Here is a 1,014,753-nt window from a genome sequence, read left to right on the forward strand (position 1 = left end):
AGTTGTGGCACATGGGATCTAGCTCCCTGGCCCGAGACTGAACTTGCGCCCCCTCTATTGGGAGTGCAGAGTCTTAGCCACTGGACCACCGGGGAAGTCCCCGCAATAGTGATTTAAGCACTATTTTCTCCACCACACAGAGGAGAAACAGAGTCTCAGGACTTTCTTTGATTAAATTTCACATTAGTCAAGTTTCCTCCCCAGAATTTCCACATTTGAATAGTAAAGTTGCATTTTGTCTGTTCACAGTGCTATCTATTTCAGTGACTGCTCTTTCTTCATCTTGGCATTTTAGACCATAAAAATTCCTTCCCTCTTATCCAAGCTCTGTACCAGCCCTTCAGAAATTTTAATTGACATTTCTCAGACCCTCTCTGAGAAGGCCTATAATACTTTGGCCACCTGATGTAAAGAACTGACTCATTTGAAAAGACCCTGATGCTGGGAAAGACTGAAGGCAGGAGGAAAAGGGGACAACAGAGGATGAGATGGTCAGATGGTATCACCGACTCAAAGGACATGAGTTTGAGTAAACTCCAAGAGTTGGTGATGGACAGGGAGGCTGGGTCCATGGGGTCATAAGAGTCGGACACGACTTAGCGACTGAACTGAACTGAAGACCTTCTCTCTGCTCAATGAAAATGGACCAGAAATGCATATGTTTCTAGTTTGCCAACACATCACTCTTTTATGGGCCTTTTGGTCTTCAAACTATCAGTTAGTGTTTTACTTGTGTTCCTGTCTAGAACCATCTTGAGCTGAAGTTCTCAAGAAAGAGTCTACATTTAAATTCCAGCTCCTTTCCTTGGCCACAAGCAGTAGCTTGAGTTTCTCAATGTCATGGCACTTTGGAAGCTGACCCGTAGAGTCCCTTTTTGCCTTCTCATCATTAAAGATCAGCCACCAGTTTTTTAAATTTTATTTTTATTGAGGTGACATTGATTTATATAAGCTTATATAAATCAATATAAAGTTTATATAAAACTTATATAAGTTTCATGTGTACAACACTGGTTTCGTTTTTAATTTTGTTTAATTTTTGGCTACACTAAGTGGCACATGGGATCTTATTTCCCTGACCAAGGATCGAACCTGTGCCCCCTGCTGTGGAAGCACAGAGTCTTAACCACTGGAAAGCCAGGGGAATCTTTCAGCCACCACTCCTTTGTCCACCTCCTCAGGTTCATGAACACCTCCTAGCTTCCTTCCCATCCCTACTCCCAGAGTAGCAAACCTTGGGGAGCTCCTTACATGGACCCTTCCTCCATAGTAGTCTTACGTGTTAATTAAACAGCCCTTAGCCCTGTCTCTAAGCAAGAAACTCCTCTCAGAAATGTGCCATTTATCCCTAGCCTTTGTTTCCTGGCTCATTTCCTAGACTCAATAAAATTATGCCCTCATTCCCTCAGACTCTTTTTCTTTTCCCATAGAACAAGATTACACTTGAATGTATGCTCCTATTTATTCCCTTGTATTTTTTTTTCCATAAACATTTACTGAGACGTTACTATGTCTCACAAAGCCCTCCCCACTCTTCCAAGTGTTTGTAAATGTTGGCTTAGTCTTTCTGCTATGATTTCACAATAATAGCTATCATTAATTAAAGACTGTGTTGTGGGCAGCTGTGGTTTCTGCCAGCCTTGAGTCCTTTTTCTTTCTTTGGGGACAACAACACAGAGAGAAGCATAGCCAAGGCACATAGTTTTCTGGTGAAAGTTCAGTTTTAGACTACCTGGATCCAGCCATGCCTGAAGCTACTCCTTGGAATTTACAGTTTAATAAGTGAAGTGGGAAACTCTGTAACTGTGTACTTATGACTAGACAAGTTCATAATGTGACCATACTGTTTTTTAATTTTATATTAGAGTTTATATATAATTTTATAAAATAATTTTATATAAGAGTTTTGAACTCAGGAAATAAAGGATTTTATTTTGCTGTTGCAATGTCAAAAAAAAAAAAAAAATAAGTGAATCAAAACAGAATGAAGATTTTTCCAGGTCCCAGGTTCCTTGGCTTCATTTGTTCTCTTTCCTGAACATGAGGCATAAGCATTATTTTGAATAGGCACTCCCACTTTGTTCATTCTTTAAAGGACTCATCTCCAAGCAAATAATTAGCAAAGCAATGCTCATCACTGAATTTACAGAAATAAATGAAGAGTTAATAACTCATCTAAACTTTTAGGTTCAGAAGTGGCAGTGATTAAAGGACTTTTGGGTGACTACAACTGAGTCCCAAATTTATATTTTTAGCCAATCCTTTTACCCTGCTCAAATCATATTTCTGACTTCCTTCTCAACATCTAATCCCTAGATCTGCATTCCAAACATCTATTGCCTGGCCCTGTGTCTAGACTCAAGAGATCAACATTTGGAGAGAAACAAGAGTGGTCCACCTTCCCTCATGCCCACCCTAGCATGTGTACCCTATCTGAGGACCCATTTCTTCCCTGAAGGATGTGCACCCCGCTCTGGGGAGACCCACATGGCTCTGATGTAATAGCCCCAACATTCAGAAGCTAGAGATGCCCACAGAGAATGGAAGGGGAGCACTTTTATAGTGCCTGCCAGCCTTGTTGCCTCCCTGCCTTCATCTCATATGTAACCACTTATTATTTAACATTCCTGATGTGCTTCCTAGTCTCTTATTCTCTCTTAGCCAACTGGTTACCTTTGATTCTTTTCTACCCAATGGTCTAAAATCAGTGCTGTCCAATAGATCTTTCTGCAATGATGGAAACATTCTGTTAATATATCTGTGCTGTCCAACATGGCAGCCCCTAGCCACATATGACTATGGAGCACTTACAAGAAAGCTAGTGTGACTAAGGAACTAAATATTTAATTTTATTTCATTTTAATTTAAATGTAAACCTGATTTGTTGTTGTTGTTTAGTCACTAAGTCGTGCCTGACTCTTTTGTGTGGACTGTAGCCTGCCAGGCTCCTCCGTCCATGGGATTTCCCAGGCAAGAATACTGGAGTGGGTTGCCATTTCCTTCTCCAGGGGATCTTCTCAACCCAGGGATGGAACCTGTGTCTCCTGCATTGGCAGGCAGATTCTTTACCACTGAGCCACATTAGAAGTCATTATATCAGACAATGCAGAACTAGACATCACCTCTACTGCATCACCCATCAGTTCAGTTCCGTTCAGTTCAGTCGCTCAGTCATGTCCGACTCTTTGCGACCCCATGAATTGCAGCACACCAGGCCTCCCTGTCTATCACCAACTCCCGGAGTTCACTCAAATTCACATCCATCGAGTTGATGATGCCATCCAGCCATCTTATCTTCTATCATCCTGTTCTCCTCATGCCCCCAATCCCTAAAAGACTCAGCATCAGAGTCTTTTCCAATGAGTCAACTCTTCGGATGAGGTGGCCAAAGTGTTGGAGTTTCAGCTTTAGCATCAGTCCTTCCAAAGAGCACCCAGGACTGATCTTTAGAATGGACTGGTCAGAGGGCATCACCTATACCTGGGTTCATTTCTGTGGTCCCTGATCCACTCCTATTGGGTCCAAGTAGTGACCCTTTTTCTCATCCCAGGCTTCTGACATTAACCTTCCCAGGCCCAGCCAAGTCATGACTTGATCCTGTTTGCCATTGATTCAAAAACCCATCTTCTGCCAAGTTGGTCAAAACCAAGGTAACTTGTTCTTTGGGGGAAAGACCTTGGTAACTGAGCTGCTATGGTGGTAGGATGTGCTTTTGAAATCCTTCCACAGCTCAGAGCACAGCGTGAAAGCAGATTTCCAAAGTGGGGGTTCCATGACCCACTTGGCTTAACATCACACAACCAAGGCACAGGAACCACAGACACAAAAGGAACCCTCTCCGTCACCTCCTTCTCTGTTGTAGATGTCAAGCCCTAGTTCAAGACAAGGAAAGAGAGAATTTGAAGAAAGAGAAGGTAGCGGGTAGGGTCAGATGCATGCCAGTGAAGGTTTAAGAGGCATGAGGTCTGTGAGGGGCCTCTGGACTGGGCCAGCTGGGGAGGAGACATTGTCCCTTGTGGCCTTGAGGGCAGTCTGGTGGTGGAAGCAGAGAATGGATTATATGATGGATCAGGGAGATGGAGATAGTAGATCCAGGCCACTCATCTTGAAGGCTTAGTATCAAAAGCAGGTAGTGAGATATCAAAGGAAGAACAAGGACTGCTGGATCCTCATCTGATACTTTCTCATCTGCTAAATGAGTTTTGTTTTGTTTTAATAATAATAGGACAAGATAGATAACAGGTGCAAAAAAGAAAAGAAAATGCTTTATAAATTGCAAAATTCTGTGAAAATATAAGGCTCAAAAAAGAAGGGAATATGGCAGTTGCTAGAAGGGGCAAGGAGACCAAAGAAAAGTTGCGGGGGGGTGGGGAATGGCTCTAATTTTAATACGGGGGAGATCATTACATATTAGGAGAAAAAAGGTGGGCTTCCCTGGTGGCACAGTGAATAAGAATCCACCTGCCAATGCAGGGGACACGGGTTCGATTCCTGGTCTGGAAGATTCCACATGCCTCGGGGCCACTAAGCCCGTGCACCGCAGCTACTGAGCCCATGTGCTGCAACTGTTGAAGCTCAAGTGCCTAGATCCTGTGCTCTGCAAAAGAGAAGCACCGCAACGAGAAGCCCACACACCAGAGGAAGAGTAGGCCCTGTTCACCGCAACGAGAGAAAGACCCAGCGCAGCCAAAAATTAAAAAAAAAAAAAAAATTTTAAAGGAAGAGGCATGTGGAGAGGGAAAGACCGAAGGGGTAAAGGAGTATCATTGAACAAACCTATAGAGGATGTTTGGCGGGAAGAAATAAATGCATTTTTTTTAAGCTGGAGGGAAGGCTGATTAGAGAGAAGCTGGGTGGAGCTAAGAGTTGACAAATGTTTATCAGAGGCACCCTGCTTTTTATTCCCAAGGGAATAATAAAAAGAATAACACGTCTTTATGCTGTGCAGAGGTTTATGGCTTATTAAGTACTGTCACAGACATGACTGCATTTAATGACCCTGCCAGACAATCCCGGCTGTGTGGTGTTCTTAGCCTCAGTTCACAGCTGGGGAACCCAGGGCTTGGAGAAGTGTGGGACTGAGATTATGTAGCTGGTACGCAGCCATGTACTGGGATGGGAGCCCCTGATCCCAGGGCTATTTGGCTGGCCTGCATCCTTCCCTCAGTGCCCTCTCTAAACTGAAACCTGGCCCTTCCCCGCAGCTCCTGCCCTCACTGACTCACTGGGAGGGGCCCCGTTCCTCTTTACTCCCTAGAGCCAGTTTCTGACCTTTAAGACAACACCCTCTCTCTTCCCTTTGCCACCCTCTTCCCTAGCCTGTCCCTCCCTTTGGACTAAGCTGTTAGAATAAAGGCAGGGTTTGGAGCATATTAAGATGGCAGCCACCGCAGACCTGCCCTGCCACTCCCCACTGTGCCCCAGAGGTTCCCAAGGGAAACAGGCACCCAGGGCAATGGCAGGAGGTGCAGGCTGTGCTTTGTTTTACTGGACCTGCCCAGCACCCGGGGCTCTCTGATCAAGCTGGGATGGAGCCCAGGGCCCAGTCTGAAAGAGGACCTCTCCCCAGCCCCCCTTTGTTTTGAGCCTGTTTCTCCCTTCTGGTTAGTAGCTGCCTGCAGAAGCAAAGGCAAGTTTATTAAGGTGTGGGTGAAGGGAAGAGAGTCACATTCTTGTGTGACTTTTTGATGCTTGGTGACCCCACTACGGGTAAGTAAACCTGACCTAAGCATCATCCTGGAATCTGACCAATCAGATTACTATTCCCTCTTCTTAAGGTGGAGACCAGAGAAGACATGGCCAGGAGACTTTCCTTGGAGGGGAGGAGGGGAGGGCCTTTCTCTGCCAATCCATCTAAGCTAGAAATTTCCAGCCCTCATTCCCCTTCAACCCCAACTCTTCCACTGCCATTACCTGACTCTCCCAGACCACTGCACAGCCTCCCCTGAAGGCTCTCCCTCTCCAGTCCACTACTTACTCAGCCCCTAAAGTGACTATTCCTCAAATGGCAAAGGGCTGAGTCATCTCCCTATTTCTGATCTTTCAATAAAGCTAATGACAAGGGACGCTGGTGAAAATGACAGAGATCCAGGCGCCTAGACGGAGGCCTGGGGCCATCTGTATTTCTTATCTGGACAAATTCCACATAGAAATCTTTAGCCAGCCTTTATTTGCTGGAAAGGCTGAATGAATTTTCAGCCGGAGCTCCCTCCCCCACCCCCTTGGAGACCTTAAGGGACTCCTCATAATCTATAGGGCAAAGGCGTCCATCGGCCCTGCCTGCCCCCACAGCCCCACTGTCCCTTCCCACCACCCCCTATCATGAATTCTAAATTACTGCCATTCTTCACATACCCTAAGGTGACCTTCAAGATTTTATATGTGAATCTGGGACTTCAATGGTGGTCCAGTGGTTAAGAATCCACCTTCCAGTACAGGGACACGGGTTTGGTCCCAAATCAGGAAACTAAGATCCCACGTGCCGTGGGACAACGAAGCCTGCACACCGCAATAAGAGAAGGCCGTGTACCTGGAGACAGTGAAGACCCAGCACAGCCAAAATAATTTTTACACGTGAATCCTATGGCCCTCAAATATGTCTTCCCACCTTCCCACCTGCAAACTCTTATTCAGCCTTCAGAACCCGATGGGCCCCTCAGTGAAGCCCTTTCTGACCCTCTCTAAGAGATCTGGTGGATTCCCCTTTTCTCTGTCATCTCACAGTGCCATCTGCATCTCCCTCTGCCACATAAACTGGGCAGCCTCCCTGTGCTAAGGGAGTTACAGATAGATGACAGCTTGGATTAGAATGGAGAAAGTGGACAGGATTGAAAGGTAATCAGGAGGAACCCCAGTGTGATATGGTGATGGGTGGGCTTTGGGGGCCAAAGAAGCGGGTGTCAGAGGACTTGACTCCTAGGTTACAGGCTGGTGAGTCCCCTCTCCTCCCAGATGGGGAGTGCTTCAAAGGTGAAACCATGTCTTGTTTATCCCTTCATTCGCTGCCCCGTGCTGGCCTGGTTGGGGGAGTTTCTTCAGACCCAGGCAGGCCTGAGCCTGCTAGGAAAGCAGTATCAGGGGGTCCATCCAGGAGGTGCGGGAAAGACAGAGGTGGAGCACAAAGCCAGGCCTGATGAAGGGGGTGGGCTTCCAGGCGAGGGGCCCTGGGATGTGCTCAAGAACTTTCATTACAAGCTACCTTGGTCACTGGCTTTCTGTCCCAACCTGCTCTCCTCCCTTGATAAAAGGACCAATGCCCATTGGATATTGGAAGGTCTGGAGTTTCAAAACTAATTCTGAGACCTAACTCTACCTCTGCACCATCCCCTGGCCTTGGGAAGGTTGTTTCTTCTCCCAGGGCCTTGGAGAATATTCTCTCTCTTTCTCTCTCTCTCTCCATCACTGCTCTGTCTTACACACACACACACACACACACACACACACACTGGCTGGCACACATAGATGTTCATTAAATGGTCACGGTCACCATCCAGGAGGTGTATCAGACAGTGCAGCCCAGAAATGTTTATTGGAGGTGGTGTTTGAATCCTCACTGTGCCACTGACTTGCAGTGTGACCTTGGGCACTGAATTTGAGCCCTCCCGCCTTAGTTTCTCATCTGTTAACAGGACATAATAATAGTATCAACCTCACGGGTCTATTGTGCGGAATAAATGACACGGTATGTCAACTATGTCTGGGAAGTACCCAATAAATGTGAAGTGTTATTGTTAGCATTTCTGGTCATGTAATTATCGATAATTTTATGTCTTAAATAAATAGAAACTTCTGGGTCACGGCCTGGTTGGCCTGGCAGGGGGCCCAGGGCTGGAAAGGGTCCCAAAGTCTTGGGCATGGGAGTGGAAATGAAGTCAGGGACCCTGGGCCTTTGGCCTGGGGATTGGTAGCGGCCAGGCAGGGACTGGGAGGAGAGAGAGAAGAGAGAGAAAGGTGGGGGTGCAGGGTGGAATTCGAGAAGAAATACAGCCAGAAAGAGAAAGAGGGAAAAAACACCACCACTGTGGCCAGGGAACCAGCTCTCAGTGAACAGAAACCCTGGAAACCGGTCTGGGCAGTCCTGGAGCCAGGTTGGGTCAGCTGGTGTGGCAGCCACAGGGAGCAGTGCTGGCTTTGGGTGATGCCCGAGGCTTTCTCATTTGACCAGGGAGGCATGTAAGGGGCTCTCCAGGCCTGGTCTGTGACAGTCCCTTCCGGGTTGGGAGAGAGAGAGAAAGACTGCTTCCAAGAAAGCTGGGGCACACACTGTACTACAAAAAAGCATAACTCATGAAGCCTTGCAGAGCTGGATTCCAAATTCTCATCAACAAGGGTACCGAGACCATTCAAGTGGGAAAGGACAGTGTTTTCAATAAATAGTGCTGGGAAAACTCAATATCTACATGCAAGAGAGAGAACTTGGACCCTTAATGTTACACCGTATACAAAAATCAGCTCCAAATGGATCAAAGACCTAAACAGGAAAACCAAAACTATAAAACTTTGACAGGATTTCCTTGGTGGTCCATTGGCTAAGAATCTGCCGACCAATGCAGGGGACATGAGTTCGATCCTTGGTCCAGGAAGATCCTTCATGCCACGGGGCAGCTAAGCCCATGTGCCAGAACTACTGAGCCAAAGCTCTAAAGCCCGTGCACCACAAGCGAAACCAGTGCAACGGGAAGCCGAGCACAGCAACTAGAGAGTAACCCCTGCTCACCGCAACTAGAGAAAAGCCCGTGTACAGCCACGAAGACCCTGCATGGCCAAGAACAAATACAACTTTTTAAAAAACTAGCTCTTACAAAGGTAATTGGTGTATCAAGACCCACAAAATGTAGGCCTCTTAAGGGGTCTGCTTGTTGTTGTTCAGTCACTAAGTCGTGTCGGACCCTTTGCGACCCCAGGGACTGCAGGCTTCCCTGTCCTTCACTATCTCCTGGAGTTTGCTCAAATTCATGTCCAGAGTTGGTGATGCTATCTCACCATCTCGACATGTGCTGGCCTCTTCTCTTTTTGCCTTCAATCTTTCCCAGCATCAGAATCTTTTCCAATGAGTCAGCTCTTCATATCAGGTGGCCAAAGTATTGGAACCTCAGCTTCAGCCGCAGTCCTTCCAGTGAATATTCATTGGATTTCAGGTTTCAGCTGCTTATTGCAAAATTCAGGTTTAAATTGAAGAAAGGGAAAACCACTAGACCATTCAGGTATGATCTAAATCAAATCCCCTTATGATGATACAGTGGAGGTGATGAACAGATTCAGGGGCCTGGCTCATGTCACAGATCTAAACCCAAGCCAGCCGGCACCTATGGGTAACACCTCTTAGTTAAAGAAACCTCACATACACATCAAAATCTGCCAGCTCAGCTTTGTCTAGTTATGTTACCTGGAAAATAAGACCTGCTGGCCTCATAAGAAACTTCCTGACCTCTTAGCCAATCACATTCTGTTTCAGCACTGCCTCTGCTGACACTTTATAAAACTCACTCTTGCCCAAAATCTCTCAGGAAGGATGCCCCAGTACAGTAGACACTATACTCCCCAATCTATTGATTATTTTCCATTGAATAAAGGACAGCAAACTCATTACTAAGTTGTATTATTTTTGTCATTTGACATCTCCTAGAAGAAAACGTAGAGAAAAATCTTCAGCAGTGCTTTCTTGGTTATGATACCAAAAGCACAAGACAAATAGGAAAAAAAATGTATATAAATTGGCATCCCTCAAAATGAAAACCTTTGGTGGATCCAAGGATACTATCAAAAGAGTGAAAAGACACAACAAGAGAAGCTTGAGCACCGCAACGAAGAGTAACCCCTGTTCACCAAAAGTAGAGAAAGCCCACGTGCACCAATAAAGACCCAGCACAGCCAAGAATAAATAAAGAAATAAGTGGGGGAAAAGAAAAGACCCAGTGCAGCCAAATGAATAAATAAATGAATATTTTTTAAAAAAAAAGAAAGAGCAAAAAGACAGCCTACAGATTGGGAGAAAATATTTACAAACTATGTGCCTGATGTGGAAGTAATATCCAGAAGATACAGAGGGCAACTAAAATTCAGTAAAAACAACCCAACTCAAAAATAGGCAAAGGATTTGAAAAGACATTTCTAAAAGAAAGAAGGTAAACAGATGGCCAAATAAACACATAGCAAGATGCTCAACATCATTAATCATTCAGTCAGTTCAGTTCAGTTCAGCCGCTCAGTTGTGTCGGATTCTTTGCAGCCCCATGGATTGCAACACGCCAGGCTTCCCTGTTCATCACCAGCTCCCAGAGCTTACTCAAACTCATGTCCATCGAGTCAGTGATGCCATCCAACCATCTCATCCTCTGTCATCCTCCTTCTCCTCCTGCCTTCAATCTTTCCCAACATCAGGGTCTTTTCAAATGAGTTGGTTCTTTGCATCAGGTGGCCAAAGTATTGGAGTTTCTTCAGCATCAGTCCTCCCAGTGAATATTCAGGACTGATTTCCTTTTTGAAGGACTGGTTGGATCTCCTTGCAGTCCAAGGGACTCTCAAGAGTCTTCTCCAACACCACAGTTCAAAAGCATCAATTCTTCGGCACTCAACTTTCTTTATAGTCCAACTCTCACATCCATACGTGACTACTGGAAAAACCATAGCTTTGACTAGACAGAGCTTTGTTGGCGAAGTAATGTCTCTGCTTTTTAATATGCGATCTAGGTTAGTTATAGCTTTTCTTCCAAGGAGCAAGTGTCTTTTAATTTCATGGCTGCAGTCACCATCTGTAATGATTTTGAAGCCCCCCAAAATAAAGTCTCTCACGGTTTCCATTGTTTACCCATCTACTTGCCATGAAATGATAGGACCAGATACCATGATCTTAGTTTTCTGAATGTTGAGTTTTAAGCCAACTTTTTCACTCTGCTCTTTCACTTTTATCAAGAGGCTCTTTAGTTCTCTTTCCCTTTCTGCCATAAGGATGGTGTCATCTGCATATCTAAGGCTATTGATATTTCTCCCGGCAATCTTGATTCCAGCTTGTGCTTCATCCAGCCTGGCATTTCATGTGATATACTCTGCATATAAGTTAAATAAGCAAGGTGACAATATACAGCCTTGATGTATTCTTTTCCCGATTTGGAACCAGTCTGTTGTTCCATGTCCAGTTCTAACTGTTGCTTTTTGACCTGCACAAAGATTTCTCAGGAGGAAGGTCAGGTGGTCTGGTATTCCCATCTCTTTCAGAATTTTCCACAGTTTGTTGTGATCCACACAGTCAAAGGTTTGGCATGGTCAATAAAGCAGAAGTAGATGTTTTTCTGCAACTCTTGTGCTTTTTCAATGACAATTTGATCTCTGGTTCCTCTGCCTTCTTTAAATCCAGCATGAACATCTGGAATTTCACAGTTCGTGTACTGTTGAAGCCTGGCTTGGAGAATTTTGAGCATTACTTTGCTAGCATGTGAGATGATTGCAACTGTGTGGTAGTTTGAACATTCTTGGGTTCCCTCATAGCTCAGTTGGTAAAGAATCTGCCTGCAATGCAGGAGACCCTGGTTCGATTCCTGGGTTGTGAAGATCCACTGGAGAAGCGATAGGCTACCCACTCCATTATTCTTGGGCTTCCCTTGTGGCTCAGCTGGTAAAGAATCCACCTGCAATGCAGGAGACCTGGGTTTGATCCCTGGGTTAGGAAGATCCCCTGGAGAAGAGAAAGGCTACCCACTACAGTATTCTGGCCTGAAGAATTCCAGGGACTATACAGTCCATTGGGCCACAAAGGGTCGGACACACGGAGCAACTTTCACTTTCACTTGAACATTCTTTGGCATTGCCTTTCTTTGGGATTGGAATGAAAACTGACCTTTTCCAGTCCTGTGGCCACTGCTGAGTTTTCCAAATTTGCTGGCATACTGAATGCAGCACTTTAATGCATCTTTAAAGATGCGTTAATATAACTGCAAAGAATATTCTGCAAAGCATATAATCAATCTGATTTCAGTATTGACCATTTGGTGATGTTCACATGTAGAGTCTTTTCTTGTGTTGTTGAATGAGGGTGTTTGCTGTGACCAGTGCATTCTCTTGGCAAAATTCTGTCAACCTTTGACCTGCTTTGTCTTGTACTCCAAGGCCATATTTGCCTTTATTCTAGGTACCTCTTGACTTCCTACTTTTGCATTCCAGCCCCCTATAATGAAAAGGATATCTTTTTTGGGTATTAGTTCTAAAAGGTCTCAAGAAAATGCAAATCAGAGCCACAATGAGATAAACACTACACACCTATAGGATGGCTATAATAAAACAAGACAAAACAGAAAATGAATGTTGAGGACATGGAAACTTTAGAAACTTTGTATATTGCTGGTAGGGAATGGAAAATGGAGCAGACATGGAAAATAGTTAAGCATATTTTTATTTTATGTTCCAGCAATTCCACTAATTGGTCTATATACCCAAACTAATTGAAAACAGGGATTCAAATGACTGCTTGTATACTGATGTTATAGTAACATAATACACATTAGCTAAAATGTGGAAACAAGCCAAATGTTCATCAACAGATGAATGAGTAAACATAATGTGGTATATCCCTACAAGAGAAGAGGGATGTGTGTGCACGTGCTAAGCCCCTTCAGTCGTGTCTGACTCTTTGCGACCCCATGGACTGTAGCCTGCCAGGCTCCTCTGTCCATGGGATTCTCCAGGCAAGAATACTGGAGTGGGTTGCCATGCCCTCCTCCAGGGGACTTTCCCCACCCAGGGATTGAATCAGAATCTCTTAGGTCTCCTTCATTGACAGGTGGGTTCTTCACCACTAGCACCACCCGGAAAGCCCAGAATAGGGATATTTTTTCATTAAAATGGTGAAAATGGTAAATTTTATGTTTTGTATGCTTTATCACTATTTTAAAAAACCTGTGCTCCATCACATATAAAGAGATTGCCCTGATCTTAGGCAAGTCAGTTAACTGCTTTGGCCTCAGTTTCCTTATTGATGTGTCAGTTCAGTTCAGTCGCTCAGTCGTGTCTGACTCCTTGTGACCCCATGAATCCCAGCACACCAGGCCTCCCTGTCCATCACCAACTCCCGGAGTTCACTCAAACTCACGTCCATCGATACAGTGATGCCATCCAGTCATCTCATCCTCTGTCATCCCCTTCTCCTCCTGCCCCCAATCCCTCCCAGCATCAGAGTCTTTTCCAATGAGTCAACTCTTCGCAGGAGGTGGCCAAAGTACTGGAGTTTCAGTTTCAGCATCAGTCCTTCCAATGAACACCCAGGACTGATTTCCTTTAGAATGGACTGGTTGGATCTCCTTGCAGTTCAAGGGACTCTCAAAGAGTCTTCTCCAACACCACAGTTCAAAAGCATCAATTCTTCGGACCTCAGCTTTCTTCACAGTCCAACTCTCACATCCATACATGACCACAGGAGAAACCATAGCCTTGACTAGACGGACCTTTGTTGGCAAAGTAATGTCTCTGCTTTTCAATATGCTATCTAGGTTGGTCATAACTTTCCTTCCAAGGAGTAAGCATCTTTTAATTTCATGGCTGCAATCACCATCTGCAGTGATTTTGGAGCCCAGAAAAATAAAGTCTGACACTGTTTCCACTGTTTCCCCATCTATTTCCCATGAAGTGATGGGACCAGATGCCATGATCTTTGTTTTCTGAATGTTGAGCTTTAAGCCAACTTTTTCACTCTCCACTTTCACTTTCATCAAGAGGCTTTTTAGTTCCTCTTCACTTTCTGCCATAAGGGTGGTGTCATCTGCATATCTGAGGCTATTGATATTTCTCCCGGCAATCTTGATTCCAGCTTGTGCTTCTTCCAGCCCAGCGTTTCTCATGATGTACTCTGCATATAAGTTAAATAAACAGGGTGACACTATACAGCCTTGACGTACTCCTTTTCCTATTTGAAACCAGTCTGTTGTTCCATGTCCAGTTCTAATTGTTGCTTCCTGACCTGCATACAGGTTTCTCAAGAGGCAGGTCAGGTGGTCTGGTATTCCCATCTCTTTCAGAATTTTCTAGTTTATTGTGATTCACACAGTCAAAGGCTTTGGCATAGTCAATAAAGCAGAAATACATGTTTTTCTGGAACCCTCTTGCTTTTCCCATGATCCAGCGGATGTTGGCAATTTGATCTCTGCTTCCTCTGCCTTTTCTAAAACCATCTTGAACATCAGGGAGTTCACGGTTCACGTATTGCTGAAGCCTGGCTTGGAGAATTTTGAGCATTACTTTACCAGCGTGTGAGATGAGTGCAATTGTGCAGTAGTTTGAGCATTCTTTGGCATTGCCTTTCTTTGGAATTGGAATGAAAACTGACCTTTTCCAGTCCTGTGGCCACTGCTGAGTTTTCCAAATTTGCTGGCATATTGAGTGCAGCACTTTCACAGCATCATCTTTCAGGATTTGAAATAGCTCAATTGGAATTCCATCACCTCCACTAGCTTTGTTCGTAGTGATGCTTTCTAAGGCCCACTTGACTTCACATTCCAGGATGTCTGGCTCCAGGTGAGTGATCACACGATCATGATTATCTTGGTCATGAAGGTCTTTTTTGTACAATTCTTCTGTGTATTCCTGCCACCTCTTCTTAATACCTTCTGCTTCTGTTAGGTCCGTACCATTTCTGTCCTTTATCAAGCATGAAATGCTCCGTTGGTATCTCTAGTTTTCTTGAAGAGATCTTTAGTCTTTCCCATTCTGTTGTTTCCCTCTATTTCTTTGCATTGATCGTTGAGGAAGGCTTTCTCATCTCTCCTTGCTATTATTTATAACTCTACATTCAGATGCTTATATCTTTTCCTTTCTCCTTTGCTTTTCACTTCTCTTCTTTTCACAGCTATTTGTAAGGCCTCCTCAGACAGCCATTTTGCTTTTTTGCATTTCTTTTCCATGGGGATGGTCTTGATCCCTGTCTCCTGTACAATGTCACAAACCTCTGTCCATAGTTCATCAGGCGCTCTATCTATCAGATCTAGTCCCTTAAATCTATTTCTCACTTCCACTGCATAATCATAAGGGATTTGATTTAGGTCATACCTGAATGGTCTAGTGGTTTTCCCTTCTTTCTTCAATTTAAGTCTGAATTTGGCAATAAGGAGTTCATGGTCTGAGCCACAGTCAGTTCCCGGTCTTGTTTTTGCTGACTGTATAGAGCTTCTCCATCTTTGGCTGCAAAGAATATAATCAATCTGATTTCGGTGTTGACCATCTGGTGATGTCCATGTGTATTGATGTGTGCTATGTGCTAAATCACTTCAGTCATGTCCAACTCCGTGCGACCCTATGGAATGTAGCCCACCAGGCGGAATAATAAACAAACAGGTTAAACGATATCAGATAATTGCTATGCCTGGGGCATAATATATGCTCAGATGTTCTCTTCCCTATTACCTCTTCCCCCACATCCAAATAAAAATAGTTTTATTTTTCCCTTTGGTTATAAAATGAACACACACTCATTGTGAAAACATTCTTCTCAGACAATATCCAATAGAGAGAAGCAAGTTTCATAATCAAGTTAACTTACTAATAACTTTTTTTTTTTTTTGGCTGCAATGGGTCTTAGTTGTGGCAAGATTTTCACTGAATCATGCTGGATGTTTCGTTGCAGCACATGGACTCTATTTGGGGCACATGTGCTCAGTATTTCAGCACCTGGGCTTAGTTGCTCCTTTTTTGGTTTCCCAACCAGGGTTCAAACCCTCATCCCCTGCACTGAAAGGCAGATTCTTAACCACTGGCCCACCAGGGAAGTCACAGTAATAATTTTTGAAAAGTTCAATGAAATTTACCTAATAATATCTTGATTTTTTTTTAGAAGTCTATTTGATTTAATTTCAACTAGCTGTGCTAGTTTCCACTGTACAGCAAAGTGATTCAGTTTTGCGTATGTCCACATTCTTTTCGTGTTCTTTTCCCTTATGGGTCATCACAGGATATTGAATATAGTTTCCTGTGCCATACAGCGCATGTGCGCTAAGTCACTCCAGTCGTGTCCGACTCTTTGCAGCCCTCTGGACCGTAGCCTGCCAGACTCCTCTGTGCATGGAATTCTCCAGGCAAGAATCCTGGAGTGGGCAGCCATGCCCTCCTCCTGGGGATACAGGTTTGCATCTGTTAATCCCGAAGTCCTAATCCATCCCCTGCCTCCCTCTCTTCCCTCTTGTCAACCACATATCTGTTCTTTATGTCTGTAAGTCTGTTTTTATTTCACAGATAAGTTTATTTGTGTCATATTTTAGATTCCACATATAAGTGATATCATCTGATATTTGTCTTTCTCTTTATGACTTACTTCATTTAGTATGACAGTCTCTAGGTCTAACCATGTTGCTGCAAATGGCATTATTTCATACTTTTGTAAGGCTAAGTAGTAGTCAGTTATACATATGTACCACATCTTTCTTTATCCATTCTTCTGTGAATGGACTTTTTTCTTTTTAAGAAGGTTTATTAATTTTATTTTTTAAAGTATAGTTTATTTACAATATTATATTAGTTTTGGTTCTACCACATAGTGATTCAATATTTTTATAGATTATACTCCAAGTAAAGTTTTATAAAATATTGGCTATATTTCCTGTGATGTACAATATCATCTGTGTATCTTATTCACTTTATACATAACAGTTGTACCTCTTAATCCCCTACCCCTACTTTACCCCGCCTCCCTTTCCTCTCCCCAGTGGTAACCACAAGTTTGTTCTGGATATTTGTGAATCTGTTTCTGTTACATTCATTTGTTTGATTTATTTTTTAGATTCCACATATAAATAATAAATATTTGTCTCTCTGTCTGACTTACTCCACTAAACATAATACCTCCAGGTCCATCCATGCTGTTGCAAATGGCAAAATTTCATTCTTAGGTTTCTTCCGTGTTATGTTGTGAATAGGGCTTCTATGAACACAAAGGTGCATTTATCTTCTTGAATTATAGTTTTGTCTGGATATATACTGAGGAGTGGGATTGCTGGATCATATGGCAACCCTATTTCTAGTTTTTTGAGGAATCTCCATACTGTTTTCACAGTGGCAGCATCAACCTACATTGTAACCTACAAGGGAGGTTGTAGGAGGGTTCCCTTTTTTCCACACCTTGTCTAGCATTTGTTATAATAACTTTATTATTAAGTAAGTGGCATTCTGCTGGTAAAACAAAAAATTATAATATAAACACATCTTAAAATATAAAGCATAACAGGAAAGTGAAGTCAACAAACACAATAGTCTATCAATATAACCACACCCTGAAATTTTAAACAAGCTCAGAATGGCACGTGTGACTGGACATTTTTGTTGGAGACCAATTCTAGTAGTGGTAGGGGTTGGAGGAGACAAGAAGTAATCAATAAGATATATCTTTTTCTTCTAAACAGAAAATGGGATCCTTTTCCACATGGCATGGTGAAGTTTCTTTTTTCCACACCACAAAATATCTTCCTGACATCCTTATTGACTTTTAAAATATATTACGTAAAGTATTTCTTAAGATGAAGTGAAGTGAAAGTCTCTCAGTCGTATCTGACTCTTTGTAACCCTATGGACTGTCAGGAGCCTGTCAGGCTCCTCTGTCCTTGGAATTCTCCAGGCAAGAATGCCGAAGTGGGCAGCCGTTCCCTTCTCCAGGGGATCTTCCCAACCCAGGGATTGAACCCGGGTCTCCTGCATTGCAGGCGGATTCTTTAGTGTCTGAGCCACCAGGCAGCCCAAGAACACTGGAGTGGGTAGCCTATCCCTTCTCCAGGGGATCTTCCCAACCCAGGAATCAAACCGGGGTCTCCTGCATTGCAGGTGGATTCTTTACCAGCTGAACTACCAGGGAAGCCCATTTCTTAAGATAGGTGTGTATTCTGCCAATTCCATGGGTACCTGATGTGGGTACACTGAGAGGTACCAGGGTTTTCTCAGCTTCTGTCCACACAGTGAGGGCGTGACCGCTCTGCCAGAGAGGGTTTCTCAAAGTATCTTCTGCAGGACACTGTTCATCAGTAGGCTTCATCATACAAGAATTCTGTGGCAGCCAATATAGATTTTGGCAGGGCATCTCACCAGAGAAGGCAATGGCACCCCACTCCAGTACTCTTGCCTGGAAAATCCCATGGACGGAGGAGCCTGGAAGGCTGCAGTCCATGGGGTCGCTGAGGGTCGGACACAACTGAGTGACTTCCCTTTCACTTTTCACTTTCATGCACTGGAGAAGGAAATGGCAACCCACTCCAGTGTTCTTGCCTGGAGAATCCCAGGGACGGGGGAGCCTGGTGGGCTGCCGTCTATGCGGTCACACAGAGTCGGACACGACTGAAGCGACTTAGCACCAGCAGCAGGGTATCTCACACAGGTCCAGAACTGGATAATTTTGTTTAATCCGGTTGTCTTAATAATGACCATGGAACACTGTAGCCACATAACCAGAGGATCGCAGCTCCTTGATAAGCACATGAGTCAGTCATTGTGTGAACACTGCTAGAGGTTTAACTGACATGCCCTATTGGAGGGCGATATGGGGCAAGAATCACAAAGACGAGTGTCTCTTCGACTAGGAATCCCACTACTAGCAATCTCTCCTTAGGAAATGTTGAAAAGAAAGCCTTACACTGAAGTGCTACCAACAAGAGCAAAATACTGGCTGCATCCTATGTTAAAGTTGCAAGTGGGAGGTTTAAGGTGAGATAGGGGACTTCCCCCATGGCTCAGTGGGTGAAAAAATCTGCCTGCAGTGCAGGAGACTCAGGTTCGATCCCTGGGTTGGGAAATCCCCTAGAGGAGGAAATGGCAACCCACTCCAGTATTCTTGCCTGGGAAATCCCATGGACAGAGGAACCTGGCAGGCTACAGCCCGTGGGGTCGTAAGGTGAGGTAGAAGCGTTCTCTTGGAGGTGACTAAGTACATATGGAATGAAAACAAAATGGTTATCAGTGTGTTTGAACTGCCTGAGGAATTTTAAAAACAGATTCCAAAGCTTTACTCCATTTGTGTAAAAACCAGCCTCTGCCTAGGCCACTAGGCTCCCATCTCCACGTCCCCCACCAGCCATTTCCAGTGTCCCAGTCTCTCTGCTTCCAGAGTCCAGAGAGAGGAACTCTGGTTGGAGGACATTCTTTTGTGCCAAGTCATAGGTTACTGGCCAACCTTTGCAATCAGCTGCTCTGGGGTTAATGCCCAGCCCAGATCCAGCTGGCTGTAGATGGTTGAGCAGAATAGTACAAAACACAGTCCCCAGGCCCACCTGTTTCCCTCTCCTCAACAGGGTTTTTGCAGAGGACAGGTCACCTGGGTTGCAAGGGCAATTATGAAAATATGGATCTCTTGGGGGGAAAAGTAGATTATGCGATTCCCAATGTCCAGTTGACAAGAAATCAGGCTGAATCTTTGGCTTGGGTCAGAGTAGAGAATCTCAGTGAACGAGCCTTTCTGGGCCAAGTGCTCTGACAGAGAGGAAGAAATATTCCATAGCCATTTCATAAATGACCACTTTCTGGGCCAAGTGCTCTGACAGAGAGGAAGAAATATTCCATAGCCATTTCATAAATGACCACTGAGACAATTAGCAAACATAACCTCCAGTAGCATGGACTCTGGCCTCCCACCAATTTCAGAAAGTGGCACTCACGTCAGGGTTGAAAGTAGCACTTTCCCAAATTATTTTAGCAAATTAGCAGTTTGGTGTATCACACTCAGCTTCAGCAATCCTTGCCAACCTCATCCTGCTCAGAGAAAGCCATACTCAGTCTTTTCAAAGCAGATAATGTAATATCGCTTCTTGCTGAAGTTTGGCTGGTGCATAGGGTTAACTGAGGAGAGCCCTCGGAGATGGAGCTGCCAGAGATGGATCCAAAAGAAGAAGCTGAATGTCCAGGGAAGCAAGACAAAAGACGAGACCCAGGGAAATTGAAACTGCCCTCCCTCCTGTAGAAATTCAAGGTCAGTGAACTTCTTATTGTGCTGTCTAATACAAGAGCCACTGACCATGTGTAGCCATTAATTTAATTTCTTTCTTTCTTTTTTTGGCTGCACCATGTGACTTGTGGGATTCTAGTTCCCCCATCAGGGATTGAACCTGTGCCCTTGGCAGTGAAAGCATGGATTCCTAACCCCTGGACCTGCAGAGAATTCCCTTGGGTTAATTTCAATGAAATGCAATAAAAAAATTCAGTTGCCTAGTGGCACTAGCCACATTCAAGGGCGCAACAGCCACACAGGTCTAGAGGCTGTGGTATTCATGCAACTCTAGGCCATTTCCACTCCTGCAGAAAGTTCGGGTGGACAGAACTATAGAGAAAGCCATCTTCCCCTCCCTCTACCCTCCTGCCAAATGTTGGTCACGCTGCACCTGCCCTGTGGGGACAGACAGCACAAAACCAGTTTGGAAATCTCTTGATGGTTTAGCATTTGTGTCTGAAGAGCTACAGAGCCAAAGCCATGTAATAAAGCTCTTTTGAGGACAGTTGCATCACTTCGCTAAGTCACCACTCGCAGGTTTCTTAGATGGAGAACTTCAAGGTTTTTGCTCACCTTGCAGAGAGTTAAGATTTCATTAGCTCCTCTTTTTCCTTTTATTATTATTATTATTGTTTTTAGCAATGCAGCCAATAGTTGTCTTGCCTGGAGAATCCCATGAACAGGGGAGCCTGGCGGCCTACAGTCCATGTGGTCCCAAAGAGTTGGACACAACTGAAGCGACCTAGCATGCACACACGCACCCATAAGGGAGAGGACCCTTGAAAGGGATGACCAGTCCAGGGTTCCACAATGCCAGTAAGGCTTGGGGAAAACATGAAACGTTGGGCTTCCCTGGTAGCTCAGTTGGTAAAGAATCCACCTGCAATGCAGGAGACTCCGGTTCGATTCCTGGGTCGGGAAGATGCCCTGGAGAAGGGATAGGCTACCCACTCCAGGATTCTTGGGCTTGAAAGGTTAGACTTAAAAATAAACTAAACCTGAGGGTTTCCTGATGGTTCAGTGGTTAGGAGTCCAGGCTTTCAGTACCATGGCTTGGGTTTAATCCCTAATCAGGGAACTGAGATCCTTCAAGCCTTATGGTCCAGCCAAAATAAAATAAACCAAATTTCCCACTCCTTCCAGGCCGACTCCAGTACCACACTTCCCTGGGAGGCCTTTCTGGGGGGTCTGGTTAACCTCCTTACAATGAGTGACCATGCCCATCAGGAAAAGCCTCAGGAGAGAGTTTCACTCAGCAAAGCTGAGCCTCCACCCTCAAGGACACCATTTGGAAGGTTACAGGGACATGCCAGGGGGTGTCTGAGGACCCCTCTTCTAGTCCCAGGTCTTGAGACACAGGAACAGCTGTTCCACTGCAGAGGGCGTTGGACATTGACCTGGCAGATGCTTCAGGCCCCCCTGCTTAACATTCTCAATCAGGACTGCTCCCTCTTCTGTATTCTTAGCCGGCTAATTCCTGGCTTGCCTGAACCGCACAAAGTGCTGAGCAGAAACTGGCTGATTTGTCTGGAACAATCTGGCCAGACCTGTTGCAAAACACACTGATGATATCCACCCAGGTTTTCCATCTGAAAGGTCTGACTTTTTTCCAAGAAAAGCCTTAATAGATTAATTAGGATCTTTGCCTCCCGGGGATCTGGCAAATAAACAATGTTGCATTTGTGCCAACAATAGGTATAAAGAACTAGTGTTTATCATCAAAAGTTGCCAACCTGGGTTTAACATGAGGGGTGATACAGAGTTAGAAGAAAGCAGGCATCGAGGGTGGATGCAGGATAGATACAGAGGTGAACTTTCTGCATCCTTAACCCCCAGGCTCTTCAGATACAATTTGGCAGAGTATAAATCGAAAGGTTTTTATTTATTTAAGTGATTAATTTGTTGTTGTTTACTGTCTTTTGGCTGCACTGGCTTTTTTTGTTTGCTTGTTTCTTTTCTTTTTTAAAATTTGTTTATTTTTTAATTGAAGGATAATTGCACTCGCTCTTCATTGAGGCCTGTGGGCTCAGTAGTTGTGGCATAAAGGCTTAGCTGCCCAGTGGCATGTGGGATCTTAGCTCTCCACTCAGGAATTGAACCCGAGTCCCTTGCATTGGAAGGCAGACTCTTGACCACTGGACCATCAGGGACATCCTGAAAGCTTTTTATACTTTGCCTCAATGTCAGCTCACATTTCTTGATCTTGAGGGAACGTAATGCTGTCCTGAATGACCAAACAGATCTTGTTTCTGGGAGTTACAGCCCTCTTTAGCATTCGAATATGTTGAAAATACTTATAAAGTTTGTTTTTGACATCTGAGGCTACAGGAACTTTTTTTAGGAGTGATTTTCAAGAATCTGTTTCCTAGAACTAAGTGGGACAAGATGAACTTACCTGTGATTAAAAAATAAATTTTATTTGTTTCTAAAGAAATTTCTATTTCTGGTGATTAAAAATATATATGGATAGATACAGAATGAGAGATTAAAATATACACAGGTAGATAATGAGAGATAGATTAAAAACTCAACCAACATGAGGTCCAACCAATACACAGGTTAAACATTTCTTGACATGCAATAACCAAAGTGAAAAAATTTTCTAAAGTTTATAGGAAATGCGAGTTTCCTGATGAGGAGGAAATCATATTAGAAGGTTCTTCAGGGGCATTTCTCTCTGTGATTCAGGAAGCCACATGAATCTTCAATGCTTCAAGTCTGGTTCAATAGGACCAGATCACATTTCAGCCTCTTCTGCTTCCATCCTCCACCCCTCTGTTTCATCTTTCACTGTCCTGTCTGCCTCCAGTTCTTGGCACATTCTGTTCCCTTGGCCTGCATGTCCTCATTCGCCCAGGGCCATTTTCTGATTTTAAAACACAGCACCTCATTGTAGTTTCGATTTGCATTTCTCTCATAATGAGCGATGTTGAGCATCTTTTCATGTGTTTGTTAGCCATCTGTAGGTCTTCTTTGGAGCAATGTCTGTTGAGGTCTTTTTCTCATTTTTGATTGGGTGGTTTGTTTTTCTGGAATTGAGCCATAGGAGCTGCTTGTATATATTGGAAAGCAATCCTTTGTCAGTTGTTTCATTTGCTATTGTTTTCTCCCATTCTGAGGGTTGTCTTTTCACCTTGCTTATAGTTTCGTTTGCTGTGCAAAAGCTTTTAAGTTTAATCAAGTCCCATTTGTTTACTTTTGTTTTTATTTCCATTACTTTAGGAGGTGGGTCATAGAGGATCCTGCTTTTATGTCATCAAGTGTTCTGCCTATCTTTTCCTCTAAGAGTTTTAATAGTTTCTGGTCTTACATTTAGGTCTGTAATCCATTTTGAGTTTATCTTTGTATATGGCGTTAGGAAGTATTCTAATTTCATTCTTTTACATGTATCACCTCACACCAGTCAGAATGGCCATCATCAAAAAGTCTACAAACAATAAATGCTGGAGAGGGTGTGGAGAAAAGGGAACACTCTTTCTCTGCTGGTGGGAATGTAAATTGATTCAGCCACTATGGAAGACGGTATGGAGATTCCTTAAAAAACTAGGAATAAAACCACCGTATGACCCAGCAATCCCACTCCTAGGCATATACCCTGAGGAAACCAAAATTGAAAAAGACATATGTATCCCATTGTTCATTGAAGCACTATTTACAATAGCTAGAACATGGAAGCAACTTAGATGTCCATTGACAGAGGAATGGATAAAGAAGTTGTGGTACATATACACAATGGAATATTACTCAGCTATAAAAAGGAATGCCTTTGAGTCAGTTCTGATGAGGTGGATGAACCTAGAACCTATTACACAAAGTGAAGTAAGTCAGAAAGAGAAAGCTAAATATCATATTCTAAAGCATATACATGGAATCTAGAAAAATGGTACTGAAGAATTTATTCACAGGGCAGCAATGGAGAAACAGACATAGAGAATAGACTTATGGACATGGGGAGAGGGGAGGAGAGGGTGAGATGTATGGTGAGAGTAACATGGAAACTTACATTACTATATGTAAAATAGATAGCAAACAGGAATTTGCTGTATGGCTCAGGAAACTCAAACAGGGGCTCTGTGTCAACCTGGAGGGGTGGGATGGGGCGGGAGATGGGAGGGGGATTCAGGAAGGAGGGGATATATGTATACCTATGGCTGATTCCTGTTGAGGTTTGACAGAAAACAACAACATTCTGTAAAGCAATTATCTTTCAATGAAAAAAAAAAAAACACAGCACCAATTGCTGTTTAAAATGTGAACAATAAATGTACTTGAAGTATAAAGCAGATACACCACAGCAAGTTTGAGATGTGTAGCAAAGTGAACCAGTTCAGCTGGTTCCAACAGAACTGGTTCCTGTCTGGCTTCCCTGAGTCCTGAATCGCCAAGTGCCAGTCAGTCAGCTCTCATTGCCCCCTCCCCTCTTCCCTGGCCCTTCCGGAAGCTCTGCTGGTTTTCTAGGTACCATTCCTGAACTCAGGCCAATGTACCTCTGCAGACAACTCTCGGGGTCCCCTCCCTGCTTCCTGACCCAGGAATTTCTCTCCACAGGTCTCTCCAGCTCACTGTAAAATAGATAGCAAACAGGCCCCGCCTTCCCTGAGGCCACCTCACCCCAGAGCCACTTCAGAAGGACCCGCAGCCTTCCTGGTTGGCTTAAGAGCCGTATTTTCCCCACCAGAGTTAATTGAGGGACTAGAGCTCAGCTCTCAAATGTGGATCAGCCTCTCGGTGGAAAGGCCTGAGGGCATGTTAGCTCCAGTAAGTCAACACAGCGTGAAGCTGCACCCTGGAACCGAAAAAGAGAAAGGTGGTGGCCCTGCTTAGGGAAGGATTCTCCTCTGAAACTGCATTTCTTTGAGTAACATTGATGTGCTGAAAGGTACAAGAGAATAATCCTTACTGAGCACCTACTATGCCCTCATGTAATTTTTTTGCATTGAATCCTCACAATCTAAATGATAATAGTATTGTTTTCCATGAAGCCTGCAGGTAACGTTTGCAGGATAAGCGCACAGATGGAGGTCCACATACCGCATACCCTATGTGTCAATGCTTTAGAGTTAAAAGGCAAGCTGTGTGTGTGAATAGTGCTCAGTCGTGTCCAACTCTTTGAGACCCCATGGCTCTGCTGTCCATGGAATTTTCCAGGCAAGAATACTGGAGTGGGTTGCCAGTTCCTACTCCAGGGGATCTCTCTGACCCAGGGAGCCAACCCGAAACTCTTATGTCTCCTGTATTGGCAGGCAGATTCTTTACTGCTGAGCCACCTGGACTTCCCTGAGAGCTGATAAATAAAGAATGTGCTACCCTCTGAAACTGACAAATAACTTCATAATGACCTGGGAAGCCAACCTGGAGTTTAGAATTCCAAGACTCATTAGAGTTCTGAGCTGAGAGGGTGGAAGGGCAGAGAGAAAATCCTCTTCTCTTCTCAGGCCTGAGTCTGTCCTAAGCCACGAAGAGAACGTGCCAGTGAGGAAACCAGAAGTCTCTGCCCTGTCCACCTGCATACCCCTCACACCCTCCCCAACAGCAGACATTGGTCTCCATCAGGCCTCAGACAGGCAGTATAGCACATCCAGAGAATGGATTGGCAGATCACCCTAAAGTGGATTCAGGTCCATTTGGACAGGGGATTTCAAGGGTCCCAGCCCTTGTAATATGGCCTGGATGGGGAGCAAGGTTCTAAGGGCTTTCGTCCCATGAATCCCTCACTCAGCAGGGAGAACTACAGACAGAAAAAAACAGGGCATTATAGACAATGGGGACCCGAGTAGAGGCCCCTCTTGCCTGGGCCTTAAGATTTTACTGACTTTATCTCCTGCAGAAATAAACAAGTAGAATACAGCTCGTCAGAGGGGCCAATCCCTGGGAAGATAAACCCAGGTGAGGAGAAGCAAAGTTCTTAATCCAAGAGCAATAGAAGATTCCACCTTAATCCATGGGTGATGCAGGGCTGACCTAGCAGCACTCCACACTCCCAAATCCACCCCTGAGTTCCTCTATGAGAATTGAAGCCCTGAAAGGTTAAATCACACATCTGTCACATAGTTAATTGGAGAAGGAAATGGCAACTCACTCCAGCATTCTTGCCTGGGAAATCCCATGGACAGAGGAGCCTGATGGCCTGCAGTCCATGGGGTTGAAAAGAGTTGGATATGACTGAGCACAGCCCAGTGCTCCTTGGAATGAACTGCTATGCTCTATTAAAAATATCTGGTAAACAATAATAAATAAGAACTAATATTTATTGGGCTTCCCAGGTGGCTCAGTGGTAAAGAATCCGCCTGCTAAGCAGGAGACTCAGGTTCAATCCCTGGGTTGGGAAGATCCCCTGGAGAAGGAAATGGCAACCCACTCTAGTATTCTTGCCTGGGAAATCCCATGGGAGGGGAGCCTGGTGGGCTACAGTCCATAAGGCTGCTGCAAAAGAGTCAGACACAATTTAGGGGCTAAACAACAACACATAGCTAATAAGTGGTGGAGATAGGATGGGAACTCATGTTGTTCTGACGCCAAAATCCTGCTCTTTCTGGATCCTACAGTATTCCTTGAAAGACCAAAGGGGAGTGGGAGCTGGGGTTGAGGAGAGAAGAGGGTACAGAAAACAGGGGGCTGAATTTTGAGGCTCTAAGATTTGATGAATGTTGGCTTTGCTGCCTGTTGGGCTAACCAAAGTCTAGTCTAAAGGGGTCCTGAATGAAGGTAAGCCACCCTGGTAAGCTCCCGACCCTGTGCCCTCACCCCGTGGCCTCAGAAGGCTCTTCCACTGCACCTAAAATACAGAATCCTTCCCTTGAGTGTTTATCTGATGTTCCCCCAGCTTCTCAACCTGCTAGCTTTGCGTTTTTGCTTTGATGACCTTTCCTCCATTCTCCCAAGCCATCTGCCTGCTCAGTGAAAGAAGGTGACCTGGGGTGTGCCAGCGAATGAAGCTTTCTTCATATGTGGGTAACTCACTGAACAGAGTGACACAAGATTTTTTTTTCCTCATTAATTTATTTATTAAAATTATAACTTGTTTACAGATCTCTAATTGGCTTTGTCAGTGAAGGCCAGGATGCATTATAAGGCAAAATTTAAAGAAATAAAACCCCTAAGTATAGACTGGAAATATGGCCATGAAATGTATATATTCATCAATTCATTAAAGCCTTGGCCTTCTTTCATTACCCTTTTAAGGCTGTTGCTTCTCAACCTTGGCTACGCATTGGAGTCACCTGGGAGCTTCAGAACCACTGATGGATGGGTCCCACCCGCAGAGATTTTGATGTGCTTGTTCTGGGAGTGGTGAGTTTGTAAAACTTTCTAGGTGATTTTATGCAGTTAAGATGGGAGAACCAAGGTTTTAAGAGAAAGTTCTACCTTTAGCTGTGTTGCTTTTAGCACTTGAAAGCACAGGTCCTTGAACCTGACTAGATCCACCTTCCCCAAAGCTTACCACTTCTGCCAACTATGAAAATCCTTCCTTCCCAGGTCTTGTGAGCACGCTGGCGTACAGTCAAAATTCTTCCTGTGTTTATAGTTTCAAGGAAAGAGGGTCTTAGTTTATCTTCTGCACAAATGAGCAAGTATGGTGAGGCAGGAGTGGCCAATCCCACGAGAAGAGGGAGCTGGGGCAGGGAAGGTGGTTGGGGGTTGTTAGCTGGGAAGTGGGAGGAGGTGGGGGCGGAAGAGGAGAAAAGGCAAGATCCTTGGTTCAAGGGCAACAGACAGTGCCATCTTAAACCCTGGGAGTTGTAGAGTTGACACCGAAGTTGCCCACAGCCCCAATCTCTTTTCCCTCTTTTCTCAGCTGCATTTGCCCAGCCACTCTTGACTGCAGGGGCTCTGGCAGTCTGTCCCTGTGTCAGAATCTTCTGCTATAAGAACCATCTAGAAAGGTGGGAGGGGGTCATAGAGGAGGCGTGAAGGCTGGAGTGCTAGGTCCCTGCCTCCAGCTCCTCCAAGTCAGTCCAGGAGGTCTGGTCACACTGCCTGCCACCCACACATTTGCTGGTGACCCTGGGCCCTGGTTAAGGGCAGTTACCACCATGACAGCGGCAGAGAACCTGTCCAGCGGGTTCCACGGTGAGGTCTGGCCTGCAACTCAGGGAGCTCCCTGGGTACTGCTGTTCCCTGGGGCTGGGTGGGGCATCCTCGCAGAGCCTGCTCATGGAGCCTTTCTTCACAGACTCAGCATAGCCTTTGCACTCACCCACTGGTCATCCACAGACCTAAAGATTCATGCCCACACTTGTCATCAGTCAAAATACTGAGCTCTGCTCCTGACCCACGATGGGATGAGGCCTGAGAAGAAAATGCCCACATTGTTTCACCATGAGATCAGGCATAGCTTTCCCAGTGGTGAAGGGAAGCCCTCAAATGCCTTTAATATTTTGGCCAGTCTTGGCAGGTTACTTTCATTCTTCACCAGGGCACACACACACACACACAAAAACCACGATTGTTTCTGAGAAGTCTCAAGCTCCCTCTAGTGTGTACAATGTATTGGGTGTTACTTGAGTGTCAACATTTTGAAGGACCTAAGGATATAATTAGACGTTTGGCCTAAGACTTATGAATTAGGATAATCCTAGCAGTGACATTTATGATATCAACAAATATAAATAACCTGAATTGGAAAGTGGAAAACCCATCACACTGCATCGTAGCATAGCAACTTGGAAATATGATGTGTGTGAATATATATGTGTAGCTTTTAATGACACAAGGAAATACTCATGATACAAGCTTAAGAAACATATATAGGGCAGGGAAGGATGAATAGGCAGAGCACAGATGATTTGTAGGGCAGAGAAATGTCTCTGTATGTTATTATAAAGGTGGCGACATGCCATTATACATTTGTCTAAATCTGTAGGATATACTACATCACAAGGCTGAACCCTAGGGACTTCCTTGGCGTTCGAGTGGTTAAGACTTCGTGCTTCCAGTGCAGGGGGCATGGGTTTGATCCCCGGTCAAGGAACTAGATTCCACATACCACAACTAAAGACTTTGCACGCCACAACGAAGATTGAAAATCCTGCATGCCACAACTAAGACCCAGCACAAGCAAATAAATAAATATTTTAAAACAAAACAACAAAGCATTTATTAAAAAAAAGAGTGAACCCTCATGTAAACTGTGGACTTTGGGTGATTACGATGTGTCAACGCCAGTTACAATGCCAGTTGTAAGAAAGGTACCACCCTGGTGGGGAACGTTGATAATGGAGGAGGCTATGCGTGTGTGAAGAGAAGGCAATGGCACCCCACTCCAGTACTCTTGCCTGGAAAATCCCATGGATGGAGGAGCCTGGTAGGCTGCAGTCCATAGAGTCACTGAGGGTCGGACACAACTGAGCGACTTCACTTTCACTTTTCACTTTCATGCATTGGAGAAGGAAATGGCAACCCACTCCAGTGTTCTTGCCTGGAGAATCCCAGGGACGGGGGAGCCTGGTGGGCTGCTGTCTATGGGGTCGCACAGAGTCGGACACGACTGAAATGACTTAGCATGCATGTGTGGGGACAGAGGGTATGTGGGAAATCTCTGTATCTTCCTCTCAATTATTCTGTGAAGTTGAAATTGCTCTAAAGTAAATAAACTCTTTTTTAAAAGTTCTGGAAATAGTGATGATGGTTACAGAATATTGTGAATGTATTTAAAATGCTACTGAATTGTATACTTAAAAATTATGAAAATGGTTATGTTTTATATTGTTTATATTTTACCACAATTAAAAAATAACTTAAAAGAAACCCCATAATATGTGCTCAGAAAACTGCTGGGAACAAATGCCCCCAAACGGTAGCTCTCTTTAGGAGTAGGATTATAAATGATTTTTATTTTTTTCTTTAGTCTATACTTGAAAGGCCCACACAGAGCATGTTAAAAAAAATATATAATTATCATATAGACTCTATAATCTGGAAAAAGTTATTTAATCAGTCATGGTCTCAATAGGAAACAGAGGGCACACTTCAAGCAGTTTGAAGAAGGTCCGAGGGGATTAATTACAAAGGCTTAAGGGTGCAGGGGAACCTCAAGAAATGCTTGAGGACCTTGGGTATAGAAAAGACAGAGCTGTTGCTATCCATAGGCCAAAGCGAAGAGGCAAGGAAGGAGTTAACAGAACTGAGAAGGAGTCAGAGTTGTGCAGAGCAAGCCTGGTTAGAGGAACGGTAACGTTTAGTTGAGGCAACAGCCCACCAGAGTGACCTCACAGAGCCACTCACTCTGCTCCTTGACCTCCTGCTGGAGTTCCCTACCAGACAGAACCCACTGGAAGCCAGAGCACCAGGAGCTATGTTGCAATGCATTCAGGTCAGCATTATGAGGCTCAGAGCAGACCACAGAGCAACCTGGAGTGGCGTATGGAGTCCTTTTAAAAAGACTTATAAAAGCTTGAAGCATTGACTGATTCAAAATTGGGTCAGGTCTTAGGGGTTTCCAGTCCAACCACATCTCCCATCTTGAAATGCATCTTCATCAAGTCCTGGGAAGATGGCCAGTGACTCATGCCTGCAGGGGGAATTTCAGGCATAGGTAACCCCTTGCTTCTAGAAAAATCTCAGTTCTCTTTGGACAGAAGTAATTATTAAAGAGTTGTGCGTGAAAAAGCAGAATGTGGAAACAGCAGAGACAGAACACTGGGATTCAAATCCCTGCCACTTGGACAATTTGCTTTACTGATCTTGGTCTGTTTTCTCACATGTAAAGCAGAAGTAATGAAATTTATCTGACAGAGTTGTTGTCAGGACTAAGACCTGACCTATATGAAGGAACTTCATATACTAGCTGGCACATGGGAAGCATCAGTGGATGCTAAATCTGCACCTAAAGTCTGTCTCCTATAAACTTGTATCCATTGTTCCCATAGTGACCAGATTACTCCCTCCATCTTCCTCATTGACCATCCTTCAGATGTTTAAAGGTAACAGGAACCCTCCCTACCCCCTAAAGTGCTTCAAGCTATGCTTTTCTATTTTCTTTGGTTTTTTGTTTTTTTTCAGACACTTCATCCTCTTCCAAACAAACAAGGAGCTGCCCTGTTCTTTAGATGACCCATCTCCACAGCCAGAACAGATCAGTCTGGACCCAAGCTGGCCCATTAGATTTCTGCTCTGGCATTTTTCAAACTTAAACTGAGGCAAGTCAGGTCCTCTCTGCTGGTAGGAGCTGAGGGATGTGAGGTATGGGCCATGTGCGGCAAAAAGACATCAAGAGAAAAAGAAGGGAGCCCTAGAGGAGTGGAAAGGTGGAGGGTGAGGGGCTGCTAGGAGCCTTCAGGTATCTGGAAGCTCCGCGTGCCAGCCCTGCGGTTCCAGTAGGCTGTCAATTAATCTTCCTTGGATTCTGTGAACTAAAACAGTCCTCTGTCTAACCCGATGCATTTCTGAGACTGTCAAATAAAAGAATCACATTGACCACATCTAAGAGTCTAGACCGTGGACTTTGGAGCTCAAAAAGCCTCAGTTTGAGTCCTATATTAACCCTTTACTAGCTTTGTGACCTTCAGCAAATCTCATAACTAGTCTAAACCCATTTTCTTCACCTGTAACATGGGACGCGCCTTACCTCATCACTTGACTGTAAGGACTAAGAAAGGATGGTGTGTCTAAATCCAGTTCAGGGGACTTCCCTGGTACTCCAGTAGTTAAGAAGCTGCCTGCCAGTGCAGGTTGATGTGGGTTCAATCCCTGGTCTGAGAAGGTTCCATATACTGAGCAGCGGCTAAGCTGGTGAGCCACAACTACCGAGCCTGAGCTCTAGGGCCCACAAGCTGCACCTCCTGAAACCCACATGCTCTAGAGTCTGTGCTCTACAACAAGAGAAGCCAACCACAGTGAGAAGCCCATGCACTGCAGCTGGAGAGTAGCCCCCGCTCGCCGCAACTAGAGAAAGCCTGTGCAAAGCAACGAAGACCCAGTGCAGCCATGTATAAATAAATAAATAATTTAAAAGTTGTATACAATCCAGTTCAGTACTTGATACACAGGAGACTCATTCCACTGGCAATAGCAAAGCAAATTTTATCTTCATTATTACTGAGTTTGTGGTTAATTCAGACACTTAACACAAACCGTCATAAAATCTGTTTTCCTACCCTGAACTCGCATTGACTTTTTGACTCTAATTGTGGGATTTTAAGAATTTCCCTGCTCACTTTGCCCTTTGTTAACTCCAGAGAAATTGTTTAAGAGGAATGTGCAAATTTTGGCAAGGACAGATGCTCCTCTGTCCCCTAGGAGGCTTCTGACTTGTGTTGTTTTCAGAGTGTCATGACCAGAGCAACAGAAGCAGTCAATGTTTAAAGAAGTCTTTCTCCTCAGCTGTACATTCTTGGGCCCTTTCCCAGAAATGACTTTCCAGAATAATTGTCCTAGAAAGTTACACATGGGCAGACTGTGTGCTGGACTGCCATACACTGGAATTAATTCTTGGTTCCCATGATCCATCCGCAGTGATTACAGTGATCCCGTGGCTTGGAGTTAGAAGACTCTAGGCTCAATTTCCAGCTTGGAAGTATCTCGATTCCTTGGGTTACTAGTAAGCATGCATTTGAATCTTTGAAACATCAGGTGGAGTGATTCATTCACCTGTAATTCATTCAACACACATTTAATGGGCAAATGTTATGTCCCAGGCCCTCTAGGGGTTGATGCTGGAATTAGAAGATGAAAACCTGCCACTGACCTCAAACAGGTCACAGTCTAATAAGAGACCAGTGAAATATAGCTATAATTTAGTGAATATAATGATGTAATTAATGGTAGCTCCTGCATAACACCCCTCCCTGCTCTCCACATCTCAGTAGCTTATCATGAAAAAAAGTTTAGTTTTTTGCTCATGCAAAGTCCAGTGTAGGTTAGGAGACCCTCTTCCTTCTTATAATCACAGCATAAGGGACACCTTGTCATCACAGTGGGGTAAAGAAGATGGAGAAGGAGCGTTCGCTCTTAACTGCCTTGACCCATAAGTAAAGCACATCATTTCTGCTCATGGTCCATTGGTCAGGATGGGTCACGTGGCCACCCTAAGTTAATTCCATGGGAGCCAGGAGATGTAGGGGAGTTCACAGGTGCTTGGTGAGCACTGACTGTCTCTGTCTCCCTAGGAAATGCTATGACACCAGCAAGCAAGGGATCCAGTATTAATTAAGATTCTTTGGGTTCAGGTAACAAACCAGCTTGAGTTAGCACAAACAAAAAAGAAAACTTATTACAAGGATTTTGAGGTGTCTTCAAGAATCAAATGGCAGAAATAAAACTGAACATCCAGCAGGGATTAGAATCAGGAAATGCAAAAGCACTGAGACACGTCTCTTGACTTGGTACCACTGTGAGGAAAAAAAAAAGTAAGTGACTTGGTTTTTAGTTTCCTAGACAATCCAGTAGTTACAAACAATTCAGTAGGTGTGTTTTGGGGAGTTCAGGTATTCCTAATGAGGACCATTTAACCCACATTAAGAAGAGAGGGAGGAAGGGAGGATGAGCATTCAAAAGGAGATGATATCTGCCCTGAGTTTTTAAATATATATGTATTTGTGGTAAAACTGTCCTGAGTTTTAAATACTAAGAAGGAATCAGGTAAAGACAAAGTGCAAGATCACTCCAGGCAGCAGATGCTACAAGCCAAGAACTGGATATATAGAAAAGCTCGGAATAAATCGGGAAATAAGACTATTTTTTATGGAGAGAGTTTAGGGTGAAGTGACAGACACTGTTAGGTGACTACCCAATACACAGTCTCTGTTCTCCTCCCTTGCTAATAGATTCTTGATTTTTTTTTTTTTTTCCCGGTCATGCCACACAGCTTGTGGAATCTTAGTTTCCCAGCCAGGGATTGAACCTGAGCCAAGACAGTGAAAGCGCTGAGTCCTAACCACTGAACCACCAGGGAATTCCCAGGTCTATGAATTCTCTTGAGTTACTTTTTTGGCATGGTTTGATATATGGGTCACATTCCATTTTTTTTCCCCTATGTTGATATCCAGCTGTTCTAGTATCATTGTTGTAAAGCCTATCTTCCCCCTATTTTAAATATCTTGGCCTCTTTGTCAAAATCCTTTGACTATGTTAGAGTCTATTTCTGAAATCTCTATTTTGTTCCATTTTTTTATTCCACTGATTTTTGTGTCCCCAAGCTTTCTCCAATGCTGCTACGTGGGATGGTTGGCATTCATGTGTGTGCAGCCCAGAAGGGTGAGGGAGTTAAAGTCTTCTGGGGCAACCATCAAGTAGTGGGGGACGGAAGTCAATAGAGAAATACTTCTCCAGCAGACAATTTCCAGAATTCTGTGTGCTCCTCAGGCAGCCCTGGGAGAACTGAGGCCCAGTGACCCCAACGGGGACCAGCATAATAACATACTCTTTAAATCAGCTTTTCTTCTTTCCCTATTTCATTTTCTTTTGTACCTCAGTCTTCTGGGATCAACTCCCAAATAGACTATCTGACTCAAGTTCTTGTCTCAGTCTCCATTTTTGGAAGGAACCCAGGCCAAGTTTTGATTGTCAACCCCATTTTCTTCTCTTTTAGCTGGGAGCAATACTGTCTGACACTGATTCATGTTGGGAGAAGACAGAGTATAAGAAATAGGCTGGGACCATTTTTTAAGGCATTAAATATCATCTAAGAAATTTGGATTCTGTCCTGTAGGGAAGAAGAAAACTCAAAAACACTGAGTACAAGATTGACATGATTAGACGATTTAAGATCCTTTATCGACCCAAGACTTGAAGATTCTCTGAATTTTAGTTTCTTTAATTAATAAATTGCAAAAGTACCACTTCCTTGTCTATTTCATATAGGGACCAAATCACGAAGACCAAATTAGATGATGCACATTCCACAGGAGCTAAATAAAAGCAGGGTGTTACTATTATTAATTCAATCTGAAGTATGTCATATGTTAGCGTGGGAACTAAGCATTCTAGTACTTTTTCAAAAATCTTCTAATTTGTCAATTAGCATTTCCAACTGTGGAAAAAGTATATTTTCAGCATGTGACTTCATGGGCCAAGGAATCCAAATGCAATATTGGGTTGTATCTACAAGATAGCAGAATAATGAACTGTAATTTTATATATCTGTAAGGAACCGTAGAGTCTAAACTAACAAGGGTCTTAAACAGATGGAAATGGGCCTTCTAAGACTGATGGGGAAATTGTGATGTCTCAGGTTTCCTTTATCTTTCTGCTCTGCCAACTCGATAATGTGATTTCCATCTTCAAACCAAGATGGTTGCTGCAACTTTTGACATCATGTCCACTTCCAGGGAGGAGGGAAAAAGTGGAAGGGAAGAAGGTGAGTCTTCAAGCTGAGTCAGTGCCTCCTCTCCAAGAACTTCCTGGAAGTCTCATCTAATGATTTCTATTTATGGCTCACTGGCCACTCTTTAAGCACAAGGAGAGCTGGGAAATGTAGTCTTTTAGCTGTGTGTAAGTCAGCTCACCCCAAAATCAGGGTCCCATCAGTAAGGAAATAGAAGAGAATGGGTATTGGGTAGGCGATTAGCCTACCCAATCTTGGCCAGACATGGTGTCTTGCTCTTACTTGTTGTTGGCTGATTGGGCAAGTTGCTTTCTGAGATTCAATTTCTACTTCTGTAAAATGGTGCTAAAAATGTGTACTTTTTAAAGATTTATATTTTACAAACCACTTTGAGGGTTCTGTGAGATAATCCAAATAGTATGCCTGGCACGATGCTTGGCGCAATGTAAGTGCTCAACGTATACCTGTTGAATCAAACTCTAATAGTACCCTGTGCTAGGTGCTAGGCTTGAAGTAAGAAACACCACAGGACACATCTCTTCCCTCAAGGGACAATGTAGAATGTATGTGTGTGTGTGTGTGTGGAGATGTGTCACAAAGGCACTGTGCTTCTCCACCCAGACCCCCTCTTCTTGCCCTGGTACCCGTATCCCCAGATACTGGCAAGTGTGGCTATTGATGGCTCCCAGCCACACACCTCAGTGGGAACTTTCTTCAGCTGCACAGAACTGCCTGCTTACAGGTTCTGCTCCCTCTTGGGGGTGGTCCATCACCAGTGAGCGGCTAATGCATGGTAAAAAGCCCAGTCCCTTTGCCTCAATTCTGGGACAATTCCGAAGGTCATCATGGCTCCAGAACTCTCCAAAGGATCACTCAAGACTCAGCTGCACCTCTGTTTCACCTCCCTTCCCCAATCCAGTCCTTCTTCCTTCATCTTCTTACCAGTGTCTCTCTCAAAAGCATCCCCCAGTCACCTTTCTGCTTGCAACCCTCCTTCTCAGAGCCCATTACCAGGAAACCTAGTTAATGATACATGATAAGTTACTGCCTAGTCCAGTTCTCAGCTGTCTTCAGTCACAAGGGCTGGACCTAAAGTCATCAGGACAGCCGTTTTTGTCTCTTTCATCACTTCCCTGCATCTTCTCTGCATGACGGCTTTTGGAGAAGCCAGGCTTTCCTGACCACTGGTGGGCCTAATGCCATCTCAAAACTTCTTTTCAAATTCGTCTCCCAAAGCTAATCCTCTCATTCTCTGGGTATTTCTTCTGGGAACTGTATCAGTTCCAAGACAGCATTTGATTGGCCCAGTTCAGCTTTTCAAGTCAAGCCACCTCGTAGGCTGCCAACAAACCAAGAGACTGGCTGACTTTGTGTCAGGGACCCACCTCCAGTTTGATCAGCTGTGGTCATTGGCATAAGGCTGTGGGGAAAGCTCAGGGCTTTAGGGCCTCCCTTTCAGCAGGGTTAGTGGGGGGATGGGTAGGCATTGTGAGTAAGGATAAGAAGGTGATATCAGTGCAAATGCAACTCCTAAAAACCTAGATGAAAGGAAAGGACAAGAATCAGAACACTGTGTTTAAGCAAGGAGGCAGGGCTGTTGGCCCTGTGTTCTAGGCTAAGGAGACAATCAGCTGGATTTGGAATGAAGGGTTGAGGGAGGCAGAGGGGAGAGTGGGTATGTGTGGAATGAAGTCATGTGGATTAGCCCAGCCTGTTTTCAAAGGAAGTTGAACTCTGATATTGGACCACAGGAAGAAAGCAGGGACCCAGGGGCCAAGAGCAGGAGAGAGAAGGAAGCAGCAAGCAGTCAGGTGTCCCTGGGACAGGTTGAGTTACCTTCTGTTCCCTCAGTACGTGTTGTACTCCATGGGGACTCCTCAGCTTGCCCATGGGGCAGGTTCTCCCAGACCATGCGCCAGCCCTTTGAGTGTTTCCTTCCATCTTCTGTGCCCTGAATAACAGCATCTGGGTCTCAAAAGTCCCAACATCTGAGCCTCTTCCTGCTCTGTCTCAGGGAGGTGTGATACGTCCTCACATCTGGGGATGGCCACAGTGGCATTCTTACATTGCGTTGACCCCTCCCCACTCCCAAACTGTAGAAGACAAGAGGCATTATCTGCTTTTTATTATGCTGTCCAATTCAGTGACTGCTAGCCTCCTGTGGCCCCTTACGTTTAATTACACTTAAATAAAAATGTAAAATTCTGTCCCTCAGTCACATTGCCCATATTTCATTGCTCAGTAGCCTTGTGTGTCTAGTGGCTACAATACTGGACAGTAGAGATGGAGATCAGTTCCATCATTCTAGAAAGTTCTATGAGACTGTGCTGCCTTAGAGTGTGAGCTTCCAAGGTGAGTCCATCTTGTTCTTTATGGTCACCCTGGTCCCTGCATCAGCGCTGAGCACAAAGCACATATTTAATAAGCAGTTGTGGAATGAATGATTCGATGAACAGATCTCCACTTGGAAAGAAAAGGAGACTCAGATAAGTGTTACTTCCGTAGATGGTCCATCGGATATATGACAGAGCTGAGACTCCAACCCAGTTCCTCCACCTCCAAGCACAGGTCTCATTCAGCTTCTCCCTGATTTGCCAACTGGGGCTTCCCAGGTGGCTTAGTGGTAAAGAATCTACCTGCCAATGCAGGAGACACCGGAGACGCAGGTAAGATCCCTGGGAAGAGTCTCTGGAGGAGGAAACGGCAACCCACTCCAGTATTCTTGCCTGGAAATTTCCATGGGCAGAGGAGCCTGGCGGGCTACAGTCCATGGAGTCCCAAAGAGTCAGACATAACAGCCCTCACGCACTCTGACAGGAGGAAGTGGTCTGACGCTGTCACCTTAGCAACCTCCTGCAGCTGATTGGAAAATCACTGGATTTTTTCCCAGTTTTATTGAGAAATAGTTGGTATTCATCACTGTATACACTTAAGGGATACAGCTTAATGGTTTGATTTACATATGTCTTGCAACGGTCACCACAATAGGTTTCATTAACATCTGTCATTTCTTATAGATACAATAAATGAAGAAAACGAAAGCAATTTTTCAATTGATAAATGTTACAATGGATGAAAGTTTAATGCCTCCACCTCTCCTTCCCTGTCCCCTCCCTCAAATTTTATCTTACTTTTAATTATATTATATCAATAATTAATGTTTGTATCATTACGACAACATAAGCATTGTGCACTGCAGGACCTATTAGAAAGCTGTGACTACATGTTCTTCTTCCTTTTTTTAATTGGAATATATTAACCTACAATACTGTGTTAGTTCTAGGTGAACAGCATAATGATTCAAAATTTCTATACCTTATAACATGATCATTATGAAAAAAAAAAAAAACCACTTAAAAAATGATGGTTTCTTTGCTCCAAGGTAAGGAATAGAAAAGACAGAACATATAGAAGAGTAGAAAGACCACTGATGCATTTTTGTAACACTAAAACCAGCTCTGTTAACATTTGGGATGTTACCTCCAAATGTCTTTCAATAAAGCGGTGTTTGAGGTTTGCCACAGTGTTCTGTCTTTTGCTTTAGAAAATTGATTTCCAAGAAGTTACTTAGGCCAAAAGCTTTCTGTTTCTTTCTTTCAGCCTTATCATGAAGATTTGAGGCTTCATTTCTCTCTTTAGATATCAGCACAATCCTGGATTCTTGGATATTTCCCCCTCCACGAAACAAGCGTGCTGCAACCATGCTAAGGGAGAGCTCAGTCATGTACTACTCTTTGCGATCCTATGAACTATAGCCTGCCAGGCTCCTCTGTCCATGAGATTCTTCTGGCAAGAATATTGGAGTGGGCAGTCATTTTCTCCTCCAGGGGATCTTCCCAACCCAAGGATCAAACTCATGTCTCCTGTGTCTCTAATATTGACAGGTGGACTCTACCACTGAGCCACTTGGGAAAGCTGTGATAAGATAGTTCAGTTCAGTCACTCAGTCACGTCCGACTCTTTGCAACCCTAAGGATTACAGCACACCAGGCTTCCCTGTCCATCATCAACTCCTGAAGCTTGCTCAAACTCATATCTATCGAGTTGGTGATGCCATCCAACCATCATATCCTCTGTCATCCCCTTCTCCTCCCACCTTCAATCTTTCCCAGCATCAGGGTCTTTTCCGATGAGTCATTGCTTCACATCAGATGGCCAAAGTATTGGAGTTTCAGCTTCAGCATCAGTCCTCCCAATGAATATTCAGGACAGATTTCCTTTAGGATTGACTGGATCTCCTTGCAGTCCAAGGGACTCTCAAGAGTCTTCTCCAACACCACAGTTCAAAAGCATCAATTCTCTGGCACTCAGCTTTCTTTATAATACAACTTTCATATCCATATATGACTACTGGAAAAACCATAGCTTTGACTAGATGGACCTTTGTTGGCAAAGTAATGTCTCTGCTTTTTAATATGCTATATAAGTTTGTCATAGCTATTCTTCCAAGGAGCAAGCATCTTTTAATTTCATGGCTGCAGTCACCATCTGCAGTGACTTTTGAGCCCAAGAAAGTAAAGTCTGTCACTGTTTCCATTGTTTCCCCATCTATTTGCCATGAAGTGATGGGACAGGATGCCATGATCTTTGTCTTCTGAATGTTGAGTTTTAAGCCAGTTTTTTCACTCTCCTCTTTCACTTTCATCAAGAGGCTCTTTAGTTCTTCTTCACTTTCTGCCATAAGGGTGGTATCATCTGCGTATCTGAGGTTATTGATATTTCTCCTGGCAATCTTGATTCCAGCTTGTGTTTCATCCAGCCCAGCATTTCGCATGATATATTCTGCATGTAAGTTAAATAAGCAGGATGACAATATACAACCTTGACATACTCTTTTCCCTATTTCGAACAAGTCTGTTGTTCTATGTCCAGTTCTAACTATTGTTTCTTGACCTGCAAACAGATTTCTCAGGAAGGAGGTCAGGTGGTCTGGTATTCCCATCTCTTTAATAATTTTCCACAGTTTGCTGTGATCCACACAATCAAAGACTTTGGCATAGTCAGTAAAGCAGAAGTAGATGAGATAAGATACAGCCCAAGGCTAATAGGATGGCTTCTCTGGTGGCTCAGATGGCAGAGTCTGCCCACTATGTGGGAGACCTGGGTTCAATCCCTGGGTCAAGAAGATCCCCTGGAGAAGGGCATGGCAACCCACTTCAGGACTCTTGCCTGGAGAATCCTCAGGACAGAGGAGTCTGGTGAGCTTCAGTCCCGCGGGGGTGCAAAGAGTCAGACCCGGCTGAGCAGCTAACACTTTCACTTTCACTTTTCAAGGCTAATAGGATATTAAAGCTGGTGGCTGGGGCTGGAGATTTCATATCTGCCTGTGAGGAGAGCACAGCCACTGGCTCTTCACTCCCAGGGAGGTGAAGATGAGTTGCCTGCTTTAAAAAAGCGAGACACCATCAAGGCTGCCTCATGAGCCAATGTAGGGATGGGGTGTGGGTTCCCATTATTTGTATAGTATGAGGATTCCAAGTGGATCCCAAGTGGACAAGTGAAAACTTGTCCTGAACTGCTAAAACTCTGGGGACCTCAGGTTCCATGAAGTCCTGGAATAGGGACACTTCCATAATTAGGGGTTCAGTTTGCTCACAGAAACCCCATGAGGATGGGCTTTTATGATGCACGTGAGGAAATAAGCCACAAGCAGTCAGCAGCTGAAATAGCACAGGATTTTACACACCAAGAACTAAAGATAGTAGAAACTTTGAAACAAGCAGGATTAAAATTTTTGAAGAGACAAAAGGAGAGACTTCCCTGGCCATCCAGTGGTTAAGATTCTGTGCTTTCAAAGCAAGGGATGTGGGTTTGATCCCTGATGGGGGAACTAAGATCCCACATGTCATGCATTGCAGCCAAGACAATATTAAAGAAAGAAAGAAAGGAAAGAAGGAAAGGAAAGGAACAGCCACTTTAAACCTTAAAGCCAGAACAGAATAGCATGAGAAAAGAATACACGGGCTTAAAATTGTCTACATAGACATTCTAGGAAAGATATAATAAAATTATTGAAATAAAGGGAGTCCATGAATTCAGAGATGTGAGGGGGAAATGAAAATCTCCTTTGAAAGGATGTTTCTGTGAAAAACAGTTGTTAAACTTCCCCTGTGAACTAGGCACTGTTTCAGGGGTTTCAACGACAATATAGTAACTCATTAGATGTGCACAAGCTCGTGAAATTGGTCGCACTCTGAGGAGGCAGAGAGTATGCTGATGGGCCCATGGACGGGCCATCCCCAGGGCAGTCAGAGAATAAAAATGAAATGTTACATATAAAATAAATCACTTTACATGGATTATCTCATTTAGCTCTCATTTAACAATCTCATTAATCCTCACAACAATCCCTCCAGGCAGGAGTTATTATTACCTCCATTATGTGGCCAAGGACACCGAGCTTACAGCCGTCTAAGACATTTCCCTGATGTTTACACAGTCACCAAGCAATACAGCTGGGATTCAAACTGAGGCAAATTGAATCCACTGTCCAAGCTTCTAACAGAGACACTGGCTGTTCGTTTTGATTCTAATTTTTTTGCATTATTTAATTTTGAATAGGCAATACAGTTCCTGACTCAAAATGTACCAAAAGGTCTAGAACATCTCTAAAGCGTCTCTGTCCCACTTCTGTCCCCCAGTATTCCTAGTTTCTTGTGTAACTTCAAGAGTTATTTTGTGACCATAGAAGCAAGTGTTTATAGATATCACTACATACAAGTCTATCTACATAAATGCGTACTCATTCTACACAGTTGGAAGTTTCATCTATACCCTGTTCTTATCTTGCTGTTTTCATTTAACACCCTGTCTTGGAGTACATTCTGTATTAGTATAGAATAATGATAATACAATAATATCATAGGATATATACTATGATTAATATCAGAATATAATGACAAAATAACAAAGGGCTTCCCCATTCTTGTTTATGATGGCAGGAGACTCTATAATACAGGTCTGTATTATAATTAACTATACCTCTATGTTGGATATTCAAGTTGCTTCCAACCTTCTGAATAACTGGATACACATAAGAAATCTGTTTCTAAAGGCTATACTGCTGGGTCAGAGTTATGTAAATTTGTGAAGTTAGATCGTACTATAAAGCAATCTGTGACTAGTTACAAATCATGGGGACCTTTTAAAAACTGACTGTTTGATGATGAAAAATACATAGTAATTAGGAAAAAAACCCTAGAATCACCCATAAATCATAAACCCAGAGATATTCACTGTTAACATTGGTATAATCTTCTGAGCCCTTTTCCAGGTGTATGTACATACATTGGCAATTACACTATTTACTTGGATTTTATTTGAATTTTTTACACTGAACTTCCATATCCTAACCATTTATTATCTTATTTAAATATTCTTTATAAATGACATTTTCAAGATTGCCTACTATTCCATAATTTACTTAACATATATCCTTGGTATTGGACACTTAGTTATTGCCAATTTTTTTTCATATTTTAGAAAGCTCTGCAATGAATAATTTCTGTATGTAAATTATTATTTCCATCTTTGTCTGATTTCCTAATCACTTTCTATTCTAATCACCAGAATTAAAAACTAAAAGCAGAAGTTTTTTAAATCTTTGCGGCCCCACGGACTATAGCCCAGCAGGCTCCTCTGTCCATGGGATTCTCCAGGCAAGAATGCTGGAGTGGGTTGCCATGCCCTCCTCCAGGGGAATCTTCCCCACCCAGGGATCAAACCACGTCTCTTACATCTCCTGCATTGGCAGGCAGGTTCTTTACAACTAGCGCCACCTACGAAGCCCGAATACATACTGTTCAGTTCAGTCCAGTTCAGTTGCTCAGTCATGTCCGACTCTTTGCAACCCCATGAATTGCAGCACGCCAGGCCTCCCTGTCCATCACCAACTCCCGGAGTTCACTCAGACTCACATCCATTGAGTCGGTGATGCCATCCAGCCATCTCATCCTCTGTTGGCCCCTTCTCCTCCTGCCCCCAATCCCTCCCAGCATCAGAGTCTTTTCCAATGAGTCAACTCTTCTCATGAGGTGGCCAAAGTACTGGAGTTTCAGCTTCACCATCATTCCTTCCAAAGAACACCCCGGACTGATCTCCTTTAGGATAGACTGGTTGGATCTCCTTGCAGTCCAAGGGACTCTCAAGAGTCTTCTCCAGCACCACAGCTCAAAAGCATCAATGCATACTGTTAATATACACTTAATATACCCTGTCCTCTTTTAGTTGTGCCGATTGATGCTCCAACGTCTTCATCTCATCACTTTTTGAAACACATGGAGTTTTATCCTATAATATAGGGAATTCAGCAAAAAATGACATCTGTTGCTTTGTTCTTATGATTATATATGTAATGCTTATTTATTATTATAAACAAGTGGAAAAGAACAAAACTTAAAACAATCCATAATCACAAAATTTTGGGCTAATCACTGTTAAAATGGTGTTGACTTTCTAGGCTTTTCTCTGCTCAAATATTTTCGATGAAATTGTCATTAAATATGCTTCAAAATCACCACCTTTATTTTTGCCAATTTGAAGCTAAAAATGGGATTTCTTATTTGAATTTGTCATATTTGTGGCAAATATTTTTCTCAGTTTCTTGATGGCTTTTTTATTGTGTTTATTACATTCTGAATTTTTGTGATCAGATCTAGAAATCTTTCTTTCATCTCCCCTGTGAGTATGTGCTCAGTCACTTCAGTTGTGTCCGACTCTTTGCGACCCTATGGACTGCAGCTCCTCTGTCCATGGGGACTCTCCAGGCAAGACTACTGGAGGGTTGTCATGCCCTCCTCCAGGGGATCTTCTGGACTCAGGGACTGAACCTGCATCTCCTGTGTCTTCTGCATCGCAGGCAAATTCTTTACTGTGGAGCCCCAGGGGAAGACCTTCACCTCCCCTAGCCCTTTCAAAACCATTTTGCCAAAGGGTTAAGAGTGATAGGGCGTAAAGTAACATAGAAGAGAAAGAGTTGTAGGGAGCACAGTGTCCTAGCTGCAATCAGCCATGTAAAGGGCGCTGGCCTGCATCCATTCAACAGGCGTTATTTGTACCCACTTATCACTACATGTGCCCCTTAAAGGCACAGAGATGAATCATGCATGATTCTCTCTCCCGTAGGGAGGTAAGATGAGCATGAGCCGTGACTCAAGACCGGCAATGTATTCCAACCATTCTAGAGGAGGAAACATGGCTCCAGTTCAGGAAGGGGCAGGCAAGGAAGGCTTCCTGGGGGAGAGGGTATTTGAGCTAGACCTGGATGATTGGGAAAGCATGCAGCATATGGGTAAGAGGACAGGAGGAGATGGAGCTGCAGGAATTGCTAAGGGTAGAAGGTGTCACTTTCCTGCCAGGAAGGGAACAAAAAGACACTGTTAGGGTATGAGGCAAAAACAAAACAAAACCAAACCCTCCTCCTTAGAGTAATGGGCAAATACAGGCTGTCTCCCACTCACAAAGAAAGAGTTGTATTTGAACAGACCATCTTCTTATGAAGGTTTGAAATTCCAAATTGACTTGTCCATTTAACCCACATCATACTTGCAACATTAACCAGTAGAATATCGTTTGATGGTGACGTCAGTCAAAGCGGAAACACATTGAAAGATCTTTCTTGAAGATAGGTCCTTGAGGTAATACAGTTTTATTTTCATTTTTAAATTATTATTATTATTTTGGCCATCTTGTGGGATCTAGTTGCCCCAACCAGGGACGGGACCGTGGCCCTGGGCAGTGAAAGCGTGGGTCCCAAACACTGGACCGCCAGGGAAGTCTCTGAGATAATACAGCTTTAACTGGGATAAGATGAGGTAGGAGTTTGTGACTTTTGTGACTTCAGAGGAGACCTCTGAGCACTCTCCAGGTGTTTATGCAATGAGGCCAGCACGTCAAGTGCTTTGGCCAGTGATGGGTTCAAATTGGCCAGGGCGTGGCCAAATTGTTAGTTATTCATGCTTACTCAGGATAACTCCTTCCTTTTCTGAAGAGCTGCTTCAATCTCCCACTCCTGAATCCAGCTGAGTTCTATAGGGGAGGGGCTGTAACTTCCTGACCAACCTCAGGGTCGCAGAGCTTGGTCCAAGGGGTGAACTCTTAACCTGACCTGAACCAATAAGAGGGGCCCCCTGAGCAGTGCTGAATGGGCAGAGAGAGAACCCTGTCTTTCCTTTCTGGCTTTGGAGCTCTGAGGATCAGCATCCTCCAAGCCATTTGAAGGCATCAAGATAATGAAGGCCAAGAGAAGCCAAGGCAAAAGGATTCAAGAAAATCCAATCCTTCCACTAGCTGTCCTGCTTCCTGAAGTCCTCCTTCCGTACTGATACTGCCCTAGTGTCCTGCCTAAGAGTACTCCTTTTTGGTTTAAGCTAATTTGAATTGGGTTCCTGCCACTTGCAACCAGAAGAATCCTGTCTGACACAAAGAGGAATAAAAGTCTGATTCTTACATCTAATTTCACTGCCAAGTTTAACGTCTTTCACTTCTTCAGTATATGTGCACCAGTAGCAATATTCCAGCCTTTAAAAAAAATTCTACAGTAATTTTTAGAGTAATGCATGTTCATTACAGGGCTTTCCTGGTGGCTCAGCTGGTAAAGAATCCACCTGCAGTGTAGGAGACCTGGGTTCGATCCCTAGGTTGGGAAGATCCCCTGGAGAAGGGAACAGCTACCCACACCAGTATTCTGGCCTGGAAAATTCCATGGACTATATAGTCCATTTGATGGCAAAGAGATGAACACGACTGAGCGACCTTCACTTTCATGTTCATTACAGAGATTTAGGCTATACCAATAAGCAAAAAGAAAAGGAGATTCACCTACTACCCTATTCCTCGAGACAGTCGCTCTTAGCACATTGGGATTCCCTGCTCCCTCACTTTTGACTATCATCTGTGTATCTATTTATCTTTGATCGCTTTTTCTCTTTGATCTATCTCTTTGATCTGTCATCTACCTATCATCTATCTATTCATTATGTGTCACAAATGGTTTAATTTTCTGCATAATAACTCACTCTTCACCACAACCCTTTGACATAGGTATTATTACTTCCAGTATAACAGGTGAGAAAACTGAAGCTTAGAAAAGCACGGAAAGGTTAGAGAACACAGGCTCAGAGCGGTTAGCTATCTAACCCAAGGACTTAAAACTGGCAAATGATGAGGAGTTGGGGTTTGAATCTAGGTGGTTTTGCTCTCAAATCTATATTCTTGGCTACCACACTATACTGACTGTATCTAAAGTTAAAATCACACAGTAATACTCTTCTGTATCCTGTGTCATTATCAAAATATCCCGGATTCTTTCTGTGTATGCTATCTACTGTGACTTTCAGAGATGCTCAGTATCCTGTAACAAAAATGCACCAAACTCTATTGAAACAGACTCAGACTGATGGGCATTGAGATTGCTTCTAAATTTTCACTATTATAAAAATATCTCGATGCAAGAACATATTTTAAAAATGTCTTGATAACATAAGACAAGACCCTTAAATTATTCCCTTAGGTCAGAGTCCCAGAAGTGAAGTTACTGGGTTGGTGGGTCTGCAGATGGTTTTGTGGTTTTGACATCTGCAGCCACCTACTCCTCAGAACAGCTTAGGCTCTCCTGCCTGGGAGCTGTGACGCTGTTTTTTAGTTTAGTTGGTTTCTTTTTTAACAGTTAAAGAAATGGGACTAAATTCACATAAGATAACATTCACCATTTCAAAGTGTAAAATTCCATATTTTTTCATTTATTCACAACATTGTACAGCCATTGTGCTTCTGTCGTGTCCGACTCTTTGCGACCTCGTGGACTGTAGCCGGCCGGGCTCCTCAGTCCATGGGGATTCTCCAGGCAAGAATACTGGAGTGGGTTGCCATGCCCTCCTCCAGGGGATCTTCCTTACTTAGGGATCAAACCCGTGTCTCCTGCATCTCCTTGCATTGGCAGGCAGCTTCCTTTACCACTAGCACTACCTAGGAAGCCCCATCACCACTCTCTAATTTCAGTACAGTTCACCATCTCCCCAAAGAAACTCTATACTCATTAGCAGTCACCGCCCCTTCCACTTCCTCCCAGCCCCTGGCAACTTCTGATTTACTTTCTGTCTCCACGTATTTGCTTTTTCTGAATAACATACATAAATACAATCACACAGTATGTGACTTTAAAAAAAACGAATTATTTATTTGGCTGCGCTGAGTCTTAGTTGCAGCACATGGGATCTTTGTTATCAAGCACGAGATCTTCACTATGGCATGCGCATTCCTGAGTAGCTACTGAACACTGGCCCCCTATATTGGGAGCACAGGGTCTTAACTGCTAGACCACCAGGGAAGTCCCCAGAATGTGACACTTTATGTCTGGCTTCATTCACTTAGCATGTTTTCAAAGTTCATCCATGTTGTAGCATGTATCAGAGCTTCTTTCTTTTTTATGGCCAAATAATATTGCATTGTATGGCTAGACCACAAATTGTCTATCCATCCAACAGCTGATGGACATTTGGGTGGTTTCCACTTTTCACCCTTTATGAAGGTTATGAACTGTTATGAACTTTTTTTAGTTCTTAATGTTATGAAGGAGAGAGAGAGAGGAGGGTTTTTTTTATAGGCAGAAAGAAGATGATAAAAGGATTTGTGGGGGAAGGCTCACCAATTTACTTAAGTAGTGAAATATAGGCATACAGGAGTTTGGACGTGGTGGTGTCTGGGGGGAAGAGATCACCTCTTCCTGAGCTTTTGGACAATGCCTACACAAGGCAAAAATAGAATTCATACAAGCTTTTTGTTGTTGAGGACAATCTGGATGTAATACAAGAAACGAAGGACTGCTGAAGGACCGTAACTTTTACAAATGCTTTTAGAACATATTTTTCTAGGTTTTCTCAGTTGTTTTTGTTTCGGGTTTCTGAGTTTTTATGGTTGGTTTATAAACAGCATGCATAACTTTTGTTCAGAAACTTAACTTACTGGTCTTGATTACTATCAAGCCTGTTCTCAGTTGCACACCTCTGCCTCTGCCAGGTAGGTCTCTCACTGCAACCAAAACTGTGTACCTGATGCCAGTGAAATCTAAGAGCTAAGTTCCTGGCCGGAGCCTTGAAGGTCACTCTGACCTCATACTCTGGATAGAGCCCAGGCAGCTATCGTCACGCCAAGATGTTGCTGTTGTTCAGTTACAGAGTCATGTCTCACTCTTTGCAACCCCATGGACTGCAGCATGGCAGGCTTTCCTGTCTTTCACCCTCTCCCGGAGCTTGCTCAAACTCGTGTCCATTGAGTTGGTGATGCCATCCAACCGTCTCATCCTCTGTTGCCCCCCTTTTCCTCCTGCCCCCAATCATTCCCAGCATCAGGATCTTTTCCAGTGAGTCACCAGGTAGTTCTGTTGTATTCCCCCACTCCCCTAGATGTGTTGTGTATATTTTAAAATATTTAATCTAATTCTTCTATAGGATATGCTGATAGCTGTCATATACAATTTAGACCACAGAGTATAGGAAATTGAGATAGACCATGACCTAGGAGAAAAGGAATCACTGTTGCTGTAATTGATGTCTGTTCTGCTTGACATCTTTGTGGGAGGAGTGAGCAGATTTCAGTTATATAAGGGATGGTTATTTCATGTCAGGCAGGTGCACTCTTATGTTTGAGGAGTTTGGGTATTAGGTGGCAAAAGGAGTGGATTATAGTGGGCATCTGGCTTTGGTTACCCAGCTTCTAAATTTGGAAACCCTTCTACAATAGGAGGCAGATATCACCTCCCATATCTCCCATTACACACCCTGAAAATGCCACACGTTTGCTTTCCAGCCTCCTTTGCAGCTAGGCCTGGGCTCATGAGCTAGACTCTGCCAATGAGAAGCACCTGCCCCAGGACTCAGAGAGGACAGGCTGCAGGGACTGTGAAGGTTCATTTTGTGAGGGGGGCAGCTGCAGGGTCAGCTCCATCCAGTATCCAAAGTGGGATGGGCTTCAGTGGTGTCAGTAGTTCCTGCCATGTTCCGTACTTAGGGACAGTGGCAGTGGCAGCCACAGGGACCAATTTGGAGATCTGATCTTCACATTGACACTGGCCACACCACTTTAGAGTACCACTCACCAGCCTTCCTGCTTGTGTGTGTGTGTGTGTGTGTGTGTGTGTGTGTGTGTGTGTGTAGCAGGAAGAGGCCAGGGGAGAGATATTTCCTCCCTGTATTCATAAGTGTCTGTTTGGCATTAAGCTTCCCTGGTGGCTCAGACGGTAAGGCGTCTGCCTACAATTCAGGACACCCGGATTCAATCCCTGGGTTGGGAAGATCTCCTGGAGAAGGAAATGGCAACCCACTTCAGTATTCTTGCCTGGAAAATCCCTTGGATGGAGGAACCTGGTAGGCTACAGTCCATGGGATCACAACGAGTTGGACATGACTGAGCGACTTCACTCACTTTCACTTTGGCATTAAATAATGAGTTGCAAGTTAAAGCCTCTGAGGCATGAGGCTTATTTTCAGAAAATGTTCAATCAGAATCTCAGGCTTGGCACCAGGTGGCCAATGAGCAGTTCTGAAAGACAACAAAAATGGTAGACTCATTTCCCAGAATACAAATGAGAAGTGGATGGAGTTCTGGGTGGGGCAGGGTGTTTCAGCCTAGGCCAGGAATCCATCAAGCACTGAAGGGTTTTCTGTGGGGCTCCAGGGCAGGACAGATGACCCAATGGTTCCCCTGGTCAATGTGAGAAAGCATGATGGGAACTGTCACTGGGTACAACTCTGGGGATGTGATTTGTATCGTCACTGATGGAGGAACAGAAATGCCAAAAACGTGCAGTTACCCAGGAGCCACCTGGCTGATGGATGGAATATATGACTCTGGAAGTATGCTGGGGTGGGTATCACTGATGGGAGCTGAAGGAGGGTATCCCCACCTCCTGCCCCACTCCATTACCCCACCCTTCCAGGAAGGAGAAAGAGGGCTGTTCCCTTGGGCTGGAGGGAGTCAGGGTAACGGTGACCACCACTAAAGAAAACCATGCATAACACCTGTGTCGAGAACACCGGCCTGCAGAGGCTGACATCCAGACAGAGGTTGGGGACTTCTCTTAGGCCCAGTGTGCTGTGCCCTCGACCTGTCTTGTCTGTAGCGCTCTAGAGGGGAGTGAGGTCTCTGAGTGTTCAGGCAGGAAGAGGAGGGGTGAGGAAAGAAATTCAGAGAGAACTGGAACCTCTGATTACATGATCAACTAAGAATTTGCTGCCATGGACTGACTGACATCCTCCTCCAAATTCCTATGTTGAAGCTTAACCCCCCAGGTGATGGTATTTGCAGATGGGGCCTTCAGAAGATATTTAGGTTGAGATGAGGTCATGAGGGGCCCCTGTGATGGGAATAGTGTCCTTATAAAAAGAAGGGACACCAGGGCTCCCCCTCCATCACATGAGGACACCGCAGGAAGGTGACTGTCTGCAAGCCAGGAAGAGAACTCTTACCAATTAATAAATCTGCTGGCACCTTGATCTTGGACTTCTCAGGATCCAGAGCCATGAGAAATAAATGTCTGCTGTTTAAGCCTCCTGGTCAGTGGTATTTTGTTATCTCAGTTCAAGGAGGCAAAGACAACTGCACATTCACCCCAAAACAGGCTACTTTAATAACTGGATTTTATTACAGAAATCATTTGAATGGATTAAAATTCAAATAAGAATGGCACATAAGACATTTACTGTGGCTGTTTATAGAGTGCTCAAGACCCAGAAATGTCTACATCAATTTTAAGAATAAACTTCCACGTTCAGACATAGCTGTGTGAGACTCAGATTGGTTACACGTGTCCCTAATGTTAGATCTCAGACCCAAAGAACAATCTGTTATCTTCTCCACACCTAGTTCTTGTTTGCAGCATCCATACCCACCCAGTTGCCCAGCTTTGAAACTGCCCCCCTCCTTGGCTCCTCCCTTGGCACACCTGTTATTAAGCCATACTCCTTCCTCTTAAATATGTCTAAACTATGACCACCTGCTGCCTTCACTGCCACCATCCCTCCTCCCCGGATCTCTGCCACCGCATCCCAACAGGTCTTCTTCTCTGGCTTTTCCTGTTTTGGACAATGATGTTGGAAGCCCTGGGGCAGCCTAAGGAGAAATTCTGGAGCCTTCCTCAACCACGAGAGGAATCCAGAGGCTTTGGGACTAACCAGCAAAGGATACAGGGTGGCCATAGAAGAAGAATGACCTGTATAATTTGGGGTTTGGGAATGGGTGGCGATCTGGGGTTTTAGAAAAGAGGTTAAGTTTGTGATCAGTCTATTCTTAGCCAAATGATTCATGTATGTAACGTATGGGGGCTGATCATGTTAGGGGCTGTCAGTGTTGTTCTTCAAGATGGTGGGTCAGTTTTGCTTAAATGACATAATTGCCTGTTCCTGTATGCTGGGTCTTAGGACTATTAGCTCCTCATACGCCAGCCCTACACTAGATGTGAAGTCAAGGAATCTGCAGGAGAGGCTGGTATTTTTTCCCTAATAATCATTTCCCCTTCTTCAATAATGAAACTCCTGAATTTTAGCCAGACTGAGTGCCATCCACAGTAAAGACTACATGTCTTAACCCCTTTGCGGCTAAGTGTACCCACATGATGAAGTTCTGGCCAACTGTGTGTTATTCTGAGTAGCCTATGGAACGTTCAGGAATTATCTTTAAAGGGAAAGGGCATTCTTTCCCCCCTCTCTATTTTCCTCTTTTTTTCTGGCTGGAATATGGATGTGATGGCTGGAGCTATATCAGCCGTTTTGGATTATGAGGTGAAAGTGTATGTTGAGGATTGGAGGAGCATAGGTCCCCGTGACCGTGGAGCCACTGTACCAGCTCTGGACTCCTATCTTTATGTGAGAAATAAACTTCCACTTTGCTCCAACTTTGCTTCCACTTTGCTACTTTGGATAGGATGCTGCAAATAACATTTAAAACATAACACTAGCTTAGTGGAATTAGGAGGCAGTGGATGGCAAGAATAGATACTATCTTTTATATAATGGTTAAACATTTGATGAAATTGGATGGACCACATACTGACTGAGGATATGGCCATAGAGGAAATGGTAGGAGAGTGCCAAAGGGTGAACGTTGTTCCTTGTTGCTTTTCACAAAGTCATATAAAACTGGGACGAACAAGGGCTAGAGCCAGCCAGACTGCAGCAGAGATGGAAGACAATCCTGCTTTACTAAGGGAGGCACTGGCTGGAGCCTGTGCTCAAAACTGATTGAGGTCTTGAAGCAGACAATGCCAATCGCCTTTTGCCAAACTGCAGCTATTAAAAACAGTGGCCTTGACGTGGCAGCCTGAGCAGGAGACAAGACTGGCGGCAGCAAGCCACTGTCAAGACTTCTTTTCCAGAAAACACAAATCAGTAGCTCCAAAGATCAGACTGAAGGTGTTGCCCTCCTCCCTCAAACGTCTTGGTCAGGAGGCCCTAAGATCATGATCTTTAAGTTGAGATGAGGCACAGGAAGAACAGAGAACACTGGGCTAGACCAGATCTTTGGCTGTGGGTACTTGGTGGAATTCTAATGGCAGAGAAACTATAACCCTTGGTCCTCCCCAAACTGCCCCAGGAGTAAGCAGGGCTACGAAAGCTCTACAGTCCCACCTTGGATATGGCCATGAAGGTCAATGGGCAAGGAGGCCCTCCTGGAGAGTGGGACTGCGATGGCAGGTGGCTATCCAAAGGACTTGCTGGCCTGCCAGAAGCATCTTCACTATTCCTGCAGTGGGAGTGGATAACCGCCCGCAGTAGTGTGTCCTGTTCATTGAGTTTTCAATGGCTGTTTGCCTGTTTCTACTTCACTCCTGTTCATGGGATGCACTGGGAGAAGATAACTTGAGTTTATAGGTCATTAGACCACAAGAAGTCACCCAGAGCTGATAGAGAAGACCACAGATCATTCAAACAAGACTTTCATTTTAGATCCATGCCATATCTGGAAGGGGCTTAGGTTATTCACCTTAGGGGAGAGGAGGCATGGGCTCCACATGAGCTAAGGAAGGTGACACCAAAGGACTGAGCTATGGCAGAGACCACTAATTGTCCCTCTAGCCCATCCTTTCCTTGTTCCTCAGAAATAGAACTCCTGCATTTCAATTAGGCACATAGCATCTGGGAATAAAAACTACCTTTCCCAGACTTCTGTGCTATAGGTATTTCCCTGTACGTTCAGATCAGTGAAATGTACAACATCCACATGAAACACCCTAAGGAACACGTCTTGCTTTTCTCCTCCCCCTCCTCCATTCTGTCCGCTGGAATGTAAACGTGGCTGGAGCTGCCATCGCGGACCTCAGTGTAGATGGCTGCAGACTGGGGAGGGCAACAAGTCAGAAAGAACCTGGGACCCTAGGGATCATGGACCCACCCGGCAGTCCTGCACGATAGTGGGCAAAGAGGATCATGGACCCACCCGGCAGTCCTGCACGATAGTGGGCAAAGAGATTTCCCCTTTGTGTAAACTACTGTTGTCATGACAGCTGAACTTGATTCTGATCTAGAACCTGTCACACAGGTCAAGGCTGTCTGTGGTCACGCTTCTGACCAGAAGGAAGGTAGAGACAGGCACAGAGCAATCTCCTCCAAGAGGGTTAACATTTACTTAAAAAAAAAAAAAAGGCAAACAAAATGAGAAAACATGTCCAGAAAATCAAGACATCAGAATAAAAGTATCAACACACAATAACAGTGTTGCATAGCTTGAATGTTTTTATATTGATCAAATTGTATTTCAGCAGAGTCACTGTAAAAACAGGCCAGAATGAAAAACATTCCAAATTTACAGACAAAATATTGCTGATCAATTAAGATACTTTTCGAAACGACACGACTTAACACAAATCCCTTGGTTGTTCCAGATGAAACGTGAGTTATCAGAGATGCTGGACAGCCCCACGCCCCTGCTTGGCTCCTCGGACTAAAGTCAGACTCTTTGCCAAGAGATGAGGGACCAGCTCTTGGAGACAAGTTCTAGAAATGTGATACATCTCTCTCTCGTAGCTTACTGGAGGCTTGGGCTTAGGATTAATCTCAATTCTCTGGAAGACAGACTCCCAGAATGGTAGACGTTGAGGGCTCATCTAGTCTAGCCCAACCTCCCTTTTACTGATGAGGAAAGTGAAGGCCAAGGGTGACGTGTCTTGTCTAAGTCTAGTCTGGATCCACATCCTGCCTCTAACTGCCTCTCCCCATTGACACTGCCTCTTCGATGCCTCTGGTTCTATGATAACTTCTGTGAGGAACAAAAAAACGTCAACCAGCAACTGCAGCAACAGCCTCTATGCTCATCTCAAAGCAAAGTGAAAAATGAAATTACTGTGGTAGGAACTGAAGACCAGCCCAAGTTTGTTCTCTAACCCTCCTGCCCCAACTGAACTGAGTTGAGTCTCTTCTTCTGGGAAGTCAAACAGCGTCAAGCGCGGGTTCTAAGGAGTGACACCAGGAGAGACCTCCCGTCTTATGTCTGCACACTGATGTCTAATTAGATCTTCGGAGAGCGCCAGAATGCAGGATGTAAATGTCTTCTCCATGCATACTCCAATTTCCTGGGCAAACTATTTATCCTGATTCTGATGAAGTTCTTCACTTACAGCTAATAAGGGCTTCTTAGGTCCAATTGAGTAAGTGTATAAGGTGGTGAAGCTGAAATCTTGAACTCCCCAATTTGATCAGTAGCATCTATAATATGTACTTGCACATTTTACTCCTTTTGATAATTCTCTTGTCTTGTCTTGTTCTTCCCCAGGATTGCATGGATTTTGTTCCTGGTAACATCTGCTGAGTCTGAACTACTGGCCTGCACAGTGGCGGAAAAAGGTTGGTGGCAATCTTTGGTAAACTTTTAGGAAATTGATGTAAAATAATGGCAGCATTTCTGCAACCATATTAAACAATGCGTTTCTTTAAAAAAAAAAAATACACAAACACAAATCTCCAAACTCATTTAAACTTCGCAAGCTTTTTATACACAGGGTGGTGATGCCCTTTTTCTTTTTTTATCAAATGGCAATGATTTGCTCAATATCCTGATGGCATTTTAATTTACTTCAGGCTTCTCTCTTTTCTGGTGCCTGGCTGATGGAATTTTCTGAGTCCAGATTGAATAGAAGTACTTGTACGATACTCCTTTGTGCCCTTGGTTCTCTTGAGAATAAAAGCGATTTCCTCTTACAAAAACCCCAGTGATTCTACTTCTGTTTCATGGATTTGGGGGCTAGTCACTAATAAATTAATTTTTCCAAGTAATGCATCCAGAGCAGAGTCAGATTCCAGCTGATGAAAACTTTAACAGCGTGATCTCATTCAATCCTCGTATTTGACCTAGAGTCCTCAGTATTATCTAGTTCGCCTACTTTACAGATGAGAAAATGGAGGTAAAGCTTTCAGGTGACTAGGCCCAGGGCTAGCTGTTGAGTGGAATCAGAAACTAGATCTCCCAGCCCTTAGCTCCAAGCCTTGCTGCTACACTCAGCTAGCCTGGCACCATGCTGACAAGGTTGGGGCTTCGTCATCTCCTGCTGCCCAGCGTGGGTTATGGCACTGTACACAGCTCCCCCAACCCCTGTCATTTAACAGTGAAATGTCAGTGGGGAAAAGATGGAAAGAATGCAGTAAATATGCTAGGTCTGGAGACAAAGAACTTTAGAAACCTGGCCCCTACGTAAAGGTCTTTATCCATCTTGTGACCAGGAAACGTTTTTGCTCAGTTGGTCTGGAGTTTGCTAAACATCAAAACGGCCTCATTTCAGTGCGCTGTAACATGGAACCATCCTTTTTCTATAAATCCCGTCAAGAAATTGGATACTTAGTTAGCTGTTTTTTCTGGATACATAAAACCACTATTTCAAAATACCATGTTCGAATTTTCACGTAATTTATTTTCCTTAAATAATAATTTGCTACAATCCTGGCACAAATTAAAAAAAAAAAATTAACACAGTATTAACAAAGGCAGAATTCCTTAGGACAATCAAAATCTTGGTGTACTTAGAATAAATTAACATCAAATTGTGTTTATATTCAGATAGTCTGATCCTCTCCTTTGAAATGAAACGGAGACCATTGTGACTAAGAGTGAATGCACACGTTTGTTCTTCTATACAGAGACTCATTTATATAAACTCAACTGTAATTTGAATCAAGTTAGGAATCCTGAGAGACACTCACCCGTGGGCACACACACACAACACAACACACACATACACATCCATAGGCAACCCTCTCGAAGCTGGGTTTCCCATGGTTCAACGTCTAGATCTTTCCTCAGAAGGGCCAAAGATTCTGAATACTTAGATGACATCCCATCTCCCCTCAGGAAAATCGTAATGGTTCAAGTGTAATAGCTCGAAGTAGCAGCAATCCATGTATTAGATTCAGTAGTGGATGATTCCAGTCCTGGGCGCTGGGTGTGCAGCAGGAGGGAGGCGGGCACAAGAGGCGCCTGCTCCGAAAGCTAACACGCGGGGCGACACCGGGAGTCCTCACTCTCAGGGTCTCAGCTGAAGACTCACCTGAAACCTGCACTGCTCGTCCGGTTCAGGCACTGGTGGGAACCTGAGGAGGGTCACTAATGCAGGGAGGAGGCAGGGCACGTGGACACGATTCTCAGAAACGCCAATGGCAGACGTGGCAGGGAGACTGGACAAAGGAAGGGAGGGCACAAGGGTACAAAGGCACTGCTCGTCCTCTGCCTGGCACCCCATCCCCTGCCATTCAGTACTTTCATGGGGTCCCCCGAGCATCACTGGGGCTGGTGAACACTGTTTCAGCTCCGCCCAGACCCACGGAAAGCTCAGCTCTTAGTCCTAGACACACAACGCATCCAAGTAACTCTGAACAGCCACACCATCTCGCTTCTGGGAGGCCCACAGCATGGCTGGTGTCCTCTCCCAACTGCCCAAGGATGGTTTACAGGAATATGGAGATGGAGAGAGAGGAAGGCATTAGGACAGGCCCCAGACTGAGCTCCCCTTCCGCTTAGTTCTCTCCAGAGCAGGCGCGGGCCTGCATGATGCTATAACCGCATGCGTTATCTACACAGTTCTTATGTACACGATACCTTTTTTTTTAATAGAAATTTAAAGTGCCTGGGTCAAATGTGCTCAGTCCTTTCCCACAGCCTACAGGTTCCTCTTGCCGCCTCCAGAGAGAAGGAGGATGCCCCGGGGAAAGAGGAATGAACGTCTTCACAGCAGTCTTAACTGGGGTCCAGCATCTGGACTAAGCCTTCTTCATAAACGCGAAGAATTGCTTCACACACAAACTTGTACTGGCTCTGGGGAGGAAACGAAAGCCCGTCAGGCCAGCAGCTCCACAAACACAGCCTCTCACCCCAGACACAGTTATTCTTTCACCTCATTCATAAACACCCTGAGCTCCAGCTCAAGTTGGGCCCGGCCCTGGGTTACATCCAGGGGCACAGAGTGGACCGGACACACCTGTGAGCTCACTGTTCTGTGTGACAAGGGCTAGGGTAGCTCCCAGGGAGGGCTGGGCAACTCGGCCGAGGGGGACCAGCAGTCTGGGGAAGTCCGGAAGGGACAAAGGTCACTGCAGGGTGGCCCTTCCAGCAGATGCACCAGCGTGCCGCTCTGACAAAGATGCTCGCTCAGAGGAGCAGGGTCAGGGATCATGGTCCCGGCCTGGAACACCTGGGTGTGGGGGTACTGGAGGGAGGCTGCACAGGTGGGCTGGGACCTCACTGTGGGGGACCCCCGCACTGGGGTCAGGGGTCTGGACTTTGTCTTTTTGAAAGGACAGCCACTGGAAGTCGCTCTGCAGGATACGGTTCTTTTCATTAACAAACACCTGAGACTTATTTGAGGGATGTGTTCAGGGTGAAGGAAAGCCTCAGACTGAGGGGCCCCAGCTAGGAAAATGTGTCCAGAAGATACACTTGAAACAGTTTTTTTTTAAACTAACAATGAGGTCCTCCATACCACAAAACCGGGCAGAGAATAGTCTTAACAACTTTTTTCTTTTCTTAACCAGATTTCTTGGGTGCGTGCACACTAAGTCGCTTCAGTCGTATCCGACTCCTTGCAACCCCATGGACTGTAGCCTGAAAGGCTTCTCATAGAAGGGATTCTCCAGGCAAGAATACTGGAGTGGGTTGCCATGCCCTTCTCCAGGGGATCTTCCCGACCCAGGGACTGAACTGCGTCTCTTACATCTCCTGCATTGGCAGGTGGGTTCTTTACCGCTAAGGCCACCCAGGAGTGCACATGAATTTAAAACAAGAGCTCCTATGATGACCTAGTGGGGTCAGGATGGATGGGTAAGTGGGAGGGAGGGGATATTTGCATACTTATAGCCGATTCACGTTACTGTCTAGCAGAAACTCACACAACATTGTAAAGAAATGTAAAAAAAAAATAAAAACAAGAACTCATAATCATTAGAGAAATCTTACGAACATAGGCCATGAGCCTGTGAGGATACAGAGCTGTGTGCAAGTCCCGCTCTCTTCTCTGCTAACTCCTCCTCATCCATCAGGGGTGGGGTGGGTAGGTGTGGGGGTGTGTGGGGTGTTCTGGAGGCCTTTCCTCTAGAAAGCCCTGCCTTTCCAAGTCAGCTTCAGAAACTCTTCCTGAATTCTCAGGCTCCTCTTGGACTTCTCCCACTGCTGCTGATATTCACAGTCAACTGAGCCAGTCCTGCTGGATAAAAGCTCAGGCCTCTCCTGTTGGTGCACTATCTGTTGAAGGGATGAATGAATGAATAGGGGGCGGTCTTTATTTTGCAGATGGGGACACTGAGGCTTAGAGAGGTTAAGGGACTATTCAAAGGTGGCCCTGTACATGGGGAAGAGTGAATTGTGCACTTCCCCAGAGCCCCCTGCCCCTCTTGTAGATCTAGGGGAAACCAGAATATTTCCTCTTTTTTTTGGCCTGCACCATGAGGCACCTAGATCTTAATTTCCTAGCCAGGGATTGAACTCATGTCCCCTGCATTGGAAGGCAGAATTGTAACCACTGATCACCAAAGAAGTCCCCAGATTATTTCCTCTTGAGGATACCGGCAGCTCTGGGTACCAAGGGGAAGACAGCCCAGAGTGGGAGAGAGTGGGGCCCTGTGAAACGTCTAGGTGGGTGGGGTGAAACCCTCAGGTGACCCTGCTTACTTCTGACAGAAAGGTGATGATGGGTCAGCGTCTTGACAATGCAGAGTGCAGTCAGGGCTGCTCCCTCGTCAGCAGGGAGCAAGTGGCTGTCAGGAAACAAACTGTGCGGCAGGAGAAGTGGAGGGCAGCAAGCCGCAGAGGCCAGATGGGATGGGCCTTGGAACTGCTCAGCCCCTGACGAGCTCTGTGACCATGGGCGAGTGACTCAGTCCCCTGGGGCCTTGGTCTCTTGACTTGCAAAGCCGTTTGTACAGGCCTAGCCATTGTTAGTATTTTTATTATTAGATTTCTACTCACTGATGTCTGCACCATCATGGCGCGCTGGTCTCGCATTTTCCGAACAATATCCAGTGGGTAAACGGGCAGGTTCCTCTCGATCATGCACATGGCTGTTTCCATGGTGACCAACACACCGGTTCGACCTATCCCAGCACTGGGGAAAGAGAAGCAGAGGCGGAATTTGCTCAGACAGCATTTCTGCACAGCCCAGCTCAGCTCCTCACCAGTTCCCGTGTTACTCAGACGGAGTTCTCCTCCCTGACCTTCAAAGGACATGGAACAAATGCTCAGGGCGTGCTCCCAAACAGGCCAGAGGCTTAAAAAACCAATGGGAAGAAACCCATCTTTCTGTGCAAACTCCACCCCCATCTCCTGCACATCTATCACAGGAACAGAGGGAAAGACGAGGTAGGGACTCTGTTGTCCAGTTCTAGGGTGCAGTCAGAATTTGTCCAAATCTTTGGACAGAGTGAAGACAGAAAGCAACCAGAGCCTTGTAAGTGCATATTGAGTCTTGAGGGATGTAGGTGGGTTTGATGCCTGCCAACTGTCTCCAGGCCTCGCCCAAGGAGTATGAGTATTGGTAAAACCAGGTCAACAAGCCACAGTACCTGCAGTGAACCAGGACAGGCTCACCGTCCACTCTCAGGGACCGCACGTAGTTCACAAATTCCAGAAAGTCTGAGGAGTCATCGGGGACGCCGTGGTCTGGCCAGGCCACGTACTGGAGATGGGTCACTGTGTGTTCCTCCCTGGTCTGCGAAGGGGCAGGGGAGCCTCACTGAGTCTATCTGGACTGGTGAGCAGGAGGACCCCGGCCCCTTCCCAGCCTCCAGCCAGCAAGCTCCTGTCTCTGGACGCTGTTCTGCCCACTGGGGATCTCCCGGCCATGAGCCCTGCCCACTCCCACCCACCCACCTCCCTGATGCTCCTGGGCCCGCCCTGTCTCTAGGACTCTGCGGAGGCTACCTCCTGCCCGATGGCTCTCCACCACTTCTGCCCACAGCCATCTCTTCCTGGTTGCTCCCATGGTACTTGCTGTCAAGGCCACCCACATTGGCTTTTTTTTTTTAATGGGCAAAATATACATAACAAGAAGTCTACCATTTTAAACATTATTAAGTGTATAGTTCAGTGGCATTAAGTACATTGGCAAAGTTGTGCAACCCTCACCACTCTTCCTAGAAGCTTTTCAGCTTCCCAAACTGAAACAGCATGCCCATTAAACACTAACTCTTCGTCCCACAGCCTTGCAGCCCTGGCAACCACCATCCTACTTCTGTCTCTGAACTGACTACTCCAGAAGTCACATGGTATTTGTCCTTTTGTGTCTGGCTTCTTCCGCTCATTACAACGTCTTCCAGGTTCAGCCATGCTGCAGCATAGGTTAGAATCTCCTTCTTTGTGGGGGGACTAGGATTCCACGGTATGAATATACCACGTTCTGTTTATCTGTCGGTGGACACCTGGGCTGTTTCCCCCGTGGGCTGTTGTGAATACACTGCTGTGAACACAGATGCTGGCTCTTTTCCAGGCAACCTTGCACATCTACTGAAATGCTCACCAGCTGAAAACCCAGGCTGACCCAGAAGTAGAGGCCTCCCCGGGCCTACGGTGGACGCTGATTTAGCACTAGCCTTTAACTCGCGCCTTCCCGGGTCCCCCCACAGCCCCTGCAACACGGGCCCCGCTCACCTCGGTGTTGGTGACCAGCATTTCCCGGAACACGTACGCGATGGTGCAGTCCTCTGACTGACAGCGGATGTGAAAGCTGCCGTGTTCCATGACGTCGGGGGGATCGGGCCAGTACTGGTGACATTTGGTCTGCAAGGGAATCGCCGGGCAGGAGTTAGGCTGGGCTGTGGGGGTGCTCATGAGTAGTTAACGGACAGACAGGTGGGACACTGGGCTACAACTCTCTCACTCGCACTAGATGCTCTGAGAGCTGCTGGCGGGGAAAGAAACGCGGGCGAGGCCGCTCTGCCCTGCGTCTGTGCTGAACTGTTCAGGAGAGGGGCGCAGTCAGCCTGCCAGGGGCCAGGCCACAGCTCTCACCCTGGCTGGAGCTCCAGGAGGAACGCACTGACTCTCTTTCCTCATCACCGGGTCCAACTGCTGGAAGGGCAGGAGAGTCTCAGACAGACATGAGAGGCCTTGACTTAGGAGCGACCTCTGCTCCCCACCCTCCCCCACTGCAAGGCCTCTGCCCCTTCCCTGCTCTCAACTCCCCCTTTTACCTCATCCCTCCTCCACCGTCCACTCCTTACCCCCTTGAGGAGGAAGGCCTCGAGGCATGGCCGCTAAGAGTGCACATTTGAGAGCCAGACAGAACTCCATTAGGATTATTCTCTCCTCTGTGAGCCCTGTGACCTCAAACCTGCTACTACTTAACCTCTCTGACTTCCGCATTCTCCACCTGAAAGACAGGACGGCACCTGTTTCCCAGATGCTGACAGAGGCTGGAGGTGATGGTGTGCAGTGCCCGGCTCAGTCAGCGGCCGCCGCCATCACTGTGGTGGCTACAGTCCCGTGAGCGCTTTCACAGATGACTCACATGGAGCCAATGCTCGGCAGACGGCAGAGGAGGAACCCGGGCTCAGTGGGACTCCGTGAGCTGCCCCCGGTCCAGGGACGCTGTGCCTTTCCACAGGTAGACTGCCCCCTGCCCCCACCCCTCTCCCCAGTCTCCTCTTCCCCCTACCAAATCCTAGGGCTTCCCTGGCAGCTTGGCTGGTAAACAATCTGCCTGCAATGCAGGAATCTCGGGTTCGATTCCTGGGTCAGGAAGATCTGGTGGAGAGGTATTAGAGACTTCCCTGGTGGCTAAAACAGTAAAGAATTTGCCTGCAATGTGGTAGACCTGGGTTCGATCCCTAGGTTGGGAAGATCCCCTGGAGAGGGGAACAGCTATGGACTCCAGTATTCTGGCCTGGAGAATTCCATGGACAGCACAGCCTGGTGGGCTACAGTCCATGGGGTCGCAAAGAGTCAGGCACAACTGACTTTTACCTTTCACTTCACTTTCACTTTCTAAATTCTGCATCCTCTTCCTAGCAGTCTCGCTCCTGCCTCTGGCCTCAAAGCAAAGTTCAAGGTCAAGCTGCCTGTCCCATCATTGATCCATCAGTCAAATTCTGACTCATTCAAAAAAATTTTTTTTCTCTCCAAGCCTACAGCTGCATCGACTTGGGTAAAAATTATGCTTGCTTAAAGTGAAGAGGGGGTATAAACCCCCAGACGCACAAAAATTTAAAAGAGCTTTCCTATTTTTATTTTCAAACATCACAATGAATGTTTGGAATTAAAGCATGCTGCTGGGAAGGTGGAGCTAAGAATTTACTTGTAAATGTTAAACCTGGGGATTTTGGTTCGTGACCACTTCCCGACTCCTCTCAGACACAAAGGCTGTCTGTAGAACCCGAGGCAGAGTGGAGGCCCACCAGGCCTGTGCCCACCTCCTCCTTTGCACAAGGGGTATGGCTCTCTGCTGCAGGCTTCCTGGGGTCCTGCCCACAGGACAGCTGATGGGAAGCTTCTGTCTGAAGTGATGAGCCCATTCAGGGCTGAACCACAAATATCTCTATTTCTAGAGACTCCCAGTGAATCTGACTAGAACAGGACTCTCTTTACCTCTCAATCAAATCTAGATTTTAGGTTGATTTGGATCTCAAAGCATTTGGGGGTGTAGCAGAAAGAGCAAGAAGTTTGTGGACGTTCTGAATTTCCCTCCTGGTTATTAAGTTCCACTGACTGACTGTGCCATCCTGGCCAAGATAGAGCAAGAAGTTTGTGGACGTTCTGAATTTCCCTCCTGGTTATTAAGTTCCACTGACTGACTGTGCCATCCTGGCCAAGATACTTCACTGTTTTGACCTCCAGTTTCCCCATGAATGCTGCTGCTATGGGAAGGGATGATGCTAATGACTATTTTTTTTTTTTTTCTGGTTGTGCCTTGAGGCTTGTGGGATATTAGTTCCTTGACCAGAGATTGAACGCATGCCTTCTGAAGTGGGAAGCATGGATTCCTAACCACTGGACGGCCAGGGAAGTCTCTAATACCTATTTTCTTTTGATTGGTATATGCTAAGCACTAAATGGTCCTTTTTATGGACATTATTTTATCTGGGCCTCAAAACAACCATATGAGGTAGATAATGTCACTGCCTCTGTTTTGCATAAGAGTAAACTGAGGCTCAGAGACAGAATCTGCTTGTGTCCTGTCCTACAGATAGGAAGTGGGGCACATGTAGATGTGTGTTTCAATGGAAAGACCATTCTCTACAGCTCTGTTTCCTCTTGGAGGAAACAATGGACCTGAAGAGAGAACACAATGGAAAACATTTTTGGGTGGGAATAAAAAGAGAGGGCAATGAAAGCGAGCCTGTGGTGGGAGTGCCTCCCAGACCCTCAGCCTCTGCGGGAGGCTCTGTGCAGTTGATGTGAGAGCAGTACAGAGCGGAGAGGAAGATCCACATGCCCACTGGGAGGCCGCTCAGCTAAACGCAGAACAGGGGAAAAAGCAAACAGGACACACTGAGAACCTCATCTCTCAGGAAAGCAGGGGACAGAGCTGCTGGCCCGGGAGGACTGACTCCTAATCGGGAGGAATTCAGGGACAGTGGTGGTGACCAGATAAGGGACCTTGGGACAAAAGGCTCAGGTCAGCTGAGAGTCTGTAACAGGAGAGGCAGGAAACATGTAGTAGCCTGGATTTGAGAAGAACAGGCTTCCAGCCACCCATAAACAACAGAAGTCAGTTCCTGGGGCCAGAGATGGCGAATGGAATGCTCTGACTCACGGGAGATGCAGATCTCTAACTCGGGAACCTGAAGGAATCAGCCGGAAGGGGTTCGATTAGGAAGAAAGGGCTGGAAAACAAACACCCCACCCCACCCCCTGCCCCCCCAGCCCCGGGTCACAAGGAGACCTCAGAGGAGCTCAGGTTCAGAGCGGACTCCAATCAGGACAGAGCAGGAGGGGCAGGACTCTTGAGAGCAGCTGGAGGAAGTGAGGCCTCCTGGATGAAAGAAAGGGCCTTTTCTCCCATGCTGGCGTGGGCAGAAGGAAGGGAAGAAGGGGCTGCCATCAGGGCAGAGGATCTGTCACCAGCCACGCCTGCTGGAGCTCCCTTGACTCCATGGAGAACAATGGCCTTGCAGCTGGGAAGGGCCGAGACAACTGAGAAGGGGAAAGAGCGGCCCGACACAGGTGAGGAGAAAGCGCCCGGCTGCCCTGTGGGTCCAGGTGTTGGCTCTGTGCAGCATCGATGAAGACCTCCTGAGCTCGGGCAGTGGCACCTCCACGGGCAGTTTCTGAGAAAACCTGGAGTGTTCAGCTCCCCTCCCCCCACTGCCAGAGTCACAGAACAGACATGCACACACAGCACAGTTTCATATGGGGAGATTCTGGCGACAGCAAGGCCATAAACATGATGTCTTGTATCTATAAAATGCCAGAATGGCCCAGATCAAGGCCTGCAGAGCGTGGGATTTGGTAGGAGGTTAGGAGTATTAAACAAATTTCCCTGGTGGCTCAGACAGTAAAGCATCTGCCTACAATCCGGGAGACCCAGGTTCGATCCCTGGGTAGGGAAGATCCCCTGGAGAAGGCAATGGCAACCCACTCCAGTACTCTCTCCTGGAAAATCCCATGGATGGAGGAACCTGGTGGGCTACAGGCCGTGGGGTCACAAAGAGCTGGACATGACTGAGTGACTTCACTTCACTAGGAGTATTAAACTGCATAGACCCACATGGTGGGAACCTGTTTTTTATCACGTGTGCCATGAAGAGTGTCTCAATTTGGACCTAGGAGAGCTTTAACGTTATCTCCTTAGTACTTTAATTCTCTTTTTAGGAAAGAGCAAGCAAGGGTGTGGGCAAGCAGGCCTCGGGTTAAGAGCCTGGAAGGTAAGAATATTTATTTAGACTTTAATAATATTGTCTTGTGGAGAAGGAAATGGTAACCCACTCCAGTATTCTTGCCTGGAAAAGTCCATGGACAGAGGAGCCTGGCTGGCTGCAGTCCATGGGGTTACATGACTGAGCATGTGTGCATGAGGGTGGAGGGTCATGGGTTGGTAGCAATAAACTGGTAGAACTAAAAAAAAAAAAAAAAAAAATATATATATATATATATTGTCTTGTGGCTTTTGCATTTTTACACATACCCCCCTTTTATGGCATATGATATTGGGCTTCCATTTAAGACATATCTTTCAAAGCAAATTTTTTAAAGCAAGGAAAGGTGAGCCAATTTGAAGAAAAATAATAAATAATACTGCAGTAAAAGCTGAAACTCCAGTACTTTGGCCACCTCATGCGAAGAGTTGGCTCATTGGAAAAGACTCTGATGCTGGGAGGGATTGGGGGCAGGAGGAGAAGGGGACCACAGAGGATAAGATGGCTGGATGGTATCACCGACTCGATGGACGTGAGTCTGAGTGAACTCCGGGAGTTGGTGATGGACAGGGAAGCCTGGCGTGCTGCGATTCATGGGGTCGCAAAGAGTCGGACACGACTGAGCAACTGAACTGAACTGAACTGAAAATATATGTAGTCCCAGCAACAATTAAGGTGGTACCCAAACTACTGTTACTGTTAGCCAACATCTGTATGATATTTATTGTGTGCCAAGTACTCTTCCAAGAAGGCTGACTGCATTAACTCATTCGATTGCCTCACAAATGCACAATGTGGACATGTGTGCTCAGTTGCTTCAGTCCTGTATGATTCTTTGCAACCCCACGGACTGTAGCCCGCCAGACTCTTCTGTCCATGGGCTTCTCCAGGCAAGAATACTGGAGTGGGTTGCTATGCCCTCCTCCAGGGGATCTTCCCGACTCAGGGATCGAACCTGCGTCTCATGCCTCCTGCACTGGCAGGCGGGTTCTTTACCACTAGCGCCACCTGGGAAGCCTCCCAAATACACAACAGGTGTCATTAGCATTCCATTTCGTGCAGAGGTTCTGCCAGTTTCCGAAACCGCACAGGTAGGGAGTGACAGAGCAGGAATATGAACTCAGGAAGCGTGGCCCTGGCGTCTACCCTCTTACTCAGGACACCAGAGAACAAGACAGGTGCAGGCGATCCAGAAACACAGAGAGCGCAGATAGGACTGTGAGCCAGCTGGCATTCCTGGAGTTCAAAAAAGGTCCCAGTAACTTTGTTGCCTTTCCAAAACAAGATCAGAAAATCACACACAGGCACACAGATACAGAATATCAACAAAAATTAAAAAAAGGCAAAAAACAAGACTCCCAGACAAAGGGATGCCACAGACCTGCCGCCTTGTGATTTCAGCAAAGCCTCTGAGAGTTCTCACAGTAACTAGGTAAACCAGATGCAGAGACGGCCAGGGCTGGAAGCAGAGCTGGGAGAGTCAGCAACTGCTCCCCAAAGACTGTCTGCAATGCCCCTGACTCACAGCGTTCTAGAAGGAGCTTCTGATTGTCTCTTGAGGGCCTTTATATTTTTAAACAGTGATTTATGTGGAGAGATTCTGATCAACACTATGAGTGACAAGAAGCCAAGAGTGAGGGCCAAGGTGAACAATGATAGATGGGAAGCCCAAGGAGCGTGAAGGCACACAAAAGGCCAGATCTGACGGCAAATCCTCCCAGGGATGATAACGACGGACACACACACAGAGCTAATGTTTGCCAGGCACCTGTGACAGACAGCTCTCTAAGCTTTCTGTATATATTGTCTCCGTCTCCACAAACCCTCTGAGACGGCACTACTATCTGCAGCTTACGTACAGGGAAGCTGAGGGTCAGACAGGTTAAGTATTTATAACTTGCTCCAGAAGAACCTGTTCTGAACCCACAGAGTCTGGCCCCGGAGCCCCACCGATATGCCACAGTGTAGGTCTCGGGAGTCAAGTGCATGAGTACAAAATGGGGAGACTGACTCCACAGCAACACTGAGACAAAGACCAATTTCTGCTGACTACCCACTTAATGGCAGTCCAAGGTTATCTTCAGATATCTGAAAGGGCATTGCATGGAAGAGAAGGGCCACTTATTACTGTGTCTTCCAGGCAAGAAAAGCTGGTGGAGTGGGGTTCAAAGCGCTGTGGATTTCAGTTCGTTATGAAGAGGGATTTTTTTTTTTTTTTTTTTTTTGAAAATCAGAGCTGAATAACCCACGGATGGACCCTGGAAGTGTTTTAGCCAAGGTGGGGAGCCATCTGCCTGGGACAGCCTAGGTGAACCCATAAGGCTCTCCAGAATTAGCAGGAATCCTGATTTTGCTCTTTGGGGTGAGAGTGTAGACTGATCTCCTTAAACGTACGATCCACTCCAATTCTATACTCTAACTTCTGGCACAGATCCATCTGGCATTCTGAACTATATACTGAGGACAGGTCTGGGAGGAAGTGGCACATAGATCCCTTAAATATTAATTTATATTTGATTTTTGAATGTTTCCAGATGAACATCACTGACTCGATGGACGTGAGTCTGAGTGAACTCCGGGAGTTGGTGATGGACAGGGAGGCCTGGTGTGCTGCGATTCATGGGGTCGCAAAGAGTCGGACACGACTGAGTGACTGAACTGAACTGAACTGGATGAACATTTCATCATGAAGATATCTAAATGCAGACAGAAGTTAGAGAACTCATGCTACACAGCACTCCTTGCACACTGACTTCAGTTACATGATCAGCGATCTGTTCCTGTGAAACACACATGTCAGGCTGAACACTGCATGCTGCCATTGCTCTCCTAATTAAGGCCTTCTTAGCTTTTTTTTTTTGCATCAGGTTTTGCTGTAACACAAGCAGAGTCTGACAGAGGTAATTTCTCCTACTTTGTATTCCATTGTGAACCTGGCCTTACACTGCTCTTCTGAGGATCAGCACGTGTTCTGGGTGGGTGAGATCACAGCTAACACAGGAGTCTTGGGGCAGGTGAGGCAAGGGGAAGCACCTTCCAGCTTGCTGTAACAGATTCAAGGCAGGAACGGAAGGGGCTGTCTGATCACTGCTTAGCTCGGAAAGGCCAGCAAGTGGGAAGGAGAAGGGCTGAGTTTCTCATCCCTGGAGCTGTCCATCAGGAGCTGTGTACAGATTCATGGGTCACAAAGGGGGCTGGACTGGGTGACATTTCAGTAAGGCCTTTTCCAGCTCTGAAGTTCGAGTTCCAGCAGAGCACAGAGTGACGCACGCCTGTCTGGAAGTCAAGCCACTTACCCGGCCTCGCTCGGTGAGAGTCGTCAACATGACGATGAGTGATAACTTCTGGTCCCAGACCACTTGCCAGAACTGCGCACAGGTATGTGGCAGGGGTCCCTGAGCGGCAATGTACTTGTTCACAAGGTGAGCAGCAGGAATTTCCATCTGGCAGGAGATGGTTCAGGCATTAGAATCTGTTACTGCCACAAGGCGGACAGGGAACTGCAGCTCACACACTCTGAGCTGGTGACTGTCAGCACACCAGAAGAACAGTTCTACCAAGTTTTGGCCAATAAGAATAATCAAAGAAAAAGCTACTTTAGAAAATGCTTCAAAGGTGTTTGACAATAATGCTAGCTACTCAGGATAAAACTATGTGAAATTCAATAGGTGATAATCAGAAATGGACCTACAAGATGAAAAGAGTTTAAATGACCTTCTCTGCTGTATCCTAAATATAATCAATATTGGGAATCTGCATTTTCAGCAACGCATGCCAATCCTTATGTCTGCAACTTTTCCTATGCAGGGTTTTCTATCAAAATATTTTCTTTGAAGCATAAACCACACAGGCTTATGCCACCAACTACTGTTACGCTTTGCTTTCTGCATGGCTGCCAATGTCTGTGCCACTCAGTTGATCAATTTTTCTCCCCAGCTTCACTGAGGTATAAATGACAAATAAAAAAGGTATATATTTAAGGTATACAACATGATGGTTTGATATACATATACACTGTGAAATGATTATCAGAGTCAAGTTCCTGCACACACCACCACCTCACAATAGGTACTGTCCAAACTGATAAACGTTAAAATGTTAAAACAAGTCAACTGTCATCCCCTCCTACCCTGCTCTGCTTTTACTTCTAAACTAAGTCTTTTGGTTTTTTTAAATTTTTAAGTATTTCTTTGGTTGGGTCCAGTCTTAGTCATGGCATGCAGGATCTAGAGTCTCCGGGCTTATTAGTTGGCATGTGGGATCCTGCTTTCCTGACCAGGGGTTGAACCCGCATCCCCTGTATTGGAAGCCAGACTCTCAACCACTAAACCACCAGCAAAGTCCCTAAACTAAGTGTTTTCTGTAAAAGAACACTCAGAACTGCCTGAGCTTTGGAACAGCACAGTGATTCACTCATTCTTAGGTGGGGATAGTAAATGGAGGTGCCTAATTCATGGCTTGGTTGGAGCTTGGTTAATGGCGTTCTCAGCCCTGGTCTTAGCCACTCTCCACCCAAGTGCATGGTCTTACCGCCCCGACCATTTCAGTGCTCTAATCACAGGACACCAGAAATGCTGAAAGTGAGGGTCAATGAATCTCACAGATGCTTTGGAATGAGTATTATCACCGATTAGACCCATTCTTGCTGGCAGTTGTTGACATCATGCTATAATCTGAGAACTTGAGAAGTCCTCTGTTTATTTAGATCAGATAAACAGTGAGCTGAGGGCCAAATTTAAATGCTGCACTGCGAGCTAACAGTATTTTTTTGATATTTTTGCATGGTTGCATTTGAAATGGTATATATAAGTACCTAATTAATATCCTCAATTTTGTCTCTTGGCTTGCAGAGACCAAAATATTTATGGGGTAGCCCTCTACAGAAATAGTGTGCTGACCCCTGGTTTGGATGAAGAGGCTGAGGTTCAGAGAGGCTAAGTTGCCCAAGATGCATTTTCAGAGTGAAATGAATACTTGCCCCACGACAAGCTGAAATTGTTGACGTTTTGTTTTTGGGCTATGGTGGTTTTATTTTTATTCTTAGGCAGGATGTATAGTAATCAGATGGGGGGGAAAAATACAGAAAGTTACAAATGCACCAATGGCCAAACAAAACACCTAAAGGCCAGCAGTTGAGGACAGAAGGCTGAGTTTTGGTCTCCTCTTCTGTTAGCTTTCCGACTTTCCAGATGATTTAATCTCTGAACCTTGGTGTCATTCTCTGTATAATGAGACCGTCCTGCCTTCCCTCAATGGCTGCTGTGCTGCTGAGACACGACAGTTAAGAGCAAAGCAGTTCGCCGACTGCAAAGCACCGCGCATGTCACTGTCACGCTTGTTACAACGATTAATGTGCTTTTTCTCATGCTCCGGAATTCTAACTTACGTTCACGTAACTCGCATTAATGTAATCTTCGTTTCCCTGCAACAATACCCGGGTGGTGTCATCTGTGGAGGAGAAAGAAATTTACTGATTATTCGGAGTGTTATTTTTACCACCCCAAGTACACAAGGGTTCAGTTCCCAGCCCATCTGCAGCCCTCGCCTCATTAGCATAAACACTATTCCCCAACTGTTCCGAGTTTGAAATGGCTGCAATAAAGACGGTGGTGTTTACAGACACACTGAGAGTCGTTCCAGAATACCAGACAATCTGTTTTAAAAAGGGAAACATTATCTCAGTGTGTGTGGGGGGAGGAGGCATTCATGCCAGATACTCACAAGGCAGTACATCTTTATATCGGTTTTTGTCTAGATTTTGAGGCAGCTTTGCAAACGTGATGGCCAAACCGGGCTTCTTTCTATAGAGTTGCTGTATGACAAACAGGGAAGTGGAAAAAAAAAAAAATTGGAAAAAACAGCTATGAAGAGTGTGAAAACATACTCTAACAGTAAAGTTTATCATTCACAGCAGCCAAATCTTAACATTTAATAGTGGTTTTATATATTGAGAAAAATCTTCCCAGTAAGAAATTCTATAATCCCATGAGAAACTGACTAAATTCTTCAATATATATGGATTTTTTTTAAACATGAGACTCTTGGGGGAAAAAAGTCATAGGAAGGAGTGTGAGTCACAGATAATGGATCACAGTAAGTAAAACTTCATCTTCATGACAATTATTTGACAAGAGCTAAAAGCAAGCAGAGGAAAAAAAAAAGAGCTCTGACTAAAAATTAAATAGAAATCATTTACATTGGTCTAAAAACATTTACCTCCAATTTAATGGAGTGAACCACGTTCTTTGCCAAGAACAAGAGCATTTTCATTCATCATTTCAGAAGTATACCTCCACAGTAAAAACATTTATTTTAATACATAGTAAACTTCAATTAAATATTCCTTTAAAGAGGTATTGCCCTATGCATGCAATCACTAGCAAAAATTGTTAAAACCCTCACTGCATATCTAGAAACACATATTAGACACATTTGTACTGTACCTGATGTCATGTCAACAGCAGCTCTAGGAAAGGTATTTAATAGTATTCTTATTTTGCAAGCAAGAAGCACAGATGAAAAGCTTGGCTCAAGATTACAAACAAGAGGCTGAACTCAGATCTGACTCTAATGCTTGAGCTTTTCTCTTTGAAAAAGAAAGAAAGATAGCGCTAAGTCGTGTCTGACTCTTGCAACCCTATGGACTGTAGCCTGCAGGCTCCTCTGTCCATGGAATTTTCCAGGAAAGAATACTGGAGTGGGTTGCCATTTCCTTCTCCAGGGGATCTTCCTGATCCAGGGATGGAACCCAAGTCTTGTCTCCTGTATTAGCAGATGGGCTCTTTACTAGCTGGGCCACCAGGAAAGCCCCAAGACACATCTATTCCTTCCCAAAGTTTCCTCCTGCCCTTTTGAGTTCTCTTTTCTATACAACTGTATTTGCCACTTCGAACTAGAGTGTGAAACAATATTCACCAGTGGTTTTGTTAACTTTGTGGGAATTCTAAAAGTTTGTTTTTTTTTCAGTGTTGGAAGTGATTTTTTGCAGAAAATTTGAAAAATTCAGACTAATATAAACAAAAAAAATGATTAGTAACTTCATAACCCTGAGATATCCCTTTTCATCTATTTTATCTGTTTTTTATGCACACATGTATACAAATGTATGTAATCATATGTGTGACTACACATAATACACAGATACATTACTTTTTTAAAAACAAAAAATGAGACAACATATATTAGCACTTCCTATATTATGTTCTATGGAATCCAAGTATTCTGGAAAAAACTGTACTAGGTGGTGCTTAGAATAAGTTTCAAGGTCAAGGAAATTTAGGTAATACTGTAAGTCATCTTATATTCTATGAATCTCTAGCATGGCAAGACCTGCAGTGTATAAGCTTATTTAATTCTGATTAGAGCATTTCTCAAGCTAACTTGGCCATGGAGGATCTCATGTCTCACAAGAAGTGTTCTGGGAACTATCACCATAATTTTGAAGGCTGTTTCTTCTACTTATTATATAATGTCTAGTTTCCTGTGTCATTTAAATACTTGAAATATTCTCTATATACATGATTTCAGCTAGCTCAACATCTATAAGTTTTCAAAGTTTAACTTTTATTCTACTTCTTGATTAAACAGTTTTCAATTTTTTACTATTAAATATTCCCAGGAACAGAATTACTGAATTAAAGCGTATTTTTGAGGAGATATGTATGTATATAGTGGAGTTGTCCTATAGGGGAACATGAGAATGGTTAGTTTGCCAAATTGCAGCCAGCATCATCAATTAAAATGTGCTTGCAATGTGAATAGAGAGGCAGAACAATGTCTTTCCCTGTATATTTTTGCATATTTTGTATTTTTTATTTTATAAACCAGCTTTTGTTGGTCTGTTTCTTTTGTTTCTCCGATTAGTTCTTTTACTAAACAAACAAACTGCACAGGAGACAATTAGCAGAGAGATTTTTGGTAATGATAATTATGTCTGATACATTTACCAAATGTTCAGAATTTCCGGTATTTCCCTAAGTTCAAGTATTAATCATCTTTACAATTTCAGCTCCTAACAATCAAGTAGCCACTGAGCAACTTCTTAGATGTCTATGAGCTTTAATGGGCTCTCCAGGCTCCTTCTAGAAATACATTCGTGATTTATTAGAAGTTTTGGGTTGATTCCGGGAGAAGGAGAATATCTGAGTCAGTCAATTCCCCTAAATGTCATTTTGGTTCTAACTAACTTCATAGAAGCAAAATCTAATTAAGTGAATATAATCAGTAATGCTAACCTGGAGGCAGGAAGTTTTTCTTTTTCAAATAACAAATATGTAAATGTAATCAACTTGAGATGGTTTAGTGTAAAAGCATAGATCTAGCAAAGGGCTTTAACTGCAACAAGTTTATGAAGTATCTCAGCAGTAAGTAAGTGCTGATAAGATTATAGAATATTAAAGCAAAATAAAAAATAAAGTACTATAGAACTATCTGTAAAACTTCAAATGTGCACACCCTGGGCTTTACTTGACAGAAGTGCATAAAGACACATATCAAAGAAATTTATCTGCATCAAAATATTTTCTTATTAGTAGAAAACTGGAAACAGCCCAAATATTTCCTAATAGGGAGAACTGTTGACTTAAATTATGATACAGTCATACCACAAATTATGTGCAAGTAATATAATCAGTTTCAGTTCAGTCACTCAGTCGTGTCCGACTCTTTGCGACCCCATGAATCACAGCACGCCAGGCCTCCCTGTCCATCACCAACTCCCAGAGTTCACTCAAAGTCACATCCATCGAGTCGGTGATGCCATCCAGCCATCTCATCCTCTGTCGTCCCCTTCTCCTCCTGCCCCCAATTCCTCCCAGCATCAGAGTCTTTTCCAAGGAGTCAACTCTTCGCATGAGGTGGCCAAAGTACTGGAGTTTCAGCTTTAGCATCAGTCCTTCCAAAGAACACCCAGGGCTGATCTCCTTTAGGATGGACTGGTTGGATCTCCTCGCAGTCCAAGGGACTCTCAAGAGTCTTCTCCAACACCACAGTTCAAAAGCCTCAATTCTTCGGCGCTCAGCCTTCTTCACAGTCCAACTCTCACATCCATACATGACCACAGGAAAAACCATAGCCTTGACTAGACGGACCTTTGTTGGCAAAGTAATGTCTCTGCTTTTGAATATGCTATCTAGGTTGGTCATAACTTTCCTTCCAAGGAGTAAGCGTCTTTTAATTTCATGGCTGCAGTCACCATCTGCAGTGATTTTTAAGATGGACTAAAAGTACAGATTCAAAAGGATATCCACTTATCTATTTAAGTGAAAAATGCAAGTGGCAGAACAACATAGTGATGATCCCCTTTCTATACACAGCAGCATACGTACAATGTGTGTACAATGTATGTATGTATGTGCACTTACATACACGTGTGTATAAAATATATTTCCATGAGCAATAGAACAAGTACGCAAGGATACACATCAAATTATTATTTGTAAATTATAACAGAAAGAGGCTAAAGGAGATTTCTGAATTGCCTGAATTATTACAATGTGAATTTTTAAAAATTCAAATGAAATAATAAAAAGAGCTACAACAAAAAAAAATTTATATATAAAACTAAAAAATTTTTTACAAAAAATTGGGTGAGTAAAGCCAAGTTTTTTTTTAGGGGGGGGGGCCTTTAGAAGGATTGACAACACACTCATTTTTATGCCTGCCTTGCCAAGGTTAATACTGAATGTTCTTCCCACTGGATTGCTTCAGTCCTATTCACACAGTTTCTGAAGGAGTTAGCAGTTGGTTTTCAAGTTCTTTTAATTTACTGACTCTTCTCCAGACTTTGTAAGTTGTGTGGCAGGCTGGGTGTGAACACACCGCCCAAAAGAAGAGTGGTCCAGACTGGACAGTGATGTGTTAGAAACACAGGTATGTCTTTCTGGAAGAATCAGGGATGGGAGAAAATGAGCTGAAGACTATTAGGCAGAACTCGAGACACGGCTCTTTCAAGAACTACTCATTGGAAAGACACAGTTTGTTTTGTTCATTCTTGGGCTAAAGGTATGTGAAGCAGGCAAGAACTGCCAGTCATTAAGATCCCTTCAATTCTGCCCTAGATTGAGAGCAATCAGGAGGCTGAGGAAGGTCATAGGCAGGGAGGGTTGTAAGACCACTTAGTTTTATTAAAATCTTAATTTTTATGTCCTCAAGTGCTTTGTTCTCATCACTGCTACTGCTACTGCTAAGTCACTTCAGTCGTGTCCGACTCTGTGCGACCCCAGAGACGGCAGCCCACCAGGCTCCCCCGTCCCTGGGATTCTCCAGGCAAGAACACTGGAGTGGGTTGCCATTTCCTTCTCCAGTGCATGAAAGTGAAAAGTGAAAGTGAAATCGCTATCAGAGTGTAATTCTATGTGTTAGCTGCTCAGTCATGTCTGACTCTTTGCAATCCTATGGACTGTAGCCCGCCAGGCTCCTCTGTCCATGGAATTCTCCAGGCAAGAGTACTGTGGTGGATTGCCATTCCCTTCTCCAGGGCTCTTCCTGACCCAGGGATCAAACCTGAGGATCCTGCACTGCAGGCAGATTCTTTACCATGTGAGCCACCAGGGTCTAGTTCTGAGTAGCTGTGAAACCAAGGGTGAATTATAAGAAGATCAGCTGAGAGGGTTTGCTATGGGACAGCTGTATTTCAAGTACAGCTTTAAATACAGTATCACTGGGTCTGGCCTTCAAAGACAGAAAACTGAACACTGAGAGCTGGAGCAGACCAGCATGGTTTGCATGGGCTGGATAAGATATCAGTTTTCCAGTTTAAACATTTCTCCTTTGAAAAGATCATCTCAAAGCAGAGAGAGAGGACATCAGGAGACGACACTGATCTCCTCGGACTTCTGGTCCAACCAAAGATATGAAACCTGCTCACACCCCTCAGATAAAGGCCTTGGATGCCCACTTGGCTCCAACCAGCACATGCTGGCAAGGCCGGGCACAGTGGAAGCAAGCACCCCATCATCTGTACCAGCAGACCAAGAGGGAATTCCCATTGGAATTCTTGAAGGCTGACAACCCAAGGAGGAGGAAGAAAAAAAGAAAAGACCAAAAAGTGAAGGGAGTTGAAGGGACAATGGGCAAGGAGAGCAAACGGTGGGAAGAGACTCCCTTTCATGCCCTTGGCAATGACCCACGGTCCAATGCAGGGCAAAGCCTTTCAAGACAGTCATATACTGTGCTTTCTGTACCAAGCGCTAAACTGCCATCTCCATGAAAGCAGGCAACTTGCTTGTTCCATTAAAGCCCTAGGCCAGCGTGCTCAATAAAAATGTGTAGTGTGGCAGAATGATGGGATCTGCTGGTCTGAACAAAAGAGCAGGATGCGAGGTGGCTTAGAGGCAGGTAACTAGGCTAAGAGTAGCCCCTTTTCATGAAGGCCTTGAGAGGTTATTCTCCACTTTGCAGACATAAGAACAATTCCCCACTCATCAACAGCTCACCCACATTGGGGACTTTCATCTTTCCTGTACCTGACCTAGTCAGAGGGCCAGGACACTGCCTTGGGGGGACTCAAGAATCTCTCCCTACCTTCCTGTAAAGGTTTGCTGAAATGAACTGACACCATTGCTGGCAATCTGGGGACTTTCGAGAGTGCTACTTCAGATCCCAGTCCCAAATGCAGGTCCCAGTGCTGGCAGACTCAAGCATTCTTACAAGATTCTTATTCTTTAACAGGGAAATCCTTGGCAATGAGCTGGGGTGGCAACTCCTTTAAATGGGTCCCTGGCATTTGAAAGGTAAAGGCTACACATGTGTTCATTCCAAAGCCCACAGTCTGCTCCTTGTATTCCACAGATGTTCTACTTGATAATGTTTGCCTTTCTTAAAACAAAAATCTGAAAAATCAAAAAAAAGCTTTTTGGTGTGAGCATCAATCTTGAAGGTACACCTACATGTGTTAAGTCTTCAGCTGTTTTTGTCCTTCCAAATCAACTTTACAATGATCATAGCAACCAGTAAGTAGTAAGTCACGTGCTTTGACAGTAATGGATGTTTCTTCTAATGGATGAAGTAGGAGCAGGTTCAGGGAAAACAGTGGTCAGAAGAGATAAAAAGATGGCATCTGGTTTTGGTAAAGAGGGAAGATGCTGAGGTGGGAGGGGCAGGGGTCTTCAAGTCTGGCATGACCTTTGATGGAGCTCTGTAGACACTCCTCAAACTCATCAGTCCCGGGAGGCGAGAGGACAGATGTTGCTCATTTTCTATTAATTGCATCCCACAAATACCCAAAGAGGCTGTACGGCCACTGGGTGAGGATGGGCACGAGGGACCTTCATGTGCTGGGAAGTTGGTTCTCAAAGGACAGTTCGCATCATCACTTTGCTGTTATCCAGGGTTGACTGTACTGAATGCATTCCCCCTCCCTTGCCTACACAGGAAGCTCAACTCAGGGGAAAAAGCATGAAATGAACCACAGGTTACTCAGGCAGGAATGACCCTGGGGCTGGGCCAATGAGTTCCTTAGAGGAGAGCGTCCTGGAGGTGGTAATGGATTTGGGCCTTGTGAACCCCAAGTCTGGGTTCCTTTACGTGAGAGACAGAGGAATGCTGTACCTCGGCTGAACACAGTATTGAGGCAGTTTGAGACTGGTGATCAACGCTGGCAAATGGGTCACAAGGAATGGCTCACACTGTGTGGCTCCTGAAGACAAGAGCTCCCACTGGAAGCTGGGTGGAGAACTGGGTCACACCTGGTGAGTTCTGACAATGGGCTTTCAACACAGATGCTAATCCCAGCTCTATCTCTGACCGGCAGGGTGGCACTGGGAGAGTCCTGCAGCCACTGAGCCTTGTTCTCGCCACTTACAAAAGGAGTGATTCAAATAATTCTGCCCCTATCTGTCTCACAGAACTACTGAGAGAGTCAACTGGGACGACATATGTGAGATGCACTTGGTGGATTCCAAAGTGCTATAGAAATGCTAATTATTAAGTGTGATTTTACTACAGCTGGAACCAAACGCTTTCTGGAACACATTTGTAATTGTTTACTGAAAGCCACGGGAGGGACAGGGGAATTCCATAATGAAAAATGCTTCCAAGCAAGCTGTTCTGAAAACCAGCCTGTTATCATCGCAAAAGGGATTCCATCCACAGCCGAGATCCCCCAGGGCAGGTCCTCTGTGCTGGGGAGAGGGTGGCTTGGGCCCCTGCTAGGAACCAGGCCCTGCCTCTTGCTCTCAGACACAGCCTCCAACAGTCAAGCTGCCACCTGCCGAAGGCACTGGAAGAGCAGCAGGTGGGGAAACAGAATAGCCAAGACTCTGGAGTGAGACAGCGCTGGCTTCCACTTCTTGTATGGATGGGGTGGGTTCTTTAGACTTTATTTATAAATGATAATAGTTGTTACTTTTTATTGCACTCTGACCATATGGCAGACAACACATTAAGTATTTATCTCCTCTTAACCCTTACAACTAGCCCATGACAGTTTCAGGTGAACATTGAAGGGACTCAGGCATACATATACATGTTTCCATTCTCCCCCAAACTCCCCTCCCATCCAGGCTGCCGCATAACATTGAGCAGAGTTCCATGTGCTATTCAGTAGGTCCTTGTTGGTTATCCCTTTTAGACATGGCAGTGTGTACCTGTCCATTCCAAACGGCAGAGTCCCTTCACTGTTCACCTGAAACTATCACAACATTGTTAATCGGCTATTCCTCAAAAAAAACAACCAGTCATGAAATACCCAGTTTACAGATGGGGAAGTAGAGGCCACAGAGGTTAAGGGACGTGCCTGAGGTCACACAGGAAGCAAGTGGTAGAGTCAGGATTTAAAGTCTTCTCAACTCCATGCGGCTGGACAGCATTTCAGATATTTCTTAGCCCTGATGTCATGCTATTCTAACAACTCTCATGTGGAAACAGCAATTATATAAGGGATTCCCAGGGGGCTCAGTGGTACTGAATCTGCCTGCCCACGCAGGAACACTGGTTTGGTCCCTGGGTCAGGAAGATTCTCTGGAAAAGGAAATGGCAACCCACTCTAGTATTCCTGCCTGGGATATCCCATGGACAGAAGAGCCTGGCGGGTTACAGTCCATGGGGTCGCAGAGTCAGACACGACTGAGCAATTGAGCACACGTGCATATAACTACATGAAGGTTCTATAGTTGTTAAGAGAACAAGTTCTATGAGTTGAGCCTGCCTGGGTTCCAATCAGGCTGTGCCATTTACTGTGAGAGAACCTCTCCAAGACTCTGATCCTTCATTTATACAAATTCGTATATAATAGTGATAACGACAGCACCTACACGGGCTACCGGGAGAGGATGTCGCTAACGCCCTTGGCACACGGTAAAGGCACATTCAAGGCACCTACACGGGCTACCGGGAGAGGATGTCGCTAACGCCCTTGGCACACGGTAAAGGCACATTCAAAGCACCTTTTGCCTTCCTCTGGTATTCCCCTCCTTCAGCAGTTGTGTAAGACATCTTCCCCCACCTAGAGCAGTGGTTGTTGAGTTTCACAGTCTAGGATTCCTTAGTGGGCAATGTGGAGAGACTTAAAGTCAGGGCTCCATGGATCCCACTAGCTCCATCAAAGGGCAGCTCTGCTGTTATTTGTTCCACATTTTGGAGTGTGGAAAAAATTAATTTATTTAAAAAGAGGGTTTCCCTACTTAATTTCTAGGAAATGTTTTGATTAAATGAATGAAATGTGTACATACAAGAATTTGACCCTAAAAATTCTATGTTCTCCATTTCTTATTTCTTCTGTAGTCCAATTATAGGCTCTAAAGGCAGGACTTAGGTGGGACAGTGGTTCTGGTATGATCTTTACTCTCCCATCCTCAGGATCAGCTTGTGCATCAAAGCCTCCTGGTGACCTTATTAAGAACCAGTTACCCAGGTGCCCTCCCAGCGCGGCTGATTTGAGTAGCTGCGGGCTGAGGCTGTTTAACAATCTCCTCAGGTGATATCCGGTGGCTCAGATGGTAAAGCGTCTGCCTACAATGCGGGAGACCTAGGTTCGATCCCTGAGCCGGGAAGATCTCCTGGAGAAGGAAATGGCAACCCACTCCAGTACTCTTGCCTGGAAAATCACATGGACAGAGGAGCCTGGTAGGCTACAGTCCATGGGGTTGCAAACAGTCGGACACGACTGAGCGACTTCACTTCACAGGTGATATTCACACAGGTGGTCAGCGTGTTACCCTGTGAGAAATACTGCTCAAAATCACAGGGAGACAGGTGGATACTAAATGCTAAAGCATTTATCTTCCTAATGAATTTCAATGAACATTACTGCTCAAGGAAAACCTCTTAGGGGAGTCTCACACGGAAAACGTGAAAGGGGAGGCGATTTTCTGGAGCACCGTTGAAGACCAGGTGCCATCTTTTTCCTCACCGAGAGCCCACAGCGCCTCCTGGTGGACAGTCTGATCAAAGAGACCTGGTTCAGCCTGGGTGAAGAGCTCCCATCACCTGGAGACATCTCCCAGGGCTCTTGAGAGCCGGTCGCCCCAGGGAGGATTGTTTGCCTACCTGAGTCTATGAGCTTAGTCTGCGACGATCCTGGGATACCCTCCCCTCCACACTTAATCCCATCCACCCTCTATTAATACTACATCTTATCCTAGAGGGCCTCCTGGAAACCTCTCACCTCCAGTTCCTACAGAACATAACATTCTGTGGAATGAACCCTTGGTCTTCAGCTGCTTCTGGGACTCATGATACATGCCCACCAATATACCAAAATTAAGACTGTAAGCTTCTTGGGGCCAGAAATCCCCCTTCTCCTTCCCTGAATGTGTTCCTGATCTAGCATTTGGCACATGATAAATATCTAATACACACTCACTGGATGAATGAACGGACGACTCCAAAGTGCCATTCCCCTTTGACGCTTCCTTCCAATTCCCTGCCAATAGAATAAAACTGATAGGTTCTGGTTTTTAAGTGCTCCTTGTTTTAAGTGTTTTAATACATGTTTAAAGCTGAGTCGCTTTGGTGTGCACATGAAACTATTACAAATATTAATTGGCTAAACTTCAATATAATATAAAAAGTTAAAAAAAAATCAGACACATCACCCCCCTGCCCAAAAACCTGAGTTTTAGTGTTTAAAATGTATGTCTCAGTTTTGAGGTTTTTGAAATGCAAAGAATCTACAATTTTTTTTTCTCTTAAAAGTCATAAGCCTACCTAGCCTCCTGCAGGCCACTGGAAAAAAGTTTTTATCTTTGTATTAATAGATACTTAGTATATATTCATCAATTCTATCTTGAAACGCTGAACTGGAAGAAGCACAAGCTGGAATCAAGATTGCTGGGAGAAATATCAATAACCTCAGATATGCAGATGACACCACCCTTATGGCAGAAAGCAAAAAGAACTAAAGAACCTCTTGATGAAAGTGAAAGAGGAGAGTGAAAAAGTTGGCTTAAAGCTCAGCATTCAGAAAATGAAGATCATGGCATCTAGTCCCATCACTTCATGGCAAATAGATGGGGAAACAGTGGAAACAGTGTCGGACTTTATTTTTTGGGGCTCCAAAATCACTGCAGATGGTGACTGCAGCCATGAAATTAAAAGACGCTTGCTCCTTGGAAGGAAAGTTATGACCAACCTAGATAGCATATTCAAAAGCAGAGACATTACTTTGCCAACAAAGGTTCGTCTAGTCAAGGCTATGGTTTTTCCTGTGGTCATGTATGGATGTGAGAGTTGGACTGTGAAGAAAGCTGAGGTCTGAAGAATTGATGCTTTTGAACTGTGGTGTTGGAGAAGACTGTTGAGAGTCCCTTGGACTGCAAGGAAATCCAGCCAGTCCATTCTGAAGGAGATCAGCCCTGGGACTTCTTTGGAAGGAATGATGCTAAAGCTGAAACTCCAATACTTTGGCCACCTCATGCGAAGAGTTGACTCCTTGGAAAAGACTCTGATGCTGGGAGGGATTGGGGGCAGGAGGAGAAGGGGACGACAGAGGATGAGATGGCTGGATGGCATCACTGACTTGATGGATGTGAGTCTGAGTGAACTCTGGGAGTTGGTGATGGACAGGGAGGCCTGGCGTGCTGTGATTCATGGGGTCGCAAAGAGTTGGACACAACTGAGCAACCGAACTGAACTGAATCTTACTATTTCTACCCTTTTATCCTAATTTCAACTTATTTTTTTGTCTATATTATCTGTCAAGGCTGTTAAGTTCAACATTCCCTATTGATTTTTTGGGTGGGGTCAATTCTCCTTTCACTTGGGGGTTTTACTTTCTACTGTTGTTCAATACACATTGCTCTAATAATGTATTTTATTTACATTATTTTCCCCCATTATAAAATAAGCCTCTCTCTCACTCAAGACTCTCTGCTTTGCATCTTTCTTGTTTGATATTCACATTACTTATGCTTTCCTAAACCAATATGCAATCATAAACATTTGACAAATTCCCTAGTTTTGCTTCTGTGACTCTTCCCTTTATATGGCTTTCTAATAAACAATGCAGTGCAGACTGTGGCTTTTGAATCTGACCTGAGACTTTGCTAATTCATGAATCCAGACTGTGTATGTTGTCATTAATCATGATCAACTGTCTTCCATCGGCCTGTTTTATGCTTTATCTGTTCGCTTCTATTATCTTTCACTGCATGAACTACTCTGTCTTCTACCACTTTAAAAAAATGTGGAAGATAAATACATTCTATTTATATTGTTAGTGGTCAGTAAAACTGACTTGAAAACCGAGTCTCCTTGAGTCCTACTTTATTTTGCAGTCTCTGCGTGTGTCTTTGTCAACAACCTCAATCCCATGAGCAGAGGTCTCTCCTGGGGAGGGAAGACGGGGTCTGACTTTGATCCCCACTCGTGTCCCCGAGGTTCTGGGGGACTTGAGAAGCCCAGCCCCTGTGCCCTCATGGGATGGTTTCAAGTGCTCCAAATTACAGTGTGCCTGCTGGGGTCAGGGCCTGGCTCCTCCGTCAGCCCTCTGCGCTCGCCCACGCTACCTCTCCACCACCTTCGACTGCAAATGTTCTGAGCTTTTGTGTTGGCAGCTAAACATGCTCAGAGTCCCACCTCCTCGGTTTCTGACACATTTCTCCATGACTACTGATCGTTACTAGAACAGGAAGGGGAGTCAGAGTTCAGGAATGGGCCATGGCCCCCAGCCACCCCGCCCCGGCTTTCTCCCAGAGGCCCTGAGCCCCTCAGTGTCCCTCGATGAGTCTGGCCGCCCGGTGATGACTTGGGAGACCCTGCAGCCGTCGGGCAGCCCACCAAGACCCCAGGGGTCTCTTACCTCAAACTGGATCAGCACCGTCCCGCTTTCGAGGCCCTTCTTTAGCTGCTCCATGGACCCCTCCAGCGTGTCCCCCCCCTCCGGACACACGGGGAAGATGGCCTCTGGGAAGAGCTGGTTCAGTTCATCTTCAGATTTGATATCGGCAAACGAATGGACGGCTGCAGTGGACAAGAAAGGGTGCTTCAGGGTTGCCCAGCCAGGCGCAGGGGATTGGTTTCCTCCCCCCAAATTACACTTCTGACACCTGAATGCAGACGGTTTAAAACATCTTATTAAATGATTAAGCACATGGTAATCATTTTCACCAAAGATACTACTTCCCGTTGAACTGATTCAATATGTGCTAATTATACAAAATGACATGCTAATCTTTCTGGTTAGCCTTAAATGATGGTGTTTAGGACTCAAGACGCTTTTGTCAGAGGTAAGAGGAAGGGAACACATGTCATTGAAGAGAACACATCTTCTCCCTTTGCTTTCTCCGACCTGATTATTCCCTTACCTATGCTATTCTTTCCTTCTGAGGTTCCCTTCATTAGTGCCCTTCAAACAAGCATTTTCCCAGGAAGCTGGTATGGGGTCTGGCGCTGCCCACATCTCTGCTGCACAGAGCTTGGTCAGCTCATCTCTAACTCAAGGCTCTTGTTAGGTGGGAGGCTCTGGAGTAGACATCTCTTAGCTTCTTCTTCGGAATTCTCCCTTCACGTCAGACTCAATACGGGTGAAAACCAACAGAGCACCTCCTGCTCCCCACCATGCACACCACTTCCCCAGCCTCACGTGCCTCTTTCTGTCCACCATCACTTCAAACTTTGGGATCATCTCTGAATGCTCCCTTTCGACCCAGAAAGAGAAGTCACTCCCTTACTCCAGAGCCTTCAGTGACTCTCTACTGTCTTCAAGGTAAAAGAGAAGAAACAATTTTTTATTTTGTCACACAGTTGAACTGAATCTTCACAGTGCTGACCAGTATTCCCACCTTAGTTAGTTATTTATTCCCACTTGACAGGTTCACAGGCAAAAGAGTTGTCCAAGGTGACCCAGCCTGTCAGGGTGGGGATTCAGTCCACACGTCTGACCCTAAAGGGCACATTCATTTCATTGATCACAGAAGCTCAGATTCTTTACTGATTTTCATGGGTTCTGTAACTCTATTACTACTATTTTTCTTTTAATCAATTCTTTTTTTTTTTTAATGTTTATTTTAAAAATGAACTTATCATGACAGTTATAGAAAATCAGCGGCACTGCTCCTGCAACTCCAAACATCTCTGTTCCTCACCTCAAACAGGTGCCAGCCCCTTGCCATGGGTCAGTGGAGGATGCCCACCCAGGGCCTGGCCAGAGCGCTCGGATGCCACTTCCCCTCCCCGTCCCCCAGGCCCCGCCCCTTATCGGCCAGCTGGCACTTCGCATGATGGACAGGCTTGCTTCCAGTTGCTGGGTTCCTTCCTTCTCTACCATCACGTGGCTTTAAGGGACTCACAGCAACTTACTTAACCTCTCTGTGACTGTTATCCTTGTTCGGGGATAAGAATACCAACCTTATAAGATCATTATAAGAATGGAAGAGGATAATTATGCAAAGCAGCTAACACCATGAGGGCACGTCACTGGAGCTGCACAGACGTCGGCCACTGTCACTACTGACACCTACTGTGTGCCCAGGGTGGAGCTGGGTTTGGTGGACATGGGTGGTGGGAGGAGCTGGGTTAGGGGGCTGGAGAGATTCGGGAGGACCTCACGGAGGAGAAGGGACGAGCGCTGGCACTGGGAGTTTTAGTGGGAACAAAGACCGCAGGTATGTGGGGGGTGTGAGCTGTGCCGATGACTGAGTCCAGACAGAGATGCAGGGCCAGGGCCCGAGTCACATGCTTCATTTACCTTCAGTGTCTGAAAGCTGGGAAGGAGGATTCGAGGACTGGGCTTCCTGCTTTATAACAACAACAACACTAATAGTAGCCGTATTCAACAGAGGATGCCCTTCCGACACCCACCAAGAACTGGGCAGCATCTCCGATGCTTTCCAGTATGAGCCTCATTGTATCTTCACAGGGATCCCGGGAGGTAGCGACTATGTCATCCTCATTTTACATTAGAGGAAACTGAAACACAGACTGGGTAAGAAATCTGCTCAAGGTCCCGGAACCCAGGAGGAGGCAGAGTTAGAACAGCCTTGAGGCAGCCAGGCTCCGGCCCCATTCTGCTAAAGCCTCTCCAACGAAACTAAATGCACATGAATGAAATATAACCCGATCCTTTGAGAAAGGGTTGAAAATGCAAATGAAGGCAGAGGCAGGCAGCTAAGACGGTGCATGGAGGGGGCTGAGATGGACCTGCGAGGAACAGGGGACAGGAGTGTCATGTCTTGTATTGAAAGTGGGGGTGGAGGGGTGCTGCCTACCTGCAGAGGACTGGTCATGAGACATTTTCAAGTGAGAAGTCAGCCAGCAGGTTGTTTCCCATCGGGGGAAAGTTCTTGATTTTCTGATGCTGGCTATGAGCACAACATCTCGAAACCAAGGAACGGGCCCGAGAAGGCCCTCTTCGCTAAGGCTCCTCTCCCTCGGGGGCTGTTACCTTTCCTCCTGATCACCAGGGCCAGCTCCCGCGTGTGCGACTCCCGGCTGGCTTTGATGAACATCACCACTTGGTCATGGGTGTGTTCTGAGATGTCCCGGCCGTTGATTAGCACGATTTGATCCCCTTCGTTCAGCTTAGGAATGCAGGTGTCTGCCTGCACGCAGGGGAAGAGCGAGTTTCTTTCGTTACCATAACATAATCCTCAAGGGGAGAACCTGGTGCTTTCTGAGCCTGGACACTGGAGACCGCGACCAAGTTCTGCTTTTCTCCCCCTGGCATTACCGCCTTTATTTTTATTACAGCCACTGCTATGTTGACATGGTAGCTAGTGGTGGGATTTTAAAGAAGTGCTGCTCAGAACCTACATTACGAATGAAAACATTTCAGAATAAAGTGAAAAAGAGTACTGAGGCCATTTCTCTATGGCAGCCAAGCTTCACTTATTACTGTAATGTCAGCATGACTCTAATACCTCTATCTTCTGTTTTTCTAGGTGTTTTGTTAGAAAATAATTTGTCAGCTAAAAGCAAGTATATAGTTATCTTGTGATGGAGAAAGCCTTTGCAAGCATAACCCCCAAGGCACAAACCGTTATGGACAAGAAGCCGTGCAACTGATTGATAGGCTTCTTAATTCATAGAGGCCATAAGCGGTAAGAAAAAGTAAAGCACAAGCTTAAAGACAACTTAAGAGTAAAACCCCCAAATGGGTCCCTTTCTTAGGAGGTACAGGGACTCTCTGGTGCTCAATGCTTAAAAAAACACAAATCATCTCCTAGATGCCTAGAGGCCCAAGACCCACGAGCCCGCTTAGAGCCTGTAGAACAGCAAGCCCTATGCCCCAGTCGCCTTCTTGTGAGCACGACTTCTACACTTTAATGTGCCTGCCAGTCACCTGGGGATCTGGTTAAAAACGCAGATTCTGGTCCAGATGGTCTGGGGTGGGGGTACGAGAATCTGCATTTCCAGTAAGTTTCCCAAGGGATGCTGGTGCTGCAGCCTCGGGGGCCACACTGAGCAGCAAGCTTCTGGAAAATTCTTTCTTCCTATCTCTATGCATGCATTGACACACACTCTATGCTGCCAGTAAAAAAGAAACAGGACACAGGAATAGAAATCTGTTACATTTACGGGAAAAAGGATTTGGGAAATTACAGAATACATCTACTTACGGGTGACTCTGGGTTTATCCTCGACACCACGAGAGGCATCTTTTGATCTACTCCTCCCTGTAAACATATACATTAAAAACCACTTGAGCTGTTCACAGCACCAAAGACATGCAGGTATCTCTGACACAAAGGGAGGGCTCAACTTTCACTTAAATATATTCTACTCCCAAGGGCTGGTACCTTTTAGAATGATAAGGTTCCAGAGGCTATGGGTCTAGTGGGTCAAGCAGAAGGCCACTCAGAAGCCTCCCACTGCCATCCCCACCATCCATGGACTAAAGATGCACTTGGAAGAAGCAGGCTCCTTTCAAAAAATGCAAACATCCTCAGGAAAAAGACTCTAAAAGCCCAGCTCATAAGCACTGCTGGGAGAGGAGCTTATGCTGGAGGGGAGGAGCTGTGGAAAGGTCCCAGACTGTGAGGGCTTAGGAGCTGTGGAAAGGTCCCAGACTGTGAGGGCTTTTGACCTCTGAGAACTGGCTGTCAGCGGGGCTGCTGGGCTATCACAAAGGAGTGTTTGATGGCAGTTGCGGGGTGCGCAGCAAAGTTCACCTGCCCTCACTCTGCTCTAAGGCTGATAAACCTTTTCTGGGAAGGGCCAGATATTACTTTTTGTGGCTTTGTGGGACAGAGGGCACTCTAGCACCTCTGCCATCGAAATGCCAAAGGAGACATAAACCATTTGTAAATGAATGGGGTGTCTGTGTTCCAATAAAACTTTATTTGTAAGAACAGATGGGATTGGGCCCGTAGGTCATAGTTTGCAGAGCCGGCCTAGTGGGAAACAGAGGAGGTTATGGCCCTGCACCTGAATCCCTGTTCTCTCTTAGCAGTGCTGAGGGGTTCCCATCTCTCCGAGCCTTGTGTTCAGTCAGTCGTGTCCAACTCTTTGCGACTCCATGGACTGATGCTCGCCAGGCTCCTCTATCCATGGGATTCTCCAGGCAGGAGTACTGGAGTGGGTTGCCATTTCCTCCTCCAGGGGATCTTCCTGATCCAGGAATTGAACCTGCATCTCTTGCATCTCCTGCATTGGCAGGCGGATTCTTTACCACTAGCACCACTGGGAAGCCCCTTAGTGTGCATCTATAAAATGTTTCAAAATACCAACTTCACCACTTAATAAAAGGACTCAATAAGGGGATATGAATAATCCCCTTTATATCCTCAATAAGGGGATATAAACAAGCACATAGAGTAGGCACTTGGTATGAGGCAACTCCTATGGCCCCATTGAAAAACTCCCAATTCTGAAGGCCAAGCCAATTTTCCTACACAGCCTTAGGTCTATGGCACATTTGTAATGGAAGTTTAAAAGTCATCTAAAGAGTGCTTCAGAGCATCGCACGTCCTTATAAATTACACACAACGTACCTTTAGATTAAATCCAAATTTCCCATCTTCATCCGGTGTGATGCGGATCAAGACTAAGTAGCCATCACCATCGTTCTGGAAAATGTCAGAAAATCGTCAATTACGTTACTTCTTTCTCCAGTGATTGGTGATAACCTAATTCCTTTGAGTCCTAACCACTTAACTGCCCGAGAGGCAGCCCCACAGGGGAAGCCCGGCTGGCTTGGCCCCGCTTTGGCCACAGCACCTGAGCCCCGCCCCCCACCTTGTCACAGTAGTACTGGCTGGAGTCCTCGGCAGAGCCCCCTTTGGTCACCCTGTGGAAGTCCTCTAGGAACTGCTGGTCGACGCCATCTGGGGAGCAGGAGCCTGGAGCATTTGAAGATGGAGACACAGAACTGGATGACTTCTGGGTCAGGCAGCTTTGTGCTGGGCTGTTCTCGGATATACTCCTTCATCGTGGGGGAGGAGGAGATATTTTAATAACTGGATTAATATTTTATCAGAGCACACAATACTGACTGTTGGAGCCTGGCATCTCACGGCTGTCACCGATCCTTAGAACTTTTAGAGGGGCTCTGAAGGTCAAGCCCAGGGCTCGTGCACACCCAGAGTCCACTGGCTGCCCACAACCCCAGCTGGCCTCAATAGCATCAGCTTTTAGTTTTGGGGAAAACGGGAAGGAGGGTAGGGCAGTACCAAGAACTGCTGACAACTCAGCAGCTTTAGAAGGGTAACAAGGGAGCTGTGCCCAGCTACTCTGGTGCTTAATTATTTAAGCTCACTCAGATGTGTGGGTCTCCACTGCTGAACGTTTTTCCTTCCATCTCATTCCTGCTCATAACTCTGCTTCACAGGACAGTTTGCTACCCAGAGGAAATGGGACTGACTCTGCACATTCACGACAATTTTTTATATCAATCCTAGTTTACATTATTCACCTGTGATATCCACTCATCACCTCCACTGAGATCATAGGTTTTATTTTTCTCTAATATAGATCCTTCTGTACCTTGGAGCTGCACAGTCCAATATGGCAGCCTCCAGTCACAAGTGGCTATTTAAAGAAGTGAAGATTAGAAAATTCCTCAGCTGTACCAGTCACATTTCAAAAATGCCCAACAGCCACATATGGCTAGAAGCTCCTGCACTGGACAAGACCAGTCACAGAAGACTTCCACCACTGCAGGAAGTTCTACTGGATGATGCTGTCTTTGAGAAGTGTCAAAGACCTCTAGGGTCATCTGTTCCGTTCCCATGTCACAGATGAAGAAACCGGTTAAGAGGCACTGAGTAACTTGCCCCAGGTCACACAGCTTTCTCCTCGCCCGCCAGGAGTCTGATGAACATGAGTCCCTGAGCACCTATCCCCTCTCCCAGCCACCGGATCTGCTCCTAAGACCATCCTCCCCAACCTCTCAGGGCTGCAAGGATGAACGCTGTGTAGCGCACGCAACTCCTCTGCATCATGCACACCCACACGAGACTCCTTCCAGGGCCGCAGGCTGAGCAAAAGATGCCTTCAAACGCCTACAGAATACAGGGCTGTCCTCACGTCGCACAGACTCCTGCACATTCTGACCTCACTCCAGGTTAGTGATGGGAAAGGTGAGCAAAGACAGGGAGACAGACAGACAGACGACAGTCACTGCTGCCTCTTACTAAACCTGTATTTCAGGTCCTTTTCCAGGGTTTTTTTTTTTTTTTTCATTAATGGAATACCTCTCTGTTTCCCAGAAAGTTGAAATTCAGATCAGATGAGATCAGTCGCTCAGTCGTGTCCGACTCTTTGCAACCCCATGAATCGCAGCACGCCAGGCCTCCCTGTCCATCACCAACTCCTGGAGTTAGCTTACTTTAAATATAAAATCTGTATTGTTTTACTCATACAAAGTGATTCACAATCCCAATTCATTTGAATACAAAATTTCGGTGACAGAGTAGTATAGCTGCTGCTGCTGCTAAGTCACTTCAGTCGTGTCTGACTCTGTGCGACCCCATAGACGGCAGCCCACCAGGCTCCCCCGTCCCTGGGATTCTCCAGGCAAGGACACTGGAGTGGGTTGCCATTTCCTTCTCCAATGCATGAGAGTGAAAAGTGAAAGTGAAGTCACTCAGTTGTGTCCGACTCTTAGCGACCCCATGGACTGCAGCCCACCAGGCTCCTCCATCCATGGGATTCTCCAGGCAAGAGTACTGGAGTGGGGTGCCATTGCCTTCTCCGAGTAGTGTAGAAATAGAGCTATTTGCAAGAGAAGAGCTTGAACTTAAGGTGCTCAAATTGCCGGTTAAAGGGTATTATGGATGGGAAAGCATTTCAGAGCGAGGAGATTTTGGGCTTAAAGCTGTGTACTAGTGGGATGTTTTCAGGCTGAAAATAAATAACTTTAGTTAACAGGAAACTAAAAAAATAAGTTCTCAAGTAGGGCAACTTTTCTGTTTTCATGTTTCTAAGAGCACCTCCTAGTGGCAGAAAGGGAGACTTGAAGCTGCTAAACAAGATAAAGCCCAAAGGATTCAGGAAACGCTATTTCCAGCTAGGCGTGGAACTGAACCTCTAACATGAAGCTGCCAACAGCATTCATACTTCAAGTATTTGGAAGAATCTGGAGATGAGAGTGATGGAAAGGGTGACAACATGTAAACAGAAGAGCAAGGCGACACAGCAGAAGAGGTCAGGCTTCTCAGTAAAGTGTGATATATTTCTGTATCCATTATATCTAACTTCTAAATTCTGAATTTGAAATATGTCATATAGAATTTAGATGACATTTTCTAAGGTTTTAAAGTATTTTTCTTTTTCAGTATCAAACATAATGGTCTATCCAAAACAACCCACAGTACTAAAAATAACATATTCAAAGTCATTATGTCCCCAATCCTATTTTCTAAGTAGGGGCGGAGAGGTTACTTTTAGATGGTAATTTATTAAACATGACAATATTCTTTTCGGCTGAGCCACCACGTACAGACGTTCCCTGCAGGCTGCAGTAACGTTCGGCTCAGCGGGGAAGATGGACAGACAGATGGCGAGGAGGACATCAAATGATGAGACGCAACGAGAAGGTGGCAGCTGGATGCAGCACAGGGATGCCGCGAGTGAGGACGCCAGGCCGAGCAGCCGTCCTGTCCTCCTGGGGCAGGACGTGAGGTGTGACTGAGCGAGAGACAAGGGGGGCCGCTGAGGCTTAGGGGGCAACTGTGAAAGGGGCCGAGAAAGGCAGGGAGAGAGACCGGCAGCAAGCGGTTTGTCCCAGAGGCAGGAGAAGGGGCAGCCAGAGCAGTCAGGGAGGGACGGGCCACCCCCAGCTCCCGGAGGAGAAAGGGGCAGAGACCAGACAGACGGACTGACCGGCAGACAAACGGGTGCTCGCCCTCAGAAGCCGATGCTTCAGAACCGTAAACGCAGTAGGCATCGGAAACAAAAGCCAGGACAGAGTTCATTTCTCTGAAGAGAAGCAAGGTTAAAGAAAAAGTTAAAATGGCAAGATTTACCACGTGATATTTTCTATACCACTCTTTCCTACACTCTAGAAAATTCCAAAGACCACCCCCCACCGCCCCCAAACCTGTCAGCCAAGCCAAGCTGTGCTCCCACCAAGGGTTTCACAGATCTCACTGGGGGCGCCTGAGAGGAGGCGCTGGCTCTGGCGGGTGACAGAGTGGGAGCTGTTCCGGATGGCATTTCTCTCTCACGTCTATGAGCTTCTCAAGCTTGGGAGAGACTCTAGTCCTCTGTCTGTTCCTCCCCAAGGGCACTTAACACGTAGCCAGCTCATCTACATGGATCCTGATGTATGGCACACTGAGTAACAGAAAGTGTCTCCGTAGTTCAGGTGTTTGTGATGTGGAGACACTGTTTTATTTCTGCAATACACGCCAAGGGCCCAAGATCAAAACTTCACGCAAGAAGTAGCAGAGGTAGCGGAGGGAATACGGGTCAGAAATGCTGCTTTCTGAGCTGTCTCATCACTAATGGAGTCACAGGTCATGCATCGTCCCCAGGCTGCCCCCTTGGACGTTGTGATACCTCAATAACAAGAAAGCACCGGGTATATTTTGGTCAGTTTGTGCTTGAATTTTCTGAGAATTTCTCACCCATATATACCCTGCAGCAGCACCTACCACAGAGAACTGCTAACGGAGGACAGTTAACTAAAACCTGTCACAGTAAATCTGTTTGAGTCCTTGGTGTGCAGATCAGATGCTGTGTGCTCATGTGATGTGGGGACCTGCCATGGAAGTGGCAGAGGAGATACCCATTATGAAAACTTGAGAGCTTGTCTGGGCATTACCCAAGGGCTGCATCCGGTTTCATGTGACCATGTGTCTGTCTGTCCATCTATCCACATAGTCATTGTATATCTAAGTGCCAGACATTATGCCAGGTTTTGGGGAAGGAGAGGTGAACAGGGCACTATTTCTGCTCTCCAAGAGCTCACTGTCTATTTTAAGGTACAGAAATAAATCAAATATTATCATCACGTTCTAAGGGAGATGCTCAGATGTCTGGGGTACAGTGGGAGGCCAGGAGAGTCTCCACAGAAGAGGGGGCAAAGATAAACTGGTAGCAGTTTAAACAGGTAGTCAGGAGGGAAGAAGAAAGTATTTTAGATAAAACTCTAATTAAAAAAAAAAAGCAAACCTGCAGCATTTGCAGAGGCATGAAACTTTGAAAAAGCACAGAAAAGTAGGGGAGTGACGTGCTCGGGATTCAATTTCAGGAAGATAAGCCTGTTACCCTTGTTGAAACTCCAATACTTTGGCCATCTGATACGAAGAGCTGACTCATTTGAAAAGACCCTGATGCTGGGAAAGATTGAGGGCAGGAGGAGAAGGGGACGACAGAGGATGAGATGGTTGGATGGCATCACCAACTCGATGGACATGAGTTTGGGTAAACTCCAGAAGTTGGTGACAGACAGGGAGGCCTGACGTGCTGCAGTCCAAGGGGTTGCAAAGAGTCGGACACGACTGAGCAACTAAACTGAACTGAGCCCTTGTTAAGGATGGTCTGGAAGGAGGAGGAGAGACCAAAGACAGGAGGATACTTAGAACACTGCTGCAAGCATCCCTTTGAGAGATGAAGGCAGTTATACACGGGCAAGGCGATGGGGAGGATGGTGGATGGGTCCATGTCAAGAGATGTTTGCGGGAGAGAAACAACGGGTGAGGAACTGGATGATGCAGGTGCAAGAGAAGTTGTCGAGGATGCTTGAAGTTCCAACAGGTGCCAAGAGGGTGGTTCTTGAACATGGCCTCACCAAGACACAGGAGCAGCCGCAGGCTGGACAGAAGATGACGAGTTGAGGTCGGGCCAGGCTGGGTTTAAAGTAGTCATCAGACGTCCATATGCAAGCGGCCTGAGACCAAGAGAAGGGCAGGCAAGGTGCAGGGAAAATGAAAACAAAACTCCTGTGAAACCTTGTCGCTGGCTGGTCTCCTATGGGGAGACACAATTTGGAAACCAGGCTGTCCAAGACAGCAGGCTGCCCCATGGCAGGAGAGCTGCCCATCACTGGCTGGGTGACCAGGTGACAAGGCAGAGGGAATTCCTACCCCTGGTGATGCAGCTGAAGATAGGGGATACCTAGAGTTCCTTCCAATGCACAGACGCTATTTTAAAAAACAGTGGTGAAATACACATGAAGTTTACCATCTTAACCATTTTCAATACACTTCAAGCTACAGATCAGTAGCATGAAGTGTATTCACATGGCTGTATGTACAGAAGTTTGGAAATAAAAGCCGACAGCTGCCCCGTGTCCCCAGAACAAGGCAGGCTCTGGAGAAGGAAATGAGCAAACAGCCAAGACATCATGGAGGCTGAAAAGTTCTTCAAACACAACCCTCATCTGCCCTCAAAGTTGTTTTCCTCCAGCCTCCTGCTCTGCAAAGTCGTTTTCTCCTCTGGGGCACTCCCCCTCCTGTTTTTTTTTTTTTTTAATTTCTTCCCTGGGTGGCAGGTTGTTTTTGTTTTTGGAAACTTCCTTCTCTGCAGATTCTGGCCTTGGCTCTGAAGCAAGGCAAGGAACACAGAATGGCTGAGGGGTAACAAGAGGACCGCCTGCTCGGGCACAAAGCAAAGTGCCAAGGACTCATAACTATAATCATAAACTTTGCCGCGCTGCTATAAATATGCCAAAAACCACAGTGACTCATCCGCGAGGACAATGCTCAGAGTCGGAGCTATGCCTCTGGGTTGAGAGCCAAAGTTGAATCACTCTTTTCTTCCTTTCTCTCCTTCTTCCTCTTGTTTACATGGGTACAGAACACTGCACGTCATCCTTCTTTCTAAAAGGAACTCTCCTTGCTGTCTGTATTCATCTGATATCTCTGACAGGATATTTCTTCTTGCCTCTTAACACGCCAATTTGCTATATAAAACATGTTCAATGCTTCTTAAACATTTTGCAAATACTGCAGCTGACCCTGGGAGTCCGTGGATTCAGCTAATCGTGGATCAAATTAAATCCAGAGTTATGAAGGATCAGGGCTTCCCTGGTGGCTCAGGGAATCCTGAGAGAATTTGCTTGCAATGCAGGAAACCTGGATTCGATCCCAAGGTTGGGAAGATCCCCTGGAAGGGGGAATGCCTACTGACTCCAGTATTCTTGCCTGTAGAATTCCATGGACAGAGGAGCCTGGCGGGCTACAGTCCACGGGGTCACAAAGCATAGAACATGACTGAGCGACTAACACTAACACACAGGAAGGACCAACCATACTTCACCATTTTACGAGATTTGAGTGTCCATGGATATTGTACCTTTGAGGGTCCTAGAATCAATCCCCCTGAGGTACTTTGGGATGACTGTACTCACTGAAAAGACCACCGCAGTTTTTTCACCAAGTACAGACCAACCTTCCCTTCTTGCTTTGGGCAATGGAGGACCAATGGAGGCCTGCTGCCTCTGAAAGCTCAGCAGAAGGTGGCTTCCTGCCAGTGGGACGGGGTCCCCTACCTATGTGAGGTGCTAAGGGCTGAACTTGTTTCAACTGTTCATCCCACTTGCAAAGTATAGCTGCTAACTGGACTCGCTGAGCTGTCTACTATGGCTCACCTGGCAAAGCCATGGCAAGGTAGGCTGCCTCTGAATCACCATTATTTGCTACTTTTAATGGTTTGCTGCAAAATAGTGTCCCAGGATGATACACCTTCCTAGGTCTCACGAAGGAGTTTCAGGAAGAATTGATGGGTGAGTAGGGCCAGGAATTACTTAAACCAAACAGGGCTTGAGGAAGTCAATTTTCAATGGAGTTTTAATAAACTTAAATTCAAACAGCCACGTGTGTGTGTGGCTGTCCTGGCCTGTGAAGGTCTGGATGCTCTGTAATTCCATGGTGGGGTCACAGACCGCACTTAGGAAGATCTGAGGTAGGACCTGTAATCAGGCTTCTCAGAAACCGCTGTTTTCGTAAACTCTCTTCTCCTTTCATCAAACGGACCGAGCCCCACAGTGTGCTGATGAAGGTTGATAATGTGCTATTTGCCCAGGTGGCCTGAGGTCCCTGAAAGCAAAGACTTGTCTACTTCACCTTCCCGTTCCCTCAAGGAGCAGCCAAGGGTATAGAAAGTGCACTGCAGGACTCAGCAACGAGTAGAGCCCTTTAAGACGTCCACGTACCCACAATGAGCAGAAGACATCCACGTACTCATGGACAGAATCCATCTCTTGTCCACCTGCCACCCTGGAAGTGCGCTGTATCTGTGTTGTCCCGTTTGGTAGCCTCTATCTACACGTGGTCCAGAGCACTCGAGATGACGTTTGTGTGACTGAGGAACTGAACTTACATTTTATTTTACATTCAATAATTTCAATCTGAATAACCACACGTGACTAGAGGCTACTGTACTGGACAGTGCAATTCCATGATGGGACTGCAAACCACAACAGGGGGCTCTGACACGGAGGAAGGTGTGACTGGGCATCTCAGAGCCCTCAGTCAGCTCCTAAACCTCCTCCTCCCTTCACCAAAGCGACATAGCCCCTGACAGGCTCATACTGGCTCAAGTCATGCTCGCCTGGGCTCCTGCCTTGTAGGACATGCACAACCACTGTGCCCCACAGAGGAACTCACACCCTTCCACTGTAGCCTCAATGGCGCTGTAAATTGGAGCAAGAGATAGCAATCATTTCAACAGAAGCATCATCCAAGCTCAGGTCACAAGGAAATAATGACCAGAGGATTATTCAGCCAGAGGTGTTAAGAACACAGATAAGCTGGAAACCATGTTTGCTGCGGTCAGCGACAACAGAGAGAGAGCAATCTCACACTTAAGTGTGAAGTGAGATCCGTGATTCACCTGCGATGCGGAGAGAATGGTCAGGATGCATTTAAGGCTTTAATCCTAGGAGCTAGAGTGGTAAAAATTTACAGATTAACCAAAGTGCGTTCTTGTTAATCCTCTGCTGTCAGGGGAGGCATCGTATGTTTCTACATTTTGGGCACAGCATGGGACTAAACAGAATGGATACCCAATGACCATGGTTGACTTCCTAAAAAAAAAAAAAGATCCATTCCCATCACACTTTGTCATTTATGATCTGTGTCTTGTCCCCTTCAAAAAATGATTTGAGATAGCTTACTCTAAATGGTAGAACAGTGAATTCATTAAGATTAGAGAAAAAATAAGACTCATTAATAAGACAGAGAAGAAAGCGTAAGGACTATGTCAGAAATCTGGGCTCTGTGAAGCTAATGCAACGGAGTCTGACATGCAGCTCTGAGCTCCTTGCTAGTCAAGCGAACAGGGAACGAGTAAATCAGATATTATCTTACTGAATAAGAAAAGGACTCAGGGCAGTATTTTAGGAGAGACATATTTTTTCCTGATCTTGAAATGTGAAGGGAGTTTGTCACAAAAGAAAAAAAAAAGGACTATGGGGACATAAAAGAATTTGATGCAAACTGTCCTTGACAAAAATTTAACAAAGAAAATCCGAGATGCTGAGATGTTCTCTGCGCGTGTTTTTTTTCCTTTATTCTAAATATTCATTAAAAACCAAAGCGAACAAATGCCCTGAGGACAGACTATGGATCTGAGAAGGTTTTCTGTGGGCAGAGAGAAATGAGCACACTTTCAGGGGTGGGGAATCTTGCAGCGGACGAAGGCTGACAATCTAGAGACATACTGCTCTAGTCAACATGCCCTCAACCTCTGGTGTATGGAATGGTTTAAACTGAGTTTTGCTCATCAACTGGAGAGAACACCATTCAGGAGAGCTAACGGGTGTGTGGACGGTAGGTTGCTGTCACTGACAAAAAGCAGGGCGAGCTAATGACCCCAGGCACACAGCTCGTGGGGGAAGGGAGTGGACTGATGTTCTCAGCCTGGCAGAGAGCACCCCAGGGAGCTGGCTGCTGGCTCTAGCTTCTGCCTCCTCTTAAATGGCCAGGGGGCCTGTGCAAATTCCTCAACAGCCCCAACAAGGAGACACAGGAAAGAGAGGAGCACAAGTTTCTTACTCTCGGTGCGGGCTTCGGTTCTGAGAGACCTCGGAATCACTGTCTTTAGGGGACAGGGAGCCCTTGTAGGTATAGAACACATCTTCCGTCTCAGTGATGTATGTCATCTCGTTGGCAAGGTTGTCTGCAGAAGAGTGCCGTGGCTTTCGGATCTCGTGCCGGAGCCGAGGACTTCGCCTGGTGGGGAAAGGTGCAGAGCGAAGCACTGAAAGCAGATTCTACTTAAGGATTCTATCAGACATCAGTGATCTAACCTCTGTGCCCTGACCATCCCAAGGGTGGCTTTGCTGATCCTGCTGGAATTTAAGAGCCGGTTAACCGCCTTACTATACCAGAATCCAACCACGGGCTGCGTGGTCCCAGAGACTCTGAGCCCAGTGGTACAGCCCCTCAACTTTATAAACTGGCAGATGAGACTGGTTTGTGCCCTTTGGGAAGCTGTTGAGTGTTGGTTTAGAGGGAGTTATTCTTCCAAGAGCACTTAAGGTCTCAATGCATAAGGAGGCCAAATTGGCTGCTCATCAGACAATTTTTCTGATTCATTTGTGCAGTATAAATAGAAGGTTCAGAAGCTAAAGTAAGGTGTGGTTTTTTTTGGCAAAATTTGAACCTTCTTTCAACTATATCCCCTAATGTCAATTTCACTTGATCCAAGATGAAATGTTTGCTTTTCAAAATAGATCTACGTGGTATTGAAAGTGAAAGAGCTAGCTGCTCAGTCGTGTCCACCTCTTTGCAACCCCATGGGCTGTATTAGCACCGCTCTGTCCTTCCAATAGCAGCAGCAGCTGTGTGCCATGAGACAAGTCACTCTACCTCTCTGAGCCTCAGCTGTACCCATCGGCTCCTGACGATGAAGCAAGTGAGGCAATGTTCTCAGGATGCCTGGGGTGACTCCTGGGGCAGCACCGAGGCACTAGCGGCTCCTGTGATGGGCAGCTCTAGGCCGCTGAACTTTCTTAAATTTCATTGTCCTTGCTTTTTCATCTTGCCCTTCCTTTTTAACCACTTCTCCTTGGGACTGTCAGGGCCTCCACTTTTGCAATCCCTTTGGGCCTGGAGGATCAATACACGGTGCCCAAAGCTGAGCAGAAAGGCTCGTGACTCCTCTGGAAAGGACCTATAAATAGCAGTGAGAGCCAAAGCCCGCTGTTCTCCTGAATGTTGTCCTGGCCTCTGCTGCTAAGAGACTTGCAGACAAATTAAGCTGCTACTTTATAGCACACATGGACCACTATAGGATGAGTGCCTACATTTCAGAAACCAAGAATCAATCTACTCGGTCATGTTATAACTTTCCAACACTAAACACCATCACCATTCCTGCCCAGAGGATCTGGCCCCAGCGGAGTCTCCTTTCCCAGCAGTCCTGCACAGCCACTCCCTTTCTGCCTGCCTGGTAGAATGTTTCCTAGTCTTGGTAGATCACTCCTTAAGAATTTATAGGTGCACCCTATCAGGAAATGAACAGAAAGCCATAATCCTATTTTAGGGCAGAGTTGAGCCAAGGTTTCCAGCTTGGTTCCCCCCTCTCCCCATAACATCTGGCTGTTTTGGAGGCATTTAAAAAATGGCCTGATGTCTCTAAGGAACATTATACTAACAATAGCAATAATAATAATAAAATAATAAAAATAACTAACAACAACAACAATTCTACCTGATCCTTTTTGTATAGCTTACAAAGCACTTGTACATTGTTAGTTCATTCAACCCCTTTACAGATGGAAAGACTGAGACCAGAGAGATAAACAAATTTGTTAATGAACAGAAGAGCCAAAATCTGAGTCCAGGTGTTCCAGCTACAAGCCCAGTGCCCTTACCCACTTCACCAAACTGCCAATTCCTTCCTTTTAAGCCAAGTCCATCAACTTAGAAGTTGGCAGGCTACTTTCCAACGAGCATTTGCTACTGTTGCTGAGGGTCACACATCCTCTGTCAGTTGTATTACATACCTTTACCATGTTTTCTCAAAGTTTATTTTGTTTGCTATTAATGCGACACATGAGATTAAATAAAAGTTAAACATGCTTCTTTATCACAGAACTTCTCAAAACCTGAATATGCTAATGCATACTACAATTTCAAGAGGGGCACTTCAGTAGGCTGCAGTGCTCAGATTTATTTAGACCAAATAACTTTTTAAAAAAGAACATCCCAGGGACTTCCCGAGTGGTCCGGTGGTGGGGTGCAGGTTTGATTCCTGGCTGGGGAACTAAGATCCCACATGCCTTATGGCCAAAAAAACCCATAACATAAAACAGTAGCAACGTTGTAACAAGTTTGAAAGACTTAAAAAATATATATATATTAAAAAAAAGTAACATCCAAACATCATACACTAAAAAAAATGTCTAGCTATACTTGTGCATCTCATAAAAATAGTTACTTCTGCAATAGTCAAATATGCAAATATAAACTCTCATCATAGACCATCTATAGTTAGGTTTTTATTTTTACTTAGTTTTTAAAAGAAATAAAGTGTTTACTGGTGGACAGCACCAAAAAAAGAAAGACATACCAGTTGGGAGTAATAGGAGGAGACCGGGACGGTAGACTCTTGGTTTCTAAATGTTCCACCGATAAAGATCTCTGCATGGCTGGGTTCCACACCATCCCTCCAATCACCTTTTTGCAATACTGGTTATTTACAGACCTGAAAAACCAGATGCAGGTTCACTTTTTACACTGACATGTTCAACGAGATAGAAGTGATAGCCTAAACGAAACGAACAGTCTGCACACACTCCCTCCCTGACGCAGGGCCAGTTAACACTTTGGTGACCCCGGCCAAGGTTCCCGGGAGTGGAGGCACCTGGGCCAGAGATTCCTTTCTGGGCCGGCTTTCCCTGACGTTATTTCTTTTCTTTGGGTGAAAAAATATTTTCTTGTCCTTACTACTGCAAACAACAAAACTGCTTTCAGAATATAACCACACCTTACCAGATGAGAAGGAATTTCAGGATTAATGTTGGAACACCATTCAAGGAACTTCAAGGAATTCTCATTTTTACTCACACTGGCATGAGTACAAACATTAACCATCCTTCCCGTGTTCTCTGTCATTCTAGCTGGCAGCTGCTGTCACCGTAAATCACTCAGAACTCTTTAACAGCAGACCTGAGAAAATATGCTTAGACAGCACAGTTTTGGGCTGTGTTCTTTGTGCCACCCTAAAGGTTACTTTTGGATTTCATTTATACCTAGGTAATTTAAATCTCAGCTCTCTAGACCCCTCAGAGTATGAATTATTTGAGAGGATGGAGTTGGAAACTAGTTTCCAGAAAACTCAGTCTGGAGCTTCTAAATTTTAAATGATATTTTAATACCTTAAAACATTAGACACATTTCCTTGCAGCCTAAAGCCAGCAAGCCAACAAAAATCATGACAAAAAACCTCAAAAGAACATAGGTGACGTGAAGCACACCCTCTGGAATACCAATGTCCTGATTTTCAATGAGAAATATGGCTGTCACCCTGATCAAAATCTCACAGCAGCATCACCAGGAGAATCTACACCAGAAACCCAATTATCGTTGATTGAGAGCACAGCATCACAATAGTGGGAGCAAGCCCGATGAGTCAAAGGTTGAATGCAGCAGTTCCCCAAAGTATGCGTCACAGGTTATTAATAGGTACTCTTTGGAAAAAGAAGTGTTCCATTGTCCTGTAAGCCTGGAAAATACCAAACAAGTTTCTTTCATGTGAAAGCTTTCAGAGGCCCAATATGCAAATGTGTAATTGTATCTCTAGGGGTTGGGCAAATCATGTAACTTAAGCCTCAGTTTCTCCATCTATGAAACAGAGATAATAAGGGATGAGATTTGCCAGTATGCTGAAGCTGGGATTGGTGGTCAAGAACTGCTGACCTATGGCCACCGAGTCACCCTCCATATCCCAAGTGACCCACAGCTGCAGATTAAAGAGGGGTGCGCGGGACAAGTTCTCTGACTCTTCCACCCAGAATGGCCTGTGACTGCTTTGACCAAGATTAACTGTGCCAGATCTAGGCCTAGCCTTTAAGATGACCAGCTGCTTCTGCCTTAGACTCCTGCAGTCCTGAGCCTCCGTGTAAGAAGGCCAACTACCCCAGGAGAGACCCTGAGAACACACAGAGAGGATGGGGGTCCAGATGAGTATAGCCTTTTGATCGTTCTGTCAAGGCACCAGGTGTGGAGAGGTGGTCCTGGACCCTCAGCCTAGTCCAGCCCAGCCACCAGCCTTATCTCACCAAGAAACCCCAATCCACACACTGCATGCAGTGGAAGAACCATCCAGTCACTCACGCCCTTCCTGAAAACATGACCCACAAGGTCTTGAGATATAACAGAATGATGACTGCTCTAAGCCACCAAAATAGGAGTGCTTTTATCTGTCACAATGGATAACCAAAAAAAAAAAAAAAATCCTCCGTGTTGGCCACACTTTATAGAAGAAATTGAAGAAGCAAATTAAATTAAAACTGATGTAGATCAGATTTGAAGCCAGGTTTCTTAGTAACAGAGTCCAAGCTTTCAGTTGCTCTCAATGCCACTCCTCAGCTCACCGAGAGGATTAAGTCCAACCAAAGTAAATGCTACATTCCAGCAAATTATATTCATAGAAATAGCAGGTATAAAAATACTGAATGGTTTTATAAGCCAAAACCTTGAAAAATATATTTGTTCTTGGTTCATCAGAAACAGAGAGAGAGCATTTAGCACCATAAATACTATCAATGATATCAACAGACATTTACCACTTATTCAATCTAGAATGCTACTGATTGCCAATATAGTAGGAAAGTCACTGAAATGGTCAAATGGTCTGATACAGTCCCACATATCTGATAATGGTTCAGATAGGGGCACCATTTTTAGTAACAGCTACATCAAAATCCCATGGACGGAGGAGCCTGGTAGACTGTAGTCCACGGGGTCGCTAGGAGTCGGACACGACTGTGTAACTTTCAAGTAGACACCTGAGCGACTTCACTTTCACTTTTCACTTTCATGCACTGGAGAAGGAAATGGCAAGCCACTCCAGTGTTCTTGCCTGGAGAATCCCAGGGACGGGGGAGCCTGGTGGGCTGCCGTCTCTGGGGTCGCACCGAGTCGGACACGACTGAAGCGACTTAGCAGCAGCATCCAAAAAAAAAAAAAAAAAATCACAAAAATAAAATTTCCAACCAAACAATTTAAATAATTTGACAGGCAATTTTTGCTACATCTTTTATTTAGGAGGCAGGATAAAAACATATACGAAAAGATACACTGCATGGTTAGTTTAGACAATATACTATAAACTAAGAAATTTCAATTTATAGATTTATTTTACTGTATTAAGCATTAGGTATTTTGAATATCATTCCTATGACTAACAGCATACATGGAATTGCCATATTTAAAAAAGAGTTAAAATATGTGTGAGGAGCAAAGTAAGCGCTCAGTAATTGTCAAATGCAATTACTGTTGTTACTACCATGTGACTGTTGTTTGTCGTGTATGTCAGTCAGCTGACTCTGGAAATCTTTACTTGTGCTCATTCTGCTGCTGCTGCTGCTAAGTCGCTTCAGTCGTGTCCGACTCTGTGCGACCCCATAGATGGCAGCCCACCAGGCTCCTCCATTCCTGGGATTCTCCAAGCAAGAACACTGGAGTGGGTTGCCATTTCCTTCTCCAATGCATGAAAGTGAAAAGTGAAAGGGAAGTCGCTCAGTCATGTCCGACTCTTCGCGACCCCATGGACTGCAGCCTTCCAGGCTCCTCCGTCCATGGGATTTTCCAGGCAAGAGTACTGGAGTGGGGTGCCGTTGCCTTCTCCGTGTGCTCATTCACTCATTCATTATCACAGAGCATCTTAAGGAGTTAACGTTCAGTGGGAGAGGCTCTCTTAATGCCACCAGGATGACCATGAGTCACTGCCGTGTGCTTTCATGGCGGAGTCGTTGCAACCGTGGGTGCTTGGGAGCTCTGAGTAATACAGAGTTGAGGAGGCAGAAGCAAGCAACAGGAATAGAAGTACCTGAGTGTGTGTGGAAGGAGACATCGCTGCTCGTCCCTGCAGAGACTTTCATCTGAGGTTCTACTATCCACCAGCAGCTCTGGCCCCAGGACGTGGGGGCCTCCGGGGAAAGACATCTCTTTCCCGGAGGATGTCTGCTCCCTGGGGGTTACTAGGTCGGGTTTACATTTCAGGCTAGTGTGGAGACTGCCTCCAGAGAATACTCACTTTTTGGGGTTCCTGGAGCCCAGAGACCAGTATTGAGACAGAACATTCTTTTCCTGAGGTAGCAGCTTCTTTGCCTGGAAGAATGTATGGTGCTCGACACAGGACTTCCACAAGTTCTTGCAAGATCGGTAATTTAACATGTTGAAGGCCACTATATGCTCCCTGGATTCCGTCTGGGAGAAAAAGCACAATAGAGATTTCAACTACATAGCTTGGAGAAGTAGGGTCTCGAACACTTTATGCCCACATGAGTGGTAATCCGGGAAGAAACAACAGACAGTGGGAAACTAGCTTCAAAATTCCTTAGGCCACAAAACAGGGTTCTAAGAATATTCAACAGCAGGAGTTGTTAACCACCTTTATGAACGTGGTAAAAAAAAAAAAAAAGATGACCAGCGTCAAACTCTCTATCACCCTCTGTGGTCTTTCATGAATGCTTTCGTTTCACATCTGTCTACCTTTCTAGGTCGGATATATTTGGAGCAATCGAATAAAGGCTGCCTGATACAATCCTTTTTAAAATTTAGCTCTGGGAAAAAAAATCTCTCCCCTGAAGAAATAATCTTTCACCTGTCAAATGACAGGACTCTTATAACGCTTTGGATCTCTCTATTCGCTTTCCACAAAGCGAGTTAAATCTAGTGCTCACTCAAAATCATCATTTTGATCATTTGCTCAATTTCCCTTCTACTTGAATTCAGGCTTTCTGTTCTCATGTTAAATTACCATCGTGAGCATTTTTCTGGTACCCTGCATCTTGCATGTGCAGCTCGGGACTGCACAGATTCTAGTCCTTAGTAGACTCAGATTCTAGTCCTTATTTGCTCTGAGCTTTAGTGTTCTCATTCCTAAGAGTTCACTGTGGTGTGGAGCCATTTTAAGCACACACTGTCTTTGGAAAATTGGGAAGTGGCGTAGTGATGGTGAGAAATATGCAGCCTAACAAACAAGACAGAGGGTGGCGTCACGGTAAGAGCTGGCAGCTCAGATTCATAAAGACTGGCTCAAATTCCAGCTCTTCCACCTTGCTAGTTGTGGATTCCCTCACCTCTAAGTCACTCTTCTCCAAGTGGAAAAGCAAGCTGAATTATGTGGAGGGCTGTGGATTCCTCCTACGAGACATACACCCAAGGCCACCATGCATTTTAAACACATCAAGGGCAGAAACTGACCTTGCTGACTTTCACTGCTATCTCTGTGGTGGGCTTGGCCAGGGGCTTTGACCAAAGGCACGTCTACCTAAATCAGATGATTCCCTGAGAAGTGGGCATTGCTGTGTTCCAGCAAACAATGTAACTCTGACTAGGTGAGGTTAAGTAACCTGCTCAGCTGGGCAAGTAGAAGAGCTAGGGCCTGAACCCCACATCTCTGGCTCCAAAGCAAGCGACTTCCCCAGCCATATAAGCAGAGTGAATTACACAGAGAACCATGGGGCCCTCTGGATCCCAATGCCTACTTTCTTTCCACTGCTTGCTGAGCTCTCTTTCCCGTTACACGTACGACAAACGCCTTCACCTACCGAAGGACTAAGGGCTGAAGTGGCTAACTGCGAAAGAACCAAAGCAAGCAGAGGTTTAACTCACCTGTTTTTGTCGCTGATGTATAAAGAATTTTTTCCTTTTGAAAGAAATTTTTAGAATGTTCACCCTGCCAAAAAAAAATAAAACATGACACAAAAAAAGCACATCAGGGAGCAGCCAGGTTGCAGCTGACGCCTCGTGGTGATGGCCAGGGGCTCTCGGTTTCCTAGACTTTGCTCCAGCGTAGAAAGGATGGTGGCCCCATGGCCCCAGCCAAACACCAAGTAGCTGACCGAAGCCGAGCGTCACATCACGGCCACTGGATTATGATGTAGCTCTGAAATAACAAGGACCATGGGCAAGGCGCTGCCTTTGCTGTCAGCTGTTCTGTGACACTGCAGCTTTACGGGAGCTGGTGTGTACCTGGGCAAGACAGCTGAGGGCAGTGTGGAGCAGTGGGAGGAGCACAGACAGACCTAGATCCACGGCCCAGCTGCTTTGCAACTTAAAAGCCACTTAATAGCCCTGTGTCAACTAGCCTCTTGTCTGCAGAGTAACACAATTAGAGCCACCACGAACTCAGCCTTTTTTATGCACCACGTCCTCTACTTCAAGCTTTACGGCAGCCCCTCTACTAAGCCTTGCAACAGTCCAAATCGTTATAACCAATTTTCAGATGAGGAAAATAAGGCTGGGAGATATCCTGTAAGTGCTCAAGATCATTCATCCAGAGATGCTTGAAGCCAGGATGGGAGTATGTACTCTTAATTCCTCCAGCAGAGAGCCTCTGGAACAACGGGGACAGAGCTGTCTTTCTCAGATTTGTGATGATTCGAGTCTTTTGGGTCTCCTCAGGTTTTAGACCAAAATCAGGCACAAAGCTTCAATTAATAACTCAGGAACTGCACAGAGAACACAACTCCTGCTCAGAGGAAGTTCTCTGGATTCTGGCTCATGTGCCGCCCAGGAAGGATTCCTTAACACCAAAACCTGCCTTGTGCTGTTTTTATCCATGTTTCACAGAGTATCCCAAACCATAGGATGACCAAGGGGGAAGGAGATCTCCAGTAATAACCAGAAGAATTTTCCCAAGTACAGAATCTGGATGAATTGTAGAGGTCAGAGGTAAAACCTTGGGAGAAAGTCTCTGTCCCTTCTTTAGAAATAAAAGTTTAAAATTAGAGGTACTGTTACTTTTGTTCAGCATATTTTTAAAGCATGATTCAGAGAATAATTAGAACTGGTTTGTACTTACCAAGGATAGAAACTTGTGCAAATATATTTTCGGTACACAGCGATGCCCGCAGAAGCAATTCCAATCATTAGATCTAAATTGTGCAGATCCTGTAAAATAGGAAGACCTCAGATTCACAGTGTGTTACTGTCATGCTTATGGCCTCTGGTAACTCAAGCACCCATGCTTTTATAAATAGCACTAAGTATAAGCTCCAAAAGGAAAATTACAGAAAACAGGCAAAAATCTCCTCTTAACAGATAAACTTAAGATCTAAGTACTTAGCACCAAATTCTCCTAAAGTCAAAATATATTGCCTGACAGCAACATCTGGGTCCTGCCAGTTTACAAAGTTATTAGGCAAGCTTACTCATTCCACAGAATCAGAGAAATGAACATCTGCCTTTATACTTTCAATAATTTCTATCAGACACCATATTAAAAACAGAAAAGCCTCGTCCCCCACACTGTTTAAACAAATCTCAACTCCCATCACTGCAAAGGCTTTAGCTGAAGTGTAGCACTGCTGATTCTAAACCCAATGAAGAAATAAAATATGGCTTTTAGATCCAATACATTCAACATTTTTAAGAGCCTATGTGCTAGGCATTGTTGTAGATAATTAAGATGACAAAAGAAAGATACAGTGACAAAAGCTGTTTTAAATCTGTTTAAGAACAAGTAATGAAAATTTTAAAATAAAACAGTTCCACCACGGGGAATTTCCTGGCAGTCCAGCGGTTAAGACTCAGCTTCCACTGCTGGGAACCTGGGTCTGATCCCTGGTTGGGGAACTGAGATCGTGCATGCTGTGCAGCATCGCCAAAGAACAAAACAAACCAAAGGAAAACAGTTCCTCCCCCTGAATCATCAATATTCTCTTTACCCACTTGGATACTCATAATTTTATTTTTGATGTGGACCATTTTTTAAAAGGCTTTATTGAATGTGCTAAAATATTGCTTCTGTTTTTAAGGTTTGGTTCTTTGGCCCCAAGGAGTGTGAGATCTTAGCTTCCTGACCAGGGATTGAGCCTGTATCCCCTACACTGGAAGGTGAATAACTGGGCCACTGGACCACCAGGGAAGTCCTTCTTAATTTTTAAGAAGGAGCAGAGTTACCAGTGAGTGTGAACCTTAGATCTGTCACTTACTAGCTATGTTGGTTTGGGCTACTGAGCCTCAATTTTTCTTTTTGTGCAATAAAGATTATCGAATCCACCTCTACGAGTTTTATCAGGTTGAACTTAGAGAATATAAGAACGAAGAACAGGGCCTGGCATGCGGTAGGTATAATAAACATTCATCTCCTTCACCTCTCAAGAGACAGTGGGCTGAATCAGTTATGAACAGTGATGTGCATATGGGGAGCTGGAGAAACTGCTCAAAGCAAATGCTGCTGACACATGGGGCATCCAGAGAGTGACCACGACTGGGCCCCCAGCTGAAATCACACGCAGAAGGCAAGACCACACTGCAAGCTGAAAACATCGTGGCATCGAAACATGATACTTGGAATCGGAATACATGGAAATATGAGGCAGGTGGGAGAGAAAATTAGCAAACAAAATAAAAGTTGAGTGTAGAATAAAGCAATAAATGAATGCTTTGGATGCGCCAGTGACATGGGTCTCAAATCTCCTGGTTGGATGGTGCTCCCATCTGCACCACACCCACAGCAGTGAGGACAGGTACTGTTGGCTAAATTCAGGCCCATCTCCACCTCCCAGCTCGTGGAGCAGGACTGTGTGACTAGTCCTGGCTAATGAGCTATGATCAGAAGTGATGCATCTAGAACAATGGCTACTATGGACTAGGTATTAAGTTACTATTTGTTTTCTTTGGATATGATGTAGGCCAATTACAGGTAGAAAATGTAAAGGTCAGTTGCCAATTAGACTGAAAGATGAACTCCCCAGGCCAGTAGATGCCCAATATGCTACTGGAAAAGAGGGGAGAAATAACTCCAGAAAGAATGAAGAGGCGGAGCCAAAGCAAAAACAACGCCCAGTTGTGGATGTGACTGGTGATGGAAATAAAGTTCGACGCAGTAAAGAGCAATATTGCAAAGGAACCTGACATGTCAGGTCCATGAATCAAGGCAAACTGGAAGTGGTCAAACAGGAGATGACAAGAGTGAATGTCAACATTCTAGGAATCGGTGAACTAAGATGGACTGGAATGGGTGAATTTAACTCAGATGACCATTATATCTACTACTGTGGGCAAGAATCCCTTAGAAGAAATGGAGTAGCCCTCATAGTCATCAAAAGAGTCGAAATGCAGTACTTTTGGGCAATCTCAAAAATGACAGAATGATATCTGTTTGTTTCCAAAGCAAACCATTCATTATCACAGTAATCCAAGTCTATGCCCCAACCAGTAATGCTGAAGAAGCTGAAATTGAACGGTTCTATGAAGACCTACAAGACCTTTTAGAACTAACACCCCAAAAATATGTCCTTTCCATTACAGGGGACTGGAATGCAAAAGTAGGAAGTCAAGAGATACCTGGAGTAACAGGCAAATTTGGCCTTGGAGTACAGAATGAAGCAGGGCAAAGGCTAATAGAGTTTTGCTAAGAGAACGCACTGGTCACAGCAAACACCCTCTTCCAACAACACAAGAGAAGACTCTACACATGGACATCACCAGATCATAAATATCGAAATCAGATTGATTATATTCTTTGCAGTTGAAGATGGAGAAGCTCTACACAGTTAGCAAAAACAAGACCAGGAGCTGACTGTGGCTCAGATCATGAACTCCTTATTGCCAAACTCAGACTGAAATTGAAGAAAGTAGGGAAAACCACTAGACCATTCAGGTATGACCTAAATCAAATCCCTTACGATTATACAGTGAAAGTGAGAAATAGATTCAAGGGATTAGATCTGATAGTCAGAATGCCTGAAGAACTGTAGAGGAGGTTCATGACATTGTACAGGAGGCAGGGATAAAGACCATCCCCCCAAAAAAGAAATGCAAAAAGGCAAAATCATTGTCTGAGGAGGCCTTACAAATAGCTGAGAAAAGAAGAGAAGCTAAAGGCAAAGGCGAAAAGGAAAGATATATCCATTTGCATGCAGAGTTCCAAAGAACAGCAAGGAGAGATAAGAAAATCTTCCTCAGTGATCAATGCAAAGAAACAGAGAAAAAAATAGAATGGGAAAGACCAGAGATCTCTTCAAGAGAATTAGAGATACCAAAGGAACATTTCATGCAAAGATGGGTACAATTAAGGACATAAATGGTATGAACCTAACAGAAACAGAAGATATTAAGAAGAGGTGGCAAGAATACACAGAAGAACAATACAAAAAATATCTTCATGACCCAGATAACCACGATGGTGTGATCACTCACCTAAAGCCAGACATCCTAGTACGCCAAGTCAAGCAGGTCTTAGGAAGCATCACTATGAACAAAGTTAGTGGGGGTGATGGAATTCCAGTTGAGCTATTTCAAATCCTAAAAGATGATGCTGTTAAAATGCTGTACTCAATAATGCCAGCAAATTTGGAAAACTCAGCAGTAGCCGTAGGACTGGAAAAGGTCAGTTTTCATTCCAATCCCAAAGAAGGACAATGTCAAAGAATGTTCAAACTACTGAATGACTGCACTCATCTCACACGCTAGCAAAGTAATGCTCAAAATTCTCCAAGCCAGGCTTCAATAGTATGTGAACCACGAATTTCCAGATGTTCAAACTGGATTTAGAAAAGGCAGAGGAATCAGAGATCAAATTGCCAACACCTGCTGGATCATAGAAAAAGCAAGAGAGCTCCAGAAAAACAGCTACTTCTGCTTTATTGATTATGCCAAAGCCTTTGACTGTGTAGATCATGACAAAATGGAAAATTCTGAAAGAGATGGGAATACCAGACTACCTTACCTGCCTCCTGAGAAATCTGTATGCAGGTCAAGAACCAACAGTTAAAACTGGACATAGAACAACAGACTGGTTCCGAATTGGGAAAAGAGCATGTCAAGGCTGTATATTGTCACCCTGCTTATTTAACTTATTATATGCAGAGTACATCATGCAAAATGCCAGGTGGGATGAAGCACACACTGGAATCAAGACTGCTGAGAAATATCAATAACCTCAGATATGCAGATGACACCACACTTATGGCAGAAACTGAAGAAGAATTAAAGAGCGTTTTGATGAAAGTGAAATAGGAGAGTGAAAAAGCTGGCTTAAAATTCAACATTCAGAAAACTAAGATCATGGCATCTGGTCCCATCACTCCATGGCAAATAGATGAGGAAACAGTGGAAACAGTGACAGACTATTTTCCTGGGCTCCAAAATTACTGCAGATGGTGACTGCAGCCAAGAAATTAAAAGACACTTGCTCCTTGGAAGAAAAACTATGACCAACCTAGACAGCATATTAAAAAGCAGAGACATTACTTTGCCAACAAAGGTCCGTCTAGTCAAGGCTATGGTTTTTCCAGTGGTCATGTATGGATGTGAGAGTTGGACTATAAAGAAAGCTGAGTGCCGAAGAATTGATGCTTTTGAACTGTGGTGTTGGAGAAGACTCTTGAGAGTCCCTTGGACTGCAAGGAGATCCAACCAGTCCATCCTAAAGGAAATCAGTCCTAAACATTCATTGGAAGGACTGATGCTGAAGCTGAAACTCCAATACTTTCGCCACCTGATGCAAAGAACTGACTCATTTGAAAAGATCTGATGCTGGGAAAGATTGAGGGCAGGAGGAGAAGGGGACGACAGAGGATGAGATGGTTGGATGGCATGACTCACTCAATGGACATGGGTTTGAGTGAACTCCAGGAGTTGGTGATGGACAGGGAGGCCTGGTGTGCTGCACTCCATGCGGTCACAAAGAGTCCGACACGACTGAACTGAACTGATCATCATAATAAAAATTATCATATTTGAGTACATAATAGGCTGTAACTTGAGCAGTACTAAGATTAAACAGGAGAAACTTTGGCTCATTAAAGAGCCACTTGGAAAATGGAAATCTATACATTTTTCACCTCTTTACCATGAGATGGTCTTATAAAAATTACTTGTTTCTAGCCCACATCACCTTCCAAGAGTAAAAAGTCTTCAAGTACAAAGTAAAAGATGAAAAAACCAAGTGGATAGTGGATAAATAACCAGCAAAACTTAATATTATTTTATAAACTTTTCAGATACCTTAAAAAAAAAGATCTTTTTTATTTGAAACTGGAAAAGTTTCAAAGCAGCTTTCAGATGTTCAGAAATTAAAATTGAAAAAAGTTTTGAATTACAACATGCCAAAGGTACCTACCCTACCACTGTGCAGCTCCACTCCATAGAAGTCGAGGGTCCGAGCTATGTTGATAAAGCAAGATTCTGCTTCTGATTGCTTTAGCCCACTACAGAGGCAGAGGGAATACAGTGTTTATCCAACAAACCGAACATTAACCCCAAATTTTAAAGCTAATAAAAATCTAAAAAAATTGGTATCATTACTATAAGGTGATTAAATGCCTTACACTGTTAATCTTAGACAACTGAACCCCCAAAGCTACTAAACCAAGTTTTTTTTTTTTTTCTTGTCCACTGAATATGACTTCATTTAGCCCTCATGTTCCTATATTAAATAACACCTCTCATTTAGAGGGTTCTCAACATCCAGAGACAAAGACTGTCACCTTCTGCAATCCCCACCCCACTTTTTCCAAGTTGCTAAATGAGCACATGCTCTTTAGGTCTTTCGGCCTTTATCTATCCTTTTAGCAGCAGCCTCAAACTTCCAAACGTCACTGTACTATTTTAGGATGCTGGCTCCTGCATGGGGAGTGATTCTGGGAGAGGATTGGCAGTGCCTCTTTGAAGGGACACTGGTTGCTTAGGCCTTTGTTTTTTAAGGCCTTCCTGAGAATGTGAGGTCCCTTGAAACCTGGCCTTCTGGGTCAGAGTGGCCCTTATTTGACCCGGACTGAATGGAGCCACCGCAGCTTGAAGAGAAAGGAGGCAAGGGAAGAGGAGGCCAGAGTAGGGTGACTTTGCTGGAATGGAGGCTTGGCCCGAGGCAGCTACAGAAGGCTGGTGCTCCCCTCTGGAAGGAAGGCGGATTCACCAACTGAACCAGGGCTGGGATTTACCCAGCCTGACGGCACATGGGTCCACCTGCCTGTCTATCTATTCAACACCACTTAAGGGAATGGCCCATTTCATTAAATGTAGGAAACCATTCAAAAGTTTGTTTGGTAGAGTCAACGTGTGGGGCAGCCAAATTTACAATGGGCATCTCCTTCAGGAATTAATAGATTTCAATGACATCCTGAAAGAGAACACAGCAAGTCATCCAGAATTCGCATAGGATTTCCTACTTTACAGAAATGGTAGTTATGCCAAATATATCTGTCACCATAAGAGCTCAAGGTTCACAAACCTCCCACCTCTTGAAATAGCGTTCACGAGCAAAAGCCAGAGAAGACGACATCAAACCCAAGGGGATGCGAGGCCTGACAGCACCAACCTGAGTACCCAAAGTAGGTCACCCGCCCTCCTCACCTGTGCTGCTCATGTAGCGACTCCACCTTTGCTAAGAAGTCCTCGTTCTGATCCGGTATGAACTGACTATCAGAGAGATAGCCCGGAAGATGAACGGAAGAATCGTAGTCTCCAAAATGAGCTATCAAGACAGAATGAGGGGAAGAGCACCTTTTCAGTGTGGTCTGTATTTATAAGCACCTACAACATCACAAGAAAAAAAATTCATCGGAAATACTCTCTGCTATTAATATCAATGTCTCCCATCCCAGAAGGAAAGGAGATGAGCGAGGTGGTTGCTTAAGTGAATTTCATCCCCAATTTGCAAAGTCAGATGCAAGGGTATTTCCTTTACGTTTACGTGGTCTGGCTCACCCTCGACTGCCATCACACAGAAGGACTGCTCTTTGAGACCCGGGCTGTGATGAAGGGATCTGTGTTCTCCTTTCACTGTGCCTTGAGGGCTGGGAGTAGCTCACATTCATCTCTTGAGCCTTGCATCGAGGCATGGCACACAGTAGGTACTTGGGTGCTTGGAACTGACCTGTACAGAGGCTACTGCGAAGTTCAACTTTGCAAGGGGAAAAGGGCAGACTTGGTCATGGGTGGACCACAGGCCAGGAAGGCCAGCTAAATGTGGCTAAGCTGTGGACAGGAGTGTCAGGGCTGTACTATGTAAGCACAAGTGTGGCTTATGTGCGTCTTTTCATGGTGAAGTGTATGAGAGTGCATTTACAGGAAGTAATTTAGATGCCCTGAGGCAGGGTCCCCAATGAAGAAAGCTTGAGGAAGCCTTAGAATCAGCTCATCCGAACTCTGAGTCTTGAAGGAAAAGAAATCTGAGGTCCAGAGACGAGAAAGGACCTACCCCTATCACAGAGCCATTTTTCAGCAGTCAAAGCCAGAACCCGGCTAGAGTTCCCATCATTCCACCAGCCTGCCTGCCAGGCCTATGAGCTGCTGCTGGCCATTTGCAGATGACAGTGGTCATGTCCCCAGAGGGAAGCCAAACACTGCAAATGGCTTTCCTGAGGTCAAACAACTCAAGGCAGAGTCCTATTAAATTGAATGCTGCATGTTACATCAGCTCATGAAGATCTTAGAGCTTGACTTGGTCATCCATCTTGTTAACGAATAGTCCTATGCCTTTCTGCAAACACAAAGCAAGTTTCTCTCTTTAGTCAGGTCACTGACAAATATCTGTACTTAATATAAAACCAAAGAACTTCCTCTAGGGGGTTCTGTTAGGGTCAAAGACCATTATATAAAAATATGTATTTTCAACACCTTCATTCTTCGACCCTCACAGACCCTTGAAATCTTAGTTGGCTACTCTGCAATGCCCTGTGCTAACCACTAGGGGGAAACAAAGTTAAACCAGTCTTTGGAAACCATCTGCAAAGCACAGGGCAGTTTCCACATTGAATTTAATGACCAATGACATCACCTCACTAGACGCTCTTGATAACCTAGTGACAGGCATTGCTTTTATCTCCATTAAACAGACAAAGGAACTGAGACTCAAGGAAGGAACCTGCCCACTGCTGCCCAGGCTGGTAACTTGGAGCCTAGACGCTGACCACAGTCCATCCTCTTTATCTACTTACTGTACCACATGCCCGAAACTCCAGAGCAACACACTTTTCTATTTGTGGTGAAGCAACACATGAGAAAGCTAACTATAGCAAAAAGAAAAGCAAATAAGCGCTTATGTGGGAAATACCTTGTCTGTTAAGTCCCATGCATTCCTCTGGCTGATATTTTGTATTCTGCGGGACAGAAGGTGTCTCAGGTACTCAAATGTATGGCGTGTCAAGCTTTCCTGTTGGGAAAGCCCTTGACTTGCTATTCATCATAGTCCGACTTGATGTTGGAGGCTCTTCTTAGGGGCCATCACAAGGAAGCTTTCCCACACTACGTCCCCCTGTACCTTCTATTCCCCCCGCCAAGGAGAACAGAGCGAGTGCCTCCCCCGTGTCCATCCTCACTGCCAGCATCAGCTGGTCCATCTCTGTCTCCCACCAGCTGCAGACCCCTTGCAGAGAGCAGTCATGCTCTCTCTGTGCAACTTGGGGATGGTGCAGAACCCACACATGGCAGAGGCTCAGAGACCATTATAGAACAGATATGTGATTTTCAAAAACTTCGTTCTCTGACCCTCACAGATCCTTGGCAGGCCCCCAGCAATTTTTCACCATCAAGTCCTTTCAGATTCTTTATCCACAGATCACTTTACTTTTTATCACAACATGTGCTTTTGGTTGGCATCGCTGACCACTGGTAGGCTTATCTTCATGTCAAATGTCTCTCTGGGACAATCTGGCAAAGTGTATCAGATAAAATTTAGGCTTGCTCTTTGATTAAGCAATTTCATATCCAAGAATTAATCTTACAGAAATATATGCTCAGAGGTGTAAGAAAATGTATGTAGGTATATATACTTGAGGGTGGAAGAATAAGAAACCTCTACTTAAAACTGCTCATCTGACAACTTATGATATTATTAGCATGACAGTCATGCTCAAATTTGCATTGCAGCTAGTTTAGACTTTTTAAGTGCTCATAACTTTCTTTAGTCCCTACTCTATTGGTTCTTTGTAGAGGAAAACCTGACTGCTGAAACTTCGGAATTTTATTTGGGATTCTAAATTTGGCCACTGGAAAAAGACCCTGATGCTGGCAAAGATGAAAGGCAGAAAGAGAAGGGGGTGACAGAGTATGAGGTGGTTGGACAGCATCACCAATTCAATGGACATGAGCGTGAGCAAACTCTAGGAGACAGTGAAGGACAGAGGAGCTTGGCCTGCTACAGTCCACGAGGTCGCAGTCAGACATGACTCAGCAACAGTTTGACAACAACAAATAGTTTGTTTACAATAGGCTGTTCCCTTTTAAGATTTTTTTTTTTTATGTGGGCTATTTTTTCAAGTCCTTATCGAATCTGTTACAATACTGCTTCTGTTATGTTCTGGGTTTTTGGCCATGGGGTATGTGGGATCTTAGCTTCTCGACCAGGGATCAAACCCACACCTTCTCCATGGGAAGGCAAATGTCTTAACCAAAGGACTACCAGGGAAGTCCGCAATAGGCTGTTCCTTAGACAGCTTTCTGCTGGGCAGAAAAGAAAATATAGTACAAGTTAAACATTGTAATATTTGCCATCAGCCAGGCACTATTTTAAGAGTTTTACGTCTATTTCATTTTTGCTATGACCCTATGATTAGATACTGTTATCATCCCTATCCGACAGATAAAGCTGAGACCCAAAGAGGCTCAAAGTCAGGTAGGTGTAAGTGGAAGACCCGAGGCCCAGGTAGTGTGGCTTCAGCCTGTGCTTTCACTGACTCAGTTAACAGCGATGGTCCAACCCTAGAGTTTCTAGTTTTCACTTTCCCAGGTGATACATGAACTGAATAGGCCTATTCCAAGTTGTCCTAATCACTATCATCACCTCCATCTTACAGGTGAGAAAATTGAGACTCAGCAAGGTAACACTACAATAGAAGCAGATGGAGGGCCAGGGTTAAATGGAGTTTGCATACAAAGCTAAGTCCTTCCTAGTGCTCCTGCCCTTCAAACCTGAAGCTCTAGCTGTGGGTACCAAATTCACTCTGAGATATGGGAAAAAACCTCTCCTCAGCAGACCAGCCTGGCAGAGATGGAGCCCACCGGGTCTAGTGACCACTAGAACACAGGTTGGCTGGTGTCATTTCCCACGTGGACGGGACAAGGCCAGGTCTGTTTCAGCGGTACTGAAGGCAGAGGGGATCTTCCATCCACCCAGGCTCACCCCTGTGCCACCTCTTCCATGTCTCCCACTAGGGAGAAGGAGACGCAGGCTATGTGGGGAGATGACTGAATAAGAGGATTCTTCCTTCAGCTTCAACAAGGCCTTGATGGAAAATTCCACCTGGACTTTCCATCCCACATGGCAGCCACTAACCACATGTGGCTAGCAAGCACTTGACATGTGGCTGGTGCAAACTGAGATGTGCTGGGAGTGTAAAACCTGGACTGGTTTCAAAGACCTACTGTGGAAAAAAAAAGGAAAATACCTTTACTGTTTTTACATGGAATACGTATTAAAACAATATTCTGAATCTACTGAGCTAAGTACATTAATATGATCCATTTCATTTTACTTTAATATGGCTACCAGAAAGCTTAAAACTACATGTGCAGCTCCCATTATATTTCTATTCTACTGTGCTGCTCCAGGCTTATCACCCATCACTCTACTGAAACTAAAAATAAAATTCCTAAGATCCCAGCAGTGTTTCTGAGCAGTACCCAGCAAGTGCTGGGAGTGACCTCCAGCAATTTCTGAACCTATCTGGGTCTTAGTTTCCACATCTATACGAAGTGACTGGTGGAAGCATTTGCCCCACTGGGATTTGTTACAGCATCAGATCTGATTGTGACTGAAGCCTTTGGAAACTGACTGAAGCCACTGGAAAATGTAATGTGTGATTGGATTCTCCTGTCTTCTCAGCCCCCCTGGGAGAAAACCTCATTTTCCCTAACCGAACATCCCTGAATCACAGGAGAGCATAAGTAAGGAAGAAGACTGGGACCATCCGGACAGCCAGAGATGCTGCCCAACAGGATTCCTGGGGAAGGGGGGAAGCGACTCGGTCAAAGAGGAGAGGCCAGCGAGTTTCTTAATATACTGGTCAGAGCAAGCTGTCCATCCACAAAACACTCATTTGTGACTTACATTGTACTGCATAGGATGCTAGAACCACCGCTGAGTTAAGAGGGCAGGTTAACCTGTCAGGAGAAAAACACATTAGGAAAGTTACCAGAACCCACCACAGTCCGAAACAGCAATTGATCATGGGATTTTTTGGATTAATCATTTAAAAACACCATGAATGATAAGAATTTCAGGATCCTCAAACAGTAAAGATAAATGTAACACACTGAAGAGTTTTTGAAATTAAGAGAGAATTTTCCCATGTTTAAAATCATGCATTATTAATACAAATACCATGAGGCCAAAAGTCTGATGTTGGCCAGGGTTTGGTTGGTCAAAAAAGGTCAGGCTCATATCACTAAGACGAAAAGAGTACTCTTAGGTCAATGGGCAGGCAGCCTTTGTCTCTTTCTGGTAAAGACATGAGACCTCTCCTAGGACTAACTGAACTCCTGAGTTCTGTTAACTCTGACTCCTGGTTACCTGCTTTCCGAAAGGGTCACATCCTTTCAGAAGGGAAAAACAGAAACTTATTCTGAATTTTAAAACTCCTGTGAGTTTTCAATTATTTGATTAGTTACTATGATTTAAGACTCCTAAATCTGTTCACCCTCCTGAAACTCCCCACCAGGAGGCAATGGTCAGCAGCACCTCAGTCTTCCTACGTCCATCAGAAATCCACGAACCCAAGTTGGACGTGTCTTCCTTCCTTCCTCCTGAGCTCAGTGCCCTCCCAAACACCCTGTCTGGGTCAAAAACTCTGTCTCTGTCTCTGTCATGTTCTGAACCATCTGGTGGCTCCCTTCTCTCCATTCAACCTCGGATTTCAGTCTGCCTAGGAGCTCATTCAGCAGATCTGGGCCAGGGATCACTGCCAGGTAGAGCAACACATGAATGGCAGCAAGGGTGAGGGCTTGCAGGGTTGGGTGGGTGGGGGGGACACAGAGTTTAAAAGCATTCCGCCCAGCAACCCCGTGGGAAGTGGAGAAAACGTGCAGTTTCCATGGCAGCCCGTGAAGTTCCCAAGATATGAGTCACCCCCACCTCTCTGACTAATCTGGCTGGCTCACCAGGGTTCCCCTCCTGGCCTGCTGTGCTGTGTGCTGGTCCTGAAGCAGAATATGAATATGGAGGTAGCCCTGAGGGGGCCACAATCTTTCAAGTAACCATGCGTTCCTGCTAGAACTTCTAAATGCAGATACATCTAGGGATACTTGCTATCTATTCAATCATCTGGAGACTCAGCCCATGGGGAGAGCAAAGGTCAGCATTCACTCTCCCACCAAGATGGGCTTCAGTGAAGTCAAAGCTGGTGTCCTTGCTACAGGAAGAGCCTGTGAATGGGATTTGGGGAACAGCTTAGAGGAGAGTGGCTAAGGGGGTTCGGTCTAGATGGAAGGAACAACCCTATGAGTAAGTCAGAAAGAACATTTCCAAAGGACGGCGTAAATAACAAACTAAAGAACACCGTGTTCTTTGACAGATTCCTCTCTTTCTCAGTAAGTTGCAGGGTCTCCATCTGTCAGACAAGATCGCCTATCTCAGCAGGAAGGAGAGGATGAACAAACCCTTCCGAGCCCAGGAGAAACGCTAACCAGCTCCACCGACTCTGTCAAGAGATCCACGGTTCCTAAGGGCCAGATGCCACCCTGACCCCACACCCCTTGCCCCCGAGATGGGGGCCGCCTGCAGGCCTCACAAGGTGCTAGGGGTCTAAGCCAGGACGTGGCCCTCAATAGGTTTCTCCTGTTGAAAATGCAGATATCCAACTTCCAACACTTGGAGAGCCAGACTAGAAGCTCCTGAGCATAGGGGTGGGGGGCCCAGCCCCATCTGACCACACAGTCAGCGCCCGTCTTGTAACAGGTGCTCACAAAACGTGTGGGGGAAACACGGCGGTGTGCACACAAGAGAGACAACCGTGTCTGCTGCCACAGAGGGCTGCCTGGACCCAGGGCAGGGGTGACCATTTCAGCTGAGAGGTCCCCTGAAACACGAGGCTGCCACAGGAAAGGGTGGGCACCGGGTTACAGGAGGGGTCCTCTCTCTCTCCCTGTGTTCTCTCATAAGCAGGGGGTCTCCAACTGGGACCGTGCGGGTAGGGCGTTATCTTCACTGCCCAATGAGATTTATTAAACTGGTAAGAACAGACACTACGCTTGATCTTAGCCAAGAGGCCGAGAAGTGATTTATCTCCTTGTGTCCTGTTTATTGTGCTACAGAAGGGACTTGTTCCTCCCTCAAATGGGAGGATGAGCCAAATTACAGAACCGGTCTAGGGCCACTAGGCCATCAAGTTCTGGTGATCCTTTCTTTGAGGGGTCTCTTGCTTCTAACCATCCCTCCTGCCCCATACTCCTTGCCCCCTATTCTCTGGCCTGGATGCCTTTTAACAGCTCTCTCAAGAGCTTCACCTTCCCTCCCACCTAGACAGAAGCTCCTCAGCCTCTTCCAGCCTTCCCTATAGACGCTGCTCCTGCCAGATCCCTCCTGCTTAAACACCCTTGACAGCGCTGCTCTGCCTGCTGGATCCAGGACGCATACCTACGTGTGACAGGAAGAGCTCTCCCTCTCTCTTCTCTCTTAAGCCCGCAGCATGTGGTCTCCAACTAGGACTGTGGGGCGTGGGGTGCTGTCCTCTCTGCCCAAGGAGATCTGACTCCTCACGTCTCCACCAGCCCCCAACCCCCAGATCATCACAGCGGTCCACACTTCACAAAGCTCACACCGGCGTCGTCTTTTCCTAACACCTATGGCAGCTGTGCTCTCCACTCCGCATACTGGTCCCAGTTGCTTCACGGGTTCCTGTCTCGTTTCTCCGATGAGACCGCAAGCACCCACATGGTAGCCCAGTGGGGGCTTCCGAAGACCCTCCTCAGTAGAAGGAAAGAGGAAGTGGGAAGGACAGGAGCAAAACACGGCTGTTTCCACCCGTTCACCTGCTGCAGTGTCTCTGGTAAGTCAAGAAAAACTGAATGCTGGAGGTGGCGGCTCAGGGGCCACTGACTTGGAGTCCCCCTCCCATTCCTGAGCTGCTCAGATACTCTGCAGCCATGGAGACGGTCCTCATACACGAGAACTGCTGAAGCATGGCTGAAGCTACAGTCTTCCAGCAAAGCTTCCCAGAGAGAAAAAGAGTCACTTCTGGGTACTAAGGGGCTCGGAGGGGACCTAATTGGGCCTGATGTGCCTTCCTGGATGAAGCTCATTTCATGTTCAGGGTCTCTCCCTCCCTCTCTCTACAGTTTCTCAGGTCTTTACCAGAAAGATAACTGCCTTCTGTAATAAAACTGAAACAACAAAATGAGGTTTATTGGTTCTCAGCTTCCTAAGTCCAGACCTAGCCAGAAACAGATGTCTCAAGCAGGATGCTGCTTTCAACATCCGATTACTGTTTACATTTAATATTGTTACCAGAAATGCACGCTCATTAGATTAAAACCAGGAATTTCAGTAGTCTAGGGCAACTGATGGAAAAAGAAGATGCAAAATTCTCATTACCTTCCTTCACAAATATCCATCTTCAGTTGTAAGAAATACAAATGCCTATGAAATAATTGATCTCATTAATTCATAATACACAAAGGAAAACATGCAAAAAAAATAAAAGATGAGTGAAGGACAAGACCTACACATTTGAAAAACAAAACACAAAAAACCATATTTTGTTTCAAGTATCAGATGCTGTTCCCGTACATTGCAAAGCTGCCTGCCTTCCGTCACAGTGGTTCATGTGGCTGCCTTAGTCTCAATGGGCCGGGGGGTGATTTCCAGCCAGCCTCTTGCCAGCCCCGCATGCAAATGCTGTCTTAGGGATGGACAGAGTAAGAGGAGCTCACCAATGACTGGCTGGTGCCACTGCCAGTGGGCGCCCCCGCCCTGGACCTTTCCAGTCAAACCTGGGGTATCTGAGAGCACCAGGACCCACAGGCAGCCCCGCACACCAAAGGGCTGCCGTTCTACACACAGCATTTGCACACCCACGTTCCGCTGTGTGAAGTTACCGAGAGGAGGAGGGTCTATGCAGACACCTCCTTGGCTGGGGTGCAGACACCTCCTTGGCTGGGGTGCGAACACCCAGCTGGGCTTTTTCCTATGTCCCAGGAACTGTTGGTGCCTGAGCAAAAGCACAGACATCAGCCGACTCCAGGCTGCCAGGCCTCCAGGCTGAATTCTGCGCGTGTCTGTGAGCTCCTAGCACTGCTGCTTTGAAACCTGGGACTTGATCTGAGGACAGAACCTGGTAAGCTCTTGGTAAGTCACAGGCGCCTCCATCCAGGGAGTGGAGGGCATCGACAGTGCCGTGCAGGCCAGGAAGAGCCCTGGAGCGCATTATATTTAGGGACACAGCACACATGTGACACTTGGCTGCTGTTCCCACTCTTTTTTAAAGCCTGGATTCACTTGGGATACAGATTCCAGTGTCTGGCCAAGGTGACAAAAAGGAAACTTCTTGAAATCTAATACAGAGGCAGTAGAAGTGTTCAGGGGGCAGGAGAGAGAGAGAGAATTTTGGCAGTTTAAACAAATCAGTCTCAATAGTCCTAATTTCGATGTTTAAAGGTCAAGGTGCCAATGTTTTGAGATGTGAATGTTTCACATGGTGTTACAACCTTGTATTTGCACAGTTCTGGGCTGTGTGTGGTATTTCACAACTTACTGATTCATTTAAACCTCCTTGGACTGCAAGGAGATCCAACCAGTCCTTCCTAAAGGCAATCAGTCCTGAGAGTTCACTGGAAGGACTGATGCTAAAGCTGAAACTCCAATACTTTGGCCACCTGATGTGAAGAGCTGACTCATTGGAAAAGACCCTGATGCTGGGAAAGATTAAAGGCAGGAGAAGAAGGGGACGACAGAGGATGAGATGGTTGGATAGCATCACTGACATGAGTTTGGGTAAATTCCAGGAGTTGGTGATGGACAGGGAGGCCTGGCATCCTGCAGTCCATGGGGTTGCAGAGTCGGACACCACTGAGCGACTGAACTGAACTGAAGGACTCTGAAGTGGGTACCACTACCTCCATTTTTTACTGATGAGGACACGGATGTTCAGATGGGTGATGTGGGGTCAGTGATGTCTCGTGGACACTCGTGTTATGAAAAAAAAAAATCTGACTATATTACAAATTTCTTATGTGTCTAATGACTAAAAACCTTAGGATCAATCTCCTGATATTACTTTGATTATAAGACTTGTCAATTACTCTTAATGCATTCAGCGCCAGAACACTGAGGGATGGTGTGACATACACATGCTGATTCACACTTACTCCGTATCGGAATCTCTATCTCTGCCACCTAGGGGAACACAACGGGTCCTTTCTACTTTGTTCCTATGTTTATTCAAGCTGATATTCAAGTGGAATTAAGTGTTCTCTCCTCCTATAATGCTACTGAGAGAAAAAAGAGGAGGGAGAGAATCACAGGTAATCCAGTGGTAAATCTGGACTTTCACTGCTGAGTCCTGCTAGGCAGTAGGTCTTCCTTGGGGTGTAAAGGAGAACAGGAACCTGCAGACCCCCGTTCACCACATGCTACCTTGTTGTATATTCAGCAATGTCTCTGAGTCAACCCCAGGATATCACACAAAGAGACAGGAATAGTGGAATGATGCCCAAGTCCCTAGGAATCTTGGATCTCCCTAAGAATCTTAAAGGAGCCTGATTCTGAGACTCCCAGTACATGAAACTCTATATAGAATGGTCTAAATTTATCAGGAACAGCCGTTGTGGAGGCTCACAATCAAAGAGACAGTGATTAGGATAAAGGAAGTCATTTAGAAGAGATGCTCCTTGTGTCTGACTTCAGAAATGTAAAAGCTCACTGCTGGAGTCTGCCCCATCCATGACCTCAACTTCAGAAAAAAGCAATGAAGGCCTCCCTGCCTAGATCCTTGGTAAACAACAGGAGACAACACACACCACCTCTGTTTTCCTTCTTTGACCCTTGAAACCAAAATTTCTTTAAAGGGGAACTTCCTTTTGGATAAGCTATAGAGCTGGGGCTTAAAAAAGATACTGCATATAATATGTACATCAATTATACCTCAATTTAAAAAAAGAGAGATACTATGGGTCAGGAACACAGGAAAAATTCTTCCTTTAAGTAAAAACAAGACAAAAGACCATTTTTTTAAAAAATTAATGGTGGAAACCTGGCCCAGACTAAAAAGAAGATCTGGCAGTCCTGGCTGTTTTCCCAGCTCTTAGGAGGCACAGGGGCAGCTGCTAGCATGGCTCCTGCTGTGTTAGGAGCAAAGTGGTGCCCACATCCCAGGAACTGACAGCTGTAATCTTCTCCACACTGGGGCGACCACCCATCTTAAGATGGGACGTGGGGTGGTGGGGCTGGGTGTCTGTCTGCAACCGGTGACTCTTAGGAGGGACACGGACAAATCGAATTTTACCTGGGACTTAGGTAAGAACAAAATTTAGTCTATTACTTGTCTTGAGCCAAAATCTGCCTTTCTGTAGCTTCCACTCACTGGCTATAATTCTACCACCAAGCACATCTAATTCCCCCTTTCCTATGACAGCCCTTTGCAGATCTGAAGGCAGTCTTCATTTCTGAATCTTCTCTCAGTCCTCAACTCCCTACATCTCCTCAGGTGTCCCTCAAACGCCAAGGAGGCTCAGCAGGCAGAGGCTTTCCTGGTGGGTATGGATGTGGGCCCCCCTGAGGGGGGCCCTGGAGAGGGGCGCCTGGGCTAAGTTGGCGGGAGTGATCCCTTCACTCAGGTACCCTGGCAGCCACAACCCTGGGGCACCAGCATCTCAACCCGCTAGCGGAGGAAGCGAGGTTCACACTGGGGGTGGGAACCCTTCAGTGGGTAGTAAAATCAACTTAATGAGCCACAATTGGCATTTTAAGCGAAGGAAAGAGAAAACTTAAGGGTACTTTGCACTTACTATTGTTTCAAGAAATGTCTGCTTCAGTAATCTACATGTTATCTGTGTAATATATTACAAAGCAAAATATATATGTGGGGTTGTGATAAAAAAAAAAAATTCCAGTGGTTAAAAACACACACACACATAATCCATCATGACATTTTAAAACAAAACTTGAAAAAAACTTGGTATTTGGTGGTAGGTAGCCTGGGGAAATCTCACAGATCATGTCACCACTTTGTATCCACCAGCATGAACTAATCTGCGGGGTTGAGCATCCTACACCTTCCCTTAGTCCACCTGTGTGAAGAGCTATTATGGGGAAAACTCAAGGCACCCCGTGTATGTCCCGTGGTTACCCAGTGAGACATGTGGGACATCTTATATCTGCTTAAAATTTAACTTTATAGTAAACACAAGTCAAATTTTCAATGCCTTCTATTGCACAGGGACGAGGTGTACAAAGAAGACAAACTAGTAATAGAATAATATTTGGCCTTTACTCACATTACAAGTTAAAATGTGATCATGGACTTACTAATTTAAAAAAAGGAAAAAAGTGAAACAGCACTTTCTGTCCAAGTTAATGTTGCCGCCCTGGTGATGGTCTCATGGCCACCATGGGCACAAGACAGGATTTAACAATCCTGAACATTGACTGCTTTTTTTCGGATGGAAGAGCTTCCCTCCCTTAGAAAAACAAATGTTTCAATAACCAAAGGGCCGGCTGATGCCTTGGGGGAGGGGAAGGAGAGGCCAGGTGAGTTTGCAGAGCCCGTGTTTAAACAGCATCAACTCTCCTGTGCCCGTCCTTTGGTTCCAAACACAGGTCCCCACCCAGAAAACCCACGTGCCAGCACGACAGGAGGGCCAGGACCTGAGCCAAGCCTGGAGGGGTAAACAACTCTTGCAGCCCTCTCTCCCTTATCTGGTTCACAGATTCGCGGAGGCGGAGGCAAGATGCTGGCCAGCCTCCTCTCCTTCCAACTGGGGATCTGATAGAGAGTTCTCAGTTAAGAGACCTCTGGTTCTCCTAAAGAGCTCACTCCTAGCCCTTCAGAGACACTGCGCTATTTGATCGGTAGAGGACTTTGACAAACTTCCTTTCCTGCAGGAGCAGAAAATACCTGCGTTCTAAGACCAAGGGCACTCAGCTCGAAGAGGAGCCTGGATGGAAGGGGAGGTGGTGGTAGGAGCATGCTGGGGACTGCACCAAATCAGAAGAAAGAGACTCAAGATGAAAACGAATTTGCTGATTAAAATTTCAATATGTGTCCCCCAGTTTTTACTGGGATCCTAAGTGACTTTTGCTGCAGTTACACCCAAATGAAAGATTTGACCACAGTGACAAATTGAAGAGTACATTTTTAGTGGTTACTCAATTTTTATATACTAAATAGGAAACTTAAGAAAAAATGTTATTACCTGGTTTGTTCTTGCTGCAGTGTGTTGGGATCAGGTATAAAAAATCTTACTCGAAAATGCAGGGTACAGGGGAAACCTCCTACAACATTTTTCAAAAACAAATTAAATTTTCCCTTTAAAAAAGGCAATGCATGTTTTTTACTAGACCACAGCTTTTTCCATCAATAAAAGGACTTAGCTTCACAAAATGAGTGCATGAGTTAGTTAACTGTTCAGAAATCTCCAAGCCTATAAAAATATTTTGCAACATCAGCATAAATTGAGATATAATCTATTTTCTGAAACATGTTTAACTTAGGGAGGTGTTCAAACACTGCACTCCATCATCTGTATTAAGAATTTTAAAAATCCTTAATTTAGCAGATTAAACAGAACTCACAAAGAAAATCTCTCACGTATATAATGACTCCACACTTTTCAAATATTTTCAGATACATTCTTGAATGCAAACACCGCCACGACTATGAATAGGCTAGGGTGCTGTCGACTGCAGTGTACAACAACGTAGCCACCAGGCTGGCCGGCCACCCAGCCCCTCAGAGTTTTGCCTTAGGTCACACAGCTGAGGACAACACCACGGTTAACTGCACTGAGTCTTTTGACTCTGCATGGCCACATTTTAAAATTAATTTTGATCCTGGAAAATATTTCATGCTTTTAATGCAAAGTGAATTCAAAAAATGATTCATATACCAGCAAATATTACACAGCTAACATACTCAGATATTTTATGCAACAAGGCCAAGAGTCCATTTGCTTGTAAGAATAGATTGTCCATTTCTTTTGCTGGATGTGGTAACAGACGATCAGATTCTGTCTCAAAGATCCCACGCTCTTCTTCATGTCCATTTCTCGCCTGTCCATTACTCAGTATCTAGTCACTGATCCTTGCCAGAACCTCTTGCTCTCTGAAACGCAAATGTTTTCTACCCTGCTCTCCTCCACTGAGCTCCTCTACTGTAGCTTCTTCGGGGCTCCACCCTCCCATCTCAGTAGAACTTCTGCCTTTATCTCCAGCTTGTATCAAAGTCTCTAATGGTGTGTTTGTACCTGTGAATGTACCTCTGTGCAGGTACCTGGGTCCAGTGGGTGATTCTGTAGCTCTAGGTGCAGGCTAACGACCTATACATCAGGGGATGGATAAGTCCTCCCAATGGTCTGGACGCCCTACTGGCTCCCCTCCCTGCCTCCCCGCTGTGTAACTTCTCACTTCTGTGTCCCAAGCCTGCCTCCTTGCCTTTCTCATCCTCTTCTGTGCACCCGGAGCATCCTGTCACGTGCTCAGGGCCACCCCAGAGCTGCCTCTACCCTTGTCTCCATCCCTACAGTTGGCTGTAAGCTCCTTGAGGGCAAGGTCCAACTCTCATTCCCAGAGCGTAGCCCAGTGCCATGCCCAAGTCTGAGCATGGAACCTATCTGCTCAGAGAATTGATACGAGAATGAATGACAACACCTGTCCATGCACATGTGAGCTCATTCCTCTGTGAATTCAAACGGGGGCACAGAGTTGCCTGCACAACATCTCTGCAGCTCCCCCTGGTACTTCTGAATGCTAAGGACACAACTCACAGGAGGAAAGAGGGCTGAGGCCCTGACTCCAGGTGAGGGCACCCATGGGATCTGAGTCAGGTCCCCTGATCGCTACTCCTTCCTGCCCTGGCGCCAGGCCAGTGGGGAACGTGTCATCATGGGTGTGCACATTCGTGTGTACAGATCCACCTGCCTTCACCCCTCGATCATCTACTGGCCACCTCCTATATGGAGAGCACCACGCGGGGCGTGACAAGTACCCTAACTGCAAAGAGCTGGCTGTTTTGCAAGGACGATAAAGGCCAATAACTCAGAGTGAAGGAGAGGGTATTCTGAGGCACAAAGCAGACAGTGATCAATGTAAGCGAGGGGAGAGGGAGGCAGGGCTTCTATTAGAGGAAATGGAATCTGAGTGGCATTGAAGAGAAATGGCAAGACTGGGATATAGGGAAGTGGGAGGGAAGAGCATTCCTAATAGAGGGAACAGACCCAGGGAAGGCGCAGAGGTGGGTACGTGGTCCTGCGTGTCAGCTAGGTTTGGGGCAAAAAGTACATGTAGGGAACAGAGAGCGTGATTAGAAAGCCAGGCAGAGAGTGGGGTGAGGTGTAGCTGGACAGCCCGCCTAACTGGAAGGTAACCTACGATATACTTATGTGTGTATCTGTGACACTATCTATCCATGCCTCTGCTTCCAGGGAATGGAACTGTGCTGCTGAAAAGGACTGGTGGTGGTGGGGGGCAGGGGGAAGAGTGTGATGTATGTGTGTGTATCATTTTTTTCCCATCCTGGCTCTCACACTGGGCTGAAAAACTGGGCTGCTGAAATGGACTGGGGCGGGCAGGTGTGTGCGTGCGTGTGTCTCTTTCCCATCTTGGCTCTCACACTAGGCTGAAAAAGGTCATCGTCCTTCCCCTTTCTTTCCTATAAAAAGAAGTGTGGGTTCCTCTGCTCTTAGCCGCCTTCTTTTACCTTTCCCTCTCTTGCCCACAGCTGCCGAGGAGCCTTGGGGGCTGATCTGGAAGTTTCTCTGCTAACTCAGAAGTCAGGCAGGAGGAAGCCAGCTTACTCACGTCTCCTGGGCCACCTGGAATCCAGGTTCCAGATGTTTCAGGTATGCTGAGAACTGGAGGAGAGAAATGGGCCGTGATACGCTAACACCTAGTGTTCAAGCGAAATGCGAAGCTCACACCCACCTTTTAACTGCTTCCTGATGGGTTTGCTTGCTTCAAGCCATCTCTGTTGGGTAAGAAAACATAAGATATAAAACCAACCCCTGCAGAAGCCCAGCATGTCCTCAAGAGAGGGTACTCACAGGAGAGTCCAGCGAGTCATCACCATGCTGTAAACCGAAATACTCCTTCTCAGTCACACCCAAGTAGTTGTAAGCCATGTCCAGGAGAACTTGACCGGTATCTTGTTTCTAGGAAAGAAAACGTCCAGTGGACAAAATTTTAAAACAAATTAAGAGCTGATCTCTAGAGTCTTTACTGCAGATAAGAAGGTATTAAAACATGTGGTGAGATTTCATGCACACATGTACCCTACAATACGTGTGTGTGTGTGTGTGTGTGTGTGTGTGTGTAACCGCATGTGCTCAGTCATGTCCAATTCTCTGTGACCTATGGACTGCAGCCCACCAGGCTCCTCTGTCCATGGGATTCTCCCGGCAAGAATACTGAAGTGGGTTGCCATTTCCTCCTCCAGGGTATCTTCCCCACCCAGGGATCAAACCCACGTCTCTTTCATCTCCTGCACTGGCAGGCAGACTCTTTACCACCGCACCACCTGGGAAGCCCTGCCCTACAATAAGAAACGCTTTAATAAATTCCAAGTCAAGAAGCACAACTGAACATATGGAAAATAAGGCTAAGGTAAATATGACTTAGAAGAATGAGATTAATTTAATTTTCTAAGATTTCTTCTTTCCTCTTAGCTGAGATTCTCAAGTGATAATGTCTGAATCGGAAAACTAAGACATCCTGATGACAGTAAATTCTGCGTGACCTGCTCATGGATTATCCACAGCAAAATGCTAATCCACGTCGGTCCGTGTTGGCTCCTCAGAAGCCAGGCAAGCGTATGCAGGGAGGAAAACCCTAACGGCATGAAGGAAGACAGCTAAGAATACTCAAATGCCATTGGAAATACTCTCAAAGGGATCTGGCAGGGGACACTGGAGGATTATCTGCTTCCCTACTCTGCGCTATCTGAAGTGAGAAGCCAGTGGAGACATTCAGCCTACTTCACGTCCAGGGCAGGGCTCAGCCACCTTTTCCACTTGCTGCTCAGGGAGCGGGCGTGGGGCTGGGGAATGGGGACAGAGCCACAACACGCGTCCCTTTTCTGCCCTCCCGGGGAGGCCAGCTGTGCAAGCAGTGACCGGGACTCAGTGTGTCAAGTGCCATGGAACACTCCGGGCACAGTGAACACAGGGGGGCAGGGCAAGGCAGCCCCTGACCATGGTCTGCAAGGGTGACAGGGCTGAGCGCCAAGCCCTCTCTCTGGGTGCAGGCATTCAGCAAAGGCAGCAAGCGGATGGCCCAGCACAAAGGCGCAGGGGTGGGAACTGCAAATTCTACTTGAACAGGCAGACTTCTCCAGAATCCTTTGAACCCAACCCTTTAACTTAAGGGCAATGTGAGTCAGAAATAGACCACGTAGAGAATCAGCAAAGGCAGCTTTTTTCAGCGCCTGAGAGCAGATGATGTACCTGAAAACAGGTCACCATGACCAGGATGGGGAGAATTAGATAACTGTCACCCCCTCCTGCAGCCGCTTCTCCAGGACAGTCTCACATTATCTGGCACACAGTGTGGGAATGTAAGACACACCCATGTCCTGAACACGTCCCCTTCCTGCCCCAGGGCCCTGGCTCCTGCTGCTGCCTCCGCTTCCCAGGTCACCTCCCATCCCAGGGGAGCCAGGATGGTTTGGAAAAGATGACCTAGTCCACATACTCCAAATTATGACATAGTCTCTCCCCGAATTACAAGATATTCACAATGCCAAGAGCCATCCGTTGCCCTTGCTGAGGTTATTAGTTGTATGATTTTATATTATGTTTAACGTGAACTGTGGTGCTGGAGAAGACTCTTGAGAGTCCCTTGGACAGCAAAGAGATCAAACCAGTCAAATCTAAAAGAAATCAGTCCTGAATATTCATTGGAAGGACTGACGCTGAAGATGAAGCTCCAGTACATTGGTCACCTGACGCAAAGAGCTGACTTGTTGGAAAAGACCCTGATGATGGGAAAGACTGAGGGCAGGAGAAGGGGGCAACAGAGGATGAGATGGTTGGATCACATCATCGACTTAATGGACATGAGTTTGTGCAATCTCTGGGAGATTGTGAAGGACAGGGAAGCCTGGCGTGCTGCAGTTCACGAGGTGGCAAAGAGTCGGCCACGGCTGAGCAACTAAACGACAACAAAATCAATCACTGTAATCTACGGGGCATCTACAAGGAGCCAGCCTCAGTACTCTGCACATTTTATATAGGATCTCCAATCTGCACTGCAACATCACATAGCCGTCACCACATTTCCTGTGCAGAGAAGCAAACGGAGGTCCCAAAGGCTCCATGCCTTGAGCCGCCAGCTGACGGGTGTCTGACTGCCTGACTCAGGTGGGTCTGATGCCAGAGCCTGCATGTACCCTCTGCATTGCCTCTGTCTCCTCTGGAATGCATCATCCATCATTCCAGTAGCTGCACAACTCACTCGGTTCTCAAAAGGACCCGAAGTAAGACACATTTTTGATGAGAAGAGGCCTCCGGGCCCAGCACCCCACCAGAGGTCACCTTGGCTACATCAGGTCACTGCCCAAGACAGCCTTGCTCTCTGGGCTGAGTTGAGAACAGCTGACATCCAGGCCAGCTTGCCTGAGGATGCCCGCTCCTGGTCATGAGAGGGCCTGGGCTAAGGAAGCTGAATGTGACCCTTGGGAGCAAAAACATACAAAGTGATGGAGATTCTAAGCTGGAACCGGGCCCTCGTATTCACGGGTCAGCCTTGACCAGGCTGCTGGAAGCCCGGGGAGCAGCGCAGGCAGGAGTGACAGTCACGGCGACGTCAGTCACTGATGATGACGGGCGCCCACTGAACACCAGGCTCTGTTCTGAGGCTCCACATAACCTCTGGGTGGATGCCATCCTCACCACTCTTCCTCCTTAAAACATGTTCTCACCTGGGCTTCTCATTCCCTCTCAGCCTCCCCTCATCTCCGCTGACAGTCTCCTGCTTGCTCCTTATCTCCCCAGGCTTTAAACACTGAACCTCAGTCATCTTCCCTGTCTCGTCTCAAGTGATCCTGAGATAACATCTCTACATCCACACATGTATCCTAACCTAGACTCTTCCTTCAACTCATTTGTGTACATATTGCCATGTCTTCAAAGACAAGTAACAAGCATCTCAAACTGACCACGTCTAAAACAGAACCAGTTATTTCTGCCCCCAATCCTGTTTCTCTCTCAGCCTTTCCCATTTCTATAAATTGCAACTCCATCTTGCCCACTGCTCAGGTCAAAAACCTTGGGGATCACCTCGAGGGTTCTTTCACATGCCAGATCCCACTGGTTCCATGTTTTAAGTTACTTCCAGGCTTGGTTTACTTTTGGCCGAATGACCACCCCGTCTAATGATCATGGTCTCCGCCACAGAATGCGAGTCTCAGCCCTTGTCCTATCCCCGCCAGTCAATACAGCATCCTGAGTGAGACCTGAGTCAGATCACATCAGGTCTCTGCCCTAACCCTTCAACACTCTTTGCTTCATTCAGAACACAGCCAGTGCTCAGCATGACCTACCAGGCTCTTCACAATCGCCCGTCCCCTTAAGAGGAAAAAAGTTACGTGAAAAAAGTAAAAAAAAAAAAACAAAAAAGACCAAAACCCTACCTATTTTATTATAGAAAATGTTGGTTTTTTCTTCTCCAGACTTAAGTGGGAAAGAGGAAAAATTAACTATTTGCACCCAAATGTTTTGTTGTAACATAGGAAAATAATCAAGCACAATGTTATATTCCCTCCTTACTGATTTTTTTTCCTTCTATCTGTACCATCTGCCGTGTTCATTCCTCCAATCTTGTGTCCACCTTGATGTGGGAGGAAGGGACATTTTGTCAAAAAGCACGCTGGTGTACGTGTGTTCGCCAGCTCATTTGTTCATAAAAGCATTTTTTATGATATTAAAAAAAAAATCTTTTGAAATGGCTATTAGGGCTTCCAAAGTGGCGCAGTGGTAAAGAATCGCCTACCAATGCAGGAGATGCAGGAGATATGGGTTCGATCCCTGGGTTGGGAAGATCTCCTGGAGGAGGGCATGGCAGCCCAACTCCAGTATTTTTGCCTGGAGAATCACATGGACAGAGGAGCCTGGCAGGGGGTTGCAAAGTCAGACACGACTGAGCACGCGTGCATTAGAAGAAAAACCAAACAACCTATCACCTGTTATTTCTGGCCTCATCTCTGGCTCCCCTCCTCCTTGCTCATTATGCTCCAGACACACTGGCGTCCAGCCTGTTCCGTAACCGCACTAAGGGAACCCCGCCTCAGGGCCTTGGCTCTGCTGCTGCTTCTACCTGGAATGTGCTTCCTCCAGAGAAGCACACGGTTCCTCCCTTACTTCCCTTACTTTAGGTCATCTCTGAAATGTCATCTTGCAAGTGAGGTCTTCCCTAATCTGTTAAAGGACAAATGACAACTCCACCCTTTGCCCTGCCCTGAACTCTCCACCCTTGTTATCCAGAGTTTTCTGCTAAGCACATACTATCCCCTGACTAACACACACCTGCTTACAGCCCATTTCCTCCCTGTGGGCGGTAAGCTTTAAAAGGACCCAGATTTTGTTCTGTTCTGTTCACTGCTGTATTCTCTGTACCCAGAAGAGGGCCTGGCACAGAGTAGGTGCTCAGTAAACCCATGCCGAATAAACACTCACGTTCTTGTCAGGAAGAAGATATACAGCTAAGGAATAGCTCCAGGACAATGTAAATTTTAACAGAAGGGCCAGGTCTAAGTTGAGCTGTCAGTTTATAGCAACCGGAAGAGACCTGTGGGGCCTTTAGAGAGCTCCCACCATGCAGTGACTTCATACACACCACCTTCTTCTCTTGCCTGCTCAGGTCCACAGTGACCTGGGGTCAGCAGGAAGCAGACTCATGGGATGGGAGGCATTCCAGAAGGGACCAGTTTTTGTTACCCTTTAAATTCTTGTGGCCTCCTATCATCCCCCAATGGTTCTCCCATACCCTCTTTTCTCTTTCTGATGCCTTCCCTTGCACACTGAATTTTCCAGGCTGGGGCAGTTGCCGGCAGCCAGTCTGGGACTAGAGATGACCCCTTTAGGACTGGCCAGAGGTTGGGAGAGACAGGCAAAGGTCACAAAAACCCAGGTGGTGAGTGGGGTGGGGTGAGGCGGTGGGGGCGGCTTCTGGTTAGGCATCACACTGCTGTTGTAGGACTGGAGACCTCATTTCTAGCCCTGCTTCTGCCACAGGCTTGAGGTGGGAGAAGCCAGGCCGTCCCCAAGCCCTGCCATCTGGGTAGCTAACCACCTCACTACCCTCCAGAGAGGACCCTCTATTTACCATCTGCACATCTAATGAGCACCTGCTGTGTGGCAGGCACAGTGAAAATGACACTATTACTATTCTGCAGAGCTCAAAAGCTTGAAGAGTGACATGCAACCTGGTAGTTGTAACTACTACCCATGGAATGTGACATGGACTCTAATAAAGCACACACAGGGCACCATTACTGGAGAGTCAGTTCAGGAAGTCAAAGGTGTCACAGAAGCAGTAACATCTAAGACTCACACGGTTTACAAATAAGAGAGGGAAAGACATGTCAGGTAGAGGCAAGAATGTGGGCAAAGTTTTTATGGGTATTTCTAGTTCAAGCTCAACATGCAAGGTCGGAGACATCAAGCTTTTATTTTAAAATAATTCTCTTCATTTTATAAACCAAGAGATGAAAAAATATTTCTTAGGGGCATTTATTCAGAAAAAATTAAATCTGGAGAACTTACGTTAACTTTAAAGGTCTGTACCAAGCCATCTAAAAAGCGGACGCTACAGATGACTTCTGATCGAGTTTTTTCTTTGGGTAATTCTGAGGTGCGTATGTTATTAATTCTTCCACCCAACGCACGTAACCGGGAGGTCATAACTATCGCTGAATAACCTGTAACAGAAGACACGCCTGTTAGCTCTAACATGCAAATTACCATTTCCATTTGAATGTATCTCTCAGTCTATCCATCCCTCACCTGTCTGCTTGATCCTCACAAAACCGTCTGAAGACCTCAGATAAATGTGAGTTGGGTAACAAACCATGTTCCCTTTGAGTTTTGAGTTCTAAGCTGCTTTAGACAATATTTATTGCTCAACTATAACACAGTCAGAGAATTACATGTCTTATTTGTGTCTTATTATCTCTCTAGTCTAAATCTTCTAATTCATATTTTTCATGCCTGTAATTGTTGATGTTTTACTACTTTATATATTTGTGTGTTCTACCCCTAAGATTTTTTTTTTTGAACCACAGAACTAAATGTGGTACAGAAATTATTTAAAATATGAAGACATTTATTGATCAATTAGACTACATTAAGAACATCTATTCATTAAGAGGCTATTTAAAAGAAGAGGCAACCCAGAGACAGCTGTAATAAATAACTACAAAGAATATACAAAGGGCTCCTACAAATGAAAAAGAGAAAAAACAAGTGGGTAAAAAATGGGAACATCAGTTGTCAAAGAAATGCAAAGTGAAACCGCAAAGCAACAGTGCCACACCCACCAGAACGGCTGCCAGGGAATCGGACAAAACCAAGGGCTGGCCACAGCGAGGAGCAGCTGGAACACTTGGGCACCACGAGTGAGGACGGGAAATTAGTGCAGCTAATCTGGAAAAGCAGAGACGTTACTTTGCCAACAAAGGTCCGTCTAGTCAAGGCTATGGTTTTTCCAGTGGTCACGTATGGATGTGAGAGTTGGACTGTGAAGAAAGCTGAGGTCCGAAGAATTGATGCTTTCAAACTGTGGTGTTGGAGAAGACTCCTGAGAGTCCCTTGGACTGCAAGGAGATCCAACCAGTCCATTCTGAAGGAGATCAGCCCTGGGTGTTCTTTGGAAGGAATGATGCTAAAGCTGAAACTCCAATACTTTGGCCACCTCATGTGAAGAGCTGACTCATTGGAAAAGACTCTGATGCTGGGAGGGATTGGGGGCAGGAGGAGAAGGGGATGACAGAGGATGAGATGGCTGGATGGCATCACCAGCTCAATGGACGTGAGTCTGAGTGAACTCCGGGAGTTGGTGATGGACAGGGAGGCCTGGCGTGCTGCGATTCATGGGGTTGCAAAGAGTCGGACATGACTGAGTGACTGAACTGAACTAAACTGAACTGAATCTGGAAAACTGGCAGTATCTACTAGAGCTGAACATACGCATATTCTGTGAAATAATTCCACTCCTAGGCATATTTCCAAAAGAAAAGTATACACTTATCTGCTAAAAGACATGCATAAGACTTCATAATAGCTCCAAACTGGAAAAGACCGACTAGAATGGATAAACTGTAGTAGAGTCACACCATGCACAGACCACACAGCAAAGAAAACACATGAACTACTGTGATACACAGCAGGATTTCTTCCAGTGTTGTGTTGAGCAAAAGCAGCCAGACTCAATAGATGACCTAGCATGATTCAATTTACCCGAAGTTCAGCTTCAGGCAAAACTAATCGATAGAAGACAGGACAGCAGTTACCTCTGGGTGCAGTGACCGAGGGGGTGGACGGGGGTCTTCTGGGGTGTATATAGTCTACTTCTTGATTGGGGAGCTAATGACACTGATGTACTCTGTAAAAATGCATCAAACATCATTATGATTTGTGCTTTTTTTTTTTTGATGTATATTTCAACAGAGTTTACTTTTTGAGAACATGAATGAAGAGGGAATTAGAGAGCAGTTTGCAATCTGAGCATGGTATACTCAGGGAACAGTAAGGAAAGTGGCTTTACCAGTGAATGCAATCGTGAAATGTTAGACTAACAAGGCTAAAGCCATATGCAACCTAGGACACAGCCACTTTGAGCAGGCGGGAGGCATGCGCATCCAGGCCAGCTCCTCGGCTTAGGACCAGAGGTGTAAATCTGACAAGACTGGGTAGAAAAGCAGATAAAGATGAAGGACTTAAAGAGCAATTTAACGTCCGTTTAAAAATCTATTTTCTGCAGACTTTCTCTGATGAGCCAGGCCTCTGCATGTGCTATTGCTTCCGCCTGGGAAGCTCTTTCTGCTCCTCTTCGCCTTGTTGACTCCTACTCGGGCCTCAGTGCTTGGCATGAAGATCACCTCCTCAGGGAAGCCTTCCCTGGTGTTCCTAATGACTCATATATTTGTTATAGGCTCTCTACACTGCTCATCATAACTTCACCTTTATAAATGATGATGAACTTAACATCTGCTTCTGCCACCAGAAGCTGAGCTTCATGAGGGCAGGAACCAGGTCTGGTCTTGCTTACTGCATCTCCCAACACCTAGCTCTGGGAGCAGTTGATAAATATCTGAATGAATCAATGAACAAAATGAAAACTGAAGCCAAGATTATAGCCTGGAAAAAAAAAAATAGTACAACCTAATAGACAAACACGGGATGGTGGGAAGAGGCAGGAGAAAAGGATGGGGTGAGAGAGGAGGCTTCGATTAGAACGCAGAGTGGACCCCAGGTCCACTCTGAACTGGGGTGCTGTTGGCCAGGGCCCTCACACTGCCACACGCACACACACAGCACCCGGGGGTCTGATTAAGATGCTTAGGTCTCCTTCATTGGCAAGTGGGTTCTTTACCACTTAGCACCACCCAGAAAGCCCAGAATAGGGATCTTTTTTTTATTAAAATGGTGAAAATGGTAAATTTTATGTTTTGTATGTTTTATCACTATTTTAAAAAACCTGTGGTCCACCACATATAAAGAGATTGCCCTGATCTTACACAAGTCAGTTAACTGCTTTGGCCTCAGTTTCCTTATTGATGTGTCAGTTCAGTTCAGTTACTCAGTCGTGTCTGACTCTTTGCGACCCCGTGAATCGCAGCATGCCAGGCCTCCCTGTCCATCACCAACTCCCGGAGTTCACTCAAACTCATGTCCATCAAGTCAGCGATGCCATCCAGCCATCTCATCCTCTGTTGTCCCCTTCTCCTCCTGTCCCCAATCCCTCCCACCATCAGGGTCTTTTCAAATGAGTCAGCTCTTCACATGAGGTGGCCAAAGTACTGGAGTTTCAGCTTCAACATCAGTCCTTCCAATAAACACCCAGGACTGATCTCCTTCAGAATGGACTGGTTGGAGCTCCTTGCAGTCCAAGGGACTATTAAGATGCAGACAAGGATTTAAGCAGGTCTGGGCAGGGCCTGAGAACCTGCATTTCTCAGACGACTGGGTGATGCCAAAGCTGCAGGTTCAGGGCCCACACTTTGAAGGGCAGTCACGCACACTCAGAAAACCGCACACATACGTCAGGGCAGGGCCAGAGATGAAGATATGGCAGTCGGAAGCAAGGAAGGAATGATGACAAAGCTGACGAGAGGCCTGAGGAGAGTCGAACCTCGGGAACCACAGCAGCACAGCTTAGCTGCAGGCAGCAATGACACAGGAGAGACGAAAGCTGTGCAGAAGATACAGCAGGACAGAGGGTGTCCTTGGTATTTCAGAAGCTAATCCTACTTCAGAAGCTCCAAGGAAAACTCCATTCTTTTGTAGATGGGGACAGGAAATCTCAAACAGTCATCAAAAAAGATTCCTGGGACTGGCAATAGATGGGAACTTGTTGTCACTTACAAAATTCCACCCACCCCACCACCTCCACTGTGCCCTTTCCAAGGAAAATGTCATCAGAAGGGGTGCGTTTTCTGAGTAATACCAAAAATTATCAAAAGACAACAAATGTGTTCCATAATGCCTTAACTGCCTTGAATTTCACATGTCAAATTTATTATTTAGTCCTTGTCGAAGAATTTCAGGTGGGTTATAAAAAAAATTTTTTTTTAAGATACAATAGAACCATTTCCAGTATGACTCTTAGTGGGAGGTGCACATCAGAGCTACCTGGAGAGCTTTCAGAAAATATGCCGTCCCTGACCCACAGATGGTGACTCAGCATCTCGGGGTGTGGTGCAGAATGACATTCATCTTGGGAAGCCCTCAGAGGGTTAGGCCCGCCTGGGCTAGAAGAGCGAGTATTGGGGGGAACCTCAGAGTGTGTTTTAGATGGTCAGATTTAGAATACAGTCAACCCTCCGGATCCGAGGTTCCTTGGCCTCAGATCCAACCAGACACCGATTAAAAATCTTCAGGAAAGCAAAAAATTCCAGAAAGTTGGGAAAAGCAAAACTTGAATTTGTCATGCGTGAGATCACACCTAGTTACACAGCATTTATGTCATATTTGTAACTATTAACGCATTTACACTGCATTAGGTATTACAAGTCAGTGGTCCCCGACCTTTTGGGCACCAGTGACCAGTTTCGTGGAAGACAACTTTCCCATGGAAGGAGAGGGGATGGCTTTGGGATGATTCAGGCGCATTGTACTTATTGTACACTTTATTTCTATTATTATCACATTGTGATATATAAGGAAATAATTATACAACTCACCATAATGTAGACTCAGATAATCAGACATTAGATTCTCATAAGGGGCACACAGTCTAGATCCCTCACACACACAGATCAGTAGGGCTCAAGCTCCTCTGAGAACCTAACACCACCGCTGACCTGACAGGAGGCGGAGCTCAGGGGTAATGAGAGCCGTAAGGAGCGGCTGTCAATATGGATGAAGCTTCGCTTGCTGACAGCTCGCTTTGTGCTCTGCAGCCCCGTCTCTAACAGGGCAGAGACCATACCGACCATGGCCTGGGGCTTGGGGACCGCTGTTATAAGTAATTGAGAGATGATTTAAAGCACACTAAATCATGTCACAGGCTGTATGCAAATACTATGCCACTATATATAAGGGACTTAAGCATCCTCAGGTTTTCACATCCCAGTCTGAAACCAATTCCCTGCGGATACCAAAGGGACAACTGTACAGGTTCCACAAAATCTGAGCCGTTCAGAGGCCACATGTGCGGCACTCGGGGAGGTGCTCAGAGCAGCTAAAACTGAGAGCAAAGCACACCACGACCCTGGACAGGAAAAAACCAAACGTGATTTCAAACAGGAGCCTCCAAATCAAAGTGCCGCGGGCTGAGGCGGCAACGGCAGGTCTGATCGTCACACCGCTTGCACCTGCGCAGCTCTGTGTCCGGCGCCAGCGTGTGTACGCCGAGGACTCAACTAACTTAACCAGGGTTAGTGGTGCTCCCGGCATGATCCCGCAGCCAGCTGCTGACAAACTCAAGCAGACCAGCTGCCCAGAAGAGATCTACTTTTTCCTCCTCTGTTACATAATCAGGTTGGGGCCCAACATCATCATAATTCGGTGAAATTTCATGAAAGTTGCAGAAACGTTCTCCCCGTAATTATCCCCAAAGCAAACCTTAATACGAGGAGCCTGATGTTGAATAACCACATAATTGAGCCATGTGGTGTTTTCCGATTGTCTTGAAATTATATCTTAAACAATCCGGTCAGGACAATGGATGCTGACTAACAGCCCTGTTTCCTGTACTGCGGCAATTGGGGAACTCAGGGTTTCTATGGCTTCCTTTATAAGCCGCTTAATTCTAAACAAAGCAACAACCCAACCAGGAGCACACTGGCCTCTCCAACCACAGATGATTACGTCTGCAGCTGATGAATTGTACAACATGGAAGCCCAGCTGGTTCTTTGCATTAAGAGAAAAAAAACAAAAGAATGTCGTGCACAGTAACACTACAGGGTCTACTGTTGACTATCGTTTTTAACAAAGATTATACTTGCAAAACATTATACAACGAGGCAACATCTCAGTACAATGAGGTGGGGGGGCTCCATACCTACCACAAGCCGTGGGACCACCACACATTAAGTGCCTACACAATGCGACACACACCAGACACTCAATAGCAGGCATTTTAGTAACAATCTGTTTTGTTCTGACTTATGATTTCAAATCTATGCTGTGAAAGCTGGTTTCAGACAAAAGTTGTTTGTGGTTGGAACTTGTTTGAAGAGCCTGTTTTGATGAAGTGGCTTGGAAGTTGGTTATTAGGACTTTTAAAATCCAACTCTTAAAACCTGAAGTGGCAAGGACCATCATGTCACTGACACCATAGTAACAGCTTGGTGGCCATCACCTGATGGCCCGAATACCAGGAGGTTGACCAGCAACTCAAGAGTGTTTGACCTGAGCAAGGCTACTCTTTGCTGATCTAAATAGCTCTACAAAGCGCTTAAGACACTTGCTCCTGCCACGCCCAGGCTACTCTTGGTTGCAGAGGTGTTAAAACACGCACTAGCCTCAGGAAGAGAAGGGACATCTGTTCCTGCCTTGGCAAGGCTACTCCTTGTACACAGGCAGCAGTGCCAGCCAAGTAATGGTTCCTGGAATAATAACCTTTGGAGCAGTTCACCCAGCCCGGCAATGCTGGTGCCAACTGCCCATAAGCTACGTGCCCCAGCAGCGAGGAACCCAAACTGGCAGCTTTTGGTTCAAAAGATGATCTCTACGAGAACCACCTCCTAGAAAGGTCCATCTCAACTAAATTTGGACTTCTTTCAACTCCCTATTGCCTGGAACAGTAATGCAATCAATCTGTCATTGGTGTGGTATATGTTCTTTCTTTCTTGGCTTATTAAGAGACACGATCCTAGTGAATGAACAATGCTGCCTGCCATATTAGTAAACAGAGTACGTTGCCGCTACAGCCTCCTCTGAAGGTGAGCCCTGAGGGAACTCAGGGTGGAAACACATGGCCTGCCCGCTGCCAGGCCCTCGGCCCCTGCAGCCACCCTCATCGCTGGGGACGGAAAAGCCCAGGATGCTCGTCCTAGAGAGCTAAGGTGCATATCAAAGGAATGATTTCAATGAGCCCAGACTCTTGCAGCCTCTCACACATAGAAATGAGCGAAATTCCTTAATTTGAGACATCCGGTTTTCTCTAATGAACAGTAATCTTTTGATGTCCCAACTACTTGGTCACTGCTAAAACAAAACAAAACAAAACCCTACATATCCTGGCTCTTCCCTTAGCCCTTCAGACCCTCAGAGCTATCCGAGAGGCTGCCTCTCAGGCATGAAGTCCTCAGAAAGTCTGCCAAATAAAACGCATTTCTCAACTTTTAGGTTGTGCTTTTTTTTCTCCAGTTGACATCCTGCATGCTATCGGCTTGTAAAATATTATAAATCATAATTCCCACAGCAAACCCAGGTTAAATCTCAGTCTCTGAGCATAACTGGGCCCACACAAACAAAAGCAATGTTAAGCTTCTAATGCCATCAGATGCTGACTGCAGAGTCTGGATTCCGCAGGACAAACACAAATGCACTATTTCAAACACAGATACCCTAGTGTTCCCTGTAGTTGCAGATGTGATACACCTTTCAGCTGCTCTACCAACTCAATGAGCCTGGAAGCAGGAGTCCATTGCCCTGAGCACGTGGGACACCAGAGCCTTGGTGGTCAGAGTCGGGGGACAGGCCTTCTCTCACCTGCCCTGGAGCCTGAGACGGAAGTGATGCCGTGTGCTTTGTCTCCTGCAGGTCTACATGCTGATCTGGGGAACGTCTGTTCTTTTCACAAGCCAAGGAATCATGGACAGGACAAAGGAAGAGGAATCTTCTCCACTAAGTTAGAAAGCAACCCAACTCCATTTGGATCATTTTAAAAGGAGTGTTAAAGTTATGTCACACCCTTGTTTTTAAGAATAAGAACTACATCCCTAACTCAAAGAGTTTCAGTTAGGAAAAAAAGGTAGCGGTGCTGATTTGTAAGGCAATGGCACCCCACTCCAGTCCTCTTGCCTGGAAAATCCCATGGACAGAGGAGCCTGGTAGGCTGCAGTCCATGGGGTCGCTAAGAGTCGGACACGACTGAGCGACTTCACTTTCACTTTTCACTTTCACGCATTGGAGAAGGAAATGGTAACCCACTCCAGTGCTCTTGCCTGGAGAATCCCAGGGACATGGGAGCCTGGTGAGCTTCCGGCTATGGGGTCGCACAGAGTCGGACACGACTGAAGCGATTTAGCAGCAGCAATTTGAGAGTAAACCACACAGACAACCACGGCTGGCTCCCTACATAATTGGCCGGATGTCCCCAAGCTTGACCTAGGTCAATGCCACCCCCTAGTGGCCAGCAGAGGAATACACTTCACCTCTGAGCATGACTCGCCTCCCACTTCCTCAAGGGAAACATGGACAGTTAGGCTCCTTTCTGGTTTACCATCCATGGCTCAGTTCGTTGTAAAAGTCTCCTGGAATATACAAGGTCTTCTCTGTCACCCAAGTCTCTCCCTTTCCCTCCTGAACTCAGGGGAGCTCCCTTCCCTTTTTTTTTCCTTTTAGACTATTTACAAGCCTCGACAGATGTCTGATAGGCAGAAGAGGGACCTCTCTAGACGGAAAGGTAATAAACATTCATACACAATCAGCCATGCTAGACGGATGACTCAAATTGTGTGCTTCTCAAATATCAGTATTTGATGTATTTAAGATAAATGTTTTGTTTCAGTGCTAATACCAATACTGCTTCTTCCTTTTCACAGTAAACACAGAAGCTGGGCTGCATTACCAGTTCACCCCGTAATGGAGCTTCTAGTTCCAATCTGTTCTTAGCCTGCGCCTCAGCATTCCTTAGGCTCCTCTGCAGTAAGTGGGGTATCCTAAAGAGAAAATTTACAAAATCTGTATGGGGATTTATCACTTATCAAGCACTAGATTCAGATCAAGCAAGGGTGTATACTTCAGTTGCTTAAAAAAAAAAACAAAACAGTGATTAAAAGGAGACTCTTTAAGCAGAGACTTAAATAAAACAAGTGTACTTAAGAGTCATCTGGGCAGCTTGCTAAAACACAGATCCCTGGGTACAATCCATAGAAATTCTGGTTTTGCAAGGACGTCAGAAACTGCTTTTTAAAACTTGCACTTTTTTTTTGAACTTTCAGAAAAGTTAGGCCTTCCCTGGTGGCTCAGTGGTCAAGAATCCACCTGCCAATGCAGGAGACCTGGGTTCAATCCCTGGGTGGGAAATATCCCCTGGAGAAGGAAATGGCAATCCACTCCAGTATTCTTGCCCAGGAAATCCCATGGACAGAGGAGCCTGGTGGGTTAGAGTCCATGGGGTCACAAAAGAGTCAGATGACTTAGTGACTAAACAACAATAGAAAAGTTGCAAGAAAAATAGAACTCCTGTATTCCCCACTGGCCTGGATTCAACTTAACATTTTGCAGGACTTCCCTGGTGGTCCAATGGTTGAGTTTGCCTTGCAATGCAAGGGTTGGAGGTTCAATTCCTGACTGGGGAACCAAAATGCCACAATGCCACAGAGCAACCTAAGATCGTGCACAACTAGAGAGTTTGTGCACTGCAACAAAAGATCCCGCACGATGCAACAAAGATGCTGAGTGCCCCTGACTCAGCCAAATGAGCATCTTTCAAAAACTTAACATTACTTGGACAGAAAGCAGCAAAATTCTGTAAAGAAAATATCCCTCAATTAAAAAAAAAAAAAAACCATTGTATAAGCCACAGACTGGTTCCAAATAGGAAAAGGAGTACGTCAAGGCTGTATATTGTCACCCTGCTTATTTAACTTATATGCAGAGGACATCATGAGAAATGCTGGGCTGGAAGAAGCACAAGCTGGAATCAAGATTGCCGGGAGAAATATCAATAACCTCATATACGCAGATGACACCACCCTTATGGCAGAAAGTGAAGAGGAACTAAAGAGCCTCTTGATGAAGGTGAAAGAGGAGAGTGAAAAAGTTGGCTTAAAACTCAACATTCAGAAAACAAAGATCATGGCATCCGGTCCCATCACTTCATGGGAAATAGATGGGGAAACAGTGGAAACAGTGTCAGACTTTATTTTTTTGGGCTCCAAAATCACTGCGGATGCTGACTGCAGCCATGAAATTAAAAGACGCTTACTCCTTGGAAGGAAAGTTATGACCAACCTAGATAGCATATTCAAAAGCAGAGACATTACTTTGCCAACAAAGGTCCATCTAGTCAAGGCTATGGTTTTTCCTGTGGTCATGTATGGATGTGAGAGTTGGACTGTGAAGAAGGCTGAGCGCTGAAGAATTGATGCTTTTGAACTGTGGTGTTGGAGAAGACTCTTGAGAGTCCCTTGGACTGCAAGGAGATCCAACCAGTCCATTCTGAAGGAGATCAGCCCTGGGATTTCTTTGGAAGGAATGATGCTAAAGCTGAAACTCCAGTACTTTGGCCACCTCATGTGAAGAGTTGACTCCTTGGAAAAGACTCTGATGCTGGGAGGGATTGGGGGCAAGAGGAGAAGGGGACGACAGAGGATGAGATGGCTGGATGGCATCACGGACTCGATGGACATGAGTCTGAGTGAACTCCGGGAGTTGGTGATGGACAGGGAGGCCTGGTGTGCTGCGATTCATGGGGTCGCAAAGAGTTGGACACGACTGAGCGACTCAACTGAACTGAACTGATGGGGGATGGCCAGCTCTCACATCTCCAAGGTGTATCATCTGCTGCCTGCTTAATAAACCCCGCCTGCTTGAATTATAAAAGCAACATTTTACCATGTACTCTTTCACACTCTCCCCTGCACATACACATACCCCTCATTCTCCTTATTAATACTGAACGCTTGGAAGCTATAGATATCATGTCTCTTTACCTCTATAGTTCAGTAAATATCTTCCAAGGACAAGGGTACTTCATAACCACCATAATCATACTAAGGAAATTTAACATCAATAAAGTATTTATAGTCCATACCAAAATTTGGCAAATTGTTCTGGTGATACCCCTTTCTTTCCTCCTTATCCAGGGATGCTCCTAACCAGGACTTTGCCTTGCTTTAGCTGTCAGGCAGAAGTTGCATTTGTAATAAGTGTCCCAAGGGCACACTGATGCAGGGGGCCTGAGCACCAAGGCCATGCAGAACTCTCAGCCAGGTATCACCTTTCAGTTCTGACCAACTGTGCCTACAGTCAGGGCTTGGTTAGGTCAGCACTCCCTCCGTGTCCGTTTTCCTGTCTGTATTGCCAGTAGCTTCCTAGAACCAGAAGGGGTTTCTACAGCTTAGCTGCGCCCTCACTCAGTCTGGAGGCACTTCCTAAGGCGGTGCTGAAGTAACCGACTCTCCAGTCTGCATGTTGGTCCTGGATTCAGTGCCTTGGTCATAAGAGAGGAAGAGAGCAACGGACAACAAAGTTCAGAAAGGACTCTATCATGTGATCGTCTGTCCTCTTGACTTATTCAAATTAGTTCATATCTTTCACAGACAACAATTCTTAGCAATCATAATATCCAAGTTATATATATACAACAGACCATAGTGCCTTGTGTTATTCACTCTCTCAGAAACGGGGGACACTCAACTCTCGCTGTCAAATAATGATCCTACCTGTATCTCTTTTCTTAAGACAATGATAGTTGACTGTCATGGTATGATTCATTCAGTTCAGTTCACTTCAGTCGCTCAGTCGTGTCCGACTCTTTGTGACCCCATGAATCGCAGCATGCCAGGCCTCCCTGTCCATCACCAACTCCCGGAGTTCACTCAGACTCACGTCCATCGAGTCCATGATGCCATCCAGCCATCTCATCCTCTGTCGTCCCCGTCTCCTCTTGCCCCCAATCCCTCCCAGCATCAGAGTCTTTTCCAAGGAGTCAACTCTTCGCAGGAGGTGGCCAAAGTACTGGAGATTCAGCTTTAGCATCATTCCTTCCAAAGAAATCCCAGGGCTGATCTCCTTCAGAATGGACTGGTTGGATCTCCTTGCAGTCCAAGGGACTCTCAAGAGTCTTCTCCAACACCACAGTTCAAAAGCATCAATTCTTCGGCGCTCAGCCTTCTTCACAGTCCAACTCTCACATCCATACATGACCACAGGAAAAACCATAGCCTTGACTAGACAGACCTTTGTTGGCAAAGTAATGTCTCTGCTTTTGAATATGCTATCTAGGTTGGTCATAACTTTCCTTCCAAGGAGTAAGCGTCTTTTAATTTCATGGCTGCAGTCACCATCTGCAGTGATTTTGGAGCCCAGAAAAATAAAGTCTGACACTGTTTCCACTGTTTCCCCATCTATTTCCCATGAAGTGATGGGACCGGATGCCATGATCTTCGTTTTCTGAATGTTGAGCTTTAAGCCAACTTTTTCACTCTCCTCTTTCACTTTCATCAAGAGGCTTTTGAGTTCCTCTTCACTTTCCGCCATAAGGGTGGTGTCATCTGCATATCTGAGGTTATTGATATTTCTCCCGGCAATCTGGATTCCAGCTTGTGTTTCTTCCAGTCCAGCGTTTCTCATGATGTCCTCTGCATATAAGTTAAATAAGCAGGGTGACAATATACCGCCTTGATGTACTCCTTTTCCTATTTGAAACCAGTCTGTTGTTCCATGTCCAGTTCTAACTGTTGCTTCCTGACCTGCATACACATTTCTCAAGAGGCAGATCAGGTGGTCTGGTATTCCCATCTCTTTCAGAATTTTCCACAGTTTATTGTGATTCACACAGTCAAAGGCTTGGGCATAGTCAATAAAGCAGAAATAGATGTTTTTCTGGAACTCTCTTGCTTTTTCCATGATCCAGTGGATGATGGCAATTTGATCTCTGGTTCCTCTGCCTTTTCTAAAACCAGCTTGAACATCAGGAAGTTCACGGTTCACGTATTGCTGAAGCCTGGCTTGGAGAATTTTGAGCATTTCTTTACTAGCATGTGAGAGGAGTGCAATTGTGCGGTAGTTTGAGCATTCTTTGGCATTGCCTTTCTTTGGGATTGGAATGAAAACTGACCTTTTCCAGTCCTGTGGCCACTGCTGAGTTTTCCAAATTTGCTGGCATATTGAGTGCAGCACTTTCACAGCATCATCTTTCAGGATTTGGAATAGCTCAACTGGAATTCTATCACCTCCACTAGCTTTGTTCGTAATGATTCATTAGGCTTCACAAATGTTAATAAACTCACTCCAACTAATTAAAAACCAGTGATTTTAGTTCATTTGTGACATGCCCATATCTTGGAAATAACTATTTTACTTTATTTTAAATTATGTGCAGCTGATAACCATGTTACCATACAACTGGTACAATGCAGTTTAATATTCTCATGACTATAATTTTCATAAATTTATCAACACTACCTTCTGCCATTTTCCCCCCACTTACTTGGCTTTAATTTCCAAAGTACAATGCTGCATAATAATAAAGAGAAATATACGAACTTATTTTAAAAAATAGCTTAGAATGTAAACATAATTACTACTGAATACTAAATTACAAAAATCTACTAAGAGAGGCATTTTCATGATGCTAATTCAATGATAAGGCCAATAAACTATTTTGTCCTGGGCCTATGTACCAAACAAATTTTAAATAACATCTTTAAAGCTTTAAGCCTGCTAATGAATGCAATAATCACAGCTGACAATGGAAGTATTGGTGCCTAAGACTTATTTTTAATTTGGCTATGCATATATAAAAGTGCTTAATAAATTTTACTTAGAAAAATGCTTCCATGAATGCATTTATGAGTTTTTAACTCTGACTTCATATCATTCACCATATGGAAGAAAATGCTCACACAAGTTGCCTTAATACCACAGCTCAATACCCAAATTATCTTGCAATTGTTAGTCCTTTTTTTAGTTTATTTTTTTATTTTTATGTTTTAATTGGAGTGCAGTTGATTACAATGCTGTGTTCATTTCAGGTGTACAGCCCAGTGATTCAATTATACACACATATATATTCTTTTTCAGGTTATTTTCTTGTATAGGTTATTACAAAATATTGAGTATAGTTCCTTGTGCCATACAGTAGGTCTCTGTTGGTTTTCTATTTTTTAATACAGCAGTATGTATATGTTAATCCCAACCTCCTAATTTATCCCTCCCCATCTCCACAATTATTAATCCCAATACTCCGGAAGTACCATCTTGGGATCAACTCCTTTACTCCACAGGATCTGTAACTTGTTCAGGGAATGGAGCTCCAACCAGGAGCCCCTGGGAAGCAGGGTAGGGGTCAGATGTAGGATCAGTGGTATTTCAGTGGAGACCTGTAATTAGCGCCCTTGCTCTCCTACAACTTCAAAAAGTCAAATAGTTTTCTTATTATGGAGTTGGGTTTATTTATAGGCCCGACACCATGACACTCACAAAACTAACCAAATAAAAGTTATACTTGATACCGGGAGGATAACAAGAAGTAGTTTTAAGCTGCCTGAAGGGCAAGACAAAGAATGCTGTGGGAGCTGCAGGCAGTTTCAGGGACAGAGGTAATGTTGCTATAAAGAGAAACCAACCTCTGACGTCCTGCGAGCCGGGAGTCCAGGGCTGTGATGAGAAGCCAGCTAGCACCTGAAACACACAGCTCACTCCCTGGTGACCAGAAAACCACGTTCAACCTGTGAGGATGTTCGGTGAACCCATCACCTTCTTTTTCTCCTCTTTCTTGAAGTACCACCGAGGAAAAAACACAAATCTCGAGTGCACATGTTCCGCTGTCGAGGAGGCTGGGGCCAGTCTCCTCCTGCTCCTTCCAAACATGACGCCCCCCCCAGACCCCACCACACCCCAGGGAGCACGCTCCCAAATTTTAACATCACTTTCACAGATTTTTTTAAATGAGAGTTTCTGAAGTTTAAAAACAATGTTTAGGAAGAGGTTATCATGGTGTGGTACTAAACCACACATTTGGCGGGATCCAGACATCCTAGAACCATTCTCTGTGCATGTGGAGGCTTTGTGGGTGCCACCCCAGTGAACCCAGAAACTTCAGAGGCCAGCAAGCCCGCCTTCTGGTAGGAGAAAAAAAAAAGAGAGAGACACTTGCCAGCCATGGAGGGACTGAAGCAAACCACGCTGGGGGAGATGACCCATGGGACCTGCTACCAGACAAGCTGTCAACACAGCCTCCAAGCCAAACCCCTGCATGGGACCGGGATTGGAGTTTCCCAGGCCAATCCATGTCGTTTATGATTGCTTCCAGCCTTTGTTATCACTTTGGCAGGAGTTCTGGACCTTTTACTTACTTAGTATTCACTAACTGGGCACCTGCTTGGTGCCAGGCCAAGGGAGTGGGATGGGTGAAGGCAGAGATGCCTGGAGTTTCATGTTCTAAGAGGCATGAAAGCTCAGGGTGCTAGAGGAACAGCGGGGAGGCTCCTGATCCGAGCCAGGGAAGCTGGAGTAGGGGGCAGGACAGGCTCACAGAGGCTCCAAGGGAAAGTCTGCAGGATAAAGGGGAATTGGCCAGGCGGAAGCAGTGGCAGTCTGGAAATTGCACACCATGTGTGCAAAGGCCAGGAGGGGAGGCACATGCACATTTTAGGAACCCCACAAAAACAGATTTATTAGTAGGAGTGTCTGAGAAATAACTGAAATCCTACAGAAATCTGAAAGAGGAGAGTAGGTTCTTAAAAAATCTAGGGTGTCACACAGAAGAGGAATCAGGACACAATTAGAGGTGGTGAGGTCAGCATCAGTGGAATCAGGCAGAGATGTGGACTGGAAACCCTATTTAACCACTTACCAGCTATGTGAACATAAAGAGATCACCCTGCCCCAGATTCAGATTCCTTATCTGCAGAAAGGGGGGAATTCTGTTTTCCTAGGTTGGTTTAAGCACTGAAGGTATATGGAAGCATATACCTTCTAACTGCCACTAGCAGGGCCTGATGAATGGAGCTTATTACTATGACCATCATGAGCCTGATTGTTTCAGATCCCAAAGGTTCAATCGTTAGAAGATGAAAACAAACAAAAAAAAATGGAAGAGCTTTTGAACACTCAGGGCTGCACAAATATGGCAGGGACAGCCTTGAAAGAGAGTGAGCTCCCCAGCGCTAGAGGTAATCAAGCAGAGAGGGTGGATAAGGCCCTTGGCAAGCTGCAGAGGGCAGGCCGGCACTGGAAGGGTAGGAGAGGTGAACTTCCTCCAGCTTCCAGGACCAATATTCTATGACTTCCATTTCAACAGTGCCCAAACCCAAACTAGCGCTCAAAGTAGCGCTGGTCAAAGCTGGATTTCTCATGGGAAATAATTCAAAACGGATACCTCAATCCTGGGTGGAAAAAAACTAAAATGGCCCATCAAACTATGAAACAGGACAAAATAGTATGAACAGACAAAAAGCAGTATGTAAAGCTAAAAATATAGATGATGAAATCGATCTTATACTGAGCAGTTTCTACCTAAAATTAAGCTACCCATCTCTCTTCATTCTCCCTCTGAATAGTTCCACTGGGCCCCAACGAGGCTGGAAAACAGGATGGAATAAATTTACTCTACAGGGACATGAATCAAGTTGCATAAACTTTACAAAAATACTGTGCTAATATTTGCCCTTGGGGCACAGACACGCCCTTTTGGGTGTCAGTCCATGATTTTTCTATCTTAGGCTCCAGCCCCAACCCCTTTACAGCCAGAAGCAGCAGAAGCCTTCAGAAAAGAAAACAGCTAAAGTCACTTTGAAAGGTTTGAGATGTGCTAATCGCGGCACATCCCAGCCAAGAAGCTGGAATCTCACGACTGGACCATCCCGCCAGCTCTGTTCTTGCCAAGGAGTCTGAGGCCAGCAGGAACCTGCCCAGAGAAACTCAGTCCTTGCCACCAGCAGCCTGCACCATAATTTTATCTCAAGGAAACACAGAAAAAAATACCCTCCAACTCCCCTCCCGCCACCAAAGTGTTAGTTGCTCAGTCGTGTCCGACTCTTTGTGACCCCATGGACGGTAGCCTGCCAGGCTCCTCTGTCCATGGAACTCTCCAGGCAAGAACACTGGAGTGGGTTGCCGTTTCCTTCTCCAGGGGATCTTCCCGACACAGGGATTGAACCCAGGTCTCCTGCATTGCCAGCAGATTCTTAACCAAAGCACTATCCTCTTTGTCACTTATCAGCCAAGTGACCTGGAAAGTTACTGCTTCATTTCTTTTCAGCCCGGTTTTCCAATTTCAAGCCTTCTAAGGCCCCTCTCAGCTTTAAAATCCTCTGCCTGTAAGGTTTTCATCGGAGGAGCCATCTCCGGTCATATTAGCTACAGTAACTCTGCTGGCTGCCAGCAGGTCTAGAAACCAAGATTAAAATCTAACTCCATATAGCCTATTTTGATTTTCAGGGCTTTGACTTGGTGAGATGAGGGGGCCAGAAAACTAATTAAAAGAAACCACAAAACAAACTCTTAAAAAAGAAAAAAAAAGACTTATAAAAGCATGCCAAAATGCTCATCAGAATAGTATTTAGGAATAATGAAATAAAAATAATACATCTTGTTGCTGCTGTAGCTGCATTTATGTATTTGTACTGAGACCTTCCACATGCTGGGAGCTGGGAATACAGACATGATCCATTCTTTGATTTCCAGGAGCCCTCAAGCCACTTACCAGGGACACTGCTGTCTGCCCCCCCACCCCACCCCTGGTGGCCAGGGCCAACTGGAGGTTTGAAGGAATGCACCAGACTAGAGTTCCAATCTCTGTTCTGCCACGCCCAGGCTGATGGAACCTTGGACGAATTCACTCTCAAAAGTCTGTTTCCGCATCTCTAAGTAATGCGGAGGAGCAGCGATCTCGCATCTAACCCTGTGCAGACAGTTAGCCCCAGCTACCCTGAGGACTGAGCCTTTACAGCGGCCCTCTCTGCCCCCCTCCTTCTTAGTCCCTGGGCCGTTCCCACTGCCAGGCTTCCTACCCTGAGGAGCAACCAAGGGCCCTACAGGGCTTCGAGGTTTTCCAAATATATGCACGCCCGTTCCTCCTGACTCCCCTCTATCTGATGGGGCTCAGCTCTCCACATTTTACAGACTGTAGAGGAGACACTGGGAGAACCCCGCCCAAGTCGCACTTCAGCCACCAAACGGCGTGAGGGCCCCAGCCTGGTGCAGGGCACCACATACCTCCCCACTGAGATCCCTGGCCTGTGCGCTCAGAGGAAGGTGAATTACAGGTGCTTTGCTGAAGGGAAAAGGCCCCACCTCATCACAACCGACTACAGGTACGTTCTCACCCTTTGAGATCGTCTTCATCGGCACTCCCCCAGCTCACATGTTGGTAAACTTCCTCTTAGGGAGGAAATGATCCAGAAAAACCCCTTTTCCCTCTAATTAATTCTGCAACATCAGAAACCTGAGTAATGCCTGGGTATTTATTACCATCGTCCCTCTGTTCTAAAGTGACAACAGGTGTTTCAGAAGAGTTCTTTTAAAGGGACAGTACATCCAAAGTACCCTCTGATTGCGAGGATCGTGATTTTAAAGAAGCGAAAAGTGTGGAACAGGAATCTTTCAGAATTGTGGAGATGTAGCAAGGGACTTCGCCTCACTTGTATAAAAGGCGTGGGCTGGAGCGAGTGCCCAGAACGTCTAAAGGCCCTTCCAGCTCCACAGGCAGCCACACTGAGCTAATTATTAACAGCGGGAGAGCAGGGTGGGCCACCTCATTTCCTGAGGCCAGGCCCTGGGTTTGGCCCGGGCCTCTCCTACCCCGTGACTAACAGCTCTCCTTCCAGGGAGATCCTGAGAGTGTCCGGCCAATCCCTTTCCACGGCACCTGACTCCAAGGATCTCGGAAGTGGGAAGACTCAGGCCCGGATACACTGCAGCCCCCAGGAGCCTGGGTTTCTCAGTGAACTTGAGCTCAACCAGACCCCTGCCAACTCACCTTTGGGGCACACATGCTGGCCCCAAGCCACTGGACCTCATAAGGACAGCCATTGGGTGTGGGGGGATGGGGGTGGCAGAGTGGAGCCTGAGTGTGGCAGGGGCCTGGGTCTCCAGGAGGATTCAGGACAGCCTCACAGCACCCAAACCTTGAAGTTTTTTTCATCTGGCTACTTACTGGAGGTACTTGGGCAGCACAGAACCTACCTACCTCCATGCCTGTGAAAAAAAACAAGTTGACTCTGACCACTGGAAGGAGAGTGCCACTCCAACGCACTCGTGTCAAATAATACCAACAGTGCCGTCCGTTTGGGGAGGGTTGTTTTTTTTTTAAGTTGTACTTTCACGTCTATATAACCATACAGCCCACTCTTTCCCTTCATCGCATGATGAAACGTTTGTCCAGGTATTTCACTTTACTGGCATTTTTGTTATGGTTTTATAGTATTCCACCAAGTGGAACCATAACCATGGCTAGGTGCTCAGATGACTTCTAATTAGGAAGGCTCAGACTTCCAACGGAGAAGGCACTGGCACCCCACTCCAGTACTCTTGCTTGGAAAATCCTGTGGGCGGAGGAGCCTGGTAGGCTGCAGTCCATGGGGTCGCGAAGAGTCGGAGACGACTGAGTGACTTCACTTTCACTTTTCACTTTCATGCATTGGAGAAGGAAATGGAAACCCACTCCAGTGTTCTTGCCTGGAGAATCCCAGGGACAGCGGAGCCTGGTGGGTTGCCGTCTATGGGGTCCCATAGAGTCGGACACGACTGAAGCGACTTAGCAGCAGCAGTAGCAGCAGCTGACTTCCAAGGGCTTCCCTGGTGGCTCAGACAGTAAAGAATCCACCTGAAATGTGGGAGACCTGGCTTGGATCCCTGGGTTGGGAAGATCCCCTGGAGCAGGGCATGGTAACCCACTCCAGTATTCTTGCCAGAAGAATCCCCATGGACAGAGGAGCCTGGCGGGCTACAGTGCATGGGGTAGCAAAGAGTTGGACACAACAGTGACTAAGCACAGCACAACACAGCAGACTTCCAAAGGAAACCACAGGAAACCAGGTAGGGAAGAAGGAGCAGGTTACCAAACATCAAGAATCGGGGCCCAGGTGAGCCCTGCTTCAGGGGGAAAAAAAATCCAACCACCAAAGATGCATGGCCACAAGATGACGGGAAAAGGCTAGGCCACCATCTGACCAAAAAAAAAAAAAAGAGGCAAAAAACAGATGAGCAGGTAATTAATGCTAACTGGAAGAAAACCACCAGATGTTCTGTTGTTCACCAGAATTTAAAGGGGATAGAAAGGAATTTAAAGGGGATGGAAAGGCATCTCCTGACCACCTCCCATGACCCACCAGAAAATACACCTCTCATCTCATCCAGCTCCCATATCAGACGCGGGACCCAGGTTAAAGACAGCCTGAGGTCCATGCCTGAGGTCACCTGGCACAGAGCAGAACCCAGGCCCAGTGGCTCCTGATGAAGCCACACTCCTCCCAGACATCACACCGCCTGCTCTGGTGTGTGCTTAAACAGAACATGTGCATGTCAACCATTATTAAATGCACAATTCAGAGACATTAATTACATTCACAACACTGTACAACCAACTCCACGATTTCTCTCCCAAACGTTTCCATCCCTCCAAACAGAAACTCTGTACCCATGAAGCAATAACTCCCTGCTCCTTCCCACAACCTCTGGCAACCAGCTACTTTCTATGAATTTGTGTATTCTAGATATTTCACATAAGTGGAATTATACAATATGTGTCCCTTTGTGACTGGCTTATTTCACTTAGCTAATGTGTAAAGTTCATCCATGCTGTGGCATGCATAAGAACTCCATTCCTGTTCAAGGCTGAATAATATTCCATGGTACAGAGAGACATTTTGTTTATCCATTCATTTGCTGACACTTGGCCTGGTTCCACCATGTGGCTATCATATTGTAAACAGTGCTGCAATGATATCTCTATATCAGTATCTGCTTTGGGGTGTACACCTAGGAGCGGGTCATGACTTGCTGGGTCATGCTTGGCCTTTTGAAGGGCCACTAAACTGTTTTCTACAGAGGTCGCACCATTTAACATTCCTACTGGCAATATAAGAGGGTTCCAATTTCTTCACATCCTTACCAGTACTTTTGATAACAGCCATCCTAGTAGATGTCAAGTGATATTTCACCGTGGTTTTAATTTACATTTCCCTAATGACTAATGATGGTAAGCATCTTTTCATTGTGCTATTTGCAGATCTTCAGAGAAATGTCTGTTCGAGTCCTCTGCCTATTTTTAAATTGGGTTATCTTAATTTGGATTAGTTATAGGAGTTCTTCATATATTCTTACATTAAACCTTTATCAGATATGATTTGCAAATATTTTCTCCCATTCTGCAGGCTTTTTCACTTTTTTGATTATGTCTTTTAGGCACCAAAGTAATTTCAATGAAGTTCAATTTACTTTTCTTCTGTTGCTTGTGTTTTTGGTGTCGTATCCAAGTTTAACTCCAAGGTCATGAAGATTTATCCCTGTTTTTCCCTAAGAGTTCCAAGTCTTTAGCTCTTATATTTAGGGCATTAATCCATTTTGAGTCAATTTTCGCATGAGGTGAGAGGCACTCCAGTACTCTTGCCTGGAAAATCCCATGGACAGAGGAGCCTGTTGGGCTGCAGTCCATGTGGTCACGAAGAGTTGGACATGACTGAGCAATTTCACTTTCACTTTTCACTTTCATGCACTGGAGAAGGAAATGGCAACCCATTCCAGTGTTCTTGCCTGGAGAATCCCAGGGATGGGGGAGCCTGGCAGGCTGCCGTCTATGGGGTAGTACAGTCGGATACGACTGAAGCGACTTAGCAGCAGCAGCAGGAGGCAGCCTGGTCTTTCTAACCAGGATCCTTCCCTACCACAATCCTCTGGCAGAAGACTACTACCCTAGACTGAAAACTTAATGAAGGCAGGGTCTTTTAAAAACCATGCTCCAGGGCCTGGTACCCAGCAGGTGCTCAAGAATTAACTGTAGGATAAATGGACAGTTGAGTGGATAAACCATGGGGAGGGGGTGGTGTGTGTCCCCTATGCCCCACCTGCTTCTCATCACTACTGTCAGACACCCACAGCTGGCTGAAAGCCTCTGGTCTGTAACAAAGTAACCTGATAGGCTAACCATATTAAGAACTAAATATGTATCAACTGCACTTTATACACTCCTATTACTTCAACTGGCTTCCTAGGTGCTCAGTGGTAAAGAATCCGCCTGCAATGCAAAAGATGCAGGTTTGATCCTTGGGTCAGGAAGATCCCCTGGAGAAGGAAATGGCAACCCACTCCATTATTCTTGCCTAGAGAATCCCATGGACAGAGAAGCCTGCCAGGCTGCAGTCCATGGGGTCGCTGAAGAGTCGGACAGTACTTAGCAACTAAACAACAACAATATTAGCTCAACCAAAACAATCCAAGATCTAACCAGCACATTTAACTAAGGACAGGGCAGAGGGTCCCAGCCTTGGAAAGCTCAATATGTCCTTAACAGTCTCCTAGCTCAAGTCCTTCATTGCACAGAGGAGGAAATCAAAGGGCCAATGGAGCCAGTGACTTCCCAAAGTCTGGGCTTTCACTCCCAGGGCTTCCCCACCAAACACAGGCCTGAGCAATCACCCGCTAGAGAACACGGCAAGGCAGCGGGTTAGCCTCCACTGCTTCCAGTGGTGGGAGTGGCCCTCTGACTCCAGAACCAGCCAGTGGAAGAGTGAACTCTGGGTCCTGGGCCACATTCTGCTGCACTGGGGCGGGTGGGGGGAGCCCTCCCTGTCCACGTCCTCCGCTCCCTCCTCCAGCCGCACTGCCCCCTCCCCTGTACCCCAATGTTCCGAGCTTGTTCCCACCGCAGGTGTTTGCAGTTGCTGTTCCGCCTGCTGGGAACTCTTCTCCCTCCAACATCCTCCACCTGGCTCCATCCCTCACTCGAAGTGTCTGATCCGTGAGGCCTTCCCAATCTCCCTTCTTCCTTGCTCACCCCGAGACATGTTAAATGCGTTCACAGCTTGCTTCCTCCCAATACCCACATCCATGCCTCCCACTAGAATGGGAGTTCCTTAAAGGCAGGGGCTTTACTGTTACCGGCTGTGCCCTTAGCACCTGGAGCCATTCCTAGCAAGCCTGAGGTGCCCTGTAAATGCACCTGCAGATGACACGGACAAAAAGGCAACATGGGGAGCATGACACTCCCCATCACACACACCCGGAGCTACTTCCGGGTCCTGAGTGCTACGGTGGGGAAGGCGGGCGGCTCCAGACTCACAGGCGGGCACTGCCTGGACCCTGCGGCCAGAGGCCCTCGGGCCGTGCCGGGCTCCTGGGCCTGTGATGGCACAGGCAGAGAGGGGACACCATGTACCATCCAACTTCCCACCTGCCCCAGCCAAGCCCAGGACGCCAGCAGCGGCTGCTGTGCTCACCTGGCCACAGAGAATGGAGTCTCTTCCCAAAGGTGCTTAACAAATGCTTGTGAAACACACACACACACACGTGAATGGCTAATGTGCACACGGCTGACACTGCACTCCTAGCAGGTCCGCGTCAGCACGCCTAACAGCACATCATTCCAACAACGCTGAGAGGTGCTTTGACCCGGTCGGTCCGTTTCTAGGACCCTACCGTCAGGATATATTGAGACATGGAAGTTTTATTTGCAAAGATCTTCCTCGCAGAGACATAACATTGAAAATGACAAAAAAAACCCCGATTTCCAAGCTCAGAGGGCCTGTTAAGTAAATCAAAACAGCCACGGGATGTCCATGAAGACTTACTTCATAATGACATGGAAAAAATTATAAGTTAAAAACAAAAAGCTGGTTTTAAAACTGTACCTACAGCGTGAGCACAACTGTACCAGTCATTGTATAAAGTATACAGGAACTCACAGGACGTGAAAATGGTTAACTGGTCCATTCTTTCAACCTTTCTGTATTGCCTAAGTTTTCTATGAGTAATAATGAGTTCAAAAATTAAATTGATAGCACTTAAAACGCTATTGAGCTGACTCACTGGAAAAGACCCTGATGCTGGGAAAGATTGAAGGCAAGAGGAGAAGGGGACGACAGAGGATGAGATGGTTGGATGGCATCACCGACTCGATAGACATGGGTTTGGGTGAACTCCGGGAGTTGGTGATGGACAGGGAGGCCTGGTGTGCTGCGGTTCATGGGGTTGCAAAGAGTGGACGCGACTGAGCGACTGAACTGAAATGAACTTAAAACGCTATCACCTGAGGCCTCATGTAACTGCTTAAACCTCCACCCCATGACACTCGGCCGCCTCCTCGCCCCTTTCTACCGTCACCTGACCCTGCTTCTCCCTGGTGCTCCCGCCGGCCCCCAGCCCCTGGCACTGGGAGCCCTCCCCAGCCCACCACAGCTCTGACCCTGCTTCACCCCCTCCTCTCCTCCCCCAGCCCCCGGGCCCAGGTCGGAGCCTGACTCAGCCTCCCAGCTGCGTGACTGTGGGCGAGTTGCTGAACCTCCGTGAGACTCCAATTCGTCCGCAGGAAAATGAGGTGAACCCCAACTCACAGGGCTTCTGAGGTTCAGGCATTAGACACCCCCCCAATCTCAGGGGGCCCTTTCTTCCCTGGCTAGAGGTTCAACACGCTAACTGCACTGTGCCTCTAGCCCCTACTGCGGGACAGATCCCCACCTCCCGGCTTCACTCAGCCTTGAGAAGCACTGCTTACGGCACACCGGTGGCTGGAGAGACATTTCTCAATTCTTGATCTGCAGAAATCTTGCCCTCCCCTGCAGGAAGCAGAAAAGCAGGTCCGCTTCTGGGATCCCAGACCAAACAGCTGTTTCTTGGCTGAAATTCCCATCCTCACCGTTGAAGCCTCCAGCGCTCCAGAAAACTCAAGAGCCCAATTCTCACAGCTGATGCCCAAACCCACGCCCCCGGCGCTCATCCTTCCCGTGTCCCTGTCTTAGCTGCTAAAGCGGTCCCCGCATTTTCAGTTGAGGTCCTGCCGGCTCCTGATGCCACGTTCTCCCACCTTCTCCCTGACACCAACGCTTGATCTCCCGGGCCCCTCGCACAGGGGCTTGGTTCTCCGGTTCTTTGGGTCATAGGGCTTTGTTCCTCCTGCGTGAACACTCTGCGCTCGGCTGCTGATGACCTCGCAGGCGTTTAATGAGGCCCGCCTGCAGCCTGGCTCCACGGCAGGTGCCGGGGCTGAGACGAGTAAGAGGCTGTCTCGGGGAACTGAGAGGCTAATCAGAGAGATGCATGAATAATCCAATAATCTCCTTCCAGGGTGGGAAGTACGTCTGTGAAGACAGCCGTGAACCACTGGCTGCGGGGGTGGGGAGAGGGGGAGCCTTGTCCAGGGCATGACCACAGCTCAGCTTGGGACCAAAGCAAACAGCTTTTAGGGGGATTCTCATGGCAAAACTAGACCTTGAAGGATGGAGTATCAAATAGCACAATCAAGTCACCCAACACTTCCCTCAAAGTCAGCAGGGACCCCTGCTGCCTGTTGTCCATCACTCAAAAGCTGATTCCCATCTCGCCCTCCAGACCCCAGACACCTGGGTGCACCTGCTCCACGAGGCTGGGTAGAAAGCCACACAGCTGTTCTTGTTCAGCATCTTCCACATCCTCTTGTCCTCGCCTGGCCGCCTCGCACCACACTCCTGAGTAGGGCCGCTCACGGTGTGGTGTCCGGACTGGCGGCATCACTGTTACCCATGTGCCATTCAGTTCAGTCGCTCAGTCGTGTCCGACTCTGCGAGCCCATGAATGGCAGCACACCAGGCCTCCCTGTCCATCACCAACTCCCGGAGTTCACTCAGACTCACGTCCATCGAGTCAGTGATGCCACCCAACCATCTCATCCTCTGTCGTCCCCTTCTCCTCCTGCCCTCAATCTTTCCCAGCATCAGAGTCTTTGAAGACAGCTGTGAACCACTGGCTGCGGGGGTGGGGAGTGCGGGAGCCTTGTCCGGGGCATGACCACATGCCCTAGACAAGGGCATGGAGGATGGAGAACTGACTCAGTTCTTCGCATCAGGTGGCCAAAGTATTGGAGTTTCAGCTTCAGCATCAGTCCTTCCAATGCATATTCAGGACTGATTTCCTTTAGGATTGACTGGATGGATCTTCTTGCAGTCCAAAGGACTCTCAAGAGTCTTCTCCAACACCACAGTTCAAAAGCATCAATTCTGCAGTGCTCAGCTTTCTTTATAGTCCAACTCTCACATCCATACACGACCACGTGCCATTAGGAAGACACAATCTCACAACCAACCGCAGGCCGAGATCATATGCACATTAAAGCCTGAGAAGCCCTGCTCTCCGCCCCAGTTCTACACCCCCAGGCCTCCAGCCTCCTCCTCTCCACTCTGTGGCCAGCTGCCACCTGTCGGTGCCTTCAGTATCCACACGGACAGCTGACACCCCACGTGCAGCGCGTCCACCCCACAGCGGCACCGCTCCAGCCCCACCCTGCCCCAGGCAGCACGCCCCTCCATCCAACACCCGGCCCCACCCAGGGTCAACTGTCACCCTGTGGTCCTCCTGACAAGCTCACTGAGAGGGACAGATGGCAGGCAGTGACTGAGCAGCAGTGCCTCCTGAGAAATGACCGTGTGCCACTGGGAGGAGCCCCGGTCATCACTGAATCTTCACTCAACCCTGACGTGCCCGGAGACACCTGTCATTCCCACCAAGGAAATCAGGACATTGAGACTTTGGGAGGCTTGCTGGGGTCCTGGAGTTAGTGAGACGGGGTTCCGGAGACAGCCCCAGTTCACGTTCTGCACCAAGAGATAAGACTGTGCACATAGCCTCGCAGAAGACTGGGGAGGAGGAGGGACACCTGCATTTTAACTGGGAACAGTTACTTGGCTGGACCTAGAATCCAGGGGCAGAGTCACTGAACAAGTGCGAGAGGCAGGCGGGGGCCAGATCATGGAGCCCTTCAATAACGGACTCAACTGCTGCGGCTTTCGGGGCTCAGGAGCAGTGACACTTCTGGAGCAGGCTGGACCTAAACTGCTGCACCTTCCCGGACATTCACTCCGTCCCCTCCTTCACGAAGCTGATCCCTCCCCTTTCAGGCTTCTCCAACCCTCCCGAAGTGGCCAATGCAGTCGACTCCCCAGGGTTTGCTCGGCTCCATCACCCGCCCCGCCCTCCCCTCTCCAGGAGGCCTACGTGCCCCTCAACAAGGCCCAGCTGCCAGGAACCCTTTCCCTCCCCTCCTAGGACAGGGCTCCCTTCCAGCCTTCCCACATCGAGTCATCAGTTTCCACCATCATCTCCAAGAAGACGGGCAGAGACTTGCCTCCTTCCCCTGCGGCCCACAGCCTGAAGACACCAGCTCGGCCCTGGGGAGGAACTGAAAAAAGAGACCTCTCTGCCCTGGGGAGGTTGACGAGGGGTAGCCGGACCCTGAGTGTGCAGATCCCTCAGCGGGGGAACAGTCTCATTTGCCCATACACTCAGGCACCTGGATCCACTGAGAACTCTCAAGAGACAAATCTTAAGTCTTTGAAAATGTCTTTTAGCAACAGATAACCACTGCAACCGGAGAAGGCAATGGCACCCCACTCCAGTACTTTGCCTGGAAAATCCCATGGATGGAGGAGCTTGGTAGGCTGCAGTCCATGGGGTCGCTAAGAGTCGGACACGACTGAGCGACTTCCCTTTCACTTTTCACTTTCATGCACTGGAGAAGGAAATGGCAACCCACTCCAGTGTTCTTGCCTGGAGAATCCCAGGGACGGGGGAGCCTGGTGGCCGCCATCTGTGGGATCACACAGAGTCGGACACGACTGAAGTGACTTAGCAGTAACCACTGCAACAAGGAATCTGCCTTACGATCGAGGCAATTTAAGATTAACTTTGTATAAGACAGAAAACCTTAAAATTACAACACAAGAGTTTTTAAATGCCACCACTATTTATAGGCTGAAAATTGTGAAACACAGATCTTCTCTGGAGTCCAGCTGCTCCCCGTGTGGTCTCCGGGCCACAGTCTCAGCACCACCTGGGGGGCCTGTTAGAGACGCAGCAGGCAAGGCCCACCCGACCCCTCGAATCAGAGTCAGCACGTCAGCACTAAAGCTTGGGATGCCCTGGCTGAGAGCACATGGTCTTCAGGGCTTAGGGGAGAGAGAGACCAGGGAAAAGCAAGGCCCATGGAGCCAGGTGACAGGGGACCCGCAGAGAAGAGGTGATCTTGGTGTTTCTGCAGGGAACACTGGGAGCAACGTGAAGCAGGCATAGATGCGAGGGGCCCACTGGGGAGAGAGGCAAAGTGGAGGGCAAATGGGAGAAGCGTGTGGACCCACCCAGTTTTGCTGGGGGGTGGGAGGCTGGAGGAGCTGAAATGGGCTGAGGGGCGGGATTTGTGCGGTGCAGCTGTAGTGGGAGGGAGATGTTGAGATTTCTAAGCTAGCAAACATGTCACTCGGAGACAGAACATTTTTAAGGAGGAAGGTGGAGAGCTCTGCTTTGGACATGCACGTGCACAGGAGGACCCTGGGGACACTCAGGGCGCGGGGGCGGGTGGGGGGAATGCTCAGATGTGATACACACAGAGATGACTGGGCTGGAGCAGGCCCTGATGATGCGACCCAGGAAGGCATGCAGTGCGGTTAAGAGCAGAGGGAAAACAGCTAGCTGAGGATTAGCCAGGATGGGCAGGGAGGCAGGAGGGGGTGCTGCATCACAGAAGCCCCAGCATGAGGGCATCAGCACAGAGACCAAGTGGACTGAATGACCAAATGCCACTGATCTTGACAAGTGAGTGATCCCAGGCCACCACGGCAAGGGCAGTGTTACTTAAGGGTCAGATGGGGAGGCCTGGGGACACTGAGCTGGCAGTTGCAGGCGGTAGATAAAGCTGAGACTGCTAGATAAATGTCTAAACATCTCACCTGGGGTTGCAAGCCCCCTTTCCTCAAGACTGTGTCCTCTGGTACACCTGTGTTCATAGCAGCTTTACTTGCAATAGCCAAAAACGATGGAAGCAACCCAGACAGCCACTGACAGATGAATAACAAAATGTGGTATGTACATTCAGTGAAGTATTAGTCAGCCTTAAAAAGGAAGGAAATTTTGACACGTGACATGGATAAACCTGGAGAACATTATGCTAAGTAAAATAAGCCAGGACCAAAACAGCAAGTACTGACATGATAACAACATGATTCCAATTATATGAGGTACCTAGAGTAGAGAAAATCATAGAAAGAAGAAGGCTGGCTGCCAGGGCTGGTGGTGGGGAGAATGCGGAGTTAGTATTTAATGAGTACAGAAGTTTCAGTTGTGCAAGATGACAAGAGTTCCGTGGCTATTATGGTGGTGATGGTAGCACAAAATCATGCTTGATGCCGCTGAACTGTACATACACTGAAAAATACGTCTTTCTTGCAGCAGAGGTATAGAAAACCTGAACTCTTGGAACTGAATAGTATGTCTGTGTCAAGAGAGGTGAGAGTCAATCTTTTTCAGTGTCTGTAGACTATTCCTCCAGGAGGCTTCCCAGTGAAAGGAAAGGCATGATGGGGCGGTGACCTAACGGTGAGGCAAGGCTGGGAGGAGGCTTTTCCCCCTCAGGTGATAGGATGACAGTCTTCATCTGGAAGTGGAGAGGTGAGCCTGAGCCAGAGACACTCATTTTCTAAGAAAGAGAGAGAAAGAAAGAGGGAGCAGAGAATGTGAGGAGGCTCCCTGCAGATGGCCTTGGCCATCCCAGGGCCACAAGTGGTGGGGTCCCCTGGAGGGGTAGGGCAACAGGTGGGAGGGCTGGAGAGAGTGGAAAGGTCAGGTCGGCTCCCATGGGAGCAACAGGGGAAAACAGAGGCCTGGCTGGGCAGCAGGAAGGGTCCTGCTGGCTGTAAAGCCCAGAGCACACCATCTGCAACCATCACTCAGCCTGGGGCAGCGGTCCTCAAAGGACAGCGCCTGGTCTCTGGACCCACCAGTAGCATCACAGAGGAGCTTGTTAAGAGATGCAAATTCTGAGGCCTCACGTGAGTCTGATTCAGACCCACTGATTCAGAATCTCTGAAGGTAGAGCCCAGCAGCCTGCGTTTTAAAAATGACACTGTGATGTCCTCAAGTCTGAGGAACACTAGTGTGGAATACAGAAATTTAGTGAAGGGTTTATATCATCTTTACATAAAAATGAAAAAAAAAAAGATCAGCCTAGCAACTTCTACATAAAAAGAGCAAGAAATGAGTAACTGCTTTGATGCCAACACAGCTTATTTCTACAGTTAGAGAAATGCCACAGGAGGTTAATAAAACGATAGAAATACACAGTCTACTTCATAGACTTCCTTAGATGAGACCTAGAAAACACACCCAGGGTCTGGGGGCTGGACCCTGTATGATGTGGGTACCGGTCCCTGCTTCTTTGTGTGCTTTGGACATGCCTCAGTTTCCCCATCTGTAAAGAGAGGGAGCTGAAAAAGGTTCTTCTGAGGTCCCTTCCAGTTCAGACACGGTATGACCCTTTGTCCTATAAAAGGTGACCTCAAACTCAACACTTTTACACAGTTTCACAGGGGATGAAGGAGGCATTTTTAACCAGTAAACATATCACAGTTAACTAGAAAATTTTCCAAGATACTACTGCTAGTATCTTGCATTCCAATAACTAGAAACTCTTTCACTAACTGGCTTTTCCATTAAAGCCACCAACACCTTCAGTTATAAAAACATGATAGCGTATGCACCATGTTCTTGAAATCCACAAGACCAGGATCCCCCAGGAAATCTCTCTATACCTTCACATTTTCACCCTATAATACAGGTATACCTCAGAGATACTGTGGGTTCCATTCTAGAACACCACAAAAAAAGCGAATATGGCAATAAAGCAAATCACACACATTTTTTGGTTTCCCAGTGCATATAAAAGTTACATTTACACTACACTGTAGTCTATTATGTATAAGAGCATTATATCTGAAAAAAACAATATATGTACTTTGATTAAAAATACTGAAATATGCTAACCATCATTTGAGCCTTCGGTCACTCACAATCTTTTGCTGGTGGAGTGTCTGAAATATTGCAAGAGCTACCAAAAGTGACAGACAGACCCCAAGTGAGCAAATGTTATTAGAAAAATGGGACCAAAAGACTTGTCTGATGCAAGGTCGCCACAAACCTTCAATCTGTAATCAAAAAAACAACAAAAAAAAGCAATGTCTGCAAAGCACAGTACAATGAGGCATGCCTACACTTTATAATCCAGGCAGGCAGGGCTTGCGTTTGTTGCCAGGCAGAAAATGAGTTAAGGAACTGGACTCATCAGACCCCAGAGCCTGCCCCCTATGATGAGTGTCTGGGCACTCAATATTGCAGGTCTAGGCTTCCTGATAAACGGCCCCCTAATGGCCTTGTTACCAGAATCCCTCGATGTTGGTTTCCTGCCTCGTCTCTCTGCATCCAAGTCCTTGTCTGCACCTTCTTGTCATTCAATGCCCATCCTCTTGCGCCTGGGTCCCCAATGCCAGCTGCTTCTGTGCCTCTGCCAAAGACCAGCAACTCGGTTCTAATCTCAGAACTAGGGCTGGAAGAGAGACCTGGGTGCCTGCACAGGACAGAGAGGGAAAGTGTGAGCCTTGTGGGTGCTGGGACTGGGTTGGGGTGGGGGGAGGCGGGGATGGCGTGGGCAGGAAAGACAGGGGAAGTGTGAGCACTGTGGCTGCTGGGGGGAGCGGAGAAAAGGTCTAGGGGATCTCTGGTCTCCAGCCCCACTTCACTTACACATCTTGGCTCTTAAAATTCATTAGGACTGGGTCAGGAGGAAGCACAGCTGGCTTGTCTTTCCCCCTGTGTACCCATCACAGACCCTATCCCCCTCCTCCTGGTTTTGGAAGTGATGCTCCCACTCTCTTACAGTCCCCGTGGCAGGAAGCAGCAGGTGAGGGAAAGGCTCACACAAGGTTCATGTAGCAGGAGAAAGGCTGGGAGGGGCATGCCAAGGGAAGTGAGACCACAGAGGCGACCAAAGCCATGAACACGCAACTCGGCAGGTGATGCCAGGGCAATGAGTTTTGCTTTGTCCCGGCAGAAAATTCTTAGTGCTAGAGAGTTTCCTAGGCTGATCCCCTGGCGCTGATCTCCCATTCAAAGTCGCATGTGGGCAGAGTGACCACACAGCCTGATTTGTGCAGGACAGCCCTAGTTGAGACTACTCGATTAGATGCAATTAACAGCCCCCCATTTATTCTCAAAATGTTCTGATTTGGATCAAAATTCTAGTCGTCTTATTCTTGGGCCCCTGGGCCCAGGAAGTCAGAGCTGCAGTTGGCAAAGGCACTTAAGTGTCTGGAGGGAGAGTCAGGCTGAGTCCTGCCCCTCATCAAATATTCTCCTTCCCTCTCTAGCATCCCCACCAAGCCATCACCTGGCATCTGCTTGTATTCCTGCAGAGACACCAGAGGCCTCTCTCGTTTTGGGAGAAAGCTGTGTTAGTGAAACAAAAATAGGATGGATGAATGAACAAAGATGACATGGCATATATACACAATGGAATATTACGCAGCCAGAAAAAATAAAATCTTGCTGTGTGTGGCAACATGGATGGATCTAGAGGGTATTATGCTAAGTGAGGTAGACCAGACAGAGATACAAATACTGTATGACTTCATTTACATGTGAAATCAAAAAACACCAAAGAGCAAATGAAACAAAACAGAAACAGAGTCACAGATGAGAGGACGAAAAGGTGGTGGCAGGAGGGGAGAGAGTGAGGGAGTCGTGCGAAGTAGGTGAAGGAGATTAAGTACAAACTTCTAGTTATAAAATAAGCAAGCCGTGGGGAATGTAAGATACAGTTTAAGGCATAAAGACCGTACTCCTGTAATGACTCTGCAGGAGGACAGATGGTTTCTAGACTTCTCCTGGGGATCATTTTATCACGCAGGCCAATGTTAAATCACTATGTTGTTCACCTGAAACTGACATAATGTTGTATGTCAACTACACTTCAATTAAAAAATAAATGCATGAAAATAAGAGTAGCAAGATTCAAACCTATACACAGCATGACAGCAACTAAATAACATCCTTCAGCAAGGAAAGGCGTGGGAGTGGGGCAGACTAGACAACCTGCTGACTTCCTTCCTCCCACCTCCCTCCATCCTCATTCACCAAATGTTAACTGAGTGCGTGTGATGTTTCAGTGGCAGTGATGATACAAGGGCGGGCTAAAACAGACTCAAACTAAGGCGCATCCTACCAAAGAACTGGCCTGTGTTCTCCAAAAATGTCAAGATCATAGGGGACAAAGAAAGCCGGAGGAACTTATTTAATCTAAAGAAGACTAAAGAGACATGACAACCACAGGCAACACCTGATCTGGGGTTGTCTTTGCTGCAAAGGCCACTCTCGAGACAACTGGCAAAGCCCACAGGTCTGTAGATGAGATAACAGCACAGTATCAGTACTGACTTCCTGCTTTTAAAAAGTGTACCGTAGTTATATAGGAGGATGTCACTGGTTTTAGGAAATACACTTAAGTATCTGGAGGGATAGGAAGAGTCCTCAAATGATCCTCAAATAGTTCAGGAAAAAACAAAATGTATATACAGAAGAATAAGATGGGAATATTTGAGGAATCTGGGTGAAGGGGATATGGGAGTTCTCTGTTCTATTCTTAGAACTTTTCTATAAGTCTGAATTAGGTCAAAATGACAAGTTAAAAGGAAAAAATAAATCTCAGGGACAGTGTGTATGTGTGTGGGGTGTGTGTGTGTTTAAAGGAGGACAGACTCCGATTTCACAGAACTCACAGTGTAGCTGGGGAGACAGGTACTAATACAAATAATGGCACTAATTGAGCACAAAATTGCAACTGTGAAAAGTGCTGTAAAAGGAGAGAGACCTGGTGGTGCAATGGCAGTGTTTACAGCAGGCAGTTTTACCCACAGCAGGAAGGCAAGGGGAGACATCGGCAATCATGCAGCCAAGGTCCAAAGCATGAGTTAACGAGGAGGGGGGGACAAAGGTTCCAGGCTCTCGCTGGCCCCATCAGCAGAGAAAGCATGGGGACCAAAGCATGTACGCTGGGGCCTGCAAGAGATGCCAGCGTTAGTTTTGTCTTTTACTCTAGGAGCAAAAGGAAGTGATTTTAAAAGACCCTCTGGTGGGTGGCAGAGAACGGGCTGGCGCGTGGCAGGCATGTGGAGTCCACCATGGTGGTGGTGTTGAGCCGCCTCCAGGAAGAACACCATGCATGATTTTTCCTCTGCTCCCTGACGCCTTTATTTTCTACAACCACCATGTATGAATTTGGTAACCAGACCAGGGAAAGGGGCTGGGAGGGGGGAGGGTGTTGAGGGTAGAGAGGGAGGCAAAGTGGGCAAGACATGAGCTCAGGCTGTTGTCACGCCCCTTCCAGGCCCACCAGTGGGTCAGGTCAAGGGGTGGTTGACAAAGCTGGTTGCTGCCTCTCCCACCAAGACCCTGGGGTCTACACTGAGGCTGACTCACCTGAGGGAAGCGGGGTGCAGGGACCAGGTCTTCACATCCCCCTCTCTTAAGTCAAACCAGTGCCTTTCATCACCACGGCGTGCAGCTGGCCACCGCCCCTTTCTGTTCCTGGATCCTGCCCCTTGGAACGATCCTCTAGCCCTGGGAATTGGGCCCTCAGCACGGCCCTGGGAGCCAGCCATCACTCACCACAGCCTCTCTCAGCATCAAACGCTAAACAGGACGCTTGTCTGTGAGTCAGGGGCCTGACCACAAAGGGAGGAGACCCTTTTCTGTGCCAAGTTCTGCCCGAGTGGGTTTTCAGTTCACTGGCTCCTTTAAAATGGTCGATTTAACAGCAACAGGTTCTACCATTATCCTCGTTTTACAGTCAAGATGAGTCTAGGGACAGACTTGAGTTCCAATCCTGGCTGTCCTTGCAGAGCAGCGTGCCCTGCCAGCAGTCACTTCATTGCTCTGAGCCTCAGTTTCTCATCCCATTCTGTAAACTGGGGCTGCTAAGTACTAGCAACGTTCTGGGGCTAGAAGGTACTATTTATTCCCTTTTGAGGCGCCAAGAGGCTGAGGACAGAAAATTCAAACTACACATTGCTTAAATATTTACAAAGAGCTTGTGTATCCTGACAGTAAATCATGGGACCTGAATTTTCCAGGACTATCCCAATTTCAAATCCTCTGTCCTAACTTTCCACATAAACCATTGAAATGTCTCAAAAATTCCACTCTCTCAGTATCCAAACAACACCTCCCAGGCCTCCTCTTGCACAAAGACGCAGTACAAACATTCTTTTTCAGACTACAGATCCCAATCTTTGGTTCCGAAAATGTAGTCAGTGGAGTCCCGCTGGCCCCCAGAAGGAAACGGGGTCAGGGAGAGAAATCTGGGGCAGTCAGCACTCCATCAGGACTCTCAGACTCGGCTGCTTCCTGACACATGGATGTGAACTGGAGGCCAGGAGAAGCTGTACCGTGATGAGAGAGAGCATCACCCACGGAGGGACACAGACGAGGGATGTGAGCTCTGCCTCCATCTACCTACCCAGTGGCCTGTACTCAGGAAAGCAGCACAGCCAGAGAGTTGCTACGAAGATTAAAAGGACTGATTAATATTTGGAAAGTACTCAGGACAGTGCCTGGCAGCCAGTAAGTGCCATATCAGTGTTTAATAACTAAAAACAGAGGTATCTCTGGCAGAAGGTGCCCATGCCTTAGACACAGCCCAGAGGCATCGCTCCTATGCAGGGAAAACAAGGCTTTACCCCTGGACTGATTGAGGCCAGGCCACTATACAGAGACGGGGGTTTGGGGGGTTACGCTAACTACAGAAGGTGGGTCCTGCATTAGCCAAGATCAGAAGGCTGGATCTGGGAAGAGTCATCACTCCTGAAATACAAGAGGTTTCTTCATGCCTCTAAGTTGTCCCATCTGCTGTTCTGTCTGCCCACTGAATACCATCTTTTTCAACTTCCAAGGCTGAATTTGAATGCCAGCTACTCCCAATGAGTGGTCCCTGATGCCCGTCAGAACAAACGGCTGTCTCCACTGTGATCTCTTGCATCTAGCTTTATCCTCTTTTAAAGCAGTAATCAGACAGATGAGAGACAAGATACACATGCCCACATGCGCGTACGCACATACACACACAGAAATGTCGTGATGTCACTGCCTTCCTAACTCCCCCATGAATCCTTCCACGACAGGTTCACCTTCCATCTCTGTGACACACAGAAGTGGCTCAATAAAGGTCTGAATTTGCTGTCATGTCTGTGCTCACAGCTGGGCTTCCTCTGAAGGTGGAAGTCCCTTACACGTGTATGCATCAGGAGAAGCTACAGAGATGCAGGATCTCTGGGTCTTGGAATGCACGATCTGATCAGATTTCAGACAGGGACCTACCTAGCACTCCCTTTTAATTCTCCCTCAGGCAGATGAAAGGACACACCTGTGAGAGCAGGGTCTGCAGTGGCCAGGACCCAGACTTGGGCAGAGTGGGCACACTGACCTGGTCTTGTCTCAAGAGTCGGTAAGAAGAGCTCAGGCTTGGAAAGCTACGCTAGCCACGCTGCCCCGCCCACCCAGCCTGTCAACGCCAGGGGATTGCCCTCAGCATTCCAGCCCCTGCTGAGAAATGAAGAGGGTGGCCCCGCTTTCCAGGCCCATTGTCTGGTGGAAGGAAAGTGAGCGTGGGAATTAGGGTTAATAGGCACTTCTCTGAGAGAGGGAAGGACCACAAATCGCAGGATCGCCCTCCACCAATGGGCCACAAACCCTGAGGATTGCGGGGGAGGCAAGGGGCCATGTCTTCCTGTTTCCTACCATTCCCTAAGCCCCTCTGGTATGTTATATCCATCCTAGAAAACGGAATCCCTCATGTGCCTGGACCTGAGAGTCAGACAGTCCCAATTCATCCCTCTAGCTCCTGGTCCCACACCACCTTTGCTGAGTTACCTCATCTGTAAGAGGGGAGAGGGACTACACTGAAATTAAATACCGCACGTGGGACTTTCTAGTTCACACTCAACAATCAAGGAGTTGGTCCCAATCCTCTGAGACCAATGACCAGCCTGGAACCCCAACTTCTTTCAGGGATAAGACTGTCTCTGAGTAGGTTCTTGACACTTGAATGGGAATGTTAAAAAGCTATGAGAATACCTTCTCTATGAAAAAATGTGGAAAGGAGGGCTCAGAGAAAGGACGGTGAAGCAGTGTGGGATCCTGAATTTGCCTCTATGCTAACTTAGGTTCTTTCCTCTGCCCCAAGCTGCCCCTGACCTTGGCCTCCCATGTGTCTGGCCTGGCCAGGACCTGCCCTCTCCTTGAGGAGTTCCCCAGGCACCCTGGGTTTACTGGAGTCTGGCCCACTCTGCATCCCCACCCAGCACTGTACCTGCCATGCAGAAGCAGCTCAATAAATGCTGAATGGAATGTCTAGGACCCTCCAGCCACTGTGAGATGCCTTCAGGAACCTGACGTTTTACATTCCAGCTAATGTCTAATTTGCATAGAGGAGTTGTTTTTAGGAGCCAGCAAATCACCAGAGACAAGGCAGGATCAATACAGAGTATTAGGCACGTTGTATTCTACTGTAATTCTCTGCAAATTGGTATTCCATTAACTGTACATAGAATTTACGGGAGCTCACTATGAACTAGAACATTTAACTAGAATGACCTACTCTCTGACAGATAATAGCTTACTGTTGTTAATTTTCAACTAGCCAGAAAGGTTTCCAGCTTACAATCTACTTTCCATCTTGATTTAATCAGGAAAGCCATCTATTTGAGAATACAATAAAGGGCAGCCTGATGCAGAAGAAAAAAGACTTGCCTGTGGAACCAGATGACACAAGTTGTATTCCGGCTACACCACATACTGTGTAATTGGCTGCTCAAAGCCTCAATTTCCTCATCTGTAAAATGGGAATAATACCAGCCTTACCAGTGGGAGCTGTAAAAATTAAATGAGCTGATGCATGTGGATGCACTCTGGTGCAGTTCTACAAGGCTATAAAAAGTTGGTTATTACAGAAAACAGAAGATGAAATTCTCAAACAACTCAGATAGGCTAATGACAAAAAGCAGGGTGGATCTAAATCAGTGGTTCTAAAAGGGAAGAAAGGGAAAATGTGCCCCTCGTCCAGAGGGAAGGAGGTTGGGAAGACAACTGAGGGAGAGGGACTGCTGCTGGGATCTACTGGGCAGAGATGAAAGACGCTGCTGAACATTCCACAATGCAGAGAAAAAGCGCCACAACAAAGAATTATTGAACCCCAAATGTTAACAGTGCCAGAGTGAAAAACCCCTAATCTAAATAATCACTGAAAGTTGAGTTTGGGAGCTTTTTAGATCAGAAATCTTCCTAACCAAGCTTTACTTTCAAGCATGAGCTGCCTAAACACTTGCAAGATGGATTGCCAGACAGCTCTTTTGTAAGTAAAGCTGAACTGCCAACTCTTGGAGTTTCTAAACGTATAAAACTGCTTTTAAAGAAGATGCTCTCCGATTACAATTCAGCTAAACTGTTTTTCCAAAGATTTCAGGAGACGTTCTCCCGGGCACAAGGCAGGGTCTGTCACTCTGCCACTAGGCCCTGAAGATGCCTTCGTAATTCTAATTTCCTGGTGAAATGGGAGCCACGAGGGTCTCTAAACGAATTAAATTCACATCACGCCAACTGCTCGCTTGCTTTGTGCTGGGCACCGTGCCAAACACCTCCACATTATTTATCCCACTTAATCCACCCAACAACCCAGTGAGGTGGGCATTATTACCGGCTGTTTGCAGGGGAGGAAACTGACGATCAGCGAGGTTAGACAACTCGCCCAAGGTCATCAGCTGGCTTAAGGTGGGGGCCTAACCTGAACCGAGGTCTCCAGTTTCCCAGTCACAAGCTCTTTCCACCACCTCCACCACCTCGGAAAACCCAGGTGTCAAGTCGTCTCAACTTCCCATGAATTTTTTAAGGCAACCGCAACTTCTCAGTAAGTTCAGGTTGTTGAAAATGGGAACTTCCGGGGCACTGGGCGCTCTCACATACAGTCCCCCACTGCAGCTGTCTCACCGCAGGTACCTGATAAATCATTCCATATCACCCGCGGAACGGGGAGGATTTATTGGGGCTGGAGTTCGTGCCAGGCCCAGGAAATGCCATCTTTGAAAGCCGAGAGGCGGATTCGCCCTGGGAGCCGAGAAGGTCTGGCCGCCGCGCTTGGCTGGCTCCCCGCGCGGGCTGTGCGCCCCCTCGGCGTCGGGGGCGGGGGGTCGCGGCGGCGCTGGGGCCTCTCGGATCACCAGCAGCTCCGGCTCTACCGGTCGCGTCCGCCCATGCCCGGGTCGGAGCGCACGCCCACGCCTCGCCGCGGCCGCCGCCGCGTCCCGCCAGGGACCCAGCCCCACCCGGTCCGGCCTGCTCTCTTCCGCCCGCGCCCCACCAGGTGAGCGCGGCCAGGGCGCCCCCTCCCCGCCCCGAAGAGACGCCGGGACGCCGGGGCCGCCGCGTCCGCCAGTCCGCCCGCGCGTTCGCCGCGCGCCCGGGGACGGTGGGGGCGGGGCAGCGCCCAGCGCGACCCCGGCCCCCGGCGGCTCCGCGCCCAGCCCCGAGCCCGCTGGGGTCGCGCCGATCTGTACCTGCAGCATCCGGGGGCGCGGGGCGCCCAGGTAGGTCGCGCGTACGGGCGGCGCGGAAGCTCGCTCGCGGCGCGACCTGGCCGCCGTCTGAGCATGCCCAGTGCCGCCCGCAGGCGGCTCCCGCCGGCCCGGCTGGCCGCGACGGGCCCGTGCGCCGGGCTGGGGGCGGGCGCCCGGAACGCCCTGCGGGACGCCCCCGCCCCTACCCGGGGCCGGTGCTCTCGGACTCGCCTCCCAGGGCTACCCGCGCTCTCCCGCCGAGGTCCGTGCAGCCCGGCGTCCCCTAGCGCATGCACGCAGGCGTTCGTGCCATAACCATTTATTGGGCACCTACTGTGTGCCCAGCCCTCAGTGATTTTATGCCTAGGAATGTCAAGCAGTCAGCGCTAAACAAATATTTGAAATGAGAAATCTTGCCCAGCTAGGGTCCTGCTGACTCCCATGCAATGCCCATCCCAGTCCACTGAAAACTTCCCAGCTTAAACTTTGTTCCCAAGACTTATGGGCCCTTTACCTGACTTGGCTCCTGCATTCCTTCACCTCCAGGAGCACCTTTTTGTCCATCAAACACTCATAACTTGTCCAGCCTCAGGACATTTGCATATGCCTTTTCGCCTCTATGTGGGACGTCTTTGCCCACCTTTACCCTTGACTGGAACCTTCTCATTGTACTTACGTCCTCCTTCTCCAAAAGGCCTTCCCTGATCACTTTATTAAATTAGTCCCCTGATCATAGAACTTTCCGTGTCGTCAGTCTATTTTCTTCACATTTATTATTATCCATTAGTTCATTCAACAGATAATTCTTGATCACTTACTTTAATTCTTTACATGTGATGAACAGACAAAATTCCTGTTCCCTGCGGGAGTTCGGCAGGCAATAAACATGCAAATAAACGAACTCATGTGAAAGTGAAGTCGCTCAGTCGTGTCCGACTCTTGGCGACCCCATGGACTGTAGCCTACCAGGCTCCTCTGTTCATGGGATTTCCATTCCAAGCAAGAATACCGGAGTGGATTGCCATTTCCTTCTCCAGGAGATCTTCCTGTCCCAAGGATTGAACCCGGGTCTCCCGCATTGTCGGCAGACGCTTTACTGTCTGAACCACCAGGGAAGTCCAGGTAATAACTTTTTACGAGGGGAAAAAAACAGGGTTAAGAGAAGGGGTGGAGGGAGTGCAATTTCAATGAGGTGGTAAGACCTTTCAGCCACGCAGATAAATTGGGAAGAGCATTCCTGACAGAGGGATCAGCCAGTGCAGACATTAAGACACAGGACTGCTTAGGAAATAGCAAGCTGGGGAAAGTAGCAGATGAGGTCGGTCACTGTCTTTTCCCCTGATTTGCTTACTTCTTATTGTGTATTTCCCTGGAAAAGGAAATGGCAACCCACTCCAGTATTCTCGCCTGGAGAATCCCATGGACAGAGGAGCCTGGCGGGCTACAGTCTATGGGGTCACTAAGAGTCGGACACGACTGAACGGCTAACACTATTGTGTATTCACTTCTGGAATTTCAGCTCTGGGACTGTAGTCCTGCCTGTCTTCACTACATTGTCCCAGCCCCTACAACAGCACGTGGCACACAGGAGATGCTCAAAAACGATTTGTTGAATGAATATGTGAACGAAGGGAGAGAAGGCTGGAATCATCCTGTCCCTACCAATGCCCAAGGTCCAGGGGCCCTGCCGGCCTAGGGCCTTTCGTGGCAGCTGGCAGAACCTGGGTGCTTCACTTCGGTCCTTATCCCCGAGTCGCAAGTACCCTGTAGCGCCCCTGCAGAGGGCGCCCCCGGAGCATCGCGTCCGGGGAATTTCAGCAGAGGTAGGGAGTCCCAAAACAGGACCCGCCCCGCGCCCCTCCCTTGCCCCGCCCCGCGCCCGGGTCTCCAGCAAAACCTGGAGCTGTGGCACCATTGGGACGGCCCGGAGCTCACTGGGCATGCTCGGAGCCGGGCAGGGCCCAAGCGACCGGGAGGAGGAGCCTCCTGGCGTGGTGGGCGAGGCCTCCTGCTGAGTTCAGCCAGACCTTCAGCCCACTCAGTTTCCATCCCCAATTAGGGTGGGGTCTGAGGGCATTCTTTTGTTTGTTTTTTCAAAACTCAGTGGGAGAGCTGGGAATTTGGGAAACTGAAAAAAATATTCTGTCCTTTCCCAGCTGCTGTGTGACCTGGGGTAAGCACCTTACCCTCTCTGTGCCTTAAATAATATGAATACCTATCGCTCCTATTTGAACCATGTGTAGGGAATGAATGAAATCAAGAACAAAAGCGTGGTCAGTTTAGTTCAGTTCAGTTCAGTTGCTCAGTCATGTCCGACTCTTTGCGACCCCATGAATCGCAGCACACCAGGCCTCCCTGTCCATCACCAATTCCCAGAGTTCACTCAAACTCATGTCCTTCGAGTGGGTGATGCCATCCAGCCATCTCATCCTCTGTCGTCCGCTTCTCCTCCTGCCCTCAATCCCTCCCATCATCAGAGTCTTTTCCAATGAGTCAACTCTTCGTATGAGGTGGCCAAAGTACTGGAGTTTCAGCTTTAGCATCATTCCTTCCAAAGAACACCCAGGACTGATTTCCTTTAGAATGGACTGGTTGGATCTCCTTGCAGTCCAAGGGACTCTCAGGAGTCTTCTCCAACACCACAGTTCAAAAGTATCAATTTTTCGGCGCTCAGCTTTCTTCACAGTCCAACTCTCACATCCATACATGACCACTGGAAAAATCATAGCCTTGACTAAACGGACCTTTGTTGGCACAGTAATGTCTCTGCTTTTCAATATGCTATCTAGGTTGGTCATAACTTTCCTTCCAAGGAGTAAGCGTCTTTTAATTTCATGGCTGCAGTCACCATCTGCAGTGATTTTGGAGCCCAAAAAAATGAAGTCTGACACCGTTTCCACTGTTTCCCCATCTATTTCCCATGAGTGTGTTTAGTCCACGTTAAAGATCTGTCTCTGGACTGCCTACCTCAATTTTTGGTCAGCTTTATACCAGTTTGTCAAGTGTGGAGATGAGGAAACTGAGGTTAACAAACATGAGAATTCTTGGGGTTTTCCCAGTTTGCCTTCCACTAGAAACCAGTCTGAAGCTACTTTTCTTTGTCCACAGTCAGCAGCTGTTAGCTTATACAATTTTCTCAAACTCGAGCTAAAAAATATATGTACATCTAAGGAAAAAGACATAAATATTTTTAAAATCGTCCGTTTAAATTAACCATAGCAAAAACAAAGGAAAGAATATTCCCCAAACAAGTAAATATTCACAAATAGAGGAGTGATTAATTAGATTTTGGTATATTTGTTGAAATAACTATTTTACACTAAACTAGACCATGTTATGACAGGAAGAAACTTACAATACAATAATTTTCTTCACTTTCTTAAGTGAAGAAAATCTGAATATACAAATATCCTGTATAATGAAAATATGGGAAAATGTAGGTAGTTCGATTTGGGTTGATGGGGGGTTGGTTCTTCTTTTTAAGTTTGTTACTGTAGCAATGTTGTGTTTGCAATGATAAACATTAAAAATAACAAATAAAAAATTCTTGAAGTTTTGTGTCTAGTAATCACAACAGTAATAACTCCTGTTTCGTGCTCACATGTGGCCAACAGTTTACATGGGTTCTGTCTTAACTCTGTACAGACACTGCACGGTGGGTGTTTTATGTCAGTTTTACAGAAAAGGAAACAATCCAGGAGACTTTCGGAACCAGGAAGAGACAGGGTTGGGATCTGGTGGTTCTGGCCGTGTTGGGTCTTCTATCTTCCTTGAGCCACGTAAACTCTTAGTTGTGGCATGCGGGCTTTAGTTCCCTGACCAGGGATCGAACCCAGACCCCCTGCACTGGGAATGTGGAGTCTTAGCCACTGGACCACCAATCAAGTCCCCAGGGTCAGAATTTGAATGCAAGTTGGACTGACCTCAAAACTAGGGTTTAAGGTTTTATAATCCTGCCTTTCTGTGTGGTGGGTATTGCCCATAAGATGGCATGTTTCGTTTGTGCCTTCTTGCTCTATTTTCTATACCCCTTTGATGTGTTATGGGCTGTAGATTACCTTTAAATGTTCTGGTCTCCCTTTACTGTTTTATTCTTGGGCCCAAAATGTGAAAGTCCATCCTTTAAGCTGTTGCACCTGGAGTGACATGATGTTAGTGTGAGTGATAGCAGTTGATCTTATATCATAAACTCCCAAACCTTATGCGAATAGGGCTTTGGGGTGGACACATAGTCTTCTTAGTCTGTGTGGTTGAACCCAGCCAGATCTAGAGCACATATGGCCCAGTGAAGAATAGGGCTATACCAAGTCTCACATAATAAGGGCCCACATAAATTATTGTCCCTAGGCAACCATTTTGGAGGCAGAATCACAGCATAAAGAAACCACATGGTCCATGGACTCCTCAGGACTCTTCTGTGTTGAAAAAGTACAGACCTGATAGTCTGCTGATGTTTGCAGAGAGAAAGCCAGGGCCCTAAAAACAGCCTTCCTACTGCCGATGAGCTAAAAAAACAAAAAGACAGCTCTCTCTTTAAATCATGCTGGTAGACTGTACCTGGCCCAGAAATCACTAGACTAACAACAGTAAACACAAAAAGCCAAAGAGAGTCATTTCACTGGAGAGGAAGATGTACCACAAACGCAAGGTAAGGACCAAATTCATACAAGTTAAGACGAACTAGATGAGCAAGTGGACACAGTTATTAGCAGCATTCCCAGAAGCTGCCATTTGGGCCGAAAATCTGATGCCAAGGACTCCACACAGGCAATTGGCTGGGGGCATTTACAGAAAGGGTTTCTGGGAAGAGACACTGAGGATTGTCATTCATATCAAGATTCAGGAAGCCTGGGCACCATGTGGACCATTTTCAGTGATTTACAAGGGAGGACTCCCAGCTGTGATGCTAACGCTCATCAATTATTTGTGCTGTTAATGTAAGCTCACAAATACAGGGGTAAGTGGTGCTGTTGTAATGACATGTGGAAAGGATAGGATGTAAAGTTATATGCATAGTGTGGCTTCAACTGTGTGAATGAATGACTAGGGTATCCCATATAAAATCACCATCTTGTAGGTCAACAATGGTTGAACAGCGGTAACTTCTGTATTTTGACTTAATACAGACAAATGCACCAAAAGATTAATTGTGGCTGTGTCTGAGTATTGGACTTATAAGCAGAGAAACAAGATACAGAAGGTATCTTTTACAAATTGGGGAAATTTCAAGTCTTGGGCCTCTAATTCCTTTTAATGTGTTTAGAGGTCCCTAAATCTTGCTTTACGGTAAGTGTGTTTCAGGTATTATCAAGAAAAATGAAACAAACTTGGAAGCTGGCAAGCCAAAGAAAATGAGGCGAAGAGAGGGAAAATGCAACTGTGTGGAAATGTGAGCAGTTCCTTTCAGGGAGGCCTGTCTGTGCTTGTCCAGTGGTGGCAGATGGTGACAGGATGACTGCCTTTGGCCCAGGAGGGAGGGAGAGGAAGTGGTCAATGGTCAAGTCAGGAGCCTGTAGAGATGTGTTAGTCTGACTTGGGAGCCGTCACCCCCTCAACTCTTCTTGCCTTGAGAACCCCATGAACAGTATGAAAAGGCAAAATGATAGGATACTGAAAGAGGAACTCCCCAGGTCAGTAGGTGCCCAATATGCTACTGGAGATCAGTGGAGAAATAACTCCAGAAAGAATGAAGGGATGGAGCCAAAGCAAAAACAATACCCAGCTGTGGATGTGACTGGTGATAGAAGCAAGGTCCGATGCTGTGAAGAGCAATATTGCATAGGAACCTGGAATGTCAGGTCCATGAATCAAGGCAAATTGGAAGTGGTCAAACAAGAGATGGCAAGAGTGAATGTCGACATTCTAGGAATCAGCGAACTGAAATGGACTGGAATGGGTGAATTTAACTCAGATGACCATTATATCTACCACTGCGGGCAGGAATCCCTCAGAAGAAATGGAGTAGCCATCATGGTCAACAAGAGAGTCCAAAATGCAGTACTTGGATGCAATCTCAAAAATGACAGAATGATCTCTGTTCGTTTCCAAGGCAAACCATTCGATATCACAGTAATCCAAGTCTATGCCCCAACCAGTAACACTGAAGAAGCTGAAGTTGAACGGTTCTATGAAGACCTACAAGACCTTTTAGAACTAACACCCAAAAAAGATGTCCTCTTCATTATAGGGGACTGGAATGCAAAAGTAGGAAGTCAAGAAACACCTGGAATAACAGGCAAATTTGGCCTTGGAATATGGAATGAAGCAGGGCAAAGACTAATAGAGTTTTGCCAAGAAAATGCACTGGTCATAACAAATACCGTCTTCCAACAACACAAGAGAAGACTCTATACATGGACATCACCAGATGGCCAACACCGAAATCAGATTGATTATATTCTTTGCAGCCAAAGATGGAGAAGCTCTATACAGTCAGCAAAAACAAGACCAGGAGCTGACTGTGGCTCAGATCATGAACTCCTTATTGCAAAATTCAGACTGAAATTGAAGAAAGTAGGGAAAACCACTAGACCATTCAGGTATGACCTAAATCAAATCCCTTATGATTATACAGTAGAAGTGAGAATAGATTTAAGGGCCTAGATCTGATAGATAGAGTGCCTGATGAACTATGGAATGAGGTTTGTGACATCGTACAGGAGACAGGGATCAAGACCATCCCCATGGAAAAGAAATGCAAAAAAGCAAAATGGCTGTCTGGGGAGGCCTTACAAATAGCTGTGAAAAGAAGAGAAGCGAAAAACAAAGGAGAAAAGGAAAGATATAAGCATCTGAATGCAGAGTTCCAAAGAATAGCAAGAAGAGATAAGAAAGCCTTCCTCAGTGATTAATGCAAAGAAATAGAGGAAAACAACAGAATGGGAAAGACTAGAGATCTCTTCAAGAAAATTAGAGATACCAAGGGAACATTTCATGCAAAGATGGGCTTGATAAAGGACAGAAATGGTATGGACCTAACAGAAGCAGAAGATATCAAGAAGAGATGGCAAGAATACACAGAAGAACTGTACAAAAAAGATCTTCACGACCCAGATAATCACAATGGTGTGATCACTGACCTAGAGCCAGACATCCTGGAATGTGAAGTCAAGTGGGCCTTAGAAAGCATCACTACGAACAAAGCTAGTGGAGGTGATGGAATTCCAGTTGAGCTATTGCAAATCCTGAAAGATGATGCTGTGAAAGTGCTGCACTCAATATGCCAGCAAATTTGGAAAACTCAGCAGTGGCCACAGGACTGGAAAAGGTCAGTTTTCATTCCAATCCCAAAGAAAGGCAATGCCAAAGAATGCTCAAACTACCGCACAATTGCACTCCTCTCACACGCTAGTAAAGTAATGCTCAAAATTCTCCAAGCCAGGCTTCAGCAATATGTGAACAGTGAACTTCCTGATGTTCAAGCTGGTTTTAGAAAAGGCAGAGGAACCAGAGATCAAATTGCCAACATCTGCTGGATCATGGAAAAAGCAAGAGAGTTCCAGAAAAGCATCTATTTCTGCTTTATTGACTATGCCCAAGCCTTTGACTGTGTGGATCACAATAAACTGTGGACAATTCTGAAAGAGATGGGAATACCAGACCACCTGATCTGCCTCTTGAGAAATGTGTGTGCAGGTCAGGAAGCAACAGTTAGAACTGGACATGGAACAACAGACTGGTTTCAAATAGGAAAAGGAGTACGTCAAGGCTGTATATTGTCACCCTGCTTATTTAACTTATATGCAGAGTACATCATGAGAAGTGCTGGACTGGAAGAAACACAAGCTGGAATCAAGATTGCCGGGAGAAATATCAATAACCTCAGATATGCAGATGACACCACCCTTATGGCTGAAAGTGAAGAGGAACTCAAAAGCCTCTTGGTGAAAGTGAAAGTGGAGAGTGAAAAAGTTGGCTTAAAGCTCAACATTCAGAAAACGAAGATCATGGCATCCGGTCCCATCACTTCATGGGAAATAGATGGGGAAACAATGGAAACAGTGTCAGACTTTATTTTTGGGGGCTCCAGAATCACTGCAGATGGTGACTGCAGCCATGAAATTAAAAGACATTTACTCCTTAGAAGGAAAAGTTATGACTAACCTAGATAGCATATTGAAAAGCAGAGACATTACTTTGCCAACAAAGGTCCATCTAGTCAAGGCTATGGTTTTTCCCGTGGTCATGTATGGATGTGAGAGTTGGACTGTGAAGAAGGCTGAGCGCCAAAGAATTGATGCTTTTGAACTGTGGGGTTGGAGAAGACTCTTGAGAGTCTCTTGGACTGCAAGGAGATCCAACCAGTCCATTCTGAAGGAGATCAGCCCTGGGATTTCTTTGGAAGGAATGATGCTAAAGCTGAAACTCCAGTACTTTGGCCACCTCATGCGAAGAGTTGACTCCTTGGAAAAGACTCTGATGCTGGGAGGGATTGGGGGCAGGAGGAGAAGGGGACGACAGAGGATGAGATGGCTTGATGGCATCACTGACTCGATGGACGTGAGTCTGAGTGAACTCCAGGAGTTGGTGATGGACAGGGAGGCCTGGCATGCTGCGATTCATGGGGTCACAAAGAGTCAGACACGACTTAGCAACTGAACTGAACTGAACCCCCTCAGCTTGTGTTTTTGGAATTCTTGAACCATGTGGATCTCACTTTGAGAAACACAAATGTTTATGTTTATATTTTAAAACAAAAAAACTATATTTAACTGCAATTGATCATACAAAAAATACACATTTTCTATTTTAAAACAATATTAATCGTACCTAATCATTTTTAAGGGGCTTCCCTAGTAGCTCAGACATTAAAAAACTTGCCTGCAATGTGGGAGACATGGGTTTGATCTTTGGTTGGGTTGGGAAGATCCCCTGGAGAAAAGAATGGCAACGCACTCCTGTATTCTTGCCTGGAGAATTCTATAGACAAAGGAGCCTAGTGGGCTACAGTCTGTGGGGTCCCAAAGAGTCAGACACAACTCAGCGACTAACACACACACACACACACACACACACACACACACGCACACACAATCATTTTTAAAGTTGCAAGTTAAAGGGGTTGAAATAAATGTGTGAGGGAAGAAAGCTATTGAGAATACTCAGCCTAAAAAAAAAAAAGTAACAAATTTAGAACAACTTGTATTAATAATAATAAAAAAGAAGCCTAATAAAAAGGGGGAGAAAGTGAAGGGAGGTGAAAGTCACTTAGTCGCATCTGACTCTTTGCAACCCCATGGACTATACAGTCCACGGAAGTCTCCAGGCCAGAACACTGGAGTGGGTAGCCTTTCCCTTCTCTAGGGGACCTCCCTAACCCAGGGATTGACCCAGGTCTCCTGCATTGCAGGCAGATTCTTTATTAGCTGAACCACAAGGGAACCCCAATAATACTGGAGCGGGTAGCCTATATCCCTTCTCCAGCCGATCTTCCCGACCCAGGGATGAAACTGGGGGTCTCCTGCATTGCAGGTAGATTCTTTACCAACTGAACTACCAGGGAAATGAAAAGGGGAAAAGAATTAGTACACGTTTAGTGTTAGGATATGCTTTGGGGCTTTCAAGTGACCAGAGCTGGGAGAAACACAAATTTTTAAGTGTAAAATTTCAGCTGTTGCAAAAAACCTTTCCATTTGCAAATCATCACTGCCAAGAGAGGAGTTTGGTCTGAAAAGCTGATGAACAACTTGAGCATGAGTACAAGAGCAGAGATAAGGAAGCTGTTGATTTATTCATTCCTTCATCAAATATTTATTCAATACCTACTGTGTGTTGGGCACTGCTCTAAGTGCTTGGGAGACATTAGTGAACAAAACAGACAACAATTTCTGTTCTTGTGGCATGCAGGCTAACGGGGCAAGCCAGAGAGTGAACAACACACGCTGTAAGTAAGTATTACTGTGTGGGGAGAGACCAGGGGTAAGGGTGATAGGGAGATGGATGGAGGGGAAGCGAGTGGCAAGTTGTGCTTTGAAACAAGACTGAGAAATTTAATCCACTTAAGCAAAGACCTGAAGGAGATGAGGGGATTATCCATGCAGATATCTAGGGGAAAAACCTGGGCAGAGGGAATAGTCAGCAGAAAGGCCCTAAAGGGAACATATCTAGAGTAAGAAGGCCGGTGGGGCCAAGGGGAAAGCTGCAGGAGATGAAGTCAGAGAGGTACCAGGGGCCGGAACCTGATGGCCCTCCCCTTGTCATCCCCAGGAAGCTCTCAGCCTTTCAGCCTGAGCCAGATGGAAGTCAGATGTGCTTGCCAACACACGTCAAATGTTAAATGCTGTCCCTTTAAACTGGCCCTTTGAATATGGAAACTGAATTCAGGTAACAGCCCTCCATTGTAAGGGAATCAGCCATAGGACCCAGATCATGCATCCATTTTTAATAGTATCAGCATTCCATTAGTATAAATGGAAAGATAATATTTACCAGTTATCCCAGAGGGCTTTCAGACCTTCAAGAACGTATAAGTGAACCCTCAGGGATACACAGACCTGGGTTTTAAAAACACTCTTCTGGTGCACAGGCTATAGATATGCCAGAAGACCAAAAGGACCATAATGGCCCCATGAGCCACCACATAGATTTGCTGCTACTTGTAGAATGGAAATGTTAGTCTAGGGACTTTGAGATCTGACTCTGAAGTGAAGAGAAATGCAGAGAATGAGAGCTGGCATTCTCAACTGTGGCTGATGGTTTTCAAGCAATGGCCTTCCTTGAAAGGAGTGGTGTCATCTAACAAAACCCAGGGAGAATGGGTTTGTCAAGTCTCCCAACCACACCTTGAAGATTCATATGCCCAAGAACAGAAGGAGAGAGAGAAAAACACGAGGCACTGCAGAAGAGTCCACAAAGAGGTCATGGCTTAAAAAAAACAGCAATGATAAAGGAAACACTTAGGATTTCCTTAACAGAAGATTCTAGGGGAAAGACTCTGGAGAAGGCAATGGCAACCCACTCCAGGACTCTTGCCTGGAAAATCCCATGGACGGAGGAGCCTGGTGGGCTGCAGTCCATGGAGTCGCGAAGAGTCAGACACGACTGGGCGACTTCACTTTCACTTTTCACTTTCATGCACTGGAGAAGGAAATGGCAACCCACTCCAGTGTTCTTGCCTGGAGAATCCCAGGGATGGGGGAGCATGGTAGGCTGCCGTCTCTGGGCTCGCACAGAGTTGGACACGACTGAAGCAACTTAGCAGCAGCAGCAGGGGAAAGACTCAGGAACAATCCCAAAGGAGGTGGTAATGGTGGTAATCATGGTGGTGGTCTTGTTTGCTAGGAGCAATAGACCTTAAAATAAACACATTGAAGTATGCAGAGTACACATAAAACTGAAACAAGGAAGGTCAGTACCTCCTGAAGAGAATTGGACAAGTGGGGCAGGGTGGGGAGGGGTGTTTACTCTTTTGTATAAACATTTGTGTATCTTCTGAATTATCTGCTGTGGGACATATAACCCATTTCAAAATAAACCAGTTCTTTCTGGACAAAAATAGTGATATGTGCACAATACTTTTTAAAAACTTGGTTTACACATTTGACTCCCTTTAAATTTTGTTAATGAAGCACAGAGCCTGGGTTGCTTGACAATCAAGGCTGTAACCATGACCAGGGCATGACAGTATATAGCTTGCTCAAAAGAAACAGCCATGGGTCAAGAGCTCTCCTTCCTGTTGGGTATGCATGTGGCTGGGGGCGTGCAACAGAAAAGAAGAGCTTTGGATGAGAAACGTGAAGGACAGAGTCATTTCATTAACTTTTTTAAGATCAAGAGTGATGCTTTCCTGACATAACCAGTTAACAAAATGGCTAGAGAAAGAAGATGGGGCACTTCAACGACCCAGGCCTTGACTGAGAACTGCATTCAGGGGAAGACAGTCATCTGAAACCTGTCCTAACTGGGCTGACCATTTCATCCCTGAGACGCTGGAAACCTGATCTAGGCCTGGGAGGGAACTGTGCTCCCACCCCCTGGTGACATTTCAAGAATGGAGGATGCTGTTCAGCCTGCCCTGTGCTCTGGTGACCTTCTAGCATTGCCTGGATGACACATCACAGGATTTCCTCAACTGCGCCCTGGCGTCCTGCTGGGGTGTCTTTCTCATTTTTTCCATGGTACACACACTCACTGCATCACAGTCCAAATAGACTGTCCAGCGATGCCTCTGTAAACATGACTCGCAGGTGAAGTTAAGGAGATCTGTGTTCGGTTCAGAGACAGCAGAGCTCCTTAGGCATATCATCTTCACATACGAGGTATGGGTTGATGAGAGTCATATGATTTCCTGCCAAGGTGCCTGAATAGCACTTGGGGATTGACTTCCTGTGGCAGCCACCAGAGCCGACACAGATACTGCTCTTTCTGATCCTAAATGTCCGTTCCAGGGTGAAGTTCTCCGGCTTCTGGATGAGAAAACATCATTCTCTCTCCATTTTATTACCTCTGTGGGCTTCTCTCAGTTTGGTCTTTGATGTCACCACCTTGTCTAGCCTGGATCATGCTAGCTCAAGCCCAGGTGCAAACCTTTTTCTTGTTTCCCCTTGAATAATGAAGGCCACCCATTTCAACCTCCTGAAATGACTCATTCCCTCACCTCTACCTGTTCTGAAATCCTACTCATCCTCTATGGTCCGTCTCACCAGCTACCTCTTCCTGGATGAGCCCAACTGGTTATGAGCTCTCTAACTCCTGTACCCCAGGAGTCAGCTCATTTTGACTTGGGTTTAGTTATAAATGTGCATGTCCCTTTGGAAGGCTCTTGGAAAATCCCCTGAATGGGGCCAGAGGCATTCCTGATGTGTCTGTGACTCTAATTTCTGAGCAAGATGCAAAGGACTATGAGTCCCTTCTGAAAAATCACTTGCCTTTCTGCAGTGAGCAAGACAAGTTATATTGTATCTAAAGTCTTTCCAGAATTCCTTCCTAGGATTTTGTTTATGAATTTGATAATTAATTGACTAACAGAGAGATAAAAGAGAGACACAGATAGATGTAGATAGGGAGCGATGTGATCAGGGGTGTCCCAGGTAAGGTATATAACTAAGCTCCAATTAGATATCACTATGACTGTCAGTGTCTGTGTGGAGCAATCCACAGAGTGAAGACGTCGTCCTGCCTCTTCATGCCTTCGAGTCACGTGGTCATGCTAGCGGAAGCTCTGCAGGTCAAGCCCCACCCGTTTGTTGTCTACCTGGGTTGCTAAGCAGTTACGGAGAAGGCAATGGCACCCCACTCCAGTACTATTGCCTGGAAAATCCCATGGACGGAGGAGCCTGGTAGGCTGCAGTTCATGAGGTCACTAACAGTCAGACACGATTGAGCGACTTCACTTTCACTTTTCACTTTCATGCATTGGAAAAGGAAATGGCAACCCACTGCAGTGTTCTTGCCCGGAGAATCCCAGGGACGGGGGAGCCTGGTGGGCTGCCGTCTATGGGGTCACACAGAGTCGGACACAACTGAAGCGACTTAGCAGCAGCAGCAGCAAACCCCACTTAGTGTCTCCTGGTTTCAATTTCATTGTGATCTAGAATCATAAGCAGTCTCCAGTATGGGAAGCTGGCCAATTTTGCCAGCACTCCTGACGATATTTCATCCTCCCAGTGTAGGATGGATGCGTTGAGGGCAGCTTTCATCTCTCCGTCTTGTTCAGTCTGGATAACCGGCTTTCTCTAACTACATAGGCAGACTCAAGGGGACCCCTTTCTGCACTGAGATTCCTCTAGATTCACACTGAACACGTTATATATAATTGAGCAAATCTACCACCTTAGCTGTGAACTCACATCGTTTCTCCTTATTCCGGGAACCTAGAGAGAAGCAGGAACCTACCAAGAGTGTGATGTGAAAGAAAACCAGTGGAGATTGGAGTGCCTTATCGATATACTCAAGTCAGCCCTGGTCCCTTGACTTCCTAAGGCCAGTGTATTATTTTCCATTACATTTCGTCCAGTGGCATAAAAAAATGTGCCTAATGCTAGTACATATTTCAAATGCCAGCTCACAGGAGGGAACAATTTCCCAACAGTGTTATCTAGCTTCTTCTCGAGTTCCCTGGGTTGAGGTCAGTCTTTGTACTTAATATTGGGTTCCTGACCCAAACACAGCCTGTGCCAGTTATGAAATCAGTTTTCCACGCTTTGGATAAAGAGGTGACCGTGGGAACATGTCCTGCTCTGTCTCCAGCTTTGGCGGAGTCACTGAAAACCCAACCCAGCCTGGCTGTCCAGTGCCTACACGGAAATGGGGATAGACAAGGACCGTCCAGAGGGAGGAAATGGACCCATTCTGCAAAGCCAGCCTTGGTGTATGGAGCAAAGGAGAGTATCCTTCCCATTCAGGAGGAAAAACATCTCTTTAGCTACTTATTAAGCAACACTGAAGTAATCTTGAAAGCTGTTCCTTTATAAGGAAAAAAAATATGGACCTAATCTATTCAGAGAAAAAAATCCAAAATGCAGATAAAGACTGATGAATAGAAATAAGTTGTTTTAGCACTGTTGCTAAAAACATGAAATAAGGGACTGAATGAATATATAACAGTTGTGGCCTATTGATTATTATATAACTCAAAATTATTTTACATGAGAAAATGGGAGTGATACAGTTTAGGTGAAGGCATAAGGTTTATTCATACCATAACATCATAAATAAAAACATTTATGCATATTAAAAGTCTGAAAGTTCACCAAAAAGTAAAGAAACTATCTAGAAATAGATTTAAAATTTTTAATAGAAATAGACTAGGTGGCTATAAGGGCTTCCCAGGTGGCTCAGTGGTAAGGAATCCCCCTGCAATGCAGGAGATGTGAGTTTGATTCCTGGGTCGGGAAGATCCCCTGGAGAAGGAAATGGCAACCCACTCCAGTATTCTTGCCTGGAGAATCCCATGGGCAGAGAATCCTGGCATGATTACAGTCACTGGGTCACAAAAGTGTCAGACGCGACTTGGCAACTAAACAACAACGGGTTCAGTTGTTCATACCCGCTTCCCAGGTGGCACAGGGGTAAGGAACCCACCTGCCAGTGGAGGGGACTCCAGAGACACGGGTTCAGTCCCTGGGTTGGGAAGATCCCCCTTAAGAAAGAGGTGGCAACCCATTCCCGTCTTCTTGCCTGGGAAATCCCAAGGACAGAGGAGCTTGTTGGGCTGCAGTCCATGGGGTCACAAAGAGTTGGACACAACTGAGTGACTAAATAGCAACAGGTGTCTATAAACAACAAACATTTATTTCTTGTAGTTCTGGAGGCTGGGAAGTCTAAGGTCAAGGTGCTGGCAGACTGGATGTCAGGTAAGGATGTGTTATCAGGTTATAGACAGCCTCACATGGAGGATGGGGTGAGGGAGCTCTCTGGGTCTCTTTTATTAAGGGCATTAATTCCACTCATGAGGCTTTACCCTCATGACCTAATCACTTCCCCAGTGCTCACCTCCAAATACCTTCACACTGGGGGATTAGGTTTCAATATACACATTTTAGGGTGGGGAGGATACATTCAGTCTAGAGCAATGGTGACTTTAATTTTCTTCTTCATCTTTTTCAAAGCTTCTGTAACATACATATAGCACATTGAAATATGACGGAAATATATATTTTTTTAAATCTAGGTAACCAATAGGAAACACAAAGCTTTGACTTTGCTCCCAGGTGATTGTATAGAAGGATATTTTTTTTATCAGGGCAACTACAGCGCTGACCACAGGAGTTTCATGAGTCCTCTTTGGGAGGTTGAACTGTGAAACCCAAGATACCCATCATTTCCTTCTCATCTCCTTTACCCCATCCCTGCTGGCTTCCTGAATTCCCATATGTTGGGAAGCCCATGAGCCACGGAAGTGCTTAGAAAGATCAGTTGAATTCCTTCATGTAGACGTTTAAACTGCAGAACATGAGGAAAGAAATGAGAAGGCGCACAGAGAGATCCCAGATCAAAAGACAGCCAGGGGAGCTGTGGTCAAATGTTACACTAATCACCTCCAAAGCAGTGACTTCCGGGTGCCTATAGTCCCCTCTCACACTGAGGCTGAGCCACAGTAACTTGATTTGGCCAATGGACATCATGAGCAGGTCACAAGTAGATGTTCAATAGGCACTTGGTACTAGGGTTGGTCCTCATGGAACCCTGGACCATTCCATTAAGAAACCCAGGATAAAGGGCTCCATTGAGAGAGATCCAGTTAGGCCAGGTTTGTCTCAGTTGAGCCCAGAGAAGACCAGTAGAAGAACCACCCCTCAACACACTGAATCATGAGAAAGTTAAAAAAAGCAAAGCAAACAAACAAACAAAAACATCGTAATTTTCAGCCACTAAATCTTGAGGGTGATTTGTTATCAGCGAGAGCTATCTGAGGCAGCCAGAGAGGGACCTCCTGCTGCTGGGGACCCCACCTTGAGTCCTTTCTTTCCCAAACTGCTTCTCTCCCTGGCTCACCTGGGCCCAGCTGGGTGTCTGTTCTGGGATACTCTGAGATTTCCACCTTCCCTATCTGCCCCTGTAGTCATACAGCAACCGTGCATTATAAGGCAGGCGTTGTCAAACCCCAGCATTCAAAGAGCTGAGTCAAAATGTATCTTTAAGCGAGGGCTGAGGTGGGTCTTGCCAACAGTGACACCTCCATCCTGGAATGCTGTCATCACAAAGCAAGGGATTTGTTGTGTTGTGTTCAGTCGCTAAGTCATGTGTGACTCTTTTGCGATCCCATGCTCTGTAGCCGGCCAGGCTTCTCTGTCCATAGGATTGCCCAGGCAAGAAATACTGGAATGTGTTGCCATTTCCTTTCCCAGGAGATCTTCCTGACCCAGGGATCAAACCTTCATCTCCTACGTTGCAGGTGGATGCTTTACCACTGGGCCACCAGGGAAGTCCATAGTAAGCGATAGCCACAAGTAAATGAACATGCAGATCTAGGGAGCATGTTCAAAGTATAAATTGCAGGGCCCCACCTCTGGAGATTCTGACTTGGTGGATCTGGGATCCAGGAAAGTGCATGGTTATTAAGTACCTGAGTAGTGATGCCAAGGCTGGAGGCCTATGAAGCACATTTGACCATCAAGCCCTCAAGTTATTCTTGCAACTGAAAGAGGCCAAATGATCACTCTTCTAGCTGACTCTAAATCAGAATCACCTGGGGAGTGAAAACTTTTGGGTGAATCCGATGCAACTTGGTCCGCAGTCTGAAGAGGAAGTGAAAACCGCTGGCACAACCAGCACAGTTCTGGGAAAGTCACTTGGCAGCCTGAACACACTTCTCATTCCCCAGAGCAAAGAAGACCCACTTGCTTAGTTAGACATTCTCATGCTCGTCTGTAAGGCTTTTTGAAGAAAGTTGTTCATGAACACTGTGAGAAGTTTTTATCTGGGACTCCTGCTAAATCTAATGGTCTCATATGTCAATCAGATGTTGGGAACACCTGCGTCTCAAATACCAAGAGGGATGGATGAGGTAAGAAGCTTGATGGCATTTTTGAAAACACCATGTATGTGATTAGTAAGCTTTTGACCGTAAATATGTCTTGTAGGGGATTCAAATATTTTACCTGTTTTTAGATAATCAATCAATCAGAATTTATTATGATTCTGCAGGGCTTCCCAGATGGCGCTAGTAGAAAGGAACCCACCTGCTAGTGCATGAGATGTAAGAGACTTGGGTTCAATCTCTGGGTCAGGAAGATTCCCTGGAGGAGGGCGTGGCAATCCACTTTAGTATCTTGCCTGGAGAATCCAAAGGACAGAGGAGCCTGGCGAGCCAGGGGTCAGAAAGAGTCAGAGATGAATGAAGCGACTTAGCATGCATGCAGTTTGTTCCAGGGAAAAAGGAAAGCCAGAAGTTTGGAACCCCTGTGTAAAATGTTTTAGGGCCTGGAAACCCTGGCTGCATTTCTAATTCCTTCACCTAGGGGTCAAAGCCAGGCAGCATCTCCTTGCACTCTCCTTTCCCCGCCCCTTCCTTTCCTCCTGACCTCAAGTGTCAGCCCTTCCAAAATACGAATGCAGTCTGCTGTTCACTTCCATCACTAGCCCAAACTCAAGTTATGCTCCTTATTTGGAATGTTCTTTATCATTATCGATCCCCATCCATCTGGACCTTTGCTGAACCTTTGGCATCTGTTACTATCTTCCACCCTCTAGATAGACAGAATCCACCAGCCCCTGTTTTTAATGCCCACTGTATATTTATCCAAACTCCTGAATTACTTGGTAGGATTTACCTAAGCCCGGAAGTCTCTGCCTTTACCCCACCCCGAGGGAAGTGACTTTTCCATATTCATCCTCTTGTCTCTGGGAATCCCCTGAGCACAGTCCCTGGCACAGAGACAGGATTAATAAAACTATCTGTTGATTGTGTGAAAGTCAGGGGCTGTCTTTGGTGGGGTTTAAAGCTCGAGAGAAAGAAAGGCGTTTGTGCCCTGTACTGGCCACGTGTCTCTCCCTGACTCTCATCTCCTTCTGTCCTTTGTCCTTTTTTCCTCCATGTGGAGGCTTGTGAAAACCAGCCAACTCACCACAAGCTGCTTGGCCTGATCTTTAACTGGTGAAGGTATCCAGCAGGTTTGGAAGAGTCTGGGTTTGTGGGTATCATATAATACTCGATATGAAAGTGAAAGTATTAGTCACTCAGTCATTTCCGACTCTTCTTGACCCCATGGACTGTAGCCTGCCAGGCTCCTCTGTCCATGGGATTCTCCAGGCAAGAATCTGGAGTGGATTGCCATTCCCTTCTCTAGGGGGATCTTCCTGACCCAGGGATCGAACCCAGATCTCCTGCATTACAGGCAGATTCTTTACTGTCTGAGCCACCAAGGAAGCCCCATGAATAGATTAAGGTATTTATGGGAAATCTCTGCTGAAGACCAGTTCTGAATTTTTGGTGTCTACTCAATACCTCCAGCTGGATATCCCCATGTGCTGTGCTAAGTCACTTCAGTCGTTCGTATCCAACTTTTTGTGACTCTATGGACTGTAGCCTGCCAGGCTCCTCTGTCCATGGGGTTCTCCAGGCAAGAATACTGGAGTGGGTTGCCATTTAAAGCGCTTCAAACTCAACAATTCCCAAAGTAGTAGATCAACTCCATCCCACAAATCTGCTTCTTATCTATTAACTGCCTGCCCATTGCCTGACCTCCCAGCCTCAACACCTCCCTGTCTTGTCAGCTCAGAAAATGACATGCTCTCTCTCCATTCTACCCCCACAATAGTTCTCACTTCCTTTCCAGACTCCACCTTCCACCCCAGGACCTCCTTATCTCTCACCAGAGCTCCTTTAAATAGCCATCTAATTGGTCTCCAATTTTCTCTCAGTTTTTTTTCTTGAAATCTGGTAACAGGCTAATTTTGCTAAAGTGCAAGTTTGAACAAGTCATTCCTCTGCTGGTAGGCTTCCAGTGGTTTCCTGTGGCCTATTCACTGAATGAAGTCCAAACTCCTTATTTGGCACCTGCACCATCATGGATGGTAACAAACCTGTCTAATCAGACGCCATCTCTTGGGAAGGGACAGTGTGAGTAGGGGCAGCAAGAGGCATTGTTCATTCAACAAATATAGATTAGCACCAACCACTTGCCATGTCTGTTCTAGGTTCTGGGGAGAGAGTGAAGTCCTTAATTTTATGGAGCTTACATTTGAAAAGACAACAAAGTCATTCAGTTCAGTTCAGTTGCTCAGTCATGTCCGACTCTTTGTGACCCCATGAATCGCAGCACGCCAGGCCTCCCTGTCCATCACCAACACCCGGAGTTCACTCAGACTCACGTCCATCGAGTCAGTGATGCCATCCAGCCATCTCATCCTCTGTCGTCCCCTTCTCCTCTTGCCCCCAATCCCTCCCAGCATCAGAGTCTTTTCCAATGAGTCAGCTCTTCGCATGAGGTGGCCAAAGTACTGGAGTTTCAGCTTTAGCATCAGCCCTTCCAAAGAACACCCAGGGCTGATCTCCTTCAGAATGGACTGGTTGTATCTCCTTCCAGTCCAAGGGACTCTCAACAGTCTTCTCCAACACCACAGTTCAAAAGCATCAATTCTTCGGCGCTCAGCTTCCTTCACAGTCCAACTCTCACATCCATACATGACCAAAGAAAAAACCATAGCCTTGACTAGATGGACCTTTGTTGGCAAAGTAATGTCTCTGCTTTTGAATATGCTATCTAGGTTGGTCATAACTTTCCTTCCAGGAGTAAATGTCTTTTAATTTCATGGCTGCAGTCACCATGTGCAGTGATTTTGGAGCCCCCCAAAATAAAGTCTGACACTGTTTCCATTGTTTCCCCATCTATTTCCCATGAAGTGATGGGACCGGATACCATGATCTTCGTTTTCTGAATGTCGAGCTTTAAGCCAACTTTTTCACTCTCCTCTTTCACTTTCATCAAGAGGCTTTTTAGTTCTTCTTCACTTTCTGCCATAAGGGTAGTGTCATTGATATTGTAGGTTATTGATATTTCTCCCAGCAATCTTGATTCCAGCTTGTGCTTCTTCCAGGCCAGCGTTTCTCATGATGTACTCTGCATATAAGTTAAATAAGCAGGGTGACAGTATACAGCCTTGACGTTCTCCTTTTCCTCTTTGGAACCAGTCTGTTGTTCCATGTCCAGTTCTAACTGTTGCCTCCTGACCTGCATATAGGTTTCTCAAGAGGCAGACCAGGTGGTCTGGTATTCCCATCTCTTGAAGAATTTTCCATAGTTTATTGTGATCCACACAGTCAAAGGCCTTGGCATAGTCAATAAGTCATTAATATCTGTTTTTAAGATGACCTCTATCTTGAAAAATGAGGAGTTTGATAAGTTGTATAGATTGCCTTGGCCCCCGATTCTTCCCTTTTCCCTACATCCAAGCTTTTTGCCACATGACCAGGAAGTTCCTTCCACTAGAAGTAGCTGGACTTGTCCCTACTGAACTTTGGGCTGAGCCGTGTGGCTTGCTTTGACCAATGGGACGTTAGCAGATGTGATGCAATCAGAGGCTTTCAGCAGGCTTATGTGGTCAAGCTGGTCCCTCTTGAACTTCTGCTCCTGCTGTAAAAAGACTGCCCCAAGTAGACTGCTGGTCCCAGAAAAATAAGAAAAATGTGAAGTACTACAACCAAGGTCTTTCCAGGTGGCGCTAGTGGTAACGAACCTGCCTGCCAATGCAGGAGAGTAAGAGATCCGGATTTGATCGCTGGATCAGGCAGATCCCCTAGAGGAGGGCATGGCAACCCACTCCAGTATTCTCGCCTAGAGAATCCCACTGATAGAATCCCTTGGATAGAATCCCATTGTGACTGGTGGACACGACTGAAGTGACTTAGCACACACACACACACACACACACACACACTATAACCAAATTGCAAATAAACTGTTGTTTTAAGACACTGAGTTTTGAGGAGATGGTTTATTATACAGCATTACTGGGATGAAAGCTGGCTGACCCAAGGAACTTTAATTCTAACCTCCATGAGATCTACTTGACATTCTTGTCTCTGAGGGACTGGGCTACTGCTAGATGGGTTCATCTAGCCCTTAATCTAGCCCTTTCATCAGTATCTAAGAAGCCTGAGTATGTCCTTTCCTTGCAGTCTGAAAATGCCTAAGACAATGTCTCCTCTACTATCATGAGGTCCTGAGAGGAGAGATTGTTCTTGATGGCTCTGTTGCTGCACAGAGCCTGGTGTAGTGCATGGTACATTCCACTAGTTGTAGAATCAGGTGAAGCGCCTGTCAAAATTAGCGAATTTAATGAAGCAGTCCTCCCTAGATCTTCTCTTGGAAAATCTTGTCTGTGCAAGAGACTATGATCCATTCAGTTTCTCAGTCTCTACCTTGCCATCCACCCACTGGTGGGGGCTGGAAGGCATTCTGTCAGCTCTGGGAAATAAAGGCAAATTAGGCATGACTGATCCTTGTCCTTACAGAGATCACAGACTCATAGGAGAAACAAATGGACTATTCCCAGGGGTGAGATAAAAATCTTTCAGAAAGGAGAGCAAGATTCTGAGGAAGTACAGTCTCGTGGGTTAGAGAAGACTTCAAGGATAAGACAACATTTGAGATGACTTTGATAGGCAAGGGGGAAATTAACAGGTATGGAAGCGGGGAGATTCTGGGGAGAAGATATGAAAATGAACGAGCTTAAAATCTATGATGAGAGTGCGAGGGTGTGTGGGGTAAGGAGGGGGTGTGAAGTGGTGGGAATGAGATAGAAAGTCAGGCCTGGCCAGATGCAAGAGCCTTGTATTCTACCTAAGGAGTCTGGACTAGGTCCTCAGGGCACAGGGGAGCAGTGAAGATGTTGAGCAGGGGTGTGACATGTTTGGATTTTGCATATTTAAAAGATCCCTCGGGCAACAATGCCTTGGGAAGGGACAAGGGAGCTTGTTAGGTCATTGCAGTGATAAAGCAGGGAGATGTAGGTGCCCTGAAGGGTAGGCAGAAACCTAGACAAGGGGAGGGGCCGTAGGGTTAGGAGGCTTGTGTCTGGGGGCAGGGGTCCAGGGAGAGAGGTGTCACAGGTGACTCCCAGATTTCTGCTGCGAGCCTTGGGGTGGGGGGCTGGGGATAGAAGATGGACCGGCTATGTGGATCAGGGGGACTGTGGGACCTCCAAGTGTACGTTTCACAGGCAGTTATACACCCGAACTTGGGAAAGAGATGTGTTTGGGTTTCTTGTGTGTGAAGGTGGTGGAAATTATGAGTTTGCTTGCTATTTGGCCTGGTCCTTAAGCTGGTGTTGGCAGAAGCACTGAGGAGTCTCCCCACATGGTAGGCAGGTTTCTGAAGCCCCAGAAGGATCCCCAGGTGGCATGTAAGACATTATCCTAGGCTCAGACCGTAAAGCGTCTGCCCGCAATGTGAGAGACCTGGGTTCGATTCCTGGGTCGGGAAGATCCCCTGGAGAAGGAAATGGCAATTCACTCCAGCACTCTTGCCTGGAAAATCCCATGGATGGAGGAGCCTGATAAGCTACAGTCCATGGGGTCACAAAGAGTCGGACATGACTGAGCAACTTCACTTTCCTTAGGATGTTCAGGTAGGGAACACCTTACCTACCTGAGAGGTAGTACTCCCCAGGTACTACCTGGGGAGAAGCCTCCCCAGGCCCCAGAGGTTAGCACATGTCAGGAGTGCTGGGTAAACGAATGGATGAATGAGGTTCCCCTGACCCTTGGAAGTCACAGATGGAGAACCAACATCATTAGGCCCCACCCCGGGATAAATCTGTGGGTTAAAATTCTGAATTAACCAAGTTCAGATTTCCCACAATTCCATACTTTCCAGTGGTCCTCAGGTGATTTCTAGAATCACTTGGGGGAACTTCCTGAGAATGCAGATTCTCAGGCCCTATAGACAGCTATTTTGATTTAGAAGGTCTGGGCTGGAGCCTGTGCCGACTCTTTGTGACCCCATGGACTGTAGCCCACGAGGCTCCTCTGTCCTTGGGGATTCTCCAGCCAAGAATACTGGAGTGGGTTGCCATGGCCTCCCCCAGGGGATCTTCCCGACCCAGGGATCGAATCCAGGTCTCCCGCATTGCAGGTGGATTCTTTTTTTTTTTTTTTTTTGCAGGTGGATTCTTTACCCTCTGAGCCACCACAAAAGCCCACCATCAGGGTCTGGAGCCTAGGAACCTGCTTTTGAAACAAGCTCCTGAAGTCGTTGCAATGTGGATGATATTTTGGGAAAAACCACTTGTGCTGGGTCTTCCCTACTTCCCCATCCAGGTCTGCTCTCTGCTTTCATTCACTCTGTTCTGTGCCCAGGGAAGCTGCCATCTGGGGCCTGTACCACCTGGGCTTTTTTGGTGTCTGACTACCATTTGGGTTCAACCAATGGGGAGCAAGAGCAGGAGGTGGGTGGGAGGAGCATGGTGGGCCCTGACTCCCCCTCCACTCCAGGCTGTGGTTTGGCGGTGGCTGCATCCTCAGTTCCTGCTGGGCAGCCCCTCTCTGCTGGCTGCAGCTCCTGCCAAATTTTACTCTAGCTCCCTTTCTTTACCCCTTCTGGCCTAGCGGGTGGTACTTCCCCACCACCCAGTCTCTGGGTGCTGCACCATGTTGATTTCTTTTCACCTAACACGGACCTCTAAATAATCTGTTCATTGCATACTCTTCAGTCACCTCTTTGAGTGTGCCTGTGCTTCCTGCCAAGATAGGAAAACAAAAACATTGACTGGAAAGAGGCGGGAATTCTGGGCCCAGTTCAGCTCAGTTCAGCTCAATTCAGCAAACATTTACCAAGCGAGGTCTTCTGAATCGGGCTCTGTGCCAGCGACTGAGGACACAGAGCTCACTCAGACACGGTACCTGCCTGCAGAGAGCTCCCTGCTTAAGGGGAGGCAGAGTCTCAGAATGAAGGGTGATGATGATGCAACTAGGGGTAGCACTAGAGGTGCAGGGGGACCACTGTGCCAGGAGTGGTAGGCGACAGAAGCTTCCGGAGGCAGTGACATGAGGACTTGGGGAGGGCAGGGAAAGGATGAGGAAGAGTGATTCCGGCAGAGACAGAGTCGTGAAGATGTGAATGGCAATGTCTGGGATCACTACCTGCAGGAGGAATGGAGGTGGGGTCTTTGTGCCCACTCCGCTGGAAGGCAGAGGAATGCCTCAGTCTTGAGATGTGGACTGCTGCCCTAGGGCAGGTGCCAGGCAGGATGCCTCCACCTCCAGGTGATCTGTGTGGGCTGGGGAGAGGGGGAGGGTGGGGAAGTCTCCCTTCCCAACTGCCATGATTTGGGCTCCTTTCCTTTTTTATTTTTTAAATCATATTATGCTGGACTCTTTATTTATTTATTTTGGTCTTGCCATGCAGCAAGTGGTTCTTAGTTCCCCAACCAGGGATCAAACTCATGACCCCTTGCATTGGAAGCATGGAGCATTAACCAGTGGAGCACCATGGAGATATGCCTGGACTTGTTTCCTCTTAGTGTTACTTGCTCAATCATGTCTGACTCTTTGCAACCCCATGGACTGTAGCCTGCCAGGTTCCTCTCTCCATGGGATTCTCCAGGCCTGAATACTGGAGTGGATTGCCATTCCCTTCTCCAGGGGATCTTCCCAACCCAGGGACTGAACCTGGGTTTCCCATACTACAGGCAGAGTCTTAACCCTCTGAGCCCCTAGGGGAAGCCCTATTTCCCCTTAAAGCAGGTTTCATTCACCAGCCTACCAAGGCTCACCTGCCTCCTTCGGAGGGGTATCTGGGAAAAAAGAGGGAGATGAGATAGAGTATTGGGCCTGGGGTCCATGAGGTTAGGACAAAAGAAAACCTCTAGCTGGTATGTACTTCAGGAGCTTCCCTGGTGGTTCAGACAGTAAAGAATCTGCCTGCAATGCAAGAGATCTGGGTTCGATCCCTGGGTCGGGAAGATCCCCTGGAGAAGAGAATGGCTACCCACTCCAGTATTCTTGTGTGGAGAATTCTATGGACTCCAGAGGAGCCTGGTAGACTACAGTCCATGGGGTCACAGAGAGTTGGACATGAATGAGTGACTGACACACACACACACATGTACACACATGTGCACACATATACAACAGACCTCCCTGATTCCACAAACTATCTCCATTGACTTTAAAGAAAAATGAGTCTGGCAAACTCCTATTCATTCTTCAAAAGCCAACTGAGATTTCACCTCCTCCAGGAAGACTTCCTGGAACCCTCTAACTAGTTCTCCTTCTCTTGTATTCATCATAGTCTTTGGTAATTTGTAGGATCACCAGCCTATCTAGCCCACTTGACTACCAGATCCTCAAGTACATGACTTAGACTGATTTGTCTTTCTTTCTAGGAGCTCCCCTTCCACACACAGACTGGGCCTAGGGCATAGTAGGGTATCAGAAAATGCTTTCTGAATTGACCTAAAAGGAATCCTTGCTGCACCAGGAGGAGTAATATTAATAGTGATATTATCAGCCCTTTAAGGAATGAGGAAACCAGCTCAAGGCAGAGGAGGGACTTGCTCATGATCACACAGCCTATAAACTGGGCAGGACAGGGACTCAAAACCAAACAAGCCTGTTGATTCCAAGGGCTTGAGAATACACGGCCGGGCTCCTCACACACATGGACATGGCAGGAGTGGTTGGCGAGTGCTGCCCAGTCAGGAGATTGAGAATAAGACCTTGCATTGATGGAGCAATCATTCCTTGCCAGGAACTTCGTTTGCATCAACTCACTTAACCCTGACAACACCTTCATACGGTATGTGTGTGATCATGGCCTGCTTTGGTGGATTAGGATCCAGAGACTGGAAGTGGTTAAGAAATGCATCCAGAGTCATACTAAGAAGGCGGCAGATCTTACAGTCAAACCCAGACTTAGTCCAGAGCCTGTGTATGCTCTGAACCATCGTAATTTCCCAGGGAACATGACACTAGCTTCAGCTTTAGGAAGAAAGAGAAAACATCTAGATACATTTGTAATAGGTTTGTAAGCTGAAATATGCCTCTATATCATGGCAAAAAAGAAAAAGGATAATGTTTCTAGTGCTCAGTCACTCAGTCCAACCATTTGTGGCCCCATGGACTGTAGCCCACCAGGCTCCTCTGTGCATGGGATTATCCAAGCAAGAATACTGGAGTGGATAGCCATTTCCTTCTCCAGGGGATCTTTCCAACCCAGGGATCGAATCTGCATCTCTTGCGTCTCCTGGATTGGCAGGCGGATTCTTTACCATTGAGCCACCTGGGGAGCCCTGATAATGCTTCTAGAAGCATCCTTCAGTTCAGTTCAGTTCAGTCGCTCAGTCCTGTCCGACTCTTTGCGACCCCATGAATTGCAGCATGCCAGGCCTCCCTGTCCATCATCAACTCCCGGAGTTCACTCACACTCACGTCCATCGAGTCGGTGATGCCATCCAGCCATCTCATCCTCTGTCATCCCCTTCTCCTCTTGCCCCCAATCCCTCCCAGCATCAGAGTCTTTTCCAAGGAGTCAACTCTTCGCATGAGGTGGCCAAAGTACTGGAGTTTCAGCTTTAGCATCATTCTTTCCAAAGAACACCCAGGGCTGATCTCCTTCAGAATGGACTGGTTGGATCTCCTTGCAGTCCAAGGGACTCTCAAGAGTCTTCTCCAACACCACAGTTCAAAAGCATCAATTCTTTGGCGCTCAGCCTTCTTCACAGTCCAACTCTCACATCCATACATGACCACAGGAAAAACCATAGCCTTGACTAGATGGACCTTTGTTGGCAAAGTAATGTCTCTCCTTTTGAATATGCTATCTAGGTTGGTCATAACTTTCCTTCCAAGGAGTAAGCGTCTTTTAATTTCATGGCTGCAGTCAGCATCTGCAGTGATTTTGGAGCCCAAAAAAATAAAGTCTGACACTGTTTCCACTGTTTCACCATCTATTTCCCATGAAGTGATGGGACCGGATGCCATGATCTTCGTTTTCTGAATGTTGAGCTTTAAGCCAACTTTTTCACTCTCCTCTTGCACTTTCATCAAGAGGCTTTTGAGTTCCTCTTCACTTTCTGCCATAAGGGTGGTGTCATCTGCATATCTGAGGTTATTGATATTTCTCCTGGCAATCTTGATTCCAGCTTGTGTTTCTTCCAGGCCAGCGTTTCTCATGATGTACTCTGCATATAAGTTAAATAAGCAGGGTGACAATATACAGCCTTGACGTACTCCTTTTCCTATTTGAAACCAGTCTGTTGTTCCATGTCCAGTTCTAACTGTTGCTTCCTGACCTGCATACAGATTTCTCAAGAGGCAGATCAGGTGGTCTGGTATTCCCATGTCTTTCAGAATTGTCCACAGTTTATTGTGATCCACACAGTCAAAGGCTTGGGCATAGTCAATAAAGCAGAAATAGATGTTTTTCTGGAACTCTCTTGCTTTTTCCATGATCCAGCAGATGTTGGCAATTTGATCTCTGGTTCCTCTGCCTTTTCTAAAACCAGCTTGAACATCAGGAAGTTCACGGTTCACGTATTGCTGAAGCCTGGCTTGGAGAATTTTGAGCATTACTTTACTAGCATATGAGATGAGTGCAATTGTGTGGTAGTTTGAGCATTCTTTGGCATTGCCTTTCTTTGGGATTGGAATGAAAACTGACCTTTTCCAGTCCTGGCAAACCATTCAATATCACAGTAATCCAAGTCTATGCCCCAACCAGTAACACTGAAGAAGCTAAAGTTGAACGGTTCTATGAAGACCTACAAGACCTTTTAGAACTAACACCCAAAAGAGATGTCCTTTTCATTATAGGGGACTGGAATGCAAAAGTAGGAAGTCAAGAAACACCTGGAGTAACAGGCAAATTTGGCCTTGGAATACGGAATGAAGCAGGGCAAAGACTAATAGAGTTTTGCCAGGAAAATGCATTGGTCATAACAAATACCCTCTTCCAACAACACAAGAGAAGACTCTATACATGGACATCACCAGATGGCCAACACTGAAATCAGATTGATTATATTCTTTGCAGCCAAAGATGGAGAAGCTCTATACAGTCAGCAAAAACAAGACCAGGAGCTGACTGTGGCTCAGATCATGAACTCCTTATTGCCAAATTCAGACTGAAATTGAAGAAAGTAGGGAAAACCACTAGACCATTCAGGTATGACCTAAATCAAATCCCTTATGATTATACAGTGGAAGTGAGAAATAGATTTCTGGGCCTAGATCTGATAGATAGAGTGCCTGATGAACTATGGACTGAGCTTTGTGACATTGTACAGGAGACAGGGATCAAGACCATCCCCATGGAAAAGAAATGCAAAAAAGCAAAATGGCTGTCTGGGGAGGCCTTACAAATAGCTATGAAAAGAAGAGAAGCTAAAAGCAAAGGAGAAAAGGAAAGATATAAGCATCTGAATGCAGAGTTCCAAAGAATAGCAAGAAGAGATAAGAAGGCCTTCTTCAGCGATCAATGCAAAGAAATAGAGGAAAAGAACAGAATGGGAAAGACCAGAGATCTCTTCAAGAAAATTAGAGATACCAAGGGAACATTTCATGCAAAGATGGGCTCGATAAAGGACAGAAATGGTATGGACCTAACAGAAACAGAAGATATCAAGAAGAGATGGCAAGAATACACAGAAGAACTGTACAAAAAAGATCTTCACGACCCAGATAATCACGATAGTGTGATCACTGACCTACAGCCAGACATCCTGGAATGTGAAGTCAAGTGGGCCTTAGAAAGCATCACTACGAACAAAGCTAGTGGAGGTGATGGAATTCCAGTTGAGCTCTTTCAAATCCTGAAAGAAGCATCCTTAAATTATACTAATTCTGAGTTTTGGATCACAGAGTAAATTTCATGGGCCGGGTGGAATGGGCTTGTTCTGCTACCGAACAGCCGTGTGATCCTGGGCACATCACTTCCCCTCTCTGGTCTTCGTCTATTTCCAGATCTTCCAGGGCCTTTTCACACTGTTCATGCTACTGTTTCCTCTTGGATTGCAGGCCATGGCAGTTTGTATCAAGCACAGTCTTTTAGCGCCCTCTACTGTCCAGCATATTAAAAAGCAGAGGCATCACCTGGCTGACCAAAGTCTATATGATCAAATCTTTGTATGTAGTAGTAGTACAGGTGATGTGAGAGCTGGACCATAAAGAAGACTGAGTGCTGAAGAACTGATGCTTTCTAACTTGGTTCTGGAGATGACTCTCGAGAGTCCCTTGGACAGAAAGGAGATCAAACCAGTCAATCCTAAAGGAAATCAACCCTGAATATTCATTGAAAGAACTGATGCTGAAGCTGAAGCTCTAATACTTTGACTACCTGATGCAAAGAACTGACTCACTGCAAAAGGCTCTAATGCTGGGAAAGACTGAGGGCAAGAGGGGAAGGGGACGACAGAGGATGAGATGGTTAGATAGCATCACCGACTCAATGGACATGAATTTGAGCAAACTCTGGGAGACGGTGAAGGACAGGGAAGCCTGGCATGCTGCAGTCCATGGGGTCACAAAGAGTTGGACACGAGTGAGCGACTGAACAACAATACCACTTACAATACCAGTAACAGCTGGTACAGTCACAATACCAGTAACAATACCAGTTACAGCACTGTCAGTGGTGTGGGTTGTTCAACTGGAAGAAAAATCAGTCTGTGCTTGACCCAGTGGTGAGCTGTGAAGGGCAGCCACAGGAGAAGTCCACAGCATAAAGCAAAAGCTGGTCCTGCTCCACTCCATCTAAGGCTTAGAAGTCCTGTTCATCCTTCCCACACAAGTTCAACCATTTCTGATACACTTTTTCCCAAGCAGGTGCACGTTCACTCTACACCCACACACGGTACCAGCTCTGTTTCCACAGCATCACATCATGATGTTTTCGCATTGCCTATCGACACGTTTGTCTTTTAAAGCACGAGACCTGCGGTTACTCACCTTTATAGTCTCTCTGTCTGCCCCCTGGGAGAGTATATAACACACAGGCCCTCTAATTAAGTTTACTGCATGGATAATGAACAGAGAGAAGGAATGAATCAGGGAGAAAGAGAGAGAGGGAACCCTCTGGGAAGAGGTTGGGGTGGGAGCAACAGGGAGCACAGGAAGTTCTGAGATAGGAATCAGTGAGCCTTGGGTTCAGCAACGTTCCCTGCTGATCTCTCAGTGCACTGGCATCTTGTGAAAATCTTGTGAAAAAGTGTGGAAGGGGTTTCGTGAAGGGGACCAATGGAGGGCTTTTGGGGTGCTGCTGGGGTGCTGGCTACAGGGTGTGCTTGTCTTGGGAAAATGCTTTGAGCTGTACGCTTACACACACTCAAAGTTTGTGCATCTTTCAGTATGTATGTTGCACTTTGATAAAAAACTTTTGTAAATAATTTCAGGGAGGAGTGGGTGTGTCTGCTTGTGCCTTGTTCCAAATGTAGAGGCAGGCCGCTGAATTTCTTTCAAAGAGCTCTATCCATATGTTGTCTGAACATCTAGCTTCAGAGCACCTTGTTTTAGGGAAACCAATGCCCTGTGGTCAGACTCACTGGACTTTATCAGTGTTGGACACTCTGGCCCACTCCCTCTTTCTTGAAACACTTCTGTCCCTTGGCTTCCAGGAATCCAATTTTTTGCTCTATGTTGGCTACAGCTCCCTCTCCTTTGCTGGCCTCTCTTCCAAGAACATTCCTTGATGTTCCCAAGGGTTCTGTGCTAGGCCTGCCCTGTTTTTAACTCTGCAAATTCTCCCTGGATGATCTCATCCCTGTCCTGGCCAACCCTGTGCTGATGACTCACAAATACATATCTCCAGCCCATCTCCCTCTCCTGAGCTGTGGGCAACTTACCCAACTGCTTCTCTGACATCTCTGCTAGAACATCTCACCAGGAACTCTGCGCTACGTGGATGGAGTCCATTTCTCTCTGCACTTCTATCCAAAACCATAGTCCTCCTTGAAAGTGAAAGTCACCCAGTTCTGTCTGACTCTGAGACCTCGTGGACTGTAGCCCACCAGGCTCCTCTGTTCATGGGGCTTCTCCAGGTGAGACTACTGGAGTGGGTTGCCATGCCGTACTCCAGGGGATCTTCCCAATCCAAGGATCGAACTCAGGTCTCCCACGTTGAAGGCAGATTCTTTACCATCTGAGCCAGCGGGGAAGTCTAAGAATACTGGAGTGGGTTGCCATTTCCTCCTCCAGGAGACCTTCCTGACCCAGGGATTGAACCGAGGTCTCTTGCATTGCAGGTAGATTCTTTACCATCTGAGCCACCAGGGAAGCCCCCACGACAGTGGAGCCATTCATGGAAATAAGGAACACATAAGGAAAACCATGTGAGCTACCAGGGAAGCCATATAGCTCAGATGGTCCTCCTTACGTGTTCCTTATTTCGGTGAATGGTTCCGTCGTCTATTTGGGGGTTGGGTTTAATCCTCATGGTAGCCTGTATTATTGTTCAGCAAATCCTCCTTCTGCCTTCCTTTCCATGTTGAAGCAGAGTATACTTGTGCACTTCATTGACTTTGGGCTTGTCCATGGGTCTTGCTTTGAACAAACGAATGACTTCATGGCCGTTCCTAACAGAGGCTCTTACGGCACTGTGCTGGGAGCCACCTGTGTTCCTGCTTCCCCTGGGGCTCCTGCCATCTGTCATGAGGAGGCCCTGGGTGCCTGAATAGTAGACACCTGAGACAAACCTGAGCTTGACCTAGAGCCTGGAGCTGAGCCCAACTGAGGTTGAGCCCAGCTGACCCACAGGCCCATGTGCAAGAAATAAATGTTTGTTATTGTAAGCCAGTAAGATGTCTGCACTTTTCCAACCCCTCCCTCCCCACATTCAACCAAGACTTGTAAGTACTGCCTCCTGCCTCTGTCTAGATGCATCCAGTTCTACCATTTCCAACTGCTGTGCTCTAGTCCAGCCTTTTTTTATCTCTTGCAAGCCTTTTTACTGCTTTCCTCACATTTGGTCATATCCCCTTTAGTCCAATCACCCCACGCCGGCAAAGTGATCTTGCTAAAATCCAGGTCAGTTTCATCCCTTCCTTCAGGTATCCTAAGGGCTTGGGATCACCTAGAAAATGTCCACATCCGTGGACTCCTTAACCCTAACCTCGATCCTCTGGACCCTGCCGTCTCCCCCACTCCTCCCTCGCCCCTTCTCCTCCACCCTCTGTCTACACGAACCTCTTCAGCTTCAGGAGAGCCCCATGTTCTTTCTTGCCCTAGGCCTTGGCCAGGCCTTCCCCACTGCGTGGACCAGAGTCCACTTCCCTTGCCCAACTGCATGTGGATCCCACCTCTCATCCTTCAGAGGTCACCTTAAGAATGGTTTTCTTTAGGGAGTCTCCTCTGATTCCTGTTGGTTGGTCTGGGTGAAATCCAATTTCTACTTGCTCCCCTAGCACCCTGAGCTTTTTTCTATCCAAACACATGAGCTGTTTTCTCACTCTAATTTGCTTGTCTTTCCTACTAGACTTGAGCTCTCACGAATGCAGGAACTGTGTCTAAATTGTTCATTATTTTTATTCCTTTAAAAAGGTGCTTATGTTCATTCTCCGAGTTCAAAAATTGTTAAATAAACACTATGGGAAAATAATATGAATGGGCTAAAGAGGTCCAAGATGGAAACAAAAACCACAGAAGGGACTCAGAGAATGTTTAGTTTCACCCTTTCATCGTACTGTTGGGGAAACTGAGGCTCAGAGAGCTTGACTAGACCAAGGCCCCAGAGGCTGTCAGAGACAGAGCTGGAATTAGAAGGTTCTGATGGGACTGCCTGGGCTTTATTTGTTGTCTGGTCTAAGGAATTTAAATAATTTAATTTAGGTTCTTAGCACCTGCAAGATTAGCATCACCTGGGAGTTGGTTGGCTCACTCCCTGCCTTAGACCTACTGAATCAGAATCATTTTAACAACATCTTCATGTGCTTTGTGGATACAATTAAGTCTGAGAAACACTGATTTCTATAACCAGGGGGACAGCTAGCCTGTCTTAAAGGCCATTCCAGTTCATACAGGAAAGCCAGCTGGTACAGTGGGAGAGAAAACCCAGCCAAAATGTTGGTGGCGTTCTATGCGTGCTGTAGACAAAAGGCCAGACGTATGGGATAGTTTGGGAGTCGAGTACCTGGCCTGCAGTGCGGAGGGGGTGGGGGGGGTGGGGGTAATGGTTCAACTTCAGGTGAGGTGAAGGAAGGAGCCTTGCAATAAAGGAAAATCCCAGGAGCCCAGCTGACCAGCAAGCCTAATGCTGCAAATTTCCAACTTTAACAGCAATAAAATCTAAAAAAAAAAAAATTGTATAAATAAACATTTACAAAACGATAATTCTCCCCCCGCTGCTTGAGGTGGTGGTGAAAGTGGTATACTCCTACCCTGCTAGTGACGGTGTCAGCTGGCGCGCCTGTTGGGTACACACAGCAACAATATGTGGCAACCACTATGGCGTTGTTGACCGCCCTGGCCCAGGTAACGCCATTCATGGGAAATAAGCCTAAGGAGATAATTCAACAGAAGTGAAAAGCTATGTATGAAGTTGTTTGCTACAGTGGACAGCAGAAAAATACTGAATAAAAAGGGAATGATGGAGTAAATTATGATATGGTATCATGACCATTTATATTTAATTATAAAACAGCTGCTGTGTCTCACTTCATCGGCTTGGGGTACAGTGGTAGTGAAGAGCATGGTCTCTGGGTTTCTGATTCTGACCCTACCCTTTACTGCGTGATCTTGGGCAAGTTTATTTAACTGCCCTATGTCTCAGTTTCCGCATCTGTAAAACAAGGATAATAACAATGCCTAATTCATAGGATTGCTGTAAGGAGAGAATGATTTAATTAAAGGGTCCAGAATAGCACCTCTCTATAAATTCATATTACTATTATTTTTAGGGGCTTCCCTGGGGGCTCAGGCAGTAAAAAATCTGCCTGCAATGCAGGAGACCTGGGTTCAATCCCTGGGTCAGGAAGATCCCCTGGAGAAGGGAAAGGCCACCCACTCCAGTATTCTTGCCTAGAGAATTCTATGGACAGAGGAGCCTGGCGGCTACAGTCCATAGGGTCACAAAGAGTCGGACACGACTGAGTGACTAACGCACATTATTTTTAAGGGTCAAATAAAATGGCCTGATCCTCTCACTCCACCTGACACAGGAATGCTTTTCCCCCACCTTCCAGGCCTGAATTCCTGTGATCGTCTGAGACCCCCAGGGATGTTTCCTTAGTTCTCCTTGGAATTAGCCTGGTTTTTGAGCCTCATGGAGAGAAAACAAGAGAACTAGCTCAGTTGGCCTGTCCATTCCATTCTTTGTGGCTCTTGTTGCTCTCACGGTGTTGCTATTGAAACAGGCCATCCAGGGGCTGTCTTGAATTCTTCTTCCTCCCTCAGAATTTTCCCTGACTGTGTTAACTCCACCCTGTACCAGCCTGTAGACACACCCAGGTGCACTCACATGTGCACATACACAGCTGCTTTCTGTAAGCCTCTCCACCAGCCTGTCTGAGTCCTTGCTGGGAGACTGAACGGGGCCTCTTCCTCCTCCTCCGAACCGCTAGGTGTGTTTACATTTAGTGGCCTAGAATGGCATTCTTTTCAGTGGATTATCCTACTTGTTTCGATGATATTAACAGCTCCCATTACCTGAAAGCCAGAAGTGTGCCTGCCCAGGGTTTTGCTGCTCTATCTTTACAAACATCAGCCTTCAGAATAAAATCATGAGGTAGGTACCCAAGAGGTAGGTACTATTATTCCTATCATACAGCTGGAGCCTCTGAAGTTCAAGCATGTGTTGGTGTTTGCTGGAGATTCAGTTTGTAGGTGAAAAATCTGAGGTTTTAACCCGGGTTTGACTTCAAAGCCCACACTCAGAAATGCTACCCTAAACTGCCTCTTTAGGTAGGGACATAAGCAAGATGTTTATGATAAATGGGAGCTTAAAAAATAAAAGGAAAATTGCAGCATCATCACAGTGCCTCGAGTGGTGCCAAAATATGGCTCTGTGCAGACAGAGTGTCAAGAATGGTTGCCGTGCAAGGGTGACAGGATTGGGTATAAATTTTCCTTTTAAGTCATTTGTTTTAGTGATAGTTGTTATATAGATTTTATGATTTTTAAAAAGCTACTCTCCATCTTCAGAAATGACTGCCTTTAACCCACCATCTCTCAGACTTGATTGATCATAAGAATTACCTGGAGGGACTTTTAAAAGATACCCAGTGCCTGGGCTGGTGTGTGTGTGTGTGAGTGAGTGAGAGAGAGAGAGAGAATGTGTGACTCACTCGTGTCCAACTCTTTGTGACCCCCATGGACTGTAGCCTGCCAGGCTTCTCTGTCCATGGGATTCTCCAGGTAGGAATACTGGAATGGGTTGCCATTCCCTTCTCCAGCGGATTTTCCCAAGCCAGTGATTGAACCCAGGTCTCTTGCATTGCAGGAGGCAGATTTTTTGCCGTCTGAGCCACCAGTGACGCCAGGCTCCACCAGAGATGATGCAAATCAGAAACTCTGGGGGTTGAGTCCAGGCAGTGGTATTTTAAGAACATTCTCCCATTGATTTTGTGTGCAACTAAGATTGAAAAACGGAGAAGGAAATGGCAACCCACTCCAGTGTTCTTGCCTGGAGAATCCCAGGGATGGGGGAGCCTGGTGGGCTGCCTTCTCTGGGGTCGCACAGAGTCGGACATGACTGAAGCAACTTAGCAGCAGCAGCAGCAAGATTGAAAAACAGTTTCATAGAGAAGCTTCACCTCCTATTTCTCTTTCCAGAGAATCTAGCTGCCCCATCTTCTGTGACCCCATGCTAATTAACTCAGATTTTCCCCTCTGTGCCCAGGAAAAAGCTAGCAATATGACTTCCCCCCAACCAGTACTTTTTGAAAATGGGCACCAAGAAAAATCTTTGAGTGATGGAAATATTCAGTCTCTTGGTTGTCATGGTGGTTAGATAACTGTATGCATTTGCCAAAATGCATTGAACTGTAAACTTAAATTTGGTGAATTTTATTAGATGTAAATTATACTTCATTAAGCCACTGTTTAAAAAGGTATGAATATTCAAAAGGAAGAAATATATCGCTATTTATTCACAGAAATTAACACCATATTGTTTGGTTAATTTCACTTGTGAATAATTTCTCTTTCTTGACGTACCAATGTTCTTCTTTAGTCTGACGTTCCTTAAAGATTTGGCAATTCTTGGCTGCCAAGAAGAATTGCCTCAAGTCTCCTTCGACTTTAGGAATGTCGTAAGCTTACAGTGATTGTAAATACGGCGCAAGTCCCTCCCTCTCATCAATATGGGGGTGGGTGGTGGTGGTGGAATATACTGAGTGCTAGTCCTCCAGTAGAAATAGCAACCCAACTCCAGTGTTCTTGCCTGGAGAATCCCAGGGATGGGGGAGCCTGGTGGGCTGCCGTCTATGGGGTCGCACAGAGTTGGACAGGACTGAAGAGACTTAGCAGCAATCCTCCAGTATGGGGGTTCCTTCGCCTCTACCCCTTATATTTTCTAGGCAGCTGGGGCCTCGGGATCACACTCAGTGTTTCCACCTGGGAGAGATGCTGCCGTCTGTGTCTTGTTATAGGTGAAGGCGCGGGCACTGCTATCAGGTCTAGCTACTTCTCAAAGTGGTTCTCAGTTACGGTCTTTAAACCAGCAGCATCAACACCCCCTGGGAACTTATCAGAAATGCAATTTTTCGGGCCCTGTCCCAGATGAACTGAATCAGAAACTCTGGGGTGTGGTTCAATCTATACTTCAACTTGCTCTTCAAGTGGTCTTGCAGAGTACCCCAGTTAATTTCCTGGACTACCACTCTTTTCCTTGACCCCCATTCACAGCAAGCATTCTTGCAAGTATTTCAAGCTGAGGTTTCTTCTCTCAGTCCAATTTCAACTGCTTTCTATCATTCAGAAATTCCCCACATTTTCTGGTGGGTTGGTATCATTGGTAGCAGCTATTCTTGCTTTCTAGTGTTCTAATGGATCTTTATTTTTAATCGTGGTAGTGGCTCAGTCGGTGAAGAATCTGCCTGCAAGCAGGCTGTCTGCAGTGCAGGAGACCTGGGTTTGACTCCTGGGTTGGGAAGATCCCCTGGAGAAGGGAAAGGCTACCCACTCCAGTATTCTGGCCTGGAGAATGCCATGGACTGTATAGTCCATGGGGTCACAAAGAGTCAGACACAACTGAGCGACTCTCACTTGGAGAAGGAAATGGAAATCCACTCCAGTATTCTTGCCTGGGAAATCCCATGGACACAGGAGCCTGGTGGGCTATAGTCCATGGGATCGCAGAGTCGGGCATGACTAAGTGGCTAAACATGCCACCACAGTGCAAATAACCTAAAATTTACTACCTTAACTGTTTCTAAGTGTGTAGTTTGGTAGTGTTAAGTGCATTCACCTTGTTGTGCAATGCTCGTCATTATCTATCTCAATAACTTCCAGCTTGCAAAGAAACTCTTATCCTTAACTCCCCATAGAATGGAATTTTAAAAAGCAAATTTTTAGGATGGTAAACTTCCCAACTCATTCTATGAGGCCACCATCACCCTAATACCAAAACCTGACAAAGATGCCACAAAAAAAGAAAACTACAGGCCAATATCACTGATGAACATAGATGCAAAAATCCTTAACAAAATTCTAGCAATCAGAATCCAACAACACATTAAAAAGATCATACACCATGACCAAGTGGGCTTTATCCCAGGGATGCAAGGAGTCTTCAATATCCGCAAATCAATCAATGTAATACACCACATTAACAAATTGAAAAATAAAAACCATATGATTATCTCAATAGATGCAGAGAAAGCCTTTGACAAAATTCAACATCCATTTATGATCAAAACTCTCCAGAAAGCAGGAATAGAAGGAACATACCTCAACATAATCAAAGCTATATATGACAAACCCACAGCAAACATTATCCTCAACGGTGAAAAATTGAAAGCATTTCCTCTAAAGTCAGGAACAAGACAAGGGTGCCCACTTTCACCATTACTATTCAACATAGTTTTGGAAGTTTTGGCCACAGCAATCAGAACAGAAAAAGAAATAAAAGGAATACAAATTGGAAAAGAAGAAGTAAAGCTCTCACTGTTTGCAGATGACATGATCCTCTACATAGAAAACCCTAAAGACTCCACCAGAAAATTACTAGAACTAATCAATGACTATAGTAAAGTTGCAGGATATAAAATCAACACACAGAAATCCCTTGCATTCCTATACACTAATAATGAGAAAACAGAAAGAGAAATTAAGGAAACAATTCCATTCACCATTGCAACGGAAAGAATAAAATACTTAGGAATATATCTACCTAAAGAATCTAAAGACCTATATATAGAAAACTATAAAACACTGGTGAAAGAAATCAAAGAGGACACTAACAGATGGAGAAATATACCATGTTCATGGATTGGAAGAATCAATATAGTGAAAATGAGTATATTACCCAAAGCAATCTATAGATTCAATGCAATCCCTATCAAGCTCCCAACAGCATTCTTCACAGAGCTAGAACAAATAATTTCACAATTTGTATGGAAAAACAAAAAACCTCGAATAGCCAAAGCGATCTTGAGAAAGAAGAATGGAACTGGAGGAATCAACCTACCTGACTTCAGGCTCTACTACAAAGCCACAGTTATCAAGACAGTATGGTACTGGCACAAAGACAGAAATATAGATCAATGGAACAAAATAGAAAGCCCAGAGATAAATCCACGCACATATGGACACCTTATCTTCGACAAAGGAGGCAAGAATATACAATGGATTAAAGACAATCTCTTTAACAAGTGGTGCTGGGAACTCTGGTCAACCACTTGTAAAAGAATGAAACTAGAACACTTTCTAACACCATACACAAAAATAAACTCAAAATGGATTAAAGATCTAAATGTAAGACCAGAAACTATAAAACTCCTAGAGGAGAACATAGGCAAAACACTCTCTGACATACATCACAGCAGGATCCTCTATGACCCACCTCCCAGAATATTGGAAATAAAAGCAAAAATAAACAAATGGGACCTAATTAACCTTAAAAGCTTCTGCACATCAAAAGAAACTATTAGCAAGGTGAAAAGACAGCCTTCAGAATGGGAGAAGATAATAGCAAATGAAGCAACTGACAAACAACTAATCTCGAGAATATACAAGCAACTCCTACAGCTCAACTCCAGAAAAATAAATGACCCAATCAAAAAATGGGCCAAAGAACTAAATAGACATTTCTCCAAAGAAGACATACAGATGGCTAACAAACACATGAAAAGATGCTCAACATCACTCATTATCAGAGAAATGCAAATCAAAACCACTATGAGATACCATTTCACACCAGTCAGAATGGCTGCGATCCAAAAGTCTACAAGTAATAAATGCTGGAGAGGGTGTGGAGAAAAGGGAACCCTCTTACACTGTTGGTGGGAATGCAAACTAATACAGCCACTATGGAGAACAGTGTGGAGATTCCTTAAAAAACTGGAAATAGACATGCCTTATGATCCAGCAATCCCACTGCTGGGCATACACACTGAGGAAACCAGAAGGGAAAGAGACACGAGTACCCCAATGTTCATTGCAGCACTGTTTATAATAGCCAGGACATGGAAGCAACCTAGATGTCCATCAGCAGATGAATGGATAAGAAAGCTGTGGTACATATACACAATGGAGTATTATTCAGCCATTAAAAAGAATACATTTGAATCAGTTCTAATGAGGTGGATGAAACTGGAGCCTATTATCCAGAGTGAAGTAAGCCAGAAAGAAAAACACCAATACAGTATACTAACGCATATATATGGAATTTAGAAAGATGGTAACAATAACCCTGTGTACGAGACAGCAAAAGAGACACCGATGTATAGAACAGTCTTATGGACTCTGTGGGAGAGGGAGAGGGTGGGAAGATTTGGGAGAATGGCATTGAAACATGTAAAGTATCATGTATGAAATGAGTTGCCAGTCCATGTTCGATGCACGATACTGGATGCTTGGGGCTGGTGCACTGGGACGACCCAGAGGGATGGAATGGGGAGGGAGGAGGGAGGAGGGTTCAGGATGGGGAACACATGTATACCTGTGGCGGATTCATTTTGATAAAAAAAAAAAAAAATAAAAAATAAAAAGCAAATTTTTTTCTGTCATTAAAAGGAATCTTGGGTGGTATTGAGGTCAATGCAAATGCTCTGTATGCCATCATTTTTTTTTTTCAATTGTGGTTAAATATCCTTGAAAAGTGAAGTTGCTCAGTCGTGTCTGACTCTTTGCTAGCCCATGGACTGTAGCCCACCAGGCTTCTCTGTCCATGGGATTTTCCAGGCAAGAATACTGGAGTGGGTTGCCATTTCCTTCTCCAGGGGATCTTCCCAACCCAGGGATTGAACCCAGGTCTCCCTCATTGCAGGCAGATGCTTTAACCTCTGAGCCACCAGGGAAGGCATAAATATACATAACATAAAATTTATTAGCTTAACTATTTTTTTTTTTTTTTGGCTGTTGCATGTGGGATCTTAGTTCCCTCACCAGGGATGGAACCTGCTCCCCCTGCAGTGCAAGCAGACTCTTAACCACTGAACCACCAAGGAAGTCCCTCTTAACCATTTTTAGGTATGCAGTTCAGTGGTATTAAATTCATTCATATTGTTGTGCAAGATCACCACTATCCATCTCCAGAACTTTTTCATCTTCCCAAACTGAAACTCTGTGCCTGTTAAACATTAATTCCCCATTCCTCCCTTGCCAGCCCCTGGCAACCACTGTCTATTTTCTGTCTCTATAAATTTGACTAAGTGCCTCATATCAATGGAATTATATAGTATTTGTCCCTTTGTGACTGGCTTATTTCACTTAGAATAATGTCAAGTTTCAGCCACATTGTAGCATGTGTTAGAATTTCCTTCCTTTTTAAGGCTGAATAATATTCTATTGTGTACATTCACCGTGTTCTGTTTATCCATTCACTCATCAAGGAACACTTGGGTTGCTTCCACTTTGGGCTGTTGTAATAATCTTGCTATGAACATGGGTGTGCAGATTTCTTTTCGTATCCCTGCTTTCCCTTCGTTGAAGCAGGTACCCAGAAGTAGAATTGCTGGCTCATATGGTAATTCTAACTTTAATTTTTGGAGGAACTGCCATTCTGTTTTCCCTAGATCTGCTCCATTTCACATTCCTACCAACGGTGCACAAGGGTTCCGATATCTCCACATCCTCGCCAACACTTCTTCTTTTCTTCTTCTTTTTTTAGTGATAGCCATCCTAATGGATGTGAAGTGGTATCCCATTGCAGTTTTCATTTTCATTTCCCTAATGATCAGTGATGTTGAACATCTTTTCATGTGCTTATTGGCCATTTGTATATCTTCTCTGGAGAAATATCTATTCTAGTATTTTGTCTATTTTTAAATCAGGTTGGTTGGGTTTTTTTTGTCCCTGAGTTTCAGTAATTTTTTATATACTTTATATATTAATGCCTTATAGGATATGTAATTTGCAAATATTTTTTCCCATTCTTTTGGTTGCATTTTCACTCTATTGCTAGTGTCCTTTAATGCACAAAAAGTTTTTCATTTTGATGAAGTCCAATTTGTCTGTTTTTTTCTTTCATTGCTTTGCTTTTGCTGTTTTAGCCAAGAAAATCAGTGCCAAATCCAGTGTCCTGAAGCCCAGTGTTTTCTTCTCTCTATGCCATCTTCATCTAGCCTCTCATAGCAGTTTCTATTTGTCTTCTAGTTAGACATAAATATCTAACTTTCCCCAACCCTGCCCTTGTCATTAGCATTAATGTTTAAAACCTGGCAATTTTGCTATCAATCCACAATGTAGATACAACCACTTTTTGATGAAAGGCTAAGACAAGCTGCAGTAAGTTCTGAATGACCTTGATCTTAACCCTATCACAGTGAAAAGGACCTGGGAAGACTAGACTAGGCAGGGTTTTTGGAATCAAAAGAACCTCACCCAAATCCTGTGTCTACCACTGCTAGCTGGGTGGTTGGGGGCAAGTTTTGCCTCTTTGAGCTTCAGTTTTTATTTTATCTTTTTTGTTGTTTTAAAATTCTTTGCTCCTGTTTTTGGCTGCTCTGGGTCTGCGTTGTAGCACGTGGACCCTCTCTAGTGTGGTGAGTGCGGGCGACTCTTCATTGCGGTACAGAGCTTCTCGTTGCTGTGGCTTCTCATTGCAGAGCATGGGCTCTAGGTATGCAGGCTTCAGAAGCTGCAGCAAATGGGCTCAGCAGCTGTGGCACATGGGCTTTGTAGCATGTGGGATCATCCTGGGCCAGGGATTGAACCTGTGTCCCCTGCATTGGCAGGCAGATTCTTAACCACTGGATCACCAGGCAAGTCCTGTATTTTATCTTTAAAATGGGGATAATTATACCTGCTTGAGGTGTAGTTGTGAGAGTGACAGATAATGGCAGAGAATGACATCTCTGGCTCTTGGAAGCCGGGAGTCCTAATTAATAATGATGCTGTGTTAGACTTGGTTGTCACCCAGTATAACTCCTCTCCTTGACCTCTAGCCCATGAGCACCTCCAGGATCAAGTTAGCACATCCTCATCTCTGGATCCTAACACTTGGTCCCAAGCCTGGCCCATGGTAGGATCTCTGTAGGCATTTGTTGACTGAATGATTTGGAAGGTGAAAAAACATTCCCTTTGAAGCCAGCCTGAAAGCCACATCCTTGACTTGGCACATAAGTATGAAGTAATGAGTCTGAGGATTCATATGGAAAGCATTCTTGCTCTTGGAATGTATTTCTTTCAACATATGATGCCAACGATGCCCAACTTTCCTCTCTCCTCTTCACGGCTGCTGTTATTTGTTTACTTTCCAAATGAAACTGATCCTGCACCGAAAGGGAGTTTTCGAAGAAGTTTCAATGGACACGAAAGCCGGGTGCCTGGATGGTTTTATTGCTGAGTCCCTCGTCTGGGAAACCTCTCAGTACTAGGGTTTCCTTCAGAATGAAAGACAAGGGGAAGCTGGCTGGCAGGCACACTGAATACAAGATAGAGACCTTTTGAATTCCCTATTTTAGCAAAGTTTGATTTGATAGATTCTGTACAGTTCTGTTAAGTTACATTGAATTTGGTGCTTAGGTGAGTATGGAGCAGATCAGATTTTTTTTTCTGATTCCATTCAAATTTTTATTCTCTGTACAAAATAATGTCATTAGCAACTTAAAAAAAAGTTACAGCATGAAGTATTCCTTGACGTGCTAAAGTGGCCAACACTGAGACTAAGGAAATACATGTATTAATTTTGGATCATAGTTCCTTTTGTAAACTATTTTTGGAGTGCAATTTGCTGTCATCAACATCAGATTTTCTTCCTTGGTGAAGTATTTGTTCAAAGACAAGTCCTTATGAGTAATCATCAGAGAAAGAGGAAGCAGGTTAATTTTACTTTGAAAAGGCTGTTGGGTGCCGAAGCTGGTAGGCTGTGCAAAAATATAGGCTTGGACTGTTTCCAAAGTGCATCTTAAAAGAATCGTGGGTAATATTGTTCGCCCCAGTGGCTATTTCTGAGCTCAGATTTAGTGGAAGATGATTACATGTACTTAACAGAAACATGATCAGGCAAGTATTTTATATCCTGGCACATTCTTGACACTCTCTCATTGGGCAGACTCTAGTTTCCATGGGTCCAGACCCTCCCTAGTGTTATCAGCCTACCACTGAGAACATCCATTTTAAACACAGATCTGAGCAAGTCCTCCTCCTGCCTAAAAATCCTCACTAGCTATCCCACTTCTTCCAGGATATGGTCCAAAGATATCCCAGGCCTGTGTGAGCCAACCCTCTGTTGAGCCTGTAAGCTTGATCCCTGGATCTTTCACAGCCTTTTTAGAACTCTCCACTTACATATATAACAAAAAAACTCACCGTTTCAGACTAAACAAATCATGGCATTCAGTACATGTAAAAATGCACCCATCACTATGATGTAGTTTCAGAATATTTTCATCACCCCCAAATGAAACCATTTACGCCTTAAGCAGTCTCTCCCTGCGGCCCCTCTGTGCAGCCCCTGGCAACCACCAACCTACTTTTTGTGTCCCTGGGTTTATCTGTTTTGGCTATTTCATATGTCTAGAATCATTGTCTAGAATATCGTACGGAATTATGTAATATGTGACCTTTGAGCTTAGTTTCTTTTATATAATACAATATTTTCGAGGTTCATTTGTGTGGTCACAGTACTGTGTTAGAAATTCATGCCAGGCTTTTCTGCTGGTACAGTGGATAAGAATCTACCTGCCAATGCAGGGAGCATGGGTTCAATCTCTGGTCCAGGAAGATTCCACCTGCCACGGAGCAACTAAGCCTGTGTGCCACGACTACTGAGCCTGTGTTCCACAACAAGAGAAGCCACCGCAATGAGAAGCCCACACACCCCCAAAAAGAGCAGCCCTGACTCGCTGCAACTAGAGAAAGCCTGAGTGTAACAGCAAAGACCCAGTGTGGCTGTGAAAGTCGCTCAGTCTTTGGGACCCCATGGACTATACAGTCCATGGAATTCTCCAGGCCAGAATACTGGAGTGGGTAGCCTTTCCCTTCTCCAGCAGATCTTCCCGACCCAGGAATGGAACCAGGGTCTCTTGCATTACAGGTGGATTCTTTACCAACTGAGCTATCAGGGAAGCCCACAAGTATATAAATAAATAAAAATAACAACAAAAGAAGAAGATTCATGCCTTTCTGTGTCTGAATAATATTCTATTGTATGGATATAGCACAATTTATTTATGCATCCATCTGATGACGGACATTTGGATGGTTTCCACTTTTGGGCTGTTGTGACTGCTGCGTGTGTGTACATATATCTGCATGAATAAATGAATAAAAACCTGTTTTCAGTTCTTTTGGGTACATACCCAGGAGTGGAACTGCTGGGTCATATTGTATTTCTGTTTAATGTTTTGAAGAATTTTCAAATTATTTTCTTCCCTTTTCTCTCTCCTTTTAAAAATTTTGTTTATTTATCTTTATTTTTGGCTGTGCTGGGTCTTCTCTGCTGCGCATGGGCTTTCCCCAGCTGTGGCGAGTAGGGGCTACTCTTCGTGGTGGTGCGAGGGCTTCTCATTGTGGTGGCTTCTCCTGTTAGCGGAGCACAGGCTCCAGTAGCTTCAACATGCACGCTTAGTAGCTATGGCTCATGGGCTCTGGAGTCCGGGCTCAGTAGTTGTGGCGCACGGGCTTAGTTGCCCTGAGCAATGTGGAATCTTCCCGGACCAGGGATCAAACCCACTGACCCCTGGATTGGCAGTCGGACCCCATCCACTGCACCACTAAGGAAATCCCCTTTTCTCTTGTATTTCTGTAATACAATGTATTCAAGAGATTTTCTATTGTAGTTCAATTAGGTATTTTGTTATAACAGGCTGTCTATGTATCTGAGGGCAGGGATTGGGTCTTGTTCATCCGTGAATCTCCAGTACCTGTTACAGGGCTGCACAGAGTAGGTGCTCAATGAATGTGTGTAGAAATTGGATTGACTGTAGAGGGATTATATGCAGTTTTTATCCTTGAGGAATATGTGGTGTGTGTAGTAAGCTGTGAATATGAGTGATGGGCTGAGTGGAGATTGGGGGTAGGTAAGGTGAAAAAAATGTTAAAAAAGGTGGGGGGGGGGCTTCCCTGGTGCCTTAGATGGTAAAGAATATGAGTGATGGGCTAACTGGAGATAGGGGGTAGGTGAGGTGAAGAAGACCCTGCAGATTCCTTTCAGTTTAGTTCAGTTCAGTCGCTCAGTCGTGTCCGACTCTTTGCGACCCCATGAACTGCAGCACGCCAGGCCTCCCTGTCCATCACCAACTCCCGGAGTCTACCCAAACCCATGTCCATCGAGTCAGTGATGCCATCCAACCATCTCATCCTCTGTCGTCCCCTTCTCCTCCTGCCCTCAATCTTTCCGAGCAGCAGGGTCTTTTCAAATGAGTCAGCTCTTTGCATCAGGTGGCCAAAGGATTGGAGTTTCAGCTTCAATATCAGTCCTTCCAATGAATACTCAGGACTGATTTCCTTTAGGATGGACTGCTTGGATCTCCCTGCAGTCCAAGGGATACTCAAGAGTCTTCTCCAATACCACAGTTCAAAAGCATCAATTCTTCGGCACTCAGCTTTCTTTATAGTCCAACTCTCACAGCCATACATGACTACTGGAAAAACCATGGCCTTGGACAAAGGAAAAAGAAGACCAGTGTGGCAGAACTAGTTATCCACAAGGACCTGGCTTCCATGGCTGGTTTCCTCCTCCTATAAGTCGATTTAATCGTGTCCGACTCTGCAACCCTGTGGACTGTAGCTCTTCAGGCTTCTCTGTCCATGGGATTTCCCAGGCAAGAATACTGGAGCAGGTTGCCATTTTCTTCTCCATGGGATCTTCTTGACCCAGGGATCAAGCCCACATCTCCTGCATTGGCAGATAGGTTCTTTACCACTAGCGTTTGCCTTTAACTAACTCATTTTAATTTTCTGGAATGTTCAGTTCTCCTCTTTGTCAAATGAAAAGGTGGGATATTTGAGTGATATTCCATTTTTTGGTTTGTTTTAAGCAATGGGAACTTGTTTTTTTTTCATAGGAAATCACTGCTTGGAAGCCCACCCTGCCTTTGTCAGGGGAGGGCAGAGTGTGGAGCAAGGCACAGACCGGGAGGCAGGGCAGCCCTGATCCCTGCAGCCCCGAGACTGAGAGGACCCCGAGACCCAAGGTCCCAGCGCATTCAGTAGCTCTGAGAGACCTCTGTTCTAGAAAGACCAAGGAAGCCTTAATGCACACAAGTGAATATTCTTCTACAAAAGAAGTATTTTTTTCCAAGCAATTGAGGGGAGCTTAAGGAATGAGATAGCAACTTCAACAAGAAAAGAACAAAAGATTTTGATGAAATATTGCATCGAGTAATCCCCTGGTTAAAAAGGGGATCCTTCCTCATACTTCCCTTCTCACCTCCTTGTATTAAAAAAAAAAAAAAAAAAGGTGCTGCAGGTTGACTTCATGAACGGAATTGTCAAACATTTGTACTCTCCTAACTGAACGGATTCCTGCAACATGAGAGCATTTTCTCTGCAAATGTCCTGCCTGGTGCCACAGCTGAGCGGGTCCCTGGGCAGGCCTGGCCTCGTCCTTACTTTCTGGGTTTCCTTTCTTTCACTCTCTCTCCCTCTCTCCTGGCCAAATGTCGTGAAAACAGGACATTCACACTCCACCCTCACGTTATCTTTTCTCTCTAGTTCTTTGCTTTTGAACTAGCCTTCAACATGGGGAAGGTTAGCTGAGACCCCCCCAAACCACTTCCTGGCCCGCCTATGGCACCGACAAGTCGTAACCTGTCGCTCCACAGGGATCGTTGGTAATGCTTGGCTTGCCTTGCTCTCGTTCAATTTTTTATTTCCGCAGAAGCTCATTTGGAGGGAAGACTTCCGAAAACGTACTGCCTGAACCTCAAAATCTCTTCTGGTGTATTCAAACTCAGGCAGAGAAGTCATTCAGGAACTGAGACTGAAGTTGATTTAGCCGGGTGTCTGAATTAGCCCCCAAACCACATCATTCTTATTGTAAGTATCTCTACTTGCTGCCATAGAAACAGTTCAAGCAGTGTAACCACAAACATTATTCACCTTCCACTATTAACCCTCTTGTTCATTTCTTTTTTTTTTTTTTTTTCCAAAGCTCTTCTGGAAATTCTACAACTTCTTTTAAAACAGATTTTCTAGACAATGACTGCTTTTTTGCTGATGGAGTCCTATTATAAAAATAGGAAGAAATTCAGTTTCAATATCCCTCTGATTCTACTTGCTTAGCAGTTGCTTTCACTCCAAAATGGGCAGGAAGGTAAACACTGCAATCTTGTTACCATTTCTTTAAATGCTTTTAAAAAAGAGAACTTACAGTTTTCTGGAGGGTGCCCACATGCTGTTAATCCCTCTTGCTCCACCATGGTGCTGTGGGACTAAACGGAGGACTGGCTGCCGTAATCCTTTAACTGGCACTTCAAAAATGATGTAGAAAAGCTAAAGTCTGTCTTGCAAACCCCAAAACTTGTCTCCACAATCTTGCCTCGATCAGCTTCCAAAGTATAATGCAGCTTGATTATTTTCCTCTGGGGAAACCTGTGTAACAGGTCTCTAAGCGCCATTGGATGTGTCAGAGGTTTAATTGATTCTTCACCAGGTCTCTGCACCCCATAATAGCCTTACTAAGCACAGGACGTGTTTTACGGGAATAGTCACCCAGAGCTTAATTTGTTGTTGTGAGGCAGGCAAGACTGTTTCCCAATGAAATTAAATCTGTTTCGTGCCCTGTGAGTTTCTTCCTGATGAAGTGTGCTCTGCTGACTACTGAGAGTGCAACCCTTGATGGTCTCCAATTAGCATGGATGCCATTCCAAGGAAAGCTTACTCTCTGTTCCTTGCCAGTTTTGGAAAAACATTCTGGTGGAGAACAGGGCTGCCACAGAACTCTGTTCCTTGAGTTCATTTACTTTTCTCTTGCTTCTTGGGTCACAAGGCAGGGGTGATCCACATGCCCTTAGCACAACCCATGTAAAGTTATCTCACACATGCTATCTTATTTGTAATCTTGATAACATTGCCAAGAGGGCAGGCAGGTATTATTATGCCCATTTTACAGATAAGAAAACTGAGTCCCAAATAGTCTTGCAACTTACTCAAGGAATCGCTGATAATAAGCACCAAGTAAGGACTAGAAAGCACTTACTCTTTTTAGTAATTACCCTCTTCCTTGGTCTAAAGTGGGCTTCCCTTGTGGCTCAGCTGGTAAAGAATCCACCTGCACTGTGGGAGACCTGGGTTCGATCCCTGGGTTGGGAAGATCCCCTGGAGAAGGGAAAGGCTACCCACTCTAGTATTCTGGCCTGGAGAATTCCATGGACTGTATAGTCCTTGGGGTGGCAAAGAGTTGGACATGACATCCTGGAATGTGAAGTCAACTGGGCCTTACGAAGCATCACTACGAACAAAGCTAGTGGAGGTGATGGAATTCCAGTTGAGCTATTTCAAATCCTGAAAGATGATGCTGTGAAAGTGCTGCACTCAATATGCCAGCAAATTTGGAAAACTCAGCAGTGGCCACAGGACTGGAAAAGGTCAGTTTTCATTCCAATCCCAAAGAAAGGCAATGCCAAAGAATGCTCAAACTACCGCACAATTGCACTCCTCTCACACGCTAGTAAAGTAATGCTCAAAATTCTCCAAGCCAGGCTTCAGCAATATGTGAACCGTGAACTTCCTGATGTTCAAGCTGGTTTTAGAAAAGGCAGAGGAACCAGAGATCAAATGGCCAACATCTGCTGGATCATAGAAAAAGCAAGAGAGTTCCAGAAAAACATCTATTTCTGCTTTATTGACTATGCCAAAGCCTTTGACTGTGTGGATCACAATAAACTGTGGAAAATTCTGAAAGAGATGGGAATACCAGACCACCTGACCTACCTCTTGAGAAACCTATATGCAGGTTAGGAAGCAACAGTTAGAACTGGACATGGAACAACAGACTGGTTCCAAATAGGAAAAGGAGTACGTCAAGGCTTTATATTGTCACCCTGCTTATTTAACTTATATGCAGAGTACATCATGAGAAACGCTGGCCTGGAAGAAGCACAAGCTTGAATCCAGATTGCCGGGAGAAATATCAATAACCTCAGATATGCAGATGACACCACCCTATGGCTGAAAGTGAAGAAGAACTCAAAAGCCTCTTGATGAAAGTGAAAGAGGAGAGTGAAAAAGTTGGCTTAAAGCTCAACATTCAGAAAACGAAGATCATAGCATCTGGTCCCATCACTTCATGGGAAATAGATGGGGAAATAGTAGAAACAGTGTCAGACTTTATTTTTTGGGGCTCCAAAATCACTGCAGATGGTGATTGCAGCCATGAAATTAAAAGACGCTTACTCCTTGGAAGGAAAGTTATGACCAACCTAGATAACATATTCAAAAGCAGAGACATTACTTTGCCAACAAAGGTTCGTCTAGTCAAGGCTATGGTTTTTCCAGTAGTTGTGTATGGATGTGAGAGTTGGACTGTGAAGAAAGCTGAGTGCTGAAGAATTGATGCTTTTGACCTGTGGTGTTGGAGAAGACTCTTGAGAGTCCCTTGGACTGCAAGGAGATCCATCCAGTCCATTCTGAAGGAGATCAGTCCTGGGTGTTCTTTGGAAGGACTGATGCTAAAGCTGAAACTCCAGTACTTTGGCCACCTCATGCGAAGAGTTGACTCCTTGGAAAAGACTGTGATGCTGGGAGGGATTGGGGACAGGAGGAGAAGGGGATGACAGAGGATGAGATGGCTGGATGGCATCACTGACTCAATGGACGTGAGTCTCAGTGAACTCCGGGAGTTGGTGATGGACAGGGAGGCCTGGCGTGCTGCGATTCATGGGGTCACAAAGTGTCGGAAATGACTGAGCAACTGAACTGAACTGAACTGAGCGACTTTCACTTTGGAGTTAAAGTAGGCAAGACTGCTCTACCTAGAACTTACTACAGTGGAATTTCTGCCCTCCCACCCCTCAACACAATTCAGTTATTCATTCAATCAACAAACAGTTGTAGTGAGTATAAATTTGGGGCCTCAAAATTCAGACCTACAAAATGATAGATTTATTTTTATGTAACTTCTATTAAATTCTCTCTTGGGTCCTCATTCCCCCTGCTGGCAGAAACTTGTCAATTTTAGTTTTTTTCTGCCAGATCAGTGATCTCCTCCTCCTCCCCACCTTTTTTTTTTTTTTTCTTTCTGTAGCTGTATATAAATTCAGGCCATTAGAAGGTGTGTGTGTGTGAGAGATGGAAATGGTAGAAGCATATGGCCTTCTGGGCTCTTCTCATTCTGACTGCTGTTGGAGTGTGTGGTCCATCTGGCCTTCCAATATTTGGTAAGTGCTAGCATTATTGCTACGTGATTTTTTAAAAATCCAGCTTTTGAGGCATCTGTAGAACTGCTGGCTTGCTTTCCTGCATCTAGCGTCTGTGTCCTCCTTGTAAGTATGAAAGACACGTGGCTGATCTCCTGAGCTACCCTGAAGATTTGGGGGAGTTTCATAGGACTGTCTCAGGTCTCTTGGTCTAGCTTTGTCATACGTCATTTTTTATCTGAAGCTTCTCTCTCCCTCCCTACTCCATTCCTCACCTCCTCAGGTGTCGCCTGGTATGGGGCACAAGTCTCCTCTATGCCCTGCATCTACCAAAGCAACCTGGGGTGTGTCCCACTTCCCTGACCACACGCGTGTCCTGTCACTCGAGGGAAGGAGAGAGGGTGGGTAAGGGACATAAGCAGCGACATTCCTCCTCATCTAAGTGTCTGCTCTCTTCTCCAACACTGTCCTCTAGAGCAGGCAAATTTTACTTCCTCTGGGTCGGGGGGATGAGATGGGGTGAGGAAGAAGAATTAACCCAGCAAGTACTTATCCAAATCTATTATTTCTGCCAGGAGCTCAGGTTTGAAGGACAAAAGCTATGAGTTATTAATAACTATGTTTGTTCTTTCTTTCTTGAAGCAGTAAACGTGGAATATCTTGTCTGTCTGTGTATGTGTGTGTGTGTGTGTGTGTGTGTGTGTGTGTGTGAGGGGGTGTGCTGAGTCGCTTCATTCATGTCCCACTCTTTGCCACCCTGTGGACTGTAGCCCCCCAGGCTCCTCTGTCCATGGGATTCTCCAGGCAGGAATACCAGAGTGGGTTGCCATGTTCTCCTCCAGGGGATCTTCCTGACTCAGGGATCGAACCCGCATCTCTTATATCTACTGCATTGGCAGGTGGGTTCTTTACCAGTGCCACCTAGGAAGCCCGAGTGTGTGTGTTGGGTAATCTGCTAATGTTTCATAATATTGTCCTGAGTTTAATAATTTTGTCTATTATATTTCAGATTCTCTGTCAGGGAATATAGAGATGATGAACAGGCTCTATCCCTTGCTCAGGATGTTCCCAGCCTAGTGAGAAAGGCAGGGACATGGGGATTGACTCTAAAGTAAGATGCAGGCTGCGGGCTGTGTGTACTACTTAAACCAGTAGGGTGGTGCTGGGGCTTCCTTGGTGGCTCAGGCGGTAAAGTGTCTGCCTGCAATGCGGGGAACCTGGGTTCGATCCCTGGGCTGTGAAGATTCCCTGGAGAAGGAAATGGCAATCCACTCCAGTACTGTTGCCTAGAAAATCCCATTGATGGAGGAGCGTGGTAGGCTACCATCCACAGGGTTGCAAAGAGTCGGACACGACTGAACGACTTCATTTCTTTTTTTTTTTTTTTTTAGTGGTGCTGGCTGATTGGAAGAATGTATAAGGTGCCACTTGTACCCTTTCCCCAATACTTTGGCCACCTGATGTGAAGAATTGACTCATAGGAAAAGACCCTGATGCTGGGAAAGATTGGGGGCAGGAGAAGAAGGGGACGACAGAGGATGAGATGGTTGGATGGCATCACCGACTCGATGGACGTGACTTTGAGCAAGCTCCGGGAATTGGTGATGGACAGGGAAGCCTGCCATGCTGCAGTCTCTGGGATCACAAAGAGTTGGACATGACTGAGTGACTGAACTGAACTGTACCCTTTCCCTGAAGACTCAAACAAAGACTACAATTCTACAGTTTCCCTCTTATCCAAACTATTTGGGGCTCACCACTTTGGGTATCTGATCTGAATTAAGATGCAAGTGGAAAGCAAAAGGAAACTTAATAAACAAATTATAATTTTGTATTTATGATCCCATGGGACTTTCTGTACCTCAGTGAGAGCTTATAGGGTTATTTCCATGCAGCCTATATAAAGCCAAGGTTCCTAAGTAATAGCATCTTCTAGATGAGAAACGAACTGAGAAATATTAATCTGGCATCATGAAATAATTTGAACTTTTACTTCTGTTTCTCAAAAAAGCCCTGAAAGAGAGTCTATTCATTACATGAAGCAAATTCCCTCCTTCTCTTTCATCTTTTCTTTTCTTCCTCTTGCCTTCCTGTTTGTCCTATCTATCCATCCATCCCTCCATCCATCATCTAACATTCATTCATCTGTCTCACAGTCAACTTTGCTCTTTCCTAGTCCAAACTTCCACCCAAATCTCTCAAACTGAGCTGACATAGTCTTTTGGGCAGGGGGAACGTTTTCCAACCATTTTCTATTTTAGCTTCCTCTTTTTCTCTTTATCCTTCCCCCCCCCCCCTCTTTCTTCCAGTCCAGTAACGACCTGCCCTTTTAAGTACAAATCTAAATATTACTTTATCTACATAATATAGATCTGGAAAAAAATCTGGAGAAGACAGATCCTTAATATGCTGAGGGTAGAGGTGGTGGGTTGAAGGAAGAGGCAGAGCCCAAAGAAGCAAAGACAGAATTTTCCTTAGTTGATGGAGAAGGTAAAGTTCAGTCACTCAGTCGTGTCTGACTCTTTACGACCCCATGGACTGCAGCACACCAGGCTTCCCTGTCCATCACCAAATCCTGGAGTTCACTCAAACTCATGAACACTGAGTCAGTGATGCCATCCAACCATCTCATCCTCTGTCGTCCCCTTCTCCTCCTGCCTTCAATCTTTTCCAGCATCAGGGTCTTTGCAAATGAGTCAGTTCTTCGCATCAGGTGGCCAAAGTATTGGAGTTTCAGCTTCAGCATCAGTCCTTCCAATGCATATTCAGGACTGATTTCCTTTCGGATGGACTGGTTGGATCTTCTTGCAGTCCAAGGGACTCTCAAGAGTCTTCTTCAACACCACAGTTCAAAAGCATCAATTCTTCGGTGCTCAGCTTTCTTTATAGTCCAACTCTCACATCTATACATGACTACTGGACAAACCATAGCTTTGACTAGACGGACCTTTGTTGGCAAAGTAATGTCTCTGCTTTTTAATATGCTGTCTAGGTTGGTCATAACTTTCCTTCCAAGGAGTAAGTGTCTTTTAATTTCATGGCTGCAATCACTATCTGCAGTGATTTTGGAGCCCAGAAAAATAAAGTCAGCCACTGTTTCCACTGTTTCCCCATCTATTACCCATGAAGTGATGGGACCAGATGCCATGATCTTAGTTTCTGAATGTTGAGCTTTAAGCCAACTTTTTTACTCTCCTCTTTGACTTTCATCAAGAGGCTCTTTAGTTCTTCTTCGCTTTCTGCCATAAGGGTGGTGTCATCTGCATATCTGAACTTATTGATATTTCTTCTGACAATCTTGATTCCAGCTTGTGCTTCATCCAGCCCAGCGTTTCTCATGATGTACTCTGCATATAAGTTAAATAAGCAGGGTGATAATATACAGCCTTGACATACTCCTTTCCTGATTTGGAACCAGTCTGTTGTTCTATGTCCAGTTCTAAGTATAATATTATTTGCAAGTCTATTTTTTTTTAACCCTGTCAAACAATTTTACAGATGGAGAAACTGAGGCCTGAAGAATAAAATAAGCTGCTCAAGGTCTCATAGCTGTAAGTGACAGAGGTGTGATTTAAATATGGATCTTTGACATCAAGTGTTTTTCCTACTCACAAGTGCAGTAAATTCCCAGTTTCTCTATAATTCAAATTAGAGGAAAATTCAAATAGCAAAGAGTCTCTCTCTACCCCTCAAAAGTAGTAATGGAGAAGTCAGTTAATGGAAAAAAGATGCCAGGTCTAACACAAGAACTATGATTTGTTGGCTCCTAGATGTGGAGATACTAATGGCCACACTGCAGGAAGTAAGGCAAGAGCCAGGAGAGGTGGTGATAGAGGGAGCTTGTGAATTGACAAAAGGCCTTGTGAATTGCCAGGATTGGAGTCACATGGGTTCCAAAGTTCATGTTGTAAGTATCAGCCACAGGGAAACCTGAGGGATCTGGGTTACTGCAGAAGAAAAGCATGTTAAGCAGTGAGAACAGAAAAACCTGGTACTATTTCCTGATTACTGTATTGTATAGTACATGGGCCTTGCAAAAAATTTAAATACGTAGCACAAAGTAAACAGCCCATGTAAGACCCCACAGCCATGAAAGTCATAAGAAAAATTGCCATATTTTTTCTATACAAATACTAGTATCGTGGTAAAATAGCAGAGTACCACTCACAATATGTATGATTCAAAATTTAAAAATTTGTTAAGGTTTATTGTATGGCCCAGAATATCATCCATCTTGTGAATGTTTCATGGGACCTGAAAAGGAAGGTATATTCTGCTGTTGTTGGGTAGCATGATCCATAAATGTCAGTTATATTAAGTTGGCTGAGAGTGTTGTTCAGGTTTATTATATTTGTACAAGTATTCTATGTACTCATTTCATCACTTACTGAGTGGGAAATGTTGAACTCTCCAAGTGTGACTGTGGGTTTATCTATTAATATTTCTCCCTTCTGTCCTAACAGTTTTTTGCTTCATGTATTTAAAGATCTGTTTTAAGTGCACACACTTTTAAGATTATGATATCTTCTTTGGGAAGTGGTCAAGTGACTGTTTCAGTGTTATGTAACATTCCTTTTCACACCTTGTAATGTCTGTTCTGTCTGATATTAATATAGCCTCATTAACTTTCTTTTGATTGGTGTTTTCATGGTATATCGTTTCTCACTCTTATACTTTTAAACTATCTTGGTCTGTATATTTAAAGTGGATTTTGTGTAGGCAGTACATTGTCAGGTCTTTAAAAAAAATCCAATCTGACAACCTCTGTTTTTTAATTGGTGTATTCAGACCATTTATATTTAATTTAATTATTGATATAGGCCTACCATTTAATATTGATTTTCGTTGTTCCTTCTAGTATTTTTTTGTTCCTTTATCCCTGCTTTCTGCATCCTTTCAGATTATTTAATTATACTTAACATGGCAACCCACTCCAGTACTCTTGCCTGGAAAATCCCATGGACAGAGAGGCCTGGTAGGCTACAGTTCATGGGGTCCCAAAGAGTCAGACACAATTGACTGACTTCATTTTACTCAGTATTCCATTTTAACATATCAGTTGATTTTTGGCTATATCTGTTTGCATTTAAGTAAATAGATAGGGATTATAGCAAACATCCTTAATCTTTTACAGTCCACTTAGTGTTACTATTTCACTACTTCAGATGAATTGCAGAAACCCTGCAATCCTATAGTTTCCTTTGCCTGGATCCCTTTATGTTTTAAGTATCCTGTATATTGTATCTGCAATCTACATACATTGAAAACCCTATACAACTCTATAGTTACTGCTTTAAATAGTTTTAAATATTTTAAGGAGTTTAAGAGATGAAAATTAGTATCCATTTACCCAGATTTTTACCATTTTTGTTTGTTTTTCTTTCATTCTTAAATTTCCAAATTTCCTCCTGATATCAGTTTCCTCTGCACTAAAAAATTTCCATTCAGTTCAGTTCAGTTCAGTCGCTCAGTCGTGTCCGACTCTCTGCGACCCCATGAATCGCAGCAAGCCAGGCCTCCCTGTCCATCACCAGCTCCCAGAGATCACTCAGACTCACGTCCATCGAGTCAGTGATGCCATCCAGCCATCTCATCCTCTGTCGTCCCCTTCTCCTCCTGTCCCCAATCCCTCCCAGCATCACAGTCTTTTCCAATGAGTCAACTCTTCGCATGAGGGGGCCAAAGTACTGGAGTTTTAGCTTTAGCATCATTCCTTCCAAAGAAATCCCAGGGCTGATCTCCTTCAGAATGGACTGGTTGGATCTCCTTGCAGTCCAAGGGACTCTCAAGAGTCTTCTCCAACACCACAGTTCAAAAGCCTCAATTCTTCGGCGCTCAGCCTTCTTCACAGTCCAACTCTCACATCCATACATGACCACTGGAAAAACCATAGCCTTGACTAGACGAACCTTTGTTGGCAAAGTAATGTCTCTGCTTTTGAACATGCTATCTAGGTTGGTCATAACTTTCCTTCCAAGGAGTAAGCGTCTTTTAATTTCATGGCTGCAGTCACCATCTGTAGTGATTTTGGAGCCCAAAAAAAATAAAGTCTGACACTGTTTCCACTGTTTCCCCTCTATTTCCCATGAAGTGGTGGGACAAGATGCCATGATCTTCGTTTTCTGAATGTTGAGCTTTAAGCCAACTTTTTCACTCTCCACTTTCACCTTCATCAAGAGGCTTTTGAGTTCCTCTTCACTTTCTGCCATAAGGGTGGTGTCATCTGCATATCTGAGGTTATTGATATTTCTCCCGGCAATCTTGATTCCAGCTTGTGTTTCTTCCAGGCCAGCGTTTCTCATGATGTATTCTGCATATAAGTTAAAAAAGCAGGGTGACAATATACAGCCCTGACGAACTCCTTTTCCTATTTGGAACCAGTCTGTTGTTCCATGTCCGGTTCTAACTGTTGCTTCTTGACCTGCATACACATTTCTCAAGAGGCAGATCAGGTGGTCTGGTATTCCCATCTCTTTCAGAATTTTCCACAGTTTATTGTGATCCACACAGTCAAAGGCTTTGGCATAGTCAATAAAGCAGAAATAATGTTTTACTGAAACTCTCTTGCTTTTTCCATGATCCAGCGGATATTGGCAATTTGATCTCTGGTTCCTCTGCCTTTTCTAAAACCAGCTTGAACATCAGGAAGTTTATGGTTCACGTATTGCTGAAGCCTGGCTTGGAGAATTTTGAGCATTACTTTACTAGCGTGTGAGAGGAGTGCAATTGTGCGGTAGTTTGAGCATTCTTTGGCATTGCAGATTCTCTTCGATTTCCTTTATTTGAAATTGCCTTTATTTTACCTTCATTCCTGCAAAATATTTTCACCGGATATAGACTTCTGGGTTGCCACTCATCTGCTTTCAGCACTTTAAAGATGTTTAACTGTCTCCTAGACTCCATAGTTTATGATGAGAAATCAGTAATCATTTGAATTATCTTTCCTCTAAAAACACGGTGCTGTTTTTCTTTAGTCTCTTTCAAAGCTTTTAAATACTTTTTCTTGGTATTTAGTAGTTTTATTATGATGTGTCTGGGCATGGTTTTCTTTGACTTTATCTTGGTTGCCATTTACTGAATTTCTTAGATCTGTAAACTGATGTTTTTCACCAGATTTGGGAAATTTTGGCCATTGTTTCTTCAAATGTTTTAGTGTACTAATATCTATTCTTCTGGGAGTCCAATGACATGAATGCCTAAACATCATGATATTGTCCCACAGATCTCTATGGCTATGCTTATTGTTTTTCAGTCTCTAGTCCCTCTATTATTCAGACTGGATAATTCCTATTCATCTGTTTTCAAGTTCACTGACTCTTATCTCTATCATCTCCATGCTGCTATTGAGTTCATCTAGTTAATCTTTTATTTCAGACAAGAAAATGCACTGGTCATAACAAACACCCTCTTCCAACAACACAAGAGAAGACTCTATACATGGACATCACCAGATGGCCAACACCGAAATCAGATTGATGTATTCTCTGCAGTCAAAGATGGAGAAGCTCTGTACAGTCAGCAAAAACAAGACCAGGAGCTGACTGTGGCTCAGACCATGAACTCCTTATTGCCAAATTCAGACTTAAATTGAAGAAAGTAGGGAAAACCACTAGACCATTCAGGTATGACCTAAATCAAATCCCTTATGATTATACAGTGGAAGTGAGAAATAGATTTAAGGGCCTAGATCTGATAGATAGAGTGCCTGATGAACTATGGAATGAGCTTCGTGACATCGTACAGGAGACAGGGATCAAGACCATTCCCATGGAAAAGAAATGCAAAAAAGCAAAATGGCTGTCTGGGGAGGCTTTACAAATAGCTGTGAAAAGAAGAGAAGCGAAAAACAAAGGAGAAAAAGAAAGATATAAACATCTGAAGGCAGAATTCCAAAGAATAGCAAGAAGAGATAAGAAAGCCTTCTTCAGCAATCAATGCAAAGAAATAGAGGAAAACAACAGAATGGGAAAGACTAGGGATCTCTTCAAGAAAATCAGAGATACCAAAGGAACATTTCATGCAAAGATGGGCTCGATAAAGGACAGAAATGGTATGGACCTAACAGAAGCAGAAGATATTAAGAAAAGATGGCAAGAATACACAGAAGAACTGTACAAAAAAGATCTTCACAACCCAGATAATCACGATGGTGTGATCACTGACCTAGAGCCAGACATCCTGGAATGTGAAGTCAAGTGGGCCTTAGAAAGCATCACTATGAACAAAGCTAGTGGAGGTGATGGAATTCCAGTTGAGCTATTTCAAATCCTGAAAGATGATGCTGTGAAAGTGCTGCACTCAATAGGCCAGCAAATTTGGAAAACTCAGCAGTGGCCACAGGACTGGAAAAGGTCAGTTTTCATTCCAATCCCAAAGAAAGGCAATGCCAAAGAATGCCCAAACTACCGCACAATTACACTCTTCTCACACGCCAGTAAAGTAATGCTCAAAATTCTCCAAGCCAGGCTTCAGCAATATGTGAACTGTGAACTTCCTGATGTTCAAGCTGGTTTTAGAAAAGGCAGAGGAACCAGAGATCAAATTGCCAACATCCACTGGATCATGGAAAAAGCAAGAGAGTTCAAAAAAAACATCTATTTCTGCTTTATTGACTATGCCCAAGCCTTTGACTGTGTGGATCACAATAAACTGTGGAAAATTCTGAAAGAGATGGGAATACCAGACCACCTGATCTGCCTCTTGAGAAATGTGTATGCAGGTCAGGAAGCAACAGTTAGAACCGGACATGGAACAACAGACTGGTTCCAAATAGGAAAAGGAGTTCGTCAAGGCTGTATATTGTCACCCTGCTTTTTTAACTTATATGCAGAATACATCATGAGAAACGCTGGCCTGGAAGAAACACAAGCTGGAATCAAGATTGCCGGGAGAAATATCAATAACCTCAGATATGCAGATGACACCACCCTTATGGCAGAAAGTGAAGAGGAACTCAAAAGCCTCTTGATGAAGGTGAAAGTGGAGAGTGAAAAAGTTGGCTTAAAGCTCAACATTCAGAAAACGAAGATCATGGCATCTGGTCCTACCACTTCATGGGAAATAGAGGGGAAACAGTGGAAACAGTGTCAGACTTTATTTTTTTGGGCTCCAAAATCACTACAGATTGTGACTGCAGCCATGAAATTAAAAGACGCTTACTCCTTGGAAGGAAAGTTATGACCAACCTAGATAGCATGTTCAAAAGCAGAGACATTACTTTGCCAACAAAGGTTCGTCTAGTCAAGGCTATGGTTTTTCCAGTGGTCATGTATGGATGTGAGAGTTGGACTGTGAAGAAGGCTGAGTGCTGAAGAATTGAGGCTTTTGAACTGTGGTGTTGGAGAAGACTCTTGAGAGTCCCTTGGACTGCAAGGAGATCCAACCAGTCCATTCTGAAGGCGATCAGCCCTGGGATTTCTTTGGAAGGCATGATGCTAAAGCTGAAACTCCAGTACTTTGGCCCCCTCATGCGAAGAGTTGACTCATTGGAAAAGACTGTGATGCTGGGAGGGATTGGGGGCAAGAGGAGAAGGGGACAACAGAGGATCAGATGGCTGGATGGCATTACTGACTCGATGGACGTGAGTCTGAGTGATCTCTGGGAGTTGGTGATGGACAGGGAGGCCTGGCTTGCTGCGATTCATGGGGTCGCACAGAGTCGGACACGACTAAGTGACTGATCTGATCTGATCTGATATACTTTTCAGTTTTAAAATTTCCTTTTTAAAATAGTTTCTATTTTTCTACTGAGAATGTTTATCTTTTCATGTATTTCAAGACTATTCTCCTCCATCTTATCGACCATCATTATGAAAAGTGCTTTTAATACCTTTGCCTGATCATTCCAACATCTGTGTCATCTAGGAGTTGGCATCTTTTGTCTTTTCCCTTGAAATTTTCTTCTTTTGTGTTTGCTGGGTAATTTGGGGTTTATTCTAAACATTATGTCATGAGACTCTGCATGCTGTTAAAATCCTCTGGCAAATGTTGATATTTATATTTCAGTAGACCTTATTGGGAGAAGGCAATGGCAATCCACTCCAGTACTCTTGCCTGGAAAATCTCATGGACGGGGGAACCTGGTAGGCTGCAGTCCATGAGGTCGCTAAGAGTCGGACACGAGTGAGTGACTTCACTTTCTCTTTTCACTTTCCTGCATTGGAGGAAATGGCAATCCACTCCAGTGTTCTTCCCTGGAGAATCCCAGGACGGGGGAGCCTAGTGGGCTGCTGTCTATGGGGTTGCACAGAGTTGGACACGACTGAAGTGACTTAGCAGCAGCAGCAGCAGCAGATCTCATTGTGTTCATATTGCAAGATCTGTACCCACTTCTCCGGATGACTTTTCCAATGTTAGTTTTCAAACTGTTGCTATGGCATTTGGGGTCTGTCCCATGTTCGTGCTACTCTGGGGTTAATTTGAGACTTGAGTGGTGGTTTAAATTATAATTCAGTTCTCAAAGACTTCCCCATGATGCTTTGTATCTATCTAGTGCATTCATACCTCAGAGTTAAGCCTAAGCCTTGTGTAGGTTTATACACAGAATTAGAAAATTCCTTTTTCTGGGTCTTTCCTCTCCAGCATTCTTCTTTGTGATCCAGATCATAGAGGAGTCTTTCCTGATCCTCTGCTTACAAAGATGGGGTTTTACTTAGGGTTTTATCTGTCTGCATCCTTATAGGCGATAGCACCCCTCCATGACTGGGACCCATCCTCAGGGCAAAGAAGCAAGAGAAAAAAAAGAAGAAAACAAGGACTCCTCACATACTTTGGGGACTGCAGAGGCCTCTTTCCCAAATTATCCTGGTCAGAGAATCAGAGTTCCTGTCGGAGTTTCAGCTTCGTGCACTGCCGCACACAGTTCCATGACTGGGGCTTGTCTTCAGGTCAAACCTGGGGAGCTCACCACTGCACAGGTTGCTGATGCGGTTTTTCACTTCCCTTCTCTGTCTCTTCAGTTTACATTTCAGAGTCCTCAGATAGCTTCTTTTTTAAATCTAGTACAGAGTTTTTAGTTGTAAATAGAGATTAGATTCCACGCTTTTAAACTGTGGTGCTGGAGAAGAATCTTGAGAGTCCTTTGGGCAGTAAGGAGATCAAACCAGTCAATCTCAATCCTGAATGTTCATTGAAAGGATTGATGCTGAAGCTGAAGCTCAATATTTTGGCATCTGATGTGAAGAGCTGACTCATTGGAAAAGACCCTGATGCTGGGAAAGATTGAGGTCAGGAGGAGAAGGGGACAACAGAGGATGGTTGGATGGCATCATCAACTCAGTGGACATGAGTTTGAGCAAACTCTAGGAGATAGTGAAGGGCAGAGAATCCTGGCATGCTGCAGTCCACAGGGTAACAAACAGTCAGGTATGACTGAGTGACTAAACAACAACTACAAGGCTTTTGTGGGCTTTATCTATTTTTGTCTGACACCAGATGTTCTTATAATCCTTTTAAAGTTTCATCTTTTTACTTTTAAATCTGTGCTCCTTCTGGAATTAATTTTGGTGTAAAGAGTTATGTAGTATACTATTACTGTTGTTGTTATTATCCGAGGAAATCTTTGTTAGGAGAATAGGTCAGGTAGGAGAATCAGATCAGATCAGTCGCTCAGTCATGTCCGACTCTTTGTGACCCCATGAATCGCAGCACACCAGGCCTCCCTGTCCATCACCAACTCCTGGAGTTCACTCACACTCACGTCCATCGAGTCTGTGATGCCATCCAGCCATCTCATCCTCTGTCATCCCCTTCTCCCCCTGCCCCCAATCCCTCCCAGCATCAGAGTCTTTTCCAATGAGTCAACTCTTCGCATGAGGTGGCCAAAGTACTGGAGTTTCAGCTTTAGCATCATGCTTTCCAAAGAAATCCCAGGGCTGATCTCCTTCAGAATGAACTGGTTGGAACTCCTTGCAGTCCAAGGGACTCTCAGGAGTCTTCTCCAACACCACAATTCAAAAGCATCAATTCTTTGGCACTCAGCCTTCTTCACAGTCCAACTAAGTCAAAATAAATCCCATAGTGGGAAGACCATGGGATTAGCAGTTGCATCAGTTTGTGTTCAAATGACTCCATTACTTACGAGTTTGTGACCTTGGGCATAACCTCCCTAATCTCAGCTTCCTTATCAGTATAGTAGAGATAGTGAACAATATTTGCTTTATGGAGTTGCTGTGACTATTAAATGAGATAAAGCTAGTAAGGTATTTTGCACGAGGCCTGACACTTAGTAGGAACTTAATAAATGGCAGTTATTCGGACTATGGTGATGGTGATAATTATTGTTGTTGTATAAATAACAAGACACAGTCATCACGCTTGTGAGTCAGGTGCATTGAAGGCTTAGAGGGATGTTACTTGGTCACAGTACATATGTCAGCCACACAGAAAGCTACTCTCTGTCCCAGGATGCGTGTGAGGTCTGAATGGATGACATGATTTGAGCTTGTAGGATCAGGAAACATGACTGGGAAATGGAGAATGTTGTAGGTAACACATTCATAGCTCCCTCAGCTAATGTTAGTAGAGAAGGAAAAAAGAAGAATCCTACATTTTCTAGGATAGTGTTTTTCAAGTTGGTATCATAATCATCTGGTCCACTGTTCCTGTTAACACACAGATTCTTGGGCCCCTGACCTAAGAAATTAGAACTATGGGCAGGGCCTGGGAATGTGCATGTAGCAGGCTCCCCAGGCAATTCTTTTGTGCACCAAAATTTGAGAAACACTTCTCCAGAAAGAAATGGAAGAAGGTGGGTATAGGGATCTTAGAGGGAAGAGGAAAGAAAAACAGGGACAAAGCAGGAGAAGAAGGAGAGGGGAGGAGGCTACTATCTGAGTTAGAGTATTAACATCTTTCCTTTCTAGGTTTTCACTGGCCCACTGTTACTCACCGTGATAAAATACAGTCTGGATCCTAGTTCTTACACATCACTAAAACATATCCATTTAGTCAACCAGAAGTTTTCGCGTCTGGCTCTGGACCAGAATCCTGGAAAGAGTCAAAGGGAAGAGACACATCATCCAGTAGTGGAGAAAGACACGCACACACGTATCCCACAGGCAACCGCAATTCAGTATGGAGGTGCTGTGATATTGGGATAAGTGGAAAGCTGAAGTAGCGGCACTAAACACAGCCTGGCAAGAGCAAGAAATGGCTTCTGGGAGGAGAGCTGCCTGGACTGAGTTTTGTGGAGAGTAATCATTTGTCATGAAGAGGGGAGAATTAGCAGGAAAAGAAAGGGAGCTAAAGACTCACAAACAGCCGTATATGTCTAGGGATATGCTGCTTCTCAGTGTTGCTGGAGGGGACAGTTTGAGGTGGGGAGGTTATTTGGTTAGAATAGTGGTCAGTAGCCAATATTCCCCCAGTGCAACGCATGTCACAGAAGACTCCATGGAACTGGATCAATGAGGAACCATTCAAGGGTGGAAGCATCGGGTGACTTGGATCCTCATTTGGTTTTAACATTATTTCTTTAAAATTAAATTAGCTTTATTGATTTTTTTTCTGATTACAAAGGTAATCCATGCCTATTATGAAAATAAAAAGAGACAATTTAGAAAGGTGTAAGGAAGAAAGTAAAAGTCACCTAGAATTACAACACCCAGAAAAAATCTGCAATTAACATACTTGTATTTCTATTTCGAGACTTTCCTCTAGATGTGTGTACATTTGCTCATACACACAATACATTTTTAAATGAAACCATTTCACACATGTGAAATACTGCATTTTAACACTTTTTCAATATTAAGTGGACATTTGTCTCTGCCAGTAAGTACAGATTTACACCTTAATCATAATTTCTAATAGTACCGTTGCTCATTCTGACCTCCCTCTCACTCCTCCAGGCTCTGGTCCTCTTCCCATTTGGTCTCACTGCAAGTATCAGCTCAAGGGTGCAGCACCAAAGCCCAGCAGGTGCCTGGAGCTACTTTATTGTGAGCCCTTGATTCTGGTAAGGTCTCTGTGATGATTAATTTTAGGTGTCAACATGCCAGGTGGAGCTAGTGGTAAAGAATCCTCCTGCCAATGCAGGAGACACAAAAGGAGCAGGTTTGATCCCTGGGTCGGGGAGATCTCCTTGAGTAGGAAATGGCACCCCATTCCAGTATTCTTACCTGGAAAATTCCATGGACAGAGGAGCCTGGTGGGCCACAGTCCATAGGGCTGCAAAGAGCTGGGCACAACTGGGCACACAGCACACGTGACTGAACCACGGGGTGCCAACCTATTTGGTTAAATGTTATCCTGGGTATGTCTATGAAGATGTTTTTGGATGAGATTAACATTTGAATTAGTAGACTAATAAAACAGATAGCCATTCCTAAAGTGGTGGGCATTATCTAATCTGTTGAAGGCCTGAATGGAATAAAAATGTGGAGTAAGGGGAATCTGCTCTCTCTGCCTGACTTTTTGAACTGGGACATCTGTTTTCTCCTGCCTTTGGACTCCTACTCAATCTGAAACTCACACCACCGGTTTTCCTGGTTCCTGGGCCTTCAGACTTAGATTAGAACCATACCATTGGCTCTCCTGGGTCCTGAACTTGTCAGCTACAGATCTTGGGGCTTCTTAGTCTCCACAATTGTATGAACCGGTTCCTTATGTAACTGTCCTAATATATGTATGTATGTGTGCTTTTAACTATATATACTTCAGTTCAGCTCAGTTCGGTTCAGTCGCTCAGTCGTGTCCAACTCTTTGCCACCCTATGAATCGCAGCACGCCAGGCCTCCCTGTCCATCACCAACTCCCGGAGTTCATTCAAACTCATGTCCATTGAGTCGGTATATATTTACTTAATATATTTTATTTACTGCATATATATTTATATACACTATATATATACACACACTACACACACACACACACACACACAGAATCTTCCCTAGTGGCTCAGACAGTAAAGAATCTGCAATTCAGGAGATCTGAGTTCAATCCAGGTCGGGGATATTCCCTGGAGAAGGGAACGGCAACCCACTAGAGTATTCTTGCCTGGAGCATTCCACAGACAGAGGAGCCTGGTGTGCTACAGTCCATGGGGTTGCAAAGAGTTGGACATGACTGAGAGACTAATATTAACACTATATATGTATACACACAGACACATATATATTTAGTGTGTTTCTCTGGAGAGCCTTTCCTAATGCATCTTGCTCCCTTGTTTCTCTGTGTCTTTCTGGTCCACCACCTCCCTCTGTGCCCTTGCTTTGTCCCTCATTCAAAGCGTGTCGGTTCTCAGTAATGCTCTCTCTCTTCTATCACTCACTGGCTTAAGGTTTCCATGGCCTCCATGGCCTTCAGGAAGAAACCCCAGCCTTCCTAGGCTGGCCCAGGGAGCTTTCTTACCAACTATTGCCACATCTCCTCTCATCACCTTGTCACCCCTCCCTGACTCTCGGCCTTCATTTGTGGCAGTGACTTAAACTGCTTAGATTTCCTGCTTTGTGTTTCTCTTCTGTGGCTATGCTGTTGGTGCTGCTAGGATGCCCTCCCCCTCCAAATGGGGGAGCGGTTCTCCTGGTTAATTCCAGTTCATTCTTTATGGCTCCACTCAGTTATCACCTCCTCCAGAATTGTCCTTGATGCACCTCGGCCTGCATTAGCTGCTCCTCCTGTTGTTCCAGGAATACTCCATGTTTTCCTCTGTTGTTTCTCTTGTCAGATGTATTATATACCTTACGTATGTCTGTCTCCCTCACTGGGTTGTAAGCTCCTTACCTTATTTAACTTTGTATTCTGAACCCCTGAAATGTAACTGGGATGAAATATATGTTTGTCGAATGAACAAAACTGAGTTTTTATAGAAAGGCCTCTTGATCACCTGTTATCAAAGTCTTCTTGTACCACCTTCTCCAGTGGCTCGGATCCAAGTGTTTTCCACCTGGATCTCTGCTTATCACCTCTTTCTGCTTCCTTGATGGGCCCCTGGACCTTGTACTTCGTTTGGACTTTGGCCTGTGGTGTTTACTTCCTGCCTCTGCCTGCTTGCTTCTACTGATCTTCTGGTTTAGCCTTCTTTGCCTTATCCTTTCCAGTAAACCAATGATCTCCTGTCACCTGGGTCTACTTGAACTGCAAGACCCAGCCTTCTCCCTCTAGTCCATCTTCTCACCTCAAAATAACCCCCATTATCTTCAAGCTCCATATTATACTTCCTACACATTAAAAATTGCCATAAATTTTATTTGATAATAATACCATGACAAAAACGTTCTTTATAAAGCAGCAACAACAAATCTGTGCATTGGTGTGGTTATGTGAGATTCATAAGGTGCTTGCAGACAGTTTATTTCATTAAATCCTCATAACAACCTTGTACAGTGGATTATCATCCCCATTTTACAGATAAGGAAACCGAGTCTCTGAGAAGTTAAATGAACTGCTTGAGATTTCATAGCCAGGGAGTGACAGAGCCTGGACTTTAGATGAAATCCTTTGACTTCAGAGCTTTGAACTCTTTGAAATTCAGCATGACATTAAAACATGAGATATAGCCGATGAAAAACCAATATTATTGTACTGTTAGCATAATTTAACAAAAAGCTTTAATTCAGGTCAGATTTCTTTCCTATTACAATCCTGCGGTGGACCCTGGTCCCTCATCCAGTTACATGGGGTTCTCTTGAACCCCTGACCTCAGTCTCACCCTGTGTTTTAGCAATCTCTACCACTTGCCTTGCTCTAAAGGGCAGTGATGGTCCATGCCTTGGTGCTCTTTGACCTATTTTCCCACCTCTAGCACATCTGCCTTTTGCCTGGCCAATACCTCCTTCCTGTCTAGCTCAGGTATCACCTCTACTCTGGACTCCTGTTAGACCTCCCCACCATCCTCACTCTCCCTACCACCTTCTTCATAGTGTCATGGAATGAGTCATACCCTTTTGTTCCAACACCTCTGTTTGTGGTGTTGCTTAGATTATCTATCTGCCTGCCTCTGAAGACCTCCATATTCCTTCGGGTTACAAATGAGGTTCCAAGTCCTCCTGTGTTTGTAGATACAGCACTTAGCACAAGTCCAACACAGAGTAAAAGATTGTGGATGTTTGAATGGATGTTTACTGAATGGAAAGTTAGAAGGGTGGATGGACAGCTGGATGGTTGGATGGATGGATGCATACATGCATGGAGTAGTGAACTGCAAGTTGCCCCTTCAAATCCCGGTCTTCTCTATTTTCTCCAGTGGCAAAGTAATTAAATATTTTCTGTATAATACAGACTATAGGACTAACTTCTTTCCTCCTTAGAATAGCATAGTCATTGAGCTGTAGAGGAAATACAAAGTCACCTCTTTCAGTCCCCTCCCTTCAGACCAGTCAACTTGCCAATCATTTTATTCTTATAGTAATAACATTCCAGGTAGGAAAAAACCCTTTATACTGAACACAATCCTGCCTCCATGAAACTTTTGCACTTGGGTCCAGTTTTGGCTTTTTGATCCAAGATAGCTAATCCCTCTTTCACAGGGTAGACTTCAACATATGAGATCATGGCTTGCATTATTTAAGATTCTGTTGTGACAGAAAACCCAGCTCAAACCAGGTAAAAAAAACAAAACAGTTATTGCCTCCTATAAACCAACTGCAGGATGGCAAGGATAGAGCTATCCCTATGGTTGACTAGACCCAGGCACTCCATCTCGCCATTTCTCAGCTTGTCTTCTATTTGTGTTTTGCTCCACCATTTCAACTTCTTCCAGGTGGCTGAGGATCTGAGTACCACCATCTCTGCAAACACACACTTTAACTTCTTTCCAAGGGGGAAAAGATAAAAACCCTAGGGTTTGGCTTTGATTGGTCTGGTTCAGGTCACATGTCTGTCCCCATGGCTAGAGGTCAGAGTAGTGCAGGTGAAACCCCTTCCTAGAAACACAAAGAATAGGGGAAAAGCAGGTCCTCTATGAAGCAAGGGAAATGGTTACCAGAATATGGCGGCAAAGGATTCTGGTTAAACCTAAATAGGACATCTGCCACACCCTGAATTCCCCTTACGTTGATGCCTTAAGATTTTGAACTTCATGATTTGAGTGTGGCCCAGATATTGACCATCCTTGGTTCCCCCGGGTATGCTCGAGCTTGTCAATATCCCATTCACACTGTGACCCTCCCTCTACCCCCAGTGAAATCTTGAGGAGTGCACTGTTCCTCAACTGATCTGATCTGCACAGGACACAGCAGACTCCTTGGGGTCCTTGTTCTGAACATGAGTATCCCAGTGCCAGGCATATGATGGGTACTCCAGAAAGAATGAATGCAAAAAAAAATAACTGTGATTCTCAAGCCATCCTGCCTAAGCAATTCTCCCAAGGGCAAATAAGGCAGCTGTTTTGCAATCAATAAAATACAGTAAAAGAGAAACAACCAGTTGCACTGGGAATGTGGGAGGTTATGGTTGGGACGCATTGCCAGGCGCACCTGGCACCCCTGCCTGGTGGGAGGGCTCTGTCCTCCTCTAAACTTTCAGTCCACAGGAATGAACTGCTCCTCCCTAAAGGCAGCAACACAGGAAGATATTTACAAAATAAAAACAAAACCCCAGAAAGCAGTGTCCTTTTCTTGCCCAGGACTTTGGCTTCAAGAACAGAAAGCTCAAAATGACCTAAATATAAAAGACAGTCATTAAAAAAAAATTTATTAAAAAAAATTTATTTGGCTATGCTGGGTCTTAGTTGCAGCATGTGGGATCTAATTCCCTGAGCAGGAATTGAATCCAGGCGCCTCCCCACCAACCCCCGTATTGGGGATATGGAGTCTTAGCCACTGGATCACCACGGAAGTCCCAGAAAGACAATCATTTAAACCAAGTGCAGAGGTCAGGGGTCAAGGCTGGAATGGCAGCTGCATGCAGTTATTGGGGACCCAGTTTGCTCTTGTTTCTCTCCCATCTTATTGGTCCCAGGTTCCTATCATTCCACCGCCATTCTAACAAAGTGGGAGGGGAAAGAGGAAGCAAGAGTGTGAATGTATGTTCCAGGGGTCTCTTAAGATTTCCAGAAAGCTCCCACAACGTTTCCATTTACATTTCATTGTTGGAACTTTGCTCTAGCTGTGAGCAAGGCTGGGAAATAAGGCTTTTATTCCAAGTAGCTCTGTGCTCTTCTAAAGCCAAGGGCTCCATCACTATGTAACAGAACAGGAAATGGATCCTGAGATGGGCAACCAGGATTTCCATCAAGGGGTGCCAGGAAGGAAGAACTGATTGTAAAGTGTGAAGGCAAAGGCAGGAAAGTTAAGAGCATGCGCTGCTGTGGTCCAGGCTACAATCCTGGTGGGGATTTTGGAGAGGAAGACTTCACTCCAAGAGTCAGGTTGCCAGAGGAATCTTCCATGAAATTAACCAGATCAGATCCAGGATCTCATCTTGGTTTCCTGTAAGCTAAACTCCCAAGCCTGGTATGCAAGGCATTCCTCAGCTGCCCCAGTTCTACCTCCCCTCCCCTTCCTATCTGCCATGCTCCTGCACTAGGGCCACACCCAGCTCCTTGTCAGTTCTGGCTGGTTTCGTTTTCCTCCTTCCACACAGGAGTTCCAGGTGCCTGGGAAGAACTTTCCTCATCTCCTTTTGTGAAAATTCCCAAACAATGAGTTGAAACTCACAAGGACTGTCCCCCATCCCCCAAGGGTTCTGGGCTCACCATTCTCTCCTTTGTGATTGCTGGAAGCCTTCCTCAGATTTCTCATGCTTTGTCTTTATCTGTGTTTTCCTCATCACTGACCACCCTATTTAAAACAGCAGCCCTCATCTCCCTCTAGATCAGGGGTTCCCAACCTATTACTTGCTGTGCAATTCACCAGGAGGTGAGTGAGCAAAACTTCACTTACATTTATAGCTGCTCCCCATTGCTTCGCATTACTGCTTGAGCTCAGGAAAACAAGCTCAGGGCTCCCACTGACCCTGCATTGTGGTGACCTGTATAATTATTTCATTGTATATCTCAGTGTAATAATAATAATATAAATAAAGTGCACACTAAATGTGCTTCAATCATCCTGAAACCACCCCCCTCCCCCTACACCCGTCCAAGAAAAAATTGTCTTCTATGAAACTGGTCCCTGGTGCCAAAAAAAAAAAAAAGGTTGGGGACCACTGCTCTAGACCCTTATCCTGCTTTTTGTAGGTAATTAACATTACCTAATGTTTTATGTATTAATTTTTCCCATATGTTTTTGTGGGCCTCCCCCTCCCATTAGAAAGTGATGTTTCCAAATTCCTGGTAAGTATTTACTTTAGGGATTTCAGGGCAAAAAGGGGGAGGGGAAGAAGCTTTTTGGAATTCTTCAAATCATGTTATTCCTCTAAAAAAAAATCTCAAAAATATTTTTTCATAACTTTACTTGTTTTAAAATAATGAGTGACCCAAATAATAAACTGGGAATCCATTTTTTTTTTTTCCCTGTGATAGGGTTATGCCAAAATTTCAGAGACGTCCTGTTTAAAAAACCTGACATATTAAACAAATACGAACCATTTGTGAATCATGAACCGATGCATGATGAGGCTACGTATTTCAACAACATACGAAAATGATTTCTACTTGATATTTTTGATAAAAGATTAAAAAAGAACACTAATACAAATTACTTTTTTCTTCATGATATGACAAGCATTCCAGGTGTAAAAAATGTTTCAGGTTGTATTGGTTTGGTTCAGTTGTTTAGAGTTCAGAGCATCTTTGAGTTGGGTACATATTCCTTCATGCACACTCCTTTCCTTGACAATGAAAATATCTTGCCTGCCTACTTTGTTCAGCTTGATTATTGCCTCCTCAGAGAGGCCTGCTGGGGCTGCCTGGTTCAGAGCAGCAGCACCCCATCCCTGTCTTCTCTTTCTCCCTTCCTCCCTTAACAATAGGAAGTAAGTTCTAAGAAAAAAGGGCTGACCATTTGTAAGTTTCAATCAGGCCCTCACAACTCTACGAGTTCAGTGTGAGTCCACACTGCAAGAGTCAACCCTTAAAATATTCTCAGTTAGCAGTAGTAACAGTAGTAACAATAAGAGCTAGGTCTTTTTAGCTCTGTTTATGTACCAGGCATCCAGTAAGTCTTTAAAATTAATGGTTTCTATGGAAGTAGATAGGATTATTAACCCCCCAACCCTCATTTTATTGAGAAGGTCCCAGGAATAAATAACTTGCTTAAGGCCATGCAGCTAATAACTTGCTCAAGATCCCAGAGAGAAAAAGAAAATAACTTGCTCAAGGTCATGCAATGCCCCCTGGAAGCATTGAATCTAGAACACTTGCCTCCAGATTATGTACTTTTCACTGACATCATACTGCCTCCAGAAGAATTTTATTCTACGTACAACATGGCGTACGTCCCCAGGGGAGAAAGCTAGGTACGCACTCATCGCCTCCACTCATTGCTAGTCAAACCTTGTGGAAGAGGGCTGCGTTTGGTTTGGGGCTTTACTGGAGGGCCCTGGAGAGAGGGTTCAGAAATAGACCATGTAGGGTAAAGCTAAGAGCCTGCGGAGGCTTGACCTGGGGAGGAAAACGCACGTGACTGCTTTCCTACTTTCTTTAGGTCCCTGCTCAGGTGAGAGAGAGAGAGAGGCCGTTCCTGGTCACCCTGTTTAGAACGGCAACCCCATCACCCTGCTCCTTCTCCTGTTTAATTTTTCGTCAGAGCACTTATTACCACATTTATTCTTGACTGAAGTGCCTGTCTCCCCGATGGGAGAGTTAACTCCGTGAGTTCAAGGATTCCGTCTAGTGCCATCCTTCCAAGGATGAGAACAGTGCCTCATACAGATTAGACATTCAATCTATTTGTTGAGTGAATAAATAAATCCTGAATCCCCCAGATAGAATATTTTCATTTGTCAACATCCCAGTCTAGTCCTTGTCCAGGAGTAGATTCAAATTTGTATAAACCTAGAGTAATATCACAGAGAGAATTTTATATCCTAAATTTTCTACTGATATTGAGCTAGGCATATTTTTCTTTTTTGCTGCATTTAAGCCTTCCCTTCCCCTTTCTTTCCCACCTTCACTCTCCCCAAAGCAGCTAATATTAAAAGTCTGTCCTACCCTATCTTTTCTCCATATAATTATGTACCTATATGACATGTACATGGAAGCTTTTTCATTGTTTTACGAAATGGGTGTATTATACATCTCTTCTGTTCTGCCTTTCCCACCTATGTAAATATTTACTTAAGCTACTTACACTTCATGTAGGCATCTTCATGTAAGTGAAGATATAGAATAAACATGAAAAAATTCCCACAACATACTTCATGGTACAACTGTTTCAGCTTTCATACATTTCTTCTGGGCAGGCATTTTGATTGTTTTCCGCGTGTTGCCATTTCTAGCAATCCTGCAATTTGCATTCTTACATGTATATTCTTTTGAGGTTGCATTTCATTTCTGTTACATTTTATAAAGTGGGATTCCTGGAGTATTAAGATGTAGGGTCAGAACAGATTGGCTAGATTTCATCCCCAAAGAGCTATAGTAATACATGTGTCTATCAGCAAAGGCCAAATGAATGTCCTTTTCTCTCTGCAGTCTTACAGGGGGAAAAGAAACCCTCTATGTATTTCTCAGTGCTCCTGTAAAATGCCCTAGAATTTTTCCTGAGACAGAGAAATTTACCTGGTGTGAAGACTGAGAATGTTTGCCTTCACTTTCCATTGGCACATTTTATTTTCCATACACTCTGAGAATTAGGTCTGCAGTTCAGTTCAGTTCAGTCACTCAGTTCAATTCAGATCAGTCGCTCAGTCGTGTCCGACTCTGTGATCCCATGAATCGCAGCATGCCAGGCTTCCCTGTCCATCACCAACTCCTAGAGTTCACCCAGACCCATGTCCATCGAGTTGGTGATGCCATCCAACCATCTTATCCTCTGTCGTCCCCTTCTCCTCCTGCCCTCAATCTTCCCCAGCATCAGGGTCTTTTCCACTGAGTCAGATTTTTGCTCAGTCGTGTCTGACTCTGAGACCCCATGGACTGCAACACGTCAGGTCTGCAGCCATTTGTTAATTCCTCTAATCCAAAAAGATAACAAAATTTCTCTTCTCTCCCCAAGTGGGACAAATGATTATGACCTGGATTAGATTCCTAGGTTCAGCTTCCTAAATGTCAGGAATACTGGACCACTATCTCTCTAGTGTTTAAATTTCAGAAGGGATGAGAACTGGAACCTTGGAACCATTTCTCGGTTGTAAAAGCCTGAGACAGCTACCAGGCTTAGTTGGCCTTTGGAGAGATGTTTTTATATTCCAGAAGGTTAGCGTGAGAATCCAGGATTCTTCCCATTCCTTCTCCAAGGGGCATAAGATTTTTCTTTCCAATCCGGAGAGGAGAGAGATGGCTGCCTTGCCCCTGTATACAAATGGAAGAAATCTTTTTTGTTCCCATCCTTTGTGTATGGAATGAAGTCTGCCACTCATAAGAGAATTTTTACCAGCCCTCCTAGCATTACCCGTGGGTCTAGGCGTCAGGGACTGACAGTGCATTTTACTCTATGGAATTGGTTGCATCAATAAAGAACTTTTTTCCCTGACCCAAGGGCCCATACTTCAGCAATACCCATGTATATGAAATACAAAAACCAGGCATGTGGAAAAACATTCCAGACTCTTCACAGGTTTTGACAGAGCAACCTGCCCACACTGGGAATGATCATTCTTTTTCATTTTTGCCAGTCTAATGGGTGAAAACTGTCTTCTCACAGTCTTCTGTTTTTTTTTTTTTTTTAATTTAAATGCCTACATTTAAATGATCTCTTTAGAAAGCCCTTAGATTAAGAGGAGCAAGGCATCTAAGGCTAGTGAAATTGAAATGGAACATATTCCATTTAAGACATTTCAGTCCCCTTGCATGTGCATCTGTGTCTCTGCGTGAGAATTGCCTTTTCATAAGTTCTGCCCGTTTTTCCAAAGTTTTCTTTGAAAATTGTCTTCTCAGTCTCTATGAGCTATTTTCCTAGTAATAACATAGCTATGAATATGGACTAATGGTGGCTCTTCAACAAACGTTTTGCAAATACTTTTTCTTCCAGTCAAGCTTTCGGCACGATAACCTGTCCTCATCCTGCTGTTCTTCCTACAAGATTTGCTTGCTTTCTGTGTGCTGTCCAACAGGAAGAGGGTCCTTAATGCCTACTACTTGCAAGTCCAAATGCCAAAGCAAGTGCCAGTCTCCTCCTTGGTGAGAAAGGGGCTACAGTCATACACACAGGGAGATTCTTTCTCAGGAGGATGTGTCCCTTGAAAAACCTCCTGCCTGAGTCTGATGAGGAGGTGCAAGCCTCGAGAAAAAGACACAGTTTCTCTTCTAGAGATGTTACCACTGGAAAGGGAGAAGACGGTGATGGGGATGCCTCCACCAGCTGGTCCCTGCAGCCCCGGGGCCCAGGATACATGCTCCACGCTGGTTTAGGAAAAACTTGGGCATCCTGACTTCCACTTTATCAACTGGCATGCCATCAGGATGCAGAGCCTCTCTCCTCTCCTCACTCCCCTGGAGTCAGAGGGTGGAGATAGGTGCCCAAAAGAGCAAATTAAGCTGGCCCAATAGCTAGAAAGAGCATTTGGTATTAGGAGTCTGTGTTTGGACCAGAAATGAACAGGATGCGAAATGGACCTGAAATTGCTGAGGCAGAGACCGGGGAAGCTGGACCCCCGTCTCCATGCTGGATGCTGCGAGTAGGAGATTGATGAGGAGAAGGACCAGGGTGTCCCTGGGGAGAGGGGTTCGAACAGTAGAGGAAACCCAGCCCAGGTGCCGCTTGGGGCCAGTGGGCAGCCTGCTGGGCACGTTCCTTCAGTCAAGTTTCTTTCTAAAAAGAAACCATGTGGATGCTGGTTTTCTTCTCCAGATGCAAGCTCTGAGTGTAGAGAAGCCAAGAGAAATCCAGGGCTTTATGAAAAAAAAAAAAAAAAAAAAAAGGGATTTCTTTGGCCTTAAAACCTCCAGAAACTAGTAGAGGCTGGAGACAGCCATAATGCAACTTGGGGGCTGGGAGGACATGCCGATTCCCGAGAAAGGTCAGCTGTGTCCAGAGTGAGGCTGAGGGCGTCTGCCCCTTGGTCTGGCCACGGCGGGGGACTCACTCATGGCCCTTCTCCTGTGGGACTGCCACTGTGCGTGCGGGAGGGCCGGTCACGCAGGCTCAGCCCTCAAATCACCTTCTTTCCTTGTGTCTGGGTACTGAGGGTTCCTGCCATCCTCCTGGAGACTGGGCCAAGCTGGCAGCAAGAAGAGAAAGACAAGTCAGGGTCGTGCTGCCCTGAAGAGGCATTGGGGGCTATTTTAGTGGAGGGGTGGGGTAGTGAGGGTGGTGGGCTGGTATGACTTTGCCCTCTGTGTGTGCATGTGCTCACTCACTCAGTCCTGTCTGACTCTTTGCCACCACATGGACTGCAGCCCGCTAGGCTCCTCGGTCCATGGATTTTCCAGGCAAGGATCCTGGAGTAGGTTGCCATTTCCTTCTTCCTGACCCAGAGATCGAACCCATGCCTCTTGTGTTTTCTGCATTACAGGCAGATTCTTTACCTGCCAGAGCCACCACAGAAGCCTGACTTCTTGCCCAAATGTATATGTGAGAAGCATCAGGTTGTCTGGCAGAACTTGCCATGAGGATGGAAGAACTTAACACTCTCTGATGTAACCACCAGGCACGTGGCTGGTGAGCACTTGGAGTGTGTGACAATTCTACGACCAAGAAAGTGGATTATTATTGGAGTCTAGTTGATTTATAATGCGGTGTTAGTTTCAGGTATACAGTAAAGTGAATCAGTTATACATACAAGCTTATATATGGTTCAGATTCTTTTCCCATATAGGTTCTTACAGAGTATTGAGTAGAGTTCCCTGTGCCATGCAATATCCTTATTAGTTACCTATTTTATATATAGTAGTTTGTATATGTCAGTTCCAATTTTCCAATTTATGCCACCCCACCCTTACCCCCTGGTAACCCTAAGTTTGTTTTCTACATCTGTATTTTTTGTGGATTTTTAATTTTACTTGATTTTCATTTATTTAACATAAGTAGCTCCCATAGGGGCTAGTGGTTATCCTATTGGACAGTCCGGCACCAGAGCATGAGAGTCAGGAGTTTGGGCTCTTGAGTCCCTTCTAGCCCTGTGAACTTGGAGGATCAACTTAACCTCTCTGTACTTCTGCTTCCTTTTATCTAAGATCTAAGCTGGGGCTCTCAGCCTTGCTGGGGGTGTTGCCAATTCACATAGGGAAAGACTAAACAAACACATTACAAATAATTGTCGCAGTGCTGAGAATCCATACCTGTCAGTCAAGGTGGAGCTGCTGGGAAGTTACAGGTAATGTAGGAAGTCCTTGGTGCTGCAGGCAGGAAGGGAGGTGCAGCTTTCTGAGAAACGGGGTTGGAAAGAGCTCAGTTAATGGGCTTCTGTATCTCTGATGCCTGAGGATTCCTGGGTGGTGAAGTGTGTCCCAAGGGGCTTTCCTGGGAGGTGACAAACAGGATGCTCCCCTCTGGGTGGGCTTTGTTTCTGAGAGTTGTCTCCAGGGCCAAGTCCTGAGCTGCTCAAGACTTGGACAGATTCTAAGGAGGCCCCAGGGGCAGCAGAAGTGGAGTGGGGTTGGCATCTATGTCCAGAGAATCTTGTTGAGAGAAAGGAGAGATAACACCAGAGGCTGGGGGAAGGTCGCTTCCTCCCAAGCTTATGGTGTCATCCATGGGACTGGAAGGAAAAGTCAGTCCTGGCGATTTGTCTTTGGTCTGAAGGCACCCTTGGTCTTCCTAGGTTATGCTAGCGGTAAAGAACCTGGCCTCCCGATGCAGGAGATGTTAGAGATGCGGGTTCTACCCCTGGGTCAGGAAGACCCCCTGAAGAAGGAAATGGCTACACACTCCAGAATTCTTGCCTGGAGAATCTCATGGATAGAGGAACCTGGCTGGCTACAGTCCATAGAGTCATAAAGAGTCAGACACGACTAATGTGACTTAGCACACATGCACCCGAAGACACCCTAAGGCATCAGTGATGGTACTAGTCTAGGAAGAGGGTAGGTACACAGAAGCCTAAAGCCTGGGAGGATGGCAAGGTCAAGTCTCAGGTTCCATCTCTTGCTGTGAACCTAGAAGCAAACCTCCAGCCTGGCTTATCAAAGCAAGTCTCAGGGTGAGGACAGCATTTCATAGCTAAGTATTTTCTTAAATTCCACAAGTTAACTCCACCCTCTGGCCTGCAGATGACCTGTAGTGTGTTCCCAAGGAGAGGAAGTTGTGTTGGATCCTGTTTAGGACCTGGTGACTGTGTGACAAGATGATGTCACGCCTCCTGTAATGTTGAGATCTATAGTAAGTATTACATACTTAGACTTCTTCCTCATCCCAGCTGTCAGGACCACAGAGCTCCCCAAACCCTTGGAATTTCCTACCTGATGAGAACAATAAAGGTGTCTTTTGTTATGTTAATGAGGTGACTTTTGGAAAGCTCTGTGGGTGGGGAACTGGTGGACAACCCTGAGTGATTAGAGGGCTAGAACTTTCAGTCACCTCACCCCCCTCTCCAGCCTCCCTTGCCAATGGCTAATGATGGAATCAACCATGCCTGTGTAAGGAAGCCTCCAGAAACCCCCCAAAGGATGGGGTTCAGAAGGCTTCTGGGTTGGAGATTCTCCTGGTGGTGCACTCAGAGGGCATGGAGCTCTGAGCCCTTCCCCCTCCTTGCGCAGGCATCTCTTCCACCTGCTTATTCTTGAGGTATCGCCTTTTATTAATACATCAGTTGTCGAGTAAGTAAAGTGTTCCTCTGAATTCTGTGAGCCACTCTGGCAAATGGATCAAACCCAAGGCGGGGTTATGAGAAGTTCTCATCTATAGCCGGTCAATCAGGAGCACAGGTGACTTGGGCTAAGTGTCCACAAGTGGGGAAGTTTGTGGGGGAGGTTTGGTCTTGTGGGGCTGAACCCTTAACCCGCGGGATGTGATGCCATCTCTGGGTCAATAGTGTCAGACGGGAGCTGACACCCAGCTGCTGCTAGAGAGTTGCCTGATGTAGGGGAAAACCCCACATGTTGGAAATAAGTGACAGATTTGGACCTCCTTCCTGGACTCCCGCTCCCAAGCCTCTCCACTGCCTCTCTGTCCAGCACACCTTGTGAGTTTGGTCTTCCTGGGAAGCCACTTCGCTTCTGGTGCAGCCCTGTTCCTGACCATCCTTCTGACTGCCCGCCGCCTCCAACGCCCACTCTGCTCTCCTGCTCAGGCTCCCGTGGGGTCCTCAGCGACATCTCATATCTCCAGCCTCTCCCCTCTGGTCCTTCAGTACAGTCTTTGCTCTGCTCTCTGCCAGGAATGTCCTTCTTATCCAAATCCTGCCCCTTGGCTTAAGGCTCTCTGTTCTCGAAACATTTTCTACTGTTCTGGCTCCTCCCACCGGGCTCTGTTTCCTCAGACTTTCTCAGCACTTATATCTTAATCCTACACCAATCAGCAGGATATTTGGTTCTGAATAAGGGAGCACATCATTTGTCTTGCTTTCATAAAATCCTGCTCCTCCACTATGTACTTCCTGCTCCCGCCAAATCCAGCCTCATGGAAGGGTGCTGGAAGCCTGCACAATGGGGCTCTTCTCAGGAAAGAATTGGAAGACTTTTTTCCCCACATGCTCATACCAGCACCCCCAGAGGTCCCCAAGGTTTACATGGGAGCAAGGAGTGGGGGACCGGGGCATCAGAGCACAGTCAGAGAGCGGAGGCTAGAGGCTCTGAGAGCCCCTGTCTGCCTTGCTAGATCCTTGGCAGGACCCCATAGGGCACTGGGTCCAGGTGATGCCATCCGACCAAAACCCAACCCATCACAGGGCCTGGCACCCAGTATCACCGCTGCCACACAGCAGGACACCAAAGATGGATGGAAAATGGCAAAACGTTCTAACTGAATGACTAGTCTCCTCTTCTCTTTGGCAGCAACTTACTACCAGATTAAGCTGCTTCTTGAGACCCTCTTGGCCTGAAGGGTAGGATCACATTGTCTGTGTATTAAAGGACAGTTGTTGTGTTGGTTTTAGTTGCTAAGTTGTGTCGCTAAGTTGTATTGTTTTAGTCACCTAGTTTAGTTGCTAAAATCCCATGGACTGTATGTAGCCTGGCAGGCTCCTCTGTCTATGGGATTTCCCAGACAAGAATACTGGAGTGGTTTGCCATTTCCTTCTCCAGGAATTGAACTCTCGTCTTCTGCATTGGCAGGTGGATTTTTACCACTGAACCACCAGGGAAGCCCCATTAAAGGACAGTGTGTGTTTTAAATGTCAAAATATTGTGCCCACAGCATAGGGGCTATGAGAAAATGTTCCCCTCTGATTTATAATCAATGATGCAAGGTAGTGGTGGGAATAATAATTAGAACAGTAGACTTGGGTTCAATCTGTCTGCTATTAGACTAAAAGTCTAAGAGCCTCACGTTCCTTATCTATGCAATGGGAATGATAGTCGTTACTATCTCGTACAGCGTTGAGGGGATCAATGAAATCATGCATTTCAAGCACTTAGCACGGTTCCTGGGACAATGGAAGTGCTCAGAAGTGTTAGCCATTATTGACATTATGTGAAGAGCTGTATCATATCAGATTATAGTTATTATTTAGGCTTTAGTAATAAGTACTTGGGTAGAAAGTTGTGAGGTTTTGGTTTTGTTGTGATTGCAGAAGTGAAAAGTGAGCCAAGGACCCTAGTGAAAGGTGACCTTGGGTATCTTGACTATGACAGATGATCTGAGTGTCTCTCTGGTGGCCTGAGTTTTGCAGTGCTTCCTCGACACCAATGGCATCATGATGATGCAAAGGGAAAGTCGCTCATCGTGTCCGACCCTTTGCAACTCCATAGACTGTATAGCCCATGGATTTCTCGAGGCCAGAGTATTGGAGTGGGTAGCCTTTCCCTTCGCCAGGGGCTCTTCCCAACCCAGAGACCGAACCTAGGTATCCTGCATTGCGGACGTATTCTTTACCAACTAAGCTATCAGAGAAGCCTCGCGATGAGGAAATGCTTACACCAATGAGGTAAATAATCACCAGGGTTGAGTAGCTGTGGCTCATGAGCGCCCCCTGGAGGAATGAGTTGGGGAGGCGTTGGAAGGGATTGCCAGGGGTGAAACACATGGGCCCTCGATCAGGGACATCTTGAATCTGGAGTTTGAAAGCTTCTTGCAAGTGTACCTGCCTGAAGTTTCTCTTCCAGGCATGGTGAGACCTGTGAAAATAAATCCTGGTCCCCAGTTTGTCCTGCTTGCTGTGCTGGGGTGGGAAGAAAGCTCAGCATTGGGATATGGTGGCAGTCACTGCCCTGTGATTTATGTGAATGGGTTTGCTGCTGCTGCTGCTAAGTCGCTTCGGTCGTGTCCGACTCTATGCGACCCCATAGATGGCAGCCCACCAGGCTCCCCCGTCCCTGGGATTCTCCAGGCAAGAACACTAGAGTGGGTTGCCATTTCCTTCTCCAATGCATGAAAGTGAAAAGTGAAAGTGAAGTCAGTCAGTCGTGTCCGACTCTTAGTGACCCCATGGACTCCTCCGTCCATGGGATTTTCCAGGCAAGAGGACTGGAGTGGGATGCCATTGCCTTCTCCATGTGAATGGGTTTAGGTGGCCATAATTGTGGTCATCCACTGCCCTGCTGTAGATCCTGCCCTTTGCTTCTTCTAAAAGGGGGCAGATCCTGCCTACGTAGGCGAGAAAGGTATCATTACTGGTTGGGTCAGAAGACTACCATCGAGTGCTAGAGTCCTCTACTTGGATCTCAGGAGGAAAGAGAAAAGATGCTAATGGGCCCTAAGAGACCAGAATGAATGCTGAAGTCCATTTATTCAGAAGCAAAGGCCAGAGAAGGCAGAGAGATGTCCAGAGCAGCCACCTTTCCAGCAAGATACAGCCCTGTATGATCCTAAAGACCATTTTTGGTGACTATGTGGTAGATGCCCTGCAGGTGCTGTCTGCACAGTCTTGTGTAATCCTTGGGACAACCCCAGAGTGTAGGGGTCATTGTACCTCTTTTACAGTTAAGGCAAAGAAGGCTCAAAGACCTTAAGAGATGTGTCCACTTGGACAGAGCTAGTAAGTGGGAGAGTGAAACTTGAACTTGAATCGGACTGGATCTAAAGCTTTCCATTTCATCACTTAGATGTCACCTCCCAGGGCTCCATTTTTCTTCTCAGTAAAATGGGGGGTAGGGGGAAAAACTGGTTCTAACCCTAGTGACTACAGGTGGCCATCAAACGTTGGAAATGGGAAAGTATAGGAAAGAACCCAGTTAGGTGAAACAGCAATTCTGTGTCTGAGTAGAGTGATCCAGGCAAGAGGTGTGTGTGCCCGGGGCTGGCAGAGGGCACAGGCAGCTCTGGGAGGGAAACTCTGAGAGGGTAGGGGTTGAGACACATAGAGTCTGTCTTCTTCAGGGCATTTGGGTCCCCTGGAAGGACATTAAAGATGCTATCCTTTCTCACGCCTTTCTGCTCTTTCTCCTAGACACAAACTCCGGGCTCTCACTCTTTCTTCCTCCCTAGGAAACGCGTGGTCCTATCTAGCTAGCTTTGGGCCACCAGACTGGACTCTCAGCTCTCAAAGCTATGTTCTCCTTACCTCTGGATGCTTCCCCTTTCGTCCCTCTTCACTGCAGGCACAGCATCGGCACCAGGGGCGGTGGAGGGGAGCTTTCCTGGAAAAGTGGCTGGGGATTTGATCCCTTTTTCCATGTCAGCAGGCAGATCTTGCTTCTCTGGGAACTACTGTGAATGACTCAAGTACAAAAGTGCAAATCAAAGCCCCCAACCCTTTGAGACTTTCACATTTTGAACCAGCAACAGCAGCAGCCCTGGCTGCACCAACGGCACCAGTGTGACTGTTGGGATTCAAACTGCCACCAGAGCCCCAGCAGGCAGGATTCTCTGACCTCACGCACGATGCCAGGACGTTCCAGCTCAAACTCATGCCCAGCAACTGTAAGATCCTCCAGGACAATTTCTTCTTCCCAGTAAAACCCCCATAGATGTGCATTTGCTTTAAAAAATCAATTTTATTTAGGTTTAATTTACCTATTAAAGCACATCTCTGTATCTATACATTTGGTGACATATTTATATACCTGTATAGTCTGTGTCATGATCAATAGAAAAAACATTTACATCATCCTAAAATGTTCCTGTTCCCTTTCTCAGTCTTCCATCCCTGACTGATCTGCTTCCTGTCGATAGGTCTGTCTTTCTTATAGTTTCATATAAATGAAATCTTTTATGTCATGCCTCTTTCACTCAGCATAAGAGTGTTGAGATACATCCATGCAATTGCGTGTATCACAGGTCAATTCTTTTTGAGGTATAGCTGATGTATAATATCATGTAAGTTACAAGTGTACAATACTGATTCCTAATTTTAAAGGTTATACTCCGTTTATAATTATTATAAAATATTGGCTATGTTCCCTGTGTTGCACAATATGTCCTTGTAGCGTATTTCTTTTATACACAGTATTTTATACCTCTTAATCTCCTACCTATGTCTTGCCCCTCCCCCTTACCCCTTCCCACTGGTAGCCACTATTCTCTGTATCTGTGAGGCTGTTTCTTTTTTGTTATGTTCACTGGTTTGTTATACCTTTTGGATTCCACATATAAGTGATACACTATTTGTCTTTCTCTGATGTTTCACTTAGCATAATACTGTCCAAGTCCATCCATGCTGTTACAGGTCATTTTTATTGTTGCTGACTAGTTTTCAATTATATGGATATACTTCAATTTATCTATTTTCCTATTAATGGACAGTTGCATGGTTTCTACTTTTTATTACTATGAATAAAGTTGCCATAATATCTACATACTGGTCTTTGCAAAAACAAGTGTTTTAATTTCTCTTGGATAGCAACCAGAAGTGGAGCTGCTGAATCTGTGGTACATATGAGCTTAACTTTATAAGAAATTGGTGTTGAGTTTTGTCCAATACTCTTTTTGCATCTATTGAGCAAATCATATGGGTTTCTTCCTTGACCCATTAGTACAGCAAAATATTGAATTTAAAATGTTAAATATTCAAACACTTGGTCTAAGAGATATTAACTGTTTTTTTTTTTTTTTTTACATTGCCTGATTTGGTTTGTTAAAATTCTGTTACAGATTTTCACATTCATACTATGAAGGCTGTTGGTCTCAGTTTTTTTATTTCTTTGGAGTGTTTTTGCCTGGTTTAGGTATCATAGTAATATTGGTCTCATAAAATGAATTGGGGAATGTTCTCGCTTCCTCTATTCTCCAGAAGAGTTTGTGTAGAATTGGTGTTATTTCTTCCTTAAGTGCTTGGTAGAATTTATCAGTAAAGATATCTGGGTCTGAAGGTTTCTTTGTCAGAAGTTTTTAAATTACAAATTAATTTTCTTTAACAGAGATTGGGTTGCTCAGATTTCTGATTTCTTCTTAAATCACTTTTGCTCATTTGTATCTTTCAAGAGACTTGCAACTGTTTCATCTAAGTTGCTAATTTTATTGGGAAAAATCTTTTTGTAGTCTTCGGTTCAGTTCAGTTCAGTCGCTCAGTCGCTCAGTCGTGTCCGACCCTTTGCGACCCCATGAATCTCAGTACGCCAGGCCTCCCTGTCCATTACCAACTCCCAGAGTTCACTCAGACTCACATCCATCGAGTCAGTGACGCCATCCAGCCATCTCATCCTCTGTCGTCCCCTTCTCCTCCTGACCCCAATCCATCCCAGCGTCAGAGCCTTTTCCGATGAGTCAACTCTTTGCATGAGGTGGCCAAAGTACTGGAGTTTCAGTTTTAGCATCATTCCTTCCAAAGAAATCCCAGGGCTGATCTCCTTCAGAATGGACTGGTTGGATCTCCTTGCAGTCCAAGGGACTCTCAAGAGTCTTCTCCAACACCACAGTTCAAAAGCATCAATTTTTCAGCGCTCAGCTTTCTGAACAGTCCAACTCTCACATCCATACATGACCACAGGAAAAACCATAGCCTTGACTAGACGGACCTTTGTTGGCAAAGTAATGTCTCTGCTTTTGTAGTCTTACTGTCCCTTTAATGACTTTAAACTTAGTAGGGATGCCCCCTTCTTCATTTCTGCTATTGGTAATTGTGGTTTTTTTTTTGTTTTTTGTTTTTTTTTCTTTTGATCAGTCTGGCTAAGGGCTTGTCAAATTTGTTGCTATTTTTCAGGGAATGAGCTTTTGGTGTAAATCTTTTTGTTTGACTATATTCTATTTCATTTATTTCTGTCCTTATTTTTGTTTATTTTGGTGGCAGTTTAGACAATTAACCTTAGTTTTTTTTTTTGTTTTTGTCTCATTTTTAAATTTTTTAAATGTGTAGAAATGTATACCTTAGAAAGTGAGAATTTCTTATAACCCATCTCCCCGAGGTAACTGCCTTTTTGCTAATATGCTGATCACTTAAGACATACCAAAGGACCTGACATCCTTCTAATCTACCACATGCCTTTGAACGTGTGTGCTTTTGGTCTTGGCGCTCCTTCAGAAAGGAATACCCTGCCCAACAGTCTCCACTCAGTAGATTCATAGGTATTAAGATCCATTTCAAATACCATTTCCTCCTTGAAGCTTCCTTCCATTCTTCCAGAGTTCACCCTCTGCTCTGTACCACTGGACTCTGTACATGGCTGTGCTATATATAGTGTTTGTTCGTTGAAAGAACAGAATTTGAACACGGTCCATTTGCTCCGAAGTCCACACTTTTGTGTCCCGTGCTGCTTCCCTGGGATTTTTTTTGTTGGATTTTAGAGCAGCTTTCTATGATTCTTGCTTTACTCTACTCTTTTTGGAGGTTGCATTCACATACCATATAATTCACCTTTTTAAGGTGCACAATTATTTCAAGACTTTAATCCCAAATTTCCTTATGGAAAGAATTATATATATCTTAATATTTCAGTTCCTGGTATAGTCCATGACGTTCAATAATAAGACAATGAATGTTTACTGAATAAAGAAAATCAGTGTTTACTATATGCTTTATGCAGGTATTTCTCAAATTCAATGTGCGTACAAATCACTCAGGGAGAGGGTTAAAATGCAGATTCTTATCTGGAAGTGGAATCTGAGATCTACATTTCTGACAAGCTTTTTCATGATGTCCCAGCTGCTAATCTGAGGACCACTCTGAGCAGTGTGTGAAGTGAAAGACTCTCAGTTGTGTCCGACTGTTAACAACCCCATGGACTGAGGCCTGCCACGCTCCCCTGTCCATGGGATTCTCCAAGCAAGAATATTGGAGTTGATTGCCATTCCCTTCAACTCCGAATGGCTAACCTCAAAGGGACCTCCTCTAGAGTAAAGGTAGTTCTCCTGAACTCTCACAAGGGGGCGCAATGGGCAAACATTTCTATGGCTATTTCTATTTTAACAATGTAGTGAATGAATTCAGTGACATGCTTTTCAACAGCTGTTTTGCTAATTATTACTTATTTCATGGAACAGGCACAGTGGATATCTCAGTATACTAAAAATGGGCTTTCCTTTAAGCCATGTCTTTCGAGGAATTAGCCAAGATTATGCCCATGGAAACTGGAAACACTACATATCTGTTATCAGAAGTGTCAAATAAGAATAGCACTACAGAATTCTTAGGAAAGATCTGAAAGATGTGAAAATAATATGATACTAATAATAATAAAAGTAACAATGAGAGTATCTGTCATTTATTGATACCTATTAAATGTGTAGTATTGTACTAGCTGTCTCCCAGAAATGATTTCATTTAATTCTCACAACCATCCCACAAAATAGGTAGGACTGCCCCCATTTTTACAGGTAAGAAAATTGATGCTTACAGAAATTAAATAAAATACCCAAGTTCTGGAAGTCCTAATTGGAAGGGTAGAATTTGAACGTGCTCTTTTCCCAAAATTCACCCTTCTGTGCTATACTGCATCTTAGCAATTTTTCTTTCTTTTCTTTTTTTTTGGAGGAGGGATTTTTCTTTCGGGGTTTAGAACAGTGATTTATGATTCATAATTTGCCATATTCTTCTTAGAAATTAAAATATGACTCATATGCCATAAAATTCATCCTTCTAAAGAACACAGTTCACTGGTTTATAGTATAATAAATGCAAGATGGTAAATTATTGTCACTATTAATTGCAGAATATTTTTGTCACCCCCAAAGAGAAATGCATACCCTTCAACAATCTTTCTTTGTTTTCCCCTCCCACAGCCCCTGAAAACCACTAATTTTCCTTTGTCCATATGAATTTGTCTATTTCACACATTTCATATAAAAGAAATCATGCAACATGTGGCCTTTTTGTGGCTTTTTCACAGAGTATAATGCTTTCAAAGTTCATCCATGCTGTAACATACATCAGTCCTTCCTTCCTTTTTATGTCTGAACAATATTCCACAGTATGGATACACCAAATTTTATTTATTCATTTACCAGTGGATAAACATTTGGGTTGTTTCTACTTTTTATCAATTTTGAAAAATGCGGCTGCAAACATTTAGGTGTACGTTTTTTTGGCAAATATATGTTTTTATTCTTCTTGGGAGTGGAACTGATGGATTATATGTTAAATCTATGTTTTGCTTTTTGAGGGACTTTCAGACTGTTTTCCACAGTAGCTGCACCACTTCACATTCATTTTTTTCCATATACTTTCCACCAACATATACTTGTCAATCCTTGTTGATTTACCATACTCTTCTGATCATGAGTTAATTGAAGGGGAGATAATCCAATTCTCAAATGTTTCAAAATGAGATGCGCTTTAATTTTTTTTAAGTGATCAAAGTGGGTTTCTGCCTATTGCTATGAAAAGAACATTGAACTGGGTGTGTTCATCATTAGCTATCGTTTTCTGTCATTAACTCTGTGACCCCGTATTATGAGCGAGTCCTTCAGGCTCTCAACTGTAGTTCTGGGATAATAAAACCTGCCTGGCTTCGCTGGTGGTCCTGGCACGAAGTTAAAACCAAATAGCTAACGCAAGAGGAAATACTTTCACAAATGAAAGAGTGGCCAAAGTTAATGCAGTTAAAGCACCAGCACCCCTCTTTTGTGGGAACTTTTTCAAGATCTCTGGCCGCTCTGTAACCCCCCTCCTCTAGAGGGCAGGCATTGGAGTGGCCAAGGGCATGTTGGGTCACAGCTAAAGGTAAGTCATCTGGGCTCTAAGGGGTTTGTTTCTAACAAAGTAAATCCTAGGCATCAAAGCCATGAGGCATCTTCATTATTTAGTGACAAACTGTGTTGCCTCCAGTATCTATACTAAGTGCTGGGAATACAATTTTTTAAAAAAGGTTGGAAAAAATTATTTTAGACTTTTTATTTTGTATTGGGGTGTAGCCAAGCAACACTGTTTTAGGTTTCAGGTGACCAGTGAAAGGACATACATATACATACAGCCACACACACACACATACATGTGCCTCCTCTCCCTGCCACCCAGGCTCCCACCTAACACTGAGCAGAGTTCCCTCTGCTACACACGAGGTCCTTGTTGGCTTTTCATTTTAAATACAGCAGTGTGCACGTATCCACCACAAACTCCCTAACTATCCCTCCCTCTCATCCTTCACCCTGGCAAGGATTAGAAAATTTAGTGTAGCTTTCTTGGGACATCCACTGACAGATCAGATTTAAAATCAGCACAAATACAAAACAATTACATCATAAGCCTGAAAACATAGATACATATCCCTTACAGCCAACAAATAGAATGTGTACATTCTTTCCATGTGTATATTAGATTTTGCCTTCTGTATACCCAGGAGTGTAATCGCCACCAAGAGTGTAATACACAGCACTGTACAGTTGACCCCATTTACATATTCCCCCGGCACCATTTTACTTCCTCTGGCAACCGCTACTCTTTGTTCTGGATCTGTGTTTGTTTTTGTTTTTTGTTTTTTTTTTTGGATCTGTGTTTGTTTTTGTTTGTTGATTTATTTAAAAACTTTTTTATATTCCACAGATGAGTGAAATCATATGGCATTTGTCTTCTGCCGGCTGACTTATTTCACTTAGTGTAATACCCATAAAATCCATCCATGTTGTTGCAAATGGCAAGATTTCATCTTTATTTTATGGCTGAGTTGTATTCCACTGTGTGTGTGTGTCTGTGTGTTTCTGTGTGTGTGTGTGTGTGTGTGTCTGTGTGTGTGTGGCACACTTCTTTATACATCGATGGGCACTTACATTGTTTTCATACTTTGACTATTGTAAATAAAGCCGCAATGAACATAAGGGCTCATGTATCTTTCTGAATTACTGTTTTCATATTCTTTAGATAAATACCTAGAAGTGAAGTAGCTGGATAATATAGTAGTTGTTTTAATTTTTTGAGGCACCTTTTCACTGTTCTCCATAGCAACTGCACCAATTTACATTCCCACCAACAGTGTATGAGGGTTCCCTTTTCTCTGTATCCTAACATTTGTTATATCTTGCCTTTTTGATAATATGTATGTCTTGATCATACATTGTGTGTTTATTAAAATTGGCTATGTTGTAGGCCACAGGAAAATGTCAGTTTATTCCCAAGAGTCAATCTTAGACAGGCTATGTTTTGTAATGATAATGCCATAAAGTTAGAAATCAATAACAATAAAAGAGTTTAAAAACTTTCCTTTTTCTGGAAAACAGCAAACAACAAAAACAAATCAAAAACAGAAACAGTCCCCCACATCCCTGGGTTAAAGGGATCATCATATAAAATTCATGAGGCACCAAGTAGTATTTAGAGGGGAAAATTACAGCTTTAAACAAGTCCATCAGGAAGCAGGACCATTTAAAGGAAAATAAACAAAACATTCAACTACAATAATTTGAAGAAGACAGTTGAGTGAACTCTAGTCGTGGGGTTCTGACTTAGCCACACACAGGATGCTGAGTGAACCCAGCAGAGGTGCAGCTCACCTGGACAGATCACATGTGAACTATTTGATAAAGTATAAGGAAGCAGATGGAGATATCTGGGAGAAGCGCAGAGCAAGGGCGCTAAGGCAAGAAGCAGCCAGCAGCAGGGCAGGGAAGGCTTCCCACGGAGGGGAAGTCAGAGAGGAAGCGAGGGTTAAGTCAGATGGTGAAAGATTTGCTGTGAAATAAAAGGCAGGCCTAACACATTTTTAAAAATGAAAGGATGATGACTTAAGAGTATGAACTCCAGGGTCAGATGACACCGAGTTCGAATCCCACTTAACACACGCTGTGGGATTCTAGCTGTGTGCTCATGGGCGGGCCATTTAACCTCTACAAGCCCCATGTCCTCATCTATCCAGTGAACCAGTGAAGTTGCTCAGTCGTGTCTGACTCTGCGACCCCATGGACTGTAGCCTACCAGGCTCCTCCATCCATGGAATTTTCCAGGCAAGAGTACTGGAGTGGGTTGCCATTTCCTTCTCCAGGGGATCTTCCTGACCCAGGGATGGAACCCAGGTCTCCTGTATTGCAGGCAGATGCTTTACTGTCTGAGCTACCAGGGAAGCCTGTCCTCATCTATAAGTGATGATAAAAGTAAAAATAATAATGGAAACTACCTGAAAAGTATATTGGTGTATAAATCACTTAGCACAGTGTCTGAAATAGTTGTTGTCCTTCAGTCACTAAATAGTGTCTGACTCTTTGTAACCCCATGGACTGCAGCATACCAGGATTTCCTGTCTTTCATTATCTCCTGGAGCTTGCTCAAACTCATGTCCATTGAGTTGGTGATACCATCCAACCATTTCACCCTGTCGCCCCCTTCTCCTCCTGCCCTCAATCTCTCCCAGCATCAGGGTCTTTTCAAATGAGTTGGCTCTTCTCATTAGGTGGCCAAAGTATTGAGGCTTCAGCTTCAGCATCAGTCCTTCCAATGAATATTCAGTGTTGATTTCCTTTAGGATTGACTGGTTTGATCTCCTTGCTGTCCAAGGGTCTCCCAAGAGTCTTCTCCAGCATCACAGTTTGAAAGTATCAATTCTTCAGTGCTTAACTATCTTTATGGTCCAACTCTCACATCTGTACATGACTACTGAAATACCATAGCTTTGACTATACAGATCTTTGTCAGCAAAGTGATGTCTCTGCTTTTTAATATGCTGTCTAGGTTTCTCATAGGTTTTCTTCCAAGGAGTAAGCATCTTTTAATTTCGTGGCTGCAGTCACCAGATGCAGTGATTTTGGAGTCCCAAAAAATAAAGTCTGTCACTGTTTCCACTTTTGCTCCATCTACTTGCCATGAAGTGATGGGACCAGATGCCATGATCTTAGTTTTTTGAATGTTGAATTTTAAGCCAGCTTTGTTCACTCTTCTCTTTCACCCTCATCAAAAGGCTCTTTAGTTCCTTGCTTTCTACTGTTTTTAGTGTAACTGTTCATAGCACACCTTTTCACAATCAGAAGTGTCTCCATTTGACTGATAAGTTGTATGGTCCTGTCAAGTTGGCACTCAGAATGTCAGCTCTATGTGTGTGTGAGGGGGGTTTTAGAAAGATCATACTTAATGCATGTTGGAGCCTAAATTTCAAGGACACTAAGCTAGAGACAGAGGTCACTTAGGAGGGACCTGGACAGGCAGCTGAGGACAGACTGGAGAGTTCCAGAACAGAGGTGTATTTTTTTTTTTTTTAAAGGAGGCAGCATTTATACACGGGTGACTAAGGTGCTTCTAGGCTTGTGTTAATGTTTCATTGATGTAAGAGGACCGAGCAAGTGATGACAGGGAATTCACCAGGGTGGGGCCAGCAGAAGGAAGCACAGATTTGGGAACAAGGCATATGGGATGGTGAATTTTGAACACATCAACTTTAAATATGTTTGGGGGATTGCAATGTGGAGGGAATCATTAGCATCAGAAAGCAGAATCTGAAGTTCAGGGGGAGGCTGGATCTGGAGATAGAAATATGGGTCTTTCCTGTATGTGTGAGCAGATGAGATCACTCAGGGAAAGAAGTGAAAAGTGAGATGAGTTTAGTGCTAAAGACCAAGCCCTGAGGGATGCTGCCAGGTAGGCATCCATGAGGGCTGCTGTTGTCCTGGAGTTTGGGAAAGCTGGGAGAAGTAAAGAGTCAGAGCAGACAAGGAGGGCAGCGTCTTAGGAAGCAGTGAGCTATCCTTGGCATCAGTGGTCTGGAGCAGTTGGATAAAATAAGGGCACAGACGTGCCATTGGGTTCCCCATGAACAACACATTTTCTTTTGGAAGAAAGTTTCCAAGGAGTGGTGGGGTAGAAGTTGATTGCACAAAGTTTAGTTTGAATGGCAGCTCAGGAGGAAAGAAGAGTTAAGTTGTATTTATAACATTTCTCAGACTCATAGATTTGAGTCAAATCCATAACTGTGATAATTGAAAGAATCCCTTAGAAAGTTCTGGTGTAATTCTCATGGCTGACAAGTGAGCATCTGCAGTTGTTGTTTATTGTGTGCTAATTATCACACAGTGCAGTCTTGCCACAGTGTCTGGTGTGATAATCCCAGGGAGGGGATGAGGAAGGCATCCCTTGACAAATGCAGAAACTGAAGTTCCGAGGATCCACCTGACCTAATCAGTGTCACATTATGTCACACACACACACACACACACACACACAGCTACACCATCCTAGAATCACCAGTTACCCTCATCTCTGATCCACCCCAAAGTCCACATTCATTCCTCTGAAACTCAACTCCACCTCAAAACTTCTCTTTTAAATTTTCTTTTGAATCTTTATTTTTTGTAGCTTATTTAATTTATCTTTTTATTTGATAGAGGAATGGATATATTAGAAGGGTAGGCTTAACATATGTGTGTGTGCTCAGTCCTGTCCAACTCTTTGCGACTCCTCTGTTCATGGGATTCTCCAGATAGGAATTCTGGAGTGGGTTGCCATTTCCTCCTCCAGGGGATCTTCCCCACCCGGTGATCAAACCCGCGTCTCCTGCATTGCAGGCATTCTTTACCACTGAGCCACCTGGGAAGCCCAACACATACACAGTATATATAAAATAGATAACCAACAAGGACCTACTGTACAGCACCAGGAACTCTACTCAATACCTGTAATAATCTATATGGGAAAAGAATCTGAAAGGGAATATATATATATATATATATATATATGTATGTGTATAACTAAATCACTTTGCTGTACACCTGAAGCTAATACAACATTGTAAATCAACTATATTCTCCTCTTTTTTTTTTAACTGTCCGAAAAAGCAATTCAAACCCTGCTACTGCACAGTCACTACTTTTTAAAATAAAAATGCAGAAGGTTCTCAGAACTGCTGAAGGAGGCAGTCACTTGTTCATCACGGTACAACCGGGGACCTCAGAACGGTGAAAAGCATTAAAAGAAAAAAATCACTGTGCTTTCTTGTGCTGAGAGGTAACAGTGGAAAATGACCGGTCTTTCCTACCTGAGCCTGCTTTAGCGGAAACAAGGAAACTTTGTGTATCTTTCAATCCCAGAAAACAGGGGCCTTGTCTGTGAATAAAATAGCAAGTTTCGCTTTAACTTTCAAGAATGATGTCTTTTCATGCCTTCATGGGATACCTGAAGCCCTGCCAACCTCATGAGTGAGAAACCAGACCTGCTCACCCTGGCCTGTCCACACCAGTTCCCGCCAACTCTGAGGCTCTTTCAGGGGTGTGAGTGAACCTTTATGCTGGGGCTCCATTCATATGTTATTCTTTATAGCACATGCATGCTCTTTAGAGTCCTTTTTATGCATGGAACATTTCATGATATAATTCCAAAGGCACTGCTTAAAAATGTAAACAAAAGTAAGACTAACATTTTCAAAAGAAAAAGAAAAAACATCTTTGAAGAGAGGAATGGATAAACAAATGAGGTAAGACATTTCATGGAATACTAGGTAATTCAAAGAATGAACGAGACCCGTTTGAATCAGCTTGGGTGAAGCTCAAAAATACACGATTGTGTGAAAATAAAACATTGCAAAATGACATGCATGGTGTGATACTTATCTACATATAAAAATAATAAAAAGCAGAGGCATTACTTTGTTGACAAAGGTCTGTCTAGTCAAAGCTATGGTTTTTCCAGTAGCCATGTACAGATGTGAGAGTTGGACCATAAAGAAGGCTGAGCACTGAAGAATTGATGCTTTCGAACTGTGGTGTTGGAAAGACTCTTTAGAGTTCCCTGGACTGCAAGGAGATCAAACCACTCAGTCCTAAAAAAATCAACCCTGAATATTCATTGAAAGTACTGATGCTAAAGCTGAAGCTCCAATACTTTGGCCACTTGATGCGAAGAGCTGACTCACTGGAAAGGACCCCGATGCTGGGAAAAGACTGATGACAGGAGGAGACGCGGGTGACAGAGGATGAGATGGTTGGATGGCATCACCAACTCGATGAACATGAGTCTGAGCAACCTCCAGGATGGTGGAGGACAGGGAAGCCTGGTGTGCTGCAGTCGATGGGGTTGCAAAGATTTGGATGTGAGTGAGCAATTGAACAATAACAACAAAATAATAAAAAATAGATTTTCAATGGACATAGATCTATAGAAAATTATATATTAAGGACATTATATTGACTATGCCAAAGCCTTTGACTGTGTGGATCACAATAAACTGTGGAAAATTCTGAAACAGATGGGAATACCAGACCATCTGACCTGCCTCTTGAGAAACCTGTATGCAGGTCAGGAAGCAACAGTTAGAACTGGACAGGGAAAAACAGACTGGTTCCAAATAGGAAAAGGAGTATGTCAAGGCTATATACTGTCACCCTGCTTATTTAATTTATATGCAGAGTACATCATGAGAAATGCTGGGCTGGAGGAAGCACACGCTGGAATCAAGATTGCCGGGAGAAATATCAATAACCTCAGATATGCAGATGACACCACCCTTATGGCAGAAAGTGAAGAAGAACTAAAAAGCCTCTTGATAAAAGTGAAAGGGGAGAGTGAAAAAGTTGGTTTAAAGCTCAACATTCAGAAAATGAAGATCATGGCATCCAATCCCATCACTTCATGGCAGATAGATGGGGAAACAGTGGAAACAGTGTCAGACTTTATTTTTCTGGGCTCCGAAATCACTGCAGATGGTGATTGCAGCCATGAAATTAAAAGATGCTTACTCCTTGGAAGGAAAGTTATGACCAACCTAGACAGCATATTGAAAAGCAGAGACATTACTTTGTCAATAAAGGTCCATCTAGTCAAGGCTATAGTTTTTCCAGTGGTCATGTATGGATGTGAGAGTTGGACTATAAAGAAAGCTGAGTGCCGAAGAATTGATGCTTTTGAACTGTGGTGTTGGAGAAGACTCTTGAGAGTCCCTTGGACTGCAAGGAGATCCAACCAGTCCATCCTAGAGGAAATCAGTTCTGAATATTCTTTGGAAGGACTGATGCTGAAGCTAAAACTCCAATACTTTGGCCACCTGATGCGAAGAGCTGAGTCCTTTGAAAAGACCCTGATGATGGAAAGATTGAGGGCAGGAGAAGGGGACGACAGAGGATGAGATGGTTGGATGGCATCACTGACTCAATGGACTTGGGTTTGGGTGAACTCTGGGAGTTGGTGATGGACATGGAGGCCTGGCGTGCTGCAGTTCATGGGGTCGCAAAGAGTCAGACACGACTGAGCGACTGAACTGAGCCACCAGTTGTGATTACTTCAGTGGCTGGGAGATGATGGGTGTGCTAAAGAAATTGGTATTAGTGGATCATGAAGAGGACTTCAGCTTGATCCATAACAGCTGTTCAGAGATGGTCCAGGGATCCATAAAAGTCCCCATGACACCTTCAGGAGTTATTTGAAGTCAAAAGCATTTTCATAGTTGTGTGAAGTTGTTATTTGCCTGTTTCATGGTGTTGGCGTTTGGACTAGTGGTGAAAAACCAGTGGTGTGTAGAACTACAGGTCCTTTGTAGGAATCAAGGAGTCATCATCATACCCTGGGCTGCCACTCACTTGAAGTGAAAAAATAAACCTGCCGGTTTCACTTAAGAATGACCCGAGGAAGTGGTAAAAATTATTGATTTTATTAAATCTTGGCCTCTCTGTTCATTTTTAAAAACATTCTAAGTGCTGAAGTATATATGAAATACCTTTGCCGCATTTGATATGATGGTTGTCTTGAATAAAAGCACTTGTGTGTTTGAGTTGAGAGCTCAATTAATTGCTTGTTTCTCATGGAACACCATTTTTATCTGCAAGGATGACTGACAGGCAAACTGTGTTTTTTCAGGTTAGGATATTCGGCAGATATTTTCTCGAAAATGAACAAAACAAGCCTGTCACTTCAAGGAAAACAACTGACAGTATTTGTTTCCCAGGATAAAAGTACAAGTTTTCAAGCAAAAATTAGAATTTTGGAAAACTTATTTCTGCCACCATGAGCTTGACAGCTTCTCAACTCTTAAAATGTTTGCTGATGAGACTGATAGTCATATCAACAAACAAGATTAAACTTATTTTTTCATTCTCTATTGGGGTATAGTTGATTTTCAATGTTGTGTTAATTTAAGGTATACAGAAAAGTGATTCAGTTATGCATATACATATCTATTCTTTTTCAGATTCTTTTCCCATGTAGGTTATTATAGAATATTGAGTAGACTTTACTATGCTATACCACAGGTTTTTGTTGATTATCTATTTTTTATATATAGTAATGTATATATGTTAATCTCAAACTCCTAATTTATCCCTCCCCCACCCTGCCCACCAATCCCTTTTGGTTACCATAAGTTTGTTTTCTATGTCTGTGAATCTGTTTCTATTTTGCAAATAAGTTCATTTGTATCATTTTTTTTATATTTTACATATAAATGATATTTGTCTTTCTCTTTCTGACTTACTTCACTTGTATGATAATCTCTAGGTCCATCCATGTTCCTGCAAATGGCATTATTTCATTCCTTTTTATGACTGAGTAATATTCCTTTGTATATGTAACATATCTTCTTTATTCATTCCTCTGTCAATGGACATCTAGGCTGCTTCCATGTCTTGGCTATTGTAAATAGTACTGCAGTGAACATCAGGGTGCGTGTATCTTTTGGAGTTATGGAACAAGCAGGATTGTTTGATATTGTATAATAAAACAAGCCAACATCCAGTATTTCTGAAAGACAAATTCATTTTGTTACAAAATCATTTTATTCTTTTTTCCTGCATTTTCAACTCTAAAAAAACTATTTGCTGTAAGGTGTTTATCGTAAATCTAGATTACTAGAACTAAAGTTATTTAGGGATGGGGCAACAGTTCACAACACATATAACTTACAGCCCCAAAGAATTTGTACTTACCTTTCTCTCCCAATTACGGTATACTTCATCTTCCTTTTCCCCTACTTTTCTGCTCTCATTTCCCTCTTTTCCCCCTATATTCACAAGTCAAAATGACAAACGTAGCCAAGACTTGTTGATGTTGCTCATGTGTGTTTGTGTTAGACTTCTGGTATTTCAGGGAGAAACTGATCACAGCATGTGCTGTGTGCTTCGTTGCTCAGTTGTGTCTGACTCTTTGTGACCCCGTGGACTGTAGCCCGCCAGGCTCCTCTGTCCATGGGGATTCTCCAGGCAAGAATACTGGAGTGGGTTGCCATGCCCTCCTCCAGGGAATCTTCCCAACCCAGGGATCGAACCCAGGTCTCCAGCACTGCAGGCAGATTCTTAACCATCTGAGCCACCAGGGAAGCTGATCACAGCATGGCAGATATAAATGGAAGTCCCCACAATTTCGTGCCTCCTCCTAACTCAGAACTAAAGCCCATCCCCTTTCCTCCCACAAGGGGAGTCAGCAGAAGCCTGAGCTTGAGTTCATCCCTGTGAGCTCATCATGATTGTCCACGATTGTCCATTTGGGCCCAAGCATGGCAAAGTCAACCTCCCAGGCAGGACCCATGTCCGAAGCAGCATTTCCAGCCGCTTCTCAGGGACCTCTTGAGATGCCTTTGTGTTGTTAACATCTGCCTCAATTGTTGTCTGTTGAACTTGCACTGTGTGCCTGAGTGCTACTCATTTAATTCTAGAACAATACTCTGAGGTTATCCTCCTGTGTCAGGGATTGACTGTGTGGAACCACAGCTAAACTCTATTTCCCAAACTCCTTGGCAGTTAAGCCTGGCAATAGGACTAAGTTTTTGTCAAAGCCTTGCTAGAAAAGTATTGTGTGTTGCTTCCAGGCCTGCCTGCACTCTCCCCCCACATCTCTGACTCTCCGTGTTCTTTTCTCTTCCTGTATCTTGTGAAGACAAGTACAGTGATGCTGGGATTATAAACTGGATGGAATCTGGCTTTTGAATCACATCTCAGAGGATGGCCACTGCTCAGTAACACCCATTTTGGACTTCAAGGGAGCAAAAATAAACTTGTGTTAAGCCAATGAGATTTTTGGAGTTTACTTATAGCAGCTATGGCCCTCACGCTTATAGTCACCCCCATTTTACAGGTAAAAGAACTGAGCCTTGGCACATTTTCTTGGTCTACAGTCTCACACCTAATGAGCTGATCCGTGCAAGCTTGAGTTATGTGTGTCTATCTCCTTGGGAATGAAGTAGTGAGAATCTCAGCAGTGGCAAGTGTGTGTGTGTGTCTGTTGTGGGATACAGTTCTATCAGTGTTTTGGGCTGTATGGTTCCTAAGATCCCTCTTGATCTCAAACAGGAAAGAAAAATGTGACTTTCAGGACCATCCTCTTCCCTAGTCCAGGTACTGAGGGCTCCACCATATGCTTCTGCTCCTAAGTACTGCCGAGCAAGGATTAGTGACCCCCAAAGGGACTGAGCCTCTGCCCCCAGCGCGGCTGCTGCTGGGTGACTGACTGACAAGATCCCAGCCCTTATCTGGGCTGCAGAGGGCCTGGCCACGACAATGATGACTCCAACCTTCGGGAGAATGTAACTCTGTTCGATGTCAGCTTTCCCAGGGATATCAGTTTCAGGAGGCTGGCAGGAGGTGGAGGAAAAACAATCTCAGGCCAGTTTACCTTGTGCAGGGTGGTCTCCCTCCTCTCTCTCCCATCACACGGAACGTCCACTGAAGCAGGCAGAAAACAAGCCACTCTCGCCCACCACTCCATGTCTTTTAAAAAATTTAATTAATTAATTTATTTATATTTTTAGCTGCACGGGGTTGTCCTTACTGTTCAAGGGCTTTCTCTAGTTGTGGCGAGTGGGGGCTACTCTCTAGCTGTGGTGAGCTGGCTTCTCAATGCGGTGGTGTCTCTTTTTGCAGAGCATGGACTCTGCAGCTCAATATTGTGGAGCACGGTCTTATTTGCCCTGAGGCATGTGGAATCTTCCAAGACCAATGCAACCTGTGTTCCCTGCATTGGCAGGTGGATCCTTTACCACTGGACCACCAGGGAAGTCCTACCCTCCACTTCTTAGCTGACTTACCCAAGCTGGCTGACCCTTTCCCTCATAACTGCATCAGTACAGAAGTGCATATTGGAGAAGCCCAGGCAGTGGCAGGCTTCTGTCTGTCTCCCAAGCACTCATCCATCGCACTACTACAATGAATTTAGGAACTAACTGTTGGAACGTAGGTGCTCAAACAGAGCAACTATTTGGGCTGATATTCCCGTTCATGGATTTCTTGGTTTTCTAACTGACGCCAGTTAGAAAGTGACTTGATGAAGGTCCTATAACTTTTTAAATTTGACGTCATTCATATAACTTCACCAATGCAGTAAATATGAACTTGGGCCAACTCCAGGAGATGGTGAAGGACAAGAAGGCCTGGCATGCTGCAGTCCATGGGGTTGTAAAGAGTTGGACACGATTGGGCGACTGACAACAACAATATATAACTTGCTGGTGGCATATTTGGGCTCCTACTAGATGCTCAGCATCACTTCATTGCTGTAGGACTGTGTTCCCAGGGGAACAGACTCTGAGATCCTAAGGTTTTGTTGCAAGAAATTTATTGGGTGGTGCCCTTGGGAGTGCATGGGTAAGGGCGTGACAGAGGCAGGACTGGGCAGGTGGACTTGAACTGTGATTTTGTTGCAGCAGAGGCCCCAGTTGATCTCCAGAGGAGTGGTGAGACGGAGGTGGCCCTTCAGAGATGTTCCAAGTGGAGGCAAGAGGACTGAGAGTTTGTACTCCGACCTGGACCAGTCATCATATGTTGGCTGCTCCCAGAGAGGGGCTGTAAGCCCAGATGAAGCAGGTCCCTTCAGCAGAGGGCAGTTTCCAGGGAGGGGCTGTGTCATGAGCTGGGGGAATGAGTGACCCAGTCCTGGGTCCCAGAGGGGAAGTGGATGGAAGACCACAGCAATTGCTGTACTTGTGTATAGGCACAATAGCACTGAGGTTTAAGGTGATGGAAATTGAAGTTTAGGGAAAAGATGTCATTGAGGTCACATCGTCACTAAGTGAATTAGAAAAACGTAGGTCTCTGGTTTCAGACTTTTAGCTTGAAGGCTCAAAGTGGCTGGAAGTCATGACAGAGGACAGATCAGGCTGATCTTGAGACTAGGGGACTTCCAGTGCAGGGGGTGGCCCGAGTGGGGTGCCTGGCCAGGGCTGGGTTGACCCCTGAAGTGTGTGGACAGAAAATTTGGTGGGGCCAGGGGCAGAGGAGGGGAGGGACCTGGTAACAGGGAAAAAGGATGGGAGGAGAAAGCTTGCTGCTGGATTCCAGAAAGCCTGGACTCCCAGGAAGAGCTAAGGAAGCCTTGTAAACACTGAATTCCTGTTTCCCTGCTGTCAGGCCTGGAGTGGGGGTGGTGGGGGGTGGCAGTGAGTGAGGTGGAGAGAAGGGAATAGTTCTGAGGACTGAAGGGGAGCACCTCCTCCCCAACCAGCAGACCCTCGTCCCCCTCCCCCATCCCTGGGATGTAAATGCCTTAGATGACAGGTGACATGTGAGCAGGTGGTCCTAACACCTGGGAGGCATATAGTCTACCAGGAAAAATTGTGAAAGATTTTGAAAAGGGCCCAAAAGACTACTGGGTGCCTTTTCTAACGTACCCTCTTTGGTTATCTGCCCCTTTCATTGCCTTTGAGCTGTTTTGTGATTCTGTCATCAGTGGGAAACTGATAGTAATGCAAATTATTCTTGCCCATAGAAGTGCAAATGAATTTAGTCCAGCGGGATGCAGTTGGCTATAGCATGGTGGATACTGACTAGTTTTTGCATTAATTTATAAATTCCTTTCAGCATTCTGACTTGCCTTGATAGGTATACTCTTTGAATGCTCCTTTGATCTGGTTGTAACACCTTACTGGTTCTCTTACTAATGAGTTAAATAAATCTTTGACACATGCTCATTTAAAAAAAAAGGAAAAATAAATCCAGATTCCTTTTCTCTCAATCAAGTTGCCCTAAAACCAGAGAAAGTTAAGCTATAGTCTGTGGGGACCTTATTTTGTATATGAAAATAGTTGCATCTTTATTGTGGGAACCGCAAGGCACCCATACTGTTTCCATGCATGCACAAATCCTGTGGGGACCTTTTAGAGCCCATAGAATGGGGACTGAGAGGACTGGTGGAGACTCTGTACCCTCATATCAATCAGAGAAGCTTGACTTTGGTCTATTTTTGTCTTTTATTCCCACAGGGAGCATCCACATAAGATTTCATTGGAACCAAGATGTTATAGGTTGACATAGCATCCCCTCCCTCCAAAGATACTGTCCTAATACCCAGTCCCTGTGAATGTGACCTTATTTGGAAATAGTGTCTTTGCAGATGGTCAAGTTGGGATGAAGTCACTAGTGTGTGTTAGTCACTTAGTCGTGTCTGACTCTTTGTGACCCCATGGACTGTAGCCCACCAGGCTCCTCTGTCCATGGGAGTCTCCAGGCAAGAATACTGGAGTGGGTTGCCATTTCCTTCTCCAGGGGTTCTTCCTGACCCATGGATCAAACCCAGATCTCCTGCACTGAAGGCAGATTCTTTACCATCTGAGCTATAGGGAAGTCCACGTGGTCGCTAGGGCGAGCTGTAATCTGATATGACTGTGTCCTTATACAAAGGGAAAATTTAAACCCAGAGATAGAAAAACAAAGAAAAAAAAAACAAAACCCAGAGATGGGCACACACACGGCGGGGACAGCATGTGAAGAAGGCAGAGATTAGGTTGATGCATCCATTAGCCAAGGAAGGTCAGACATTCCAGCAAACCACCAGGACCTGGGTGAGAGGAACAGAAAAGGTTATCTCTTGTAGCCCTCAGAGGAACCAACCCAGCCAACACCTAGATCTTGGCCTTCTAGCCTCCAGAACTCTGAGATAATACATTTCTGTTGTGTCAGCCACTCAGCTAGTGGTATTTGTTATGGCAGCCCTAGGAAACGAACATGCCAGTCTTCTACAGCTGCGTGCAGTGTCAACCATTGGGTTTTGGCTGGCTAACCCTCTCTTTACCACAAGAAGTGGAGTTGGGACTGCAGAGTGTTACAGGGCTTCAAGTACCTTAAATACAGCCACCATTCAAGAGGGGAGGCATGCCATCTTTTTGGTTGCAAAACTTCTCCGGGAAAACATAAAATCCAAAATAGCATGCCTAGCTGCAGTTTGACATTGTGTAATTACAGCTCTCCTGTTTGTTTTAGTCAAAGGCAGATACCCTCCCTGTGTCTGAACAAAAGGAGCAGACTGTTGCCTGAATGGCACCCGGTTACTGAGTCCTCAATTTCCCAATCAGAACTGTCATTGGTCACACTTAATGAAGCCATCTTCCCAGCCTCTTGGTATCCAATAGGTTCCCATGGTAATTACGAAGGTTTCCAAGCAGGACTGTCTTTCCCACACTCCTGCACGCTCTCCTGGCAGGCAGGGGTGGTTGGGACTCTGGTGAAATCTTGGCTTTTTCTGAAACATATACTGAAGTAAGGGCTTTCCAGGTGACTCAATGGGTAAAGCATCCGCCTGCAATGCAGGAGACGTAGGAGACAGGTGTTCAATTCCTGGGTTGGGAAGATGCCCTGGAGGTGGACATGGCAACCCACTCCAGTGTTCTTGCCTGGAAAATTCCATGGGCAGAGGAGCCTGTGGACATCGCTACAGGTATTCACAGCTGCAGCAGGAGTGAGGAACCACTTTATAAAGTTGCAAGGTGCCAGGAGGCTCCTCTGAAGGCAGGAGAGAAGTCCATGGGCAGGAGGTTAGAAGTGAATAAAGGACTCAATGAAAGAACTCACACAAGACACACCCGGGGACACCCGGAGGAGTTGGCTGTGGAGTCTTGTGACCGCGGGGATAAGGTGAGCTGAAATGACAGAGAGCCCCGACTCTGTTGTGGACCTGTCTCCGTCACACAGCTGCTCTTCTCATTACAAAAGAGATAATATACAAGGTGTTTGCTTTCCCTGGCACCAACCACAATTCCTTGAGCCCTTATGACACTGCAGACTTAATGGTGCCAGTTGCTTTGTGTCTGCTTGTAAATGTTTATCCAGAAACTCACAAGGCAAAATTTGTCTAGTCAATTGTATTCTCAGAGAAGAAACTTCCATGGCATTTCTCCTGTTAAATAAGAAGCTTCCAGAATAGACAAGCCTATCTAAGTGAATCAAGTAGAAGCAGTAGGTTAGACTGGAAAGCTAAAATCACAATTCAAGAAGCCACCCGACAGGAACTCATGTGTTCTGGGGGAAGTTGGAGAGCTACTCTTAATGAGATTTCTCCTGTGTTAAAAATAATTTCTGATCCTTGACTTAGCGAATCCTTATGTCTCAGTTACAAGTGAAGGTTACGCAAGAATGTGGAGGTCATCCAGACCTGTAGATTTCAGTCTGTGAAGAAATCCAGCCTGCCTGGAATGTAAGACTTGGTTTTCATTCACCTTGCCACATCCTCAAACCATCCACAGGAGCTCACTCAAAGGGGGTGCTCAAGGCTCATGCAGATCTTCCTTGACTTACAATGGGGTTACATCCCAACAAACCCATCGTAAGTTGAACGTATCATAAGTCAAAAATGCATTTAAAACCCCTAACCTACAGAACATCATAGCTGAGCCCGGCCTACCTTAAACATGCTCAGAACACTTGCACTCGCCCACAGTTGGGCAAAATCACCTAACACAGAGCCTATTTTATAATAAAGTGCTGAATATCTCACACAATTTCTTGATAGTGCACTGAAAGTGAAAAACAGAATGGTTGTATGAATATTGAACGGTTGTAAGTGTATCACGTGTTTACCCTTGTGATCGGTGGTGGATGGGGAACTGAGGCTCACTGCTGCTACCTAGTGTCAAGAGAGAGGATGTACCACGTAACACTAGCCCAGGAGAAGTTTAAAATCCAAGCTTCCCAAGTCAAGTTTCTATTGAAAGTGAATTGCTTGGTATCATCGTAAGGTTGAAAAATCATTAAGTGAACCATTGTTTGTAACGTCGTTGCTAATGCGTAGTGGTCAAGGTCCCATTAGGAGACAGAAACCGCCCTCTCTTTCATTTTTCCTTTTAAACACCAGCGACAATATTCATGGCCCGGAGTCTGGCCCTGGTGGGTGGAGGGTGGGGGTTTCCCAGAAAAGGAAGCTGGATGTGACTGGAGCCCTTGGGGGTGCCCTTTGATGCTTTAGGTATGTCTGTGGATCCAGACGAAGGGGCAGAAGAAGATGAATGGGATTCAAAACAGACCAGTATCATGGTGCAGACATCTCCTTCCCTTTTGCCAAGTCAGTGTGTGGTGTTTCCAGCCTCCCTCTGATGCCCTCAGCAGCCTTTCACAGCTCCCACGTGTCATGTGGGGCTCCAGTTGTCTTCTCTTTTTGGAAGAACATCAGGCTTTGCTATTTGTCCCTAAGCCTCCTGACCACTCAAAGCCAAGTACAGCTCTCATCCTTCTATGAACCGCTTGGCTTTAGTTTTTGACTCTGAGTTGAGCTGTGCATATCTCTCCTTCATCATGTCTTTAGATTTTCTTTCTTGCTTTCCAACTCCTCTAGGTATGTAATAAAGCTCCTTATGGGGAGGGGGTTGTATATTTTATCCTGGATTTATACATGTGTGTAGCTGAGGTGGGGAGGCCATTCCATGACAAGTGAGTTCGTTACAGTGATCAAAGTACCCAGGAGAGAATTGTGCAAAGGAAATGTTAAGATGTTTGGCTGGTGGGGTGGCCGGGGGATAAACTGAGAGAGTGGCAATGATGTGTGTACACTGCTGGGTGTAGAATGGATGGCTCATGCAAAGCTGCTGTATAACACAGGGAGCTCAGCTTGGGGCTCTGTGGTGACCTAGGTGGGTGGGAAATGGGGAAGAGGAGGGGATGCTCAAGAGGGAGGGGATATATGTATACTTATAGCTGATTCAGAGAGAATTCCCATGGACAGAGGAGCCTGGCGGGCTGCAGTCCACGGGGTCTCAAAGAGTCGGACACGACTGAGCACGCACCACACATAGCTGATTCGTGTTGTCGTAGAGCAGAAACTAAAAAACATTGTAAAGTAATTATACTCTAACTTAAAAAAAAAAGATGTTTGGCCAGAGACTAGGAATGTGGTCTTCTCCCTGCCCCGGATAGCAATTTGAATTGTTTCAAATTACTTTTGATTATCAAACTATGGTTTGTTTTATTACAACTGTATGCACAAAATGCAGTCTTGCAGGGCTCCAGTTACATTTGAAATATGATTTCAGGTTTCTAATGATGGAGATTGTGAGTTTATCCATCTCAGTGCTGGCCATATAGTAGGTCCTCAATCCATAACTCTAGAGCAAATGCACACATGGATGAATGAACGGGTGTCAGTTTGCTAGGACAAAAATCTTACAATTGGGGCCTTCCATCCTCAATAATTTGACAGCTCTGCTGACTCGAGGAGGTGCTGTCGCAGTGACCAGCAGCTCCAAATGAAGTTAATAATAAACAATGGCTTTCCTGACAGAGAGGGACACTCGGGAAATGTGAAAAGCAAAACTAGAAAGAGAATGCTTGAAGGAAAACATTTATTCAAGGAAGTGACGAGTGGAAGGTGACCTTAAAAAATAAAAGGAAAGGCATTGTTGACCTTATGGTAGAAAGGCTTTATTGTCTCTGTGGAGAAAAATCAATGAGAACTTTAGAGTGAAAAGAGAGGAATCACGGGTTTGTCAGAGCATGCTGTGTACAGGTGTAGCCATGGCTTTGTCTCAGCGGAAGCTTTTATAGCCTCATGAGGAAGGGGCTTCCAGGCACAAGTCACAGGCCAACTGGGGTGCAGTCCTGATAAAATGAACAGTGGGTCTTTCACAACAGGAAACTGACTCAGAAAGGATTTATACTTTGGGGTTATAGGGAAAGGAAAGTGGACCCTGTAAGGAGATCTTTGTTTCACAAAAGGGAGACCTTGAGAATCACATTAAGTTGATGAGAACAAGCAGCATCGAGGCAGGTGTGAAAACAGAAGCTACATCCATAGCAGTAATCAGTGACATGGGATCAGAGAGAAAGCCCCGGGCAACGGGCAGACAATATTGGACCACACTTGGGAGAAGAGTGGGGACAGGAAGCTGGGGAGGAGGGGATAAAGGAGGAGAATGATAGGGTCACAAGCTTGGCTCAGAGGCTATTGACAAAGGAGGCAGAATTGATTCCAATCTGTCCTTCCATCCTGTCTCTCAGGGACATGGTTTTCAAACCGGCAAGGTAGGACAAAGAGTGTGTGAAAGGGAATCGCAACCATGTATTGGTAAGGAAATAGGGAGAACCAGAACCAGATGAACTCTATTCCAGAGATTTAAGGAGTTAGGACTATATGAAACTGTTGTCAATAATTTATGAGAAATTGTAGAAAATTAGTGTTGTCAGGCAGATTGTCTTAGTCCACTGGGGATTCTATAACAAAATACCAAAGACTGGTTAGTTAATAAACAGCAAAAAAATTATTTGTCACATTCTAGAGGCTGGGAATCCAAGGTCAAGGTGCCGGCAGATTCAGTGTCTAGAGAATACCCTATTCCTAGCTCATAGAAGGCTGTCTTTATTGTGTTCTCACATGGCAGAAGGGGACAAAGAACTGTGGAGGTCTCTTTTTAAGGGTAAGAATCCCATTCGTGAGGGTCTACTCTCATGACCTGATCACCTCCCGAAGGCCTTGACTCCAAATATGCTCACGTTGGAGGTTAGGTTTCAACATAGAATTTTTTGGAGGGACTTGAAAACTCAGTCTATAGTGCACGTTACCACAGTTTTCAGCAGAGCTATAGCTGGCCTATAGGGAGCCTTTGTGTGATTTAGCAAAAGACACCTCTTCCTCAAGATATTTTGCTTCCACCTGTTGGAAAATTATCATAATATCATTTTTAAAGAATAGGACATTTTACAGCCTTCTGCTAGAACAATTTTTATAATATTCAATGCTCAAATCTACAGTATCTGCTGTGTATGTCATCCCTCCTTATAAGTGACACATTTAAGTAATGTATTGCCTGTAGTCCTTGCACAGTCTCTGATTTTAGGAGAGAAAAGTGGTAGGTTATAGGAAATTATAGAATAAGAGTGTGATGTGATCCTTGGAAAAACTGAAGCACAGTCAACTATCCTACTTGGGAACATTTAGAAAATAAAGAGATCAGTAGCACTCATTAAGAATGTTGATTGATGGAGAAAAGGTAACTTGATAGACTAGTCTGTTAAAATTATATTTAATAGGGAAAACTTGTAGATTTCAACCCTTGAGTCTGAAAGCAGAGCCCCAGGTGTAAGATCAGGGAAAGACATGGTTTAGCAGAAGCATGCATGAAAAGAATTCCTGTTGCCAGGAATCTCAACAAAAACAGCTGGTGAAAAGTGATGCCTATACAGAATTTTGGGATCCTAGGCTGCATCAGTAAACTGGTTAATTAATTAACTTTTGGCCGTGCTGGGTCTTTGTTGCTGCGCAGGCTTTTCTCTGGTTGCAGTGAGTGGGAGCCACTCTCTAGCTGCGGTGTGCAGGCTTCTCACTGTGGCTTCATTTTTGTTGCAGAGCAGGGGCTCTAGGAGCCACTCCAGTGTTCTTGCCTGGAGAATCCCAGGGACGGGGGAGCCTGATGGGCTGCCGTCTCTGGGGTTGCATAGAGTCGGACACGACTGAAGTGACTTAGCAGCAGCAGCAGCAGCAGCAGCAGCAGCAGGGGATCTAGGGCAAGTGGGCTCAGTAGTCGTGGTATGAGGGCTTGGTTGCTCCAAGGCATGTGGCATCTTCCCCGACAAGGGATCAAACCCACATCCCCTGCATTGGTTGGCAAATTCTTAACCACTGAACCACCAGGGAAGTCCTACAGCAGTAATATTAGAAAGACAGAGATTAGGACCCCTTTCGATGTTTTTTCAGCTCAGACTATGATTTTACATCTGGTTCTGGTTCCACACATGAAGACAGATACACCTAAACTGGAAGAAATTCAAGTGTTTGTCTAGGAAAGTGAGAAAAATGGAAAAATACATTGTTTGTGTAGCAGTCTATGGAATGGGTGGCATTAGCTTGTGTGATAGGAAAAATTACTCATAATTTATAACTTTCCTGTTGATTAGTTGTGCTTAAACATTCTTTTGTTTGCTGAAAGCAAAGTCTTTCTTGGAATAATAATCCTGGGCATTCTGGGATTCGAGACCGAACAGAGGGCAGCCAAGTGGAAAGATTTTGGGGAGGCAGCATGTGTAGGATGGGGATCAGTGGGTTGTGAAAGCCTCTCTCCAACACGTCAATACAATCTTGGGTAAAGTTTATATTGCTCACTCTGCCTTGCGGAAGGTAGTTGTTGCAGGCTGAGATGAACTGTGGAGTCCTGCTTCAGGGTGGGCTAGGTTACCTTGGAAAGAGAATTTTCATAGGGAAGGTAACAGATACAGAAGTGTGTAAATTGAAAAAATTAGTAGCAGTTGCTTTCTTAAATCTCTTTGAATCCCCTCTTCCCACTTTGTCAAACCATTCACTTGTGGAAGACATATGGTCGTTTCTCCTGCAGACTGTCCTCCATTCTGGATTTGGCTAGTTGCTTCTTGTGTAGTTGAGCTTGTTTGTCTATCCTTCTAGATTCTGTAATTTCTCTAGGCCTGTAGCTAGGTCTAGGCGCTCAGTTAGATTCAGGTTCAGTTTTGCCTATGCTTCACATTGATGCATAAATGCTCCATTTCCCCCAGTTTTTGTGTGATGCTAAAATGATCAACAGGCTTAAGAGTTGTCCGTCTGATCCATTCATTAAAAAATTTCCCATCAATTTGCTGTGTGACACAGGGAACCCAAAGCTGGTGCTCTGTGACAACCTAGAGGGATGGGATGGGGAGGGAGGTGGCAGGGAGGTTTAAGAGGGAGGGGACATATGTATACCCATGGCTGATTCATGTTGATGTATGGCAGAAACCATCATAATATTGAAATTATCCTCCAATTAAAAGTAAAACAAAATTTAAAAAATTTCCCATCAACTCAATTATTTAACATCCATCAATGATTGTTGTGTAGATACACTCTTTAATTACGGGTTGCAAAGTGGTCTTTTAAATTTTATTATTACTTCTACACATGTTATCTGGAATTCTTCTATACAGAACCACTTACTCATCAACCATTTGGTTATCCTGAACTATAGTTCATAGAGGAAAATCAAGATAAATTCTCAATTCTTGCCTTTTGTCAATTTTCAGAATAGTGAATTGATATCCTAGCAATCTCTAAAAATGACTGATGCTTGTTATTATTTTAAATAATAGTATAACCCAGGCAGTACTCTTAGTACTGCTGCTTCCCCAAAATCTTTCCTTCTTCCTTTAATTCTTGACAGACTTTCCCTGGGATGGTTCACTCTTCATTCACCACATTTCCACTATTTCTTCATAAAGCAATTCTGGTCTTACTAAGAGTATTAAATGAGATAAAGTGTTTAAGGCTCTAAACAGGTAGTAAGGGTTAGAACTATGGGAACTGTTATTATGAGAAGATTCTTGTAGCAGACTTTCACCTCATCGACCCACCCAGACAAATGAGAATCCCTGCCAAACATAAACACCTCCTCCCTGCTGGACCCGCAGGGATTCAACCTGCTCAGTCCTACATTATGATTCAATGGTAGCTTGATTCATCAGAAGATCAGGCAGCTGGGTCCTTGAAGCCTGTCCTGGAGAGAACTCACTTCCTCTCCCTTTCTGTGCTTACCAATACTGTTTCTTAATGCTGACACTATTTATCCTATACTTACCTTTCTTTCCACATATGCGTCTTTTGTGGACTTTGGTGTGAAAATGATCAATATTTCTCATGGTCGTGGCACACTTGTGGCTCTGGGTTCACTTCCATCCTTTACTCTGCTCCATGTCAGTGGTCTGACTACATCCATGGGCTTCCTTGCCCTCTGGCTTCTGGTTGGGTTGTAGCAGCGGGAGCACAGACAGAGGACTTGGAGTGAGGGGATGGTTCATTCCAGCAGCTGCCTCCCTGCCAGGTCACTGTGGCTGGGCTATTTCCTCTACCGGCTGCAGCCCCCGTCTGGAAGTCCTCTTCCTGTGTTCTCCCGAGTTCCTGGCGTGTGCTAATTCTCCTTCAGGTACCAGCTCCCTGGCATTTCAAGGTACCAGGTAGTTTGCCCTTCATTGGTTGCTTTTCCTAAATCCTCCCCTTGACTTTGTAGTAGTGTTTTATTAAGCTCGGCTTAAATTTCCCAACGTAAGGGTATAAACTGTCCCGCTAAGTGATAGGTACGAAGTGTTTTATGTTACTAAAACATCAGCAACAACCTAAAATAATCACAAATTGTAGGGGATTAGTTTATCAATTTGTGGTGTGACATAATAATATGTAGCCATCTGAATTTGAGTGTTTGAAAAAATATTTAATGACAAATGAAAATGTTCATGGTGTAACATTCAGGATTATCCAGTTTTGTAAAATAAAGTGTATATCTATTGTGTGTATGTAGAAAAATGATTATTTTCCTTTAACTTAAGTTCTGTGTAGGGTTGTGGTTGGTTTTGCCTGTGGCTGTGGTTGAGGTATCACGCTTCCCAAATTAGAAAATGGAAAGGTGGACTTTTGTAAGAATAAAAGCAATACATTTCATTATTTCTATATTATTTAAATCAGCTTTCTACGTAATGTCATGAATGGCAATTAAAGCAATGCCAGAAGAGATACTTTGGGGCTGATATTTTTTCCTATTTGTATGTTGTTATCGGAGGAGCCTGGTAGGCTGCAGTCCATGGGGTTGCTTAGAGTCGGACACGACTGAGCGACTTCACTTTCACTCTTCACTTTCATGCGTTGGAGAAGGAAATGGCAACCCACTCCAGTGTTCTTGCCTGGAGAATCCCAGGGATGGGGGAGCCTGGTGGGCTGCCGTCTGTGGGGTCGCACAGAGTCAGACACGACTGAAGTGACTTAGCAGCAGCAGCATTATGTCTATAACTTCCTTTAAATTACTTCAGCATAGATATGAGTGTATATATGTGCGAATGTGTGTGTGTGTATAATAAGCGTCTGTGTGTATGTGTTACTCTAAGCAGCTCTCGAGGGGCTGTCAGTTGCCTTAATCAACAATTTACACCCCAGGGGTGATCAGCTAGTACTTAATCAGAAAGGCCAGACCCTAAAGGCAGCTGCTACAGCATTTAAGCTGTCTGTATCTCAATCACCACCAGAGCCTTTATTAATTAGCATAATGAATGTCAGAAATGAGTTTTCACGGATGAAATGTATGTCTTGTTAATCTACGTAACAAATGTTAGAAACAGGCACTTCTTAGTGGAGATTAAAGGGTCTCCCAGTATGTGAATTGTCTAGACTATAGAGAGAGTTGCCACCCTTGCCAGTTTTAGAGCCTGTTCTCTTGGGGATGGCCCCTGAGGTTTGGTCCTTAAGTAGTTCTATGTCAGGTTGCAGAGTGGAATGATTCCAGTTGCTGTCTGTGGACAATTACGGTGGCAGAATCCTGCCTCTGGGACGTTGAGGCATCTGCCTCTGGTTAATGTTCCATGTAAGATAGACTCAGAGCATCTAAAAACCAAAAGAGCTTATATAACCTGGTTTGTGCTTACTCACTATTAAAGTTTGTTTAGTTGATATCTGTACATGTGGCAGAATTTGATCTGAGACCTGATTTCATAACAACTTGGTAGCAAGGTTGTGGACGTGAGCTACTTCTGAGTCTGGCCAAGACAAGAGCCTAAGAGTCCTGGATGACCAAAGTAGTATAAGTCCATTTGCAACATAGAGAACTTAGATTCCAAGGCATGTGTTGGAATATGAATTACAAAGAGCTACTTGAGGATGGAATCACGATAAAATGCTCTTTGGCCAGTTGAAAACAAAATAGCTAAAGAGTGTGCAGCAAAATGAAATGTTCCCCCAAAGCAAAAAGTTTCAGCTTTGGGGGAACATTGTGCCCTGAGCCCTGTCTATTGTGCCCTGTGCCTTCATAGGGTTTCTGGCACTCACCTGGTCTTGAGACCAGGATGTTCCTGGCAAAGAACAGATCAGAGCCCCAGAAGGTGGGCAGGAGCCTCCCAGGTCAGAGGAGGAGGAAACGGTAGCCCCCTTGGATATCTCCAGGAGCCAGCACATAGATGTAAATCACTCAAGGCCTTAGTGACTCCTGAGATTAGGAAATAAGGCATCAGTAGTTGTGGGCGTGTTGAATGTATTTGCACACTGTACTTACTTCAGTTCAGTTCAGTCGCTCTTTGCGACCATATGGACTGTAGCTCACCAGGCTCCTCTGTTCATGAGATTCTCCAGGAAAGAATACTGGAGTGGACAGCCATTCCCTTCTTCAGGGGATCTTGCCAACCCAGGGATCGAACCCCAGCTTCCTGCATTGCAGGCAGATTCTTTACAGTCTGAGCCACCAGGAAGTCAAATATAAATAATATATCTATTTACTAAAATTCCACTGTTCTAAAACTATTAAGGCAGCTGGATAATATTATAGTCTATATAACAAAATGAAGCTAATTCATTTAGTATTTGATGGTATATTTTATGGGCTAGGTTAGCCCTGGGATTTCTTTGGAGGGAATGATGCTGAAGCTGAAACTCCAGTACTTTGGCCACCTCATGCGAAGAGTTGACTCATTGGAAAAGACTCTGATGCTGGGAGGGATTGGGGGCAGGAGGAGAAGGGGATGACAGAGGATGAGATGGCTGGATGGCATCACTGACTCGATGGACGTGAGTCTGAGTGAACTCCAGGAGTTGGTGATGGACAGGGAGGCCTGGCGTGCTGCAATTCATGGGGTCGCAAAGAGTCAGACAGGACTGAGGGACTGAATTGTACTGAACTGAACCCTATAAACCTTTGAGATACAGTTCTCTTCCAAAAGACATTAGGAGACCAGCTTATTGAGTAAGTAGGACTTTGAAAGTGAACGTTGCTCAGTTGTGTCTGACTCTTTGCAACCCCATGGACTATACAGTCCATGGAATTCTCCAGGCCAGAATACTGGAGTGGGTAGCCTTTCCATTCTCCAGGGGATCTTCCCAACCCAGGGGTCAAACCCAGGTCTCCCACATTGCAGGTGGATTCTTTACCAGCTGAGCCACAAAGGAAGCCCAAGAATACTGGAGTGGGTTGCCATTTCCTTCCCCAGGGGATCTTCCCAACTCAGGGATTGAACCCGGGTCTCCTGCACTGCAGGCAGATTCTTTACCAACTGAGCTATCAGGGAAGTTAAGCAGTTCTTTACTTTTTCTCTAAACTTATCTGTCAACTTGTCTTTCCCTGTCCCTTGATGAACATCTGGACAGTTCCCATAGCTTTTCCAATAGTTCTCAGGTTAATACATTATCTAATTTTCCAAGCATTAGTAAGTCCAGTCCAGTTGAATAGCCAATTTTAATCTTCTGTCCAATTTAAAGTCTGTCCTCTCCACAGTGTGGGCCCTTGTCAGGTAGATACTAGCAGGGGGAAAGGGGACATGGTTGGATTTTTTACTGTTCCTCCCTCTTCTACTCATTCTCCTTGACTCTGCAGCTTTGGCCTCTCCAGGGTTAGGGCTAGAAAGAGCGGGAGAGAAAGAGGCATAAGATGCTTGGCTTGTCTTAAAATGTAGATTACAATGTTGTTGTAATGGTCATGGGTGTTCTCTGGGCGAGGCCAGTGGGTAAAGGCCAATTCCTTCTCTGTAGGGCTTCTCATATGTCCAGTCCCTCTTGAACCTTCCTCCCGCCTCCCACCCCATCCTACCCCCTCGAAGTTGTCACAGAGCATAGGATTTGAGTTCCCAGCTCATACAGCAAATTCCCACTGGCTGTCTATTTTACATATGGTAATGCATACTCTCTCAATTCTACTCTCTCAATTCGTCCCACCCTCTCATTCCCCCACTGTGTCCACAAGTGTGTTCTTTATGTCTGCATCTCCAAAGGGCTTTCTCTTAGATTTCCCAGAGGTAGCTTTCCTGAGGCCCTCCTATGTTGCTTCCTTACTATGCACTTTCCAGGACAATCTCTGACTCTCAGTGGCTCCCTCCACACCCCTTCTGGTGGGATCACCTTGCCCCTCTAGTGGATTTGAGCCTTCCTCCCTTCTGAGGGATCCCTATCTAACACTTGGGATGCATAAATGAATCTTTGCCCCTCCACCCTCGTCAAGTGCCAGTCAGTTGGAACACATCCCTCTTAACTGTACACCAAGGGCCTCTCTGGCCAGCCAGACTCTCATATTTTGACAATTTCAGGTATAGGTCAGCTCCAGACTCTGTCTTCCAATCACCAGAGACTATCTATCAAACTCTAAGACTTGAAACCCTTATTTCTGTGGCTTCAACTTCCTACTTCCTTCCCCTTTACCAGTGGGAATGGAGGAGAAATGCCACACCAAGTCTTTTTCTTAAAAAACTCTTCACCTCCCAATCTTTGTGACAAATCCTCAAGCCTGTCCCAGTGTGGGGAGTGGAGGACTGCACAGCCTGCCTCTTATGTCTAAGCTCATCCTACACAGCTGGTCTTGTCCTATGGTACTCAGCAGCCAGGAGAGGGAAAGGCATATTTAACATCTTGTAGCTCTAACTACGGCTTCCCTGGTGGCTCAGTGATAAAGAATCTGCCTGCCAGTGCAGGAGATGTGGGTTCAATCCCTGTTCTGGGAAGAAGACCTGGAGAAGGAAACAACAACACATTTCAGTATTCTCACCTGGGAAATTCCCAGGACAGAGGAGCCTGGTGGGTCACAGTCCATGGGGTTACAAAAGAGTCAGACTTGACTTTGCAACTAAACAACAAGAACAGCAAGCTCTAACTACACACTCCCAGAGGCAGTTCTGTTTAAAATGAAATATTCCAGAGGAGTCATGATAATTAAGATCTCTACTGCAATAGAAGCAAGCAGATCATGCATGCTAGAAAAATCTACCAGGCCAACATCATCACGTTCACTGTGATTCAGTCTGAAGAATTTGGAGACTACAAATGCATTAACTATTCAGGATTACTTAGCTTTGGGGAAATCCCTGGAGACCTCCATTTTGCATTGACTGCCAACTGGTTTCTGTCCATACTCCAGGCAAAGTTGGAGCTACACCAACCCTCTCCAGATTCTCTCTCTCTCTCTGAGTCTCATATCAGGATGGAACAGGCAGTTCACTGAATAGTCTTTATTGGACTACGATCTAATTCTATGGCTTTCATTGAAGGTCAGTATAATGAGCAACTGTTTGCAGTTTCCTTTCAGCTATACTAGAAACATCAGGAAAAAAGCAAATGTAATGGAGAAATTACTAGCTATCTTTAATCTTCCTGTAGACATCAAAGTTGTGAGACAAAGATGGAAATTCTAGAGTGAATACAGAAATATCAACACTGCCTTATAACTCCTGTGTCAACGAGTCTGTGTTGCAGGAGACACAGAACTGAAAATTACTGGTGATTGTTCTGCCTCATTTGGGGACAATTCCTATTACAAATAGCAGAAAAAAAATTTCTGGAAGTTGTAATAATTGCATCTGGGCCAGAAAGGAAGAAAGAAACTATTGGGACTATTTAGTTTTCATGCCAAGAACAAGAACAATTTAAAATTTTTTAATTTGTTTTTAAACATTTTATTTTGTACTGGGGTATAGCCGATTAACAAACATTGTGATCATTTCAGGTAAACAGCAAGGGGACCCAGCCACACGTATAAATATATCTTCCAAAGTCCCCTCCCATCCAGGCTGCCACATAATACTGAGCAGAGTTCCATGTGCTCTGGTAGGTACAGATACAGTAGGTCCTTGTTGGTTATCTGTTTTAAATATAGCTGTGGGTACATGTCCATCCCAAACTCCCTAATCATCCCTTTCCCGCATCCTTCTCCTCAGCAGCCATAAGTTTGAAGAACAATTTTAATAGAAGTAAAAGGTAGCCTCTGACTGAAACATTCTCCCTGTTTGCCTAAATCTTCACAGCCTAGAGCACTGTTTCTTAGCCTTTTATTCATTATAACCCAAGAAGGAGTTTTTTCAGACATTTTTCCTCCTCTCCTCCCGTGAATATTTAATACCATAAGCATAATTTTGTTTATGTAAACATTAAAGTATGTTTATACACTTACATCTTTATCTGCATACCTATCTATGTGTGTGTGTTATACATAAAAGGAGTAAAAATTTTTTTACCTATATTAACTTCCTGTTGCTGCCATAACAAAGTATTGGGTTGGCCAAAGAGTTCATTTGGGTTTTTCTGTAAGACAGTATGGAAAAATCTGAATGAACTTCTTGGCCCACCCAATACCATAAATTTGGTGACAACACAGGTTTATTCTTTTATGGATCCCTTGGCTTGTGGCTGCATGACTCCAGTCTCTGCAGCAGGCTTTGCAGGGCTTTCTTCTCTCTGTCTCTGATCTCTTCTGCTTTCTGCAAGAACACTCTCTTTGGATTAGAGTTTGCCCTCATCCAGAATGACCTCCTCTCATGCCTTACCTTAATTATATCTTCAAATATCCTATTTCTGATACGGACATATTCTGAGGTTCTAGGGGGACATAGATTTGGGGAGATGCTATTCAATCCATTCAGAGCCCAAGAACCAATTTTTGTGCCCTTAAAGATGATATCATCCTTATTGAGAATAGCACTTCCCTGGTGGCTCAGACGGTAAAAGCATCTGCCTACAATGCAGAAGACCTGGGTTTGATCCCTGGGTTGGGAAGATCCCCTGGAGAAGGGACTGGCAGCCCACTCCAATATTCTTGCCTGGAAAATCCCATGGACAGAGGAGCCTGGCAGGCTACAGTCCATGGGGTTGCAAAGAGTCGGACACGACTGAATGGCTTTACTTTCACTTTTCACTTTCATAGCCTAGAAAATAAATGGTATTCAAAGCACTCCAGAATTGACATCCAGGTTATTTGGAGAAATGAATGTTGTCAACTCTCTGAGGAGATCTCCTGACAAGTCCTCTGTTGGTGACTTCTGTATCAATAGTTCTCTGCTAAGAGATGCTGTGGTCCCCAGAGGAAAGTCACAGCACTGTCAGTCCATCTGCCTTCTCACATCCCCTCGCCCACCTGCTGAAAGGGTTCTTTAACATCTCTCACCCCCCACTGCATCATCTACTTCCTAGAGTTAATTTTGGCTTTCATTGAGGTCATACACAAGGAAGGGTTTGCTCAGTGTCTACCGCAGAAAATCAATCAATGATTAGCAGGTTCTTTCTTTTTCTTTTTTTAAAATTGAGCCTTGCAAACTCTTTGCAAGCATGTGGGATCTAGTTTTGCAGCATGTGGGATCTAGTACCCTGACTGGCAATTGGACCTGGGCCCCCTGCATTGGGAGCTTGGAGTCTAGCCACTTGATCAGCAGGGAAGTCCGAGTAGTTGATTTTATTATCATTCTTTTTCCCCCAGGATGTCTTCCCTGAGAGGTGATGTTCTCTTGCTAGTTTCTCTCTCTAGCAGGGAGTTTTGAGACTTCTTTTATTTTGGCTATCTCTACCATAATTCCTAGACTTTCCAGGGGGCACTAGTGGTAAGGAACCCGCCTGCCAATGCAGGAGATGCAAGAGATGCAAGTTCAGTCCCTAGGTGGGTAAGATCCCCTAGAGAAGGGGATGGCCACCCACTCCAGTATTCTTGCCTGGAGAATCCCACGGACAGAGGAACCTGGCGGGCTACAGTCCATGGAGTCACAAAGAGTCAGACACAACTGAAGTGACTTAGCATGCATGCACGCACCATGATTCCCATTTAATCACAGCCCACCTGATCGTTTACATGCTTCAGCTTTGCTTTCTACCAGGAAATCATGAAAATTCCTTTCATTGGCTCACCGAGCTTGCCTTGATATACGTTGGGGAACCATGCACAGGGAAGGGCCAGCCATCAATGTGGTGAACCGACTATGTTGGGAAAAAAGTGGGTGCATTGGTCAGCTCTGGGGGCAGAGGGGGTTCTGTGTGACTTCTCTTCTAGAAAGGTAAGGAACCTATGCAGTGGCTTCTCGGGGAAAATAGTATATCACATGCTTGTGAATAATTTGCATTTCAGGGCATTCATCTTGGCATACTTCTAACTTCAGGCTTTTCAATCTTTGTCTTCATCTTAAGGCTAAAATTCTGTGGCAGAAATAAAGGCATAATGGGTGACCTTGACTCTGTCAGCCTCAGAGGGACTCTGGTCAAATGCTCCCACTCACGTGACAGGAAACAATTCTTTGGTTTTGATTTTATCTCTGACAAGCAAGTTGAGATTTGTCTTTACAATTCCATCTTTTCTCTCCAAGTTGCACAAGTTCTTGGTAACATAGGATTGTCTGTGTGTGTGTGTGTGTTTGTGTGTGTGTGTGTTTGGGTGTGTGTGTCTACTCAATTGCTCAGTCATGTCTGACTCTTGGCGGCCCCATGGACTGTAGCCCTCCAGGCTCCTCTGTCCATGCCATGGGATTTCCCAGGCAAGAATACTGGAGTGGGTTGCCATTTCCTTTTCCAGGGGATCTTCCCAACCCAGGGATCTAACCTGTGTGTCCTGCATTGGCAGGCAGATTCTTTACCACTAGCGCCACCTGGGAAGCCTCAGGATTGTGCTTATGATCATTTAAACACTGTTTTTTTTTTCATACCCATTGTCAGAGCCAAGCATTTGTAGGGACTTGAATGATATTGGGGATCATTTCTCGAAGGACATGCTGTTTACTCCTCTTCCGGTTAATGGGTCATATATCCTGGAGTCAAAGTAGATCACAGAGGGGACTTCCCTTGTGGTCCAGTGGTTGACTCTGCACTTCCCATGCACAGGGTATGGGTTCAGTCCTGATTGAGGAACTAAGATCCCACATGCTGAGCAACATGGTCAAAAAGTAAATAGAATAAGAATAATAAAATAATTTTAAAGAAGATAATTAAAAAAAAAAAAACAGACTACAGAGACCCTGGAGGGTGGGCTGCACTGTTTTGACTGCATGCAAAGTTAGCTTTGCTTAGGTGCTCTTGGTTTGAGGCCTTCAGCATTTATAGGGGTCTGCATGGACCCATCCCTAAGAAGCTTCTTGTTCTGTCAGTTGAAGAGCAAGGCTAAGGATGTCATGCTTTCCTTCCATGTTGTCCTCTTGAGAAAATGCTGATTGTCTTTACTACTAAGATCGGCTTCCCTACTGGCTCAGTGGTAAAGAATCCACCCGCAATGCAGGAGCTGCAGAAGATGCAGGTTCGATCCCTGGGTCAGGGAGATCCCCTGGAGAAGAGCATGGCAACCCACTCCAGTATTCTTGCCTGGGAAATCCCATGGACAGAGGAGCCTGGTGGGCTACAGTTCATGGGGTCACAAAAGAGTTGGCCACCACTTAGCAACTAATCAACAGCAACAACTAAGAAGATCAGTACTTCCCTCTCCTTTAAGAGAATTTTTTTTCTTTGATCCGTATTTTTCTTGAATGCTTTTTGCCTCATGGATGTTGGGAACTAGATGTAAGATCATGTTTCTTTTCCTGTGTTGGAGGCTGCAAAGCTTCCAGCCAGTAGCTGGTTCACTATAGCCAGGTTGAAGACCCCTTCCACTAAGCTTATTCCCACCCCTTTCCTTATAGTCTTTTTTTTTTTTTCTGCAGCATTTATAATTTGTGCTCTTTTGTTGTATTTTTAGCTCTCCTTGTAAGATCCCTTATATTCTTTTTGGAATAAAGTAGGAAACATATTTTTAAGTAAATAAATATTTATTTGGGAGAAGAATTAAACTAATTCTGCATGATCCCAATGGGCAAAATGAGGATTCTTTCTTTTTTTCTACTTTCCTTATCCTCCTTATCTTCCTGCTCTCCCTCCTCCCTTCCTTTCCCATCTTCCTCTCCCCTCCATTTTTCCTTATCTCCCTCTCCCCTCCCTCCTTCCATCCTTCCTTCTTTCCTGTCACTCAAATATTTAACATATTAATATGTCAACTGACTATCAGGAACTGAACTAGGAGACTTAGGGAGACAGAGGAGGCAGCTTCTGTTTAAAAAGGGATTTTATAACACTCAGTCGCACCCAGATATAAACAATTACCCCTTGTACCAGAACTTCATAATTTACAAAGTGCTTCTGCCCACATATGACCTTGTTTTACCTTCATAGCAGAGCTCAATGGTAGGAACTATTATCTTCATTGATCAAGAGCCTGAGCTTTAACAAGAATCTTGGCCAAGGTAACTTAGCTGCTAAATGAGAAAGGTATGAATGGCTTCCTGGTTTTCTGATTTCAAATCCTTATTTGCCCTTTCCATGACCCGATACTACCCCCACTTGTTCCCTCTCCACTCGTGGTAGGCATGCCTTCTCAGCCTGAGTGTATTCCCTTTCACTCTGATGTCATTTTTACCCAGAATGTGAATAACATTTCACATAGTGTCACTGCTATTTTTATTCTCTGTGGTTTAAAAGCAGACAGAGATATGCCAAACACGTTTCTGCTTTCATGCTTCCAAGTTTTGCTTGAGGAGATAGCATCTTCTGTACGGAGGTCACATGAATGCTGGTTGGAAAACAGGTAGGTCCATGTGCCAGTCATTCGGTGCTCCATCAGATGCAGCATATAGTAGTTTTTTTAAAAAAATGTTTATTTATTTACCTGTGCAGGCTCTTAGTTGTGGCATGTGGGGTCTAGTTCCCTGGCCAGGGATCAAACCCCAGCCCCCTGCATTGAGAGCTCAGAGTCTTAGCCACTGGACCACCAGGGAAATCCCTTGGTACATCATTTTTGAGTCACCACATGTCTCTGCCTCCACCTGGGGAGATGGCTCTAGTTAGCTCTTCATGTGTGCATATATTGTGTATTATCTTAGGGAGAGCAGAATGGTGCATTCTGGAACAAAGCTAGGGCTTATTACAGCATGTCCTACCAGCAACTATTAAGGTACTTTCTTCTCCAGAACCAAAAGCTGAATGTTATTATTATTACTATTGTTTTGGTGGGGGGAGACTCCTTACCATATCCTTATTTAGCATGAAAAAGTAAACACTTCTAGGTTATTAATTTATTTTAAAAAAGGTGTATTCATTACCCTTCCTCAGACTTATTTTATGTTTTTGTGTGTTAGATACTCTGTCGTGTCTGACTCTTTGTGACCCTATGGACTGTAGCCCACCAGGCTCCTCTCTCCATGGGGATTCTCCAGGCAAAAATACTGGAGTGGGTTGCCAGTTTCTCCTCCAGGGGATCTTCCCGACCCAAGGATTGAACCCAGGTCTCCCACATCGTAGGCTGATTCTTTACCATCTGAGCCACCAGGGAAGCCCCCAAAATTTATTTATTTGGCCTGTTGGGTCTTCGTTACATCATGTGGGGTCTCTGTTGCTTCGTGTTGGATCTTTTGTTACAGCACATGGGCTCTCTAGTTGGCACACACAGGCTCAGCAGTTGTGGTGTGAGGGAGGGCTTAGTTGCCCCATGGCATGGGGGATCTTATTTTCCCCACCAGGGACTGAACCTGTGGCCCCTGCATTGCAAGGCAGATTCTTAACCACTGGACCATCAGGAAAGTCCCAAACTTTTTTTTTTTTTTTTTTAATCTTGTTGAAATTCCTCCAGAATGATGGTTTATGGACAGCACGCTTCCTTAGCTTCCAGAGAGATGCATCTGGCCCCTACTTTTATGGTTCTTTGATCATTTTAATCAGGTCATTCAGTGAATGTGAGCCTGTGCATGGAATGTGTCAGGTAGGGTATGTCAAGTTGTACTGTGATAACAATGCATCTCAATAAAACAAAGATATGTCCCCTGCCCGGGTCCACTGTGGGTCAGCTGGGGGCTCTGTTCCTCATTGGCTTTATTCTGGGACCCAGGCTGGTGGAACAGCCATCACCTAAATGGCAGAGGAAAAGAATGTCTCTACTCTTGCCCTGGGCTGAAAACTTCAGCCTGCCAAAGCAAATCACTTAGCCACACCTCATTGCAAGGAGCAGAGAAATGCAAACCCACCAGTGGGGAACTTGAAATATTTGGTGCAGTGAGTTAGGTCCCTGTACTACACATTAGTCTTGTCTGGAAATTTATATTTTAGGCAGAAACCAGGTAAACTTTTAGTAGGGGTTTGGAATCTAGAGACTAAATCTGCCACATACTGCCTTGTACTTATGGATGGGTCCCGTATGCCTCTGGGTCCAATTCCTTTATCTTAAATGTTTAAGTAATAGCTCCCTGGGAGGGGCACATCCATAGGATTATTGGTGAATATCAAGGAGATATTATATATGAAACTATTTTGAAATGTGGGGAAAAGCTTTGTAGATAAAGATAATCCATGTTATTGTCTTGTCTCTTTTGGATAGACTAATAATTCTAACTCATATCACTTAGATTAAAAATAAAATACACCCATTCTGAGGACAGGCATCTTTCTCTGCAAATGATTATATCAGTTCTACTGAAATGTCATGAACCTTTCACAATTAATACACAAGAGCCTGGAGAAAAGGTAGCCCTTGGCCAAGGTAGCACAGGGCACAACTTCCCAATAGTTACTTTCATGTACCTACAAGTCTGGACTCATGGCTCATTTTATCTTTAGACTCTTGTGGGAATACCATCGATCAGAACAAGAAGGATTGCCTCTGCATTTTGCTGGCCTTTCTAAGTTGACAGGTAGAAGACTGATCATTAGAAAAGAGCACACAGAACTCTAATACTGTAGATTGTGAATGGATGATAAGATTTTTCTGGGCAGTCTGATTGAACTCATTTGACATCATTCCCATTTTTCATGGCAGCTCCTAATGATCTTCCTTCCTTGGGGCTCCCTAGAGAGGAGAGGAGAATTAACCATGTGTACTCTCTTTAGGTTCAGCAAGACAGTTTCCATTTTATCTCAGATTTCACAGAGCACTATGGAATGTATGACTTCTAGGTCCCTCAAAGACTCCACTGGGGGTCATGATTCCCTGCAGAGCCAAAGGGGTATGTAAGACCATCTCTGTGCCAGTGAGGCCCAGTTCTCCTGCAGAACCAGTTCCTATCATCCCAGGGGGTTAACCAAAGGTGTAATATATGTACATCACTTGTCAGGTTGGAGCCCAGAGAGCCCATCCAAGTTTCCTCCACTTCTTCCTTCTCTGCTCCTCTGCCTTCTACCCAGCCTTCCACTCCACCTCCAGGGTCCTTGTTCCAACCAGCTGCTACCATGGTTGGCCAAGCCCAGGATGCTCTGTACCCATTTGGTCTGAGGTCACTGCATCTCGGGGAGATGAACGGTGGATCTTTGTATTCCTCAGCATGATGCACCTACCAGACAGATCCACTTCTCTCTTGCTAATACCCATTACCCTGAAAGTCTTAATTTTGATGCACGGTTATGTTTTGTTTTGTTTTTTTAAACTTTCTTCCCATAAGGGGAAGGAGCAAAGCATGTGAGCAGAATGGAATACCCTGTGTGTTCACTTGGCTTTCTGAGGAAAGGAAAAATCTCAGAGAGCAGGCATGTTTGTGTTTGCATTGTTCTCTGCCTTCTCCCCAGTCTCCCATTTTCATGGTAAGAAAAATAAGCCCATCCCTGAGAGGATGAAACAGGTTCAAGGGTTTCTTGGCCAATTCTCTCTTGATAACAACTTAATGGTTTCTGTTAGACTTTTTCCAGGTTATATAAACCAACCACCTTGAATGCTGACTTGGGGTAAGCAGAATAAACCAAAGGAAAAGCCAGTTAGAATGTATTGGTGAGGCATTTGGTCTTAGAAAAATCACAGTTGGTCTTTGTAATGCAGAGAAAGGCCACAGCCCCATCACCTGGGCAAGGGTTCTAACCTCTAGCATGACTTTAGTCCTAACTAATAGTCTTAATAGATTGTGATGATCCGAAGTCTTCCTCTGCATTTCCAGCCTGGTTCCAGCTGGTCATTTTCTGTTGTTTGTGCCTATAGAAAATGAAAAAAAAAAAAAAAGCAACTGATTCATAATATAAAGATTACTTTGTTCTTAGAAATTTTTGGATCTAATTTTAAAATCCCAGAAGCTAGTGCTGCCTTTTGAAACACCACATTGCTTGACATGAGGTTTAAGTTCACTTTGGTAGCCAAGAGAGAACCTAACACACCAAGTTCTTTCTGAAATGTCCTCAAAGCCTTCCTAAGAACAGAGAAATGCTCTCCCAATCCTCCCTCCCCAAAATCATTGCATTTTCTTTCAGCTTACCACTTTATACAGTGATCAAATTATGTAGTGACCATTTTTGTATACCAGTCCACAGGACTGGAAAAGGTCAGTTTTCATTCCAATCCCAAAGAAAGGCAATGCCAAAGAATTCTCAAACTACCACACAATTGCACTCATCTCACACACTAGTAAAGTAATGCTCAAAATTCTCCAAGCCAGGCTTCAGCAATACGTGAACCCTGAACTTCCAGATGTTCAAGCTGGTTTTGGAAAAGGCAGAGGAACCAGAGATCAAATTGCCAACATTCGCTGGATCATCAAAAAAGCAAGAGAGTTCCAGAAAAATGTCTCTTTATGCTTTATCGACTATGCCAAAGCCTTTGACTGTGTGGATCACAATAAACTGTGGAAAATTCTGAAAGAGATGGGAATACCAGACCACCTGACCTGGCTCTTGAGAAATCTGTATGCAGGTCAGGAAGCAACAGTTAGAACTGGACATGGAACAACAGACTGGTTCCAAATAGGAAAAGGAGTACGTCAAGGCTGTATATTGTCACCCTGCTTATTTAACTTATATGCAGAGTACATCATGAGAAATGCTGGGCTGGAAGAGGCACAAGCTGGAATCAAGATTGCTGGGAGAAATATCAATAACCTCAGATATGCAGATAATACCACTCTTATGGCAGAAAGTGAAGAACTAAAGAGCCTCTTGATAAAAGTGAAAGAGGAGAGTGAAAAAACTGGCTTAAAGCCCAACAGTCAGAAAAAAAGATCATGGCATCTGGTCCCATTACTTCATGGAAAATAAATGGGGAAACTGTGGAAACAGTGGCTGACTTTATTTTTAGGGGGCTCCAAAATCACTGCAGATGGTGACTGCAGCCATGAAATTAAAAGACGCTTACTCCTTGGAAGGAAAGTTATGACCAACCTAGATAGCATATTAAAAAGCAGAGACAATACTTGGCCAACAAAGTTTGTCTAGTCAAGGGTATGCTTTTTCCAGTAGTCATGTATGGATGTGAGAGTTGGACTATAATGAAAGCTGAGCACCGAAGAATTGATGCTTTTGAACTGTGGTGTTGGAGAAGATTCTTGAGAGTCCCTTGGACTGCAAGGAGATCCAACCAGTCCATCCTAAAGGTGATCAGTCCTGAGTGTTCATTGGAAGGACCGATGCTGAAGCTGAAACTCCAATACTTTGGCCACCTGATGCGAAGAGTTGACTCATTTGAAAAGACCCTGATGCTGGGAAGGATTGAGGGCAGGAGGAGAAGGGGACGACAGAGGATGAGATGGTTGGATGGCATCACTGACTCGATGGACATGAGTTTGGGTGGACTCTGGGAGTTGGTGATGGACAGGGAGGCCTGACGTGCTGTGGTCCATGGGGTCGCAAAGAGTCAGACACGGCTGAGCGACTGAACTGAACTGAGCTGAACTGAAGGCAGTGTTTATGGCAGGGACTGCTAATGAAACAACACGTAAGACATGGACCAGTTTCAACTTATATTGCTTTTAAAAAACAGGCTGTTGATGAATGAAACCTGGTTATTTTACAGCAACATCACTGCGCATGTGCAACTTGGAAACCTGTGGGTCCAGGATGAGCCTGGAACCAAGGATCTCAGTCTACCAAACTCAAGGAGTAGAAATGTTGCCACTAGAGCTCGTTATGAAGTGAGAGGTCCTTCAATAAAGCAAATCCAGCTTCTAGCTGCAAAAGTAACTTATCATCTATCAACTGATTCAAGACTAACACATCAGCTTCCATTTCACCCTTCAATTTCACCCTGAACCCTGGATCTGGGAGGCAGATTTGAGCCCTGACTCCTGTGGGCTTGAGGGTCAACCTTGCAATAAAGTTCTTTCTTTTCTCAAAAGCCAGTGCCAGAGTACTGGCTTCCCTGCACTGTGGGCAGTGAGCTCTCACTAGGTAACATTAATCTCTGGCACGCAATATGTTTCTATTAATAATGGTACCACTAAGCCTAGTACATACCAGGTGTTCAATAGATATTTGCTAAATAAATCTTATGTAATATCCCTGCTTAAAAACTCCCAAAGCCTTCCTGTAAATTTTCAGCTTCCTCCTGACTCAAGTATTTAATTAAGAATCATTCTGTGTAGCTTGGAGCTGAGGGATTCAAAGACTATCCTTGGGTATATGACCCAGGTTTTTTTTTTATTACCCCTAAAAACTTAGAGTATCTGCTAAGATTAGGAAGACTTCACCACTTCATGTTCTTATTAGCTTTTCCTCAGACTATTATTATAGTTTATTGTCTGTTCTCCTTGCCTCCTGACTCTCCCTCATTTTAATCATTTATGATCACCATCTCCTGAGCGCAGGACCAGCCACATAATTTGAAGGTTCCAGTGCAAGATGTGGAGAAGGCAATGGCACCTCACTCCAGTACTCTTGCCTGGAAAATCCCATGGGCAGAGGAGCCTGGTAGGTGGCAGTCCATGGGGTTGCTAAGAGTCGGACACGACTGAGCAACTTCACTTTCACTTTTCACTTTCATGCATTGGAGAAGGAAAGGGCAACCCACTCCAGTGTTCTTGCCTGGAGAATCCCAGGGACGGGGGAGCCTGGTGGGCTACTGTCTATGGGTTGCACAACTGAAGTGACGCAGCAGCAGCAGTGCAAGATGAAAATTCAGGTCCCCACAGGCTTCCCTGGAGGTCCAGTGGTGAAGACCTCACCTTCTAACACATGGGGTGTGGGTTTGATGCCTGGTCAGGGAGCTAAGATCTCACATACCTTGCAGCCAAAAAAACCGAAGCATAATACAGAAGTAATATTGTACCAAATCCGATAAAGGCTTAAAAAATGGTCCACACCAAAAAAAAAAAAAAAAAAAAAAGAAAGAAAGAAAGAAAGAAAAATGCAGGGCCCCTTATTCAAAACAAGCACAGGGCCCCTCTGTGATGGGGGTCCACGGTGACAGCAGAGTTTGTGCACTTGTGAAGCCAATCTTGCCTGAGTTCAGTCTTTAAAGGCACAGTATCAGTCACGATCAGCCCTTTTTCAAAAACTTGCAATGGCTTCACATTGTCTAGAGTTGTGATTATAGGGACTTCAATAAATTCTGATCCCAGTCAGCTTTCCCCATTTTCTTTCCTAGAATTCCTCTTTATATGCCCTGTGTGTGTGTGCTTGCATGCATGCTCAGTCACTCCAGTCATGTCCAACTCTTTGTGACCCCATGGACTATAGTCCTCCAGGCTCCTCTGTCCAGGGATTCTCCAGGCAAGAATACTGGAGTGGGTTGCCATGCCCTCCTCCAGGGGATCTTCCCCACCCAGGGATTGAACCTGTGTCTCCTGCATTACAGGTGGATTCTTAACCCACTGAGCCACCTGGGAAGCCCTTATCTGCCCTGTGCTTCTCCCAAGTAGAACTACTTAACTCTTGGCCAGCAGTACCCTCTCCTACCTCCATGTCTAATTTGTTGTATCGATCCCATTACTTAGTGGGCTTTTCCTCCTGCTTCCATCATCACAAATACCGTGTGAAGTCCTCTTGGATCCTTTCATTTCAGGACTCTTTCCTCCCTCTGATTTTCCAGTATCAGGTTAGCAAAGTCCTCTTTTGTCCTTCCACTCTTTAATGAGCTCCCAAGACTGGGCTCAGTGCTGTGGAAGGTACACAGATGAGCACTGTCTATTTCATTCTACTGATTATTCTATCCTTCTGATTCTACTTAGAGCTCTTTTAAGCTCTTGAGGGTGGGCTTTGCCTAAATGCACCTATGTCTGCCCATTTGTATAAAGGATGCTCAGTAAATACTTGGATTCAATAGATGAATGAATAAACCAATGGTTAAAAGTTGACTTTCAAGAAAAGTGAATATATTCATTTATCAAGCAAATATTTATTGAGTACCTACTATGTGTTAGACTCTTCTAAGAGCAGGTAAAACAGGTATGAAAAAGGCAGCCTGGTCCCTGCTTGCATGGAGATTATATTTTATGGGTGGGAGGTAGGGATAAACAAAGAAACCAGAAAAATAATAGCTGTTGCTAAGTGTGCTGGATGTCTTGGTGAAGAGGTTGTGAGTTTGAGGGTGTCTGGGAGACTCAAATAGCCGGGGAAGATGACACCACAAAGTGACATTTAAGCTGAGATCTGAATAAGAAAGATAATCTTGGCAGAAGGTTAAAGGCAGAGGTTCAAAGTAGAGAAAATAGGCAGTGCAAAGGCCCTAGGGTAGCATGAGCTTGGAGGAAGAGAAAAAAAAGACCAGAGTGGGCAGACAAAATGTGCATAGAGAAATATAAGATGAACGAGAGGAGGCGAGCCAGGAAAAGGAGCATTAGTTTTTATTCTAAATGTGAAGGGATGCCTTTGGGGGATGGGAAGGTTGGGTTTAAATAGAGGAGGAAAGACTTGAATTCTTTACTATGTGGATACTGACCTGTGAGGTGGCAAAGCTGGAGACAGGGTGATATGAGGTGGCAATAGTCCAGGTGAGAAGTTTTTGGTTTTTTTTTAAAGGCTATATAGTGCTTTTTTGCAGTGTCTTTGCTGTGTCCAACACATTTTAATGCATAGCATCTTCATTATCTTTTGATCCCAAATACTCTGACATCCATTAGGTATTATTCTTTGACCCATAGGTAATTTAGAAGCGTGTTTCTAAACTTCTGAACAGGAAACTTTAGCAATTACCGCTTAAGTTTTTAAATTGTGCTATGACCAGGTAATATACTTTCTATGACATTGACACCTTGAAATATGACTTGTTTTACAAACTTTGAGAGTTTCCCCCACTGTTCCATGTGTGCTTGAAGTACATACTGTTTTCAGATACCATTCTGTGTGTCCATCAGATCAAGCTTATAACTGCTTTCATCCAAACCTTTCATAGCCATCCGATTTTTATCTGCTTATGTATCAATTTCTAACAGAGATGTTAAAAATCTCCCACTTTGATCTGTGACTTGATTTCTCCTTGTGTCAGTTTCTGCTAGACAGACTTGGAGATATGTTCCTGGTGCACAGGTTTTCCACCTTCCAGGTTATTTGAACCCCTTTTCATCACGTGGTGATATTCCTTCTCTTTAGCAGTGCCTTTTATCTTAAAATTGACTTCATCTTCTAATACAGCCAACACCAGCTTCCTTTTGGTTACCATCTGTTTCTTAACTAGAAATTAGCCAAAAGAATTTTATTAACAGTTTAAAAAAATAATTTACATACCATAAAATTCACCCAGCTGGCTGTGAGCTGGGACTTAACTCGGCCTCTGTGTATCCTCCATTCACCTGGAGATTTTTCTCTCCCACCTCCTTCTAGATTGACACTGTCCATTCCACTCCATATTTCTTCCTTCTAGTTTAGTAAGACTGTTTATATCTTCTGTGGTTATTTTAGGATTTTAAATGTGCATTCTTATCTTAAATTCTAATCTTTACTCATCTTGCAAATAAACGTAGAATAATTCAATTCCAGGCAACCTGAGGATGGCCCTGCCTTCTTCCAGTTACCGAGACCATCAATTCCACCTTTGGTCTGGCTTCAGGCGCTGGTTTTCCTCCTTTTCAAATGAGTTTGGGGCTGACACAGCAGTCCCAAAGGCCATTCCCTTCTGCTCCTGTGAACTCGGGAGATAAAGAGGGGGTCAGTGAAGCCCGCCCCTCCTTACCTGGCGCCCACCGCCTCCTTACCGCTCCCTCATCCCCAGCCCTAAAACTTTCAGGGAGCGTTCCGGCCTCATGAGAGGAGGCTGGGGTCTAGATGTGGATCAACCCTTCCCCAGATCTGAAGGCTCTTGTGCCCACGCGGCCTGAGCCTTGGACAAGTCGCTGAGCGGAGTGTGACAGCGTCCGCTCTCCACCCAGAGCCAGGGCCTGCCTGGGGTCGACCATCCGGGCCCTGAGGCCAGGCCGATCTCCAGAACCAGGGTGCAGGATGCGGCCCTTCTCCAGGCGCCCCTCGGCCTTGACCGCCTTCTTCTTGGGCAGGTTCTGCCGCCATCGGTCCTGCAGCAGCATCTTCCCCACCACCTGGGCCGCGGGCCCTGTGCTTCTCACACGTGCACCCGCGCTGCGCCCGCCGCTTCTCCTGGCACTTCAGGACCTCCGGCTGCAGGTGTTGCCCGTCGAGGATCTTCACGCCCTTGGCCTTGTACAGCAGGTTCGTCCCTGCATCTTGGCCTGAAGCTCCTGGGCCTGGGCCGCGTCCCCGTCCAGCAGCTGCTCCAGCCCATCAGCCCCTTCACCTTCTGCCTCTTCTCCTTCCTGCGCTGCGCCTTGCAGGCCTGCTCCTCTTATTAACTCATCTCTACCTCAGTGAAGAGCAGCCCGGCTGGCCCGGCAGCTCAGGGGGCCCCTTGGAGACCTTGGCGGCTTTCTCCTTCATCCCCAGCTCCCTCCGCATCCTCTACTTCCGGTCCCACTCCTGCTGCCTCAGCTTCCTCCAGCATCTTTTCTCCATAGAGGTGGGAAACAGCTTCCTGGCGTTGCCCTGGCTGCGTGCCTCCCCTATCTTCTCATGTAGGCGCTGTCACAGGACGTCCACCGCAAATGAAGAGTCGGGCGCTGAGGCCAGGCCATCCGCAGGGCCCGCAGTGGAGCTGAAGGCCTCCGCCTCCTCTTTCACTGCCACTGACTTCCTGCCCTGAGGCTTCTGCACAGGGACCCGCTCCTGGGATTTCTAATGTGCTTTCTTCCCCTTCTGTTATGGGGGCCCAACAGTTTCTGAGTTTTGCTTTCTGAGTTGTGCGTCTGGGACTCGGGACTGGGCAGGGAGCAGATCTTCTTGTCCAGGCTCTGAAGCTAGGCTTCCTTGGCTAACCGAGTAAGCCCTGGCTGGAGGTTCGGGGTCCTTCTGGGGGAAGGAGGGCCAGGGTACAGCATCCTGGGCCAGTAATAGCACTCTGCAACACACTCAGGGCCCCCCAAACCCCCGGTCTGCGCTACCTTCATCTATCTACTCAGCTGCACTTGCCAGAAACCCCCAACGTGAGAACTGATGGTGGCTTGAATTAGGGTGCAAGTGGCTTGATCACTTGGATGATGGTTGGTGTTGTTCTTGAGGATGGAATAGATTAGGAGAGGTGTAAGTTTGGAGGGATGTTGCAGAGAAATTCTGTCAAGTGGAACAAGAAGGTCTGGATGGACAATAAAGGATTAATCTTTCACCCAGAGAGGTTTGGCCTTTGCCCTTGGCTCCTGGGAGGTAACCTCTAAGACCTAGGAATATCTTGCCTTGATTTGTTTAACCTGGGACCTTTGGCCAAGCCAGATAGCCTATGCTAGCAGTGTGATTTATAGGAAAGGTCCTTGGGTCATGTGGTATGAATTTGACCTCTGGAGACTAAGGTTGACCGCATGACCAGTCAGCCATGGCTATGTGACTGAGCCCCAATAAAATCTGTAGACACCAAGGCTCAGGTGAGCTTGTCTGGTTGGCACTGGCTCATGCATATCCTCACACATTGCAGCTGTAAGAAATCAAGTGTGTCCATAACTCCACTGGGAGAAGACAACTAGAGGTCCCATGCTTTGGACTCTCCTGGACACTTCTGCATGTCTCTTTTCCCTTAGCTGCTTTTAATCTCTGTCCCTGTTCTGTCTTAAACCATAACTGTGAGTATAGCAACTTTCAGTGAGTTTTGTGAGTCCTTCCAGCGAATTGTCAAACCATAGAGTGATCATGGGGACCCTCTAACTTGAGATTGGTGACAGAGGTAAAGATGGTGCAAATTTAACAAAGAGAAGCACTGGGTGACTCAGATCTTAACTCCATTGGTCAGCTGTGTCCAGCTCCATCGCAGCCCCTGCAGATGGCCCAGCCCAAGAGCTTGGCTCTTTATTTGCCATGGATGTTCTGCTGGCAGCATGTGCATGAGAAGATAGAGGAGGCATGCAGCCAGGGCAATGCCAAGAAGCTGAGGAGTAAAAAGAGGAGAAAGTACCTTGTTGTCTCTTGACCAGTGTCTCAGAGGATTTCTCCTTTCCTTTTTGCCAGGGTCTCATTAAGAAGAATCTACTGTCTTCTGGTCAAAGAGCTGCCTACAAGTGTAACCTGGAGAGACAGCAGAGAAAGACAATGCCTGTAGTCGATGTGCATAATGAAATCTGTGGGAAGAAGTAACACCCTTGATATGTCAGCCACAAATATGGTTTCTGTCTAATTGAATCCATTCGTCATTACATTAAAAAAGAAGCTGATGCAATTGAAAAGTAAGTTCAATTAATCCATCCTCTCACAAAAACAGTTTGTGTGTGTGTGTGTGTGTGTTGATGTGAATCTCATCATAAAGATAATATAAACCCTGGCTTCAGGCACATGAAGGTTCATTTCCTATGGCAGCCTCCTTGCATACTGCTGATAGTTACAGCATGTGGAATTACTTATAACTAAAGCCTCTGACTGAAAATATGGAGGTAGCACTCGATTTATTATCCTCTGAGATTTAAAAGCTCTTTAGAACACAAGCCAATACCAATTTCTGTTTTAACAAATCAGTAAGTATCTCTTCATGGACTAAATGACTTTCCCATTTGGCACCTCTCAAAGCCCTTCCACCCCCACCCCACTCCCCACCGCCTCCCTGTGGCTAAAGACGTTGCCACATATGTGCTGGATATAGGCAGCTTGGAAGAGTGTGTCTTATTTTACAGACTCTAGCACGGTCAGCAAGATTAATTGTTTAAAACTGTGAAAAACAGACATTCTTTCCTTGATGTCTCAGCTTAGATCAGTATTGCATTGGTTATCTATTGCTGTATAACAAGTTACCCCAAATTGAATGGCTTAAAATGATGCACATTTATTAATACTCACAGTTTCTGTAGTCAAAAGCTGGGCATAGCTTAGCTGATTCCTTTGTTTCAGGGTTTCTTACAAGACTGAAATAAACTTGCTAGCTGAGGCTGTGGTCTCATTTGAGAGCTCAGTGGTGAAAGATCCATTTCTAAGCTCCTTCAGGTTATTCAGTTCTCAGAGGACTTTTTGACTAAAGGTTACAGATCCTTCCCAGCTCTTAGCTGGAGATTGCTCTAGTTCTTTGTTCTGTGGACCTCTCCAGCGTGGCCACTTTTTTCATCAAAGTATGCAAGTGGAGAAAGCAATATGGAAAATCTAGCAAGACAGAGATTTTTAATGTAATCATGTGGGTGAATCCCATCACTTATGCTGTATTCTGTTGGCCTTCCCACTCTCAAGGGGAGGGGATTACACAGCGTGTGAATACTAGGAGATGGAGAACATTAGGTGCTATCTTATCTAACCCAAGGTACTTAGGTCCTTGGTTGAAGAAGTAACAGTAATATCCTTTTATAAAGAGTGTGCTATATGTTTCTGAGTTTCAAAAATATTTGTGGATAGGCTCAGCAGGCAGATTATATCCTTGAAGAAAGGATGATGCTTTGGTGGCAAGTATGTCTTTAGTCCAGCTGATTTTCTCATTTTTCTCATGTTATTTTCCATCTTCTTCAAATAATCTATTTTCTTCCTCCTTTTATTATAACCAAAAAATGTCTGGTCAAGTTAGAAGCTGGGAAGAGCTCAGAGTCCTTGAGGTTGGGGTGAATAGCCTAGAACTTAACAGGGAGGGCAGTAATGTGTTTGCTCGGGGCAGCTTTCTGACTTTTGGCTTTTCTCAGTTTACTGTTTCTCTTTTATATTTGTGAGATCCTGAATCAAACACCACACAGCTCCAGAGTTGTTTCCTAGCAGTGTCTTCATGACAGAGCATTTCTACGGAATTCCACGCTTGACCTCCAGAGTTTTAAAACCTACTGAGTTAGTTTCTACCAGGGCTCTTTGCGGTTGTTTAGTCACTAAGTCCTTTCTGACTCTTTTGAGACCCCATGACCCCATGACCTCATGAAACCCATCAGGTTCCTTTATCCATGGGATGTCCCAGGCAAGAAGACTGAAGTGGGTTGTCATTTCCTTCTCCAGGGGATCTTCCCGACAAGGGATTGAACCTATGTTTTCTGCATTGGCAGGCAGATTCTTTACCACTGAGCCACCAGGGAAACCCAGTGTTCCTTACTAAAATTTACAGATGACCTTCTAGGACTAATATAAAGCACCCATGTGTGCCCCCCACCCCTGCCCCCTGCCGTGGACAACAACCCTAGGGATTAGGAAAGTGTTTGTTGTTGCTGCTGTTGTTTTCATTCACCAGAAAATATGAAACATTTATCTAATCATTCAGTCACACATTGACCTTTACTCATTCAAGAACAGTCATTGGCAGTTGCGATTGAGAGTGACAGCAAAGTCACTGCCTTTATTAATCATTGCTCTTCTTCTCCTTCCTGGCTTTCTTCTTAGCATCCACAAATATGTTTGCCTGCTGCTTTAGCCTCTCGTAGAGGTAGAAGTATGTGCTCAGTTGCTCAGTCGTGTCTGACTCTTTGTGACCCCATGGACTGTTAGCCCACCAGGCTTCTCTGTCCACGGAATTTCCCAGGCAAGAATACTGGAGTCGGTTGCCATTTCCTTTTCTTTGCATCCACAAATGTGTTTGCATGCTGCTTTAGCCTCTCCTAGAAGTCAGTCAGTTCAGTTCAATCGCTCAGTCATGTCCGACTCTTTGCGACCCCATGAATTGCAGCACGCCAGGCCTCCCTGTCCATCACCAACTCCTGGAGTTCACTCAAACTCATGTGCATCAAGTCGGTGATGTCATCCAGCCATCTCATCCTCCATCATCCCCTTCTCCTCCTGCCCCAAATCCCTCCCAGCATCAGGGTCTTTTCAAATATCAGTTCTTCCCATCAGGTGGCCAAAGTATTGGAGTTTCAGCTTCAACATCAGTCCTTCCAATGAACACCCAGGACTGATCTTCTTTAGGATGGACTGGTTGGATCTCCCTGCAGTCCAAGGGGTGCTCAAGAGTCTTCTCCAATACCACAGTTCAAAAGCATCAATTCTTCAGCGCTTAGCTTTCTTTATAGTCCAACTCTCACATCCATACGTGACCACTGGAAAAACTATAGCCTTGACTAGATGGAACTTTGTTGGCAAAGTAATATCTCTGCTTTTTAATATGCTATATAGGTTGGTCATAACTTTTCTTCCAAGGAGTAAGCGTCTTTTAATTTTATGGCTGCAGTCACCATCTGCAGTGATTTTGGAGCCCCCAAAAATAAAGTCTGACACTGTTTCCACTATTTCCCCATCTATTTGCCATGAAGGGATGGGACCAGATGCCATGATCTTAGTTTTCTGAATGTTGAGCTTTAAGCCAGCTTTTTCACTCTCCTCTTTCACTTTCATCAAGAGACTTTTTAGTTCCTCTTCACTTTGTAGAAAGTGTTTTATCTCTAATGCTTGTTTGGGTCCCAGAAGACTCAGAACTACTATTTCCTAGGTCTGAACCCAGAGAGTCAAGGACAGTTCTTAGGCCCAAATCAGCAGCTCCTTTTTTCATGTTCTTCTGCAGACCCAGGTGCTATCCAGAGCCTACTTTGCCTTGAGTCAGACCTAAGAGGATGCAAGCTTCCTTTTACCTGCTTGAGGGTGATCGACAGAAAAGGGGAGGAGATGGGAGAATGCCAGGATTCTGAAGTCTAGAGAAGATGACTACAGTCTTTCAGAAGATGAGATCAGCAAATCTCTGAACCTGTGGTGAGGCCTAGGGGTCATTTTCAAACAACTTAGTGTATGTCAGAATCACCTGTAGAAAATTTTTTAATATGAATTCTATTTTCATATATTTTACTCCAAGGAGGACAAAACACAGCCCAGGAGTCTGCACTTGTACTTAGCATTCCTCACATTTTAGATGCTGATGGTCTAAAAAGCACTGTTTAAAAATGGTGAGACTTTAGAGAAATAGGTAGACCACATGTAAACCATAAGAGGAAAAATCCAGGGAGTGAATTTACTATTTGTTTTTCCCTTCATTGATTTCAGATATATAATCACACAGTAGCAGCTACTTGTTTTCGACCAGAGGTGGAATGGTTGCAGTGCGTATTCGGTGAGGGAAAACTAAAAGCTGTAATTAAACCAACTGGCTACTTAATTTGTTCATTCATCTGCTCCATCGAAGGAGCATTCATTCATTTCCTTTCTCTTTTGTGATTCAGGAACATAGTCACCTAGGCTTTATGAATGAAAGTCAGCAGCCTTTCACAGCTAGACAAATAAAGCCAGCTTGGGACAACCAGACAATGTCTCCTCTATGTTTATGCCTCTAAATCACACTGTGAGTAGCCACCGCTTTTCTCTCTTGGGGAAAACAAACTGAAGTTCGGAATTACAAAGACTAGAGTGGGAAGTCTATGATTTACCAAGGAAAAAAGAGCAAGATACAAGATATGAATATGATGTCCATCTAATGTGCATATATATGTGATATTTTATGATGCAAAATTTTAATGATTTTTATTGAATACTGTGATGTAATATTTTTATGAGAGAAAAAGGTAAAGACAGACTCTACCCTGTTAATATTGGGTATGTTTACTCCCTTTGGGGAATTGGAGATGAGATTAGTGTGGGAAATTATTAACTTAATTTTTTATACCTTTATAGTAGAATATGACATCAAGTAATTATAGAACACTACAAGTAGAATACTATAACAGTGAACCATACCATTTTTTTGGTATAAAACTTAAAGAATATTGTAGTATGTAATAAGTGCAAGGAAATTCCAGCTCTCAGATCTCAAGTCTTGGGTATTTTAAAGTTAAAGGAAGAACCTAGATATGGAGGTAAGATGGACTCCAATTGGTCTCCCATCAAACGTCTTTGTCAGTGTTTTTTAGATTAGATTTGCTAATGATTTGAGTTGAGAGACCATCTACTTTCTTCTTTTCTCATTATATGTACGCTACATGGGGTTTCACTATGACCAAGAGGCCAAGTGGGGATCACCATACACACAAAGTACCCCCCAGATTAGTAGGAAGACGACAGGGTGTCTGATAAGACATCAAATGTGTCCTGATTTTGAAATTAAGATTTTTGTTTGTTACTGAAAGTAACCAACTGCTCATTCCTTAAGAGTGACCATCAAAGTCCTGGGGCTTGCCCAGGTTTTGAGTCAGAGGTAGGGAAACCATTCATTCATCCACTAAATAAAATTTTAAAGGTGAGTAGAGGGCCAAAAAAAAAAAAAAAACACCCAAAAAATGTTGCATATTGATTCCATCTGCTAGTAGATCTCAGTTAACAGCTGGTTATTTTAGCTATTATAATTGAAAATCAGTAAAATTCAATTTATAATTTAAGAAATCACCAAAAGCGCAAAAGGACAAATATTATGTGATTCCACTTTTACGGGGTACCTAGAGGAGTCTAATTCATAGAGACAGAAAATGGGATGCTGGCTGCTGAGTACTAGGGGAGGAGATGGGGAAGTTCATGTTTAATGAGTACAGAGTTTCAGTTGGGGAGGATAAAAAAGTTCTGGAGATGGATGGTTGCACAACAGTGTGAATGTACCTAATGGCCACAGAATTGTATGCTTGAGAATGGTTAATGTGGTAAATTTTATGCATGTGTTACCACAATTTTAAGAAGAGTTCAGTTCAGTTCAGTTGCTCAGTCATGTCTGATTCTTTGCGACCCCATGGACTGCAGCACTCCAGGCCTCCCTGTCCATCACCAACTCCCGGAGTTTACTCAAACTCATGTCCATTGAGTCGGTGATGCCATCCAGCCATCTCATCCTTTGTCTTTAAGCTTCCCCTTCTCCTCCCACCTTCAATCTTTCCCAGCATCAGGGTCTTTTCAAATGAGTTAGCTCTTCGCATCAGGTGGCCAAAGTATTGGTGTTTAAGCTTCAACATCAGTCCTTCCAATGAATATTCAGGACTGATCTCCTTTAGGATGGACTGGTTGGATCTCCTTGCATTCCAAGCGACTCTCAAGAGTCTTCTCTGACACCGTAGTTCAAAAGCATCAATTCTTCAGTGCTCAGCTTTCTTTATAGTTCAACTCTCACATCCATACATGACTACTGGAAAAACTATAGCCTTGACTAGACGGACCTTTGTTGGCAAAGTAATATCTCAGCTTTTTAATATGCTGTCTAGGTTGGTCATAACTTTCCTTCCAAGGAGCAAGCATCTTTTAATTTCATGGCTGCAGTCACCATCTGCAGTGATTTTGGAGCCCAAAAAAATAAAGTCTGACACTGTTTCTTCTGTTTCCCCATTTATTTGCCATAACATCTTAAAAAGCAGAGATATTACTTTGCCAACAAAGGTCTGTCTAGTCAAGGCTATGGTTTTTCCAGTGGTCATGTACGGATGTGAGAGTTGGACTGTGAAGAAAGCTGAGCGCCAAAGAATTGATGCTTTTAAACTGTGGTGTTGGAGAAGACTCTTGAGAGTCCCTTGGACTGCAAGGAGATCCAACCAGTCCATCCTAAAGGAGATCAGTCCTGGGTGTTCATTGGAGGGACTGATGTTGAAGCTGAAACTCCAGTACTTTGGCCACCTGATGCAAAGAGCTGACTCATCTGAAAAGACCCTGATGCTGGGAAAGATTGAGGGCAGGAGGAGAAGGGGACGACAGAGGATGAGATAGTAGGATGGCATCACTGACACAATGGACATGGGTTTGGGTAGACTCTGGGAGTTGGTGATGGACAGGAAGGCCTGGTGTGCTGTGGTCCATGTGGTTGCAAGGAGTCGGACATGACTGAGTGACTGAACTGAACTGAACTGAACTAGGTTGGTCATAACTTTTCTTCCAAGGAGTAAGTGTCTTTTAATTTTATGGCTGCAGTCACCATCTACAGTGATTTTGGAGCCCCCCAAAATAAAGTTTGACACTGTTTCCACTATTTCTCCATCTATTTCCCATGAAGTGATGGGACCAGATGCCATGATCTTTATTTTCTGAATGTTGAGCTTTAAGCTATCTTTTTCACTCTCCTCTTTCACTTTCACCAAGAGGCTCTTTAGTTCTTCTTCACTTTCTGCCATAAGGATGGTGTCATCTGCATATATGAGGTTATTGATATTTCTCCTGGCAATCTTGATTCCAGCGTGTGCTTCCTCCAGCCCAGCGTTTCTCATGATGTACTCTGCATATAAGTTAAATAAGCAGGGTGACAATATACAATCTTGACATACTCCTTTTCCTATTTGGAACCAGTCTGTTGTTTCATGTCCAGTTCTAACTGTTGCTTCCTGATGCATACAGATTTCTCAAGAGGCAGGTCAGGTGGTCTGGTATTCCCATCTGTTTCAGAATTTTCCACAGTTCATTGTGATCCACACAGTCAAAGGCTTGGGCATAGTCAATAAAGCAGAAATAGAAATTACTGAAAGAGCTTGATGGAAAATGCAGAATGCTTCCAGAAATGTCTTCAAAATACAGCATTCTTGGATCTTATTACCCTTGCAGTATGGGCCTGATTATTATAGTTTAAGGGGAAAATACTGGGGTGACCAGGTGTCCCACTGTGCCTGGAATTGAGGGACTTCTCAGGTTGCCGGACTTTTCAGTGCTCAATTGGGAAGTCCCAGGAAACCCAGAGGAAATTGGTCATTTTAAGAGTAGCCAGCAAAGGCACACCTTGGAGAACAAAGACAGGATGGCAAGATTGTTAGCCATGGAGAACAAGGAAGAGCAGAGTGGTGAGGCAGAGTCTCAATGAGGGGAGGCAAGTCCAGTCAAGACTTCCTCCACCTCCAGCGGTGAAGATGCATTCTATTTTTTAATTTCATTTGAAATCTGAATTTTCTTGACTTCTTATTAATTTACCTGTGTGCTTATCAGTGAGCAATTCAAATAAGGAAATGGTGCAGTCCTAGAGTTGACGGTGCTGGCAAAGGATACACTGCAGGACTTAGTGCAGAGACTGCCTGTTTTGTCTGTGTCCAAGTTAGCCCCCCAGGTCTTCCAAAGAATAAACAGATAACTGAAATTGCTTCCTTTGATGACCCATTTGTCTGCCCAAGGGCAAAAATCCCCAGACAACCTTCTGGCTGGCTGCCAGCTGATCAGCATTTTACCCAAAGCATGAAATCAAAAGTAGCTCAGTTTTTTTGTTTGTTTGTTTTTTGTTTATTTTTGTCTCCTCTCATTCTCTCTCATATTTAAGTCATTTATTTTGTTGTTAGAGGAACAATAAATAAAACAATTTATTATTGTTTTCCCTCATGCATAATTAAATAGTATGCTAATAACTTTACTGTATGTCCTTTGATTTATTCTTTGACTCTTATTCTGAAGGCTCCACTGTGATAACACCCACCACAGAAATGTGTAGATTAAAGTGCACCTGGATCTTGTCTGGACCAGGACCCCTTGAGTCCTTGGCTCATCTTCTCTTGGCTCCTGTGATAAGGCTAGTGTGGAGTGTGGAGACGGGGCTCTCTGGCTTTCACACGCTAAACTGATGCCTGGTTTCACCTGTTTCTGCTTCTGGTTCTTGGCTCTGGTTGAACAGAGTGAGTTGAATTTACCCTGGTGGCAACAATGGCGGCATCTGAGTTTCAATTCTACGACCTAGCTTAAGTGATTTCTGTCAGTGGCAGTTGATAAGAATCAGTAGTCTAATGTCCATGACCCTTCTTTGGTTGTATGTCTGAGGATTCTTATTGTTCCTGGCACTTGAGTGCAAAGTTGAAAAGCTTTTGGTGGTTTTCTTTCTATTAATAATGTTCTCTCTGTTTATGTGTTCTGATTTGTGTCAATTTGGCTTCCTCTGACCCTCATGCTCAGAGCCTTTTTCCTTCTTTCAAAATTCTGATCATTTTTCATGTACATTTATTATGACCCTAATCAGGCCAATGTCTGCTACGTTAAAATTCTTGCACCAAAAATTAAAAGGAAGCTAAAGCCCTAGTATTCAACCATCTATTTTGGTTATTCTTAACAGTTGAATAATGCCCAAATTACTTTGTTCAGGATTTATAAAATAAGGCTGAAGAGAGGAGATTATTGCTATTGCTTTTTTAAAAAAAAAGAAAAGAAAAAAGTATGGATACTAGAAAAAAGAGAAAGACTTTTGGTAAAACCAGAGAGAAAAATCAGAAATTTACACATATTTTTCAACACTGCGTTTCCCAAGAGGAACAAATGGTGATTAATTACATGTTTTTATTTTTCAACTGATCAATATATTTAATAAATGTTTAGTACCTGTTCCAGGCAAAAGAGACATGACAACCAAGTGCAACTCATGATTCTGAACTGGGTTTTTTCCTATGAGAAAGTGTGAAAGTGTTAGTCGCTCAGTTTTGTCCAACTCTTGGTGACCCCATGGATTGTAGCCCACCAGGCTCCTCTGCCCATGGAATTCTCCAGGCAAGAAAACAGGAGTGGGTTGCCATTCCCTTCTCCAGGGGATCTTCCTGACCCAGGGATTGAAGCTGGGTCTCCTGCACTGCAGGCAAATTCTTTATCATCTGAACCATCAGGGAAACCCATTTTATACATGTGTGTTAGTCTCTCGGTCATATGTTTAACAGATGAAACAATCATAAGCTCACAAAATAGTTGGAAATACTGCCAAGGCCTCTCATTTCCTGAACTATTTGAGAGTAATTTGCCAGCCTTATGTCCTGTCACTCTGTCTCATGTGTACAATATTTCCTACAAGGCCATTCTTCCATAAAACCACAATACAACTATCGAAATTGGGAAATTAACTTAGATACATTATTACTATTACTATATGTTATTGTATTACTATACAATCCTCAGACCACATTCAAGCTTTCTAATAATATCCTGTATAGGAAAGAGCTTTCCTGGTGGCTCAGATGGTAAAGAATCTGCCTGCAATGCAGGAGGCCTGGGTTCCATCCCTGAGTTGGGAAGATCCCCTGGAGAAAGGAATGGCAACCCACTCCTGTATTCTTGCCTGGAGAATTCCATGAGCAGAGGAGACTGGTGGGCTCCAATCCATGGGGTCACCAAAAGTTGGACAAAACTGAACTACTAACACTTTCACACTTTCTCATAGGAAAAAAACCCAGTTCAGAATCATGAGTTGCACTTGGTTGTCATGTATTTTTCACCTGGAACAGTTCCTCACACTTGCCTTGATTTTCATGACCTTGACACCTTTGAAGATTATTGGTCAGTTATTTTGTAGAGTGTCCCTCAATCTGTTTGGCCTGGTGTTTCCTCATGACTAACACAGGTCGATGGCATCACCGACTTGATGGACATGAGTTTGAGTAAACTCCAGGAGTTGGTGATGGACAGGGAAGCCTGGCATGCTGCGATTCATGGGGTCGCAGATTCGGACACGACCGGGCGACTGAACTGAACTGAACTGAACACAGGTTATGCATCTTTGGCTGGAATAACACAGAAGTGATACTTGTTCTTCTCACAGTGTCCCATCAGGTGGAGAAGGGTGTCAGTTGGTCCCATTACTGGTGATGTTTACTTTGATCACTTGCTTAAGATGGAATCTTTCAGGTTTTTCCTCTATAAAGTTCTCTTCTCAATAGCCCATTTGTCATTCAGCTAAGCTTCTTTCTCTCTCTTTTCCCCATTTTTTTCCTTTCCACTATTATTAACTCATAGAATTCTGTTTTATTCAATGGGTTATAATCTGTTTCTATCATTATTTCTGTTGCCCTCAACTTGGCTCCTGAAACCAAATCAGTTCAGATTGGTGCCTGTCCTTCCAATACGTTCCATCGTTCTTTGAGTACTTCATAAATTGTTTCAGGCTTATCTTGTACTTTCCCAGTCCCAGTTCTAGAAAAATACATTTCTCCAAGAAGCACTGGTCCCTTTTAGTGGAGAATGATGTCTAGAAACCCAGACCTGGAGATTAGATGTCCTGATTTTTATTGAGGTTTTACTGTTCCCAGGCTCTCTCTTTGTGGGTGGGAATAGGGAATATATGTTTGTGTGTATGTATTACATATACTGCAAGGCTCCTCTGTCCATGAAATGTTCCAGGCAATAATACTGGAGTGGGTTGCCATTTCCTTCTCCAGGGGATCTTCCCAGCCCAAGGATTGAACCCAGTTTCCTGCATTGCAGGTGGATTCTTTACTGACTGAACCACCAGGGAACCCCTACATATGCACACATCTTCATTTATCTCTATATATATCTTTATTTATCTCTCTATATATCTATATATAAATTTTATCTATTTATCTCTCTATGTATCTTTATTTATCTCTCTATATATCTATATATAAATTGAGAACTGTGAGTTAACACCAAACCTCTTATTTCAGTCCAACACCATAGATTTTATTGTTTTTCTTTTGACATTTATTACTTCATTTTCTGACATTGAGAAACCAGACTCATATTATCCACATGTACCTCTTTATTTGTTCAATCTTCCATAAGTGACCATTTTCAAATCTATGCCATCATCTTCACTTTTGATATGCCTCGTATTCTGTCTACCCTGATGGTGTGTGTGTGTGTGTTAGTTGCTCAGCTGTGTCTGACTCTTGGCAAACCCATGGACTGTAGCCCGCCAGGCTCCTCTGTCCATGGAATGCTCCAGGCAAGAATAATGGAGTGGGTTGCCATTTCCTTCTCCAGGGGATCTTCCTGATCCAGGATCGAACCTTGGTATCCTGCATTGCAGGTAGATTCTTTACCACCTGAACCACCAGGGAAGCTCAATCTAATATGGTATTATTTGATAATGTCTCATATATTAAAAACAACTAAGGTGTACCTAGTTCTGATGTACTGTAACTTTAAAATATTTTACTATATATATATATAGTTACCTATACCTCATTCTATTCAGACAGCCTTCTACTAGAGACTCAAGCATTAGCATTTTTGCCAATAGTGGATATGTCTTCAGATTAAGATTTTCTTGAAATATAGTTGAGGTACATTATTGTGTTAGTTTCAAGTATACAGAAAAGTAATTCAACTTTATGTATGTATATACACACATGTAATTTTTTAGATTATTTTCCATTATAGGTTATTAGAAGTTGAATATTGGTCCCTATGTTATATAGTAAATCCCTGTTGCTTCTCTAGTTTATACACAGTGGTGTGTATATGTTATCCCATACTCCTCATTTATCCCTACCTCTTTCCCCTTTGGTGATAAGTTTGTTTTTCTATGTCTGTAAGTCTCTTTCTATCTTGCAAATAGATTCATTGATATTATTTTTTAGATTCCAAATGTAAATGCTTTCATGTGATGTTTGTCTTTCTCTGACTTACTTCCCTTGGGATGATATTCCCTAGGTCCATCCATGTTGCCGCAAATGGAAAGACTTCATTCTTTTTTATAGCTAATATTTCATTGTATGTACATACCACATCTTCTTTATTGGTTGAGATTTTGATATGGTGTAAAAATACAAGAAAAAAGATAATGACTTATTAGAGGCACCTCAATAGCTGAAAAAAAAGTTATTAAAATTAAAGCCAAAACTAAAGAAAATGCTCCCAATATCTGATCTGCCAACAAGTAACCATTGTCTGTATGGGCTCTGGGATTCTGGCAAGGCAGAATGGGCTATGGGTGTGTTAAAATCAAAACTGTCCAAATTTTCAGAAGTGCTTACTCTTTACACTAACTCTGATATTAGCAACACAAACCACACCTGAAAACTTCTCCTGTGCTCCCACCCTGTGGAATGCTTACAGGAAGACTCCTGAGACTTGCTTGTTTCCCCATCTAATCCTCTCCACTTCCTTGTACTTGGATTCATCCACTCATGAGATCAAACATTTTTATTGGGTTTCTTGGTATCCTCACCTCGCCCCTCCTCAAGTTTGCTGGTTCTGACCCCAGGTTGTCCCCAAGTCTGTGTCCTCCCCTCACCCCTCTTAAACTTGGCAGTCTGTACTTGCTTTGGTGCTTGACCTGGCTCCTGCAGTGCAAATGGGGGCACAGGCCTCTTTTGTTTTCATAAGGAAATTGAAAGGTACGTGGCACAGAAGCAAGATATATTCTAGAATGTATTTGCTTTATAGCACAGCAAGTTCAAGCCCAGAAGTATTCTGAAAAGCATTTATTGTTAGCAGTTTGGATGGGAGAATTCTATGATTTGCACAGTGCCATATTTGATCTGATCCATCTGTTCCTTTATGTTGAACTTTAATATTCATTCAAAAATTGATATTATTTGAAAGACTACCCTGTACCCAAATATTTTTCCCAAGACCAGTCACAGTGTCTGAAATCTGAGCACCAGAGATTCATTTGATGAAGAAAGGAACTTCTAAAATATTTTGGGTCCTTAAGTGCCCTCTGTGGAAATAGGAATCTCCATGGGAGGATTGTGAGGCTGGGAGAGGTTCAGAGGTCCTTGAGATTGATTTCACTTTTCAGATCCAGCTTCTCTCCTGATCACTAGTTTTGTTTGGACTTACACACTTTCTAATGTTTTGGTGTTAGAGTGCTATGGAAATGATGCTTATGAATATGGAAAATGAAAAGGGAGGAGGTGATGTGTTGTTGGAGACAAACACACTTAGTCAAATTCATCTTTGTAAGTTGCTTAAGATGCTGGTGCAGAGGGCTGTAGTTCAAGTTAAAGAGAATGCCCAGGGGAAAAGTCATCTGCAACATTAACTAGAACCATGAGTTAAGCCTAGGGGGCTGGAGAATGTGGATGTAGTTTGAAGAGGCCTCAAGGACAGCTTGGGAGGCAGAAATGCTACCCTAGGCAGAGGGTCTCGCAGTTGGGACATATAGGCTTCTGGCTACCATCTTGTATGTCACACCTACATACAGTCAAGAGAATGGGCTTCAGACCAGTCATCTGGGTGGAAGAGGGTGAGTGGAAGCTTCCAGAACTGCTGCCACCTCTGAGTTTCGTAAGAAGTGTCCTTATTCCCTTCCTGTCACTCATCTGCTTAGAGGTGTGTTAAGTGGCTTGTTCTGACTTATCCTGAAACCCATAACTCCCTCAAGAAAACTTGTGTATGCCCTGACTTCTCCTCTTTTATGACAACCAGCATTTTTTTAAAGAAGCCCAGAGGCTTCCCCTCACTGCCTATTCATTCCTAGGTAGCCGTGTAGCCAATTATGTGACTCTGCAGGAAAGCTATGAAACATCCACATTTGTGGTTTGTGAACATTCAAACCCATCACAGCTGATCCCTTGAAACAGAGATTATAAAGGGCAAATATAGCCTCTGATCCATGGGATTATTTAAAAATTTTTAGTAGTCACTAACCATTTGCTTTGGGGAGATTTTATGTAAAAGTAAAGGTGTTTTCTTGTTTCCCATGAGAAAACTGAGAAGATCTAGACACACTAGACCTATATTCCTCCATGGTGGTAGTTGGCTGGGGTTGAGTCGAGAGTACCACTTTCAGATGGTGTATGGTCCCCATGGTTGGTCATAGTCCCTATGATTTTCTATTGTCCCTCTACTGGGCCCTCTTTGCTTGCCGGGGTCCAGCCCCGGCTGATCCAGGGTATTCGAAGCGGGGACGGCGTCGGCGACTTATTTAATTATTTATTCATCAAAGATATAAAGAGTAATAGAATAAGGATAGCTCAGTGAGGAAATTCAGTGGAGAAAAGAAGCTGAGTGGCTTGGTTTACGCGGAAAATCAATATAACCCGTGACACCAGGTTAGCTCTGACCACGGAGGCCGCAGGCGCCCTCTCGAATAGCGGAAGGTGCCCCACCTTAGACACCTTCTCGAGTGGGTCTTAGAAGCCCAGGCAAATAAATGGTCGCAGAGGACATCCGCGCTCCAGATGGACGCTCAGCCGGAAGTTAAAGGGAAGAATGACATGGGGAGACCAAGTTTCAGTGAACAAGGCCCGCACTTTATTTTCCAAAGTAGTTTTTATACCTTAAGTTATGCATAGAGGATAATGGGGGAAGGGGTAGAGTCATGCAGCAAGCCAGGCTTTTTTCCTGTAAACTTATCATATGCAAAAGTTCAGGTGATAGATATCATCTTCTGGCCCGGAGGCCTGTTAACATTTTAAGAAACTTATCTTTCTCTAAAGGTGATTATTCCAAAGTCAGGCGCCAGCCTTCCAAAAAGCATTGGACAAAGCTGCATTTTACATTTCTATACACCCATTATATCAATCAATACACTGCCAAGGACACAGTAGGTAAGGAGTATGGAGACTTAGCAGCAAACATTGGCCCAACAAGTGAGAAACCCTTCACCAATACAATTTCTAATCAATCTTTTAACTATTCAAAGGAATCTGTGTTTAGGCAGTTTAGAACATCTCCTGCCTCTCACAGTTGGGAGGCTCTGAACAATCACATGTGGCCGGAAAAACCCATTCAGGCAGGCTAGAGGATTTCCAAAGGAGTTTGTAGGTTGAAACACTGTCACATCCAAGAATTATTAACTGGAGCTGTAAGCTAACTCTTTTTTCAGAGAGAGGTAGTGGGGGACAGCCCCCCGTAAAGTCAGAGGTGTAGGTGAAAGCACAAAGCAGAAAGTAGGCAGACTCTGGTTTTGGGGGTAGATGCTCGAGAATTTCCAGGGGGACTCCTGAGGCTCGATCCCGCCTTTGCGTATGCCGAGCCTCCTTCCTTATGACCTTTGTCATGGGCGGAGTTCCTCACGCTGGCTCCCAGCAGTGATAGAATTCCAGTTGAGCTATTCCAGATCCTGAAAGATGATGCTGTGGAAAGTGCTGCACTCAATATGCAATATGCACTCAATATGCAATATGCCGGCTCCCGGCATTTGCTCATTTAAAATACATGCCTGGCAATATCACTGATGAACATAGATGCAAAAATCTTAACAAAATTCTAGCAAACAGAATCCAACAACATATTAAAAAGATCATACATCATGACCCAAGTGGGCTTTATCCCAGGGATGCAAGGATTCTTCAACATTCACAAATCAACCAATGTGATACACCACATTAACAAACTGAAAGATAAAAACCATATGTTTATCTCAATAGATGCAGAGAAAGCCTTTGACAAAATTCAACGTCCATTTATGTAAAAACCCTCCAGAAATCAGGAATAGAAGGAACATACCTCAACATAATAAAAGCCATAGATGATAAACCCACAGCAAACATTATCCTCAATGGTGAAAAATTGAAAGCATTTTCTCTAAAGTCAGGAACAAGACAAGGGTGCCCACTCTCACCACTACTATTCAACATAATTTTGGAAGTATTAGCCACAGAAATCAGAGAAGAAAAAGAAATAAAAGGAATCCAGATTGGAAAAGAAGAAGTAAAACTCTCACTGTTTGCAGATGACATGATCCTTTACATAGAAAACCCTAAAGACTCCACCAGAAAATTCATAGAGCTAATCAATTAATATAGTAAAGTTGCAGGATATAAAATCAGCACACAGAAACCCCTTGTATTCCTCCTATACACTAACAATGAGAAAACATAAAGAGAAATTAAAGAAACAATTCCATTCACCATTGCAACAAAAAGAATAAAATACTTAGGAATAAATCTACCTAAAGAAACAAAAGACCTATATATAGAAAACTATAAAACACTGATAAAAGAAATCAAAGATGACACAAATAGATGGAGAAATATACCATGTTCATGGATCAGAAGAATCAATATAATGAAAATGAATATACTACCCAAAGCAATCTATAGATTCAATGCAATCCCTATCAAGCTACCAATGGTATTTTTCAGAGAACTAGAACAAATAATTTCACAATTTGTATGGAAATACAAAAAACCTCAAACAGCCAAAGCAATCTTGAGAAAGAAGAGTGGAACTGGAGGAATCAACCTACCTGACTTCAGACTATATGACAAAGCTACAGTCATCAAGACAGTATTGTACTGGCATAACAAAGAAATATAGATCAATGGAACAAAATAGAAAGGCCAGATATAAACCGACGCACCTATGGACACCTTATCTTTGACAAAGGAGGCAAGAATATACAATGGAGAAAAGACAATCTCTTTAACAACTGATGCTGGAAAAACTGGTCAACCACTTGTAAAGGAATGAAACTAGAACACATTCTAACACCACACACAAAAATAAACTCAAAATGGATTAAAGATCTAAATGTAAGACCAGAGGCTATAAAACTCCTAGAGGAAAACATAGGCAAAACACTCTCTGACATAAATCACAGCAGGATCCTCTATGACCCACCTCCCAGACTTATGGAAATAAAAGCAAAGGTAAACAAATGGGACCTAATTAAATTTAAAAGCTTTTGCACAACGAAGGAAACTATAAGCAAGGTGAAAAGACACCTTCAGAAAGGGAGAAAATATTAGCAAATGAAGCAACTGACAAAGAATTAATCTCAAAAATATACAAAAAGCTCCTGCAACTCAATTCCAGAAAAATAAACGACCCAATCAAAAAATGGGCCAAAGAACTAAACAGATATTTCTCCAAAGAAGACACAGATGGCTAACAAACACATGAAAAGATGCTCAACATCACTCATTATCAGAGAAATGCAAATCAAAACCACAATGAGGTATCATCTCACATCGATCAGAACAGCTGCTATCAAAAAGTCTACAAACAGTAAATGCTGGAGAGGATGTGGAGAAGAGGGAACCCTCTTACACTGTTGGTGGCAATGCAAACTAGTACAGCTAGTACAGCCACTATGGAGAACAGTGTGGAAATTTCTTAAAAAACTGGAAATAGAACTGCCATATGACCCAGCAATCCCACTGCTGGACATACACACTGAGGAAACCAGAAGGGAAAGAGACACGTGTACCCCAATGTTCATCGCAGCACTGTTTATAATAGCCAGGACATGGAAGCAACCTAGATGTCCATCAGCAGATGAATGGTTAAGTAAGCTGTGGTACATATACACAATAGAATATTACTCAGCCATTAAAAAAGAATGCATTTGAATCAGTTCTAATGAGGTGGATGAAACTGGAGCCTATTATACAGAGAGACATAAGCCAGAAAGAAAAACACCAGTACAGTATACTAATGCATATATATGGAATTTAGAAAGATGTTAACGATGACCCTATATGCAAGACAGCAAAAGAGACACAGATGTAAAGAACAGTCTTTTGGACTCTGTGGAAGAAGGCAAGGGTGGGATGATTTGAGAGAATAGCATTGAAGCATGTGTCTTATCATATGTGAAACAGATTGCCAGTCCTGATTCGCTGCATGAGACAGTGTGCTCATGGCTGGTGCCCTGGGATGACCCAGAGGGATGGGATGGGGAGGGAGGTGGGAGGCAGGTTCAGGATGGGGAACACATGTACACCCATGGCTGATTCAGCAATGGCACCCCACTCCAGTACTCTTGCCTGGAAAATCCCATGGGCGGAGGAGCCTGGTAGGCTGCAGTCCATGCGGTCGTGAAGAGTCGGACACGACTGAGCGACTTCACTTTCACTTTTCACTTTCATGCACTGGAGAAGGAAATGGCAACCCACTCCAGTGTTCTTGCCTGGAGAATCCCAGGGACAGAGGAGCCTGGTGGGAGGCCGTCTTTGGGGTCACACAGAGTCGGACACGACTGAAGTGACTTAGAAGCAGCATAGCAAAAGCCACTACAATATTGTAATTAGCCTCCAATTAAAATAAATTAATTAAAATAAAAGAGGAAACAGTTTAAAATTTTTTTTTAATAATAATAAAAATATAAATCAATAAAATACATGCCTGGTGTTTGTGTGCTAAGTTACAAAACTCACCTAAAACTATCCTGGGCCTGCATCTTTGAGAGAATGGCATAGAGGTTAGAAAAGGAGTGGGGAAGACTGTAAAAACAAAATCACTCCATTTCAAAATGTTTACCTGACGCGCACTGTGCAGGCTTCAAATCTTAGCCTGAGCCAGACTTGGACCTTCTCAGGACTCAAGCTCACTGCCCAGGTAGGCATGTGTATCATACTCACTGGGCCAACATTGGAGATATACATGGAAATATTCTCTTTCACTCATTTGGAAAGAGGCCAGGGTGTACTTCTGTTTTTCCTAAACGGTCTGAGAGTTCCAGGACCAAGAATAGTAGGTCTGGGGAGCAAGAAGATAAACTGATCTCATCCCATACTTTTCCTTAGCTTCTGTTCCCCAAATCTGGGGCCCCAGGAATGGCTCACACATCCAGCATGGCTGGGAGAGAGACAGCCAGAAGAGGGTGGAGATGCTATAGCACCATCTCTTTCCTGAGGTTTCGACCTCAACCCAGGAATACCTCTGCTGTTTTCATTGTGCAGTAAGTTTGTAGGGGTGCCAGGGGCGGGGTGAGGGAGTGGTTATGGAAGAATATGGATTTTGGAAATCTGAGAAAGTAAAACAAGACTATTACTTACCTTTTCTTTAAAAATAGGCTGTGTTCATGTTTGGCATTACAGCGTGAAATCGGACGAGTGTAGCTGCCTTGAGTGGAACGGAAGTAAATTTGTTGGATTTTGAGGAGGTCAGGAAATGATGATGAAAGGGTTTACATAAGGCATTCATGGGATATGAGGATGACACCAGCCAAGAGAGGGGGTCAAGGAGTGTCATTGAGTGTAATTGACAAAGGTGATGGGATGGAAATGTTGGTATGCTTCACTTGATTCAAAGGAGGATATTTAAAAATTGTATCCAGAATGGAAACTTAATAGGGGAGAAATGGCAGCTGGGAGGAGGGTGTGTAACTTATGGATCCTTCCAATGAAGGCACTTTTGCTACCTGAAAATCAAATGATTTCTTATTGGGAGTGTTGCAGGAAAGGGGACCCCTTCCAGGGCCCAAAACTGGGCTCTTGTCTAACACTCGGAAAAGAATTGTCCAAGGAGATATGTGCAGATAAAGCAAGAGATTTTATTGGGAAGGGCACCCAGGTGGAGAGCAGTAGGGTAAGGGAACCCAGGAGAACAGCTCTGCCGCGCGGCTCGAAGTCTTGGGTTTTATGGTGATGGGATTAGTTTCCAGGTGGTCTTTGGCAAATCATTTGAATTCAGTCTTTCCTGGTGGCGCATGCATCACTCAGCCAAGATGGATGCTAGTGAGAGGGATTCTGGGAAGTGGACGGACACGCGGTGTCTCCTTTCGACCTTTCCTGAACTCTTTCGGTTGCTGGTGGCTTATTAGTTCCGTATTCCTCATCAGGATCTCCTGTCATAAAACAACTCACGCAAATGGTTACTATGTTGCCTGGCCAGGGCCGGCGGTTTCAATCAGTGTGTTTCCCCTAACAGGAGTATTTTACCTTATTTAACATATAATCAAAAACACAATGTTTGAGTAATCTGTTGAATCACTCACTTTCACCTAAGTCCTCTGACACCGTACTTTCACAGCAATCCAGATTAGTAGAAAATTAAGTTCCATTGGTTTCTCAGATATTACTTTTCTCCTGACCTCTCTGCATAGCTCTCCAGGGAGCATGTATTTCATTGGTCACACAACAAAATACGAGGTGGTCCCAGTCCAGAGGGAAATGAGGATCAGCTTCTCGTTTGTTGAGGTCTGAATCCCCTGGTGGCACCTCAAGGCTGCTCTTGAATGCTGTGTCTCAGTTGGTCTTATCATCTTTCAGTCAGTCATTCGAGCCGTGAGAATCGGGCTTGGTGCCTTTCTCTTACCCACACTTTCTGTGTCCTGGAGTATTTTTTAATTCTCTCTTTCCCATGCTAAATATGGCTGCCCTATTTATCATTTCTTGTCTACACTGTGGCAGCAGGCTTCTAACTAGCTGTCCACCCTAAACTAAGAGAGACCCTGAGTGTCTCCAGTTACAGTTCTCTCCTTGTGATTTGGAGGTAAGAAGGGGTGTTGCGTTTGCCAGCATCATCCTGTCCCTTAGTGAAGCCTGCACAGGCAAGGTCCTTTACTGACCTTCTCCAGCCTCATCCTTAATCACCTTCTTCAGGACCGTGGCATTGCACAACTCACGGGGCAGCATTATACTGCATTGTATGTAAAAGGGGGTTCTGGTGTGGAGTGATATTATGGTCCTTTTATTTGCCTCCCATTCCAGCAAATGCCAGAAACAAGTAGACATCACCCTGCTGATTACTGTTTCTTTGTCTTTGATTTTGTTGGTCCTTCTTTCTAGAACATCTTCTCACTACTTTTCCTCACCTCCTTGGACACACAGACACACAGAGATACACACAGACATGTGAACACATGCACTGCTGCTGCTGCTGCTAAGTTGCTTCAGTCGTGTCTGACTCTGTGCGACCCCGTAGATGGCAGCCCGCCAGGCTCCCCCGTCCCTGGGATTCTCCAGGCTAAAACACTGGAGTGGATTGCCATTTCCTTCTCCAATGCATGAAAGTGAAAAGTGAAAGTGAAGTCGCTCAGTCGTGTCTGACCCTTCGCGAACCCATGGACTGCAGCCTACCAGGCTCTTCTGGTTAAATGTTATTCATCCTTAAAGACATAGCCTGAGCATCAGCTTCTCCAGCAAGATTTTCCCGTTTCTCCATTCAGCCTTACCTTTGTAACCACCTTATAACCTTGTATTTCAGTTTTGAAATACAAAGAGTCAGTTGCTTCTGACTCTGTGATCTCCACGGACCATAGCCTGCCTGACTCCTCTGTCCATGGAATTTTTCAGGCAAGAGTACTGGAGTGGGTTGCCATTTCCTCCTCCAGGGGATCTTTCTGACCGAGGGATCGAACCCACATCTCCTGTGCATCTCCTGGATTGCAGGAGGATTCTTTACCACTAAGCTACTGAGGAAGCCATAATACATATCTGTGGAGACCATCAACTGTAAAGACTTGGATCTGACAAAAGATATGTCCAATAAAGTACAATTTCTTGAGATCTTGCTCAAGGGGAATTTTTACATTATTTTATTCAACAAATATTTATTAAGAGCCTACTATGTGCTGGGAACTGTTCTAGGGGACATATAAGTGAACAAAATAGAAAAATAAATCCTCACCCCCATAGGGCTTACATTCTAATGAATACTTAATTGCATTCGCATAAGTAAATATTCGCCTCACATTTTCCTGAGAGCAAAAGATAAAGATCCTCCCTTCAAGGATAAATCAAAGTTTCCAATTCCAGAAGAGACAAATGTTTTCCAACTTGCCAATGATCCTCCTCAAAGCATATTAAAAAAAAAAAAATCTTGTGGGCGATTTTAGGTAGTGTTACTTTTGATGTTGACATTTAATATTTATATCAGGAGATGAAAGTACTTAATGAAGAGATACATAAGCCTACCTTTAGAGATACCACCAAGTAACCAAATAGCTTCTCCAGCTTTATCAGCATAGGAGAGCTGAAAAGATTATGCTAGATTAAGCATCCATAGCTTTATAGCAATTGAACATCATTTAGCTCTTCTGGCTCTTGGCTTAACCAATGAGCAGTGTGTTTGGGTGACATTGGACTGGTTTCTCTCCCATGTGTGGTTAAGGGGCAGCTTTTCCTTGGCAAAGTCCCCTTAATGAGTCCATGGTGTCATTGGGTTATCTCTGAGAGGTCATTGTTCATCTTCCGTCGTAGGTCAGACTTGGCAGTGGTGAAATAAGTGTTCTTGCTACATCTGTACACGCATAATCATGGGCTGTTCTGAACACATACGTCATCTTGTGGGTGGGTGAGAGGATTCTAAAAACAAAAAACAAATAGGCCTTTTCAGCTTTTTGAGCTAAAAGAAAACAATAAGTGTATTTCAACACAGAGGATAGTCCCAGGTCAGACATAGAAGTTTGTGTTGGCTGTTGGACTAGGTAACCCCCAGAATCCCTCCAGTCATCAACAGACTGTGATTGCAAGAATCATCCATGAATCAGAAGTCAGTGCCATCAGAGTCTTGTCTGAGCAGACTCACATATAGAGGGAAGTCAATAGAAGACTTATGAAAAAGAGGGATAACGTTTGCCCATGTTTAACCAAAGAAAAGAGCTCTTTGCATTTTGCATCCCTCCTGTCACAAGCATCAGTAGATTCACAGGAAGCTATTTGGGGTGACATATTTTCAGAGAGAACTAATTAATGGTGAAAGAAGAGTGAGACATGAAGGATAATGGTGACTCCATGATATTAATTCCAGCTCTGTAAACCAAGGCGGTGGGGGGCTGGTCTGCAGATGAATGCAACTTGGTAAATTATGTAATTACACCCCCACCTCACATACACACACATGAGCAGCTCTAGATGAACAAATACCCAATTTCTATTAGAGGTAGATTTCTTTCCTACATACCAATGTCTCTAATAGTAACATTACTGACATGAAAGTAAAAGGGTAGAATGATCCTTGTTATAAAATATGAAAAGTACATAAAGCTCACAGGACATAATACTTCTAGGAGTATAGTTGAAATCCAGTAATGCCAAGCAAATTAGAAGGCTGCTGTTTTTTTATTTTAATTATTAACCTAATGGTTTGCTTTGGGTTTGTGGATATATTTGGATGGTGCCTGGAGCTTGACAAAGCGATCGTTCTTATTTTCTTCCTTCCCAGGTAGACTTAAAATGATAGTAATATCTTTATCCATCACTGACAAGGAAAGAAAGTGAAGATGAATCCTGAACATACTTTCCAAGAAACTAAATTTCAGTCTGGGCAAGGTATAAACATTAACAGCCTAATATATATGGAAAATTTTGAAAGCCCATTTAGTCATTTTGTTTTGTTTTTACTTTTTTAAAAGATTTTTTTTTTTTTGATGTGGACCATTTTTAAAGTCTTCATTGAATTCGTTACAATATTGTTTCTGTTTTATGTTTTGGATTTTTGGCTGCAAAGCACGTGGGATCCTAGTTCCCTGGCCAGAGATCAAACCCACACCCCTTCCACCGGAGAGCCAAACCTTTACCACTGGACCACCAGGGCAGTCTTTAACACAAAGCGCTGGCCATGATTATCCTATGATAGTCTCGGGAGTTACTGTAATGTGTAGGGTCGTGTGTTCCTAGACTGAAGGACTCCAAAATGATGTTTTGTTTTGTTGTCCTGCGCCCATTTTCACACCTTTCTTCCTCAGTTTTAACTACAACTACCTGAAGTAACGCCTCTCCTGTTTTTCTCCAACCTCTTCTAATTGTGTGTTTCTGTTTCTAGTAAACCAGAAAAACATTTCACCAAACAGGCTCGGAATTATATCTGAAGTAGTTGTGTTAGGAGTTTTGTTTGGTTTGGATTATGAAACACTAAGGTATGAACCCCTCATTCTCTATCCCTCACACCTGGCCCCAAACCCATAATTCTGCCTATAATCTCAGGCAGATTGCTGAAGCCCACCATGGTCCCCAGTTGAAAAAAATTCCTGTTTCTAAAGCTTATTCATTAAAACTATATAAAAATCCTGTTAGATATTCTCTAAGAGCTGGTCATTCTGTTTTTAGACCAAGAGGCTGAAGATTTTGGTTCTGTTGATGAATTTGACTCTTGCTAACATATAACCTCAGTTGTTTAACTACTCTAAGCTTCAGTTTCTTAGTCTGTAAAATGGTGATAATAATCTCTCAAAGCAAGATCGAGGGATAAATATAAAACAATGTATACGCAAGCAAATTGGAAACTCCAGACAACTAGAACTTGGCCTGAGGTTCATAGACAATGGATGGACTTCATAGGTCCACAGACTACCTGATATTAAAAGCAAAATGTGGGTTTGTGTGTTTTTCATGGACTAAGAGGCCACAGTTTTCATCAGATACTTAAGAAGGTTATGACCCTAAGAAGGTTAAGAATAATTATTTATGGGCTGGACTTTATGATATTATTATCTGTTTTCTAGTTCTAGACTAGATTTCAGATAGTTATGTTATTGATTTTAAGTCATAAATATGTATTTGGTGTATTAACAGTACTTGGTGAGTTTAGCTTAAATGAATAAACTATTACACAGTGTGTATTAATGGTTCCACACAGCCATAACCTGCTACTTTGTAGCTCTGCTGTATATATGTCTCTGTGTGTGTGTGTGTATGTAACATCCTCACTTAATCAATGAGAATAAACAAATTGATCATCTATTACCTTTATCTGTATTGATTTCCTCTCTTCAATACTATGAAGATACATATTGATGGCTGTTAAATTGAGATTTTAAAGGCAAGTTACAGTGCAATAATGATAATGATCATGATAGCTTATTACTGCATAGCTATTGTTCATTGTCTACTAAGTACCAGGCACAGTGCTAGGCAATTTATGCATATTGTATCTAATTTTCAAACTAACCTTTAAAGAGAAGTTTTATTGTTTTCATTTTATAGGGAAAGAAACCTGAGACATAATAGGTCCAAAATCACAAAGCTAGTCAATGACCAAACTGGAGTTTTAACCAAAGTTTGTTTGACTCTAAAGTCTTGTAATTTTTTCCCCTAAAGCTAAATATAGCAAACAACGTATTTATAGCTCTTAACAAAGTCTAAGCCAGTCCTGTAAAATAAGTTCTCATTTTTCCATTGCTTTTTAAAATTGTAATAATCAATCCACTAACTTCCAAGAAAGCTTCCAATTCACTAGCTTCCTTATGGCAGAAAGTGACTAAAGACCCTCTTGATGAAAGTGAAAGAGGAGAGTGAAAAAGTTGGCTTAAAACTCAACATTCAGAAAACTAAGATCATGGCATCTGGTCCCATAACTTCATGGCAAATAGATGGGGAAACAATGGAAACAGTGAGAGACTTTATTTTGGGGGGCTCCCAAATCACTGCAGATGGTGACTGCAGCCATGAAATTAAAAGACGCTTGCTCTGTGGAAGAAAAGCTGTGACCCACCTAGACAGCATATTAAAAAGCAAACATTACTTTGCCAACAAAGGTCTGTCTAGTCAAAGCTGTGGTTTTTCCAGTAGTCATGTATGGATGTGAGAGTTGGACCATAAAGAAGGCTGAGTGCCAAATAATTGATGCTTTTGAACTGTGGTGTTGGAGAAGACTCTTGAGAGTCCCTTGGACAACAAGGAGATCCAACCAGTCCATCCTAAAGGAGATCAGTCCTGAATATTCACAGGAAGGACTAATGCTGAAGCTGAAACTCCAATATTTTGGCCACCTGATGCGAAGAACTGACTCATTTGAAAAGACCCTGATGCTGAGAAAGATTGAGGGAGGGAGGAGAAGGGGACGGTGGAGGATGAGTTGGTTGGATGGCATCACTGACTCAATAGACATGAGTTTGAGTAAACTCTGGGAGTTGGTGATGGACAGGGAAGCCTGGTGTGCTGCAGTCCATGGGGTCGTGGAGAGTCACATATGACTGAGAGACTGAACTGAACTGAATTGAACTTCCAAGAACTTAGGATGCACCTACAATTCAATTTAACCTTTATCTTAAAGTTAAGAGATGCCCATTGAAAGATTTTGGGCTTCCCTTGTGGCTCAGACAGTGAAGAATTTGCCTGCAATGCTGGAGACCTGGGTTCGATCCCTGGGTTGGGAGGATCCCCTGGAGGAGGGCATGGCAACCCACTCCAGTATTCTTGCCTGGAGAATCCCCTTAGACAGAGGAGCCTGGTAGGCTATAGTCCATGGAGTTGCAAAGAGTCTAACACGACTGAGTGATTAAGCACAGTGAAAGATTTTAGGCAAGATGATTACATGATTAGATTTGTGCTTTTGAAAGGTTGCTCTGGCTGTTCAATTAAATGGGTTGGAACTAGATGTGACTGGAGGTGAGGAGGCCAAGAGGGAGCTTATTTTATCAACAGGATAAGCATAAGGACAAGAGTGGCTTTGTGACTTTTCAGGAGGTAGCCCAGATTGATCTCGCTGACTGACTGCATACAGCAAGTCAGGACGTTAGGGATCAAAGATAAAGCCCAGGTTTCTGCAAGCACCCTTCCATCTGTGTTGTTAGCATAGGAAAATTCCATGGTCAGAGGAGCCTGGCGGGTCCATGGAGTCGCAAAGAGTCAGATACGACTGACTGAGCACTAACCACATACACACAGGCAGGGTATTCAGTTCAGTTCAGCCGCTCAGTCGTGTCCAACTCTTTGTGACCCCATGGACTGTAGCATGCCAGGCCTCCCCGTCCATCACCAATTCCCGGAATTTACACAAACTCATGTCCATTGAGTTGGTGATGCCATCCAGCCATCTCATCCTCTGTCGTCCCCTTCTCCTCCTGCCCCCCATCCCTCCCAGCATCAGGGTCTTTTCAAATGAGTCAACTCTTAGCATGAGGTGGCCAAAGTATTGGAGTTTCAGCTTCAGCATCAGTCCTTCCAATGAACACCCAGGACTGATCTCCTTTAGGATGGACTGGTTGAATCTCCTTGCAGTCCAAGGGACTCTCAAGAGTCTTCTCCAACACCACAGTTTAAAAGCATCAATTCTTTGGCACTCAGCTTTCTTCATAGTCCAATTCTCACATCCATACATGACCACTGGAAAAACCATAGCCTTGACTAGACGAACCTTTGTTGGCAAAGTAATGTCTCTACTTTTGAATATCCTATCTAGGTTGGTCATAACTTTCCTTCCAAGGAGTAAGTGTCTTTTAATTTCATGGCTGCAGTCACCACCTGCAGTGATTTTGGAGCCCCCCAAAATACAATCTGACACTGTTTCCACTGTTTCCCCATCTATTCCCATGAAGTGATGGGACCAGATGCCATGATCTTAGTTTTCTGACTGTTGAGCTTTAAGCCAACTTTTTCACTCTCCTCTTTCACTTTCATCAAGAAGCTCTTTACTTCTTCTTCACTTTTTTCCATAAGGGTGGTGTCATCTGCATATCTGAGGTTATTGACATTTCTCTGGCAATCTTGATTCCAGCTTGTGCTTCCTCCAGCCCAGTGTTTCGCATGATTATGTGCTCTGCATATGTTAAATAAGCAGGATGACAATATACAGCCTTGACGTACTCCTTTTCCTATTTGGAACCAGTCTGTTGTTTCATGTCCAGTTCTAACTGTTACTTCCTGACCTGCATACAGGTTTCTCAAGAGGCAGGTCAGGTGGTCTGGTATTCCCATCTCTTTCAGAATTTTCCACAGTTTGTTGTGATCCACAGAGTCAAAGGCTTTGGCATAGTCAATAAAGCAGAAATAGGTTTTTTTTTTCTGGAACTCTCTTGCTTTTTCAATGATCCAGTGGATGTTGGAAATTTGATCTCTGGTTCCTCTGCCTTTTCTAAAACCAGCTTGAACATCAGGAAGTTCACGGTTCATGTATTGCTAAAGCCTGGCTTGGAGAATTTTGAGCATTACTTTACTAGCATGTGAGATGAGTGCAATTGTGCGGTAGTTTGAGCATTCTTTGGCATTGCTTTTCTTTGGGATTGGAATGAAAACTGACCTTTTCCAGTCCTGTGGCCACTGCTGAGTTTTCCAAATTTGCTGGCATATTGAGTGCAGCACCTTCACACATCATCTTTTAGGATTTGAAATAGCTCAACTGGAATTCCATCACCTCCACTAGCTTTGTTCATAGTGATGCTTCCTAAGGCCCACTTGACTTCACATTCCAGGATGTCTGGCTCTAGGTGAATGATCACACCATCGTGATTATCTGGGTAAAGATCTTTTTTGTACAGTTCTTCTGTGTATTCTTGCTACTTCTTCTTATATTAGGAGGAGATTTACAGGTGAAAATGATGAGTGAATTTTGGACATATTAGGTGTCAGGTGTCTGTGAAGATGTTACAATGGCCTTTGAGTATTCAGTTTTAAAATTTTAAATTTAAAAGTGATGTGGGTTGGAGATTTCATTTGGAATGTGAGCACCATGTCAGTGGGTAAATAAAGCCACAGAAATAAATGAAATGGCACAGGGAGGGCATGCACAGTAACAAATAAAGAAAACTGAAGATAGACCCAGCAGAGCCCCAACATTTAAGAGACAAGTAGCAGGTAAGGCATAGCTAGAGTTGAAGCAGTGTGGCTTCATAGAAGAGAGTGTTTCAAAGCAGAAGGGGTGACCCTAGCATTGACCCCAAAGAAATGAAAACATGTTCACATAAAGAAAGAAAGTGAAGTCGCTCAGTTCTGTCTCTTTGTGACCCCATGAACTGTAGCCCACCAGGCTCCTCCACCCATGGGATTTTCCAGGCAAGAGTACTGGAGAGGGTTGCCATTTCTTTAGAGACCTGTACACAAATGGGTATAGCAGTTTTATTAGTATTTAACACAATCTAAATATCCATCAACTGGTGAAGATGAATTGTGGTGCATCTGTAGAATGTAATACAATTTAGCAATGAAAAGGAATTACCTATACTCACAACAACACGGAGGACTCTCAAAAGCATTTGCTAAGTGAGAGAAGCCAAACACAAAAGGCTACATATTGATTGATTCCACTTACATGACGTTCTGGAAAAAGCAAAACCATGGGGACAAAAATCAACTCAGTGTTGCCAGGGAGGTGGGAGGAGGGGCTTGCTATCAAGGCAGTGAGAGGAACTGCTTGGGGTGATGGTAATGTTCCATATTCCACCACCACCATGGTGGTGACCTCATGACTGGGTAATGTATCTGAACTCACAGACCTGTGCACCTGAAAAAGACGAGTGTAACTTATGCCTCGATAAACCCAACTTAAAGTAAAAAAAAAAAACACAACAAAAAGGAGTGGTCAAAATGTCAAACCCTGGTCCAGAGTCACATGGGAAGAGGATGGAGAGATGTGCATTGCAGTCAACCTTGGTGACTCTAGGGGGAGCAGTGTCTGTGATGAGGCAGAAGCTGAGGACTGAGGACTGAGGAGTTTGGCAAAGATGGTTGGTTGTCCCACTTCCCTCTTCTTTCCTGGGCATGGAGTCTCTGACTTTCAGCAATATTCATGACTATACAGACTGAAGACTGCTCCACCCAGGCTCCCTGGAAACTGAATAAAGTCCTGTGAATGAATTCTGGCCAAAGAGATGTAAATGAAAGTGTCCTGAGGCAGTTTCTGGGAGCCTTCCTTAAAAGAAAGTTGACAGGCTTCCTTTGCCTTTTCTACTGTTTGTGCTTGAAAATGGAATGCAGACATGATGGCTGGAGTCTAAGCAGCAAAGTAACTTGGCTCATGAGAAATGACTTTAGGAAGGGACACCACAAGTAAAAGAGCAACATTTTGGGGGAGGCTGGGTCTCAGCTCTTTGAGAGCTGCTGCTGCTGCTGCTTCAGTCGTGTCCGACTCTGTGTGACCCCATAGACGGCAGCCCACCAGGCTCCCCCGTCCCTGGGATTCTCCAGGCAAGAACACTGGAGTGGGTTGCCATTTCCTTCTCCAAAGCATGAGAGTGAAAAGTGAAAGTGAAGTTGCTCAGTCGTATCCTACTCTTAGCAACCCCATGGACTGCAGCCTACCAGGCTCCTCCATCCATGGGATTTTCCATGCAAGAGTACTGGAGTGGGGTGCCATCGCCTTCTCCGTTGAGAGCTGCTAAACTGATCCAAGTCTCTAAAGTTATAAGAGGTAGAAGAACAAATCTGTTTCCTGATTAAGCCTCTTGATTCCTCACAGATGAACTTAATTCTATAGGCTGCTGCTGCTAAGTTGCTTCAGTCGTGTCCGACTCTGTGCGACCCCATAGACGGCAGCCCACCAGGCTCCCCCGTCCCTGGGATTCTGCAGGCAAGAACACTGGAGTGGGTTGCCATTTCCTTCTCCAATGCATGAAAGTGAAAGTGAAGTTGCTCAGTCGTGTCCGACTCTGTGCGACCCCATGGACTGCAACCTACCAGGCTCCTCCGCCCATGGGATTTTCCAGGCAAGAGTACTGGAGTGGGGTGCCATTGCCTTCTCCGATTCTATAGGCTACAGGGAGTAAATACGAGGAAAGGATGTAAAGGTGGTGAGTATGAGCAACCCTTTCAAGAGGCTTGACTATGAAGCAGAAGAGTAAACATAGGAAGGTAGCTGCAGAGGGACGTGGGCTGAGGAAGGGTTTTCTGATCTCCAGATTCACCCTGGATCCTCTGAATGGAAACCTGGAGAAGATCTAGGATCTCTTTCCACAAAATGTCTCTGTGAGTCATCACTGGGTTTGACTGTGGGGCTCACTTTCCAGAGGGAAAGGAAGGGAGTGAATCTATGCAGAACACTTTGTGCTGGTTTCTTTTCAGTCTCTTGAGTGTGTAGAGCTCTTCCCTGTCTAGTCTAGAGCCACCAAACAAGTTGGTGGCTGCTTAGAATGCCCTTCCCGCTGTGGTTTGCATTTCCCAACCTTCCCCTTCTCAGGCCAGTCCTTTAAAGGGTGGGTTGTGGAGGGGTACTTCCCTTTGAGTCTCCATCAGAATATTTTTTTTAAACTGCCAAAATAAGATATAGTTTATATACCATAAAATTCATCTAGAATGTACAGTTCAATGCTTTTTAGTAAATTCAAGAGCTCTGTATCATCATAAATTAATTTTATTATTTTTTATAATTATTTTTTGGCTGTGCTGTGTCTTCATTGCCGTGTGGGCTTTTCTCTAGTTGTGGCAAGTGGGGGCTGTGTGTGGCCTTCTCATTGCAGTGGCTTCTCATTGGAGAGCACCGGTTCTAGGGCACAGCAGGCTTCGCTAGTTACAGCAGGTGGGCTCAGTAATTGCGGTTCCGGTTCCCGGGCTCCAGAGCACAAGCTCAATAGTTGTGGCTCTGGGGCTTTGTTGCTCCGCAGCATGTGGAATCTTTCCAGACCAGGGATCAAACCCATGTCTTCTGCATTGGCAGGTAGATTCTTTACCACTGAGCCACCAGGGAAGCCCCATAAATTAATATTAAGACATTCATCACAACATTTTACTGCTTAATTTTTATAGCAATATCTTCAGCCTATGATGATCTGTTTATTTATTTATTTTTCTTTCTCTGTACTTTGTCCTTCTACATTAGTCTGAGCTTCACCAAGACAAGGACTGAGATGGCTAAGCTTAGGGCTGCATCTCCAGCACCTAGCAGACACCTGCTCGCAGAGGGATCCCGAAGTAAGATGCAATGAAAGCTTGAAGCTTGTCTCATCCACTCTTCACTGCAGCAGGTGCAAGACCCCTGGATGGGAGCCAGGTTCCCACTTGGGAAACCATTAGGAGTAGAGGATTCTCAGAAGGATTGTAGGAAGGGAATATATTCCCGGAGAGGATTAGGACTCTGGGTTTGGGCCGTGGTAATTTGGGAAACAATGTTCAGTCTATCTGTTGTTTTCAAAGGACCAACTAGGGAAGGTAACTCTGGGCAATATCTTTCTGGCAGGCGGGAATACGCGGAACGTGGAGTGGTAAGAAGGGCGTGGGATGGCCAGTGTGATGGAACACCGCATTAACGCGCCGCAGCGCAACTGGAGTTTTCCTTGGGAAACCCAAACTGAATGGCCGCTGAGCTGGCACAATGGCGTTTTCGAACCTGTGCCAGTCTGTTGTGGGCAGTACTTGCTAGTTGCAGAGGCCAGGCGCTTCGTTCTCTTGCAACTTCCAAGCCGCAAGAGCTGCAACCTTGCCAATGACTCAATCGTTTCCCTGCACCCTCTGGGCTGTGCCACTCGCCACAGCCGCACATCTCCCGCCTCCCATCGGTTCCCGGCGTCTCGGGGCAGCGCCGCCCGTCCCAGGGGAGCCGCTGGCGCACCTGGCGCCTCGGGCGCCCGGGCCCTGCGCGCTGGTGGCCACACCGCCCGGCGCGCAGCTGCCGGCGCGCTCCCTCCCCAAACACTTAAGTGGAGTGGCTTGTCTAGCGCCCAGCGAACAACATTATCCAATTGCTTCCCGTTTTATTCGCAGGCTGGGAGCTGAGAGAGCCTGAGCGTTCACTTTCAACCCTCAAGGGGAGGAGGAATTGCGGGTGGGGAGGGGGGACGCTCCCGGCTCCACCTCGCGCGCGCGGCGCGACCAGAGCGCCCGGCTCCGGCAGAGGCGAGCAGCGCCGGAAAACCCCGCAGCAGCCCAGAGCCCCGCGATGGAGTGAGTATACCCGCGCCGCGCGCGCCTTTAGCTGCCTTCCCCTCCGCATGTTGCTATGGCGACCGAGGCAGCCGGCTGATCCCGGCTTGGGTCCCGGTCCAGGATGGGTGTTTAATTTCAGCCCCGTGTGTACGCCTGGCGTTTCTATAGCAGCAGCCGGGGAGGCAGGAGCCAAGGGGTGCCAGACCTGGGATGCGTGGTTTTGGCCGCTGCCCCTTGGCCAGCAGGGCCTCGGGAGGGGACGATGTTGCTGAAGAGGGAGGCACGTTCTAGGCTTTCCCGTCCCTGCCCCAAGCTTCTGCCACTCAGGGAGTTGGCCGCAATAGCCATTACTTCCGATTCCTAACCTTGTCAGCATTATTGGACTGCAGTCAAAAAAAAAAAAAAGGAGTGTGTGTAGGGGGGAGGGGGTCACTGCGGATCAGAAGCAAATGTAGCTTGATATGAAGCGTGTAATGGAAGCATGATGAGTTAGTGGGGAATATGAGCCAGGGCTGCAGTGCCCCGGCTACTGGAAACCATGAGGACCCCCAAATAATTGATTTGTTCCTGGAGTAATTGAGAAAGGAGACAGAACAGTAGGACCAGCAGCCGAGGGTTGAATTACAACGTTTGGCACCGTGGGCACCGCATGGGAGGCATGGGGAAGAGGGCACGAAGGCAAGAGGGGCGTTAACCAGCAAAGACACAATGAAGGTCTTGGGTGGAGGTGCGGACTGGGATTCCTCTCTCCTCTCTCTTGGCCTCCCTGCGTTGTTTTTTGGTCACTCTTCCAGGCTGCTGCCGCAGCAGAGCCACTCTGAGAGGCGACAGGCGCCAAGAAAGAGTCATTTTGGGAGCCAGCTATTAGATACCGGCTCACTTGGTCAGCTTCTCCTCCCGTTTTCTTCCCACGGATACTCCCTGACACTGACGCTGTATGAAATCATATTTCAGCCCGGAGATAATGTCCTGTTTTCAGGTACTAGGGCTTTCATGCCAAACCCAATAAACCCCAGATGCAGCTAGTATGTTCCCTCCGTCCTTTCATATCTGATTGTGCAGATGCAATTTAATCCTCACCAACAAGGCTGCTAACGCAGAAGTGAGGGATGGTGTGGCATTTTAGCAATGAGGAGTTGTAGATTTCAGCCTCTGCGTTGGCTGGTCCTTGTGCTGTTGATTTCCTACACCAGTAATTTGATGTCTCTGAGCCTCAGTTTCCCTATTTATACAATGGAGGTAAAGATGTTCCTTACTCATTTTGAAGTATTGAGAGGATCAGATGTTTCTTTCTGTGCTAAAGGGCTCTGTCAATTGTAAGGTATATGCAGATTTAAGCAGCTAATGATCAAGGCTCCGGAGTCAGTTTGCAGGGTTTGAGTCCTTTTACACTTTGCTGCCATGACATTAGTCTCTCTGGGCCTCATTTCTGGAAACAAATGGTAATAATAACAACACTTTTATGTGACTTTTGTGAAGATTAAGCCCTTTGGTGCATACCAAGTTTTTTAGAACAGAACCTAGCACAAACTAAACTCAATAGCATCGATTATCAATATTATTATTACTACTATGGTCTCCAGCATTTTCCACTGACATCTGATGGAGTCTCAGGTTGGCACCTAGCTTTGTTTTTCAGACAATTGCTAAAGAAACACACTCTCCCAAGGGCAACTGAGAGTAGCACAGTTTTAAGATACCACTGTAGATGCAGACAACCAGAAGACACAGCAGGCTTGGGGATACAGAGCAGAAACTGGCCACCTTGCCATTATCATGGCTGTTTTCTGACCCAGAGATTGTCTGTTTTAAGAGATTGAATGTAGGTCTAGTTATTTGCTAGGGGAGTAATTTTCATCTTTATGATTTCACATTAATATTAACACTCTAATGTATATAACACATCTGCCAGGCTTAGAGGTGAGAGTTTAGTAACTGTATAAGGATCTGTCCATTTACCTCCTCAGACCTTCCCTCTATTTCCTCTCCATCTCCCACTAAGCTTAGTTCCAGGTGTGCCTGTCTCCCACCTGGAACTCCTTGAAAACAAAGAGTTTTCTCATTATACCCTTCTGCTCCCTCCGTGGGATCCCAACTGGGGCCTCATCCAGCCTCCTCCTCCCCATGGGCCTGGCCCTGGCTTTCCCCTTCCCCTGTGACGTTCCAAAGCCCTCCTTACCTCCCAGTTAACCTCCCGCAATTTCCAACTGTTTATCTGTTCTTTGCCTCACTCCCTTTGCGTCATTAGTATGATTTGCTTTTTAACTCTTTACTTCCCCTTTCAGAATACCACCTTTTTTTGGTCCTAACTTGAATCTTCCCACCTGCCACTTCCTGTCCTTCCCCTCAATCTAAACCAGCTCCAAAATTCATCCTAGATAGGACAGCTTGCCTTAAATGTGGGTGAGATAAGGACTCAATTCTCCTTTCTTACTGTGTCCAATTCAGGTTTATGGAAAAAAAAATACTAAAAGAGGGAATGAAATTCATGTTTTTCTTTTATTTTTTCATTTAACCAACAAGTATTTGTGGAGGTTAGCACTGGTCAGTGAAACAGTCATGATTCTTATTGCCTGGAGTTCATTGTCTAATGAAGGGATAGATGTTAAACCAGTAAACACAAATGAATCTATGTTGTTGTTCAGTCACTGGGGTCTGATTCTTTGCGACCCCATGGACTGTAGCACACCAGGCTTCCCTGTCCATCACCAACTCCCAGAACTTGCTTAAACTCATGTCCATTGAGTCGGTGATGCCATCCAACCATCTCATCCTCTGCTGTCCCCTTCAATCTTTCAATCTGCTGTCCTCCTGCCTTCAATCTTTCCCAGCATCAGGGTCTTTTCTAATGAGTCAGCTCTTCGCATCAGGGGGCCAAAGTATTGGAGCTTCAGCATCAGTCCTTCCAATGAATATTCAGGGTTGATTTCCTTTAGAATTGACTGGTAAAGTGCAATAAATGCCATGGAGGAAAAAACACAGAGAAAATGATGAGGATATAGGTTAGGGGGTTGGGATTGGGGGCAGGAGAAGGAGGGGATGACAGAGGATGAGATGGCTGGATGGCATCACTGACTCGACAGATGTGAGTCTGAGTGAACTCCGGGAGTTGGTGATAGACAGGGAGGCCTGGCGTGCTGCGATCCATGGGGTCGCAAAGAGTCGGACACGACTGAGTGACTGAACTGAACTGAGGGGGTTAGCAAAGCCCCACTGAGGAACTGAAATGTAATGTGACATCTAAAGGAGAATCTAATGTAGGAATTGGCTGGCTAAAGAGTAGATGGAAGAAGCACTCTGGGCTGAGAAAACAGCATGTGCTGAGGCCCTGAGACAGGAGAGACCTCAGCAAGTTGGAAGAACTGTGGCTGGAGTTCTGCAGTGAGGGGATGATGGTTCAGAGATGGCTAAGTGTGTGGAGCCACCAAAGAACTTTCGGCACCTTTCCTTCTGAAGGTGACCAACAAGGCCCTACTGTATAGCACAGGGAGCTCTACTCTGTGTTGTGTGGCATCCTGGATGAGAGGGAAGTCTGGGGGAGAATGGATACATGTATATGCATGGCTGAGTTCCTTTTGCTGTCCACCTGAAACTATCACAACATTGTTAATCAGTTCTACTCCAATATAAAATAAAAAGTTTATAAAATGAATGTGTCATAGCCAAGTATGAGAATGCTTTAAATGTCTGCAACTGGAGAAGAGATTATCAGTTTTAAAAGCTAGACTGTTATGTGCCCATAGCTGATCGTTTTGAGTAAGCCAAGGTCACTATTTAAAATGACACTGAGTTAAAATAAAAGCAAAATCATTTATTCATGAGAATGATTGGTTTTAATAAAACAAGAGCATCTTAGTTAAAATGAGGGGAAAAAATCTCTATCACAAGCCCAGAGGGTCCTAGGTGATTGTAATTGGCTGCCCTCCTTCTTTGGTCAATTGGAAGATCGGGGTGTTTGTGGGCATGAACTGTAGATACTAATTTGATTCCACACCTAAAGGTTGTGCCAGACACTTCTCTAGAACAGTCTGGGAGCCAAAAGGCAAAGAGAACAGAGCATGGGAACTCTTTAAATTGCTAGAGTGTGTCCAGTTTAGACTTGATAGGTTCTTTACTCTGACAGCTGAGGAAATGAGAGACCATCACTTGTTATTTACCATTTGTCGCAGTTATATTGTGAGTTTTACCTTTTCAAAGTTTTGAACATTTGCAGTTTTGAACTGTGAATATAATTCTCATAGTTCACTTAATTGAGTTTTCTTTATGTACGAGTCTCTGTTCTAAGTGCTGAGATTACAACAGTGAACAAAGCTGAGCCAGATCATCTCCTCACGGAGCTTCTATTTAATCGTGGAGGACATGTATATAAATGTTAATGTCAGGAAGTGATAAATGTTAAGAATAAAAGTAAAACCCAGTAGGAGATTGGAAGCTGATTAGAGCAGGTTACTTTTTTTTTTTTTAATTGAAATATAGTTGATTTACACTGTTGAATTAATTTCTGCTGGTCAGCAAAATGACTCAGTTATACATATATATGTATGTATATCTTCTTTTTTGTATTCTTTCCCATTATGATTTATCACAGGATATTGAATATTGTTCCCTGTGCTATACAGTAGGACCCTGTTGTTTATCCGTTCTATATATAATAGCTTGCATCTGCTAATCCCGAACTCCCAATCCGTTCCTTCCCACCCCTAAGGGAGGGTTACTTTTGACAGAGCAGTCAGGAAACAGATTTCTGAGTTGGTGAGTTGAATAGAGACTTGAACAAAGTGAGAGCTTGACCCATTGTAGAAGGAGACAAGTTGCAAAGGTCCTGAGGCAGAATCCTGCTTTGTGGGCTTCGTTTTCATCTTGGATCTAAACAGAGTGCAGATCACCATCAGCCCTTTCACCAATGGCATCCTCTTTCCTGAGCATTTTGTATTGATTAAGTGTTCAGTTGGAAGGTTTTGTTTTCTAGAAGGGCTCAAGGGTGTTATATCCTGAAAGTCTTTCTGTGGCTTTTATGAACAAACAAACTGAATGCATAAAATTATACAACCATATTCCTCCCCCCACCCCCCATAATTCTATAAGATTTTTCCATTGTGTTCTGACCTTGACTGTTGATCTGGTGAAGTCAGAGGCTAGCCTGGTTAATTCCTCTGGCAATTTCATATTTTTTGCCTTGATGCTGATAGAAATATTTTTAAACATCAAAGTTTAGCAACTTTTTTGGTGATATTTCTCACTATAAGTCACTGTGTCAGTTTTTCTTAGAAAATGGTATGTTCCTTTGATCTGAAGATCCATGCTGCTGCTGCTGCTAAGTTGCTTCAGTCGTGTCCGACACTGTGCAACCCCAGAGACGGCAGCCCACCAGGCTCCCCCGTCCCTGGGATTCTCCAGGCAAGAACACTGGAGTGGGTTGCCATTTCCTTCTCCAATGCTTGCAAGTGAAAGGTGAAAGTGAAGTCGCTCAGTCGTGTCCGACTCCCAGCGACCCCATGGACTGTAGCCTACCAGGCTCCTCCGTCCATGGGATTTTCCAGGCAAGAGTACTGGAGTGGGGTGCCATTGCCTTCTCTGCTGAAGATCCATATTTTCCTTTATTTTTTGTAAAGGGATTTTCTTCCTAGCCTGCAATTAAAAAATTTATTCTGTTATCTGCTGCAGGTGCATCTGTTACTCACTCCTTGCCATCATAACTGTTTTGAATCACTTTCATTTTTTCCCCCTGACTTTCCCATGAGTTCTTGTGACATTTTAAAATCTATCCCCTAGGTAACTGTTTTTTAGCAGTATTTGTTTAGTCCTTACTCATTTTAATGTAGCTTTCACTTCCTTAATGGTTTTGTTGTTCTCTTCATTTTCTGGCTCTGCCAGTCCATTTTGCACTTATTTTTTTTTAAACGTTTATATGTTGCTTAATTTCTTTGAATATGTGGAGAAGAGTTTATCTGAAAATTTCATCCATTTCTTGTGTCACTTTCTGAAATACATGTACCTGCCTTTTGCTTGTAAATCTTTCCTTTCCTTTTTTTTTTTAAATAATAGTTAAATATATAGAATCTATGCACGTTGATAAATTTTTATTTATTATTCATTTCCAAATGCAGGTAATTCTAGCCAAAACTGCTATTTGTCCAAGAATAAGTGACAAGGATAGGGCAGTGTTTGGGGGAACACAATGACTTTAGATGAGATGTTTTGTCTCGTAAACATTTCGTACAACTCTACAATGTTTTCTGGTCTAAAAATACCTTGCAGTGAGTGAACACATCACTCACACACATCGCACATCTCAGCTTACTTGTGTGTGTGTGTGTGTGTGTGTGTGTCTGTGGGTTGGGGTGGGGAGACAGACAGCTGCTTGGTGCTTATTTATCATTGCGTAATTGACTCTGTTTAGCATCCCAGACAAAGGGGAGGGGGCAAGTCATCTTCAAAGGTAATTGTTATTTTCTTTCTTACATCTCTTGCCTCCAGACTAGTTGTCTGTGTTTAGTTTTTAAGTTTTCAAGCTTTCATAGATAATGAAGATAGAGGGCTCGGTGTCACTTCTTGCACTACTCCGGTGTGGAACCAGCCCCTCCACACAGATGTTCCCCATGTCCCCGTGACCTCCACATCACATCCCACCATTCCAACACTGGGCCTCTCTGGACTGTCTCCTTAGTTACAAAAGAAATATTAAAACCTTCTGAGATGTACAGAGGTAGAGATCACCTTTTAGGGTTGTCTGTTGATTTAATAAAAATTATCCTCTTTTTGAGACTCATAGACTTAGAAAATGAACTTATAGTTGCCAGGGGGAAGGGATAGTTAGGACACATTGCTATATTTAAAATGGGTAACCAACAAAAACCTATTGTATAGCATATGGAACTCCACTCAATTCCACCACTTATGTGGTGGCCTGGATGGAAGAGAGATTTGGAAGAGAACGGATACATGTATATGTTTGGCTGAGTCCCTTTGTTGTTCACCTGAAGCTATTACAACACTGTTAATCTGCTATATGCCAATACAAAATAAAAAAACTTTTAAAAATTGTCTCTTTTTGGCAGATAATTCTTATAATCTGCGACTTGAGAATCCTAGCTCTTTGCTAGCTTCATAGTAGATCAATTTTTATTTATGATTTTTCATTCTTTTAGTTCCTTTCAGCAGGTTTCCTGCAGATAGAAAACTTGCCTTTACCATATCTTTGAATGAATCAATGAATCTTGTGTTCCTATGAAAATAATATTGGAAACTACCAAATGTCATTGTTATTAGAAAATCATACATCTTTTTCCAATGAATTCTTAGGAATGTCTATGTCATAGTAAGTTCGTGAATGATATTATAGATACTTTGCAGTGGAAGAGCTTTGGAAAGGGTATGCTGCTGCTGCTAAGTCATGTCCGACTCTGTGCAACCCCATAGACTGAAGCCCACCAGGCTCTGCCACCCTTGGGATTCTCCGGGCAAGAACACTGGAGTGGGTTGCCATTTCCTTCTCCAATGCGTGAAAGTGAAGTCGCTCAGTCGTGTCCGATTCTTAGCGACCCCATGGACTGCAGCCTACCAGGCTCCTCTGTCCATGGGATTTTCCAGGCAAGATGACTGGTGTGGGGTGCCGTCGCCTTCTCCGTGGAAAGGGTATACTTGGTGGATATTCTTCATCTTGCCCATCAAATCTGCTGTCTCCTCTTCCCACACTGATTTGTGCCCTAGGAGGCTGGCCTCTGTGGTCTGCATCAGTCAGGCTCTCCTGCCCTTTGGTTTCCTGTTGGATTGGATCAAGGGGAGACATGAGCAGGGTAGAAGGAGAGTGAGGTCAAAGCATTTATTGCATCATGTCCTTTCTTGTAAGGAAGTGGGTTGGCAGTAGCTGCTTTTCTTTTCTGAAGGCCACAGCCGCTGCCTGCAGCCTGTCCCACATCTGTAGCTCTAGTTCTCTTCCGGTTCTGACACCCCTCTTCACCCCACCCCCGCCAAGTCCCCTCCCCGGCTTCCCTACTTTCTTAGCCTTTGGTGCTTCACCATCCCTGTTGGTTTTTCTTCACTCTGACCATGTCTCTGTAAAGCAGTCCCTTTATTAAGCTCACTTCAGTTATCCAGTTTGAGTGTGCCATCTATTTTCAGCTGGGATTCTAACTCTCAAAGGATAAAAGTTTTAAAGTCTTACAAAAACGTACTTCACATTTCCAGGAAAGACCTTGACAGGTTTTGTTTGTACACACATTCTGGTCATTGGCGTGCAAGGCTCCAAAATATGACACGAGTGTTGACAGTTGTTATGAGTTTACCATGAACTTACTAAGGAGAAGCTTCGGTTCCACAAGGTACCAAAGTGTGTGTTTGCTTCACATTGAAAAATGTCATTTTTCTTATTACCTATAATAAAAATTCCCCTAATTTGACTCCTCAGAGGAAGACTAAGCTCAGTTATGGAGAGGTTGAATTAGAATTTTATCCTATTTAAAGAAGTGAAATTTTCTTCTCATTAAAGGAGGGAATCTTACTAGTCAAAATTCTGTTTTTGTGCACAGAACTTCATTGTATTTCACTACTGTTTAAACATAAGTGATAATTTAACTAATCAATAGTATATAAGTGAATGCTTCCTAAACTGCTGCCAAATCAATAAAATCTGTCCCATCTTGTTTGCTCTTATTCTTCACAGATAGCTATCTCAAGAGCATAAAATATATCTAATCAGAAGGTATATCTTACAAGTTCTGAATGTTGTTCAGTTGCTGAGTTGTTTCAGATTCTTTGCGACCCCATGGACAGCAGCACGCCAGGCTTCCCTGTACTTCACTATCGCCTCCTGCCCTCAATCTTTCCCAGCGTCAGCATCTTTTCCAATGAGTCAGCTCTTTGCATCAGTGGCCAAAGTATCGGAGCTTCAGCTTTAGCATCAGTCCTTTCAATGAATTTTCAGGGTTGATTTCCATTAGGATTGACTGGTTTGATCTCCTGTTGTCCAAGGGACTCCCAAGAGTCTTCTCCAGCACCACAGCTTGAGAGCATCAGTTCTTTGGGGTTCAGCTTTTTTTATTGCCCAGATCTCACATCCATACATGACTACTGGAAAAAGCATAGCCTTGACTATATAGATCTTTGTTGACAAACTAAAGTCTTTTTTTTTAACATGCTGCCTACGTTTGTCATAGCTTTCCTTCCCAGGAGCAAGCGTCTTTTAATTTCATGGCTTCAGTCACTGTCTACAGTGATTTTGGAGCCCAAGAAAATAAAATCTGTCACTGTTTTCACTTTTTCCTCATCTGTTTGCCCTGAAGTGATGGGACCTGATGCCATGATCTTAGGTTTTTGAATGTTGTTTTTAGCCAGCTTTCTCACTTTCCTCTTTCACCCTCGTCAAGACGCCCTTTAGTTCCTCTTCTCTTTCTGCCATTAGAGTGGTATTATCTGCATTTGATATATTTTACAAGTTCTGAATGAATGGGCTCTAAATTAAAGATATTATACTCCATCTAGTTATATAAGTATTTCATACTTAGGAAGTAAGTTTTTTAGACTGCTTATCATTTTGCTTTGAGTACCACTATTTCTCTGTCAGTTACGTTCATTTATTCATTCGTTCAACTCATAATTATTAAATATCTACTTGGTGCTAAGTATTGTTCTAGGTCCCTGTGATACAAATACAAATATGACATAGTTCCTGCCTTCACGGAGGCTACAATCTATGAGGAACAAGTATAACTGGCTACGTAATTTTAATAAAGTGTGCTAAGTGTTGTACTAGGGGAAAGTTTGAAGAAATATTGTCTGAAGCACATAACAAGGGGACAGGAATCTAAATGAATCTTAAGCATTCAGAGATCCTGCTGCTGCTGCTGCTGCTAAGTCGCTTCAGTCGTGTCTGACTCTGTGCGACCCCATAGGCAGCATCCCACCAGGCTCCCCTGTCCTGGGATTCTCCAGGCAAGAACTCTGGAGTGGGTTGCCATTTCCTTCTCCAATGCATGAAAGTGAAAAGTGAAAGTGAAGTCACTCAGTCCTCTCCGACTGTTAGCGACTCCATGGACTGTAGCTCACCAGGCTCCTCCACCCATGGGATTTTCCAGACAAGAGTACTGGAGTGGGGTGCCAGTGTCTTCTCCATCAGAGATCCTACATGGGGCCAAAATTCAAGCCTGATTCTTAGCCCCTCAAATTAAGTTAGCATTTAAAAAAAAAAAAGCTTTTTTAATATCTGAACTAGTCATCTTACAACTGCTTAAGTCATTTTCCAAAAAAAAAAATTAGCCAAGCTAATTGCAGTATTAAAGCTAGATTGAATAATTGATAGTCTTCAAATATAAAGCATTTGTTCTCACTAACAAGCCTGTGGCTGAGGCCCCCTCCGCAACCACTACAGTGCAGTGGTAAACGTCTGCCCCCTGGAGGAAGCGGAAACTCCATTTTTTCAGATAATAGTGTGAAGAGGGTTCACTAAGGAAGTAAAGCAAAACAAAGAACAGAAAGGAAACAAAACAGAACTAACAGACAAAACCACATGAAGACGTATTTGCTGTGTACTGCTAAACCTTTTTGGATACTTCACTTGTTTTAGCTGTCTTTGTTGAAATCATGTCCAAAGCCTCTCACTTTTGAAGAGCATTAAGATGTGCTACCCTATAGCTATGAGTCTTCTAGGGAAGAACTACAGAAGTTGGTTTAGAAACAAAAGTTCTCCAACTTTCCAGTGCTTTCCTTACCTAATTTTCCAAGACAGAGGTGTCCAGCATTTAAAGCTGATGACACCAACAATAAAGGTTTATTTCCTCAGAGACTCACACTGGAAGGTTCAGTGGATCCCCCGGGAATGGTGTTAGAGGGCAGTTCCTGATTCTGTGGATCTGGGGTGGGATTGGAGAGTCTACACTCCCAACAAGCTTCCTAGGAGATGATAATGATGCTGCTGCTCTGGAGACAATACTTTGAGTGGCAATGCCTACAACACAAAGACACAGCGTAGGGCTCTATATAATGCAAGAAGTGAGCATCTCGTCCTTCTACACGTCCTCCCCACCAACAACCCTCCTGGTAGAGGATTGCTGCCATGAACTGGAGTTCAGCAGTCTACAGAGCAGAAACTAGGCTCTTCATTTTAGTTGGTATAACTTGGCAGTTCCATGTGGATAAAGCCTTTATTTTCTAGAAAGTTAGGGCAGGATGGGGGTTGTGGAAAAAAAGTGTTTAAGGGGTAAACATGAATTTTATCTATTTTTAATAATATGAATTTAAAGCGTGGGGGTCATAAATAATTTAAAATCTAAAAAAAATTTCTTTAGCCAGTTCCTTGATGTTTAAAAAATAACTAGTGAATCTACTTACCTCTAAGTATTTGCAAATCAGTAAAATCTGGGTGTAAATGTCAAGTTATGATTCTATAAATATTAGTCATGTTAATAGGAATACAAAATGTTCAGGGCAAGAAGCTTGTGGTATTATATATTTTGGACAAGATCGACAAATTTAGGGATTCTTACTGTTGAAAGTCAGGGAAGAGTGACTGATTTCATAAAGAATAATTTAAACATGTTATTATGTTGGCTTTTTATGTGAGATGATAATTATCCCCCAAATTCCTTCCTTGTTATGGGAGTTAAATAGTCTAAGAACAATACATGTTCGAGAATTAAACTGTACAGAATAAAGTTTAGTTATGGATTCTTGATTGCTTAATAAAATGATGGCTCTCCAAACCTAATTACATTTGCGTGAATTAAACACATTTCTTAACGGCTCTCGATTTGTCTTCCACCAGCCTGTGTCAGCTATACCACGTGCCTTCCTGTTAGAGTCACTCCAGGTCTTGAAATTAGAAGCATTATATTGTATTATGGTGATGTGCATATGGCATCAGTGCAAGAAGAGTAGGAGTGTCATGCCCTGCAGAAACAGAGATTTGGAGGGAGTGTATGTGTGTGTGTGTGTGTAAAACTCTTTTTTTTAAAGGCCTCCTTCTAAAATGTGTATCTCTGTCTTATTTTGATACTTTCCCATTTTCCCCATGCATTACCTTGGGAATGATAAAAGGATTCCTAAGGCCAAAATCCTGAGGCTGATGGAAAAGCTTTGGCCCTTGTCTCCCACTGTCTAAATTTGCCTGCTTCAGGGGACTGGTCATCCTTGGGGATATAGGCTGGCATCTGGCATGCCTCAGTAGGACTGGCTGCCTGTGTTCCTCCTGGGCTCTGGCGGGGGTAGGGAGGTTAGGGAGAAAGGGTGGGAGAGGAAGTGGGGAGGGACTTTGTGATGCAGAAACACAGGATGAACCTGTTGGTTTTTTCAGTAAGGAAAGCTGCTTGGGTGGTCTGCAGAGGAGGCTCCTGGAAACTGGCTACTCCCACTGCCTGGCTAATATTGATAACCTCTGATTTTCTTTCTTGTTTCTCTCTGTCTCTGTGCATCTCAGCTTTGCTGGTCTCTGGATGGGATGAAAACCAAATGGGTCCTTCATGTAGTGCCCTGAAATGGTGGGGAAGCTGTTGGTTCATCCTGATCTCTCTTTCCCAGTGAGGGGGACTCTGTCTAGCTGGGAAGTTCCCTTAACACTGAACTATGCCAGCCTGGGGAATAAGTCAATGCAGACAAAATGAATTGTCTTCCCTTTTGTTTGGTTATTTTTCTTTCACTGTGTTATTGAAGTTTCTTAAGTAGACCCTTGAGCTCACCCAGAGCTATTTTTGTTCATGGATAGTTGTCTAATTGCTGATCTTTGTTGGGAGACGGAGGCTTAGGTCTCCCATGTCATCATCTTGGTGATGTCACCCTGGAACCTAATGGAGCTCTGATTCATTTCCAAAGCACACAACAGTCTCCTATAACATCTAAAGCTGTATCCCTAGACCCTGACATTCTAAGTGGTACTAAGATGCAGGTACCATGTAGCTATCAAGATAGCTAGAGGCCTATCTTGATACTCTCAAAGCTCAGGTTGTCACTGCTTTTGATTCACAGAATAAAAGATCTGTAGGGTGGATTAGCATAAACCGGAGATCAGAGGTAGTGTCATTGCCTGAAGTTTGCCTATATTGGAGTGGAAGTTTGGGCTTGCAGTGGATGAAGAAAACTCACCTACACTTAGGTATTAAGCTTATGAATAGATTTACATTTGGAGTCTCTTCCACCATTAAATAATTCATAGATGGTATTTCATAGGTTCCCTGTATCAAATTCAGGATGTTATTTTCTTTCTCTCCCCTCCTCCAGTCTGTGACAGTTTCTCAGACTTTTTCTGTTTTTTTATCACTATGACAGTTTCAAGGAGTACTGGTCAGGTATTTTATAGAGTTGTCCTCCATTTGGGTTTGTCCCATGTTTTTCTCATGGTTAGAGTGGGGCTATGGCTTTTTGGACGAGGACCACAGAGGGGAAGTGCCAGTCTCATCACATCATCTCAGGGGTATGAACAATCGATGTGACTCATCACGTTGATGATGTTACCCTTGGTCATGTGGCCGAGGTAGTGTTTGCCAAGTTTCTTCTTGGTAAAGTTACTTTCCCACCTTTTCCAGGGTGTGCCCCACCTCCTTGAGGGAGGGTAACTGGATAATTTACTTGGAATTCTCCTGTAGGGAGATTTATTGTTTCCGCACCATTTATTTGCTTATTCAATCATTTATGGATATCAGCACAGGCTCATGGTTATTTACTTTATATTTTAATTAGGTTATTATTATCCAATGCTACATTATTATTTTGTTCAAATTTTTCTGTTTTTGTCGTAGGGATCTTTTTTAGGTTGACTGTGATGTACCTAAATGTAGTTTTCTTGATGTTTCTTCTATAGGGTTTTGGACTTTTAGCATATATACTTTAACCACTCATTCTTTATCCTTTTCTTTTAGGACCCCAATTATTCATATTTTAGAGTGCTTGGTATTGTCCCACAAGTCATTGAAGCAATGGTTTTCTAAAGCTTTTTCCTTGTGTCATGCTTCTATTTTGATAATTTCTCTTGATCCATTTTCACATTCATTTTTTCCCCTGCATTGTCCAATTTGCTGTTAATCACATCCAGTGAATTTTTTAAGTATTTTGTTTTTCAGTTCCAGGATTTCTTTTTGGTGCTTTGCTAATCTCCATATCTCTGTGAATTTTCTCATCTTTTCATCAGTTATATCCACATTTTCCTGTAGATCCTCTGACTTATTTACATAGTTATTTTAAACTCCTTATCTTCTAATTCCAGTATCTGGGTCTTCTGTGGGCCTGTTTCAGCTGACTGTTCTTTCCTTTGTAACGGGGTCACATAGTCTTCACTTTCACTGTGCCTGTAGACGTTTTTGAAATGATGATGAGGGACTCCCATGTTAAGTGGTATCTGCTTAGCACCTCCTAAGGCAATCTGTTCTGCAAAATGTCTTACTAAAGTATCCAGAAGATACTAAGAAGATAAAAAGAAAATTTCAGCACCCCAGATTGAGACAAATCACCTTTTGTCACCCTCTGGAAGGAATTTCCACTAATTATGAAGCCAGCAGAATTGGGAAGAGGACAGAATTCAGTGTCCTACCCATGCCTTGCCTCTGGAAAAGGGAGTAGCCTCACATCCCAAGAACAAGGTCGAGAGAGTTCTCCCGTTCCCTCACTCTCTGCTCAATTGACTGTACAGCCAGAAAATCAGGCAACTTTTTTTCATTTTAAGGCATATATTAAATGACTGCTATGCCCAGAAAACAGGGAAGAAAACAAAGAATTATTGCTTGTCCACTGTAATCTTGGAGTGTAGCTAATGAGAAAAGTACTGCAAGACAAAGAAGCGATAATTGGCTGAATGTGGGTAGCTTCATTAAAATAGGGACTAGAGGAGACAAGAGTAGACTTAGGTGACAGATGATGAGTGCAGTTTTGTACTTGCTGAGTTTGAGGCTCCTGTGGTGTTTTACTAAGATCATTAAGATGTGAGGCACTTTTAGATTTAATTATAATCATTAAGACTTTTCAAATAGATCCAAGGGAATAACTGGAATAAACTTGGCCATGTGATTGGACTATAAGTCAGAAGTGATATGGGCCTGGAAAACATGTAGTAGTTGAAGTCAAGGATATGGATGAAAGACGAGCAAAGGGCCCTGGATAAACCCCCATGGGGCACCAACATTTTAAGTTCAAACAAAGCAAAAGGAACACACACAGGAGACACAGAGGAATGAAGGGAGAATTTCATGCAAAAAGTGGTATTTCAGAGTCCAAGGAAGTAAAGTGCTTCAAGAAAGAGGAAATAGTTCACAATGTCAAGTGTTTCATATTATACAAGTGATAAGTATGTAAACTGAATGTATGTATTAAGTAAGATTAAGTAAGATGAGTGCTGAGACTTGATTGCTGGAATTGAGTACTCTTTATACCCTGATTATTTTTGGCAAAGAAATTTCAGAGGAATGATAGGGGTAGAAATGGGATTCCCATGGGTTGAATGAATGAGAGGGGCAAAGTAAGGGTCACATAAGTCTTTCTAGAAATTTGACTTTGAAAGTAAAGCTAACAGACAGTAGCTAGAAGGTTCTGTGTGTATGTGTGTGTTAGTAGCTCAGTCATGTCCGACTCCATGTGATGCCATGGACTGTAGCCTGCCAGGCTCCTCTGTCCATGGAACTCTCCAGGCCAGAATACTGGAGTGGATAGCCATTCCCTTCTGCAGGGGATCTTTCCAACCCAGGGAACAAATCTGGGTCTTCTGCATTGCAGGTAGACTCTTTACTATCTGAGCCACTAGGGAAGCCTCAGCTAGAATATTATGTAAGATCACAGGAGAATTCTTTTGTTCATGAGGAAGACTTGAATACATTTATATTCTCAAGAGAAAGAAGCAAGTGAGATCAATATTGAAGAGAGAATGATTTCTATGGGTGGACCTAGACAGGAACAGGTAAATTTATTGGCAAATCACTTAGTCTGTGATTCACAGGATGCAAATAGATTTTTTTTTTTAACTAAAAGAATTGACAATTTTATTTTCACATTTCACAATACAAATGAAAACTGTTTTTTCTGTCCCACTACTTCCCTCTAAAACTACTCTCTCTGATAGGAAGGGGGAACAAGTTTTCCTTATCATGCTGTTAGAAAACACCCCGAGTCACAGCACCATGATCTCCTGGTGAAGTACAAGTAATATAAAACTGATGTAAAGAGGCTCCCCAATCTCCTTTTCTGTCTGGTCGGGTCATTCCTGGCCGGGTGGGCACCATCATGGGACGGGCAGGAGGTCTCATCATTGGGGGCCAGGGCATCATTGGCATGTGGCCTCCCATAGGCGGCCTCATTCCAGGAGCAGGTCCCACTGGCATCATCTCAGGAGGAGGGGGACCCATCCTCGGCATCATGGGAGGGCCCCCCATGTGAGGTGCAGGCATCATCCCAGGGCGAGGAGGACCCGGGAGACTAGGGGGAGGTGGGCTCATTGCCCCTGCAGGAGGAGGAGCAGAGAATGGAGTAGGAGGTATCTTTGCTTGTTGAAATGCAGCAGCTGTTTTGTCAATCAGGCTCTGAGCCTGCTCTCCTGTGCACTTCTGATAGCAGTCTTTCGCCTTCCCCGTGTGCTTCCTGCCACTGCGGCGTGTCCTTCTCACAGATGGAGAGTCATGGGCGAGGCACATGTTGCAGTAGTCACGATAAAATTTAGGCATGTTGCTCCACAGGCCGTTGGCAACTCCGTTCCGCCAATAGATTTTTTCTGATCCCTTAGTTCTTAAGTCAAATTATGGTACTGTAGGGATCATAGACGGCTTTAACGTAAGGTCTGACTTGGCCAAAGAATTCTTGCTAGACTAAGGGTAATGTTGGCTTTGTCCTTGATTTTATTTTTATTGGACGCTAGTTGCGTTACAATGTTGTGTTAGTTTCTGCTGTTCTGTTCTCACTAGTTATCTATTTTATACATAGCAGCATGTATATGGAGAAGGTGATGGCACCCCACTCCAGTACTCTTGCCTGGAAAATCCCATGGACGGAGGAGCCCGGTGGGCCGCAGTCCATGGGGTCGCGAAGAGTCGAACACGACTGAGCGACTTCACTTTCACTTTTCACTTTCATGCATTGGAGAAGGAAATGGCAACCCACTCCAGTGTTCTTGCCTGGAGAATCCCAGGGATGGGGGAGCCTGGTGGGCTGCTGTCTCTGGGGTCGCACAGAGTCGGACATGACTGAAGTGACTTAGCAGCAGCAGCAGCAGCATATATATGTCAATCCCAATATCCCCGTCCATCCCACCCTCCCTTCCCCCTTTGGTGTCCATACATTTGTGCTCCACGTCTGTGTCTCTATTTCTGCTCTGTGAGTAAGTCCATCTATACCATTTTTCTAGACGCCACGTACATGTGTTACATACGATACTTGTTTTTCTCTTTCTGACTTACTCTGCCTGATAGTCTCTAGGCTCCTCCATGTTTCTGCACATGAGCCAGTTTCATTCCTTTTCATGGCTGAGTGATATGCCATTGTATAGGTGTACCACATCTTCTTTATCCATTCCTCTGTTGATGGACATTTAGGTGGCTTCCACGTCTTGGCTATTGAAATAGTGCTGCGATCTTATTAAGAGAGAGGTCTCTTCTACCTCAAACCCCCTAACTGCCGCAGACAACCATTAACATTAATAACATTAACAGACCAACCTAGTAAAAGCTGTTTCATTTTAAACAGGCTTTGAGGTGATTTAATAGATATTTGTTTTAATAATAGAATTGAATAAAAAGAAATGGGTGATAGAATCAAGACAAAAGGAAAATTAGGTCTGAGAATATAGATTAAGGCTGAGCAAGATTAGGACATGGCAAATGCATGTCACATTGTTCCATTCATTGTTGCAGAGGTGGGCTGCACGTTTGACTCTAGTCTTGCCAGTGGCTAGAACAAAGAGGAGAAGGTTCAAAATGCCTAAAGGAAAGAAATAAACTAGTTATTAAGGGGAAAACGGTTTTTCTTAGGCCCACAACTTGAGAGAAATTTCTCTCCACGTTCCCACAGTAAATTCACAAGAATTTCCTTGCAGTGCCCCTTGCTGAAAGTGGATGACAAAACCACAGTATGCATTGCCTTTTATAGAATGAAGTATCAGTGGGGGGAATTAATGGGTACTAAATACTTAAAAGGTTCCAACTACTTTCCTAGGTCCTATTACTTACCCTGCAAAAGTTCCTTACACAGTCTTTGTTCAGGGTTTCACCCTTAATTTTCACATCTTTTAAAACCCCTGAAATAAACATGATCTGCATTTCATTTTAGAAAGGATGAAGAAAGGATCTCTGTTTCAGTTCCCTTTCTCATTGTTGACTGTGCTTTACACTCAATCTAAGAGAAGCAACGCACTTGGTACTGGGAGCTGATAATGGTGGGTTTCATTTACAATCATTACGATTTTCAAATAGATGCCATTTCTCAGGGCACATACTTGCCTAGCAGAGATAATCTTGGGACCTTCCTAGTGTCCAGCAGAGACAAGGTAAAGACAGAGGAAATTAAAGTTCTGGGAAGAGGAAATCACTGTTGGCCCAAATGTTATAGTAGCCTTCCCTCCTCCCCCCCAGCTAAAAGTAAACCTAAATTTAATTATAGTGCTGATGGTTGGGCTTAATGAGTTTAACAGATGCTAATGCAGAGGTGGCCGGGAATCAATATATATTTTTTTCAGCAAGTAATAACATGTTTGCTTTGAAATCTTTTATCTAAGTATAAGATTCAATGTGTAAAGTTTTTTGAGGTGAGAAGTCTGATAAAGGCAATACGGCAAAGGCAGATTCCTGTCTAGGGTTTCCATCGACCCTGGTCTATCTGATCACAGAAGTCCCTCCTCACCTCTGGAGCATCATTTTAGAAACCTCCAGACACCCCAAACCCTCCTGGTACTGTGTCTGTGTTATAGGCAAGGCCTCCTGGTGTCTGGAACTCCATCAGCTTTCTATGGAGGCTTCTTCCTGGGAGAGTTCCAGGTTGCACATTGCCAAGCTGTGGCTGTGGAGGGCGTCCTGTTGACAGCACTATTTTAAATGAAAATGCTTTCATCCTGTAGATGTAGCAGGTTGGGGGGAAGCTGTTTCAGAAGTGACAAGAGCAAAGACACACTAAGAGACCAGTGGTATGAAAATGGGAACAGTCAGTGTGTGGAACAAGAAGTCATGTGACGAGCTGGTTCCTTCACCAGCCAGATGCCCTTGTTCTCTGCTATTTCATGGTTGCTGATCTTGCCCTTCATCAGTGGAAGTAAACTACCACCTCCCTCTTGGAAAGGGACCCATGTAACCTGCCACTGAGTTTTGTCTTTGGCAACTCTTGACTTATACTCTGTGATGTTTGGAAAGTCTTCCAGGCTTCAGAAGCCACTTTAATAGGGTTTAGACTAATTATGCTTGACTTTTTCATGCTCTGCTGGAAAAGCCAGAGCAACCCCAAAGTGTAGAATTCTAAAGCTCAACGGTCATCTGGCTTATGGATGTGTGAACTCAGAGGTAAGTGGTCTCCATTACAATTGGACCCACGTTTTAAAAATGCACCCCCTCCCAAGGTTAAGAAACTCCTCTGGTTGATGATAAGAATGTTTCATTACTTTTAGGCAAGAAGATGCTCTTGGCAATGAGAAATATTGTTGCTGGAGGTGGAAGTCCCTCCTCTAATTATGTCGGGCAGGCTGCTTCATTTACTGTCAGTGTGACTTGGTAAAGTCCCCCTGTTCGTTCTGAATTGTCCATCTGTAAAATGGAGTAGTAATCCTCTCTCTAGATTCAGGCAAGAAGAAAGAATGTTTTAAGTTCTTATGTGCTGATGTTATTTTATATTTTACTGACATTTATTTCTGGGAACTAACCAATTTTCATTGATGACTCACGTTTACCTTACAGTCCACCAAGATTCCCAGGTGGTTCTGGCTACACCTGGGTCTGCTGAGCTGCTGCTTCCTGCGATGTGTGTGGTCTGGTTTTGATTCAAATGGTGCAGCTTCTGTTTAAACTCCATTCTCTGTTATTGAAGCCAAGTCACACACAGACAGGCCCGGACTCCCTTGCAGAGGGACACTTGTATGCTCCCAGGCCCACTTTCGCTCCCGGGTGAGCAGAGCGGGACAGTCACACACGGGTAGGGTGGGGAGGGGGGGCAGGCACAGACCGTGCTCTCACATCTGCTCCCATCACTGGTCCACAGCAGGAGAACAGTCCATGTGCAACTATGCCCAAAGCCCAGACCTGCCTTTGGAAGTTACCCTAGAGAAAGATCTCAGTTGTGTGCTAAGAATAAGTACTATCAGGGCATGGATCAAGGTCCTTAAACCTTTTTTTTTTTTTTTTTCTGGTACCACAGATGTTTCTGGCAGTCTGATGAAGCTTATGGATTCCTTAAAAAATCCCATAGAATTTGTAGGATTACAAAATTTAGAAACATTTACACTGAAATATAGCCATTAAAATATTTTTAAAAATATGGTATAGTAAGTCATGTACTTTTTATTCATGCATTAAATGCCAAGCCTAACAGCAGATGAAATAACTACAGTTAAGTGATGAGTATATCAGTTATTTCTATATATCTGCAACAGTGAAAATATCTGTGATTTCTGTTAGTGACAAAGCCAGAGGCAATTCTCATCCTTATCCTACTGTGGTTTGTGACTTACATTCATAACTGGAAGAAATATGAAATTTCAGTTAGAAATTAGTGAAAATAAATATGTCATTTTTTTTCTCTATACAAGTTTGTGAATTTCCTGAATTCTGTCCCAGGTGAGGGACCCTAGATTTGGCTGATAATGAAAGCAAAATAAAAGATAAGTATGGAAAAATAGAAAGCTTACCTTTTCAATGTACAGTTACATGAATATTAAGTACATTTCAAACAATTGACAACAAATGTGATTTAGTTTGGTGGTTAGCACAGCTTTTTTCATACGTTGTCTCCAGTAAATATCTGTTGGTTTGAAGAAACTAACAAAAGCATTGCTTTGCTTTCATGCATTTACTGTCTTGTCTTCCTCCCATGGACTCTTTGAGGACACGCAGACTTCCCTATGATACAGGAGCCCAGTCAATTCAAATTAAAATATCCATATGATATAATGTCTGGAATAAGTCAGAATGTCTTCAAAATATCATCTGCTTAGCTTTGTAATATCCTATCAGATAAGAAAGAGAGAGTCCTCACTAATGTCTAGCAGAATTCTATCTAATAGGTGCCATTTGTTATTTATTGCCTGTCAAGGATATAATTGTCATTTAATACAACAAGCTTGAGAGTATGCACTACCCACATTCAGCAATGCAATTCAAATATCATTAGCGTTTGGTGGGCATTACACCAGGAGCTGTGGCCCACTGGGGAATATAGAGAAGAAACAGATAATGATTCCTGCCTGCAGATGGCTTATGATCCAGTAGGGGGGAAGATACATATAGACCTAATCGTGAGACAGGTTGGACAAGACAGACTAAAGGTCAGCATGACAAAGAGCACTGGGGCAGATGGAGGATTTTTTTCTGGAAATGGTGGATTTTTGAAAGGAACGAAAGCCTGAGAAGGAAGAGGGAAGAAGAAAAGGCTGAAAAGGTTGAGATTTGAATTTCAGAGCCAAGTATTTTAGACTTCTTACATGCATAGTTCAAAAACACCACTGCTGTCCTCAAAACAGTACATGTTCTCAATGGTATGCCCCCTTCTAGTCGCTGTCTAGCAGATGGATCGTGATTTGGGGGCCACTGAAGACCCTTGAGAGTCCCTTGGACTGCAAGGAGATCCAGCCAGTCCCTTCTAAAGGAGGTCAGCCCTGGGTGTTCTTTGGAAGGAATGATGCTAAAGCTGAAACTCCAGTACTTTGGCCACCTCATGCGAAGGGTTGACTCACTGGAAAAGACTCTGATGCTGGGAGGGATTGGGGGCAGGAGGAGAAGGGGACAACAGATGGCCGGATGGCATCACCGACTCGATAGACGTGAGTTTGAGTGAACTCTGGGAGTTGGTGATGGACAGGAAGGCCTGGCGTGCTGCAATTCATGGGGTCGCAAAGAGTTGGACATGACTGAGCGACTGATCGGATCTGATCTGATCTGAATACCCTGTGGCTCAGTTGGTAAAGAGTCTGCCTGCAATGTGGGAGACCTGGGTTCGATCCCTGGGTTGGGAAGGTCCCCTGGAGAAGGGAAAGGCTACCCACTCCAGTATTCTGGCCTGGAGAATTCCATGGACTGTATAGTCCGTGGGGTTGCAAAGAGTCGAACACGACTGAGTGAATTTCACTTTCACTGAACACCGTAATGATTCTTGAGTTTTTAAGATTAATGAACACTGCTTTCCTCATCCCCAGTTGAAGTCTTGTTCAAAGAATTCAGGTGACTCCGAATTTCTGATGGGAACAGAGGCATCTAAGGGCCATATGTGACCAAGCTAACAATGCTAATCTGAAGCATGCTTTGCTCTCACTCTGGTAAAGCATCATCATAGTGGTTCAGGGTAATTTTCCCAAATGAAAAATTTAACAGGATTGATAACACAGTGATTTGATACAACTTTATTCTCTTAGACTAGTCAAGACCATTAGGGAGCCTTCATCCATGCCAGGCCTCTGTGTGTTTTAATGAGAAGCGCCTTGATTTATAGTGAAGTCTGGCAGTTTAATGTAGCTCAAAATGTAATTTGTAAACTCTAATGACCAATGTGCTAGTGACCCGAATGGTATAAATGGAACCATTTCTCAGAATATGTGCTGTTCTGATGTTTCTGGATCGGGTTGCTTTGCTTGCTCTAGGAAAAATATTGCTTTGTACATGGTTCACTAGATAATGAAACAGTTACATCTTTTACCAAAAATATGCTTTTCATATAATTGTCTTAAGTACATCTGTGGCTTTTGAGTGTATAGAATAATGAAATATTCGTGTAGATGGGACTTGAAAGTGTCCTAGGGCAATTGCCTTACTTTATAAAAGGAGACTTTGAGATCCAGAGAGACAAAAAAAGATTTGCCCAAGGTCATTTAATTCTGTAAGAGTGGACCTTGGATAAGACCCAGGCCAATGCCTTTGCCCCACTCAAGGTTGACCCCATATGTGGGTTTTTAGCTTGCTTGATCTTTTTTTGAATGAATATGTATTTATTCACACTTTCTGAAGTTGGTCTAAAACACTTCTCACATACTGCATTTCTTTTTGATGTTCCTTTTATCGATGTCAAAAAATGTCATAGCAGAGCAAAAGAACTGTTACATTATTAAATCAAGAGAACCTTTAAGATTGTTTAAATAAAACAGTTTCCACTGCTGTCAGTGGCAATTAGCACTTGATCTTTTATTTGTTTGGAGTACCTTACGCTGCATGAGAACATGTTTCTCTGCCAGGTTCCTGGGCAATTCTGACCAAGTAGCCTTGTGTATTTTGCGCTAAATGGAGAAGTTTCGGCCTAGATGAAATATCCTTCCTTCTCCTCTGATTTCTTGCCTTTACTTCTGAACTTCTTTCTTATGAGAGGCTAAATGGTAGCCCTCCCAAAAGATACAGCCATATCCTAACCCCTAGATCCTGTGAACATTACCTTATTTTGAAAAAGGGGTCTTTGCAGATGTTATTAAGGTAAGGATCTCAAGATGAGATCATCCTGAACTTAGGTCGGCTCCCAGATTCAATGTTGGATGTCCTTAGAGGAGAAAGGCAGAGGGAGATATGATACACAGAGACATAGGGGAGAAGGTCATGTTAAGAAGGAGGCAGAGCTTGGAGTTATGAAGCTACAAGGACCAAGGGAAAATGCCAAAGATTGCTGGCAGCCACCAGAAACCAGGAGAGAGGCATGGAACAGATTCTCCATCTGTGAACCAAAGCAGATGCTAATCCATACTTACGGATTGAATGAAAGGCTGATAAATGTTTGCTTCTAAAAAGTGCAGAGTGGTCCAACTCAGGCTGCCAAGAAGTTAGGCACTGCAGAGAGGATAAATACAGAGAAGACCGAAATGCTTAAGGAGAGGCAGATACCATGATAACCTTTGTGAAGCCTAACGTATCCTTCTGTAATTATGGGTTCTGAGACTCTAGTCACTACCATCACTCTGAAAGGCCTTAGTTCTGTCTCTTCAGTGGGTTGGATGTAGGTTCACATCCAACCCACTGAAGAATCACATTCCAATCAGAGGACTCAGTTCAGTTCGGTTCAGTCGCTCAGTCGTGTCCGACTCTTTGTGACCCCATGAACTGCAGGACTCAAGACCTTCCTGTCCATCACCAACTCCCGGAGTCCACCCAAACCCATGTACATCTAGTTGGTGATGCCATCCAACCATCTTATCCTCTGTCGTACCCTTCTCCTCCTGCCCTCAATCTTTCCCAGCATCAGGGTCTTTTCAAATGAGTCAGCTCTTCACATCAGGTGGCCAAAGTATTGGAGTTTCAGCTTCAGCATCAGTCCTTCCGATGAACATCCAGGGCTGATCTCCTTTAGGATGGACTGGTTGGATCTCCTTGCAGTCCAAGGGACTCTCAAGAGTCTTCTCCAACACCACAGTTCAGAAGCATCAATTCTTCGGCGCTCAGCTTTCTTTATAGTCCAACTCTCACATCCATACATGACCACTGGAAAAACCATAGCCTTGACTAGATGGACCTTTGTTGGCAAAGTAATGTTCCCTTCTTTTTAACATGCTGTCTAGGTTGGTCATAACATTCCTTCCAAGGAGTAAGCGTCTTTTAATTTCATGGCTGCAGTCACCATCTGCAGTGATTGTGGAGCCCGAAAAAATAAAGTCTGACACTGTTTCCATTGTTTCCCTATCTATTTGCCATAAAGTGATGGGACCAGATGCTATGATCTTAGTTTTCTGAATGTTGAGCTTTAAGCCAACTTTTTCACTCTCTTCTTTCACCTTCATCAAGAGGCTCTTTAGTTCTTCTTCACTTTCTTCTATGAGGGTGGTGTCATCTGCATATCTGAGGTTATTGATATTTCTCCCTGCAATCTTGATTCCAGCTTATGCTTCCTTCAGCCCAGCGTTTCTCATGATGTACTCTGCATAGAAGTTAAATAAGCAGGGTGACAATATACAGCCTTGACGTACTCCTTTTCCTATTTGGAACCAGTCTGTTCCATGTCCAGTTCTAACTGTTGCTTCCTGACCTGCATATAGGTTTCTCAAGAGGCAGGTCAGGTGGTCTGGTATTCCCATCTCTTTCAGAATTTTCCACAGTTTTAAATTCACTGAACAAGTGAGCAGTGGTTGACTCTAGATCCCTTAATCCTTGGGATCCTCCAATTTTCATCTGTAAGATGAATAAAAATTACACCTTCCTCAAAGTCTTTTCGAGCTCTCAACATGAGATTGCTGTGATATAATACATAGCACCTCTATGACTTGCTAGAGTTCTGAACAAACTGAGAAATAAGACCAAAAAATCAATAGACAGAAGACAGAAATATCACCTCTGTGATACTGGTAAAGGCCAAGGTGGAGTCCATAGTTTCATAGAAGATGACCATGAGGCAGCTGCATCCCTGCATGGGACAGACTTAACCTTCCTGCCTCAGGTTACACTGGACCCTGCCTTTGGGAGGGTCTCTGGAGGAGCCTAGCAAGCCACAGGTTTCCAATGGCCTGGCCCACTTCTGAGATAAAGAGGCAGGATTATGCATGTCAAAATCCTGCCTCCAAATTCACTACTCAACCGAGGGACTCCTTGGGGAAGAGTGAGCGAGAGGTGGACCGAGGTTGTGAGTGTCATGGAAAAAGAGCTTCTTTCACATGAATAGAAACATTTGGAGTATATTTCTGTTTTGTTAATTCACTAGGGCTGAGCCTGTGCTCAGCCATGGAATAGCCTTCCTCCTATGGGAAGGGAATCCTGGGTCATCAGGTCAGTCCTGTTTTTATCGTGACAAGACTGTTATCCATACCAGCCCACTGCTAGCCAACACTTCATCCTGTCTTGCTTGTGTTGCAATAATATTTTTAGTTCACAAACAAGAAACATGTTCTTTAAAAATCTATAGTATTTGGCAAAAGATCTTGAAAGAAATCAACTATAGGTAAATTATATCTTGGTAATTATCAAGTTAGAAGAGTAAATCTTTTTTTTTCTTCTGGATGCTGGTTTAAAAAGGAGATTGAATCTCTCCTTTTCTCTGTCACACATACTCCTGCAAAGGCGCATCTAATCTCTGCTCTAAATTTATGTCTCTCAAGCTCAAAGAATCCAGTTGGCTTTAAAACTCCTCATAATTTTGAAATGGTCTTCAATTTTCCTTTCATCATTGCAGTTAAATACTGTATAATTGGGGAGAACGCATTGTGTTCACAGCTTGTAATAGATATGTCATTGCCATTGTTCTCATATATAAATTTAGGGTTTTTCTCTGCCAAACTGAATTCAAAGATAAAATTAAGTAGGGTACATGGAGACCCGGGATTAAATGTTCTAAATAGCTAGTACACATTTGTACTTAACAAATATAACTTACAAATGTGTAAATTACAAAGACCCTTTTCTTTTGTGAACACACATTGGATCTGGTTACAAAGTTAGGACCTTGTTTTACACAACTGTGAGATAAAAGATTTTAGTTTAAAAAATTTTTTATTAAAAAATTGTTTTATTGAAATATTTTTTGTTGTTGTTCAGTCGCTCAGTCGTGTCTTACTCTTTGTGACCCCATGGACTGCAGCACACCAGGCCTCCCTATCCTTCACCATCTCCCGGAGCTTGCTCAAACTCATGTCCATTGAGTCAGTGATGCATCCAACCATTTCGTCCTCTGTCATCTTCCCCCTCTCCTCCCACCTTCAATCTTTCACAGCATCAGGCTCTTTTCTAATGAGTCAGTTCTTCGCATCAGATGGCCAAAGTATTGGAGCTTCAGCTTCAACATCAGCCCTTCTAATGAATATTCAGGGTTGGTTTCCTTTAGGATTGACTGGTTTGATCTCCTTGCAGTGCAAGGGACTCTCAAGAGTCCTCTCCAACACCACAGTTCAAAAACATCAGTTCTTTGGTGTTCAGCCTTCTTTATGTTCCAACTCTCACATCTATACATGACTACTGGAAAAGCCATAGCTTTGACTACATGGACCTTTGTTCGCAGAGAAATGTCTCTGCTTTTTAATACACTGTGTAGGTTTGTCATAGCTTTTTTTCCAAGGAGCAAGCATCTTTTAATTTTTTGACTGTGGTCACCATCTGCAGTGATTCAATCTTAAATCGAAGAAAGTAGGGAAAACCATTAGGACATTAAGGTATGGCCTAAATCAAACCCCTTATGATTATACAGTGGAAGTGAGAAATAGATTTAAGGGATTTGATCCGATAGAATGCCTGAAGAACTATGGATGGAGGTTCCTGACACTGTATAGGAGGCAGTGATCAAGACCATCCCCAAGAAAAAGAAGTTCAAAAAGGCAAAATGACTGTCTGAGGAGGCCTTACAAATGGCTGAGGAAAGGAGAAGTGAAAGGCAAAAGAGAAAAGAAAAGATATACCCATCTGAATGCAGAGTTCCAAAGAATAGCAAGGAGAGATAAGAAAGCCTTCCTCAGTGATCAGTGCAAAGAAATAAAGGAAAACAATAGAATGGGAAAGACTAGAGATCGCTTCAGGAAAATTAGAGATACCAAGGGAACATTTCATGCAAAGATGGGCACAATAAAGGACAGAAATGGTATGGACCTAACAGAAGCAGAAGATATTAAGAAGAAGTGGCAAGGATACACAGAAGAACTATACAAAAAAGATCTTCATGATCCAGATAACCATGATGGTATGATCACTCACATAGAGCCAAACATCCTGTAGTGTGAAGTCAAGTGGGCCTTAGGAAGCATCACTATGAACAAAGCTAGTGGAGTGATGGAATTCCAGTTGAGCTATTTCATTTTTTTTTTCTTTTTTTAAAAATTTTATTTAACTTTACAATATTGTATTGGTTTTGCCATATATCAAAATGAATCTGCCACAGGTATACATGTGTTCCCCAGCTGAGCTATTTCAAATCCTAAAAGATTATGCTATTAAAGTGCTGCACTCAGTGTGACAGCAAATAGTAAAAACTCATCATTGGCCACAGGACTGGAAAAGGTCAGTTTTCATTCCAATCCCAAAGAAAGGCAATGCCAAAGAATATTCAAACTACTGCACAATTACACTCATTTCATATGCTAGCAAGGAAATGCTCAAAGTTCTCCAAGCCAGGCTTCAAAAGCATGTAAACCGAGAACTTCCAGATGTTCAAGCTGGATTTAGAAAAGATAGAGGAACCAGAGATCAAATTGCCAACATCCGTTGAATCATAAAAAAGCCAGAGAATTGCAGAAAAACATCTGCTTCATTGACTACACCAAAGCCTCTGAGTGTGTGGATCACAACAAACTTTGGAAAATTCTTGAAGAGTTGGGAATACCGGAGCACCTGACCTGCCTCCTGAGAAACCTTTATGAAGGTCAAGAAGCAATAGTTAGCACCAGACATGGAACAATGGGCTAGTTCCAAATTGGGAAAGGAGTATGTCAAGGCTGAATATTGTCACTCTGCTTATTTAACTTATATGCAGACTTATATAAGGCTTGTGCTGGATGAAGCACAAGCTGGGATCAAGTTTGCTGGGAGAAATATCAATATTGAAGTATAGTTGATTTAAAATGCTGTGTTAGTTTCATATGCACAGCAAAGTGATTCAAAGATACATATTTGAATCACTTTCCAGGTTGCGCCAGTGGTAAAGAATCCACCTGCTAGTGCAGGGGATACAAGAGACATGGGTTCAACCTCTGGGTAGGGAAGGTCCCCTGGAGTAGGAAATGGCAGCGTATTCCAGTATTCTTGCCTGGGAAATCTCATGGACGGAGGAGCCTGGCAGGCTATAGTCTATGGGGTTGCAGAGTCATTAACAACTGAGCATTTATGCACACCATGTGTGTGTGTATATATATGTGTGTATATATATATATATATATATATATATATATATATATATACTTTTTCAGATCTTTTTCCCTTAAACTACTGAGTATAGTCCTTTGTGCTGTACAGTAACAAGATCTTAGTTTTATGTGTTCTACTTTCTGCAACAGCCATCTGCCTGTCTGAGAGATTTCTCCTGATTTCAGCATGAGAACACTGGCCACTTCTCAGAATGAAGAATGAATGGGTATGTTTCAGAACAAAAGCTATAAAAATGGCTTTTAAGTGCCCTTGTGAAGGGCCTGTAAAAATCTTGAAAGGGGGAAAGTTGAAGGGGTAGTTGGAAGAATTGACTGTTGGCATACCATCAGAGGAAGTTCAAATATTACCCTAATATACAATATATTAATGTTCTCCTCTAGAGTGCTTAGATCTCTGAGATGCATGAATGTTGTATTATTTGAATCGAAGTTTACACACACACACACACACACACACAGCTTCATATATTCTGTAGGTAGCCATAAACTGTCAGGGCAAAAGCTGTGTTAGTGAGAGAAAATGAGGTTGAATCCAGTATCTGATTGAAGAGCAGAGTAGAAACATTTCTCTTCCTCGCCTTTGATTTTCTTTCTTCCTTTAATAATTTAACTCTATTTATTTGTAACATGAAAGTGAAAGTGTTATTCATTTAGTCATATCTGACTCTTTGTGACCCCATGAATTGTAGCTTGTCAGTCTCCTCCATCCATGGGATTTCCTAGGTAATAATATTCGAGTAGGTTGCCATTTCCTTCTCCAGGGGAATTTTCCCAACCCAGGGATGGAACCTGTGTCTCCTACACTTTAGGCAGATTCTTTACCCTCTTAGCCACTATAGCCACATGGATCGTGGGAGAGGGAAAAACATTTGGAAAGGAACTGGTATAATCTCCCACCAAATTTAGTTTTCTCCCTACCATTCCAAATTCTGGTCTTCCTACTTCTATTTGAAGGGGCCTAAGGATGAGTTCTGAAATCATAGGATACCTGTGCTCTTTGCAGACCGTGCTAACAATTAGGAAAACTTGTATCTAATGTAGATACAAGTAGTTGACTTTCCTCTCCCTGTAATATTTACCCTTTGCTTTTATTCAGTCTTTTAGAACTAAAGGAAATAAATTAGTTTCCCTGCCCCACTCTTGTGAAAACTTTTTAAAATGTTGGAAGAAACTTCTCACGTTGCAACAAGTCTTTTCTGTCCAACTTATATCCAAGTCTTGCACAGTTCAACAAATGGCATTTTGAGGGGAGATCTGATCTTAACAATATTGAGTTTTCCAATTTGTAAAGATGGTATTAATATATATCTCTCTATCTCTGTATTCTTTAACTTCTCTTAACAATTCTTAAAATTTTTTCAGTGGACAGATTTTACATATACTGCTAAATTTGTACTTATTTCATGGATTTGGTGTTTTTTTTCCGGATTTCATAGTTTTTTCTACATAAAACACTCATGGAATTTTTTAAAAACAGTTTTAATTCTTTCTCTATCTCTATTTTTTTATCTCTTTATTTTGCATCATTACTAAACTTCCAGTAAACTGGTAAATAACAGTGATGAGAGCAGATATTCTTGACTTGTTCTTGAACTTAGAAACTGTTAGGTATGATATAGCTACAGGTAGATGCCCTTTATTAAACTGCAGAATGTACTTCAACTTTCAGTTTATTGATAATTAGTTTAATGAATGAGTATTGAATTTAGTGAAGTAATTTTAACTATCATAGTGTAGTCAAGCTATTTAAAAAATGTTAAAACTTGCCTTTCTCCCCATTTGAATCCAATGAAATGAATCCCACTTGGTCAACCGCCTTTTCCTATATTAGTTAATTTGCTAAACATTTTAAAAGGAGTTTTGCATCTCTGTGCACAATGGATATTGGTCTGTGATTTCCTTTTTAAAGAAGTCTTAGGATCGTTCTGTTAACAGAATAATGCTGGTCTCATAAAATGAGCTTGAAAGTGTTTGCTCTTTTTTTTTTTTTTTTCTGGAAGATTTATGTCGAATTGGCTTTATAGTCCCTTAAATGTTTACTAGAATTTACCCAGAGAAGCCATCTGGACCTGGTATTTTCTTTGTGGGAATGTTTTCAATTATGAATTCAAATTATTTAAAGCTATTGGGCTATACAGGTTAGTTATTTTTTTCTTGAGTGAGCTTTGATACTTTGTGTTTTTAAAATAATTTGTCCATTTAATATAAATTGTCAAATTTATTGCCATAAACTTTCTTAGATATTACCGTATTATTTTAATGTCTATTGAATCTCTGAGAAATTTCCCACTTTCCATTACTAATACTGGTAATTTGTGTCTGCTCTTTTTTTCTTATCAGTCTGGCAAGTGTTTTATCAATTTTACTGACCTTTTCAAAGAACTGTTGGTATCATTGATTTTCTTCATTGTTTTCCTGTTTTTTATTTCACTGATTTCTGATCTGATGTTTATTATTTCCTCTCTTTGCTTACTTTAGGTTCAGTTAATTTTTTTCTAGTCCCTTAAGTTTAGAATGTTGATTTTAAACTCATCTTCTCTAATTTTGTGCTTGCAGTTCCCTCTACCCTCTGCTTTAGCTGCCTCTCGCTAATTTTGGTGCATTGTGTTTTTATTTTCATTCAGTTTTAAATATTTTCTAATTTTCTTTGTGATTACTTTTTTGACTCATGGGTTATTTAGAAATGTGTTGCTTAATTTCCAAGTATTTGCTGCTGCTGCTAAGTTGCTTCAGTCGTCTCCGACTCTGTGCAACCCCACAGACGGCAGCCCACCAGGCTCCTCCGTCCCTGGGATTCTCCAGGCAAGAACACTGGCATGGGTTGCCATTTCCTTCTCCAATGCATGCAAGTGAAAAGTGAAAGTGATGTCACTCAGTCGCGTCCGACTCTTAGTGACCCCATGGACTGCAGCCTACTAGGCTCCTCCGTCCATGGGATTTTCCAGGCAAGAGTGCTGGAGTGGGGTGCCATTTCCTTCTCCATTCCAAGTATTTGGGGACTTTTAAATATATTCTAATAATGATTTCTAATTTAATTTCATTATGGTCAAATAAATTTATTAAAATATATTAAGATGCCTTTTGTGGACCAAAGTATAGCATATTTGGGGCTTCCCAGGTGGCATTAGTGGTAAAGAACCCACCTGCCAATGCAGGAGACATAAGAGACTCGGGTTCAGTCCCTGGGTTGGGAAGATCCCCTGGAGGAGGGCATGGCAACCCACTCCAGTATTCTTGCTTGGAGAATCCCATGGACAAAGGAGCCTGGCAGGCTACAGTCCATGGGGTCATGAAGAGCTGGACATGACTGAAGCAAGTTAGCACACACGCACATAACATCTTTGGTAAATGTTTCATGTGTATTTGCAAAGAATGTGTATTTGCAAAGAATGTGTATTTCAAATTAGTTCAGTTTTATTTGTAACAGCATCACAGATGGAGTGGCTTATAAACAAGAGAAATTTATTTCTCACAGTGTAGGGGACTGGGAGTCCACAGTCAGGGTGCTGACATGGTGGGGTGCTGGTAAAGTCTCTCTTCCAGGTTGCATGCATCCTACTTCTTGTTGGGTGGTCTCACGATGGAAGGGACAAGAGAGCTTTCTCAGGTTTCTTTTATAAGGTCACTGATTACATTCCTGAGGTCTCTGCTCTCATGACCTAATCACCTCCCAAGGACCCACCTCCTAATACCATCACTTTGGTGGTTAGGATTTTAACATATGACTTTGTGGAAAACACAGCCATCCGATCTGCAGCAGCTGCTAATGGGTAATATGTTCTACAAATGTCTTTTAAGTCAAGGTGATGAGTAGTATGTTTGGGTATTCTATATCATTACTGCTCTTATTTAGCTATTCTATCAGTTTTTGAGAGGGAAGCATTGAAATCATCAATCTAACTGTAGATTTGTCTGTTCTTGTATTTCTGTAAGTTTTGAACTCCTGTATTTTGAAGGTTTATTATTTACCATATACACATTTCATATTATGTTTTTATGTTGAATTCATCCCTTTATCCTTGTAAAATATCCCTTTTTTTCTCCCTGATAATAGTCATCATTGTAAAGTTTATTTTGTCTGCTGTTAATATAGTCATTCCAGTTTTCTTTAGGCTCATGTTTTTGGATTACATCTTCTCCATTATTTTACTTTTAACCTCTATTTTTATATTTAACCTAGTTTTTTTTTTTTAACTGTGCAAAATTGGTTCCTACTTTTTTTAAGTAATGAGACAATCTCTGCTTATTAATTGAGGTATTTGGGTTACTAGTGTTAATTATCAGTGTTACGTGCTCAGTTGCTCAGTTGTATCTGACTCTGCGACCCCGTGGACTGTAGCCCACCAGACTCAAGTATTAGTATGGTTTGGTATAAATCTACTATCTTGATACTTATTTTCTATTGGACCCATATATTTTTATTTTTCCTTTTTTCCTGCTATCTTTTGGATTAACTGATACTTTCATTAATCTATTTCATCTTCTATGTTGGCTATATATTTTGCTTTACTTTTTTTGTGTGTGAAGTTATCTACTGTTTATAACATATAGAGTTATCATATTCTACTTTCAAAGAATATTATGTCAGTTCACAAATATTATTTTAGAACACTATACTACCATTTTCATCTCCCAATCTTTACACTATTTATTGTCTATAATTTTCTCTTAAATATGATGTGAATTCCATAACACGTTATTATTTTTCTCTAAATAGTCAATTATTTTAAGAGATTATTAAAATGAAGAGATTTTTATATATTCCGCATTTCCCATTTCTATTGTCTTTTTTACTGTTGTCTGTAGATTCAGATATCCACCTAATGTATTTCCTTTCCACCCTAAATATTTCTTGTACAGCAGATCTGAGAATGAATTCAATTTGCTTTCATTTGTCTAAAACGTACTTCAACTTAATTTTTGAAAGATATGTCCAACAATAAAGAATTCCAGATTGACCTTTTTCTCACTCTGTACTTTAAAGATTGAATTTCATTGTCTTCTTTCCTCATAACTCCTAATGAAATGTCAGCTATATCTTTGATTCTCTGTATGTAATATGTCTTCTTTCTGTGACTGCTTTTAAGATTTTCTCTTTTCATATCTTTGCTCCTCTGTATATGTAATATGTCTTTCTTCTATGGCTGCTTTTAAGATTTTCTCTTAAAATTCTTACCTGTTTTTAGCAACTTGATTATGATGACCCTGGTCTGTTTTCACTTTTTTAAATGTTTATTCTATTTCTTGTTCATTGAGTTTTGTGAATCTGTTGGGTTAGAGTTTTCATCAAATTTGATAAAAATTTGGTCTTTATTTTTTTCTTTTCGTTTATTCTCCTTCTGTTTTTAGGATTTTCTGTTAACATGCGTGTTATTTTACATATTGCTGAGGGCAGGTTAATTTTTTTCCCAGTCTTTTTCATTTTGTGCATTATTTTGGATAGTTTTTATTGTTATAGGTTGCAACTCACTGTTCATTTTTTTTTCTAGTGTCTAGTCTAATGTTCAACCCATACAGTGAAAGTTTTTCATTTTAAACATTTTTTTATCTCTAGAAATTCCATTTGGGCCTTTTTTATATTATCCTTTTTTTTTTCTCTTCCTCATATTAAGTTTTTCTCTACTTTCTTGAGAAATAATGAAACATTTATGATAGCCGTTTTAACTTTCTTGTCTGCTAAATTCATCATCTCTGACATTTCTAGATTGAGTCTTTGGTTAATTTTTCTCTTGACTATGGGCTATATATTCCTGCATTGAATACCTAGTAATTTTTGACTGGATGCCAGACATGATAAATTTTTATTGTTGCTTCCTGGATTTTGTTATATTCCTTTAAATAGTATTGCCACTTAAATTATGTGAAATCAGTTGGAATTCTATTCCAAACCTCATTTGGAGGCTTAATTTTAAGAGTTGTAAGGGTGTACCTAGAATGACATCTTGTCTAGAGCTAATTCGGCCCCACAGCTAAGGCAATACCTTTCTGAGAATTCTACCTGAGGCCCACATATCACAAGGCCTTTCTACTCTGCCTGGTGGGAGAAAACTATTTAGTAGCTCTGTGTGATCCCCAAGAATTACTCTTCCTATTTCTTTCTGGTGGCTCTTTTCTTGGCTTAACGTTGTTTTCTGTTGAGAATGCCAGGTCCGGAGTCAGCCAGAGTCAAGGTGACCCCTCTGCAGATCTTTGATGCTCAGTGTATTTGCAGCTCCCTTCTCTGTGGCACCCTATTCAGCAGGTTCTATATACCTTCTGGATCTGCTAGCCCCCTCTACTCAGTGAGACCTCCAGGCTCTGGATTCTGCCTACAGTCAGTCAGCTGTTGCAATAGTAGGACTTCCCTTCACTGTTATCCTTCTCCAAGAGGATACAGTTCAATTCTGCCTATTATTCAATGTATGAAAACTTGATTTTCTGGTTGGTTAGGAAAGAAGAGCAAATCTGGTCTCTGTTGCTCCACCTTTAATGAAAGCAAAATCATTCTTCAGTCTTTAAACGTTAATAATTTTGTCATCACATCAAACTTCCTTCCTCTTCTTTATCCCAATTCAGCTTAGCTGCTGTCCCCTTCATCCTATGAAAACGTGCTGTTTTTTGAGTAACCTCCACCCCTGTTTGATTAATCTAAAAATTTACAAGTTCAATTTTAGCCACACATACTTGTCTCAAGTAATTTTTAATTCTCAAGAAATATATCTGTAACTTCTCAACTATGATTAAACTTTTTTTCCTGAATATTCTTTTTTTTTTCCTCAGTACCATTTCTATCTTTACCCAGGATCAAGTAGATTGGACTTCTGAAATAATACTCCTGAAATTAAACCCATAAAGTTCTTTTGATTACAACCAAATACAAAGATCTGTTTTGCAGCAATTTGCAAATTTTGAAAACTGAAGTATCATGGTAACTGTGGGGAGTGACTAGTCATTTCAACCCAAATTAATTTATTTCGCTTCATTATCATTTCCTTACTCCCTCTAAGTCTTTGATCCTCACAGTTTTATTGCAGTCACGGTAGAATTGGATCCAACTTTTGGGTATATTTGTGCCATTTTTCCGCCTTGTTACTCAGCTTGTAAAGATAGATCATGTCTTTGTAAAGCAGTTTTCTGTGAACTTTAATCCTCAGGCAGGGATAAAATAATATGTGAAATAGCATAAGGAAGAGTTTTTACTTGCAGTGAATGGTATAAACCATATGCCCATTTTTTTTTTTTTCAAATTGGGAGACAGAGCCAATATTTCTAGAGACATGTATCACTGAAATATTCTCCATTTGTAAGACAAATGCTTTAAAAGTAAAAATAGGGGAAAAAATGCCCAGGGAAAAATAGTATTGGCTGGTTTTTGTTATACTAATAAAAGTAAGGTATATTGCAGTCTTTTAAATAGTACATTATATTAGGTCCAAGTGAGTCTAAAAAAATTTTAAGTTGTTGAACAAAGAAACAGATGTACATTAAATGCCAGATGGACCCTCAGTTTATGTCAAAGTGTGACAAAGGACTGTATAATTCTGTACTGAAGGTCACTAATCTTTAACTCTCTTGGATACTTTAGGTAATATTTGGTATAGGCTTATTATTCCTTTAGCATATATGTTTTTTTTAACAGTGTGGTATATAGGGCATCATCTCTCTTTCATGAATGAGGAAATTGAGGCTTACATGACTTGACCTGAATCCCTTGCTTGATATCATACACTGCTTTAATAAACACTAGTGTTGTCCTTTGATGAAACATGGCAAAAATACATATCCTGATTCCGTTTACTTCTCCTAGGCTCTCCAGCTACCACACTTAGTTCACCCAAATGCCCATCTGTATAACTAGCACCTTCTTCCACTCTTGTCCGGCTGTAATCCATTTCTACACAGCAGCTAAATTGATTTTTTTAGAAGATATAGGTAAGAGCATGACTTTATCCTTAAAATGATCTCATGATTTTTCCATTGTAGATAGGTAAAAATCCCAGTTCCTTACCCTTGTATACATGTTTGGATGCTTTTGGCTGCAAGTAAATAAAAAGTTGTCTAATGTAGCTCTAAGTGATAAGAAAATGTATTGTGTTATAAATCTGAAGGTCCGTGACAGTCCAAGGGTGTCTTCTAAGATCCAGCTTCTTTCTGTCTCAGAGCCTAGAAACCCTGAGGAAGGGTTGGTCTTATTTTAAAGTCAATTTATTTCCTTATCAAGAGATGGCTGTCAACCACTCACTGGGCTACATGCTTCTGTCCTCAGTAAGGAGGAGAGAGAAAACCTGCCACTGTATCATAAGACATGTGAGCATCTGGGACTAACGGATGGCACCGAGGGCATGCCATGTGGAACAGGAGCTGGTGTAGACACCTGGAGTTCTTTCAGAATGGAGGGAGGAGGGGCAGATGTTGGATAAGAAACTTATAGTGTGCGCCAAGCACAGCATGTAAGGGCCTTGGTGATCTGGGCCCCGCTATGTCTCTGACCCCAGTATGTGTCTCTCCACCCTTCTCTCCTTCACCAACTCCAGCTGCAGTGGCCTTTCTGTCCTCAGATACCCAGTCTTTCTCATGGCCTAGGCCTTTTGCATCTGACACCTTCATAATGCTCAGGCTTCAGTTCAAATATCCCTTCTTCAAAGAGTCTTCCTTCCCCTTGTCATCTAAAATATCTCCCTTCCATCCATTTCCCTCCACTCCTTATCACAACAACTTGTTTCATTTGTTGCATATCACCTACCACTATATGGTATTTTATTGTAAATGAATTTGTTTACCTTGCTTATTTTTTATTTCTTATTTCTTCTTTCCCCCCATCCTTACTCCACAACTAAAATGTATGTTCTAAGACAGCAAGAGTTTGACTGTCTTGTTCCAAGTATTCCCAGATCCTAACAGCCAGTAGGTATTCAAGTATTGCCTGCATGAATGATTAAATAAACACATAAATGAATTTATGTAACTATCCTCAAAACACTAAGAGAACTTGTATGCTAGAAGTTATGTACAGGTTACACCCTGGTGCTCAGATGAATACTTTAAAACTTCTCCTTGGTTAGAATAAAAAAATGTGAAATTTTGTCATGTATATATTTCTCTAAATATGTCTCTAAAGAAAAAAAACCAGTGTCTAAGAAAAATAATTTTTATGTATCATACACAGTTGCTTCTTAAATTAAGTCCAGATGATTTTCTTATGTGTCATACACAATTGCTCCTTAATTCAGAATTCTGGAAAATGCCAATCCACCTCACTTATAGACATTTTTTTTATAGAATTGGAAAGGAGAAACACAGATAACAACAAGGTAGAGGATATGATGGGAAAAATCTCATTTGCAACAGCAACATGAAAAATAAAATATCTAGTAATAAACTTAACAAAAATATTTAAGATCTATATGAGGAAATTTTCAAAACATGATTAAAGGATGCAAAAGTTAAATTGAATAAATGCCTCTTAGAAAAGGGTACTCAATACTATCAGGTACCCATTCTTTCAATATTAATCTATAAAATTAAAATAATGCCAAAGAAACACTAAAGGTTCCTCAAGCATAAAAGGAAAGATAAATCTGCCAGTGTAGCCAAGATTCTAAAAAAAGAAGACCAATAATCTGTGACTCACTCACCACATATTAAAATATATTATAAAACAATCTTAATTTAAACTGTATATTATTGAGGCATCATTGATAAAGAAGAGTCTGGTAATACACGCAAACAAACAGAGAAACTTACTCCATAAAGGTACCATTTCATTTTAGTGAGGAAATGATTAATTAATTACTGCATGGTGTTAGGACAAATGTGATGCCATCTGGAAAAAAAATGTTTTTCAGGTTGGAAGCTTCCTTTACTCCTTACATCATCATAAATCCCAGCTGGATCAAAGGTTTAAGTGTAAAAAATAAAACTACAAATGTCAATTTAAAAAAAACACTGAAGTATTTTTTATAATTGTGGAGCCTTTAGAAGTGTGACATAAAACTGAGATGGTGTTAAAAAGAATGATACATTAATTATTAAAATATTTTACATTTTCTTATAAAATACCCTAAGCAAACTAAAAACTCAACTATGTGTATATATATTTTTCCACAACCAAGGGCTAATGCCATTAATATAAAGAGCACTCAGGAATCAGTTAAAAAAAAAAAAAAAAAAAAGACCAACAGCTAAATAGAAACATGGGCAAAGGACATAAGCAGGCAGTTCACAGAAAAATAAATAAAGCTAGTATTGAAACATACTAAAATATGTTCAAAGCTTCACTTAGTAAGAGAAATTGCAACAAGATGCCGTTTTCTGTCAGATTGACAAAGATGAAATATTTAGTAATATATTTTCAGCAAGGGTGGGAGAAGACAGAAACGCTCACATATTTTGGGTAGGAGGGTAAATTGGAGAGCAACATGGGACCATCTACCACAATTTTTAAGTGTTTATTGCTTTTAACTCAGTTATTCCACTTCTAGGCATTGATCCACTTCAGTGGCACCGACACATATACAAAGGCTGTGTCTATGAGGATATCAGGATTGCTAGTACTTGTAAAATTGGAAGGGACGCAATGTCTGTGTGGTGCCCCAGCTAGATCACCTTTTCTGAGCTAGAATATCCATCTTCAGCTGCTCTAAGTATTGGCCATTAATGGTGTATAGCCACACCCCATTCCAGAGAATTATTCTCAACTGACAAGGACCCTTCTTACCTGGAAATGGCTGGAACGCTATGCCTAGATGGAGCCCAAAGTCAATGTTTGACATATATATATGGTGGGACAAAAGCTCGATGCTTTTTGCTGGTGCCATGCACACTCCTCAGCTCCCCGGGGGATCAGGCTGAGGTTAGACATGACTAACATCATACCTTAGCTTCTTCCCCAGCCGTATCTCTCCCTGGCTTCTGTATAGCTTTCTTTTGAAAATATTTTTCAAGGAATCACTTGCACATGAACCCCCATCTTGGGCTCCGCTTCTGGAGAATTCAGGCTAAGAAATTCATTCACAGAGACCAGCTAAATTATAGTATTCTGCATAATGGTATACTTCCTAGACGTGAAGAAGAGAAGCAAAAGCTCTCTGAATGGGATGATCTCCAAAACAGAGTACAAAAAGCAAGTTGCAAATAACTATGTGTAATACACTACAATTTATGTTAATATATGCAATTGACAAATATGTTTGAATATGCACAGAATATCTCTGTAAGTACAGCCAAATGATAGTCTTTGGTTGATGCCAAGGGGAGCCCATTTGGGGTCTGTGAGATGGGAGGGAAGAAGAGAGTTCACTGTATATTATATACTATTTAAATATCCTTCCATGGAAATGAATTACCTATTATTTTATATCAACAATATTAAAGCAAAAAGCATTATGCTACCAAGTCACTTAGGTTTAGGAGAATGTTACTTCTCAGAATTCTTTTGCCCTCAGGGATAGATTACATTTAAAAAAATTAGCATGTCGGTACCCTAAATGTTTTTTAAGTCTTTGGAGAAAGCTTAAAAATTATCTAATAATCTGTATCTTAAGGATTCTGTCTGCAATTTGTTAATTGATTTAGTAAACACTTCTTACAGGTAATGCCATGGCAACTTCCAACTGGCCTGTTCCAAATTATCAAATTGCCAAGAATCTTCATACAAATGAATGTGCTTTTTCTGAAATTGAACTTAATGACTATTCATTTTACTGCATTAATTATGATGGATATCCTGCCTCCTTCATGCCTATGACCAAATAGATACCACACCATTATTAGTTATATTTGGCTTTTGGTTACAAATTATACACATATATTTGTTGTGAATTGTACATTATATTAAAGATCAAACATGCTGAACTTAGGGCTTAAACACAGAAAGTGACGACAATGCATAGTGTGGAGACTTGAGACCGCATATCATCTTTCTTATAAAAGAGGTCATGGCTATGCAAAAAAAAAAAACAACTTTTTGCAGCTAAAACATAATAGGAGATATGCATGCCTCTCTCTGTTCAGCCCAGAGACCAGAAAATTGGCTTTTACCCTTCAACTACATGGATCCTGCCTTTGGAGGCAGGTGAGTGGTCTCTCACAGTGCTTTGCTCTTCCAGGTCCCCTCCCCACCTCTCACTCCTGCCACATTAGTGATATCCATTCACAAAACACAGGGTGGAAAGACTGGTGTGAATGCATCTTGGCCAGGTGGACTGTATTCTTCCATTCATCCAGTCAACATTGCTGCTGCTGCTGCTGCTAAGTCACTTCAGTCGTGTCTGACTCTGTGCGACCCCATAGAAGGCAGCCCACCAGGCTCCCCTGTCCCTGGGATTCTCCAGGCAAGAACACTGGAGTGGGTTGCCATTTCCTTCTCTACTGCATGAAAGTGAAAAGTGAAAGGGAAGTAGCTCAGTCGTGTCCGACTCTTTGTGACCCCATGGACTGTAGTCTACCAGGCTCCTTTGTACATGGGATTTTCCAGGCAAGGGTACTGGAGTGGGGTGCCATTGCCTTCTCCACCAGTCAACATTAATGAATCCTTAGTACATGCTAGGCGTAGGGCTAAACATCAGGGTGCATAGTGGTGGGTATAATACCTAGCCACATGGAGTTTAGACTTCATCTTAAGCAAGACAGTAAGCAAATGAGAGACAGTAAACAAATGTCCTTTTTAGGTACAAGAAAGGAGAAACAAGGTAGATGTGGGCACATGTGTGTAAAATGTAATTATGTGTATTTATTATATATGCCTGTGCATGTGCGAGTTGCTCAGTTGTGTCTGACTCTTTGTGACTTCATAGGCTGTAGCCTACCAGGCTCCTCTGTCCATGGAATTCTCCAGGCAAGAATACTGGAGTGGCTGCCATTCCCTTCTCCTTCCTGACCCAGGGATTGAACCTGGGTCTCCTGCATTGCAGGCAGATGCTTTACCATCTGAGCCATGAGGGAAGCCATTATATATACCTATGTTTAGATTACTGGACTACATGAAGTTTCAAAACTGTGCACCAGAAATAGCTATTTCCTTTAGGACTGACTGGTTTGATCTCCTTGGAGTCCAAGGGACTCTAAGAGTCTTCTCCAGCCCCACAGGTTGAAAGCATCAGTTCTTCGAAGCTCAGTCTTCATAATGAAGCTCAGTCTTCCTTATGGTCTAACTCTCTCATCCATAGAGGACTACTGGAAAAACCATAGCTTTGACTATATGGACCTTTGTCGGCAAAGTGATGTCTCTGCTTTTTAATATGCTATCTAGGTTTGTCATAGCTTTTCTTCCAAGGAACAGGAATCTTTGAATTTCGTGGTTGTTGTCACTCTCTGCAGTGATTTTGGAGCCCAAGAAAATAAAATCTGTCACTGTTTCTATTGTTTTCCTATCTATTTGCCATGAAGTAATGGGACTGGATGCCATGATTTTGTTTTTTGAACGTTGAGTTTTAAGCCAGCTTTTTCACTCTCCTTTTTCACCTTCATCAAGTGGCTCTTTAGTTTCTCTTCACTTTCTCCCATTAGGAGGAAACTTGGGTTTGATCACTGGGTTGGAAAGATCCCCTGGAGAAGGGAAAGGCTACCCACTCCAATATTCTGGCCTGGAGATATTCTGGCCTCCAATATTCTGGACCGTAGGGTCCATGGAGTTGCAAAGAGTCGGACACAACTGAGCAACTTCCTCTTTCACTTTCATCTGCATATCTGAAGTTATTGATATTTCTCATGGCAGTCTGGATTCCAGCTTACACTTCATCCAACGCAGCATTTCACATGATATACTCTGCATGTAAGTTAAATAAGCAGGGTGACAATACACAGCCTTGACATACTCTTTTCCCAATTTGGAACCAGTCCATTGTTCCATGTACGATTCTAATGTTTCTTCTTGACCTACATGCATCAGGAGGCAGGTAAGATGGTCTGGTATTCCCATCTCTTTAAGAATTTTCCATAGTTTGTTGTGATCCACACACTCAAAGGCTTTAGTGTAGTCAATGAAGCAGAAGTAGATGTTTTTCTGGAATTCTCTTGCTTTTGCTATGATCCAGCAGATATTGACAATTCGATCTCTGGTTCCTCTGCCTTTTCTAAATCCAGCTTGAACATCTGGAAGTTCTCGGTTCACATACTGTTGAAGTCTAGCTTGAAGGATTTTGAGCATTACCTTGCTAGCATATGAAGTGAGTGCAATTGTGTGGTAGTTTGAACATTCTTTGGCATTGCTCTTCTTTGGGATTGGAATGAAAACTGAACTGAAAAGTTCTTATCATCCTCACATATATATTTTAAAGTTGTTGGATGTCCCAATGACACCTGGGGTTCATTAAAGGTGGAGGGGTGAGAAGGTCCAGGAAAGATGCATTATTTTAGTCCAGATGCATTATTTCCTATTTCCTTTTTGTTCAGCTCTGCCACCTTATGTTTTCAATCTGTGCAGTTGAACAGCAGATAAAATTATCCTTTCATTGGAAAATCAAAACATGAACATGGTTGGCAAAAATACACTAAGGCAATAATATGACTGGAATTGTAACAAGGACAGAGTCTGGAAAATCACATATGGTAGACATGGACATTTAGACTGAAATGCAAGTTTTTATAGCTGAGAAAAAGGGAATTCTTAAAAGAAGATTTTTTCATTCAGTATTAAATTTTATGAGATAATATAAGATTGGGATATAAACATTATAGTTGGAGACAACTGAACAATCTACAACATTTTATGGCTACAAAATAAATCCTTGAACAGGATAATGGAACTTAAAAAAACCATCTTAAGAACACTTCTCATTTGGCTGAATTTAGGAATTCAAATGTACATACCTTTATATGTACATACATTTTGCAATGTTGTGGATATTCAGATCATGATTCCTGGTGAAAATTATTGAGCATTATGTAACTCATCACAAAAATATTTTTCAGGCTTCATCTGGCAGAAACAGTTTTAGGAACAGGTGTGTGTTTGTGTTGTGACTAAAAAGAAGGATTTTTCTTATTATGCAAGTTTTCACTATATGAGATCATAGAATAGTCTCATTCATTCAAAACACTTATTGCATACTCAGTATGTTTCAGCCAATATGTTGTTCTAATAATTCCATTATGTCCTGAAAATGTCTTCAAGTGGGATTTTGTAATGGCAAAATTTGAGGGAAAGTTCATAGATTTGTACTTTTTTCAAAATAACATCTTTGTTTTATATAAGAAAAATGGGAATTAGACAAAACCTCTTTTGAAATTTATGGCTAATTCCTGGAAATAATTTTCATACTTATTCAAATAAGAAAACATCATGTGAAAGAAAGGAGAATAGTGTGTGCTAGTGAGAAAGGCTATGCAGTATGGTTGTATTTCATGGAAAAGAAACCTTAGATTTATAAACTGAATATTCATAAGTGTTCAGAGTGATAGACAATGAAGATCTTTCATAGCAGTTGAAGAAGTTAAAAAAAAGTATTCTTAACCTGGAAGATAACTTGAATATATTTGAGTTAATCTATGAAGGACGTTAATTTGACTACACAACTCTTGGACACCAGAAAACTCATATTTTTATTTCCTAGAATATTATTCATCTTCTCTAAGCCTCTATACCCATGTCTGGGGAAATTCTATTTCAATGGGTTTTGTGGGCCCTCTGCACTCCTTCTGACTAAGGGTTTTTTTTAAAAAACAAAAAGGTACAGGAGTCTTCAGTGGGCCCGGACCACTGGGAAAGGATGTGCTCATTTTCGTCCACATTGACCACTTCTGAAAATCTCCTTTTGTCTTGAACCTTCATTCTGGGAGCCTTCCAGCCTTGGGACAGTGCTGAGGAGACACCTCTGAAAGAACAGATAGATGGTTTCCTGGCTCTGGGAGCCTGAGATGGAGCTTAGGGCAGGAAAAAAAACAAGGGCCCAGGGGCTGAAAGGAAGAATGGAAGATGTCCTTTTTAGGGGAGGAGCCTTAGAGAGGGAATCATCAATTAGATAGGAGGGCTGGTGCTCAGATGTGGCAGGTTCTAGACCATGACTGTGAAGCCCTCAGATTCGTTTCCAAGTTTCTCAGCCTTTTAGCCCATAAAGTCAGAGCTAAACCAGCTCCTGGCTCTGAATGACCACCGTATCAGTTCAGTTCAGTTCAGTCGCTCAGTCGTGTCCGACTCTTTGCATCCCCATGAATCACAGCACGCCAGGCCTCCCTGTCCATCACCAACTCCCAGAGTTTACTCAAACTCATGTCCATCGAGTTGGTAATGCCATCCAGCCATCTCATCCTCTGTCGTCCCCTTATCTTCCTGCCCCCAGTCCTCCCAGCATCAGAGTCTTTTCCAATGAGTCAACTCTTTGCATGAGGTGGCCAAAGTACTGGAGTTTCAGCTTCAGCATCAGTCCTTCCAATGAACACCCAGGACTGATCTCCTTTAGGATGGACTGGTTGGATCTCTTTGCAGTCCAAGGGACTCCCAAGAGTCTTCTCCAACACCACAGTTCAAAAGCATCAATTCTTCGGCGCTCAGCTTTCTTCACAGTCCAACTCTCACATCCATACATGACCACTGGAAAAACCATAGCCTTGACTAGACGGACCTTTGTTGGCAAAGTAATATCTCTACTTTTTAATATGCTATCTAGGTTGGTCATAACTTTCCTTCCAAGGAGTAAGCGTCTTTTAATTTCATGGCTGCAATCACCATCTGCAGTGATTTTGGAGCCCCCAAAAGTAGAGTCTGCCACTGTTTCCACTGTTTCCCCATCTATTTCCCATGAAGTGATGGGACCAGATGCCATGATCTTCATTTTCTGAATGTTGAGCTTTAAGCCAACTTTTTCACTCTCCTCTTTCACTTTCATCAAGAGGCTTTTGAGTTCCTCTTCACTTTCTGCCATAAGGGTGGTATCATTTGCGTATCTGAGGTTATTGATATTTCTCCCAGCAATCTTGATTCCAGCTTGCGCTTCTTCCAGCCGAGTGCTTCTCATGATGTACTCCACCCTATGCACAGTGTATAAGTGATTGAAACCAGAGCCATGACTTTGAATTCACTGATATAAATGTATCAATTATTGACATGGTTCGAGCAAATGGGGAAGAGTAGCAAAGTGTAGTTCTTGGTAACTCATTGCAGGGAGAGAAATTTTCAGACTTGATAGTATAGAGTTGGGATTCTGATGGGAAAAATGTATGCCTTCACAGGATATCAATGCATGGACGCTCAGTAAGTCATCTTTACAGCGGCCACCAAGACCATAGGGAGCTCAGTGGGGATCCAGTAGGTGGCCTTTGGTCACTGTTTCAGGGCTGCCTTTTCTGTCATCTTGGGCATCTCACCCACTGGTCTCTTTTCACACCTGTAACAATATCCAAACCTACCTCTGCTGCCCTCTGCTTTCCTCATTCCTGCCCTCGCCTGCCCCAAAGGATGTAAGACTCACATAACCATAAAGACCCAGCTCGCATGAGCTGCTGTTCACTTCAACTTTGCTCTCACCAGTGCTTGACAAGCCTTCTCTCCATTTCTCCTTGGCAGGTCTTCAAAATGGCTATTTTAAACTGTTCCTCTCTTTTAGCCCCCACAAACATTCCTGCTGAGAGTTAAGATAGTAAAATGTGTGAGAATGTGGATGGGGACATCAATAGCTTGTCCTACCAGTCATAGAACCTTCATCAAGTTTCTGTTTTTTAAAATTGAAGTATAATTTACAATGTTGTGTAAACATTGTTTACATTGTAATACATTGAATATATTATAATGTAATACATTGTATAATACATAATACATTGAATGTATTACAATGTATTACAATATTCAGGAGTATAGTAAAATGATTCATATATATATATATTTCATATATATATATTCTTTTTCAGATTCTTTTCCCATATAAGTTATTATAAAATATTGAGTAGAGTTCTCTGTGCTATAGAGTGGGTCCTTGTCCTTTTATCTGTCTTATATATAGTAGTATGTATATGTTGGGCTTCCCTGGTGACTCAGAGGGTAAAGCATCTGCCTGTGATGCGGAAGACCCGGGTTCGATCCCTGGGTCGGGAAGATCCCCTGGAGAAGGAAATGGCAACCCACTCCAGAACTCTTGCCTGGAGAATCCCATGGACAGAGGAGCCTGATGGGCTACAGTCCATGGGGTCACAAAGAGTCAGACACGACTGAGTGACTCCACTTACTTATGTATATGTTACTCCCAAATTTCTAATTTATCCCTCCTCAGAACCTTTCTCCTTTGATAACCACAAGTTTGTTTTCTATGTCTGTGAGTCTGTTTCTGTTTTGTAAATAAGTTCATTTGTACCATTTTTTTTTTTAGATTCCACATGTAAGTGATACATTTATATTTGTCTTTCTCTGACTTAATTCACTTAGTATGATAATCTCTAGGTCCATCCATGTTGCTGCAAATGGCATTATTTACTTCTTTTGAATGGCTGAGTAATATTTCATTGTATATATGTGCTGCATCTTCGTCATCCATTCATCTGTCAGTGGGCATTTAGGATGCTTCCATGTGTTGGTGAATGTGAATAGTGCTGCAGGGAATGTCAGGGTGCATATATTTTTTCGAGTTATAGTTTTCTCTGGACCTTTGCCAAGCTTCTAAACTGCTCCCAGAAAACAAAGATTATAATAAATAGAACTTAGTCTCTGAGCGTTTGTGAATCTACAAAGAGAATATCTGGAAAGCTCGTAATGCATGAAGGCCAGAAGCTGTTACTACCATCTGTGATTGTGGATAACCTCCCTCCAAACGAGTGAACAATTTCATTCCTCCTTTTACTTGGAAAATGAAGCACCCTCTACATACTCCCCTTCAGCAACTTGATTATAATTTCCACACATCGCTCTTTATGTCTGTTTAATCACCTTTTCTAAAATGTACCTGCAACCCTGTGTTCTTGGATGCCATTGTTAGTGGCTCAGGTTCCTTGTTCCCACAGTTATCTTCTCTGCCGCCTCCCTTGGCCTCCAGGCAAGCACTGATGCTCTCGGAAACACTTCTTGAAACACTGCCCTCCCTCGCTTTATCGTGCACCATCCACAGCTGTGTGTCACTGTCTTTTCCACTTCCGGGTCATGTCTTAACACTTCGGCCTTTGTGTTTGTACTAGTTCACTCCGGGAGCTTTCACCGGATGTTGAGTGGGACAAGTCATTGTTAAATGCTCCACAGAGAATAGCCAATGTAAGTTGGAGCTGGATACCTCCCCATGACTCACCATGATGAGACAAAACTGCTTAGGTAACTAAGTGATATTTGTCCTTTTCCAAATCCAAGAAAATGGTTAAAAGCACAGATTTTTGGATCCAGACCACCTGGTTTGAATCCTGGCTCTGCCACTGACAAACTGTATGCCTCTAGTTGAGTTACTTAACCTAGTAATTCAACCTCTCCATGCCTCTGGTTTCTCATCTGTAACATAAGGATAACAATAGTACCTACCCTATGGGGCATGGAGAAGGCAATGGCACCCCACTCCAGTACTCTTGCCTGGAAAATCCCATGGACGGAGGAGCCTGGTAGGCTGCAGTCCATGGGGTTGCTGAGAGTCGGACATGACTGAGCGACTTCACTTTCACTTTTCACTTTCATGCATTGGAGAAGGAAATGGAAACCCACTCCAGTGTTCTTGCCTGGAGAATCCCAGGGACGGGGGAGCCTGGTGGGCTGCCGTCTATGGGGTCGCACAGAGTCGGACACAACTGAAGTGACTTAGCAGCATGGGGCAAGTGGATTAAATGAATCCATTATCAAGAACAACAGCAGTATCTTTGTAATTCACCAATCTTTCTGCCTTGCCCCTAGTCCCAGGAGGGGAGTAGTGGGGAGTGACAGTGAAGGAATAAACCATATTTCTCTGCTCACTTCTGATCTCTGCAGCTAAGAGTCAGAGGTGTCCAGGAGAATAGGGTAGGGAGGAGATGAAATTTAAATCACATTTGAAATAGAAATGATTAAGAGACTTGGGCTTTTAATCACTTCTCAGAAAATATCTGGAAAGCTATGAAACCTGTCCAAGATGAAATTAAGAATATTTTTAAAAGGCTTATTGTAATTTTGGAGAAAAAATGTCACTTTTTAAAAACTTTATCAGCTTGATTTCTCAGTAATGATGATGATGATGGCTAAGTGCATCAGGATAGGTTTGCTTGGATATCCACAGCAAACAATGAAGCTTGAAAATTTGCTTATTACTTTATGCTCACCGGGATGGCTATATTTAGAAACACAAACAAGTATGGATGAGGATATGAAGAAGCTGTAATACTCATACATTACTGGTGGGAATGTGAAATGGTGCAGCCACTTTGGAGAACAGTTTGGCAGTTTCTCAAAAAAGCTAAACATAGAGTTATCACATGACCAAGCAGCTCTATTCCTGGATATCTACCCGAAAGAAATGAAAACATCTGTCCACACAAAACTTGCCTACAAATATTCACAGCAACATTATTCATAATAGCCAAAAAGTAAAAACAATCTCAGTGTCCATCAACTGATGAATGTATAAACAAAATATGATATCCCTATAATGGAATATTATTCAGCCATGAAGAGAATGACATACCGATACATGCTACCATAGGGATGAACCCCAAAAACATTGTGAATGAAGCCAGTCACAAAAGCCTACATATTGTATAGTTCCATTCATATAAATGGAATCAATTATGATTATGTCATACATCTGAAACAATATTTTTGTCAATTATACCTAAATTTTAAAAAATTAGGAAATAAACCAAAAAAAAGATTCTATACCTACTCCCTATTCTCTAGATGCTCAGACCTCAGAAAGGCATTTGTGCTCACATCACATGCTTCCTTATTCTCTGGCCACATCTCTCACTAATTCTCAACAAGCCCATCTCATGCCAAAAGGTCAAACCCTGTTTTCATTTAGTCTGGCTCAATTTACTGCAGACAGTAGGCCCTTAATAAATCTCTTTAGTCTGGAGACAGACTAAAGACAAAATATTGAATTCACTCCTCCATTGTAAACCCCAGATTCTGTGGCAGCGATGATGTGGGGAACAATAAAATAAGCATCAAGCATCATATGACAAAGTCTATTGGAATGTGATATTCTTGGCAGGAAATCACTTCAGAGTGGAAAATGTTTGCTAAATATAAACACTGCAAAGACATGTGTACCATCAAGACTTTATTATTAGATTCCCAGGGATTTTTATTTAGAAGCTGCAGAACTTGCAAGGCTATACAATTCTTGGAATGGAATTTAGGTTGGCTTTCTGAAATCAATCCAAGGAAGCCTTTCTACACACAAGCATTCTTAGAAAGTCTTTGAATGTCTATTCTTACTTATATTGGTGGCAAAATGTCCCCAAATAAAATCATCATGAGGTTCTGCCTGCTTCCTGCTTTAGATGTACTGGAAATCTTCCCAGGAAACTCAGGGACTTTGTAAATTCTCCTTTGCCTTTCCCATTGCCATTAAGTAGTTGAAAGCTAGGTCTAGGATGGTATTTGTGGTTCTGCCCCCAATTCCAATGTGAGCACAATTGTTTCCTCCACACCAGCAAGCGACTCTTGTTCACCAACAGGATGTCTGAGAATTCAACTCGATTCTGACATTATCTATCTGTAACAGCGTCAGATTCTACAGGTTAAGTCCTAGAAGACTGTACCTCTGCCCCACCCCTTCAGGCGCTAGTTGACAGCCCAAGTTACCACCTGTGCTTCTGACCCACAGTCTATAGATGGGAGGTTTTGTGAACCATTCTTTGTACTTCAGACACATGTCACAAGTCCAGGTTGTTACCTATTGCTGTTCAGTTGCCAAGTCAGGTCCAACTCTTCACAACCCCATGGACTGCAGCATGCCAGATTTCCCTGTCCCTTACCATCTTCCAGAGTTTGCCCGAGTTCATGTCCATTGAATCAGTGATACCATCCAACTATCTCATCCTCTGACACCCTCTTCTCCTTCTGCCTTCAATCTGTCCCAGCATCATCAGGGTCTTTTCCAGTGAGTCAACTGTTTGCATCAGGTGGCCAAAGTATTGGAGCTTCATCAGCCCCTCCAAAGAGTGCTCAGTGTTGATTTCCTTCAAGATTGACTAGTTTGATTTCCTAGCTTTCCAGGGGACTCTCAAGAGTCTGCTCCAGCACCATAGTTCGAAAGCATCAATTCTTCAGATGCTCTGCTTTCTTTATTGTCCATTTCTCACATCTGTATATCACTACTGGAAAGACCATAATTCTATCCAACTGGCTATAAATCTGAGGTTCCTATAACCCTCTCCCTGGGTTCAATTAATTTGGTAGAGAATCTCACAGAACTCAGAGGAACATTTTACTTACTAGATTACCAGTTTATTACAGTCGGATATAACTCAGGAACAGGCAACTGGAAGAGATGCACGGGGCAGTGTATGGGGAAACGGTTTGGAGCTTTATTCCCTCTCTTAACACACAATTCTCCCCAAATCTCCAACCCAGAACTTTCTGAATCCCATCCTTTTGGGTTTTTATAAAGGCTTCATTACATAGGCATGATTGAGTAAATCATTGGCCCCTGGTGATTGAACTCAGTCTCCAACCCTCCTCCCCCTTTCTGCATGTACAGGTCAGGAACTGAAAGTTCTAACCCTCTGATCTCACAGTTGAGTTTCCTGGCAATCAACCCCCTCCTTAGGTGACCTGAGGGCTTTCCAAAAGTCATTAACATAATGAAAGACACCTTTCCTCTTTTATCACAGGAATTTCTTAGAAATTTCAGTTTTCGGATCTCTGTGCCAGAAACTGGACAAAGACCATATATATATGGTTTTATTATAAATCACAATATCACAGATAGTACGAACCAAAACCAGTCCAGAATTCTGAGCAGGAGAATGCGGAGGACTGGACTACACATGCCAAAGATAGACTGGAAAGCCAGGGGAAGGGGGAGGGGGCTTGAGCCGGTCAAACGAGCCTTGTATGACTCCTCTTCCTCCAGTGAGGCCACTGGGGGTCCAAACAGATCTTGACCTTTAGCAGGAGGGACTGAAGGGTCTACAGCCCATGTTCTGAGTCACTGCAACGTGGCCTTTCTATTGCTGGGTCTGGCCCTAACTTTGGGCCCTGAATGTGATACAGTGAGAGTGTCTGGTCAAATTCTCATGTTAGGCCCATGTGAGTGATTGACACCTGCCCCTTCTCTCCTTATGCTCCCCTCCACATGATTTCCCAAGATGACTATCACTCCATTCTTGCTACTATAAGCCTTCAGACCAGTGATCAGCCCTCCTGGCTGCTGCTTGCTCCACTGGGTCAGGGTCTGTTGTTAAGGCCATGGCTTTTCATCAGTACTGTCCTTCACAACCTCCTGCCAGGTACAGCCGGTTCTGTTAATGGCCTGTCTTCCCACCATAAGATCCTGCAGGCAGACCTAACTTCAGACCCTGACCATGTGCTGACTCCACCAGGCTCTACTCAGAGAGCTAGCAGGAGCTGTGGATGCTGTCATGGGTTAAAGACTGTTAACCATGACTAGACAGAATGGGTCAGAATCCTAGCTGAATGGACAGTAGGAATCAGAGAACACACCGAGGAGACCAGGGCATCCATTAGCCCATAGGTGTCTGTGTGTGAAATGGAAAACCACGTCGCTTCTGAGTGGAACAGTTAACAAAAGCTACACTTTCTCCAGATGAAAAGAACCTGAAGTGGGTTGATAAAAGTGAAAAGTAAAAGTGTCAGTCACTCAGTCGTATCTGGCTCTTTGCAACCCCATGGACTGTAGCCTGCCAGGTTCCTCTGTCCATGAGATTTCCCAGGAAGGAGTACTGGAGTGGGTTGCCATTCCCTTCTCCAGGGGATGTTCGTGACCCAGAGATAGAACCTGGGTCTGCTGCATTGCAGGCAGATTCTTTACCATCTGAGCCACCAGGGAAGCCATTTTCACTTTTGAAGTGGGTTGATGGTGGTCCTCGAAAAGATACATCCAAGTCCTAACCCCTGATACATGTAGATGTGACCTTATCCTGAACAAGAATCTTTGTAATATAATTAAGAATCTTGAAATGAAATCATCCTGAATTAACAAGGTGGGCCCCAAGTCCAATGACAGGTATCTTTATAAGAAGAAGAGAATCATGGAGGTGACACAGAGAGAATGCTATATGGTGATGGAGGAGGAGATTGGAATTACACAGTTACAAGCGAGGAAGGCCAAGGATCACTGGGAGCTGCCAGAAGCTAGGAGACTGGCATGGAGGGATTCACCCTCAGAGCTTCCAGCAGGAGCCAGCCTTGCTGACATCTCTATTTCAGACTTTTAGCCTCTAGAGCAATGAGAGAACAAATCTCCAGGGTTTTAAGTCACCCAGTTTACAGTGATCTGTTGCAGCAGTCCTAAGATATACTCCAGGAATGGGTTCTGCCCATTCCTGGGCAGAATGCAGGCTGCTTTAAACCCCTTCCTGCCCCTCAGCAGTTCCTTTAAAGGAATTTTTTTTAGGGGGGGGCATTCCCTTTCTGATATTTCATTGTTCAGTTCAGTCACTCAGTCATGTCTGACTCTTTGTGACCCCACGGACTGCAGCACCCTGTCCATCACCAACTCCTGGAGCTTACTCAAACTCATGTCCATCAAACTGGTGATGCCATCCAACCATCTCATCCTCTGTCATCCCCTTCTCCTCCTGTCTTCAGTATTTCCCAGCATCAGGGTCTTTTCCAGTGAGTCAGTTCTTCTCATCAGGTGGCCAAAGTTCCAATGAGTATTCAGGGCTAATTCCCTTAGGGTTGACTGGTTTGATCTCCTTGCAGTCCAAGGAACTCTCAAGAGTCTTCTTTAACACCACAGTTCAAAAGCATCAATTCTACAGTGCTAAGCTTTCTTTATTGTCCGACTCACACATCCATACACGACTACTGGAAAAATCATACATATTTCATTGTAGTATATGTATTTCATATACATATTCATTGTAGTATAAAGGAATGCAGCTGATTTCTGAATGTTAATCTTGTATCCTGCTACTTTGCTGAAATCATTTATCAGCTATAGGAGTTTTTCTATATAGTATCATGTCATTTGCATATAGTGACAATTTTACCTCTTCCCTTTGGATAACTATCCCAGTTTAGATGACTTTTATTTCTTTTACTTGTCTGATTTCTATGGCTAGGACTTCAAGACCATGTTGAAGAGAAGTGGTGAGAGTGGGCATCCTTGTCTTATTCAGATTTTAGCTGGAAGGCTTTTAGCTTTTCACCTTTGAGTATTATATTGACTGTGGGTTTGTCCAGCCTCGTTTCTTTGAGCATGACACAGGTATACATTGCACAGCCTCTCATCAAGGCTGTGATGGAGACTGAGGAACCAGAGCCCAAATCTATAGAAAAAATTAAAAAGAGTTTCAGTGTATGGCAGTAGGAAAAGAATGAATTCTGGAGGCAGACAGAAGCCTGGGATTCTGACACTGTCACAAGTTAATAGGACTTTGAGTATCATTTCTTATCCACAAGTTGGGTATGAGAAGGGAGAGGACATTTATTGATCACTTTCTAGGAATTTTTATTCCTCTGACTTCACTGGATAGCTGTCAGCTTTGGACGAAAATCTACAGGGCATGGAGCCCCATCCTTCCTTGTACTAAGTTGCTTTAATCATGTCTGACTGTTTGAAACCCTGTGGACTGTGCCCTGCCAGGCTCCTCTGTCTATGGGATTCCCCAGGCAAGAATACTTGAGTGAGTTGCTATGCCCTCCTCCAGGGGATCTTCCCAACCCAGGGATCAAAACTGCATCCTATGGCTCCTGCATTGCAGGTGGATTCTTTGCAACTGAACCATTGGGGAAGCCCAATCCTCCTCAAGAGATACTTATTACTTTTCCTCTTCCCATCTTAGGTAACAGGTATGGGCTTCCCTGGTGGCTCAGATGGTAAAGAATCTGCCTGCAATGTGGGAGACCTGGGTTCAATCCCTGGGTTGGGAAGATCCCCTGGAGGAGGGCATGGCACCCCACTCCAGTATTCTTGCCTGGAGAATCCCCATGGACAGAGGAGCCTGGTGGGCTACAGGCTCCATGCATCACAAAGTGTTGGGCACAACTGAGCAGCTAAGCATAGCATCCATATTGTAGGAGCAGGAAGGCTGCTTGGATCTATGTCACAGCATTGCTTCAGCTCAGGAAAGTTTGGGACCTCTTAAATGGCAGTCAGTAGTATCTGGCCTTGGCTTCTTGGACCTTGCAGAGAGAAAGAGATAAAAGTGCTTTCTAGAGAAGGCGATGGCACCCCACTCCAGTACTCTTGCCTGGAAAATCCCATGGATGGAGGAGCCTGGTAGGCTGCAGTCCATGCGGTTGCTGAGAGTTGGACATGACTGAGCTACTTCACTTTCACTTTTCACTCTCATGCTTTGGAGAAGGAAATGGAAACCCACTCCAGTGTTCTTGCCTGGAGAATCCCAGGGATGGGGGAACCTGGTGGGCTGCCGTCTATGGGGTCTCACAGAGTCGGACACGACTGAAGTGACTTAGCAGTAGCAGAGAGGGGAGAGAACAAATAAAGCAAGGAGTGCAGTTTATAAATTCTGTTTCCCCAACATGGTCATAATTTGAAATCTACTCTGCATATTTATTTCAGATGTAATACTCGGTACATGCACAATTGATTTAAGACATTCTCCATGATGAGCACAAGCATTTTAACCACATTTGGTTCTCAATAGGAATTCAAGTGGAAAAGTTTTTTTTCTTTTCAATTCCAGTATGCCCTTATTTGGATGTTGTTGCCTTTGCCAGTCAGGGGGAATGCCTTTGTTTTCATTTTAAAAAGGAAAGATGGTGGAGTTAGCCATCATTTAGAGGAGAATTAATTTGCTTTTCCACCAAGTCGAGTCTGTCTGGTTATTCTGAAGCATAGGAATATTCTGAATCTTCTGAATCTGAACAGAAGATTTTGTTGAAATATAATATTAATATGCACTATTGAGAGGATTTTGATGATTTAAAATACTCTTGTGAATCATGTTTGAGACAGAGATAGTGAAGAGTCTCCATAGATCAAGTAATGACATGTATGCCACTTGTATATTTTTCATTTGACTATGTTTTTGGTGTTGTGTTATAACTGTTTGATAGATAAAGGGAATTGAAGTCTTTAATTTTAGAGGGAGATAATAATTGCAGTGTGACATTGGAGGGTGGTTTGTGAGTCTGAGTTGGGGAATTTGTGAGAGTTGCAAGGTTGGTCCTGAGTGCCCTGGTTATAGAGGTGCTCAGGTGCCCAACATTGCAGTCCTCTGAGTTCAGGGATGACAAGTAGGAGAAAGAGATGGCGGTACCTTGTGTCCCTTTGCAGTCTGTGTTATTAAAGCTTGTGTCCACCGGTGGTGGAGCAAAGTGGGGTGGGCAGAGGAGAGGGCTAATTGTACATTGTACATCCCTACACTCCCTGCTCATCCCCTGCCCCACCTCCCACATCAATGTCTAGAGAAATCTGAACATATTTCTACTGACTTCACCACGACTTTTAATGAGATGGCATTAGACTGTTCAATGGCTAGGGTCTTGTGGTTCTTTCAGAGCAGGGGATTGCAAAATCCTGGCTTTTCTTGTATTTATGTACATACTTATCAATGAAGGCTTATTCCAAATGAGCTATCACTATGGATGTGCCTGTCTTTATGCATGTTTATGCTTGAGTGTGTGTACATATATATGAACAAGTTATGTAACAAGTCAGCTTAAAGGATTAGTTTTGCCTTCTGATCCGACTGATGAATATATGTTAGAACTTTGAACTTGTTCACCCAATAAAGCCAGGGTAATGTAAGAATCTTCTATGTTTTTATGCCCCATTTCAGCATTCTGAGGAACTCTCAGGCAGTTCATTGCTTAAAAGGTAGTTAAATAAAGATGTTAAAGGATTAATTAAATATTAACCACGTGTTATGCCAAAGTTAGTGCCAATACCTACCAACAAAAGAGATTAATCTCTGAGCCTTTCCCTAAACTGCAGTCTAAAGCCCAGTCACATCTCAACGTACTTGTTTGCAGGGAGGCTGTTTTATCTCTCTCCAAGGTGGTATTGATAGACTTATGGAATACGTTTTCTTGTTCTCCAGAAGCTTGTCAGCCCTCCACTGACATGTTTTTGCAAATAATTCAGCTAGTCAGGTCCATCTGGAAACGGTTGTTTTGATACTTTATATCTTTCACGTGACCCCTACAGAATGAATATTGTTTGCAGAAAGATTGAGGCGTCCCAAGGTAGCACTTAATGCCCTGTTGACATTCAGACAAGTCAGCACCTTCCTCTTTGGAAGTTTATGCATTAACGCGAGGAGCCACAGAAGCTTGGGGTGATGGAGTGCTTGCCCCAGAGGGGCTTAGAGCTTCTACATCCACCTTCTATTGCTGAGCCATGTCTTCTGTGACTTTCCCTCAGGAGAGTCTCTGCACACAGGAAAGGGATGCTCACCAGTTCTCAAGGCAGTCTGTTTCTACTGCGAGGCCACAAGAGCGCAAGGAAAGCTCTCCTGTGCACAAGGAAAGTGCGTATGTGACATCTGGTCCTAGTTCTGCTTCCTGAAGCAACAAAGAATAAATCTCATTCCCCAGGATGGACCCTGTGGGCTAGACAGATAGGTAGAGATACTGGGTTTGACCCTGCTCCATCACTTGACTAGCTGGCCAATTTAGTATTTATCAGAACCTTGGCTTCCTGATTTCTTAGATGAACATTAGAATTCCAATCACCTGGGCTGTTTGTAGGTTTTGGACCACATAATATATTTTAAACACCCCTCCTGGTGCCTGGCATATCATGAGCATTTAGCGAAAGTTCCTGGTCTGCCTCCTCCTTGGCAGCTCTTCTGACGCTTTAAGGCAGCATATCTGTTTCCCTTTGGTCTCCTCTTTTCCCAGCTGCTAAGCTCCAGATCAAAGGGATAGAGTGGAAAGTAGGGACTGGAGAGGAGAAGGGGGCTGGGAAATAGCTAAATCAGTGTTTAGTAAGGTGTTGGCATTGAGAAGGATTATTTTTAGATAGCACTTGGATGATCATTTTACAATTTAAATTTAAATATATCTATTTAAATGATATATCTCATAGTTGTCTTTAATTACAGCAGGTGATACTATTTTTCCTGGTCTGATACTGATATAAAGTTTGCTTTAAAAATAACTTTCAGAGTAAAGGTGATTCAAATACCCTCTCCCCAAAGCTCTTATTATTGCCTTGTGTAGAATCAAATGAATTTTAAAAGAAATCAAAATCTGACTCAAAATCTCATTAGCAGGCCAGTCGGAAAAGACTAGATCATCTATGATTCCAACTATATGATATTTTGGAAAAGGTAAAACTGTGGAGACAGTAAAAGGATCAGTGGTGGTCAGGGATTCAGGTGGAGAGAGGGATGAATAGATGGAGCACAGGGGATTTTTAGGGCAGTGAAACTCTTCTGGGTAACACGATAATGGTAGCTCCTCATTATACAGTTGTCAAAGCCCACAGAAGGTACAGTGCAAAGAGTGAGCCCTCATGTAGGCTATGGACATTAGTTAATAATAATGTATTAATGTTGGCTCATGTCTTATAACAAATGTTTCACATTAATGCAAGATACTCATCATAAGGGAGACTGGGGGTGGGTAAGTGAAGGGGAAACTGTGTTTTATGTTCACATATGGAAACTGTGCTTTATGCTCGATTTTTCTGTGAGCCTAAAACTGCTCCAAAAATTCGTTTAATTAAAAGAAAAATCTCATTATCTAGGTAGATCATCAATCTGTTTACTTATTACCATATCTCCATTTGTTGGGAGGATATTTCATGTCAAAGCCAACGCCCCTGCCATAATTCCCTGGTGGCTCAATGGTAAAGAAGGTGCCTGCCAATGCAGGAGACACAAGTTTGATCCCTGGGTGGAGAAGATCTCCAGGAGAAGGAAATGGCAGCCCACTCCAGTATTTTGCCTGGGAAATCTCATGGACAGAGTCCATGGGGTCACAAAAGAGTCAGACACAACTTAGTGACTAAACAAAACAAAAACCAAAACCCAGTTACCACCAACTGTCAACCTCTGAGGTCCTCAGACTCATCTTAGAGGATTTTGAGTTCTTATTACTCCTCAATTTACTACATTCAGTTTATTATTAACTCCTACTGTTCCTCCTCACCCCTCTCCACCTTCCCCTCTTCCTCTCTCAGGCCTGTTGAATTTTCACAACTGTTGCCATGGACGAGGAGCACTCATCACCCCAAGCCTGTGCTACTCTGACAGCCTCTTGGGTGGTCTTCTTATCTATAACTTCTCCTCCATTCTAAGATTATCCACCAAGATCTGTTAAAATAATGTGCTAATGTCAATTTCATTCCATTATTCCTCTTCTTGAGAATTTACAAATCTCTGTCCCCAGCTATCCAAATGGATGTTGTGGTAAAGACGTGGATATTTCATGTGCTCACCAGGTCAGGACAGGGACCTCGACACACATCAGCCACTGGCTGATTCAACAAAGATCATTATTAGTTCAGTTCATTCGCTCAGTTGTGTCCGACTCTTTGTGACCCCATGAACCACAGCACACCAGGCCTCCCTGTCCCTCACCAACTCCTGGAGTTTACCCAAACTCATGTCCATTGAGTTGGTGATGTCATCCAACCATCTCATCCTCTGTCATCCCCTTCTCATGCCTTCAATCTTTCCCAACATCAGGGTCTTTTCAAATGAGTCAGCTCTTCACATCAGGTGGCCAAAATATTGGAGTTTCAGCTTCAACATCAGTCCTTCCAATGAACACCCAGGACTGATCTCCTTTAGAATGGACTGGTTGGATCTCCTTGCCATCCAAGGGACTCTCAAGAGTCTTCTCCAACACCACAGTTCAAAAGCATCAATTCTTTAGCGCTCAGCTTTCTTTATAGTCCAACTCTCAAGGACACAAAGGTGTGTGCCTGTGCTCAGGCTGTCCCTCATCCCCCTCTGCCTGCTGCTGGGAGTGTTGGTGGCTGGCAGCTCTCAGATGGGTCCCTCTCTAAGAATTGCTGTCACTTGAAGACAGCCACCTCTCAGGGCTAGACCACACCTAGTGACTGGTGTCAAGGGAGTTATGGGGCCCTACCTCGTAGCTTTGAAGCAGGACATTTCAGAAGAGCCATCCAGGCCCCAGAGCCGATTCCCCGACGGCACTGGCTGCCTGTGTTGTGACCGCATCACAGTTGAGTCCTCCTCCACTTCCCCACAGCTCTTGCTGCCCCGTGAACCATCCAATAAACTTCCTGCACACAAGTCTCCATCTTGGCATCTGCTTCATGGGGAACCATGTCAATGACAGCATCCAAGGTCAATTAGACTCTTAAGTCTGTCCTGTTCCCCTGACACACACTATCTTTCCAAAACAGGTGGGTGTAGGGGAGAACAGTTGATATTTCTTGAGTACCTTCTAGGTTCCAGGAGCTGTATTAAGTTATTTCGTTTATATAAGTTCTACTTGACATCTACCCTGTGACATAGGGCTGCTTTCTAGATAAGAATACTAAGAATTAAAACAAAGTTGGGAACGTGTAGAAGTGGTCCAGTCACAAAGGTGTTTGGACTTAGGGAAGCCCAGTAAGTGTTAGCAGGGAGGCAAAATGATAGCTTAGAACGTGTATGGCTCAGTACTGAGTTCTTACTTACCCTTTCCTTCCCAGAGACACGTCTGGTACAAGGGGATAGAGGCTGAGTGGGGCCAGGAGGCCTGGGTCGTACTCCCAAGGCCCCAACATTGCTCACTCTCCTTCCACAGAGGAGCCCTCCATCCCAACCCAGCTTCTCTGCTTTCCATCCCTTTCACTCAGTGTAACTCAGCTCAGCACCTGCCTTTTGTCTGTACCTGCCTTTTGTCTGTGTCTTATTTCTCCTTCAGAAATCCCCATTCATCAGCCCATGCCATCATATCCATTTCAGTTAGTTTAAAAATACGTCTCCTTTATTTAAAAAAAATTATTTTAAGTTTCTTTATTTGGCTGTGCCGGGTCTTAGTTGTGGCACATGGGATCTTTAGTTGGGGCATGCGAACTCTGAGTTACAGCATGTGGGATCTAGTTCCCTGATCAGGGATTGGACCTGGGCCCCCTGCACTGAGAGCTCAGAATCTTAGCCACTGGACCACCAGGGAAGTCCCAGAATATACCTCCTTCTAATGCCACCCCAAGTAAAAGGATTCACCCCCCTTAAGTACTTAAACCCTCAGTGTGGCTATCAATCTGTCATCAATCATATCTTATAGGAGGCTGCCTTTAGAGTTTGGAAAGCTCTTTTCAGTGAGTTAAAAATTTGGTTGGGGTCAGGCTCTAATCTCACTTATATCCTGAATTAATCATGAAAAGACACAAGAAGCTAAATACAGTACTGAATCTATTATGCAAAAATTCAGATTTGGGGATACTGACTTAGAAGAAAGAGCTCTGTTTTCCTACCCATTTCCCCAAATCTGACTCTGGTGCCTGATACAGGTATAGACAGAGGGTAGGAAGGGAACAAGAGCCCAGGCTCTGTGTGAGTTCTGTGAGTTCTGGCCAGGTCTGAAAGAGAGGAAGAGACCAGACCAATTTAATCTCGCCAAGCAGGCAGGGAAGCCAGGGCAATGAGGGTAGAGGGGAATCTGAAGTGTTCCTTCAATACTATGTCCTGGGGAGATAGGGGCTGGCCTCTCTCTTCTATGAACATGTGATAAATGGTACCCTCCCATCCATCTCTTGAGCAGAAGTGGGTTCTACTGAGTCAACTGGAATGTAAGCTCCTGGAGAGCAGCTCACCTCTTCCTCCACTTCTCCTCTGCCTTTGCTCAGAAGATCCGAAGTACCTCGAACTTGACATCATAGCATGTCACTTTTATGTAGCATCAGTGCTCCTTGGAATATCAGACCCCAGAATGCTAAGTTTGACCAACTTTGTGGAGCAGATGTTCTCGTCTCTGTTTATTACCACATCTATGGTGTGCATGTGATTTCTACATATTTTTCGGATGCTGCTGGCTCTGGACTTTTCTGCCAGGTTGACTGGAATGGCTAGAACATTTTATCATCTGCAGCTGGGGAATCACTGAACTGTCTGAATATTTTCCTATGTGAGTGATTCTTATGTCAGCCAAGGCAGAACTAAGATTTTAAATAAGCCCAAACTGTTCCATGATGTAATTCTAGGAGTGAGAATTGTGTAAAAATGTGAAAAAGTAAAGGTTTTTTATTGTGATAACTGTCAGAATTCTCTCCCTTATATGTCACATCATTGCCCAGAAAGTCTTGATATGTCCTCCTGTGTTTATAATATTACTGAGGATTAAAAACACATGAAGCAGAGCTCAACTGTGCGTGATTCCCATTTAATCCCCACTGGACTCATGAATTCCACATCAAGATTTATTGTCTGAATACCACTTAAGATGGCATAAGTGTTGCCAGGTAAAATCAGGATGCCCACTTACATTTGAATTTCAGATAAACAGCAATTTTTGTTTTAACTAAAAGTATGTCACGTGCTTATACTAAAAAGTTATTTGTTGTTTATCTGAAATTCAAATATTCATGGGCAGTCTGCATTTTTATTTGCTAAATTTGGCAACTGTAGGCTGGCAAAAACCTGGGAAGACCCTTCCTTCCTCCAAGGAGAAAACCGGGTCTTGGAGGAAAGTTTTAGAGCAGGGAAGAAAGAGTATTTTAAAAATATTTATTTTATTAAAGTAGAGTTCATTTCATTGAAGATGCCTCCTCTACTCCATTATCCCCTTTTTATTTATTTATTTTTGTGGAAGTCTAGTTGATTTACAATGTTGTGTTAATTTCTCCCCCTTATTTTTAATTTGACTTGTGTTTATTTATTTGTTTCTTTTTGGCTGTGCTGGGTCTTCACTGCCGTGAGGGCTTTGCTCGAGTTGTGGTGAGCAGAGGTTGCTCTCGAGTTGTGGTGCGTGGACTTCTCACTGTGGTGGCTTCTCTTGCCGTGGAGCGTGGCTGTGGGCACGTGGGCTTCAGTAGTGGAGGCACATGGGTACGGTAGTTGCAATTCTCAGGCTCTAGAGCACAAGCTCAGTAGTTGTGGCCCACGGGCTTAGTTGCTCCATGGCATGTGGGATATTCCCAGACCAAGGATTGAACCCATGTCTCCTGCATTGGCAGGGGAATTCTTTACCACTGAGCCACCAGGGAAGCCCAAGTTGTGTTAATTTCTGCTATTTATTTGGTTATATATATATATATATATATGGCTTCCCTGGTGGCTCAGACAGTAAAGCATCTGCCTGCGATGAGGGAGACCTGGGTTCGATTCCTGGGTGGGGAAGATCCCCTGGATAAGGAAATGGCAATCCACTCCAGAACTCTTGCCTGGAAAATCCCATGGACGGAGGAACCTGATAGGCTACAGTCCATATATTTGTCCGTATTCATATTCTTTTTCATTATAGTTTTTCAAGGATAGTGACTATAGTGCCCTTGCTAGTCAGGCCTTGTTTTTTCTCCATTCTATGTGTAATAGTTTGCATGTGCTAATCCCAAATCTCATTCCATTTCTCCCTGATTCTCCCTCCTCCTCGGCAACCGCAAGTCAAGAGCATGTTTTTAGTGGTAGTGAAGAAGGTCGAAGTAATATCCCATCAAAATGTGTTCTCCATTTGAAAAACAGAAACAATCTGGGGAGGTGGATGTGAACAATGATCTGTGGAAGGTGGAGAATGAGACTGATGGCCCCACATGCATACCTCTAGAAAATCAGTTGGCTGACGTGGACAGCCTGTGTGATCCTGGGTCTATCTCAGGAGTGACCTGAGGCAGCTCATGTCCTGTCTGTGGTCCTGCTGCCCAGGGTCCAGGAGGTGTCCAGTCCAGGAAAATGATGGAAGAGCCATGATCTGAATAGCTCAGGGGATCCTCAGGGAAGAGCCGCAGAATTGCCTTTGCTTGTGACAGGGAGGGGTGCAGGACAGAGAACAGGCTGTGTACCAGATAGCATTTAAAGAAAGCAGCAGAAACAGTTGGAGATGCAGGGCTGGCTGAAACAGGAAAGTACAGGCCAGAAAGGCAGATGAGTCATCATGTAAAGATAGTGCTAGAAGCCATAAAGGTCTTTTCCTTTGAAACACAGAAACAATTCTCAAAAGGTGGGAATAGGCTTTGTAGGCTGTGGGTGATCTCTGGCTGGACTTAGCGGGAACCTGTCCTAAAAAGGCTTTCACTGAGGAGAGCTCGTAGGTGGAGCAGCCTAAGTTCTCAGCAGAAAGGTCCATGTTTCCTTTCGGTCCAAGGTCTCAATTGATTAATTGCATTTAATGCCTTGTACAAAGTCATAGGAATATATCCAAGTACATTTGGTGCCTCAAAGCTAACAAAAAAGAGAGTTTTGGGGAAATGAATGAGAGATTAAAAGAGAAAAAGGAAAGGAGATAAAAGGAGAGATAGGGAAAGAGAGAAAGAAACCACACAAACGCAGCAACATTTTTCACCTTTTGTTGCACTGATTTGTACACTATGATTGAACATTCTGAAGATGAGTCTTTGCTAGACGTTCTTAGCTTATATTTTTGTATTTAAGTTATATTTTGCCCTCAAAATGTTTGCAATGTGATTGTTTGCTCAGTCACTCAGTCGTGTCCAAGTCTTTGTAACCCCATGGACTATAGCCCACCAGGCTACACTGTCCATGGGATTTCCCAGGCAAGAACACTGGAGTGGGTTGCCATTTCCTCCTCTAGGGGATCTTTGGGACCCATGGATCAAACCCATGTCTTCTGCATTGGCAGGTGAATTCTTTACCACTGAGCCACCTGGAAAGCCCCTTGCAACGTGATTGCCAACTTCTATAAGATATTCCTTACTTTCCTGAATTGATTTATATTAGCTCAGGAAAATGTCCCTAAATGCTTCTTAGAGTAACTTATAAATGTACTTCTAAGTACCCAGGTCTTAGGCAATGGAGAGATGCTCCCCTCAGATCCTCATTTTCCCTTGGCCTTTAAACCTGAACTTTAGCTCCCTAGTCCTTGGTATCAGTGTGTGGTCCCTGTTTAAATGGTGTTTTCCTCTCACTTGCTTTTTACATTGACCACATCTTTATTTACATTCTTCCATGTAAAATAAACTCTCTCAATGATTTTTCACACAGCTAACATCGAAACTGAGGCAGACATGCATTGTTGTGGCAAGGAAAAATATACTACTGGGGATAAAATACAAACATTCATTTTCCAAATTCAAGGCTGACGTCTGGAATTTCATCATCTCATAAAAATAAGCCATTTGAAAGTGACTCAGTTCATCACTGATTCAGTCTGGAAATTAGATATCAAGGAACAAAGACAATAAAGCTCTGTTAGTTGGCATGAAAAGGGCAGAGCATGTTTAGTTTAAGTATTTAGGTTAAATAGACCATCACTGGGGGTTTGCAAAAAACTTCAGTTTCAAAGAAGGCTCTGGAGGGTCAGCAAGGTGTAGTCCTGAGAGCATGAGAACACAGGACGGGGCATCTTCTTCCAGCTTTTAAGGCTGATTTGGGTCATCTAAGACAAGTCACTTACCCTCAGGTCTGATGTCTTCACCTGTAAATGAGAGATAGAGTCAGCGCTATGGCCTGAATGTTTGTGTCCCCACAAAATTCATAGATTTAAACCTAATCCCATAGTGATGGTAATAGGAGGTGGTATTACTTTGGAAGGTGATTAGGTCATGAAGGCAGAGCCAGTTGAATGGGATTATAAAAGTCCCCAAAGAAAGCTCTCTTGCTCCTCTCCCATGTGAGGTTATAGTGAGAAGGCAGCTCTCTATGAGGAAGAAGGATTTTACCAGACACTGAATCTGCCAAAGCTTTGATCTAGGACTTCCCAGATTCTAGAACTGTGAGATGAAATTCTGCTGTTTATAAAGCTACCCAGTCTATGGCATTTTTGTTATAGCATCCTAAATGGAGTAAGAGAGAGCGTGAAGGTTTTCCCCTAATTCTCTTTTTTATACACACACACACACACACACACACACACACACACACATCCCCCTAAACACTAAGACATTTAAGTAGTAGTATCTGATGATCCAGGCTTCCCAGGTAGTGCTAGTGGTAAAAAACCTGCCTGCCGATGCAGGAGACGTAAGAAACACAGGTTTGATCTCTGGGTCAAGAAGATCCCCTGGAGGAGGAAATGGCAACTCACTCCAGTATTTTTGCCTGGGAAATCCATGGACAGAGGAGCCTGGCGGGCTACAGACCATGGGGTCACAGAGCTGTACATGACACACACAGCATATCTGATGATTCACTTGGCATTTAGATTCTTGCTGTAGATAAGGCCACCAATACGAATGTTAGCTGTGGTGCTGATGAAATACATAGGTGAGAATGAGTGGAGATTTTGAGGACTGAGGCAAGATCAGTGCATCTGAATCCTCCAGTGAGGAGGTGCACACACAAAATGGAGGTAAACAGAGGAGGATGCTCAAGCCTACGTCACCTGGCCTTAGTGCTCAGCTGCCCAGGGTTCTTCCCAGATGCGCTGAGAGCCAAGAAGATTAATCACTTGGACATCAACCTCTAACGCAGTCATTCAGGATGTTCTGGACTAGAAAGCAGAAGGTACTGTAGAATGGAGAGTGATGGTTTACACGATAAACATGATAGCTACTAAAAAGAATACTCCTTTTTTTTTTTCTTCCTATTAAAAAAAAATCCAGAATGAAGGAAAGTGAAAGTGAAGTCGCTCAGTCGTGTCCGACTCTTTGCAACCCCATGGACTGTAATCTACCAGGCTCCTCCGTCCATGGGATTTTCCAGGCAAGAATACTGGAGTGGGTTGCCATTTCCTTCTGCAGACTGAAGGAGGAGGTGCATAATTGAAGGGGATGAGACAGTCAATTCAGTTGGTGACACACCAGTTCTGAGGCATTTGAGACATTTGAGTTGAGACATTGAGAGGCTTCCCAGGTAGCCCAGTGGTTAAGAACGTACCTGCCAATGCGACTGCACACACACACAAGGAAATGCTAAATGGGTACCCAGGTCTGGAAGGAAGTTGAGGTTAGAGTGCTGGAGGTCATTAGCTTGTACAGATGAGCTTTGAAGCAATGGACAAGATTTCTCTGAAAGAATAAGCCAAGCATGGACTCAGGGCAACAGTAACTCAGGGGTTGACAAAGAGAAGGAGCTAACAAAATATATTGGGCTCATTTGGGGCTTTTGACAATGTGATTTAATGTCTTTTCATAAGTTAAAACCATAAGGCAAATTGATATCCAAGTGTAGATATGATTTGTGTTTTGTAATGGCATACATAGATAAAAGCAAGGGCACACACATATGGTGAATTGGTTCATTCATTCACAGTAAATGCATTCATCCTTTCAGTGAATGTTTACTGAGCACCTAGTATGTGCTTCAATTATTCTAACCATTGAGGATACAAATCCTGAAAGATGATGCTGTGAAAGTGCTGCACTCAATATGCAAGCAAATTTGGAAAACTCAGCAGTGGCCACAGGACTGGAAAAGGTCAGTTTTCATTCCAATCCCAAAGAAAGGCAATGCCAAAGAATGTTCAAACTACCACACAATCGCACTCATCTCACACGCTAGTAAAGTAATGCTCAAAATTCTCCAAGCCAGGCTTCAGCAATATGTGAACCGTGAACTTCCAGATGTTCAAGCTGGTTTTAGAAAAGGCAGAGGAAGCAGAGACCAAATTGCCAACATCCGCTGGATCATCAAAAAAGCAAAAGAGTTCCAGAAAAACATCTATTTCTGCTTTATTGACTATGCCAAAGCCTTTTACTGTGTGGATCACAATAAACTGTGGATAATTCTGAAAGAGATGGGAATACCAGACTACCTGATCTGCCTCTTGAGAAATTTGTATGCAGGTCAGGAAGCAACAGTTAGAACTGGACACGGAACAACAGACTGGTTCCAAATAGGAAAAGGAGTTCGTCAAGGCTGTATATTGTCACCCTGGTTATTTAACTTCTATGCAGAGTACATCATGAGAAACACTGGGCTGGAAGAAGCACAAGCTGGAATCAAGATTGCCGGGAGAAATATCAATAACCTCAGATATGCAGATGACACCACCCTTATGGCAGAAAGTGAAGAGGAACTAAAAAGCCTCTTGATAAAGGTGAAAGAGGAGAGTGAAAAAGTTGGCTTAAAGCTCAACATTCAGAAAATGAAGATCATGGCATCTGGTCCCATCACTTCATGGGAAATAGATGGGGAAACAGTGTCAGACTTTATTTTTCTGGGCTCAAAATCACTGCAGATGGTGACTGCAGCCATGAAATTAAAAGACGCTTACTCCTTGGAAGGAAAGTTATGACCAACCTAGATAGCATATTGAAAAGCAGAGACATTACTTTGCCAACAAAGGTCATTCTAGTCAAGGCTATGGTTTTTCCTGTGGTCATGTATGGATGTGAGAGTTGGACTGTGAAGAAAGCTGAGCGCCGAAGAATTGATGCTTTTGAACTGTGGTGTTGGAGAAGACTCTTGAGAGTCCCTTGGACTGCAAGGAGATCCAACCAGTCCATTCTGAAGGAGATCAGCCCTGGGTGTTCTTTGGAAGAAATGATGCTAAAGCTGAAATTCCAGTACTTTGGCCACCTCATGCGAAGAGTTGACTCATTGGAAAAGACTCTGATGCTGGGAGGGATTGGGGTCAGGAGGAGAAGGGGACGACAGAGGATGAGATGGCTGGATGGCATCACCAACTCGATGGACGTGAGTCTGAGTGAACTCCGGGAGTTGGTGATGGACAGGGAGGCCTGGTGTGCTGCGATTCATGGGGTCGCAAAGAGTCGGACGCGACTGAGCGACTGAACTGAACTGAACTGAGGATACAGCAAGGAACAAAACCAGTCAAGTGTCTTCCTGAGTGGAGTTATGTGTGGCACACTGCATCACACATACACACACATACGTACACACCCCACTAAATAAAGCCTGCTCCCCACAAGGTAGAGCAGAATGTCGTCCAGTCTGTATTTTTTACTGGGCCAGGATTCCTTATCCTCAAAGGATTGCCTGTCATCACCACCAACATATTGCTTTGGCCCCATTGTTGTATTTGTCTTTTATTCACTTAAAAGGTTAACTGGATGGTTGAATTACAGGATTCTAGCCAAAGTATGCTTCCCATAAAGGAGTTCCCAGCTCATCAGTAAGCTGAGCTGGTTTGGCATCTGTCTTACATTAGTAAGGAGCTGGGCATCTGCAGTCTGAGCTCATACTGCAGAGGCATCAGCAAGACCTTGATCAGCCTTCACACCATCATTGCTGGGTGACAGGGGAGCAGCGGAGGTCATGGTTCGAATCTGAGCTGGCAGGTTGTGAGGACAAAGCCTGCAGGGATCACTGTCTGTTGGAAACTCTTTCATTTTAATTCAAAGTCGGAACATTCCAACTCCAGACACAGTGAAAGCAAATCTACCTTTTCTCTTTCCACCTTATCATTGCCTCCAGACTTTTTTCTTTTGGTTAAAATTGTCTCAGATAATTAGATCAGGCTTCCCAGATGGCACAGTGGTAAAGAATCTGCCTGCCAATTCAGGAGACAGAGGAGATGCGGGTTTGATCCCTGGGTTGGGAAGATCCCCTGGAGTAGGAAATGGCAACCCATTTTAGTATTCTTGTCTGGAAAATTACACGGTCAGAGGAGCCAGGCAGGCTACAGTCCATGGGGGTCACAAATATCAGACACGACTCAGCACGCATGCAATGGAAAGCAAGATCTTTTCCACTTCTGGCTAGTATGTTTGGGTCCCCTTTACTAATAAGCCAACTCCATCTCCAAAATGTGCTATTTCTATTAATGATGCTATCTATCGGTGTCTCTAATCTCTCTGGTTCTTTAATATCGCATCCAGGAAACTTTTTTTCTTCTCTGCCTTTTCTCCATTGTCTGGTAGAGACCTAGCTGAAAGCCTGAATGGTATTGGAGATGGGAAGGAAATAGTCTTTATAGTCAATACTTCAAGTTGACCAAAGTGTTGGCTGTCCTGTCCTTTTTATTAATGAACTTGAAGCAACCCTTGACTCTTTCCTCTTCCATCATCTGTCATATCTAATTAGTTATATATGAAATCAGATTCTTTAAAAGCTGTTTGCACATGCATCCTTCATCCAGTAACTTTCAACAAATCCCTATTACAAATTAGAATCCAATACATTAGTCAACTGTTTGACCCAGTGATGACTACTTTTAGGAACTTATCTTGCAAATATAGTCATAGTCATGCAAAAACACCTCTTTGCAAAAATTATCGTAGCATTATATATAATAGCAAAAGACAGGAAATAACTACGCCCATTAATTCAGGACTAATAAATTATTATTCATTCATACAGTAGATTACTGTGCAGGTATGAAACAGGAGATTCTTTATTTACTGACGGCAATGATCTCTAAACTCCACTGTCAAATGGAAAAAGTTAACATTTGTGAAAATGGGTATGTATTCATGTATGTATGTAGTCAGTCAGTTCAGTCATTCAGTCGTGTCCGACTCTTTGCAATCCCATGGACTGCAGCACGCCAGGTTCCCTGTCCATCACCAACTCCCGGAGCTTGCTCGAACTCATGTCCACCAAGTCGGTGATGCCATCCAACCATCTCGTGCTCTCTCATTCCCTTTCCTCCTGCCTTCAATCTTTCCCAGCACTGGGGACTTTTCCAATGAGTCAGTTCTTTGCATCAGGTGGTCAAACTATTGGAGCTTCATCTTCAGCATCAGTCCTTCCATTGAATATTCAGGATTGCTTTCCTTTAGGATTGACTGGTTGGATCTCCGTGCAGTCCAAGGGACTCTCAAGAGTTTTTCCCAGCACCACAGTTTGAAAGCATCAATTCTTTGGTGCTCAGCTTTCTTTATGGTCCAACTCTCACATCCATACATCACTGCTGGAAAAACCATAGCTTTGACTAGACAGACCTTTGTCAGCCAGGTAATGTCCCTGCTTTTTAATACAGAGAAATATCAATAACCTCAGATATGCAGATGACACCACCCTTAAGGCAGAAAGCAATGAGGAACTAAAGAACCTCTTGATGAAGGTGAGAGAGGAGAGTGAGAAAGCTGGCTTAAAACTCAACATTCAAACTAAGATCATGGCATCCGGTCACATCACTTCATGGCAAATAGATGAGGAAACAATGGAAACAGTGACAGACTTTATTTTCTTGGGCCCCAAAATCACTGCAGATGTTAACTGCAGCCATGAAATTAAAAGACACTTGCTCCTTGGAAGAAAATCTGTGACAAACCTAGACAGAGTATTAAAAAGCAGAGACATTACTTTGCCAGCAAAGGTCCATCTAGTCAAAGCTGTGGTTTTTCCAGTAGTAATGTGTGGATGTGAGAGTTGGACATAAAACTGAGTGCCAAGGAAATGATGCTTTTGAACTGCAGTGTTGGAGAAGGCTCTAAGACTCTTGAGAGTCCCTTGGACAGTAAGAAGATCAAACCAGTTAATCCTAAAGGAAATAAATCCTGAATATTCATTGGAAGGACTGATGCTGACCCTGAAACTCCAATCCTTTGGCCACCTGATGCGAAGAACTGACTCATTAGAAAAGACTCTGATGCTGGGAACGATTGACAGCAGGAGGAGTAGGGGGTGACAAAGGATGAGATGGGTGGCATCACTGACTCTATGGACATGGGTTTTAAACATGCTCCAGAAGATGGTAAAGGACAGGGAAGCCTGGTGTGCTGCAGTCCGTGGGGTTGCAAAGATCTGGACGTGACTGAGTGACTTAACAACAACAAAGTGGGACTTGGCCCCTTCAATGGCACAATATGTGCATGCTCTCTTGGTTCACTGGAACAGTAGGTACAATAAGATGTTGGAATGATAATGATGAAATGATAGCTAGCAAACATTTAGGTGTCCACTCTGTGCCAGGCACTGGTCCAAGCACTCCACATGCACTAATTCATTTAATCCTCACAGTAACTCTATGTAGTAGGTGGTATTAGTGTTGCTATCTTACAGATACACAACCGAACCCGAGACCCACAGAGATCAATCACGTGCCCAATGACACATAGGTATAAAGTGGAAAAGCTGGAGTTTGAACCCAGGTAGGCTTCCCAGATGGTGCTAGTGGTAAAGAACCCGCCTGTCAGTGCAGGACACGTAAGAGATATTGTCAATGCATGGGTCAGGAAGATCCTCTGGAGGAGGGCATGGCAACCCACTCCAGTATTCTTGCCTAGAGAATCCTGTGGACAGAGGTGGGCTACAGCCCATAGGGTTGCACAGAGTCAGACATGACTGCAGCAACTTACCACCCACCACAGTCTGTCTCCCAAGCCCTTAAACACTAAGCGAACTTTACCAAGTGCCTTGCAAGCCATTACTAACACAGTGATCTTCTTGGAATGACTTTTTGATCTCCATAAATGATTCCCCTTTTTTAAACCACTGACTTTCAATTTGACTTAATGTCCAAGGTCTCACACAGCTTATAAGTGGCAAAACCAGGATTTGGAGCCAGACAGTCTGGATCCTGAGGCCAGGCATTTGATCATTATGCTAGAGTGCCTCTCTGAAGTGAGGCTGGGGTGGTGGATCCTTTATTACCAGGAGGACCTTGACCTAAACCCTAGTGTTCATCCCAGTAAGAGCAGGACTGTGGTTCTTCCATGTAGGTTTGAAGATGCCCCTTGTGCTAGATTTTCATCGCATGACCTAGTCAGTAACCTCAGACTGGACCTATCCATTGTATTCCCTTTCGGAAGTGTGGGTGGTGGGTATTATCCTTGACCGTAGACCCTTTAAGGGAGAGGAGGAGATGGGGTGGGGTGGAAAGAGTGGACGCAAGTCTCAAGCTCCTTCAATATTCACCCAAAGTTCTACTTCCCCCCAGGCAACCATGTCTACACACTCATCCTTGGTGATGTCCTCCTGTGAATTCTTGTAGTCCTATTGTGACTGCCCACAGCAGGGCTTGTTTGGCCACTTGCCTTGACATATATGACAGTGCTATGCCCCCTGATCAACTCAATGTGTCTGTTGCTTTCAATAAGTATTTATTGAACACCACCTTGCTACCATGTCACCAGGGGGCAAAACCATGATCAAGACTCTATTCCTGCCCTCTTGGAACTCATGGGCCAATAAAGTAACAATTATATTTAAATGAGGATGCCATCACGGAGATGAATGAGACATGAAAGAGAGACCACCTAACTCTGCATGGGGCATCAGGAGAAGCTGCTAAGAGGAGACGGAACTTGACACAAGTCATGAGGCTATGAAAGGAGTTTTTCATCATGACAAGTGGAATAAGAACAAGGGAAAGAAATAGCCAAACAGGAAAATGTTTCAGAAGAATTACAACTAATTCAGTTTAGCTAAGGTACACAGCACTTATAGAGAAACAAAGGAGATGAGGATGGATCCATAGGCAAAAGCTAAAACACAGTACCAGTTCCTCTTGAATGTAAGCTTCTTAATGGCAGGGAGTTTTGTGTATTTATTGATATATCCCTGGTGTGCCATAGTGCTGGCATGAAGGAGGCTCACAGCATATTTTTGTTGTATATGAAAAAGGAATCAATGTATTTCAGGTCCAGGAATTTGGACTTTGTCCTGAAGGGTTATTTAAGAATTTTAGGCTGATAAGTATTGTGATTAGAAATTCATTTTGGATAAGAACACAGAAAGTTATTGAAAAATGAATAAAATGGCTCAAAATGAAGGCTGGATACAAAATAAACATGCAAACGTTGCCCATTTATACATACACATACTTGCCAGTAATAAAATAGATAACAGTAAAAATGTAAAATACTGAGTAAAACAAGAATGTGCAAGATGTTCATTAAGAAAACGATAAAGCTTGATAGAAGGGTAAAAAAAGGCTTGACTAAATAAAGAGAAACACCATGTTCTGGACAGGACGACTCAATATTGTAAAGACGTCACGCTTCCCTAAAATAATATATAAATTTAACACAGTTTCAGTTAAAATCCCAGTAGCTTTTTGTGGTACTTGACAAATAGCTTTTAAAATTCATTTGTATGTATAAATGAATGAGGACAGCCAAGAAAAACTTGAAAAAACCAAAAAATGAGAAGGGAGCTTGCTTAACCACATCAAAAGTCACTATATAAATCTATGATAATTAAAACAGGATGGTCCTGGAGCAAGAACACTCAGAATAATGGAACAGAATAGGATATCCAGAAACAAAATCACGTGTATGTATACACTTAGCATATGATGATAGCCAATATTTATTGAGTACTTACTATGTGCTTAGCTCTGCTCTATGCATTTGGTGTTACTCATTTGATTCTCAAAAGTCTGTGTGAGTGGGTCCTATTGGTATTCCCATTTTACATCTGACAAAGCACATGTAGATGATACTACATGCCAGCCAGTGAGTGGTATCCAGGCTTTATGACTCAAAGCCTTCATTTTATTTTATTTTGTGTGGCTATTATTGAATTTATTTCTGAATAGTATTCCATTAGAAAAATATATCCCATTTTATTTTTACATTCCCCGACTGGTGAACACTGGGTTGTTTCCAACTTGATGATTTTCCAAAGAACACTGCTCTGAACATTCTTGTCCAAATACACGTACATATCTGTGTTGGGTAGAATTCTAAGAGGGGAATTGTTGGGCCATAGAGTATGTGTATGTCCATCCTTTGGAGATACTGCCAAGGAGTTTTCAAAGTCGGATGAACAGTTTATGCTCTAACAGCTGTGTATGAGAATTCCAGTTGCTCCTCATCCTCATCGACACTTTGTATTCTCAGGTGTTTTTTTTGTTTGTTTGTTTTAACTCTTATGGTATATGTGTAGGGATATCTCACAGTGGGTTTTTGTTTTATTGAAGTACAGTTGATTTATGATATTGTGTTAGTTTCTGGTAAACAGTAAAGTAATTCAGTTATATACTTTTCCAGATTCTTTTCCATTATAAGTTATTATATTAATAAGATATTGAGTACAGCTCCCTGTGCTATAAAGTAGGTCCTTGTTATCTATTTTATATAAAGTAGTGTATGCCTGTTAGTCCCAAACTCCTAATTTATCCCTCCCCCCCACCCACTTCCTCTTTGATAATTATAAATTTATATTCTGCATCTGAGTCTGTATCTGTTTTATAAATAAGTTCATTTGTATCACTATTTTTAGATTCCATGTATAAGTGATATCATATGATATTTGTCTTTCTGTGTCTGATTTACTTCACTTGGTATGATAATCTCTAGGTCCATCTGTGTTGCTGCAAATGGCATTATTTCATTTTTTATGACTGAGTAATATTCCATTCATTATTTATCTATTCATTTGTCCATGGACGTTTAGGTTGTTTCCATGTCTTGGCTGTTGTGAATAGTGCTGTTATAGACATTGGGACACATGTGTCTTTTCAAATTAGAGTTTTCTCTGAAAATATGCCTAGGAGGGGGATTGCTGGATCACATAGAAACTCTATTTTTAGTTTTTTAAAGAACCTCGATACTGTTCTCCATAGTGGATGCATCAATTTACAATTCCAGCAACAATGTAAGAGGGTTCCCTTTTCTCCACACCCTTTCCAGTATTTATTATTTGTACTTTTTAATGATGACCCTTCTGACCAGTGGGAGATGATACTTCTTTGTGGTTTTGATTTGCATTTCTCTAATAACTAGTGATACTGAGCATCTTTTCATGTGCCAGTTGGCCATCTGTATGTTTCCTTTAGAAAAATGTCTATCCATTATTTGATTTGGATTGCTTTTTTTAAAATATTGAGTTACAAGAGTTGTTTGTGTATTTTGGAAATTAAGCCCTTGTCAGTTGCATCATTTGCAAATTTTTTCTTCCAATCTATAAGTGTCTTTTCATTTTGCTTATGATTTCTTTTGCACAGCTAAAGTTTTAAAATTTTATTAAGCCCCATTTGTTTATATTTGCTTTTATTTCCACTATTCTAGGAGATGAATGGAGAAGGCAATGGCCACCCACTCCAATACTCTTGCCTGGAAAATCCCATGGACAAAGGAGCCTGGTGGGCTGCAGTCCATGGGGTCGCAAAGAGTCGGACACAACTGAGTGACTTCCCTTTCACTTTTCACTTTCATGCATTGGAGAAGGAAATGGCAACCTATTCCAGTGTTCTGGAGAATCCCAGGGATGGCGGAGCCTGGTGGGCTGCCGTCTATGGGGTCACACAGAGTTGGACACGACTGAAGTGACTTAGCAGCAGCAGCAGCAGCAGGAGATGAATGCAAAAAATATTGCTGTGGTTTATGTCATATAAACCTGTCTATATTTTCCTCTGTCTATATTTTCTGTTTTATATGTTCTGTCTTTATTTTCCTCTAGGAATTTTATAGTATCTGGTCTTACATTTAGGTCTTTAATCCATTTTGAGTTTATTTTTGCATATGGTGTCAGAGAAGGTACTGATTTCACTTTTTTATAAGTAGCTGTCTAGTATTCTGAGCACCACATGTTGAAGAGACTGTCTCTTCCCCATTGTATATTCTTGCCTCTTTTGTTGAATATTGATTGACTGTAGGTGTGTGGGTTTATTTCTGGGCTCCCTGTTACATCCTATTAATCCATGTCTTGTTTTTATACAAGTACCATGCTGTTTTGATTACTGTAGCTTTATTAATATTGTCTGAAGTCTGGGAGAATTGTGCTTCCAGTTTTATTCTTTTTCCTCAGGATCACTTTGGCAATTCTGGGCCTTTTGTGGTTCCATAAAGTTTTAGGATTATTTGTTCTAGTTCTTTGAAAACTGTCGTGAGTAATGTGATAAGGGTTGCATTAAATCTATAGATTGCTTTAGGCAATAGAGCCATATTAATGATATTAATTCTTCCAAGAGCATAGAATATCTTTCCATTTCTTTGAATCATCTTCAGTGAATCATCTTCAATTTCCTGTATAAATGTTTTATAGTTCTCAGCATATAAGTCTTTCACCTCCTTGATCATATTTATTCTTAAGTATCAGTAATATTCATTCTGCCTTTATGTAAAATTTTGATTTTTGTTCATCATGGATTTATCAATATTTGCATTAATTTTGATTTTTAAAATATCACATTAAAATATTATTTGATTACTGAGTTTTTTTAACTCCTCTTTACATTTTTTGTCCAAGGCAAAGTGCCTTATGTATCTCATCCTAGTGTAAGCCCTGGATGGAAAAAGAAATTATTACTACCCGAGAATGATTTGCAAAATCAACATGTTAGGCCTGCTTAACCACCACTTAGCAATTCTGTTTCTTGGAATTTTACCTAAAAGTATGACTGAACAAGTACCCAATGATATATTTATGGGATGTTCATTGTAAAACACACAATATAGAAGAAAAAAATTGAAAAATTGAACTGGCCATCAGTAGGAGATTGATTAAAGTATGGTACATTTGTGCACTGGAATACTGTCAGTTCAGTTCAGTCGCTCAGTTGTGCCCGACTCTTTGTGACCCCATGAATTGTAGTACGCCAGGCCTCCCTGTCCATCACCAACTCCCGGAGTTCACTCTAAATCATGTCCATTGAGTCGGTGATGCCATCCAACCATCTCATCTTCTGTCATCCCCTTCTCCTCCTGCCCTCAATCTTTCCCAGCATCGGGGTCTTTTCAAATGAGTCAGCTCTTTGCATCAGGTGGCCAAACTATTAGAGTTTCAGCCTCAGCATCAGTCCTTCCAATGAACACCCAGGACTTACCTCCTTTAGGATGGACTGGTTGGATCTCCTTGCAGTCCAAGGGACTCTCGAGAGTCTTTTCCAACACCACAGTTCGAAAGCATCAATTCTTCGGCGCTCAGCTTTCTTTATAGTCCAACTCTCACATCCATACATGACCACTGGAAAAACCATAGCCTTGACTAGACAGAACTTTGTGGACAAAGTAATGTCTCCGCTTTTTAATATGCTGTCTAGGTTGGTCATAACTTTCCTTCCAAGGAGTAAGCGTCTTTTAATTTCATGGCTACAGTCACCATCTGCAGTGATTTTGAAGCCCAGAAAAATAAAGTCTGACACTGTTTCCACTGTTTCCCCATCTATTTCCCATGAAGTGATGGGACCGGATGCCATGATCTTCGTTTTCTGAATATTGAGCTTTAAGCCAACTTTTTCACTCTCCTCTTTCACTTTCATCAAGAGGCTTTTTAGTTCCTCTTCACTTTCTGCCATAAGGGTGGTGTCATCTGCATATCTGAGGTTATTGATATTTGTCCCAGCAATCTTGATTCCAGCTTGTGCTTCTTCCAGCCCAGCGATTCTCATGATGTACTCTGCATATAAGTTAAATAAGCAGGGTGACAATATACAGCCTTGACGTACTCCTTTTCCTGTTTGGAGCCAGTCTGTTGTTCCATGTCCAGCTCTAACTGTTGCTTCCTGACCTGCATATCGGTTTCTCAAGAGGCAGGTCAGGTGGTCTGGTATTCCCATCTCTTTCAGAATTTTCCACAGTTTATTGTGACCCACACAGTCAAAGGCTTTGGCATAGTCAATAAAGCAGAAATAGGTGTTTTACTGGAACTCTCTTGCTTTTTCCATGATCCAGCGGATGTTGGCAATTTGATCTCTGGTTCCTCTGCCTTTTCTGAAACCAGCTTGAACATCTGGAAAATTAGAACATCACAGTTCATGTATTGCTGAAGCCTGGCTTAGAGAATTTTAAGCATCATTTTACTAGCATGTGAGATGAGTACAATTGTGCAGTAGTTTGAGCATTCTTTGGCATTGCCTTTCTTTGGGATTGGAATGAAAACTGACCTTTTCCAGTCCTGTGGCCACTGCTGAGTTTTCCAAATTTGCTTGCATATTGAGTGCAGCACTTTCACAGCATCACCTTTCAGGATTTGAAATAGCTCAACTGGAATTCCATCACCTCCACTAGCTTTGTTCGTAGTGATGCTTCCTAAGGCCCACTTGACTTCACATTCCAGGATGTCTGGCTCTAGGTGAGTAATCACACCATCGTGATTATCTGGGTCGTGAAGATCTTTTTTGTAGAGTTCTTCTGTGTATTCTTGCCACCTCTTCTTAATATCTTCTGCTTCCGTTAGGTCCCTACCATTTCTGTCCTTTATTGAGCCCATCTTTGCATGAAATATTTCCTTGGCATCTCTAATTTTCTTGAAGAGATCTCTAGTCTTTCCCATTCTGTTGTTTTCCTCTATTTCTTTGCATTGATTGCTGAGGAAGGCTTTCTCATCTCTCCTTGCTATTCTTGGGAACTCTGCATTTAAATGGGTATATCTTTCCTTTTCTCCTTTGCTTTTCACTTCTCTTCCTTTCACAGCTATTTGTAAGGCATCGTCAGACAGCCATTTTGGTTTTTTGCATTTCTTTTCCATGGGGATGGTCTTGATCCCTATCTCCTGTACAATGTCACGAACCTCCATCCATAGTTCATCAGGCACTCTATCAGGTCTAGTCTCTTAAATCTATTTCTCACTTCCACTGTATAGTCATAAGGGTTTTGATTTAGGTCATATCTGAATGGTCTAGTGGTTTTCTCCATTTTCTTAAATTTCAGTCTGAATTTGGCAATAAGGAGTTCATGATCTGAGCCACAGTCAGCTCCCGGTCTTGTTTTTGATGACTATATAGAGCTTCTCCATCTTTGGCTGCAAAGTATATAATCAATCTGATTTCAGTGTTGACCATCTGGTGATGTCCATGTGTAGAGTCTTGTCTTTTGTTGTTGGAAGAGGGTGTTTGCTATGACCAGTGCGTTCTCTTGGCAAAACTCTATTAGCCTTTGCCCTGCTTCATTCTGTACTCCAAGGCCAAATTTGCCTGTTACTCCAGGTGTTTCTTGACTTCCTACTTTTGCATTCCAATCCCCTATAATGAAAAGGACATCTTTTTTGGGTGTTAGTTCTAGAAGGTCTTGTAGGTCTTCATAGAACTGTTCAACTTCAGCTTCTTTGGCATTACTGGTTGGGGCATAGACTTGGATTACTGTGATATTGAATGGTTTGCCTTGGAAAGGAACAGAGATCATTCTGTTGTTTTTGAGACTGCATCCAAGTACTGCATTTCAGACTCTTTTGTTGACTATGATGGCTACTCCCTTTCTTCTAAGGGATTCCTGCCCACAGTAGTAGATATAATGGTCATCTGAGTTAAATTCACCTATTCCAGTCCATCTTAGTTCGCTGATTCCTAGAATGTCCACATTCACTCTTGCCATCTCCTGTTTGACCACTTCCAATTTGCCTTGATTCATGCACCTAACATTCCAGGTTCCTATGCAATATTGCTCTTTACAGCATCGAACCTTGCTTCTATCACCAGTCCCATCCACAACTGGATGTTGTTTTTGCTTTGGCTCCATCCCTTCATTGTTTCTGGAGTTATTTCTCCACTGATCTCTAGTAACATATTGGGCACCTACTGACCTGGGGAGTTCCTCTTTCAGTATCCTATCATTTTGCCTTTTCATACTGTTCATGGGGTTCTCAAGGCAAGAATACTGAAGTGGTTTGCCATTCCCGTCTCCAGTGGACCACATTCTGTCAGACCTCTCCACCATGACCTGTCCATCTTGGGTGGCCTCAAATAGCATGGCTTAGTTTCATTGAGTTCGACAAGGCTGTGGTCCATGTGATCAGATTGGCTAGTTGTCTGTGATTGTGGTTTCGGTCTGTCTGCCCTCTGATGCCCTCTCTCAGTGCCTACCATCTTACTTGGGATATTATGCAGGCACTTAAAAGGATGACATAGAGGTATGTATATTTAAAGGCATATATTGTATTAAAGAGTAAATTAAAAAGCATGAATGTCTAGAACTATATGTGTACAATAATCTCAATTAGGCAACACATACACACAACTCCAAAAAAGTCTCAAAGGGTAATGTAAAGTTTTTCTGAAGTGACTTGAAAAACTAGCCAAAGGAAATATTACATTTCACAAAATCTCACTCATTATGGCAGTTACTCTAAAACTCTTGACTGTCTCTCTTAAAACTCTCTGTTTTGCCAAATCACCCCTCCCTCCTAGTTCTCTCACATATTCTGTTTTCCAAGTGACAGTGGATAGTGCCTCATATGCCACACACACCCCTCCCCCAACCCCCACACCTTTAATTCTGTAGCTCCACTTACCTCCTGGGAAGCCTAGAACCTCTAACACATTAGCCATCTTGCCTAGGAGGCAGGTGTACTTCCCTTTGGTTAAGGGAACTCCTAAGCTCATGAGCCTGTCCCCCTCTACAGAGGCCAGATTCTTGCTGTTCTAGCCTCCCTTGCAGCTAGAGCACAGGCATGTGACCTTGGCTCAATCAACTGCCCCAGCCCCAGACTGGGAATCTGAAACCAGCAACTCAAAGCATCAGGTGCCGTATGGAATCCAATCTAGCAGTGACAGCAGCAGATCTATCCAGGGTCTGGATGCAGCTCTGGCAGGGATCCTCGTGCTGGGACTCAGTATCCAGCAGCCTGGGGTTAACAGGGTGGGCCACTTTCCCCCTCCAATCCTGGCTTTCTGGCTTCCCAGAAACTCTGTGATTGACCTAAGGTACTATCATAAACCCCTTATTCTGCTTAAATTAGCTAAGTTTATTTTCCATTGTTTGCAATGAAGAATCCTGCTTCATGTGCATTTACTTTGGGTGCTGCCATGTATGGAGAAGGCAATGGCACCCCACTTCAGTACTCTTGCCTGGAAAATCCCATGGGCAGAGGAGCCCGGTGGGCTGCAGTCCATGGGGTCGCTAAGAGTCAGACATGACTAAGCGGCTTCACTTTCACTTTTCACTTCCATTCATTGGAGAAGGAAATGGCAACCCACTCCAGTGTTCTTGCCTGGAGAATCCCAGGGACGGGGGAGCCTGGTGGGCTGCCGTCTATGGGGTCTCACAGAGTAGGACACGACTGAAGTGACTTAGCAGCAGCAGCAGCAGCTGCCATGTATAAATTTTATGGAGAGATCCGATGTCAACATTCATTATTTTACTTAGGTCCATCAGAGAAAAACAACTGATAGGTCAAGTCAAGTTGTTACATTTTGGGGCAGCTTTAATTTATCTAAAGGCTCATAGTCTGATATAGTAGCTACCAGGCTCATGTGGCTATTTAAATTTGAATCAATTAAAAGTAAATAAAATTAAAACTTAGTTTCTCGGTATCACTAACTACATGTTAAGTGTTCAGTTGCCAAATATGGCTAGTGGGTAGTATATTGGGCAGTGAGATCTAGAACATTTCCATGATCACCAACAAGGTCTCTTGGGCTGCACAATCTAGAGAGATCTTAAGATCTCACCAGCCCTCCTCACTGAATCATCAGCGAGAATCAGAGCACTCTGGAATAGATTCAGTGCAACATCTGACCATATCACTGATATTTTATGTTAACAGGTAGGTAATCTTGATACCTAGACTTGGGTGTATTATATTTGCACCATTTAAATTGTTCTTACTTGCTTGTTCTCTGCTTTCTGACCTCTCTTTCCCTCCTCTCCCTTTCTTTGCCACACCTGTGTTGGTGAATTCATTCAAGTTACTTGGGCATATGCTCTAAGTCTTTGGTAATAGTGTTTGGCCTGCCAACTCCACAGGGTTGCTGTAAGCATAATCATATCATGTGAAAGCGGTGGAAGGTTCATGTCGATGGTCTGTAATGAACCCTGAGATGAGATGATTTTATGATGCTAGCCAGTTGACTTTGAGAAATTACTCCATCTTTCTAGATTCCAGTTTCCTTACCAGTCAGTTGAAGAAGTAGAACGAGACCACTGCCAAATTCTTGTCCATTATCAACATTCAAAAATCCTATTATTCCAAATGGAATCCCAAAGACTTTATTTATTATCTCTTCAAGGGAGCTGAGACTACAGTTCTGATGCTGGTGGGAAACGGTCTGGGAGGTGAGATGAGAATAATCTACAATGAGTCTTTATTCAAGATTTGATGTGCAGTAGCCCACTTTACTGGTGGCAAAGCACAGGATGTGAAAAGCAAATTGAGAAGCTACAATCTCTTTATCAAATTACCCGATGGTCATATTTTTCTTGCACTGTAGTTAATGTTTAAATGTTCAGAAGCAACTTGTAAATAAGCGAAGTTTTAAATCTACACTTTCTCTTTGATTGGCCCAGCTTCATGCTTGACAATTCATTCCTTGCTATGGGAACACAGTCTATCCAAAAGTGATTAAATTGTTATTCCAAATTACTGTGTTCTTTAAAAAAATTCAAACACATATTTCAATGCTGCCCCTTGAGGTTAGCCACGTGGTACATCTCAGTGAAGTAATGTTGAGCAAATGGCTTTCTAGTCAGGAATTCAAACACACACAGTGTCAGCCTATCTCTGTTGAACCTACTGTTCCCACAGCTTCGGTCACCAAATGTTAGGCCAAAGCTTTTTGAGAAGCAAGGGCATTCTTGGTGAGAGAGTATTAAACCTTGCAGATTTAGTAGCTTAATTCATTTCTAGAACTTTCTGGTAGGAAAATGAATGTTCCTCAATTGTGTTACAATAGCAATAGTATTAATTGTCATTGCCATGTGTGAGTGCTCAGTCATGTCCAACTCTTTGAGACCCCATGGACTGTAGCCCCACCAGACTCCTCTGTCCATGGGATTCTCCAGACAAGAGTACAGGAGTGATTTGCCATTTCCTCCTCCAGCGGATCTTCCTGACTGAAGGATTGAACCCAAATCTCCTGTGGTGGCAGGAGGATTCTTTACTGCTGAGCCACCTGGGAAGCTGACTTAATTGTTATTAACATTCCTTCAGCATTTTCTATGTGTTTAACATTTTATTGACATTTCCATTTTACAGATGTGGAAACAGAGGCACAGAGGGTCTTAGCAACTTGCCTTGCCTTATAGCTCTGGTTAATCAAGGGCATAAAGTTGTGAGGATTTGAAACTTAGAATTGGCACAGCCATCTTGCTACCCCATGCAGATGAAAAATGATTGCAGCACACAGAAGGAAGAGGTAAAGGAAGCTGAGAAAAATCTTGTCCTGCTGACAGCAATTGAGCTCGAAAATTGATTGAGCCCAAGTCAGTTCTAGCCTGTACTTTGAAGTTTTGAGTGTTCAGTCAAAGCTTTTAGGGGTCAGTTTTTCTTTCACTTGCATCCTCAAGAAATCTGTTTGATGTAGATTGGGTTTTATAATTAAAATATTTGAAAATTTTATTACTACTATTATTTTTTGAAGTACTGTTGAGCTACAGCTCTGTGAGTTCCAGGTCCACAACATAGAAACATTTGATACTTCTGTACATTACAAAATTATTATCACCATAAGTCTAGTAGCCATCTACCACTATATAAAGTTATTGCTGTGTTATTGATTGTGTTCCCCATGCTGTACATTTCATCCCATGACTCATTTTTTTTGTAAGCAGAAGTTTGTATCTCTTCATCTCCCTCACCTATTTCATTCATCCTCAAACGTATTTTCCTCTGGCAACCACTGATTTATTCTCTTTATCTATGAGAATATTTCTGTTTTGTTATGCTAGTTCATTTCTTTTTTTAAGTTCCACATATAAGTGAAATCATATGATATCTGTCTTTGTCTGATTTATTTCACTTAGCATCATACCCTGTAAGTCCACCCATGTTGTTGCAAATGGCAAGATTTCATTATTTAGTGGCTCAGATGGTAAAGAATCTGCCTGTAATGCAGGAGACCTGGGTTTGTTCCCTGGATTGGAAAGGATCCCCTGGAGAAGGGAATGGCAACCCACTCCAGTATTCTTGCCTGGAAAATCTCATGGACAGAGGAGCCTGGTGGGCTTCAGTCCATGGGGTCCCAAAGAGTCGGACACAACTGAGTGACTAACTCTATGGAGCCCAGGTGACTTGAAGCAGGTCCCATCCTATTGGTGGTTGGGGCTGGCTCTGCATGCAGCTGGCTGCATGGCCAGTAGAGGGAGGGGGTGGTCCCAGATCTGGTGCCCATCAGCTGGTGGGTGGGTAAACCCCTAACACTAGAAGGCTAGAGAGAGAACTTCAAAATGGCACTTACCCATGCTAGTGACCTCGTGGTAGAATGAGCTCCGGAATATGGCTCCTGCCTCCATCTGTGTCCCCTGGAGGAGTCCTAGTTGTCCTTCCAGAAGGCTCTCCAACATCTGCACGTGGGTCTAACCCAGGCTTCTTTAAAATTACTGCCTCTGCATTGGGTCTCACAGTATGTCAGTTTTGCATGAGCCCTTTAAGAGTGGACTCTGATTACTACTGCTTTCTGGGTGTGCTGTGAATAAGCCCTGTGGTGGTGGTGATTTAGCTGTTAAATCATGTCTGACTCTTGTGATCCCCATAGTCTAGTAGTCTGCCAGGCTCCTATGTTCATGGGATTTCCCAGTCAAGAATACTGGAGTGGGTTACCATTTCCTCCTCCAGGGTATCTTCCTGACCCAAGGATCGAACCTGTGCCTCCTACATTGGCAGGTGGATTCTTTCACCACCAAGCCACTGGGGAAGCCCTGTGAATAAGCCCTCTGGCCTTCAAAACCAGATGTTCTTGGCACTCATGATACAGGACCCCAGGTTGGGGAGTCCATATTTGGGGCTTAGACCCTTCATTCTTTGGGGAAAACCTCTGCAATTGTAATATCCTGTTACTTATAGGTTGCCTACCCAGGGATGAGGGACTTCCTAGGTGGCTCTAGTGGTAAAGAACCTGCCTGCCAATGCAGGCGATGCAGGAGACGCAGGTTCGATCCCTGAGTTGAGAAGATCCCTTGGAGGAGGAAATGGCAACCCACTCCAGTATCCTTGCCTGGAGAATTCCATGGACAAAGGAGGGCTGTCCTGACAAAGAGCTGAACACAACTGAAGTGACTTAGCACACACGTATGCAGCCAGGGATGAGGGTCTTGACTCTACTGCACTTCCACCTCTCCTACCTGTCTCGTTGCAGTTCTTTCTTTATATTTTCAATTGTGGAAAATATTTTCTGCTAGTCTCCAGATTATTCTTGTGGATATTTGTTTTGTAAATAATTATAATTTTGCTGTGCCTGTTGGAGGAAGCGAAACTGAAAGTGTTAGTTGCTCTGTCATGTCCAGCTCTTTGTGACCCCATGGATTACCGTCTGCCAGACTCCTCTGTCCATAGGATTCAGCAGGCAAGAATGCTGGAGTAGGTTGCCATTTCCTTCTCCAGGGGATCTCCCCAACCCAGGGATCAAACCTGGGTCTCCTGCCTTGCAGGTGGATTCTTTACCATCTGAGTCAACAGGAAAGCCCACCTGTGGGAGGAGATGAACTTGAAATCTTTCTTTTCTGTCATCTTTACCACGCCTACACTTGTTTTAATTAATGTTACCAACACAAAGATACATGACCTTGTGCAAAAATTTTAATACAGGAATATGTAGGAAAATACTTCTTTCCCCTGGGTAAGGCCAGTGAAAACCACCTTACCCCCAAGATGGCCTCCAAGAGCTGGCTGGATGTCAGACCCACCCCGCTTCCCCCTCCCCCCATTCTGCAACCAAAGCCTTGAACTGTACTGGAGAAATAATTTAATGTGGCATTTTGCTGAAACATCCCGTAGATATTTTAGGTATTTGCACAAGGAATTTTTTGACCTTTACATAATATATGTGCTGAGAAAGGTCTCGGGATATTTTAACAACATGTTGAACTGAGATATCCCTGAAGGGCTTTGTTTTGGTCTCTGTTGGCAACTGCTCTTTTTCAAATCCTATTGGGATTTTTTTAGTCTCTATGAGGACACAAGGTTTTTCTACTGCTCCATATTTCATGCTATTTCATTTCCCTTCATCAAAGGTGACACGCAACCAGGTAATAAACCTTCCAAAGAGTGGCTGCATTCATACTCTAGGTGTGTTCCTACTGACCCATGGCAGCCACCTGGACCTCCACCAAACACCTCCAACTTAATGTGTCCCAAATAGGGTGCTGGCTACTTAGAATGGGAACACACTTTCCCAACATTTCAAACTGCTGCTTAATTCTTTGAAAACATCAGTACAGGTCATTACAAGCACAAACAGACCAGTATAGCCAAAGATATCTTGAAGACCTGATCTCTTCCACAGGCGGTTTTTGATTGAGGGGATAATTATGATCAAACCTACCATGTCAGCCCTTTAGCAGAGGAGACTGAATGTAATTCTGCTGTCAGTGTATGACGGACCTCAGCTTAAGCTGGGGATTAATTAGAAGCACCTGCATTGTGGCTATTCAGCCAAAAACACAAGAAAGCAAATTCTCCCAGAATACGAGGTAGTCCCTTGGCTAGAGTTTGGCATTCTTGGAGGACCTGTTATCCTTTCTGTGCAATTAGGCTACCAGGAAATGTATTTCTGCCCCCAGAAGGCCATTTGTTTCCTAAAAGAGAGGAATTTGTATTGTGAAAGTTTGTGAATGAGAATGCTATGATTTGGTCTTAAATTATATTACGGTTGATTTTCTTCCAAATTAATAAAAGAGCATGGACTCTGTCTTGCTCACCGCTGAGTTCCTATAGTTTAGCACAGTGATTGCATACAGCAGGCATTCAACAATTATCTCTTGGATGAATAAATGCACTATAGTGGGAAGCAAATGCCTTGAGGAAACAGAAACCAGACAGTCTCCAGAGGAGAGTTCTGGAAATGGGTATCAAAGATTGAGTAGGAGGTGTTGGTCAAAGAAGGGAAGAGGGAATGGAGGAAAAAGGGATTATAGTCAAAGAGAACAACAGCGTGAGCAAAGGAATGGAGACATGAATTTCAGCCGTCTAATCGTTTGTAGCAGGAATCCATGAATAAAATCTTGCATAAGGTAATAAATGACAAACCTTCACAATCAAAGTGCAAATAAAACCCCAATTCATAAATGTCCTGCTGTGGACATTGGCCAGAAGTTGGACTTTAGCCACAACATAAGAATTATATTAGGCCAATTATCTTTGTGAGGTGATGAACCATTTCTAGAACTTGGCAGGTTCCTCCCTGCCAGTTTTTAATAAGGCTGTTGCATAATGTTGACTTGGTCTAGAATGTTGCCTGGGACTGCACTACCAGGAGTTAATTCTTCTACAGTTGGCCTTTGGCTAACTGCCGTGTTTTTGCCAATAGGGTACTTCTGAGACTTTGAATTTGGCTTAAGAAATCTAAGACAATTTTAGAAATCACCGTTTCTTAAAAAACACCTATTGCCTTTTCAGAGAGTTGGTATATGCATACAAAGAGTCCTTAAGGAATGACAGTCACCCTTTACCCCGGGATGCTTCACGAAACAGAATAGGGAACAAGGCATGTACATGTATGGCTGAGTCCCTTTGCTGCCCACCTGAAACTATGAAAGTATTGTTAACTGGCTATACTCCAGTACAAAATAAAAAGGTTGAAGAAGAGAGAATGGAGACATAGTCATTTGCAAAGCTCAGTCTGCTGGGTTCATTAGATCATATATCCTACTTATGCAAAGATAGGGGTGTCTGCAGTCTTTCTAACCAACCATGTATCTTGAGTAGTACTCATTTAGTGGAAAAAAAGGTGTAGCTTCCCTTGTGCTAATTAACAAACCATCTGGTGTAGATTTAGCTAGCTATTCTTGAAGTGCTTGCCTATGACTTCTAGTAGTGTAAGTAAGTGTTAGTCGCTCAGTCGTGCCCGACTCTTTGCGACCCCATGGACTGCAGCCCACCAGGCTCCTCTGTCCATGAGATTTACCAGGCAAGGATACTGGAGTGGGTTGCCATTTCCTTCCCCAGGGGATCTTCCCAACTCAGGGATTGAACCCGGGTCTCCTGCACTGCAGGCAGATTCTTTACCGACTGAGCTACAAGGGAAGCCCAACTTCCAGTAAGGTCCTATCAAAAGCTAAACAATCATTCTGAAATATGAATTTCTTATTATACACTGCAGATGTTACTAACCACACCCAGAGTGTATATTAAAGTTAACTCATATGTGCATATACCTACTGAAACACACTGAACTATTCTTAAATAATTACAGAGAAAATTGCCTTAATTTCTGAGTTTTTCCTAACGGTCCCATATCTGCCCTCCTGCCAATGAATCAAGGAATCACTAAGGCTGTATGAATGAACTGACTTATATTGGCCATGTTTCCTTTCTTTTCCGTGTCAAATGATGGGAGTAGTACTCAAACATCTTGAAGTAGGTTAGTTTTCAGCGAATCTAACCTTACCCTGTTTGTCCCATCTTCTATCCTTTCTGAAAATAATGAAAAAATTTACCTGTGTCCCCAATACAATCACCTTTTTGTATTCAGTAGAAAGAACAGTGAACTGAATTGTACACAAAACTGAAGTTGTAAATTAGGGTATTTTTTTCTTTGCATTATCTGACTGCCTAATTATCCTTTATCTTGATGGACCTAAAGTGTGAGTTTTATGATCTAGGGTTTGATCTTATTGCACTCCTATATGTATTCTGAGGACAGTAAAGTTGGAGTTGGCAGCTTTCTGGTTGGAAGTTGGCACTACCCTGATGCAGGATAATACTCATATGTGACATGTGTGTCAGCAGAGAGGAGGAAGAGAAGATCTCTACCTTGTTTGGTCTGAGGTGCCAAGTGAGAGCACCGTGGCTTTAATTCTTGTTCCAGCTACAGGGCTGAATGGGGATGGTAGATAGTGCCATAAATGACATTCTGGGTGGGTATACAGCCAGGTCAGTGATTTGGGAAGCCCCGCATCTTAGTGTCTTTAGCAGGAGCCACCATGGCACAAAGGACAACGAGACAGGAAAACCCCTATGAGACCAATCTTCCTCAAAACAAGTTGGAGACACCTGCTTCATTGTAGGCTTGGAAAGTATGCAAGGACCGACGTACAAGACCAACGCTGGTGAAAGACGTTACACATAAGAATAATGATCCCTCCATGTGTTCCCTGCTTTTGTATTTTCCCCAAAGTTCTCAGGTACATTGATTCAGAAGACTGGGAGGGTAGGGCGTGATGAAAACAGTACCAGAATTGGAGGCAAAAAGGAAGGAAGTTCAGCTGTATGACTGTGAGCAGCTCAGCCCCACCGTATCCTCATCATGTCCTCATATATTCAATACATGTAATAACATCTCCCTGACAAGTTTCTATGATGATTAATGACATACCCCTTGGGAGAATTTTTATTTTATTTATGATTTATTGCTGTCATCTAAGGTAGGTAGATGGTAGTAGTTGAAGGATTTTTTGTTTGCTTATCAGATGGATGGGTGGTGAGTATATAAGCTTGGAAGTGTTCAAACAGAGCTACATTGCTTGAATGCATTTATTCAATAAATGGGCATTTGGGATATGGGCAGACAAGGCAGACAAAGACCCTGATAATCTGAAATTTACCTTCTAGTTGAGGGAGGCAGATAATAAGGAAATAGTCCAAACGATGAATAATATGTGCCTCATGATGAGTGCTAGGGAGGAAAAATAAAGCCAGAGCAGGAATTTTAGAATGCCTGGAGTAGAAAGGATACTCAGAGACGGCTTCTGTCTGAGCCAATGGAGAAAGACATACACAACCCAGGGTGGAAGGGAGTTCTAAGCAGAAGTCTCTGCAGTACAAGGACCCTGTAGCTGGAACGAGCCTGCAGTGTTTGATGGAATTCCCCAAGGAGATCAACTGACGGGGTGAGTAGAGGGAGGGATGCCTGGTAAGTGATAGGGTTGAGAGGTGGGCAGGGAAGATTATGTAGAGAGGCTTGGGCAAGGAGTTTGAATTTTATCCTAAGTGGGTTGGGAAGCCACTGAAGGTTTTTAAAAGAATATGCTGGTTGATGCTGTGTTTAAGAAAGGCAAGAGACATTTAGAAGCTTGGAAGAGAGAATGAGGGAGCTTAAAGACAAGAGACAGGATGCTTCTTGGGAGAGAGTTGTGGAGAAACATGTCTTCTACTCTGTCTTCCCATTGGCTTCACTAAAGGGGGAGCCTGGGTGGAAGAGAAACAGACAAGGAATGTTTGTTTGGTTGTTCAGAGTGTGGTGTGTGATGGAAGCTCACACCTCTCCCTTGCTAGAGAACCTTCAGAAAGTTCTGCACTGGTCAACAATACTTTAGGGGAGTACATCCCAAATGGTGAATGTGAAGAAGTACTCTGATTTAATGGCTAAGCAGGGTGAGAATAGAAGCTGTGATACATGGATAAATACCCTAGTGGGGCGCAGAACATAAACCCATTAAGTGTGCCTTTTTTCCCACCCCTCATAGCTCAACCTGGCTTTGCTTTTAACTCATATCTAAGGCCAATTCCTCATTTGTTGAATGACACTGAACCAGGCTGAATCCCTCCAAGGTTGACCGTTTATAACCCAGTGGCTTTTCATCTCCCAGAGAAGGCAACCTACTCTATGTAAATTTGCCCTCAGTTTTAATCATGGCATTTAGCATAATCATTTGGGAATCAATCTGGAAATCATCAGGGAATTTTTTTCTTTCTACTGCTACCACATATAGCAATTGTGCAGCCCAGTGCAGGAAAGATTTTTGCTTTTGATGTTGCAGGAAATGGAAAGTTGTTGCCGTCAGCCACTTAGAATCATAATTGCTTTTGCACCACAAAAGAAGGCTTGTAAGAGACTAGAAGATGGTCTGGGTAGCTGAAATTCAGTGGTTAAAACATCACTGCGTAGAAGAGATGCAGCCATGTTTGAGCAGTTTGATTAAAGAACAACTCAAACAGATTCTAGATGATTTAACCTTGACTTATTGTAAGCACAAGGGAGAGACCATAATTATAACTGACTTCTCTTTTTCTTGGCAGAGTCTAGAGTTCACTTCGTTTTCATTTCACTTATTGTGTTTCCTCTACTCAATGATCTCCTTTTTATTTTTATATTTTAATTGACTTTTTAAAATTACAATGTTGTGTTAATTTCTGCTGTACAGCAAAGTGACTAAGTTATACATTTTTTATACTCTTTTCCATTATGGTTTATCCCAGGATATCAAATATAGTTCCATATGTTATACAGTAGGGCCTTGTTGGTTATCCATTCAATATGTAATAGTTTACATCCACTAACCCCAAATTCCCAGTCCTTCCATGCCCACCTCAGTTCCTCCTTGGCAATCACAAGTCTATTCTCTGTGAGTCTTTCTGTTTTGTAGAGAAGTTCATTTGTGCCATATATTAGATTCCAATAGCATATGGTATTTGTCTCTTTCTGAGTTACTTCACTTAAATCTCTAGTTGCATCCACGTTGCTGCAAATGGCATTATTTTGTTCTTTGTTATGGCTGAGTAGCATTCCATTGTATATATTTACCACATCCTCTTTATCCATTCATCTGTTGATAGGCTCAATTACTTCCTTTTTAGATAGTGTTAAGTGTTTTAAGAATCTTAGAGTCATTTTTCCTTTTAGCCTTGTCCTGGGGAATCAATCTAGATGACCACAAATAATGCATCATAACTAGCATCTAGTAGCTGGTGCCAAGAGAATAAATTATAAATTGAATGCTTAATCTTATTTAATATAGCTGTTAGGCATATATGTCTATTTAAATTTAAGTTAATTACAATGAAATAATATTAAGAATCAATTCTTCAATCACAGTAGACACATTTCAAGTGCTCAGTAGCCACACGTGACTAGTGTCTGCGATACTGAAAGCACAGATATAGACTATTTCCCTCATTTCAGGTGATTATTAAACAGCCTGCCTTAGGAGTTTTAAATCTTGGAATCAAAAGAAGAGCTCCTTAGAATGTATAAAGAGGCAAGAAGTTCTTGTCAAATGGTTTCCATGACATTTTAACTTCAAACCCTTTAGCCACTGACATCTTCAGCAATGGATCTGTATGTTGGAAACAACTAATTACCCCAGAAGAAGAAAAATGAAGCTAACTTTTCTACAGTTTCCAAAATGTTTGTATTCCCAAGATCTTAGGATATTTTGTAAAGTGGTCAAAAGCAATGTAGCAGGTAGAAAGAGGGCCCGTTTACTGAGTAATCACAAGGCCCTACAGCAATGAACTCACCCATTCCCATCCCTGGAGAAATAAATCGAGGCTTCTTCAAGTCCATCTTGACAAACACATTTACATTCCTCAGTCAATGTGGGGAACAAAACACCTTCCCAAGGATGACATTCTCTTGGGGGTCAAGCTGTTTGTCAAAGAGCATACAGGAATACTAGCAACTCTCTTTCAAGTACTACCTTGGTCAAGAGACTGATGAGAACTTAACGTTGTTGTCTAAGCATAGTTGGAGGGTTCTCCAGCTCTCTGTGCTACTCTTGCCACTCAGACAAAAGTTGTCCTCAGGGCCTGGCTTATTGCCCTGGACACTAAATCCACAGGCCTTTTCCTGAAGCTCCTTTGTGGCTGATGCTGATCATGTTCTCCAGCAACTCAGCCTCAAGCAGAGCTTGGATCCACCATCCTTTATGGCCTCCTAGTGATTTGGGGAAGAACTCCCTGTGCATAGGCACATTTGCATGCTCTCTGAGAACTGTTGGAAGCTGTGGTTCTAAGACTTCCTGCATCTGCTGAGCCTCAATTAAAGACAACTTCCCTAGAGCAAAATCCCTGCTCGAATTATGTCCTACAGGGAGCCAGGGCCTTAGTCCAGTGAGTTCCATTTTTAAAGCTGTGGAATTAAGCATAGAAAGGCCTGATGAATGCCTGTAGTCACGCAGCAAGCTAATCACGGAGTCAAGAAATCACTTTTTAAAAAAACTGAAATTCCTGTTACATAATTAAGAACTTTGTTCCCTTCACTCTGCTCTACTCTCCAAAGATGCTGCGTGAGCCTAGTGGAAAGGGACAGATGGTACAGATGCTAATTATCACTTAATAGATTTTCCTTGGAATGTTGGTGAGTTTTGTTCAAAGCATCAATGGCAAGTTGGACCTTATGCATCTCATCATCATGTTGATGAGGGGAAGAAGAGAAGCAGGACAAAGATTCATTTTTTTTCCCAGCCTTTTAGTTCGTGACTTGGGTTTGCCTTCTGTTCATGTGAAACAGGCTTTGGAAGACAGGCCATCTCTCTGGCTCTCAGATGTTAAGGAATGGGGCCAAATGTAAAGAAAAAAGCCACGTGGGCGTTTCTCCCACGGTGGTTATCTTTAGTCTATGCTGAGGTCATTTCCTAGTGCGAGAAAGTTGTCTGCTCGTGGGCTATGGGCCAAATTCACACTGATTTCTGGAGTCTGGAAAATCACTAACCATCCCAACATATTGGATCAGACTTCTTCAAGGCATAAGCAGGGTTAAAATGCCCTGCGTCTTGTCTTGCCCTTAGTTATCTATATGGAAAACAGGTCTCATAGGTCTAGTGCTGTGCAAAAAAAAAAGAATGGTCCCAAATCCACATACACTTGTGAGTGTATGGATAACCACACACTGTGGAAGCAATCTCTTTTATTCTACCATGACTATGAACATGAGAGCAATTGATCATTTAAATTTAAGTTGAATGAGTTTATATATAACCAGGCATGTTCAAAAAGTGGTCTAGGTGTCATAAGACTCTTAAGTGACAGTTGCCAAGGCCAAACAATAGCCCAGGCAAGATAGGCGATCCTTTCTTCAGTTTTAGTGGGAGGCAGTGACATATGCTAAGCTTACTGCATAACTGAAAAGATTTAATGGCCCCTTTATGAAGGCTAGAGAAAGCCTCTTTTCCCTTGACCACAGCTAAAATATTGGTATGAATGTGCAACCCAAGTGCAATTGACAGAAAAGAGTTAAATAGCTTTAACGAACCGAATAGTTATGAGCATGAATGGTTGCCCAGTTAAGCCATATCTTTTGCACATTAAGCTCAGTCATTCTGATATTTGACATCATTGTGGGAGAACCAGAAAGCATTTGAAAATTGATTAGGATAAGACAACATAGCAAAAGATTCTTTAATCTCTAGGGAGATACCACTTGGGAAGGATTTTGTGTGGAAGCATTCCTTCTCATCCTAAATCCTAAGAGAAACAAACAAAAAAAAACTGTTAGGGGATCACTGTTCTGGATCAAAAGACATCAGAGGGACCCTGGAAATCACATGATCAGAGATGTGTTGGAAAAGACTTAAGGACCAGTGGTCAGTCTAATCAACACACAGACCAACATCCCCAGTAGCCTGAATGGTCAGTCAAAGCTGGAAGGAAGTGACCAGTGGATCCATGTGTCCTGTGACAGCAGATTTGGAATGTGTCCTTTAAAACCTGGGGAAGTGCCTAATAAACTCATTGACTCCCTGACCATGTGGCCAAGGGTGGCATCTGGCATGATAATGTGGAGAAGTGTCACTTACTCTGCCAAGTGTATATCTGAAAAGAGGCAGAAGCGAATGAAATGTTAGAGGCAACAGCAGCAGCCACTGTATAGTGAGCTGAAGCATGCCACAGGCCTCGCCGCAGACAAAAAGAAGTAAGCCAGGCACACAAGCATGAAAAGTCAAAGGAAAACAAGACCAAGAATAAAACTGGGACGTTGCTAATTTTAGCTAGATGCATTCACTGCTCTCATAGTAAGAGCAATTGACAATCCAACAAGAAAATAACTAGTTAACACTCACTGTAACTAGTGAATTTTGACCCTACGTTGTTAAGCAAATCTATAAGCAGTTCACTCATTGGGTTCCGAAGCTTGAGCTTTCAAAGAACCAAATTAAAGAAACCTGTTCAAAATTATTACTACTTGTAAAATGGACAGTCTCTTTCTAGTTTTAAGGTTTTGTTCTTATTATGTTTTTTCAAAATCATTACAACATTTAGGTATTGGATCTAAAAAGTCTGAGACCAAATAGAGGACCACCAACTTGCCTAACATGGTTTTGGTGTCTAAGCATGGAAAATCTCAGTTCTGTCTTCCAGGTGGCAAGAGGCACAGACAATCATTATATACTTGGCTTCTAAACTGAGAATGTTCCTGACACCATTATCACCAAAAATTAGAACTCATTTCCTGAACAGCAACTGTGTGCACTGTATTGCATTGGCCACACTTTTTTTTTTTTTATGTGACCTTGTGTTTCTCTCCTAGCATACCTGGAAGGGTAAATTACTATTCCCAATCTAAAGAAGAGGATATTGTATATTAATATATCTGTGTAGAATCTAGAAAAATGGTCTAGAAAAATATGATCTTACTTGCAAAGCAGAAATAAAGACACAGACATAGAGAACAAACATGGAAACCAAGGGGGAGGGGGGAGTGAGTTGAACTGGGAGATTAGGATTGACACTATACGTCACTGATGCTACGTATTAAATAGGTAACTGATGAGAGCATTCTATACAGCACAGGGAACTCTACTTAATGCACTGTGGTGACCTGAATGGGAAAGCAGTCCAAAAGGAAGAAGATATGTGTAGATGTACAGCTGATTTACTTTGCTGTAAAGTAGAAATGAACGCAACATGGTAAAGTTGTAAATTTTAAAGTACCCTTCAATAAAATTAATGTAAAAAAGATAAGGATACTGTGTGTAAGGTGTCAAGTGGAACCTTCCTCCCTATTTTCTCACAGCTGCCCCTAGAGCCTGCTGCTGAGAATGTCTAGTTTAGAGAAACAACAGCTGCCTCTAAGGGCTTTCTGATGGGTGCATCACTTTTGAAGAATGAAATAAAAGGCATCCTAGGCATGGCCAAAATAAAAATTAATTAATTTTTTTTGAAAGGCATACTAGGAAAACATAAATAGAAGAAGAATAGAAGAAAAAAGCTAGGGGAAAAAAAAACCCTGTCTTTTCTCATAGAATAATGATTATTTCTAGAGAAAATTAAGAAACCTTCAAAAAGTTGCTCAAACTATGAATTTAGCAAGGTCAAAGGTCCGTTTGTCTAGTCAAGGCTATGGTTTTTCCAATGGTCATATATGGATGTGAGAGTTGGACTATAAAGAAAGCTGACTGCTGAAGAATTGATTGATGCTTTTGAACTGTGATGTTGGAGAAGACTCTTGAGAGTCCCTTGGACTGCAAGGAGATCCAGCCAGTCCATCCTAAAGGAGATCAGTCCTGGGTATTCATTGGAAGGACTGATGTTGAAGCTGAAACTCCAATACCTTGGCCACCTGATGTGAAGAGCTGACACATTTGAAAAGCCCCTGATGCTGGGAAAGATTGAGGGCAGGAGGAGAAGGGGACGACAGAGGATGAGATGGTTGGATGGCATCACTGACTCGATGGACATGGGTTTGGGTGGACTCTGGGAGTTGGTGATGGACAGGGAGGCCTGGCATGCTGCGGTTCATGGGGTCGCAAAGAGTCAGACACGACTGAATGAACTGAACTGAAACATGGAAGATTGTTATACAAACAACCACTATATTTCTGTGTATTGGCATTGAACAGTTGGAAATGAGATTTTAAAATGTTGGTCTTATACAAATAGAAAACCTGGAAAGCAGTAAAATCTGGAGAATTTATCCTTGAGGGAATCTGCCGTCCAGCATAAAAGAGGAGTCCACACAGAACAGGTGCTAAGAAAATAAAAGTGTTTTTCATTTTACCTCTGAAGAGTTGAGACTCCTCAAACAAACCTTTACACAGGCCCAAAGTGATGAATTTTCCCGAAACCTCACAGCTCATAAACTCATAAGCTGGGATGTGAAATTCTGGCCTCTGACTCAAAACTCTCTTTTTTTTCCCCCACAACATCCCTGTTCTCTGCATGTGTACTGTGAAAGGAGAGAAATCTGATATACATGCTATTCAAATACTTGAAGGTTCAAAGGTTCTTCCTGATCTCTCAGCAGTTCCATTTGGTTTTAGGTTGGCTTTCAAAGTCCAATATTATAACACTATCTCATATTCACATAATAGTTTTACTAAGCTTTACCATGTGTTACCTCATTGGATCCTCACAATGGCTTGCTGCTACGGAAAGGCTCAGATGATTTTGTTTTGTAGATTGATATGTAGATTGGCTCAAATGGTTTTTTTTTTAATTGAAGTACAGCTGACTTTGTTGTTGTTCACTCGCTCAGTTGTGTCCAACTCTTTGCGCCCCATGGACTGCAGCACGCCAGGCTTCCCTGTCCTTCACCATCCCCCAGAGCTTGCTCAAACTCATGTCCATTGAATCAGTGATGCCATCCAACCGTCTCATCCTCTGTCGCCGCCTTCTCCTCCTGCCTTCAATCTTTCCCAGCATCAGGGTCTCTTCCAGCGAGTCAGCTCTTCACATCAGAACAGTTGACTTACAACATTAGTTTCAGGTGTACAGCACAGTAATAGATATTTTTACTGACTGTACTCCATACAGTTATCATAAAATATTGACTGTATTCCCTGTGCTGTGTATTATATTCTTGTAACTTATTTTATACCTAATAGTTTTGCCTTGACCAATGTCATGCTGCTTATACATAGCAGGATTAGAAATGGAACAAAAACTTGCTTCAAAAACATCAGTTCACAAAGAGCACAGGGTTGGCCAACAGACTGATTCTACTCATTCAAGCAGTTGAGTTGTTGACTTAGACAACATCTGAGCTCTGGAGTGTATTTAAGGAAATGCAAGCTGTTACATCCATTTACCTGCATCAGCGTTGTGATGAGGATGGAGACGAGGAAGGTAGGCCTCATGTTTGAGAGAATGCCATCTGTTGTAGAAAGAAATGTGAACTCATCTGTAATAAGCCTATCGTTTTTTAAATTGTAGATGTTATGACTGAAAGCTTCACTCGTGAGAAGCTGAACTCCTAGGTTATAACTATAGAGATCACGACCTCAAAACATTTCAGAGTTGGAAAGTGATTATAGAGTCCTTCTGGCTGAACCTCCTCTTTCCTAGGGAAGGGAGCAGAAGCTCCAAGATTGTAGCTGATTCCTAATGGTCACACCACCAATTAGTGACAGAATTGGTCTTAAGAGTCCACAGCCAGACGCCAGTCTACTTCTGTGGTCTTATACCCCACGCTTGGGAATATTTCCCTGTTTTTAGTTTGTACTAAAAATGTTTTTACTGTAGTATAGTTGATTTATAATGTTGTGTTAGTTTCTGGTGTACAACAGAATGATTCAGCTATACATATGTATTCTTTTTCTTATATTATTTTCCATTATGGTTTATTACAGGATATTGAATATATTTTCCCTGTACTATACAATAGGACCTTGTTGTTTATCCATCCTATATACAATAGTATCTAGTTTGTATTTGTTTTAATACTAACTTTCAGGTCTCTGGTTTCTAAATAGTTATGATTTTGGAATACAAATGACAGCAGCTTAGAAACTCCATACCAGACCCACTGCGGGGCCACGAGAGGGTACTGCAGAATGTGGGTCGCTCCCAGGGCCGTATCATCCCCTGGAGCTTCCCACTGTGAGCACAGAGGACATCGCATAGGTCATCTTGCTCTATGATTTCTCATCTTAAAGGACTTGTCAAAGCTGGCCACATAGGTCCTTAAAAATATTGCAGAGTTCTTTGAAGTAGGTTGTTTATTTTTCCTGAAACATCTGCTATTCATCTTATTTGTGTTTTGAAATGCAAGTTTTTTAGCCAGCAATTTGAAAGAGAAGTCTAATCAAAATTAAGTATATCAATCCAATGTGATTTTTTCCATCAGATCTACCTAACCTCCTGGAGAAGGAAATGGCAATCCACTCCAGTACTATTGCCTGGAAAATCCCATGGACAGAGGAGCCTGGTAGGCTACAGTCCACGGGGACGCAAAGAGTTGGACATTACTGAGTGACTTCTTTGCTGGTGGCTCAGAGAGTAAAGCGTCTGTCTACAATATGGGAGATCAGGGTTCCATCCCTGGGTCGGGAAGATCCACTGGAGAAGGACGTGGCAATCCACTCCAGTACTGTTGCCTGGAAAATCCCATGGACAGAGGAGCCTGGTAGGCTACAGTCCATGGGGTCGCAAAGAGTCGGACACGACTGAGTGACTTCACTTTCACTTTCACTACACTACTAAGTACCCTAATCTCCTATTCAGTCATTCATTCATTCATTCATTTGTCAGCTACTTAATAGGTGTTTACTACATGCTAAAAACTATAGTAGCTACTTGGGAAATAGAAGTGAACAAAACAAAGTCCTTGCTATCGAGAGGCTTTCATTCCAGGGGAAAGAGACAATAAACAAAGATGTAATTCATTTTTTGCTAATTAATTTATATCAGATGTTGATGAGTGCTATGGCAAAGAAGCATGGAAAGGGAGGGTAGGGAGTGTGGTGTGGGTGGTGGTGGTGATTGTGATGTTATTTATATAGGATGCTTGTGTAAGGCTCTTCTGCTAAGGTGGCATTTGTGCAGAGACCTGATGTAAGTGGAGAAATAAGCCAAGTCACTATCTGGGTGAAGAACTTTCCAGACAGAGGTAACAGTAAAGCATGGTCCCTGAGTTAGGAGATTGCTTGGTATGTTCAGTTCAGTGCATTCACTCAGTCATGTCTGACTCTTTGCGACCCCATGGACTGGAGCATGCCAGGCCTCCCTGTCCATCACCAACTCCCGGAGCTAACTCAAACTCATGTCCATCAAGTTGGTGATGCCATCCAACCATCTCATCCTCTGTCGTCCCCTTCTCTTCCTGCCTTTGATCTTTCCTAGCATTGAATGTTCAGGAAATGGCAAGAAGTCCTACGTGGGTGGAGTGGAGGGAGTGAGGTGAAGAGTCAGAGGAGCTGAGATCAGGGAGGTAGCAAGATCAGGTCATGTAGGGCCTAGAATGTTACTCAGCTTTAAAAAAGAACACATTTGAGTTAGTGGATGAGGTGGATGAACTTATTAGGTGGATGAACCTAGAGCCTATTATACAGAGCTAAGTAAGTCAGAAAGAGAAAGATGAATATTGTATATTAATGCACGTGTATGGAATCAGGAAAGAAGGTAGTGATGAACCTATTTGCTGGGCAGCAGTGGAGATGTAGACACAGAGAACAGACTTGTGAACACAGTGAGGGAGAGAGAGGGTGGGACAAATTGAGAGAGCAGCATGGAAACATATACGTCACCGTATGTAAAATAGATAGCCAGTGGGAATTTGCTGGGTGACACAGGGAGCTCAACTTGGTGCTCTGTGACAACCTAGAGGGGTGGGATGGGTGGGAGGCGGGAGGGAGGGTCAAGAGGGAGGAGACATGTGTCTGCCTGGCTGCTTCATGTTGATGTATGGCAGAAATTGGCACAGTATGTAAAGCAATTATCTTCCAATTTTAAAAAAAGGTTAAAAACTATGGGACTTTCCCTTTTTTAAAGTTATGTTTTAAAACTTGAGATATAATTTATGTATAATAATAAAATGTGATATGTCAATTATATGTTTTGAAGGGCTTTGGTAATTATATATGTTCTGTAACCACCACAAAGCCAAATGTAGAATGTTTCACCTCAGAAAGTTGTCATGACATGTTCTAGTCAATTCTTCCTTCAGCCCAGAGGTAAACAGGGTTCTGATTTTTATCACTGTTCTTGAACTTCAAAAAAATGGAATTATGTAGTATGTATGCTTTCGAGTCTGATTTCTTTTATTCAGTATATTGTTCTGGAGACTCATCCATGAAGTTGTCTTTATCAGTAGTTCATTGCTTCCCAGGTGGTACTAGTGGTAAAGAACCCCCCTGCCAATGCAAGAGATGTAAAAGACGCAGGTTTAAGCCCTCGTTTGGGAAGATCTCCTGGAATAGGAAATGGCAATCCACCCCAGTATTCTTGCCTGGAAGATCTCATGAACCAAGGAGCCTGGTAGGCTACAATTCATAGTGTTGCAAAGAGATTCAACTGAAGTGACTTAGCATGCATGCATTGCTGAGTGATATACCATTGAATAAATATATCACAGTTAGCTTATCCATAGTTTTGATGAGTATTTATTAAATATTTTTGAATAAAATTGCCATGAATTTTTTTTTCTGGTACCTTTTCACCACCTTCACTCATTTCCCCATCCCCCATCCCCTGCCTTTAGCAACCATCAATCCGTTCTCAGCCCAGTATTTGAACGGGTCTTTCTGTGGTTATGTGTTTTCATTTTTCTTGGGCCCATACATAGTAGTGGAACTGCTGGGTCATAGGCTGATAATGGGGATTCTCCAGGCAAAAATACTGGAGTGGGTCACCATGCCCTCCTCCAGGGGATCTTCCAAACCGAGGGATCGGACCCAGGTTGCCTGCATTGCAGGCAGATTCTTTACCATCTGAGCCACCAGGGAAGCCCATGATAATATGTTTAAGTTCAGTTCAGTTCAGTTCAGTCGCTCAGTCGTGTCCGACTCTTTGCAACCCCATGAATCGCAGCACACCAGGCCTCCCTGTCCATCACCAACTCCCGGAGTTCACTGAGACTCACGTCCATTGAGTCAGTGATGCCATCCAGCCATCTCATCCTCTGTTGTCCCCTTCTCCTCCTTCCCCCAATCCCTCCCAGCATCAGAGTCTTTTCCAATGAGTCAACTCTTCGCATGAGGTGGCCAAAGTACTGGAGTTTCAGCTTTAGCATCATTCCTTCCAAAGAAATCCCAGGGTTGATCTCCTTCAGAATGGACTAGTTGGATCTCCTTGCAGTCCAAGGGACTCTCAAGAGTCTTCTCCAACACCACAGTTCAAAAGCATCAATTCTTCGGCGCTCAGCCTTCTTCACAGTCCAACTCTCACATCCATACATGACCACTGGAAAAACCATAGCCTTGACTAGAATGACCTTTGTTGGCAAAGTAATGTCTCTGCTTTTCAATATGCTATCTAGGTTGGTCATAACTTTCCTTCCAAGGACTAAGCATCTTTTAATTTCATGGCTGCAATCACCATCTGCAGTGATTTTAGAGCCCAGAAAAATAAAGTCTGACACTGTTTCCACTGTTTCCCCATCTATTTGCCATGAAGTGATGGGACCAGATGCCATGATCTTCGTTTTCTGAATGTTGAGCTTTAAGCCACCTTTTTCACTCTCCTCTTGCACTTTCATCAAGAGGCCTTTTAGTTCCTCTTCACTTTCTGCCATAAGGGTGGTGTCATCTGCATATCTGAGGTTATTGATATTTCTCCCAGCAATCTTGATTCCAGCTTGTGTTTCTTCCAGTCCAGCGTTTCTTGTGATGTACTCTGCATAGAAGTTAAATAACCAGGGTGACAATATACAGCCTTGACGAACTCCTTTTCCTATTTGGAACCAGTCTGTTGTTCCATGTCCAGTTCTAACTGTTGCTTCCTGACCTGCATACAAATTTCTCAAGAGGCAGGTCAGGTGGTTGGTATTCCCATCTCTTTCAGAATTTTCCACAGTTTATTGTGATCCACACAGTCAAAGGCTTTGGCATAGTCAATAAAGCAGAAATAGATGTTTTTCTGGAACTCTCTTGCTTTTTTGATGATCCAGTGGATGTTGGCAATTTGATCTCTGGTTCCTCTGCCTTTTCTAAAACCAGCTTGAACATCAGGAAGTTCACGGTTCGCATATTGCTGAACAGCCAAAGCGTTTTCCCAAGTGACGGTGCCACTTTGCACCTCCACCAGCAGTGTTTAAGTACTTCAGTTGTGCCACATACTCACTTACATTTGGTATTGTCAGGTGGGTTTGTTTGGTTTTGTTCTAATTGTTCTACACAGTTTGAAATACACTTCACTGTGGTTTTAATTTGCATTTATCTGCTGACTACTGATATTGAGCACATTTTCATGAGCTTTTGGGCATCTGCATATCCTTTTTGGGCTTCCCAGATGGTGCTAGTGGTAAATAACCCACCTGCCAATCCAGGAGTCATAAGAGACATAGGTTCGATCCCTGGTTGAGAAGATCTCCTGGGGGTGAGCATGGCAACCCATTTCAGTATTCTTGCCTGGAGAATGCCATGGACAGAGAAGCCTGGTGGGCTATAGTCCATGGGGTTGCAAAGAGTCAGAAATGACTGAAGCAACTTAGCACACACACATATCCTTTTTTAGATGAAGTGTCTGTTCGTATGTCTTGCTCAGTCTTTTAAAATCAGGTTGTTTGTATTTCATTGTTATTTGAAGCAGTTTTAAAGGTAGATTTTGGTAAGAGCCTTTAACAGATCTTTCTCTCTCTCTCACCTATCTATGTATGTATCTGTCTCTATTTTTTAAATTAAAGCCTGCAGGTTGCATATTTACTTCCTTAATGGCATCTTTGGCTAGGTAGGATTTGTAATAGGCACGAAATTTTTTATCATTTTTCTTTTATGATTAGTACTTTTTGTGTCCTGTGTAAGAAATTTTGGTCTATTCCAAGGTCATGGAAGTGTTTGGAAAGATTATGGTTTTTGCTTTGGGTTTTAGTTCTGAGATCCACCTTGAATTAATTTTTGTGAATAGAGTAAGGGGGGATAAGCTGCAGATAGTTTCAGCACTGTTGGTAAAACATGGATTTTCCCATTGAATTGTCTCAGCAGAAGAAGTTTGTTTTCACCCTAAATGAGAAGAAAGCTGCGGGGGGTTTGAAGTGCTCCCTGAAGGCAATTAATGCTTTTCACTTTGTATTCTAATTGCTTATGTGCATGCCTTAAAACACATCCACACAAACTTTGAAAACTGGGGCTATATCTTGCTTGGGTTTTTACCCTCAGCCTCACACCTAGCCCAGTGCTTGGCAGGTCATGGTAATTGGTGAATGAATGGATGGAGTCCAACAAATGACAAATTGGCCTCCCCGCCCCCGATCCCGGCCCCTGCACAGTGTAGCACGTGGGTATACTCATTTGTCTGGGTTCCATATGGCTCCCACCCAGACTGTGATCATTTCCTCTAGCTTTGTTAGTCCCAGATTTATAGGGCATTTCTAATGTGTGTGCAGGATTATATGTATTTCTTTGACCCATGCCACATAAACATATACTGGCCCCTTGCATGGTTAACTTAGCTTCTATTTTTGTTCCTATGTCTACTTGTCCTATTTGGGTAAAGAAGATTAAAAAGCATATGTGGAACGGAGAACTGGCATCTGGATTGCAGCCTGGTTGCAGCTCTCCCAACTCTCCCAAAGTGCCCAGAAAAACTCAGAAACAAGGAAGAATGCTCACCACAGCCCTGAAAAGGATGATTGTCAGACAGCCTATCACCAAGATCCAGGATTAGTCTCCCCAAGGGGACAGCAGAGGTGGAGGGAGGGGAAAAAGCTTTTGACACCTATCGTAGAGTCTTCCTCTTACAGAAACCCTTGGTTTATTTCAGCCAGAAAGCTGAGTACCCCCTCCTACTTCTGAATGGCTGCTGCTTTTTTCAGTGGCCACAAAGCTGTTTCCCCATTCACCCTTCCTTCTTTCTCTACCCACCCAACCTCAACAATTCCCCCAAACCCAACAGGATGGAAAAAAGGGAGGGGCATTTTTTCCCCTCTCTTGAAGCATGTTTAATTGCATCTTAGGAAGTATAGTTCCAAAAATTCAGACTCACATGAGCTCGAGAATTTAAGATTTATCCCAGAAGTACTCTATAAGCTAGAGTTGGAGTTTTTCATGTACACTTAGTCAGAATCTCAAAGAAACAGACAACGGAGGCAGGAGGGGGTGCTCCCCCAGAAGAACAGAGCTGTGTTAGAGTCTGGAGTTTGGGTAGACACTGCATATCCACCTGCGGTCCAGCTGTAGCCATGAGATCATCATACAAGTGAAGAGGCGGGGTGTGGACGAGGCTAAGTCCATACCATGTATTGTTGCTGTCTCTAAGTCAAGAGAGGGCTCGTATTATTTAAGTGATCATCCTGAAAAAAATAAATAGTATAAAAGATGACTTGGAGCCAGTGGAAAAAATTGCCGTAGATCTCAAGAAAGGGAGCATTGATCTTAAAAGTTTAGAGGAAAATAAGACCTCCAAAAATTGTCTAATGCAGGAACCAGAAATTTCCCTCCAAAATGTATAGTATTCATAATATCTTTTGAGATTTAAACCTTTCTTAAGACAGCTAACGTTTTCTATTTTGCAATATAGTTGTTTCTAACATTTATTTCCTGATACATTTTGATAACATGGGGCATATCTTGCTTTAGAACCTAGTGTGGTGCTTGGTATGTCTTAGATTCTGAATGAATGAATGAATTCCAGAAAATGACAAATGGGCTCTTTTTTCTTGTTTAGTATGTGAACATACTCATTTGTCTATGTTCCCTGTGGCCTTTAAAAATAGAAAAACCACAAGGTCATTGGAATGTGGAGGAATGAGATGAAAATGGAAATGAGAAATGGATAAAATATGCCTGAAAGCAAAAATCTCAAGAGCAGTATTAAAACCCTTATTAGAAGTAGTAAATAACTGAACTGAACCAATGCAGAAGTGAACCATTATTGAAGGAGATAAATTAGAAACCTCTCTCAAAATGCACAGAATAGGGAAAAGATACGCAAATGACAGGAGAGATATTGTTAGATATTACAGGCAAGGAATGGATTTCCAACCTAAAAACTGTATGTATTTTTGAGTTGGTTATAATAACCAGAACAGAAATCCTTGTAAAAACTCTGAAGAAACAATTTTTGTCACACTGCAGGCAAAATGAATGACCATATTTCTGGATCACACACGGATAAAGCAGATTATCTTGCAAATCTCTGTGGACATTGTCTAGTTTCATGGCCTGGAACCATTTTCTGAGCCTCAGTTTCTTCATGTTGAAACGGTTAGTAGGAAGTTACTAGGTCCCTGCTTAGACTTGATTATCTTATGATGTCATAAACGTTTTGAGGACTTGAGTGCCTAAAATGATGATTATTTTAACGTCACACTTGAGAAAGAGGAAGCAGGTGAGTTCAGTTTAAGTCCCTCCAACCCAGGCTGTATTTCCCCTTTAACATCATTTGCTCCAGGGTGTTAACTGGCATTCCAGGAATGTTATAAGCTCCTCAGATGTTCTTCTAATAACAGCGGGATCTCACAGCTCCGGCAGCGTTCACGTCTTGCTCTGTTCCTCTCTTACAGAAGAGTTAGGGCGCAAGACCTCTTCTCCTTGAACTCCTATTAAGTCTGTATGTCCCTGTAAAAGTTCCTTTAAGCCCTACAATAATTGTTGGCTCCCTCAGCCCCTCCTTTCAGCTTATCCTTTCTGTTCATCAAGCAAATTTTCGGAGCGCTTACTTAAGGCTTCAATAAAATCTCATCAGTGAACACAGGTTTCAACAATCCCCATTTTCAGAGCCCTACTGTGGTATTGAAGAAGACTCTTGAGAGTCCCTTGAACTGCAAGAAGATCCAACCAGTCCATCCTAAAGGAAATCAGTCCTGAATATTCACTGGATGGACTGATGCTGAAGCTGAAACTTCAATACTTTGGCCACCTCATGCGAAGAACTGACTCATTTGAAAAGACCCTGATGCTGGGAAGGATTGAAGGCGGGAGGAGAAGGGGATGACAGAGGACGAGATGGTTAGATAGCATCACCGACTCAATGGACATGAGTCTGAGTAAACTCCGGGAGTTGGTGATGGACAGGGAGGCCTGGAGCCCATGCTGCAGTCCATGGGGTCGCAAAGAGTCAGACATGACTGAGCGACTGAACTGAACTGAACTGAACATGTAAAGTACTTCATGTACTTTAAATGTAAAGAGTTAGCTTTTAGGAAGTACTTTACATAAAGTGGCTGGATGGCAGACCCAAATCATTTAGCGTTGCCCACCACCCACCACCCCCCAACCCTGATTGCTATCAGGCTTCTCTAGTAGCTCAGTTGGTAAAGAATCCACCTGCAATGCAGGAGACCCCGATTCAATTCCTGGGTTGGGAAGATCCACTGGAGAAGGGATAGGCTACCTACTCCAGTATTCTTGGGCTTCCTTTATGGCTCAGCTGGTAAAGAATCCACCTGCAGTGCAGGAGGCCTGGGTTTGATACCTCAGTTGGGAAGATCCCCTGGAGAAGGGAAAGGCTACCCACTCCATTATTCTAGCCTGGAGAATTCCATGGGCTGTATAGTCCACGGGGCTGCAAAAAGCCGGCCACAACTGAGCGACTTTCACTTTTCACCCACAACCTTGGAAAATTCCAGGGACTGAGGAATCTCGCAGGCTACAGTCCATAGGGTAGCAAAGAGTTGGACATGACTGAGCTACAAAACCACCACCACCACCATTTACCAGAGATAGCTATGGGCTCTGTTTGAAAAGGAGCTCATTGTTCACAGTTTTCACTTCCCTTGTAACTTTTGTTGCCTATCTCCCTTCTTTCTCCTTTTCCCTGATCTCTGGAGTCAATTCTAGTGGCCGGACGTGTGTGTGTGTGTGTGTTTGCAGACATGTACAGACTTAGCTCCAAGAAGGAATAGACATGAACTACACCAGTCAGAACAGGCACACCCTCTCCTGTCTTGCTAGATCCCACTCCAGGTTGTCTAAAAAGTCACTCCATTGCCAGATTTTTAGCAACAATAGTAATGGGCAGACATCATCTGTGCTATAAACAATAAATACATTTAGGGAAAAAAGTGGCTGACAGTAGAGGCCGCTGGGAAGTGTTTCAAAGGCATCTTTTCTCCCAAAGAGTGTGTAGAGGTGGAGCTGCCAAACCTCCCCGGCCTATGCACTTGATTTACACAATGGTCTGGTTGCCCCATTTGTGACCACGCAGCTTGGCGCTGGGCTTCATCAATTCAGACCCCAGAATACAGTTTATTTGTGTTATGACTCCATCCAAATTATTCCAGGGAAGCCAACTTCCCTCACCCCATTAAAAAGGTACACTACGTATTTTTACTAGCCCGCGGCGCTTGGCATTAGGAGGTAACAATGTGCGCTTTGTTACTCCACAAGTTTGCTGTGAAGTGTGCTGTAATCTTTGCCAGGGGTCTGCAGCTCTTTCCCGAGAGAGTTCACAGCCCTGAGGAACACTTCAAACTGCTTAACGGCCTGCCCAAAGGCCTTGCCTTTTATGGTATTTTTCTTCTGCACAAGGGAATGACAACCACTTAGACTGTCAGCCAGGGAGGAGCAGTTGACAGCAAAAAATCCACTCTGCTCTCAGTCCCAGGATGTCCTATCTACCTCGAACTATTGGTCTCTGAGCCTGCTCTCTGATAACGAACTTGGGAATGCCAGTAGGTTTGGAGGGAAATACGAGTCACTTAGAAACGCTCGCCTGATAATTCTCTTTTTGAGAGCACAGAAGAATGTCTTCCCCTCACCCTGGTGAGTTAGTTAATAAGCACAGGGCACAAGGAGCCCCAAATATGTGGAAGAAATAGAGTAAAATACAAGGTACAGTGTAGGTGCTTGACCACATATGCTAATGTTTTAAAAAGTTTATCTTATTGGAGTATAGTTGATTTACAATGAGGTTCATTTCTGCTGTGCAGCAATGTGATTCAGTTGTACATAAACATATTCTTTTTCATATTCTTTTCCATTATGGTTGATTACAGGAAATTAAATATAGTTTTCTGTGCTATACAGTAGGACCTTGTTGTTTAATATGCTAAATTTATATGCTAATATTTAATCATTTAATTTGATTCAATCTTTAGGTCAGAGTTAACAGAAATAAGTTTACTTATTAATTATTAATTCTTGTTAATTAATGATGATTAAAACCAGATTGAGAGACCCTAATGCTGGGAAAGATTGAGGGCATGAGGATAAGGGGGCAACAGAGGATGAGATGATTGGATGGCATCACCGACTCAATGGACCATGAGTTTGAGCAAACTCTGGGAGATGGTGAAGGAGGGGCAAGCCTGTGCTTCAGTCCATGGGGTCACAAAGAGTTGGACACAACTGAGCGACTGAACAACAACAAAAGAACCATATCGAAGTGTCCTCACATGCAGAGTCCAGGGTTCTAGCCCAATAGCAAAAGCACTAACTGTAGTCCCTGGAGGTTGAAGGAAGGATGGCATAAATCTGGTTCAGGCACTGTTGTGTCTTAGAGCTAGTATCTTGTTAAATCATCTCGGCAACTCGATGAGGTAGTAGCGTTCTTTCCTCATTTTGCAGCTGAAGACACCAAGGTACAGAGAGGTTAAGAAACTTGTCTAAAGTCACACAGCTGGTTCACATGAGCCTAGAGTTTAAACCCAGGCCATCTAGCTCCATGAGGATTTTAACAGACATAGGGGTGAGGCTCAGTGGGTGTGGCAGAGATGGCAGAGGGAACAAGAACAAAAGCAGGGAGGAGGGAACAGGCATGTGTCTGGTTGGAATAAAGCATGTGTCAGAGGGTGGTGGGAAATGACGCCAGAAACGTAAGGTGCCAGTATATCGCGGAGGGCCTTGAATGCTGAGGTGAGTGCTCCATAATTATTATGACTGCCACTGCTACTACAAACCATTATCTTCTAGTTTTTAAAGTTTAAAGTTTCTAGTTTTAAAATTTTTTATGGCATCTGAACTAAATATGTAATAGTCTAGCTCTATTTTGCAGGTACCTAAAATGGTCAAATTCACCAGCCTCATTTCTTTACCCTTGACCTACAAGTGGTTAACGTCTAGCTACTACACTGATTTTCAGCTTAAAAAAATCTCTGGTATTGGGTCTGTCATTAACAATGCCTTCCTACATAGATGCTTTACTCCAGAAATGGTATTCAAATTCTACTTGATTCCATTTCTGAGTAATCCCTTATAAATATGCCTGGGTAACAGTGTTTTGGGTTTAAGCAGACTTTGATATAAAACCATCCACAATCATGCAAAATCATAAGAAGAGCTAAAGAATGAAGCAGTTTTTCTTGCCAGTCACAGGGAAACATTTCTAAGTAAAAGACAAAATCATACGTGATGTCCCTAAATGTTGACGCTGTGGGGAAGGTCCAGTAAATATTGAGTCAGGAAGTAAGATTCCTCCCATTTCTAAAAGACTATAACAATGTAATTTTAAAGACCACAAAATGGCTCCACCAAAGGTATTATTTTGACCAGTTTTATCAAAATGTTTACCAGGTAGATGTGGGGGAAGAGGGGCTGTGAGCCCGGGCGGACACACCCAGCCCCTGTGCAATTTTCCTTTTGAGCTTGGTGAGTTGAACTGCTCTTCTACACTGCTCTTCTACGCTGGGGACACATAATGTCTAGACTGCCCAGGTCCTGGTTCCCAATAGGGCACTAGGGTCTGTAAGCAATCAGGTGCTATAAGAGGAACAAGAAAAAGGGACCAGGGGTGGGGGAGGTCTGCAAGATGGCGATCCCTTTGGCAAACCTTTGCTTTTTTTCTGTGTTGATAAAAGACCCTGTGTTCTTTGTACCAATATCTTGTGGCTCAGCTGGTAAAGGACCCGCCTGCAATGCGGGAGACCTGGGTTCGATCCCTGAGTTGGGAAGATCCCCTGGAGAAGGGAAAGGCTACCCACTGCAGTATTCTGGCTTGGAGAATTCCATGGACTATATAGTCCATGAGGTTGCAAAGAGTCTGACATGACTGAGAGACTTAAAAAAAAAAAAATTAGAAACAGAGTCCTGATGTTTCATAGGTTAACTGGCTGACTCCATGTGTTGTCCTGCGGTGTGTCTTATTATGACCGGCAGTGACAGGTTTATGCTCTGGGTTGGGGAACTGCGGTTTGATGTTGGGATGGCACGTGTTTCCTCTTAGGGCCCCCAGGACAGTGGGGCCACCTGCTTTAAGAGTGAGGCCATAGCACAGCTTTTGTACTGCCATCTCTATGGCAACCCCCGGGGCTGCCCATTAGCCTTTGCAGGAGTTGGCCTAACAGGTCAGGGTGACCTTCAGAAGAATCCAGGCCTTTCACAATATGTACTGGGCCACCTCCACATTTCTTCAGCAGACTGTTTAAATTGGTCACATACCCTGCCTTCTTAGAACCACTTTCTTGGGCTTGTGCAAAGCCCTAGGGCTGGGAAACAATCCTTGGAATTAAGAGATTGTTCTTGTCCAGATTGCCACTGGTCTGCTCTTGGGCAAGTCTTTTCCTTACCTGGAGCTGATTTCCTTATCTAGGATATCATGAGCTTTATGATTTCTAAGACCGGCTATTTGTGAATTGCTCTAGAAAGTACAAATATGCTTTCATAGTTGGGGAAAAAATTATTTCCTAGGAATCTAGTGCTTAAGAAATTGCAGTTTTACAGCATATTTTCATGATAAAAGTTAAAGTATTAGGTGATCTTATAGAATGATTCAGGACCGTTTTGCTGTTGTCTAGAATTAAACCTGTGATCTCCGGCTTGTAAATCTGACACATATTTTCTGAGCACTAATTCTATACAAGGTGCCAGGGCTGAGCACTGCAATTAGGATGCAGTCATTCAGAGGCAAATACGTCTTGGTCTTCTGTTCCTAAGAACCATAGTCAATCTGTTTCTGTCTCTGTGTATTCAGACACCTTGGCTAATGTCAAAGGTTCCTACGTTGGAGCTCATGGCTTTAATTCCTGGCTGCCCTTTGGCATTTAGAGCCAAACAGCTCCAGGCTGGTAGACATCACTGACACAGCTTTATTGCTCCCACGAGAGAAGATTGCTCCTTCAATCTGCCTGAGCGCAGAGCAGTGATTTGTGGGGCCAATATTGCCAGATCTCCTGAGTTACCAAGAAAAACCCCGAAGTCTAGATTGTAAATAAACCCCTACATGGTTATATTTAAGCACAGAAAGACAAGAAACCAAAGGAGCCACATGAAATAAGAGAATGCCACAGAAAGGTCTATTACTTCCCTTACCGTTTAGATAAAGACAGCTTACAAAGATGCCCCTGACATTAGCATGTTGGTTCCTGGTTAAGAAAGGAAAATAAAGAAAAAATATATAAAAATTTAACATTCATGTAGTTATGCAGAAGTAGTATAATGTAGGGGCTTCCCTGTTGGCTCAGGTAGAAAAGAATCTGCATGCAATGTGGGAGACCCAGGTTTGATTCCTGGATTGGGAAGATCCTCTGGAGAAGGCACTGGCAATCCAGTCCAGTATTCTTGCCTGGAGAATTCCATGGCAGACCATGGGTCACAAAGAGTTGGACATGACTAAGCAGCTAGATGACATGACGTGATATAATGTTAAGAAAATAGCGAAAAAGAGAAAGAAACAGAGAAAATAAAATGTTCTGTGTCATATGAAAAAAATCATGTAGTCCCAAGGAATCAAGAAAGGTACCTAAATTAGAATGCCCAAAGGTGGCCAACCAATAGAGATAAATCTCATTTCCCTCTCATCCTGAGGGCTGTGTGTGTGTGTACACGTGTGTGTGTGTGTGTATAGGTGTGTGTGTATACCAGGCAGCTAGCCTGGGTGTGTGAACTTGGGCTAGAGAAAGGGAATGGTTGGCTTAGGACAAACTTAGTTGTGTGTCTTTTCTAAAGGTCTTTAGCAGATGGATTCTACTTGACTCCAGCCAATTGTTGCCATGCAGAAATTTGTAAAATGTTGGCAACCAATTTAAGACATTGTTTTTAAAGACATCATCTGGCCCCAACAAAGCAAGTCTTGGTCACTAATTGGCAACCTCTTTTCTAGAGCATCTTTCAGAACTTTTTATATTCAGTTCATGATGGGAAGGAGTAAGTGCCAAGTTAGGACAGATTTCTTTCCCGATGAAGAAACTCCAGCCAGAAACCAGAGCAGGAAGACTCTTATACCTCTGCCCCGCAGGCACCCCACTTCAGGTTTCCCGTACAAAGCGTACAATCTACTTAGTGTGCTATGTCCACGTGACTCTTTCAAAATATACCTTCATCCAGCCAGGCAATCCTAGATTTGTCCAGGCACCTCTACTTAGTTCCCCTCTCAGTATTCCACTCAGAAAATGTCTAAACTGGTGGGAACTCCAGTTGAGTTGGGCATATGGAAGGATATCTTCAAAGCTAAATCTGCCCTAAATAACGATGATAAGAAAAAAAAAAAGTGTAATAATAAATTATTCAAATGGACATTCATTCTTGAAACATTTTAAGGATGTTTACATTGAAACCAGATGCCTCCTCCACAGACAGCCCCCCATTTCTGTTGATTTAACAGCTCTCCTGCTCACTTCAGTTTTCTCAGTGGGATCTTTGTTTCACTCACAAGTAGGAAGAATGTTTCTTTTGTTTGCTTTCCTTCCCCATCAGTGCCGCCAGCCTCTGGAGGGAACTCCGGCCGTGCTGTGACTTGGCCAGCAATCCTTTCATTTCACTCCTGAAAGTCACGTGCACGTGTAAATCCTTTCTGATGCGCCACGTGCTTGGGCTTTTCCTAGGGCCCTTTCCCCCTGTGTGGTTGGAATTTTGCAGCAGTTTGAGCAACCATTAGCCAATGCTCCCGAATAAAGTTGAATCAACTCAGGAAACCCATCTCCTAGCAAGGTGAAGCTAGGATTTCCAGGGAATTTTTGGCCCTTCGAAAATGTCATCTGAACCCAAAGCTTTTATTTCTAACCTGAGCTAAATCCATAGCCAAGCAATGAGCTGGAAGACTTATTTGTTTAAATGCCTGCAGCTATTGGCCTGGGGGAGTAAAGGGAGAGGAGCTATTCTCAAGGGTTCCCTATTCTTTCTTGGTTGGTTGGCAGCTTCTCCTGAATGAAGAAGAATCGAAGAAAAAGTAAATGGCAGGAAGATCACTCAGCAGACTTTTCCACTCCCACTTTTATTTGGCCTGGTTCATCCATTTGCCTATTCAAAAAGATTTATTTAGCATCTATTACATATTACCAGGCTTTATGCTAGGTACTGTGAGCAGTGACTACCTCCTGGTGGGGGTGAGAGAAGAGGCCAGAAAATTAAAATGTGGCAAATGACATGGAGAGAAACACGTAGGATAATGCATTCAGTATAGATTAGGGAAGAAGGACGGTAGAGTAAGAGAAGACTTCCGGAAGGAGGTCAAGCCTGGAGTGACCATGAGTAGGAACCGGAAGGATCAGGGCTTCGTACACGTTCCTGTGCATAGGAATCACCTGGGGGTTTTCTTACCCTGAGGATTCTGATTCCAGAGGTCTGGAGGGGAGCCTCAGAGTCTGGATTTCTAATATATCTGGATGATTGCCTCTCATCAGCCTATGAAGAGCTTTCTCATTCTGACAGTGGGGTAGTGTTTTCTGGAATGATGTATAAAAACTCATTTAACCCAAGGAGGGGCATGCATTTACTATTACAGACGGAACTGCAGTGAATAACATGGTACAGATCATTTTGCACATGGATAAGCTGTAGGATAAGATTCGTGGAAGAGGAATTGCTGGATCAAAATCATAGTGATTTGTAATGTTAATAGACATCCCCCGAATGCTTCTGCATAAAGGTTGTCCCAGGAGTAGCTGATTTTTCCTAAACTCTCTATTGAGGGTGTTTCCTATACTGTGTTAACAAACTTAGTAAACTTTTTTTTTTTACCTGCCCAGTGAGTACAAAATAGTGCAGCTTTAATCTGCCTTTCTCTTAGCCTGAGTGAGTTTAAGCATCTTTTCATATGTTTCAAGGCTATTTGTTCTTTATCTTCTATGAACTGTCTATTCATTTACTTTGCTCATTTTTTTTTTTTCCGGCACTGTTGATCATGTCTCACCAATTCATAGGGGTGCGTATTAAGAGAAGTAACCATTTGACTAATTACACTGAGGTTGAACATCTTTTTATATGATTAAGAGCCACTGTATTTTCTCTTCTGAACTGTCTATTTACATAATTTCCTTCACCCTCCCACCTTTTTCTTTTGGATTATTGATCTTTTTCTTGTTGATTTACAGAGTCACTTGTGAGTCACACAATCTAAGTTTTCAGACCCCTTTCCAACCTCTTACACTAGGACATGTTGTCTCCTCTAGTGACCTTCTGCTTTTCCTCATTTCATTGAATGGAAGAACATTTATAAGTGGACATGCAAAAATAATTTCCTATGGACCGCAAACTCAGGAAACATTGCCTCAAAACTGTGATGGTTTTTTAAGGGGCAAGATAATGTGAATCATTTAATCTCTGGTAAATGCATTACAATGTGCAAACTTTTAGAATAGAAGAATAATCAAAGTTACAGTAAAATTTATGAGCAATTTATAAACAGAGACTGGAGTCTAAGATATTGATCATAGTTGGTAGAGAAGAACAAAAAAACCTCAGTGATTAATTGTACTCTTCAGATCAGTTTAAATGCAATCTCTTCCATGATATATGTCTTGGTGTCCTGGATGGATGTTTCTCTGACCTCTTCATTCCCGGAGAACTTATTTAGGAGGAGTATCAATGTCTGTCTTTATTATAGTCAGTTTCTTAGAAGAGTATTCCCAGGAGCATTGCTCATTTCCTGTACTGATCATAGATTTTTTTTCTTAAAGGAAATCTTGATGGTCCCAAGCCACAGTCTTCTTTTACTCTGAAGTCAGGTTTATTCAGATATAAATTCCATACAGTAAAAGTCACCCTTTTCAAGTATACAGTTCAGTGAATGATGACAAATACATACAGGTATGTTCCTGCTGCTGCTGCTGCTAAGTTGCTTCAGTCATGTCCAACCCTGTGCGACCCCATAGACGGCAGCCCACCTGAGAAATCAAGATACAGAACATTTCCATTCTCACAAATTGTTTGTTCCCTTGACCCCTTTGTCATCAATTCCCTATCTCCATTCTTCTCAGCTTCTATCAATCACTGATCTGATTTTTGACCCTATAGTTTTGCCTTATCCAGAATGTCACATAACAGGAATCATTCATGCTGTAACTTTTTGTGTGTGGCTATTTTCACTCTCAGCCACAGTACTTTTCAATTAAACACAGAAAAAACAATTTCCTCATTGCTCTGTGGGATTTAGGCTAAGTAAATTCCACAAAGCAAAATCATACCAAAATTCACCAAAATCATACCAGTGGCTAGGCAATGGCCACAAGGCAGAGTGAAAAGGAAAGAGGGAGAGACAGAAACTCAAGGAAGTTTAATGTTTCTTGTAATATTCTTTACTACTTTGAACATGTTACTTTGCAAGGAGCACTTCCAGTGTGGCCATTGTTTTGTGTAATCTGCGTGACAATCTCATATCTTGTTATTAGTCCCATTCTGCAGATGAGGACACTGAGGTTCAGATTCTGTAAGCAGAACCCTACCTAGTAAGTGGAGTACCGACAATGAAGTGAGCTCTGATTTGAAAGACTTTGTTTTGTTGCTTTCTCCAGGCTCCTTTCCCCACAGAATCTAGTTGGGGAGGAGTTGACAGAAAGACCCATCCACTCTCCAGGGAAGAGTTTCTCTCTGCATTCACACAGTTGGGGAGGAGTTGACAGAAAGACCCATCCACTCTCCAGGGAAGAGTTTCTCTCTGCATTCACATAGTTGGGGAGGAGTTGACAGAAAGACCCATCCACTCTCCAGGGAAGAGTTTCTCTCTGCATTCACATAGAAACTCATTCGCTAGAAACCCAAAAGCTAGCCCTGAGACCACCATATAGCACGTGCTCATTAAACATTGTTAAATCAACCAATAAAAGAGGAAGCTATCTTTCTGATCTGCCCAATGCAAATGCAATGAGTATTCTCCCTCACTAGCTCACTGGGAGTTTTCCAATGGTTACACTTTTATTTTAAGGTATCCTTTTTTTACTCAAAGGAAATGCAAATTATCTCTCAATCCTATGATTTGGTGTCATCCTAGCACATGGATTGAGTGAGTGTAAGCGAGTTCCAACTATTCTCTTTTGGATTGTCTGTCACTTGAGTGAAGGTTTGGGTTCATTAAAGACCACTCCAGAAGCATGAGTCAATTAATCTTTGCTTACTATGTTCTATAGCTAGATCATGAGGAGTAAAAGTCACCCTTAAGTAAAATGGACTTAATATGAATACCTAGAAACGATTTTAGTAAATATTTAGTGTCTTAGATATATTTGAATACAAAATAGGCTATATGTAAAATAGTATTGAAATGAAAGGAAAATCTAATCTTACAGTATCTTAAGCTGCTGGCAAGCCCATTGGGTACATGGCAAATTTCTTCCCAAATAAGATGACTGCTTTTCCAAAAACAATCTGAATGTTTGAAAACAGATGAAAATGTCAGGAATGTTGAAAATTCCACTTGGTAAAATGTTGTGAAATGATGTCTGAGAACAAAGATAAACAATGTAAAACATTGTATTATATCCTATAAACCTGTGTGCTTCCTGAAGGGAGTTTTACAGTATTTCAGGGAACTCTGAGTTTTTGAGCCTTTGAATTTCTCATTATTCTTTTACATAATTATGTCTCTGAAATGGTTCCATTTTGGCAATGACCTTGGTTCAGTGGAAGTGTGGTGGCACCTGGGTTGTAGATCTGTGTCCATTTTTTAAATTTAAAATATTTATCTTTTTAATATCCTGGACCTTCCAATGAAATTTCATCTCAGAGTATTTAATAAAAGTCCATTTTAATACTAGATGTGTGGAATCATGCTAATATCCACCTTTAAATGAATTGATCAGTTATGCTGACTGGCACATTTGCCATCACAGACCCACAGAGGAAATTGCAGGAGCTGGTTATTTCTTGAAATAGCAATGTGTGCTGTGCTCAGTCACTTCAGTCGTGTCCGACTCTGCAACCCCATCAACTATAGCCTGCCAGACTCCTCTGTCCATGGGATTCTCCCGGTAAGGATACTGGAATGGGTTGCCATGCCCTTCTCTAGGGGGTCTTCCTTACAGGGATCAAACCTGTGTCTCTTGTGATTCCTGCACTTCAGGTGGATTCTTCACTGCTGAACCACTGGAGAAGCCCCTGAAATAGCGATGTATACCTCTATATGGCAATACCACAGTAGATTCTGTGCTTTATTGTTGTAGCCCAGACTCATATAACACTCACTGCGGGCCAGGAAAAAAGAAAAAAACCTAAGTTATTATAAAGGAGCAAAAAGTATTTTTGCATGCTTTTTTTTTTTTTTTTTTGGTCCCAGCATTGAGCTGAGAGAATGGGAAATGTTTTAAAGGGAAAGAGGAAGTAAATAGCACTGAGGAAGCTGTTACCTTTTCCCTTGGAAGACATGGTTTTCCTCCCAGCCCTTGACCTGGATGCCTTGCCTCCTCGTTTTACAGGGAGATCGAGATGGTGGGAGGAGAGAGGCAGGGACACTGAGAGCAGAGACCAGAATAAACACGAGACCCTGGGATCAGAAGAAGTTTCCGTGCTGGGAGAGAGCTGAAAGATGTAAGAAAAGCCAGAGCTGACACAGAGGAGAGTGGGCAGTGAGGCCACTTTCCAGGGAATAAACAAGAAGAGAACCGTTTTGAGGACGTATCTGGGGAGAGCCAAGGAGGACTTCTTGAGAAGCGAGAGCAAAGAGCAGGGCGAGAGTTGGCAGGTGAGGACATCTGGGGGGGCGGTGTGGCAGGGAAAACAGAGGCTGATGGAAACTAGAGGATGGGGGCACCACAGCACCTGAAATCTGGGAGGCTCGATTCCTCCTGCCTGCCCTGCAGATGCCCACTGAATTGCCAGGTGCCAGTCATTCTTCCCACCTCCTCAAGTCTTCTCCTTCCTCTCCTCTGCCTGACACGAGGCCAGGGAGCTGAAAGCACAGGCTGTGCTCCCAGACGGCCTGCGTGAGAAAACTGCTCAGCCAGCTACTGGTTTATAACCCTGAGCAAAGGACCAAGCCTCCCTCCGCCTCGGTGTTTTCATCTGATAGATGGGAATGCTGCTACTGGTACTTACCTTAGGGAATGTTGGGGTGCTCCATGAACCAGCAACCTCTGCAGCACTCACCAGGCGCCTGGCATAGAGTCGGTAGTAGATTTTAGTCACTGTGTTAGTTTTTTAGGGCAAATGTAACATTACCACAGACAGAGGGAGGAGTGGGCTTAAAATGACAGAAGTGTATTCTCTCAGAGTTCTGAAGTCTGAAGTCAAGGAATCAACAGGCTTGATTCCTTCCGGAAGTTCTGAGGGAGAATTTGTCCTGTGTCCCTCTCCTAGGTTCTGGTGACTATCACCAGAATCCTCGACGACCCTTGGCCAGTTGGCTGCCTAACTGAGTCTGTCTCTGGCTCTGTCTTCATTCGGCCTTTCCCTCTGGGTCTCTGTGTCTCAAATCTCCTTCTCTTTTCTCTTATAAAGACACCAGTCTTTGGGGTTAGGATCCACCCTCAACACAGGATGCCCTCATAGCAAGATCCTTAACTACATCTGCAAAGTCTCTGTTTCCCAATAAGGTCATGTTAACAAGTACTGAGGACTAGAGCTTGGACGTATCTTTCAAGGATTATTCAATCCAATCCAGTTGTCATAGCTGTTATTTTCAATTCAGGAACTTCTCATTTCTTTTCTGGACTCTGAAAATAGTCTCCCTGCCTCTAGGCTTTACCCAAACATCTGTTCTTAATAAGCAGCCCCAGTGACCTTTCCAAAGTGACTCCCCTGTTTACCCCCTTTGGTGGCTCCCCATCACCCGCAGAGGACATGTGATGTGCTGAGCGGGGCTGTGACCTGGTCCTGCCTCATCTCAGCAGTACTATCTCCCACCTTCTTCCATCTTACACATCCCTTTTCAAAACAGCATAGCTTCTAGCGTCCCAAACACATGGCCGTCTCTCACGCTTCCTGGCCTTTGCACAGCCTCACCCCTCCCTATGGACCATCCTCCTCCCTACTGGGGAGCCTACGCATCCTTTGATATTCTGTTCTCAAATTTTCCCCACTCTGGGAAGCCATCCTGGACCCTCCCCTGGCAGCATCCCCAGCTATGAGGAATTGGCTTCCTCCTCTTTACCCCTAGTGCCTCTTGAACTTATCCCTGTCATCAAACTTCATTCATTGTTTTGTAAAGGTATGTTTAATGTTTCCATTGCTCCTTGAGGACTGTGCGTTACTCAACTGTATACCTCAATGCCAGGCAGTAAAGTGTTGAATACTGGTTGGTTGGTTGCATGGAAGGATGGATGGGCAGGTAGATATATAAATAGATGGATGAATGGGTAAATGGTTGGATGTCTATGTAGATGAATGAATGGATGGATGGATAGGTGGATGACATTGAGGGGATGGATGGATAGATGTGGATGGATGGGTGAATGAATAACAACTGGGTAAAGGAAAACTCTTGAGTCAGGGATCATGCAGAACCACAGGGTGAAACCTGGGTTAAATCTGGGACTATTTGTGGTTAAAAGATCTGACCAGTTTTTAGAGGACTGAATGTGACTACTCAAGGCTCATATCTGAGTGGTATAAACTATCAACAGGTATGTGTTAAAACATTCCAGTACATAATATCCAAAGTAACTACTAAGAAAATTCATCACAGCTCCCTGGAGTATTCTGATTCTCCTCAATTTCCAAAGTCCTAAATTAAAGAAGCCCCTTAGGGAGTAGATAAATTGTGGTTCTCATATATTACACTCTAGTATGAAAAAGATTCAGCTGTTGCATAAGTTTAGACTGTGGCTCCCTAGGTCTCACCCCCCGAGATTCTGATCAAGTCAGTCTGTGACAGGCTCAATGATTTGTGGAAAAGTTAAAAGCACAGATTTCACTCTGCCACATCCACCTCTGTAACCTTAGATGGTTTCTTAATTCTTCATCTCTGAAGTGGAGAAAATAATAGTACCTCCTTGTAGGACTGGGATGAGTTAATATAGTGATAACAAGAGTTTGACATGTGTAAGTTCTTGATAAGGTTACCTGCGATCTTTGCTGTCATCATGATCAGTGAAATTCTAGATCAATGGCTCTTAATCCAAGCTGCATAATAAAATTTGAAAATAGATGCTACTATAGTTGGTCTGGAGTGGGGCCCCAGGGATGGGTGTTACTTTAAAGCAGCCCAGGTCTACTATGCTGTCACAGTTAAGACCCGGTCAGCCCTAGATGGTTCTTGTTCAGTCGCTAAGTCTTGTCTGATTCTGTGACCCCATGAACTGCAGCACGCCAGGCTTCCCTGTCCTTCACTATCTCCTGGAGTTTGCTCAGACTCATGTCCATTGAGTCGGTGATGCCATCCAACCATCTCATCGTCTGTCGCTCCCTTCTCCTGCCCTCAATCTTTCCTAGCATCCAGGTCTTTTCTAATTAGTCAGCTCTTCACCGCAGGTGGCCAAGGTATTGGAACTTCAGTTTCAGCCCCTGCTGCTGCTGCTGCTAAGTCGCTTCAGTCGTGTCCGACTCTGTGCGACCCCATAGACGGCAGCCCACCAGGCACTAGTCCTTCCAATAAATATTCAGGGTTGATTTCCTTTAGGATTCACTGGTTTGATCTCCTTGGTGTCCAGGGAACTCTCAAGACTTTTCTCCAACACCACAGTTCAAAAGCATCAATTCTTCAGCATTCAGCCTTCTTTATGGTCCAGCTCTCACATCTGTGAGACATAACTACTGGAAAAACCATAGTTTTGACTATATGGACCTTTGAGTTGGCCCTAGATTGAAGCTTCTCAAATTTGAATCTGCCCAAAGATCACCAGGGAATCTTATAAACATGCAGATTTTGATTCAGTACGTTTCAGGCCAGTGAGAAGCTGCATGTCAACACTGACACGGTTGTTGCTGTCCACAGACCACACAAGGCGTAGTGAGACTTTGGAGTAAACCCCTGAGCCCAAGCAGATGAGACCTGCAGTTTGGTCGGGGGTTTGATGTCAACACCAGGACTGATTGTGACAGAGGCCATGTGGTTGCTGGTTACACCCAGGTCCATCACATCCCACTGCCCGGAAGCTCCCCCATCCCTTACAAACTCAGCCAGACCCTGGGAGGAGAGGCAGGCAGGCTTTCTCTGACTTCCTTGGTAAGATATGTCAAATGATCATTCATTACAGTCCCAGGAGTCCTTTCAGAGGCATTTAAGGGAATACTGCACATTTAGCACTTAGCTCTTCAGATTTCAGAGTTCTGGGTCATCATCTTGCCCACGAAAGGGCCATTTGTTTGTGTCTCAACTGCTGAGTCAATTACACTGCCGAGCGGGGATCATCGTTTTGTTGCCTCTGTTTTTGGCACAAACGACTTGAGGGTTTTCCAGCCATCGGTAAGTGCCGAAGTCCCTGGCTCTTGATACAGCCCAGGTGTAGTGGCTTGGAGACCTACAGTCAGACCAGGTTGGGGAGGGGGTGGGAGTTTAAAATCTGAGCCGGCTAACAGGTGTAGGAGTTAGTTCTTAACTCTCCAAGACGGCATCTGCATGTTTTTGAAAGCTCGCTGAGATTTTCTCCAAGTAGCCACTGCAAGGTTGCTGTTGTAAGCAGAGCCCCTCGCTGCCTGGGTGTACGAGGCGGCTTCACAGCACCGTGAAGCCACGCGGATGAAGGCAGAGCTGAGAGCATCTTCACTCACCGTGCATGTAGTTCCTGTTACATTGTCCTTAAACTGCGTGTTGATGAGGCAAAATTGTGAGTCACTGAAATATCTGTTGTGTAGTTGCTCAGTCCAACTCTTTGTGACCCCATGGACTGTAACCCACCAGGCTCCTCTGTCCATGGGATTTCCCAGGCAAGAATACTGCAGTGGGTTGCTATTTCCTTCTCTAGGGGATCTTCCCAACCCAGGAATTGAACCCACATCTCCTACAATGGCAGGCAGATGCTTTACCTCTGAGCCACCTGGGGATCCCAAATATCCTTTAACAAAGACTTATTTTTTACATGACAAACCTATCCTTTAGATTTTCATTTCATATTTTATGATTCCAAAGAAGTGGAATCAACATTAATTACAATTTTAGAAGGCATGCATTATTTATCATCTTCATCACCAGAGTAATAAAAGCCAACACAGGCCTCCCCATGCACCCTGTAAGGTACATAATATTAACCTGAGTTTACCTAGGATGAAATTGAGGAAATGTAAGTACCTCTCCCAGGGTCCCCCATTTAGTAAATATAGAGCTGATTTTGAACCCAGAACATCCTGGCACCAGTGCTCTTAACAGGAATGCTGCCACTCGGTGTTGGTGAAAGCACTTAGTACCTGCCAGGCTCAGGGCTTGACACAGATTGTGTCCTTTGTCCTCAGAATACCCTTACAGGTTAGTCACTATTAATTTCCTTTCCTGGTCAAAGGAGCCTGATCTTAGAGAAATTGTGCAGTTTCCCCCAGTTTATACTCTATTTTGTAAACTGGGGGTTGAATCCACGGGGTCTGTTGACCTCTCCTGCGCTGACATTGGTTCCTTGTGCTCTGCCACCCCTCTCCTCCAGCCCTGGAGTGAAGGCTTCCTGGATCTGTCTAGGCACTAGTTCCATCACTGCCCACCTATGTTCGCTCCACCAAAGCCCCCTTTTCCATGTAAGGTGACACAGTCACAGGCTGCAGGGACCAAGGCATGGACATCTTTGAGGTCATTATTCTGTCTACCACTATCCCGCCATTCCATTGTTTTGTCGCAGGAATCCTGCATTGTCCTCCATCCGATCTCCTACTCACATCTTCTCTCCCTTGTCACTGGCAGTCAGAGTGATTTTTTTAAGGTGTAAATACATCCCTTCACAGCTTGTCTAAACCTTCCCAAGGCCATGACCTGATTGGATCATTCTCTGGCCTCCTCTGTCACACCTCAACTCCTCGCCTCTCCTGCCCCCGTCACACTGGTCCCCTCCATGGTCCTCCAGTGGATCTGAGCACGCTCATGGAACAGAGACTTCCCGTGTGCTGTTCCCTCAGCTCTGAATGCTCTTGCCTCAATATTCTCATGGCTCTGTCACTCACTCCATTCAGGTCTCTGATGGAGTGTCACTCCTTCATCTGCATACCACTCTCTCCCCTCAGTGCTTCTCTTTGGAATATTTCTGAAGTTCAGTTCAGTTGCTCAGTCGTGTCTGACTCTTTGCGACCCCATGAACCGCAGCACGCCAGGCCTCCCTGTCCATCACCAACTCCTGGAGTCCACCCAAACTCATGTCCATTGAGTCAGTGATGCTATCCAACCATCTCATCCTCTGTCGTCCCCTTCTCCTCCTGCCCTCAGGCTTTCCCAGCATCAGGGTCTTTTCAAATGAGTCAGATCTTCACCTGACGTGGCCAAAGAATTGGAGCTTCAGCTTCAACATCAGTCCCTCCAATGAACACCCAGGACTGATCTCCTTTAGGATGGACTTAGATTGTAGATTTTTCTACTTTTAATGTCTCTCTCCCTTCCCTGGAATGGAAGTGCAGAAAGCAGCTTCTTTGTCCCATTCTCTGCTGAACCCCAGCACTTGGGATGATGCTTGGATATACAGTACATGCCCAATACGTGTGCCCTTTCTATAAAGAAAGGAAGGAGAAAGATGGAAGAAGTTGACTTAGCACTCTCCCCCTTTTGTGGTTGTTATCTGAGGTCTTAACCCTCAGAGAAGATAATATTCTAAGTACCTCAAAAGGAATCATTTCACCTCTTTTAAATGCATATTATTCATGCAGATAAATTCTCCCAACATTTAAATAGTCCCACACAGATACACTCTTCCAGCAGCATGAGCTGATTACCTGATATTATTACATCTGCTACTTGGAGCGGTGTGACCAGAAGCTCTCTGTGTCTCAGTGTGCGCATCTGTAAGATGGGTGTAATAGTAGTACTGCCTTCAGAGGGCTGTGGTGAGGATTGTGTGTTTGGTTGCTCAGTGGTATCTGACTCTTTGCGACCCCATGGACTGTAGCTCACCAGGATCTTCTAGTGGATAGCCATTTCCTTTTCCAGGGGATCTTCCCAACCCAGGAATTGAACCCGTATCTCTTGGGTCTCCTGCATTGGCAGGCGGAACCTTTACTGTTTGAGTCATTGTGAGGATTACACTTGTTAATGTTTCCAAAGCACTTACTAATAGAAGGGATTCAGGGACAAAGTATCACATCAGTGTTTATTAAAGATAAAAAACCAAAAACAAACAAACAAACAAACAAAAAACCTTTTACATTCAAATTCAAACTGTTCTCTCCAATACTCCTTAGACCTTCATTTAATTTAGAAATAAACTTGGAAACTTTCAGCTTTTTGCTTAACTCAGTTTCTTCCTGCTCTATTATAACTTGGAAAATACTACTTTGTACCTCTTAATAGGGTAATGGTAAAACAGCAAAAGAGTATCTTTGCCCATTTTTATCCATCAGTGGTCATATTCTTACCACATAAATGTTTCCTCTATGGACAAGGGCTGTTACAATGTTTTTTAAATAATAGGATTATCGAATTTAGGGCTTCACTTGCTCAGAGGGCAAGTGTGAAATCTCCAGGCTGCCTCCAAGCCTGTTGAAGTTCCTCCTGAAAGAAAATATCATTTGCCTGGCTTTCCAAGGGGCTGGGGTTTGAAACCTGACACCCATTTGTCTCTTGCCTCATTAGGTCACCACCCTGGAAAGGCTGCTTCCCCCTCATTAAGGAAAAGCTGGCTCCATTTATTTTGGCTCCAACCGACCTAACAGTGTCTTTAATTCAGCAATGGTCTGTTTTCCTTGGAGGCTGGAGAGGTTTTGGACCAAGCTTGAATTCTTGTGGGAAGTTCCAAAATGGAAGTCAGATGACTTCAGCCAGCAGTGGTGGAAGCAGGAAAGTGGGGCAGGCCTTTGGAAAGTGGATTTTCAATACTGGAGGTTATTCATAAGATGCCGGACAGGATAGAGCCTAACCCTTTGAAGGTGATGTGGACAAACCATTTTATTAGTCTGTTCAAACTGATACCTGTTTTCTTTTTTTTTTTATTGTTTCCACCTAGACTAGAAAGCAGTTTCAACATGATTGTCAGAGGCAAGAAGGGATTCATAAGATGCTTACCATACACAGATGCAAGACAAGCCCCTTCTGGGGGAAACCTGTGAAGGTCACTCTTGCTGTTCAGTTGCTCAGTCGTGTCCGACTCTTTGCGACCCCATGGACTGCAGCATGCCAGGCCTCCCTGTCCTTCACCATCTCCCAGAGTTTGTTCAAACTCATGTCCATTGAGTTGATGATGCCATCCAACCATCTCATCCTCTGTCGCCCTCTTCTCCTACCTTCAATCTTTCCCAGCATCAGGGTCTTTTCCAATGAGTTGGCTCTTCACATCATGTGACCACTCTAGAAGGACTAAGGGCTGGATACATATTGGTCAGAAGAAGCCTTGGGGTGGGAGAAACATTGTGGAGGTAGCTCGTGCCCAGTGGGCCCTCATTGGTGCCTGTGCCTTTTCTCTGCAGAAACTGTGGAAGGGAATTAAAGCAGGCCAATGGCACCCCACTCCAGTACTTTTGCCTGGAAAATCCCATGGACGGAGGAGCCTGGTAGGCTGCAGTCCATGGGGTTGCTAAGAGTCAGACACGACTGAGCCACTTCACTTTCACTTTTCACTTTCATGCATTGGAGAAGGAAATGGCAACCCACTCCAGTGTTCTTGCCTGGAGAATCCCAGGGACAGTGGAGCCTGATGGGCTGCCGTCTATGGGGCACAGAGTCGGACATGACTGAAGCAACTTAGCAGCAGCAGCAGCAGCTCTCAGTGTGGAGAACAGGCAGTTGCACAGCCATTGGTGAGGGTGAGGGAGGGGAGAGGTGGTGGTGACAGGGCTGAGCAGGAGGGACCCAGACTTCCAGTCTCTTGCATTAATAACCAGGTTGAACTTCCTGCCTCATAAAGCCTCTCTCTCTCATCTCTTTCTTGCCTCCCTCTAATATTCTAGGTTCCAGAGACTCTTTCTTGGTTTTGTTTTTTAACCAGAGGTCCATGGATCTTCTAAGAGGGTCCACGGAAGAATACAAGGGGTTCCTGAAAGCTCAGAGATTATATACAAAATGTTGTAGGTGTGTTCATTGCCTTTAAATCCATAGTTCTTACCAGATCCTCTAAAGGACTCTGATTTGCCCTCCTGAGAAGCTTAGAATCACTGTTCTAGATGGTAGCATGATCACCCCCTAGGACACATTGCACTTTTGTCTCCTTCAGTCCCTCATGATAGGTGCAGAATTTGGCAAAGTCAAAACATTCCAGAAAGGTTTGCACAGCATCAGAAGGCCTTGGAGAGCCCACTCTAGAGGCAAGAAGTGTGAGTCCAGAGCTTTCATGAGTCAGTGCTGGTCTAGTCTGAGGGCCGAATCAGCCATACCTGGGGTCTTAGCTTCGGCTGCTGTGAAAAATTATACAGATTTGTGGCTTAAACAACAAATGTTATTTCTTCCAGTTCTGGAGGCTGAAAAGTCCAAGATCAGGGTACTGAGATATTGGGTTCCTAGTGAGGGCCCTCTTGATGGCCATCTGCTTGCTGTGTCCTCATATGGTGGGACAAGAGAGAAAAGCAAGCTCTCTACTGTCTCTTCTTTAATCCCATCATGAGGGCTACATTCTCATGACCTAATTATCTCCCAAAGGCTGCATCTCCATCACATTGGAGACTTGGGTTTCAACATTTGAATTTGGGAGCTAGGCCATGAACATAGCACCTGGTGATGGGCTGAACAAGTGACTTGGAATCTTTGCTTGGATACAAGCATATCTAGGTAAAAACACATCCAGGGTGACACAGATGGATGATAAATAAGATTAGGTTCACGATTTTGAAACAGTATTCATGACCACCTTCAATATGTCAGGAGGTACATTACACGATGAATACATAACATCACATGGGCTTTCCAGGTGGCTCAGCGGTAAGATATCCACTTTCAATGCAGGAGCTGCAGGAGCTGCAGGTTCAATCCCTGGGTCAGGAAGATCCCCAGGAGGAGGGCATGGCTACCCACTCCAGTATTCTTGCCTGGAGAATCACATGGACAGAGGAGCCTGGAGGGCTACAGTCCATGGGGTGGCAAAGGGTCAGACACGACTCAAGCAACTTAACATGCATGCACATGGCATCACTGGGTTATAATCACCTGATTTTATGATAATCTTGTAAAATGGATACTAATATCTTTCCCATTTTACAGACAGAGTAAGAGTAACTTAAGCTCAGAGAAGTCAAGTACATTTCTCAAGGTCATTAAGTGGTAGAATTGAGATGTAAGGTCCAGTTGGTCCAATCCATGCTTCCTGCCAACCTAGTAGCTTTGTTACATGCAAACAACCATTGAAGTAGCTTGTAGGATGCTGATGAATCTGAGATCTCCTTCAGGACTCTGACTTCATCATTTTTAGAGTTAACCGAGAGGGACAAGTCAAGTAAATAATTTGTTAGTCACACACTATGTTAGGAATTGGGAGGGATAATCACTTTTCCTTCCCAAAAGGACCACCATGCAGACCCTGAGGGGGTGGGATTTCTGGACCGCTGTGGAGTTAACAAGAGGGGACTTGGGAAGTTAGAAAAGGGAGGAGGAGTCTGCATTCCAGGCATAGCTCATGGTATGAGAAAGCACCAAATTTGGAATGGGACAAACAGATGAAGAAGGTGTCAAGTTCTCTGGGGAGGAGTAGGGGGACTGGAGGCTAAAAACAGGGTAAAGCTCTGACAAAGATGTACAGTGACTTCTGAGACTGAAACAAAGGAGAACCATCCCAAACCCTAGGAGCCTCCCCTCCCCCATCCCAGCAAAGAGGAGTTCCATGCCAAAAGGGGACCGAGCTCTGGAAACAGACTGCCCGTCTACAGAGGGAGATCTTCCATTCTAGCAGAGAGCTCTGCAGCCACGGGAAACGCCATCTCAATCTCCATGGCTTGTCCACTGGCAACACATGGCATCACTAGGGCTTGACTTAGGGAAGAGTGAAAGTGAGGAGCTAGAGGGGGAAAGAGAGGAACTGAGTGGAAATCATTAAGGACCGACAGGAGACACCTGGGTCCTAGCACAGGCATCAACAGTCTGACACCCAAATGCGGGTGCACAGCACGGAATCCATCTCAGATCCTAGAAGGCAGCAACCTCTCCGTCCTCCACGCCCAGCCCAAGAAGGCTGTCCCCTGAGACGAAACGATGGGAGTGACATCAGCAGAGAAGGCAGGCTCAGCTGTGCCTTCGACGTGGCTCGGCCAACTGCTTTTCCCCAGGGGACAGACACCACTCTCACTGGGGAGAAGCCTGGAAAGTGTCTGAGTGTCCATTTCCCAAAGGACTGAGCCAGATCTAAAGGTTCAGGGCAGCTCAGGGAACTGCTTTCTCTAACGCAGGATCTGCAGTCTTGTTCATGCTCACTCCCTCCTCAGCAGAACATAACACACGTTCCTTTGTCAAGTCAGCACAGGCTCCATCCTCGGAGCCTCCCTGAGGGGCTCTCCCCAACCCCCAGAGCTCCTGGCTCCCAGTCAAGCAGACGCCTCTGCGTCAACTCTTTTTCCACCCCCACCTCCCCAAGTATGCCATTCCCTCTCGTGGGATAAATTTAGCTCTGAATGAATGAGAGAGGAGGGCACAGTCATGTAAACACGGACCAGGTAGCTTTCCAATCTAAGTTTGACACACAGATGGCAGAAAAGATTCAAGTATTTCTGGTTCCTTCTTTCTGCTGCTTCCACCACATGCTCAGACCCTGCGTCTTATTCTCTGCATTCCACAAAGCTAATTAAATATGTAGATCAGGATGTGAACTATTTGACTGGATAAAGCAGATATCACTTGAGTGACTGAGGAACATTAAGGAGTCAAAGAGAGCCTTGGGTTGCATCGGACATTTTCATTTACTGATCTGATGGTCGTAGAAACTCATCAGACACCCGGAAGCTTCCTTTGTCTTATCTATTAGCTGAGTCTCCTCTCCTGGTGGGCCGAGCCAGTGGCTGCTAGAGAATGTTGCAGTCTTAAAGACATCACCTCACCCCCCCAACCCCTGCCGCCACCCCACTGACCAGTCCTTACCTCTCTGAGTTCCTGACTTCCAAGGCATCTCTTTGACTGTTGCCCTTGCCCCTCTGAAAGCATTTCTAGTTCTTAGGGCATGTTGTCATTCATGAGTTCCTTTCATCCCTATAAGAACCTTGTGTGGTAGTTAGCTATCTCTTCCCCAGTGTACAAATAGAAAATTTCAGCTCAGAGCAGTTAAGTGACTTTTCTGAGGTCACACAGAAAGTGGCGGAGTTAGAATTAGGACCTAGTGTTGAGATTTTGCCTGGTGCTCTTCCCATTCTACCTTGAGCTGTTTTGAGGAAAGGCTGTCTGTCCATGATGCCCCAGCTGGAAGGGTTACATTGGGTAAGGAGCAGTTTTTTGTTGTTGTTGAAGTATAGTTGATTTATAATTCTGTGTTAATTTCTGGAGTGATTCAGTAATATGTATGCATGTGTATATGCATGTATATAAATATACTTTTTCAGATTATTTTACATTATAGGTTATTGAGTGATATTGAATATCTTATAGTTTCCTGTATAAGGTCCTATACAGTAGGACCTTGTTGTTAATCTACTTTATATATAGTAATTTGTATCTGCTAATCCCAAACTCCTAGTGTATCCCCCTCTTTTCCCCTTTGGTAATTATAAATTTTTTCTATGTGAGTCTGTTTCTGTTTCATAAACATGTTCATTTCTATCATTTTTTTGATATTAGTGATATCATATGATATTTGATATTTTTCTTCCTCTGTCTGACTTACTTCACTTAGTATGATAATCTCTAGATCCAACTATGTTGCTGCAAATGACATTATTTCATTCTTTTTTATGGCTAAGTTATATTCTATTGTGGGCTTCCCAGGTAGCTCAGGGATAAAGAATCTGCCTTCCAATGCAGGAGATGTGGGTTCAATCTCTGGATTGGGAAGATCCCCTGGAGAAGGAAATGGCAACCCACTCCAGTAATCTTGCCTGGGAAATCCCATGGACAGAGGAACCTGGCAGGCTACAGTCCATGGGGTCGCAAAAGAGTCAGACATGACTTAGCAACTAAACAACAACAACAACAATATTCTGCTGTGTGTATCTGTGTGTATCTGTGTGTGTGTATATATATATGTACCACATCTTTATCCATTCATCTGGCAATGTATATTTTAGGTTGTTTCCATATCTTGGCTATTGTGAATAATGCTGCTATGAACATCGAGGAAGGTGTGTATCTTTTCAAATTAGAGTTTTCTCCAGATACATGCCCAGGAGTGGGATTGATCTGGATATGCCCGGATCATATAGTAACTCTAATTTTAGTTTTTTTTTTAAGGAACCTCCATACTGTTTTCCATAGTGGCTACGCAAATTGACATTCCTACTTACAGTGTAGGAGGGTTCCCTCTTCTCCATGCCCTCAGGAAGGAGCAATTTTTGAGACTTTCTGGCTATTACCTCTCGGTGGGAACAGCTCTAAGGGGGCCAAACCCAAGTTGGACCCATTTTGCCAGTGTATGGAGGGTGGGCAACGGCAGCGGGGGGCAGCGTGCAGGATTGAATCGCTAGACTTCCAAAGGGCATCAGAGGGGCTTAGCATACATAAGTGGTAGGAGCTGAAGCTCGGTTTTCCCAATTTCATTATTCATTCTCCAAACAGGAGGGCACACAGGATTTAACTGATAGGTCGCTGTCCCTGCACAGACAACCCCCTAGAAAATCTCTCTCGTCAGCAGTGCTGACTTGCAGGATGAGTACGGTGTGAGCACATCATGGTTAACAATGAAAGCGTCGATGGCCACACTGCAAAACAGGATTCGAAGCTGACGGGGCACTTCGTGATCATTGTTCTAAGGCAAACTAGACTGGCCCCTAAGCTCTCTGAGAAGCCTGTGACCTGATTGTGTCCGCTGGCATCAGACAGCCAGATGGGCCTTCCCAAAGAGTTTTCCACTTTGTAGCTAATTCACTCCCAAACCTTGAATCACTTCCACCAAGGAGCACCTTTCATATGTGGGCATGTAGCTTTCTTCCTTGGAGAAGGCAATGGCAACCCACTCCAGTACTCTTGCCTGGAAAATCCCATGGACGGAGGAGCCTGGTAGGCTGCAATCCATGGGGTCTCGAAGAGTCGGACACGACTGAGCGACTTCACTTTCACTTTTAACTTTCATGCATTGGAGAAGGAGATGGCAACCCACTCTAGTATTCTTGCCTGGAGAATCCCGGGGACAGAGGAGCCTGGTGGGCTGCCGTCTGTGGGGTCGCACAGAGTTGGACATGACTGAAGCGACTTAGCAGCAGCAGCTTTCTTCCTAAACACTCCACTTCCTAAACACTTAAGCTTTTCTTTCCATCTTTTCCTTGGACTTAATTTGTGTCCTCTTAAGTATTCCCTTGCCATTCCTTCTTATTTATAATTATTAAATTGACTCAGTCCAAAAGATAAGGCCGTAGGTATCTACGAATCATTAAAGGGAGAGCCTGGTAATGAAATTTCTAGGCAATAAATGACACGGAGCAGAATCCTTCCTCTTGAAAGATGAAAGAGAAGTACCTAGTCATGTGGGGGACTTAAAGACTATTGATAGTTCACCCCTTTTCTTAAAAGAAAAGCCTACATTGTAAAAACAAAAACAAACCAAGCTAACGTAAATACAGTTAAGTCACTTGCTTGATTTGGTCTGAGACGGCGTTAATGAAGTGGCAGTTGGACTAATTAGGACCTGCCATCACTGGGGCACCAACTGTGGTCAGTCTCGTGAATTTTCAATCTATCTTGATTCCCTGCAATATCCCTATGAGGTTAGAGTTGTTTTCCTCCATTTTGCAGATGAGGATATTGAGCTAAGGGAATTCAATTTGTGCCACTGGTCAGTCCCAGTACCGGGATTCTAACTTGTCTTTACAGCTCATGCCTTTTCTCTGTGTCATACCTACCTCCTAATCCCACTTTTCAAAATGTTTATCAATATCCGAATGTCCCAGCAAGGTGAAGGTGGGATGACCCCTAACCATCCAGATCTTGTTCCTCTATTTTCTCCTTATAGCCCTTGGTTTCTTCTAGAAATTCAGTGTTGATCAGCTGACATTGCCAAGGCTCATGCTGCTGTTCATGGGGTCGCAAAGAGCTGGACATGACTTAGTGACTGAACAATAACAACTCCCAAGGCTAGCCCAGAGAAAAGGAAGCCATCAAATGGAAGTTCTACTGTTCATTTCTAGATGGTTTTCCAGTTTCTCATTGTGATTCTTCTATGTAGAGAGCTTCAACAGTCTATGCTTTAAGGGACATCCAGCCTAGTTTATTTCCCACACTGGAGCTCTGTTTTCTAACTTCTCTATCTTTCTTGCACCATGGGGACTCTATGGACCTGTCATTTGAATCCCATTGAGAAAAACATCACATACTTGAAATCCCATCAACTTCCCCAAATTGTTCACAACCACAGGAGCCAAAAGGGCTCTCAGCACCATTCCCGTCCTTTTGATTCTGTGCAGCCATATGTTTTGAATGACCATGGATTCTCACAGATCTTAGGCAAAAGAGAGCTGATACAAATACAAGCATTTTGGACCACCTGGCATTCCTTTGAAAATTACTTTTGTCAAAGGAAAGCTTCAGGTTACTCCGAAATTTCACACTCTTAGCGTCTGTTCAGCAAAACTTTAACTCACTCAGTGGGTCTTGGCGAGTCATTTCCCTCTCAGTTTTCAGAACTCGTGTTTTCCCCACAGAGAATAGGTTTGATCATCTGTGGTTCCCAAAGGACTCATGCCCTAAAATAGATTCTGCAATTTTTATTACCAAAGCATCTATTTTGCAAATCGAGCATTCTGTATTCTCTCCATACAATGCTTTGCAATACAGCATCTATCAGAAAAACCATTAAACAATAAGGGTAGTGCTTATGCAATGTGGTTTAATGTCCCAGCAAGAACTAGTGATTTGTTACACACATTATGCACCCATTGTAATAGATCTTTTGAGATTTCAAATGTGTGGAGGGCAAAAAGTCACCCATATTAGCACTAGACTAGGAATTCTTTGTAATACCAAGCCATTGCCTCATGTCTAGTATAGAATAACTACACAATAAAAGTTTATGAAAGAAGTGGTACAACTTGGGTTCTAAATGTCTGTGTTTGTAATGGTTTTGATGATTTTAAAATGCTAAAATTTAGAGATTTGAGGGGAGAAGTGCTGGAAGAGGAGAAAATGTTTTCCCTCTACTCTTCACATGTCTTCCTGTTTCACTTAGGGTTCTTAGTCACAAGCAACAGAAACTGATTTGAGTTGCTAGGAGCAGAGAAGGCATAAATTGAAAGTGCATTTATCACGTAGTTTGAAGAATAGCTGGGAAGATGAGAAGAGGCTTGAGCAATAGGCAGGACCAAAGATGAGCAGAAGCCTGAGAGAATTCTCTAATGCTGTGTCTTCAAGGCCCTTGGCCAGTGTACGTACCTCAAAACCTGGATTGCGTGCCATGTCATAACTTCCAGGGCACCTGGGAAGCAAGAGCCTGGCATTTCCCAGCTTCTGTGTTGGGAACTGTCTCTGACTCTCTCTATGGCTTGTGATATGGGAATTCCCCTAAAGATGGAAAGGGCTTCACAAATTGGGCAGCCAAAAAATATGGAAGAGTCTGCTACATTTCCACCTGGACATGTCCCCAGGGTCGAGCATTCTGAATTTCTTCTCCCCTTTGACCTTTTGCCATAGCTGCTTTGACAGTCCTCAACACTTAGTGAACATGACCACTGCATATCTTTGGTCCCAGGCAGTTGAAAGCCACTGAGGAAGTAAACACAACTGGTCAAAGAGTTTTCTAAGTATTCCTAGTAAACCCAACTAGTTCAATGGTTCATCCCTAACCCCTACCTCACCCCATAGATATTTAATTCTATACACGTATCCAGAGAAATGTGACCCAGGAGACTCTGATGCATATTTCTGATTAAGAATCATGTCTTAATATTCCCCATATCCCACAGTTTCTTTACCAACCATTTCTATTTCTCTGAAGTCCCACCTATCTCAACCAAAGACAGTTCCATCAGCTGAGAAAACTAGGCTTCTGATATATGCTCACTCAACTTCTCTCTCCTTCAACTAAAATGTCTTCACCTTTACTCATTCCATCTTTTGTCCTCTTTCATTTTCCCTTCTTTCCAAGGCTAAGCTGGCCACCAGGGCTTGTTTGAATGCCCTCTGATCTAATCTGAGACCTAACACTTATTTTCCCTTTTGACTATGTCTTTGGTCTCACTTCCCTGATACCTAATTCCCTTTGATTCTGAAACATTCAAGTCTCACCTCATATAACAACCCTCTAACTTGCCTTTGCTTCCCATAGACTGCTTCCAGTTCTCCCCAATGCCCTCATCTTCCATATCCAAAGATCTTAAAAGAGTGTTTTGTACTCAAGGATGCTCCTTTCCCACCTCTCATTCATTCTTAACTCTCTGTCACTGCTTATAGGCTCACCCTGTACACATACCCAGCTCTTTTGTATTACCCATGGTTTCCTGGTTGCCCAAGGCTTGGTCTGCATCATTTTTTTAAACCTCCCCAAACCATCTGACCCTGTTGAAAAACCTTTTTTTCCCATTGTGATTTTTCGTAGAAACATCCATCTTGATTTTTCCTTCTCATCCTCAGATGACACTTCCTCAGCCTTCTTTGCTGGGCTTTCTCTTCTTGTTGTTTGTTCTGTTTTCTCACTCTGGCCATTCACATTTCTTGAGCTAGAACCACAACGCAGATGATAGCCAGATGCATGTTCCCAATCCTGATTCTTCTATCTTGAGATGCAAAGCTTTCAAACTGGTCACTTCCCAAAGGTCCCTAAGCCTTTTGGGGGCTTAGGCATCTCACCTTCCATCATGCCTTTTAAAAATTTATTATAGTAAAATATACATAACATAAAACTGATCATTTAAGAGTACAGTTCAGTGACATTAGGTCCATTCACATCATTGCATTCTTCTAATTCCTTTTCAATATCTGTATTACTGGAGGGAAAAGGACCACTTATTCACCACCGAGGCTTGCCTCACCTTCATATGACTGGTTGAGCCTGGTGCCTGGTGGTTATGAATGTGGGCTCCGGAGGGTCTGAGCTGAGCTGAAATCCCAGCTCGGTGACTTTGACTGAGTCCTTCAACCTCTCTGGTCTCACTTTGCTCATCTTGTTATTCTCTGCTCTAGCTGGGTACACCGTCACTCTGCTGAAGTAATGACAGCTTTGTTTATCTGTGAGCAAACACTCTCAAAAGACTTGTCCTCTGGAGATGGCACTGGAAGTAAAGAGAAAATGCAGCATTTGAAGAAAGAGATGGGTCTCAGCCAGAAAGAAGTTCTGGATATACTGGAGAGGGATGTCAAATCTGGTGTTGGCTTGGATTTATGACCCAAACAGCTCCACCGATGCCTGTTATGAAAAGAAAGAGAAAACAATCAATCAGTTAAACTGCTTCAGTCTTTGGGAAGAGTAGTAATTGCTCTTCAAGTGACAGGTGAAACCTCCCTGAACGTTGAAAAGGTGATTTAGTAGAAATTGTAAGAATTTTCCCAGGAAAGAGGTAATTTAAAGAAATTTGATGTGCATACCTTTAAAAATGCCTTAAGTCTTGCATTTATCAGATCAAGCACTTGAATAGGTCACATTGGTTTCTCCCCCACCCTATCACCTCATGTTTATTTCATTTTATGGAGGAAAGTTTGCTTATGAATTTTGGAAATTCTAGCAGCCTCCTCCTGGATGGTAAGAGGTATTTTGTTTGTTTTTGCCTTTTATTTCCTTTTAGACTGGATCTTCTCCATCTCTCATATCCAGCCCAGGGCCTGGCATAAAGGATGCACTTTAGTACTGTCTCCTGTTTTAGTAAACTGAAAATGAAAGTTGCTCATCTATGTCTGACTCTTTGGGACCCGGTGGACTATACTGTCCATGGAATTCTCCAGGCCAGAATACTGGAGTGGGTAGCCATTCCCTTCTCCAGGGGATCTTCCCAATCCAGGGGTCGAACCCAGGTCTCCCATTTTAGTAAAGAAGAGGTAAAATATTTTAGTGACCAGATCCTACTTTTCCTTTCAGAGACAGTATAGAAGTAACAATTCTCAGTGTTTCAGCCCAGAACATTGCAGGATAATGTTAAGAACAGATTGCCCTTGACAAAGGACCTTTATATACTTTATCTCATTCAGCACTTCCCGTTTCAGATGAGGAAACTGAGGTTCAGAGTGGTTAAATGACTTGCCCAAGGCTTTACAGCTATTAAGTGGTCAAACCTGGCCAAAGAAGCACCTATAACTACAAAATCTGCACCTACAAACTCGTGGTTGTCTTTCTAACCCACATTTGACCCCACAGAGGGATGGCCTATGTTCAGCTGTACGCTGTCCTTGGCCAACTTGACCGCCGAGGATCCTGCCATCCGAGGCATGTGGGCAAGGCAGCCCTTCCCAGTGGGAAATGTCCCCATGTCGAGTTCAGGCTTTTGGCACAAGCCAGAAGGCAGGTCGTGCTGGGGCCCGGCTTTCTACCTGAAGCTCCTGGGCTGGGGTCTGCAGGTCCCCAGTGAGCACGTGTCCACCTGGGCACACCAACCCTGCGCCCTAGCGGTTCCCGTGCGCCCCGGGTGCCCACCCGCACGCGCCGTGCCTGGCCGCTCCTGGGGGAGCCCCCACTCCCTGCGGCTTCAGCCCGGGTGGCTCCCGCCCGCCTAGAGCCGCCCGGGGGCCGTGGCCGCGGGTCCCCCACACCCCAGGGGCGGAGCGAGGCGCGGAGACGTCAGGGCGGAGAACGAGCGCGGGGCGAGCGCGCCCTCCCGGCGGCTGCCCGCGGCCCACGTCCCCGACTGGCGCGGCCGGCGGCCGGGAGATGCAGGGAGCGGCAGCGCTGGGGCGCAGCCAGGCGGCGGGCCGGGCGGGGGCCAGACGCTGAGCCGGGCGAGCCAGCCGCGCACAGCTCTGCCCGCCACCCCCGGAGCAGATCCCCGGCCGCCCGTAGGCTTTCCCTGGGGTTCTAGCAAAGCTCCCCCCCGGGGTGCCCATCAATTTCCTCGGGTTGACTACAGCGTGTGTTTTGTTTTTCTTTCTTCTTTCCCTCGCTGTGTGCCCTTCTCCAGGATGGCAGAGGCGGAATTGCACAAGGAAAGGCTGCAAGCCATAGCAGTAAGTCCACTTTCATTTTATTTTCTTGCTCTATTGTCTGGGATGGGAAAGGACCCCGAGTACTGCGGGGCCGTCGACATTCCAGCACAGTAGCCACAGGACATGTGTTGTGGGGATAAAAGTCTGTCAAGGCTCAGCTACGCTGCGTTTTATTTTATAGTCTGTAGATGGAAAGCCCCAGGGCGCGCTTTGGGCTGGGGATTTGAATGTGGAAGATTGGCTTAGAAATAAGATGCTTGCTACTGGGCTTTGGGGAAAGACGGAAGAGAAGCATGGGGCGGGAGGGGGGACAATTCCTAGAATATTACCACCCAGTGCTCACTAATATTCTGACTTCAGATGCTGGAGAAGGCGGGAACGGTCACCAAAAACTGTGACTTCCACGCTCTGTGCGGAAGCTGTTGGTCTGCTAAGTGAAAAACCAGCAGTCCACTCCGCTGCCAGCCACGCGGTAGAACCTCCTCCCTGAAACCGAGAGTATTCATTTTCCCTGTTCTGTTTGAAATTGACAAGGGCACTGGCACAAAGCCACCACCTTGGGTGAGAGGAAGGTCTGGGGACTTCTTGGAACAACTGGGTCCTGGGAATAATATTCCAAGAGAGCTTCCTTCTTATCTGTGGTTCCTCAACCTATTTTCAGCATACAAAGGAACAACCAGCTTGGGCAAAGTTTAAGTGCACTCTCAGAAAAGTGTACCCATGTGCATCTTGAGTATAAAGGAGAGCTCTCCAAGGCTGCCTAAATCTGAGTGGTCCTGCCCCAGTGTTGCCAATGATCCACAGATGTGGTATTTTTACTAGAGCTACCACAGCTGGATTATATATTTCTTTTGCAGATGAAGGAATGATTACTGCTGCTCTATAAAATAATAGCAATTAAAAGAGAAGCTCCGTTAACATATTGGCATAAAAGAATCTCCAGACATTCTTCTACCTAAGTAAATTTTTTTTTTGTCCAGGAGTTCCCTGGAAACACATATGAATTTGTTGGAGAAACAGCATGTAATGTTTTGGAAGCAAAGTATATTAAAATGTTTTCAAAATCCTTTGGACGGATTCTTCACTGGGAAATGCACACAGGCTCTTCTTTTTCTTTTTAAAGAAGCATTTGATGTGGTCTCTGTGGCTCTGAGACCCTCTTTATCAAAGTCTTCAAATCTTCAATGTTTTGGAGACTTCACAGCTGAAGCGAGAAAGACGTTTGTTGGCATTGTTGAATGCTATAGCTTTTTTTGTCTGTTGGGCAATCTTTGAACTGGGTGTTCAGAACTCAGGAAGGCTTTCCCCTCTCCTGCCCCACCTTTTTTCCCCTTTCCCTCTGAGTGTGTGTATTTTGATGGTTAGTGAAGTTGTTTGTTTTCTAGAGTTTGTGGCCAGGCAGTGTGGCCAGTATGTCATGAACTGGGCAAGAATGGAGATATTCAGTTCTTGGTGCCATGTAGCTGGTGGATGTTTTATATAAACTGAATAATAGGCTGCTTTTACTGTCCATGTAGTGGCTGCTCCAGAGAGCATTCCATTGCTCCCATCAGTGGCTGCTGAAGGTTTCCAACAGTTGTAACATTTTCTGCCTTTGCATGACCAGCTTGTCTGGATGCCTGAGGAACAGCTGGGCCTCATGAAAGGGCTCGCTTTCCAAACAGGGAGCCAGTAGCAGCTTACACTTGGGCCACCCTTTTCCACGTGAGGCTGGGTCATTCCCAGCAGAGGCTAAATGGATTTTTGAGAAGGGTCTAGCCAGCCTTCTGGGATTCTTACGCCCGTGCAGTTGTGGAATTGAGTTTGTCCTGTACTTGGGAAACTGTTAATGATTCTCATGAATGATTCTGCCTCAACGAACATATCTTAGTGCAGATTTTCTAACAGCAAATTAACTCTGTGTATGTGCGTGAGAGAGAGGGAATTGAGAGAGGGGGTGGAGGCGCTTGTGACCATGTCAGCTGTTCTGTACCCTGCTTTGACCTAATGCATACTCTCCAAAATTTGCAAACCCTGAGTCTGTCTGCCACCTTCCTAGGGTTCTCAGGGGGCCCTCAGGAGCTCATGAGCCTGCTCCCAGAGCCTAGTCCTCCTGAAGTCTCTCTGGAGATGTGAAGGAGGAAGAGCAATGACTCTATCTCTTCACCAACTTGGGTGCCTCTCCAAGAGGAGATTCTCATCTGTAGGTTCTTGAACACTCTTCAGTCTACACCCTGGTCCCTTCATCTGTAAAGAGGGCTCATGAGTTCTGCTCCAGGGGCTGGCTGTGAGGTTTAGATATGGTGCAGGTGAAGGGCCTGGCACGCAGGGGCCAGCCGATGATCTTCAGCCAGAGCCGCCCATCCTGTCTACCCTGCTGCCTCGTCCTTATGAGGATAAGAGGAAACATCTCTGAAACATAAAGAGCTTGAACGACCTTCTGTATCCTCTCCTTTACTCAACTGAAGGCCAGGGCTTGGCCCAGCATCAATTCCATCAGCTCCTCAGACGCAGGTGCAGAGATATGACTGGAGGATTCAGCCATCCAGCAGGTATTTACAAAGTGTCGCCTCTTGGAAGAAAGTGACAATGCCAAAAAGTCAGTGTCCCTAAGTTTCGGTCATCAGAGGGAAGACTTTGCCCTTTGCACACTTAAGTTCCGAAAAGGACCAATGGCCTGTGACCTATGTCACGTGATCATTGGTGGGATTCCCCCTGCCACCTCCAGGGAATAAAATACTCAGAAACTATGAGTGCTTTAATTGAATCTTCCAGTTAAGTCCAGAGATTAATCAATGAGAAAAGATGAATCTCATCCTATTTCCTGCCCAAAGCGGAGCAAATCTTGACAAGTGTCTCTACTCCCAGGCTCTCATTCCATCAGTAGGGATGTTCCCAAAGCTGGCATTTTAGGAGAAAGCAAAATAATTCTGAGGCAGGATGAATGTGGGTGGTTATTCCAGGGAATAATAATACAATTGCCATTTCTTGACCATCTTCTACTCAGCAAGGCCCTGTGTGTCATGCTTCTTTTCTTAACCTCAAGTTAATGGTTTAACATAAGCAATTTCTAGCCAGTGGAAGGAGTACTTATGCAAATAAGCACACAGGCAGAGCAGGTAAAGCAAGGCGCTGTAGAAGAGCGGGCCATGGAGATTTGGTATCATAAAATATAGAATAACACACATACTTCCCCATGAGCAGAAGGGATGTATTTACTTGTTTGTTGTTAGTTTATCATCTATTTGGAACAGTTAGTAGAAGAAAGGGAAAGCCAACCACGTGAAGTTAAGTCAGTAGCCAAAGGCACCAACTCAGTAATAAGACTCAAGTGCATTTTTAACACGGATGATGTCATTTAATCCTGATGAGCTAATGGGGGAGGAACGTCTAGATTATCCATGTTTTAAAGAGCCCGACACAGAGAATGTCAAAGCCAGGATCAGAACCCAAATTGCAGGGCCCTGGAGCCTGTTTATTGACCACTGCCCAGAAATGCACCCCCCAAGATGGTAGCAGCATCTTGAGCTCCGCCCATGAGCTCGCTGTGTGGGTGGTTCTGGCAGCCCCTGTGGGAGCGGATGAGGGAGAAGACTGATTCAGTAGCATCGGGAAAGGCTGAGACAAACCAGGAGGCCACATCCTTTTGAGAGTCTTCCAGCGCATGGAAATACCCGGTGGAAGCTCTAACCAAGTGAGTAACCCGTTCCCTCGGGGAAGAAGCCACGGCATCTCAGTGCAAACCAGTTTTGGGGGGAGAATGTTGTTATGTCTGCACGTCACAAGAAGAGGGTCTTCCTTGGGCTCAGGTGAAGATAACTGAATGTTTCAGAGATTGTCTTGAGTAAAAGCCCTCAGAGAGGTTCTCAGGCTATATGTGCTGAGGTGGCGCTAGTGGTCAAGAACCCACCTGCCAATGCAGGAGACGTAAGAGACTCAGGTTCAATCCTTGGTTCGGGAAGATTCCCTGGAGGAAGGCATGGTAACCCACCCCAGTATCCTTGCCTGGAGAATCTCATGGACAGAGGAACATGGCGAGCTACAGTCCACAGGGTCACAAAGAGTCAGACACGACTGAAGCGACTTGGCACACTCACAAGATGCCAATCCAACCTACACTGGCTTTTTAGGGTATTTGGTTGCTTATTAAGAACTCGAACTCTGGAATAATAAAAACGATCTTTGGCATTTGTGTAGCACTTTACAATTTACAAAAACCTGCATGTATTACCTTAATTCTGATCTGTGCTAGGCAGGACTCATTGTCTGTACTTTACAATAGAGTATGCAGCGGTGTCCGGAGAAGGCGATGGCACCCCACTCCAGTACTCTTGCCTGGAAAATCCCATGGACGGAGGAGCGTGGAAGGCTGCAGTCCATGGGGTCACGAAGAGTCGGACACGACTGAGCGACTTCCCTTTCACTTTTCACTTTCATGCATTGGAGAAGGAAATGGCAACCCACTCCAGTGTTCTTGCCTGGAGAATCCCAGGAACGGGGGAGCCTGGTGGGCTGCCGTCTATGGGGTCGCACAGAGTCGGACACGACTGAAGTGACTTAGCAGCAGCAGCAGTAGCATGCAGAGGTGTCTGGGCTCACACAGTGAGAAGTAGAAGGGTTGTATCTCTCTCCTGACTCCTGATTCCTAGTATTTGTGGCATGTCTAGCTTTGGGCGCGGGGTGCTCTGCTATGGGTGAGAGCTGTCTCTAGGATCCTTTAACTGGGGGCGGGGGGTGGAGGAGAGGGGGTGAGCTTTGGGGTATGTGTGCCTGGATGTGCCTCTGTGGAATCTGCCCTTTGGGGATTTCACTTTGGGCCCCTCTCCCCCTTAAAACTCTCCCCCAGGGGTTGCAGTTAGTGGCCTGGGGCCTCCACCTGCTCCCATTTTCTGTCCTGAGAAGGCCTGGATGTAGGTGGGTGGCTCAGGCTGGCTCTGCCCTGTACTTGCAAAGAGACAAGGCATTTCCTTGGCTTCATCTCTTAATGTTGTTCTTGCCTCTGAGCAGGAAGACCTTGAGTATCAAAGTTGGAATGTGGACCAAAGGCTCAGGAAACCAGTCAGCCTGCTCTGATCCAGGCCACTTGGGTTGGCCTACCTGGCTCGGGCAGAAATCCTGGCTGCTGTTTGCATGGGATCCAGTCCAGCCTAGCTTCCCAGGTCAGGGATCCCTCAGAGGTTCTAGAGACTCAAATCCAAGACTTATAGTAAAACAAACTGTGGTCCTTGGGGAGACCATCCCTGTACACGTCCCCTGTGAACCTCTGCATTGGCAGGCAGCTGGTAAGAGGATGGGAGAACTGAAGATGCCAGCCATACATTTGTTCATCTTCTTCCACGTAAATGGTACCCTGCTTCTCAAAGTTCAAACTGAAGTTTAAAAAATGGTTTGCCCAGGACAGTGGTGCTGAGGAAGGGCTTGACCCAGATGACTCTGCAGGACCGCCCAGTGGATCGATGCCACTTGGGGCACATTCAGGGTCGTTGCCAGGTCTGAGAGTGCCAAGGCAGGCCTTACACAAATATGCCCAAGGGTCATACACCTCTCTGACCAGTTATTTGTACCTCTGAGTATTTCAGGCTTTAGCCTCTTGGGACAAAGAGCAGTTGCTCTGGCAAGTGCCCTGTGAAATAGACCAGTCATCATTTAAAAAGCCAAGCAGGGGGGCTTGTGGGTTATGATTTGTCAATATTTAGAAGGAATCCAGGGCTCAGTAATAGCCCTTCTACATTTCTCTGGGGTTTTCCAGTGCACTGGGGACCACCACTGTTGATCCTTTGAACTACCCACATTTCATCACTGATGCTTCTTGAGGATGTGGATCAACTTCCTTGGCAGTAGGAGTTGGTCCTCGTGTTGAGATATTGACTGAGAGAACAAATGGCATTGATGCACAGACACAGTGGTCCCCAAGGCTGCCAGTGCCTTGCAATCTGGCAAGTAACAAGCATGGATTCTGGCCTCCAAAAGCCTTGGCTCATATCCCGGCAGCCTTTCTGTTAGTATCTGTTAGTATCTGTGTGACCTTGCTGTTCCCCGGTTTCCTCATCTATAAGGTGGGGATAATGATAGTACTAGTCTCCTGGAATTGTTCTGAAGGGTATTTGACAGGTTTCATGGGAAATACTCAGTGCAAGCTTACAGAAATCACTCAACAAAAGTTTTCTTTATATAGTAAGTGAGTCAACAAATCATAACGCACACATTTTTAAGGAGAAAATGGATGCAAAGGGTGAAAACTGAATTCTTTTCACCTCAACTGGTGAATTGCCACACTGGGAAAGTTCATGAATATAGTGACACCTTTGCAGTGCAGGAGGATACTAATAATAACAATGAAAAGGATTGTTTACAGTGAACAGGATTTGCAAGCCCAGAAGGACCTGGGAGCCAGCATGTAACATAAATGAGTGACACAGATTGAATGGGAAATTGTAAGGACCTGAAGGGAAGATACCACTTCTCAGTGAAGGTACAGTCCATTTATACCAGGTGTGAATGTGGGTCCTATGTTGTCACATCCACTGATTCTCAAGAGACAGAAATCTTCCTTTTTAAAATGTGAGAACTCCTATTTCAAAATCAACTGGCTTAAAAAGTGTTTAAAAGTTTGTGGATGAAATGAAATTTCTTTTGGTCCACAGGTTGACCTTTTGTGACCTCCAGATATAAGTAGAGCTTTGAACTTGACACTGTGCTTTCTTTATGCATGGGCTTATTTGGGTTTCATAAGGATGCTATGAAGTAGTACTACCAGTCCCTCTTAGATCTTTCATAATGTTACAAAAGCAGGGTGTATTTTCAGCAGGGCTTTGTGAGTTTGGTGTCCAAATGTTTGGATCATTGGGAAAAGTGCATATTTGCTATATGTTGATATTAGCTCCTTTTAACCACTGACATTATTATAACTCAAAATTCATGTCTAGGTAGATGATGGCTTTCTCAAAATTGACAGAAAAGCTTAAAATACAGCACCTTGATGTGGGAAACTCCACTATCATAGAAGCATCTTTAACAAGATAGACAGGCCATTTAGTGGTTAAGCCCTTGCCTTCCAATGCAGGGGGTGCAGGTTTGATCTCTGGTCAGGGAGCTCAGATTGCATATGCCTCATGACAAAAAAACCAAAACATAAAAAACAGAAGCAGTATTTTAACAAACTGGATAAAGATTTTGAACATGGTCCACATAAAAACATTTTTCTAAAAAAAGGATAGGCAAATTTGAGGCATCACATATTACCAGGTGTTTGAGACGATTTTAATATATCAGCCTTGAATTACAGACAGTGTGGGGTGACTCAGCTGGGCTCAGGGCTCCTAATAATAGCAGCAGCTGCTACTGGACATAGACTTTTGTCCAGCAGTGGTACAGAACCGTGATTCTCAAACTGCAGTACATTAGGATCACCTGGAGGGCTCCTTAGAAACACAGATTGCAGGGTCCTCCTCCTAGAGAGTTTGATTCAGCAGATCTGGGGTAGGGCCTGGGAATTTGCATTGCTAACAAGTTCCCAGGGTTTGCTGTTCCTAGCTGCAGCTGCTGTTCTTAGGAACACACGTTGAGTACCGCTGGTGAAGTGATAGAAGGCCAAGGGAGATGATGGCCTGGGTCTTCATAAGTATCACACACCCAGTGCAACATGCCCAGGAGTTTGTGAAGTATGGATATCTTAAAGAGATGAGACGGAATAAGAGACCAAATTCAAGTGGGCTGTAGCCCATGGGGTCACAAAAGAGTTGGGCGTGACTTAGTGACTAAACAATGATAACAAACCTAGCTCAGTGTGGAAGTGATGTCGTTGTGTTCCTCTTACATCAACTGGCTGCTCAAGAGGAAATTTTGTTTGTCTTGGGTACTTGTTTTAATCTATTTGCGTGCGTGAGTGCGTGCGTGCTAAGTTGCTTCAGTCACGTCTGACTCTTTGCAACCCCAAGAGGTATAGTCCTCCAGGCTCCTCTGCCCATGGGATTTCCCAGCAAGAATACTGGAGCAGGTTGCCATTTCCTATTCTGGGAATCTTCCCAACCCAGGGATCAAACTCGTGTCTCTGGCATCTTGTGCATTGGCAGGAGGGTTCTTTACCACTGAACCACCTGGGAAGCCCACACGAAATGTGTATGATGCTCTAGATGGAGAAGTCCCAGAGCAGATCAGCATTCAAGTCTTGTAGCAGCCTCTCCAGCCTGCAGGCCTGATTCTCAATGCAGCTGCTTCTCACGTGGGCAACTCTAATAGGAGGCCAGGGCAACTGAGGTTCACTTACTAAATGATGGTTAGTGATTCTCCTAAGTCACTCTGTGTGCACAAGCCGGGCTTGTCATTGGCGTGTCAAAGAGGAGTTTATTCTCGCCAAGATGTCCTCCAATCTTCCCTCATCCTAATTGTAGTATCCATTGTGCGAACCAATGCTTCTTATTCAGATGGTTTCAGCCTCACCCAGGCTCTTAATTTGTCTTAAAACACAAAGCGCAGAGGCCACACGTCGCAGAATGAGACCTAAGAGAACATGGACGGGCTGCTGGGTGATGGCCGCCCAGCATGAGGAGCTTTGTAGAGGAAAGTTTGCACATGAGCGCTGTGGGTTTGGGCGAATACCGCACAGCTGAGACCTATTTCTGGCAGGAAATGCCGGCAGAAGCAGAGGTTTGTGGGGGTGGGGGTGCATGTTGGAGCTGCATATGTCCTTGGTTAATGGGTATGGCAGTCTTTTCCATTAGTCTCATGTTGAATTAGAATCCACAAAAGGAGATTATTAAATACACAGAGAGACGGACAGAGACAAGCCTTTAATCTATTTACATAATGCTTGAACATATATTAAAAATACTTTGGGGCCAGTCTTTGACTCTAGTATCCATGTTTCTGTAGCATCCTCTGAGCTTAGCTAGAAGAAGGAAATAGGGAACCTGGTCCCTTTCCCTTGCATAAAATGGGAGGGGGAAAGAAAAGCCACATGCGCTCCCAAGATAAAAGCCCTAGCAAAGGCTATGAGCCAGACCTCAAAACACATCTTCCAGCTCTTCGTTTCCCCTCTGGCAGCCTATTTCATTACCCTGCGGGCTTCTAGGCTCTTGACAGTCTGTTCACTAGCAAAATGTCTTCAAGGCATTTGTGAAACCTGCCCTTAGTTTTTCGCTGCATGATACCGATTTACTTACTATTCTAGGTGGGTGGGATTTCTCCCCCTTTCTTCTAAATTATAACCAGTCATCAGAGGATTCACTTTATTTTTAAAGTCAGGGCTGAAACTTAAAACTTTGAGGGTTATAAAAAATGTTATTCTTAACAGAAAAACATAGGCTTGAAAACTTAACCCCTTGGTGGTAGCTATGGGATCCTCATTCTCTGAGTTTGAGCAATGATGCCAACAATTTTTGAGACCAGTAAATATCACATGGGGCTTCAGGCTTGGGACCTGTGATACATGTATGTCCTTATGTGATGGAGAGAGAAGCCAGATCTGGGAGAGGTACCTTTTGGCCAAGAGGCAAGGGGTCAATTCAGCGGCTCCCCCTGGGCTCCTGGTTCATCTTTTATTTTTTTTTAAACACATGCAAAAACAGTATGGTTGAGGATCATCTTTATTGTTAGTGATATATTATTTTACCTTTTTTCTGGCCACTCTGTGTAGCACATGGGATCTTAGTTTCCCCATAAGGGATTTGACTTGTTAGCTTGGGCTGATGATACTTGCTGCGTCTAATGGGTCAGGAAATGGTTCAAAAATTTTCTTGCCGCAGTGGGACTGTGAGACATAAAGATTTGAAAAGTGGAAAAGAGTGTAGAGGTTCATCAAGAAGTTAAAAATAAAACTGCCATATGATCCAGCAATTTCACTTCTATGTATATATTACAAGAAAACAAAATTACTATCTTGGAAGGACATCTACACTTCGATGTTCATTGCAGCCTTGTTCCCAGTAGCCAAGAGATTAAAACAACCTAAGTGTTCACTGACAGATGATAGAATAAAGAAAATGTGGTATATCTAGAGTGGAGTATTATTCAGCCTTTATAAAGAAAGACATCCTGCCATCTGTGACTAACATGGATGGACCCTGGAGGGCATTCTGCTAAGTGAAAAAAGCCAGACACAGAAAGATAAATACCTGTAATCTCACTTATATGTGGCATCTAAAAGAATATTGAACTTATAGTAAGAGAGGAGAGTGGTAGATATTAGAGGGTGGGAAGTGGGGGAAAGGGGAGATGTTAATCAAAAGTAAAACTTTCAATTATAAATTGAATAAGTTCTAGAGTCCCAATATATAGCATGGTGACTGGTTAAAAACCATGTTACTACATACTTGAAATATGCCAAGAGAGTAGATCTCATGTGTTATCATTAAACACACAAAAATGGTAGCTGTGTGAGGTGATGGATATATGAATTAGCTTAATTATGATCTTTATTTCTCAATGTATATCAAAAATATGTTATACACTGTCAATATAGACAATTTTTTTAATCATACCTTAAAGCTGGGGGAAAATGATCTGTTAAAAAAATGATCTGGAAAGCTTGAAGTTATGAGTGGCCTTGAAAGGAAACACTGCTTATCCAGGAAACAAACATACACTATAGGTAGTGATAAGCCCATCATCTGAGTGCTCATTTTTCTTTTCCAGCTGGTATGTAGGCAGCCGTGTCCATGAACAGTGAAATCTGAGCATATGTGTTTAGAATTTAGTGCTGGTCATCAAATAAAAGTTGCAGCAAAACCCAAAAGATATTTAACAGTAACTGAGATAGGTCTCTGGGGATGGGTCAGAAGGCAGGGCAGGTCTTGGGAGGCTGACTATTCATATACTCTCTAGGTTGTCAGACAACGTAAAGTAAGTAGAAAAAAAAAAAGAGAGAGAGAGAAAACAAACACTGTGTATTAATGCATATTTGCGGAATCTAGAAAAATGGCAAAGCAGAAATACAGATGTATAGAACAAACTTATGGACCCTGAAGGGGGAGGGGGGAGTGGGATGAAATGGAAGACTGGGATTAACATATATACGCTATTAATAGTCTGTTGAGGGCTTCCCAGATGGCACTAGTGGTAAAAAGCCTGCCTGCCAATGCAGGAGACCAAGAGACATGGGTTTGATCCCTGGGTCAGGAAGATTCCCCCGGAGAAGGTCATGGCTACCCACTCCAGTATACTTGTCTGGAGAATCCCATGGACAGAGGAACCTGGTGGGCTATAACCCATAGGGCCACAAAGAGCAGACACAGCTGAAGTGACTTAGCATGCATGCATAAAATAGATAATAAGAACCTACTGTATAGCTTAGGGAATGCTACTCAATGCTCTGTGGTGACTTAAATGGGAAGGAAATCCAAAAAAGGGGGTATATGTATATATATAGCTGTTTCACTTTACTGTATGTACAGTAGAAACTAACACAGCATTGTGAGCAACTATACTCCAATAAAAATTAATTTTAAAAAGAATATACTCTCTAACTCTGCCAGCTACTAGAAATAAGACTCTGGCAGCCTGATCACTCCCCGTCCTTATTCACACGGGAGTGAGAATGATAAATGTCTGATCAGCATTGGATCTGATGGCCATGATGAAGAGGAAGTGCTGGGCTTGACAACACAGAGGAGGCTAAGGTGAAAGTAATTTCAATTGCTCAGTCCCTGTCTGCTCTCTTCTCTTCCTGCCATCATTGCTTTCTGTCCTGACATGTCCCGGCCTCTAGAGGATTCCAGTTCTCATCTGCCCTGAGCTCAGGTCCACAGAGCAAATCTTGAAGCAAAATGGCTTAGCAGTGGTGGGAACAGGAGGGGAGCATCTCCCCTATAGGGAGACAGGGCACCCCAGGGCTCAGAAAGCAAGTCAAAGATGGCAACTTGATTCTATAGCTTTCTTTCAGTGGGAGGATGGGTCTCCCAGTTCCTGAGAGTTTCCCTTGGGCCAGACAGCTGGCTGAATGCCTTATATTGGGCGTTAAAACCTCAATTGAGCCCAGGTGGCAGGCTGACGTGGTGGCCGAGCTTGTGGGACTCTGGTGACTGGAGAGAGTGGGTTCCCCGGGCAGTACTCAACTCCAGCTGATGGGCACTTCATGGGAATACAACTCAAGGATCTTGTATTCTTCAAGGGCATCTGGAAATCCAGCTTTTGAAGGAAGTCTGTTGATATTTATATCATAACCATTGAAGCACTGTGTGGGCAAACCAAACACAGATTTTAATCCAGTGTGGGCTGGATTCATTCCTCACCCCTGACCCCTTCCCGATCCCCACCCCAGGCCCCCAGTTTCCCACTTCGCCTTGCACAACAATATTGTATTTAATTCTAAAGCTGGTAGTATGCGGAGATGATAGGATGATAGTATTACAGTTGAAGTTAAGTCAAATGTAGGTGTGTTTAGTCCTGTTGGGCAAATAAATGGGCAGCCTGCCAGAAACCCATTGAGGACCACCTTAGGAGGACCATAAGAAAAATGTAGTCTCAGGTAGAGTCAGTATTGCTACTTAGATCGGTTCCTTATCCAGCATGCTGGGCCAACTCCCCTGTACTCTGTAAGAAATAACAACTGAAAACACTCCTTAAAAATGAAATTAACATAGAGCAAAAGTCACCTTTTTGATGTACACGTCTCCGAATTTTGTAAGATGTAGATTTATGTAACTGCCAGCACACTCAGGATGCAGAACAGTCCATCAGCCCTCAGGACTCCCCCAGGAAGCACTGTTTTTCAAACTCTGTACACATTGGAATGTTGGAATGTAATAGTTCTCCTTGTCTCCACCTTGTACCCTGACTTTAAGGCTTCTGAAAATCACTTAGAGGTTAGAGGGTTAACCAGAACAAGTTCTTGCTTTTCCCCAATAAATACCTTGCTTCAGCCTGGTTTGTTTTTTCTGCTCTAGCCTCTACTCGAGTTATCACATTTAGCAACTAAAATTATAGGATGCCCAATTATTGCATGGGACACACTTTTATACTAAACAAATGATTTGTTGTTTGCTTGAATTCAGATTTAACTGGGCATCCTATATTTTATCTGGCAAGCTCATCCCCTTCACATATATGCTGCATTCACAACTGAGTTCAGAACCCACTTTTTCTGGGTCTGTGTTTCACTCTTCATGTGAATATGAAAATACTCAGTGGTTTTATTTTTTTCTCTTCCTTATTTCATTTTTAAAAAATTTTTATTGGCGTATAGTTGACTAACAAATGTGTTAGTTTCAGGTGTACAGCAAAATGATTCAATTATATATGTACATGTATCTGATTTTCAAATTCTTTTCCCATTTAGGTTATTACAGAATATTGAGGAGAGTTTCCTGTGCTATACAGTAGATGCTTATTGATTATCTAAATATAGCAATGTGTATATGTCAATCCCAAACTCCCGATCTATCGATACTCATTGATTTTATATAGTGATACATTTGTGAGATGATAGGGCATGTATTGAAAGGTTAAGAGGATCTCATCAATACATCCATGTGTTTTGAACCCACTAGACATGTTTTGAACCCACTAGACACTAGACATGTCCTTTCTGGAGAATAAGAAAGGGACTAGTGTGTGTTGGAGGACAGAGGACAACTGGATTTCAGAAATTAGGACATTTCCCAGCCCTCTTCCAACCCCCTCCCCTAGCCCAACCTTTGAATAACATAAAACTGTGAAGACTAAACAAAGAGATTGTTCATACTGGGTGATTTTGAAAATAATCACTGGAATGCTAGCCTTCAGCAGCCGGTATATCTTATACTGCATTGAGCAAGATGTGGCCTTGTGGTGTGTCGTCTGTGAGTCATGCAGTGCTCACACTCAGCTCATTCCCAGCCTGGATGTTTTGGTTGAGAATGCTGTGATGGTTGATTGATTTCTCTTGTTTGTTTGTTTTTTCATTTATCAACTTTACTAGTGTGATTTCAGAATCACAGTGAGACGAGAAGGAAAATCAATTTTATAGAGTACCTTCAGAATGAAGAATGAATGTAAATTCCCATTTTCTGTCTAGACCAAGGCATCAGTAAACAGCAATCTGTGGGTCAGATCTGGCCCTCAGTCTCTCTTCATAAGGCCTGTGAGCAATATGTGGTTATTACATGTGTAAATGGAAATTAAAAAAAAAAATTCATGATGTGAAAATCATATGAAGTTTAGATTTCCATATCCACACATAAAGTTTTATCAGAACATACTCATTACCATTCATTTGCACATGGTCTATGGCTGATTTCATACTACAGCAGCAGAAGTGAGTAGTTCCAACACAGACCGTGTAGCCTGCAAAGCCTAAAACATTTACTTTCTGACCCTTCATGGAAAAGCTAGGGCTGACTCCTGCTCTAAACTCCATATCTTCTATGGTTGTGTTTGCCTTTAAGGTCCTAGGAATCTTTTTTTCCCAAAATTTAAACTTTTTTATTTTGTATTAGAGTATAGCCGATTAACAATGTTGTAGAAGTTTAGGTGAACAGCAAAGGGACTCAGCCATACATATATATGTATCCATTCTCCCCCAAACCCCACTCTCATCCGGGCTGGCACGTAACATTGAGTAGAGTTCCATGTGCTATACAGTGGGTCCTTGTTGGTTATCCATTTTGAATATGGCAGTGTGTACATGACCTTCCCAAACTCTCTAACTGTCCCTTCCCCCTGGCAGCTGTAAGTTCATCTAAGTCTGCGAGTCTCCGTTTTGTAAGTTCATTTGTATCATTCCTTTTTAGATTTCACATATAAGGGATGTCATCCAGTATTTCTCCTTCTCTGCCTGACTTACTTCACTCAGTACAACACTCCCTAGGTCCATCCATGTTGTTGCAATGGCGTCATATGATTCTTTTTCATGGCTGAGTAATATTCCATTGTATATATGTACCACATCTTCTTTAGCCATTCCTCTGTTAATGGACATTTCGGTTGCTTCCATATCTTGGCTGTTGTAAACAGTGCTGCAGTGAACATAGGGGTGCATTATTCTTTTGGATCATCTTTCTCCATATATATGTCCAGGAGTGGGGTTGCAGGGTCATATGGTGGCTCTATTTTTAGCTTTTTAAGGAACCTCCATGCTGTTCTTCATAGTGGCTGTACCAATTTACATTCCTATCAACAGGGCAGGAGGATTCCCTTCTCTCCACATCCTCTCCAGCATTTGTTGTTTGTGGATTTTTTGATGAAAGCCATTCTGACTGGTGTGAGGTGATATATCATTGTAGTTTTGGTTTGCATTTCTCTAATAACTAACAATGTTGAACATCTTTCCATGTGCCTCTTGGCTACCTATATGTCCTCTTTGGAGAAATGTCTATTTAGGTCTTCTGCCTATTTGTTGGTTGGGTTGTTTGTTTTGATGCTGATAAGTGTCAGAAGATGTTTGTAAATTTTGGAGACTAATCCCTATCTGTCACATCAGTTGCAAATATTTTCTCCCAACCTGTGGATAGTCTTTTTGTTTTGTTTATTGTTTCCTTTGCTGTGCAAAAGCTTTTGAGTTTAAGTAGGTCCCCTTTGTTTATTTCTGTTTTTATTTCCATTATTCTGGGAGATGGATTAAAAAAGATGCTGCTGTGATTTATGTCAGAGAGTTCTGCCTATGAAGGTTCTAGGAATCTTTTGGCTAAAGATGTGACTGTTGTCTGGTTGCTGACAGTTCAGAACAGTAAAGCTCCTAGACACATATCTGGAGAAAACTCTAATTTGAAAAGATGCACGCACCTCAGTGTTCACAGCAGCATTATCTACAGTGGCCAAGACGTGGGCTCCCCCGGTGGTGCTGGTGGTAAAGAGCCCACATGCCAGTGCAAGAGACATAGAGATGCAGATTCTATCCCCCGGTTGGGAAGATCCCCTGGAGGAGGGCATGGCAACCCACTCCAGTATTCTTACCTGGAGAATTCCATGGACAGAGGAGCCTGGCGGGCTACAGTCCATAGGGTCTCAAAGAGTTGGACATGATTGAAGCAACTTAGCACAGTATAGCACAAAAAAAGAATAAAATAATGCCATTTGTAACAATATGGATGGAAGTAAATCAGCAAGACAAATATAAAAAATATGACACAAATGAACTTATTTACAAAAGCAAAATAGACTCACAAACATAGAAAACGAACATGGTTACCAAAGGAGAGAGCGGGGGTGAAGGGAAGGATAAATTAGGCTGAGATTAACATATAAACACTATAACATATAAAATAGATAAACAACGAAGGCCTATTGTATAGTATAAGGAACTATACACAATATCTTATGATAACCTCTAAGGAAAAAGAATATATACTGAAGTTAAACATTATATATATATATATGTGCATATATATATATATATATAAAAAACTGAATCGCTATGCACCAAACTTGAAACTAACAGCATTGTAAATCAACTATATTTCAATAAAATTTTTTTTTAAAGTCAAGAGGGCAGAGTGAATGAGAAAGAAAAACGGTAAAGCATAGACACCCTTTTCACTCTCTTCTGGGCTACTGTGATGAAAGGCTTATAGTTACTGAAATGCTCACATGTTGAGTTTTGCTTCTCTAGAGTTTTCTTGTTATATCCTCGCTCTCTAGCCAACTATGTGTTTTCTTTTGAAAACCAGAAAATCTGATCTCTTAGAGGTATCAGTTTGGCCCGTCTAAAAATAAATGATTACGTTTAAAGCCATTTTTTTCCATTGACAGGGGTTAAGAGGGTAGAGGAAAAGCACTGGTGATTCTTCATGTCATTTTTATTTCTCCCCAGAAATTGCCAGGAGTGTCATGCTGTGCTCCCCGGGGGATTTTAAGGGTGCAGTGTCAGAATGGGAGTCAGAGAACATGCCTACCACATTCCCTGAGTCAGAGCAGGAAGCCAGTGGAAAGTGGCTTCTGACCCAGTGCCCTGTCGTTCATTAGCCCTTGGCGGAGGGTCAGTTACCTTATGGAAGCCATAGGGCAAATGGCTTCATTTGCAAATGAAGTGACCAGTAGTGGTCAAAGCTGCCTATGGCCTATGGCAGCAGAGTCCACTTTGACCTCCCTGAACCATCAACTGTTTCCTTTCTGTCCCCCTTCCCTGTCTTGTCCAAAAGAGCCAGCTGCAATTTTGAGTCCTGTTTGCCTGGAAATTTCCAAAGGGACTTTGGTGACTTAGTAAATATTTTCAAATTGCCCAAGGTTTGGAGAGATAGCAGAGCCACAATTGTGAAATCAGATTTAGAAAGGGATTACTGCCATACTTGGACCGGCCGTGTGAGCATGGGGGGGATGAGGGGTGGATCCGTGGTGTGGACACTTGTGGATCCTCCCTCGATCAGCGGATGGCTTTTGCCTTTCTGGTCAGACATATGCCAGACCCTGAAATTCTCTTTCTGGATAACTTCTGAGCAGCTGCTGGGAGAATAGAAAGCCGAGCATGGGGTTGGTGTAAGGCTTCCTTGACTGCAGCGCCATTGACAGCTTGGTCCAGATAATTCTTTACTGTGGGAGCGGAGGCTGTCCTGTGCATTGTATGATGTTTAGCGGTATCCCTGCTCTCTAGCCAGTAAATTCCAGTAGCATTGCCCATGCCCCAGCATGACAATCAAAAGTGTCCCCAGACATCGCTAAATGTTCCCTGGAGGACAAAATAAGCCCTTTGAGAACCACCAATGTAGTATAATGTAAGGGTTATCTGACCAAATATAGTTCCCATACTTTCAGCATTAGAGATTCATTGCTTTAAGTCTTCCCTTTCACCCCGCAGGATTCATTCCTTGAAGCCGTGGAGGCTTTTTTAGTTTCCAGAATCACCCATGAAAATACAAGTTTCTCACAAAGGGTAAAGCCCTGAGCCTGAGAGAACAAGTGGTTTTCATCCCATGTCAACTCTGACTGTCTTGGGAAGATGCCTTGTCTTTGAGGTACTTATGTCCAGGGGATAAGGACATCCTTGCCTACCCTTTGTTCATAAGGAGCCTTCTTACCTGGTGTCTCTGCAGAGATGTATCAGCCAGACCCTCGTCTGGGGTGGTAACTCCTCCCAGGGGCACCATTCGCACATGCTCACTGTGGCTTTGTATTGGTTAGGGCAGTTTTCTAGCAGGTGCCAGAAAGGTGCCTTGAGGAAGAGGTATCTTTTCTAGATCCCGCAGAGCTGCCATATGGACTGGCAGAGGTGCTGTAATTGGCTTGATGGGAATAAGCAGCAGGAAGCACAAGGAGGAGGGGACAGAGAGTAATTCCCATCTCTTTCCTTCCATTTGATCAGAAGCTCCTGGAGGACAAGGACAGTGTCAGAGTCCCCACGGTTCATTGCCGCCTTCACAGTGCATTTCACATTGCGCCCAAGCCACTTTCAGTTCAGCTCAGTCGCTCAGTCATGTCCGACTCTTTGAGACCCCATGGACTGCAACACGCCAGGCCTCCCTGTCCATCACCAACTCCTGGAGTTTACTCAAACTCATGTCCATTGAGTCGGTGATGCCATCCAACCATCTCATCCTCTGTCGTCCCCTTCTCCTCTTGCCTTCAATCTTTCCCAGCATCAGGGTCTTTTCAAATGAGACAGTTCTTCACATCAGGTGGCCGAAGTATTGGAGTTTCAGCTTCAACATCAGTCCTTCCAATGAACACCCAGGACTGATCTCCTTTAGGATGCATTGGTTGGATTTCCTTGCTGTCCAAGGGACTCTCAAGAGTCTTCTCCAACACCACAGTTCAAAAGCATCAGTTCTTCAACCCTCATCTTTCTTTATGGTACAACTCTTACATCCATACATGACCACTGGAAAAACCATAGCTTTGACTAGACGGACCTTTGTTGACAAAGTAATATCTCTGTTTTTTAATATGCTGTCTAGGTTGGTCATAACTTTTCTTCCAGGGAGCAAGTGTCTTAATTTCATGGCTTCAGTCACTATCTGCAGTGATTTTGGAGCCCCCAAAAATAAAGTCTGTCACTGTTTCCACTGTTTCCCCATCTATTTGCCATGAAGTGATGGGACCAGATGCCATGATCTTCGTTTTATGAATGTTGAGTTTTAAGCCAACTTTTTCACTCTCCTCTTTCTCTTTCATCAAGAGGCTCTTTAGTTCTTCTTCGCTTTCTGCCTTAAGGGTGGTGTCATCTGTATATATGAGGTTATTGATATTTTATTAACCTTAAAGCAGGGTTCTTAAACTGTTTTATGTCTCAGATTCCTTCCCAGGCTTGTGGACTCAGAATAATGCTTCAATGCACAAGATAAAATACATAGGATTAAAAAGATGACCAATTACATTGAAATACAGGCAGGTCATTATTAGAAAATTGTGATAGGTAATGTATATGCTTCTATATTTGGAGAAGGGAATGACAACCCACTCTAGTATGCTTCCTTGGAAAATTCCATGGACAGAGGAGCCTAGTGGGTTACAGTCCTAGGAGTCACACAGAGTCGGACATGGCCGACCACACAGCACATGCTTCTGTATTGTTGTATTAAATAAAAGCTAGTGGCATTCCAGTGGTCATGTATGGATGTGAGAGTTGGACTATGAAGAAAGCTGAGTGCTGATGCTTTTGAACTGTGGTGTTGGAGAAGACTCTTGAGAGTCCCTTGAACAGCAAGGAGATCCAACCAGTCCATCCTAAAGATCAGTCCTGAATATTGATTGGAAGGACTGATGCTGAAGCTGAAACTCCAATCCTTTGGCCACCTGATGCAAAGAGCTGACTCATTGGAAAATACCCTGATGCTGGGAAAGATTGAGGGCAGGAGGAGAAGGGGACGACAGAGGATGAGATGGCTTGATGGCATCATTGACTCAATGGACATGAGTTTGAGTAAACTCCAGGAGTTGGTGATGGACAGGGAGGCCTGGCGTGCTGCAGTCCATGGGGTTGCAAAGGAGTTGGATATGATTGAGTGACTGAACTGAACTGAAGTGACTATTCCAATACAATCTCCGATTTCTAATTATTGATGAACATAAGTGATATTCGTCTCCCACAACTATAATGTAATATGACAATACCTGTGATTGCTATTTATGACAAAGTCATAGGAACTGAAGATATTTCTGAGGCTTGTCCTTCTGTTTGTAACTAAAGGTGATGCAATATTTCAGCTACAGGTTAGTGATAATAGCCTTTAAATGGCCATCGTGATTCTGGCTCATCCCTGGACTCCTTGATTTCTTTTTTTTTTAATAAGGTATGACTATTTATTTTTATCTTTTTTTTTTGGTGGTGCCACATGGCATGCACGATTTTATTAAATAGTTCCTAAATCAGAGATCGAACCCTTGACCCCTGCAGTGGAAGTGCGGAGTCTTAACCGCCAGACAGTCAGAGAATTTCCCCTTAATTTTTTCTTAGCCAGGTGTCTGCTTTAAAGCTCCCTCTCTGCCCTGGAGTAGAAAAAAGGCAACCCACTCCAGTATTCTTACCTGGAAAATTTCATGGACAGAGTGCTGCCACCCATGGGTCACAAAGAGCTGGACACCACATGCTGGACAGCACAGACATGCACTGTCCCTCACCTGACGTCACCCCAGCCACCTGCTTGAGGCTCTTCCCTAGCGAGTTTCCCCAGGCTCCTCCTTCTGTACAGTTTTCCATCTAAACTCTCCCAGGTGTGTTGTGTCTCTTGTCTCCTGTCTAAGCTCAAAAGGCAAGGAAGCACCGGCCCCCACTTGGGGTTCCCAAGTTTGAGAGAAGCCATCACATCCTGGATACCCAGTAAGTGCTCATTCAGATGAGATGGTCACTTTACCAGCTTTCCCCTTTTATCTGGGGCCATGACAGGATGCTTGGGCTGTGTTGCCCTCACCAAAATCGCACAACTTAAAAGCTGAGAATTATGTTTTCTTCAGTGACCGTACTGAGCACTGTAGCTGGGGATGGCAGCCTGTCAGACAGCCCTGAGGGACTGTTCCAAAGAGGTGAGGGAAGAGGCAGGATACATAGGAGCTTTTGCTGATGAAATAAGCATGTAGTTCAACATCAAAAGATGGCTATTCACACACACACACATACAAACCCAGATTTTAGTGTTTTTCTATGTATGAGAAGATGCAAGAGTTTGGCTCCTTGAAATTTCTTTTGATATGCATCTTAACTATCTGGGGCCAGTATCCTTTTTATTCTCCTTCTTGAATTCCCCTCAGGGTACACCTCTGGGGCATCTGCAGTTGCTGATGGCTTGATGGTGGGCAGCAGCCTTGTTTACTGGAATGGCAGGCGACAGTTTTTTGATCCACAATAATATTTGAGTTCAGTCCCCTCTTGATGCCTTCCTTCCACATCGACAGCAGCTTTCAGTCTGGTTCATCTCATTCCTGGAGATCTACCGATCTCCCCTTGAGAAAAGAGTGGGCTGGACACCCACTGTGACCTTGAAGGCAATAGTGAGCAGCATCCTTGACCACTGCATGCTGTGGACCATCAAGGCAGGAGTCGTGCCTATGAACCAGGAGCCTGGGTATTCAGGATGGCCACAAGGGAGTTTCAAAATACATAAATAAAAATGAGCCGCTACTGGAGTTAGTGACAGTAAGGTCAGCAGGTTCCAGAATGTCCTGCGTGGGGTTAGTGCCTGTGTTTTTCACCCACTGAACCCATGGACAGTCTAACAATTTGGACTACTGCGGCTTCTGAAGTTCTTTTTTCCCCAGGATTGTTATAAACAGGCCCTGTTAGTTTCTTAGGGCTGTCATAACCAAGTGCCACAGACTGGGTTGGCTTCAGTGACAGAAGTGTATGGTCTCCCAGTTCCAGAGGCTGGAATGCGAGATCAAGTATCAGCAGGCTAGGTTTCATCTGAGGGCTCTGAGGGTGGGGTCAGCTCCAGGCCTTTCTCCTTGTCTTGTCCCTGCCCCTGTCTTATCCCTTCACAAGCTCTTCTACATGTGTCCATGTCCAGATTTCCCCTTTTCATAAGGATACCAATCATGCTGGATTAAGCCCCGCCATAATGACATAATTTTCATGACCTCTGTGCATGTGTGTGTGTGTTCTAAGTCGCTTTGGTCATGTCTGACTCTTTGCAACCCTAGGGAATATAGCCCGCCAGGCTCCACTGTCCATGGAATTCTCCATTCAAGAATCCTGGAGTGGGTTGCCATGCCCAACTCCTCCTGGGCTGGCATGGTCCCAACCCAGGGATCAAACCCATGTCTCTTATGTCACCTGCCTTGGCAGGTGGGTTCTTTACCACTAGCGCCACCTGGGAAGCCCAACACCTCTGTAAAGACCCTATTTATAAGGTCATATTCTGCCTATGCCTTTGACTGTGTGGACCATAACAAACTCTGGAAAATGCTTAAAGAGATGGGAATACCAGACCACCTGACCTGCCTCTTGAGAAATTTGTATGCAGGTCAGGAAGCAGCAGTTAGAACTGGACATGGAGCAACAGACTGGTTCCAAATAGGAAAAGGAATACGTCAAGGCTGTATATTGTCACCCTGCTTATTTAACTTATATGCGGAGTACATCATGAGAAATGCTGGGCTGGATGAAGCACGAGCTGGAATCAAGATTGCTGGGAGAAATATCAATAACCTCAGATATGCAGATGACACCACCCTTATGGCAGAAAGCAAAGAAGAACTAAAGAGCCTCTTGATGAAAGTGAAAGAGGAGAGTGAAAAAGTTGGCTTAAAACTCAACATTCAGAAAACGAAGATCATGGCATCTGGTCCCATCACTTCATGGCAAATAGATGGGGAAACAGTAGAAACAGTGACAGACTAATTTTGGGGGCTCCAAAATCACTGCAGACGGTCACTGCAGCCATGAAATTAAAAGATGCTTGCTCCTTGAAAGAAAAGTTATGACCAATCTAGATAGCATATTAAAAAGCAGAGGCATTACTTTGCCAACAAAGGTCTGTCTAGTCAAAGGTATGGTTTTTCCACTAGTGATGTATGGATGTGAGAGTTGGACCATAAAGAAAGCTGAGGGTTGAAGAACTGATGCTTTTGAACTGTGGTGTTGGAGAAGACTCTTGAGAGTCTCTTGGCCTGCAAGGAGATCCAACCAGTCCATCCTTAAGGAAATCACTCCTGGGTGTTCATTGGAAGGACGGATGTTGAAGCTGAAACTCCAATACTTTGGCCACCTGATGCGAAGAACTGTCTCATTTGAAAAGACCCTGATGTTGGGAAAGATTGAGGGCAGAAGGAGAAGGAACAACAGAGGATGAGATGGCTGGATGGCATCACTGAGTCAATGGACGTGAGTCTGAGTGAACTCCGGGAGTTGGTGATGGACAGGGAGGCCTGGTATGCTGCAGTCCATGGGGTCGCAAAGACTTGGACACGATTGAGCGACTGAACTGAACTGAACTGACTGAGGGCTGAGGGTTGCACTGTGTCTGTGGTGGAGGGACGTAATTCAACCCATACCAGGGTCTCTGCTTACTGTCAGGGGCACTTGCATCTCACAGTAATGGCCATTTGCATCCTAGTCTGCTTCTGGCTGTGGCAGTAGAAACCGTGTCCCAAGGGAAGTGGCCCAGGGACTCAAGAGTAGTGGGATGCCATCCGCCATGAGTGACTCAAGCCTCTGCGTTTTGTCACACTCCTGACTTCCTCTAGCACCCAGGACCCTCAGGGTCTCCTCACCCTCTGTCTCCAGTAGAAGCCGTTTATCTTCGAAGCCTCTAGTCAAGGCCAAGAACAGCATTTCACACTAAGATGTGATGAAAAGTGAAGTCGCTCAGTCGTGACCGACTCTTTGTGACCCCATGGACTGTAGCCCACCAGCCTCCTCCGTCCATGGGATTTTCCAGGCAAGAGTACTGGAGTGGGCTGCCATTTCCTTCCTCAGGGGATCTTCCTGACCCAGGGATCGAACCTGAGTCTCCTGCATTGCAGGCAGATGCTTTACCATCTAAGCCACCAGGGAAGATGTGATGAAGAAAGGGTGAATATTCCCTCCACAAAAGCCAGTTAAAAACAGAGGGTAGAGCTTTAGACCACATCCCAGAACTCAGAATATCAGCTCAGTAACCATCAGGGCTGTTTCGTTCAAGGCCCTGGATTGTCCCCTTCCTCATCACCAAGAATGACGAAAACATTCCCGGTGGATTCATAGCTCTTTTAGCGTTTGCAGAATTCTCTCACTTCCATGCTCTTTTTGTGCATCAAAGAGCAGGGCAGGTGTCATTTTCTGCCTTTCATTTCAGGGAAAACATCAATGCGGCTATGTAACTTGTCCAAGCTCATGCAGGGCTGTGTCCTGCACATCTCTCTGCCTCCAGCACACCTACCCCGGGACCCTCCACCTCTCCTCTGGGTCCCCACGGTGTGGTCCATGTGGCCTGTGTCTCATAGGTTCGCTCATTCCCTTGCTCTGCCCCAGGGCTCCATTCAGCCCCTCCTGTCCTCCCTAAAAAGCCCAAAAGTAGCCTAGGCCTGGTGAGGGTGGCCAAGATGAGAATGATCTTTGTTCCAAGTTCTAGGCCAAACGGGCAGCGTGGACAAAGGCTCAAGGCTCGTGAGGGAGCAGAGCAGCAGCAGGAAAATGAGAGGAGGTGGGTGTGGCTGGAGCGTGCCAGGAAGTGAGGCCACAAGGGCAGTGGGTGCTGGGTCACAGAAGGCCAGGCATGCCAGGTTCAGGGGCCAGGACTCGGTCCCGTGGTTGGTGGAGCCACGAAGACCCAGAGTTTATCAGAGATTGCTCTGGTGGCAGAGTGGAGGCAAGGGTGCTTGCCTGCTTGCCCAGTGTCCCATTGCTGTTGGAGGTGGTAAATTGCTGCAGGCTTCTGAGGTGGCCTCTCTGTTTTGTGCAGGGGTCACCTTTAGCTCTTATTATCGCTCGTGTCATTCTCTGTAGACGGAAACCCAGAAGAAGCATCTGAACCAACTTCAGCTGAAAGCCTGATTGTCGATGGAGGCCAATTTAGAGTTGGAATGTGGAGGCTATTTCTGGACACTGTGACATCCTGTTCAACTTTCAGAGGAGCCTGGGAATAAAGGGGTGACTCAGTCTGTGAGCTTATTTTTAGGAAAAGCTGAGAATTCAGTCTAGAGCCACTCATAGTCCTCCGTCCCTGCTAGTGCAGAGGTGCTGTTGGTGGAGAGGAAGCTGAGCAGAAATGCTGTATTTATCATCAACTGTTACCCAGTGCCTCCTACACACCAGCATGTGGTTTATTGATTTGAAAACAAGATGGGAATCAACGTAAATAAACCTTTGAGTCAGAGGAGCCTATTTTAGGGCATTTACATTTGAGAACTGATTTGGAGCTAAAGAATTAGTATCATAAGTGCTTCTGTTTATTGGGCATTTAATATGTATTAATACTCATATTTTGCTTTGCAAACATTTAATGGGAACTCTGATACTCTGTTAAAGGTATAGTGCTGTTATCACTATTTTAGTAGGCATGGAAATGTTAACTCGAAGTTAAATATTATTCTAGGCAAAGGTGGCTGAGTTTGAATTTGACCCCAGATCTGGTTCCAAAGCCCATGCAAAGGATCACTCCAGGTCTGGCAAATAACTGCCTCTCTTTGGTCTTGTGGGTTCGATCCCAGGGTCAGGAAGATCTCTTGGAGAAAGGAATGGCTACCCACTCCAGTATTCTTGCCTTGACAGAGGAGCATGGTGGGCTTCAATCCATGGGGCTGCAAAGAGTTGGACACAACTGAGTGACTGACTAACTTGGTCCTGTGTATCACTAATTGATCATGGGATTATTGCCAGTTCAGCTCAGATTTGGCCTCAGAATCCTTCTCAACACAGTGCTCTCAGTAGAGTTACTGTGACCAACCTAGCAGCTTAGTACTTGAGATAAAGCCCATCTGTCATCTTAATTTTATCTTTGCTTTAGTTCAAAATGGAGACTTTAAGTCTGGAGAATCTGTTATTGTTGATTTCTACAGCTCTATTTATAGCCTTTTATTTTCTAAACACTTGGAAGCAGTAGAGCATTCACTACAGTTTCCTTTTACAGTCAGTGGAGACTCTGTATTCTTTAATAGGGGTTTCGGACTGCCTTGGAGGGAAGAATGACATTTGAGGACCCCAAGCCTTGATTAGACAATTGGCTTATGTGTGGGTGTCTGCAGTGGTGACTGGGAGATGGAGAATGAGCCTTAAGAACTTTGGCCATTTATAGCAGCAAACCTTTTAAATAGCCCAGTCTGATTAATTACAGCAGGGTGGTGAGGTGGGATGGGCGGATGTGGTAGGCAGCCTAAGACAGCAAGATGATGGGACCAACTCTGGAGAAACTTGCTGCTCTTTAGTTGTTCTGAGAAATGTCACCTCAGCTGGCAAACCTGTTGTCCTCAGAGTTTAGCACTCGTGGAAGCTTGAGGTTCCAATGGAGAGAAAAACTGAAAGGAAAGTGGAAATTGCTCAGTTGTGTTCGACTCTTTGCAACCCCATGGACTGTGTAGCCCACCAGGCTCCTCTGTCCATGGAATTCTCCAGGCAAGAATCCTGGAGTGCGTTTCCATTCCCTTCTCCAGAGGAAGTCCTTAAAAGCAAGCTCAGACACGAGAAAGGGGAAGAGGATTCCCAGAATGGTGGCAAAGGGGGAACCTAGTACCCAGCCATAGAATGAGATAGCAATCCATCTAGAAGTAATTTCTTATTTTTTTTTTTTAAGATTGGAGTATAATTCCTTTGCAGTGTTGTGTTCGTTTCTGCTTGCAACAATGTGAATCAGCTATAAGCCTACATATGTCCCTCCCTCTTGAGCCTCCCTCTTCACCCCCATCCCACTCCAACCCCCCACCCCCTCCCACTCCTCTAGGTCATCACTGAACACCGAGTTGAGCTCCCTGTGTTACGCAGCAGCTCAGAACAAAGTTCTTGGTCGAGATCAAAAAACCGGAACATAGAGAAAGAGGAATAGAGATGCATTGCTTAGAAACACTCTGTGCTGCCATGATTTCTTCAAGATTCCAGATAATTGAACTGCAGTGGAGTTGAACAGTTAAAATGGATGAAAGGTAGCACATAGGGATCATCAACACAGGGTACATTCAATAAAATTAGAACCTTTTTGCTTTACTTTTTCAAAAAAGAAAAGACGAATCCAGCTTAGGTTAGCAGCCTCTAGAGCCTGTCATCAGTCAGTGTGTAGGACTTGAGGCATAGGCCTGGGCTTTAGGGCCGGGACTCCAGGCCCCAGAGACATCTGAAATCTGGTTGTCAGAACTGAGGTGAGAGGTCGGGCAGAGGTGGACTCAAAATGCTGCTGCCCAGACTCATTGGTCCTGGCAGACAGTGCTCTCTCCCTGCTGATTTCATCCTGTTGAGCCTTATTTTCTGGTTGTGTATGTTATGCAAGCTTGGGGGGACCCTTCAGATTATTTGGATCCAAGACAGAAAGAGGGTTACCTTGGAGACGAATTTATTATTTCATCTCCTGAAATGCTGGTGAGTTGCCAAGCAGAGATCAGAGACCTGGAAGCTTTCACCAAGCTTTATGACTAGACACAGCCCATTCAGTCCTCATCGGCTCAACAGCCTGATGCAGGTGTGTGTATCAGCTGCATGGGAAGGATGCAGAAAGGACAAAAGCAATTTAGTATCAACAGGAGGAGAAGGCGCACAGGCTTTAATCCCCCACCCCTCACCGTGCTGCTCCCTCCCATAGCAGACCCAGTGCAGAGAGGAGATGGAGACAGCGGCTTGGAAAGTGTCTGCATTTGATTGGTATGTGCACCTTGAGAATTAAAAAGTAGATGAGATTAATGCATGTCTAAATGAAGACACTTGCCATACACATACTCCTTAGAGCTTGGGAGCCCTATGGCTGTGTCCCAGACCAGACACATAGAGTCCAAAGAAAATCAATGACTGTCATATAATATAACTGTCTGGCCACCCTCGAAGCCCCACTTTTTTTCTAGGTGGTTCCAGAGAAGGACAACTCCCAGCGCAGCTCCCACAGCTGAATTAGATGGCTGAGTTGTGGCATTGCCGCTGCCAAAACTGCTTGGATGGTTCCCCCGGGGGGCTTAAGAATGCAGTTAAGTTTCCTGGTTTACCCTGAGTTAAGCAGAAATCTTCACCTGGCCAGGTGGCATTATGTCCATGTCACCTCATCACTGGAGAAAATGCATTACACCCTCCTGCAGTTTCTTTCATGAAATGGAGCATGGCATCAAGGAAATAAGATAGTCAGCATGGCACCACAGCGGGTTAGAAATAGTATCAGCTACATACTTTGATTATATTTTAAAATTCAGTTTACACACAATAGGAACTCAGTTAATTAACTCCAAGCTGTAATCTCAGTCGGATTTGAATGGATCTGCATTTCAATAGCTTATTCCTCCAAAATAATATTAAGAAGCCCCATAGCAGCCTGTCGTTCTAGAGCTAAAATCATAAAACTTGGTTGTTTTCTCCTCGTTTTCAACAACCATTATTATTTACGCAATACTAATGAAATCAAGCAGATATATGACTTTCTTGTAGTTGAGGTTAATTTGTCAATTTCCTGCCAGTCTTCCAATACCTCCAGCACGTGTTTTCCTGGTTAGTTGACAACCCTAATGATGGTAGTACCGAGAGGACTGGCAAAGTTCACGTCTGTGGATCTTTTCCCGAATCATAACTGGTTGATCTTTTTTCCTTTGAGTTTTCCAGGACAGAGGAATTCTTATATTTAGTAACATCTTCTCATTCTAAACAAAACGTGAAATGTGCAAACAAGTGAAAAGAATGAAATCATTTAAAAGTGTTTGGCCTGGGTCCTGACACTAAATAAATATTTTAGCATTCTAAAAGGAAAAACAATGCCCTTGACTTCGACACCAAAGAAATTTGGGGGATTTTCTTGGCATCGATTTTATGTAGGTGTAATTAGACTCCATATGCATTTTGCTTTGAGTTTTTCTCACTTAACATTTACATGAATGTTTTCTCATGCTGTTATGAGATTTTCATAAATAGAATTTTAGTTGGTTACATAATTATTAGCAAGGAGTACATTTGGCTGTATCAGAAAGCCTGAAAAACAATAGCTTAAGATTTTTTAGCTTCAAGGAAAAAATTGGAACAACTGAGGATGCTCTTGGGGTAGGGAGACTGCTCATTGAAGGCAGAAGGAGCTTTTCTTTTCTTTTTTTTTTTTTTTGGAGCTTTTCTTTTTTTGCACTATGTAATTATTTTTAATGTCCAGAGTTTATAATCTGAGAACCAGAACTTTCTCCCATACTCAAGTTTATAAATTCTCAAATGGCTTTTGAGGCCAGTACAGGTACTTCCTCCTGTCTAATTTGGTTTCTGGGAAGACTTCATTCAAGTCCTCAATGGTCATCTGATCAGGTGGAATTATGTTCCTCATCTTCTCCAGCTCTTTCTCATATTCCTGAATCCTGGTCTTTGAGAGAGACAAAAACTCATCACAACTTTTCATATCTTCTTTTTCCTCAGGATCCACCTTGGCAGTATAATTTATCCTCCAGCACAGGAACTTTCAGGGCATTAAACTTCTTCTCAGAGTCACCCACCAAGCCAGACTTTGCCTCGTTGGCCATGTAGGAAACCCAGTCGATGGCAGGTGGCTTCTCAGGCAGGGTAACCAACTCAATTCATGAGTTGAGGGACTTGTGCCAGGATTTCAGGGAATTAGCAAAGGCCTTCTTGGTTTCAGGGGATGGTCCCCCCAGAAGCTACCCAGTCAATGGCTTTTAGAGCAAGTTTCTATCCAGGCATCTTGAGATCCTTCACCGACTCTCACGGCCCACAGTCCACAGCAGCCCAGGAGGAGATCCTGATGCTCTGCTATCCTTAGGGAAGGCAGCCAGGTACCAGGCATGAGCCTTCCCAGAGAGAGAAGGAAGTTATGGTCTGGGGAGACTGAGTCACATGATCACCCTCACTCAAAAAAAAATCTGGGCAGGCAAGTTGATACCTTTCCAGGCTCTCTGGTGAAGATATGCATGTGTCTTAGAAGAAGTGGTCAGAATTCCAATTACCATGTCAAAGGGCCATGGATTTCTTTTTTCCGAATTCCACTTTGATTGCTGCCTGACAAGTGGCAGGATTTAAAGGACTGTGCTCCATTTATGACCTCCTGATTTGGTGCTGGAAACACAGATGTACAACCAAGCAGTCATGAAAGTTGCATCCAAACCAGTGGATATCAGTTTCAGGGAGGCAGCTGTCAACACAAGATAAAGAAAAATTCCTCAGTGTTTGGAGCTGGCCCTGTTTGAAATTAACTCCTTCATGGGATAATGAACAACCTGTCCCAGGATGCAGAAACTGAACAGATAACTTGGTATGTAGGTAGAAAAGGCACTTTATGGATCAGGTGAAGTGGACCAGGTGACCTCTACCATCGATATACATCTCCATGATTTAAAAATTAGGGTATATTTGCTAAAGTACTTCCCCAAGCACCTAGGGTATTGGCTGTGTGGTAGAGCCTTGTTCCCACGTTGCTCATTAGTTACCTGAAGTGTAGCTGGTAGAGTGATTACCAGACACGGTGGATTCACCTTCCAGGCTCCAGGCTCCAGTGCCGTAGGAAAGCCCTGTCTTGGGCTTCCAAGCCATTGCCTGGCTTATAAAGCAGCCTCATCCAAAGTTACACATGTCTTTTTCCTCACTGCCTGTTAACACGACACTATTATTTTTCCAGAGGCCGTGGATTTCCCCTTTTGTGCCAACAAAATATGCATGTGCCTCATGGGAAGGATGGTGTGGCCTCTGACATAACTCAGTTGTAAAACGAGGAGAAACGTGAAAACCATTGACCCTTTGATTTATTTGCAGAATGGACTTGCTAAAATGGAAAGTTTCATTCATTAAACTCATTTTCTGTGAACTTAAAGCTATAAAGTAAGTGGGATCGATAAACTAGTGAGTCTAAGCTTATGTAACTCAGGCAGCATGGGTTTTTTTTTTCTTATATAACTGAATTCTTCATTTGATTTTATTTTTGGCTGTGCTGGGTCTTTGTTGCTGCATGTGGGCTTTCTCTAGTTGGAGCGAGTGGGGACTACTCTTTGGGCTTCTCGTTGCAGCGGCTTCTCGTGTCGCAGAGCGTGGGCTCTAGGTCCCTGGGCTTCAGCGGTTGTGGTGCACAGGCTTAGTTGTTCCCGGGCCTGTGGGATCGTCCCGGACTGGGGATCGAACCCATGTCCCCTGCATTGGCAGGTAGATTCTTAACCACTGGATCACCAGGGAAGTCCAGGATGGCTTTCACTTTAGGTGAAATGAGGATCCATTGGAGGATTTATTTGAGCATCATCTGACCTATTTTTAAATTTTTTTAAGGATCACTTTAGCTGTGGTGCTGAGACTAGATATAGAGATCAGATTAGTAACCAAAGGGGAAGAGAATTGGGAGGTGGACAAAATAAGTAAGTGGGTGATCAACGGGTACTTTCAAGAAGTTTTGCCGTAAAGGGCAAACGAGAAAGGGAGAGGTAGACGAAGAAGAATTTGGGCTTAAAGGAGTCTGCTTTTAGACATGGTAGAGCATGATTGAGGGCTGTTGAGAATGATCTGGAGACTGGAAAAGTTGCTGAGGTAGGAAAAGAGAGAGACAATTGCTGGAAGGACATCCTTGAGTTAGGGAGTGAGGATGTCATCAAGGGTACAAATGAAGGAGAGTCTTCCGAGAGTGATGGTAGAGCCTGTGGGACCAGCGAGGAGGCTGGAGCCCGTGGTGGAGGGTGTGGAGGAGGCTTTCTGACTGCTTCCGGTTTCGCAGTGAAATGGGAAGCAAGGTCAGCCACCGGCAGTGAGGAAGGGGGAAGAGGCATTGGAAATTTGAGGAGACAGAAGGTGTAATATCATTCTCTGAGACAGTTCAAGAGTAATTAAACTAGGGAAATACAGATTTCTGGATACCTCTGAGGCCTCCCTACAATTTAAATTCATGAATCAAAAACAAAACCAGACAACATGGTCCTATGCTTTCCTCCAGCATTTTCAGCTGAATATGTGCAGATACAGGCAAAGTGTTGAATTTCATCTGAGTTGGGTTTTTGAAAGACTGTGGTCATGGTTATTGATGGTGGAATCTAAAAGCTTCCCAAAGAGGGAAGTGAGGGCATGAGGTGGGGAAAGGGCAGTGAAAGGGTGATCGGATCAAAACAACATAAAAGGAATATTGTATTTTATGAATTGGGTTGTCTTTTATAAATTAAATCATATTTCCAATGCATGATGGAAAGTTAGTCACATTTAAAAACTAGGTAGTGAGTTTGCATATGTGAAACATTCTGTATTATTCAGTTCAGTCGCTCAGTCGTGTCCGACTCTTTGCAACCCCGTGACTTGCAGCACGCCAGGCCTCCCTGTCCATCACCAACTCCCGGAGTTCACTCAGACTCACGTCCATCGAATCAGTGATGTCATCCAGCCATCTCATCCTCTGTCGTCCCCTTTTCCTCCTGCCCCCAATCCCTCCCAGCATCAGAGTCTTTTCCAGTGAGTCAACTCTACGCATGAGGTGGCCAAAGTACTGGAGTTTCAGCTTTAGCATCATTCCTTCCAAAGAAATCCCAGGGCTGATCTCCTTTAGAATGGACTAGTTGGATCTCCTTGCAGTCCAAGGGACTCTCGAGTCTTCTCCAACACCACAGTTCAAAAGCATCAATTCTTCGGCACTCAGCCTTCTTCACAGTCCAACTCTAACATCCATACATGACCACTGGAAAAACCATAGCCTTGACTAGATGGACCTTTGTTGGCAAAGTAATGTCTCTGCTTTTCAATATGCTATCTATGTTGGTCATAACTTTCCTTCCAAGGAGTAAGCGTCTTTTAATTTCATGGCTGCAGCACCATCTGCAGTAATTTTGGAGCCCAGAAAAATAAAGTCTGACACTGTTTCCCCATCTATTTGCCATGAAGTGATGGAACCAGATGCCATGATCTTCGTTTTCTGAATGTTGAGTTTTAAGCCAACCTTTTCACTCTCCTCTTTCACCTTCATCAAGAGACTTTTTAAGTTCCTCTTCACCTTCTGCCATAAGGGTGGTGTCATCTGCATATCTGAGGTTATTGATATTTCTCCCGGCAATCTTGATTCCAGCTTGTGCTTCTTCCAGCCCAGCGTTTCTCATGATACTCTGCATTAGGAATAATTATCTGCTGGTATTTCTATTTACATTGTGTTTTCTTTTGTGTGTGTGTTATTATTTTTTTTTAATTGGGGTATCGTTGCTTTACAAAAATGCTCAGCATCTCTAGTTATTAGAGAAATGCAGCTCAGAACTACAATGAGATATCACCTCACACCAGTCAGAATGACCATCATCAAAAAATCTACAAACAGTAAATGCTGGAGAGGGTATGGAGAAAAGGGAATCCTCCTGCACTGTTGGTGGGAATATAAACTGACGCAGCCACTGTGGCGTGTATTGTGTTTTCTTAAAGCAAGTCACGGTATATCTGGAAGAAGCTGGATATAAGGCATTCTGAATATAAGGCAGCTGGCCAACTGGGAGGGCTCTGAGCAGAAGCCATGGGTGACATGGGTCACTGGCCCAGCCCCCGGGCCCGGACGGGAACGTGCAGCAGGTGCCCCACTGGCCAAGGAGTGGCCGTCTTGGTCACATAACAGAACTAGGGATTGATGATGTGCCTGGTCAGAGGTGCAGAGACTGCTCACAGTCTCCACTATCTGGAGCCAGGATCTGAGGAGCTGCTGAGAGTTGAGGACAGTGGGCGATGGGAACGCCCATCTGTAAAGGGAGCAGGGTGGTAGGCAGTGTAATAAAACCGCAAAGGAGGGGCAGCGTGGAATTCCAGCCATTCCTCCCGAGTTACCAAGCCTAGATTTGGAGGTGAGGGTTGTTGGTGGAATCACTGAGACCGCAGAGGTTGCTCAGAAGGAAGGAAGGAACCTGGGGGTGGGGGCGTGGGGGGTGGTTCTTACCTTTGAACATCCTTCCCACCGTGGTCTTCACTGGCCGAGACACGGGGTAGGACTGAGCCTGAGGATGGGGGCGCTGACGATCTAGCTGTAGAACCTGGGAAAAGCAGGGGTGGAGGAAGCGAGGAGGGGCTGACGAGGAACAGCTGTTCTCTTCCCTCAGAGCAGATGGGAGGTTTCCGTACCAGCACACCATTTATATCATCCATGGCAAAATGTGTGTTTATTTCATCTGGCTCCATTGTCCATATTTAACAGAAGTCAGGGCAGGGTAAGGGGCTTCCCAGGTGTTGCTAGTGATAAAGAACCTGTGTGCCAAAGCAGGAGACGAGGGTTCGATCTCTGGGTTGGGGAGACACCCTGGAGGAGGGCATGGCAATCCACTCCAGTGTTCTTGCCTGGAGAACCCTCTAGACAGAGAAGCCTGGTGGTCCTACTGCTAGGACCTCAAAGAGTCAGACATGACTAAAGCGACTTAGCATGCATGATTAGACAGGGTAAAGGGAGACCACAGGTCATTTTCTTGGCCTCACTGAGCTTATTCTTGCCTAGGGCCGGTATGTATGTGTTAAGTGTCGTGAAATGGGGTGACTCTTCCTGGCATGAGTCTTGATTCTAATGCAGCAGTGTCATGGTCTCGTCATGAGATCCTTCCATGTTTGAGTCTTCTCATCCTTGATAAGGAGTTAGCATTACCTGGTCTCTCAGTAGTGGCAGATAAGAGATACGGAAGTGCTTTGAAAAGCATGATGATGTAGATGCAGCTGGAAGGCTTCTGCAGTGGGTGGCGATACAGAAGCCCTAACCTTGCAAAATGAAGTGAGGTCAGCACAGATTAAGCAGACCAAATCAAATCTTTGATGGTTGAGTGATTTCTAAAAATGATTGCAGGTCGGCACAATTTAACAGGACTGCCCAGAGCAGCTGAAAACATTGTCCAGGACAGATCAGATAAAGCCAAGTTAGAAATTAGTTGTTGCTGTAAATCAAGCGGTAGGCTATACTGACCTAGATTTTTCCCAGAAGTTTCCCCACAGGAAGTGAAAGAAAAACCACCCCGTGGCTGCCAGGGCTTGATTTGTCAGGAGCTACATGAGGTCTACATGGAATTAAAAGATTGCCCATCTCTCAGCTTACCCTAATGAGCCGGGGCTCATTGAATTCAAAGCCAGTGAGATGTGTAAATCAAATCTATAGAATAAAATGGCCAGATTTCAGCCCCAGTTGCCAGCGAGCCTTAACAGCCTCTGGTTGCATCATCCTTCCCTTAGCTACTAAGTGTTCAGCTTGTTGCTGAAACTGCCGCTTTTTAATGCCTCACGCTGTAAGGTCAATATTTTCCCCATTTTCTGCCTCCCTTTAAGTAAGTAGGGATGAGAAGTGGCATCAAGAGGAACTTTGTTGTGGGCCCTGACCTGGGAGACCCAGAGAGCTAGTCCTGAAACCAAGAACTGGCTAGCTGTTCTCTCTCTGCACCAGAGGGTATGGGGCCAATCTGAGGGACCCAGGGATGTGGGAGCTATTCCAGAGCATCCTGGGAAGACCCAAGAGCCAAACTCTTCTCATCTTGTGTCAGATCTGTGCTGTGCTGTGTTGTGCTTAGTTGCTTAGTCATGTCTGACTCTTTGTGACCCTTTGGACTGTAGCCCGCCAGGCTCCTCTGTCCAAGGGGATTCTCCAGGCAAGAATACTGGAATGGGTTGCCATGGCCTCCAGGGGATCTTCTCAATCCAGGGATCGAACCCAGGTCTCCTACATTGCAGGCGGATTCTTTACCATCTGCGCCACCAGGGAAGCCCTATGTCAGGTCTGCAAAGCGTGTAATATACCACGCCTTGCACCCCAGCTGATCGAAGTCAGGCACGGTCACCACAGGATGGTATGTGATAGTCCCCAGGATCCTCCTCACTGCTGTTGTGTCAACCTTCCTCTCTCCCACATTCTGAACCCCTGGCCCTGAAGCTGACTTTGACTCCACCTTTGCCCTTTGGGTTTGTGTCACTACGATGATGGGGCCGATCAACACTCCCTGACTCTTATGTGCGATGTCGGAGGAGTTTGGAGTGGCTTTGGTGACAACATCGGAAAGCACCCAGTTGCACGTTAGAACGTGGTGGGTGAGCATAGTTCACATGAAGATAGAGATACAGTGCACACTTGCACCATCACCTTGGCTCCATTGCACTGCTGGCCTTTTTCACCCATGTGCATGTGGAAGTGTAAATGTGTACATATCTAAATATACAGGTGTCAGTGATGGAGTTTTCAAGGGAAGGAAAATCTAAGCAGCATCCAAGTACAGGCCTAGAAACCCTGTGTGGGTCTGAACATGACTGTGGTAGAATTGTAAGGCCCTGGCTGCCCTCTTTGTAGAACTTTGTAACAATCAGATGCCAAGAGAGATATTGAGAAGAGAGCATCCCGTCACTGAAACAGTTGATTCATTCTTTTCATTTATTCATATGCAGAATAAGTATTGATGGCCTACTGTGTGCTGGGATTCCCTGGTGGCTCAAAGGGTAAAGAGTCTACCTGCAAGGCAGGAGACCTGAGTTTGATCCCTGGGTCGGGAAGATCCCCTGGAGAAGAAAATGGCAACCCACTCCAGTAATCTTGCCTGGAAAATCCCATGGATGGAGGAGGAGCCTGGTGGGCTGCAGTCCATGAGGTCAGAAAGAGCTGGACACGACTGAGTGACTTCACTTTCACTGTGTGCTGGGGATTCTAGGACAGCCAGCAGGGTAGATGGACTAGTTTCGAGGGTCTACTAGATGATGCTGGCAGTGCGTATTCTGAAAGAGAGAAGCCTGTGGTGTTCTCAGGATAGGTACCTTGTCCATGGTCGCAGACTAGTGAGTGACAGGGCTAGACTTCGAATACATGTCTGTCTGATGCCCAAACTCACCTATCAGTCACTAACCTGCAGTACTTCACAAGCATTTCCCTGTAACTGCATGGCGGGGTAGAGACAGAAGAGTGAGAAACGATGGTGGGAAGGGGGACCAAGCTTTTGCTAGGTAAGGGGTTTGGATTTTGTCCTGTAGGTGATGGGAGGCTCTGAGGGAGTGATCTCATTGCATATGCATTTTTGAGAGAGTTTCCTACTATAGGATAGAAAGTAGTTTCAGATGGGAGAGAGAGGGACCACTCAGAGATGGTTTCATTGATCCCATAATGAAATAGCAATAGTCCAAAGTAGGAGAGTAAGGAGGTGGGTGGGAGGAGCGAGGAGGTTGGGATTGACGCACATATGCAATTGATACTATGTATGAAACAGATAATATAATGACAACCTACTATATAGCACAGAGAACTCTATTTAATGCACTATGGTGACTTGAATAGGAAGGAAAATCCAAAAGGGAGGGGATATATGTGTATGTGTGGCTGATTCATTTAGCTGTGCAGTAGAAACTAACAGAGCAACTATACTCCAATAAAAATTTAAATCCAAATAAAACAAAAAAGTAGAGTAGCTGTGGAGATGCTGAAGAAGGCATGGGTGTGATAGTTTTGAGTTATGATTTTCAAGGTGATGTTAACTGACAGATCTTGAAATTGATTGAAATGTGATATGAAAGGTATGGAGAAATAAAGGAGAGAGCCAGGTGTCTAGCACAGCTAAGTGGATGGGTTGATGGTGTTATTCCTCAGGATAGGGAACATAAGACGTGTTAGTCGCTCAGTCGTGTCTGACTCTTTGCAACCCCATGGACTCCAGGCTGCTCTGTCCATGGGATTTTCCAGGCAAGAGTACTGGAGTGGGTTGCCTTTTCCTTCTCCAAGGGAACATAAGAAGAGGAATATATTTGAGGGGAAGTTGGTGAGTTTAGTTTGGACACGATGAGCTCATGATGCCTTTGGGACACACGTGTGAGATGCCTGGTAGGCATATGAACATGCAGGTCTAGATCGCAGGATGGTGATCCACTGTGGGGACTTAAAAATCTGCATTTAATAGTAACTTCAACCATGGGAGTGATTGAAGCTCTCCAGGGAGAGAATGTAGCATGTGAAGTCAACCTGATGACTCACACATTTAGGGATGAGGGTGGCTAGAGGAGTGGGAGGACAGTTAGGGCAGGTAGGAGGGTGGGAGGTGAAGATGAAAGAACTTTTCACGAAGGAGGGAGTGATGCATGATATTGAATGATGCTGACAGACAATAACAGGGCTTCTGGAAAGTGTCCACTGAGCATGCCAACTGGGAGTCACTGGTGGCCCAGACAGAACGGGAGTGCTGGTCAAATAGAGCGGTGAGGTGTGGAGTTGAGCTGAATGCAAGTGGGGACGCTGAATGAAGACTGGCTCCCCACGTGGTGTGGTTGTGGAAAAAGAAGAGAAATGAACTTCAGTTAGAGCGGGCGTAAGATTTATATGGCTTCCCTGGTGGCTCAGATGGTAAGGAGCCTGCCTGCAATGTGGGAGACCTGGGTCCCATCCCTGGCTTGGGAAGATGCTCTGGAGAAGGAAAAGGCAACCCACTCCAGTATTCTTGCCTGGAGAATTCCATGGACGGAGGGGCCTTCTGGGCTATATGGTCTGTGGGGTCACAAAGAGTCAGATACGACTGAGCATTCTCTCTCTCTCTCTCTCTCTCTCTATATATATATATATATATATATATATATATAATATGGATTGTTTTTAAAGGAGTCTAATTTTTTAAAAAATTTGTATGGGAAAAAAATTTGTACTGCGGTATAGTTGCTTTACAGAGTTGTGTTAGTTTCTGCTGTACAGCAAAATAAACCAGCTATATGTGTACATATATCCCCCTCTTCTGTGGATTTCCTGTGGTTCTATGAAGACCTACAAGACCTTTTAGAACTAACACCCAAAAAAGATGTCCTTTTCATTATAGAGGACTGGAATGCAAAAGTAGGAAGTCAAGAAACACCTGGAGTAACAGGCAAATTTGGAATACGGAATGAAGCAGGGCAAAGGCTAATAGAGTTTTGCCAAGAGAACGTACTGGTCATAGCAAACACCCTCTTGCAACAACACAAGAGAAGACTCTACACATGGACATCACCAGATGGTCAACACTGAAATCAGATTGATTATATTCTTTGCAGCCAAAGATGGAGAAGCTCTATACAGTCAGCAAAAACAAGACTGGGAGCTGACTGCGGTTCAGATCATGAACTCCTTATTGCCAAATTCAGACTTAAATTGAAGTAAGTATGGAAAACTACTACATCATTCAGGTATGACCTAAATCAAATCCCTTAAGATTATACAGTGGAAGTGAGAAATAGATTTAAGGGACTAGATCTGATAGAGTGCCTGATGAACTATGGACTGAGGTTCGTGACATTGTACAGGAGACAGGGATCAAGACCATTCCCAAGAAAAAGAAATGCAAAAAAGCAAAATGGCTGTCTGGGGAGGCCTTGCAAATAGCTGTGAAAAGAAGAGAAGCAAAAAGCAAAGGAGAAAAGGAAAGATATAAGCATCTGAGTGCAGAGTTCCAAAGAATAGCAAGGAGAGATAAGAAAGCCTTCTTCAGCGATCAATGCAAAGAAATAGAGGAAAACAACAGAATGGGAAAGACTAGAGATCTCTTCAAGAAAATTAGAGATACCAAGGCAACATTTCATGCAAAGATGGGCTCGATAAAGGACAGAAATGGTAGGGATCTAACAGAAGCAGGAGATGTTAAGAAGAGGTGGCAAGAATACACAGAAGAACTGTACAAAAGAGATCTTCATGACCAAGAAAATCACGATGGTGTGATCACTCACCTAGAGCCAGACATCCTGGAATGTGAAGTCAAGTGGGCCTTAGAAAGCATCACTACAAACAAAGCTAGTGGAGGTGATGGAATTCCAGTTGAGCTATTTCAAATCCTGAAGGATGATGCTGTGAAAGTGCTGCACTCAACATGCCAGCAAATTTGGAAACCTCAGCAGTGGCCACAGGACTGGAAAAGGTCAGTTTTCATTCCAATCCCAAAGAAAGGCAATGCCAAAGAATGCTCAAACTACCGCACAATTGCACTCATCTCACATGCTAGTAAAGAAATGCTCAAAATTCTCCAAGCCAGGCTTCAGCAATATGTGAACCGTGAACTTCCTGATGTTCAAGCTGGTTTTAGAAAAGGCAGAGGAACCAGAGATCAAATTGCCAACATCCGCTGGATCATCAAAAAAGCAAGAGAGTTCCAGAAAAACATCTATTTCTGCTTTATTGACTATGCCAAAGCCTTTGACTGTGTGGATCACAATAAACTGTGGAAAATTCTGAAAGAGATGGGAATACCAGACCACCTGACCTGCCTCTTGAGAAACCTATATGCAGGTCAGGAAGCAACAGTTAGAACTGGACATGGAACAACAGACTGGTTCCAAATAGGAAAAGGAGTATGTCAAGGCTGTATATTATATACATATATATAATATATATATATGTATATTATATATTATATACATATATATTATAAGCAGGCTGTCACCCTGCTTATTTAACTTCTATGCAGAGTATATGTATGTATATTATATACATATGTATATTATATACATATATATGTATATACATATATACATGTATATATATTATAAACACATATATAATATACATATGTGTGTATATTATATGTATATAATATATATATATATATACACTATATACATATATATAATAAGCAGGCTGTCACCCTGCTTGTTTAACTTCTTTGCAGAGTACATCATGAGTAATGCTGGGCTGGAAGAAGTACAAGCTGGAATCAAGATTGCCAGGAGAAATATCAATAACCTCAGATATGCAGATGACACCACCCTTATGGCAGAAAGTGAAGAGGAACTAAAGAGCTTCTTGATGAAAATGAAAGAGTAGAGTGAAAAAGTTGGTTTAAAGCTCAACATTCAGAAAATGAAGATCACGGCATCTGGTCCCATCACTTCATGGGAAATAGATGGGGAACAGTGGAAACAGTGTCAGACTTTATTTTTCTGGGCTCCAAAATCACTGCAGATGGTGACTGCAGCCATGAAATTAAAAGACACTTACTCCTTGGAAGGAAAGTTATGACCAACGTAGATATAGCATATTCAAAAGCAGAGACATTACTTTGCCAACAAAGGTCCGTCTAGTCAAGGCTATGGTTTTTCCAGTGGTCATGTATGGATGTGAGAGTTGGACTGTGAAGAAAGCTGAGTGCCGAAGAATTGATGCTTTTGAACTGTGGTGTTGGAGAAGACTCTTGAGAGTCCCTTGGACTGCAAGGAGATCCAACCAGTCCATTCTAAAGGAGATCAGTCCTGGGTGTTCTTTGGAAGGAATGATGCTAAAGCTGAAACTCCAATACTTTGGCCACCTCATGTGAAGAGTTGACTCATTGGGAAGGACTCTGATGCTGGGAGGGATTGGGGGGCAGGAGGAAAAGGGGACGACAGAGGATGAGATGGCTGGATGGCATCACCGACTCGATGGACGTGAGTTTGAGTGAACGCCGGGAGTTGGTGATGGGCAGGGAGGCCTGGTGTGCTGAGATTCATGGGGTTGCAAAGAGTCGGACACGACTGAATGACTGAACTTGTGGATTTCCTTCCCAGTTAGGTCACCATAGAGCACTGAATAGAGTTCCTGGTGCTATATAGTAGGTTCTCATAAGAAGTCTAAATTCTTAGGTGAAAGAGCTAGTTGAAAGTAAAGAAGTGGAAACTACAGGTGGGTGGAAGGATTAATGATGGCATTGGGTCTCTGAGAGATGATGGAATTCAGGGCACTGGTGATGAGCCTTTTATATACAAACAGAAAAAAATACTTATTTTAAAAATAGGCTTATTTAAATATAGGCTTGTGCTGGGAAGGAAGTGTCTCCTAGTGAAGCTACAGACTGACAAAGGGTAGGCACAAGGATTCCTGGACAGTGTCAGGAGCCCACCTGAGGCTTAAGACCACAGATTTGTCGTGGCTATCTTCTGCAGTGTTATGGTACCCTACATGGATGTGGTATCCTGCATGGATGTTTAATCTTGGAAATCAGGATGGGCATTGAACCCTGATTTGGAATTCTGCTAGATGGGTATAGCGAAAGGATGAGGATGTGAGGTGGATGAGAATACAGGAAGACAGTGGTTGAAAATGATCGTTCACTTGATTCTAGCCAAAAAGAGATGAAAGGGAAGAAGACAGCAGAGCTATGATGAGTGGGGAGAAAATAAAGCCATAGATGAGGGGGCTTGAAAAGATCCTAAAGCACATGTGGCGAGGACAAGCAGGGGGAGAGAGGGGAGGATGGGCGGCTGTGGCTGGAACCTGGGCCTCCGTAGCTAACATTTCATACTTAGTGATGAGGCCAGATGTCAGTCCTCGGGAGGGCTGGTTGACGAGGGGAGATCAAGGTTATCTGAGATGAGATTGTCAAGGAACTGTGGGAATAACAGCTAGATGAGTCACGCACATAAACACTGAGGTGACCACGATGATGGTGGGATTTGATAGGTATACTGTGAGCCAAGGGGTGAAGTCATCGGTGGGTGTGAGGAAGTGACCAGAGAGGTCACTTGGTGACAGAGAGGAGGATGATTAGAACAAGGGAACAAGCCAGACTTCCAAGGAGGACAGCGGTGGTCTGGAAGCAACACTAAGGAGTAAAAAAAAAAAAATCTTTGGACCTGCTTCTGATCCTGATACTATCTGGTTTAAAAGCCCATATTCTTAAAACTATTCTGTATTGTTCACTCAATCTGAAGGATAACTTTCAGTTTACCTATATCTTTCTAAGAAAAAAAAAAAAAAGCTATCGGAAGTAGTCTATTCTCAGCTTTATTCAACCAACTTTGTTCACTTCTACTGAATTTTCCAAATCAGCAAGTCCATATTTTAAAAACTAAATCTTACAGACAAATCATGATGGAAATAGAATGACCTGTACCACAAAACTCCTTAAATCAATCAAGCTTATCTTATAAATCTGTTTAAAATTTAGACTGCAGTGGACACTTAACATGTGAAAACATTCCAGTTGGCACTTTTATGGCTTGGGCACAGTTGCTGGCCTTTTGGCCTGACCCCAGGCTGGCATTGAACTAGGAATACCCCTTGTGTATGCATGATGCCCTGCATGCTTGGCATCTGAACCTATCTGCTATGCTGAGAACTATCAGACCAGAGAATTGCTGTGAGTTACAAAGGCAGCAAATTTAATCTTTAACAAACCTCTCAAACTTCTATGATTCAAGATTCCATAGCTCTGTTACTCCGATTTTTTTATCTGAAAAACAAAAGCACAAAGCAAACATCTAGGTGGAAGTAGATGATATCGGCTGTGTACATTTGCAGTGGAAATGCGCCTCTGTGATGAGCTGTGCCATGTATATGGGTTGAAAAATGGAATCCAGAAAGCAAATAGTTGGTTGCCTCAGAGTTCCTGTGTTAGTGTTAATTGCTCAGTCTTTGCGACCCCATGGACTGTAGCCCACCAGGCTCTTCTGTCCATGGAATTCTCCTAGGGATCCTCAGAATTCCTTAACATCATGGTGGTGACCACTGAAAGTTTCATTCTGTTTTGTGACTTGACTTACAGTGAGGAAGGTAGCACAGCTGTAAACCAGCTGTAATTCATCGATACTTGGAAACAGAGTTCTTTTGTCTGTTCCAGACAGCCTTTTCCCCCTCCCTTAATTTCATAGACTTGGGTTGTTAGTGGGAAAGTAGTTGTTAAAATAGAGGTTCAGTCTTGCTGAGACTGCCCCTCACCAGGACTTCTGGGAACCCTCGAGTATTGAATTTAAGACAGCGAATCTTGTTTGTGATATGTGGCAGGGTAAAGAAGTCGTTTCCTACTCGTGCATTTGTGACTTCATTCATAGAAACGCGCTGATTCCTGAGCTATATACCAAGGATGGCCTTGCTATCTGGGAACATAAAGGGATGTAGCGCCGCCTAGTGGAGGCAGTTTCTTGGCATGAAGTGAAGTCAGTCGTGTGCGGCTCTTTGCGACCCCATGGACTGTAGCCTGCCAGGCTCCTCTGTCCATGGGATTTTCCAGGCAAGGATACTGGAGTAGGTTTCCATTTCCTTCTCCAGTTTCTTGGCATGCATTCAACCTTATTCTGTAACAAATACAGGAATGAATGTATCTATTAAATGTGGGTAGCAGTAAAACTGAAAGGTGTAAATAAGCCTTTCACGAATTTAATTTACTACACAGTAAATTTTAATGGTGAAAAAATTACTTTGAACCATAGCATCTTATAACTTACAGAGGCTATGAGGATTAATAATATGGGAACTAGAATTGTGGTTACTTTTGAGTGAAGGGAGAAGAGTTGCAGATGGGATGGGATACATGGAGAGGCTTCTGGAAGTGACTGGTGGATACTGTTTATTTTGAATGGGTGATGATTACAAGGGTATTGGCCTCAAAAGAGCTCATTAACTAAACATTGATTTTATAGTGTTTTCTGTATCTGTTATTTAATGGGAAGGTCAGACTATGGAAACTTTTGACCAAACACACCATCTCCTAAATTTATAGCCCTTTTCAGAGAAATTCCATAAATGCTAAGGCTGTACGGTTTTGACACTTTATTTCATCATACTTACCAAATAAGTTTTAAGTACCGATAATGTCTGCTTTGACATGCCTGTGGCATCATTCAAGCGTAAGTTCTTTACCTCAATAGACGTATCATGCTTTGATAGTGGACTGTGTATTTTTGTCTCATTGTGTATTTGAATATGAGCTTTCATGTTCTCTGTGGCACAGAATTCCCCCTTCCAAGCTCTTCAGAGAAGCCCCAAATCAGTAATGCACTTGAAACAGCCAGTTGCCATGGAAATGACCATGTAGGCTACAAGTTCATTTTTGTGACCAGTCAGAGAGAGAAATGAAGAATTACTTAGGAAGGCATCCATCCATTAGAAAAATCCTTTGCAGAGTCCCAACTTTTTAAAAATTACATTTCTTTTAAAAGTGTGGTGAACAGAGGCATTAGTAATGCTGACATATTTGACTGCTTCTTCCAAAGGTGAAAACTCCATTTTACAGGAGAAATTATTTAGAAGTGATATAAGTGAGAACAAACCAACATTGGATTGTAATAGTAAATCCAACATAGTTTAAGTTATTCAGTTGTAACAAAATTTCTTCAAGACACAATGCATTTTAAATTTCCCCTTAAAGGAAATCTCACAAAGGATTTCACATTTGTATAATCCAGATGAGAAATGAGAAAAAGGCAAGGAAGTTGAAAGACCCAAATTGATTCCAGGAGTGCTTGCCAAGTTTCCATAATGTCTCATCAGCTGTTTGTGGGGGAGGGAGGCTTGGGAAGAGCAAGGACTCTTTTCTAGGTTCTCAGATTAGGAAATGAGATTTTGATCTAGTTGAACTCGTCTTGTATCTCTCTTCATGTTTTCTACCTTATCCCAGACAGATCTGGCCTCTTGGATGAACAGGATGTGGTGTTAGCACACATTCCAGAGGCAACTCTTTTGCGCGCATCGTGGAACTCCGCCAACCTCACAGTGGTTGGGATACACACACACACATGCTCTGAAGTGAAGACTAAATTATAAGTGTGTGTGTGTGTGTGTGTGTGTGTGTGTGTGTGTGTGTTGTATATATTGGGCTTTCCGGCTGGCTCAGCAGTAAAGAATTTGCCTGTGAGGCAGAAGATGCAGAAGATACCATGGGTTTAATACCTGGGTCAGGAAGATCCCTTGGAGAAGGGCATGGCAACCCGCTCCAGTATTCTTGCCTTGGAGACTCCCATGGACAGAGGAGCCTGGCAGGCTGCGGTCCATAGGATCTCACAGAGTTGGACACAACTGAAGTGACCAAGCACGCATGTTATATGTATTAAGCTGGGGGTTTATGTGTGTACTCCTTTTTTCCACCCTCTAGCATTGTGTATTTGGAGATCAACCACTTTGAGTTGGAATAAACTGTCCTTATTTGTTTGGTGTTGTGAGACAGTTCTGGGTGTTGTGAACCCAAAACTAAGTTTTCAAAGAAACATTAAAATTGAAGTGAGAGTGTGTGCCTGGAGAAACATAAATTAGGAAGGGTGCAGTTTTGTTGTTTTTTAGCATTGTTGGCAATAAAAAACATTGGGGACAGTTCTATAGAAAAAAAGGAATATGACTAAATATGGTATGTTCATAATCTATGTTTAAATAATAAAGTAGATATATATGTTCAGACATGAAAAGATTTATGTACATACCTTATGTAAATATGTAAATGAGGGGCTGGGGATTTCAGAGAGGGCGGGAAACAGGGACTTGATCTTTTCTGTATCATTTGTTGTTTAGAAGCTAAGTCATGTCCTACTCTTTGTGACCCCATGGACTGCAGCATGCCAGGCTTCCTGTCCTTCACTATCCCCCAGAGTTTGCTCAAACTCATATCCATTGAGTCAGTGATGTAATCTAACCATCTCATACTCTGCTGCCCCCTTCTCCTCTTGCCCTCAATCTTTCCCAGCATCAGAGTCTATATCATTAAGGTTTTTTAAATATCAAAATTGTGTTCATATAGTACTTGTATAACTTTAAAAAATCAAATTAGCTAAGTTTAAACCTTTTTTGGAATCTACTTTCTCAGAGTTATTTTATTTTATGTAGGGGTAAACTTACCTGTGTGGTTGAAGCTTTGACGGTAACCTGAATTCTTGGTCTTGTTGGACATTTTAATCTAAAGACTTTTTCAAACGAGGGTTTAAGGAGGAAATCAATCTCCTGTGTGTCTGTCTGGGGTGCTGTCCAGGTGGCATGCTATCATCTCAGTCCAATGTGTTGGTTGATTGCCATGGTTTAGGGCTCAGTATCGATCCCTCTGTGACCACTGTTAGCTCAAGGCCCTTGTGGGGCAAGAAGAAGAAATCATTAGATGCCAGCCAATCTCGGAACTTCCTGGGAGCTCAAAAGCAGATGCTGTCTTATTCCAAAATTTCTTATTCAAGATACCACCAGGCCCAGACAGTCAATGGAAGGGACTCATTAAAATGCTGGCAGTGCTAGCTGCTTCTTTGTCATTTGAATTCTGGCTACTGAGCAGATCTTGTGCCCCCATCAGAGGAAACCACTGGTCTTTTTCAGTTGTCATCTTTGGAGGAATCCTTGGAGTGACTAGAGAAAGTGGATCCAGACTCTTCCTTTGAACAGCAATTTGCACAATGCATACTAATGGCTCATAGACTTGGTGTTCATTACTGACACATCATATCTGGGGGCAGCTATGGGTGCTGCCTGGACTTTTCAATTAGTGCATTATGCTCTATTCATTGACTTCAGTTTGCTGCTCCAAGCTTGTCCCAGCTGAGCTCTCAACTACTCCCAGCAACTCTTAGCTGTAACATAGCATCCTGATTTCAATCTAATAAGTCCGTCTATTTCAGCCTCCCCAGTTTCAGATCATGTTCAAAGTGCTGCCCCATTGCTGCACAAGGCACGGATACCATTTCCAACTCCAATAACTGCCGGTGGAGGTGGCTGCCTTGTGAGCTGCCAGGTGGGACCAGGGAGTACCCAGAGCTGGAGCCACCTGATGTCTCCATATGTAGAGTAGGTGCCGAATATTATTCCTCAAATGGCCCAATGAACAAACATTTGTATAATCTGGAAACATGAATGAGTCTCCTCCCCTACAAATAGAGCCTTTGTAACTGAGCTCCTGGGATGCACCTCATTTAGGAATCTCTCTAAGGCCATTGTGCATCCATCCATTCATACAACAAAAGGTGTTGATTAAGTACCAGACACTGTGCTTATGGGGATACGGTGGTGGAAATGGCATGGTTCCCACCATCAAGGACTTCACAATCTAACAGAAAAGAGACTCTGGGATAAGTGTGGGGTGTTATATGTCCCCACGGATTAATGGTGTTGCTTTCCCTGTGTTCACCGATCAGTAAAGGACTGTTGGCACCTGTTTAACACCTCTATTGTCTTCATCTCCTCCCCGACATGACTCTGTTGAATGGGGAGCCCTTTCTTTTGGGCACCTGATAAACTCATCTGCTTGTGTAAAAAAGTAAAATGCCTCAGATTCCACTGCTTAGAATGAAAGTTTGGGACCAAAGGCATTCCATTTTTTTTTTTTTTTTAAGAAAAAATAGTTTTTCCTAAGCTAATGTTTTTCCTTCTAGACCTGGGTGCCCTTCTCTTATTCATCCTCTGCCCGGGCAGCTAAGAGATTTGAAGGGTAAACTAATACCAGACTCAGCATGTTACATGAGAAATGTATTAGTTAGAAGCCTGGGGTTCTACGAAATAGAGACCAGATCGAGCTAGCTGAGGGAGAAAGAGGTGTGTTGTTATAAGAGATGCAGGGGTGTCTTGCAGAATCAGAAACAGAAATGTGTCAGGGCTGAAGCAGAGCATCAAAGCTGGGAAGCAGACAGTCACTGGAATGCTTTCACTGTCTTCCATCTGTCTGTCTATCTTTTTCACCCATCCATCTTTTCCCCTTCCCTTCTTCCCCTCTCTTCCTCTGCTCAACATTTCTTTTTCTGCCTCACTGCCTCTGCCTTTCTGTTCCATGTGGTCAGTCAAATTTTTCTGCCCTACAGTTTCTCCGTTGACCTGTCACAAGTCCAGCCTCAGCACAGGGACTCCCTTCAAACCAGATGTGGTTGGGGACCAGGGTCATATTGTTCCAAAATGGTTCCTGCAGGTCATGCTGCTGGGTGTGCGTTAACTTCTAGAGAAGGGGGACACAGTTTGATCAGGATAGACATGCCCAAAGGTATCTAATGTGCCCGGGTCTACATACACAGACACACACGTAGCCCAGACACCAAAATCTCTTCCTTGATGGCCACACGTTTACCTAGAGATGATCCAATGGGTTCTGCCCTGAACCTGTGTAAGAGGATATGGTTCAGACTCGAGCTGCACAATTCACAGGGCTCTTGTGGAGATTCTGGGAACAGTCCTGAACCTGAGCCAGAATACTTGGGATCCAGTCATGGATCCACCAAAACTTGGACAAGTTCTTACGCCAGCTGAACCTTCATTTTCTGTTTACATTGAGAGTCACAGAGACAGCTTTCAACAACGTGAAGGGCCATAGTAATGGAGAAGGAACAGGCATGTTATCTCTCTAGTACTCGAGTGAAAAGGACAGGAAACTACAGAGTGATCACAGTGGCTGAAGAATCCAAAGAACTTTCTTACGATCAGGCTGCACAGACCCTAGAACTGGCTGCTTTCTGAAGCTGGCATTCCCTGTCACTAAAGCTCAAAAATGATCTACAAAATGGAAATACTGGCCCATTTTTAAAAACAATTTTATGTCACATAGGGGCAAATGGATTAACAATGTTGTGTTGGTTTCACATGTATAGCAAAGTGGTTCAGTTTTACATATACATGTATCTATTCTTTTTCAATTCTTTTCCCATTGAGGTTATTACAGAATATTGAGCAGAGTTCCGTTCTATACAATAGGTCCTTCTTGGCTGTCTGCTTTAAATATGGCAGCGTGTACATGTCATTCCCAACTCCCAATCTATCCGTTCTCCCACCCGTCCACCTTCATAACCAAGTTTGTTCTCTATATCGGTGAGTCTGTTTCTGTTTTGCAAATAAGTTCATTTGTATCATTTTTTTTACATTCCACATATAAGCAGTACCATATAATTTTGTCCTGCTCTGATATACTTCATTTAGTATGATAATCTCCCAATCTGTTTCTTAAAAGAATTATTTTTGTGCATGTGTGTGTAGGGGGGTTTTGAGTGCTGTGTGCCTTTTCTTTATGGTCTTTACAAGGGAGAAAAAGTATATTTTCACTTTGTACATTTGTTTAAACCTTTGAAGCATGGTTTTTAGTGCTTATGTCACAAGAGTTTCCAAGCCTGAAGAAGGGATAGGTGGGGGTGTAAATGACATGCACTTCTCTTAATGAACACAATGCTGGTTGCTCTTAGCCCCATCACTTTCATTTTTGGAATTCGCTCTCCTTTCCTCAACTCCTTTGTCTTTTCTGCTCCCTGCTGGACTCTCAAGGTAATAGGGGTGGGGATAGGAGAGAACGCAGATTTTTCAAATCTCCCTTTGTGTCCTATGTGAGGGTCTATTGATAGGATGCCCCTTCTGGTTCTCAGCTATGTGTTGCTGACGTTTGGTTATCCTTGTCTCTGTGACCATAACCTCTGATATTGTCACTTTCTCTTTCCAAAGTCTTGGCTGGAGTTTGAAGAGCTGAGACAGTGGGGCTGTTCTGCTTTTGACAGGGTGTATTAGCTGAATTCCCTTTCTGAGGCACTGGCATATTTGGCTCTTTGTGTCTTTGGGCTCAAATACTCGCTTCAGATGGACCCTTTTGTTAAATCTCCTCAGAGTGCTTTGATATTTGCATGGCTTTCAGTTTTTACCCACCTCTGGCTGGTTTTTACTGCTACTCAGTGGAGCTGTTTGGCCATTCAGAAGCAGGTATGGGTACACATTTGAGCCGTGTGTCGCGCTTAGTCGCTCAGTCATGTCTGACTCTTTGCGACCCCATGGACTGTAGCCCGCCAGGATCCTCTGTCCAAGGGGATTCTCCAGGCAAGAATACTGGAATGAGTCCCCACGCCCTCCTCCAAAGGATCTTCCCAACCCAAGGATCAAACCCAGGTCTCCTGCATTGCAGGTGGATTCTTTACCATCTGAGCCACCAGGGAGGCCCATTTGAGCCATAGTACAAATCTAGAAATATTTACATAGTTATCATCTATAAATAGATTTAATGTATAGACCAGGGAACTATATTCAGTATGCTGTGATAAACTGTAGTGGAAAAGAATATGAAAAAGTATAACTGAATCACTTTGCTGTATAGCAGAAATTAACTCAATATTGCAAATCAACTGTTTTTCAATAAATTTTTTAAATATTAAAAAATTTAACAGCTACATCTGCTATGTAATTAAAGTATAAAATATAGGTTCAGATCTCTTGGGTGTATTGTTTTATGTTTTTCATATTATTGCTGTTAATGATGTCTTTTAAGTAAGACATTGATTTCACTATAGGAGTTGCCAACCTATAGAGATGTGACATGTGATTTAGTATTTTAATGTAAAAATAGTTACCTTCCCAGACTAGTCCACGGTCATCAGTTTTAACAAATAATGTAGCAAAATTAGTCCATATTTCCAAAAAACTTGGGAAAGAAAGAAGTTTTAGAACTCTAGCAGTGAAATAAAGTAGAATTCTAAACTTGAATTTTAAGAAACAGTTTACTTTTTTTAATCATGAAGGTTGGTGATTGAGGGAGATGTGTTTAATTCAAGTCACTAAAGAAAGCAGATGAAATCTTTCATGAAGATTCTGAGATTCTTGGACCTCTCAAGAGTTTAGAAGATAGAGACACTGGTATATTGTTATGTGTAATTGCACTAGAAAACATACTTTTGACACAGTAATAATTACGTGTGTTCACATTATTTGGATTTTGTGCCTTGCAAAAAGAAGATAGGGAGAAAAAAAAAACTTCTCTGAATTAATTGGTAAGAATTGGGAGAAAAGGGAGAATGAGGAGAAAGCTAAAGAAAATGTCAATATTTGTGAGAAGGACTGCCTCAGAGTGTGAATAGGGAGGGCAGTGCAGGGTGGATGTGTCTCGTAGGACTTGCTATTGGGGTGATTGAAATTGAGATCATATAGTTTTTCACACCTTTCATTAAGTGGGCACAATTGATTCAACACATAATTATGTTTTAGGACCGAGATTCTCAAAATATCCTCCTGACTGATTATAAACTAAGATAAAAATACAAATTCTTGCTTTGATAAATAATGAACAGTCCCATCAAATGCCAGTTTTTACATATGACTGAGGGTTTCTAGAATAAACTACTAAGTAAGTTTTCAAAGGTGTTTCTGAACTCAAATTGTCATATTAACATAGACTCTAAATAGTCAAGGACTCTTTAGTTCTACTAAAAAATCTAGCTGCTATTCAGTAACAAAGCTCCTATGATGCAGCATTTGTGTAGATAGCTGGAATTAGCAAAAGAGAAATGTGTAGGCAGGGTGCAGACTGACCAAAGTGGGCAGTGATCACAGAAGTTTGACAGTCATTGGTTTAGAAAAGTTATTCTCTATTACTCTGCCATAAAAAGAATGAAATAATGCCATTTGCAGCAACATGAATGGATGTATAGATTATTATACTAAGTAAAATAACTCAGAGAAAGACAAATATATTATGATATCACTTTTGTGTAGAATCTAAAATAATGATACAAATGAACTTATTTACAAAAAAGAAATAGACTCACAAATATAGAAAACAAACTTATGATCACCAAAGGGAAAAGGAGAAGGGGATAAACTTGAAATTTGGGATTAACAGATGCATACTATTGTATATAAATAGATAAACACAAGGTTCTACTGTATATCACAGGGAACTATATTCAATATCCTATAGTATCCTATAATAGAAAAGAATCTGAAAAAGAATATATGTATACATATACATATGAGTAGAATCACTTTGCTCTGCACTTGAAACATTGTAAGTCAACTATGTTTCAATTTAGTAAGTCAACTATACTTCAATTCCAATCTGAAAGAAAGGCAGTGCCAAAGAATGTTTGAACTACTGCACAATGTCACTCATTTCACACGCTAACAAAGTAATACTCAAAATTCTCCAAGCCAGACTTCAACAGTACATGAACCAAGAAATCCCCGATGTTCAAGCTGAAATTAGAAAAGGCAAAGGAACCAGAGATCAAATTGCCAGTATCCACTGGATCATTGAAAAAGCAAGAGAATTCCAGAAAAAGATCTACTTCTGCTTTATTGACTACACCAAAGCCTTTGACTGTGTGGATCACAACAAACTGGAAAACTCTTCAAGTGATGGGAATATCAGACCGCCTTCTGTGTATTCTTGCCACCTCTTAATATCTTCTGCTTCTGTTAGGTCCTTACCATTTCTGTCCTTTATTGTGCCCATCTTTGCATGAAATGTTGCCTTGGTATCTCTAATTTTCTTGAAGAGATCTCTAATCTTTCCCATTCTATTGTTTTCCTCTATTTCTTTGCACTGATCGCTGAGGAAGGCTTTCTTATCTCTCCTTGCTATTCTTTGGAACTCTGCATTCAAATGGGCATATCTTTCCTTTTCTCCTTTGCCTTTCACTTCTCTTCTTTTCATAGCTATTTGTAAGGCCTCCTCAGACAACCAATTTGCCTTTTTGCTTTTCTTTTTCTTGGGGATGGTCTTGATCACTGCCTCCTGTACAATGTCACGAACCTCCCTCTACAGTTCTTCAGGCATTCTGTCTATCAGATCTAATCCCTTGAATCTATTTGTCACTTCCACTGTATAATCATAAGGGATTTGATTTAGGTCATACCTGAATGGTCTAGTGGTTTTCCCTACTTTCTTCAATTTCAGTCGGAATTTGGCAATAAGGAGTTTATGATCTGAGCCACAGTCAGCTCCCAGTTTTGTTTTTGCTGGCTGTATAGAGCTTCTCTATCTTTGGCTGCAAAGAATATAATCAATCTGATTTTGGTATTGACCATCTGGTGATGTCCATGTGTAGAGTCTTCTCTTGTGTTGTTGGAAGAGGGTGCTTGCTGTGACAAGTGTGTTCTCTTTGCAGAACTCTATTAGCCTTTGCCCTGCTTCATTCCGTATTCCAAGGCCAAATTTGCCTGTTACTCCAGGTGTTTCTTGACTTCCTACTTTTGCATTCCATTCCCCTATAATGAAAAGGACATCTTTTTGGTGTGTTAGTTCTAGAAGGTCTTGTAGGTCTTCATAGAACCATTCAACTTCAGCTTCTTCAGCATTACTGGTCAGGGCATAGACTTGGATTACTGTAATATTGAATGGTTTGCCTTGGAAATGAACTATGATCATTCTGTCATTTTTGAGATTGCATCCAAGTACTGCATTTCGGACTCTCTTGTTGACTGTGATGGCTACTCCATTTCTTCTAAGGGATTCCTGCCCACAGTAGTAGATATAATGGTCATCTGAGTTAAATTCACCCATTCCAGTCCATTTTAGTTCACTGATTCCTAAAATGTTGATGTTCACTCTTGCCGTCTCCTGTTTGACCACTTCCAGTTTGCCTTGATTCATGGACCTAACATTCCAGGTTCCTATGCAATATTGCCCTTTTCAGCATTGGATTTTACTTCTATCACCAGTCACATCCACAACTGGGTGTTGTTTTTGCTTTGGCTCCATCCCTTCATTCTTTCTGGAGTTATTTCTCCACTGATCTCCAGTAGCATATTGGGCACCTACCGACCTGGGGAGTTCATCTTCCAGTGTCCTATCTTTTTGCCTTTTCACACTGTTCATGGGGTTCTCAAGGCAAGAATACTGAAGTGGCTTGCCATTCCCTTCTCCAGTGGGCCACATTCTGTCAGATCTCTCCACCATGACCTGCCCGTCTTGGGTGGCCCTACATGGCATGGCTCATAGTTTGAGTTAGACAAGGCTGTGGTCCTTTCCACAAGGCTGTGGAATTGTCTGTAGTGCATTTAAAAATTATGAGTTGCTGGACTCCATGATGGTGTACTCAGCAGGGATTACCCTCTCCCCAGCAAACTTTGCCTTCATATCATTGGCTAGAACGTATCCATGTGTCTACCCGAGACGAGCTGCTGGCAAAGGAGACAGGTTTGTGAAGATTCATCCCTGGAGCCAGAGCCTTGCTGACCTAGGAAATGCACTATGGTTTCAGCATTGTGCAGTGTACCATGGAGTGTAAAAAATTCACTTTAAAAATAATAAGAAGAAATAAAAAGGTCTTTGCCTTCAAAGATCACATACTGTTCCCTTAAAAAGGCCAAACATTGTAGAAAATAACAGGATAACTAATTCATACAGGGCAATAGGAGTGGAACCAACCTTTGTTAAGTACCTACCTAACCACATGTGGAGTACTTCATATTGTTATCACTTTTAATCCTCACTTCAATCTTATGAGATCAGTAGTGTCCATGACAATGTACAGATTGAAAAACTGTAAATTCAGAAATTTCAGGGCATTTGAATTGTAGTCGTTACCTAGAACATGGTAAACTAGAATTTGTGTTCTTTTTGGAATCTAGATTGGTTGATTTGTTAATTTTGTTTTGTCATGGCAGTCTACCAGGTTATCTCCTAATTAATAAAGAGATATCTTATCCTCATTCCAGCTTTCCATGTGACATGATCAAAATGCCTTCTATACCTGTACTTTGAATTTATAGGACAGATATGGAGTGGCCATGTTTATTTCCTCAGGATGAATCCATGCATGAAGCTCCTTGAATCAGAGCAATATTGTAGTCTAGTTCTGCTCATCAAATGTCAGTCAGTGATTTATTGACAGGCCAGACAAGGCATCTGTTCATGTGAGTTTCTCTGCACCGTTTCTGAATCATTTCAAGCCTGCTCTGTAATGTAAGAATGATAGATGTACAATAACTCTATCTACTGGTGCAGCTGTACTGGTAACCAAAGTTTTTTGTTTGACTTTCACCCTGACTTCACAAAATGGGAATTCATTTCATATAGATGATGTGTTCATAGAGAGAAATTGCACTTTGGGATTTCTTAAGAGATGGTGATTCTTGTGACATTGATCTCATGGGTTCATGTTGTCTGACCTTATGGAAAGAATAATACCTGTTTGTGAATCAATAATTTAAAGGGAACACAGTAACTCTTCAGAAACAGACCTAAAATAAGCTCAATTTATAGTGATTAGAAAATAGATCTTGAAAGAGTCTTTCTAAAAGGTGATGATATAGTGATGGAATGTAGAGCTTTTTCTGTGAATGTACTCTATTTCCCCCCCAAATTATCGAGTTAGGTGCAAGAAATATGATTCATTTTCTAATGCTTTAGTTATCAATTTCATAGGAGTTTATTTTCTGCTTCAGCTCTTGTTCATAGCCACTAACACACAGAAGAAATATTGCTTACTTATTTAAAGAAATTTTTAAGATACAAAAATTCCTCATGGTTAAACTTAGTTATTTGTATAGGCTCTGCTTTCCCTGAGATGTCCACCTCATTTCTCCATTGGCCTGGAGAGCACAGACCCTGTTGTATCACCTCACCTTTAAGGCCCTAGGGCCATCCTCTTTCACAATTCCATATTTTGTATCCCATCCAAATGTGTCCTGTTATATCCATAACATTTAGTGTCTTTATTATCTCCTTACCTGCTTTTCTCAACTAGATAGTGCCTTGAGGACCAGGAGAGTGACCTGTTTGCCTTAATTTCCCCAGCACCCTGGAGCAAAGAGCAAGCCACACTGTAGGTGTTTATGCCAAATTTAATTCAAGGAACCTTGGGACTGCCCTGCTCACTGTGGAGAGAGAATAAAAGCTGAGGTTAAAAGTTTTCCATTTGCCCCAGCATTCTGGGATGAAGATGTATGAAGGTTTTTTTGGTGCACCTACAGAAGTCATTCATTTCACAGTTTTAAAATCTGTCCTGCTCCTTTCTCTTTCTGTTTTTTTTTTTTTAAATCCAAGCTATACATCTTGTATCCCAGCCAGAGCATCATTTAGAGTGTGCTCAAGCAAATTTTTCAGTGTCCTTGATTAAGGTCTCAGGACTGAGATAACCGGTTTTGCTTGGTAATCCTGTTCACTTATAAAAATCCATCCTTCGATCAAACATTAATTTTTATGAAAAGAGTCAATACAAAATAAACCTTGATTTAGAATTTGATCATGCAAACATTTAACATTAAGTGAGTTCAGTTAGGCAAACAGATAAAAAACTGAAAGAAAGGTGAGATTGAGAGAAGGAAAAATAATGATCTATTTGAATAGTGTGAATGATTCTTTGTGAGCTTGTGCCCTGCCTGGTCAGTATCAGGTAGAAGATGGATACATTTGCTGAAATCTCTACTGGCCTCTGTTTATGATTTTAGTGTTTAAAGATGCAAGTCTGTTTTTCATTCTTCTCAGCTCCTAAACAACAAGCCAGCTTCTTTATCTGATGGTCAAACAAAAAGGCGACGACTTGGCTCCTAGTAGGAGGAAGAGGCGATTGCATTGAACTCCATGTGAGACACTGCTGCCAGATGCCTTATGGATATTTTAATGGATTCTGAAGGATAATTTTGATGAATTTCACCTTATACACAGACTAGAAACAGACAATGACATTCTTGGAGACACAAAATTTGTTGTCCGGATAGACTTTAGGGTTGGCAGGTTTTTTGAACACGCTGTGTGTGTGTGTGTGTGTGTGTGTAGGGCTGAAGGGATGTCAGGTCTGTTTACCAGATAAAGGGCTGGTGCTAATGTTTGATCACCAAAACATCTCTAGGCCTAGGATTCTGATCTTGGTCCAGCTGCTGGCCGAGGTTGAGCAAAGCCTTTTCATGCCTTCCTTTCCTGTACTGGTCAGAGAAAACTGTTAAGGAAAAGGAAAGAATACGCAATGGTTTCAGCTAAGCAGCAGTTCCATTTAATAAAGGAATGGTTTTTAAAATTTTAATTTGGATGGAAAAGTCTTGGCCAATAGTTCCAAATCTGGGCTGGAATAACAGAATGGCCTTGAGGGAAAAGGAGAGAGGATAGGATGCTTGGTTTTTAGTGCCTGCTGGACATTGTATGCTGTGTTTAATTACATGCCAGTCCTTAGTGGAAGGGACAGCTCTCTCCATCGGGCCAAAGTTGTGACAGAAGTTCAGGAACCCCTGAGTCACAGAGTCAGCATTGACAAAGTCTGGACTGGAACCCGGGTCTGTCTCAACCCAAAGTCTATACTTCCTCTCATTGCAGCTCTTAAAACTGGCACAAAATGAAGGCTGGTGGAGACTCCTGGGCACCACCCCAGATTTGGGTGGAACATCAGGTTTAGGGGTTATATGTCAGGAAAAGGAGTGGATTGTGAGTCTTTGGGTTCCCAGAACCTTGGAGAGAAAACCTGCTGATGGAATTAGGAGGTGTTTAGAGTAGGGGTTCCAATGAAGTCATTTCTTTCCCATGGGTGACTATACTCTCCCCCAACAACACGTACATGTACAGGAGTGTTCACACACGTCATGTACAGGAGTGTTCACACACGTCATGTACAGGAGTGTTCACCTTTATGTCAACATACACACTCATATACACTTACATACAGGGCGTGTATTTTTGCCCATGTAAAATTTCCTTCCTTGCCCCATCTCCAGCCCACTGCCATGGGTGCCTCTCTGAGACTGAACCTTGTTCTGTATTAGGGTGTTCGCAGGTAAGAACTCTTCCCCCAGGGTCCAGAGAGTGCACCTCCTTCATCTTTGAGCCTCCTCTCCCCAGTGGCTCCTGGCCTGATGATTTGGGGTAACTTTGGACAAGCTAAATCATCACTTGACACCCTTATGTTACCGTCTGTCCAGCTATGTGGATACCTATCAAATGAAGCTGGGTAACTTCTAAAAAATCACAATAAAAACGTTCCCAGCAAAGCCAGTTCCCTGAGGGAGGTTGACATGCTTTCTATCTTCTGGGAGTTTTCTGCAGGCCTTGAGATAATGGGCTGCTTTCCGGACTTAGCACAAAATTAGTGACAGATGCAGTTAGAGGAACAGAATAAAGATGCCTAAAATTATGCAGGCCCTTTTAGTTGTTTATAATTGATATGCCCAGCATTTCTAGGTAATTACTGGAAAACATTGAGCTTTTTAGTGCTCAATGTCATCAGTCCATTTCTCTGATGAGCCAACTGTCTTAGGCAGTATAGAACACTAACTTTTAAATTGCCAAATTAGTTATCTTTTGTCTTGGTGGAGAAAATAATCTAAAACAACCTCGTTTAGGGTGACTGGAGCCGTCAGTTAAATTTAAAGAGCTAATTATTTTTAAGCAGTAGAGCCTTACAAATTTGAAAGCCACAGACTGGAAGCCAACCAACCATCCAGGGTGTAAATATTTCCTTTTGGGGGAAATCTGACGGATTCTTTCTATGTCATTATAACTGCTGTGCCCCACCTCCACTCACTGGCATGTGACACAGGGAAGCCTCCCTAATTGGCAGCGCTGGGCCAGTGTAAAGATTTGGTGCGTGCAGAAGCAAGACTCTGATCTTCTCATGGGATCTGGCATTTGGGCTGTTTGGGCTGCATGGAAGGTGCTGGAGACGGTCCAGGCTTGAGATTTGCAGGTCTCACTGCCTAAGTTTGAATCCTGGTTCATTCACCTACTGAAGTATATTATAAAGGTGGCCAAGTTACTTAGTGTTTATAAGCCTCAGTTTCACTACCTGTGAAATAGGGATGATGGTAACCACGCTCAGTTCCTAAGGATGTTGTGTTATGAGGATTAAATCCATGTCGGCATGTGGCACAGGGTTGGACTCACACAAGGTGCTCAACTGAAGGTTAATAGCTTTCTGGAACTTTCTTACTTAGTCTCATGGCTTACACGAGTCCCTCTTTCCTGCCTAATAATAATCCAAAGCCAATTTCTGTGTTTGAAAGGAATGTTAAAGTTAAGAAAATTATACCTAGAAATTGAATTTCTCATTTAATTTCCATGCCTTCATGGAAGGACCCAGACAGAAGAAGACTTTCACAAATACAGATTTCTGATCCAGAAACTCCCACAGCACTAGTGACAAAGCTTTCACAAGCCCCACGCGTCCTTGATCCCAGCGAAACCACTCCTTGGTCACAGATTACCTGACACAGTTCTGATGTGTTTCTCACATAAGAGCTTGTTCAAAATTGCTGCTCCTGAGCCCCCTCCCTAGAGAGGCGTGTGTGGCCTGGAGATACGCATTGTGATGCTGGACATGAGTAGATGACTTTTTGGGATATTCTCCTCTAGGCTTTTGGGTTCCTTCCAGCCCTGCAAAACCTGCTGTCCTCGGGACAGGTGCCCTCTGGTCTTCATGCCAGGGTTGTTGCCCAGCCAGCATGCTCCACTAAAGGCAAAGTGACTCACCTTTTAAAATCAGCTTTTTGAGCACCTGCTGTGTGGTAGACGCCATAATGGGTCTGGAGTTTACAAAGATGAATTCAGCATGACGTGTGCTGATACAGACCTCCCAGTCTGGCTGAGGATCCCCAGCAGAATGGAAGACTTTTTGAACTCACCACTTACCTGTACTCATATGGACAGTCCTGTGAGTTTTGAACTGATTTAACACGTTTCTTATTTCATCTACAAATTACCCATCTTAAACACTCATTTATGCCTATTCCATAATGTACATGTTAGTTCACTGGGGTATATTGTTTTTCATTGTTATTCAGTCACTAAGTCGTGTCTGACTCTTTGCAGTCCCGTGGACTGCAGCACACCAGGCTTCCTTGTCCTTCACCATCTCCTGGAGTTTGCTCAAACTCATGTCCATTGAGTTGGTGATGCCTTCCAACCATATCCTCTGTCGCCCCCCTTTTCCTCCTGCCCTCAATCTTTCCCAGCATCAGGGTCTTTTCTGATGAGTCAGTTCTTTGCATCAGGTGGCCAAAGTATTGGAGTTTCAGCATCAGGGCTTCCAATATATATTCAGGGTTGATTTTCTTTAGGATTGACTGGTTTGCATGTAGACTTTGTTAATCTATTATTTGTATGTATTCAGGTGGTACATACTCAAAATATTTTACAGAAAAAGGTGTGTTAAAAAAAAATTGAAGACCACTCTGATGTATAATATATGTACAGGGAGGGTTGAGAAGATCCCCTGGAGAAGGGAAAGGCTACTCACTCCGGTATTCTGGCCTGGAGAATGCCATGGACTGTATAGTCCACGGGGTCACAAAGAGTCAGACACGATTGAGCAACTTTCACTTCTGGCACGCATCACACGAGGGCCAGCAGTGTTGATTTTCATCCTCTTCCTCCCTGGAATGGAGTTCATAGTACTTAAGTGAACCTTGCTGATGAAAGAGTTGTTGGTTTGATTTTTGGTACGAGGTACATCCAAAGCTTATGCTACCCTAGGGTCTGTTCCCACTCCAGCTATTCACGTGGAGCTCCAATCATTTGTAGGAGCCAGGACGAGACCAGCTGGCTGCCCATGAGGGGCTTTCTTCTGTCACCACCACACAGCTGTCACAGCCCCGGCTTCCATCCACCAGACACAGTCAAGAAGCCGCAGCTAAGATTCAAAGCTGTGGTTCTGGATCCCAACAACCACACCCTGTGCTTTTGTGGGTTGTACACAGAAACTACATTTTTCAGATGTGGGGTCTGCTCCTCCAGCTGACTCCTGGCCATTCATGCGTGGGTGAATCTGAACACAGGATTCAGTCACTCCTGTCACTGTTAAGGGAGGATCTCAGTAGCTAACATTTACTGAGTGCATAGTATGCCCAGCCTTCAGCCAAGCACCTTTCCAGAATTATTTAATTTTCACAACAATCCTGTGAAATCAGTTCTTTTACTAGCTCTGTTTTACACACCAGCAAACTGAGACCCAGAGCAGTAATTTTACTCAAAGAAAGTAAACAGAAAAGGAAAGCGAGAAACCCAGCATCTCATTGGCCCGAGAGCCATTTCCTCCTTTTTCAAAGCCCATCGTGTAAGGACTGAAGGGGAGTGCCATCCTTAGTCATCAAATAGAAAGGCACCAGGTTCAGTGTAGATCCTGGATTGGATTCTGGAATGGAGAAAGGACATCAGTGAAAGAAAGGAGAGGTCTAGGCTGGGAGAGAAGCTCATGGCACCCAGGGGAGTACCTACCATAATAGGGACCTGCCTCTAGAGGAAGGGAAGTGAGCAGCAGGTAGGTGTTCCTCCTGGCTGCTGCAGAGATCAAAGAAAAAAGGTTCCCAGGTGGGGCCTCCTCCTTGGTGAGCATCCAGCATCATACGAGAAGTCTCTGACCATGGTGGTTCTTTCTTGCCTGAGTTTACCTCTGTTGGCTGGCCTGCACTAACCTTTGTAAGGGAGGATGCCAGTATTAGAATGGAGAAGGCTCCACACCCAACTACCCTTATCACCAAAGTCTTGGGTTTGGGGAAAACACAGTGAAGGCTCAGAGACAGAGCTGGGTGCAAATACCTGCACCATCACTTCCTCTGTGCTCCGGGCTTTCACTCATCTGAGCCTTAGCTTCTTCCTCTGCAAAGTAGTGGAGAAGGCAATGGCACCCCACTCCAGTACTCTTGCCTGGAAAATCCCATGGACGGAGGAGCCTGGCAGGCTGCAGTCCATGGGGTTGCTAAGAGTCTGACATGACTGAGCGACTTCACTTTCACTTTCCACTTTCATGCATTGGAGAAGGAAATGGCAACCCACTCCAGTGTTCTTGCCTGGAGAATACCAGGGACAGGGGAGCCTGGTGGGCTGCCGTCTATGGGGTCGCACAGAATCGGACACGACTAAAGCGACTTAGCAGCAGCAGCAGCTGCAAAGTAGGGACCATGCAACCTTCTTCTCTGTTGCAAGACTTGAAAAACACCTGACAGTTCCAGGTGCACTTATTACTCAGTGGGAATCCTCCCGCTAAGTCCTTCCTGACCTCTCTTTTCCTCTAGGTATAAGGCGTGCACCAATTCAAGACTCATGAGACCTTGTATTTCTCATGTTTCCTTTCCCTGTGGCTTACCTACGTAAGCTAAGCCTAACTAGCACCACCACCACCTCAAATGCACACACAGTTTGTTGATCAGACTTCAGCCTCCTAGAGCTCAATAGCAGAACTCAGGAGTGACTGGTTCTTATATATATAAAGTTTTATTTATGTATTTATTTAGGCTGTGCTGGGTCTTCGTTGCTGGGTGGGCTTTTTGCTAGTTGCAGCAAGTAGGGGCTACTCTCTACTTGCAGTGTGCAGGCTTCTCACTGCAGTGGCACACAGGCTTCAGTAGTTGCAGTTTTCAGGCTCTTGCTGCTGCTGCTAAGTCGCTTCAGTCGTGTCCGACTCTGTGCAACCCCATAGACGGCAGCCCACCAGGCTCCCCCGTCCCTGGGATTCTCCAGGCAAGAACACTGGAGTGGGTTGCCATTTCCTTCTCCAATGCGTGGAAGTAAAAAGTGAAAGCGAAGTCGCTCAGTCGTGTCAGACTCTTCGAGACCCCATGGACTGCAGTCCACCAGGCTCCTCCATCCATGGGATTCTCCAGGCAAGAGTCTGGAGTGGGGTGCCACTGCCTTCTCCTCAGGCTCTAGAGCACAGGCCTAAGAGTTGTGGCACATGGACTTAGCTGCCCTGTAATATGTGAGATCTTCCACACCCAGGTATCGACCCTGTCTCCTGCATTGGCAGGCATTTATTTTACCACTGAGCTGCCAGAGAAGCCTGGCATGATTGAGTGCTGATACTTGGAGCCAGGGGTCTGCAAACTACAGCCGTTGGCCAAATGGAGAACAGCCATGCCCATTTGTTCCTGTATTGTGTGTAGCTGCTTTTTGCTACAAGGGCAGAGCTGAGTACCAAGCCATACATGGGGTCTACTCATCCGATGAATATTAAAGCTAATCTACTGATACTGGGTTGTGGTGAAGGAAAGTGTAGCATTTATCTCAGGGCCATGCAAGAATGGGCAGCTCATGCTCCAAAACCCTAAACTCCCTGATGACTTTCAGGGAACCCCTCCTTCTGACTAGTTGGTGTGGAGGGAACAGGGTGAAGAGTTTCAGGACTTCAATCATTAACCTTCTGGTTCCAACCAGTTCGGGTCTACGTGCTCGTGTCAGCATGCCCTTAACCTCTTCCCCTGGGAGGTGGGGGGGCAGGTTTAGTATCTGCAAAACAACCCAAGGACATGGCTCAGGGTATTATCTATAGCCCTTGAGGAGGAATTAAAGGTCCTTGACTTTGTTTATGGCTAAACCATTATTATTTTGTCTTCCTTGACTGTTTTCTTTGGTTTCTGTTTTTTTTTTTTTTCTTTTCTGATTAAATTTTTCTTCTTTGAACTCAAGGATGGACTAGAAACCTAAAGCTTTTCTACCAATGAGAGGTGGGGGACACAGTGGGGTGTGTTCTCGGAAGGCCCTGCAGGATCCTGCAGGGTTTCTCAAGCAGTGACAGAGACGGTGAAGCCAAAAGTGTTTAGTCTGTGACTCTTTACAGAGCAAGTTAGCCAACTTCCAAACTAGAGGATAGAGCGATATAGGCTGGAACGTGGACTCTGAGAGAAGGAGTGGAAGGGAGATGGGGAAGGGGAGGGTGGGAGAGAGATCTCAGAGTTCACAAAGTCCTTTCTTTCCTAACAAATGCAGTGCCGTATCGAACTTTCGCCCTCTTGGTACTAATGCCCTATTGGTACCTTTAGTCCTCTGCTTGAAGGCGGGAATCTTCCAGGGGTCAAAAGCAGGGGCCAGAGCCTCAGTACTCCCAGCTGGCACTCGTTAATAACTCTTTAGGGAGGCAGGCATCTCAATGTGAGCCTACATATAAGGCACCAGCTGGGGATTGCACATAGACACCTTCCCCATTAAAACAGATCAAGAAATGACTATTTGGCATCACTTAATATAGTCTTGTTTCTTGGATAGCATTTTTCTTTTCCAAGTCGGTTGGCTTTCACATGTCAAAAAAGCAAATGAGAAGTAGGACTATGTAATAATAGGGGTGCCATTTGCCAGGTTTGTCATGTCCCATTCTTGCACTGTTTCCCACCCCCTCCCCCACCCCTGCCATTAAATTAGACCATTATTAGCCTGCGTTCTTCAGTCTTTACCCTGATCAGGAACTTGCCTGACACAAATGCTGTTAAGACCCTGGAAAGTGTGGGAACAGTGGAGGATAGGATGGTCCACTTGTTCACTATGTGTCAGGCACCCCAGGGAGGCTGAGTCAGTTGAGAAAGACCCATGGCCTCCCAGGGCCTCATGAGAGCTGATTCCCTCTGCCTGCCTCCAGCTGTCATCAGTCACCAAAGAGGGACCCTGTGAGCCTTTGGAGGCATGTGTGGGATCTATCACCTATAATTCAAAGCTAGTTGAAGACCTATTCAGGCCATATTTATTGCTCTTTCTCAGCCCTTGCAGTTGTCATAAGTGGAGCCTGCATAGAACAAACCTGTTCTCAAGGATAATCTTTTTCTTAACTGTTGTCTTTCTGAATTTTGAAATTTAGTGCAGCATTTTAAAGCACACAACGTGTTTACCTGAAATCAAAGCCAGATTCCATTTGATCTTCATCTGAGGCATTTTCTGTGATTCGGTATCCAACCTTCCACCTTGTCCGTTCTGACCTGGTTAATCATTCATGACGTAGGGTAGAAATTATCAGCTAAACTAATCCCGAGAAGGGGCATCAGAGGATGGTGAGAGACAGGAGATACCAGCTGATAAATCCTACAATAATAAAGCAGTGTCGACTCTTGAAAGCCACATGATCAGAACAAGCTCTCCAAGGCCTGTGTCAAAACCCCCATTAACCTGTGGTTGAAACCCAGACTCTGAAGAGCAAAGGAAGCAAGGACATAATTGCTAAAATAGAAAAATGACCGACCCAGTGCTGTCTTCTAAAATTTAACCAAATAGCTTATTTCAAACTGATGAAGAAAGAGCTCAAACCAGCTTAAGCCATAGGAACTGCTTATCAGCCTGGACCATGAGATTACCACATGCCCAGCAATGATTTTCCACCTTGGCTGACATTAAAACTTCCTGGGAGCGTTTACAGCTTCCTCCAATGCCCAGAACGATAAAATCAAAGTCTCTGGAGGTGGGGCCTGGGCTTGGTACTTTTTAATGTTCCTCTCGGGTGATCTTAATGGTCATCTAGGGTTTTGCACTGGGGGAAGAATTAAGGTAAAGTGTGGTGGCATCCAGCTGCTCATGCGTGTTAAGAACTGGATGAGACTGGAAGTCAGATGTTAATAATGGGGTCAGGGCACCACTTAGGTGGTATTAATAGCCAGAGATCTTGCATCTTGCCCCAGACTGCAGCCAGAACTCTGGAGGGTTCCCCAGGGAGATTAGCGCATGGGGAATAATGGCAAAGGAAGAGCAAAGTTCCCCTTGATTCTGAGCCAGACTTAGGGGGATCCCACCCTGCCTGCCTGCCCTCCATGCCTCTTTCATGGCAGATCTCCGGGTAAGGCCAATGTGGCTAGAGTGGAAAGTGAGGAGGAGAGAGGGACAAGGTGAGGGGCCTGAGAAAGGCAGGCAATGGACCAGGAATGGGCTTGCTTTGATTTTATTTCAAGTCAAAAGGGGAGTCATTGGGTGGTTTGTAAGATGTCATCTTATTTAACCAATTATTTGCTGCTTTGATTTTTTTTTTTTTGCTCTTGCATATAGCTCTGTATTGAATGTTCTTTACAAAAATCTTCAAACATATTGAAGAGCATTTTCTCTAGTAAACTCTTTCTGATAAAGTGGATCAAAACTTTTGAAATAGCCGTCTGGAAAGACAATTTATAATTCCAACAGAGTTATACTTTTATAACTATTCATTATAATTCTGACAGATTACAGAGAGGGTCTTTTGTTTCACACCCTCCCCAACACAGAACACATGATACTTTAAAATATACTTTGGTGGGGTGGAGAGAATGCATTTCATAGGTGGAATGTGACACCTCAATCCTTAATTTTTATTTCTTTGTTTATTAATAATGTTGAAGACTTCCCCTATATTTTGTTCTTTTTCCTATATTGAACTGTTTATATCTTTCTCTATAAATCATATTGATTTATAAGAACCCTATATTTACTACAGGTCTTAGTCTTTTGACATATATATGTTGCAGGTGGCACTTGCCTTTGAGTTGCTATCTGTGGTTGGTACCATAAAAAGCAAAGCTTTAATTTAAGTTTTATGTAATGAAGTGTATCACTTTTGTTCTTTGTGGTTTCTTTCTTTTTTATTCTTTATTAAGAGTTTTTATATTTTAGGTCTGTAATCCATTCTGAGTCAGTCTTTGTATATGGTGCAAGATATGATCAGTTGTTGTTGTTGCTGTGTTTTTTTTTTTTTTCTTTTGCATAGAGATATTCAAGTTTTCTAATGCCATTTGTTGTTCAGCACTTCGTGGCATGTGGGATCTTAGTTCCTTGACCAGGGATCAAACCTGTGCCCCCCACATTGGAAGGCAAAGTCTTAACCACTGGACCACCAGATTTCTTCCTGTGCTTTGTTTTTAAAGGCCTTTTCTACCCTAAAATCAGATAGTCATTCTATTTTCTCATGTTTCCAGTTTTTACATTGCTTTAGTCCACCTAGAGATTATTTTGGTAGATGGAAAATTTTGTATTTTAAATCATGGAGAATAGCAACAACAGCAGAAGGAATAGATCCTCTTTCATTATGGATAAGTGGGCACAACTTAGCTATGAGATAACTCTAATATTAACAGTGCAAGGAAAAGAAGTACAAATTTGGTTCCTTCTAGAAAACTGATGGAGTCATAACAGACTTGTTTATGAGGTAAAAAAAATCATTTTTTAAACCTGAAAACATAGAGTAGTAGTCTATGATAAGGACAGATCACCCGTGTGTTTTAAGAACAGCTTACAGTTATTAATAAGATGATAGATATTTTCTTTCATTTAAAATGCCCCTGGGTCACTAAGGATATGACTCATAAAGGGGGGAAAAATCATCAAAACTCTTATTAGTTGTTTGAGTCCTGTTTTCAAATCAGATTTATATCATTTAAAACACGGAGAAAGTGTTTTGAAGAGGGTAGTTTGGACCTATTCAAGTTTTAGATGCTCAAATCCTTTGACACAGCAGTTGTGCTGCTGGAAATGTACCCTCTGGATATTGTCAAAAAGTACATATATGTAGAAGAAGATTCATTGCATCCCAGGTTATAACAGCAAATAAAACACCCGGGAACCACCTAAATCTGTTAACAAAAGACTGGTAAAAGAAGTTAAGGGACATTTGTGAACTCCCATGTGGCAGTTACAAGGGTGGTGGAGGGACCCAATGGGGAAAATGGCATAGAAAGAGTAAGCTGAAAATAGGACACCTATGGTATGATTGCTTTTATGTACAGAATAAAAGCTGCATATGGGTAACAGGTTGATAGATTCATTATTTTTTCCCCAAGTAGGATACATAGAAAGTCTAAAGGAAAGAAATTGATGGAGATGGAGTGAAGGGAAATTCAGCTGTTCATTTTATTTCTTTGTGTATTGTCTAAATTTTCCTACAAAACATTAGTTTGATTTATATTATATTTTTAAATGCTATATTTATCTGGGAGATACAGATATTCTCCTGAGGTCGGTATCTAAAGAAAACAAAAACCCAATTGGCCAAAGTCATAAAAGGTGTGTACCTCAGTTCGCAGTCGTTTGTTGTTATCAGAAACATCATGTTGTCTGTTTTTGTGCATCCTACTTCATTTTACGTTTGCCATCCCCACAGCTGTATGCACTTTTGCCCCAGCTCCTCTGCTGTCTCTGTGGGCTGCTGCTCAGAGACCTGCAAGGAGCCAATGGGAAAGTTGCTTATAGCGAGGTCCAGACAGTAGCCCCGCCTCCTTCCTGCGGAGGGATCTTTCCTCCAGGCCTCGCGGTACCTTCCTAGAATTGGGCCGTCAACGTAATGGACATCTCTGCTCTTTTCTCTTCCTGTCGTCTAATTTTAGGGAGATATATTCTGATATCGAGAAGCCCGGATTTAGAGAGTTTTCATGATCCCAATGTGGTGAATTGAGCGCTTTCCCAGTTGCCGCCTCATTTCAAGTAGTCCCTCTGCAATGAAAATGGGAGCGAAATGTTCTGCATTTTCTCGCCTTATCATTTAGTCCCCCAGAAATGTCTCCCACGGGGATTAAAGTAGAAGACTATATTGGTTCACCAGGCGTTACTGAAGGTTCCAGTCCAGCCTGGACCTATTTGTTTGGAATTGGGAGATGCCCCCGGATTTTGTAAGAGGCTTCCTATCTTAGGAGTGGAAGGATTTGACAGCAGAGTGTTTTGCATTTTCAACATCTCATTTACTCTGGAAGGTTTTGGCACACAAGCATGAAGATGGTGAAAGAATGTGTTTCATGTGTCCTGTGTGGAGCTAAACAAATCTTAGCCACCAACACACATCTGTGTTCAGGATAAAGTGCCCTGAGTCAGATTGTCTCAGTTTCAACCCCTGCCTGGCTACTTCTTGGCTCTTGAGTAAGTTTACTGACCCTAGCCAAGCCTTGACTATTCTCTTTCACAAAATCAGGGATATTAAAGGTACCTACCTCAAAGTGCTCTGAGGGTCAAATGAAAAACTGAAGGGAAACCCTTAGAAGGATGCCTGGCTCATAGTAAGTATAGCTTCTTTAGAGAAGTGTCTGTTTAGGTCTTCTGCCCATTTTTTGATTGGATTGTTTGTCTTTTTGATATTCATTTTTATAAATTGTTCATATATTTTGGGTATTAACCCCTTGTCAGGCACGTCATTTGCAAATATCTTCTTGCGTTTCGTAGGTTGTCTAGCACATGAAGTTGGTCTCCTTAACATCATAGAATCCTAGAATGGGAGGAACCATAGAGCAGAGGTGGTCCAATTTGCTCATATGACACATGGAATCTAAGATCCAGAAACAGTAAGGGGCTTGTCTAAGTCACCCAGGGGTGAGTGGCAGATCTTCTACCTGAAGCCAGCCATCCTGACTCCAAGTTCAGTACTTATGTGGCTTCATGGTGGGAATAACACAATTGGTTGAGAGTGGTGATAGGAAGACTGTCCTCTGCATGTGAATCTAATTATGTTATTTCTGGCATCTGGAACTTGCTCAGAGCTGTCTTCTAGTCTCTTTGTACAGAAAGTGCTCAGTGTTTTCACCACAGTGGGCTTATGACTACCGTATCAAGATGCAGGTTTGTTTCTCACCAGAGCTATATCAGACTACTTTCCTTCTTAGTCACTAGAGAAGGATGCTAAAGGGAAGCTCTCATAGCATAAAGAACTATTTTTTGTGTATAGTTAAATTACAATGTTGTGTTAGTTTCAAGTGTACAGCAAAGTGGTTCAATTATACACATACATATATATATATATACACTTCAGATTCTTTTCTTTTCAATTATAAGTTATTATAACATATCGAGTATAGTTCCTTGTGCTATACAGCAAGTCCTTGTTGTTTACTTACTTTGTATTTAGCAGTGTGTATATGTTAATCCCAAACTCCTAATTTATCCCCCCCCCCCACATCCTCTTTGGTAACTATGTTTGTTTTCTATGTCTTTGAGTCTGTTTCTGTTTTTTAAATAATTTCACTTGTATAATTTGTTTTAGATTCCACATATGAGTGATATCATATGATATTTGTCTTTCTCTAACTTATTTCACTTAATATCAAATTTTTTGTCAGTTATCATATCATGACCATTAAAGCAAAAATGTAGCTATATATTTAAACAGTTATTTAAAGAGTGATGCTGTGGGCAGACCCTAAAAATAGGCTTAAGATATAATTCATATGGCTAGTAGAGTATCTACTAAAGACTTCAAAATGAAACTCTCCTGTGTTATGCATTTGACTTGGCACTAACAGACTAGCAATATCAATTACTTGGTATAAGTAGTAACAATTTTGCATCCAAATTCTGTAAGATGTTTCTTACAATTTTAAATGTTATTTTATTCTTTCAAAAACCAGTGGTGAGGATTTCTCTGGCGGTCCTGTGGCTAAGAATCCACCTTGCAATGCCATCCCTAGGTGGGGAGATTCCACATGCCTCGGGGCAACTGAGGGCATGTCACACAACTACTAGCCTGCGTGCTGCAAGCTACTGAAGCGATGGGTCGGCAGTGAAGTGACAAAGACCCACCACAGCCAAAAATAAATAAATTAATTATTTTTTTAAAGTTATGAAATTTGAATTAATCAATGTCTTCTATTTAAAATTCTTTCTTTCTATTGACTTTAAAATATCTGTTAAAAACAATACTAAACAAGCACTTCCCTTTCTTACCAGTAGATGGTAAGCTCAAGGCCAAGTAATCAGGTGAATAAAGAAGTTCTGTAGGTGGAAATGCTAATCAGAACTAAGCAATGAGGAATGAGTAGAGCTGTATTCACTACTCCATGTGGTGATGCTGAAGGTCGGATGAGTGCATAACGAAGCAGGACAGTGTATCACAGGAAAGCTGAATTACTTGGCCTTTTGATCAGGTCTTTTAAACTGACTCTAGATTCTGTTACTTAGTTTTCTGATCTTACATACCAAGTTAGTTTTCAGTATACTCAACTATGAACCCAAGTGCCAGTTTATTTACTTTAGAGTGGATGGACATTACAGGGAGCTTAACAAGTGTTATCTCTCCATTGAGGTAACTACTTGCAAAGCCTGAATGTAATCAACATCCTAATGGGTGACCTTAAAGTCAGAACCAGGAGAGAGGGTCTCAATATCTAATGGCATTGAGATCAGATTACTGATTTCTAATGGAGATGTGTCTTGCTGAACAAATTCATCATTCAAGGTAGCTGGACAGGCAGCTGTACTAGACTAAGTGGGCACCTCTTGGATTGTTTTATACCTCAGTTTCTCAGTTTTCAGACTGACCACCTTCCTTTATTCCTGAGATATATAGATGACATTGGTTATGCAGTAGAATGATTCTGCAGCAGAATTAAACAAGGAATTATAATCCATCCATGAGTGAGATGACATTCTGTAGTTTAATTCTCAGAATGTCTCCTTATACTTTTTTTATAGCATAGTAATATTCTAATGTATATATTTTATATATGTGTGTATATATACATATCAGCCATAAAGAATAATAAAATGATGAATAATGTCATTTGCAGCAACTTGGATTGACCTAGAGATTATCATACTAAGCGAAGTAAGCCACAGAGACAAATATCGTATAATACCACCTATATGGTGGTTCAGATGGTAAAGGATCTGCCTGCAATGTGGGAGACTTGGGTTTGATCCCTGGTTTGGGAAGATCCCCTGGAGAAGGGAATGGCTACCCACTCCAGTATTCTTTCTTGGAGAATCCTATGGACAGAGGAGCTTGGTAGGTTCCTCTATATCACAGTCCATGGGGTCGCAAAGAGTTGAACACAACTGAGCAACTAACATATAGACACACACATGTGGAATCTAAAAAAGGAAAGGATACAAATGAATTTATTTATAAAATAGAAGTAGACTAACAGACTTAGAAAACAAACTTACGGTTACCAAAGGAGAAGGGGGATAAATAGGAGTTTGAGATGAACATAAATGCGTTCCTATATATAAAATAGATAACCAACAAGGACCTACTATATAGCACAATATTTTATAATAACGTTTAAGAGAAAAAATCTGAAAATGAATATTATATATATATATAATATGGGGCTTCCCTGGTAGCTCAGATGGTAAAGCGTCTGCCTGCAATGCAGGAGACCTGGGTTCGATCCCTGGGTCAGGAAGATCCCCTGGAGAAGGAAATGGCAACCCACTCCAGTACTCTTGCCTGGAATATCCCATGGACGGAGGGGCATGGTAGGCTACAGTCCATGGGGTCACAAAGAGTTGGACATAACTGAGTGACTTCACTGTCTCTCATGTATTATGTAACTGAATCGGTGTGCTGTATACTTTGAAAATATTATAGCAAGACATTTAAAATCACCTGTACTTCAATTTTTAAAAAATGTCGCCTTACTTCTTAGCATAACCTGTGTAAAGCCTGACACTCTGGTAATTTAGTTTCAGCATGGAGCATGTTCAAAGAAATACAGTCTAGTCGACAAAAGTCCTGTATCCTTACGGCCATCTTTTGGAGAATGTTAAAGGTAATTCATTTCATAAGCCACAACAATATATCTGAAGATTCTCTCTCCCTGGTGTTTTGGCCTTAATATCTCAGCTTCCTTATTTTTAATTTCTTGAATTTTAAAAACTGTCCCCACTCCTTTAGGTTCTTTTTCTGTCATCCCTTTTCTCCTTTTTTCCATCTTCAATTCCCCCCTGTATCTAGTATATTCCCTTTCCCCTATTCAAGTGCAAACTACTTAATGCAGTCTGGTTCGTACATTTTTTTTGGCACTCTACTTTCTCCTTGATGTTGCATCACCAAAGCCTAGGAACCAGCTAGCCCACAGTCACTTACAGGCCTGTGTGATGGAGGGGGGAACATGGTTGCCTTAAGCTCACAGTGGGAGGGGTCAACACAAAATTTGCTTTCTCTAGCAGTATAAGAAGAGGTTGCAACGTTTCAATTTTAACTTATTTTCTTTTTTTAAATTTTATTGAAGTACAGTTGGTTTACAATGTTAATTTCTGCTGTACAACAAAGTGACTCAGTTATACATATATATTTTTTCATATTCTTTTCCATTACAATGTATTAGGATATTGAATATAGTTCCCTGTGTAATACAGCAGGACTGGGTTATTTATCCATTCCATATGTGCTAGTTTGCATTTGCCAACCCCAAGTTCCCAATCTATCCCTTCCCCATTCCCCCTCCCGCCTGGCAACCACAGGTCTGTTCCCTCTGTCCCTGATTCTGTTCCTGTTTCATAAATAAGTTCATTTTGTCAAATTTAAGATTCTACATATCAGTGATATCATATGGTATTTGTCTTTCTCTTTTTGACTTACTTCGCTTTAGTGTGATAAACTCTCAGTCCATCCATAACTTATTTTCTGTTTTCCGCCTCATGAAAATTCTGGGATATCTTAGTGGCAATAGTACCTTGAGGAGGACTTCCGGTTCCTGCCCCCTGCTCTGCCCTGGGGCCTGAGGTATCAGCCCAAGCCACAATGGCCCCCAGCAGAGGAAAGGAAGCGCTGTCTCCCTGCCTCTCACAGCCTTCCTGCTCAGCTTCTTCCCTCTCTCACTATTTCTCAGAGACTCGATGGGGACCCCTCCCCCAGCCACCCCCTTGCATTCCCCAAAGCCTGGGTTGCAGCGCAAGCAGTAGGAGAGAAAAGGGAGTCTTCCTGAAGCGGCACCAGGGTGGACACAGGCTTTCTAACTCCTTGTAATGCTGGTCTTCCCGTCATACTTATTAACCACCTTTGAACAGACTGTCCTGTGTTCTATACGGGGGTGCCTTACTACACTAAGAGTTTGCGGTTTCATCTTATTGCAATACTTCCAGAAAACACTTGCCAGGAAAATACATAATTTACAGAAAGATGATGAAAGTGGTTTGCTAGGCCTCCCAGATCGTGGAAAGATCTGGAAATCCTCCTAATGATTGAGATCACTTCATTCCAAATGTCTCCTGAGGCACATTCCTCCTGAATAGTTTGCTACTGTCAGCTCATTATGCTTTCCCTGGAATTTCTATTTCCCCTGGCCTTTCTCCCCAGAATGAGCTTTCCATGATTTCTTCTCAGAATGAGCTTTTTAAAACTTTTCTTCTAGGCAGAGCAATAAGGGTCTATTCCATGTGGGCTAACAGAAAGACACTTCCGTGTTTTCAGTGTTTCGGTTTTACTGCTATTGAAATCATGAGTGCAGGTTTATGATGTTTTTGACTAAGGGATCTGGACAAACAGAAACAAAATGGGAGAACAGTGTCTCATTCAGAGATCCTTACTGAGTGTCTGTTACATGTCTCACTCTAAAGTTTGGAGATGCATGGGCCAAGATCCTTGTCCTCTAGGAGCCCATAGTTTGGTAGGAAGAGAAGATGTGTAAACAGTTAAGTACATAAAGTCCTAAAATGCTCAGGGTACTAAAGTAGAAAGATCTATAACCCATGAAAGGAAGAAAGAAGGAAGGGGTAATGAATTCTATTTGGATGAAGCAGAAGAGGCTTCTGTACTTTTCAGAACTCATTGAGTTGCAAGTGACAGAAACACCACTCAAACTAGCGTAATCAGAAGGGAGATTTATGAGTGTATGTAATTTAGGAAGCCCACGGATGGTTCCGGCTTCATGTGCAACTAGATCTGGGATTCAGTCTCACTCGGATCCTCCTTTCTCTGTCTTCTAGCTCTGCCTCGCTCGCTACAGATTAATCTTTCTCCAGCATGGATGTATTTCTTGGGATGGATGTGGCTTGGGAAAATTGCCACTCAGACATCATCCTGGCTTGACCTTAGTGAAAAGGGAGCTTTTCTCTCCTGGGATTCATGTGTCTATCCTTAGAAATGTCTCTTCTAGGTTCTGCTTCAGTCATTTAGCTGCTCCTTGGACCGGTCCCTATTGGAATAGGATAAGGTAGTTGGATTGTCCTAACCTGTGTCACACACAAGCCCTCGTGGTGAGGATGAATCAGGCTTTATGTGCCTGAGTGTGTCTGGCGTTTCCATCAATGCCATTTACAGTGAGGGTAGGTGGGTTCTCCAGAGAAAGGAAGACTGGTCAGGTGGTCATTCTAGCTTCATGGATATTTAACCTGGTTGTCATGGAGAAAAGGTTTTTGTCAGATGAAGGAGTGAGTGAAATCCATTATTGTTAGGGGAAGCAGTAAGAGCAAAATCAGATTGGAAGGCTTGAACCCACCTGGCAAATCAGGAAACTTAAGATCATGTGTTGAGGTTGGAGCATGTGGTTGGGGTGGGGGCAGGCATGGTTTGAGATGAAACAGAGATAAGGAGGGGCCTCTTGGCCACGAGAAGGAACTTAACTATTTGCACTGTAGGCAGTGGGAGACATCCTGGGATTTTAGGCCAGGGATGGAAGCAGTCAGATTTCCATTTTAAAACATTACTGTGGCAGCAAAGTAGAGGGTGCCTTGCTCAGAGCCAAGACTCAGGGACAAGAAGACTAGTGAGGAAATCACTGCGGTAATCCAGATGGCCAGAGGGTATAAACAGCTCAGCTCTGTAGAGTGCTGAAGACACTGACGTAGTCTGCGTATTGGGGTGGGGAGGTAAACAAGGAAGGATTAAGCTTGTAATAAACTTTATGGTGGGGAAGTAGAAGGCGTGGAAAATGACAAGCAGAAGCATCAGGGCTTGGTGAGTGTCCAGAATAAATCAGATTTCCCATTGGGATGATGCCATTTTCTGAGATAAAGAATGCAGAAGGAGCAGATGTGAGAGCAGGGGAGGAGGGATGGCCAGCAGGATGACTCAGGGGTTTGGTTTGAGGAGCTGGATATGAACAGTTGGCAGTTGGATATGGAAACTTGGAGCTCAGAGGAGAAATCTAGGCTGAAAATATAGATCTGATAGCTGTCTATACTGATATTATATAGGTTGTGTAGTTGTTGAGAGTAAAGGATATCGTGTAGACTAAATGTCTGCATTTAGACATTTGAGAAGAAGTGAGCTAGTGGTTTTGTCTTGATTAAGGGAAGGAGAAGTCTGGGAAGCAGTGGGCTAGCCAGGTGCAGTGCGTGGCCTGGCCCAAGCAAACATGCAATAGGAAGTCAGCAGTGACCCCCTTGAGCTTGCTGTGCTATGACTCATATCCGATTGTGTACACATGCTGATTGTACATCTTACCTCTTGTACAGTTGGGAGTGACTTCAAGACCTAACTCCATCACTGTGGGAAGGGGTCATCAAAGACCCCACAAGAGTCATGGTTGCAGAAGTATTCTTGTGATGGGACTAAGCCCAAAGTCTTCATCAGATAGAACACAGATGAGAAGAGGCTGATGCCCAGTTTATATGTTAACAACTCTTTTGTTTCTAGCTTTAGCCCAATATGGAATTTCCAAAGGGAAGATATGAATACGGAATAAATAGGAAAGTGGCACTTTCCCTCTGTTACCCGTTCCTACATCAACACGGTCTGTGTGGCTCAAAGCCAAGACACCACATTGCCTCACCCTCGAGATCCTATTAGTCCTGAGCCTCAGCAATTCTCTCTGTGTCGGTCCTTTACTTTTCTTTTTTTTTTTATTTTATTTTATTTTTAAACCTGAAACACGGTATTAGCCTGATTGAAACAGCTCTGAGCCAGGACGGGCTTGTTAGTTTATCCATCTCCACTGTTCCCCAGGGTGAATGTAGCATCCTCCTAAAATGTTTTCTAATTGTATTTTTTAGCTGAAATATAGTTTATTATCAATGTTGTATTAATTTCTGGTGTACAGAAAAATTATTTGGTTTTATATATATATTCTTTTTCATATTCTTGTCTATTATGATTTATCTCAGGATGTTGAATATAGTTCCCTGTGCTAAACAGTAGAACCTTGTTTATCCATTCTATATGTAATATTCTGCATCTGCTAATCCCAAACTCCCCTACCTTGGCAATCTACCCTTTCCCCTCCCCATTCCCCCTAGGCAACCACAACTCTGTTTTATATGTCTGGACTCTGTTTTCTGTTTTGTGAATAAATTCATTTGTCATATTTAACATCCCACATATAAGTGACATCATATGGTATTTTTCTTTCTGTTTCTGACTTATTTCATTTAGTATGATAATCTCTAGGCTCACCCATGTTTTATTCACCCATGTGTTATTTATGGCTGAGTAGTATTCCATAGTGGGGCTTCCCAGGTGGCTCAGTGGTAAAGAATCTACCTGCCAGCAGAAGACTCAGGTTCAGTCCTTGGGTTGGGAAGATTCCCTGGAGAAGGGAAATCCCATGGACAGAGGAGCCTGGTGGGCTACAGTCCATGGGTTGCAAAGAGTTGGACACAACTTAGTAACTAAATAAATATTCCGTGTGTGTATGTGTATATATATATATCAGTTCAGTTCAGTCGCTCAGTCGTGTCCGACTCTTTGCGACCCCATGAATTGCAGCACTCCAGGCCTCCCTGTCCATCACCAACTCCCGGAGTTCACTCAAACTCACGCCCATTGAGTCGGTAATGCCATCCAGCCATCTCATCCTCTGGCGTCCCCTTCTCCTCCTGCCTCCAATTCCTCCCAGCATCAGAGTCTTTTCCAGTGAGTCAACTCTTCGCATGAGGTGGCCAAAGTACTGGAGTTTCAGCTTTAGCATCATTCCTTCCAAAGAACACCCAGGACTGATCTCCTTTAGAATGGGCTGGTTGGATCTCCTTGCAGTCCAAGGGACTCTCAAGAGTCTTCTCCAACACCACAGTTCAAAAGCATCAATTCTTCGGCGCTTAGCTTTCTTCACAGTCCAACTCTCACATCCATACATGACCACTGGAAAAACCATAGCCTTGACTAGATGGACCTTTGTTGGCAAAGTAATGTCTGTGCTTTTTAATATGCTGTCTAGGTTGGTCATAACTTTCCTTCCAAGGAGTAAGCGTCTTTTAATTTCATGGCTACAGTCACCATCTGCAGTGATTTTGGAGCCCCCCAAAATAAAGTCTGACACTGTTTCCACTGTTTCCCCATCTATTTGCCATGAAGTGATGGGACCAGATGCCATGATCTTACTTTTCCGAATGTTGAGCTTTAAGCCAACTTTTTCACTCTCCTCTTTCTCTTTCATCAAGAGGCTCTTCAGTTCTTCAGTTTCTGTGGTGTCATCTGCATATCTGAGGTTATTGATATTAATCCCGGCAATCTTGATTCCAGCTTGTGTTTCTTCCAGCCCAGCGTTTCTCATGATGTACTCTGCATATAAGTTAAATAAGCAGGGTGACAATATACAGCCTTGACGTACTCCTTTTCCTATTTGGAACCAGTCTGTTGTTCCATGTCCAGTTCTAACTGTTGCTTCCTGACCTGCATATAGGTGTCTCAAGAGGCAGGTCAGGTAGTCTGGTATTCCCATCTCTTTCAGAATTGTCCACAGTTTATTGTGATCCACACAGTCAAAGGCTTTGGCATAGTCAATAAAGCAGAAATAGATGTTTTTCTGGAACTCTCTTGCTTTTTTGATGATCCAGTGGATGTTGGCAATTTGATCTCTGGTTCCTCTGCCTTTTCTAAAACCAGCTTAAACATCAGGAAGTTCCTGGTTCATGTATTGCTGAAGCCTGGCTTGGAGAATTTTGAGCATTACTTTACCAGCATGTGAGATGAATGCAATTGTGCGGTAGTTTGAGCATTCTTTGGCATTGCCTTTCTTTGAGATTGCAATGAAAACTGACTTTTTCCAGTCCTGTGGCCACTGCTGAGTTTTCCAAATTTGCTGGTGTATTGAGTGCAGCACTTTCACAGCATTATCTTTCAGGATTCAAAGTAGCTCAACTGGAATTCCATCACCTCCACTAGCTTTGTTCGTAGTGATGCTTTCTAAGGCCCACTTGACTTCACATTCCAGGATATCTGGCTCTAGGTGAGTGATCACACCATTGTGATTATCTGGGTTGTGAAGATCTTTTTTGTACAGTTCTTCTATGTATTCTTGCTACCTCTTAATATCTTCTGCTTCTGTTAGGTCCATACCATTTCTGTCCTTTATCGAGCCCATATTTGGATGAAATGTTCCCTTGATATCTCTATTTTCTTGAAGAGATCTTTAGTCTTTCCCATTCTGTTGTTTTCCTCTATTTCTTTGCATTGATCGCTCAGGAAGGCTTTCTTACCTCTTCTTGCTATTCTTTGGAACTCTGCATTCAGATGCTTATATCTTTTCTTTTCTCCTTTGCTTTTTGCTTCTCTTCTTTTCACAGCTATTTGTAAGGCCTCCCCAGACAGCCATTTTGCTTTTTTGCATTTATTTTCCATGGGGATGGTCTTGATCCCTGTCTCCTGTACAATGTCATGAACCTCAGTCCATAGTTCATCAGGCACTCTGTCTATCAGATCTAGTCCCTTAAATCTATTTCTCACTTCCACTGTATAATCATAAGGGATTTGATTTAGGTCGTACCTGTATGGTCTAGTGGTTTCCCCTACTTTCTTCAATTTAAGTCTGAATTTGGCAATAAGGAGTTTATGATATGAGCCACAATCAGCTCCCAGTCTTGTTTTTGCTGACTGTATAGAGCTTCTCCATCTTTGGCTGCAAAGAATATAATCAGTCTGATTTTGGTGTTGACCATCTGGTGATGTCCAGATGTCAACACCAAAATCAATATATATATATATATATGTATATATATATATGTATATATATGCTGCTGCTGCTAAGTCACGTCAGTCATACACGCACTCAGACACACCACATCTTCTTTATCCATTCATCTGTCAGTAGACATTTTGATTGTTTCCATACCTCAACTATTGTAAATAGTGCTGCTATGAACACTGGGGTGCATGTATCTTTTTAAATTATGGTTTTGTCTGGATATATGCCCAGGAGCGGGATTACTGGATCATAAGGTAACTCTATTTTTAGTTTTTTGAGAAACTTCCAGAGTCCTTTCCATAGTGGCTGCACCAGTGCACATTCCCACTAACAATGTAAGATATCTTCCTAAGACTTTTAATGATCTTCTCATCCAGAGGTCAGGAAACTACGACCATGGGCTAAGTCTGGTCCACCACCTGTGTTTGTCAATGAAGGCTCATTAGAACAGACACGTGCATTTATTTATAGGTTGTCTACAGCTATTTTTTGCACTGCAGTGGCTGCATTGAGTAGCTGCAGCAGAGACTGTATATTCCACAAAATCTAAAATGTGTACTATGTGGCCATTTACAGGAGATGTGTTCTAACCCCTATTAATCCATCCTTTGCACTTGTGCAAGATGGTGTTCCTAAAATGCCAATTCACCATGTTACTCTCTGGATTAGGACCCACAATGGTGTTACATTGTTCATATAATAAAATCCAGAGGTCTTGGCCTGGCATCCAAGGTCTCAGAGGTCTCTACTAAAGGCAAGCCCTGCATCTCAGTTTTATTTCCCTTCTATTTCCTTAGTCCCTGGAATATGCACTGTGTTTCAGCCCTGCTCACACGTTCCCTGCAATGTACTGCTGATTCACTGAACCTACCTAATTCCTACCTGGGTTTATTCATTAGAGAACTAACTTAAAGTCATGCATCTTTCATGATTGTGTCTGTTCACAGTGACCACTAGTGAGTCTACTTATATTAAGGTTCACTGCCTGTACCATCTGGTGATATTTCTTCTGTTCAAAACATAGTTCATCAATATGATGGATGGCAACTTGCAGGGAGAACTTGACATGAACAAAGACTCAGAGGTGGGAAGGCCTAGGGAAGATTTGCAAATAACCAGCTCTGTAATTAGAACACCACCAGGCTCCTCTGTCCATAGAATTCTCCAGGCAAGAATACTGGAGTGGGTAGCCATTCCCCTCTCCAGGGGCTCTTTCCAACCCAGGGATTGGGTCTTCTGCATTGCAGGCAGATTCTTTACCATCTAAGCCACCAGGGAAGCCCTTTGTCCATTCAGTTTCCTCTAATGAACTACCATAGAATGGGTGGCTTATAAACAACAGAATTTTTTACTCACAGCCCTAAGAAGTCTTAGAAGTCTAAGATCAAAGCTCCCACTGATTTGGTCTCTAATGTGGGTCTGCTCCCTGATTCACAGGAAGCCGTCTTCTCGGTGTGTCCTTGCATAATGGGAGGAATGAAAAGCTCTCTGGGTTCTTTTTATAAGAGCACTGATCCCATTCACAAGCTTTACCTTTATGACCTAATCACCTACTAAAGGTCCCACCTCCTAATACCATCACCACTTTGGGGGTTAAGTTTCAACATATAAATTTTGAGGGAGAATGCAAACAGTCTGTAGCATACACAGCACTCAGTTAACATGTGTGGAATTATTGATGCTTTATTATTATTATATCTTTGGATGTGCTGGGTCTTCATTGCTGTGCAGGCTTTTCTCCAGTTACAGGAGTGGGGATTACTCTCCAGCTGTGGTGTGTGGGCTTCTCTTGCTGTGGAACATGGGCTCTAGGACTCATGATTGTGGGCTCATTAATTGCAACTTCTGATGGCAGCCCACTCCAGGATTCTTCCCGTGATAATCCCATGGACAGAGGAGCCTGGTGGGCTACAGTCCACGGGGTTGCCAAGAGTTGGCCACAACTGAGTGACTGAGCGTGCATGTATGCAAGTATACCTTGATAGCCCATGGGAATGAAAGATAAACTCCAGTAAACTTACCCTTGAGAAATCCTAGAATATAGAGATAGTGGTTCTAGAGGTCTTTGCTTGATCATGTGGTACCTTTGAGATGCTGGACAGGTGGGTTGTTATCACTGGTCCTTTCTTTTCCCGTCTACCTCCATATATTGTGTATTCTTGGACGTCCTCTGGGATTAAGCAGCATCGATGATGCACCATGGATTGGAGTTCTTTGGTAAATAATAAGTTCCTAGAATGGTCTCAGGTCTCATAGGAGATTATGTCCCTGACTTGGATATTATGTCCCAGTGGCTTGAAATTATAAACTACTATTTCTTCAAAGTCTGTGTATTACACAGAACTTGGTTATAACAAATAATTACGGTGTTGATTTGAACAGCAGTGGTACATGCACATCCACAGAAACATAGCAATTGCATGAAATAAAAGCTTCCCTTCACACAGAGCAGGACAACCAGGCTTTTACATTATTGTTGTCTCCAGGATTTTGGCTGTTGTGTGAAACACCATTATATCTTGTCTAACAAGTTTCTCCCTGCTTATGTGAATAAAAGGAAATAATCTAGTGCAGTAAATGTGTCAGTAAATCACACCCTTATGAACTTTGGAAACAAAACATTGACCATGTAAGCTATCATAAGGGCAGGCCTATCTATAAGAAAAGAAATTAATCACCTTTATGTGATGTTTATTGTCTCTATTTGATATGTATAGAGAAGAAAAATACAAAGTGTACACTCCAGTAAAACAGTTATGCTGTGAATACAAGGGAAATATGTTTTTTTAAAAGCCATCTCTAGGCATTGTCTAGAAGTAAATATGTGACAGTAAGTGTAACGGCAAAGAATATTTATTGAGCATTTACTATGTGCCCGGTCATTGTTCTACGTCCTTTACATGCATCATCTCATTATCAGGGGCCCAGCTATATGGTTTAGGTACAGTTCTTATCTTCTCTTTATTCCAGAGAAGACTTAGACCCAGGGAGGTCACACGGGTAACAAATAGAAAAGCTGGGAATTGGACCCAGGCAGCCCCAGTCCAGACTTCACATTGACCATAACCTGAGTGAGCCTTTGCCCACATGAAATGCTCCCTCCAAGAGGAGCTTAAACAAAGACCACCCATCTAATTTGCATTGTTTGGTCGGTCCAGCTGGATGATTTGTCCTACAAAATTTGAAATTGCATGGCATTATTTATATGTAGGGCTTTGATAACAGGAATCTAAGCCCAGAATTTCCCACAGTTTTATTCTATCATCTTTGCAGTTGAGAACAACCTCTGTCTTCACAGTTGAGACATTTTTATTCTTTGTCTCTAAATTAACACCGCACAGAACATGACTCGTGTGTGTGTGTGTGTGTGTGTGTGTGTGTGTGTAGAAGCTGCTTTCTTCTGGATTAAATTGTTGCAGCTTGGCTGAGTGAGGAGAATTCTCCCACTCACCGAGCCCACAGCAGACATGTTAGGAGAAGGCTGCTGCTTACAACACACCCAGACCCGGAGGGGCAGGTGACAACGGTGTGCGCCCAGCATCTCTGGAAGGGTCTCTGCAGATGTGTACGCGGCCGCTGCTGCTTCCTGCCGTCAGATTCCCGGAGCCAACACCCACCCACTCTTACAGCCTCTCTCTCTCTTTTATTTTCAAGGAAAAAAGAAAGAGGCAGACGGAGATAGAAGGCAAGCGCCAAGAGCTGGACGAGCAGATACTTCTGCTGCAGCATTCCAAGGTAAGCAGCTGATCCCTCGAACCTGTCTGTTATTAGACATGCAGATCACACGCCAGGGAGCTGGGCAGAGCCTGCCCTGGGTGAAGGCACTGCCGAGGGCTGCACCAGCCCTTTTTCATTCAGTCAGGAAACCATCCCTGGGCTGTTCTTGTGAATTTCTCAAATTCAGGGCATTGTTACACAGCCTTCCAATTTCTGCAAGCCTGATGAGATGATAGGGTGCCTGTGGACCGGTTTAGGGGGTGGGGTGTGCCTCTGAACTGTGGTGGTTATATATAGAAATTGGAGGAGAATTTCCACATGGTGAGTGAGGCAGAGTTCCAGGGCTATATCTGTAATCCATAGGTGCGGTATGTGTGTGTGCATGCGTGCAGAGGTGATACATTTAACATAGTGCTCTTTATTAAATTCAAAATATCAATCTTTTCTTTCTTGATATGGAGGAGAGGGAGATCAGAGCAGTGTGGTCTGATAAAAAAGCAATGCTGTGCATGCCAGATTATGTATGTGTTTTATTTCTACTTTAATAGTTTTCAAAGTGTCCTGTTAGAGCACTCTCAAAAGATAGTATTGAAATGATTTGACTTGGTTGGTTTTCATTGCACCACAGGGAAGAGAGAGATGTTTATTTATTTATTTTTCTTTAAAACAGAATGCACTTAAGCATTATAATTGATGGCAGCCCAGGAGAAAGCTCTATCACCGTCACAGGGACTCCACCGGCTGCAGAATGTTGCTTTCTGCAGGCTCAGAGAATAGTGTGACCAGTGGCCAGCGGGGCGGTGCTGCTGGCTTTTCACTGCCCCTGGCTTTTTGAGAAAAGGCTTCTCCTGCTCACCCCAAGTTGCCGTGACATTGCACGTAGAGAAACTGGATCGCTTAGAGGGCTAGTTGGGAAGGTGGGGCTGACTCTCAGGGTGATGCTAGATGTGGATTATTTGGACTTTTTTTTTTAGCAAGAGGAACCTTTACAGTTGCATTTCCCATTCTTTTCTAGAAGACAGGGTTGTGCTAAATGAATCCTCAGAATGAAATCATCAGCAACATGATTTTAAATAGCAACATGACCTAAATCTGCTTCCCATATTTATCAGTTCACCGTTAACTTGAACTAGAGAAAGGTGTTTAAAAGGAAAGAAAGCAGCACAGTAGTGAAAATTGCCTTTTTCTCTCTTACTGCTTATCATGTAAATCCATTTATGGACCTTTCCTTGTAGGAAGCTTTGCATCTGTGCTGTATGCCACTGTTCTTTCCTGACCATGTTCCTCAGGGAGGACTGGGGGCCGAAGTTAGCATCTTCTTTTTACAGAAGGTGTGGCTTAAGCTTACTTCACAGAACCAAGTGAATTGTTCAAGGTCAATCTGGACAGAGCTGGGTCTCTGGCTCAAAGTACAGTCAATTCACTCCTGATAAGAAACCAAAATGTACTAAACCTCAGTGAATTCTTGCTTAAAAGGTGAACTTTTGAATAAGAATACTGAAAGAATGAGAGGATGTTTTTGACTAGACAGATTCTCTCCTCTTTCAGCTCAGTGAAGTTCTTTGTATCTGCATTCGTTGAATCAAAAGTCAGGCAATAAACATATGTCAGAAGATCAAGATTCTTTTGTCTCACTTCTCATCTTTCTGGGTGTCAAATAAGATACCAAGGATTCATTCATTGCTGATCCAGTCCAATGTTACAGTGTTTATTTCATATTTCATCTGTCCGCCATCCATCCACCCATTCATCCAGTCAATAAAAATAACAGTACAAATGACTTAGTATTGCATAGGAAAGCAGTGAGATTCCTTCAAAGACTTGGAGACAAGGGAATAAGATAGTTCTCTATGGTTATCCTGGTAAAATTTTCACACAGTTGATGAGATTGACTATTTGAGGAAGCACATGGCACTTTCACCAAGGTTACCTTCCTATATCTGGGGAAAAAGGATTTGAAATGATGAAAATTTAATAAATGGAGACCAATGCACTATAATTTTATCTTACTAGGAAAGGCTTACTAGTGAGCCTTGACCAACAAAAAAAGAAAGCTCAGAGATCTCCAATGTGGTTTATCAGGTGTTACACTGGAGAGAGATGCCAGCTCTGGGAGGTCCCGAGTTTCTCTGCCCTGGTGAGATTGGGTGAGGACAGTCGCTAGCCTTGCTGCAACACAGGTGGAACTCCTTCATGACCGCCTCTCTTTGTTCCCAGTCCATCCTCCCCAAAATGATAGAGTTATTTTACTACAAGGAAGGTGGTGCCTGACTGAGACATATGATCATTGCAGACACCAGAAAGGAATAGCTTCTACTTTAAATCAGTTAACTGTGGACTGACCTTAAATAGCATGAGTCATCTTCCCTGTGATCATTCATTTTGGAGCTTGGCAGCCTCACCTCTGAATGGTAGTACATTCATTGAGGTTATAGTTCCCCCTGGGCTCTTGGTGGAGACCCAGCCAGCACCCTGGTGGCAACACAGCAGCCATGTCATCCCTTTGTCCGTCATCAATGGGACTTACCTGGTAGTCCAGTCTTTAAGACTTTACCTTCTAAGGCAGGAGTGCAGGTTTGATTCCTGGTCAGGGAGCTAGGATTCCACATGTCTCAAGGCCAGAAAAAAAAAAAAAAAGCATAAAAAAAAAAGCAATATTGTAACAAATTCAATAAAGATTAAAAAAAAAATAATAATCAGTTCAGTTCAGTCTCTCAGTTGTGTCCGACTCTTTGCAACCCCATAAATCACAGCACTCCAGGCCTCCCTGTCCTTCACCAACTCCCGGAGTTCACTCAAACTCATGTCCATCGAGTTGGTGATGCCATCCAGCCATCTTATCCTCTGTTGTCCCCTTCTCCTCCTGCACCCAATCCCTCCCAGCATCAGGGTCTTTTCCAATGAGTCATCTCTTCACATGAGGTGGCCAAAGTATTGGAGTTTCAGCTTCAGCATCGGTCCTTCCAATGAACACCCAGGACTGATCTCCTTTAGGATGAACTGGTTGGATCTCCTTGCAGTCCAAGGGACTCTCAAGAGTCTTTTTCAGTGCCTAATGTGTGTGTGATACTTTAAATATATCCCCTCAATAATGACACCAAAGTAGATACTACTCCCCCTGGGTTATGTGAGAAAACAAACTGGTGAGATCAAGTAGTTTGCCCAAGAACGTAGAAACTCTAAATGGGGGAGCCCAGTTGAACCCCAGGACTGTCTCCATAATCATGCTTTCTCCAGGAGACTGTTTTCTTCAAATGAAATAATTTGTCTAGAGAGACGTCAATCATGCTCCTCAGTGTCTCTTTTACTCTAAATATATTTTCATGGGCTCTGGAAAGTTTGGACCACATGGAGATATGCTGCAGTGATGATTGGTAGTTTCTTGAAGTAGAAAATAGGTCAGTAATTACTATTTATTTTACCATTTTTCAAAATCCCAGATGTGCTCTTAGGGAGAAAAAAATAATCAGTGCAAATTTAAATGGAAAAACATTAGAATTTGATTTCATTTTTATTAAGATATAATTCTCATTATCAAAGTCTTTGGATGCTTATTCTTATGCCATGAAATATGAATTATTTAGACATTCACTGGTCTCTTGTCAAAGCAAATAAATAGAATGTAAGGCAATCATGTTGATACTTGTATATTTGATTAATATACTTATTAATTGCAATAGGGCTATATAGTAGCACCACAAAATGAAATATCATTACTTTTTATGTGAATGACAAGCAAATTCTATAAGGCGATGAAGGAGGTGTTGAAATATTAGCTGCTACACCCAGTGATTAGGAAACCTCTGGGTATCTTGAGGTCCTGGTCAAATTAAACTCAGATTTCTTTTTGTAAGATCCTTAGATATATTGAGTATCTAATATTTGTGCTTAAGAATTTCTAAGAAATGCTCATGTATGGGACCAGCAAGCAATTTTAATAGATATATTCTTTTTCCTGATTGTAAAATAAGAAGTGTGTAATCATTTCAAGAGTGAAATTTAAAAGTACAGGAAAATATAAAGCAAAAACTTATCAATTGTCCACTCACCACCCAGATATGATCCAATATATTTTTATAGAGTAAGATAATGGAGCCCTTACTATAGGCCTCATCAGCCTGTGAGTAAAATGAAATTACATTAACATTAGTATGCAGAATTCACTAACTTTGATCTCCCTTTTGATTTTTGTATATGGTTCTTTGAAGTTCTTCTACAAAACTTTATAATTTGTATGAACTCACATCTAACATTCACTTTACAATTTCTGACCTTGATGTCATCCTTGGAAAGAACATCTTCATCTTGAACACTTAATCTATGATGTTTCTTCTACTTCAGTAGTTTGTTGACTAAAATCTAGCATATATTTTCCTATAAGAAATAAGGTAGGAATAACTTTACTTTTCCCTGATGGTGAGGCAGTTGCCTCAACATGATTTATCGATTAATTCATCCTTTTCCCCACAGATTTAAATGTCTTCTTTGTCATATATGTATTTCTCACTTACATTCAAGTCTGCCATTTATAGATTCTTTTTATTCCATTAATCTGCCATTCCTGTGCTAATTTCATTCTCCTGAATCCCTCTAGCCATTTAATATATTTCATAATATTTCATGCAGCAAGAGCCATCACTCTTCTTCCTTTGAAAAATTGTCTTGGCTTTTAACTCTATGGACACAATTACTTATTTTTATTGTTTTTATTATGTAACTCGTGATCATGTGAGTTTAAAACAGTAAATCAACTATTGGATTGTACCAGACAGACTGAATTTAATATTCCCTTTGCCCCTTGGTTGAATTGCCTGAGATTTGTCTATTTCATCTGTCATGTCAAGGTCCCAGCAATAGCAAGCCCTCAGTACAGATTGCCATGTGAATCCTTCTGGGACTGTCACACTTATAAAGGTTTGTATGATACATCAGCAGGGTCAGAATCCAGTTTCTCATAACCACATCTTCAGTACGTAAGCTGCCTTTGAATTATTTATTCATGAGCAGGTACACTGACTAGAGTTTTCTTCTAAATCCAAGCTATGAAAAACCATGTTTTTTATATTTAAAAAACCACAGCCTTTTTTCTCCAGAAGACTGAAAAAAAACAAATCAAAGACAGACTTGTGACCTTGTGAGATATTTATGATCAACACTCCAGGGTCATTTGCTGAGAAGCCTGAAGGTATCAGGAGCCTTGCTTGCAAAGACATTACGATTGTGTCTCTCACAATTGTGAACCATTCAAACTGTTTTTAGACTTTTCTTGGTTTTTAGTCTGTATGAAAAGCCAAGTTCAAATTTGAAAATATTGACCAGGCAGGCAGGGTACATGGTGTAAAGGAACTTGTAATGTCAGAACACCTTTGGGAAGCTGAGTTCCCTGAGACCGGCTCACTATCTCATTCTGTTAGATCCCCTCTTCCTCTCCCCTGCTGCTGCTGCTAAGTCGCATCAGTCGTGTCCGACTCTGTGCGACCCCATAGATGGCAGCCCACTAGGGGGACACAACTCAGCCGGCAAGAGAGCCACCAACATACACAAATTGTACCACAAGCTTTCACACCTGATTTTATATTATTAAACAATGCCCCATAAATTTTAAGTACTTTTTAACAATACTTTTTAATCTTTTAAAAAGAACACATTAAGATGGACTGGATATTAAGTGATCTTGGGAAATTTTATAATCAATCTGCAGTTGCATAGAAAATGTCCTTATTTTTTAGAGACTCATACTGAAATATTTATGGGTGAAATGTCCTGATGTTGGTTATTTACTTTAAGAGGCTTCAGTGGGAAGGGCTTCCCTGGTGGCTCAGACAGTGAAGAATCCACCTGCAATGCAGTAGACCCAGGCTCAATCCCTGAGTTGGGAAGATCCCCTGAAGGAGGAAATGGTAACCTACTCCAGTATTTTCTTGCCTGGAGAATTTCCTGGACAGAGGAGCCATGGAATCCCATGTCCTGATATTGGTTATTTACTTTAAAATGCTTCTGTGGGAAGAATATATGGGGAAATATGACAAAATGTTTATAATTGTGAAATGCACATGAAATTACATAGGAATGCATCATCTAGTTTTTTCTGTTCTGTATGTTTTCAAATTTTTTAATCATAGAAAATATGGGAATCAATCCTTCTGGTGGCTCTCTGGACATAGGGTAGGAGCAAGTAGGGGACCACTGATGAGGGGCAAAGCTAAAACAGAGGGGCCTTGGAGGGAGAGGACGGTGTGAACTGAGAGGTATCGTCAGTCTGCTCTCTTTGCTCATTCCCACAGTCTAAAGTACTTCGAGAAAAATGGCTGCTGCAGGGCATACCTGCTGGAACCGCGGAAGAAGAGGAAGCCAGGAGGCGGCAGTCTGAGGAGGATGAGTTCAGAGTCAAACAGCTTGAAGATAACATTCAGAGGTAGGTGGTTTCCAGTCCAGGGCCACATGCTGTGGCTTTACGATGCAGCAACTGCCATTCTCCTCTAGGTGTTTCTGCATGCCATCACCTTTCCCCAGCGCCTTAGAATTATCTTCCTAAACAGAGTATGTACACTGTTTCCACTGAAACTTTCCCAGATGATCCAGAATTTTTACTCTGAGGACTAAGTATTGTATTGGGCTGTCACATAGTATAGTGGTGTCTTCATGGACCAACTAATGTGATGAGCAGCTTGCCCCTTCACTAAATGTCCCCCTTTTGAGTTCTGTCAGCTCTTGCCTTTTTCCTTCTTGAACTCAGGCTGTTAGCGCTTAGTCTGTTGCCAAATTTACTACCTTTGAGCAACTTGAAGTGGGAAATCTATAGCCAAGGGTCTTGGAATTGAAACTGACGGTCCCTCTGAAGGCTGTGTGCCTGTGCTCTAAAAGATTCACAAAGTATAATGCTCAGAGGGTGCTCTGTGGTCCTCAAGCAGGTTCTGAACATTTCAGTCTAGGAGATAAGTGACCTTCCTGTATGTCCAGTGTCTAGCCAGACTCATACAGAAGCAAAACAAATATATGTTTCCATTTGGGATTTGTAGCCACAGCAGGTCCCAGGACACCCAGCCAGAGATGTGAGATGGTGCGGAAGATGGTGAGTGGAGTTGCTTTAGAACAAAATCTCCATCTCCACCTCATCCCCCAAATTCTGCCAGATATCTCACCCTGGAGAGTGTCTTCTCTTTCTCCTGGGGTTTTGAACTCTTTTTAAAATACAAAGAGTAATAGCTAACTTGCCTCCAGTCGTCTGTACCCAAGATTGAATGAAGCTGGTGAGAATACCTTGGGGACCCCAATAGCATCACCAAAGGGAAAAGCAGACTGACTGTAAGGTCCCAAGGCCTTGTCCCTGCTTTACTTGATCCCTAAGGCCCCTTACAGAGTTCTTGGAGCAGCTTGGCCAAGCTTTGCTTGTAGGGGAAACCTGCTAAGAAAAAGTTTATATGAGATGTGTGTGTGTGTGTGTGTCTACATACATATACATACACAAGCACATTTTTCTTAAAATATAAAGGATAAAAGCTAAGTGATATATGTATACATATATTTAATATTGGAAAGGCTAAATTATATATTAACATATATATATATGTCTCTGTGTGTATGTGTAGGATTGGCTGAAAAATTCATTTGGGTTTTGCTATAAGATGTTACAGAAAAATATGAATGAACTTTTTGACCAACCCAATTATTTATATATATATATCATAAGAAGAAATTTTAATTATGTGAATGCTGACCTCAAGCTTGTGAGGATAAGTACCTGCAGGATCCCAGGGTAAAAAAGGGATTTCTTCATGTTAGAAGCCCAAAAGACAGAAAGAGGAGGGTGCAGAATGAGTGGCTCAGAGTCCTGAGCTTTGGGGATTGCCTCTCCTCAAAAGTGGCTCAGCTTGCTGCATCTTAGACAAGATGAGGGAGCCAAGGATAATGGGAAACAGCGACAGTAAGTTAGAGAGGAAAAGACAGCTCTGAGAATTTTTTTTTTCTTTTGAGAAATGGTTTTGTAGGAGGTTGTTTTTAAGTCTCAAAGTGGCAAGTCCATGGTGCTTTCAGTTGCAATAACAGTTGAGACCATATAGCATCTCTTTGTCTTTACTCTCCTTAAAAGCTCTAGTCCATTTCCTGTCTCTTTCTTGCTGGTTTCACGTAATCAGGACAGATGGGTCTGGCACCAAGTAGATGCCCCATAGCTGTTTGCCGAATGAAAAGACTGGGGCTGGGTGCACCAGGCATCAGGGGACCTGCCTGGCAGAGGGAGCCTGGGGAGCTACTCTCCAGTCCAAGCTAGCAAAACCCTAGGAACCAGTGACTTGGGCACAGCCTAGTCACAGCAAGAACTGTGGTTCGGGCTCACATGGGACAGCATTATATTCCTGAGGAGTTCCAGGCAGGATGAAGAAACAGAGATGAAAATTGCAGGCCCCCTCTGAAGTGGAGGGAGACCGGGTACACACAGATGGGCAGAAAATCTGATTTAAAAATCGTTTTTTAAAACCCGGATGTCTTTTCTCACTGAGCCCGTCATGTACATTCATGTCATGTAGTAGGTGTTGTTACAGATGGAAGGCAGACAGGATTTGGAAAGTAGGATAAAACTAGTTCTATAAGCTTTTCTAGTTTTCTTAATTGGCATCAGAAAACGTGGTCTTCAGCCACATTGGCAGTTTCACTTTGACTTAAATACAAATATATTATTGTTCTGGCCCAGTAGGTAGTAACTCTCACCTGTCAGATGAGCCATAACAGGTGGAAGTAGAGTCTTAAATCAAGACTCAGTTTTGGCTAAATTAATCATTGGACCGAGATATAAGAGTGAGGGGCTGGTTTGTGGCTCAGGTGGGCAAGACCATATTCCAAAAAAATAAAGAAAATCTCTTTTCATTTTTTGAATAAGTAGAGGAAAGAGCTCATTCAATGCGTGCAATCTCCTGGAGGCCATTTGAGAGAGAGATTCCCAAGCCAGAAGGAAAGAAATCCTAACAGACTAAGGGGCTAGGAGTGGGGTGCTTAGGCCTAGATTCAGGGCTATTTCTTTCCGCCACAATCATGGCTTTGCTGGACATCAGCCAGATGGGCACTGGCCATTCACTGGGGGATGAGCTGTGGTCCTTGGAGCTGCTTTTCTGTAGGAGCTGGGCTGCCAGTGCATCATTTCCTCCTTAGGGCCTCTTGTGGGAGGAGCTTCTCCCTACCCTAGATGTCAGTTTCTGCTTCCCTTCATCTTCCTTACATCTTCTGTCTTCTGTGGTGTTTAGCATCGCTAAGCTCCAGTCCCAAGGGAAGAAAGAAAAGCGCTTTTTCCCCACTCCTCCCTTAAAGGATGTTCAGTCACCTGACACTTCCCTGAAGTCAAACACTGGTTCTCTCTCACATTCTTAATCCCTGGAACTGCATTAAAGGCTCACTGTAAACTGAAGCATCCTCCAGGTTTACAGAGTCTGTGTGGATTGGGTAGCCTGGCTTTGCTCATTTTAGCTGAGTTTGGCTAAGTGACTCTAAGCTGTAGGTTGGATGAGTCTGCTCATACTTTCCCTGCACGAATGAACTAATCATGACAATTCCCTTTTATGGGAATGGCAGAGGTGCAGAGGGGCTGAACAGGCATAATGCATAGGCTCAGAACTGCCCGCGAGCCATTAGCTAAGATGGGTGGATGGCTCATCCCCAAATCCAGGGGAAGAGATGGACAGTCAGCCTTTAGTAGAAGAGTACAGATACAGATATAGTAGAGTACAGATACAGGAAAGGGTGAAAATGTGGACTCATCCTGAAATCTTCCAGAAGCGTGATTATTTCATTGAAAACTGCAAACATGAGGGAAAACTGGTCAGCAGGAGGAAAAGTACAGAAAAGCAAATGAATGTGAAAGGGGATGAACTAAAATAACTCAGGAATTCAGAGGAAAAGGAAGAAGAGAATAAAGGAAAATATGAGTGGCTTTGAAGTCAGATCTGATCTTTACATAATAGGAATCCTGGAAACTCTGCAGAACCACTAAATAAAGGAATTCTAAAGGAAAGTTTCTTTGTTTGAAACAGAACATTAATTTGTAGATCTTAACATTTGGGTCCACTCGTCTAAGTTCACCCCTAGCAACAAATTAGATTTTCCTAAAGAGATCTATGAATTCCTTTCAAATTGAATTAATACATAATAATAATATGAATATAATAAAGTATATTAGTACATTTGTGCTCTGAAGGTGTGTTAGTTCCTCTTGGTGATTTCGGAGTAGCTTGAAGAACCTGATGGAGCAGTAGAGGATGCCTACAAGGAAAGATGAAGGGAAATCAGGCTCCGTTAGTTTAGAACAAGAGAAGAGAATGGTAGCAACCTAACTCAGAACTTGATGTGTATGTAGAATTTAGGTCACATCTGAATTCTTATGTCTGGGCCATTCTGAATATGATAAAGACTTAAAATAAAGCATGAGAACTTGTACTTAGACATATGTCTGTTTCACTAGATATATCTTCAAGAGGAAAGAACATAACCACATTTCTAATTCTGATTTGAAAACCCTTTGCAGTGCCAGTAACCATACAGGCAGTTCCAGGTTAACAGACATGTTTTCTTCCAAAATGTTATTTGTAAATTGGTGGTGACTTGGAACTAAGAATGTTGTCTGTCTTTTAAAACTATAATTTGTGCTGCTTAGGTCTTGAGGGCAGTCCACAAAGAAGACAGGAAAAACAGAGGGAAGGAGAGAGGGAGGGAGGGCAAAATGTAACCAAATTATTAAATCTAGGCATTAGAATCACCTGGGAAGCTTTTTAAAAATATAAATGCCCAGGTCTCATTCCAGGAAATTTGGATTCAGTGACCACGGTGACAGTGAAAGAGAAAGTTGCTCAGCGGTGTCTGACTCTTTGTGACTCCATGGATCATAGTCCATGGCATTCTCCAGGCCAGAATACTGGACTGGGTACCTTTCCCTGCTCCAGGGGATCTTCCCAACCCAGGGATCAAACCCAGGTCTCCCGCACTGCAGGCCGATTCCTTACCAGCTGCGCCACAAGGGAGCCAAGGTGAGGAGTCCTGTAATTTATGTTTTTCAAACACCGCTCCAGGTACTTCTTTTGCGTGGTCAGGTTCAAAAACAATTTCTAAAATGGTAAAAAGCATAGCTCATAAGTGAAATCCCATTTTAATTCCTATAAACCCCTAAGGGAAGTGAGAAGTAAACAGTGTTTGTAAGAAAATTGATTTCATCCAAACACATAAAGGACAACCCTGACCCTTGATTTCAGACTGATTTGAAGGCTTTGACTCAGGGAAATTTGAACCCTGCTTTGGGACTTCTGTGCGTGCGTGCGTGCTAAGTTGTTTTGCTGCTGCTACTGCTAAGTCGCTTCAGCCGTGTCCAACTCTGTGTGACCCCAGAGATGGCAGCCCACCAGGCTCCCCCGTCCCTGGGATTCTCCAGGCAAGAACACTGGAGTGGGTTGCCATTTCCTTCTCCAGTGCATGAAAGTGAAAAGTGAAAGTGAAGTCACTCAGTCGTGTCCGACTCTTTGCAACCCCATAGACTGCAGCCCACCAGGCTCCTCCATCCATGGGGTTTTCCAGGCAAGAGTACTGGCGTGGGGTGCCATTTAGTTGTGTCCTATTCTGTGTGACCCTCTGGGCTGTAGCCTGCCAGGCCCCTCTGTCCATGGGAGTCTCCAGGCAAGAGTACTGGAGTGGGTTATCGTGCCCTCCTCTAGGGGATCTTGACCACCCAGGGGTCGAAGCCCTGTCTCTTACGTCTACCTGCATTGGCAGGCGGGTTCTTTACCACTAGCACCACCTGGGAATAGGTGGGAATAAAGCTGTCTCTCTGGCACTGGGCTGAGGTCTCTCCCCCATAGGCCCCATGGTGGAGCAACGCTTTCATCTGAACTTGATTAGAAACAGCCTCGGTTTGAAGTGAAAGTGTTTGTCATCAGTTGTGCCTGACTCTCTGTGACCCCGTGGACTGTAGCCCTCCAGGCTCCTCTGTTCATGGAATTCTCCAGGCAGAATACTGGAGTGAGTTTCCATTCCCTTCTCCAGGGGATCTTCCCGACCCAGGGATTGAACCCAGGTCTCCTGCATGGCAGGCAGATTCTTTACCACCTGAGCCACCAGGGAAGCCTTGGTTCACCAAATGCAAATTGATACAGACCAGGAAAGATGGCTACTTTCACATAGGCCAGAAAATTCTACCAATTTTCAAAGGTTTCTGGCTAAAATTAACAGCACAATAGCCTTGAAGTGATGACATCAAGGTGACAGGGAAAGATGATGAGAACTGGTCAGTATAATGGATATATTGATTGTCAAATTCTCTTGCACAGCTTTTCATGAGGTAGTGTTGGGATGGCCCAGTCAGTCTATTGGTTGTATTCTCAGCTCACTAGAAACCAGGAGCAAAACAGGGTTAAAAAAAAAAAAGTTGGAATCGTTGAAAGAAAACGCTGTACTCTTTTTTAAAAATTTGAATATCATATCTTCTGTCTGCTTTTCCTTTGAAGTTCCATATTGAGAAAGCCCAAAGGATTGTTTCTGGCTTGGGCCCATCACCCACCATTGTCTATGCCGTCACTGGAGGTGATGGGTCCCTGGGGGCCACAAGTGGGTTTCTCATCAATGCTTTTGGACATTTTAGGTAGGTAAAGCCACACCAGCTCTGTCTATTTCACATCTGCTCCAATCAACAAGTCTTGTCACTTGCCTTGTGGTTTTCCACCTAAGATTCTTTCTTGTTTAACCAAGTTTTATTTAAGTGTTTGAAATATAATGTTACGTTTCTTTCATTAGTGAGATATATAGAGAAAATTTGTCCACTCACCTTAGAATTACCCCCGAAGAAGATGAGAAACCTCATGCAGTGGTAAATGAAAAAGTAAGAAACTGCCAAAGCCAAGGTGCTGATTCCAGCTCTGCAGCCAATTCGTTGTGTCACTTGCGGTAAATCTCTCATCCTCTCTGGTCGCGGTTCCCTCGTGTTTTCAGTGGGAGGTCTCTCGGGATCTTTCAGCTATGGTATTCTGAGATCCTCTAATTTGGGAGGTTGGCCAAAAATCCCTCCTAAACAAATGTACCTGTGCAGTGAAATATTAATATCACTATTGTAGAAGGAAGTAGTTTTGGAGACAGGCCAGAATTGGGGAAAGAGGCTAAATTCTCAGGAAACAAAAGCTCCACGTGTAACTGACTCATCCCAGAGGTGACTAATTTCATCTCAACAGCCATCAGTTCTAAAATATGTGACATCAAAATATTCACTAAATAAAAGATTCAAGTCTCAATTGCTAACCTGTAGAGGGTCATACAACTTTTTAGAAATAAAATTCAAGACGCAAGTGGCCTGGTTCATTTCTATTTCTGACTCGAGATTCTTCGAGTGCCTACATTAGTCTCTGATGGATACCAGAATTCACTTAATTTTCCACATTCTTGAGGCACTCAAAGCAGAAGACTGGCGACATCAGGCATAAGCATGTGTGTGTTATATTATGGGATTTTGGCAACCAGAGAGATGACAGTCACCCACAAATAGCTGTACTAGAAAAGGCAACCGCAGAAATGTTCGTTAGAATCACAAAGGATACTTGCTCAAGATTCAGTGTGTTCTTTGTGCTTGCTATTTTTAAGTCCATGATGCACTGTTCTTTCTCAGCATGGCATGGAGCATGCCACATTGGCATTCCACATCTAAGCACTCCTGGGAGCATTCAGCCATCTAGCCCTGGTCTGATTCCCATCCTTTTCAAAATATATCCGTATAGACTGTAAAACATATGATGATATAATGGACTGTATTGTCTAATATGCATTGGTCTTGTCCTCTGTCCTGGGTACTGACCTAACTTTGGGGCCTCCATGAATTCATTAATATTCTCATTTCATCCCCAGAACACTCTCATGAAATAGTTGTGATGATAATGATACCCATTATACAGTTGGGAGAACTGAATCTTAGAAGAGAGATAAAGTGACTTGCTGCCCAGAATGACCCCATTAAGAGCCAGTGTTTGATTTCAGCTCTGCCTAACTCCAAAATTTTCAACAGAAGTGGTTATTTTAAGCTGAAAGTCTTTGAGACCTGTGATATTGATTGAGATCACACCAAAGTTTACCTCATGGTATAGGTGGATGGACAGATAGACATACTCCTTCTCCCTTCTCAAGGACCTGGAAGAGTCTGGGCTTGGATCCATTGTGAGTGAGCATCATGACTGGGGAGGCTGGCCCATTCAGATTCTTTCAAGAAGTACAGGTTCCATTGTAGCCTTCCAAAGCCCTTGGCTCCCAAGGACACTTTCTTGGTTGTATACAACCTAATCTCTGTTGGAAACCATGTGTGGTGATGCAAAGGTCCCCCAGCAGAGTGTAGTGATTAGGAATCTGGACTTTGGAGTTGGTTTGAGCCCTAGTTCTGCATTTACAAGTTGTTTGATCTTGGACAAGCCCTGTAACTTCTCTGGACTTGAATTTTCCCACCCATACACTGGGGATAGCGATGCCCACCATGAAGAGTTGTCGTGTGTAGAGACCATGTGCGTGTGTGAAGGGACCGTGCAGCAGCCTGTCAGGAAGAAAGCATAAAGTGAAAGTGGCTCAGTTGTGTCCGACTCTTTGTGACCCCATGAACTATACAGTCCATGGAATTCTCTAGGCCAGAATACTGGAGTGGGTAGCCTTTCCCTTTTCCAGGGGATCTTCCCAACCCAGAGATCAAACTCAGGTCTCCCACACTGCACGTGGATTCTTTACCAGCTGAGCCACCAGGGAAGCCCAAAGTAAGCATAGTGCTATTGTTATTATTTTCTCTATCCTTTTAGAGAGGGTTTCCAACAGTAACACTATTGACATTTGGGGCCAGACAATTCTCTGTTTTGTGGGGGACTGTCGTGTGACTTGCAGAATATTTAGCAGCATCCCTGATGTCTACCCAGTAGATGCCAGGAGCAGTACCCCTACACCCCCAAGCACGACACTCAGAAGTGTCTTCAGACATGGCTAAATGTCTTCAAAATATCCCCTAATTGATAACCACTGTTCTAAAACCTGGAGTTACAGGTGTTGATACTGAAATAAAAATCACCCTGTCAAACATCTTCAGAATACAGAATCCTAAAAAGATTTTTGAAGATAACAGTGATTCTCAGTGCAGAATGACATAAAGGCTTTGAGTTGATTGAAAACAGAAATGTCAAATGCTGCGCCATGAAAGTCAGCTCTGTGTTAAAAAGAAATAGTTGGTTTTTCCTTTGTTTTGGTTTGGTTTTTGGCATCCAATGCTGTGCTGATTTTGCAAAGGCAGTGATTTTATGACAGCTCATGAAATTGCAGAATCTTGGAGTATGCATAACTGATGTGTTGTTACCTGAATCAGCTTTTATCTGATACTTCACAATTTGCAATGAACCCAGTGAGTGGGAGTCAGTAGACAGTTTCTCCCCAGAGGCTGAAAGTGACAGGGAGCTCATTTCCTCACAAAGTAACACTGAAGTCCACACTGAAACAACTGCTCATTATTGCAAAGAATCCTCCCTTGGGATGAAAGTTACATTCTTTGCAATTTCCCCCTGCTCTAAGGTTCCTACCCTGCCCCCAGGAGAGTCCCTCTTTATAAGATTCTGAAATCTTGAGGCTTCTGAGTTGTGGTCAGCTTAGGAAGCGCTCTGAAATTGCATTCACGCACATCTGCATTGCATGTGAATTTCCTAGTGGCCAGTAGTGGAAAAGCCTACTGCTAGATGTTCCCAAGCATCTTGCCTTACTCAGGTTTTATAGGGTCCATTATAGTTGCCTCATTGATTAGGTAGATTGAGTTTAAAGTGCCCAGAATGATGAAAATAGTGGGAGAATTCCACCCATACACTGAGACCATGTAAAAGTCACATTGGGGGATTGCTTGCATTTTCCTGTCCTTAGAACAGTTGCTCTAGTCGAAGGAATTATGCAAACTCAACTTTCTTGGCAGCTGGTCCCAAGATTTTTGCCCTATGATTGCCATGCCTTAAGTTCCCTCTCTACAAATGCTTTGAAAATGGTATTTTTCTACCCCAATAGCTTATAATGTGATCACTTCTAACCCCTCTAAATTCTTAATGGAACAAAAGCATCAGTGGTCCTGTTGGTAGTCTCTTCCATGATCTTTACCAACTGTTTACCAGTTGTGCATTCTGAAGGCAATGGATGGTCTCTTCCCAGGTCCTTCCCAGCAAGGACAGTCTATGATCTTATAACATGGGGGCCTTACAGTCAAGTCTGATGGCTGAGGTTCAGTAGTCATGTGGTCATGGGGACCCAGGCAGGCTTTGATGGGGAGAAGACCTGCAGGGAGGCTGACCTGACACCTCCATCAGCACAGTCTGCAGCGTCGTCGATCTCTTGGGCACAACCCCGCTTGATATGCTTTTTTCACTGCTCAGGCCCAGAGAAGAATGCAGTGGGACTCCAGGCTGCTTGAGACTTAACACTGCAAGGCTGCCTCTCGTGGCCTTTCTAGTTTCTTCCCTGATCAGGTCCAAGCCTTGAACCCTCCAAGGCAACAAAGGGGAGATAAGCTGCACAAACCCTCTCCTGGTCTAGGGTTCCAGTTCCCCAACAGACTTGCGAGAACACTAGAAGAAATGCCTCTCTTCTTACTCCCCCCGCCCCTAGCCAAAGCAACTTCAGCCACCAAGGGTTCTTTAGATTTCTCACCCAAGGTGTGAACCTTGAGAATGGGAATTTCAGGACAGGTGAGAGAAAAAGGGTATGCAGCAATGGATGAGTTAGGTTTTAGGCCATGTTTATTAGGAGGGATTTGCCAACATCCTTGTTCCCATCCCTTCTTGGCGAAACTATCGTTATTTTTGAGAACATTTGGAGCACATGTGCAATTATACTTGCAATGTGATGAATTAAGATTTATTGTACTCACAGATTCTGAGTCAGGAGTTTGGGCAGAGAACAGCAGTAATGGCTTGTCTGTGCTTCACAGTGTGGGACCTCAGCTGGGACCCCAGCCACACATGGCTGGGGATGACTCAAGGGGCTGGGTGCTGGAATCACCTTCATCTCATGTCTAGGGCCTGAACTGCTGCTGCTGCTAAGTCGCTTCAGTCGTGTCCTACTCTGTGCGACCCCATAGACGGCAGCCAACCAGGCTTCGCCAACCAGGCTTCCCGTCCCTGGGATTCTCCAGGCAAGAACACTGAAGTGGGTTGCCAGTTCCTTCTCCAGTGCATGAAAGTGAAAAGTGAAAGTGAAGTCACTCAGTCATGCCCGACTGTTAGTGACCCCATGGACTGCAGCCCACCAGGCTCCTCCGTCCCTGGGATTTTCCAGGCAAGAGTACTGGAGTGGGGTGCCGTTGCCTTCTCCGAGGGCCTGAACTAGGATGCCTCAAAGCCTGGGTGGTACTAACATCCATTGTACTTCCCCGTGGCCCTTCCACAGGGCTAGCCGTCTCCCTGCGTGGCAGCTGGGTTCTGAGAAGCAGCACCACAAGGGGTTAGTCTAGAGAGCAGATATTCTTCCAAGGGAGCCAGGAGGAAGTTGTAAGACTTCTTCCATCCTGGCCCCTCAGAACTCTGGTCTCATCATTTCTACTGCATCTTACTGGTTTCAACTGAACCACTAAATCCAACTCTAAAACTTTAAACACTAAAGCTTTTTCCCTGGTGGCTCAGTTGGTAAAGAATCCACCTGCAATGCAGGAGACAGGTTTGTTCTCTGGGTTGGGACGATCCTCTGGAGAAGGAAATAGCAACTTACTCCAGTATTCTTGCCTGGGAAATCCCATGGACAAAAGAGCCTGGCATGCTGTAGTCCATGGGGTCTCAAGAGTCAGACACGACTTAGTGACTACCTCCACCACCAAAGCCAACTCAGATTCAAGGCAAGAGAAGTGAGAATCCACATCTTGGTGGGAGTGGCAAGGTCACATTGCTGACGAGCGTGTGAGATGGAAGAGACTTTTATGGACTGTTCAGGAAATATGGTCTGCCTCAGAGCCTATATTGTTTGCTGTGCGTTTGAAGCCTAGTCTTTATTATTTCGCGTTTTTTGTTTGAGTGTTCCATTTATTATTATTCTGTATTCCTCTTTATTTTTATGAATATCAAAATCTTCTTTAATGCAGTTAAAAAATAAAGGAATAGAGGCCCCCGAATGACTTACCTAAAACCTCATGTAAAGTGACAAGACCGCTGTGCTCCCTGCTGACTTAAAGCACCCTCCTCTCCTCACTGCTAAGGCTTTTGATCTCTTTTGAAACAGAATCTTTGTTGGAATAATACAAACTCCGGGGATGTCGGAGTCTCATGTTTTTTCCTCCCATGTGAAAAGGCAAAGGAAAAAAGTGAATAATGTTTGAACATTGCCAGTTCACAGAGCATATCTGTGAGGTTAGGGACATCGCTGCCAGCACAGACTGGCACCCCAGTCAGGGTGCCCGGAGGAAGGATTTTACGCACTGCCATGGTATGTGGCATGAGGGTTGCCACCATAACCAGATTTGGCTGGAAGGACTGGGCGTCTCTAATCACCAGTGGCATTCATGGCCATTGGTGGATCACATGACTCTTCAGTGCCAATTAGCAAATGCAGCTCCACTTGAGGCCACTACTTAGAAAGGCCTCCGGGCCGGACTCCAGCCTCCCTGCTCTCTTGGCTCATGTCCTCAGACAGAGATAAGCTGTACATGCATGTGCAGTGGTCCTGCTTACTTCTTCGTCTCTGCTGGCTTCCTTCTTATTGGTCACTAAGGTAGTCTCAATTTCCTCCTATCCTTAGTCTCAGGTAAAGGCCAGAGGGGAGGGAGAGGAAACTTTTTACAGGCCACTGGGGCACACAAACAACTAAGCCATCAGTTACAAACTGGTGGGATAGCTCCTGTCATGAAGGTTCAAAGAGGGCCTGTGGGAGCCTGTAGAGGGGAGGGGTCATTAACACTCAGATCGGGGAGTGCGGGTAAGACATCCTAGTGTGAAGTGTGAGGAGAATGTGTTTAGCTCTTGATTTTATCTGCTGTTGATTTTCAGCAAATGGTTTTATCTTTTTACACTACATTACACCGTGTTACCTTATATTACTCTACATTGTGTTACATTATGTTCATTCTTGATTAGGATGTAAATTCCAGGAGCACAAGGACTTCACAGGTTGCTCACTTTGTAAGTTTCCTAAGGGTGCTGTAACAAATTAGAACAAACTTGGTGGCTTCACACAACAGAAATGTATTCTGTCACACTTCTAGAGGCCAAAAATCTAAGATCAGGGTGCCAGCAGGGCTGCGCTTTCTCCAGAGGCTCTAGGGGAGGATCCTTCCCTGCCTCTTCCAGCCTCCGGTGACCCCAGCATTCCTTGGCTTGTGGCTGCATCACTCTCATCTCTGCCTCCATATGCCTTCTCCTCTCCTGGTGTCGTGTCGTCTTCTGTCTCCTGTAACACTTGCCATTGGAGTTAGAGCCCATCCAGATAACCCCAGATGATCACATCTCAAAATCCTTTAATTACATCTACAAAGACCCTTTTTGCCCCAAAATAAGGTCATACTTACAAGTTCCAGGGTTAGAATGTGGTCATATCTTTTGCGGACCACCATTCAACCCACTGGGCTCCCTAGGTAGCTCAGTGGGTAGAGAAACTGCCTGTAATGCAGGAGACACAGGTGATGCAGGTTTGATCCCTGAATCAGGAAGATCCCCAGGAGGAGGGCATGGCAACCCACTCCAGTATTCTTGCCTGGAGAATCCTGTGGACAGAGGAGCCTGGTGGGCTACAGTCCATAGGGTCACAAAGAGTTGGATATGATTGAAGCAACTGAGCATGCACGCATGCATTCAACTCACTACACCTGCTATATATATATATATATATATATATATATATATATATATATCCCGAGTACCTAGAATACTGTCTGGTGTCTACTAAGCTGCTCTCATTAAATGTTTTTTTATCAACATAATTAAAACTTATATAATTTTCACAACAGTAGGATGCTAATTCTATTCAAGTTCCCTTAGACTATGAACTAGGAGACACTGAAACACATCCAGGGACATAAAACAAGGTGCAAAAATTTCATGGTGTAGTGATAGAGTAAATACCTTTTAATTTAATTGATCTGTATCAGATTTAGGTCATCTAAAGGATTGTGATGAGGTTCAAAACCAAGCTTTATGTCTAGAGACAGTGTAGGGTTGTAGTTACGGCTGAGAGCATCAGCATCCCACTTGCTGGTTCAAGTCCAGGGTCTCCACTTGCTGTCTGTGTGATCTTAGGCAAGTTCCTTTAGATGGTCTCTACTTCTCTTGCCTCTACTGCAAAGAAAAGTTAATAAAATAATAACAAGACAGACTTTATTGGGTAGTGGTGACAAGCTAATATATACGGAATGCTTATTACTTAGAACAACCTAGGACTTGGTGCACAATAGGTTTTAGCTTTTATTGTAAAAATAAAAGAGTGATGTGACAATACACAGTATATAAACAACCCCAAATTAGTTGATTTTCCCGGACTCCGTCTCCGTTCTCAAACAGATGAGAGGGACGCCTCTGCCCTAGGCTTAGCACACTGTTCAAAAGTCAGCTGCAGCTGGACATACAAATCCACTGATGACTTGGAAGCACCGGCCCGCACCTCTGGGAGGTCCCAGGCAGAGGAGGAGAGGGGGCCGAGAGCACAGGCCTCATAGCTGCTGCCTTGAGGGCAAGAAGCAGCCTCTGTCCCCAGGATAGCGGCTTGCCTCTCTGGTTCCCTCTCTCTCTGTCTCTGATCAGCTCATGTCTGTCACCCTATGGCCCTCAGCAGGAATTCCAGGGCTTTCCAGAACCAGTCAGCTAAAGTGGAGGATGAAAAAGAACAACTCCAAGGGCAAAAGAAGTAGGACAATACGAGAGAGAGATTTGAGAAGAACTCAGACTAATTGTGGGGCAAACCCAGTTGAAAGGTGAGAAGTTAGAGTTATCTCAGCAGGTTATTTTTTTTTTTTTTAATGTAACCTTGTGCTTTCCAGTTACTTATTAAAAAAAAAATCATCTTGATTGTTAGAGTGATACCCTGCTCAGGTCCTTAGGAGACTTTGCTTTGTTAGAGAAAAACAGCTAAGTCTACTACTATTTAAAGCATGTCCAGGGATCACTTCTGGTCAGGCAACTGTTCATTACTAGTAATATCAGTCTATGGCAAGATAGACTATGGGCTTCCCTGGTGGCTCAGAGGTTAAAGCATCTTCCTCTAATGTGGGAGACCTGGGTTCGATCCCTGGGTGGGGAAGATCCCCTGGAGAAGGAAATGGCAACCCACTCCAGTGTTCTTGCCTGGAGAATCCCATGGACGGAGGAGCCTGGTGGGCTACAGTCCACAGGGTCGCAAAGAGTCGGACACGACTGAGAGACTTAACTTTAACTTTCATGGCAAGATAAGGACAGAAATTGCCAGAAGGATGTTTGGAAGCCTTATGACAATCTGGCATTGTCCTGACAACCAAGTCGGTGTTCAGTGGCTCGTTTTACTGAATGGACCAGTTTGTGGGCTGTTGCATTCCTTGGTGAGTTGCTTGTGTCATGAGCTTAGTGTCATATTGGTCTGTGATGGATTGGGATAAAGCCCTAGTCCTTGAGCACACTGCTACAAAGCAAACATCAGAGAGAAGAACATATATCCCCAGTTGGACTTGTGAAAAGTATGTCATGACTTTAATCTGCATTTCATTGAATATAAAGAGGTCAAGGTCCTCTTGATATGTTTAACAGGCGTTTGTATTTATTCTTTTATGAACTACCTATTAGTACTTACCTTGTTATTGTTTAGTTGCTAGGTCTTGTCCAACTCTCTTGTGACCTCATGGACTGTAGCTCTCCAGGCCCTTCTGTCCATGGGATTTCCCAGGCAAAAATACTGGAGTGGGTTGCCATTTCCTCCTTCAGGGGATCTTCCTGAACCAGGAATCAAACCTGAGTTTCCTGCATTGGCAGGCAGATTCTTTACCACTGAGCCACCAGGGAAGCCCGCCTATTTGTATACTTTGTTCTTCTTCTGGAGTGTTGATATTTTTCCAATCAATTTTTAAGAACTTTCATAAGTTTTGTTTTGCCATTTTTGTGGCAAACAGTTTTCAATTCAACGAAGTATTTTTCAGAACAAAAGGTAAATATATATATGCCCCAAGATCACAGTTTTTGACTAAATGTTTAAATATTGTCATTGCCATCTCTCTGCACCAATTTGTCTTTTTTTTTTTTAACTTTTCATTTTATATAGGGGTATAGCCAATTAACAATGCTGTGATAGTTTCAGGTGGACAGCAGAGGGACTCAGCTTTACATATACATGTGTCTCTTCTCCCCACTCTCCCCTCCCATCCAGGCTGCTATGTAACAATGAGCAGCTTTCCATGTGCTATGCAGAAGGTCCTTGTTGTTTATCCATTTAAAATGTAGCAGTGTGTACCTGTCCAACCCAAACTCCCTAACTTCCCCATAGGATACACCAATTTATCTCTAGATCTAGAAAAAACCTTGCAGAGTCTTTAGACTGAGCACCTCTCCATGCCTGAAGCCAGGACAGACCTGGGGACTCTCAGAATGCCCCAGCCAGCCAATGATCCTCCTGCAGCTAAACCCAGGTTCCTGGTGCTCTTTCAGAGCTACCATCTTTGCCTGTAGCGAATGCTAAAGAAAGTAGCAGCCCCTGATGAGGAATCCCAAATTCCAGAGTAATGCCCCAGAGTGATGTGGTTTTCTTGGGAGCAGCTGTTTTATAAATAGGACTTGGGGGCATCTCAGGCCTTCCATATAGGGTAATGTGCTGCTGCTGGGGTCTGCTCTATGAAGCAGAGGACGGACTGTAAGACACTGACGTTTGAACATTAGCCACACAGATGTCTTGGTGTTTGTCATCTTGAGAAAATCAGTTAATGTCCTGGGTGAATCTGTACATAGGAATAAAAATAAAATTTGCTTTCCCTGGGGACATCTTAAAATTTTTGGTTGGGCTTCAAGAGGAGGCCCAGAGAGATCATCATTGGCCTGGGAAATCCTCGGTAAGACTCTCTGCCTCGTTAAAAGAATCATCTGGAAGACTCTTGGCAGCTGGTGTGTTCAGCCCCTGCCTTCAGGTAGGACTGCACTTACTCCATTTCAGAGTCATGCCCATGTCTCCTACTTTTAAAGAAGGAAGGGAGATTCTACACTTGAGTTCCTTTGGCCAGCACTGTCAGGGCCTTGACAGTGTTAATGGAGCCAGGCAGGGAGGAAGCTGTCCTCGGGCCATGGTCCTCTTGGGGAGACTCAGAGGGGGCATCCTCATGTCTCGAGGATGGTGGCACTTAGGTTCCAAGTGTGTCCTGTGTCTCGTGGAGTCCGATGCAGCTGTGATAAAGAACGTTATTAAAATGCTCCTTGGTTTTCACATGTTCTTCCTGGAATTTTCTCCAGCCATCTTTTGCTTCATTTAGCAATTAATCCCAAGTTCATTTTGCATCCTTGGATGTGAATCCCAGGCTAAACAGAGAATTCCAGTAACTGGAAATGTGGATTTTCCACAACTTTAAATATTCACCCCTTGACTTTTTAGCAGAGATTTCTAGGGCCAACCCTTCATCCTCTATGGAAGGTTTAAAGTTAAGAGTAAGCATTCTCACTCAGCTTGAATCCTCACTTCACCACTTCTCATGGCCTTGGACTGCTTATCTTGTGTTGCTGTCAGTTTTCTCATCTGCAAAATGGAAATACTCAGAGTATATAGACTCTGAGCATTGTTCAGAGTATGATATGAGTTAACACATGCAGTTAAGTGCTCAAAATAGTGTCTGACAAGGATGATAGCTGCTGTTCTTTTTACCATGACCCAAAGTCTAAGGTTTGCTTCAAGTGAATGGAATGATTCTCAGACCAAGTTTTTTCACTGTCCATTTATTAGAAGGGAGTCTAATTTAGTCCTGAATTCTGTCCCAGGTCATATTCACTCTGTTCAGTATTAGTAAGTATTGATACAAAGTTGTTGGGTTTTGGGGGAAAGGCATTGGGAATGACTCCACATCACTGTTTTAGAAATGCCCTGTGTTCCTTGTGCTGCTCACCTCCTCTCTCTGAAATTCCACGGTGTTTGCTACCAGCTCATTCAGTAAGACAGTATGCCCACTTCCTGTTTAGATGAGATCTTCTTTAATCATTAGAGTATGGGAATTTGCACTAAAATAAATTGTTGCTGCTGCTGCTGCTAAGTCACTTCAGTCGTGTCCAACTCTGTGCAACCCCAGAGACGGCAGCCCACCAGGCTCCCCCGTCCCTGGGATTCTCCAGGCAAGAACACTGGAGTGGGTTGCCATTTCCTTCTCCAATGCATGAAAGTGAAAAGTGAAAGTGAAGCCACTCAGTCGTGTCTGACTCCTAGTGACCCCATGGACTGCAGCCCACCAGGCTCCTCCGTCCATGGATTTTCCAGGCAGGAGTACTGGAGTGGGGTGCCATTGCCTTCTCCAAAATAAATTGTTAGTTAATCACATTAGCCAACCAGAAAGATTTTTTATTTAGTAGGGCAAAAAATAATTTACTGAAGTGCCTTTGAAATCTATTAGTGGTTGTCTCTATTCTCTGAAGAGAATTAATACTGGATGTGCCTTTTTTTTTTTAGAAAAAAATAATAATTAGAACAAAAGGGCACAAGAGCAGTGGTACCCTACTTCATTTGTAACAGTTATACTGTTCACACTTGCCCCAGGTCATAGCAACACCAAGGTCAAGCTCCCAGTAACGTCAGGTATAAATGTACTTCACCCCTGCACACACACGTGCACACACTCTCCCGTTCTCCAAAATTTTCTCACCATGATGTTTTGTGGGTGAGGAAACAGACCTCAATGTCTTTCTCAGCCATTTGAAGCCATTGTGCGGAGTGCTGAGTTCGTGATTCTGCTTTTATATATGTTAGAAATGTCTGTTGCCTGGATGAGTTTATGTTCACATTCATAAGCACAGACAGGTGTTTCCTTTAATAGAACAGGCTCAACATTGCTTGTTGAATGATTGCACCTTTAAAAAGTCAACCTCGAAAGTGAAAATTAGGAATCTTGATTAAAAACAAGATACTACTCGTGAAGATTCTAGGAATGCATAGCTGACTTTGGAACAGCCATTCACTGTAAAACATTCTCCCCATCCTCAGGCAGCCTCCACTGACTCCATACCCCACCTTCACTAACCGTCCTCTCTCTCCTCCCCTTCAGAACCGTGCTTCTTGGAGCATCAGCCACGCTTAGCATCTCCACCTCCTCATCTCCCATTTGCTCTCCTGTGTGACCTCTGGCCCTGCACTTGCCACATCTGCAGTGGCTAAGTGCAAGGGAGAGTGTTTAATCTTCACCTTAGTTGACTGTTAAACGTCAGATGAGACTGCTGAATGCTCCCTATTTCTTGAACCATCTTCCCTCCTTGGTGTATTAGGTATGACAATACCTTTAATTTCCTGGCCCCTCTTCCTCTGTCATCCTTCAGATGTTGGTTCTTTGAGGTTCTTATCTGGGTGCTCATCTTCTCTTATTCTCTATAAGCAGTATCATCTGTTTGCATGACTTCTGATATACAAATATTCTTTCATCCCAATTTTTTCTCCAGAGTTATGCATTTGGCCAACCTTCTCCTAGACATCTCCATTTGGATTTCACCTGGACACCTAAACCTCGACATGTCAGAAATTGAGCTGATTACTTTCTCTAATTTGCTTCCTGTCTTTTGTTCTTAATTTTATTGCACAGTACCGCTGTGTACCCAGATGCCCAAGTCTAAGCCCAGGGAATCATCCTCGATTCCTCTCCTCTTCTCAACCCATGTGTAGTCATTAATTTTATATTGCAGTCATTTCTAGAGTCCTTCCACTCTTTTCCATCCCCACTGCCATGACACTAGTCCAGACCATCGTTACCTCTCCTGAGGATTGCTTCAACAGCCTCTTACCCAATCTCCCTTTCGCTAGTATTGTAGCCTTCTAACCCAAACTATCCAGCCACCAAAAGTAGCTTTCAGAATTTCTGGTGATATCACTCTCCAGCTTAAAAACCTTCCCCTGTTCCCTTTGGACTGGAAGATAAAGTCCAAGCTCCTTCGTATTTATAATATGACCTCTGCTTACTTCCCAGCCTTGCATCATCATCGCTTCATTCTTCTCCAATCACTGGCCACCCCCTCCAGTCACTCTCTGCAATTTCCTGTAGAGACCATGCTCTCTCTGGGTCAGGTTCTCTCTCCATGCTGTGTTCTTCATGTTCTTCCAGGAACACTCTCCAGCTGCTCTTCACTTGGCTAATTCCTACTGATTCTTCAGGCCTGAGTTAAGATACTTACTTTCACTAAGCCCTGAACACTGGTTTGATGTCCACCAGAAGCATTGTTAGCCTAGAACTTACATATATATTTATATATACATATATAATATATATATATATATTATATAAATGTTGGTGAAATTTCTCTCTGATTATATATATATATATATATATATTATATATATTATATAAATGTTGGTGAAATTTCTCTCTGATGAGCATTTTCTATTGAGTTTGATGCTTTTGTCTCCATTACTTTGGTTGACATTTCATCATGACATGAAGTAAAGGAAGGAGATTGTTTCCTTGGCCTGGCTTTTATTTACCTAGAAGTGTGGACAAGTACTGTCCTGAGCAAGTGGCCATGCTTACTACTCATTGCTCTGAAGGGTTGGCATAATATTCATTTGGAACTATATTATCAAATAGGTATTCACTGAGAGTCATACATAGCAGTGGGCAAGATGTTGGAATTATACAAAACAGGCCATAGTCTTCTCCCCTGCTCTTAGGATCTAACAGTTTAGGCATCCCATGGGTGGAATATACATATGACAGGTGCTGGGAGGTGTCATAGTTGTTATCTAGGAAGTAGAAGTTCAGAGAAAGAAATCATCATTGAGGGCCTTATAATTGGGGCTTTTACCCTGGTGGGATATGGATGAGATCAATCTTTCTAACATGGGTTCATTAATTCAATAAAGATTTATTGAAATGCTTATGATAGAGCCCAAGCAGCTAGGTTAGAAATAGGAAAATGGTACAGTTGCTGCCCTCAGGAAACCTATAATTATAATGGAAGACCACTCTTCAAGGTTCTTTAACTGTGAGTTTTCAGAGATGTCCTGAACCTTCTGCACTTGTGTTTCTGTTGCTCGTGATTCCCATCATTTGATCTGAGGAGGCCCCCTTCCAAGAAGTACTTCCTACCACCAAGAGACTTAACCTTGGCTTCAGAGCACTGGTGGCTCAGAGGGTAAAGCGTCTGCCTGCAGTGCGGGAGACCCGGGTTCCATCCCTCAGTGGGGAAGGTCCCCTGGAGAAGGGAATGGCAGCCCACTCCAGTATTCTTGCCCAGGGAATCCCATGGACCGAGGAGCTACAGGACTGGTGGGCCACAGTCCATGGGGTTGCAAAGAGTCGAACACGACTGAGTGACTTCATCATCAGACAGCACAGAATGGTCCCAACTCAGAACTTTCAACACTTGAATCTTTTAAATAAGTACTGTTTCCACTTCTAAAAAATAATCCCGTTTAATATGCCTCAAGTCATTGGAAGGAAATTCCAGCCTTGTTGGAAATGAACTACAATATTGGGACATGAGCTGAATGACTGCCACTCAGAGGGGGCAAATACACATGGATAGCATCACGTGTAGCCAGACAGGGAAGTGGGGGCCCTTCCTTGACCTCAGTGAGGCCTTGGCCTCTTGTAGCCCCACGTTGGATCCCAGATCTGGAGCTGGACTTGATTTACTGGATGATGCAATCACGAGGACACCGGCCATGTGGTTGTTGGAATGGAGCTTCACTGGCAATGTCAGCTGGTTGTCATGGATACTCCGTACTGACCAAGCTCACTTGGCTTGTCACAGCCCAGCCACCTGTTGTAAACAGCTGGGGGGGCCTGGTTCCACTTGGAGGTTGTTACTATCTCTAGCATGTTGTCTCTGCCTGGAGTGGGGAGGGGAGCGTGGACACAGCGAGGATAGGAACCAGCCCATTGCTCTTCTCATGGAGTCACCCTCTTTATCAGGAGCGGTGGCCAGGCGTGGCTAGCATGAGGTCTTCCTCCTGCGTGGAATCTGCCATCTCTTTGAAGACAGGAGAACCACAGGCCTTACTATAGAAGCAGCTCTGGAGAAAAGACTAGAATAACAGGTTGGAACCAGATCCGAGAGGGCTTTGAATACTGACCCTTTGGAATTTATCCTTGAGCCCATGGAGCATGATTAACTGTTTCAGAGCAGGGGAGTTGGAATAAACCCAGAGTGAAACTGGGACGCTGGTTCACTGCTGCAGTTAGGGAAAGGGGAGACAGAGAAGTCAAGGGTAGACTGGGAACCAGCTGGGCAGGCGACTAGTTTATGTTGAATTGGTAAGATTGAGGAAGACAACCTAACAACAGAAGATGGACCAGGGCACCAGAAGGCGGATAAAACAGGTCACTCACTAATCTCAAGAGCCTCATGCTTGAGCATCAAGCAGAGGCGGCCCGAGGCTCTGGAGAGGCACTGGTGCACCATGAAAGGCCACTTGCAACCTCGGAACCAATCCTAGACCTGCTGAGTCGTATCTTCATGGTCACTGCCATCATCTTCCGCTTCATTCTCCCTATCCCTATCTCCCCCTCTCTTCTGAACCCCCTCCTTCTCTTCTATATTATTATTATTGCTATTGATCTCAGCAAATCTTGAGCCTAGAGTTCTCGCATATATTAGGGGTTCCTCTTCCCATATGAATGACTGAGCAGGGATTATTACAAGATGCAGTGAAAAGAGTATGTTCTTGGGCAGTGACTGACCTTGGTCTGAGCCTCAGCTCTGCACTTGGTTTATGGCATGGGACTTTGGGCAAGCTGCTTAACCCATCTGTAAAGCAGGGATCAATAATAGGTATCTCCTTTGGCTTTTGTGAGGTTTCACTTGGTTAATGTACAGGAAGTATCTACTCTATGCCTAGCACATCATGGGTCCCAGCTCCTGTTAGTGCCCTTTTGTCTTTCTCTTCTTACAGCTCAGAGCTTGTCCTTCTGTGGGTCTTGTTTCTCTCTAGCCAGTAGCAGAACCTTAATGGGAGGGATGTGATTGGAACAGTAGCGTTCTTTCACTATAAAGTCAATTGGGCCATCTCCTCATTTTACCTTTACTGCTCCATCATAGATCCTGCTGGTCTCTCCCCATACATGTACGGTGTCACTGGCTCTGGCTGACTTGGAGATCCAAGGATGCACGTGACCAATTCACTCTGGGAGGAACTCCCTGTCCAGGGGGATCCCAGCTAAACCCTTACCCTGGTCCAGGGGAGAGAACATGGGGGGAAGGTGCGCACAGGGGTGCAAGCCTGCACTCAATGCCACGGGCACCCAGGAGCTCCTTTGTACTAGTCCTTCGGATGAGTGCTGGGATTCCTAAGATGACAATGGACTGGCTTTTGCACTTGGAATTTCATAGGCTTCATGAACCTCTTCTTGTGCTTGACCTCAGGAACCAGGTGTCGCTCCTGGCTCTGGGTGTTATCAGATGTACAGATGAGAGCTGTTCCTTAAGCAAAGGGCTAAGGACCCCCATGTGCTGGAGAGTGTGCTGAGCCAGCCTCAGCCTCAGGGTGGGGACTCTGTGGAAGAACACCCTGCAGGGCCTTGCTGCTGCTTTCCAAAAGTGGGAAGAGCCAGGGGCCTCGGGGTCCATGTCAGCGCAGTGACGGGCCTTCAGGGTAGGGAGGACATGGGTTTTGGGAAGGGCTGGCTGTACTGGACCACAGGGTCACTGTTTAGGTTGTTCATCACTCGACTTTGGGGATACCTACCGTAGCCCACTGATGATGTCAGTGGGCTTATGTGACATGACTCCTATAAAAATGAGATGACTCAAAGACTCCCAGCCACTACCTCCTGAAGGCTGGAACCTCAGGATCTTCTTAGCCAGTGTTTCTCCCTGTTATAGAGCAGCTAACAAGGTAGGTTCACAGGCTTTGGCTGGAGACTTGTGCATACACAACTAGGCTCAAGCACACTGTTCCTTGGAGAGCAAAGGAGCAAAGCATGGAGAGTAATGGACGTTTTAACGTTAATACGCTGAGCTTTCTGTTCTCAAGTACACGACAGCAATTTCCTCCCAGGTCGAAATTCTCAAACACACTACTCAGTTGGTGGATTATGACTTTACCCGCCAGTAGGTGGCGCCCCATGTGCGTATAAGCTTCTCCTGCATTAAGACCTTTATTTAGTTGTGATGCAAAGAGCCGACTCTTCGGGAAAGACCCTGATGCTGGGAAGGTTTGAAGGCAAAAGGAGATGAGGGCGACAGTGGATGAGATGGTTAGATAGCATCACTGGGTCAGTAGACATGAATCTGAGCAAACTCCGGGAGACAGTGAAGGACAGGGAAGGCTGGTGTGCTGCAGTCCAGGGGGTCGCAGAGAGTCGGACATGACATAAATTCCCAAACACACTACCTCAGTTGGTGGACTATGGCTTTACCCGCCACTAGACGGCGCCCCATGTGCTTATAAGCCTCTCCTACATTGAGAACTTGAGTTAGATTTTCCGGATTTTTAAAAACATGTACACACACACACACACAAATCCTAACACAATCATCAATTCTTTAATTTTCCTTTTAGCATTCAAATGATGGGTTTATTCACATTCTCTGGAAATTTGGTTTAATGTAAAGAATCTATGGGTATTCTTGAATACTACGGACCACAAGTCATGATTCAGAGGCTGCACTGAATTTATTCCATTAAATAGTAGTTTTGGTCTGTCTTGTAAAGTAGTGCATGTGGTGTTTAACAAAATAGTTTTTAAATTCAGTTTTTTTTAAGACACCAGAGGAGAAAGTGAGAACACAAATTAATACTTACTCGATGGCAGGCAGTGTTCTAAGATGTTTTAAATATTAACTCATTTAATTTTCAGAGCTTAGAAATAGCTCTTCCATACACATCATTATGGGCTTCCCTTGTGGCTCAGCTGGTAAAGAATCTGCCTGCAATGTAGTAGACCTGAGTTCAATCCCTGGGTTGGAAAGATCCCCTGGAGAAGGGAACAGCTGGCTACCCACTCCAGTATTCTGGCCTCGGGAATTCCATGGGTCACAAAGAGTCAGACACGATTGAGTGACTTTCACACTTTCCACCACATCATTATAACCGTCTGATAGACGAGGAAATGGAAACTAAGAAAAGTAGGAGATTCCCCATTGTTTTAGCCGGTAAATGGCAGACTAATCCAACTCCTCCTGATCTGGACTCCTTTACAGTACTTTCTGGGCTTCCTTGGAGACTCAGATGGTAAAGAATCTGCCTGCAGTGTGGGAGACCTGGGTTCAGTCCCTGGGTTGGGAAAATCCTGGAGAAGGGCATGGTAACCCACTCCAGTATTCTTGCCTAGAGAATTCCATGGACAGAGGAGCCTGGCAGGCTACAGTCCTTGGGGTCACAAAGAGTTGGACACAACTGAGTGACTCCATGGTGCATTCTCCTGCATCCCACTGGTCCAGACAATCAGGAGAGGCTTCACAGAAATCGGGTGGTGGCATGAGAGGTATCTGAATTCTGATTTCTCTATTTTTCCTTTGTCTCGACTTTCTTATATGTAGCATAGGAACAGAAAAGTCCCTAACTGCTGTGAGAGGACTTTGTAACCTGTAAAACCTTACACACATGTCTGCTGTTACTATTTGGGGGGACAATATGGGGTTTTGTAGGAATATGAGAACTCTCATATGCGAAGCCTGTGGTCCTTCCCTCATTCACACAAAAAACATTCCTTGCCGCTGTGTGAGAGCTCCCACACTGAGGTGCCTGTACTGTTTCATCACCGAATCTGGTCTACCCTGAGCTCTCTCTTCAGCTGAATGTTGAGTGAGATTTCCTGTGCTTTCAGCAGGTGATTCTGGCTTAGCCTCAGGATCCAGAAATAATAGACTGTGGCAGGCCAACTCCAGGGGTGGGACCCCAGCCTGAACAGAGATGGCCCATGCCAGTTCTCTACAAGCCAAACCACCAAGATGAGGCAGGGTTTTTTTTTTTTAATTATTATTTTGGAGCACAAAGTACTGTTTCTGAGTTTCCATTTCAAATGGCAAATCAGATCGTCCCTTTGACAGAGGCTTCGATTAAAACCCAAGTCTCCGCATCAGATTTAAAGGGCATTCTTCTTCTTTGGACCTGATGCAAGTCTTGCTTCTAAGAGCTTCGCTATTGTGGCTTACATAATGCTTTGTGACCCGGGCTCTGATCCCTGCATGTGACTCATTTTGTATCTGGAAGTTCTCATTGGCAGACTCTTGGTATAAGAAAGATCCTGTTTGCCTTGGGGATATGAAAGCTCAGAAATATACATCCTTCTCCTTTGACGTCTCAAGATACTAGCTGTTGTAAAACAGAATCAGGGCTGATAGGTCTATTGGAATAAAGTTCATCAGAGAAAATATTTACAAGTTTATTTTAGTTCTGAACGTTTTTGTCCCAGAATCCTGTAATAGATGTGGTGTGTGTGGCTTTATTTACCTTCTGCAGTGCCTGTGTGGGACATGGGTCCACTCAGCTGTCTTAAGCAGGGTTTCCTAGAGCTCAGGCCTGCTGAGTTCATCCACCAAGGCCATTCTCTATCCACCCAGCCTCCAGGCCACTAGGGGGCACCATGAGCCAGGACCACAGGGGATGTAGCTGCTTCTCAAAACCAGATATACCACTGGAAAGGGGCCCCACCGGGCCTTCTCCCTGGAATTTTTTTTTTTAATTTAATTTTATTTTTAACTGGAGGATAATTACTTTACAATATTGTGATGATTTCTGCCATACATCAGCATGAATCAGCCATAGGTATCCATGCTGTGCTTAGTCACGCAGTCGTGTCCAACTCTTTGTGATCCCATGGACTGTAGCCCACCAGACTCCTCTGTCCATGGGATTCTCCAGGCAAGAATACTAGAGTGGGTTGCCATGCCCTTCTCCAGGGGATCTTCCCAACAAAGGGATCGAACTCAAGTCTCCCGCATTGCAGACGGATTGTTTACCAGCTGAGCTACCTGAGAAGCCCATAGGTATACATACATAAAGACAAAATGTCTCTATTGTGGGTGTCAGGTGGAAAAATAACAGGGATATACTAGAAGGACTTTGTGAACGTGCCAAGGAAACACCGATAGTGCGGGGCCACGATGTGCCGACAGCCCCTACAGGACACTCCAGGAGGACTCGGTGCTTGGTGAGGACTCGGTCTCTCCACTGTAGGGGAGAGGGGAGCCTCAGCATTTGCCCAGAAGCTGTGACGATTATTAGTCTGTAACTCTAAGTCCTTTCCGGCTGCTGGGTATTGGGTGGGAGGGCAGTACACAGCTCATCAGGCCCAGGGCTGGTTTTCCTTGTAGAACTCATTGATTTGAGACCATCTCAGTCATTGGAACACTTTTAATTAGGGCCTCAAGACATGGCGTTCAAACTCATGCCTTGGCTGTGACTTTACCGTGGACCATCAAAGGGGGTACAGATGGCTGCTGCTGTGTTGCCTCCCTTATCCCAAGAAGATGTCCCTCCCTTGCTTCCCCTGTAGCTCAGCTGGTAAAGAATCCGCCTGCAATGTGGGAGACCTGGGTTCGATGCCTGGATTGGGAAGATCCCCTGGAGAAGGGAAAGGCTACCCACTCCAGTATTCTGGCCTAGAGAATTACAGTCCACGGGGTTGCAAAGAGTCGGACACGACTGAGCAACTTTCACTAGCACCTCTAACAGTCAGGCAGTTGCTGGAAAGTACCAGAGAGGGAGGTGGGCAAGAAGGGAAGCCCAGGCTCTTGCTAACCCCTCGTAGACTCTAGGCCCCAGGCTCCCTCAGCCACTTTGGCTCGTAATCTCAGAGTTGAATGTTGCTCCTTTTTTTTTTCAGCCCAGCCTGTGGGCCCGCACTCATGCAGAAAGGTTGACTTAAGACATCCTCAGTGTCATTATAGCATCAGTATCAATCCGTGGAACCCTTTTTCGCTTCCCATAGCAGTTCATGCCAAGCACAGCCTTCTCATCTCTCACCTGGATTAATCCTTGTTGGTCTTTCTGTTTTCATTTTGTTCCTCTGCCCTCCATCCACTTCTGTCCTTCACACAGCTGCCAGTGTGGTCCCTCTGGAACATGGCTGATAGGATCACCCTCTTGAAACAGACCAATAAGAAAATGGTTTCCTGTTGCCTTTAGGATCGAATCTAAACTCTTGAGTCTGGCATTCGAGAGCCGTCACATCTGAACCCTCCTCTCCCCATCACTGGCTCCCCGTCATGAACACACTTGGAGGAGTCTGGTCCTACAGAGATGCTTATACCTCCTTGCCCATTTCTGCCTCAGAGCATCTGTGTCCATGCTGTCGCCTTGGCCCATCATTCCCTCTAAAGACCTCTCTACCTTGATCATTTTTTCCTCATCCTTCTAGAGCCTACTGAAATGTCCCAAACTCCTGGAATCCTGCCCCTCCTGCTTCTTGACCAGGGTTAGTCAAGCTCTCTTCTTTGCATCCCCAACAAGCCCTGGCCAGGCCCCCTTAGAGCTCCACAGAGAGCTGTTTGGTAAATGTTTATACACCTGCCTTCTCCATCAGATGATAAAGTTCTCAAAGGAAAAGACTGGGAAGCTACCGCTGTACTAGTTCAACACATGCTTGAAGCAGTCAGTGAAAGACCCAGTCTAGTTCAGCATCTCTCGGTAAGCCACAGAGACCCAAACACTGTGGTGTCCTCTGAATACCGCCTGGGCCAGAAACTGCCCCTCTTTTCTTTGTAGGCATCTTCCTCCCAGCCAAGTACCTGATCTCTGAGCCTCATATATACCTCAACCCGAAGCCACCAGTGTGGCCCTGGGCTCCAGAGAGGAAGGGGCAGGGCCCCATGGTTGCGCCTCTGAGAACAGGCCAGCGAACAATGGCAGGAAGTGTCCAAGTGGGAAACAATCAGCCAGGCACAGCCCAAGTGGAGGAGCTTCCTGATTGGCTTGATTTGTTCTGAGCAGGAACTCTTAGAATAACTTTGGAATTATCCCAGTGGGATAACAAATTTCTCCACGGAGGAGGAGCTGTCACCTGGTAATGTCAAGCATGGAAAACACGATTGGGAAAAAACAAAGCCTAAAAGAAAGATCCCTTTAGGAAGATCCGTTTGAGTTTAGCAGGCTACTCCCCCACCTCCCAGCTCCTGCCAAGACATCCCAGGGCAGTCTCCTCTGGAGTCTCCTCTCTGGGCGCAGTTGCGCGGACACCTGTGCCTTCCGGATGGAGACTGTTCTCCCTCTAGAGCTCAAAGGCCAGAGGCGCTGTTGTCCTTGGGTGCCCTGTTGGTGGCTCATGCAAGCTCAAGTTGTCAGTGGCCGCAGGCGGTAATGCCCCCTCTCAGAACCACATTCCTGCGGGAGACAGTGATTGAGCACCGGCTGTGCACAGAATTGCGGGCGCTGCAAACGGGTGTAGCAAGACACCAGCTGCTGTTCCTACTCTCACAGCACAGTGATTGCCAAACTGCATTCTGCGCTATGGAAAGGCCACCCCAGGCAAGGATGGGGTGAGAGGAGGTGGAGGGGCTCCCCGTCAGCTCATGCCTCAACCAGGACAGCTCTCCCTGATCAAATTGTTGGAAAAGAAAATTCTAGCAAAAAGAGGAAACCAAAAATGTTTGGGAGTAGGGGTGGTTTCATTTGCTTTTGGAAGGAGGAAGCACAGGGCAACAATTAGTATCCTAGGCTCTACAATATAATAACCATAATGGAAAAGAATTGAAAAAAAAAAAGGGCATATATACATATATTAATATATAGGGCTTCCCAGGTGGCACTAGTGGTAAAGAATCTGCCTGCCAGTGCAGGAGACACAACAGACACAACCAACCCCTGGGCTGGGAAGATCCCCTGGAGGAGGAAATGGCAACCTGCTCCAGTATTCTTGCCTGGAAAATCCCATGGGCAAAGGATCCTGGCGGGCTACAAGCCATGGAGCCACAGAGAGTCAGACAAGCCTGACTGTGCGCACACACACAGACTCATGTATCTGAATTGCTTTGCTAATTCACTTGAAACTAACACAGTATAGTAAATCAATTATGCTTCCATTTTAGAAAAAGAAAAAAATAAAAACGCTAGGCTCCAGCAGGGGCAGACCTGGGTTTGGACTCTAGCTCTACCTTCTATTGGTGGCTGATCACAAGTTACTGATCCTTTCTCAACCTCTGGTCTGTCACCTGTCAAGTGTGGATTATAGGAGTAGTTCCTATGCAGATTTTCAGAGAATTGAATAATGCTTACAAACCGTGTAGCTCGTTGTCTGGCCCATGGTAAATGCTCACCTAATGTTAGCTATTTAACTGCTGCTCCTCTTGGACATTAAGTAATGTTTTTCCACGGATGACTCATTAATGTACTAACTCAAGTATCTTGAAGGTGCTCTCAGCCTCTCCAGAGTAACCTCCTGTGTAGGGCAACAGGCAGAAATGTGTTGATTACCCCCCAGAGTGGGCATTTATACAAGCTGTGGCTGCAGCCATGTGGACGCACACACACGCATCCAGAGGCTGATGAGAAACTCTCACTCAGCAGGAAAACTATCACAGAGTGCTGGATTTAGGCAAAAACAATGAATAAATGGGGATTTGGAAGAGAGGAATGTGCCACACAAACAATTTTCACAGTCAGAGATGAAAGCCCATGTGCTTCCTGCTTGAAGGAGTGAATTCGAAGAGAATCACAGGGGGAAATGAAGTAAGTACAGAGATGGCCCCTCTTTCTGGTCCAATTTCGGCACATCTGTTTCTCCTCCACAGGAGGTTTTATTTAGGTGAGCCCCAGAGTAAATAAGAACAGTATGTTACACACACACACACACACACACATGGAGTTAGGTGAAATTGTTTATTTGAGATATTTGGGAAAGAGTGAAAAGTCTAGAAATCACAGCAGCTACCTTCTGTGTCATATCAGAGAAAGCGAATAAGACAAGTTTTTTTTTAAATCAGTTCTTTGTACCAAATCCATAGTTGCCATTATTTTTAATTTTTTTTTTAAGAATCATTTTTGACCAAAGGAGTTGAGCAAAAGGATCTGTCTTGAAGCTATTTCGAACTGAGGAACAATTCATGCATTCATTTATAGAGCCGATATTTCTTGAGAACTTTCACTAAACCAGGTTTCTTATTAGACACAAGGTAGCCTGATGCTTGGAGAAGGCAATGGCACCCCACTCCAGTACTCTTGCCTGGAGAGTCCCATGGACAGAGGAGCCTGGTGGACTGCAGTCCAAGGGGTCGCTAAGAGTCGGACACGACTGAGCGACTTTACTTTTACTTTTCACTTTCATGCATTGGAGGAGGAAATGGCAACCCACTCCAGTGTTCTTGCCTGAAGAATCCCAGGGACAGGGGAGCCTAGTGGGCTGCCCTCTATGGGGTCGCACAGAGTCGGACACGACTGAAGCGACTTAGCAGCAGCAGCCTGATGCTAGAAGCCATAAATTCAAGGAAAGATAAAGGAGAGACAGTTGTTATCCTCAAGTGTTTTGCAAATGGGAGTTGGGGATGGAACTCCAGATCCATAAGAAAGTGATTCAAATACAATGGCATACGACTGGTGATGGAAATATGTCTATAAGATATGGCAGCAAGCAAGCATGGGAACGGTGTCAGGGAAGACTTCCAGAAAGAGGAAATACCTAAGCAAATTAATAAGTAGAGATAACCCAGGGAACAAACTGACAGAACTTAGTGGCTCGTATAGGTGTGTGGTGTTTACCAAAGAGGGGCAAGTCAGAGGTCATGGTAACATCCAGAGACTCAGACACAGAGGACAGACTTGTGTTGCCAAGGGGGAGGCAAGGTAGAAGAGGGATGGATTGGGAGTTTGGGGTTAGCAGATGCACACTACTGTATTTGAGATGGATAAGCAACATGGTCCTATTGACTAGCACAATGACACAAGGAACTATATTCAGTATTCTGTGATGAACCATAATGTAAAGAATTTGAAAAAGAATATGTGTATGTATAACTGAGTCACTCTGCTATACAGCAGAGATTAGCACAACACTGTAAATCAACTACACGTCAATAAACATTTTTTGAAAAATTAAACAAAAACACAAGATAACATCCAGGTTTCCATCTTAAGTAGGATGGATTCGTGGTGGTACCAGCAGCAGAACTAAAGAAGGCCAGATGGAGGAAGAGCTCTATGAAGAGAATAAGTTTGGCCTCACATATGTTGGATTTGAGATGCTTATGGGCCATTCAGGTGGAGACGCTGAAAATGCAATTGTTATGTAGAGGCTGGAGTTAGGAGAGAGGCTGAAGGTATCGGTTAGGTAGATATAAGTCAGTGTTTAGGTGGAAATTAAAACTCAAGGGTGGACATGATTAGCCAAGGATAAAGTATCCAGCCAAGTGAACATTTAGTGAAGAAGTAGAAGAGGTGCCTGTGTTGAGGATATAGCATCTCAGCTTCTGAAGGGGAGGAGGGGTGGTTCTCAGAGTGTTATAAAAGGAAGACGTCGGTAGGTTCACACTGAAGGGTGTCCATTAGATGTGGCAGTTAGGATGTCATGGACTTTAACAAGACCAGATTCAACAGCATGGCAGGTGCCCAGGTGGAGTGGAGCGGGTTGAGGGGTGACTGGGGTGTGAGAATTTGAGACAGCAAGAGGCAGGCAAGTGCTATTGGGGAAATCTGGAAGAGAGATTCAGCAGTAATAGGAACAGGACTCAGGGTCAAGAGAAGTTCACCTATTTTTGATGTGAGAGAATTTATTCTAAAGGGACTAACGGGAAGGAGGCATCCTGGAGATAAGTTGAAGCTATAGCGAAGAAGGGGTCTTTGATAAAGTGCCATCCCAGAGGCATTTGCACAAGGTCAGGTCCACAGATGGAGTCATTGACCTTCACTGGGAGAGTCCCTGATTCAGAGGCTGGAGGTGAAAGGCTGGATGAGATATTTTTTTCTCTTCCTGCAGAGAAAAATATTTCTTGGGAAGATAGGATTTAAGTTACTGAGAAATGTATTGCTTTGGAAGGAGATCATCTCATTTTCATGTAATCAAAATTCTGTATTTCTGATGAAACAGACTCACACGAGAATCACACCCAAGACATCAAGGCTCAGCGCCTGCTTGGAAATGATTTTCTGCAGCAGAAATCAACTTGCATAGATTGTGACAGTATGAGCCATGTGATTTTAGATGAGCTAAATATACAAGAAAAGAATAGGCTGGTTTCCAGAGGCTAAGAAAAACTGACAGAGAAATTTTCATTCATATTTACTTGATTAAATTTGATTGTACCAACATCAATAATGAAAAGTGCTAATATGTCCCAGCAGTTCACTCAGATAAATATAGAAAGCAATCCAGTATTGATTTTTTTCAATGAATATACAAATTTTAATACGTTTGAGGGAGTGGTGAAAGTAGCAAAACCAAGCTGAGAGTTTACAAAATATATATATATATTTTTTTTTGCATTACTCTGTCTTATTTTGTTTTTTATTTTATTTTTTAACTTTATAATATTGTATTGGTTTTGCCATACATCAAAATGAATCCGCCACAGGTATACATGTTGAATAGCACCATCTCCAAGTTAGTTTCACTATAGAATCCTTTAAAAATGTGTTCTTGCTTTGCCTTGCTTTTCATTCACTCAACAAACATTTATTGGGCCTCTCTGTATGCAGAAAAGAATATAAGGGGAAAAAAAATATATGGTACAGTAATATTCATAAAATATTGTCGTATTTCTCAGTAAGCTTGTACTCAGGAGAGGATAGTACAGGTTGGGGAGGATGGACACATTTTTAGTGCCCCAGTGCCAGGTGAGGTATACCAGGTATCTAAGAGGGAGTTGGTGATTGACAGGGAGGCCTGGTGTGCTGTGATTCATGGGATCGCAAAGAGTCGGACGCGACTGAGTGACTGAATGAACTAAAGAGGGCTAAGGATGCTCTTAGCTCTCTAAGGATGCCATGATGGGGATTGGGAAGGCATGAACACATTAGGATGAGTGGGTTGAAGAAAAACATTACTAAGGCAACAGTTTGGGCTTTGATTATCAGATATGTTTCCAGTAGATAGAATTGATAGAGGGAAGTCCAGGCTTTTTCACAGAGCAGCATGCTCTCTGTTCTGTCTGGGACACAGGAATGTGTAAGGCCGGGAAGGGGTGAGAGCAGAGCATGGAGGGTGTAACCTTCCAGCCTAAGAAGGTCAATCAGATTCGGGAAGGAGATGATGGGCAACCATCAACTTTTCAACAAGGGAAAGGATATGAGCTACACTTCAGGAATTCTTAAAGGCACCATTCTCTTCTTGGCCATATTTCTGTCTCCATGATGACGAAGGGGGAAAAAATGAAACGAGCTTGAGTTTCCACTGACACCTTGCAGTCAAGGAAGGTCCTGTTCTTTCACAAGGAGAAGTGGAAATCCTCTGTTTATTTAAAGGCCATTAACCTTTTTCACAGTAAAATACCAAATGATCTGTGATGATTCCAGATATACTCATCTAAATAAAAGGAAACTGTCTCCTTGCAAATTGAGTCACAAATGAAAAATATTTGGGGAGTGCCATAGAAACAAGTGCACTGTTTTCCTGAAATATGGAAAATGAATTTTGTAGCATCTAGTTGTGTGAAAGGAGATAGTATTCTGCCCAGTGTCCTACCTGGAATATGGAAACAGAAAGCTCTTAAGATAGATAGGTGGAAGGATGGATGGACAGACAGACAGATGGATGGATAATAGATAGATGAATAGATGGATGGATGGATGGTCAGATAGATAGAGCTAAATATTCTTAGAATGGAGGGGTTACATAATCAGGTCCCAGGTAGAACTGAGGATCCAGGCAGCAAAAACTGACAGGGCAGTCTTCAGAATCCTGCTGTAGGAATGATTATCCACACCCCTACCATTATTACCCATTCTTGGGTTACTCCTCCCAAGATGCAGATTTCTAACAGGAGTCCAGTTGACCTACTCCTTGGCCAGGGAAGTGGGACCCTTTGATTAATAGTTTCACCAAATCCACAAGGTACTCCAGAGAGACTATTTCCCAGTGGAGGAGCTGCATGCTCTTCCCCAAAGGAAAGGGGCAGGGATCCTGGGCAGCTGAAATTAGTAATGCCCACCACCTTAGCATCTGTCACCTCACTCACTTCTGGACCACCTATATAATACGTGTTCTGATCCCACTCTGTAACCAGAACTCCAGGGTCGTAGGTAAGCTCTGTGTTGTCGAGTCTCCTGTGTAGGGGTAATTAGCTCACTATACTGCAAGGCTTTCTTCTGGGTCCGTCTTTCAAATATGTGGACAGCCCAGTCCTGGCTGTTTCTGGTACAATCCAGCTGGCAGAAGCTGTGAGCATCAGACTGACACAAACATCACAGCCCCAGCATACCAGAGATGATCAGACTTGGATGATTGTCATTGCGCAAAGAGTGGGAACTTCCCCGCTGAGGCTTTGGATAGAGCAGGATGTTGGGTGGAGTGAAGCAGAGCCCTAAGCAAGCCCCATTTTATAAGAGTTGATTAGCAGGAATGGATTGCAAGCCTCGCGATTGTTCATTTTTTCCCCCTCTTTTGCTGCTGAGACATTAATGAGGCTCTGGGCTGTAATTAGCTTTGGCCCCACATCCTCAGCATACTTCTATAAGCCTTCATTCAAATGCTTATGTGGTAAACTGCATCACTTAGGATTAAATGTGGATGCAAGTAACAAAGACCCACAGTCAGAGTGCCTTACACAAGATGTTTATTTCTCCCTCCAGGAAAAATCCATAGGTAGGCAGTTAAGCACTCTCTGGTGGCTGTGAGCTGGGAAGCCCTTAGGGACCAAGCCTTCGTCTAGCTTTTCCCACTCCTGTCTTTGTTCTCAGAGTCCAGGGTGGCAGTGAGAGCTTCACCCTCATATCTCTGCATTTCAGGCAGAAGGATGAAGGAAGGGCTGAAACAGAAGGTTCTAGAAGCTGCCTACCACACTTTGACTCACATCCCTTTGGCCAGAACATGCTGCCCGTGGTTACAAAAGATGCTAAGGAGTATGGACATTATTCTGTGTGCCTTGTGCCCAGCTTAACTTTAGGGATTATGTTGTAGTGAGAGAAGGGGAGGGCGGGTCTCGGTGAACAATTCACAGCCTCTTTTACAGTGTGCTTCATGCTGGATGCATAAACAGGCAGCTCTCTCCTCTGAGGAGCAAACTTTCTCCCTGAGGTTCTTATTTTGGCAGGTTGGTCAGACAGGCACCCCCACTTGACTGCTCAACTATGAAATTGCAATTCTAGGGGAAAGAACAGGTCTAAATTCAGCACCTTGGACCAGTCTGTCAGCATCTCCTTTTTATTCTGGGGGAATTTACCGAATCTCTAATACATGTCAACTGAGCAGCAGTGGTTGACCTCTTCACAGTCTATGTCTGTGACCTGGGCCCAGGTCCCTTGACGGGAAAATTATAAAGGGTCCATTGTCACCGAGAGGCTGGTCTTGCTCAGACTTTGTTCAGAAATGTACTTAGAGTCCCCAGGATTTTGTGAAAATGTTTTTTTTTTTTTAAATTTATTTTTTTAATTGTTTATTTGCTTGCCCTGGGTCTTAGTTGTGGCACACGAACTCTAAATTCTGGCCTGTGGGATCTAGTCCCCTGATCAGGGATTGAACCTGAGCTCTCTGCCTTGGGAGAATGGAGTCTTAGCCACTGGACTACCGGGGAAGTCCCTAAAACGTTTACTACTCCTCTCACTTCAGCTTTTAGCTGGTGCTGAGTTGGTTCTATGAGGAAGCCCAGAAGTCCTCCTTCCTCTTGGTCACTCCATCCTTTCCCCTTCTGCTCTTCCCACCACCCCCGACCCTGCTAAAAAGTGAAACTGTTGGTTGCTCAGTCATGTCTGACTCTTTGCAACCCCCTGAACTGTAGCCCACCAGGCTCCTTTGTCCTGGAATTCTCCAGGCAAGAATACTGGAGTGGATTGCCATTCTCTTCTCCAGGGGATCTTCCCAACTCAGGGATTGAACCCAGGTCTCCTGCATTGCAGGCAGATTCTTTACCATCTGATCCACCCGGGAATCTAGGCCCCAATTCATATCATGCATGCTTCCCACTGAATAGTAAGTTCCATTTGCCTTTGGTTTTCCCATTTCCCAAGTGGAGCCCTACAAGTCATGGTGTTTGCTAAACTTGACCTCTGCACTTCCAAGGGTTGGAACTCAGACCATGAGTGGAAGCTGGTCAACTTTTCACACTGCTGATGGTCAGCACTGTCCAAAGAGGGAAGGGCTGCCTTGAGAGGTGGTGAGTTCTCTGTGTCTGAAATCCTCTGTGCAGAGGATTTCAAGCAGAAATCCTGGGTGGAGAACAATTTAGGGGCTTTGTGTTTCTGGAAATCAATTAGGTTAAATGGCTTCTACCTCCAGCGTGACCTTCTGTGGTTCTATGAGCATGAAAAATCCATTGTGTTGCACTATGAGTTCTTGAGGAAGTGAGGAAAAAGAAGAACGTGATCCTAGAGAGGTAGCCGAAAGCAATGGCAAAGAGTCCTGATTCTCTAGGACTAGTTCTCCAGTACCAGGGTCCGAATCCTGGCCTCATTATGATTGTGGCCCTGAGCGAGTCAGTAGCATTCTGTATCTCAGCCCTTCATCTGCGTAAAGAAAGAGAAAGAATTCTTGTTTGATAGGATATGAAGATTAAGTATCGTAATGCATGTGAAACAGGGAGAACAGTGCTTAGCACATGGTAAGCACTTGACAGTCCTCCTCATTATTATTGTTGTTACATACAAACAATATATACATAACAAAGACAATGTTAGAATTCTTAGTTTCGTAACAATCATTCTCACCATCACTGATGGAGAAAGAAAAGATGGAATACACCTGAATTTATTGGCAAACGCTTCCCCAAACGGTTAGGCTGTTGGAAACCCAGTCTGTATGCAGTTCAGTTCAGTTCAGTCACTCAGTCATGTCAGACTCTTTGCGACCCCATGAACCGCAGCACGCCAGGCCTCCCTGTCCATCACCAACTCCTGGAGTCCACCCAAACCCATGTCCTTTGAGTCGGTGATGCCATCCAACCATCTCATCCTCTGTCGTCCCCTTCTCCTCCTGCCCTCAATCTTTCCCAGCATCAGGGTCTTTCCAAATGAGTCTGCACCTTTTGCATTCAACTGAGAGATGCTCACACAAAGGAAGCACTGATTGGCTCTTGTAAGTTCAACAGGCAGAGATACCGCAGAGAACCGTGGCAAGCAGGAGCTAGAGAATCAGTGGCCCAGGGCCCCTCTCTTGTTCTCCTCTCTCTTTGTTTGAGCCTTGTTTTCTCCCACTGAAGATGAAGGAAGGAAGGAAGGGTCCCCGCAGGGCCTGGAAGGCCAAGTATTTCTGGGCCATCCAAGGCCCAGCAGAATGAGAGCATAGAGTGAGCAGTGGGGATGAGGGACCTGGAAGCTGAGAACCTCTCTGAGGCATCCTGGTGAACCATGGCCTCTGGAGGGTAGAGTGTGCAGTCCCTGAAAAGGCCACGCAAGGCCACATGCTCCTGGGTGAGGGAGGGACATATGATATTCTGGGCCTCAGCCTGTGTTATCTCCTCTGCCTGGCCCGTTTTCTTCTCTTTTCCACCTGATGAAGGCATCCTTCAAGACTCAGCTAACATAACACATACTCAATCAAGTTTTCCTCACCACTTTGTATCTGGAGGAAATTGCATTTAGCTGTGATCACAACAGTGGCTTAAATTCACAGCAGAAAATCTGGAGTGAACTGTCCAGAGCTGGTGTGGTCACTCCAGGATGCTAACTGGAACCCAGGCACCCTTAGCAGACTCCTGTCCATGTGGATACAAGGTGACACTCCACCTAGAGCATCATATTCCTTATGGTAGGCAGAGCGATGGACCCCCAAAGCTTAACCCCTAGAACCTGTAATTATGTTAGGTTACATGACAAAGGGGAGTTAAGGTTACAGTTGGAAGGAATTAAGGTCTCCAAACATCTGACTTTAACATAGAGAGATTACCCTGGATTATCTGAGTTGGCTCAGTCTGATCATAAGGATTCCTAAAAGTGGAAGAGGAGAGTCGGAGGGAGATGTGACTGGGGAAGAGTAGTCAGAGAGCTTACAACACTGCCGAGAGCTTCCCTGGTGGCTCAGTGGTAAAGAATCTGCCTGCCAGTGCAGGAGCCGCAGGTTCAATCCCTGGGTCAGGAAGATTCCCTGGAGAAGGAAATGGAAACTGCTCCAGTATTCTTGCCTGAAGAATCTCATGGATAGAGGAGCCTGGAGGGCTATAGTCCATGGGGTCTCAAAAGAGTTACACATGACTCGATGACTGAACAACGACAGCATTGTTGACTTTGACAGTGGAGGAAGGGGCCACGTGGTAAGGACTGTGGGTGGCCTCAGGGAGCTAGCAAAAGCAAGGAAGCACTTCTTCCCCAAAGCATCCAGAAAGGAGCATAACTCTGCCACCCTGTGATTGTAACCTGGTGACACCCTTGTTAAACTTCTGACCCGCAGAAATGTAATATAATAAATTGATATTTTGTAAGCTACTAAGTCTGTGTCATTTGTTACAGCAGCAGTTGGAAGCTAGTACATCCCTCTAGCACCAGGTCCCTGTATTAGGCAGAAAGAAGGGAAAGGCCAAGTGCCACTTAAATCAACTCTCCCCCTTTGAAGGAGCTTTCCCAGAAGTCTTACCCAAAATGTTCACATACATCTCACTGGCCAAAACTGTCCTATGGCCACCTTTCTATGCAAAGAAAGCTGGGATGTGTAAATTTTCAGCTGGGTACATTGCTACCCATCCCCCATAAAATAAGGATTCTGTTAGCATGGGAGAAGGGGAGAATAGATCTGGGACAGGCAACTTGGAGTCCCTCCACATTCCCCAGCGGAACTGACAATTTTCCAAATCGTTATTCTTTCTTCCAGCTCTTTTTGGGCTCTTTTGCAATTTATGTGTTTACTTGACTGCTCTCATTACTTTACTAAGAGGTCCCCCAACCCGACACCATGGCTGATTAAGCTTTCTGTCCCTGATGTTCAGTGCAGTGCCTGCTAGAAGGTAGGTGCTTGCATTAAGTTAGACAGATGGACGTATAAATAGACTTTGAATGAGAGAATGATCGATGTACTTCATAGCGCCATAGGTCCTTTGTATTTTCTTGTGACAAAGGTCTATTGGGGTTAGGTTAGATTTTATAAGACCATTTGGCCAGGATCACAACCTCATCTCCGGTGAATTGAAGCTGCACAGCTGCGGTGTGTCACTTTTCTTTACTGTCTATTACAGTCTGCTTCTTCCTCCAGAGAAACTCAGCAAGCTGGTCAAAGGCTGTAATGTACACCTGTCTCAGCCTAAAGAGCCTCAGTTAACCTTGAGTGTAAATTACACTTCCTGCCTGTTCTTTATTTTTAGCTGAGCAGTATCTCCTTGGTTCCTCCTGGGAAGTCTGCATTAGATTTCGGTCATGAAGCTAGAAAATACTGGCATTTCTAAGCCAGCTGGAATGAGTCTTATTAACCCCACGACACTTGGTTTCTTGGGATGCTCTTCAGGCTTGTGACTCAGGCTTTCCATGGAAAGATGGCAGTCTGGGCTTTCCAGTGCCCGCACGTGCATTTGTAGAGAAATCTGCTATTTGGATCTGACTCATTTGGACATATACAAACTGTAGATTTCCTGAGTTCATTCCCTCTGGATGAAACGCAATTGTTGTTATCTTAAAAGCCTAGTTTTGTTGCTTTTTTCCATCCCCCCTCCTCCCGCCCCGCGTTCCTTCTCAGTTACGCAGTATCATGACCCAAATCTTTAGCACTTGAGCTATATAGCCAAGAGCCTTGAAACCAATAGGGCCCAGGCAGTGGAGATGATCAGGCCAGTCAGTGGGCATCACATCACAGAGAATTCTTAATCACTTGAGGCTGCTTCACTGGGAGTAGTGAATTACTTAGAGTCAACCTTTTTGTTTTAAGTCAGAAATTTTTAACCTAATTTTATTACAGAATTCCTTGTAGTGCCTGACTCAGTTCAGCTGGACAAGCTCCGTCAGCGTTGGTGGAACTGAGTGCCAATTGATGTTGTATTTATTTTAACACCCCACTGGACCTCAGCTCCTTTTTGGTGCCACAGCCCATGAAGGGCAGCCTTCTCAGTGCTAGACCAGAGGTGGCATTTTTTAAATGTGATTTATTCTTTTTATTTTGCCTAGATACAGAATATCTGATTTTTTAAATTATATTAAAAATATTGAAAATCATAAAGAAGAAAATTAAAAACAGTGTCTCGTTACCCAAAAATAACCACCACTGATATTTTCCTAGTTTCTCAGTTTTAAAATTTGTGAAGGGATGCCCTGTACTCTTATTGATTTCTCTGAGGATTGGGGGAAATGGGGAGAGGGTAGTTTATAGTTCCTCTGATCTTTCAGCTTCAGGTATTATTATTAGGATATATGCACACACATATACACATATATTTGCATGCATGTATGCATGTTATGTCACTTCATTTGTGTCTGACTCTTTGTGACACTGTGGACTGTAGCCCACCAGGCTCCTCTGTCATTGGTATTCTTCAGGCAAAAATACTGGGGTGAGCTTTCCATGCCCTCCTCTAGGGGATCTTCCCCATCCAAGGACTGATTCCTTGTCTCTTACATCTGCCTGCATTGGCAAGCAGGTTCTTTACCACTAGCGCCACCTAGGAAGCCCACACATATTTATATAGATAGAATATATACTGTTGGAATATATATCATTGCTGCTAAGTCACTTAAGTCGTGTCCGACTCTGTGTGATCCCATAGACAGCAGCCCACCAGGCTTACCCGTCCCTGGGATTCTCTAGGCAAGAACACTGGAGTGGGGTGCCATTTCCTTCTCCAATGCATGAAAGTGAAAAGTGAAAGTGAAGTCGCTCAGTCGTGTCTGACTCTGTGCAACCCCATGGACTGCCACCTACCAGGCTCCTCCGTCCATGGGATTTTCCAGGCAAGAGTACTGGAGTGGGGTGCCATTGCCTTCTCCGATATATCATTCAGTTCAGTTCAGTTCAGTCACTCAGTCGTGTCCGACTCTTTGCGACGCCATGAATCGCAGCACGCCAGGCTTCCCTGTCCATCACCAACTCCCGGAGTTCACTGAGACTCACGTCCATCGAGTCAGTGATGCCATCCAGCCATCTCATCCTCTGTTGTCCTCTTCTCCTCCTTCCCCCAATCCCTCCCAGCATCAGAGTCTTTTCCAATGAGTCAACTCTTTGCATGAGGTGGCCAAAGTACTGGAGTTTCAGCTTTAGCATCATTCCTTCCAAAGAAATCCCAGGGCTGATCTCTTTCAGAATGGACTGGTTGGATCTCCTTGCAGTCCAAGGGACTCTCAAGAGTCTTCTCCAACACCACAGTTCAAAAGCATCAATTCTTCAGCGCTCAGGCTTCTTCACAGTCCAACTCTCACATCCATACATGACCACAGGAAAAACCATAGCCTTGACTAGACGGACCTTTGTTGGCAAAGTTAATGTCTCTGCTTTTTAATATGCTGTCTAGGTTGGTCATAATATATACAATACATATATAATATGTATGTATAAAACATATACATATTTGAGCTGTGTCAGTTAGCTATTGGCCAAAATAGTGCTCTGTGACAAATGACTCTCAAACTCAGTGCTTCAAAACAAAAATCATATGTTCTTGCTCACTCTTCTGTGAGAAGAAGACTGGGTGTTTGCTAATCTGGGCTGGGCTTAGCCGAGTGGCTCTAATGGAAGGTGCAGATATGACTGGCCATGGCTTCTGACTCTGGGTTGAGCTCCTGTCTACTCCTGACGTGTTCTTTCTGGGGCTCAGGCTAAAGGAACAGCAGCTCCCCAGAGAAGCTGTACTTTTGGTGCCGGAAGAGGCTCAAGAGGATGCACCTGATTGGGCGGATACATTCCAAGCCTCTGCTTGTGTCATGTCTGCTAGCATCCCATTGGCCAATGCAGGTCACATGGCTGCTCCAAAATTCAAGAGCAGGGAAGTATATCCCACCTCCCATGAGGACAAAACAAATCATGTGGCCAAGACCAATATCAGTGGTGGGGGACATATGTGTTTTTGCCATGAAAATGCAGGGGGAAGGGAGGGAATTTGAGAATAGAGTCAACCCACATTCTAGATATCTGCTGAGGTACTCAGTTTTTTTGAGATTCAAATGAAATCTGCTCAAAACTCACCTGGCCAATCTCTCCAGGAAACCTCTAGCCTGGAGCTTCCCCTACCCATTGAATTGGTTCCATTTTAGATCACTTGAGTTATCCCTATTCCATGCTCCTATTCCTTTCCTTGATTCCTCCCAAAGTAATTGACACAGATGTATGTATCAGTAAAAGATGTAATAAACATTTGGAAGAGCAAAGGTTTATGTCTCTGTTTATCTGTTGATGCTGCTTGGCCTTCTCCTCTGGGTTGTTTGCCTCTCAGCCCACACACAACCTCTCAAGTCAAAGCTTGCTGAAGAATTCACCCTGGTCTCAGAAACCTGAAGATCTCCTCTTGGCTGAGCTATATGACTTTTTGCAACTTGATTCATCTTTTATCATTCATTCAACATACTTGTATTGACTATCTGTGCCTTTCCCATGGTGAATTTATACTCTATTAATGGAAATTAATAATTTATGTATACTCTGATGCAGGGTTTAGAGTTACTAAACCTTGGCCCTATTGGTTTTAGGGGGGCAAATCATTCTTTATTGTGGGGGATGTTTTGTACTTTGTAGTATGTTTATAAACTGCTTCCCCCTAAATGCCAGTAGCACCAACTTCACTCTGCTCGAGTAATGGGTAACCATAATATCTCCAGAATCTCCAACTATGCCCTAAGGGACAAAAGCACTTTGGTTGAAAACCAATGCTCTAACATATAGTGGACTTGATAAGACCGCTGATATTGTTATTTTCTGATGGTGAATCTATGAAAGCCTCATGAGGTTGGTGGTATCTGAGCTAAGGTTTCAATAGTGGCTAGGGTTTGGAGATGGATTTTCTGGAGAAGGGTAAATCAGTGGTCACAGATGGGCAAATAAGGAGTAGCTCTGTTTAACCAAAGCATAAAAGGAAATGGGCACGTTGTTAAGAGTAGAGGCTCTTATAGGTACTAGGAGGCTAGATGCTGTAGGGCCATCTTAGTCATGAAAAGAACTGCTACTTTTACTGTGAGGGAAGCATTCAGTATGTCTGAAGCTGTGTTCATCTGGAGGGAGTATAGTTATAGCATTTGTCTTCATGTTCAGTCACTCAGTTGTGTCTGACTCTTTTGCCACCCCATGGACTGTAGCCCACCAGGCTCCTCTGTCCATGGGATTTCCCAGCAAGAATACTGGAGTGGGTTGCCATTTCCTTCTCCAGGGGATCTTCCCAACCCAGAGATTGAACCGTCTCTCCTGCATTGCAGGTGGATTCTTTACCGTTGAACCACCTGGGAAGCCCTGTTTGGGTTTCTTCATAACCCAAAGTAATTGCTACAAAGTATCATCCATCCAGAAGTTATTTTTCTGATGCCTAAGAAGGAAACAGAAAAGACCTCTGAGAGGCACAGTGCATCCCGGAATAATTTCATGCCCATATCTTGGTATTCCGTGTTTTAGTCACTCAGTCATGTCTGACTCTTTGTGAACCCATAGACTGTAACCCACCAGGCTCCTCTGTCCATGGAATTCTTCAGGCAAGGATACTGGAGTGGGTTGCCATTCCCTTCCAGGGGATCTCCCTGACCCAGAGATTGAACCCGGGTCTCCTGCATTGCAGGCAGATTCTTTACCGTCTGAGCCTTACTCTTCAGAAGGTCTCACTCTGAACGCTTTAGGGTAGGTCTCAGTTGAACACACCTGGTTAGCCGGTTCCCAGCAGCAGATTAGAAATAGACGAGGAGAGGGGGAGGGAAAGGACAAACATCTGCAGGCACACTCTGCAGCGAAGCTTCCAACATGACGGAGGGGGAGGAGAGCAAAAGCAGAGGCGAATGAATGAATGAATAAATTCAGACCAAATGATTTGGAAGCATCATAGTATGGGGTCCTGTAGGTAGGGGAACACCCATCCCTTCATAACCCCAAAACATTGGTACATTACAGTACCACCCTATTTAAGTCAGCATACTCCGTGTGTAAAAAGGCAGGGCATATGTGAAGTACTGTGGTGTAAGTACCATGTGACCAGAGTTTGGCACGATGGTGAGGACCAGGGTCTAGAGTTATACTTCCTGGCTTAAACCCTAGCTTCAACGCTCTGTACCAGTAAACTAATTCCTTAGCCCTGCAGAATATGAAGCTATTCTCCTTCAGATAGTATGTCTTAACCTATGAAAAACAGTTGTTGTTGTTTAGTTGCTGAGTCGTGTCCAACTCTTTTGCAACCCCATGGACTGTAGCCCACCAGGCTCCTCTGTCCATGGGATTTTTCCAGTCAAGAATACTGGAGTGGGCTGCCATTTCCTTCTCCAGGGGATCTTCCCCAACCAGGGAATGAATCCATGTCTCCTCTCCTCATTAGCAGGCAGATTCTTTACCACTGAGCCACCTGGGAAGCCATGCTATGAAAAATAATTACCTCCAAATTAAGAATGCACAGGAGAAGAGTTGAAAGGAAGGCACGAAAGCGTATTGGAAGGTGGTGGCAATGACTGGGTGGCAGGGCTCTGGGCTGTTTCCCTTTGACCAGTGTCTGCTCAGTGGCGAAGGTGGCCACAGGCTGTAAGGTGAAGCCTGGCAGGTACCACACCATCATGTAAAATGGAGACCACCAGGAGGCCACCCAGTGGGAGGAAGCTGCTCTCTGGCCAAAAGATAAAGTAACCTGTCTTCTGTTTGTGTGTTTTCCAGGCTGGAGCAGGAAATACAAGCCCTGGAAAGTGAAGAGTCCCAAATATCTGCCAAAGAGCAAATCATCCTAGAGAAGCTAAAGGAAACAGAAAAATCCTTCAAGGACTTTCAGAAGGTGAAGAAAACTAACGTCATTTCTCTCACTTATACCCCTGGGGAAGCAGGCACACCACGACAGTGCCAATTGGAGAAGAGGCCAGTTGGTCTGGATAAGAAGCCTGGACCACACACCCTGCAATGAGGGGTAGATGCGTGAGGACCAGAGCTGTCTCTGACGCTGAGAGTGGCGAATTGGTCTAAAAACCAATTCTTATGAAGCCGGTTAAACAGACTCCCTGTGGCTTTAAGTCTTTCTTTGATAAAAAGGCTAGGGGCAAAGCCATATCAAATGGGCATGAATTCCAAAAAAGAAAGTGTCAGTGAAACATGAAATTTTACCGCACAGGCATGCCTCAGAGATATGGCGGGTTTGGTTCCAAACCACTGAAATTAAGTGAAGGTTGCAAAGAGTGAGTCACATGAATTTTTTGGTTTCCCACTGCGTATAAAAGTTATGTTTACACTATATTGTTAGTCTATGAAGTATGCAATAGCCTTATGTCTAAAAAACAATGTACGTACCTTAATTAAAAATAATACTGTTGGAACAATGGTGCTGACAGATTGGCTTAACTGGGGGTTGTCAGGCACCTTCCATTTGTGGAAAAAAAAAAAGGCAATATTGAGGCACAATAAAATGAGGTGTGCCTGTCTATGAAGACACACGGTGCTGTGTAGCAAAGAGAGAATCCATAATGCCAGCAGGTTCTGAATAACTCAGGACCCGCCTTCCCTCTATTTTACAACTCCTGTTTCCTCAGGTACCCAGCAGTGATAGGAAAGCAGTCTAAACACATTCATTACAGGACGGGATTTTCTGTTACCACTTCTCCAGCACAACCAAGGGTATTTGCTGGATAATTGACATAAATGTCTACTGGGAGAAATTTGAAGTAAATAAGGTGCAAAGGGTAAACCTTTTCCTTAAATTTCGGAATCCCAAACAGATTTCCCAGAAGGAAAGAGAGCATGGGGTTTGCCCACCACGGTCAAATTCTGGGGGAGAAAGACGGGCTGAATGAGTGAAGGGTCATCTCCCCATGTATATAGTGACTCCCTGCCCTGCTTTTGTCTCCACAGAGCTTCTCCAGTGCAGATGGAGGTAAGTATAAGCGCTCTCTCCCTGTCTGTACCTGAATGTTCTCATCTGTCAGCTTAGTGGGTCTCGTTAACACAGGCTCCCTGGGAGATATGCTGTGTTGGTTTGGAAGGGCATCAGAAAGAAGGGGAGCACTGTTTGCGAATGCTCGGGAGGGCCATGTCCCCATCTCCTCTGCCTCTCCTCTTCAAGGACTACTTCTCAACCAACTTTTCCTAGTCTTACACAGCTGGCCCAGCTCTTCTTCTTCCCATTTGGTCTCCAAGGTTCACTGCTTGGATCTCTCTTGAAATACACTCAGCCTAGAGCACCAGCCTCAGGACCAGTTCTCTGGCAGGGTTGAGCCCACTGGAACTGGTGGTTAGGTCTCCAGGTAACAATACACATCAGGAGCCCATCAGCTGATGTTTAGGAAACCTTCCTAAGGCCTCTGGTTTTACTTTGAATCAGAAAACCACAGTTTCTCCAGCCTCCCTGGGAACCAGGGCTTCACAGAACTTCTCTCCCTGTGGGGCATGGTTGGCTGGGGGCACATGAAGGTTAGGAGCAGGGCCCTGGCTTCCTGACCCCCTCCTGGCAAGAGTGGGCCTTCCTCTGCTCTCTCTCCCCTTCTTTGCCCCCTGCTTCCCTGCTGTCCTTCGCTGGGGCCTTGGGATGAATTTGAGGTTGTGTGCCTCTCAGCTTTCACCTTGCTCCTCTAACTTTAGCTACAAACTCATGAAAACCACGTGATTTCCACTTTTCACTCTGACCCTTAGCTCAACCTGTCCTAAAATGCCAGATCTTGTCAGAAGGAGCAGACATTGTCTGCTCTGTTTCAGCCTCTAAACCAGGAAGATGATGCAGAAGGTAGAATAAGCGTTGGCATCAGTATTTTCCCAATGTCTTTTGGAAATGTATGGTTAAAGATTTTAAAATGCAGAGATGGATAGGCATTTTTCTTATAATGTCTAGCAAAGATCCTTACAATAAGGATAATTTTCATTTCAGAAAATAAACAAGAAAAAATGGTGGTTTGTTCAGGTGCCCTCACCCAACAAATGAAAGGCAGGGGATCTTAATTTTGGCCCCTTGGGTGATCTTTGGGAAGGTATTAAATTCATGATCCCAGTGCATATACTCAGAGACAAGTCCAGGTCGAGCCCACAGCAACTCCAGGAAGAGCACCTATGATAGTTCTACAACTTTCTCTAGGGTATGGCCTAGTCAGGACACTTGTTCTGTGCTTTGGGGGTGGAGTATAGACTGAGGAGGTGGCCTTGCCTGTTTTGGGGAGTTGGGGGTGGCAGCATGGGAAAGATAGTGGAGTTCCCTCGTGCTAGGGCTACCCTGAGGTCATGTATGTGATTAGCAGTAACACAGTAAGTATCAGACATGGACCCACAGACACCCACATACAGGAGGCATGCACATCAACCTCTTCTGCTTTCACTTCTTTTTTTTCTCTTCCCGTCTCAAACCAGGACCTTTCTTAGGCTTCTCTCTCTAATTAGGGAAGGGATGGAACCTGCGTATTGTGTCCCAGGGAAGGCTGTGTGGGCCATGGAGACCCATGTAGTATGTGACTCGTTAACAAGCATCCATGAAGTCATGTCATAAACTCTCAGCACTCTCTCTTTTTTGTTTTCATCCTGAACTTCTCTCATTTCCTCCTGCTCCATGTACTTCCCACTATTTTCATCTGTTCACCTAAGTAGTTCATAGAGGTGGTAAGAAATCCAATCATGACTTAGAAAGGAGTCTGCAGAGAAAAACAGCCCTCGTGATTTTATCCTCCATTACTTTTTACAGGATGAGTGAACTCAGGCTTAAGAGGATGCAAAAGTCTCAGGAGTCCCAAGAAATGGCCAGGGAAAAGTTTCCATAATCTTCCTTATTGCCCTGGATGGTGATACTTCCATGTCTGATTATAACTAAGCCTGGGGAGACCTTTCCATTACACCACATCTGTTAGCAAAGAAAGCATTTTGAAGGAGGGAACACATCCTTCCAAGAACGTGGTCAGTGTTTATAGGTCACTCTGTGGGTAAAAACCCATCATGAAGCACATCCAGTTTAGGAACTTTGGGCTGTCTGATTATTTCCTCTTCCTTTGATTTCAAAGTTACCAAGACCCTCTTAGAATCAACCAGTTGGTACTCAATTCAGTCGCTCAGTCGTGTCCAACTCTCTGTGACCCCATGAACTGCAGCACACCAGGCCTCCCTGTCCATCACCAACTCCTGGAGTTCACTCAAACTCACGTCCATCGAGTTGGTGATGCCATGCAGCCATCTCATCCTCTGTCGTCCCCTTCTCCTCCTGCCCCCAATCCCTCCCAGCATCAGAGTCTTTTCCAATGAGTCAACTCTTCGCATGAGGTGGCCAAAGTACTGGAGTTTCAGCTTTAGCATCATTCCTTCCAAAGAACACCCAGGGCTGATCTCCTTGAGAATGGACTGGTTGGATCTCCTTGCAGTCCAAGGGACTCTCAAGAGTCTTCTCCAGCACCACAGTCCAAAAGCATCAATTCTTTGGCACTCAGCTTTCTTCACAGTCCAACTCTCACATCCATACATGACCACTGGAAAAACCATAGCCTTGACTAGACAGACCTTTGTTGGCAAAGTAATGTCTCTGCTGTTGAATATGTTATCTAGGTGCTAAGACCTAACAAAAAATGATTGTAGAATAATAATGCCTTAGGATAGATACCTAATACTAAAACACGATGATTACAGAATCCAGGTCCAGCTGAAGTTATATAACTGTACCAGACACTGCAGAGGTCGGCAAAAGCATTGCCAGTGTGATGAGTTGCCAAGGAGTTGGCTGCTAGTGTGTGCTTGTGTGATGACCCCTCTTCAGGTACCCTGTGCACATCCCCCTGTGCTTTTCAGAGGAAATAAAGATATTAGACTGCTGAATCACCAATGTTTTTTGATTACATGGTAGCCTTGGCAATCAAGAGCAATGTATTTTAATCGTGAGTAGAATTTCTTGGCCACGTACTTCATGATCCCCCCTCACTTCCTCCCTACCCCACATACATCCTTGTTATATGGTGGAGTCAAAATTGATTGGGTGGGTTGTTTTTACTGCCCTAAATAGGCACAGTGTTTTGTGTAAGTATAAATTTCACATAGTATATACCTAGAACTAACTCTGTTCTTTACCCACTGGGGAGCTGGTGTGAAACCCTTGGCCAGAACTGGCAAAGGAAAACGTTTGTCTTGGGCCTGTCTTGTCCTTGCTGTTTGAGACTTTGTAGATTTCCAACCCATCCCAGTCTGGGGCAGCCTGGAACCTTTCCTGCATCAACACCCTCATACCAATCGTTGGGACCTAGTGTGTCTTCACTTGCCCAGAAGTCATGATTTTAGGAGCGTTTTCATCAGTTTTGTTTCTCTCTAACGTTGGCTATTTATGTTCTTCATACGGTGACGATTTTAGCAGTGCTGGGTAATGGGAAGGACTCCCCTTTCCTCTTTGTTCTGTAACTGACTGTTACCTCCTCAGACAGAGGGAGGAAGAAGCATGATAGGCCACCCAGACCTTGTCAGGAAGAGGGCAGTTAACTGACTGAGATCATGTGAAGGAATTCTCCCCCAGGAAGCCTTGGGGGCTCTGTTTCTTTTTCCTTGTGTTGGTCTATCAGACCCCTTGGGGCTGCAGAACCTCAGGAATTACTACTTAATGATATATAGAGGGGCCACCCTATCCTCTCCCTTGGGCCCCAGCCCCTGCCACCTCTTATGAGGAGCAGAAACCATGGAGCCCCAGCCCTATAAGAGCTGTAGTCCGTGAGTCTGTAGCCAGTGACCACTGGGCAAAGGTAACTCCATCACCTGCTCCCTTCTGTTGGGGAGCTGCCTCCTGGGGGAGGCTGAAATGTAAGCAGTAGGAGTCATGAGCAGAATCCCCTGCCTGCAGGTGGCTTTTACTTCTGGCTGCTAAAACTTTCAGTATGCAGAAATGTCCTGGAAATTCTGTATATAGCATAGAAGGCTCCAGACACGTGTGACCAGTCTGCAAAGTCTTACCTGGTCTTAATGGCTTGAGAAGTTCAAATGCATCTCATTTGAACGCAGGCAGTCAGACTTACTGAGATTGCCCTTCCACAGACTTCTGGAAATCCTCAGGGAAACTCAGAAGTTGTGCACATCTGCTCTGGTCTTCTCCCATCTCCTAAACTGTGCTACTCTTCCTTCCCCTGGACCACTGTCTCCCCCTACCTGCTCAGGCCCTGCTACCCCAACTGTTGCTCTCTTTGGTCCTGCCTTGTATGGCGTAGGGTCCTGACCCTTCCCACAACTCTCCAGAGTGAGAGCAGAGTCTCCCAGCTAACTTAAGGAACACTGGCAGAGCAGTTCAACATGGAGAATAAAGGGCAAATTCAGACATGTGACCATACTCTGAGGCCCTGGCTCAAATTCAGGCCATTTCAGAAGGTCTCTATAGGCTGCTTCCTGGCTGTCTTCCAGCCCAGCATCATCTCAAAGGCCCACCTTCTTTCCCTGCAGTGAAGGGCCTTCAACTATGTCTGTCTGACCCAGTGCCCAACTCCAGCACACATGAGGCCCCAGGGAGAAACAGTAACCTGAGCCTCACTCCAACCCAGGGCCTGCCTGCCGACTCCTGACTTCCGGTTCTGTCTCCCCAAAGGGTTGATACAGATAAACCCATTCTCTTAGAGAAGCTCCACCCCATCCTTTCCCTTTGCCCTAGGAACGTGGTGGTCCAGTGTCACTACATCCTTGGTCGTTCGGCTGAATGTGAGTCCGCAGTGACCTCATCAGTACAGAGCTCAACCAATCCTAATTTGGTGTCTGGTCACAGCCCTCTCCTACATGAAATTTAAAAAGGAAAACAGAAACCTGCCAGAATTAAGTCAGCATCAGTGGGGATACAGAGGACGGGATGGATGTGGGAAGGCTGGGGGACTGACTGGATACCAGGAGCAGGAGGTAGGGGCGCCGCCCAGGATCCTGGGTGAATTGTGGTGCCAGTGAGCTGAGACACGCCATATGGGAGAAGCAGCAGATGAGTGGAGATGAGAGTTCTATTTTGGACATGTTGAGCTTGAGATGATTTGTGGGCTATTGAATAGAATATGCGGTAGGCAGTTAGACATGATCATTGACCAGTGATCGATATTCCAGGATAATGAGGTGTGTCTGTGGCACATGGAAGGAATCACATCACCTAGAGTCCAGCTTTCTAGAATGTTCCTTCACTTTCCCCCTGCTCTCTGGGGCATGCACAGATTGTTCCCCTGTTTCACCCCAGTGGTTTCCCCCTCTCCTCTAATACTTCGACACACCTATTGACTTCCATGGCCTCCATCTCCCTAAATGAACTTTCAAGATATTTTCCCAAGCAGAGCCGTTCTCTCTATTCTGCATGGCCACATTTCTTGCAGCTGAGCTCATGGTGTTTCACTGGTGCTGTTATTTGGAATCTCTAGATTTTCTAGCTGAAACACCAGACAGAAGGACTGAAATTGTGGGATAAATTCTGAAAAAAAAATTTTTTATGCCTATTAGTCTTTGGAATGAATCAGGCACATAAAGTGATATTTCCAGTTTAAGGAAAGACTCCCAAATCTGTTTTCCAATTCTGTTTAAGACATGTCTTCCATGTTTCTACTGCTTCCCTGGTGGTTCAGAGGTTAAAGCGTCTGCCTGCAATGTGGGAGACCTGGGTTCGATCCCTGGGTCAGGAAGATCCCCTGGAGAAGGAAATGGTAATCCACTCCAGTATTCTTGCCTGGAGAATCCCATGGACGGAGGAGCCTGGTGGGCTACAGTCCACAGGGTCACAAAGAGTCGGACATGACTGAGCGACTTCACTTTCACTTTCCATGTTTCTAGTTTGAAGTCCCATACTTGGCCCAATCCCATTCTTTGGTGGCTCAGACCAGTGTGAGAGTCCTGGATTTGATCCCTGGGTCAGGTAGATCCTGTGGGGAGGGAAATGGCAACCCACTCCAATATTCTTCCTTGGGAGATCCCACAGACAGAGGAGCCTGGCAGGCTGCAGTCCATGAGATTGCAAAGAGTTGTATACAACAGAGCGACTGAGAACGCACCCGCATCAAGTTGATAATGGCTCTCGCTAGTTCATCTCTCTCCCTCTTTTTTTTTTTTTTTTTGGTCCTCTGAACACATTGTACTCTTAGAATCTAGAGCTTTCTGTTGAATCTTTTAATACATAGAGCTGTTCTGGGGCTTGAGCTTTCTGGCCGGGATCTCTCCTACCTCAGCTACTCTACTGAATACCAGTCACTGGGCAAATGCTGGTCTTTGTTTACCCTGATCCTCTTTTGCAATGGCCACCTCTGTGGTCCATTATGTAGGGCAGACAAGCTGCTGTCTCGGCAGTGAACCCATCGGGCCTCTCAACACTGTGCCTAATTGTATTCCCTATTCTCTGCTACCAGATGCAGTAAATCACATTTCCTCCCAGCTCCCCGACCTGCCAACCCTCTGTTCACGAACAGCAGAACCATCACCTGAGCAGGACGGAACCAGCAGAGCAGCTGGTAAGTCCTGGGGAGCTGTCTGCTTTTGATGCCAGGACTGACCGTGGGGCTTGCATTCCTCTGAGCTTTATTAATGAGGGATGCCCAGATATTCCGACATGGAGGGGGGTCCCCCTCCTCAGCGCAGCTTCAGATGTAGAACTTACAGTGGCCACACAGGGCGGGCACTGGTCCCTGAGGGGCTTCTGAGGGCCCAGGGGAGGGAGTATTGAGAAAATCATAGAGCTCTTTCCCTCCTACTTTGGAGGAATCTGTGTTTGTGGTCTTTATATCAGTCCTCATTCTACAAGATCAAATGAGCTATGCTGGGAAGGTGAGGGGGGGAGACTATTTTCAAAGTGTGCGAGAATGTTGCTGTGATCCTTTGGGAACTGAGCTGTTTGTACACTGTGAACATATAGATTCTCAAGTCTCCTCATTGCTGGAGTTATTTCTTACCTCCTGTGGTATATTTGGAAAATAAAAGGAGCAATTTAATGAATGTATGCTTCTTGCTTATATTCCTCACACTTGTGGATTGTAGCGAGTAATACATTTGTGAGTGTAAAACATATGGAGAACTCTGCTTTGCTCTGTTCAATGTGAATGTGCCCCAGAAATCAGAGCTGGGCGCCGTGCTTAATAAATCACTAAAGCAATCCTTTTTGCTCGTGCACAGAGGCACTGAGAGCAGGGGCTGGATGGAAAAATGACCACCAATGCTGCAGAGTTTGTCATAATGTAGGCGAACTGGAATTTGAGCATCAGATTTATGCTTTATGTAATCCAGGTAAATTTATGTTTAAAAGAAGTCATGGAAGGGTACCTTTATAAGACAAGCATGGACTAATAAGTCAGAGGAAATTATTTATGCAGTATTTTATGAAGTAAACATAGCAAACTTCTATGTTAGCCTTCCTTTTAACATAGAAGTAAAATAATTCTGCAGGTATTGACATAATTGTCATACACATTGGCAAAATATAAGTATTCTGGGGACTCTATAAATATCTTAGCATATTATTTTACAAACAGATTCACAGGGTTCTAGAGTTGGGGGGGGGGGTACTGTAAATGGTATCTGGTCAAACTCAAGCTAGGATCCCAGGATAGTTAAAAAACTTGTAGCTACAGTCGTCCTACGAAGGGACCATTGGCAGTGATTTAAGCTGCAGATTCTTTTAAATGCTCCAAGATGCACTTCTGAGATCAACTCGGGATAACAATTCTTCAAAAGGCACATACCTCCCTGCGTGTTATTAGAGTGTTGGTAGTTCCCAGTAATTGTGGGTAAACAGCTTTCTAGCTCCTCTCCACATTTCTGCGACTCACAGGACATGCAATATGACCTACCTAACGATCAGTTCGTGAAGGCGGTAGGGCCAGTGTGTGGGGACTGAGAGATATGAACAGGATTTGAACAGCATTGGCAGTCAAGGAATGTGAGCTTCAAGAATGATATGTTACTGGGATTGAAGTTCTGTGTGCATAGGAATACACACACTTTCACAAGCTAGGATCCTTCCTCTCAGAAGACACTGTGAAAACATAATGAATCCAAATAGCAAATGCCTTTTTGAAAAAGTATTATGTGCTCAAAGTCTTCTAAAAAATAAGTCTACATGTACTTTTGTTTATCAGTTAAGAACCAATATGCATAAATGTATCTACTGTGGAAATATACAGATGCAGAGGCTTGAAAGGAATTGCATTTGATGTGGTTAACTGCTTCATCCAGGCTGCTTTTGAAATAGAGCATCCAGATTAATGATCAGTTATGGCTAGCAGTGACTACACAGAGCATGGACAGTTTACAAATGAATGGCAGTCGCCCCTGGAATTCTTTCTCATAGGTATCATCCATCTTGCTTTAGGGGCATCCTTTTGAAAATTTGCACAGTCTTAGGGCCATTTTAAAAAAGTCACTGGTCGTTACTCAGCATTATGACAAATATTCTGGTTGTCTGGAGTTTGGGAGGTTTTGGGTTCTGTATAAATGGGAATTTATTTAGAATCTTTGCTTTGCAGAATCAGGAGGCATCTGTTCCAATTCCTTACTCAAACATGGAAGCCCGGGGACAGAGCCTTGCCACGAGGCCTTCAAACCACAGGCACATACCATGACCTGGGTCTCCCTACAGATGGCCCATTCTGTCTGTAATTGGCTCTGACAGCTGGGAAGTTCGTCCTCAGATGGAGCTCTCATTAGTCTGCTGCTTTCATCTTTTACCTATTTTTACATATCCTTAAGATACAAACCGAAGTTTGTATCTTAGGAGCCCTTCAGAACAAACCTAAGTTCTTATTTCCATTTATTTATTATTTTTTTTAATTTTATTTTATTTTTAAACTTTACATAATTGTATTAGTTTTGCCAAATATCAAAATGAATCCGCCACAGGTATACATGTGTTCCCCACCCTGAACCCTCCTCCCTCCTCCCTCCCCATACCATCCCTTCCATTTAAATATTTGAAAACGGCTATCACATCCTGTCTTTCCCAGGCCTTCACTTTCCATCCCCTTAATGCCCGCAGCCCCGGTCGGTTCATCTGGTCCCGAGATGGTAGGTTTCTTGGACCCCCTTAGCCGTGCCTGTCACTCCCCTGTGAACACGCCCCGCTTGGTCTCTGAAGGGCAAGACTCAGAGTTGCCCAGCACAGTCTGGGCTGAGCAGTCACCCCACAGAGGCCACAGCCACGTGACTTCCTGGCGGTCCTCATGGCCTTTCCACCTCAGGCTCTCAGGCACAGCCTCGGAAGTGAGTGGCCTGCGCCACTACCGGGCCTCCTTCCCTCTGTCCAGCGGAGCCATCGATCCAGTCATTCCAGCGGCAGCAAGAAGTCTGTTCCCCACAACTGTGCACATACTACTTCGCCTTCTCACATGCAGAAGAGCCTGCAAATTCCTCTCTTTCTAATCTTAAGAGACAAAAATAAGGATGAGCTATGCGCCTCTCGGCCCTTGGTAGATTTTATATGACTGTTAAGTTTCTTCCTGTTAAAGTGTCCTTCAGGAGTGTCAGGGGCCCCTGGGGTCACCAAGGAGTCTCTGGAAGGTAAGGAAAGGGTTGAGGTGAGGGACTTGGTGTTCCTTCCCATTTCAAGCACAGCGGCTTCCCCAGCCTTGTGCTTCCATATCGTATTTCTGCATCAGGTTTCATTTGAATAAAGGGTTTAACCATTTTGAAAGGAGAAAACTCTCTTTGTTGTCAGGATTTTTACAGCTCATGGTTGGGGCTCTACACACCCTCGCTTTTCCTCTCTGTTTAGTATCATCTCAGATCTGAAAAGCAAACTGGCATTATTTATCATCATTTCACTGATAAAATTGTTGCACAGTTTGATAAAAAGTCAGAAGCCTGTGGCTCACCGTTAGGGATCCTCCTGGCCCTGGGGAATCCTTACCCGGCACCTATGGGGCATGGCTTTTCAACCAGTGACAAGTTCTGGCTGTTGTCCTAACACTCATGGCACATGTTTCTGTCTCGTCCACATAAGGACAATAGGGACTTGATGATGATCCAATATGCTTTATCTCTGTCATTTGTCTAATCTGTCTAGAGACCTTGAAGGAAAAAAAATTGAGATTAATGTGCCCAGCTTCTGCTCTTTCAAAACTGATTCTAGAGTTTAACCAGCCATGATGTCCAGCTATTTATATATAGTTTATGGAATTCCTTCCTTCTCAGTTTTGAAAATTAGAACTTGGCGTTTCTGCCTCCAGTGCCTTTCCTGGTATATGAAATCCTTGGGACAAATTCATTGATGTGGAAACTGGGGCACAGGACCCAAAGCACTGTGAGCATTTGTATCCCTGGGAGTTTTATTATCTTCCAATCTTCTCTACTCACCTGGGTTTCAGTTACCTCCTAGCAGTCCTGGGTTTCAGTTACCTCTTAGCAGTATTCTTTCCGACACTTCTCAAGATGTAAATTGCCCTTCTTGACCAAAAAGACTGAAGCAAAGTCAATATGAGACATTGGCTTTGGCTTTGGCTAGATGGCATCACCAACTCGATGGACATGAGTTTGAGTAAGCTCTGGAAGTTGGTGATGGACAGGGAAGCCTGGCATGCTGCAGTCCATGTGGTCACAAAGAGTCAGACACAACTGAGCAACTGAATTTTGCTGTCCTTCAACATTATGCCCTTGCTGACTTATTTTTGTTAAAACCACAGTGTCTTAGGAAAACATTTGATTTGAAGAAATGTTTGATTTTTGGGTTTTGAAGTTAGAGATTGCTCTCTGGGATGAGAGGAAGGATTCACTCTAAATGAATATCCTCATTTTCATCATTCTTTACATCACAGTGCTAATTTTATATTTCCCACCTCAAGAGGAGTGAACATAAATGCATATATATAGTCTTATGCTCAAAGAGATGCATGTATATATATTCATTCAATAAGCCAAGCGTATGTATTGTTTTTCTTCCACATGGTACATTGCCAGCCACTTGATGTGTATTACACAGGGAAGATCTCACTTCTGTGTGGTGGTCATGGTCTGATTGTCCATCGCCCTCCCTTCTCTTGGATTTGATACATCACTGACTCACAGGCCACATGGGCTCTTCATGGCAGCGTGGAATATCAAAGCTAGATACCATGTATACACACACACACACACATATATATATGCATTAATATTTCTATAACTGAATCACTTCACTGTACACCAGAAACTAACACAACATTGTAAATCAGCTATACTTGAATTAAAAAAAAAAAAAAAAAAAAAAAGAGCTACTTACCTTTCATTGTACCAATAGGGAAAATGAGGCCCCAAATTGAGATGTGACCTGGATAGGAATTCAGACTCACTTTCTCCCTTCCTGTGACACCTCCCATATGATGACTGATGACGATGGGACATGATTTTTATACTTTACACACGGACCCTCAACTTGATTCTTCTACCCACTGATCACAGTGAGTCAAGGGAAGCGAGCTGGGAGCAGCCCGGGTCAAGGAATTTAACAATGATCAAAAGTTCCCTCTTCATGGGGCAGGGTTCTGTCTTGTGTGCTCTTGGCTTGATTCTGAAATGGAATCTCGCCAGTTTGTGTCACTTTCCACTTACCTGTGTCGGGCACTCTTGTTTCCTTTCCCCTGGGTCCCTTAGGGCCCTTGCAGCTGCTGTGTTTGTCCAGGCTGAAGGTGACAGGGGACAAGAGGGCACAAAGAGCCAGGGCAGCAGGTTTGACCTGGAATCAAGCATTCTGTGTTCTTCACACCCTCTTTCTGGGCCCTGTGGTGTCCGGGTGTCTTTCTTGCAGGCCTTCCACTCTTGCTCATACTTGGGTCTTTTCAGAACCTAGAAACTAGGCTCATCAACCCCATTAGGGTATCTCTGCTTCTCCAAGGTGGCCCTTCTATGGATGAAAGAGCTGTGGGGGAGAAAAACCAAGGAAACCAAACACAGAGTTCAAAGTCACAGTACCAGTGATGTCATCCATTTGTATCCCTTTGCAGAAACTGGCCCCTTCGGTTCTTATTCTTCATTAGCAAAAAACTTGCTCTCTCTCTGGGATGGTGGAAGGCAGAACAAACATGCTTGTATCCTCCAGTCTCACTGTCACCAGTGTGTAATACTAGAAAACCAATACTTATACCATTTTATAAAAACATACTTCCAGACTCCAATCAACCCATCACTGGAACATCTACTGGACTCTTTCCTTTTTCTTTTCTGTTACCTGGTCCTTCCTCAAATACTTTTCTTTATGTCCATGCAGCTCTTTCAAAATCCTTTCAAGGGCTCTCCAGAAAGTTTCCTTCCCCTGAGAAGTACCCTTCTCCTCATTTTTTTTCCCCAATAAGATGAACACAGATACCAAGCCCTTACAATCCTCATTGTCGTGTACCTGCGGCATGGGGAAACTTGTGGAAGAAAAGGGCAGATTAGAGAGTGTTCATTGTGGTTAGAGATGAGGGCATGATGTAAGGGAGAGGTCTTTGGCAGCTGTAAAAAGTAGAAGAGTTTTAAAAATTGTGTGCATGCCTCCTAAACAAAATGTAAATCTTATCTTCCTGCTGGTTCATATCCACCCTCGTGCATATTTGGGATATTATTGGCTGAGAGCTGAAGCAAAATAGAAATACTTATTCACAAACAACACATTTAAGAAAAAATGTTCACACTTCCTTTGTGGTTTTCTGAATGTCTAGTAACATTCTCATATGTGTATCCATGAAGTCTAAATATTGTCTTAAGAGAGTAGATCTTTAAAGTTATCACCCCTAAAACTGGCAATTATGTAAGGGGGTGAAGGGGCCAGCTAACCTTATTTTGGTAATCATTTTGCAGTATATATGTATATCAAGTCATCACATCATACATCTTAAGCTAACATATGTTATATGTCAATAATATCTCAATAAATCTCAAAAGAAAACCAAAAAAATAAACAAAAATATTGCCTTTGTGTAAGCTAGAGCTTCTTGAAGTGTTTGCCTGAGTTGCCTTACTAAATAGAAGAGAGTGAAGGCAGACAAGGAATGTGAGACCAAACCTGAAGAAATCTACTAAAAATCTGTGGTTTCTTTAAAGCCCTAGGTCTTATCTGGGGGAAAAAAATACATATGAATGTTGTCTTTTATGGCATAATCTATCTAAGCTTTTTTTAGTATAAAAATGTCTTATTCTACTCTCAAATTCTAGAAATATTGAAAGAACAGTGTGTATCATATAAATATTAATCTGTAACCCTAATGAATCTATGTCATTTGTGGTTCACACTCAGAGTTATCTCACACTTCACAAAATGTAGCATAAAATCACAGGCAAAAAAAGAAAACCCACTGAAAAGAAACTCTGTTCTTTTTTACCTGTTTCTCCTGAAGGATGTTGAAAGGCATCCAATTCATATCTCCACCCAGAAGGACTTCTCACATTCCCTTTTCTTCCCTCCACAAGTAACTCTCCAAAGCATCATTCACTGCCACAGAATATCCCCTCCCTAGCCATCTTTCATGGAGAAGGCAATGGCACCCCACTCCAGTACTCTTGCCTGGAAAACCCCATGGATGGAGGAGCCTGGTAGGCTGCAGTCCATGGGATCGCTGAGGGTCAGACAAGACGGAACGACTTCACTTTCACTTTTCACTTTCATGCATTGGAGAAGGAAATGGCAACCCACTCCAGTGTTCTTGCCTGGAGAATTCCAGGGACGGGGGAGCCTGGTGGGCTTCCGTCTCTGGGGTTGTACAGAGTCGGACACGACTGAAGTGACTTAGCAGTAGTAGCAGTAGCCATCTTTCACAGAGCTTTTACTGCCTCTTCCATTAAACTCCTCCTTTCTCAGCTCTTAATTGTATGGATCTGATTAACCATTAGAGTCGGACACGACTGAAGGGACTTAGCAGAAGCAGCAAAGACATTCTCCCCATTATCCCTCCTTTTAGTCCAGTCTCTGATTCTAGGAATAGGCAAGGACCAGCTGAGTTTGGAAATTAGGATGGTAGAGAAGGGAAAATTGGACCACAAATGATAGCATTCTCATTGGTGGGCAGAGAGAGGGAGGGATATCCCTAAAGATTCCTATGTTAATAATGTATATCCTATCAGATATGGATATAAAAGTAGAAATGTTTTATTCCATACTCTGTATTGATTACAGCTCAGTGTATCATTTGGCTCACATATTACTGGATGGTTTGGGGTTTTATATCTATTAACTGACAATCGTTATTGCTGCTGTTGCAGTTCAGTTGCAAAGTCACATCTGACTCTTTGCAGTCCCATGGACCTGTCGTCCGCCAGGCTCCTCTGTCCATCATTATTACATTGCTTATTTACAAGCATGTCCCATGAGTGTGTTAATAGTGATAGGATGCAATATTTCATCCCAAAACTGTGCCTTTTAATATAAATGTAATATTTAAAGAACAGGTTCTTGGAGCCCATTCAGTTCAGTTCAGTCGCTCAGTCATGTCTGACTCTGCAACCCCATGAATCGCAACATGCCAGGCCTCCCTGTCCATCACCAACTCCCGGAATTTACACAAACTCATGTCCATCGAGTCAGTGATGCCACCCAGCCATCTCATCCTCTGTCGTCCCCTCCTCCTCCTGCCCCCAATCCCTCCCAGCATCAGAGTCTTTTCCAATGAGTCAACTCTTCGTATGAGGTGGCCAAAGTATTGGAGTTCAGTCCAAAGTATTCAGCATCAGTCCTTCCAATGAACACCCAAGACTGATCCTTTAGGATGGACTGGTTGGATTTCCTTGCAGTCCAAGGGGCTCTCAAGAGTCTTCTCCAACACCATAGTTCAAAAGCATCAATTGTTCGGTGCTCAGCTTTCTTCACAGTCCAACTCTCACATCCATACATGACCACTGGAAAAAAAGATTTTAAATGCCTATTCTATTTGATAACACATTTTGTGGAAAATCAGGAAATAACAGACATAGTTCTCTTGATATCACCGTCATTGTATGAGCTGATGTACCTTTTTGACAAATATTGGTTGGCTTCCCACTGTGTCACTTGAAGAAACTCAAGATCTTTGTGCTGAGCAAGTGAAACTTTCAAAACGGACACAATGAAAATAAAACATTGGAATTTGTTTCAAAATCTTCTTAGTTAAGTGTTAACCATGTCAGTTGTATCTTATAAGCAGACGAAATACTGTTGTTATTTTTCACCCAGTACAAGCATTAATCACTGTGTTTACCTTTTCATCAGTGTCATATAAACTATTTGTCACTAGATTAAAACAGCCAATTAGACTTTTCAATTAGTAGTATTGGTTTCACAGGTATGGTTAGCAGGTACCTTCTATCCAAAAGGCTCTATGGTAGGTGTTTGGGGCGGGGGGAATCTCTGAAAGATGCCAGGCAAAAAGCTAGCCTTCCAGGATCCTAAAAATCTGTGGAGCTAATAAAACATTCCCACAAATAATTATATTACTGACTGGAAAGTGTTAAGTGCCCTCAGTTTAGAAGAAGTGTTCAGAGAATCTTGAGAAGAGAGGGATAACTTAGAAATGGGGTGATCAAAGAAAGTTCATGGAAGAGGGTGCAGTTGACCTGGGGATCAGTGGATGGGTCACATTTTGATATAAAGAAACTCAAAAGTAGGACATTTCAAGAGAAAGGAATCTTAAAAGCAGGAAATGTTAGGTGTGAGATGGTGTTTTTTAGCTGCTGTACAGGGTGAGGAAACAACAAAACGTTGATTGGAAAGATAGTTTGGATCTTTTTAACACAGTGGGGAACTTATAGTTCAGAAAGAGATAGGAACTCAACGGCGATGACAAGCAGAGATGTGACACCAGACTCTAGAGTCTGTCAGTGGAGAAGGGACAAAACAGTCTAGGCAGAGGGACGCATAGATTTAAATGGTCGTGGAAAGATGTCCTGGGAACAGTGAGACCTCTGTTATGGCCTGAGTGCATGTGGAATGAGAGAGGCTACAAGGCAAAGCAAGATAAGAAAGGAAGGTTGCAGACAAATGCCAAGGGAATTATATGCCAAGCTAAGGAGTGTGGTGTTTACCCTCTGCAGACACAGGAGCTGATGGAGAGTTTGTAAGTAAGATAACTCTGTGGGCAGGGTGGAGCCTAGGCTAACAGTGGTCAGCTGGCTTTTACTATACAGGGCCAGATCATAAATATTTTAGACGTTGTGGACCATGTATAATCTCTGCTGGGTATTCTTGTTTCTTTCCTTTTCTCTTTCTTAAATTCTTTCTTGCCTTTACTTGTAAGTTTTTTCTTTCCTATAGCAATTCTTTTTCTAAAAAAAATTATTTTTAATTGAAGGATAATTGCTTTACAATATTGGTTTGATGTCTGCCGTACATCAACATGAATTCTTTTTTTTTTTTTTTGTAAAAACCATTTTCCTCTCCTTTGGCCCTCTGGAAGTGAAATGACAGAAGTAGCAGATAGAAATCAGACACAGGTTGTTGTGCAGAAGGTCTGGTCTAAGGCAGTGGTGATAGAGATAATGGTGAGGAGATGCATGGGGATGGATCTGAAGTAGAATTAGTTTCAGCAGTTGTTTGATGATGGGGAATTAGGAAGAAAAGGGAAAGTCAAGTATGATTCTGAGGCTTCTTGCTTGAGAGACTAGGTATTACTTCTCACCAAGACTATGCTTGTCCCACCAAGACTTTGCTCTCACCAAAACTCTGGGGAGCTTTGAGAGAAGATGGACTCAGTTTTGAAGCTGCAGAGGTCGATGTATCTGTGGGTCATTCAGGGAATGGGTGTCAAGGGAGAGTTGGCTCCATGGGTCTGAGGCCAAGTGTCCTCCCATCCAGAACATGTGCCTCATGGGGAGCCTCTGAGACAATAGGTCAGAAGGTATGGAGTGTCGTGAGAGTCTACAGGACAGGAAAGAGCTGGTCCTGGGGAAGCTCATACTGGCCCCAGGATTTGGGATGTTGGAGAGGCTGAGAGTGGTACCTGGGAAGACCAGGTAGGAAGCTCTTGTGATCATCATCTTGGAAAGAGGGAGTAGTATCTCAGGTGAGTGATGACAGTGGAACAGAGAGGAGGCAGCAGCTGGGGGTGACAGCATGGGGCAGAACCTTGAGGGCTTGGCAGTGTGCATGGGGGAAGAAAGAGGCCTTCTGTGAGCACTGTCCTTGAATTCCCGTGTCGTGGGATAACGCCCCCCTCCCAGTCTTTCTTCTTCTAGTTCTTGTCTTAGAAACCTAGCTAAGTGACTGAAGCCCACAGAGCATATGATCTGACTCCTTTCACAGCTTTCCATTTTTGCAAATGTCCCCTTCTAGAGTACAGTAAAGGATGGCCATGTGCCGTTTTGCAAAACCCTTCGCATAATCTTCATTCACAGAAAAGGGAAATGTCAAAACAAAAAAAAAAAAGAACACTTGGTAAAAGAGTTCTTTAAAAAGATGTAAGATTTTGGAACTAGATTACATCCTAACCAAGGACTTTAAAATGTTCTAAGTCTAGGGTACGCTCCTAATCAAGGTGAACTCGCATGTCATCCGCTTCCCTGAAATGTGTCACACTGGATCTCAACAGTCGCTCGTGGCCTTATTTAGCTCCTCTTCCTTGGAAGTTTGAGTGCCATTGTGAAATGGTAACTCTGTACACATGTCTTCCCAGTGCATTTAGCTTCTGTATTACAACACATATATAACCACCTCTGTCCACAGTGCACTCACTCTAACACTCAAGATGCTTGGTGGTTAGACTAGAAAGGGCACAACACCGTTTTTTTTTTGTCTGTTTGGCAATTAACCATTCACTGGCTTTTTTTGTTGTAACATGCACTTCCTTTCTCTTGTTTTCATTCAAGCTGTGTACGCCATGGAAATTAATGTGGAGAAAGACAAACAAACAGGAGAGACCAAGACTCTCTCTACATCCACCATTGGCCCAGAGGGGGTCCATCAGAGAGGAGTCAAAGTCTTTGATGATGGTACCAAAGTAGTGTATGAGGTGCACTCAGGAGGCACCATAGTAGAAAATGGAGTGCACACATTAAGCTCAAAGGATGTAGAAGAGCTTATTCAGAAAGCTGGACAATCAAGCTTAAGAGGAGGGCACGTGTCAGAAAGGACTGGGATTGCAGATGGGAGCCTCAGCCACCCTAAGGAACACATGCTCTGCAAAGAAGCCAAGTTAGAAATGGTCCATAAGTCTAGGAAAGATCATTCTTCTGGGAACCCAGGGCAGCAGGCTCCAGCCCCCAGCACTGAAGGGCCGGAGGCAAACTTGGATCAGCCAGTCACCATGATTTTCATGGGCTACCAAAATATTGAGGATGAAGAGGAGACGAAGAAGGTGCTAGGCTATGATGAAACCATCAAGGCTGAGTTGGTCCTCATTGATGAAGATGATGAGAAGTCATTGAGGGAGAAGACGGTGACAGACGTATCCACCATTGATGGGAATGCAGCCGAGCTGGTGTCCGGGAGACCCATCTCAGACACCACTGAGCCCTCATCCCCTGAAGGGAAGGAAGAGAGCTTGGCCACGGAGCCAGCCCCAGGTACCCAAAAGAAAAAGCGCTGTCAATGCTGTGTTGTCATGTGACCACTTCTTTCTCCCCCTTTCTTCCGGGCAGCCTCTGTGCTCTCCACCACTTATGTAGACCTCACTGTACCACTAACTGCGATACTGTGAACTGGAAGCAAACACCTGCCTTGCCTTGCAGTTGGATTGCTTTGATCCCTCTTATTTTTTTCCCCCTTTCATTTTTTTCTCCAGTTTCCTCAGCTCAGAGACAACATGCATGTGTGTGCTTCACTCTTTCCAAGAACTTGCTTTTCCTCTAAACTTTTCCTTGTGTCTTCAAGAGGGAATTGGTTCCTTACTGCTCGATTGGAATGGACTCTTCATATCAGCCAGTGATCTCGTAGCCTTAATTCATTTGACTGGAATTGAACCCGTGGGCACCAGGGGAATCATTTTGTCGTGTTCCTATCATGTAGTCACACATCGCCAGCTTGCTGATTTCTCACTTGCCTCCCTTACTGTGGATCTTTACTTTTATATTTTATGTGGCAAAATGCTGTGGGGTCTAGCCAGATGCTGGTGTAGCCAAAAGTGGACCTTACTTAGTTTGTTCGATCTAGGGTGATGCTTTTTGCTGCCTTACATAAGCTTCCAGGTTACAGTATCGTGCATCTCTGGCTTTCCTTCTGTTAAAACTGAAATGAAGTTGATGTAAAAGAAAAAGAACTGAGTGCTTGTTACAGCTGAATTGTAGGGACTAATTCCATAACCTGCCCATCAACAGCTGTCTCTCTTTCTTATGACTTAACTGATGGACCCTTTATATGAGAAGCACCATTTTTTCTAAGGACATGAAACAAGCATTGTTTTGAGCATCATTAGTGATCTCCAAACTTAGGCGAATCCACGAACCTTGCTTTTATTCTCTAAAAAAAAAAAGTGTAAATTTTTATATTGTTTTCTTTTTCATGGATATATTCCATTAATCTATTTTCAATGAAGTGGTCGTTTTGAGAAGTTTCTCTGTAGTGACCATATTTCTAAAACACTCCTTCTGACCTACAGTGGTTGCTGGGATGCTTCCGGTCCATCCATTGTGGACGGTGCTGTTCCTGAATTAATTCTTCATTCACCTGCCCTGTTGATTCCAGAGCTTTCCATCTGGACTCTTTTATGTCCCCAAGAGAATGTTACCTGTACCTTCACCGTGTAGGTTTATCCACCCTGCAAAATTAAACTTTAAAATGTAGAGAGACAAAAAAGTTTCAAAGATGAAGAAAGATCTGTCTTATCACCCTAAGTACTTTTAATTCATTCCACAAATACTGATGGAGTGAGTGGCACATAACTGAGCTTCTTCAAGCATCATTTCCTCAACTTATAAAGATTCCAGAACATCAAGGGTGGTTTTTATCTGGAACACAATGAACAGTTCTTTAAATTCTTAGCATTTCTCCCAAAGCAAATAGCCACAGGTATAAAAGAACCAAAGGGAAGCAATATAGTAAAATAATAATAGAGCAATGAAATAAAGCTGTAGCATTTGAATTGATTTTAAAACAAATATATCTTTTAAGTTTTTTGCCAAATGTTCTTAGTATTGTTGCAGATAATTCACAAATTTATCCATGTTCCATAGAACCTAATTTTAAAAAATATGTGATAAGATGTACTAGATCAAGTTCTACTTCTGTGAAGAGTGTTGAGAGGAGGCAAAAGCAAAGTGACCTGGAGAGAATTTTATTACAGAACCAACTCAGTTTGTCCTAAATAGCTTTTTTAGTGCTAAATTGATTATTTTTAATATATTGGCTTGAAATTGTACTCATTCCAGTTAGAAGGGGGAAAAACAATATTTTTTAGTTTTCAAACAATTACATTTAACAAGCACAAAATAAGTCATTTTATCACCAATATGTAAACCAAAAAAAGTTTAAAAAGGGAAAAAATAATGAGCTAAGTTCTACTTTCTAAGGTGATTCCATCCATGGCTTGATTTTGAACAGCTGAGGGAATTCTCTCTAAATCTCAGGTTCAGCAAAGCAGCTGTTTTTTAATAAAACTGCTCAATTATCTAGAAATAATATCTGGTTTTGCTGCCTATAAACCTCACCACTTTCAGCTTCACGTTCCTCAGTAAATGCTTGTTTAAGCATCATTTAAAAAGTTAGAAGAAGACAAGCCAGAGAAACCTATCTGTATAGAAAAAGAAAGCAGCTTCAATGTTTTGGACAATCTCTGATTTTAATAATTTATTTAGAAAGAAATAATCTAAACGTTTCCCATATCTTTTTTTTTTTTTCCTTCACTTGAGGATGAAGACTATTCAGTATGAGTTTTTAAAAGCACAGTTAGTGAGTGGAATGATAGAATTTAGCCTTGGGTGTGTTGTTTGATAAACAGAACCAGAGTCTCTCAGGACAGATGATTCCCTGATCTGACCTAAGCTCCCATCAGTGAGTTAGTTTTTCATGAAGAAAAGTTTCTGTACCTCTCACTACAACACCACACATGAGATCTAACAGACCAGTGATATTCTGTGCTCTCATTTATCAATAATTAGTATAGGGATTAGCAGATTATATGAATTAAAGCTCATTCTCTGCTTTTACTAGGGAAACTTATGATTTAAGTGGTTTTTCAAGTAAGATGTGTTACCTTTATGAAAAATTATGTGTGGCCACAAAAAATGAAGATGTGTTTGAATATGGCATATATATTTGTATAGCTTGCCTCGTTTTCCTGTCACAGTGGGGGATTCAGAGTCAGCCAGTTCTTTAATGGGATGAGACCTATAATCGCATCTACAGCAAAAAGGAACTGTCTTTCATAGTGAATATATAAACAGAATTGTGACTGTCAACGTTCTACCTTTCCTGCTGGTGCTGGCATTGTCTCTGTACAAACTTCATGATGTATGGCATCACGCTCTTCAAAACTTCAGGGTGTTGACCTACATCACCAGACTAATTAGAGAATCAGTAAGAAAGCTATCAATATAAAACCATGGTCATTTTTGAGGTCATAGTTGGACTTTCCAAATCATAGAACCCTTTTAAATGGGAAGAGGGAAAGGAGGGACATTTCATTTACTTATAAGTAGATTCTCAATGGCATGAAATTAAAAGATTCTTTTAGAGTTAAAATGGTAAACATAAATCTTGCATATCCTGAAAAATCATGGTGACTTGTATACCCTCGACTTTTTTTTTTCCCTTTGATGTGCAATAGGACAAAAGAAAGGGGATTTTCTTTTTTCAGTCTGTGCTTTATTTACTTACAATTATATTATTTTCCTTATATAAGCAACATTAGTTGCCTCTAAAAGTGATTTGACAGTGTCCAGTGATGTCATTTAATATTGAGAGTAAAGAGGACAAGACATTAGGAATTCCTTTCTGGCCAAACCCCAATCATGGTTTCCTAAAACTATCCAAAGGCTTTCAGAAAATACAAACAAATTCTAGAGTTGATTTGATTTGACTCTGAAATGTTAATGACACGTATCGGCTTCTGATTCTCACCTAGTCCATTTTGCTTTTTCTGGTGATAAATGTTTTTTCCTAAATGCAAGGAAACTTTTATTTGGTTAGGGGTAAGTTTTTTTAAAAGGGGGGAAATATCTCTATATAATTTCCTAGAGATACAGTATCATCTCTGGAACAAAATGTTGAGGCCAAGTCTGAAAACAGCTTATTTCTTTTCACTTCGTTCAGAATTTCATTTCAAGGGATCATAGAACACCCTTGATGATGACCATTTATTTAATGCCAGTGAACCAGTGAGTAGCAAAAGAGGTGGTGGGAATATGGTGATAGAGGCAAAAACTGAATCACTAAATCAGTTCTTCCTTTAAAAAAAAAAATTAACTCTGTCAGTGTAAAACACAGACGAACACAGGCAAAATATGCATGGAGGACTTACTTTTGCTCTCACTTAAAATCTAGAAGCTTAGTCATCTCTGTTACCAGACCCACTTGTGGAGTTCAACCCACCAAAGGGCCCATACCTTGTGGGAATATTCTCATCTCCTGCAATTTTACTTTGTTTACAACAAAAACCATTCCAAGGCAAGAACAGTTTTATGTTGTACTTTTGCAGTGCGCACATTCATCATTGAAACCAAGAATTCTCAGCATGGTTAAAAGAGAAGTTTCAGAAACTCTGTAGATATGTAATCTTTTAGAAGCTCCTCAATTTATTAATCAAGGTATATGTAGCTCCGCTGATGAGGAACCAGAAAGCACCTCTTGTGTTACTGGATAGTATTATTACGACCCAGCACATACATGAAATGATGGTGTATATCACAAAACAATTCCAAGTAATGAGCAGGATGAGATCTTGGATTCCTGGGACCAGTTCATCTTCATTGTGAAGACCTCTTCTGGTCTTATCAGGAAAACTTTCCTGCATTTTCTTGGGAAAAAGAAAAGTCCATCTTTTATGAGGAGCACGATGCTGTTATATATCTGTATTTTCATGGCTTCAGCAAACTCCATAATATAATCCCCATTTTAATAGAAACCAAAATACTTATTATTTGAATGTAGAAAGGCTAGAATAAAAATTACATCCTGAAAGTTTCCAGGGGTAATTTCCCTGGGGAATCCTTGGATCAGCCTCATCCTACCACCCCTTAATTTTTATATGACTTAAATAGGCCTCTGTGTCCCCTCTCCACTCCAGTCTAAAAGGTCTGAACTGTAGCACAAAAAACTTGCTGTCAGTGTGAAAATACCATATGTATTTTGGGGGGACCACAGACTTTCTGCATCAAAGATCTGGGCAGCCTTAACTTTTATAAAAGAATTTTCAATGCTCTCTTTTACTAAGCAGGGAAACAAAATGTTTCCGGAAATTAATGACTTTTTTATATTTTGTGACTATTTTCTAAGTTTCTACAGGTTCATCTTTTCCCCATATTGCCTCTTACTAGTCACCTGGGGCTATTTTTTGCAAGTCATTGCATTTTTATCAAAAGAAAAGTACATCTCATGAACCACAAAATTCCCTCTAGACTTCAGGCAGTCCTTCTGGAGTAAAAGAACAGAAACACAGAAAGAAATGAATGACAGGGTGGCTTTTGTGTTCCTATGGTTAATGTACTGTATGGTATATATGTTTACAGAATGTATCTGCCTTGTGATGTTAACAAAATGAATGACAAAAAAAAAAAAATGAGTTCTGATGTGCCATTTGAAAGTTTGCCTTAGCATCGCTGTTTATGTTCTTTTCTGTCCTTTCAAAATCACAGGTTGTATTCCAAAGCTGTATGAGCACAACATTCTCTTCCCCACCCCTACCCAGCCCTTCTTTAGAGCTGTGAACTTCCTCCCAGGAGCCTGAGGCAGAACCTTGCAGTTCTGACCCAGGGGGAATAAAGTAGGTGGAGCTTGGGCATTGCTTCTGCCTGTCTGCTAATCAAACACTTCCTCGTGTTCCCATCTGAGCCTGCACTCTCCCACTCTGACATTCCTGGGGTGGGTCTCATGCAAGGTGTGACCTCCTGCAGTCCTTCCCACCTTAAGGGAGGTGAACTTGTGGACCCCCTACCTAGATCTGGGCGCCTGTTTCTAAGCACAGTCGGCAGAGCTTCAAAAAGCAAAGCAAATGAGGTGGGCTCACATGTTGTGATTGAGCCTTCCCTGAGGGGTGTGCCATTCATTGTAGTCTAAGATGAGTGGCATGGTATAGAGGGGAATAGGGAGTGGTTATAGAAATGGAATAGTTTATGTTTATTTTTTTAAGGAAAAATATTTTTATAATGAAATCTAGATGAGTTATGAAGCTTGACTTTGAAAACACCCTTGATTGACTGAGTTATTTCTCTATTCCGTTAAGGCAACTTTCTGGTGAGTTCTGTAACACTAGCCCAGACCTTGGGAGGCATGAGCAGAGGTCCTGTGACCTGCCCCTACACCAGCAGATCTAGGTTGTACGATCAAACTTTCTATACCTGTCATTAGATAACCTGTTATACAGCTTGATAGCTCTCTGGACCACACCTTTAATAATGTAGAATGATCTTTTGGAAGGAGATAGCTGTTTTAAATGAAAGCCAAGCCCAGCAATTATCAAAGTCTAACTCTTTCACGTATTTAAGGAGTAATTGCGACTTGCGAGGTTAAGGGACCATTTATAATACTATGGTACATTTGAGTTATTTATGTGAAATGGTGAGTCAGAGGCATCTGGCCATCTGCATAATGTACACAATATACATGAATGTATAAACCAACAGTATGAAACTTACCAAATGTTATTGGCCTTGTAAATATCAACGAGGCTGCATCTTATTTCCAGAGTTAAGTAGAGACTGGAAAGGATTATCCTTATCCATCCACAAAGGAGATACTGAATTTTTAGAGTTCTTAGATTTTTTCCTTAATTTTCTACCAAAGTTCTTGAGTTCCCGTCACAGTCATACTCAGGCTCATGAATATCTTCACTCACACCTGTTCCTCTGACTCACACCAGAGGTCAGAGGTCAAGCCTCAGCATCTGCTCCCTTTTCCTCTTAGACTCTTCTCCCAGGAAGCATCCTTTCCTAGGATGGAGTCATTTTCTGCTACCCTAAAAGACCAAGATCCTTTTTTCCAATAAGACAGGGTCCTAAACACTCTTCTTTTCAAGAAAAATAACCCCTCTGGTTCCCAGACAAATCATTTTAGTTTTTCCATTGTCAGAATTCCTCCAACAGGCCCAACTCAAGTCCATCTGTGAACCGTACTGTCATGACAACAACTCCAAAAATGAAAGAGCTATGTAACTGCCTGAGAGTGGTAGGGAGAGCCAGTGTGCCCTTAGCCTCTTGTTACTATGGGAACCTCTCAGTTTCAAGATGAGGTGGTCAGGGAGACATCCAGTCACTCGGTTGTGCATGTCTTTATGTACAAAGAGGCCACCGGGCAATGCCTGATCTCAGCTATTCTATGTGCAGCTCCAACTCCAATTCTGTGACATCCCACTCTGGTAATTGGAAAGTGTTCTCTCCTTGGTGGAGTCCTGGAACATTCATTCCTCCTCTCAAGCTCCTGACTTAATCCCATCACACAGGGGTTCGAGAAAATGTTGTGTCTGCTGCAGCTTTTCAGTGAATGTAGGTTGTTGATTGGAATGTTCAGCTTTAGCAGCTCACTCGTGGTGAGTGACATCTCTGTAAATATATCCATTTTGTGGTTGGTTGGGGGTGGGATGGGTGGGGCGGGAGACTGTCGTGCTTACTCTGAACTAGACTTGCTGGACTAGCTGCTGTACTTTGTAACCTGAAGTGTACTTTGACTGTTCTGTCTCCTTCAGATGAAAAACAAAACAAAAGCTGACTTCAGAAATAACACTGCCAGCAACAGCCGATGCTGTACTTGTAGCTTCTCTCTGTTCCTCTGTACAGTGTTAATAGACAATAAACTGCCTTTTCACTGCATCTACCTCTGTGTGTCTGTGCCCACATTCTTTCCCCCTTCTCACCTGCCACGAGCGGACTTCAGGCCAGACCTCGTGGGGAGCACCTCTGACCGTTCACTAAAACTCCACGCTAATCCAGTGCTTTTCAAACCTAAACCTGCTTCAGCATCACCCGGTGGCATCTGCTAAGAATGTAGATGCTTAGCCACACCTCAGGGACTCAAATCCAGATTCTGGGGTGGGGCCCAGTAGCCTGCCTGTTTAGTGATGTCTCCAGGTGATTCTGATACATACTCCATCTAACCCAGCCATGTGTTTGGGGACCTCTCAGTGGGAATCCCGGGGCCTGCCTGTTCCAGCTGGTTTCCACATTAACTAATCCTCTCTCTAACCCCTTCTTGCACATCTGTCTCCACACATGTCACCCCTGTTCTTGTTCCTTATAAGCCCTCAGCAATGGCACTGACTTTGATCCCATGGGTCAAGCTCAGTCTGCCCCTTAGTTTAAGTAGTAAGTGTTCATCCAGCAGTCTTCTAAACAGGAGCCTCTTAAGACACCTGGGGACTTTGTTTATCTTCTTTAATGCTATATCCTCTTTCTCTAGAATAGAGTCAGCAAACTTTTCATGTCAATGGCAAGAGAGTAAATATTTTTGGCATTGTGGGTCACATGATTTTCGTCACAACTACTCAGCTCTACCAGGAAGCAGCCATACACAACGTGTAAGTGAATGAGTGTAGCTATGTTGCATGAACTTTATTTACCAAAACAGACTGGGGGCCAGATTTGGCCCTCAGGCAGGTAGTTTGCTGACCCTGGCCTCAGACAGAGCCTGGCACATAGTTGGAACTCACTGAAAAGTTTAAAAGTTATTGCATTGCATGAAAGAATGAACAAAGGACAGGCCTGATGACACCTGCAGAACTGTCACGGTTGTTTTCTTTGTGGCTATGAAACAAACGGAATTCGTTGGGGCGTTCTCATCTGTTGGGTCTTATAGTATATTTTTCTGGGGTTTTTTTGTTTTGTTTTTTTGCGTGTCTTTATGCCTGGAAAGTAACTCAGGATTGAAACTGGAATGGTGCTTCAGACTACCAAGCTGAAATTAACAAGAGTTTCAGCCAATAGAAGTTAAAGAAGTGCAAGGCCCCCTTGTCCTTGTCGGAAGCGCACCGGGCATGTGAGATCTGGGTGGTCCCTGGGCATCTATGCATTTGATCCGAGTGTTTGTGGAACCACATCTTATCTAGTCTATCCTCCACAATGAATGGCAAGGGTTTCTTGACATTATTCTTTTTGTTAATTGAAAAACTTGTTAAAAGGCTGGAACCACGGTAGACCGTTATACACCCCCAACTCTAGGGCATATCCACAGTGACATGCTGAGTAGTGTGCTGATATCCATTCCCCAGTGTTGCTGTGAATTAAGGGAAGTTATATTTACACAGAGCACTCTGTAAGCTGGAAGTGGATAATGAATGAAGTTTACTTGTGATGAGAAAGTGTCTGTTCCTCTACTAAAGATCTTTTCTCAAATGTAAACATAATAAGCTGTTCAGATGTGTTTCAGAACCAGTTTGAAAAGGAAGCTGCTTTTCCTCCATTGGGTTTGTGACATATTATATTGAACCATATGAAGTCGCCATTTAATAAATCAATAATGTGGAATGGTGACAGTTCCATATAATTCAATCTAATAATTCTTTTAGATCAGAGATCATTTCCCATCATGGAGGGCAAAAGATTAGCAGATAAACTCTAATTATAGCAGGAGGAATTTAGATGAGGAAAGAACTTTGGAAGGGAACATAGTTGTATACTTAAAACTAGGCATTTCCCCTGGATAGGTAGGATTTCCTTTAATCTAACATCGACCTTTTGAGGTAGACATTGCTAATATTCTCCTTAATACATGAGGAAACTGAGTCAAGGAGACAGTAAGGACGTTGCTCAATATACAGCTAAAAATTAGAATGGAGGTTGGGGAACAAGTTTCAGGCTCAGCTCTCTTCCACACAGAAAGCTCTTGTTATGAGAGTGGTGTGGGGATACAGCTGAAACTGGATACAGAAGGATTTGGATAACAGAGCCATCTATGCCACACACACACACACACACACACACACACACACACACAAGACAAAAATGGCCCCAGTCCTTATTTTGTACGTTTATCTACTCAAGCAACGGCTCAGTAATAACACTGCCCTCTGGAGGATGGGAGGTGTCTATGCAGCACTTCCTTCCCTAAAGGAAAGCAGTCATGCTTATCTGTTTGTCTACGTGGTTGTTTGGAGTCCTCTTGTTCTGCTTGACATTTTTCCTTCCCCATTCATAAAAAGGATGAACAATATTTAAAATCTAGGAGCGGCGTGTCCATTTTCAAATAAGCAAAGGAGGTTTTGTTGTTGTTGTTAATACTGTTATTATTTTGCCCCTGTTGTAAGAGCTTAGAGGAACAGTGTTCTATGGCACTGTGCAAATACCTCTTGCTGTATCAGCCTTCTGCAACCACCAGTAGAACACACTGTCTCTCCAACAACCCAGATCCTCTTCCGTTTTTCTCAATCAGTGTCAAATCCTCCACTATATGGACATCACACAAAAGCCTAACTTTGCTATTTAGAACTTAAGACTATGAGAGCTCAGGTTGATCATCTAATGCAGAAGTCACTAAATGGTTAGCCACCGGCTGAATCTGTGGTTATGTTGGTTATAACCTGTGGTTACGTTGGTTTTGCCTGCATCATGTTTTAAAACCATTTTTAATTTACTGCCAATAATAATAAATTAAGAGGAGTGTGATTTCAGCAATGAATTTACAGCTTCTCTTGACATTTCAGAGGCTCTGTCAACCATGGGCCTCTTTTCCAGGCTGACAAGTACCTGAATCTGATGGTGGCTGCCTCCTTCAGAGGAGTCACACTCTCTTGCTCACCATCCCCACCCCTACTTCCTATTACCTTACTCTTGGCCAGTTTCCTTTGCATATATTACCTGCCTGGCACCTGTTGATGTATGGTAGGGAATCTACCATAACCTACTCATTTTATGGCTGGTTCCCAGATAAGACTTACCTAAAGGGAGATGGCATAGCTAGAATCAGAGCTGAACTTCTGAATTCCTTTGGAAAAATAAGGTTTTGCACTAGGTTTGGATTTGAATTTGATGGAAGCATTAAAAAATTTTGAATAGCCCATAAGCAGAAAGCCAATATCAGAATTTGATGCTTGTGCTTTTACCAGAAGGACCCACATGACTTTATAATAATAGATTATCCCAAGGCTGGTGAACTCATTTACCACTCAAGGGGAAAAAAAATTCATTTCCTATGACAGCTTCTAGTATATAGATTATTCTACTGTTTCTTAGGTTAAATGAATCATGTCACGTTTTCAGAACTTTGTGGCATCATGTCTTATGGTTGAAAGTTGCATTCATGAAAAATAAAAATTGTTGTAGTCAACAACCATTGACTATTTCTGGGGTTTTGTATCCCTTCCTAGGAAAAAGTATCAAGATGCAAAGGCCATATGTGTTTAAGTTTAAATGTGATTTTCTTTTCCCTCCTAATCCTTAGTCTCTTATTGTGTGATCTTAGTCTCTTCTGTGATCATGTGGTCACAGAATAGTAATAGTCTTTAACTTTCACTTTCTTATCTTACTAAGTGTAATAATCAGTAGAAAATTTGACATTTCAAAGACCTGATGAAATATGGATCTTTTCTCTCAGAGCTTGTCATCAAAAATCAATGTATTTTCTTTTTAATATAAGATGATAAATTACATTTTCCAACTTTTTTTCCCCCACTTCAGAGTCACCAAGTATAGAAAATATGAGCAGCAGACTTACCCTTTTAAGGCCAGGATTCTTAGGTCAACCCAAGAACAACCCAGAGGTGACATAAATCCTGTAGTCAGTGTGAATTGTTCATCAGAATATGCAGACTCATATTCTTTCTCTTAAAGAGCTTATTTCAAATCAGAGTGCAAGGAGCAATTCAGTCATGTCTTCTTTCTCTGGAAGACTGACTAAATCTTCACTCTGTTCAGAGGCATGATATGAGATGCTGTCTCGTACTTTAGTTCAGTTTTTCCTAAACTTGGACTTTTGGTATCACCTTAATTATTTCTGTCCTCTGTGTGTACCTACCTGTGGACCATCATTTACTCTTTTAACAACTTTTTTTTTACTTAAAAGGTAACTTTGTCACCCTATGATAAGTAAATAGCTGGGGTTCAGACAGTAAAGAATCTGCCTACAATGCAGGAGACCTGGGTTCGATCCCTGGGTCAGGAAGATCCCCTGAAGACGGTCATGGCAACCCACTCCAGTATTCTTGCCTGGAGAATCCCATGGACAGAGGAGCCTCTCAGGCTATAGTCCATGCGGCTGCAAAGAGTTGGACATGTCTCAGCAACTAATGCTTTCACTTCCAAGTAGGTAGCACATGCCATAAAAGCAACTGTTGAAACAATAAATCAGCATTATTAAATTTCAGCTGCACACAGTTGCCCAATAACATATACAGTTACCTGAGACCAACTCTTTCATTGTAAGAGGAATAGCCAGATTAGTGACTATACCCCCATCTGTTTGATATAATCAGATGGCGTGAAAGATAGTGAAAACCATAATCATTGTCTCACTGTGTGGTTCAGTGTTGTTTAATGCCATCTTATATACTCCTTTGGAGGGCATGGCACCCCACTCTGGTATTCTTGCCTGGACAATCCCAGGGACAGAGGAGCCTGGTTGGCTACAGTCCATAGGGTTGCAAAGAGTCCAACATGGCTGAAGTGATACAGCACATAAACCCCCTAAAATTTTGGAAGCACTGCCTTACTTCATTGCATTCCCTTAAAAAATCCCAGTTTCTCATTTTGAAGATTAGGATGAGAAATACAAAGTGACTTGTTCAAAGCAACAGGAAATAAGAGCAGAGGCACAGAGCTGGAATTCAAGCCCAAGTTGGGATGACTTCAGATTCTTTCTGTTTTACCAGGTGCCCATCATGCCATTCCTTTTACAAGGAATGAATTGAACACATCAGCAGCAAACTTAAAACTCTCCAGGAAAGCTCTCCATCATTTAAACAAACAAAAGTAACATCTGTTCCAGTTAGAGCTGTCTCCGGCATAAGCAGTTTTGCACTGATAGGGATCAGATCTAATTGGGCTCTTTCTGCCTTATTTGAGCAAAGTTGCACAATCAGATTCCTGCTCCAGATAGAGCAGGAAAGTGATGCAATAGACAAGCACATGGGCCCAGTGGCTGCCTCCACCGTAAGGCACTCTGGCCTTCAGCTTCAGTACCTCTCCTGAGCTCTGGTAAACCCACTCCTGCTCAGCAGACCTCTTGATTAACTCTTGTTGAGTCAGGGATGTAGTCGATGGAGGCTGCAAAACTGACTGAGCACTGGAGAATGAGCAGAACTTAATGGAGAAAGAATCACTCATGGACATCTTAATTTTCTTTTTCTTTTCCCTTCCTTTCCCATCCCTCCCCTGCGCTGCCCTGCCCTTTTCCCTCTTCCCTTCTTTCTTCTCTTTTCTTCTCTATTGAATGAGTCTGCTTTTGACACAAGGTACTCTCCCAACTGTAGGATGAATTGACCTCAAAAAGTTCATTAATCCTCTCAGAAAGCACCATGTTCTCTGGTCCTCGTTTCTTGTTTGCTGCACATTACTGGAACATCTTCTTAAAAATATAATTATACTAGGGCCCCACTTCAGAGATTCCGATCTAATTGGTATGGATGAGGCCTGGAGCATTTATTAAAGGGCTCCAAGTGATTCTCATGGGTAGTTAGGGTTGGAAACCACAGCACAAAAGATCCCAGAGCAGGCAGGAGTGGTCCAGGCTGGAATCCTTGTCTCAACTCTGCAAACCAAGCAAAAAAAAAAAAAAAAAAAAATGTACGCTTTGGCATCTGAATCAAAATCAAGTCCCAAGTCTGTCACTGGTCAGCTTGGTGATTTGGGGGCTGCTGCTGCTGCTGCTGCTAAGTCGCTTCAGTCGTGTCCGACTCTGTGCAACCCCATAGACGGCAGCCCACTAGGCTCCTCTGTCCCTGGGATTCTCCAGGCAAGAATACTGGAGTGGGTTACCATTTCCTTCTCCAAAGCATAAAAGTGAAAAGTGAAAGTGAAGTCGCTCAGTCGTGCCCGACTCTTAGCGACCCCATGGACTACAGCCTACCAGGCTCCTCCGTCCATGGGATTTTCCAAGCAAGAGTACTGGAGTGGGGTGCCATTGCTTTCTCCTATTTGGGGGCAAGTTACTTCAATTCAACAAGTCTTGGTTTCCTCTCCTTTCATGAAAGGAGAATAATACCTATACTGTAGGACTCCTACTGGGAATGTTTTAAAGTCTTTTCTTTCTGCTTTTCCTTTCTCCTTTCTCTCTCATTACAAAAGAAAAGTGAGGAAGGTTGTAGGGGGGAAAGGCAGCTGAGAAAAATAGAGAAATTAAGTCAAGAAAAAAATGAAATGAAACTAGAGGCCTCAATCTAGCATAGATTTCTGAATGTTTATTTCTCTTTCTCCCATTTGTTTGAGCAATTCAGCTTGTAAAATGTACAACACAATACTACTAATGATTATAAACCAAACCCCTGAATTCTAAGTTCTTGGGTCTGTTTTTAAAACAATAAAAACATGAGATGATAGAATTGGCATTTGGAGTGTGAGGGACCCGGGTCTGGGCTCTCTCCTAGATATGCCATTCACTATGTGACTTAGAAGAAGTCCTTTTTCCTCTTTTGGCCCCAATTTTTTCATCTAAAAAATGAGTAATTTTACTGGGTGACCGTTAAGAGGACTGTGAGTGACATTCTAGGTGGATGTCAACATCAAAGATATTTCTCTATAGTGAAAGAAAAGGAAAAAAACATCATGCTGCTGCTGCTACTAAGTCGCTTCAGTCATGTCCAGAAGTGTTTTTTCTAAAAGATGCTAAAATCACTGGCCTTTAAAAGCCAACACATAGACAATCCTCTGCAGCCCTGGCCTGGCCCTAGGAGTTCCTGGGCAAATCCCCCATCACTGCCTTGCTCCAGGGCCTTTCCAAGCCCAGTGGAAAACCAGTAGCCATTTTCCTGTGTGTGAAATTCAGTGGGCAGATACCTGATTTACTAAGACTTATTTGGACTGCAAGGAGATCCAACCAGTCCATTCTAAAGGAGATCAGCCCTGGGATTTCTTTGGAAGGAATGATGCTAAAGCTGAAACTCCAGTACTTTGGCCACCTCATGCGAAGAGTTGACTCATTGGAAAACACTCTGATGCTGGAGGGATTGGGGGCAGGAGGAGAAGGGGACGACAGAGGATGAGATGGCTGGATGGCATCACTGACTCGATGGATGTGAGTCTGAGTGAACCCCGGGAGTTGGTGAAGGACAGGGAGGCCTGGCGTGCTGCGATTCATGGGGTTGCAAAGAGTCGGATACGACTGAGCGACTGAACTGAATGGTTTATCATGGTTGAAAAGAAGAATTTGGATTCCATTTAAAAAATATAAACAGACTGGCCTTATCAGGGGCCTGACATCTATGTGCCCCTCTCTTTCCTGATCCAGAAAACTCTGAAGGATTGGTAAAGACACACCTAGAATCTACAGGGAGTTGAGGGCAGCAGATACATACCACTGCCTATCTTTTCTAGATGGTTTCTTCATAGGAACCTTAAGGATTGGAGCAACAGAATGACAGTGCTTCGCTCTGGGTGAAATAGGAACGCCTTCTCTTGTGCTCCAAAGCTGAATGTCCAGTGTAATAGGGTTTGAAATCAATAAACAAGTTCTGCTCCTTGACAACTCTGTCTCTTGGGGCACAGGCTCTTAGCCTTTGTGTTCTACAGTATACCAAAGACTGTTTAAGCACAGGCAGATTGGTGTTGATGCAAAGAGCTTCAGAAGCAGTAGATTAAAAGCCCGTCAAGGAAGTTCCAGTTCAACAAGGTTCATTGGCTGAAGCTTGGCTGAGGACAGTTTGGTTTGAAGTCTTTTCATGTCCCAGGAGAGAATTCCCCTTTCTGGCTGCCAAAAGGAGAAGTGAGAATTCTCAGATTATTTCCTGAAGCCATGGCTGGGTAATGAAATCCTTCATTGCATATATAGAGACATTCATCATCACCAAGGCACCCCGCTCCCAGCTGAATAAAACAGAGAATTCCTCCTTCATCCTTTCCTTCTAGAATCCTTCTCTCTGAAATTCAAAATTTGCTAAAATGTGACATCTTCTCCTCCATCTCTGTTCTCCACCAAACTTCGGGTCCCCTTGCTTACTAACATAAATTTGCATTTTTACCAAAGGAGTCCTCCATCACCCTCCACTGGCCACATTCTCACCCAGCTTTATTCATGCTGTTTCAGACACACCTAGATAGGCCCTTTCCTCCCCACATTTGGGAAGTCTTAGCCATCCATCTCAACCCAGCTGGAATGCCTTCGTCTCATTCTGCCCCCTGCACCTGCCTCTGACCCCTCATTGCCAGCCTTCCTCTGAACTCCTGTGTCCATCTACGTGGCCGTGCCTTTACTTGGGCCTTCTGTATTCACATAGCCAAAGACTCCTTTTCTAGCTCCAGAAATGGATCAGGATTAGCATTTCTTCTCTTGAAATTTGTTGATTTCATCTTAAGACACAGACTTACTGACTGTGGGTTGAAAACACAAATGAAGATTTAATGCCAACTAATTCTTGGCTCCCAAATCTCAGTGGGAAGCATGGGGCAGGAGTCTTTGTTAAAAAAAAAAAATGGGGAGAATTTTTGTTTTAGTTTTCCTCTCCTGGTCAGTAAGAAAGAGGCTTGGTATTGTGCTGACAGCCATGGGTCTTCTCTTGTCAGGCAAGAGGAGAGACTGAACTTAAATCAGCAGTTTCCAGAGAAGTTTAAAGCAGAGCATGGACAAAATAGTTTTCTCGTGCCTCGCAGGACAAGGGTGTGTGGGTGAGTGAGGGCTTAGTACTTTAGCAATGGCTGGGCAAGCAGACAGTCACATCATCCTGAGGATGTCTAGCTCTGTAAGGATTAGGCTGCTGAAGTACACCAGTTCGGGCTGATGGGAAATGGGACTAGAGTTTCCCAGCAGGGCTACTGTGTATGGTCATTCAGGTTGCTCACTGCATAATCCTAGAGGGCTCCATTCACATAGAGGATGGTGTGAATGGTGCTCTTTGAGTTGTGCATTGCACGATGTGCCCACTGTACATGCTTAGGCATAGACATGCTTAAGTAGTATGTAGAGTCTTTAAAACACATAGGTGAAAATCACCCAGAAACTTACATTACAAACAAAGCATTAAACCCATAGTAAACTTGCTGTAGTGTGTCAGGGTACAAGAGCCAATTTTAACTCTGAGGACTACAGACTAACTCTTTAGAACCAATGACCAAGACATACTCCTAGGAACCAGGCCTGTTTTTCCTTGATTTTCCTCCAGTTTAGCGCAGTAATAATCACAGGGTATGAATGAATGGGTCATGGTGTCATCACTGAGAAAAGGGACCAGAATGAGCAGAAGGGCCAGTTGCTCTTTGTTCTAGGACATAGGTATTGCCCAGGCACAAAACAGTCACCAGTGGCCAATGAGAAATCTTTCTTCGACCAGAGTGACCATATGTCCCACTTTGGATGTTTTCCCAGCCTCATTCTCAGTAGTGTTACAGCAGGGATGGTAAAGTGTATGGTCACACTACCTCCAACACGCAGATGGGCCTCTCTGCTTGGTCAGCATCCCTACCCCCAAGACTGGCCTTTCCTTCCATTGATCCTTTGGCAGCTCCTGGGATATGGACACAGTGTTGTAGACACAACACTCCAGGCACAGCGAGAGCCCTTTCTCCAGATAGACTGATACAGGTCAGAGTGCTATGGACAGTCCACCATCACATCAAATCACTTCCTTTTTTCTTTGCCATTTATAATTAGTTCCATATCACTACAGGCACTCAGTAAAGAGGAAGAATTAAAGACAGAAAGCAGAACATTCTCAGACCCGGTACTTCTTAGCCAGCTAGAGACTCAACAGAGGACATTGGCTCTTGGCTTGTGCCATTTGCCTGCTGCTCAGTTGTTGCCAGAGAAGATGCATTGTTCGGGGTGTTCAGTAGTTATAATTACCATGGACAGCACATGAGAGGGAGGAGGGTGACTTAAAGACCTTTGCAGATGTACGTTCATCCGACAACCATCAAGAAACTCACACGAGACAGTGGAGATGCTGCCCGGGACCTGAACCCATGGTGCACGGGGGCTCAGAGTTCTGATTCTTGAGTCCAGCTGCCACTTCTATGTCCCTCTGTTCCTTATACATAAAGTGGTGATGAGCATTAAATCTCTTGTGAAGTGTTTTTGGACACTGCCTGGAAATCACAGGCAGAGTTAAACTATTAGCTGTTGGTAGGAGTAGTAACCACAGCCTTGAGAATTAGAGAGCAAACCCTGGAATGGTAAGAAGCAGGGGTCAGGAACCATTATTCCTGGGGAGCAAATCCGGCCCTTTGTCCATTTTTGTAAATAAAGTTTTATTAGAATTCATCTCTGGCCATGTGTTTATACACTGTCTAGGGAAGGAAGCCATATGGCCCACTGAAACTTAAAAAACTGTCTCATACTCTGTGCTTGTGCTCAGTTGTGTCCAGCTCTTTGAGACCCTATGGTCTGTAGCCCAACAGGCTCCTCTGTCTAAGGAATTTTCCAGGCAAGAATACTCCATGTGCTACTCCCACTCCTGCGGATTTTCCTGACCCAGGGATCAAACCCACACCTCTTGTGTCTCCTGCATTGGAAGACAGATTCTTTACCACTGTGCCACTGAGAAGCCCCCAGAATTGCCTAATACTTTACAAAAAACGTTTGCAGTTACTCAAATGTGCGTTCCTATTCTCCTAGCATTTGCTGAACACTGAGGAAATACCCTGAACTGTACTACACTTTTTAATATAACTTACTAACTTTTATAAGAAGTAGCTCTTCGAGATCAGTAGAAATGTGCCCCTATTTTACATAGGTTCAGAGCACTGGTGACTTGTCTAAAACTCAGAGCCAGAGTTCATTCTCTGGTCTCCTGATCCACAATTCCAGGAGTCATCAAGGCAGACAACCTGAAGGAGTTGGGTTTGCATTTGCCCTTAAAGAATGAGTGTGGTTGTCAGTACGCAAGGATGAGACCCTGGGAGGGCATTCAAGGCAGAAGGAACTTGTTGATCAAAGAGCCCACGGGGGGAAGTGGAGGCTGTCTGCTCCTCTGTTTTGGTGGAACAAAGGCGCCCAATGAGTGGGAGGATGTGCAGCGGAAGAAGTGGCTTGAGGCCAGTGTGGGGGGGGACAGGGTGTTCCTCAAGGAAGAAGTTGCAACTGAGAGTTCAGGGCCAGGCCTGTGGCTGTATTGTGTTTGGCCTTTATTCTATTGACTCATACAAAGATATTTTGTTTGGTTTGGTTTAAATTTGAATTTACAACCAAGAAATTCCACAATTTCTTCTTCTCCTCTTGAAAAAGCAGAAGATCTAGCCATACTGGACGTTCCCAGGAGGCAAGAATCAGCTGGAGATGAGGCCAACTACCTCCTGTGGATGAGGTGTGATTGGTACCACCTTAGACCCAATCGAGGGGAGTCCTTGTCCTGAGCCCTTGGTTTTAATAAGGCCTTGCTCTGGTTAAACCCTTTCCCATGAGGGGAGACATTTTGAGGCCCAGGAGACTGTCCTGTACCACTCCTCATCTCTAGGCTGTGCTTTAGATACCAGGACTCAGAATTCTCTGCCAAAAGGGCCAAGCTCACTTCCATGGGCCCCTTCCCTATGGCTGAGGGGTGTACGAAGGGAAAGCAGATTGTGTTGGGGGTACAGTGTGTGTGGATAGAACTTTGATGTTCAGGCTGGGCTGTCCAGCCCTGGCTGCAATGCCCCTAGAGTTGCAGGACAAAGGTGGGGAGTAAGGAGAAAAGGGACATGCGTAACAGGCCAGAGGATCTCACTGGGCACCTCTGAGTCTCAACAGGGGACTCCTAGGAACCTGAGAACACATGAACTTGACCTTCAGAGTCAGTATGAAGTGTATTTGCCAACTTAGGAGGAGAGAATGCAGTTTCTTTACTAATTTTGAGCTTGATTTCCAACTTTTAAGTACTGAGACAGTTTGAATGTGGGCCTCTATTTGTGTGCTTGCTCCCAGGCTCGAAAACATCCGGGGTGAGCCTGGCTGCAATCCCCAACATCTTACTCTACAGCTGTGTCCCTCCCCAATGTCTTACACGACAGCTGTGTCCCTCATTGACCTGACCTATCTGGTTGTTATAGGAGTTTGTGGGCCTTCCTCTGAACAATCCTAGGGGGAAAGGTTGAAGATTTCTGGTCAGAGCCACAGTTTGCCAAATGAACACCTAGAGACAGAGAATGAGACAGGAAGGCCAGTTAGGGGCTACCGCTAGATAAAGTAGGATGACTGTCATGCAAAAAGGAAGGGATGAATTAGCGGCTCTGATCAAGGGAGATCTGATAGACTTAACATACAGGGGGACAGGGAGGAGGCGGCAGAGTGTTCAGTGTCTAAAAAAGAATAGCTTAGCCCTGAAGCCAGGGCATTCAGACACCAGCTCTGTTGCTTACAAGTTGCATGGCCTTTGAGTACCTCCCCTAATCATTTTTCCTTGGTTTCCTCATCTATAACATAGGGATGAGTGATCTAGCAGCATCTCTCTCACGAGGCTGTCATGAAGGTTGGATGAGTTAATATTTGTAGTTAAAATAGTGTTCAGTACAGAATATATGCTTACTGTTATCTGTCAGCTCTAGGTGGTAGGTATGCTAGAGTGGGTTATGTTATTTTTTGTATTTTCATTTTTTAAGCATTGCTTTAAAATAATGTCCTTCAAAAAGAGATATTGCAGAGCTAGATTACTTAAACTCCTCCATGCCTGTGAAACATTTGGTAATCTTGTGAAAAGGCAGTTTGGGGTTCAGGAGGTAGGGGACAGGGTCCTTGCTTGCATGCTAAGTGGCTTCAGTCATGTCCTACTCTTTGCAACCTTATATACTGTAGCCCGCCAGGCTCCTCTATCCATGGGATTCTCCAGGCAAGAATACTGGAGTGGATCCTTCAGGGGATCTTCCCAACCCAGGGATGGAACCCGGGTTTCCCACATTTAAGGTGGGTTCTTTACCACTTGCGCCACCTGGGAAGCCCAGGGCAAGGTCCTAGATTCTGCATTTCTAACAGGGCCCCAGATGGTCCAATGTTGCTGGCCCACTGGCCACTCTGAGCAGCAAGGCTGTAAAGGAATCTAGGTCCATCGACATTTCCAGGACCGAGGACTGTTTTGGTTATCCACTGCTGCTGCTGCTGCTAAGTCACTTCAGTCGTGTCCGACTCTGTGAGACCCCATAGACGGCAGCCCACCAGGCTCCCCCGTCCCTGGGATTCTCCAGGCAAGAACACCGGAGTGGGTTGCCATTTCCTTCTCCAATGCATGAAAGTGAAAAGTGAAAGGGAAGTCGCTCAGTCGTGTCCGACTTCGCGACCCCATGGACAGCAGCCCACCAGGCTCCTCTATCCATGGGATTTTCCAGGCAAGAGTACTGGAGTGGGGTGCCATTGCCTTCTCCACTGCTGTAGTACAAGTCACTCAAAGCTAGTAGCTTAAAACTAAAACAAGTATTTGTTAATATCACCGTCATTATTGTCTTTGTTATTGTTACTATTGTCTCACTCAATTCAGCTGTGCGGTTCTTGCTCAGGATCTTATGGTAGCTGGGGCTTACTCATCTTGAAGCTCCCTCATGCTTTGCCGTGCCCTGGGACCTCAAACTGGGGCTGTCGGCCAGAATTTTACCTGTGACCTCTGCAAGCGGCACGGGGCTCTTCACAGTCCAGCAGCTGGGTTCCAAAAACAGGTATCCCCAGAGAGAGAGCCAGGCTGAAGCTGTGTCACCTTTTCTAACGTAGCCTAAAGTCACTCAGTGTCACTTCTGCCACTTTCTAGTCTTTAGAAGCAAGTCGGGCTCTGGCACACAGCATGGTGATTATAGGAAATGATTATTATATACATATGCGAGTGTGTGTGTGCTCAGCCATGTCTGACTCTTTGTGACCCCATGGACTGTAGCCTGCCACGCTCCTCTGTCCGTGGGATTTTCCTGGCAAGAATATTGGAGTGAGTTGTCATGCCCTCCTCTAGGGGATTTTCCCAACCCAGGGATTGAACTTGCTTCTCCTGAGTCTCCTGCATTGGCAGGTGTATTCTTTACCACTGAGCCACCTGGGAAGCCATTATATAGGTAGAGAGAGTATATAATCCAAAAATAGTTATATACCTGAAAGTTGTTAAGAGACTAGATCTTAAATGTTCTCACAAAATAGAAATGAGAGAAAAAGTGACCCAATATGTATTTTGAAATGAAAAGAAGCTGTGTCCATGAGGGTTGCACTGGTCTTAGATTTAAAATGCCAGGGCTGAAATCCCAACTCTACCCTTCACTGGGCAGGAAACTCCCATGCATAGCATTGTACTTTGGCCTCCATTTCTACATCTTGTAAAAGGTTTTTCTTCTTTGGAGATCTGAAAAGTATGTGAATGAGCCCAGCAAAGTGCCTGTGACTCAAATGATTGTTGGTAATTTGTTGTTGAATAAGAAATCCAGAGAAAGGGTGGGCACATTTCACATCAGACAGAGGAGTCATTAGGCGACTAATAATGGTCCTGAGTGATTAGGCCAAATGACTGGATGCCCAAACATTAAAATATTCAAGGATAAAAAAAAAAAAGTGAGTCATGAAAGCTAGCCTATACACAGGGGAGGGCTGTATGTCTTGAAGGGAGAAATACCAAAGGATTTGGAGCTCTGTCTTAAAACCCCTCAGGGGTTTTGCTTCCTTGCTTAAGGAAGTTCTGGCAGGAACAGAGAGCTGAGGATGAGTGTCCTAGGGAAAGCTGACATGGTTGTGTTTAAATTCATGAGTTTGAAGTGCCTGGTGGGCCAAACGGGGCTCTTCCTGCAGTAGGCAGGGACATGTGTATATCTGTCTCCATCACTAGACTATTGGCTTCCTGAAATCACAGACTTGGCTCTTTTCTCTGTGATAGTCCCAGTGCAGTGGTCCAGCACAGCACTTGGCACACAGAGAGGACCCAGTTCATATTTATTGGATGAATGAATGAATGAATGGGAAGATGGTTAGGTCCTAGACTGTGGGGTCTGGAATTCTGGCAGCCTTTCCCAGGCTTGGCCTTAGGGGCAGTGCTCCTAAGGAGGGAGAGACTCCTGGGTCTGCGCAGAGACCCCTGTGGCCCTGGGGTATGGTCTATGCTGTGGGTCAGGGGGCAGGGGGCCGTGGGAGACCTAGATTTGCTGGGAAACCTCACTCTTCCACTAAATAGAAACTGAAACTGGAATTGCAGGAGACAATGAAGATCAACAGCGACTATTTTGATTCTTAGGTTATCTCACTCCTAAACTGCTCTCTCCACTTCCTGTTTATAGCCTCAGAAGAGTCAAAGGGACCAAACCTCTGAGGCGAAGCTTTCCTCTGGGGATTTCTAGGCAGATCAGCAACAGGAAACCGTAAGGACTCTGCCAAGACAGATGTTTGCCGTTCAGCCAACCTGGCAGGTGTGATGGTGTCCTCGCTGGGGTGGGCAATGCGGGTTTGTGAAAGAGGAGCCTCCAGCTCTGCGTCTGGCCTTCAGCATCCACCCCTCTTACCCAGATCCCCACCCCCTGAATCCTGGGGACTGCATGTGAAGTCAGTCGGTGCAAGGGCACTGGAGGGGGGCGGCCGCGGGGGCTGCAGGTGTGGATCTCTGGCTGGGCTGCATGGGCAGCTGCGTTTCACTTTCAAACGCCTGGGAGGAAAGGCTGTCTGTGGCCGGCCATCTGTCCTCACAAGAGGAATCTCAGGATTTCCTCCAGTGACAGAACAAGATCCCCAGATTTTCAGAGAGTGGCCCTAGACCCAGTTCCTATCATGGCTACAAAACTCTGGAGCTTGACACAGCTAGAAGGACACTCGGGGAATTAGGAGCTAAGAGAAAACGGTGACGGAAAAGCAACTGAACAGTGGAAGGATTGCAAATTACAAGGCCCTGTGACCTGACGCTTCTTCCCTGTACACCACTCCCCTCATCATACACACCCACCCACACACACACACACACACACACACACACCCCTCCCAGAAAAATCAGACCTTCAGCTGACACTTGAAGAACTAGAAGAGCAACCACGTGGAGAATATTCCAGGCAGAAAGGATGCTGGTCGCAAAGGCCAGACAGCTCCACTGCTGAGGTCTGAGTCGGAGAGGACAGCTTGTGGCTCCCTCCACACCCTCTGCTTCCCCACATCTGGGCCTCTGAGCCTGATCTCATTTAATATCCCCTCCCCCACCCCTATTCTAACCTGCTAGCATCTTTCCCATCCACTGTCACTCCTAAATTCATTCCCCAAAGGGGAGCAGGTAACAATATTGGTCCACAAATTCCTGTGCAAGAAATAACACTTAATTTAATCAAATGATGGGGGACTCTGAGTCTCAGTGCTACTGGCCTGGCAGACACCCCATCCCAGGCATTCTTGGGAGTCCATTTTCAGACTCCTGCCAAGGTGCCATGCTCACCGGGGTACAGGCCCATCATCCCTGGTCCTCACTTCTGTCTGGTGCTCTGGCCCTTACAGTCCCTGTGGGGCTAAAGTCTGCATGGCTCCTGAGCCAGGCCTGGGGACAAGAACGAGGCAGAGATTGGGAGCCCTGGGACTCAGCATCCGGTTCCCTGTGTACACAAGCATCAGCATCCTGTGATCTCTCTCCTCCCTGACCTGTCATCTCTCTCCTCCTACCCCAGTGTGGCTAAACTGACCTCTCCTCCAGCTCCAGCTCCGGGAGGAAAGTACACCCCACCACCCCACCACCACCGCCCAGGCCTAGCGTTATCTCCTTCGTGAATTTCGGCTTTTGCAAAAGACCCGAAGGACCACTGACCAAAAGCAGCTTCTCCCACAGTCCCTCCTCTGCCCCCAGCAATAGAACACAAAACTCACCCACCTGCTGCAACTGGAAAGGAGAGTGACACATAGGAAGTACCCACCCAGATGTTTCCTGGACCTTGCCAATAGGGTTTCTCTGTTCTCAGAGATGCAATCCACCCAGCCCCGGGGAACTTGAACTCCCTGAGAACAATGCTTCTCTAACCAGCTGTGACAACGGGTCAGATTTTATTTTCTTCTCTTTAAATTTCCAATTCATCTCAGAACAATACTTGCATAATTTTTTTTTAATGAAATGGAATAAAAAGGTCAGGAAAATATAGGTACCAAGTTTTTCTAATTAGATTCAACAAATTGCTATGAAAGTTTCTAAACATTTCTCTGGATTTCTAGACTGACCTCATCACAGAGGAATAACCACCCATGGAGGAGCGAAAATTAGTGGGTCACACACTTTGAGGATCACTGCCTTAGAGGGATTAAAAACAGGGGTGGGGTCTCCTCACACCCAAAAATGTGGAGCTTTGTCAAGTGTAGACTCTGTAAGGGGTGCAAGTAGAAGCTAGAAGTAGGCCCACCCATTTACCACTGAGCCAAGAAACTAAAATTCAGCCTCCTTTACAACTGCTTCTACTACGGACACGCAGGCAGGTTAGGGGTCTGGAGCCATCTCCGGAGCATGCTGACAGCCTTGACCCGGGGTCAGGTCACAGCTCTGAACCTCGGCTGCCTGTCTGTACAATTCGGATAACAGTACAATCTCATAGGGCGGTTGTGAATACTGGATGGATTAGTAAGTGGGTGATCATATAGACTTATGCCTGGAAAATAGTAATGCCTGCATGCTGTTTTTAAGAGGTTTCCTCCATAAACGATAAGGACCTACTGTATATCAAAAGGAAGTATGTTTAATACCATATAATAATCTATAATGGAAAAGAATCTGAAAAAGAGTGTGTGTGGTGGTGTTTAGTCACCAAGTCATGTCCAACTCTTTGTGACCCCATGGACTGCAGCAGGCCAGGCCTCCCTCACTATCTCCCGGAGTTTGCCCAAGTTCATGTCCATTAAGTCAGTGATGCCATCCAACCATCTCATCTCATGTATATACATATATAACTGAAATTAACACATTTTAAATCATTGTAAATCAACTAAACTTCAATAAATAATTTTTTAAGGGCTTCTCTCAAATTAAAGCTTCAGAAGAGCAGGGATTTTTATTCCCTGACATTTCCCAAATGCTTAGAACCTTGCCTGGCACATAGTAGGTGCTCACTAAATATCTATTCAGTGAATGAATGAATCTTCTGCTCCATGCTGAGCTTCTGACAGCCACGTGAATCCATTCTTAACTTTTCATTACAGAAAGTGGGCGGGGGGTGGGCATCTGTTGGTCCTCTGTACTGATCTGTGGGATTAGTGTTTTTCAGGCCTCAGGCCTTTCGAGGCTTTTGTCTTAAAGCCCAGCACATTCAAGAAACACTTGAGTTACCTCTCAGGTATGAGGCCTTGCTGGTCAAGGTGTTTAAGACTGGAACTCAAGATACATCTTTTCCAAGTGTAAGACCAGATCTTCTTGGGCTGAGATCTAGACCCCAGTCTGGTTCCAACCTGGGTTTCTAGGTAAAGGATCCACCATCCGCTTTCCTGCCCAGCCGTACTGCCCTGCCCTGAGCCTGGAGGTCCTCCCAGAGGCCCTTCTCAGCCTACCTGTTTAAAGATGACTCAGTCTACCAAGCCAGGCTTCCATGCACCCGATACTCAGCCAGAGTTCATCTCTCTTCTCTGCATCTAATCATTCTCTCTTCTGTACTTCAGAAGGCCTTGTGAGCTGGCAAACTATTTGCATGTCTGTTCCTTTTTTAAGGACAAGGGCCACATCTGGAACACCTCTGAATAGCATCAATGCTTTATGCGGGGCCCAGCATATAAATAAATGTTCACAGGGTTGAAGTCATTGGTGGGTCCCCACCTGCAAGTGTAAGGTCAACAGGCTTCCCTTCAGCCAAATGTAGGTGCAGACCAGAAGAGGAAATGAAAACCCTGCGCCAAGTGTCCCGGCACCACATTTCTCTTTCCTTCTTAGTCATGGGTATTTTCCAAGCAATCTGATGGTGTAGGGGCAACAGTGGGTCCCATCTGAAGGACTGTGCCAGCTTAGGGTGGAGCTTCCTTGGTCTGGAAATGGAGGCAGAAGGGACCATGGTTTGTGGGTGAACAGAGTGGACAGCCTGGCACCGGGCTTAGTGCTCTGAAGTCAGGTGCATCTGATTTCCCAGCTCTGCGGCTGCATGGCTGAATGACCTTTGGCATGTTTGTCACTTTTCAAAGCCTCAATGTCCTCATCTGTATAATGTGGGTAATGTTAGTGCCTCCCCTGCTAGGGGCGTAGTGAAGAGGAAGCCAAGAGGGGTACATATGACCAACTGCCGGTCTAGGAGTGCCACAGAGATTCTAATCATTGCAAATTCTGGCATGGTGCTGTGGGGAGAGGAGGCTCGCAGACATGACCTCACCCAGGCACCATGTGCTTTTCCTGTATCTCCATATCTCATAACAGAATGGTGACGATTAAACAAGGTAACATGTATACAGGCTGTAAAACCAGACTTGGAACATTGCTGTCCAAGAAGGACTCGATAAACATCAGCTAAAAGACTCAGTAAATAAAAACTACTATTAGTTGGAATGAATAGTGTGAAGGATGCCCTGGATAAGGTTTCTAGGCTGCAGGCATTGTCGTGCCCTAATAGAAAGGGTCAGCTTTGCATCCCATAAAATATATATATATATATATATAAATACTTTCTTTCTATGCCAGAAAATGCCACTTGAATTTATTCTAGTGATTAAATGTCACACCCAAACGAACCCAAAGTGCTGGAGCAGTTGACCTGGTATGTGTTTGTTCATCCCACTGCTGCTGCTGCTGCTGCTAAGTCGCTTTAGTCGTGTCCAACTCTGTGCGACCCCATAGATGGCAGCCCTCTAGGCTCTGCCGTCCCTGGGATTCTCCAGGCAAGAACACTGGAGTGGGTTGCCATTTCCTTCTCCAATGCATGAAAGTGAAAAGTGAAAGTGAGGTCGCTCAGTCGTGTCTGACCCTTAGCGACCCCATGGACTGCAGCCTACCAGGCTCTTCCATCCATGGGATTTTCCAAGCAAGAGTACTGGAGTGGGGTGCCATTGCCTTCTCCGTGTTCATCCCACAGAATTTTAGTAAACTCAGGCTTTGTGCCAGGCCTTGTGTATCAGTCAGCTTTCTCTTTGTATCATGCTGCTGCAACAGGCAGCCCCACCAGAGGTTTCTCTCTCACTTATGCATTATATGCATTATATTATACTTACGCCTTATATCAGCTGTGGGGTGGCTGCAGCTCTGGTCCAAGTGTCATCATTCTAGGACCCAGGGAGAAGGAGCAGCCTCTATAAAGCACAAGCTATTTTCATGACTGTGGGAAAAAGGAATAACAGAACGTCAATGGTTCTTAAAGTGCATGCTTTGATGTGGCATGTATAGCTTGTATTCCATTGGCCAAGGCAAATCATGTGACCCAACTTTGCATTAGTAGGGTAGGAAGTATTTTCCTCCTGTAAGGCTGCACGGTCAATTCTCTTGGTCATCAGTTCAGTTCAGTCGGGTCCAACTCTTTGTGACCCCATGGACTACAGCACGCCAGGCCTCCCTGTCCATCACCAACGCCCAGAGTTTACTCAAACTCATGTCCATTGAGTCAGTGATGCCATCCAACCATCTCCTCCTCTGTCATCCTTTCTCCTCCAACCTTCAATCTTTCCCAGCATCAGGGTATTTTCCAATGAGTCAGTTCTTCACATGAGGTGGCCAAAGTATTGGAGTTTCAGCTTCAAAATCAGTCCTTCCAATGAATATTCAGGACTGATTTCCTATAGGATGGACTGGTTGGATCTCCTTGCAGTCCAAGGGACTCTCAAGAGTATTCTCCAACACCATAGTTCAAAAGCATCAATTCTTTGGTGCTCAGCTTTCTTTATAGTCCAATTCTCACATCCATACATGACTACTGGAAAAAAACCATAGCCTTGACTAGACAGACGTTTGTTGGCAAAGTAACGTCTCTGCTTTTTAATATGCTGTCTAGGTTGGTCATAACTTTTCTTCCAAGGAGTAAGCATCTTTTAATTTCATGGCTGCAGTCACCATCTGCAATGATTTTGGAGTCCCCAAAAATAAAGTCTGACACTGTTTCCACTGTTTCTCCATCTATTTGCCATGAAGTGATGGGACCAGATGTCATGATCTTAGTTTTCTGAACGTTGAGCTTTAAGCCAACTTTTTCAGTCTCTTTCACTTTCATCAAGAGGCTCTTTAGTTCTTTTTTGCTTTCTGCCATAAGGGTGGTGTCATCTGCTTATCTGAGGTTATTAATATTTCTCCTGGCAATCTTGATTCCAGCTTGTGCTTCATCCATTTTGCATGATTTACTCTGCATATAAGTTAAATAAGCAGGGTGACAATATATAGCCTTGACAGACTCCTTTTCCTATTCAGAACCAGTCTGTGGTTCCATGTCCAGTTCTAACTGTTGCTTCCTGACCTGCATACAGATTTCTCAAGAGGCAGGTCATGTGGTCTGGTATTCCCATCTCTTGAAGAATTTTCCACAGTTTGTTGTGATCCACACAGTCAAAGGCTTTGGCATAGTCAATAAAGCAGAAATAGATGTTTTTCTGGAACTCTCTTGCTTTTTCGATGATCCACCAGATGTTGGCAGTTTGATCTCTGGTTCCTCTGGCTTTTCTAAAACCAGCTTGAACATCTGGAAGTTCACGGTTCACGTATTGCTGAAGCCTGGCTTGGAGAATTTTGAGCATTACTTTATTAGAGTGTGCTGCTGCTGCTAAGTCACTGCATTTGTGTCCAACTCTATGTGACCCTATGGACAGCAGCCCACCAGGCTCCTCTGTCCACAGGATTCTCTAGGCAAGAATACTGGAGTGTGTTGTCATTTCCTTCTCCAACTAGCGTGTGAGATGAACGCAGTTGTGTGGTAGTTTGAGCATGTTTGGCATTGCCTTTCTTTGGGATTGGAATGAAAACTCCAGTCCTGTAGCCACTGCTGAGTTTTCCAAATTTGCTGGCATATTGAATGCAGCACTTTCACAGCATCATCTCTTAGGATTTGAAATAGCTCAACTGGAATTCTATCACCTCTACTATCTTCGTTCATAGTGATGCTTCCTAAAGCCCACTTGACTTCACATCCCAGGATTCTGGCTCTAGGTGAGTGATCACACCATTGTGATTATCTGGGTCATGAAGATCTTTTTTGTACAGTTCTTCTGTGTATTCTTGCCACCTCTTCTTAATATCTTCTGTTTCTGTCAGATCCATACCATTTCTGTCCTTTATTGAGCCCATCCTTGCATGAAATGTTCCCTTGGTATCTCTAATTTTTTTGAAGAGCTCTCTAGTCTTTCCCATTCTATTGTTTTCCTCTATTTCTTTGCATTGATCGCCGAGGAAGGCTTTCTTATCTCTCCTTGCTATTCTTTGGAACTCTGCATTCAGATGCTTATATCTTTCCTTTTCTCCTTTGCTTTTCACTTCCCTTCTTTTCACAGCTATTTGTAAGGCCTCCTCAGACAGCCATTTTGCTTTTTTGCATTTCTTTTTCTTGGGGATGGTCTTGATCCCTGTCTCCTGTACAATGTCATGAACCTCCATCCATAGTCCATCAGGCACTCTGTCTATCAGATTAGTCCCTTAAATCTATTTCTCACTTCCACTGTATAATCGTAAGGATTTGATTTAGGTCATACCTGAATGGTCTAGTGGTTTTCCCTACTTTCTTCAATTTAAGTCTGAATTTGACAATAAGGAGTTCATGATCTGAGCCACAGTCAGCTCCCAGTTTTGTTTTTGCTGACTGTATAGAGCTTCTCCATCTTTGCCTGCAAAGAATATAATCAATCTGATTTTGGTGTTGACCATCTGGTGATGTCCATGAGTAGAGTATTCTCTTGTGTTGTTGGAAGAGGGTGTTTGCTATGACCAGCATGTTTTATTGGCAAAACTCTATTAGCCTTTGCCCTGCTTCATTCTATACTCCGAGGCCAAATCTGCCTGTTACTCCAGGTGTTTCTTGACTTCCTACTTTTGCATTCCAGTCCCACATAATGAAAAGGACATCTTTTTGGGGTGTTAGTTCTAGAAGGTCTTGTAGGTCTGGGCATAGACTTGGATTACTGTGATATTGAATGGTTTGCCTTGAAAACGAACAGAGATCATTCTGTCTTTTTTGAGATTGCATCCAAGTACTGCATTTGGACTCTTTTGTTGACTATGATGGCTACTCCATTTCTTCTAAGGGATTCTTCCCCACAGTAGTAGATATAATGGTCATCTGAGTTAAATTCACCCATTCCAGTCCATTTTAGTATGCTGATTCCTAAAATGTTGACGTTCATTCTTGCCCTCTCCTTTTTGACCACTTCCAATTTGCCTTGATTCATGGACCTAACATTCCAGGTTCCTGTGCAATATTGCTCTTTACAGCATCGGAACTTGCTTCCATCACCAGTCACATCCACAACTGGGTGTTGTTTTGCTTTGGCTCCATCTCTTCATTCTTTCTGGAGTTATTTCTCCACTGATCTGCAGTAGCATATTGGGCACCTACTGGCCTCGGGAGTTCATCTTTCATGTCCTATCTTTTTGCCTTTTCATATTGTTCATGGGCTTCTCAAGGCAAGAATACTGATGTGGTTTGCCATTCCCTTCTCCAGTGGACCACATGTTGTCAGAACTCTCCACCATGACCCGCCTGTCTTGGGTGGCCCTACATGGCATGGCTCATAGTTTCATTGAGCTAGACAAGGCTGTGGTCCATGTGATCAGATTGGTTAGTTTTCTGTGACTGTGGTTTTCAGTCTGTCTGCCCTCTTGGTCATGTGTGAAGACATATAATCCTCTTACCAGGATTATAATCTGCCTTACCAGGAAGGCAGAAAATAACTGGGAATAATAATAGAGTCTGCCAAAATAAGATATGGTCTGTGTATCTGATTTTTATCTCACAGTAATCCTATGAGGTAGTTATTATCCCCATTTTACAGAGTGGAAAATTAAGTCTTGGTATGGCTATCTAAGGGGCTTCCCCAGTGGCTCAGCGGTAAAGAATTCACCTGTAATGCAGGAGTTGCAGGAGATGCAGTTTCAATCCCTGGGTCAGGAAGATCCCCTGGAGGAGGGCATGGCAACCCACTCCAGTATTCTTGCCTGGAGAATCCCATGGACAGAGGAGCCTGGTGGGCTTCAGTCCATAGGGTTGGACACACTAAGACACTAAAGCAACTTAGCATGCACTCACACATGGCTAACTAATTAGCTGAGGACGAAGCCAGCAGTGAAGCTGGTTATGATAGTGTGGACCTTGACCTGGGCAAGCTTCTTGTTGACCCATTTTTATATAGATGTTGTCATTCAATAAATATTTATTAAGCACCTGCTATGTGCCTGGCACTGTACCAGATGCTGGAAACAGTGACTTGCATGGCAGAGGCTATTTCTACCCCTCGTGTCTAGAGTCCAGTGGTGGAAAGAGGTAAACAAGAAGGATGTAAGGCATTAGCACGCATCCAGAGGAGAGATCAGGGCAGGGTGAGAGCCCAGGGTGGGGGCACGTCTCTGATAACAGCTCGGAAGCTGAGAGCTCGAGGACTGTGGGACATGACTCTCATCAAGGCCCTGCCTGGCAAGGGGAGTGCCACGGCCAGTTTTGGGTTCAGAACTCTAAAGGGCATGCCCAGGAGCTCAACGCTGATGAGCACGTGCCCAGCATGTTGCTAATGGACCTTGCCAGGGCAGTGGGTGTATGGCAGGATGCTGCAATCGTGTCTGATCCAAACCCTGTTGCCCTCCCCTGGGGGCTAAGCCATGCTTGCCACAAAGAACAAAGACCTAGAGACTTGAAAGTCAGTCTGAGAGAGAAAGGAAAACCCAGATTTGGTCTGATTTTGAATCAGCACCATGAAACATGTTATTTACGTGGCCCAAGCAACCAAAGCACACGGCATTCACTTCCCTAAATGGCTTTCATTTTCCAGGTGAGATAATAAAAAGGAGAAAGAAAGAAATCCCCTGCCATGATTTGCAAAGTATACCCAATTATTGTAAGAAAAACCCCTTTCTTCTCACAACTTCCTTTTTGTGGAAACACGGGCCCCAGAATGAGGCCTGCCTCTGTCAACCCAAGCCATCAAGTGGTAACCAGTGGCCCCTCCAACAAAGATGGTGTGTGGTCTGAGATAGGTTGTTCCTTAAAGGGACTAAGGCCCCACTACAAAGCTGCCACAGCCTCAGCCTGTCCCTCTCGGGATGAGAAAGGCATCAGAAACGGGAGAACTTATGCTTTAGAAAGAGGTGACTGTTACCAGTTTGCTATGGATATGTACATCCTTCAAAACTTTAGACCATACCAAAACCAAATCTAAATAGACATATGGATGGTTATGTATGTGAAGGGCTTCCCTGGTGGCTCAGATGGTAAAGAACCTGCCTGCAATGCAGGAGACCTGGGTTCAATCCTCGGGTTGGGAAGATACCCTGGAGGAGGGCATGGCAATCCACTTCAGTATTCTTGCCTGGAGAATCCTCATGGACAGAGGAGCCTGGAGGGGTACAGTCCATGGGGTTGCAAAGAGTTGGACATGACTGAGTGACTAAGCATATATATGTGAATATGTATAAATACTCTTCTGATCTGATCTGAAAGCTGCAGATGGAAACTGGTGTGCTTTGAGTTTATATTTCCTTTGAAACTGTCTTGGGGTTTAGATAGGAGCCCGTTCTAAGCAGACCGACTCAGGCCCAGGACACAGGCCCATGGAGTAGAAAGGGCAGTTCAGTTCACTCAGTCATGTCCAACTCTTTGTGACCTAATGGACTGCAGTTCGCCAGGCCTCCCTGTCCATCACCAACTCCCAGAGTTTACTCAAACTCATGTCCATTGAGTCGGTGATGCCATCCAACAATCTCATCCTCTGTCATCCCCTTCTCCTCCTTCCTTCAATCTTTCCCAACATCAGGGTCTTTTCAAATGAGTCAGTTCTTCTCATCAGGTAGCCAAAGTATTGGAGTTTCAGCTTCAACATCAGTCTTTTCAATGAATATTCAGGACTGATTTCCTTTAGGATGGTCTGGTTGGATCTCCTTGCAGTCCAAGGGACTCTTGAGTCTTCTCCAACACCACAGTTCAAAAGCATCAATTCTTCAGCAGTCAGCTTTCCTTATAGTCCAACTTTTGCATCCATACATGACTGCTAGAAAAACCAAAGCCTTGACTAGATGGACCTTTGTTGGCAAAGTGATGTCTCTGCTTTTTAATATGCTATCTAGGTTGGTCATAGCTTTTCTTCCAAGGAGTAAGTGTCTTTCAATTTCATGGCTGCAGTCACCATCTGCAGTGACTTTTGGAGCCTAGAAGAATAAAGTCAGCCACTGTTTCCACTGTTTCCCCATCTATTTCCCATGAAGTGATGGGACTGGATACGATGGTCTTAGTTTTCTGAACGTTGAGCTTTAAGCCAACTTTTTCACTCTCCTCTTTCACTTTCATCAAGAGGCTCTTTAGTCCTTCTTCACTTTCTGCCATAAGGATGGTTGGTATCCTCTACATATCTGAGGTTATTGATATTTCTCCTGGCAATCTTGATTCCAGCTTGTGCTTCATCCAGCCTGGCATTTTGCATGATGTACTCTGCATATAAATTAAATAAGCAGGATGACAACATATAGCCTTGACATACTCCTTTTCCTATTCAGAACCAATCTGTTGTTCCATGTCTAGTTCTAACTGTTGCTTCCTGACCCGCCTACAGGTTTCTCAAGAGGCAGGTCAGGTGGTCTGGTATTTCCATCTCTTTCAGAATTTTCCACAGTTTGTTGTGATCCACACAGTCAATGGCTTTGGCATAGTCAATAAAGCAGAAATAGATGTTTTTCTGGAACTCTCTTGCTTTTTTTGATGATCCAATGGATGTTGGCAGTTTGATCTCTGGTTCCTCTGCCTTTTCTAAAATCAGCTTGAACATCTAGAATTTCATGGTTCACGTATTGTTGAAGCCTAGCTTGGAGAATTTTGAGCGTTACTTTACTAACATGTGAGGTGAGTGCAATTGTACGGTAGTCTGAGCATTCTTTGGCATTGCCTTTCTTTGAGATTGGAATGAAAACTGACCTTTACCAGTCCTGTGACCACTGCTGAGTTTTCCAAGTTTGCTGGCATATTGAGTGCAGCACTTTCACAGCATCATCTTTCAGGATTTGAAATAGCTCAACTGGAATTCCATCACCTCCACTAGCTTTGTTCATAGTGATGCTTCCTAAGGCCCCCTTGACTTCACATCCCAGCATGTCAGCTCTAGGTGAATGATCACACCATCGTGATTATCTGGGTCGTGAAGATCTGACCTTGAGACTGACCATGAAGCAGGAAGAACTTCACGGTGCTGGGTGCTGGGTGTGATTTTCCAGCAGGGCTTGTGTTTTCAGGGTCCACCAGGGGAGAAAAAGCAGAGCCAATCCTGGCATTCCATGCCCTATGCCTCAGTACTCAAGACAAGTCATATTTTAATACAGTGTTTGAAAAAATAAAATAAAATTAGCAAACTATGGCCGTGGACCATCTGCCTGTGTTTGTAAATAAAGTTTTATTGAAACCTTTTTTTTTTTTAATTGGAATGAGTCGAACCCTTATTGGGACTGAGTTTATTGTGTCCCATGAAGTCTTATACATGAGGCAAGCCCTCCCTCACCTCACCCTAGACCTGGTCCTGCCCCATATCCACTCACTCATCATTCCCTCATCCATCCTACCCCTACAGAGGGACAGGCACCAGGAGACACAGCTAAGTTATTGAACATTTACTGTATGCCTGGTACTGTTGTACCTTTACACGTATTGCCTCATTTAATCCCTCCCAACAATCCTATAGGTAAATACAGTTATTCATCCCATTTCTCAGATGAGGAAACTGAGGCATAGAAAGGGGAAGAAGCTTTGCCAAGATCAGTCAACTAGGAAGGGACAGAGCCAGGGGTCATCTCCAAGCATTCTGAGGCCTTTGAGGAAGGATGGCCTGAGGAAGGAAGTATGAGCTCTGGGAAGCCATCACAGAGGCGGTGACCTTGAACAGGGTGTTGAAGGATAACTTGGAATTTGCTAGACAGAAAATATACTTACAGGCTATGATAGTGGGTGTTTTAGAAGAACAGACCCTCTGGACAGGTTCTCTCTGGTTTTCCTGGGCCCAGACCCTGCCCTGCAATCAGAACAGCAACAAAATAATACAAATAACCAACATTTATGGAGTGCTTATTCCAGGTGCTAGGTATTGAACTAAGTACTTTATGAATATCATGAAATCCTCAAAACTCTTTAATGGCTACTACTCTCATTTCTGTTTTACAGATGAAGAGTCTGGGACTCAAAGAGGTTAAGTAATTTGCCCGAGGCTGCTCAGATAGTAAGTGGCTAAGCCAGAATGTAAACTGAGGGGCCACCACTGTACATACCTCCAGGGCCCTGTTCAGATGGTGGTCTGTGCAAAACCCAAGGACTTGGCACCGGAGCTGCCAAAACACTGTGCCCATGTTCTTCCAGCTTCATCATGCATCACAGTCACCTTGGCAAGTGAAGTTGCTCAGTCATGTCCAACTCGTTGCAACCCCATGGACTGTAACCTACCAGGCTCCTCCGTCCATGGAGTTTTCCAGGCAAGAATACTGGAGTGGGTTGCCATTTCCTTCTCCAGAGGATCTTCCCAACCCAGGGATTGAACTCCGCTCTCCCACATTGCAGACAGATGCTTTGCCATCTGAGCCATGGGGAAGCTAGTCACCTTGGAGAGCTTGTTAAAACAAATGGCAGGGCTTCACCCCCAGAGAGTATAATTTGCCAGGTCTGGGGTAAAGCCGGTCACTTGCATTTCTAACAAGTTCTGATGATGCTGCTTCTTTTCTGGTCCTGGAACCAAACACTGAGAACCTCTGTACTGCACTGACTTTTAGCAGCAGTAAAATTGCTCTGCTATCCTCGGCTACACTGGGAAACACAAATACTTCGGAAATTGGAGGAATGTTTCTTCCTTCTTGGTACATAGATCAGAAACAACCCACTGATGAGCTTTCAACCTCTCTTCTTCCCAGTTGTCTTTCTTTTCTCTGGACTTCCCTGATAGCTCATTTGGTAAAGAATCCGCCTGCAATGCAAGAGATCCTGATTCGATTCCTGGGTTAGGAAGATCCTCTGGAGAGGAGAGAAGCTGCCCACTCCAGTATTCTTGGGCTTCCCTTGTGGCTTAGCTGGTAAAGAATCCACCCGCAATGCAGGAGACCTGGGTTCAATCCCTGGGTTCGGAAGATCCCCTGGAGAAGGGAAAGGCTACCAACTCCAGTATTCTGGCCTGGAGAATTCCATGGACTGTACAGTCCATGGAGTCGCAAAGAGTTGGACATGATTGAGTGACTTTCACTTCTTTTCTGTGATGCTTACATTGAGGTTCTTAATTTTCCAGGCTCTTAGTATTGCTCTCTGTTCCTGTGAACTTTCATGCTCTGCCCACGTGCTGGTGCTTCCTCAGAATTAGGCAGCCCGCGTCCCACCACCTCTGTTCCAAGTCGGCTATGTTTCCTGGATTGACGCAGATTCCGACCATCAGTGTGAGGGGAGGAGCTTGGTGATTACATGTTTCCCAGTGGTTCTTAAGGCTCTGCAGGGGCCTAATTATACCAAATAGTAATTCCTTCCATGTGTTAGTCAGGAGTCTTTGGGCTACAAGTGGCAAAAACCCAATTTGAACGGATGGTCTGGGAAAATTAGGCACTTACTGACTCACAGAGCCTGGTCACAGGAAGGGTGAGGGTGCAGCTAGGCCACAGGCATGCCCACCCAGGACTCCACATGCCACTGGCTCTTCATCCCCTGATTCTGCTCCTTTCTGAGTGTCAGTAGCAGCCTTGCAGGCAGGCTCTCTCTGCTCAGCTGGCTGCCATTCACTCTCCAGCCCTCTGTTTTCAGTCCCATCTCCAAATGAGAATATGGAGACATGGTTCCTGGCTTCTGGGTAGGGCTCTGAGTGGCCCAGCTTGAATAGTGGTTCATCCCTGGATCATTTCAGATGTCCACCCGTGCCAAATCTGGTTTGAAGTGGGATAGGCATTTTAGAGGATGTTAGACTGCCCCTCAAATCCCTAAGAAGACTCTTTAGAGTCTCTTGGACAGCAAAGAGATCAAACCAGCCAATCCTAAAGGAAATCAATGCTGAATATTCATTGGAAGGACTGATACTGAAGTTTTAATACATTGACTACTTGATGCGAAGAGCCAACTCATTAGGAAAGACCCTGATGCTGGGAAAGATTGAGGGCAGGAGAGACAGGGGGACGATAGAGGATGAGATAGTTGGATGGCATCACTGACTCAGTGGACATGAGTTTGTGCAAACTCCAGAAGAAAGTGAAGGACAGGAAAGTTGGTGTGCTGCGTATCGCAAAGAGTTAGACACGACTTAGCAACTGAACAACAGCAACAGCAAACCATAACGTTGTGATGAGTGAAGGAGCATTTCCCAGAAGTCAGAGGTGGAGATACCGGGTGAAAAAAATAAAATCCCACAGGTCAGTGAGCAGGTGAATGGAAGGATACATGCCTTCTCAGCTTCAGACAGAGTCGGCAGCTGTATCAGGTGGAGAGAGGTAAGCCAGGAAAGCCCCAGCCTTGCTGGAGCTCAGAGTCTAGAAAGCAAGCTAAGACATGCGGTGGATGTCGGTAAAGCTGGGTGGGAATTTCTGTGGTTTACAGCAGGACACTTAGCTGTCACAGATGGGTTGAGAAAACCTAGGTTCTCCTGGCCGAACTTAGGTCTTCACCCACCAGCCAACTGTTGAGCATCCACCATGAGTTATATTCAGTACAACGTGGCTGTATTAAATGAACTTACCGGGATATTTTAAGGTGGTGTCACCCTTGTCCCCCATCAGCCAGCCGCTTGCAAAGGTGTTTGTAAAGCTCCCTGAGGAGCATCTTCATCTTGGCTAGTGACATCCCCACCCTCCTCATGGTGTCACGTCTTCTTTCTCTAACAACTCAGGCTTTCGTGGTCCAAGTCACAGAGGACTATTAGTCCACCCTGCGGCCTTCAGAGTCAGCAAACTCACTCTGGATCCTGGAGTGGAGATTTTTTCCCATCCTTTCACGTACTTTCTTTTGACTTCCTTGGCATTCTCCCTGGGTCTCCTTGCTATCCTAAACTGTGGCTTCCAAAGTTTTCTAAAGAAAACCTCAGTCATTGTACATCTTCCCCAGTCATTTGACTGTGTTGTCGTGAACACACTTGACCCCGTTTCTCGGAGAGCTAAGCTGGTTGGCTGGTGACACTGAGCATCGGGCTCCTTGCTTCCCTTTCTGTCTTTTCCATGTGCCTCTCTGCTCCAGGTCTCCTATCCTAAGAGACTGGCCATGAAGGTAGAGGCAGAACGGAGAACCACTGTGGCTCAGGAACTTGGTGTGGCAGTGTGGATGGGATCCACGTCACCCATCTCTCTTCTTCCAGTGGGAATGCCAAAGCACTGGCCCCAGTCCACCCCCACCAACTTTTGTAAAAATACAGTCAACCAGGTTTCAAGTTGTCTAGAGCCATCTTTGTGCTTCCCACACTGGCAGTACCAGTCTCTGTGTCCGTCTTCCCAGGAGCTTCCTTTTGGTCACTGCTTTTGTTATCTGTGTTTCCTTGATTTCCAGCATGTGCTTGCGCACAACAGGGGTTCAGTAAATGAACCACCCCTCAAATGGAACTAACGGGCAAACCAGCTCACCTCCTCACATAGAGGAAAGAGGTGCAGTAGGAACAGCATTTGTTTGGCCAGTTTCCTATGATATTGCTGTGTTTGAGGAATGATAATCAAGAACACCTCTTACATTTGCTTTAAATTCAGAATTGGTTGAAAAATAAGACACAGTGAGCTTGTGGTGGTGAAGCTGATTAGGGAATATGGTTTAGATCTATGGGCTGAACACATCCCTTACCTGAATTCAGCTCTCCTACCCAGTCTCGGACAGGTCTGGATAACGGAAGGCCTCCCCAAGGAGTAGACTGTTGTTTGAAAGACAGAGGCGAGAAATATGTGTCCTTGGGATGCTCCTAACTAAGAGTCGAAAGGCCGCACCACGCATGCTCATGTCCCGATTGCACCTTCTCCTGACTCCCATCTCTGTTATTTTTAATCTCTGCCATTTCTGTAGCATCTGTACCCATTTCTATAATATATAAGGCACTTTCTCAGCCTTATTTACTTGACAGGTAGAAGTTTACAGTCATTAAAAACCTAGTTCTGGAGCTAGAAGGAACATAAACATCATATCCCACCCTGCAGTGTTGTTACCAAGAGTAAAGACTTCAATATACAGAAAGTACACAGAAGAGTGCCTGACGTGGAGTAGGTGCTTAGTAAATTTTTATTTATTTGCAAACAATGAAACCAGAGGTAGACTTGTACAGGATCTCACAGTAAATGGCCAGGATACAGCCCTAACTCAGGTTTTCTGGCTTCACTTCCAGACTTTCAGGAACTTAATCTTTGCTTACTTTTCAAAGCCACTTTGAATATAAAGCAGTAAAAGTGCCTGGAACCCAGTCAACCAGCAAGTATTTATCGAATGTTTACTGGTGTGTACAGGATGTCCTGGGAGGATGCCAGTGGGTGTTATTAACTACAACTGAACCTGCCTGTAAGCTGTGGGGATGAGCTGAAAGAGTGGAGAGGACAGGGGTGGTGGATGAAGAGAAGCCTTGAATGGCAGGAGCTGGTCTTGGGAGATGGCACCAGGGAGATGGGACCTGCCGAGGCCTGGCTGGGCTGCCCACCTGGCCCCACCAGCCATAAAACTTTCATAAAGATGTTCTGATCAGAGAAATGCTGCTGAACAGGTTAATTAATCATTAATACATGAATGTAACTTAGCAAACTTCTCCGTAATGTCAAACTGAGACAAAGAAGGTGAGTGGAGGGGAGGATTTTTGTTTTATTTCCTTCTGGTTTGATCTGGTTTTAAAGGGGGAAGAGCTGTCGGCTCCCTGAGGGTCTTCAAGCCTCATGAAACCAGGCCCCATTCATCCTAAGGAGGGGAAGACAAGATATGGAAGAAAGGCTCAGAACTAGAAATGGTCTTGTCTATTTCAAAAGTTTCCCCTAAAACTCGTCAAGCCTGCGGGAATGCATGAGAAAAGGGTCTTCTTCTATGGGTGAGAGTGGACACCCTTCTACCAAACCTCTGCTCTTAGGCTAGCCATGTTCAATTTCTGCAGGCTTTTGTGGGCTAGCCTGGAAACCTAAATTTGTTCCTTTGAGAAAGTGTGTCCATGGTTCTGAACACCTAGTGAATGAGGTGGCTTTTGTCAATACATAATACAAAAGAGAAGCTGGTTCCCTCTCAGTTTCTCCTCTACTTTTTCTGTGCCATCTCTCCCCATCTTTCACTGTTATCACTCTTCATGTCTTCTTTTTCTCCCTCCTTCCTTCTCTCCCTTCCCCTTGGCTCCATCTTTCAGTTCTTATTTTCCTAATGCTCATATTCAATAAATAGTTTTGGGTGACCTGCAGAAATGGAAACCAGCATTGAAGAATATAAGTAAGATCGCAAAAAATAAGATCCCAATGATGTAGATGCAGTTTAGATACCTGGATTTTTTACACTCAGTGGCAGATATTCACAGCTGTCTTGCTGTGCTTCAGTGAGGTCCTTTTGCCTTAATTGACTGCCTGCTGCTGCTGCTGCTAAGTCGCTTCAGTGGTGTCTGACTCTGTGCGACCCCATAGACGGCAGCCCACCAGGCTCCCCCGTATTAAGAGTCAATTCTGTTAGAACAGGCAGGTAAGGAAGTGGCTGTTAAAATGCCTAAGGCCAGCCTGAGTAGGGAATAGCCATTTTGATTCTGAGAACATTCTTGAACCTAAGTCAGTGGCCCTCAAAGTAGCCCATGTACAAAACAGCATTTGAAATAGCTTACAAACTAGGAAAATCAGGTTTAGGGTTTTTTAATGATTTATCACCCCAAACTGCAATATGGGAAGAGCATTGCTGACTTTGTTTCTTATTGACAAAAACAATTCCTATTGTTTTTTACTACCTGATATGTTCACATGATTCAAAATCTAAATATTATGCAGAGGTACCCATTGTCTTATTTTGAATGCATGTTTCCTATTCTTTCCTCTGTCACTCCCCAAAGGGAATCACTTTCAGTAGATGTTTTTATCAATGTGTTCCTGTATGCAAATATAATAAAACTCAAAACCACATTCCATGCGTTTCCCATTTTTACACCAAAAGTGTGATACTAATACAATATTTTGTACCTTTTTTCCTTCACTTAACATATTCTGGAGAGTTTTTCATGTCAGTGCATGTGAACTTACACGCTCACAACTGCATAATATTCCATTGTGTGGATGCCCGTATTCCAAGCTCTGGCTCTGTCCATTTTGCTGAGAGCATGCTGTGGGCTCTCATCTTCTTATGGAGCTTGCCTGTGCCTTACAGGACGCTCTTCAGAACCCTGTGGTTTGACGGTGAGTGGCTTGAGACCAGGGCAAATCCTTGTTACTAGGAAACTCACGGTTTGCCTGAGGCCAGACTCTCCAGATGGAACGCCCACAAGGTATTTCAGTTTAAAACTGTGAGTCAGAGTGGCTAGTGGCATCTAGGAAATTGTTTATTCAGAAAACGAGTATTGAGATATGAATTTATTGCATAAATCACCCTAATTTATGTCTTTTTTCAATTTTGAGGAGAAGAATCATTTAAGAAGAAATAGTTCTGATGGGAATACTAAAAATCATCTAATATATACATGACTTCATCCTTCTTATCAGTCTTGACCGTTTTTTTGGAGCTAAATTCTCTCTTCATTCTGAAATCCTTAATCCTCTCTATTTTTAATCATACTATTTGGGGTGGCTAAAATAAATGTGAAGTATGTCAGTATCTTAATTGGGTCTTTAATGAGTATATTCCAGGAAATCTCCTTATATGTGTAATAATGGCAAATCTGCAGAAAACTGACCTTTTAAAAACAACACAAGATGGCTCCTTTTGGAATTTAAAAAAAAAAAAAAATGCATGCTTTGCAACTTTGGATATTTAGTACATTTAACTTTTTAGAAAGCAAGGCACTACTGTTGACTGTTCTTACAGTAAACATTTCTATCTATAATGAGGTAAAATAGAGGGGCTTTTTTTCCTCCTTATGAAATATGCTTAATTGCTTGTTAAATTCTCCGACTTTTTAAGAAAATGATTATTCTAACCGCACAACCTGATATTTCTTTTGCGTCATTAGATTGGCTTCAGGTGGTAAGACTTCATCAAATTCCAAAGAAATCTGATTCCCACACCAAAATCCAGTTCTGAAAACAATCTTAAGCAGCAGTTCAAAATAAAAAGAAAGCTAACGTTTAATAAGGCCTTGATATAATGTGCTCCTTGAGTCAACGTTTGAGAGATTGAATGACAGAGAATTGGCTGAAAGCTTAGGGAGGTGGGAGTGCATTCGATGAAATGTAATTAAATGTGTTTTCTTGTTGTTTTTGCTGCTGTTCAAGGCAAGCTTCCCAATATGACAGTAATTGGCTTGGCCTTGATTTTTCCGATCTGTCTTAATTTTAGCTGTCAATACTATGAATAACAGAACTCAGTTTCAGTGGTGATTCTTGAGAGTGGAATTCCGAAAATACAGCTCTATAACTGCCTACAACAAAAATATTCGTATAGCCTTTCCATCTGATATGAATTTGACGGATTTTCTTTTTGTCTGGTTTTTCCCTGCTCCTTGTCTTTTCTGCTGTTCAGGCAGATGCAGACAGTTTTCTTACTGCAATAGCTTCTCTGACTTAGATTTGCTCTTCCCCTTGTATTTATCCAGTTAAAGCACAACTCAGGCTACGCTTATGACATTTTCAGAAATTCATTGTGTAAGAGATGGTGACTGTCTCCCATACTGTTTTTCCTTTGTCTTCTTTCCTCACTGTTTTACAATCCTACCCTTTCCCTTCTTTGAAGTCTGTGTATTTGACAATTTTTGAAAAGATATTTCATACATTTGAGCTATTGTAATAGGTAATTACATCAAGGGAGAAAGCTCCAGATCACTGACATGGAATGACTTGTTCTAAAAGCATTTCCTAAAACACATGTCACTCCTCCTTCATAGACCTTTCTCTGCCATTCATTTTGTGCAGAAGGTCCTATTCGAGATCTGATATTGTCTACTTTTTCATAGACTTTAAAATAAAGGTTTCAATTGGAGTAATAGTTGATAGAAACAGAATCTAGTGAACCTTTGTTGATCAGCTATCACTGCAGAGTTGGATTTTCTTCTGATCTTTGGTAGAAGCTGTGTGTGTATTGACGTTGTTACGATTGTGTCCCTATCCTTTTATATTCTGCTTTTCTTCTTCATTATGTGGTTTTTCATGTACATATGTCTCTGTATTTTCTAGTTTTTGATAAACAATGTTTAATCTTGTGGTCAGAACATCTCCAAAATACATGTCTTCTCCAACATGAATTATTATATCAAAGAATACAATCTAATAGCTTCCTGGAGTGCTTTTGCTACAAGTGACAGAAAATTTTATCTTAATTGGCTTAAATAATAAGCAAACAATATAATTGCCCATAAGAAGGACTCCTGTGGTGGGACTGCCTGGAGTGGTCTAATCTCACAATATGGTGACACCCTTGAGGGCTCAGCTTACTTCTGTGTTCCATTCCTCCATCCTCAGGGGGTCATCTCTGTCAAGTTTCTTCTGGTCTCATGGTCACAGAATGACTGCCACAGTCTAGGCATCACTAGTCCTCATACATCTGATAGTGCTCACTAGAAGATGAGAGGGAAGTTTCTTTCAACCGTGTCTTTTTTAAAGAGCAAGGAAATGTTTCCCAAAGATCTCTATCAGGCTTCTGTTTCATTGTTCATTCAATGTTTTGTTGGCAAGTACCTTTCCTACACCAGTCACTGGCAAGGAGCATAGGATTTCTATGGTTGAGTTAGTGAAACACAGGGCCATGTGGAGGACAGCAGCTTACCTGGATCGGATGTGCTCTGTTCTACAGGGGAAGCAGGGTTTCTGCTTACACTTCCTTACATGTACTCTAGATTAGAATACCACTTTCCAGCAGCAACCTGCAAGTCTAAGAGCGTGCTCATTCTTGGACTAAGCTAAGTTTCTATCACTTTTACTTACTATTATAAATCTGAAAGGTAGTTGTATAATAAATACAGTTTTAAGGTATGCTTCTTGATGATAAAGGATATGCAGTCTCTTTAGGATGAGTGAGTCTGTTTTCATTTCCTTTAGTGTTTCACGCTTCTTGAATCTGAAAACCCCAACTCAAGCAATTTTATATAGTGATTGTACAAGGGCATTTGCTAGCACTTACGATCCCTAGATGATTTTTGAGTCAGAGACCATATCTACTAAGTAACCTTATATTGCTGGAAATCTTCCTTAGAAGGTACTAAAGTTTAAAAACAGAAATAAGAGAAAAATGGGAAAAACGAAAGAATGAAAAAGTGTGTTGGGAGGTCGTCGCTGCCAAAGAATTCTGGGTACATGGGTACTGAAGGACAGATGAGTCTAGAGCAAAAAGGAGACCCACCCCTTTGGCAAAGTGCCAGGTGGCTTTCTCCTCCCTTTATGTAAACATCAAATTGTGCCATCCTGTCATCCTGCCCCACAATGATGGAAAGGCGGGCAGTGGGGACCATCTGCTGCCAATTGTCATAAATCTTCTGCAGCCCCAGAGGGATGTTGCAGTCAGGTTCTCACTTCTCCTCTCTGGTTGCACGCAGCACTACTCAGACGTGCCTCTCCCTTGTGGGCAGGCTGGTAGGAAGGTAAGTCTTGTTTCATGTCATTATCCTCTTTGCAATTGTAGCTTTTTCTCTAATGTTTACCATTGCAAGTAGGTTATTTTCAATACATTCTTCAAGTAAGAGACCTTGCACAGAGGAGCTCTCTCCTGTCGGGGATGACACAGGCGAAGTGACAGAGAGCTCTGTCCTGCCCCAGTCTCAGCTGCTGATTGGGTGTCAGCCCAGAGGAACATTGCAAGCTTCTCCCAGCACCAGACTAGGTCCATCCTTTCTTTTTTAAGAGTACTTTAAAAATATTTATTTATTTGGCTGTGTCAGGTCTTGGTTGCAGCACTCGGGATCTTCATTCCATCCTGAGGGATCTCACTGCAGCGCAGACTCTCCAGTTGTGGCCTGTGGGCTCAGTAGTTGTGGATTCTCAACCCCTGGGCCACCAGGGAAGTCCCCGGTCCATCCCTTCTATTTCTGTCTAAGTTGTGAGTTGCTGGAGGTGGTTTCCTCCTTCACCATGGGCCATGTGGGCGCATAGATCATATTTTAATCTGTCTCCAATGATCCCACCCTAATCTAAATGCTAAACTGCCACTTCCATTGTTTCCTAAACATCCACCAAGGAGGGAAAATGTGATTACTTCCTAAATTCTTCTTATACCAGGATGGAAAGAATTTAAGGAAAAACAAACTCCTGATGCTCATCACCGCTTAATTCATTTCCTTATGGTTTGGTTGAAAGAAGTCCGCTCAAAGATGCAGCAGGCTGCCTCTCCTTGTGTCCACACCAGTGGATGGCATGGTGCATAAATTCATTTCCGTGTGGTGTTATCAAAGCACTTTCCATAAGTGACCCCAAGATGACCCCAGTCTAAAGATGGGCCCCTGAGAAAGTCCAGAACCAGCTTTTCAGATCCTTAGTCATCCAAGCTGCAAGAGCTACCTTTTAAATGGCCGCTCAGTTGAACCCTCCATCAAAGCAACAGTAAAGAAAGTGGTGAATTAGGACAAAGGCAGCTTCCCTTTACCCCAAGAGGCATCAGCAAGGCCACAAGTCGTCAGAGTGTGGGAGTGCAAACCCGCGTCCGTGGCATCACCAGAAACTGGCACACTTGTCAGAACGCCTTGCCTTGTTGTTTGCTGTGTGATCAGCATGTGCCTAGAATCCTGGAGTTCTGCTGTAATATTTTGACTCTTGGAGAAAAAAATAAGATGATGGTAAGAGGCTTTCTATTTTCTAAATTTCCTCTCAGGGTCAAGGAACTTTGTTCCATGAACGTAGGACTTTATCTTGATTAGTGGGGACTTCCTCTAAATGAAAGGGGTATGGGTTCTCTGAGGGCAATTCCTCTTTCTCCAAGGTTCTCACTGCAGTGGGGGAGAGGAGAGGACCTGGCTCCATGAGAAAGATCCCTGAGTCCCTGGTTGGGAAAAAAGCCAAGGTTAAAAATATTTTTTATTGAAATATATTAATTTACAATATCCTATTAAAGTATGCAGCAAAGTGATTCAGTTATATATGTGTGTGTGTGTATTCCTTTTCAGGTTCTTTTCCTTTCTTTTAGGGATTCCCTGGTGGCTTGGTGGCTCAGAGGGTAAAGAGTATGCCTGCAATGCTGGAGACCTGAGTTCAATCCCTGGGTCAGGAAGATCCCCTGGAGAAGAAAATGGCAACCCACTCTAGTATTCTTACTGGAAAATCCTATGGCTGGAGGATCCTGACAGGCTACAGTCCATGGGGTGGCAAAGAGTCAGACACGCCTGAGCGACTTCACTTTCACTTTCCTTTCTATTGATAGGTGATTATAAGATATTGAGTATAGTTCCCTGTGCTGTACAGCAGATCCTTGCTGTTTACTTATTTATATGTGTGTGTGCATGTGGGTGTGCTCCGTTGCCAAGTCTGACTCTTTGCAACCCCATGAGCTGCAGCCCTCCAGGCTCCCCTGTCCATAGGATTTTCCAGGCAAGAATACTGGAGGGCGTTTCCATTTCCTCTTCCAGGGGGTCTTCCCGACCCAGGGATCAAACCCACATCTCCTGTGTCTCCTGAATTGGTAGGCAAATTCTTTACCACTGCACCATCTGGGAAGCCTCATTTTATATATAGTAGTATGTGTGTATTAATCCCAAACTCTAGTTTATCTTTCTGCCCACCTTTCCCTTTCGGTAATCATAAGTTTGTTTTCTATGTTTGTGAGTCTACTTCTATTTTTAAAATAAGTTTTAAAATAAGTTTATTTGTATCAGTTTTTTTTAAGATTCCACATCTAAGTGATATATGGTATTTGTCTTTCTCTGTCTGATGTATTTCACTTAGTATGATAATCTCAAGGTCCATCTGCAAATGGCATTATTTAATTCTTTTTTTTTAATAAGTCAAGGTATTTTTAAAATGCTGTCTTTGACAAGCTTCTCTCTATGTCTCATGGTTTAGCTTTTTCCTCTAACAGCTTTTCATCATAGTGTTAACCATCACCATATTTCTCTAAAATTGTGAATGAAAAGGTATCACTTTGTAGGATTCTCAGAAGTAGCACCTGCTACCCTAATAGTGGGTTATAGTCCAACCCAAGCCTTGTTAGCTCATAACTTGAAAGAGACACTGAAGATTCCTTGAATCATGTTTGTGGTGGCCACTGAAGGATGGTTTACCCATACCAGGCTTGGAGAAGCAGGAAGATGTGAACGGCCTAGAAACATAAAGGAAGAGATGTGTCAGTTAGGACATAATCACAACTTGGAATACTTGAAGATTGTTTTGTAGAGGGAAAAATAAATATGACTCCAGAAGACTGAGCTGAGGCCAGTAGTTGCATAGAGTTAAATTTTAGCTCAGTATCAAGAAGTGCATTCTGATATGAAACTTGCTGAAAATGAAAGTAACTGTTTATTTGTTTCCTAAGGTTAATATAAGAAAACGCCAGAAACTGGGTGGCTTAAAACAGCCTTTTTTTTTTTTCCTGAGTTGAAATGAGTTCTCTCATGGTGTTAGAGACTAGACGTCCAACATCAAGGTGTTGTCAATGCTCTGCTCTCTCTCTGATGTCTTTGGGGGTAGATCCTTCCTGGCCTCTCCCAGCTTCTGGTACCCCAGGTCTTTCTTGGTTTGTAGCTGCATCACTCTAGCCTCTGTCTCTATCTTCATGTGGCCTTCTTCTCTGTGTATATGCCTCTCTTCTTGTAAGGACATTCGTCACATTGGATTAGGACCCAGCCTAATGACCTCATCCTAACTTGGTTATATCTTCAAAGACCCTATTTTATATATAAGGTCATATGGGGACATGCTGGCGGGTAGGATTTCAACATATTTTGGGGGGAACACAATTCAACCCATGACGAGCTGCCTCTATGGGAATAAGTTCTTTATCCCTGGAGGTGTGTAAATAGAATCAGAGTGAGTTCCTTTTCAAGTTGCTTAAAGAGATCTAAGCATTAAATAGAAAACAGGACTGGATGACTTCTAGTATCTTCGTTCAAGCATGACATTTCCTAATCCTCCTAGTCCTGTTCTAAAGGGCTCTACTAAGTCCAGGGACCACCCTTAGTCTGGTCTTGGTGAGATGTCACATGCACAGTATTACAGTCCAGCTTCCAAATATCATTCAAAGGCATTTGGATCTTTATTTCACATTCTTGAAGTGCATCAGTGGCGGGCCTTTCTTCCGTTCCCTGCAGCTGCTTCTCTTGGAATCTGTGTTTCAGTCAGCACTCTTTGAGTCATACATGACAGAATCCTAATTCAAAGTAGTTTCCAAATAAAATATTCTCTTTTCTCAAAAATCATGAAGTCCAGGAGTTGTTCTTTTGACTTAGACTCCATTTCTCAGCTCCACTTTCCTCTGTATTGGCTTCATTCTCTGGAAAGCTTTGTCCATAAATGACCACCAGTACCCTTAGGCTGAATCTCAGCAGTTTAGCAAACCCACTGGGAAAGGTCTCCCTTTCCAGCATTCTAAGCAGAGCCCCAGGGCTGCCTCTCATTGAGCCAACCCTGTCCCCTTGCATTTGTCACATGCTCATCCTAAACTCATCATCGAGACTCTGTTCACTTCCTGAAGAAGGTAATTGAGGAATGGAGGTAATCCCATGTGAATCACACACACTAGGAATAGAGAATGATAGCATCCCCAAAGGGAGATTGGGGTGCTATTGACATAACAAGAGGGAATCAGTGTTGGGGAGGACAGCAACAGTGTCCACTATGATTCCTTTATTCCTTCCCTCAAGCCACTGGTTTCTTTCTGTAAACAGATGGACAGATAGATAGATAGACACCGGGAAAACAAATAGGAAGAGACAAGCTGGAGAGACAGGAAAAAAGGGAAGGGAAAACCAAAAGACATGCTAAGTTGCCTGGGTTTTACCTGTCTACCCGTCTGTCCATCTGTCTATCCATCCATTCATCATCTAGCCATTCATCTGTCTATCCATCGCTCTAGCCATCCATCCATCCATCCATCATCCATCCATTTAGCTATCTATCCATCCCTCTATGTATCTAAAATCTAGGCAGCTTAACATCTCTCTTTTGGTTTGCCCTCCCCTATTCCTCCTGGGATTTCTTTGGAAGGAATGATGCTTAAGCTGAAACTCCAGTACTTTGGCCACCTCATGTGAAGAGTTGACTTGTTGGAAAAGATTCTGATGCTGGGAGGGACTGGGGGCAAGAGGAGAAGGGGACGACAGAGGATGAGATGGCTGGATGGCATCACTGACTCAATGGACGTGAGTCTCAGTGAACTCTAGGAGTTGGTGATGGACAGGGAGGCCTGGCGTGCTGCGATTCATGGGGTCGCAAAGAGTCAGACACAACTGAGCAACTGATCTGATCTGATCTGATTCATCCTGCCTCTCCAGCTTGTCTCTTCCTACTTATTTCCCCAATTCTGGATTATAAATGCCTAGCTACTGAGCTGGCAAATGCTGATCTCTCCTTAAAGGGCAAGAAAGGAAGAGAAATGGAGCCAACCAAGACTCAGTTCCTTGTAACAGCTGAGGGGAGGGAAGAAGGGAGAAAGTCACACTAATAATTTTGTCCCCATCATATATCAAATCACCAGAGTGAGCTTGTGTCATTTTGAGTTATGGGTGCTTTAAAAATTTGCATCTGTGTCCAGAAAAGCAGTAGATAAATTTGCCCATGATGGTGAAAGGAGACTTCAGGGTATAAATATTCTGATGCAGCGTTATGGATGCCTCCCAAAAGTCAAAACAATATCTGTGTTTCAACTTCCAGACTTCTTTAGTGGATCAAGCCAAACTCCCAAATGGGTTTTTAAACTTGAGAAACACCAGGCTTGTTTGTTTCCAACCACATAAGCACTCTTGAATTGAAAATAACACAGGCTGATAAAACAATATAAAAATTAATTAATATCTGTGCCTTCTGCCTTCAACACATTCAGCCCCGTGGCGGTTCAGACTCAAACTCTGTAAATAACCACTGGCTGGCCGCCTCCCTTACCCCTGCTCCACATGCACAAACAGCCTGCTAAGAGCATTTAACATCCCAGCCAAGAGCTTTGGCCCTGTCTCTGGAATCCATCCGGGCCGCCTCCCGCTTCCCCATCCTTCATCATGAGTCTCGCTTCTCCTCACTCTCTGACCCCGAGGGGAGGCTCTGATGCCAAGGCCCGCTGTGGACCCCGTTCTGGAGGTTGTCCGCGGCTCTGCGTCTGTCAGCTACAGGTCAGAGGCTCTTCTGGTTTTTGCCCTGACTCTCTGTTACCCAAGTGGATTCATTTGCCAGGGCTGCCTAAATCGCAGAAGTGTCTATTATTTGCTCACAGTTCTGGAAGCTCGAAGTCCAAGATCAAGGTGTCAGCAGGTCAGGTTTCTTCTGAGACCTCTCTGCCCGGCTTGCAGTGACCCTCTTCTCCGTGCGTCTTCGTGTGGTCCTCACTGTGTGCACCCTGGTGTCACTCTGTGTCCGAACACCCTCTCCTTAAAAGAACACTGGTCGGATGAGGTTAACCCTAACCCACTTGGACAGACTCGTTTTCACCTAATCTCCTCCTTAAAGGCTCCACCTTCAAATATATTCACATTCTAAGGAGCTAGAAGTTAGGGCTTCAACATCGTTGACTCATAGTTTGGAGGACCACAGTTCACCCCATAGCACCAGACTAGCTGCCTCGCTACCTACAGGCCCACAAATCTGCTAAAATCTCATTATGATTTTAATGTAGCTAAAATAATTTCTGCAGAAATTTCTACAGAAATTCCCATGGAGCTAAAGTCATTTCTATTTAAGAACTACAGTAATCTGGGGGGGACAAGGAAGGGACCAGATCATCACTGGTATTTGTAGAAAAAATAGTTAACTGAGCAAGTTAGCAGAGGCACTAATTATGACCCCAGCCATGTAGACATTGAAAACTTTGATTTAGAACCAGGGATCTGCTTTTTCTCCTGGCAGCATTTTTCTTAGCTACAATCTGCCTTGCTGTATATTCCTAGAAGCCATTTATTTAACAGGGAAGTCAATATGGCATCACAGAATAAAAAATAATAACAACTAACATATATTGAGTGTTTGTTTGCTCTGTCGCTGGCACTGAACTGAGGAGTTATCTGTCCACAGCAAAACCCTAAGAGGTTTCTATTGCCATCTTCATCTTACAGGTAAAGAGAAGTAAGGCTTAGAGTGGTGACATAACTTGCCATGGTCGTGTGGTTCTCCTGCCAGTTCAGTAATAAGTTACTGACCAGGTTTGGTCAAATCCATTTTTTCAATTGATGGTTTAAATCCAAACCATTTCAAAATATCTTTTAAAAAGTGGAAGGAACTACTGTATATTACAGGGAGCTATATTCAATGTCTTGCAATAACCTAAAATGGAAACGAATCTGAAAACAAATATATATATATATATATGAAAGTGAAAGTGTTAGTTGCTCAGTCATGTCTGACTCTTTGCGACCCCGTGGACTGTAGCCCTCCAGGCTCCTCTGTCCATGCAGTTCTCCAGGCAAGAATACTAGAATGGGTACCCATTCCCTTCTCCAGGGCATCTTTTGTTTGTGTGCGTGTGTGTATCACTTGCTATATACCTGAAACTAACACAACTTTATAAATCAACTAGACATCAATTTTTTTGAAAAAAGTTTGAAATGGGATTAATTCACAACTTTTCTCAGTTTCCTCATGAGGGATATTGTGGCAGTTAAACCAGATTGGGATGGCAAATTCAGATGCCGTTAAGGGCCAGACAGTTAACATTAGTGAGTGACGTCAACCCACAAATAAAATGAGAGGGTGGTGGAAACTGAGGCCTCAGAGCAGGCAGATCTCATGGATAAAGGTAGTTACACAGCTCTTGGCAGTTGCTGCCAGGTAGAGCAGTGGCTTGGAAAAGGCAATGGCAACCCACCCCAGTACTCTTGCCTGGAAAATCTCATGGGCAGAGGAGCCTGGTGGGCTGCAGTCCATGGGGTCGCTCAGAGTCGGTCACGACTGAGCGACTTCACTTTCACTTCTCACTTTCCTGCATTGGAGAAGGAAATGGCAACCCACTCCAGTGTTCTTGCCTGGAGAATCCCAGGGACGGTGGAGCCTGGTGGGCTGCCGTCTATGGGGTCGCACAGAGTCAGACACGACTGAAGCAACTTAGCAGCAGTAGCAGCAGCAGAGCAGTGGCTGCTGGGCCTAGTTTTGCCAAATCTTCTCCTTTTTCTCAAGAGATACTAGATGTTTGTGTCAAGTCTAAAGAATTTTGAATCTTGGCAACTAAATTACTTAAAGCAACAACAGAGACTTGCAGACTTGACAAAGCACACCTACAAGCTAGAAGGGTCAGGATTTGTAGCTTCTGGACCAATGTCCTAAGAACCTTTCTGAATTTTCCAGAAGGTTCTTCTAAAAATATTCCCTGCCCCCATATACTTTTACTTGATTCAGGTGGGTTTTCTGAATGGACGAGTGAGCTCCCAGGGGTTACCTGATACCACCACAGTGTCCCACCACCCCACAGAAGCAGAGGAGTCATTGGCAGGATGCCCACAACTCAGGGAGGAAATGTAACATCCTGGCCGCCCAGCTGAGGGATGCCCCATACAGCAAGGGAGTGGGGCAATGCTATAAAGCAGATGGCCCAGAGAAAACCTCCTTCCAGACCACCACCTTCCTGAGGGCCCGGAACCAGGTCTTCCCACCTGATTCTCCCCAGCCCAAGCACTATGCTAGACGCAGAGAAGAAATGCAATGAGGTCGGGAGGGATGTAAACACAGTTACATTTCTGAAAAGTAATGGTGGTGATGATATGGAAGACAGATCTGATTTGGGAGACCTCTGGAAGCCTGAACTGGTGCAGTGGAAGTGAGGCTGGAAGAGGAGGCAGCAGGTGGGAAAAGGCATGGTGGAGCCCAGCTTCTTCATGTCTCCAAGGGCCATGCTCTCCACTGTGCCTTCAGTCCATGGCACTCTTTTCACAACCAAGAGAGGGAAAGGGTACCAACTGGGTGATTGACCCTCCAAAGAGTCCAAGTGAGTGAAAGTCACTCAATCGTGTCCGACTCTTTGTGACCCCATGGACTGTCCATAGAATTCTCTAGGCCAGAATACTGGAGTGGGTAGCTTTTCCCTTCTCCAGGGGATCTTCTCAACCCAGGGATCAAACCCAGGTCTCCCACATTGCAGGTGGATCCTTTACCAGCTGAGCCACAAGGGAAACCCAATAATACTGGAGTGGGTAGCCTTTCCCTTCTCCAGGGGATCTTCTCAACCCAGGGATCAAACCGAGGTCTCCCATGTTGCAGGTGGATCTTTTACCAGCTGAGCCACAAGGGAAGCCCAATAATACTGGAGTGGGTAGCCTATCCCTTCTCCAGTGGGTCTTCGCAACCCAGGGATCGAACGAGGTCTCCTGCATTGCAGGCAGATTCTTTACCAACTGAGCTATCAGGGAAGCCAGCCAAAGAGCCCAGGGACTCTAAATAAGTCCATGTTACTATACCCTGTCTTCAGTGGATCGCCTTTGCACAAGAACTAGATCCAAGATGGTGGTTTGGGTTTGTACATAATTTTTTTCACTCTTGCCAGTTTTATTTTATTTTTTATATTTTACTGAAGTATAGTTGATTTACAGTATGTTTAATTATTTAATTTTATATGACATGTTTGGGGGCTAAATATCAAATATCTTTCCAACCTATAAACCAAGCTGGCAGGGACTTTCCTGGTGGTGCCGTGGCTTGGACTCTGTGCTCCCAGTGCAAGGGGCCTGGGTTCTATCGCTATCAGGGAGCTAGATCCCATATGCCACAACTCAGACTGGGGCAGTCACACAAAATATTAATAAATATTTTAAAAAGCAGGCTGGCAAAGCTAATAGTTAGGATATTAAGTGGAGACTATAACAGAATCCTTATTGGACTTATTGGGGGAGCCCCCTTGAGTGATAATATCTGCAGATTAACTTGAGGGTAAACCAGGCTTTAAGCTGTTAATTCTCTAACCTCTGAGAGTGTGCTAAGTCGCTCAGTCGTGTTTGACTCTTTGCAACCCCGTGGATTGTAGCCCACCAGGCTCCTCTGTCCAAGGGATTCTCCAGGCAAGAATACTGGAGTGGGTTGCCATTTCCTTCTCCAGGGGATCTTCCTGACCCAGGGATTGAACCCACATCTCCTAAGTCTCCTGGATTGGCAGGCAGGTTCTTTACCACTAGCGCCACCTGGGAAGCCCAACCTCTCAGCAGGGACCCTGTTTGTGAACAGTCCCTTGAGTTTGCTACAAGGAGCAGGGTTGCCTAAAAAGGCTTTAATTTCTGAGAACTGGTTCGGGTGAGCCCAAACAAACCATTTTCAAAATTGCCTCGGGCCTCCAGTGCCTTGTAAAACTCATTTTCAACACAAGCGTGATCCTTTTTGCGCTCATTTTTGTGCATTTGGAATCTGCCTCCCACTTCATATAAAATTCACCTTTGAGAATCGAGCAAGAGATGAAACACCTAGTTTCCCATTTACCTTCAGATACTGTCACTGAGAAAGGCTTTTTTCTTCTTAAAAGGAGGTCTAAGACTCCAGAGCATATAGCAGATCATAGCTGAAAAGTTGTTGCAGCTTCACACTTCATGGGTTATGCATATGTATATACGTGGGTCTGCAATTGTGCACACAAGCACAGGTGTCTATGTGTGTATGTGTGTGTGTACATGTGTGTACATAAAAGTGTGTGCATGTGACAGGCAGGTATGTGTGTCCATGTATTGTCCCAGTCTCAAGAGGATCCTTGCCCTTCTCACTGTGGACGCCTTAGTGAGCAGAAGTGATTAGTAACAGCCTCGTATAGAGCTTTATTCACATCCCAAATGTGCTCCTTACTGTTATGTGTTCTTGGGAAAATTATTTACTTCCCTAAGCTTCATTTTTGCTATCCAAAAAATAAAGATTAAAAATAGGAGAGGACATATGTATACCTATGGCTGATTCATGTTGATGTATGGCAAAAGCCAACACAATACTGTAAAGCAGTTGTCCTCCAATTAAAAATAAATAAATTTAAAAAAATAGTGCGTACTTTATGTAGGGTTTCTGATTGTTAGGTAATATATGTTAAAGCACAATCAAGAGCACATAATTAGCTCTCAGGAAATGATAACCTGCTATTATTATTGTTGTTACTCCTTCCTACCACATGCTTACAGGGAGAGAGCAAGCTATGTATTTTTTTTTTTTTTTTTCTCCAGCCCAGAGTGCTGTGAGTTTCCACTTCTTCTCTACCACATGCTTGCCTCTGAGATCACCCAGGGTTTTTATCCCAGGGTTTTTTTGTGGACTGTCTGAACCCAAGGTGGAGCTCAGAGGCACTCAGTTCTTTCAGAGTCTTAATCCTTGTCCATCTTTCAGAGGTTCTGCCGTGCAGGGCACCCTCTGCAGAACTTGGTTATCACAGCATCCCACAGGACTGTGCCCGGAGCTTTTCCTGTCTGAAAGGAGAACCGCCCCATCCTAGCTGACCCAGAGAGGCCCTATAAACCCCTCATGACTGTTTGCTGAACTGCCCTGGGCTGGATTCAGTGTCAGCCTCAGCTTTACGTGTCTCCAGAAACCCCACCACAAAGCCTTTATTTGATCTGCTCAGTGTGAGCTCAGAAACCATCTTGAATGGGAACCTCCAGGAAAAAAATTTCCCCTCTGAAAATCTTGTTTTTTTCCAATATGTCCTCAAGTTTCCTGTTTACCAATCCCTGAAAACAAGAGATCTTTGGAGGTGGTGGTAAGGTAACTCGTTAGGCAGATAACCTCTGAGGTCAGAGTGCTCATTGCATCACTTGCTAGATTACTTGTACGTTTTCTAAGTCTCAGTTTTCTCCTCTGTAAAGTGGGGATAATATTATACTTGCCTCATGTCCCTGTATTGTATGAGGATTGAATGAGGTGATACCTATGAAAACCAAGTGCTTGACTCATCAGTTTAGCTGTCATGATTAATATTATTGTGGCCATGCTGGTGGGGAGAGCAGTGGAGTAGAGAGGGCATGGGGAACACTCAACAAGACATTGAGGTCTTATTTTTGAGCTCCCTGAACATCTACCCCTGAGAGGCACCCAGACAAACTTTCCTTACTTGGGAAGGTATAGGAGTTGGACAGGGGAAGGCAAGACCAGTGGCCTCAGTGAGTTTGAGGAAAATAACTCATAGTTCAAATGGTAAACTTTCTCTTTTCCAGTGAATTCTCCTCAAAGAGGAGATCAAACCAGTCAATCCTAAAGGAAATCAACCCTTAATATTCACTGCAAGGACTGATGCTGAAGCTAAAGCTCCTGTTCTTTGGCCACATGATGCAAAGAGCTGACTCATTGGAAAAGACCCTGATGTTGGGAAAGATTGAGGGCAGGAGAAAAAGGGGGCAACAGAGGATGAGATGGTTGGATGGCATCATCAATTCAGTGAACATGGGTTTGACCAAACTCTGGGAGATGGTGAAGGACAGGGAAGCCTGGCATGCTGCAGTCCATGCGGTTGCAAAGAGTCAGACACGACTTAGCAACTAAACAACAACAACTCCTCAATGAGAGCAGCCAAGAGAGGAGGGGAATGCCCCTGCTACCATTGCTTCTAGAGACCCTAGGACCTGGCCCTTCCATCTGCCCCAAGAAAGAGAAAGCTGGGGCTCTGGGGCAAAGATGAGCCACCACCTGGAGTTGGGTGAACTGGGGTGGGGTCACATCCTGCTCTGCTCCTCCAAGCACCCGGGTGGGGCTTCCCATCCAGAGGAAGCAAGTCCCATCAGCTAATCCTTGGGTGGGGTTTCCCAAAGCCAAGTGTTTAGAGGCAAATCATTGTTCTGAAGTTCCGCTAAGTTTTAATGACCACCATGCTGAGAACTTCTCAAAGAACAAAGTGAGATTTTTTTTTTTTTTTTCCAAACCCAAAGGGAGCCAACGATTAAAAGAAGTATCTAGCTGAGTCTCAATTCCAAGACTTGAACAAGGAAGAGACTTTAGACACAGAGGGACCCAGGCCCTAACCCCATTCTTTCACTGTGATGAGTGAAATTTTCACAATGGGTCCATGTTTTGTATATAAGATGGTTGTTGCTGTTCAGTCACTAAGTCATGTCCAACTCTTTGCAGCCCCAAAGGGTGAGGTGGGCATGGAGGTGGGGCTGGTGAAGGGTCAGCCCTGTCTTTGAGGCACACAGGGTCTCACCGCCCAGATGTTTTCTATCTGGTGACCGCACCTCCAGGGGTTTGATGGCAAGTACCTACAGCCACTAGGACTTGCCTGCCTCTGGGAGAAAGGACCAATCACAGCCTGTTTCTTCAGCATCTAGAGTGAATCAGCTCAAAAGTGGGACTGTTAACTGCTACCAGCCTGGATCCTTGGACTCGTCCTTCAATAGAAATTGATTAGAGGCCAGATGAGAATTGTAGGAAAGGCTTTACTGGGACTCCTGCTGCACCACAGGGTGATAACAAGGAACAGGTGCCGTTGCTGGCTCCCTGAGAGGAGCTGCTTGGGTCCTTAAAAGGGGTAACAACAGGGGTGGGTCCATGGGTTGGACAGGAGGCAGAGCTAAGGTGGCCTGCCCATCCCCTTGGTGGTGCTGTGTGTGGGGGATCGTGCTCAGCACCCTGCCTTTGCTCCTGGCATCTCAGAAATGACAGTGTGTGGCCTTTTTGTATCTTATTGTTCATAATTGCCCCAAATGTGCAAGCGTGCAGTTATTTTTAGTTCCTTATTCTTTGTTTCTGTTGCTTGAAGATTTGTCCAGGGGCAAGCACTCCGGTAATGGGTCCCGGGTCCCAGCCCTTGTCATCACCAGCCCCCTTCACACCCTTTCCTTTGTGTTTCTCTTTTCTCCTTTGAGCGAACTCTGCTTTTAACTAGGCCCCACTCTGAAGCTCCCCCTCTAACCTGGCTGCCCCCAAACTAACATTGCTCATTTAACAGACACTGGCGGAGACTGACTGGGCATCAGGTCCACTCCCTGTCCACAGGTCCTTATGGTTAGTTGCTAAGGGCTTTCTAAGGCGGCATGAAGGAGCCGATTCTATCAGACAGACACGCTTAAGGGCTTTTCCTGCTCAAGCCCAAAAAGTAGGGCTAATGACCAGGGATGTGAGTTCACAGCAGAGGGAGGAGGTGGAAATGTCACTCTAGAGGCTCTTTAGTTCTTCTTCCCTTTCAGCCATAAGGGTGGTGTCAGCTGTATAACTGAGGTTATTGATATTTCTCCCGGCAGTCTTGATTCCTGTTTGTGCTTCATCCAGCCTGGCATTTCGCATGATGTACTCTGCATATAAGTTAAATAAGCAGGGTGATAATATACAGCCTTGATGTATTCCTTTCCCGATTTGGAACCAGTCTGTTTTTCCACATCCAGTTCTAATTGTTGCCTCTTGACTTGAATATAGATTTCTCAGGAGGCAGGTCAGGTCGTCTGGTATTCCCATCTCTTTAAGAATTTTTCACAATTTGTTGTGATCCGCACAGTCAAAGGCTTTGGTGTAGTCAATAAAGCAAAAGTAGATGTTTTTCTGGAACTCTCTTGCTTTTTTGATGATCCAGCGGATGTTGGCAATTTGATCTCTGGTTCCTCTTTTCTTTTCTAAATCCAGCTTGAACATCTGGAAGTTCACGATTCATGTACTGTTGAAGCGTGGCTTGGAGAATTTTGAGCATTACTTTGCTAGCGCGTGAGATGAGTGCAATTGTGCAGTAGTTTGAGCATTCTTTGGCATTGCCTTTCTTTGGTATTATAATGAAAACTGACCTTTTCTAGTCCTGTGGCCACAGCTAAGTTTTCCAAATTTTCTGGCATATTGAGTGCAGCACTTTTACAGAGAGAAGCTAAAGGCAAAGGAGAAAAGGAACGATATACCCATTTGAATGAAGAGTTCCAAAGAATAGCAAAGAGAGATAAGAAAGCCTTCCTCAGCAATCAACACAAAGAAATAGAGGAAAACAATAGAATGGGAAAATCGCTCAGTTGGGTCCAACTCTTTGCAACCTCATGGACTGTAGCCCTCCAGGCTCCTTTGTCCACAAATTCTCAGGCAAGAATACTGAAGTGGGTAGCCATTCCCTTCTCCAGGGGATCTTCCCGCCCCAGGGATGGAACCTGGGTCTCCCTCATTGCAGGCAGATTCTTTATACTGTCTGAGCTACCTTCTATATCACACACCCCAGTGGGAGGATGACAAGGAAGGTGTTAATCAGTTGTTTCTGCTAGTGGTCTTAGCTCCTTCTATCTCTCTGGGCATCTCTAAACATAGAGAAATCCTAGAGTTTCAAGATCTGTATTTTTTTGTATAACATGATCCTTAGTACAAGTCAACAGCAACATCTCATACTTAAAAGGAGAAATGGTCTGTTCTAAAGCTGGAACAGAAGTGGTTCTGTTGGGCTTTCTGAAGTATGGTGCTAACTGGACTGTATGGGAGATTTAAGGGATTTTCAAGGGCAGTTTTGATCATGCAGCTTTGTGCCTTTTGTCTTTAGAACCGAAATCCTTCATGAGATGCAGCTGACCTGTGTAATAAGCGCTGAACACAGTGGAGTCAGAGAGTGGCCCCCAAGGAAAGTATGGGCCGTTAAAACCTGCTTAGGAGACAAAATTTAAAGGGTAGAATTTGTTTAGAGGATAGAACACAGATTTATCTAAAGGCCTTGCTATAATAGGAACTGGAGGTGGGTAGGAAGTGGAGGTGGGTGGGGATGGCAGGTCTGAAAGGGCTCTGTCCGTCCTTTCCTAAGGCTAGGCTATGTTATATTAGTGTAATAAACAGCCCCAGGCCTATGGCTTAAAATAATAAAGGTTTAGTTCTCACGCATCTGACATGATGGCCCTTATGGGTTGGCCATATCTGTGCTTTGTGTTACTCTCTTAGTTGGGCCTTACGCTAACAAAATTGTCACCGTCTGGGACACTGCCTTTCACCCTTTTGGAGGGGAAGGGTGCCCTGGAGGGTCTGTCATCAGCAGTTAACTGTTCCAGCCTGGAAGTGATCGATGCCACTGCACCCATACCCGTCAGCCAGAACTAGTCACATGACCTCACCAACTCTACGGAGGTTAGGAAGTGAAATCCTGTTATGTGTCCACGAGAGGAAGGAATAAGGGGGAGCATTTGGCGAAGAGCACTAGTGACCCCCTCAGCCCCCTGCTTTGTCCAACGATCTATCTAAAATCTCTGTGGATAGATGGGCTAGAGCAGGGGTCCACTCTCTTGCATATAGGAGTCTATGCTGACTTGTCTTTCTCTCTTTCTTAGTCTGCTTTCACCTCGTGACACACGGTGATTCCAGGGGGTCTGGGCACAACCGGCACCCTCCCGTGCAGTGCTCCCCTTTCCCTCTGGGCCTTGGACCCTTCATTTTTATTTATTTTCAGTACTAGCCAGGATCAGAATTAAGGAAGTCAGCCCATGTTCCCTGGATGCCATCAGTTGCTTCTTCACCAAGCCTCCTTCCTTTTTCTTGCACTATCCTGTCAACAATACATGTATTGTTCCCAACTGAAATCAACAGAGAAGGGCCAAGACAATCAGCAGAGTGCACCCTGGGAACAGAGGCCCAGGGATGTGGGCGCCAGGGAACTGGAAGCTTGGGCAAAGGGATGTATTTTTCTGACTGTGAAGCTAAATAAGGAGGTATATAAAAAGCAACAACAACAAATTCATGGCAGATATGATTTATTGCTGCAAGATCTTTATAAAGCTCTCCCTGATGGAGTATTTATAAGAATCCCTTAGCTACAAGTAGATGAGTCTCAGTTTTTCCACTACAGAGAAAGGCAAGGTTATTCTCTTCTGGGAGAGAAAGGTTATTTTTTTCCTGAAGGTTTGATCCAGCCTTTTAAAAATGGAATAAAAATAATATAGTATTGCTAGGGATTGTATGAATAATATAAAATATGGTTTTTTAAAAAAAATTGTAAGTAAGATTGAGCAAAGGGAGAAGGGAAGCTATAAAAGTGGTTATTTGAAAGTACAGTAGGTAAAACTACACTATGTGAATTACATATATTCTATATTATATATCAAATTATATATTGAGAATACATATGAATTGATGTCTCATGTCTCTTTCTTATGGCCATATATCCTGTAATAAATATAGTATTGCTTACGAAAGGAATGATTGTAGCAGAGGAAAGATTGTTCCCAAAGTGGGATATAATATATAGAAATGGAAATTAATACTTGTAAATGAATTATATGCAACAAAGGGAATTATATTTGCATAGTTAAAGATAAAAGTGCTTTATTTAAATGATTTTAATGTATAATTTTGGTGATAGATTATATCGTTCAGCTACTGTTAGAATAATGTTGCTTGACAAATCATCTCAAAACGGAATCACTTTTATTATCATGCATATGCAGTTGAGCTGGGGATTGGCTGATCTAGACTTGGCTGAGCTTCAAGGTGCAGACCAGGTTCAAGTCAATTCCCCATGACTCTCATTTCCTTGCAGATCAACTGGGGCATGTCCTTCTCATGCTAGAGCAGAAGAGCAAGAGGGCAAATGTCACCACACAAGCCCATTTCAAACCTTTGCTTGCATGATATCCACTAACATCCTATTTGCCAAGGCAAACATCAGTAGGACAGGGAAGAAAATTTCTCCCACAGTGGGAGAGAAGGGTGCCAAATATTTGCTGAACAATAATTCACATTAGGGACTTCCCTGGAGATCCAATGGTTGGGACTTTGTGCTTCCAGAGCAGGGGGCACGGGTTCGATTACTAGATGGGGAACTAAGATCCCATATGCCACACAGCACAGCCAAAAAAAAGTCAAATTATTCTATAATTAAAAATCATATATTTGTCCATGCCCAATATCTGTGTCTCTCTGCTGGCCAGTTCCAGTAGGTACCAACAGTGGCTTAAACCAGAAAGGGTTTTAGTTAAATGCAAGATATGTCTGGGAAATAATCTGTTCATGTGGAAACAAGATTTCTTTCCCAGAAATGTGCATTTAAGACAAAGCCCACAACTTTCCTGAGAGGAAATTGTAGGGCAAGTCATCAAACTTCTCTGACCCAATTTCTACAACCCAGTGAGAGACAACTGTTTACACTCTGCAATAAATTATACCCCATGGATCTTGAGTAATCCATGGTGCACATTTCCTGTGAAATGAAACTCTCAAGGATTCAGAATATAAAATAAGGCAATGCAATCAGTACTAACATATTAAAATTGAATTAATCTCATATTAGTTTATTTAAAGTGTCATGTAATTGCAAACTACTCCTATAGTTTCACCCCTGATTGTCCAGTTGATCCTTAGAAAAATGCCAAAGTATAACAATCTTTCCTAGATACATCTCTGGTTTCTTGACTTAGCACAGAGGCTGGAAATGCACGTCTCATGAGCCAAATCTGGCCAATGCCTGTTTTTTTTTTTTTTTAAATAAAGTTTTATTGGAACCCAGTCGTGTCCATTTGCTTATATGTTATCTCTGGCTGCTTTCTGTCAATAATGGCAGCTTTAGAAGCTGCAACAGAAGTGGTCTGACCACAGAACCTAAAATATTTACTAGGTGGCAAACAGAAAAACGTTCCAGTTCTCATTTAACATAATGCTTGACAGTTGAAATGTCGAATTTGGGTGATTCACACAGGTCTGGCATGAATATTGCCCTTGAGTTTTCCTTAGGGAAAATTATACAAGAAAATCAATATTGTAAATTAATATTAAATAGTTTTAGTCTGTTCTAAAAAATAATCTTTTTAATACTTTAGGCTATGAACACTCATATCCCAGTAGGCAGTTGTTATACCAGTTATAAAATTTGTATCTGCTTATTGAAGTAGACCCTGAGAAACTCTACTAAGTGTTACTTTCTTAGCTTTTAGGAAGATGACTTGACTTGCAGTATTGTTTTTAAAAATAACTGGTCATTACTTCAGACTTTTCACTATTATAGACAATTCCACCTCCATGCACACACATAACTGCATTTAAATTAGTGTAGTTTTACTATATTGTGATGTGGGTATTTTCAAACAGAAGCCCCTGATATCTTTTTGGAGGCTGGAGAGAGCAAAACCTTGTCTCTTGCCAGATGTCTCCTCTCAGAGCCTGTCTGACAGCTTAAGAAAAAAGGAACTAACATGTATTAAGACTTGGGGAGAAACATATATAGATTTTAAACATGAGTATAAACTCAGTTCTTTTCAGCAGGTGTGTAGAATCTAGGACAGTAAATAATCTGGAGTCATTTCTATTGGGTATTGAATTAGATTCAGATGGACAGATTTCTGTGTTATGGGAGTCACTTTAAGCCCCACATAAGACCTCAGTATGAGGCTTGGATTCTAGAGGAGTTCATTTTAATGTCTTCTCCACTCTGGACTAGGAATAGCACTTTCTATAACATACAAGATATATATATATATATATATATATATATATCCTGGGGTTAGGGCTTCCCTGGTAGCTCAGTCGGTAAAGAATCTGCCTGCAATGCAGGAGACCTGAGTTTGATCCCAGGGTTGGAAAGATCCCCTGGAGAACGAAATGGCAACCCACTCCAGTATTCTTGCCCGGAAAATCCTATGGACAGAGGAGCCTGGAGGGCTATAGTCCATGGGTTGGCAAGAGTTGGACATGACAGCGATTAAACCATAACATACAAGATTTAGATGACGACTCCAAACTTGGAGATTAGGTGAAAACAAGAGGTGCTGACTGACCACATTTCTGAAAGGAAGCTTTCCTGTTAACTGCCAGGCAGGTGAACTATGGATAATCACTGATTTCCTTTACACGTCACATGGACTTGAAAGCTGCAAAATAGTTTCCATCCATGCCAACTGAATGCACTTGGCTCAAATGGCACTAATTTTTTTTTTTCAGGAGTTGGGTGGGAGAGTGTGCTGCTAACACGAGATGATATAACCTCAGAGGCCATAGCATCATCCAGCGCAGACATGACTGTCAAGGTAAGGCATCCCTTGTCTAGTGTGATTCTCTACGTGCATCTCTATAGCAGGGGTCCCCAACCCCTGGGCTACCAGTAACCTCCTATCAGATCAACATTGGCATTACATAAAAAGAAAGTAAATGTAGCACACTTGAATCATCCTGAAACCATCCACCCCCCACTCCTTGTCCATGGAAAAATTGTCTTCCACAAAATTGGTCCCTGGTGCCAAAAAGGTGGGGGACCGCGGCTCTAGAGGAAAGTGAGCCTATGGCAGATTTCTGGGGGTAAAATGAGTACTGCCCCTCACCCCACTAGGGTTTTCTATTCACTGACCTCAGTGGGTCAACTAGAATAAGATTTGCTGAAATTTGGGGCCTGTATTAGGAAATCACCTGAAAACTAGAATCCAAGACTTGGGATTTCCAATGGACTGGTTGTAGGGTCTTCAGTAAACGTCTACAGGTTGACTGTCTGCAACTGTAACCCCATGGGGATAGCAAAGCAACTCTGAAAATTCTGAGCTGAGAAACTCAGGCCCCACTGTGCATTGTGAAGAAAGGTCAGAGGCATAAAGTAGCTTTGATCTTGACTCAAGATTTCCACTGATCTCAGCGGGAAGGCAGCACATGGCGCACTCCAGACGGAACACGCTAATGGCCAAAGGTTTACAAAATGAGTCATCTGGAAATCAACCTAATTATCGCTGTTCAAATTAAATGCATGAATTTGTAATCATTGCCTAGATTAAGGAGTCTGTAGCAAAATATATCAGACACAATTACTTCCCTTCTATTACTGGAATAGACACAAAGGAACAGTCTTCCTCTCTTGGAATTCTGTTTATACAGGGAAGCCTGGCGTGCTGCAGTCCGTGGGGTCGCAAAGAGTCGGACACAACTGAGCGACTGAACTGAACTGAATAAAGACTGGGAGTGGGAGGGCTTTCTAACATTTTTGCTTGAATGAATAGAATTTAAATAAATGCCACGTCGAAAGTTTTCTTGGAAAATGGAAATGTAATGTCCTTTTTTAATATTGAGATATCACTAGAGATTTCACTCTGGATTTTTTAGTAGAAGTTGTACGAAAGAATATACAGGATGAATTTATTCAAGCTTTTCTTTGTAATGTGATGGCTGAATTTGTGTTATCTGTTAAAAATGTTAGAGAAAGCAAAGAAAAATACAATCATGAAATGTATTATAAGATGGAAAAATAGCCTGTTGGTTAAAGAAGTCAACTAATCTAGATAATAATTATCCAGTGCTAAAAATTTGTTTGCTTGTCATTATGTTTAGTTGAACTTATAAGATAAAAATATATATTGTAATGATGTATTGGTATTTTCCTAGCTTTTAGTGCAAAGTCTGAGAAGTTTGAGAAATCTTTGGCCGTGTTGAATTGAGAGAAGTAGATGCTGATAGTAGAATTTGATGGATTTAGATGTGCTATTTTGAAATTTGTCATGATTTTAAGAATTAGTTTCTGAGATGTATTGCTAGTGTACCTGCAGAGTTTCTTTTATAAAAGCAAATGGTGTATTTGGATATAAACAGATTTTGCCCAAGTCCCATTTTATAAGGCTACTGCATAATCAGCGTGCTCCTGGTATGAAGATCTTGACTAAAGTTGTATTTGGGTCTGTTTGATGTCATCCTCAACCTCTCTTTCTGTCTTTTTTTATTGAATGTGCATGCGTGTGTGCAGGCTTAGTCATGTCTGACTTATTGTGACCCCCATGGGCTGTAGCCTGCCAGGCTCCTCTGTCCATGGGAATTCCCTGGCAAGAATATTGGAGTAGGTTGCCATTTCCTTCTCCAGGGGATCTTCCCAACCCAGGGATCGAACTCGCATCTCCCAAGTCTCTTGGCAGGTGGATTCTTTACCACTGATCCACTTAGGAATCCTTTTTTATTGAATACCTGGGAATATTTTATAAGAATGCTGCTGCTAACTCACTTCAGTCGTGTCCGACTCTGCGAGACCCCATAGACGGCAGCCCACCAGGCTCCCCTGTCCCTGAGATTCTCCAGGCAAGAACACTGGAGTGGGTTGCCATTTCCTTCTCCAATGCATGAAAGTGAAAAGTGAAAGTGAAGTCGCTCAGTCGTGCCCAACTCTTAGCGACCCCATGGACTGCAGCCTACCAGGCTCCTCCATCCATGGGATTTTCCAGGCAAGAGTACTGGAGTGGGGTGCCATTGCCTTCTCTGATTTTATAAGAATAGAGGATTTTTAGTTCACAAGAACTGAATCTACTTAGAAGAAAGAACACTATATACTTTAAAAGTTAAGCAAGATACAAATATATTTAATACTCCAATAAGTCCCTATAAATATTAAGTTCCTTTATTAATGCCAATTTCTTCTCAATAAAGGATTCTTGAAACTTCTAGATGAATGTAATTTAGGGAAATACTTCTTTTAGATTCTTCTTCATTAGATTTCCCAATTATAAAAAATTATCAATTTTTTTTTCCTTTGGTACTATGCTTTTTCCTACCCCACACTGCTTTATATATCCATCCTGCTCTTGTGTCTTTTTTTCTTTTAATTTTTACTTTTTGGCTGTGCTGTGTGCTATCTGGGATCTTAGTTTTCCAATCAGGGATTGAACCCACACCCTCTGCATCAGAAGCAGTGTTTTAACTACTGGACTGCAAGGGAAGTCCCCCTCTTGTGTCTGTCTTAAAGTATTTTTTTTTTTCTGTGTCTATAAGTACCTGATCTTTGTTAACTACAGATTTGTCATCATATATTCATGTTACTTCATCATATATTCATGTCAGCTTCCCTGGTGGCTCAGATGGTAAAGCATCTGCCTGAAATGTAGGAGACCCGGGTTTGATTCCTGAGTCGGGAAGATCCCCTGGAGAAGGAAATGGCAATCCACTCCAGCACTCTTGCCTGGAAAACCCCATGGGTGGAGGAGCCTGATAGGCTACAGTCCATGGGGTCGCAAAGAGTCGGACACGACTGAGGGACTTCACTTTCATTCATGTCACTACAGGCTTCCCAGGTAGCACTAGTGGTAAGGAACCCACTTGCCAATGCAGGAGATGTAAGAGACGCAGGTTCGATCCCTGGGTTGGGAAGATCCCCTAGATAAGGGCATGGCAACCCACTCCAGTATTCTTGCCTGGAAAATTCCATGGGAAGAGGAGCCTGGTGGGCTACAGTCCATAGGGTCACAAAGAGTCAGACACAACTGAAACAACTCAGCGTGCATTCATATGTCTACAGCTCTTCCTGCTTCTAATAGCTATTTCATATACCCTTGTAATATCACCTATCCCTGCTTTTGGCCCTGGGAAAAGAAAATATTCTGTTAAAATATTTATTACAGTAAAAGTTGATCCATTGACATTTCCCAAGGGGAGTATCAGCAGAAACCACTAAAATTGTTTGGTTTCCTCCCTATTACTCTTCTTGCAATAGACGTACCTTTCTTCATGTGTAGAAGTTTTCTTTCTGAAAAAAGCACAGCATTTTTTGTGATGTCAGTGGTCTGAATGTGGTTTTGTCTACTATATGTAGCCTTTTAATACCATGTCTTATTTTGAAACGACAAAGTCATGCTTCTGAAAATATGCATGGCTCAAATGAGTGAATTCATTTATAAATAAACGGGTCATTCTGAGCAATGTTAAACTGTGTGGGCATGCTCAGTTGTGTCCAATTCTTTGTGACCCTATGGACTTTAGCCCACCAGGTTCCTCTTTCCATGGGATTTTCCAGGCAAGAATACTGGAACGGGTTGCTGTTTCCTTCTCCAGGGGATCTTCCCAACCCAGGGATCAAACCTGAGTCTCCTGTGTTTCCTGCATTGCTGGCGGATTCTTTACTGCTGAGCCTTCGGGGGTGTGGATTTGCAAAATGGACAGCTTAGAGGGAGTATACTGTATAGAGTGGATCCCCCAGTCCTGGGGAAGCCCAAAGTTGAACTAAGAGCATTTATATTTAAAACACCCTGTAGATGCACTGACACAGGTAAGAGCATCGTGTAGGCTTGCTCAACAATTTTAAATCACTATTAGTAGGTTGAATGGTGAATCCCTTCCTTCCCCTCGAAACCATGTGTCCAAGTCCTAAATCCTGGTACCTGTGACTATGACCTTATTCGGGAAAGGAGTCTTTGCAGATGTAAATAAGAAAAGAGTTTTGAGGTGAGATCATCCTGGGTTAACCAGGTAGACCTAAGTCCAGTGACACACTGGACTTATGCTGTTCTTATGACAGCAGAGGAAACACAGAGACAAAGGTTGGCGCTCCATGCAGCCCAAGGCAAAGAACACCTGGAGCCACCAGAAACTGGAAGAGACAAGGAAGGATTCTCCCCTAAAACCTTCAGAGGGAGCAGGGCCCTACGAATTCCGTGATTTTGGAATTCTGGCCTCTTGAATTGTGAGAGATGCAGTTTCTGTTGATGTTGGCCACTGAGTTTGTGGTAATTTGTTACAGCAGCCCTAGGAAACCACTATGCTCAGATCTACCCCAGAATTATACCTACTCTTCTAGATTGTCAAACCATAGAGGCCAAAAGCCAGTATTATACATGTCCATCACCATTTTCTTATACTATGCTCACTCTTAACAGGGCTTCCCAAGTGGCTAAGTAGTAAAGAATCCGCCTGCAATGCTGGAGATGCAGGTTCCATCCCTGGGTATTCTTGCCTGGGAAATCCCATGGATAGAGGAGCCTAGAGAGCTGCAGTCCATGGGGACATAAAAGAGTCAGACATGACTTAGTGACTAAAACAACAACAACACCCTTTACAAGTTGTTTTTAAATGTTCTTGTTTGAAAGAGCCATTAACCTTTTTCAGCCTGAATCACGATTCACTAGAAGAAAAGGGTCATCATATTTTGGGATGACTTCTATATTATGTTTTCATCTGTTTTGCTGCTTGTTTAGACATTGCTTTTAAAACGAAAGTATGGATCAATACTTTCTGAAACTTGCCTGACCGTGAGAATTGTCTGCAGCAGTATTAAATATACACATAAATAACTTCCCAGGCTCCTCCTCTCAAAATTCAGATCCAGAAGAACAGAGTGTGAGAATTAGCATTTTAAACAAGCGCTTGGTGATTTGGGGGATCAGTTTGGGAAAATGTTGTTTTGCATTTCACTAAAGCACTATGGGGTGTGGTCATATGATCCCTCCATTGCCCTTGGCTTTCTAGTTGTCCAGCTGGCTAAGACAATTGGCTACAACTGACTAAGGCTCAGAACTGCAATTTCATTTCTAGTCCCATCTTCTACTATGTCTGTCTCTGGATCCATCTTTGCCCTTTGCACCCAGCCTATTTGTAGCCAGAATGATCTTTTAAATCATTCTGCCAATCCATATGATCAGCAGTCCTACTCCTGGGCGTGTATCTGGAGGAAACTCTAATTTGAAAAGATACATGCACCCCCGTGTTCACAGGAGCACTATTTACAATAGCCTAGATATGGAAGCAACCTAAATGTCTGTAGCAGATGAATGGATAAAAAAGATGTGATACACACAAACACACGTACACAATGGAATACTACTTAGCCATTTAAAGGAATGAAATAATGCCATTTGCAGCGACATGGATGCAACTAGAGATTATTCTACTAAGTAAAGTAAGTCAGAAAGAGAAAAACAAATACTATATGATATCAGTTATATGTGGAATCTAACATATGGAACAAATGAGCTTATCAGTGAAATAGAAGCAGATTTATAGATACAGAAAACAAACTAACCATTACCAGAGGGGAGGAATATGGAGTTTGGGATTAATAAATTCACACCACTGTATAAAATAAATAACCATCAAGGACCTACTGCATAGCACAGGGAACTGTGCTCTGCACAGTTCAATATGTGAACTGTGCATATTCAATATCTTGTAATAACCTATAATTATATAGCCTAAAAGTATATGTGTATATATGTACATATATATAAAACTGAATATGTATTTACATATATATATAACTGAATAACTTTGCTATACACTTGAAACTAACACAATGTTGTAAATCAACTATACTTCAATTAAAAAATAAAGACCAAAAAAAGGCAAATCTGATAACATGCCCCTGCTTAAATCCTGGCCAGCCTTCCGGTTGCATTAGAACCAAAGACCTAGCTTAGGCAGGTGCTGTGTCTTTTAAAAACCCATGGCTTTTTTCAAGGCTTCCTTCCTCTTCCTCTTCCTTCCTCTCTCTCCCATCCTGGCAAACCCATCTTTATATTCAAGTCTCTGGCTCAGATGTTAGCCATTTCTGACCAGTGTTGTTGGTCACATGCTCTCACAGGCCCTAGTGTTTCTCCCACAGAGCCAGGCACATAAATAACCGTCAGTGTCTTTGAACAAGATTTGGTCTTCCCTGCCTGAATGTCATCTCTGTGAGGACCTGCATCCCAGCACCTAACTGAGAGTGTTAGTTATTGCATGAGCAAATATATGAATGAACAAATGAAGACACATCTCTCTAGACTGCAGTTACGGGAGGCCACTGGCCTTCCTCAAGCCTACTTACTCCCTTGTTCTCACCTGATAGTCTGTCTCTTCTACCTCCCTGCTTCTCTCTTATGCTAGAATTTTTTTTTTTTTCTGAAATGTAGTTGATTTACAATGATGTGTTAGTTTCAGGTGTACAGCAAAGTGATTCAGATACATATATGTGTGTGTGTGTGTGTGTGTGTATATATATATGTTCTTTTTCAGATTCTTTTCCATCTTGGTTATTACAAAATATTGAGTATAGTTCCTTATGCTGTACAGTAGGTCCTTGTCAGTTATCTATTCATATGCTGCTGCTGCTGCTACTGCTGCTAAGTCACTTCAGTCATGTCAGACTCTCTGCAACCCCTGAGACGACAGCCCACCAGGCTCCCCCATCCCTGGGATTCTCCAGGCAAGAACACTGGAGTGGGTTGCCATTTCCTTCTCCAATGCAGGAAAGTGAAAAGTGAAAGTGAAGTCGCTCAGTCGTGTCCGACTCTGAGCAACCCCATGGACTGCAGCCTACTAGGCTCCTCCGTCCATGGGATTTTCCAGGCAAGAGTACTGGAGTGGGGTGCCATCGCCTTCTCTGATTCGTATTCTACTTTCCTTTATATTTTGTTTGTTTTTCACTTCTTAGAGCCTCTAAATCACAGTTCTTTTTTTTCACAGTTCCTTTTTTAAAAACATAATTGAGCCATAATTTACATACCATAAATTTCACACATTTAGGTATACAATAATTTCTAGTAAATTTACCAATGATTACCATAATCCAGTTTAATAATATTTTCATCACTCCAGTAAGATCCCTCATCTATGCTATCAGTTTGCCTCCATTTCACCTCCAGTCCCAAGCAAACACTAACCTGATTTCTGTCTCTGTAGCTTTGCCTGTTCTGAACATTTCAGGAAAATGGAATTCTTCTGTGTCTGGCTTCTTTCGCTCCGCCTGGCATTTTTGAGGTCCATCCGTGTCGCAGTCTCTATCGGTGTTTCCTTTAATGCTGAGTAGGATTTCATCTCAGGGACGCACCAGAGTTTCGGTTTGTTCTCTAGTCCATTCCTAAGCCAGTGGACTTTGAAGTGGTTTCCACTTTTTGGCTATTACGAATAATTCTGTTACGGATATTCTCAAACAAATCTTTATGTGGATGCATATGTTCATTTGTTGTGGATATGAACCTAGGTGTGTAATTGCTGGGTCACGTGGTAAATCCGTGTTTAACTTTTGGAAGAGCTGTCTGATTGTTCTCCAAAGTGGCTGCCCCATGTTGCCCTCCCACCAGCAGTGGATGAGGGCTCTGACTTTTCCACGTCTTACCAGCGCTCGCTAGTGTCTGTGTTTTGGTTGTAACCATCCCATTAGGTGTCAAGCAGCACCTTACTGTGCTTCTGATGTACATTTCCCTGCAGGCTAGTGATGCAGAATATATTTTCATCTGCTTATTCGCCATTTGTATACAGTTAATTTTTCAATGGCTTGGTTTCCTTTATGTACGAGAGGGTACGTTCTGTTATTCTCTTATTACAGGTGTGTAGTCAGTGTTTTCTGAGTAAGGGACCCTCTTCTTAACGATGAGGGGAGGGGGTTCAGTTCACATTTCCCCTTTAGGATCACTGACACCTCTCCCACCAGTGCCCTGGGAGGAAGTGGGAGTGTCTCATCAATCTTTTCTTTCCATTTCTTTCCCTTTCTTTTCTCTCTCTCTCTCTCTTCTGTCTGCTTATTTTCCTCTTACATCTCAGCTTTTTAAATATCATTTTTAGCCTATCAATGTTATATTTTTTATTGTGGTAAAATACACATAACAGAATTTTACACTTTTAACCATTTTTATGTAGCATTATGTCATTTGTACTGTTCTGCAGCCATTACCACCATCTACCTCCAGGAGTTTTTCATTATTCCAAACTGAAACTCTCCACCCATTAAATACTAATTCTCCATTCCCTCCTCTCTTCAGCTCCCAGCAACCACTTCAGTGTTACAATTTATATGTAATAATACCTAGCTGTCTTCTCAAAGGCAGCTTTTAAATACATCCTGCTAAGAACTCCGGAAGTTGGTGATGGACAGGGAGGCCTGGCGTGCTGCGATTCATGGGGTCGCAAAGAGTCGGACACGACTGAGCGACTGAACTGAACTGAAGAATAAAAAGCAAAAAAAGATGGCTAAACCTCAACTTAACATTTTAATATCCTCTGGACAAGGCAACCTAGAAAGGCAGTCATTTTACATGCATACAAGAACAGTGTTCCAAAATAAAGTTACTGGGAGGCGGCTGCATGCCAGCTTTTAAAGGACTTTGCTGGTTACAGAGCTTCTGTTCTTCTGAGGAGTAACCTGCCCAGCGCTGGCATCCTGGAAGTGTCTTGCCTTTGTTCAGCTGGCTCATTGCTGAAGCCACCGATATAGCACCTGTCTGGATCCGCATTGTTTTCTCAAATTGTGTTTATTTGATGATTGTACAAAACGACATCAATCCATGTTAAAAGAAGTATCTCTTGGGCTGATATAAAATGATTTGACTGCCATTTGAAATATACCAGCTAATTCCCAAATGCCGTCTTCACTTTACTCTTACATTTGTTGCTGTTTTTCAGCCGCTAAGTTGTGTCTGACTCTTTGTGACCCCATAGATTGCAACACGCCAGGCTTCCCTGTCCATCACTATCTCCCAGAGTTTGCTCAAATTCAGATCCATTGAGTCAGTGATGCTATCCCACCATCTCATCCTCTGTCATCCCCTTCTCCTCCTGCCTTCAATCTTTCCCAGCTTCAGGGTCTTTTCAAATAAGTCAGTTCTTTGCGTCAGGTGGCCAAAGTATTGGAGCTTCAGCTTCAGCTTCCTTCCACTGAATATTCAGGGTCGATTTCCTTCAGGCTTGACTGGTTTGATGATCTTCTTTTATATACAGACTAAAAACTATTTGCAAAAAGGAGCACAGAACATTCTGGTACATACCTCAGATTTTTTCTCAGAAAGACATCTTGTACTTATTCACATTGCTAAAAGATAAACTGAGCCATAGTAAGAATTTTAAGACGTTGAGCAAAATCCCATGTGTGTTGGGCAGCATCAAACTGGAAGCGGTTAGTGGTGCCCTGCCCAGAGGAGCTGAGGAGAGACTTTTATAGAGAAAAGATGGGAGCAATGAAAGGAAATTGATCAACTGGCTGTAACTTAAAGCGTCACTGGCCATTTGCATTGTTTGGGGTTTTGATTTCATAACCATTAGGCATTTACAGGCTTAAATTTTGGTTTGCTGCTGGAATTCTCCATGGCAATAGAGCCATCTCTGTCCCTTGGATTCCTTGTTTAATTCATTTAACCACATAGATAATATTTTTCAGTTGTGCTTAGGCAAGAAACAGGATGGCTATCAGTTAGGCAAGTGAGGGCTGCCAAACTGTTTGAAAGGGGTGCATTTCCTAACCAAGGACATGGCAGAACCACATAAAAAGAGGATGTTGCCTCTGTATATAAAACTTACTGCTGGGAGGTGACTGTTCTCCTGGACCGACAGATGTTCTCTGTTACAAAAGGGGAAAAACATTTAGGCTCTTCCGGTGGTGAATAGAGGCCACAGGTTACAGCTTTCTTTGGAAGTTGCTTTTAAAAAGCCATTCTACTGAGGACCTTCTGTTGCCAGCCGTGCTAACTGGTTGTCCTTTGTATTCGCTGATGACGACATAAAGGATGATTTGTGCAGAGGCTCTGTACAAAAAAATACATTTGGGACCAGCAGTCCTTTCTACATCGGGTACATACACAAAGATGGTTCTAAATTTGCTCCCTTGCCAAAGAAACTTTTTATGGCAGATTTTTGTCGCCCTTGAAACTATTCAAAGTGCTGGAACTCAAAGAGGGTTGGCATTGAGGGTGGGGGATGAAAGGCATTCCAGGACTAACTATTGGCTCAACGTTTACCATACCCCTTCTACGAGGATCACTGTCTTATCTTTTTTTAATATACATTTTGCATTATGTCAAAGAATAGTGCAAAAAGGCCCTGGTGCACACTGTGGTGTAACAATATTGGTTACTATCAGTCCTGTGTGTTGCTCCCTATGTGTCAAATAAAGTGAAGGTCAAATAAGTGAAGTCACAATTCATAGCTCTCCTTATGTTATATGTATAGATAAGGACTATTACCACAAATGAAAGATCTCAGGCACCTTCTTCTCTGTCATTTCATTTATTCATCGTGTTCTCCTACTGATAATAATAACTAATATCGACTGAGCGTTTGCTATGAACTGAGTACTGTGCTGGGCCCTTATGTGTACCATCTCATATAGTCCTTCAAATGGTCCTGCAAAGGAGGAACTCTTATTCATCCCATTTTACACATGTGGTGACTAGAGCACAGTAAAGTTACATGAATCATCCAAGATTTCAAAATGAGCATTGGAACTCGGGTGAAAAGGCACCTTATAACCTCTCTATTGAGTGTTGATGAATGCAAATTAGTTTTACCATCAGCTAAAGCAGAGTAGCCCCAACCTTGAGGCAAGAGAAGTTATGCCAGATAATACACTGGACAACCAGTTAGATTCAAATTTTAGATAAGCAACAAGTAGTTTTTTAGTATTTGTATGTCCCAAATATTGCATGGGACATACCAAGAAATTGATTATTGGTTACCAAAATTTAAATGTAACTGGCTGTCTTATGTTTTAATTTGCTTAGTCTGGCAGCCCTAGGCAGGAGGGGTATTGCAAAAGAGGTAAAGAAAAAGGCTAATCCATTTGATTACCGTGGTTTGAGATTATTTGCGGTTTTATATTTCTTCTGTTAGTGTGACTTTGTTCATTTCAGGATGATAATGTATTAAGTTCATTATATTAAGCTTTAAATCAGACAGATATGCAGGTTCAGTCTGTACAATAAACTGATAACTGATCAACAGATCTCTCCTGATCCACTTTTTCCCGTTAGAAATAAAGGGTTCCAAACCCGACCCATGCCGAGATCAGTACCTCACTGGTTTCTCTATGAAGTGAAAGCACGGGAAATGCTGCCCCCGGTTTGTTTCTCTTGAAACAAAACAAAAACAAAACAAAACAAAACGACTTTTCCTCAATCTGGGCATGTTATGATTTTTCTGAAGTCTGTTCTAGGATTTTCACGTTAGCTGGGCTATCAGTGATTTCATTGTCTATAGAGAGCTTCATCCCAAGTTTTAAAATGATGAAATGTTCTTGTACTTTTAGCAACTTTATTGCTTGGTAAAATTCCCTTCTCTCTGGGTGGTCACCTCCTGAAATAGATGACACTGGCCTACATAGGCCGAGCAAAAGTCCTAACATATTCACAAATATTTCCTGAGTACATCAGTGCATTTCCTCCGATGCACATTTCTCGCATTCCATTGGTGGGAGCGACTAATGATGACAAAGCTCTAGAATAGTCTCTGTCCTGTACGTCAGAGCCCCTTTGCAGATAGACCTGTCTTCCCATGAATGATCTGCCCCAGTCTATTTAGCTTTGAAGCAGGGCTCATTTGCAGTTACCAAAACGCAGAACCGCTGTCAGGAACCATCGGTCTTTGGCGCTCTAGGAAGGTTGCCAACTGGTTCCCATTAGGCAAGAATTTGCCTATCCGTTTAATTTATGAATAAATTGCCATTAGTGTCTGAGAAGTTTTGGAATGGTCACAAGTTATTCCTGAAAAACAAATTATTCATGTGGCCATTTCCAATAGGCTTTGTCCTTCTGTCTAGTCTCACAGAGGTCTCATAAATCTTTAGGGTAATTATAATTCTCAGGAAGTATCTGTTGGATTCATTGGTAGAAAAATCTTGCTTCATTATATAAGCACTTCAGATAGTTTAAGTGAGCATCTAGAGTCCCTCTTGGTAAATCATCAATGCCTTCCTTTTCTGTGTCTTTCTTCTACCCATCTTAATGACCTTCCTCCTTGCTTTTTTCTGTTGCAGTGACTACTGGTAGTTAACATGAAGAAAATCTGATACACGTGTAAATTGTATAAAAAAACAGAAAATGTGCTCAAACTAGGTGATGGCTGCATTGGCTAGAATAGGATGCAAGGTGATTTATACACCAGAAATTGGGCTGTTTTGATGTCATTTGAGCTTACTATTGTTGCAACAATTGTTCCTTCTTCAGAAATGAGCCAGTGGAGATGTGACATTTATTTCAGCTCAACATTATCATGTATATTTCTGAAAAGAAAAAAAGTGTCAGTAGCCACAATTCCCATTCCCTCTCCCAAAGGGCTCTGTAGAAGGTAAAGTGGTGGATCAGTCATCATATTCTCTACATGCTCAGAGATAGTGCATTTTGATCTCTAATATGATGAATTTTCTAGTGAATTTCAGTTTACAGAAATGAATGAGAATAATAGCTGACATTTATTGAGAACTTTCCATGTATCGAGCATCCGCCAATTGCTTGGGGTATTATGTTCAATACTTACCGCAACTATATGAGACAGGTACCATGAGTATCTACAATTTACAAAGGAAGAAAGGTTCAAAGACACTGAGTAACTTGTCCAAGGATGCACAGCCCAGTCTCAGAGCCCAGATCTAACCAGGCAGCCCTTGTCCTTAACAACTACTACTTTCCCGGTAGAGCAAAATGGTGATGCTCTTATGCAAACAGATAAAGTAGGTCTCACAGCCCCTGATCAATAAAGGAGCTTTTATGTAGTTCTGCTTGCATTTGTTCTTTAAATGCAAAACTGGAGTTTACCTGGTGGAATTAGATTTGATTTTCATCCCAGAGATTTGGTTGTTTTTCAGACTTGCCCTTGGGTTTTCATCCTATCAACATTCTGATTACATTTTCATTATCATTCAACTTCAGTGATTCATGAATATGATAAAAACAGAACTGGCTCTTCAATAAATAAGGGAAGCGGGGCTGACAGTGAATAAATAGACTTTGCTTTGAATCTGGATAAATTCAGCCTACAGATGTCCTGCAATATTTATTAGGAGACCACTATACCCACCATGCCTGAGCTTGGAGCAGTTTCTTCTTTCAGTTTTCCTAAGATATCCATATTTCTGTGTTATACAGCATTTCTTAACTTTTAGGTTAAAAAAAAAACTTACTGAATATTATGGTGCATGCTCATATATGTGGTATACTATATTTAAACATATTCAAATTCTGAGGGTGATTTTTCAAACTAATGGCAATAAATCCTTTGGAAAATTTGAAAAGATAAACCTTATTTAAGTTGAAAAATAGACAAACATTCATCCAGTAAGAATTATTATTTTTAATATGTTGGTCCCTACAAAGAAAATATGAACAAAACCCAAATATGAAAAAAATTTCCAAGTTTATATTAAATTTATCCCATGAGTGACATAGGAAAATCCCTCTTAAGAGAAAAGGCATTGCAAAAGAGGAAAAGAATCTTTCTTTTTCAAATAAAAATATGCATCCTGTTTCTAAGCATTTTTCCTAGTATTTGACAGTTAACTAAAATAAATCTTTTTCCTCCATATGGATTTTGTCAAACTTTCTTATCGTATAATAGTCTTTGACCCACCCTTCCTATTTTTTCTCATCTCTCACCCTTGTTCCCCTGGTCTTCCTTGTCTTATTCTTTTTTTCTTCCTCCTTTCCTTCCTTCCGTGTTTCCTTCCTCATTCCTTCCCTCCTCACTCCCTTTCTTTTCCCAGCATTTACTAAGGGTCAGATGCTATGTTATTTCACATAAGACTCACAAGTGCACCATGAAACAGGGACCCTGATTTTGTTTATTTCAAGAGTTCCATGCTCTGAAAAAGTGACTTTCCCAAGGTCACAAAACTTGTAAGAATGGAGCCAGGATTCAGTCCTAGGTCTGTAATATTCCAGAGCCCGCTGTTTATTGCTTTCCATTCAGTGAGTATCTCTTTAATAAATAGGAAGTTAGTTTAATTAAAATTTAATGACAGAACCGACAAAGACAAATATTACATGATATTGCTTATACATGAAACCAGAAAAAAAAAATAATACAAATGAACTTTCTTACAAAATAGAAGTAAACTCACAGACATAGAGAACAAACTTAATGGTTACCAAAGAGGGAAGGGGGAGGGGTAATGAAGGTAATTGGGAATTTGAGATTAACAGATACATACTACTGTATATAAAATAAACAACAGGGACCTACTGTATAGCACAGGGAACTATATTTAATATCTTGTAATAATCTATTTGAGAAAGAATATGAAAAATATGTGTATATATAACTGAGTCACTTTGCTGTATACCTGAATCACTGTATATCAACTATAACTCAATAAAAAGGTTTATGACAGGAAAATAGCTGTAATCCCCCAAGAGAAGGCATTAGTCAACAGCCCTTCTCATCTAAGACTGCTCTGGTTCTTTGGACTGGCCCACAGGGAGCTTGCAGAGCAGCAGACTCGCACAGATGAATAATAACAAATAGTTACCATCTACTGAGAATCTGCCGGTGGATTCTTTGACCTCTGTAAGCATTAACTCAACCAGTGCTCACCAGAAGCCCATGATATAGATACTATATCATTGTCTCCATTTTAAAGACTAGGAAACTGAGGCACAGGGAGGGAAAGTCACCCGTGGAAGGTCCCACCCAGAAGCAGTGAAGGGATGAAGGTTTGACACCCAGAACAAGCCCTCCTACCTATGACATCAGACCACCTCTTGCCTGAGATCTACATGCGCTCCTCCTCTTCTCAGGAGATGCTGAGCCAGTTAACTTCCCAACCAACCATTCACTTGCAGTTCAGATCCAGAGCGAAGAAAAGGCAAGGGAATCTGCTTTCCCCAGGGGAGGAATCAATAACTGTCAAGCTAGACATTCTTTGTGCAAGTGACATGTCTGAAAAGAGCTGTTTCTGTAATGAAGGAGTTAAGGGGAGAATGCCACAGACAATAAGAGAAAAAAGAAGAAAGGTCAGTTGAACTCACCCATAATAAATGTCAGAAATTTAAGGGTCAATGTGATCCTTTCACATGAGACACTAAATTCTTCTTGGAAATCATCTTATGAGAAAATCGAATTTATTGTAGTGTTTCAAAAGTACAATTATTTTTTACCTAAAGTTCAAGAACTACTTTACCCAATGCACTTTAAAAGCCTGTTTTGGTGCGTTGGTATTTTGTTGAAAAGAAATTTAGAGGAATTTTCCTGGTAGTCCAGTGGGTAAGACTTCATGTTTCCAATGCAGAGGGACTGGGTTCAGGCTGTGGTCAGAGCTAAGATCCCACATGCTATGCAGTGCGGCCAAAAAATTTAAAAATTTGAAAAAAAAAAGGGAATTTCTTAGAAAAATAACCAAATGGGGATTTTTTAAATAATAAAAACATTTTATTGTCATGAGAATAAGAAGTACACAGGCATGCGTCTGATAAATAGGCATTAAGTGTCTTCTAAGTGTGATGCTCTGTGCCACGTGCCTGGCTCATCCACTTCTTCCAGTTACGTCTGAAATCCGATCAGATTCCACCATTACTGTCCCCACTACCCACAACCATCCTAGTTTAAGCCATTGTCACCTCTTGCCTAGATTACTATAGTAGCTTTTGAGTGGTCTCCTGGCCACTCCTTTTCTCCCCTGTAGCACAGACCTCATACAGAAGCAACCATAGTGATCTTTAAAAACCTTAAGTCATTCAGTTCAGTTCAGTTCAGTCACTGAGTCATATCCGACTCTTTGCGACCCCATGAACCGCAGCTCGCCAGGCCCCTCTGTCCATCACCAACTCCTGGAGTCCACCCAAACCCATGTCCATCGAGTCGATGATGCCATTCAACCATCTCATCCTCTGTCATCCCCTTCTCCTCCTGCCCTCAATCTTTCCCAGCATCAGGGTCTTTTCCAATGAGTCAGCTTTTCGCATCAGGTGGCCAAAGTATTGGAGTTTCAGCCTCAACATCAGCCCTTCCAATGAACACCCAGGACTGATCTCCTATAGGATGGACTGTTTGGATATCCTTGCAGTCCAAGGGACTCTCAAGAGTCTTCTCCAACACCACAGTTCAAAAGCATCAATTCTTCGGCACTCAGCTTTCTTTATAGTCCAGCTCTCACATCCATTCATGACCACTGGAAAAACCATAGCCTTGACTAGACAGACAGACCTTTGTTGGCAAAGTAATGTCTCTGCTTTTTAATATGCTGTCTAGGTTGGTCATAACTTTCCTTCCAAGGAGTAAGCGTCTTTAAATTTCATTGCTGCAATCACCATTTGCAGTGATTTTGGAGCCCAGAAAAATAAAGTCAGCCACTGTTTCCACTGTTTCCCCATCTATTTGCCACGAAGTGATGGGACCAGATGCCATGATCTTAGTCTTCTGAATGTTGTTGATCTATTTGAAATAAATGAGTGGCTTTGCATCCTATTCAGGAAAAAAATAACCCAAAGTACTTATCAAGGCTTGTGGGCTCCTCATGATCTGCCCTGGCCTTCTTCCTTTCTGAGTTCACTCACTGCCACCTCCTTCTCATTTCCTCCTCCTGACTGTGAAGACCTCCTGGCTGTTCCACACATGGTCGGTCTGAGTCTCCACAGAGGTTGTTCCCTATGCTGGAATGTTTTTCCCTTCAATATTACATGGCTCACTCCTCATTTTCCAGTTCTCTGCTCAAATATCACCTCATTAAATAGTCTCTTCCGGACCATACTATGTACAATAACACCTACTCCACTCTGCCATTGGACTTCCCTGATAGCTCAGTTGATAAAGAATCCACCTGCAATTCAGGAGACCTGGGTTTGATTCCTGGATGGGGAAGATCCACTGGAGAAGGGATAGGCTACCCACTCTAGTATTCTTGGGCTTCCCTTGTGGCTCAGTTGGTAAAGAATTTCCCTGCAATATGGGAGACCTGGATTTGATCCCTGGCTTGGGAAGATCCCCTGAAGAAGGGAAAGGCTACCCACTCCAGTATTCTGGTCTAGAGAATCCCATGGACTGTACAGTCCATGGGGTCACAAAGAGTCAGACATGACTGAGTGACTTTCACTTCACTTCTGCCATCATTATCTGTCCCTTTCCCCTGCCTTAATTTTCTTTATAACAATTACCATCTCCTGACACTAGTATAGTTCTAATAGCTACATGAGTTAATTCAGTTGACCTTTAATTTTCTTTCCTATTATTTTATTTTATATTATTTGACATTCTTCTCCCTGTTTTTGTTTTGTTTTTAATCTTTCTCCATTCTTCATATTGTATTAGAATGTAAGAGCCATGAACACATTTTTTCATTTATTCAACAAAATTTTAAAATTATGTATTTATTTTTCTCTGGCCTGAGTCTTCGTTGCTACGTATGGGCTCTCTCTAGGTGCGGTGTATGGGTTTCTCATTGTAATGGCTTCTCTTGTTGCCGAGCATGGGCTCTGGGCACTTGGCCTCAGTAGTTGTGGTACTCAGGCTTAGTTGCCCCATGGCATGTGGAATCTTCCTGAACCAGGTAACGAATCTGTGTCCCCTGCATTGGCAAGCAGTTTCTTAACCACTGGACCACCAATAAAGTCCTATTCAACAAATTTTGATTAGTGCCTACTCTATGCCAAGCTATGGGCGTCTAGAATGAAAGAGACTATATACCTGTATGCATGTAGATTACTTTTTAGTAAGGGGAAATAGATAAGAAACAAAGAACCAAGCAAGTATATTATATTAAAGACAGTGATTTGGAGAAAAATCAGAATGTTGTCGGATGGGAGTGACAAGGTTATGGCTTAGAAGGATGAGGTCTGTCTTTAATAAAACAGACAGGATTATGAAAGGAGCAGATCTGGGGAGGAAATTTGGGATTTGCTGAGTGCTTGTTAAGTTTAAGATGTGTTCTAGTGATCCAAGTGGAGAGGTCAGGTGTGAGTCTGGATTTCGAGGGAGAGGGCAGGCAGAGATAGAACTCTGGGATTCATTCGTGCATGCCACAAGATGGGCTGAGATCACAGAGGGAAAGAAGGAATCAAGGTACTAAACCTGGATCAGTCTATATTAAATGTTCAGAAGATGAGGAAGAAAAGGAGACCAAGAAAGAATGGCTCGTGAGGTCTGAGTGGAACCAAGAGAGGAGTATTTGGGAAACCAAACAAAGGAAGCAGTTCAAAAAGAAGTGATGGACCATCTGTGTCAAATCCCGCTGAGAGGTCGAGTAAGATGAGTTCTGAGAAATGATCACTGGGTTTGGCAGTCCAAAGAGAGGTCATGATGACTGTGACCAATGCTCTGTTGGTGGGGTGATGGGGACAAAAGAAAGAATGGGGATGGTAGGGGTAGGAAATGGAGACAGTAAATAGAAATAGCTCTTTTAAGTATGTCTGATCTAAGGGGGAGCAAAGAATTGAGGTGGTAGCTGCAGAGGGCTGTAGGGTCAAGAGACTTTTTTTTTTTTTTTTTTAATAAGTAGAAGAGATCACAGCAGATCTGATGAGGCAAGAGAAAATTTATGTGGCAGAAGAGGATACAATTGAGGAAGCAATGTCCTGGAAGAGGTAAGAAGAGGGAAGGCCATCTTTCCATTGCTTCTACTTACTCAGTGAGATGGGAAGTCAGGTCATCAGATGAGTGTGACATGGAGCAAGAAGCATATAAGGGGAAGGGAGGAGGTGTACCTAGTCATTCCAAGAATGGGGTAATGAATGAACTGGGGAAATGTAAATAGCATCTCCAGGCACCACTTAAAGTGAGTGATCCATTTTAAGTGAGACTAGCCGGACAGTTGTTATGTTTTTCTCTTAAGCATGTCAGCCTGTGAATGCAGATGTGGAATGGACAAAGAGTTGGACTGATCCGGGATTACTGATTACAGGCTTAATATGGCAAAGGGAGGGCAAGATAAAGGAGTTGAGAGTGTACACAAAGGATAGACCATGGAATCTAAGCTGCAGAAAGAGGGAGACCGGGAGGGATGAGGAACAATGATGCATAGTAGAATCGTTGGATTAGCCTTGGTCATGGGTTGGAGAATTATTGGAGTTGGCATAGTAGTAGAAAGAGTGAATCCCAGGGACAGGGGAGCCTGGTGGGCTGCCGTCTATGGGGTCGCACAGAGTCAGACACGACTGAAGCGACTTAGCAGCAGCAGCAGCAGAAAGAGTGATGGTTAGAGAATAGAATGTTTGGAACTAAGATTAGGAAGGCTGGACGGTTGTTGGTAATAACAAGGTGTAGACTAGGACCATGAGACTGGAAGGCTGAAGTAGGAAGACAGTAGTATTTTTTATAAAGTTAAAATCTAAGTGGCTGGGGTATTTAAGACTTATCCACATGGGTGTTATAATCATTAACACTTAGAATGTTGCTGGATTTTTGTTCTTTTTTTTTTTTTTAATTTATTTGGCTGTGTGGGGTCTTAGATGCAGCACAAGGGATCCTTTGCTGTGGCGCATTGACTCTCTAGCTGTGGCATATGGGCTTATCAGTTGTTCCACAGCATGGGGGATCTCAGTTCCCCAACGAGGGATTGAACCCAAGTCCCTGGGATTGCAAGGTGGATTCTTAACACTGGACCACCAGCCAGGGAAGTCCCTGGCTCGAGTATTGTCAGAGAGAGTGACAGATGCTTAAGTCTTCTGGTAATGGGGAAAGGGGGTTTTAATGAGAAAGGAGGACAGAAGTCTGGAAGAAGCAGTGAAGAACAGGGAGAGCACCCATTCCACCTCCCGCCCAGTGGTGTGAGGATGAGAGAGAAAGCACTTGACTTTGTTCACTGGCGCATCCCCCACACCTACAAAGGGGCCTCACAAATGGGAAGGTCTTAATAAATATCTGCTGAGTGACTGAGTGATAAGCAGTTTCTATTTTGGCAACAGGTTGTTTAGGAAGCTAATTCAGGTACACTGTGAAAGGTGAGCAGGAATGGGGACAGGCGAAGTACAGAGAGATCTGCTTCGAGAGGCCACTGAATGTGCCAGGTGGGGAAGGAGGAAGGAAGGACCTATGAAGAGGCAGTGGGGAGAGTAAGAGGGGACCACAGTGAGGAAGACGGCCAGTGACCTGGGGATTGTGGGACCCCGGGGTCAGGAAATACAAGGCAATGAGTGGAGGGGGTTTGCTAGGAAGGAGTTGGGCTGCAGCCTGTGTGTCTGACGGGTATTCCAGGGAAGATGCTGAGACCCAGGTAAGATGCTGCTTCCAAGTCGCTTCAGTCGTGTCTGACTCTGTGAGACCCCTAGATGGCTGCCCACCAGGCTCCCCCATCCCTGGGATTCTCCAGGCAAGAACACTGGAGTAGGTTGCCATTTCCTTCTCCAATGCATGAAAGTGAAAAGTCAAAGTGAAGTCGCTCAGTGGTGTCCGACTCTTAGCAACCCCATGGACTGCAGCCTACCAGGCTCTTCCATCCATGGGATTTTCCAGGCAAGAGTACTGGAGTGGGGTGCCATTGCCTTCTCCAGTAAGACTCTAGGCTACTTCAGATAGAGTGTCTCTGACAAAGGGAGGGTCAGGATAATAAGGATGGGGGAAGGAGATTGGGGATGGAGCCCTGGAAACAGCAGCCTTGGGGGCAGGCTTGAGGGAAGGAGTTGCATAGATCTTGACTGGTGAGAAGGACTTTCTAGGTAAAGAGCAGAGTGTGAGTAGAGGGGTGAAAGAACTGGTAGATCCAGAGCTGACTGAGTGATCCCGACCCAGAGAAAATGAAAGCAAAAGATAGAGCCAAGGTTGGAAGGAGAGGGGAGCAGGGGCCAGGCAGTGGGAGCTCATTTCTCCCCGGCAGGGCCCTGCCCTGGGATGAGATGGTGCCCCCATCTTGTGGGAACCAAGCCCTCTGGATAGAGTGCCCAGTGGGGACCCCGTCCAGAGAGTGGTCACAAACCACAGGACACAATCAGTCTGAAGCCTTCACTTCCCCTCTCTGATGTTCAGGAACATGGCAGCATCCTGTATCTGCAGAATGTTCCAGAGTATTGAGAACAGGCTGGGGGCTTTAACAGAACTGAAAACAAAACTCTGGGACAAAAGGCCGAGAGGGAAATATGTTTAGGATACTGTGATCGCGATGGTGGATGGGCAACCACGCTGACAGCACAGCTGTCCTGGGTTCCTGGACTGCCTAGACTGCTGGTAACCGCTGTGTTTGCACTAGTCTGGCCTCATGGCCAAGGCCACCAGAGATATGCCATAGATATGACTCTGGCCTTAAAAACAATTAACCAGAGCTTCCTCATACCATGCCAGGTAATTGTTGTTGTGTGCTGTTTTCTTTAGAAATAATAAAAATACCAAAGAAAGCAAGCTTACAGCAGAGAACTTAGCCCTGATCTAGGAGAGAGCAGGCCTGAGCTTGAGTCCTGACCTTGACCCAGTTTTGCCCAGTGGCTCTGTGTAAGTCCCATCCCCCTCCCAGGATTCAGTTGCCTTCACTGATAACCACTAACCTTGTAGCTGGCCCTGGGCTTACAGCTTTACATGGATGGTCTCATTTTACACTCACAACAGTCATGTTGTAGATGTGACATTTGTAGGTAGAGGTTCTCATGATCTGCCTTTTAAAGGTGAGGATTTAGAGGGATGGAGAGGCTGAGCAACTTCCCCAAGGTCACACAACAAATGAATGGCAGACGAGGGTCCAAGCCTTGGTCTTGGGCTCCAGACACCCTGGATTCACTGACACTTTGCTACATTGTAAAATGAGGTACGTGGCTGGGGTGACGTAATGTTCCTCCTAGCTCCAATTCTTCTGTCTCTGACATTTTGTTATGCCCTCATCCATTTCAAGCAAGTTAAGAAAATGCCTGATATAAAACAGAAGCAGTGGCAGCCATCTATCTAAACACACTTTTCTCTCTCCGTGCTGGCCTATCTTATCTCAGCCAGTCTATAAATTACTTAGCAGCCCTTCACAGGAGTCACAAACTGTTTCTGATACCTGGCAGCTTTACTCATTTATGTTATCTGTCTGGCTTTGAAAGGTATTTGAGTTTGCAGGGCCTGCTCCTAAAATCAACTAGGCTGTGGTCTAAAAAGAAAAGGAACAAGGAGGGGAGGTAGAGAGAGAAGGAGGGAAGAAAAGGAAGGAGGGAGGGAGGGAAGGAAGCGAGGGAGGAGAAAAGAACATAGAGAAAGGAGGGAGATTGGAATTGACATATATACACTGCTGCTGCTAAGTCGCTTCAGTCGTGTCCGACTTTGTGCGACCCCATAGATGGCAGCCCACCAGGCTCCGCTACTATATATAAAAGATGGGTTTCCCTGGTGGCTCAATGGGTAAAGAATGTGCAGTGTGGGAGACATGGGTTCAATATCTGGGTCAGGAAGGTACCCTGGAGAGGGAATGACAACCCATTCCAGTATTCTTGCCTGGGAAATCTCATGGACAGAGGAGCCTGGTGGGCTACAGTCCATGGAGTTGCAAAGAGCTGGAGACCACTCAGTGACTAACACTTTCACTTTCATATATAAAAGATAACGAATAAGAACCTACTGTATAACACAGGGAACTCTATCCAGCGCTCTGTAATGACCTGTATTGGAATGGAGTCTAGAAGAGCGTGGATATGTGTATATGTCTGACTGATTCCCTTTGCTATTACAGCAGCAGCTAACACAACATTGCAAACCAACTGGACCCCAATGAAAAAAATTTTTTAAAGGAGAGAGAAAGGGCAAGAGGGAGAATAGGAAGCAGAAGGCAAAGGAGGAGTTGGAGGCGCTTCGTAGGTGACCTGGGATTTTATGCTTTAGTTGACTTTTTCAGAAGCTATTATGGTTTCTAAAGTGATTTTATTTTACATGGATCGTGGCCCCCTTCCAACGTAGAAGAAGCTGTTATTATTCTCCATATCTAAATGGTCTTAATATTTCACAATCTTTGTGATTATTTAGTTAAGTAATTAACTTACTCGGTGTAGATAAACTGCGTTCATAGTATTTCCCCATCGTCTTCATCTTCACACCAGGATGAGTAATTTAATATGTTCAAAAGTGTAGAAGGAAAAGTCTATCTTCTCATTGGGTTGCTCTCCGTATTAAGACACTTGACAAATAAGTGAGAGACTTCTTACTGCACAGACCACCCCTCTGCGATAATCAGAATGATTAAAATTTAAAATGTCAAGTTTAGTCTTTTTTCCCCTAATAAGACTGAAAAACCTTATGGTTCTTTTGTATAAATTAACAGCCTGTACTTAAAAGTTCTGAGGAAAACACTTGAGCATGACTGGGAAAATGCTAGTCTCATTTTTTTTAAAAACTAAAAAATCATTCTCACCTCAAGTGAAAAGGAATTAAGCACTGCCAGAAAGAAAGGTAGTTTTGTATTTAAAACACAGATATCTGGGAAATCCCTGGGTGAACGCTGCGCTTTCACTGCTGGCCCGGGTTCATCGTGGTCGGGGAACTAAGATCCAACAAAGCATGCGGCACAGTCCAAAAAAGGGAATAAATAAAATAAAACAGATCGCTAATGAGAAGCAAATTCACCGGGTTTACTCAGCAGAAACTGGTCTCTGCACTGGGTGCGCTGCTCCCATCGTCCTGTCTGTGAACACACTCTGTACCTTCCTGGACATTCCAAGTATATTTGGCAGATTTTGTGTTTGTAGTGCCATGCTTAAAAAGTGCCTTGTTTTATGCTGTGTCTCCATTAGGGCATGAACTCCCAAGTGTTTACTAGATTTTTTAAATGCTTCAGTTGTTAAATGAGATAAAGTTCTCAGTCAAGAAACAAAGAACTTAAGCCTCTGGGCTTTGCTGTCAATTACCAAAGCAATACATGAGTGCATTCTTGTCATTAACACAAAGCTTTGAGGGCTCTGAAGATGTGGGCCCCACAGTGGTTCCCTGTATCCCATCTGTGCCTTCCTACCTCCCTCAGAGGGCGACTCTTTCCTCAGCATTCTCTCTGCCTTTCCTCTCCACAAATAGCATTTTCCCTCCATCCTTTCCAGCCAGGGGCCTCCCATGTTGCTGCATTTCATTGATGCTTTAGCTTGGAATACTAGAGACCTGCGCTTTATAATGATACCGTTTAAGAATGTTTGTTATCAGGGGCAGTCTGGGTGCACAGCTGTCACTTTGTCAATGTAGAGAAGGCACAAGTCCGGCTCTACCATGTGGGACAAAATGAAAGCAGTCATATGGGCAGAAGTTGCTTGGCTTTTGGAAAGTTTCTGTGGAAGGTTTATAAAAGTCTTTGGGGGAAAAAAAAGGAGTCTCAAGCCTTGGGGTGAATGTCATCAGGTCACCATTTCCTTGTGTTAGAGGGTTTGGCAGAGGAGAGGCCAAGTGTGAGGATGCAGGGGAAGGAAATAAATGTGGAACACGCTGGAAAGGAACTTCCTCGGGCACAGGAAGCCAGAGACCCTGGAGAGGAAATGAAGGAAAGGCAGGCGGCCACAAACTTGGCCAAGAACGGGAGTGAACGTGGTCCAGGAGCCAAGTGTTCTTATGTGACAGCCATCCATGTCCCGGTGTTCACTTGCTCTCTCCTTCCCCTGCCCAAGGATAATTGTGTCCACCCCAAGTGGGTCTCAGACCAGGCTGTGTCATAGAATCACGTGAGAAACTGAAACAGAGATTCCTGAACTCCAGATCGTCTAGGGAAATTAATTCAGTTTTTTTTTTGTTCTTTGATTTTTTTTCCCCCAGTTTTCCAGCTACTCTCAACATGGGCTAGCTTGGGAAACACTGATATGCAGTCTTTCCTTTTTCCTTTTCTTTCTTATTTATTTATTTGGCTGCACCAGGTCTCAGTTGCAGCATGTGGGATCTTGTTCCCCAACCAGGGACTGAACCCAGGTGCCCTGCACTAGGAGGACAGAGTCTTAGCCACTGGGCCACCAGGAAAGTCCTCAGATGATGCAGTCTTAAGAGCTGACCATCACTCAGCAACCAGACGTGACCCTAGAGAAGAGATGGTTTTGAGGAGAGTGTTTTCCATTTGGTAAAACAACTACAAGTCAAAACAAACAGTCCACAGCCTGTCTTATATGTTGTGTATTCATTCATAAAGCTGATGGTTCAAACATTATATGGATGGAATATCTCTTCTGTGGAAAAGGCAAGGATGGCATCACTGCTTACATTACCTAGGGAATACGTTTTTGCCCTTTTATAAGAGTCAGAAATGAGTGGAGAAATATCTTAAGTGGGAAATTCGCTTAATGGAACAAAACATCCTAGTCATCTGGTTTTACCACTATCAGAATTAGAAAATAAGCCAAAGGAGTACATCCTAGGAGTTTGTTGGCTGGCTATCCCAGGTCCCACAGCCTGCAAGGGAAAATTATTCCTTTTATATTTAAATTAAAATTACTTGGACCTTACCCACAAAATGTTAGAGGTGGTCCACTGCCTACCCCCACTATTTTTATGGATTTTTTTACTCAGGTGGTTAACTCAAGTGGGATGGAGTTGGTTTTACTGGTCACTTCTTGTTCTGATTTCCTCTTTTGTCTGAATTCTTCTTCCTTTTACAAATAGCCTATTTGTGCTGGGTCTTCATTGCTGTGCCGGCTTTTCTCTAGTTGTGGCAAGAGGGGGCTGCTCTCTAATTGCGGAGCGCCAGCTTCTCGCTGCGGTGGCGTCCCGCGCTGTGGAGCACGGGCTGCAGGCGTGCGAGCATCAGCAGCTGCAGCATGCGGGCTTAGTGGTGGCGGCCCTTGGGCTTAGTTGCCCCAAGGCATGTGGGATCTTCCCTGACCGGGGATCAGACCCATGTCTCTTGCATTGGCAGATGGATTCTTTACCACTGAGCCACCAAGGAAGCCCTCTTTTGTCTGAATTCTTAATCTCACATCCTTTTAGCCTGATATCCAACCGCACCAAGTCATATATAAGCCCCTTGCCTTTGGCTCTCCAAATAAATGCTGTTATCAGAGGTTGAGGAGATATCCGAAGTACTTACATCACAACATTACACAGCAAGCAACTTTAAAAGTTTATATTAAGTAATTTCTTTATTTTGGCCCTTTTCTATGATCGGAAATTTCTCATTTGCTGACTCCTTCTCACAACTTTAGTCTTCTGACTCACAGATTTTATAAGCTTCTGAATTCCAAGAGTACACTGCAAGTTCAATGGTATAAACATTTTTTTTTAAATTTTAAGAGCTAGTACCAAATTCTCTAACAAATTTATCAATCTATTAATATTAGTTTATATTCCCTTCAACAATGTACAGTTAATTTTCATCATTTTTCTCACCAATAATAGATATTTGTATTTAATGTATTTTCTGATATCAGAAGCAAAATATATCACATTTTTCACTTGTATTTTTTTTTTAGATGAGGAAGAGTTAGGGCATCTTTTCTTAAGTTCAATGGCCAGTTATACTTATTTGTCTATAAGTGACTGGTTAATTTTTTTCTATTAGAGAGTTGGTAATTTTCTTCAATTTTCATATTGATTTGTAAGAACTCTTTGCGTATTAGATTGCATATTAACATTGTTATGTATGTTGCAAATATTTCCCCGTTTGTTTCTTGTCTTAGATTTACAATGGTGCATCTGGTCCCATGGGGATGTCCTTGGGCTTGGGATTGTTCCTTACATTCCAATGACTTTACCTGGTACTTGGTGGGAAAGTCCCACAGATCTAGGGCTTTTGGTTTGATAGGGGCCAACCTTTTTGGTGTCAGTTTTGTTTGCTTTTCCATCTTATTCTTACTCTTTTGTTTTCTAGCAAACCTTTGTTTTCTATGAGACACATTTTGTGCTTGAGGATTATACCCAGCTGATTATACCTAACTGATGCTTATTGATGTCTTTCTCCTTGCTGGAAGTAGGACATGGCAAATTCTTTTTTATGATTGACCAGTCTTGGCCCCTTCTTTGGGTTTTTAGCTCAGCTCTCTGAGCCACTCATAGGTCTTTTTTTTTTTTTTTTTTTCCCCAGCTTCTACTCTTCTATAAGCTTGGGGAGTAAGAAGAGGCTCTGTCAATCTGTGTCTAGGCTGACTCCTTTACCAGACACCCAACCTTTACTTTTGGTGTTTCTCTACTAAGTACATTCTATTTCTGGGGTCCCCTGGAGGCCACTTTTGCTCAGGGCCACCATTTAAAATGGGCAGGTGATATGGCATGGTACATAAGCAAAAACGTACACTTAGACCATAGGGCAAAAAGTCCTGACTTCCTCTCTTGCCAAACAACAGTCCCATAGACGGTTTTGTGCCCTAATGATGTAGGGAGCATTTAATATTTCCATATCCCAGCTATGTTTGTTTGTCTTTTCTTACAGAATCAATAGCCCTTTATTTGCCTCCTAAGTGCTTCTTACATGGATCAAAGAGCCAATATATTTCATAAAACATTCTCAGCTCTAATAACTATTATCATGTTAAGACACATATGATGCGATGAGCCCATAAGCATGCATTGGGTAGTAAAGCCTGCCTTTCTTATCTCCAGTGTTTCTCCCTTTCCTGTTCTTAAGAATCCCTAGGAGCTGTTAACACAGTTTCCCTGGTCCTGCCCCCAGAGATTCTGACTTAGTAGGTAAAGGTGGAGCCCAGGAATTTGCCTTTTTAATAAACACAGACGTGGTCCTGAAATCTGTGGTCCTTAGTCCTGGCTTTTAAAAAAAATCTTATTTATGTATTTATTTCTGGTTACACTGGGTCTTCACCGCTGCAAGTGGACTTTCTCTGGTTGCAGTGAGTGGGGCTCCTCTCTAGTGGTGGTGCCTGGGCTTCTCTTGTTGTGGAGAACAGGCTAGGCATCCGGATGGGCTTCGGTAGCTGTGGTGCACAGGCTTAGCTGCTCTGTGGAATGTGGAATCTTCCCTGCCCAGGGATCGAATCTGTGTCCCCTGCATTGGCAGGCAGATTCCTACCTGCTGCACCACCAGATAAGCTCCCTTAGTCCTGGCTTTGAGTCCAGGGCAAGATACCTCAGCCTCGGCACTCTTGATGTTTTGGATGCAATAACCCTTTTGTCGTTAGGTGACAGTGCGGTACCTTTCAGGACATTTAGCAACGTCCCTGGCCTCTATCAGTAGCACCCCACACCCATTATGACAATCAAAAAATGTCTTCAGACATCGCCAAAACTGTCCAGGGGTGCATGTGGGGGTTGGGGTGTCAAATTACCCTTGATTGAGAACCACCGACCTAGGGGAAAAAAATGTTAATTTAAAACAGTTTTTACTTTCATATGCAGAGAAGGCAAGGGCACCCCACTCCAGTACTCTTGCCTGGAAAATCCCATGGACAGAGGAGCCTGGAAGGCTGCAGTCCATGGGGTCGCTGAGGGTGGGACAAGACTGAGCGACTTCACTTTCACGCATTGGAGAAGGAAATGGCAACCCACTCCAGTGTTCTTGCCTGGAGAATCTCAGGGATGGGGGAGCCTGGTGGGCTGCCGTCTACAGGGTCGCACAGAGTCGGACACGACTGAAGGGACTTGGCAGCAGCAGCAGCAGCAGCAGCAGCAGCAGCAGATGTTCATACCTTTGCATTGATTTCATAGAACAAATTAAACAAATATTTCTGAGTCCTGGTATGTACCATGCCTTTATATTTTAAAAGAGGGTAATTTAATCATGGCTTTCTCTTTAATATCTTATAAGATGAAAGAAAAGGAAATGTTTTTGTAAATTAATATCTATTGAATATGTATTTCTCCTAAATTAATATTCCCCATAGTTTTCTGTAGGATATGCCAGAACTTTAAAATTAATATTAACAGAAAATTAGCATTAATTCATATTTACATATAATATTACAGTAATATTAACACTGACATTGCTTTAGGAAAGAATTCAGAATAAAGCTGGTGTAAATTGCTGTGTCTGACTCTTTGTGACCCCATGAACTATACAGTCCATGGAATTCTCTAGGCCAGAATACTGGAGTTGGGTAGCCTTTCCATTCTCCAGTGGATCTTCCCAACCCAGGAATCGAACCAGGGCCTCCTGCATTGCAAGGAGGACTCTTTACCAACTGAGCTATCAGGGAAGCCCATAAATTGCTGTACTGTTTCTAATTATGAAACAAATTTGATTTGTAAATGATGAAGAAAGCTGAGCGCCGAAGAATTAATGCTTTTGAACTGTGGTGTTGGAGAAGACTCTTGAGAGTCCCTTGGACTCCAAGGAGATCCAACCAGCCCATTCTAAAGGAGATCGGTCCTGGGTGTTCTTTGGAAGGACTGATGCTAAAGCTGAAACTCCAGTACTTTGGCCACCTCATGCGAAGAGTTGACTCATTGGAGAAGAGTCTGATGCTGGGAGGCATTGGGGGCAGGAGGAGAAGGGGACGACAGAGGATGAGATAGCTGGATGGCATCACCGACTCGATGGACGCGAGTTTGAGTGAACTTTGGGAGTTGGTGATGGACAGGGAGGCCTGGCGTGCTGCGATTCATGGGGTCGCAAAGAGTCGGACACGACTGAGCAACTGAACTGAACTGAACTGACTGAATTTAAGAATATAGGAAGAAAGAGTGACGATGCACTCGCCCCTAATACTGTTCTTAAAAATCTCACCTCTGTATTGTTAAACTCTTTCCTTGAAGAATCTATGGTCCATATAAATAAATAACTGTCCCCAAACATGTTCATTTCAATGTGAGTTTTCACACGATATTAAAATGTTAAGAGACTTCCCTGGTTGTCCAGTGATCAAGACTTTGCCTTCCATGCAGGAGTTACGAATTCAAGCCAAAACATAAAAAACAAGGACTGTTGTAACAAATTCAATAAAGACTTTAAAAATACATATAAAAAATAAAATGTTAAAAATAGATTAAAAAAGTAAAAAATAGATCATGATGTAGGGCACCAAATATTTAACTCAAGTCAGTGACATGAAGAACTGAAAGAAAGAAGTAAAGAAAGAGAAAGAAAGGAAAAAAGAAAAGAAGAAAGGAAGGAAGGAAAGGGATTTATTGAGGCTGAAGCTTTGTAATCTTGGCCACTCATCAGTAAATTCTATTGAAATTCAACAGTCAAAGAGACAAACATGCAAAAAGGCTGGTGAAACAATTCTTAAATGCCAACAAAAAGAAGCCTATAGACTTTCAGGAACCCTGCGGAGAACAGCTGAGGTCTGCATTGTAGTCTTTACCCCCACCCCCCACCTCCCCTTCAGGGAAGTCGCTCAGTCGTGTCTGACTCTTTGCGACCCAGTGGTCTGTAGCCTACCAGGCTCCTCAGTCCATGGGATTTTCCAGGCAAGAATACTGGAGTGGGTTGCCATTTCCTTCTCCAGGGGATCTTCCCGACCCAAGGATCGAACCTGGGTCTCCTGCATTGCAGGCAGCACGTGAGCCACAGGGAAACCCCATAGGAAATCAAGGACCCTGGCACGCAGAATTGAGTCTCAAAAGAGGACCCCAGTATTTTGACCAGAGGTTCAGAAAAAAGCAGGCCAACAGAGGATGAAAGCTGGGAGAGTAAGGGGCTCTGACCTGCAGAGCTGGAGAGAGAGAATCACTGGGAAAATGGAAAACTTGACCATGCCTAGTGGAGAGCTGAATTCAAGAAATCGGACTATATATTATGTTCATATTACATTTCCTCTGAGGAGAACGCCTTGCTTTTAAAAATAATGTTTTGTGTGTGTGAGGTGTTTCTGAGTCCTCTCGGGATTTCTAGACGGTCCACTTACAAAGGGTCATTAACATTATTTAAATATTCATAGTGAGGGAGGGTATGACATGCTGAAATTTCAGACAGCTCCGGAGTGGGGGATGGCTGGCCACTCTCCGGATCGGGTCGAGTCCCACGCTGTGTATCAGCTGCCTCCTTCCCCACCGCTGGCTTTGTTAACACACGCGCTCTGACAACAGGCCACCAGCTGGCACGACGCGGAGGGCAGCGTGAGGCTCTGGCAGGCCAGTGACCGGAAGCATCCTGGTCCGAGTCTCAGTCTCTGGACCACATCAGGAAGAAGCCCAAAACACACGGAGCCGCCAGCCGCATCACAAAGATGCGCCTCCCAACCGCTCCCGGCTGCCTTCCATACCAGACATAGTCAGTCCCGAGGAACTCGACCCCTCGTTTAGGAACTCGGCAGTTTCGGCGTTGTAAGGACACACACACACCCATATACACACATATGCATGTATGTATACACCAACACACACGTCCACATGCACACACGCCAACACGCCCACCCCTGCGCGAACACAAGTCCACGGACCCAGACACAGAGCCCTCTCCCGGGTTAGGATATACTCGGCCTCACTTGCCCCATGCCACCGTCCCTCCGTCCCTCCAATTTATCCATCCACTCAATTTCTTGATTTCTCAGTTTGTGTAACGATTCCGTCAAAACCACAGACGGAAGGTGTGGGTGGTTGGGGAGGGGGTGTGGAAGCGGAGGGGCGGACCGAGGTCCAGGGCGCCGAGAAAGGGGCGGGGACGGGGCGGGCTCCGGGAGGCGGCGGGCGGTGCTCCCAGCACTCCAGCGCGCCCGGTGGCCGCGGCTCTCGGCAGATGCGCTTGCCCCAGGCAGGGGCAGCTGAACGCCTTTCCGCGGAATCTCCCGGACGTCCCGAGGAGGCAGGGACCGCGCCAGAGCGCAGCCGGAGGACAGCGCCCCCGGGATCCGGCGCCCAAAGGTGGGTGTCCAAGCTGGGGCGCGGCGGCCTCAGACACCTAGTCCCTGGGTCGCCCTCCTGGTGTTGGGGCCTCTGGCGCGGGGATAGGGTGGCTCGGGAGGGACTGGTGATCTGGGAAGCCCTCGGATGCTCCGAGGACTTTAAAGGCTTTTATGGTCCTTGCCTAGTGGAGCGTGTGCGGAGAGGGGGCCTGCCTTTCTTGGAAAGGGCTGTGACCATGTGGCTTTGAATTCCTAGGTTTGGGGGAGGGCCAGCGTTTGGCTGCTTTATTCAATACTTATTCACTTATATATGTTTTTTAAAAAAATAATAAGGTTAGGAATCCCTCCTCCCACTCCCTCCACCAAACACAAGCAGAGCCGGGCTGTACAGGAAAGGCAGAGAAAAATCAAAGGGCCATAGCTGTCTCTCCAAACCTGGGAGCAGTGGTGGATGGAGCCGCTGGTTCCAGCTCGCGAGGAAGGCGCGGGTCCTGACTCCTTAGATGGCAGCGCTGGGGGCGATTTCGGAAGTCAGGAGCTTTGTAGCGAGACCGAGGCCGAAAACGGCCGGGTCTCCAACCAGCCAGAGCCTCTGGGGGCACGCGTTCTGGGAAGACGCTGCTGAAGGAGGGGAATCCGAGTCCGAGCTGAGCCTTGAAGTTTGGTCTGAGGCCAGGAGCCCAGCTATTAGGATCTGGTGTTTTATGACGGATAAAGCTGGAGGCTATGTCTTTGCCCCCTTCGTGGGGACGCTGTGGGGGAGTCGTAGGGGCGGGTCGTGGTGGCGAGCTGGACAAAGTGTTCTGTTATCGCGGTGGAGAAAAGAAGGCGCGCCTCCTGGGATAGGAGCTAGGAGATACTGGCGGCCCTGAGAAATTCTAGAGAAATTCTAGTGGAGAACATGGGACTGAATGGAAGTCTGGGAGAGCGGGCGGCCTGGGAGCCGTGGCGGGAGGCGGGGCGGGCGGGGAGCGTTGGCGCTGGTGGTCGGTGAGCGCGGAAGGCGAAGCGGTGGCTGCTGGTGGTAGGGAACCAGGCGGCGGGTGGACCAGCGGGAGCGGACCTCGCAAGGTGGTTTCTGAGCTTCCCCTGCTCGGGTGCCAGATGAGCAGCCTTGGGGACTCTCTCCCCAATCCGCAAAAATGGAGCATCTGGGAGAGAAGTGACTCATTTGGAGCGATGGTGGATTATTTCTCCAGACCCAGTAAAGCCAATTTCCGCGTGGGGCAATAATAGTTTGGTTCTGATAGGCTTTGTGGTGAGACATTGGCAAATCTGTACCCTTCCCTGGAGCAGTTTTAAGTGCAGCACCGTTAATTTGGGCAAACTTGCGGACCCACCCCAACCCCCGCTTCCCCGGCAAAGTATGTACCTTCGAAAAGACTGCGCGCACTCACAGATACACACATCTGTATGGTATATACGAGCCACCAAACAACTCCTAGGGAGCGCCCTTCATCTTAACCCCCAGTCACTGGCACCTGGTGACTGAATTAGTACAAACCCACCACTCACTGGTGTAATCTCAGGGGATTTGTTTCCTTGGTTTGCTCTAGTTGAGTTCATTTAAGCATCACATTTTTCTTCCTGGAAATGTTCCCAGTTAAACACTCTCCTACTTCTGGCAGCCTCCTCAAATTTGATCAATAAAATTTCAGAGTAACAGGTCTAGAAATGAGGCATATTTAGTAAATGAGGCATATTTAGTAAGGAGTCCACTGCTTCTTTAAACATAAAGTCTTGTAAGAACTGAAACTGCCTTAAAGCCCCTTCTTAATGACTGTCCGCTGCCAGCCCCTTCCTTCCCAGTTTTGACATAGGTTCTTTGCTTAAAGGGCATCTTCTCCTTTGAGTGGGCACACCATGGGTCTTGAGGGCCCAGCAGTCATTTTGAGCTGCACCAATAAAATTAGTCATGAGCCAGGAGAAACGAAAGTAATAGCACTTGAGTCTCTAGATTCCTTACTAACGATTAAGTGGGCAATTAAGTGTTGAGATGTTTCTCTGGCAGTGGAGTTCATTTTCAACTTATTTCTGGGATGCCAAGATGCTAGTGTGAGACCGGGCTTTGAGATGGGACAAACATTTTGAAATACCCATTATCTCATAGTTCTGGCATGACAGTTGAAACGGCTTCCTGCCTGAGAGTTTAGGGTAGTGTTGTCAGAATTTATTTCACTTTCAAAGTGTCTCCTTCTGACTCACTAGCCTCAGGATCTCTGGCTAATAAAATGAAACAGATTGTCTTAATTTAGTTATCAAGTGAGGGGGAAGTGATCCACTGGTTGTTTTATTTCTAAACCTTTCAGTATTTTAATGTAGAAATTACACTGTTAAATGTTATTTTTTTTAAAATGCTAATACCCCAGGCTTTCTAATTAATTATTACAATTATTGTCTAGATTCTACTGTCTTTAAAATTTGGTGGACTCTTAAAGCACCCGTGTCCTAGATTTATATCAAGGTTGTCATCACAAGTCTCTACTTATCAGGACAATGAGAAATGTTTCAGATAAAGATGAAATTGAACTTGGATGGGAGTTGTGTTGAGGGATTTTAATGATGAAAACAGGAGCATGTTGAGAATTGACTTCTGAAAACCAGTTCTGGTTTTTATTTTAATCCATTTTATCAACTCTGGTATGATCTCTCATGAATTAGCCTCTGGAATGGCTGTCCTTTGGATCTTGAGACACGTGGGAGGCACCGTTTGCTTAGATTATTGGTCAGACATCCTGCGCAAGCTATTGGAAATTTCAAGGAATTGATTAATACACTTATCAGTTTCAACAAGTTTAGTAAGTTTTGCTAAAAGATTGAATTTTTTTTTTTTTTTTTTTTTTGTACTGTGTAAACTTGACACCTAGAGGCAGATTTTCTGTGATGCTGAAAAAGCTTAAGCTTCAGGGCCCTGCAGTAGCACCAGCCTCGTCCAGGAGGTGGCTTGGGCCTGACAGAGGCAGTGTCTCCTTGAACCATCATAGGAAACAGATGGAGAAGGAGAGGGAGAGACAGAAATATCTTTGTTAGAGAATCACCTCCTAAGAATTTATGACTGTTGTTGAGTTTTGGACATATGTCCTTCAAATACATTTTCCAGAAATGTATCATAGAAAGTGGAAAGCATCTCTTTTCTAACAGAAAAACAACTACAGGTTTCTCCCACTTTCTGAAAGTTGGGATTATTGCCACTTAGCTTTTACCCAGGATCTACATCTCACTCACTGAAAGAAATCCAAAGATTTTCATTTTTATGAAAAAAGCTATTATTAAATTATAACATGAGTCTTTCATAAAAGTGAAACGCCTGCTGTAATGTGAAGTCAGGTATTCTCTTTACTTTATGCCATTTCAGCTTACCAAAAGTTTCATAGGAATAATCTACTTTCGGATATTGGGGCAAACCTATATTTTGCTCAAAAAGAAAGTTATAGAGTATGTTTATGTGATTTAAATAGGACTTGATTAGTAAGAATACTTAAGAAATGGAGTGCTCTAATACAGTAACTAAAGTTTAAAACCAAGTCTTAAAATTTTTTTTCCAACTGTTGTTGATGAATTTGTTTGTAAGATGTATTAAATGACTACCCCACTTTGATGACTTTCTGCCTTAATGAGTTTACCTTGGTGCATATACTGTTGTCCTCCTTTTGACCGTTCAGGATTTTGTAGTCTTAGTGTGATGTTAGCATAGATATGAATTATAATTTATAGGAGGGCAGAAGTGTAATTGCCAAACCTAGTCCAGGACAGGCTCTAGAGGCTGGCTTTTGGAAAAAAAAAAATAGAAATCCCAATACAAATGTAGTTCCTGTTCTTTGCCCCAGTCTATGAAAGTTGAGCACCAGAAAAATGAGTTAATCAAGACTTTGCCTTCTTCCTACAGTAAAGCAGGATGCGTTTTTTCCAGGGTTTAGCCAGAGGTTCTTTTTGCCTTTTGAAGTCAATTCTGAGATTGAGGAGGTGCAGAAGAGGACAACAGCATAGGCAGAGGGACCGAGAGCATCCTTGGGCCCGTTGACCTCTTTCTCTTTGGAACTTATCTTTCAAATCTAAGAACAAGGAGTGTTACCAGGATGTGGGGGGACACATTTGAGTAGGATCAAAGGACATGTAAGTGGCATTTGTTCCCTTGTTGGTTGGAATCTCAGAAAGACCCCATGGGCCATGCGATTGGAAAAGATACCCTTTGGAGGTAGAATGCTGAGGGTTTCCTTATTCAGGCAGAGGATGGGGTGGGGATGAAATGATGGAGCTTCCTGTAGGTGGTTTCTTTGCCTTGAAGGATCCATGTCTGAGTTGAGGGAGTCATGGTGTGAATGCCAGGGAAGGGGACAAAGCCGTAGAACTTGGTGGGGATGTCACTGTCCTTTGAGCTCCTCCTTTCAGGGATTTCATGGTTGGTTTGATGTTTGACTGGACCAGATGGGGTGAGCAGAGTCAAATATGCATATACTATACCACCCCGGAGAAGGCAATGGCAACCCACTCCAGTACTCTTGCCTGGAAAATCCCATGGGCGGAGTAGCCTGGTAGGCTGCAGTCCATGGGGTCGCTAAGAGTTGGGCACGACTGAGCGACTTCACTCTCACTTTTCACTTTCATGCATTGGAGAAGGAAATGGCAATCCACTCCAGTGTTCTTGCCTGGAGAATCTCAGGGACGGGGGAGCCTGGTGGGCTGCCGTCTATGGGGTCGCACAGAGTTGGACACGACTGAAGCGACTTAGCAGCAGCAGCAGCAGCAGCATACCACCCCAGTTATCCAGAGGGTGGCAGGGCTCACATTCATTGGGTGGTGGTGGTGTAATCGCTAAGCTGCATCCGAATCTTGCAACCCCATGAACTGTATCCCCCCAGGCTCCTCTCTGCCATGGGATTTTTCAGGCAAGAATACTGGAGTGGGATGCCATTTCCTTCTCCAGCGGATCTTCCCCACAGGGATCGAACCTTCATTTCCTGCATTGCCAGAGGATTCTTTACCACTGAGTCACCAGGGATGCATTAGTGTGTTGGCCAAATTCTCTGTGAGATCTAGAGCATATCACATAAACTGAGTCTTAGTTCCCTCATCTGTAAAATATGAGGGTACCAAAACCTACCTACTTTAAAACTTGTGTTAAATGAGATAGAAATGAAAGCACCTTGCGCGTGTATTCCTCCCCAAGTTGGTTGTTTTCTTAAATTAACCAGAGTCTTCTTTCATTTTTGTGGCAGATACAAATAAGTAAACAGTTTTTAAAGTTAACTTTAAAACTTCCAGCAATTGTGTAGCAGATCAATTGTTCATCCTTTACACTGATCAGATAAAGAATGTTTGGGCCTGGAGGTTCTCCAGGCCCGACCTCCATGCCACCCACAGCCCCTCCTTCTGACTTGGAGAATCTCACTGACATCCCTCTCCTTCCCTTCCCCACAAAGCACTTGCACTGTTGTATTGAGACTTCTTCCAGTCATCTTTGCTTGCTCCCTTGTGATGCTTTGAGTAGATCAGAAGTTGTTTCTCAATCGGAAAATGGACCCCAATTTTTAGGACCAGAATCCTAGGCTTTCAGCTTACCTGGTGACTGGCAGTGGGATGCGGGTCACTGAGATCCCCCTTCACCAACTCCTGCAAGACTTTTTGTCAGCTCTAATGAGCTTACTCTGTCATAAGGAGGAATGGGGATGAATGTATTAAGTAAAGATTTGCCATGAGGGTTAAAATAAAAAAGGTTTTCAGAGGAGCCTGGGAAGCCTAGTAAATTCAGTCCTTTTTGTCTCACCATTGAACTTCTCATGGATTTGCAGTAGAGTTGGCTGTTTGGATAGATGATTATCTAGCACCTGGATGAGGCGGACACACCAGAGACATCATTTTGAGTTAATTCTTAAGTGCTACAAATCTTTCTTTGAAACAAACCCACATAAAAGGTGCGTTCCTTTCCCAGGGCAAAGGAAACCATGAACAAAATGAGAAGACAACACACAGAATGGAAGAAAGTATTTGCAGATGAAGGAACTGACAAATAATTCATCTCCAAAGTATACAAGCACCTCATGCAGCTCAATAACAAAAACAAACAAACAAAAAAAACCCAATTAAAAAAAAAATGTGTATATGTGCTCTGTGCCAAGTCGCTCAGTTGTGCCTGACTCTTTGCAGCCCCATGAACTGTAGCTCACCAGGCTCCTCTCTCCATGCGGTTCTCTAGGCAAGAATACTGGAATGGGTTGCCATTTCCTCCTCTAGGAAATCTTCTCAAGCCAGGGATCGAACCCACGTCGCTTACACCTCATGCATTGTCAGGCAGGTTCTTTACTACTAGTGCCATCTTGGAAGCCCCAGTCAAAAAATTGGCAGCTCTACATAGATACTTCTTAAAAAAAAAATGCAGATGGTTAAAAAAGCACATGAAAAGATGCTCAACATCACTAATTATTAGAGAAATGTAGATCAAAACTACAATGAGATATCACTTCACACGAGTCAAAATGGCCATCATCAAAAGATCTACAAACAGTACATGCTAGAGGGGTGTGGAGAAAAGGGAACCCTCCTATGTTGTTTGTGGGAATGTAAATTGGTTCAGCCACTATGGAGAACAGCATGGAGATTCCTTAAAAAACTAAAAATAGAGCTGTTATATGATCTAGCAATCCCACTTCTAGGTATATTTCTGGAGAAAATCATCATTCCGAAACATCCATGCTCCCCAGTATTCATAGCAGCACTTGAATATCCAGGACATGGAAGCAACCTAAATATCCATTGACAGATGAATGGATAAACAGGATGTGTTATGTATGCAGAATGGAATACTCAGTTCAGTTCAGTCGCTCAGTCGTGTCTGACTCTTTGCAACCCCATGAACCACAGCACGCCAGGCATCCCTGTCCATCACCAAGTCCCGGAGCCTACCCAAACTCATGTCCATTGAGTCAGTGAGACCATCCAACCATCTCATCCTCTTTCATCCCCTTCTCCTCCTGCCTTCGATCTTTCTCAGAATCAGGGTCTTTTCCAGCGAGTCAGCTCTTCACATCAGGTGGCCAAAGTATTGGAGTTTCAGCTTCAGCATCAGTCCTTCCAATGAACACCCAGGACTGATCTCCTTTAGGATGGACTGGTTGGATCTCCTTGCAGTCAAGGGACTCTCAAGAGTCTTCTCCAACACCACAGTTGAAAAGCATCAATTCTTCAGTGCTCAGCTTCCTTTATAGTCCAACTCTCACATCCATACGTGACTACTGGAAAAAACCATAGCCTTGACTAGATGGACCTTTGTTGGCAAAGTAATGTCTCTGCTTTTCAATATGCTATCTAGGTTGGTCATAACTTTCCTTCCAAGGAGTAAGCGTCTTTTAATTTCATGGCTGCTCTCACAATCTGCAGTGATTTTGGAGCCCAGAAGATAAAGTCAGCCACTGTTTCCACTGTTTCCCCTTCTGTTTGCCATGAAGTGATGGGACTGGATGCATGATCTTGGTTTTCTGAATGTTGAGCTTTAAGCCAACTTTTTCACTCTCCTCTTTCACTTTCATCAAGAGGCTCTTTAATTCTTCTTCACTTTCTGCCATAAGGGTGGTGTCATCTGCATATCTGAGGTTATTGATATTTCTTCCTGCAATCTTGATTCCAGCTTGTGCTTCATCAAGCCCAGCGTTTCTCATGATGTACTCTGCATATAAATTAAATAAGCAGGGTGACAGTATACAGCCTTGACGTACTCCTTTTCCTATTTGGAACAGTCTGTTGTTCCATGTCCGGTTCTAACGGTTGCTTCCTGACCTGCATACAGGTTTCTCAGGAGGCAGATCAGGTGGTCTGGTATTCCCATCTCTTTCAGAATTTTCCACAATTTATTGTGATCCACACAGTCAAAGGCTTTGGCATAGTCAATAAAGCAGAAATAGATGTTTTTCTGGAACTCTCTTGCTTTTTCAGTGATCCAGCGGATGTTGGCAATTTGATCTCTGGTTCCCTTGTCTTTTCTAAAACCAGCTTGAACATCAGGAAGTTCACAGTTCACGTATTGCTAAGGCCTGGCTTGGAGAATTTTGAACATTACTTTAGTAGCATGTGAAATGAGTACAATTGTGTGGTAGTTTGAGCATTCTTGGGCATTGCCTTTCTTTGGGATTGGAATGAAAACTGACCTTTTCCAGTCCTGTGGCCACAGCTGAGTTTTCCAAATTTGCTGACATATCGAGTGCAGCACTTTCACAGCATCATCTCTTAGGATTTGAAATAGCTCAACTAGAATTCCATCACCTCCACTAGCCTTGTTCGTAGTGATGCTTCCTAAGGCCCACTTGACTTCACATTCTAGGATGTCTGGCTCTAGGTGAGTGATCATACCATTGTGATTAACTGGGTCGTGAAGATCTTTTTTGTACAGTTCTTCTGTGTATTCTTGCCACCTCTTCTTAATATCTTCTGCTTCTCTTAGGTCCATACCATTTCTGTCCTTTATTGAGCCCATCTTTGCATGAAATGTTCTCTTGGTATCTCTAATTTTCTTGAAGAGATCTCTAGTCTTTCCCATTCTATTGTTTTCCTCTATTTCTTTGCATTGATCGCTGAGGAAGGCTTTCTTAATCTCTCCTTGCTATTCTTTGGAACTCTGCATTCAAATGGAATACTAGTCAGTCATAAAAAGAATGAAATAACACCAACTACTGCAACATAGATGAACCTAGAGATTGTCATACTGAGTGAAGTAAGGCAGGCAGAGAAAGACAAATATACTGCTAATATGTGGAATGTTAGGGGAAAAAAAAATGGTACAAATGAACTTATTTACAAAACAGAATAGAGTCACAGATGTAGAAAACAGTCTTGTGGTTAGCAGAAGGGAAAGGGTAGGGAGGGATAAATTGGAAAATTGGGATTGACATATACACACTACTATATAAAATAGATAACTAATAAGGACCCACTTCATAGTACAGGGAATTCTACGCAGCACTCTGTAATGACCTATATGGGGAAAGAATCTAAAAAAGAGTGGATGTATGTGTATGTATAGCTAACTCACTTTGCTGTACACCCCAAACTAACACAATATTGTAAGTCAACTAGACTCCAATAAAAATTGTAAAATAAATAAAAGGTAACCTTCACCCTTGGTCCAGACCTTTCCACCAAATTCAGGGTGCCAGCCAGCGTTGGGGGCCTGGACTGGAACAAGCCTGTATGTATTTAAGGAAGTGAATCAGTTAGAAAAAAGCAGTTGGGGATTCACAAAAAACATGATTAAAAAAGCAGAACATTGTAGCACCTAACCCACTTTACAATGCCCCTGAGAAGTTTACTTTTTAGTCACTGTCTACTGGAGGAAAGTCCCTCCTTAAAACATCTCTGGAAGTGGGCACTGTCCATCTCAGGGCCCGTGACTCTCCAGTGTCTGTCCTCTGTCTAGGGGCCTCAGCCCTGCATAAAGACCCAGTTTCCTAGGAATTTGCCTGTTACAGTTGAGCAGTATATCTGGACATGTGATTCCTCAGCCAGGTGTCCATGGAGGAGCAGACAGTGTCTATGTGATACAGACTGTCAGCATCATCCCTGTGGGAGGAGCCTGAATACTGCCTTTTAAACCGGTTCCACTGGTGATACCAAGAGCAGATGATGATGGCAATCCTGGGGCTCCATCAGCAGAACTCTACGTGAGCATTCTATGCTGTTGAGTGCCCCAAACTCCGTATCTGCTAGATAGGCTTGTGAGCAATCAAATCAGTGTATACCAGTGCCAGCCCAGAACTGTTAAGCTCTCTTCTCAGATGTTTTTTTCATAAGCTCTACATATGATTTAGTGAGGAAGCCTTGGAAAGGATGATTACTGTGCTGAGCAAGGATAAACAGTGATGCTAGAGCAGTTTTTCCTGGGTTGTCAAAGGGCACTGGGTTGAATGTTACCCCACGGGTCTTAGAATGCCCTGGGTTAGTGAGGTTTAGAGAATTTTGCCAGGCCTTCCAGGGTTTTCATTTTTTCTTGGTTAGAAGGAGCGCATGTGTGTGGACCGGGTTGCCCATACCATTCCAAGTTCTGTGAAGAGAGAGGAGTTCTTTAGGTGGCCATCTGTCCATCCCTGTGATTTCCCCAAGGTGTGCGTGCTGATCCTGGGGGTCCAGGGCTGAAGCTGGGGTTTCCTTTAGCAGAGACCAGCCCTGCAGACTCTGGGGAAGCCCTAACCCCCAGATAGGAGAGAGGGAAGGACACCTGCTTGCCTTTCTTCCCCCGCAGCCTGACTGGGCTCGAATGCAGAGCTATGCCAGGGCTGACTGAGCCCTGCACCTGGGTGTAAGTGTGAGGAAGGCCAAACCACACTTTCCTGTAGGCAGTTAACTACTGGGGCAGCTGACTTTCTCTGCTTCTATTCACATGATGTCATTTGCACAGTGGAATAATGCAGAAACTTACTTTGTTTGGAGTGATGCCTCACATACTTTTTTTTTTTGATACAGCCTACAAATAGAGAAAGACACCATTGTTGAGACCTTTACATATGTGGGGGGGGGGGGCAGGGGGGTTGTTGAGGGAATGATTTTCCCAAAGGAATTCATCTTAGTTAATATTCTAGAAAAATCTGCACAACTCTGAATTCAAAAGCTCTCTCTGTATGTGTATTAAAATCAAGGTCCATGTACCATGTGCTCTGTGAACCCAAAAGGCTATATTTAGCCTGGCAGAGTAGTATTTTTGCATCAGAACATTTTATCCTTACAAAGGATAGCAAGGATTCTCCCTGGACACAATTCCAGATGAGTAGACTTCATTCCTTTGGGGAGGAATATGCACAAATGGTTTTGGAAATTTTGATCCAATCCAAAGTGGATCCCTGTTTGAGATCAATTTTTCCTTTTGAGAAGAGTTTAAATCAGTGTTAAATGCAGCTCGGAGATGGGCCCAGAGAGTGGGAGAGATTGCTTTTGCATGAAATCACAATGTGTACATTGTTTTTAAATATTCTTTTCATCGTATGCTTCATTACGAAAACAGTTCAACAATTCACAGCCTCCGACGGGTGACAGATGTTATGGTGTAACCAACAGAGAGAGTGTAAGCTGGAAGAAAGAAAAGGGAAGAAATCCCTCCCTCGCCAACCACCACTCAGAATGGAATTGAGTTTTTTCTTCTAGGGGATTCCCTGTAATCCCCAGGGATGCCTTGACCTTGAGGTTTCTAGGCACGGTGCTGGGAGGAGCTCAGAGAAAGGGGGAGGGGATTAACATTTTCCGAGTGCCAGATGCCAAACCAGTTGCTTTGTCTGCACCCTGTTACTTAATGCTTGCAATCACCCCAGGTTTTCAAGTGAGGGTGCTGAGGCACCGAGAGGTTACCCAGTAACCAGCCAAGTTATGGGATGTCAGCCAGTTTTCCTATGCTGCTCCCTCCTCCTGTTACTAAACCAGTGCTGAGTGTGGTTTGAGGACCTGAAGCATCAGCATCACCCAGGGGCTATGTTGAAACTAGAGCATCCTTAGCTCCATCCCAGACCTCCCAGTCAGAATCTGCATTTGTAACAAAACCCCCCAGGGATTTGTGTGCACATTATAGTGTATGAAGCTCTGCTACCCTGGACCTGGAGGAGGAAGGTCTGGTGGATACCATTGTGAAAACTAGCCAAGCCTCAGGACAGCAATCAGGAGGCTGACTTGAGGGCTTGGTCTCTCTGGAGGGGGAATGGGTGCAACTAGAATCTAGCAGGATGCAGCTAAACATTCTAAAACACTCAGGACACGCCGCCTCCCCTTGCAACTAAGAATTATCCTGCCCCAGCCGTCCATAGTGCTGATGCTGAGAAACTCTGATCCAGTTGTTCAGATCTGGAATTCACATCCTATAGATATGTTTTCATAGCCTTAGAGGCACAGTGGAGCTCTCTAGCAAGCCTAACTTAAGTGAGATGATACTGATTGCATTTTGCTTTGCAGATGTGATTCTCTTTACTGGCATTTGCAAAGAGTAAATTTCATGCTGCAATCGCAGCATGATAGATTTCCATTAGGGTTTTGACAGTGGTACCCAGGATGCAGTGGAAATGTTTCTGAACAGGTGCTGAGAATACCGTACTGGGAGTCACACCCCACTCCCCAGTCCTGCCTGGCAACAGTGCATTTTGCTTCTTTGTTTTACTCCCTAGACCTGCTCAGGCCTCTGTTCTAGCTCACAGCCCCTAGGCCTGTTGTGTTTGTTCTGCTGTGCCACCTGGAGGCTAGGGGAGGGAAGGGAATAAACAGCAAGATTGGTGAAGGGAGCCAAAGCCTCTTGCCCATCACCTTGCCTCCCAGCCTACTGAGATTTACTCACCTCCCCCATTCCTGGGTTCTGTCCCTGGGTTGGGGAGATCCCCTGAAGGATGGCAATAGCAACCCACTCCAGTATTCTTGCCTGGAGAATCCCTTGGGCAAAGGAGCCTGGCGGCTACAGTCCATAGGGTTAAAAAGAATTAGACACGACTGAAGCAACTCATTTCTCATATTCTCACTCAGCTCCTGTAATTCCAGCACCTCCACTGACAAACTTTCCTCTCTCCTCCCCTTTCTCTCTCTCTCTCTAGATTCTTGGTCCAGAACATCTGGAACTCTCTCTCCTCCATCCCCTCTGCCTCCCTCCCTTCTTTTCTCTCTGTTCTCCATTTTCAGCTGAAAATCAGCCTGAACCATGACTGGGGAAGTGAAACTAGCATATCCAATGTGTAATAAGGGGGAAATAAGTTTTGAATTGAAGTTCTATCCAATAACGAATCCCTGTCATTCATCTCCTTCAGAATGGCTATGAACATGTGTACCTACTATCTTGTTTTATACTGATTAAACTTGCTTTTTTTTTTGAGCTCTAGAATTGGAAAACAGAGTTCTTTATGGGTTGTGGTGTGTTTTCCAGTTTTCTTTCACTGTTGGTATTATAACACTCATTTTCCTGTCCTTTTTAATAAACATAATCCATGAGGTAGATTGTTCTCTACAACTTTTGGAACCAAACTGGAGTTACCACCAAGGCATTCGAAGGAAAAGAAAATGTCTTTGCAACTTATGTGTACTTTCTTTTCATGACTCTCGTGATCCTTTGTAAATGAAAAGGCGGAGGGCCTTGGGGAGTGGCCAGTGGGCTACACAGAATGTCCAGCTCCAGCATTTGGATCCAGAGGCCAGGGCAGATGAACCTGGGCTTCCAACCAGAGTGGAATGCATCTTCCCAGTATTGGGAAGCCTGTTTTTTCCAGTAGACCACCTGATCTGCTCCAGAGGGCTTTAAATTGGGAAATGTGGAATTACAGGGAATACTGGAAATCAGAGAACAGGAGATCAGTTTACTGTGGAGGATTATCAGTTATGTCACAAAAAGGGGAGATTTGACACCTGGTAACTGAGTCCTAGTAATTGTTTTGAGGAAATAATTGGGAAATCAGCATTAGAAACAAACTTGTCTTTAAGCTCAGTCTTAAAGGTATATAAACCAGACGAAGAAAACCATAGAGGCCTTTGTGCCCTGAGCTGCCCCTCCAGACTCCAGCACACACCCTTAAGTGTGCTGTCGCATCTCATGAACACCTCCAGGGCCCTCTTGGGTTTGATAATGTATGCCATCTTTTGCAAGATTCACCAAACTCTTCAGGCTACAATTTATGCCTTTCAAAAATTGGTCTGGAAACTGCTAGTAAGAATCGTCACAGAATTGACTACTGCAAATCCCTGGACCCTTTCAAAGTAACAATTACTGGCACTTTATGAAGAATAGCTCCAAACCAAGGGCAGAGTTTGTAAGAACAGAGGAAGACAATTCATGTACAATTGAATAAAACCTTGAACCTTTAACACGGACCCATTTTCATCCACAAATTGGAATGAACTTTCTTTCCAAAGAGCATAACTTTAAAAAGCTCAAATTTTCATATTCCTTTAGTGAGTTGAATCTTCCATAGGAGCAGCTACGCTGAGATTATGATAATGAATATTTAATCTTGTCAGTAGCTTGTTGTTGTCGTTCGGTCACTAATTCCCATCTAACTCTTTGCAGGCTCGTGAACTACAGCATGTCAGGCTTCCCTGTCCTTCACTGTCCCCCAGAGTCTGCTCAAACTCATGTCCATTTAGTCAGTGATGCCATCCAACTATCTCAACCTCTGTCACTCCCTTCTCCTCCTGCTGTCAATCTTTCCCAGCATCAGGGTCTTTTCCAGTGAGTTGGCTCTTTGCACCAAGTGGCCAAAATATTGGACCTACAGCTTCAGCATCAATTCTTCCAGTGAATATTCAGGGTTGATTTCCTTTAGGATTGACTGGTTTGATCTCCTTGCAGTCCAAGGGACTCCCAAGAGTCTCCTCCAACACCACAGTTCGAAAGCATCAATTCTTCGGCATTCAGCCTTCTTTATGGTCTAACTCTCACATCCATACATGACTATTGGAAAAACCATAGCTTTGACTAGATGGACCTTCATTGGCCATGTAATGTCTCTGTTTTTAATATGCTGAGTTTGTTACAGCTTTTTTACAAAAGCCAGGAAGAACCTTGACTCCTTGACACCAGATCCCCAAAGCAAAGCATCCTCCTGGCAGCCTGCCTGCCCAAGGGGAAGGAAGGTGGAGAGAAAGTAAAAGGAGAAGCTATTTATTAAGATTTTAGAAATATTTAGAGTGGTGGTTGCCAGGAGCTGGGAGCTAGAAGGAAGGAGGAATGGAGAGTTAGTGTTAAATGGGTACAATTTCATTTTTGAAAAATGTTCTCTGGATGGATGGTGGTGATGGTAGCATAACAATGTGAGTATCCTTAGGGCCCCTGACTGTGCATTTAAAAATGGTTAAAATGGTAAATTTTATGTTTGTATATTTTACCACAGTACATCAGGCATCCACAGAGAAATTTTGTTTCATTTGTATTAACTTTAACTTTACAAAAAAAAATAGTCAAAAAATAAATCCAAATGGCAGAAATAGAAGATAAATGTCACCACCACCATCAACAAAAAGATCGTGAAAATCTATCTTTTGAAAGCCAAAGGAGAACCTTGTTCTTGAAGACAGCGGGACCTAAACACTCAGTGAGTTGACTCAGGGAGGGTTGGAGGGTCCAAGTGGTTTGAGGGTCCAAACATTTCCTTGATGAACACTGTGGGATGGACCTGTGGTTCATGGTGCCCTCATTGGAGGCCACAGGACTGATTTGAAGAGGAGGGCTTGAGCTGAGCTGTGTTTTCCTACTGTCTAGGCTGCTCTTTGGCCCTGGGATGAGGGCACCTCCATAATTACCACCCCTCTGTCATCCAAGGAATCCCGAGCCGTCACATTTTTCAGTATTGTTTTCTTTGCAGTTTAATCCTGGCTTGTCACATTGCCAAGGTGAAAACTATGCCTCCCCCCTTTATTTTTCCCAGCCTGGCTCCATGTGGAGGGAAATGATGGATGCCTGGGCTTGCCTTCCGGCATATCCAGGGCACCGCGTGTCTGCGCCTATACCGGCCCAGTCTCTGAAACGGGAAGAGGTGCCTGTCGAGGTCTCAGAGACACCTGTTCTTAGAGTTGCTGTCTCCTCATGCTTCCCTGGCTGTCGGAGGGGCAAGTTCCAAGAGTAAGCCAGGGGTTGCGAGGCTGTGGAAACACTCTGGGGGCAGCCCTGGATGGCTCTTCCCTGTCAGTGGGCTTCAATGTCACCCCAGCAGGGTGACTTCCAGGCGGAGGGCCAGCTCCCTGACGCTCCTGACAGCACGTGCCTTCTGCCTGCCGGGCCTGAGAAGTCTGCTGGGGGCATTTCAGTGATGGACACTCCTAGCTCTTCCTCTTGCTTGCTTGTTTCTCATTTTCATGGTAGTGAAATACACAGAACATAAAACTGACCATCTTGGGATTTCCCGGGTGCTCCGGGGCTAAGACTCCATGCTCCCAGTGCGGGGGGCCTGGTTTGAACCCTGGTCAGGGAACTAGGTCCCAAATGCCGCAACTAGGAGTTTGCATGCTGCGACTAAGACCCAGCACGACCACGTAAATAAATTTCTTTAAACCTTTAAACAAAATAAAAATACTAAAGTAAAAAGATTTTCTTTAAAAAATTGACCATCTTAACCATTTTCAGTGGCAATAAGTACATTCACATTGTTGTGATACTATCTTTATCCATCCATCCACAGAACTTTTTCATCTTGTAAAACTAAAAGCCTTTACCTGTTAAACACCACCTTCCCTTCCCCTCTACCTTCCAGCCTCTGACAGCCACCGTCCACTTTCTGTCCCTCTTAGATTGACTGCTCTAGGTAACCCATCTAAGTATAACACTATTTCTCCTTTGTGACTGGCAGTTTCACTTAGCATAATGTCCTTAATGGACATGAGTTTGAACAAACTCCGGGAGACAGTGAAGGACAGGGAATCTCAGTGTGCTGCGGCCATGGGGTTGCAAAGAGTTGGGCGTGACTCAGCAACTGAACAACAACGTCCTCAAGGTTCCCCCATGTTGTGGCAGGTACTAGGATTTCCATCCTTTTTCATATCGGTGAATTATATTCCAGAATATGCCTATACCACGTTTTGTTGATCCATCATCCGTTGATGGACACCTGGTGTCCTGCTCTCCCCTTTTCTCTCACTCCTGTTGTTGAGAGGCATTATCTATCTGTGAAGTCCTCTAGAGATCAAAAGAATTCCCTAGTCCCTACTTTCAAGGAGTTCACTTCTCTAGCAAGTGCTGAAGTACAACTACAGGAAAAAGGAAATCACAGAGCAAAAGTCATATAACATGAGACATCCGACCAGGATGTGTCATAAGTGGATGTGGGTTTGTACAACAGATGGCTTAGAGGGAGTGTATGCTATAGTATGGATTCCAGAGGTACATAGCCTGAGCCCCGATCCTGGCTTTGTCCATAGTATCCATGTCACTTCGGGTGAATTGTTGAATCTCTAAGCTTCTGTTTCCTATAACAGGGATAATAGTACTTTCCCCATAGAATTGTTGGGAGGATTAAATGGGAAAACATTGAAAAAGAGTTTAACAGAGAGCCTGACATGTGGTTCGCATTCAAGACTAACATACGTATTACCCACTAATGCCAGTCAGTTATTTTTAATATATTGTTCTTGTTCTCTTAATATGACTAAATACTGGTATCTGCATTTGCCACAATTTTGCAAGTATTTGTGGTTCCTATCCTGTCTTTCCTCTTCATTTCCCTTTAAGATTATGATCGTTTGCATGGTAATTGATTTTAAAGATTCTCAGATTATTGAGTAAGGATAAACTGTTTTTATCAGATAACTGATAATAAAAGTGGATGTGGCCTGGCTTTCATATCCACAGGAGGATATAGAATGAGGAAAGGAATGACCGTTAGTAGATAACCTTCATCTAACTGATGAGGAAGTTGGCTTTCTCTAGCTCTGGACCTGTTAGAAGGGGAGGCGAGCTTCCTTCTCTTGGTAACGTAGGTCTGATAGACAACATTGCCCATGTAGATAATGCTATTGTGGCTGTTTTCACAATTAAAAAATTCATGTTTAGATTATTTTCATCTTGAATATTGAAATACTCTCATTTTTTCTAGTAATGCTTAAAATTTGGGGGCTTCCCACGTGGCTCTAGTGGTAAAGAAACCTCCTGCCAATGCAGGAGATGGAAGAGATGCAGGTTCAAGATGCCTGGGTCGAGAAGATACTCTGGAGAAGGAAATGACAACTCACTCCAGTATTCTTGCCTAGGAAATCTCTATGGACAGAGGAGCCTGGCGGGCTGCAGTCCATGGGGTAGCAAAGAGCTGGACACAACTGAGCACAAGAAAACTTAAAAAAATCAAATTGATGGTTTTGCTAAGTAAATATTTTTCTATATGAGGGTGCCCTAAGGTATTCTAGAATGTAGGTCTAGGATACATCTGGCTGCTGCATTACTCTGTTCCTGTTTGTCTGCTTGGTATTTCCTACCCAGAGGTCCACGGACTTCAAGGCAATTGAATCCATTATTACCCATGGAAAAAAAAAAACTGAGTCTGCCTTGCCCCAACAATAGATTTCTCTTTAAAAAAAAAAAGGCATTTGAGAGGAGTGGGTGCGAACATAGGAATTTCCTCCTCCACCCTCACTGTTGCTGAGCTGTAAGCTAATATTGTGAGAGAGAAAAACAGTCAAGGTCTCAACTTTCCTTGCCATGCCACTTTGTAATTTTGTTTACTAGTGTTAATGAAGGTTTCCCTCCAGCATATGCTGGTTAAAGCTGACCTGTTTGTCCTTAGGTTTCAGACTAGGGGGCTTTGCTTCAATTAGCTAAAGGTGCCCAGGCTTCTTCTACTCCTCCTGGAGTTCTATTTACCCCTTGGTGTCTTTCGATCAGCTTTTCTGATCAAGAATTTATTTATTTACTCGGTCTGCTTATTTATTTACTTACTGATTTATTCAGCCTGCTGGGGTGGGTAAAGGAATATTGTGCTACCTTTGAATGTACTCATATGTTTGCCATTACACGTGAAAATCAAACTTGGAGATTTCTTTTCTTTATTTAAATTTGGAGACTTTTCTTTTTGTCAAAATCTCTGAAGAAGGATAAGGCCGCGGTGTTTGAAATACTTTTGTGGCTTTTACCGGGGGAGGATTTAGCAAGTGCATTTCCCAGGTTGGGTTTAGATTCATATTTGTTTATGTTCCAAACTTTTTTCCCCTGTAATACCATAATTTTGAGTATCAGCAGAACTGGGGTCAGATCGTATTTCATGGAATGTGTAATCCTTTGGGGTTGTATATTTTACTCAAATAAACTTTCATGATGGCTTGTCTAAATAGGATGAAGTCTCCAGCAGGTTTCTTGGCTAATTTCATTCTTTGGCCAATTTTGTTCTTTTCCTGCTTTCCTGATCAGACTTCTGTCCAACACCCCTTGAAATGGGCAACTGAATAGGGTGAAAGTAAAGATTTGGAGTGGTGGTGCAGTTACTTGAGGTATTTGGGCTTGATATTATCTGATGGCAATACTAAAGCGATATAGGAACCCCTGCTTGAGGTATTTGGGCTTGATATTATCTGATGGCAATACTAAAGCGATATAGGAACCCCTGCTTGCGCTGCCCCAGCTGTGGGTCTGGGGTGCTCTCCCGTGGTGGAGAGGCGCTCTTCCGTTGGTTGTCTCACTTCTGGGCACCAGAAATATTAGCCCTTGGTTAACAGAGTGTAGGACGGCCCACCTCGGAAGGACCTTAGAATACAGAAACGAGAATAGAGTGTAGGAAGGAAGTTGACTGTTTTCAGTGACAGCTCGACCTAATTTGCAAACTGTTATGTTCTAAAGCTATAGAGTAATCCACAGACTAATAATCCTAGTCAAAGGGCTAGGTTGTAGGGAAAGAATCCTGTAGAACTGAGGCGTTCAGAACAACTTGATCAAGTTACTCTACCTCCCGAAGCCTTGATTTTGCAAACTGCAAAATGGGGCTAATGATACAGATGATTAGTGGTTTCTGTGCAGGAACCAATCCAGAGTAGCTGGTGAAATGAAAACATGCATTTTCAATAATATGCTTTTAATAAATGTAAATTTCTCTCCTTCAACCATTCAGGATCAAGTAAGTTGCCATGTAGAAGTGTTTTGGAAACTATGGATATTAATTATTATTTGACTCTTAGTTGACTTAAACATTTGTTTGTCCTAGGAATAGAGAAAAATATCCTTTGATCATGAGACAGGTGCATTTTTAGTATGTTAAAACCACTGCCTGTCTTTCTTGTGGCTTACTAATGTGGGTAGTTTCAACCCTTCCATATTCTCAATGGCACAGAACCTTCAGCTCTTTTAATCAAGTAGGTTCTAAAGCTGTAGGATGACTGGGAGGCACTGATGAAATGACAGCTTCCAAACAGCCTATCGGCCTCACAGAACCTGTGGCTCTGGGAAGACAAGTGAGGCAGACTTAGAGCCATAATGAAGTGACTCCCAGTGGTCCCCTCACACTCCCTGCTTTCCACTTAGTCTGATTTATCAGGAGTGATGTGAACATGATTCAGAAATAGTTTTATGAGAATTCTTCTTGTGGTTGAATCATATCTGGTGGCTTTTTCCATTTTTTCTAATGTTATCTGATTAGCTCAGGGAAGCCGAACTTTATTGTCCTGACTCATTGAGGGAAGCTGCTTGCTCATGAATGGGGAGACCCTGGGGAGGAAGAGGGTTGGCAGGCATTCCCACCTGATGGGTATCCTGGAAAATTCTAGGGAGGGGAGCATGTGACACGACTTCCATCAAAGTCTTACTAAAACCTTGCAGACGACTCGTTGTGGAAACACTTTGACCTGCGTTAATACACTCCTCTTTCCCTGAGAGGAGGCTGAGCTGACATCACCCTGTCCCATTTTGCACAGTAAGAAACTGAGTCTCAGACATGCTAAGGGAATGGCTTAGCATCCCACACTTAGATCTGATGATATTTCAGATGGGTACAGAGCACCAAAGTTAGAGGAGAATGGGAAATTTAGAAAGAGGTTCTCTTTCTACTTTAAACTTTTCTCTATTGGCTGGATAGCTTCCAAAGAGTTATGATAATTGTTTTTAAAACTAAAAATGTGTTATATTTATGTTTATGATTCAACTTTAAGGAATTGAAAAAGGACCTAATTAATCCTTTAGTTCAGTTCAGTTCAGTCGCTCAGTCATGTCCAACTCTTTGCAACCCCATGGACTGTAGCATGCTAGGCTTCCCTGTCCATCACGAACTCCCAGAGCTTACTCAAACTCATGTCCATTGAGTCGGTGATGCCATCCAACTGTTTCATCCTCTGTCTTCCCCTTCTTCTCCTGCCCTCAATCTTTCCCAGCATCAGGGTCTTTTCAAATGAGTCAGTTCTTCACATCAGGTGGCCAAAGTATTGGAGTTTCAGCTTCAGCATCAGTCCTTCCAATGAATATTCAGGACTGATTTTCTTTAGGATTGACTGATTAGATCTCCTTGCAGTCCAAGGGACTCTCAAGAGTCTTCTCCAACACCACAGTTCAAAAGCATCAATTCTTTGGCGCTAGCTTTCTTTGCAGTCCAACTATCACATCCATACATGACTACTGGAAAAACTATAGCTTTGACTAGATAGACCTTTGTCAGCAAAGTAATGTCTCTGCTTTTTAGTATGCTATGTAGGTTGGTCATAGCTTTTCTTCCAAGGAGCAAGTGTCTTTTAATTTCATGGCTGCAGTCACCATCTGCAGTGATTTTGGAGCCCCAAAAGAAAAAGTCTGTCACTGTTTCCATTGTTTCCCCATCTATTTGCCATGAAGTAATGGGACCGAATGCCATGATCTTCGTTTTCTGAATGTTGAGTTTTAAGCCAACTTTTTTACTCTCTTCTTTCACTTTCATCAAGAAGCTCTTTAGTTCCTCTTTGCTTTCTGCCACATAGGTGGTGTCATCTGCATATCTGAGGGTATTGATATTTCTCCTGGCAGTCTTGATTCCAGCTTTTGCTTCATCCAGCCTGGCATTTTACATGATGTACTCTGCAAATAAGTTAAATAAGCAGGGTGACAATATACAGCCTTGACGTACTCCTTTCCTAATTTGGAACCAGTCTGTTGTTCTATGTCCGGTTCTAACTGTTGCTTTGTGACCTGCATACAGATTTCTCAGGAGACAGGTAAAGTGGTCTGGTATTCCCATCTCTTTAACAGTTTTCCACAGTCAAACTCTTTGGCGTATTCAGTAAAGCAGAAATAGATGTTTTTCTGGAATTCTCTTGCTTTTTCAATGATCTAATGGATGTTGGCAATTTGATCTCTGGTTCCTCTGCCTTTTCTAAATCCAGCTTGAACATGTGGAAGTTCACAGTTCACATTCTGTTGAAGCCTGACTTGGAGAATTTTGAGCATTACTTTGCTAGCGGGTGAGATGAGTGCAGTTGTGCGGTAGGTTTGAACATTCTTTGGCATTGCCTGTCTTTGGGATTGGAATAAAAACTGACCTTTTCCAGTCCTGTGGCCACGGCTGAGTTTTCCAAATTTGCTGACATACCGAGTGCAGCACTTTCACAGCATCATCGTTTAGGATTTGAAATAGCTCCACTGGAATTCCATAACTTCCACTAGCTTTGTTCTTAGGGATGCTTCCTCAGGCCCACTTGACTTCGCATTCCAGGATGTCTGCCTCTAGGTGAGCGATCGCAGCATCGTGGTTATCTGGGTCATGAGGATCTTTTTTGTACAGTTCTTCCGTGTATTGTTGCCACCTCTTCTTGATATCTTCTGCTTCTGTTAGGTCCATACCTTTTCTATCCTTTATGTGCCTTTGTTAGTTCAGTCCTCTCATTTTTACGGATCAGAAGACTTGTGTCGTTAAGTAATTTGGTCAGGGTGATACACAAACTGACATGTGGTACAAAGTATATTTCAAAAACTTAGTCGACGAAGTGTGATTATTTAAGCTCTGTATTCTACTAAATGCATGTTTACCTGCCTGGACTAGCCCAGATGACTCTGGCTGTACGTTGACAGAAAGGCTCCTGACCTTTGGCTTTGGGCTCTGTGAGACCCGGGTGGGAACTTGGTGCTTCTTGGTACCTTCATGACCTTGGGGCACATGACCCTTCTTCCTTACATCTATTTCTTCATCTGCAAATGGGAATTATAATTCCCATCTTGCAAGGTTTGAATTAGACATTAGATGCAGTGAATTAGTAGAATCCATTGGAAATTACCATTTTTGTAGATTAAGATGGTCCGGTATTAGAAATTTCATATAGTTTAACCTAAAATATAAAGGGGGCTTCGCTGATGGCTCAGTGGTGAATAACCTGCCTGCCAATGCAGGAGACTCGGGTTCAATCCCTGGATCGGGAAGATCCCCTGGAGAAGGAAATGGCAACCACTGCATTATTCTTGCCTGGGAAATCTGATGAACAGAGGAGCCTGGCAGACTACAATTCATGGGATCACAAAAGAGTTGGACATGACTTAGAGACTGAAATACAACAAGAAAATATAAAGAGTCTAATAGATACTTGGTAAATAGTAACTGTTCAACTTGTAATACAGGATGAAATAGAATCTTTATGGATATTATAGAGTGGTCCCAAATATTTTCTTTTCTCAAGGAAACTATAAAGATGAAAATGACTCTGCATTTTCTTAAATTTTACAAGTACTCACTGCCTTTGGAAAGCCTTCTTACTTGAGCACCACCCACCACAGGACGTGTTTCATCTTTTGATGTCTTTGGTAGTTCATGGCTCAGTTGACTTTCTTCTGTTGCTCCTGGGGTCAGGTCCTGTATAATTCCTCCTTCTGGTTTTCTTTCATTGATGATCAATTATTTTTAGGTTAGAAACTTTTCTGCGCAACAGCTGCCCTGCCTCACTGATGCATGGAAAATGAGTATACTCTCAGGGTTTTTGGTACTGTTATTGTTTCCTATTGGGTAAATTTTGGCTAAAACTCTGTAAAATTCACTTAGACGCAGTAGTATTTTGGAGTTCTAAGAACCTGTGGATGACTTTTGGGATACCTGTGTTCTGGATATCACTGTGATATTAACTGTTTTGCCTTGGACTCCATATGATTCATTTAACAATATACAAGATCTATAAGATCATTGTAAGTAAGAAAAAATGCTTGCTTATGATTTTTTCTTGTCAATATACATAGATAGTGCAGAGAGTGAGTGGTAGGGAAACACTGAGGGGTGAGTTATTATTAGTTCATATTATTATTTCATTGTATTGTATTCCAGTGTTTTATTATCATAAATTTTCTCTGAACCAATATAACACTACATTCAAGGAAGTGTATTGCTTAATCCAGTTGATAAAAGAACTTTCAACCATGTTTCATTATAAAACCATTGACATAGGTTGGGGGCGGGATGTGTGGAGAAATAGAAAAGAAAAATGAGAAAATCTTTATCTTCATCATTTTCCATAGACTTCAACCCAATTGTCTACTCCCTAAAGTGACAGGCTATGCCTTTTTGTTTGTTGTCTTTTGAATGATTAAGAAAAAGGAAGCTGACATTTGTGTAAAATTTAACTCAGTCAACAACTTCGGATGCCTGGGTGATACATGTCACTCTGCACACATTTTCAAGATTTATCTTGTTTCATTAAAACTGTAGACATATGTCATCTGTTTTACTTGTCTACATAGTTTTATTATTAGGCAACTTAGTAGTCTTATAATCTAGGTAAAAACAAAATAGAAGAAATGGGAAAATTGGAAGAATAAATTCCACCACGTCCAGTGCAGCAGTGGCAGTCAGTAATACTGAAATATGAAAGGATCAGGTTGGTTGAGAGCAACATGGGTTGAGAGAGAATTAGGAAATAGTCCTCCTTAGATGCGCTATTAAGAAACCAGATCTAAGGTAGTAACATTCAAACTTTTTTTAAAAGTTTCATCATTTAGTTACATTTCCCAGGTGGCCACTAGAGAATGGATTTGGGGGTGCTTGCAGGTGGTCCAAGGCCAGTGAGGACTTCTGAGGGCAGTGGTGGAGGGGGCAACAAAGAAGAACACATTTGTTCTCCCCTGGCCTTTCACGTGACCCCTCCTTGGCTCCCTTCCCACTCTTCCTCCTTTTGTCTTTTTCTCTGCTGTGAGTGAGGGCAGGATTCCATGGCAGCCTTTCAAGATATGCCCTTAGCTTATGCTCTGGGAATTTACCCAGTGAATTCTTGCTTCTCATAAATAGTAACCCATGCCCATCAGCCAAGGTGGCACATAAGAGAAACAGGCTGGGATGTCCAGGACCAGGCTGGGATGTCCAGGACCAGACTGCTAACACTGAATCAGGGCTCATGGTAGCCCTGCGCTTTCTGCCTGTGTATGAAGGACAGAGGAGAGCTGAGCTTAGACCACGAGGGCAAAAGGAGCCTCTCCATACACCCTGTAGCCATGCTGGGATGGTTTGGAGTGATGAACTCACTCTGGACCAGCTCCACATCTTGTCTGGCAGGTCACCAAGCAGAATGGGACAGTCCCTGATTGATCAGCGGTCTCCCAAAACTGTCTTCTGCTAAGTTTGGACTGTTCTAGAATCATGCCGGTGACAGAATTTGCCTATGGTGTCATTTGTGAAAAAGGGAAAAAAAAAACTGAAGGGGGACCTGAGAGACATGACCTGTCCTGGGTCCTCCATGGTCTGAGAATGGCACTAAGGGTTTGAAGGAAGGGAAGGGGATGAGGATGGGGAGGACATTGGTTGACAGAATTAGGAAACAGTCCTCCTTATGTGCAGAAGCCATGTCTTATTTGGGGAAGCAGTGTTTATATAGCGTAAATGCTCTAGAGGTATATGGACCACCAGGAGGCATAATCTTCCATGTTGATGCCTGCCCAGATATCCCACCTCAGACAGCAGCCAGCTCTTAGACCTACACTTTGATTCAATGACTCTTCCTTAAATCTTGCTGTCACCTCATAGGCTACTTAATTCATTTCCCCTCTGGAGTTTGGCCCCAACTCCACCTTGGTCGTTACCACAAATGACCCTCTTTCTTGGGCTCAGCCAGCTGGCTTTCCTCTTTCATTCCTTGCTTCACTTAGCATGTAGACTTCAATGTGAGACTCTAGGAGCATTTCATTAGAAAATGGAAATCTGAGACAATCAGGAAGAGTAGAAATACATCCCTGTTTATCCTTAGGTCCAAGAATCCACACAGCAACCAACTCAAACTGTTAAGTATTGCCTTAGGAAAGATTTCTGCCACTGTGCTTGCCAGGTACAAGAAAGGAAAATTACAATTGATTCTGCATTGCTCTCAGAATATCCTCATCATACATTTTCAAGCATAGAATGAGACTTTGTGTAAAACCCTGAAACTTCTATCTCTATCTGCAAGTCCATCTTAATGACAGATTCCCTGTTCTGAGCAAGAATGTGTCATCGCTGGTCTTATGTTTTCAGATAAACACAAAGCTTTGGGGGGAAAAATGCTTAAGTAAAAAGACTAAGGGTTGATCTCCCATGGGAGTTCCTGAAGCCTCTCTCAACAGAAACATTTGAAACAAGTCTTGTGACCTGGCCTAAGCGTTGCCATGGCTGACACATTTATAGTGTGTTCTACAAAGACCTATTTGTGATCCACAGACTTGGGTCATGGTTAGCCTAGCCTGCTTTATCTCAGTTAAAAGACTTTTGTTGAAAGAACAAACAAGGAAGTTCACTTGAGTCTGCTACTGCTAAGTCACTTCAGTCGTGTCCGACTCTGTGCGACCCCATAGACGGCAGCCCACCAGGCTCCCCCGTCCCCGGGATTCTCTAGGCAAGAACACTGGAGTGGGTTGCCATTTCCTTCTCCAATGCATGAAAGTGAAAAGTGAAAGTGAAGTCGCTGAGTCGGGTCTGACTCTTCGCGACCCCATGGACTGTAGCCTACCAGGCTCCTCCATCCATGGGATTTTCCAGGCAAGAGTACTGGAGTGGGGTGCCATTGCCTTCTCTGCACATGAGTCTAGAATGTATTTTAATAAAGAAGATGTGGTACATATATATAATGGAATATTCAATTCAGTGAGTTCAATCACTCAGTCGTGATCAATTGCTCAGTCGTGTCTGACTCTTTGCGACCCCATGGACTGCAGCATGCCAGGCCTCCCTGTCTATCACCAACTCCTAGAGCTTGCTCAAACTCATGTCCAGTCCATCCAGTGAGTGATGTCATCCAACCATCTCATCCTTTGTTGTACCCTTTTCCTCCCACCTTCAATCTTTCCCAGCATCAGGGTCTTTTCCAGTGACTCAGTTCTTCACATCAGGTGGCCAAAGTATTGGAGCTTCAGCATCAGTCCTTCCAATGAATACTCAGGACTGATTTCCTTTAGGATGGACTGGTTGTATCTCCTTGCAGTCCAAGGGACTCTCAAGAGTCTTCTCTAACATCACAGTTCAAAAGCATCAGTTCTTTAGCGCTCAGCTTTCTTTATGGTCCAACTCTCACATCCATACATGACAACTGGAAAAGCCATTGCTTTGACTATATGGACCTTTGTCCGTAAAGTAATGTCTCTGCTTTTTAATATGCTGTCTAGGTTGGTCACAGCTTTTCTTCCAAGGAGCAAGCATCTGTTAATTTCATGGCTGCAGTCACCATCTGCAGTCATTTTGGAGCCCAAGAAAATAAAGTCTGTCACTGTTTTCATTATTTCCCCATCTATTTGCCATGAAGTGATGGGGCCGGATCCCATGATCTTTTTTTTTTAAACTTATGTATTTTTTAATTGAAAGATAATGGCTTTACAGAATTTTGTGTTTTCTGTCAAACCTAAAAATGTGGAATGCTTCACAAACTTGTGTGTCATCTTTGTGCAGGGGCCATACTAATCTTCTCTGTATTCCAATTTAGTATATGTGTTGCCAAAGTGAGCACGATCTTCATTTTTTGAATATTGAGTTTTAAGCCAGCTTTTTCACTCTCCTCTTTCACTTTCATCAAGAGACTCTAGTTCCTCTTCACTTTCAGCTATAAGAGTGGTATCATCTTCATATCTAAGGTTATTGATATTTCTCCCAGCAATCTTGATTCCAGCTTGTGCTTCATTCAGTCTGACATTTTGCATGATGTACTCTGCATATAAGTTAAATAAGCAAGGTGACAATATACAGCCTTGATGTGCTCCTTTCCCAACATGGAACCAGTCCGTTGTTCCATGTCTGGTTCTAACTGGAGTGGAATATTTCTCAGTCATTAAAAAGAGGGCTTCCCTGGTGGCTCAGATGGTAAAGAATCTGTCTGCAATGCAGGAGACCCAGGTTTGATCCCTGGGTTGGGAAGATCTCCTGGAGAAGGGAATGGCTAACTACTCCAATATTTCTGCATGGAGAATTCCATGGACAGAGGAGCCTGGCAGGCTGTAGTCCATGGGGTCACAAAAAGCTGCACACGACTGAGCTACTAACACATTAAAAAGAATGAGGTAATGCTATTTGCATGCTGCATGGATGGACCTAGAGATTATCATACTAAATGAAGTAAGTCAGAGGAGAAAAACAAATACCATATGATATCACTTATATGTGGAATCTAAACTACAACACAAACTGAACCTATCTATGAAACAAAAATAGACTCCCTGATGTAGAGAACAGATTTGTGCTTGCCACTGGGGATGGAAATGGAGGAGGGAATGATCGGGAGTTTGGGATTCAGTTCAGTTCTGTTCAGTCACTCAGTCGTGCCTGACTCTTTGCGACCCTATGAACCGCAGTGCGCCAGGCCTCCCTGTCCATCACCAACTCATGTCCATTGAGTTGGTGATGCCATCCAACCATCTCATCCTCTGTCGGGGATTAGCGGATGCAAACTATTATATATAGGAAGGATAAACAAGGTCCTAATGTATAGCCCAGGGAATTATATTCAATATTCTGTGATAAACTATAATGGAAAAGAATATGAAAAAGAATGTGTCTAACTGAGTCACTTTGCTGTGCAGCAGCATCAGAAATTAACACAGCATTGTAAATCAACTATATTTCAATAAAATTGTTTTTTTCAAAAAGAATGTATTTTAGATGCCAGCTCCAAGGGTAGAACTAAAGGGCAAATAATATTAAGTTTTCACAGTTTCTCCAGGGACGTGGGTTCACAACCAGACATCATCACTTCTATATAAAAAACTTCCCTTAAAAGTCTTTTCTCTGTGTAGGTTCTAAAAACAATTTGGGGGGGTACTATATTTCTTAAATATAACTAGCAAATATATTATACAGATGTATCTAGTTTTTTCTGAAGGGTACGTTGATTGCATAAACTTTTAACTGTCCTATTGTTCCATCAGGATGTTTATATAGCTTCATGTATCTCTCCACAAAGTACATATTAATTACAGAGGGAACAGAGTAAATACAAAGTGGAGGAACCTGGCAGACAGCACCATAGTCACAAATTAAATTTAACACCATCAGTAATTAGACAAACTGACATTGATCACCATCCAATGAAATGAGCAAGAGAAAAACACAGCATCACTTCTGTGCTCTTCCTACAAAAACCAGTGATTTGGCTCTAACCATGAGAAAATATCAGATAGTGCCAAACTGAAGAGCATTCAACAAGATGACTGGCTTGTAATTTTTTTTAAGCATCAAGATTATGAAAAAACCAAGAAAGTGCCCCGAATTGAAGGAGACTAAAGAAACATGAGAATTAATGCCACATGGGACCCTAGATTGAACCATTTTGTTGATAACAATATCATTGAGATAACTGTTAAAGTTTAGATGGTAGGATTCTGTCAGTGTTAATTCCATGATCTGGAAGCTGTACTGTGGCTAGGTAGGTTAAAAAAAGACAAAGTCCTTATTTTTAGGAAATGTACACTGAAGTATTAGGAATAATGAGCCTTAGGTTTACAATTGGCTCCAATGGTTTAGAAAAAAATTACATACACATGCATTCTAATAATGTCTTAAGGTAACAGACATTATTGTAGGAGATGAACTAGAAGGGGACAGTGATTTCTGCTGTCAGTTTCACAAGCTTGAGAAAGTTCTGGCTGAGGCTGGGAGTGCCAGTGTTTGCATGCACGATCCTGTAGTCTGCCCCCGCTTTTCTGAGATTTGAGTGGAAAGTAATTTCAAATATGTTGTGAAATTTACTAATGTGAAATTGCTGCTGTAAACAGTATTTAATCTGTTTAAGGCTTAGAGGTCTTATCTTCAGATTCCTCTGACATGAAGTATTAAGCCTGTACGTAGAAGTGTTCGAAGACTAAATTAGATGTGTGTGTAATTCATATAAGCTTATAATTTATCTATAATACTTGTTCTCCTGATTATCAAAATACTACTATAAAAAAATGTAGATACACAAGAAGTATAAAACAATAAGAAGAAAATAAAGTCTAAATAGAATATCACCACTTAGAAACTACAGGCCACTGGTAATATTTAGGCTTATTTATTTCTAATATGTATATTTTTAAACTGTACCCATTCTTGAGATGTCTTCCTGAGTATATAGTTTTTACTACAATTCAAAAATATTAAATACCAAAAAATTTAATACCAAAAAATATTAAATTCAAAAATATAAAACACTAGTTTTATATCCTAATGTTTTTATTCATTTTAGCCTAAGCAATTTCTCATTAACAAAATTTCATTTAAAAATTTATTTATTTTTTAATTGAAGGATAATTGCTTTACAGAATTTTGTTGTTTCCTGTCAAACTTCAGAGGTTTGTGATACATTTTTTAAGTTTATCATTTTAAAATAACTTTCAGCTTAGAAAAGAGCTGCAAGACTAATATAAAGAGTTTTCATGTTTCTCTCACCAGTTGTTAACATTTCTCATAGTTCAGTTCAGTTCAGTTGCTCAGTTGTGTCCGACTCCTCGCAACCCCATGAATCGCAGCATGCCAGGTCTCCCTGTCCATCACCAACTCCCGGAATTCACTGAGACTCACGTCCATCGAGTTAGTGATGCCATCCAGCCATCTCATCCTCTGTCGTCCCCTTCTCCTCCTGCCCCCAATCCCTCCCAGCATCAGGGTCTTTTCCAATGAGTCAACTCTTCGTATGAGGTGGCCAAAGTATTGGAGTTTCAGCTTTAGTATCAGTCCTTCCAATGAACACCCAGGACTGATCTCCTTTAGAATGGACTGGTTGGATCTCCTTGCAGTCCAAGGGACTCTCAAGAGTCTTCTCCAACACCACAGTTTAAAAGCATCAATTCTTTGGTGCTCAGCTTTCTTCACAGTCCAACTCTCACATCCATACATGACCACTGGAAAAACCATAGCCTTGACTGGACTGACCTTTGTTGGCAAAGTAATGTCTCTGCTTTAGAATATGCTATCTATGTTGGTCATAACTTTCCTTCCAAGGAGTAGGCATTTTTTAATTTCATGGCTGCAGTCACCATCTGCTGTGATTTTGGAGCCCCCCAAAAATAAAGTCTGAGTATTTCCCCATGTATTTCCCATGAAGTAATGGGACCAGATGCCATGATCTTCATTTTCTGAATGTTGAGCTTTAAGCCAACTTTTTCATAGTTACTTTGTCTTCATGTTCATGTATATGTGAATTTACATATATAATGTATTATTATACATATTTGGGAGTTTGTGGCTCAGATGATAAAGAATCTGCCCCTCTATGGGGGAGATCCAGGTTCGATCCCTGGGTCGGGAAGATCCCTTGGAGAAGGAAATGGCAATCCACTCCAGTATTCTTGCCTAAAGAATTTCATGGACAGATGAGCCTGGTGGTTATAGTCCATGGGGTCGCAAGGAGTTAGACACAACATATTTAGATATTAATTTTAATACTCCTTTTTCTGAACCATTTAAAAATAAGTTGAAGACCTCATGTTATTTTATATAATCAAAATAAAGTATGAAAATTCAGGAAATTTGATACTGATACAGTACTAATATATAAACTCCATTTTTATATATTGTCAATTTTTCTCCAAAATGCCCTTTATAGCAATATTTTTTTAATCTCAAAACCAGGATCCAATTCAGGGTCATTTAGATGTCATGTCGCCTTAGCCTCTTTTCATCAAGAAAAGTTTTTCAGCCCTTCTCTTGACATTGACATTTGTGAAGAGTATAGGCAGTGTCCCCTACACATGGTCACAGTAGCTACAAAACATTCTGTTGAAAGTTATTTAGATAATGGTTTATGTTGGGTGGTTTGGTGGCTTCCAGATGTTTGCCTTTATAAATAATATTGCAGTGAACAGCCTTATACTTAAAGCTTTTGTAAGCAGTCCTCATTATTTTTGTTTAATGAAATCCTGGAAATGAAAATGCTGGGTAAAATTACCCTCTAATAAGGGAAAAAAAAACTGCTTGGTTTCTTTTTTAAAAAAAGAGGAGAAAATGCTGGGTAAATAGGCTTGGGTATGGAAACGTGTTTCCAAATTGCTTTTCAGAAGAGTGAAAAGGGCGAAAAGGGCAATAAAAAAAACCACATCAGTACCTATGGAATATATTTTATGTTGTTAATGTTTTTCAAGTTTTCTCTTACATTTCTGTTAGATGGGCTGTGTTACATAAAAATGCAAGGTCCTAAATTATGCGCACATGTTTAGAAGTATAGAGAAAGCAGGGTCACCAAAGCTGCTTCTGAGTGTGCAGGCAAGCCAGTTGTTCTGGGTTGCTTGTTCATTTGAAACTGATCCTGGCTTCTATTGAGGTAAGATACTTGTATCTTTGTTGGGTCTCCCTTTCACTGCCTGTATAGATAAAGCTTGAATGTTTATTGTATGGGCATTTCTTAACATTTAGCACATGAGTAAGGTGAAGAATCCACCTGCAATGTGGGCGATCTGGGTCTGATCCCTGGATTGGGAAGATCCCCTGGAGAAGGGAAAGGCTACCCACTCCAGTATTCTGGCCTGGAGAATTCCATGAACTGGTGCATGGGGTCGCAACGAGTCGGACACGACTGAGCGACTTGCACTTGCACTTTCAAGGCAGTCATACAGAGCGTATGATGGCACTTGTGTCAGAAATGATGCTAGTAGACCTTTGTTCTATGAAGTGGATACATTTGGTGGCAAGCTCTCAGTCAGAGTTTTGAGAAACAGCGCTCTTAGTAATTAACAACATAAACTCTGGAGCCTGACTCTTGACTTACCATTTACTTACCATTTACTTACCATAAGTCTTAGCTTACCACTTACTGTGTGACAATGGGCAATCCCTTAACCTCTCTGAGCCTTGATTCCTTTGTCTGTAAAAGGGGGATCATAGTGGTACCCATCTAATACAGTAGTTGTGAGGACTAGATGAAATAACACATAGAAAGCTCCTAGTGGGGCTCATTCAGTGTTCACTTTTATGTTTATTGTGACCTTACATTCACCTTGTGGCTGTGCTATGCAGTGGCAAAATCACTTTTCCATCTTGTGAGGTGAGTAAGGCAGGTATTAGTTCTTCCCTTAGATAGATGGGAAATCCCAGGCTCAGAAACTGAGCTGTGAGCTGCCAAGGCTGTGTGTGTGAGTCTGGGAGGACATCTCTGTTCTCTGACTCACAGGTCAAGGCTCTTGTTCCTGAGATCCGCCTGTTTCATAACTATACCCGGAAGTCCAAACGTGTTTGGGCAAACGTTGAATCAACCCAGGATACGTCTTGATATAGACCAGGCACCAGCAAACGTTTCTGTAAAGAGCAGGCAGTAAATATTTTAGGCTTTGCTGGCCATGCAGTCCATGTTGCAATTACAGACCTCTGCTCTGCCTTTAGAACTTGAAAACTGCCACAGCCAATATGTAAATAAAAGGGTGTGGCTTTGTTCCAGTAACATGGCATTTACAAGAACCCATGGCAGCCAGATTTGGTTCCTGCACGGGCTATATTTTCTTAATCAACCCCTGATTTAGACAGTCAGTATACTTCTGGAGATGATGGTGGGGGAAGGGGATTTCATTATGTTGGCCACGTATGAATCTTTTTTGAATCCTCAGACATCTTGAGAAAGGCACCAGTGGCTTAGGCCTGGCACTTAGTAGGTACATGAGTGCATGAGCGCAAACGTGCTAAGTTGCTTCAGTTTTGTCTGACTCTGAGACCCCATGGACTACAGCCCACCAGGCTCCTTTGTCCATGGGATTCTCCAAGGAAGAATCCTGGAGTGGGTTGCCATGCCCTCCTCCAGGGGCCAGGGATGGAACCTGAGTCCTTATGTCTCCTTCATTGGCAGGTGAGATCTTTACCACTAGGGCCACCACTGCTTGGCAAATACAATGAGAATTTCTTCTATCAGTCCATATTTTCCTATGGAGAATTTTTCTAAAGTTGTATATGCCTATATTTTTTAAAAAGATGATGGTATATTTAGCATCTGTGAATTTTTAGTTTTGTTTTTGCAACATGCCATTCTGAAATGACATAAAAAGCAGATTGGGAAAAGAATTCTTATTTGCAAATTTATGCAAACTTTTTTTTAGATATTCATAGTATTAGGTATCAGTTGGCTGTTTGATTTTCGTTCTCTTGCAGTGACAGTGATTTTTAATAAAAACTTTCCTTGGGGATTTAGACTGCTTTTGCTTTAATTAGAAGGCTATCTCATTTGTACTCGTACACTATTGTTGACTCAAGTAATTTAAAAAGTAAGGGCTGAAGACACATTTGTTCTTTCAAAAGTAAACAACTACTCTGTGACAGAGATAAGAACCAGCTTGTGGACACACATGGGGTTTGCTCCAAGAATATTTCTTGTGGTGTGGAAAATGGTAGTGGCAGCCTCTTGACCCTCAGGCCAGTGCGTTTATTTGTATTTGATCCATGAAAGCAACCCCATATGACAACTTGTTTAAGGAAATTTGCGTACTTAATTTGAAATATTTCCCTGGGCAGTCCAACCATGGCTGAATAAAGAGGTTTGCTTTTAAAATCAGTGCTTTGTTGCCTTCAATGATTATTCTGTATCAGCCTGCCAAGATTTATTATTTCCCATTTGTAGAATTTGATGGAAGTCTCACAGAATCTCCTGGCTACAGTCAGCATTTCATCTGAAAGGCAGCGAATAATACCTTCCTGTTGTACAGCAGGGAGTGAAAACATGTAGCTTTTAAAATTTTTATTTTTGGCCATGCGACTTGTGGGGTCTTAGTTCCCTGATTGGGGCTTAAACCTGTGCCCCCTGCAGTGGAAGCTTAAAGTCTTAACCACTAGACTGCCAGGAAATGCCTCTATGTAGCTTATTTTAATCTTCACACTGAGATGTTAGGTTAATTATCACTTTTGGTTTTCCCACGAGGAATTGTATGGAAAAGACGTGGATAGAATCATTGTGATCCGGCCGTTGGATGGACAGCATCGTCCTGCTCCGTTTTAGGGGGAAGCACAGCACCGCTCTGTGCGTGTCTCTCTGTTCTTGTTGCCTACGGGGAGAGATAGATGGCCACTTGGATTGGGAGCTTGAGGTTCCCTGTCTCAAAAAATACTTTTCGTCTCCCTCTCTTCATCATTCAGTTTCATGAACCTAACATTCTGACAGCTACCATATGCGAGGCACTGTGCTAGGCTGCCCTGGGGATAGAAACACGGAATTCATCACTAGTGTTAACCTGCTGCGTCCCAGAAGGGAGACCAGTGGTAGTCACTGGCATACTGGCAGGCAAGGTCTTCAGTGGCTTCTGTTTTTAGAAAAGAAAAAAACAATTGGAGGGTGGGAAAGTCATATAATCCATCAGTTTTTCATTTTTACATTTTATACCATTAAGAAAAGATTCTATAGAAGTTGCCAAGAAGATTGACAGTTTTAGGTAATCAAAATCATAGAGATGTAATGTCAGCTAGAATAAGCGATGGGAGTACAGCATAGCCTGTCTACTTCGCACACGTAGTGGTTATGATTGGACGTGGGAAGCGTGTATTTAGAGCACTGTCTTCCCCAGTCATTTTTCTGATCCCTCTGTCTGCAAAAGCTGTGCTTGCTGGTAACTTAGAAAGACTCGCACAGGCTGAATATTGAAAGTATTTTGAGCTCAGGAAACCAGTAAACAGAACGTTTAAGAGTCTGTGGTTGTGTTATTTTGCATCTTTCCAGAGATGAAATGGAAGGTACATTGAAAAAAGAAGTGAATGCAACCTGCTGTATAGCACAAGGAATTATACTCAATATTCTACAACTTATAAGGGAAAAGAATCTGAAAGCTTTTATATTTATTTATATACCTGAATCACTGTGCTGTACACCTGAAATTAACATAACTTTGCAGTAAAAGTGCAGAGACCTAACCACTGACCTGCCAGGGTGTCCTTCATATACAACACTGTAACTCAGTTATACTTCAGTTTTTAAAAGGGACTAAAATTTAAAAAATAACTGAAAAATAAAGTGAATCCAGTAAGTAGAAAGAAATACTGCTTCAACCTGGTAACATGCAGAAAGTGCTTTGGGAGTGTTACAGAAAGACTGTGTACCTTTTAGTAAACAAGAAAAGGTGATTCTTGCGACACTGTATTTACTTACTTTTCCAAAGCCTTCTAGAAGATACCTGTTTTGGAAAATCAGCCATACTAGCTTAGGTTGAAGGTTTTCCCCTTGATGGAAAGTAATGGAGCCAGTGATATTTTTCTCAGGGGAAACATTGATTACTTGCATGACAGCATTTCATCGAGAATTACTGTCATTTGCATTTGGAGGTTCACATTGTTAAAAAGAGAAATTTTGGAATGGCAAGGGTGGACTAGAATTGCGGCTTGTATGTTGTCTGTAATCATATATTCCTTTTCTTAGGAACCTGTTTTTCTTAGTGGATTATATTCTTAAAATAGAGCACACTGCATTTACTACCTGGCTTGGCGGGGCACAGCATCTGTTTACAGTTTGGGCTTATGGTCTGTGGACATGAACCTTTTCACAGACAATCCCAGGACTGAAAGGGCTCTTAAAGGTCAGCTAGTCCAGTCCCAGCATCCCCTTCCCAAGCAGTCTTTCTGCCAACAACTAGAGCCTGACTTTCCAGTGGTCATCCAGGCTTTATTTGGACAGTGCCCAGGTGACAGAAAATCCTCCCTTGTATGAACTGGAACCTCATGTTGGCGTCTCTTCTTGTGCTTCATCAGTGCTGGGAGTCTCACCGAGTCTGTGCAGTTAGGATATTAGAGATCTGAAGGAACATTTTCATGCTCGCACTACCTCTAGCCCACCCAGCCTTCTCCACCATGGCCCCCTTCTTCCATCTGTATTTCATTTGGTAGCTAAAGCCCTTTGCCACCAACCTTAATCTTAATGTATGGAATCAAGAAAGGAACCTGGTCCTACTCTAGAACATCACTTCTCTGGCTCTTAGTTTTACACTTTTGTTAATATGGCTGAAGGTAATATCTTAAAATGGGAGGGTCAGACTCTAAAGGGAGAAGCATTGTGTGGTAAATAAAGATCACCCCTGGAATCACCCGTGAAGTACAATCTATAGAAGAAACACAAGGTTTGGTGTCTGTAGCCCTTACAATAATTCTTATTATCCTAAGGTTTGAAACTACTGATCTGCTCTAAAGAATGGAATTGTTAAAAAAAAAAAATCTTATCGCAAAAGACTTCTGCATAACAAGAGAGGATTGAACTCATTCATCTCCCTTTGCTCCCAACCAAACAAAACCTTTCAGAGGGAGGTATTATTATATTTTTACTTTATTGTGGTAAAACATGTGTAACATCAAATTTCCTATTTTAACCATTTTGAAGTATACAGTTTAGTAGTAAATACATTCTCATTGTTATACAAGCATCACTACTATCCTTTTCTAGAACTTTCTCATCTTTTCAAACTGAAGCTCTGTATCCATTATATTCAGATTCCCCATCCCTCTCTCCCTCCAGCCCCTGGCAACCATCCACTCCTTTCTGTCTCCTATGAGTTTGACTCCTCCGCGTCCCTCGTGTAACTGGAATCACTAGTATTTGTCCTTTTGTGGCTGGCTTCTTTCACTTAAGGCAATTTTTGTGAAGGCATAAATCTACAAGCGTGAGGACAATAGGGAAGGAGATGATAGGAATACAGTTTTGGGCACCAAGGTGAAGGAGATGTATAGTTAAAATAGGAGGACTGGTCTGTTGTGAGATGGTCTAAACATTCCTGAATCTGTTGCAGTCTTTCATATGACTTGTTTGGCTCTCAGCCTTCCCCAGTGACAGCTTAGGATCCTGTCAGGTCTGCAAAGTTTTGTGTTTTTGTTTTTTTTATTACTTATGTGTCTGCTTTCTGTCCTCCAGAGTTTTATTTAAGAATTCATTGGTGGCAAAGAGAAGATCCTATAGTCTTCCAGGGGTTAAAAAAAAAAAGTTGATCACATGCAAAGATCAGGGATGGGTCTTCACATCTCAACAGCAGTGCTGGCAGTTAGAAGGCTATGGAGCACTGTCTTCAATAGTCTGGAGGAAAATAAAAGCTAGAACTTTCTATCCAGCCAAACTCGGAAGCAAGTGTGAGGGCAGAATAATGACATTGTCAGACATACAAGTTTTTCAGGAACCAGCTGGAGGGAGGTGGTTCACTGAAATAAAAGAGTAAACCAGGAGAGAAAACTACAAGTGAAGCAGGAAATAGGCGATCCGGCATGAAAGAGGCAAAGGAAGTTTCTAGAAGCTGTCTGTGGGAACTCGCAGCTCTGCTCCCAAAATGTGTCAGCAGACTCAGGAAGTGATTTCTTTCCCAAGGTGGAATTACTAGAATATCTGATAAAGATATGGTTAAAATCTGGGGCTTGAACTACTGAGAAATACATAAAATACTAAGTAAAGGGGGCAAAGGATTATTATCAATTTTAGAGAAAACAGTAAGATATTCAGAAAAGTGGTCATACTTTACCACATGGCTCACCTGAAAGTAGTGTTATGTAACCATAATAATATTGATCTTTAAAATTTTCAGTGTAATTATGCTGGAAAAGGATGGGGTTCCCTGATGGCTTAGATGGTCAAGAATCCACCTGCCAATGCAGGAGACACAGGAGACATGGGTTTGACCCCTGGGTCTTGGGAAGATCGCCTGGAGAAGGGAATAGCAACCCACTCCCGTATTCCCACCTGTAAAATCCCATAGACAGAGGAGCCTGGCAGGCTGCGGTCCATGAGGTCGCAAAGAGTCAGACGTGACTGATCAACTGAGCACATACTGGGAAAGCAGGGACATGGGAAAGGCACACTTGTGTGGTGGGGACATAGATCCTTATTTTCCGTATCGGGAAGTCAATAAACAGTGCCAGCAACTGAGAAACTGCAAAGAAGCAATCTAAAATTGTTACCGAAAATTATCTAAAAGAAGTTAAAACGTTTACTTCTTGGGAGGAAGAATTACAGGGAAGTGGAGGGATGGAGTTAAGGCATTGAGTAAAATCCATAGAACTATTAGGCACTTTAAATCATGTGCTTATATAACTGTAAGAAAATAGTGTCTAAAATTATAGTGAGTATGGAGAAAGGTACAGGAGGATGTGCTCCAGTAAAACAAGGGAGCAAATTAAAAAAGTGGGCAGTGTACAGAAAACCAGGAATCCTGCAAAGTGAAGTCTAGCCATCAACCAGGCAAGAGAGGAACAGGAGGTTGAGGGGCTGTGGACACAGTGAAGTGGATACATTTTCTGATCCACCCAGCTGTTTAGTAGATGCTATTGGGAGGCTTTACAGAACTTCTGGAATTGTGGGAAGAGTTTCACATTTCACATGACTCTAGCAATGTGAAGACTGAGGAAGAAATAACCAAAATTTGTGAAGTAAACAAAAATATCGGGAGAACAAGTACGAGGGAAGTCAACGGATAATGTTTAAAACTGATAAATAAGCAACCTAAGGGATGGGAGATGGGAGGGAAGTTCAAGAGGGAGGGGGCATATGTATACCTATGACTGATGTATAGCAGAGACCAACACAATATTGTCAAGCAATTATCCTCCAATTGAAAATAAATTTAAATATAAAATAGCAACATAAGATAAACATAGAAAAATTTGGCAAATAACATAAGAAATAGCTCTAAAGAGTTGACAGTCATACAAGACTAAGGGATGGGAGGCAGTGAGTCAACTTTTTGAACAGTGTAACCCTTCTATTGCCATTTGATTTTTAAAAACCATGTGCCTGCTCTGTGCCTTTTTATCTAATGAAGATTAAAAATATTTAAAAATAGCAAAAAGGAAAACAATCACAATGTAGCTGTGTGGGCAGCATAAAGGATCTTTAGTCTTGTTAGTTCAGTATAAAGGATCTTTCATCTTGTTAAGAGGTGCATTTTTTATTGTGACTATTGAAGGAGATTGTGTTTGGAAGAGCATGTAGCACACAGTCAGCTCTCAATAAGTAGATCTATTTATCTAAGTAGATGAATTTGCATCTGAAGCAACCAGTCCCACTTAGAGACAGTCCCTTGCAAAGCTGCGGAGAGTAACTTGGCCATTTCTTGACCTTCCAAGGTCAAGGTGTTTCTCGCCGGGCGGATTATCCCCGTCGTACCTTGGTCAGCAGGCCCATGACCCCCATGTGTGTGTTTGCATGCACATGCATTAGGCTGTAAAGTCAGTCCAAAGGCTGTGACTGCATCAGCCTGTCTTGGCAGCCTGTCTCTTGGCCCACTTGACAGCATCAGGCTTCTGGACACACTGGCAGTATTTTCCATACCCTGTTCTACATAGTGTATATGTCTCAAGTGTCGCACTCCTTTCCAATTCCTTCACTACCAATACATCTCTATGATCATGAAGATCATTAGAGAGCAGATAGTCATTTCATCCTTCTCTTTAAAGTCTCTTGTTCATTGCCCTAAAAATAAAACCCAATCCTGGGCATTCAAGGCCTGTATGATCTGTGATGTCATCCTCCACCCATTTCTCTAGTCTTATTTCTTGTTACCCTTTACACACCAGTAAAACCAGAGTGTTTACAGTTCTGTATCAGTAGTTTGCCATTGCACACCTAAGTATCTTGGCTCCTGCTATTTTTCCTGCATGGAATAGCCATTCCCCAGTAACCTGTTACATCCAACCCCTAACCCATACCACTATGGCACCCCTAACTCTATCCCCCTCAAGATTTAGATTAATCAAATCTTCTTCCAGGAAGCCTTCCCTGACTACCCCAGACTGAGTGAAGTATCTCCTTTCCTTCTGTGCTTTCATCCAAGCCCCCCTCACGGAGTCTCAGAGGTAATGCATCATCTTAGTATTGCTGATGTGTCCTTCTCTTCCAGAGGAGGTGAGCACCCACAGGAAGGGGGATCCTGTCTGTCTTGATCAGCACCCTGTGCTCAGTAGCTGACACAGCTCATTCCCACAAGAACTGGCACTAATGGTTTGGGTCTTCAGGGTTCCAGCCATTTCATCAGAGGTGGCTCTTCTCCATGGGAGGAGCTTCCTGTCTGTTCTTGAAGGATCCCTAGGCTGTGGCCTCCAAGTCTCCAACCTTGTGATCCTGGTTGGAGGCTCCTTTACCTCCTTGTCGTTTGAATGCACAGCTGGCTGCTCTGGATGATCTGTGTAACATGGTCCCATAGGTCAAAGTTCTGATAAAGCAATTCACAGTTCACTCACCAAGGTAGGTGGACTTCCTTCTTTTTCCATTCCCTCAAGGAAGGGAGCACCTGGGCCAGTGCATTGATTCATTCATTGATTGACTCAGCACATATTTACAAAGTGTGCGCTCTATGCCAGGCACTGTTCTGGGAGGCAGCAGAGAATCAGAGAGGCAAGATTTCTGCCGTCAGGGACCTTGCATTCTAAGGAGGGACGCAAACAATACAAAGCAAACAGGCAGAATCATTTCAGGTGTTTAATAAGTGCTGAGAAGAGAAGAAAAGGGAGTGTGGGGTGATCAGGGGAGGCCACCCCAGCCTTTGGGCTGAGGTTGATCAAGTGAAGAGCTATAGCTGCGCAGTCTTATCTGATTGACACTGACCACATGTAGCTATTCAAATTTGCATTTAAATTAGTTAAATAACATTAAAAGGTCAGTTCCTCAGTCACACTGGCCACATTTCAGTAGTCAATAGCCAGAATATGGCTACTGGCTACCGTATTGGACAGAGCGGATATAGAACTTTTCTATCATTGCAGAAACATTTTATTGGGCAGAGCTGAGCTAGAGCAAGAACATTCAGGAGAAAGGGACTGTTAGTCTTAGAAGGAAGAAGAATTGAGATCCTGGAGTAGGACCACCATGGGTGGGGTATGGCATTGAACTAGCCCATCTCTGAGTCTTCCCCTCCCCCCAGCCAGCTTAAATGTGTTGACAGAACATTATTCAAACAAGCCCCTCAAATCAGTGAACCTGTGATGTCTGAGGAGAAAGGGAAAAGAGATGACTGGCAGAAGAGCATGTGTGTCTGTTTCAAAGAACTTCCTCTTTTAATTTTACTTGTTGAAATTGGAGCTGAAGTCAAGACAGGATTTGTCTGATAGAACTTTTAAAGGAGAATGAAAATGGCCTTAGAAATGTTATAAAGCAGGTAAAACTGCTTGAGAAAAGACCTATTGCAGAATAGGGCAAGGTATTGACAGGTGAATGGATACAGAGGTTGTGGTACATGTATACAATGGAATAGTACTCAGGCATAAAAAGGAACAAATTTGAGTCCGTTTATTGAGGTGGATGAAACTAGAGCCTCTTATACAAAGTGAAGTAAGTCAGAAAGAGAAAAACAAATGTTGTATATTAACACATATATATGGAATCTGGAAAGATGATACTGATGAACCTATTTGCAGGGCAGGTACAGAGACTCAGACATAGAGCACAGACTTGCGGACACAGCTCAGGAAGGAGAGGGTGGGATAAATTGAGAGAGTAGCATTGAAACAGATATTTCACCATATGTAAACTAGATAGCTAGTGGAAAATTGGTGTTTAACACAGGGAGCTTAACCTGGTGTTCTGTGACAACCTAAAGGGGCGGGGAGGAGGTTCAAGAGGGAGGGGACATATGTCTACTTCTGGCTGATTCATATTGTTGTATGGCAGAAACCAACACAACACTGTCAAGAAATTATCCTGCAATTAAAAAAAAATAGGGCAAGAATATAGCAAGTCCTGACTCAGTGAGAAGTACTGGTTGACTCTGGTGGCCAGTGGGTGAGGGGCTGCCCCTTGGCCTTAGAAGCAGGGAGTTAGCCATTCTGACTGAGGCCAAGAATATAACTTCCCATGTTGTTCTCCCAAATCTCTTAAAAACAGGATGATGGTATTTTTTTGTTTGTTGTTTATTTTTAATCCTCCTTAATAGTAGTTCTCAATAAAAGTAGGATTTTTGAAATTTTTATTTTATTTTTTTTTAATACCCAAAGCATTTTGTATTGGGGTATAGCCGATTAAAAAGTAGGATTTTTGACTCTCGTGTCTTAGTTGGCAAGAGTTATATTCCTGTCCCATTAACAGGAGCATCTGTGTCTTGACTTCATTTTGTCTCACTTTTCATGAAGGGCTCATTTCTTTTTATGCCTGCCACTTTGCTAAACGGGTTTTCTTCCTCTCTTTGTGAAGCTTCCTTTGTTTGAATTAATAGTTACTTGTCTTTACTGTAAACAAGTGTCCAGTGGCGACTCTTACTGTGCAGAGCCAGGGGCTTTGCAGGAGGGAAACCGTCTTAAAGGTCACTTTCTGGTGTCTGTATTATAAAATAAGTCATCAGAATTTAAAAAACCAAAACAAAACAGTGGAACTATCCTCTGCCTCTCCAGGGTTCTGTTACCCCATTGCCTTTGAATGCAACTCCCAGCTCAAATTTGTCAAATCATAATTGATCTGATAAAGTGTAATCCAATAATTAGTAGCTGCTTACAAGTAAATACACTCCTGTTTCATTTGCCCTTGAAGGCTCTAACACGGTTCCAAACGGTACCTTTGAACCGGAGAAGTCGGGCCGGTTCACGTTGCAGTGTGTACGCTTCTTCTGGGGCAGTGTCTACCAGGTACGTGTACGCACAGGTTGCCAGCTCCGTGCCGCTTCACCTGCAATGCTGTGACCTTGCAGAGGGCTGTGTCCTTACGTCGGACGTCCGACTGAGGACAGGGAAACCGGAGGTGAAGCTTTAGAAGCAGCTGGTTCCCAAGATCAGGTCGTAACTGAGGGAGAGTCAAGGTCATGATTGCCACCTGGATGTTCTTTTCTCTCTTTAAGGTAGGTCTCCTGGGTTGCCTGCTTGGACTGTGGAATTCTGCCGGGTGCCCGCCCAGGGAACTTACACCGTTAGGGCTTCAGACTCATAAAGGCACATTTCCTGTTATTCTTTAGGAAAATTACCTTTCTGAACTCCAGGCACTGGAGTCATCCAGAAAGAAAAAGGCACATCTCTGACGTTTCAGACACTGGAAAGTTCTAAATAGCTGAAGGTGTGTTTCTCTGGGTGACTTTAAGAAAACCAAATCAGAACAGCTGCAAAAATGCTATTTGGTGTCAAGTTCCAATTTTGCTGTGAATTATTTCTCTTTCTCTCGTAATTACTGTAATACCTTAGGACTTTCCATTTATATAGCACTTTTCTTCTCAGGGAGGCATGCTTAAGTGGGAACGTTCTCTGGGCTTTTAACCTGATGATTTAATGCTATAATTAGTTCTAAACTAGTTAGTAATGATTGCGGATGCATTGCCAGAAAGCTAAGTATACAGCTCATGAGCTTTGGATACATGAAACCTATACAGGCCCAGCTTTCAAATCTGATCAAATTATTTGCCACTGACCTTGAACCTGTTGGCAAGGTAGGTCAACATAGGGGTCAAGTGAAAGAATACACTTTACGGTTTGAAAACTTGGGGTTTAAAAACTATTAGAGGAGCTTCTTTTCAGAACCACTTCTGGCGAGGCATCCTGTCCCCTGCAGGGCTTGGGGGTACAGTTTCCATATTTGTGTGCTGCTCCTAGTCCAGGTCAAAAAGTGGAGGGAAATATCTGTATACTGCCTCTAGTGAGAGTGAAGTAAAGAGAGGAAGCATGGAGTTACACACAAGTTCACAAAGATCCGGTATTGTCCGTGATTAATAGAGACTTCAAAATATCCTCTTCATTCTAGACAGATGACTTCATTTTCAGAACTCTTTCAGATTCACGTGTGCTGATTTCTAAAGTAATATGTGTGATCCTTGTGGTTTTTCAGATCCTGGACAGTTTTGTGTTGTTGATATATAAAAATATATATATTGTTTAAGATTCATTCACTTTTTATTTACACACAGTAAAAACTCTCTGTTTTTGCTGTATCGTTGAGTTTGGACAAATGCATACAGTTGCAGACAAGGTACAGAACAGTTCAGTTTTCTCTGTATTTTGAATTTCTATTGGCGTGTTTTGGTATTGAGTTTACTCTTACTTCTGAAGATGGAGCCAAACCATTTTGTAACAGATAACACAGCTGTATCTGACACTTTCCAGGCTTAAGGTTGAGTGAGATATTAGAAGCAAGGTCTCATTTCCTGATTCTTTCCTCAAAGAATTATAAATAGGAAAATTGCACTATATCTAATTAGTTGCTTCTTCCTGTTATAATGAATGGATTAGAATGTCATAATGAATTGTACAATATATTCAAAATAACTGAAATTTATAATAAGTACTGTAATTAGTAAAAGTAATATAGTAAAAATGAAAAAAGTTCATGCTTTTTGCAGTTTAGGGTTTTTTTTTTTTAATGTAAATTGAGTTCCGTGTGATTTTTTTTTTTTTTAAAGGGAAGTGAAATGCTTCTAGAAGCCAAGGACTTCATAACTCAAATTGGCTTATGAAGAGGATCAAAAGCTCAGATCACTGAAAAGTTCAGGGATGGGTTTCAGGCAGGGCAGAATCCAGGGTTTCAGATGACATCATCAGTGTCCTGCCAGCCCCGTTCAGCTGTGTTTTCCTCTGTGTTGGCTCTATTCTTGGCAGGCTCTTTTCCTTGTGGTATCAAGATGACAGCAGCTCCAGCCTTTTATCCCATTTTCTCAATTCCTTTCAGTCCCAACCAGTCTCAGGATGGAGACTCTTTGGCTCTGATTGGTTCTCTTAACCCCTCGTGGCTCCAGAGGGAGGATGTGGGGGGAAGACAAAGTGTTCTGTTTGGCCAGGCTTGGGTCACACACACTCTTGGAGCTGAAGGGATGTCAGCTCCTCTGGACCACAGGGCAGAAGGAGGTAGTGGCAGAAGGTGTGTTTCCTTAAGGGGAATCATGGGGCAGACAAGGGCTTCCCAGGTGGCTCCTGCCAATGCAGGAGATGCTGGAGACGCCAGTTCAGTCCCTGGGTCTGGACGATGCCCTGGAGGAGGAAGTGGCAACCCACTCCGGTATTCTTGTTGGGCCAATCCCATGGACAGAGGAGCCTGGCAGGCTACAGTCCATGGGGTCACCAAGAGTCAGATATGACTGAGCAACTGAGTGTATGCTCACACACACACACACACACAAGGGGCAGACAAATCAAGACAACACATGTATGTAATGGAACTTCCATAACAAACCACAAAGACAGGGTTCTGAGCGTTTCTGGGTTGGTGAACTCATGGAGATTCAGAGGAGTAGTCATTTGGAGATGCGTGGAAGCACCTTGCCCTTTCCTTTGCATCTCTGCCATCCACCTGTTCCTGAGTTAGATCCTTTTATAACAAGTCAGTAATCTGGGGAGTAGTTAGATTTCCCAAGTTCTTTAAGCTGCCTTAGCAAGCTAATTGAGCACAAGGGTGGGAGGTCGTGGAATCTCGGATCCATAGCTGGTTGGTCAAAAGCACAGATAATGGTCTGGGCTTGCAGTTGGCATTTGAAATGGAGCAGGGACTGTCTTGTAGGACCGAGCCCTTAACATGTGGGATCTGATGATCTCTCCAGGTAGATAATGTCAAAACTGAACTGCAGGATGTCTAGCTGGTGTCCTAGAATTGCTTGTTGGTGGGGGAGGGTGGTGGTGGAAGGACCCTCTGCTCCCCGCTCAAACACACGCACATTGGAATTGGTGAGCAGAACGTTTTTTTTTAATGTAATATGTCCTCTGGCCAGGAATGATTTAGAAATGAGCTAACTGTTTAGATTGATTGTCACAGACTGAGAATCTGAGAAAATCCACTAAACACCACATCCTTGAAGGGTGGGCACCTAGCATCTCAGTCGATTAAGAGACCAGGGTTCGTTTCCTGGGTCGGGAGGATCCCCTGGAGAAGGAAGTGACAACCCACTCCAGTGTTCTTGCCTGGAGAATCCCATGGACAGAGGAGCTTGCCAGGCTACAGTCTGTGGGGTCGCAAGAGTCGGACACTACTGAGCGACTAAGCACACGCACAGCATAGATTAGGTGTTCAATAAATATGTGTTGAATAAATGCCATCCTTGTGCTTTTGTTTAGGGTTGTGGGGAAAATTCCTCAATAGACCTCTTCCAAATCTGTGCATTTTTGCACAGGTGACTTTCAAATCTTATCAAGAGCTGCCTCTGTCTTATGCCAAGTAGATGTGGGTCTGGGGCCCTTTTAATGTTACTGTTAATGACCTGGGCTATAATGCCAACGTTCACCTCTGTGGGATGAGAAATAAAATCTCTGTGAATTTGTATAGAATCTCTATGGACATAACGCTTTTGGAGAAATATAGCTGGATGAAATTTTATTTCTGCAAATGAGATCATTTTGTGAATTCTTGGAATGATAGTTCTGATGTGGTTTGGACCCTGAGATGTCAGAGACCTGGGTCGGCGTGCCTCATAAACTCCTATAGCATTAACTTTAAAACCATTCTACTGTATATGTGGTCTGTTTGGCAGACGTCTGTGAAGGTGCCCCCTCTGAGCCTGGAATATACTAGATGCTAGAGGTGCAAAGATGGCGAAGACAGAATTTCAGCTTCTGAGAGTCTTACCATCTAATTAAAAAAAAAATTGTGGTAAAGTACACATAACATAAAATTTCATCATTTAAACCACCTGTTAGTGCAAAACTCAGTAGTGTTAAGTACTTTCACAATGTAATACAACCATCACCACCATCTTTCCAAACCTTTTTAATCATCCCAAACAAAATCAAAGAGTAATTGTCCTTTTCTGCCTGGATCCTTCCATATAGCAAAATGTTTTCAAATTTGCCATATTGTAGCATGTTTTGGAATTAAATCCCCTGGACAGAGGAGCCTGGTGGGCTATGGGGTCGAAAAGAGTCGGACACGACTGAGCATGCACGCATGCATTGCAGAGTCATAACTATCTGCGATTGAATAATACTCATGTGTGTGTGTACCACGTTTTGTTTATCCAGTCACCTTTTGATGGACACTTGGGATGTTTCTACTTTTTGGCTTTTGTGAATAGTGCTGCTATGAACATTAATGTACAAATATCAATTTGGGTTCCCTTTCAACTTTTTTGGGTAACCTGGATTACTGTCCAGTTTTATATCTTGCCTGACCACATCTTTTAGCTACTTCTGGCCAAGATTTCTGCTGATGTTTACTTCTGACAATTACACTTTTTCCTACCACATGTGTGGGGATCTGAATCGATGAACTTCAATAGGAAAGCAGGGAGATCAGAAAGTGATGGTTCTAAGAACAGAAATAGTGAATCTTTAGTGTTGTGACTGCTGGCTCTCTATAAACATCATTGTAAGGTAGCAGCTCCGCTTTTCCCTGGAACTTGTACTGAGGGGCAAAGAGATGTCAGGAATCCTCATAACATCTTCCCAGAGACCTCTCTGAAAGCCACTGTAAATGGACGACTTTGTCTAAGTGGGTCATCCCGGATAGATGATGTAGGATGGAAACCTAGTTATTAAATCCTGCAGACTTAGAGGACTCGGGCAGTCTTTCTTTGCACAGACTTACTAGCTCTGAGTTCCGTCGGGGGAGAATCCCACGAGGAGGCCTGCTTTGAACTCCAGCTGCTTGTGTTTGGGTTGGTGGCATGCCTTAGAAACAGAAAGGAGCCAGCTCTCCCTTCAGCCACCCCAGGCTTTCCGGCTGAGTTTCCTTTTCACCCTGGGATTTCACATGGACCCTGAGCTCTGAAAGCAGATCACATATGGCCAGCCGTCACGCACAAGAATAGCCCTTTGTTCGTGAGAAGTTTCACAAAGCAAGTGGGAGAGGGGGAAGAAAACCTTTTTTTAAGCATGAAAATGCATTACTGTAATTCTTCCCTCCCATCACCCCCTGCCCGTATTGTGCTATTTATTGACATCAGGACATTTGCTTTTTTCTTAGGGCTGAATCACAGCAGTTACCCATAGCAATGGCAAAGGGATGGCTGTTACAGCCTTAGAAGGAAGGAGAATTGAGATCCTGGAGTAGGGCTGGGCATGGCATCGAACTAGCCCATCTCTGAGTCTTCCCCTCCTCCCAGCCAGCTTAAATGTATTGATAGAACATTATTCAAACAAGCCCCTCAAATCAGTGAACCTGTGATGTCTGAAATCAAACGCTCAAATCTGATTTTCAATTAGAGTGGAGAGAGCCAGGCAGTCTCATGGTACTTTCCTGTTTATGAAGGGTGATATGATTCTCCTTGGTTTATCCAGACTGATTCATTCTTACTGCTCAAAAAAACAAAAAACAAAAAACAACAACAAGTCTGCGGCATTAATGCCAATTTGAGGTCCCAGGGTCTCTGGGCACCAGTTGGTGATGGCTAATGTGATTTGGGTTTGGTTATTAAGTCTGCTATAGGCACCTGACTCTTCCTTCTGACTAGCTTAAATGGAAACTTCTAGGTGGTCCATGTATAATGCATGGCAGGCACAGTTCTTAACCTATCTGTCAGTCATTTATTGGATTTCACTAAGGGCCAAATGTAGAGACCCCAGAATCAGTCAGATGTGCCCCTGTGTCCAGGGGTGTAGCCACCCTCCTGCCATTTCCTGGGAAAGAGACATTTTTTTGGTTCAGGACAGCAAATTTGTCATAAACATGAGAAAGGAAGGCTGTAATTTTTATTTATTGTGTTTATGACATAAAGAGCTTCCCAGGTGGCGTTAGTGGTAAAGAACCCACCTGCCAACGCAGGAGACATAAGAGACTCAGGTTTGATCGCTGGGTCAGGAAGATCCCCTGGAGGAGGGCATGGCAACCCATTCCAGTATCCCTGGAGAATCCCATGGACAGAGGAGCCTGGAGGGCTACAGTCCATGGGGTTGCCAAGAGTCAGACACAACTGAAGTGACTGAGCACTCACGCAATAATGTAATAAATAAGGAACTTCACTATGTCAGACTCTTTTAATAGGATCGTAGGATTTTCAAACTGGTTCAGAATGCTGGCTCTCCAGCTGGACAGCCTGGGCATAAGCCGCGGTTGACTTGACTATAAAGTTGTCATAGGACCAGATTCATAGATTTTTGGGGGAGATCACATAATTATTTTACAAAATGTGCTCAGAATATGGCCTGGCACTTAAAGCCATGTTACCTTTAAATCTCTGATTCCTGCATTCCTCAAAAAATGAGTAGTGGTGACGGTTGCACAAGTCTGTGAATATACTGAAACTCCCGGAACTGTGGGCTTTAAGAGAGTGGATTTTATGCTGTGTGAATTGCATCTCAATGAAGCTGTTAGAAAAATAAAATAAATTGAGTACCTACTATATGCAGCCTTATGCTAAGTTGTGTCTGACCCTTTGTGACCCATGGACTGTAGCCTGCCAGGTTCTTCTGTCCATGGAATTTCCCAGGCAAGAATACTGGAGTGGGTTGCCATTTCCTTCTCCAGGGGATCTTCCCAACCCAGGAATTGAACCCACGTCTCCTGCATTGCCTTTTAAAACTGAGCAGGTCAGTGACCTGCTGAAGGTGAGTGTCAGAGACCGTTCTAGAGCTCAGATTCCTGGCACACAAGCCAAGCTTTTTTCAAACTATTGTCAGGAATGACATGAAGATCATAATTCAGATTAGAAGCTGAATTTCTGTCCTTTTGCAAAACCAGGCCTTCAGTTAAGAAAGAAGAAAATAATATTTTAAAAAATAAATCATTGCTGTACAGCAGAAATTAACATAACAGTGTAAATCAACTATACTTCAGTTTAAAAGAAAAAAGAAAGTAGTATGACCGTAGACCATCTACGGTCACCAGATCTTTGCAGCAACTCCCCTTACCTGCTGTACACACCTCTGTGCTTCCCAAGATTTCAGCCAGGTTTAAATACCTATATACACTATGGAAAAGATGCCAACATTCTCCCCACCCCAGCTCTGGATATATAGAACAGAGACTGTTCAGTTAGGTTTTTCAATGAGCTGTTACTTTCATAACCACTTTTTGACATTTAACAATTAGATCTTCCTCTTAAAAAAAGAAGAAAGAAGGAAAGGAAGGAAGGATAGGAGGAGGAGAGAAAGAAAGAGAGAAAAAAGAGGAAAGAAGGAAAGGAAGGAAGGCAGGCAGGATGGAATGCAGTCCCTGCCTTGCTTGTCTCACTGCAGGACAAGGACAGCATTTAAAAATTACCCGCACTTACCACCACTAACAAAAACTAATAACAAATTTGTCCCTGTGGTGAAGAAAACTTTACTCATTCTTGAGATTTCCAAGCTACATCTTAAGATCCAGACAGTTTAAGAAGTTTAAGAAGAGAGGAGTGTTTTAGAAATAAGATAGTTTTCAAAGACATATATACACTACCATGTGTAAGATAGATAGCTGGTGAAAAGTTGCTGTATAACACAGGGAGCCCAGCTGGGTGCTGTGTGATGACCTGGATTGGGGGAGAGGAGGGAGGCTTAGGGAGGTGATATATGTATAATTATGGCTGATATTGACTTGTTATATGGCAGAAACCATCACAACATTGTAAAGCAATTTTCCTCCAATTAAAAAATAAATTAAAAAAGAAAAGAAAAAAGATAGTTTTGTTTTTTCCTGCAGAATCCATTTATAAAGTAAATAGAAACCATCGTAGATCCGGAGCCACCCCGCAGCCCTCGGCTCGCATCAGCCTCCTGCCTTTTCTGCCATCTGCTTAGTTATGAGATCTCTTCCTTCGCCTGACATCTGGTTTGCAGGATAAGGGAAAGTCACTTCCTCCGAACTAGTGAAATGACTATCAGGAAGAAAAAAATGGCTCAAGTTTCCAGACAGTTATGATTGAGATGTTTTTCTGAGTGTCCCGAGAAACTATCTTGAGGAAGGAAACCTGAGAAGGTGCAAGCCTTCAGCGCCCCCATTTCCCCAGGATGGGCTTCAAGCTCTTCTTCCTTTAGTGGCCCGGAGGGCACCCGGCTTTCCCAAGAGCAGATGGGCGGCATTACCTCACCCCACAGTTCGTGAATAGGTTTGCTCCCAGGGGGTGGAATTGTCCCAGAGTCTATTATGAAATCTCATTTGCTTTGCATGAATCAATTCAGGAGTTCTGAGAAAACAAAATCTCAAAGACGAAAAATGGTAAAATGGGCCTGTCATTTGGGGCTACCCAGCTAATCAGGTTTGCTCTGAGGTTGCTCTGACTTGGCAGGTGATGGGCAGAGTAATTTTGCATTTTTGTGATGCAGCGGCCTTTTAATTGAATTCCATTTCTTATGGGGAGGAGCAAAACCGATTATAAATACCTTTCACCATCCCCATCTCCCTTTCCTCTCTCTTCTTTTTTTCTAGGACTGTAGCCTCTGAGGCATATAATTTGGCCCTGAAAGCTGAGAGCTGGAGGGAAAGAGTGAAGGGGCGGGAATGAGGATGATAGCGGAGAATCATCCAAACAACACACAGCACCCTTTTTTTCTAACTTAAACTGTTTTATCAAGAAAGGTACAGAGAACTGGGTTTCCCTTCAGCCAGCAATCTCAGGCCTTTTATAAATCTGACTTTCCAAGGGTTGGGCTTCCCTGGCAACTCAAACAGTAAAGAATTTGCTTGCAATACAGGAGACCTGGGTTCAGTCTCTAGGTCGAGAAGATCTCCTAGAGAAGGGAATGGCTACCCACTCGAGTATTCTTGCCTAGAGAATCCCATGGACAGAGGAGCCTGGCGGGCTATAGTCCATGAGGTTGCAAAGACTAACACTTCCTTTCTTTTCCAAGGGTTAGACATTTAACCTTGACTTAAGCTGAGGTTTGAAAGAGCAGGCTTGATATCTTTGGGCCCAGAAGGAGGCAGAGGCTGCCTTGCTGGTGTTTTAGAAAGATGAGACAGTGATGAACAAGGTCATGCAGCAGCCCCCCACCCACGTAGAAGAAGCTAATAATTGTCTACTTGCTTCTCTGTTGGTCTCTGGATCTAGTCTCTTCTCAGTCACATGGAGAAAACTGAGGCAGTTTATCATAGGATTCTGCAGAATCATTTTATAAGAAATGGGCTGAGGTTTTTGTTCAGAGAATAGGGTGATTCCCTTCAAGATTACATGGGCAGGAGTGGGTAGCCTGAGAAAGGCCTGGAAATGGATGGCTTACTTTTCATTCTTTTACTGTGTCCCACACAGAAGCTCCTTATGCCCCAAACAGGCAGAAGACCGTGTCACGTAGCCCCTGATATGTGGACACCCTATATTGCTCCCTGGCCCCTTGAGGGCCACCCAGGCACTCTTAGAGAAGGAGGGATGGTTTTTAGAATTTATTTCAAGGAACCTTTTTAGAGAGCCTGAATAATTCCGAAGATTCCTATGATGTCCTTATCTTGGACACATGATAAAAACACCTGAGGCTGGCGCGGGCCCATCTCAGCCTAGAAAAGGAGTGTATTTTCACAGGTGACTTGAAGGGGCTAGTCTGAGGATTTTCCATGAGGCAGAAGCGCTCTGCTGAGTGAGCCAAGGGTAGCTGTGCCCAGAAACCAAGTCATGCTGCCTCCTGACGTCAAAATGATGTTCCAGCAGACCTTTTCTGGAAATCTAGAATGGAAGGAATGGGAATAGAGGTTATGAAGAACATCTTACAGGAGTGGAAGCTTTTGAGAACCAATAAACCTTCATCAAGCAACTGAAGGTCCCTAATGTGACTAGGTGACTTTTCAGGCTTTTCTGTCAAATTAGGGATCAAACCTTGCTAAAGTAGAGATCTTAAAACCAGGCAGGGCTTCCCTGGTGGCCCAGTGGTTAAGAACTGGCCTTGCAGTACAGGGGATGTGGGTTCAATCATTGGTCGGGGAACTAAGATTTCACATCCTCGGAGCTGCGGAGCAGGGGGAGCACAACTAGAGAGCTGGCGAGGCCCAACAAGAGATCCTACATGATGCGACTGTGATCCGACACAGCCAAATAATTAAAATAAGGAAATAAATATGTAAAACAAAACAAAAACCAGGCAGGCAGGATATAGGGTTGCCCCTGGGAGTTACGGTCCTGCATGCCCCAGTCCCTAAGTGCCCCAGGGGCCAAGGCTGTAGGTCTGGAAATGGCCCCCCTCACTGTGTCCTGAACATTGGCCCGAGGGAATCATCTCTCATGGCCACTTTCTGAGTCTGTTCAAAAGAGAAATCGAGGGTAGGAAAATCTCTCAGTGCTTTTCAAGGTTACGGGCCAGAGCGGGGCCAACGGAGGCAGCCACACTTGCACTTGGCCACTTTTGGATGTGAGCAGCTCTCCACGTGAAACCCCTGGCAGCTGCTCTTATTCCCACTGGCCTCCCTGGAGGGAACACGGCCGACTTCTGCAGGCCTGCCTGAAACCATCTGCAGCTGCTGCGTGCTTTCAAGATGAGAATAAAGGCGTTTCTGCAGAGGTTAAGCTGGGAACTCTCTGTATGAGATATTTTCCTTTTCATGGTTCCAGTTCCCTTGGGATATAATATATAAGCTACTTACTAGGCAGCTGGGTGGGTTGCTGGCCCACAGGGAGCTGTGGCTGTCTTCTCCAGATTATTCTACCAGCACCAGCCTTCTTGCCACCATGACAGTCTTGCGAGCCGAACCCCTGCCCTGTGCATGTTATGTATGGGATCTCCTTGGATACAACGTCTCTCTAAGGACCATATCCCATTTTCAGATAAGGAGACCGAGGCTCAGAGAGGTCCAGTGGCTTCTCCAGCAAGCAGGTACAGAACCAGGATCAAAAACTTTTTTGTTTATTGCTGAATCCCATGCTCTTTCTAGGGCTTCCCTGGTGGCTAAAACTGTAAAGACTCTGCCTGTGATGTGGGAGACCCAGGTTCAATCCCTAGGTCGGGAAGATCCCCTGGAGAGGGGAATGGCTACCCCACTCCAGTATTCTTGCCTGGAGAATCCCATGGACAGAGGAGCCTGGCGGTCTGCAGTCCATGGGGTCGCAGAGTCAGATATGACTCAGCGACTAACACTTTCACACTCTTTCTGCCTCTGAAGTTCGGTTTGCTTTGTATCAGCACTTTCAGCCTCAGCTACTCATCTAGCACCATCTGAGGGCAGGAATATTCTTATTAACAGAATAGTGCCTAAAGGCTTACTTCTGTAATCAAGACAATGTTTACTGAACTGATAGAAAAATGCATTGTGTTTGGAAATAATACAGAGATTTATTATTCTGTTTATTAGAGTATAAATTTTATCAAATGAGAGAAAATTTGCTGTCCAGTGTTACTGGCATCACATACTTTTTGTTTGTATTATCTTCAGGGCTGGATCAGAAAGGTTAAGTTAAGAAAACAAGATCAAACATTTAACAGTAAATGTGTTACTTCACTCCTGGCTTCAAATTTATTGGTTTCATGGGACCACTGAATTGCAATCCTGAAGTCCTTGGACCACTGCCTCTCAGAGCCTCAGGACACCATGGCCACCACTGGGATTCCATTCCCTCACCGGACTCCTGGCGTGGTTGGGGGTTAGCCAGAAAGCAAGCCTCTATCAGGACAGAAAATCAAGGCTGGCTAAGCAAATGGTACATCATAAACCACTCCTATGCTCCATGGCACCTGAACTTAAGACCCAAATCCTGTATGGTCTGGCCAATCCACCTCTCTAGACATCGTTTCCAACATAAAACCCCTGCTCCATCCCAAGGCAGGGAAGGGGTAAAGGGGAGACTTTTCCTCTCTGCAGCTTAGGTTCCTTGGCTGGAGTCTTGCAAATTAGACTGAGAAAAGACAGGGTAACAAGAGAAAAGGAACCATATTTTTTAATGTGTGCATTCCGTGCAATACACATGGGAGTACTCAGTGACGAGTAACTCAGAGGGGTGGTTAGACCTTGAATTTCTGTATTATCTTAGCAAAGAACAATTCTTTTGTAGAGAAGTGACAAGACAAAAGAAAAGGACTTTGAGCTTCGAGGGTTAGCAAATTGTGAGAAGGCAACTATATGGGGAGACTAATGACAGATTGGGCTTCCCAGGTGGCGCTAGTGGTAAAGAACCCACCTGCCAATGCAGGAGACATAAGAGACATGGGTTCAGTCCCTGGGTCAGGGGCGTCAGGAAGATCCCCTGGAGGAGGGCATGGCAACCCACTCCAGTATTCTTGCCTGGAGAATCCCATGGACAGAGGAGCCTGGTGGGTTACGGTCCATAGAGTCGCAAAGAGTCGGACACGACTGAAGTGACTGAGCATACACACTGGTAGATCAGGGCTAAGAATTGTTAAGGGCCATCTCTGAGCTGATGAGGGTCTAGGGTTGCCTCTGGTAATTAACTTCTGTCCTTCCTGGTAGAGAGAAGAAGGGGGATGCCTTTGCAAATGATGTCCTGCTGCTGCTGTTGATAGGTGTTTAGTTGTGTCTGACTTTTCCTCTTCCAGGGTATCCTCCTGACCCAGGGATAGAACCTGAGTCTCTTGGATCTCCTGCGTTAGCAGGAGGATTCTTTACCATTAGCACCACCTGGGAAGCCCTTGATGTCCTGCTTCTGGACAAATAAGGGAAAAGCAGAGAGAGTTGTGTGGTTTTTTTTGTTTTGTTTTTGTTTTTTTTTTCACATCTGCCTCTTCACAGTTGCATTCAGTTCAAAATAAGCCTATGCCAGAGGACCATACTTTGGGGTGGCAATCCTGATACCATTTATCAGCTGCCGATGTTTTGTGCCGTTTCTTGTCCTTGCCTCTCTTGCCCCCACCCCAGGGCCTTTCACATCTTCCTGGAACAAGCTTCGGTTTTCACCATGGCTTAGTCAACTCGTCATCTTTCAGATGGCAGCTCAGTTGTCACTTCCTCACCAAAGCCTCCCCTAGCCCCCTGACTAGCTCAATCACCCTGTTAGAGAGTGTCAAAGAACCCAGTGCCTTTTTCCCCAAGCATTTATAACAGATGCAACTTCACATGTATTTGTGAAGAAAAAACGTCTTGCTTTACCATTCCCATTAATTTCCAGAGGGCAGCTCCATGCCTGGTTCTCCCCATGTGTCCCAGTGCCCAGCCCAGCACCTGAAACACAGAAGGTACCGGTTTGCCAGAACAAGTGAATGGGTGCAGCTAAGCACCTCCCCCATACACCGGGCCCTCCTCTCCCCCCAGTATCCAGCTCTCCTGCTCATGGAGACGGTGGAGTCTATGATAAAGTTGCAGCTGGGGAGACAGTAAGTAAATAAATAGCTCACATGTCTTAATAGTGGTGTTAAATTTAGAAACAGAGCTTCAACCATAAAAAAGAATGCAATCATGCCATTTGTAACAACATGGATAGACCTAGAGATTATTATAGTAAGAAAGAGATTATAATAGTATCATATAAGAATGATACCACTTACATGTGGGATCTAAAAAAAATGATACAAATGAATTTATTTATAAAACAGAAACAGACTCACAGAAAACAAATTTATGGTTTCCAAAGGGGAGAGGCAGTGGGGGAGGGACAAATTAGGACTTGGGGATTAGCAGATACAACTATTATGTATAAAATAAATAACAAGGTCTTAGTATATAGCACAAGGGAAGTATATTTAATATCCTGTAATAAGCCATAATGGAAAAGAATATAAAAGGAGAGCTAGCCATGTCTCACTTCAAATTTCCAGACTTTTAGACCTCAGCAGAAGGCAATGGCACCCCCACTCCATTACTCTTGCCTGGAAAATCCCATGGATGGAGGAGCCTGGTGGGCTGCAGTCCATGGGGTTGCTAAGAGTTGGACACGACTGAGCGACTTCACTTTCCCTTTTCACTTTCATGCATTGGAGAAGGAAATGGCAACCCTCTCCAGTGTTCTTGCCTGGAGAATCCCAGGGACGGGGGAGCCTCGTGGGCTGCCGTCTATGGGGTCGCAGAGAGTCGGACACGACTGAAGCGACTTAGCAGCAGCAGCAGCAGCAGCAGGGGAGAAGGGAATTCCAAAGATGCAGCTTTTGATAAAGCCTTGATCTTCCACCTCATGCAACTTCTGCTTAGAAAGGAATTAGAACCTAGAGTATGGCTGTTGCAGAGATTCTTCTTTGCAGTTTTCCCTCTGGCTGTTTTTTCTACTTTGTCTTGAATTTTTATCTTGACGGCAAATGTCTCTTATGAATCCATGTTGTGTATGTAAGTTGCCCTAACAGGTTTATTTTTGTTTGAAATTTGATCTGCTGTCTATAGAGGCACTGGAACCAAGACCTCCGTGGTTAGAACTGAACCCTTCTGAATGGAGAGAAATTATTCACTTTTTTGGCAAAAGATCCATTTTTAATTTTTATTTCTTTCTTGCTCAGCTTTCTCTTTTGGCCTTATGAACTTGGATCCATTGTTCCCGTCTGCTTTATGGCTGTGCCGTGATCCCTTGACCATCTAAAGGGGTGCCATGTTGTAGGATTTCTCAAGGGTCTCATCCTTAATCAGTAGAACCTCTTGAATTGCCCCCTGGAAGCTCCCATGTTTCTGTATATTTGTCACTTGGACACAGTTCTCCTTTTTTCTCCTTGCTTGTAATCTAAATGCGGCCTAGGAAATTTACAAGAGTTCAACTTTTTTTTTATTCTTTTTGAACAGTAAGGTGTCATATCTTGAGTTCAGTTCAGTCTCAAACTGGATTCTGTCCAGATTTCTTGTTTGGGTTTCAGAGGTTTAGCCCCAAACAAACTGAGAACTATATTGAAACAGGTCCAGATCTGCTAATGTTTGAGATTCCTCCCAGAGCACAAATGGTCCCTCACTTGAAGCTCCCCTAAGTGCAGTTCTTGAATCTTCCATCTCTGTGTTCCCAGTAAACACTCACAGAAGAAACAGTTAACAATTAATCTGCTTGTGTTCTAGTGACTTGAAAACTAAGCATCAACACTTCTGAAGCCTCTTTTTATCAAGGTCTGAAGGCTGGTTTTCATAGCTGATACAAGGCCTTGGTTTATCAGCTCCAGTGGTCTGGAAATGCCTTAGACCTGAATATTTGGGATGAGCAGAGTGTGCTCAGCTTAGGAATTCCAAGAAGGCAGAATCAAGATAGAGAGCAGCCAAGGCTCCCAGGTGTGAAATGAAACCAGTTTCTAAACCTGATTCTTCTGCTTAGTCGTAATAGTTAACACTTGGACTCCCTTGAAATTTTTGCACCTGGTTGGAATGTTTTGAACCTTGGAATAATGCTTCTTTGTGGATTTACCTGTGAAACATAACAATATAGATAGTTCCAAGCTATCTCATAAGGGTGCTGTTGACATCTTCAAAATGTTGATTTTATCTTCCTGGTGCTTCATAAGTATGAAATGGTATCCTGAGACTATCTGGGCCCTTTCTCTCTATTGAGATCTTAGTTGACAGATGGATCAACTTGTTCAAGTTAGTGATACTGTCTCTTAAGTGACGTACTGTGTCATCCTACCCAGCATCCCCATTTTACAGGAGGAGAAATAGAGATGGCGGAAGGAGCAAGGCTAGAATCCCTTCCTTCTACACTGTAAATTCAGGCAAGGGTCTATATACCTCTTAATGTTTAGTTTTCTGGAGTTTCACCTCGAAAGATAGTAAGTCAGAAGCTTGAATACACATGTATCCTGTGGCTCTTTTGAGACTGGCTTGCAGTAAACTCCTTGGGTTATTTATACCAGGAAAGCATGAATGTGTGATGTAAATGCTTGCATTGTAGTTCCCATGCAATAGCAATAATCTATGCTCATGGTTCCCTGATAGCATCTAAGTGTTGATATTATTGCAACTTAAAATTTGGTTGCTTTGTAACTCCTACATGGGAGTTGAATCAACTTCAGTGCACTTGACCAAAGTTTCTGCTTTTTCTATAGTTTGGGGCAGGTTTTGTCATTAATGGCAACCTACTCCAGTATTATTGCTTGGAAAATCCCATGGACAGAGGAGCCTGGCAGGCTACAGTCCATAGGTTTGCAAGAATCAGCCACGACTTAGCACTATCTTTCTTTCTTTCTTTGTCATTAACAGGTGGTAGTTGTTTTAAAGGACTCGATTGTTAAAAAAAATAATTAGGAGTTAATTTTTAATAATGTCCATTTGGTGACTACAAATTAATATGTTTTAAAGCCCCTGTTATTTGATCCCTATTCATTTTCTGCTCTTGATTGGTGGTGAACAGCAAAGCTAATGAAATGCCTAAGTACTGCTATGGCTCACAGCTCATTACTCTAGGGAGTTGGTTTTTTTTTTTTTTTTTTTAATGTAGGTAGACATAAAATTTATCAGCAGGCAAATCCATGAGGAACTAACTTTATTACAAGGATCCTTTTAGACTTGCAAATTCCCTCAGCTAGTTAATTAATTTTGCACAATCATCTATTTGGTTTTTATTCCAAAGCTTCTTGCCTAATGTAAGAAGGCTCTGCTTGATGAAGCGGTGTGGTCCAGTTTTTTTTAATTTCTATATTTCCCTGTCTAGTCTAATGCTCTTTTTTACCTCTCCAGATTCTTTCAAACTCCCTTATCCCTCTTACATACAATATAAACACACAAATTATTACAAGTCACCAAGAGTCTTAGTGATTTGAGAAATTATCAAGTGGCTACATTGCATATTTTTGCATTGACGACTGTGTTTCTCTGGCAAGCACGGTTTAGATTTTTTTGAAGAGGTAAACCTTGGGTCCGTCAGGCTGGTTTTCTCTGTGGTCGAGATGCTGGTGGAATCCTCTGGGTCACAGCAGGCTCACAACTCTGACCCCCAGATGATGAGACCTTGTGACTAAGGTCTGAGAGAGTTGACTACAAAGGAAACCAGAAGTCCTGAGAGCCAGATCCAGAGGTGGCTGGCAGGAAGAAGATTCTAATCCAGTAAGGCAGCTTCTGGGAGTGTGACGTGAGGTTTAAAGGGGAGGGACCGTATGTCTGACCACCTCAAGGCTTCTCCCAGCATCACCTCTGGTGGACATGTAAGCCTGCGACCTCTCTTAGGGGAGAAGAGAAGCCTCCCTTTGGGCTCGTGCTAAAGGAAAGCTACCGGGAGGACGGAGGATGGGTGCTCAGTGCCTTTTCAGTCCCAGCGCAGGTGCCCCAAGGCTCGTGTCGCTTTGTGTGTGAGCACAAGCACGTGTGCTCCTGGACATCCATCAGCAGCCCAGGAATTGGTTGCCATTCAGCTCTCAAACAAATGGTGAGGTTATTAAACCGCAAACTGCTATCTCCATTAGGAAATATTCAATTCCAGCCATTAGCCCTGAGGGTTAAAGAGCCCCCTCTTTCCTGTCTGCTTTGCTCTGTCCCTAAACAATGCTTTGATGTGCACGGTGCTCCTAGTGGAAGATAAGTCATCAATTAACCCAACTGGAAGGTTCACCTGAAAACAGACTTTTCAAAGAAGGGATTATCTCTGAGTTGTTAACCACTGATTGACGTTATCTGTCTGGGATATATTCTTACGCCAAGGCTTAATCTCCACCTATATAACAAAGGTGCAAAAGTATTCTAGTTATTTGTTTTGTTTTTAAAGTCACTGTAGAAATTGGATCTTAGATCACTTGAGGCTGGGGTAGAGGTGACCATGGCCTTTCCCAAAGAAGTTAGCATTTTAATGCCTTCAAGAATTGGTCCTAATACAATTAAGTTATTCGGGTGTTATTTTTTTAAAAACAAAGTATAACAGAACCATCTGTTTTTAGAATTCTGTTAGCAATATTGTGAATTTAAGCATAGTGCAGATGCAGCAAACCTGTAATTGTGTGCTTGGGATTTGCAAGTCAGAACAAGGCTTTTTTTTTCTCCTTCCCCCAGATGCTTTCAAATGCTGACAAACTGGCATTGATTTACAACTTTTCCGGAAAATATCATTTAAATAAGTTAAGCTATTTCACTGTTATTTTTTTCATTGTGCCTTTAGTTTTCTAGCGTGCTTATGAGACCAGCAAGGGGCTATAAAAATTAATTGCAAATATTTAGAAAGCAAAATAGGGTGGTCAGTCCACTATCCTAATATTAATGCAATTAATTGTTATTTTATTTTCTTCTAGTCTTTTTTCCCCTGTGTTTGCTACAAAGATATAATCTGTCTACCTAGATTCTGCTTCCAAAGTGGTTAGCTTCACAGAATGTTTTAAAAAGTATACTCCCTAACTGCTTAGTGGGTACAGAGTTTCTCTTCGGGGTGATGACAAAAATCTGTGGTGATGGTTGTACCACATTGTGAATGCCAATGCCTTGTACCCTTAAAATAGTAAAAATGGCAACTTATAAATATTTTACCACAGTAAAAAAAAAAAGTATATGAAAGATTTGAAGATATGCCTCCAGATTGATTTTTCTTTTTCTTTTTTTTTCTGTTTTGAGAATTAAAGCATTGACAGATTTCAGAGTTTGCTATGGGCTGGAAGGAAATTTTAGTGTGGAGTTTATTTTTCACAGAAGTCAAAAACTTCAACTTTTCGATACTGCTTAGGGTTTGCAATAAACCTGTCATTTGGAGGGAAAGTTTCAGCGGTGGGATGGCATGTTATTATAACATCAGAAACCTTGGAGGCTGAGAAGTGTTGTTTCAGGGCGAGGTCATTAAAACCCTCCCAGGGACACAGAAGCCTCTGAGGGCAGTGCCGACAGTCTTTGATTGATGGTGGCTGATAGTGAGGTTCACAGGCTCAGGTGAGGAGAACCCTGCCCTCAGGGAGCCCCAGCCATGACCCAGCAAGTCCTCTAGGAGGAAGCGGAAATTCACAGAGCCATTCATTCTACAAGGCTGCTTCTCACACCCAGAGACTTGGGATGGATCGGGGAGCAGGTTGGACGTGAGGGAGGGAAGGGCCAAGTCTGAGGGGCCACCCAGGGATAAACTTAGGAAAGTAGGGGACTTCCCTGGTGGCCCAGTGGTTAAGACTGCGCTTCCAACGTAGGGGGCGCAGCTTCAGTGCTTGGTCAGGGAACTGAGATCCCACGTACCAAGCAACGTTGCCCCCAGAAATAAAGAAGGAAAGCAGATCGGGTTTGGGAAGGGTGCTGCTGCTGCTGCTGCTAAGTCGCTTCAGTCGTGTCCGACTCTGTGCGACCCTATAGACGGCAGCCCACCAGGCTCCGCCGTCCCTGGAATTCTCCAGGCAAGAATACTGGAGAAGGGTGGAGGGCCCTTAATTCCAGACTCAAAGGTTTCTATTAGAAAATAGTCCAAGTGACGCTGATCACAGTCCTAGTTGGGCCAAGCTGTGGTGGGGGAAGGAGGATCCAGATGCAAACCACAGTGGCACTCCTGATCTCCAGCTGGGTGGGGTTCAGATCACTAACTAGGGTTGCCTTTCTGGACCACACACCTGACTTCCTTTGCCCCTGGGAACCTCCAGTCCCAGAAGTGGTTGTTACGGTACATTTATGTTCCTGAATTCTTAAGTACTGCATAGAAGGATCCAGGCTTACAAGGAGGAAGGCAAGCTAGTTGTGTGAACCTAACTGGGCTCCATGTTTTAAACAGCTCATGCTCTCTCAAGTGCTTCCTTTGTGTTCTTATCCCAACCTCTGAAATTAACTGGCCTAGTACCTGATTTGTTAAACATGAATTAGAGAGTGAAATCAAGCAGTGATTTTAAAGAAATACTTCTTGTAACAGTCTCAGTCACATTACTGAAAGGAAGCCTTTCAGCATTGCATGCTGACATGGAGGGGGGCTGACTTGGTGAGGACGTGACAAACCTCTTGGTGCCACTGCAGTTTTTTTGCAGGTAAAGCCTTGCTCTCTCTCCCTGCCCCATCCTCTTCATGGCCACCATGCCCTGCCAAGATGAGATACAGGAATTTTTTTTTGCAGGTATTAACTCTTTAAAAAATTTCTTTTAATTGCAATATTGATTTACAGTGTTATGTTAGTTTCAGGTGTACAGCGAAGTGATTCAGTTTTATAAATAAATAAGTGAATTCTTTTTCAGATTCTTTTTCTATATAGCTCATTACAAAATACTGAGTAGAGTTCCCTATGCTATATAGTAAATCCTTGTTGTTTATCTGTTTTATACATAGCCGTGTACTTATGTTACTCCCAAATTCCTGGTTTATCCCCCCGCCCTTCCCCCTTTGGCAACCATAAGTTTGTTTTCTATGTCTGTGAGTCTGTTTCTGTTCTGTAAGTAAGTTCGTTTGGAGATACAGGAGTTTTAACTGTCTGCACCAATTCTGAGGTTCAGCCTGAAATCACAAACACAGGGAGCATGGCTTGATGTTATATTTGCTCAGTTTGCATAAGATGTGCTCAGAAAAACTTAGGGGGAAAATACGGGAGATGGAATGTTTTAGAATACAGCAAAGCAACATCTTGGCTCAAGGCAACCTCTCTGTTCCATCAGCCTTCTAGCATCTCACACTTGAGATGTTTGCTGGTTGTGTTCCCAAGGCACTGAACCCTCCTCACTCTGTTCCATCAGCCTTCTAGCATCTCACACTTGAGATGTTTGCTAGTTGTGTTCCCAAGGCACTGAACACTCCTCCCACCCCAAGCCTAGTCCCTGTTATTTCCTGACTTGGGGCCCCAGCTTCTGCCCTGCTCGCTTGGGGAGGGGTCCACATCCGGAATGGACTGGCTGCCCTCAGATCCTTGCTATTGTGGTCCAAACTGTACCAGACGAAGAGACATTCTTGGGAGTGGCCAGACATTATCTAGAGAATTCCAACCACTCCACTGAAGAGAAAGTCATTCACCTTGAGCCTTTAGAAGAGAAGTCCAGGCATCTGAAGTGGGGGCAGATGGCAGACACAGTTAAGACTAAGCTGAGACATACCTAAGAACTCAGAGTGAATTCTTAGATTCAGTGAGCCGTGGAACATCCTGTGTCTTGGGACGCAAAAAAGATGTCAACATTTGCTTCTTTATAGTGAACTTAAAAGAGGTGGACAAACCAGGGCTTAGAGCTCAACCCTGTCACTTCGTTGCTTTGTGTCCTTGGGCAAGTTGTTGAAGCTCTGAGCCTCAATGTCTTTCTCTGCAAAACAGATTATACCCTACTTTAGGGTATTGCTGTGTGGCTCTCTTGAGATAATGTATGTAAAGGGCATAGTGAAATGCCTAGACATCATAATGTTCAATTAATAGTTGTGACCATTGTCATCCATATCAGTTCTATTTCCTGTAAAGGAAACTGGCACACAACTGAGGCAGCGAGCTCATGGGAAGTGTTCTAGGATTCATTTAGGGTATGTGGTGAGGTAGACAAAGAATCTTGGGGCTCATCTTTCTCGTGTGATAAGTCCAACTGTTCTGGCTTCTTCAAGAGGCAAGATGGTAGTTAAAATTCCTGAGACGAGCAGCTTCACCACTTACTGCTGTATGTCTGGGGGACAGGTCACTTAAAGTCCCTGAGTCTGAGTTTCCTGAGCTGTACAATAGCGCTAGGAAGAGGCCTGGCCTCCTAGGGTGGGTTTTGAGGAATAAACGTGATTCTGCTTTCAGATGGCTTAGTCTGATGCCTGGTATGTCATAAATGCTCAGTGTAAGGTTTTCATCCTCTGATCATCGCCTCAGCCGACCCCTGAGGTCTCCTGGCCGCCCAGTTTGACAGGCGCATATGCATCGCCAGCTCCAGGACTCTGCAGCTTCAGTCTTCGCTGATCACCAGCATTCCCGAGTGCTTCTGCCCGCAGCCGTACTACCTGAGGATGCCCTGATTCCACAAGTATCTCTTTGCTCTACCCAGTTTGTCCATAAATTTTCAAAAGTGCATATATCCTGTGGCCACCCGCCTCTGGCAAAACTTGAAAGCCCTATTATTGGCCTGCTGCCAGAGGACAGAGCAAGAATGACCTGCCTGCCTTGTGTCCAGGGCCTCCCCTGCCCGGGGCAGGTGACAAGCTGCTTTCACGTGCTGTCTCGTAGGGAATCTGTGTTACAGCCTTAGAAGGGAGATGTGTTTGTTTCCCTTTGCTGCCATCATAAATTACCATAAATTTAATCAGGGTTGATTCCTTCTGGTGGCACATAAGGACAATCTGTTTCATGTCTCCTCCTAGCTCCGAGTGTTGCCAACAATCCTTGGCACTTTTTGGCTTGTAGATGAATCGCTCCAATTTCCGTCTCTGTATTCACATAGCGTTTTCCTTTGTATATGTCTTTGTATGTTCTTTCCTCTTATCAGAACACCGCACCTGTCACTGGACTGAGGGCTCACCCTAATCCGATATGACGTCATCTTAATCAGTTACATCTGCAAAGACTTGATTTCCAGATAAGGTCGTATTTTGAGGTTCCCAGTGAATGTGAATTCTGGGGGAGAGACCCTTTCAGCCACCACAGTAATTAGTATACCCCTTTCTTGTCTGGTTGCTCAGTCATGTCTGACTCTTTGCAACCCATGGGCTATAGCCTCCCAGGCTCCTCTGTTCATGGGATTATTCTTGCAAGAATACTGAAGTGGGGGGCCATTTCCTCCTCCAGGGGGTCTTCCCAACCCAGGGATCTAACCCACATCTCCTGTGTCTCCTGCATTGGCAGGAGGGTTCTTTACCACCCAGCCACCTGGGAAGCCCATTATACACTGTTAATAAAGGAGTAACCCAAGTTTCAGAGAGGAGAAAATCCCTTACATAGCATCACACAGTTTGTGTGATACCAGAGAATTCAAACTGTGACCTTTTCTTTAGACTTGAGTTCTCCCCATTGGATCATCTTGCCACTCACAAGTAAGTAGAAAATAAAATAAGGAGATTAAAAAAAAAAACTAAGGCAGCAAACTGGTGAGCAGCAGTTGGTCACTGGATCAAAGGCGGGCTCTGGAGGGTAAACAGGATGAACGGAGACTGTGCGAGTGAATGGAGACCCCTCCCCCCTTTTTTGTTTCTGGTTCTCAGACTTTATCCTGTTTCCATAGTTAGTATAACTTGTTGGCTTTCAAGCGCAGTGCTTGCTCCTGGAATTCCACAGCCCTGCAGAGAGAATCCTCAGAAATGGGACCTGAAGGGCTGACAGTAAGCCAAGGGAAGGAGCACATTTCTTTGTGCAAAGTCAAATACCTTCTGTGACTCCACCTTGCCCCGACTAACTGCCAGTCAATGTTTATCATGCATCTCCTTGGTGGATGGAGAAATTCCATGCTCTTCTTCTCTTGGAGAGGTTCCTTCCTGGCACTCAGAGCCACAGAAGCATGTGACTGGCCCTCAGCTTCCGGCAGAGCCAGGCTCAGGCTGCCCAAACCTTTCCCAGTATGTGGTCCAGCATAGCTGGCCCCGGGCAAGACTGGGGAAGCACAAAGCTGTGGGCAAGGTAGTGGTGGGGGGGGGTCATATCACAGGCTCTCCCGGTTTCTGGCTAAAGCATGGGGCTAGAGCAGAGTCAGAACCAGGGTAGGTCCTCAGAGTCATGGGGAAGTTTCTCTTGGTTTGGGCTCAGTATCCCACAGAATCAGTGGCATCAGTTCACTGTAGGAGGTGGAGTCAGAAGATTTTGTGGGCCTGGCTTGAGCTTTTCAAAGTGCTTCTTGGCTACCCACTTACACCCTGCTCTTCATCAGGCCAGTGTCCCCAACGCATGCGCCAATCCAGAGCAGTACACTCAAAATTGATCATCTGGACTGTCCTGGGGTCCTCTCTTCCTGCTCAAGCAAGTCAGAGTGAATTGGATCGGCACAGCCTGACTTTGTGCTTTTGAAGAAGACTAAGAAAGTACCATTTGTGAGTTTTCAGACTGTCAGTTCGTAGTGACACTGATAAGCATGATGATGAGGCCTGTTGTGTGGATGAGAGTCTAAACCTTCTAGAGCCTTCCGCTGGTTCCCTTGCAATCCACAGGTCCTGACTCAATAGGATCAGACCTCTTTTCTGTTGGTAAGTGGTAGATCCTTTTGCTGAGTTTTGTTCGAGCTCATCAGGTATTTCATGGAAGGGGTGCCTTTGATTGTTGGGCTTTTCGTTCTTCTCCAGAGTTCTGAGTGTTGTCTTGGGGAAGTAAAGCCTTCCTGTGGGACATCTCTTGCCTTTGAGTGGAGAAGAACTTGGTGGGTGAGCCTGTAAAGAGGACCCGGCTCCATGCTGAGTCCTCTTGCTGACCTCAGATGTTCAGGCCTGGCCTGAGGGCTGGAACTAGGCGACAGAGGGAGGGGATCCTGAGGCACTTGGGTCCAGGGTTAAAGATTGCTTTGCAGAATTATCATGCATCCCATCTTCCCAACACTCCCTTTATTTATTTATTTATTTACTAAAAAAAAAAAAAAAAAAAAAAAAAAAAAGTTTTTTTTTTTTGGCCACACTCCATGTCATGTGGGATTTTGATTCCCTGACCAGGCAGGGATCGAACCCTTACCCCCTGCATTGGAAGCAGAGTCTTAAACCACTGTATCACCAGGGAAGTCCCAGCAGCATTACTGGGACATACTTTAAACATTAGTGAGATGTGGTGTTTTTGCTTACAGAAGACTAGACTTAGCAAACCCAAAATATTATTTTTAAAATGACTCAAAGCTTTGAACTACATTTCAAGAACAGAAAAAATTGATTCAAATTCACTGAGTCCCTGTTTGTGTATCTGTCCAGCTGTCTGTCTGATAGGTGGATGGGAAGCTACTTGATTGACTCCACTGCACAATTAAATTGAGTGCAGTGCAAAAAAAAAAAAAAAAAAGACTTGTTTAGAATAACAAATCAGGTCAGCCTCCAATTCTTGTTCTCTGCTTGCTAATCAGAGCTTGGAAAACTTTTTAATGGGGTTTTCCTATGACATATCCTGTCTGTGACACAGTTCATGAAACTCTATGACATTTGACTCCCAGAGAGGAATTTGGTTACTCATAGAGTGTTTCACAACTTTTCTGGGAATAGACAGCTCATGGAAGGAAAATGTCCATCTATAACAGATTACAGTGTCACACGATTGTGTAGTGTGAGTATATGATATATTATAGCACAAAAAGCATAACTTCCTCCAGGGAAGGTCACATTTGAAGCACACTTGTCCATCATGGCTGAGTAAAGGCTTCCCTTCTTACCACGGAGATGGAAATTGGAGATTGAGAGGTATTGCAATACCTAACAAGTAGACAAAATGGTCTTTTTTAAGACTGTGTATATCTCAAGGTCAAATTTGTAACATTTATTGATGTATGATTACTTTCAGTGATTACTTTTCTAATTATAAAATTAATACATGCTCAATAATATAAACCTTTATAAAAGTTATAAGTTTCACTTCAGCTTATCACTCTGCTCTCAGCATTGAGTTTCCGCATTCTCCAGGGTTGACCAGTTAATATATTGATGTGATTCTTTCAAATAATATGTGTATAAATGGTATCCTTGGCTTTGAGAAAGTGATTAATCTACAGGTGTATAATCTGCCATCATGGTTCCATATTTCCTTTTAGTTCTTGCCCATATCACTATTTATGTTTTAATGTACTTAATTTTTTTACAAGTTAATATATGCACATGGTTGACAATTCAAAAGGTGTAGAAGGGAATACAGTGAAAAAAAGTATTTATACATTATACATACCTGGAAACTAATATAAATGTTTATGTGTGCGTGCTAAGTCACTTAAGCCGTGTCCAATTCTATTCACACTCATTTTTTTGTTAACAGCTACCTCACATGTCCAGTCCACCCCATTCCAGAGAAAACCATTGTTGTCTCTTTCACAGTTATGCTTTCTGGGAAGGTGCCCTGGAGAAGGGAGAAGGCAAGAGAGAAGGACTACTCTAGTCCTCTTGCCTGGAAAATGCCATGGACGGAGGAGCCTGGTAGGCTACAGTCCATGGAGTCGCTAGGAGTCGGACACGACTTCACTTTTCACTTTTCACTTTCATGCATTGGGGAAGGAAATGGCAACTGACTCCAGTGTTCTTGCCTGGAGAATCCCAGGGACGGGGAAGCCTGGTGGGCTCCCGTCTATGGAGTCGCACAGAGTCGGGCACAACTGAATCGACTTAGCAGCAGCAGCAGCAGCCCTGGAGAAGGGAATAGCAACCCACTCCAGTATTCTTGCCTAGAGAATTCCATGCATAGAGGAGCCTGGTGGGCTACAGTCCATGGGATTGCAAAGAGTTGGACACCGATGAGTGACTAACACACATACACACATCTATTACATACACATTATATACACCTAGAAACTAATACAAATATGTATAAGATTATATATTCACCTTCATTTTTTGTTAACAACTAAAGTAGCCTGGCATATACACTGTCCTGTACCACTTGCCACTTAACAGTAGATCTTTGAAATTGTTTGATACCAATTCTCAGAGAGCTGGGAGCTGTACTCTTAAAGGTTGCATATAATATTCCATTTTATGAATAGTCCAGGCCTCTAACTTGTAGTCTTTTATTTGGCCACCTCATGCGAAGAGTTGACTCATTGGAAAAGACTCTGATGCTGGGAGGGCTTGGGAGCAGGAGGAGAAGGGGACGACAGAGGATGAGATGGCTGGATGGCATCACTGACTTGATGGATGTGAGTTTGGGTGAACTCTGGGAGTTGGTGATGGACAGGGAGGCCTGGCATGCTGCGATTCATGGGGTCGCAAAGAGTCAGACACGACTGAGCTGAGCAACTGAACTGAACTGAACTGATTATTGCAAGAAGTGTTGCATTGAAGATCTTTGGATAGAGGTCATTTTATACACATGCCACTATACCTGAGTATAAATTCTTGAAAGTAGAATTACTGGGTGAAGAACATTGCATATTTTAAAGCTGGATGCATATGCCAAATTGCCGTTCAACTTCATGGGATTGGACGAGGGTACCTTTTTCCTCCCTTCAGATCAGATCAGATCAGTCGCTCAGTCGTGTCCGACTCTTTGCGACCCCATGAATCGCAGCACACCAGGCCTCCCTGTCCATCACCAACTCCCGGAGTTCACTCAGACTCACGTCCATCGAGTCAGTGATGCCATTCAGCCATCTCATCCTCTGTCGTCCCCTTCTCCTCTTGCCCCCAATCCCTCCCAGCATCAGAGTCTTTTCCAATGAGTCAACTCTTCGCATGAGGTGGCCAAAGTACTGGAGTTTCAGCTTTAGCATCATTCCTTCCAAAGAAATCCCAGGGCTAATCTCCTTCAGATTGGACCAGTTGGATCTCCTTGCAGTCCAAGGGACTCTCAAGAGTCTTCTCCAACACCACAGTTCAAAAGCATCAATTCTTCAGCGCTCAGCCTTCTTCACAGTCCAACTCTCACATCCATACATGACCACAGGAAAAACCATAGCCTTGACTAGACGAACCTTTGTTGGCAAAGTAATGTCTCTGATTTTGAATATGCTATCTAGGTTGGTCATAACTTTGCTTCCAAGGAGTAAGCGTCTTTTAATTTCATGGCTGCAGTCACCATCTGTAGTGATTTTGGAGCCCAGAAAAATAAAGTCTGACACTGTTTCCACTGTTTCCCCATCTATTTCCCATGAAGTAATGGGACCGGATGCCATGATCTTCGTAACTAATTTTCTTGGTGAAAAATTTATCTCATAGTTTAGCTTTTCTTTTATATGAGTGGGATTAGGAATCTTTTTCTAAGAATAATGTATATATTTTTTGTGTGTCAGCTATTTTCCATGTCTTTTGTCCATTTTTTGTGCTTGGGTTGTTAGTCTTTTACCTATGGTTTGTGCAGATTCTTTATAAATCATGAATATTGAACTCTTGTGACATGTTGTAACTATTTTCTCAGTTTATTTCTATTTTAGCCACCATTCACTGAGTCCTTTTATTGTAGGACAAACCCCCTAGCGGTCATCGTACTTCATGTCCACTCCCTAAGGTAGCAGTAGTTTTGTATCCTTTTTTACAGAGAGAGGCCCAGGCATGTTAGATACCAAAGCCCATTCTTAACCAGAACTTTGTACCCCTCTCTACACAATATATTAATATAGCGTCATTCCAGGTTGCCAGGCACTTTTGGAACTATCCTTTCTAAAGTTTGACCAGCATTCCATCAGTTCAGCAAATTGCAGTTTTCAGGTGCTGATTTTAATGACCACACATTTTCACTGCCAGCAGGTTTTTACTTTTCTAGACAAAATTGCAGTTGATACATTTCTCCTAAAGCTTTGCTCTCCAAGATGCACCATAATGGCACCAATATTCCTGCAGGAGATAAGGGTACAGTGTCTGAAGGAGCTAACAGAGGGACCTTTTGAATCTATGATCCTTGATGGAGGGACCCAAAACAGACTCAGGGCAGAAATGAGGTTCCCAGCTTAGGGGTACTGTATTGGCCTTCTAGACTTTTCAGCCCCTTTCCCATACATGGTCACCACTAGCTTCCTCTGGTTGTGGAATGAAGCATACCATATATTTCGATTCCAGATTCTCCTCCATTCGAAAGCCTTCTTTTTGATCTGTATTGGAGGCAGGTTAGAGGGTGCAGTGGAAAGTCGAAGGGCATGGAAGTCGGTGAGCGATTCCTTTTTCTGTAGACTAATATTTCTTCCAGGAATAAATGCGATCATGGTACATAACATAGCTGGATGGTCTGTACATTCTCGTGTGTTCTCCCACACCCCCTGCTCTGTGGCTTTCAGGGTCCTGAACACTGAGGAGGTGCCACTGAGTCTAGATTTCCTGCAGCCTTTTAAGGGAAGTTACTGTTCTGTTCCCGTATCACCCCTTTTCTCTCGATAAATTAAGGTCTGGTTATGTTAGCTTCCCGTGTGCCTGTGCTCAGTCGCTCAGTTGTGTCCAACTCTACGACCCTTTGGACTGTAACCAGCCAGGCTCTTCTGTCCGTGGGATTATCCCGGCAAGTATGCTGGAGTGGATTGCCATTTCCTCCTCCAGGGGGTCTTCCCAACCCAGGAATGAACCTGCATTTGTTGTTGTTTTTTAATAGCTAAGTTCGTCTCTGACTCTGCGACCCCCATCAACTGTAGCCCACCAGCTAGCTCCTCTGTCCATGGGATTTCCCAGACAAGAATACTGGAGTGGATTGCCATTTCCTCCTCCAGGGGAATCTTCCCAACCCAGGGCCAGGCTAGAACCCGCATCTCCTGCATTGGCAGGTGGATTCTTTTAGCAGGGCCTCCTGGGAAGCCCCTTAGTTCCCTACACTTCAAGCCAATTAGAGATTCTTCTGGGTAAACAAGCTCCTATTTTAAATTGTAAGTATTCCCATCAAATTTATGTCTAAGTGCAAATTCCTCTAAACCCCTTGGCTCCATGCTGAGATGTGGCACCTTTTGGAGGTGGGACTGGAAGGAGGCACCCCCCTGAAGTGGGGGAGGGCAGCAGCCCAGAAAGGAGGAGGTGGCCATGGCCATTTAGAAAGGACATGTGGAGATGCCCCAGCTGACATCTGAGGAAGCTGAGACCCAAGCTTCCTTCAGCGTGTTGCTTGAATTAGGTCTCGGAGCAATTTGAAAAGCTGCCAACTTCCATCTTCTCTGCACCGTGGAGAGGGTGCCTACCCCATGCTGACCTCACCCCTCCCTATTTTACAGTTCCAGGCAGCAGGCTGGGTAGGACCATTTGAAGCCAGCCTCTCCCTCCATTGTCTGCTGCATCTCAGCAAGTCCATTTGGAACATTCTATCACACTGAAGGTACATAAATGGGATGGCTCTATTTAGCAGAATAAACTCCATCAACTAAAGAGATAAAGTTCTGACCAGGGGAATGTCAGAGACAGAGCGGAGTTCCTTCCCGGAATCCTTGAAATCTCTTGGCAAAGGTTTCGAGCAGTTTCAAAGGAAGCAGCTGCCCCCATCTGCTATCTGGCTTTGTGTTGACTCTGCCCACATGGTCACCAGGCTCAGAACGATCCTGGGCTTCATCTCTGTCCAGGGGCCATGCCAGTATCACAGAACAAGAGAGGTTAGGGGCAGAAAGGAGATGCAGTTGGAGGGGTTCATCTAGCTTGGCTCCTTTATTTTACAGAGCAGAAAACAGACCCAGAAGAAAAGCCTGGTCTTCCTAGGGTCATGGAGAAGCAGGCACGTGGTTTCAAAGGCAGTCTGTTATTGCCAGCAATTCGCTTTTTAATTCTTCCCCTTTGATTCTTAGCGTACTTGCTGAGTCTGCTCCATCCTGAACTGCCACGGGTGCCTTCCAGGGGACAGAGCCCTGCCTCATGGGTGGGATTTGTGGATTCCAGCCAGATCTCTGTTCCCAACCAGCTGTGTGACCCTGGGGGGGGCGTGGCTCCTGAGGCTGAGGCCCGCCCCTTGGTGGAATGGGTGAGGATCTCCACCTTGCAGCTGGTCAAAGGAGGGTAGAGAGAAATTATGTGAGCATGTGTGACCCAGGGCGGCCCCCAGGAGGCGGGCGGTAGACCTTCGCTGGGTGACGATCGCAGTAGATTGATGACCTTCCCAGCCAAGCAGGACCAAGTTTCCAAAGCGATTCCTTGCTCCCAGTGCAGGGCACCTCAGAGACTAAAACAGATCAGGCTACAGCAGCTGGAGAATTAAACTGGCGGTGCACAGTTTGTTTTCATAAACTCAGAAAACCACCCCCAAACGTGAAGTCTGTGATGCGAGGGAGGAGGATGGACATGTAGCCTCGAAGTGTAGATACTGCTGGATTCTGCTCTGTCCCTTCCCATCGGGAGATGACCCTCCCCCGCCCACCTCGCTGCCTCTTGAATCATCCCCTGCCAACAACTCAGGTGACTGCGTTTGTACTTTTGTGGTCTCCATCTAGCTTGCCGACTTCATTTCTCCCTTTGCCTCTGAGAACAAACCATTTTTTCTGGAGCATCTTGCAACAGAGCATTTTTCCTAATTTCACCATATTTTTGCAGCCAGAGGGAGGGGTATGTGGTGTGTACAAATATGAGTGATGCATGTGCGTATGTGTGTGCACAGGTGCACATACGTGTGAGCACGGGTATTGCTTTGCTGGACCTGTTGTGACAGCAGACCATGAAGTGGGCAGCTGAAGCAACAGAAATTTATTGTTGCACAGTTTGGAGACAAGACATGTCAAACCAAGGTGTCAGCGGAGGTGGCTTCTTCGAGAGCTACAGGCAAGGCTTATTCAAACCCCTCTTGTTGGTTGACAGACCCCTGTCTTCTCTCCTGGCCGCTTCATATTCTTTCTTGGGTGTGCCTCTGTGTCTAAAGCTCCTCTTTTTATAAGGACACTAGTCACACTGGATTAAGGCCCACCTGAATGACATCACTTGAGTTGATGATCTCTGTAAAGACGTTTATCTCCAAATAAGGTCACATTTTGAGGTCCTGCATGTTAAGACTTCAACTTACGAAGTTTGGTTTGAGGGAACCCAATTCAACTCATGACAATGTGCATGTATATCTGTGTGTTTGTGTGATAAACCATGACATCTCAGACTCCAGTCAAGAATGTATCCGTAACTTAGGTACTAGCACTTTAAGAGCACACGCGGTACTCCGTGGTGGTACAATGGTTGAGAATCCGCCTGCCAGTGCAGGGGATATGGGTTTAATCCCTGGTCCAGGAAGATTCCACATGCCCTGGAGCAACCAAGCCTGCACATCACAACCGCTGAAGCCCACTTGCTCTTGAGGCTGCAAGAGCACATGTGATTTCCTCTTTTGCCAACAGGGAAGATTTAAAACAATTTTTTACACACCTCGTGGGTACACTGGGGCAGGTATGAGTATGTAGTGGGTCCTGGGTACCACTCCTGCCTCTTGGCTCGGAATCACCTCTTCACAGAGGCCCGTGCCTTGCTCTCTCATTCCCGAGCAGAGCAGTGGCACTCTGGGTATGGGATGTCCTCTCCACGTTTTACTTTAGACCCTAAGTAGCATCTTGAAATGCATTTGGCCCTACAGTAGAACATTCAGTTATTCCAAAGGGCAGGGCAGCCTAACATCAGAGTTTCCATAGCATAGCGCTCCCTGGAGACTTGGGTATCACCCAGTCACCGAGAAACTCCCGGATATTTCTAAATAAAATTCAGCTCATTAAAAATGTCATGTGGATGTTGTAAACAGTTAAAGTACACTAAACATTAAGCTTCCCTGGTGGCTCAGAGGGTCTGCCCACAATGCGGGAGACCCGGGTTCGTTCCCTGGGTCAGGAAAATCCCCTGGAGAAGGAAATGGCAGCCCACTCCAGTATTCTTGCCTGGAAAATCCCATGGACGGAGAAGCCTGATAGGCTACAGTCCATGGGGTTGCAAAAAGTCGGACACGACTGAGCGACTTCACTTTAGCTTCCTTGTCAAAAGAGACTGCCCGGGCTTCATCCACGCTGGTGATTCCGTCCCAGACTTGTGTTCCCGGGAGAGTTGCAGGGATCTGCGATGCTGACCGTTCGCTGCTTCACCAGGGTGACTGCTCCCAAACTGACCCAAAATAGATGGCCCCACAGGACTATACTTGATATCTGTCCTCCTCTTTCTATTTAGTTCACTGTGAATCTCTGTGCTCTTTGTCTCTTCTAAAATCTTAACTGAAGAAAATGAGTTCTGCATGGCCCTGATAGCCCTGGAATTCTGATTGACTTTCCAGTCAGCCAAAACCCTAAATTATGCCCCAGACTTCCCAGGTTAACCCAGGGTTCTGGGTGACCAGGTGAGTGGAAACTTGTCCACCCCGAGGCAGTGCTGGGAACCAGTCATTAATGAAGCATGAGCCTGAGTGTGTGGTGGTAAGGGTCTGCTTCTCTGGTGAAAGAGCAAGGGATGTAGGTGAGGCAGTTGTGTCTCCCCAAGGCACACGTGGATCTTTTCTTTTTTTCTTCGTGGCAGAAGATACTAGTTAGCCCTGAGAAAGGGGAAACCACTCCCCCCAGACATCCCATGAATTTAGCACTCATCCCTGTCTTCAAATTCTGTCCCATTTCAACATGGGATATAATGTAACCACTGAAAATATATCAGACCCTGATCCTTAAAGGACATAGAAAGTGCTTGTGAGATAATGTGAAGTGAAAAAAAAATTTGGCTACAAGATTGCCTGTAGTGTGGTCTCAACTCTATGAAATACCTATTTCTAAAAGGAGACTGCATGATTAGCTCCCTTCCTCTGAGTGGAGGGAAGATGAATGACTTTTATTTTTCAAATTTTCTACAGTGAGCATTTATTGTTTTATACACACATATATGAACCCTAAAGCGAAGTTGCTCAGTCATCCAACTCTTTGTGACCCCATGGACTGTAGCTTACGAGGTTCCATCCATGGAATTTCCCAGGCAGGAATATTGGAGTGGGTTGCCATTTCCTTCTCAAACACACATACGTAAGCTGTCCTAAGAAGTTCCTCTAACTGGATGCAGTCTGTTTACCTGGATCTTCAGGATCTGTGAGTTTTTTTGTTTTTTTGTTTTTTGGCTTGGCTGCCTTTAACATCACTGAGATACTCATTCCCTGCCTGCCCAAGGCCCATCTCTAACTTTCCAAGAAGACAGCCCTAACTGGTTCCTTTGAGCATCACTAGCCTCCCACCTTCCCACTCAGCCCCAGACGCAGGGAGTGGACGAGCGCAGCCTCTGGCTGACTGGCTGCTGCCCTCCAGGCTCGGGCCAGCTAGGGAGGGGCCGGGCCTCTTTGAAGGGGGTTAAAGTCCTTCTTTGTGTGAATGGCCTTTGAGGGAGCGGAGGGAGGGCCAGCCGTGACCTCACAGTCTTCTGTCAGGAGACTCAGAAGGAATTTGTCCAGCTTGAGCCAGGGCGCAGGAAACTGCCTGGAAAAAGAGGCAGTTCTGAGCGGGGACGTGTGAAGCGGGCACTCTGGGCAGGGTAAGCCGAGTCTGCTGACCTAACTTACTGTCCTTTGCTTTCTGATCTGCAAGGAGAGGGTTCCCTCATGAGGCCAGAGTCTTTATGGAGGAGGCACTCAGGGCAGGGACTGCGGTGCTGTGCTGTGGACGCCTTTCCTGCTGGAGAGAGAGTGGGCAGCCGGGATTGGACAGGAGACTTGCTTCTTTTCTTACTAATCTTGTCAGACTCCCAGCTTTCATGCTAACCGGCAGAGCAGGAGCTCCGCACCACACATACAGCGCGGGCAAAGGCACACACCTCCTCTTTGCCAGATAATGCTTTGAAGATGGTGCATGAGTGTGTGCCTGTGCATGCCTGAGTGTGTGTGTGTGTGTGTGTGTCCCCTTTTCCACATCAGAACCAAGTGGCCCACCAGTCCTGGTGACTGTTTATCTTGTTATTTAATCTACAAGCCCCCATTGCAGAATGTGGCACATTCATAGAGTGACTTGAGGCTTTGCGGGGGAACATGTATCCCCATATGCTTGGGACCCAGGGCTATGGGAAGAAAACTGCATCAGCTCTCTTCCTAAGTACAGGACTCATCTGTGGACAAAGAGTTAATCTCAAAAGCCTCTGGCACCGTTTGCTCCTGGCTTTGCGTTCACACTGTGGATTTTTTGCCGGGTCCACGGTGGAGCCCAGCTTTTGCTGTCTGCCATTACTGGTTGGCCAGGCCTGAATCCAAGATCCTGAACTATTTTAAAACTAAGAAGGACACAGCTAAGTTATACAGGACTGAAGCCAGGGACTTGCTTTCAGCAGAATCAGTTACCCTAGAAATTTCAGGCTGCAGGAGCCAGAGTTCCCTCTGTGGCCTTGACCTTGGTTTATTCTGGAGGTGGAGGACTGTTCTATGAGATAGCTTCATAGTGAAAAGGGTCTTCTGTGGGAAGAGCATCTGAGGACTCCTTGATAAAGAGCTTGGAGTGTATCCCATCAAGGAAGAAGCAAAACTTGCCTTTCTTGGAGATGAAATAAGTCATCTCGCCTCATTCAGGGGAAATCTCCCAGTGTTTCTCAATCCCTTTGGTAGGGAATGGGTCTCCAAGTGACTGAAGAAAATAAACCTTTCACTAGCTGCTGCAGAAGAGGCAACAGCTTCTTTCCTCACCTCCTCCCATCACACCCCCATCACACATAAACTTTTTCGTTTCTTTCAGAGAGAGCCCAAGCTGTAAATGTGTTCATCAAACCACACCTTAACATCTTCCAGATGTGCAGCCTGACATCTGAGCCACTGACTTTTTAGCAGGGTGAAGGGGATGCTATTAATAGGGCAGGCTGCAGTCGTGGGGAGATTCCCCTTACACTACAAAGGGACCACTTCTTTATCAGGATTGCCATCGAGTCAAGACATCGCCCAGCCTTGTTTCCAATGGAAGGGGGTTCCAGAAGTGTTTTCATGCCGTCATCTGCAAGCCTGGACCTGAGACCTGAGCCAGAGAGAATAGCAGGAGGGTGATTGCTAAGTTGACCAAGACCATAGAAGCTCTCAGAAAGAAAAGCTGAGCCTGTAGGAACAGAAAGTTCTTTTTAGGACTGTCAGAGTTACATTTAGCCATAATGGCTTCATGGCAGGAGGTCAGTGGAGGAGGGTGGGATGGGGGGAGAAAACCCTAGAGGCAGAGTTAGTGTTAGCCCTCTCTATTAGGGGTCATGTCATTATCCCTGAGCCCATCCAGTCTAAATTTAGCTGTAAGTACCCTGGAATGCTGGGGGTCTTAGATCTGCCTCTTGTCAGCCAGGAGCTGGGTCTCTGGACTCCTTGGGGAGTGGCCCGCCTCCTGGCTTCCCACGGTCAACACCGGCCTTTGGTGTTACAGGCCGGAAGACGCTCTGCTGGGGTGGGGTGGGGGGAGAGGAAGTTCTGCCTGGGACTGGAATGCGGTCCAGGTTAACTCCGGGGTCGCGCCCCTCCACTTCCTGGCCCAGAAGCCTGGAGCCCAACCCAGGAAGCAAGCCATCCTCAGACATTCCCACTCTCTGTACCTTCACAGGGGTGGGTGGAAGGGGCCACTCAGAGTCCCAGCGGCTTCTCTAGTTGGGGTGGGGGTGGAAGAGGAGGTGCAGGCCAGCTACTGAGGAACCCTGGTGCTCCCAGCTTCCTTCATCCGTTCTTCTCAGCCTGCCCCATCTGCCACCTTGAACAGACCAGGCGGTTTCCTTCTAGTTACTGTTGTAGTACTCTCTCCACTTGTTGTCTCTGCTGTCTTTATGTGAATCTGTCCTCTCTCTGTCTCTGCAAGGCTGTAAGCTCCCTGCTGCAGCGTGAGGTGCACTCCAGAGCCCTAGGGTCCTCCCAAGGCCCCGGCACAGGGCTTGTCACTCTACAATTTCTCAGGATGCGCCGCAGAGATCCACTGTTACCTCTTCAGCCTCTGTGCTCCCCTTCCACGCTCCTTGGGTTCCCTCGGGCTTCGGTCTGTCTCCCCCAGACCTCCCGACTGGTGCTCCACCCCATGCCTCCAAGGCTGATGAACCTCAGCAGCCCCGGGTGGACATCTTCCCAGTGTCTGGGCATCATCCCCCTGCCAGGTCGCACCCTCTCCTCCCATTTGCCGTCCTGATGGAAACTTTGGCCAGAAAATAGAGTCCTGAATAAACCATTAACGACAGCCACTCATGGCCTATGGAACACAGCAGTTGTGCCCTGTGTCTTAAAAACTCGACTTAGGAAAGAGAGGCAGGACAAGAAAGGGAAACAGATGCCCTCTGGTTTCACAGCCATGAGGAAGTTTTTCTTCGTACCGTGCCCCTCTTCCTAGGCCAAGAACGAGTTCATACTTTTGGTGGAACTTTAAAATAACTAGATTAAAGGATCAGGTCACTTATTACCTGGGGAAATGTGTTTCTAATTTAAATATCGTGGCTTTAGTAGGAAGTAATCTGGGTTATTCAGAGCAGAGAACCCTGCTTGTGCAGCAGGCGGCTGACGTTTGAATGAATTTGGGTCACACAGTGCATTTAGGCTAGGAGCCTGGGAAGCTGGTGACAGACATCGTTAACAGTAGAGTGTTGTGTTAGTTGCTCAGTCGTGTCCAACTCTTTGCGACCCCATGGACCGTAGCCTGCCAGGCTCCTCTGTCCATAGCATTCTCTGTCCATGGGATTCTCTAGGCAAGAATATTAGAGTGGGTTGCCACTCCCTTCTCCAGGGGATCTTCCCAACCCAGGGATTGAACCCAGGTCTTCTGCATTGCAGGGGGGTTCTTTACCATCTGAGCCACCAGGGAAGCTCAAGAGTAGGGTAGGGAGGTAGAGAAGTGACAAGCACAACAGACTTGGGAAGTGAGTAGAAGCATCTACTTCTCACTTGACCTTGTAGCAAAGGACACCTTTCTGGCGTCCCCCTGGGCCCAGCCAGATCTGCTAAGGAAAATGCATTGCCTTCACAAGTTCTTTCTGTGCCTGATATCCCCAGCCACAGGCCCAGGTGTCCTGGGAAGAAAGAGCACACAGTCATCTGTGGCCTAACTGAGCAGGCCGCAGGGCCCTGATGTATCCTCTGTGCAAATCAAATGGCTCCTAGCACCTCACCTGTGCTGCTAACTGGTGCTGGGGAGAAGTCGCAGCCTTGTCCACTGCCGTGACTGGGATGTGGGATTTCAAATTTTGCCTCTGGATGGCATCAGAGGAAGCAGAGGACCCGCCTCAGAGGCCAGATCCGCAGACTGAGCAGGAGGTCCGCATCCCCAACTCTATCCTGCAGGTAGAGCAGAAGACAGGAACTGAAACTAGGTCTCCAGGGCATCTGGTTGGTTTTGAAAGGGGTCCTCGACTGGTGAAGCCAAGTTGTATACTGTGACTTCTAGAGATTCAAGTGTGCAAACCATCAGCCCGAAATCCACGCAAATGATCTTCAGATCCATACACCTTCATAAGACTTCCCTTGTCATTTTGGAAGCTTCCAGTCATGGAGAATACCTTTTGAGGTACTGGGATAGAATTCAGAAGAACTGACCTTCCTTCAGGTCCTGGCTGTGCCATTTATTAGCCAGGGGATCCTGGGACAATCTCTCTAAACCTCTTTTTTTTTTTTTTTTAATTTTTACTTTTTAAAATTTTGGAAGTATGATAACACATTTATATGAGACTTAGAAAATACAGAACAAGATTACATACAGTTCCACTATGTGCACGCGTGCATTGTCGCTTCAGTCGTGTGCTACCCTCTGGACTATAGCCCGCCAGGCTCTTCTGTCCACGGGATTCTCCAGGCAAGACACTGGAGTGGGTCGCCACGCCCTCCTCCAGGGGATCTTGGAACCTACATCTCTTATGTCTCCTGCATTGGCAGATGGGTTCTTTACCACTAGCACCACCTGGAAATTAGTTGGGAGTTTCAATATCAAACTCTCAAAAATTAATAGGATGAATATACAGAGAAGTAGAAGGATATATAGTACACTTGATCTAAACCTTTTATTTTCCCCTTAATTATGCCAATTAGCACAAGCCTCAGGGGCCCTTCGGAGAAGGCACTGGCACCCCACTCCAGTACTCTTGCCTGGAAAATCCCATGGACGGAGGGGCCTGGTAGGCTGCAGTCCATGGGGTCTCGAAAAGTCGGTCACGACTGAGCGGCTTCATTTTCACTTTTCACTTTCATGCATTGGAGAAGGAAATGGCAACCCACTCTGGTGTTCTTGCCTGGAGAATCCCAGGGACGGGGGAGCCTGGTGGGCTGCCGTCTATGGGGTCTTCTGCTGCTGCTAGGTCACTTCAGTCATATCCAACTCTGTGCGACCCCAGAGACGGCAGCCCACCAGGTTCCCCTGTCCCTGGGATTCTCCAGGCAAGAACACTGGAGTGGGTTACCATTTCCTTCTCCAATGCATGAAAGTGAAAAGTGAAAGTGAAGCCGCTCAGTCATGACCGACTTTTCGAGACCCCATGGACTGCAGCCTACCAGGCCCCTCCGTCCATGGGATTTTCCAGGCAAGAGTAGTGGAGTGGGGTGCCAGTGCCTTCTCCGGTGGGGTCACACACAGTTAAACACAACTGAAATGACTTAGCAGCAGGGGCCCTTGGGAGTTAAAGAACGCTAAACTCCTGGAGGAGAGCAGGTGCCTATGGAACGTGGGATTTCTGATTAGATCCTGGCTGACCATTCTTGGCGTATGTGTTCCAGATTAGGGTGTCTGCTCCTGGAATGTAATTTAAGCTAACTTCAGAAAAACACACACACAGCTATATTATATTGTGTCTGCCTGAGTATTTTAAAGTAAATTGTAGACATCCTGACCAGCTGTTAGCTATTCTGGGAAACCAGGAGGCCAGCAGGGCAGGCAGATATTACATGCCAGATTGTTAGGTCTCCACCTAGAGATGGCGGTCCCCCTCCACCTGGGGAAATTCGATCCTTGGGTTGGGAAGATCCCCTGAGGAGAAATGGCAACCCACTCCAGTATTCTTGCCTGAGGAATCCCATGGACAGAGGAGCCTGGCAAGCTATAGTCCATGGGGGTCGAAAAGAGTCAGAACTGAGTGACTGAGCACACAGGTACACATGCGTAGTCTATTTCAGAAAAGCTTAACAGTCCATTTAATGAATGTTCATTTTATCTGAATTTGGAGTCAGGCTAACCTTATCTGAAGCATGGAGAAAATTCTGGTCTTATCTTCAAAGGGAGCAGTGAGTATTTATTGGTTTAAATATGACATCGTTTAATTGCATCAACCCACTCTAGTGTTCTTGCCTGGTGAATCCCAGGGACGGGGGAAGCCTGGTGGGCTGCCGTCTATGGGGTCGCACAGAGTCGGACACGACTGAAGTGGCTTAGCAGCAGCGGCAGCAGCAATGACATCAAACCCAGACTCCTGCCAGATCCTTGCACAGAGGGGTTCCTAGGCCACTTCCACTCACCTGGTATAATGACGTGGTGGCTTTGATCACATCAGGCCATCCAGCACAAAGGTAAATTCTGCCTGCTGAGACAGAACTCAGGAATTTGCTCTTTGGTTATAATTGTTCCCTAACTTTACAAAAACTCAGGAACTCTGAGGCAGAATTGTAAGCCAGCAATGCAGAGTTGTTTATCTCTTTAAGGACTTCTGCCCTGATTAGGGTTTAGAACTCTGCTCCCTGAGGTAGATAGAATCAAGTCTCAGGAAGAATTTTCTGAATTTGTGGAAAGGAGCTGAGGCCTCGTGTAACTAACAGGAAGGAGAGCCTCTTTCCTGTTTACACTCCACAGTGTCTAGATTTTTGTGGACAGTATTGGAAAGCAGTCACCTCAGATTACACTGAGACTCCAAATTTGCCTGTAATTAGCATTTTTAAAATGTTTGCCACATCTCAGATATAACTGGTGAGACTCATTATTTCCAACTCAAGGCTAAAGCTGTTTTGTTTTGTTTTTAATATTGCAAAAATGTACTGTCAAATGATGTTCTCAAGATATTTAAACTTTTGAATTGGGACAGTTGTTGCTAGTTCAGAATATATCCTTGGAAAAAGGATAGAGTTTTTAAAGTTCTTTAAAAAAAAAAAAAAAAAAGCTGTAGAGCATCTGCTCCTTCATGATCCAACGTGAAAACCATGAAGCACCCAGGAGAAGGGGATGATGCTGACGGAGTGTTCCTGGGGATGCTGTGCGGACAGGCTTAGTTACTCCAATCTCTGTGATCAGCAACAAGAGGTTAATACAGGCAAGTGTTTCACTTCACCTGACCAGACTAAGTAAACCCCAAAATAGATTTATGACTTCCTAGGAAGTATGGGAAATCCAGTTTTTGTTAAGAAAAGGGTGTTGTCTCCTGGAACTTATTGTTGCTGCTAATTTCATCATGGCCCTAAAGAATAAGCCTCCTGCATTTTAAATGAATGAATCCATGACTAACTGAACTATAGAATTAATTACATGCCTTTCTGCTTCTTTCAATGTCACAGTGCCCTTTTTCTTGTCATGTCAACTATTGTAAAGTATTTTCTGTTTCAGTAGAGCAATATTTTTCACCATATTTCAGTCCCAGCAGCTTCCTATTATTTTCCTACCTATTTTCCCTCCCCAAAGCCAAAGGGATAGAAGGAAAGCTCTACTTACTCCCATGAAAATATTAGTAAATCGTTGGCCAAATGAAGCTGCAGGTGGGAGCGTCATGGCAGTCTGATTTTTACCATAGCAGTACTGTGTCTCTTTTTGTTGCTCAGCTTTCCACGGAGCAGGCTAATTTTGACCTAGGTTTTCCTGACGTTTGAATGGCAGCCAATAAGTTTCACGCATTCAAATTTCCTGTAATTCTTAAATGACGTAGAAGTTACTGACAATCACTTTAACAGAAGAATGTTTAATTAATGTTCTTTAAAGGACAGTAGCAGTTGTCTTTGTCATGTCTTTTTAGTTCATTCTAAAGGGTGGCTCAGTGGTAAAGCATCTGCCTGCTAATGCAGGAGACACAGGAGATACAGGTTTGATCCCTGGATTGGGATGATCTCCTGTAGGAGGAAATGGCAACCCACTACAGTATTCTTGCCTTGGAGAATCTCATGGACAGAGGAACCTGCTGGGCTATAGTCCATGGGGTCACAAAGAATCAGATAGGACTGAGTGAGTGAGCTAAGATAAAAGAGCCACTAGTTAACGGTGGTCCCAAATAAAATAAAGATCAGATCAGATCAGTCGCTCAGTCATGTCCGACTCTTTGCGACCCCATGAATCACAGCACACCAGGCCTCCCTGTCCATCACCAACTCCCGGAGTTCACTAAGACTCACGTCCATCAAGTCAGTGATGCCATCCAGCCATCTCATCCTCTGTTGTCCCCTTCTCCTCTTGTCCCCAATCCCTCCCAGCATCAGAGTCTTTTCCAATAAGTCAACTCTTTGCATGAGGTGGCCAAAGTACTGGAGTTTCAGCTTTAGCATCATTCCTTCCAAAGAAATCCCAGGGCTGATCTCCTTCAGAATGGACTGGTTGGATCTCCTTGCAGTCCAAGGGACTCTCAAGAGTCTTCTCCAACACCACAGTTCAAAAGCATCAATTCTTTGGCACTCAGCCTTCTTCACAGTCCAACTCTCACATCCATACATGGCCACTGGAAAAACCATAGCCTTGACTAGACGGACCTTTGTTGGCAAAGCAATGTCTCTGCTTTTGAATATGCTATCTAGGTTGGTCATAACTTTGCTTCCAAGGAGTAAGCATCTTTTAATTTCATGGCTGCAGTCACCATCTGTAGTGATTTTGGAGCCCAGAAAAATAAAGTCAGCCACTGTTTCCCCATCTATTTCCCATGAAGTGATGGGACTGGATGCCATGATCTTTGTTTTCTGAATGTTGAGCTTTAAGCCAACTTTTTCACTCTTCCTCTTTCACTTTCATCAAGAGGCTTTTGAGTTCCTCTTCACTTTCTGCCATAAGGGTGGTATCATCTGCATATCTGAGGTGATTGATATTTCTCCCGGCAATCTTGATTCCAGCTTGTGTTTCTTCCAGTCCAGCGTTTCTCATGATGTACTCTGCATATAAGTTAAATAAACAGGGTGACAATATACAGCCTTGACGAACTCCTTTTCCTATTTGGAACCAGTCTGTTGTTCCATGGCCAGTTCTAACTGTTGCTTCCTGATCTGCATACAGATTTCTCAAGAGGCAGATCAGGTGGTCTGGTATTCCCATCTCTTTCAGAATTTTCCACAGTTTATTGTGATCCACACAGTCAAAGGCTTTGGCATAGTCAATAAGGCAGAAATAGATGTTTTTCTGGAACTCTCTTGCTTTTTCCATGATCCAGCGGATGTTGGCAATTTGATCTCTGGTTCCTCTGCCTTTTCTAAAACAAGCTTGAACATCAGGAGGTTCACAGTTCACATATTGCTGAAGCCTGGCTTGGAGAATTTTGAGCATTACTTTACTAGCATGTGAGATGAGTGCAATTGTGCGGTAGTAGAGATTATAAATCTTAAGTATCAGACTTTGACAAAGACCAGATCAAGAGTGGAAGGTCCTTTGAGACCAGAAGGTTTTGACAAAGAAGGAATATTTATTATTATTGTCTATTATTGAAGAAGGAATACATATTATTTGATTGATTAACTGTAAAGAAGAAGGTGGGAAACAGTGAAGGAAGCCCTCCTCAGTTTGTGGATAACCTTCCAGTTCATGGTTGACCGGTGAGAGTTTCTCAACATTCTGACAGCAGTGCAGAGCATATCGCGTGAGCTTCCATGTTTTTCTAGATATTATGAGCAAATCCATAATCGTCACTTTTCTTGAAAGAATTCTGAAGTTAATCCACTGACGATTATCCTAGGTGGTGTTTTAATAGTATGTTCTAAGTCTTTAATGATGTTTAAATAAAAAATTATATAATACTGCAATTTGCACTGTATTATATCCATAATAGCAGGTACCCTCTAGACCTAAGACGTGAAACAGAGCTGACAAAAGTATTAGTGAAATACTTGAGGGAATTCAAATTAAGCTCACAACTTACCGCTGAATTTTCTGAGATAAACCAGAGACCTTTGGTATGAAAAAATACAATCCTACAGTTTGAAAATTAATCTTAACTAATGCCAAATAAACTGACATGCAATAGATACCTAATGAAAAATATGATGCATTTAAAAACATTAAAAAAGATACAGTTTTCTTATTTAATCACAAAATTGGAGCTGTCACGTATAAAGCATTTTAGGAACTAGATAGGAGGTATTGTTGTCTAGCCTTTCAAAGCAACATTCACTCCTTAACTAAGGAGCATTGTTTTGATGTTGTTCCAGGGAACAGAACTGTGTGAGTCAGTGGCTTTGGTTCTGCGTTTATAATGCACATGGTCAATTTCAGCCATGCAGTGGGATACGGTAGCTCTCAAGGGGCCATTGAAGAGATTTACTGTTTTCCAGTATTTTATTTTGGAAAAATTTTCCTAAAAGTTTCCTGTCTACAGAATAATTGCATTACATCTGGCAGAGAATCATGTTTTCAAGATTGGTTCCTGCAAAAGGGCCTTCTTTTTTATAGCTGGGGACATTACAAATAGTTCTTTAACATTTCTGCAGAAAATGTGCCAAGAAATATTTTGAAAAGTTGTGGTACAATTGATACTTCATCTCTTCCACTTGAGAAATTATTTGAGCAATGTCATCAGATGATCCAAATCCCAATTTACTTTTAAATGTAAAAATGGAACTAGCATTTAATGAAAATTTTATGGACACCAGGTAAGCAAAATGGAATCTCTAAAATTAAGAAAGTTTAGGTACTTGTTACTGTAACAAAATGAATATATGAAGGTCTTTTTAGAAGAGAAACCTTTATTCAAAAGATTCTGCCATTGTTGTTCAGTTTTCCTTCCAGTTAATTATCAGCTCGTCTGAGGTTCACATCCATAAGCAATGACGTCGCTAACTCTGATTTCTGTTTTCTCTTTATTCCAGAAGCCTCCCGAGCTTTCTGAGGATGATACCCGGCTAAAACACGAGACAGACAACTGTAGTGCCAAAGCCCTGGAATCTATCACCAGCTCTCTTCCCCCAGATCACAAGAACATGGAAATTGAGGTCTCTGTTGCAGAATGTAAGAGTGTTACCGGAATCACCTCGACTCCACATTCCATGGACCACCCCTCCCCTTTCTACTCAACCCCCCACAATGGCCTCCTTGCTGATCACCACGAATCTCTGGATAATGACGTGGCCAGAGAGATCCGATATCTAGACGAGGTGCTGGAGGCCAACTGCTGTGATTCCGCTGTGGACGGAACCTACAACGGCACATCCTCCCCGGAGCCTGGAGCAGCCATCTTGGCCGGAAGCCCAAGCCCGCCCGCCCCCGAGGCTGTCCAGCCGGAAGTCACCGAGAGGGCAGCTGGCAGACAGGCTCCTCCGCACTTGGAGCTCCATCAAAGCGACTCTGACACCATGGCCGAGGGCAGAAGAGCCAACGGCCACCCTGCTGAGCAGCCCCGAGACGTACTGGGGGACAGCCTGCAGGTGCCCGTGAGCCCCAGCTCCTCCACCAGCTCACGATGCTCCTCCCGGGACGGGGAGGTGACGCTCACCACGCTCAAGAAGGAAGCCAAGTTCGAGCTGCGTGCCTTCCACGAGGACAAGAAGCCCTCCAAGCTCTTCGAGGACGACGAGAGTGAGAAAGAACAGTACCGTGTCAGGAAAGTGAGGCCTTCAGAAGAGATGCTGGAGCTGGAAAAGGAGAGGCGGGAACTCATCCGGAGTCAGGCTGTGAAGAAGAACCCTGGTATCGCCGCAAAATGGTGGAACCCTCCGCAGGAGAAGACCATCGAGGAGCAACTGGATGAGGAACATCTGGAGTCGCACAAAAAGTACAAGGAGCGCAAGGAGAGGAGGGCGCAGCAGGAGCAACTGCTGATGCAACAGCAGCAGCAGCAGCAGCAGCCCCCACCGCAGCTCTGCACGGCCCCTGCACTCTCACAGGAGCGTCCCTCTGTGACTGATCACCCAAAGGAGGACATCGTCACGGAGCAGATAGACTTCTCTGCGGCACGCAAACAGTTCCAGCAGATGGAGAATTCCAGGCAGACAGTGGCCAGGGGCCAGAGTACACCCAGGCTCTTCTCCATCAAGCCCTTCTACAAACCTCTGGGGTCCATCAACTCAGACAAGACACTGACCATCTCCAGACCAGCTTCTGTCGGGGCACTTCCTGAAGACTCCTCAGCAGCCAAGGGGCAGAAAGCCCACTGTGCCCCAGAGAGTCAGTCTTCTGGAGGAGGGGGCCAGGGCAGCACAGCTCCCCAGGGAAAGGAAGGGCCGTACAGTGAGCCCTCTAAACGCGGGCCCTTATCCAAACTGTGGGCAGAGGATGGTGAGTTCACGAGCGCTCGGGCCGTCCTCACCGTGGTCAAGGATGACGACCCTGGGATCTTGGATCAGTTTTCAAGGTCAGTCAATGTCTCTTTGACTCAAGAGGAGCTGGACTCTGGTTTGGATGAGCTGTCGGTGAGATCCCAGGATACCACTGTCCTGGAGACCCTGTCCAATGACTTCAGCATGGACAATATCAGTGACAGTGGGGCCTCCAATGAGACAACCAATGCCCTGCAGGAGAATTCACTGGCCGATTTTTCTCTGCCCCAGACTCCCCAGACTGACAACCCCTCAGAGGGCCGAGGAGAAGGGGTCTCCAAGTCATTCAGTGATCATGGTTTCTATTCCCCTTTGTCCACACTGGGAGACTCTGCATCAGTTGATGACCCCTTGGAATATCAGGCTGGTCTCCTGGTGCAGAATGCCATTCAACAAGCCATCGCCGAGCAAGTAGACAGAGCTGGGTCTGAAACCACCAAGGGCGGAGCAGAACAACAGGGACCTCAAGTAAGTCAAGAGAAAGCTGGCCCCGGGGTTCCCAGCTCAGAGAAGCCTCAGAGCATGTTTGAACCACCTCAGGTGTCCTCCCCTGTTCAAGAGAAAAGGGATGTATTGCCAAAGATTCTGTCTACTGAAGACAGGGCACTCAGGGAAAGGGGGCCCTCCCAGCCACTGCCGGCGGTACAGCCCAGTGGCCCAATAAACATGGAGGAGACCAGGCCGGAAGGGAGCTACTTCAGCAAGTACTCGGAAGCGGCTGAGTTAAGAAGCACAGCCTCGCTCCTGGCCACTCAAGAGTCTGATGTAATGGTTGGGCCCTTCAAGCTGAGGTCCAGAAAGCAGCGGACTTTGTCCATGATTGAAGAAGAGATCCGAGCAGCCCAGGAAAGGGAAGAGGAGCTGAAGCGGCAGAGACAAGTCTTGCAGAGTACCCAGAGCCCCAAGGCAAAGAACGCCCCGTCACTGCCCTCCCGAGCGTCGTGCTACAAAACTGCTCCAGGTAAGTGAAGTGTCGCAGGCCAGAGACAGATGCTGCAGAAATCAGTGTTGTTGATTCCAGCTTACAGTGTTCTGTGTGGAGCCACCTCCGTGCGTGGCTATCTCAGTGTCACGGAGACACTGGTCCGGGGATCCCAGTGTTCAGAGGCACACAATGGGGATGTCAGAGTGTCTTCTGGAAGACCCTTGAGCCTGGATGGTGTTCGCCGTTCCCCAGAAGGTGTAATGGCTCCTTTCTTGTCCTTCTGCTCTGGCCTTCCTGTAATATAGAGAGTTGTTCTCTGTTTATCGTTCTCTCTTGGTTGAGCTAGGCTGTGTGTGGTGCCAACCTAGAGTCGGCCATCGTGTGGACTGTGTTGACATCAGTAACTTGACCCTCTGTATCTGCAGTTAAATCCAGCTTATCTGGTTTGGGAATGTCTTCTCCTAACCCCTTCTGGATGCTGAGTCTCTTCCCAGCAATGACAGTTATGGGTTGGTATTGCAGATTGACCCATAGAAGATGTTTCTGTCCATCTTCTGTATAATGGGATTTGTCTTTCCTTAAATCACCATAAAGCAATTACTTTGGAATCAGGGTCATCATATCTATTTGTGTTCTGTGACCCTTTTGGAGAAGTTGAGTTCTCTATGTAAAAGACAAGCCTCTAATCTCCTCCCATTGCTTGGACAGTTCCCTATCTTGAATATTTTGTATAGATGGTTGATGTGAATTTCAGTGATAACTATTGTTGCTACCATTATGGATAACAGTGTGACCAGTAATTTTTATTTCCCATTTGGATATGATGTTACTTGGGGAACCGCACATCCTGCCACAGAGAAGGGCTGCTCAAAGTGTGGTCTGAGCTCATTTATGACTATTCTTGGTCCATGCTAAGATCAGTCCAGACATTGGTAAAGAGTTTGAAAACTCTTGGAGCAATTTATACTGTCTTCAAATCCAAGTGTAGGATTTTGTGTTTTTTTTTAAAGTATTGGTCCATAATGGATAGGGCAGAAAAACTATTCCTTCACTGGAGAGAATTTCAGAAGTGTTGCCTTGCCGTGTAATTACTGTATTTAGCTTGGTCTATTCAGACCTTGGGCTTCTCACGTAGCTCAGTCGATAAAGAATCTGCCTGCAATGCTTGAGACCTGGGTTCGATTCCTGGGTCAGGAAGATCCCCTGGAGAAGGAAATGGCAACCCACTCCAGTATTCTTGCTTGGAAAATCCCAGGGACAGAGGAGGCTGGCAGACTACAGTCCATAGGGTTGCAAGAGTTGTACACGGCTTCGCACTATCTTTCTCCTTTTCTTCTTCTTCCAGACCTTAATCCCATCTTGATTCCTTAATCAAGATCAAATCTATAATGACACAAGTTAACTCTTTCCTTATTAACCTTTAAATTTGAAAACAATGTCGAAGCTAAAGGAAAGTCCCCTAATGAAGTACCAATATAGTTTTTATTTAGAAATGTTTAAGAGTAAGCTGCCAGCATGATGCTCAATCACCCCCAGTTTTGTAGAATGTCCCTCAGTTTGGGTTTGTCAGATATTTTCAGGTGATTATGTTCGGGTTATGCATCTTGGGTAGGAATAACACAGAACGGATGCTGACTCTCATAGTATTCAATCAGGTAGGGTATCACGTCAGTCTGCCCCATTACAGAGGCAGATGTTAACTCTTTTCACTTAATACTGATTTTGATGGCTTGATTGAAGGAGTGTTTGCCAGGCTTCTACACAGTAAAGTTACTTTTTCTTTTTGTGATTAACAAATACTCTGTGGGGAAATACTTTGGTGCTTTGTATGTGATCTTCATCCCTCTCTATAATAGATGATCTCGTGGATTCCTGTTATATTTAGTAGGTTATAATCCATTTCTGTTGTTATTTTTATCCTTAATTACTCAAATATAGTTCATAGGAGCCCTTTCAAGCTCACTGTAGTGCCCTTTTGACATGTCTCCATTATTTGGGCATATCTTTACTTTCTGGTGCTGCAAAATGTTTCAGTCTCATCTTGTACTTTCCTAACCCTGGAATCAGCCCTTTCGATAAAGAGCATTAGTTCTTGTTAGTGGAGAATGGTGGTATTTTTAGTGGTATTTAGAAACCAAGATCTGGGTGCTTGGTGTGCTCACTGCTATTAGATAGGCACTGCTCCCAGGCACTCTCAATAGTCAGAAGTGTATCTTACCTACCTACCTACCTACCTACTGAAAACCCTGATACCTTTAATTTTAATCTAATACCACATGGTTCATTTTCTATCTTTGCAGATTTGTAACCTTCTCCTTGGCAACAAGATACCTGGTTCCTATTATTCCTTATTTATTTGTTATTTGATCAGTTCCCCCCTGTGAAACCAATCTACTGTTTTCCTCACCAAACATCGACTCCAGCGTCACTTTTTAGGTAGCCACTGCTGTCCCCTGCACGTTCCTCACCCATCTTGGACCCCAGCACCCTATATTGGGTCACTCGTCTCCCTGCCTACCTTGCTCTGGCTCCCACACACCACTCTGGGCCACTGTGGCTCCTCCCCCGCTCCTTGCAGAAACCTGTCTCAATCAGCTCCACCTAATGGCTTTTGGACTAAATTGTTCAGGAAGGAAAGGGGAGGGAGCAGGAAGAGGAATAGCATGGTGACTCTCCTGATATGTTTCTTAATTCCTTCAAGTTACAGGGTAATAGGCAACTGAGTGAGTGAGTGAGTGAGGCACAGAAAACTTTCAGGGGAGGTTTTTTTGGTCTCTGCTTAATGGTGACTTGCTGGCTTTCCCTAAAGGTCCTTACTTGTCAAGTTCACTTCAAATTCTTGTGGGCTGGCTTGGCACAGAGATGCAGTTGGGCATTCTATATGATATTCTGGGAAAAGGTTTAGTACCACTGAATTCAGCCCAGTCTGGGGAGCCTACCATCACAAGGGTGTGATTGTAAAGGACCTCCATAAGAGCCTGCAGTCTCACTAATGGAGGAAGTCTTTGCAGGCACCTCAGCAACTTCTGCTCACATGGCAGGCAGATTCCATGGCTCTGATCAGTTACAGCTGTTCCACTTACCTAGAACCTTCTGTACATTGCATATGCTCAGTGGTATTTTCAGTTTTTTCCTCTCCACCTCTTAACTGAACCCCTTACCATCTTGCTTCCATATTTTTCTAGCACACAAACAAAAATTAAGACATTTCAACACTTTCCTGACCTGCTGTGGTTTGTCAGGCTTCCCACCAGACTTTTAAACAAGACAGAATCCTAAGGTATGCCCCCTGCAGCCCCGTATTGATTTCTTTATACTTCCCCCTATGCTAATGTTAATCTCCTCCCCCATATTCCATCCCCACAGGGTTGATCCTGCTCCTTTAGTAAATGGTCAGTCATCCCTGCAGCCTGCTTGGGTCTGTCTGTCACACTGAGCACAGTCATGATAATGACCTGCTTTGCAGCTCATTTCTTCATGTTTATCTCTAGAGCCCTGAAAGTAGATGGCAGGACTTCCCAGAATTACAACATGGACTGAAAGAAACTGAATGCAAAAGGCAATTTTTTTCTATCCATGCCTGGAAATGTTTAGATTATTGTTTGGCCAGCCAGCTTCTTAATTCGTGATCAGGAAGGAGGCTGACACATCACTCTGAGCCGCCAAACTGGACCATTCATGGTGAGGATCAGAACTGTTGGTTCCAGTTTTGGTTTTGTGAATGGAGATGTTGCTGAGTCCCTACTCTACTACTCTATGTTTCATGCCATTAGAGGGGATTCAGCCAGTTCATTGAATGACTCATAGTGACAATTTGATATTAAGTGATGACAAATACACTTTTTAACATCTATAGTAGAAATTAGGCTGGTGACATGTTGGAATCCTAAAATCTTAAGGCAAGGAAAATTCACTGAGAGCCAAAATGTGATAAGGAAAGAGAAGTGCTTTCCAAATATTTCCCCGGGTGTTGAAAAGATACTTGTTATTGCATTTGGTTCTCTTCCCTTTTGAGACTGGAAGATGATGGGATTCTGTTTTCAAAAGTATGTAATCATTTTCAAAGACGAATTATTAGGAGAAATTTTATGGAAATTTAATCTCCTTGGTTCTTATGTAATTGTTTTATTTAAAGCTTTTTTTCTTTTTTAATATGGACCATTTTTCAAGTCTTTTGAATTTGTTACAATATCATTTCTGTGTTGCGGGTCAGGGGTGGGTTGGCCATGAGGCCTATAGAATCTAGCTCCTCAACCGGAGATGGAGCTCCCACCCCCTGCATTGGAAGTCGAAGTCTTAACCACTGGACTGCTAGGAAAGTCCCTCTAATGTGATTTTTAAAGGAAGAAGAGTTTAAATAGAGTTTGTGTGGCATTTGTTCATACAGAAATGAAAAAGGCAGATAAAGTCCCCACCATCAGGGAACTTAGTTCGGTAATAGAAGCAGCCAACAAAGATAGCTGTTTCATCACAGAGGAGCGTGGAGACCTGTGTTAGTGTGGGGCCAGGAAGACCACCTTATGGGGAGGGTCACCAAAGTCTTCCTTTCTCTCGAAACTATCATCTAAGCTTTGAACTGAAGGTGTGGAAGTTTTGTTCAGGGAAAGGGAAAGGATGTTCCAGTCACAAGGAAGGGCCCTTAGAGAGGCCCCAAAGGAAGAACACATTTGAGGTGCTTAAATAAAGTTCGGGTGGGTTAAAGGAAGAGATAGAAAACAAAACAAAAGAAAGTTGATTTGGAGCCAGACAGTGAAGAGCTATGTGAATCACGCTAAAGGTTTTAGATTTTACACTTTATCCTGTGGTCAGTGGGAAGCCAGGGAGGACTTTTCAAAGGGGTGATTATCTCCACACCACTAAAGCTATCCTGCCTTCATCCGGGAATTGATGGATTTTAAAAGTCATTCCGCTCTCCCGAGTCTGTCCTACGGGCTTCTTTTCTACGTAGGTCTAAAGGCCTGCCACCATTTTGACGAGTGCCCTGGGTTATAAGAGAAGCTATGCTCCCAAGATGTGGGATGGTACTTAGAGAATAAAGGAAGCTCTTCAGCAGGTACTCAACCCCCACACTGCCGTAAAACACCCTTGAGGAATGAGTTTGGGAGGGAAACCCAAACATTTTACTCAAGTTACAATCAAGACCTTTTCAAAATGTGTTTTCATAGGAAGGGTGTCAACAGACAGTTCTCTCTTTAGGGCTGTGTCTATTGTTAGATATCCTGATTACACTTCCCAGTTCTTGGCAGGCTAGAGAACCCAGTTAGTTAGGTGATGATTAGCATAGTTTTTTGAACTAGTTTGCATTTTCATGCCTGGTGTTGAATTGATTTACCAAGTCAGTGCCCAGTAGGACATTCTGGATAGCGGTCAAGGCAAAGATATGAATATTGAGTCCCATAACTTGTCTGTTGAGGTCTTTTAATATGTGGAAAGATGTAATAGTTATACACCTTATAAAAATAAAATTTCCAAGGGTTTTTGACTTCTGTGGTCAGTTTGAATTAAGATTGCATGTGTGATTATCATTATATTATTATAAAGTTTTTGGACTGGGTACTTTTCTTTTCCCTTCATTATCTTCCACTGTCACAAAAAAAATGTCCTAGGCGGAAAAAAGTATTTATATCAGCACAGTATTCACAGCGCAGAGCTTGGTGGCCTTGTTCCACGATAAACAGCTGAATTAGGTTGAGTCTCACTTGTTGCTGTTCAGTTGTGAAGTCATGTCTCTTTGCAACCCTATAGACTGCAGTGCTCCAGGCTTCCCTGTGCATCACTATCTCCTGGAGTTGCTCAAATTCATGTCCATTGGGTTGGTGATGCTATCTAACTGTCTCATCCTCTGCCGCCCTCTCTTCTCCTGCTCTCAATGTTTCCAAGCATGAGTCTTTTCCAATGAGTTGACTGTACACATCAGGTGGCCAGAGTATTGGAGCTTCAGCATCAGTCCTTCCACTGAATATTCAGGGTTGATTTCCTTTAGGATTGACTCCTTTGATCTCCTTGTATGAGTCTCACTTGAGATGCCCCCAGTCCTCCACAGAGTAGAAGACCTTGTGTGTGTGACTGATGGAAGTATTCCCCTGCCCAGGTCCAGCTAAGAGAGGGCTGTCCTTCAGGAGTGCCTAGGATTTCCCTGTCCTGCTGGCAAGTACAAATTGTGCCGCTTCCAGGGGCCCAGCTGACTGTGTAAAGGTTCTTTTTTTGTTTTGTTTTACAATTTTGTTTATTTGACCATGCCACAAGGCATATGGGATCTTAACTCCCCAACCAGGGATCAATCCCATGTTCTCTGCAGTGGAAGTGCCTTATCCACTGGACTTCCAGGGAAGTCCTTGTGTAAAGGTTCTACAGCTGAATGTGGTGTCCTACAGACAGTTATATCTACCAACATGTTCCCTGAACATTCGCTGGTGACACAAGCCTAATCATGGTAGCTACAACTCACCAAGACCTTAACGTTGAGTACTACTCTAATTCCTTCATACACAGTTTACACCTTTTCATTTTCACATTTAATCTCCCCAACAGCCCTCCAAGATAGAATCCAAATTATCCAAACTCTTGAGAGTATATTCCATATTTTTCCAGATAGAGTCCACATTTTTCTTATGTTAGAAAGGCCATAAAGTGTATGTACCATTACTTAGAAAAGCCGTTCAATGCATGTAATAGTATTTAACATACCCAGTAAGGTCCAGGGCAACACCTGTCATCAAATTCGATTTCTGTTGTGAAACTTAGGAAGAGTTAGTTCTATTAAGTGGAATCAGTAAAGACCAAGAAGAAGCTCATGCTGGTTCACATCAGGGTTTGTTGCCAAAGAAGTTATGATAAAAATTTTTTGGGGGTGGGGTGGGGCCGGGGAGGGGGTTGGAATTGTCGCTTAAGAGATCATTAACCTGTGGTATTATTCTGTTTTCAGTAACAAAGCCCAGAGAGATTAGGCCAGTTGCCTGAGGTCACCCAGCTAGCAAGTGGAAAAGCCAGGTTCAAGCTCAGGCTTGTTTGACTTCAGAGGCCATAGTCTTTGTACACTTCTTGTCCTCTGCTGGACCTGCTCATCTGCTTCTGAGGTCTATGAGGTGCATAGTAACAGTCCCTCTCTCCACTCAAGTCTCCCTCTACCCTCTCCCCAGTCTCAGGGCTAACCCCTGCTTTCTCTGGGTCCTCCTCCCTCTCCTTTTTGGAGCCATGATTGCTCTGGAGTCCTCTGCTCCCAGTGGTCTAGGTGAATGAATTTTCTTGCAGAGGCCATGAGACAGTGCTACCCTAGTGACCTAGGATGGTTCCTTTGTGCTTTCAGAACTTAATTCCAGTGCTTCAAATTACAGTAGGGAAAACTGCTGGTTCTGTCCCAAGATCTAAGCAGATGGCCTAGGGACTAACATCGTCCACGTCAGCCATCTAGCCTGGCTGCTCTTGTGAGTTCTTCCTGAACGTTTATGCCCAGGAGGAAACTCGGTCATTCACTCCAGAGAGAGGCTCATTGTCTGAAAGAAACAGGCACTCAAGCAAGGAATCTGTTTCTTAATCTGAGGATGAGGGGGAAAAGTGTTCACTCCATTGCCTGAACACTTCTGGCAAAGTGGGGCCAGAGCTGACCAAATTCATTTACTAGTGTTCGTTGAACACCATGTCTGCTCTCTGCTTTTGTTCTCTTTTGCTCTTTAAGATAAGATAGTTCCTTCTGCCTTGAACCAGAAACTCCTTGTATTTTTTGTATCTGAACCCAGCAAATAGGTTCATTAAAAAAAAAAAATGCATGCCATTTGGGAAGGAATTGGTAAGAAAGTTTAGATCAAAATAGTTTGGCAAGGGATGAAGGTATGTGGTGAAATCAGGACTTCTCAAGTTACAGAATTCAAAGTTCTTTTTGGACATTGCCTTCAGTGGTTTAAAAAGGCCACTGCCATGGTTAAACCCATCAGCCTAACTTCTGAGAAGATACAGACTCTGGCCTTTGTTCTGTGACAAACCTATGATCATGTATTCTGGATTATAGAACTTTAGAAAAGAGCAACACTTCCCAGCACTCCCTTCTGCAGCAGGTTCTGCTGTCATCGCTGATTGTGCTGGGTCTTCTGGTATACCCAGGGTTGTCTGGGTTGTCACCTGCCTTGCTGGGGACACCACGTGGTGGTCCTTTTCCTGAGTCTGGCTACTCTGTGCTCCAAGTTAGGAGAGCTGCTTCCAAAGATTCAGACTCAGTCACATGCAAATCAATATGCAGTCATGAGCTGAGAATGCAGAGATGAATCAAAGGACCTAATTCTTGTAAAACTCCTGCTCTAATTAATGCCTCATCAGAAATGTGAGCTAGATTTCATCTAAACCAGGCCCGGGAGCAAGATAGCCGTCATGACAGTTGGCTTTTAGGGCAGGATATGACACTTTCGTACTAACTATGGAGACTTGCCATGTGCTTCCCTAGGGAGACTGGTATTTCAGATCCAATTCATCTTTGTGAATAAACTATTTACTTACAGGGTGGAGGACCATGGACGGTCATGGGAAGTGTGTGCAGGACAGGCCATTAGAGCCCTGGGGAATACATCCATATCACCTGTAATGGTATTTTATTTCTCATGGCCTTGGTAAACATCAAAGGTTTCCCCAAAAGTTGTATGCTTTTGACATCACAGTGTTCTCAGTCCATCTTTTATTTCTCATTACTCAAATATAAATTCATACTAAAGATGGGCAAGGAGAATTATGTGCTTAAATGTGACAGTCATTTCTCTGGATTCATTTCTAAAGGTTAAATCCTGATTCTGCTTCTTGTTAGCTGTGTAACTTACTTACTTCACTTCTCTAAATCTCAGTTTCTTCACCAGTAAAATGGGAATAAAATAGCATCAGCCTCATCAATAAGTTCATACAGTCAGCGCACAAAAGGCTTCCCTTCAGGGTTATTATTATTTTTGTTGTTATTGCAGTTTTTGTTATGTTTTAGGAAAAGACTTAGAAAACTTTTAGCAGAGTTACTTAAGAGTTATTCAGTAGCTATTGGGAGCCTGACATAAATGGCACAGCTTGCTTTATAAAATTGCATTCTAGTCCTGAGAAGTATTCATGGTTATTTCCTTAGATTTAGTTTCTCTCATAACATCTGAGTTCACAATTAGCTTTCAGTAGTCACCTGTGATTTCAAAAAACAAAGGCCATTATTAAGCATATTGGGTGAGAATGAAATTACAAATCACCATGAAAATATTTTCTTTTAGTGGGTGGTTGTCTTCTTCATAGAGCCAGGCTCACCATGTTGGTAGAAATGTGTTTAACCAAAAGATCTTGGCCCAGGATTCACTACTTACCATGATTTTCATTCTTACTGGTTTAGTTAAATTTTTTTCTTTTTTTGGTCTTAAACTATATTTGCCCTGGAGATACAAAACTCTTTCCTTCTCCAGTTTTCCTTTTCCAGCTCCGTTCAGAGAAATGACAACTCATCCCAACGCATCCCTCCTTACCCTGAAGTAGTAATATTTGGAAGTTTCTGAGACTTGTGTCAGCAGGTAGGGATATTTCTCATTTCTCATTTCTGAGCTAGACTTATAGTGTGAAGATTCATATCATCACATTCTCCCACTCCTGGGGCCTTCAAAGGAGGAGATGAAAGGAGCAAGGGTGTGTGGGTCACAGCTGGAACCATACAAGCCAGTGGGATCCAACAAGCAGGATATTCCCTTGTACTGGGAGGAAATGGATTGCAAAACCTAAGTCTGGACTCCTTTCTTTCTGGTGATCTGTGAGTCGTTTAGATGTTTGCAAGCGCACCCCAAGGCTCCATGAAGAAAGGAGATCATTGAAGGAGGCTTGGGCCAAGGCATGTTATTTGGTGGGCGTCTTTGTTCGGTTTGGTTTTTAAATAAGAGTGGGTGATGGCTTTCTCTTTTCTTTTGAGAAATGTAGAAACAAAGGATCTTTTTAAGACATTAGACGCCATGTATATAGAATATGATACTCACCAGAAAGCTAATGTTTGACCGAAATAATTTTCTAAACTTTAGGACTCCACCCTCTTGGCTTCATAGAAGTTAGTCCTGAAGTTAGTTCCTGAAGAGGGAGGGTGTGGGCCGTCAGAAAAGGCAGCACCTGTGTACCCAGGACATGCAGCCTCCACTCTGGTTCCCTTGAGTGGGAGGAACTGTGGGGTTTTCTCTCTTCCCCCATCAGCACAGGGAAATCCATCTTGTTTGGAAAAGCCAGAAGCAAGTCAAGGCGTGGCTCACTCTCTCCGGACCAGAAAGTGTCTTAACTATTTATAATAAACAGGAAACCCAAATTCATGGTTCCTGGTTTTTTCTTCCACCCATCATGGGAGACAGCATTTATGAATTGGGAATGAAATTCTGCTGCCCCCTCTGCTCCTCAGTCTGCCTCCCATGTCATGCAGACAAGACCAGTGCTTCTCTGAGGCCTCCAGGAGGGGTTAGCCCAGGGGTTCCCCTGGGCCTGTGCTAGCTGGTGAGACACAAGAAAGTCTGGATCTGCCTACTCCATGAAGTTTAAAGCCTCAACTTTATCTACTCTTCTTAGCATGAGTAGTAATACCTAAAGGAAAAAAATTCTGGCTTGTTGTATAATTTAAAATTAATTCATGCTTATTGCAGAAAAAATTTAGAGAACAAAGGATAAAGGTAAAAGTGATTTGTAATCCTAACCACTACATGTCTAATTATTCTCATGCACTTACGTGCATGGAAGATAACATTAGGTCTGTATGTGTGTTAGTCTACTATTGCTGTAGCAAATCACAAATATAGTGACTTAACAGGGCTTCCCAGGTAGCACTAGTGGTAAAGAATCCACCTGCCAATGCTGGAGATGCAAGAGATGGTTTTCAGTCCCTGGGTCTGGAATATGCCCTGGAGTAGGAAATAGCAACTTGCTGCAGTATTCTTGCCTGGAAAATTCCATGATCAGAGGAGCTTGGCAGGCTACTGTCCATGGGGCCACAGAGAGTCAGACATGACTGAGCACAGCACAGCACATGATGACTTAACACACATTTATTATCTTACAGTTCTCGAGGTCAGAAATCTGAAATGTGTCAGCTGTGGACTGAATTTTGCCCCCCTCAAGTTGTGAGGGCCTAAACCCTGATGTGATGGTAGTTGGAGACAGGGCCCTTATGAATAATTAGAGTTAGATGAGGTCATGAGGGTGAGGCCACTCATGATGGTATTAGTGCCCTTATACAGAAAGACCAGAGAGCCCCTTCTCTCGCTGTGATGTGTGGTCACGGCAGGAGGGTTAGCCATCTGCACGATAGGAGGGAGACTGTCCCTAGAACCTGAGCATGCTGGCACCTGTGCTGATCTCACACTTCCAGCCTCCAGAAGGATGAGAAAATCATTTCTGCTGTTAAAGCCACAAAATCTGGGGTATTTGATTTTAGCATTTCAAACAGATTAAAATATAGTCATTCTAGGGTACAGTTAAGATGTTGGTGGGGCTGTGTTCCTTCCAGAGGCTCTTAGGGAGGACCATTTCCCTCCCTTTTCCAGTTCTGCAGGCTGCCTGCATTCCTTGGCTTGTGACCTCTTCCTTCATCTTCAAAGTTAACTGCATAGCATCTTCAGATCCTGCTCTCTGATCCTCCTCCATCTCTTTTATGAGGACCCTTGTGATTATTTCACCAAACTGGATAATCTAGAATAGTCTTCCATCTCAAAGTCCTTAACTTAATCACACCTTCAAGTCCTTTTGCCATGTAAAGTAATATATTCACAAGTTTGGGAAATTAGGGCTTGGGTATGCTTGTGGAAGACTTTATTCTGCCCACCATAGACTGTTCATCTTACCCTGATTTAGCTTTTACTATATGTCATGTGTGCACTTTTTTTTTAACTTTTACACAGTTAATAAGTAATGAGCTAGGATTTAAACCAGGCAGTCGAGCTCTAGAGCCTGCACACTTCAACCCCTGCAATATTTCTGCTTTTGTAATCTGCTTTTTCTCTTAATGTATTTTGAGTATCTTCCCATGACTGTAACTATTCCTTTAAATTTGAGAGACTAAAACATGATTTATTATGGCTAAATAATACACCAACATCTGAATAAGCCATAACTAATTTAACCCTTGTCCCATAGTCAGATGCTTTTGTTGTTCCACATATGTAATTATAAACAAAGAAACAGTAATAAAAGTTCTTATACATAAGCCTTGTGCCTGTACTTAATTATTAGCTGAACCTGTGCCTACAATTGGTGGTTAATGGTTACCTAGTATAGAATGGTAATTTCCCAAACTGGTAATTTCCCAAACTTGAGATGTTAATAGGGTTTCCATGAAATGAGGTTCTCTAATTAAATAAATTTGAGAAGTGCTGTACACCCATCCTTAAACTAGAGATTCACAATCATATTAGCACTAAAACTTCGGAGAAGTCCTCTGGTAAAGAAAATCTATCTTGTTTTATCTTTAAAACTTTCTTTAGTCGAGTATGTCTCAAATTTATTTGACCAATGACTTTTTGACTGTTTGCAGCATTGAGTACTATCTTACAAAGCTAAGGTAATAGGACATGATTTTAGAAACACAGCTTTGGCATCATCCTGCCAAGTGAAGCTGCTTATCCTCAAACACCTTTAAATGCTTAAATCTAAAATCACTCTAGATGGAATAGTTTGGACAAAATCAAGTGTAGGATGTAAACTTGAGAACATTTTCTACCCTCCACTCCGAATTGCAATCTAGCTTTGTTCTTTTGGTTCCTATGTCAGTCGTGAAACTCACATTACCCCTGCTCTGTAAATGTCAGGTAGCAGCTCTTGGCCAAGACCAACACAGGCCTGCCCTGAGGTCTACGTGACACCCCAGGGATGCCAACTGGGCTCCTTTAAGGGAAATGTTTTGTAGAGTATTCTGCCCAGGTATGAAACTAGATAACGGGATGTTTATCGTTGAAATAGAGGACACTTCCAGCTACTGTCAGCTGTTCAGTCCTTCCCAGCTGAACAGACTGAGAACAAGTTTTGGTGAGACAAGTGGAGATGGAACCTGAGGGTAGCGGAATCTGGGTACATGCCAGCAAACACCAGAGATAACCATCACTGTTTGAAGATCCTGATGAATTGTGTCCTAAGGGCCAGGGAATTTCAAGAGGCTCCCCAGGGCTGTAGACAGGGATGAGAGAGACTTCTCGGGCCTCTACCGCAAATTACTTGCATCACTTGTTTACTTGTTTGTGTCATGAGGCCCAAACGGTGGTGTCTGCAGTGTCTACTGCTGGGGGATGAGCATGAGACATTTTTCACCATCCTGATCAAGGGGAAAAGGGACTTCCTTGGTGGCTCGGTGGTAAAGAATCTCCTGCCAGTGCAGGAGGCATGGGTTCGATCCCTGGTCTGGGAAGATCCCCTGAAGGAAATGGCAACCCATTGTAGTATTGTTGCCTGGAGAACCCTATGAACAGAGGAGCCTGGTTTACTACAGTCCATGGGGTCCCAAAGAGTCGGACATGACTTAGCAACTGAACGACAACAAATCAAGGGGAAAACTTGATTGAGCTGCAAACTAGGTTTTTGATGACCTGTGTGATTCCTAAGATGGTGTGAGAATTCCAGGCTTAGTTGGAACCATACTGGAGGCAGGGTGGTTGGAGATCACAGCAGAGAAGCCCCACCAAGCTGACTTCCCCCGATATCAACCAGACCAGAGGTCTGAGGGTGGAGTGCAGTGTCTTCTTTCTCTGGGGACCTGTGACTGCTTCTCCTGAGGCTCAGACGTAAGCCTGGTTATCTGAAACCTGTTGTCTCCCAGGCGTCCCAGCCACCTTCTCTGGAAGCCGCCACTGCAGACCTGCTAAGGCAGTCTTTGGTTCCTGTTACCCATGTGTCCTCTAGTGGTTGTAACTGGTAAAACTGGCTTCCGGGATGGATTTGCTGGAATACTAAGAAATGAACCGGAGAAGGCAATGGCACCCCACTCCAGTACTCTTGCCTGGAAAGTCCCATGGATGGAGGAGCAGGAAATGGCTTTAATGTTTAATAGCTGACCACTTCTCTGTAGTAACTTTTCACCTTCTGTTACTCTCTTTCAGCACACACCCAATTACATAGTTTAGCAACAGTCGACACAATTTGGATTCCAGACCTAACCTTGACTGTTGCTAGCTAATATAATTTGGACTGATGTTAAGCATCTGAGCCTCCAGGGTCTAAACTGTTCAGAGATGTCATGACATCCCCCCTGATTACTATACATCCCAGGGTTGTTTTAAGGGTCAAATGACACGAAGAAACCTATCATTGAAATGCTGTATAAATGTGTTTGCTGTTACTCCAAAGCTGTTCTTGTCTGTGGTTCTGTAGACCACAATTGTTTTATTTCATGTGCTTTGGTGAAGACATTTAAACTCTTTGCTCAGATTCTGTATTGGGAATTCTGTCCCAGTCCACAAGTTATTTAATTAGTGGCTGCTATGTGTATTTCAATGGACTTACTGGTTCATTCAGCAGCCATGAACTCCTGCCTGTGCCAGATGCTGCAGTTGGTGCTGGGATCCTGCAGTGACCAGGGCAGACAAGGTCCTGCTCTAGAGAGTATATATTCAGATGAGTTAGGGGAATTCTTAGCCTCCGACTGAACTGATTCCTATCTTCAGGTGACTTTATAGCTTAACTGAGAAGAAAAGTTTAAACAACCAGATATGACACAAGTCAATGTGTGAAAAAGGTTTTACAGAAGTATAAACAAAGTGTTATGAGTCAGGGGTCCTACTGTGGTATGTGTGAAGGGGTGAAGTTTGAGGCAGTGAATACAGACTGTCTTTCTCGGAGTTTAGTACTGGAGGAATGTCTAGTAGGAGATGATTGGGACGTCTTGAGAGGTCAGTTGGAAAGTGACCAACCTGATCTTTTGGTATCTGTTTCTAGTTTTAAAAGAGTTGCAAAATTTTTATGCAAAATTTCCTAGAAAATTGCTCATTCTTACTCCATAGACATAATTATTCTTTGAGATTCCAAATAAATAATGACTAGACTCATTGGATGCTTACTGTTCTAAAGATTAACTTTATAAATATTAATTTGGTTCTTGTACCAACCGTATGAAGTAGGTACTTCTATCAACATGCCAGTTTTATAGATTAGGAAACAGATAGAAAAACTTAAAAAAACTAAACAAGTAACTTGCCCAAGGTATTTTGCTGCTAAGTAATGAATTCAAACCCAAGCACACTGGCTCTAGAACTGTGTGCTGGCCACTGGGCTGTATTATTTCTCAAAGCTTCATTATAAAAGTCAATCAAAATTTTTAGAAATACATACTAAGTATTCCAGAATTATATTGCCTGAGGTCTGAGATTGCTTCAAATATTTTCGTACAGAGGGGTGGGAGGAAGACAGGCAGGTAGCATAGATGAAACAGGAGTGGTAAAATCTTGATAATGTTAATATAATTGACAAGTCCATTGGCATCATGATAGCATTTCCTAATTTTCATAATAAAAAATAGAAACCATTTCCAGAGGATTTCAAGACCTTCAAATATTTGTACCCTTACTGTTAATATCAAAAGACTTTTTACCAATGATCTGGGTAATTGAGATCAAAGCAATGAGTTTCATTAAGTTACTAATTTAACGGTGCCAATGTATTAAAATCATTTCCTACATAATTGCCAAATGGGCTGGTCATATACTTTTTTTTAAAACCAGTAAAGGTTGATCTTCTTGCCAAATATATTTGATAGAATAGCAAAATGTTTGAGTTAGAGTAGACTTCCAAGACAGCGTCTCCCCATATTCTCATTTCCTTGCTGCTGCTGCTGCTAAGTCACTTCAGTTGTGTCCAACTCTATGCGACCCCATAGAGGGCAGCCCACCAGGCTCCCCTGTCCCTGGGATTCTCCAGGCAAGAACACTGGAGTGGGTTGTCATTTCCTTCACCAATGCATGAAAGTGAAAAGTGAAAGTGAAGTCGCTCAGTCGTGTCTGACTCTTAGTGACCCCATGGATTGCAGCCTACCAGGCTCCTCTGTCCGTGGGGTTTTCCAGGCAAGCTAGGGAAGTTGAAACTTGGAGAACCTAAGTGATCAATCCAAGATTAAAGTGGGAACATAACATGGTTGTCTACAGCCAACCTCATGGCTGGTTCATGAGAGAGCAGAAATTAAAACCCAAGCTTCCTGAACTCTGAGGGGCTTCCCACCTCCCATCAAAGGAGCTCTGCCTGGTAAAGTCTTATAGCCACCCACAGAGAGATGCAGACCCCGGGCTTCACTTGTGATTCTGGCTGGCTACATCAGGCAGTCTGGGGAGTAAGGCAAAGAAAGATGACCTGCCTTCATCCTGGGTCTACAGGAGGGGGGTCAAGTGGGTCTTGAACCTCCCCTGGCCGTTTCCAAACTTTTGTGCTTTAATAGCCCCATATATTTTGTGTGTTTTCTCTACATTCCTTGTTTACAGTCCCTATGTCTCCCACAAGGGGCATAGTTGAAAACATCATGACTGTTGAACCTGAAGCTACTTCTCAGAGGTGCATTTGGGGCTCTGGCAATAAAACCCACTCCTTCCTGGGCCAGAAGTCAGGGCCAGGCTTTTCCGGGGAGGGTGGGATGCAGGCAGTCGTGGCGGCAGTGCCTGACATCACCACACCACTGCGACTGAGGACCTGATCTCATCCTGAGAATTCCTGTTTGGCATCTCAAAAGCTGGAACCTCACCTTTCCCAAGTCTGTCACACCCCTTTCCTACAACATTGAACCTGCGGTTGTTGGCATTCATTCCTTAAGATCTGGGAACTCAAACCTAAATGCTTTCAGGACCATGGCAGGTAAGGTAAAAAGTGGAGCTGGCTGATCGATGTAAGACCAGGAAGAACAGGCTTAGTTCTCGCTCAGGGGTTTTACAACCCCTGCTGTCCATACGAAAATCTCGGGCTGGCCATCTGACCATCGGTGACCTCTGATGAGAAAGAGCCTGGGAAGGAAACCAGGAGACCTGGATACCATTGCCAGCCTCCTGGTGACTCAGCAGAGCCTTCCCTTTGCAGAGCCTCAGTTTTCCTTATCTGTAGGAAATGGATCTTTAAGATTCGAATAGAATACATGTCCCCAAAACAACCAGAGCCAATGTCTGTCTATGTGTCTGTCTGTCTGTCTGTCTGACATATTTGCGAAATGCTTGACAGGTCTCTTTGGTCTAACTGACTTTAGAACCAGTTTCCTTGAGGTCTTTGTTGGATGCATTTGTGACATTAATCCTTAAGCACTTGGATCCTTGTAATAAAATGACCTGCACTTAACCATCATCCTGGTACCACGCTCTATGTCACAGGTTGCTTTTTTGCCAGTGTTCTCTTCTTTCCAAAAGCTGTCATGAGCAGACAAGCTTATTAGAAAGGGTGTTCTCTTCGTGTTGTTTGTTTCAGGGAAAATAGAGAAAGTCAGACCTCCTCCATCCCCCACACCTGAAGGTCCCAGCTTGCAGCCTGACTTAGCCCCCGAAGAGGCTGCCGGATCGCAGCGGCCCAAGAATCTGATGCAGACCCTCATGGAAGACTATGAGACACACAAATCTAAAAGGCGCGAGAGAATGGATGATAGTAGTGTAAGTTTCTCCTCTTTCCTCTTTCCTGCATCCAAGGGTAAACGTCGGCCTGGTGTATGGTACTGTGGATCAGGCTCTGATGTGTGTGCGGTTGTCTGGCCAGCATCATGGGACCAGCACCAATTTTCAAATGTGTGGTTTTAACATGCCTGGAGTTGGGTTGGGGTTTGTCTTGTTTCTCAAAAACATTGATCATGCAAAGAGTGGGTCTTTTTACTGCCAAGTTTTGGTCTGAATCTACTGGCACAGCTTGTCCATGAGATATGGGATGTGTAGAAAGATACCACGCAGGGGGAACACAGAAAGAAGGATGTAAGCTCCCTGAAACCACCCACAGACACCAGGGAGCTGACCACAGCCATTGCTCGCCTGCTCTGTATAGATGTTATTTCTCTAGGCAGGAGTCCCCAGCCTCTGGGATCTGATGACTGATGATGATCTGAGATGGAGTTGATGTAATAATAATAGAAATAAAGTGCACAATAAATGTAAAGCACTTGGATCATCCTGAAACCATTCCCCCATCCCGACTCTGGTCCATGGAAAAATTGTCTTCTGTGAAGCTGGTCCCTGGTACCAAAAAGGTCAGGGATCGCTGCAGAGAACTATGATGAGGCTGATCCTTCAGTGTCGGCTCCGGGCAATCCCTATAAATGGTACCCAGTGCTCGGAAGACTCAGTATGTTTGGGGCTGCTACCAAGCCCATGTGTACAGTTTGTCAGGAAAGAGCCTTTTAAAATGACAGTTAAAAACCACACAGCTACCCTGCTACCCTCAACTCCGAAAACTTTGCATGTGACATTCCCATCAACCGCGAAGGAAATCATCTGCTCTGTGGTTTCTTTCTCTAGTAAGAGACTTCAGAGCCCTTGTGCCCCACAGCCTGCACAGCCAGGAGCCTGGGGATCAGCCTCAGGGGTCCATGGCAGCTTCCTTGGAGTCTGCTGGCTTCTGTCTCTTAGCATTTATTGAGGTAACTACCTCCTCCCCTGAAATAGCTCAGGTCGGTTGAGAATATGCCCCAGTTGACCCAGGACAGTCCTGGTTTCTGCCTCTTATCCTCGTGTAATTATTAATAGCATCCCCTTTCCCTCTTAAAAGTGCCCCAGTTTGGATGATAAATTCTCTGCTCACCTTAAACTTGAACACGATGGGGCTCACAGTAGGAGTTCCGTGCTGATTAACTGCCTTTCATATTCTAGTTGGCTGAGTGAAAGGATACTGAACATTTTAGTGGTAAAGAAAGTGAACGTGCCTGTGGCAGCCGAATGACCCACTTGGTGTCTCTCAGCCTCTTACCTGAGCTTGTACCTCAGTTGCTTGAAAAGCTAACCCAGCTCCTCTGGTGGGCTGGAATATTTCTGGGCTGTTCCCTGTATTGTACAGTGGGATGGGCCTGGCCCTTGATGGCTGCTGCTGAGGTTTCCACCACTGGGGCTCCTTCTCTGAGCCTGTAAGACCCTTTCTGCCCTTCTTTGAGCCCTTCTTAAAATTATGGAGTTAACCTTTAGGTATTTTCTGGAGCCTGTGACTGTCTTGAAGCTTAGGGCTGTATGTACAATTTCACACTGTATATCGGCAACCTTGGTGGAAGTTGGCTGGGATGTGGGGATACGGAGGAACTAATGGATTACTTTGCATGTGACCCAGACGAGTGATTTTGAAGCACCTTCTCTGTATCTCTTGTGCATGCCTTTTGTGTTGAAGGGCAGGTGTCAGGGGAAAACGCCATACCTGGAAGTAAAGAGCCTGCTCTCACTCATGTTATAGGCAGAGATGAACAGACTCTGACACTTAGGCAGCCACCTGACATATACCACTCAGGTTGGATTTCCCTCTTTGCATGAAGGAAGCTGCTTGGAATCGGCCTTGTAACACTGATTGCCCTTTACTTACACACTCCTGTCTCTGTTTGTTTTTTTGTTTTTTTTTTTGTTTTTTTTTTTCAAGTATATCAACATTTTAGATAAGGAAGAATCCTGCTAAGCAAACTGCTCATATTCCCAGATCTCAAAGTCAAGGCCAAGTGTTCTGCACTGTTGTTGATACTGCAAGAGAACCAAGTTTTTCGCTGCTGAAAGTTCTTAGGGATAGGAAAAAAATCTATCCAACCTACTGTATCTCTTTTAAGAGACCCAAATCTGGAAGAAACAAAAGAACAGTATACTCCAGTTGCTTCTAAAGCAAATGAATGATCATCAGTGAGACTTCTTCTCAGAGCCGCTTGTTACCCTGTCTTAGTCCTTTTGATTCAGGGACTCTTTCTATTGTGTCGCCATCAATCACTGCAGAATATGCTGAAGTTTACATGTAGGAATGACCAAGCCTTCATCTCTTTTCCTAGCTGATCTGTGGCCTTTCTTTAATTGTCTCTCATACCAAAATATTAACCATAGGGAGCAGATGGATGGCTTGAAGCCTGAATTTTGTCGCTGGCTTCCCTGCCCCAGAAGCTGGTAATTCTGTTCTCCTTGCTCCATCCACATACATGATCCTCGGGGTAAGTCCCTGCCCCAGAAGCTGGTAATTCTTCTCTCCTTGCTCCATCCACATACATGATCCTTGGGGTAAGATGTGGCTTCTTAGCTCCTCCAGCTTCTATTATCCTAACTCATCTGGGTCCATTGTGACTCAGCACTTGGGCCTGCCACCATTTCTTCCCCAAAGCCACTCGGCAGCTATGAGTCACTCACGTGTGATCAGGACCCAACCACAAGTGTTCACCCTTAGGAAGTGGCAAGTTCTTTCTGAACTGAATGAAGAGAATTCTTACATACTGTACTTCCCAAGGAGAAGGCAGGCTTAAAACCAAAATTGGGATGTGTGCGTAGTGATGCGCTGGGTACAGTGATGTTAATGAGGGTGGGAGGAGAGAAGAAAGAGAAGACAAATGTAGCTGTGCCTGCAGTTTGCATGAGTAGTTTTTGCCAACTTACCTGGGGGATAAACACTGATCCTTACCATCAAAACAGGTATAGCATCCGTCCACCCCAGAGTGGTGCTGGCATCTGGAGACCTGTCCCTAGTTCAGGACCTTCCATTTCCCCACTTGATAAAATATCATATGTGGGATAAGTCCCTGGCAGGCGGTGGAACTGAGGCAGCTGCGGAGTATATAGTGCTCTTTTTCATACTCTTCAGCTAGCCTCTCTCCTGCTCGAACCAAAGTGAGGGCTCAGAGAACGACAGAAGGTGAAATATGAAATCATGAATCTCTCTTTCTGGGAACATCTGCCCAGGAGTTTATGTGAAAGTCATCTGTGGATGTTTTGCTTCATTTTGCAGTTGGGGATGAAGTCAGTGACAAGGAACCAGGAAAAAATCCCTTTTCTGAAAAAGTGACCCCCAAACAGCCATCCTTGTTCCCCAGCTCAGACCTGGGGCACAGTAACGCTTCAGTAGCAACGGTCTTCATCCGCCTGGGCTGGGGCCTTCTGCTTGGCGTGGTCACTGATGAGTGTCACCATGCTTGAGGTTCAGCCAGGCTCTACCTCTTAGTGGCCCCCTTGGCTAATTTAGGGGTAGGAGGATTGCTAACCCCAACCCTACCCACTTACCCTGGGCTGTTTACCGGGCTGTTTACCAGCCTTTAAGGACTCTTGTGAGAATTAGGAAAAGGCACGCTTTTCCAAAACTCTGTGAGGATGCAGTCCTGAGTTGGCTGTGCAGCTGGGGAGGAGACCGGGGGCACTGAGCTCAACCTCATCCATCCCCCACCTGGTGTTTTTGTGCAGAGCAGCCGTCCTGCTCGCAGTATAGGTTTCTCTTACCCCGAAATGTTATCTTACATGGAAATGTCCCCTTATCTGGGCCTGATGCTGTCTCTGGTCAGTCATGCAACTCATAAGGTCCTGATGAATCATGATTTCTTGTAGGGTTTCTTGGTACCTTGCAAAGGAAGGATATTGAGGCAACACTGTTTTTCTGGCCAGTTCTTCCTCCAACCTGACCTGAGTCCTGGAAGGCAATGAGTTCTTGAATCAGGAGTGCTCTTGAACTTGTTTGGTAGACTTGCTTTCCCTTTCTCAGTGGAAGGGATGCTGTGCTGAGTCCAAAGTACAGCCTCCTGGGCTTTTAGCCCCATCCCCAGGCCTCGCACAGAATCTGCCCTTGGTGGGTTTTCCTGTGTTCTCTTTCTTTCTCCTTTGCCCCCAAGGTAGTTATGAGAGGGCTTTCAGCCTTTCCTGCCTGTCTTGGAATAAGAGAAGGCCTCTTCGATTCCTGAGTTAAACCAAGGTCTCTTTGATTCCTGGGTTAATTCCTGGGCTAGAAGTCACTACTTTTCCAAGAATTCCTGACACACACTTCTTCCAGACCAAGACATCTTTGACGAATTCTCGCTGAACTGTCCCTGGGTGGGCGGAGGAAGCTTGTCTGTCTCCAGTGCCCCTACACCGCAGGCTGAGAGTTCATTCACCCTCAGTGATGCTTCATGCCCCCAGCTTGCTCAAGTTCTCACACACACCCTAGGAACGTGCAGGGGAGGGGAACACTCCACATTCATCAGCCCCTGGTCATCAGTCTGATCGTGATGCAACATCGTTTTCCAAATGCAGCACCTAAGAAGCAGTCAGTGATCACAGTCATATGATCCCCCATCCAGCCTATGGTCACCCTGCCAGAAACCAGTCAGTGCCTTCAAAGTCCCGTGTGGTGTAAATGCAAGGTCAGGACCACAAGTCTGAAGGGAGCTGTCAGAAGTCGGTCCTTCTAACTCATCACCCACAGCCAGGACATTTTTTCGCTGAGCTTTCTTTACAGTGACTTTTAGTTTCCTAGAGGAACTAAAGGATCATTCTAGTTCCAACATAATCCCCCCATTCTCAGGAACCTATCTAAGCCCCCCAAGGTAGACATGAAGCAGGCTGCTTGCTGTCTCATGGCAGTGCCATCCTTAGATCAGGTTCAGAGAATCTGCCTGCACAAACCTTGCATTCAAACCATTCTTTGTCTGTGGTTAGGGTCTTCTTTTCATGGGACAACAGATGACAAGACTACTTTGGGCTCAGAGAGGCCTACAGGAAGAGGAAAGGGCTGTTTGTCTACAGATGACTACAGATTCTAACAAGTCCAACATGACCCTTAAAGATCTTGCTGGGGGGCAGCTGGTTGCATAAACAACAGGGGAAAGAATCTTGTTAATTCAGATCATAGCAAATGGAAGTGACAAATCTTGAATTAACAAAGTCTGGCTTATCTGATATTTTTATGAATAAATAATAGGGTATCTGCTTGCTACAAAAGATACACTTTTTAATAAACTGATATCAGATGAAGCAAGCCTTGGTGTGGGTGTGTCCTGGTCTCCTGACGTCACTTCCCCTCCTGTCCCTCCCCTACCCCCCCACGTGGTGCTGGTCGCCAGCTGAGGGGTGTTCCCCGTGTCTCTGCCATTTACTAACCCTGGTTTTTCCCTCTCTGCCAGTACACCTCTAAGTTACTGTCTTGCAAGGTGACTTCCGAGGTACTTTTCCACTTGTTTGTCTTGGTCTTCCTGCATGCCCGACCCAAGTGCATGCTGTCGTGGTTTGCCGTTTCCTGATGGTTTTTTTTTCCTCCCTTCCTTTTCTGAATGGGATGATTGCCTTGAAATGTTGGCGTCTATGCAACAGTGGTATATGAGACTGTGCTTTGCTGTGCTGTGTGCTGGGCTGGACAAGACCTTGCCATGCTCATGGATCTGGAAGATGTTTGGACTAGAGGGCACACCAATGGGCTATTTGGATTTTTGTTTGTTCTTTTAGAAGCTGATAACAAATCTGCTCTGGTCTGGTTAGAAAATCATGTAGCTCAAGTGGACGGGGGCTGTTGGGTTGGATCAGTCCTTGGTTTGGCTTAACATAAACCCAGAGAGCTCCACGCCATCGCTTTAGGATAACTTATTCCAACTGTGAACCAATCCAGTCCCCCTCCCTGCCATCTTTAAACCTATGTTTTTGTTTTGGACGCTCCTGCAAGCATTATATTTCCCCAAAAGCCTCCTCCTTGACCCTACAACTTCCTTCTACACGAATTTCTCAAACCTGTACTATGAAAAAGCACATTTTAAAATGTTTTCCATTTTTTTCACATATATATTATTTATGTGCTATGAGAAAGCATATTGGTTTTTATATTTTTTATTTCTATAGCATTATTTTTATTTTAAAAGAATTATTGCAGATGTACAGAATTGTAGAGAATCATTTATTCATTCACCTGGTTAACAGTTTATCCAGGACCTATTACACATCAGGCACTTTCTAGGTTCTGAGAAGATAGTAGTCACCTGAACAATGTCCGTGATCCCGTGGAGCCAAGAATGTGCCAGTGTGCCAAGTATATGACAGAGTGAAATAATGAGGCCAGCCTTGTCCATTCTTGTCATTTGTAGTATTTGTTTAATATTTTATAAAGAGATTAATATTACCAATACCATTCAAGCCCTCTTGTTACTTCTCCCAGCTCTCATTTCTTTCTCTCTTGAGAGAAAACTTCTCTGGAGTTTGGCATTGATTGTTTCCATGCATGTTTTTATCCTTATACTATATACTATATGTCTGTATACATAAATTATATCTAATGGTTTTGCATGTTTTAGAACTTTCCATAAATATATCATATTTTAGCACCCAGTAATCTTTATTCTGTCTGCATCATTTTTTAATGTGTCCATGTTGATACTTTCAGCTCTACTTCACTCCTCATAGCTGCCATGTATAGTGTTCCATTGAATGAGTACATATGTATTGATTATCCTTCTGGTGATCGAACTGTAGGTTGTATCTTTTCTTTGCCATTACAAACAATGAATCAATGAATGTTATTGTACATAGCTCTTTGTGTGACCCATGGAAGAAGGTCTACAAATATATCTAGAAGTAAAAGCACTTGTTCTGGGGCTTATACAGACTCACATTCACTACCTTTTACAAATTATTCTTCAGATTGGCTGTGCTGACCTATAGCACAATATCTTGGGTTGACCCAAAATGTTTGTTTGGGTTTTCTATACCATCCTACAGAAAACCTGAATAATCTTTTTGGCCAACACAATATATTTTATATCTCCATGTTTAGCAAAATAAATGTAGTTAACTATAGATATGAATTGATGATTATCAGTGGGTGTTTTTTTTTTTTTTCCAGAAAGTATAAAATGAATACTGCACATATCATCACATGGACCTTCTTCAGTGTCTAACTGTGGTTCTCAGTTGGGGGAAGGTAGTTTAAGAATTAGACCCTAAGCCCACATTCCCTTTGAGTCAACATAAGATTGATGAAAATTTGGTCTCATCCACCCAAGGAAGATAAAACTGGGCCCTATCTACCTTCTGTGGAAGAGATGGGGGGTCAAATATTAGCACATCTTAACACATCTGTCTTTTGTTTCACATCCCCAAAATAAAGTTGTCTAGGCTGATTGCTACTCAAAGTGAAGCGATTCACTTGAATTCCCTAAGCATTGGAAAGAAAAATTAATATTAGTGGATTGTTCAGAGAGAATTGATTTTTTTCTTTCTCCCACCAGACCTAAATCTGAATGAATTCATGGGAGATAAAACCTTAAATCAGGTCTTTCTATGTTTTTTTCTCTCTGTTTCTTTGGAGAATGTATATTGTCCTTTCTGATTCTTCCTCCTTCAGATTCCTCCCAGCCACTGAGCAGCAGTGGAACATGGTATTCCAGACCATTGACTCCATACCCAGAGTTCTGGGGTCAGATGTTAACTTTTCCTTCTACTAGTCTGATTATGTAAACCTCCTTTTGGTTCAGTTTTTTCATATGTGAAATGCAAGTAGTAATGGTATGAACCCCATAGAATAGTAGCAAGGATTAAAACCCCAGCTGGTTCATGGTACCTGTGATGTATGTGTTTATTATTATCAGAGCCCTGGAGGCAAGTGCTTTTCTTAAACAGAAAGGAAAGGAACAGACTTTAGGAAACAAAGTTAATATGCAAAGATCTAGAACAAGAGTTCTAGATTTGCAGAGCTATATTCACACACACACACTACTCTATTAATTGTGCAGCAGAGACTCATCTACGTACCTTCCCCAAGGGCTTGGCTTTTGAATCTTCAAAAGGCCAGTTGTAGGATGGCTTCACTCCTGAGCCAGTCCGATCATAAACCTCGTGGACCTGAGGACAATTTTATAGCAAGGTCACTGGCTCTTTTAGTTATGCTCTGCTGCTTGTCTGATCTGTGCCTTTACTAACAACTTTAGATTTCATCAGGAATCCAGACTCATGATAAGTAGCATATAAATGAGGGGAATGAAAGAAGAAAAGAGGGCTCATTATTGGTACAGATGAATTATTTGGGTTGCCACAAGTAAGTGTTCAAACCCAAGCTGTGCTGAATGTTTCTATAATTATAAATATCATTTCTCTGCCCATTGCACTTTTTGGTGACTAAGCTCCAGGAGGGAAGAGACTCTTTTGTCCTAAACATGAAGTACTATGCCCGACACTTGGTAGAAAGCCAAGAAATATCTGTAAGATGGTTGGATAGTTGGATTGATATAGGTTCCCAAAGAACAGAGTACAGTAAATTTATTCAACATGATTGAGAATTAAAACGGGGCCTAAGGCCATCTGAAATGGAAGGGGACACTCTTTTTCAGAACCTTAGATTGATTTTTAGCTCTTATGTAAACCATTTGTTTTGTATATGCAGTCTGCAGGGCAAACATATGACTGTTTTACATAAGGAGAGCTCCTTGTCAAAATGCCTTATGTTAGAATACCACTTGATTGCTTATAAAGCCCTTTCACATGATGTGAGAAATGCATAACTACTGTTTGAGAACTTACTATGCCCTGGAAACTATGCTAAACGCTTTACATGCATTGCCTCATTTATTCCTCAGACCAACTTGGTACTATAGTTTTTATTATCCCCACTTTACATATAAGGAAACTGAGGCACAGAAATAATAAACCTTCCCAAGGTCATGTAGTTACTAGGATTTAACCTTAGACCTGCCTGGACTTCAGAGTCCATCCCTCTTCCTGAAAAAGCCTGTGAAATAAGGCAGGTGTTGTGTTTATAGATAAACTTTCTTTATACATAAGGTTTAAGAGACACAAGATGCCATGAACAGCAGCAACACGTTCCAGGCAGAGAGCTAGAAATAAAGCTCAGCACTTGCCATTCCAGTCCCTCACTGCCTCCCAGTACCATGCTACCATGCATTGACCTGAAGACTGCTATTTAACTCTGCCAGACTTGGAAGCATCCTTCTACTGATGTCTTATTCTTAGATATTGCCTAAGTGACCATGACATGTTTATACACCAACACTTTAGGACATGGCTTATGTTCTTCATGATGAACATCCCTTCAGGAGACCTGACCGAGTTGTGTCCCATATGTCCTGTCCAGCCGTCCCTCCTAGGAGGACTAGGGAAGCCTTCCCGGAGACAAGTGCACTGCGGCTCTGAGAAGTCCATTCATTTATCAGAGGTGCAGAGAAGCAACTGAGATTCCTCTCCCTGCTCCGCTTGCCCCGCCTAGACCTTTATCTGTCCAGAATCTGCTTATGTCTGGGCTCCCACCACTGCTTGTAAACCTTTATCTCCTTGCTTCTCTGAAGTTGTCAGCATCTCTGTCGCTTGCCAGAATGATTGTTCTTCACGTAAACAAAAGCTTCATTCCATATTGGTTGGATAACCAACCAGTCTTGGCTCTACTGGACTTTTCTTTAAATTCAGAAACTGCGCATCCTAAGCCAGAGCCACAATAACTGAACTGACTGGTGTGCATGGGCTTGCTTTTGGCGTAGCACTGTGAAATTGAACCGTTTCTCCTGCTTTGGCAACCTAAATGTCCTTCATGCGGATGTCATCTGGATCAAACTCAAGCAGGAGCAGACTGGCCGAAGGTTCCCCCCCGGAGTCCACAGGCTCTTCTAGGGAACCAGAGGGAGGGTGGCTCACCCCGATGGTGGTGAACCAATTTGTTCTCAACGTTGTCACCTTCCATTTCCTTAATGAGTACCTGTAGCCCTGATGCTACATCAGTATGCTCAGATTCCTTTATTATTGGCTTCAGAAGCTCTTTTTTTTCCCCCACTTAATTCCTCTTGCAAGCTTAATTATACCAAAGTAGATTTTTGTGATATAAATAAGATCACAGCTTACGTAGGTCCATAAAGTTTGATGGAATGATTCCACACTGGTTCCATTGTTTGGAATTCTTTTCTGGAGACTAAGACCATTCATAGCTGTGCCAACGTGGGAGTCACTAGATCCAAGAGGCTACTGCAATCAAGTATGTAGTTTCTCAGCCACACGAGCCATGTTCTAAGCACTCAGTAGCTGCCACACTGGATAGTCCAGATGCAGAACATTGCCAACAGACTGCACTCATCTAGAGCGTGTAGCGATCGCTTTGTTATCAAAAAGCTTGATGCAGGGCCAAATTTAGTTCTAGGAAACTTGCAGAACATTTCAGGGAAATTAAATCTCTCTATACTGAGAATGATGGGTCAGATGGCAAGTGAACTTTGGCTGTGAGATGACGGCGCCCCCAGGACCTCCCACCACCCACCTTCACTTTCATTCTCTCCAGTCTCCCAGCTGGTTCAGACACTTTCCCACTTTCCTCATTCAGTAGATACTGTTGAGGGAGGGAAAGGAGAAAAGAAACAGAGAAGTCAGTTTGTGTACGTGATTGATATCCATGAACTCTGTGTAATTTTTTTCCTTCTCTCTTAGGTCCTTGAGGCCACACGGGTTAATCGAAGAAAGAGCGCATTGGCTTTGCGCTGGGAGGCGGGGATCTATGCCAACCAAGAGGAAGAAGACAATGAATAATCAACTTCCTTCCACCCAGGAAGCTTCTTTGGTGCTTGGGCTCCCAAGAAACCAAGAAATCAACACATCAAAGCATTTTAATAGAATATTTATTAAAGTGCAAATGAACTCAGCAATCCTTATGCAGGCCAGAAGTTATAATTTACAGTGATGAAAAAATAACATGAAAAAGCAGTCCACCCACCAAACTCGAACTCCTGGGAGTCAAAAGAAAAAGGATTGTGTGTGTGTGTGTGACTCAAAAGGATCGCCTGGGTTTGGACCACAGTTGATCCAAAAGGACAAAGAAATTATGAGCAAACCGACATGGTTGCTCCAGGCAGAAGAGACCAGGCTGCCTGGGTGGTGAGGAAAACAGTGGAGATGTGGCCCTTTGGAGAATCTGAGAATCTGGCGCCGTCCACCTGGCGGAGGGTACTTCCCTGCGCCTGCACCAGTTTCCCACCCGTGACCGCATCGCAGGTGGCGGACCAACTCCATTTACTCCAGCAGCCACAAAATAAGGTTTCTCTCCGTTTGCCCAGAACAGGCGACTATCGTCCCATATCTTTTTCATTTAATTGTTTTTAATTAGGAGCCATGAATGATCACAATCCGTATTTTGAAGACAAGATTTCTTCCTGTTGCAAACACAATCTGTTCTACATTAGGAGGTTGAGGAAGCGGGGGCAGAAAGCCAAACCAAATAGATTATTTTAGCTTTAGGGTCTTGTCTGCTTATGATACTGACTGAGCTACAGTTTATGAGAACACATTTTCACAATTCTGTTTCTTTATATGAAGACTATATTTAGGGGGCAACAACTATTTTTATGATGGGGTGGGGGAATCTATCCATGTATAAAACCTGTACACATTGAACAGCATGGTTCAAGAGGGGAGGGGTGTTTTTAGAATGGCAATAATCGAAACAAGGGCGAACTCTGCCTTGGAGAGGTAGATGAGAAATAAAGAGGTGTTTATAACTATATTTTATATATAAAGTGAACCTTCAAGGGAGTAGGAAGATGATAGATTATTTTGGATCAGTCAGGGAAAGGAAACAGTAAAGAAAGCTCATGAAAGGTAGAGAATAAGGGAGGGAGAAAGAGTGGGAAAATGAGGAAGTAAGAGAGATTATTTTTGCTGAGCAACCAGTATTTTTCAGGATGATACAGAGAAAAATATAGAATAGAAATTTAAGTGCAGGCTTAGGATCAGCTACAAATCCTAAAGATGGGTGTGTGTGTGTGCGCACGCACACACGTGCCTATGTGTCCACACATGCCTTTGTGTATTTTCGCAAAGCACATGAGTGCTCACGAGTAAGGGTGTGTGTGTGTGTGAGGATTAAAATTCCAGAATGGTCATGGGACAAAGGTATCCACTTACTTCCTCCAAAGCTGTTTGCCAGCATCAGGAGTGAGCGAGAATTTCTTTTTTATGAAAAGGATATAGAGGCTCCGAGCTGATACAGTATTTGTATTTGTAATATTAAGTTGACCTAACATGGTATTTGCATGAGTCACAATGGCAAAGTTTTGAGCAGTTTTGTAATTTGACATTTAGGAAAGTTTCATATCTATTCTCATGCTTTGTATTCATGCTTAGTATAGGCTAAAGGATGCCAGCTTTACTCTTTCTGTCTTTTAAAGCAATATGATCAGGGCATTCAATCATGGAATGCCCTCAATTTCTGGATGAGAAATTTTTTAACTCTGGCCATGAGAAAAATACTGACCAGCATTCTTTTTTTTTTTGGTCCCCTTTGTTTTTTTTTTTTTTTAAATTAGAGGATAATCACTTTACAATATTGTGCCCTTTGTTTTAAAACTGTGTTTTTTTAAAAAAAGCAATAAGTAAGTTAGACCTCACTAAAATTCCTTTTTGTTTTTATATTGTTCTGTCATAAGCGCTAATAGGTTATTCTGACAAGTAGCAGTTCCACAAAATTTGTATGTAGATGTCATGCACACTATCTTTGCTTCTTTTATTAGACTAATGTCGACTTTAGGGGAAAGTTTATTCGTAAACAAGTGGTGGACACAAAGTAGAAATGGAGCTGTCGGATAACTTACAACTTTGAAACTGCCAAGGGAACCTGCAATTTGAAGCCAAATTCTACAGATGGGTAATTAGCACCGTCTTCAAATGGCTCACGCCCCTGAGCATTCCGAATGAAGAGTCAACAAAATGTGCTAGCCACTGGAGATACGTGACAAATAAGATGCCTGCTGTTAGGAATTCTTTTTTCAAGTGGGAGAGGCTGGCACAGAGACAGACGTTCCCAGGAAAATGAGATGAGGAGTCCTGACCAGTGACAGGAGAGTACCCTGAGGATTTCCAGCATTGTTCCCAAGACAGGCACGGGAAGGACCACTGCTGCAACGGTAGCATCGTGTGGCCCAGGGACACAGGCTGCTCGGATGCCCGGAGAGCAGAGTGTTCTATGCTTCATGACTTCTGGACTAACTCTGGATCTGGTCATGGCCATAGACTAGATACAGATGGACTCCCCATCTTTCGAAAGAGGAAACAATCCTCAGGACTTGCCTGAAGTGTTTGGTTCTGTTTTGAAGGAAAATGTGTACCCACCTTAAACCTCCATTTGAGAAGAGAATGGGCAGCTGAAAAGAAAGCTTAGAAGGCCACGCAATTCCTGCACTTGCTGTGGAGGCAGATAAATCGGTCTTTGACTACAGTTGATTGAACCAGACACACTGATTGCGTCGAGTTACAGAGTTGGGATCCTCTGGTCCGTGCTTTGAGTAGGCAACAAATGCAGAGTTTCCGTGACCCCCTCACAGTCACAAAGCCGTTTAACTGTGGCCCCCACATCTCCAGCCTTTGCTTGTTCCCTTCTGCTGCCTTCTGATGACTGCTGTTCCACTCAGTTACAACCCTGTTAAAATGCCCATTACAGTTCCCTTGGAAGAGCCAGGTTTTCTCTGCGCTCTTGAGTTTTTTTACTCATTTAAGAAACATTGGGCCATGGCTTTGTACATATCACTATGCTAGGCTTTGGGATCCCAAATGAACCCCTTAAACTGTGTGAAGATGCAGCAGACCTGGAGGAAAATCACTCCTGCCTCATCCATTCAGAGGAAGAGGCTTGTCCACACGTCGGCCTCTGATGCTCATCCCTGCCCCCAAATAGCACGCAAGCTTGTTAATCTCAGCTAGAACAAATGTTTAGATTCCGTACATATTAAAAGCTTTCCTGAAAGTATTCCATTCCACAGTGTTTATAGATGTCCACTTTCCTCCGGAACTGATTACCTACTGACATTCCTTGGCTTTCTCATCCAGAAATTATGGAAACAGGGTCTGTCAGTGGCAGGAGGCTGGGCTGTGTCCAGCGTGAAGGACACATGCAGTCTCCTTGCCTTTTTACACCTGTGCATGCTGCCCACCGTAGACAGTGATGTATAAACCATATATAGCTCAGTGTCCACATATATACGCAACACACACACACAGCATAACAAGGAACACTAAAACAGTGTTGACTCTTGTCTCTGAAGACAAATAATTTAACATTTTTTCCAACTAAAGAATGGATGTCATTAAACTATGTATTGGAAAAAAAATAATAACCTACGTGTTTAGAGATGGTGACTATATCCAGTTTTAGTGACAGAACCAATTTCCTGAATTTTAAGCATTCAGTGAGTGAGCTGCCAATTTTGATTTTGTGTTGCTCTTTACCCAAATGACATTTTTTTTTTCCCTTTTTTGGAGGAGGGGGCAAAAAAGCAGCAATACTGTGTTTGAAAATGATACTCTGGCTCTCCTGTGTATGTTAACCACTTCAATGTTATTATCCTGCTTTGGTTTTATAGTGATTGTGAGGCATTCAATGCAAGTATACAATTATTTTCTCATTAAAACCCAGTGTGTGTTGTGTTTTTATAAGTGATGGCCACTTGTTTGACTGGGGTGAGGAGTTGGAGGACCGCACTGCCCGAGGGTGGCATGCCAGTGCCCTCGCCTCTGATTCCACGGGGGAACATTGCCTCTTGCATATTTGGAACCAAGAAAGCAACACGAGCTGGTGGGGCAGACCTTTGACAGGCTGTTGGCAGTGCCCCTTTTGCCATGTTGGGTCCAGCTGCCCTGGCTAGACTGGAAACTGATGGGACCGACAGACGTGACACGGGTGCCTCCTGAGGAGGGAGGTAGATTCCAAGGTCAGAGATGGTGGGGCGAAGGGCAGGATGAGCAGTGATGCTCACACTCTGCCCTTAGGCTCTAATTTTTATTATCCATTCCATTCCCAGCACCCACATTTGGCTCTGCGTGGGTGCTAAGTCGCTTCAGTCATGTCTGTGTGACCCCATAGACGGCAGCCCGCCAGGCTCCCCTGTCCCTGGGATTCTCCAGGCAAGAACACTGGAGTGGGTTGTCATTTCCTTCTCCAATGCATGAAAGTGAAGTCGCTCAGTCGTGTCCGACCCTCAGCAACCCCATGGGCTGCAGCCTTCCAGGCTCCTCCATCCATGGGATTTTCCAGGCAAGAGTACTGGAGTGGGGTGCCATAAGTTGCTTCAGTTGTGTTCAACTCTTTGACGCTATGGGCTCTCCTCTGAGGCATAGAGAATTTCAGACTTTACCAAGCATCTGAGACCACAGGTGAACCAGAAAGCTTCCTCCCTTGATTTCCTCCTGCCCACCCTCCACTTCCTCACCTCCATCCCGAGTCTCTAGCCACGCTAGGCTGTTTTACATCTTAACCCCTGGAACTAACTTGCACCCAGACCTTCAGTTGCCTGTTCTTCCTTAGCACCTTTTGTCTCTCTCTCCCCGGCGTCTCCTTTCAGCTGCTGCTTTCTTCATCTCCCCATTTATGTACCTTCTTCCAGTTTTCACCACCCCTACCCTACACCACCCAGGATTCTAGTCATATTCTCCTGTTCTTCCTTACGGCATCATGTCCAGTCTGTGTGATGGGAGTTCCGAATTTTGAGGGAAAGGGAGTGGGATCAGGCCCCTTCAAAAATTTGATCAAACTCTATAAACAGTAACGTATTAACATTTTTAAAATGTATTTTTAATTAGAGGATAATTGCTTTACAATGTGTTGTAAAGCACATTATAGACCACAACATGAATCAGCTATAAGTATACATGTACCCCCTCCCTCTTGCACCGCCTTTCCACCCCTCATCGCCCACTCCCAGGTCATTACAAAGCACCAGGCAGAGATCCCTGTGTTACACAGCAGCTTCCCTCTAGCTATCCATTTCATACACGGCAGATGAATAGGCAGCATTTATGAAGCACTAAGAAAGTGACAGGCATTTTCTACAATTTCCACAAATGTAATCTATTTCTTAGGACATTCCATAGGGCATTCTGTTTTGGTTTTTGTTTGTCTTTTGGGGCTTTTTTTTTTTTTTTTTTTTTTTTGAGTGAGCCACACAGGTTGCGGGATCTTAGTTCCCCGACCAGGTATCAAACCCAGGCCCTGGCATTGAGAGTGGGAAGTCCTGGGAATTCCCTGGGTTGAACTGTTTTGATATCCACTTGACAGGTTAGAAGACAGATGCCACAGAGCTCATAAATAGTAGCGCTTGAATTTTAACCTGGGCACTCTGATTCAAGTGTTACCTTACCCACTCTTCCCATAAAAATGCACATTGGCAACTTCACATGCAAGATGCAGTAGATCTGATGCTGTGTGGGGGTCTGGGGGACCTTACCACACCTCCTCCTGCTGTGGGCTCTTGTGAACCAAGGCCAAAGCCGTGATAGGGGCTGGAGTCTTGGGGGAGAGCAGAGTTTTGGTGGCAGCCACTTCATTCAGATAAAGTTTCTTAATTTGAATGAACTGTCTCTGGGCTCTTTCCTTTGGGATCAGCTCTCCCAGGAGATAGTGGGAAAGGATGACCCAGGCTTCCCATTGCCAAAAAGGAACCAGAAGTGACTGCAAATGGGTGATCAAAAGGTGCTAAAATTGAATTGTGATAGTTGCACAACATTTATTAAAAATCTTTGAATCGTACACTTGGAAACGAGTACATCTAATGGTCTGTAAGTTACACCACAATGAAAGCCGTAGCAAAAAACAAAAGGATGGGGGACTCAAGGAACTGGAAGAAAAATCCAGGCAAAGGAACCAAGGAGGCCACGCAGCCTGAGGTTGAAAAGAGGAGTTCTTCAGGCCAACATTCAGCCACCAGCTAATGAAGAAATCTTGCTGTCATTGAGATTCGCCCCCGGGAACCAAGAGCAGAATTGTCATCATCCACGGATTAAGCATCCTGGTCCTCTTTCCGTCCATCACTGCTAACACCTGAGGGTATCAGGCAGTGCCAGGTGAGTTCAGGCAAACAGAACAGATTCGGTGGGCAGGGCTGCTGGGCACTCAGGCTGTGTAGCACCAGGGAGTGGGTGGAACTTGGAGCCTGATAACGGTCAGAGTAAAAGGAATTTGGGGTGATTTTTATTGACGAGGCTCTTCCCGAAAACCCAGCGATGTGAGGGATTAACCTGTCACGAACAGAGGGCAGGTGTGCAGGCCTTTGGCTCCCTAGTTAGGGCATCAGTGGGAAGCTGGAGGGGACCTATGGCCACTACCCTGCGCTCAACTCCTCTGTTTTTTTTTCTTTTTTAAAAAAAATTGAAGTAAAGTTGATGTACAATGTTGTGTTAGTTTTAGGGGTACAGCAAAGTGCTTCAGTTATACATACAATTCTATTTTTTTCAGATTCTCTTCCCTTATAGCTTATTACAAAATAGTATAGTTCCATGTGCCACACGGTAGATTCTTGTTGATTATCTATTTTATATATAGTTGTGTGTATATGTTAATCCCACACTCCTAGTTTAACCGCCCCCAGCCCAGCCCCACCACATCCGTGCTTCCCCCTTTGGTAACCAAAACCATGTTTTCTATGTCTGTGGGTCTGTTTTGTCTATGAGTTCATTTGTATCATTTGTTTTTTAGATTCCTCATCAGCTCCCCTGGTTTTGCTGGTGCAAAGAGACGATTTTGATGCATTGCCCCTTTTAATTATGAGCTCCTTCGGCCACAAGAGGGTGGTGACTATAGCCCTCTCTGCACACAACCCACTCAAAACTCAGAATTGGGCTCTTAGGGGGACAGAGAACAAGTGGGGAATTAAAAGGAAGAATTCAAAAAGTTTGAAGTGTACCCGATGACATTAAGACAAAGAAGGGACCTTGGGAAATTCCAAGGTCCACACCAGCAATTCCTAGCTGTCACCCAAGCGTTTCAGATACTTTCTCTCAGAGAAGAAATGTTTGCCTGATAGAGACTTTTTAAAAAATTTCCACCAAGATACAGTGATCTCAGTGTCAATTAACCTTATGGGAGGATTAACCAGATGCTTTGCTCCAAGTCCACAGGTGGTGGGCTCTGCACAAGTGGAGCAGATCCACTGGTTTCCTGGAGAAGTAAAGTTAAAAATCTTTCTTCTCCTTCTTTGGTTTTTCCCTGCCCTCCCATTTAGAGAACATTCTGCCTCTGCCGTGGCGTTCAGCTGGTAACTGTGATTCACCTCTGAGGAGGAGAGCTGTTTGTCAAACTTTTGAGTGGACCTCTGCAACACTTGGAGGGCTTGTTAACCAGAGACCTGGACTTGAATGCAGTTTCTGATTCTGAAGGGCTGGGTATGCAGCCTAAGAATTTTCTAACTAGTCTTCTGGAATGCTGCTGCTTGTCCAAAGGGCCTCACTTTGAAAATCGCTGGTCTGGAGTGTAAGTGATGAATAGGGTCTGGGCAAACAGTTTATGTTTGAAAACTGGAGACTTGATGAAGGATTTATAAGCTGCAGATACATGTGGTTTGGGGATGGTTTTGAATATTCTTGGGGCCACTGTTTGCCCAGCACAGCAACCTACCACTTGGTGGGTCTTGATGAAGCAGGATCTGAATTTCAGTTAGACTGTTTGAGAACCTTCTAACCAGGGCTGAGAACAAAGTGTATATGTTCCGACTTTAATTTCAGGGTGAGATCAAGGGAAGTTAGAGCTTTGGAAGGTCTTACTTTGTAGAGTAATAGCAACATCGACTCAGTGACACGCATTTGTTTGAATAACATGGTTGCATAATTTTAAGATGAGATGCAAGATGAGGGGTCAGGATGATGCGATGCAAGATGATGGGTCAGGATGACTTGATCTAATGCAGCTCTTCTCAATTCTGACTCCATCTGCATCACCTGGAGAACTTTAGCGTTTGGATTCAATTGGTAGGAGCTTCCCAGGTGGCGCTAGTGGTAAAGAACTTGCCTGCCAACATGGGTGTGTGTGTGAGTCGCTCAGTCATGTCCGACTCTGTGACCCCATGAACTGTAGCCCTCCAGGCTCCCCTGTCCATGGGATTCTCCAGGCTCCCCTGTCCATGGGATTCTCCAGGCTCCTCTGTCCATAGGATTCTCCAGGCTCCTCTGTCCATGGGATTCTCCAGGCAAGAATAGTGGATTGGATTGCTATTCCCTTCTCCAGAGGATCTTCCCGACCCAGGGATCAAACCTGGGTCTCCTGAATTGCTGGCAGATTCTTTGCCGTCTGAGCCTCCAGGGAAGTCCAAATTAAAACTGAAAAATAACTGCAGGAGACATAAGAGACACAGTTTCAATCCCTGGGTCAGGAAGCTCCCCTGGAGAAGGAAATGGCAACCCACTCCAGTATTCTTGCCTGGAGAATCCCATGGACAGAGGAGCCTGGTGGGCTACAGTCCATGGGGTTGCACAGAGTCAGACACGAATGAAGCAACTTAGCATGCTTGCAAATGGTGTGGGCTGGAGCCCAGGCATCAGTAGAAATTAAAAGCATCCCAGGGGACTGTAACACAGAGCAAACTTTGAGCGTCATTGTCTGATGCTATGGTTCTTTGCAAGGTCAAGCAATGTTTCCACACCCGCCTACTACATAGGGCCTCCCTGTGGTCACCTATAGTGCCTCAGATGCGTTTAATTTTCCTTCTCACGTTAGGGGGAACCCATATTCTATTCTGGGCAAGAGAGAACTATCCAAGTGATTAAGATGTTTTGTAAAAGCCAGAAAGATCCCAGGAGTCAGAGGTCTAGAAACTTACAAGGATATATTTAGGAAGGAACTTTCAAGGAGAGATTTAGGAAGGAACTTCCCAAGATGAACTTAAAAGTTGCAGAATCAGGTCGTGGGGTTGGTGGAATTCCTCTCAGTATTCTCAACGTTTTCCATTCAATTCAAGACGCTCACCTTGGCTGCAAGTATGCAAGGTGGCCAGTAGGTGGCAGTGGTCTCTAAAAGCAGATTCCATAGCCAAGACCCTTCCTAGGGGGTCAGGAGGAGCTTTCCTACTCGTCGTACAAGACAGAAATCTGTGGAGATCTACATATAGCTACTCCAAAAGCACTGCAATGAAAACGCACTTGCACAATACATGGAGGTCAAATGTAGCCTTTCACTTACATTTACACCTCAGTGGAAAACCGATCCTTGCCACCAGATGGCAGCAGACTCCCGCATGCTTCCTCCACTCAGGGCCGGTAATTCTTGTTTGTTTTAAATTGGAGGCTCATTACTTTACAATATTGTAGTGGTTTTTGCCATACATTAACATGAATCAGCCATGGGTGTAGGGCCGGTAGTTCTTAAGGGCGAGCTCTTCACAGGGCACTGTGCTGAGTACTTTACATGGATTATTTCCTGAAGTTTTTTAAAACACTTCCTTGAGGCACCTATTAATATTAGCTCCATTTCACAAACGAGTGGTTGAGTAACTTGCTCTGGAGGATATGATCAAGGTGAGAGGAGAATTCAAACCCAGGCAGTCTGCACCAAAGTCTGAGTCTGACCGACCTCCCCAATTTTCCTTCTCACCGACTTGATTCAGTCTGTTTAGACCTCTTGTCTTGGGCCTGAGCTGGCTCTGCTTTCTAGTAGAGCCTGTCTTCAGCATCAAGAGGGAGATGGAACTATGACAGTTGAAAATTGGGCTTGTACACTGAAGTGGCAGAAGTGTGGAGATGTGAGTAGGACATGGACAGTCTCTGTTAAAGGCAGCCGCGGTCACTAAAAGCCAACACGCAACAAAAATGTGGCCCTTCCCAGTTGCTTCCCTGAGCACTAGGCGAGTGCTCTGCCCTCCGAGTTACCACAAATACCTACTGAGTTACGTAAATATTTTGGAGCGTCATAGTAATAATCTCCAGCTCTCCAACCTGAAGCATCTGTTTCCTTGGCTCCTACGAGTGGTCACACATTTTGTGGAATCACCCCAGTTCTAAGGGTCTGTTTCCCTATCAGGTAGGGTACAGGTAGACTGTCAACAAAGTGAGCCAATAATTCATTCAGTGGCTGAAAGAAGATAGAAGGTTACTTCTCTCTCACAGTACAGTCCAAGGGGAGCGTTTGCGGTCCAAGGGCAATTTGTTTTAAGCTGTCGTTTACAGTCAAACACTTCTTCGTATCCTCAGGACCTATTGTCACAGACGGTGTGGTCCAGCCTTCGGAACTGGTAAGATGCAGTAAAGCCATTTACTGAAAACCCAGCTGTGCCTGTCCCCTGGATCCTCTGTAGGCATGGCTTCCCTGCATCTATTGAGACAGCACACCAGCTTCTAAGGATTGATTAATATAATTCTAGGATTTCCACTGCAACCACAGCTCAAATGAAGTCCAAAGGAATACGGACTAAATAAGTTGCTAAAACTTGCTTAAGTTTGCACATCTTCCTTCATGACACAGTCCACATCTAGTTTATCTCTTCCTATATTTATAATTGCACAAAGCGCAGGAAGAATAGTTACCAGGTCAGGTTAATGTAGAACTACCCTTTAGTCCTGAAAAATCCTCTGGATGGCTTGAGATAGCCCCTCTATCTTAGCACAAAGGCTAATGCACGACTCCTTGTGCTCCCCAAACATCACATTGCATACCCACATTCCACAAGCCCTGCGTATGATGGGAACAGAACTGGCATGCTTAAGGGAATTAAAGGGGTGTTTAGCCCAGGCTATGAAGACACAAGGACACACACAGATACAAATAAGTTAACAGTGTTCAGATGTCTGTCAGTCACGCCACCTGCATCTCACTCAAGGGCAGCTGAGGAGGCTTTTCCGCGCCTCTCAGGGTCACGCAGCTGCTTATACTTGTGCTGGTTTCTCTGCTTTGGCTGCAGCCATGCTGATCGACCTGAAGAAGCTTCTGGTGGCTGCCATGTTGTTCAGTCTGGGTTCATCTCAGCTGATCTGGAATGACCTCATGCTTATCTCCAGAGCTGCTGGAGTATGGCAGTGACTGTTAGCTGCACTAACTCGAGATAAACGGTGTTCTTTTCCATGGGTTCATAAGTTGTTTCAGGGAGGGATGGACCAGCTGGCCAGCAGTGCTCAGTAATAATAACACTTGGGTTTATGACATGCATCTGGTGTTGATGGAATCTGGGGCTTTGGACACTTAAGGCTGGTCGTGTAACTGGAATGCGCTTAGAGGACCAGGTAGCTCACGATAAGAAACCCCTGCCACAAGCAGACCTGGGGCTTCTGGTTCTCAGGTGCTTTGCAGGTGCACTGATGGTGCTGATGTGAGACCTGTACCACTCTGTGCTGAGAGGACAGAGAAGCCTGTGCCTGGGAGTGCCAGCCCCCTCTGATGCGGCTCTCTCCTGTGGCTGTATTGTACCCTTGACCTGTAACAAGGGGGTCTGAGGATAAACGGAACTGTGAGTCCTTTCAGCAGTAGAACATTTAAGGTAATTAATGTGTAATTTACACATATCTTCTTGATACAGCTTCATGCTCCTAATCTTTTTTATTATAGTTTTATTTATTTTTGGCTGGGTTGGGTCTTTGTTGCTGCATGGGCTTTTCTCTACTTGCGGTGAGCATGGGCTTCTCATTACAGTGACTTCTCTTGTTGCTGAGCGCTGGCTCTAGGGCTCATGGGCTTCAGTAGTTGTGGCTCCCGGGCTCTAGAGCACAGGCTCGGTAGTTGTGGCCACGTAGCAAAGAGTCGGACACAACTGAGTGACTTCACTTTCACTTTTCACTTTCACGCATTGGAGAAGGAAATGGCAACCCACTCCAGTGTTCTTGCCTGGAGAATCCCAGGGACGGGGGAGCCTGGTGGGCTGCCGTCTCTGGGGTCGCACAGAGTCGGACACGACTGAAGCAACTTAGCAGCAGCAGCAGCAGGCTTAGTTGCTCTGTAGCATGTGGGATCCTGCTGGATCAGGGACTGAACTCATGTCTCCTGCATCGGCAGGCAGGCTCTCCACCACTGAGCCACCAGGGAAGCCCCATGCTCCTAATCTTAATGTCACTTAAACCATACTTGCCGGGTGCACTTGGTCCTTAGCAATCAGTCCAGAGACTTGGAAAGGTAACGGCTCCCTGTAAGGGGAATGAGGCAGGTTCTCAACAGTAACTCTCTGGGCTTCATAAACGTTACCAAACAGAATTCAGGTGATCTTTACTTGCAAGTGAGAGGTGAAGGCACAGAGCGCCCTCCAGGCAGACAGAGGAAACTGAGGACTGGGCAGCTGGAGGCAAGTACAAGTCATCTGACGTCAGAACTTCTCTTTTCAAGTCCATCCCTCAGAGACTTTGCCTGGGTCCCCTGAGCCTATTTTGAAAGTGGAGGAAAAAGTAAGTTTGAGGAGCAAGAGCATAGAGCAGATTCTACTCTCAGACTAAATTATAAAATTTCAGACTAAAATATCCCATTCCAGGGGCCCATTTAGAACGAATCCTGGGCTTCAGGTGAGTAGGGCTAGATCGCTCACAGAGACTGAAGCACCTATACAGAAGTGAGAAGGGATGCGTGGGCCTGGCCAGCTCTCTGCAGAGGAAGGCGGCTCTGAAAAGGGCCGACTGCCCCGAGCAGAACCATGTGGACGAGAGAGGGTCATTCTGAGAGGTCAGAGGGGAACCAGATGGTTGGCTGGACAAGCAATACGTAAGTTAAAACGTTATAACGTATTGAGGTGAAAGTCACAAAATATAAAATTGACCACTTTAAATTGAACAAGTCAGCATGCTTGGGGCATTCACAGTGCTGTACACTCAGCCTCTAGCTAGTTCCAAAACATTTTCCTCATCCCGAACAGAATCATCATCCCCAGAATCAAACTCTCTCTCTCTCCTCTCCCCAAGCCCCTGGCAACCACTGATGTATGGATTTGCTTGTTCTGGACATTTCATATAAATGGACTCACACAATAGGTGACCTTTCATGGCTGGCTTCTCTCACTGAGCAGAACGTTTTCATGGTTCATCTGTGCCATAGCATAAATCAGCACTTCTTTCCTTTTTGAGGCTGATTAACAGTGCATTGTATGGATTGACCATATTTAGTTTATCCATCCATTCACTGTCTGAACTGTTTCAGCATCTGACTTTTGTGACTAGTGCTGCTCTGAACATGCATGTACAGGTACTTGTTTGTTTCCAATTACTCTGGGCCCACACCTAGGAGTGGAATCGCAGGGTCATATGGTAATTCTGTGTTTACTTTCATACTTTTTTCCCCTTTTTAAAAATTGAAACCTAGTTGATTTATAATGGATCAGGGATTGGCAAAGTGATTTAGATATATTTGTGTGTATGTGTGTATATATATATGTATATACAATTTTTTCAGATTTTTTGTCCCTTATAGGTTATTACAAAGTACTGAGTATAGTTCCCTGTGCTATACAGTAGGTCCTTTTTGGTCATCTGGGCTTCCCTTGTGGCTCAGCTGGTAAAGAGTCCTCCTGAAAGGCAGGAAACCTGGGTTCGATCCCTGAATTGGGAAGATCCCCTGGAGAAGGGAAAGGCTACCCACTCCAGTATTCTGGCCTGAAGAATTCCATGGACTGTATAGTCCATGGGGTCGCAAAGAGTCAGACACGACTGAATGACTTTCACTTCATTTTTGGTCATCTATTTCATACAATGTAGTATGTATATGTTAACCCCCAACTCCTAATTTATTCCTCCCCATCTCTTTACCCTTTGGTAACCATAAGTTTGTTTTTTATGTCTGTGGGTCTATTTCTGTTTGGTAAAAAAGTTCATTTTTTATCATTTTTTAAGATTCCACATATAAACAATATCATATTATCTTTGTCTTTTTCTGACTTACTTCACTTAATGTGATAATCTCTAGACCCATCCATGTTGCTGCAAATGGCATTATTTCATTCTTTTTTATGGCTAAGTAATATTGCATTGTATTCATACCTAACTTTTAATCCCCTGAGTCAGTGATTAAAAGAGCTCAGAGTCCCACCCAACCAGAGAGGAGGGTAGGAGGGGCCTGGTTCTCCTCAAGCTGAGGGAAAGAGGATTTAAAAGAACCCTCAAACATCTTGTTAAATATTCCCTGGAGAGCAAGGGAAACGTGAGTACCACGCACCACGCTTGAGAACTCCGAAGGGCTCCACGTTGGAGCAGGCAGCTTCCCTAACATCACAGCAAAGAGAGGTCGCTGTGAGTTTGTCTCCCGTTCCTGAACTGTGGGCATAAGATATGGTGCCCCTTTCCCCAGGAGCAGAGCTGGGCTTCCTGTGTAAGAGGGATCGCCAGTGAGGTCTGCTTGGATCATGTACCCGAGGGCTGCCTGCAGCGGGGAGGGGAAAGCGGCAGAAAGAAGGTGGAAACGTACCCGTGCGTGCCCTGCATGTGTGCGTGCTGTGCGTGAGTGATGAGGAGCTGCAGATAGGTGGTAAGCGAACATTGGAGCAGAGGTGCGCCTTCCGGGTCAGCGAAGATCCCCACGCTGAGAAGGTGAGTCTCCAAAATCAGAAAGACAAAGTGTCCGCGTTGAATTCCTTCCTGCTCATCTCTGCTGCTGCTACTGCTGCTAAGTCGCTTCAGTCGTGTCCGACTCTATGCGACCCAACGGACGGCAGCCCACCAGGCTCCCCCGTCCCTGGGATTCTCTAGGCAAGAACACTGGAATGGGTTGCCATTTCCTTCTCCAATGCATGAAAGTGAAAAGTGAAAGTGAAGTCGCTCAGTCGTATCCGACTCTTTGCGACCCCATGGACTGCAGCCCACCAGGATCCTCTGTCCATGGGATTTTCCAGGCAAGAGTACCTGCTCATCTCACGACAATATTAATCAAGTAAGCTCATACTTCACCTTCCTCCCTCCCTCCCTCCCTCCCAGCCTCTACCCACTCCCAACCCTGGAGAGGACAGACACTCTGTTAGGAATTTTGGGACCGGGGCTAGAGCCCCAGTGGGAGAGCAGTTCGCAGAGCTTCCTACCCGTTCCCACTGTGGACATCCACCCCCGGGCCTGCGGAGGAAGACGTGTTACCTTTGAAGGAAGCCAGACATGTTTGTTTGTTTTATAAATTACACCAGACAGGATGTATTCCATGTTTTGTGACTTTGGAGGAGGAGCGCTTTCCATTTCTCTGAAGGTTTAGAAAAGCGACAGGCCTCCTCATGAATATCAACCATGAAAATTCTGATGAGCGCAGCTGGCGCTCAGCCCCCAGAAACCTCTGCCCCTTGAGGAGCTTAGTCTTCAATCTATGTGGTCCTAAGGCAGTGGGTCTGACTGCTGCCCGCACAGATCCAGGGGACCCTTTCAAGGTCATCCTGAGGACCAGCCCACCTAGACAGGCAAATGTGAAAAGAAGAGGGGGGCAGGAAATGAACCAATGAAAACAAATGTCCACCAAAGGACCTGTAAAAGTAATACTGGCTTTATTCACAATGACCAAAAAAAAAAAAAAAAAAAGGAAAGAAACAGGAGAAAAAAAGGAAAGAAACAGGGCAATGAAAAAGTAAATTGTGACTAATTACTGGAAAGAGGCTAAAGGGAACTTCCTAGAATGCTGGAAATGGTATATTTTGATCTACATCACATAAGTGTGTATATTTGTATCTGTGAAAATAAGTGTATATATACATGAAAGGAGGCAATGGCACCCCACTCCAGTACTCTTGCCTGGAAAATCCCATGGATTGAGGAGCCTGGAAGGCTGCAGTCCATGGGGTCGCTGAGGGTCAGACACGACTGAGCGACTTCACTTTCACTTTTCACTTTCATGCATTGGAGGAGGAAATGGCAACCCATTCCAGTGTTCTTGCCTGGAGAATCCCAGGGACGGGGGAGCCTAGAGGGCTGCCGTCTATGGGGTCACACAGGGTCGGACACAACTGAAGTGACTTAGCAGTATACATGAAAGGGAACCTTTAAACTAAATACAAGATTAATTCACTTCCCATATTTTCATATTCTATGCCTGATCAAAATGCAAAATATCGATGACCAATGCTCAGTCCCTACTCCAGAGATTGTAATTTAATGGAATGTTCTCCAAGTTTCCTGATGATTCTCTTGTGCAGTCAGGGTTGAGAAGCACTGTCTTGGAGGACAGGACCAACCTTGGTGTGAACCTCAGGCTAGAGGGAAGAGGAGTCACAGGGACTGTACAGTTAATGGGAGGTCCAACCCACTGGGGTTTGGCACTTGAGTTTCCTTGGCACTGGTGGTGATGGTTGACTGGTCTGGGGATCTTGCCAGCCTGTGGTGGGTGGTCAGCAGAGACAAGCCTGGTACTGAGGGGGCAGTTTGCCTCAGGCTGTGAGTTTAGCCTCACGTATTGAGGGCAGCATCAGAAGAGGACTGCAAGGCTCCTGGAGAATCTGGTAGGTGGAGCCCGAGGCAGGGACAGGAACCCACAGCTGGGGCAGGAGTGAGGTTGGGCTCTCGCATGCGAAAAGAAAATCAAAATGCGGTTCATATTGCTACAAGAGCTCTCTGAAGTGGACCTGGGAGGCCATGAAGGGAGTGTGATGTACAGGGCTCAGCTGTATGGAATCTGACCTTTTGACCTGATCATGCAAAATATCTGCCAGAAACTGAGAGTACATATCAGACGTTACTCTAAAATAACTCCTGTTGGTCTATTTATAGAACCCCTACCAAAAAGCAAGTTGTGATTCCTTAAGGACAAATATTTTCTGACATTTGTCAGAGTTGATCACAATTCTTACCAGACAACTGGTAATTAGTTGACGTAGAGTTCATTTACAGTGTTTTAGTATCTGCTATATTAAAGAGCAGAGACATTGCTTTGTCAACAAAGGTCCATCTAGTCAAGGCTATGGTTTTTCCAGTAGTCATGTATGGATGTGAGAGTTGGACTATAAAGAAAGCTGAGCGCTGAAGAATTGATGCTTTTGAACTGTGGTGTTGGAGAAGACTCTTGAGAGTCCCTTGGACTGCAAGGAGATCCAACCAGTCCATCCTAAAGGAGATCAGTCCTGGGTGTTCATTGGAAGGACTGATGTTGAAGCTGAAACTCCAATACTTTGGCCACCTGATGTGAAGAGCTGACTCATTTGAAAAGACCCTGATGCTGGGAAAGATTGAGGGTAGGAGAAGAAGGGGACGACAGAGGATGAGATGGTTGGATGGCATCACCAACTCAATGGACATGGGTTTGGGTGGACTCCAGGAGTTGGTGATGGACAGGGAGGCCTGGTGTGCGGCAGTTCATGGGGTCGCAGAGTCAGACATGACTGAGCGACTGACCTGAACTGACTGATACTTTCTTTTTAATAATCTTTTCCATTATGATTTATCACAGGATAGTGAATATAGTTCCCTCTGTGATACAGTAGGACCTTGTTGTTTATCCGTCCTGTATATAATAGTTTATCCATCCCATGTATAATAGTTGTAATCCCCTACTCCCCACCCTTCCCTCCCTCTCTCCCCTGGGCAACCACGAGTCTGCTCTCTGTGAGTCTGTTTCTGTTTCATAGATAAGTTCATTTGTGTCATATTTTTTTATTTAATTTTTGGTTGTGCTGAGTGTTTGTTGCTCTGCATGGGCTTTCTCTTGTGCAGAGTGGGGGCTGCTCTTTGCTGGGGTGCCAGACCTCTCACTGTGGTGGTTTCTCTTGTTGCAGAGCACATGCTGTAAGCTCATGGCCGTCAGTAGTTGCAGCACACAAGGCTCAGTAGTTGTGCTCTAGAGCCCTAGAGCTTGGGATCAGTAGTTGGGGCACATGGGCTTAGTTGCCACACGGCATGTGGGATCTTCCTGGACCAGGGATCAACCCCTTGTTACCTGAATGTCAGGCAGATTCTTATCCACTGTATCACCAGAGAAGGCCTGTATCATATTTTAGATGTCACATATATAAGGGATATAATATTCATCTTTCTCTTTCTGACTGACTTCACTTAGCATAAAAATCTCTATTTGCATCCATGTTGTTGAACATGGCATTAGTCCATTCCTTTTTATGGCTCAGTAGTATTCCATGAGGAGTCTGCCCCAGTGACTCAGAGGTTAAAGTGTCTGCCTGCAATGAGGGAGACCTGGGTTCAATCCCTGGATCCAGAAGACCCCCTGGAGAAGGAAATGGCAACCATTCCAGTATTCTTGCCTGGAGAATCCATTGGATGGAGGAGCCTGGTGGGCTACAGTCCTCGGGGTCGCAAAGAGTCAGACACGACTAAGCAATACACAGAAGAACTATACAAAAAAGATTTTCATGACCCAGATAACCATGATGGTGTGATCACTAACCTAGAGCCAGACATCATGGAATGAGGAGTCAAGTGAGCCTTAGGAAGCATCACTATGAACAAAGCTAGTGGAGGTGATGGAATTCCAGCTGAGCTATTTCAAATCCTGAAAGATGATGCTGTGAAAGTGCTGCACTCAATATGCCAGCAAATTTGGAAAACTCAGCTGTGGCCACAGGACTGGAAAAGGTCAGTTTTCATTCCAATCCCAAAGAAAGGCAATGCCAAAGAATGCTCAAACTACTGCACAATTGCACTCATCTCACACACTAGTAAAGTAATGCTCAAAATTCTCCAAACCAGGCTTCAGCAATACGTCAACTGTGAACTTCCTGATGTTCAACCTGGTTTTAGAAAAGGCAGAGGAACCAGAGATCAAATTGCCAACATCCACTGGATCATCGAAAAAGCAAGAGAGTTCCAGAAAAACATCTACTTCTGCTTTATTGACTATGCCAAAGCCTTTGACTGTGTGGATCACAATAAACTGTGGAAAATTCTGAAAGAGATGTGAATACCAGACCACCTGACCTGCCTCTTGAGAAACCTGTATGCAGGTCAGGAAGCAACAGTTAGAACTGGACATGGAACAACAGACTGGTTCCAAATAGGAAAAGGAGTATGTCAAGGCTGAATATTGTCACCCTGCTTATTTAACTCATATGCAGAGTACATCATGAGAAACGCTGGCCTGGAAGAAACATGAGCTGGAATCAAGATTGCTGGGAGAAATATCAATAACCTCAGATATGCAGATGACACCACCCTTATGGCAGAAAGTGAAGAGGAACTAAAAAGCCTCTTGATGAAAGTGAAAGAGGAGAGTGAAAAAGTTGGTTTAAAGCTCAACATTCAGTAAACTAAGATCATGGTATCTGGTCCCATCACTTCATGGGAAATAGATGGGGAAACAGTGGAAACAGTGTCAGACTTTATTTTTTTGGCTCCAAAATCACTGCAGATGGTGATTGCAGCCATGAAGTTAAAAGACACTTACTCCTTGGAAGGAAAGATATGACCAACCTGAATAACATATTTAAAAGGAGAGACATTACTTTGCCAACAAAGGTTCGTCTAGTCAAGGCTATGGTTTTTCTAGTAGTCATGTATGGATGTGAGAGTTGGACTGTGAAGAAGGCTGAGCACCGAAGAACTGATGCTTTTGAACCATGGTGTTGGAGAAGACTCTTGAGAGTCCCTTGGACTACAAGGAAATCCAACCAGTCCATTCTAAAGGAGATCAGTCCTGGGTGTTCTTTGGAAGGACTGATGCTAAAGCTGAAACTCCAATACTTCGGCCACCTCATGCGAAGAGTTGACTCATTGGAAAAGACTCTGATGCTGGGAGGGATTGGGGGCAGGAGGAGAAGGGGACGACAGAGGATGAGATGGTTGGATGGCATCACCGACTCAATGGACATGAGTTTGAGTGAACTCTGGGAGTTGGTGACGGACAGGGAGGCCTGGCATGCTGCAGTTCACGGGGTCGCAAAGAGTCAGACATGACTGAGCAACTGAACTGAACTGAAAGCTTTTGACTGTGTGGATCACAACAAATTGTGGAAAATCCTTCAAGAGATGGGAATACCAGACCACCTTACCTGCCTCCTGAGAAACCTGTATGCAAGTCAAGAAGCAACAGTTAGAACTGGACATGAAACAACAGACTGGTTCCAAATCAGGAAAGGAGTATGTCAAGGCTACATATTGTCACCCTGCTTATTTAACTTATATGCAGAGTACATCATGCGAAATGCCAGGCTGGATGAGCACAAGCTGGAATCAAGATTGCCAGAAGAAATATCAATAACCTTTGATATGCAGATGATACCACTGTTATGGCTGAAAGCAAAGAAGAGCTAAAGAGCCTCTTGATGAAAGCGAAAGTTGGCTTAGAACTCAACATTCAGAAAACTAAGATCATGGCATTTTATCCCATCACTTCCTGGCAAATAGATGGGGAAACAGTGGAATGTTTCCCCATCGTTTCCAAACAATGAAAACAATGAGAGACTATTTTTCTTGGGCTCCAAAATCACTGAAGATGGTGACTGTAGCCATGGAATTAAAAGACACTTGCTCCTTGGAAGAAAAGCTATGACTAACCTAGACAGCATATTAAAAAGCAGAGACATTACTTTGCCAACAAAGGTCCATCTAGTCAAGGCTGTGGTTTTTCCAGTAGTCATGCATTGATGTGAGAGTTGGACTATAAAGAAAGCTGAGTGCTGAAGAATTGATGCTTTTGAACTGTGGTGTTGGAGAAGACTCTTGAGAGTCCCTTGGACTGCAAGGAGATTCAACCAGTCCATCCTAAGGGAGATCAGTCCTGGGTGTTCATTGGAAGGACTGATGCTGAAGCTGAAACTCTAGTACTTTGGCCACCTGATGCAAAGAGCTGACTCATTGGAAAAGACCCTGATGCTGGGAAAGATTGAAGGCAGGAGGAGAAGGGGATGACAGAGGATGAGATGGTTGGATGGCATCACCGACTCAATGGACATGGGTTTGGGTGGACTCTGGGTGTTGGTGATGGACAGGGAGGCCTGGTGTGCTGCAGTTCATGGGGCCAAAAAGAATCTGACTCAAACGAGTGACTGATCTGAACTGAACATGAAGGTTCCCAGTCCATGGTGTCGCAAAGAGTCAGACACAACTGAGCGACTAAACCTACCAGTACTGAACCATTCCATTGTATATAGGTACCACATCTTCTTTATCCATTCATCTGTCAATGGGCATTTAGATTGTTTCCATTTTCTTGGCTATTGTAAATAGTGCTTCTATGAACATTGAGGGTGCATGTATCTTTTCAAATTATAGTTTTATCTGGATATGCCCAGGAGTGGGATTGCTAGATTGTATGGTAGTTTTAGGGCTTCCCAGATGGTGCTAGTGGTAAAGAACCCACCTGCCAGTACAGGAGATATAAGAGATGTGAGTTCAGTCCCTCAGTCAGGAAGATCCCCTGGAGGAGGGCATGCAACCCACTCCAGTATTCTTGCTTGGGAATTCCCATGGACAGAGGAGCCTGGCAGACTACAGTCCACGGAGTCACAAAGAGTCAGACAGGACTGAGCACAACAGTGTACCTAACATACTGGAATGTGGCTGCCTGAGGTTACCTCTTGTTTTGCAATTTGCTGGGTGTGCCACCTTGAGCAAGTTATATAACTGTGTTAGAACTAATGGCCTTAAATTGAGGGTACAGCACTCACAAGTTGGGATGCAGAGGTCTTTATTTTTTTTCTTTTATTGGGGTATCATTGCTTTGCAGTGTTACATTCATTTCTGCTGTACAATAAAGTGATTCAGCTATATGTATACATATGTCCTCCCTCTTAGACCTCCCACCGCCACCCGCATCCCACCCCTCTAGATCATCACAGAGCGCCAAGCTGAGCTTCCTGTGCTGGGAGCGGCTCCCCTCTAGCTTTCTGTTTTACCCATGGCCGCGCATAGATGTCAGTGCCATTCTCCCAGTTCGTCCCACCCTCCCCTTCCCCCGCCCTGGGTCCACATGTCCCTTCTGTACATCTGCATCTCTATTCCTGCACTCGAAATGGGTTCATCTGTACGTTTCTCTAGATTCCACATATATGCGTTTAATATACGGTTTTTCTGGGATGCAGAGATCTTAAACAGGATAGTCACCCCCCCCCCCCCAAGAAGAAAGGTTCCCTCAGGAAGGACCCGATCCTAGAGGTAGTAGCACTACAGAACATTTCTAACATTTCCAGAAAGCCAAAAGAATGTTCGAATGCCTCTCTCAAAACCCAAGAAAATAATAAAATCAGGTTTAAAACCTTTTTTTTTTTTTTCAAAATAATATATAAGGTCAAAAAAAGAGGCCAGGCATGAAGTATTAGGTAGTGGTTATGTGATGCCTCTCTGGGGCACTGTTTCTCGCACAGCCAGCGGGACACGTGGAGGGTGTTACATTCAGACGCAGCATTTGACTCTAGCTCCCAAGGATGGGAGGAACTGAACTATCAGTGCCCTTGCTTCCATCGTCCCCACCGGCCTCCTTTATCAGCCACTGTGGGGGAACTCCCTCACCATATACACGCAGAGGTGTCAGCACACTGTTGACCAGAGGCGTATTAATACGTCTCTACAGAGCAATGCAATTAACATCACCGTGTGAAGTCGTTAGAGCGTAGACTTGATCAAGGGTTCACTACACAACTTAGGATTGTCATCATCATTCACACCTCGCACCATTAGGTTTTTTTTCCAGCCTCCTGTATATTTTAAATGCAAGTCTATTACCGTAGAATTTTCAAAAGTGACACGTTGTGAGATTGTGAGTGAAGAATTTTTCAGTGAATTTTAAGCAGATACTTTCTCTGATTGAACGACATATAGGCTTAGTGTCTCAGAAGATGAGAGTTCTTCAGAATATAGTTCTGATTCAGACAGTGTGAATATTAGATCAATAAGAAGACAGAAAGCCTTAGTGACTGATTTGATACGGAAAGTGAGGATGAAACTCCCAGTGCTGGAGAAGACTTTATAGATGTGTCGGGTGTAACTATTGAATGTTTAGTTCAATCGGTTCAGTTCAGTCGCTCAGTCGTGTCTGACTCTTTGCGACCCCAGGAACAGCAGCACGCCAGGCCTCCCTGTCCATCACCAACTGTCGGAGTCTACCCAAACCCCTGTCCATCGAGTCGGTGATGCCATCCAACCATCTCATTCTCTGTCGTCCCCTCTCCTCCTGCTTCCAATCTTTCCCAGCATCAGGGTCTTTCCCAATGAGTCAGCTCTTTGCATCAGGTGGCCAAAATATTGGAGCTTCAGCATCAGTCCTTCCAATGAATATTCAGGACTGATCTCCTTGCAGTCCAAGGGACTCTCAAGAGTCTTCTCCAACACCACAGTTCAAAAGCAACAATTGAATGTAATAACCCACAAAATGGTCATGAAATAACAATAATTTTTGACTGGCCAAAATAAAAATCACCAGCCACAGGCATTAGTTTCTACAAAAATCTCCCAATCAGTAGTAACATAACAAAACCCTAGTTTATGAGGAAGCAGGGACTGTGGAAGAAATCCTTTTTCTTAAATTGGTGTGAGCCATGGCAGCAAGAGTGCTGGAGGCACCTCCCTGGGGAGCCTGAGTGCATAGGGAGGAGGCCAGACAGGGGCCGTGGACAGGATGCTGTATTTCCTGTGAGTTTGCCTGGAATCCAGATGCCTGGGAAGTTCTCGACTTAGAAAATGGCTGGGGATTTTGGTACTCTTTTTGTGTGTGCCCAATCAACAGCTCAGCTTCTGGAGGTAAATTCTCCCTTCCACTTAGGGTTCTGTGTGTGTGCGCACGTGCGTAGCCACCTAGGGGTCTACTGCAGGATTAATTTCCTACTAAGAAGAAATAGTCATCTCAGTCCAGACACAGTCAGGGTGGTGACAGTGTCTTACCTCTGCTCACAGCCCCCACTCAGTCTGATACATCCAGGAGGTGGGGTGGGACAGGGGCTACCCTATTGAACAGCTGCTACAATACGAGAGTCGTGGTGCCCATGGAATCGTCATTTTCCCCCAGTGATGTCTGTAATCCACAGCTGAAAACAAAAGGCACAAAGAATCCCCACATGTTAAGAATTGCCAGGTCTGTAGCTCAGCTATAGTCCAAGGAGCTGCTGCTGCTGCTAAGTCACTTCAGTTGTGTCCGAGTCTGTGTGACCCCATAGACGGCAGCCCACCAGGCTCCCCCCTCCCTGGGATTCTCCAGGCAAGAACACTGGAGTGGGTTGCCATTTCCTTCTCCAATGCATGAAAGTGAAAAGTGAAAGTGAAAGTGAAGTCGCTCAGTCCTGTCCGACTCTTCGCGACCCCATGGGCTATATAGCCCACCAGGCTCCTCCGTCCATGGGATTTTCCAGGCAAGAGTACTGGAGTGGGGTGCCATCACCTTCTCCGAATCCGAGGAGCAGTGGTTTTCAAAATGTGTTTCCCAGTATGAGCATCACCAGGGACCTTGTTAGACATGCAGATTCTTGCCCCGCCCATTCACAGTTGCTGCTTGAGAGAGTGATGGGGTGGGGATCAGCCAGCAGTGGTTGAACAAGCCGTCCAGGTGATTCTGATGCCTGCCCACATTTGAGAAGCCCAGCGATGGGCGACAGATGCTCTTAATGTTTTGATGGACTGGGCATGAGACTGGCAGGAAGCTGCTCTTGAGGACTGACAAAGATTCCCTCCTTGACCAAACCCTAGCTAGGCTCCCCTGGGTCCTTTCTTTCTGACTAGCCCTCAGCTTTGCCTTTTGAAGACTTGAGCCCATGTGAACATGGTTTCTAAGGCAGCATCCTCAGGGACCCAAGCCCCCCTTAAAATGCCTGTCTGAGAAATTACAATGATGCCAAAAGAATTTTACTATTTTGTTACAGCCAACACCTGGAGGAAAACAGGGCCCTTGTCTCCTGACCTCTGTGGGAGGTGGGTGCATGCTAAGTCGCCACAGTTGTGTCCAACTCTTTGCGACCCCATGGACCATAGCACGTCAGGCTCCTCTGTCCATGGGATTCTCCAGGCAAGAATACTGGAGTGGATTGCCGTGCCCTCCTCCAGGGGGATCTTCCCGATCCAGGGATTGAACCCAAATCTCTTATGTCTCACTGCATTGGCAAGTGGGTTCTTTACTACTGCGCCACCTGGGAAGCCCATAAGAACCTAATTTTGGTAGGTGCCAGTTAGCAAACCCAGATGGGTTTTACATGGACCCATCCCGCAATTCTCCTTTCTATAAGTTTTCATTTTCCTGACCACTGGATCCCTACTTCCCCACCTCCCTACTTCCTCATTCCCCGCCTTAAAACACTCAGTCTTTGCTGGACAAATGGAAGCTTTCAGTCCCCTATTGCAGTAGTGAACTAGTGATGAAAATCTGTGCCTAGCACTTTAACTAGTGTCCCGCTTCCTTGACCTTTGCAGGACATTCAGTATTTGCATAAAGGCCATTCCCTCTTCCCTATCCCTGGAAGTGAGCACAAGAGAGAGAGAGGCCTGAAGTTCAAAGAGGTTTTTTCCTTTTTTAGGTTGTTAGTATTTGCAAGAAAGGGGGCGGGGTGACACATTATTCCTCAATTGGATGATTGCTCAGCAAGTAGGCTTGCCCCAAGAGAAGGGGAGAGACCTCAGAGGGGAAAAAGTCAATATGGAACCTCCAAGGGGATAAGGTGTAAGGATGGTTATAGCATCTAGGTGCAGAAAATACCTCGTCTGTGTCTACGATACCTCGTCTGTTTCTACGAGCCTAAGTGGGCCAGCAGAGGGTAGATGAGACCTTGGCCATGAAGGTACAAAGAGATGTGGACCTCTGATGCAATTATAGGGGTGGCTGGCTGGCTGGCTGCGCCACCAAGCATAACCATTCTCAGGAGGGAGCTGTTGCTGTGGAGTTTCTCATCTGCAGGAGCCTGTGGCGGCCACCGCCTGTCCACACCAACCTGCAGACCTCGAGCTAGGTTAGTGTAAAGATCAAGGCAAAAGAGACCCAAACTACACCACAGCCCGTCACACAAACGGCCCTCCCTCTGTGTCCCGTGTCCTTCTGCCCTAAAGCCAAAAAGCTGTGCACACGGAGGGGGGAGGGGTGTGTGAGCAAGATGACCACGCCCCTCCCTCTAATCTTAAAGGTGTAAATCAGGGCTGTGCTTGGGGGTGGGGAGGTTGGTGGGATCTGACTTGGATGGCGGTAGACTTTTACATTCGAATCGTTTCAAGTCTTAAGAACTAGGATGAAAGGGCTTTAAGGACAGGGAGTAATCTGGTGTGCTGCAGTCCATGGGGTCGCAGGGCTGAGCGACTGAACAATCACGGGATAAATTAGAGGAGCAGGCTTGAGGGGAGCCTGCCCCCTAGCGGGGATAGATTAGAATTGACTGCTAATGTGACAGATCCTTCCTTCCCCACCTCCCACACTCCACGGCCTTTTATCACCTTATTTTACAACTGGGCAATTTGCGGCTCCGAGCCTAACTGAGCTCAGGTCAGGTCTACCAATGGTAGTGCTGAGACTGGAGCCCAGATGCACCTGCCTCCAAGCCCCTGAAGATGGCACGTGGGCTGGAAGACTCAGTGACCCTAAGGTAAGCGACTGGAGGCAGGAGTTATTTTCTAGTTTAGGAAAACCTTCTGCCAATCCTGGGGAGAATGTGGAAAAAGAAGGTTAGCTCCAGCCCTGACTGTCAAGGGAGACAAAATCGAGTGGGTGGCCACAGGCCACAGGTCACTTGAGCCCTTTGCCACACAGGTTTGACTGCCTGTGGGTTAGGAGAAGTGGTTTGCCTATAATTGAGCAACAAAGATTGTTCTGGTCTAATGATCCTGGCAGAAGCAGCCTTGTGGGAAAGAGTGGAAGGATTCAAAGCCAGCCTTCCTCTTGCCCCTCTCCCTTCAAGCTCTACCACAGGGAACACTTAATCCTCAACTCCTCCCCAGGCACAAGGATGACCCCATCCCAGGAGAAGGCCATGCCTCTGGGGGCAAAGACGCTGTCAGCCTTGGTGGACATCAGCTGGCTCTGACTTGTACTTGCTAACATCCGGCATTGCTTCTTGGACTCTGGCCTGTTAAACCAGACAGAGGAAGGGTGCGGACTCTAGAAAGTGGGCATTTGGAGGTTTGCAGTTAGGGGAGTGACTCGTGCAAAATCTTGTTCTATCTCTTGCCTCTGAGTTCTGAGACTGGACATCCGGGACCCCCGTTCTCTCCTGGTCACTTCTCTTCAGTATCCTTGACTGTCTCCTCCTCCCTCTACCCCACTTCTTCTGAGTAAGGATTGGAAAAATCCTTAGAGATTTTTCAACTAAGTGCATTGGGAGTTTTCATTCTGGCCCTCATTCTGGACCCTGTCTTCTCTCTACACTCTGCATAGGTGCACCTTTCTCATTCTAAGCACCTCTACATACTCATGACACTTCAGTTCTTATGTCTAGCCCAGAACTCTGCTGCTGCTGCTGCTGCTGCTAAGTCGCTTCAGTCGTGTCCGACTCTGTGCGACCCCATAGACGGAAGCCCACCAGGCTCCCCCATCCCTGGGATTCTCCAGGCAAGAACACTGGAGTGGGTTGCCATTTCCTTCATGAAATGCATGAAAGTGAAAAGTGAAAGGGAAGTCGCTCAGTCATGTCTGACTCTTAGCGACCCCATGGACTGCAGCCTACCAGGCTCCTCCATCCATGGGATTTTCCAGGCAAGAGTACTGGAGTGAGGTGCCATTGCCTTCTCCGGCCCAGAACTCTAGTCTCATTTAAATACTTGCCTATGTGATATTTTCATTTGTGTGTCTCTAAGCATCTCTAACTCAGTATCCTTCGAATTTAGCTGGTAATTTTTCAGTAAATCCTGTTGATTCTATCTCCAAAATATATTTATGTCAAATGTGTCTACTTTCATTTGCTTTCTCTGCTCCCACTCATGCTTTACCTAACAGTGTCTTTCCACTGAACTTGCCCTGGTCCTTCTTTTCCCTGACATTGCTCTTTAGCATGACCATCAACTCATTCTCCACGAACAACCAGAGTCATCTGGTTAAACTGCAGGTCAAATCATTTTAGTCTCATTTGTAAATCCCTTAACAGCTACTTACTATATTCAAAATAATTGATTGTATCTAATATTGTGACCTAGCCCCTCACTACCAGTGTTGGTCATTACTTTTGTTCATCCATATTTCCTTTTACTCATCCATATTTCTGTTCTTTCTCTCCTTGCAGGCACATGGAATGATTGCATTTCCTTTATACCCATGAAGTGAAAATATGTCTGTGTTACTTGTTTTGGACAATGAAACATAAGCAAAGTGGTTTGAGAGCTGGTTCCTGACTCTTTAATATACTTTCTTCTTCTGCTATAGTAATTAGGGAAACCAGTGTTGATAAGGTGGTGCCACAAGATTGAAGAAGCTTGAATTAGTAGTAGTACTTGTAGGAGAGCTGGGCTGGAAGTTTGCCCATATCCGCAGTGAGATGTCTATGAGTGAACAAAAAGTAAGCTTGTATGGTGAGATTTGGAGCTTGTTTGTTACTCAGCAAAACATATCCTATCCTGATTACCATGGTAGAAAGAGGACTGACTTGTGGAAAGCCTCTTTAAAATAAAAGCAAAGGATAAAGTTGTTTTGTTTTCAGCAAAATGTCTTGTTTTTTATTAGACTGTAAAAAACTAACAACTGACTCATTAATTATTCACAAAAGGAATCAAAAGGAATCCCCAGGTTGGAGGGAGTTTCAGGGTGGCTCAAGGAGAAGGCACATACGTGTTTTTGAGAGAAAATGACGCTCCTAGCTAACAACTGTCCATGTGGGTGGGCAAGACTGAAGCACCACGGGGAAAAAGGAAGATGTGGGTAAAACTTTACAGAGAGAGAAGCTAGCATGGGGAAAAGTCACCTTAGGTGTGTTTAAGTGTGTTGATTAAAGGTAACCAGGGAAGATGCTTTCTTCCCCACTAACCAAGTAACAGTTGCTTCACTTTGGTTTAAAATATACCAGGAAGGATCTGAATGATTCAAATGTGGCTGAAAAGGGGGCAGTTTTTGAGGAACATATACTTTTCCAAGCAGGAACATTGCTTTGTTTTCTTCTCCGAGGCTTCTGTTACTATATATCTTCAGTGATGGGCAATGTTTAATTTGGAGAGAGAGAGATTGAGGAAGAGAAGGAGAGAGAAGACCAATAGGAAAGAAGAAAGGATGGAGGGAGAAGGGGAAAAGGAAATAAATCTATAATGAGGCTGGAATGTGCAGTCTCAATGAGGGGGGAGAGAAGACCAACTCTTCCCAAAGACCCTTAGGCACACAGAACAGCAGGTAGCCTTGTCTTGACCCTTTTTACCCAGGGTGACTATATTCTGGGAGGCCAGGGCTGAAATGCTGTGGTCACTGTGAATGACGGGAATGACTTCTAAGTGTGCCGGCCTCCAGGCATAGCAACCAGAAGGACACAGTTCTCAGAGCTCCTCTTCTCCAGGACATGTGAGGAACCCTCAGAAGCTACTGAAAACATGGTTGCCCACGCCTGCTGACTCCAGGGCACTGCCGAGGCTTCCATTGACTAGGGTCTCTGTTTTATGTTTCAGAATTCTCTAGATCCAGGGATCGAGCTGATGTCCACAGCACTGTATTCTTATATGAGCAGAATGGGGCTGTGTTGATGGGACAGCACCGTTTCATCCTGAGCTGTGAGCAGTCTGGCCTGGGCAGTCTCTTTTTCTTTTTTTTTTTGTGGCACAAGACCCTGTGTCCACTGTGAAGTTCATTTCCCACAGTCTGACCCACAACTGATGTCGTTCGGCTCTGCTCACAGCTCCAGGCCTTAGTTGTGCCTCTGCCTCCCAGGTTCCTTGATGAGGCCATACGTGGCCTCAAAGTTGAGGCCTCTGAGTAGAGAGCTTCAGGCTGGACCATACAAGCCCAGGTTCCGGGCGGCCTGGGAGATCCTGGGAGTTTTCCTCTGGGGAAATGGATAGTGAGCTGGTTTTCCAGCCCGGTGTGGCCTCTTTATGGCAGGAGGGCCCTGAGTGCCCATGTGGAAGCCAGATCCCACTGTCTTTGTCTGTGACTTGTCCGCTTGGCACTCAGGCTGGGCTGTTTCTGGGATGGTGGTTTCTTGCTGAGTCATCTGAGTGTCTTCAAACAAGCCTGGAAGCCTTTGCTCAGGCCCCGTGAACTTGTCCTTGTGTTTTACGTGGAGACTGGTTCCCTGGCGGAAGGTTTGGACCAGGCGGTGCATCTCTAGGTGTGTGTGCCACGGAGACTCGGGGGTCTGGAGACAGCCCTTGCCATCCTCCTCCAGCGTCTCCTCTGCCTCAGGAGCCGCCTCTTCCGCGGTCAGGGAATGCCTTCTCTCCTTGTTAATCCAAACAGCACTGACCATGGACTCGGCTGGGGCGGGCAGGTTCCCTCCTGAGAAAGCAAGGCACCGACAGGGTCACCGCTGGAAGGTACAAGGGCAGCCCTTGGTTGGGGGGTTCTCAGAGCTTTCAAGCTGAGAAAGTCCATGCCCAGGACATCAAGGAGGCCAGATCCCCAGTGCACGCGCTATCTCTAACACACACCCATTCATGCACAATTATTCATTCATTCCATTATTAAGTATAATGTGCCAGGCTGAGACAAAATCTACCCCTTCATGATATGGCCTAGTGAAGTAGAAAGTGAAAGTGTTAGTCGCAGAGTCGTGTCTGACTCTTTGTGACCCCATGGACCGTAGCCCACCAGGCTCCTCTGTGCGTGGGATTTCCCAGGCAAAAATACTGGAGTGGGTTGCCATTCCCTTCTCCAGGGGATCTTCCCAACCCAGGGACCCAACCCTTTCACTTTCTACTCCACTAGACCACGTCATAAAGGGGTAGTTTTGTCTCGGTGTTCATTACTGTATTCCCAAGTCCTGGAATAAACAATGGAGGAGAAAAGGAATAAGCAAACAAACATGGTAATAAAAGTTCCAATGGTAAGCAGTGCTGTGGAAGAAAATTCAAGAATGAGAGAGTTTAATAATAGACTTCAGTCTTGGCGGTGAGGGAGTGAACCCTAGGGAGAGCTGGGGAACTCACAGTTGAGGCTGACAGAACAACCAGAAGCAAGGGCGTGCACATGTCCACCCACAGGTGTGATTCATATACACTGGCCAGCGGAAAGGGGTTATTCTTTGGTGTTCTGGAGTTCTGATGGTGGGTTTAGCATCCAAGGCAGAGGAGGAGGGGCTGTGCTTGAAGCAGCTCCTTTCGGAGGACTGGTCTTTATCTTTTATCTCATAGCCGCTGTCCTGGAAACATGTTTGCAGCCCCGTCTGCTCTCCTGCCCTGGCTTCAGGGGTGAGCAGCTGGGCTGATGCCTCTGTTCCTTCTCAGGGGCATCTTTTTACCACTTTGTGGAACGTGGAGTTTCTTGTCAACGCTTGGTGGTGGGGGGTTGGAGGAATGACTGAATGTCATTTTCCTATAGAAAGGAGGCCTGTGACAAGCCTGGAATTGCCTCTGAAATGTCAGCAAAGCACCCTTGGGCATTCTGATATTTGTCACTGCAGAAGGCCCTGCAAGTGACAGCGTCCACAGTGGGAGTAGAGAGATGCTGCTGAAGGAGTAAAGCCAGGAGGAGCCCTGGAACTCCAGTGCTAGGGATCCAAAACACCTGCCATTTCTAGAACCTGAATACATCCCATAATGTTAAGAGGAAAGCTAATTCCAGAGCCTTCCTGCCGTTAATCAGCTCCCAGAATACCTGCCCCTCTGGATACAACTCCGCGTCTTGAGATGCTGAAATCGAGTTTTAGTGGGAGCCAGTCTCGATAACCACTCTGTCTTCCTGGGTCTCAGATGTGCTGGACACAGAGGACTCCTGTCTTCTAAATTCCCTCTACTTGCTTGGCTTCATGGAATTAATATTTCCTGGTTTTCTCCTCCATGTAAGAAAAATAAATTGTGGCAAGACCCATACAACATAAAACTTACCACCTTTAGGCATTTTGAAGTGTATTGTTCAATAGTGTTAAGTCCAGTCACGTGGTTGTACAACTGATCTCAAGAACTTTTTCATCTTCCCAGACTGACACTATACCCATTAAACAATTCTTCATCTCCTCCACCCCCACCGTGGCAACTACCATTCTACTTACTGTCTCTGGTTTGATAACTCCATGTACCTCATATGAGTAAATCACTACAGCGTTTGTCTTTTTGTGACTGGCTTATTTAACTTAGCGTAATATCCTCAAGATTCATCTGGGTTCATTCAAGATTCAGCATGTATGAATTTTCTTCCGTTTTTCAGGCTGGTATTCATCTGCTACCATTTCAACTGCTGTCCTCTCTGACTTTTCTTCCTCTGCTTGTGCCTTCAATAATTTAGCGTTCTGTACCTCTAATTGTCCTCCCAGCCTCCTATCAGTTTATGCATTGGTCCCTCACAATTTTATCCATGCCTGTGACTTCAACAATTTGTTGATGACCCCAAACCTATATCTCCAGCCCAAATTACTCTCCTGAGATCCAGGCTGGTTGGAAGCTTTACAGATAATTCCCTCAAATGCAGCTTGTTTAAAAAATTTTTATTTGGGCTGTGCCGGGTCCTAATTGTGGCACATGGAATCTTTAGTTGTGGCATGCGGGATTTTTAGTTATGGCGTGTGGGATGTATTTCCCTGATCAGGGATTGAACCCAGGCTTCTGGTGTTGGGAGTCATAGCCACTGGACCACGAGGGAAGTCCTCGAATGTAGCATATTCACACGTTCATCTCTCTCTATCAGAAATATTTTTCTCCTATATTCCCTATCTCACTGGGTGGTATCACCATGCACCCTATTGCTAACATGCAGGCGGAATTGCTTTTTTGCCTTTACCATCATTTTTTCACTTCATTTTTATAATCTGAAAGTGAATGTGTTAGTCGCTCAGATTCTCTACTGTCTGAGCCACCAGGGAATCTGCCTGCGATGCAGGGGACTCGGTTTCAATCCCTGGGTCAGAAGATCCCCTGGAGAAGGAAATGGCAACCCAGTCCAGTATTCTTGACTGGAGAATTCCATGAGCAGAGGAGCCTGGCGGGCTCAGTCCATGGAATTGTAAAGTGCTGGACACGACTGAGCAGCTAACCCTTTCACAGTTTGTAATCGGACTCTGATTTCTCCCTGGAGAACCACCTTAATCCTCACACCCAGTCCAAGTGCTTCAAGTGTCCTTCCAACTCAGTCTCATATGACCTAGTGACCTGGTCCTTAGCCGATCAGCACAGAAAGTCTCAAGGAGCTTTATCCATATTCATTTGTTTCGTTCCCACCACAATCTTATACTTTGGGGACTATAGTTATTCCCGATTGACAGATGAGGGAACTGAGTCACAGAGGAATTTATAGGATTTGTTCAAAGCCACGCAGAGTCAGTCAGTGGCAAAGCTGGGGCTCAGGCTGTCCTTCAGTGACCAATTACAGGGACATCCCATCAGACAGCACACCGTTTCTCACAGCTAGAGCGGGGATGTGAACTTGCAGACTGCTGTGAAAGAAGTACCCCGAGAGACCCTGACTGAGCCTGTGGGTCAGAAGTCTTCCCTGGGGAAGCAGTGACTGAGCACTCCCCCTTGCCTTAACCTGTCCTAACTCATGACGTGGTAACTCATCACGTGGTGATGATGGAGGCAGGAGCTCTGAATTACAGGATGCAGGAGAAGGGGCCAGCAGGGAAGGTTGGGGCAGGGGTGGTAAATGCTATGCGGTGTGCTGAGTTTGTGATATCTTTGAGACATGCACATCACATAGTTTTGTGAGTCTGAATCACAGGTGTGTTAAATCAGCTTTCACTTGATACAGGTTTAATGAATGTTTGTTGAGTGAGTGAGTGAATAAACACCCTTGAGGATGGGAAAACTTTAGGAAACTGTCAGCTCTCCCTGCACAGATGGGGGTGCTGTTTGGCTGTGCCAGGTCAGTGCAGAAAGATCCCACTGGTTGGCCCAAGTCACACAAGAGGGGCGCTTTTAGCCCATGGCAGCACACTTCCTGTCACTTCCCAGGCAGTGAAGTCCCTCTGGCCCCTGATTCCCTCCCAGCCCAGCCTAGAGCAGGGTGGGATCCCAGGGAGTATGAACGATATAAACAACCACAGAAATTCCCTGGGGCACAGACTACACCTCTCAGAGGGTCTTCCTTCTTCTCTTGATTGGTTCCTCTGGGTTTAGAGGATGAGGGGCTGAGATTTGAGTCTTGTGCTCCTAACTTCCTCCTGGAATAAATTTGAGTTCCTAATGGAAGGAAGGCTTCTCCCCTGAAGGAGGGGCTTCTATATCTCAGTGCTTCTCCAGCTGGTGGGTGAGCCTGGGTGCCTCCTGGGTCCCTGGGCCCTGTGTTTCCTCTGGCCGATGCCCAGGCTGTTGGAAACATCACGTGTTCTCTCTCCAGAGCCCGTTTCCCTGGTTTGCAGGAGGTGCCCGAGTGAAACCCAGCCAGGAAGCACGGCTCCCATCTCCCCACGTGGCCTAGCGGGGGGGCCAAGCCTGGCTCACCAGGCAGACCAGTTCAGCAAGATCAGAATCTAAGAGCAGAGGCCAGGAACGGCCTGCCAGCCCCTCTGCTGGAGCCCCCTGCCTCAGCTGGCACCCAAACCAGCCCCTCTGTTCTGGCCCTGTCTCCCTGCGTTTGTCCACCGGGAGGGCCCGCAGAGGCCTGGCCCTGCGCTGCCCACAGCTCTGCCACCCATTCTGCCCACATCCAGGTCCTCTGCCCCCAGCACCTGCCCAGCCCTACCTTTCGGGAGCACCACAACGTGGGCCTGGGCCCTCTGCTTCCGTCTCAGGCCTTCATACTGGGCTCGCAGGAGCTGGATGTTAAGCAGGGGCCCTTTCCGGGGGGCCGGAGGCCCGGAGCCCTCGGCCATGTAGCAAGACCCCAGCTGCCAGAAGTGGGGCAGGGCGGGGCACGGGCAGGGCAACCCCTTCATCCGGATCCGGATCAGGGAGGAAAGCAAACACAGATGGGCGGGGCGAGGGGGTGGTGGGGCTCAGGGAAGTGAGGAGGAAGGTAGCCAGATCCCGTGGAGAGCAAGGTAGGGAGAGTGAGAAATGGAGGAGGGGAAATGGGGTGGAAAGGGCCCGTTGGGGGGCGGGGGGCTGCAAGAGGGAAATTGAGGGAGAGGGAAGGGAAGGAGGGGGTCCAAAGAGGGGATACAGAATGGAGGAAGAAGGTGACAGTAGAGATGGACGGCGGAGAAGCGTGAGGACTGGAGGGCAGCAGGAGGAGGAAGAGGGCAGGGAGTGAATAGAAGTGAGAAACTGAGGAGCTGGGGACAGAGCGAAAGGCAAGCCCAGCTGCTCAGATCCTTTTAGCGTCCAAGGGATGTCCTGCTCCAGGTCCTTCGCTGCTTGATCCTAAAGTGCAAAATCCAGGAGCTCCCATGACGCCTCCTGTTTCCTGGCAGAGCTGGAGCTAGTGCTGAGGGAGGCCAGGTGCCCAACTTGGCTCACGCCTCTCGGACTGTACCGCGGATGCTTGTCAGCAAACCTGCCCGTTTGGTTGGCAGTTGGCAAAGGAGCTGGTGCCCAGGGGATATGCACCAGCATTGGGCAGAGGGAGACCGACCCAGCAGCAAAGGTACCCCTGAGACCTCCACTCACCCCCACGGTGCGCAACCCGGGAGAAAGCCCAGCCCCAGCGAGCCGTGGCCTCCAGCCAGCCCCACCCCCTTTGACATTCAGTGTAGCCTCTGTGGTCTCAGCATTTCCCAACCAGTCAGGTTGGTGTTTGTCTTACCCACAGCTGGGTGCACCCTCCCCCTCTGCTTGGCAGCCCCACCATGCCTACATCCGGTTTGAATCCTAAACTCTGTCTCTCTTTCACACACATCAGCTTTGGTCTATCCTGGGCTCCATTTGACCGATAAAGTTTCTATCTTCTCCTAACACAGTTACCCAAAGTATTTGCAGAGGCAGTGGAAACAGTAGCAGCTGAATTTAGAGACATTTTGGAAAGCAGTGGGATGGTATTTAGCCATAGGATATTGGACAAGAGATGGAGCGTAAATCTTTGTTAGGTGATATATGCCATATGGGCTTCCTAGGTGGTGCTAGTGGTAAAGAACCCGCCTGCCAGTGCAGGAGACGTAAGAGATGCAGGTTCAAGCCCTGGGTTGGAAAGATCCCCTTGAGAAGGGAATGGCAGCCCAGTCCAGTATTCTCGCCTGGAGAACTCCATGGACAGAGGAGCCTGGCAGGCTACAGTCCATGGGGTCGCCAAGAGTCAGACGCGACGGAGGGTACGCACACAGCACACACATGCCATGCGCATGGAGGCTCTATGCTGTGTCTGCTGTAACAAGGTACCACAAACGAGTTGGCTTCAACAGCAAGAATTCACTGTCCCACAGGTCTGAAGGCCGCAAGTCCAAGATCAAGGTGTCAGCAAGGTTGGTTCCTTCTGGGATCTGAGAGGGAATCTGTTCCATGCTCTCATTTTGCTTCTGGTGGTTTGCTGGCAACCTGGGGCATTTCCTGGCTTGTAAAAGCATCACCTGACCTTGGCCTTTGTAGTCACATGATGTTCTCCTTGTATGTGTGTCTCTGAGTCCAACTTACCCTTTGTATAAGGACACGAGTCCTACTGGATTAGGACCCATGCTAACGACCTCATCTTAAGTCAGCATTTCTATCTGCCATGATCCAGTTGCCAGATAAGGTCACAGTCTGAGGTACTAGTTAGGACTTCAACATCTGGATTTGGGGATCACACTTTAACTGCTACCAGGTAGAGAAGTGGTAGACCCGTCATGGAGATGGCACAGGAGAGGAGCAGACTGGGGCAATGGAGAGGAAGAGGGATTTGTTTTAGATGTGATGTTTGAAGTGCCTTTGTTCATTGAGTCATCAGGAGGGAGCTGGAAGCTTGGTAGGGAGATGCAGATGTCATCATTTGTGAAAAAGATACAGTTCATTATTGGAAAAGTTTTATCATTAGACAGTCATGCATACAGGGGATTGAGAGATGGTCTAAAGTTGCTTTCTTTTCCCTTTCAGTCCCCTCTAGCTTGTTCAAGTTCATGTTTGATGGGCAGAAGAGAGGTCTCTCCTGTGCACTTCCGCCTTCTTCTTTTCTCTTGTCCCAGTGTCTAACTTCTTTGTCTTGGCTTCTGGTCTGTCATTACGTTCTAGCTATTGAGAGAGGGGATGAATGGTCTAGGCTAGTGTAGCTTCTACAAGATTACGTCTTAACATAATTTCTGTGCTAACCTTTTGTTTAAATGGTCTCACTGTCTTTCCCTCACCTCCTCAAGACCTCCACAATTATCCTGGCTTGGGTTGAGGAGGGCTCCATCAATGGGAGAGTATATACTCCAGGAAGAGGGTTATGAAGGTGAAAATGTTCACCTTACCTCCTAAGAATGGAAGTCTTCAGCTCATATGTGGCAGCTGAAGTCTTAGGATTGAATGAAATTTCCAATTTAGGAGGCTATTTCAAGATACCAAGCTCTGGGAAGACCAATATTTAAGGGGCAGGTAGAAGTAAGAAGGTAATGTTGAAAAACATAAAAGGTGAAATCAAAACGGTTGGAGAAAAAACAGTGAAGAGGGGCATCCCATACTGCCAGGAGGGAAAGAAATGTCACCAAAGAGCCCGGGTGGCCAAAACTGGAGAGACAGAATCTCCTGATCTCCCTTCCGGCCCTGTAGAATAGCACCTGAGAAATATATACAGAAGACTGGTTCTCAGTTTGGTTACACATTAAAATCACCTTGGGAGGTCTTTTTTTTTTTTTTTTTTTAATATTTATTTGTTTAGCTGTGCTGGGTCTTAGTTGCAACATGCAGAATCCTCCATCTTTCTTGTGGCATGTGGGATCTAGTTCCCTGATCAGGGATCGAACCCAGCCCCCTGCCTTGGGAGGTTGGAGTCTTAGCCACTGGACCACCAGGGAAGTCCCAAAACCACCTTGGGAGTTTTTTTGTTTTTTAACATTCATTTATTTATTTGGCGGCACTGGGTCTTTCGTTGTGGCACACAGACTGTCTAGTTGAGGCGTGCAGCCTCCAGAGTGCACGTGCTCGGTAGTTACAGCGTGCAGGCTTAGTTTCTCTATGGAATGTGAGAACTTAGCTCCCCGACCAGGGATCGAACCTGAATCCTCAGCATTGCAAAGAGGGTTCTTAACCACTGGACCACCAGGGAAGTCCCCCACCCTGGGAGTTTAAAAAAAACCACCCATGCTGCAGTGCCTCCCCTAAATATTCTGATTCACCTAGTCTGGGGTGGTGTCTGGATATTGGTGTGTGTCTAAAATTCTCCACTGCTCTGGAGAGTTAACTGCCCAGACTCTCGAGTCTCTGGGTTACTGGTTGAGAGACAGTGGTGGGAAATAGCCCAAGCTTCTTTATTCCTTTTTTTTTTTTTTTAGTCAGGGAGCCTCTCTAGCAGCAGCTTCCCTGGTGGCTCAGATGGTAAAGAATCTGCCCACAATGGAGGAGATGCAAGAGACTCAGGTTCGATCCCTGGGTCAGGAAGATCCCCTGGAGAAGGAAATGGCACTTTTCCTTCTCAACAAATGGAATCCACTTCAGGATTCTTGACTGAAGAATTCCATGGACAGAGGAGCCTGGTGGGTTATACAATCCATAGGGTCGCGAAGAGTAAGACATGACTGAGCGACCAATACTTTTCCTTTCTCTACTTGGAGCTGAAGATAATACGGGCCCCTCCATTCTAGTCCAGCTGCATCTGCCATAAAATTGGACTCCATTTCTACTGCATTTGACATCTGTCAGTCTCCATCTTTTAATAGTAACTGTTATCCTTTTCTCTGGTTGAATCTTTGTAGGTATTCCAATGGGAATTAGGAGAGGCTACCAGCTGATGGCTGCTTGCCTGTTAGAAGCTTAAATTCTTTCCTTAATTCATATGGTTCCTCTCTCTCTTTTAATACCCAAATCTTTCATCTATTTAGAATTGATTTTAGTATTAGAGTTTTAGATAAAGCATGAATCTAGCTATTTTTTCCTCCAAATAATTGCCCTGTTGCAGAGTACCACTTATTGAATAAACTTCCCTTTCCCTATGATTTGCAATAACAGTAATAATAGTGTAAGAAAAAAAAATTGGCAATGGTATCCCATCCCAGAGAGTCCTCTGAAATAAAAATATGATTGAGCTGTAGCCCTTCTTGAAAAATGATAACAGCTACTACTGGAAGGACATGATTTATTATGCAGGTGGGCTCACCAGCAGAGCAAGAAAAAAGCTTGCTTAGGGTTCAAGACACCAGAGAGGGATGAGATGCCCTGTTATTTGAAAAAAATTTTTTCTCTTTTCCATATGGTTTAAACTGTAGTGAAGCTGAAAATGAAAGTCCATGTTGAGAGATAAGCATGTGTGTAATCTAACAAGGTCTCTGATGAAAGGAACCGCTTTCCCTGGAGCTCTCAGGAAAGCTTATAGTAAAGGAAATGAGACCTAGAGGATCCAAGTCCACTCCAGTTCAAAGGGCCCAGCTCCTCTATAGGACATGGGTGACAAAGGTGTCACTTATCACCAGAATACTATTCCAGAGAGAATCACTCAGACCAGAGGCACTATAAAGGCCAGCCAAGGGTGGGTGGAGATTCAGAGACTTGAAGAAGAAGCCCACAGGGGAGATGGTTTGTGAGCCAAAGTGCAGGAGAGCCAGGTATGTGTAGGAGTGGGTGGTCAACGGGAGTGGATTCCATCTTGGTGCAGGACTTAAGTCCTTTCCCCTAGAGACTCTAGGAAAAGCTTAAGATACCCTGCTCTTTAGTTTTTCCTCTTCTCTGTACTAATTTCCCACCCCACAGCTTGGTGATGTAGCTTTAGACCAAAAGGACAAGATGGTGATGGATAGGATCCTCCCTGGGTGTCTTCTTGCTGGGTCCAGTGAGAAGGGGGCTCAGCCTGATCGCTTTTGGTGAATGATGCCAGATTCGTGATCTCCAAAGAAGAAGCTTTAGCTTCGGGACCAGGACCAGACTTGATCATTCAAGAGCTTTTGTGTAGCAGAGTTTTATTAAAGTATAAAAAGGGAGAGAGAAAGCTTCTGACATAGACATCAGAAGGGGGACAGAGCGTGCCCCCTCACTAGTCTTAGCAAGGGAGCTGTATACTTTTTTAAATTGGTTATTACAGTAAATCAAAAGAATGTCTCAAGGTTGTAAAGGTCTTACTAGACCAACTCCCACAGTTTACTTTTAAGATGACAGGATTAGAACTAACAGTAGAAAGATCTTACTACTCCCTGTCTGACCCCATGGACTTTAAGTGGAATTCTCCAGGCCAGAATACTGGAGTGGGTAGCGTTTCCCTTTTCCAGGGGGATCTTCCCAACCCTGGGATTAGAACCCAGGTCTCCTGCATTGCAGGCGGAATCTTTACCAGCTGAGCCACAAGGGAAGCCCACTCCCATAGTATACATTTTAAGGTAACAGGATTAGTCAGAAGGTTCTCAAGAAAGAGAAACAAGTCCTCAGGCAGGATACATTGTTGTTATATAATCCTTAGTACAGAGTTTAAGCTGAGTTGTTTTGTTGTGTAATCATCAGCTCTGGGCTTAAAGACAAAAATGTTTTATGTGACTAAGACTAAGGAATGTAAAAAAAAAAAGTTTGTCCTTTTCTCCTCTTTGAGAACTCCAGACTTCCTATCCCCTCCCTGAAAGCCCCAGACCCCTCTCTCCTTCTTGGGGACCCTGGACTTCTTATCAACCTACCTAGAAATTGACTCTCTCAAGCCTATCTAGTGGACTGTGACTTGGGGTTCCATGTCGACAGGCAGGAATCCTGGTGAAATGGGAAAGGACTCAGGATGTTAAAGAGTGCTCCAGGGCAGGTGGCGGTGGTTTGGTCCCTAAGCCATGTCTGACTCTTGCAACTGCAGGGACCGTAGCCCGCCAGGCTCCTCTGTCCACGGGATTCTCCAGGCAAGAATACTGGAGTGGGTTGCCATACCCACCTCCAGGGGATTTTCCTGACTCAGGAGAGAACCTGGCTCTCCTACATTGCAGGTGGTTTCTTTACTGACTGAGCCACCAGGGAAACCCTCTCCAGGGCAGACAGACTCTTAAAAGTTAAAGGTTCCCAGCTTTATGGAATGAGAGCGATTCCTCTGTGGAAAAGGAGAGTGTGTATCAGACCTATGAAAACAGTGGCTTAATTCATTGAGTCCGGACGACTGTGGGCCAGATCTGTGCTCATCACTCCATGAACATAATCAGTTTTTTATTATGGTAAAATGTACATAACTTGAAATTCACCATTTGAACCATTTTCAGAATACAATTCAGTAGCATTAAGGACGGAGAAGGCAATGGCACCCCACTCCATACTCTTGCCTGGAAAATCCCATGGACGGAGGAGCCTGGTGGGCTGCAGTCCATGGGGTCGCTAAGAGTAGGACACAACTGAGCTACTTCACTTTCACTTTTCATTTTCATGCATTGGAGAAGGAAATGGCAACCCACTCCGGTGTTCTTGCCTGGAGAATCCCAGGGATGGCAGAGCCTGGTGGGCTGCCGTCTATGGGGTCGCACAGAGTCGGACACAACTGAAGCGACTTAGCAGCAGCAGCAGCAGCAGCAGCAGCAGCATTAAGGAGATTCACAAAGTCATACAGCCATCATGACTGTCCATTTCCAGAAACTCTGTACCCATTAAGCAATAACCCTTTATTCCTTTCCACCCACCCTCACCCCCAGTCCCTGGCAACCTCTATCCTGCTTTATCTCTATGAATGTGCCTACTTTAGGTACTTCATATAAGAGCAATCATACATTATTTTTCCCTTTGTGTCTGGATTGCTTCTTTTAGCATGGTGTTTTTAAGGTTCTTCCATACTGCAGTCTGTATCAGTACTTCATTCCTGTTTATGGCTGAATGATATTCTATTTTATGAATATAGTACATTTTGTTTATCCATTTGTCCATTGATAGACATTTGGCTTGTTTGTGTATTTTTTCTATTGTGAATAATACTTTTGTGAAAATGGGTACACAAGTATTTTAATCCTTTCTTCCAGTTCTTTTGGATACGTATCTTGGAGCAGAATTGCTAGATCGTATCGTAAATCTTTGTTTAACTTTTTGAGAAATGTGTATGGAATCAGACTTAATCCCTCTTGAGAACACTGTGAGATACAACATCACCATCCTTTCTCCTGAACTTTTTATATCAAATTCATCTCCAGCCCAGGTAGTTCTTCCCTGAAATATATCTCAAACCCGTACACTTGTCTAGACCTCCACAGCCACCATCTTGGTCTCACTTTTTCTCATTTCTTTCTCCAAGACCACTCAACAGCCTTGTAACTGGTTCCCTGCTGCTATACCATGCTCTCATATCCATTCTCTTCTCAGCAGTCAACCTCTTCTCTTGAAGTCACAAGGCAAATTGACTTATGTCTTCCCCCTAGTTAAAATTGATCTGTAGTTTCCCGGTGGTCTCAGACTAGCATTCAAGTCTCTCTATGAGGTCATGCATATCCTGGGTCTGTCTTACCACACATCTCTTGGTTGACTTTCCTCTTGCTTTCTACATTCTAAACCATATTTCCTACAAATATATTATACAACGTGCCTGAGATGGAGACCCACAGACCCCAGGGCAGATGCCTCCAGCCACCAACAGCTCATCCATCTAATCGCATGGCCCATACAAAAAGTAACATTTTCTAGGTGGGCCACAGTGTGAACAAGGGGGGAAAGTTCTGCCACGCTAGCCTTCTCTCATTTTCTTGAACGCCCTTGATGTCTTTTCCTCCTTGGAGCTTTGCTGTGCACCATTATGTCTTCTAAAATACTCATCTACTTACCCTCATCTCCAGCCCCATCTCCATGGCATCCCCACCCTTTGCAGTGCCCGCTTCTTTCCTAGCTGACTTGCAGTCAGCTTCAGTTTTCAGCTTCAGAGTTAGGAGCATAGACTATGGAGCCAGACTATGTGGATTTGTAGCCTGTCTTCCCTACTCTTAGCAGGATGCCTTTGGGCCAGCTTCTTCACTGTGTTTACCGATAGAGCAATTCCCAAAGAGAGGGAGGCAGTATGAGCTGAGTAAACAACCAAAACAAACTTCACCTAGCATTACCTCCCATGGGCTAGACTTTGTGGTGATATTCCACCTGAGTTCATTTAATCTGCACAGTAATTATATGCAGTTAGGTGCCATATTATTATCATGTGCATTTCCGTGTTCCAGACGGGAAACTTGAGGCTTGGTGAGGGTAAGCGACTTCCTGATACATGGCTTAGCCAAGACCAAGACTTTCCAATTGCAGATGCTCAAAGCCCAGAGCATCACTGCTCTATTTCAGTTACGTACAGAGTAATTTACTGGAATGCTTTTTGCCTGGGGACAGTGAAGCCTCACCCTCCAGTATTGGTCAGGATCCTATTGTAGCCAACAGACCACACTCTGGCTAAGTTAAGCAGAAGGAGATTTCACATAGGGACGTAGGTGCTTAGAAAAGCAGAAAGAGCAATTTTAGCCCTCCAAATCACTCTATCCTTGTAACAGATTATATTTTACAAGGAAGGCATAAAGAATAACTTCCATCCTACATGCTTTTTTGCAACTGAGTTTGCCACTCCCTCACCAAGAGATGGAGACTGCATTGTCATCCTTGTGAATGTGGGTTGGTTGTGTGACATCATTTGACCAACAGAGAGCAGGGGAAGTGATGCTGTGCCTGTTCTTGTCACAGCCCTTAGTTTCTGGTGACTTTGGCTTCCTGCTTTTTTGAAATGTTTCTCTTGGGCTGCTCCTTCTCTGAGCCCAAAGGCTATGCTGTGAGCAGCCTGAGCAACATGGAGAAGCTGCAAAAGCATCATGTAGGTGCTTCAGTCAACATTGCCGGGTGAACTACCAGCCCATAGCCGGTATCAACTGTCAGCCATGTGAGTGAGCCCCCTGGACATCCAGCCCAGTTGAGCCTTCAGATACCTGCATCCCAGCCAACATCTAAATGTAATTTCATAAGAGACCTTGCCGGGGTCCAGCCCCGGCTGATCCAGGGTATTCGAAGGAGAGACGGCTAGGCGACCTATTCAAATGTTAATTAGAGATAATAAAGAGGAATAGAATGAGGATAGCTCAGTAGGAAAATTCAGTGGAGAAAAGAAGCTGAGTGGCTTGGTTTACGCGGAAAATCAATATAACCCGTGACACCAGGTTAGCTCTGACCACGGAGGCCGCAGGCACCCTCTCGAATAGCGGAAGGTGCCCCACCTTAGACACCTTCTCGAGTGGGTCTTAGAAGCCCAGGCAAATAAATGGTCGCAGAGGATATCCACGCTCCAGATGGACACTCAGCTAGAAGTTAAAGGGAAGAATGACATGGGGAGACCAAGCGTTGGTGAGCAAGGCCCATAGCTTTATTTTCAACAGGGGCTTTTATACCCTAAGTTACACATAGAGGACAATAGGGGATGCAAAATCAGCAGTCTTTGATGCTTATCAAAAACCAGGGTTTCTTTCCTGCAGATTTATCGTATACAAATGGTTTAGGTGATTTACATCATCTTCTGGCCAGAGGCCTATTAACATTTTATGACTCTTGACAAGGACTTATCAACAAAGACTTATTTTCTCTAAGAGTAATTATTTTAAGGTTTGGCGCCATCCTCCGAAGATAAGATTACGTTCCTATAGGGTGGATGTGTAATGGGTTTACAAAGGAAAGAATTTACTACCTTAAGGGTCTAAAGTTACTAACACCAGGCCACTACTTATTTTTTCTACATACCAACTATATTAATTAATGCACATTCAAGGATACAATTCAGGGGATGTGAAAACTTGGCAACAAACATTGGCTCATCAATGAAATCTTTTACTAGCTTTATTCTGACAGTTTCTAATTCTCTGAGAGGCTCTAAGCTATTTGAATATCTTAAGCTTCCCGTGCCTCTGGAGGCTGGGAGACTGTAAACAATCGTATGCATAGCTGTAGGTGTCCGGGTAAACTTGTCAGGCGAGTTAGAGAGCCATCTGAGGGGTTTGGATTTAAACACTCCTAATTGCCCAGGAACTTTATTAATTGGAGCTGTAAGTTAACTCTTTGACAGAGAGAGCGAGATGGTGGTGGGGGACAGCCCCCAGTAAAGTCAGAGGTGAGAGCACAAAGCAATAAAGTAGGCAGACTCTGGTTTTTTGGGGGGTAGATGCTCGAGAATATCCGGGGGCACTCCCGAGGCTCGATCCCGCCTTTGCGTATGCCGAGCCCCCTTCCTCATGACCTTTGTCACGAGTGGAATGTCTCTCGCCGGCTCCCGGCAAGACCTCAAGGGAGAATTGCTTACCTGAGTCCCGTAAATGCATGAGAAATATTAATATGCAGTTGTTTTAATTCAGTAAGTCTGGAGATGGTTCATTACACAGTAACAGATAACCAGAACAATCCTGACTCTGAATATATTATTGCTGCTCAAACTACTAAATTGGGAAACCCCCTGCTAAATGAGGAAGCTGCCACGACAACTTCTAGACTTCAGGTCACACCATCTCTTCCATGAACCACACTTAAAAATGGACACATGCATTCTGCCTCTGTGCCAGTAAAAATTCTTGAAAGTGCATCTGATTGGTGGAACCCAGAGCATCTGTACTAAGTGAAAAGCATCCTAGCTGCAAGGAAGCCTGGGAAATGTAGTTGTTTTAAAGCTTCCCAGGCTTTATTAGGATAACAGAGGACTGAATTTGACTTTGAGAAAAGCAATCCACAGTATGAACCACCCGTCCTACTTTCTCAATGACTTTTTCAAGACTCAAGAAGTTAAAAAAGAATGCTTTTTAAATGTATGCTGCATAATGCAAGCTGTCTTTTCAACCAAAACATCTTTTGCGTTCATTACCCCATAGCCCACTGGGGCACAGTTAGTTCATCACACTAAATTATAAGAGTGTTCAAAGAAATCTTATCAGTATCTGAGTATCTATATTCTTCTGGGAGTTTTATGATCTTTGCTATCTTTTTAGCAAATACTTAAAGCAGTTGAGACAAATGACAGTGCTTTGATGCTTGGTTGTATTTTAACCAAAAGAATGTAGGTGTCTTGGTGGAGTGCATAGGATGGACAGAACTGAATGTTTTACAGTCTTGAAACAACAGAGAAAATGTATGTATTTAATGGAGTATTGTTGCTTTACAATGTTGGGTTAGTTTCTGCTGTACAGCAAAGTGAATTAGCCACACATATGCATATAGCCCCTCTTCCTTGGATTTCCCTCCCATTTAGGGCAAATTAAAATTTATTTTCAACTTGTACTTTTTATTGAGGTAAAACTCATATAACATAAAGCTCACATTTTTAACTTTTAAAAGTGAACAATTTAAGGTTATGTAGTACATTCACAGTGTTGTAATTTGTTGTTGTGTAGTTGCTCAGTCGTGTCTACCCTTGCAACCTCAGGGACTGTAGTCTACCAAGCTCCTGGGTTCATGGGATTTCCCAAGCAAGAATACTGGAGTGGGTTGCTGTTTCCTCCTGCATCTAGTTACAGACCATTTCATCACCCCAAACAGAAACTTCATACCCAGGGAGTTACTCTCCCTTCCCCTGTATCCCTCATTCCTCCCAATCACTAACTGCTTTCTATCTCTATGGATTCTCCTTTTCTGGATATTTCATGAAAATGGAACCATGCAATAAGTAACCCTTGGTGTCTGCCTTCTTTCACTCTGCATAATATTTTCAAGGTTCATCTTTGTTATAGCCTGTTATCAGCACCTCATTCCTTTTATGATTGAACAATATTCCATTGTATGAATACATCACCTTTTGTTTATCCATTCATCTGTTGATGGGCATTTTGGCTGCTGTAAATGGCACTATTTTGAATAGAACTACTATGAATATCCGCATGGAGGTTTTTGTTTGAATTCTTCTTTTCAGTTCCTTTGGGTCCTCCACCTAGGAGTAGAATTGCTGAGTCATATGGTTGTAGCATATTGTTTTCATTGCAAAACTTCCTTGGCTAAAAATGTCTTGCCTTTTGATGAGATTAAAAAGGTCTTTTTTGCATTGTAGGCTTTGGCTTTCCTGTTGATATGTCAAGAGCTCTGCACTGTAGCAGGCTGATCTTTACCTGTTAGTTGGTTTGTGTGTTTGGCTTTTTTTTTTTTCCCCTAAAAGAGACTCTTAATTTTTCATCATGCAGTGACAAAATAACTGTCTAGAAACAAGATTTTGGGAGGCAAGGACATTTTCTGACCGCTTTGTCTTTCTTTTCCCAACAATGTTATTTCAAGTGGATTAAAATTTCATTGTGAAAAATGCACAGAAGTTTTCCCAAATTTGTTTTGCTGTGACCTATCAGAATTATTACTGTTGGGAGCAGGATTGCCTTTCTCCCTGTACACCTCTTGAGTTCTTGGGGCTGAACTCATCATAAAATTGACACGAAATAGATTAGCAGGAGAAAAAGGAATTAGTGTAAACAGAGGTCTCATAGAAATGGTATCTAAGAAGTAGCAAAGCAGGCAACCTTTATACTTTTTAGACAAACAATAAATTTGTGAGGAATTGACAAGACAAAGGAACTTGGGTTTTGGGTGCTCATTAGTGAAGAATCTAAACAGAGTTTGGGCTTGGAGTAATAATTTAAAGTAACAAGACTTGTTTATACAAGCTCCTGAGCCTGAATTCCTATCTCTGTGGTAAAGGAGTCTTTCTACCTACAGATACAGAGACTACACCCTTCACATGAGAGGTCTATTTCCTGCTTTCAGGGAGACAGAGAGGAGGGTCACAGAGTGCTGGCTATTTCTTAAATAACTTTGAAGTGAAGGTCGCTTAGTCATGTCCGCCTCTTTGCAACCCCATGGATGATAGCCTGCCAGACTCCTCTGTCCATGGAATTCTCTAGGCCAGAATACTGGAGTGGGTAGCCTATCCTTCTCCAGGGGATCTTCCCGACCAGGAATCGAACCAGGGTCTCCTGCATTGCAGGCGGATTCTTCAACAGCTGAGCTACCAGGGAAGCCCTATCCAAAATAATCAATATGCCACTGTGGCATATTTTGAGGTGGCCCACCCTGGGCCCCAACATTACCTATGCGATTACTGTTTTATGTAATGATTGTGTAAAATCATTAAGTGAATTGTACAGCAGTGTAGTGATTATGTGCCTGAAGTCTACAGTCAGAATCAGATCAGATCAGATCAGTCACTCAGTTGTGTCCGACTCTTTGCGACCCCATGAATCGCAGCACACCAGGCCTCCCTGTCCATCACCATCTCCTGGAGTTCACTCAGACTCACGTCCATCGAGTCAGTGATGCCATCCAGCCATCTCATCCTCTGTCGTTCCCTTCTCCTCCTGCCCCCAATCCCTCCCAGCATCAGAGTCTTTTCCAATGAGTCAACTCTTCGCATGAGGTGGCCAAAGTACTGGAGTTTCAGCTTTAGCATCATTCCTTCCAAAGAAATCCCAGGGCTGATCTCCTTCAGAATGGACTGGTTGGATCTCCTTGCAGTCCAAGGGACTCTCAAGAGTCTTCTCCAACACCACAGTTCAAAAGCGTCAATTCTTCGGCGCTCAGCCTTCTTCACAGTCCACCTCTCACATCCATACATGACCACAGGAAAAACCAACCTGGGTTTGAATCCTAATTCTACCACTTAATAATTTTAAATCTTGTTTCTTAATCTCTCTGTGCTCCAGTTTTCCCATCTGTAAAATGGGGTTAATAATAGTACCATTGTAAGGATGTGAAGTCCTTAGAGCACTACACAGCATGAGGTCTGCCCTGAAAAAGCTTATTGAATGCATATTCACAAATTGGTCCCGATAATTACAGTACCTATTATAATAAGATAATAATGCAGGTTCTTTCAAATTAGGATATTATGGATTTTTAAATTTAAATGTTTAAATCTTGTATTGGGGTATAGCCAGTTAACAATGTGCTGATAGTTTCAGGTGAGTGCTGGAGGGACTCAGCCATACATGTACTTGTCTCCATTCTCCTCCAAATCCTCACGCCCTCCAGGCAGGCACGTAAGGGTGAGCAGAGTTCCAAGTGCTATACAATAGGTTTTTTTGGTTATCCATTTTAAATATAGCAATGTTTACCTGACCTTCCCAAAGTCCTTAACTATCCCTTTCCCCACTGGCAACCATGAGTTCATTCTCCAAGTCTCTTGAGTCTGTTTGTAAGTTCATTTGTATCATTTCTTTTTAGATTCCACATACAAGGAATGTCATATGATATTTCTCCTCTGCCTGACTTACTTCACTCAGTGTGACACTCCCTGCATCCATCCATGTGGCTGCAAATGGCCTTATTTCATTCTTTTTAATGGCTGAGTAGTATTCCATTGTGTGTGTGTGTGTGTGTGTGTGTGTGTGTGTGTGTGTGTGTCTATGGACATAGGTTGTTTTGATATCTTGGCTATTGTAAACAGTGCTGCAATGAACATTGGGGTGTATGTATCTTTTGGGGCCCTGTTTCTCTCTGGATATATACCCAAGAATGGGATTGTAGAGTCATATGGTAGCTCTATTTTTAGTTTTTTACAGAACCTCCATAATGTTCTCCATAGTGGCTGTACCAATTTACATTCCCACCACCAGTTTAGGAAGATTCCCTTCTCTCTACAGCCTCTCCAGCATTTGTCGTTTGTGGATTTTTTGATAATAGCCATTCTGGCTGGTGTGAAGTGATATCTCATTGTAGTTTTGATTTGCATTTCTCTAATAATTAGCGACGGTGAATGTCTTTTCACATGCTTCTTGGCCATCTGTGCATCTTCTTTGGAGAAATGTCTATTTAGGTCTTTTGTGCATTTGTTGATTGGGTTGTTTGTTTTGATGCTGTTAAGTGTCATGAGCTGTTTGTAAATTTTGGAGACTAATCCCTTGTCAGTCACGTCATTTGCAAATATTTTTTCCCAGTCTGTGGGTTGTCTTTTCATTTTGTTTATTGTTTCTTTTGCTATGCAAAAGCTTTTTGAGTTTAAGTAGGTCCCATTTGTTTATTTTTGTTTTTATTTTCATTATTCTGGGAGACAGATCATAAAAAAATATTGCAGCAATTTTTGTCAGAGTGTTCTGGCTATGTTTGTCTCTAGAAGTTTTATAGTGTCCAGTCTCACATTTAGGTCTTTAATCCATTTTGAACTTATTTTTGTGTATAGTGTTAAGGAATGATCTAAAATGTTATTTTTACATGTAGCTGTCCATCACCATTTATTGAAGAGACTCTCTTTCCAACATTATGTAGTCTTGCCTCCTTTGTCATCGATTAATTGATCATAGGTGCATGGGTTTATTTCTGGGTTTTCTAGATGATCTTATGGATTTTAATTTTAACAGTGCCAGATGGTTAAGAATCCTCCCACAATGCAGGAGATTCAGGTTTGATCCCTGGGTCAGGAAGATCCCCCTGGAGAAGGGAATGGCAACCCACTCTAGTACTCTTACCTAGAGAATTCCCTGTACAGAGGAGACTGGTGGGCTACAGTCCATGGAGTCGCAAAGAATCAGACAGGAAGGCGACTAACACTTTCACTTACACCTTTCCCTATAAAAGAACATTATTCCCCGAAAATATAACATACAAATGCTATTGAAGAAACATTATGGAACAATCACTTAATACCTGATTTAAAGTACCTAAAAAGATATTACAAAGTTTAAAAACAGTATTTACTAATGACAAAACACCATATACTATAATAATAACTACCCGCACTTTTGGTTTTGACGTCAAGATTCAATTCATTCACCGTTTGTTTATTCAAAGTACTTAGCAACTACCACATTCAAGACTCACTAATAAGTATAGAATAGTAAACTAAGGAGACATTATCCTCATGGAATTTCTAATCCAGTGGTAGAGATAGAAATGAAAAACAAGTTAACAATTGTGTAATTACAGTTTTTCAGAAGAACTAGGTGCAGAGAATATTAGAAATGAATAATGCATGTATACTGTTTAGGGGAGTTTCTGATCCTTTGAATACATACTATAAGTTATCTATGATTATTCATTATTGCAATGATTATCATTTATCCAGTGTATTCACCTGTTTAAAAAAATCCATCATCTTAAAGTTTCCTGCCCTCTAGTGGGGACTTTGAATCATAGCCACACAAGCAGCTGAGGACCTCAGTCCACCACCAGTGAAGTTGCACAGTCGTATCCGACTCTGCGATCCCATGGATTATAGCCTACCAGGCTCCTCCATCCATGGAATTTTCCAGGCAAGACTACTGGAGTAGGTTGCCATTTCCTTCTCCAGGCGATCTTCCTGACCCAGGGATCAAACCCAGGTCTCCAGCATTGCAGGCAGATACTTTACTGTCTGAGCTACCAGTTGAGTGCTTTTGATGTTTCAGCAGCTGTTTAATGAGCTTCTGCTGGTTGAGATGCCCAGTGCAGTATTGGATACACCATGCAAGACTCTTGCCAGCCACAGGGACCCACATGCACATTACTTCCTCCAGAGGGCCTCCTCATGCATGCTTGGTGGCATGTGACCTCACCATCCTCCATGGGCACCATCTACAGCTAGTCAGTGGCCTATGAAGTGGCCTGGGATAAAAGCGCTACTGAATAAGGCTTTCCTTACAGGAGGGTAATAGGCCCGGCTAATCAGCCTTCAAAACATATAAAGACAGAGCCAATTAATCCAGTCAGAGAAAAGAGATGGAAAGTATTTGAACCATGAGGATGGCAAAGTGTCAGAGCAAAGAATGCCTCCTATTGACCAGCCAGGGCTGCCTCCCATTTCGAAGATATTGCAGTCACCCCACCCCCTCCAGGCAAGTCCAGGTGGAGTTATGACTGTTGCCTTTTTCCTACCTTCCCAGAATATTTTTACTGTCACTGAGTTAACCCAGGTAGTTCCAATATTAAAGAACCCAACAGAGACGCTTTGAATATTCAACCCATTTCTTTGTTGCAACCTCCTGAGAAGCAGGTATTATCATCGCTGTCTTAGGAGCTCAGAGAGGTTGAGTTACTTACCCAAGGTCTCACAGCTAAGAACTAGCAGCACAGAACTCACACCTTGCTCTCAAAGTTCATGTTCATTCAGTTCAGTTCAGTCGTTCAGTCGTGTCCGACTCTTTGCGACCCCATGAATTGTAGCACGCCAGGCCTCCCTGTCCATCACCAACTCCCGGAATTCACTCAGACTCAACGTCCATCTAGTCAGTGATGCCATCAAGCCATCTCATCCTCTGTCGTCCCCTTCTCCTCCTGCCCCCAATCCCTCCCAGCATCAGAGTGTTTTCCAATGAGTCAACTCTTCGCATGAGGTGGCCAAAGTACTGGAGTTTCAGCTTTAGCATCATTCCTTCCAAAGAAATCCCAGGGCTGATCTCCTTCAGAATGTACTGGTTGGATCTTCTTGCAGTCCAAGGGACTCTCAAGAGTCTTCTCCAACACCACAGTTCAAAAGCATCAATTCTTTGGCGCTCAGCCTTCTTCACAGTCCAACTCTCACATCCATACATGACCACATATTCCACTACTCCATAACCCATATTCCACCATGTTGAAACCAGACTTAAATGGAAACATGAGATCACATATTCTCCCACATTTGATTTTAGCAAAGATCTTTTTAAAAAGTAACTAGTTTCATCGCAGCACTGGACATGGAAGCCAGGACATGGAAGCAACCTAGATGTCCATCAGCAGATGAATGGATAAGAAAACTGTGGTATACATATACACAATGGAATATTATTCAGCCATTAAAAAGAATACATTTGAATCAGTTCTAATGAGGTGAATGAAACTGGAGCCTATTATACAGAGTGAAGTAAGCCAGAAAGAAAAAGACCAATACAGTATACTAACGCATATATATGGAATTTAGAAAGAAAGTAACGATAACCTTGTATGCAAGACAGCAAAAGAAACAGAGATGTATTAAACAGTCTTTTGGACTCTGTGGGAGAGGGCGAGGGAGGGATGATATGGGAGAATGGCATTGAAACATGTAAAATATCATATGTGAAACAAATCACCAGTCCAGGTTTGATGCATGATACAGGGTGCTTGGGGCTGGTGCACTGGGATGACCCAGAGGGATGGAATGGGGAGGGAAGTGGGAGGGGGGTTCAGGATGGGGAACACAGGTACACCCGTGGCGGATTCAAGTCAATGTATGGCAAAACCAATACAATGTTGAAAGTAAAATAAATAATAAAAAATAATAAAGTAAAAAGTTTAAAAAAATTTTTTTAAATAAAAATAACTAGGTTAAACAGCTTCAATCAGGTCATCAGATAATATTTTTGTACAAGCTTTAAAAATATGCTGACATCTAGGAACAGTTTGACCTGTTGCCCCATAATCTGTTTGCCAAGATGCATTTTTTATGAAGGGATGGTGCAGGGAGGATGGCATGAAAGGAGGGATGTGCTGTAGGCCTGAGCTGTCGGCTTCATCTTAACACAGGTGTGGCCCGGGCCCTCTGCTCTGCTGCCTGGTCTCTTGACCTCGTACACATTCAGGGGAAAATAGCAGATCTCATTTCACAGACCGATAGTCTGGACTTTACCCACAGCTGTTCGATCTGTAAATGTTGCCTTGTCTTGTTACCCTGGCAATGAGTTTCTGCTCAGATGTGTTATCCAAGTCGCAGGCTCTGCTCTGTTGTTGGCCAGCATGGTAGATGGATGAACAGCATGTTCATTTGTGCACAAATCCAGATGTATGCAGTAAACACCAGTGAAGTGCGTGGAAAGTCCTATTATTCTCTGAGTCTGTTTTTACCAAAGATTTCAACTGCATCTCTGTCTTTTGAATCCCAGGAGGTATTGTTAACAGCCCCCATGGGCTCATAGAAATCACCCAACTTGAGAGTTGCTCAATTTGGCATAATTTTCCTATTGATTTTTTTATATTTAACTTGACTTTTGGATATACTGATGGGCTATTTTTGTGTATTATGTGGATTTGGAGATGGGATGAGCCCAGGAACATAAGGGCATTTGAGGATTGGAGTCAGGTTAAACACTGGCTGAGCCTTTAACCTCCTGGAAGTTATTTTTCCATTTGTCCCAGGCTGCTTGGTTCTTTCTCCCCGGAAGCTCCGGGTGGAGATAGATCCAGCAGCCCTCCTACTTCTTCACTGGTGAATCATGAAGGAATAAGCCTTTTCTGAGTCTCTACTTAGCTTCTGTGCCCCTAAATTTAGCCCTGCTCTCCTGGGAGAGGGGGCATTCCAGTCATTGGTCAAAGGAGAAGGAGAAAAGCAGTGAAACGGTCTCTGACTTAAAATGTAGATCATACGGGCCTTTAGAAAGCTTGTGAATATGGAGGGAGAGAGAACCAGGCATTTATAGCTCTGACTTCTCCCTACTGCCATCTGTAGAAGCAAGGAGGCATGGGGTAAGAGGTTGGAGAAAAGTTTTGGTCCATCCAGAAACTGGAATTTGTACTTTGCTTGAAGGCTAATTGACATACTACCTGAGGTCACCCTCTGTTTACTGACAACAGTAATATCCCCCCAAAAGTTCCTGTGTTGAATTCACTTAGGGGGTCCAAGCAGAAGGTGAACCTAAGTTAAAGAGACATCAAGTCACCTTTAACTATGTCAAAACAAAACTCCCCTGAAATAAAACAGCTGAAAATGTTTATAACAAAGGTAGCAGAGTGGTGGGGGTGGAAGAGATGATCATTTTAATGAATGGTGTTTAGTCAATGAATATCCCATGGGAAAAAAGTAATCTTGACCTCTGTCTTAAATTATACCCCAAACTCAATACTAGATGAATTGTAGGTCCAAATATAAAAAACAAATTTTCTGGAAGAAATCATAGAGTAATATTTATTTACTTGGGGAAGGCAAAGAATGTTTAAACAAGACAGGAAAAAAAAACAAAAACAACTACTTATAAAGGATATTATTGGTAAAATGGACTACATTAAAATTGAGGAATTCTTGATTTCTTATTGGAGATACCATTAAAAGTAAAAATGCAAGTCACACAGTGGATATACAAACATCAGTCAGTAAATACGTACCTAGAAAATATAAAGAACTATAAATCAAAAAATAAAAAGAGATCCAATACAGAAATAGTCAAAAGACTTAAACGGATACTTTTAAAAAAGAGGCCAATAAGCTTACAGAAAATGTTCAGTCACTGCACACCACTAAAGTCAGTAGCTGTGCTTTTTATTTTCTAATTTTGTTTAGATACACTATTTTATTTTTGGTTGTGCTGGGTCTTCTTCGCTTTGCACGAGCTTTCTCTAGTTGCGGCAAGCACGGGCTACTCTCCACTGCAATGCCCGGGCTTCTCTCTGCGGTGGGTCGAGGGCTTGTGGCCTCAGTAGCTGCTGACTCAGTGGTGTGGCTCCCCGCTCTGGAGCATGGGCTCGGTAGTTGTGGTGCACAGACTTAGCTGCCAAGTGATATCTGGGATCTTCCCAGACCAGGGATTGAACCTATGTGCCCTGCATTGGCAGGTGGGTTTCTATCCACTGTGCCACTAGGGAAGTTCCAGTAGCTGTGCTTTTTACAATAGGTATAAGATGAATGAAATATTCACCTCAACTTTATTGTTTTTGTCTGGTAGTTCAACAATACATTATAATAACTGTTAGTTGAAATGAAATTTGTCCCTGCCATAATCTAACTGAACTGAATATAAATTTTTTGTTTGAAACTATGATCATCTCTATCTATTGATACAAATTCCATTTTGAATTCTCTATCTGGGATAATAATCATTTGTTCTACTATGTTTTACTTGGTCATTCTACCACCAAATTTTAAATGATTCATACTGCTGCTGCTAAGTCGCTTCGGTCGTGCCCGACTCTGTGCGACCCCACAGATGGCAGCCCACCAGGCTCCGCTGTGCCTGGGATTCTCTAGGCAAGAACACTGGAGTGGGTTGCCATTTCCTTCTCCAATGATTCATACTACTTTCCGTTATTTCCTATAGATATTGTGCAGTCAGTTAAGCAGAGATTTCTTAAACAGGACACAGAATTCTTGGTTAACATTGGTTTGTTTGTTTTTTAAGAACTTCGAGCCAATATTCCATGTCAGCATGGACTTGTCTTTGCTCAGTGTCATCAATTGTTTACTCACCTTTTTGGTCAGTTCTAGTAATTGCGTGGAGAAGGCAATGGCACCTCACTCCAGTACTCTTGCTTGGAAAATCCCATGGACGGAGGAGCCTGGTAGGCTGCAGTCCATGGGGTCGCTAAGAGTCGGACACGACTGAGCGACTTCACTTTTACTTTTCACTTTCATGCATTGGAGGAGGAAATGGCAACCCACTCCAGTGTTCTTGCCTAAAGAATCCCAGGGACTGCAGGGCCTGGTGGGCTGCTGTCTATGGGGTCACACAGGGTTGGACACGACTGAAGCGGCTTAGCAGCAGCAGCAGCAGCAGTAATTGCTATGTGCTTCTTTTTGTGCACAAATGATGTTTCATATCCCTTTAATGTACAATCCAGTTTACAGTCATAAATACCAACATTGGCCAGACATACTCCTGAAGACTGGTTGTAAAACACATTAACAGGAGTAATAAAACATTTTCTCTTGAACTTTGATCATAACAGCCAGTTTCTACAGTTCCTACAGTGTTTTTAAATGTAAGTTTTATGATTTCTACAGTAAGATGTGGTGAGGCCAGCAGATCAGATATCTGTCATTGAAAAGATAGCTTATTAGTCACAGTTCTCAAGGAGAGGGGCACCCCATGTCCTGCACGGACCACACAGGGAAGCACCAGGGTCAGGAGGCAGAAAGAGCGGAGAAATGTGGACCAGAGCTGTTAGTAGGGTTTCCACAGGAAAAGGAGGACAGGCAGGGTAAACAGGCTTCGAGGAGGCTAGTTTCAGTGATTTCAGTGGGTTCAGAGGCAAAGGGACTGTCCCTGGTTGCCCGGTACCTGGCATCACAGCCTGGTGATGGCAGGCCTGGATTTTCAGAATCCTTGCTCTGGGCTCAGCTCAGCTGGGTAGTGGGGTCCCATGAATTCAGTTCTCAGCCGGGGGAACAAATATCATAATGGTGGAAGATACAGCTGGGGAAGTTGTGGGGAAACCTTAGTCCTTTGTGCTTGTGACACATGGTGAGAAGTCACACTATGGATTTTTAAAAAAATTATTGGTTTATTGGTTGGTTGAATTGGGTCTTCATTACTGCATGTGGGCTTTCTCTAGTTGAAGCGAGCGGGGGCTTCTCACTGTGGCGGCTCCTCTTGCTGCGGAGCGCGGGCTCTAGGCCCGGAGGCTTAGGTCTGGTGCCCGGGTTTAATTGCCCTGCAACATGTGGGACCTTCCCGGACCCTGGGATGGAGCCCAAGCCCCCTGCATTGCCAGACTGACTCCCAGCCACTGGACCACCAGGGAAGTCCCTGGATTTTTTAATACAGTATTTGTTTTTCTCTTTGGCTCTGGGGTAGCTAGGGCAGGTGGATAGTGGCTCTGAGTGTGAGAGCCTGGTAGATGAGGCTGTGGGTCGTGTGGGCTCTGGTGAGTCCTGCAGGCTGGAGATGAGTCCTGTCCTAGCTCTAGAAATTGTCTAGCCTTGGAAGGGGCAGTCCCTTCAGGGTCAGGAAGCCCCCAGATGTAAAAACGTCAGAATAAAAAGACATGCTTAATACACTTTGTTTGAAAGACTTTGTGTTAATGAAATACTATATTTTCTACTACAATGGGAAATTATAACCATTAATCTGAAGCATATTTGTGTTTTGCTAGAAATAATTTTATGCTATCAAGAGGGTCGGAGTTACTTTCCAGTATCATCATCCAACAACATAGTAACATTCCAGAGGTTTTCTCCTCACTGATTTTGCTGGTTTCAGGGATATATTTTCTTTATCCTGCAAGGAGCAACCCAGGGTTACATTTGTTATTTCTGAACTATGCGTTTGACCTGAATAATTCTGTTTTCCATTTCAATGTTTTAATTTGTAGCCAAACAATCATTAGCAAATAATATGAAATTGCAAGGATTTAATCTGACTTGAAGTTCAAGGTATGGATTTGATAAGAATAACTATTTTATTCATTTTCATTATTTTCATGGGTAATTGTTAATAAATAATTTATAATGCCTTATTCTGGATTTTACATGATTATGTTCAATAAAATTTGCTAATCTTTATTGTTGCCAGTTTTTAAAATGTAAGTAGCATTATTATTTAGAAATTTTCTATTTGTCCCTTTCAGTATTTTTTGGGGGGCTCTTCCCTGGTGGCTCAGACGGTAAAGCATCTGCCTATAACGTGGGTAGACCCGGGTTCAGTCCCTGGGTCAGGAAGATCCCCTGGAGAAGGAAATGGCAAACCACTCCAGTACTCTTACCTGGAAAATCCCATGGACGGAAGACCCTGGCAGGCTACAGTCCACGGGGTCGCAAAGAGTCGGACACAACTAAGCGACTTCACTTTTTCACTATTTTTCTTTTGTATTATCTATTTCTAGTATGATCTTGACTTATATTGATTTCAGTGATCTAAAGGATTTTAAAAATGTGTAATTGTTATCAAATATTCAAAATTTGAATATATGTTTATCTAAAAGTGTAAATTAAGAGTAAGAAAATTAAAAAATTAGAATAGCCTCATATTTTCAAAAGTTATTTTTCTCTTTAAAGAGTCACAATTGCCTCAAAAAATGAGGGACAAAAAATAAAGGGATTATCAAAGGCAAATTTTTTACTTATTTGTGAAATTAAATCTTGTCAAATACATTTTTATAGGTTGGAGTATAGTTGATGTAATTTTATTTATTTGGTTTTGGCTGTGCTGGCTCTTCATTGCTGTGAGGCTTTTCCCTAGTTGCAGTGAGTGGGGCTCCTCTCTAGTTGCAGTGAGCAGGCTTCTTATCGCGGTGGCTTGTCTTGTTGCCAAGCACAGGCTCTAGGGCACAGGCTCAGTAGTTGTGGCACAGCTGGTACTCCACAGCATGTGGCATCTTACCCGATCAGGGATCGAACTCATGTCTCCTGCACTGACAGGCGGATTCTTTACCACTGAGCCATCAGGGAAGCCCTCGTCAAATACTTTTATAAAACACAACACTGCTCAATCCTCTTAGTCAATTGAGGATTAGTCAATTATCAATTGACTAATTAGTCAATCTGTCTACTTGTAAAGAATTATCATTAATGTCACAGTTCATATGTTACCCAGGTGGCTCAGTGGTAAAGAATCTGCCTGCCAGTGCAGGACACAAGGGTTCTATCCCTGGGTCAGGAAGATCCCCTGGACTAGAAAATGGCGACCCACTCCAGTATTCTTGCCTGGAAAATTCTATGGACAGAGGAGCCTGGTGGGCTACAGTCCCTGGGGTTGCAAAGAGTCAGAGATGACTGAGTGACTGAATATGCAATCATGTGTTACACGTAGGCCTATATGCTTATATAAATTCAAGAGCAATACAAATTCTGTAATCTTGCAGAATGTTCCTGGGGTGCCACATGCAGCTGGTGCAAACAGTACATTCTTTTGTGAGTTCCTCAGGAACTGAGAATTAAAACTTAAAGGGGAGCAAGAAGAAGAAACCTCTAGCTTTATGGGTAAGTTATGCATTGCAATGGAAGAACCAACCACCTTAAGACTGAGAAGAGTTAATAACAGATACATGCTACTATATATAAACAGCAGTGCCTGCCTTATAGTACAGGGAACTATCCTCAATATCTTGTAATAACCTATAAGGGAAAAGAATCTGAAAAATAATATAACTGAAACTAGCACATCATTGTAAATCAACTATACTTCAATTAAAATAAGAGTCAATATACATCATTCTTTTCTCTTTCCTATTGCTTCTTCCACCCAGTTCCTCCCTGTACTCTAAAGTGAACCATCTCCTGCATGAGCAGCAACCCACATATGTCACACTTCTACTCAGATTGTGACAATGCAAACAAACTCAGAATTGAGGCTTGTGGACTTCTCTGGTGGTCCAGTGGTTAAGACTCTGAGCTTTCTATGCAGCGGGCACAGGTTCGATCCCTGGTTGAGGAACTAAGATCCCACATGACTATGCCTAAAAACAAACAAACAAACAAACAGAGGCTTACAAGAACAGTGGTATATTAATTCGCAGAAGCTCGCCAGATATATTCCTCACTGGTTTCACTGAGGGTCATTCCAGTGCATGCATTTTGGTGAATATAAGCACATATTTGGGGGAGTTTAACATTGGTGAATTCTTAAAGTCATCTTTTTTATATTCATACCTGTAGGTAATGATAGAGTCCTATTGGTTCTACCTCCATAATATCTATCATTTCTCAAACTTTAGCCTTCTGAGAGTCACCTAGAAAGAGCTTATTTAAAATGCAGAATCACTGGGTCCTACCTCCAGGAATTCTAATTCTGTAGATGAAGCCCAGGAATCTGCATTTGTGAGACATTCCTGGGACCACACTCTAAGAAACTACTGGTCTACACCAGCACCTCTTCAATTCCATGCACAGGAACGTTTCAGGTCCTCCAACTTCTCCCTGCATAGGTTCCCCACTAACACCCCTACCCTGAGCCATGCTAATACTGTGATCCTCATTACCAGCTACACATTTAAATCACCTGGAGAACCTTAAAATGTTTACTGATACCTGTGCCTCACCCACAGCAATCAAGTTATATTCTCTGTGAGTAGGGCCCCAGATTCCTGAATAATTACAAAGCAAACCCAGTAGATTTGACTCTGCAGTCAGAGTTGAGAATGACCATTCCAATCCATCCACTGCTTCCCATGGTCTCTTCACCCTGCCTTAAAGTATTCTAACTTTCCTGATAGCCCAGTGGTAAAGAATCTACCTGCCAATGCAGGAGACGTGCATTCAATCTCTGGATCAGGAAGATGCCCTAGAGAAGGAAATGGCAACCCACCCCAGTATTCTTACCTGGGAAATCCCATGGATAGAGGAGCCTGGTGGGCTATAGTTCATGGGGTCGCAAAAGAGTCAGACATGACTTGGCCACTACACAAAAAACAAAAGTATTCTAAGAGTTCTTCTTTTCTCCAGCAGAGCTTCCCAGCCTGTATCGAAGAGAAGGCACACAGGCTACAGGTGTGGCGCTTTAGGACACTGATGGGCCAGTAATCAGGCTGCTCAAGGTCCTGTGGGCTGCAGGACGAGGAGTGTTTCCTGTGGCTCCTTGGATAGGAGCGCGAGCTGAGTCACGTTTGTCTTCCTCTCCTCCACTCTATTCACCACTGCCTGTGGCAGAGAGGTACCCATCAAGATGCGGAAGGGGACATGGCCCGGTGCCGAGGAAGCTCAACCCCGAGGTACGGCTGGTTAGGGAAGGGCGTGGGGTGGGTGGAAGGCTCAGCTGCCGCAGTAGGCCCAGATGTTTGTCTTTACATGTATTCTGTTCTTTGGCCCAAGGGTTGTTGACGTGCTCTCTGCATGGTTACAGGGTGAGTACTCCAACTGTGCATGTGTGTTCTAGAAATAAGTTGCATTGCTCTTTTGAAAGATTTGGTTTCAGAGCTTGGAAATGGGTTTCAAATTTCTTGGCCTTATCTCAGTCAATTTGAACACTGTTGTGCAATGAAAGAGGAAAAAGTGTTTCTTTTAAACAGTATTTCAGATGTTAGTTGTTCCGTTGTTTAAAGTTTTAGCACCTGCTTATGCGATTAAAATGTTTTTTGTGTTCGGTTGATGGTTACTAGCTGTAATAAGAGATAACTTAGAAAAGTGTGATTAAGAGTTGTTATGTGTAGCACAACCTAGCAAAAAAATGTTCCCAAATATTAAAGGCAATTATCTACCAGACCTCAAGTTTTCAACAATAATAGTTTTACTCAAAACTGTAAAAAATATTACAATTTACTGTAATGTTACAAAAATATTACAGTTTACTCAAAAAACTCTATGAAGTAGGTGAAAATTCACAAGCTGGGAACACATTTGCAACATAAGTAGGTGAAAATTCACAAGCTGGGCACATATTTGCAACATAAATTCAATGAAGAGCTGGTGTCTAGAATGGAAAAGGGACAATGAAAAATCAGTGAAAAGAATGAACAGTAGAGAAAGAGGGGAAAAGACTTGAACAAGTGCTTCACAAAAGAGAAAATCTTTTGTGTAGTCATTAAGCATATTAAAAATACCCAACATTATTAGAAATCACAGAAATACAAAAGAAAACCAGAAAATAAAATTACACAGCTACTAAATTGGATTTACTCTCATTTAAATTTTAAAATCTGAGAATACTGTGTCGGTGAGTGTGTGAAGTAACAAGAGCTCTTATTTCTGTAAGTACCTGGTAAAACTGGCATTACCTAATAAAATTGAGCAAATTCATGCTCATGGTGTGTGGTCAGCAGCATTGACATCACCTGAGAGCTTGTTAGAACTGCAGAATCTGCAGACCCTGTCTCAGACCTACTCAGCATCTTAAGATCTCCAGCTGACTTCATGTGCATGCTCGTTTGAGAAGCACTGCTCCATGACCTACTGATTCCGCTTCACATGTATACCTTAAAGCAGTGATTCCCAAGCCTTTTGGCACCAGACGGCTTTCGTGGAAGACAATTTTTTCACATACTGGCGTGGAGGGTGGTTTCAGGATGATTCAGGCACATTACATTTATTTTGTACTTTCTTTCTTTTATTATTACATCAGCTCTACTTCAGATCCTCAGGCATTAGATCCCAGGGGTTGGGGAACTCTGCCTTAAAGAACTTCTTTCATGGCAGAATAAAACAGACAAATTATGGTATAGCCCTATAATGGAATACTATACAGTCAGGAAAACTAAAGATCAACAGTGTGGCATGTTAACATGGGTGACACTCAGAAGCATTAGACTGAGTGCAAGGAGCAGCTCTCAGAATAATACATTTAGAATAATCTCATTTATATTTGCACACGTGTCTTATTTTTCAAGTGTATCTAAGAAAATAAGCTTGAAGTTGCACATTAAACTAAGATGATTTGTGGAATTTTTATATGAATTCAATATTTAATAGCCTTCCTAATAGTTTGTATTTGAGTTTTGTAAGTAAAATATTGGAATTTCACTAAGACACATGGAATATGTGCACAGTCAAATCCAACTCTTTGCTGCCCAGTGGACTGTCACCCACCAGGCTCCTCTGGAGATTTCCAGGCAAGAATATTGGAGTGGGTTGCCATTTCTCCTGCAGGGTCTCTTCGTGACCCAGGGAGGGAACCTGTGTTTCCTGTGTCTCCTGCATTGCAGGAGGATTCTTTACCCACTGAGCAATCACGCATGGAGATGTCCCCACACCTTATGTACCTTAGCCCAGTGGGCTATTCAATTACTGTTTACGTGTGTACTGCGACATAAAACACATTTCAATGCAGAGACCTCGAAGCCAGATTATTTCAAAGGCCTTCCAGGTCCCAGCCTTTCCTCATGGCTTCATTTGTTGCCTTGCTCCACATTCCAGTTGGACTCCTTGCCCTTCTCCAAAGCCACCACCATGCCATTAAACCTACGCTACCACCATGCCACATCCGTCCCAAGGGATGCCCTTCTTTCTTTCCCTTAGGCTTTAGTCAAACACAACCTCCTTTTAAAGGGTTTTCTCTATTCCAAGACAGTATAACTCATTCTTTTCCAGACCCCTCGTGTGTGTGTATGTATGTGTGAGTGTGCGTGCACACACATGCGTGTGCTCAGTTGCGTCCAACTCTTTGCAACCCAGTGGACTGTAGCCCACCAGGCTCCTCTGTCCATAGATTTCCAGGCAAGAATACTGGAGTGGGTTGTCATCTCCTACTCCATCCAGACCCCCTGTGGTGACCAAATAAATCAGATGGTGAGTTGTTCTCACCTTTTTCCTCTGCCAGACCACGAACAACTCTAGAGCAGTGTGCTATACATAAAGTACAGTATATCCATATAATGGAATACTGCATTTGCTTTCTTCTCATGACATTAGTTATTCTATAGCCTATGGAACTGTAAATCATATATTCACCTTCATTATTACATGAGTTTGGTAACAAGTGCAAAATGCTTGCTATTATGTCTAGATTTATTAGTTATCCACATCAGGGAAAACATCTTATGTGACAATATGCTGTCCAGTTACTGAGATTTTTATACAGTCTTTAGTGAACTCAAGTATCTTTAATATTTTAAATAGCTGATGATGTATACTTCCAGTATGAAGCATGTAACCACTTGGTCAGTGGTAAAGCAACCAAGCTTAGCAACTATGAAATTTTGTTTGGAGACTGGCAGAAAAGATCTATAAAACTCTATGAAGAAGGGGAAAAAAGACCCTGATATGCTCATCTCCTGAAATGCTTTTTGAAGTTAAAGGGTTATCTGTTGATGATCTTCTGTGACATTTTGGCTGTTTCCCCATCTCACTCTAAGAGACTATCAGAATGAAACCCACTGACCACAGTCATGGCGAGAAGTCTGAGCTTCAGGCAGTCCCCCTTCATCCCCTGGCTGTCTTGTACATCTCCTCAACTGTTGATTCTCAGCCTTGTCTGCATATCTGATCATCTGGTGCCCAGGTAACACCGAAGACCCAAATTAAAATCTCTGGGGGTTGAACCCTATTTCTTTTCTTTAAAGCCCTCTAGTTGATTTCAATGTGCTGCCAAGATTGAGAGCCACAGCCCTATCTACCAAAGCCTGCCCCGTGCTTTCTCCTTCCTGCCCAGTCCCTCTGATGGTATCTCCTGGAATCCAGATCAGGACCTCTCTCTGTATCTTCAGAGTGTTTTAGGAATCCATCACTTCCTCTTTAACAGGAATCACCCAAAGATTCTCCCTCCCCAGCCTTTTATACCCCACGTACTTAGATCAGGAGGTGACTGGGGTTTTGCTTGTCCCCAATACCCCACACAAACCACTTTTTCTTGTAAAATCTGCTGCTTTGAGACTCATTCATGCCATTCTTACCATTCTTATTGGTGCCATCTGCTGAGTATCACCCCCCTCATTCACTGAAGATGGTTTACCTCAAAGATGCTTTCTGTCACTCTTCCCATATTCTTCTCAGCAGCCCATCCAGTCTCCTGGTCTCAGATCCTTGGCTGACTGAGTTCTGACCATCTTTCCCTACCCTTACCTCACCACCCTCTGATGGTCACCTTAATCCTTGTCTGCGTTAGAAAATGCATTACCTCTAAAATCTGTTTTTTAAATCCCCCTCTGCCCACCATCTTCTGTCTTTTGAGTTTGCTTGCTCAGTCACTCCCACTGCCACATTTCTTTGATTTGTTGAGATCTCTGATTCCCCAGACCTATCACTTTTTTTCCATCTCCACCAGCTTCCTTCTGGTTTCTCCTCTGTACTCATCTAAGTTTGATTCTATCCTGTATCAGTATAGTCAATCTTTCAAAAGTGCTACCAACTCCTTTGCATTCTCCCTCTATTGGAATCACCTAAGACACATTCCTGTTTGCACTCTGACTCTCCACCTTCGATTGCCTGCATGAAAGCGGCTGAATGTGACCAGAGAGGCACAGAACAGGGCTTTGAAGTGTGAATAAACCTCCTATCCTGCACTCAGCCCTGCCCAGAAACGGTGCTCTGTTCCTCATTTTGAAAACTATTTCATACTTTTTCCTTACAATTGCCTTCTTATTCTCCTCTAATTTCCATCTTAAAAAATAGCAGCTATCAGATGAAAATTCCATCTTCCTATTTCCAAACCCACAATCCTGTTTTAATTTGCATGCATCTTTATGCATGGGTTTATTTCTAGGTTTTCTATTATGGTCTGTTGAACTATGTGTCTGATTTTATACCAATATCATACTGTTTCGATTAATATAATTTTCTAATATAGTTTGAAATCGGGGAGTGTGATGCCTCCAGCTTTGTTCTTCTATCTCAAGATTATTTTGGCTCTTTGGGGTCTTTTGTACTTCCATATAAATTTTAGAATTGTCTGTTCTATTTCTGTGAAAAATGCCATTTAAATTTAGTAGGGATTGCATTGAATCTGTAGATTGCTTTGGGTAGTGTTAAAATGGACATTGTAATAGTATTCTTCCAATCCACGAGCACAGAATATCTTTCCATTTATTTGTGCCTTCTGTTTTTACATCAGGGTCTTATGGTTCTCAGTGTACAGGTCTTTTACTTCCTTGGTTAAATTTGTTTCTAGGTATTCCATTCTACTTGATGTAATTGTAAATAGGATTGTTAATTTCTCTTATAGTTTATTAGTGTACAGAAATGCAACAGACTTCTATGTTTTGGTATCCTATAAATTTTCTAAATTCATTCATTCTAACAGATTTTTTTTTTTTCGTGGAGTCTTTAGGGCTTTCTATATATAAAAAATATCATCTGCAAATAGTGACAGTTTTTCTTCTTCATTTTTGTATTCCCTTGGTTTCTTCCCCGCCGCCCTGCCCCCCCCCACCTCTAGCTGCTCAGGCTGGGTCTTCTAATACTCTACTCTTCTAATACTCCACTGTTGACAGTAGGCATCCTTGTCTATTTCCTGATCAGCTTTTCACCACTGAGTATAATGTTTGCTGTGGGCTTGTCATTTATGGCCTTGATTGTATTGAGGTACATTCCCTCTGCACCCACTTTTTGGAAGATTTTTTTTTTAATCATAAATGGATCTTGAATATTGTCAAATGCCTTTTCTGTTTCTATTGGTGATCATATCCTTCATTTTGTTATCCTTTATCCTTCACTTTGTTATTATGGTGTATCACATTGATTTTTGTATCACATTGAGTTGACTCATTGGAAAAGACTGGGAGGGATTGGGGGCAGGAGGAGAAGGGGATGACAGAGGATGAGATGGCTGGATGGCATCGCTGACTTGATGGACATGGGTTTGGGTAAACTCCGGGAGTTGGTGATGGACAGGGAGGCCTGGCGTGCTGCAATTCATGGGGTCGCAAAGAGTCGGACACGACTGAGCGACTGAACTGAACTGAACTGACATTGATTTTTACAGATGTTGAACTAGCATCACTGACTCGATGGACATGGGTTTGGGTGGACTCCAGGAGTTGGTGATGGACGGGGAGGCCTGGCGTGCTGCAGTTCATGGGGTTGCAAAGAGTTGGACATGACTGAGCGACTGAACTGAACTAGTCTTGTGTCCCTGGAATAAATACCACTTGATCATGGTTTATAATCCTTTTGTGCATTGTTGAATTTGGCTTGCCAATATTTTGTTAAGAACATTTGCATCTGTATTCATCAGGAATGTTGGCCTGTAATTTTCTTGCAGTGTCTTCTTCTGGTTTTGGTACCAGGGTAATGCTGCCCTTGTAAAATTAGTTTGCTTCTACTTTTTTTGGAGAGTTTGAGAAGGACTGCTATTAATTCTTCTTTGAATGTTTCATAGATTTCACCAGGGAAGCTATCTGGTTGGGGACTCTTATTAGGAGGCTTTTGATTACAAATTCAATCTCCTTATTAGTAATCAGTCTGTTCATATTTTGCATTTCTTCATGATTCAGTTTCTTGTTTCCTGTCTGAGACTTTATTCATTTCTTTTAGGTTGTCCCATTTATGTATAATTGTTCATAGTAGTCTCTTATGATCTTCTATATTTCTGTGGCAAAAAAATCAATATTTTTTCTTTTTTTATTTTTAATTGATTGATTATTGTTTTACAATATTGTCTTGATTTCTACCATACATCAGCATAAATTAGCTATAGGTGTACATATATCCCCTCCCTCTTGAACTTCCCTCCCACCATTTCCCACCCCTCTAGGTTGTTATAAAGCCCCAGTTTGAGTTCCCTAAGTCATACAGCAAATTTCCATTGGCTATCTATTTTGCATGTTGTTGTCGTTCAGTCACCCAGTTGTGTCCGACTTTGCAGCCCCATGTACTGCAGCACGCCAGGCTTCCCCGTCCCTCACCGTATCCCAGAGTTTGCCCAAGTTCATGTTCATTGCATCAGTGATGCTGTCCAGCCATCTCATCCTCTGACACCATTTTCTCCTTTTGCTCTCAATCTTTCCCAGCATCAGGGACTTTTCCAACGAGTCATGTTTGCATCAGATGACCAAAATACTGGAGCTTCAGCATCAGTCCTTCCAGAGAATATTCAGGGTTGATCTTCCTTAAGATTGACTGGTTTGATCTCCTTGCTGTCCAAGGCACTTTCAGGAGTCTTCTCCAGCACCACAGTTTAAAGGCATCAGTTCTTTATTGTTTTGCCTTTACAGTCTAGCTTTTGCAACCATACATGACCACTGGGAAGACCATAGCCTTGACTATACTGACCTTTGTCGGCAGAGGAATGTCTCTGCCTTTCAATACAATGTCTAGGTTTATCATAACTTTCCTGCCATGAAAAAATTGTCTTCTGATTTCATGGCTGCAGTCACCATCTGCAGTTATTTTGAAGCCCAAGAAGAAGAAATCTGTCACTACTTCCACCTTTCCCCCTTCTATTTGCTATGCAGCAATGGGGGCAGATGCTATGATCTTAGTTTTTTTTTAATATATAGTCTTAATCTGGCTCTTTCACTCTCCTCTTCCACCCTCATCAAGAGGCTTTTTAGTTCCTCTTCGATTTCTGCCATTAGAGTGGTATCATCCACATATCTGAGGTTGTTGATGTTTCTCCCGCCTATCTTGATTCCAGCTTGTAATTTATCCACCCTGGCATTTCTCATGATATGCTCAGTGTATAGGTTAAACAAACAGGGTGATAGCAGACAGCCCTGTCATACTCCTTTTTCCATCTTGAACCAATTAGTTGTTCCATACAGGGTTCTAACCGCTGCTTCTTGACCCTTATACAGATTTCTCAGGAGACAGGTAAGATGGTCTGGTGTTCCCATCTCTAAGAGCTTTCCACAGTTTGTCATGGTCCACATGGTCAGAAGCTTTATCATAGTTGACGAAACAGAGATAAATGTTTTCCTGACGTTCCCTTGTTTTTCCTATAATCCAGTGAATGTTAGCAATTTGATCTCTAGTTCCTCTGTCTTTTCTAAACCCAGCTTGGACATTTGGAAGTTCTTGGTTTGCATAAGCTAAAGCCTAATATGCAAGATTTTAAGCTTGACCTTACTTCCCTCATAGCTCAGTTGGTAAAGAATCCACCTGCAATGCAGGAGACCCCTGTTCTATTCCTGGATTGGGAAGATCTGCTGGAGAAGGGATAGGCTACCCACTCCAGGATTCTTGGGCTTCCCTTGTGGGTCAGCTGGTAAAGAATCCACCTGCAATGTGGGAGACCTGGGTTTGATCCCTGGGTTGGGAAGATCCTCTGGAGAAGGGAAAGGCTACTCACTCCAGTATTCTGGCTTGGAGAATTCCATGGACTGTATAGTCCATGGGTTCACAAAGAGTTGGACATGACTGAGCGACTTTCACTTTCACTTTACTATCATGGGAGATGAGTGTGATTGTCTGCATTCTTTGGTACTACCCTTCTTGGAGGGGCTTCCCTGGTGGCTCAGACAGTAAAGCATCTGGCTGCAGTGTGGGAGACCTGGGTTCAATTCCTGGGTGGGGAAGATCCCCTGGAGAAGGGAATGGCAATCTACTCCAGCACTCTTGTCTGGAAAATCCAATGGACAGAGGAGCCTGATAGGCTACCATCCATGGGGTTGCAAAGAGTCGGACACAACTGAGCAACTTCACTTTCACTTTCACCCTTCTTGGAAAGTGGGATGAGGATTGACTTTTTCCATTCCTGAGGCCACTTCTGGGTCATCTAGATTTGCTGACATAGTGAAAGCAAAACCTTGATGGCTTCATTAGGGATCTGAATAGTTCTGCCAGAATTTCATCACATCTGCTAGCTTTACTAACAGCAATGCTTCTTAAAGCCCACTTGACTTTGCACTCCAGAGTGTCTGGCTCAGGGTGTCTAACCACACCATTGTAGTAATCTGGTTCATTAAGATCTTTTTGATATAGTTCTTCCCTGTATTCTTTCCATCTCATCCTGATCTCTTCAGCATCTACTAGGTCTCTACCATTTTTATCCTTTATTGTGCCCATCTTTGGGCGGAATGCTCCCTTGATATATCCAATTTTCCTGAAGAGATCTCTAGTCTTTCTCCTTTTTTTTTTCCCTGTTATTAAGCACTTAATTGAAGAAGGATTTCTTGTCTCTTCTAGCTGTTCTTTGGAACTCTACCTTTAATTGAATGTATCTTTCCCTCTCTCCCTGACCCTGGACTTCTGACCCCATTCTTCTGATCCTGGACTTCTTATCAACCTGCCTAGGAATTTACTCTCTCGCTTCCACTATTTGTAAAGCCTCCTCAGATAACCACTTTGCCTTCTTGCTTTTCTTTTTCTTCGGGGTGGTTTTGTTCATTGCTTCCTATACAGTATTTTGGACCTCTGTCCATAGTTCTTCAGACACACTGTTAACTCGATCTAGTCCTTTGAATCTATTCATTACCTCTACTTCAAATTCGTATGGGATTAAGTCATAGCTGGATGGCCTAGTGTTTTTCCTGATTTTCCTTTGTTTAAGCCTGAATTTTGATATGAGAAGCTGATGATCTGAGCCACAGTCAGCTCCAAATCTTGTTTTTGCTGACTGTATACAGCTTCTCCATCTTCAGCTGCAAAGAATGTTATCAATTTGATTTCAGTATTGACCATTTGGTGATGTCTATGTGTAAAGTCATCTCTTGTGTTGTTGAAAAAGGATATTTTCTATGACTAGTGCATCCTCTTGGCAGAATCCAATTAGTCTTTTCCCTGCTTCGTTTTGTTCTCCAAGGCCAAATTTGCCTGTTATTCAAGGTATATCTTGACTTCCTATTTTTGCATTTCAATCCCCAATGATGAAGTGAACATTTTTTTAAGGTGTTAGTTCTAAGAGGTCTTCTAGGTCTTCATAGAACTGATCAACTTCAACGGCATTGGCGGTAGGGGCATAGACTTGCATTACTGTGATGTTGAATGGCTTACCTTGGAAACAGACAAATATCATTCTGTCATTTTTGAGGTTGCATCCAAGACTTTTCAGACTCTTTTATTGATTATAAGGGCTACTCCATTTCTTCTATGGGATTCTTGCCCACAGTAGTAGATATAATGGTCTTCTGAGTTAAATTTGGCCATTCCCATCCATTTTAGTTTGCTGATTCCTAGGATGTCGATGTTTATTCTTACCATCTCCTGCTTGACCACATCCAATTTTCCTTGATTCATGGACCTCATTCCAGGTTCCTATGCAATACTGTTCTTTGCAGCATTGGATTTTACTTTCATCACCAGACACATCCATAACTGAGCATCGTATCCACTTTGGCCCAGCTGCTTCATTCATTCTGGAGTGACTGGTAATTCTCCTCCACTCTTCCCCACTAGCATGTTGGTCACCTTTAGGCCTGGGGGACTCATCTTTTGATGTCATATCTTTTTGGTCTTTTATACAGTTCATGAGGTTCTCATGGCAAGTATACTGGGGTGGTTTGCCGTGCCCTCCACGTTTTGTCAGAACTCTGTGCCCTGACTTGTCCATCTAGGGTGCACGGCATGGCGCATGGCTTCATTGAGTTACCCAAACCCCTTCACCATGACAAGGCCATGATCTTTGAAGGGGCTGTTTTGCATATGTTAGTGTATATGCTTCCATGCTTCTCTCTCCATTCATCTCACCCTCTCCTTCTTCTCCCTCACCCTTGTCCGTAAATCTGTTCTCTATGTCGGCTTCTCCATTGTTGCCCTGTGAATAGGTTCATCAGTACCATCTTTCTAGATTCCATATATATGTTCCATATATTCCATAATATATGATATTTGTTTCTCTTTCTGACTTACATCACTCTTCACTTCATCCACCTCATTAGAACTGACTCAAATGCATTCCTTTTTATGGTTGAGTAACATTCCTTTGTATATATGTTCCACAACTTCTTTATCCTTTTGATGGACATCTAGGTTGCTTCCATGTCCAAGCTATTGTAAATAGTGTTGCAAGGAATATTGGGGTACATGTGTCTTTTTCCGTTTTAGTTTCCTCAGGTTATATGCCTAGAAAGTGGTATTGCTGGGTCGCACGGTGGCTTTATTCCTAGTTTTTTTTAAGGAAATCTCCATACTGTCTTCCATAGTGGCTATATCAGTTTACATTTTGTGGCATCAATTGTTATGTCTCTTCTTTCATTATTGATTTTGAGTTTTCTTTTTCTTGTTGTGTCTAGCTAAAGTTTTGTCAATTTATCTTTTCAAATATTGGTTTCCTTTTCTTTTTTTCTATTGTCTTTTTAGTCTCTATTTCATTTATTTCTGCTCTTTATTTCCTTCTCTCTGCTAACACTGGGCTTTGCTTATTCTTTATTTGAGGTGTACAGTTATTTGAGAATTTTATTGTTTCTTGAAGTAGGTGTTATTACTATGGACTTTTGTCTTAAAACTGCTTTTGCTGCATCATGTAGGTTTTGGTATGTTGTATTTCCATTTTCACTTGTCACAAGGTAGTTTTTTATTTGTTTCATTGTTGTTTTGTAGCATATTGTTTAATCTCTGTGTATTTGTGAATATTCTGGTTTTCTTCTTGTAATTGATTTCTAAATTCATACCATTATAGTCAGAAAAGATACTTGATAAATTTCAGTCTCCTTAAATTTAAAAAGCTTTGGTTTGTGGCCTCGCATGTTATCTATCCTGGGGACTGTTTAAAACAAAGCATGTATTTTGTTATGGGTGGAATGTTACTATATGTCAGGTCTGTCTGGTCTAATATGCCATTAAAGGCCAATGTTTCCTTATTTTTTTGGTCTATTCTACTCACTGACATACTCAGAGTATTAAAGTTCCCTACTGTTATTACATTGCTGTCTATTTCTCCAAAATACATATTGGCTTTATATATTTAGGTCCTCACGAATTAAAAAAAAATTATTGGAGTTGATTTATAATATTATATTAGTTTTACAAGCATGTATTCTGTTATGGGTGGAATGTTACTATATGTCAGGTCTGTCTGGTCTAATATGCCATTAAAGGCCAATGTTTCCTTATTTTTTTTGTCTATTCTACTCACTGACATACTCAGAGTATTAAAGTTCCCTAGTGTTATTACATTGCTGTCTATTTCTCCAAAATATATATTGGCTTTATATATTTAGGTCCTCGTGAATTAAAAAAAAATTTTATTGGAGTTGATTTATAATATTATATTAGTTTCAGATATACAGAAAAGTGATTCCATTTTTCATTCTTTTTCAGATTTGTTGCCATATAAAAGTTATTACAGAACATTGAGTAGAGTTCCCTGTGCCATGCAGAAGGTCCTTGTCAGTTATCTACTTTATATATAGTATTGTGTGTTATATTAATCCCAAGCTCTTAATTTATCTCTCCCCCAACATTTCCCCTTTGGTAACCATCACTTTGTTTTAAAAATCTGAGTCTGTTTCTGTTTTTAAAATAAGGTCACTTACATGATTTTTTAAAATTAGATTCCCCATATAAGTGATATCATATGGTGTTTGTCTTTCTCTTTCTGACTTACTTCAATTAGTATGATCATCTCTAGGTCCATCCATGTTGTGGCAAATGGCATTTCATTCTTTTCTATGGCTGAGTAATATTCCATTGTGCGTATATACCACATCTTTAACTGTTCATCCGTCAATGGATATTTAGGTTTCTTCCATGTCATAGCTATTGTTAATAGTGCTGCAATGAACATTGGGGTGCATGTATTTTGGGGAATTATGGTTTTCTCTGGATATATGCCCAGGAGTGGGATTGCTGGATCCAACATTATAGGAAGGTTCCGTTTTCTCCACACCTTCTCCAGCACTTATTGTTTGTAGATTTTTTGATGGTCATTCTAACCAGCATGAGGTGATACCTATTTCTTGATAGTGATGTTGAGCATCTTTTCATGTGCCTTTTGGCCATCTGTATGTCTTTTAGAGGAAAAAATGTCTGTTTAAATCCTCTGCCCATTTTTTTTTTTTTGATTGAGTTGTTTGATATTTTTTGAAATACAACTGCACGAGCTGTTTGTATATTTTGGAGATTAATCCATTGTCAGTTGCTTTGTTTGCAAATATTTTCTCCCCTTCTGTGGATTGTCCTTTCATTCTGTTTATGGTTTCCTTTCTTGGCCAAAACGTTTTAAATTTAATTAGGTCTTATTTGTTTATTTTTGCTTTTATTTTCATTACTCTAGGAGGTGGATCATAAGAAATATTGCTGTGATTTATGTCAAAGAGTGTTCTGCCTGTATTTTCCTCTGAGTTTTATAGTGTCCAGCCTTACATTTAGGTCTTGGATTCATTTTGAGTTTATTTTGTGCATGTTGTTAGAGAATGCTCTAATTTCATTTTTTTACATGTCACCATACAGTTTCCCCAACACTACTTATTGAAGACTGTTTTTTCTCCATTTTATATTCTTGCCTTCTTTATTGTAGATTAATTGACTACAGATGTGTCTTTGTTCATCAGTGATATTGGCCTATAATTTTTTTTTTGTGGTATCTTTGTTTGGTTTGGGAATAAGGGTGATGATTGCCTCATAGAATGAGTTCATAAATATTCCTTTCTCTGCAATTTTTTGGTATAGTTTCAGAAGGATAGGTGTTTACGCATCTCTAAGTGTTCAATAAAATTTGCCTGTGAAGTCCTCTGACCTTGGACTTTGGTTTCTTGGGAGTTTTTGAATCACAGTGTTAATTTCAGAAGTTTTCATTGGTCTGTTCATATTTTCTATTTCTTCCTGGCTCAGTCTTTGAAGATTGCACTTTTCTAAGAATTTGTCCATTTCTTCTAGATTGTCCATTTTGCTGGCATATAGTTGCCTATAGTCCCTTATGGTTCTCTTATTGTATTTCTGTGGTGTCTGTTGTAACCTCACCTGTTCATTTCTAGTTTTATTGCTTTGAGCCCTCTCCCTTGTTTTCTTGATGAGTCTGGCTAAAGGTTTATCAATTTTGCTTATCTTTTCAAAGGACCAACTTTTAGTTTCATTGATTTTCTGTTGTTTCCTTTGTCTCTCTTTCTGCTCTGAGGGTTGTGATTTTTCTCCTTGTACTAACTTTACATTTTGTTTGTTATTCTTTCTCTAGTTGCTTTAGTTGTAAGGTTAGGCTGTTTATTTGAGATTTTTCTTCTTTCCTGAGGTAAGCTTATACACTAGAAACTTCCCTCTTAGAACTGCTATTGCTGTGTCTCATACATTTTGGATTATTATGTTTTCATTTTCATTTGTCTCTATCAAAATCATTTCCTCTTTTGATTTCTTCAGTGATGCAGTGATTGTTTCATAACATATTGTTTAGCCTCCATATGCTTTTGTTTTTGCAGTTTTTTCTTCTAGTTGATTTCTAAATCTCATAGCTTTGGGATTCATCAGATCTGAATAAGAGCCTTTCTGGGTAGAGTATTTTTGGTTGCAGGTCTTTCTCTTTCATCACTTTAAATATATTGTGGCACTCCCTTCTGGCCTGCAGAGTTTCTGCTGAGAAATCAACGGCTAACCTGATGGGAGTTCTCTTGTATGTTATTTGTTACTTTTCCTTTGTTGCTTTTAATATTTCCTTTGTCTTTAATTTTTGTCCATTTGATTAATATGAGTCTTGGCATGTTCCTTCTTGGGTTTATCTTGTGTGGGACTCTCTGTACTTCCTGGACTTAGGTGACTGTTTTCTTTCCTGTGTTAGGGCAGTTTTCAGCTATTATCTCTCCAGTATTTGCTCAGGCCCTTTCTCTTCCTCTTCTCCCTTTGGGACCCCTATAATGCAAATATTGGTGCTTTTGACATTGTGCTAGAGGTCTCTTAAACTGTTCTCATTTCTTTTCTTTCTTTTTTCTTTATTCTGTGTATGGCAGTGATTTCCATCACACTGTAGCTCGCTGATTTCTTCTTCTGCCTCATTTATTTCTGCTATTGACTCCATCTAGTGTATTTTTAAAATTCAATTATTGTATTTGCAACTCTTTTTGGTGGTTCTCTACATTTTCTAACTCTTTACTAAAAACTTCTCACTTCTCACTCTGTGCATCCATTCTTTGCCCAAGTTTTGGGATCATTTTTGTGATCATTACTCTGAACTCTTTCTCAGGAAGATAGGCTCTCTCCATTTTACTAAATTGTTCTTTTGGGGTTTTACCTTGTTCTTTCATCTAGAATATCTTCCTTTGCCATCTCATCTTGTTTAAATTTCTGTTTGTATTTTTATATATGTAGTAGCTTAGTTACATTTCTCAACCTTGGAGAAGTGGCCCTCCATAGGGAATGTCCTGTTTCCCAGCAGTACACTCCCATTCTGTCATGCAAGGGCTAGGAACCAGCTGGTCCCAGGGTAGATACTGATCTGGGTTTGCAGACTCAGTTCTGCAGGCTTGTGGATCATAGTTTCTTTGCTTTTGGTGCCTGCCAAGTGGTAAGTAGAGCTGGGTTTTGGCCCTGATGGGCAGAGGCATATCTAGAGGTGGCTGTAGGCTCAACGAGTCTTTAAACAGCCTGTCTGCTGATGAGTGGGGCTATGTTCCTGCTCTGTTGGTTGTTTGTTTGAGGCTTCCCAGCAGCAGAGCTTACAGGCTGTTGTTATTGTAGAGTTGCTCAGTCATATCTGACTCTGTGCAACCCCATGGACTGCAGCACACCAGGCTTCCGTGTCCTTCACTATCTCCTGGAGCATGCTCAAACTCAGGCCCATTGAGTTGATGATGCATCCAACCATCTCATCCTCCTACCCTCAATCTTTCCCAGCATCAGCGTCTTTTCCAGTGAGTTAGCTTTTTGCATCAGGTGGCCAAAGTATTGGAGCTTCAGTTTCTGCATCAGTCCTTCCAGTGAATATTCAGGGTTGATTTCCTTTAGGATTGACTGGTTTGATCTCCTTGCTGTCCAAGGGACTCTCAAGAGTCTTCTCCAGCACCACAATTCAAAAGCATCAATTCTTTGGCACTCAGCCTTCTAAATGGTCCAACTCTTATATCTGTACGACTGCTGGAAAAACTAAAACTTTGACTAGACAGACCTTTGTTGGCAAAGTGATGCCTCTGCTTTTAATATGTTATCTACATTTGTCATAACTTTTCTTCCAAGGAGCAGGCATCTTTTAGTTTCATGGCTGAAGTCACCATATGCAGTGATTTTGGAGCCCAAGAAAATAAAACGTCACTGCTTCCATGTTTTCCCCTTCTGTGAAAACCCATGAAGTAATGGGACCGGATGCCATGATCTTAGTTTTTTTAATGTTGAGTTTCAAGCCAGCTTTTTCACTCTCCTCTTTCACCTTCATCAAGAGTCTCTTTAGTTCCTCTTCACTTTATGCCATAAAGGTGGTATCATCTGCATATTTGAGGTTATTGATATTTCTCCCCACAATCTTGATGCCAGCTTTGCTTCATCCAGCCCAGCATTTCGCATGATGTACTCTGCATAGAAGTTAAGTAAGCAGGGTGACAATATACAGCCTTCATGTACTCTTTTCCCAATTTAGAACCAGTCTGTTGTTCCATGTCTAGTTCTAACTGTTGCTTCGTAACCTGATACAGGTATATCAGGAGGCAGGTAGAGTAGTCTGATACTACCATCTCTTTAAGAATTTTTCACAGTTTGTTGTGATCCATACAGTCAAAATTTTTAGTGTTGTCAATGAAGCAGATGTTTTTCTGGAATTATCTTTTTCTATGATCCAATGGATGTTGGCAATTTGATCTCTGGTTCCTCTGCCTTTTCTAATTTCAGCTTGTACATCTGAAAGTTCTCAGTTCACATATTGTTGAAGCATAAATTGAAGGATTTTGAGCATTACCTTGCTCTTATGTGAAATGAGAACAATTGTGTGGTAGTTTGAACATTATTTGGCATTGCCTTTCTTTGGGATTGGAATGAAAACTGACCTTTTCCAGTCCCGTGGCCACTGCTGAGTTTTCCAAATTTGCTGGCATATTGAGTGAAGCACTTGACCAGCAGCATCTTTTAGGATCTGAAATAGTGCAGCTGGAATCCCATCACCTTCACTAACTTCGTTCATAGTAATGCTTCCTAGGGCCCACTTGACTTCACACTCCATGATGTCTGGTTCTAGGTGAATGACCACACCATCATGGTTATCTGGGTTGTGGAGACCTTTTTTGTACAGTTCTTCTGTGTATTCTTGCCACCTCTTCTTAATATCTTCTGCTTCTTTAGGTCCATACTGTTTCTGTCTTTATTGTGCCCATCTTTGCATGAAGTGTTCCATCTATAGCTCTAATTTTATTGAAGAGATCTCTGGTCTTTCCCATTCTATTGTTTTCCCCTATTTCTTTGCATTGTTTATTTAAGAAGGCTTTTTCATCTCTCCTTGCTATTCTTTGGAACTCTGCATTCAGAGGGATATATCTTTTCTTTTCTCCTTTTCCTTTCACTTCTCTTCTCTTCTCAGCTATTTGTAAGACCTCCTCAGATAACCATTTTGCCTTGCTGCATTTCTTTTTCTTGGGGATGGTTTTGGTCACTGTCCCTGCACAATGTTATGAACCTCCATCTGTAGTTCTTTGGGCACTCTGTCTACCAGATCTAATCCCTGGGATCTATTTGTCACTTCCAGTGTACAATCATAAGGGATTTGATTTAGGTCATAACTGAACGCCTTGTAGTTTTCCCTACTTACTTCAATTTGAGTCTGAATTTTGCAATAAGGAGCTCATGAGCTGAGCCATGGTCAGCTCCTGGTCATTTTTCCTGGCTGTATAGAGCTTCTCCATCTTTGGCTGGAAAGAATAGAATCTGATTTTGGTGTTGACCATCTGGTGATGTCCATGTGTACAGGCTCTTAGGTGGGGCCAGGTCTCTGTGCCAAGGACCTAAAATGTCTGCCTCCAGCTAGAGTTCATGAAGGCCCCTCCACCAGACTTTCTGACCCCAGGGAAAGCCACAGAGGCCCCCCTACCTCCCCAGGAGATTCTCCAAGACAAGCAGGTAGGTTTGGCCCAGGCTCCTATGGAATTGCTGCTTTTGTCCCAGAACCTGGTGTATGTGAGACTGTGTGTGAGACTCCTCCAAGAGAGTCTCCGTTTCTTCCAGTCCTTTGCAGCTCCTGCAAGTCCTGCTGGCCTTCAATGCCAAAGGTTCTGGGGGCTCTTTCTCCTGATGCCAGACTTCTAGGCTGGGGAGCCTGGTGTGGGACTCAGAGCTCTCACTTATTTTTTTAAAACATTGATTGTTTATGGCTGTCCTTGGTCTTCTTGCTGCATGAGAGCTTTCTCTAGTTGCTGTGAGTGGGCTTCTCCTTGCAGTGGCTGCTTTTATTGTGGGGCACAAACTCTAGGTACGTGGGTTTCATTGGTTGTAGCTTGCAGCCTCTAAGGTGCATAGGCTCAGTTGCCCTGCAGCATGTGGAGTCTTCCCAGACCAGGGATCAAACCTGTGTCCCCTTGCACTGGCAGGCGGACTCTTACCCACTGCACCACCAGAGAAGTGCAGCTCCCACTTCTGTGGGAGAAGGTCTACTTTATGGTAATTCCACCCCCCTGGGTAGTGTGGGATTTGGTTATACTGCAAGTGCACCCCTACTACTGTCTCGTGGTTTCTTCTCTATGTCTTTGGATGTAGAATATCTTTTTCAGGTAGATTTCAATCTTTTTCATCAATAGTTGCTCAGCAGTTAGTTGTGATTTTGGTGTACCCATGAGAGGAGGTGAACTCAGAGTTGTCCAACTCTTCCATCTTGTCTTCTGAAAGTTCCACACCCTCCCCAGTTCTTTCTTGACTACACAAGGAATTCCCTTTCTCAGTTATCCTTTTTCCCATAAAATTGATCTCTATTTTGGTATCATTTCCATTTGCATACTAGCAACCCACTGTCTTATACACAAAATGCTATTAACACATTATTGACTGGAGGATTTTTACAGAAACTAACACCTGTGGCCAGCAATTTGTTATGTATGTGAATATTGAAATGTCTCTGGTCAATAACGCATGAGCTGGGTCTCTCAGCTTGCCTTTAGAGAAATTTTTGCATGAGTTCTACAGACCCTGCTTCCTCATCTTTTTAATCTATTTACTAAAATTTTTTGTTTTAACTTTTAAGTCAAGTATGAGTACATTCTTATTATGAAAAATACATTTACAGATAAAACTAAAACCCATCAATCTCTACCTATTCTCTCCAGAAGTGACTGCTGTGATTAGTTAGAAATGTTTCCTTCAAGATCTTCTCATGTTAATTTACACTTAGATTGACCTAGAGCTATCTAGCATGTCTTATTATTTACACAAATAAAATTGTACTGTTCTGTATTGTTCATATTCTGTAACTTTTTTTCCACCCACTGACTTTGAAATTTTCCTATTTTGTATTAATATTTCATTCTTGCTGGTGAAAAATTAATGAACTGAATTAATCAATGAATTGACTAATCAATCAGTTAATCTAAGAAACTATTGGAAAAATTTTTGAGCCAAATTTAAGACTTACAACCCAGAAAAAGCATCTAAGAAAATGCCAAAACCTGTTCTACCAGTTAGAAGTCGACAGTTTGTAAGTTTTTTGAGACAGAGGGCTGTACATTAAATGACATATTTTTTGAATTTTATTTTTAATTGGAGGATAATTGCTTCATAATATCGCATTGGCTTCTGCCATACAACTGCAACCAGCCACAAGCACACATGACCCCACCCCTCTCGGTTGTTACAGAGCACGGAGTTGAGCTGTGTTATTCAGCAGCTTCTCATTAGCGCTCTCTCTCTCACATGTGGCAGTGTATACATGTCAATGCTACTCTCTCAATTTGTTCCATCCTCTCCTCCTCTCACTGTGTCCAGTCTGTTCTCTATGTCTGTGTCTCTATTCTTGCCCTGCAAATGGGTTTATTAATTCCATTTTTTCTAGATTCCATGAAGTGAAGTGAAGTGAGTACACTCAGTTGTGTGTACTCTTTGTGACGCCACGGACTGTAACCCGCAAGGCTCCTGTGTCCATGAAACTCTCCAGGCAAGAATACTGGAATGGGTTGCCATTGCCTTCTCCAGTGGATCTTCCCAACCCAGGTCTCCTGCATTGCAGGCGGCTTCTTTACCGTCTGAGCCACCAGGGAAGCTGTGTTAATATACAAAATGTTTTTTTTCCTTTCTCTGACTTGCTTCACTCTGTGTAACAGGCTCTAAGTTCATTCACCTCAATGACTTTTTATGGCTGAGTAACATTCCATTTTATATAACTTCTTTATCCATTCATCTATCAATGGACATCTAGGTTGCTTCTGTGTCTGAGCTATTGTAAATTGTGCTGTATGAACACTGAAGTGCATGTGTCTTTCTCAGTGTATGTACCCAGTAGTGGGATTGCTGGGTCATAAGGTAGTTTTATTCCTAGTTTTTAAAGGAATCTCCATACTGTCAATCACTCCATAGTGACTATAAATTTACATTCCCACCAATGCAGGAGTGTTCCCTTTTCTCCACACCCTCTCCACCATTTATTGTTTGTAGATTGTTTTAATGATGGCCATTCTGACCAGTGTGAGGAGATACTTCATTGTAGTTTTGATTTGCATTTCTCTAATATAGTGTTACTAAGCATCTTTTTGTGTTTGTTGGCCATCTGTATGTCTTCTTTCGAGAACTGTCTGTTAGGTCTTCTGCCTTTTTTGACTGGGTTGTTTTTCTGGTAGTGAGCTGTGTGAGCTGCTTGTGTATTTTGGAGATTATCCTTTTAAGTTGTTTTATTTGCAATTGTTTTCTCCCATTCTTTTCATCTTGCTTATAGTCTCCTTTGCTGTGCAAGTGTTTTTAGTTAGATCCTGCTTGTTTTTACTTCTACTACTCTAGGAGGTGGGTCAAAGAGAATATTGCTGTGATTTATGTCAGTGTTTGCCTATGTTTTTATTTAAGAGTTTTTATAGTTTCTGGCTTTACACTTAGGTCTTTATCCATTTTGAGTTTATTTTTTATGTGGTGTTAGGAAGTGTTCTAATATGCTTTTACATGTAGCCATTGTTTTCCTAGCTCCACTTATTGAAGAGGCTGTATTAAATGATTATTGATAGTTTACATAATTCAGATTTAAGTACCACATGACCCATTAGTGTTGGGTCATGTGACCCTTTACAAGATAAGAAGGAATGTTATCTTTTAAGGAGTTGTCTAATTGATGCTAGAATGTTGCTCTTTAGAGTTGAGCAGGTATCCCTACTGATGGGGGAGGTTTGGCCAATACATGATGCAGAGAGGGGAGGGGAGGCCAAAGGTCCGAGAATTGTTATGTTTAAATTCTCCTTGCCTTGCCATAAATATGGACTTTATTTCACATCCTCTATTACCTAGAAAGGACTTATCATATTGGATTTAACAATGTCTGTACTGACGGGGGTCCAATTCCATGCTGCTGTAAACGCCGCTGCAACAATCATCCTTGGGCACTTTGCTTACTTTGCTCGGGACGGCTATTAAAAGTCACTTCTGCTCACTCCCTTTCCAGGGACCACCCTGGCTCCCATCCCTGTTCTTCCAGAAGAACTGTCACAATCTCTGTGCGTTTTATTTTCCCATCATCTTAGGCTCACAGCAGCACTTGAGAGTTAACACACCTTCCTTTTTGAAATGTTCTTTTTGCTTTAGGGGTTAAAAAAACCACCCTCTTGTGCTTCCTCCTTTCCCTCTGGCTTCCTTCGTCTTTTGTTGGTTCCCACTCTACTCGCTCTCAATGTTGAGAGCTCAAGATGTTTTGAGCCTTTTCTACTCTGGATGCTCTATCCTGGATGTTCCTGTACATCTGTTCTTAGCCATCTACATTATGATGTCTTTCAAATTCCTATTCTAGTCCAGACCAGCACCTAGCAGTCTGCATGAAATCATTCATCTTAAATGTACACCATAAAAGCATGTCTTAACATGTCCCAAGAGCACCTGACCTGCCTCCTCCAATCCCCACCTTACTCATTACCTGGCACCCCAACCACCCATTTGTTCAACCCAAAAACCTGGTTCTTTACCTTGGAATCCTGCTTGTAGGAGTCCTTGGATTCTTTCCTAAATGTTGAGTCACTTTCTCTCTCACCACTCCATCATCTGTGCCCATTTGTTTTGGCTTCATAGTATATGAGGTTTCCCAGGTGGTGCTAGTGATAAAGAACCCACCTGCCAATGCAGGAGACGCAGGTTTGATCCCGGGGTCAGGAAGATCCCCTGGAGGACATGGCAGCCCACTGGAGCACCTAGCAACCCACTCCAGTATTCTTGTCTGGAGAATCATGGAGAGAGGAGCCTGGCAGGTTGCAGCCCATAGGGTCGCAGAGACACAACTGACGTGACTTAGCATGCACGCATAGTACATACCAGTCTATCAGTCTTTCGTTTGCCTTCTAGAATGTACAGGGCAGCAGGGTAATAGTTGAGCATTTGTCCTCGAGACTTGTTTGGTTTCGATCTCTGATCAGCCACTGACTAGTGTGATTCTACTGTTCAGCCTCTTTGCTGGTTTCCTCACTGGGAAATGGGGAGTACAGTGCCTACTTCATAGGACTGTTGCAAAGATTAAATTATAAGGATGGTAAGAGGCATATGATTTAATTCTATGATTATTTTTTACTGTACAAATTTAAAAACTGTTTCTGCAAGCATTCCTCAGCCCTTTGCTGTGTCTAGAACAAAGAAACAAGTGTTCTTTGAATGAAATAAATGGTAACTTCCACACTCTTTGCCACTTAGGCTGGAACTTCTATCTGGCCTATAAAACCAGTTTCTTACTTAGAATCAAAATTCCCACTGTAATCTTTGCTCACAAGGAGTTCCCTTGTGAACCACCTATGAAAAATTCCTAACTGGTAATAGGACTCTGTTACCAAACTTGGCAGCTCATTGTAACCTGAGACAGGAAATCTCAAATCAGAGAGAAACAATTCCTTCATGGGCAGACATCAATTTTGGTCATAAGGATCATTCAGAGAACACAGGAGATATAAAATACTTTCTCTGTGCATAAATTAAAAAAAAACAACAACAACAGAATTTTAACATACTACTGTTACCTGTGCATTGCCCTCAGTAAGATTTTTCTAGAAATTCACACAAAAAACCCCTTAAACCAGTGGCCTACAAATTTACCAAAAAAGAATCAAGAACATATGAAAGTAACTAGGACGTTAAATACCATCAAATGGCCGGTTTTCATTTATTTTGAAAACTAGGTAAAGGCATGAGACAGTTTTAAAAAGTGTAGAGTTAATATTTTATTGTCACTTATCAGATGGCAGTAAGGTATATAATCTTCATACTTGATCTTTCCTTTGTGTAAATAAAAAAAAAATTACAAGTTTAAACAGCCAATGGCTGGTCATGTCTTCAGAAAACATGATTAGATTAATTCATTAATGGTGGCTTCAAGTTTTTCTTTATTAGCTCCAGAAAATTCACCCACCTGTTGAGAGAATATTGAGTTGCCATTAGATGTAGCATTGCATCCCTATTTTGTGTATCAGATATGACCACAGAATGGGTCTGGGGAAGACAGGAAGTATATACTCATACATCCATGGATAACACTCAGTTAAGTTTAAAAACAACAACAAAACCCACCCTCAAAAGTCAAGGCTCAATTTTTCTACACAAATACCTCTGAACAAAGATAAATGCATTGTGATATAAATATGAAGTACCAATCACAGGGATTAATCAGCAAATCCCTGTGACTTAACAGAGATTAATTAACAATAAGGTGTCTCATTATGTACTTAATGAAGAATGACACATTTAAATATTCTTAAAAGGAAAAAATGGGGATGTGCTTCCCAATGTGAAAGGTAAGTCCCTTGTTTGTTTATATGCCACGCTAGCCTGTTACCCAGCTGGTTTTCAAGGTCAGATGTACCTACCTTCTGTCCCTTTTTAAAAAACTGGAAGGTTGGCATGCATTTGACTTCACACTCTGCAGCAACATCCTGAGGGGAAGAGAGGTAAGAAGATAAAAGGCAAGAAGATAAAAACAAGACTGAGTATTGAGCTCTGACACCTGTGATCTAAAACCAGATTCTTTTTCCTGTTACATACCCAGAACTCAACATTAGGGCATTGTGTCAATGTTTACATGCCTATACAATGATACCGTGGCACAAAAGCCAAATTGGTTATACTCTCAATTAAAATTTTAAAATATGTATTCTCATCTTCATATACAGTGACTCAAACAGTTTAAGAGAATTATTCTGTTTTCTTGAAGTGAGGTACGTAGATGATGATCATAGGCTAAAGTTCAGCATTAGCGAGAGGGACAATTTGTTTACAAAGGACTTGTTCAAGAAGAAAGTCTTGGTAACCTACAGGACAGCTCCACACAGACTTTTCTGCTTTTACCACCCCTCACTCTCCACACCTTATTCACACCAGGTTTGGGGGGAAGATTCCATGAAAATGTTTTGGACTAGAGTGTCAAGTGAACAGGTCCATTAGGGATTCAAAACATCAGCTCAGCACTCAAAGAGGGTAGGGAGAGAAATGCACAAAGAACCATGCACTCTTAACTGTGTGGTTAGCAAAAGCTGTGAAGAACAGAAACCAAAGAACTTTCACAGGAAAGCAAGGTTGGTACAAACACAGTGGTGTCTTCTAGCCAGGGATCTGGCAATGAGGAACACAGGAGTTAAAAACAGAGGGGCCCTGAGATTGAGCCACCAGTCAACAGAAGCAGCCTAACTTCACCTCTTCCTCTGAGACTGGAAGAAAAGTGTGGCTTTACATCTTTATGAAATCGCACATGTACCGTTGCTAGTTTGGGCAGGAAGGGTGGCAGACAAGTGCGGTTCTTCTCCTGATAACCTTTAAACACTGCACACCAAGCAGCACAGGGCAGTAAAGGCTGCAATAAAATGGCTAGTAATGTACTGAATGCCTTGTACATTCCAGGCACCAAATACTTACTGAAAGCAAGAGTTACGTGGAAATTAGCAAGAACATTTGTTTAAAACCATAATGAAGATCATAACATTTTAATTGTACCAATTCCAGTAATTCAGGATGAAAAATGGGGTGGAGAGTTGACAGGAAGATAGTGAGCTGCACATGTCAAGGTTCAGGACCTTGAGGGTGAGTAATCAGGAGAGACCAGGCTTTCCAGATAGTGCTAGTGGTAAAGAACCCATCTGCCAATGGGGGGACACAAGGGACGTGGGTTTGTGCCCTGGATTCAGAAGGTCCCCTGGAGGAGGACATGGTAACCCACTCCAGTATTCTTGCCTGGAGAATCCCACGGACAGAGGAGCCTGGCGGGCTACAGCCCATAGGGTCGCATAGAATTAGACACGACTGAGCAACTCAGCAGGCATGAACAACCAGGAGACCCGAAGATTAGAAGGGCAGGGGGACTGGTTTAGCTAAAAGATTAAAAAATGGTTGTCTATGGGATGAATCTGGTCTAAATAGGTTGCTTGGTTCATGTAAGTACTTAAAAAAAAAATCTCTGAACTGCTTGAATATTTGGGAACACTGGCTGGCTCCTCCTAGCACTGGAAAAGCAGCTGCTTACTGCAGTTCCCTCACTCTTACTTTTAAGTCACCAGGTGGGTATCATCTTTCATGCAAGCAGTTGGCAGAAGCCTCAGAAGAGGTGGGTGTTAGAAGGGCAATGGGGTTGAAATGGTGAGCCACCCTTTCCATAACTTCTAATCAGAGAAACATACAGGTGGTACAGCTGACCTTCATCACCCACGAGAGCATGAACATGCAGGACTTGGAGATAAGGAAGATGGAGCAGAAGGATCTCGAGCTCAACTCCTCTCCTGAGTACATCAGAATCACAACTAGCTGCTGAACATGACCATCAAGAAAGACTGGAAGCTACCAAAAAAGATAGTCCACATCCAAAGACAATAGGGCTTGGACACTGATCACAACTTTCGGGTGAGAAAGCTACTCCCAAAGCCTTCTGAGCAGAAAACACAGGGTCCCAGTCAATGGAAATGATAGTCTCATTCCTGTTCTCAGATTCTGGATACCTCACCCAGTCAGAGCCTGGCACTCCTGCACTGGTACAACTGCCTAACTTAAAATAAGCTAAGTCATGAAAACACGAATGCTTTTGAGAAAGCTTCTGAGTGTTTTAATCATGTTCATACGTTTTATGTCTTAAAGCTGCAGTCTAAGTCTTTACATGATAGATTTTTAGTTAAAGCATAAAGAATTCTCTCAGTGGGTATGAAAGGGATATTACAGTGTTCTTCAATCCCCATCCCTGAAAGTAAGAGCTGCTAAGGGAATGCGAATATTCATTTTAAACCCCCTAGATACACATGGTTAAACTACTTCGCAATTCGAATGTATCAATTTATCAGTATGTATCACGATTTTTGACATCCAGTTTGACTTTGCATGTAATCAGATCCATCAGCCCTTCCCTACTCCCATCATTGAAAGCATGGGCTTTACTGGATTTTTAATGACCTCAGTAAAGATTACTGAGGTTTACTTGCTAAGTTGTGTCTGACTCTTTGCAACCCCATGGACTGTATCCCGCCAGGCTCCTCTGTCCATGGGTTTCTCCAGGCAAGAATATTGGAGTGGATTGCCATTTCTTTTCCAGGGGATCTTCCTAACCCAGGGATCAAAGTTGCATCTCCTGCACTGGCAGGCAGATTCTTTACCACTGAGCTACCAGAGAAGCCCCAAAAGGTTAGTAGTCTGTAACTAATATTTGATCTCTATTACCTCTGTGACTGTTTAACTTTTTTTGTTTTCTATTACTTGTTCTATGCACTAATTTGCCCATTCCTGTGGGGATTTGAAAAGACACGCACACTTTAAAATTAAGGCGTTACTGTTGTGGTTTTAAAAATATCCTTTATCCTGAGTTGATCACTTCCTTCATTTAAAAACAGAAAGCTAGCCAATCCCTAATGGCACCCCAACTTCCTGCCATTAAAAAAAAGCAATCTGGAATTTATGTAGTCACAGCATAATCAGGATACACAACTCTTCCTCATTCCCCTAAAACCTCCTCAGTGGCTCCTTTATGGTCAAACCCTATCCCACCCCACCCCACCCCACCCCACCCCACCCCACCCCACCCCACCCCTGACCCACCCCATCCCTGATCTGTTCTCCATCACCACAGGTTTCCCAAATCTCAGCTTTTTATTAGTTTTTACTAGTTAAGTATAACAGGGCTTCCCAGGTGGCTCAATGGTAAAGAATCTGCCTGCCAATGCATGAGTTGCTGGTTCAATCCCTGGGTTGGGAAGATCCCCTGGAGGAAAAATGGCAACCCATTCCAGTATTCTTGCCTAGAGAATCCCATGGACAGAGGAGCCTGGCAGGATGCAGGCCATAGGGTTACCAAAGAGTTGGACATGACTGAGCACTATATTTTACCTTATTCAATTTCTTTTTGGTGGTTTCTAGTTTAGCATTTTGTCCCACATGGTGTAGTGGTAAAGAATCTGTCTGAAAATCAACACACAGAAATCCCTTGCATTCCTATACACTAATAATAAAAAAACAGAAAGAGAAATTAAGGAAACAATTCCATTCACTATTGCAACGCTAAGAATAAAATACTTAGGAATATATCTACCTAAAGAATCTAAAGACCTATATATAGAAAACTATAAAACACTGGTGAAAGAAATCAAAGAGGACACTAACAGATGGAGAAATATACCATGTTCATGGATTGGAAGAATCAATATAGTGAAAATAAGTATACTACCCAAAGCAATCTATAGATTCAATGCAATCCCTATCAAGCTACCAACAGCATTCTTCACAGAGCTAGAACAAATAATTTCACAATTTGTATGGAAAAACAAAAAACCTCGAATAGCCAAAGCGATCTTGAGAAAGAAGAATGGAACTGGAGGAATCAACCTACCTGACTTCAGGCTCTACTACAAAGTCACAGTTATCAAGACAGTATGGTACTGGCACAAAGACAGAAATATAGATCAATGGAACAAAATAGAAAGCCCAGAGATAAATCCACGCACATATGGACACCTTATCTTTGACAAAGGAGGCAAGAATATACAGTGGATTAAAGACAATCTCTTTAACAAGTGGTGCTGGGAACTCTGGTCAACCACTTGTAAAAGAATGAAACTAGAACACTTTCTAACACCATACACAAAAATAAACTCAAAATGGATTAAAGATCTAAACGTAAGACCAGAAACTATAAAACTCCTAGAGGAGAACATAGGCAAAACACTCTCTGACATACATCACAGCAGGATCCTTTATGACCCACCTCCCAGAATATTGGAAATAAAAGCAAAAATAAACAAATGGGACCTAATTAACCTTAAAAGCTTCTGCACATCAAAGGAAACTATTAGCAAGGTGAAAAGACAGCCTTCAGAATGGGAGAAGATAATAGCAAATGAAGCAACTGACAAACAACTAATCTCGAGAATATATAAGCAACTCCTACAGCTCAACTCCAGAAAAATAAATGACCCAATCAAAAAATGGGCCAAAGAACTAAATAGACATTTCTCCAAAGAAGACATACAGATGGCTAACAAACACATGAAAAGATGCTCAACATCACTCATTATCAGAGAAATGCAAATCAAAACCACTATGAGGTACCATTTCACACCAGTCAGAATGGCTGCGATCCAAAAGTCTACAAGTAATAAATGCTGGAGAGGGTGTGGAGAAAAGGGAACCCTCTTACACTGTTGGTGGGAATGCAAACTAGTACAGCCACTATGGAGAACAGTGTGGAGATTCCTTAAAAAACTGGAAATAGACCTGCCTTATGATCCAGCAATCCCACTGCTGGGCATACACACTGAGGAAACCAGAAGGGAAAGAGACACGAGTACCCCAATGTTCATCGCAGCACTGTTTATAATAGCCAGGACATGGAAGCAACCTAGATGTCCATCAGCAGATGAATGGATAAGAAAGCTGTGGTACATATACACAATGGAGTATTATTCAGCCATTAAAAAGAACACATTTGAATCAGTTCTAATGAGGTGGATGAAACTGGAGCCTATTATACAGAGTGAAGTAAGCCAGAAAGAAAAACACCAATACAGTATACTAATGCATATATATGGAATTTAGAAAGATGGTAACAATAACCCTGTGTACGAGACAGCAAAAGAGACACTGATGTATAGAACAGTCTTATGGACTCTGTGGGAGAGGGAGAGGGTGGGACGATTTGGGAGAATGGCATTGAAACATGTAAAATATCATGTATGAAATGAGTTGCCAGTTCAGAGATTTTTTTTTTAAGTACTTACATGAACCAAGCAACCTATCTAGACCAGATTCATCCCATAGACAACCATTTTTTAATCTTTTAGCTAAACCAGTCCCCCTGCCCTTCTAATCTTCGGGTCTCCTGGTTGTTCATGCCTGCTGAGTTGCTCAGTCGTGTCTAATTCTATGCGACCCTATGGGCTGTAGCCCGCCAGGCTCCTCTGTCCGTGGGATTCTCCAGGCAAGAATACTGGCGTGGGTTACCATGTCCTCCTCCAGGGGACCTTCTGAATCCAGGGCACAAACCCACGTCCCTTGTGTCCCCCCATTGGCAGATGGGTTCTTTACCACTAGCACTATCTGGAAAGCCTGGTCTCTCCTGATTACTCACCCTCAAGGTCCTGAACCTTGACATGTGCAGCTCACTATCTTCCTGTCAACTCTCCACCCCAGTAAAGTTTAAAAATAAAATTAAAAAAAAAAAAAAAAAAAGAATCTGTCTGCCAATGCAGGAGACCAGAGAGGTGAGTTCAAGCCCTTGGTCAGGGAGATCCCCTGGAGAAGGAAATGCCAGTCCAGGTTCGATGCACGTTACTGGATGCTTGGGGCGGGTGCACTGGGACGACCCAGAGGGATGGAATGGGGAGGGAGGAGGGAGGAGAACAGAAACCAAAGAACTTTCACAGGAAAGCAAGGTTGGTACAAACACAGTGGTGTCTTCTAGCCAGGGATCTGGCAATGAGGAACACAGGAGTTAAAAACAGAGGGGCCCTGAGATTGAGCCACCAGTCAACAGAAGCAGCCTAACTTCACCTCTTCCTCTGAGACTGGAAGAAAAGTGTGGCTTTACATCTTTATGAAATTGCACATGCACTGTTGCTAGTTTGGGCAGGAAGGGTGGCAGACAAGTGCGGTTCTTCTCCTGATAACCTTTAAACACTGCACACCAAGCAGCACAGGGCAGTAAAGGCTGCAATAAAATGGCTAGTAATGTACTGAATGCCTTGTACATTCCAGGCACCAAATACTTACTGAAAGCAAGAGTTACGTGGAAATTAGCAAGAACATTTGTTTAAAACCATAATGAAGATCATAACATTTTAATTGTACCAATTCCAGTAATTCAGGATGAAAAATGGGGTGGAGAAGGAAATGAAAACCTACTCCAATGTTCTTGCCTGGAAAATCCCAAGATAGTGGAACCTGCTGGTCTCTAGTCCATGGGGTCACAAAGAGTTGTCACTACTAAGCAACTGAGCACCAAGGACCAACGTACCTTTAAACCTGCTCTTGTCACCTTTCATCAACTCACTCCTGCTGTTCTAATCAAAATGGAGACATGTGGCATTCTAAGTTACTTTGTTTCTTTTAACTTACAAGTATCATACTCTGGAGACCTGGGAGGAGAGGCTACTCTTAAGGAAATAAGATCAGTCTATGATTTGCAAAAGTAGTATTCACACTTTGCTATGCATACAGAGTTGTTTGCCTTCTGACTGTCCATTTGGTTTATTACACCTGAAAGATAATCTCTTCCAGCTCAAGTGTTTAAAGATTCTATTAAAACTAGGTGCTGTTTGCCCCCCCAAATACTATAAACATTAACTGCCCTGGGTTTGGAGTTCATGGACAGCAATTATCTGCATTAAAAAATGTAAAAAAATATTCATTCCTAAAACATTCCATCTATGATATGATCTAATGTTCAAAATGATGATATCCCTGTTATCTTTCATTTGCATTCTTTTAGAACCAAAATGAGGAGATGGTTTTATCTACAGTGTTCCAAAGCAACCAGAGGATCCACTCCTGGAATCGGGGAATAATTCGTGGAATGACAATGAACTGCTTTTTGTTTGCATTACTTCCCTTGCTAATTCTGCTGACTGACCAGGTGTGTAGGAACAGACTGACTGTTACTATGTGTATGGGACAACCTAAGAGTTCTGGAATTCAGGTTTTAATGCTGCAAAAGATTGATAAGGCACTTAGATGGCAGAGTAGTTGTCACTGCTGCGGCTGCTGCTGAATCGCTTCAGTCGTGTCCGACTCTGTGCGACCCCATAGACGGCAACCCACCAGGCTCCCCCGTCCCTGGGATTCTCCAGGCAAGAACACTGGAGTGGGTTGCCATTTCCTTCTCCAATGCATGAAAGTGAAAAGTGAAAGTGACTTCAGCCCACCAGGCTCCTCCGTCCATGGGATTTTCTAGGCAAAAGTACTGGAGTGGGGTGCCTTCTCTGAGTTGTCACTAAAAGTATGAAAAAAAAAAAAAAAAACCTACATGTTACTCAAAGCAAAAGGTCCACTTATGAGAGGCTCATTTTAAGGTCTAGACACTTTGAGGGTGACGATGAGGATGCCACCAGGCCTAAAGGAGGGACTGTCATACGGACATCTTGGCCTGCTCCACACGCCGACTTCCCAGAGGTTCTGGACTGAGGCAGAGAGCATCTGCCCTGGGCCCGGCACAGTACTACAGGGGCCAAATCCCCAGGCTCTGCCTCTGACCTTCTTCCTTCTGTGCTGCAGTCTCATCACCTGTGCAGTGGGGGTGCTGATAAAAACACTGCTGCTGGTTACTAGCTGGATGAAATGACATAATACAGGTACAGGGCTTTCTAGTCCCTTCCAGGTGCCATTTGTACCTGGCTAAAGTGACCAGATTAAGAGAAAAAAAATTAGGTTAAAACAGGGAGCAAGATTTTTTCACAAACACATACTGTCTGCTCTTTTATTTAAAAAACCCAGGACACATCAGAATAACTATCTTGACAACCATATAAATTCATTCATTCTATACCTGCTATAGCCCGACAGGTGTGCTATGTAAACAGGAAACAAAGGTAAGACAAGGTCTCGGATTCAAAAAAAACGGACAGACCATAATGAAGGACAGAAGCAAAGATCAGCATAGTCACAGCGAAGCTCACTGAGAGCCTATCATGTACCAGCGACCACTCTGAACACTCACAGGTCTTATAAGATACTGACAACTGCCTTGCGATGCTGCATCAATGCTGTGATTTTAGAGGCTCAGCCCGAGGCACAGAACAGAGCTTTACCAAGCACACACAGCTAACAAGGGACATGATCCCACAACATTCAATCCAAGAAAAAGAAGGGCGGAACACACCAGGGGAACACAGAGGAAGGGAACTAAGCCATTCTGGGCATAGAAGGCAGTTACTAGAGAATTCCTGGAGAGGATGTGAAGTTTACGTCCAGAAGTTTGTCCGGCAAGAGATGAGAAACGTGCTGGGAATAAGCAATGCGCTACAGGGTGGAGCCCACAGGCTTAGGAACTACTGCTACATCCCCCTTTTTATAGACCCTTCTGGACCTTTAGAGTTTTCCATGTTTGCTCAGTGAATAAGCAACCTTACAAAGCTGGTAGGGCAGGTATTAGATGTGGTCACAGACAATGGAACCAAGCTCAGAGGAGCCAAGGATGAGCCTAAAGCAGAAGCCACTGGGCCAGGACTGGAACCCGGGTCTAGCACTCTTGTTGCCACTTTGTACCTAACCCACTCTCGTCCCTCTGAGGTTAGGTGAACCTGCCCACACACATTTAAATCCCAGCTCTGCTACTTACTCTACCTCTATGGCCAACCTGTTTGTTTTCCCATCTGTAAAATGGGCAATGTGACAGGACCAAGGATGAAATGAATTCACACTTGTTATGCTCTGAGAGGTGGTGAAGGACAGGGAGGTCTGGAGTGCTGCAGTCCATGCGGTCGCAATGAGCGACTGAACGACAATGTGCACAGAACAGTCTGCCTGACCTCAAGTGTTAAGCATATTTCTTTTCTCAGCTCTCTATCAAGGTACCCTGGTGTTTGGTCTTTTCAGTTTCTATTTGTTGAGCATCTTGGATTGTTAGGTAGACTATGTAGGCTTTTAGAAAGAGGACTACTAAAGTCAGGTAATAGATGCCTCAATGATTTTGTTTTAGGATGTGATATACATAGCTCCTGCCAGCTAGAATTAAGCTTAAAATTTGCACAAGTACCTGTTCTGAAATAACTTTTTAGCTAGGGTGGTAGTTGTAGTGTTTTTCTTATTTATGAGAACAAGCAATGTGCAATTCAGAGGAAAAGGGCAAGGCAAAAAGTTCAGCATTATTCTGGATTTCTAGCCACATACCTGACAGTCATCCACGTCTACTTCGAGGAACACCACGTTGGAATACTTTTCAGAGAGAGACTGGAGAATTAAAAAAAAAAAAAAAAAAAAAAAAATCCACAAAGATTTACCACTGGGTAGTGGGAGTCAACACACTTAAGCTTCTTAAATGGAAACTTAAAAGTAGGGACTAAAGATCCAGATATTTAGACTAGGGACAGGTAAGCATAAAGGACATTTTCTCTGAATCAAATTCTTCTTAGTATAAAATAATTTAGAACACTGATTTTGATTCCTGAGCTTCAAGTAGGGCCCATGTTTCAACTTGAAGAAAAACAAAATCACTTAGACAACCAAATTAAGTTTTGAAAGTTGTCTTCCATGGGCTGTATGTATCAAACTTAAGTTCTAAATTAAGTTGTTATGCTATGACTTTAGATGAAAGATCCAACAACAAAACCTCTTTCCTAGTGTTGTGACCACCAACCCCAAACAAACAGCCTACAAAAGCAGAAGCTGGCTAATACTTACATGAAAGAAAGGCTTGATCATTTTGCAAGGCCCACACCACGTGGCTGAGAAGTCGACTACTACGAGTTTCTCTCCTGCACTGTTCAAGGCTTCCTGAAAAGCGTACTAAGGAGGGAAAGAGGAAAGCTGATGTTAAATTACATTTATTTCCAAAAGCCTTGATAAAATGGACACAAAGCACAATTTGGAGGTCCTGTTTTCAGGGCCTGTATTTTAATTAAAAAAATGAAAACCAAGCAAATCAACTGAAGAAATCCTACTGTGGTGTGTAGTGTTACTTGCTAAGAACGAAACAAGTATGATGTATACAGTGTATCAATATTCATGTCTTCACAAATACAACATATTATTTGGTTAATCCACATCCAAACTAAGTAAATGAAAGGAAAATAAAGACGTGTATTAAAAGTGCTTCCACATCAAATCTAGGTATATAGTAGACATTCATTAATTGCTTATTGATTGATTCAAGGAGTCACTCTTCAACTGAATGTCACAAACGCACAAAATTTTGCAACTAAAACTTCTTGATTAAGCTAATTTTACCTATGTTAGAACATTCAAAAGCTCAAAAAAAAAAAAAAAAAAAAAGAACTTCTCCACACCCTTACACTCAATTACTGTTGACTTTTAAGCATATATCCTTATATTCTTTTTAATGCGGTGTCCAGAATTGAGATCATACTCTTGATTTATCATTAATTTCTGCTTCCATCGTTGACCAACTAAGAAAGTTTTAGTTCTTCATGAAGGGAATTTTGTTATTTTTCACAAGCAATGCTTGTTGAATAGAATTCCACCAGCAGAAATGATCAAGAAATTCCTCACCACCAACCTCCCTGAATTATTTACCAATGGCCTTGATACTGTAACCCTAGCAACGTAACATTCTAGTTAACAAGGGACTCATTTTTAACCACAATTAGTCAACTCCTGCTGACCAAAGCCATGGCCATGAAGAGAAATCAAAACACAAACATCTATATCTGAAGTCTCAGTTTTCTTCAAGGGAAAAGGTGCCAGTCACATTGGTTTAATCAAAAACCCACACAACCACCCCCTTGCTTTGAAAGCTAAGAATCAGGTCAGATCTGGTCCAGTAAAGAAGGAAAGTAAATAAAGCACCATTAAAAAAAATTTTTTAAGTGAATTCCTCTGAAGTTATTTCTCTAGATTTATAATTTCTACCTCATGTTTCAGGAAACAATTCACAAATGGTGCTTCCCTGGGACGGTAGGTCAGGGTTTCTGTTTGCAGTTGTGCAGGTACAAACCAGCATGCAAATAAACACACCACACCTTTGGGTATGACAAGGTAGGAGCACACAGTAAAAAGTATAGAAATTATTCTTCCAAACCATCACCTATATTTTCCAGAGGAATTTCCTTCAAAGCCTTCCCTAATGTGATTTTTTTAGGTCAAACCAGCCATTCTTTACTGCAAGATCCAGGTAAGGCAAGAAAATAAGGAATGACAGTGTCTGCTCAGATGAATGCATGGTTTTGTGAACATGGTTGGCTCTCAGTAAATACTGGGGAGGTTACTTTCAATCTAGAATATCTTTCAGCAATAAATTTTGGCTTCACTGAACATGAGTCACACAGCCAGGTATAGGTAAGACTTCATGACAAATTCTATTCTCTGGCCACTTAAGTTTGCCTAAAACAGACATCAGTTTGAAAATGAGTCAATATCATCTTACTAAGAAGCAAACCATAATTTCCAGCTTCCAGAAACTACCAATGAGCATTGATAAAGGTTCCCATCACTGACACAAAGGTTCTGAAAACAAAACAATTCACTCATATTTGGGCCAGATAAGTAAGAGTAGCTTCCAGCATCTCTTTTCCTAAACACACCCATTCCAAAGGCAATCAACAAGCCTAAGAGTGGTTTGTAAAGCATTCAGTAAAAGTGCCCGTGTGTTCAAATTAGGAGTTCAAGAAACGGCAGTAGTTATTCTTGGAACAAGCTGTTGATTTTTTCTTCCTCACTTTCACAGTCTAGGTAGCCCACTTGGATCTGAAATAGACCCCAGTGGCTCTGAACTACCAAAACCTCAGCTGTCTTGGATGACCAATGGCACCAATTTTAGTCCATCAGGATGAAAATTCAAAGTGTACTCAATATTTACAAGAAACATTCAAATCAGCTTACCTTTTGATTGACTCTAGATCATAGTTCTGAAGACCCATTGATTACAACCCCAGATCAGTGCTTTTTCTGAGTAATGAACTTCCTGTCACTCTTGTACATCTTGCCATTAATGAAGGGAGGAAAGTGCCACAACTAAATAGGAAACTAAATACGACCACTAAAATAGGAAAAGACTGAATTTTGAAAAGACTGTGCTCCAGGAATCAATCAATTTTTGGTTTGTAGTTGTATGGATTCTGAGACACATCAGCTAGACCAAAGATTTTTCACTCCTTTCATGGGTTTTCAGAGATTCTACTGAAGAAGTCGCCAGCCTCTACAGAGGATCACCACCCCTTACTCCCCGCCCACCCCCCGCCCCGCCCATAGACTGTTATTAGTCATTCAGTAGATAGTGACCACAGGCTTTCCAGTGGCTCATGGTTAAGAACCCGCCTGCCAATACAGGAGACGCAGGAAATGTGGGTTTGATCCCTGGGTTGGGAATATCTCCTGGAGAAGCAAATGGCAACCGACTCCAGTATTCTTGCCCAAGAAATCCCATGGACAGAAAAGCCTAGCGAGCTACATTCCGTGGGGTCACAAGTCGACGCGACTTCACAACTACACAACCGATGTTGACCCTAACCTGAGGAAACAGCCTCAACACTGTATAAAGCGTCAGTAACAGAAACATTCATCGAAGCATGGAAAACTGCCTAAAATGTCCAGCAATGTCTTCAATTATTGAAATGATTCCAAAATCTTCTAATTGCACAGAACGAGTTCAGGCTAAATGAGACCACAAACACACACCTCAGAAATAAAAACGTCAATTATCTGTGGCTGCTTCTAGGAAACAGATCTCTCTCTTCCCAGATTTCCTGCAATGATCTTTATGTTTCTTGATCGTAAAAGGGAAAAAAAGGAACCATTAACATTGAAACCTCCATTCCTCGAAGCCAACCTCAGATCTGAACCAAGTACGGGCACTCCACTCGCCTTTTCCGGCTTTACTGGGGTGGGAAGTTTTCTCCCACTGACTTTTCTGACTCTGGATTAGCATCCATTTCTTGGGGCGGGGGGGGCGGGGGGGGGCACAGTACACCAGACACTCAGGCTCTGAATTCTCAGAGCAGGAGAGTATTAAGTTTGCAATAACTCTCGATATATGCAACACTTTTTGCCCTGGGCATTCCTAAAAGGACACAACCGCCGTCGAGCACATAGCCGGGCGCGGCCGCACCCAGGGGACTCCGGGCTCCAGCGAACCCCACAGACCGAGAAAGAATCCCAGATGGGTAGGGCAGTGGAGGCCCCCGGGCCCAGCCTTGGGGACTGAGTCATTCCAAAGCCAGCGCTGCCGGAAACACGCCCTGCGTCGCAGGAGGAGGAGTCCCGAGGGCGCGGCCCGGACTTCACTTCCTTGCCGCCACCTGGACTACTAAAGCCGGACTCGTAGGGGTCGGGTGGGGGTGTCTCCAGCCCGGAACCTTCCCTTTCACGCGGCTGCAGCACGCGTCACCTCTACGACCCGGCAGCCGGGGGAGGGGGGTCTCCGGCCTAGACCCGCTCCCCGGGGAGCTCATTGCACCCAAAAGCGCGGGTGGATCACGCGGCTCCACGAGGAAGGAGTGGCGGCCAGCAAGCCCGGGCTTTCTTCAAGAAGCCCTCCACCTCCTTGCCCAGGCCCGTGTCCGGATAAAGATGGGGGGGCCTAAGGCAGCCTCCCTCACCCAATCGCGGCTTCCCGGCAAGAGGGGTGGAGGGGGCGTAGTGGAGGACTCCCGGGCGCTCTCCGCGCGCGTGCATCCTCCAGACACACTGGGTCACCTGGACCTTGCCCTCCAGGGAAACCTGTCCGTCTCCTCCCTTCCTCCAGGGAACGCTCCACCGTCCCGGGCGCGCCCAGGCCCGGGCTTCCCGCAGTGCCAGGCCGAGCCGCCAAGTCCCCTTCCCCGAGGGATGCGGAGGGGTGGACTGCCCACCTTCGGCCCACCGCCTACCCCAGTTGCCCGGAGCTTAGTGCCGCGCCCTGGCATGCCCCGGAACGCGTACCTTGCTCTCAATCTGCTTCACCATCTTGGCAGCTGGGGGTCTGACGAGCGACCTGACGGTGCAAACGATGGACACGGATCCGAGGCGCCGGACGGAGCTTAGCCAGCTCGCAGCCAGCTTTCCCTTTATAGTAACGGTGGGCGGGGCGGGCGGGCGCGCGCGGCGTGCGTGCGGCGGGGGCGCGCCCGCTCGGGCCGCCCGCGCCCGCGCCGGCGTCAGGGCTAGGCCCCGCCTCCAGGAGCCGCCGGGTGGGGGCGGGACCGCTGGCGGGGGCGGGACCGCTGGCAGGGGCGGGGCCGGAAGGGCCGGGCAGGCGCGAGCGCGGGACCGAGCTTCTGGGAGTCGTCTGGGTTCGAAACCTTCGGCATCGTCCACCTGTACCCCACCTGGGAGTGGGAAGGCGGGAGGGCCATCAGGTGACCTAAAGGGCGCATGCCGGCGGCCACCCCCTGATCTAGAGGGTCACCTGGGAAGGGGCCAGCCAGGCCTTAATCGGACGCGCCCAGAGAAGAGGCCATTTACGGTTTCTCGGAAAGACCCGCCGTACCACGGCCCCACAGCCTAGCGAACCCCCACAAAATGCTGAGTAACGATAACCAGGACGTGTCTCTTGGTGTGAGCCCCCACTCCCCCTCGCCGCCTCCTTTCCGGAATGTACCGCGACGGTCTCCTGGTTCCTTCTTCCTGTCCTTTCACTTTCACCCGGGAACCTGCTGTTGCATCATGACACAGCAGTTTAGTGCCATTGTGAACTGACCGGGCTCATGCCGGGTAGAGTTGATGCTGGTTGTTAAGTCCTGCGGGAGTGACACAGTTGTGACCCTGAGCAGGTGTTGACCTCCCGGTTCCTCCGATTTCCCAGAATCAGGATGGTCCCTGACTCCTGGCGGTGGTGTTTTGAGGATTAAATGAAATTCCTGTAAAGTGATTAGGAGAGTGCTTGACACATGGTAGACACTCAAAAAATAGTTACAATTAATTAAAGATGGGAGCAGTCATTAGACGTGCTTGGTGTCATGGGGGTGGGCACGTTTGAAGAGTTTATAATGGCATCAGTGGGCGCGCGTGCACACACACACACACACACACACACACGTGTGTGTACAGAGAAGTAGGCTGTTCCTGCTGACACCGGGTTGCCTGTGGCAGGCTGGGTTTGGCAGGACTGGGCATTGTAGAAGGTGAGCATGTGAAGCCAGGAGGGCAGCTGGAAGTGGAAATGGGCAAGCTGTTGAGCTGGAGAGGGGAATGGAAGTGGGGAGATGGGACAGGAGTGGGATGATGTTGGGGCAGGAAAGCAGAGCATGATTTTTTCAGAGGGAGCACTCTGGACGCAGCTACGTCTAGGTGTGATCAGCTGGGATGGTGAAACAGCCCCCTGGCTTCCTTCTTTCTGCTCTTTCAGAGAGGAGGAAAGGAAACCAGACGTTTTGATCCTCTTGTGCAAAGTTTCTAGAAAGTTGAGGAACACAGGGCCATGGGTAAGGATATAGACAAGGGACAAATTCTAAGGACAGCCCTAACAGAGGGAGGCTAGGCTGGCCTGAATGCAGCAAACTTCCCGTAGAAAATAAGGACCAGTGGGCAGAGAAGAGGCCTTAAGGAGTAGCAAGAGCACATTACATAATCTGCTTTGCTGCTGCTGTGTCTTCAGCCCAACATACATCTCAGCTTTTGGGCCTATTAGTTGGTACATTTACTTAGGAGACGACAATAAATAATTGAGCTATAGGAAACAGAGGTACAGATATCCATTGACTATCCAAACTTCTCCCAGCTGACACCTCTTTAAGGACCTTTCCAATGTCCAGGACCAATATAGAGGGGGATGGGGGGGGGATGCTACAATTATAGGGAGCAGGTAACTGGGAGTCTAGCACATGCATTAAAAGCCTGGACTTTGCAATTAGATTTCCTGTCCTCATCCCCACTCTACCATTTGATGGCTGGGTAACTCTAGACAAGTTTAAACAGTCTCTCTGCCTCAGTTTCCTTAGGATACAATAATACCCCCATGCTATTAGAAGGGTCAAGTGAGCTAAAACACATGTAAAGTGCTTAGAACCATGCCTGGTACACGGTGGTGGTGGTGGTGTAGTTGCTAAGTTGTGTCCAACTCCTTGCGACTCCATGGACTGTAGCCTGCCAGGCTTCTCTGTCCATGGGATTTTCCAGGCAAGAATACTGGAGTGGGTTGCCATTTCCTTCTCCACTGGTACAGAGTAAGTGCTATATAAACTATAATTACAGGCTATTAATGGAATGGTGACATCCCTGTGGAATGATGGCAGAGGTGGAAGGCAAGACTGTAAAACAGGTGTCAAAGTCTTAAGTGAATTAAGTTATCAGGAAATTCGTAATGAAGACTGTGCTCTATAATATGAATCTCTCAAAGGGAAAGGATTCTCTCCCCTCGGAGGGTGAAAGAATATAGGTTAGACTTGTCCCTACCCAAAGAGGAAGGTCTTCTGCTTACAAGCTCATGGGACACTCAAGTCCTTAGTATTTCAGTTGGGACAAGGTGGTAACATTCTGTGGGGAGAAGGAGGTGCAGGGGAATTATTGGGACAGCCCAGTAAGGGAGGATCTGTTTGTGCAGAAAGGTAGGGGTGAGAACACAGGGTGTCATGAAGGCCTTCACTTGGGGGAGCGGGGGTTGGTTCTGTGTATTAGTCAGAACTCTCAGGTGTAAGGAGAAATTCCAGTTCAAAGTAAAAAGAAATAGTAACTCATTCAACTCCAGGGGCCTAAAGATGTCATAAGAGCACCACAGCTGTTTCATTCTCAGTGGGTTCTCCACCTAAGACTCGCCCCTCCAGGCTTAGGTCCCTGCTGATTTAGTGTCCCAGAAGAAAGGGCATTCCTCTGCCTTTTTCTAGTAAGTGCCCTGGAGGCTGACCTTATTTGACTTTAGCTGGAGGGTGGATGAGGGCATCAGCCTTGCTTGGACCATTTGTTTCAGCTAGGAGTGAGGAAAATTCGAGGGGTTGCCAGAGAAAGGAGAAATGCGCTTTGGATAGGCTAAAATGGTATTTCTTCATTGTCAAGAAGAGCAGAAATGAGTAGCTTGAGTGATGAGCTTGCTTCAGGTTTCTGGGTCAGCTCAGTCTGAGTTTTCCTGGGGGACTGGAAAACTAGGTTTGCAGTCTTTGTCTAGGTTCAAATTTGAAGGAAATGCAGATCTGGGGCTTCTGAGAAAGCTTTTCTCAGAGCACAGGTTTCTCAGTGTGGCCCTTGACTGCATCATTCAGTACAGCTCAAGGTACTTGATGATTCAGCAGATTTCCAGACCACACCCAGACAGATTTAATAGAACCACAATCTTCTGAGGTAGGTCCCTGGACTCTGCATTTTAAAGCAGCATTCCAGGTGATTAGGTACACTAAGATTTGATAAACTTGCCCTGGGATCTCCGAAGAGAGGCCAGCAACTAGTGACATGTAAAGACTGGGTCTAGCAAGAGAGTTGAGATGAGGACACAAAAGTGAACATGTAAGCGATCTAAAATTGAGAGTTCAAAATATAATGGTAAAGAAGATGGTTAACGGAAAAGAAACAAATACAAGTGCGGAACGGTCATTCAGTACCAGACCTGGAGCTGGGTATATTGCATCATTCTTCTCAACATCCCCTAGGAGATAGGTTTAATTCTTCCCATTTTACCGAGGAGAAAATCAAGATCCAAGGAGGTCATCTGGTTACAACACATGTGCACCAATTCTTATACTCTGTTCATGAAGGAGAGGAAGTGCCAACACAGTTTTCAAGCCAGCCCATCTACAGATCTTGAAATATCCTTTATGTCACCAGTGAAAAGTATCTAACATTTGTTATGCTAATTTACACACTCTATAAGGATATTTGAATAGTTTGTAGGAATCCCCTCTAGAATATCAGTTCCTACTTAGGGATTTTCAGATGCTGATTTAAACACCCCAGGAGTGTGTAAATCTAAACACTTCTGATTAGGTACTTCAAGTATTAACTGTTTATATTTTTAAAACTAACAAATATATAAATACATGCCACATTTTCAATGCTAAGTATTTTCATGTAAATTACAAATAGTATAATAACCCCTGTGAGTAGCCTACCCTCTTTACATTCCTTAATCTGGTGCAGTCGTCCCTCTCCCTGTGTCCCTTTTCACTGTGTCCCTTGCTGAAACTAGCTGGATTCAGCAGCACCAAAATACTGTGACCCTCTTCTCAGATGTTTCTTTTGTCTTACCTGAGAATACTGCTCTTTTCAAGTGTGGGCTCCATGTACATAGGCGCCCAGGAGGTCAAGCAAACACTTCTCCTTGCTCCTTTCAGACTCTCTGTTTCTCCAGAAGCCACTGGATATCTCTATTTAAAAAAAAAAAAAGGAGTAAGAAACTTGACCTTTACCTTACACCATACAACAAAATAACTCAAAATTTACTATACAACTTCTAGAAGAAGATGTTGGAAATAAATTTTGCAACCTTGGGGCAAATATTTCTTAGGCAGGACACAGAAATTCCTAACTAAAAAAGAAAAACCTAATAAATTTGACTTCATTAAAATGTGAAACCTCTGCTCTTTGAAAAGCAGTGTTAAACAACTGGTAAAAAAACACAGCACTAACTGGAACACACACTTCTCCAAAGCAGGTATCTAAGTGATCGAAAGTACACAAACAGAAAAATGCTCAACATCATTAGTCACTGGGGAAATTCACAACCACAATGAGACAATCTTGTACCCACTAGACTGGTAACACCAAATGGAGGTGAGATTGTAGATTAACTGGAAATAATTTTGATACATTGCTGATAGGCGTGTAAAACTATACAAGTACTTTAGAAAACAATTTGGTAAGTTTGTTTTGCTTTCCCTTTTTTTTTTTTTTAAAGTTAAACATACATTTAACATATGATCTAGTCATTCCACTTCTAGATATTTACCCTGAAGAAATTAAAACACAAGTCCACACGAAGACTTGAATATGAATATTTATAGCAACTTTATTCAAAATAGCCTCGAAATAAACCCAAAATGGAGTGATGTTATGATACGTGCCACAATATAGATGAACTTTGAAAACAAGCAAAGTGAAAGAAGTCAGATAGAAAAGGCCATTAGTATATCTGAAATGACCAGGACAGGCAAATCCAGAGTCCACTAGTGGTTCCCAGGGGTGGCAGGAAGTAGGGGATGGGGAGTGATTACTAATGGGTGTGGAGTTTCTTTTTGAAATCTTGAAAATGTTCTGGAATGGTGATAATTACACAACTTTGTGAATCAATCTGATCACAAGAAATGTGTACCAATTGTTATACTCTGTTCATGAAAGAAAGAAAGTGCCAGCACAGCCCATCTATGTATCCTGAATATCCTTCATGTCACCGGTGAAAAATATCTAACATTTCTTATTCTAATTTACGAACTCTAAGGATATTTGAATAGTTTGCAGAAACTCCCTCTAGAGCATCATACTTGGAGATTTTCAGATGCTGATTTAAACACCCCCAGGAGTGGACTCCTGATTAGGTACTTCAACTATTAACTGTTTCAATTTTTAAAACTAATGAACATATAAATACATTCCACATTTTTAATGCTGGTGTAAATATACTGGTGCAGGACAGGGAAGCCTGGCATGCTGCAGTCCATGGGGTTGCAAAGAGTTAGACACGACTGTTTGACTAAACAACAAATAAAAACGGGATAAAGATATTCATTGTGCCTTCACCAAATCATTTAATAAAAATACATATGCTCTGTGGATTATAAAAGAAGAAAAAGAAATGACCCTTCCTACAGAAGCCAGCTGAATCCATTTCCTTACTTTAGAAACTTTATATCTTCAAAAGGCAGAGAGATAAAATATAGGTATATTCTCTTTGCTCAGTGCCATTAACAACTGATCCAGAGCTAAAAGTGATCCTGACTCTTGTGGGGAGGACAACTTGCTTATCTATAACCACCAAACAACCAGAAGTACATATTTTTGATTATTTGTTCCTTATCTACTGTTCATGGGCACTCTGTTAACAATCCAACCATGTTACAAGAAACCTCAGACATGCAGATGATACGACTCTAATGGCCGAAAGTGAAGAGGAACTAAAGAGCCTCTTGATGAGGGTGAAAGATGGAGTAAAAAAGTTGGCTTAAAACTCAACATTCAAAAAACGAAGATCATGACATCTGGTCCTATCATTTCGTGGCAGACAGATCAGGAAAAAGTAGAAGCTGTGACAGATTTTATTTTGGGGGGCTCCAAAATCACTGCAGATGGTGGCTGAAGCTACAAAATTAAAAGACACTTGCTCATTGCAAGGAAACTATGACAAACCTAGAAAGCAGATTAAAAAGGAGATGTCACTTTGCCAACAAATGTCTGTATAATCAAAGCTATGGTTTTTCCAGTCATCATGTATGGATGTGCGAGTTGGACCGTAAGGAAGGCTGGGCACCAAAGGATGGATGCTTTTGAATTGTGGTGTTGGAGAAGACTCTTGAGAGTCCCTTGGACTGCAAGGAGATCCAATCAGTCAACCCTATGGGAAATCAGTCCTGAATATTCATTGGAAGGACTGATGCTGAAGCAGAAACTCCATACTTTGGCCACCTGATGCAGAGAACTGACTTATTTGAAAAGACACTGATGCTGGGAAAGATTGAAGACAGGAGTAGAAGGGGACGACAGAGGATGAGATGGTTGGATGGCCTCACAGACTCGATGGACATGAGTTTGAGTAAGCTCTGGGAGTTGGTGGTGGACAGGGAAGCCTGGCCTGCTGTAGTCCATGGGGGTCACAAAGAGTCAGACACGACTTAGCAACTGAACAACAAGAACAATATGCACAAGAATCTTTCCCAGAAGATAATCTTTAAGTAAAGAAAACTGAAGGCATAAAGGGATTTTACTTGATTGGAGACTCAAGACATAAAAGAAATAAGATTTCATTTGAAACACATGATTGTCTAGGCTGTCTGATTCTAGAACTCTTCAGTAATCACTTGACTAAAAATAAGTAATTTAATGGTCCAACAAATGCATTTAGAATTATTCCTGATATTGATAACTTTGAGGGTACAAGTCAAGGTATCACAAGCAAAGATGTAAACACATTATCAGTTGGATTTTTCTGTTACATTGGCCCTTACCTTTTGTTTACCATTGTCTCTTGGCACACATTTGTGAGGCCCATGTTCTCTCATGATCTTCCTCCTAAAAAAACAGGGTTAGTGTTTAATTAGAATGTTTATCAGCAAAGGTAACTAAAGAGATCACAATATTTAAAAAATAAATCATTGTAAGTAACATTTACTGGTGTGAGGTCATCTTTGTTTTGCTCATAAAGGATATCTTTACTCCAATAAAGCATTTTCTTCATTTCTACTTCACTGCTACTGCCCTCCAGACCACTTCTCTTACCCGGACCACAGCCATACACTCAGGACTCATCCCACTCTGACCATGCTTGCTCCCCTATGACCTATTCCTTACACAACAGTATGCACATCTGAGCAAGTCATTCCTCGGCTTGAAACCCTCTATACCACCCACAGTTACAAAATGGGAAAACAGATTTAGTTGTGCAGGTCTGATCAGACCTTGTCAGAAGCCAAGATTTCCTCATAAAAATACAAGGACTGGGGAATAGGGATATTAGCTCTACTTACTTTAGATCCCTTTTTGTCTTTTTTCTTGATGGCAGAAACCAGTAACTACTTTGTCAAATAACAAAGTTATTCTATGTTCTATGGTATCTATTTCCATGCTAAAACAATTTCCAAACAACTATGACACAGTGAGCCTTTTTTCCCCTTCAATATCCATTTTGCAATGTACAGGAAACTTATTTTAGTGTTATTCACACACTTAGTCATTTTCTCAGGAAACTCATTTAGAAATCCAGTCGTTTTTCTAGAGAAATCTGATAACTGAAATATACAATCTAGCACAACCCCATTTGCCCATCCCCAAATCAAACAAACCAGCTGTGTCAACTCCATTTAATTTTGAGTGGAGGGCGGCATTTTCACTTTCTGAACATTTTATCACAGTTATTCATAGACCTCAAACGCATGCAATTATATTGAACTTTTAGCCATTCTCTCCTGAAAACAAGCCATGAACTCTTAGCGGAAATGTGGTCTGACCACCACAACACTTAAATACGAAGCAAAAAATGAACTGCAAAGTGACTGAATTAACTGAATTAAAAGGCAGTCGAGGGACATCCCTGGTGGTCCAGTGGTTAGGCCTCCAAACTTCCACTCCAGGGGCACAGGTTCAATCCCTGGTCGGGGAATTAAGATCCTGCATGCTGCATGACACAGCCCGAAAAAATACAAATGAAAAAATAAAAGGCAGTTGATCTTGTAAACTCTCCGATTTTGGAAGAAATTAAACCCTACAGGAAAAATAAAAACACAAAGAAGTGTGGCTCCGGAGTTGCTTCTTTTGGTAAAGCTTCTCAGATTTCTTGGAAAGCAAATACTATAATATTATAGCAAAATAATACTGCAGACTTTCCATATCGGTTGCTTCCATATTGCTTTCCCTACCTTGGCCACATGAATCTCTAGAGCAAGTAGGAACATTCCTTTGATAGGGAAGAGATGGAGACAGGCGAGGTGGTGTGCCTGAAGTTAACAGCAGGAGACCCTGGATGAGACTCTGCCTAGAGATCCAAGGCCTTGGTCCGAGGCCTGGCTGTGACTATTCTTCACCCTGGACAGTCTTAAACCTGCATGTGGAGGGAAAACCAGCTGGATCACTTCACCTCTGTCCCTGGGACAGGAACCACATGGACCTTGAAAAACAGAACTTGGCAATTCCAGGGGTAGGTCTGGCTTCAGCTATGACTTGCTGAAGAAGGTCAAGTGATGTCATCAGGACCTACTTTCTTTTGATTCTTCAGCCTCTGATTAGCCCTGTTTCTAGACAAGCCTCTTCCCTATGGTAGCAGTTTGGTTGCTATAGTTTCAAACCTAACCTCCTAGGCCTTCAAATCCAGTGAAAAAGATAGAAAAAAAAATCCCCCCCTCAGGAGTCAATATTCAGGTTTTATTATGTCCTATTGGTTCAGATTGAGTGGACGAGTCAACGTGGCCACATATTGGGCCAGGCCCAGGTCACATTCTCTACCCCTTTGACTAGGCTAGGACTATAAAGAGGTAGAACCCTGTAGAAGGAGCCTTCAGGGACCCCCCTCAGCTTCTTCAGGAAAATGGCAGCCTTTGGTTTCACTGTGTCTCGTAGACTTCACATTGCATGGGAGCAATACTTTTCTATGGAGGAAATCAGGGGATGTCAGAAAAAAGGAATGGTTGCTGAATAGGGGTAAAAAACCAAAAAAAACACCACCCCTGTGTTTTAATTTTAGGAGCTTGTTCATGTTTGGAACCGTCAATTGTTAAGAGAACCTCTGCTTCATATTTGGCTTCCAGAACTATGCCAGCTGTGAGGGAGTGAAGCTGAGAAAGGCTGGAGAGGCTGTGCCCAGCTTATTAGCACCATGTTCAACCTCAACAAACAACCTTTATCATCATTTAACAAGTCAGTAGCCCAAGCATCCCACTGTCCCCTGGCGTGTGTGCAGGGTGCAAATGTCACCAGCTAGAACCAGGATGCTTCTTTCATGGTCTAGAGAAGAAAGGAGGGCAGTGTTTCCAGTCTATAACTAATAGTGTCATTGAACTTCTCTATTATACTACCCAATGACAACTGATAAATTAGCACCAGCCCCCAATCCAAACAGAATTCAGATCATAAATATGTCTTATTCTGAGAATGTAACAAAGTTAATAGGCTGCTGCTGCTGCTGCTAAGCCGCTTCAGTCGTGTCCGACTCTGTGCGACCCCATAGATGGCAGCCCACCAGGCTCTGCCTTCCCTGGGATTCTCCAGGCAAGAACACTGGAGTGGGTTGCCATTTCCTTCTCCAATGCATGAAAGTGAAAAGTGAAAGTGAAGTTGCTCAGTCGTGTCTGACTCTTTGCGACCCCATGGACTGCAGCCCACCAGGCTCCTCCATCCATGGGATTCTCCAGGCAAGAGTACTGGAGTGGGGTGCCATTGCCTTCTCCGAAGTTAATAGGAATACAGTTTAATTTAGGAGCCAAAAGGTATTATGTTTTTCATGCTACAGGTTTTTGTTATCTTCAAATTGCTAAATGTAGTAGGAGTTAGATTATGATATATGAAAATAGTTTTGTTTCATTAGTCAGGATAGGCTAAAGGAGGGCTTCCCTGATAGCTGGTAAAGGAATCTGCCTGCAATGCAGGACACCCTGGTTCAATTCCTGCGTGGGGAAGATCCGCTGGATAGGGGATAGGTTACTGACTCCCAAGCCCAGGTATTCTTGGTCTTCCCTTGTGGCTCAGCTGGTAAAGAATCCACCCACAATGTGGGAGACCTGGGTTTGATCTCTGGGTTGGGAAGATCCCCTGGAGAAGGGAATGGCTACCCACTGCAGTATTCTGGCCTGGAGAATTCCATGGACTGTATAGTCCATGGGGTCGCAAAGAGTTGAACGCATGGGGTCACATGGGGTCCATGGGGGTCACAAAGAGTTAGACCCAACTGAGTGACTTTCACTTTCACTTCACTTTCAAAAGGAAAGGGAAAGTCCTAGTAAGGGACTTCAGCCTGTTTATGTCAGAATTCTGTTAGCCTTAACTTTTAAGTCACTGAGCATTTCAGAATTGTTTCCATTTTACCCTTAGGTTAGTTGACACAGGAGATGTTGTTGGGAAATTCCTTAAGGCACTGACTAAGCCGAAGTTTGCTATTCTAAGACCCAGGCTTCAGAAGGCAGTACCATGCTACTTCTGCTTTAAAAATGTCCTTTCCCCTTTTGTGTTTCATACTGACATCAATGCTAAAGGACTGGTTCACATTTTAGTAGTTGTTGAGGTTTAGATGATCAGAATTCAGAGTTGCAAGCAACCAAAGCTTACCTAGTATGGTTTATTTGCACAGAATTTCTGGTCACGTAGAACTAGGCTTGGAAACTGAGCAGGAGTCAGGGAGGGAGACAGCAGGCTGGACTGCAACCCCAAACAAGTCAAAAATCCAGTCTGGTGAGGCCCCTTCTGCCATTGCCACTGAACACTTGGTTGCCCCTGGAAACTGGATTCCATTGGATTAGGTCTAGGATAAATGTAGGATGCCTAAAGCTGAATTTTAAATAAATGATGCTTGGTAACTCAAAGTGGCCTCTGTCTTCCACTAAATCTTAAATTTCTCAGACATACAGGTGGGGCAGCAGTGAGGTTCAGATATTTGGGGAGAAAAAAGAGAAATGCCGACTCTGTTTTCTCTTTAACATGCAAGCTTTCCTTTTCTTGTCTGGTGAGTTGGGAACCAGGCACGATGCTGTCGTTTTCTTTGCCAGTTTGACTGGTTCAAGAACCCAGGTCTCTCCTTGACCACCAGGGTTGTTTCAGGATGGGGTATATGACCCAATCTGGACCATGGAGATGAGAGGAAAGTTTGCTAGAAGATTCTGGGGAAAGTTACCTTATTCCTGAGATCTGCATTGAGAAATGATCTCATTTTCCCTCCAGATACTGTGTTCTGTAGTTGTAAGGCTGGGATATTCTGAGCCATCTTACTTCCATCCTGAGATGAAGAACATGGAGAGAAAACAAGGCAGAAAGCATCATGGTAATCACAGAGGACAAGGGCTGGAACCATTGGATGAAACCCATCCACTCCACCACCACCTGATGCCTCTCCTGCACCTGGACATTCAGTTCTGCGTTAATAATACATTTCTGTCTGGCTTCAGCAACTTCAAGTTGGATGTTCTGGCACTTACAGCCCAAAAAACCTGACTGAGAAAAGGATTCATGAATATGTAAGCCATTTTCATAAACTTATCATCTGTTGAATTCTGAAAGTTCAGCATCGTGTGTTTTGATTGAACTAGGAATGGTTGCTCTTACGAAACTGTGAGGCAAAGATTAGTATTTAAATGAATGCAACACAAACAACTAGAGATCTGCTTCATTAGGCCAGGGAAAGAAGCAGTTTATGATTATTGCCAGATTCTTGCTTTTTTTGCATGAATGCCCCAAGAGGATGAGCCAGCTTCCGAGGGAAAGAGATGTATTTAAATTCCTGGAAAGGCCTCCAAAACAAATGTAACTAGTATTTTAGAAAACACTGCCCTCCCTTCCTCTTTCTTCACCCAGGGGACAGCTGCTGCTTTGGCCTAACAACCCTCCCCATTTCTTTGGGCAATGACTTCCTTTGGATAACTCTCCCCTCCATTCCCTGTAATTCTGCTGGGACTAGTCAGTCAGGTACCACACCTGCCCCTACCACTAGGCCCAGGCATGGGCAGCTGACTTCAGGCCAATCAAACTCTCTCAGAAGAGCTTAGCTCTCAAAGCTAATGATTACTCAAGAAGCAATGCAAGAGGGAAAAATCACAGGAGTCACTCCTAAAGGGCTTCTCCATGAATTTATGTTCCTGTTGCTGCTGCTAAGTCACTTCAGTCATGTCCGACTCTGTGTGACCCCACCAGGCAGCCCACCAGGCTCCCCCATCCCCGGGATTCTCCGGGCAAGAACACTGGAGTGGGTTGCCATTTCCTTCTCCAATGCATGAAAGTGAAAAGTGAAAGTGAAGTTGCTCAGTCATGTCCAACTCTTAGCGACCCCATGGACTGCAGCCCACCAGGCTCCTCAGTCCATGGGATTTTCCAGGCAAGAGTACTGGAGTGGGGTGCCATTGCCTTCTCTGTATGTTCCTGAGATGCCTGGAAATGCGATTCCTGTCCTTCCCGAGGCTTAATACTGGGGGGCCTCCCCAGTGGCTTTACTTAAAGCAGTCAGCCTGAGTTTCTCTTGTAGGTTGTCAAAAACCTTAGCTGACATTCTCTGCCTAAACAATCCTTGAATACAACCAATCCTTCACTGAGGAGTTACATTTTTAATTTTTACTAGGCATATGTGAATATAAGTCAGCTATAAACCTGTTTATTAACAACTTTGATCATGTTCCTAAATGATCAGATAAATCAGTTATTAACAAAAACTTTACTGGGAACTAAAGCATTAAAATTTAAGTAGTTTTGTGATTGAGGAACACATGTATAGCATTTATTGTGTCCAAGGCACTGTTTATTTGTCATTATAATCTAGTGATGTAAATATCATCATTATCCCCATTTTATAGGTTTTGAAGCTGGAGCAATGAAAAGTTAAGTATAGCCAAGGACACACAGTACAAGGGAGAGCTGTGACTCAAACCCTTACACTCTGACTCTAGTCCACCCATTGTGTAAAATCTGGCATCGTCAGAATACTGAGACTTAAACTGTAAAATCAACTTCTAATGAACAACATTAGTTTTATGCGAAAGCATCTTAATGCTAGAATGTCTTCCAGTCCAGAAGCAAGAGAGAGAAACAGAGATGGCTGAAGCCTCTGGGTTTGTACTCTCAATTCTGGAGCCAAATGAAGACTGCTTAGGGCTTCCAGGGGGGGAAAAATCCTCATCTAATTAGTTAGCAAGCACGAACTAAGTCCAAACACCTGCTACTGTTTTTCTTTCACTGTTGCCAGGTGCTCCATGGGCAGCCTTGGATCAATAAGTAATTATAATGGAAGCTGAGTATAACTAATTATGTAACTTTAACTTATTAAGTTTATCTCCAGTAAAATGCCCCATAAAACTGGGGTATTTTAAAGGTTGTTAGAGAAAAGCAAAGACTCTAAAGAAAAGGCTTTAGAGAAAAGACTAAAGCCTTTTTCACATTGAGCTCAGCTGTGAGTCATCTCCATGAGGTGAGTTCTCTCATCTCACCATTATTAACTCTTGTAAATATCTATGAAGTTATTCACATACTCATTCAACTGAGTGGTGAGTACCTGCTAGGTGCTCAGCACTGTCTGGGCACTGGGATGATGGCAGTGAGCAAGCAGACGAAAATCCTTGCCCTCATGGTGCTGGCGTTCTATTGGTCATTGTAATTCCCCAGCTGTACAGTTGAAAAGGCCTGAGTTTCTCCCAGCTCCTGATTCTCTTACTATAATGAATGAAAGATGAGTTCATCTGAGAGCTGTGCGAGTCTGTGCAAATATCAGTTGGCCTGGTGCTTCCAGAGGTGGCCAAGGAAAGACCCTGAGGCTAAAGGCTACCTGGGAGAGGTGATCATATCTGCTGGGAGATGATGATCCATTATTGTCTGTCCAGGATTTCAGATGAATGAACCATGCATTCTGTATTCTCAAGTGTAATTCTCACAACCACCTAAGCTCTAAAAGCAGTAGCATCGCATCTCCTGAAACTGCTGCCTTCATCTTCTCTTTTCACCCTCTTCCCAAAGGTGAACCCCTCCATTCCACATCTTAGATGTGAACTTCCTGTCTAAAGACTATGAAGATCAACTCATTTGAAAATGGAAAGCCAAGAACGAACAGATTCTTCCCAAAATACAAGTCGGTTATTTTAGAGGAGTTAATTTCAGAAGGAAAATGGATCAAGTTTGAAAAAACTTACATGGATCCTACTGGTAAAACAGGAACTTGGGAGACTGGGAAGCAGACAAGCAGGAAAAGGCTGTGGCAGTTTTCCTTGAGCGTAAAGAACTCTTCATTGTTAAGTGCATAGTCCTGGTAAAACAAACGGGTGGAGCCTTTGTGGGGTGATTATGTCCTGATGGCGGGGCCCTCATGAAAGGGCTTGCTGCTGCTGCTGCTACGTCGCTTCAGTTGTGTCCGACTCTGTGCAATGCCACAGACGGCAGCCCACCAGGCTCCACCGCCCCTGGGATTCTCCAGGCAAGAACACTGGAGTGGGTTGCCATTTCCTTCTCCAATGCATGAAAGTGAAAAGGGAAAGTGAAGTCGCTCAGTCGTGTCCAACTCTTAGTGACCCCATGGACTGCAGCCCACCAGGCTCCTCTGCCCATGGGATTTTCCAGGCAAGAGTACTGGAGTGGGTTGCCATCGCCTTCTCCCATGAAAGGGCTTAGTGCTCTAATAAAAGAACTCTCTGCCAGGTGAGGATACAAGAAGTCTGCAACCACAAGGAAGATTCTCACCCGACCATATCTGCACCCTCATCTTGGACTTCCAGCCTCCAGAATTGTGAGAAAGAAATTTGTGTTGTTTACAAGCTACCTAGTCTGTGGTATTTTTTTAAGTTTTTATTTTATATTGGAGCATAGTTGATTTACAATGTTAGTTAGTTTCAGGTGCACGGCTAAGTGATTCCATTATACCTATAGCCATTCTTTTTCAGATTCTTTTCCCATATAGGTTATTACAGAATGTTGAGTAGAGTTCCCTATACTATACAGTAGGTCCTTGTTGAGTATCTGCTTTATATGTAATCGTGTGTATATGCTAGTTCCAAACATCTAGTTTATCCATTCCCCAACCCCAGTGTTTCCCCTTTGGTATCTGTAAGTTTGTTTTTTTTGTGTATGAGTCTGTTTCTGTTTTGTAAATAAGTTCATTTGTATTATTTTTTTAGATTCCACATGTAAGTGATACCAGTGATATTTGTCTTTTTCTGATTTAAGTCACTTAATATGATAATCTCTAGGTCCATCCATGTTGTTGCAAATGGCCTTATTCCATTATTTTCTATGACTGAGTAATATTCTATCACCTCTATGGCCAATTTCTTTCTCAAGCTCCCAAATAGCAGCTGTTTCTGGGCTTTCCTTACCCTCTGTGACACCGGCAGAGAATTCTGGGCAGTTGCCTCCATATATTGAAATCCTCACCCCAAAAGGTGAGGAGGGGGGTTGGACTCTGGATCAACTAAAGGAGAAGCAGTGACAAAACAGGATCAAATCCTAAGGATACAGAGCCGAAAGGGAGCTTAGAGATCACACAATTCCAACTTTCTCAGTGTACAGGTGAGAAAAATTCTATCCCAGGTAAATTGTTCAAAGCCACAGAGTTCCAAGAAGACGATGGTATATATGAATATGTACGTATGTGTGTATGTGTATGAGAGACAAACATTGTTATAAAGGCAGGTGCCAATGAGGACTTTGCTAGGTTTAACTCAAGGTGTTTTAATATGGGAATGCAAGTTTAATGATAGCTATAGTTAAATAAAGCTAGGAACACATAAAGATTAAGACGGGAGAAGGCCTTCTAAATGGTGAATATACGTTTGCTGAGAGTAGATTATGAATTATTCTGAACTTATTTTCTTGAGCAGCTGGTGAGAAGGGCAGCTGGTAAGGTGGTGACCTCATGGAAGTGTGTTCCTGATGGTGAGTGTCTGAGATTAGGGTATATGTTCAATAGAACATTCTGGCAGGAAATATGGACATGGCAGTTTTTATGCCAAAACTGTTCTTTACTATTTTAAGAAAGAAATGCCTACTTTTTCAATGTCTCTAGTACTAATTTGCCCAAACTTGGTCTATCAAGGATTTGTAAAAGATGGTGTGTAGTCCACAAGTCACCTGGATTAATTTTTGACCCTACTCTACCCTACTGTGGGTAAACACTATCAGTTTTCTGAAAGGCACTAAAACACTGAACATCTGAAACACTCTGGTCTCTTTGGATGCCTATAGGAGGGAAAAACACTGCTTATGGTATTAGAGGCTGTTGGACAATACAAAAGAAGTTTATAAATAAGTCAGTTCATATGTTCAAAGAGATTATATTCTGGCTGGAATAGTAGACATAAAACATCATCATCCTTATCCCCATCATCACTTGAACACATGCTGTGGAGAGGTGCCATAGAGATGCTTCATGTATATTATTATATTTAATACTCACATTGACCTGTTGGAGGTATCCACGATGGCCCTGTTTACAGATGAGAAAACAGCTCCAGAGATACCTCTGGCCTGGCAGTGGCTGAGTCAGACCTGCAAATGAAAGTTTATTTGACTTTAGAGCCTGTGATTTCTTCTATCATCACACGCTGCCCTCACAGGAATGCCTGAAAGCAAAACACCATGATTCATTGCCTACCTGATTAATAGGGACAGAACTGGCCCCAACATGGAGTAGATTTGTCCTTGGCTGCAGCTGCTATTTATCATGCCTGACTTTGGATTCAGCAGACCAAGTTCTCACCCTCACCATGTGATCTGTGTGGGAGACACCTATAGACTAGAAATGTCAGTAGAAGCCATGCAGTCTGTAACTTGTTATTATGTGTGTTAAAGACAAGCTAGAGAGTAGTGTCAACAGTGGGTCTAGTCTGTAGATTATGAATGTATTAGATTTGAGCATGTTATCTTTCCCTCTTCCAAACCTGCATTTCTAGGCAGGAATAAAAATGTATTCCTGGTCTTAGTTACACTGCACACACAGGGATGGAGGGCCACTACCTTTTTCTTAGGAAGCTAAGTCTCACTGGAGACAGACATGGGGTTGCCAGGTTTAGCACATAAAAAATACAGGGCACTCAGTTAACTATTACATGGGACATACTTATACTAAAAAATATGAAATTCAAATTTTACTAGGCACCATGTATATTATCTGGCACCGTAGGCAGACAAAAAAATCCACCACACCCCACAAAAGATGGCCGCTCTAATGGTTGTGCGTACAAAGCTCCATAGACACTCAAGAGAAGGAATGCTCTTCCCGTGTGGGATCGTGGAGGGAGGCTTCGCAGGACTGTGTGGACTCACTTGAAGGAATGGTGTGTTTGCTAGTGATGTTGAAGAATGTTTGGCAGGCAGAGATGCGAGGAGGCAATTTCAAATGCAGCGAAGACTACAGAGCGTGACATAATGATAATGCCCAGAGTCCTTGGACAATGGGAGGCGGGCAAACATGAACGTTAGGTCCAGATCATGAGGTTTTGGCAGAAAGAGGAATGATTCACAATTTCATTCTGCCGTCAACAGGAAACCATTCCACTTCTTGTTTTTTTTTTTCTTTCATATAATCAGAGTTTGGTTACATTTTCACAAAATGGAAGCCACAGACCCATATGACCATGAGAGATAATTTCAAGTAGTAATTTCTGATGATTTGGGGTGGTATGGGGAATGTGGTATTAAATAGCTTTGACACAGGGAGAATGCTATTTTTTTTTTTTTTTGCTGTTCAATTTAAAACCCTTAATTTTATTTTTATGTGTACATAAAAATTAATAGGCAGTACTTCCCTTGTGGCACAATGGATAAGAATCTGCCTGCCAATGCAGGGGACATGGGTTCAATTCCTGGTCTGGGAAGATTCCACATGCCGTGGAGCAACTAAGCCCATGAGCCACAATAACTGAGCCCAAGGGCTACAACTACTGGAGCCTGCGTGCCTAAAGCCTGTGCCCCAAAACAAGAGAAGCCCCTGCACCCCAACAAAAAGTAGCCCCTGCTTGCCATAACTATAGAAAGCCCACACAGCAACGAAGTCTCAGTGCATTCAAAAAATCATAGTAATTTTAAAAACCAGGTTTTTTTTAATTTATTTTTTTATTGAAGGATAATTGCTTTACAGAATTTTGTTGTTTTCTGTCAAGCCTCAACATGAATCAGCCATAGGTATACATATATCCCCTCCCTTTTCAACCTCCCTCCCATCTCCCTCCCCATCCCAACCCTCTAGGTTGATACAGAGCCCATTTGAGTTTCCTGAGCCATACAGCAAATTCCTGTTGGCCATCTATTTTACATATGGTAATGTAAGTTTCCACTCTTTCCATACATCTCACCCTCTCCTTCCCTCTTCCCATGTCCATAAGTCTTTTCTTTACATGTGTTTCTCCAATTGCTTCCCTGTAAATAAATTCTTCAGTACCGTTTTCCTAGATTCCGTATATATGCATTAGAATACAATATTTATCTTTCTCTTTCTGACTTACTTCACTCTGTACAATAGGTTCTAGGTTCATCCAGTTCATTAGGACTCAAATGTGTTCCTTTTTATGGCTGAGTAATATTCCATTGGCTGGATGGTATCACTGACACGATGGACGTGAGTCTGAGTGAACTCCAAGAGTTGGTGATGGACAAGGGAGGCCTGGCATGCTGCGATTCATGGGGTCGCAAAGAGTTGGACACGACTGAGCTACTGAACTGAACTGAATATTCCATTGTGTATATGTATCACAACTTCCTTATCCATGCATCTGTTGATGGACATCTAGGTTGCTTCCATGTTCTAGTATGGAAGCTGTCCAGTGTTGGAGAAGACTCTTGAGAGTCCCTTGGACTGCAAGGCGATCCAATAGTCAATCCTAAAGGAAATTGGTCCTGAATATTCATTTGAAGGACTGATGCTGAAGCTGAAACTCCAATACTTTGGCCACCTGATGCAAAAAACTAACTCATTTGAAAAGACACTGATGCTGGGAAAGATTGAAGGCGGGAGGAAAAGGGGATGACAGAGGATGAGATGGTTGGATGGCATCACTGACTTGATGGGCATGAGTTTGAGCAAGCTCTGGGAGTTGGTGATGGACAGGGAAGCCTGGCATGCTGCAGTCTGTGTGGTTGCAGAGAGTCAAACACGACTGAGTGACTGAACTGATGTTAAAACTGAGAAACCAACACAGGTATGTTACTGTGGACTAAGCACCAGATTTTACTTACACTTCATCATTTTTCCCACTTATGCCCCTTTTCTGCTCTAGGCTCCCATTCAGGGTACCATGTTGCATTTAGCTTCATGTCTTGTGGGTCTCCTCTGGTCTGTGCCCTGGGCTGGATGTCAGAGAATTAGAGGTGAGAAAGATAACATGCTCCCATCCTATGGGAATGTTTCAGCCTAAACACTGTAAGGGTCAAGATAAGCAACTCAAGGTTCAACAGAGATCAAGAGAGCTGGTACCCCTCACCGCTCCCTTCTGCTGTCCTTCTCCTGTTTGTCCTTTCCTTAGTGAAGCAAACAGGTTGGTACCTGGGGACTGAGATCAACTTATCATTCAGAAGAAGTACAACAACCTTTTTATGACTGCTTTTAACCTTATGCTCTTGATCTGCTGTCCTTCTCCTGTTTGTGCTTTCCTTAGTGAAGCAAACAGGTGGGTACTTGGGGACTGAGATCAATTTATCATTCAGAAGAAGTACAACCTTTTTATGACTGCTTTTAACCTTTTGCTCTTGAGCTAACATTTAACTGGGAGATCAAGGAGGCCGAGTACTCCAAGTTTACATTATCGCACATTGTAACATCTTTGAAATGGATATGTCTCTGACAAGAAGTGGCATCTCATAATCTTAGTGGACCAGGTGGCAGGTCTGACTTGGATTGTCACTGTGTGCGCGCAGACTTGGCCGGAGCTGTTCATGTGTGGTCACCTGAATAGAAGCATTGTTGTTGCCCTAGGAGTTTTTAATTGCAGTTTAAAATGTCTTTTAAAAGAATACACTGTCAGCATTGAAGTGAAAAGTTATTATAGATGCAGAACGACCTGAACACACAGCAGGAGGATGTACATTTGGGACCCATGAAGGTGTAACAGGAGGGAAGGGAGCAGGGCTTAAGAATGACATAGCCCAAGGACACGACATAAACTGATTAGAACCAAATAGGTAAAACATGGCAAACAGCTTCCATCAGACCTTAAGCCTGAGTATATGCTCACTGTAACACATCAGCAAGCTAAATGACACACCCACAGGCACCATGACAGATCCAAGGCCAACCATAAACATCAAAAATTGGGGGTGACACAATTCCTGGAAATCCCCACCCCTTTTCCAAAGTAGCTGGAATGCTCCTACCACTCATTAGCCTATGAAGTTACCCACCCCCATAAAAACTGACAACTTTACACCCTGATGCTGCTCTCACCTTCAGAGATGGCTCACACTCTGTCTCTGAAGTGTTTCTCTCTAAATAAAACCACTTCTTACCTATCACTTTGTCTCTTACTGAATTCTTTCTGTGGTGAGACACCAAGAGCCTGAGCTTCATTAAGTCCATATCCCAGTTAAAGGACCGTGGGTTCAAGTCCCAGACATAGTTAAACACTTTCGACATCATGTTGGTAGCTTGAAATCTACCAAGTATTTACACCACAGAAATTGGCAATCATTACAAACTTTTTCCACCCAGAGAGCCCATTAAACATTTACTCATACATGTCTACTTACAGGATTGTTGCCAATGTTAAATGAGGCGAAGGATGCAAAGGACTTGAAACTGAGCAGGATCCCATGGGGCTCCTGGGCACAAAAATGCTTCTGTGTCCCCTGTTTCTTGTTTGTAGAAAATAGGCTTCATTCACCCTCCATGCCCTCTCCTGAGTTCCAAACAGCAGGTTCAAATAGTTGCTAGTAAGGGAAAGAGACAAGGGAGGAGCAGCCAAGAAACAGCAGCGCAGCCTTGGGGCAGCGTCCTGGTTCCCCCTCAAGTGATACACACAGCAATGTGAGCTGTTTTACAGATACTGAAACCCTACCGGGTGGGAAAAGTTAACTATATGCTGCGTACAAGCACAAAGACCCCAGGCCAGTTGCAACTAGAAGGCTGATGACGCTGACTCCCAATTACCTCACCACCAACCGATCAGAAGAATGTCCATGAGCTGATCACACCCTCCTCTTTGAACAATTACTATAAAATTCCTCACTACCCTCTCCAGGTCAGGACGTGTAGTTTTGAGGGCATGGCCTCCTTTGCCTGGTAAAGCAATAAAGCAGTTGTTTTTGTTTTTTTCCCCTGCTTCACCCAAAACTCTGTCTCTAAGGTTCCATTTGGTATTGGTGTACAGCGGCCAAATCTCAGCTACAGGCTTGGCATATTGCCTAGCACACAGTAAGTATTTATACATGTAACCATAGCTATACACCTTGCTTTCTTTTATGCAATGACATGGTTCCAATACAAGGTGATGCACTGGAGAAGAATTTTGTACCACAAACAATGGATCAATTGGGAAGAGTCTGCTATATATTTGGAGTGCACCAAGCCAATAAGACTTCTATATGTTTCTTGATTGCTATGATAGATCCCGTCTTCTGCCATTTCTGGAAAACCTTCTCACTGAACTGGTATTACTTAGCTGTGCAAGGCTAAAAGAATGGAAATGACACGATCTCTGACAGCACAAGAGTTTTGACGATTTTTGCAGTGAGATTGCGATATGGAATTCAACCTGTAAAGCATCAGGAGAGCGATCCATAGAACACCACAATGTTTGCTGGAAATAAAAACACAACACATTCACTGTGGCCTTTTAAAACACTGCAAGTGTATTTTGTCTTGGAGATCAGCTTACATGAATTCTCGAATCTTTTCTTCCAGTTTTTTAGCATCAGCTCCACAAAGTTCAAAAATCTGTTCACAAATACACAAAGGTGAAATATTTATTGGTTCAAATATGGCAAAGATGAAGCTTTGTGGAATTTTGTTCCTGTTTATAAATTTATCCACTATTCATTTCCATCGTCTGCAAGATAGAAATTAGATAAACTTTAGATAGAAATACACATTAACACACTAAATTTCTGATGTTTTTTTTGGCACCTTTTCAAAATTGCTTATGCTAACAGATTTATGTAATTTTCCATGATATTCCTCTAAGCTAAGATCTAAAATATATCATGTTGCTGGAAATGAGGAAAGCTGATCATCGAAACTTCTCAGGGCATTTATACACTGATCTTGAGGGCTTGCTAATTCATATACATGATCCCCTAAAGTCAAATGGCTTGTGATTTCCCATGCCCTGACTTTAGTTCAGGTAATAATAATGATTCTAAGAAGCACATTTTCTTTTCAATTTTTCACATCTCTGAATTAGGATGGTGCATCTATCAATGAACATCTTATATCTGATGAAATATGGAAGTTAAAGACCCTTACTCTTCATGATCAGTTCTGTACCAGTTGTTTGAGGTGCGCTGGAGAAAAGGAAGAGTGTGGGTAAACTGAAGCTGAGATTTGGTGAAGACTTGAGTTTCTAGTGAGGGAGGTTTCAGCAGCCAGAAATGGTGTTAGGACTTTGGGGGTAGGGGTTAGAAAAGTCTAGAACTACTTTCAGTGCTCTGTGTGCAACAGGGAAGAAACTACGCCCACATGTACTGATTCTGCTTCCCAGGTAGCAGCATGGCGCCTGTGGGCATCATGGTTCATTCTATTTCTTGAAAGTCAACCCCACTCTTGTGCCTCTGTCTTGATCCCATTTCACTTACCGGCTCGCTCAGGGATCCACTTCTATAACAGCAAATTGCTCTTTTGATTCTCGAGAATAGGGTTACCTAAGTGTGGGTGCAGAATTTCATGTTTTATCTGGATTGTCTGGTTTATAGCCATCTCCTCTATAACTAGTTTTCTTGGCCTTGGCCACCAGGGGAGGAAGGTGTCAGAAAGGATCTGCAAAAGGCTCTTTCTTAACAGTCAGTGGCAGCTGGATGGAGCCTCTAGGGCATGATGGGAGTCTCATGCTCCTCTCAGGCTAGGGGAGGTACCAAGCCAAGAAGTCTTGGCAGTAACATAGGTAGGACTTGGTCACCTGAATGACCAGCTTGGCCAGGGGTAGAAAAAGGATGGTAAGCTTAGCCAACTGACCAAAGTACTGAACCCATTGCTAGGAAACTCCTGATCAAGATGAGGCAAAGGAAGCCAGCCTTTGCCTGCTTGGCATGCTCCATGAAGCTGGGGGCTGGGAGCTAGGAGCTTGGGCGTGCTTTTTTCACTCTTTTCACTTGGGGATATTAGGACTTCCTAGACAGCTCAATCTGGTCAGAAAGGAACTTTGTCCCTGGTCTCTAACCGATGCTGGGGTGGAAAGCAGGGTGGGAGAGGCTTGGGGTTCACTCCAGTCTCAGTCTGTCTTTCCCCCTGCTTTTAACTATGTTTGTAGTGGCTCCCACTTATCCTTCCTTGTGGCTTCTGTCCAAGGTTCCTCCTGAGTCTCTATCCTCTACTCCTCTGCTTCAGGAGTGGCTTGACTCCAGTGAAGGCACACGCAATAGCTGAGCAGAAGAAAGGCGCTGGCAAAGAAGGGATGAGAAGTTCCCAAGGTGTGTCTGTTCCCCATGTCCACTGCCACGTAATTCTAGACAGTCCCCCGCACCCCCGGTGGTCTAGGAGATGCTATTTTATCATTCTTATGGCAATGATTCTAGTAGATCTGATTCTGACTCCTTATTTTAGGATCTCCCCCACTGCCAAAAAGCAGCATGGAGCCAAAGAGTTTGGGGGCCCCTAAAAATGGGCTTCTCTTTTTGGATGAGAGTTCCCTGAATAGAGGGGTGGCACAATCTGTAGGGGTATTAGAAACAGGAGGGCTCACCTCAAAGGGAGATTTCCAGGGAGGGGTGATTTCCATGACCATAGGGATTGTGGTATGCCCATGCTATGACTTGGGCATCCAGAAGCCACAAATGCACTAAGAGCCTTGGCAACCGTGGAATTTGACTCCTCTTTCTTCTAGATTCATTGAATCTAATACAGGGCCACCATCACCCACCCAGGTACCTGAGCCAGGAAACCAAGGCCACTTAAAACATTCATATATATTCAGAACATCACACAAATGGCAGCATACAGCTTGGCGAGTTATTACAAGAGACAGCCCACTCGTATAACCATGTCCTGATCAGGATGTAGATATAGCTTAGCTCCTCGAACCCAGGCATTGCCCTGTGCCCAAAGCCAAAGTCTACTCCAGATTTTTCACCACAAATGGGCTTGGTCTGTCTTTGAACTTTTATAAATGGAATTCTATAGTATGTTGTGTGTATTCTTCTGCGCCTGGCTTCTTACTCAACATGATGTTTCTGAGATTTATCTGTGTAACGGCCATACATTCATTTTCAGCTTTTTTTTTTTTTTTTTAGTATTCTATTGCATGACTATAACACAGTTTATCCATTTGGGCTATGACCAAGAGTCCTGCTAGGAACATCCTTTGTGCAGACATCTTTGGGGGCATATGAACACCCATTCTTGTTGGGTTCTGTAGTTTACCTGAAAGGGGGATTACTGAGTTCAGCTTTTGTAGGAGTTACCCAACAGGTTTTCAAAGAGATTGCATCAATGTAAACTCCACCAGCAGGGGATAAGTGTTCTGCTTGTCCCACATGCTTGACAGCACTTGGTACTGCCAGTCTTCTTCATGCTAACCATTTGGTGGCTTTAGGTGACATTGAATTTGTGTCTGAATTCCATGGTTTTTACCCAATCAACTTTCCCCTGGATTTTAGCAACAGTTTACACTTTGCTTTTTGGAAGGAATGATGCTAAAGCTGAAACTCCAATACCATGGCCACCTCATGTGAAGAGTTGACTCATTGGAAAAGACTCTGATGCTGGGAGGGATTGGGGGCAGGAGGAGAAGGGGACGACAGAGGATGAGATGGCTGGATGGCATCACCAACTCGATGGACGTGAATTTGAGTGAACTCCGGGAGTTGGTAATGGACAGGGAGGCCTGGCGTGCTGCAATTCATGGGGTTGCAAAGAGTCGGACATGACTGAGCGACTGAACTGAATTGAACTGAACTGAACAATTTGTTTCCTTCTCCAGTCTTATGCCCCTGAGACTTCTTCTTCCTCTCAAAGCTCAAAAACACAAATCCTGCCATGTTATTTTTCTTTGTGAAATTCTTGAGTGTTTTTCCATCATCATAAAATTCAAGCTTCTTACAGGGATTCCTTGATTTTATCTTTTCAACCCGCACTGTCGTTCTCTACCATAAACTCTGGACTCAAGCAACAATTTATAGCTGGATTTGTTTGTTCATTTAATAAATACTTAATGAGTGCCTACACGATCCAGACATACAATGAACAAAACAAGACAAAATCCCACCACAGAGCTCACGTTCTAGTGATAATTAAATACTCTTGGTGGATGATTACCAAATAATTCCTGACCTCATACCAGAGACACTTTATAACTCTCTGCTTCTGCTCATTTTTAATCACTTGCTAAACTTAGTAATCCTTTAAGATTTAACTCATGAAGACTTCCCTGAAGTCTTTTTCTGTCATCTCAGAGTAGCCAGTGCAATTCCAGAATCCAAGAGTTGATTTTATTACCCATCTTCTCCACTAGACCAAGGATGGGGACTATATTTTTCCTCCACAGTTTTAGTATCTAGCTCAGAACCTTACCCAGAGTAGGTGCTCTATTAGAATGGTATTAACCCTGAAGTGGGAGAAGGCAATGGCAACCCACTCCAGTACTCTTGCCTGGAAAATCCCATGGGCGGAGCCTGGTAGGCTGCAGTCCATGGAGTCGCGAAGAGTCGGACACGACTGAGCGACTTCCCTTTCACTTTTCACTTTCATGCATTGGAGAAGGAAATGGCAACCCACTCCAGTGTTCTTGCCTGGAGAATCCCAGCGATGGGGGAGCCTGGTAGGCTGCCGTCTATGGGGTCGCACAGAGTTGGACACGACTGAAGCAACTTAGCAGCAGCAGCAGCAGCAGCAGCAGCAACCCTGAAGTGAATGAGCTAAGCTGAATCCTGGTCTTTGAGGGCCGGGTCCAAGACTCAGTGCTGAGTTTCGGGGATTAGGTGTTATCTATCTTACTCTTTCTTTGTCCAGTCTGACAAAGGCAAACATTATCTTTGTGTCTCCCGGTCTAGCACAGGTCTTAGCATACAGGAGTTTAATAAATGTAGGTAACAAATGAGGAGCAGTTTACTGATAAGGGCTCATTTCACAAGTAGCTTTCTTTCGAAGGGATATATTTGCAAGGCCATTAATATCTAATTTCTGCCCAAAATATTTTTTCATTTTAACCTGAATGTTTAGTTGTACCTCTCAAAGCATGCTCTACATTGAAGCATTAAGAAGTAGTGTTAACCTTGCTCTTCTCAACGTCTTCGTTTTTCTTGTACAGCTGCCCCCCTAGTAATGACTGCTAATGAAAATTTCAAGCTCCAGTTTGCAAAGACCAGTGGAATATGTGGTGGTTATTCATGCATTAGAGAACCACCAACTATGTCCAACAATCAGTGCAAAGAAAAACCCCAGGGTTTCCTGGTGGTCCTGTGGCTAAGACCCTATGCTCCCAATGCAGAGGGCCCAGGTTCCATCTCTGGTCAGGGAAGTAGATTCTATACGTCACAACTAAAAGTTTACCTGCCATAACTAAAGATTCTGCGTGCCTCAACTAAGACCCAGTACAGCCAAATAAATAAATAAATAGAAAACCCAAACTTCCGTTATGGACATTTTCAAACATATGCAAAAATAGAGAATAATAACATGAACCACCCCCCACCCCCCCATTTACCCACCACCCAGGTGCAACCAGAGGCAGTTTTTTATGCCAAAGACAAGCAATCACCTATAAAGAGTTTATTCCTGCCACTGGGAAAATGCAAGGGTGCTGGTGAGGCAGTGACTGCTAAGAATATACATCAAAGAGTCTGGCTAGTGATGTCCTTATAGAATAAGTATAAAATACTTTGATCAGTTGATACACAACTGAGTGAATACTGAAGTTACATTTGGACCACTTGTGTGAAAGTTCAACAATTTCAGACATCTGTAGTTAGAAACAACAGCAGCAGCAATGAAATTCTCAAAGCAACAGCAACAACCAACATAAACCAAAAAGCCCAACCAAACTAACCCACACAAGATACTTCTTGGGGGATGGGCTGTGGAAATACTTGTATGAACAATACAAGTTTATAATTGAAATAATATGATACTCTTTTTCTTCTAAGAAATTATATGTGATTAATAAAATGAAAAGGGTATATCCAACAAAGGAATGTTTAAAAGTACCTCAGCCTTCTACTGAGAGGTGGATAGGGTTAATTACAGTTGGTTCCTATCTTGGCTTTTTTCTCTGACTCTCTGACTCCAGCCACACTCATTCTTTCCTCAGAACCATCTGCATCTTATTGCAGGTATTTGCACACTTCCTCTTTCACTTTCACAACACCCAGGGCTCTGCAAATGCAAGCAGGTAAATTAAGGTTTTTGGAGCTGAGCAAAATCTAACCAAGAAGACACAGCCTCTTTGAAATAGTCTGTTTCAAACAACTTGAACTTACTTGCACGTGAATTTAAGAAAAAAGCATATAAAGTAATCTGTTAGCTAATCTTTCCTTAATATATACTGGCCCTTTTCTCAACTTGTTCCAGTAGTGAGATTTTGATAACATACTAATTCACTTTCATTTTCCTGTAGTAGAGTTAGAAACTGCCTATGCACCTGTTTCTCAGAACACTGGTGGCATAAACACTTTTTCGGTAAGGGACCCGGTAATACCCATCTTAGGTTTTACGGGCCATATGGTCTCTGTCGAAACTACTTAAATGAACTCTCTGTACTATCTGCAACTTTTATGTAAATCTAAATTTTTTTCTCTATAAATCTATAAAGTTATATAATATTGAAAATACAGTATAATTTTTATAATGATAATGCAGCAATGAACTTCCTTTTACTAAAGAAAAATCTACTCAAGTTATTAGGAGAACCACTGACTAAAACTACCCCAGCTGGCTAGGCATGATAGTAACAACTTGGGTGAGTTACCTTATGACAGGAGGTCCTGGTAAGGAATGTGGTACTAACAAGCTACATCAGCCAGAAGAATTTGGGAAAGGTCTAAAGGAGAGAAGAGATGCCAGTTCATATGTCCTACCAACCTCCCAGAATCCTTCTCAATGACTCCATCTTGGCTGAGAGATACGCGTGCCACCAGGAAAAACCCTGAGTCATAATGATTGGCCAGAGACAACCCGGAAACTAACTCTATTACCATAAAACCTGAGACTGCGAGTCACATCAAAGAGCAGTGCTCCTGGGTTCCCTTACCTTCCTGCTCTCTGCTCAGGCACCCCTTCCAAATCAAATCTTTTGCTTTTCAACACATGCATCTCCTCAGACAATTCATTTCCGAGTGTTAGACAAGAGGCCACTCTTAGGCCCTGGAAGGGGTCCCCCTTCCTGCAACAAAAACAGCTATTGTAGTGCAAAGGTAGTTGTAGATAATTAAACAAATGGGCACGGCTGTGTCCCAGTAAAACTGAGGGTCAGATTTGTCCCTGGGGCCATAGTTTGCCAACTATGAATAACTATGCCATCAACTGAAGCTGCCTGAAAGTCAGTCACTCAGGACAAGGTGGCTTTCTGTTGGAGGGGAAAAAAGAGGCATGAATCTAGTGTTGTAGGAATTTATGTTAAGCTACATTGAAAGTATGACAAGTGATTTTGGACTCTGGCCAGAGAAAATGTTATCCTGCCCATTACTGGAAGAGTGGGAGGGAATTTTGTTCTCGGGGATAAAAATAGTTTTGGAGCCATTCCTTTCAATGGCATATACTATTGTTTTTACGTTTCCATTAAGCAATCTGCTCAACTGTCCAGCATTGGGAAAATATACCTGTTCACTATATTCCTTTACTTTCTTCTCCCTAAGTTCAAAGGTAAGCTTATCAGCTGAGCCTAGACAAAGGAATGAGCTCATGCCTGTCCTCCTCTTCCTTATAGGAGTGTCTACTCAAGGGACAGGTCTGTCTCCTTCTGGAAAGCATATTGGAAGTAAGCCTAAATCTGCCTTTTAAAGATAGCTCTGGAAAGCTATCACCCTCCCTTTGGGGGCTAAATAGTTACAAAAAGCAGCTTCCCTTTGGCTCAGATGGTAAAGAATCTGCCTGCAAGGCAGGATACCCAGGTTCATTCGGGGTCGGGAAGATTCCTTTGGAGGGTGGAATGGCTATCCATGCCAGTATTCTTGGCTGGAGAATTCCATGGACAGAGGAGCCTGACAGGCTACAGTCCACAGGGTCTCAAAGAGTCGTTCACAACTGAATAACTAACACTTTTTTTTTCACCATTACAAAAACAGTAGTATTTCCTCCACCTGGGTGGGTTAACTGTGTCCTCTGCAGTTCCAGATTCACCCATAGATGGGGTCATCCCAAGGTCTAGGTTCCAAGAATCTAGTGGAAAGTCTTTTGACATGGATCTAAGCCATGTTCTTCAATTACCACAATTTAGCACTTTATTACTTTTAATAAAGGTGACACTTCAATTTTCCACATGAATCCATGTGAGAAAAAAGGTTAACGTAACAGGGCTGGTTGCTTATTCCTAGTGTGTCTCCAAGAGAACCATGACTTCACTTAGTCCCGGGGATTGTGGTCCTCCAAGTGTTTCTTGCGTGAGTGATGGATGATTTTGTTGTATATACCTCTGGAGCAATGGACTATGTCATTGCTGGCTTATTAAGCTGCTTTGCATAAACATCTATAATGATGATGAGCACCTGGTTTTACTGTTGAGTTTCCATTGTTATGGCTGGTTGTGAAGCAATGCTTGCTTAGCAAGTTATGTCATTGTGACCAGTCCCCATATAAAAGAACTCAGACCCAGAGACTCAAAAAGGCATCCCTAGGCAGAGATATTCCACACATATCCTTGAAGTTCCTGCTAGGGAGTGCCTGTCCAGGGGTACTTAGAAACTTAGGTACTGCTAAGTAGCCCTGGACAAGGAAGAACATCAGAAATTTGTGCTGGACCTTTCTAGACTCCAACAATGCCTATCTTTTTTTCCCTTGTTGCTTTAACTCTATGTTTATTGCTGTAATAAATCTTAGCTATGAATATAACATGCTATTTATTGAGTCTTGTTAAAACTTTTGTGAATCACTGAATCAAACACTCCTATAATTTCAACAAATTTAAAATTCAGAGAAGAACAGGGCTGGGACTAGGGTGGAAAATTTAAGGGGTGCCAAAAAATGTTAGTAATGAAGATAAATAATATCTTAGTACTTTAAAAAAAGTATTAAAATTTAATGCAAAAAAACCCATGATAAACAAAACATCAAAAATTCAAATGAAGACACGTTTCCACCCAGTAAGTACAGTATCTTGCCTCACCCAAAACCCTGCCCCGGAGAAAAGACATACTACACAAGTAATTACTGCCTTTAAGTTGCTAAAGCTGAGAGCTGTATCTTTAGCAATCTTTAGCAAGGTTGCTAAATGGTGATAAATAGTTGCTGTACTTCTCTGACTTTCCTTCATGTTCACTTAGTTCTTGCCTCCTCCAGTCAATTAATCTCTGCCAACACATTAGATGCTCATGGGGCTGATATGTAATCCCTTCTAGGCACTGACACCTCTCAGAGCCCTGAAGACCATGTGAAAGCTCTTTTCTTTTTCCCCTCATGCAGAATGCCTCTGTAACTGTGTGGGCTAAGTTGCTTCAGTCGTGTCCAACTCTTTGCAACCCTATGAACAGGAGCACACCAGGTTCCTCTGTCCATGGGACTTTCCAAGCAAGAATACTGGAGTGGATTTCCATGCCCTCCTCCAGGGGATCTTCCTGACGCAGGGCTCTAACTTGCATCTTTCATGTCTCCTACATTGGCAGGTGGGTTCTTCACCTCTCTGGCCACCTGGGAAGCCACAATCTATTAAGACCGAAACCACTGGGTAGGTAACTCCATAATACTAAGATGACTTAGCTTAAATGCATACTGTAGTTACTCAAAGAGCTTTAGAGGTCTCCAATAACCTTTATTTCTATATTTCTATTTACACATAATTTTTCAGGGAGATAGGTACACAGCTAGGTCCTAGGGCTCGAATAATAGCTACACTTCATAGTATACACCAAGTCTAGCATGAGGTACTTTATTTACATTGTCACAAATTTTCATGATCAAGGTTCAAAGACACATGATGTTGTCACTATGAAGAATGAAACTTAGCCTAAAGGTGGTTAAGGTACATTCCCAAGATCCTCACTAATAAGAAGCAGACCTGGAATTTAACTTACGATCATTTGATTCCAAAGATGGCAAGTCAGCCATAGACATTTTTTTGGAGTGGTGTGTCAAATGCTGGTTTTTTTTTTTGTTTTTTTTTTTTTTTTTTAGGGTGCAGCGCATATATATATATATATATATATATATTTTTTTTTTTTTAATACAAGTAAAATGACAATTTTATTATTTGGAATAAAGTTCGTGATTACAAACTTCTTTTCCCCCAGCAATATCCAATAAGTCCATCAATACATTGTTTAAATAACCACATTCAAATGCATTAAAATAATGTATTTGAAATCTGATGTCATACATTTTAACATTTTTATGAAGATGAACAAAGACCATTTGGGAGGGTGATTCTCCAGGGACCACCATTCTCCTCACTTCTACTATCTCATCTATTGTCCCTGCCTGGCCCTTGAAGACGCTGAGTGTGTGACTGCTGCTTCCAACACTATCCTCTTACCAGCACCCAGTGGTGCTGCCCACTTGGGATTCTTTTCATCTCTGTGCCTCCTTCAAGGAGGGTGCTTGCTGAAAATGACGTCCATGTCCTCAGCTGGAGCCCACAATTCACACCCATAAGGGCAAGAGCTTCCTCTCACTTAAAATGAGAGCTCAGTTCTTCTGAATTATTCATTTGTGAATAACTCATTTGTTAGCATCTATGTACTTACATCCCTTCACTCGCAGCTTTCCTAAGTGCTTTGGGAAACCATCTTACTCTCATATCAAAAGATGAAAAAGTGAAAGTGAAAGTTGCTCAGTTGTGTCTGACTCTTTGTGACCCCATGGACTGTCCATGGAATTCTCCAGGCCAGAATACTCGAGTGGGCTTTCCCTTTTCCAGGGGATTTATTTCCCAACCCAGGGATCGAACCCAGGTCTCCCGCATTGCAGGCGGATTCTTTACCAGCTGAGCCAGAAGGGAAGCCCAGGAACACTGGAGTGGGTAGCCTATCCCTTCTCCAAGGGATTTTCCTGACCCAGGAATCGAACCAGGGTCTCCCACATTGTAGGTAGATTCTTTACCAAATGAGCTATCAGGGAAGCCCAAAAGATGAAAAGATGGAACCAATTTTTTAGAGTTGGCCCATATTTAAGCAGTTGACTAAGACCTGGCAAATCTCTGTTACTCTTCCTTCTCTACTCCACAGACTTCTACCAATTTCAGTCTGGAACCAATGTTATGAACATAGGGGATCTAGTGATTGGCTTCACAGGCTCACTGAATAGCCTAGCAATATATGCACATTTCGATTTAGGTGCATACATATATTCTTATGGAAAGAGTTTATAGTCTCCATTGGATTTTAAGAGGGTCTATAAACAAGTTTATGAACTACTGTTAACAGAATATAGTGTAATATTCTGGTCACAAAAATCAGCCAAGATTTTGGGTGTCCCATCTGAAAGACGCCAGAGGAATGCATTTTTATTTTTTGTTTTCTTTCTCTTTTTAGTTTTTTTTTTTAAATTATTTATTTTTAATTGAAGGAAATTGTTTGACAATATTGTGTTGATTTCTATCACACATTAACATGGATCAGCCATAGGTACACCTATGGCCCCTTCTTTTTGAACCTCCCTCCCACCTCCTACCCCATCCCTCTAGGCTGTTACAGAGCCCCAGTTTGAGTTCGCTGAGTCATACAGCAAATTCCCTCTGGCTATCTATTTTACACTGTAGTATATATGTTTCCATGCTATCTTTCTTTCTTTTTTTAACCACAGTGAATCTTACTGGAACACACTATGATGGCCTAGATGAAAACACTCAGGGGCAGAGCAGGAAAGAACAATCCCACTGTATTTATTATCTGGAATTTGCTTTGGCTGGCCTTTGGCCTAAAACTGTAAAATAATTATAGCTGTTGTTTACAGCTCATCCCAGCCAGATGTTCACCCAACCTCTGCATGGAAACTTTCAGCAGCAGGGAAGGCCCATTATCCACCATAACCCTAGGTCATGGTTATGTAGCTTCATTTGATTTAGAGTTTTAAAGTTTTATTTTGTGGATAGTCTATGCGCTTTGTGAATATTTTGAATGAGCAAGACTCAAGAGGCTAAGATAATAAAACCAGGGGCTTTCCTGGTGGCTCAGTGGTAAATAATCCGCCTGCCAATGCAGGGAAGACAGGTTCGATCTCTGACCTGGAAAGATCTTATATGCAGCAGAGCGACTAAGCCTGTGTGCCAAAACTATCGAGCCTGTGCTCTAGAGCCAGGGAGCTGCAACTACTGAGCCCCATGCCTCAACTGCTGAAGCCTGCCTGCCCTAGAGTCTATGCTCCACAACAAGAGAAGCCACCGCAACGAGAAGCCCACACACAGCAATCAGAGAGTGGCCCCCGCTTGCCGCAACTAGAGGAAAAAACCTGCACAGCAACAAAGACCCAGCACAGCCAAAAATAAATAAAAGTATCCAAAAATATATAACAAAACCATTAAAGGATGATCCAGGGTGGAGTTGGCAGTTAGGAAACGCCAGGAAACTGAAGGTAAGGGAGACTACTGTGTTTGAGTAGGAGAGGTAATCCTGAGATTTTTGGCAGCAATGAAAAGAGAGAAACCCAAGGGATTCCCTAAGTCTTCTGGTCTAATGAGAGGAAGCTGATCATATTTTCAAGGGAGGCGAACATTCCCCTAACTCTCAGTCCTATGAGGAATTACCATAAGGTTTTTTATACAGTGTACATTTTAAAAGACATTAATGGACAGTGGCTCTTTGCCAGATGTTTTACCAGAAATGTAAAGACATTTCTCATAACATTTCTTCATAACAGCTCAATTCTAGGGGTTTTAAAAATACTAGATAAGTAGCAGTTAACTGCTTCAATAAGTCAATTTTCAGTTGTGCCGTGCTAGAAGAAAGAGGAGAACATTTATGGAAGTAGTCTCAGAGAACTGAACTGAATGTTTCGCCACCCCAGGAAAATGGTGAATGTTACAGGCAGCCTTCCTATTGACAGGTGGGGGTAAATTCGCTGGCGGTAGTGGTGGTTGTGGTGGTTTAGTCGCTAAGTCATGTCTGACTCTTGCAACCCCATGGACTGTAGCTCACCAGGCTCCTCTGTCCATCAAATTTTCCAGGCATGAATACTGGAGTAGGTGGCCATTTCCTTCTCCAGGGGATCTTCCGGACCCAGGAATCAAACCTGAGTCTCTTGCATCTCCTGTATTGGCAAGTGGGTTCTTTACCAGCTGGATCACTGGGGAAGCCCAAAAGATTTATAATACTGTGTCTATATTTCTCTCCCACCCCATTTTTTTGATGCCTTTGTCTTTTGCACAGAAGATTGACATTTTTTGTCAGTTGGAACCAGCATTACAAATCTTTTCCACAGGTTTTCAAATGATATCTCAATTGCTACAGATATGCATCCTTCTGGAGATATGATTACATATACACACAAACAAAAAAATTTGGAAAACTCAGCAGTGGCCAAAGGACTGGAAAAGATCAGTTTTCATTCCAATCCCAAAGAAAGGCAAGGCCAAAGAATGTTCAAACTACTGCACAATTGCATTCATTTCACATGCTAGCAAGGTAATGCTCAAAATTCTCCAAGCCAGGCTCAACAGTCCATTGACCCAGATGTACAAGCTGGATTTAGAAAAGGCAGAAGAACCAGGGATCAAGTTGCCAACAGCCACTGGATCACAGAAAAAGCAAGAGAGTTCCAGAAAAACATCTACTTCTGCTTCATTGACTATGCTAAAGCCTTTGACTGTATGGATCACAACAAACAAAACATCTCTTAAAGAGATGGGAATGCCAGAATACCCTACCTGTCTCCTGAGAAATCTGTATGCACGTCAAGAAGTAACAGTTAGAATTGGACAAGGAACAACGGACTGGTTCAAAATCGGGAAAGGAGTATGTCAAGGCTGTATACTGTCACCCTGCTTATTTAACTTATATTCAGAGTACAGCATGTGAAATGCTGGGCTGGATGACTCGCAAGCTGAAACCAAGACTGCTGGGAGAAATATTAACAACCTCAGATATGCAGATGACACCACCCATATGGCAGAAAGTGAAGAGAAACTAAAGGGCCTCTTAATAAAGGTGAAAGAGGAGAGTGAAAAAGCCGGCTGAAAACTCAACATTCAAAAAACTAAGATCATGGCATCTGGTCCCATCATTTCATGGCAAATAGATGGGGAATAAAATGGAAACAGTGGCAGATTTTATTTCCTTGGGCTCCAAAATCACTGTGGATAGTGACTGCAGCCATGAAATTAAGACACTTGCTCCTTGGAAGAAAAGTTGTAACAAACCTAGATAGCATATTAAAAAGCAGAGATATCACTTTGCCAATAAAAGTCTATATAGTCAAAGCTGTGGCTTTTCCAGTAGTCAGGTACGATGTGAGCGGTGGACTATGAAGAAGGCTTAGCACCGAAGAATTGATGCTTTTGAATTGTGGTGCTGGAGAAGACTCTTGAGAGTCCCTTGGACAGCAAGGAGATCAAACCAGCCAATCCTAAAGGAAATCAGTCCTGAATATTCATTGGAAGGACTGATGCTGAAGCTGAAGCTCCAATACTTTGGCCACCTGAGGCGAAGAGCTGACTCTTGGAAAAGATCCTGATGATGGAAAAGATCAAGGGCATGAGAAGAAGGGGGCCAAAAGAGGATGAGATGGTTGGATGGCATCATTGACTCAATGGACAAGAGTTTGAGCAAACTGTGGGTGACACAGAAGGACAGGGAAGTCTGGCATGCTGCAATTTATGAGGTTGCAAAGAGTTGGACATGACTTAGCATCTGAACATTTGATATCATGACATAAACATACCAAGTTTTAAAAATTAACTCTATAATCCGCATGCTAATTTAGTGCTATTCAACAAGAAATTCTAGTCTCAAGAAAATTTCTTGGGAGATAAATATCCATGTGATAATCAAAGGCTTGCTGGATGACTCTGCAGTTAGAATACAGGGAGGTAGATCAGCTTAATGGACAGGGTCATTTGACTTTATTTTCCATTAGCTAATCAGCATAAAATTCATAAAATTCAAATTTAAGCTCCTTAGTGATCCCTAGAATACAGGTATTCTGTTCCATTAATTTAAAAGGGATCCATACCCTACAGACACCAGTTAAGAAATACTTGATGATAAGAGGTTGCTCCACCCCTAGGGCAGGGCTCTTTTACCTCCAGATAGAACTGAGACCAAACAGGATCAAGTCTTTCCTCAAAAGCATGGCTATGGATTTGCTCCAGAGCCTAGATACAGAATCAACTGAGAATCCAAAGTTTTATTTTTATAAAACAGGGAAAAAACTGTTGAGTAGCAGCAGCCATCAAGCAATATCATCTGTAAAGAGAAGGAAACCAGAAAGCTGTTCTGAGCTGGCAAGAAACTTTCTCTGGTTCTGATTAATACAAGGATAAAATCAGGAAGGGAGACAAAGCTGGTGGGGGGATGCAGGGGAAAGACAGCAAGATTCACTTCTTCACCCATTCATTCATTTGTTCACTCACTGGTGATGGTTAGGTTACTAAGTAGTGTCCAACTGTTGTGACCCTATGGACTATAGCCCACTAGGCTCCTCTCTCCATGGGATTTCCCAGGCAAGAGTACTGGAGTGGGTTACCATTTCCTTCTCCAGGGGATCTTCCCAACCCAGGGATCAAACCTGGTTCTCCTGCATTGCAGGTGGATTCTTTACCAACTGAGTCACCATCAAACACAAAGTGTGTGTTTTCTATAGAGGGGGGATTCTCCTAGGCACTGGGGTTTCAAATCAGACATGAACAACTCCAAGTACTTGGAAGAGAATGAGAATAATATACGAAGTTAAGATCTGAGTCACACAAAAAATGGGCTTGGGAACATAGACTGGGTTAAAATAATGGAGAAATTCGACTCAGACTGGAATACAAGGGTCTAGTCTTGATTCTATAGGTAACAGCAGAGGCGGGGGGGGGGGGTATAAAAATTTAAATAAGAGGATGACATACATGGAGCAAGGAATTATTTGGAAAAGAAAACAAGAGCTTTGGTGTGAACTTGAGGCTATTGTTTCAGTTAAAGATATTTATAGCTAGAATTAGAATTGGGGGATGAAATTATTAATGGAGAGAGGTAGAATGGAAAAAAGATAGAGCCTTGGAAAACACTTACATGTGAGAACAGCTGGAGATAAAGAAGCCAGAGGAAAACCTGGGGAGGAATCAGGGATCAAAGCCAAAAGAGGAGGAAGTTTCCCGGGTATAGAAACTGATCAGTTAACGCACTTTGGTGTAAGCAAGGGATACTAGGATTGAGAAACGGGAATTTAAACTAGGTGCAAGAAGATCCTTGGTAACTTTCAAGACCGTAGATGAGGGAATGAGTGGAAAATGAGAATTGGAAGCAGTGAATACATCTAATTCTTTAAAGAGTTAGATTATGAATAAAAGAGAATAGTCTGAGAGAACAGATATATTCATTAGAAATGTTTTGGTTGCAAATGACAGAAAAAGCAACCCAAAGTTTATATAACTGAAGAATTTATGGAGGTAGTTCAGGCTTCAGACATACATAGATTCAGGGTTCCGTCAATGCCATGGGCACTCCTTGGCCTGATTCTGCTTTCCTCTGTATGGTAGCTTCATTTTTAGGTTCCCTGTGGTGGCAAGCCAGCTATAGGAGCTTTAGCACTATATCTTTCCAAGTTCAAATTCAGTGCAATCAAGGTAAGAGACTTTTACCGAGTTGCTTAAGCAAAATCCTGGAATTAGCTCTGGTTGGGTTTGGATTGGCTTGACTGGAGTGAAGGGCCCATTCCTGATGGTGATGGAGTTCACCAACTGGTCTACACCTAGAGATGGACTCCTAAGGAAGTACATGGACTAAGGACTAGAAAGGGCTTGGTTTCCTGGAGGAGAATCAGAGAACTGCTAACAGGGAATGGAGAATGGTAGCTGGGTAGCAAACAACAGTAAGAGTCCAATGACCAGGTTTGAAACAGGATAACTAATGGATAAAGGCAGGGCACAGATGGGAGGGATGCGGTCAAGAGACAGATGGAACTGACTTCAAAGGAGGAAGCGTCTTCATTTCTGAGATGGAAGAGAAGAGAAGATAATAAAAGATGACACACAAACAATTTGATAATGTAGGTAAGTGGAGTTGAGAAGGCATGTGTTAAACTGTTTCAATTTTCAAGTAAAAACTCAAGAGAGGAAACAGGTAGTGTTATCTTTTGGGGGAAGAATTATTTAAATCTATTGCCTCAATTATGTTACAGCAAGCACATATGGACAAGCAGAAATTGAAAATAAAATTCTACAGCTAGCATATCAAATGATCTCATTCTTTATACTGTAGACATAATTTTTTTAAAAGTAAAGTATGAATTTTTTTACTTTATATATATTCCTTATAACTCTTTTTATTTTATTGAATCTTTTTAACGCATTTAAAAAATTCTAAAACATTTTTATAATTTTGAAAGGTTGCTTTCCATTTATAGTTATTATAAAATATTGGCCCTATTCCCCATGTTGTACAATACATCCTTGAGCCTGTCACACCCAACAGCTTGTGCCTCCCACTCCTCTGCCCCTATATTGCACTCCTACCCGTAACCACTAATTTGTTTTCTATGTCTGTGAGTCTGCTTCTTTTCTATTCACAACTCTTTTTAGTTGTCTACTCTTTCATAGACTAGATGGGCTTCCCAGGTAGTGCTAGTGGCGGAGAACCCGCTTGCCAATGCAGGAGGCATTAGATGTGCATGTTTGATCCCTGGGTCAGGAAGATCCCCTGGAGAAGGGCACGGCAACCCACTCCAGTTTCTTGCCTGGAGAATCCCATGGACGGAGAAGCCTGGCAGACTACACTCCACAGGGCCGCAAAGAATCAGACACGACTGAAGCAACTCAGCACACACATAGACAAGATGTATCATAAATCACTTAGCCACTTTACTAAAAAGAGTCATTTACATTGCTTCCATATTTTGTTAGAAATAATGCTACAATTACCATGCACTTAGATGTTTATTTTTCCATGAGGTATTTTCATCAGCAAAAGTTCCCCAAAATTGGATGGTGTATGAAAGGGAATGAACAGTTTATTCCTCTTAAGTATGTTGCAAAATCACCTTTCATAAGGTACACACAGGTGTCCATGCTCTCAGTCATATACATTATTACTAGTTTCATAACACAAAGTATTTGAGACACTTCATTCCATTAATATCTTCAAGATAACAACTAACATAACATATCCGTGGGTCAGGAAGGCTCTAAAAAGTTTAGTTGTGATAATTGATTTCATTTTCAAAACAATCCTATAAGGGAAGGGGAAACTTGCTATGATTCATGTTTTTACAGATAGAGAAACTAAGATACCAAGAGCTTAGTAAGTAAACTGCTAGGAAATGGAAGAACTGGTTTTTGAACCACAGAAATTGGAATCCAGACCCTGCCTGGTCAACCAGTAGGCCATATTACCTTGTGATTGCTTTTGACTGACATTCACTCAAGTGTTGTTAAAAATGCGTATACATTTGTGCAAGAATTTCATCATGTCTTTTGTTGTAAGGTTATTTTTTAATGGTCATGCCCCCAGAGAGAGATAAGAGTGGGGTATTTCGTATAGATTTGGACACTTCAAATGGTCTGAATGGGAGATTTCTCACAGTTCACCCCCCCCTTTTTTTTTAACTCCTTGCCAATATGTAAGTGCAGAAACTAAGAATTGCATTGCTATAAAAATAAGTACAGTTGTTTCATCCATCCAGGATACCGCAGGCCTTTTTTAGACTCTGATGGCTTTATAATCAATTTCAACCTGCCAGCTACAAAAGAAACATACCTTCTTGGTTTGCTTGAACAACTGAAATGTGGGTACTGCTTTGATGTGGTAAGTTTGGGCCAACTCCTAGAAAAGAAAAGAAATGGAATGAAGTCATCATTTTTGTATCCTCTTTTTGGACCAAGAATGGTACTTGGTGACATCTCAGGAGGCATGTCTGAGAGCCCAGGGATAGCTGATACTTTACAGATTCTCTTGCCAAGAACTTTCCTAACATATCCTTAAAGCCTCCAGGAATCTTAAAACATAAAGTGACTGTTTCCAGCATTCCTGAGTTTTCTCACTGATGGGCTCTAGGAGCCAAAGCAGAAGGACTGAGGAATGAAATGAGCTGTATTTAAAAGAGCTTGTGAAAGACTGCAGAAGGCCCCAGCAGAGCCCAGTATGGAAGGAGCATATTGCAAAGAAATAAGAATGAGTAAAGGTCTCTTTACAACTCACACTTAGACATGGAGTGGTATATCGTGCATTTTAAGGTTTGTGTGTTTCTTTTTTATATGCCTTACACCTTTTCGCTGCCCATTTCTGTAAAAGATTTTGTAGCCATGAGATAAGAAAATATATCAGAATCCCAACTGTTCTAATCCATTACAACCTGATTTCAAGTATCACTTTTTTGTTTATCTTGTTTAAGAGTCAAGCGAAAGTTAGCCACCCACAGTTCAGTTCAGTCGCTCAGTTGCCCGACTCTTTGTGACCCCACGGACTGCAGCACACCAGGTCTCCCTGTTCACTGCCAACTCCAGGAGTTTATTCAAACTCATGTCCATTGAGTTGGTGATGCCATCCAACCATCGCATCCTCTGTCATCCCCTTCTCCTCTTGCCTTCAATCTTTCCCAGCATCAGGGTCTTTTCAAATGAGTCAGCTCTTCACATCAGGTGGCCAAAGTATTGGAGTTTCAGCTTCAGCATCAGTCCTTCCAATGAATATTCAGGACTGATCTCCTTTAGGATGGACTGGTTGGATCTCCTTGCAGTCCAAGGGACTCTCAAGAGTCTTCTCCAACACCACAGTTCAAAAGCATCAATTCTTTGGCACTCAGCTTTCTTTATAGTCCAACTCTCACATCTATACATGACTACTGGAAAAACCATAGCCTTGAGTAGATGGACCTTTGTTAGCAAAGTAACATCTCTGCTCTTTAATATGCTGTCTAAGTTGGTCATAACTTTTCTTCCAAGGAACAAGCAACTTTTAATTTCATGGCTGCCCACAGGATCAAAACAAATCTTTCCCCTACTGCCCACCCCTACTCCCAACACACACTAAATTATAATTTTCATGACCACAGTAATGACAACAATGAATACATTATTAGAAAAGAAAACTGTGCATTTTGTCTCACCTTAAGAGACAAAGAGCTATAAAAATCAAAAAGTAAAACAGTAACTAATGCTGCTGAGGATACGGAGAAATAAGAAACCTCTTACATTGCTGGTGGGAATGTAAAGTGGTACAGTACTTTGTATGATAATTTATAAATTCTTCAATAAGTTAAATATAGAGTTATCATATGACCCAATAATCCCACTCCTAGATATATAGCCAAGAGAAATGAAAATATATGCTTAAATGTTTATGCCAGTATTAGTCATAATACCCAAAAGTTGCAAACAAACCAAATGTCCATAAAAGAATGAATGGATAAAAAAGAGGTAGTAAATTATTCAGCAATAAAAGGGAATGGAAGACTGATACATGCTACATCATGGATGAATCTTGCAAACTTATGTTAAGTGAGAGAAGCCAGTCACAAAAGACCACATTTTCTATAATTCCATTTATAAGAAATGGCCAGAATAAGCAAGTCTACAGACAAGGTAGACTAGCAGTTACCTAGGGTTGAGGTGGTGGATACAGGGAACTAGGGGGGATGACTACTAACGAGGGCATATTTCTTTTTGGAGTTGTAAATACCTTCTAAAATTGATTGTACTGATAGCTGCACAAGTCTTTGAATATCTGACAGATAATAATCCTAGCTGTTTATTCTGAATGCATGGTACACGATTCAGCGTAAAGGACAATTAAACACTGTCGCACTTTGAGGGAAATAGAAAAATGGAACTTTTATTACATTCTGGGTATAATGCCATATATTTTGTGTCTTTTATTCTTTCATATTCTGTTAAATATTATTACTTTGTTTTACATATAGAGAAACTGACATTTATAGAAGTTAACAGATAAGTGGTCACAAAACTGTTAAAGGGCAGAATGGGTAAATAATAGATTGTTTAATTATAAAGCTTAAATTCAATCCAATGTATGTACAGGCCACTTATTACTGCTATTTTTCTTCATTTTAAAATAAAAAAATACTAGGAAGAATAAGTTTTTAGACACATTGTATGTATTAATAAGCACATGTTGATTGAAAACATGAGGCTGATTATTTGGTGGCGGGGGTGGGGCTGGGGTGAGGAAGAAAGACTCTAGAGAAAAAAGGGAAAGGTTTCCTGGAATTCTCTGTGATGCTTAAAAAACTCCACACACACACACACACAAACAGAACTCCACAAAAAGCATAAGCTATAGAAAGGGGAAAGCAAGGTACGTAAAAATGTCTGTAATGCACAGAATTGGATTTTAGAAATTTATTAATAATCTATCACAGGGGTAAAATTAAAAGATGCTTCCTCCTTGGAATGAAAGCTATGACAAACCTAGACAGCATGTTAAAAAGAGAAGCATCACTTTACTGACAAAGGCCTGGGCTTCCCGGGTAGCTCAGCTTGTAAAGAATCCTCCTGCAATGCAGGAGACCCTGGTTCGATTCCTCGGTCAGGAAGTTTCCCCTAGAGGAGTGATAGGCTACCTGCTCCAGTATTCTTAGGCTTCCCTGGTGGATCAGATGGTAGAGAATCTGCCCGTAGTGCGGGAGACCTGGGTTCAATCCCTGGCTTGGAAAGATTGCCTGGAGGAAGGCATGCCAACCCACTCCAGCATTCTTGCCTAGAGAATCTCCATGGACAGAGGAGCCTAGTAGGCTACAGTCTGTGGAGCCGCAAAGAGTCAGACATGACTGAGCAACTAACCACACATGGTTATTCCAGTCGCCATATACAGACGTGACAGCTGGACCATAAAGAAGGCTGAACACTGAAGAATGGACGCTTTCAAACTGTGGTGCTGGAGAAGACTCTGGAGAGTCCTTTGCATGGCAGGGAGATCAAACTAGTCAATCCTAAAAGAAGTCAACCCTTTGAATATTCATCAGAAAGGCCGATGCTGAAGCTCAAATACTTTGGCCACCTAATGCAAAGAGCGGATTCAGTGGAAAATACCCTGATGCTCAGAAGGATTGAAGGCAAAAGGAGAAGAGGGCAGCAGAGCATGAGATGGTTAGATAGCATCACCAACTCAATGGACATGAATTTGAGCAAACTCCAGGAGATAGTGAAGGATAGAGGAGCCTGGTGTGCTGCAGCCCATGGGGTCACAAAGAGTCAGACACAGCTTAGCAACTGAAGAACAACAACAGGAGTGAAAATCATTTTTCACTTTGAGCCCAACTCTAACCAACTGGTATTGTCTGTCTAGAGCAACTCTGTTGGGTAGGACTGTGGGGCAGAGTCAAGAGCAATTGACAAAAAACTGATCAGTGGACTGATCAGTGAATTCTACCATAGTATGGGAGAAGGGCACACAGCAGGAGAGCCACATATTTATTGTCTTTTAAAGAATACAAAACATACAAGAACCTTATGAAGGCGTTTACTGCTTCATTACACTTTAAACTGCTTGTATAATCACTGAGACAGCATTTCAACATCACACTGGATTTTATGACTCTACAAGGAGGGATTTAAGATTCTTACCCGAGCATTGTCCACATCCACATTAGCAAACATGACGCTTCGGTATTGCACAGACATTGCCTTCAAAAGAATAAAAATTTCCTATTAGCTTAATGTTAAGATTAAATCACACACTAGCAGTGTCTTTTAGCAACAGCAAGAACCAAACAAAAGAGCTGAGAAAAGACAGCTAAGCATCATCCTGGCACTACTGCCTAGAATCTTAAGGACAGAAGTCAAGGGCTGGGTGTTGCCCAAGTCAAGCAAAGATCAATGGCAGAACCAGAGTCTAAAGTCTGTGTTATGTATCAAAACTAGATTTCCCAGAATACTCTGCCAGTTGTCTTCCTGTTAGGTTCCACCAATGGGAAGCATTTGCAGGAAAATGGAAAATGGGAATAGGGAAAAACAACTCTTCTCTGCTTCTGTTCCAGACGTTCTGGAAGCATCTTTGACGGTGGTGGAGATAATGGTGGTGGTATAATGGGTGTACGGTAATGGATGCAGAAGCAGCCTGTAAATGTCAGCTCCTGGGATATTCTTTTTTTTCCAGACAGCTGTGCTTATTCTTTAAAGGTACTTAATGGGATATTGATTTGTTGGCATTACATCATATCTCAAGCATTCCCATCGAGCTGTTTCAAATGAAACCTCTCTTCCACAGTGGTGTGAGGTGTCTGGAGCATGGCCAAGTAGAGGCAACAGCAGACGGAGCTGTCACTGGGGGCTGCTCCCATGGACAGGCAGGAAGCAGCATGACATGAACTGATTAGGTGGACAGTAGGTGCAGAGCTCTGTTGAAGGGATTCTCTCCAATTGTATGTCCATAGAATGTGCCCTAAGTGGGAGTTCTTTGTTCAGTGGTTCATCAAGATGGGGAAATTAGGGGGAAATTGTTGGATAATAAACATGAAGGCCTTTGGTATTTTAGAGTACTTTTCAGATTAAAAAATAGATGCTGATTTTGATTGGCAGCATCTCCATGCCTGGAAGGAAGATGGTGATGCCCAGGAACTCTGGGGAAACTGACTTGTGCTTTTCAAGTTTAAGATATGTGGATGTTCCCTGGTAGCAGTCAGGCAGGGAAATGGATTTGACAGATATGGACATCTGATTCCACAGTCAGGTTCTATTGATGAAGTTTTCAGTTTCCCAAGTCTGACAGGAAATGGATAGGGCTGTCATTTTTGTACTGAGTAGTAGCCAGAAGACCTGGTACAGATGTGGGTTTCTTGCTAGACTGACTGGTGTCCCTTATGAACACTTCCTTCCCTCTCTATGCCATACCATCCACAACAAACCATCCTCTGTCCTCAACAAAAACTCCTCCTTCTGCTCTATTCTTCCTCCCATACAATCTGTTACCATCTAGTCACCTATTCTGTTGATCTTCACTCTAAATTGTCTCCTGAATTTGATCTTTCCTTTTTCTCCCCAAACCACCACCCTAGTTCTGATAAATCCATCACTGATGTTGTCAAACTTGGGTTACCTGCCTCAGCCTTTCTAGCCCATTCTTATACAAACTGCCAAAAGTATTTCCCCCAAATTCACAGCTGATCATTGCAAAACCCTTAACATTCTTTATGACTCTGCTGCTGCTGCTAAATCGCTTCAGTGGTGTCCGACTGTGCGACCCCATAGACGACAGCCCACCAGGCTCTGCCGTCCCTGAGATTCTCCAGGCAAGAACACTGGAGTGGGTTGCCATTTCCTTCTCCAATGAATGAAAGTGAAAAGTGCAAGTGAAGTCGCTCAGTCGTGTCTGACTCTTTGCGACCCCATGGACTGCAGCCTACCAGGCTCCTCCATCCATGGGATTTGCCAGGCAAGAGTACTGGAGTGAGGAGCCATTGGCTTCTTGGTTATGACTCTACAGCAACTCATTAAGCTATAATACAAGGGTCTTTCCCCTCTGGGCTCAGCTTCCTTTCAAGGCTCATGGGTTGCCACTTCCACTGTATAAACTGAAAACTAGCCTCACAGAGTACTTGCCTTCTCATGATCAAACCATACAATTTCTCAACAAATTTATAATCTCCCTTTTCTCAAAAATGCTCTGTTTGGGGATCTATGCCTGGTGATTCTCCTAGCCCAGAGTCAGCAATCTTTACCCTATACACCAAATCCAGGACTCCATATGGTCTCATAAACAAAATTTTAGTGAGACACGTTTGCCCATTCATTTGCATATTGCCATTGCCTGCTTTTGTGCTACAACACCAAAGCTGAGTATATATACTATAGACCATACAGCCCATAAACCTGAAAATATTGACTGTCTTTAACCTCTACAGACAAGGTTGCTGGCCCTTGCTTTCAGTCCTCAAGGCCCAGATCAAATGGGACCATGGAATTCACTTAAGACTTAAAAGCTTTAAATCACTTCTTAAAAACCACTTTTGGTTATGATTTACTTTTTCTTATTACCAGACATCCTTTAGTAGAGACTCTGGGTGGTCAACTTTCAGTTTTTGTGTATTTGAAAATATCTTGGATTCTTCCCCACCTAGAGTAATGGTGTTGTCAGCTGACTTCCATTCCACCTTCCTGCAGAGCCTGGAAAAGGGAAAAGGGAAAGATTCCTCGGATTCCCTTGCAGCTAGAGTTCTGGATGCAAATTGGTTTCACCAATGAGACACATGCAGGTAAGACTGGGAAGGCAGAAGTGAGACGGAGCTACTTTCTTTTTGTCTTTGGATGTTCCTGCTGGAGAGCAAGATCATGCTACCTCCATGCTGCTGGATCTCAAGGATCCAGTGCCCCAGCACCAGCTTCCAGATTCTGGTTCTGACTCCCCAACTGCTATTGTTGTTTTTTCCTCCCAGTAGTAGCCTCTCATCTCCTCTCATATCTCATTATGGCAAAGTTAGGATCCCCTCTAATGGGTCTGTGGTGCTCTTGAGTCATCCTTGGGGTTCCAGTCTGGAGCCCATTCATCCAGCCTTATAATGATTTTATGAGCATTTAATTCCTTGTATTAAAGTTTTTTTCTGTCTAATTTGGTTCCTGTTTCCAGTTTTTGAGTTCTGACTGATACAGTGCCCTAGAGTAATAAAAGCCTTTTCTCCAAATCCATTATGTACTGTGGGTTTTAAAAAAATGACACAGAATACATAAATACATTCTCTTGTAAAAGTTCAAACATCACAAGAAAAATAAAGCAAAATATGAAATTTCCCTATTCTCAACCCTACTCCAATTTTCACTCCCTTTCACAGAAAAAAAAAACCATTTGCTATGTATCTTCTGCTCCTCTTTGTCTACATACATACTGATATATACATACACACAGATACGTCCTGCATGCTTAGTCACTCATTTGTGACCCCATGGACTGTAGCCCGCCAGGCTCCTCTGTCCATGGGGATTCTCCAGGCAAGAATACTGGAGTGGTTTGCTGTGCTCTCCTCCAGGGGATCTTCCTAGGGATTGAACCCAGGTCTTCCGTATTGCAGGCGAATTCTTTACTGTCTGAGCCACCAGGGAGCCCTGGTGTATATATATATATGGATTTTTAGCTCTGCTTTACATAAATGGTACTATAGTCCATAAATTTTCCTATATTGTTCTCTTTTTACTTAATTCTATGTTGTCTTGGAGAGAATTCCATCATTATGTATGGGTCTACTTGACTCTTTTTATCATCTGAATAGTATTTCAGAGTGTGGATACACCCAAATTAAAAAAAAAAAAAACCAAACTAAACTGTGTGTACATTAGTCTGGATTCCAACAGAAAACAGCACATTCAAGTTAGGATAATTTAGGGAAGTTTATCACCAAAGGGCTAACTATAAATAACTGTAAAGTTAAGGATGGGTGTGGAGGAGCTGTGAGAGCCTGGACACAACCTCAGCCATTCTCAGGGCCTAAAGGTATGAAGGGAAGAAGAGGTTACTAAGCCTGAGCCTAAAATGCCTATTGGGCAATGAAATCTGATCAGTGTTGACTTTGTGGCAGGTGAGGATATTTATACTCCTAAAGCTAAACATTGGAGACCCTTAAGTTTTAAGTGTCTGAATAGAGAGGCCTGCCAGATGTTAAAATATTTGCTGTAGATATTCCAATAATTTTAGGCACAAAATAGATGTTGATATGTGAACCGTGAACTTCCAGATGTTCAAGCCGGATTTAGAAAAGGCAGAGGAACCAGAGATCAAACTGCCAACATCCGCTGGATCATTGAAAAAGCAAGAGAGTTCCAGAAAAACATCTATTTCTGTTTTATTGACTATGCCAAAGCCTTTGACTGTGTGGATCACAATAAACTGTGGACAATTCTGAAAGAGATGGGAATACCAGACCACCTGACCTCCCTGCTGAGAAACCTGTATGCCGGTCAAGAAGCAACAGTTAGAACCCGACATGGAACAGACTGGTTCCAAATTGGGAAAGGAGTACATCAAGGCTGTACATTGTCACTCTGCTTATTTAACTTATATGCAGAGTACATCATGTGAAATACCGGGCTGGATGAAGCACAAGCTGGAATCAAGATTGCCTGGAGAAGTATCAATAACCTCAGATATACAGATGATACCACCCTTATGGCAGAAAGCGAAGAACTAAAGAGCCTCTTGATGAAAGTGAAAGAGGAGAGTGAAAAAGTTGGCTTAAAACTCAACATTCAGAAAACTACGATCATGGCAGTTGGTCCCATCACTTCATGGCAAACAGAAGGGGAAACAGTGGAAACAGTGTCAGACTTCATTTCTGGGGGCTCCAAAATCACTGCAGATGGTGACTGCAGCCATGAAATTAAAAGACACTTGCTACCTGGAAAAAAAGCTATGACCAACCTAGACAGCATATTAAAAAGCAGAGACATTACTTTGTCAACAAAGGTCCATCTAGTCAAGGCTATGGTTTTTCCAGTAGTCATGTATGGATGTGAGAGTTGGAGTATAAAGAAAGATGAGTGCCAAAGAACTGATTCAGCTTTTGAACTGTGGTGTTGGAGAAGACTCTTGAGAGTCCCTTGGACTGCAAGAAGATCTAACCAGCCAATCCTAAAGGAAATCAATTCTGAATATTCATTGGAAGGACTGATGTTGAAGCTGAAACTCCAATACTTCGGCCACCTGATGCGAAGAACTGATTCACTGGAAAAGACCCTGATGCTGGAAAGATTGAAGGTGGAGGGAAAAGGGGATGACGGAGGATGAGATGGTAGGATGGCATCACTGACTCAATGGACATGAGTTTGAGTAAGCTCCAGGATTTGGTGATGGACAGGGAAAACTGGCATGCTGCAGTCCATGGGGTCACAAAGAGTCAGACATGACTGAGTGACTGAACTGAACTGATGTCATGTAGCGAATTTCATTATCTGAATATGTTTCTTTTAAATATCAAAGTTTATGACTGAATAGAACGAATTCAAGTAGATATAAGAGTTTAAGTCAAAAAATTGAAATGTTACAAACCCTGATGAAAAATAATATATTTTCAGTTGTGTAGAGAAATCTGAACTTTATAACTGAAGTAGGAAATTGCACAAAATGGACCGTAAATGTGAAACTTCTGTGCAGTAAGGAGAAATGAAAAGAAAATGCCCTGGGTTTCTTTCTGCAGCATGTTGTACAATCCCCCCACCAAATGGTGCAAACACTTAAATGGGGTAACAGAAAAATTAACTAGATGAAACACTGTATGGACATGGAAAGTATAATCTGGAGAGTTGATAAAAACATAAACCAATGTGTAGATGGAAAAAGACCTGAATATAAACATATGATTACAATTAAGTGGAATATTTTACAAAGAAATTTTATAAAGGAGCTCAGATATGAAAGGAATAAGTAAGACATAGGATTTCTTCTGATAATGGGGTTGAAAGATTGGGGGTAGTTTATTCTTTTTTATTATAGTTTAAAAAATACCATGTTCATCTGTAATCTATTCCAATATTTGGAAGTTCTCAACTCTAGAACTTTGGTAAAATGCCATTATTATGAATAATCCATTCCTTTATACAACTATACTCTTTCGCACATTTTGATGATCCTTGTAGAATTATCCACAAATAAACAGTATTAATCTGGTGTGTGTACTAATGATCTAATTAGATCTCACTAAATTATCTTCAGGTTAAGCAGGATGCTTCCAAAAAAACCTGATTCCATGCAGAAGATTTTAAGTTTAATCAGGTCCCATTTGTTTATTTTTGTTTTTGTTTTCATTACTTTAGAAGATGGATCTAAAAAGATATTGTTGCAATTTATGTCAAAGAGTGTTCTGCCTATATTTTCCTTTATGGTATTTGGTTTTACATTTAGATCTTTAATCCATTCAGATTATTATTTTAATACCATTTTTATATGGTGCTAGTGAATGCTATAATTTCATTCTTTTACATCTAGCTGTCCAGTTTTCTGAGCACCACTTACTGAAGAGACTGTACAGTTTCTTCTCCATTTATAGTCTTGCCTCTTGATAAACTGATCTTCATAAATTGATCATAGGTATGTGGGTTTATTTCTGGCTTTCTAACCTGTCCCATTGATCTATGTTTGCTTTTGTGCCAGTACCATGCTGTTTTGATTACTGTAGCTTTGTAGTATAGTCTGAAGTCAGGGAGCCTGATTCCTCCAACTCCAATTTTCTTTCTCAAGATTGCTATTTGCTTTGTTTCCATGCAAATTAAAAAAATTTTTTTTCTAGCTCTGTGAAGAAAGCCATTGCCAATTTGATGAGGACTGCATTGAGTCTGTAGATTGCCTTGGGTAGTACAATTATTTTAAAACAAACTTATGCTTACTAACAGAGAAAGGAGGGGGAGGGATAAATTAGGAAGTTTGTGTTGGGATTATTTATTGGGATTAACACATATACACTGATATACATAAAACAAATAACCAACAAGGACCAGGGAACTATAGTCAATATTTTATAATAACTTATAAGAAAAAAGAATATGAAAAAAATATGTCTCTATAACCCTATCTATCCATCTAAGTGAATCACTGTGCTGTATGCTTGAAACTAACACAACACTGTAAATCAACTATCCATCAATAAAATTTTAAAAATTAAAATAACAATAGTAATAAAGAAGTGGGCACTAAGTGGGGGAAAAACTATCACCCCATAATGGCTCATAACTGCCAAACTTTTAAGATTTATTGGGAAAAGTATTCGAGGACTTTAAATTCCTTCTAAAAAACTGTGAAATAGACACTGATGATACTTACATGAAAAACAGGATAAATCCTTTTGCAAGGACCACACCATTTTGCTGAGAATTCAATTACCACAAGTTTGTTTCCAGCAGCTTTCAAAAATGCTTTTAATTCATCCTGAGACCAGAACATAAATGAGGAAATGTGTACAGTCACTGAATCTCATATAGTCATGCAAGGCACAAAATGACAGCATAGTTATGGTGCCCACCCCATTGTTCTCCAGGGAACGCAATCTTTCCTAAATGTCCCTGAGGGCATATATATATATTTATCTTCCTAAGTATACATGCTGCTGCTGCTGCTGCTAAGTCGCTTCAGTCGAGTCTGACTCTGTGCGACCCCATAGACAGCAGCCCACCAGGCTTCTCCATCCCTGGGATTGTCCAGGCAAGAACACTGGAGTGGGTTGCCATTTCCTTCTCCAATGCATGAAAGTGAAAAATGAAAGTGAAGTCGCTCAGTCGTGTCCGACTCTAGCGACCCCATGGATTGCAGCCTACCAGGCTCCTCTGTCCATGGGATTTTCTAGGCAAAAGTACTGGAGTGGGGTGCCAAAAACTTTCAGTTCAGTTCAGTTCAGTCACTCAATCATGTCCAACTCTTTGCGACCCCACAAAAACTTTAGGATTCTATTTACCAGATGGATTGGTAATGATGGTTGATAATGGCTGGATACCTCTGGCAAGAGACTGAGACTGGTCAATGAGAGATGAGGAGTAGAGGGTGAGGATGAATGGTGTTCAAGGTGGATATCTATATCTAATTTTTTAAAACAAGGACCTAAACATGCATTAACAGAGAAATCTAAACAGAAGCTAATTCAGCACCTTTGATCATTTCTTGTTTTTGTTTGTTTGTTTGTTTGTTTTTGCGGGGGGAGGCTGATCATTATTAAAGCTATAGTTAAAACCATACATTTAAGGATAAGACATGCTTCTTGCTGAATGTCTTAAGTGAATTTTCTATCAGCTATTTGTATCATCTAAATAAAGTAAGATTTCCCTTCTGGGACCTCATGTCATGGTATCTATGCTTGATTGCTTTGTGAACAATGTCCTACACGACTTGGCTTTCCAATAAGTCCCCCACAGAGCCCAATCCTGATTCACTTCAGTGCCTTCATGGCCCCTAAGTGGCACATGTTAAGTACTCAGGGAGCATTTAGTTGACTAAATGAATAATCTGCTAATACACAGTGTTCCGTTAAGGATTTATTTTTCCTTTTCTCACTGGAATTGCAATAATAGTACCTAATTTACTCTGTGACTGGTATTCTCTTCCTTAATCTTTACAACCACCCTATGCAGTATTATTATCATTATCCCCATTTCACAGATGAATAAAATAACATTTTTAAACTTTCTCAAGGTCAACCAGCTGGTGAGTGTCATAGTTGGGGTTACTAACCTTACTAGTTTGACTCCAAGATCCATTTCCTTAACCACTATAAAAAATTGCCTCCTGAGTTCTTTACGGTAATGGAGCTTACTCTCTTTCTCTCTCTCTAGCCCAAATGCCATCATTCACTCATCCCTGGACCACTAATTAAGATGGAGGGGTGGGATCAGTAATTGAGTTAAATCAATTGGGGCCTACCACTGGAAACAGGGATGGGATTTATTCCATACAGATGGAATACACTCTATAATAGGGGAGTCCTGACAATTACACTGTCATTTGACTTCCTTTCAGGAGGTGAAACTGATGACTCAAAGAAGACACATTCTTCCTTTAATAATATGCCTCCAAGAGAGGAGTGATTAACTTTTCAGAGAGCCACGCCACCTCCACTTCTCACTTGCTTCTGAAGTTGTAAGTTAGATGTCATCCTCAGAAACCCCCAACTCTTCACTTCCCAGTAGTTGTTAGGGTATAAACTGACCTAGTTGGTCCCACGAACTTGACTTGGCTAAGTTCTCTGTAGGTAATACTCCATGGTACAGAGTGATCCCACATGTACCAGTTAAGGCCTACTCTGTGCCAGGTACTGGACACACTGCTAGGATACAGCACGGACAAAAATACAAAACATTCCACCCCCTCCCTTCATGAAGTCTGCATTTAGGGGAAAGTCAACGGTAACCACCTCTGGGGTCGCAAAGAGTCAGACACAACGGAAGCGACTTAGCAGCAGCAGCAGCAACAGTGAGATAAGTGAAATATATAGTAAATTTGTGATCACTGCTAATAAAGAAAAAAAGTGAAAGTAGCTTAGTCGTGTCCAACTCTTTGTGACCGCATGGACTATACAGTCCATGGAATTCTCCAGGCCAGAATACTGGAGTGGGTAGCTGTTCCCTTCTCCAGGGGATCTTTCCCAACCCAGGGATCAAACCCAGGTCTCCCAGATTGCAAGTGGATTCTTTACCAGCTGAGCTACCAGAGAAGCCCAAAGAAAAAAAGGAGAAGAATAAAATAAGAAGGAAGGATGAGAGTTGGATTACAATTTCAGTCTGGGTGGCCAAGGACCACCTCGATGTAATATTTGAATAAAGGCATAAAGGAAACAATAGGTCCTCAGAATAGGTGAAGGAGAAGGAGATGGAGAGGGCTTCTCTGTGAGATTCCCAGGAAACCAAAAAAAAAAAAAAAAAGAAAAGAAAAAAATTAGTAAAATCATTAGCAAGTGTATGCTATTTTTAAAACATTTTCTTAAGCCAAAGTTACATGGCCATACCTTCTTTCTATCTGGCTGGTCTCATATTTGTGATCTTAAACACAAGCCAGTTTGGGAAAGTGTCAAAAGTCTAAGTCTGAAGGTGCTAGTGGAGGGAAGACCCAGGCCCTACACCTCCCCCTTTCCTCCAGCTCCTGGTCCCCCTGAAATGAGTGGGTATCAGAATGTCTGGATGCTAATGCCTGCTTCACCTCTCTACTCTTTTAAAGGCAATTTTCTTCTTTATAAATAATTATCCCTGGCCTTTACATGTATTGAGATCTGTTACAGCAGTACCACTGGACAATGGATGGCAAGTGGCTTTATGAAATACCACCTCAACAATTATTAATGCCCCCTTTCCATTCTACAGGCATGTCTAGGGGTTCTCTTTCCTAGGATAAGAGAAAAATGTGGACTATTTAACTTCCAGAAAAATTTCCAGGTACAATCAAAGTAAAATTGGTAGGATCAGATATAGGATGAAGTATGTTACAAGCTGGTCTGGATCTAGCTAGAGTAAAAGCAAGAAATGAGAAGCAGGAAGGGATAAAACTCTTTTTGATCAACTTTGCTCTTGGCTCTTCTCCACAGAATGCCATCCCTCAAGAAACAGCATGAAGAAAAAGCATTAAAAAAACAAACTCTTCTTGCCTCGGAGCAACAAAGGAGTACTGCATGGAGGAAATATTACTTAGAGTTAATCAAATCTGCTCTCAAGACGGTCTCTTTTGAAATACTTCTTGAAGCCAAATAAATACTTGCCATGTCTCTAATATTCTGCACCATGATTTACACCTGGGAATTGCTGACAAAACTCTCCTGTTGGTTCAGTTGGCAGACTGTAGCTGTCTCTTACCAATTATAGCATCCTGGCCGGAGTATAAGGGTACCTTCTCTATGACATCACTGAACATGACATCTTAGAACCTAGAACTTTGGAAGACATGGAGCTAATTTCATTTGTATGCCATGACTACTTGGTCAGTATGTGGTCAGTAAGAATCTGACAACTGCTGGCCTTGTGTGCAGAATCAATAATGTGTCTGTCTCTTTTTAATCTCCTACTACCTATTTCCATGCACCTCCTTCCCTCCCCCAGTCCTGGCAACCATCAAATGAGAAATAAGCAAGGTATTCATGTATTAAATAGATGAAAAGTTATTTTCATTTAGGATTCTGAAGGAATTATTTTGCAGTTGAGAAAGATACTAAAGCCTTAATTCTAAAATAATGCTCCTTGTAAATTTGGTTTTTTGAGTCCCAGATTCCCTAAACTTTGTTATTTTGCCTTAATTATTTAGGAGGTAGTGAAATTTCACTCTTATGGACTGACTGGACCAGGGGTTGGCAGACTTTTCCTGTCAAGAACCAGATAATATTGGGGGCTTTATGGACAACATGCAGTTGTTGGTTCATATTCTTTGTTTTCACAATCTTTTAAAATGTAAATTTTTTTCTTATTATTTTATTTTTTTTAATATAAATTTATTTATTTTAATTGGAGGCTAATTACTTTACAATATTGTATTGGTTTTGCCATATATCAACATGAATCCGCCACGGGTATACACGTGATCCCCATCCTGAACCCCCCTCCCACCTCCCTCCCCATACCATCCCTCTGGGTCATCCCAGTGCACCAGCCCCAAGCATCCTGTATCATGCATTGAACCTGGACTGGCGATTCGTTTCATATATGATATGATACATTTTAACTGCTGGGCTTTATAAAAACAGCAGCAACTCCTTAAACCTTCTTCAGAGCAACAGCAACCACCACTGCTAGCTGAAATCCCAGCAAAATTATTCTTTCTAGCTTTTCCATTCCTCCATTCAGGCCTCTCAGGAATGAATTATCCGCCTTTCTTTTGTGTGTGTGTGCTAGATGGAAAACTATGAATATTTCTTGTATAGCTTCAGCCAAATTGTTTTTTGTAGCAGATATTTGTCAGTTGCTTTCTAGTACCCATTTCTTCCTCTTTCTACCAAAAATACCCTGATTTTCTGTGGGCAAATTTATCCCTCCCCCATTTTATTGCAGCTATGAACTTTGTATGGGACTGCTGCTGCTGCTGCTATGTCGCTTCAGTCGTGTCCGACTTTGCGCGACCCCAGAGACGGCAGCCCACCAGGCTCCCCCATCCCTGGGATTCTCCAGGCAAGAACACTGGAGTGGGTTGCCATTTCCTTGATTACTCTAACCCTAAATCCAGGGTTCAACCCTGATGATTTTTTTATTTTTTGGCCACACCACGTGGCTGGGAGACCTTAGTTCCCTGGCCATGGATCAAACTCATGCCCCTGCAATGGAAGCATGGATCTCTAACCACTGGGAAACCAGGGAACTCCCTTGACCTAATGATCTTAATCCAACCAACAATCCTATATTTAGACCAAGGGTTACCCAAGAGAAGATAAGAAAACAAGAGAAAGCAATTCCTAGCACTTGTGACAGTTACTGAAATTTCCTCTTTATCCAGATATAAACAAGATGCTGATTGGAAGCTACTATAAAACATGCAGGAACCCAGTCTTTGTGTAATACCAATGTTTCAGACCTTCCCTGTAGCTCAGATGGTAAAGAATCTGCTTGCAATGTATGAGGCCTGGGTTTGATCCCTGGGTCGGGAAGACCCCCTGGAGAAGGGAATGGCTACCCACTCCAGTATTCTGGCCTGGAGAATCCCATGGACAGAGGAGCCTGGTGGTCTGCAGTCCGTGGAGTCACCAAGTTGGACATGACTGAGTAACTAACACTACTACTGTTTCAGAGAGCAGAGAAGAAACCTGGGTTTTTGGTTTCTCGGTCCCCAGGATGAAATATTGCCAGAAGTTCAATCAAAGCCTGGAATTTTTGTTTCCATAGACAGCAAATCCCTTTATAGTTTAAACCAAATTAAGTTGGAATTTCAAATAATTACCTGGTAACCACTCAGATACAGTATTATAGAATTTCTCCACTTGGGTCAAACTGCAAGAACTGTGACTCAACATTGCCACTGCTGTTTAAAAAATCTCTCATTCAAGATATACAACAGTAGAGCAAAATCTAACTTTAGGACTGAGGAATCTAATTTCTGTCCTGCAATATGTCCAGACTCAAAATATTCATTGCTACTCTGAAATAACTATTTACCAACCGGCATTCCAGTCATCTAAGTTTCTTTCTGAGCTTCCCTAACTGCTTAATATTTATCAAGGGAGAAGGTGGAAGGAAAACAAGCTTTAGACTCAGACAAATGTTATTTTTCCACTTTGCAATACATGAGAGGCACCAGACTTGGATGAAACAACTTGGTTTCAAACCTGAGTGCTGCTACTGTGAGCTCTTGAGCAAATGATTGCTTATCTAAGCTTCTATTTCTTTATCTGCAAAATGCAGTTAGTGAGTACCTCCTAGGGATATGATGATAATTAACAGATATAAAGAAGTATATTTAAAATGATTATTTCTTTATATCTTTTATAATTATATATGCTTTTATAATTATACAAGATAATTAACAGATATAAACAGATATGAAAAAGAGCTCCTAGCTCAAGTCAGCAAAGGCATGTATCATTCTGGCCTTGCAAGTTTCTACTTCAGAAAGGGTTTTCTTACCTCTTAGTGCACAAAAGGCAAACTGCAAGTCTGTATGCTCCCTTCTGAGCTGGCAGATCTCTGAAAAGGAGAAGCAACGTGGCTTGTAGACTAATGTCCACAAGCCCCTGATGGCCCACTGCTGGTCATATCATAGGGTTGACCAACATTTACAAACTGGAATACTTTAGGAATAAACAAAGCCTCTTACTCATCTTGCAAGGAGTCCTAAGATCTAGCATCCCTGGGCCTCGATTGTCAAACGAAAAGCAGTGGTTGCCCTGCTAGAATGAGCATGCTCTTTCCAGCTGGGTCCTGTCCTTATCATCTTCCATTGCTCCAAGAACCCAGGGTGGAGTAGAAAGATGCCATTTTTGTTGAGGGTGTGCAGCTATTTGTCTTCTACCATGATAATAGGTACTTGAAGCATTTCTAATGTCTCTGTCCAGTATCTTCTGTATTCTTTTTTTGTTGTTGTTCTGGGGGTGGTTTGCTTGTTAATATTACTTGCCTGGCTTCTATTGGCATTTGAGTTTGAGCCTGCTGATTGTGATGCTTTTACCATCACGGCCCAGAATTTTATTCATGGTTATCCACTGAAGATCCTGCCATTATCTCTCCTTTTTTTCCTTTTTCATTCAAGAAGGAAAGATAGATATTGGTACATATTGAACATCTTCCAAGCCCCCTGTTGAGAAACGCTGTTTCCAAGTATGGACTCTGTTCTTGGCATCACTTTGTTATTTTACAAATACTCTTCTAGTTGAGGTGATTGTGTCCACTCCACAGATGAGATGATCAAGGTGCAGCAGCAAGCTTAGACAACTTATTTTAGCCAGAATTAATTTTGAATTCAAGTCTGGGTCACCTGTCAGACAGGGAGGAACATAAGGTCAGCTGACGAATCTGCAGGTCTCTTAGTGAGCCAGTTAGTACTGGATGAACTGAATGCAGTGAATCCCTCTTTTTCCCCACAACAATAAGGTATCTACCATCTCCACTATCCTTTTCCTTATGGAACTAGCTCTTCTTGAACTTCCTTCCACTGCACTTGGAAAGGAGATGGCACAGATTTAACTCTTAGGCAAGCTACTAAACCAACAAACTCCTGCCATGTCCCTGGGTTCCCAGATGTGGAGCAAGGTTGGGCTAGGACTTCTGCCTTTTAGAACTAGGGCTTGCAGATTTTTCCACAGAATTTGCAGCAAAGCAGCTTGCCCAGCCCAAGGGCAGGGAGAGTAGGAGCTGACGGATCTCAGAAGTCTGTTTATATCCAACTGGAATTAAGCACTATTATAAGGTCCAGGAAATGAATGACCAAGTTCATAAAAACACACCTTTTTTATGTTTTGCAGAAAAAGTGCTTAGTTGGTAAGAAGTACAAGTTTCTAGTCCTGGATAAAAGCTCTCAGTCAAGTATTTTCTGGAAAAGGGCGCTCTAGCTTTGCCTTTTGTACTTGACTGTCTTCTTTGTTTCCCCAACACGCACTCACATGTATTTTCCTAGACCCATTTCTGACCTCATTGTTGGAATCATGAAGCTCCAAAACAGTCTGGGTGGAGTCTCTTTCTGAGTACTTGGGGTTGCATTAAAATAAAATAAAAAAATTATCCAGGGATGGAATCCTAAGCATTGGTTGAGAATTTAAAATCTTAAAAATATTAACAAGAAAAAAAAAAAAAAAAACCAGAGTGGGAAGAAAAGTAAAGAGAGAAAGAAAGAAAAGAAAGTCAGTGAGAGGAAAAGGGAGTGAGGAAGAGCAAAAGAGGGCCAAGAGAAAATAATTTTTAAAAGGATAACTAAAAAATAAGAATAAAGAGATAAATCATTGATATACATGACTTGCAATCCACCTCAAAACTTACAGAGACATGCCAACATGTGAAGGACTATTTAGTATTAATATAAGATTCAGATCATGGTTAGTTTTATTCTAAGGAAAAAAAGATCAGATTCTCTCTTACCAAACACTCCAGTGGGTGATACCTTCTTTGCGTTGACTTCGTTTTTAGTTGAGTGGTGAGGAGAAGTTCAAGGATACGTTTGCAAGCAAGAGTGACTTCTTTTTTTTGCCTGGGCTCAATCCCTAGGTTGGGAAGATCCCATGGAGGAGGAAATGGCAACCTGCTCCAGTATTCTTGCCTGGGAAATCCCGTGGAGAGAGGAGCATGGTGGGCTTACAGTACATGAGGTCACAGAAAAGTCAGACACAACTTAGCGACTAAACAACAACATGAGAGGAAGAAGGGGTTGTTCTGAAGGGCTCTGCAAGCAAGGCCTAGAATTAAAGCCATTTTAGGGTCTTACTCTCCAGGATGCTCTCAGACTAACAGTATTAGCATCACCCGTGAATTTGTCATTAAAGAAAAAAAGAATGAAAGAAGCTACAGGAACTACAAAGAGTAATAAGTGAAAGAAAGAAGGATGGGAAGGGAATTGTGTACAGAAAGGATAAAGGATTTGTAAGGGAGGACTTTCATTATGTGGATGAGAAGTATGAATTCTCTTTAGAAGACCTTGCTATTCAAGGTCATACAGACAGTGGCATCATCGCCTGGGATGCTTAAAGGAAAAGCAGAATGTCAAGCTCCATCCCTGATGTTCTGAATAAGAATCTGGATTACAAGATTCCCCAGGTGGTTCTTATGCACACTGGTGTTTGAGAAGCTGCTCTAGAGATCCTTTTTGATCAGGGAGCTGTCTGTGGAACAGAGGACTGGGAACATCAGCCTCAGGGTTGCCTGGGAATTGTGACAAATGCCAATTCTCAGGCCCCACCCTGGACCTAATGAATCAGAATCTCTGAGGGTAGGGCCCAGATGTGTGGTTTAACTAGCCCTCCAGGTGATTCTGCTGGGTGCTCAAGCTGGCTAGAAGTTCTTTATAACAAAGGGATTGATTTATATATTGATCTGGTGTATTGGGCTTTCCAGGTGGCTCAGCTGGTAAAGAGTCTGCCTGCAATGCAGGAGATGCAGATTCAATCCCTGGGTCAGGATCCAGGATCCTCTGGAGATGGGAATGGCAACCCACTGCAGTATTCTTGACTGGAGAAGCCCATGGACAGAGGAGCCTGGAGGGCTACAGATCCTGGGGTCACAAAGAGTCAGATATACCCAAGTGACTAACCATGCATCTGATGTATCACGGTTTGAGCCACCAGGGAAGCCTGATGATGAAGCAGCAGCAATCAAAATCACACCCTGAGAATTCCCTGCCTATCCAGTGGTTAGGACTTCTATCAGGGTAACTAAAATCCCATAAGCTGTGAGAGGCAGCAAAACAAAGGAAAAGAATGGAAACAAACAAAGGAAACTTACACCCTGAGTGCCTTGGCCACTGATCAATCCAAATTTGTATCAGCTTAGCTGGTGCCTGGCCAAGTATTAACCCCTTGGTTAATACTGGATTGTATTAACCAAGTTGCTGGATTGTAGGGAGATCCAGGGTGTCCTAGGGGAGGTACTGGGGCAACCTCAATGAAGTGGGACATGAGGGCAGAGACTGCGTATTAGCCTACAATTCCCATAGTTTAACAACTGGTTCAGCTAGCCATTCCCACACCTATCAACTAAGGATCAGCCTCGTGATATTGATGAAAAATGCAACAACTGCTCTTTCCAGATATCCAGGGCAATTGTAACATTCAGAAGTTGTTATTTACCAAGAGAAATATTTGCTTGGAGCTTTCACATTGAGATAGGAATAAAACCTTCTGTGATCCCTTAACTGTGTTGTGCTTAATGGCTCAGTTGTGTCCAACTCTTTGTGACCCAATGGACTGTAGCCTCCCGGCTCCGCTGTCCATGGAGATTCTCCAGGCAAGGATACTGGAGTGGGTTGCCATGCCCTCCTTCAGGGGATCTTCCCAACCCAGGAATCGAACCCCGGTCTCCAGCACTGCAGGCAGATTCTTTACCATCTGAGTCACCAGGGAAGCCTGATCCCTTTACTAGAAGGAAGCAAAACTCAGCTAGGTCCCTAGGCTGAGGGCTAGTCTATGGGACAGAGCAGGAAGGAGCTGTGCTACTTGAGAGGCACTTGGTACTAGCTCAAGGTTATGGGGCCAGAGTCACAATGGCGGGTAGTGTGAATAGTACAGAGCTCAGATAGTGGGGAGAAAAAGAAAGGCAAGAGGCCAAGGGCTCACAGAAAGACCAAGACAGAAATTTTTCAAGCATCTCTTAACCCCCCCACAACAAGCCTTCAGGGAAGTGAATGAAATTGTAGGTATCAAAAACTGCGCCAAAGGCAAAGTGTTCACAAAGGTGAGTTGTTTAGCATTAGGGTAATTATTAATATAACCATCACAGGGCAATTTCTGCCAGCTTGGGGCAAACTCATGCTTCTGACTTTTGTGGGCTGTGGCTGCAGTACATGGGTGTGAGATATGTGACACTGTGGTAAAAGTGAGGGAAAACACGTACATCATCACCCCAGACTTCTTAGATTTGGATGCTAAAAGTCCTTGGATTTTCTTTCAGGCATGGAAAGAGCTGGAACACAAGCTGAGGTCAAGGAAATGCCTGTTACTTGGAGTGAGGGAGAAGTTACAAGGGAGTTGGTTTAGAAAACAAACCATCTGCTTGAATCAGCAAACGTTCTGTAAGAAAAAAAGAAAAATCAGTGTTCTCTTGGATAAACTGAGGCCTAGGGGATAGCCAAGGAAAAGAACTGACTAAAACGTTGCCATAGCTTCTTTCCTACTGAAAGACCCCTTTGTTTTCCTTATTTCAGAGAACACTGGAGTCTTCATTTACTTCTCTCACGTCCACAGGTGGCTTACAGTCCTCCCACACTTCCCAAAGCTTCTTGTAAAATCTATAGTTACTTGTTTATTTCTGATTGCTTTTTTATTAAAAAAAAAAATTTCAAAATACTGAGAACAGGAAACTAGAAAAATAATTAATGGAGGTTTTATTTCCAAGATTGTATTACCACCATTGTTTATATTTTGATTTTACACACACACACAATTTAGTTTAATCAAATCACCATTTTATTACCGTGTGGTTCTGCATTCTGCTCTCTCCCTTAATGTTATGCTAGGGACATTTCCTGATTATCTAATGAACTCAGACTGCATAATTTGCAATTGTTGCATACCATTCTATTGTGTGCATTGTGTGTTTTTTTTTTTTTAATTTACTTTGGAATATACTTGCTTTACAATGTTGTGCTAGTTTCTGCTGTATCTTAATTGACTTTTTCTTATGTTCTTTACAAATTCACAGTCACAAAGCATCACATAAAACTGTGATGAGTGTCTTTCCAATAAGTAATTGTGAAAACTCTTTATTTTCTGAGAGTAATTTCCTAGGAATTTACTATTTTAAGGAATCTCGATGTGTTACGCAAAACTTCCTTCTTGAGTGCTTGTGCCAGTAAGTAACTTACGTCACCATGTCCATGAATTTGCTCATCTCACCATTTTTTAATTATTAGTACTGATTTTTATGACTTTACTTTCTGGTAAATTGATAGATAAGATGTTATTTCATTATAGTTTAAAGTTGTATTTCCTTGATTACTAATGTGGTTGAACATATTTCTATTTTTTATATAAACTTATTCAGTATTGTGGAGAAGGCAATGGCCACCCACTCCAGTCCTCTTGCCTGGAAAATCCCATGGACAGAGGAGCTTGGTGGGCTGCAGTCCATGGGGTCGCAAAGAGTCGGACACGACTGAGCGACTTCACTTTCACTTTTCCCTTTCATGCATTGGAGAAGGAAATGGCAACCCACTCCAGTCTTCTTGCCTAGAGAATCCCAGGGATGGGGGAGCCTGGTGGGCTGCCATCTATGGGGTCGCACAGAGTCGGACACAACTGAAGTGACTTAGCAGCATTCAGTATTTAATTTTTTATTAGGATGTCTGATTTTTAATTTGTGAGAGTCTCTTTATGTTTTAGGTTTTTTGGTAATTAATACTTTTTTTAGGCACAGAAATTAAATTTTTAGTCAAATCTGTCGATAGTGTATTTTGCCATTGCTCCACTGATTGTATACTAGGAAAGATACCCTCTTTTTGTGGTTATTAGTGAATACTCATAATTTTCCTGATAACAAAAAGTAATTTTAGTTTTTAAACTTTTTTTGGTAATGATGAAAACACTAATTATAAAAACCCAGGACAATCATAATACATAAAGGACAAAGGATGTACCCATCCTTCAACAAACAGAATATCACATATATTCCTCCCCCATCGTGTCCATGTACACTTTGCTTTTTAATACTTTCACCATTTCTTTTGCTGTTGAGGAACAGATGAGGGTATATTTACATTTTCCTTGATCCGATTTATGGAATGTCAATCTTTCTCCCTTGCTATATGATGTTTCCTATATAACCTATTGGGATAATATCTGACAGGGCACGTTTAAGCATTTCTATTTTTCTACCACTGCTTTATGTATTTATTCTTGTACCAGACCCACATGTGTTCATCACACATTTAATTAAAATACAAAAACTCATATTACTTTTCTACTGTAAACTTTTCTTAGATATGAATAAAAGGGTGGGGTAAGGATAGATCAGGAATTTGGGATTAACAGATACACACTGCTACATATGAAACAGATACACAACAAGGACCCAGTGTATAGAACAAGGAACCACATTAAATATCTTATAATGACAAAGAATCTGAAAAAGAATATATATGTATGTGTGTATATATCAATAAATCACTTTGCTGTTCACTTGAAGCTAACACAATATTGTAAAGCAACTACTGTAAATCAATGAGAAAGAAAAAGAAAAGAAAAAGAGGTCTGGAAAAAAATCTGTGCTGTTAAGTTATATAAAAAAATAGCTCCTTAAAAAACTAAAAATAGAGCCACCATATGATCCAGCAATCCTACTCCTGGGAATACATATAAAGGAAACTATAATGAAAAATACATCCACATCAATGTTCTCTGAAGCATTATTTACAATAGCTAAAACACGGAAGTAACTTAAATGTCCACCAACAGAAAAAGGATAAATAAGAATAAGAAAGGCATGGTATATTTATACAAGGACTATGATTCAGCCATAAAAAAGAATGAAATAATGTTATCTGCAGCAATACCAATGGACCTAGACATTATCATACTAAGTGAAATAAGTCAAAGACAAATATACATTATCACTTATATGTGCAATCTAAAGAACAATGATACAAATGAACTTATATATAAAACAGAAACAGACCCACAAACATAACAAACTTATCTTTATCAAACTTATCTTTATCAAAGGGGAAAGAGGTAGGGGAGGGATAACTTAGGAGTTTGAGATTAACATAAACATGCTGCTGTTGCTGCTAAGTCTCTTCAGTCGTGTCCAACTCTGTGTGACCCCATAGATGGCAGCCCACCAGGATCCCCTGTCCCTGGGATTCTCCAGGCAAGAACACTGGAGTGGGTTGCCATTTCCTTCTCCAATGCATGAAAGTGGAAAGTGAAAGTGAAGTCGCTCAGTCGTGTCTGACTCTTAGCGACCCCATGGACTGCAGCCTACCAGGCTCCTCCATCCATGGGATTTTCCAGTCAAGAGTACTGGAGTGGGTTGCCATTGCCTTCTCCGATAAACATGCTACTACATATAAAATAGATAACCAATAAGGACCTACCGTAGAACACAGTGAACTACATTCAATGTCTTGTAATAACATACAACAGAAAAGAATCTTCAAAAAATATGTATAACTAAATTACTTTGCTGGTACCTGAAACTTATACAACATTGTAATCAGCTATACTTGCATTAAATAAAAAGAAAGCAAAAAAAAATAGCTTTTGCACATGAAGGACAATAGAGTGTTAATACATGAAGTGGAAATGTGAGTTGTATAAAAGTTGTATAAAAAGATGTTTGAACATTGTATCCCTCTATGGAGAGCAATTTGGAGATGAGTTGTAAGAAAACTGACTGGATAGGTAGACTGTGGTCAGATTACAAAGGGACTTCACAGAGAAGAGTCTGATGTTAAAAGCAGCTAAGAAGAACATTACAGGTTCTTGAGAAGAAACAGCGATGGTGGAAAAGCATACTTTAGGAAGGATTTTTATACTAATGTTATGTGGCTCAGTGGGAAAGAATCACTTGCCAGAGCAGGAGACAGGGGTTCAATCCCCGGGTCAGGAAAATCCCCTGGAGGAGGAAATGGCAACCAACTCCAGTATTTTTGCCTGAAAAATCCCATGGCCCTCCATGGCAGGCCACAGTCCATGGGGTCACAAAGAGTTGGAAGCGACTGAGCATGCGTCCTATACAGGCTAGAGGCAGAGACACTGATTCAGAGGAGCATGTTGGGAATTATAGAAATTCATCTATAGTAGAATTAGAAATTTTATAAGAGTGCAATGGAGCAGAAGGCAATGTGCCCTCCATATGTAAAATAGAAATGATGGCACTGGTTCAACAGATGTTTACTGTTTCTATATACTCTAGGTCTACAAGGGACAAGAAAGAGAGGATGCCACTGTTACGAGCCTTATATTAGTAATGTGTGTTAGTTGCTCAGTCGTGTCCGACTCTTTGTGACCCCATCCGGTCTCCTGCATTGCAGTCAGATGCTTTACCGTCTGAGCTACTAATACCACTGATCAAAATGGGAACATTTTCTCCTACTGTGTGGGCTACAGGAATACCCCTTTTCCACTCAACTCACCATAACTAAACCCAAAAGACTGTCCTCATCATTTTTCTCTACAATAATTCCCAAGGAGAACCCAAACTTTTTTTTTTTTTTTTTTTTATCCATCAATCCGTGGATGGAGAATCCAGTTGTGATTACTGGTCATGTGCTCTGACTTACAGGTGATCTTCGCTTCCCTCCACTCTCCCCAAGTCCCATGCAGGGCAAACTCTAATGGGGGTTTTCCTCCTGGGAGGTCCCTATCATCAGTTTATGTAGGAGGAGGAAAAGGGTCAAACTGCCCTCATCCTTTCAGGTCTTGGAGACAAGCCCTCCAGGGTGATCTAGCCCATCTCATCAGAGTATAAGGTGATGGCTACTGACCTTACTTCAGTATTCAGTCTTGAATTTTGGGCTAATTTTGGTTCTCTGTTTGACCATCACAAAACTAGCAGGAACCCAGAGGCTCCAGCCCTGTTCATGGTCCAAACATTCAGGAGGATTTGGGAAGCAGAGTCTCAGGGGAATTTTGTCACAAAAGAGCTGGATCTCTTACACAAATTTCATAATATGTTGGAAATGTGGGCAGTGCCCTTTGGCAATCATTATGCTAGATTATTGCAACAATGGCACTGCCCACATCATGGGTAGATTCTTTATCATCTGAGCCACCAGGGAAGGGATTTTATCTCCTTTCACTTCAGTCACTCAGTCATACCCGACTCTTTGTGACCCCATGAACTGCAGCAAGCCAGGCTTCCCTGTCCTTCACCAGCTCCCAGAGCTTGCTCAAACTCATGTCCATTGAGTAGGTGATGTCATCCAACCATCTCATTTTCTGTCATCCCCTTCTCCCCTCCTGCCTTCAATCTTTCCCAGCAGCAGGGTCTTTTCTAACGAGTCAGTTATTCTCAATAGGTGGCCAAAGTATTGGAGCTTCAGTTTCAGCATCAGTCCTTCCAATGAATATTCAGGACTGATTTCCTTTAGGATGGACTGGTTGGATCTCCTTGGAATCCAAGGGATTCTCAAGAGTCTTCTCCAACACCACGGTTCAAAAGCATCAATTCCTTGGTGCTCAGATTTCTTTATGGTTCAACTCTCACATCTCTACATGACTATAGGAAAAACCATAGCTCTGACTATGTGGACCTTTGTTGGTTAAATAATGTCTCTGCTTTTTAATATGCTGTCAAGGTTGGTCACCAAGGCTTCCCTGGTGGCTCAGATGGTAAAGCATCTGCCTGCAGTGTGGGAGACCCCAGTTCGATCCCTGGGTTGGGAAGATCCCCTGGAGAAGGAAATGGCAACCCACTCCAGTACTCTTGCCTGGAAAATTCCATGGACTGAGAGGTTCCTCAGAGCCTGGCAGGCTACAGTCCATGGGGTCGCAAAGAGTTGGACACAACTGAGCAACTTCACTTTTTAGGTTGGTCACAGCTTTATTTGAGACAAAAGAAATGGATCTTCTTTGAATTTTGTGTGTGTTCCTGTGTATTTTTGTTCAAGAAGGAATGTAGACTTTCAAGATCTTTAAAAGCATGGGGAGAA

General features: G+C 43.7%; 6 protein-coding genes, 4 long non-coding RNA genes, 1 other non-coding gene and 3 pseudogenes across 41 annotated transcripts; 3 read left to right on the forward strand and 11 right to left on the reverse strand.

Annotated features, from left to right (window-relative positions):
• The first annotated feature begins 18,743 nt into the window (after positions 1-18,743).
• On the forward strand, positions 18,744-29,457 carry LOC129651772 (uncharacterized). The gene is made up of 4 exons (XR_008714295.1): positions 18,744-18,847; positions 19,767-19,918; positions 27,119-27,226; positions 28,800-29,457. It is a non-coding gene; the product is annotated as an uncharacterized LOC129651772 (long non-coding RNA).
• Positions 29,458-53,909: 24,452 nt separating this feature from the next.
• On the reverse strand, positions 53,910-174,955 carry PTPN3 (protein tyrosine phosphatase non-receptor type 3). 26 transcript variants are annotated; one of them, XM_055579256.1, is made up of 28 exons: positions 174,778-174,955; positions 166,559-166,745; positions 136,143-136,248; positions 135,370-135,524; positions 129,655-129,762; positions 129,536-129,578; positions 126,811-126,889; positions 121,994-122,038; positions 118,514-118,566; positions 113,818-113,938; positions 112,586-112,673; positions 107,318-107,406; positions 106,126-106,189; positions 104,543-104,715; positions 100,853-100,987; positions 98,332-98,508; positions 89,126-89,312; positions 88,882-88,956; positions 87,508-87,564; positions 86,334-86,490; positions 83,751-83,911; positions 71,234-71,324; positions 70,899-70,960; positions 68,809-68,955; positions 61,308-61,436; positions 60,224-60,369; positions 59,631-59,766; positions 53,910-57,485 (listed from the first exon to the last, which is right to left on the reverse strand). In XM_055579256.1, exons 1-28 carry the CDS (start codon positions 174,870-174,872, stop codon positions 57,408-57,410), a joined length of 3,144 nt encoding a protein of 1,047 aa, XP_055435231.1. In that variant the 5' UTR covers positions 174,873-174,955; the 3' UTR covers positions 53,910-57,407. The 26 variants fall into 26 exon arrangements, with proteins under 26 accessions (XP_055435231.1, XP_055435243.1, XP_055435242.1 ...); XM_055579268.1 differs by lacking the exon at positions 166,559-166,745 and adding an exon at positions 137,115-137,206 and having other exon boundaries at positions 174,778-174,891; XM_055579267.1 differs by lacking the exon at positions 174,778-174,955 and adding an exon at positions 137,115-137,206 and having other exon boundaries at positions 166,559-166,691.
• Positions 120,564-120,681, reverse strand: LOC129651821 (uncharacterized; annotated as a pseudogene).
• A 32,234-nt stretch (positions 174,956-207,189) lies between the features above and the next one.
• Positions 207,190-209,871, reverse strand: LOC129650626 (uncharacterized). Its single transcript, XR_008713900.1, has 3 exons — positions 209,325-209,871; positions 208,528-208,646; positions 207,190-208,435 (listed from the first exon to the last, which is right to left on the reverse strand). It is a non-coding gene; the product is annotated as an uncharacterized LOC129650626 (long non-coding RNA).
• A 93,931-nt stretch (positions 209,872-303,802) lies between these two features.
• On the reverse strand, positions 303,803-306,359 carry LOC129651058 (surfeit locus protein 6-like; annotated as a pseudogene).
• A 33,562-nt stretch (positions 306,360-339,921) lies between these two features.
• PALM2AKAP2 (PALM2 and AKAP2 fusion) lies at positions 339,922-852,205 on the forward strand. 5 transcript variants are annotated; one of them, XM_055579286.1, is made up of 12 exons: positions 339,922-340,064; positions 478,389-478,434; positions 561,477-561,557; positions 567,824-567,954; positions 613,414-613,528; positions 614,593-614,614; positions 621,033-621,134; positions 632,395-633,090; positions 697,689-697,774; positions 817,275-819,681; positions 837,031-837,209; positions 847,917-852,205. In XM_055579286.1, exons 1-12 carry the CDS (start codon positions 340,060-340,062, stop codon positions 848,013-848,015), a joined length of 3,969 nt encoding a protein of 1,322 aa, XP_055435261.1. In that variant the 5' UTR covers positions 339,922-340,059; the 3' UTR covers positions 848,016-852,205. The 5 variants fall into 5 exon arrangements, with proteins under 5 accessions (XP_055435261.1, XP_055435259.1, XP_055435260.1 ...); XM_055579284.1 differs by lacking the exon at positions 339,922-340,064 and adding an exon at positions 458,677-458,925 and having other exon boundaries at positions 847,917-852,204; XM_055579285.1 differs by lacking the exons at positions 339,922-340,064; positions 478,389-478,434 and adding an exon at positions 481,808-482,086 and having other exon boundaries at positions 847,917-852,204.
• Positions 355,966-356,674, reverse strand: LOC129650628 (U1 small nuclear ribonucleoprotein C-like). Its single transcript, XM_055579289.1, has one exon. It carries the CDS (start codon positions 356,672-356,674, stop codon positions 356,108-356,110), a length of 567 nt encoding a protein of 188 aa, XP_055435264.1. The 3' UTR covers positions 355,966-356,107.
• On the reverse strand, positions 504,407-512,492 carry LOC129650630 (uncharacterized). Its single transcript, XR_008713901.1, has 3 exons — positions 512,187-512,492; positions 505,676-505,827; positions 504,407-504,663 (listed from the first exon to the last, which is right to left on the reverse strand). It is a non-coding gene; the product is annotated as an uncharacterized LOC129650630 (long non-coding RNA).
• Positions 507,441-508,003, reverse strand: LOC129650629 (ATP synthase subunit d, mitochondrial-like; annotated as a pseudogene).
• On the reverse strand, positions 756,925-757,027 carry LOC129651871 (U6 spliceosomal RNA). Its single transcript, XR_008714375.1, has one exon. It is a non-coding gene; the product is annotated as a U6 spliceosomal RNA (small nuclear RNA).
• Positions 852,206-872,574: 20,369 nt separating the features above from the next.
• LOC129650632 (uncharacterized) lies at positions 872,575-876,645 on the forward strand. 2 transcript variants are annotated; one of them, XR_008713902.1, is made up of 2 exons: positions 872,575-873,973; positions 876,227-876,645. It is a non-coding gene; the product is annotated as an uncharacterized LOC129650632 (long non-coding RNA). The 2 variants fall into 2 exon arrangements; XR_008713903.1 differs by lacking the exon at positions 872,575-873,973 and adding an exon at positions 873,985-874,597.
• Positions 876,646-876,649: 4 nt separating this feature from the next.
• Positions 876,650-882,968, reverse strand: C4H9orf152 (chromosome 4 C9orf152 homolog). Its single transcript, XM_055579291.1, has 2 exons — positions 882,751-882,968; positions 876,650-878,415 (listed from the first exon to the last, which is right to left on the reverse strand). The coding sequence occupies exons 1-2, from the start codon at positions 882,941-882,943 to the stop codon at positions 877,904-877,906; spliced, it is 705 nt and encodes a 234-aa protein (XP_055435266.1). The 5' UTR covers positions 882,944-882,968; the 3' UTR covers positions 876,650-877,903.
• Positions 882,969-932,017: 49,049 nt separating this feature from the next.
• On the reverse strand, positions 932,018-947,027 carry TXN (thioredoxin). The gene is made up of 5 exons (XM_055579292.1): positions 946,867-947,027; positions 942,673-942,777; positions 942,163-942,222; positions 932,685-932,750; positions 932,018-932,230 (listed from the first exon to the last, which is right to left on the reverse strand). Exons 1-5 carry the CDS (start codon positions 946,888-946,890, stop codon positions 932,168-932,170), a joined length of 318 nt encoding a protein of 105 aa, XP_055435267.1. The 5' UTR covers positions 946,891-947,027; the 3' UTR covers positions 932,018-932,167.
• A 624-nt stretch (positions 947,028-947,651) lies between these two features.
• On the reverse strand, positions 947,652-1,001,770 carry LOC129650634 (thioredoxin domain-containing protein 8-like). Its single transcript, XM_055579293.1, has 11 exons — positions 1,001,747-1,001,770; positions 998,335-998,439; positions 991,161-991,220; positions 987,337-987,402; positions 969,950-970,011; positions 961,365-963,564; positions 958,373-958,474; positions 954,006-954,069; positions 951,097-951,215; positions 950,459-950,594; positions 947,652-947,783 (listed from the first exon to the last, which is right to left on the reverse strand). Exons 1-6 carry the CDS (start codon positions 1,001,768-1,001,770, stop codon positions 963,474-963,476), a joined length of 408 nt encoding a protein of 135 aa, XP_055435268.1. The 3' UTR covers positions 947,652-947,783; positions 950,459-950,594; positions 951,097-951,215; positions 954,006-954,069; positions 958,373-958,474; positions 961,365-963,473.
• Between the last annotated feature and the right edge of the window lie 12,983 nt (positions 1,001,771-1,014,753).

This window comes from Bubalus kerabau, chromosome 4 (assembly GCF_029407905.1).
Source record: "Bubalus kerabau isolate K-KA32 ecotype Philippines breed swamp buffalo chromosome 4, PCC_UOA_SB_1v2, whole genome shotgun sequence".
Taxonomy (NCBI): domain Eukaryota; kingdom Metazoa; phylum Chordata; class Mammalia; order Artiodactyla; family Bovidae; genus Bubalus; species Bubalus kerabau.

Excerpts from the sequence above, each read along its gene's own strand:
- PTPN3 (XM_055579256.1), bottom strand. The coding sequence starts at position 174,872 with ATGCTCAGACGGCGGCCAGGTCGCGCCGCGAGCGAGCTTCCGCGCCGC. Across the intron at positions 122,039-126,810 it reads CTGCAGCAAGAACAAACCAG|GCATTTGTATTTCTTACAAC; the intron begins GTAATAACATTT and ends ATTATTTCATAG. Across the intron at positions 61,437-68,808 it reads CTCTCACCGAGCGAGGCCGG|ACCAAATGTCACCAGTACTG; the intron begins GTAAGTGGCTTG and ends ATTCCCTTGCAG.
- PALM2AKAP2 (XM_055579286.1), top strand. Across the intron at positions 614,615-621,032 it reads CTTCTCCAGTGCAGATGGAG|ATGCAGTAAATCACATTTCC; the intron begins GTAAGTATAAGC and ends CTCTGCTACCAG. Across the intron at positions 621,135-632,394 it reads CGGAACCAGCAGAGCAGCTG|CTGTGTACGCCATGGAAATT; the intron begins GTAAGTCCTGGG and ends TTTTCATTCAAG.
- LOC129650628 (XM_055579289.1), bottom strand. The coding sequence starts at position 356,674 with ATGCCTAAATTTTATCGTGACTACTGCAACATGTGCCTCGCCCATGAC.
- C4H9orf152 (XM_055579291.1), bottom strand. The coding sequence starts at position 882,943 with ATGAAGGGGTTGCCCTGCCCGTGCCCCGCCCTGCCCCACTTCTGGCAG. Across the intron at positions 878,416-882,750 it reads CGTTGTGGTGCTCCCGAAAG|GAGGGAACCTGCCCGCCCCA; the intron begins GTAGGGCTGGGC and ends TTGCTTTCTCAG.
- TXN (XM_055579292.1), bottom strand. The coding sequence starts at position 946,890 with ATGGTGAAGCAGATTGAGAGCAAG. Across the intron at positions 932,751-942,162 it reads TAGACGTGGATGACTGTCAG|GATGTTGCTGCAGAGTGTGA; the intron begins GTATGTGGCTAG and ends TCTTCCCCTCAG. Across the intron at positions 932,231-932,684 it reads TTTTTAAAAAGGGACAGAAG|GTGGGTGAATTTTCTGGAGC; the intron begins GTAGGTACATCT and ends TTCTCTCAACAG.
- LOC129650634 (XM_055579293.1), bottom strand. The coding sequence starts at position 1,001,770 with ATGGTGCAGAATATTAGAGACATG. Across the intron at positions 987,403-991,160 it reads TGGATGTGGACAATGCTCGG|GAGTTGGCCCAAACTTACCA; the intron begins GTAAGAATCTTA and ends TTTCTTTTCTAG. Across the intron at positions 963,565-969,949 it reads AGAAGTGGATCCCTGAGCGA|CATGTGTTCAAGTGATGATG; the intron begins GCCGGTAAGTGA and ends ACCTCTCCACAG.